General features: G+C 38.4%; 1 protein-coding gene, 5 long non-coding RNA genes and 1 pseudogene across 15 annotated transcripts; 2 read left to right on the forward strand and 5 right to left on the reverse strand.

The window, feature by feature from the left end:
* Nucleotides 1-118,893: 118,893 nt before the first annotated feature.
* Nucleotides 118,894-123,806, reverse strand: LOC140620893 (uncharacterized). Its single transcript, XR_012020624.1, has 3 exons — nt 123,725-123,806; nt 120,397-120,448; nt 118,894-119,200 (listed from the first exon to the last, which is right to left on the reverse strand). It is a non-coding gene; the product is annotated as an uncharacterized lncRNA (long non-coding RNA).
* A 15,284-nt stretch (nt 123,807-139,090) lies between these two features.
* On the reverse strand, nt 139,091-224,693 carry LOC140620892 (uncharacterized). Of its 6 annotated transcripts, none has more exons than XR_012020621.1 (6): nt 224,542-224,693; nt 223,983-224,271; nt 222,843-222,910; nt 208,682-208,746; nt 197,710-197,788; nt 196,606-196,657 (listed from the first exon to the last, which is right to left on the reverse strand). It is a non-coding gene; the product is annotated as an uncharacterized lncRNA (long non-coding RNA). The 6 variants fall into 6 exon arrangements; XR_012020618.1 differs by lacking the exon at nt 224,542-224,693 and adding an exon at nt 224,372-224,531; XR_012020619.1 differs by lacking the exons at nt 196,606-196,657; nt 197,710-197,788; nt 224,542-224,693 and adding exons at nt 139,091-139,223; nt 224,372-224,531.
* A 189,712-nt stretch (nt 224,694-414,405) lies between these two features.
* SORCS1 (sortilin related VPS10 domain containing receptor 1) lies at nt 414,406-921,188 on the forward strand. Of its 5 annotated transcripts, none has more exons than XM_072805395.1 (27): nt 414,406-414,975; nt 598,244-598,311; nt 682,831-682,930; nt 733,799-733,957; nt 750,536-750,609; nt 776,853-776,917; nt 792,217-792,335; nt 794,830-794,919; nt 801,118-801,297; nt 809,819-809,965; nt 817,683-817,785; nt 818,045-818,121; nt 820,182-820,273; nt 821,613-821,720; nt 823,455-823,572; nt 825,422-825,552; nt 826,938-827,051; nt 839,615-839,786; nt 860,112-860,298; nt 867,960-868,093; nt 870,250-870,373; nt 877,062-877,174; nt 879,885-880,016; nt 889,679-889,778; nt 906,240-906,345; nt 906,468-906,628; nt 908,178-911,790. In XM_072805395.1, the coding sequence occupies exons 1-27, from the start codon at nt 414,406-414,408 to the stop codon at nt 908,183-908,185; spliced, it is 3,552 nt and encodes a 1,183-aa protein (XP_072661496.1). In that variant the 3' UTR covers nt 908,186-911,790. The 5 variants fall into 5 exon arrangements, with proteins under 5 accessions (XP_072661496.1, XP_072661495.1, XP_072661498.1 ...); XM_072805394.1 differs by having other exon boundaries at nt 908,447-911,790; XM_072805397.1 differs by lacking the exons at nt 906,468-906,628; nt 908,178-911,790 and adding an exon at nt 921,009-921,188.
* On the reverse strand, nt 455,734-463,590 carry LOC140620894 (uncharacterized). Its single transcript, XR_012020625.1, has 3 exons — nt 463,284-463,590; nt 457,937-458,287; nt 455,734-456,052 (listed from the first exon to the last, which is right to left on the reverse strand). It is a non-coding gene; the product is annotated as an uncharacterized lncRNA (long non-coding RNA).
* Nucleotides 921,189-959,379: 38,191 nt separating the features above from the next.
* Nucleotides 959,380-959,450, reverse strand: LOC140621254 (U4 spliceosomal RNA; annotated as a pseudogene).
* A 38,222-nt stretch (nt 959,451-997,672) lies between these two features.
* On the reverse strand, nt 997,673-1,000,584 carry LOC140620565 (uncharacterized). Its single transcript, XR_012020321.1, has 2 exons — nt 1,000,199-1,000,584; nt 997,673-998,398 (listed from the first exon to the last, which is right to left on the reverse strand). It is a non-coding gene; the product is annotated as an uncharacterized lncRNA (long non-coding RNA).
* A 63-nt stretch (nt 1,000,585-1,000,647) lies between these two features.
* On the forward strand, nt 1,000,648-1,003,173 carry LOC140620564 (uncharacterized). Its single transcript, XR_012020320.1, has 2 exons — nt 1,000,648-1,000,862; nt 1,002,732-1,003,173. It is a non-coding gene; the product is annotated as an uncharacterized lncRNA (long non-coding RNA).
* The last annotated feature ends 150,260 nt before the right edge of the window (nt 1,003,174-1,153,433 follow it).

Here is a 1,153,433-nt window from a genome sequence, read left to right on the forward strand (position 1 = left end):
TTATTTTAGAGAGAGAATGCATGCATGCAAGTTGGGGGAGGGACAGAAGGAGAGAATCTTCCAGCAGATCCCCCCACTGAGTGGGAAGTCTGACCTGGGGCTTGATCTCATGACCCATGAGATCATGACTTGAATGAAAACCAAGAGTCAGAGGCTTAACCTACTGAGGTGCCCAGGTGCCCCTACTTATTTACCCCTTAATGTCACCAAGTTTATTAAAGCTTGACTTGGACTTTGGACCTAGATCTGCAGATACAAGAGTCAATACTCCTCATCACTGTCCTCTATAACTTGTATCATTATTCCTCCTTCTATTCGTACTTATCCAAAAGGACTTATGTTTCTATTTAGTACTTACTTATACTTTAAATATAATTAGTTGGCTACAGGTCTCTTATCCTTGCTCTTCTATAACCAGTATTCTCATCTCCCATCTTCTCTCTTTGTTGGAGAAAGAGCTGTACCCAATAAATATTTATCGAACTCAAAATGAAGGAAAAATGGCTAAGATTTTTCTTCTGGCTATGATGAAGTAGCTTGTATCAGAGTAACTCACATTAACAGAAATACAAAGGAAGTTATTTAGCTAGAAAAAAATAATCTCAGATGAAAGATGAATTAAGTTAAAAAAATGAGCCTGTAAGTAGATCTAAATAAATAGAGACTGTTTAAAACAATGGCGATAATGGGTTTTGAGTTTTAATATATGTTGTAAGTAAGGGTCATAACATCTTTTCATTGTTGGGGAAGTGGTAGAAGTAATAACTTTTTATATACTCTGACAAGACCAGAAGAAATGTAGAAATGAATTAAGGAAATGTATAACAGGCAAGCTATTAGAGGGGAAATGTAATGATTTTTAAAATTCATAATTATTTCAAAAGAAGGCAAGACTATGAAAAAAGTGTATACTCATATAGAACATGGATGATGTGGTAGATTTAAGCCCAAATATATTACTAATTAAATAAAAATAGAAATTCTCTAAAATAAGAATGATAAAAAAGATTTTTAAAAAGAAAATAACTCCCATAATAAGAAATACCTTTCAATATAATGGCATTTTAAAGGTTAAAATAAAATGATATATAAAGATAAAAGAAACATCAGGGAAATACTAACCAAAAAGAAAGTTAGTATTGCCTTAATACTATTAAAAAAGGAAATATTTATGATCAGAAATATTTCCAGAGTTAAAGAGAACATTTAATGATGATAAAAGGGTCAGCTCAACAGAAATACCCATTCATCCTAAACTTGTATGCCATTATTAATAAGTTCTGAAACAATATATAAAATGAATGGTGGTGATTAGATCATAGCATCTGATTTCTCCTTCTCCTGACTTTCAATGATATGATCATTCCTTTCATCAAGCCCATACATATAAAGAGCCTAATTCTGAATGTTTCACATTCAAGGTGGCTTTTGCAGCATTATTATTGCTATTAATATGAATATTTTATATACATATATGTGTGAACACATATATAGAAAACTCTGTGTAGGTTTGTATGTGTGTCTGATGCAACCAAATAAGATGCTAAGGTGCATCTTAGCACCTTATAAGGTGCTAAATAAATTATTCCTGTTTACAAGAAAGCTAAATCAATTGTCATATCTTTAAACTTGTGACCTGATGATACACAGGATATACAAGCCTAGGCAATCCCTAGCTTTATACAAGTTTCTTTGGGATGATGACACTACAATAAGTGGCATCTGATAATTGCATACTTTATCATAATATTGTTTTTAACTATTTAGTAGTCAATATATGCATATTGACTGAAATTCAAACCACAGAAGTGAATGAACTGAGAAGTGTGCTTCCCTCTCTGTTTTGTTCCTAGATTAACCAGTTCTTTTCCTTGAAAGCAATAACTATTGCCTTTCTCATATATTTTCTAAATGTGATCTGTGCATTTAATAATATCATTTGGTAATTATATATAAAAAGCAAAGGATATATTATGTATGTGCGTCTATATACATGTTGTATAAATGTGTGTGTATTTTTCTTGTATTTTTTTTCTTTACTCACATTGCTTTACAGCTGATATTTTTATTGAATCTACCACCAGGAGACCTGTAAGTTGTCTCATTCTTTTTCATAGCTGCAGGATGTTCCATTTTTATTCCATAATTTATTTGACTACTCTTCTTATATGTAAACTAATTTGTTCCCCACATTTTGTAATTACAATTATGCAATTAATGTCCAACCACATGTATGATATTATATCTCTCCTACAGCAAGGGCATTGGAAATGCTTCTATAGAATAAGTGCCTCTATTCAGAATTGCTAAATCAAAAACTTTGTATTCAAGTTTGAAAGCTATAGCCAAACTGTTCTTTATAGAGGCATTCCAGGTTGACACCACCATTGGTAATCACTTACCCTCATAACAGTCCTCAACAGTGCTGGGAGAGCATTGGACTGGAATGAAGAATTACAAGAGGTAACTAGATATTTCTGAAAAGGCAAAGCTGTGACACCCATTATCTGTGAGTACAAGTAATCTGATTAAAAGAGGATTTTCCAGCACCATTTATGGAAGAGACTGTCTTTCTTCCAGTGGATAGTCTTTCCTCCTTTATCGAAAATTAGTTGACCATAAAGTTGAGGGTCCACTTCTGGGTTCTCTATTCTGTTCCATTGATCTATGTGTCTGTTTTTGTGCCAGTACCACACTGTCTTGATCACCACAGCTTTGTAGTACAACCTGAAATCTGGCATTGTGATGCCCCCAGATATGGTTTTCTTTTTTAATATTCCCCTGGCTATTCGGGGTCTTTTCTGATTCCACATAAATCTTAAAATAATTTGTTCTAACTCTCTGAAGAAAGTCCATGGTATTTTGATAGGGATTGCATTAAACGTGTAAATTGCTCTGGGTAACATTGACATTTTCACAATATTAATTCTTCCAATCCATAAACATGGAATATTTTTCCATCTCTTTGTGTCTTCCTCAATTTCTTTCAGAAGTGTTCTATAGTTTGTAGGGTATAGATCCTTTACCTCTTTGGTTAGGTTTATTCCTAGGTATCTTATGCTTTTGGGTGCAATTGTAAATGGGATTGACTCCTTAATTTCTCTTTCATCAGTCTCATTGTTAGTGTATAGAAATGCCACTGACTTCTGGGCATTGATTTTGTATCCTGCCACACTGCCAAATTGCTGTATGAGTTCTAGCAATCTTGGGTTGGAGGCTTTTGGGTTTTCTATGCAGAGTATCATGTCATCGGAAAAGAGGGAGAATTTGACTTCTTCTTTGCCAATTTGAAGGCCTTTAATGTCGTTTTGTTGTCTGATTGCTGAGGCTAGGACTTCCAGTACTATGTTGAATAGCAGTGGTGAGAGTGGACATCCCTGTCTTGTTCCTGATCTTAGGGGAAAGGCTCCCAGTGTTTCCCCATTGAGAATTATATTTGCTGTGGGCTTTTTATAGATGGCTTTTAAGATGCTGAGGAATGTTCCCTCTATCCCTACACTCTGAAGAGTTTTGATCAGGAATGGATGCTGTATTTTGTCAAATGCTTTCTCTGCATCTAATGGAGGATCATATGGTTCTTGGTTTTTCTCTTGCTGATATGATGAATCACATTGATTGTTTTACGGGTGTTGAACCAGCCTTGTGTCCCTGGGATAAATCCTACTTGGTCATGGTGAATAATTTTCTTAATGTATTGTTGGATCCTATTGGCTAGTATCTTGTTGAGAAATTGGACATCCACATCCATTCTTCTGAATGAAACTAGACCACTCTCTTTCACCATACACAAAGTTAAACTCAAAATGGATGAAAGATCTAAATGTGAGACAAGATTCCATCAAAATCCTAGAGGAGAACACAGGCAACACCTTTTTTGAACTCGGCCACAGTAACTTCTTGCAAGATACATCCACGAAGGCAAAAGAGACAAAGGCAAAAATGAACTATTGGGACTTCATCAAGATAAGAAGCTTTTGCACAGCAAAGGATACAGTCAACAAAACTCAAAGACAACCTACAGAATGGGAGAAGATATTTGCAAATGACCTATCAGATAAAGGGCTAGTTTCCAAGATCTATAAAGAACTTATTAAACTCAACAGCAAGGAAACAAACAATCCAATCATGAAATGGGCAAAAGACATAAACAGAAATCTCACTGAGGAAGACATAGACATGGCCAACACGCACATGAGAAAATGCTCTGCATCACTTGCCATCAGGGAAATACAAATCAAAACCACAATGAGATACCACCTCACACCAGTGAGAATGGGGAAAATTAACAAGGCAGGAAACCACAAGTATTGGAGAGGATGTGGAGAAAAGGGAACCCTCTTACACTGTTGGTGGGAATGTGAACTGGTGCAGCCACTCTGGAAAACTGTGTGGAGGTTCCTCAAAGAGTTAAAAATAGACCTGCCCTACGACCCAGCAATTGCACTGTTGGGGATTTACCCCAAAGGTACAGATGCAATGAAACGCCAGGACACCTGCACCCTGATGTTTCTAGCAGCAATGTCCACAATAGCCAAACTGTGGAAGGAGCCTCGGTGTCCATTGAAAGATGAATGGATAAAGAAGATGTGGTTTATGGATACAATGGAATATTCCTCAGCCATTAGAAATGACAAATACCCACCATTTGCTTCAACGTGGATGGAACTGGGGGGTATTATGCTGAGTGAAATGCGTCAATTGGAGAAGGACAAACATTATATGTTCTCATTGATTTGGGGAATATAAATAATAGTTAAAGGGAATAGAAGGGAAGGGAGAAGAAATGTATGGGAAATATCAGAAAGGGAGATAGAACATAAAGACTCCTAACTCTGGGAAACGAACTGGGGGTGGTGGAAGGGGAGGAGGGTGTGGGGTGGGGGTGAATGGGTGACGGGCACTGAGAGGGCACTTGACGGGATGAGCACTGGGTGTTATTCTGTATGTTGGCAAATTGAACACCAATAAAAAATAAATTTATTATTAAAATAAAATAAAATCCTTACAAAAAAGAAAGGATTTTCAATTTAAAAACTCTACTAGAATCCTCTTTCTTTGGGGTAAAAATTCTATGCAGCAAGAAGTTATTCCTCAAAGCTCCAACACCTCAGTAATAAAAATGTAGTGATTCCCACTTAATTTGCAATTCAATGGGACAAGTATTAACAAACAGGCAACTTAGGGAATCAAGAATAAATAAACATTTAAAGAAGACACTACTGAAAGTGCACATGAGATTTCCCTGCAGGGAAATGGGTGTAAGCTGGAAAGAGGCAGGAGGGGAGGGTTGAGGACCATACTAATTCTCTGCAAGTACATAATTGTTGTCTCTACTTTAGCCAACAGTAGTGCTCTTCTGGTAATTCACAGGTTAGTTCACTGCAAAACTCCAGAAATAACAAAAACAGCTGGATGTATGGAATAGAAATCAAATTTTCCCCATGATTAAAAAAATGCTTTAATCCTCTCCTGTTTCTTCCTTCTCACTTTCCCTCTCTCCCACCTAACCCTTCCTCTTCTAAGAGTACTATTTACATGCTCCTCAGAGGATGATTTTGTTCATTGCCATCTTCACACAATTTTCACTTAGTTCCCCATATAATTGCAGATTTCTCAGGAAGGTAAAGAAGCCTGCCTACAAGATCTAGCTTGTATACTCCCAAAGCTACTTGTGTAATAGTTTTTAAAATGTTTAAGTTCTAGGGCTTTTGCCCACGTGGTTCAGATCTGTATCTACTCTCATCCTTGTGCTCCTTCATGGAAAGCAGTGCTCCTGGGTGTATTTATGACATTGATCCAGGATCTGTTCCACAGCGTGGTGTTCAGAACCCAGGCAGAAAGTTCTCAGTGGCAACTTGCAGAAATGTATTCCCTGCAGTGTAGCCATAGGAAGTTGAGACTAGCATAGAGAATACATTGACTTAATGAATAGAAGACAGTACAATTTCACTGGGAAAGACTCTGTTTGCACTTTATTTTTATTATTATTTTTTGTTTGTTTTCTTAAAAGCCCTACATAGTCATTAATTAAAAATATGGTAAATAAGGGAAATAAAGGGAGATAATCACCCTTACCCAAAGATAAACTATATTAAACCATTCTGTTAGGTATTCTCTCAGTTTTTTCTATATTTTAAGCACAGTTTAGCATATACTTAGAGTATCTGCCAAGTGGCCGGCACTATGCTAGATGTAGTTGTGACAATGTTATATGGTTAATTGTGGAGGCTGAAATTTTTCAGTTTAACTTTATTATATAAACCTTTCTTGTTATTACATATTCTTTGTTACAAATATTAGCTATGTTTTAACATAAAATTATTGCATGGAGAATACTACTAATTATTTTTATTCACTAAAGTATAGTATAGTGGTTAAGATAATAGTTCTGTAGAATCAGAATGAGTCAAATCCTAAACTCACTCTATTAACAGTGTGAATGTGGGCAAGATATATAGTTAATCTGGCCTTCAATTTTTTCTTGGATAAACTAGATCTAACCTATATACATAATGTACATTAGCCTGTATCTCATTGATTTCTTCTGAGCACAAATTACTTTACTGCAGCAAAATGGTTCTTCTACAGCACCAGGTGGACTGTGACTCCACCTTTCCTACTGGCCACATCCAAAGTACTGATCAGAGATGAGGAAAATCATCCAGTATAGATGACTGGGAACCCCACACATTCATTGTCATCACATGCAAGCAAAACTTCACAAGGACGGGCCACTCTTGATAAGATTCTAGTTAAAATCCCTCAGCTTCCCATGCCCAAATCTCAAACTGCCCTGCAAGGCATCCGTCCTGTATTACATCTCCACAGAGCAAGAGCTGGCCATCTCTTCCAATGCAAGGTGCTCTGTGGGTGCTCTGGGTCCCAATGTGCCTTCAGCTCTTGAGCTAGTATCTGTCTCTGGCCTTCAACTGCTGCCTCACTGTCACCTGCATTTCACCAATAGCTGAGCATGCAAAAAAAATCTCCAGTTTTAAAAGCAAAGAAACCAAAGCCAAAACTAAAACCATGACAATTTTCAAGCCCCTATTTCCCTCCAGCTCCTGCTATCTCATTTCTTATTCAAAGACGAATCTCTCAAATAAAATGGTTTCACCGCCTTATTCTCCTTTTCTGCCATCCATTCCCTATTCAACCCACTTGAATGTGTCTTTTACCCTTTCCACTCCAGTGAAACTGCTCTTGCAAAGGTCAATGATAGCCTTCCATTTTTATAAAGCCAATGTACACTTCCAGCCCTCATTTTAATTCATCTCTCTAGAGCATTTGAGACATTTGAACACATCTTTTTAAAAATGCTTTTTCCTTGAGTCTGTGATACCACAAACTCTTAGCTTTCCTCCTTTCAAACTATCCATTTGAGTCTTTATTTCCAACTTTTTTCTACGTGCCTTATTTTTATTTTTAATGAATTTATTTTTTATTGGTGTTCAATTTGCCAACATATAGAATAACACCCAGTGCTCATCCCATCAAGTGCCCACCTCAGTGCCCATCACCCAGTCACCCCCACGCCTGGCCCACCTCCCCTTCCACCACCCCTTGTTCGTTTCCCAGAGTTAGGAGTCTTTCATGTTCTGTCTTCCTTTCTGATATTTCCCACTCATTTTTTTCTCCTTTCCTCTTTATTCCCTTTCGCTGTTTTTTATATTCCCCAAATGAATGAGACGATATAATGTTTGTCCGTCTCCGATTGACTTATTTCTATGTGTCTTTTCAACTTCATTTTGACTTACATATTTTCCTATCAATTTATACATTGCATACTATAACAGGCTAACTTTTTCCTTCAAAAGTCATATGCTGAAGTTCTAATTCCCTGTACCTTGGAATGTGATTATTTGGAGATAGGAGCATTACAGAGGTAATTAAGGTAAAATAAGGTCTTATGGGTAAAACTTAATCCACTTTACTGCACGAGTGTTCTTATAAGAAGAGGAAATTTGGGCACAGATTTGTAGGCATGGACCAAAGGCCAGGTGAGGACACAGTGATGAGGCAGCCATCTGCAATATATGGAGAGAGCCCTCAGAAGCAGCCAACCCTGACAATACCTTGATCTTGGACTTGTGGATGCCAGAACTGTGAGAAAAGCCACCCGGGCTGTGGTATTTTGTAATGCCTGCCCTAGCACACTAATACATACACTAAAAGGTAAAAATCTCGTGTTCAATGTCATAACATTTTATACATTTATGAGGTGGCATGCAGTTATAACTTAGATAAACACATGACTATTGTCAATCTTCCACATGGCTCCCCTAAAATAATATCTATATTGAGCTCTATTATCACATATATTTTGTTTTGTTTTTTAACTGTATGTAGATGGAATCACACTGTGTAATTCTTTTTTTATCCTGATTCTTTTGGTCAAAATCACATATCTGAGATTCATCCTTATTATCGCATAGCTGTACAGTGTTCTGCGGTGTGAATTCAGTGGAACACTGTATTGTTAGTTCTCTTTATAGACATCCATATTGTTTGTACTTTTAAATTATAAATAATTACAGAATGGAAATTATAGTGTATGTCTTTTTTATGATACATACATACACACATACTAATTTCTCTTGGTTCCTGTGCATATATTTTATTAAAAATGAATTCTGCTTTCCCTTAGATAGATGTGTAGAGATGAGTTTACAGTGTCATAGAATGTGTTTCACTGTAGTCTTTTTCAGAAGCGAGTATACTGATTAACATACTCACTGTTATGTAAGAGTTTCTTTTGTTTCATAGACTAATCAACACAAAGCATTTTCTGTTATTTTAATTTCTGCTCTTCTGGTTGGGAGTAGTGTCTCTTTGTAATTTTAGTCTGCATTTCCCTGACTATTAATGTTACTGAGAACCTTTATGTATCTATATATGATATTATTTATCACAATATTATGTTTACTCATCATCAAAATACCTTCTTTTATCAAGTACCTACTCAAGTCTTTTATCCACTTATGTAGCAGTTTGTCAGAATATTCTGATTGATTTATAGGTGTTCTTTTTATATACTAAATACAAATATTTTGTTGCATGTGTGTATATACGTGTGCTTATGTATATGCATATATATACATATAATATAATGTACATATACATATATTGAGGTTTCTATATAAGAAATATTTCTTTTTAATTGATAAAATTATTTATCAAGTATAATACTTCAGATTTTCTATTTCATCATTTTTTCCATGTTTATAAATTATATTCTGGGAGAATTGATAATTTTATCTCATTTGTAAACTATTTCTTGTAATACTTTAAAAAATACCACAAGAGATGCTCAGTGTCTATAAATATATGATTTGTATATTTTATTCATGTATACTACATGTCTCTTATCATTTTAATTTATTTTAATGTTTCATTTCCTCATCTCAAAATAAGAATGAAGGATATTCAGCTCAATAGTTCTGAAATTTTGAACTTTGCCCTTTAGCTCCATTCTTTGAGGCTTCTTTAGGACAAATGTCTAATTGAGAGACAAATGTGTATTTGAGGCAGGTCTCTCCCTCTAGTAGGGCTTTGCCTATGGAGCACTGAAAGATTATAAGAGATTTCCTTTTGCCTTTTAGAAGATGCTTTCTATTCCTCAAGCATATGGAACACAATCCAGAAGTCCAAACCATGCCCTAATGGGAAAAGCTGGATGCTCATTCAAGATGCTCCATGTTTTCAATATCATGTCCATTTGTCTGCCAGGGCCTCTCTATCTCTTTTTTCCCTTCTATATTATTACATCTGTGTAAACCACATTGGATACTCAGTCCATGATCAAACTCTGCAAAGGCCCCAATCTAGAAAATTATTAGTAATGGCCAATTCAACCTGAATGAGCTCCCTTGTCTCTAGAATTTAAATTCATTTTCTTCTTACTGCTTATAGGGTGTTCTGATTTCTTTAAATAAATGTGTATAATTTATACAGCTCCCCTTGGTTGCCGCAGGGGTACATGGGGTGTTTGATATACCTATTATATTCTACATGGAAACAGCATCTCCTAGGATGCTAATGTTTGGGGTCCCTTGTGACATAAATGTAGGTGCTCTTTTGCTTCTACAGTTTCCCTAGGCAGTCTCGTCTTTATGAGACTTTTACATTTATGTTGCTAGACCGGATCTATCTTCTTTGTTTTGTGTTGTTATATAAAATGGCATCTATAGTATGCTTATATTGGTATTACAAAGCACCTCAAAATTTACAAATTTAGAAGTAAACACTTATTTATTACCCCCGACTGGCCCTCTTATATACTTTGGTGACTAGTAACGTTATCCACTTGTAATGTTTCTGTCACTTCCCAGAAGCCTGAGAATCTTTGACTTATCTCTCCCTTACACTCCCAAACTAGGACACCTCCCCAAATTTACTATTTAAATATTTCTTTATTCTATCCAATTCTCTATATGTGTACTACATTCCACCTACACCTCGCCACCATTATTGTTCACTGCAATTTTTCCTGTAGCTGCATCATTCTTTCTACCTCTATGCTTGCTCTTTTCCATCACGTTCTTTAAGGGTAACACATGTTTGTCTTGTCCATTCAGGCTGCTATAACAGAATACTATAGCCAGGGTGGCCTAAAAACAATAGAAATTTATTTCTCACAAATAGATCAAAGAGTTAGCAAGTATGGTGTCTGGTCGAACCTACTTCCTGGTTCTCACTATATGTTCACAAGGCAGAAAGGCTGAAGGATATGTCCTGGGTCTTTTTTATAAGGGCACTAATCTCATTCATGAGAGCTCCACTCCATGATCTAATCACTTGTCAAAGGTCCTGCCTCCTAACAGCATCACATTGTGAATTAGGTTTCAAGTTATCAATTTTGGAGGGGAACACACATGTTCGGTCTATAGCAGTGTTCCTTAAGTACCTCATATTTAATATTTTTCTCTGCTAAAATTTATGATATCCTGTTTTTCTTAAGAATATATAATATTCTTATTATATATAATATTTAAAAAGCACTAAGGCCTATAATATTCAATAAAGGCACTATAACCCTTTGATTCAATCTGTATCTATATATCTAGATTATTAGCAGTAACCTCTGCATTACTGTGCTTTATTCTGCTTCAGTTTGAACATTCAGAGGGTTTTGTTGTTGGTGTTAATCCACTTCTCTCCACTTCAAAGCTTTTCATACATGTTGTTACCCTGACCTGAACACTTGCTTCACCCATCCAATATGACCTGAATAACTCCTACCTATTTTTAAGTTCTTTTTTTAAAGATTTTATTTATTTATTCATGAGAGACAAAGAGAGAGAGAGGCAGAGACATAGAGAGAGGGAGAAGCAGGCTCCATGCAGGGAGCCTAATGTGGGACTTGTTCCAGGGACTCGAGAATCATGTCCTGAGCCAAAGGCAGGCGCTTAACCACTGAGCCACCCAGGCATCCTTATTTTTAAGTTCTTAATATGAATGTCATCTTTTTGAAACAGTCTTTCATGAGTCTCTATTCTAAGGTTGATATTCCTCTTTCATACATATCATAGTCCCTTATTATTATTACTTCTAGTAATATATTATTATTAGTTCTCTCATGCACTATTGAGATAATTTTTGTAACAAAATTTCAAACATAAAAGAATAGTATTTTTCTCAAAGATTCTGTTTATTTATTTGAGAGCTGAGAGAGAACATGAGTTGGGGGAGGGGCAGAGGGAGCAGGAGAAACAGACTCCCCAGTGAGCAGGGTGATGGATGTGGGACTCCCATCTCAGATCTTGAGTTGAGTCAAGGGTAGACATTTAACCAACTGAGCCATGGAGGTGTACCAAAGAGAATAGTATTAAGAAACCTTCATATACTCATCATCCAGCTTCAAATATTATAACTCAGTTATAATATTATAACTCAATATAATTTCATTTCATCTATACAGATACTACCCCTCCCTAGCTCATTATCTTGAAATAAATCCTATAAATATTTCAATATATATCTTTAAAGGATAAGGATCTTTGTAAAAGAAAAACTGTATCATTTATCACATTTAAAAATCTACAGTATTTTCCATAATTTTTATAGTATTATAAAATATCTAGTCACTATTGCCCTGTCTCTGTCCTCCTCACCAACCCAGCTTGTTTCTTTGAGTTGTGATTCAAATCAAGAACAAATGGGGTGGGAGGCCTGGGTGGCTCGGTGGTTGAGCGTCTGCCTTTGGCTCAGGGTGTGATCCCAGTTCAGGGATCAAGTCCCACATCAGGGTCCCTGTGAGGAGCCTGCTTCTCCCTCTGCCTAGGTCTCTGCCTCTCTCTGTGTCTCTCATGAATAAATAAATAAAATCTTAAAAAAAAAAGAAACAGATGGGGTGCCTGAGTGTCTCAGTTAGTTGAGTGTCTGGCTCTTGACTTCTGCTCATGTCATGATCTCAGGGTCATGAGATTGAGCCCCACCTCAGGCACCCCATTTGCCAGGGAGTCTACTTAAAGATTCTCTCCCTCTCCCTCTGCCCCTCCCCTTGTTCATGCCCACTCTCTCTCAAAAATAAATAACCTCTTAAAAGAATCATGAACCAGAAAATAAGCATACATTACAACAAATTAGTATCTCTCTTACATATTTTTTTATACATGAATTCTTTTATTTATTTGTTTATTTTCTCGCCATTTATTTGTTGAGCAATCATGGCTACTTGCCCTGTTGATTCCTCTACAGTGATTTCTTTTTCATTTGTACCCTTATAATGATTTAATGACATTTAGCATATTCCTCTTTCCTCTACTTATTTGTTATTTGCAGTTAGATCTAAAAACTTATTTATATTCAGTTTTGGTATTTTTGGGAAAAAGTGGTCAGGTGGTCTCATGTACTTTCATCAGGAGGTACATTATTCTGTTTTTCCCACTTTTTGTGAGCTCAATTTTCTTTAATTGTTTTGTGCAGTCATTGCCCTAGGCTATTTTGCATGCATTATGTGTTCCACAAGGGCAGGAAATACTACTGTCTTGTGCCAAGTATAATACTTGTCACACACAATGTGTTCAATAGACTGAGTGAAAGAAAGCATAGCCTATTGTTTTAATTTATTGTATTGTCATATAGCCTTTGTCTCCATATGGATTTTGGGTTGCTGCAGGGACAGATCCTTTTGTCTAACTTCCTGGGCTGGACTGAAATTTTTGTCACATTATATATCAATGAAGTTTTGAGTGGATGCTTTCAATCAACCAGGTAATATCACATGCTACAGAGAACTATCAGTTGATGAAGGATCTTAAGGCCTATAAACCTTTGCAATTTGATTACCCTAAATCTAAGAGTGGTAGTGGAGAAAGTAACTCCATATGCTTTTCAGCTACAGCATTTTTCATCCAAACTGCTCCTAATGCCTTATTAATCCATGCTACTGTTGCTGTGGCCTCTAAATTTAAACTTACTACAACCCCTTGGAACTAAGTTTATGATATGAGAAGTCACTTTGTGGTTTACAGTTTAATATGCTCAGTTAACTCTAATAGCGCTGTTTTCCTTCTTCAACAGACATAAAGCATTCCCATGACTGAAGATAAAAGTAAACTTTGTGTGCCCTTATTGCTTTTGCTTTATTTTCTATTGATTCATATGCTGTCAACTTAAGGCAAACATAATATTTTTCCAACCTATTCTTAGATATTCTGTTTCCTGCTTTCTCTTGGTCTACAAAGACAGGAGCAAATGCAAAAGAGGCTTATCCTCTCCTGCTGTAGGGCTGTTCCAGGAAGAAGTTATTTGCCAAAAATACATTTATGGGAATCAGAATTATGTGCAGATTGCTGGATTGGCTTATTAATTCTTACTGACTCCATCAAATCTTGATTTTCTAGAAATATAATACACAATAAAATTAAACAAATTTCTTCCATCTTATAATAGTACTTTGAAAAGAAATGTAATTGTACCTTGTAGCCATATCATAAATACCATTATGTTGAATTCAGTATTCAAATATGCACTGACATATATCAAAATAGACATCAAAATCACTGGTTATATTTTATTACCATTCTTGATTTCAAAATAGTGAATATTTTCCAACCATACTCATAACCCAGGTCTCCCTCCTGCTGATGAAGAGAAAATAATAATAATCCTCTTTGATAAAGATGGAAACTTTACTTGTCTCCTGAGCTCCTAATTGAACTCCAGATACTGAGGAACCACATTTTACTTACCTCTGAAGTGCTACATTAAGCAATGTTTTATTATGTATTTCTGTGAAAACCACTGGGATCTCCCTCTAACCAACCCTTGAAATTAAAATTCATTAGTCTACCTGAAAATTAAAGAGGGAAAATATGTAAAGCCCTTTCAAAAATTATTATAATGCCTGCCCCTGAGGAACATGATAACAAACCTTCCTGTTAACAAATCGTTACATTAATTTAAGGAATGATAATGAGCACATCCTTTTTGTAAAAACTCATTGGGAAATTTACTTTCAGCTCCTCTTATGAGACCTGCTCCTGAATCTCTTAAATGTTATTTAACTTTATATCCTGCAAACCCTTTTAATTAATGAGCGAATCATATTTTCTCTTTGCTTTAGCTGTCAGGCAACTCAAAAGCCAAGTTGTAGCCCACCTACCACTGGAGCATGATTTTTCACCTGTCTACTCAATAGTTAGCAGTACCCCACCCCTTAATTTGGCTTGGATTTATTTTCCTGTTTTTATATTTGCCTTTTTCCCTCAGCTAATGTCCTTTAGTGTTATTTATGACAATTAGAAGTATAAATTCCAAGATATTTTATTGTACACAATCACTGTCTTCAAACTACTTGTAGGAGCCTTACATTTGTATTCTATTTTCCATTTAAATTTGTGGTCTAATTTTCAAAATTGCTTTAATTTATTGTATCCTGATGCCAGTTATTATTTTTGTTATCTAGTATGTTTTCTATAATTTCCAAAGTTTCTACAATTTCATGGACGAGGACACATAGGCTGTTTGTCATTTTGTTTCAGTGTCCCTTAATTGCCACTTTTCATTTTGCTGGAGGAGGGAGTCTATCACTCAGGATATGTGTGGATCCATCTCTGGACTCTATTTTATTTTATTGGCATATGTGTCTATTATCTCACTAATTGCATATTGTCTTGGTCACTTTTGGTTTACAATAAGACTTGAAGTTGGATAATATCCATCCTTCAACGTCATCCTTCTTCCAAGTGTTTTTTGTTTGCTTTGCCTTTCATATAAATTTTAGTAGCATATATATATTATGCTACTAAATGGGATTTTGGGATTAATACAATCCCAAATTTTGATTGGGATTGTATTAGATCCTAATCCATAGATCAAGGTGGAAATAATTGAAATCTTAGCAATATTGTGTCTTGCAATAAATGAACATGGAATACATTTCCATCTTTTTAGCTCTTTGATTTCTTTCATAAAAATTTTGTGTTTTTCCACATACTGATCCTATAAATATATTGTTATATTTATACCTAAGTATTTCAATTTTTGACATAATGTATATAATAGCATGTTTTTAATTTCAAGTTCTGTTTAGTTTTTCAGATGCTTTTAACTGACTGCACCACCCGGGTACCCCTTCTCTTATTCTTTACATTTTTCTACACAGACAATCATTTTATCTGCAGATGAAAGAAGTTGATTTTCTTTCTTCCCAATATGTACCTTATTTATTTCCTTTTCTTTCCTCATTCCATTAGTTAGCACTTCCTATAAAATGTTTATCAGGAGTGATAATAGAGTACATCCTTACTTTGTCCCCAGTCAAAGGGAGAAAGTATTCAGTTTCTTACCATTAAGTATGGTGTTAGCTGGAGGTTTTTATAGATGCTATTTACCAAATAGAGCAAATCCCCTTCTATTCCTAGTTGTCTGAGCATTTTATCATGAATGGATGTGGACATTGTCAAATAATTTTTCTGCATGAAATGATACAATTACATACTTTTCTTTAGTCTATTGATGTGATGGATTAAATTAACTTATTTTTGAATTTTGAACAAGTCTTGCATATCTAGGATAAATCACACTTGGTCATAGTGCATAATTATTTTAATAGATTATTAGATGCAATTTGATATTTTGTTAAGAATTTTGCATTTATGCTTAAAAGATATTTGTATATGATTTTCCTTTCTTGTAATGCCTTTATCTGTTTTTGATATTAGGGTAATGCTGCCACAATAGAATGAATTAGGAAATAGGGCCTCTAGTTATATTTTCTGGAAGAGATTATAAAGAATTAGTATCATTTCTTGTGAAATGTTTGGTACAATTAACTAGTAAAGCCATATGGGCCTGTTGCTTTCTTTTATGAGATATTATTAATTATTAATTACATGTGTATAATAATTATAGGCCTATTCAGATTTTTTTCCCTTTTGTGAGTTTCATTATTTTCTGTATTTTAAGGAACTGGTTCACATCATGTTATCAAAGCAACTCGTAGAGTTGCTCAAAATAATTTATTATCCTTCTAATGCTCACTCATGGGATCAATAATGATGACTCCTCTTTCATTTCTTATATTAATAATTATGCCACTTATTAAATGACTCTTTTAAATACATTTTAAACTGCCATTAAACTAATTATTTTTCATTAGAAATGTATCACAGACTAGCAGAGGTTGGTAGTTGATACAAGTTTTGTGTTTTTCTTTTTTAGGCTTGCTGAAAAGTTTTTTATATATGAATTATGTTTTTATATGAGTTATTTTTATATATACTTTCTTATGTAGATTTTCTCACATCCAACCACAGAAATAGCCAGATACAAAAACAAGTGGAGATATACCTGTTGTTATACAAATATGTCAATATCTAAGAAGGAGATTTTTCCTTACATTATCAGGAATGTTCTCACTGACTTAAAGGTGCTATTGCCACCTCTCTCTCAAACTCTTTTCTGAAACAGAAATTATCTTTAGGACTTTAGGATTATTGTTTGAAACTGTTTTAGTAGAAGTTTATTTTGCATGTATTTTATATTGTGTGAAGTTGAGTGTTTTTTCATATGTTTAATACTTTTGAATTCCGTTTCTGATGAACTTTAATTATGCTTGCCACTTTTTATTTGAACTTTTTTTTTTCCTATGAGTTTATCAAGGTTCTTTCCATATGGAAGGAATGGACCCTTTCTTGAAATATGAGTTCTAGTTTTGTTTCCATTTTGCCATTCATCTCTTTTCTTTGTTTATATAAATTTTTGATATTGAAATTTAGAATCTTTATGTCATAATGAAAAGCAAACTTCTCTAGGTGTGGCACAAAATTTAGAAGTCCAAATATATTTGATAAATCTGAGATAAAAAGTAATTTAAAATACCCCTCCATGGTTTTTACTAGTAAAATCTAGCCTTATAGTTTATATTTTATTCTTGGACCATTTTGAGATTTATTCACTAGGACATATAAATCCACATTTATTTAATTTTAAATGGGCACCCAGGTCCCAGAAATCTGAAAGAAGAAAGAAAGAAAATGCCTCCCTGTAGTATAGCTTACCCTATTTAAATATTGTCATGTATTTAGATCCTTATACAATCTTTCATTCTGAAATCTGGCCAATATAGTTTCCTGATGTATAATTTTTTCTATAATCAGAAGTCGTCTACTGAAAACTGGATATATTTAGTGGTCTTCTGAACTTTTGCTTCTTGGGCATATCTAATTGTTTTAATCCATTATTTACTAAAATTTAGTATTTCTATGACCACTGAAACATACTGAATTTCATAGTACATGAATGATCGTCATATTTAATAAACTCTAATTAGAATGCAGCTATTTATTCCTATGTTTACCTTTAATTCAGTTTTATAAAATTCATATTGTATATCCTGTGAGTAAGGCACTCTATCTGACACTGCAAGGCATCTAAAGATATTTAAAACTACCTCCTTCCCTCAAGGAACTCACACAGAGATAAAGCAGTAAGTCAATGAGTATAATAAGAATCAGAAGAAAATATTTTTTCTCAAAAACATAAAGGGTGCTAATATTATGGGAATATAGAAGAGAGAAACATCTCATATTTGTGAGGGACTTATGCCAGAAAATATTTGTGAAGGAAATATTAACTATCTGAGATAGTTACTAGTAGGTTGAGATAGACTGTAGGAAGATCAATAGAGGAATGGAGTTTTGGAACAATTATAAAACTATTTCCATAGAGAAAGTAACCTAGTTTAACTGGGTTGTAGAATATTTCCTGAGGGACAATGAGAAGTAAATTTTGAAAGGTAAATTGGCATAAGATCAAGAATGGCATTTGCTCAGAATTCCCAAATGGTGGAGAGCCATTTAAAGTTTGAAGGGGTAGGGGATCCCTAGGTGGCTCAGTGGTTTAGCGCTTGCTTTTGGCCCAGGGCATGAGCCTGCTTCTCCCTCCTCCTGTGTCTCCACCTCTCTCTCTCACTATGTCTATCATTAAAAATAAATAAATAAATGTTAAAAAAAAAAAAACGTTTGAAGGGGTAGAGGGTAACATAATTCTACATTTTAAAAATTAACCAAATCGAGAAATAAGGGTTGACATCAATTTAAGATTAGTCATGAAGTGTTTAGGAAGCAATCAGTATTTCTGCTATAGAACGTCAATCCCATCTGCCTTAGGAAGTGTGTGTTTTATATGTGTGGTGGGTGGAAATGCGAAGTAGCACTGAAAACAAGCATCCCTCCTAGAATCCGGTAGATACTGGGATGAAAATAACCAGAAATTGGTGCTTGCATTTTCCTCCCTTGATTTTGCACCTCATGCAACAAGAAAATACTATTTGAGAAACTTTGAAGTTTCTGGATTCTATAGGGCAATTTTCGCAAGTGAAGTTGATTGAGGTGAAAGTCTGCAATATGTTTTGTCCCCTTGAGCTTGCATGGGGATCTGTTAAAAAAAAAAAAAAAAAAGGGAACATCTTCAGGTGGAGTCATGAAGAGTACACTGGGATACCATGTATGTTTGCCTAGCTTTTTTCTGAAACTTCCTGGAAGACTTCTAGCCACTAATGCATTAAAAAAAAAATCTGTCATGTATATTTAATTTGCTAAAAAGCTTATGAATAAATAACCAAAACCACATTCTAATCAGTATTTTAAGCTAGCATAATTATATGATGATAGCCTGGTGGAGAGGGTGAAGAGTTGGACCTGAATGCCTTTGACATCCTGCCCTACAGGCACCCACCCACCTTACTCCCTTCCACTTGAGGCTTCAATGTATAAAAATATTTCCTTTACCTATGATGTCTGAGAGACAGTTGATAATGGCTGGATGCCTTTGAAGACTCTGACCTCCAAAGGTCAGGATTGACACTTAAATTTAGCACCTGGAAATCCATGTTCATTTCCTTTCATTTGATGTCAACAGAGTGGCCTTCCTGGGAAAGCGGGATTTCTAGAAGATAAGTCCTATGAGTGATAGATGACATCTAGGTTTCTTTTAAAATGATGTGGCTGGGGCTCCCATGTATATCCCAGCTCATGAGGAAGGAGACTACACTGCACATTTACAATGCTCAAGATTATAGTGAACAAATGAATGAGGAAAAGAGAGAAAAGGAGGAGAGAGGTTTACATCCACAGGGTAGAGAAATGTGAGAGGGAATGTATGTGCTTTCAAAGTGGTCTGACAATCACTCCAGATACATCCCTATACATAGGAATATAAATTTCTGGGTAGAATAATTTCTTTATGGATAAATAAATAAAGAATTGAAATCACAAGTCACAGAAGCAGATAATTTGGTGATTGTTAAACATGATGATGTAGTTGATTGAAGTTTAAAGTATGTTGTCTCTAGAAGAGCTTTTTTATTCTTTTTTAAACTTAAATTCAACTAGCCAACAAATGGTACATACTTGGTTTCAGATGTAATGTTAAATAATTCATCAGTTGTGTATAACACCCAGAGCTGATCCCATCAAGTGCCGTCTGTAATGCCCATCACCCAATTACCCCATCCCCTCACTCACCAACCCTCCAGAAACCCTCAGTTTGTTTCCTATAATTAAGAGAGAGTCTCTCATGGCTTTTCTCCCTCTCTGATGATGTTCCATTCAGTTTTCCCTCCGTTACCCTATGATTCCTCTGTGCTCTTTCTTATATTCTACATACAAGTGAAACCATGTAATAACTGTTTTTCTCTGACTTATTTTGCTCAGCACAATACCTTCCAGTTCTATCCACGTTGATGTAAATGGTAAATAGTCATCCTTTCCGATGGCTGAGTAATATTCTAATATATATGTAATATACTATATATGTAAAATCTATATACATATATATTACAGTAATATTCTAATACATGTTATATATATACATATATATGTATATATATAACATCTTCTTTATCCATTCACCTGTTGATGGACATCTCAGCTCTTCCATAGTTTGGCTATTGTGGACTTTACTGCTGTGAATTGGGGTGCAGATACTCCTTCGGATCACTACATTTGTATCTTTGGGGTAAATACCTAGTAGTGCAATTGCTGGGTAATGAGCTAGCTCTATTTTTAAACTATTGAAGAAATCCATACCATTTTCCAGAGTGGCTGCACCAGCTTGCATTCCCACCAACAGTATAGGAGGGTTCCCTTTACTCCACATTCTTATCAACATTTTTGTTTCCTGTCCTGTTCATTTTAGCCATTCTAATTGGTGTAAGGTGGTATCTCTTTGTGGTTTTGATTTGTGTTTTCCTGGTGCTGAGTGATGTGGAACATTTTTTCATGTGTCTGTTGGCCACTTATATGTCTTCTTTGGAGAAACGTTTGTTCATGTCTTCTGCCCATTTCATGACTTGATTATTTGTTTTTTGGGTGTTGACTTGATAATTTCTTTATATGTCTTGGATACTAGCTCTTTATCTGATATGTCATTTACAAATACCTTCTCTCATTCCGTAGGTTGCCTTTTAGTTTCGTTGACTATTTCCTTTGCTATATAGAAGCTTTTTATCTTGAAGTCCCAATAGTTCATGTTTGCTTTTGTTTTCTTTGCCTTTTGAGACGTGTCTAGCAAGAAAGTTGCTCTGCCAAAGTCAGAGGTTGCTGCCTGTGTTCTTCTCTAAGATTTTGATGGATTTCTGTCACACATTTAAGTCTTTCATCCATATTGAGCTTATCTCTGTGTATGGTATAAGAAAATGGTCAGTTTCTTCTTCTACATGTGGCCGTCCAATTTTCCCAGCACTATTTATTGAACATACTGTCTTTTTTCCATTGGATATTCTTTCCTGCTTTGTGGAAGATTAGTTAATCATAGGGTAGAGGGTCCGTTTCTGGATTCTCTAATCTGTTCCACTGATCTATTTTCTGTTTTTGTGTCAATATCATACTGTCCTGATGATTATAGCTTTGTAATACAGTTTGAAGGCTGGTATTATGATGCCACCATCTTTGATTTTATTTTATTTTTTAACATTCCTCTGGATATTTGCTTTTTTTTTCTAGTTGCCACAAATTTTAGGATTATTTGTTCCAACTCTGTGAAAAGTGTTGAGATATTTTGATAGGGATGGCACTGAATGTGTGGATCACTCTAAGTAAGCATTTTAACAATATTTATTCTTCCAATCCATGAGCATGAACTGTTTTTCTACTTATTTGTGTCTTCCTAAGTTTCTTTCATAAGTGTTCTGTAGTTTTTAGAGTACAGATCCTTTATATCTTTGGTTAGGTTTACTCCTAGGTATCTTACAGTTTTTGGTGCAATTGTAAATGGGATTGAGTCCTTAATTTCTCTTTCTTCAGTCTCATTGTTATTGTATAGATATGCTACTGATTTCTGTGCAATGATTTTATGTCCTGCCATGTTGCTGGATTGCTGTATGAGTTCTAGCAATTTTGAGGTGGAGTCTTTTGGGTTTTCTACATAAAGTATCATGTCATCTGCGAAGAGTGAGTTTGGCTTATTTGCCAAATTGAATGTTTTTTTATTTCTTTTTGTTGTCTGATTGCTGAGGCTATGACTTTTAGTACTATGTTGAACAATAGTGATGAGCGTGGGCATCCCTGTCATGTTCCTGATCTTAGGGGAAAGTTCTCAATTTTTCCCCATTGAGAGCATTTGCTGTTGGCTTTTCTCAGATGGTTTTTATGATACTGAGTTATGTTCCTTCTATCCCTACACTGTGGACAGTTTTAATCAAGAAAGGATGCTGTTTTTTGTCAAATGCTGCTTTTTCTGCATTAATTGAAAGATTGTATGGTTCTCATCCTTTCCTTTATTAATGTGGTGTATCACACTGATTGATTTGCAAATGTTGAACCACTCTTGCAGCCCAAGAATAAATCCCCCTTGGTTGTCATGAATAATCTTTTCAGGTGCTGTTGGATCCTATTGGCTAATAGTATCTTGGTGAGAATTTTGATATATACATTCATCAGGGATATTGGTCTGTAATCCTCCTTTTTGATGGAATCTTTATCTGGTTTGGGGATCAAGGTAATGCTAGACTCATAGAACAACTTTGGAAATTTTCCTTCCATTTCCAGTTTTTGAAACAGCTTCAGAAGAATAGGTATTTATTCTTCTTTAAATGTTTGGCAGAAGATCCCTGGGAAGCCATCTGGCCCTGGACTCTTGTTTTTTTTTTTTTTTTTTTTTTTGTTGTTGTTGTTGTTTTTTTTTGGAGGTTTTGGACTACTGCTTCAATTTCCTTGCAGTTATGCTTCTGTTCTGATTTTCTATTTCTTCCTGTTTTACTGAGGGGGTGGAGAACCACTTCTCATGAGGATGGACATCAAAAGAAAGCTGAGGTAGCAATCTTCATATCAGACAAATTCGATTTTGAACCAAAGACTGTAATATGGGATGAAGAGGGACACTATATCAACTTAAAGGGTCTTTCCAACAAGATCTAATAATTATAAATATTTATGCTCCTAACTTGGGAGCAGCCAATTATATAAACCAATTAATAACCAAATTAAAGAAACACATTGATAATAATACAATAATAGTAGGGGACATTAACACCCACTCATAGCAATGGACAGATCACCTAAGCAGAATCAACAAGGAAACAAGGGCTTTGAATGATACACTGGACCAGATTGACTTCATAGGTATAATACAGACAATTCCATCCTAAAGCAACAGAATACACATTCTTCTTGAGTGCACACAGAACATTCTTCAGACTAGATCACAAACAGGGTCGCAAATTAGGTCTCAACCAATATCAAAAGATTAGGATTATTCCCTGCATATTTTCAGACCACAATGCTTTGAAACTTGAACTCAATCACAAGAGGAAATTTGGAAGGAACGCAAACACTTAAAGGTTAAAGAGCATCCTACTAAAGAATGAATGGGTCAACCAAGAAATTAAAGAAGATTATAAAAAATTCATGTAAATGAATGAAAATGAAAACACAACTGTTCAAAATCTTTGGGCAACAGCAAAGTCAGTTCTAAGAGAAAAGTACATTGTAGTACTAGCCTTTCTCAAAAAATTAGAAAAATCTCAAATACACAAGCTAACCCTACACATAAAGGAGCTGGAAAGTAACAGCAGATAAAGCCTAAACTAAGTAGAAGAAAAGAAATAATAAAGATTAGAGCAGAAATCAATGAAATATGAATGAGAAGAACAGATCAACGAAACTGAAAGCTAGATCTTTCAAAGAATTAATAAGATTGACAAACCCCTAGCCAGATTTATCGAGAGAGAGAGAGAGAGAGAGAGAGAGAGAGAAAGGATCCACATTAACAAAATCATGAATGAAAGAGGAGAGATCACAGCCAACACCCAGGAAATACAAGCAATCATAAGAATATATTATGTGCAACTACATGCCAACAAATTAGGTAGTCTGGAAGAAATGGATGCAATCTTGGAAATTTAGAAGCGTTTTTCAAAGATCATGATGATTCAACCTAGGCCCCCTGGTGTATGCTCATAAGGGAGGTTATTATTGGAACAGCTTGGAAACTGTCACAGGTGGAGAGAATGGGGTTCTTAACTAACCTCTCAGTACCACTAAATAAGTTCTAGCTCTGAGGCCTTTGATCCACTCTCCCACTCTGGATCTTAAGGCCAGTTCCAAGAATGACATGTCTAGAAAACATCTCAGGACAAACAGTATTAGGTTTCTATTTATTGAGTGACAGATCAGTATTTCTAATTGTGCAACTCCAAGAATGTATTTATATGGGGCCATGTTTATAGTTTCTGTAATATCAGCTTTTTAGTTTTCTACTGGCAACAGAAAAATTGATGGAAAATATGGAAACTTGATGGAGAAAGATTGCCTTTGTGTGAACCATGAACTCTCAGAAGAAAGAGATATAAGACCACTGAGTAATAATAAATATAGAGGAGGTTGATTTAGAAAGCAAACTCAGGCTCCCCCTTGGATGGAGCTATGAGAAGGGATACCAGAAATAGAGTCTTGTTATAAGTCAGGCTGAAAAGGAAGTGATGAAGCTGCCCAAGAGAGCCAGCAGACTTTATCATATTTCAGACTGAAGAATTTTCTTGTCATTGGTCCAGTTACTGTCTTCTGCCAAAGACCAAATACATTTCCTTGCTTACTCAGCATTAACAGGTAGCAGCTATACACAAGAACACACATATCCACCATCATTGTTTAGTAAGTACAAAGTATATCCCAATATCTTTACAATTTCATTACAAGCATGTTATTTAACCTTTACCATAATCCTTTGAGGTGATAATATTTCTGTCATGTTGAGAGAAGGAGCAACAGGCTTAGAGAAGGCAAATCATTTGCCTAAAATTTCACCACTAATGTCTGTTAGTAGTAGTGTTTGAATCTAGGTCTATATTAACAGAGATAGCTTACTTCTTGGGGTGTATAACTAAGTTATTGTTGTTATTATTAGGCTACTTTTGAGACAACTGGAACTAAACAAGTACTTTCTCATAATTAGGGTGAGTGCTTTCCATGGAAGAGAAAGGGGGCAGATAATACAGGGTGATATTTTATCCTTTCAAGAAGGGCCTTAGGCTTGCTATCAAGTGTGTGTGCCCACACAATTAACTGAGCATTACTGAAGTGAACTCTGGCTTTGAAACATAGAAATACGCTTTTGAAAGCAATTGTAGGAGAGGCAACGCTAAAAAAAAGTCAGCAGTTTTAAAGCAGAAAGAAAAGGTTTATAAAGAAAGCTCTATTAAAGTCATCAACTTTCCTTTGCTTAAGGTCAAAAACTTACAATATGCTGGAATACTATTATATTACAAATGAATTCCAACAATCAACTGTTTTCTTGGTCTTGTCAGGTCTCTGCCTGGGGTCTTTCTATTTGATCATTGCTGTGTTAATGACTGTGAACCAATGAATAAACTATGATACCTACAGTTTTAAAATAGTATGTGTGTGTGTGTGAGAGAGAGAGAGAGAGAGAGAGAGAGAGAAAGAGAGAGAAAATATGGAGAATATATGGTCAGAGGTAGGTTCTTTCTACTGGTTTACATCTTTGAAGTCAATCTGATATAGAAACTACTGATTTATAGTTGAAATCAAAGAAATCTGTCAAGAAAGTAAACACAGGCACATTAAGGCAAAAGACTCAGAGAAAAGGGTATGTGAGGCAAGTCATCCAATGCGTGTTTGGCTACCTTGTTGACATCCAAGTCAACAGAAGATTATGCTTCAAAGAGAATTAGCCTCTGTCATTTACATAATGCAGCAAGGTCAGCAAAGAACTTTTTAAAACGTATAATGGAATAAACAGAGCTAGAATTGGAATCTCATTGAAGATAGACTTCAGCCAGAAAACATGGATCCTAATTCATGGCAGGTATCTAAAAGGTTTTTGAGCTTCCCTGGGGCAAGTACAGAGGAAGCATTTAACAATTCTATGAATACATGAAAGAATGGAAGGAGAGGGGGAAACGAACAATCTTAAGTATTCGGATTTATTTATTTATTTTTATTTTTAAAGATTTTATTTATTCATGGGAGATACAGAGAGAGAGAGAGAGAGAGAGAGAGAGAGAGAGGCAGAGACACAGGCAGAGGGAGAAGCAGGCTCCACGCAGGGAGCCCGATGTGGGACTCCATCCCAGGTCTCCAGGATCACGCCCTGGGCTGAAGGCAGCGCTAAACCGCTGAGCCACTGGGGCTGCCCTAAGTGTCAGGATTTATAAGCATGTTCTGTAACTCTAGAGCAATTGTTGTGTACTAGAATTTTGATCCATGAAATAGTAGGCTATTTGTATAAGAGATTTCAGCCATTATCTACTCTATTTCTGGTATAATACCAGAAGAAATTTGAGGATCAGAGATATTTAATAATTAACTAAGTTTAACTCTAGTCAGTGTCAAAGATAGGATTAAAATCCAGATTTCCTGACACTCTCTTAAGTGTACATTTGGACATTCTATTAATTTGAGCTCAGGATTAACGTCAGTAAAATTTTAGTTTTATTTGCAGTTCCTCCTGTTCTAGTCATATTACATTTCTTCTAATTATAATCACTTTTGTCTAATAGCTACTGAGCACTTTTTGAATATCACATACCATGCTGGACACTGGGATTCATCAGAGAATGGGTGAGCATAGTCCCTGCTCTCACTGAGTTTATGGTCTAATGGAAGCCAGACACTAAACAACTGTAAGTGTAAACTGTGTTTGAAAAAGTGGAATCTGGGGATACCTGGGTGGCTCAACAGTTTAGCACCTGCCTTCGGCCCAGGGCATGATCTGGCATCCCAGGATCGAGTCTCACATCGGGCTCCTGAAAGGAGCCTGCTTCTCCCTCTCCCTGTGTCTCTGCCTCTCTCTCTCTCTCTCTCATGAATAAATAATTTTTTTTTTTAAAAAGAAAGAAAAAGTGGAATCTACTAGGGCCCTTTTCAGATCAAGTTTTATTATTTCTACTTCACAGAGGAGGAAACAAAAATACCTTCTAGGAGATTGTTGGGCAAATATTATAGCAAGAATCTGGGGATTTAATGGTTCAGGATCCCTGACATCTTACACCTTACATGTGTAAGTAGAGGACCTTAGGCTTATATCAGTTTTTTAACTACTTTAAAAATAGACAACAACGTAATATACCATATAAAGTTAAATAGGCAGGGAGGATTTTATTCAAGATTTACTGCAATAGGGGAGAGGGATTGAAATCAATTGCACTGAAACAAAAGGTAGGGGAGTTATAAGTGTTGGGATAAGCTGTGAAAGGTAGTGAAAGACATTAGGGTGGAAGTTGGTCAGTATTATTAAGTCTAATGAACTTTCTAATTGCTATTTATGGAAATTAGGTTTCTACCCTCTCAGCGGGACTGGGGAACAGAGTCACTATCTTTCTCAATGATTAAATTCCTTATTTATTTATTTATTTATTTATTTATTTATTTATTTATTTATTATTTTAAAGGGATGGATCCCAGGTCATTAAGAAAGACATTCTTGACTTGTAAAGCTGGCAAAGGCTGGGAAAAGAGAAAATTTTTACAATTCTAAGTTTTCTAAAGTAAATGTTCCAGGATAAGGAAATTCAGAGGCCTAAAATCAGTAAGAATCCTGGACCTCGGGATTAAAACCTGAGCCAAATGCACATGCTAAACCACTGAGCAACCCAGTTGCTGCATAGTATTCTCATTTTAAAGCCATGGAAACTGAAGATCCTGAAATACCAGTAACTTGGCCAATGCTGCGGAGATATGATGCATACAAGTGTCTCCTGCTGCCTAAATTGGGCAAAATTCTTCAATACAGGCAATAACTATATGGTAAAGTTACTGCAAGTTAGTACTTCTGAAAGTTAAATAGGTGAGTTTAAATAATTATGCTTGGATGAGAGAAATAAACTGTGACTGTCCTGGCAAGCCAAACCTTCTCCTTAACCCACGTCCTACTGAATGAACTGCAGGACTTGGATGCGGCCTTGCAGGGCCCTGAAGTACTGAGCATAGGAGCTCTTCCTGTGTGCAGGAATATTTGAAATTAAAACTCTCCTTAATTTTACATTAGTTTCTTTTTATCTAATAAGTAAATCATATATGCATCCATGTATAAATATGTCTTTATGTATCATTAATTGCATATCTATTTTTGAAAACTGTGTTATGTTATCCTATTGTGATAAATGTATTCAGTCTATGTGTGCATCCATTCATTCATTTATCCATTTATTTCTTATGAACAAAGTGATGGCTAGAATAATTTTCATCAAACTAAAATACTAATATTTTTCTTCTGGTGAGGAAAAGCTGTTTCACATGATTTCTTTTGTGTTCTGTTTTATTTTGTACTCTTCCATATAGTTTAAAATTTCATAGTGAAGATGTTCACTTTCTTAAAAATGTAATAATTTTTTAAAAAGACAAGGTTTTTTTCCCCAAAGATAAAGTTTAACTAATAAAGTATCCTTATCATGTCTTCTATGTGAGTTTCCACAGTACAAAATCTAACCAAATCATTTCCTGCTTTAGCTGTGTTATCTCAGGGTTACTATAAGTTCTTGTTTCCTAAGAACAGTATTCATTTAAGTATCTTGTCCCAGTAAAATTATTAAGAGCACCTGCTCCTCTCTAAAGTGTCCCTGTTTACAAGATAAATGCATAGTCACTGAGGCAGGCTGGGTCTAATGAACAGTTTTAGGGCGTAGTATATTTATATGACCCTTATAATCATCACCTGTGGAAAACAGAGGACAGACGCCAAATGAGGCAGAAACCAAGTGGGCCCAACAACAGCCTTGGCTGATCCCATAGGGAGCTCTGGATCTAGATGGCCCTTCACAGCTGTCCAAGTTGGGCTGAGATGCACTAATCAGTCACTGGATATGGGCCACCTTGAAAGGAGCATGACTTGGAGGGGCAGCTGTCTCCCACTCAGGGAATCCTGAAGGTTCCTTCTGCTGAGAGCTCTCATAGCAGGTGGGCGACAAGATCTTCATTAAAGGGTAGGTCTGGGTGGCATTTTTGGCATTGTTGTGTTCTCACTGCAGTATAGTTTCATGAGGTCCAAGTACTTCTCTGGAGACCCAACTAGTTGACCCCGTTCACCACTGTGGACAGAGAAAGTGCCTCTAAGAGTAACTATCTAGTAACGTGAGCAGGGATCCCAGCAGAGCCAAGCTGGAGTGAGGTACTTCCCCTAATGGTTCTAAGGATATGTGTGGTCATAGTGGTTAATAAAAGTCACTTAAGTTGCATTAGGCTCTTTTGTTATTACTTCCCCTATAATTATGCCTTGTAACTGAACATAAAGGGCAAGGACTTTCTCTGAAGTCTTTCTAGCTGAAAACTTTCTCTGCTAAAGAAAACAGCGAATGTCCCAACTCCTCATTTCTTCCTCTGGGGAGGTTAGTGTTTTGTTAAACACATGTGAACACTCAACACACACTCAGGAAACCAATACTATCACCCACACACCAACATCAATATGAAAAAGTGGATTGTTGTTACCCAGGTCATCTTTGGGGGTCAGGCCCAAGACGGTGATTTCTGTCCTTTTCAAATTCACATATTCCTGACTGAGAATTTTTTTTTTTATTAATTTCAAGAAGAGAGATCTCAGATTATGGGAAGATCCTATCTCAGAACTTTTACTGAAAGATGTGTCTGGATTTTGCTTTTCTTTGTGTATGTTCTACCTTTTTGTTGTCGCTGTTCTCACTCTGAATTTACTCGTTTGTTAATAATAACCAATAACCAAGTAAGAATCCTATACTCAAAGGGGCTAAGTAACTCTCCCAGAGGTTATTCAGCCTGAGATGGAGCACGGGTTCAAGGCAGGACTGTCTGGCTCCAGAGCTCATCCCCTACACCATTAGGATACACTGTGTTCCCTAATGAAAGGGTCACAAATTTAAAACAGCAATCTTGTCAAGTGGACCTTCTGCCTCCCTATCCTGTCTCAGTGACACTTGGAAAATAGCTGAATCAGTTTTAAGGGCTGATTGAAATGTGAATGCTCTAGAGGAGGCTTTTGAAGGACCCAAGTTCATTCTGGGTCGTGGCAATGCGTAGGTCACCCAACTCAAAATAATTGATGTAGTGGTAATAATCAGTTCCTTTTAGAGGGGATTGTGCAGTGTTTAAAATAGGGCTCACGGAAAAATGTGTTATTTAGCAAAGCATCATTACAGCTTGAGAGGAAAATGACCCATCATTTGTCTTTAATTTCAGTTTTCCCCCCAGCTCTGGTCCCTAATTTGGACCCAGGGTCTCCTCATTAATTGTATAAATGGGATTAATGACTTCATACCAGCAGAGAACATAAAGTACTTAAGAATTTCAGCCATATGACACATTATTGTAGTAGCAAATGGTGAAGTATTTAGCATTTATATAGAACTTTATTTGCAGTGTGCCTATTCTGATCGCATATTCACACACACATTATAACCCTAATGATCACTTTGTGCTTTTCTATTTGTTATGCTTGTATGTATTTGCAGAATTTAAAATTTGTAATATTAAGTAAAATTAATGCTCATGAAAGCCTGCAGCTGCCTGCCTGTGTGGCTTGGGTCTCATTTATTCATAAAGCCTCAGCCTCCCCCGCTGAGGATGCTAAACCTCTTGGGCTGTTTGGCATCCGGGGACTCTGGATCAGTCATCTTCTCTTGATGGAGATTTGAATGATGCCCTAGGGTTATTTGATTCCCTGAGCAGCCTCTCTTTAGGGCAGCTTTTCCACCAAGAGTTTCCGTTCTGGCTGCAAGTTCTACATTCTTCAATCCTTTTAAATAGGCTTAGACCTTTCTGGATGTGTGAGAGTTCTAGTTGACCAATTTCCGGCTGACAACTATCTAGGTAAATGCAAAGTAGATTATAATGTGTTTCCACATCTTTCTAGCGGAGGCTACTTATGACTGTCTCTAGGTTGATAAGTGTTTCAGAATATTAACAATGATAACAATACTAAGAATAATACATGTGACTCAAGCACTTGGAGTGAGTACTCTGTATAGTCTTGTTTATGCCTCAGAAAGTCTTGTGAGTTCATTACTAGTATTATTCCTATTTTAAGAAGAAGGAAGCTGGAACTTGGAGAGTCAGGGTGACTTGCCTGTAGTCCCAAATCTAGGATGTCTTATCCTACAGTTCAGATACAGATAGGATGGATTCCCAAACAACTAGGATCCTTAAATCCACTTTGAATCATGTGAGTCTCACAATCGGGGAGAGGGTTTCATGCCAGTCACTGAAAACAACGGTGTCATCTATGAGCTGCTTTGTGCACTCAAATTGCTCTTTTGCTCACGATTAAAAGTTAAGGAATTACCCTTAGCAATATGTTCCTCCCTGACTTCTCATTTCTCCCTCATCATCAATGTCTTTTCCTTTTGAGAAATATTACCACTTTGTCAGCAATGTGACTTTCTGGTTCTGTTTAAAATTTAGAATTTATGGGATCCCTGGGTGGCTCAGTGGTTTAGGGCCTGCCTTTAGCTCAGGGTGTGATCCTGGAGTCCCAGGATTGAGTCCCACATCAGACTCCCTGTGAGGAGCCTGCTTCTCCCTCTGCCTCTCTCATGAATACGTAAATAAAATCTTTTAAAAAATTAGAATTTATAATTCAGTTTTTTTCTACCTCATATTTTAATAAGATTTAAGTGTCTATGTTGCTATGTAATGACATATTCGTGATAATGAGGAAATACATGGCAAGTGGTGTCCTGTTTCTCTACAAAGAAGGTGAATTTCACTGAGGCTTGGGAATTGTAACCTCTTGCTTATTTGTTCCTTCCTCCACCCATTCACATTTGGCTGCTCTAGCCTCCCCAAATCCCTGTCTCTTATAGGACTGTGATCTGGGAGAGAGATTCATACTTGGTGAGGCAAATTGAAGAGGTACTTCCGCACTCACTGTGGCCGGTATTCACCTGGCTTTTGGAGGCAGAGTGGCAGCTGATGGAGTGATTCCCAAATTCTTCATACTGCTGAGGGAGTACATTCCTGTCATGGTGTCAGCTCCTCTTCGGACAGAATTAACTCTTTCCTTGTTCAATGCCAGTAAGAGAAGACCAGGGAGTTAGTTCTTCCTGAGGAAGGAGGGAGGACCCCTTTTTGAGCACCTCCTGTATGCTAGGTACTTTTAGATTTATCTCATGGAAAACCTATTATGTTCTCTCTTGTTTGGAGTTGGGGGCTGAAACACTGCTTTTTGAGGCAGACAGATGGAAAAAAAAAAAAAAACTTAGAAGCTCAGTTTACAAGAGCTTGCCATTCTTGGCCTTGTCGTGGCCATCATTGCCACAGGGAGGTTTTAGACCAAAGCTTTCCTGAACATCTCCACTCCAGAATGCTTCCACACACACAGCGGGGAGCTGTTAGCTCTGCAATAAAATACTGTCCCCACCTTTCTCCCAAACGATTTGGGAGAAATCCTAAATTCTCAGCATTGACTTGAAGCCTTCTTTAAAAATCTCTCACTGTCCCCTTTGATCATCCTTTGAGGTGAGAGTATCACACGGTTCTGAGTTCTTTTTACTAGCACCTCCCCCTGCCCTCCAACCCCATGCCTACACTCAAAAGAGAACAGAACATGGCCGAGGAGTGTCCTCAGTCTGGGGTCTTATGTCACAAGACCATTTTATAGTCCCCACCTCTGTAAATGCCACTTGGGGAAGCCTGTGTCACTTTTACAGGTGCTGCAGCTCGGGGCCTCAGACCACTACCGTTTGTAACATCATATCAGGTTGAATAAATTTCTCTCTGACAGGTTTAAAGTCTGTTGAGACCCAGGGAAAGATCATCCCGAAGGGCCTTAAGATTAACTGGTCTGCCTGTCCTCAATCAGAAATGTATAAAAAATGTCACTGAGTGAAAAGTGTCAGCATGTTGGATCTCATAAATCTGTCAGCAACCTAGCTCTTCACATACATGACATTAAGCAAATCATTTTTCCTCTAATTTTAATTTGAATTATGTACTCTGAATTAGAGGTACATTAACTGCTTCCTAGCTGGTAGCCATGCTTTTAGAAGACTTGGGTGTGTTTTATTTTAATTATAGCCTGCTTCTGATTGAGTGGTTGGAGTGACAAGTGACCAAACATCAGGTTAAGAAAATAATCCATAATAGGTAAGTGCAAACCACTTTTGTTTACGCCCAATGAGATATAATTGGTGATATTGGCAACACCATGAATTGCATTGATTTTCTTATCCAGCTGAAAACCTTGATGACACTTTTATTTTCACCTGTACTATTCCTCTTTTTAAAAATGAAACTATTTGTAGAATGAAAAAACAATACTAGTCATAAGTTCCATGCATGTATCTGTATTGTTTCCCTGAAGGAAATGCATTTGGATATAAGTTATCTGCAAAAGCATCAAAATAGATACATGATTTAAAGATTGTGGACTCGCCCAGCCTGTTATGCAGGTTGTACATCACACAAGGGCCCCCAGCCAAGGAGAAAAATAGTGTTGGGAATCTTGCCCATGCTCCACTTGCCAACTCAGCCACCCAGAGGAAGGGGCTTCTTTTTTTAATTTATACAAAAACACTGTCGAACAAACAGAAGTTTACTACTGTGTGCCAGGAAAAGATAGAAGCTCTATAGACTGTATTATATTTAATGTCTTAGAGTAGGGAAGAGGCGAATGAATGGCTCTTAAATTTCAGGAAAAAGATCTGGATGTTTATTTTTTGATGCCCATAATTACTATCACTCCTTTAAAAATTGTAACCCTACTAACATCAGTAGCCAGTCCACGTGCATGTTAAATTTGTGCCTGCAGCCACGTGCATGTTAAATTTGACGTGATCTGAGGTTTTAATCTGTACCCTTTGCTTACGAACCTCCCTTGTGATCTGGTTCTTTCAGTTACAGGTGATCTGGTACTCCAGTTACAGGTGGAGTAGCCCAGCAAGACTGTGATTCTTGGATAGCCTGTTTGGACTGGCAGTGAGATTTCAGATGACCTTTGCTCTGGCCTCGTACACCCTTAGGATGTGGCTTCTTAATTGGACCCTTGAGCTCCATCTGGTCATACCCAACCTTACCATTTTATCTTTCTTTCTATAACAGATATTGAGAATGTATGTAAGTCAGACACTGTGTCTAATTCTTCTGCACCAATTCATTTAATCTTCAAAAAGACTCTATATAGTAGCTTATATTATCTTTATTTTACAGAGAGTAAATTTTTGGAAAGGTAAAATATAATATCCAAGATAACCCAGAAACTAGGAGGTTTAGATGGGATTTAAACTCAGGCTCCAGAGCCTGGACTCTGATGCACCACACTACACTGGTCAGGGCCAATATGCCAGTTGAGAGCATCTGACACTGCCTCTCCCATGTATGAGGACAGCCTGCTTATTTGTCCAGTTGCTACATGTATAAAGTTACCTCCCCACTGACACTTAACATTTCTTTATGGACCTATTTCTCTACAAATCAAGTACCTGGTCTGATGGGATCTATGCTATACATCAGCTTTCATCACCATCAAAGGAAAACTGTCACTATGATGTATATGTGTGTGTATGCTTATGGGTGCATTTTCTGCTCAGCTTCAAGTCATTTTTTTCCTAGGAGGAGGAGGCTAACTATCAATGCTTGGCTGCCCCCAAAGCCTGGTTTAATTCTGAAGCAATTAGCACTTTTACAAGTACGTGTGATTACATGGCTCATTGATTTCTTCTGATGATTAATTTCCTTAAGTAATTTAGTAATGATGACAATGATAATAGGTTTGTATTACCAAAAATAATATTAATGTGTTGTTATCACACAATATATAACATATATAATAATATAAAATAATATAATTGATATTTATAATAGAATAGTATAAATTATACTATAATAGTGTAATGCATAATATATTATTAATGTTATATAATATACTATTATGTACTATAATTATATTATTATACTACATGATAGTATACATAATAACATATAATATATAATTATATAATGTATAATTATATATTTATAATTTTATGTTGATAATTTTATATATATAACTAATGTGATTTACATATCATATATATATCTATATAATTAGTATTTAACTCTGCCAAAAACATTTAAATTTCTGCTCCCATTTCAATGGTGCTCTGGTCAAAAACCTGGCATTTATCACTTCCATCATAAAATGTCAGTCCTTTTAAGCCATATCCATTGAAGGAAGATGTTAATAACACGGTTTTAATCACTAGTGCATGAATTAAAACAAAAATAAAAACCAAGCAACTTTCTTCACCTTCCCCAGCCTTCTCATCTTTTCAACCAGGTGGTCTGAAAACTACTCAGGCCACTCTGGACTATGGTGGTCAAGATGGATAAGGAGAGAAAACCAAGGATGGCTCTAGATTACATACTGAAAACAAAATGATGGTCTGCCCCTGGCCCTTTTAAGTCAATTTCTGTGACCGAAATGAAGCCATCAGGGTTACGTGTATCCCTTGTATCTCAACACACACATACACACACGCACACACACACGCACACATACACTATATATATGTATATGATCCAGTTATCTCTTGCTGCTACTTGAGAATTTAGTAGCTTAATGTGACAACCACTTTACTATAGCCCACACTTTTGTGGACCAAAAATTCAAGCACAGTTTGACTGAGTGATCTTCTATTCCAGGTGACGTTGGTGAAAGTCTCTTCTGGTATACAACTGGCAGTTGGTCTGGTCTAGAATATCCATAATGGCTTAACTCGCATGTCTGTCACCTTGGTAAGGGTGGCTAGAGGGCTGGGCTTGGTGGTACTGCAGACAGAAGAGCGTATATGTGGACTTTCTAGAATGGTTGTGTCAGGAGAGTTAGAATTATATAGCATCTCAGAGTTCCAAGAGTGAGTTTGTTAGTGGACAAGGAAGACCTATGGTTCAGGAAGACACCTACGCATTGAAGTCACATCGTGTCACTTCTATCATACTCAATTGGTGGAAGCAGTTACAAATTCATCACTTAGCACAGCACCCTCCAGTTCACATCTAATACAATCGCATCACTGTGCTTAGTAAATGTAACTGGTAATACTATGTTTATATGTAATGGCTAAAGATCTTTGTCCAAGACACCCAGGTATCTCCCATCTTTCAGTTAGCTCCATATGAGCCTTTTTGATTTTTTCTTATCTGATTTCCCCAGGCATTTCCTGAAAGTCAGGGCCTGCCTTGTAGGCAGATGTCCTCAGTGAGTCAGTCTGAGCACAGGAGATTGTGATTGCACTAGATTGGTGCCTGGATCAGCCAAAGCTGATCATTGGCCAACTTAGAAAGCCTGTCCCCACAGAGGTATAGCCTGGCTGATCTCTGCCAAGACACGGCCCGTCTTGTTTGCTTCAAACAGCATCTTATTCATAATTGATCAGATCCAAGGACATCTCCATCATCTACCATCCTAATTTAATGAAATATATTGTTAACTAAGATAGGTGCTAGAAATGGCTATTGATTCCAACTTGTATCTGGGAAGAAACTAATATCCTCCAAACAGGGATTTCACTGACAAAATAAGATGAACAACCAAGCATTTCTTTTCCTGCTTCATCCAAAGCATGGTATCAGAACTGTTTAAAGCAACCAGACATTGACAACTTCAGCACCAGCAAATCAAGAAAATATTTCTTGTAAAACTTCTGGAAAGAGGGAAGTGAACATAGAGCAAGCCCTGTGGCTCCCAGTTGGAACCAACATCCTCCTACCATTGGCCAACTTAATGTGTTGCGGAGCAAGAAAAGAGAGGGGCAGAGTTTATCTAATTGCAGTTCAACTGGCATTAGTAAAACCACTTGACAGAACTGCAGAGAAGTAAAATGTTATAGCTTCAGTGGGTGCCTTAGCCAAGACACCCCGAGTATTATTCTATGGCTGTGTAACAAATCACCACAAATGTAGCAGCTTAAAACAATGCTCATGGTTCTGAAAGTCAGAAATTCAGACACGGTGTAACTGAGTTCCGTGCTCAGGGGTTCACAGGCTGAATTCAACGCTGCATTCCCATCTGGAGGCACTTTTAATTTACACCGGTTGTTGGCAGAAATCAGTTCTTTGCAGCTGTAGAACTGAGGTCATGTCTCCTTGTTGGCTTGCCAGCAGGGAACCACTTAGCTCCTAGAGGCCCCCCAGATTCCTGATGCACAGGTCTCTCCATCTTCAAAAACAGCAAGAGAATTTCTCAGGTTAAATCTCTCTCCCATTTTTTAAATGGTTTTTCTTTTTTTTTTTTTAATTTTTGGTTTCTGACCTCTAGACTCAGATTTAAGGCGCTCATGTGATTTGTCTGGCTCACTTAGATAATCTCCCTATCTTAAGGCCAACGGATCGAGGGCTATATGACATCCATCAAAAGCCCTTTATGTCTTTACCAACCTTCGTGTCTGACTGGATTTCTGGGACCTGTGTGTGCACGAGGTGTCAGGAATATTAGAATTATGCCTGCCTCTCCAGGGGTAAAGATTATATGAATGCCAGGGTTGGAAGGGCTCTTACGTTCGTTATCTCGGCTGGGTGAAGAACTCTTGCAGAACTATCAGCTGCGGAGTTTTGATGAGTATTGCCAGTAACTACTATTTCAGAAATTAAAGAAATGCTTCCCATTCACTTGAGTGATAATGAAACACTTTGTATATTGAATATGGGATGTAGCCATCCTTTGAACCAAATGAAGGCACGAGAATTTCCATCAAAGCCATAATTACTCTGTGGACCAGACTGTAAGCAACGTCGGAATTCAATGAACTAATAATAACACCAGTTATAATAAATAACTAGGTAATGACATATTTTACTTCCACACTTCCATTATCTTATTAGGTCTTCCTTCAAAAAGAAAAACACATAATTAGGCAGCATGGAGTAGTTTATGGTTTCTAACCCTGTGGTCCAGGAGTCAATGCTAATAGATGCCTCAGTGTCAGTGAGGGAAAAGGTGAATGTTAAAAATACAAATCTGTGAGCTATAATCCCAGAATCCAGGAATGAGATCTCTGTGGGTCTGGTTTACAAACCTGCATTTTAAACAAGCTTCAACAGTGATTTGTTTGCTTTGAGAATGGCCAATTCTTCTTTCTCTGTGATAAGAGCTAAATTAGGGTAATTTGTGAATTCTTTCTCTGCCCATTTACTCCCACAACCATGGGGGGTATGGAATGGTATGTTTTTGGTAAAGTTTGTAAAGTTGCAAAGAACAAACTAGGGATGCTTGGTTTAATTCCTTTTATTCTCCTTGGGGGGATCTGCCAGTGGAGAGGAGGTAACCTCTGCTGTTCTCCTTGGGCACCCTTCTTCTCTGTGCCCTGGAGAACACATGGGGGCTGCCCTGGTCCAAAGTGACTGGATTATAAATCAGTTGATCCTGCTATTTCTGAAGTTATTTATAATAACCATAAATAAATAAAGCACCTACTTTATTTGCTACTGATAACCTTATTTTTCCTCCAGAAAGAGGGTAAAGTAGAATCTTTTCCTATAAATCATAAACTGTTTCTTTTGCCAAGTCTCCCTCCCCAGCCTAGTGTCCTCACAATTATTTCTTTTTTGTTTGTATTCTAGTATAGGATTTGTTTTATACTAGAGATGATTTTTCATTTCATTAGATCTTATCTTACATCAGAATTTTCTTCATTTACTTATGTGAAAATAAGAAACCCTCAGAGCAGCCCAGCTGACTCTACCACAGTGACACAGCCAGAAGTTCTTCCCTGAGCACATATGGGATCTTACTCTTCCTTTGACCCATCACTCCTTCCACTCACCTCCTAGAACATGCTACATGCATGCAAATTTTTAGGAAATTTTGTTATGAAATAATAAATTATGAGTTTCTTAAGGGCAAGCAACATGTTATCTTGTTTCCCTTTAATCTTTTGAGAATCTATCGTAATGCCAGGGAAAGAGTAGTTATATGACATATATTTAGTATGAAATTCCTTACAATCTCTTACTAATATTTGTAATCATGCAAACACATTCTAATCAAGCAAATAATACACACAGTTGTAGAAATACAGAAACCTGAAAATAAGAAACAAACAATATGGGTTTTGCTATTGTATTTTAATACATTTAAAAATAAGTTGGATAAATACAATTTTATAGTTAAATAAGACTTATAATCATTTCCCAATGTTATCATAAAAAGTTAAAACATTTTGAATTATATTCCAATGGGTTTACTACTGAATATTCTATCACTTCCAATTTGACCATAGACTACACTGAACATCTTTATGTATAAAGGCTTTCTGAAACAGAGAGAAAAATATTTCCTTAGTATTTACTCCTTGAGTTACTGAGTTAAAATTGCTACTAATTATATAATCATTTTTATAAACTGTTTTACACAATATTAGCAGCAACTTCCTTTTCTTCCTCTTTGATGAGGGTTTCATCAAATTAGAGTATGCATATCCATAAACAATCTTTGTAAGAATATAAAATGATATAAATCTTTGAAAATTTGTAGAACAGTTTTTTAAAGCTTTTCTCTACAGTTTTATGAAGTGTGTGCGCTATACAAAGGTTTCTGGGGAAGGAGTTAGTAGGGGTGAAAATTGTGTTGCACTAACCATACCACTCAATTTGGGCTGTCTCTGCTCCATGCCGTTCCTTTTTCTAATTTGTGCAGGGGTGTCCTGCCAAAAACCATTGCCCATCTGCAGGTGGTACTTTTTCTAAATACCACAAAAACTTAGAGGGCAGAGGGGCCCTGGGCCGACTCTAATATTCCCAACAACTTCTGTTCTGATGAGAGAAAAAGTTTGGGGATATTTCACAAATATATTTTAGCTGAGTCAAATACTTTTGTTTGGTGCCTGTTCAAGCAATAACCAGGCAGCAAGCCACTTGTGGCTTAATTACTAAATCATATTAAAACAAGGCAATTTAATTGCAATTAGTGTTAGAATAATTTATTCATAAAATGCCAATATATATATTTATTTTCTATAATCCATTACTTTCAGCCTGGTACTATGTGTGCTCCATTAAATTATAAAGTACAAGGTCATTAACCTACAATTCTGCTTGTAATCATGTTTTTACATTGCGTTCTGTTTTGCTCCTCAGTTAGGATTAAATTGTTAGCCCTTTTAGGTCATTTATCTTTAGCTATTTAATTTCTCTGTGATCATCTAAAGGCTCTTATTATTGCTAATTAAACAGGTGTGATTGACTCAGAAAACTGTTGGCTCTCTTTGAATATCTGATTGGATCCCAAATCAAGTCAGTCTTCTTCAGGTTTCATCGTTCCTCATAACTGAATTCCCTCGTTAGTAATTCTGAAATTGTAATACATGTCTGCATGTTCTGGATTATTAAAGTTTCGGAGGACTTTACACAGAGCACTGGGCACGTGAAAAAGTACACATAAGCAGGCACTCTTTTATTTATTTATATTTTCCGTGTCCAGCCTAAGCCTTTGGTTTTCCAGGGATGGTCAGCTGAGCATACAGATAATGAATTTGGAATTGTGACATGAGGTTTCCCAGGCAAGCAGCTTCACATGGGGAAAAACTCACATTCCACAGAATGCATTTACCCCTACTCAAAGCCAGCTTTCTAAATAGCTCTTTAACAAACTTGTTTGAGAAAGAATAGATGGTTCAATCCAAACCCATTCATGCTATTGGCAGATTAACTGCTTGTTGGTAGGAATAGGAGATAAATCCAATTTGCTAAGTTCCTCCTGCCAAAGTAGCAAGGAATGTTGAGAACCATGATCCCATGGTTCAGAACCATGGGCCCAGGCAAATTTCTCAACTCTTCAAGAGAGGTACTGCTACAACAACCATTCTCTATGGAAGGACAAGCTGGGACCTAGAGAAAAAGTTACTTGTCCAAGTTAGCTGATGTAGAATTCAAATCCAGTTTTCCAGGATTCTAAGGTTCAATATAATACACAACATTATGTTTTCCCTTTAGCATTACCATATACAGAACTAGCAATATTCCAGGAACTAGTTATACTGTTTGAGAATTAACCACATTTGGCCATTTTCTTTTCCATTCTATCCCACATTCTTGCTATCATCTACTAGGGGTGAGATTTCCTGAGAAGCCAGGAAATAAAATGTAAGGCAGCCTGTGTTGTATATTGTGAAGTGTCACTGAGGTTTGCCCCTTCGGGACTAAGCATACACTAACCCAGCTTCAGGGAATGTTGCTACTGATAGATCTCAGCTGAGTTTCTCCCCAGAAAATACTCTTGAGCAAAGTGAGCTGCTTTGTCCAAGTTTACACCCCCTTTCTATGGTACCCCCCGATCAAGTTGATATAGGGAAATAAAGGTATGGCCCTTGCCTCAATTAGAGATATCTCTGGTTATTCCAAATGTTGAGCTCCTTGAAGGATTAGCTGAGGCCTCTATTATAACTGGATCATAGCCCAACTTCTTCTGTCTGCCTGTATCCATCTCTCCCATACAGGCATTACTATTGAACACTCCCAACTAAAACCCCAGCCACCAATCTGCATCCCAGTCTATTTCCTGACTTTGACACTTGATGTAGAAGGAGTCAGAAGTAGTCCTAGGGAACAATCTAAAATGATGTTTTGGAGCTGGATCACTAACTACCTGGCAGTGAAGACTCCAATGTCGATGGAAGTTGGGAGTATTGACAGTCTCTTTAATGTCTGTGCAGTGCATGCATTTATCTTCCACCACTGACGAAGTAGGATGGCCTAATGGTAGGAAAGGGAATGCAGGGTCAGGTGAAATATCTCTGATGTTTGAGAAGTAAGAGAAAGTAGTTGGTACAGAAATAGGCAGGATAGTTGTGGCTAGGGCTGATCAATGTATTTTAGAAAGACAATGAAATTCTAAGGGAGATTAATGAAGAGTTTAAAGATAAAAGCAATTGGTTTTGAAATCAGTGACAGGAAAAACCTGGGGATAAAGTCTTCTACTCTATTATAAGGGAAATAGAAATCCAGAGAAGTTTGAAATCTCAAAAATACCAAGTTTGCTGTGCTAGAGCAGAGTCCTGATTAAAAAGAAGTGATGAGACCCAGAGAATTGGGCTGGGGTTACATAGATAGGTAAACTCATAAGTCTTGATTCCTTACAAGTCCCTAAGCTGCATAAGTAAAACGCTCTTCCTTGTTAAAGGCCAGTGCTTCCCCATCATTTGAAGACAAAAAAAGAGGCCTCTGCCTTACAAGCCTATATAAATCCCCTTTGAGAATCAACCCTTATCACTCCTGCTGGCCCAAGACAGTATGTAGGGTTAATCACAGCCCATGCTAGTCAGGAGAGTCTGAGCTACTAAAGGAGAAAAGCACACCACCCGCATGATCCTGCAGAACCTAAAGAATCAAGCCAGTTCAAATTGCCAGGAGCCAGGAAATTCTATGTAGGACTGGATCAAGAGAACGCTTCATCTAGGGACAGAAACACATATAATTGGACAAGGAATAGGTTACTAAAGAAAATTATCACTATCCTAAGGTATAGGACTTAGCCCCCTTTTAAGACTCTGGGAGACAGCACTGATATGCTACCAGGGTAGCTCTTAAAGGCTTTAATAGTGTAAATGTTTCATAACAAACTTATGTAGAAATGTTAGGGCCAAAAGAAAAAAAAAAAAGAAATGTTAGGGCCACTGAGGTGGATGCTGGGAAAGGGGATTGAAAGGTTCAGAGACACAGAAATACTAGAGCATACATACTATGAAAAGTTATTTAAAAACCAGCTGGATTTGTTCCGTGACAGGACTAGGGGGCTTTGTGTTCCAAAGAGATAAGGTATATCCTGATAAGAGGAGCCCCAGCATCACTGAGTGGTTCATACTGACTGTCATCTGTCAGGTTGAGTCTATGCTGGGAGATACTATTACAGAACTGATGTACCTAATAAGAGTAAAATGATAGGATACTAAAATCACAGGGGCCAGGTTGTCATACTGAAACATTAGATAGGTAGGCACAATACTCATAATGAGTTATACAGTCAGAATGACAGCCAGGGAAACCTAACTTATAAAGAACTATGGAAAAAGTTAATAAAACATAACATTACTAGGGGCAAGAATGTTAGCCTGGAAATAAGAGTATTGCTCAATTTTTATAATCAAAAGAAATCAAGGACAATCAAGGGAGTAAGGGAAGACATCCTAACAATAAAATCACAATTCTTTGTCTAGATTTGCTCAATTTTATGGAAGTGAACCAATTTTCAGATACATTATACATTGATAAAGAGGTTGTGTTCTCAGGAGGAAGGATCATGTAACATCACAGGAATATAGAGTAATGGAATCCCTTCTTCCCAAATAGAGTCTAAACTATAAATAGATAATTTTCACGTGAGAAATGGGGATACTGAGCATTTTGAAGAATACTAGATGCAGGATCTGCTTTGCCATTAAAGCCTAGGAACCCATCATGCCATTATGGTGCTCCTGTTAGAGTAGAAGATGAATATTCCCAATGATAATTCCCTTCATCTTTAAATGTATAGTTGGAGCAAACCTTTGTGGTTGTTGGTAGGAGTCTCCATTGGTTCCTTTGCCTTAGGGGTAAGAGCTGCCAATGTAACAAAGCCACGTAGACCAAGATTTTAAATTAAAAACAATATTGTATCCCAAGGCCAGGACTAGGATGGAACAAGTGAGGCACTCAGGGCACAAAATTTAAGAAAATATTCACTTTTAAGATCATGTAGTCTAGCCTTGACTCCAATTTTGAACTAAGTGGCAGAGATGAGTGGCATACCTAAAGACCTAAAGGATGCCAAGGAGGTGATCCAAATTGTATCCATCCTTAATGGCTCCACCAAAAAAACCCAGATAGATATGGGAAGATGGAAGCAAATTACCAGAAACTCCATGAAGTTTTATATCTAATTGCAGACACTGTGCCAGAAGTGGGAACTTTGCTAGAGCAGATTGACAAAACCTCAAATACATACCCTGAGATTATTGATCTGGAAAATATATTCTTCCCCAAGATGTATCAAAAACATTTTGCATTCATGAAGGGTAAGTAAAAGTATACATTTACATTTATGCTTTAGGGCTACATGTATTCTACTATCCTCCAGTATAATAGAGTCTCAAGTGATCTTCACTGTCTGGACAGTCTACAGAATATCATATTGTTTCACTATTTTAATAACATTATGTAAATCAGACCAGATGAGCAAAAAGTAGCAAATATATTGGAGCCTTTGGCTAACCACATGCACTCTAAACTGGAAAGTAAAGTCTGTAAGAGTTTGGAGTCCAGACACAAAAGTGGAGTTTTAAGGGATCTCACGTTCTTGACATGAGGATATCTGCTTGAAAACAAAGCACAAATCACTACTTCTTGCACCTCCCACCACTAAGAAAGAAAGCACAACTTGATCATTTTCTTCAGGTTCTAAAGGCAGCATTATTTTACACTTAATATTATTTCAAAGCATTTGCCAAGTGGCATAAGATACTACCTGCTTCAAGTGGATCCTAGAGCATATAAGGCCTCTGAATCAAATTCAGCATGTTGTGTATATTCCATCATGTGATCTCTCGTGTCCTTTGGTATTACATGGGCAAAGATGACATGTAGAGTTTAAGCCAGATCCAGTTAAAGAAGCAGAATATAGATCCTCTGCGTTTCTTGAGGCAGATCATAACATCACATGACTTTGTGGCCATAACTGTTCATCATCAGTTCATTTCTCTCAGATCCAGCAACTTATAAACCTGGATACTGTTACATAGAAATGGTATATCCAAGATTAGGCAGGAGTAGGGCGCAACCAGGTTGATCAACCAGGCTTCCTAGATACCCACGCCATCTACCATTTTTGCTTTAGTTACCTCACTCTCTGCTAACACCTATGGTGAACAGCCAACAAATAAAAAAGTTCTGAGCTTGATTCATAGGCAAATGAACTCAATATGTTGATGGATACTGAAATGATTGGTAGACGCACTGTACATCCACCACAGTGACCCTGACAGGTAGAAGTGAGGGAAAAGCATTCCAAGTAGCAAAGTTTCAAGTAAAAAATTAGACTTCCATTTTTTAGAGCAGTTTTAGGTTCATGCAAAATTGAGGGGAAGGTTCGGAGATTTCCCATTTAGCCCCTCCCCCACATGTGCGTGGCCTTCCCTATTATCAACATCTCCCACCAGAATGACTTAGAAAAGCAGGATAAACAAAAGATTTTTTTCTGCCCCACGTGTTGAACTATTCTTGTTACTTCACTTAGAATTTAAGAAAATAAAGTAGAGATTGTTATAACTGTTCTAAAAATGAGAAAATAGGGTTCCAGACATATCTGAAATTTTTCAATGGCCTATAGCCAGTAGATAGTGGAGACCATTGGATTCCAAGTCATGACTTCCTTCCTGTCCTCTCTCAGTGGAAACAACATGCTGCTGCCTCTGTTATAACAGCAGGAAGATTTCAAGCTCCTGCAGTAAGCAGACATTCTCTTTATTCAGAGAGACCAGCAAATAAATTGCCTTTTGCATAGTGAGTGAGCCATTTTGCTGCAAGTTTTTGCTTTCTTCCTTAGCAAAGGAAAAAAATAAAATTACCAACTAACAAAATAAAATATCAACTGTTTTCCATTTTGGATGGGATCTTTTCCTTCTTATCAATAAGGAAACATATTTTTCTCATAGATGTGAGTGACCCAATTGTGTGTTTTGCCTTGACCATTAATGGTGCATAATCAATATTTATTCTTTTTTCACTGGTTCAATCCTTTTGAGAACTTACTATAGATCATCTCTCTGCTTATCTTTGGAAATATATAAAGGAACATTAAACACGCTCTTGGAAAAAAAATAAAATAAAATAAACATGCTCTTGGTATTTGCAAGTCTCACATTCTAGGGTGTAAACAGATGTGGAGACCAAAAATAATAATATGGGGAGAAAAATATTTTAATTCATATCTCTGTCTGCTTGATCAAGTTTGATCGAGAAACAGTGAAGTAAGTTTTTGTTGGCAGATGTGGGAAGAAGTATAATACAGCAATTGTGAATGGCCAGAACATATATGGGAGATATATGTCAGGGTCCAGTTAAAGGGAAGAACAAGAATCCGATCAGTAAGTTGAACATCAAGGATTGAATATATTTTTATTTTAAAAATAAGCAAGAACTTTAACCTCTGTAGTTTGCTTTATAGTCTCCATAATTGGCAGACAATGCAAATAACCATCTTTCTACACTGCCTTGTTCTGACATCTGGAGGAAAGTCATATCACCACAGGGAGGAATAGAGTGATTTACTAGAAGTATAGGAATTTGATGATCATGTTTTCAGAGCAATTTTGGTTTTATGCCTGACCACAAGCCAGCATATGTTAAATTAAAATGGCTGGAGGGAATCTAGGATAATTTAGTATCTTTTAATATTTTCTAGGGGAAATGAATTAGATTAGTGTTTCCTGGTCATTCTGTCCAGCAGAGTCTGTCCTATTCAGGTAATTTGAATCTGCATCTATCTGGCTCTAAAGTCTGAGTGCTTAATAATACTGCTGTGATTATGAGACAGCTTCTAGGTCCAATATCATATGATTCTGTATGGCTATTATTCCCTTGCCTCTCCATTCACAACGTATGTGTTTTCATCAACTCAGTACTTGACAAAGGACCTCCCCAGGGTTTGTTCTACAATGTTGGCTGACATCAGAATCACTTGGCAGTAGTTAAAAGCCCTGACACCCAAGCCAAACCCATGGCAAATTGAATCAGAATATCTGACATTTGGAGATGGGACCAAGGTGTATTTGTGTGTGTGTGTGTGTGTGTGTGTGTGTGTGTAATTTATCAGGCTATTCTAATGGCAGTTAAGGCTAAGAATGACTACTATGTAGTATCAGCCATGAATCATTTATTTTGTTTTAAATTCACATACTAAGTATTCACTTTTTACCTGTTGTGTACCTGCTAGCAGAGGGTTAAGCAGTGATTGTAAAAGCCAAAGACATAATACAGGGTCTATGCTCTCTAGGACATGACATTTTAGATTGAAGCTCAGTCAAACATATATGAAATAGTTAATGAAAAGTCCAGAGATGGGACGCCTGGGTGGCTTAGCGGTTAAACGCCTGTCTCCAGCTCAGGGCGTGATCCTGGAGTCCCAGGATAGAGTCCCACATTAGGCTCCCTACATGGAACCTGCTTCTCTCTCTGCCTCTCTCTGCCTCTCTTTCTGTGTCTCTCATGAATAAATAAATAAAATCTTTTAAAAATCCAGAGATCATAGTAATATATATACAATGTATGATATATATGCCTTTTATATGAAAGGGGGGTAACAATATATTTAGGTTTGCCCAGAGACAATATGGTTTACATTATCTCTGTCTCCTTGGAATAATTATTAGTAGCACTCATGTGCTATCATGTTTCCTAGTTTAGCTGATAAATTATAAGCTCACTCTAAATATTAAATAATGAGGGACACCTGGGTGGCTCAGTAGTTGAGCGTCTGCCTTCAGCTCAGGGTGTGATCCCAGAGTCCTGCAATCAAGTCCCATACCGGGCTCCCTGCAGGAAGCCTGCTTCTCCCTCTGCCTATGTCTCTGCCTCCCTCTCTCTCTGTGTGTCTCTCGTGAATAAATAAATAAAATAAATAAATATTGAATAATGAGGAAATGAGAAGTCATGGGATGAATGTGTGGAAGATGCAAATATTGATGAGTAGTTGTGGAAGAACTTGTTGAGAGAGAAAGTGAAGATAGAGGGACTAAGTGCTTAGAGTTAGGAGTGGTTGTGGTCAATGGGAAGACAGTGAGGGGACGTTCCAGCCAGAGCAAAGGAGAGTTAGAGAAATGGATCATGCACAAATAGCATAGGTTGAACATACTGGAAACTAAAGGAGATTTGTAAGGAGTTTTCTTTGTGTGGAGAAAGCCATTGAGAGGTCTGTATTCCTTATGTCCTCCTTACCTGAAAAATGGAGTTCTCACAATTCACTTCTTTTTTATTTTACTCACTATAGTCAAAGAGCATTCAGTTCCCCCAGCTTGGGCTCATCTTCTCTTTCTCTTCCCATCTCTTTTCCTGCCCCTTTTTTCTAGGCTACCTTCTGTTCATCCTTTAAATATAAATATAAATGTCACTTTTTCAGGTAGACATTCCCTTACTCCCAGACCTCTGTGAGGGACCAGGACTGAATCAAAATCTTGTCCTGGAAGTTGCCCTGAACCAGTGCAAAAGATACACTTCAGGATCCCATAGAGTTAACTGCCATTCTCATTTCTTTCATGCCTTCCTAATATGGTTTAAAGTGGGTACAGCTTCAGTTTATAGATAAGCCCCTTTGTCTCTGTAGAGCTTAAATTACTACCTTAAAAATAGGCAACCATTAGAATATTTTTTTATATTCAAAGCAATAAAAATTCATTTTGCACGAGTAAAATGGCAGCTTTGGCCTGTGCTTTGATTTTTTTTTTTTTCTTTTCCTGCAATAACTGTCTCTGGATGAACCTGTCACTTCCCTGAGTGACTACAGCCTGCTCAGGTGATTCCTGTTTTGGTTTGCACCACATCGATTGGACCACCAACGTTTTTAGATTTTTGTATAATACAATTGTCAACCCCAAAGTAGTATGATTTGTTGAGAGATTCTTAGCAATATCACTGGCAATAAAATGGCCACAGTGTTAATATGGTGACATCAGGCAGTACTTTGGTTAAAGTTGTATTCAGCAGGCTAAAGAAGAGCAGGTAAATAAGACATTAACCAGGTCAGGTATCTACACATGACATTTTGGGGGGCTAATTATCTCTTTACTATATGCCAAGCCAAGACCAAGACAGGAAGCTAATTAATTGAACTTAAAATTATTAAATACCAGTAGAATGCCCAGCTCTGTGCTCAATCTTAAGCATCCAGCATGAACCACCAGTTCCTGTTGTACTTTGTGGTCTAGCTGTCTCATGTTTTGCACAGAGATTTACTGTTACATAAATTACGAAACTAAGATAATTATTTCCTACACTCTGTCACATTATACTCCCTGCACTGGCCCCATGATCATCAGTCCACCTGATGTGATGCAGCTAACAGATGCTACACCCACAGCACCAGAACTGTATTATATTTATATAGAGAGAAACCCATCCCTCAGCAAATTCTGCAGCCATGGGCATGTGGAGCTGTGTTTTCAAGGACAGTTTCTATGTTGACATGTCCAAGGAAGCTTAGTGAAATCACTCATTCCAATCTGAAGTTCCCCTTGGAGCTTGAGAAGCAGGCAGGCTGAAAGATTCTGTATCTAGGTGAAATAAAGGAACATCTAGTGTCTACCTTGCACAAAACCTCTTCCTGAGAAGAGGATTGTCTCTGGGGTGGACTAGTTGGTGATCTCTAAAAGATAATTCAGCTAAATTCTGCTAAGTCATTGAATAAATCATTTATCATAAATATATGTATCCAGCAGTGATATGTTTGGTTATAGAATCAGCTCAATCTTTTACTTGATTTATTTTATTCTTTTCTTTTATTCTTTTGTTTTACTTTATCTAAGCTTCTCACCATCTCTCTGACTTTAGTTTTGCTTGCATTTTTAACCAAACTATTAGCCAAACCAAGAATTGGTGGGCAAGCAATTATTATGCATGAGATATAGATCTCTTTAAAATCTAAGGCAGAAAAAAAAAACAGTTACAATATTAGGCAAAGCATGTGGTAATAATTAGTTTACTTCCTGGAAATTTTTTTCCTATAGTTAGTTGTCCTTGAACCTTGTGGGCATGGTGCTGGGCTCAAGGGCCAGTCTTACACTATAAGTAACAACTGCATCAATAGTAATTTCTTTTCTGTTAACACCTATTAAAAGGAATGGCACCATGGGGTAGAAGGTGTGAAGTGCCCCAATCAATCAGAAATTACAGGAACAATAAGGTAGTGAAAGCATAACTTATTTATTCAACAGATACCCATGGCGCCTTCTGTATCTAGAGCAGTAGCCTAAACAGGAGGATAGAAGAATGTGTGACACAGCACCCTATCTGCTCAGGTTGCTCACAGATCAGAACACAAACATACAATTAAAAAATACAAGTGCTATAGGGAAAGAAGAGTAGGGATGGGCATGTAACCTCATCTCAGGAGATGTTTGCTGAAGAAGAGAGACTTTGAAGCTCAGATCAGAAGGCAGAATGATAAAGAGTGAGAGACAATGAAGGGGCAGGGAGGGGAAAATGCTTTAGGTAGAGGCCCCCTACATAGAGAGGAAGGAGACTGCGGTATAGTGGGAAGTATGGAGTAGCTCAGTAGGGCAGGAGCTTAGAGTTAAAGGGGAGAGATGGGAGAGGTATAGCTGGAGAGTTCAATAAGGCCACGTGATACACTAGAGGCACCTCTTGAGGCTTTACCAATATGGTTTTGTTGACAAAAATGATAATAAAAACCTATTTATGAGTGAAACATCGAACACAAATTCTGCAGACTAATGGTAAACTAATTCTGCAGACTTTCTGCAAAAGAACTAGACTATTCAAAAAAAAAAATATCAAGTTCACTGAAGACAGAAGGTAGAATGAAGAATTTTGCTGAATAAAGGAGACGAAAGAGCCATGTCACTGAATGCAATTTGTGATCCTGGCTTATATACTAGATCAGAAAACAAACATGCAAACTAAGTTATAAAGATAATTCTTCTAAAAATTGGACACATTTGAATACAGACTATGGATTGCATGATAATGTTATATGATGTTATATTTCATTATTGTGCCAATTGTGCTTGAATTATGTGATAGAATGTCATTGTTTTAAGAAACTACTCTGATGCAATTTAAGGATAAAAAGAGATTTGTGTGTGTGGATCTGGGTTTGTGAGAGACATAGACATTGTTCCACCTTGATTTCCATGCCTTTGTTATGTTTATGCTCTGACAACTAAGCTTGATAGAATGTCAGAGAAGATTGAAATCCTCTCTAAATCCCTGAAAAAAAAACAACCCTAAAACTTCCTTTTACTCATGACCAAAAAATGCATATTAGTTATCTTATTCAGCTCCTGAAGAACATTCCCTGGGGCCACTTAAATTTTATACTAAACTTTGAAATTATTAATAAAAATAACCAGTTATTAAATGCTTCCCTGTAAAAAGCACTATAAGAAGTACTTTGCATGCTTTATCCTGCTTAATCCTCAAATAGCCCTACAAAATATGAATAGTCATTATCCCCATGTTTTGGTGAGGATCTGAAATTTTAAATAAGTCATTGATGGTCACATTGCCAGCAAATGTCAGAGTCAGGCTGCAAATCCAGGTTATGTTATTTCCAAACCCAATCTCTTAATAACTACACTGATACTGAGAAGGAGACCTTTACTTTTTAATGTTAAACAGAACTCCCAGATCCTCTGGCCTTCCAACAATGCCACATTGGCACACAAGGGACAAAGCACAGTCTTTTCCATTGATGTTGGAGATATAATGTTCTTAATATCCAGCTCTTCCATGTCAATAGGACCAGGGACTCTTACAAGTTGCTTATCATAATCACAGAGTCCTGCCGTTTCACCACTATCCCATTCACCAAGATGACTGGTCTTCCTGAATATTCAAGTCATCAGTTCCCTCTGAGTGACAAGCCCCAGGATGTGACATGGTGCATCTCCTGCCAGGTCACCTGCCAAGCACCTGAGTTAACAGAGAGGACTCCTGCAATATCATAGTCAGTTTTATGCTTTGTCTATTCTTAGGAATATGGTAACAGGAGTAGATACTACAAATGCAGGCCTGAGTGTGAGCAATGATCTAGAGTCCAAGGGAGACTCTTGTCTCTGCAATAGATTGTTTCCTTTTTCTTTTAATTCAAGAAAGCTCTCCTCATAAATCTACCTTCTTGGTCTCACTTTCCATCAACCATTTAATTAAAGATGGAGATAGCTTCTTCCTTATGGTAGTTTTTATTTTGTGGCTAGCAGTGTTAGCTGCTAGCAACATGTGGGACAGTGGAAGCAGGACACAATAGAAGTGAGATGGGGTAGCCCTGATGAGGACTTCTGGAAACCTGGTTGATCCTGGGTCTGGCATCAATGGGCCAGGCACATTCAGGCCTTGGACTGCACATCAGTAATAAATCAGGCAAACTAATTCCTTGTTCACTCAGGGCAGCCATTTTTCCCAACTTAGTTATTACTAGTGTTCAAAAGTATCCCCATTTGGATGATATACAATCACCCAAATACTAGAGAGAATAGTTGGGTTGATATGAGGATCAAAAGGAATAATACAGCATGGAGCAGAAATTACCTGCATAGACCATGAACACAGACTGCTAAGGCCTGAATACTAATTTATCCACTTATTAGCTATGTGACTATGAACATGTGACATGGTAGGTTGGGCCACTCCCTACAGGAACTATGGGCAAGTCATGAAGTGATACACATGTAGAAAGCTATGTATTTTATGAGGTAGTCTTTTTATAAAAATTCCTCACAAGTCTGTAGGAGCCAGACACTTGGCTATCTGGGTTCTATTAATATATAACCTTTTCTGATTAATATAGGTAAACTAATTCTGGCCAAAGGTCATACGACACCATTTGTACTTATAGGGCAATACATACACACATACATAAATACATACATACACACATGCATACATGGACTTAACCAGCTCTAGGGAAAAACTTATCAGTGTTTTCTATATTTTACAAAAGGATGCTATTGCCTCACTGCCAGTAGAACTTCTTGGAGTTTCCTCTAATAGTGGTGATGGGTTTGCTCTAAATAATCTGTACTTTCTAGCCTAAGTCTCTCTGTGTGAGACTTAGGCTGAACACCAACCTTATGGACTGTTTTCATTCCCAAGAATGATCCCTCAGCCTCTGGACTGACCCTCTGGGTTCCCCTTTGGCACTGTGAGGTGTAGCATACTCCTTCCTCTTGGGAACTCTGAGTAACGGAGTTTGTTACTCAGAGTAACAAACAATTGTTAAGGGCAATTGTCTCCTGATGTGTTGACCTCACCATACCTGTAAAATAATGAAACCTACAATTTTAAATGGATTCTGGGGCTCAGAGTCACTCGCTTGCCTGGTCTGGGACATTTGACTCTATTTTCTTACAGAGCTATTTGTTTTTCTCCTGGTGATCCACTCAATCACAGCAATTCATTGATTTTCCAGTCAAGTATAATAGGCTTTTCTCATGCCTTTAGAAAACTTCATTCATGATATAGTTGCAACAAGTAAGGAAAGAGAATGATGAGTTGACAAAAATTATCTTAACTTTGCCCTAGGAATAATTTTAACTTTTAGAACAAAAGCTCCTTGCATCATGGTTTAAAATAACCTTGGAAGAAATACCTATTATTTAACACTACTGCACAACCAACACCTTATGATTTTTACTTTTTAAAGCACATCACATATATTTCATCATTTGATCACTGTGATAACAGGTTTATTATTTGTACTTCCTACATGAAGGACATTAAATTCAGAGAGGTTGTGACTCACTAGCTGCAGAGCTAACATTAGAACTGTGGTCGACTTGGTCTCAGTCTTGTGTTCCTTCCTTTGAATCACGTTGTTTCCCATCTGTGACATTACTTTTTATGAAGAAACAGAGATAATGATGATAATGAGATGTATTCAAAGTGTTTCATGGCTGACATTTTTATTTTTATTTCTTCAAAAATAGGCTTTCCTTTATGCCCAAACATAAATAAGAGGTCATGTTTCATGATCTAGAGAAAAGAAATTATTCTTTCAATTTTTCCCTAGGCTTTTTTCTTTGATGGTAAGAAACATTTTTCAGTGTTGTTTTCTTAACTGTAAATAAGGTTACAAGAGAGAGTATTCAACCAAAACAATTATAATTGGCTACAAAGATAATCCAATAACTTCATTTCACCCATATTGTTAAAAGAGTTAATTGGACCAGCACATACAGCCACTAGCTAACTATATTGCTGTATGTAAACAGTAAATCCAATTTCCTCCATAAACATCCCTCTGGAAAAAAAAAAGGGAAAAGGAGTAGGATTCTGCAGTGTAATTCCCAAAGTTCACCCACTTATCAATTAGGTTCTAAATATGTGATTCTATCAATTCAGGAAGGAGAGAGACAGACAATATGTATCTATTACCTGTATACATTTTCAAGTAAAACAGGTAAACAATAAACAAATAACTAATAATTTCAGGAAGCTCAGCCCAAATCAGGTGTCTTTTCCTCCTGGATACCTTGTAAACATGACATCTAACATCTATGACATTAATCTGAGGAGATGAAATATCTTTTGTCTGGGTAATTGTTTCACCTCTGGGCATATCAGCAAGTTTTTTTTTTCTTTAAAAGCTCAAAATATAACAAAATCTTACTTTTTTTCAGACCTTACTGACTTAGAAATGTTGCTGTTGAGAGCAGTAGTTACTTCATCAGAGGTATTACAAAGACACCTTATGCCCGGACTTATACTCCCACTGTACTCTTTATTCACACTATAACCTAAGGTAAATCTGGAAGCATTTTTAGGCTTACATTCTTTGCTTCTGAAAGGGAGTCATAAGCATGTTTTTTTTTTTTAATTTTTGTACCTTTTTTTTTAATTTATTTTTTATTGGTGTTCAATTTACTAACATACAGAATAACCCCCAGTACCCATCACCCATTCACTCCCACCCCCCGCCCTCCTCCCCTTCTACCATCCCTAGTTCGTTTCCCAGAGTTAGCAGTCTTTACCTTCTGTCTCCCTTTCTGATATATATATATATTTTTTTTACAAATGGGGTCATGAAGAATATGAATGGATTTTTTAAATGTGCAGTACAACATGGGAAAATATTCAATAAATGAATTCAACAAACAATAATATAAATAAATAGAGAAAATGTATCTTACTTCCAAATTGCAAGTCACTTTGAGTAACTCCTAGAGCATAAATTAAATCCTAGCAATGAATTCACAAATGGCACATGTTCACCATTAGTTCATTAAGGAAGGTATCTACCTTGGATATTTTCTGGTAATGCTTGGTTAATTCAGATTTTAGTTGTTGCAGCTTTTAAATACACTTCACAATTGGGGTTTTCCCCAATTCCATTGTTGATCATTTCCATTAGTCCAAATGAATGAGTTTGTATGCTAGCTATTTTCATCGTCTGAGTTTATAAGCCTCACACTTGAAATTTTCTGTGAAAGCAAAAACCCCATTTTTCTAGAAAATAAATTATTTTTCTCCATAAATTTTATTAACTGCCTTTGCTTCCAAGACATGCATTAAACAAGGAAACGGCAAAATAGAATACTGATTCCTCATTCCACGTTTAAACATTTTACAAATACTGTATTTGAGTTTATTCCTTAACATTATTCATAATAACATTTATTACCACATTTATGTCTCAAGAAAGAGATCATGACCCTGCCACTCATCTGTTCTGCTTGCTTTGAGGATCTTCAATGTGCTTTGTACAATTAGCATTAATCTTACCTTCTCCAAAGTTGTTCGTGTTCATATGTTTACCAAGAGTACACTCAGCATTGTGCTATCTACTGTAAGAGGCAGAATAAAGGTAATTTTAGTTGTTAGTGTACCAATAATACTCATTATAATAGATTTATGGAGCTCACAGTTCTTTGGGGGAGATGAACCATAAGCCCAAAATAGTTAATGAACAATACAAGGCAGTATATGATTAAGGAAAGCAATTTGTGAACCCAGTTGTCCGTGTTAATGGGAATGGAGAGAAGATAGGATACAATACTTGGGGGAAAGCTTTTTTGGAGGAGGTGAGGCATGAATTGAGCCTGAGGGTGAGGGTTGTATGTGACTAGGATATAAATAGCATCAAATGTGAGAAGAGAGATTTGAGGTTGAGATTTCAAAGTGACTTCAGAGCTGAGCTATTGATGCCTTTGGGTGAGTGAGTACAGTAGGTTACTCTTTTTTATCCTTTGCTTTAAATGAAGTTAAATTCATAAATGTCAGTAATTTGGGTTTTTCCCAATTTATGTAGCTTTAGAGGCTCATAATTGTTTTCTCTGATCTCTAATATTTCTTATTGGAATAGCAATCTACTTCTTAGAGTACCCCTTCCTAGCTCAAACCGTATATTTTCTAGAGCTATTTTTCCCCTAGAACCCTGTTGAGATATACATATCTATATCTATCTCTATCTATCCATCTCTATCTCTATCTATCTGTCTATTATCTATCTATTATCTATCTATCTATCTATCTATCTATCTATCTATCTATCTATCATCTATCTATCTATCATCTATCTATCCATCCGTCCTCTGGATATTCTGGCTATATTTGATTGATTCATGATAAGACCTTGACCTAAGCTTAACAAATGAGTCACCTAGGCAAGATTTTGATCTCAGAAAAAGGGGATCATTGAGTCACTTTCTCCAGTTGCATCTGTAAGATGTGAAACTTGGAAGCTTTAATCAGTTGTGTGTTTGACCAAGTGTAGAAAGCACCGCTGTGGTAGGAGAAAAGAATGAGGTTGACACATGGAGAGAAATGAGTGTGCATGCATGCATGTTGTGTGTGTGTGTGTGTGTGTGTTTGTGAGAGAGAGAGAGAGAGAGATCATCTTGAGTACATTGATGGTTCTATTATATTTAAGGCCCAACCACAGTCTTGTTCTTCGTTTACTTTTCTAGTGCTTGCAAGTAAAATATTTATTCTTTAAGAAACGCTATGTTCTAAATGTTTGTGTCTGCTTCCCTCCCCAAAATTCATGTTGAAATCTTAACCTGCCAGAATAATAATTTTAGGGGGTGGGGTCTGTGAGATAGGATTAGGTCATAAGGATAGAGCTCTCCTGAAGGGAATTAATGGCTTTATAAAAGAAGCCCCACATTGCATTGCTCCCTAGTCCCTTCTGCCAAGTGATGATATGCAAAATCTGAAACCCAGAAGAGGGCCCTCTGCCTACCATGCAGGCTCCTTGATCTTGTACTTCTAGCCTCCACAACCATGAGAAATACATTTCCATTGTTTTTAAGTGACACAATCTGTGGTGTTTTGTTGTATCAGTGCGTGTGGATGAAGATAGCAAATGAATAACTGAGTTGGAGATGCAAAGTTCAGGCAGTTCTGGTCTACATAGCACCATTGTGCAAATTAAAATAAATATATTCCCTCTGGTTGCCCCATAAGCATAGGACTCATCAAAGAAGCACAGAATGTCTTATAGTTTCCACTGACCCACCCCTTAACCTGTTGTCTTTGTGCAGTAAAAAAACCTGTATAATCATTCACAGCAATCATACAGAGGTCCTGAATCTTTAGCCTTGGGTATAAAAACTCTTTTGGTTTAATTATTGCTCTCTACATCTTAAACAGCCTATTAATTCATTTGTCCCGTCAAAATATCATGGGGCACTTACCAGGAATATAGACTAGCTGTGGGGCTTTCCCATCATCAGGAAATAGGTTTGTGATTACCTTCTTTTCCTGATAAACTCTGCCATAACACAAACAAAAAAACTTTTTTTTTCAGTGAAAGTGGGGAATAATAGTGGATATGAATGAAAAATGTGTACAAAAAAAGAGCCAGTCCTATTTACCTTTAGTTTTATGATTTGAAACCTCCAAGCAGGAAACTGTAACTTTTGACAGTTGCACTAAGCTTGGGCACAAAATAATATTCCTAGAGAAATTGAAAATTGGTCCGTACATATTATAATGCAGCACCAAATGAAGTCATAATGCAAACAGAATGCTCACAGCAAATATAGTTATTCCTGGGCAGGTCTGGTCATGCCCCACAGCCTCTACAAGCAGAGGAAGCCCTCCCCAAGGCTTGGGAAAAGTCTAGGATATTATAGTTTGTGTGTAGGGAGCAGGGCCTTAGTGGATAAATTCTTCAGCATAAATTATTGCATAATATGTAACTATTTTTAAATAAAGAATATAATTTAACTTGTCAGCTCAGGGGTAGAAGAATCCATTTCCTTTATAAAGGAGATACCTTGCAGGGTTACTGCATATGGAATTAAGAAGGAATGCCCTTCCTAAGAACAGATATTCCTCAACCACAGATTTAAAGATAAAGAAACCAATCTCGAGGGGGAGGGTAGCAGCTTGTGATTTATGAAGCCAATCAATCACCCTGAGTTTATGTGACAGGCAGGTGGGAAACATAGTTGAAAACACAATACTTGACTCCGATTGAGTGTAATTTCTTTCCAACCTCAGAGCAGTTGTTTAGACCTTATTCAGATTATGATTTTCCAGTATTGCTGATCTTAGCATTGTCTGGCTGAGCTGTGTGGCCACAGTTACTTTACTTGGTTATGGGAAACACAGGGTTGCTCAGCAGTCAGACCATCTTAGTTCAGATCTCAACTCTATCACTCTCCAAGTAGACCTTGGTCAAGCTGTCTATCTTTTCAGGATCTTGCTTTCTGCATCCATGAAATGGAGGTTCAAACAACACCCACCCTGCAGAGCTGTTGACCTTTTCAAAGAGCAATTTGGTGTTACAAATTTTCTATATGTTTTTCTACTATTTCTCTTACTTCTGGTTGAATTTTTATTATTGCCTTCCATTCATTTGCTTTGAGCTCAGTTTACTCTTCTTTATCTAGCTTTACTTTATCCAGGAAGTTTTGGTATGTTGTGTCTTCACTTTAATTTGTATCAAAGTATTTTCTGATTGCTTTCTTATTTTTCATGTCATTGGGTACTTAGGAGTGCACTACACAATCTCTACATATTTGTTAATTTCCCAAATTTCCTTTTTTAAAAAATATTTTATTTATTAATGAGAGACACAGAGAGAGAGGCAGAGACAAAGGCAGAGGAAGAAGGAGGCTCCATGCTGGGAACCCGATGTGGGACTCAATCCCGGGTCTCCAGGATCACGCGCTGGGCTGAAGGCAGTGCTAAACCACTGAGCCACCCAGGCTGCCTCCCCAAATTTCCTTTTGTTATTGATTCCTAATTAAATTTCATTGTGGTTGATGAACATACTTTGTATGAATTCATGCTCTTAAAATTACTGAATGTTTTTAAGTCCCAAGTATATGGTTTATTCTGAAGAATCCTGCTATTGTTGGGTAGAATGTTGTATAGATATAGATGTGTTAGGGCTCATTAGTCTATACGTTGGTCCCAGTCTTGTTTTTCCTTATTGACCTTCTGTCTAGCTCTTCTATGCATTATGGAAAGTAGAGTATCGAAGACTGCTGTAACCCTACTAGTCCTTGCCAACGGGTTCTTTATATTGTGTTAGTGCTTATCTCCAATGCTTAGGCAGGAAGTTTACAACTCTGCCTTAGCTTCAGTTTCATGACCACAGTCTCAAGGTCAGCCAGAGGTGAGAGGGCAGAGACTTTTCAGGTCTTTTCCTGCCCCTGTGCACGGCCCTGGACATGCGAACAGCCCTGTGTATGTGTGTGACCTTCTACATTCCCAAAAATGTGTCAGAGATTCCCAAAGCTCCCCGTGAACAACAAGCATTTTCATTTATCGCAATTATTTTTATTCTTTGGTGAGACTTTATTTTGTGCCCCATTTCTTTTCTCTACCTCAAGTAGATGTGGTATTAAACAAGTGACACGGACTTATTTTTTTTTTTCTCTCACAAACACCCCTGGGAAACAGTGTATCCACATGGTGTGAACTCTGAGTCAGGTCAAATAAAGACAAATGAGTGGAGTTTGACAGGGAACTTCTAGACAGATCAATAGTGGTTCTTTGGGAACAGGGCTTTGCAGAAACTCAAATCCTGTTCTGTTCTGTCTAGCGCTGCTGACTGTGTGGCTTTCCCCATGACTATAGGGCTGCTGATTCTCAAGGCTACCACAGAGGCAGAGAGAGGCAGATGGGAGTGTGGCAAGTTAAATGCAATAAAGCTCATTATTATTACCAGAGTTCAGGCTTTCTCCCTAATAAATGTCCCTCACATTGTTATAGGCCTTTGCTTAATTCCCAGAGCTCTGAAAATATTGATTTCACAATATTTCCCACTGTTCTCGTTACTCCAGGGAGGAAAGAATTTTCAGAGGTCCTTATTCTGCCATTCTCCGCGACTTTATCCAGGTGCAATTTTAATCTTCATTCCCTTTTGAATAATGTTTTTATGCTCCCTCAGGCTTCTTTTAGATTTTCATTGTTATTTTTTTAATCTTATTATGATATGCCCTTTTTGTGGTGATTTTCTTGGTTCAAGTTATTTTAGTTTCTTGGTTATGTACATTAATGGTGTTTTCATTCATCTGAAATTGGTCTTTTTTTAATGTTTTTTCCTTCCTCCTCTTCCTTTCTCCTCCTCCTCCTCCTCCTCCTTCTTTTCTTCTTCTTCTTCTTCTTCTTCTTCTTCTTCTTCTTCTTCTTCTTCTTCTTCTTCTTCTTTCTTCTTCCTTCTTCTTCTTCTTCTTCTTCTTCTTCTTCTTCTTCTTCTTCTTCTTCCTCTTCTTCATCATCTTCTTCTTTCCCTCCACCCCTTTTCTTTCTTTCTTTCTTTCTTTCTTTCTTTCTTTCTTTCTTTCTTTCTTTCTTTCTTCTTTCTTTCTTCTTTCTTCTTTCTTCTTTCTTCTTTCTTTCTTTCTTTCTTTTTCTTTCTTTCTTTCTTTCTTTCTTTCTTTCTTTCTTTCTTTCTTTCTTTCTTTCTTTCCTCTAGCCCAACTCATCTCTCCTTCCTTCTTGGACTCCAATTATACATGCATAAAAAATGTGCTGTTGTCACAAATTCTTTGCTTATTTTTAGTCATTTGTATTTCCCAACTGCTCCAATTTGGATAATTTCTATAACTATGACGTCAGCCACATTGTTTCTCTTTTTTCTGCTGTGTCTAACCTGCTGATGTATTAGTTATTTCTTTTAATTTTAAAATATGATATATTTCAATTCTAGAAATTCTTTCAGGTTACCTTTTAAATTACCCATTTCCCTCTACATTCAAGTCATGCTTTCTCCTTAAGTATATTTGTAACTGATGTGGTAAAACCTTTCTCTGCATATCCCATCCTGTCTCTTATTCTCAGTAGGTTTCTAATGATTGATTTTTCCTTATGTTATGGTGATATCATTTATTCTTCTCATGTCTAGTAATTTTTTATTGGTTGTTGTATATGGTGAGTTTTGTGCTTGATTTACTTTCTACCCATGTTTGCAAATCATTGGACTTGGATATGAAAGGCAATTAAGTTATGTGTGGAACAACTTCATACTTTCAAGATAAATGTTTTATTTTTTTTAGGATATAGTAGCCTTTATTTGATGTTACAGACATTTCCTGAGCTTCTATTGAATGTGCTAGATATTTTCCAATGACTCCCCATTCTGGCTAGTAGGGACTTTAAAACCTTCCAGCCCTGGGTAAATGCTAAGAATACTTAGCTTGCAGCTATTTGATAATTTTTTGCTCAGTATCCTGGGATGTCATATGAGGTTTCTTAGTACTGAATCCAAAACTCAAGGGACTTGAAAGTTGATTTCTGATATTCTTTCCCTAGGGAGAAATCTCTAGTACACAGTTCCTCAAATTCCACTTGCCTCAACTACCCTGAATTCTAAACTACATCTCAGATTTCAACTCAGCACATGTACCAAGTTCTGTTGGTTTTCTTTTGACCCCCAAACGGTGATTTGCAAAATATTTCTTGCCAGGACAATTGTAGGACTGACATTATTAGTTTCCCTGCTATCAGACACCATAGCTTTACTCTGCCAGTGGGTCAATACATGAAAACAGTCATTTCTCATGTTTTATTCTGCTTCCTCACTGTTAAAATGAGGAGGGAGTTTCCATTTCCAGCTACAAAATCAAGGTTGGAAGCAGAGGTTCCAATCCATGCTAGCTGATTTTTAATTCCTAGGTAATTTTGATATTTTTTCCAAAAACATTTCATGTAATTAGCAATTTTAAAATGCACTAAAAGACTTATTAGAAATAATAGCAAATGCGTCAGTCTTATGCCTAACCCTACCCCATTTCCCATTAAGCTTTCCAAAAGTAATTACTTTTCTCTCTTTTAGCTGTTTCTTAAAAAAGATTAGCCATTAGTTCCCTGGATTTTCCTTGCAATGTTGACACTGATTTGTTATTTTTTGTTAGGAAAATTTCTTCTGTGCATTAATAAGCCAGTCTTACTCCCTATACATTAAATGCTACTATATTCAAGATAAAACATGATGCTAATTAATCACTTCAGCATGTACCAAGACCTCTGCACCAAAGAGTTCAGACATGCTTTCAGATGAGAGGGGGCATAGCATAATGGTTAAAGACTCAGGCTCTAGATTTAGAAAGACAACTCCATGTCTGGCATTTGCAAACTTGTTAGCTTTCTGCAATTTGAAGATACCTTTGATTTTCATATGTGTATTGACTATAGTGAGATTTCCTGCTTCATCAGAATTTTTTCTGAGAAGTAAATTAGATAGTGCTCATAAAGTGCTTAGCCTAATATGTGCTGTATCTAGTATATAGTGCATACTGACATTTTATCAGTGTCATAGAGAAGTAAAAGAATGAAGTGGGGAAAAGAGGATCAGGATGACGAAGAGCAAGAAAAAAAGACAGGAAGAAAAGAAGACATAAGGTACCAAGGCCTATCAAGGAATATTATAAAAAGCCTTGCGTGGCATCTTACAAGCTTAATTTTTAATGAGAGTTTCCCTCTGCCATTGCAATGGACATTTATTCAGCCCACTGCTATTGAGCTGTATAACTTTACTTTTCTACCAGAGGAAAATTGGATCTGTCACTAGTCAATTATATTAGTTAAATACCTTGAAAGGTGGTAGGAGTAATCCACTGGGGGCAATATCTGCCACATTCTGACATCTTCGTGTGGGTACAGTTAATGATAGCCCCATTACAAATTTAATCGCATGTAAATATATACTATGGCCCCTGGGACTCCAACCAAATTAAACCCTAGGAAAATGACAGTACAAAAAATAAAGGAGATGAATGTTAACAGTAGCTCTTTTAAAAATACTTAATCTTTAGGGAATGCAATAGGAAACTTTTCCAAACCAGACTGATCTTAGATAAACATCATTAACTCAAGATGGACTAGAGGTTTTCTTCTTCTATCTGCAGGTACCTCTTCTTTCTTTAAAGTTGCAATGAAATCCATAAAGTATGACATGGAACTACCTGCTCTCAGATCCCAGGTATTCTGTGGACATTCTGGGTGTACGTCATAACCCAGCTCATGGGTAAATCACAGCCAGGGCTAATTATGCATCTACGTTTTTTCCAGGGCTCCCAGAAAACTTCCACTAACCCTTTAAAATTATCCTAACAAAGAGTCAGAGGTAGAACCAATTCCATTTCCAAAGACACCCTGGTCCTTGAGTACATACCTGATAATAGAATGCAGGCTTCATACAGGTGGCCAGCTATGTAATGGCTATAGTCAGAGCAACTGCTTTCAACTCAGTGAAGGGTTTCAGGTCTTAACACACAGTAGATTTTTGATGGAGAAATGTTGCAATGATCTTAATTTCTTGTTAAAAAATGTAACAACTAGGCTCACTCCACCAACTCCCAACATATTTCTGGTCAAACATGATACCACAATTTGGTGTTCTAGAAACAATTTTTGTTTTCAAAGTAGCTGGAATAAAATTTACTTAGGAAAACAGCTTGCTATAAATAAAAATATAAATCCATGTAGAGATGATATTATATTTTAATTGTTTCTCTATATTTCCTACTGAGTAAAATTGGGCTGCTGCGTTATTCTCATGAGATTTTGAGTTAATTACTTACACAAACTCAGCATGCTAGCTTTGGGGCCATTTTCATAACCACCTTATTTGCTTTGCTTTTCATATCACAACATATATATATATGCATATGGGTACATATTTTTATATGCACGTGTGTATATATGAATGTATATATGTAAGCATAATAATATGCAGCATAAAAAAACACCAGACGTAAGGTCTATTTCATTTGAAATAGGTATACTGTTGACCACAAGTATATGACTTCTCTCCGACATTCAGATAATAAAGCAATGACCACTCCAAGCAATTCATTTTAACACTGAATCTATTCTAATTCCAAAGACAGCTTCCCATGAGGAAGGTATATATTTTCTTCCAATAAATATCTGTTGTGAGCATATGCCTTACTGACATCACCAATACCAAACTTTTGAAGAATCACATTTCGAACATGTGTCTCAGGGCACCCAACACACTTGCTAAATGAAGATAGGGCTAAAATCTGTTTATTGATTGCTTTGTGCCAGGAATTGTACATTTAGTCTTATAATAACACTGCAAGATAGTTCACTATATAACTTAAGAGAAAAAGTCTCAACGACCATCAAATACATTATCTAAGGATACACAGCTGGTATATCACACAGCAGAGATTCCCACCAGTTCAATATTTATTCAACGTTCTTCCATTCTCCATTGCATCAAGATAAAAAATAGGAGGAAAAAAGTATGCAGGGGTATCCTTATTATATATGTCAAAGCAAAAAAAATGCACTGGGCAACATTAGACAAAAAAGATTTTATTCAAGGCTATTGCAATAAGGAAAAGAAGCTGGAACTGATCTGAATGCAACTCCAATGAAACAAACAAATAGTGGGGTCTTAAGAGTTCGATTAAAAGGAGATCATAGGCCATTTGTGTTTGCTAACTGGCTTTACCCAAAGGAAAAGTAAACTTTCTCATATCTTCATGACAGGAGGTAGTTTTACTACTCGGGCAAGGCACCCTGAGGGGAAGTTAGGCTCCTACCCTTCCACAGAAATGGGGAGATAGAAGTGATACTTTCCTTGCTGATGACATTTCAAACAGATCGCTCCCAGGTCCTTCAGAAAGACATTCCTGGGTTGTAAAATTGGCAAGAGACTTTAAAAAAGATTTATGTCTCAAAGGGCAGGGAAAGGATTTATAATTATGGGTTTCCAAAAGGAAATTCTCTAAGAAAAGGGAAATCAGGAGCCTAGAGGCAGAAAGAATTCAGCACAAAATGCAGTCAAACTGAGAGAAATGCTAAGGTAGTTTGGGTGAATATGAATATACCTGCATCTGTTTTTTTGCCTCTTCCCCTCTGCCTATTGTGCCCCATCATTCTCCTCAGTTTCTGTATTCATGTACTTCTCTCTCATCTCACCATTGATAAAGCATAATATAAAAGATAAATATAACTCTCATGCAGATGTAAGCACTATTAATAGCTGGCTGGTTTTGCCTATCAAAGATGGCAGGAGTGCCCAGGAGGGCCTTCTCTCCAGGCTCTTCTTGTCTTATATCTCCTCACAGTTTCCTTCATTGAATCCTCATGTCCTCTGAGGCATGAGCTATCTAAAAAATATATGTTGTTATTGTTATTCTACATTTAACTTTAGATTTTCTAATGACACATTTCAATGTCTTTTGCTATAGTGTGTGCAGTGTTAGATTTTTAAATCGTGTGTGATGTGTGCCTGGATTTATTTTTAGGTATACATTTTGCTTTCTTATCTAGAGAGTTGTGGTAAAAATGAAATGGCTTCTTGGCAAAATTAGGGACTTAAGAACATTCTAGCAGTATCGCTTTTCACTAGATGAGGCTCTCTCATTTTCCTCATTGCTTTTTCGTCCCCCATTCCATCCCTCCTTCATTCCCTCTCTCTCCTTCCATCTTCTCTCTCCCTCTGCCTCTCTCTCTCTTTCTTTCTATCACCTTTCTCTGTGTCTCTCTATCTCCTTTTTTTAACCACTTTCTCTCTCTCTCTCTCTCTCACACACACAATCTCTCTCTCTCTCTCTCTCTGTCTCTCTCTTTCTCTCTTCCTCCCTCCTTATGTTCTTTATAGTTCCAAACTCTAGTCCACGTTCTGTGAGCTCTTCCTCAGGTCATCATGCACTCACAGAGAGGTCCTACATGAGAGAAGGCAAGACAGAAGCCAACTAACCTGTGCAGGCTGCCGCATTTGAAACACCACACTGTGTTTTCACTAATCAAATAATTCCTCTGGGTAAATGCTGTTACCCTGACAATACGATCTTGGAATATGGATATTTGAAAAATGAGCATCCTAGAAGGATATGAGCAGTGAAATGAACTTCAGATTATAATAGAAAATTAGAAGGGGGAATAAACATATCAATAGCAGAGGAGCCTAGGTGGCTATCTGTCAAGGGACAGCATTATCCATCCTGGTACATTGAGCAGAAGTGTAAATACTGAAATATTCATGAAGAGGATGGATGCAGGGAAGCTGAGTTACAACCCAGAGCTCAGGTTTGATGAATGTTATGCCGCCAGGGTAAAGGGACAAGAAGAAATGGGCATAAACAAAGGCAAAGGTTCATCTTTTTTGTTTGTTTTTGCATTCTGTTATGCTCACTTATACAATAAGGATGTCAGAAAATAGAAATATAAACACACATGCTTTGTGTGTGTAGTATATTGAAACTTTCTGTAGATAGGAAAGAGATAAAGTAGGTCTGTCTTCTAGGAATATTTAGATATTTAATTATTTTTTATGAAAAATCAGTAGGGATCTTGGTGGTGGACTCTGTGAGGGGTGGGCACAGCCTCAGTACAACCTCCTGTCTGATGATTGGCTCCTTGTACATACACAGAAGCCAGAGTTCAGTTTTAAGCACTCTAATTAGACAATGTTTCCCCAATAGAATGAAAGCAGATAAGACACCACTCACATACACAATGTACCAACATTGCCACAGGAAAAATGGGTGAAGGACCCCTCTCCAGGTCCTCAGGAGTAAGTCCTTTTGCTAATCAATATCTCAGTGACCTTCTGCATTTTACTACTGCTAACAGTCAACTAAAGAGATTTATTCTTCTACTTTCCTTTAAAATGCATTTCTAGAAAGCAAGCTGAGGCTATAGTAACTATAGAAGAAATAATGAATACCCTGATTATGTTTCCAAGAAAACCAGCCAACAATACTGTTTATTTATCTCTTCATTATGAAGATACATGAAAAAGGCAACAAACTGTGCTTGAGAGTATAAATTGCCTACAAGGCTAAACATACTAGTTGGGCATTTACTTAATAAAGATATAGACAACATGCAAGCTGTTATCAATTAGATAGACTTTGCCTTTCCTCTCCAAAATAGGGCAATCTGAGTAACCTTCACCAACTTTTATTCAACAACCAATAATCTAGTTCATCTATATTTTGATGTCACAAAATATTGAAGCTTTACATGAAACTCTGCCCAATACTAAAAGTCAAAAGCATTTAGTAAATAGATAAACTAGGGTAAAGGGGAGTATTCAGCAAATTAATGAAGTAATGGTCTGCTTATACCTCTCTTGTGAAAGGTGATTTATTTTTCATATGCTCTGAGTTGCTTGTAGAAAAAGAACTTAAGGGACGTCCTACAGTGAACTAATAATATATATGAAGTTAAAATAGAAGTGAGCACAGAAAAACATTTTAATGGCCACTAATGACTTAATTAGGATAGACCATCACACTGTTAACAAATTATTACTCTTGATAGATAGAAGTGTGCCTAATGGACTTGGCCATTATTTTTCTGTGCTCCACACTTGAGATAGTTATTGATCTTGGTCTATGACATGTATTTATGATGCACTTGTCACCAGTCTTTGTGTAGCTAAAGAGGCTAGCGTGTCTTGACTTGCTCCTTCTATTCTATTCTCATGTAACTGTCCTTCAGAAGTGCTATTTGAGAGCTTGTGGTTTTAGCTGACTTTGATGCATGAATTCCTGGTTGGCTGAAAGCACTTGCTCAGAATCAACTGTTCCTGACTTCCTAATTTCATATGAAACGGCATTGCCTATGGCTACATTTCCTCACTTCTCTCTCTCTCTCTCTCTCTCTCTCTCTCTCTGCTTCTTCATTGTCATGCAGACATCAGAATGCATGCAAGCTGCTCCACTCCTTTTGTCCACACTGCAGCTTCTTTCTGTTTCTAGATGGACTGTGACTTCTAAGCATAGAACCTGATACTTCTGGGAGTGACAAAGAGCACCAACTTTTCTCATTATATTCACTACAAGAAAATTCAGAGAACTTGTATGCCACCAATTACAAGCATGCAGAACTTTATTTCAGTCCCTTCTGGGATAGTGTTTTTATGTAATGAAGGTAAGAGAAGGAAGGAAGGAAGGAAGGAAGGAAGGAAGGAAGGAAGGAAGGAAGGAAGGAAAGAAGGAACTTAACGTGTTTCTATCCTTTATGCTTGTTGGCTATGGCACAGTTCATCAGCAAGATGCCCCTCCTCATCCCACTCCCAGCTCACCACCCAACCAAGAAGGCTAGAAAGGATGAATATATATAACTCCTGTGATTTGTTTACCCTGGAGAAAGTCTCTCTTTTAAGGTGAAATTAGAAAATGCATCATTTTAATGGTTGAGAACAGGTGTCATTGCTGCTTTTCAAGCTTTTTGGGAAAGCTAAAAGATGACAGATGTCACAGCTGTGGCTCAGAGACAAGAAATCTGCCCCTTCACTCTTCACTCACCATTAATAATAATTGCAACTTCTTGACTTTATGAGCCTCTGCTTTCCCATGAGGACATGCTTGATTCCCCTTAAGAGCTCTGTGTTCTGGCATTGTTTGCTGGCCTTACTCCACATAGCTGAGCCCAAAAAAGATTTAAGGTGAGGGGGTGGCATAGATAGTGACATATACTAAGGCAGCTGATTTGCTTTTTATGGGGTTTTAATGCTAACTGCTGAGCTATATGTGATTGCTCAACAAACTTTACAATAGAAGTTCTCATCCATATTCTGTGCTGGTTATTGTTAGCTACAAGAAGCCATTATGAACAATGGCACAGCTCACTGTGGAGGTGCCTGCCCCTTGGAGCAATAGAACAGTTACCTCAAACTCATTGCTCTCTTCTATAAAACCCCATTCATCTGAAATCCAAGAGATTCTAGATAAAAGAGTCCGATTAAAGGAGATCTCCTGGTGAAAACAGGGCATTTACTAAAAATTATTTCACAGCCTTCAAACCTCAATAGTAACTAGATAAAGTTTGTGAAAATATCATTTTTTCATTTCTCAGTCTTTTCTCCCCTCTCCTCTTACTACCGTTCCTGGTCTTCTTGCAAATTAGTCTCCTGTGACTCTTCGTAATTTCATGTAACCAGGCCCTCCATGCCTCATCTCTGATGCAATGTATATACTATTGCTGTTATAAAATGACTGCTTTGGGTCTTAAAAGAGCATCTATACTTGTATTTTTTAAGATTTTATTTATTTATTCATGAGAGGCGGGGGTGGGGGGTGCGGAGCAGAGACACAGGCAGAGGAAGAAGGAGGCTCCATGCAGGGAGCCTAACTTGATCCCGAGTCTCCAAGATCAGGCTCTGGGCTGAAGGCGGTGCTAAACCGCTGAGCCACCCAGGCTGCCCTATACTTGTATTTTTAATGATCTCCTGCTCATCTGAAGCAGAAAGTCCATTATCTTCTTGGGTCAGCATGATTCAAGGACTCCTTTCCTTCGGTCTTCTCCTTTCAGTACCCATTATCCCAGTTCCTGGTATTATTGTCTGCTTTGCCATCTAAGCAGAGACACTTTCCTACATTTTGTCCTTTCTCAAATCTCACATCTAATTGTCACCAGTGGTTGTTGACTTTGCATTCAATGTTGTTTCTCAAGCTGCCAACTGTCAACCACAGAAGTTACTAATGTATTTATTTTTCCCAGGTGAATTACTACAAGACCCTTAGATTGTTGACTCCAGATTTGTCCCTTATCATCTATCTATACTGTCACCAGTGTGATTTCACTAATATGCAAATGTGATGTTGTTTCTTCCTTGTTTAAAATCCCAGGGTGGTTTATTAAATCTCAGACTACAAGGCTTACAGACTCCTTAACTGGAATTACATATCAGACTTTTCATGATTTCTCAGCTATCTTTTGTTGTATGCTAGCCTTTCTCTTAAACACCCTTTGGTGGTTCTAAGTCCATGTAAAGTGTCAGGCTTCCAAATGATTCTGCAATAATATACACACTGTTTCTTCTTCTTAAAATGCTTCACTTAAGACTTACTTCCCTGGAAAAATTCATACTGAGACCTCAAAACAAGTCTCAAATATCACCTCTTTTGCTTCTACACCTTGTGAACTAATGACTTTTCTTTGCATTGTGATTTTTACTCCTTACAACATTGTTATCTAATCTGATATTTCCTGATGTTTCCACAGAACTATGAGTTCATGATGGCAGAAACTATATAGAATCAATGAAATAAATTTGATAATAAGCAAGTGTACTTTCACTTCTCTCCAAGGAAGAGTAACCAGAGCCATACTAACCATTTTGCACCAACTAATTTAAGAAACCGGAAAGTAAAATAAATGAAGCAAGAGTTTTCAAGACAATGGACACCAGGCTATGAGAACAGTGATCCCTGAAAATAGGGAAATGGACAAGGTCAATGATGATTGATAGCTTACTGCCTGGACAGCATGGCCAAGCTATGGCACAGTGAGGGGAAACCCAGGGAGAGACTGGTGGTCTCCTTGAGTTGAGGAGATAAAGCTAGATGTCAAGAGGACAAGGAGCTAGAGTTCAGGGCAGAACACTGGACAAGAGAGGCCTGCACAGAGGAGAATAATTAATTAGATTTGTTTTGTCTTTTTAAATAAATTTTCATTATAAACTGTCCTTTCTATCCCTGATAATATTATTTGTTGTGAAATATAATTTTATAATATTTATGTAGCCTCTTTAGCTTTAACTTTTAATGTTAGTGTTAGGTCATATACCATTTCCCATCCTTTCATTTTAACTCATTTTTGTATTTATATTTCAAGCATTTTTTTCTCAGCTTATGGAAATATAATTGACATGTAACACTAAGTTTAAGGTGTACAATGTGATGATTTGATACCTGAATATGCTGCAAAATGATTACCACCATAAGGTTAGTAACACGTACATCACCTCACATAATTACAATTTTTATTGTGTACATGCTGAGAGCATTTAAAATACACTCTCTTAGCAACTTTCAAGTATACAACACAAGTATTGTTAGCTATAGTCATGTACTGTTAACTATAGTCACCATGCTAATTATTAGATTCCAGAACTTGCTCATCTTAAAACTGAAAGTTTGTACTCGTTGACCAACATCTCAACAATGACCACATATCTTGCTTTTTGCTCCAACCTGATAATCTTTTAATTGGGCTGTTTAAATCATTTAATTTAATGTGATTACTGATAAGACAGAGTTTAAAATCTACCATCTTCTTTGTTTCCTATGTATCTATTTGTTGTATTTCATTTTTACTGCCCCTTTGGGGGCTTCTGTGTATACAGATAGTTCTGCATATAGATTAGGCTGTGGTTTGAAAAATACAATTGTGATCTAATATGACCTTGTTTGTTATAATTATTTCATTGTTAACAAGAAAATAAAAATCAAGCACTTACAAACCAAAACATATCCAGAAAGGAAATATTTGATTCTTCACTTAAAAGAAGCCTGAGTGCCCTATAAATCTAGCCTAGATAGGAAGGGATTGAGACTATGATAGTAAAGACATAGATGACAAAGATAGAGACATGGAGATGATACAGATAGATACAAATAAATAGATATAGACATAGAATGGCTATAGAAGTGGATACAGACATAACTTTGACATTTGGATCTCTAGGCTGAAGTATATACAAGATTATATCTCTGTATCTTGCAAGCTCATTTTCTGACATAGTATGAATTTCTCAGAAACACTATTTTGATGTTAGCACATGATATGTCTTGCTGACTTCATCCCTATCCTCACATTATTTTTAAACAGGGCTCACATCCTGTCTTGTTTTCCCCTGATATCTTTGGGTGGCAATCTTTAAAGTTCTAAGTTGGAAGAGTTATCTGTTGTTTTTTATAACTTTGCTTTACTCTAAAATAAATGATCAGAGAAAATCAATCGAAAAGAGTTAGAAAATAAAGCACTGGATAGGAGGGGCAATATGATTTCCTTCTTGGAGCCAAAGCTATCTGGGCTGCCTGACATCATAGTGAACCACTTCATGTCAGTTAACTACTTGTCTAAAGGGCTGAACATTTCTTGGGAACTGTAATCTGTGTGTATAATAATAGTGAATACTATTGATCCATTGGATCAAGTGCTCAGAATCTGAAAGGGTCAGGGATTATAGAGCTTTCCTTAAAGGGCTGTGCTGTGGTCATGCTGATTTATGCAGACTACTGAATTTGGACAAGTCTTCTTATAAAGGAAATATGATAAATTCTATGTATTTATATATGTTAAGGCCTACATTGCATCCTCTCACAACTCCTATGTTGAAGTCCTAACCATAGAACCTTAGCATGTGACTGTATTTGGAGATAGGGTCTTTAAAAGGGTAATTAAGGTAAAACAAAGTCATATAAATGGGACCTACCCCAATATGACTGATGTCCTCGTACTAAGAATAGATTAGGGCACAGACATACACAGAGAGAAGACCATGAGGAGATACTGGAAGAATGGAAGAAATGTGTATTTATAAGCCAAAGGGGGAAAAAAAAAACTCAGAAAGACCAATCCTGACTCCGGACTTCTAGTTTCTGGAACTGTGAGAAAATAAATTTCCAGTATGTAACCCACTCAGTCTGTGGTATTTTGTTATGGCAAGCCTAGCAAACTAATGTAATTTATTAATTTACTACATTAGACTATACTAACACAAGCTCAGTTGTTCAAATATCACCTTTTAAATATTTGTACCATTTTCTAGCAAGAAAATTAAATGGGAAAAGAATAGTCTTTTCAATAATCCTAGGACAGCTATATGAACCCATGCAAAAGAATGAAATTGAACCCCTTATTATACTGCATGCAAAATTTAATTTGACAAAGATTATAGATCTAAATATAAGAGCTAAAACTCAAAGGAAAAAGATATCTAGAATTTCGTTTTGATTGGAATAGGAAAACAGGCTCTAGTGGAATAGTTTAAGCATCCCTTTCCAGAGGCAGATCCCATGATTCTAATATTGGGCACAAAGTTCCTAGAATTTGGAAGCATCTTTAATGGTAATAGGAGGAAAGGAGAGATCAATAGAATAGATGAGAGTGGGATAAAGGGTAAACTTTGTCCTCTCTCTCTCTTTTTTTTTTTTTTCTAATACTAAATCTGGAATGAACCATGATAAAGGTGGGTACATCTCCTACATGAATACAACATTGAGAAGACTTGAGAAAATTATCCCCTTTTTTTCAAAGTGAACATAGGGCTAGGATGTGGTTCTTAGAAAGAAGGAAGAAAAGAATGCAGAAATTATTGGGCCTGAGCTGCCTATTTCACTACTCTTTATTCCCCAGGTAAAAAATTGTGTCCTCAAGTGAGCTACATCACTTTCTATAAGGTTATCTTTCTGAGAAAACCAAAGACAAAGCTGGTTTGATAAATTGTTTTTTTATTAATTTTTATTTATTTATGATAGTCACAGAGAGAGAGAGAGGCAGAGACACAGGCAGATGGAGAAGCAGGCTCCATGCACTGGGATCCTGATGTGGGATTCGATCCCGGGTCTCCAGGATCGTGCCCTGGGCCAAAGGCAGGTGCTAAACCGCTGCGCCACCCAGGGATCCCTGGTTTGATAAATTGTAAGGTCACTGATTACATATGTTCTAAAGTACAATTTTGGGCAGTGAACAGTTTGTTAAGCTCCCATTATTTTCCTTCCTTTTTTCTCTCCCTTTCCTTTCTCTCTTCCTTTCTCCCTTTCTTGTTTCTTTCTTTTTTCTTTCCTTTCTTTCTTCTTTCTTTCTTTCTTTCTTTCTTTCTTTCTTTCTTTCTTTCTTCTTTCTTTTTTTTCTTTCTTCTTTCTTTCTCTTTCTTTCTTTCTTTCTTTCTTTCTTTCTTTCTTTCTTTCTTTCTTTTTCTCTTCCTTTCTATATAAAAACAGCTCATCAACTGGGGGTGCCTGGCTATGGTGTCATCAACTGGTGTCAAGCTATGGCTCAGGCCATGATTCCAGGGTCCTGGGATATCCTGCATCAGACTCCCTGCTCAGTGGGGAACCTGCTTCTCCCTCTCCCTCTGCCTTTCCCCTCTCCGTTCGTTCTCTCTCTCTCTCTCTCTAATATAAATAAGTGAAATCTTTAAAAAACACAGCTCCACTGGGTATTATTAGCTTCTAAGCATTGTTATTGTTTTTGGATCCTAGAACATACAGGATGATTTTCCTATACCTTTCTTGCTGCAGTTAGGAACCTTCAGGATGAAGTTTTATTCCAAACTCTTGATGAAATCTTAATAAATGACATAAAGAGGAATGTCCTGAAATCTTAAGAGCACCTAACAATTATTGAGCATTCATAATATGTAAGAACTTGTGTTTAGCAATTCACTTACCATATCACCCAAGATTCTCACTCTTTGAAGTATTAAATATATATGCATATATGTATATGTACACATGGACACATATATTTACACACATGCAAATGCATATACATGCACATATATGTATAATGTATATTGTGTGTATAGGTATATGTGTATTAAAAATTTTATAAAATCACATTCCTAAAATTCTAAGATTTCCATCTGCTATTTTGGTCTATATTTCCCATATGTGCCCCTTAAATTTCATGTACTTCAAGGAGAATGATCTTTCTGGTAACCTTACACAGTGGAAATATTTAGTAGAAATTTATTAAATTCACAGTATCCCAATGTGTAGGGCAAAAATAACAAAACAGGAGTGTACAGGACTCTCACTATATCATATGTACATATACATATATAGCTTATTATGTCTACCCACATGATGCTAGCTGAAATTTCTCAGAATTACAGAGTGTATGTGTGAAAAAAAAGAGAGAAAGAGAGAGGGAGAGAGAGGTTGAGAAGGATGATATAGCTTATGGACTATACCACATTAAATAAAAGGAAAGAGTCCTAGAAATGAGTATACAAGGTATTCCCTAAAGTATGGAAATAGAGGTAGATACACATCATGTCTATCAAATACATCTTCAGTACTAAAATTAATCTTTGTCATATTATTATTTATGTTTCCAGGTGAAATGGAAAGCTGATATGCTTTGGGGAACCTCAGTTTGTTCCCTCAATGAATTCCTATTATTTCTGCTTCTGAAGGTCATACACTAGAGAATAAATCTTATTACAAGAATTTTTCTCGCTGAATTTTTTTTTTCTAGAAATGCTTCACAACCTTATACGTGCAACAGCCACTTAACAAAATGTCATCATGAGATTGAGGGTTTATAATTTAAAAAAAACATCAACTAGAAGCCCTGGCCACTACGACTCATAAAATATGCAATAGTGTTTTGAGAAAGATTGAAAAAACAGGAAGAATATGTATGCTCTTAGCAGGAAAAATATTGCTGACATTTTAAATAGTAATGAAACTCAAGAATTTAATCAATTTTGCGTGTCAAAGAATAGGTGATTAATTTGTTTAGGTTACTTGGTTATGTTTTATGTTTCTTATGAAATAAGTTCCAGGGTATTAAAAGTAAAATAAAATAAAAGCCTAGTGATTACAGGAAAGTAACTGATAATTGACTTTAAAAATATATATATATGTTTTTATTTTAGAGAGAGAGTAGACAGAGTGGCAGAGAGAAAGAATATTGAGCAGACTCACAGCTGAGTACAGAGCCCAACACAGGACTTGATCTCAAAACCCTGAGATTATGACATGAGCTGAAATCAAAGGCAGGTGCCCACCAACTGAGCTACCCAGGCACCCTGATAGTTGACTTTTAAAATCAGACTGAGGTGGATCAACCGCCGTAGGTTAAGTGACTAACTCATGATTTGGCCTCAGGTCATGATCTCAGGTCATGAGTTCTAGCCCTAGGAAAGATTTTGATCTGGGTGTGAAACCTCTTAAAACTCTCTCTGCCCCTTACCCTCCTGGTACATGTGTATGTGTCTGTGTGTTTTTTTTCTCTCTCTCTCTCTCAATGAATGAATGAATAAATGGATGAATGAATGAAATTAAATAAAACCAGACTAAAAAGATATTTGTGCAACAACTGACTTCTAAGCTTCATCAATGCAGTTGTGTTTCACTTTCACAAGGCAGAGACAAAAACCCACTCTTAGGCAATTTATAATAATGTGACCTATGGCCCTATGATTGTGCATAAAATTAGGGCTCTGTCTCTGCTACTTGTTCTAACTGGTGAGATTTAACTAACTATAACATTTCTGAATTTTCCTCAAGAGAAATTCTATCACACTGAATCCCTGAAATTTAAAAGTGTGAGGTCATCTAACGCCTTACTTTAATCTCTCTCCCATGGCAAAGCTAAAGGGACAAGGGCTGTGAGTCAAAGTGAAATAGACCCACAGGACAAGTCTTAAGAGGTGACACAATATTCTTAACAGTTGAACTTTAGTTTGCTTGAAAATTAATCAATATAAGGGAAATTGTTGAAACCCTTACATTATACTTAAAAATAATATTCTCACATTAATATTTGGCTTGTAAGTAGTCACTCAGCAAGCAAAGAGTGCCTTTTCATGATTTGACAGTTTTAGAGTCAGGTGGACAATTCTTCCATAAACTTTCATATGTTAAATCATGTCATACTTGTTATTTATTTAAGGAAGAGGAAAGGAGGAGGAGAAGGAGGAGGAGGAGAGAAAGAAAGAGAGAGGGAGAAAAGAGAATGAGAAGTGCTGAAAAAGTGTTGGACTCAAACAGAAACTGAGGACCTTTTGGAAGGAAAATCATTTTTTTTTTTTAAATGAGAAAACTAAGTTTTACAAGTGCTCATGCCTTATAGACAAATATTCCCTAGACTTTGTTGAACTACTCCACAAATATCAGAATTTCAGATATCACTTAAGGATATTTTAAGGTATTAAATATGTCATTTCCCAAAAAAAAATTTTAGAGATTTTATTCATTTATTCATGAGAGATGCATAGAGGTAGAGACATAGGCAGAGAGAGAAGCAGGCTCCCTATAGGGAACCTGATGCGGGACTCAATCCCAGGACCTGGGGATCATGACCTGAGCCAAAGGCAGACTCTCAACCACTGAGCCACCCAGGTACCCCCATTTCCAAAAAAATTGAAATAATTGTCTACACTAAATTTTCTTCCCTATAAAGTCAGTACCTATTGTGATATCATAAGCTGAGTAACCTAAGTGTCCACATTATTATAGAAATATAAATATTTGAATAAATTAACAAAAGGATGAGTACATGTGTGGATACGGGGTTTTAATTTGAGTTTTTGGCTAATTTGTGCTAATTTGCAAACATGTGAGGACAGCGACTTAGACTGGTTGAGATTCATATTCAGGGCTGCTGATCTAAGGTGGGAGCCATAGCTTGTTATATAAATAAGATTTGGATCTTAAACATAGGTTTAGATGATCTGTTATATCAATTTAAAATGAGGATCTATCTGCCATTTGTCTTGTGAATTATGTCAAAAATTTTAAAACCACAATTTCTTGAATACTTTCACAACATACCTTACCAATCTCTTCTAAATATTCATGGGTCTTCTCTGTGGCGTAGAGTCCTAATCTGCTTACTTATCTGTGAACTCCTGGTTTTACCTCTCATTTTATTGGGAGTTTGGAAAAATTACCTACATATTCCTGGCAGAAGTCTACTAATTTATTAAAGGCAGACACTATTCTCACCTTTAAGTTATAAAGATCAAATTAAATAATATATGTCTAATACTAAAATTGAGATCAGGTCTCTAAGAATGTGACAGAACAGCTATTATTATCATAACTAATACATCATAATATCCTCTGAAAATCATACTTTCTTAATAGAGACAAATAAATTAACTATAAGCTCATTGTCCCAGTGCTAACTGATCAATTGCTTACTACTACGATAAAAACCAAATGTAGGAACAATATGTTATTTCCACTTTTTAAAGTTTTTTGGGGAAAAAATATCTTTTGGAATAATGGGAATTTCAATCTCCATAAACACCTATCTTACTACTATCTAGTTTATGTTTTACATGGAAGAAAAAAAAACTATGTGATATAGGAAAGCATGAATTTTGACATAAGCATGTCAAAGCAGTCCAGAAAAATGCAAAATCTACACTGATATATGTTTAAATAATAAATAATAATATATAAATTACAACTTATGTTACCCAAGATTAAAGAAAATCTTCAAATCTTCAATTTCTTCTTTATATTATATTAGTTTCACTTACATAATAGTAGATTTTATTGGAATAACTCTCCCACAGATAAAAAATATAAATTCTTATAAATATTATATTTTTAAAAATCTCTTCAAAGCCATGAGAAAGCAGAAAAAAAGTGAACAGAACCTAGAAAAAAATTGAGCCTTGAAATAAAGGAATTGCGATGGGAATCATTTGCATTGCTGCATCATTTCACCTGGGCATATCTCACCTATAGTCCGGGTATCAGTTGAAATGCAAAGATAAAGCAAGAATATTACTGGATTGAGACAGTAGAGGACTGAGTCTAAGGCCACCAAATAGACTAGAAGATAAGAGAGAAATTCCTAGAAAGGACAAAGACCAGGAGTGAGAGCAAGAATGACTATCTGCCTGTAAACTCAGTCTAGCTCCATGACTGACCCTGAAATACCCTTACTAGGGGAAGTACCAAGGAATCAAGTTCAAGGTATAAGGTAAAAAAATGAGGGAATTAAGCAGAGGTTTCAGCTGCTTCCCACTATAGAAGCAATAGAGTTAGTCATTCAAAACCAGGTTACCTACTTATCACCATAATTTCTACTATGTAACCTACAAATATTAGGCATACAATAAAAAATTACTAAACATGCAGAGAAACAGAGAAATATGACTCAAAGTCAAGGGATAAAAACAGTCAATAGAAAATGACCTTGAGATATCTCAGCTGTTGGAATCTGCAGGAAAAAAAAATGAGAGCATTTATTATTAGAACATCCAAGGATATACCCAAAATAAAATAAGAAAATATGTTCATCATGCAGGATAAGATGTGATATTTCAGTGCATAAATGTGAACTATAAAGATTCCAATCTGGAAACACTAGAACTATAAAGTTCATTGTCTGAATAGATAATTGAATAAATATAGAAGTCTTTGTATATGTTGTCTAGTATAAATATATCTATTTCCCAGTTTGGTCTACTGAGAGGTCCTAGAAGTAGTAAAACCATAATATATGGTTTACCAAACCAAAGTTACCTAGAACACAGATGTTGGTTTCTAAATACCATTCTATATAAAAGAAATCAGGAACCCTTGGATATTGGCTTATTCTAGAGCTGGGGAAAGGGGAAATATGATGATCCTGTAGCATCTATTAACACCAACAAGTAAATCAATGCTTGGGGTTAGAGAAAGGATGAGCATATGCCAGAATGGCAAAGCAGCATCAATATGAACAAAATAAATAACAGCAAGATTGGATGCTAACACAAGAAGTAAAATGAATATGAGTCCATATTGATATACATGATTACATAAATAAATGAATGAAGAAAGAAAGAAGAGAAAGAAAGAAAGAAAGAAAGAAAGAAAGAAAGAAAGAAAGAAAGAAAGAAAGAAAGAGGAAAGAATGTTGGAAAAGGGATATATCTGCCTTTTCTAAGAATTCCAAATAATAAATGTAGAACAATGAGGTAAATAAAAACTTATCACTAGAACACCTCAGTAATAACTACCACACACAAGATCCTCTAGGCAGGACTTTAAGAAAAATCAGTACATTTTCCTAGCCAGCAAGTATCTTTTATCAAGTACTAAATACCATGGTGGCTTTAACTCTTGTCCACAAATTGTTTGATATACCTTTCTGCGAAAGCAGAGCTTAATTCCCTTCCCTTGAGTGGGGGCTGGACTTAATGACTTACTTCCACCATATATAATATGGAAAAGGGAAATAATTACTGTAAGGAAATCTCTGAATTGAGCAGATCTCACTTTAACTAAGCTATCAGACTGAATGTCACCAATAGTAAGTCATGCTGAAGTGATGTCAAAAGGGACTGAAACCAATCAGAAATTCCAATGGCCAAGGTCAGAACAATATAAATAGCAAAATAAATAACCTGATATACATGATATACAAAATAAATAACATATACACACAATGTATATCCACATCATACATGCAATACACACATACGTATGCATAGTATGCACACAATGATATGATACAATGAAAAGAACTCAACTTCTCTGACATTTTTTCCCCATATGTCTATAACCCCAGTTAAATTACAAGGTCTATTCAGCCAAATCTACCTTGAGAAACACTACTCAAAATACATGACCATTACTCTTAAAAAGTATTAAGGTGATGAAAGACGAAGAAAGCCTTAGAAATCATCACAGATTGGAAGTCATTATGTAGACGTAATTCAATGTAATGTGGTATTCTGGATTGAATTTTAAAGTATAAATAAAAGATATTAGTGAAGAAAGTTTTGAAATCCAAACAGTCTGCAGTTCAGTTAATAGTGTTGTGTCAATATTAGTTTGATATTTTGATATCAAGCTGTATTATGGTAACTGTTTTATGGTTATATAAGATGTTAACATTAGGGGAACTTGGGTGTCAAGTGGACAGGAATTTTCCATACTATGAAACTCTTCTGTAAAAGTAGAATGATTTAAAATAAAGCTTAAAAAAAAAAAAAACTAACTCTGAGAAAGATATCTTAGAACTGGTTAATCCTTCATATCATTCCTGGACTAAATCCTCCCTCTAAAGGAATTTCATTGAACAGAAATGATGGATATATATTTTTGAAAGTGTAGCACTACGTTTTTATGAAGTGAGTTGAAGGTTTCTTCTGATGTCTGAAATTCTGACTAAGGAACATACTGTGATTCCCATAACCTTGCTTGTCTTTCCTCTCTGCCAACCACATATATATGTGGGGAGTTCATAATGCATACGTGGATGTGTGTTCACACAAATGTTAGGAATGCTACAGAAACATGGGCATTTGGGCAGCCAGGGTGGCTCAGTGGTTTAGCGCAGTCTTCAGCCCTGGGCGTGATCCTGGAGACCCAGGATCGAGTCCCATGTCAGGCTCCCTACATGGAGCCTGCTTATCCCTCTGCCTGTGTCTCTGCCTCTCTTTCTGTGTGTCTCTCATGAATAAATAAATAAAATATTTAAAAAAAGAAAAAAAAGTAAACATGGGCATTCAAACTCCAGATTTTCATGCCGAAAAAAAAAAAAAAAGAATATGTTTAGTGATTAACCAGCCAAATCTATTAGTTAATTAATTGAAAGTAATTGAGTTCATGTCTCTATAATTGTCAGAAATAAATCGGAGCATGAGATATGACCATTTAAACCAAACATGAATTCTAAGATGGAGCATTTACCTAGATTAATTGATAGTTCTTTGTGAGATAAGTAAAATTTAAAGCAAATATATCTTCACCTCAAGCATGCCTTCAGCAAATAAAGACCATTTTGGTATATAGAACCACCAGAGCCTGGCCTGCCCCCACGGAGCATATATTCTAGCTGGGTGTCATATTTCATGGAAATGAAATAAGGAAGAAATTTTTTAAATATGTGTATAAATTCAATTCAGACACTGAAAAGAACTATGAAGAAAATAAGACAAGATCATGTAAGGAAGAGTTACCAGTTAGGCTGACTGGTCAGAATATACCTCTCTGGGAAGGCTGCAGCTTTAAACTAGTGTCTCTTCACTTTGAATCCATCCTTCTACACTTTTCTTCATGATATTTGGGCCAGAACTCTGCAAACCATGCATTTACTTTTCCAGCTGCTCCCTATTAGGCTCTACCAGTAAGTGGCACTGAGAAGAATCTTAATGTCTCTGGAAGGGAAGAGATACACTCCTTTCTGTTACTTTCAGCATCATCTCAGCCAAAGTTTTTCACCATGATTGTGGGAGTTCATCCTAGAAATAACAGTTCATTACAACAATTTACTTTATTCCCCACACTCTCATGATGACCCTCATCACATCCCAATAAGGAGCCAGCACCAGCTGTCTGGCAACCCAAAGACTTTAATGGATGCAGACTAAACAGGCCCAACAAATTTTTCTCTCTCTAGCCAAAGGTCCATGGAAAGGACAGTCTAGCAATATAGAAAGCTTTTATACACTAACCATTGTATTTTCAGCCAAATGCCACTAAGGCTAGGCAAGGCTAAGTAGAGAGCTGAGACTTCCAGTTTCAACAGGCTCAGTTTCTCAAGGAAACTTCCTTTGATATAGTATACAGCAAATGTTCATTATTGGACAAATGTGTTATGCCATATTTATGTCAATTAAACCTTATCATTTAAGTATTTTTCCTTGTTTTCAGATATTATCTGTAATTCTGGTAAAGAAATATATATAAACCTGATGTATTTTTCTGTAATACATTATCCTGGTAAGTTAATAAAAATGGCATGGATGAACATACATGGAACATGGATGATTCCATATTCAGAATATTCAAAATGTAAATATAAAATTCAGAATATAAATTCTTTGAAGCAGTACCTATTTTATACCCTTTTAGGTGATTCAGGATTTCTTAGCTTTGGAACTACGTACATTTTGGGTCTGATAATTCTTGGTTGGGGGCTGCCCTGTGCGTTATTGTGTATGTTAAGCAGCATCCTTGCAATTGATGCCAGTAGCATGACAGCTGTGATGACCAAAAAGGTCTTCAGGCATTGCCAAATATCCCCTGAGGGAAAAAAACTGTCCCTCTGTTAAGAAATACTGTTGTAAACAAAACTCTAATATACTATTGTGGTCAGTATTTCAAACAGAAAATGGAGAGAGATTTGCATGAGTGTTCTTCAATCTCAAGCAATGGTATACGCAGAAATGGTTGTCAGGATAGCTATTGAAAGTAGAAATTGTATCTGTGTTCTGATAGAGTTCAGGACATATTCCCCAAAAGCATGACACCTCATATTTTAAGCTGAAGGAGTTTGAGAAGATGGCAGAAGCTTAAAGGTATCTCTGGCCATCCCCCTGCTCTTCTCCCCTGAAGCAGGTCATAAGACTTTCATGTGAGAAGTGCCCTCTTTACTCAGAGGAAAGAGCATCCTTATCTCCAAGATGGAGCAACATGAAGAAAGAGGTGAGCAGCAGGCTGTGTGAAGGCTTCCATCCTTTATTGCACTTAGCTCATAATCTTTGTCCTATCATATTTCTCCACAGCCGTCACTCTTCATCAAACCTAGTGTAACCATTCTTCAGATGTTCATTTCCTTATAAAGGCTCCCATGTCAATATAAAACTTAGATAAATGAGTACAGTTTTCTTGGTTAATCTGTTGTTAATCAGTTTGATCTTCAGACCCTTCCAGTGACCTTAGGAGGGCTGAGGAAAACTTTTTTTTTTAAGATTTTATTTATTTATTCATGAGAGACAGAGAGAGAGAGAAAGAGAGAGAGGCAGAGACACAGCAGAAGAAGAAGCAGGCTCCATGCAGGGAGCTTGATGTGGGACTCGATCCCAGCATTCTCGGATCATGCCCTGAGCCAAAGGCAGATGCTCAACCACTGAGCCACCCAGGCATCCCATGAGGAAAAATTTTTAACGCCCCCTACAGATCTTTTCCAGTGTCTCTCCCAGGCTTAGCACATAGCCAAAACTAGAAATTGCTTTATGGATTAACCAAAAAGCAAATGAACAACAAAGACAATCTTTAGCTTGCCAATGGGACTTGACAGTTGTCAGTTGTCTTCAAATTCTTTATAAATATCTTTAATGGGAGAAATTAGACTTGTGTCTAATGGTAGGTGTTATCCCAGAATAGTGTGTATAATCTGAGGAAAATACAGTTCCAAATAAGGAAAAATGTTATCTCTGTTAACTCAATTTTCTCTCCCAATATATTCTTTCTTCTCTAGGGTAGGAGTCACATATTCCTTGATAACTGTTATGTTTCCCCTGTTGGAAGAATGATTGCTAAATAGGAGACAGAAAAAAAATATATATATATATATACATTCCACAAGTGAAAAAGTTAAGAACTTATAAATATAAAAGTAGTGAGTTTCCCATCACTGGAGTTATTTTCACACTCCCCAAATGATCACACATGGTAGATCTCATCACAAGGATGCAGGCATCAGGTAGGGGTTGAACTATATGATATGGAAGACTTTTGCCTAGTCTGACCATGATGTTTCAGAACACCATTAAATTTATGCGTGTAATTTGCCAACTCTTTGCACAGGGCAGGGAAAATCTGCCCTATCAGCTGTGAAGCATTCCTCAAAAAATGAAATCCTTGAACCACGTGAGATGAGAAAGGTAGATCTCTTATCTGGGGGCCATAAGATGAATCTTTCACAGTGGTTTAAAGACATTAAAAAGCCTTTTTTCTTTATTCTTCTTTCAGATTATCTCACCCTATTACATAAATTTCAGAATTTTCAGGTTTCCCAGACCTGTGGTAGGAGCCTGTCTTCCTAGAAGCTAACTGAATAAAATTTTCTTCTTATATGGTGGCTGATTATTGGGTTTCTGTCAGGGAATACACCATGGAAGCCAGGCCATAATCAATAAAACTTATGTTGTTAAATGTTCCTGAAGTGTTACTCCAAAGTGCCATACAAATGTTATATATTGTGATGTGTGAGCTTTCTCTTCCTTGTGGATGCATTAGCGGAGTAAACAGAGAACAATAATAGCAGTGTCTTTAGGGCCTTCTAGCTCCTGGAGCACCTTTTTCTGGGGACAAAACCACACTGGTTGAAATTCTTTTTCTGGTGGAAATACTCTGTTATTGAAATGCATTCCCAGAGCAGCATTGTCTGTTGCCACAGAATAGCATGTTAGTTTTAAAAATAGCACCTGCTGAGGTTTTCTTACTCTGCCTGGGAATGATTGTGTGCCATTTGGGCATTTGCCTGTTTATTTCATTTCTCATGCACATATTGCTCAATAGAAACATAATTTCCTGTTTTCATTTTTTTTCTTAATTTAGAAATATTATCAGCTTTGAGTGAATAGAAAATAACCATTAGTAATAATGAGTGAATAGAAATAACCATTAGTAATAAATACCAGTTACAGAATGCTAAAAATCTGCAAAGGAAACTGCAGTTGATTATAAAAATGATGACAGTATTTTATAGTACCTCTATTAAATAAAGATGGGGCCTGAGTCCCCAGCTCTTTCCTCTGTGCTCTGGCAGGGGGGACCTTGTGAACTTAAGTCCTGAGCCTAGACTTGAAGATGTCTTGCAGCTTCAGCTGTTGCTGCTCGTGGATTTCTGCATCCCCATGTGAAGAAACTGAGGCTTGAAGGCCCTCCACTGTTGCCACAGCTGACAACCTGCCAAATGCCAGACATGGGAATGACTGGCGCCCAGTTCCCCCACCTGCTAGCCAATCTATTAGCTACAGCCAGGTGACTACAGGTTTATAGTGAACCCAGCTGAGATCAACCAGAGGAACTGCCCAACTGACTCATTATTGTGAGCTTAAAAAAATGCTGTTGTAAGCTACCGAATTTGAGTATGGTTAGTTACATAGCAAAAGATAACTGATACAGAAACTGCTTCATAGAAATGAGGACATACAGTAACAGATGTAGATCTTATGCCTATTTTTTACTCTTCTTCTAGAATATAAGCTTAATAAAAGCAGCAACCTCATTTTTCTTATTCATAGCTGTATGGCCAATAACTAGGACAGTGCAGGAGAAAGAGTTAATGAATTCAATTTACTGGCAAATACTTCGAGCATGACACTGTCTTAATTTTACAAGATTCTGTCCTCCCGTATACTCTAAGAAAACTGCTATCAAGGGGCAATCTCTATCCAAGTCAAACCAGAAGATTTCACTCCTGGGTGCAATTTGAATGTTCTTCTCATTCTGAGCTACAACCGTACAAAGAATGATATCAGGCAGGCAGTCTCTCTTGCTCTTTCCCTTCACTCTCACTCCTTTTTGCCTATAAAGTAGTTGGAAAATCGAACTCAAATAACAAAATACAAAAAAAAAAAAAAATAAAGTAGAACTTAACATACTTTATGCCATTCTCCAATAGTCCAATAGATAATCCACCATAGCAACTGGTTACAATGAGTTTTAAAACTAGGTTATTCTCAACAATAATATTTAAAGATGCTTATCTTTGGGGAAAAGAGATTTCTCTAAAATGAAAATATTATAGTATATAAGAGATATAGCTCTCAGTTATGTTTTAAAATAACTGTGTTTATAAATTAGAATAATGTCATACCCACTCTAGGTGCTAAACTTCTCTTGAGTGGATTGTGGTTTGGGAGAAAAGAAGAGCTAGGTTTTAGATTTCCTTGATTAGGTATGGTAGATAGCAAAATATTGTCCTGACACATTCACAGAAGGCAACAGCAATCTTGTAAACTCTATAAACACAGAAAACCCTGACAAGTCTCAAGCTAAGATCAGATAACTAATGTCAATGTATACTCAGGGAAAATAAACCAAACCAAAACAAAAACAACCTATAGTATAAATCAATAGAAGGAAGAGTAAAATACAGAATATAATTCTGCACTAAATGGAAAATTATTAATTGCAGACCACAGTTCACTAATTCATATTGTAAATATGTTTATATAAAAGAAAATAAATAACATTAATGTCTTATTTAGCTTATAAAGACATGAGGAAATTACTTGAAGTGGCTGATTTGTTAACTTCTATCATTTTCCTACAGAAAGAAATGAACTTTAAAATATTCCTGATATTTGCTAATATTCTAATTAATAAGCCCTACACCCATGCTGCACACCTCTGAATTTGAATCCTTAGATCAGAAGCCATTAGAAAGGAAGATTTAAAAATTAAAGATCTAAAAATTATTTTACTAATTATTTTACTACTTCAGCAAAGACATATATAGACAGGGTTAGGAAAAGATAATTGCTTTTTTTAGTCCTTTCATTTAGCACTTGTTTAATAACTGATGCCATTGAATTATAGTGAGGAGGGAAGAAGAGAGGTGAGGCAGCTAAGGAAGTAGAATAAAGAAGCCAATTAACCACTCTTCCCTCTGTTCTCTGTGTTGTCCAATATCGGAAACACTAGCTGGTATTTAAGTAGAGTCTTAAATATATTAATGGGCACTAAATAAACATAAAATTTGGGTTCTTCAGTTGCACTAGCCACATTTGAAGGGCACGGTACCCAGATGTGGCTACTGCCTGCCATTTTAGACAATGCATATATGGAAAATTTTCAAAACTAAGAAAATTCTATTGGACAGCACTATTCTAAAATATGCTTTCTTCAGTTTCAAATGTCATTCAAATGAAAAGCTATATACCATAACCAAGTATGGGCACAATTTTTATTTCATATGTTTATATCCATATTACTTATATTCATGAGCATTTCTCAAGTATTTTCTAACAAGGGGATGGTTTCATATGCACTTGAGAATACTGTGTATTTTATTGTTTAGGGTGAATTTTTCTATCGATGTCTGTTGTGTCTAGTTGATTTATAGTGTGATTCGGGTTTTCTATTTCCTTTTGGTCTTCTGCCTAGTTGTTCTTTGTATTATTAAAAGTTACTTGAACTTCTGCTTTTGCTCCAACATGTAAAGAGCTTGGAAGTCACCACTTCCATCCTACAATAAGGAAAAAAAAAGTGAACAAACTCAAAATCAGCAACTGCTAAATACATCAGAGACTTCAAGTCTCAGAACAATCAAATGACCCAGAAACTGGAGAGACAGATAAATACAGAAAATTGAAGCATACTAGGAGTTGCAGCTGCTGGGGGCAGAAACTTCTAGGAAAAATTAAATGGTAATTGACAAATTTATGAAAGTTAAGCATGGACTAGATTGAGAGTTAGAGACTCCTGGAGTCTCAGTCTTGAGGACTTCCACACTTTTGTGGTTTACCTCCAGAAACCTAATGAGGTTCTCACAGTGAATATCAGAGACAAATTTCCTGTGTTTCCATCAGAAGTACAATAAAAATAATCATTTAAAAACATTCCCAGATTGTTCCTTCCCACCTTCCCTATACGGGACACAATTTCACCAAAGCCTAAGATGTGGGAAGGAAAAATCCTCAATTCCACACCCTTCATACACTTCATATATTTTACTATATTCTATATTCTTGTCATGTATGGCCACTGAAATCTCTGCTCAGTAATATTAACAGCTAATAACTGAACAAAGATTTTATTAAAGTCCTTGAACCAGAAAATCTCCCACCGTTTGCTGCTGGCCTCCCTGCAGGTGTTGAGACACACCCTCAACATTCCAGAAGTTTAAATCTCTGCATTAGTCTTCATCTATTTCTTATATATCAAGCCAGAGTTGAAAGATTGGAGCTTTCTTAGATTTTTTTTCCAGTGGATAAGCTAAACTTTATATGTTTCTGGCCTTCTAGATCCCTAGGAATATATTAAAGTTTTTAAAAAGTCAGTAGACATTTATTTCTCCAGATTTTCATTTTAAGTTTATTATCTAGCTTCTTGTTCAGCCCAATTTATTCACCATTTCAGGTAGCCACAATGTTAAACAGTTGCTGCTGGTTGTTTTCAACAAACATATTAGGGATAAGCTTTCCTCCATGAGAAAGTTCTGGGAACAAGACTAGTCCTATGAATGGAAATTTTTCAGTGTGTCCCCAAAGAAGTCAATTTGTGGCAACTCCCTAGGGATGGCAATTTTGCACTGCACTGCCAAACCTATTCTATCTCCTCAGGTGATTGTTAGACTGCTGATTTTCTTAGCCTCCATGGTTTCTGAAGCTACTAGTTTTCAGGTTTACATTGGACCTGTAGAGAGGAGTATAGGAGTTGACCAAGTTACAATACCACAAATTGCATTGTTTTTTTCTGAGGGTTATCCATTTTTTTAAAAGATTTTATTTGAGAGAGAGCATGAGCAGGGAGAGGGAGAAGCATACTCCTCCCTGCGCAGGAAGCATAGCTCAATCTCAGGACCCTGAGATCATGACCTAAACCAAAAGCAAACGCTTAACTGACTGAGTCACGCAGTTGCTCCACCATTTTTCTTAAATAAGGGCTCCTCAGATTGTTGTAATACTGGTTAATTTCTGGAGCTCTGAAAATTTGATTTGACAAAGTTTGCAAGGGTTCTGATTGGTATTATGGAAGATCATTTTTTGGCAATCCTTACTCCATTATTCTGAATGTTTCTCATATTAATAGATTTTAATTTAAAATATTTATAATTAAATAACTATATATGAAAGGTATTCAAAGTTAAGTAGTTGTGACTCATACCACAATTTTTCATCTGTTCCTGTACAATGGAGCTTTCCAAGTAAGGATTAACACAAGGAAATACTCCCAAAATTGCTTGACTAAAAGTGACTTTCATTTGGAAGGTTTGTTTGCTTATTTGTGTGTTTATGGGATAACTACCTTTTAAATGACTGGTGAATGCTGGCATAATCAGATCTTGTTTGTTCTCACTAGGTACTTATAGTTGAATTAGCAAGCAATCACTAAATATCAACACAGGAATTTCACCTTCTCAATACACCATAGATCTTCTGTGTGCCAGGTAAAATTTTCCTACCCAGGTAAAAGTTTCAAAAGAATGGGTTTATAATAAAGGAGGGCCCAAATGCTTTCCCAATTCAACCCTTACAAGTTTAGTAGTTTATTAAAAATCAAATCTCATGGTAATAAGAAAGCTCTCTCTAATTGCTTTAATTGAAAGGACAATTAAATCACTAAAAATCATTTTAGTGGGCTAATTTCAATGAGTTTCAAAAGCTTTCAAAGGGATTTTCAATCTCATAAAAGAGACAGAGACAGTGAGCATTCAAAAGAGTTCTCTGTGTTGCCAAAAAGTAATTAGAACATGCTAGTTATTTATCCTCTGATTTAACTAATATTTATTGAACACTTAATATGTGAAAAAAATGTGCTACTAGGACCAGCTAAATAATTTAAGGAGTTAAAAATAAAAATGGAGCTCATTTGTTCAAAACTACCAAGAATTTAAAGTAAAAAACAGTACAACTTAAAAACCAAGTGCAGAACCTTCTAAGAATGGAGCCCTTTGTGATGGCATAGATTGTATACTCAAAATCTGGCCCTCTATGCTAGGCACACTCCATGCTAATATCATATTTAAGAAGGTAAACTTTTTATTCTGTTTTATGAGACTTTTAGCCTTCAGCAAATTAAATGTTTGCTCAAGTTACAGAGCTTGCAAATAGTGGATTTTGGAATGGTAACCATGAGCTTCTGATTTCAGCCAGTCCTTTCCAGCCTGCCAAATCACACCATCAGCAAATTCAACTTATTTTAAATGATAGATAGAAGAAAAGGCATCAGAGAAATACATGGAAAATAATGTGTTTAAAAGTAGGAAAATAGGGACACCTGAGTGGCTCAGTGGTTGAGCGTCTGCCCTTGGCTCAGGGCATGATCCTGGAGACCTGGGATCGAGTCCCGCATCGGGCTCCCTGCATGGAGCCTGCTTCTCCTCTCTGCCTGTGTCTCTGCCTTTCTCTCTGTGTCTCTCATGAATAAATAAATAAAATCTTTAAAAAAAATAAAATAAAATAAAAGTAGGAAAATAAATTACTAAAATATTTTCTAAAACATAATGTGATGGAAAATCATAAAACTTGTTAATAATATGGTAACCATTAATAAAAGTACCTGTTAAAAGATAGGCAATAAGCAAAGTATTCTCACAAGTTATTGTGTCATTTAGTCCACATAGTGACGTTATGATCAATGTACTAAGATTATTATCCTTGATTCACAAATGAGTTCACTGAGGTTTATAAAGAATAAATTAAATGTGTAAGAACACAGAGCTTGGGATTTAAATTTGAGCAGAGTAATCACTACATGGTATTCCCCTTAGTTGAAGTCAGGAGATCTGCCTTCTAGTTCCGGCTCTTTCAGAGGCTCAGGTTGTAAACTCCAGACAAATCACTGATCCTTACTTGGTGTTAGTCTTCTCACATCAGATTAAATAGATGCTTAGATCCTTTGTACCTCTAAAATGCACTGCTTCTATAAAAGTGAAGGTAATGTATGGGAAACAATATCCTATTTTTTCCAAAAGCGTGTTTTTCCAGGTTTTCAGTGGAACCCAGTGATTTTTTAACCCAGTTGAAATGAAAACCACTTTTCACAGCATGTACAGATGCATCAATTGCTCTTATGTCTGAGGTCTACTGTTTACTATCAGCATAGATTTTCATTTTGTGAATATTTTCCCTATGGGTTAATTCCTTGGAATATTAATAGATATTACTTGTGAAAAGGTTTTTCACATTAACAGTTTCCAGGTTCTCTCTAAATTAACTAAAAGTGCATATAGCAGAACTCCTTGCTGCATTTAAAGTGTTTGTGCTGAATGTGGCTCTTCAAGAAGGAATGTAATATGTACACTAATTCCTAAGTTATTTCATCCAGGAAACCTATTTTAAAAAAGTTTCTCGGGGGGCAGTCTTATTCAGAATTCATAGTTCTGTTGGCAACATTCAGCTTGCTTTATCAAAAAGTACCAATTGGCAGTGCATACATTCCAGCAACCCTCCTCAGATGGCCACATACATCTGTCAGGAAAAGTTGCCCATCCAAGGAAAGGTGTGCTTATGTTAATGGCAGGTCCTGTTTATTTTCTCATATTCCCTCCTCTCCTAAAGAGTTAGTAGGTTGTTAACACTAAACTTCTCAGTAATAGGCAAGAGTTCTACAGTAATGATAACCTAAGTATGGGAAACAGTGAGTCACTAAGATTTAGTGTCATGGTTTATCGATCACAAAGTATTTACATCAGTCCTTAAATCCCATAAAGAAGAGGAAAAGTGATGGAAAGCCAAATGTCTGTGTTGCCAAAGATTTAATAGAATCTGACTTATAGAGTACTATTTCCATCCCTGATATAGGTTAATATCTACTGAATACCTACTATATGTCAGGCAACATGCCAACTAGGCACATTTATGGGTGGTATCTTTAGTCCTCCTGACACTTCTACAAAGATAGGTCTTTTTGTCCCCCTTTCAGTAAGCATCTATCACTCAAATGAAAGTTTTCCTGACCAAAATGGCTGGTACATAGAGAAAGTAATATGGAAACACAGGGCTTCTGAATCCAAACTCCTCTATTTTCTTCATCAGCCACAGCTGTGACCAATACAACTGATTGTTCTTGGTGAGAGGATAAAGAACTTTAGAGTCTTCCAAAGAATAAGAGCTGAAATAGACAATCCTGATTTTTAAAAAAGGAGTACAGTAAGAGGAAAATAGCAGTCATTGGTCCAGATCGATTCCAAAATCTAGCTGGAAACATGGTCTATTCGTTGATTAAGGTTCAATTCTACCATCTGAGAATGCTTCTCTGCAGCTATTGAATCTACCTTCTTGCCCCTAGTTCATTTCTGCGAATCATTCTTTAACTTTTTTCTTAATTGAAATTATTTTAAAATCTTCATGAGATTCTTCTGAATGTTTTGGGATTCAGTTCATTAGAAGAAATCATACCTGCAAATCTCTTCAAAGCAGGTTCCTCTCTGGGTGGGCTGAGAGCCTGAATGGTAGAGAAAAGTCTCCTAAGATTCTTAAAAGCTTCTTTATCTTGTAAAGAGGGTCTATGAAGCATAGCTTTAAGTTCTCTTGAAGTCTTAAAAAGGGGCCTAGGTTTTAAACTTTTTAAATGTTATTTATCCTGATGCCATGTCTTACTTTGAGAGGTATTTGCTTTCTAGATAGATTGGTAATGAAAATAGTTTTATTTTTGAATCCAGAAAGAACTGAGCTTATTTATATTTCATATAATTTTGCCTAAAGTCTGAATAGTTCTTTGTTTAAAACCTCTCTAGATAGATAGATGAAAGATAGATAGATGATAGATAGATAGATAGATATCCATATTTTATCATCTGTCACTGAAAGAGAACAGATAGCACTTTCAATGATATATGTAGGTATCATCTTAGCCAAATCACAAGTTCATCCTAGTTTATATTTTCCATTTTACCCCAGGGGACGATGTTGTCAAACTTTCTGCCACCACATTACAAGTTTTGCTTTTTATCAAGTCTTCATTACTAGTCAGCCTGAGACTCTTTCAGCGTGCTTGCTGCCCAGTCCTATTTCAATGTTAGACTTTGTAAGGTTTTGTTATAGAAGCACCCCACTTCCACTTACCAAATTCTATTCCAACAAGTGATTGCTGAGTAACAAACTACTCTAAAACCTAGTGGCTTAAATTATAAATATTGTGAGGCTGGACTGTGAGCAAGGATTGGCTGTGTCATCCTTTTGTTCACATAGCACTAATGTAGGTCAATGAATTATATTCGTATGTAGAATGAGTTGGTCTGCAGGGTCCAACATGGATTCTTATTTCTTGTACCTGGATGTGGATAGCTGGAATTCTGGGCTCAAGTGATAGTCTCAAGCTAAACATTTACATTTTGCTTTTCAAGCATGGATTTTCAGGTTTGTTTTTCTTACTTGTGAGCTTAGCACTTTCAATGAGTTTTTCAAGAAGCCCAAACAGAAGCTACAGGACTTGTAATAACCTAGCATCAGATGCCTAGAACATCTCTTCATCATATATGCTTGGTAAAGCAAGTCACTAATACCACATTGGATCCAACAATATAGAATTAGATTCTACTTCGCTATAGGAAAAGAAGCAAATGATTTTTCAGCCTCTTTAATCATAAAAAGAGTTCTCTTCTAGATTGCTTTTCATGAAAATGTGAAGTGCAGACTCACACTGGATAAAAATGTCAATTACAGAGAATATTTTTAAAAGATTTTATTTATTTATTCATGAGAGACACAGAGAGAGAGAGAGAGAGAGAGAGAGAGAGGCAGAGACACAGGCAGAGGGAGAAGCAGGCTCCATGCAGGTGGCCTGACGTGGGACTCGATCCCATGTCTCCAGGATCATGCCCAGTTGAAAGCAGTGCTAAACCGCTGGGCCATTGGGGCTGCCCAACAGAGAATTTTTTTTATTCTCCAATGTTATACATGTGTTCAATAATCAGTTGGATCCATATGTTATAAGTGACTGAATGTCTGACTAAAATCAGATTTTCAGCACAAAAATTTTAAAAGAATCATGATAAAAAGAAGACATTTTGTGACCCAAATAAGGGAAGAAACTAGTCACCTGATTTTGAGTGAGGATTAAACTAGGGGATCAAAAGGTGTGATCAGATCTCAGTATGTCCATTTTCTGACTCTATGTTTTTTCTATCTTTTTGCAATTGCAAAATTTCTGTAAAAAACTTAGGTCTGTCTATATACCCCATGTTCAAATTCAGTGACAAAGATAACAATTTTTTCAGTACTTAAAGAAGTCTCAGGATTAATTCTGATTGGATCTGAATTCTGATTGGATCTGAACCAGCAGTATGGACAGGAAAATAGAATAATGAACCTAGATCACATGCTTGTGATCACATACACACCTGGAGTAATCACATGCCCTTTATCACATACACTCCACATGTACTTGTGATCACATACACTCCATATAGCAAGGATTTATGAAGCTATCTGAATTTAAAAAAGCATTTAAGTAGGACAGGTATTTCTACAGAAAACAACTGTGGTATTTTTATTAAGAAAATAATGACCTGATGTTAAGAGGCAGATATAACTTTCCATCACACCTATGCTGTTTCTTCATATGAAGGACTGTCCCTTACCATCTCAACCTGTTGAATCCTAACCAGCCTTTAAGTGATGTCTAAAATGCTAGTGCTTCTATGAAATCTATCTTGACTCATTGACCTCTTTTAAACCTGAACTAGATATCCTCCTAATTTAGGTTTAATTGAGTTTTATATTTCTTGTGTGGCTTTATATAATGAGCCTGTCTTATAGCTGTTCTTGCACTTCTCTTAAATTCTCCACAAACACATGTAATTCTTTTCTTTTTAAAGATGTATTCATTTATTTATAGAGAGAAAGAGAGCACAGGTGGGAGGGGCAGGACAGGGAGAGGGAATCCCAAGCAGACTCCACACTCAGCACGGAACCCCACATGAGGCTTAATCCCATGACACTGAGATCATGGCCTTAGCCAAAACCAAGAGTCAGAGGCTTAACCAACTGAGCCAACCCAGGTGCCCCATAAGCACATGTAATTCCTAAGAGTACAAACTCTGATGCCTTTGCAGATCTATGTTAGTAATCTATCCTTAACAGATACATTAGATAAAGATCTGTTGAATTAGATGAGTTCAGTGACTCCAGAATTATCAGATATAAGTTATGCTTCCATTATATATATTTTAATTTTATATAAGCCTTTTGTATTTGTACAACTAGTCAGTGATGTAGTATAATAACCATTCTATTTTCCTACCCAAGGATCAGTGCTAGATGTTAACTTCTTCACATGTGATTTAGAGGGGAAATATTGGTTAGTTTAAGCCAAATTAGCCTTTTTTTTTTTCTTTACTCACTTTCCTTTTTTTCCTTTTCTCCTGTGATTAGTTTAAGGAGATCCATGTGACTGATGAACAATCCTCTGGATGGCTCTCTGAGTAAAATGTCTTTCTCTTAAAAAGAAACACAAGAGAAGAGATTGTAGTATTTCTTTGGTTAGATCTTTTCATACCTGTATGATATATGAACCTCTAACAGATAGTTTGTGAACATTAAAGAAGCTCATCTGATGGATAAGGGGAACACAGTGAGGCTGGTGAGCAGAGACAGAGCACAGTTGCGAGGAGGCTGTTAAGCTTCTGTCTTAATAATCCTTGCACTGCCAAACTCTTCACATGATAAATCTGTTCATTGTTTAAGCTAGTGGTGTTGAGTTTTCCATTATTTGTAGCCAAAAGCATCTTCATTAATGACAACACTCAGGAATGGAATGTAGGTTTATTGATTCTCGGCTCAAGGCTTTGTCCAAGAGATCTTTACACTTAGTGAGAAAGAAGAACTTTGCCTGGAGCATGGAAGCCATGTGATTTGTGAGCCTGGCCTGCCTTGATGGGGAACACTGATCACTTGGATAGCTACTTCATAGATTTAATGCTTAGGAAAGGATATACTGGAGTCTTTAGATATTCTTGGGACAATAGAACAACATTCAGGAACATAGATTCTATCCTTTGGTATTTTTCATTCTTACCATATGCCTGAGAACTGACCTGCCCAGACTCTTAATGTATGTCATGACAGATTTTTCTGTTTCTAATCTCAACAGTGCTGCATAGGAGGTAAATGACAGGCTCTCAGGCACTTGATATACGCAATGTGATTGGCTGCCTGTGTAACTCCAGAGAAAACAAATCCCAAGAATCACAGAGGGAGAAGGAGAAGTGCAAGATAGAAAGAAAAATTTGGCCAATTCCATTTTTGTGGTAGAAACATCATCCTAATTTTTATTTTGAAATACTGGCAGGGCTAGTTTCAGAAATTGGCAGCAAATTATACTCAGAGTTCTATGTTTCCATATGGGTGAACGAGGAGTATCTCTTATAAATTATAAATCATAAGACAGAATCTGTTCTATGTCATTCTTCCTAAATTGCCATCTTAATATAGTGATTATTTTGTGTGGGCATGCCCTGAACAGATATTTATATCAGAAAGCAGAAAAGGGACTGGGCAGCAACATGTGGTTGGACACTACTAATGCTTCTTTAGGCAAGTTTAGGCCCCTTAGAGCTGAGGTTTGTTTCATAAACATAGTGTATAATCAATCATCACATTTTCTAGGGATTTATGGTACCATCACAACAAATAAAATGAAAAATAAAATCCTAGTCAGTGTTTTCTCATTTGTCATGATTTATTTTTCCTGTTGTATTAAATTACCATTGTAGAATCCACTCTGACCTCTAAGTGATGGGCCCATGAAACTGAATTATAATTTAACTTCCACAGTTTAAAATGTGTTTTATTTCCAGGGGAAAAAACATAGCTCTGAAATTGTTATTTTCTTTTTTCCTATGAACTTATTAAGACCTCCTCAATTGGTATGATTAAATGGACTCTTCTTATAGTTTGTGTTGTGTTTATAATGAACTGATTCATTAAATATTTATTAAACATTTATAATGTGCTAATCATCATATTGGATGGTGCATTCATTTCCTATCACTACTGTAGCAAATCACCACAAACTTAGTGGCCTAAAACAACACAAATGTATTTTCTTTGCATTCTGGAGGTCAGAATTGGAAATGAATCTTATGGAGCTAAAATCAAGGTGTCAGTAGGGCTGGTTCCCACTGGAGGCTTCTATCTTTGTCTTACCTCTTCCATTTTCAGAGGCTGCTGGCATTTCTGGGCTCATTACTGTGTTACTCTGCCTTATGTTCTGTCATCTGTCTCCTGTGTCTCACTCTGATCTCCCTCTGCCTCCCATTTCTAAGGATCCTTGTGATTATATCATACCCACCTGAATAATCCAGTATATCTTCCCATCTCAAGATCTTTAACTTAATTACATCTGCAAAACCATTTTTCCATATGGTAAGATTCATAGATTTGTGGAATTAAGAAATAAATCTGTATGTATGGTGGGGAGGTAATGGTGTTGGTGAGGATACTATTTAGCCAGAAATGAACAGAAAGAAAGAGATAGCTTGCCTCTTAAGAATATATGGTCTAGCAAGGGAAATGAATATATTTAATTACAATGCTTTGTAAAAAGAGAAACCCTGGGGAAATGGGAGGTCAAAAGAAAGAATGCTCGGATCTGTCCGAGGGTACAGGAAAGTTTTCCTAAAGGAGATAGTTGAGCTGGAATTTGAAGGATGGAGATATTTAAAGTTTAATCGATGAGAATGGACATTTTTCAAGTACTTGGTAAGAGGCAGGATACTTTAATAAGTGCTTTATGAATTCCTTTATTATATATGTCTCATAAGGTAGGAACTACTATTATTCCATTACAAAAAATGGCTAAATGGAGAGATAGAGACAAGTGAAGCAGCTTGCCCCAAAGCACACATATCCTGAGTGAAAAAGCTCTTCTGCAGGATACCCTGGGCTGAGGTAAGAGCAACTGTTAAGGTAGAGACATAGTGGTAAACGGAAATTGACTTTACTTGCTTCCCCTACGCCCACCACAATAGTCCCTGTCACAGACAGAAATCTCAAGACTTTGACTAGGCAGAGGATTTGGCTTGTGCAACAACAGGAAATGCCGAGACTAGAGACATGGAAAAAATAATTTACTCTCAAAATCTTAAAAATAGCTTTGCCTTGGTTTATCTAGTTTTTAAAAAGAGTAACTTTTAGAAGGTAGCCATCTCGCATAACTTTGTATAGCAGTGTGGCTTTAGTTAACAATACTGTGTTGTATACCTGAATGTCCTAAGAGTGTAATTCTTCAGTGTCCTCATCACAAAAAAAAAAAGAAAGAAAAAATAGTAACTATATAAGGTGACAGATATCTTGATTAGCTTGATTGTGGTGGGATTATTTCATGATGTCTGTGTATATGTGATACACCACATCAAGTTATATACCCTAAGTTATATCATTTTATTTGTCAATTATACTTCAATAAAACTAGAAAAAAAGATTGGGGTAGAAGAATTACTGTCACTGATCCGTAGAGCTTCTAGCATGGGTCTACAGCATCCTCATTTTAGAGGGACATCCCATATCACTCCTCCCACTAGACTCTGAGAGAGCAATCAGAAAGAAACTGAACCAAATACACTGGCTACACTCACATAGCTAATGGATTTGACCTTTGAACAATACAAGATTGATCTGCATGGGTCCACTTTTATTCAGATTTTTTTCTGATACAGTACAGTATTATAAATGTATTTTGTCTTGTGATTTCCTTAATAACACTTTTTCTAGCTGGCTTTTTTTGTAAGAATACAGTATATTATACAAATAATGCAAAATATATATTGACTCTTTATTTTATTAATAAAGCTTCCAGTTGATAGTAGATTATTAGTAGTTAAGTTTGGGGGAGTCAAAAGTTATGTGCAGAAATTTGACTGAGTGAGGGTTGATACCCCTAACTCCCATGTTGTTTAAAGAGTAAACTGTATACATATCAATGGAGAATTGGCAGCATAACTTGTATCTATGCAACATTAAAATGATTATATGAATCTACATCTATAAATATGGAAAATGTACCATCTTGTTAATTGAGAAAAATAAGCTATGAAACAATCTCACAGCATCTCAATTTACTTTTTTAAAAATTGCACAGATAAACACTGCCAGAATAAATAAGATGTTAGAGGTAGTAACAAGTAAGCAAAGTAAATATTTGCTTATTTAGGGTGTAGATGAATTCTATTTCTTTTCTTTTTGGTTTTCTATGTGTTATATCCCTTCATTTTTTAATGGTGAACATAGATTTCATTTGTAATTTAAAAAAAAAGAAAATGATGCCAATAAATACCTTTGAAAAAGAGTTTCCCATTTTTATTCCCCTCCATCTCACCCCAAATGCTACAAATATTTTATAGGATTATCTCAGGGTATCCCTGGAGGCCCAAGGAAATAAGCAAAGGTTCCAGAATAAAGAAGTATGAACATGAAAATATTTGCGAAAGCAAAGAAATTTCTTCTTCTTTTCCCAGCACTGATGTGTAGTTTCTTAATGGCATAATTATAACATCGAAGTAGGAAAAAATTGTACAATTATATTTAATTAGTTCCAGTGGCTGTTGGCTATTTTAACCCTAACCTATGAATATTACTAGTGAGCAGATTGAGTCTTGCCATTGTAACCTACATTAAATAGGTTTTTTGTTCATTTGCTTATTTTATTTTTATTCCTTGTTTGTTTGTTTTCTTTTTCCTTGGCAAGCACTACCAGGGTAATAGATTAGATTAGTGTTAAGTCTATTATATGATACATTATTTTAGCAGTGCCTATAAGACAGTAATAAAGAGAAAATTCAATAGTATTGGCATGATAAAGTGAAAACTATTAATAAGGAGAAAGAGTTCATCATAGTCATTAGATTTGAGTGTTGGAAAGAAGCACGGTATGTTAAGGGTTGGCAAAATTGCATTACAAAGTCATTTAATTTCTATATAGATTTTCTTTTTTTTTAGTAAGTAATTAGTATAAATAATTCGGACTGGTTTTAAAAACCATGGATACTGACAAAAATAAAGAAGTACATGATGGGAAGCAGATGGATCATTTAATTTATTTCTCAATTACAGTTGACACATTGGGCACAGAAATCTGCAAGTCATCTATTTCTTTATGGTCCATTTTGCAGCTGTGTTTATTGTCATAATACATAAATACATTATCTCATTAATGGAACACTGAATAATTTTTATACCAAAAAAAAACACATTCACATACAATGCTTATGTTCCAAAGAGAACAAAAAGGGGAGAATATTTACCCAACCAAATGCAGCAGAGCAGTAGAGCTCATGTGGAGCTCATGAACTTTAGAAAAGAAGACATGATGACAGCAGAGTGTAACCTGTTACCTTTTAGATATCATTTATTAGTCAATGGGACACTTTTATTCTTAGATAGTCACATTACCTAATGAAGCCACACTTGGGAATCTGTGTGCGGTTCCTAGGTATTGCGTATTGTATCTGAGATGTGGATGGATAATAAACTTCATTAGAGTTCATTTTAGGATCTCCAACTTGAAATGCCAGAACAAGTGAAGGAAATACCAGAGCCTACCTCTGGTGCTGTATTTAATGTTGTAAAAGCAGCACACATTGGAATGGGAGCAGATAGATCCTTTATTCTCAAGTGAACAGATGGACTGTTACATTCCAACAGCTTCCCCACTAGAGTAGTGCAGTTGGTGATGGAGTTGTGGGTGGGGCAGTTGCTAATGACTAGGTATAGCAATCAAGAAGCTTATAAGTAATTAAATAAATAAATAAATAAATAAATAAATAAATAAATAAATAAATAAAAACAATAAGCTTGTAAGTATTGAACACCTACTCTTTCTTCACTTTGGATTAGGAATTCACCAGTTTGAGTATTCAATGTTGACAAGGCTTATATAAATGGACGTGCTGTCAGGAACATACTTCCTTGCTTTGTTTGAACCTATAACCCCTAAATTGACCCCATTTATTAGTTCCCTTAACTATTTTAAATTTATCTAACCATGTGAGCCACTTTTATTCAATGGCTATGTCCATTAAAAATCTTTGCAAACCAAATGTTAGAAGTTAGATGTACTGTACAGATCCACACAAATCTGTATTCAAATCTCAGTTTTGCACAATTATGTTTATGATCTTATTGATCTAATATCCCTGAGCCTCAGTTTCTTAATATGAAAACTAGGGTGACAAAACAGCAAGTATTTACGAGGATGTGGAGCAAAAGGAACCCTCGTATACTGTTGGTGGGAATGCAAACTGGTGCAGCCAGTGTGGAAAACAGCCTAGATGGTCCTCAAAAAGTTAAAAATAAAACTATCATATGAACCAGCAATTCCACTACTGGGTATTTATCCAAAAAGTATGAAAACACTATTTCAAAAAGATATGCTTATTGTATATGTTTATTACAGCATTGTGTACAAAAGCCAAATTATGGAAGCAGCCCAAGTCAAATGTCCATTGATAGATAAATTGATAAAGAAGATATGGTATATCTATAGAATAGAATATTACTCAACGATGAAAACAATGAAATCTTGTCATTTACAACAACATGGATGGATCTAGAGTGTATAATTCTAAGTGAAATAAGTCAGTCAAAGAAAGACATATAGCATCTGATCTCACTCATATGTTGCATTTAACAAAAAAAAAACAAGGGCAACTGGGTGGCTCAGTAGTTGAGTGTCTGCCTTTGGCTCAGTTCATGGTCTTGGGGGCCAGGGATCAAGTCCCACATCAGGGTTGCCACAGGGAGCCTGCTTCTCTCTCTGCCTATATCTCTACCTCTCTCTGTGTGTCTCTCATTAATAAATAATCTTTAAAAAAAGAAAGAAAAAGAACAAAACAAATGAACAAAGAAAAAAACAGACAAAATAAGGAACAGACTCTTAGCTATAGAGAAGGAATTCATGGTTACAAGAGAGGAGTTGGGTGGGGAGATTGATAAAATAGATTAAGGGTATTAAGATTACACTTTTCATGATGAGAATCGAGTAATACATAGAATTGCTGAATCAGTATGTACACTTGAAACTAATATAATATTGTATGTTAACTATACTGGAATTAGAATTTTTAAAAAATCCTTATGCTGGGACACAGCATAAGGTTTAAAACTCAGGCTTTGTATCCCAGAAAATAAAACACATATGGGTGACAAAAGTACCTATTTCATTGGATTGTGACATTATCTGAGATAATTTCCATGAATGCTTAGAAAAATGCCTGGCATGGAGTAGGTGCTAAAATTGTTGTTTCATATTATAAGATATTTGGCTACATTCACATGTTCATATTACATATTGTTATAATCTTTAACATATAATAAGACATAAATATTCCTGATAAAGAAGAGAAATGTATTATATTTATGTATCACCTTTCTCAGGGTATAAGCTTAGAGATTAGGGTTGGATATTTTCTTAAAGTAGACTATTTTTGTACCAGTTTAGGATATAGAAAAATGACTTATGTTCCAAAAATGCATGCTAACCCAATAAGATATAGTTTCAAATTCGTTGCACCTCTATATCACACTGACATAGAGTGCTCTACAAACACTCAAGGTTCGGAAGGATTCTAGTGGCTGGGCTAATGTTAAGACTTTGGTCTGATTATATGTTCTCATTCATTTGGGGAATATAAATAATAGTGAAAGGGAAAATAAGGGAAGGGAGAAGAAATGTGTGGGAAATATCAGAAAGGGAGACAGAACGTAAAGACTGCTAACTCTGGGAAACGAACTAGGGGTGGTAGAAGGGGAGGAGGGCGGGGGGTGGGAGTGAATGGGTGACGGGCACTGGGTGTTATTCTGTATGTTAGTAAATTGAACACCAATAAAAAAAAAAAGACTTTGGTCTGATGATAGAGTTAATATCATCCAAGAGATAAAAGTTAATCCAGAAAAAGTGGTTTGGATGCCAGCATATTAGAATATCTGGTACCTTACTGATTATAATTTCTAAAACTTACAGACTATGGTGAATGGAGAGATCCTTACTGATAGAACTATCACATGCACACACACACACACACACACACACACACACACATACACACATCCAGGGTTTCGGAGTCTCTGCATTGTTGAAGATCTGGTGATGCATGACTGTTGTGTTCTTATCCCAGGATACTCTCTGATGGCGAGTCTAGGGCAAAGTAAAAGGCTGGCTACACAAAAGAAAGGAGAAGTTGGTAGGGAAGGGTCTGGATTCCAGGTTGTAAGGTGCTAAAAAGGGCTTCAGGAAGACAATGTCTAATGAAAACTATCAAATTGATTACTATATAACTTGTCACATGATTGATGATTTCTTCATGACTTCTAAGTTTTCAGAGATGTAAAATAAGTGTTGGTAGGATTGATGGGGAATGCATTGGAAGATTGAGTTTAAAATCTGGATCAGTGTCCAGGAATCAAACAAAGATACCAGCCCCAAGAAGCAGGAGAGGTCAAGGAAACTGAAGCCCACATGAAATTCACAGAAATCTTTTGGGGATGTGGGGACCCCCCATAGGCCATGGAATTGTGTATGTACTACATTTAAAGCAATTTTGCCTAGATCTTTAGGGCCAGAGGCTCCAACAACCATCTGATTTACAATTATTATAATTGTCATATTTAGTATTGTTAGCATGTCCCCTACATATGTTGTGTCATTAAAAGAATGGGCTCTCCAGACAGTGATAGGAAGGAAGGATCACCAAAGTAGTTACTGCCTCTAGGGAGGCATCTTCCTAGAGGGTGTTTGATCTTTCACCAAATGATGAGGATAGAGAATGCAACTGTCTCCAAGTCTTCTTAGAAATACAATCTGTAAAACTCTGGCCTCTCTCTACAAAACTCAATTTTTCAGAGTTTACAGCTCAACTTACTCATGAGCAAGCTCAGACAATTCACTCTCTTGATCCCTGCTCAGTGGGGGTGTTGCGTGAATAATGATGACAGCTCAAGACAAGCAGTCCTGGGAACAATTGCGAGAAAGCAGGGGTGGTTGGCTGTGGTTTTCAAGAGTGTGAAGGGATGTGTGGGTTCCTTTAAGATGCCAATTCCATGAGTCTCAGTAGGCAGCAGTTGGAAGGGTAAATGAGGAAACAGAGGAGTTTTAATTTCAGGATAAGGTCTCAATTGCAGTGGAAAATGGGTGACAGGTGGTGGCTGCTTTCCTCAGTGATTTGAAACTCATTTAAAAATTACATAACTTGGCCATCAAGTGACAAAAACTAAGTCTGTAACAGATGACTTTTACTTTTTAGTCCAATGTTGCTTTCTTTCGTACATATCTTTCTTTCAAGTTGGAGCTGGGATTGGCCATGAATTTGTGCATGTTTAAAAGACAAAATCTTACAGAGTATATTAGAGGTATCTCACATAGCAGTCTCTGGACACGCCTGCATTCTAGAACTTCACACAAGTGATCACTTAACCCTAGAAAAGTGCACTGCAAAATTTATCATTTCTTCCTAGAAATGGATCCTGACTCCTATACTAATTAAGTTTTGGAAACAAAATAGAAAATTTCCTATTCCCTGCCATAGTTATACACATATTCATTTGTTCTCTCCGAAGCAATTAGTTCAAGCAATCTTTTAGATGCTGTCAGTTATGGATTTTATTAGACTGTATGTAACAGAAAACCTATTATAATGGCTTAGCCAAATGGAGATTATTGATGTTCGTCGTATAATGAAACCCAGAGCTAGGTAATCTTGGGCTTGTGCAGCTGCTCAAAGAACCAGGCTCTTTCTATTTTCCTTAACTTAGGGATTTCACTCTCAACTTGCAAGTAGGCTTCTCCTCCTTTTGGCTCATGTCAGTATTCCATGTAGAAGAAAAGAAAGAAGCAACAATAAATGGTAATGCTTGCATTAGAAAACAAACTATTTCCAGAAATTCCCAGTAGATATTTGCTTATATTTCCTAGGAAAGTACTGTCATTTGGCTTCTCTTACCTTCAAGAAAAACTGGGAAATTGAATATTTTAGTTTGCCACATCACTGGCCAAAGTAAAATAAAGGTTATATAAAGGAAAATAAAAGTTGACGGGATACTGGGAAGAAAAACAGCCATGTCTGCTATACCTCTGATAGTCTCGTGCAGATGAGCTTCTGCTTTGGAGGAATCTAAATATGAAGCAAATTATATTAATTCATTCGCATACTCATTTACTCATTAAGCAAATGTTGATTGAGTTATAATAATGGTCCTGATAGTACAAAGGCTAGATACAATCCCTTCCTTCAAACATATTATGGTCCAGTGAGAGGAAACAGACACATGGATGATTGCCATGCAATAGGGTACTACCCCCTGTGAGAGAGAACCAGGGTGCAGCTAAAGAAGCACAAAGAAACGGCAGGTGAACCCTCAGGAAGGAGGTAAGCAAAGACTTCCCAGATGAGATGCATGCTAAAGGGACACTTACACTTTACAATGCCAAAGGATGGATTTCAATATCAGCTCAATTAAAAGGTAGAAAATCTCAGAGCCTGTGTGCTTCTTATTAACTGCATGATCTTGGTCCAGTCTTCCTGAGCATTGGATTCCTTCCACTATTTTAAACCAAAATCATAGGGCAACAATAAAGATGAAATGATTTGGGGCACCTGGGTGGTTTAATAGGTTAAGTGTCCAACTCTTGGTTTTGGCTGGAGTCATGGTCTTAGAGTCATAAGATGGAGCCATGCCTTGGGCTCTGCAATTCAGTGGGGAGTCTGCTTGAGATTCTTTCCCTCTGCCCCCCATAATTCATGCTGTCACTAAAGTAAGAAAAATTCTTTAGAAAAAAGATCAAATGAGCTAGTAAGAAATGAAATTAATTTACACTAATAAGCACTAAATCATTGTTGATTGAACACATAACTAAATGCAGATTCTAGCGCTCTCTTCATTTCACAGCTAAAGACAATAAGGTTGATAAAGGTCAAGCACATTATTAATAGTCTCATAGCAGTGAAAGAACTGAGGTACCTAACCCAAGACATCTGACTCTAAAACCTACCCAAATTCATGCCTTCCCCACTTCCACTACAGGATTTAGAAAACATCAAAACTATAGATTACATTACACATTTTAAGTTTACACAATGCCTGTGAAGAAAATGTGTTGGTTCCCTAAAGTCATTAAATTAGGTAATTTGCCTTTCTCTACCTTCACTTCACATACAAAGGGTCTGATTGAAATAATGTAGTACTTCTTTTTTTTAAATTTTTATTTATTTATGATAGTCACAGAGAGAGAGAGAGAGAGGCAGAGACACAGGCAGAGGGAGAAGCAGGCTCCATGCACCGGGAGCCCGACGTGGGATTCGATCCCGGTTCTCCAGGATCGCGCCCTGGGCCAAAGGCAGGCACCAAACCGCTGCGCCACCCAGGGATCCCTAATGTAGTACTTCTTGTGTTGAAAGTGTTATGAGACACAAGGAGTGCCTTATACATGATGCTCTCTTTACTGGAACTTTGACTTTTATGTGAAAGTATTTTGCTTTCTATAAATGCCCAGTCTATTTATAGGTATCAGTTATTCCTCTTTCCTTAAGAGCTTTCAAAAAGCCACTTAAAATAGTGTTTAATAAAATGTACAAATACCAAAACAGGACAAAACTCACTGACTAAAAATCCCAAAACAATGAAAACAAAGCTCAAACAAAGCTAAATATAATGACCAGAGGAAAAGTAAGAATTAAGCAATACTGAGTAATAATGATAGGACTGAGATAAAAACATTTAAAAGATATAAGATCATGAAATATAAAACTCATTAATGATCTTTCAGAGAACCAAAGCAAAAATGAAATGGGACATAGGACAGAGTTCTAATTGCATAATAAAAGGAACTGAAGCCAGATTTTCATTGTTTTATTAATTTTGAAATCACAGGAGTTTGTCATTTTGCTCTTTATGGAAGAGGCACTTAAGGTACCAAAGTAGAAGATTGGTAGGGTTACAGATATTTTAAAATGCGGGTGACCTACTTGCCATTCTTCTTGAAGAATAGTTTTAAAATAGGTAACAAGTCCATAAGTATGTTCAAGACCAATGTGGTTTGATACCAAAATTCGGAATGGCCATAGGAGCCTTTCTAGGAGCATATGCATTTTGTTGCTCTAGACAAGTGGGGATCTGTAATTGTACTAATTCTTTGACATCAAGAAGGTTCTAGCACTAATTAAGACTCTCCAGGCAGTTATCTTAGAGAATAAACCAATTACATAAAGGGGCGGGATCCTTCAGTCTTGCCTTTAATTGACAAAATATTGCTTCCAAACATCTTTTCCCAATGTTCCTGGGTATTTGAGAAACAAAACTTGTTTTTTGCTAGTTCCATTGAAATGAAGCAAGAAGAGAAATTACAGAAAACTCTGGTATATGATCAGGCCAGAATTGTTTTCAAATAGTACTTAATTTTACCATTCTGGACATTACTATCATTTTAAAATTCGTATCTACTCATTTTATTCAGAACTCTAAGTGGGTGACAGCCAATCACAATGTCTCTTCAAGGGAGACTATTTTCTAGGAAGAAAAGCCCAAGAATGTTGTTATGTGTTTGTAAGTATACAGCTTCTATATTTTCTTAATGGAGCACTGGAATGTCATACCAATAAAAAAAGGAATGGAAATGAAATCCCTTTTTGTGTGAGTAATGGGAGAACTGGATACTGCAGAGACTTGGCAATGATCTTATCTGGCAATCAATTCCTGGAAGGGGGAGTTAAAGTAAGTCCACACATTCATTAAAATCACTGAACAAAAATCTCAGCTTCATATGAATAGACATAGCATTTCTCCTATTTTATTTTTCATATATTTATGAGGGGAAAAATCTCACTTCAACAGTTTCATCAGAGCATTTTTGACTTACAATTGGCATGCAAATGCCTGGCTAAATGGTTTAGCAGATTCATCACTATTCAGCACAGAGCACTCCTGAGAGAGGTAGAGAGAGCAAAATTACTGACCTCCCCCTTATTAAATCCACATAATCCAGAGGTAGAAACTGTCTTTAAATGAAAGGTCAGGTGTACGTATGAGTTGGGGGTGGGGGGTATTCATTGCCATTGATGTGGAGGTTAGGGCCCTGTGGCAAACCTTGGTGCTATTTTTCGTCTCTGCTTCTCCAGATCTGACCCTCAACCTCTTGTGATCTCAACATCTTACCCAAGTGTTTCTCAAACTCTATTTCAATTTCATAATAATAATGGATTATAGTTTCCTGAAGAATAGATTCTTGTTGTTTCATACCTGTAGCATTGGTTTTTCTTGCCACTAGACATGCACATCAGACAGGAAGACAGCTCTAGTAGTTAGCATAAATTCGTATTATACTGCAGTGTCTTGGAGTCCCACACATAAGTTCAGAGAGACTCCATTCACTCTTTTTCTATGTGGCTATCTTATATTGCATTTCCACCAGCTTTTAACATCCTAAGTAGAAACAAAACCCTCCATAATGTTTGTAAACTTACTCCATGAGATATTTAAAGTTTATTGTCGGGCAGCCCAGGTGGCTCAGCAATTTAGCATCTGCCTTCAGCCCAGGGCGTGATTCTGGAGTCCTGGAATCGAGTCCCACATCGGGTTCCCTGCATGGAGCCTGCTTCTCCCTCTGCCTGTGTCTCTGCCTCTCTCTGTGTGTCTCTCATGAGTAAATAAATAAAATCTTTTTAAAAAGGTTTATTTTTTAAAAATAAAAAAATAAAGTTTATTGTCAGAACACTTCAAATGTCAAGCAAAAAATACCATCGGCCTCCTTGTGAAAAAAGACATAGTGTTAGTCTTCAAAAGGCTTAAGAATGCATCTCTGCTATCATGGAGCTTACAGAATACAGGGGGCAACAAGACAATCATAACAAACTGATTCTACAAAATGGGGAATTTTTTGAAAAAAAAAGTGAACACCAATAAAAAATAAATTTATTATTAAAAAAAAAAACACAATGAGATACCACCTCACACCAGTGAGAATGGGGAAAATTAACAAGGAAGGAAACCACAAATGTTGGAGAGGATGTGGAGAAAGGGGAACTCTCCTGCACTGTTGGTGGGAATGTGAACTGGTGCAGCCACCCTGGAAAACTGTGTGGAGGTTCCACAAAATGGGGAATTAGGAAGTAAGAACTAACAGTACCTATCCATTTATTGATTCAAATGACACTAATTATTACTCCGTCCTGGCCACTGTGCTAGGTCCTACCACTACATTAACAAATAAAACACAGAAGACTCTTGCCTTCCTTTAACTCCCAGTAAAATGAGGGACCAAATATTAAATAATCAAACACATAATGCAGGATCAAATTCTTATGGAGGAATAGTCCAGACCACTATGAAAAACAAGGAGACTTAATTTATATTGGACTTTGAAGATATTCTGTATTTTGAATATTAATTAATCTATTCTGCAGATGTGAGCATTATTCTGAATAATGGAAATAAATGAAACAGAGAGGGGAAGGAGAGGGGGAACTTGGAAAGAAGATAAAGCTTGGACCCAAGGGAGACAGACATACTCTTGGTACATTTAAGAAACAGAAGAGAAATGTGACTGGAGTAAGCTCCAAAAGCAATTAAATGTGGCCGAAGTTAAGAGAGGGGAGATAGGCAGAGGTTTTATGAGAGAGATAAAACTTGGGTCTTGATGCTTCTATGGAAAGTATTCTTCCTGTGATAGGGAACAAGCTTGATCTTCTCTTACCCATGCTTTCTTTTGAGGTAACATTAGGGCTGGCAATAGTCTGTGGTCCTAACAAATTTCATCATTGTCATCCATTCTAGAGAAATCTTCAAAAAAGTCTCTCTTGGAAAAGCAAAATGTGAAACAGATTATATCAAAAAGTATCTTGGAGAAGGTCAGGTGTTTGCTTATAAATCTTCCTTTGCTTCCTACATAAAACAATATTCCAAACTATGTACCTTCAGATGCTCTTGTCCACTTCAGTATTTGTGTTTGGTTGAAAGAAAGGCCCATGGGGTTTGTTGAAGTTGACATTTGCAACATTCAATTTTTAAAGCTCTATGTAAGAATGCCACTAAGTTGATGCAAACTTATTTTCACTGGTCATCTGGACTGATGAATAAGAAATGCTTTACATGTGCTGATTTTTTTAGAGTTTTTTTTTTTTTTTTTGTCTTTCCTGTAGAGAGACTACAAATATTGCTATCCATATCACGAGATTGTTCTTCCTAGAGTTCTTTGAAAGCAACTCTTTATTTTCAGGCATCAAAATCTCCTCAGAACTTCCTGGGAATGAAGGGTTTTTTGCATTTGAAACATTAGAATGAACTTTAAGATTTCATATTCAAATAGTTTGCAAGTTTGCCATTGGAAACACTTTTGCCTTGAGGAGACAAACATGTCATCCACTGTGCCCCTGAATTGGCCTGGATTAATTCTGAGCTTAAGCAATAATAAGCAATTTATCCTTTAATAACAAAACATGCACACATATACATGTGTGTATATATATATAAATACATGCATATGTCATTTATATTACACATATAATTATATAATATATAATAAGCAAGACCATAGCCCAAACATAGTTATAGGTATGTCAGCCTAGCTCCCTAGCACTCACAAATGATCACACCCATAGTGACATCCACATCATTCACCCCATGGGCAGACTCTTCCTTTTAAAAGACTTTCAAATGTTCGCTTTTGAATTTTCAATTCATCTTCTCCAAGAGTAAAGGTATTAATAGCTGTCATTTATTTAACAGTGTCAGACACGGGGCTGAGCACTTTACAATAATTTCACTTACTATTTGGAGTAACTCTATAACAAATATGTATTATGATATTTCTATTTTTCATGTAAGTAAATTGAGGTTTATATAGATTACTTAGCTTGCCATCAAACACAGATGCACAATAAATTAATATTAGAAAACAGAATGATGACAGAACATAAGCTTTGAAATGTCTATGAAAAAGTTGGTGGGGCACCTGGGTGGTTCAGTAGCTGAGCGTCTGCCTTTGGCTCAGGTCATGATTCCGGGGTCCTGAGATCACGTTCTGCATTAGGCTTCTCACAGGGAGCCTATTTCTGCCTCTGCCTGTGGCTCTGCCACTCTCTCTGTGTGTCTCATGAATAAATAAAATATTTTTTAAAAAGAAAAAGTTGTTAATAATAGAGAAAAAGACCTGGATTTAGAGCCAGGAGGACTGAGTTTAAATCCAAATTACCCTAATTTTCATGTCTGCCTCTTATTCAATGATTTCAGCTACTTGGAGGTATAGTTTCCTTATCTTGGAAGAGAAGACAAAAGATTTATGAAAAATACACGGTATATTACTTGGTATTAAGGAAAGAAATCATTAACCTGAAGTTTAAAGTTGTACCAAAATTCAGATAAAAGGCCATAATGTTTTACCACATGGGTTTGTTTGGCTGTAATACAACATATTTTCATGAGTGACTAGCCATTTGTATCCTCCAAGTAATTAGGAAATCCTGTCTTTGATAACCCTGGCACCATAAGTTTCCAGTATTTTGGATGGACATGACTGTGTTTTGGAAATAATCACATGAAATATTGAGAGAGTTTATGGATGGCTCACATTCAATAGGTAATGATTTATATCTTTGGCTATGAGGTAGATGTACAGATACCCAGTAACTTACTTGTTATGCTTTGACTATGGGAAAAAATTAACACATCCAAAATTGACTACTGACAAACGAACCCTCTCAAGGGCTCCATGATTTCAAGGTAGGACTTGATTATCTTTGTATCACTTGTGTTCTCCTCTCTTAGGGAAAACTCTCCAAAGAAGATACATTTCCCCTTATGCCCATGATCCTTCTCTGGACTACTGCATAAAATTCTTGGAAGGTTCATTATTACACTGTTTCATGTGTGATTCTAATATCTCTAGGTACAATATCTACACTCTGAGGACTGGGTCTGTATCTTCCAATTTCATGTTTATTTCCTTACAGTGTACAAATACCCGCAGAACCAAGACTGAAGGGCCCAGCTCCCCACTCTGTCCTGGGTTAGATTTCCTGGGTCAGAAGTGTTTGATTTGAATATTATTTTTCCTTCCTAACTTATATTCTATGATTCTGTGAATTCTCATATAAAAACACCTACGGATAATCTGCAGAAAAAAATGGCTCTCAGAATCTGAGATGCCTCTCAAATTGTAATGATGAACTATGAAATTTTGGAAACAGAACTTTTGGCTTTGAAAGAAATAAACTAGTGATAATATTTCATTAAAATAATATCTGTTTCTAAAGGCTACATTTTCTTATTCCAAACTCTGGGCATTTAAGTATCAAAGCCCAATAGCTTTTTTTGGATGTCCCATAGGTGACATTCACAATACAAATACACAGGTTTTCTTATTTTCTTTTTTCTTTTTTATTTTTTTAATTTATTTTTTATTGGTGTTCAATTTGCCAACATACAGAATAACCCCCAGTGCCCGTCACCCATTCACTCCCACCCCCCGCCCTCCTCCCCTTCTACCACCCCTAGTTCGTTTCCCAGAGTTAGCAGTCTTTACGTTCTATCTCCCTTTCTGATATTTCCCACACATTTCTTCTCCCTTCCCTTATATTCCCTTTCACTATTATTTATATTCCCCAAATGAATGAGAACATATAATGTTTGTCCTTCTCCGACTGACTTACTTCACTCAGCATAATACCCTCCAGTTCCATCCACGTTGAAGCAAATGGTGGGTATTTGTCATTTCTAATAGATGAGTAATATTCCATTGTGTACATAAACCACATCTTCTTTATCCATTCATCTTTCGATGGACACCGAGGCTCCTTCCACACTTTGGCTATCGTGGCCATTGCTGCTATAAACATCGGGGTGCAGGTGTCCCGGCGTTTCACTGCATCTGTATCTTTGGGGTAAATCCCCAACAGTGCAATTGCTGGGTCGTAGGGCAGGTCTATTTTTAACTCTTTGAGGAACCTCCACACAGCTTTCCAGAGTGGCTGCACCAGTTCACATTCCCACCAACAGTGCAGGAGGGTTCCCTTTCCTCCGCATCCTCTCCAACATTTGTTGTTTCCTGCCTTGTTAATTTGCCCCATTCTCACCGGTATGAGGTGGTATCTCATTGTGGTTTTGATTTGTATTTCTTATTTTCTTTTTTAATTTTATTTATATAATTAGTGGAGAGGAGATCCAGGAGGAGAGAGAGAGAGAGAGAGAGAGAGAGAGAGAGAGAGAGAACCTCAAAAAGACTTCATGCTGAGCACAAAGCCTGATGCAGGGCTTGATCCCAAGACCCCAAGATCATGATCTGAGCTGAAAACAAGAGTCTGAAACCCAATCAAATGAGCCCCCCAGGTGCCCCACAAACATGCTGATTTTAAAATCTTCCCTGCCAAGCAACCACAAAGCTTCTGAACTGCATTTCTTAGCATCCTTCAGTGCAGTTTCCCAGATGATTTCCTAAGCAAATGGAGTACTTTGGCATTTGGCCTCTAACTAGTTCTTGATACCTACTGGTAAAACTGGCTTATAGGAAAAGCCCATACTAAAGATCCCTCAGTGTCTTTCCCATTCTGCATTTCTATCTCTTCTTTCCACTCTTCCCACTACAGCACATGCACAGGATCTTCAATACAGGCTGCTGACATTTGAATGGCTGGGACTCCACAGATGCCCCTATTTGAATTAAAGTGGTGTCTTGTCTTTTAACTCTCTCTGCGCTCCCTTTAATGCTTATAAAGGCTAAAAATTCAGATGATATTATTTGATTTCCTAGCCTACTTTGAGGTTAATTTGGATTTAGAGTAGGTCAATGAAGCCTGGAAGAAGGAAGACAGGATCCACCAGGAGAAAACAAGTGTGGCCGAGGGGGAGATGGGAGAGGTAGATGGAATACTTGCAGAAGAGATGCAGGAGGACATAGATTTCTTCCTGCCATGGAGTACAGATGCGTAGAAGGCCTGTGGCATGAGCAGCCAGTGTGTGACCTGTTGTGATCTGGAAAGCACAGGTAAGCATCGCGGCCAATAAAATGAAAATGGTTAAGAAGCAAGTTGGAAGTTCATCAGTTACTGACACCGCTGTGATGTTTAATGAATACATCCTGGGTTCTTTCATATCTTAGTGACAAAAGAAACACACTTATTCTGAGCTATTTTGAATTAGCTAAAATTTTTCTGATTTAAGTCCAACATAGACTCTTTGGGGTTTTTCACTCCACTTGTCTTTTGTACCATATTTTAATTCACAACCATATTAGAAGGGAGATGATACATTCCCCTTACTTTCTAGCAGTTGGAGGAAATTTCTGATGTAATAAAATTGGACTGTGAAAAGTACATAGAATGACTAAATTTTAAACCATACATCAGAATTATTTATTCTGCAATTGTATAAAAATATGCAACTTTGATTAAGGTAGAAAAAATATCAAGGAAAATGTGAACACTAAGAAATTTTGAACAGGACTCCCCATGCCCCAGAACTAAGGGATATAAACATATCTTATTACATATTATATCATATATAAACATATCTTATTACAAAATAATAGTTCAGAATTAAGCTAGTGACACCCAAGCTCACAGGACCCTGATGTTTGAGGCAGGTAGACTATAAATTCTATAGCTGGTCCTCTGGAAGAGGCTGAGGGCAATAGAAATGTGGCTAAATAGGAAAGCATTATTCATTGTTTCCTGGCTCTTGTCAGCAGCACTCAAAGGTCTAGGGAACTGGAAACCCCATTAAATCCATAATAACCACGTTTCCAAATTGTGGCTTTTGTCTTGGTTTAGTTACCTATTTGCCACCAAGTCATCCCTTGCTAGTAGTATGGAAATTAGCTGAAATATGGTAACCACTTGCTTTCTTCAGGATCTTCCTCAGAATAAATTCATGCACAGCTCTCCTTCTATTTGAGGACTTGTGGGACTTAGAAAACAGCAAATTAGTTATCACGTATTAATATCTTGTTAACTGGGGAGCATTTTTTATTTTTTAAGTTTCTTTCTTTTCTTTTCTTTTTTTCTTTGAAAGTAGTGTTTGCCTCACATCTGCTGACTTCCAGGAAACTTCCTGTGATCCATCCTATATTCAGCCCATGTTGAATATACTGCTGTAGAGTAGTGATACCTTAAAAAAAGAAGGTTTTACTATTGAAATAAAATTAAAAAGTGAATTTTATTTCTGAGAACAAGTCTGGTTAAATGGAAATGAGGGGAATATAGTTATTAAATTGTTCTCCACAAATGCTCTGTGTCCCTTGGGCTGGGCTGCTGTTCTCGGTGGCAGGCCTCACTGCTTAATTGCTTTCATCAGCATGTCAGACTGAGGTTGAAAAACAAACAATGTGTTTCAGAATGTCTTCTCTTTTAATTAATTATGACAGCATAATTTGCTTCAATCTTAAACCATGTCAGAACTTGACAATATTTTTCTTGAAATCTTGAGAAGAACAAGTTTATAAAAGCATGGAATAAAAGTATGTCTCCTTGCACAACTTTTTTTAAATGAGATGTCCAAATGACTTTTGCAATTTTACTGAACTAGCTGTTATAAATATTAACTTTTTAAACTGACATAATTCTTATACTATCACTAATGAACTATGGAAAATGAGGTCTAAATGTTGAAATCATTTGGCAATTATTCAAATAGTTGGAGTATCTGCTCCTAGGAAGAATTATGAAAGGTGAAGTGTCAGTGTTGGATGGGAACATATTTTATACATTCATCAGTAATTGGGTAATCAGAAGAGTTATTTCTGATATTGGGAGTACTGAGAATTTTTTTACATAGAATATTGAGTAAAGGCATTCAATTTAAAAATATTTATTAGGCCTTTACTATATTTATGAGAACCATCCTCTTGTTCTCACACACACTCAATCAGATATAAAACTGAAATTACAAATAGTTTCCTATTCAAGAATAAAAACACCTGGGCAGCCCAGGTGGCTCAGTGGTTTAGGGCCACCTTCAACCCAGGGCGTGATCCTGGAGACCCAGATCGAGTCCCGCGTCGGGCTCCTTGCATGGAGCCTGCTTCTCCCTCTGCCTATGTCTCTGCCTCTCGTTCTCTCTCCACCCCCCCCCCCCCGTGTGTGTATGTGTGTGTGTGTGTCGCTCATAAATAAATAAATAAAATCTTTAAAAAAAAGAATAAAAACACCTGCTGTCTACGGGGGCACCTAGCTCCAATGCACAAAGTTTGTAATACTCAAAACAATCCTGTAAAGAGCTATATAACAAGCCCATTTGACAGCCATGGTAAATGAGGACCAAGGAGTTTACAAATCATGCTCTGGAAGTTATTGAACCAGGATTCAGAGAGAAGTTTCTTAACTCTCAAGTGCAACAAACCGTGCACGGGCACACACACGCATACACACTCATACATATTCAGAGTGTGAGGACAATTACTATAGTGCTGGTGCTAATTGCAGGGGGGAAATGGAGAAAGTGCATTCTAATAGGAAAAATTCATGAAGGCGAAAGCTAGTGGTTTCATTAATATTATCCCACCAAATTCTGAGTTTTGGCAATTGTCACAAAGAACAGTTATGAGACATGACTGTAGGCTCCAAATAGAAAGTATGAAAACAAAGTTATGATGCACTCTCTGTGCCAGAGAGCTATAATAGAATCTAACCAAAGAACTCCAGTACAGACAGGACCAGCACACAATCCTATGCATATTTGCTTTAAAATACTGGTCTTACTTGAGCTTTACTTCATAAATATATGAAATGACTTTAAATACACACTTTATAGTATACACTGGTCTTACCTCCCATTTGATTTTTAGAATGAATATGGTTAGCAGGAAATATATCATGCTCAACTTGGATCTTTAAAATCCAAATACCCAGGACAATGTAATCTTATTTTTATTTTTTAATGTACTATTTAAAGATATTTTATTGGGAGTGGGGTAAACTATATTAGGTTTGAAAAGTACAGTTGTAAAAGTAAATGTAGCATTAAAAATAAATAGCATCTATAAGAGAACCCAGCACATAATATGTGCTAACTAAATATTTGGTAGATAGTTAGATAAAGAAAAATGATAATGTATTAGACTATTGTTTTGTAGCATATGAACATTTGTTACACTACAAAATTTCATCTAGGGGAACCTGGATGGCTCAGTCAGTTAAACATCTAACTCTTGATTTCAGGTGAGGTCATGAGATCCAGCCCTGCGTCAGGCTCCACACTGGGCATGGAGCCTGCTTGGGATTCTCTCTCTTCCAATTGCTCTGCCCCTCTCCACCTCTAAAAAAATTAATCTAGCATTGGCTAAATGTCATCTTGAGATTTTATTTAAAAAATAACTGAAATGATGTTTCATTCTGGGAAAAACAGAGGGAAAAAAACCTTGCATTTGAATCATATACTAAAATACCACTTTTTATATACAACATAAAAATATTTCCAGTGGCCTGTTTCATTTTAGATTAAGACTGAACAAATAATTACTAGGAAATCCTTGAGTGATAACGAGTATTTCCTATTCCTCAAGGAATGGATGTGAAGAAAGAAATGCCTTCTTTTTTTTTTTTTTTCAAAATGCCTTTCAGATTTTTTTTTTTAATGAACATTCAGGTTCATTTTATTTTTTTATCTTTTAATAATAAATTTATTTTTTATTGGTGTTCAATTTGCCAACATACAGAATAACACCCAGTGCTCATCCCGTCAAGTGCCCCCCTAAGTGCCCGCCACCCAGTCACCCCCACCCCCCGCCCCCTCCCCTTTTTTTCATTTTATAAAATTATTTTGGGAAAAAAATCTCCTGTTTCTTTTTTGATCCACAAATGAATGACTTTTTTAGAAGTCTACAGCTCTCCAGGTAAAAAATAAACATAAACTGAATTTTGCAAGACTCTGCTTTTTTTAATACTGACCTTAAAAATATAGAAACATGGAGGGGTTGCTTGAGAGAGATTCAAAATCAATCTCATTTTAGTGGTGACTGTTCAGTGACTTGCATAAAATAAATTAGTCTTGTTTGGAACAACCAGAAATACATAATAGAAAATACAGTTAAGATCGATTGCAAAGTAAGACAGCTTGGTTGCCTATCTGGCAAAATAACAGAAGGAAATATTTAGCTCATCTTTGTTAAAGGATTAATCTGGTTCCCTTTTACAAGACCATTAATGTTTGTGGCAGAAAAGGGAAGGAGGTGTCAATTTCTAACTTCTGCAGCCAACAGTCTAGTCAAAGAATGAACTTACTGTCATTTAAGTATATTCTATGTGCATTGGGCTTAATGTAGCCCAAATAAAAGATGTATTTCTCATTGTTTAAAATAAAGTTTGGAGGGAAATATGTAATAACCATTTACTTAACTTTTTGCTTCATTTTGGACTTCTCAAATCTTCAGATTGTGTCCTGGATGAGTCGTAACAAGCTAAAAAAAATCTAGTCTATTCCATTTGCATCTATGTTACCAACAGATGTTTGCTGGAGTACAACTTATGTGCAAGTCACCAAGTGTGCTAGGGATTGGCACTCTGTGGCAGCTCGGTGCTCCAGGGAATGCTGACCTGCCTAATAAGAGTGATTCAAATGATGCAGTTCTTCACCAGGTCTGGCAAACAATTGCTCTCTGACCTCTGCTTCAGGAAACTGAGGCTTGGCCATTGTGACAGAATTTTCACTCTCCCTAGATGTCCCCACCCCAACCCCCTTAGAAGTCCCTCATCCAAGTTCTATATTAGGAAAATTGTTATGCCTCTTGCGCCTGAATATTTTTCAAACTGTTGTCGAAAGGTCATTTTGGTGTCATGATCTCTCTGTAATCAGGAGTTTAGATATTTTTCCCTGGATTTTTTTCTCTCAGGAGTACTTAAGGTAGTTGAAGGCATGCTCCATATTAGCGCACGTTCATGTTAGCAGATGCTCCCTGTTAGCACACACCTGATAACACTCCATGTCCCATGTCAGCCTCATGTTTTAGACTTCTTTCACGTCAAACACACAAAGAAGAAGCACTTTTTACTCTTTAAAAGCAATGTTAATTATATGGAAAAGATTTCTGAAAGGCCAAGGAATGAACTTTATGTGCATTTAAATAGCCTAAAGTTTGAGCAAATGTAACTCTGGAGAAGCTGTTTTTTGTTAAAGGGCATTGCCAGAAGTTAAGGGCTGGGGCCATCACCCCAGAGTAGGTAACCATGTACATTTCTGTGATTTATACCTATGGATAGCAGAAGAGATGAACAGAGATAAGGTACAAGCAAAGTCGGCTGGGCATCCAGGTTTCCTACCTCTTACTCTACCTTACTACTATATTTTCCTCATTTCCAAAGTTCCAGTTACAAAAGGCCATTTGTGTAAGGACATGTTTGAAGATCTTGTAGACAGAATCTGGAAGCTGTGAAGGAGAAGCATTTATGAGTAACAGAAATCGGTAGCTAAACGAAGGCAGCACAGAATCCTGCACTACTCCATGATACTGGGCTCAGGACAGGTGTTTGTGTTAGCTGTTTTTCATAAAGAATCCTCTGTGCCGAGGGTGGAATCATTTGCTTTTTATTGATTTATTTATTTTAGAGAGGAAGGGGAAGGGGCAGAGGGAATGGGAGAGAGGGAATCTTAAGCAGCTCCATACCCAGCAGAGAGCCCAATGCAGGGCTCAATCTCACAACCCTGAGATCATGACCCAAGATGAAATTAAGATTGAACGCCTAACTAACTGAGCCACTAGGGTATCTACAACACCTATACACATCTTACGGAGCCTTTGTCCTCAAACCCAGTCCTCTCTCAATCACAGACAGTTACTGTATTCTCCTCTACCAGCTCAAATTCATTATATTTCTACCCAAAAATATCAAACTTGAGTGAGAGTTTCAAAAACATAGTGTTGTGCTGTGATCTACCTCAGGACTGGCCTTTTGCCACCTAACATCAACTGCATGCTTGTCATTCTACTATTAAGGCTTTATTGGGTTAGGGTGTTTGTATTTTCTAGATCCTGTTAGAGGATCAGTATGTAAAAAAAAAAAAAAAAAGAGCATAGGACTCTTCAAGAAGATTTCTATATTTCTATTTTATTTTATTTCCACCCACGTTCTAGGTGAGCTTGTTGGTCCATCATCTCACCATTGTTGGACTTTAGTTTTCTCAACTGTACAATGTGGAAATTGGGCAGGATCACAGTCAAAATCTATTACAGCTATATTTTTTGTTATGTTCAATTCAACTTAAATATAATTATATCCTAATTGCTTACAAGCTAAAAGAACCCTGTCACTAGCTTTTATGTAAATTAAAAATTAACTATAGTTAATAATACTGTGTTGTGAACTTGAAATTTGCTATGAAAATAGGTCATAAGCATTTTACACACAAAAAATTAATAATTCTAACTATGTGAGGTGATATATTTTTAATTAACTTGATCATGGTCATCATTTCACAAAATGTATGCACATCAAGGCATCATGTTACAATGTATAAATATACATTTATACAATTTTGTCAATTTTAACTCAATAGGCTGAAAAATGTTAGCTACTAATAAAAGGTATGCTCAATAAAGAATGATTTAAATGGACTGAATATTACCTGTTTAGAATACATAGGATCTCAGATCCTGTATTCACCAAAGGTTCATCCCCTGTGGACAAAGGAACAACGATGATAGAACCCCCAAGAAAGTAAACTCAGAAAGACCCATTTTGTCTCAGGAAAGTCTGGGGAATAAGAATCACTAAGCAGTCATGGGAAGATTCCAAACCTCCAGCAGACAACACAAGCATGGGAGGGACCTGGGCAAGCAGTCCAAAGAGAGGTCCCCAAATTCAAAATATTAGTTTTAGTGAGGATGTATTTTGTACCAATTTTGCCAAAATATCTCCCCTCTTGGACCAGCTTGGCACCAACCAGACCACTCTAATCTCCTAAGACATTCCTCCCATTAACACCTTTCTTTGGATAAGGCAACAAATCAGGTCATTTTGTGAAAACCCAAACCCTCGTGCTGCTTTGTCTTGCAATATTTTCAAGTTTTGTGGGATTATTTGATCCATCTCTCAGATGGAGGATCATTCTTACTTTTTTGGAAGCTTTCACTAATCATAGAATATTTAATGTATCTTATGGGATCTTCTCTTTATCCCTGGCAGTCTGAAGTTCTCAAATATCTTCCTAGCTTTGGGTATATTTTCATTCATTGTGCTAAGCTGACAGTAAACTGTTTTAGTCAGTGTCATCCAGTCTTCAAAAGTTTGAAAAATGTGCTAAAAGTATTGAAGCCCATCATGTTCATTAGAAACAAATTCATATCTTGTCACACCATTCTTGCTTCTTGGAGGTCTAGAGACATTCTTTGGCATAGTAGTGATGATTTCTAGGCTTATGCCTCATTCCCATCCACCCTATACCAGGGTCAGTCCAAACTTTGTGCCCTCTCACCTACTCATTCAAATTCCATTGGTCACCAGGGCTTGGTCCAACTCCCATGTGCTCTAGTAAGACCTCTGATAATTCTAATGTTCATTACTCTATTATTTACTGAATTCCATTTTCAAAGCCACACACTTTAGTACTATATTATATACACAGCCATAGGCATGAGGAACTGTAAACATATTAGCTCTTCCTCATCTCTTCTATATAAGTACCTATGCTTCTTTCCCTCTCTCTTCACTTTAATGTCAAAAGAATACCAGGTGATTTTAATAAAATAACTACTGATGATAGTTATCATAGTAGATTAGAACTTTAGTTTCATAGGGGCACCTGAGTGGCTCAGTTGGTTAAGCATTGGACTTTTGATTTTGGTAAGGTCATGATCTCAAAATTATGAGATCAAACCCCATGTCGGGCTCTATGCTGGGTATGTAGAGCTGCTTAAATTTCTCTCTTTCTCTATCTAAAAAAAATAAAGGACTTAAGTTTCATAGAAAATTTAATGTTTTTCCAACAGCTTTCACTTGAAATCTTCTACCATTTAATTTCCCAGGTAAGCCATACAAGCTCCTTTCAACCTTCCCAGGGAAGAATGTTATGCCATCGAAAATTACTAGGAAGCTTTCTTACAGGAGAAGAAAATAAGTTTCTCGATTGCTTTAAAAAATTAGCTAGAAAATCAACCCCTTACTTTCTCATGGCAACTGAAATAAATGCATACGTCAATGAAAAGAAATGTAAATCAATTTCAATGTCCTCATGGAGCTGCAAACTTTGTTATTGTCCCTCTAGTACAATATAGATTCCATAAACCACATCTAAGGAGACAGAAGAAATTACTTCCATGTGATATTTTCAGTTGGATGAGACTTTTTAGGCTTTTGTATTCTACTTTATAAGTGCATTCTAATTTAAATGCATTCTTAAGCATACCAAAATAAAACTCCTCTCCTCACAAACTAACCAAGTACATTAATTTCTAAAGTAATTGTATTATTTTTTAAAAATCATCCAAAATATCCTACTCTAGATCTTTAAATATTTTATTGGTATTATTTTTAAAAGGTATTCCATTGCAAAAAAAAAAAAAAGGTATTCCACTGCATCACAATTATATAGAGCTTTTTTAATAGTGGAACACATGATATGATGTAAACTTTCCAGCTCCCATTTCCAGGCATGTTATCAGAAGAACCCATGACATAACAGAGTTTTCCAAAAACAGAAACTGTCACGGAGCCACCTGATGAGGATATGGGATGTGCAAACTTCTGAATGTTAAAGCTGTCAAAGACAAATGTAATCAAATACAAGAAAGCAGGCTTGTGAAATGGGGAATAGAGGAAACTGATTTACATACAGTACATTAGGTGATATATGATGTGCTGAGACAAAATGCCAATTTCCTCACTTCTACATTAATCCCAAATCTTCACTTTCAATGCCTTCATTTCATCTGCCAGGGATGAGGAAGAGGGTTAGGCTTGGTATAAGAGTGATAAAAATGAAGTGTCCAATTGTGCACATATATCCTCCTAAGGGCAAACTGATGGATTCCCTCAAGAGTGAGCTGCCCCATTTCCCCTGAGATGCCTACTCCCCCTTGCATTAAGTGGGCATATGACTTGTGTGTAATCAATAAAGTGCAGCAAAAGGGACACTGTATGACTCAGATTAATTGCAGCTTCCACCTGATTCACTGCAACACCTGTCTTTGGAGTCTTGAGCTACCACGTAAGAAATTTAAGTTCCCTGAAGCATCCATGCTTTGAGGAAGCCAAGCCAAATAAAATGGTCACATGTAAACTCTAAGGTTGGAAGTGCTAATTGTTGAGTCATTTCAGTCATATGAATTCATGTAAATTATCCCTTTGATGAATCTAGTTTTCAGCTAGAGAGTCACCTCTAATCTCTGAGACTATCCACCTGAGGCTTGAGACATAAAAAGAGATAGGGTACCCCACTGAACAATAACCAAATTCCCAATTTGCACAATCCACAAGAATAATAAAGTAGCTATTTTAAGTAAATGAGTTTGGGAATGATTTGTCATACAGCAATTTAAAATAGAAAAGAAATTTGTTATTTGCAACTTGGGACAAATAAAACAACATATATCCACTACCAGCACATACGGAATCCAGTAATTTGAGTGAAGCAGGTGTGGGTTTCTTGTTTCCTAAATTTTTTTGATGAGGTGGGTTGGAAGTAGAGAATCCAAGCGATAAATAAATCTAGAAATGTTGGTTTGAACCAATATGTCCTTTCAATCCATTGAGGTTCACTGTATATACAATTTCAAAAGAGGATTTGCAAAGACTTCCCTTGACACCCTTTCTCTCTATAATCCCCTGAGCAGATTTTGCCATCTTGAGCCTCAATTTTAAAATCCAGTTCCTAAGATTTCGCTTCACTTTCCACAGTGTCTCAAAGGATGCTCAGGTACAAAACGATTGCTAGGCTCTTTGAGCATCATACTTACTGACAATAAATGCCGTATCTTGAAGGTGTTCTTGGAAGAACGAAGATTCCAAATTGTTGTGTTTATGGATTTCATAGTGTCTTCACTGTGGAGATAGGGACTGTAATCAAACATTGAACCTTTATAATAATATGTTTTGCACAAGCCTGGACATTGATCTGCCACTAATCCACTGTATTCCATTTCACTCTCTGTCAGTGAATTATAGAGTGCTTTTCTACTTTTTAAAAGTATTTTCCCTTTGAACTTGGAAGGAATTCTTCAAGGTACGTGTGACAGTGGCAATTTTCTTATGTTTCTGAAGGCACTACACCTCAGAAAGAGAGCTGCTTTTCCAAAGTTAAGTAGGTGATTAGTAACTCACTCAGGACTAGAACCCACACCATACAATTTACCATGAATAATTCAACAAATAATTTGTGAAGCACCACTATAATGCCGAGTCTTGATTAGGCACTCCTTGTTCATAAGATCCAAAAGCTTGCTATAGGAAAGGGGCTTTGCACTCAGCATAGTAAGGTCTGAACCAAGTACAAGGAGATTACAGAGAAGAAGCAAGTAACTTTGAGCCAAAAGGAAATGCTGGCATGTTTTAAATTAAGTCATTGAGGATAAAAATGATGAGTTGCAAGGAGCAGAGAGGCATTTAAATGTGTTCCTGTCTCAGAGAAGAGAATGGGCAAGGACACAAAGTGCCCAGAGTGTTGAGGGAACAGGAGAGCATTTGGTGTAACTGAATTAGGGCCAAAAAATGCAAGTAGGATATCTGGGTGTCTCTTTAGATGATTATAAATAAATCCATATTAATATAAAAACACACACATGCACATAACTAATTACTTATTTAAAAATGTGTGGCTTACTGTCGATTGAGATAAAGGTCAAGAGAAAGGACTACTGGGAGTCTGCCTCATTTCTATCACAGTGGAAATTTTGTGTCTATCCCAAGTTCACCTGTAGCCAAAGTTACTTTCATAGTTACATTTGTCTTAGTATAGTGTCTAGTGTAGCGGCCACATGATGAAATTCAACCTTGCATTTTGGAAGTCTCACTATAGACCCAAAGCAGCCCAGAAAAATATTACTTTAAACCATTGTAAAATTACCCTCAAATGAGTTGTGGTTAGTGAATATTTCCTTCTTGTAAAATTTGAGCATTATTTTTGTTTTTTATTGATTAATGTCCTGGGCAACTACTTTCCCAGCAGCCTTGCCACCAAGGCTGAAACCTAGGGAGAAAAATGGAAGAAGTGGAGAAGATAAAGCCAAGTTATAACATTTGGACTAAATTCTGCAACCCACTAAGAGAGAGAAAAAAGGTGCGTGTGTGTGTATGAACACAAAGCTGACTGAACTCCCTTCAATCTGGCATTAGTTCTTAAATTCCAGGAGAGTGGTGTGACTGGTCTTCATTACTCTATAACTTTAGAAATATATATAGACTGGAAATGCCCTACCAATCTATTTCAAAACTTTATGGCATAAGTTCATTGGTTTTCACTTTCTTTCAGCTTCATTCTTAATTTTAGGTACATCTTACTTCTCCCTCCCTAGTCCAACCTCATCACCCCAATGTCCCTATTTTAACCCCACAGTTATTTTTATAAAACTATATAGATTACACCTTTATTTTGTAATATGGAGACAAAGTAATCTTTCCCTCATTAAATCAATAAATAAGCCAAACTATTGTAATACCTCAAAATGCTTCTCCTATGAGAGGAATCACCTGAGCAACCTAAAGACACTATCAAAACTTGTGGACAATCTCAGAAGATAAAGTAGATACAGAACCTACTGTGGTACACATTCAGCACATGCTTAGTACATAGATGCTTAATGATTCTCAGAAGACTTACAAAACCTAACCCATTAGTAGAACTATGTTCTCATTGTGACAAACCAAAGGGATTTCAGTTCATCATCAGAAGACTTCGTTGAAAAATGCACCCACATTAGATTTAATGATTTGGGGTGGGGATGTCTGATTTTTTTCCCTTCTGTAGGAAAAATATGGAGTGTCATTTCATTCTACCAAAAAATTTGAGCACACAATTTCAGGAATTCATCGTTGATGAATCTGAGGACAGAAAGTAAGTCATGAGTTTTAACTTCAAATACTTCCTGAGACTGGACCCCAATGGGATGCACACTCATGGAATGATGCACTTGAATGCTACAAAGTACATAAGAGCAGGCCATGGTTATGTGGAACTGTTCCATAATTTTAATAACGCCAGGTATTATCCTGGTGCCCGATACCATTTGTGGCCATTCCATTTAAGTCAGCTAAAAGAATAATAAAGTTTCAGTGAATAAAACTATTGCCTTGGAGGATCAGAAAGTGTTCTCCTTTTCCACAGTGCATTATTATCTAATTTTCTGAGATATTGTTCAGTCTGGTGACAGGATTGATAACATTTCACGGGGCTTCTTTCAAATCCAAATAGTTTATACCAAAGAAGACTTCAGGATACCTGGAAAATAACTCTACAGTCTTTCTAGTTCCTCTCTGGAAAGGGACTTCAATCATCATTTGTTTTCATGATTTTTAACCTTCTTTTAGCTGCTGACATTTTTTGTTCTCTCTAAATCAAACCTGGACAATTAATTCAACACAAATAATACATTGAAGCCAAGTGCTCCAATAAGAGATCCAAATTTTCATCGTAGCTAAAAATATTCCTTAAAATGTGAAATTGAAAAGGCACTTAGTTTCTCTGTGCCTCCCTTACTTTTAATATTTCAATGGGGACTCCTTAATTTCTCTTTCTTCAGTCTCATTGTCAGTGTATAGAAATGCCACTGACTTCTGGGCATTGATTTTGTATCCTGCCACACTGCCAAACTGCTGTATGAGTTCTAGCAATCTTGGGGTGGAGTCTTTTGGGTTTTCTATATAGAGTATCATGTCATCGGCGAAGAGGGAGAGTTTGACTTCTTTACCAATTTGAATGCCTTTTATTTCTTTTTGTTGTCTGATTGCTGAGGCTAGGACTTCCAGTACTATGTTGAACAGCAGTGGTGAGAGTGGACATCCCTGTCTTGTTCCTGATCTTAGGGGAAAGGCTCCCAGTGCTTCCCCATTGAGAATGATATTTGCTGTGGGCTTTTCATAGATGGCTTTTAAGATGTTGAGGAATGTTCCTTCTATCCCTACACTCTGAAGAGTTTTGATCAGGAATGAATGCTGTATTTTGTCAAATGCTTTCTCTGCATCTATTGAGAGGATCATATGGTTCTTGGTTTTTCTCTTGCTGATATCATGAATCACATTGATTGTTTTACGAGTGTTGAACCAGCCTTGCACCCCAGGGGTAAATCCTACTTGGTCATGGTGAATAATCTTCTTAATGTATTGTTGTATCCTACAACTGCACCCAAAAGCATAAGATACCTAGGAATAAACCTAATCAAAGAGGTAAAGGATCTATACCCTAAAAACTATAGAACACTTCTGAAAGAAATTGAGGAAGACACAAAGAGATGGAAATGTATTCCATGCTCATGGATTGGCAGAATTAGTATTGTGAAAATGTCAATGCTACCCAGGGAAATTTACACATTTAATACAAACCCTATCAAAATACCATGGCCTTTCTTCAGAGAGCTGGAACAAATTATTTTAAGATTTGTGTGGAATCAGAAAACACCCAGAATAGTCAGGGGAATTTTAAAAAAGAAAACCATAGCTGGAGGCATCACAATGCCAGATTTCAGGTTGTACTACAAATCTGTGGTCATCAAAACAGTGTGGTACTGGCACAAAAACAGACACGTAGATCAATGGAACAGAATAGAGAACCCAGAAGTGGACCCTCAACTTTATGGTCAACTAATATTTGACAAAGGAGGAAAGACTATCCACTGGAAGAAAGACAGTCTCTTCAATAAATGGTGCTGGGAAAATTGGACATCCACATGCAGAAGAATTAACTAGACCACTCTCTTTCACCATACACAAAGATAAACTCAAAATGGATGAAAGATCTAAATGTGAGACAAGATTCCATCAAAATCCTAGAGGAGAACACAGGGAACACCCTTTTTGAACTTGGCCACAGTAACTTCTTGCAAGATTCATCCATGAAAGCAAGAGACACAAAAGCAAAAATGAACTATTGGCACTTCATGAAGATAAGAAGCTTCTGCACAGCAAAAAATACCATCAACAAAACTAAAAGACAACCTACAGAATGGGAGAAGATATTTGCAAATGACCTATCAGATAAAGGGCTAGTTTCCAAGATCTATAAAGAACTTATTAAACTCAACACCAAAGAAATAAACAATCCAATCATGAAATGGGCAAAAGACATGAACAGAAATCTCACAGAGGAAGACATAGACATGGACAACAAGCACATGAGAAAATGCTCTGCATCACTTGCCATCAGGAAATACAAATCAAAACCACAATGAGATACCACCTCACACCAGTGAGAAGGGGGAAAATTAACAAGACAGGAAACCACAAATGTTGGAGAGGATGTGGAGAAAGGGGAACCCTCCTGCACTGTTGGTGGGAATGGGAACTGGTGCAGCCACTCTGGAAAACTGTGTGGAGGTTCCTCAAAGAGTTAAAAATAGACCTGCCCTGTGGCCCAGCAATTGCACTGTTGGGGATTTACCCCAAAGATACAGATGCAATGAAATGCCGGGACACCTGCCCCCCGATGTTTCTAGCAGCAATGTCCACAATAGCCAAACTGTGGAAGGAGCTTCGGTGTCCATCGAAAGATGAATGGATAAAGAAGATGTGGTTTATGTATACAATGGAATTTTACTCAGCTATTAGAAATGACAAATACCCACCATTTGCTTCGATGTGGATGGAACTGGAGGGTATTATGCTGAGTGAAATAAGTCAATCGGAGAAGGACAAACATTATATGTTCTCATTCATTTGGGGAATATAAAAAATAGCGAAAGGGAATAAAGGGGAAAGGAGAAAAAAATGAGTGGGAAATATCAGAAAGGGAGACAGAACATGAAAGACTCCTAACTCTGGGAAACGAACAAGGGGTGGTGGAAGGGGAGGTGGGTGGGAGGTGGGGGTCACTGGGTCACGGGCACTGAGGTGGGCACTTGATGGGATGAGCACTGGGTGTTATTCTATATGTTGGCACATTGAACACTAATAAAAAATAAATTTATAAAAATAAAAATAAAAATAAATATTTGAATGGGGAAATTAATATCTGTTTTGCTTCACAGAGTTTTATAAAAATCAGACAGGTAATGTATGTGAATATACTTTGAAAGTATTATATGTATCTAAGATATTCTTAGGATATGAAAATAAAAGCACAAAGTTGGCATGTTTTTAAAGCAATAAATTGTGTTATAAACCAGGAGTTTTCTAAAAATGGGGAAAATGAAATATTATTAGTAGTTTATTGAATGACCCTTTGCTGGACATTCTGCATTGCTCAGAGAGTAAGAGTTAACATGTCAAAGGATAAGAGAACGTGCTTTTTCCCATGTAATGGAGAGGGGGGTACTGAGCACTTACCACCCTTCTCCTGGATTTTCTTCTTCCTTCTTTTCTTTCCCAAGTTCTCCATGCTTCTTCATCAGGACCCATAATTGCCTCTCAGGACACATAGGGCACGTTATTCACCATTGCCTAGTGAGGCTGGGAATCACTCAGGATTTCGTTCGTAGTCTGTTCCCAGAAGCCAGAGCCTTGCTGCTGTGAATTCTGACCAGCCTGAATGTGAATCTTGCAGTCTCCTCCGTGTCTTTTCTGCACACCATATTCTCTTTAAATTACCCAGGACTAAATAATCACCTTAAATGTTAAAAATCCCATTGGAACAAAAAAAAAAAAAATCCCATTGGGATCCATATCACCAGGGACTGATAAATTTACTAATACAACATTGTCAATGTCTCTTCTCTCTTTCTGTCACATTTTGAATATAAAAGCTAGGGCTCTGTGTAGGAGGAGAGAGAGTATCCTGAAGATGTTCAGTGGACTACTGAAATAAGAACATAGGTGGGGCTTATCTGGGCACAGTGGGAATATATAACCCAGGGAACATAAAACCTCCTATGTTAAGACTTGTTTATCTGTTTTAAAACCTGGCCCTCCTTCTTGGCCATTGAGGGCTGGAACAGAAGGATAAGATCCACAACCCTACAGGCTTCCTATAGATACGATTAAACAAATTGCCTGCATCCCCGAGGCAGCCCTGGTGTCTCCTGGTGTCCCACATCTATGTACTTCCACAGAGCCAAGGGTCTCTGATATATTTGCAAACAATTCGCTGCTCATAGCAATAATCCAAATTATGCCAAGAGAGAGGTGGTGACAACAGCATTTCTATGTCCTCGTCTTGCCCCTATAATTGTGATGGCTCATGAAGATACTGGCCTTAAGTCTATCTTTGGAATCAGCAGAAAACAACCGTTTTCCATTCTGAAGCAGGCACAATGACTGATTGGAGTAGGTATAAAAATCACTTTCTGCTTTATGATGTGTGGATTAATGAAAGTATTAAACCATTCTAATGATAGATAAGGAAATTATTTCCACTGTAGCTGAAAGAAATAAAACTGCTCCATCTTAAATTAAAGAGGTCTAAAACTTTGCAAGCTCATCAAAAGTGCGTGGGCAACAAAGAGGTACAAGTTTATAACCCATTCTGGAGCACCTTAATTTCTTAACATCCATCATTTTTCTGCTTCATTACTGTTGGTGTGCTTCTCAAAAGCTTCTGGGAAAACTAATTTTTTGCAGAAAAGGATAATAAATATGGGTCAGGCTAATATCCTTTTTTTTAATAGGGAACACTGGGATTTCCCCCATTTTATTAGCATGCTGCATTGTTAATTTTATTTCATTGACACTGTTGCCTTTGTAGCAGCTGGGTCCTAAGCTTGAACGGCATGATTTACTACTCAAAGATTAAACCTGGACTTGGAAAAAATCCAGGCACTATCATTCCTGAGAAGGTCACAGCCTGTGTGCATCCCCCCTCAAATCAGTGAGATTTGGTCAAGTTTTGTTTTGTTTATAGAATCAGCATAAGCTTGTGGAAAATAAGACAATGAAGGGTGATCTCAAGATATATGCATCAATAATCTCCTGTGCAACACTTCTTCCTCTCAGAGGTCCATCTGATTTCAGAAACAGCTGTGTTCTGAGTTCAACACAGACTTTGATCATTTTTGTTCAATTTCAACCTCAGGGTCCAGGCCACCTACCTTTTTCTTAATGACACTATGGCCTGGGAAACTGATGGGAGATTATCTGGCATTCAGGCATGTACAATGTGAAAGTTCATCAATCAGTGATCATGGAGCTATCCCTTGACCCATGCATCAAAGGTTTAGGAACACACACTTTTCCCTTCCATTCCCTGGGTAAGAAATTTAGAAAGTCATTTCAAAAGCTTCACAGAAGTGGCCTGGGATCAATCACCCCTAACTGTGGCAAAATCAATAACTTGTTTTTGTGTTGGCTTCACTTTACTTCCTCTGTCCTTCATATGTGCTCTACGGGATTACACTAAAAAATACCTTCTCAGAAACCTTTTCTCATACGAAGCTTTGGGGGGAATCATACTAAGACAACATGTCTTTTACTCTTCTCCAAAGATGTTGATTATAAGTCATTTGTGCTGATGTTCTCTTCTCCATTACTCACCATTATGAACCCTGGAACTCTTCTGCACTCAGCCAAGGAATTGCCTCAGAGACTTTCCAAGTGTAATGTCCAGTTAGATTTATCACTTGTTTTAATTTGGTACATATCACCCTTCCTTGCCTTAGGTCCCCTGCCTCTGTTCCAGAAGGAATCCAGAGTCAACATGGGCTTCCACCTCTCTTTCTGGAACCAGCCACTTTCTGTAAATTCATGAAACACTAAGGCCTCCATCACTCACCATGTATTCCTTTCATCTTTTCGGGTATTTGGATGTGCATGCAGGGCAGCAGGCTAAGCTAAGGGCAGTTCTCTTTCTTGCATGTCTTGCATGTAGGATTCAACTTGCTATCTCACAAAATATCAATCACTATTGGATTTTCAGAACCATTTATAATGGTTGAAACTTCAAAAGTCAACTCTGAAAACAACATGTTTTTATAATTTGAAAATACTGCTCCAGAACATTTGTTCCCAGGCCTAGAATAAGGTTCACCTTTGCACTTATGTTCTCCCAAAGAACCTGTATTTTTGAGTTCCCAACTTCAATACCCAATCCTTTTTCTCCAACTTAGTAACTGAATATCCATGTTTCAGTTTCTTTTTTTACCAAATTAAATCTCAGAGATGCTAAGCCATGTCTTCATTTCTTGACTCCAATTAATTTTATTTCATCTATCATAAATAATTGTTGAAATTGTTAATGTATTGATTGATTTCAATACTGGTGGAGAAAAGCCACTAATCATGAAAATATGTGAATATCCTGACAAAGTGAAATGAAGACTTTCAGGCAACAGAGAAGAAAGTGGTTCCTTGATGTTCCAACATGTAGGCAATTATAAACTCCTGAAACCAGCCCTAGGAATTTCATTTATGAAGACCATGGAGAGAAAAGCATTTGTCCCAGTACTCAATACATGGATGGGTAGGTATGCTCTATGGTGTACCATTTTTTACCCAAACTCACCACTTCTCAGGTCATATTTTATTCTAATAATTGCTGAGCAACCAGTTGTGTGCCGGCGTAAGCTGACAGCACTTCTGACTATGGATTCAGACTTGCTTAGATTTAATAGTGAATTTGGCCAATATGTTGCTTTGTATTCTTAAGCAAATTTGAGTTATACTTCTCTTATTCCTCAGAGGTCTGAGCCCACCATGACATGCACTTATCAGACCACGGTTACTCAAACTTCAATTAATTTGCAGTTAAATATGGACATGGAAATAGCAATAGATATTCAAATACATTATTTGGATGTCACAGTCGTCTATGTCTTCATAATGAAGCAGCACCCTTTGCTAACTGGGGAAGTAAAAGTGACCAAACCCAGCTACAGACTCCTCAGTTAGTGGAACTCATATTACCTAGATAGGGTTGTAAAACCATCCAATTTGTCTGGGATGAAGGTGGATTCTAGGAGGCAGTTTTAAAATATGGATGGTCCCAGGCAAACTAGGACAAGTTGGTCACTTTACCCTTGGTCAAAGGGTTCCCTAATTAGGAAAAAGCAAACAATTCGCTGCTCATAGCAATAATCCAAATTATGCCAAGAGAGAGGTGGTGACACCTCTATATCTATGGGCACATGATAGACAAATATTGCCAATGGTTACCATGAAGGTTGGGAAGAAGGTCCACTCCTATATTTACCCTTAAAATCTCAGATTCATCTATTCTACCTATTGGAACCATAATACCATATAATGACTGTTGGTTTAAGCTTTAAAATGTTGCCCAACACTCACTTATTGTCAACTCAACCTCGTGTCTCAGCTGCATTTTCAAGAGGCAACTCTGGCTATAGTTTATTACACTAAGCCTGGTCTCTGGAAGAGATGAATGGTTTGTCATAGATTAATAATATTTTTGTGGGTTGGACTTAATGTTAACATTAGTGGATCTGAGCCACCTAAGGGATGGACTATTATCAGGTACTTCCTGTGCCCTGCTTAAAAGAACACCTACAGGAAACTACTTAGCCATTTCTAATACCTGTGTCTGGAAGTAGAAGTTAGAACTCCAAGGGATGGTCTGTGACCTACAGAGACAAAAACCAATTTTCTTTTCCCATCTCTTGTCCATAAAATATCAAGGCTCATTCCACATGGGTTTCCACAAAATCCCTTATGGGATCCAGCCCCATTTTCTCCATACTTTTTAATGGTATAAGATTGAAAACACACTGTTGGATTCACCTTCCCTCTTTTCCCGTTTCACCCCTATTGCCTGATATTTAACAGAATAAATTACCTGCACATGAGCCTTGTTTCAGCTATGATGTATGGATTATAGGAGTGAAGTGAGGGGATCACCTAGCCTAAAACCAATGTCTTAATACTTGGTGTGAGTTAGAACTCTTGCTTATAGGTGACAAGCTGGTTTAAACACACAATTTGATTCACTGGCCAAATTAACGTTAAATCTAGGCAAATCTGGATCCACAGTCTCAATTTTTTTAAATATATATTTTTTTTATTAAAGTGTGCTTTGCCAACATATAGTATAACACCCAGTGCTCATCCCACTCAAGTGCATCTGCATCTTTCCACTCTGCTTACTTCTTGTCAGAGCTTCATTCTGAAACAGGTTCCCAGGCACAATGACCTCAGACAGCTACAGACAGAGAGCAAATAGTTTCAAGTTCAACAGAAGGAGATGTTTTCTTTCCTGTCAATTACAACAAAAGCCTTGGAGTTGGACCTCATATCATTGCCTTAGATCAATGGGTTGTATCCGCAACCCCCCCAAAAACATTGTTGCCTGAGATGATGTGATGCTCTGACTGACATTCTTGAGCTACATTTTAGCCCCTGACTGAAGCAGGGGAGACACCACATCCCTAACTCAACAAATGCTTTCAGAATAGGAAAGGGCTGCTTCACCAAGGAAAACGAGGAAGCAATGAAGGCTGAATGGAGAAGAGAAGGTAGGTAGGCAAATATACAAAGATCCCTACACACTACAACCCTCTTAATACTACTCCCAGACCTCTAGGCCCTTTTCAAAACAAAATAAAACAAACAACTTGGGAGCTTGTGTCCTTCTCTGCCCTAGCCTCTACTCCTAAATAAAACACATAGCCTTCCATCTGGGATCCCTGGGTGGCTCAGTGGTTTAGTGCCTGCCTTCAACCTAGGGCATGATCCTGGAGTCCCTGGATCAAATCCCACATTGGGCTCCCTGTAGGGAGCCTGCTTCTCCCTCTACCTGTGTCTCTGCTCCTCTCTGTCTCTCATGAATAAATAAATAAAAGCTTTAAAAAATAGAATACCCACTTCTTTTCCACTGTTCTTCTTGGTAAGTGTGCATCCTTTTACAAACCCTCCGTTACTTTTTATATTTTCCTCTGTGCTCAGGTATGCTGAACAACTTCTGTAAGGTCTGCTGACATATCTCCAGTGCTCTCTGTGAAATTCTCCATTTCTTCATGGCACCATCATTCAGAGAAAGTCACTTACTTCATCACTACCCTTTAACACCATTTGTCTGTGTATGAAAGAGCATGTAAGTAGCAAGGGAGGCCTATTGAGGTCATCAGAGCTTCACCAGTACATTTTGTCAAGTACCGAGGAGTCTCCATAATAAACAGAGAAATAGGCTGAGGCATCTTGACTGCTCAATTCATCATGGAAGTAACAGGATATGTGAGGTGGGATGATGGAAGAAATGCCAAGGGGATAGGGAAGAGGCACTGCTTAAAACGTCCAGCAGAGCCTCTTATTTTTTTTTATGTTTACTGCACAAGGTTAGTGCTTGAAAATGGATCCATTTTTCAGGAGCTCATGCAACAATTCTATCTTGAATTTCAAGGAAAGGTGCAGTCTCTGTTCTCTGCTGCTTGTCAGCTGTGCAGTGGGGAAAACTCAACTATCTCTAATTGGATCAGGTACTTATCTAGTAACTCATATCTAAAGGACTGGATGATATTGCCTCAATGATACTCTTAAAGTTGTTCATGGTCAGTGCCCAGTGCAGTTGATAGTGAAGAATTCAGTTCCTAGGTGTCCTACTTACATTCAGTCTCTGTCCCTGGCTGTGACTAAATTCTTATTTAGGCATTTCATAAGGAGGCATTGCTTTGTCACAACGTGGAAGAAGGGAGAAAGCACATTTAGGTCAGTGCATAAGGACCTACATTAGTTTTAAGGGAAATCAACATGTATGATTTATTTATTCATGATAAGTTCATGAATGTTATTTTCAAGGTAAAGGTTGTCTAGCAATTAGAGCAGGATTTATGCATGGGCAAGTGGACAAGGTATTCTAGTGAGTTGTCAGAACCCTCATCCCTTTTCATAGCTACAGAAAAAAAAAAAAGATGGATTTCTGAAGTCTTAAATGCATTTGTCTTGGTTTCCTCTCTAGCTCAAAGTAGGATCTTCATTAAATGGCTTTACCAGAAAGATTATGCCACCATTTTTTAGAGTCCCAATTTCTATATACCTGGGGACATCTACTCTTTTCAAACTAGATTTTGCACCCACTGATGTCAGATTTAAATACCACAAACTGTATCCCCATCATGATTAAACATTTCTCTTGTTTTTTTCATTGCTTATAGGTTACATCCAAATTCTTGTATGTCATGTTAAAAATTTAAGATTTTTGTCCCAGGGCAGCCCGGGTGGCTCAGCGGTTTAGCGCCGCCTTCGGCCCAGGATCTGATCCTGGCGACGCAGGATCGAGTCCCGTGTCGGGCTCCGTGCATGGAGCCTGCTTCTCCCTCCGCCTGTGTGTCTGCCTCTCTCTCTCTCTCTCTCTCTCTCTCTCTTTCTCTTCCTCTTTTTCTGTGTGTCTCATGAATAAATAAATAAAATCTTTAAAAGAAAAAAAGAATTTTGTCCCAACCATATAATAATATTCTGGCCATTTCCCAAATACACTATGTTCATTGGTGTTATTACACGTTTTTAATTTTCTCTAAAAGGCCTTCTGTGACTGATGATATCTTATATCCAATCAAAAGGTTATCTTTCTGAGAAATCTTCCCAAATCCTTGAACAGATGTTGGCTTTTCCCTCCTCTGTGCCTCTCAAGAAAAGGAATCACTTTTCAATTAATAATAATAATAATAATAATAATAATAAGCTAGGATAATCTTAGATAAGACAATTTCGTTCTGCTCCACGTGGTCCCTGTAGTAAACCAACTCAGATTTATTCTCATGTCAGATTTGATTATAAAATCAGAATAGAATAAGAAAAAGCCTCTTGAGACCTAAGTTCAAAACTGCCACACTATCACTTCTATTGCCTTCTACTGATCAAGTTACCAAATGATTTTTAATGGGGCCGAAAAGTGTGGCAATAAATTCCACCTCTAATGGTGGGAATAGGAAGGTATGGGACTATGCAAGTCACACTGAAAAATGTTGTGTGTTGGAACGCTGGAGCATTTTGGTACTAGTCCGTCAATCACAGTGACCCTCCTTGCATGTCTGGAATTGTATATGACATCTCTATGTGTCTATTATTGTTCAAACTACTCTAAAAACCAAGATTTACTTTTCTATAATTGGGAAGATGGATTTTTTTAAAAGGCATATTCTGAAATTTTCCCATAACCACTGGTATAGAAAACACTTAGTAATCCATGAAATAAATGTCTTCAGTCACATATTGACTTGGCTTAAATTTCAAAAAAATGAATATATTCCCTATGCTCATAGCCAGTATGTACAGTCAAGTATTCAATATTCTGCACAGTGCAGAGAGCATGCTAACTGGCTTATTGCCTCTACACTTCTGCTTTCTCCCTGTGGTTTTGTCTGTACTGCTCCATCTGTGTTGTCACAGGTTCTACCTTATTGAAAAGGCCTCTTGGAGTGTTTGGGGGAAAGGTAGAAACTCATGGAAATTTTTCATGTGATATAATTCACAGGACTGAGACTCTAGAGCCGTGCATGTCAGTTACTATATTACTGATACTTGAATTCAACTCCCATAAATAAAGATGTTATAGACTGTGCTTTTTCTAGTTTTAACATTGGTTGTTTCTAGGATTTAGTACCTTTATGAAATTTTTTTTAAAATTTTATTTATTTATTAATTCATGAGAGACACAGAATGAGAGAGAGAGAGGTAAAGACACAGGCAGAGGGAGAAGCAGGCTCCATGCAGGGAGCCTGACATGGGACTCGATCCTGGGTCTCCAGGATCATACCCTGGGCTGAAAGTGGTGCTAAACCACTAAGCCACCTGGGCTGCCCACCTTTATGCAATTTGATGTGGAATTCTTTTGATGGATGTCAGAGAGCTTTATCATGTTCCTAAAAATTCTTTGGTATATCATATTGTAGGTGCAATATCTGGAACCATCATGCCATTATTTCAATCTTATACTGAGTGCTTTTGATGTATCAGACATACATTCCCTTATTTACTCTCCCCTTAGAAAATTCAGTAAGAGATTTTACAATTATCTTAATTTTATAACTGACACTCAAATAAACCAAACAAACATAAACAACTCTGAAATTTGCAGAAAGCTTGCTCTGGGTCTCATGACTTGGTAAATATAGAATCTTGGTTAAGTTTGGGTCCAGGTGATTCAAAAGTCATGACTTTGTCCACTCAGTTCCATTCTCCCCATGAATTCAAAGTAAGAGAAATCCATGACTGAACCCTTTCAGGATTCTTTACAAGATCCAGAAATAAGGCAGAATCAGGTGTCCCCATTCTTGATGACTCCCGCTCCAACTAATACCCACTATGTTCTTTGAAACCAAGTCTCGTTATCTTACTCCATCCAATAAAAATAATCTCAGAGACTTAATGACATTAGGATTTCAATATTTATAGTTTCAAAATATTCCCCTTATATAATTTTTAGCTTTGAACATTTCTTATTAAGAAGAAATGTGTGGGAAATATCAGAAAGGGAGACAGAACATAAAGACTCCTAACTCTGGGAAACAAACTAGGGGTGGTGGAAGGGGAGGAGGGCAGGGGTGAGGGTGAATGGGTGACGGGCACTGAGGGGGGCGCTTGACGGGATGAGCACTGGGTGTTATTCTGTATGTTGGCAAATTGAACACCAATAAAAAATAAATTTATTATAAAAAAATTAAATAACGGTGATGGTTGCACAATTCTGTGTGTATACTAAAAACTAGTAAAATCTGCATTTTACAAAAAAAAGAAGCTATTGGCTATGATATTGATTTCTGCACTAGAAACTTTATATATCTTATATTATACATATATACACATTTAAATATACATATATAAATATCTATGTATAATGTATTCATGTATTTATAATATGTACAATTTTTGCTATGTTAAACCCCTATGAATTTTACAGGATTCTCAAATTTTCAAATAAGAATAAACTTAGCAATCCATAAATATAATTTGCAAATAGAGTGATCCATAAATTAAAAGCCAAAACTCTGGCAGCCCCAGTGGCTCAGCGGTTTAGCGCCTACCTTCAGCCCAGGGCGTGATCCTGGAGACCCGGGATCGAGTCCCACCTCAGGCTCCCTGCATGGAGCCTGCTTCTCCTTCTGCCTGTGTCTCTGCCTCTCATGAGTAAATAAATAAAATCTTTAAAAAAAAATCCCTTTAAAAGCCAAAACTCAGAGTGGCCAGCATCCTGATGTTCTAAACTTTCCAACAAACAATGGGACAAGGCATGGCCATGAAATTTTTTCCCTTGAAACAAGCCTTTGGAAATAGAAATTAGTCATACTAACTTTTAAGTTGCATTTATTTACAAAATGTTGCAGCTGATCATTTCCTTATGGGCACCACAGAAGGATGAGGAGAGCAAATAGTTCCACAGACAACTGCATAGGAATCTTCAACTAGTCTCCAAAGACTGGAACCAGAACGAGGACTCTAGGAAGAATTTGCATATATTGCTTGCCTATGTTTATTTAATACACTTTCAAATATTTCCTATAACCTTAACACATATATTCAAAAATCAAATAAAATGTGGCAATTTAAGAAATAAAACAGAGGAGCATAGAGTAAGGGAGGGAAAAATAATACAAAACAAAATCAGAGAGGGAGACAAACCATAAGACTCCTAACCATTGGAAACAAACTGAGGGGAGAAGAGGGGATGGGGTAACTAAATGTTGGGCATTAAGGAAGGCATGTGATACAATCAGCACTGATATAACACTGATAAATCACTGAACTCTGCCTCTGAAACAAATAATACACTATATGTTAATTAATTAAAATTATTTTTTTAATTTAAAAAGAGACTTCCACTCATTTTTGAGGAATGAAATTTGGAAAAGATATATTTATGGTGGCAGTCATTCTATATGTTATCACCATGAGAAAGATGGTAAAAGTAGCACAACCTAGGTATTAGGATCAAGCTGTAAATGCATATATTGAGTGCCTGATGTATGCCACCTCTGGGCTTGAAACCCTTGCTCTTGAGTAATTTGTCATACAAAATTGGATATGTGTGCATAAGATTTTTAGTACTAAATGGTAAGTTCTTCAGAGACATTATTTCACACTAGGCATACCAGGTTAGTATTTTATCCTCTTATGATGGATCACTAAACAATGGATTAAAAATATATGGTGTTTTTCTAATCAGTGTATATAACATGCAATGTGTTGGATGCGGGGGATGATGAAGACAAAATGTGTAGTGGTATTGAAAAACTAATTATAACGTAAAATGTCAATAAACACAAAATATCCTATTTTAAGCACAAAAGTGGGTGCTCCAGGCTGTTAAACCTAAGCATTCTCTTAGGGAAGGTCTCGTGGAAATAGGACAAGAGAAGAGCTTTTCCTGTATGGGCAATAGTGTAAGCAAAGACACTCAGGTGGAGAAACGCAGTAACCACCTCATAAGTTCAACAATGTACGTTATGTGGCATGGATCAGTATTAGGAAGAAGGGACTAGACTTATGGGAATGACGGTTTATTGGGGAAGAATTCTCCAGAAAATGATGTGTGTCCTGTACTGTTACTCTTTGACATCTTTTCTTCCCCTCTCTGGATTTTGCTATGACTTAATCAAGGGGTGGGTGTTCCATATTTCTTCCTGGGAAAGGTTTGCCCTGGGTCCCCATTAACAGCTCCTTTGAAGACTGAGGTGGATGGATGGACCATCTCCAAGCTTCTGAGTGTTGAGGAACACTAAGGAATGAGGCTTCTGGAAGTCAAGTATTACCACCACAAGAGAGAATATCCCTCAGAGAATCTAAGCAGAGCCCACACAGCCAAGAATGAGAGACAGAATCCTGATGGTGTCCTGGAACTGCTGGATACAGCCCTTCCCACAAGTGTCACTTCAAATCCCATCATTGTTGTCATTGTTGTTTTTCTTGCATGAAGGAGAATTTGATAACTTTAACTACAATTGAGCAAAAGACTTTGGGATCTCTAAACAAAAGGTAAATCAGGAGAACACGGATATTTGTTACAAAACAACCACAATGAGAGCTGTTCCACTGTGTCCTATTTAGAAATATTAAAGTACGTTAGGAGCTGGGAAGAGGTACATTTTTCAATAACCAAATGTCATCTATTTAACTTGCACTGTTGGTTTATTATTTCTTTTATGGGAGTAATTTCACAAACTACTGCTTCTGAGAGAACTGCTGCTCCTCTTCCTCTACCCCTCCCGTGTCTCCACTTCTTTCATATTCAGCCAGCCTGTGCGAGGGTTGCTCTTTTTTCCCTTCACTTCCTCAGCATTTTCCATCTCAGAAAGAGAACCTTCTAACACTGAACTGGGCAAGTGACAGGCAACCAAGAAAACTATATTCTTAAGGGGACCGAATCATTTTTCTTAAAGATTTTATTTATTTATTCATGAGAGACACAGAGACAGAGGCAGAGACTGGTGGAGGGAGAAGCAGGCTCTCTGCGCTGAGCCTGATGCGGGACTGGATCCCAGGACCCTGAGATCATGACCTGAGCTAAAGGCAGACGCTCAACCACTGAGCCACCCAGGTGCCTCGGGATTGAATTATTTTTATATGTCCATTGACTGACATTTTCTATCTCCCATCCCACACCGAAATAAAAAGCAGTGATATGCCTGCCTTCACATCGTAAATGGAAGTAACCTTTGTTCACTACCTTCGGCTTCTCATGATCAGAACTTGCACTCCTAAAAGTTGATGCCATGGGTTGGATAGAGGTAAATTTGAGTTTATAATGAGACTGATCCTTTATTATTCCCAACAGATTTGTGTTCTGTGTAGGCAGGGATTAAATAAGCATTTTGGGACTCATAAAAACAGAGAAGTTTCCTAGTAACAGATCTTTATTGAAGCTAGGCTAGGACTGAGCTTAGAATAACTATGTAGCCTTTCTTGTCAAGGAGCTGTTTCAGGAATCAGGTAGGGAGGGGATGGAGTGAAGTATGTTGAGGGCCCAGCTGATCAGCAGCTCCGTTCCGAAGTATCCTCAGAATGTAGGGAGGTCTGGTGAGAGCGATTGCAGCTATTAAAGGGCAAGTGGATCTCTGGGGAAAGGTTCAGATTCAATATGAGTAGCTCTTCAGCAGGATAAAGTGTGTTCAGTCACTAACCTTAATAAATATTGGTTTCAGAAAATGGGAATGAGCTGGACCTGGACCTGTAAGAAGTTGGGTGAACCATGTACCTGAACCAGGTAGCTGGATGGGCTTTAGAATGGAGAACAAACAGTAGTAATTGAAAGGACAGAGAAGATAGGAAGATAGATCCCAGTGCCTGCATCCATCATTCAGTGACCTGCAGGATAAGTGGCATCTATGTGAAGTGAACATCAACAGTATGGAAGGAATAAAAATCAGAGACTGTGCTATAAGGTAGCTACTTTCAGCATGGAGCTGGAGTACGTGGCAGCGAGGAGAGGGATGTGATACAAAATCAGACAAGCTAGTTTTTTCTCAGTGTCAGAGGATAGCCTAGACCTGAGAGGTTTCTCGTTCATTGTATGAGTCCTTTGTTCCTTTTGTAATTTGTGTTCTGTCTTGTTCTGCTTCCTCTCTTAATATGTTGGTAGCAGCACCTTTCTCTCTCTCTCTCTCTCTCTCTCTCTTCCCATTTTCCTTTCTGTTTCAATAAATTAGTGCATCAAAGCATCTGATCTTGAGAGCGACATGAGGCTAGGCCATGTTCCAGTTTAATATATGCTGATTATGCCTGAAAAAAGTAAATATCTAGCACAAGAGATGTAGATTAGAACGGCAATCAGGCATATCTGGGTGTGATGTTCTACATTACAATGCATGGTTCTGGCCTTACCAAGTTTATTAATCTCTCTTTATTAGTCAGTTTCCTTATCTTTCAAATGTGAATAAATGCATTCATTCTAGGATTGCAATGAAGAATGAAATGCAAAACTGCTTAACATCATTCTTGGCATTGATTTTTATAAAATCCCATAGGAATAAGGTAAACAAAGATTCCAAGATGAAGTTCTTAATACTGAGGAAGAACAAGAAGCAGTATCAGGTCCTAAAAAAGAGCTTTGGCTTAGGACACTGGCAGCCCTCAATTAAAATTCCAGCCATTCAGTGTACCAATTCTTTGCAGTGGATATGCCATTCTAATTTTCTTAGCTTCAGCTTGCCCATCTGCAAATGGAAATAATAAATCTACCCTGTGGCTCTTGTAAGGATTATTCATAATGGTTAGAAAGAGCAGCTTAATCGTGAAGAGGAATGATTTATGGGAAGAGAATATGGAAAGACTATGTGTCCTTCTCATGCTACCTCTTGACTTAGACTAAAAAGATTGGGATGATAATGAATCGTCCAGGTAAAAACTATCAATCCCTGATCAGAAGGTGCAGAAATTGCTTTGACATGTTAATTGAGGCTTGAGGAACATCTTTCGTTGGCAGCAGAACTAATGTCTAAAGGTTGGAGATAATGGGGATAAAAACAGCAGAGCAAACTGTTGCATGTTCAGAGCTGACAGCTACTAACATGAGTGTCCTGTAAAAAAAGCAGGGCAAGCAGAAAAAAATAAACGAATCAAATAATCACCTTAACAAGCAATGTTTGCTTCTCTTAGATTTACTGTGACCTGTCTTCGTGACTAAACCATGCAGCTCCATCTTCAGAAGTTTCCAGATCCCAGAATATTAAAACTTTTAGAAGTCCAGGACATCGCTACTTAGCTTCTTTATATTCTTCATTTCTACTTCTCATGGTTTCTCTCTCTGTCTCTCTCTCTCTCTTTCTCTCTCCCTTCCCTCATCTCCCCCCTCTCTTTTTCTCCCTCCCTCTCTTTCTCTCTCCCCTCTTTACAGAACTCTTTTCTCAGCTACAGAAGTCACATAGTGGTAGAAGTTAGATTCCCTCAACTCAAAAATGCATATATTTTGATTCCACACATAAGCACAGACTTGCTCTGGACAAATCAGCTCCCAGTTTGCATTCAAGACACCTACTAGAGAGAAGGCAATATTTATCTAACTTGTACCAAGTGCCAAAGGATGGTTCAATCAACTAAAGCCAGAGGGTCAGGGTTATACTGTGGTCAAAAAAAAAAAAAAAAGTATGAACTAGTAGATACTATAAAATGCAAATAGGCAAGAGTTGCCCAAAGAGGTTTTCCCACAGTTCCCCATTTTACACAGGGGTACCTAAGTGGCAGTTTCTCTCACTTACTGATTTGCTTCAAGAGCAGCAATGGGAAATGAACATGCTAGAGGAGAAATGCTCAACTATAAAGAGTTCAAAGGAAGTAATATGGTGGATTATTGTTTTCCTCAGTCAAAAGAGAGTATTAGACATTTTTCCATCACTTTCCATATTTCAATTTCCCATCAGAAAACATTTTTGTTTTGTTTTGTTTTGTTTTACATCAGGCTAAGAATTTTCTTGGGGAGTCAGTGTGACAGACTTTTCCCATCACATCCTTTAAAATAAAGGACCAGAGCTAGAGAGAATGTACCAAATCCCATTCACTTAAAAATAAACCCAGCATTAATCCAATAATTAACTGCATTGAGGATTAATCAACCATTCTGTAAGTGAAACAATAAATTTCATAATCCTTCCCCACTCATGAAAAATAACTGCCAGATGACATTCTCTGCATTTTCCCTCCTCCATACCCCAAGTTGCACAGATAAATTCTACTGTCATTTTTATGGAAGCATCTATATGCATCTAAAACTTTTATTATGTTAGCTTTTGAATTGATAAATTTCCAAAAGTAGCTAATTTCAAGGCCTTGTAAATCACAACACTGGGTTAACAAAGAATGACAGGAAATGAGTTCAGCCCAAGTTGCAGGCAATAGAAGCCAGTTTTGTTCCCCTTTCTGACCACCTTAGTCAACTTCCTGTTCTTCCTCCAGCTTAACTCTTGTGTCTGAGCTGCAATTCAGCATTCTGTCAGTGTGGGGTTGGCAAATTGGTTACATCTCAGGCACTGGAATAGATTAGTAGTTCTGTCTAGAATATGTGTTGAGAAGAATTCTGAGGGTTTTTTCTAGACTTTGGAAAGAAGGCAAGGATTGACATTATTGACTCTTCCTACAGTAGAAGAGATTACCAACATGTGTACCTTTCTATGCTTCTGTCAAAGGAGCCTAGAGTCTGGGGAGTACAGTTGCTCCCATATTGACAGGAAGACATTTGGAATATGATCAACGTTCAACTTATGTAACTATGCTCAACACAATCACCCTCTCCCTGCTCTCTCTCCGTACTTTTTTCTCTCTACTATTTACCCTACAAAGTAGGTACTAATATCATACTGTGTTATTCTTCAATGAGAAGTAATGTTCCCATTATCATATAGCTAGGGAGTAGAAGAACTGAGAATCTAGGCCAGAAGATCTGAGTCTAGTGCTGTTAAACCCTATGCTTACAGGCTCCAGAGTGTAGGGAATTAACACTAACTGAACCCTGAATGCTGGACAGTCAGAAACATTCATTAGGTCCATAATGTGCTCCTTCACGCCAGCCTTACTGCTAAGTTGATTCAGATCCCTCATTGTCTCTTCTTTTACCTCCACAGCAACCCTATGGGATAGCTGTAATTACTCTTAAATAGGCACCTTTAGAATGGCTTGAAAATAGTAAAAATTGTGACCATTATAACCCTAAATAACAAGGACAGATTCAAGTATATCTCACCCTCTAGTTAAGATACTGGCATCTGGAGAAGACTGGGTAGAAACACAAAGGCAAACACATTTGCAAGTCCCTAGGAAGGCTCAACAATGGTTTATTTCAAAACAGATTTTTTTTAGGGTACAAATTAAGAAAGAAAGCTGGTTGCAGTGGAGTGCTGTATTTGTATATACTTATTGTAAAATAGTATCAAATCCACTTCACGGCAGGTAAATATTTTATGAACTTATTTGTGTTTATAACTCATTGCTTGTCTCATTTCATGTCTGTCAGTTATTTATGCTTTATTTCAAAGGACAACAAATTCATAAAAATTACAGTATTAGTAAAACCTTCCATCGGCCACTTTTCTCTCCCCTAAGTAATTTGTATCTAGAGAATCAGTTTCAGGCTGATTTATTTTTTATCAAACCTTTGCTTTGAAAAGTCCCTTTTCTGCTTATGACCAGTATAAATAAATCTTGGATTCCTCATTCCCAATCCATTGCCTAGGCAACACGCACAGATGGTCAATAGTTCACACAAGTAGGCAACAGACCATGTAAACAAGCCTTCAAATTATTACCAGCACATCTCCATAATAAAGTCAAAATTCTGCCTAAGAGCTGATTGTATGTGTACACCTCCACATCAGTCCCCTTGGGAAAGGCAACAACCAGGCTTTCCAATGCTATGTGATTTCAGCCTATTATTAGCATGGCTGCTTCACCAGATAGTGTGAACATCAGAGAAAGAAGCCTCAATTGGCAGAAAAGGGGTTCATTTTCTGCAGCAGGTTTTAGAGTCAGAAAGGTTTACAATATAAGAACTGACAGAAAGGAGGGTATGTGTATATGCCAGATGGAAAGTTGGAACTGTACACACAAACCAAACAGAGAACAGGGAAAGCAGCCTCCGTGATACAGTGTAATAAGCAAGGGCTCTCACAAATACAGACTCAGGATCCAATCCTCTTTTGAACATTTACCATCTGTGAGATTCCTGAGCAGGTCACTTAATATCCCAGACTGCTGCTTCTTCTGTGAAACAGAGATGATGACAGTCCAGATGGTTGGGCCAATTAAGTGAGATAATACAATGTCCACAACACTCTGGCTAAATGTCTACATCGAGGTAGTTGTTCAGCAGAAATCAGTTCCATGACTAGTACTGTCTAGCATCTCTCAACAGAAACTAAGATTTAATTTAATCTTAAACCTATCATTTCAGCAAAAAGACCTCCTGTTGGTTGCCAAATGAACAGCTCTACAGGAGAAAGCCCCTCTTTTGTTGAATACTAAGATTATCAGAGATGGTATTTCTGTGTATGTGTGTGTATGTGTGTGTGTTGTGCTTCGAGTAGCCTTGTCCACCACTTTCAAGATTATTCTCCCTTCATCCATCTAGCATGCTCTGATTGTTTAACATATTATTTCTTCTGAGTGATTGTACCCTGCACCCACCTTCAATATCCTCTTGAGAATTCATCACTTTTTCCATTCTCTGTCTATTAAATTCAAGTTGGGTAAACTTTACACCCTGGTTCTCCAAAGGTAAGCACATAACTCAGGCTCTGGCCAATGTAAGCTTTCACTGTCGCTTTTGTTAAAGCAAGTTCAGGGATCCCTGAGTGGCTCAGCAGTTTAGCGCCTGCCTTTGGCCCAGGGCATGATCCTGGAGTCCTGGGTTCGAGTCCCACATCAGGCTCCCTGCATGGAGCCTGCTTCTGCCTTTCCCTCTGCCTGTGTCCCTGTGTCTCTCATGAATAAATAAATAAAATCTTAAAAAAAAATGCAAGTTCAAAGAAGGCTAATTTTGCTTTCAGAGATGGTGGACCAGAACCCAGCATATGAAGTCTTTTTCTCCACAGTGAGTTTAACATTGGGACAAAGAAGTTTGGGGGAAAAAACACGATTTTTTGTTGGCATGATTTGAGACCTTCAGTCCACCTATGTCTGAAGCGTGAACTTTTGATATTAGCATCAGTGCTAAAGGATAAGGAATACCTAATTCAGACTAGGTTTAGAGCCAGAGATATTTTCTCAGAGAGAAGTGTTTGATCATGGTCAGTCAGGAGAGAATGTAGCTAATGTGAGCCTTGAAAAGGAAGCACAAATGCACCGCTATGTTAATATGAAAGAAAACAGGTTTTGGCAATGGGAAGAAATTAAAGATTGGAGATACAGTTTGATGGGACAGATATGTGGTGGAGCATTTGATACTGGTACTTTCATTTTGTTGTTGCTGTTGTTGTGTTTCAGAGGTGGGGGAAGGAGGTGTAGAGTCACTTAACTGACAGAGCCACCAAGGTGCCCCTCATACTTTTCTTTGTAACTCATGACTCTTTATCTACAAAAAAAGAATGACAGAAAAACATCCAACAGTCACTGCAAGTAGTAAAGACTATAATTTTCTGAGGAAGAAAAGCTGAATAATCTGGATAATAAAGCAATTTAAAGAAATAATATAGAACAAAATATTAGTAGGAAAATAGATAAGAGTAGTATTTACTACCAGAAGGATGATTCAAAATGCTTACTAGAAGTAGAGAGAAACATTTTCCTTCATATAAAACTGTATAAACTGGCTTCTTGTGTATCATGTAAAATATTCCCTCCTTCCATGCCACATACATTCCTTCCTTTAATGTGGGCTTTTCTACCTCTTCAAGAAAACGCTGATAAATTCTTCCCATATAAGTCTAGCCCAGAGCTTACTCTTCCACCATTATGATTTTGCCTTTATCTTTACCAAACAGAGTTCAATAAATATTTGTCAAATAAATGAATAATGATATAATGACAAATAATGTCAAATGAATGGGTATTGAATAATTTGTTTATTTATTCAATAAGCAATTGTTGAACCTAGACATTAGGCATTAGAGATATGGAAAAGAAAGATTCATTCCTCATCCTCAAGGAGTTCACACATGGTTGCTTGCCAGAGTAGTTTCCTAAGAGCAGGATATTTCTCCTTTTCTCTTCCTTTCTGTGTGTGTCTAGAGATATAAGATTAAATATCTAGAATATGAATAAATATTTATTAACATACTCTGCCCATTTCATTTATGGACAGGAGAACAAGTATTTTTCCCTTATGGAAATGGGAACAAGTAATTTTTATTGTAAGAGAGGAGGAGTTGTCCAGGAGTGGGGTGAAGCTTTGTATATACTGATTCCTCATGATATCTGCTATGAAAATGAATTGAAAGACTTATAGATGTATAGGATTCCAAGAACCCCTGTTTTTTCAAAACTGAGCACTCCGTCTTTCTCCACTACAAAGCTAAGAAATTATCAAAATTGAAGTCCTGAGATAGAGATTACTGCCAGGAGCAGAGGGGCACCAAAAATTGGGTCTTATCACCATATTGTGAGCAAATATTGATATCTTCATAAGATGATCAATTGTCTCTTCTGGCTACAGTAGGAGAAGATGTAGAATCTTGAAAGAGGGAAAGAGTTTTGCTTTCAGTGAAAAAAAATCTTTAATGCTAAAGTTCTAAATTACCCCAGCATTAATAGATTTGAGTTATAATTCATATTTCAAACCTGACCATCTTTGAGTATTTTAAAATATGAGCCAGTATTATGTATTCATTGTTGCATAAGATATTTTAACAGAATATATTTGTTTATAGTAAATTTCTTTTTTTTCATTTATGATTTTTATTTTTTAATAATAAATTTATTTTTTATTGGTGTTCAATTTGCCAACATACAGAATAACACCCAGTGCTCATCCCATCAAGTGCCCCTCTCAGTGCCCGCCACCCATTCACACCCGCCCTCCTCCCCTTCCACCACCTCTAGTTCGTTTCCCAGAGTTAGGAGTCTTTATGTTCTGTCTCCCTTTCTGATATTTCCTGCCCATTTCTTCTCCCTTCTCTTCTATTCCATTTCACTATTATTCATATTCCCCAAATGAATGAGACCATATAATGTTTGTCCTTCTCCAATTGACTCATTTCACTCAGCATAATACCCCCAGTTCCATCCACATTGAAGCAAATGGTGGGTATTTGTCATTTCTAATGGTTGAGTAATATTCCATTGTATACATAGACCACATCTTCTTTATCCATTCATCTTTCGATGGACACCAAGGCTCCTTCCACAGTTTGGCTATTGTGGATATTGCTGCTAGAAACATCGGGGTGCAGGTGTCCCAGCATATCTTTGGGGTGAATCCCCAGCAGTGCAATTGCTGGGTCATAGGGCAGGTCTATTTTGAACTCTTTGAGGAACCTCCACACAGTTTTCCAGAGTGGCTGCACGAGTTCACATTCCCACCAACAGTGCAAGAGGATTCCCCTTTCTCCACATCCTCTCCAACATTTGTGGTTTCCTGCCTTGTTAATTTTCCCCATTCTCACTGGTGTGAGGTGGTATCTCATTGTGGTTTTGATTTGTATTTCCCTGATGGCAAGTGATGCAGAGAATTTTCTCATTTCTTTTGTTTTTATATTTTCTAGTCTTTGAGAAAGAATATGTAGTAATGTCATAGAAGTCCTTCTTTATCAACTAAGAGGACTTTGGGAAAAGATACTTAGTTTCTTAGATTCTGTGCCTCTATCACCTCACGTAGAAAATGGGGATAATTATCCTGAAATATTGAGCTGAGCATTTATTTAGAATATGTGAACATACTGTCAGGATCATTCCCAGTTCCTAACATCCCTCTGAATCATTCTTTTTCCTAGAAATTGAATATGAGACACAATCCTTCACATTGTCTTTTCTTTTCTTTTTTTTTTTTTACTAAGACACTATATTAACTTTATTTTTATTTTAGAGAATACATTTTTTAATTAACATTTAAGGATACAGCCATATTCTTTCATGATCTTTAGTATTATACCTAATCAGTAATATAAGCCTCATCTTACTACATATGTCTGAGAAATCAGTTCCCAAAATTAGTATTTATTCTATTTCTCCCTTTATAGGCCATGTGCCCTCATTTTTTATTAGTTTGCCAAAACTGAACGTAACAATCTCAACATGTATCATATAATGCGGTTGGTCTTCAACATTAGGTTTAAAATCTTGATAGTCATTTATAACTCAAGATTAAGTCCTAAGTTCCTCTCTTTATTACCTAGACTCTAGTTATTTTCTAGGGCTCTGTTGGTCTGTTTTCTTTTTTTTAATTTATTTTTTATTGGTGTTCAATTTACTAACATACAGAATAACCCCAAGTGCCCATCACCCATTCACTCCCACCCCCCGCCCTCCTCCCCTTCTACCACCCCTAGTTCGTTTCCCAGAGTTAGCAGTCTTTACGTTCTGTCTCCCTTTCTGATATTTCCCACACATTTCTTCTCCCTTCCCTTATATTTCCTTTCACTATTATTTATATTCCCCAAATGAATGAGATCATACAATGTTTGTCCTTCTCCGACTGACTTTCTTCACTCAGCATAAAACCCTCCAGTTCCATCCACGTTGAAGCAAATGGTGGTTATTTGTGATTTCTAAGAGCTGAGTAATATTCCATTGTATACATAAACCACGTCTTCTTTATCCATTCATCTTTCGTTGGACACCGAGGCTTCTTCCACAGTTTGGCGATCGTGGCCACTGCTGCTATAAACATAGGGTGAAGGTGTCCCGGTGTTTCATTGCATCTGTATCTTTGGGGTAAATCCCCAACAGTGCAATTGCTGGGTCGTAGGGCAGGTATATTTTTAACTCTTTGAGGAACCTCCACACAGTTTTCCAGAGTGGCTGCACAAGTTCACATTCCCACCAACAGTGTAAGAGAGTTCCCTTTTCTCCGCATCCTCTCCAACATTTGTTGTTTCCTGCCTTGTTAATTTTCCCCATTCTCACTGGTGTGAGGTGGTATCTCATTGTGGTTTTGATTTGTATTTCCCTGATGGCAAGTGATGCAGAGCATTTTCTCATGTGCATGTTGGCCATGTCTATGTCTTCCTCTGTGAGATTTCTGTTCATGTCTTTTGCCCATTTCATGATTGGATTGTTTGTTTCTTTGGTGTTGAGTTTAAGAAGTTCTTTATAGATCTTGGAAACTAGCCCTTTATCTGATAGGTCATTTGCAAATATCTTCTCCGATTCTGTAGGTTGTCTTTGAGTTTTGTTGACTGTATCCTTTGCTGTGCAGAAGCTTCTTATCTTGATGAAGTCCCAATAGTTCATTTTTGCTTTTGTTTCTTTTGCCTTCGTGGATGTATCTTGCAAGAAGTTACTATGGCCGAGTTCAAAAAGGGTGTTGCCTGTGTTCTTCTCTAGGATTTTGATGGAACCTTGTCTCATATTTAGATCTTTCATCCATTTTGAGTTTATCTTTGTGTATGGTGCAAGAGAGTGGTCTAGTTTCATTCTTCTGCATGTGGATGTCCAATTTTCCCAGCACCATTTATTGAAGAGACTGTCTTTCTTCCAATGGATAGTCTTTCCTCCTTTATCGAATATTAGTTGAACATAAAGTTTAGGGTCCACTTCTGGGTTCTCTATTCTGTTCCATTGATCTATGTGTCTGTTTTTGTGCCAGTACCACACTGTCTTGATGACCACAGCTTTGTAGTACAACCTGAAATGTGGCATTGTGATGCCCCCAGATATGGTTTTCTTTTTTAAAATTCCCCTGGCTATTCAGGGTCTTTTCTGATTCCACATAAATCTTAAAATAATTTGTTCTAACTCTCTGAAGAAAGTCCCTGGTATTTTGATAGGGATTGCATTAAACGTGTATATTGCCCTGGGTAACATTGACATTTTCACAATATTAATTCTGCCAATCCATGAACATGGAATATTTTTCCATCTCTTTGTGTCTTCCTCAATTTCTTTCAGAAGTGTTCTATAGTTTTGAGGGTATAGATCCTTTACATCTTTGGTTAAGTTTATTCCTAGGTATCTTATGTTTTGGGTGCAATTGTAAATGGGATTGACTCCTTAATTTCCCTTTCTTCAGTCTCATTGTTAGTGTATAGAAATGCCACTGACTTCTGGCCATTGATTTTGTATATTGCCACGCTACCGAATTGCTGTATGAGTTCTAGCGATCTTGGGGTGGAGACTTTTGGGTTTTCTATGTAGAGTATCATGTCATCGGCGAAGAGGGAGAGTTTGACTTCTTCTTTGCCAATTTGAATGCCTTTTATGTCTTTTTGTTGTCTGATCGCTGAGGCTAGGACTTCCAGAACTATGTTGAATTTCAGTGGTGAGAGTGGACATCCCTGACTTGTTCCTGATCTTAGGGGAAAGGCTCCCAGTGCTTCCCCATTGAGAATGATATTTGCTGTGGGCTTTTCGTAGATGGCTTTTAAGATGTCGAGGAATGTTCCCTCTATCTCTACACTCTGAAGAGTTTTTATCAGGAATGGATGCTGTATTTTGTCAAATGCTTTCTCTGCATCTAATGAGAGGATCATATGGTTCTTGGTTTTTCTCTTGCTCTTATGATGAATCACATTGATTGTTTTACGGGTGTTGAACCAGCCTTGTGTCCCAGGGATAAATCCTACTTCGTCATGGTGAATAATTTTCTTAATGTATTGTTGGATCCTATTGGGCAGTATCTTGTTGAGAATTTTTGCATCCATATTCATCAGGGATATTGGTCTGTAATTCTCCTTTTTGGTGGGGTCTTTGTCTGGTTTTGGAATTAAGGTAATGCTGGCCTCATAGAACGAATTTGGAAGTACTCCATCTCTTTCTATCTTTCCAAACAGCTTTAGGAGAATAGGTATGGTTTCTTCTTTAAACGTTTGATAAAATTCCCCTGGAGGCCATCTGGCCCTGGACTCTTGTGATTGGGAGGTTTTTGATGACTCCTTCAATTTCCTCCCTGGTTATTGGCCTGTTAAGGTTTTCTATTTCTTCCTGTTCCAGTTTTGGTAGTTTGTGGCTTTCCAGGAATGCATCCATTTCTTCTAGATTGCCTAATTTATTGGCGTATAGCTGTTCATAATATGTTTTTAAAATCGTTTGTATTTCCTTGGTGTGGCTAGTGATCTCTCCTTTCTCATTCATGATTTTATTAATTTGAGTCTTCTCTCTCTTCTTTTTAATAAGGCTGGCTAATGGTTTATCTATCTTATTAATTCTTTCAAAGAATCAACTCCTGGTTCTGTTGATCTGTTCCACAGTTCTTCTGGTCTCGATTTCGTTGAGTTCTGCTCGAATCTTTATTAACTCCCTTCTTCTCTTGGGTGTAGGATCTATTCGCTGTTTTTTCTCTAGCTCCTTTAGGTGTAAGGTTAGCTTTTGTATTTGAGTTCTTTCCACTTTTTGAATGGATGCTTGTATTGCGATGTATTTCCCCCTTAGGACTGCTTTTGCTGCATCCCAAAGATTTTGAACGGTTGTATCTTCATTCTCATTAGTTTCCATGAATCTTTTTAATTCTTCCTTAATTTCCTGGTTGACCCTTTCATCTTTTAGCAGGATGGTCCTTAACCTCCACGTGTTTGAGGTCCTTCCAAACTTCTTGTTGTGATTTAGTTCTAATTTCAAGGCATTATGGTCTGAGAATATGCAGGGGATATCCCAATCTTTTGGTATCGGTTCAGACCCGATTTGTGACCCAATATGTGCTCTATTCTGGAGAAAGTTCCATGTGCACTTGAGAAGAATGTGTATTCAGTTGAGTTTGGATGTAAAGTTCTGTAGATATCTGTGAAATCCATCTGGTCCAGTGTATCATTTAAAGCTCTCGTTTCTTTGGAGATGTTGTGTTTAGAAGACCTATTGAGTATAGAAAGAGCTCGATTGAAGTCACCAAGTATAAGTGTATTATTATCTAAGTATTTCTTCACTTTGGTTAATAATTGATTTATATATTTGGCAGCTCCCACATTCGGGGCATATATATTGAGGATTGTTAAGTCCTCTTGTTGGATAGGTCCTTTAAGTATGAGATAGTGTCCCTCTTCATCTCTCACTACAGTCTTTGGGGTAAATTTTAGTTTATCTGATATAAGAATGGCTACCCCTGCTTTCTTTTGAGGACCATTCGAATGGTAAATGGTTCTCCAACCTTTTATTTTCAGGCTGTAGGTGTCCTTCTGTCTAAAATGAGTCTCTTGTAGACAGCAAATAGATGGGTCCTGCTTTTTTATCCAGTCTGAAACCCTGCGCCTTTTGATGGGGTTATTAAGCCCGTTCACATTTAGAGTTACTATTGAGAGATATGAGTTTAGTGTCATCATGATATCTATTCAGTCCTTGTTTTTGTGGAATGTTCCACTGAACTTCTTCTTAAAGGGGAATTTTAAGAGTCCCCCTTAAAATTTCTTGCAGAGCTGGTTTGGAGGTCACATATTTTTTTAGTTGCTGCCTGTCTTGGAAGCTCTTTATCTCTCCTTCCATTTTGAATGAGAGCCTTGCTGGATAAAGGATTCTTGGTTGCATGTTCTTCTCATTTAGGACCCTGAATATATCCTGCCAGCCCTTTCTGGCCTGCCAGGTCTCTGTGGAGAGGTCTGCTGTTACCCTAATACTCCTGCCCATAAAAGTCAGGGATTTCTTGTCTCTTGCTGCTTTAAGGATCTCTTTATCTTTGGAATTTGCAAGCTTCACTATTAAATGTCAAGGTGTTGAACGGTTTTTATTGATTTTAGGGGGGGAATCTCTCTATTTCCTGGATCTGAATGCCTGTTTCCCTTCCCAGATTAGGAAAGTTTTCAGCTAGAATTTGTTCAAATACATATTCTGGCCCTCTGTCCCTTTCGGCGCCCTCGGGAACCCCAATTAAACGTTGGTTTTTCTTCCTCAGGCTGTCGTTTATTTCCCTTAATCTATCTTCATGGTCTTTTAATTGTTTGTCTCTTTTTTCCTCAGTTTCCCTCTTTGCTATCAACTTGTCTTCTATGTCACTCACTCGTTCTTCCACCTCGTTAACCCTCGTCATTAGGACTTCTAGTTTGGATTGCATCTCATTCAATTGATTTTTAATTTCTGCCTGATTAGCTCTAAATTCTGCAGTCATGAAGTCTCTTGAGTCCTTTATGCTTTTTTCTAGAGCCACCAGTAGCTGTATAATAGTGCTTCTGAATTGGCTTTCTGACATTGAATTGTAATCCAGATTTTGTAACTCTGTGGGAGAGAGGACTGTTTCTGATTCTTTCTTTTGAGGTGAGGTTTTCCTTCTAGTCATTTTGCTCAGTGCAGAGTGGCCAAAAGCAAGTTGTATTGGGAAAAGGAGAAAAAGAGAGGAGAGAAAGAAGGAAAGAAAAGAGAAAGAGAAAAAAAGGAAGAAAAAAAAAGAAGAAAAAGAGAAAGAAAAAGAAAGAAAGGAGAAAAAAGGGGGGTGGGGGAAGGAAACAAATCAAAAAGCAAAACAAAACAAAAAAGAACCACGGGGGAGTATCTTCTGATTCTGTGTACTTTAAGTCCCTTGGCTTCCCCTGGAACTTGTCCGTCTAGCTGGTCTTCTGGGGGAGGGGCCTGTTGTGCTGATTTTCAGGTGTTAGCACTTGGGGGAGCTGCTGTGCCCCTGCCTGGTGCAGGGCTCAGTGGGGGTTGTTTACCCCGTGAGGCCCCAGGAGCAACAGCCCCAGTGGCGGGGCCAGCTCTGCAGCCCTGGAGTCAGCCCCCGCAGGAACTCCGGAGCTCTCCGTCTGCAGGGCCTGGAGGCTCCGGGGCGGGGCCGCTGATCTGCTCAGCTCGGGGCAGGAGCGTCCTCGCTGTCCTGGGCCCTCCCGGCCTCTGCCTGTCCCGGGGGGAGGCCGGATCCTGGGCTGTGTCCCGGCGCCCTGTGCTCCGGCGCCTCGGCTGTTGGATTCGCGCTCCCGCCCCGCAGCCCCCTCCGCGGAGCCGCCCCCGAGCCCCCCGAGCTGCTCCCGCCCCGCAGCCCCCTCCGCGGAGCCTCTTCCTCTGCCCGAGCCCCCCGAGCTGCTCCCGCCCCGCAGCCCCCTCCGCGGAGCCGCCCCCGAGCCCCCCCGAGCTGCTCCGGGTCCCGCCGCCCGCGCTGCAGCCCTTAGGGAGCTCGGCGCACTCTCCCGGGGCGCAGGTGTCTGTTAGTGTCCCCGGAGCCCGAGGGCATCCCCGCCCTCCTGGGTCCTGCTCCAACTCCCCGCGAGCCCCTTTCCGCCCGGGAAGGTCGGTGCAGCTCCTGCTCCTCCGGGACGGGGCTCTCCTGTCCTGGGGACACTCGCCCCGGCCTCCGCCCGGCTCCTCGCGGGGCCCCTCCCCCTTGGAGGCCTTTTGTTTCTTTATTTCTTTTTCCCCGTCTTCCTACCTGGATAGAAGCGCGAACTCTTCTCACTGTAGCGTTCCAGCTGGTCTCTCTTTAAATCTCAGGCCGCTTTCGTAGATTTTCAGGATAACTTGAAGGTTTTCTAGGTAATTTGGTGGGGACAGGGGACTTGGGGACCCTACTCTTCCGCCATCCTCACATTGTCTTTTCTTATTAGTTTGTACAATCATGGAGGACAGGACAGGAACTTACTATAGTGACAGCACAGAGTAGGTGCTCAGGTAATGTTACTTGTGAGGGAAGTGAGATAAGGCAAAAATAATATTGATTCATTTGCTCATTCAACAAACACATATTGGAACAATAACTATTTAAAGATCAGGTATCAGGGGCATCAGGGTGGCTCAGTCAGTTAAAGCATCTGACTCTTGATTTTGGCTCAGGTCATGATCTTGAGGTCCTGGGATTGAGCCCCGTGTCAGGTTCCATGCTGAGCATAGAGCCTGTGTAGGATTCTCTCTTTCTCTTTCTCCCTCTCCCTCTGCATCTTCTCCCCCATCCCATGCCTGACTTGTGCATGCGGGCGGGATCTCTTTAAAGAATAAGCAAACGGGGGGGGGGGTGAGGGGGGAAAGACGTCGGAGGAGTAGGGTCCCCAAGTCACCTGGCCCCACCAACTTACTAGATAACTTTCAAATCATCCTGAAAAACCTACGAATTCGACCTGATATTTAAAGAGAGAACACATGAAACACTACAGACAGAAGAGTTTGCGCTCCTAACAAGGTAGGAAATGAAAATAAAATAAAATAAAAAAGAATCCAGTGTGGGAGGGGCCCCGCAAGGAGCCAGGCTAAGGTGGGGGGGTGGGCAGGGAGGGGGATGCTCCGGGACAGGAAGGCCCCACCTGGAGAAGCGGGAGCTTTAAAACTCCGCACAGGATTCTTCCCGGAGGGAAAGGCGCTCAGCAGGGAACCCAGGTAGGAGCAGGAGGGGCAGCGGGGCCTCCAGGGTCCCGGGGTCACTAACAGGAGGGGCACCCAGGGAGAGCACCCCACACACCCGGGCCCATCTCGGTAACGGGCTGGAGTGCCCAGCGGGGCCTCAGGGAGAAGCCGGGGGGCCTCGGGGAGAAGCCGGGGGGCAGGCGGGGGCTTCGGGGGAGGGGACTGCACCTGCTGCCTGTGGGAGCCACGGCCCGGGAGCACGATGCCAGCAGCGCAGGCCCTGGAGCCCAGGGCGCGGGGGACACAGCCCAGGACTCTGCGCTCCTCGGGACAGGCGGAGGCGGGGAGGGCCCAGGTCAGCGAGGACGCTCCTGCCCTGGGCGCCAGGCACCCCCACTGTGCAGATAGATCAATGTCCCCCGCCCCCGGGGAGCATCCAGGCCCCTGCGGACCGGGAGCTGCAGTAGTTACTGTGGGAGCTGACTCCAAGGCTGGAGGGCTGGCCGCTGCCAGTGTGGTTGTTCCTCCTGGTGTCACCCTGTGCCCGGGAGGGGCGGGGCTGCCAGGGAACAGCGGCTTCACAGGGTAAACAGCTCCAAGTGAGCCGTGCACCTGGCAGGGGGCGGGCAGCTCCCCCAGGTGCACACACCTGAGACTCAGCACAGCAGCCCCTCCCCCAGAAGCCCAGCTGGCAGGACAGGGGAAGAGCCAGTGCTTGACTGAGCAGCACTGGAAAGCTCCAGGGGAGGTCGAGGGATTTATAGTATATAGAACCAAAGAATACCCCTCCTTGTTTTTTGTTTTGTTTTGTTTTGTTCTTTATTTTTTTCTTTTTTTTTCTTCCTTTTTCCAGTACAACTCATTTTTTAGCCACTCTGCACTGAGCAAAATGACTAGAAAGAACTCACCACAAAAGAAAGAATCAGAAACAGTCCTCTCTGCCACAGAGTTACAGAATTTGGATTACAATTTGATGTCAGAAAACCAATTCAGAAGCACAATTATAAAGCTACTGGTGGCTCTGGAAAAAAAGCATAAAGGATTCAAGAGATTTCATGACTGCTGGATTTAGATCTAATCAGGCCGAAATTAAAAATCAATTAAATGAGATGCAATTGAAACCGGAGGTCCCAATAACGAGGGTTAATGAGATAGAAGAAAGAATGAGTGACATAGAAGACAACTTGATGGCAAGGAAGGAAGCTCAGGACAAAAGAGAAAAAAGACCATGAGGAAAGTTTAAGTGAAACAAATGACAGCTCAGAAGGAAAAAAATCTACGTTTAATTAGAGTTCCAGAGAGCGCAGAGAGGGACAAAGGACCCGAAAGCATATTTCAACAAATCATAGGTGAGAACTTCCCTAATTTGGGGAGGGAAACTGGCATTCAGATCCAGGAGATAGATAGATTCCCCCCCTAAAATCAATAAAAACCGTTCAACACCCCAACATTTAATAGTGAAACTTGCAAATTCCAAAGATAAAGAGAAAATCTTTAAAGCAGCAAGAGACGAGAGATCCCTAACTTATATGGGGAGAAATACTAGATTAACAGCAGACCTCTCCACAGAGACCTGGCAGGCCAGAAAGGGCTGGCAGAGTATTTTCAGGGTCCTAAATGAGAAGAACATGCAGCCAAGAATACTCTATCCAGGAAGGCTCTCATACAAAATAGAAGGAAAGACAAAGAGCTTCCAAGATAGGCAGAAACTGAAAGAATATGTGACCACCAAACCAGCTCTGCAAGAAATATTAAGGGGGACTCTGTAAAAGAGGATGCCCAAAGAAATAAGCCACAAAAACAGGGGCCGAATAGGTATTATGATGACACTAAATTCCTATCTTTTGATAGTAACTCTGACATGAATGGGCTTAATGACCTCATCAAAAGACGCAGGGTTTCAGACTGGATAGAAAAGCAAGACCCATCTATTTGCTGTCTACAAGAGACTCATTTTAGATCTAAGAACACCTACAGCCTGAAACTGAAAGGTTGGAGAACCATTTACCATTCAAATGGTCCCCAAAAGAAACAGGGGTAGCAATCCTCATATCAGATAAATTAAAGATTATCCCAAAGACTGTAGTAAGAGATGTAGAGGGACACTATATCATGCTTAAAGGATCTATCCAACAAGAGGACCTAACAATCATGAATATTTATGCCCCTAATGTGGGAGCTGCCAAGTATATCAATCAATTAATAACCAAAGTCAAGACATACTTAGATAATAATATACTTATACTGGGAGATTTCAACACAGTGCTTTCTGCAAATGACAGATATTCTAAGCACAACATCTCCAAAGAAACAAGAGCTTTATTTTTTTAAAGATTTATTTATTCATGAGAGACACACAGAGAGAGGCAGAGACACAGGCACAGACAGAGGGAGAAGCAGGTTCCATGCAGGGAGCCCGACGTGGGACTCGATCCTGGGTCTCCAGGATCATGCTCTGGGCCAAAGGCAGGTGCTAAACTGCTGAGCCCCCCAGGGATCCGAAAACAAGAGCTTTAAATGATAAACTGGACCAGATGGATTTCACAGATATTTACAGAACTTTACATCCAATTGTAACTGAATACACATTCTTCTCAAGTGCACATGGAAGCTTTCCAGAATAGACCACATACTGGGTCACATACCTGGTCTTAACCCAAACCAAAAGATTGGGATTGTCCCCTGCATATTTTCAGACCATAATGCTTTGAAACTTGAGCTCAATCACAAGAAGAAATTTGGAAGAAATTCAAACACGTGGAGGTTAAAGACCATTCTGCTAAAAATGAAAAGGTCAACCGGGAAATTAGAGAAGAATTTTAAAAAACCAAGGCAACTAATGAGAATGAAGATACAACCATTCAAAATCTTTGGGACACAGCAAAAGCAGTCCTGATAGGGAAATATATCGCAATACAAGCATCCCTTAAAAAACTAGAAAATACTCAAATACACCAGCTAACCTTGCACCTAAAGGACCTGGAGAAAGAACAGCAAATAAAACCTGCACCAAGCGGAAGAAGAGAGTTAATAAAGATTCAAGATGAACTCAATAAAATAGAGACCAGAAGAACTGTAGAACAGATCAACAAAACCAGGATTTGGTTCTTTGAAAGATTTAATAAGATAGATAAACCATTAGCCAGCCTTATTAAAAACAAGAGAAAAGACTCTAAGTAATAAAATCACGAATGAAAGAAGAGAGATCACCGATACCAAGGAAATATAAATGATTTCAAAAATATATTATGAGCAGCTATATGCCAATAAATTAGGCAATCTAGAAGAAATGGATGCATTTCTGGAAAGTCACAAACTACCAAAACTGGAACAGGATGAAATAGAAAACCTGAACAGGCTGATAACCAGGGAAGAAATTGAAGCAGTCATCAAAAACCTCCCAAGACTCAAAAGTCCAGGGACAGATGGCTTCCCGGGGAATTCTATCAAACGTTTAAAGAAGAAAATACCTATTCTACTAAAGCTGTTCCAAAAGATAGAAAGAGATGGAATACTTCCAAACTCATTCTATGAGGCCAGCATCACCTTAATTCCAAAATCAGACAAAATCCAAATCTCCCCACCAAAAAGAATTATTTACCAATATCCCTGATGAACACAGATGCAAAAATTCTCAAAAAGATACTAGCCAATAGGATCCAACAATACATTAAGAAGATTATTCACCATGACCAAGTGGGATTTATCCCCGTGATGCAAGGCTGGTTCAACACTAGTAAAGCAATCAACATGATAGATCATATCAACAAAAGAAAAAACAAGAACCATATGATCCTCTCAATATATACAGAGAAAGCATTTGACAAAATGCAGCATCCATTCTTGATCAAAACTCTTCAGAGTGTAGGGATAGAGGGAACATTCCTCAGCATCTTAAAAGCCATCTATGAAAAGCCCACAGCAAATATCATTCTCAATGGGGAAGCACTGGGAGCCTTTCCCCTAAGATCAGGAACAAGACAGGGATGTCCACTCTCACCACTGCTATTCCACGTAGTACTGGAAGTCCTAGCCTCAACAATCCGGCAACAAAATGAAATAAAAGACATTCAAATTGGCAAAGAAGAAGTTTTATTTGAGTTTTATGATTGTGCAAAGTTGAGACTCGGAGAACATGGGATTTGCTCTGTCAAAAGTTTCTAAGTTAGAGCTAAGGCTTTTTGACCCCCAAACCTGAACCTTTAACTAGAGCCCCACTCTGCAGGTAATTTAGAATGCTCTATATTTTTATCAATTATGGAATAATTTCTATTTTCATTATTGATATAATAAATGACCCTCATTAACTGAATTAATGAATTATCCATTCAGAGATGTTCTTCTCTTTTAAGACTTCACTAAATCTTTCTCATGAGGGAGGTAGGACATGCATGTGCAAAATGATATATAGTATGGCATGCTGTAAAATGTTGAAGAAAACAAACAAATAAGAGTGCTGAAGAAACTAGTCTGACATCACCAGTGGCTTCTGTGATAAGTATACTCTTGAGTATATCCTGGCCTGAGTGCTTTGCTTAAAACAAGTAAAATATGGCAAAATAATGCTGCATGACCTCCAAGATTAAATCATCAAAGGTGTTCCATTTTCTGTCGGGCTCTCTCTTTTGTGGCACGTGTGACTTAAGAACTCTAAACTGTCATCTAGAACCCTGCCTGGGGAGAACACATGGAGAAAATGCATGGAGGAAAATACAGATGCCTAAGGAGATCTGCTGATTCATCCCCCAGGTCTTCAAATCTCCCCAGTTCGTGTACCATATATATGAATAAAGAAGACTTCAAACTGCCATCTTTGTTCAGCTACATGAGAAGATTGATCTAAGTATTCCTAGCTTAGTTCAGATAGTCCCAAGAGCCATGAGAGACAATAACAATAAATGATTGTTGTTGCTCGAGCATCTAAATTTGGGGTGTTGATTAAATAGCAATAGATAATGAAAATAGGAGAATAGATATGATCAGTCTGGCTGGAAAAATATATATCCCATCCTGGGGATAAGAATGAGATAAAACTGGAGACCATGGTTAGGCTAGTCCAAGGAGAAACTTGAATATTGGACTGAAAAATTCAATGTTTTCTCCTTGACAAAAGTAAAACATTTGGCATCTTCAGGAGACCATCCTGGCATTGTTGTGCAGACCATGACTTGGAAAGAGGTGAACTAAGTTTGGGTAAGAAGATTATTGAAAGCTCTAATGATTCGTAGATAACACAATGAAGTTTCTAAGAGAAGGGAGGGGTGGAAATGGACATCATGAGACCTATTCCAAATTTATGAAAAAAAAAATAGTCTCGGTTTGACTTCTGGAAGATCAAATGCTCTCCTCTTACTCTTGTTTTCTTGCCTCTATAGGGCTTACCACATGCGGAGCACAGTCTGTTGATTGTCCGAGTCTTGATTTCGGCTCAGGTCATGATCTCAGGGTCGTAAGATCAAGCCCCATCAGGTTCTGCACTCAATGTGAAGTCGGCTTGAAATTCTCTCTCCCTCTGCCCCCCCACTCATGCACACTCTCTCTGTGTCTAAAAATAAGGATATATACTCTTAATATTTTTGGGTTAAGGGAAGAACTTAGTTCTAATTTTGCCTCATAACTTACTTATATAAAAATTATGTAAATACCATGGGATTAATTTTTTTCTCTTGAAAATATAATGATATTATCTGCCTCATATGTTCACTGCAATCAATTCATATTCCTTTTAAATCTCTCCTTAACCAATTATATCAGTATTTGTGGTTTCTGCTGCCTTGTATAGGCAGACTCTGAATAAAACCCTATTCTGTCCCCCTAGTCGAGAAAATAGTTTCACCTGACATATTCATCTAAGTACCTACAGATAAACATGTCAAAAATGAAACTGTAATTTCCCTATTTCCAGTTCCCCACTGCCACCACAGTTTAAAGAATGCTTGTTCAAAGGAGTCATGACTTAACCAAGAGAAATAATCTTTTTTTAAAAATTTTATTTATTTATGTGAGAACAAGAGAGATAGCAAGAGAAAGCATGAGCAGGAAGTGGGGAAGGAGGAAGAAGCAGGCCCCCCACTAAGCAGGGAGCCTGACACTAGGCACCATCCCAAGACCTTGGTTGGAATCATGACCTAAGACAAAGGCAGACATATAACCAACTGAGCCATTCACCTGCCCCAGGAAATAATCTCTAATGACAAAATCTGGCTCCAGTGTAAAATCATCAAGAGGAAAATATTTGATTTGGAAAACTATCCAGAACCATTTGCATTTCCCACAATCATAAACAGCTATCCCTTCTAACCAAATCTAGCTTTGTCCAAAGAAGTTACCTTTTGTGCTCTGCATTTATTAAGTGCTAACTAGATATTAATGAATTAATGAAAAGAAAGCCTGATGTGTAGTATGTACACATGTATCTGATGGATTTAAAAGTCATATGACCACATTCACATATGTTGGGGCACCTATAGCTGAATCAGCTACATCACAAAGAAAAAGTAAAACAAAAGATATAACCAGGATGCCCAATGATCCTACAGTCTGTGTGTTTATGATCATAAATTCTTTCCTATTGTCTCCAAAATAGCTTTAATTTCCTTTACTTAGAAAACACAAAATATCTATAGTAACACCAAATTTTAAGGGTTCTCTGAAAACATAGAATAAGTGCTCAAATCACTTAACACACAGAATTAACACTCAGAATTCCGAAGAATATTAATTTATACTTCCATTTGAAAGGAACCAGATAGCATAGTATAGTCTAGATTTTGGTACCAGAGTGCATATGTATCCTAAACAAATCAGAAGGTGATAAAATTACGATCATTTTCCCCTGCTAATCCCAAGTGGAAAGGGATTCTGAACCCCGTCAAGTCCTCTTTGCACCTTCACACCTTTCTCACTCTCTACCTCATGTCAAGGAGAACTCTTAGCTAGATTTCAAATCAATCTTAATTAAGATCACAGCTGAGATAAGAGCTTCCCTTCTGGTCTGAATAATTGAATTTTTATTCAGTGTAGGTTTCATTTGGTGTAGGTTTGATGCATTCTTTTACATAACAAGGGATGTGAAAGAAACTATAGCCTCTCATAAAATCAGTAGGGTAGAGTTTTGAAGTGTTTCTTCTGCTCTTTTTCTTAATTGTTGCTTTTTTTTTTTTTTTTTTCTTTAGCAGCCTAAGGTGATTTACATTTCGCAGGTTGGAGACAGCTGGGGAAAAGCCCAGGTTTCCGGAGGATAACTGGGGAAGCATCTACTACTGGAAAAGCACAAGCCAACTAGAATTTGCACAAAAGGAAGCCAGGCTTGACACTACCCAAAATGCCACCTGTTGTTGGAAAGCCTAAACGTGCTTCTGTCTTGCTTATCAGATATAACACAAGTGAAGTTATTGGTCTACCCAAAACCCTTAGGGACCCATTCTTTAGGCACTAGTTAAAAAAGACACTAGATCATAATAAAAAGATGGAATTCTTTTTTTCTAGTGGTAAGAAAAACTGACATTTCTATAAATTAAACTCATTACCAAAAAATACTTAATTACAATTAGAGGCAAATGTCTATCAATTCAATGACTACATTTAGAAACTTTTACTCATCTAAAGAACTAAGCATAAGCTATATTCTCATCTACCCTAAATCACTTAGAAATGCCAGAGATAGTATTTCTGTTTGCGCGCTTATTTGTTTTTAAGTAAGATCTCTGCCCATTGTGGGTCTTGAACTCGGACCCTGCAATCAAGAGTTGCATGCTCTACTGACTGAGCTGGCCAGGTACCACCAGAGATAATATTTTTTTTTATTTTAAAATTTATTTATTTATTTATTTATTTATTTATTTATTTATTTATTATTTTATTTGAGAGAGGGGATGAAAAGAAGGGGAGGAAGAGGGACAAAGAATTTTGAGCTGACTACATGCTGAGTGCAGAGCCCTATGTAGGGCCAAATCTCACGACCCTAAGATCATGACCTGAGCCAAAACCAAGAGTTCCTCACTTTTTTTTTAAGATTTCTAAAATATTTATTTATTTGAGAGAGAGAGAGTGAGAAAGCATGAGTGGGAGGTGGGCAGAGGGAGAAGCAAGCTCCCCACTGAGCAGGGAGCCCAGTACAGAACTCAATCCCAAGATTCTGAGATCATGACCTGAGCCAAAGGCAGATGCTTAACCAACTAAGCCACACAGGCATCTCCAGAGAAAATATTTTTAAAATACGCTGTTTCCTGAATATAAGAAGGAGGAACTGTAACAGATGAGAAACATAGAGACATCCTAAAAATGGTAGAAATCAAAAGGGAATGTGTGCATTCCAGTTCCAACAATGCTAAAGTACTTTATATTAACTCCTCTTAAATAAAAATTTAAAATTCTGGAAAAATTATAAAAAATACTGCTTGCAGTCTGAGAGAATGATAAAAAAAAGAGGCAAAAACATGAGGCCATTTGAGCTTTGAAGGGAGGAAATAAAATCATGTGAAATCTGTGTTTTATGGATTTTATCCTTGGGGCACTCTGCATTACTATAAAATACAACTCATGTTGTAAACGGCAGGGTTACTAGTTTGATGTGATAGAAGACAAAGGTTACAGCTGAAATAGTGGCTGGAAATGGAGAAAACAATCCTAAAAAAGAAAAGAACCACAGTTGGGGCAGCCCCAAAATTTACATATTAACTCCTCTCAAACCCATAGCTGACCCCTGCATTTCATTTGCACAGGGAAAATTCTCAAAGAACCCAGCAGAAAGTAGTTATGTACAAAACTGAAAGAGCTGAGCTCATACCACAGCATGTGGAGGGAGAGTCTGAGGTCTGAATCCTACTAAAGTGTATATGTGGTAAAAACATTGTGATTCCCATGAAAACTCCCGAGGAACTAAGCCTTAGGAATAAAGACGAGATTCCTGAACTAAGAATTCTTAGTTTTCATAAAACTAAGGGAAAATTTACAGGAAAACAAAAAACCCTTACAGAGTATAAACCTAAGAATCCACAATTTTAGTGTGATTAACTAATAATTGTTTGTTAGAATAAAAGTGAACACTCCTCAGAAGAAAATAGCTGAAGCCAGAATCTACAATTTAACATATCCAGTATACAATTTTCTCCAGCCGACCAAATTTTCTAGGAATGTGAAGAAACAGAGCAATGTTAGTGAAGATTAAGAGAAATAACAGTCAATTTAAAAAATTATCAGTTACATTAGTGTTAAGTTAGCAGAAATGGAGAGATCGTAAGGTAAAATCAACAGATAAATTAATTGCCTGTAAGAGAAGGAGATGGAAATTATAAGATATTGAAATACAATATAGGAGTTGCAAAACATATTGATGGTATTAAAAGCCAACTGAGAAGCAAAAGATAAGGTTAGTGATAATGAAAACAAATTGATAAAAAATATTGTTTAAAGAAAAGTAGAAGATAGATCAGCAAAATATCAGTAACCCATGAGACAATATCCAGTGACTTACCATACATGTATTTTATTTATTTATTTTTTTATTAGAGTTCAATTTGCCAACATATAGCATAACACCCAGTGCTCATCCCATCAAGTGCCCCCTTCAGTGCCCATCACCTAGTCAACCCCACCCCCCGCCCACCTCCCCTTCCACCACCCCTTGTTCATTTCCCAGAGTTAGGAGTCTCTCATGTTCTGTCTCCCTTTCTGATATTTCCCACTCATTTTTTCTCCTTTCCCCTTTATTCCCTGTCACTGTTTTTTTATATTCCCCAAATGAATGAGACCATATAAAGTTTGTCCTTCTCTGATTGACTTATTTCACTCAGCATAATACCTTCCAGTTCCATCCACGTCGAAGCAAATGGTGGGTATTTGTCATTTCTAATGGCTGAGTAATATTCCATTGTATACATAGACAACATCTTCTTTATCCATTCATCTTTTGATGGACTACAAAGCTGTGGTCATCAAGACAGTGTGGTACTGGCACAAAAACAGACACATAGACCAATGGAACAGAATAGAAAATCCAGAAGTGGACCCTCAACTTTATGGTCAACTAATATTCAACAAAGCAGGAAAGACTATCCACTGGAAAAAAAAAAAACAGTCTCTTCAATAAATGGTGCTGGGAAAATTGGACATCCACATGCAGAAGAATGAAACTAGACCATTCTCTTACACCATACACAAAGATAAACTCAAAATGGATGAAAGATCTAAATGTTCGAGTTATACATGTATTTGAATGTCTAAAGAAAGAGAGAAAAAGTAATGGGTGGTTTGTTAACCATTATAATAATTATAAGTCATATTTACTAAGCATTTACCATGTTTTAGGCATTATGGTAAGCCCTTTCATAAAGAGTATCACAATTATCTCATCAACCTCATGTGTTAGGTATTGGCACACTCCCTCTTCACAGATGTATAAAATGAGACTCAGAGAACTTACCTGGATTTCCCAAGTTTCCACAGGAACAGAAAAACCTAAACACTGGCATACACATCTGCCAGTGTTTAGGTTTTTCTGTTCCTGTGGAAACAGCTTTAATCTCTCTGGCCTCTATGCTTGTGTTCTTAGCTCATCTTACCTTTCATTTATAAAATATTTCAAGTATTCTAAATATATTCCTACTAAAGTTTCAATAGCGATGTTATTCTTCATCCTCTATTGACAAACTAAGGAGGAAATATTCCAAGCATTATCATGTCACAACAACATTTTATAGATGGAGAAAAGAAAAGTGTGAGGTTTTAGGGACAGTTCCTATGAACTTGCAAGAGCCTATTATACACATCTCTTTCCAGGTCCATGTTCAGTGGCATCACACTAATAGCTTGAAATCAGCATAATAGAGCATTTACATGAGAGAGATTGCCAAATGCTACAAACTAGAACTTGATTTCCACCCTCATTCCACTTCCTCTCCTTGCCTGGACAGCCAGTGACAAACATTTGCCAGCATACAACTGATGCTTACCAGTGTAACTGCATCCACCCTAATGGCTTAATATAAAACCTATTTTTTTCATGAACATACGTTAAAAATCAAATATAAAGTTTATCTTCAGGTATAGCATGAATCCAGGAGTACAACATCATTTTTTCTCTATATATGTGGGCACCACTTTCTTCTCTGCATTGGCCCCGTTCTCAGACAAGGTTCTCATTTTGTGATGAAAAGAATGCTACAGAAATTCCAGGAGGAAGAGGAAAAACAAAAGCACGTCCTTCTCTTAGGCATCCTAACCACATCCTAAGATTAGTTTCATTGGTCCCAGGTGGTTCCCTAACTACCTGTGTATTCAACTTTGTGGCCAAGGGAGATATTCAAGCTTAAATTGCATCCCTCTCTCTGGAGCTGGAAGTGGGGTCAGCTCCAGCAAAACACACAACTTGATATTAAAGGTGTGGCAGTTGCGAAAAGGGAAATGAGGGCTTTAAAAAAAAAAAACAAAGAAGGAGGATGCCAAGTTGTATGGCTAAAATAATAACAGACATACAATCTACTCATTGTATATACATGGATATTCTCTTTTAAACTATGTTGGGAAATAACTCATGAAATAAGGCCATTGATACCTTTCCAAAATTATGAAGGCTTTTAGATTTGCTATAATATGCAGGTCTTTTATGCCAATTGGAGGTCTCTCTCAGGCAACACCTTCCTTGCCACTAACTATTTAAGTGGGATCACAACCAAACTCCTTAGCAGCCAAATCTCGTCCATGTGTATTTTAGATGCTGTCCAGCCACCTAGCACGGTGAACCATTGACTTGGTCCAAGGCTGGGGGTGGGAGAAGAAATGGCAAAACTTTTTTTTTTCTAGTGTTGTGTGTGTTGTGTGTGTGTGTATATATATATACAAGAACATAAGTTTAATCTTCTGTGTTTTTTTCCTACCGATCTGGGATTTACCATAAGAAATATTAAATGCAATCTAAAACCTTGAGAAAGAATGTGATTCTATGTTTTAGTCTTATTTAAAATGAATGAGGCTGCCAGTTCCCATTTCAGCAACAATATTTTATAAAACTGTGCTTTGTAGGTTGATGCTGCTGCCCACATGGATTACCAGAGAGGTACTGCTCAGGTTTCCAGTGCAGAGGAATGGGCCTTTGAGACACAACTAAAGAGACAAGCAGAGACATATAAATCTCTGACTTTCAACTTATTTTCCCCTGTTCACCTCCCCTTGTTCTTTGAATAGGGTTATATTGCTGTCACAAATGGTTCATTCTGCCATGGATATATTTACCATCCCCTTTGCCCAAAGTGAAACTGGTCCATATATTTATTTCTAAACCATGTCTTTGTGGGGGTAAGGGATTCTGTTGATCAAGTGCCCAGGCACGTTCAACTGTTACAGAAAAACATGTAGGCTCTCCACGCTGGATCAAGATATGACCTTTTCTATAAAACATAACAATGTGCTTTGAAATTGTTGGATCTCAGACCTTCCCATCACTCCTTTTGGACATGTACAGAATTGTTTTATCCTCAATACATTCTCTCAGCTCTTTGTTAACCTAAACCCCGTATTCCTCTCAACTGCACATTTATTCATATTGTTTCTTCCCCACCACAAAATCTCTTTTCTCTTTCAACCACCCAATCTAAATCCTGACCACATTTTAAGACTTATCTTCCACGTCCTTCCCAAATCATCACCATTTATGTTCATTGGTCAATCACTGAAACCATATATCATTTATCATTTAAGTGAGCATAATTCACTTTAGTATTATTCACGGGAGTTTTTGCTTCTTACATATTTCTCACGGTTTTGGTTTTGTTTTATTTACATTCTTAGAGCCAAAGCAGCCTCCACACACCCGAAGAGCTGGGCTCACAACTCTGCATTCCTTACACCTAAGTTTCTAATAACCCTTGTTGCTCTGGTGAGCCCAATTCTTCCTTCATACGTTAGCATATTTCTCTAACTCCTGATGTCTTTATTCTCAAATTTGTTGTATTTCAATATTATCTAGGGGGGTTGGAAATATATATTTAAACCCATATTCCTGGGATTTGCTCCCAAGGTTTCAATTTATTTATTTATTTTTAAGGATTTTATTTACTTATGCATGAGAGAAGCAGAGAGAGAGGCAGAGACATCAGCAGAGGGAGAAGCAGGCTTCCCGCAGGGAGCCTGATGGGGTACTAGATCCCAGGGAACGAGACCTAAGCCAAAGGCAGATGCTCAATCATTGAGTCCACCCAGGAGCCCCAGCCAAGGTTTCAATTTAGAAGATCTTGGATAGACTCAGAAACTTTTGCTTTTATTTTCATATTAACCCAAATTATTCTGAGGTGGGTCTGGAAAGACTAAACTGACAAAAGGTTTATGAGGAACCTTCAGCTGATTCTTTTAAGAGTGTTCCTGAATCATTAGTAAATGCTCTTTAAGAAAAGACATCTCTGCTCACCACGCAGCCACATAGCCCTCAAAGTCCTTTTTTTTCTTTTTTTTTTTTTTTTCTTTTTAGGTGAAGACTGGAAGTAGCAGGGATCATTGTTGAGAATGACGTTTGAACGTTTGAAGACACCCCTGAGCCTGGAGATGTTGAGTAGTACAGGTCTTTCATAAGTGAATTTTCCAAACTGATGATGTGACAGGAAAAAGCCATATACGGGTGGCCATTACATTGTGTACCCCTCTTTGGGATTTGTGAAAATCATCAGCTGGAATCCCAGGCCATCGTTCACCTAATAAATCATGTAAGTTGAATCTTTCATTTTTTATTCCTACCAGTTGCTGCAAAATGCTCATAAAAGAATTCAGTCCTTCTTACAGTCTTTTTGTAAGATCATGGGGTGGCCTCACAAATAGAGCCTTCTGCATATTTATTATATAAGAAGCTCCAGGGTGGGGCGGATGGTGAGTAGTTTCAGGGGCTCATTGGTGCCCATTAACAGCTTCAATGAGGTTTTCTTCTGTAAATCTCCAGAATCTATGGACTAGGGAGACACATGATACAAGAGGTATACAAAGAAGGCACAATAGAAAGAGCCCCATTTTTGGTTTCAGGAGGCATGGGTCCTGGTGCCCAGTCTGTACAAAATAAGGATACTAGGGTTTATTAAACCCTTAGCTAAAAATTTTCATTCATTTTCTCACTTGAACTTCTCAATTAATGTTGTTACATTGTTCATTTTGCAGTTGAAGTAACAATGTTAAGGAAGATTAAATGATTTGCCTAATATTGCAGAGCTTGTCAGTGCTAAAATGGGGATTTAAAGCCAGCAGCCTGATTCTGGAAACCACTCTAAACTACTAAAGCTATGTCACTACCTTTCTTGTTAGGGACCTCAGCTATGCATAAACATCTGTAGCATATGTGTATGCACATGCCACTTCTGTGTATTGCATAGGAATAACCTACAGTTCAAGGTGATAAAATAAAAGTGGATAAAGAGAATGTAAGGTAAAATTAAATGCTTACATTGTACAGACAGGTAGTGTGGAGCATGTAATTCCTGCTCAAATGAGCAAGCAACATTCACCCTGTCAACCAAGAAAGAATTCACTGAAAATTTAAACGAAGAGGCATTTATTTAAGCAATTAGAATTGCTGTTCAGGAGACACAAATTCAGGTTAGAGACCTGAACTGTATTCCCAGGAAGACAAAGAGGGCAGAATTTAAGGCCAAAGGTCATTTAGGTTCCCTAGCAAAACAGGGATTAAGAAGAGGATAGCTGGGATTGGTTGAGTTAATATGCAAACGAGTAATTGAGGGTTGGCAAATGGAGTTGGCACCTTTCAAATAATGCAAATGATTCAGGGGCCCTCAGGCTGAGGGCATGCAACTGGCAAAAGTCTCATGGGTTCCTCCAAATGAGGAAAGGCATAAATTGCTCCTCCCTTTTGGCCTCAACTCTATTTTAAAAAGACTCTCTTAGACATGCTTGTTCTCTCACTCTCTCTGTTTTGAAATCTTTTACAAACTCCAGTCTTTTGTCACTCACTATGCAGGAATGCTGAGTTAAAATTGTAAATTCTCTTAACCTTTCTTCAGGAACAGTAAGTGAAATATTTGACTTTAAGAAAATTAGCTAAGAAAAGGCTATGATGGGACATCTGGGTGGCTCAGTCAGTTAAGTAGCTGCCTTTGGCTCAGGTAATGATCTCAGGGTCCTATGATGGAGCACAGGGTAGGGCTCCCTTCTCAGCAGGAAGTCGGCTTCTGCCTCTCTCTTTGCCTTCCCCCTAATCCTGCATTCTATCTCTGTTTCTCCCTCTCTCAAACATCTTTTAAAAGGCCATGATGAACAGAAAAATATGTCTGCATAATGCTAGCCTGAGTTCTATGGATTACACAAATCATTTAGAGTAATGACCTCTGAACTAAAAGACAGGAGGAAATACCTTAGCTTACTAGGATCTCTGATGTTTTATCTCTAAAATGGGTCCAAGGGCAGAAATTTGCATCCTATGTTTTCTTAATGCCTTCATCTCTCTCCCATTCTAGATCTTTGGGTTCTACATGAATAAATCATACTCTTGATCATGAGCAACTTACATTATGATTGAGGATATGTAGATTGCATAAGTAAAAAAGATCTGAGACTCTGTAAAAGTTTAACAAAGAACATATGCCCTATGCTTTTGAGAAAGAATAAAGCATCAAAAAAGAAAAAAAAAACTTGTAAGGGGGGCAGTTATCAGAGAATAGTAAGGATAAGGGCAACTGAAACTCCAGCAGTGGAATATATTTGGCAAAATTGAATAAACTGGAAGCTGGGATTCTGGGGCATGGGATTGTCAGGATGCAAACAGAGCCATATATGACAGAGAAACTTAGGAAGATAAGTCTTTTCAAATAACCTCAGGGTTTTTTAATGAGAAAAAGGGTTAAAATTTTCTTCATAGCTCCATGTTAGAAGTAGCATCTGAAGGCAGATTTTGTTTTTCAAAAGAGGAGTACTTTTCACACCAGTCAAACCTATTCAAGAGCCAGCAAGTTCCTTATTATTGAAAATCTCTAAAGAGAAGCTAGAAGAGCAAATAGGGATGCTGAGAGAGATTTGAGCTTTAAAAGGTGGGGTGAATGTGGCACTGCTGCACAAATCCAACTGCTCATCACAATCCTCTAGGAAGATTTTAAATATGCAAACATAGTAGAATATGATTCAATAGGGGTAGGAAAAGCCTGCATACTTGTGTTTGGGTCAAGCAATGCCCAGTGGCTCTGCTGTAGCCACCTGCCACTGAAACCAATGGACTAAGTTCTCCAAAAGTCCTCTTTCAGATTTAGGATTCTCTAAAATAGCTTTTAAAATATTTACCTTGTATTGAGCACATACAAATGGTGGACTATGATATTGGCGTTCCATTCATAGTATTTTTGAGTGGTGTGCTATTCCATTGGGGCTGGCTCTTTTATAAATGAGGAAATTGATATTTTTTGAGGTTATGCAGTGATTAAGTAGAAAACCACTGTACATAATGCCTGCTGCATGTTTCTTTGTGACTAAAAAGAGTTCTCCCTGGAATCAGAGGATCCAGAATGACAGAAAGAAGGTGCCTCCAGGAAGATAGTAACACCGGTACAAGTCTTTTTTTTTTTTTTTTAGTGTAAGTCTTGTTATGAGCAATGGCTCTTATAAAGTCTTCTACCTCACACAGAACAGTTGTGGTTCCTAGTCTTCCAAGCCACGCCTGAGTACTAAGTGCCTTCTGTAGCACATGAATGAAATTAATTCAAGGGACAGGGATAATGGGGAAGGGAATTGTTGAAGAATCTGGGGGAAAAAAAGTTTTTCCAAGTGCAATGTATTTGTCTGATTAATAATTTGACTTCCTGCCCAAATTTAAAGTATATCAACACTTAGAGACCTATAGAATTTTCTCAAAGTTGCTGACTGAGAGGGCATGTGGTGAATAAATAAAGCACAAACATGATCAGGTTAACCAGTTTCAGAAGAAGAAAGGCACTATTGGCAGGACCATTATAAATCGTCATTTCTGATGCCTCCTCAGCCTGAAGAAAGGCAGCATGGGCATTTTGTGATGATCAGATGACTCTATTCGCCTTTTTATTTTTTTTCCTTCAGGATAGAACAAGAGAAGTAAGAAAGCCAGATTATTTTTTCAACCCATGGCAGACCAAATTTTGCTAAATTAAAATGATTCTGGATAAGTCAGATCTTAGGGCTCTTTCTTCATTAACAAAAAATCAGCATCCAGTGTTGCATCTAGCATTTTTTAATCAAATGAAGATACTGGCAGATGCCATCAGCAGGACCCAGGGAAAAACGTGTCACATTACCAGAATCATAAACAGCTGAGACAAGGGCCAATTATTGCATGTATGCATGACATATCTATTCATGTAAGAGCATTAAAATTACATTTCACTATTTTAAATAATACCATTTGCATTAGAGATAATGACCTTTCTGAAAATAACAGTGAGGTAATTGTATTGTACAATTATGCTTACTCAGGTGTTTTGTGTTCTTCTGTAATAACACTATAACAATGGAAGCCAGATGGCCTCTGAGATGTGGTATGACAGTTCTCTCTTGTTAAAAAACAAAATTCAACAGAGTAAATTTAAAGATATAATTGGCTTCATTAAAAGATTTATGAATTGGGCAGCAGCCTACCCAGCAAATGAAAGGAGCTCTATCCAGCTGCAGATAATGGATGGAAAGGTTTTTAAATGCAGGGAGTAGGGAAAAGGAAGATATTAGTAAAGACTGAATTGTTTTAGGCAGTCACCATTCTCTGGAATGGAAGGATTTATCAATGGAGTACCTTCAATGTTGACCCAGAACTTCCAGTTTGGCTGCTTAAAGGTTATATTCCTGGGGCAGTTAAAAGTGCAGTTACATTATATATTATGCTTTGGTTAACTGACCAAAGCATTTTTAACATTAAATGACTTCATTTAGGAGCCTGTGGTTTTCTTTTTAACACCCCTTAACCATGAATTGGGCTGTGTTGACATAGTCTGTGGTGCACAAAATATGAGATACCAAGCGAGAATATCTTCAAATCTTGTCAACAAATACAATCTGGATGGTGTAGAAAGAAATGAGACAACTAAGTAGGTAGCTCTTTAAAATGAGACTGTAGGATAGTTCTGTTTTTAACTCTTTGAAATAAAGAAGACGTGGTCTATGTATACAATGGAATATTCCTCAGCCATTAGAAACGAGGTATACCCACCATTTGCTTCAACGTGGATGGAACTGGAGGGTATTATGCTGAGGGAAGTAAGTCAATCAGAGAAGGATAAACATTATATAGTTTCATTCATTCTGGGAGTATAAAAATAGTGAAAGGGATGATAGGGGAAAGGAGAGAAAATGAGGGGGAAATATCAGTGAGGGTGACAGAACATGAGAGACTCCTAACTCTGGGAAACGAACAAGGAGTGGTGGAAGGGGAGGTGGGCGGGGGTTTGGGGTGACTGAGTGACGGGCACTGAGGGGGGCACTTGACGGGATGAGCACTGGGTGTTTTACTCTATGTTGGCAAATCGAAATCCAATAAAAAATATACAAAAAAATTTAAAGTAAAGTAAAATGAGACCATAAACCTGAAACTAATATAAGTTTGTTAACTAAATGGAATTTTAAAAGCTTGAAAAAGAAGAAACAATTAGACTGTAAGACTATTGTTGAAAGAAAAGCTTAAGCATATTATAAATTTTGAGAGTTTATTTAAGCAAAAATCCGTTTGAATTGGGCACAGCCAAACCAGAAGTGGTTAGCAGTGCTCCACTGAGCGGAACTAGGTGAATAGAGAAGCGAATCAAGGAAATTATTTGATGGCCTCTTGCATAAGTGGCTGTATTCTTTGGGAAAGCCTGCTTGGCTCTTTGTGATTGGTTGTCTTTAGGTTTCCATCTTATACTTTAAGTTATCTCAGGCTTAGGTTTGGGTTGACTTTAACAGCATCAAAAATACCAAAAAAAATAAAAATAAAAAATAAAAAAAATACCTCAGCCTAATGGCTTTCTTTAATTAGTTTAACAGTATACAGTGGTAGACATCGATGAAATTTGCTGTGGAAATAAGATTTGTACCACATCAGATAAATAGCACGTATTCAGTAAAAGTTCTTGAACTGTTCGAATTAGGAATTTGATTAGGCATAGAAGCTAAAAATTATTAGGTATGGTGCCTACATCAGAAGTAAGCATACTTCTTCCTAAGGGCCAGCTACCTGTTTTTATAAATAAAGTTATATTGGAGCACCATGCCCCTTAGTTTACATATTGTTCATAGCTGCTTTTGTGCTATAGTGGTAACAGTGGTAGGGTTTGATTAGTTCTACCAGAAACCACATAGCTTTTAAGCCTATACGTCTAAAATATTTAACCTCTGGGACGTAATGTTTGCCAGCACCTGTTCTACATATCTGTAATAGTGATGGTAGGAAACAAAAGAGGAGGTCTGAAAAAAGGTCATGAGTTGAATTTAAGCAATTGGCTTTACAAATAGCTGCTATCACTGTAAGAAAAATACCCCCAAAAGGGCATAAAAGTATTGGTCATGTGTTGTTGGTATTATATCAGAAGATTGTCAAGATGGCTGGGTGGGTGGGTGGCTCAATGGTTGAGCGTCTGTCTTTGGCTCAAGTCATGATCCCGAGGTCCTGAGATCGAGTCCCGCATAAGGCTCCCCATAGGGAGCCTGCTTCTTCCTCTGCCAATGTCTCTGCCTCTCTCTGTATATCTCTCATGAACGAATAAATAAACTTTTTAAAAAATCTCTATATTTAAGAATTGGAAGTTTTGAATTTTTTAACATACTGGACTCCTAAGCAAAGTGTGACCCTGCAATATGGTCAGGAAATAAGGAATAAATAACAGAAAGACTTTGTGAAGGAAAATGGGTAATTATTATCATTTTTTCTACCACATCTTGAAACTATTTTATGAAGAATAAAAAGATCAGAATTGTGTATTCGAGTGCTGTCAGGAAATTAAAACCCCACTACCTATTCCAGCAGTGAATTTATTATAGGATTTTTAGGTAGAGAAAGGACAGGCTACGTTTCTTGAATATTGTAAAATGATGTTTCTAAATAGAAACATTCAAAGTTGCAAGAGTCTTTAACCTCCAAGTCCATCAGCTATTCCCACCAACTTTTCAGAACCCCTCTCTGTCTCTATCCATGCCTTCTTTATGGCAAACAAATGCAGCAAGGGGCACTGGGGTGGCTCAGATGGTTGGCATCTGCTTTGGGCCCAGGTTGTGATCTCCAGGACCTGGGATCCAGCCCCACTTCAGCTTCCCAGCACAAGCAGGGCATCTGCTTCACCTCCCTCTGCCTTTCATTTCTTGTGCTCTGTGTCTGTGTATGTGTGTGTGTGTGTGTGTGTGTCTGAAATGAATAAATAAAATCTTAAAAAAAAGAAAATCTGTGAACTCAACTTATGTTATAATTCTGCAACATAGGATTTTGATGGAATCTTGTCTCATATTTAGATCTTTCATCCATTTTGAGTTTATCTTTGTGTATGGTGAAAGAGAGTGGTCTAGTTTCATTCTCCTGCATGTGGATGTCCAATGTTCCCAGCACTATTTATTGAAGAGACTGTCCTTTTTCCAGTGCATAGTCTTTCCTGCTTTGTCGAAATTTAGTCGACCATAAAGTTGAGGGTCCACTTCTGGGTTCTCTATTCTGTTTCATTGATGTATGTGTCTGTTTTGTGCCAGTACCACACTGTCTTGATGACCACAGCTTTGTAGTACAACCTGAAATCTGGCATTGTGATGCCCCCTGCTATGGTTTTCTTCTTTAAAATTCCCCTGGCTATTCAGGGTCTTTTCTGATTCCACACAAATCTTAAAATAATTTACTCTAACTCTCTGAAGAAAGTCCATGGTATTTTGATAGGGATTGCATTAAACGTGTAAATTGCCCTGGGTAACATTGACATTTTCACAATATTAATTCTGCCAATCCATGAGCATGGAATATTTTTCCATCTCTTTGTGTCTTCCTCAATTTCTTTCAGAAGTGTTCTATAGTTTTGAGGGTATAGATCCTTTAACTCTTTGGTTAGGTTTATTCCTAGGTATCTTATGCTTTTGGGTGCAATTATAAATGGGATTGACTCCTTAATTTCTCTTTCTTCAGTCTCATTGTTAGTGTATAGAAATGCCACTGACTTCTGGGCATTGATTTTGTATCCTGCCACACTGCCAAATTGCTGTATGAGTTCTAGTAATCTTGGGGTGGAGGCTTTTGGGTTCTCTATGCAGAGTATCATGTCATCGGCGAAGAGGGAGAGTTTGACTTCTTCTTTGCCAATTTGAATGCCTTTAATGTCTCTTTGTTGTCTGATTGCTGAGGCTAGGACTTCCAGTACTATGTTGAATAGCAGTGGTGAGAGTGGACATCCCTGTCTTGTTCCTGATCTTAGGGGAAAGGCTCCCAGTGCTTCCCCATTGAGAATTACATTTGCTGTGGGCTTTTCGTAGATGGCTTTTAAGATGTTGAGGAATGTTCCCTCTATCCCTACACTCTGAAGAGTTTTGATCAGGAATGGATGCTGTATTTTGTCAAATGCTTTCTCTGCATCTAATGAGAGGATCATATGGTTCTTGGTTTTTCTCTTGCTGATATGATGAATCACATTGATTGTTTTACGAGTGTTGAACCAGCCTTGTGTCCCGGGAATAAATCCTACTTGGTCATGGTGAATAACTTTCTTAATGTACTGTTGGATCCTATTGGCTAGTATCTTGTTGAGAATTTTTGCATCCATGTTCATCAGGGATATTGGTCTGTAATTCTCCTTTTTGGTGGGGTCTTTGTCTGGTTTTGGAATTAAGGTGATGCTGGCCTCATAGAACGAATTTGGAAGTACTCCATCTTTCTATCTTTCCAAACAGCTTTAATAGAATAGGTATGGGTTCTTCTTTAAACGTCTGATAGAATTCCCCTGGGAAGCCATCTGGCCCTGGACTTTTGTGTCTTGGGAGGTTTTTGATGACTGCTTCAATTTCCTCCCTGGTTATTGGCCTGTTCAGGTTTTCTATTTCTTCCTGTTCCAGTTTTGGTAGTTTGTGGCTTTCCAGGATGCGTCCATTTCTTCTAGATTGCCTAATTTATTGGCGTATAGCTGTTCATAATATGTGTTTTAAATCGTTTGTATGTTCTCGGTGTTGGTAGTGATCTCTCCTTTCTCATTCATGATTTTATTAATTTGAGTCTTCTCTCTCTTCTTTTTAATAAGGCTGGGTAATGGTTTATCTGTCTTATTAATTCTTTCAAAGAACCAACTCCTGGTTTTGTTGATCTGTTCCACAGTTCTTCTGGTATCGATTTTGTTGATTTCTGCTCGAATCTTTATTAACTCTTTTCTTCTGCTGGGTGTAAGATCTATTTGCTGTTTTTTTCTCTAGCTCCTTTATGTGTAAGGTTAGCTTTTGCATTTGAGTCCTTTCCAGTTTTTGAATGGATGCTTGTATTGCGATGTATCTCCCCCTCAGGACTGCTTTTGCTGCATCCCAAAGATTTTGAACGGTTGTATCTTCATTCTCATTAGTTTTCATGAATCTTTTTAATTCTTCCTTAATTTCCTGGTTGCCCCTTTCATCTTTTAGCAGTATGGTCCTTAACCTCCATGTATTTGAGGTCCTTCCAAACTTCTTGTTGTGATTTAGTTCTAATTTCAAGGCATTATGGTCTGAGAATACGCTGGGGACAATCCCAATCTTTTGGTATCGGTTCAGACCTGATTTGTGTCCCAGTGTGTGGTCTATTCTGGAGAAAGTTCCATGTGCACTTGAGAAGAATGTGTATTCAGTTGAGTTTGGATGTAAAGGTCTGTAGATATCTGTGAAATCCATCTGGTCCAGTGTATCATTTAAAGCTCTCGTTTCTTTGGAGATGTTGTGTTTAGATAAACTCAAAATGGATGAAAGATCTAAATGGGAGAAAAGATTCCATCAGAATCCTAGAGGAGAACACAAGCAACACCCTTTTTGCACTCGGCCACAGTAACTTCTTGCAAGATACATCCACGAAGGCAAAAGAAACAAAAGCAAAAATGAACTATTGGGACTTCATCCTGATAAGAAGCTTTTGCACAGCAAAGGATACAGTCAACAAAACTAAAAGACAACCTACAAAATGGGAGAAGATATTTGCAAAAGACGTATCAGATAAAGGGCTAGTTTCCAAGATCTATAAAGAACTTATTAAACTCAACACCAAAGAAACAAACAATCCAATCATGAAATGGGCAAAAGACATGAAGAGAAATCTCACAGAGGAAGACATAGACATTGCCAACATGCACATGAGAAAATGCTCTGCATTACTTGCCATCAGGGAAATACAAATCAAAACCACAATGAGATACCACCTCACACCAGTGAGAATGGGGAAAATTAACAAGGCAGGAAACAACAGATGTTGGAGAGGATGTGGGGAAAGGGGAACCCTCTTGCACCATTGGTGGGAATGTGAACTGGTGCAGCCACTCTGGAAAACTGTGTGGAGCTTCCTCAAAGAGTTAAAAATAGACCTGCCCTACGACCCAGCAATTGCACTGCTGGGGATTTACCCCAAAGATACAGATGCAATGAAACGCTGGGACACCTGCACCCCGATGTTTCTAGCAGCAATGTCCACAATAGCCAAACTGTGGAAGGAGCCTAGGTGTCCATCGAAAGACGAATGGATAAAGAAGATGTGGTTTATGTATACAATGGAATATTCCTCAGCCATTAGAAATGACAAATACCCACCATTTGCTTCGACGTGGATGGAATTGGAGGGTATTATGCTGAGTGAAATAAGTCAATCGGAGAAGGACAAATATTATATGTTCTCATTCATTTGGGGAATATAAATAATAGCGAAAGGGAATAGAAGGGAAGGGAGAAGAAATGGGTAGGAAATATCAGAAAGGGAGACAAAACATAAAGAATCCTAACTCTGGGAAAGGAACTAGGGGTGGTGGAAGGGGAGGAGTACGGGGGGTGGGGGTGAATGTGTGACGGACACTGAGGGGGGCACTTGACGGGATGAGCACTAGGTGTTATTCTGTATGTTGGCAAATTGAACACCAATAAAAAATAAATTTATTATTAAAAAAAAATTCTGCAACATAAACCAATAGATTTTCCATGTAATTATCAGTAAAGTGATCCCTGCAGATAAAAGAAGTTAGAGAATGCTGGGGGGATATCAAAGATGCACTCTAATTCCTTGATAATGATTTAAACTGGGTTTAAAATTTAGAGCTTGTAATTCTCGTTTTGTGAGCTCTCCAGTATAGTCACAAATAGTCACACTGCTTTCATAGTTTTTATAGAGCTACTATTACAAATACAGTAGTGAAATATATGTCTCTGTGTCCTCTGAACTTTCTGCTCAGTAGGTGCATCATTACATTCAAGCTTACAGTAAGCCTCTCTATATTCACCTACATTGTGCCACAAACATTTTACTTTACTATGTATCCATCCATAAATCCATAACTTTCTCCATCTTATTGTTGATGTATTTAAATAACTTACATATATCATTGCACTTAATCCCAAATATTTACTAAGTTCAATGTTCATTTAGTTTTTGCTCCCCTTAGATAAGACTTATATATTTAAATATATAAATGTTAACATTTACTGAATTTTAACTCAAACCTGTGTCAGTATTTCATTAGTTTATAAGTATACTATAAAATACTATTGATTTTTAGATAGTACCATCATTCTACAATCTTGCTAAATGCATTTTCTTCTTCTAGAAGTTGTTTTGCAGGTTTGGTAAATCTGTTCATGAAATCAATTTTTTTATTTCAATGATTGGGACCTCCAGTGTAATAATGAATATAAGAGGAGACAGTGATATATATATATTTTTTCCAATCTTAAGAAAAAAGCATTCAGTATTTCACCATTCAGCATAGGATGTTACCTGTAGGTTTTTCATACACGCTTTTGATTACATTAAGGAAATGCTCTTCTAATTTCAATTTGAGAGTTTTTATGATGGATAAAAGTTAAGCTTTTCAAATTTACTTCTCCAAATAGGGAAACAATCGTATGGTTGAATAAATTTCTGCAGTATTTCTTATTATTCTGGCAATTAATTCTAAGGTCTATTTGTTTGAAAAAGCCTTTACTTGATTTATTTTTGAAAGATATTTTTTTATGATCATAGAACTCTGACCAGATAGCTTTATTATTATTTGCTTAGCTCCCCCTGCTTTTACTCCTTGAAAATATTAAAGATGTTGCTTTGTTTTCTAGTTTCCCAAGTTCTGAAAGGGGATCTGTAGGAATCCATATTTTTTTTTCTTCTGTATTTTATGTTTCTTTCTCCTCTAGCTATACTCAAAGTTATTCCTTTCTCTTTATTTTTCAAGAATTTGACTATGATATGTCTGTGTGTTTATCTGTTTGGTTGGTTTGATCTTGTTTGGGTTTTTTTTTTCCTTTTCAAATTCTGAATAAAGGTTTCTGAGCTTCTTGGATCTTGTTTAGTTACAGTTAATTAATTCTGAAAATTCTTGGCCATTAACACTTCAAGTATTTCTTGAACAAACCTTTATTCTTCTCTTTGTGACTTTAATTACAGATATATTAAGATAACGTAAGATACTGTCCCATGATTCTTAGATGTTCTTAGAGTAGTTTCTTCACATTTTTTCCCTCTTTTTGTTTTACTTCAGACAATTTTGGTTGGCCTATTTTCAAATTGGATAATTGTTCCTCTGTTGTGATCAGATTATTGAAAATGTATTAGATTATTGAAAAAGTTCTATGGAAACACCATATATGTATCTGTGGTTTATGTAAATTGCGTGTTATTTCTAGCGGTTTTTTTAATCATTTTTTTAATTTCTTTTGTGGTAAGAAGAATAGCCACCCAAATATGTACATAACCCAATCCTCATAACTGGTAAAATATTTCTATTCCATGGTGAAAGCGACCCTTGAAGATGTTATTGAAGTTAGGGCCTTATGTAGAGAGAGTGTCCTAGATTACTTGAGCGGGCCTAATTTAATCACACAGCCCCTTAAAAAGAGAATTTTCCCTGGCTGGAGGCAGAGGACATTGTGGCAAAGGTGAAGTTAGACAGCTGAAACATGGAACAGCCTGACACCCCAACCTTTGTTTTCAGATAAAAGTGTGTGAGGTGATGAGGACTTCAGATGGTCTTCAGGAGATAGAGACACTTTGCTAACACAACAAAAAAGCAGAGATCTTAGTCCTAGGCCCACAAAGATTTGAATTCTGCCCACAACTTAAATACTGTATAGCCTTCTACTTATTTAATTTTTTTTTTTTAGATTTATTTTATTCATGAGAGACAGAGAGGCAGAGACATAGGCAAAGGGAGAAGCAGGCTCCTTATGGGGAGCCAGACTCAAGACTCGGTCGCGGGTGTCCCTATTTAAATCTTCTTGATTTATTTTATCAGTTCTGTTGTTCTCAGCAAGAAGATTGCAAATATTTCGCAGGATTATAATCAATCCATTTCTTGCTTACTATTGTAAATGGTATTTTTTTAAGTAATGAAGTTTCAGAAAAATGTTTTTAGGGGTTGCCCTGTTGTTTAATGGATCAAACAAGTTTAATTTATCAGATTTTCAAGTATTTTTATACAATTTCCCATGTTGTATAAAGTTGGATGAAAATGAATTATTTCAGTTGTTGTATGTATGAGGAAGTCCTTATTTCTCCATTTTTGAAATCTACTTTCTCTAAGTGTAGAATTCTGGTTTTATGTGCTGGTTTTTTGGTGTATGTTTTTCAAGTCGTTACTTTAAAGGTATCATTTCATTTCCTTCTATTTTGCATACTTTCATACAAGACTTCTGAAATTCTTTGTTACTCTTAAGTGTTAAGCGTCCCTGCTACACCCCACCCCCATGTCTTGTGTTTAGTTTTTATTTCTAGCAGTTTGAACATTATATGCTTAGATGTAGTGTTCTTGGCATTTATTCTGTTTGGCGTGCTTTGAGGTTCTAAGGTCTGGTTTTCGATGTCTGTCATTTTTAGTAAGTATTCAGTCCTTTCTTGAATTATCTTCTCAGCCCCATTTTTCCCATTTCTTTCTGTGATTCTAATTACACGTGTGTTAGATCATTTCATATTCTGCACGTGTCTTGATGTCCTATTTTATCTCTGCTTTTATTACATTTGGTAATTCTATTGACAAACCTTCACCTTCCTTTATTCTTCTGTGTCCTGTCTACTGGTGAGCAGTGGAAGGCACTATACACTTCCATTATTGTGGTTTTCATCATCAGTACTTCAATTTGATAGTTTCTTAGAGTTCCCATCTGGATTGAAATCACCTATCTGATCTTTTGTGTTGTCCAGCATTTCCACTAAAATCTGGATCCTACTAACTATAATTATTTTAAATCCCATCAGTTAATCCTAACCTCCATGTTCTTGGTAGTGCTTATTTTCTTGGTGTTCTTTCACATTCTTTATATGCTTCGTTCTTGAAAGCCAGATATTTTCTGCAGGGTAGTAAATACAGAGATAAACAGTTTATGCCTAGAAATGGGCACAGTTTTCTTTCTGCTTGGTCCTTTATTGATGGGCTTTGACTTAATGTAGTTAGAAATTTCACTGATATTGACATTTTTGTTACTATGGTTATTGTCCATGCATCACATTCTTCAGATAGCACTATCCTTTATTTAAAGAGGTATATGGTTTCCAGATATTTTGTTGTGTTTTCAGTGCTGCTTTTCCTTCAGCCTCATCAGCACTGTATCTTGGATCTTGGGGAATCTAGCCTACACTATATAGCCTACAGCACTAGCTCCTGCTCCTACCTTGGCTATAGTGTTGAGCCCACCATTCATTCCTGACTCTCCCTAGGATAGGGCGGGGATTTTTTGCCCACTTATCTTCCCTTAGTTAGAATAGGTCTTCACCAATGCCCTAAGTACAACAGTGTTCTTATTTATCTTTTTAAAATTTTATTTATTATTTGACAGACAGCATAAGCAAGGGGGAGGGGCAGAGAGAGAGGGAGAAGCAGACTTCCTGCAGATCAGGGGGCCTGATCCCAGACCCTGGGATCATGATCTGAGCTGAAGGTAGACACTTAAGCAACTGAGCCACCCAGGCACCCCACAACAGTGTTTTGTTTTGTTTTGTTTTGTTTTGTTTTACCCTTTCCCACACAGATGAAGGCTTTTGTTCCCTGGAGGAGATAGAAAAGAATTATCTTTTCTGCTTGAATTCCTGGTACCCTCCCCAGCTCTGCATCATAAAAGACTTCTTAAATTTTTTTCCTAACTTTTCTGTGAAAATCTAATAAGGCTCATGGATTAAAAAAGAGATATCTTTCTAAAGGATATAGGATTCCTCAATTTCTGTGGGTTTCAAGAGATTTCATGGTTTCTCAATAGGCATGACCAGTCTCCACCAATTTAACCAATGATCATTGCTGAGATAATAGCATAACAATTCCCAAAATATGTGGGCTTTAAAAAGGCTTAATAGCACACTTGCCCATATTTTGTATAAAATATTGTAATATATGAATTGAAGGAAAAAGAATTGGATGTAGTTGTAAGAAAAAGAATAAATATAGTCATTGTTATATTTATATATTGTATGGAAGTACAATATGTCTCAGTATGGTTTTACTACTTTGTCATCCTAGTTAAGAAAAATCTGGTGCATATGTGTGTAGAAGAGTCCAGGAATACATGTGTATGTTTCTCTACTCCTATCCTTTTCTTCATATTTGAGCTTAAATAGCAAGTTTATTTTGTATGCACATTTACTCCAAATCAATTCTGATTCATTTTGTAATAAATTATTAAGTATAAGTCAAAGCAATACAATAAATCATTACATTAAAAAAGTATCAAACATAAAACCAAAAAAATATTAGGGTAAATGACAGCTTATTGAAATTACTGTGCAAGAGGTCTCCTTTTTTCTAAATGGTTTATCTTTCCTAATAATATATGAGATCTCAAACACAATGTTATGTGCCCAGGAATATAAAAGTAAAAAAGGAGGGCCATTTAAAATTCTCCATTCTATGCCTCCATATTCTTCCTGGATAAGCCATGAAAATATACTAGAGATGGTGATTCCCTCTACCAAAAAGAAAAAAAAAGTCCCTTTACAGGAAATAAAAGGAATCAGAAGTGCTTTTGGAATAAAGATTATTTATAAATCATGATCTCTCACAGAAAGACAAATAGGGAAAGTTGGTTATACTGGAAATGTTTTAAGAGACAAATAAGAGGGAAAGCAAAGAGCTAGATTTTAATAAACTACAAATTGGCAGGCAGTTCTGGATTCCTCTCAAGCTTCTGTGTCTACAAATAATTCCACCATTAATTGCCAGATAACCCAGAGCAGTCAGGAGGAAGACCTACAGAAATAATTTGGAATCAAAAGCAAAAAATTATGAAATGAGACTTGTGCTAAAAATTCCTGAAGGTTGGAGATTCAAAATGTATTGTTAAAATTCTGTCCCTCTAGTGCATTCTCTGATTGATGAGCGAGTTCAGAGGATTTGAATATAAATAAAAGATAGGAGAAGACAACTTCCTCTGCAAATTGTACTGTATCAAGGTTAAATAGTGTATTCTTAACATCAAAAATAGTGATTTTTTTTTAGAAAGATCAATATGGTCAAACTAATAAAAGACTCACTTGAAATCTTACATGACTAAGTTGTGTAATTGGCCTAATTCCCATTTTTGTTGACCTTGTGTTGGGGAGTCAGATTCAACAAAATGTGACCATCACTCTTTCATCAGACGTTTGTGAAGACTTCCCAAAATTTTGGGTTTTTTCAATGTTGATATTTTACAGAGGAAATAATGTGTTTACTTTCTGCCCTGGCAAAGAAGGATTTCTAGGTCATCCACATAGAGTTATTTGCAGCAATATGTGGGCCTACAATTCAGTTGAGAGATGACTCAGGATGAATTATCTTTGGAGAGATTGCCTTGGTAGAGATGTAGAGATTGAACTTAATCATCTGATGGATGTTTGGGTTATATGCCATGAATATTAGCTGATTATGTTCTAAAGGGTAGGTTGTAGTACAAGAATATTTAGTAATATACCTGCTTCCATTTGTGCCTAATACTGATGATAATACATGCAAGATTTTAACAAAATTACTCCAATTCTCTACTCCTCCTTGCATTCACATCCTTTGATGTGTGTAAATGCCTCCCATCATCATAAATAGTTGGTGCATATTTTCCCAATCCTTAAATCTGGGCTAGCTAGCCTTTGACTTGCTTTGGGCAATGGAATGCATGAGAAATGTGACACAGGGTTTCAAGAGCTTTTGCATGCTACACTGTCTTTCTCTTGGAACCTCACCGCCATCACAATAAGAAGTCCTAGCTAATCTGCTGGGACATGAAAGACAGCATGGAAGAAGGTCTCAGCTGTTCCAGCCAAGGCCAATCCAGAGCAACAAGCCTCCAGCTGATACACCAGCTCCAGCACAACTGAAGCCTGTGGAACTTGCCACTGACCTATAGACTCATCGGTAATAGCAAATTCTTGTTGCTTCAGTTCACTAAGTTTTGAAACATATTGCTGACCAATAAAATCTCTTTTAATGTTTAAATTATCTTTGGAGTTTTCTACAGGAATTCAGAGGAAAAATATTTTAGAATATTTCAGTGATATTAAATTGATATTCAGTTACATGATTATTTCACTTTTATGTTTTATGTGCAAAGATATTCATGTATAACATATTCATATTTTTGTGGTTTGTACTAGGAAGAACATGAATACCACCATTCTAATGGAATTTTTTTTTTTCTGGAATCTGAATCCCTTGTCATTTAGAGTGATAACCAGGCAGAGCCTTGGAAGAGGCAGATTATGATGAAAAGCTACTCTACACACTCATTACCATCATGGCCCAGAGCCTGAGCCCCTTTTTTCTCTATTCTTTATGATTTTTTCTTCTTTTAACCTTATGTGAGGATCTCATTTTATAATAGTGGGAAAACTACTCCTTAAAGAAAAATACATTCAGGTGATTTTTCATCAAAATAGTCATAAAGGGATTTTACTAGGTATCCTACATCTCCCGTCCCTTCAACATCCTTTAAATTTTTTAATTAACAAAGAAGTCTGATAAAAGATATTATGTTGATCACACATGGGCTTCTCTGACCTGCAGCCCCTGAGAGCAGAACTACCTATTACAGCTTCCACTTGCTATGTTTAACTTCCATTTGGACACACCTGGTTGACTGGTAAGAAGATACTTTTACTGAAAAGATTTCCAGGCCCAAATCAGTCTACCAGTCCTTTTACTCTTAGCCTAGCCTTCTACTTGATATTTGAACTGGACTAGACCTGACTTAGCCTTGCCATCTTGCAAAACCTGCACTGTTCTTAGCACTAGGCAGCTTGATGTTTGGGAAGGAGATGACTGTTTCCTGCAACTACAGATGGGTCTCCTGCCTGAGGCTGAGTCTGACAGGCCCCAGCCTCTGGTGCTAGTTAGCCTTCCTTACTGAGGACATGGAACTCTGCTTTGCTCTGATATCTCTGGTTCCTAGGTTTTCCTGTCAAATCAGGTTTTCCTGATTTGATTTCTTTTGCTATTTTCTACATCTATCATAATAGTCCCAATTATGACTGACAAATTCACAGATTAACAAAAAAATATGCATGGTACCTGCGCTCATGGAGTTTGATGCTTCTCCCCGACCCACAAAAAAAAAAAAAAAAAAGGGGGGGGGATTAATTTTCACTTGTGTCCAAAAGGGAAGCAGAAACCTCCCACAGGTGCTAATCAAAGGGCTACCTTTCTGCATGCAAACATGTGACCACAAGTTGAAATAAACACTCCCCATTTCACCCCCACGCCATAAGTGAGCACATCTGATCTAGATACTCTTACTCTAATGTGAAAATCTAAACTTGCACAAATAAATCCAAATATTTTTAAGGTCTTTGTTCAGAATACAGAAGTCTAAAAAAGATAAGTGCTGGTAAGGATGTCGAGAAACTGGAACCCTCATACACTGCTGGTAGGAATGTAAGTGGCATAGCTGCTTTGGAAAATAATTTGCAAGTTCCTCAAATAGTTTAACACAGAGTTGTCACATGAACCAGAAAGTCCTCCACTCAGTATGTACCAAAGAGAATTAAGATTAGATGTCCACATCTTAAACAAACTTAAATGTAAATGTTCATAGTGTCATTTTTTAGAATAGTCAAAATCTGTAAACAATCCAGATGTTCATCAACTTGTGAATGGATAAATAAAACCAGGTATAAACACCCAATGGGATGTTATTTTGTAATAAAAAGATACAAAATACTGATGGTGTTACAACATGGATGAATTTTGTACTCATATGGAATATTCTACAGACTTTAAAAGAAAGGGGATTCAACCATTTGGGACTCATGGATGAAACTGAAGGGCATTATACTGAGTGAAATAAACCAGAAATAGAAAGATTAATAAAGCAGGATCTCATTTATTTGTGGAATTTAAAGTCCAGCTTGGGGAAAAAATAATAAAAATTTAAAAGAAAAGTCTAATTTGGAGTAACCGTAAATGGTGGTTGTCAGTTGCTGAGGAGTGGGGAAAATGGGGAGAGGTTGGTCAAAGGGTGCAAATTTTCACTTACAAGATTAATAAATTTGAGGGGCACTTGGGTGGCTCAGTTGGTTATATATCTGCCTTCGGCTCAGGTCATGATCCCAGTGTCCCAGGATTGAGTCTCATATCAGGCTCTCTGCAGAGAGCCTGTTCTCCCTTTGCCTATGTCTCACCTTCCCTCTGTGTGTCTCTCATGAATAAATAAATTAAATCTTTAAAAATAAATAAATTTGGGAAATCTAATGTATAGCACAGTGACTGTAGTTAATAATACTGTATTGTATACTTGAAATTTGCAGAAAATAGATCTTAAATGTTCTCATCACAAACAAAAAAATATGAACTATGCGAAGTGATGGATGTTTTAGTTGGCTTAATAGTGGTAATTTCATGACATGTGTATATCAAACCATCATGTTGTATACATTATACATGCACAATTTTTATTTGCCAATTGTACCTCAATAAAACTGAAAAAATATAAGTTGCAGATGTGATGTGCCTTTATCACTCAGAGCATAATTACTAAGAACAAGAACGTTCTTTTATATAACCACAGTGAAGTTATCAAAATCAGAAATTTAATATTGATACAATATTATTTAATTTCACCACTGTTCCAATCATGTCCAAAGGAAATATTTAGATCACTTGTTCCAGTCAGTTGTTCTATTTCCTTACTGGCCTTTAATCTGGAAGTCTTAAATTTTTGTTTCATGACACTGATATTTTTGAATAATCCAAAACAAGAATTTGTAAAACTGTTTCATAGAATTTCCCCTAAATTTGGGCTTGCTTGATGTTTCCAAATGACTAAATTCAGATCATTAGTGGCTGAAATTCCACATCAGTGGTAATCTGTCCTTCTCAGTGTATCTTATCCCAAGGCATATGATGTTGATCTATTATATTTCTGGTGATATTAATTACGATCGCTTGGTGTCTCCAAAGTATAGTTAATATGCTGCACCTTTTTAAATATCTTGGTAAGATATATTTGGAAACTTATGGACTGACAAAGTCCTCCCCCAAATTTACAAGTTGAAGAACTAAACCCCAATGTGGAGGTAGGGCCTATTGGAGGGATCAGGTTTATTTATTATTATTATTATTATTATTATTTAAATATTTTATTTATTCACGAGAGACATAGAGAGAGGGGCAGAGACATAGGCAGAGGGAGAACCAGGCTCCATACAGGAAGCCCGATGTGGGACTCGATCCCAGGTCTCCAGGACCATGCCCTGGGCTGAAGACGGCACTAAACTGCTGAGCCACCTGGGCTGCCCAGTTTTTTTTCAAATTTAATTTAATTTAATTATTTTTTAATTAAGATTTTATTTATTTATTCATGAGATACACAGAGAAAGAGGTCTCCAGGACCATGCCCTGGGCTGAAGGTAGCGCTAAACCGCTAAGACACCCAGGCTGCCCAAGGGATTTAGGTTTAAATGAGGGTGCAGTCCTACATGATGAGACTGGTGTCCTTATAAGAATAGAGACAAATACTAACCACCCTCCCCTTCTCAACCTCTCTCTTTCATCCATCCCTCGGCTCCCTGGTCATGTGAAAACAGCAAGAAGACAGACATGAGCAGGCCAGAAAAATGACTCTCAGCAGGAACCAAATTTGTTGGAACCTTGATCTTGGATTTGCTGGCATGTAGAACGTGAGAAGTAAATATACATTGTTTGGCAACTCAATCATTGTGATTTTGCTGCAGTAGCCCCAGCAGACTAAGACAGAAGCAATGCAAATATGCCCTTATTCATCAATTTTTCACCCACCATTTTCAGCATCCATTAATGATTTTTGCCTGAAACAATGAGTTATAATGATGATTGCCAAATGGTGATTTTCTAATTCCATCATTCATTCTCCATTTACTATTAAAATTTTTATTGTAAGGAAGAATTTTATTTATATCCAAATGGACTCATGGATTATGATTTTATTGTATGGATTAAAAACTCTACTACTATTATTTAGATGTGCTCAAATGGTACCAGATTTAGCATGTGGTGCCCCATGACGCTGGCATTCTTAAGGTACTTCATTACCTTATGGCACAAAATAATATTCTAAGCATATCTAGTTCTCTACCATCCTGTGCCTGAAATCAGCCATTTCTGTCAAGTATCCTAGATTCTTTAAGTGGAAGATGGTATGAGAAATCAAGATCTGACCACTAGGTATGCTCATTGCTACTTAGGTTCTGTCTCTCCCAGTGCAGAGAACTAGGAGCTATATGTATGTACAAACAAATATGTATACCCTGATGTGTGTGTGTGTGTATGTATATGTATGTGTGTATATATATATATATATACCTGTATATTTATATATATTTCTCAATGTATCTATATTGATGCATGCATATATACACAACCATATACATGTATCTTGTGTGAACATACATATACAACCAAAAATATCTATAATTATTTCTTTACCTATTTATATTAAAGTCATCAGTTCACACCAACACCTCCAATTTCAACTGAATACTAGAGAATTCATAATGTCCTTCTCCCTCTCAATATTTGTAACTTTATTTTATGACAATAAGAAACCTGGCTCCCATTTTCTACAATATGGTTAATTATTTGCTTTGACCATGAATACGCAGAAAGTAGTTTTCAGATTTGTTAACCAATTACTTTGTGAAAAAGAAACCTATGAACCAGAGACCAACATATTTTAGAATTTTGTCTTTAGACTAAAGCACATAATCTACTGAAAAGTTACTTTATTTGGTTCTTTTTTTTCTTTTCCTCTACTGTGGTTACATTATTTCCTCAAATATGGTTTACAAAATGTGCTTCTATTTGTATTATGTTTTAGTATTCCCCTTGTACATTTTTATATTTTTCTTTTATGAGAATTTGAAACACGAACATAGTTGTAAAAGTGAGACTATTCAAAAATGGCTCATCAGAGAAACATTATTCCACACCCTATACTTCTCTACTTCCCATTTTTCTCACCCATGTTCTGTAAGTACCCAGTTTCATTAAACTCTAGTTTATCTTTTCTGTGTTTCTACATGTTCAGTTAAAAGATAGCATATCTTCTCATTTACCCACCTTACAGAAGGAATGGTATTCTTTGTGTGTTTTTGTGTTTTGATTTTTTTTTTGAATTATATATACTGAAAATTATTCCACATCATAGCAATTTTTCTTATCCCCAATCTTTTATTCTGGCTGCATTGTACTCCATTATGTAGATATATGATAATTTACTGAACCCCTCTTTTCTGTATGAGCATATAGGTCTGAACATTTCTCATTTATCATCAAAGTGGCAATGGATATTCCTACATAGGAATTTTTCTATTTTTGGAGATATATCTTCAGATAAATTCCTAGAAATTGGATTTCTTGGACTAATGTGAAGATACATGTAATTTTGTTGAATATTGACAAAATCTCCATAAATTTATTACCAACTATTATTCCAAAGAGCATCTCATGAGTATCAGAGTAACTGTTTTTCCACCTCCTTACCTACAGACCCTATTGTTATATTTTTTTTTAAAAATCTTTCACCAGTCTTGTATATAAGGAATGGAAATCTGGCATAATTTTGTTTTCTGTATTTTTATTATGAGAGAGATTAAATATCTAGACAGGAGAAGACTTTAGATATTAGGACTTTAGCCCCAATAAATAGATAAGGAAGTTGAGTTCCAGAGAAACTTAATTGTCCAAGTCAAGATATGTATATACACACACACTCACTCATATTGGATTAGGTAAATTAAACCATATGTATCTCAATATCCTATCAATGATAGCCAGCTAGTTGTTTCTGGAGATACAGTGGGGAGGATAATCAGGCATCCTACCTGTAATGAACTTGTACTCTAGGGGATATACTTTAAGGAGAGGTTACACATATTAATAAAATACAGAAAAATTATATTATAGCTAGTTGTAATTTAATTTCTCTGTTGTTAGAGTGTATAATAGAAATGATTGACCTTGTCAGTGAGGTTACCCTGAATATTCCTCAAGGAGTAAGAACTGAGTTTGCATAAAGGATGAGTGCACATTAATTAGGTCACGGAGAGCACTGAGGACCAGATAGAAGATAGGGTGTGTGTCCAGAGAGTACAACAGGTGTCAAGAGCAGAAAGCAGACCACTGGCTGTCACAAGGAGAGAAAGGACAGTGTGTGGGGTATGAGGGGTCTGTAAAGAGAGATTGATGAATTGATGTGATTCTTGAAGATCAAAAATTTAAAATTATTCAAGCTGAGGAAAGGGAGATGACATGATCTTTTGGAAAGTATTCAACTTAGTGGCAAAATGGAGAATTCATACAGTGGAGCAAATTTGGATTGAGGAGATAAATTCTGAAGCTCTGCAAGAGGCCAGGCTTTTTTTTTTTTTTAACCATACTTTATCCATTCAGATTATTTTTTTAAAGATTTTATTTATTTATTCATGAGAGACACAGAGAGAGAGAGAGAGAGAGAGAGAGAATGGCAGAGACACTGGCCAAGGGAGAAGCAGGCTCCATGCAGGGAGCCTGATGTGGGACTCGATCCCAGGTCTCCAGGATCACACCCTGAGCTGAAGGCGGCGCTAAACTGCTGTGCCACCCAGGCTGCCCCAGGCCAGGCTTTTATGGAAGTGTTGATAATAAGAGATTCTTTAATTCAAAATTTGACTTCTGAGTTTCCCTTATATTCAGGCCCTGAGTTAGGGTCTGGAAGTAGAAAGAGGTAAATAGATATGATCAATATTTAAGAGTTAAAGTAGACAATCCATGTTGGTAGTTTGGGGTGTGAAGTACAAGAGACATAATTTAAGGATAACTCAACTTTCTGGCTTGTGGAAAACAAAATGTTCAGTGATTTCGAAGGCGACTTATATTTGGGGAGGAAATTCAAACCTTTGGACCAGACATTTTGAGAATTTGTGAAGACTTTGAGACATCTTTTGGAAGCTGTCAGAGGTTCAGCTGGGCAGGGAAGTTCAGAGCTCAAAGAGATATCTGAGTCAGAGATGCAGGGTAGTTTGTGAGTTGCTTGCAAATAGACAATGTTCAAGGTGTTGGTGTAGGTGAAGTCCTACACCAACACCTTGAGAGTGAAAGTGAGGGTGAGAGTGAGAGTGAGGGTGAGAGTGAGGGTGAGAGTGAGAGTGAGGGTGAGAGTGAATAGGAGGAGGGAAGAGCAGGGCTTGGACTGAGGCTTGAGGAACACCAGCACTGAATGCCTGTGGGTGGAGGGAAATAAATTTAGCAAGAGCAGTAGGAGGGAAACCAGAATGGTACAGAATCATGGAACCTAATTGACTCTGGTTTTTGAAGAAGCGGGGACATATTGATAATGTCAAATTCTTCTAATAGAGTAGAAAAAAAACTAAAACTATTTATTTGGTTTAATGACAAGGAGCCCCTTCTTGATTTCAGTGAAAATTGACATGTGATGGAGAGATGAAGTCATGAAGGAGAAGGAGGAAGTTTGGCTGTAAAGAGTTAAAAAAAAAGGAGATTGGAAGCTGCAAAAGATTTTCATTGAAAATGTGTAAATTTGCTCTGGGCCTGAGATTCTATGTTTTTATTATTATTATTCCCTTTAGTTCCATGCTTTATCAAGCCATGCAGGTGTGGCTCTTAGGTTCTCATAGGAGGTTTCCCAAGATATCAATTTAGAAAAAAAAAAAAAACCCACCTGGAGTTCTGGAAAACACACACGGAGATCCTCCACTAAGCAAATCATCTCAGAGAAGAAGTTCCCAGGTTGCTGTTGGAAGGGTTCCCGGGATAGGAAGATAACATCTGACAACCAACATAAGGGTTTTATCTTTATTAACCAAAGTGCAGCTCTGGGGAACATCTCAATATGAATAAATGATGTTTTTACTAATGCAGCCAACATTCAAAAGTAACAAATCCACTGCTTTACATGGCAAGCAGTAGTGACAGTTCTGTTTTCCTAAATAATCTGTCTCATTAACAGGAGCTGTCTACTTTTTAAGCATTAATTCACTGAATGCTGCCACTTGGATAAACACAAACTGCTTGCAACAGATATATATGCTTTATGATCCCCCAAACCTTGCATTTCTATGGCTCCTTTCGTTTTTATTGAGTGAATTTTATTGTGGCAAAAAGGTTGCAAAGTGAGACTTGTCACTTTCCGGTGGCAGTAATTTAGCATCTAACAAGCAAAACTCATAAGCCCTGGAGAAGTGCAGTAGCTCAGGAACTGATGCTGGGGGCGCAAATGGAGTTGACTTTCCAAGGCAGTGGATGTGACTCAGAAATGGAAATGAGGCTGAGAAAGCAATCTCCACTGTGTACATGAGAACGAACAAAGGGAAATACAGATCCGACAACTAGAAGATGTGAAACCAACTAAGACGGGCAGCTGATGTCATAGGAGTAATGTTAATAAAATAATCAGTATATTGATAATAGCCCTCATTGATCAAGTGCCACAAACTATGTTGTCATGCCCTGTACCACGGGTTTTACAAACACTACCATTTCATTCCTACCTTATAAATTCTTCAAAGGTCTTAACTTTTTGAAACTCTATTTAACAATCTAAAAAAAATGGAATAAAAATGACTGAAGTCAAAAGCAAGTTCAATCATGGAGATAGATTTTACATTTTGGTTCATTTTTCAAACTCTGAACTATCCTGTCCATCACTGAACAGGTAATAAGGGTTCTTCTACTTATAATTGCAAATCAGCTATGACTCAGTAAGCTAGAAGTTAAGTAAGTGAGAAGTTTACATATGAGCTGCCCCACATGTGAAATAAGGAGATTGAATTAGACAAAATCATCTGATCCTATTCAGAATTAACTATATTTACTCTTTATATTGCTAGAAACTTATTCAGAGACGCTGCTTCCTAAATCCCTACTGCCACTAGGGAAAACAAAACCTAAAGAGTCCTTCACAACTGAAGCCCAGGATGCATAAATGAAGAATTAAGTGGGTCAATGCATGATTGATCAAAGGCCTATGTCTCCAGCACTATTTTAAGTGCTGTGGCGATGCAGTGACATGTGAGGCTCAAAATGAGTATCTCTCATGTCCCTGGGCTGAGATGTTTTCTGATGTAGGAATTCTTAGATTAGGTGGAATGCTCAGATGTCATCAAAATAGATCTGTCTTTAGCATTCTTGATGCAAGAATTCTTTTTTTTTTTCACTTTTATTTCCGTATATGTAGTGTCATTGGAGGGCACAATATATTTTCCCTGAGAGAGTAAATATGGGTATTACTATTATGTGACTATTCATAAATACAAGTGAGTTCATATCTATACTTATTTTAATATCAGAATCTCTGAGATGAAAAAGTATTAGTATAAAACATACAACTTCATAACAGATATCTTATATATTATAAAACTTGGTATTCAAATCAATTTCTGCAATAGCAATATTGATATACCAGATTGTTGCTTAATATTTATTTTGCTTATCTTCCCTCTATTTTTGTTAGATATACCACTTGTCATTATATAAAATACTTATTTAAAAATCTGAGACGCATTTTTTAAACATAAAAATATAATTAAAGACTATGCATGTTGCTGCAAACAGCAAGATTTCATTCTTTGGTATGACTTAATAATACATACATATTAATACTTCCTTTTTTCATTTATCCGTCGATTAGGCAATTAGGTTGTTTCCACATCTTGGCTATTGTAAATAATGCTGCAATGAACATGAACATATGTATAACTTTAGGTATCTTTACACATTTTTATATCAACTCATGAAATAAGTTGAAGCTACAGATTTAGCATATGGTAAAGAAAGAAAATTAAAAATATCATTTAGGTTAAAATTTTAATTTAAATGTATACTTTATACCTTTAGATCCAATAATTCCACCCTCAGAATTTACTCTAGAGATGTAATTAGAGAAGTGTGTAAAGATATAAATATAAGAATGTTCGCTGAGCACTGAGAAATGCATAGAATTGTTGAACCATATTGTATACCTGTAACTAATACAGTATCACACATTAACTATACTGGAATTAAAATGGAAAAGTTAGTAAAGAGAGTTTATCGCAGCCATGTTGATAGTATTGGAGAATCTGCAATAATATGCATGTTCAACAATGGTAATTGGTTAAATTATAACTTCTATACAATAGAATATGATAAAGCTATTAAAATGATGTAAGTATATTGAGGTAGAAATAGGTTCACATTTTGTTGCCTTAAAAAGGTACAAGGTATAGCATAGATTCATTTTCAAAAGGAAAAAATTTAGAGTGAGAGGGTTATTTTTAGATGGTGGTTGATGAATAGTTTTTATTCATGCTTATCTTGAAATTTTATTTGCTCTTGTATATATATAATTTTGTACAATGAAATAATTGAGAAAAATATTAGTGAAGATTTTGAGCATTTAAAAATATTTTTCTTAGTTCAAGTTTGCTGGAATTATTACTTCCAATTGGCTAATAAGTATGAAACCTAGGATTTTGAAATTCTTTTTTTTTTAGCTGAGTGCCAACTAGTCAAGATAATATATTTAGCTTTTAGAATTAAAATGCGATCACCTGAATAAACCATAGATTGGTTTTTCATGCTTCTCTGCTGGGGTCATAGTGTCCATTGATAGAATGACCAAACTTGGAGAGGAAAGCAGGCAATATGTTTTCTTGGACAATACCTACACTAGGGATCTAGGGATGTTGCATTCATTCTCATTATGAATCATTCTGCACCTACTCCTGCCTCTTTCCTGATACAGAGAAAACACTTGGGGTTCCTTCTGTGATGTTCTGACTTCAAAAGTATTCTCCTTTAAGTATGCTCTTCTATTAAATATGATCTGGTCACGTGAGGAAATATGACTTTGAGCATCTTATCTCCAAGAGAAGATCTTGTTCAAATGGACACTGAGGTCTCAGGGTTCTTTGTTTCACTCTGTTACTCTGAGTCACTGTGAATAAAAATATGACTGAGAGCTTATGTTGACTGATCTGAGAAGCCAACCTACCTAATGCTAAACTATTAGTAGAAAACATGCATCATGGCTGTAAGTTAATTCCTTAATATATGTACTATTGCATTCAATCAATTTGTACTGAATTAATTGTATTGGATTTCACTGAATTGAAATGATCTGACAATGCTCAATGCCATAAATAAACGAGTAGAATAACCTTAAAGTGAATTTTTATATACAGATGAAAAGGCTGAGACCTTAAAAAGAGGCTTGCCAATTTTACCTTACTCCTAAGTTCCCTGTCTTAGTTTCTATTTTATAATTCTCCTGCATACAGATTAGATGGTATGTCTGTTAAGGAATTATTTCCCCTGTCCCTGTACATTTAACTTAAGCCACTTATCATACTTGGGGTGCTCATCCCTTCCATACTGCTTATATAGAATCTTACCCTATCAAATAATGCCTCCCAGAAACTTAATTACCTTGCCTCCAATATTCAGGCAAGAGTCTTTGTTTTCAGATAAGTAGCATATCTGAGTGCCTCTCACATATGTCTAATGAAAAACCAGATGTAATGAATGCTGGCTGCATTAAAGAATCAATGGATAGAGTCTAACATATAAAATATAAGATTTATATAAGATTTATCTGAGTCTCTCTTCTATCTATCTATCTCTATAATATATTCTTTTATATATTAGGTTTATTTGGACATACACTTTCTTCTTTGCTTGATGCCAAGCCATTTTAGGCCAGTGATTATGTCAGTGGTGACTCTGTACTTTGCCTCTTCTTCTCTAACAGTGACTGGCACAGTTCTTCAAATAGATTAGAAATTCAATATAAATTGATTAAATGCAAGATTTTATACACTAATGAATAAACTTGTTGCCATCATGCATGTTTTACACTTGTCACATGGTAATATTCTCATGTTGCCATGTATTATTTGTTAGCCATTTTCTTTTTATTGAACAGGAAATCAATTGAAGAAAGAACCTACATATTGTGCATATTTATATATGCATTACCTTCTTCCATTTCTGTGTCTGAAGCTGAAGAACTCATGTCTCCCACTCATCATGTGTTTGTTGAATAAATGAATAAATCTTAGCATAAAAAGATATCATCCCATCCTTCCAGGTTTTTTATTTATTTACTCCTTCATTCTTGTTATTTGGGGTACTTCTTCTGTGCCAGACATTAAATTATTCACTGCATATCCCAAACATTCAGCACATCCTCACTTAACATCAATTCTCTCTCTGTGTGTGTGTGTGCAGACTCATCGAAGAGTTCATTGTTTAGAGAGGGTAGAAGAAGTAGGTGTTATGCTTATATTTAAGTGAAAAGAGCATTTATATTCTGCTTTCCTACTATGATAATACTAAATATGTGCAGATGACATGGTGAGAAATTCAGTTTCCTGCAAGAAGCACTAAGCTACTCTAAACATAGACCCATACTCTGAGTACAAACTCAGATTAAAGGGGTCAGGAAGTCAGTATATACATTTCTAAAAGGTAGAGAAAGTCCAGGCAAGATGTGTACTTAGGACATTCAGACAACAAAGAAGAATCCAAAGCTGGAACTATTCAGAAGTGAAGGGCCTCAGGCATTTGTCATGGTGGAAATCTACTTCTGAGCCACGGCCCTTAGTAAAGCTTTTATTTTAAGGAGTTAGAATAAAAGAACAGCAAGCCACACTTGAAGAATGTTAACAAAGAAATCCTGACACTCTCTTGGCATAAAAATATTTTCATGTAATAAGACTTTGTAGAAGTCTCAGTTCTTTGATAACAACAGTAACATAACATTCCTCATTAAGACTTATGAAAATGAACCAAAGAAAAATAGAAAAAAGTCATCAATGTGAACATTATAGAATGGTAGATCATTTCAGATTTATATAGATATTAAAATAGAAAATAATCTGAACAAACATCATTATCAGTGGTGGAATATAAATTACCCACAGAAAGATGGAAAAAGGAATATATATGTGCCCTTTATAATCCTTTACTTAACATTTTATTGGATATCTTAACTATTTCAATAAGACAGGCAAATAAAAGGCATCAGTTTGGAAAAGCTTTGTTTTGTTTTATTTTGTTTAAATATCTGCTAGTTTTCTTGAATGTCGAATATGCCCTTAGTATATCTAAGTACTAAGATTAAAGTATTAAAGTACAGAAGATTAAATTAATAAATAAATTTGACAAAGCAGTAAGGTCCATATGTAAAAGTTAATTTTATTTCTACATATCACCAATAAAGAAATGTAACAAATTTTAAAGTCAGTCTGCTTTTACATGGCAACAAATATCATCAAATATTTGGGAATAAATATTTTTTAAAATGTCCAAAACTCTATACAGAAGACCACAAATGTTATTGATATAAAATGTTTAAGGTTATAGAAGTGTACATATTTGCTGCATGAACTAGAAAAATCAATAATGTGAAAAATTTAATTTTCCTGGAAATGTTTTATAAAGTGAACACAGACTGTAAGTCCCATTAGGATACTCTGAAATTGTAAACTGATTCTAAAGTATATTTGGGAATTCTAAGAGGAAAAAAAAGCCAAGATAATCTTTTGGAAGAAAAAAAGCCAGAGAAACTATACTACCAAATAATAATACTTGTTACCAAGCTACAGTAATAGAGTTAGTGTGGTATTGACAGAAGGATTGACAAATTACCATAGGAACACAATAGAAAAATCATCAACAGACCCAAAATTATATTGTCATCTTTCTATACATAAATGATATGGTATAAATGGAAAAGGATGGATATTTAAATAATTTAGGCTACTATATTGGCTACCCATATTGAAAAATATATATATAGTATTCTACCACCCAGAATATTTTTTTTTAATTTCAGGCAAATTACAAATTTAACTAGAAAAATAACTCTGCCTTTAAAAAGCATAGGAAAATATCTTTGTTATCTTAAGGCAGGCAAATATTTTTTTCAAAAAATGACTATTGCTAAACTGGACTAAATTCATATTTTCTTAAACCAAAAGAGGTATCAAGAAAGCAAAGAAAAGTCCATTTCCCATACTTCTATATCTACCTGTATCATTAAACATAGATATATAGGTAGGTCAAAAAACAAGCCCTCTTTATACCATGCATTTAAAATATTAATTTGAAATGAATCATAAATTGTCTTAAAAGATATCCTTCTAAAAATTAGAGAAATAGGATTTTGGAGAAGGCAAAATTGCCTAAATGTAAAACAAGAGGGACAAGCCACAAAATAAAAGCCACAAAATAAAATACTAATAATACAGACATTAAAATTGAAAACTTTCCATTCAACAGCATTAAGAGAATGAAAAAGAAAACCACTAAATGGAGAAAAATTGCAATGCATTTATGTAATAAATGACTCATCACCAGAATATACAAATAACCCCTTCAGATTAATGATTGAGAAGCTAAAACCCAATAGAAAATGGATAATATAATTGAACCACCTCCACAGAATGAGATATGTCAAATAACTATGTTAAAAGATGGTCAAAGGCATGTCATTATGACATGTAAATTAAAACTATTGTGGGAACACCTGGGTGGCTCAGATGGTTAAGTGTCTGCCTTCAGCTCAGGTCATGATCCCAGGGTCCTGGAATCAAGCCCCATGTCAGAAACCCTGCTCATGGAGAGTTTGCTTCTCCCTCTCTCTCTCTGACCCTCTCTTGTGCTCTCTCTCTCTCTCTCTCTCTCTCTCTTAAATACATTAAAAAATCTTTTAAAAAAAACTACTGTGAGAAACCCCTACAAACTCAAATTATTAAAATGATAAAGACAGATGATATTAAGTGTAGGTAATGAAGAAGTGGTACACTCACTGCAGCTGTGAGTATAAATGTGCTATAACACGATTTAAAACTCTTTGCATTGGGGCACCTGAGTGACTCAGTGGTTGAGCATCTACTTTTGGTTCAGGTCGTGATCCTGGGGTTCTGGAATCGAGTTCTGCATCAGGCTCTCCTGCAGGGAGCCTGCTTCTCCCTCCACCTATGTCTCTGTGTCTCTCATGAATAAATAAATAAAATCTTTTTTAAAAATAAAACTCTTTGCATCAGCTAAAGCTGAATACATGCATCTCTTATGGTGCAATGATTCTACTCCCAGGTATCTACTTAATAGAAATTCTAAATCTCCAAAAGCTCTACAAAAGAATTTTCAACAATAGTTAAATAAACTGTGATATATTCTCATCTAAAAACACTAGGCAACAGTGAGAATGAGTGAACTATGAGCTGCATACAGCAGTGTAGATGAATATCACAGTCTAACTCTGAGGAAGAGAAGCCAGACACAAGAAGTATATGATATATATATATATATATATATATATATATATATATATGCATTTCTATCAGGTTTGAACACAGACAGCAATAATCTATAGTGTTAGAAGTCCATGTATCAGTTACTTTTCTTGGGGAGAGGGCAATGGCTATAGGGACTGGAGAGAATGAGACCATTTTGTCCACATTTCCCCTTCTTATAAAGACAGCAGTTAGACTGGATTAGGATCTACCCTCACAACCTGATTTTAACTTAATCACTGGCTAGTAGAATGGGACACCTGCACCCCAATGTTTATAGCAGCAATGTCCACAATAGTCAAACTGTGAAAGGAGCCTCGGTGTCCATCGAAAGATGAATGGATAAAGAAGATGTGGTTTATGTATACAATGGAATATTACTCAGCCATTAGAAATGACAAATACCCACCATTTGCTTCAACGTGGATGGAACTGGAGGGTATTATGCTGAGTGAAATGAGTCAATCGGAGAAGGACAAACATTATATGTTCTCATTCATTTGGGGAATATAAATAATAGTGAAAGAGAATAGAAGAGAAGGGAGAAGAAATGGGTAGGAAATATCAGAAAGAGAGACAGAACATAAAGACTCCTAACTCTGGGAAACGAACTAGGGGTGGTGGAAGGGGAGGAGGGCGGGGAGTGGGGGTGAATGGATGACGGGCACTGAGGGGGGCCCTTGACGGGATGAGCACTGGGTGTTATTCTGTATGTTGGTAAATTGAACACCAATAAAAAATAAATTTATTATTATAAAAAAAATTTTAAAAGAATGGTTGAAAAAAGATAGCCTAGCAAGAGAGTTTGAAGGAAGGGGAATAAAGGGTAGGGACCAAATACTCTTAGAGGAGCAAGCAGCCTGAATACAAACCAAGGAGATGCAGGAAATTATTCATGTTACCAAAAGTGGTTCAACTAGCATAATTTCTGAGTATGAATCATTGAGTAGTGAAGGATGAGGCAAGAATAGTTAGGCTTTTGTTTTGTCCAGTTATGAAAAACCAAGACTATAGATGGTATTAGGGTATGTGGGCTTTTGATGAGGAATTTGATGGATATGACATTTGTCTCGTATGAAAGTTGATAACCAACAAACAATTATTATAACTAGGAATCACTTTAAATTATGAAGTGGACTAGAAACCATTAGGCCATAACACACTCCCAAATGTATTTTAATCCTATTTAGATTGAGGAAAACGTATTTTATATTTTAGGATTTAAATGTCAAGTGTGCCACATTAAAAAAAATTTCTCTAGAAAAATTATCCAAAAGAAATACAACCTGACTGTGGACTTCCTTGCCTATCATTGTTTCTGTCTTAACACCAGCATTTCAGCTGGGCACGATCAGGTGTATAACATTGTTCCATTGCCCACAGGCCTGCAATTCAGGACATGGTTTGGCCTGAAGTTTTTCTTTCTGCATCTTACCAAGGGCACAGATCTAGATCAGCCAAAGGCAGGGCTAACTATTCTAGGAGTGCTGTGTTAGCCCAACAAGGGGATTCAGGCCCAGAAAATGTGAAAGCATCTGAAAGCTCATTTGTTCTTTTCTCTCCCCGTGCCTTTTTTAAAATTTATTTTCCCTTCAATTTCTATTATTTTCTTTTCTTCACTTCAATTTTTCCTTAAAATCTGTCATTGGCTTCTCTTTTTTCTCTATCCCTGCCTCCATCAAATACTTCTATAGTTTAAGATCATGTACTGCAGATTTCCCAGTTCAGCCTTTTTGTGTGTCTCTGCCTCTCTCTGCCAAGAGTACCCTCAGTCAGTCCTTGATTCTATTTCTTTGGCTCCTATGATTCACTGAACCTTCATTTCTGCCATGAATCCTTTCCTCAGTTCTCCAGCTGACACAGACCTCTTCCACTTCTGAAAGCCTGTCCCTCTGAGAGTCTGTCCTACCCACTTGCCACTTACCCACCATTACACCAATGATAGATGCACCTCAAAAGATGCATTTGAGGAGACTTATATACCCAGACAATACTATATGCTCATTTGATGTTCACTGATCAATTCTCTTGCTGGTGAGAAAGAGGAAATGAAAAAACAGAGAGCTGTACTTAAACAGGCTTCTTACTGACCCCTCTATTTTTCTATAATCTTTTCTCTGTATACTTTCTGTTATGAGTTCCCCTCATCCTTTCTTGGCCTCTGTTTCATTTTCCTACCTGTTCTACTTTCTCACTTTCTCTGATTCTTTAACAGGTGGTTATATACTTTTTCTCCTACTCCTTCTTTGAAAGATTCCCGAGACCACCGTGCAGACAGCCTCCACTTTCTCTGTGTCTCTCTTTACCTCTGCTTCTCTTCTGCCCTCCTCCTCTTCCGCCCTCCTCCTCTTCTGCCTTCTCCTTTTTCTACTTCTCATGTGGGCCTCCTCTTTCCTGTTCACCCACCCACACACTCTGAGTAATTCAAGTTTTATTTAGAAGGAGTCAAAATAAAATTGCTTGAGGGCTCAGACCATGTAGGCCAAGCTTTGCCTGGAGACAATATTTACAGCTGAGTGATAAATAGGGATTGCTGTCAAGGGATTGGTGGCTTGTTAACTAAGCAAGCCTGGAAATATTGCCATAAGAATTGTTGAATGTGGGAGAGTTCATACTTAATGGCTTTTGCATTAAAATAAAAAATAAATAAATAAATAAATAAATAGGCAAATAACAACCAACACAAAGAGAATTAATGTGGTCAGTTTGAAGATAGAGTTGTGATGCAAGGTTAGGCTTGTCAGAACAGACTCTCACCTGGCCTGGAGACATCCCCTTCAGGATAAGACAAAAATTACTTCGTAATTGAGGCTGACAATTTGCAATATCTGAGATCTAGCCTTTGGACAAGTAGTGGCTCTTTCTAAATATATCAGTCTCCTGTCTCAAAGTACTAGAACTATAGTAATGGCTGGGGTTCAGGCATAGAGAAAAAAGAAAGAAGTTCCTCTTTTGGACTGGAGTATGGATTTCTTTTTTTCTCCCTAAGAACCAGAAGTCATATATTTGATTCCGTGAATAAGGTGCAAGTTCTTTCTGTGCTCAGAGATGGACTGAATCATCAATACCTCTACAGTTAGGTTTAGCTAAGTTCTTAAATTATGACAAATAAAATGTAGATGTAAGTCTTATACATATAACTATATAACTATTCCATGCATCCTCCCAATCTCCATATCTTTCCCTAGTTGTGATTGGTTGAAGAAAATTTTCAAATGGTAAGTCTCAAGGTAGAAAAAGCCTGAAAGCCTGAGTGATACCTGAAGAAGTCATTCAGAAAAAGAAGAAGAAAGAAGAAGAAGAAGAAGAAGAAGAAGAAGAAGAAGAAGAAGAAGAAGAAGAAGAAGAAGAAGAAGGAGGAGGAGGAGGAGGAGGAGGAGGAGGAGGAGGAGGAGGAGGAGGAGGAGACATGCACAGACACCCGCCCAATTAAAAATGCCAAAAAAGTTTTGGTCAGGCTATAGAATATGAAATAAGTGTTCATTTTATTTTTTAAAGATTTATTTAGAGAGTGTGCAGTAGGTGGGATAGAGGGTTGAGGGAGAGAGAAACTTAAGCAGACTCTGAAATGAGCACAGACCCTGATGTGGGACTCTATCTCATGACCCTGAGATCAGGACCTGAGCCGAAACCAAGAGTTGGATACTTACCTGACTGCACCCCCCAGGATCTCCAGTCTTCATTTTATGAAGAAAATAAACAATGGACAGAAATTAGTCTACTGTGACAAATACAGGATCATCGAATAGTTGGCAGCAAGATTGATCAGAATGAACATAAGCTGGTTATGATCTTCCAGCTTTGCCACTCCTAATTTTTTTAAAGCTCCTCATTCCTAGAAAACAAGTCCCAATCTCAGTTCATGTGGTTTGGTTGGCCCCAATGTCCTCCATATTCAGAGGTGGCATGAGACTCACGTCTGGATAATCAGCATATTCAATCTTTTAGACTCTCAGTTATATATGATATATATATATATATATATATTTGTGTGTGTGTGTATATATACATATATATATGGATTAATAAACAAAAATGGTCCAATGAAAATGAATCTTGAGACATGCTAGAGCCAACTGGAAAGAAAACTCTTTAATAGATTTGTTGCTACAAGAAAGTCAGTTTGGATCTCCTGGAGTTGTCCATGAGGGAAAGCTTTCTTAAGAATGAAGCCAGCATGGTACAAAGCAAAAAGCTGAGATAGACACAGTTTCTCAATAACAATGTGTGGGAAATATCAGAAAGGGAGACAGAACGTAAAGACTGCTAACTCTGGGAAACGAACTAGGGGTGTTGGAAGGGGAGGAGGGCGGGGGGTGGGAGTGAATGGGTGACGGGCACTGGGGGTTATTCTGTATGTTAGTAAATTGAACACCAATAAAAATAAATAAATAAATAAATAAATAAATAAATAAATAAATAAATAAACATTGGTTGAACATCCAAAGCCAACTATTCCTGAAATGAGATAGCTTTGAACTTTTTATCTATGTAGGCAATAAATTCACTTTTCCTTTAAGAAAATCCAAGTAATATTTCTGAGAATCAGGACTAAAATAGTTGTTTTGAATCCTTTTATCTGACCTCCTAACACCCTGCACCTGTAGGCTAGGTAAAGCAGCTCCAAATAAAGGTAAAAATGGGAAGAGAAGATGTGTGAGATGCAATATCTTCTTGTATGGTCATCATTCAAAGAAACAACTAATACTGAGCTTAGTACACAGAGAACACTCAATAAACATTTTTGATGGATCAGCTAAATATTCTGTACCATGTTAATAATATTTGACTCTTTGATTTCTTATGCAATCTTAATCATAAAACTTCCTTATGACTAGTATGAAAATATGATTTTTCCTCAAAACTGAGATACTTCTGAGAGTAAAAGAAGGAGCTCTTAATAATTACACCAAAATAACATGCATAAACTGGGACTTCCCTGGCAAAGCTGGGCATATATTTTTCTTATATGTAAATAGGGATTTTTGATATAAACACATATATAAACGTATTTATTCAAATCCCAGGAATGATACCCAATTCTGATTTATTCTCTCTAGAAAATAAAGAATAAAGAGAAGTCTGAGTTTATTTTAAAAAAAAGCAAGAAATCATAAATAAGAATTATCCAGTGAGATTTTTTTTGTTTCTCCTAAGATAAAAAAAATTGTGAATATATATACATACATAAAACATTGAATTTTCATGAGGGCCATAAGAAACTCTATAGTCATTGTGATCTTCTTCTAGAAAATTAATTCATGCTCAATGCACGAATTCTTACCTGGCAGATCTAATGCTTGATTACTTCTTTCTTTCCCTTCTTTCTTTCTTTATTTTTTCATTCATCTATAAATTAAGGAAATATTGACTGAATCTTTAATGTTCCATTCACTGTGCTAAGACATAGATTAGTCTTAGGCATTTAAGGGGTTTAAAAAAAAAGAAAAAGAGTTTGACTTCTTCCTTGCCAATTCGAATGCCTTTAATGTCTTTTTGTTGTCTGATTGCTGAGGCTAGGACTTCCAGTACTATTTGAATAGCAGTGGTGAGAATGGACATCCCTGTCTTGTTCCTGATCTTAGGGGAAAGGCTCCCAGTGCTTCCCCATTGAGAATTATATTTGCTGTGGACTTTTCGTAGATGGCTTTTAAGATGTTGAGGAATGTTCCCTCTATCCCTACACTCTGAAAAGTTTTGATCAAGAATGGATGCTGTATTTTGTCAAATGCTTTCTCTGCATCTAATGAGAGGATCATATGGTTCTTGGTTTTTCTCTTGCTGATACGATGAATCACATTGATTGTTTTATGAATGTTGAACCAGCCTTGTGTCCCGGGGATAAATCCTACTTGGTCATGGTGAATAATTTTCTTAATGTACTGTTGGATCCTATTGCCTAGTATCCTGTTGAGAATTTTTGCATCCATGTTCATCAGGGATATTGGTCTGTAATTCTCCTTTTTGGTGGGGTCTTTGTCTGGTTTTGGAATTAAGGTGATGCTGGCCTCATAGAATGAATTTGGAAGTACTCCATCTCTTTCTATCTTTCCAAACAGCCTTAGTAGAATAGGTGTGGTTTCTTCTTTAAACGTTTGATAGAATTCCTCTGGGAAGCCATCTGTCCCTGGACTTTTGTGTCTTGGGAGGTTTCTTATGACTGCTCTTCGCCGATGACATGATACTCTACATAGAAAACCCAAAAGCCTCCACCCCAAGATTACTAGAACTCATACAGCAATTTGGTTGTGTGGCAGGATACAAAATCAATGCCCAGAAATCAGTGGCTTTTCTATACACTAACCATGAGATTGAAGAAAGAGAAATTAAGGAGTCAATCCCATTTACAATTACACCCAAAAGCATAAGATACTTAGGAATAAACCTAACCAAAGAGGTAAAGGATCTATACCCTAAAAACTACAGAACACTTCTGAAAGAAATTGAGAAGACACAAAGAGATGGAAAAATATTCCATGCTCATGGATTGGCAGAATTAATATTGTGAAAATGTCAATGTTACTCAGGGCAATTTACCCGTTTAATGCAGTCCCTATCAAAATACCATGGACTTTCTTCAAGGAGTTAGAACAAATTATTTTATGATTTGTGTGGAATCAGAAAAGACCCCGAAGAGCCAGGGAATTTTAAAAAAGAAAACCAGGGGATCCTTGGGTGGCACAGCGGTTTGGTGCCTGCCTTTGGCCCAGGGCGCGATCCTGGAGACCCCGGATCGAATCCCACATCGGGCTCCCGGTGCATGGAGCCTGCTTCTCCCTCTGCCTGTGTCTCTGCCTCTCTCTCTCTCTCTCTCTCTCTCTCTCTATCATAAATAAATAAAAATTAAGAAAAAAATTTAAAAAGAAAACCATAGCTGGGGGCATCACAATGCCAGATTTCAGGTTGTACTACAAATCTGTGGTCATCAAGACAGTGTGGTACTGGCACAAAAACAGACACATAGATCAATGGAACAAAATAGAGAACCCAGAAGTGGACCCTCAACTTTATGGTCAACTAATATTCGATAAACGAGGAAAGACAATCCATTGGAAGAAAGACAGTCTCTTCAATAAATGGTGCTGGGAAAATTGGACATCCACATGCAGAAGAATAAAATAGACCACCCTCTTACACCATACACAAAGATAAACTCAAAATGGATGAAAGATCTAAATGTGAGACAAGATTCCATCAAAATCCTAGAGGAGAACACAGGCAACACCCTTTTTGAACTCAGCCACAGTAACTTCTTGCAAGATACATCCACGAAGGCAAAAGAATCAAAAGCAAAAATGAACTATTGGGACTTCATCAAGATAAGAAGCTTTTGCACAGCAAAAAATACCATCAACAAAACTAAAAGACAACCTACAGAATGGGAGAAGATATTTGCAAATGACCTATCAGATAAAGGGCTAGTTTCCAAGATCTATAAAGAACTTATTAAACTCAACACCAAAGAAATAAACAATCCAATCATGAAATGGGCAAAAGACATGAAGAGAAATCTCACAGAGGAAGACATAGACATTGCCAACATGCACATGAGAAAATGCTCTGCATCACTTGCCATCAGGGAAATACAAATCAAAACCACAATGAGATCCCACCTCACACCAGTGAGAATGAGGAAAATTAACAAGGCAGGAAACCGCAAATGTTGGAGAGGATGTGGAGAAAAGGGAACCCTCTTACCCTGTTGGTGGGAATGTGAACTGGTGCAGCCACTCTGGAAAACTGTGTGGAGGTTCCTCAAAGAGTTAAAAATAGACCTGCCCTACGACCCAGCAATTGCACTGTTGGGGATTTACCCCAAAGATATAGATGCAGTGAAATGCCGGGACACCTGCACCTGGATGTTTCTAGCAGCAATGTCCACAATAGCCAAACTGTGGAAGGAGCCTCAGTGTCCATTGAAAGATGAATGGATAAAGAAGATGTGGTTTATGTATACAATGGAATATTACTCAGCCATTAGAAATGACCAATACCCATCATTTGCTTCAAGGTGGATGGAACTGGAAGGTATTATGCTGAGTGAAGTAAGTCAATCGGAGAAGGACAAACATTATATGTTCTCATTCATTTGGGGAATGTAAATAATAGTGAAAGGGAATGGAAGGGAAGGGAGAAGAAATGCGTAGGAAATATCAGACAGGGAGACAGAACGTAAAGACTGCTAACTCTGGGTAACGAACTAGGGGTGGTGGAAGGGGAGGAGGGCGGGGGGTGGGGGTGACTGGGTGACGGGCACTGAGGGGGGCACTTGACGGGATGAGCACTGGGTGTTATTCTGTATGTTAGCAAGTTGAACACCAATAAAAAATAAATTTATTATAAAAAATAAAAAAAATAAAAAATAATAAATGGATGAAGATTTTAAAAAAAGAAAAAGAAAAGAAAGCTCACTCATTTGGGGAAGATAAATAATACTTAAAGGGAATAGAGGGGAAGAGAGAAGAAGTGGGTAGGAAATATCAGAAAGGTAGACAGAACATGAACACTCCTAACTCTGGGTAACGAACTAGGGGTGGTGGAAGGGGAGGAGGGTGTGGGGTGAGGGTGAATGGGTGACAGGCACTGAGGGGGGCACTTGACGGGATGAACACTGGGTGTTATTCTGTATGTTGGCAAATTGAACACCGATAAAAAATAAATTTATTATTAAAAAAAAAGAAAGCCAGGAAGAAGTTCATTGAAAGGAAACAAAAGGATGCATTATGTTTGAAGAAGGACATGTGTATTAGGACCTAAATATTCCATGAAGTTAGAGGGTATTCAAAGGACAGAATTAGGATGGCTTTAGGTCTGGGAGGGCCAAAGATATAAGAGTTTGCCTTCCTTTTTACTGACAAGACCATAGATATGCTTTAAAGTACGTGAGTGATAAGGTTATAAAAACTGTGTGGTAGCTAGATTCACAAAGTTGGAGTCCATGATGAAAATAATTTTAAAAAAAAATAATGGTGAACATTAACAGAGCTCCTACTATTTTCTGGACACTGCTGCTTTACATGCTTTAATTCATATAAGCTTCATAAAACCCTATAAGTTAGGTACTCTTACTAAACCCATTTGACTGGGGAGGAAAAAAAAAAGGCACTAATATATTAAGAAACTGCAAGTAGTGTTGTTGGGATTTAAATCAAGACTTTCTTTCTTTCTTTTTTTTTTTTTTTTTAAATCCCTCATGTAATCACCTGAAGAAGGTCTCAGCTAGGGAGAATAACCTTAGGAGAAATGTGAAGAAGCAAAGTATAGGATAAAACTGGAGTGGTAAGATTTTGATATTCTGATCACACAATAATGTCATAAGATCCAGAGAGAGGAAAGAATTGGAAAAATGTTAAATTTAAAACTTGAACTATAGAAGGGATCATATCAGAGGAACCTAATCTCATAGAGCAAGGAGTAACAAGACCCTTAAGAACATGGCTAGGCCACCAAGCAGGTTGGTTTACAATAACTCCACAGGTGCAAAAAGTAAACCTTGAGACTCAGTGGATCAGAATAAGACAAGGTATTAGTCACTGAACAGAATAGAGAAGGAAATGTGAGCATGGAATTACCAATGTGTGTCCCCAAGGCCCACTGAGCGATGTGATAAGCCCATATGGCAGTTACACACTCTATGGACTGCAGTTGAAGAAAACATGGCCAATGGCCCAGTATATTTTATAGCAAGCAGTAAATAGAAGAGTCCCCAGGCTTCAGGGGGTGAGTAGTTGTACTGTAGTCATGCTGCAGATGTCTTGTCCTACTTAATTGCTTACATGACTAACAACAGAAATGGCTCAGTGCCAGGGGATAGTTCTTGAGGTTTGGCACACCCAGTTATAATGGGCAGGGACGGATAGCCTTTCCTAATAGGCATAGTAATGACTTCAGTCAAGATAGGAACTATATGTAGTGCTCATTTTTAAAGTAAATATAATACTCCCAATACATGTAAGAATGTCCTGAATCTGAGATATTGTTAGGATAGAGAACTACTTTCCAAGAACTAGTGAGAGAATAATCACTTAAAGTATTTATCAGTAAGTTGTTAAAGCCAAAGCAAAAAAAAAAAAAAAAAATTGAATAGCATTCTTTTTTTTCCTCTTAGTCAACTAAATCCAGGGAGAAATAATCCCAGTTGCCCCTTTCTCTTCATGTATTTCCTATTTACCCTTCAAGTCCCAACCAAACATGACCTCTAGCACAGTTCTTAAGACAATATGGGTGTCACTAATATTAGTAATCAACAGACTAACTGTAAAACAAAAGAATAAATTTTTTTAAAAAATGATTCTTTTGTGGGAAATGTTTTCCCAGCTCATTCCATTTACTCATCCCCATTCCTATAATACTTGCTATTTTGACTATTCCTTAGGTCCCATATGTATATGACCTTTTGCAACTCATTCTTTTCCTACTTACATTTTACTGGCTTAGAAGCTGTTTAAAGACAAGGCTACTGAGTAAACACCTTTTTATTCCTCAAAGCTTCTAGCAAATTTCCCTGTCCAAGATTAGCCCTAAATCAGGCCTTCATTTTGACACAAGCAGGCAGAAACTTAACATATAGTTTGCATTTGTGCCTATGTTCCCCAAAGAGGAAAACATTGAATAAATAGCTTTCATATTTGAACATTTAGTGTGTGTCCATCACAACACTCCTCTGATTGCATTCATTATCTTATTTAATCACATTAAATCACAGCAGCTCAGAAGGCTGGAATTATTATTCCCATCAAATAGATGAGGACGCTGAGACTGGGAGAGCATGTATAATGTGCAGAGAACTGTAAGGATCCTGAATAGCAGAGCTGGGGTTTGTACCCTTGTATACGGGTTCCCAAGCCCTTGGTGTAACCATAAATGTATCCTGTTTACCTTGATTATGCTGCTACTTTCTCTTAGAAAGACTTAGTTCTTGCCATCATCATTTCTAGAATCTCAGTTTCAACAAGACTATCCCTTTGCAGGCCAGCAGGCTTCCAGGCCACAACCACTGAGTAAGTCTGGGGTACAGCCAACAGATATGGAAGTGGGTGCCACAGTTATTAGGGAAGTTGTTGGCCTTGTTCCACATGACTGCTCTGACCAGCTCATCCTACACACAAGACACTCCTGCCTCTGCTCTCCCAAGGACCAACGGGCTGAGGTTGATGAAGACAGACCCACCTTACTCTCTTCTCCTGAAAGAGGAAGAGCATGGACTTGCCTAACTCCTGTTCTTATCAAGACAAGAGTAGGAATAGAATGAGGAGGAGGGGGAAGAGTAATATTAGTAATGGTAGTAGTGAATAAACTTTCACCTACCAAGTCTCTTAAAACCCCATCACTAAAGAGAAATTTAAATCCTAGGCAGTTGACCCTTTTTCAGCCAACTCAGACTATGGAGCATAACCATCCAGTACAGCATAATCCTTTATTCTAGAGCCTTCATAAGGTCCTTTAGGGACCAGAAGTCCTTTCAACAAATCACTCTCATCTCTAATTTCTGTGTATATTTACTTGTATTTTATAAATACCTTATTTCCTACCAATAATCAATTATGGTAAAGATTAGAATGATTAATAAACAACTAAATTCTAAGCAAACACCCTAATTAATCTTCACAGGAACCCTGTTAGGAATCTGAAATCCCCATTTTTCTGATTCAGATACTGAAGCTCAGGGATTACGTGGCATTCACAAAGCCACTCAACAGTAAGTGGCATCACTAGGGTATTACAGAGGAGAAAACTTTCCTCCTATTCCCTTCTAGGTTCTTCGACAGAAGACAGATTAGCAAGAGAAAAACAAAATTAATTTCATATGTATGGAAGCCCCAAAAGTATGAGACTCAAAGAAGTGAGCGAAGTAGTCAGTTTTTATTCTTCATAGACAAATAAATAATAAATTCGAGAGGAACTGACAAAACAAAGGGGTTTGGCTTGTGGGAGCTAATTAGTGAAGAAATACAACGTTTGTTTATATAGTCTTCTCGATCCCAAATTCCCTATCTCTGATGATAAGAATGTTTCCCTGCCTTCTAATACAAGAAGGGTATCTTCACTTGAGAGATTTATTTTCTGCTTTTAGGAAGGCAAAGGAAGGTCCGTGTCCTTCTTATGCTTGCTATTTCTTAAGCAACTTTAATTCAAGATAATCAATATGCCAGAGTGGGTCCCAAAGTGGCATATTTTGGGATGCCTATTCTATTTCCCTTTCTTGTGAACTCAGCTCCTGTTAATCTGATTGCTTCTGTACAGCAAGTCTGCCTGCCAAATAATAATGCTCTTCATTTGTTTAATGGCTTATAATTTAAAATTTCTTCCATATGAATGATCTGATTGCATCCTCATTGCAGCAGGCAGTGTTCTCTTTTTCATAGATGAAGATACTGAGGTCCAAAGTGTTTAAGAAGATATTTGAGGGAACTCAGCAAGTGAGGGGATGCACTGAGTCAGATCCTAAAGCTCTTCTCGGTAAAGTTCCATCATTGCCCTTCCCAGTGAGTGTTATATGGCTATTCATTCTAGAAGGGTCCATCCTATAACCATCTTTTCTGCCAATGGCAAGCAGACAGGGTTGTATATGTTTTCAAAGGAACACATGGTTGACTAAGAAAAAAGGGAAAAGGATATTTAGGGGCCCAGGGATAAAGCCAAAGGAAGATGCCAAACTGGGATGCCCTGGGTACCCTGAAGTCCAAGGCTCAAGGGGACAGCATGTGGGTAGCAGGCCCCTGGCAACAAGGCCTCTGTGGTATAGCCAGAAAGTCCTGTAGCAAAAACTTGTCATACGTGGCATCTAACAGAGCTGTTCTAGATTCAAGCCCTGATTCTGTTAGCTATAGATTATGACCTTGTGCTGTTGACTTGCCTATTTCAGTACCACTTTATCCATCTGGTGAATAAAGAAACAATGCCTACTTCATGGAGAAGTCAGAGGAGGGAATAGATAAATGTGCATGGCATTGACTTACACAACATGTGCCACCAAAGAGAGAGAATGAAGTCAAGATTCATTTACAAATGGAGGCGATGATATGTAGAGGCTAGTGTGGAAAGGAAGTATGCAAGAGGTTGAAGTCTAGCTCTGTCTTCTACCCTTGTTCCCAGTACTGATTGTGAGTTTAAAATATCAAATTCATTCTACTTTCCTCAGTTTTGCATTGACGCTGACCATGACAACTTAGTACAGAGACAAGAGCCTGCCTTTCCAAGCACCATATCCTGCTCAGTTCCCTCCTAGGTGTGCAATGTACTTTCTTTCCCTTTTATCCAGACCAGATGTATTTCTCCTTTAAGGTCTAAGTTACATCGTTTCCCATAAGTGGTACCTCCATAGCTCACACCAATCTTTATCTCCATTCAATTTGAAGCATATATTGTTTATACAGCCTATTTGGCACTTTTCATAAATACAGTGGCTTGTGATGCCATTAACATGTATTCATACCTTACTGTATTGCCCTGTTGCCTGTTCCTTTAAGAGAAGGAATGGTCATTTTTATTTTGTGTCAGCTATGTTATATAGGCTGGTACCCAGCACATATTAAAAATTTGATAAATATTTGTTGAGTAATAAATTTAAAAGGAGAATAATATTTATTGGGATTGTGATTAACTTAGCACTGAATTAGTGTCCTAGATAAATAATAATGATAGTTCCCATTTATTGGGCTTCATTATTTGACAAGAACTACTCTACAAGCTCCAGAGGGATTGTCTGATCTCATCATTGCAATAACACAAAATACGACAAAACAAAAGAAGAGAGGCTAAGTAAGTGGTTCAAAGGTACACATCTGGTAAGACAGTGCAGTTGAACTTCGATCTCAGGTGGTCTGATTTCAGCCCACATTTTAAACTACGTTACATTGGTTTTCAGGACTTGACTGAGCCGCCTGGGATTTCTTTACATAAAGTAGTAAATGAGTTTTGTTATTGGTCAGAGTGTTGACTTACAAAACTCCAAAAAAGAAAGCTATTGTCACCTCAGATTCCTGGAATGTAACTGCATCTCAATACATTTCCAATCTGGTTTAAATTCTGTCAAATCAACAGTGGAAAAAAAAAAAAAGTGATGTTGAGCGCATCTACTTTTGTACCTGCTCCCACCAGCTTAGTCCGAAATATCCTTTCCATAATTATACATATGTCTTTCTTGCAAAACTTGCAAATGCCCAAATAACCTGAGTGGAGTTTCATTCTTCATGGCAGTTCCCTTCTAGCCATAATAGGCCAGCTGGCAAATATCTCCAAAACATAGTTAAAAATATATTTTTATCTGTAATAGAAATGTCACTTGTCCTAGTATCCCCTTAAGCAGCAGGAGGGGGAGAAGGAGAGTGAGAGATCTATTTTGTGTGATTCTGCTTTTAAAATGCATGGCACTTTGTCCCTTTCAAACAAATGTTTCAATCTTTGAGGAGTTTTTGGGTCCTGCGCCCAAGATTTTTTTTTTTTAATCACTTTCAAGTTTCTCTATAGTCTTGGCTTATTTGGAATTCAGAGTCCTATTTTTAAAAAAATAAAGGAAAAGAAAGAGAAATGGGCTTTCTTCTCCTGTTTTTCTCTGGAAGGTCCAAGGCCATTCTTCTCATCAATTCATGTAGCTCTGCAGGACCCCAGAGGAACAGCCTTGAAACCCAGCTCTGTCAGGGGATACAGCCCTGGAAAGGAAAGGTTTGCTGACTTAACAAAGGCTCCATAGCATGAACAAAAACTAGGAAGAGCTGTTCCCATGTCCTCAGTGTCAATCCCCTGTGTCAGTTAGTCTTGAAATTGAGGACTGAGAAAATCTTTGACTGTAAAGAATGACCCAGTGAGATAGAGGGAAGGACCAAAGGGAGATTGACTTCGGTCCAGTCCCTGTAGTATGTTACTGCCTTAACTGCTTTGTCCCCTGGTGTCTGAAACAATCAGTTTCCTGTGTCTTTCCCCAGGGTCCCATTCACACTGGAGTTGGCTTCAGTAAGCCTTCCCTAGACCACCTCCTTTCACTGGATAGTCACCCCTCACCTTCTATATCTTAGCTCATTCTCTTCTTTATCCTATTGTTCACCACCTCCTCTGAGTCAGTTACTATCCTAGATACATAGAGCTGGGAGCAGAAACAAGAGGAAAAAGAAATCAGTATTCAAATAAGCAATTGTATACATACAACTTCCGGGGTCCAGAAGTGCTGTGAAGAAAAAGGAAATAAGGTGAGGCAATTAGTAAGAGCAAGATAGGAGGGAGCTGTGTTGCTTCGGATGCTCAGGAAAGGTTTATCTGTTATGATCACAAGAGCTGAGATCTGCAAGATGTGAGGCTGATCCAGGCCAATATTTGGGGGAAAAAAAAGCATTCTAGGCAAAGAGAACAGCAATTACAAAGACACTTGGGTAAGAGGACATGAAAACTGTAAGAAAGAGAATGCGGTTGGAAGGGAGGGCATGGTAAAGGGAGGTATGCGATTGATTTATCAGAGCAATAGTTGAGGCTAGATTATAGAGGCCTGCAGGCTGTGATACAAGTTTGGGATTTTATTCTGAGACAGGAAGCCAGTGATGACTGTTGAGGTGAGATGTGATATTCTGTGACCTTTGATTTAAGGAGACACCATGGAGCAAATAGGTTAACCATGGAGTGTGTGTGATCTCGGTCCTCAGGAAGTGACAATGGTAGGTGGAAAATCCACATGACAGTACCTCACCATGATAGTCCAGGTGAGAGAGGACAACAGGATCCAGACTGGCAGAGCTGGAGTTATGAGGAAGTGGTCACATTTTGTGATACATTGTGAAATTAGTCTCCCTAGGAATTAAAGTTTAATGTGGGATGAAAAAAAGAAGAGAATTAAGAGTGACTTTAGAGTTTTGGGTCTGAAAAAATTAAGAATTAGTAATCAGAAATACTGAAAGAGAAAGAACATCATAGATGACCTTGAATGAAAAATCCAGATTTTACTTTTGAAGCTATTAAGTCTGAAATGCCTGTATCAAACGGAGAATATGTTCTTGGTTGCTTTTACTATTGAGGAAAGTTATGTAAAGACAAAGCTGGAGTAAAGGGTATCTCCTCATGACCTTCAAACCCATCTTCTCTAGGAATTTCCAAACCTGTCTGCTCATAAGACACAGAAGAAGACATGTTTCTCTTTCTTTGTCAACAATGTGTCATTACTTATGGAACCACTTTAGACAAAAATTTGTTTCAGCAGCCCTATAACCACCACAAGCATGGAACTTCTCTAGAAGGATTCCAGAGACTCAGCATAAAATTTTCATGGCCAAGATACATTGCAACATCACAGCAAGAATATGCAACTGTGTCAGTAAGGGGAAAAGATATATCAAGCGGTATCCAGGGTCTAAATTCATGTGTGGACTTCTTTTGCTCTCCCTCAAGAGCCCACACAGAGCACATTCTCCCTCCACCCTTGAAATGCAGAAAGAAATGCATGCACTGTTCTTATGCCCAGGAATATCCATTGGAAACTCAGAATCCAGAATTTTATTAGGAATTGATTACATAGGCACATCTGGCCATAACTATCAAGCTTCAGACTCCTAGAAGGAAATCACGTGATTGTGATTGGCATGCCAGCCAGGCAAAGTATTCTTATCACTTAGAGCACTTGACAAGGTCCGAGTACCCAGACACCAGACAAGGGCCTGCGTGCCAGCAAATCTATCCAAAGATCAGGCATGCTATATTAATTCTTTCCTGTCTAATTACAGATTTCAGGACAGGGACACTAACATACAATCAAATATCACAAGCTATGGTGTGAGATTTAGGTTTTTAAAAGATTTATAGCTAAGTCCGATGATCACCCAGGTTTGAGAACCATCACTTATAGGTCATCAAAGCTCAGCTACATAAAGCTACTTTCCCAGTAAACACACAGTCAGGCATAGAAGAGGAGGTTGGAGACCCTCTCTGTCAATAATTAACTGATATTTTAGGCAAATCACCTCACCACCCTGTTTCTTTATCTGTAAATGAATGGGAATGGATTTAAATGATCCCCAAAGCCCCTTCAGGTCTAATATTCTTTGATCTAGGTTAGAGAAAACAGTTGAAATGGGAAGATCCAAGCATCTTGCCCAATGCCCTTCCCCATTCCCTCACCTCATCTTCCTTCAAATCCAGAAAGTAAAGCCCATGTCTCCCCTCTATCTCTTGAAGGATGCCTGAGCTGAGGCAGGCCGTAAGATCAAGAGAAGCAAACAGCCTTTCACAGATTTCTTCTCTACATTAATGTTAAAAGTGACAAAACAATTTTGTAGGGGAATGAGGAAATGTACTTGGTTTGTGGGAATGAAAGAGAGAAATTGAAACCTGAAGAGCCATGAGGGCCTTTTTGGGGAATTTTAAAGACACATCTACCCTAAAACCACTCTACTGATAAATCTGGATTCCCGGCCAGGGGCAGGGTGTGCTTTTTAGCATATTTTCTGTCTGTAATCTTTCATGGTGTTTATGAGAAAACTGGCAATGCATGTTACCCGCAGTAACAAAGATGAAAAGAAAAACTCAAGTTTGAAACTGTGTCATAGAACTAAGAGATCTTGATGACAAGCCTCTTTGTTTACATTCAGGGGTTACAGAGGGGTTGGGTGGGTCTAGGTGCTACATTAAGGTATAGATGGGACTAATACAGGATTAACACCTGACATGTATTAAACCCCAATTAATAGAGCAGATCAATAATAATACACAATAAAGGCAGGTTCTCTTAAATCTCATGTTTCAAGAAAAACACCCCTCCTTCATTTATCCACTCTCTTTATCTCAAATTCTTCCTGTCTCCTGAATAGTATCTGTACACAAGCACATATTAATATCCCCATTATGATAAATATGATATCATCTCAAATTTTTAACCTCCTATTTACTACACACCTACTATACAATGAGATTTCTCTCCAACTGTTTCCATGAATACTGCTTCCCTCAAGTATATCAACAACCTTCAAGTTGGTCGGTCCTGAACAGTTTTAATTTCTCTCAGTCTTTTGACCACATTGACAGAGTTGACCACTCCTATCTCGAACTTCTGTTGATGCTGGACTCACCCAATTTTTCTTATAACTTGTAGCAAATCCTCTAGTTACACACACACACACACACACGTGTGTGTTTATGAACATACTTGTGTATATGGAGTAGGGACAATATGCACAAGTGGATATAATACTTAAGGTATATGAATTTTCACATATGCACATATATGTGTAACTACCATCCCAATAAGGACATAAAATATTTTCAGAAGTTTCCGTCATTTCACCTCTCAGTCAACACACTCCTGTTCAAAGAATTCAGTGAAATTCTGACTTCTATACACATACATGATGGGCCTCCCAGTAGCAGCAAGAGATAGCAAGACCCGCTGACAAGCAGTTTATATGTCTCAGTGTGAGAAACCTTTTTAAATATCTCATTGGTCAAATTAGGTAACATGGGCAAATTAGACTAAGAATAGAGCAAGAGACTACTCTTATTGTTGAGAGGAGCAGCAAAGTCATGGTCATTTCAAAAGGATGTCCCTGCCATTGCTAAATTCAGAAAGAAGAGAAAGAGAGTGAGAGAGAAATTTGCCCAGATATCATCTCCCCATCTAACACCACTGCAACTACAAGTTGAATTACATCATGACAGGGAACAAGCCTACTACTTTCCAACTGGTCTCTAGAACCAAGCCTACTGTAACATAGATATCAATAAATATTGTATTAAGGGAATGAATGACTAATGGTTGATAGTTTTTTTAGGTCCATGTTTTATAACTCCCATTTGATGTGTTGAGAATGGCCCTAGAGCATAGTGGCTATAGATTGGCAGAAGGAAAGACCCAGAGCAGGGATGTAGGTTACAAACATGGGTGAATACTACAGATTATGCTGAGGTGCCAATCGTTCTCCTCATCTCCATGTTCCAAGCCAAGAAAATATTTGTATTTTTGTTGTTGCTCTTTCAAAAATCTCTTCTGTTTGGCTAGCTTGTTAGTTTTCTGCTGGGGAAATTGTTTATTGTTCCTTCTGTTTTCAATTACATTCAATAATATGACTAATGATAATAACAGCTAATATTTGTTGAGTGCTTAGAATGTGGCAGGCACTATGCTATACATCTTTAATTATTACATTTAATTCTCAAAATATTTTTATATAGTAATATTTTTATTCCCATTTCATAGGCTAGGATCCCGACACTCAAAAATTAAGCAATTTCAAGCTATCAAAAAATATGGTAGAAATGGAACTCAAACACAAGACTATCTGATTCCAAGTTCATTATCTTGAGCAATACACCATCCTGGCTTTCATCAATATTTGTTTAGCTTTTTTTGAGATAAAAATTTAGTGGAATTTATCTACAAAAATAGACCCTAGGGTTATACACAATTTTAAATGTCACCTAGGTCAACACCCAAAGTTTGAAACTTCCCTCCAATATACTTAGCAAGCACTCACCTGGTTGTTTTTGTAATCCCTCTGGTAATAAGGCAGCTAATGGCTTTATTGGAAAGTCCATAACATTTCTAGGATACAAAATGGATTTCATAATCATAATGAAGTTAGAACTCAACAGATTATCTTGAATTTTTAGTGTGCTAATATTATAATCAACCATCTCATTGCCAGTAAATTGATAGCAATCAAACACAAGAACCTCACGAAGATTAGGTTGACAGTGCCCTCATTTTATTACTGGCAAAGCTGGATTGGAGAATTGTTTATGGCTTCCTACTTCAGACCTTGATTTAAATTGACCTGCCAGATCAGAAATGAGGAGACTGGGAATGGGAGATTTACTTCATTGGGAGGAGGAAAGAAGAGCAAAAGGATCTGGTCCTGTAAGCTCTGTAATATGGGGCAAATACTCAACATTCAAGAGAAAAAGAAATAGTCAGATGAGCCCCCACTCCCAGTATTTCAGTTCAGTAGCCATGCCTTCCTAAGGGAGATAATCCAAATGATGTCACATTCCCCTCAGTATCTCTTCTCTGATTAGGAAATTGCTGTTTCAGAAGAGACAGAGAGGGAGGGAATTGGCAAATAAAACAAAAAGACTCACTCAGAAATGCTAAATTTGCCATATGCATGTTTGTCTGTGAACATGTGTATATGCACATGTGTGTGTGGATCAAGGAATCTGAAAAATCTCAGGGAATCATGGAGAAATAAGTGAGAGGCAAGGACCCTGCCCACCCCAACAGATACTAACACATCATCCTGTGGGATGTAATTGGATTCCTCTTTTTTAGCAAAGCTGAAGTAAATGATGGTGAATATAGGAAAAATGAGGAATGTTATTTCTTTAGATAAATTTTGTTCCAGATCTGTTTCACAGAACATTTTCCCTGTAGTTTGTCTCTTAAGAAAAGGATTTATTCTCCTCCTCCTCTGTTGTGCCTAGGACTCTGGGGAATGCAGTCATCCTCCAGTTTGGAAATCTATAAAACCTTTTAGTCTATTGAAGGATATGGCGAGTACAACAATCAAAACAAAGCAAACACTAGTTAGATATAACTATCAGTCACTCATTTCCCCGTATAACATTTTTATTGGTCTATAAAACTAGTGTCTGAGAAAACAGAGGTCACCACTTACTGTTGTTCAAGTTGTACACTGCACAAGTCCAGACGATGACTTTCACCTTGTTGTTCTCTTGGATTGTGTAGCTATTATTTCAATTTCCCGGCAGATGGCAATAAAGTTTCTTAGGGAAAGAATGTCTTTTTTTTTCTTTCTTTCTTTTTTCTAATTCACCTGAATTCACCCTTTACTGAAGCTAGGAGAATATCCCCATGCATCTCAGAGCTATGCTTTTCACTGGCACTGGAAGAAATTGTGTGATCCAAGACATGGTTCCTTTAAGGTGGTAAGCTGAGTTGTGTTCCTTCAGGGTTAAAAAAAACAAACAGAGTTTTTATGTTTTAAAAACATAAAATTGGTGTTTCAAGAAACATTTAGTTCAATTTCCCTCAAATATCCAATACCTTCAACTGGAGATGCAATTTTTTTTCCTTGTTCAGAACTTAATAAAATCAGTCAGCAAACAAATGGATTTCATCTCTGACCTGAGACAATGAGCCATGTGAAACAACAGAGTTCTTTGTCCCAAGGCAGTAGATTTTGTGGACTTCATTAGTTACAGGGATTCAGTTACCTGTGGATTTGTAGGAGTCACTGCAACAGTGATTAGCCAATGAGCTGGTAGACAGGATGTCCTGGCTCCAATTCTGCCTTTGTGACATATATGACGTTGGCATATGAATGGCCTTCTAGTCCCATTTCCTCATATGGGAAATTGAGGTGATCATGTCTGCCATTCCTGCCTTCTGTAACTGTGTAGCTGAACTATACTCAACTGATTTAAAAAAAAAAAAAAAGTGAGAGAACATTGTAAAACATAATACAATACATAAAATCTAAAGTTTCTAAAACTTCCATACTCTCCTTAAGGCAGAGGTCACAAGCTCTAGTCTTTAAACGACCAGTTCGGTAGTTCTATCAGCTATGAAGCTATTGACTCTCAATGTCTAACACACCTTCCTTTATATTATTTTGTATGTTAGTGTCTGAAAACCCCATTTTGGCTTAGCTAACTACTGGAAACCGCCTCCAGAGAGCGCTGGAGGGAGACCGGGGGCTGGAGCAGGGACTGAGAAGCTGCTCCTTGCTGTCTTGCTGCTTTTTCCTCTTTGACTTCAGTTCCTGTTTTCCTTCTGTTCCTACTTTGCCTTTCTTTTTCTATCACTGCATCACATTTCACCACCCCCGTAAAAGCGGTACATTCCAGCACTAGCAGTTCATCCCGGTGTGCCAATTGTCCAGCCTTTGCAGGTTAAGCCTCATTATGCCTTTTCAAAGACAGGCACCCCAAACAGTGTTCTTTTCTGCAAAAGCCCAGTGTGCCCCTCAGAGTGTTCCTTCTCAAAGGCTAATTGCAGCTCTTGAGTGGCCCTCCCAGGCCCTCCCAAGCCCTCCGCATTTTAACAGGTACAACCACTTACCTGTTTTTCACTGGACCCCAGAGGTGGCAACAATGGCTTCCTGCAGTTGTGTGGGTTCCATCGCCTCACTGGCTTCTGATTAAAACAGAAACAGAAATGAAGCAGGCTGGGCATAATTGTTTTCCTTTACACATTTACTCTCAATTTGCATAGTAAATATATAATAGTCTCCACTTCCACAGATTAATGTGCTTTTTCTTTCTCTTTGCTCTCTTTCTTCCTTTTTTTATTGAAGCATGTAATTCTCTTGCACTCGTTTAATTTACCCGAGTCTGCTAAACGTGTGTGACCAATGAATATTTCACTTTTCCATTAACATTGTTGGAAAATTGAGTACAATTGCAACAAAAAGACAACCTGCGCTGAAACTCATTATTGAGGGGAAATAGGGAGAGATGAGGAGAGTGACAAAATGGAGAGGACATAGTGAAGGTGAGAATCTATGACTCCTGCTGATTGTTACAAGGGAAGCGTGTGAACTCAGTATCACTAGATCCCCAATTTTGTGAGATGAGAGAAATCCAGAGTTGTGGGTCCTGAATGTAAATGCTCATAACTTCTGAAAAAGAACATGAAATATTGTGCTGGCTAACATTGTGTGGCACAAGCAATAGCCATCAGTGGGTCAGAGCTGGTCCAGTAGTTGTCAAAGTTGCTTTACAGCAACCAACACTGGTTCTATAAGCCAAATTTCCATGCATATACTCATACTTTTGGAACATTACTTTGCAGCAGAAAGAGAACATACACCCTGCAGCCAAGAAGAAAAGCCCAGTTATTAATGGAAGACTTTGATCACATAATCATGATTTTTAAAAGTCCTATTAAGAGGTAAGTGCTCTATATTACTGAAACAACTTAGGAAAAAAGGTGATGTTGAAAGGTTTTGAGGAATAGAGGCTAGCTTGGAAAGAAAATCCTCTAAATTACCTTTTAAAATCACTTGGATATAATTGACATTTCTATCCAAAATAGAAACCTCAAAATAGTAATAGCAAGTTCCAGACCCGTGAATGACATTAGCAGTTCTTTGTACAAAGCAACTGCTGTTCACTAGGGGACCTCTGAAAAGTTTTGGAAAATGTTGATTGTGGGTTATCATTTTTCAGTAGCATATGATTTTGGAACTTTTTAATGGTAGATAATTGGGCCAAATTTGTAGTTTGAGATATTCTTGCACATGGTGGTGGACTGAACATAGTATTTACAGTGGGAAGATTCCAGTTTAGTTTACAATCAGTTAATTTGCCAATGGATCATTCATTTAATGGGACTAGCCGTTAGTTGCTTGAGAAGCTGTGAAGAAAGACTGTCTACTTCCCCTTCACTTTTGCTCAACCAGTTTAAATTATCTTTATCCTCCTCCCTATCTTATCCCATTTCCAGCTGTCAGAGTATTACTGAATTTTCACCATCTACCTACCTAGATAACTTTTCTTGAAGACTGTTTTTTTACGGCAGTTTTAGGTTCACAGCAAAAAGTATAGAAATTTCCCAGAGATTGATGAACCTACATTGACACATGATAACCCAAAGTCCATAGTTTATAGCTCACTCTTAGTGTTAACATATTCTGTGGGTTTAGATGAATGTATAATGCCTATAACCATCATTACAATATCATACAGAGTATTTTCATTGCCCTAAAAATCCTCTGTGCTCTGCTTATTCATCTCCTCCCTCACTCCCAACCCCTGGCATCCACTGATCTTTTTACTGTCTCCATAGTTTTACCTTTTCCAGAATGCCACTTGATTGGAATCATAAGGTATTTAGTCATTTTAGATTGGCTTCTTTTACTTATTGACATGCATTTAAGTTTGCTCCATGTCTTTTTGTGGCTTGATAGCTCATTTCTTTGAGGTGCTGAAAAATATTTTATTGTTGAATGTGTCACAGTATCCATTCACCTACTGAAGGACATCTCAGTTGCTTCCAAACTTGGGCAATTATGAATAAAGCTGCTATAAATATCCAAGTGCAGGCTTTTGTACTGACACAAGTTTTCCACTCCTTTGAGTAAAATACCAATGAGTATAATTGCTGAATCATATAAAAGTATGTTTAGTTTTGTAAGAAATTGCCAAACTGTCTTCCAAAATGGCTGGACCAGTTTGAATTCCCACCAACCATGGAATGAGAGTTCCTATTGATGTACACCCTTGTCCAACATTTGATGTTGTCACTGTTCTGGATTTTGAACATTCTAATAGGTATGCCATGAGAGATATCCTTGCTTTAGTTTTATTTCCCCGATGACATATGTCCAGAGGACCATCTTTTCATAGACTTTTTTGGCTTTTTTCTTATATCTTCTTTGATTAAGTGTCAGTTCAGATCTTTGGCTATTTCATAATCCAGTTGTTTGTTTTCTTATTGTTCAGTTTTAAAGGTTCTTTGCATAGGATATCAGTCTTTGTCAGATGTCTTTTTGAAAATATTTTTTCCTATGCCATGGCTTGTCTTCTCATTCTCTTTAATCTCTTTTATGGAGCAGAAGTTTTTAATTTTAATGAAGTCCGGCTTATCAATTATTTTTTTCCTGAATCATGCTCCCAGTGTTGTATGTAAAAGTTCTCACTGTACCCAAGATCATCTAGATTTTCTTGTTTGTATTATATCCTAGGAGTTTAATAATATTGCATTTTATATTTTTTTATTCATTTTAATTTTTGTGAGGAGTATAAGGTCTGTGTCCAGATTCTTATCTTTTTGCATGTCGTATATCCACCTCTTTCCAGAACCATTTTGTTGAAGACTTCATTTGCTCTATGATTTTGCCTTTGCTCCTTTATCAAAGATCAGTTTACTGTATTTGTGTCTATTCTGGACTCTCAAGTCTGTTGAAATGTTTCATTTGTGTGTCATCAACATGACATTATAGCCTCATGTAAGTTTTAACATCAGGTAGTCTCAGTTCTTCAAATTTTTCTTCTCTTTTTAAAATTTGCTATTTTGTATCTTTTACCTCTTTATGTGATATATAACCTTTTGAATATTCTCCATCGATTTCTTTGAAAAATGTTTTGTTTTTCTTTTCTCTTCCCTTGTTAACCTCTTTGTACGGCTGGCTCCCATGATTCATAGTTTTTTTTTTTTCTTCTAAGAATCCTTCAAGGGATACTCTTCCACCCCATATCCTTAAATACTGTATACTCAAGGTTTAATATTCAGCTATTTTCCTTCTTTCCCCATGTCCTCATCTTGAATAATTTTATCTATACTCTTTGCTTGAATTATAGTCTATGTTATGATACATCCTATAGTATAGATTTTGTTCCAACCTCTTTCTCAGTTTCAGACAAACGATACTACATGGCTGTTGGGCCTCCCCAACTGGCTATCAAATGGTTCTCTACTTCAACATCATTACAAAGACCCAGTTGTCTTTTTCTTTGCCCTTATTCATTGGTTTCTATCATAGCTCTTGGAGTTAAAGCCATTAAGGCTGGGCATTCACTCTCTCTCTCTCTTATCTCTCATAACGAACAAATCATGATACCTATTCTTTTCTTGCCTTGTAGTATTTCTCAAGTCTCTTTAACTTCTCCTCAGTTCCACAACCACTATCATCTAGTTGAGGCCTAAATTCCTCTTACCTATCTTCTGCTTCAAGCTGTGAACAAACCATTCGGGTTCAATTCATGCCATAAATCAACCCTTGTCCACATTGTGGACACAGAAATTTTACCACAGTGCAATTATAATCTACCCTCCTGTTTATAAAACATTCACTGGCTTAGCTTATAAATATTTTGTCATCTGGCCTGTGATTGATTCTATAGCTTTCTTTCTGTGTTTCCTTGTACCGTTTACTCCTGTGTATATATAGGATCATTTTCTTTTCACTGAGCTTGCCTTGAAATTGATCTTTGCAGGCAATTCTCAACCTACTTCCTTTTCTTTTATTATGTATTAAGTATTATCTTCTAACCTTCTTTCCTTTTCTTCAGTTTTGAATTTATCTGTTTCCTTGTTGGTGTCTCCAGTTAGACAAAGGAAAATATAAAGATCATGACCTACATATCAAATCCAATTAGTCGGTAGATGTTGTATGACGCTCTGTGTTGACAAGATTTCCAAAGATTGGTTGGACTCACTAAGGAAAAAATGACATGATTGATTATTACTGTCTGCTCCAGAGAAGACAGCTGACACATATTTGTATTCCTTGCACTGGAAGGAATCCTATTTATTTGGATACAATTGAATATTATTGGATCATATTTATATGAGCACCTGCTATTTGTAAGGCACTGTGTTAAGAGCAATTTGTCTATAATTTTACTGTTATAATCATTGTTTGTGGAGCATAATCCTATTTGTTCAAATGAGAAGAATTAAATCGCTAAGTTGTATTTTCAATAAGGACACAAATGCATGGCAAAGGCAGGATTACCCTTTTATTCTCTGTTTCAAATGCCTGTATGTCTTTGAGAAACAGATGCTACACCCAATATTTTTAAGATTTTATTTATTTATCCATGAGAGAGAGAGAGAGAGAGAGAGAGGCAGAGACACAGGCAGAGGGAGAAGCAGATTCCATGCAGGAAACCTGACGTGGGACTCCATCCCGGTTATCCAGGATCACACCCTGGGCTGAAGGTGGTGCTAAACCGCTGAACCACCTGGGCTATCTTACACCCAATGTTAATAAAATTAAATAGATTGATGGAAGTATTTGATATATTCCCAGTCCTATGCTGGATGTTGTTGGAATAAAAATACAAAAGAAGATATTATTCTTACCTTTGAAGAGTTCATGTGAATATGACAAAAAATATGAAGTAGCTGGCAGAAAAATTAAGGACTAGATCTTATTCTGAATTTCTGCTTGTTTGGGAAAAGCAAATGAGAGAAAGGAAGAAGAGGCATTTTATAATTGCAAGGCTATTGTAATGATGATAGTGTAAATGTAGATGCTATGAAGTCTATCATGGAGAGCTAATTACTCCTTATTAAGACAAATTTCATTCTTTTTTAGAAAAACAGACTACCTTATGTCCATTAGGCTTTGCTAGTTTGGGCATCCTTTAGCTTTCTTGAGGGAAGTTAGAATGGTTAGTGCCCTTATTATTGGAGCTACAATTAGGTGGTGAGAATTATCACCTTTCCCCAGCACAAAAGGCCATGAAAAGTACTAGAAAGAAACTTGATGAAAAGTCATCCAAGTACTGATGGAAATTTTTGTCCTATCACTTAGTAATTTTTAAACTTTCATATAAGTAACATATTTGCTCTACATCATCCATAAAATAAGAATGATAAGACCTATTTACCAGGATTTTTGTGCTGATGAAATGAAACAAAGCACCTAACATGAGGTAGGCAATAGGAAATGGAGAGTGTGATGGTGGCAGCCATGATCCTGATGGCACTAATGACAACAATGATAATGAGATGATGGCAGTGTCACAGTGACCCAGGATCTCAGAGCTCTGTGTTCCAAATCTAGCACCTGAGGTCTGAGTAATCTCTCCAAGCTTATTTGGCCTCCATTATCTCTAGGAGTTAACTTCTGCTTGATGTATTCACATGCTCAGGAGTAACAACCACACTTTGAATTTTATAATATTTGACAGTTGACAGGTATTTTCTGATTAAATCAATTAATATTACAGAATACATTTGAAAGAAATCTTGGCACATAAAAAATCCTATATAGATGTTTTATGTTATTAGTATTAATGTTATTATCAATATTGATTAGTTCATTTAATTCTTACATCAATACACTGGGAAGTAGAGAGAGGATTTTTAAATTCCTGATCAACAGACTAAGACACCAAATCTCACAAGAGTCTGGTGATTGCCAGCATTTAGCTCTGTGCTCAAGGGCAAGTAACTTTTAAGCTTGAGATTACTTCTCTCAGAACCTGTGCATGGCTGCTCACACAGCAGGTGCTTGGTCAATATTGTTAAATGCTTATGTAAGGGGGATTCCTGGGTGGCTCAGCGGTTTAGTGCCTGCCTTTGGCCCAGGGTGTGATCCTGGAGTCCCGGGATAGAGTCCCACCTCGAGCTCCCAGCATGGAGCCTGTTTCTCCCTCCGCCTGTGTCTCTGCCTCTCTCTCTCTCTCTCATGAATAAATAAAATCTTTAAAAAAAATAAAATAAATGCTTATGTAGCTGATTTATAGAGGCCATAGGAAAAGATTGGTTCAGAAGCCTATTTAGGTCTAAATCCAGGATAACCTCCATATTAATGTCAAAAATAAGAATTAATAACTTGATTAAAACGTTTATATACAAATGAAACAAAGGACTAATTAAATATACATACTGTATAAACTCCTCAAAAGCTTTGCTTAAAATCACAAGGTCATGTGATCCACTGACCCTTCAAATATCCTCAATTGACGAATTTACTTGCTTTTGTTACCTTTAAGAAAAGCCTGAAAATGTCTGGTGATTAATAATATCCTTAGAGAGTTGGATGAAAGAAGTAAATGCCCAGGCCCTTGACTGGGGCAAAAATGACTGGGAGATGCTCCCTTGCAATTATTTCTTAAGATAAGGCTCACTTACTGAGCAGACCTTGGTTCTTCCCCTTGTAGAGTACAGTTAAGAAAGCATAGACTTGGAAACTAGCAACCCCAACCACTACTTGTCATAGAAATATATTTAATTGAAGTCAAGAAAAACTTAAGTAACTTGACCCAAGTGGTGAGGGAGCCCTTAAAATTCTCAACAGGTGCCTGACTTGAGACAGGCTTTACACTGGGTGAGATGGGGAGTAGGTTCTGTGATACACAAATAATTCCGAGAACTCCAATATCTTTTTACAACAACAACGTTCATCACTCAGTATATAGCATTATTTTTGCAAATGTACCGGGGTAATTGAAGTTGATAACTGTTGAAGGTATGAATATACAAGATAGTCTCTTTATTATTTTTATAAGTCTTCTGTAAATCTAAAATTATTCAAAAATAATATTCTAAATGCCTCATAAATGTCCCATGTTAGTGTGGTATGAGAGTCCCCAGGATAACTGGGATAGTCAGGAGTATTTTTATGCAAAGATGATAGTGAAGCAAAGTTAACTAAAATAAATAAATAGATGATAGATAGATAGATAGATAGATAGATAGATAGATAGATGATAGATAGATAGATGATAGATGAATAAATAGTGGTAAATAAGGTGAAACAGATGTGGGGAAGTCCATGTTAAGTAACCTGATCTTATTACCAAACAATATTTCACAAACATCTTTATATGTCAATTACTAAATATAGACATCATGTTATTGAATTCATAGCCATTTCTGTAATAAATGTACACTATTTTTAGAATATTCAAGATGTTATTGTTTTTCTTTTTAAATTGAATCTGTAGGAAACATAATCCTATTACCCTTATATTTTAAATAACTGTTTAATTATCTCCCAGTAAATTGTAGTGTTTCTAAGGACAAAATTTGTGTCAGTCTTGTTCACAAAGTCCCTAAGACATAGTAGGCTCTTCAATAAAACTTTATTGAATAAATGTGAATGTGGATGTATCATATGCAAAAACATGGGCAGAAAACACAGCAAGGAATTTAAGAGGCTTGCAAGTGGTTTTTCTATAGCTAGAGTAAAGGATTCCTATTGTGGGATTTGGGAGGCAGGAATCGAATTTTAATTCTCTAACACTATCAACAAAATGTTTATTTTGAACCTACTCCATGTCACACACTATAACTACAAAGAGAGTAAACCTATTTGCTCATCCTTGGAGGTTATGGGATTCCAGGGCCCATAATATGAAGAGTTTTTTTTCCTCATAAAAACTACAAGACATCTCGGGATGCCTGGGTGACTCAGTAGTTGAGCATCTGCCTTTGGCTCAGGTCATGATACTGGAGTCCTGGGATCAAGTCTGGCATCAGGCTCCCCACAGGGAGCCTGCTTCTCCCTCTGCTGATGTTTCTGCCTCTCTCTGTGTGTGTCTCTCATGAATAAATTTAAAAAATCTTTTTTAAAAGACCTGCAAGACTTCTCTAAGATATTCTAAGTAGGAATCTTAGAAAGATTTTTGAATCAACTATTTTACTGAAAAAGGAAGTAGAGGGGCAATGTTAGGGGGAAGAAACTCAGATATCTGTTGCAATTGTCTGAGTGCTTCCACTACATTACTTGTGTGGAGGCCAGGGAGTGGCTGGAAGGATGCCTGAGGTAGGAGAATGTGACCTGGTAGCAGCTGTGAGAAGAGATTCAACAGGAAGAAGGTGGATTAAAATCAATCTGAAGGATGGGTGGTGTCTGGATAGCACAGTCTGGTTGAGTATCCAACTCCTGGTTTCAGCCAAGGTCACAATCTCAGAGTCATGAGATCAAGGTCCACTTTGGGCTCATGCTCAGTGGGGAGGCTGCTTGAGAGTCTCTCTCTCTTCTTGTACCCCTCCCCCACCAAATAAATAAATAAATCTTTTAAATAAAATAAAAATCAGTTTGAAGATAGTATCAGCTATCCTCTGTGACTGATTTGATGTGGAAGAAAATGAGCAAAGATAGAATATGATCCTTAGTTAAATGACTTGCATCACTTGGTCAGTTGAAATAGCACATAATGGGAAAATGAGCTAGAAGACAACTCAACTTATTGTAAGAAAGGGATGAGCTATTGAAACAGACTGACTTGGAAATAACTGGAAAAGTTCTAGGTGAAGGGGCCAGTAGGTAGTTGAGTATACTAGTCTCTAGGGAGAAAGCTCTGGGCTGAAAATATGGACTTCCAAGTGAACTATATGAATAAACATTGATTCCAAAGATCCTATCTCTAGCCTTATCTTTATAGAATCATTGTAAATGAGGCCACTCAGGGAGACTTAAGTAGATGAGAAGTAAAGAGAATCCACAATGGTCTCTAGAGAACACCAGCATTTAAGATGGAAAGAGAGGAGCATGAGAAAGAAGCACATTTTGAAATCATGGTCAGAGTGTTGCCAAGGGTAATAGGTGAAACTGATTTAGAAGTTCATTGAAGTACTGTTCATGCAACACATGAGTCAAGTGACAAAGTTCCCGTAAGTGATAGGATTTGCAATAAGAAGTCATCCACAGTCATAGAGCAATGTCAGGCACTGTGCTGATGGCTTTCCATGGAGAATTGCATTTCATTTATACGCAGCTTATGAGGCAGGTAATATAATCCTAATTTTGCAGATGACAAAACAGTAGCTTAACTAGCTGACTTAGAGCCACACAACTAGTTAGTGGTAGAAGTCAGATTCAGACCTAGGAAAGCTGATGCTAAAAACTGCACTCTGAGTAACTAAGCTCTACTGTGCCACCCACTGACACATCTAATTATTTTCACTTCAGCACTTGACAGTTGATAATATTGTGGGGGGTTTTGTCCTCCAGTTTTTCATAAACACAAATATTAATTCTCCACTGCTATTCTGAAGCATCCTTAGGACTGAGACATACCATATGCTTCTGTGTGTTCCCTGAGTTAAACAAGGTATCCCTACAGGTTTCCTATCAATAAACAATATTGAAGAAAAATGAGCATTGGTGGTGTTACTATAAAGGCAGACCAGCCAGACTGCCTTCCAGTGACACAAGTAACAGATCGAAAGAGCAGTGTAACTATTGACTATGCTCCCTGGTTCTAAGCACTAGATCATTATACGTCTCTAATGATTTATGTGTGAAATTTCCAAGGTTATGAGAATAGGCCACACACAGGCCTTAATACAACCATAATGGGTTAATAATACATCCTCCATTCCTAATGCATAGAAACACAAACCACAAGAATTGCACAAAAGAGGTCAAAATCTTCTTTCTGGTGGGCAGTCCTTTGAGCTTACAGTTTGGAACAAACTATTGTGGAAGGAGAATACTTTTCATCTTCCAGCTGATAAATAAATCACCAGTTGTTTTATATTTTAAAACATCTGAACAGCATCTCAGAGCTCTGGAAAGGTTTTATTCCCTAGTCCCATTGGCACACAAACCATTATCTTAATTGTGTACATAATCTCCTACATCAGCAATGCCATGGATTTTGCACCCTTCTGGAATAGTGGGCACTATGGATATCTCTTGCATAAAACTAGCTGCCATGGCTCAATTAGAGGAGAAATAAATCTTACCCTCTTGATGACAGCCCATGCAACTGAAACTAGGCAATATAGCTGGCTTTGAGAAAATGGAATCTTGTATTCTTTGACAGTGTAATTATTACTCTCTGTCAGCTTATTCTACTTTTTCACAAAAATCACTTAATACTTCACAAAGATATTACTTTTGCCATCAAATATCACTTTGGGAACTGTTAATAATTTAGGAACTTCTATATTAAAAATGGCTAATTCACTAAATGCATGAGATGCCATAACCTGAGAATCCCTTCATCCTGAAAGTTCTGTTTTAATAGTTTGGTCCCAACGTAAGAGACCCAGGAGGCTGCATTGAGGATCTACTGTCTGGTATTTGGAGCCCAGAGAGTCAACAATTCAACCACAAAGAAGTTAGGAAAGTACTGAAAATGTCTTTAGAAGAAAGAGTTTTTCTTTAGCAACAGACTGATATGTTATTATATGATTGTTTTTTAAACTTAAGCCGAAAACCTTGTTTTTAAAGACTTTTCTCATTGAGCTAAAGTATTCTGGAGATGGGAAACTTTCAATCATTTTAGTTGACTTTTAAAATGTATTTACAAAAAGTAAAACTTGCTCTTTCTGATGTAGACCAACGTGAATTTTTATCAACACATCCAGTCTTGTATCCACCACCACAATTAAAATACAGAACAATTCTTTTGTTCACCCCCAAATTCCTTTGTTTTGTCCCTTTATTTGTAATCAGTCTCTCTCTCCTCTCCACGTCCCTGGCAACCAATGATCTGTTTCCTGTTCCTATAGTTTTGCTTTCTGCTGTTGTATAAATGGACTTATGCAGTGTGCAACTTTTGGGATCTGGATTCTTAGAATGATGCACCTGAGTTTCTTCCACATTGCATGTCCTAGTTTATTATTTGATGAATACTATTTCATTGTATTGAATATTTGCTTGTTAATCCTGAAACAAAATGCATTTGTAATGCTATGCTGGCAATGATAATAGTGACATGTGGATGCTTTTGTGTGTCAGACATTGTTGTAGCACTGTCCACAAACTACCTCATTAAATTTCATCATCCTAGGAAATAGGCAATATGACTATTCTACTTTATAAAAGAGGAAAAGGAGGAAAAGCTATAAGAAGTCACATCCCCAGGAGTATACCATTTGTAAATCTCATAGTGTGTATTCGAATCTGGGCAGCCTAACTTCAGACCTACATTAGAGCCACCATCACAAACTGTTTCCCAATAATAGCTACCAACACTAACCATTTGCCCAGGGCCATGGAAAGCATTTCCTCAATTCATTTTCACACAAATAAAGGTAGGCTGAGGGAAATGAGGCTTACAGAGATGATGCAACATGCACCAAATCACCCTGATACTAATACCTAATTCTCAACCAAATTGTGAACACTGAGTCTCTGTACCTTTAAAAGTATTTCGTTTTGGGATCCCTGGGTGGCGCAGCGGTTTGGCGCCTGCCTTTGGCCCAGGGCGCGATCCTGGAGACCCGGGATCGAATCCCACGTCAGGCTCCCGGTGCATGGAGCCTGCTTCTCCCTCTGCCTGTGTCTCTGTCTCTCTCTCTCTCTCTCTGTGACTATCATAAATAAATAAAAATTAAAAAAAAAAAACTCATTCTCCTCTCAAACGTGAAGTGAAAGGCGTGACCCTTCTAGCATGATCCCCACCTCAAAATCTCATGCCAGTCGACGTGGGGATAATAAGAGCTCATATCTCCCAAGATGACTGTCCCTAAAACCAAAAAAAATAAAAAAAAAATAAAAAAAATAAAAGTATTTCGTTTTGATCAGATTCTGGGTTTCAATTTCAATTTTTTATTGTTTCCTCCTATGACATTGCATTTTCAGTTCATCTCAACATGCACAGACCCATTTGCAATTAGAAGAACTTCTTGGACCTTGGTACAAATCATCTTCCAACCTTTAAGATTAGATAATAAAATGCACTTGGTACAAAAGAGACCTAGTAGCTATCTTGATTTATCTCTGCCTGTAGGGAATTGAAGAGATGAAAAAATTTTATCCTGAATAGAACTACATGGAGTTGACATGGAGAAAACATTCTTATATTCATTTTAACTGCAAGTTTTTCCTCAAGAGGTTAAATCTTTATTCCAGAATAAAGAGAAAAATAAAATTTGATGCTAGACTGCATATGTTATCACCTTATCATGAACACTGTAGACTTGGAAGCAATAACCTCTAGTGGAGATGAGTAAAGGGAGGATGTGATTTTATTTTTCAGTTGTATTTATAGTACTGGTACTCAGCTCATATCTGTAAGGAAAGAAGGCTTGAAGTACTTGATGTAGTTTAATTATCACTTACAGTACTAAGGACATGATAGTATACCAATTTTATTAAAGCATAGAACAGAAGGAAAATTTGAGGTCTTAGGGTCAAAGTCATGCCCTGCTTGTAGTAATGTTTCATGGTGGAGACGGATTTACTAAATGAGAGAATCAGAGACAACACTTAGAAAATACTGTGGTCTGACAGTTTAGCAAAAATGCATTCTTGCACACCATTGTAGTTCTTTGGATTATTGATTTCCTCAATAAGTTTCCAAAAAAGAAACATATCCTGAACTCTTTCCTACCCTGCTTTCTGGATTCATTTATAGGATATAATTGTGGAGTAGTCGCACAGAATGTGTGAGGTAGGGAGGGTATATCTCTTTTCTGAACAACCTCAAACATTCTGGCCAACTTTCAAATGATTCCTAATTAGATATTTGTACGGCTATCATTTTTATATATTTGGGGAGTTATAGAAATGATGCCACAAAACAGAAGATATGTTCCAAGGTGGAAGTGGTGCTAGGACAAGACCAGTTTTGATATGGGGCAAGATTATGGCACTGTTCTTAGGTCCTCATACTGGTGGGAATTGTCAGCGGTTTGCAAATTTCAGCTCAATATAAGGGTGATTTTTTTTAAGATAACCCGAGCTATCCAAAAAAGAGCTAGCTTGTCTTGAAGGTAGTGAATTGAGAAGATTTCTGAATCTAGGGGGTGAGATGAGAAGATGCAAAGCAAGGCCTCATCCAGTACCAAGAAACTAGCTAGGAAAGCAGTTTTAAAAATAGCGTTATTGAAATATAACTGACCTACAAGAAGCTGCACATATTTAAAATATATCATTTGATAAATTTATTTTGCCATTAAGCGTGCAGTTCAATAGTGTTAAGTATGTTACACTATTGTGCAACAGGTCTCTAGAACTTTTTCATCTTGCAAACCGAAACTCTGTATTCATGAAACAACTCTCCATTTTCCCCGGCCCCAATCCCTATAATCACCATTCTGTTTTCTGTTTCTATGAATTTAACTACTTTAAATCCTGCATACAAGTGGAATCTTACCTATTTGTGTTTTTGTATCTGGCTTATTTCATTTAAGGTAATGTCCTAGGGGTAAATTCATGTTGCAGCATGTGACAGGATTTCCTTCCCTGTTGAGACTGAATAATATTCCTGTGTGTGTGTGTGTGTGTGTGTGTGTGTGTGTTTTGTTTATCCATGCACCCACTTCAGGTGTTTCCACATCCTGCCTATTATAAATAATGCTTCTATGAGTATGAGTGTGTAAATATCTCATTCAAATCCTGCTTTCAATTCTTTTGGACATATATGCAGACGTGAGATTTCTGTAGCATAATTTTATTGTTTTTGAGGAACTGCCACACTGTTTCCATAATGGTTGCCCATTTTATATTTCTACCAACAGTGCACATCAGTTCCAAATTATCTACATGCTGACACTTGATATTTTCTGTTTTTTATTATAGTGTGATCCCAATGATTTGGGGGTATAAATTTATAACTATGAATTGAAAACCATACAATTTTCCAAGTTCAGGTTATTTTCTCCTCTGTTATTAATTATATATACCTGACCTTTACACATCTGCTTTACCTCTTTTTTTCCACTTTTCTAACACTTTAAATTAGAATAGTACATATCCAAAAACAGAGTTTTTAATATTATATATGATTATGTGTGGCAAAATTATATGTTATATAATATAGATATATAGATATGGTATGTAGAGAGATGGGGATATAAATATAGATGATATAAATATAGATGAAATCATAATGATTATATGTAATTGAGCCCCTTATGTATAATAATATATATACAAACAAAGATAGGATAACTTCTCTGGCAAGTTTCCCTAGATAGCTGCTCTTTTTTTCTCTGTCTCACTTCTCACTCCCCCCGGGATCACCTCCTAACTAAATTAACTCCTTGCCTGGAGTCCTTGTGTCAAGGTATGCTTCTAAGGGAACCAAACTAACACAAGTAACTAATAATTTTTAATTATTCAGAAATATTATTTACTTAAAGTTTAAGATAGAAGGAGTATATTTGATGGGCCAGGCACAGTTCTTGGCAATTATATTCTGTTTGTTATACTCATCATAAACAATGAAGAATGATTCATAATCCTTTATCACTCCCCATCATCATCTCTTTTCCTTGAGGAAGAATGATAGCCCTGGAGAGAGTCCTATGCAGTTGGATGTTGAGAATTTCACACCTAAGCAAGACCTACAGCAGCACCAGGACCATTTTCTCCATGTCTATTAGTAGATACAAGAGCTAAGTTTGACAGTTTCATTTTCCCTCTGCATTTACTGTTTTAATCATCAGATGAAAAATAAAAGTAATAGAAATTGGAATTAATTCTAGGTTTAAAGAGTGTTTGACTTCACTGAAGCTAACTCCTGGAAAGAAGTGTATAGAGGGTACATTTTTCTGGTGGTTTGGATAGAATGTTGTGGGCTCCTAGAAGATAGGAACCAAACATAACCATAAACATAACCATAAAGTTTAACCAAACTTTCCCTTATTTCCTTTTCTGCGATCCAATATAGCACGTGGTGTGCATGCATGGAAGAAACTTAAAAATCTAGCATTGCATCTATAGATTGTTTATTTCAGTGACTCAGGGGAGCAGCTGACATTATTGTATCCTCTGTGCTCGGCACCATGCTAAGTACTTTATAAATTCATGTAATCTCATAAACACTCTATCCTTTATATGTGGCTGCAAAACCAATCATCCTAAACTAAATTGTTTAAAACAAAAACAACTAAGCTTCTGAAGCTGTCATCAAAGGGCACTGCATTGGGCATATGCAAAGTCATGTGGGATGACAGTGAGTTTAGCAAGTGTCTCTCTTTCCAGATGTCTCTTCCTCTGTTTCTTTTAGTATCACACCACCTGTTAATCCTCACTATTTGCTAGTGGATTGCCCTATTGTTATCGACAATGCCCTAGGGCATAAATTGCTACTTAGTCTGGGACAGTTACATTTAAGTCTTTTTACTGAGCCATTTTTGAGACTAACCTTTGGGGTTTGTTCTGACCAGGGGCACAGTCTCTGCTAAATTGTTTCTGGGCTCTCTGCTCTTTAGGACTACCCTGGGGAAGTCTCAGAGCTACTGATGGGAAACTGGAGGCTCAGGATCAGTGTTCTGTTTTTCTGGTAGATTTATCCCTACTTAACGAGAAGGGAGCTGTGTTAGGACAGTAGCTTTTGGTCTTCTAGGCTTGCCTCTCCCAGTATGAAACCTCTGTACTATGAGTGGGCTGCACAAAAACAATTGGGGTCCTATTATTCTTTGCCTGCTATGCCTAAAGTGGAGCCTCTGCTTTACCTGTGGGAAGAAGGAGAAACACACTTTTGGCCACACTCACTAGAAATTTTGCCTCTGCAGTACGTATTTAGAGATGATGGGAGATAAGAAATGATTATTCCAAGGGATGCCTGGGTGGCTCAGCGATTGAGTGTCTGCCTTTGGCTCAGGGCATGATTCTGGGATCTGGGATTGAGTCCCACATCAGGCTCCCCACATGGAGCCTGCTTCTCCCTCTGCCTATGTCTCTGCCTTTCTCTGTGTGTGTCTCTCATGAATAAATAAATAAAATCTAGGAAGGAAGGAAGGAAGGAAGGAAGGAAGGAAGGAAGGAAGGAAGGAAGGAAGGAAGGAATACTCCTCTTCCAGGAAAAAAAAAAAAAAAAGGCCAATATCATGCCTCATGCCCCAGGAAGATGCCATTGTGTTCAGGTACTTAACAGGGAGCTGAACTGTCACTACTGCAACCACTACTGCTCTAGGCACTGCAAGTGGCTCTTTTTGCTGGTGCCCTCCCTAAAATGGACTTTGAAACATGCTTATCTTTCTGATTTTTGCCTCACTAGCTCTGGAATCAAAGCTGAGTGTGGGTGCCTCCAATTTACAGAATCTCGGTCATATTCCATATCCTAGCTATAAGAGGAGTTGAAGGAGTATCTCATCCCTATACTGAGAAGTGAAATTTGCCCTCTGTCAATACTTAAGAGTCTGTAAGTTCCTCATAGATACAAAATAAGGAGTATAGATACTTATTATATGTATCTTTGGAAAGAATGGGTTGAATTCATAAATACAGAACTGGGAATAGTTACCAAGAGAGGTTATACTTACATGTTAATGTCGATTTCCTTCATGTCACTCTCAACGCTAGAGTAGGATCACACTGTCCTCATTTTCATAAGTCACCAGTGAGGAGAGTGAACTGTTTCGTTCTTCCCATGAATCTTTGTGAGATACGGTCTCTGTGCCAGCCATTGTGTTAGGGAATAGGATTCAATGGTGAGGACAGATGTGCTTGGAGATTATAGTCTATTACAGGAGAAGGCTCTTAAATTTTAAAAAAATGTAAATATGTTAAGTATCTCATAAGTATGGGAATGTGGAATGGACATATGACCTGGACAAAGGATTCAGAGAAAGCCTATCTGAGAAGGCATGGTGGAATAAAGATCTGAAGGATAAAGAGAAAATAATTTTATAAGAAGGGAGATAGGGATGACAAATAAAAAGTACTCCTCACAGCAGAAGGAAAATACTTGCAAAGGTCATAAGGAGGCTGAAGCAAGCTCCCTCTGAAATACTGAAAAGGAGCTGTAAATGGATGCCAGAGAGGATTTTGTGCAATTTCAGGGTGCAGATGGATACAGTGATAAAATAATATTGAGATTTAGAGTGCTCATTTAAGGATAGGCACTTTTATCCAAACAAGTATGGGAAGTCACTGAGGGGGTTTTAGGGGATTTTCAGGAAAAGGGGCCTGAGTGCAGAATCAGCTGGCCATCTTTGGACGCTCTGTACTACTATGTCTGTTCTTCACCTTCCCCCTCAGGACTGTTCTAGGAGTTCCAAATCCCTTTCCTTTATAAGCATAACTGTATTCTTCCTCTGATAATCACATCTGTGTTTGGAAAGGGAAACTCTAGTCCCAGTGAGATGAACAGATTAGAGGGTGCACAAGGACACCAGCTGGGCAAGGCTGTCAGATTGGCTTAGACAAGGGAAGATGGTGGCTTCACCCAGGGTAGGGGCAATAAAGATAGAAATAAAGATCTCTGTCCTAAGCTGAAGCTGAGGTGATGCTGGACACACAGATGGCAAAGGAGGACAGATAGAAGCTTTGTATTCACTGAAGCCCAAGCTAATATTGTGCAACGGGTGGTAGTAAGAGCCTAACCAGATCGTACTTTTCCCAAAATTCATTATCTGTTGCTATTTATTTTAAACAAAATATATTTAGGTTCCCATTATTCTTCTTTAGTAAAACTCAAAATGTCCAGTTGATTCAGCAAAATACTTAATAACTTCCTTTCATTTCTCTGCTTGACAAATTCATATTTTAAATATTTCAGATATGGGATGCCTGGATGCCTCAGTGGTTGAGCATCTGCCTTTGGCTCAGGGCATGATTCTGGGGTCCTGGGATCGAGTCCCCCATTGGGCTCCCACAATGAGCTTGCTTCTCTGCCCATGTCTCTGTTTCTCTCTGTGTGTCTCTCATGAATAAATAAATAAAATATTTTTCTTTCTTTTTTTTTTTTTAAAGGAGGAACACCTGGGTGGCTTAGTGGTTGAGCATCTGCCTTTGGCTCAGGGCGTGATCCCAGGATCCTGGGATCGAGTTCTCCATCGTGCTCCCTGCATGGAGCCTGCTTCTCCTTCTGCCTATGTCTCTGCCTCTCTCTCTGTGTCTTTCATGAATAAATAAATAAAACCTTAAAAAAATAAATTTCAGGTAAAATAGTTATTTATTAGTGATCATATATTTCTAATCTCATTAAAATAAATGTCACTAGCTTTAACATGCTCAAAATCTGATTGTCCAACAAATAATATATTTGGTTTAAATATAATTAATATAACAACTTCCTCTCAAATTATTTACGGTGTAGGAGAGAAATGTTAGTTGAACTAAAAACCTCTGGTGTTTATTTTTAGATGGCATCTCTCTGGTACAAGTCAGATAGAACTGATCTGTCATCAAGAAGTAAGGCAGCATTGATTAAGTGCCTTGTTTCCTGTGGAATGTTAACATATGTAAATATAATATATATAGTTTTTACTTTGTGCATGTGGGGTGTGTGTATGTTTGAAAGTCTCCCATCAAGAAGGTGGCTGGTGCTTGTCAAGGTAAGCAATTTGCTGTGCTTCATTCCCTTCTCCTACTTCCTTTCCTAGATTAAATGCTACCTGAGAGCCAGGACTCTGTCTACCTCACCTACTCCTGTATTTCCAACAGTACATCTGGTACATAATTCTGGGAATAAATTATTGAACAAGTAGATGAATAAATGCAAAGTTAATGATTAAATTAAGGTGATATCATCTACCTATAGAAATGACTAGTGTCTTTGGCTTTATGATATTCCTAGTTAATAAACTCATGAGTTGGTCAGCCCTGCAGGAAGATCATTCAAGGTATTGAGGGGGATGGAAACACAATATGCACATAAAACAGAAAGTGGTGTACAGGTAGTGGAGAGTAATATGTGTACTGAGGCAATGTGAGATCCAAGATCAAAAGTACAAATTGTGGTTGTATATGCCTGTGTCAGAAAACAGAAAGCAAAGGAATTTGGGCCCATACCTGAGAGTGTAATAAGCCACCACAGGCTCTTAAGCAGAAGAATGACATGATATCAACTTTGTCTAATTCTTATTAAATACCTCCTATATACCAGGCATTTTCATAGACATAATTTATACCTGCCAACTATCCTGTGGGTGGGAGCTTAGCTATGTTTCAAAGATCAGAGAACTGAGGTTCAGGCAGGCTGTGGAGGTTATGGAGCAAGTCAAAGTCCTGAGATCCATCCCAGAGTCTCTCATTCCAAGGCCACTGCCCTTTAAAGAAAGCTTAACTAGTCAGTAGTGTGTGAAGAGGCACAGCTTTTAGAAAATTATTGGTCCTAAAGTGGCCCTCTCTTTTATACACGTGGGTGGAAATGAGTTGGGGAGGGGAGATATGAAACTCTCAGTAGGTTAAGACTGCACATAGCAAAAGCTCAAAATCCTCAGGCTCCCAGTTCACTATCAATTTCTTGAGCAAAAAGCAGTCTGTGATTCTTTCTAAACTTTTACAGCATCTCCCTTCTCTGGACTGTGAATTGTGTCTCTGAGAAATCACAGGTCAGGCAAGGTGGGAAATGAACGTTTTGCTCACAAATGTGAGCCAATGCTGTGTTGTTTCTCCAGTCAGAAAATCCCTAATGATTTTCTTTTCTGAGTTTATACCCACTTTAAGGTTTCTTGATTTCCTGCATGTTCTCTAACCAACATGTGGTCCCAGAGTGCAATTGTGACATCAGGGGAGGTGAGATAGGAAAAGAAAGACAAAAAGGAGGAGGAAAATAAACGGTGGCTATCCACTGTTCAGTGACTTGATCCATGTGTGTATATGGACACAGAGCAGGGAGCCACCTCTGGTGGTCAGACATTTCTGTGGGACTCTGCGCAGGCCCCACATCAGTAATGATTAGAGAACAGAGTTGGGGGCACCATCAGGTCAGGATGCCACTCAAAAATTTGAGTATAGTTGACACACAATGTTACATTAGTTTCAAGTGTAGAAAAGAGTGATTCAACCCGTTTATACAGTATGCTATGCTTGCCACACATGTAGCTATTATCACCACACAATGCTATTACAATATTACCGACTCTTTCTTTATGCTTTGCCTTTTATTCCCATGACTTACTCATTCTGTACTGGAGGCCTCTATCTCCTACTCTTTTACCCATTGTGCCTGTCCACCAACCCCCCCTCTCCTCTGGCAATTATCAGTTTGTTTTCTGTATTTGTAGGTCTGATTCTCCTTTTTGCTTATTCACTTTTTTTAGATTCCACCTATGAGCAAAATCATGGTATTTGTCATTCTCAGTCTTATTTCTTTCACTTAGCATGACACTGTCTAGAAGTCCATCCATGTTGTCACAAATAGCATGATCCAATCTTTTTCATGGCTGTGTAATATTCTAGTGTGTGTGTGTGTGTGTGTGTGTGTATCACATCTTCTTTATCTATTTTTCTATTGATGGACACTTAGCTGCTTCCATATTTTGGCTTTGGTAAATAATGCTACAGCAAACATAAAGTACATACATATTTTTCAAATTCGTGTTTTTGTTTTCAGGCTGCCATTTTGATTCAAAGAATGTAAGAACCACTCAGAGGATGTCTATAGATACCCACTCTCTCTGAATAGTGTCTAATCAAGCATGGCTTCTGTTGACAATTCCGTGAGGATTCCTTCTTTCAATATTCCTAGAGGGACTGCATACTCATAGTTTCTTATTTACATGGAATATATATCACTCTGTCAGCTAAATCTCTCTGCTGGAGATGAGAAATGGCCCTTGCCAATGTTTTAGATAGGTACTAAGAATGGAGAATATTAGCTTCCACCTGAGTTTCAAGGATAGATTTGGGATATTCATAGAGCAATGGAAATAATTAAATACTCATTATTAGTTCTAGATGTATTTCTCATTTAACAATGCATTTTAATGAGCAAGAACTGGGTGAAGCTATTTTTACATATTATTGTTAACCCTTACCATGAGCTTTATAAGTAAATGTTCTGTTTTCCAGTAAAAAAAAAAAAAAAAAAAAAAAAACAACTGTGAATTAGAGAACAGAGCTGACTTGTCTAAGATCCCTTAGCTCATATGGTAGAAATGGGATTAAGACTCCAGTTTATCTGTCTGAAATTTTAATACTTCCTACTGCATCACTGCACACTGAAATTTCAATCAACAAAAATTCAGAGGCTGGTTCACAGTGAGGTTTTGTTTGAAGTCAGGAAAATTGGGTGTCTATGTGTCTTGTTTCCAGATCATAAACTGTTGTATATTTTTTCCATAATTGACATGCTTGATTATTTTTCCACAGGAAAACTCATATAAAGTAAAACATTATATAGTATTTCTATCATATGAGTTAAGAAAATTACAATCAGCTTTTTATTCATACTTTACTCTTTAACCATAAAGTGCTAAAAAGTGTGTTTATCCTCAGAAGGAAAATTTCCCTCTCAGAGAGGTGCCAGACAAGGAAGGTACCCAAGTGAGTAGAAACTGGATAATCTTGACCTCCATACTTTTACTTCTATAGAAGTAAAATAGTGTCACTCCAAAGATCAGAGCATTCTTTATTACATTTCAGTTGAAGAGAAGATCAAGAGAGTAGCTATAAGACACAACAAAATGGAAATGATCAGGGCATCAGGAGGCCCGTGATCTAGCCCTAAATTTTCCCTACCTCCCTCAGGTGAGGGAGGTTTCTTCTCTTTAGGTCTCATGGAGTCACAGATAAAAAGAATAGTTTGTTTAATTCACATTTATATCTATTTAAATTTTAGGCAAAATTTCTAGCAAAATTTAAATCCTTATTTGAAAAAGACTAAGTATAGGGACACCTGGGTGGCTCAGTTGGTTAAGAATCTGCCTTCAGCTCAGGTCATTATCTCAGGGTCCTGGATTGAACCCTGTATAGGGCTCCCTGCTCAACAGGGAGTCTGCTTCTCCCCCTCCCTGTCTCTCTGCCTCCCCCCACTCTTGTTCTGTCTCCAGCTTGCTCTATCTCTGTCAAGTAAATAAACAAAACCTTTAAAAAAAAAAAAGGTTAGACTATGTATAAATATATATGAAAATTGGAGCACCTGGGTGGCTCAGTGGTTGAGCCTCTGCCTTTGACTCGGGTCATGGTCCGGGGATCCTGGAATGAGTCCCTCATCAGGCTCCCCACAGGGAGCGTGCTTCTCCCTCTGCCTATGTCTCTGCCTTTCTCTCTGTGTCTCTCATGGATAAATAAATAAAATCTTTAAATATGTATGAAAATAAAATAAATCCAGTTCTTCTGAGAATTCTTTATTTGTAGGAATTACCAACTGATATAGGAACTCTGGAGACAAAATTAACTTTTAGTAAGGAAAGGAATATCAGTAATACCCTCAGCTCTGAAACAGGGTGAGCTATTCCAGGCAGTAAATTTTTAAATGACTAGTTAATATAGGTTTCTCTTTGAAATATAGCCTGACTACTACGGAGTTCAAATTGTTTTAATAAACTTTATTCTGAACACTAGAATATTAATAAATTGAAGATAAAAGGTACTAAGTTGAAACCTAGTTAGTTACAATGACCACAGAATATTAACAGCACTATTATTGCTTGGGGTGCTGTAATCCCACAGCATAATAGAACAGGATATTAAGAGTGTCAGATAACAGGAAGAGTAGGAGCCCATGAATTGTATCCCACACAGTCCTATAACACAGACAACACTTAAACACATTTTTTTGGGGGGGGGGTTAAAGCAAAATATCAATTCTATTAGAAACTGTATATGAAATTTAAAATCTTTGGGCTCCTGAGTGACTCAGTTGGTTAAGTATCTTGCCTTTGGCTCAGGTCATGATCTCAGGGTCCCTGGATTAAGACCAGTGTTGGGCTCCCTGCTCAATGGGGAGCCTGCTTCTCCCTCTCCTTCTGTCCCTCCCCTGACTCATGCACTCACATGTGCCCTCTCTCTCAAATAAATAAATAAAATATTTTTTTAAAAAAGGGAATGAAAAAATCTTTGAATAGTTGATTGTTAAGAGAAATGAATTTTTACACTCTGGACATTGAGTAACTAAGGTGGTCTCAGATCATGCAGCTGTAGTGGAGGAATAGCAGTGCTTTTGGATCAAGTTAGGGGAGAGCCTCTGTCACTGAACAGACAACAAAGGTTGGTAAAGGGTATTGAGGTACAGCACTTGGGCAAGCTTGGCAGCAAGGATATTCCTTGCTATTTTGGGGGTATCCCTAGAGAAATATCCTTGCTATTTTGGGGGTATCCCTAGAGAAACCTATCCACATGTGCATGCAAAGACATCCAGAAGAGTGTTCAATATTTATTTAAACATGGAAGCATCTAGATTTTCATTAATGGTAGATGGGTAAATAAATTAGAGTATGGCCACACAATGGAACACTATTCAGAAGAACAAAAAACTTCAGTAGAAGAGCATATCCAAGGTTGAAGTTCCCCCAGAAACAGACCCTGAGTCATGCATTTCTCACAGAAGTTTATCAGGGATTGCTCTAGGGAAGGAGATGTTCTGCTGTGATGCAGTCACAGCAAAGCCCTCAGTCAATCCCTTGTGGAGCTTTGACATGGGGACAGCTTTTCATCATCCTAAATTCAGGTGTGTGGGTGGGGCACACCTTTGTATCTTAATCAACTATTCAGTGGGCAGTTGCTCCTGGGGAAGAGTCACCAGGTACAAGGCAGATCCCTTTGGCTGAGGGTGCCCCTTGGAGAGGGAGCTAATGGAGAGGGTCTCAGCTGAGAGCAATCAGTAGCCAACATATTCAGTTGCTGAGGGAAAGAATGACCGGCTCAATTCTGGAAGTTCTGAGAGAAAATCTGAGCAGCATATCAGAGCATCCAGAACAGGCATTTAATAAAGTATTTATTTCCTAATATAATGTGTTGCAAAAGTTGCTTAAGAATACAGAAAAATGCAATGTAATAACTGTATAACATTTAAAAACATGAAAAAACAATAATGTTTGTTATTAGACCTCCATAAAGAAGAAAGCATTAAATATTATAGTTACTTCTGAGCACAAAAGGAGATGTATTTGGATGTTCACTACATAGGTATCTAGAAGGCACATTTAATGACTTGTACTGTTCTATGTACTTGTGCTGTTCTATGCCAAATGTATAAATATTTGTATATTTTCATTGGAAAATCTTAAAAGTATAATCTGAAAAAATAAAATTTTTCATATATGTATCTGTCCATTCATTTATTCAGTATATATACCTTTTTTTTTAACTGAGCTCAAACTTCAAAATAAGCCTACTTCTAAATGCTAAGAGAAAAACAAGAGAAGTACAAGGTATTTGTCTCTTACACCTCAATAAATCTGAAGAAAAATATGAATTAAGAAATATAAGAGATTATCAAGTTTGGGATATCCTAAAGAAATTATATTAGATCCTTTCATCTGAAGGACATTATTAGTGGTTGTCAGTCAATGATAATGGATTCTGAGAGTAAATGAGCATAGAAGTTCTTTGAAAAAAAAATGTGAAGTATGTTTCTGTGCAGCAGGAATTTTCAGAGCCTTTAGAATATGAGAATGGTTATTCTCTAAGCATAGATATAGAAGATGTTGCGTACATTTTTTTTCAGGTTATTTGATCAGGAAACTCTTGTGACTATTGCTTTGTCTTGCCAAACACATTTTGGTGAACACTGGTCTGAGCCAATCCTATTAATATGTAAAACAGGAAACTAAAGCATAGAGAAATGGAGTGATTTATCCAAGATCACTCAGCTGATTAGTGAATGATACCAGAGAGCAGAGAAAGAGGAGGCAGAGTGCTCATTGAATAGCATTCACTCAAATACATTTGAAAAACAGGCAGCCATTTTTTACAGCCTGCGTGATGCTAATGAGAAAATGTACCCATCCGTAAAACCAAATAGAGAGTAATGTGCAATACATGTGACTTTTTTTCATATTTTCAAAGATGTCCATCATCATTAAACAGCAGATAGAAAACCCTGAAACAGATTATGGCAACAATAATACTACTCTTTTGTTAAATGCCTATTAGACATCTGGAACTCATAGGAGTAGCTTAACATTGCTAATGTGATTATCCTCTTGCATGTACATTACTTAATGATATGCATGTTGCTGTTAAATTATGTTCATAGACTGTCAAAGGAGAATGGGACCTTAGGGATCTCTTACTCTAAACTTTAGTCATATTTCAGAAATGGAAACTGAGACCTAGTTTGGGTAAACAGCAAGGTCAAAGGACTAATTTGTGGCAGCACTGGGCTGAGACCCTGGGTCTCCATAGTTCTCAAGAAAAGTGCTTCCAATCATGTGTGAACGTGTATAACAATGCCAAATCACTAGAGGTTGTTCATAGGGTGCCACACTGAATTCTGATTTAGATTTCCATTAGGTTTTTCATGAAAGATAGTGATTCTAAAAATAAGTGACTTGTCATTCCCCAGAGGCTTGGGTCCCTGGACAGGTAAGCCAGAAAGTGAAGACTGTGGCCTTTGCCATCTGGACAAGGTGAGTGGTAGAGCATAGTTAGCTTATTGTATGCAAGATTCATCAGACACAAATCCCTATTTATGAAATAGTTCCACATAGACCTTGCTTAGCCCCTTTCTGGGGAATAATAGCTTTTCTTTCTCAACTATAAATGTCATCAGTGCTGCGAAGCATAAATAAGAGCAGTAATCAAAAGAAATATGAAGATACTCTAGCTCATAACAAAAGGAACAGCAGATGGCAGATTTAGTTTCTCCTTATAACATACAGTGAAGGGAAATACTGAGGTGCATTTTGTTATTCTGATTTTTGACTATAGGGGAAAGGCAGATCTAAGAGTGTTGCCACTTAAACATTTATCTTTGGGCAGGCTTGGTGTCACCAAGAAGGCTCAGAATGTAAGAGGAAGAACCACATCGATTCTATGAGCTGCATGATAAAAGATTACCTACTACCTACTGCCTTACCACTGAAGTTCAAAATGACCCTGATTATAATACTTCCTTACTCGCTTTAATAATAAATAATAAATAAATGTGCCCATTTATCTATAGCTCCTAAATTCCACCACCTTGCCTCTGCTATTCAAGGATCCCATTTTTGCCAGTAAAATAAGAAAGCCCATCTCTAACTGGAAGACTTCCCCATGGTCATGCCTGGCCTACAAAGGAGAGAAAATGGAGATAATTTCAAGATTGAAGGTGCTCTCCTCACAAATATATGAATCAATTTCTTAGTGAAGGAGATGTCTTTTGAGCCTTCACAGGGAATATAGGTTATGTAGGCTATGTCATGAATGTAGGTTATGTCACAATGAATATTGAATATAATGCATTAAGTAGATCGATAGCCAAATTTTATGTAACCAAGGACATGCTGATCAGTTACAGTAAAAAAAAAAAAAAAGAAAAGAAAAGAAAAAAATCTTGTCTTGCACAATTATGCATTTGGGAAATAGGAAGGGACTTCCTATGGGGCTCCATTCCAAGCCAGGAATACATTGATTACTTGTTCTTCAGATACTCTTGATTTATCAGAGGTCTAATGATATTTTGTTTTTCCTAATATTTGAGGTTGTCTTATAAGCTCAGTGTTGTGCTACAGCAGCTCTTAAGTGATTTCATTTTTCCCAGAATTATAAGTAGATATTTGTGAACAAGTGATATGGCTACCTCTGTCAAAAGACCTAGGTGTGGCCTTATATGCTATGAAGTTTTGGAGGGGGCATGTATTGGTTAGGGTTCTCAAGGGACACAGACCCAATAGGATGTCCAAAGTTTGCAGAGCATACCAACAGACTAGAGATCCAGGCTGAGCACCCAGGGAAGAGCTACTGTGGTAGCTCAAGTATGAAGGCACTCTGATTGCAAAATTCCCTCTTGCTCAGATGAGGTCAGGCTTTTGTTCTATTCAGGTCTTAAGTTGATTGGATAAAGTCAACCTACATTATGGGGAGGGGGACAATCTGTTTTACTCAAAGTCCACCAGTTAAAATGTTAATTCCATTCAAAAACACCCTCACAGAAATATCCAGAATAATGTTTAACCACATATTCAAGCACTGCACTCTGCTAAGTTAACACATAAGAGTTAACCATCACAGAGATTTTTGGCATTTTGTTTCTCTTTATATCTATGAGGCCAGCTCTTTGTGATGTGGGAAATGTTGGGGTTTGGAGCCAAAGGCCAAGAAAGAATTCTTGAGATTTCTGGTGCATAAAGGTGATTTTATTAAATCCTGGGGACAGGACCCGTGAGCAGAAAAAGCTGCACTGAGGTTGTGACGGGTGACTGATTATATACCTTCAAGTTTGGAGGGAGTTAGGGATAGCATAAATCTCCAAGGTATTTTGGAAACAAGGTTTTGGAAACAAGAGGGCTAGCTATTGTTAGGAAAAGGTCATTTATTACTGTTTAGTAAAAACTCAGTTATGAAACCCTTCAGATGTATACCAGTGAGCCATATACTTGGAGGATGATTACCAACATTTATCTTGGAGGGTAGAGATAAAGGAAGTTTTCAAAGGAATCTTTATATGTTCAAGTTGATTTAGCGGATCCTGAGGGGGGGTGGGGGGTCAGCCTAAGATTGCCTCTTGTCCTTAGCAAAGTATTATCATGGAGGCAACTGAGTTCCTAGAGAAATATTACTCCGCCTATTTCCAGGACTTGTCAATGTGCTGTAAGTGGTAAGGAAACTTAATTTTTATTTTGTCTTTTTTTTTTCCCCACATCATTTGTATCCAGCAGCTCTTGAAAGATCTGGGCTTCTTGCTCTCTCTTACTTGTATTTATATGGGTAATTCAAGGAAAGTCCCCTTTTAGAAAGAATCACTGTAGTTGCACTAGCTGTGCCATTGAAGGTTTTGTTTTGTTTTGTTTTTTGCTGGTTTTTCCTAACCTTTAAATGATGTGTTTTTGTCTGACAACTGGCTCTGATATGGAAACTAGGCAAGGCATCCTACCCTTTATTGGTGTGGCTTATGTTAAGCTTTTGTTAATCCATCTTTAATCTCTTTTAAATATATATATAATCTCAAATCCGTGTCAGCTGCCCTTCTAGCTTAAACCCAAGAATACATCATTTTTGTAGATCAGGGTTCACTGAATGTCTACCATAATGATATCCACCTTACTTTTCATGTTTCTGTGCTATCACCTGTCTTCTGCTATTCCAAAACCCTATCAACTCCATTGATGCTAGGGAACCCAACGTCCTAACATTATCTCCTGCTGTCCTCTCTGGCCTGCAACAAATACCTGTGGCTGAACTTCTCACTAACACCAATGACTTCCTCACCAGCACATTCCTTATCATAGTCAGAATGTCTTTGGGGGACCTCTTTGAGGAGCATGGCTAGATGACAATTTTTCAAGTTTTATATAGTTCCTTTCTAACTTTGCAAATTATGAGTCTTTTACTATCTATCCAGACACTATGCCAAAGCAGTTCTGGCATCTCTACTACATTTACTGTGGGCTATTATCTTTTCCCTACCTTCTACAAGTCAGTACAGAAGCATATTAGAACCAGTTCCAGAGGTGCTGGCCAGAGTGTCAAGTCTTGATATACAAGAGAGTGCTCCTATAGACACAAAATATACTAGTAGGTGTAATCTCTCAGATATATGATCTGGATATATGATTCAGGACTGTATGATCCCTGAATATAATCCCTCTCTCTTCTTAGCTGGCATGGTACATCCCAGTAAGGCCACATTGAGATTTGCCTTTAGTTATTATTCTGATATTCACAGGAAAGACTTGGCAGGCATCTGTCTCTCATTCTCTCTCTCTCTCTCTCTCTCTCTCTCTCTCTCTTATTAAAGGATTTATTTATTTATTTATTTATTTATTTATTTATTTATTTGAGAGAGAGAGAGAACATGAGAAAGGGGAAGAGGGAGAAGCAGGCTCCCCACTGAGAGAGAGCTCTATACAGGGCTTGATCCCAGGACCCCAGAATCATGACCCAAGCCAAAGGCAGATACCCAGCCAATTGAGCCATCAAGGCACCCAGACATCTGTTTCACCTGAAATGTCTACAGTCTTTGGCCAAGAGATGAGCTGCGGGCCTGTAACAAGGGGAAGCAATCTGTTTCTCCAGGCCCAGGGGCTCCAGGGGAACCTGAGGTTTCGAAGTTCACAAGTATAACCCAACATCCCCCACTTACTCCCACTCCATCAAGGCCCCGATGTGCACATTAAATTTACCAAACCTACAAATTCAGGCTTCTCTCAGGTACTGCTACTTCTATAATTAAGTCCAGTCCTCTGTGGTCACTACATTTTGTTCTCTAGCCACTGGGGAAGGACACTTTAAATGTTGCCACGTAAACCACCAAGATTTCATATATTACTTTAAATTGTTAATTGGTCACATTTGTCATGTTCTCCTTTTAGTACTTTAGCGATGCTCAGCAGCAACCTCCCAGTTCTACTGCCCTTATAATTTCCACTTTTCCCTTATCTCTCAAATCCCAGAGATACCTTACAACCCGTCCCATCAGTACCCTGCCCCAGTTCTGCAGAGATAAAAGCCTTAGTGGATTGCAGTGCTACTGCATGTCAGTGATTACCAACACTCTCACTTTCCACTACAATAGGTTCCTCATTGCCAGCTGGCCAATGAGTGCTCCAGGATCCTTTTCTTAGAAGTACCAGCTGTCTTAGGTCAGATTTTCTAAAAGAAGCCTGCAAAATTAGAGTGCATATTTGAGAGGTTTAGTAAGGAAATGTTCCCAGGGAGAAACTAGGAAATGAGTGGGGAAGGTACATTAATAAAGAGAAGCCAAACTAGAACTCCTTTTCAGTTGAAACCTCATCCTTAATCTGATCTCACAAGAAGTCCTAGCATCTAAAAAACTCAGACTTGTCCTATATTGAGAAAAGAAAGCTGAAGAATGCCTAGGTGGTTCAGCGGTTGAGCGTCTGCCTTCAGCTCAGGGCGTAATCCCAGAGTTACAGGATCTAATCCCACATGGGGCTCCCTGCAAGTAACCTGTTTCTCTCTCTGTCTGTGTCTCTGCCTTCTCTCTGTGTCTCTCATGAATAAATAAATAAAATCTTTTTAAAAATAAAGAGAGAGAAAAGAAAGCTGAGATTTTGTCACCCTTTACCAAATATTTACTGGTTGTGAGCTGCTGTGGAACAAGCAAAGTGATACAACTCCCTGGAATTCTAGATCTCCATAAAAGTAAAGTGCCCCAATAGCCCAACAGTATACTCTGAAGAAAGTTCTGGGTGGAAGCCTTTCTCAGGAAAGCTAATCCATACATGATTGCAGAGGTATAGTAAAGGGCATCAAAACAGACCTGGAGAATACAAATAGCATCTGCTGTACTTTAAAGTTTTTCTGGCATCCAGAGAGCATTATGGTGCCATAGGCTCAGGTTAATACTCATGCCTGGGAATTTGCATGGCATCACACATGTTTTACATCCCTATGTCTTTTGTATTCATACCGTGCAAGTAGGATAGGCAGAAGAGATATGATCTCTTATGATTGATGAACAAACACAGTTACAAGGTAATTAAATTAGGTAAGAAACACAGAAGGGCCAAAGCCCCAATCATCTGACTCTGCCCACCTCTCTGGTTCTCCCATCAATGGTTATACCATATGATATATTTGAGCACCACCTCCTATCAAATGTATTATGCACTTGTCCAAAGTAGCTTTCTCATCTAAAAGTCCTTTTACCTGCCATAAGTCAGTTGTCAACAAAGTTCGTGTTCTGTAGCACACCAAATGTTGAATATTAGTGTGATCAACACTACTAGAAGACATAGGTGACACGGAAGAGAAGAGGATCTTTTTTTTTTTTATTTGTCTATAAAGAGTATATGGTCTGTTACTTAGTGAATTGTGCCACCAAAATGACATGGTGAAGTCTTAAATCCCAGTGCCTGTAAATGTGACAGACCCTATTTTCAAGAAGGTCTTTGCAGATTTAATGAGGTTAAGATGAGGTCATTAGGGTGGGACTTCATCCAATCCTATATAGACAGCATTGGGGGAAATTCCACATGATGATAGCAGTGGAGGGAGGTTATGGCAGCTTCCTGCCAAGGAACAACAGGATTCATGTCCTCCACTAGAAGTAGGAAGAGACAGGAAAGGATGCTCCCCAGCCTTCACAGGGAACATGGCTCCACTGTCATCTTGATTCAGACTTCCAGCCTCCAGAACTTTGAGATGATGAACATCTATTGTTCTAAGCATTCCAGCTTGTGGCACTTTACTATGGCAGTCCAGTACCTGTTCTATGTGGAGAGACAAGAATAACACTCATCCTAAGACCCAGCATAAGGCAGATTATGACTGTAAAGAGGGAACATTAAAAGACTTACTGTAGACTCTTGAGTCCATGAGGAGTAGGTTTAATCTTACTGTAAGTTATTTTCTCTCCTTGAATCTTAAGTTCCTCAGGTAAGCTGTCCTCTTCCCTCCCACAGATGTAACACCAAGTCAAGCAAAGGAGCAGTTAGGCAATGAAAAGTGAACAGACTTTGCACCTAACTTCTGTTTTAACTTGAGGAGAGAGATTTACATTATTACTTTTAAATTCTGGTATAAAGGCAAGTCGCCTTATATTTCTTTAAACACATTTCAAAAGCAGTCCAAAGATACAAAATGCTCTCTGGAGTTGGCCTACGTTTAACTTCTTTTTGCATATTTCTAGGAACTTACAGGCATTTGGCTTTTAAGATTCTTTGCCTAGACTACAAACATTCATATACCTGTGCCATACTGAAGGGAAGACGGAGATAAAACTAGAGGGGAATGTTGTTACAACACTTGGATGATGACAACTCATAAGGAAAAAGGAACACCAAGTTAAGAAGATTAAAATCTGTGCACAATTGTTGGAAATCACTTATGCCACTGGAATACTTCACCAAGTTCCTGTGCATAAAAGAGAGATGTTTGGAACACAAGCCTTCTCTGAGAGTGAGAAGTTCTAAATATATTCACAGCTGTCTCCCTTCAGGGTTTAGGTTTTGCTCCAGAGCCAGTTTCAGAGTCTTCTTTCAAATAAAAGCTTTTACTCAATCTGTAATGAATTGAGATTCCAGCAGGTAAAGCTCACTGAGGGAAATTGCTTCCTGCAATGATATATGATTCATTCATTCACATCTATGAGCTATTTAGAGGAAATTATCCATGGGATTGTATCATTAGTTTAAAAGCTGCGTCAATTGTTTCTCTGTCAGTATAATTTTAAAACATGTTAGGGTATTGGTGGGGAAAATGTACTTGAAAACATATATAACTCTTTCCATATTGCTAAAATTGGGATATCAGAGATTTTTTTTTCAATTTTTAACCAGTTACATGGATAAAATTGATGAGAGTTAGCCCTCTGCTATGTATATCACAAGCCATAGTCTCTTGTTAAGGCTTCTATTAAAACTCTGTCTGGTCTGGATATAGTAAGAGAAGAAAAGATGCCAAATTTCCTTTTTTGAAATCTTCTTTAAGATTGGTCATCTGGATATATCAAATCAGTTTCCACGTTCCATATGGAATTTGGGCTACCATTCCAAGTTCTGAATAGAATTCAAACTATTCCTCTGGGTTGCACATGAAATTATTTTTGCTAATAGGACAAAAAAAAATAGAAAATTATATCCATGAAGGAAATATTAAGACACTGTTCAGGAAGTAAGCAATGGGGATATTATATCTACATAGCGTGTCATCTAGGTTTTCTTGATGTCTACAAGAAGCTATTAATGATATAGTGAGTTTGTAACTCCTGCCTTTATTTTCTATTTGGTTTATGTTTGCTGTTTTTTTTTAACTTTTCCTACTTTGAATTAATGTATTTTAATATAGTTGATTCTAGGAATGTGTTGTCTTTTATAATTTTTATTGGATATGTTTGGGACAACAGATTACAATATAAAGCAAGTTGCTTTATATGTAAACTTGACTGATTATAATCTAATGAAAATCATCACTTTACCAAGTGCTTTATTAGAATGTCAACATTTTTAAACAGAACATATACCCTCCATATTTTTAAATTATTTTTTCACTATCTCTTTCTAAGTTAGAAATTATTTTCCTTCACTGCTTTAATTGACTACTTTCTCAACCAGGTATTGAGAAATTAGTTTCATTGTTGTTCTTTTGGAGATAATGTCTTTTATTCATTTTGTGTTGTGTTTAATATTATTTCTTTCATTTTGGTTTTCAGCATAGTTTGCATAATATGCCAAAGTGTGTATTGTATTGGTGTGTGTATGGATGTATCCTGTCTAGTGTTTGCTGAGCTCCTAGAATTTGTAGATTTATATCTTTCAGTAATGTTGATATTTTTTCAAGCATTTTATCTTCAAATATTATCCATTCTCTCTTCTATATCTGTGACTCTTCTTAATCTTATAACTTTTTCATATGCCCCCATGTAGCTCTTACATTCTGATTTCTTTTTTTCTTCTACATTATATTATTATTCATAAAAGTCTATTTTGGAATTTGTTGGAATTGATTAGATTTTGAGTTCACGAATTCTTTGTCCAGTTAGCTTGTAAATCCACTGATTGAATAATTTTCCCTTTTCTTCCTTGCTTCAACTGAGGCATAATTTATATATAATAAAATTCAAAAATTTAAAGTGAAGTGTGTAATTCAATGAGTTTTGATAAATAAGTGTTTTTTTAACCACCACCTTAATCATTACATATACCATTTACATCAACTCCAAAATATTTCCTGTGTAGCTTTTAGTAATTCTCCTCTCCCTTCTCAGTCTTTGACAACTACCTATATTTCATCCATTCATTATAACTTTGCCTTTTCTAAAAATTTGTACTGGTATAATCAAATATTTGTAATTTTATATCTGGCTTCTTAGTATATTCTTTTTAAATTTTATTAATGATGCTGAATATATCAGTCATTTCTTTTTTATTAATTGGTGGCAAGCTCTTGTATGGCTATATAGCAGTTTGTTTATACATTTGCATGCTGATTAACATTTATGTTGCTTTTGAATTTGTCTATTATGAATAAAGCCATTGTAAACATTTTTGCATTTCTGTGTGAGTCTCTGCATGGATACCCATTTTCATCCTGCTTAAGACATAAGTAGGAAGAATGTCTAGATCATTTGGTAGGTATATATATAACTTCTTTTTTTCAGCTTTACTGCCATATAGTTGACAAATAATATGATAAAATATTTAAATTGTACAACATAATGATTTGATATGAGTATAGACTGTGAAAGCATTTCTACAGTCAAGTTAATAAACATATCCATCACATCCCCTTACACATTTCCGTCTTCTTCTTCTTTTTTTTTTATTTTTAGCAACACTTAAATTCTACTCAGCAAATTTCAATTAAACCATATGGTATTAAGGGATGCCTGGGTGGCTCAATGGTTGAGTGTCTGCCATCGGGCTCCCTGCATGGAGCCTGATTCTCTCTCTGCCTGTGTCTTTGCCCCATTCTCTCTCTCTTTCTCTCTCTCTCTTCAATCTGTCTCTCATGAATAAATAAATAAATAATATTTTAAAAAAACATATGGTATTATGAACTTTATCACCATGTTATACATTAGATCCTCAGATCTTATTAATCTTATAACTGAAAGTTTGTACCCTTTAACCACCCTTTCTCCATGTATGCAACTCTGCAGTCCCTGGAAACCACCTTTCTGCTCTGTTTAATTAATCTGACCTTTTAAGTTTTTTTTAAAGATTCTACATATGAGAGATAGTGTGCAGAAATTGTCTTTCTCTGTCTCACTTATTTCACTTAGCATAATAGACTCAAGTTTGATTCAGGATTTTATTCTCTTTAAGGCTAAATAAGATTCCACAGTGCTTGTATGTATGTGTAAATATGTATCTATATAAGATATAGATATATACTATACTATATTGTGTGTGTCTGTAAAAATAATTTCTTAAAAAATTGCCCCGGGGCATCTGGGTGGCTTAGTGGTTGAGCATCTGCCTTTGGCTCAGATCATGATCCCAGGATCCTCTGTGGAGTCCTACATCAGGCTCCCAGAAGAGAGCCTGCTTCTCCCTCTACCTCTCTCCAGGTGTCTTTCATGAATAAATAAATAAAATCTTTTTTTAAAAAAAATTGTCCAATGTTTCTATCAGGTTTGTACTATTTGATGTTTTCAGTTTCAATGTATGAGAGTTTCAAATGCTGCAAATTCTCACCAACCTTTGGCATAGTGAGTCTTGTTAATTTAATACGTTTTTATGCTGTGGTATTCCATGAAGACTTTCTTTGCTAATAGATAAGTATACTGAAAATCTTTTCATATGCTTATTTGACACCCATGAATCTCCCTCAGTCTTAAAATTTGTAACTAATTTTTAACTGAGCTGTTTTCTTATTGAATTTCAAGAGTTCTTTATTTATTCTGATATTAATTTATCAGATTAGCAAATATTTCTTTTTTAAAAAGTTTTTATTTATTCATGAGAGACATGGAGAGAGAGAGGCAGAGACATAGGCAGAGAGAGAAGCATGCTCCATGTAGGGAGCTCAATGTGGGACTCGATTCTGGGACTCCAGGATCACCCCCTGGGCCAAAGGCAGACGCTCAACCACTGAGCCACCCAGGCATCCCAGTTAGCAGATATTTCAACACAGTTTGTGGTTTATATGCTTGATAATTTTTTATTGAATGTCATACTTTGCAAGCTTTGCCTACTTGCATGCTCGATGTTTATAGAAGGTGGGGGTGGAAAGCTGCATTATCCACCTTCCCTGAATCTAAAAGAGGTTATGTCACCTAACTCTGATCAGTTAAATGTAAAGACAATTCAATATGAAGTATATTGTACTCCACAATAAAATAAGATTTACAAAGGAAAGCCCACATTTTCTCCTTGCTCTCATTTTCCAGTTCTAGACTGTATTATTGCATGAGAAACTGATGTTTGGAGGAGGGAATCATGTTGCAAATATAAAAAGTGATTTAATCAGCAGAGTGAGAATGGAAAAGCAGAAAAAAACTAGCATTTGTTATGGGGCATTGTAACATCATATCACGGCATTATTGTAACATCATATCATGGCCTACAGGTGTCTAACTTTGAATTTCAAGTTTAAATGCCATTATAGATTAGGCTACTATTCTTTGTTAATATGGTTATATTGATGTAACTTACAGTCTAAAATCCCCTAAATGTTTTAGGCACAATGTATGTGTAGGACACGTTATTTTATGATATTGTAATATGATCAGCTCTGCTGAAACAGTAATCATTGGTATTGAGAGGCCCTACTGGGTGTTCCTAGAAAGGAACTCTAATTAATCATAGATGCAAGAATTTTTATTTTGACAATTTTCTCACAGATATGCTGTGAATCATATTATAGAAACACAGAATTGGAAATTAGATGCTGAAACTCAAATTATCCTCAGAAAATATAGCCCAGCCTCTCCTATCCTTGAAACCTCTCCATAGCAATCTACAACAATACTTCATATGTTGAAAGACATCCTGAAAGTCTGAAGATATTTCTAGCAGTTCAGAATACTATATAAGAGTAATTTCTATAAAATCTTTAAATTAACTATGGTTATCATATATTTTTATATATAAATATGATTGGATTATCTCATGGAGAAAACGTGCAGAAGCCATCCCAAGGCCTCCTTATTTCATAAGTGTGATGGTTTTCTTGGAAGTTCATGTCTGCCTTCTTAGAGCTTCTTTGGTCATGAATCAGGAAACAGTGTCACAATTTCCACTTCTATTCTACTTGGTAAGTTTCTAGAACAATGGTATAAAGATTGAGTAGGTGAAACCGGTGGCTTAGAAAATCCTATGACAAGTATTAAGTCCTATTTCCCACATGACTTAATCATACCCAGTACTATAATTTTATGAACTAAATAGGATGTGTAAAATAATTACAATCATATGTGTGAAATACTTAGTGTCTGGGCCACTATGAGTACTTCAGAAATAATATCTATAAAGAGGAGGGAATAAAAGAGAATGTCCTATCCTAATTGTTTTTTATTCACTTTTCTTTTCATTTTCAACTTAAGAGAAAAATCATTCCTGGGATTCTAATTCAAATAGTCACAAAATTCAACAACCTACATCCAGACTAATTTTTAAAAGGATGATTAAATGATTTGCTTTTGTACCTATATGGGAATACAGTATTCCTATATGGAGTCTGTTGGATCTGTTCAGGGATAACTCCTGGAAAAAAAATTAAGATTGAAGGGCCAAATGGTATGGAGACATAGTACCACAGCAGCAATAGTTGTTTCTTTTCTTTTCCTTGACATTTTGGAAGAACACGACCATGGCAGGGAAAAGGAAGAACAAAAGAAAAAACAAAATGTCAACAGGAAAGTAAAGGAAAAATTTCTCCCCCCATCTCCCAAAGGCATGCACACACACACAAACACACACACAGTTGTTCCCTGTGGTTCCTTTGTCTGGACTCTGGGCACTTCTTTTCCCACTAAGGCATTCTTCCTTTTCCATGAGGCATGGCCCGTGCTTGCTGCTGAATAGCCTACTCCTCTTTACAGTGATTCGGAATTCATAGGACCCCTTCCCTTTGAAGTGCTCTTTGGCATTTGGATTGTCAAGGTGGGTGCTGTGGGACACCATGCCTAATATTATTGGACACGCTCTAGTTCTCTACCTGACAATTCTCACACAGCAGCATTATAAATTTAACAAAGGGTGTTATGACCATATACTTGATGTATTTTACCCAGAGACCAAGGCTTACATGCAGTAATCAAGATTTTATCTTTACACTGGGATCATTTCTTACTTGGAGAAACTTTTTGCCAGTAAGAATAGTTAAAACTTACAGTGCAGCCCATGCCCACATAATTTATCATTGCTTCCCTCCACTACATATTTGTATCTACGTTTGTCCACAGTGAGAAACTAGGGTCCTGATATTATCAATAGTTTTTGATCATTTGTGCAATTGGGTGGTATAAGGAAATAGTTTCACAATTGTGTCATCCATACCACTTAAAGTCAAAGCAGAATCAAGTTTACTTCCTCCCATACCGAATAAACATGCATAATCAAACTAGTATAAATCTGTGTATAAAAAGTTAGATTTAGGTGTTTTAATTGTTTTCATTTTTCCTTGAATGTAGCTATATTATCCTTTTGAGACTGAGTCAGGTCAATTAGTTTTGGTATTATTTGCTTTCATTATCTTTTATGGATTTAGCGGGGTTATATATATATATATTTTTTTTTTTTTTGCTTTTCTTAGAATATCAACATGTTTCCAAAAATTAAAAAAGATATTTAAGGCATCCCTCTGTATGAGTCTATCTTTTTGTATTATATAATATCATTCATTTCCTTACTTCTTCCACCTAGCCCCCAAATCAGTCTGAGGTTTCCACCATTGTGAATGGGTACAAAACACCAAGATGTCAAATAGAGGAAAAACTGAGTTTAGACAGAGAAGAATTTTGAATTCTTGGGAACAATTAAGAATAAAGTGGAAAGGAAGAGAGAAGAGCCAAAAAGTCGATGAAAGTTGTATAAGACATTGTGTTAATCCTGTCTCTTTCCAGCCCCCTCTGGAACTCAAAAGACCCTCTGACAGGTCTACTAACACCACAAGAACATATTGAGTTTCATGTCAAGATGATGGTTCTTAGGGAGAGAGTACATCAAAAATGTGCAGAAAATTAATGATTCTTAATACAGAATCAAAAGTAATTCAGACTATCCACTGGAAGAAAGACTGTCTCTTCAATAAATGGTGCTGGGAAAATTGGACATCCACATGCAGAAGAATGAAACTAGACCACTCTCTTTCACCATACACAAAGATAAACTCAAAATGGATGAAAGATCTAAATGTGAGACAAGATTCCATCAAAATCCTAGAGAAGAACAAAGGCAACACCCTTTTTGAACTTGGCCACAGTAACTTCTTGCAAGATGCATCCACGAAGGCAAAAGAAACAAAAGCAAAAATGAACTATTAGGACTTCATCAAGATAAGAAGCTTTTGCACAGCAAAGGATACAGTCAACAAAACTCAAAGACAACCTACAGAATGGGAGAAGATATTTGCAAATGACATATCAGATAAAGGTCTAGTTTCCAAGATCTATAAAGAACATATTCAACTCAACAGCAAAGAAACAAACAATCCAATCATGAAATGGGCAAAAGACATGAACAGAAATCTCACAGAGGAAGACATAGACATGGCCAACATGCACATGAGAAAATGCTCTGCATCACTGGCCATCAGGGAAATACAAATCAAAACCACAATGAGATACCACCTCACACCAGTGAGAATGGGGCAAATTAACAAGGCAGGAAACCACAAATGTTGGAGAGGATGCGGAGAAAAGGGAACCCTCTTACCCTGTTGGCGGGAATGTGAACTGGTGCAGCCACTCTGGGAAACTGTGTGGAGGTTCCTCAAAGAGTTAAAAATAGATCTGCCCTACGACCCAGCAATCGCACTGTTGGGGATTTACCCCAAAGATATAGATGCAGTGAAATGCCGGGACACCTGCACCTGGATGTTTCTAGCAGCAATGTCCACAATAGCCAAACTGTGGAAGGAGCCTCGGTGTCCATCGAAAGATGAATGGATAAAGAATATGTGGTTTATGTATACAATGGAATATTCTTCAGCCATTAGAAATGACAAATACCGACCATTTGCTTTGATGTGGATGGAACTGGAGGGTATTATGCTGAGTGAAATAAGTCAATTGGAGAAGGACAAACATTATGTGGTCTCATTCATTTGGGGAATATAAATAATAGTGAAAGGGAATAGAGGGGAAGGGAGAAGAAATGGGAAATATCAGAAAGGGAGACAGAACATGGAAGACTCCTAACTCTGGGAAACAAACAAGGGGTGGTGGAAGGGGAGGAGGGCAGCGATGGGGGTGACTGGGTGGCGGGCACTGAGGGGGGTGCTTGACGGGATGAGCACTGGGTGTTATTCTGTATGTTGGCAAATTGAACACCAATAAAAAATAAATTTATTATTTAAAAAAAAGGAATGCAGTATCAGAAGTCTGATGGTATTTTGTTGAACTCTTGGAGGACACATATATCCAACTGAAGGTTTAAATAGTTTTTAAATGTGTTTAAATTATTTTTAACTGGGCAATTAGAGTAATGAAACCTTCAGTGGCTATCTAAATCGCAACAAAAATAGAAGAAATAAGTAGCATCTTATAGAAGCACTTTGACATACTAACTTAAAAATGGGAGGCACCTGGATGGCTCAGTTGGTTAAGTACTTGACTCACAATTTTGACTCAGCTCATGATCTCATGGGTTGTGTGATTGAGCCCCAGGGCAGTCTCCATGCTGTGCATGGAGTCTGCTTGAGATTCTCTCTCTCCCTCTCCCTCTGCCTCACCTCTCATTCACACCTCTAGTATCACCCTGTCATTGATCAAGTATAATGCTCTTAAGAATGTAAAAATATATGTAAAAATATAAAGAATATAGGATGAGGAGAAACTATAAACTGAAGGAGGCCAACTTTGTACTGCCATTATTGGCAGTTTTATAATAATAGCTCATTCTTTATATATATATATATATATATATATATATATATATATATATATATATCCCCTAAGGATAATTGGGAATAGCAACTATAGATTTGCCTGTGTACAGTTACATATCAGGAAATTAACATTCAGAGGGACAAAGTAACTTGCCTGAAGTGAGCTAGTAAATAGCAGAATTGGGACTTAAAATAATGAATTTTGATTCCAGAGCACAAATAACTAACCACTATCCTGGTGCATCTCAATGTGTTACTGCGTCTGACTAGATGGAATGATGGAATGCTTAACAAGTAGAGATGACATTTGGAGAAAGACTATGCAATTCAAAAAAAGAACCAAAGATTAACTGAAAAAGACATTCAGTACTTCTTTTTCCCTGAAAAAAAAAAAAACACTAAACTAAAACAAGAACAAAAAAGAATATCAGCCAAGAAATAAATAACATGTGTAGGGGACACTTGTAGTTGTCCCTTGAACAGCTTCTGTGTTCTAGAAGGTCATCAGTTTGTGTTTTTTCTCTTGTTTAGGACTAGTGTTGTTCTTCCTAGAACAACTAAAGAAAATGCATAAAAAATAAAAATAAAGCCAATATTTGCAAAACATTTATAATATATTTTCCATTTTGGAGAAAAAATAGCAGACATTTTTATTTTCAAATTTTGCCCCAGGTGGCTATAGTTAGCTCTAAATCACAGCCACAGAATCTGTTAATATCATGGTAATTAATCCATGCAGTATAATGTCTCATTATTCCAATGTATGCTTATTATGCATTGCCAAGATATGATAAAATAAAATTAAAATAACCAAGGATAGATAATTTGTGGCATCCTTTTGGTAAAGCATGCTTTTAAATAACATTTAGTCAGAACAGCGTTATCCAAGGCATTTGGGAATTACACATTGTATGAATAAGTAGCTTAGGTAAGATAAATTGTATTAGGAGTGGCAAGACAAGTGACATATGTATTTCATAGTGTGAATAAATGTCTTTCTGGGAGAATGAGATATTGTTTAACTATTAGCATGTGAACCCTGGGTAGACTATGGAAGAGAGGTATTGGGAAAGCATCAGGAGATCTGGAGATAGGGATTGGAACCCCCACTACCCTCAGATTCAAGTATACTTTAAATGAAGAGAGATGGATGAATCTACCAGCCTGTGAGGTGGGAGTATAGCCAGCCTTCACTTCCCTTCCCTTTGTCATGATCACAAAGATCCCATGGTAGATAAATTAGTTCTCTGTCTCTAGGATGATTCTTATGGCCCTGGGGTTCCTTATAAACCTCATGGCTTCATTTAGGGTTACGTCTAGATATCCACTACCTGCAAAATTGTGTTTTCCCCATGGAGAGAACAGCCCAGAGAAGAGGGGAGTACAGTGATATGCAGGAAAGAAAAAATAACAGGTTCTAAAGAGAATGCAATTTCAAGATTTGCAAATCTAAGAAATATGAAGCACATGAGAGACTAAAAGAAAACTCAGACCAGTATAATGGAAAAAGAGACACCAGCCCCTCAGAGGACAGATAGAGGTGATGGACAGGGGGAAATAATAGAAAGGAGCTTCTTTTCAGGAGTGTATTTAATGTGTCAGTGAGTGTAGCAAGCCAATAATATAGGTAGATGATATACATATAAGAAAGGCAGACAGATATAAAATCTGTGAATATCAGAAAGTAAGAAGAAAACTCATTTAACTGATTAATCTTAAGACTGTGTTGTAGTATTTTCCATCTAACAAACTATGAAAATTACAAATTTAACAAAGTTTCTGAATATTTATTCAACAACAAAATAAAATATAATTCTACACACAAGTAGTCAAAAATAATGGAAAACAAAGTTTTAAAAAATTATATTTACCACAGAATAAAAATAGATACTTATGAATAAATCTACGAAAATACTTCTACTCTGCAAACTATACTGCTATGAGAAATTAAAGAACTAAATAATCTGAGAAATAATTGATGCCAGTGAATCAAAAACCTCAACAATTTAGGATGTCTGTGTTCTTCAAAGTTATCTATAGATTCAAAATATTCCTCTGAGAATTATGATACTGATTTATAAAAAGGTGAAAGCATGCTGGATCTGAAATTTATAGGGAAATACAAAGACCTATAAGACTCAAGATAATCTTGAAGACAAAGAAAGAGTAATTATGCTACCAGATGTCAAGGCCTATTATAAAACACAATAGTTACTTCAATGTTATATTGCCAGAAACATGAACGAATGGACTGATAGACTATAAAAGACTCCCAAAATAGATCAAAATATAATGGGCAAGTTATAATTTATGACAAAAGGTGTCCCTGTATAGTAGTATGGTGGAAAGGATGGGCTTTGTATTAAATCATGGGGAAGCAATTGTATATTTATAAGGACCATATCTTTAAGTCCTAATATAAATAATTAGAGATGAATCATAGACCTAATTATGAAAATTACAGATGCAAATCTTTCTAGAAGATATAAGATGATATCTTCAGAACCTAAGGATTTTTTGAGCAAGTGACAAATGCACTCATTGTAATAGATAGATACAGATAAATTATGATGATAAATGGGAAATAGGCAGAGAAATAGGGAAATAGATATAGATAAATGATGACTTAGAAAGTATTTTTGATAATAGAATATATCTTCAAAAAACTCTATATCCAAAATACATGAATAATTTTCAAATATCAGTAATAACAATATCAAAACACCCAGTTAAAACATGGGTGAAAATTTTGAACAGTTTCTTTATAAAAGAGGATAGTCAAATGCTTAATGAGTACATCAAAAGTTGTTCAACATCACCATTTATCATGGCAATGCAAATATTAGCATAATGTGATACCACTGAAATCCCACCAGGTGAATAAAATAGAAAGACTTAAAATACTAATACTGGCAGAAATGGGAGCAACCAGAACCTTTGAATATTGCTGGGAGTGCAAATTAATTCTGCCACTTGGGAAAGCTGCTTTGTAGAATTCATTAAAGTTAAACATACCTATACTATAGTTCGAGATTTCCATTCCTTGGAACATACCCAAGGTAAATAAGTAAATAAAGCCACCAAAATATAAGTATAACTTTACTCATAATGACCCTAAACCAGAAATATTACAAATGCTCATTAACACTGGAATGGGTAAATTGTTGTATATTCATAAAAAGAACAAATTATTTATATGCCTAACAACATGGATGAAGCTCACAAACTTCATGTTTAGCTAAAGAAGCCAGAAACAAAATAGCGTAAGTTGTAAGATTCTGTTTATATGATGCTTAAGAACAGGTTAAAATTATCTATATGTTTATCTAAGTTTTAGTCTAAGAACATTACTTCTGTGGAAGTATTAACTTGAAATGGTTTTCAGGGGACCTTGTCATGTTCTAGAAATAGTCTATACCTTGATATTGTCCAATGTTTACCCAGGTGACTACATATGAAAAATGTATTGAATTTTGCATGTAAGATTAGGTTACTATGCATGTTCACTTAATTGAATGAATGAAGTAAAATATATTAATGAATGAATGATTGAATAAATGAATGAATAAAGCACTATGTCCTATGTTACCTCATCTTGTGTGTATTAAGGACCTGACCACGCCTGTCAAATGCATACATAACTGGAGCTGCCCATATGTGCTGAGTTTTGTGTCCATTTTACCATTCTGAAGGAGATGCAAAAAATGCAAATGACCTTGGAATCCATTCATCATAACCATATACACACCCCCAGACACTACCAGTTAATGCAGTATTGAAATGACCTCCTAAAAGTTTATCTAAGGCACCACGTGAGAATGATTCTCTGAGAGGTTCAGATGCTGTCCCTTAAAACTTGTTTCATATTTTGAGACAACAGCTATTATATGGGATAATTTCCCTAATAGATGAAAACCAGGAGTGGGAAACCAGAAGGTGAACTTAGGAATGGGTCCATCTGCCAGCACTTTCAGTAATGCAGTTGTGAATTTGGGGACTCTGTTCTCTGCTGAATTAGGATTTCAGTTTCCAGGCTGAGAATGCTTCTGCTAAGGGATAAAATAAAAGTTCTTTTAAACTTGAGAATATAGCTGCTGTTGGTCATTTGGTCTCTTATTGTTGTTATATGAGCAGGCAAAGAAAAGAGTTGCTATTCTGGTAGTGGTAATCTTCCCAATTATCATGAGATCTGGTTGCTGCTACATAATGGGACAGAAGAGATGTCTGTAATTTAGGGTATTCACTGGGATATATTTTGGTTCTTCTATCCACAATTATAACCATGAATGGGAAGTTAGAACTGGAGTTTAGTAAGGGCATGACAAATAGATCAGACCCCATAGGGATGCTGGTCTGGTTTATGACACAGACTAATCAATCTAGAGTAGCCATGGGCTGGATGACTTTGAAGGGGATTTTATAATGCCGGGTAGAAGAGAGATGTTGAAGAGCAGTGAGTGCCTTAGCGACAACTGCAGCAGCAGAAATCATGTGATAGGCCGTGCATTAAAGTATTCGTGACAGGATGAAGCACATTTAAGCTGCTGCTGATTGGATGCGTGGACCAGAAACTGGACTGTAGTGGAGGCTGTGCTGCCCAGCTTCTGCTCTCTGAACCATGCTCTCCTACCATCATATGCATGTCTTTGCTTCAAAGCGTTCTTTCGGTACTTCTGCCAGCTATACCTACATGTCTCATGTGCCGAACATTTCAGTCAGTACCAATGATGAGCAAAATTCAACAAATGGGTAATAGTAGTAATTACAAATGATTTCCCCTCCTTTGGGTGAAGTAACTCTGAGACACACGTAGCAAACCAGCTTCAACAGTTCTCCGAAGATGTAAGCCTTGTACACCAAATGGTACCTTGCTTAACAATGCATGCTATTGACTGCCTCCTCTTCCCTATATCCCCCTCCTCAGGTAGCTACCAATGTGTCCTAGAATCACCTCCCAAATAAAATTCCTATGCCAAACTTGGCTTCTGGAAGACCACCAAACAGAGCGCTATCTGCAATATTGCCCAGTAGATTTTTGAAAACAAGACCAATTGTCATTAAATAAGTTTCTCTTGCATATGGGAGGAACAATTTACTTAAAACAGAAAAAAGAAAAAGCAAAGCATTGGGTTTAGGAAACAGAAAGTAACACCCCAGCTTTAATTCCTGAATAACCTTGGTAAAGTCACACAACTTCTCTGGACTTCATTTTCGACCACTATAAAATGAACTCTTAATGATGTAAAACTGGTATTATGTAATTCAATTGTATGCATTGTTCTACAAAAAACTTAAATCTTACATTTTTCTTTGTCATCCTCTTTTCTGCCCAGGAATGACCTCTGCACCATATTATTTTCAAATATATGACATGAACTGTATTTCTGTCTAGTTACTATGGTGATCAATGTAATTCAAATCCTTAGATAGAAGTGCTGAATTTTGTTCTCATCAAAAATAATACGTACGGTTTCTGTTGCCTCTTGTGAGAAGTGGAGAAGCCAGAGAACTGATGGCTTGTGGGACTGCAGAATTGAACAAATGCTCATGTCCTCTGCAGCAGGGCAAGAAGAGATACACAGAAGAATACAAGGCAGTGGCACACTTAACAACTGGAAAATAAGTTTTATAGGGCCAGTGATTATCTGTGAGTATTTTATATGGTATTCATAAAAATTTTTCAAATCAATATCTCATCTATAAAAATTCAGAAATTCTACATAGATATTGAGCCCTCCAGTTTGTCTTAGCTCACTCACCTCTCCCTGTTGTCTCCCAATGACAAGGCCAAGACATTATCTTCTCTCTTAGGCTATCAGTCTTATCCAGCTTCACCTATTTATGTTCCTTCCCTGGTCCCTAGCAGTTTTCGAGATCACAACCCATGTCCTTCAAATCTCTTTTTTTAACAGATGGCTCATCATCCAGACATACTCAGAAAACACTCTCTGGTCTTTTAGCACAATTCAAACATGCTTTGACATACTCTAAAACTTGAGGTGATCATTTCATTTCTATTTTTCTAATGGCTCAATTATTTATTAGTATTTCTCTATTTCCCACAAGACCATGACACACTCATGTGTGCACACACAGACTGAGACTGAGTCACAGACATTTACTAGATCGTCAATTCATTCTAAATATAAGATTTGCAAAATGTGAACTGAAGTAGGGAGGTAACATGGAGTAAGCATAAGAGAATGGAAACAGCTCATTTAGAAAGGTATGATCCTGCCAATGAGAATATAAATTTGTAAAGATGTTTTGGATGGTAGTTCGAAGGGAAAAAAAAGTCTATGTTCCTAATGATCCATCATTTTCATTTCTCAGCATCTACCTTAGAGAAAGACACTTGTGGCTTAAAAGGCAGGCCCAGTGTTGCTTATTTTAGCATTTGTTCAAATTGCAAAAATCCGGAAACAAGCTACATGACAAGGAATGAAGGAATGGTTAAATTGTGGAATGTCTGTATCATGAAATATTAAACAGAGTTCGAAGAATAAGGTAGATCTTTACCTGCTTTTAATGACCTTTGTAACTTAGCAATTTGAAAGAAAAAGTAATAGAACAAAATATTACATAAACACAAATAAAAATGGAACTATATATGTAAGTATGTTAGTGCATGCATTAAAAAAGAATCTGAAAGGAAACACAACAAGTTGGTAACAGTGACTATCTCTAGGAAAGGAGAAAGATTTCAAATGTAGTCAAAGGAGACTTTAGCTATTTATCTTTTTTTAAAAAAAGAGAGAATTAAAAATACAGAAAAAAGGAGAAAATAGTAAGTATCCATATTGCTATTACTGACAAGTAACCACAGTTTACTACTGCTTTTTGCTTCCATTTTATCATTTGTAGAAATAATGGTTATTATAAATATTTCAAAAAATGTGGAAAAGTACACAAAATAAAAGTAACACCTCATGTCATGCCACCCAGAAATTAGCTATCTTTTATATTAACTTGCTATTATTCTTAAGAAATTTCTTTCTATTTTCATCTTTTGTGAAATGCTGATTTTTTTCCTTTATTTTGTATAATCTTTTATTGGAGTTCTATTTGCCAACATATAGTATAACACCCAGTGCTCATCCCCCGTCAAGTGCCCACCTCAGTGCCCGTCACCCAGTCACCCCAAACACCCGCCCACCTCCCTTTCCACCACCCCTTGTTTGTCTCCCAGAGTTAGGAGTCTCTCATGTTCTGTCTCCTTCTCTGATATTTCCCACTCATTTTGTCTCCTTTCCCCTTTATTCCCTTTCACTATCTTTTATATTCCCCAAATGAATGAAACCATATAATGTTTGTCCTTGTCCGATTGACTTATTTCACTCAGCATAATACCCTCCAGTTCCATCCACGTCGAAGCAAATGCTGGGTATTTGTCATTTCTAATGGCTGAAGAATATTCCATTGTATACATAAACCACATCTTCTTTATCCATTCATCTTTCGATGGACACCGAGGCTCCTTCCACAGTTTGGCTATTGTGGCCATTGCTGCTATAAACATCGGGGTGCAGGTGTCCCGGCGTTTCATTGCATCTGTATCTTTGGGGTAAATCCCCAGCAGTGCAATTGCTGGGTCGTAGGGTAGTTCTCTTTTGAACTCTTTGAGGAACCTCCACACAGTTTTCCAGAGTGGCTGTACCAGTTCACATTCCCACCAACAGTGCAAGAGGGTTCCCCTTTCTCCACATCCTCTCCAACATTTGTTGTGTCCTGTATTCTTAATTTTCACCATTCTCACTGGTATGAGGTGAGATACCATCTCATTGTGGTTTTGATTTGTATTTCTCTGATGGCAAGTGATGCAGAGCATTTTCTCATATGCTTTTTGGCCATTTCTATGTCTTCTTTGGTGAAGTTTCTGTTTATGTCTTTTGCGCATTAAATGATTGTTTTTCTTTGCTGTTGAGTTTAAGAAGTTCTTTATAGATCTTGGAAACTAGCCCTTTATCTGATAGGTCATTTGCAAGTATCTTCTCCCATTCTGAAGGTTGTCTTTTAGGTTTGTTGACTGTTTCTTTTGCTGTGCAGAAGTTTTTTTTTATCTTGATTAAGTCCCAATAATTCATTTTTGCTTTTGTTTCCCTTGCCTTAATAGATGTATCTTGCAAGAAGTTGCTGTGACCCAGTTCAAAAAGGGTGTTGCCTGTGTCCTCCTCTAGGATTTTTATAGATTCTTGTCTCACATTTAGATCTTTCATCCATTTTGAGTTTATCTTTGTGTATGGTGTAAGAGAGTGGTCTAGTTTCATTCTTCTGCATGTGGATGTCCAATTTTCCCAGCACCATTTATTGAAGAGACTGTCCTTTTCCAGTGGATAGTCTTTCCTGCTTTGTCGAATATTAGTTGACCAAAGCAATGAGAGCCCATTTCTGGGTTCTCTATTCTGTTCCATTGATCTATGTGTCTGTTTATGTGCCAGTACCACACTGTCTTGATGACCACAGCTTTGTAGTACAACTTGAAATCTGGCATTGTGATGCCCCCAGCTCTGGTTTTCTTTTTTAATATTCACCTGGCTATTCGGGGTCTTTTCTGATTCCACACAAATCTTTTTTTTTTTTTCATTAGTTTCCTTTTTTTTTCTTTTTTTTTTAATTTATTTTTTATTGGTGTTCAATTTACTAACATACAGAATAACCCCCAGTGCCCGTCACCCATTCATTCCCACTCCCCGCCCTCCTCCCCTTCCACCACCCCTAGTTTGTTTCCCAGAGTTAGCAGTCTTTACGTTCTGTCTCATCTTTCTGATATTTCCCACACATTTCTTCCCCCTTCCCTTATATTCCCTTTCACTATTATTTATATTCCCCAAATGAATGAGAACATATAATGTTTGTCCTTCTCCGACTGGCTTACTTCACTCAGCATAATACCCTCCAGTTCCATCCACGTTGAAGCAAATGGTGGGTATTTGTCATTTCTAATAGCTGAGTAATCTTAAGATGATTTGTTCCAACTCTGTGAAGAAAGTCCATGGTATTTTGATAGGGTTGATTGAATGTGTAAATTGCCCTGGGTAACATTGACATTTTCACAATATTAATTCTTCCAATCCATGAGCATGGAATATTTTTCTATCTCTTTGTGTCTTCCTCAATTTCTTTCAGAAGTATTGTAGTTTTGAGGGTATAGATCCTTAACTTCTTTGGTTAGGTTTATTCCTAGGTATCTTATGCTTTTGGGTGCAATTGTAAATGGGATTTATTCCTTAATTTCTCTTACCTCAGTCTCATTGTTATTGTATAGAAATGCCACTGACTTCTGGGCATTGATTTTGTATCCTGCCACACTGCTGAATTGCTGTATGAGTTCTAGCCATCCTGGAGTGGAGTCTTTGGGGTTTTCTATGTACAGTATCATGTCATCTGTGAAGAGGGAGAGTTTCACTACTTTTCCAACTTGAAAGCCTTTTATCTCTTTCTGTTTTCTGATTGCCAAGGCTAGGATTCCTAGTACTATGTTGAATGCCAGTGGTGAGAGTGGACATCCCTGTCGTGTTCCTGATCTTAGGGGAAAGGCTCTCAGTGTTTCCCCATTGAAAATGGTATTTGCTGTGGGCTTTTCATAGATGGCTTTTAAGATGCTGAGGAATGTTCCCTTTATCCCTACACTCTGAAGAGTTTTGATCAGGAATGGATGCTGTATTTTGTCAAATGCTTTCTCTGCATCTATTGAGAGGGTCATATAGTTCTTGTTTTTTCTCTTTTTGATATGATCTATCACGTTGATTATTTTACAAGTGTTGAACCAACCTTGCCTCCTGGGAATAAATCCCACTTGGTCATGGTGAATAATCTGCTTTCTTAAATATTTTTATTTATTCATGAGAGAGAGAGAGAGAGAGAGAGAGAGAGGCAGAGACACAGGCAGAGGGAGAAAAAGGCTCCACACTGGAGCCCAACGCAGGACCCCATCCCGGGACTCCAGGATCAAGCCCTGGGCCAAAGGCAGGCGCCAAACCACTGAGCCACCCAGAGATCCCCGGTGAATAATCCTCTTAATCTTCTGTGTTCATCAGGGATATTGGTCTATAATCCTCCTTTGTGGTGGGATCTTTGTCTGGTTTTGGAATTAAGGTGATGCTGGCCTCATAAAATGAGTTTGGAAGTGTTCCATCCCTTTCTATCTTTCCGAACAGCTTTAGTAGATTAGGTATTGTTTCTTCTTTAAATGTTTGATAGAATTCCCCTGGGAAGCCATATGTCCCTGGACTTTTTGTGTCTTGGGAGGTTTTTGATGACTGCTTCAATTTCCTCCCTGGTTATTGGCCTGTTCAGGTTTTCTATTTCTTCCTGTTCCAGGTTTGGTAATTTGTGGTTTTCCAGAAATGCATCCATTTCTTCTAGATTGCCTAATTTATTGGCATATAGATGCCCATAATACGTTTTTAAAATTGTTTGTATTTCTTTGGTATTGGTTGTGATCTTTTCTTTTTCATTCATGATTAGAGTCTTTTCTCTTTTCCTTTTAATAAGGCTGGCTAATGGTTTTTCTATCTTATGAATTCTTTCAAAGAACCAACTCCTGGTTTTGTTGATCTGTTCTACAGTTCTTCTGGTCTCTATTTCATTTAGTTCTGCTCGAATCATTATTGTCTTCTTTTACTGGGTGTAGGTTTGATTTGCTGTCCTTTCTCCAGTTCCTTTAGGTGCAGGGTTAGCTGGTGTATTTGAGTTTTTTCCAGTTTTTTTGAGGGATGCTTGTATTGCTATGTATTTCCCTCGTAGGACTGCTTTTGCTGTATCCCAAAGATTTAGAATGGTTGTATCTTCAATCTCATTAGTTCCCATGAATCTTTTTCATTCTTCTCTAATTTCCTTTCATCTTGGGATCCCTGGGTGGCGCAGCGGTTTGGCGCCTGCCTTTGGCCCAGGGCGCGATCCTGGAGACCCGGGATCGAATCCCACATCGGGCTCCCTGCATGGAGCCTGCTTCTCCCTCAGCCTGTGTCTCTGCCTCTCTCTCTCTCTCTGTGACTATCATGAATAAATAAATAAAATCTTAAAAAAAAATTTCCTTTCATCTTTTAGCAGGATGGTCTTTAACCTACACGTGTTTGAATTTCTTCCAAATTTCTTCTCGTGTTTGAGTTCAAGTTTCAAAGGATTATGGTCTTAAAATATGCAGGGGGCAATCCCAATCTTTTGGTATCAGTTAAGACCTGATTTGTGACCCAGTATGTGGTCTATTCTGGAGAAGCTTCCATGTGTACTTGAGAAGAATGTGTATTCAGTTGTGTTTGGATGTAAAGTTCTGTAAATATCTGTGAAATCCATCTGGTCCAGTGTATCATTTAAAGTTCTTGTTTCTTTGGAGATGTTGTGCTTAGATGATCTGTCATTTGCAGAAAGTGCCCAGTATTAGTGTATTATTATCTAAGTATGTCTTGACTTTGGTTATTAATTGATTGATATATTTAGCAACTCCCACATTAGGGGCATAGATATTCATGATTTTTAGGTCCTCTTTGTTAGATCCTTTAAGTATGATATAGTGTCCCTCCTCATTTCTTACTACAGTCTTTGGGACAAACTTTAATTTATCTGATATAAGGATTGCTACCTCTGTTTCTTTTGAGGACCATTTGAATGGTAAATGGCTCTCCAACCTTTCATTTTCAGGCTGTAGGTGTCCTTAGGTCTAAAATGAGTCTCTTGTAGACAGCAAATAAAAGGGTCTTGCTTTTTTATCCAGTCTGAAACCCTGTGTCTTTTGATGGGATCATTAAGCTCATTCACTTTCAGAGTTAGCATTGAAAGATATAAATTTCGTGTCATCATAATACCTATTCATTCCCTTTTATGTGGCTTATTTCTTTGGGCTTCCTCTTTCTTTTACAGAGTCCCCCTTAATATTTCTTGCAGAGCTGGTTTCATGGTCACATATTCTTTCAGTTTCTGCCTATCTTGGAAGCTCTTTATCTCTCCTTCTATTCTGAGTGAGAGGCTTGCTGGATAAAGCATTCTTGGCTGCATTTTCTTCTCATTTAGTACCCTGAACATGTCCTGCCAGCCCTTTCTGGCCTGCCAGGTCTCTGTGGAGAGGTCTGCTGTTAATCTAGTATTTCTCCCCATATAAGTTAGGGATCTCTTGGCTCTTGCTGCTTTAAGGATTTTCTCTTTATCTTTGGAATTTACAAGTTTCACTATTAAATGTTGAAATGTTAAATGGTTTTTATTGATTTTAGGGGCAGGGACCTCTCTATCTCCTGGATCTTAATACCTGTTTCCCTCCCCAAATTAGGAAAGTTCTCAGCTTTGATTTGTTCAAATATGCTTTCTGGTCCTCTGTCCCTTTTGGCACCCTTTGGAACCCCAATTAAACATAGATTTTTTCTTCTGAGGCTGTCATTTATTTCTCTTAACCTTTCCTCATGGTCTTTTAATTTTTTTTCACTTTGTCCTGAGCTTACTTCCTTGCCATCAACTTGTCTTCTATGTCACTCACTCTTTCTTCTACTTCATTAACCCTCATCATTAGGACTTCCAGTTTGGATTGCATCTCATTTAATTGACTTTTAATTTTGGCCTGATTAAATCTAAATTCTGCAGTCATGAAGTCTCTTGAATCTTTATGCTTTTTTCCAGAGCCACCAGTACCTTTATAATTGTGCTTCTGAATTGGCTTTCTGATATTTAATTGCAATCCAAATTCTGTAACTCTGTGGCAGAGAGTATTGTTTCTGATTCTTTCTTTTGTGGTGAGTTCTTCTTTCTAGTCATTTTGCTCAGTGCAGAGTGGCTGTATGAGCAGGCTGCATCAAGAATATCAACCAAGACCTTAGTAAATTTCATCCTTGATGATTCTGCTGAGGTCAGAGACCAGAAATTGAAAACAAAGACCAGAACAAAATAAAACAAAAGGACCACTAAAGTGAAAAATTGTAAAACAAAGTAGTAAAAAATAAAAGGCCAGGAATCATAAAGAAGAAGAGAGAAAAAAAAAAGAAAAGAAAAATTTTTTTAAAAAGGAGAGGAGAAAAGGGGGGCGCTGGGAGATGGTGGTGGTTACTAAGTTATAGTGGAGAGAGAATGTAGTCTACCTGAGGGTTTCTAGAGGGTGGTCCTCTTGTTTCTGAGTATACTAAGTTCTGTATGTCAGAAGATGCTCAGCCCGAAAGTTATATAAACCAGAAATACTTGTAGAGGCCCCCACCATTGACCACCAAAACATAAATGAGATAAAACAGGGGGGAGAATGGGAATGAGGAATCTCACAAAATTAACCAGCACGGTATACAACTTGGTTCTGGGTGCATGCTAGTCATGTTTTAGAAGGTATTAATTTCCACCATTGTAGAACAAAATGAGGTAGAGAAAACAAAAAACACAAAACAAAAAAACATATCTTGTATATCTCTCAAAATTAAGTTGAGTATGCTGAAGGGAATCTAGAAGTGGAAAATATATCTAGGACCTGTAACTGTAGAAATATGACAGTCAAAAAAGAAGAAACTTAAAAATGAAGAGGTGGTAAAATATTGTATTTAAGGTGGGAGAAGAGAAAAAGTATCATAAATTTACAGTCTGATATAAAAATGAGTTGTCCTGGAGAAAAAAGAAAAAGGAGGGGTACCCTCTGGTTCTATATACTGTAAATCCCTCTACTTCCCCTGGAGCTTTCCAGCGTTGCTCGGTCAAGACCTGGCTCTTCCCCTGTCCTTCCAGCTGGTCTTCTGGGGGAGGGGCTGCTGTGCTGAGTCTCAGGTGTGTGCACCTGGGGGAGCTGCCCTGCCCCCTGCTCCCCGCCAGCTGCACGGCTCAGTGGGAGCTGTTTACCCTATGAGGTCCCTGTTCCCTGGCAGCCCAGCTCTGTCCCAGGCACAGGGTGACACCAGGAGGAACAACCCCACTGGCGGCGGCCAGCTCCCCAGACCTGGAGTCAGCTCCCGCAGTAACTCCCGCAGCTCCCTGTCCGCAAGGGCCTGGATGCTCTGGGGCGGGGGGCGCTGACCTGCACAGCTCGGGTGCGCCTGGGGCAGGAGAGCCCTCGCTGCCCTGTGTCCTCCCCGCCTCCGCCTGTCTTGGGGGAGCGCAGGGTCCTGGGCTGTGTCCCCCCTGCCCTGGGCTCCGGGGCCTACGCTGCTGGGATCGCGCTCCCGGGGCCACGGCTCCCGCAGGCAGCAGGCGCAACCCCCTCCCCCGGAGCCCCCGCCTGCCCCCCGGCTTCTCCCCGAGGCCCCACTGGGCGCTCCAACCCGTTACCGAGATGGGCCCTGGTGTGTGGGGCGCTCTCCCCGGGCGCTCCTCCTGTTAGTGACCCCGGGAGCCTGGAGGCCCCGCTGCCCCTCCCGCTCCTGCCCGGGTTCCCTGCTGAGCGCCTCTCCCTCCGGGAAGAATCCAGGTGCAGAGTTTTAAAGCTCCCGCTTCTCCGGGGCTGGGTCTTCCTGACCTGGAGCACCCCCCCCCCCCCTTAGCCTGGCCTTAGCCTGGCTCCTCGCAGGGACCCTCCCCCACTGGATTCTTTTTTAGTTTTTTCCGCCTCCTACCTTGTTAGAAGCGAAAACCCTTCTCTCTGCAGTGTTCCAGCTATTCTCTCTTTAAATCTCAGGTCGAATTCGTAGGTTTTCAGGATGATTTGCAAGTTATCTAGGTAAGTTGGTGGGGACAGGTGACTTGGGGACCCTACTCCTCTGCCATCCTGACCCGCCCCCCTCTTAAGAAATGTATTAAGAGTATATACAGAGAGAAGAAAGTCATGTGTATATATAAGTATGACTTCATACTGTATAGATGATTTTTTAAATAAATAAATAAATAATTTGGTATATATACACAATGGAATATTGCTGAGCCATCAAAAAGGATGAAATTGTATCATTTGCAATGACATGGATGGAACTAAAGGGTATTATGCTAAGCAAAATAACTCAATCAGAAAAAGACAATTATCATATGTTTTCACTCATGAGGAATTTAAGGGAAAAAACAGGATTATAGAGGAAGGGAGAGAAAATAAAATAAGATTAAATCAGAGAGGGAGACAAACTATAAGAGGCTCTTAACTCTAGGAAACAAACAGGGTTGCTTGAGGGGAGGAGAGTGGGGGATGCGGTAACTGGGTGATGGGCATTAGGAGGGTATGTGATATAATGAGCACTGGGTGTTATATGCAATTGATGAATAACTGAACTATACATCTAAAACTAAAGATATACCATATGTTAATTAATTGAATTTAAATAAAATAAGATAAAAGAGAAAATAAAGTACTAATTTAAATTTTATTTAAATTAGCAAAGGATAGTAAACTAAAGTCATTCTTAAATTTAAAACATGTGAAGCATTACCATAGAGATAGTTCCAAATTTATAACTTAAAGCTAAGGAATAAAAGACTAAGGGGGAGAAAATGAGGTAACAGCATAACGTGTCTCTTTAACATTCTGTTTCAATTTAATGTGATATCATTTCGCTCCCCGGTGGAGGATGAGGGTAGCGGACTGCTCACCCATGCCTTACCTTTCCCTTTTCATGTTTTAAGTTACGTTATTATTTTCCACCCTCAGTTTTCTTCAGAAGGCTGTTTTGTGTGTCATTTGATATAGTTTCTGTATAAAACTTATTAACTGCCCACCATAAGACATTTTCACAGTTTATCTGCTCCTAAGAGAGTTTTTACAATACCTTAAATCACAGGATTTGAACATTAGAATGTTTGAATTCAAGAAGGATTCATGGGTACTTTGTTCTCTGAGATATTTCATTTTTGAGACTGCCTGCCTGTTGCCTTTGTATTTGGATATTCTTGGATCACTCCTTTTTGTCTTCCGAACATTGTTTCTGTAGAGAAATCTGAAGCCCACCTGATTTTTTTTTTTTTTTTTTTTTACGTTTTTGATGTCAGACATATCTTTAGGGTTATTCCTGATGCTCAGGAGCCTAACTAGCAGCTTGTATGTTTTACAATCAGATTTCATGAAACATTTTTTATAATCTTTCAATATTTAGATAGAGTTCTCATTTTTTAAAATTCAGGATATATTTTATTCCAGGCACCCATGTTCTGTTTTTTTATGTATACTTCTGTTGCAATTAGTTTAAACCTACACTTTCTTCCAATAATTTTCTATTTTTTACTTTTTGTTTGCATTCATTTTTTTAAGATTTATTTATTTATTTATTCATGAGAGACACAGAGAGAAACAGAGAGGCAGAGACACAGGCAGAGGGAGAAGCAGGCTCCACACAGGGAGCCCGACGTGGGACTCGATCCTGGGTCTCCAGGATCATGCCCTGGGCTGAAGGCAGATGCTAAACTTCTGAGCCACCCAGGGATCCCTCCATTCATTTTTTTCTTTTTTTTAATAATAAATTTATTTTTATTGGTGTTCAATTTGCCAACATACAGAATAACACCCAGTGCTCATGCTGTCAAGTGTCCCCCTCAATGCTCGTCACCCATTCACCCCCACCCCCCGCCCTCCTCCCCTTCCACCACCCCCTGTCCATTCTTTTTTTTTTTATTTTGGCTATTCTCATTCTGAATTTCTACTCAGATCTGCAGCTTCTGTTCTATCTCCTTCTGTCTTCCTTTTCTCTGGTCTTTCAATCTTCACTGAATCAAAATTATTTTTATGTAGTGACATAAAATGAAGAAATTATAAATAGTTTCCCTATTTTCCTTGAAATATGTTTGTCATTTAGGTCTAGTTGTTTTTATTTTTTGTGATGTCTTTCGCTTCCTTCTTTCTTTTCCTTTCTTCATTAGTTTACTTTGATGAGGGAATCCTTGGACATGTATCAAGTCTGCAGACCAGTGTGTTGTATCACCCTGAAATCTCAACATTTGTCGTAGGCAGTCTGTTCCCTTTTTATCAGTTTGCAATTCTCTTAAGTCAAAAGAGGTGGGAACCATAAATATTAAGGGTGCTTCTTTCCCAGTTAGATACACTAATAAGAATTCTCAGAATTTTGTCATGACAAAGACTGTTTGGGGTGGTGGATATCCATTTAAGAATCAAAGTGTCACTGTAGCTCCCTGCTTTCCTCCAGAATCTTCTGTTTCTCTCCTGTGCACCTGTTTTTGAAGACTATCAGTTTCAGTTCTAAGTCCTAGATGCATGTCAAACTCATTTGGGAATTGTTTTGAATGCAAATACCTAGCTCCTATCTCTCAAAAAATCTGCTTTAATGGATCCAGGGTAGGATCAGGGCATCCTTATTTTTTTTAATTACCTACAAAATTCTAATAGGCAGATAAGTTTGAGAGCCACTGAATTTTATTCTGCCTCTCCCTTTGTTTGGTTGCTATTAATAATTTATTTTTCGGGGGTAAGGTTAAATTTTGTCCAGTTAATGAAGGGTGAGAGTCTGATATACAGCATCAATTTATATTCTCAACCTTGAAATAACAAAATAGACTATCTCTGTAGCAAATGATCCCCAAATAGGTCTCCAAGTCCTAGCACAATAAAGGTTTCTTTCTCTTATACTCTATGTGAAAAATCTAACATAGATGTTCCTGACTGTGAAATTCCCCTGAGTGGCTCAGAGATCACAGCTTTCTGGGTTATGGCCCCACCATGTTCAACACATGCTTTGGAAATTTCACTACGATCACACAACTGGAGAATGAGGGAACAGAGAGAAGATGGAGAAGCCACAGTCTAGAATTCACCCTGCATGATGTGAATCCCATGCCAGGACATTAGCCATAAAGATGAACTAGGTTTGATGAGCATCTAGCCAGTCTCTTTCACGTAGGCTTGTTAAAGTTTTTATAGCTTTCTTCCAGAAATATCCACGTATTATTTGTTGTAACTATTAAGATAAAGGAGAAATTTAAAAATATACATTTGACAAAGAAATCTGGCAATGAAGAAATGAGGCTGCCCAGAGGAACGAATCCTAAACTGGATAGAATTGGCAACAAGAGCTATAAGTTTCTTGAGCAGGGACAGAAGCATCACACATTGAGCCAACTTGAGTTTCACTGCAGAAAATTAGATGAGATCTTTGCCAAATTCCCCAAAGATATCAGAAAATGGTCCTATATATTTAGAAGCCATAGCTCTTCTTGTCCCAATTTGTTCTTGACTTTCTGACAGAACAAGTATAATAGAACTCTGTTTTCTGTGCTCCCAAATCTTTTCTTTGACCTTCAGGGACAAAATTAGGGAGGCAGGGATGTTTACAGGAACATGAAAAAGCATCCAGAAAGCAAAGACCATATCCCAACAAATAACATTTTTTAAAAGCTCTAATAAAACTAGAGAAATAAGGATCCATGTAATCTGAGGAAGGAAGAATGGCTTTGTTTTCTGCACGTGTTTGGAGCAGAACTGCCACTTGAAACAAAGTGCCCCTGACTTCTCTCCCAGACACATTGCCAGAGCCTCCTTAAGAAGAAGCTGGTGAAGTTGGAGTCTGCAGCAGAATAACCTCATAATCTCTGTTTCCATCCTTCCATGTTCTATATTAATCTCACAGAAACTGTAAGTGGGATGGTCTGAAAAACAGTGCTGTGTCCCATAGGCTGGGCCCACTAGGTGGTCCCTGTTCTGAGCAGAATTAGAACACTGCAAAAAGCCTCCCTGAACACAGAGAACAGGGCTAAAATTTAGACAATGACTACTCTTCTTGCCAGGCCATCAGCCACTGTCCCTTACTTCCCAAGGTGGACACCCATGGAGATTTCTTCACACTAACGGGGCAATTGCTCTCCTACAAATGTGACCTTTTCTAATTTGCACCAAAGACTCCATTCAGGTGATGTGTAAACCCTCCCAAATAGGAGCCGTTTCTGCTGATACTTCATCAGAGGTGAATCTGGTCTTCGAGATGCATGATAGACTTCTGCCAAAATTTTAACCTCTCACTGCTGAGTGGCTATCTCTCTTTGGGTGTGTAACTGAATACACTGTTTTCCCTACACAGTAAAAATCAACACCACCAACAAACCCGCTCAATTCAGAAAATGAGAAGTTACCTTTGACTCCTCCCTTTATTCATCCCCATTGCCAAGTTAGGCCTTGGCAAATTAGGGCCTCACCTTCCTAAATATTTCCCAAACATTTTCCATCTCCGATGTGGTAACTCTTCACCTTTTGCCATTTTCTCTGACAGCACTCTTGTCCATCTATACAGTTCTTCACCCTGAAGCCAGCAAGAGCCTTCTATTATGCACTTCTGACCCTGTCAAACTTTTGCTTTCGACCTTTCAATAGACTCTGATTATATTTAAAATATAAATAATACATTATTTATAATAATGTTCAATATCTTAATGTCTTGCCTGTTATTTCATAGACAGGGATTGTGTCTATCTTGCTCACAACTCTGTCCCCAAGGCCAAAGCACACTTCTAGGCACACAGTAGGGGTTAGCACCATAAATAAATGCATGTTTGTCTACTTTGCCTTTCAGGAAGTATTCCAAAAAGAACTGCAAGATAGAAATATCTTGTAACCCAGAGAACTGAGTCCTAATTTCTATTTTGCTGCCAATTTAAATTGCAACCTTGGATCACTGAGGATTTTTTAAGCTACAGAACCAGCTAGTCTCCCAGGCTCCTTAACATTCTGACATTCTGTGCTTCTTTGTTTGTTAATCCTTTTATAGTCCGTGTCAGGGTTCAAAGATAAACAAAAGAAGAAAATTAGGCAGAAAAAAGTCAAAGTTTACTTATAAACAATGTTTATAAAAATAAAATGGCTTTACCTAGTGCCTTTTTATTACATGAACTTCTAGTGGTCATGTATTGAGAAAACAAAAATAATTTCCCATCCCACCTTCTCTACGAAATTGCGCAGATAGAGCACATACTCCCCTCCCCATTAACTGGGATACCAAGTGTGAAATTAATTCACATCTTCCACATAAATCAAGGAAAAGAGAAAGAAAAGCTAATGTTTCAATATTTGTTAGCTTGCAAACATCAAAATACACTATTATAATTTCATGGAGTGGCCACGTTAACCCATCTGAAATTATCAGCCCTGCCAAAAGAGTTCATCAAGATGGTAATACTAAGGTTTTTGGTGACAATGTTAATCTAGAAAAAAAAGTGCTAATTGTCCTTAATCCATGCATAATCTCAAGATAATGCATATCAATTTCTAAAAGAAAAAAATCTCTGAGCAATGCTTGATAGTCAAATGATTCACCACTTGAGATTATAAAATCTTCTCTGAAAAGGAAAGCTCAATATGTTTTCAATGAGGCAAATTGGCTCTCCTACATTCATAATAGCTTTCTTTTCCTATATGAGTAATGTTTAATGGCATCAACAATACTGACTTTAGCTTGTTTTCATTCACACTGTAGTAAACAACCTTGGAATATTTCAAGTTTTGTACTCAACTGCAATTAATTATCACAGACGGCCAATGGAATATTGCAGAGCTGTGTGTTATATTCTGGGTATCCTGACACGAAAATTAGCAAATATATCAACAATACTATGATGAATATCTTCATTATTAACAACTAGATTAGCTGTTCATTTGATTGTTATGACAGATGTATTCGGTAACCACACACAGAAGTAACTAAATGTTGGTTGCTCTTTAGAAAAATACAAAAATCTCATTGTTACTTTTAATAATCGATTATGATCCTGTTGGTCTACTTTTTACCCTAGAGTGAGATGCCAACAGTAGAATTAAGAAGGAGCTAAGTTTATCTTAAGATTTTCCCACTTCTTACAAACCTTCTCTTCTACATGGTATCACAGGCATATGTATCACAGTCAAATATTGCCTTCTTGTTGTATTCTAGACACCCAGAGAAGATGCATGCATGGTCCATCCCTCTCCAGTTGATATATTTGTATGGAACATTACCAGTTCCTCTACACCAATACATTCTTTTAGTCCTATGTCCCTTCACTGCTTTCTTCTTTTAGATGAGTATCAGTTGAAAAGGACTGGTGGATATCATGGGAAGTACTGTTTATCCTGCTTTTTTGTTTTGATGTATGAGGGAAAGTTTGTGAAAATAATTTTCCCATCCTCCGTGGCTCCTTCCTTCACCCTTGTTTTGAATACATGGAGTGATTTATCTACCCTGGCAAATTGTCCCTGGTAGGACAATTTACCCTACATGATCTATGGAGTGAGAAGCCCTGAGGATCTTCTTTGGCAGTCTTGCCCATTTGGTGAGCAAATCAGGCTAGACCTGATTGAGTAAATCCACCATTCTCCCAGGTTCTTATTGTGTCACTGGGTAGAGGTTCAGTCCATTTCAATAGGGAAAAGAATAGAAAGTTCTGATGGTCCTCTTCTCTAAAGCTGAGTTCTCCATTTCAAGTTTCCTTTTAGTTCCTCATTGAATTTTAGAACCCAGAGGAGAGGAGAGAGAACTCAGAAATATCCAATATGCAAAGCAAACTATGGAGTGTTTGCAGTGAAGTGGGAAGTTATATCTTAGTTATCACAATGAAAAACAACTTAGAAGAAAGTTTATCATTGATAGATCAAAGTGAAAGATATTTGAGGCTGGGAGACTTCTTCAATGCATCATAAACATAGGAAAACTATTATGTCTTCATCGCTCTATTCCAAAGAAACATACTGAAGATGGATCATATCATCATATTTTGTATCATTTTGTTTATACACCCTGGATTCAGTGCATTTGGTTTCTGATCCCTTCTCACATTTCTAATAGATAAATGACTCAGAGCAAGTTACTTAAATTTCCTATGCCCTACGACCCAGCAATTGCACTGCTGGGGATTTACCCCAAAGATACAGATGTAATGAAACGCCGGGAAACCTGCACCCCAATGTTTCTAGCAGCAATGTCCGCAATAGCCAAACTGTGGAAGGAGCCTCGGTGTCCATCGAAAGATGAATGGTTAGAGAAGATGTGGTTTATGTATACAATGGAATATTCCTCAGCCATTAGAAACGACAAATACCCCCCATTTGCTTCAACGTGGATGGAACTGGAGGGTATTATGCTGAGTGAAATAAGTCAATCGGAGAAGGACAAACATTATATGTTCTCATTCATTTGGGGAATATAAATAATAGTGAAAGGGAATATAAGGGAAGGGAGAAGAAATGTGTGGGAAATATCAGAAAGGGAGACAGAACATAAAGACTCCTAACTCTGGGAAACGAACTAGGGGTGGTGGAAGGGGAGGAGGGCGGGGGGTGGGGGTGACTGGGTGACGGGCACTGAGGGGGGCACTTGACGGGATGAGCACTGGGTGTTATTCTGTATGTTGGGAAATTGAACACCAATAAAAAATAAGTGTATAAAAAATTAAATTAAATAAAAAAATAAAATAAATTTCCTATGCTTCAGTTTACACATCTGCAAAATGGGGATAATATTACCATCTTCATAGGATCATTGTGAGGAGTGAATGAATTAATTCTTAAAAACTGATAGATTAAACATTCATATAATATTACCTACAATATAATAAGCAAACTCTATTATTATTATTATTATTATTACTAATACTTATAATGATTATATTTTACTCCTTTTTTAGTTTTCATAACTTTTTCTGGTATCTTCCTTCTTCGCTCTCTCCCTTCATGAGTTTATATCCTTCATGCTTGCTATAATACATTGACTACATTCATTTCTTTCTCCTTGGAATGTGTTCTCTTCTGGGGTTTGGAGGAAGTTGACATTCACAGTTCACAGTCAGTAATGTACTGAAAATTAGCTGGACACTTGGAATATTCTAAGCAACCTAAAGTGTTGGGGACATTTAAAGGCATTAAAACTAATTGTTCCAACTGGAATTTATCCAGAACAGCCATGGAAAATGCATCGTGAAGATTTTATTGACTATAAGTGGCAAAGACCTTGATTTTATGTGTCCTCTAAAAGACAACACCTCCCTTCTTTCAATTGTCTGCCAGAAGTAGAAGAAAGCAAATTGCATTTCTTGACAGAGATTACTTTGGGCCTAAAATGTTACAAAACCGATTTTTTTCAGGGGTAGCAGAAACATATAGAGTATGTGAGAGGCTAGTTAACAGAGACTCAAAGCTTGGGTTTCCCTGACTTCTAATCTCCAGTGTGCTAATTACTAGCTGTGAAACTCCAACAAGTGACATTGCTTCAGAGTCTAGATTTGGGGCACCTGAGTGGCTAAGTCAGTTAAGCATCTCCCTTCAGCTCAGGTCATGATCCCAGGACCCTGGAATTGAGCTCAGTGTCAGGCTCCCTGCTCAGTAAGGAGCCTGCTTCTCTCTCTCCTTCTGCCTCTTCCCCACTCATGCTATCTGTCGCTATCTCTGTCTCTCTGTCTCAAATAAATAAACAAAATCTCTAAAAAATATAATCTCAGTTTGCTCACTTGAAAAATGAGCAAGAAAATATCTGTAGGACAGGTTTGCTCTGAAGAGTAAAGGAGGTAAAATTAGTAATGTACCTTGTGTGGGTCAAGTAGGCAGTCAATAAACATTACTTTTACCCACCTGATTTCAAAGCCTTCCCTTGTTTTCAGATTTCACTTTGGCTGGAATCTCGGGGCAGAAGTTACTTCTTTCTTATACCGGTATTCAAACATAGAACAAGCAAACAAAAGCCCCAAATCTGAGCTAAGTTCAGAAGGCTCCCTTTTCAAGTCTTCCCAGATCCAACTGCTCATGAGACACTCTTGTACTGTCAATAATCAGGATGCTGCATTATTATTCATTTATGTGATGCATTAACTAAAGGATTTTTAACACCTGCTATGAACTAGGGACTGTTCAAAGTCCTAAGATATTCAATGTTCCAGTTCTCAAAAGACTAAAATTCTAAAGATGGAGAGTCAGAATGAATAAACAAACAACCAAGATGATTATAAAATCCAAGTGCTGTAAAACTGGAAACTCTAAAACACAATGCTGGGTGGGGGATACAATTTTATTGATGAGTTTCTTTGATAAATATTTCAACTAACTATTTCTAAATGATGAGGGACTCCAGTTGTGAGACAATCTCTGGGAAGAGCCTTCCAGACAGAGGAGAGAGTTAGTTCAAAGGCCCAGAGGTGAGAATGAGCTTTGAATATTTAAAGACCAGAGAAGACCCAGTCTGCTTGTAGCACAGTTACCTTACAGGGAAGTGGTAGAAAGAGAAGTAAGAGCCAGATCAGGCAAATCCTGAGATAATGAGTCATACTTGGGTTTTATTCCATATGCAGTGGTGAGAGACTGAGAAGTTTTGAGCATGAAAACAGCTTAATCTGAATGCTGTTAATATTTTCAAGTATGCCTTTGTCTGAGAAGTGCGGAAAGATACAGAATCCCAGAGCTGGAATGGGCTATTATATCTTTAACCTTAAATTGCTCATTTTAAGATGATGAAATTGTGGCCCACAAAAAAGAATTTATTCAAAGGTTTACTTAGTATTACTGACTACATATGCTAGATGAGTTATTGGCCTATGTTCTTTCTATACTAGTACCCCAAACTCTGCTTCATCCCACCCAAGTCTTCAATGTTACTTAATTATAAGAAAATAAAGTAAGTGAAGTACCCCATCAGAACCCTCCGAAGAATCTCTAAGAGTTTCCAGGAATGCTCCATTTATTAGCCAACATGTCTGTTCTAATCTTTCTCTCGTCTTCCATTTCAGTCTTGTGAGGACACCAATGCCTGTCTGGAGTGCCAGGCCCCATGCTCCAAAATCCATCAGTCCTGAAGAGGACAAGGGAGTACCATAAAGCATTAGGGGAAGTGGTCCTTTTCCAGTTCCACAAAGCATGTTGTCTTTTCAGCCCCAGATTGACACTTGGGTCACACAAACTCAGATCCCTCATTAAAATAGACCCTTCACTGTCTCCCTATGCTCTCCCTGGCCAGGGACCATAAGAGAAATAAGTGATTAGGAAAAAATATACACCATTTATTTCTCTCTGTTTTCTGCTCTCTTTGCTCGTCCCTTTTGTATCAATCAACAATCAAATATACTCTTGCCCAAATCAAAACCCAACCAAATAAAACCTATATATATTTCAATTTATCCAACAGGGTATTCTAAATTGTCATTTCACCATCGTTTTGTTTTTCAAAGAACCCAGCTCTGGATCCCAGTCTAGATCACTCAATATTCCTTGCTAAGGAAAGCATTACTTACAGTAGCCAGTATATAGAAACAAATGTCCACTGATAGACGAATGGATAAATAAGATGTCACACACACACACACACACACACACACACACACACACACACTGGAATACAAGCCATAAATAAGTGAAATCCTCCCACTTGTGAAATGTAGACCTAGAGGGTATTATGCCAAGTGTAATCTGTCAGAGAAAGACAGATACTTATATGACTTCACTTACATGTGAAATCTAAAAAACAAAGCAAACAAACAAAACAGAAATATATTCATAGATACAGGAAACAAATTGCTAGTTACCAGAGTGAAGAGGGTTTCGAGGGTGGTCAAAATAGTTGAAGGGGATTAAGAGGTACAAAGTTCTAGTTACAAAATAAGTAAGTGATGGGGATGTATTGTGCAGCTTAGGGAATATCGTCAATAATGTAATAACTTTGTATGGTGACAGATGAGTAATAGACTCATTGTGGGGATAATCTAGTAATGTATAAAAATATAGCATCATTAGAAGGCACAACTGAAACTAATAGGATATTGTATGTCAATTACACTTAAGTAATAATAATAATAAAATTCTCTGCTAAAATGATAACAGAGGGAAATATGGCTGCTGATTGAGGTTGCTGACCCTGCCCAAAGTTTTCCCTGCCATGGCTTTAGCAAGTAAAATTTTGCATTTTAAGAAAGGGTCACCTCAACAAAGGGTAGTCTTGTATTTCTCTGTGACTTAAATGATGCCATTACTGCCCAGAGAATGTAGAAAGAGAGGGGATTTACTGCTTGAAAGACTTCTTAATAAGTCATTGGCCTCAGCAAAGGTGCTTTTCCTTAATTTATAGAGGAAGTGATCAATCACTAGAAAATATGTCCTGCTCATTAAAGTGAGCTGTTGGCCTCCTGCCAGCTCATCCCACTGAACTGGAGGGTCTAGGTCAAGTTAACAGGGACAGCCACTGTCATTGGTTTTCAGGAGATGGTTATGAATTTTGTCATTGCAATCAGAGCCCCCAAAACCTATAAAGGATCAGGGATTTGTAAAGAAGTTATACTGGATGAGCTATGAGGGAAAACAAGATTTATGTTTCATGAGGCTAAATGAAAAAGTTACCCTCTGAAAACATCAATGACCCTATGCCCATGGACAGTGATCATCTTTAAGATTTAGAAGCCTGAGGCTGATGGTCAAACCAGGGGATTGTGAGACGTACAATGAGCATTGAGTTATCAAACACCTAAGCTTCTCTTTTTTCAGAATACAGGAAAAGGGCAGGATGAAGATTGGAGGAAACAGGAAAGCAAGATTAAGGATAGCAGGAATGAATGAAAAAAATACTGGCACTTTGAGAAACACAAAGAGACAGAGGAAATTCAAATGTGGAGTCATAATGTGTCTCAATTGCTCAGCTTTCTGGAGAACTAGGCCCATATCTAATGTCACTCTTATTATCAAACAATGCTCAATATCTCTAAGAGATACCTGCTCCCTGTCCTATAATTTATGGAAATGAATAACCAGATGCCAGGAGGTTCAGCTCAGCAGACATTCCATGTCATACTGGCCTGGCCTCACTGGTTCTCCTGACCACAGAGCAGGAGCTTTGGAACTGCTGCTCCCTGACTCACAGGAACTATCCGTGAGCTCCTTGCCCTCCAAAGAAGAGAAAGGGTTTGGCCAAGAAAGAGAATTTCCTCCTGCTTTTACCATGGCATTTCTAAAAGGGCCACCACAGGCCAAATTGTGAAGCAGCCTCCAAATATTTCTCTTTTCTTCAGTTAAAGCTCTCATAGGATAATTCATCCACCTCTCTCCTCATACAATCTGTTCTCAGAAACACCATTTACACCAAGATGTCATGAACATTCACTCCATCTGTGTTTAAATTCCAGTCCAAAAGAATCAATTACTGAGTGGAATTTGGTTACGTTCTAGCCTTACAGCAGGTTGTAATCTGTGGAGCCCACTGAAATCACCCTTGAGACCATATCTCTAAGATCCTAACCACTCTGGCCTCTTCCCAGGTCTCTGGCTTATATTTTACTACCTATGATTTTCCCCTTCCCTCTCATATCACCATTTCACCAGCCACAGAGACTTTGCACATGTTCTTCTCTCATCTGGAACTCTCTTCTACTCTTCATATAGTTAAATCCAGCCTACCGTCCATTTTTCAGCTCAAAGGTTACTCCTTCATGGAAGTCTTCCCTGCCTCCCCAGACTGGGTCAGGCTTCCCACCTATTAGTGCTTATAGCACCATGTGCCACTCTCCTATAGCACATATGGTTTGTTTCTTATTGGTATCATTTCTTCAATGGCCATCACTTCCCCTGCACTGTAAATGACACGAGTCTGGAAGTTTGCATATTTTAATTTTTTTAATTCTTTAAAGATTTTATCTATTCATTTTAGAGAGAGAGAGAGAGAGAGCAAACACAGGTAGAGAGAGAGAGAAGGACAAGTAGACCCTATGCTGAGTGTGGAGCCCAACTTGGGACTCAATCTCACAACCCTGAGATTGTGATCCGAGCCAAAATCAAGAGTCAGACATTCAACCGATTGAGTCACCCAGGTATCTCACATGCTTTTTAAACATGGTTTTCCCAGTACTAAATGAAAATCTAAGAGGAAAAAATTCCAGACTGCAAGGGATAGCTCTCCTAAAGGCTACACAATAAAAACACACAATAAAAACAAGCTTGACATATTCCAGGTAACAGAGTAGGCTCAATATGATGAGCAGTGGGCAAGAGGGAGGAAGAGCAGAAGATGAGATCAAGAAAGAAAACAGGTTCAGAACCTGTAGGAGTCTCAAGATTTACTTCCAGATTTACTGTTAGAAGATAAATCATTGGAAAGGAACTCTTATATGGATATTTATTTTAGTTGTTAGTTTACAATAACAGTATAGATTTCCTGTATACCTTTCAAGCAGCTTTCCACAATGAAAACACCTTTACAAGTACATTCTCGAAATTGACAATAATACAGTACTGCTAACTACAGAGTGGATTTCATCCATTTACATGCACAGTGTGTGTGGGTAAGTGTGTCTTACTATGAAATCATATCACACATATAGATTCAGATAAATAGCACCACAATCAGGAGATAGAATGATTGAATCACCACAAAGAAACTACCTCATGTTACCCTTTGATGGTCACAACCACTGATCTATTAGCTATCATTATAATTTTGTCATTTCTAGAGTGTCATATAAATGGAGTCATATACTAGGTAACTGTTATAGTTAGCTATTCTCACTCAACATAATGCCCTTCTTAGTGGTCATCTTGCAGAGATGAAAAGGACACTTGATCCAAAATATGGTCTGGAGTCATAATTTAGTTTAGATGCCACATACTTACCATCAGGGTATAAAATGTTTTTCTTTTATATATAAGTATATATACAAATACATGTAAGAATGTATTTCTTTTTTTCTTTAAGATTTATTTATTTGAGAGAGACAGAACACAAGCACCAAGGACAAAGGGAGAAGGAGAGAGCAACTCAAGTAGACTCCCACATTCAGTGTGGAGCCTGACTCGGGACTTGATCTCAGGACCTGAGCCGAAATCAAGATTCGGATGCTTAACCCATTGTGCCCCAGGCATCTCAAAAGTGTTAATTTCTAATATAACAAAGCTTTGTGGAGAAATCACAGTATGTCCACAAAACAGGTTTAAAAGTATCTTGGGAGAGCAAGGAGGGGAAAGTACCTTTGTCTTTCACTGTGGTCAGGAAGTGGGACTGTGGTGAATGTTCCCAAAAAAACACCAGGGTTTGTGTGGTTTGAACTTTTCACCAGCAACGAAGGAAAAAGAATCCAAGCTTTCTTATCAGCTTGCCCACATATGAGACGAAAGGGGAAAAGGAAGTGTGGGTTTCAAAGAGGCAAATGTCAAACATCTAAAATGGTGTCAGACATTTTAATATACCTTGAGATCCATCTAATTGTTGCCTGTATCAATCAACTGATGGCAGTTTATTTTTATTGCTGGGTAGTTTTCATTGTATGGTTATATCACTGTGCATTCATCCATTCAACCATTAAAGGATTTGTGAGGGACACCTGAGTGGCTCAGCGGTTGAGCATCTGCCTTCAGCTCAGGGTGTGATCCTGGAGTCCCAGGATCGAGTCCCACATCAGGCATCCTGCAGGGAGCCTGCTTCTCTCTCTGCCTATGTCTCTGCCTCTCTCTGTGTGTGTCTCTCATGAATAAATAAATAAAATCTTTTAAAAAAGAAAAAAGGATTTCTCAATTGTTTCTAGCTACTAGCTATTGCAAATACAGCTCCTATGAACATTTGTATATAGGTATTTATGTGACTGTATGTTTTCATTTCTCTATAATAAGTACTCAGGAGGGTCATTGCTCAGTCCTGTGGTAAGCATGTTTAACTACATAAGAAGCTGCCAAACCATATTCCAAAGTGGCTATGCCATTTTATATTCACTAACAATGCATGAGAAATTGCATTAGAGATGCTAAGTATGAGAATGACATAAACTCATCTACACTTTTAAAATGATCACTTTAGCTGCCAAGTGAAAAATGGATAAGGAAGAAATGAAGGCAATGGTAGGATCAGAAGGACTAGTTAGGAGACTATTGTTAACACTCCACGTGGGAGATAATTATTTTATGTAGAATATTATAGTAGCAGAAGTAGAAGGAGAGTAGGTAAAGTCAGCATGGTAATTGAAAAAAAAAGTCAATGAATTTGGTAATGTGTCTGTGGTGGTATTTGAGGGGGAAAAGAAATTCAAGAATCAAGATTTTAGCTTGAGCAATTGCATAAAAAAAGATTGGCTTTTCTTATTGGCACAAACACTGTAGGAGAAGAGTAGTTTATGGAAGGAACCAATTGTTACAGTTTGGTCATCTTAAACTTGTAGTGCCCTTCACTTAAATGGACATGCTAAGGAGGCAGGTGCTGTTGGTAGGGAAGGTCAGAACTGGAAATGGAGACTTTTACAGTAATTGACAAGAAGGTTTAACCTGACTTGAGTTTTTCCATTTGAGTACAATGGAGGTGAAAGGATTGAATAATTTGTTGTATTTGTAGGACAGAATAATCAAATGGATCATAGACCCTAGCAAGGTAAAAGTGGTGATAAGGACAAGAAACAGTAAGAATAACAAAAAATAAATCAAAGGATTAAATATTGCAGTGAGTTCTATATGATAAATGATCATTTACCTGATAATAAATGATCAGGTAAATGATCTAGAAGGACAAAAGCCTAATTTTGGCTAGGCCATGGTACCAATGTTACATTATTCTAGATTTTTCTGTGAAGGAAATTTTTAAATAAGATTAAAATTTAAGTCAGTTTATTTTTACTAAACTAGATTACCCTCTATAATTTGAGAGATATTCATTCAATCTGTTGAGACCCTAATTTAAATAAATAAATAAATAAATAAACCCCTGACTACCTCCAAGAAAGAAAGAAATATGATAGCCAACTGTGTTTGAACTCAAATTACAACTTGAGGCCTCAAGATTACCAGCCCTCTTTCCAGATTTGGCTCTTGCCAGCCTTCTTCATCACATGAGCCAATTCCTTAAAAGCAGACCACACACACACACACACACTTTTGTTTCTCTAGAAAACAAAAACTGTTGAATATACCTTTCTTTTAGCTATAATTTAATCCACATTTTTGAAGCTAAGTGTGAAACTGTAAAACAACTTTATATTCTTGTGGGCTATGCACATATTCACAAATTAAGGGAACTTGAGAAGACCCCAAAAATGTTTATGAAAATGTTGACAAAATAATTCCTGTTTGCTGCTGTCTTGCTTGGTTCCTGAACTGTATCCTTCAGATTCTTGGTTTTATCAAGAATTGGCTCCCTGCCTCCAATTTTGGATTCCCACCACAGTTAGCCCCTTAGACCTCAACTGCTGGCCAAGAGGAGAGGGCAGGTTAGCTGGAGCACAACGGCTGCCTTTACAAACTCAACACAGGAAGGCTTCTCTTCTTCCACATCTCTACCCCGTCTTCTCCCAATGCTTGCAGATATGTTCCACTATGACTACTCTGGTAATTGTATCTGTCTGTTTTATTTCATTTGAATATTTTGAAGAAATGCTGAAATATTTTGAAATATTTTGGTGAAACAATGAAATACTATTCAATCATTAATAAATGAAAAGAAGTAAATCCTGCCATTTGTAACAGCATGGATGAAACTGGAACACATCACACTAGGTGAAATAAGCCAGACACGGAATCACAAACACAGCATGTTCTCACGTTTTAAAAAAAGATACATTTTATTTATTTATTCATGAGAGACACAGATAGAAAGGTGGAGACATACACAGAGGGAGAAGCCAGTTCCCTTGTGGGGAGCCCAATGCGGGACTGGATCCCAGGGTCCTGAGCTGAAGGTAGGCACTCAACCACCAAGCTACCCAGGTGCCCGTGTTCTCTCACTTTTGTATGAAATCTAAGAAATGCCAAACACATAAAGACAGAGTATAGAATGATGTTACCAGGGGCTGGAGGGTGGGGGAAACAGGGAGATGTTGGTCATGAGGTACAAACTTACAGTCATAAGATGAATATGTTCTGAAGACCTAATGTACACCAGGGTGGCTACCAGTGAAGCATATATATTGTGTACTGGAAATTTGCTGGGAAAGTATCATGCTTTCTCCCCACAAAAGAAAGAAGTTGGTGCATTTGTAACTTGATGGATGTGTTAATTAGTTTGATTTTGGTAATTATTTCATAATGTATACATTTATCACAACACTGCATACACCTTAAATAAACAAAATTTGTGTCTATTTATCTCAATAAATATGGAAAAAGCACAGTCACACATAAAAATGACATAGTGTTAGTTGATAAAAAATGACCAATATTTTTTCCTTTTCCATTCCCATGCCTTTATGTTAATATCTCTTGAGATATTTGTTTTTGATGGTCTGAAGCTTGTTTTTTAGTAGAATTCTGAAGAAGAACTCATGGGAATAATATTCTCTGAGTTAACGGTTGTTAGTGACAATTTTTCCTTCCATCTTTATACTTGGAAATTTATTTGACTGGATATAACATCCTTGGATTCTATTTTCTTTCTTCACAAATATTTAAAGTGTCATTACATTTCCTTGTAAAATAAGTGTTGCGCTATACAATACTGATGATAAATTGACTTTCTTTCACTTATAGGTGTTATAATTTTGCTAGGGTACCCAGACTTCTTGTTGTTGTTGTTGTTTTAAGTGAAGAAATTTTACTAAATACATCTCAAATTTGGATATTCTGGATCAATGTCTTAAGGAGGTAACGGACCTTTTTAAGATGTAATTTTAATTCTGTTTTTTTTTTTTTTTACTTTCAGAAAAATTGCTTAGAATTTTTTGTATTCATTCTGTTTCTACATTTTGTTATTCTTTGGAAACATCTTTTATATCATGCTATATCTTCTTACGTATATTTAGGTTTACCACCTCCTCTCAAGTCATTTGTCCTTTAAGATTGAATCTTCTGTTCATTCATAGTTAATTTTGATTTCTGAGCTAATTATAGTTAAATTTTATTTACAAAACTTTATTAAGAACTAATACATATGCAACTGTTTCTAGTTATGGTTTATATTATATTTCATATCTTGTGCCATTATATTTCTGTACTCATCTTTCTTTGAAATATTTACAATTCTTATCTCCCTTCTGTGGTCATATTTTCTGGCATGCTTTCCTTGATGTGGGACTATCATTCCCCTCCTTACTCTATTTTTCTTATAAGACTGTATAAAATTTCATCTTAATCTTCTTGTTATTTGTAGCATAAGAAATTAGGGTTTTCTCCCCTTACTTCATGGCTCTTGAGTACCCTCTTCTGTTGTTTTGGTGTGATGTTAGAAATATATTTTCTTTTTGAAAGCTCCTTCCCCTACTCCTCTCCTCCATTTGGATGTGGATTGTCTTCTGCCTATCTAGTACATCTCTTCAGGGTAAGGATTTTCCTGAAAGAGAGCTTCTCCTGACTGACTTAAGAGTTCATGAGATTCAAACTGCTCAGGCCTGTTAGAGCTCCTATCCACACCCTGTGTTCCCTCCCTTTTGGAGTCGGCAAAGCCTCTCCAGTTGGAGCAGCTGTTTTCAAGTTAGCTGTCTGAAGTTTCCAGTGAATGCATGTCGATTCATGCACTTTTTTTTTGTTTGTTTGTGTTTTAGGGACTGTCAAGCCCACTAGGTGCCTAGTTATTCCCCTTTGCTTTATCCTGCAAAGTTTTTAGTAATATAATTACTGTGACTGATGGCAGTTTATCCACACATTCTATGTAATTCATTTTGAAGAAACCTCTTAACTGGTGTTAACGGAGACAGACATTTTCCAATTTGGTTATGTTGTTTGCTTGCATATTTGTTGCTACATAGATAGTGTCTGTCTCTCAGGGCATCGGAAAGTGTTTTAAATTGGCTATGATTTCTATTTTAGGAGTTTCCTTAGATTATCTTATTATTTTTCACAATCCCTGAAGCTATTTAACATTACTATTTTCATGTTATGGAAAAAGAGACAAAGCTTTTTTTTTAATTTTTTATTTATTCATGATAGTCACAGAGAGAGAGAGAGAGAGAGAGGCAGAGACACAGGCAGAGGGAGAAGCAAGCTCCATGCACCGGGAGCCCGACGTGGGATTCGATCCCGGGTCTCCAAGATCGCGCCCTGGGCCAAAGGCAGGCACTAAACCGCTGCGCCACCCAGGGATCCCTAGACAAAGCTTTAAATATTAAACAAGTTTTCCAAGGCCAAGCTTCTAGAAAAAAAAAAACACTGATATATGAATTTGTCACTATTTCACAGAGTACCAACTATCAAACACCCTTATAGACTGCTTCTAAGTGTAAGTGAAGCTGACAATTGAAGCCTAAGTCAGAAATGAACAAGTGAAGAATAGAGAGCAACTTGTGGCATGGGGAGGGGATGGAATTGTCACAAGCCCCGATGCTCAGGTTTTGGGAGATTGAAAGGTCAAGGTAGCCAGAGCCTTGTGGGCTAGGAGCAAATCATGAACTGACAGATAAGGAGTGAAGAGGGTGTATATGATTCAGAACAGTATAGAACAGAGCCAAGACTTTGGATTTTATGGGAGTCCATCAAGTATTTTAACATGTGTGCAAAATTGCATGAATGTTCAGAGGAATAAATTAGACATCAGGTGTCTTGGACTTTGAATCATTCAGAGAATACAGGTCTAAGAGCAAGGAGGATGGGACATGTATAGAGCATTCATGGATCGGTGGGATGTTAACCAAATCTGAAATTAAAGTGGTACCCAGTGTGAGGAAAAGCCACAGTAAGTGAACTAGAGGGTTGAAGTAGGTGAAGCTAGTGCTTGCCCAGGAGATCATGGGAAATATGGCTTCACCATTAGTCATCACTGCTATCAGTTGTCAGGGAGACCATGAAGCCATGTTGCATAATCAGAACCTGAAGCAAACAACAGCTTTAGTCTGAAATAGGAAAACACATTTAAAAAAAAAACACATACACATTATCTTATCCACGTTATAGTATTCAGAACCCTGCAACAGAAGGTCCATGATACATACATGTGAAAATGTGGCAATAATAACTTCACTTCCTTGCTTTGTGTATCAGTTAGCTTTTATTCCTGCCCCTAAGACTTTGTGAGTTGGTTTGTGATGTCTCTTAGTACACTGTAACATTCTGTACTTTGTCCATTCTTACTCAACAAATAAATGCATTAGGGAAAACAGTGGAAAGGAAAATGCCTGTGACTCAGGTATTATTTTTATATGCATCCAAATGACTAAGGATGTTGAAATGCTTATAGTTCTGTTTAAATCAGACTTAATATGCAGTGTTACTGAAATATAAATTAAAATGATATATAAATTAAAGCCACAGTTTCACATTCCATTATTACATTCCAATATCCCTTTAGTGTTAATAAAAGTTTTATACTTCTGTTTAAGCTTTGGCTTCTTCTATGTTTGGGGTATGTGGGAAGTGTTTGTGTAAAAACCACTGAATAATGTGATGTAGATAGGGGAATGTTATTACCTTCAAAGAGGTAGTTAGCAATATTTTTCAAGGAACTATTTTTAAAAATTCTTACATTGTTCCAAATTATGAGTCATCTTACCACTTCCAGTGAGTTGAGTGATTGATTGTGTCTTATGTATCTTTACATGCCCAATTTTCTGAACACGGAATTATAAGATAGTTTCAAAAAAACACAAACATCACTGGACATCTACTCTGTACAAAGAACTGTACTTGATATTGGAGATTACAGAGTTGATGAAGATGTTATACTTGCCCTTAGTGAGCAGACAAATTTGTATGCTCAAATGTGGGCATTAGAAATAGTTTTTGATGGAACAAACAATGAATAAGCTAAGTGCCTGAAACTTAATGTATTTTTGTTAAAATATTCCTTGTGTTGGGAAGACAAAGCAAAAATACCTGAAAAGTTTTTAACAATGTTACAAAGATACAATTAAAACAAAATAATTCAGAAATGATAACAAATATTTATTTACCCAAATTCTATTGTTAAAGGCAATATAAGAAATACAATTGCTACTTCCCTTTTTTTTTCTTTCATGGACCTTGCAACTTTACGGGAAAGTAGCAAAAACAAGCACTGAAAAAGTTCTAGAATTTTTAGAAGGAGACATACAAATACATGGGAATACAAAATGCGTGTGATAAGAAGCAAGGAAATGCAGACCGTTCTTTCTTAAGGTATTTTGCAGTAGTTTAACTCATTCTTTGGGAAGCAAGCACCTCTGTATTATGGGTAAAAGAGGGAAAAGATGTGGTTGAGATTAGGCAACAGTGACATCCAAAAAGCAACAGGTGTTTGCTTTGAATTTGTCATAAAATAGCCACAATATCTGGCCTAGTGGAGCATTTTTGAAAAGGTTCTACTCCTATCATTAAGAATCATAAAATCTTACTGGTCATCATAATGCCATTCCTCTCTTACTTCATCCCTTCAGTTAAAATTGATAGTTTTTGCCTTCAGATTTCTCTCTTGGAGTACTTAGTGGTTTTAAACACTGTTAGCTGTTCTCTTTGAAATGCATATTTCTTTTAAATAAAAAAAGAAAAATCTTTATTTTCGCTCATGGCAACTGCTAGAGAGACAAGTCATTTAGATAGTGTGTTCTGCTCTATTGCCCATCTCAGATGTCTTCAGTGCCCCTACAATAGTAAATTGTCAGTTTTCTCTTCCATGGATTTTTAGCTTTTCTCCATCAAGTACTTTTACTGCTAACTCCCACCACGTGTTTAGGGTGTAATGGCCCTATTTTATTTCCTGCTAGTTCTAACATAATCCCTTTTTCCCAGAATTCTATCTTCTGTGCCTCTAACCATCTTTCATATCCAATGCGCAAAACAGTAATCCACCTGTGAGGCCCTGGGACCCTAGCAATAGCCATCTAGAGCAGTTTTCTTTTTCTATGATACCGCCCAAATAACCTCGGGGAAAATCTGGGTAGCCTGGCAGTAGAGAGGAAAGCAGAGGGACATCCTCACTGAATTTTCAGAAAGGTTGAATTTAGGTTTAATGGAGCCTGAGCCAACAAAATATTGTGAACTCTTTTACGAAAAGTATCAATAATAATCGGATACAAAAGTCACTCTTTATTAAAAGAAGAAACTAGGGAGCTTCGTCTTAATGTGGTTCAGGAAGGTCTTCAGTTCTGCATTTCTTATAGGCACAAGTCCTAGGATGAAGAATCTTAGGGATGAGAATACTATTCTTTACTAAATTTTTCTTAGGGGTATGATGTCTGGGTAGGAGGTAAAACCCCCAAGTGCAAACTCAAGTCACTGACAACTATAGTCACTGGAGTGTTGTGTTATATCAAGGAAGAAAATGTGTAGCTACGGACAGATATGGTAGAAGAGGGTAAATAGAGAAAAAGTAAAGACGCCTGCTAGAATATTCCAGGGTGTCCCATGGTGGTGCAGGGGTCAAAAATATCTTTGGGAGAATATAATTTCCAACAGGTAGGTTTTGGATCATCTTGCTGAAAAAAGACAATATAAAAACCACCACTGCTCTCAGCCCATCCTTATATCTGTGTGAGGTCTTCAGTATATAGGTCTTTTTGCTCAATAGTAACTAAAATGGAACATTTTACATTCAGAAAGTCAACATCAATAGACACAAGCCAAGCATAGCTGCATCTGATGCTTTACAACCAGCATAAATGAGGAAGTGATGATGGAAATGAAGCAACAAAAGGGGAGAGATCCCTTTTTGTGTTAGCTTGATGCAGGAGCATTTTTGTTTTACCTCTCATTATTCTCCATTTTACAGCTGACGGAACAAAAACAAAAACCTAAGAGCCATGTGCTTTGTACAGGCAAGATTCTGTTTGTCCCGGAGCATCAACTCCCTTGATTCCAAGTCCAGCTGTCTATGTGTTGACCAAACCACACTTACTTGGACTGGCTTAGCGAGTCCCTTTTCTTTCCTCTTGAAGATAAAAGGGATGTCTTTAACCTGCACAAAGATCTGAGCATTGACATCTGCTGGGTTTCTGTAAACAGAGCCAGCAGAAGCCCCAGAGTATCACATTCTCAAAGTCTGCACATCAAATCAGTGAAGTGTTGGTGTGTAGACATGAGAGCCCCTCGTTGCCTGTTCTTTATACTCAAATTCCCTGCGGTCCTCAAGGCAGGCTTTTTAGTGGGGAATCTACTTGGAAACATTAAACATTTATAAGACCCTTCTTAATAACACAGTAAGTTTTAAATGTAATGATTATATAGGAATAAAAAAGGCCATATTTGTTTTGCATTTTGTGGGCCAGAACTCATTATTTTATTTTATTTTTTAATATAAATTTATTTTTTATTGGTGTTCAATTTGCCAACATATAGAATAACACCCAGTGCTCATCCCTTCAAGTGCCCCCCTCAGTGCCCGTCACCCAGTCACCCCCACCCCCCACCCATTTTCCTTTCCACCCCCCTCCTAGTTCGTTTCCCAGAGTTATGAAGAACTCATTATTTTAAAGGTCTCCCTAGATATTCTGATAATTTTCATGAACACAATAAAATTCTGAGATTTTTAGTCTCCTGTGACCTAGAGCCATCTCCCTCTTGGCAAATTGTAGGTAACTCGCCCCAGCTGCTCTCTACCTCACTGTGTTATCCTCTACTCAAGTCTAAGAGAGATGTGTCAGGCAAGGTGTGGGCTCTGACTGGGCAGTGTGGCCTCACACAATATACCCAGCTGTGTCTGTTAGTTCCCAGGATCAAGTCAAACATGAGACAAACACAGGGATGGGGAAAATTGGTGGTTAAAGAACCAATAGATCTCACCTGAAATCCTTTGTTCAACTGCAATTTGAAGATGCTCTTTTTCTATCTTCAGGTAAGAAATGTAAGTCTGCAATTACTCTAAATATATACTTTTGAGTTCCAGAAAACATGAATGTCAAGAAGCCACATTCACAATTCTTTTCTGACATGTCTCACCCTGTCTCTAGAATCCAGAGTTAATTAAGGAAACTTAGAGTTTATCAAGCTTCTATCAGATCATGCCTTTAGTACTTCTAAGAATCCTTTTGTTCTGCTGAAAGTTTCCACTTAGATCACTTTAATCCTTCCAGAAATTCTTTTTTTTTTTCCTTCCAGAAATTCTTAACAAAGAATGTGATAACCACATCCTAGACTTCCTTTGCCTTTAGATTGCCTCCTAATGGCAGTGTCCAGTTTGGGACTTTGTCCTAAAGCTTTGTTTGAATACCCAAAACTTTGAAATAATTTAAAAGTTTTATTTTTTTAACCTTTTTTAACCTTGTAAATCTTGGAATATGTGCGCCATATATATTTCCTCTCAATTACATTTACAAATCTTTTTTCCTGTTTCTCTTTTTGTGCTCATTTATTTTGTAATTAGAGCTTATCAAATTCACCTAGTAGTCACCAGCTCACATTTTCAATATTATGACTCACAACCACCTAGCTGAAGGCTTATTTATTAATAATATCTCCTGTTTTCCACGTTGCCACAGGTGATTGATTTACCAAATATTTTGCCACTACATAACATGGGTTACCACTTTTCCAGCATCCTCTAAATGTTTCCTTACTATTCATTCCCAGTACCAAAGCCTTCTGTTTTAGACTTCTGTTATGGTAACACATCATTTTCAAAGCCAATTTCTTTCTCAGTCAGCAATTGCACAGTAATATTGTAAAATATGCCATGCCAAATGTCAACAGCTTGCAACACCAGTATGATCTTATTATATGAGTCTGTACATTGGCTGTGGTTTGACTTACCTAGACTGGCTCTGTTCTAGGCTACATGTTTGATTTATGCCTGCACCACATACATTTATTCTGAAGTCTGAAGGAACAGCAGCTACCCAGAGCATGTTCTTCTAATGGCAGATCACTGGAGTGTAAAAAGACAACTTTCCGAACACAGTTAAAGCTTCTGCTTCCATTATATCAATTTAAATCCCATCAGCCAAAGCACATCACACACTGAAGCCCAAAGAGTAGTCTCTCCCCACTGTGAAGCCATGACAAGCGTAAGAATGTTATTTTTCTTCTACAGGGAAATAATGAATTAGGACCAATGATTTAATCTAGCACAGCACCTAACACATGAAAGTCAGAAAACTTTCTTTGACATGGAACAGTTATTTTTTTTTATCATGAGTCGAAGAACAGCCCTTTGTACCATGTAATTGAATGTGGGGGTAAGGGCAAAGCCAGTTTACAGAGAAAGAGAAGAATGAAGCAGAATGACTGCATAAAGCAGAAATGTGAGAGGCACAGAGGGCTCTATTGATTCCTGACATCTTTCCCTATCCTGCTTCTATTTCCTTCTTGAGCCTCAAGAGTTTTTTTCTGCTTCTTTGAGACCCTTCCCTTATTCTTAAAATACATTTCAATTTTACTTTTACACTAAATCAAAAGGTTTCCCTGTAATTTGAAACTATACATTACCAGAAAATACAGGAGGAAGTTAATGAGGGCAAAGTTCTATATTGTGTCCCTCACTGCCCTTAACATCCCAGCCCTGGTGAATAGGAAACTAGACTAGATCAGATCACCTGTAGCTTAGAAATGATAGAGGAGACTCCTTTGAGGGATCTGGCTGTCAGGAGGGGTCCATGCTTTCATCACACTTGCAGATGTTACCAATGTCAGTGAAAAACACCCAAAAATAGGTCAATAACTCATGTTACACAAACAACTCATGTATATATAGTCTCCTGGGAGAACATAACAATTATGTACACATTCGCTGCATACCCTCTTTTGGAGTATAGAATAAGCACATTAACTCCAGGATTATTATTTTTCTTAATATAAGAGTGGGGGGGGGGGAAGCAATAAGCCAAAGAATGAACAGCGAGTGACAGGAGTTTACTTTATAGATGATGATCTTTGCAAATAGCAATGACCTGTACAAACAACACTGCTTAAGGATAGAATAGTTTTGGGGTCTTTGGGGTTTGTTTTTGTTTGTTTGTTTGTTTGTTTGTTTGTTTCAGGGCACGAGACTATTTATCTAATTTTTGTATATTTTTATTGGAGTTTGATTTGCCAACGTGTAGTATAACACCCAGTGCTCATCCTGTCCAGTGCCCCCCTCAGTGCCCGTCACCCAGTCACCATGTAATCTAATTAATCTACTTTCCATTTTCTTAGAAAACTGGTTTGCAAGTTGGAAGATCACGTCTTTGGTAATATTGTTGGTGAACATGGCAGAGATGCTGTTGCCTGAAAAAGGATAAGGAGAATATTTATTCCATCTTGCATCTGCCTGACATGAAGGAGACCACTTAATTAGTGAAAGCACACTGTTGACCGAACCACATAAACTCCAGATTTCATAGACCCTGGAATATAACCTCCCATGATCTTCCCTTACACTGTTGAGGACTCTGGAGTGCATCCAAGTATTAAATCCAGAAACTTGCTAAAGAATATGGCACTGGTCTCCATCGTTCTCGGGTTGGCAGTGTTACTTACTTAAAGATTTGGATTGGGGGGATCCCTGGGTGGCGCAGGGGTTTGGCGCCTGCCTTTGGCCCAGGGCGCGATCCTGGAGACCCGGAATCGAACCCCACGTCGGGCTCCCGGTGCATGGAGCCTGCTGCTCCCTCTGCCTGTGTCTCTGCCTCTCTCTCTCTCTCTCTCTCTCTCTCTCTCTCTGTGACTATCATAAATAAATAAAAATTTAAAAAATTTTTTTTAAAAAAAAGATTTGGATTGGAATGTGATACACACAATTTGTTAGTGATCTGACACAAAGCAAATTATTTGACCTCTTTAAGGATCATGTGTAATATGGAGACAATAATGCCTACCTATAGAGCTGTTGTATTATAAAAGGAGAGGGGATCCCTGGGTGGCTCAGCAGTTTAGCGCCTGCCTTTGGCCGGGGCGTGATCCTGGAGTCCTGGGATCCAGTCCCAACATCAGGTTCCCTGAATGGGGCCTGTTTCTCCCTTTGCCTGTGCCTCTGCCTCTCTCTGTGTCTCTCATGAATAAATAAATAAGTAAATAAATAAATAAGTAAATAAATAAATAAATAAGATACATGCAAATTGATCAGCACAATGGCTAGCAATTTGCATGTATCATCTTGTAAGATCTGCTTTTTATCACCCTGTATTTTTTCTTATCTTGCCTTACTGCATTAATGTTATAAATGGACACACTATGGATAATATACCATTATTTAGCAGAAAATAAAGTCATTGCCTCTTGACTTTTTAATATCCACTGATCTCTACTTCAGTCTTTAACCAAGTATCCAGTGGATTAAAGCGGTTGTGTCCCTCTCCACGGCTTTCTGGCTTCTGGGCTGTCTCTCCATAGTATATTAAAACCAACACAGCATTGGAGTTATTCATTGTACAAATGGGGAAACAGACAACTGAAAAGATGAGGTGACTTGCTCGAGATCATTCAGTGAGGTAGTAACAAGGCTGAAATTACACTCTTCTTAGCCACCTTAAATTTCACCATCCAAACTAAAAAAGAAAATAAAGTAACGTACACATTTCTTTGGTTAGTTTCTTAGCTAAAACCACAACAAAAATTAAAAACAAGGATAATAAGGACAGAATGGAAAAAGTATATATCCCTAACTTCTTCTTAGTGTCAGATAATGTGCTTATATATTAAATCTGAAGTTTCACAAGCAGTAGACATAAACATAAATGACTGTGGGTGGATTTCAGAAATCAGTGTGAATTAAATAAGTCTGTAGAGCCCAAGTATCTCTAAAAACCAATAATCACCCACTACAGGATCCAACGAGAGAACAGAAAGGCCTTCCCAGAACCCCCACCAAGCTCTGGATCTGGGAACACTCAGCAGGGAGCCAAAAGTCTGATCCAGAAGCAAGCTTAATTAAAGCACATAGCAGTGTACAAAGTTGGACCACCTGCATCACTGACACCTGGAATTTGTTCAAAACAGATAGAATAAAAGAGAGAAAAGAAAAAAAATTCCAAAGCTTTAGTTAGCTCCAAGAGAGATATGTATTGGTTGCCATAATGACACCTGAGAGGATGTCTACATGGAGTAGCCAGGCCTGAACATTTACAGCTGTGTGGTTGGGGGTTCAGCATTCATGACAAAATATGTAAAAAGAGTTGGCCTTGGTGGCTCAGCAGTTGAGCATCTGTCTTTGACTCAGGGCGTGGTCCTGGGGTCTGGGAGCGAGTCCCACATCTGGCTACTGTAGGGAGCCTGCTTCTCCCTCTCTGTCTCTGCCTCTCTCTGTGTCTCTCATGATTAAATAAATAAAATCTTAAAAAAAAAGAGTTGGTAGGATGTTCCTGGTGATTGCTGGCACCATAGGTGAAATGATGCATGTGACTTAGATATAAAGAATGACTATTTTCAAACTTGAAGCATCTTCAGGCATCATGTTTTGTACCAGGCACAGGGTAGCAAAGAGAATGACTAAAGGTGCTACATTTGAAGAGAATGACCACCACAAGCATCAAAATCTTATTGCCTTGTGAGCAAAACAGGCAATAAGTGCAGTAGAGACTAAGTGAAAAGAGACTGCTAGGATGGGTTAATGCGTGAAGGAGCCTGGGCTCAGTTTCCCTCAGCCCCACAGATCCAGGCTCAGCTTGGTTCTCCCTTTCTGGTCATCCATCTTTGGGTCTTTGGATGCTGACCTTGGCAACTCAACTTAAGTGTGGTACAAATTTGTTGGAGTATCACCCTTTGCTAAATATCCTATTACAATTTAGAGATTTTCTAAACATGCTAACCATGAGACCCTGCTTATAAGATTGCCTCATGATGTTTTCAACTCTCAGTACCAATTTCTGTGGAATGTTCTTTACCAACCTATACTTGGTGCACTGATTGTTTTTATGCTTCTTCTTATATAATTTCTAAGCTTCTGTGTCTTCCTAGCAGAGGGCATCAAACACTGTTTATTCACTCTTATTCCTAAAAAATATCCCTGCCCTTTCACCCCAGTAATAACTCTGGAATAGATTTCTTCTCCACATAACCAGCATTGTTTTGTGGGGGGTTTTTTAACATTGACACCTGCTAATGCTGGATTTTAAATTTGCCAGTCTCCTTTTATTTGTATCTTGAATCACTCAGCTTCTGAATAATTGAGGAATTGTTCCCACCAATAATAGGACCCTCCAGTCTTCTAAGACAGTCCTTACCTGTACAGGAATTTGATTATCACAATTAGCTATTCACTGTTAGTGATCCACTAACTGTAGACTGCTCTGAGAGCCTCTGAATTTTCTCAAAATACAGGCAATTATTATCTTTAACTGGTATTATAACTATTGTTTTTTTCTGGTAAATATTTAACAACCAATCCTCCATAGAAGACAGCCCTGATTTCTAGTGTTTGCTGATTTTCCTGGTGTAAATATTCCCACCATGTCTGGCTTCAAGCTACGTATTTGACATGATCAAATACAGAATTGGGAAGCGAAGCTCACAATCAGCTCTCACAAGCCAATATAAGCTGGCTCCAGCACATTACTAAATAAGTTATTACTTAACAATTCACTTTATGCCGTAACAAAATAAGATGTCATCACATTTTAGTAGATTTACAGTTTGAATCAGAAAAAAGTACACAAACACATAAACATGTATATATATATATATACATGTACAAACCATAAGGAGGATTTTTCAGAATTCCTAATGGAAATGTAACTAGTAGTGAGGATGCTTCAAGTATTTAGTGAAGTAGTGTCTGTGTTATATTGTGTAAAAGACTAGGTATCTATTATAAGGTGGTTGTACATGTTCAGGGATTGATTTGAGGACTTAAAAAAGCACCAAACAAGTTTCCACATGGAAAACGCTTTGCTTATTCAGTTCAGTTATTTTGAGCAGCCACCCAAAGGTCTCTGAAGTTGGGCAGTTGCTGTATGGTTATTCTCTGGTCATCCTCAGTTAGGATTGTAACATACAAAGTTATTTACCCAACAGAAAGCTACGTAATGTACACTGTACCAGGAAATAGACAAGGTCCCTCCCTGTCCTCATAGGGGTCCCTCATGCTAATGGGGGAGGATAGAGGGGAAAGACATACTTGCATATTTACCTATACAACAGTGTGATTTTACCTGCTGTAATAGATATGTGCAGGGCATTGTGAGAGCTCATGACAGGTAAATTGACTTAGTATGAGTGCTCAGAGAACTTTATTCTGAAGGTGTGACAATTAAATAATAATAGGAAAAGTGAGTAAACTTTGATGAGGGAAAGAGGCGAGTACTGGAGGATGCAGTCAAAGCCAAGGGAACTGTAGCATGTTGAGACCTCTGAGGCATGAAGGGCTGTGACTCATTTTAGAAAGTTAATCAATGGGGATAAGATGCAGGGTAGACGTGAGACTGAAAACACAAACTTCAGATCAGGCTGAGTCTAATGGATGGCATTCAGGATTTTTTTTTTTCCTGTAAAAATTTAGAAAGGTTTATTATTTATTTTTTAATAAATTTATTTTTTATTGGTGTTCAATTTACCAACATACAGAATAACACCCAGTGCTCATCCCGTCAAGTGCCCCCCTCAGTGCCCGTCACCCATTCACCCCCACCCCCCGCCTTCCCCCCTTCCAACACCCCTAGTTTGTTTCCCAGAGTTAGGAGTCTTTATGTTCTGTCTCCCTTTCTGATATTTCCCACACATTTCTTCCCCCTTCCCTTATATTCCCTTTCAAAAACTAGGTTAACCATTGGACTGGAGGAAGAGGAGAGATAAACAGGAGAGTGATATAATTAGAGGCATCCTGAGGGCTTGAAACTCTGACATTAAATGTATATAATGTAGAGCAGGTCTTGATTCCATTAAAGAATTTCTGTTTTGGAGTGACACTAAAGAAATACTTCTTTTAATATCATTCCCATTTCTGCAAATCTTTTTACAAAACAACTTGAAGAATATCATTAGACGCCTTTATCTTTGTGGCACTCATCTGGAAGGACTACCTTGACAGGTGGGTGGGGAGAAACTAGTGCTTTGTTGTCTCTGGAGACAATAGAGACCCACCAGCTTCTTGTTGTTAGTTGCAAGAATTGCATCCATGGAGAACGGAGTTCCAAGACCCATGGACAGGAGGATATCTTCTAGGATGGGAAAGGGGAGTAGAGGTTGTCTGTGGGAAAGGTAACAGATAAGTGACAATATTAGAATCTGTAAGAGAGTTAATCTCTTCACCAGGATTTCCCAACTCCTCCAACACAAATGTTCAAACTATTGTTGTGCTGCTTTTTTAAATGGTTAAATATCAATCTGAAGTTAACAACCCAGAGACTCCAGCAAATCCACAGACATTACCAAAATCAGTACCTTGAGGTTCATTTCACACAGAGTGGGAAGAATCAGACAGGGGGCTTGCCATTGACTCTGGGCTGGGCTGTCTCCTCAGAGCCATTCTGAAGGGCCTGTTTTATTTTTGTGTCTCATCAACTTGTCTTTTCTTTTAGTGTATCCTGGTACAGCCTGCTTCCTACCTCCTTCTATCCCTCTCCCACCCCATCAAAACAAAACAATACAAAACAGAACAAACACTCTCTTGCTCCAGTTCATCTCACTACCACTTTCTTCTCTTGCTTTTCTATGTGTATTCTTATTGATTTTCTTTATGGAGGTAAAATTGAGTAAAGGAAAATTCTTCCAGAATTCAGCAGAAGAATATCATATCAAGAACAGTCAGCTCCATTTGATGGTGGAATTGGATCCCAGGAGGAATAGTAAGAGGACAATCGTCTGAGTTATTTAAAACTCAACTGGACAAAGTCATGGAATATGTGCTACCAGGAACGTCACAGCTTGAGCCAAATGGGAATGAAGAAAATGAACATAAAAGATTTATTTCCATCCTTAGCCCAATTTTTCTCAAGGGTGAATTATGATGCTGCTGCTAAGATCAACTGTATCTGCAGACAAAAAGATTCCCTGTTTCCCTGTTTCCACATTCCTTAAACAAGGGAGGGGAAGATGATTCTCCCTTTTTTTATCAAGCTAACAGGTAAAAAAATCTAGGACACAAGTTCTAATTTCAGATTTCTTTCAGATTCAATAGCAATTCTATGGAAATTATATGGGAAAAGGTCAGTATGTAACATTTCAGCAAATGTGCCTACTTATACATCACTTCCTACAATTTGTGTCATTTTTAATTACAGATGAGTAATACTTTCTTGTCACCAAAAAAGCACCTATTTTTTATAGGTGCTTTATAAAGTAAAGTTATTATAGCAATTCATCTGAAGTTTGTTTATTTATTTATTTGTTTGTTTATTTACTTATTTATTTATTTTTGTGGGTGGGGGTTGTTTGTTTTTTAAAACATATAGCACCCGAGAAGTCTGGCTCAAGGCCCAAATCCTATGTGATCTTCCAGGCCTGCCCAGGGGCTTTTTCTTTTTTTTTTTCCTTTTTTTTTCCCCCAGGGGCTTTTTCAAGGGTTGCCAGGAAGGCTTCATGATGCACACACTCTGGGCACTGCAGTTTTCTGGAGGAAGCTGTAGTTGAGGACTCATGCTCAGGCAGCTGCATCCAGAAGCACTTCTGCCAAGACCTCCTGATCAGTGGCCATTGGCGATACCCAATATTTCACTATTACTCCATTTTCTCCACTTCTACACCTCCTTCTCTCTTCCTCTGGTCCCTGGGTCCATGAAAAGAAATGAGCCTTTTCTGTAGGGCTTCTCAGCAGTGAGATGATTCCCCCACTTAGGCTACATGTCAACTGTCTACATATACTCCTTACAGCCAGGTACTGTTGTGAGGGGAAAAATAGATCACTGGGGAGTTGGCCCTTTTTCCTTTTGTCTCTTGCTTGTGCTGTCTCCTAAGAGAATAAAAGCTTCATTGCTTTCCAGAGTAGATGCACCAGCTTGCATTCCCAACAGTGCAGGAGAGTTGCCCTTTTCCCACATCCTTGCCAACATTGGTTGTTTCCTGCCTTGTTAATTTTCCCCATTCTCACTGGTGTGAGGTGGTATCTCATTGTGGTTTTGATTTGTATTTCCCTGATGGCAAGTGCTGCGGAGCATTTTTTCATGTGCATGTTGGCCATGTGTAGGTCTTTGTAGAAATGTATGTCCAGGGCAGCCGGGTTGCTCAGTGGTTTAAACACTGCCTTCAGCCCAGGGCCTGATCCTGGAGACCCAGGACTGAGTCCCACGTCAGGCTCCCTGCATGGAGCCTGCTTGTCCCTCTGCCTGTGTCTCTGCCTCTCTCTCTCTCTCTCTCATATGAATAAATAAATAAAATCTTTAAAAAAAAAAGAAATGTCTTCTGCCCATTTCACGACTGGATTGTTTGTTTCTTAGGTGTTGAGTTTGATAAGCTTTTTTATAAATCTTGTATACTAGCCATCTACCAGGTATGTCATTTGCAAATGTCTTCTCCCATTCTGTAGGTTGCCTTTTAGTTTTGTTGTTGACTGTTTCCTTTGCTCTGCTGACACTTTTTATCTTGATCAAGTCCCAATAGTTCAAGTTTGCTTTTGTCTCCTTGCCTTTGTGGAAGGGGAGGTGGATGGGGAGATGGGGTAACTTGGTGACGGGCATTAAGGAGGGCACGTGATGTCATGAGCACTGGATGTTATATTCTATGTTGGCAAACTGAATTTAAATATAAAAAAGCTTGATTGCTAACTTTGAATTTGACTCATTATCTCTTCACCTGGCAGCTTGACCACCAGTGTTACGTAGTATTACAATTTTTCTGATCCTATATATGTGACATAAATGCATCGAAGCATTGAGGTAAGTCAACACCCCTATCATCGAGCCCTCTAGGCCCAAGGAAAGGTGAAATGACTTTCCATGACAGTGGCGAAAGTGAGATAAATATAATCTCCACCCCTCCCCAGAATTTCAGTTACAAACCACAATGTTCTGATATGCCAATAATGTCATGAGTATAGATCTGCATTTTATAAAGCTCTGTGGTACACAGAATATTTCTCCCCAGAACTGTCCACAGCCTAATCCCTGGATCCTATGGATATGTTGTATTATACAGCAAAGGACTCTGTGAATGTGATTAAGTTAGGGATTTTTTATAAATTTTTTTTTATAAATATTTTATTTAGTCATGAGAGACAGAGAGAGAGAGGCAGAGACATAGGCAGAGGGAAAAGCAGGCTCTATGCAGGGAGCCCCATGTGGGACTCGATCCCGGGATCCAGGATCATGCCCTGAACTGAAGGCAGATGCTTAACCATTGAGCCACCCAGGAGTCCCTAAATTAGGGATTTTAAAATGGGGGAGATTATCTTGGATTATCAGGTGGGCCCAATGTAATCACTAGGGTTCTTAAAATGGGAGAGGGGCCAAGAAGAGGAAGTCAAAATGATGCAGTAGAGAAGGACTTGGCCCACCACTTGACTTTGAAGATGAAGAAGGGGACATGAACCAGGAAATGTTGAGGGCCTCCAGTTGCCAGAAAGGGCAAGGAAATGGATTCTTCCCTAGAACCTCAGAAAGTAATGCCACTTTGCTACCTTCACTTTAGCTCACTGAGACCTGTGTTGGACATCTATCCTATAGAAGTGTAAGATAATAAATGTTTGTTCTTTTAAGCTTCCCCAAGTATATTGTCATTTTTTATAGAAGCAATGATAAACTAATACAGGGTCTTCCACCAGTATTCTTTCACTTAATCCTGAAAAGTGCTTTGTTAAAGTAGGTATAGGTATTGTTATTGCTATTAACTCTATTTGAAGTTATTTCCTATTTCTAAGTGTTAGGTTGTTCATTTTACCTAAAGCTCAGATGGGGGAAATAATTTTCTCAGTATTGCATGACCAATAAGAGGTAGAGCTGGAACTCAAACATAGATATATATGAACCCAAGCTATGTGTCCTTTCTAGTATATCCCCGATCCCTCTAAAAGTGCTTTTGGGACCTTAAACTCCAGAAAAACTCAGATGAGTTTCATTGCTAAATACTCACTGCCTCTTAGCCCAGTCCTCTATATATGCCTGGCCAAATAACCACACACATAAATGCAATGTTTAAATCAGTATCCTAGAAGAAATTCCTGTTGGCTATTTGCAATCAGAAAAATTCTCATTAAAATTCCCTTGGATTTTATGTTACTAGGATGAGGAAATAAACATTATACCTTATCTCTGTGATCACTTTGCAAGGCTCTCTGTTCCCTGACTCCCTTATTAACTCAACCTCTACTACCATCAGGCCACAACACTTAAAGGCTTTTCCTTTGTGTGGGTAGTAATAGCTTACTATTGACTAGAGTTAATAGAAGGGCCAAGCAATGCTTGACTACCCTACTGTTATAAGCAAGAGTTTGTTGTCTCCTGAAGCTGATTGGTGCCTTTGGTAAGTCATGGATAACCACCAAAAACCTCAAAGCCCTGGCCTAATGGATGACAGGTGTAAAAGTGGCAAAGTGGTGGACATGGATTGAATAGTTGGAATATTGGAAATATTGCTCAGGAGGAAATGTGCCTCAGTAAAAAAAAATAAAAAAAAAATTAAGCAGATCCCCACTCAGTTGTCCTTCAAGGATGAACTCTTCAGGGCTGCCTAACAGAAGATTATGTCATCGTCTCCTGTCCATAGGACCTATCAACAAAGTGTTGTTTATCTACTGTATATATCTTTTTTCCACTAAATAATAGCTGTAATATTGGGCTTCTGGTTTTTAGTAAAGATTCATCTCAGAAAAAATAATAATTAAAATAATTACTTCTCTAGATTTTTGTCTTGTGGGTCCTTGCTCTCATGGTTGCCTCAGAAAAGACTTGCCTTTGTAAGAAACAGCTGCCTACACAGACAGCCAACAGAGCTGAGAGCCAGATGCCAGGGCAGGGTGAGTCAGCAGACAACACTCTTTGGATTCTCTAGAAGTTGCCAAGAAATGGAGTATTTGGAATTGATCCAGCTACTAAGGCCCATTGTAAATAGTGGTAGTGGTATACTTAATAAGCATAATAATAGCATTAAAATAATAATGATATAAACTTTTATTGAGTTTTTCCTATGCTAGAAGTAGTAAGGACATTAATTCTTATTTTCATTTAGCCCCTACAGCCCCTACATTAAATTCACTTTATTTTTTTAGACTTAAAAAGAAAAATTGAGGGCAGCCTGGGTGGCTCAGCGGTTTAGCGCCACCTTCAGCCCAGAGCCTGATCCTGGAAGTCCGGGATCGAGTCCCGAGTCGGGCTCCCTGCATGGAGCCTGCTTGTGTCTCTGCCCCAATCTACCCCCCCCATAAATAAGTAAAATCTTTTTAAAAATTGAGCTTAAGAAATTAAGTATACTTTTGAAGATCACATGCACACAGACCTGGGTTTGATTTATAACCAAATATTCTTTCTACTGCTGCTAGGCAGGGTGAGAATGCATAACTGGCTTTCTTAATGGTGACTCTTTTGAGCCATACTTCTCTGATTCTGTCTCATATTATCTGCATGATGAACAAGGACTGGGCTCAGGAAAAGTGGATGAAGATCTGTAGTCGAAGTGCTAAGGAGCCCATCAAAAAGGCCAGGCAGACTGCTAAACAAAGTGATGAGTCTAAAAGGTTTAAACAGAAGAAAGAATCTGGATTCAAAACTAATGGTAAATTAAGGAAGGCACTTGTGAAGAACAGTGGGTGTTACACGCAAGTGATGAATCACTAAATTCTACTCCTGAAACCAAACTATATGTTAACACTATATGTTAACTAACTTAAATTTATATAAAAACTTGGAAGAAAAAAAACTGATGGTATAGAAATCAGCTCGATGAGGCAAGGCAAGGGCAGAAAGTAAATGGTAGAGCCTGGATTGATTTCCCCAAGCTGAATGGTACCAGGATGGTATCTAATTATAGTGAAAACATGTCCCTAGGGCTTAGGGAGAAGAACAAAAATACATAAAATATAATTTAAAAAATAAAAAAGACTAGCTTATCTTCCATATGGACAAACTAGCTCTGGTAACTTGCAGGAAAAGTTGGGTGGTACAGACAGAGATTTTTTTAAAAATTATTTTCATTGTTAACAAGAAAAAATAAAGCTTAAGTAATACATTCAACTCATGCTTTCATGTTTTCTATGAGGCTAAGTAGATTCTATAGGTGATTTATAGGGAGGTAGGTAGGTAAGTAGATAGATAGATAGATAGATAGATAGATAGATAGATAGATAGATGAAAGAATTTAAAGCCAATTTAAGGAAATACCACTAAGCAAATGATATAGGTGGTAAAGTTATGGCAAATTGGATAAGGTAGAAGCTATTAATCTCTTATGAGTATATTGTTTAATTTTTTTGATTCTTTATTAATCAATATAATTGTACCATTCCCAACCAAAAGAGTCAGATGACTACACATTTTATTGACCAATATTTCTTGTGATTACCCTATAAGTTCACCAGTGTGTTTGTTTCTTTAGTGTTTGACAAAACAGGGGTAAGATAAAATATCTACTGTCTATTCTCAAGAAACACATAGTCTATCATGAGGAGATGTAAAACCCAGAGGAAATTTGCCAAAACCAAATTGAGTGTGAATCAGAGAAGACCTGATGATATATCAAAGAAGGAAATAAAGAGACATGAGTGTCCACAGAGGTTTCATGGAATGGAGGAGTATAGTCTGGTGCTTGAAGGATATATTGTATTTGCCAAATACGGAAGAAAGGAACAATATAGGAGACTAAATGGTGTTATTCCAGTGGAATAAGTACATTGCATATTGATAGCAATGTGGCATTTTGATAGGTGGATAAGAAGTGGGCATTACAGAGGTAACTTGATATTTGATCCAGTAATCTTACCAAAATTAGTGTGTCCAAGTACTTCAACCAACATAAAGACCTGGGATTAGTACCTACTTCCTACTGGGCGGTCTTCTGGTAGTGACAAAGATTTCCCGTCTTGCAAATTTTTCCCTTTATGAATCATAGGGCTCAAAAGTTCATCTCTTTCAGTCTAAGTATGAAGTTTATAGTGATGAAGGCAAAAATATTCATGAGTAAACCCACTAAAAAGTGACATAGCACATGCTACATGTCAGGCACTATACTAACAGATACCAGTGATACTGAAATGTACAAAACAGAATCCCTCTCAATGAAAAAACTTCATAATCTAGGGAGAGAAACAGACAAATGAACATCTGATTAATAATGTATTATGCAAATGGTATGGAAATAGTTAAGGACAGATTTCCAAGTTTCACATAAAGTACTAACAATTCATCCTGGTGTGGGAAAAGAGACCATTAAGAATGGTTAAGTCAGTAGTAACTTGAAAGATAAGTAGTGATTTACAAAGTCAATGAGACAGGAAAAGGTATCAAGGAAAGAGGGAATGCTATATGTAAAATCAGGGAAGTAAGACCAATATTCAGAGAATACTAAATATTTCAGTATACTAAATGCATTGAAGCAGCAGTTTTAAAAAAAAATTAAGTTAGCAAGAGAAGCAGAGATTACAGTTTATGAATGTGTGGATTAATCTTCTCCTAGAAAAGAATTATAAATCCATATACATAGATATATATGCATGTTTATGGTTATGGTTAGATGTTTGTATCTAAGAGTACCTGAGGGGCCTCAGTCTTTGGAGATAGGATAATACACAAAGTGAGGGATATATTATTCTTGATTTTTCTTGGGATATTTTCTGGTTGGCAGTGCAGGGAATAGAATCCCAAGCAATAAGTGTCAATTTTAGTGGACTGGGGAGTCTGAATAGTCAGAGACCAAGCTCCAGGCTATCAGATAACATCAATATGAGTGATAAAGTTTGGAAGCAGAGAGAACCACAGAGTAACAATTCTCAAAATCTACAAACACATATTCTCAAGTCATGGAATAACATCCAACGTCTTTCTGGAAAACTCCATGAAATCTAGCTACAAAACAATCTTACTACAAAATATTAGGTAATAAATGAAAGACCAGAGAAGAGGTGTCTGCTGTCACCCAGAGCAGGGGTGATGCAAGTTGGAGTTCAAACTTATGGGGATTTCTGCTGAAACCCGAGAAGGATTTGGCCTTGGGAATTATGACCATTCCCTAGGATTAAACACAAAAACTAAACAGATCAATCAATAAAGCCTAAAACCATTCTTTAAGGATAAGCTTATTTGTTGCACAGCTACCTGCCTGATAAAATATAAATATCTTTGCAAAAAGAAAACATCATAATTCCTTTATTTTTTAATGTATAAGTCAAGCATCCAGTTAATTGATATATGGGAAAAAAGAAGACTGAGTGGCATCAAATCAATAGTAAAATAAGAAAAATAACAAAGAAGAGACTAAATAAATTGGACTTTTCAGAAAATACTTTTAATTATTTTTTTTAAGATTTTATTTATTTATTCATGAGAGACACAGAGAGAGAGGCAGAGACATAGCCAGAGGGAGAAGCAGGCTCCTCGCAGGGAGCCTGATCCAGGACTGGATCCTGGATCCTGGGATTGTGCCCTAAGCAGAAGGCCTGAGCCGCCCAGGCATCCCCAGAAAAATAATTCTGATTATAACAAATGCATTCAAAAAAATAGAAGAAATTTTGAGAAAAGACATAAAACATGAAAATGCTCAAATCAAAAAGTATAAAAATGAAAAATTCAATCATTAAAATTAAGTATTTGGTATAATATCATATAAGAAATAGCAAAGGGCTCAGTCAGTTAAGCACCTGACTCTTGTTTTCGGCTCATGTCATGATTTCAGGGTCATGAGTTGGAGCTGCTCCTCAGGCTCCACACTGGGCATTGAGCCTGCTTAAAATTGTCTCTCCTTCTCCCCTTCTGACTCACCCCCTCTCTCTCTCCTCTCAAAAGAAAGAAAGAAAGAAAGAAGAAAGAAAGAAAGAAAGAAAGAAAGAAAGAAAGAAAGAAAGAAAGAAAGAAAGAAAAAGAAGAAGAAAGAAAGAAAGAAAGAAGAAAGAAAGAAAGAAAGAAAGAAAGAAAGAAAGAAAGAAAGAAAGAAAGAAAAGAGCAGAAAGAAAGAGCAGAAAGCCCTAAATAAATGTAAAATATCCAAGTTGAAGGAGGAGACCAAAACTGATAGGAAATAGAAAAAAGGAAACTATAAAAAAAAACACATAATATATGTTTAAAAAATATACAAAGCATGAAATTAGTTTTAGGTGAAAAACAAAGTGGAGAAATACTAGCCTTTTTTAAAATCATAATAAATTTAATCATAATTTCAAACATAATTCAAGAAACTCCAGGAATCCTAAGAGGAAAAAATATCTTAGAAAACTTCATCTAGGCAAATCATACACAAACAATTAAAAACCAAAGACAATAACTTCAGAGCATCCAGAGAGGAGGAAAAAAGATGAGTTACCTTCAAGAAAGCAATAATAAGCTGATGGCTGTTTTAATTATGTGAATGATTAAAAACAGAAGTCAATTAAATGATGTATCTAAAGTACTGAAAGGGGATAAAGAATGTGCCATCTTAGAATTCTATCCCAAGGAGAACATGTCCCACAATTGAGAGCAATTTACGGACATTTTCAGATGAACAGAACTAGAAGAATCTGTTGCCCATATACTTGCCTGTAAAATATAATAAAACCTGAAAAATAATGATCCCAGGTAGAAATATGAAACTGCAAAGAAAATGAAAGACATAGGAAAGAGGAAAATGTGGGGATGCCACAAGTCAGGTTTTTGAGGAAGTGCACACAATGTTTACTGGAGAGTCCTCTCAGAATCAACACCTTGGGGAAGTAAAGATGTAGAATCGAGCAGAGGAATTTGGCTGCCATATAGGACCCAAAATGGCCTCAGCCAATCCTTCAGGCCCTACTAACCTTTTATCTTTCGTTCTCTGCATGAAGCCTTCTCCAGGAAGTGAGGAGTGATTCTTGGACAAGATGGCTCTCTTTAAAGTCAGGGGCAAATGCTGTGAAGGAAAACCAAGTTTTGTGCTGTTGGTTATTAACACTACCAGCAGCTGAGTGAATGAGTATCTCAGTCCCAGAGAAGTTAAATCTGGTCAGCACACACTGTGTCTATTGCAGAACACCTCTTGGGCGCTTGGATCTCTTTATGTCCTGTACCTTCTAGGAGCAACTTCTTCAGGATTCTAGTAGGCTCCCTGACCTCTTCCACTATGTGAGCTGCTGAGGAGAATATTTGTGGTATTTCTTAGAGAAAACAGATACCTGTTTTCATCTTTTCATCTTTTTCATCTACCTTGGATTTCAGATTCTTCCCATCCTACCCTCTTTGCTGGTAGAGGTTGGGTGACAGATCCTCAGTCCTGGCTGAATTGCCAAGGACTTTCTCTGGATGAGGTTGCTATGTTTATTCATTTACCATCAAAACCAAGAGATTCCCATGTGGGCCACTTAGGTGCCAAACATGTTTCCCTGCCCCATTTTATGACAGTAATCTTAGCTCCGTCCAATGATCAGAACCAATGACATATGCCATGATAGTGACTCCTTTCCTTGCCTGATGGTTTGAGGAGCTCAAAACATTAGGGTAACAGTTACTGTGTGCAAGTTAGTAGCATTACTGCTGTATGGAAGTCAAGACATCTAAACTCACAGAGTCCAGGATTGGGTTTTCTCAGCAGGTGCTAGGCCATGTGGGGCTGAGGTCATGGCAAGAACTTGAGGATTCAGGACTGTCCAAAATCACTCTATCTGCCACATGATAATGGAAGTACCAATTCTATCCTCCTCCCAGGAAGGAGATAACCAAGCTTTCTCATTCTTGTTTACCCATAAATGTTAAAGAAAACTATAGAACTACAGGCAGGAAGCTGTGGTACTTTGCAGTACTTGGAAGAATGCCGGAATCAGTTACCTTCTCTGACCTGAAGAACAGCCATAAGGGACTTGTGGACGTGACACATTTGCCACAACAGTCAGCCTCCCATTCCAGGCTTTATTTCTCCCCAGCGTTGCCAGGTTCCAGTGTGGCTCCCATGACACGATGTGCTATTTACTGATGTGCATCGTGACTAAAGTGAAAAGAAAATCAATAATCTGTCCATCCAACATCCGATGCTAATGATATTTGCCTTCTGGTCCACCCACCTCCTCCATACTGCAGGCTCCTGCTGTCTTGCTGCCAATGTCTATTATATGCTCACTGTCCTTCAGTATGTGGTAAAGAAAGTCAGGAATGCCACTAGAATGGTTTATTTTCTTCTGATTCACTATGCATTCTCACCCACCCCACCCCCCATCACCTAGAATTTGTATCTAAACTATCACTGGAAATAGAATAAGCAAGAGGGCAGAATTTGGTAACTAACGCTATGATCTTCCAACATCACTTTGGGCAATGCATTGTATACTCCAGGACATCAAGTTCCTCAGCTCCAAAAGGAAAGAATTTAATAGAAATATTATCAATTCCTGTTTCAACCAAATAATTCTGTGCCTCTATAACCAAAGATGTTTCAGGGATTTTGAGTTTTCCAAAGACTTACCAAAGGGAATTGAAATGTTACATAATCTTAAAACTTTCTAAGGATGAGATAGGCCTGATTCATTGCTACTATTTCTGCCACGTGGCATCTATTTGACCAGGTCTGAGTTAATTATTCATGAATGGAATTGAGTTATTTAGCCAGCAAATTTCATGAATACAGTATAATGAAAAAGCATTTCATGAGGGTAACATAGGACCAAATATAAAGTCATTTAACAGGTGAATTGGTTCTAGTTAATGACTTCCTATCTATGAATTAGGGACCTAACCTCACAAGGTTTCCAGAAGATGACATAATTTAATATTTATAAATTGCATAGCACAGTGTCTATGTAAATATTAACTGTTTAACATACATTGCTGCTTTCCTTAGGTTTTGAACATAATCATGATTTCAGTCAGTAATCATATAAATAACAAGTAAAATCCATGTTGACAAAGATTAGAAAGAATGTCTCTCTTCTTCCTTTGACTAATAAACTTCATAAGCAGAGCCATGAAATTCCTGAGTTCCAAACCTCCAGCTCTCCTACACATATGGTACCATATAAGCAAAGCGAAAGATGGGAAAATGGAATCCAAAATGTGTTCATCCCTATGGAAATATATAGTCACAGAGAGCATTAATAGCCTTGCAGAAGCCCCTACCTCGTGTTCCCTTAGAGTCACAACACCCTACTAGGTACCTACTCCCTCACTTCTAAGAGGATAGACTATGCTAATTTTTAAACTTTTTATAAAATACAAGTTCTTAAGTTTTGGGGCACCTGGATGGTTCAATCAGTTAAGCGTCTGCCTTCTGCTCAGGTCATGATCTCAGGGACCTGGGATCCAGCCTCCATTGGGCTTTCTGCTCAGCAGAGAGTCTACTTCTTCCTCTCCCTCTGCTCTTCCTGCTCATTCTCTCTCTCTCTCATTCTCTCTCTCTCTCTCTCTCTCATGCTCATGCTCTCTTTCTCAAATGAGTAAATAAAATCTTTTTTTAAAAAGTCTTAAGTTTCATGAAGCCCCATTTAATCAATTTTTTTTTCTTTACAGTTCTTCCTTACTATAAGGTCCTCTCTAAGAAAATTGTGATTTCCCCACAGCCATAAAGATGACATTGTATGTTCTCATTCATTTGGGGAATATAAATAATAGTGAAAGGGAATATAAGGGAAGGGAGAAGAAATGTGTGGGAAATATCAGAAGGGGAGACAGAACATAAAGACTCCTAACTCTGGGAAATGAACTGGGGGTGGTGGAAGGGGAGGAGGGCGGGGGGTGGGGGTGACTGGGTGACGGGCACTGAGGGGGGCACTTGACGGGATGAGCACTGGATGTTATTCTGTATGTTGGTAAGTTGAACACCAATAAAAATAAATTTATTATAAAAAAAGATTAAGTAATAATAACACAGGTTAAAAAAAAAAAAAGATGAGCTCCTGTAGGGGCTCATTTGGTTAAGTGTCTGCATTTCAGGTTCTGGTCATGATGCGGAGTCCTCAGATACATTCCTGCATCCAGCCCTCCTGCTCAGCAGGGAAACTACTTCTCCCTCTCCCTCTTCCACTCTCCCTGCTTGTGCTCTCCCAAAGGAAAATTTTGAAAAAAAAAATTTTATTTATTTATATTTATAAATTTATAAATAAATTCCTGTATTTATTTCATATTGTGTGATTTTAGTTATATGATCCATTTTGAGTAAATTTTTGCATTGGGTGTGAGGTAAGGATCAAAGTATTTTGTTACAGTGTTTTGTTTTACTTTGTTTTCCAAATAGATACCCAGTTGTTCCAGCTTCATTTCATGAAGAGATTATTCTTTGACATCTGACATCTTTACTGAAAATCAACTGAGTAAACAAACTGCTTCTGGTCTCACTGATGTATTCAATTGATATGTATATATATTTTTAATGTAAATATGACAGTGTCTCAACTGCTGAAGTTCAGTGTGATTCCTCTGTTGTTTTCTTTTTCAAGATTATCTTCAGAGTGCCTGGGTGGCTTAGATGGTTAAGCGTCTGCCTTAGGCTCTGATCATGATCTCCAGGTCCTGGAATTAAGCCCTCACATCAGGTTCCCAGTGCAGCAGGGAGTCTGCTTCTCCCTCTCCCCTCCCTGCTTGTGCTCTGTCACTCTCTCAAATGAATAAATAAAATCTTTTTTAAAAAGAATATTTTATATATTATAAATCTTCTGTAGTATCATGAAAAATTAGTATCAGATTATATTTGTTATTTCTCTTTTTTTAATGCTGCTCATATTTTGACAGGTCTTGTGTTGAATCTACAGATAAATTTTGACAGAACTGACATTTTAACAATACTAAATATTCCAATCTACGACTATGGCACATATCTCCATTTATTTAGGTATTTATTTATTTATTCATGAGATACACACGGAGAGAGAGAGGCAGAGACACAGGCAGAGGGAGAAGCAGGCTCCATGCAGGGAACCCGACGTCGGATTCAATTCTGGGTCTCCAGGATCATGCTCTGGGCTGAAGGTGACGCTAAACCGCTGAGCCATCCAGGCTGCCCAATATTTTCTTTTTTGTAGTCTGTGGTTCAAGCACATATTTTACTGTATTCACATCTTAAATTTCATGTTTCGATGTTATTATAAATCCTATTATTTTTAATTTTTATTTTCAAGTATTTATTACTAAATATATATATATATATACACACACACGCAATTCATTAGTAATTGCAAAACTTGTATCAGGTTACTTTGCTATTTTATTTTATTCTAGTAGGTTTTTTTTTGGGAGGGGAGTTGGAGGGTTTTTTGTAAATTCCTTATCAGATAATCTATGAATTAAGGCAAATGAGAGTTAGGCAGATTCTTCCTCTCTAATGGTGTGCTTTTAGTTTATTCTTCTGAATCATTGATGACTAGGACCTCTAATATAATATACTGAGGAGAAGTGATGAGAGTATATAACCTTGTGTTATTCTCAATATTAAGGAGATTATATTCATTCTTTCATCTTTAAGTATGATTTTAGCTATGAACTTTTAATAATAAATGCCTTTTATCAATTTTATGAAGTCCTTTTCTATTCTTTATGTAACGAATTTGTGTTAATTTGTGTCAAAGGCTTTTTCAGTGTATATTGATATAATCCTATCATATCTCCTTTCATTTTGTGTAATACGGTCAATAGAATTAATTATTACTCTGTTGTGAAAACAACCTTGCTTCTTGGTATAATTCTCCTCAGATGTTGTATATCATCAATTATATAATTATATTTGTTATAAAGTTATCTTAAATTTTTTGTCTAAATTCATGAGAAAAATGGTTGTAATCATTTTTGTAACGTCTTTATCTGGTTTTGCTATCAGGATAACTTAGTCTTGCAAAATGTATTGGGGAAGTTTTCTTTGTATTCCATGTTCTGAAAGAATTAATGTAGAACTCAGAATTAACTTGTGAAGCCATCTTCACCAAAAGTTTGTTTTTTTGAAAGTTAATGTATTACTGATTCAGTTCATTTACTAACTACTATATTGACTATTTGGATTTCTTCTTCATCTCCTAGTTTCAGTCATTTGTGTCTTTTATGAAATTTTTATCTTTAAACTAAGTTATCAAATTAATTGGTATACATTTCTTCATAATACTCCCGTATTCTCCCATTTAAACAACAGCTTTAATCAGGTATGCTTCATGTACTATACAATTCATCCCTGTGTAACATGCAATTTAATGTGGGTTTATGGGGAGGAGGTGGTTTTTTTTTTCTTTTTTTTTTTCCATATCTGCAGAGTTCATCCACAAGGATTATAACTAGTTCTAGAACATTTCCTCAGCTTAGAAAGAAACCCACTATCCATTAGCAGTCATTGCTGATTTCTCCCCACCAACCCCAACCCTATACAACCACTAACATAAGTACTGTCGATGTATTTCCTTATTCTGGATGTGTCTATAAATGAAATCATGCAATATGTGATATTTTGTGACTGACTTATTTTACTTAATCATAATATTTATAAGGATTATTTGTGTGGTAGTATTGTGTTTGAGTCTTTTATGAATTTTGAATTTTTTTGTTTATGATGTAAGATAAGGGTCCAATTTCATTTTTTTTGCATGTGGATATCCGGTTTTCCCAATGCCATTTGTTGAAGACACTCTCCTATCGCCATTATGTATTCTTGACATTTTTGTGAAAGATTAGTAGACCACATATACATAGGGTTATTTCTGAGTTCCCCATTTTGTTCCATTGGTTGGTATGTCTATCTTTATGCCAGTACCATACTGTTTTAATTACTGCAGCTTTGCAATATATTTTGAAATCAGTTATACTTCTACCTTTGTCCTTTTTCAAGATTGTTTTGACTTTTAGGGTTGTTTTGTTGTTGTTGTTGTTGTTGTTGTTGTTAAATATGAATTTTAGAATTGTTTTTTCAACTTCTATAAAAAGTCCCCTGGGATTTTCATAGGGATTGTATTGAATCAGTAGATTGCTTTGAGTAGTATAGACATTTTGACAATATGAAGTCTCCTATTACATGAACTGGGATTTCTTTCCTTTTTTAAAATCTAATTTCTTTCATCAATGTTTGGTGCTTTCAGTATACAAGTATTTCACTTTCTTAGGTTCATACCTTAGTATTTGATTCTTTTTGAGACTGTTATAAATTGAAATGTTTTTCCAATTCCTTTTTCAGATATTTCATTATCAGTGTATAGAAACATAAATGGCTTTAGTATTTGATTCTGTATCCTGCGACTTTACTATAGTAGATCTATTAGTTCTAACAGTTTGTTGGTAGAATCTGTAATGCTTTCTATATGAGATCAAGTCATCTACAAGCAAGGACAATTTTACTTTTCTCTTTCAGATTTTCTTTGTAATTCTCCTTGGCTAATTTGCTCTACTTAGGAATTGATGGTATTATGCTGAAGAGACATGGCAAGAGTGGGCATTTTTGCCTTGTTCCTGATCGTAGTAGAAAAACTTTTAGTTTTTCATTGTTGAAATGATGTTAGTTCTCATCAATATGTCCTCTCATATTCAGCTTTTATTATATTGAGGTAGTTTCCCACTATTCCTAATTTGTTGAGAGTGTTTATGATTAAAGGGTGTTGGGTTTTGTCAAATGTTTCTTCTGCATTTACTGAGATAATCATATGATTTTTTTTATCCTTATTCTTTTAATGTGGTGCATCACATTGATTGATTTTTCATTTGTTGATCCTCTTTGCATCCAAGGAATAAATCCCAATTAGTCATGGCATATGATCCTTTTTTTTTCATAAGATCCTTTTAATGTGCTATTGAATTTGGTTTGCTAATACTTTGTTTAGTATTTTTGCATTTATATTCATCTGGGAAGTTGGCCCATAATTTTCTTGTCTTGTACTGTCTTTGGCTTTGGTTTTGGGGTAATGCTTGCCTCATAAAATGAGTTTTGAAGTGCTCCCTCTTTCTAAATTTTTTGGAAGACTGTCAGAAGGATTGCTTTTAATCTTCTTTAATTGTACAGTAGAATTTGCCAGTGAAGCCATCTGCTACTGGGCTTTACTTTGCTGGGAGATTTTGATTACTGATTCAATATCCTTACCAGTTATATATCTGTATATTTCTAGGAATGTATTCAACTCTTTTAGCTATCAAGTTCATTGTTGTATAATTGTTCATATATAATTTTGTGGCATCATTGTAATGCCTCATATTTCAATTATTTATTTTTTTAAAATTTGGATTCTAAAGTTTTCTTAGTTGTTCTAATGGCTTGTTAATCTTATCTTCAAAAAAGGCCCAGTTTCATTGATTTTTTTTCTGTTTTTCTATTCTCTATTTCTGATATTATCCATTACTATTCCCTTCATTCTGATAACTTTTGGCTTAGTTCTTCTTTTTCTAATTCCTTGAAGTGTAAATTCTATGTTTTTTGGATCTTTCTTTAAGCCTTTTCCATTTAAACTTCTCTGTTAATACTGATTTTGCTTCATCCCATATATTTTAGTATGTGTGTTTTCATTTTCATTTGCTTCAAGATATTGTCTAATTTCCTTTTTTCTATTTTTATTTATTTTTTTATTGAGTTCAATTTGCCCACATATAGGATAACACCCAGTGTTCAACCCATCAAGTGCCCCCCTCAGTACCCGTCACCCAGTCACCCCATCCCCCCACCTACCTCCCTTTCCACTACCCCTTGTTCATTTCCCAGAGTTAGGAGTCTCTCACGTTCTGTCTCCCTTTCTGATATTTCCCACTCATTTTTTCTCCTTTCCCCTTTATTCCCTTTCACTATTTTTTATATTCCCCAAATGAATGAGACCATATAATGTTTGTCCTTCGATTGACTTATTTCACTCAGCATAATACCCTCCACGTCAAAGCAAATGGTGGGTATTTGTCGTTTCTAATAGTTGAGTAATATTCTATTGTATATCTATCTGTCTATCTATCTATCTATCTATCTATCTATCTAACTAGATATCTCACATCTTCTGTATCCATTCATCTTTCAATGGATATCAAATAAATCATCTTAAGATTTGTGTGGAATCAGAAAAGACCCTGAATAGCCAGAGGAATTTTAAAGAAGAAAACCAGAGCTGGGGGCATCACAATGCCAGATTTCAGTTCGTACTACAAAGTTGTGGTCATCAAGACAGTGTGGTACTGGCACAAAAACAGACACATAGATCAATGGAACAGAATAGAGAATCCAGAAGTGGACCCTCAACTTTATGGTCAACTAATATTCGACAAAGCAGGAAAGACTATCCACTGGAAAAAAGTCTCTTCAATAAATGGTGCTGGGAAAATTGGACATCCACATGCAGAAGAATGAAACTGGACCATTCTTTTACACCATACACAAAGAAAAACTCAAAATGGATGAAAGATCTAAATGTGAGACAAGAATCCATCAAAATTAAAAAAAAAAAAAAGAATCCATCAAAGTCCTAGAGGAGGACACAGGCAACACCCTTTTTGAACTTGGCCACAGCAATTTCTTGCAAGATACATCTATGAAGGCAAGGGAAACAAAATAAAAAATGAACTATTGGGACTTCATAAAGATAAGAAGCTTTTGCACAGCAAAAGAAACAGTCAACAAAACTAAAAGACAAGCTACAGAATGGGAGAAGATATTTGCAAATGACGTATCAGATAAAGGGCTATTATCCAAGATCTATAAAGAACTTATTGAATTCAACAGCAAAGAAACAAATAATCCAATCATGAAATGGGCAAAAGACATGAACAGAAACTTCACCAAAGAAGACATAGACATGGCTAACAAGCACATGAGAAAATGCTCCACATCACTTGCCATCAGGGAAATATTTTACTAACTTTGTCTTTTAACTTTTATGGTACAATTCAAGTGACTTAGCTACCACTGTTACACTAATAAAGCATTCATTTGTCTATATATTTAACTTTACCAAGTTTTATATATATTTTGCTATCATATTACTATTCTATCATGTTTGTGTCCTTCATTTTAATTTGAAGAAATCCCTTTAACCTTTCTTTGAAATCAGGTCTAGTGATGAACTCTTCCATTTATTTGTCTAGAAAGGCCTTTATCTCTGCTTCATCTTTGATGACAGTTTTGCTGGGTATAGTATTCTTGACTGGTTCTTGTTCTTCTTTCAGCACTTTGTATATATCACTCCACTCCTTTCTAGACTGCAAAAGTTTTGGCTAAAAACTTCACTGATAATCTGGGGATTCCCTCAAGTGTGGCAATTCTCAAGCTGCTTCAAAATTATTTTTATTTTTTACAATTGGATAATAGTAAGTCTCAGTGTTGACTTCTTTGTGTTCATCTAATTTGAGATGTCTAACTCTTTCCCTCCCCAGAGATACGTTGGGATCTAGGTTTTTCTACCTGTTTGCCTTTAATAAAGTTGGAAGAAACTATAACAACTACTTGCATGCTAGATCACATTATATCATCTTTGTTCTCACTAGCTACCAGGAAGGAAGAGTATACTGATCATGTTAATTCTCTGAGATAGGCAAGAAAGAATCCAGTTATTTTGACAAGCCCACAGAAATGTTGGGGCATTGGAAGCAGGACTGAACCCCTTCCTTCCCCAGGGAGAAGCTGGGCGCTGAGGAATATTGCCATTCAGAGATTACAATTGTTGTGGAATGGATCTACATGTCTCACACAAATACTCCAGAAGTGGAATAAGTCCACTTATCCTACAAATGTATATAGGATCTGTAATATCACACTTTTTTCAGCTTTTCATTTTAATATTGTGATTTGTGTATTATTTCTTTTTATTTTATTGGCCTACACAGGATTACTAATATTACTCTTTTCAAAAATCCAGATATTGAATTTATTGAATTTTCTCTAGTTCTTAAATCTATCCTATGTCATTGATTTCTACATTTCCATTATTCCCTTTTACTATTTCTTGTGGGTTTAATTTATTTTTTATCTTCACAAGTGATAGTCTCAATTACAGATTTTTTAGGTTTTTCTTATTTTCTAAAGCAAGCATTTAAAGCTATACATTTTCCTATAAGCACTGATTTAGCAATGGGGCCAAAGCAGAGTCAGAAGGTAAAAACTGGAAAGGAAGAGGTAATTACACATGTTTTTTGTTATTCTCTTAGCCTGAGAGTAAGTAAAAGGAGATGATTTGGATGATTCCAGGAGGAATATGGATACATCTAACTCTTTGAAGAAAGCAGAGACTTGATTAATGAGCTATAAGATTTGAGTATGAGTTAAGAGAGTAGGAAAGTCAACATATTTCCACAGCAAAAATATCCTCACCATCTGCCTGCCTATCTTTTTCATTCAACCATTGTTTAATGTGCTTCTAGTCTGTGTCGAGTACTGGACTAGGTTCAGGACACTGCACAATGAACAAGGCACTACTCTGAAAAAAAAATTCAAAACCTTAGATACTTACTAACTTTTTTTTTAAGTTAGTCAATGTCTTTTAACTTTTGTGGAAATTATTGAATTTCTGGGTAGGCAAACACATAAGACTTGGTATAATAAAAAGTCTCAAGTTTCAAACCTAACTTTTCCACTTACTGGCTGTGTAAAACTGAAACCAATTATTTACTTTCACTGTGTCTAGTTTCTTTATCTTTGGAAACAGATTAGAATGCTATATACCTTATATGGCTGTAGTGAAATTGTTAACTCTAAATCCTTAGTATAGTGTGTGCCATAACATGGGGCTTAGTTTATTTTCTCTTTCTGTCATCTGTTGTTACATCTTTGAAGATCTCTGTAGAGGATATTATAAAGGAGATGGACCTCTGTCAAGGAATTTTAGAGAAGCTGGAGGTAAAAGTGCATAGAAAGCTAGACCCAGGTGTGACTTCAAGTATGAAACATTGAATTTTCCAGACTGTGAAGGGATTTATTTTGCATATGAGAGATCTGCTATAGCATTGAAAGAATGACAAAGTAGTACCTCAGAACTGGGGGCATTTGAAATTTCTAAGACCCTTGAGCACAGGGCTCATTTAGAGTACATATTTCCTGAAAGAAGCACTCAGGTGTCTGGGTGTTATGTCAAAGCTCATATTGTTTTATTATTATTATTATTATTATTATTATTATTATTATTATTAGTCTTATATTGCTCTGCCACGTTATACTGCCTGAGAGTATGTTCAGCCTGTGAAGCTTGGAACTAAAATCATAATTTACATTTTCAGTAACCAGGGATGCATTTTTCTTCAGGAGCACATGTCAGTTATTTGTAAGAAATAAACCTCATGAGAACATGGGAATGATGTGAATATTGTGGATGAAAGTCATAGACAGATAAATCCACAGAGAGGGCAATGTTTTAAGGAGTCTTTTTAGAGAAAGGCCTTTGTGTCCTCCCATGACCAGTGTCAACAAAATGACTTCTTGAAAGAGAGATCTGACTATCCATATGTTTTCAGATTTTAACTCTCAACCTTCAAGTTGCCATGTCTGTAGGAACCCATAGTACTTTTATTGCTTAGTTCATGCTCACATAGGAAAGAATAAGGAGATATAATGGAAAAAAAGGGGAGGCCAAAATTTTTTCATTGAAAATAGTGGAGCCCAAAGTTTATCTAAGTCTGGCACCCATCAAGTAATTTCTGATAAGGAGTTGCTTAAAGTTTGAGAAATTATCTTTTACCAATTATCAGCTCATGTGTTTTGAAATGAGTTAGCATTAGTCAGATCTCCAGGGTTGGGTCGTATGAACTGGAATTTGCCAAATCAGGATTTATAGTGGAATTAGTAGGATACTTTCAAAAATAAATTCCTGGATCTCACTCCCAGATATTCTGACCTAATTTCTCTAGAGTAGTAAACCTACCAAAGTAATTAAATCTCCTAAGAGTTTCTAAAGTGGGTCCATCTAGATCTTAAAGCTTCTGGTATAAGATTATCAATAGATGGGGATCCCTGGGTGGCACAGCGGTTTGGTGCCTGCCTTTGGCCCAGGGCGCGATCCTGGAGACCCGGGATCGAATCCCACATCAGGCTCCCGGTGCATGGAGCCTGCTTCTCCCTCTGCCTATGTCTCTGCCTCTCTCTCTCTCTGTGTGTGTGTGACTATCATAAATAAATAAAAAATTAAAAAAAAAAAAAAAAAAAAGATTATCAATAGATGTAATCTCACTGGCCAGAATGATTGGTTCACAAATGATTCCAACCTAACAAAAGCCAGTGAGATACTGGCCCTACACAACTGTCAAGGCCTACAGAAGAAGTTCTCTCTTTTAAGCTGGACTTCATGATAAAATGATGTAACCTGTGGAGCTTCTGTAGCTATCTTGCAACCCTCTTCAGAGGGTGTCATTTGAGAATAAAGCCAGAACACAAGAGTAACACTGTGTTGAGAGAGAGAGAAAAAGGGATCCTGGGTATGTTGTTCAAGCCCCACCTGAAATCAGCCCTGTCTCTGGACTTGACATTTCTGGGAGTTATCACGTTCCCTTTTGGCTTAAGATACGATGGGTTGGATTTCCTAGTATTTGGAACACAAAGTGTCCTAAGTGATACAATGGCATGGAACTTGGGCCAAAGTTAATTTTCAAGCTTGATTTCCAAATAATGATAAAAAAAAATAGAGTCACTGAAAGTGAGAGTTTCTTTTAGATTTTATTTATTTATTCATAAGAGACAGAGACAGAGAGAGAGTCAGAGACATAGGCAGAGGGAGAAGCAGGCTTCCCGCATGAAGCCCCATGCGGAACTCAATCCCGGACCCCAAGATGATGCCCTGAGCCAAAACAGACACTCAACCCCTGAGCCACCCAGGCATCCCAAGTGATAATTTTTAATCCAATGTTTTTAGAAAACATGGTTTTTAATTGTTTAATTTAAATGTTTTTAATCCAATTTAGAAATGAAAAGACTAAGGAGCACAGTGCTTAGCTTTACATTTCAAGATATATTTCAAATGTAAAGTTACTGACCAGAACACTAGTTCATTAACCTCCATCTTACTCTACTTTCATATTTTATTTCTTGAGATCCAATAATACACTTATCTCTATGTGTTTTTAACAAAGTAGAAGAAGAAGAAATGAGCTTATTCCCTAGCACCAAGGCTTCGAATCAACATTTAGTAAAAGTCTTCTATATGAAAGGGAGTTGCAAGATGTGGGGGGAAAAACAATATATGAGGCATGGTTCCCATCCTGAATAAGTTACATCCCACCTCAGAACAAGAGACATTAATTGGACATAAGCAAAATATTGTCTGGCTTACAGCAATATACAGCATTAATGATCAGACATCCAGGTTTAATGTGAAGCACAGCCCCAATCATGCCACCTCCACCTACTAATTTTTGACTTTATACAAGCTGCTTACCCTATTTTAAAGCTTCCATTTTGTGGCCTTAAAATCGGAACCATGTATAACTTCTTAAAGATTAAATGAAATATTACAAATTCAGTGTTTAGCACAGTGCTTGATAAGTAATGCTCAGTAAAATACTATTTTCATTACATAAAAATTTAAAAAATGTGTGGCTCAAATATCATTCTAACATGGCATGCAAAATAGATCACAAAGTAACAAATGCATGTTATTCAGAGGCTATAATAGGTGGTTGGTTGAATGTGTTCAGCAGATCATTTTGTTTGGTTTATATGGTATTTTTAAAGCTTTGTAATTATTTGTCAATATTTAAAAATATGAATATTTCACATAAATATCTGGATTATTATCTTCTCTTGGAAAATCAAAAGATCAGAATATACCATGCCTCATATTCTCCACATACAGAATATGCCTCTCCAATACAGAATATGCTCAGCAGGAGCAGAGCAGAAACTTCCCATTTTTATGAATATAATCTTTCCTATTTGTCAAATTCCCTACCTTGTCTCCTTACTCATTTACAGTATCTACATGGTATTTGCAGGCATTTAAATTAGGGGACATTGATAAATGTATACCAAAATATCATCAGTTCTATGATATATTAAATAGACATATGCATAGAATATATACACACACAAAGAATTACTCAAGTAAAATGATTGGAATTGGAAATACTTTAAAATGTAACCTCTCCTTCCTGCAGTATCTCAATGACTTAAGTCTCCAAGAAATGCTTAAAGAAACCTGTCTTTAAATGAAACCAGTTTTTCCAACTGTTTTTCCCTAAAGAAGGTTTGCTAATAGTGCTTAGAAAAGGTGTTAGTGCAACACAATTGCAGTCCACTGGTACAGATGTAAATGTACCTGTGGATTTATAAGAAGAAAAAGCTCATAAGAGGTTTATGTCCTATATTTCTAATACTCAGGTACATTCTCCAAAACAGAGACTCAGAATACAATTAATAAATAAAATTGAAAAAAATGACAAAAATTTTAAAGTAGATTTTAATTTTAAAAAGTAATCTAAGAATAAGAAAATGTTGGGTATCAAGAAGGTGTATATAATTATGTGAGATGCATGTTGGACTCTCAGGAAAAGTGAGAGTTGTGGGAAATTAACCCACCTAAATTACTGACACCATTCCTTGAGTTGAAGGGTCTCCATGGTAATAACGCAGCATTATAATGTCATCTTAATTTTGAACAAGTGTCATCTTTGTGTGTTTCCCCTTCTTCCCCATATTTTACATGATGATCACCGTCTTAAAGAACAGCCTATTTTCTTCTTTATAATCAAAAGGATTGGAGGATGTGAGGGCTAATGATTTGCTTTTCTTCTCTGGCTTGAACCCAGGATGATCAGTAAACTTTCACTTTACATCTTTTGTCAATTTGGTCTTAGCAGTCTCTCTTCCCTTTGTGCAATGTTACTCAGAGAACCATGGTTTTGTTCTACACCATTGGCTTTCCTTGGTAAGATTTGAACTATTAATAAATGCCAATAATCAATAAACTAAGATATTCATTACATATAGTAAACAATTTGCAATATGCAGATTAGAATAAAGACAATGAAAATTAAATGAACCAGCAGTGGTACTGGGTAATATTTTAACATGTGTTCTATGACCAACATGACCTTAATGTTCATTTCCTTAAGGTTCATTCAGACAGGTTTTTTCCTGACTATAAACCCCTGCCCTCCGTTTTCTTAGTACATTTACTTGAGAAAACTTACAATTGTAAATTATTTCTATCCTCCTCTGAGATGTAAATCTTCTCCCAGGTCCTTGTTAGTTTTATAGCCCAGGAATGTCTTCTCAAAGACCAGGAAACCATCCTTTTAAGTGTAATCATTAGGGAAAAATAGGGTAGGTGCCTACCTTCCAGTTCCACTGGGAGTAATAAGAGCCATACACAAACCTTTTCCATAATCTCCTCCAGTACTTTCTACTCCCCAGGGTTAAAAACTGTCCTGCCTCTGTTTTGTTTTCCTTATGATTCAACCAGGTTGAGTTCAATCTCTCTCACCTGTGGTGACAGTTTTAATTGAAGTCTTCCTCTGCCTATTTAATCCTGTATGATTTTTTTTGAAAGCCCTTTATTTGCTGCCATCACCCAAAGTACAGTTTAATAAAGTTCTTACAGTTTTCTGTATACCATATAATATGTATTTTAACTGTAGGGTTATAAGAAGTTCATTCAAACACCATTTAAAATTAATCAAAGAAAACTACTCAAATGTACATCAACAATGGAAAATTGCAGTGTCATGTATTTATAACATAGTATAATATACATGAAAAGAGTAAACCTCAACTGCATGCAGAAGTATGGATGAATTCCATAAACATAATGTTGAACAAACTAAAAAAGACATAAAAGACATGAAAGGGTATATATTCTAAGATGTCATTTATATAAACTCAAAAAAAGTCAAAACTAGTTTATGTGAACATAACTAATGTTAGACATTACCTTGAGGGTGATAAAGAATGGGAGAGGTCATATGGTGGGATTATAGAGTGGGGGTAATAATGATCTGAGTTTTGATCTGTAGTGCTTAACCTTACCCTTTGGTAATATGCAAGTTTTCCTAAACAATTGTTTAAAAAACTATGTATGTCACACATCATAAAATGTATAATACTATGATTCTATACCATACAAACTCCATCATTCATTTATATCAGAGTCTTTTGAGGACAACCACCTACAGATGAAGGAGACACTGCTTTCTCTTTTTTTTTAATTTCAGAGTGTCTATTATTGTACTTGATAACATGATAATAAGTTTTTTATAAGATCAGATATCACAGAATTTAAAACTTTTTAAAAGTCACTAAAGATTCCCTAGGTAAACAACAAGATGGGCATAAAAAATCCCATGGGTAATATGTTATAGACAAAGAGCTGGTAATTTTAATAAATGTAAAAAGCTTTTACAGATCAGAATAAAGAATAAAATAAAGAATAAAATAAAGAATAAAATATCAACAAAATGTCAGAATAGGCAAGTTACAAAAGAAGAAATATAAATGGGCAAAAAAATAAGAAAATGTTACCTAATGAGTAAACAAGCAACAAATTAAAATGATACCATTTTTCACCTACCAAATTGATAAAGATTTAAAAATTTGCTAATACTTGCTGTTGACAAGATACAGTAAAAAAAAAAAAAGGTACTCTCAGCTACTATTGACTGGAGTATAAACTAGTCCAACTTTTTTATGTATTTGTATTATTATGACCTATGATATTGACAATTTTTATTTTTTAATTATACCTCAATAAAGCTGAAAAAGTGGAGGAGACATTTGAGGGAAAGAAAGACATGCAGTACACTGACGGGTTTTTTTCTTCCAAAACAAGTGAATTGTTCATTGATTTCTTCTCTTGCTCCTCTCTTCCTACCCTCTCTATTCAGTGTCCATCACCACATTTATCAAGTAATACTGAACACTGCTTCCTTCTGTTGGTTGTTTGTTCACTGGTGACATTTAATTGAGAAGTCCTTAGGTATATGTATATATACACACATTTACATATACTATGTATGTGTGTGAATACATATATAGCTATACTTATTTTAAATAGAATCCCAGCCTGTGAGTGGAAGCAATTAGCTTCCACTTGAATGATCATCTCCACATTTCTTTGCCATAAGAGAATTAATTTCTGATTCAAATTCATAAATAAAATTAAAAGTTCTATTTTCAAATATAACCAAGCAGCTATCACCCTACCTCAATCTAATTTAAACCTAGTGTTCTAGATGTATTGAAGTCCAGGGATAATTGATGCCCATCTCATGTTTTTACTTTCAATCTGCTCAAGGAAAAATATATTATGTCTAAGAAGTCATTCCATTCAGTAAGGAAGATTCTATCTATATAGTTAGAAGTACTAGGTTAACAGTGACTCATAAATATGGGTGGCTCTTTGCTGTAGACTGAATGTTTGTGTTCCCCAAAATTTGTACTTTGAAACCTAACCCCACTGTGATGGCATGTGGATATGGGGCATCTGGAGGTGATTAGTGATGAGTGTGGAGCCCCCCTGCATGGGATCAGTGGCCTTATAAAGGGACCCTATCTGCCATGTGAGGACATAGCAAGAAGACAAGTGTCTGTGAATCAGAAATCAAGTCCTCACTGGACACCGAATCTGCTGGCACTTTGTACTTAAATTTCCCAACCTTCAGGATTGTGAAAAGTAAATTTCTGTTGTTTATAACTCCCACCCAGTCTGTGCTATTTTGTCATGGCATCCTGAGTGGACTAAGACACTATTAGATGAGAAACAAGTGGACTTCGGGGATCTGTTTCAATATGTGTAATTATGGCATGCTTTGTCAAATGTAAATTCAAGGATAACAATACTTTTTCCCCTTGAGATTTATTCCTATTTCTCATGTGAAATTGTTTATCTTAAAAGACAACATACTGATGGGGCATCTGGGTGGCTCGGTTGTTTAAGCTCTTGGTTTTGGCTCAGGTCATGAAATCAGGGTTGTGAGGTCAAGCCCTGAGTTGGGCTCGGTGTGCTCAGTAGGGAGTCTCCTTGAAATTTTCTCTGTCTCCCTAGGGCCTCACGGGGTAAACAATCCCCACTGAGCCCGTGCCAGGTAGTGGGCAGAGCAGCTCTCCCAAGTGCTCACACCTGAAAATCAGCACAACAGGCCCCTCCCCCAGAAGACCAGCTAGACGGACAAGTTCTAGGGGAAGTCAAGGGACTTAAAGTATACAGAATCAGTAGATACTCCCCCGTGGTTTTTTTGTTTGTTTGTTTTTTGCTTTTTGATTTCTGTTTGCTTCCCCCACCCTTTTCTTTCTTTCTTTCTTTCTTTCTTTTTCTTTCTCTTTTTCTTCTCTTTTTTTCTGCTTTCTTCCTTTTTCCTTTTTGCTTTTTCTCTTTTCTTTCCTTCTTTCTCTCCTCTCTTTTTCTCCTTTTCCCAATACAACTTGCTTTTGGCCACTCTGCACTGAGCAAAATGACTAGAAGGAAAACCTCACCTCAAAAGAAAGAATCAGACCTGATTCCAGAGTTACAAAATCTGGATTACAATTCAATGTCAGAAAGCCAATTCAGAAACACTATTATAAAGCTACTAGTGGCTCTAGGAAAAAGCATAAAGGACTCAAGAGACTTCATGACTGCAGAATTTAGATCTAATCAGGCAGAAATTAAAAATCAATTGAATGAGATGCAATCCAAACTAGAAGTCCTAATGACGAGGGTTAATGAGGTGGAAGAACAAGTGAGTGACATAGAAGACAAGATGATGGCAAAGAGGGAAACTGAGGAAAAAAGAGACAAACAAAAGACCATAAGGATAGATTAAGGGAAATAAATGACAGCCTGAGGAAGAAAAACCTATGTTTAATTGGGGTTCCCGAGGGCACCGAAAGGGACAGAGGGCCAGAATATGTATTTGAACAAATCATAGCTGAAAACTTTCCTAATCTGGGAAGGGAAAGAGGTATTCAGATCCAGGAAATAGAGAGATTCCCCGCCTAAAATCAATAAAAACCGTTCAACACCATGACATTTAATAGTGAAGCTTGCAAATTCCAAAGATAAAGAGAAGATCCTTAAAGCAGCAAGAGACAAGAAATCCCTGACTTTTATGGGGAGGAGTTTTAGGGTAACAGCAGACCTCTCCACAGAGACCTGGCAGGCCAGAAAGGGCTGGCAGGATATATTAAGGGTCCTAAATGAGAAGAACATGCAACCAAAAATACTTTATCCAGCAAGGCTCTCATTCAGAATGGAAGGAGAGATAAAGATCTTCCAAGACAGGCAGAAACTGAAAGAATATGTGTCCTCCAAACCAGCTCTGCAAGAAATTTTAAGGGGGACTCTTAAAATTCCCCTTTGAGAAGAAGTCCAGGGGAACAATCCACAAAAACAAGGACAGAATAGATATCATGATGACACTAAACTCATATCTCTCAATAGTAACTCTGAATGTGAACGGGCTTAATGACCCCATCAAAAGGCGCAGGGTTTCAGACTGGATAAAAAAGCAGGACCCATCTATTTGCTGTCTACAAGAGACTCATTTTGGACAGAAGGACACCTACAGCCTGAAAATAAAAGGTTGGAGAACCATTCACCATTCAAATGGTCCTCAAAAGAAAGCAGGGGAAGCCATCCTTATATCAGATAAACTAAAATTTACCCCAAAGACTGTAGTGAGAGATGAAGAGGGACACTATATCATACTTAAAGGGTCTATCCAACAAGAGGACTTAACAATCCTCAATATATATGCCCCGAATGTGAGAGCTGCATAATATATCAATCAATTAATAACCAAAGTTAAGACATACTTAGATAATAATACACTTATACTTGGTGACTTCAATCTAGTGCTTTCTACCCTCGATAGGTCTTCTAAACACAACATCTCCAAAGAAACGAGAGCTTTAAATGATACACTGGACCAGATGGATTTCACAGATATCTGCAGACCTTTACATCCAAACTCAACTGAATGCACATTCTTCTCAAGTGCACATGGAACTTTCTCCAGAATAGACCACATACTGGGTCACAAATCGGGTCTGAACTAATACCAAAAGATTGGGATCGTCCCCTGCATATTCTCAGACCATAATGCCTTGAAATTAGAACTAAATCACAACAGAAGTTTGGAAGGACCTCAAACACGTGGAGGTTAAGGACCATCCTGCTAAAAGATGGAAGGGTCAACCAGGAAATTAAGGAAGAATTAAAAAGATTCATGGAAACTGATGAGAATGAAGATACAACCATTCAAAATCTTTGGGATGCAGCAAAAGCAGTCCTGAGGGGGAAATACATGGCAATACAAGCATCCATTCAAAAAGTGGAAAGAACTCAAATACAAAAGCTAACCTTACACATAAAGGAGCTAGAGAAAAAACAGCAAATAGATCCTACACCCAGCAGAAGAAGAGAGTTAATAAAGATTCGAGCAGAACTCAATGAAATCAAGACCAGAAAAACTGTGGAATAGATCAATAAAACCAGGAGTTGGTTCTTTGAAAGAATTAATAAGATAGATAAACCATTAGCCAGCCTTATTAAAAAGAAGGAAGAGAAGACTCAAATTAATAAAACCATGAATGAGAAAGGAGAGATCACTACCAACACCAAGGAAATACAAACGATTTTAAAAACATATTATGAGCAGCTATACGCCAATAAATTAGGCAATTTTGAAGAAATGGACGTATTTCTGGAAAGCCACAAACTACCAAAACTGGAACAGGAAGAAATAGAAAACCTGAACAGACCAATAACCCGGGAGGAAATTGAAGCAGTCATCAAAAACCTCCCAAGACACAAAAGTCCAGGGCCAGATGGCTTCCCAGGGGAATTCTATCAAACGTTTAAAGAAGAAACCATGCCTATTCTCCTAAAGCTGTTTGGAAAGGTAGAAAGATATGGAGTACTTCCAAATTCATTCTATGAGGCCAGCATCACCTTAATTCCAAAACCAGACAAAGACCCCACCAAAAAGGAAAATTATAGACCAATATCCCTGATGAACATGGATGCAAAAATTCTAAACAAGATACTAGCCAATAGGATCCCACAATACATTAAGAAAATTATTCACCATGACCAAGTAGGATTTATTCCCGGGATGCAAGGCTGGTTCAACACTCGTAAAACAATCAATGTGATTCATCATATCAGCAAGAGAAAAACCAAGAACCATATGATCCTCTCATTAGAGGCAGAGAAGCATTTGACAAAATACAGCATCCATTCCTGATCAAGTGTAGGGATAGAGGGAACATTCCTCAACATCTTAAAAGCCATCTACGAAAAGTCCACAGCAAATATAATTCTCTATGGGGAAGCACTAGGAGACTTCCCCTAAGATCAGGAACAAGACAGGGATGTCCACTCTCACCACTGCTATTCAACATAGTACTGGAAGTCCTAGCCTCAACGATCAGACAACAAAAAGACATTAAAAGCATTCAAATTGGCAAAGAAGAAGTAAAACTCTCCCTCTTTGCCGATGACATGATACTCTACATAGAAAACCCAAAAGCCTCCACCCCAAGATTGCTAGAACTCATACAGCAATTTGGTAGCGTGGCAGGATACAAAATCAATGCCCAGAAGTCAGTGGCATTTCTATACACTAACAATGAGACTGAAGAAAGAGAAACTAAGGAGTCAATCCCATTTACAATTGCACCCAAAAGCATAAGATACCTAGGAATAAACCTAACGAAAGAGGTAAAGGATCTGTACCCTAAAAACTAGAGAACAGTTCTGAAAGAAATTGAGGAAAACACAAAGAGATGGAAAAATATTCCATGCTCATGGATTGGCAGAATTAATGTTGTGAAAATGTCAATGTTACCCAGGGCAATATACACGTTTAATGCAATCCCTATCAAAATACCATGGGCTTTCTTCAGAGAGTTAGAACAAATTATTTTAAGATTTGTGTGGAATCAGAAAAGACCCCGAATTGCCAGGGGAATATTAAAAAAGAAAACCATATCTGCGGGCATCACAATGCCAGATTTCAGTTCGTACTACAAAGCTGTGGTCATCAAGACAGTGTGGTACTGGCACAAAAACAGACACATAGATCAATGGAACAGAATAGAGAACCCAGAAATGGACCCTCAACTTTATGGTCAACTAATATTCGATAAAGGAGGAAAGACTATCCATTGGAAGAAAGACAGCCTCCTCAATAAATGGTGCTGGGAAAATTGGACATCCACATGCAGAAGAATGAAACTAGACCACTCTCTTTCACCATACACAAAGATAAAATCAAAATGGATGAAAGATCTAAATGTGAGACAAGATTCCATCAAAATCCTAGAGAAGAACACCGGCAACACCCTTTTTGAACTCGGCCATAGTAACTTCCTGCAAGATACATCCACAAAGGCAAAAGAAACAAAAGCAAAAATGAACTATTGGGACTTCATCAAGATAAGAAGCTTTTGCACAGCAAAGGATACAGTCAACAAAACTAAAAGACAACCTACAGAATGGGAGAAGATATTTGCAAATGACATATCAGATAAAGGGCTAGTTTCCAAGATCTATAAAGAACTTATTAAACTCAACACTAAAGAAACAAACAATCCAATCAGGAAATGGGCAAAAGACACAAACAGAAATCTCACAGAGGAAGACATGGACATGGCCAACACGCACATGAGAAAATGCTCTGCATCACTTGCCATCAGGGAAATGCAAATCAAAACCACAATGAGATACCACCTCACACCAGTGAGAATGGGGAAAATTAACAAGGCAGGAAACCACAAATGTTGGAGAGGATGTGGAGAAAGGGGAACCCTCTTGCACTGTTGGTGGGAATGTGAACTGGGGCAGCCACTCTGGAAAACTGTGTGGAGGTTCCTCAAAGAGTTAAAAATATACCTGCCCTATGACCCAGCAATTGCACTCTGGGGATTTACCCCAAAGATACAGATGCAATGAAACGCCGGGACACCTACTCCCCGATGTTTCTAGCAGCAATGTCCACAATAGCCAAACTATGGAAGGAGCCTCAGTGTCCATCGAAAGATGAATGGATAAAGAAGATGTGGTCTAAATATGCAATGGAATATTCCTCAGCCATTAGAAATGACAAATACCCACCATTTGCTTCAATGTGTATGGAACTGGAGGGTATTATACTGATGAAATAAATCAATTGGAGAAGGACAAACATTATATGTTCTCATTCATTTGGGGAATATAAATAATAGTGAAAGGGAATAGAAGGGAAGGGAGAAGAAATGTGTGGGAAATATCAGAAAGGGAGACAGAACATGGAAGACTCCTAACTCTGGGAAACGAACTAGGGGTGTTGGAAGGGGAGCAGGGTGTGGGGTGGGGGTGAATGGGTGACGGGCACAGAGGGGGGCCCTTGACGGGATGAGCACTGGGTGTTATTCTGTATGTTGGCAAATTGAACACCAATAAAAAATAAATTTATTATTAAAAAAAAGAAATTTTCTCTCTCTCTTTCCCCTCCCCCCATGCTCGCTCTCTCTCTCTCTCTCTCTCTCTGAAATAAAAAATAAATGACTCTTTTTTAAAAAGACAACATACTGATGATTAGTTGCTCTGGAACTGAAAAATTATTTTCTGCAGCATGCAGTTGTCACTTCTGATAACCAAGGGATGTGTCCTTGAGATGTCTTTCAAACTGAGGATTGTGTTCTTACTTTTAATAATTTTCAAGTAAATTCACCTACCTGGAGAGGGGGGCTCCTCCCTCCCTGCCCCAAGGGATTAAGACAGAATTCTGATTTAAGATAGCACTTAAGACAGCACTTTGACTTAAGCCCTCTGTATTTTTTTTCCTCATTATGGAATTATTCTCCCAAAGGCCACAACTTAGGGTGAATTTTATTTTGCCCCTGGTAGGATTTAATGGGCATGAGAGGGCAGAAGGAGGAAAGTTGACAAAGCATTTCCAGCAACTGTACGAATAGAATGTATTAAGTTTCTCCGTAATCTTGGTTCTTGTTGTCATTTCTTAATCCTCAGAAACTCAGGCATTCTTAAATAGAAAATAGAGTTGTTTACCACTTTTGAAGCAAATCTTGCCATTATACATCTAATTACTAAGAAAAATAAAACATGAAAATAATGAATAAAATGTCTAAATGAAGCTTTTTCAATAGCTTGTCAGCAAGCAAGTGACCTCTCATAAAAAGCAAGAAATGACCGTGGCATGATTTTTTTAAAACTAGAGAAACAGGGGTCCCTGGGTGGCTCAGCGGTTTGGCATCTGCCTTCGGCTTAGGGCGTGATCCTGGAGTCCCTGGATCGAGTCCCACATCTAGCTCCCTGTGTCAAGCCTGCCTGTGTCTCTGCCTCTCTCTCTCTCTCTTTCTCTCTCTGTCTGTCTCTCTCTCTCTGTATCTGTCATGAATAAATAAAATCTTAAAAAAAATAAAACTAGAGAAACTTTTCAATGACTGATGTCAACCTAACTCAATCACACATTTTTGAGATGCTGGCTGACCAGAAAGTCATGAATTTCATCCATCAATAAATAAACTTATGAATTTTTTTAAACTTATGAATTTTAAGATTTATTGAAGAAATACATATAAGTTTGCTGGCCCATAAGTTTCTAATCAAAGAACAATTTTCAGACTAGAATATATCATGGAATAGAAGAGAACTAATTGCCAGTCTGTTATGGGGGTGAGGTAGGGAGGAGCTGCAGCAGGAAGAATTTTCTCCTTCAATTTAATGCCTTTGAGGATAATCTAACTCTGAGCTCACCAAATTTCAGGCTATGTGATGATAATGTAGAAGATATTGGAATTTAAATGTTGTGGCTGAGCTTTCCAGGGTGATTTCTGTGCACTTAAGTACCTTTGTAAACAAACATTATTTCTTGTTAAAACAGAGATGTGCAATAAATTCAAATAAGCAATTTGAATACATTTGAAAAATAAAAGTTAATATTGTAAGGATTTTTACTGATTTTTGTAAGTTTGGTAAGTTTGGTAAGGAAAAGTTAGATTTTTTTTTATATTCTTGATTAGTTGGTGAAGTAATAGCCTGAATGCTCACTACACTCAGATACTAGTGGTATTAATGAGCATGGTTGTGATTCCCATACAGATCATGGTCACCTACTTAAGAGATCACTATAACTTCTGGTATCTGTAGAGTGTTTTCATACACATCATTTTATATGATTCTTGTAACAACTCTGTAAGATGGAAATACAAATACCATTATCCTTGTTGTTCAGAAGTAAAAACATATGCAATTAATATTTATTAAATGTCTACTCTGTCATCAGTGCCATGAATGCTACAAACATAAAGTTGAGCAAAGAACCTTTCCTCCCCTCAAGAAATTAATAGTGTACTGCAGAAGAGGGATAGAAAAACAGAAACTTGAAGTACAAAATGATTCAGGAACCCTAATAACACATACCATTGTATATGCATGGAAATAATAAAGGTCATGTCATTGTTATTATTATTATTCAATGATTGTTGGTAATCAACTCTACAGAGGAAAATCAGAGGGAATATCTATTATAGGTGAAACTTGAAGAAAGAGGAGGAATTCTCCAAGACCTTGGAGAAAGAAGGGAGGCATTTTCAACAGAGGTAACACCTTTTGCAGAGGCCAGGGGCATTAATTATGTGATTTGCAGCATCACCCCATGGTCATGCAACTATTTGAAAACAGAGCTTAAGTTCAAATTCATGCTTTTTCTATGTGATCTTTCTCCTCAATTACAAGTATTCAAAAACTGACCAACATACTACTTTGATCTCCCTAAGTAAAATACTGCCTGACCAATTACCTCTAAAATGGGTGCTCAGAGAAAACCATCATTGACAGTCTTGATTTCAAGCCATGTTATTTTGGGGAAGAAATCACTCTGTACTGACAAATCGTAACAGTTATGAACATAGTAATAACATAACAAGAATAATCAAATGCAATTGAAATGAAAATGCATCAATTCAAGCTGAGTTTCAGTTCTCGTAATGTTCATTCAAGTTTAATGTCCTTTATGATTTTCTGGAAGTTCAGATAAACTGGCTTCTGCAGTTTGGGCTTATTTGGCAATTTATGTGCACATCCACATTCTCAAACTTTTAAGAGCCGAAAACCAACCCCAGTACTGTCTTTAGGTCATATACAAGCTATTACAGCTAAGGTAAGAAGTGTTGGGTAATTTATTTTCATGTTCAATCTATTATCATAAGACTCAGATTGAACTAATATACATTTATGTGTAAGCAACATTTAAAAATCAATTTGCTCAAAACAGTTCTTATATTCTCAGAGACTGGTCAGAGATTATGGAATCTTGCCCAGTGTAGATGGTCTCATTCTGATTGCTCTAGTCATATTCATATTCTTGGTTGGTGACAGTTTTTGCCATTGATTTTCTATTTCAAAAAAAGGAAGGGGACTTCTGGTTGGAAGTGGGAGCTAGCAGATTTATTTTAAAGCCTTTGTTTTTTAAAAAGTGGAATTGAAAAAGCAGGGGGAACGATGAGGGAGTTTGGTGGCATAGCTGGAGGTCTCCCAGGTCACTCTTCAGTGCCATCAATGATTAGAGTTCAGGTTTCCCATTTCCCTCTCTTCCATTGTAATGGGGCAAGTTTTTCCCAATGGCTGATTGTACGTTGTAGTTAAGTCTGCTGTACACATATTCTGTAAATAACCCAACGAAAGAAGACACCCCAGCTGTGGGACAACTCACATTGATAAAGAGTTAACGTTTCCTTCCCTGGCTTCTCTCTCATTATTTGCCTGTATAACAACACCCAGCAAAACTCTCTACTCTAAAATTGGACTAAAATTGGAAGCTTGCCACAGTAACTGATTTCCTAACCAGCTATTTTCCCAACAAAGAAATACAAACTTAAAACACTAGATTGACAAGTTGCTAACATTAGTTATTGACTTGATTCACCTTGGCTACATGTTCTACGATGGTCTTGCGATGTATGTCTTAGTAGCCTCTGTGCAAAGTGTTTTCCCTGGTATAACTAGGTTATCTCTGTGTGGGGAGAGAATGGCCTTCTTGAGAGTTTCGCCTGTCAGTTCTTGATGAAAACAATAGTGAATTCACTCATTCACCTACTCTATTGTAACCTTTAATGTTCTCTACAAACTATAGCCTGGGGACCAAATCCAGCCGACTGCTTCTTCTATTTGTATGTGTGTGGTGTGTGTATGTTATTTTTCTGGCCTTTTAAAGCACATGAATAGAGTTTATTATAAGGATACCACGGTGTCTCATGGATGCTAGATGGAAAACACTTGAATGAGGCATCCTTCAATGTTGAATTTCACTACCTCAATGTTTTCCTCTGGTTTTACTTTCTTCAGGTCTTTGCCTATTTCTGTAAATAAAGTTTTATTGGAACACAGTCAAGCCCATTCATTTATGGGTCATGGCAGAGCTGAATAGTTATAACAGAGGCCATATGCTTCCTGCAAAATCCAAAATATTTACTATCTAGTCCTATCCAGGAAAAATTTGCTGATTCCTGCTCTATTCTAAACAGTTTTGAGTATAATCATCTCACTCCCTTTTATTTTCACAGAAATAAAACAATAATTAAATAAAACAATAATGAGAATTTAAGTATTAAAAGTTTATTTGGGCAGCCCAGGTGGCTCAGTGGTTTAGCGCCGCCTTCAGCCCAGGGCCTGATCCTGGAGACCCAGGATGGAGTCCCACGTTGGCTCTCTGCATGAAGCCTGCTTCTTCCTCTGCCTGTGTCTCTGCCTGTGTGTGTGTGTGTGTGTGTGTGTGTGTGTGTGTGTGTGTCTCAGGAATAAATAAATAGAATCTTTAAAACAAAAGTTTATTTTTCTTGCAGTTCAAATAGATCAAAGAAATAGTTGAGAATTACTACACTAAATTAACCCTGAGTCTGCAGTCATGAGAAATAGAATCCACTTATTTACATTAGCATTACTATTATTATTATTATTATCAACATGCATTACCTATGTGAATGTCACTATGAAGAGCACCTTCCGAATTTCTGTAATCCGTATGCCAACACTGTGAGACAGGTAATGTTCTTATGTCCATCTTATAGATGAGGAGACTGGAATTCATCAGTACCGAATAACTTGCCCACAAAATGTATTTCAAGTACATGATAGCCAGAAACTAGCCTATGCCTTTCTGACCCAAAAACTTACAATTTGAGGGCACCTGGGTGGCTCAGTTGGTTAAGCATCTGCCTTCAGCTCATATCATGACCTCAGGGTCCTAGGATGGAGTCCCACATTGGGCTCCCTGCTCAGTGGAGAGTCTGCTTCACCTTCTGCCTCTGCCTCTGCCCACCCCCACTAGTGCACAAGTGCTCTCCCTCTCGCTCACTCGCTCTCTCTCTCTCAAATAAATAAAATCTTTTTAAAAAACCAAAAGCTTATGTATTTAAATACAGAAGGAGTATATTCCATGGAGTTCCATTTAGTGACTTTAATTCATTTGATTGCAGTAACAATTTGTGGCAAATACTAAGGGATACAGAAACATGAATGAGATACATATATGTCTTTAGGGAACTCAGTTTTGGTTAGAATGTGCTGTTCTTTAAAAAATAGATACTCCATAAATGATAAAACTTTATTTTTACCTTGCACTGAATCTCTGTTATGTATTTCCTTCTTCCAACCCTTAACTAAATAAACTGGTCTCAATGGAAGTGTAACTGATTAGTAACTGTAGCATTTTCTGATATAATTAGAGAATGTAAAATTGGATATTAGGAGAGTGAAGGGATGTGGTTTTGAGTCAGGGAATATCACAATATTTCACAAGAACTGAGTATGGGTCAGGCTGGGCTTACAGAAAACCCTGGGTGTCTGTGTAAATGAGAAGATGAGAGGTGAGAAAAAAACAAGAAATTGGAACAGAAGGCCTTTAATAGCAAACATGCCTATTGGGCAATTTCACCAGTCATGCTGAACAGGAGATTTGGTGAGAAGATGACTGTGTACAATTCCAGTTTTATTTTCTTTTATTTTTGTTTTAAGATTTTATTTATTTATTCATGACACAGAGAGAGAGACATAGGCAGAGGGAGAAGCAGGCTCCTCACAGGGAGCCCGATGTGGGACTCAGTCTGGAACTCCACAATCACACCCTGAGCTGAAGGCAGAGGCTCAACCGCTGAGCCACCCATGTGTCCCCAATTCCAGTTTTAAGTACATCTAGTCTATGTTGCTATATTTGGAGGATCCAGTTGATCAGAGTGCAGGGTCAGTTCCTGAATCCAGGAAGCACACTCTGTGATGTAACTTGAGCTGCTGAAACCATAAGAAGGATGAGCTATATGCCTGTAGGGATGCCCGTGGTAAAGAGTTGGGGAGGTGACCACTTCTGTGAGTGATCTCATTCTGCTTGCTCCTTTGCCTCTCTGGTGGGAAGGGCCCTCCTCATCTATAGTCTATTTGATTTTATCTCAGGGCACAGTGACAGGCCTCCCATATCCCATCCCAGCAACAACGAGGCCATTTCTGGGCCTGGATCTCTCCCAAGTTTCCAAATTAGAGAATGTCAAGTCAACAAAAGGGAAAATGCTTTCTTCTGCTTTTATGCTGCCAACCTTCATTTTTCTTGATGTCTTTGTCTCAGTATCCTGGATCTCATCTGAAGATGTCAATATGAAAATAAAGGCTTTGAATCCACCAAGACTCTCTTTAAAATTAATATTTTAAAAATCTTCTTAGTCAGAAATGGGTACAGTCCTAAGCCATCAGGAGAAATGAAGACTGACAGTTTAATTTTACTAAATACTGGAAGAGAAAGGATGTCAGCCACAATGACTGGTGGGCCTGCCCTGGGTGAAAGCAATAGACTATGTTGAAGAGAATTAATAGTTATTTTTTTAATCTTTTCATGATTTTACATAGAAAAACCTGGGAGTAACTCCTCTGGGTGGGGACTTCAGATGATATTTTGCCTCACTTCCTGATTTCAATCTACCACATTGGTTGAATTGGGCTTATTTATTTATGGATGCATAAAACAAAATCCAAAAATGCCTCTTCTTGTTCATCTTGCTCACGCAGTGTGCCCTCTGTGCATCCCCAGCTGATGCAGTCTTTGAGGATGACATCTCAGTGGTGACAAGTACATTTACAAGGCTCAGGTCTTCTCCATTCAGATGCTTCTCAATTTAGAATCCGTCAAACACATCAGGTGCAAGAAGTTTGACATTATTGAAATAGGCAAATACATACCATGTTCTCACTTTCCCTTGGAGACAGGGATAGTAACCTTGGAATTAATTGCAGAGGGCAAGTTTACACAACTGAAAAAGCAGAATTGGTACCACATAAAGAAAACAAGACTCCACGCAGTGGGGAGAATGAGAAAAATAAGAATCTCAGACAATTTAACCTGTATATAAATAAATAAGGGGATAAATAGGAGAGTGAGTTTTAAGGTAGGGATGGTGTGCCAATAGGACCTGCCAAAGATCAGGGCATCTAGGAAGCTGACTCTGCAAGAAATGTTTGAAGGAGCAAAGTCAGGTGAAAGAAGGAAATCAAGTGTAGAAGAAGTGAAGGGAGAGAATTTTCGGGAGAAACTGGATTACAATGAAATCATAATAAAGGACTCAGTTGGTCTTCTGGGGGAACCCGGATACTGAGAGGACCCTGCAGAGTTGTTACAATTTGTGGTAAGGGAGTGCTGGCCCTTTATACCTCCATTATACTCCAAGAAAAGAAGGTATTTATATTCAGATTATGGCAGGATCTTGTAGATACTAAGTTACAGAACCTTAAGTCTCCAAAACCATTGGCAGCTGGAAGAATTAGGGTTTCCGTCTGAAGCAGGGGAATTGGAGGAGGTCATGTGGCATCATGACAGCTCTCTTCATGAGACACTCCAATTTATTTCTTTCATTTGAGCTCTAGAAGCCATTTTTTCATGATTCTGGTGGCCTCTTTCCTTAGTGTAAACTTGCAAGAGGAAGGATGAATTCAGTGACTCCCACTGCCGCAACTTATCTTAAGGCCACAACACGTATCGCTTCCCTCTATGTTCCCTTTTGCTTGTCTAGGTGACTTACACTTGCACTTGTCAGGATGTGGCTATTGTACTTGTCTAATAATTACCAACATTGGTATCAAGAGACCCCTCTGTGGATCAATAGGGTGAAAATTATATTTCTCCCCACCTCCAAGAACATTCTCTCTACTTCCTCTCAATGGATAGGATCATGACCGCTGTCATGATAGTGACTCTTTTCCTGCTGGTTTCTCAGTTCAAAGTGGCCCAAAGTGACTGGCTATAAGCCAAAGGCTATTGTAAAATGATTAACAAATATACTGTGAATTACATGCTCTTGCTCAAAACCCCAGGGCAAAACATTGTGGAATCTACCACTGAATGCTTGCCAGAATTTACTGAGCATCTTTTTCTGCCAGTCACCTCCAATACTCAGGAGATGGCCGATCCTATATACCGAGCAGCAGGGCTGCTTTCACCAGAGCTTGGTCCTGCTACAGGATCCTTTCCTGATGCCTTTTCTGTGACCTAATATGAGGGTCAGTACAGTACTCTTATTTTTTTAAGATTTTATTTATTTATTCATGAGAGACAGAGAGAGAAAGAGAGAGGCAGAGACACAGAAAGAGGGAGAAGCGGGCTCCATGCAGGGAGCCTGACGTGGGACTCGATCCCAGGTCTCGAGGATCAGGCCCTGGGCCACCTTGAAGGTGGAATGTACAGCCTCCAAAAGGTCAGTGGTCTACTAGGCATTGTGCTTCTTTCTTCATGATAAGTATTGTGAGATGCAATATTTTGTCCTCTGGAGGTGATGGCCTGGCATGCCTCATTGGATCCTAAATAATTAACTAATATAGCTAGATCCTGAATATTCATGGGCTTTATCTCCCATTCTTTGAAGTGCATGCCTTTTACCAAGTCCTCCAGTGAACTTGTCACTGCTTTCTTATCTGGCCAGATCAGCTAATGTCATAAATAAGTTCATCACTGTGATGCTCTGCAGGGTGTCCAGATGGCCTCAGTCTCTTCAGACTATATAATAACACAGGATAAGAGAGGGTAATAGTCTCCGAGCTTCTCAGTGGAGCTGATTTCCTTCTCCCCAGCACATTCTTTATTGCTTTGGTAAGTGGATGGTCTTTCAAGTCTTCCCAAGGAAAAATATTCATCTTGTGGATTTTTAAGACTTACGTGGTATATAACTCTAACAAATTCACTTTTCTGAGCCTTTTGAATCCTTCATCATCCTTCTTCCACAAAAATACTGGCATTTCTATTTGATAAGGCAAGGACCATTGCTTTCTCTGACTCCTGAGAGAGTATACCCATATCAATAAACTCCAAAATCCAGCTCCACATTTTGTAACCCTTGATCCAACACCTTCAGAATCTTGTTCCATATGTACTGTCCCAATTCCTGCCTATATATGGTTAGTAGGTCTTACAGCTCTTTAAGAATATAGTTCATTCCTTCCTTTAATAATCATAGCATTTACTAACTGGCTTATGTTGTGTACTAACCCGATTTATCCACCTAGTAGGCAAAAGTGGAGGTTCTATCTAGCAAGGCAAAGGAGTCTACATAGTCTTCAAGTAAGGGGTGGGGTCAGGGTAGCACTTCTATAGAAAGTGGGAAAAATGGCATACTTCCATCAGCATATATAATTTGAGGGAATCTAAGGAATCAACACTTTTTTAGTTCATCAACCCAATCCCATTTTCCAGGATTCTATTCCTTCCCAAATAAGACCCTGATCTTGGCTTGGGAAACTTCTCAGGCCTGGGAAATCCAGCCCTCTTTAAAGTTCTGGAGGTCTAAGTTCTGAGAACTGTGCTCATCTTTGTCAGCAATCCAGATTTAGGAGATATGAATCTCTTTATATGCCATCAGCAAGGTCCTCTGGCTTTCATTCTTTGCTTTTAATTGTTGGTTAATTGGTCTTCAGCCTTTTATAATTTTTCTTCAAAGCATCTACTGCTTCCAGGAACAGCATCCCTTTGTTTCCAGTTCCCAATGTTACTCAAATCCTGGATATCGTCCTCCTGCTAGTACATTTCTTTTTCCAGTATTATCTCAGTTTTTTGTCAAAGTTTTAAAATTGTACTGCAGTCTTGCACCAGGGTCTATCCATGTTCCGCATAAACACCATTGTCAGCCTCCAATTGATGCTTCAGCTCCCAAATCTGATTGTGAGACCTGATTTCTCAGATCACTCCTGGACCCAACTGTCACAGGTTTTATTCTTGGGAGTCAGATTCTGAGATGGAGATTGGGGGTAAAGGAAACGTATTAGGGAATGCTCTCAGAATCAACTCCTATGGAGGAAGTAAAGGAAGTAAAAGTGGGGAAAGGGAGAAATTGGGCTAGGAGAGAGTCAAGCAAAAGACCTAAACCAGTCCAGCAAGAAACTCTGATGGTCCTTTAGAGTTATCTCCAATCAGGACAAGGATCTTTATATCTCACATTCTCCAGTCATTATTGCTGTATGTCCCCCAGGAAGAGCCACATGATCTGGACAATAGAGCTGCCATTCATGCAGGGTGATTTCTGGAAGGGATGGAGCAAAAATCTGCCAGTAGTTCTCAGCCTCTGAGGAAAGGATTGCTCCAGGGCTTAATCAGGAGAATATAGACACAGCACAACATCCAACGTAAGAACAGAAACATCAAAACATCAATACAATAATGAGAATATGGTCATCACTGGGACAAGGCCAATGAGGCCTCCCAAGCAAAATTTAAGGGGGCACCAAACAGTCAATAGTCAAAATAGATACTTTAGCTCAATATTTTATAGCAAAAAGCAATGCAAAAACAGTGATGACAAGATATCAACATTTTAAATGAAGACAAGATCAGTATGACTTTTTTTTTCCTTTGCCTCAGGTTCTAATTTGGCTTGGCATGGCATGGATGTACTTGATTGGTTTTACTTGTTAAAAATAAATAACTCTTCAATACCCCTGGAAATAGGGCACATAATAATAATAATAATAATAATAATAATAATAGCAAAAAAAATTACTAAGGGTCTTTCATGCAAGGGATTGAGCTAGGGACTTCAGTAAAGTACAAGTTCCACAATCTGCAAGACAGGTCTTGTGTATCCTGTTTTACAGAGGAAGTGAAGATGAGTCATGAGATTAACAAGTTTTATGCACAGAAATATTTACATGAATTATGGTCTATGTTTTATTTATTTTTTAAATTTTTATTCAGTTTTTTAAATGAAACAAAAAAACCTAGTTTACCCATTTCTCTCCTCCTGGCCAACTCCTTGCCTCTTGCAACCAACCAATCTTCTTTCTATATCTACAAACTTGGTTTCTATTTCTGTTTCAGTTTATTTTTTTTTTACTCCATGTATAAGTGAGATCATATGGTACTTACCTTTCTCTGATTTATTTCACTTAGCATAATGCCTTTGAGATCCACCCATGTTGTTGCAAATGACAAAATTTAATCTTTTTATTGATGGATGAATAATATTAATATATATATACATATATATATATATCACCATTTATCCATTTATTCATCAAAGGACACTTTTAGATTATTTCCATATATTGGCTATTATAAATAATGCTGCAATGAACATGGAGGTGCATATACCTATTTGAGATAGTGTTTTTATTTTCTTTAGATAAATACCCACAAGTGGAATTGATGGATAGTATGATATTTCTATTTTTGTTTTTGGGGGAAACTCCATAGTGGCTGCACCACTTTGCATTCCCACCAGGGGTGCACAATGGTTCCTGTTCTCTTCATCCTCACCAGAATTTCTTTCTTTTTTCTTTTCCTATGGGGTTTTTTGGTACTAGCCACTCTGACAGATATGAAGTGGTATCTCATTATGGTTTTGATTTGCATTTTTCTGATGATTAGTGATGTTGAGTGTAGTTTCATGTGTCTGTTTTATCTCCATTTTTCACACTTCTTCAATTAGTGCTGTCAGTGAGATATGTTCAATATCTTTCAAATTTCAAAAAGAAGTTTAGCAAGATAAGCTACAGCACCTATTGTTGCAGTTAATCTCCAGGATATAACTGATATTCATACTCTCTGACCCCCCAAATTAGCAGATCCATTTCACATTCCACTTAACCTTTCCTTGTACTTCTGTTGGTCTGGATGACTTATCATGTAGCATCATACCTACCTAATTACTGAGGCATCCACCCTCGGTAGTTAGTGTTCATATTTTTAGCTGTATCTACTGTACTTGCTTATTCAGGGGGAAACCTGGCTAAGGAAGCATCAAGAGACAGCAAATGGTGCCTGGGTGGCTCAGTGAGTTAAGCACCCCACTCTTGATTACAGCTCAGGTCATGATCTCAGGGTAGTAAGATTGAGTCCCATGTCAGGGTCCATACTGAGTGTGGAGCCTACTTGAGATTCTCTTTCTCTCTCTCCCTCTGCCCCTCTTCCCTGCTTACACTCTCCCTCTATCTCTTCCTCTTTCTGAAAAAAAAAAAAAAAGAGATACCAATGGCTCACTTGTGAAGCATATTCCCACTACCACCTTCTTGTAGCATAAAATACTCCTGTATCCTCAAGAAGATTTTTATCAAAAAGCACCTCCCTTCTTTGTCTTCTGGTATACTGTCATGAGGAAACCAAACTTATCAGACAGTAGTAACAGTTTTAAGTTTAGTGAAACCCATGATGTGTCTACTAGGGTAAGTGTCCCCTTCATGGAATCAGGCCCTCTCCTACACCATCCAATATGGTAGCGCCTAGTTACACATGCCTTCTGAGCACAGGAAATATGGTTAGTGCAACCTAGAAACAGCATTTTAAATTTTGCTTCAGTTTAGTGAACTTAAATTGGAAGTTAAATTTTAAAACTGATACAGCATAAATTTTGTATGTGTGTGAAGCACCATCTTATCATTCTTTCTGGGACAGTAGCATTTTGCTTTAAGAGTGAAGCACATAGATATTATTATTTTGTTATAGTGCTCATTTAATGTTTGTAATTTCCATTATTCCATAAACATACCACTAAGCAGTATCAGCAGTTTGGTTTAATTAGAAGGATTTTTTTTCTATCCATCGATGTAACATAATATGCTTCTTTGAATGTTTAAGAGATACCTATGTGAATTATAGTAGATGATTCAAGAACATGTTATATTTATTACACTGTAATTATTTTTCATGTTTAAAAATAAGTATGAACAAAATTTAGTATTTAATTTGTAGATGTGGCACTAATGCAGAATATAGTGGGGGCAGAACGACACCAGCAGTTTTCTTTAAAAAAAAAAACTGGAAGAAAGTATGTCATAAATTTCATATTGAATGGCAGTTGTAATTTTCTGAAATGGAGTAAAATAAAAAGTCCATCTGTTCCTTGTATTAAAAAATTAAGGTAATAAAGTGAACAGTGTTAAGAGACATTCTCAGAAACTGGTGAATTTGGTAAGAAGTTTCTTCTCAAGTCATAAAAAAGTCAATCAAAATTAGTCAACTGAAATCAGAGTTAAACATCCAACAACAAATTTTTAAATTACTATTAAAGGACCTGAAATTGTAACTTCTACCTACTATAGAAAGGTATGGATGCTTGCAAGTGCGCACACATGCACACACACACACACATACACACATATTAGATGGAAAGGTTATCACTTCAATTACAAAATTTTGCTGATAATCTGTGAGAAACAGACTAGAAAAGATTTTTCACAAAATTAAAGTTCTCCAATTGAATCACCAAGTAGTAATTATAATATACCAGATCTTTCTAGCAATGTGAAAGATAAATTGATTCAAATTTGAAAAATTGCAAATACTTTCCTTTAGCTTCAGATGGTTAGTTTGATACAAGAAACATGGCCCAATTTATATGTTAGATATATTTTACCTCAAAGGGCTCCCAAATTTACAAGTAAATGTCAATTTAAGGCCTAAAAGAATAAACTCAGAGCACAGATATATTTTAATCTTTCACATCTGTCCAAGGAGAATTTTAGATTGATATTAAAAATTTTGTTTCTATCACAATAAGTAGTACTCCAGTTATGCTAGGTCAAAAGTCCAGATGTATTAGATTTTAAAATAAGACACTATTTTCCCTAAAAGAGAGACTGTTATTCCACTGAATAACATATATTGAAATAATTTGTGCACAGTTTTGTTAAGCAGACAATATGAAAAATATCATAGATGTAGTTGTTAAAATGTTCCCACTATATTAGTACAAAAGCCATAAATCATAACCAGTTTGTAGGACTTTTCTAAGAATTAAAGAATAATTAATTTATTAATTTTATGTTGTATGTCAATATTAACTGGTTGAGTCATGAAGTAGTATTTCCAAGATGTACAATATTAATTCCAATCCAAGATTTTTTTTTTTCCAATCCAAGATTTTTTTAAAATAAAAATAATTGTCTAGTTTGGGCTGCTATAATTCATACTATGGACTGGGTGATTTAAACAACAAACATGTCTTTCCTAAAATTCTGGAGACTAGAAGTTCAAGGTCAAGGGACCAGCACTGGGGTACCCAGGAGAAACTATTTCCTGGCTTTTAAACAACTGACTCCTGGTATATGTATCCTCATATGGCAGGAGGAGATAGGAGAGAAAGAAAAAAAGGGGTGGGGCAGTGACCAGGAGCTATCTCTTTCTATAGGAATATTAAATCCATCATGAGAGTCATACCCTTATGATCTAATCTCACCCTTATCATTTCACAAAGGTCCCACCTCCAAATACCATTACAATGTGGTTTAATATTTCAATATCTGAATTTGGATATATAAACATTTAGTCTATAGCAATAATATTTGCCAAATATTCTGTAATCAAAAACAAAACTGGCAATGCAGTATATGTTTTCCTCATTGATATTATACCACATATGAAAAAGTTAAATTTGAAGATCCAAGGGAGAGAAAAGCTTATTGGTGAACTACTTAGACAAATGTGATCATTTTTATTGAAATTAAAACTTTCATATAAACCAAAAAGCATTTTACACATTTTTCTAACTTGAATCCAATGCACCACTTTTAACTGTATAAATGGACTTCAAAAATTCCAAAAATATTAAAAATGATTTGTGGATAAGTTTGGAGCTGCTTTTCTTTTCTTTTTCTTTTTTGTTTTGTTTTTAATAATAAATTTATTTTTTTATTGGTGTTCAATTTGCCAACATACAGGATAACACCCAGTGCTCATCCCGTCAAGGGCCCCCCTCAGTGCCCGTCACCCATTCACCCCCACCCCACACCCTCCTCCCCTTCCATCACCCCTAGTTCGTTTCCCAGAGTTAGGAGTCTTCCATGTTCTGTCTCCCTTTCTGATATTTCCCACTTATTTTTTCTCCTTTCCCCTTTATTCCCTTTCACTATTATTTATATTCCCCAAGTGAATGAGACCATATAATTTTTGTCCTTCTCTGATTGACTTATTTCACTCAGCATAATACCCTCCAGTTCCATCCACATCGAAACAAATAGTGGGTATTTGTCATTTCTAATAGCTGAGTAATATTCCATTGTACACATAGACCACATCTTCTTTATCCATTCATCTTTCGATGGACACCAAGGCTCCTTCCACAGTTTGGCTATTGTGGACATTGCTGCTAGAAACATTGGGGTGCAGGTGTTCCGGCGTTTCATTTCATCTGTATCTTTGGGGTAAATCCCCAACAGTGCAATTGCTGGGTCGTAGAGCAGGTCTATTTTTAACTCTTTGAGGAACCTCCACACAGTTTTCCAGAGTGGCTGCACCAGTTCACATTCCCACCAACAGTGCAAGAGGGTTCCCCTTTCTCCACATCCTCTCCAACATTTGTTGTTTCCTGCCTTGTTAATTTTCCCCATTCTCACTGGTGTGAGGTGGTATCTCATTGTGGTTTTGATTTGCATTTCCCTGATGACAAGTGATGAAGAGCATTTTCTCATGTGCTTGTTGGCCATGTCTATGTCTTCCTCTGTGAAATTTCTGTTCGTGTCTTTTGCCCATTTCATGATTGGATTGTTTGTTTCTTTGGTGTTGAGTTGAATAAGTTCTTTATAGATCTTGGAAACTAGCCCTTTATCTGATACGTCATTTGCAAATATCTTCTCTCATTCTGTAGGTTGTCTTTTAGTTTTGTTGACTGTATCCTTTCCTGTGCAAAATCTTCTTATCCTGGTGAAGTCCCAATAGTTCATTTTTGATTTGTGTCTTTTGCCTTCGTGGATGTATCTTGCAAGAAGTTACTGTGGCCAAGTTCAGAAAGGGTGTTGCCTGTGTTCTCCTCTAGGATTTTGATGGAATCTTGTCTCACAATTAGATCTTTCATCAATTTTGAGTTTATCTTTGTGTATGGTGCAAGAGAGTGGTCTAGTTTCATTCTTCTGCATGTCATCTGTGAAGAGGGAGAGTTTGACTTCTTCTTTGCCAATTTGAATGCCTTTAATGTCTTTTTGTTGTCTGATTGCTGAGGCTAGGACTTCCAGTACTATGTTGAATAGCAGTGGTGAGAGTGGACATCCCTGTCTTGTTCCTGATCTTAGGGGAAAGGCTCCCAGTGCTTCCCCATTGAGAATGATATTTGCTGTGGGCTTTTCGTAGATGGCTTTTAAGATGTTGAGGAATGTTCCCTCTATCCCTACACTCTGAAGAGTTTTGATCAGGAATGGATGCTGTATTTTGTCAAATGCTTTCTCTGCATCTATTGAGAGGATCATATGGTTCTTGGTTTTTCTCTTGCTGAAACCAAACCTATTCTACTAAAGCTGTTTGGAAAGATAGAAAGAGATGGAGTACTTCCAAATTTGTTCTATGAGGCCAGCATCACCTTAATTCCAAAACCATACAAAGACCCCACCAAAAAGGAGAATTATAGACCAATATCCCTGATGAACATGGATGCAAAAATTCTCTACAAGATACTAGCCAATAGGATCCAACAGTACATTAAGAAGATTATTCACCATAACCAAATAGGATTTATTCCCGGGATGCAAGGCTGGTTCAACACTCGTAAAACAATCAGTGTGATTCATCATATCAGCAAGAGAAAAACCAAGAACCATATGATCCTCTCAATAGATGCAGAGAAAGCATTTGACAAAATACAGCATCCATTCCTGATCAAAACTCTTCAGAGTGTAGGGATAGAGGAAACATTCCTCAACATCTTAAAAGCCATCTATGAAAAGCCCACAGCAAATATCATTCTCAATGGGGAAGCACTGGGAGCCTTTCCCCTAAGATCAGGAACAAGACAGGGATGTCCACTCTCACCACGGCTATTCAACATAGTACTGGAAGTCCTAGCCTCAGCGATCAGACAACAAAAAGACATAAAAGGCATTCAAATTGGCAAAGAAGAAGTAAAACTCTCCCTCTTTGCCGATGACATGATACTCTACATAGAAAACCCAAAAGGCTCCACCCCAAGATTGCTAGAACTCATACAGCAATTTGGCAGTGTGGCAGGATACAAAATCAATGCCCAGAAATCAGTAGCATTTCTATACACTAACAATGAGACTGAAGAAAAAGAAATTAAGGAGTCAATCCCATTTACAATTGCACCCAAAAGCATAAGATACCTTGGAGTTGCTTTTCAATTTTTATATCATACCCCTTTGAATTTTATGTTGTAAGGATACCCTGACACAAGAATTAGTAAATGTATATAACACAGACAGATGTAGTATTGAAATGGATGCACTTTTGCCTCCAAGTCAAATTAATTTTTCTAAAAGAAGATGAATTAGTGTCATCAATGTGGATGCAAACACTGAAGGATTTTTATTTTTACTTAATTCAGTTATTGGAAACTTTTAAAATATGTTTGGAATAACTTGAGTATGTGAATCTACTTTTCAGTTATAAATTGGATCAGGCAAAAAGCACCCATGGATGCAAAATCTAAGAGGAAATTTTGATGAGAACCAGGATATTTGCATTATCTTAAATCACCAAATGTTGATTACTTGCAATGGATTAAAAAAAAATTATACAGTGCAAACATCAGACAATACTATGGCTGACTGATCTAAATTTACACTCTTAACAAGGGAAATATGGCCATCATGTGCCTCAGCTGTGATACCTGGAGGAAAACATGGCTTCTCCATCCTGTATTGTAGCCTAGAATTTGTATCCGAATCGAATCTTGAGCGAACATCAGGCAAACACAAAATGAGTAATAGTTTATTAATAATGGGACAAGGTGACTCTATTATTTCAAAATGTTAATGTTATTTAAAAAATAACATGCTGTGTAAGTGTTGCAGATTAAAAGAAGCTAAAAATGTGACAACTGGGACACCTGAGTGGTGCAGTTTGTTGAGCATCAGACTTGGTTTCTGCTCAGGTCATGATCTGTGTCACGAGATCAAGCCCCACGTCAGCCTCCACACTTAATGCTAAAGACCCTCCCTTTGGCCTCCTCCCCCACTCTTTCTCTCTCTCTCTCTAAAATAAATAAATCTTTTTAAAAAGTGACAACTAAATGTGACATCTGACTGTAGACTAAATTCTGGTTTGGGGGTAAATAATGCTTTAAAGGATATATTGGGTCACCTAGTGAAACTGGAACACAGTGTTAGATCAAAGTATGGTACTAATGTGAAATTTACTGAGGCTTATAACTGTGTTGTGCTCATGTTAAAAATTATAATCATCATTAGTAGTAGTACAATTATTCTTATCATCATGGCCATTTGTTGAACACACTCTGCTAAAAGCTTTATTTGTGTTGTTTCCTTCAATCCTCACAAAATCCAGAGACAGTGACAATCCAGTGAAGCTTTGTCCTTGTAAACGTTTTCCAATATGGACATCTCTGGGATTACAGCCAGCTGATTAGCAAATCCAGACAAGTGAAAGCATCTCTGTTGTGAAATGTAGTTTAATTCTGCTTGAAAACAAATTCTGTCCCTCAAAGCTGAGCACATAAGAATAGACTTAGTGCAACCAAGGGGAAAGGCTGAGAAGGGAATACTTGCTCTCCTGTGAAGGGGGGGCGGGGTTGGAAGAGGGTTCAGAAAGCATTATGTGAGGTGTCTTGATAACGTGAGAAAAAAGGCAATTCCGGGTGGTCGTGATCAAAAGTACAATATTAACCATTAGATGCATGTGTGGTTCCAGAGCCAGTTGTGGCTTTAATCAGATTATTCTATGTCCCCTTGGGTAAGTTACCTGACTCTCAGAGCTGACTTCCTTATAATTTGAAGCATGAGAAAGTATCATCAGATCTGTGGTTCTTAACATGGGCTGCAGATTAGAATCACCAGGGGTGCTTGCTGAAGTTAAACCCATGACAAGGATGACCAAGTAAATCAGTCTCTGGAGGGTGGGGAGTCTGGAGCTACATATATAACCCCAGGTTCTTTTTGTTATTGTTGAGGTATCACTTATATGCAATGTAGTGAACTGATCTTAAGTGTACAGTTCAATGTATTTTTACTGTATATACACCTATGTAATTCCATTCTGCATCAAAAATACAATAGAAAAAAAAATACAATAGAACAATTCCACCATTAAAGAAGATTCCTTCAGGTTTTCTCTCAATCAATACCCTCCATACACATACCCTAAAAGTAACCACCATGTTGATTTCCAGCACCATAGATCATTTATCATTAATATAACTGGAATCAAGCAATATGTCTTATTCTGAATTGGTTTTTTACTTAGTATTAAATAGGCACAATTTATCCATAAATTTTTTGTACAGCTCACTCATTTATTATTGTTTCAAAGTAGTCCATTTTTGGAATACATCATAAGTTTTAGTCCACGTTATGGTGGATGGATATTTGAGTTGTTTCCAAAATCATTCATATAATAAATGGTTCTATTATGAAAATATGTGTTCAAATCATTTGGAAAATACACTGTTCTCAGGTGTATATCTAGCAGAGGAATTGTTGGCGTATAGGGTGGTAGCTCTGTATTTCCCTTTAATAGAAAGGACCGAAATATTTTTCAAAGTAGTTGAGCCAGTCTAACTCACACCAGCAATATATGGGTTGTCCAGCTATTCCCCATCCTTATAAATATTTTCCATTGTCAGTCATGGTGATCTTAGGTCTTCTAGAGAGTGTGTAGCATATGACTTTGCTTCACAGTTTGTTTTTGCAGTCTATTTGTCTGTTTTAGTCTCACTTGTGATAAGAATAGAATACCTTCATCTATGTTTACAGGCCCTATGGGTATTCTATTTGTAAAGTGTGTTTTTGAGTTTTCTCAGTTTTAATGCAATTGTCATCCTCTTATGAATTTGTAGAAGTTCTTCATTTACCCTAATGTGTGACAGTTTTTAGATGTATGTGTTGCGAATATCTTCTTGCAGTTAGTGACTCTTAACAATGTCTTTCGATGAATAGAATTTCTTAGTTTGAATGACTTCTAACAGTTTGAGTTCTCTAGACAGCAAGTTCTGAGAGAGCTGGTGTTCAGGATGTTTACAGACTGTCCTTTGGACCAACACCGATGGGAAAGAGAAAAGGAAATGTCTGTTGATGGTGTGCATGCCCAACAGTCTCAGCTGACCACAGCAGCTCTAGAACATATATAATTTCTTTGAGTTGTCTTGTGTTAGCCAAAATGGCAGAACTTTTGTGCCTCTGACTAGATCAGTTCACTGATCTGACCCTGGAAGAGCATGACCTTGGGCAAGGTAGTTCTCTGCACCTGAGGAAGTCCCTAAAGCTGATTGGTAGCTGAACACAGTCCACTGACAGCCCTCCCTGCAGTTGGGACAAGTCCTTCCTCATAGGGGGATCAAGTGTAAAATCTCTGCGTCCACCCCAACAACCAAATCATACATTTTTCATTTTATGGTTTAATGCTTTTTGTGTTATTTGTAAGACATTTTTGCTACCTTCAATATTATGAAGGTTTTCTCCAATATTTTCTTCTTGAAGCTTTTAAATTTGTCTTTCAGGGCAACTGGGTGGCTCAGTGGTTGAGCATCTGCCTTTGGCTCAGGTTGTGATCCTAGGGTCCTGGGATTGAATTCTGCATCAGGCTCCTTGCAGGGAGCCTGCTTCTCCCTCTGCCTATGTCTCTGCTTCTCTGTGTGTCTCTCATGAATAAATAAATAAAATCTTTTAAAATAAATAAACAAATACATACATACATACATAAATTTATCTTTCATATATAGCCCTTATATATAATTTTTGTGTATGTTTTGAAGCAAGAGTCAAAGCTACTTTTTTTTCAAATATGGATAGCTAACTGAAATCAGTTCTGTTTATATAAAAGACCACTGTTTGTCTGCTGTATTTCAATGGTACCTGTTGTATTTTAATGTGCAGTTGGAGTTGTAAATTATGCTAGAGATGAATTTTAAGATCTCTCAGGTCTGAGATGCTAGGTACTAGAGTATAATAAAGGGACATTGACCATTGATTAAACTGAAAGTGGTCAATGATAATGGGGTGTTACAAGTAGTAGTTATGGACACCTAATAAATTTAGTAAGCCAAACCTTATGAAGTGATATTTGAGTTCAGATATAGAAATTTGAAGTGGCAGTGGAAGATTTGTTGGCAATATGCAAGCTATGAAACATAGTGGAACATTTATAAGATAGGTATGGATACTTGCAAAGTCTTTTCAGTCTAGAGACAATTAGACACACAATAGAGACACCTATACATTTCTCCTGTAGGCATCAGAAAAGTTTCTTTGAATAAGCAGTATTTTTAAATTTTATTTATTTATTCATGAGACAGAAAGAGGCACAGACACAGGCAGAGAGAGAAGCAGGCTCCATGCAGGGAACCCGACATGGGACTCGATCACCAGTCTCCAGGATCACGCCCTGGGCTGAAGGCGGCGCTAAACCGCTGAGCCACTGGGGCTGCCCAAATAAGTAGTATTTTAATCAAGAGTGGAGAGTAAAGAAGATGTACATGGGGAGCTCAAGATTGAAAGTGGAAAAAAATTTGAGGCAGGAGAAACTACATAAACAAAGCTTAGCTTCCACACAGCAACATTGAACTCTCCATGTCATTAAAAATTTTTCCCAAGTCTTTTCATTCTTGAAGAGGTATTTAAGGATTATCTCCTCTAGGAAATCCATCTCTTGTTCATCTGACTCCCTACCCATCACTTCTTTTTTTTTTAAGATATTATTTATTTATTTGAGAGAGAGAAAGAGTAAGAGAGGGAGAGAGAGAGCATGAGCAGGGTGAGGGGCAGAGGGAGAAGACTCTCTTCTGCCTGATGACTTCCTGATGTGAGGCTCGATCCCAGGACTCTGTGATGATGACCTGACCCAAAGGAAGATGCTTAACTGACTGAGCCACCCAGACACCCCCAAACTGATCAATTCTGGACACCATCATATTTCTCATGTCAAATCCTCAACTAGGTTGTCAGCTCATCAAAGACAAGGGCCATAAATGATAAATTCCTTGATTGTCTTGCTCCCAGGACTTGTCCTATGGCCTGAATTACAATAGGCTATCAACAAATTTTTGTTAATCTGAACTTTAATTAACAAAGATAAATCAAATGGTATAATTTCCCTGCTCAAAATCCTGAAATGGAGCTTGACACATAGTAAGTTCTCAGTATTTCTCTACTTAAGAGAAATGAATCCTCCTCAGTGTTCTAATTTTAATGTTTTGATGGTAATCATCTTACAATACATATCAAATAAACCATTGTACACCATAATCTTGCACAATATGTCAGTTACATCTCAAAGCTGAAAAAATGAATTAATTTAATTTTTATTTTAAAAGACCTACCGCTAAAGAAAACTGAAGGTAAGAGTATAGGTGACTTACTTATGATGACTTTTTCCACTTGATTTACATGCTTGTTAATTAGAGAAGATAAAAAAACAACTTTTAGTGGTACTGAATCATAGGAGTTATTTGCTACTTGTCTCTATGAGCAAAAAATAATAACCTGCTACATGAACTGGGATAAACTCCTAGAAAGTTATGTGACTGACTTAATTTCTGGAAGTTGGCTTTTACAAAAATGATGTCTTTTTCACAAAATCACTCCTGGTTTGAAGAATGGATTAGCTGTGGCTATGCATCTTGGCATTCCATGTTTCCAGTGCATAAGTCAGGTAGGTATTTTTTAAACAACACATTGACATTTAAGCCATATACTCAGAAGCTTTCAGTTTCTTTTAAAAAGAGAAAATACACTTATAACCTGGAGAAAGTAGTAAGTATACCTTTCCTTGTCACCAAATCAATAAAGAGAGAACATTAACAAAAATGGTGGCTTTAGGAAGACATTTCTAATTGTTGTTTTCATTCTTCCCCTTATTATTTCTAATTATATCATTTTTCAGTAGGCCCAAGTATAAAGGTTCCTAGAATTAAAGGCATAACAAGATGTAGAAAAGATATTGCATTTGCCTGAGTTTTATAAAGCTGGTATCAATCTTTTGTTTCATAAACTTCAGATGGGCTATTACCCTAAACACCAGCTTGGTGCATTAAAAGTGGTATTGACAGAATGAGAGAATTCCCAAGGATACAAGCTGGGCAGAGGATGCAGGGAGGAGGGGTGGCGGGGAGGATGGGCTTCCCTCCTACTCCCAGAGAATGGAATTCAGGAAAGGTCACACAGTGGCCAGACTGGAGATAAATCCGAGTGAACTAGCTCAATAAATGACTCAGAGGCACAGTTTTCGCTCCTGTTTGTTTCCCAGAAAGAGGAGAAAGGACAAAGGATTGACTGAGCCTTAGGACTGAAGCAGAGGGTGGTGCATTTAAAAGTGCCCAGCCTCAAAGTCAGGAAGCTGGAGGGGTTTTTTGATGCAGCTTCTTAGGGTCATGTGACCTTGGACAAATCATTAAACCTGCCTGGCCTCAGAGTATTTTTGGTTGGATGTTGGTCAGTTCCTTTTTTTTTTTTTATGTGAAATGACAGTATTTTTTTATATGTGAAAGGAAAATTTTTAATATGCGAAATGACAATATTGAATACATAATTTCTAAAAGGTGTTTCTAGCTTGACATTTTTGTGGACCTACAGCTGCAGTGCATGATGCTTGTGAAATACCTGGCCATACCAGCTGACCAGTCACAAATGAGAAGAATTTAAAGTAGATACTGTTATCCCGGTTTTACAACTGAGTAACTTGAAGCTATCCTAGGCAAATGGTTCACACCTGGCTACAAGTGGATGAATCTGGTTCTAGATGGCATGACTTCTAATCATGCTCCTTTTTGTACTCTCCCACACTGCTATTCAACAAAGAAAATACAAGTTCTGTCTTAATTGAGCATTCAGATAAAACTGGGAAATAGTTCATTTAGTCTCCTGGTGATATCCAAGTACAAGGAAGGCAGGGAAATGGTTTCATGCTGAACTAAACCTCTAATTTTATCTAAGAAGAGGAGATTGAATAATTAGGATATGACCCAAAAAATCAGTGGAGAATGGCTAATTAGAGGTCAGCAAAAAATCAGCCAGAGAGACCATCAAAGGCTTCTAAGCAAATAGTGATGTAATTAAATTGTAGGAGAAAGGAATGTATATTATGTATATTTATAGAATCACCAAAGATATTTCAAAATACATTATATAACTACTTAAACTTTACTTTTTTTCAAAAGAAGCCAGAGCCTGAAATAGTATATATAAAAAGTAAATGTTGCTAAGTAAAATATATAATTCAGGCAATAAATGCTTTGAGTAATCAGGAAGTAGTGAGATTTGTATGAAGAAAGGCTATCACTGAAGGCTTCATAGAGGAGGTGGGACTAGAATATGATAGGTAGGATCAGAATGGTGAGAGCTCTTTAAGAAAGACGCTTGATATTTTCCTTTGCCAAAGGTAACCTTAGAAGGAACCAAGTAGCAGATTTCAAGTGTAATGTCATCTGGGTCAGTCTTAAGAAAGAGTAATTAGTTATAAGATGCAAATGACAAATAGATATATGACCACCAGGGGTTCTTCAACACAAGGGAGTCTTTCGGAGCATTGGAGTAAATATTTGCTACATATAAGAGATCATGTTTTACCACTTCATATTGAATTTGCTTTTCACAATTTCATTCTGTTGAGTATAATATCAGCCCTCCTGTGTAAATGAGGATATACTAGTTGATAAATGTGAAAGTAATTTTATTAGAGCACCCACTTCTCATGATTCAATCCCTGGCACCTGAAACCTCAACCCCACCCACCCCCACTTCCACTGAGCAGAAGATCCAAGGAAGTTCTGGTGAGAAATGATAACTATTACCTATTCCCTCTGTTACAGGCTATCGAATGATTGCCAAATACAAGTTCACATCTCCTTCTGAAATGCAGAGAACCTGGAGGCTCCGCCATATTCAGCATGTTACCTTCCAGGTCATTGTGGTAGTTTTGTGAATCCCACCCCGCCAGAGGGGAACAACAGAGTAAGCATGAGAGTTCCTTATAAGGGCCATTTCTGGAAATGGTTTGATCCCTCTGTTTACACTCCATGACTAAAACTCAGTCCTGGGCTACACCTAATGGCAGAGTATGGGTCACACTAACACTCTTCTTCTTCGCTATGATCTCCTATTTCCTGTCAAGATGGAGGGAGACACAAAGTACTGAAGAATTTCCTGAGAAATATATTTTTCACAGCCCAAGCATGCATGTAAATCCCTACTCTCACCGAATAGATAATTCTGCTCTGCTTTAGGAGGTTCATCCAGAAGTGAGATATTGGAAAGAGAAGTTGGAACCTGGTAGGTTTTCTCTCCTTAACAGCACCCTCAAGGAAATCAGAAGTGCTTGTTTTGACAGCAGTACAAGGGGATAAGAAAAGCAATTTATGTTACATGACTTGCAGTAATTTCTACTTTGCCCACAGAATAAAAAACAAAATCCTGAATTTGGCTTTCAGGGTCTTCAATTGGCTTTTCTTGCTTGTTTTCCAATCTTACTCTCACAGCTGCAAGTTTTCCTCTGTTCCTTCCCCATGATTTCCTAAAAACACATTTTTACTCATCTTATTTCCTTTTTCTGTAATGGTTTCACCCTTTACAGGTGAAACCTTACCTCACATGCCATGTTTCTAAAAACCAGCCTCTAGTTCTTCCAACGGGGCATTCATATTCATTCTCTCTCTTGTTCCCTCTTTTCCTCCCTCCTTCTGTCCTTCCCTCCCTCCCCCACCCAAACCTTTGTAGCCACATTACTTCTTTCCTATATTATAATCTTTTCTGAACTTGCTTTATCACCTCTATTGAATGCTATATTCCTTTAGAGGAATTTAGACTTCTACAGGACATGGAACTAGGAGTACAATGCAAACATCTATATCTCCAAGGGCCTGGGAAACCAAGTTACATGCTAAGAAGATATGCTTGACTAATGGGGGCACCTGGGTGGTTCAGTCAGTTAAGCCCCAATCTTGGTTTCAGCTCAGGTCTGATCTCAGAGTCATGAGAGTTTGTCACTCCATCCTTCTCTCTTTCTACCCCTCCCCCCTAAAATAAATAAATATTTTTTAAAAATAGGTATACTTGGCTAATAAAAAAGCCCTTGAGATAATAAGTATTCAAAATATTTGTTGAGTTTTAATTGCTTGCTTGATTTTTGTAACAAAATTCTTTCATTTATTAATTTATTCATCCATGATTAATGTATTAATTAAAACTGATACCAAATATATATCATTTGTTACTGTTTTAGTATCCTAGTTAGTGTCCTGTTTTAGTTATCTCTAAGTATCACAGACTTAATAGTTAAACAAAAAAAATAATATCCTATATAGTTCTGGTGATCAGAAGTCTGAAAAGAGTCTCAGTGAACTAAAATCAAGGTGCTGGCAAGACTGCATTCTTCCTAGGGGCTCTAAAGTATCCTTTTCATTGCCTTTCCCAGCTTCTAGAGGTTGCCTGCATTCATTAGCTTGTGACTACTTCCTCCATTCTCAAGGAAGCAGCAGAGCATCTTCTAACTTGTCTCTCTAATTATGATCCCTGTTTCTGCCTCAAAGGCCACCTCAAGATTTTTAATCACATCTCCAAAATCTCCTTTGCCATATAAGGTAACATAACCACAACTCCAGGGTTTTGGATGTGGACATCTTTTCCATTATTCTGTAGACAGTAGGTATTGAAACAAATGTATGGCCTAGCTGAGGATTTGTAATTAGATTTTTTACAACATTTCCTCCTAGAATAGGAAAGCATTGCAAATCACAACTCACGACTCTCACTCTTGGTATCACCAGGAGAACGTTGGGCTTGGTCTTCATATGTAAGAAGTAAAATGAACATTGTGATGTATTCTCAAATAAAGACAAAAAATTTTTTTTTCATTTTGATGCTGTAAAACATTATTCAGTTGACTACTAAAACACACTTAATCATGATACATTTATAAAGCCATGAGATATTTACAATCCAATGCCTAAGGCGGATGTCATATACTATATTCCTTCCACAGTTGAGCAAATCATGGATACAAACACTCAAATTGATGCTTTCAAGCATGTGAGTGAAAACAAATCTTTCTTTAAAAGTTGAGATTTTTATTTGGACATTTTTTTTCATTCTGAAATAAACTGTTTTCTAGATACTTCTGAAATGACATAAATAAGCCTAGTTTGTAAAATTCTTTTTCAGCTATCATTCAGTCTTTTGGCTCTACTATTTCCATACAGATAAGATGATCTAACAGTTCTTTACCAGATATAGTATGGTTATGCCATGCAATGACACATAATTTAAGTAGACACCTTTAGATGTATTTCCAAGCATGTATATTTATAGCTTTATCTATCTATAAATATTTATAGTTATAATTATTTTCCCCAAGTTGCATTTTCTAGACCTCTAAAACACTCTTCACACTACTGTTTCAGTGCTTCTAGTTCTTGCTACACAAATGCACGTGTAGTCCCTCTGAAGCCATAAGTTTATGACAATTGGCGCATGTGCACACACACACACCATACAAAAAACTTTCCTTTGTAGAATATTGAAATTGTTTTACTAACTTTTACCTTTATAAAAAAGTTTATAGGGATCCCTGGGTGGCGCAGCGGTTTAGCGCCTGCCTTTGGCCCAGGGCACAATCCTGGAGACCCGGGATCGAATCCCACGTCGGGCTCCCGGTGCATGGAGCCTGCTTCTCCCTCTGCCTATGTCTCTGCCTCTCTCTCTCTCTCTCTCTCTGTGACTATCATAAATAAATAAAAATTTTAAAAAAATAAAAAGTTTATATTTACTTTTTTATATTATAATGATATATTGCTTGATATATTCTACTTTACAGCCTATAATCATTATTCTTTCTTTACTTTTTTTCATTTTCAGCAGTTGTCACATGTATAGTTATATGGTATTTGATCAGTATTTATAAGATAAATAGAACGTTATTTATAAAAGCAAATAGTATGTGCTAAGTATTGTGCCGGTTTCTGTGATACAATATGAAGGAAAACAACATTGCTCCTACCCTCATAGGCTTATAGGAATCTAATAGAGAATACAGATATTAGGCAAATTATCACAGAAATGGAAACTCACAGCTGTGATGAGTGATAAGAAAGAGCATCATGTGAAGATATGAGGGTTTATGAAAGCTCATCAGGAAGGTCAGGGAGAGCTCCCCTGAAAAAAAAGCATTTAAACTGAGACCCGAATAGCAAATGGGGCATGACCAGGTGAAGAAGAGAGGAGCTAAGCATTCCAAGCATGGGGAACAGCATGTGCAAATGCCCATGTGGAAAGCTACCAGCTGCTGAAAGAAGGGTTGTGAAACTAGAACAAATATATGTGGAGTCAATGTGATGAGGGGTAAGTCCATAGCAGAAGGGTGACATCAGATGATGCAGCCCCTAACTGTACTATAGGGCCTTTATTCTAAGAGCTTTCAGAAGATATGGAAAGCACATAAGCAGAAGGGCAATATGGTCCAAAAATATTGGTTTGGATCAGAACCAATATTTGGGAATTTAGAACTAATGTGGACATTTTTAGGACCATTTTTAGGTACAAAGGAAGGAAGAGAGTAGAAGTTCACAGAAGAGGAAAATATTAAGTAAAAGAGCAGAATAATATTCATAAAGCCTCACTGATTTCCCTTTTAACTGTTTGCCAGTCATTTTGTTAAATTGTCATATCCGATTCTAAAAGAAAAGTCCATTTCAAATCAATCCAAATATGTTCTTTATAAATCTTGGAAACTAGCCCTTTATCTGATATGTCATTTGCAAATATCTTCTCCCATTCTGTAGGTTGTCTTTTAGTTTTGTTGACTGTATCCTTTGCTGTGCAAAAGCTTCTTATCTTGATGAAGTCCCAATAGTTCATTTTTGCTTTTGTTTCTTTTGCCTTCGTGGATGTATCTTGCAAGAAGTTACTGTGGCCGAGTTCAAAAAGGGTGTTGCCTGTGTTCTTCTCTAGGATTTTGATGGAATCTTGTCTCACATTTAGATCTTTCATCCATTTTGAGTTTATCTTTGTGTATGGTGCAAGAGAGTGGTCTAGTTTCATTCTTCTGCATGTGGATGTCCAATTTTCCCAGCACCATTTATTGAAGAGACTGTCTTTCTTCCAATGGATAGTCTTTCCTCCTTTATCGAATATTAGTTGACCATAAAGTTCAGGGTCCACTTCTGGGTTCTCTATTCTGTTCCACTGATCTATGTGTCTGTTTTTGTGCCAGTACCACACTGTCTTGATGACCACAGCTTTGTAGTACAACCTGAAATCTGGCATTGTGATGCCCCCAGATATGGTTTTCTTTTTTAAAATTCCCCTGGCTATTCGGGGTCTTTTCTGATTCCACACAAATCTTAAAATAATTTGTTCTAACTCTCTGAAGAAAGTCCATGGTATTTTGATAGGGATTGCATTAAACGTGTATATTGCCCTGGGTAACATTGACATTTTCACAATATTAATTCTGCCAATCCATGAGCATGGAATATTTTTCCATCTCTTTGTGTCTTCCTCAATTCTTTCAGAAGTGTTCTATAGTTTTGAGGGTATAGATCCTTTACATCTTTGGTTAGGTTTATTCCTAGGTATCTTATGCTTTTGGGTGCAATTGTAAATGGGATTGACTCCTTAATTTCTCTTTCTCAACACCAAAGAAACAAACAATCCAATCATGAAATGGGCAAAAGACATGAAGAGAAATCTCACAGAGGAAGACATAGACATGGCCAACATGCATATGAGAAAGTGCTCTGCATCACTTGCCATCAGGGAAATACAAATCAGAACCACAATGAGATACCACCTCACACCGGTGAGAATGGGGCAAATTAACAAGGCAGGAAACAACAAATGTTGGAGGGGATGCGGAGAAAAGGGAACCCTCTTACACTGTTGGTGGGAATGTGAACTGGTGCAGCCACTCTGGAAAACTGTGTGGAGGTTCCTCAAAGAGTTAAAAATAGACCTGCCCTACGACCCAGCAATTGCACTATTGGGGATTTACCCCAAAGATACAGATGCAGTGAAACGCCGGGACACCTGCACCCCGATGTTTATAGCAGCAATGGCCACGATAGCCAAACTGTGGAAGGAGCCTCGGTGTCCAACGAAAGATGAATGGATAAAGAAGATGTGGTTTATGTATACAATGGAATATTACTCAGCTATTAGAAATGACAAATACCCACCATTTGCTTCAACGTGGATGGAACTGGAGGGTATTATGCTGAGTGAAGTAAGTCAGTCGGAGAAGGACAAACATTATATGTTCTCATTCATTTGGGGAATATAAATAATAGTGAAAGGGAATATAAGGGAAGGGAGAAGAAATGTGTGGGAAATATCAGAAAGGGAGACAGAACGTAAAGACTGCTAACTCTGGGAAACGAACTAGGGGTGGTAGAAGGGGAGGAGGGTGGGGGGTGGGAGTGAATGGGTGACGGGCACTGGGGGTTATTCTGTATGTTAGTAAATTGAACACCAATAAAAAATTTAAAAAAAAAGAAAAAAAAAGAAAAGAAAAGGGCAAAAAAAAAAAAATCAATCCAAATATATTCTTGGCAGCCTAATCCCTCACTTGACTTTTACCCTGCAGAGGTATTATCTTTTTAGTGAAAATAACAAAGAAAAAATAATGTAGAAAAGGTCAGCATTATGTGACCAGTTACTTGAAAGTATGGTGCTTATGTCACTGGCCATTAGTTATTTCATTCAGCATGAACTGGAGACTAGAGCTCAGAGGCAATCTGGTAGGCAGAGTCCCATGGCCTCATGGGCTAACCAGTTTCATTCACATTGTTGCTAAGTCCCAGACTCTTAGTATGATGGTCATTTTGTGAATATGGGTCTTTGTTATAGAGGACCAGTTGGCAGAGTGCCACCATCCCTGCAGAATCTCAGAGCATATGACTTATTGAGCATAGGATAGTGGCATTATTTTTATAAAGAATAAAAAGTGCACTTGCTTATCATTTAGAGTATGATACCCAATACAGTTAGGAACTTCTAGTTCTTGCTACAGACCTATCTGTTTTGATATGTAGCTTAATCAATAAAGATCTTATCCAATCATGATTTTAATAACCTTTACATGGTCCATGAGATGATGTTTGGATTATAACTTAACTATGAGTATTCTTTATGTGCCAAAGACATTATAATTAAATATTTGAGTCTATTATTCCTAATTTCTATCCTCCCAATTAAATCAAACATACCATCTCTTGACAGTCTTATTATTTGCTGGTTCTACCATGTTTGTGTATCCAAACACAAATTATTAGCTTTTTCTTGTCCTTTTCTTCAGTTGAAACCCCTCCCAAACTTTGGGGTCATACTATTAACACCCACTGAGTTTTTGCCATACTGCTCTTTAGGTGGTTCTAAGTTGTCTCCTCTAAATCCTCAAATCTTTCTGCCTCTCAGATTAATCATGTCACATGATGCCTGGTATAACGCACTTTAGACATTAAGTTAGGCAGAGATTTCCTCCTAGAAGTACTTAGAGCAGGTTGTAGATGCTTAATATATTGAATTTAACTTTAACAGAATTAAGAATAGTCTCTGAGACCCCTAACTTGAGGCACATCTTCCCACATTGCCTTGATTCTACAGGAAAACATGCTTCTTAAAAGCTGGGCCAGGTCTCCTTGCTGCCAAGCTAATAATAAACATAAATCCAGGATTCTTAACTGAGAGCTTTTCCGCTGAAACGATTTCAATCCCAAGTGTTAAAATGTGTGAAAATAGCCAAAAATAACAATGAATGTCAATTACTGTATATAAGGGGCTTCTTTTCCATTTCTGTTTTTTTAGCAGTTAGTTTTGTGTTCTTCTCATAGAAACATACTACGAGAGGAGCAAGGCTAGCTTTGTTTGTTGGTTTGTTATTAGTTTGTTTCATTACCTGCATAAGAAAATCTTTGACTCTTTAATATAATAATTATTCTAAAGAGCTAATATAAATATTGTGATATGGACTTTAAAAGTTCATAGTGTGAAGAAAAAATAAAGTACCTAAATCAATCAACCTATTAATAAGGAAGTAATGAACATCTATTTCCTATACCAGGCCCTGTGCCTCATTAAAAAAGTGTGAATATTTCCATAGCATTTACCATATGAAGAACAATGTTCTAAGTACTTTACATCCATCACCCTCTTTGATTTTCCAACGTTATGAATATGGTTCTGTCATTACTCCCATAACTCCCATTTTATAGACTGAACTGGCGTACAGAGAGGTTAGGCATCTTCCACAAGTCGCACAGGTAATAAATTGTGCAGCCAAGCTATGAGATCAAATAGATCTAAGGATTCTGCTACAGTTATGTGGTGGAGCATAAGAGCTTCCAAAATAAAGATGATAAAAGCATTTCAGATACATTAGGACTATTGTTCCAAGGTATAAAATAGAGAATGTAATAAAATTGGATAGAAGACAGATTAGTGTGTTTTAAGCTGGGGAGTTGGGAAGACACTTTAAGTGATGTCAATAATATGGACTTGAATTTGGCTTTGAAAATAAAAATTATTATTAGCCTTTGTGCCATCTTTTTGGAAACCTCTCCAAAAAGTCAAGTGGAATAAGAAGCAAATATACAGGCTGAAGTAGAAAAGAAGAAAGATGATGCAGAGGTCCAAATGAACTGTTAGCTTGGGCATCCATGGAAGCCACAGGAGCAGAAATAAGGAAAGCTAGAGGCCAGAGATGCGGTATAAATTATTGGACCGCATGCTTACTTTCTACAACTTGAATCAATGGATCTAGACCATCCATTGCTGTCTGATCATAATGACCACCTTTGAGAGACCCTCCTCACTCATACTGAAACAGTTCTTTTTGATCCTTCGCCCTGGACTTGTGACTTTTGGGACTTATTCCATTTTCATTTGTGGCTGAATGTAACACGTGTACAATAAATCATCTCTTCTGCTGTCTTAGCTGAAGGAAAAAATCATTTAAAAAATAGAAAAGAAACAAAATGAAAGAAAATGGAGTTAGCTCATCAGAGGGAAGAGAAAAGCCATTGCAGGTAGAAAAAGAGAGAAATACAGAGGGAATCAGGAAAGGTAGGAGCAGGGCCAAGCCTAGTGTCTAGTGAAAATAATCCTGGGTCTGGAGACAGAGTGTATAGGACATCCTCCAGGAAGGCAGTGAAAGAAGGTTGGTTCAGGACTTATATCAGGCCAGACCCTGGGCTTACTTATTTTTTTAAATTTTCACTTTTAGTGTGCCAGAGGCTGCAGGGCCAGCCGAGGCTGCAAAAACTAACCCCAGATTCTGCCTTGTTATTAAAAAGATTTTGAATGCTAAAAAAAATACAATAAAATAAAAAATAAGAAAAAAATAAATTTTCACTTTTATATAGTTTCAAACTTAGCAAAGTTAAAAAAAATATTGCATGAAAAATATACCTTGAATCCAAAATCTCCAACCTGTAGACATATTGTCACATTTGATCTGTGTTATATGTATGCATATATGCACACACACACACACACACACACACACACACACACTTTTCTCCTGAACTACTTGAGAGCAGATTGGAAACATTGTATTCTTTTATCTCAAATTCTGTGATGTTTAATTCCTAAAAAGTTTATTCTCTGACATTACCATGGCACAATTTTTTAAATCATGAGATCTACAATACAATATTATTAACTAATTCTCAGGCCATAATCAAATTATGTCAAATGCCCAAATAATATCTTTCATAGATATATTTTCATCAGGTCCAGGATCTAATGAAGGATCAAGCATTGTATACGTGTCATGTCTCTTTGGTCCTTTTTAATCTGAAAAAACTTTTTCAGTATTTCTTTCTTTCTTTTTTGACCTTGGCATTTTTTGAAGGTCAATTATTTGTTAGGTTGCCCCATCATTTAGGATTATCTAGTGTTTCCTTATGATTAAGTGCAATTATATAATTTTGGCAGAAAATGGCAGGAAAAAAATTCTGTGTCTCTATCAGTACATCATATTAAGGGTTACAATATGTCATTTAGTTCCAATATTGATGGTGTTAGTTTTGATCATGTAGAAGTATCAGAAGACATAAAATACTAGAAAGTTAAATAGGAGAAGTTTAACATAAAGAGTTATTAGGGGATCCCTGGGTGGCGCAGCGGTTTGGCGCCTGCCTTTGGCCCAGGGCGCAATCCTGGAGACCTGGGATCGAATCCCACATCGGGTTCCCGGTGCATGGAGCCTGCTTCTCCCTCTGCCTGTGTCTCTGCCTCTCTCTCTCTTTCTCTCTCTCTGTGACTATCATAAATAAATAAAAATTAAAAAAATAAAGAGTTATTAGCTGTGATAAAAGAGTAAATACTAGACTATAACTACAAAGAAAATCTATGTGGTATTTTAGGCAGAGGGAGAGTACCTATGAAAGTACAAACTTAGAAGAAGTTCAGACCTCTTTGAAGAAGGTGTGGTTCATCCCACAAGAAAGTAGATAAGTGTCCTGGTTTGGCCAGGTTGGAGCTGGTTTGGACTTATTGGGTAAACAATAAACCATTCTCCAGAGAGCAAGCAGAGACAGGAGGTCATCAAAGCATGCAGGCCATATGGGGGCTTACAGATCTGTGGGACCACTCAGGACGCAGGTAGGTAGCTTCCAAACAGTTCCATAGGTGGCTTGGCTTCCACTTCTAGCTAGCCATTTAGTAATTGTCATAAAGCTGACGCTGCAGTATCGTGGAAGGACTACATTCTGGCATTCTAGGCTCATGCAGGGGCACGTTCTACTAAATATCTGTGTGGTCTATCTGTAGATATGTTTCTCCATACTGGTGTTTTTCATTTCAATCTAACACAATATGGTATTAAAGTATTCTCCTCTTCCACATTTGTAACTACCTTTTCTAACAATGAAAATCCTTGCTCCCATTACTATCTATAAAGTTACTCAAATGCTCAATCTTAGAATACATGGAAGTAGTCACATAACAGCAAACATACCATCAACAAAAATAAACCTGATACAGTTATCTATTTATGATTCTTTTGGCCCACATTTTTGTAGAATGTTTATGCTTATACAATGAGATTCACAAACATTAAGTGTGAAATTCAAGAATTTTTTAAATGCATAAATGTTTATCACCCTCAGAAAATTCATTTGTGCCCCTTTTCACTCACTCAGTCATGCTTCCACCCAAATAAAATATTTCTTTGAATGTTAAGTTTGCCTGTTTTAGGATGTCATATGAATAAAATGATACTGCATGTGCTTTCTTGTGTCTCGCTTCCTTCACTTAATATAATGCTATAAGATTTATCATGTTGCTGTATATACCAGTAATATATGCTTTTTTATTGCTGAGTATAATTCTATTATTTGAACACATGACAACCTGTTTATATAGTCTTCTGTTTATGTGCTTCTAGGTTGTTCCCATGTTTCCAGTTGTTAACTTTTATAAATAAGATCACTATATATATTCTTGCACTTTTGTTTGGACACTTATTTTCATTTATCTTAGCCAAGTACCTAGGAGTATATTCATGTTTATCTTTATAAGGAACCTTTCTAATAATTTTCCATTGTCAGTACTACCATCAATGATTGAGAATGCCAGTTGCACCAGGTCAGTGCCAACATCTGGTGTTTTTTTGTTTTTGCCCTTTTGGTATATGTGACATACTGCATCTTTGAGGATTTAGTTTGCGATTACTGGCAAAAATCATGTTCAGTATTATTTCATGAGATTATTTGTCTATTGAAACATTGTTACAGACTAAATGTTTGTATCCTCATGAAATGTATATGTTGAAGACCTAACCCACATGTGACTGTATTTGGAAATAAAGCCTCTAAGGAAGTGATTAACCAACTACCTAACTGCAACCCAAGAGGAGAGTCCTCACCAGATACTAACAACCCTGCTAGCACCTTGATCTAGAACCTCCAGTCTCCAGAATTGTGTGAGAAGGAACTTTCATTGTTACAGTCACATAACCTGTGCTTTTTTTTTTTTTTTTTTTTTGTTATGGCAGCCCAAGGTGACTAATACAGTTATCTTTTTTTTTTTGTGGATTATCTGTTTGATTTGTTTGTCCATGTGTTTTATTTGGGTTGCTTGCCTTCTTATTGTTGGTTTATAAGAATTTCATCATAATTCTATCTCAGGGAAGTGGTATGGGATCATAGTGGCTGCCATACTAGATTCTTTAACATATGCTGAGTACTGAACTATGTGCTTTCTGTATTTTATTTCATTTAAACCTCAAAACAACACTTTGAGGGAAATTGCTGTTATATATCCTTAAGGTCTGGCACAAGGTTCTATGTTACCCAAGTGGGCTAATCCCATTCCTGACTTCTAGTAACCAAAGTGATGTTGGTTAATAAAAAGATGCTTTTGTCTTTTTATATACCTTTTCATTTTTTTAGAATTTTTCATAATTTGTCTCCTATTGCATATTAATTGGTTATTATGTAGAAAAAGTGTGTGTGTTGGTATGAATGTATATAGAAGGCATTTACTAACCCATACAATTTCATCACAAGTTGCTTTTGTGTTTCTCTTCTCTATTGCTATATAACAAACCACCTATAATTTAGTTAATTAAAACAATGATTTACTGTTATTCCCTATACTGTGGGTTTCCTGGGCAGTTCTTATGTTGACGTCACTTGTAGATCACTGGGCTCACTTATGCAGTTGAAATCAGATATGGCATGAAAGGCAGATGGTCTCACAGGACCTCACTCACCTGTCTGTCACTGTGTTGCCTATGGGCTGGCTTGCCTCAGTTCTCTATGATGTGTGTCATTTGCCAGTAGGAGACATCAGCTTCCATGTGGCATGAAGATCTCAGGACAACCTCACAACAGGGAACATGCTAATGTGCACTTGTCAAGACTGACTTTGCTGATAGCCCATTGCCCAAGGCAAGCCATATGATCAAGTTTGAGTAAATGTCTAAGGGGACTTGAACACACCTCTTGATGAAAAATGTGGGTATTTCAAAGTGTACTTGTGGGGTTTTAATTTAAAGAAATGACCAAGTAGGAGTGCCTGGGTGGCTCAGTCACTTAAGCATCTGACTCTTGATTTTGGTTCAAGTCATGATCTCAGGGTTTTGAGATGGAGCCCTGTACCTGGCTCTGTGCTGGATATGGAGCCTGCTTAAGATTCTCCCTCTGTTCTTTCCTCCCCCCACCCCCAGCTTATGTGCACTCTCTCTCTCTCTCTCTAAAAAATATTGAAAATAAAAACAAAAAAGAAGTGACCAAGTGATGACATGGAGAGTCCAGTGTCATTGAAAAACAAATTTAATGTCACTTGTAGTTTCCCTAGAAAGGAGGGGCAAGGCACACCACACAGGTCACAGAAGCAAAAACCAGTGTCAATCAGAGGCAGAAAAGAGCAAGGTAGATACATAGATCACTGCCTTTATTGGGGTTTCTGTAAGAAAGACAAGGCAGGACAAGGTAAACATCTTAGGACTGGCCAGTTTGAATAATTCCTCTGGACTCTGGTGCATGGAAGCTGTCCCTAATTATCTGGTATCTGCCCCTGCTTTGATTTAGGGCTGGAGAAATATTGGCTTAGTGTACAGAAGTCAGATAAAAAAGATGACTGAGGGTATGGACTTGGGGTTGGTTGGTTTCTATATGAGAGGCAGGCCACTGACAAGCTGTTTACTATCTTGAGGAAGTAGTTAGCTCTGGAAGGGACAATTTCTCCTTAGCCAGCAAGGCTCCCCCAAAATATCAAAATGTCATAAGATATAGAAAATTGAGAATATGATTAATATACTAGAGAAGATTTTGTGCCCACTATTAATCTACTTTTAGTCGAAGAACTCCAAGCAGTGTTCTGCATGACCTGTGTCAGAAAAGTGTTAGGTACAACTCCTTCTCTACAAATAATAATAGTGATAGCTAATGTTTATTGAGAGAGTTCTATGTACCAGGCATGACACATAGTACATCATGATTTAAAGGAATGATCACCATTAATTCTCACATAAATCTTATAATATAGGCACTATTATAATCTCTACTTTCCAGGTAAGTAAACCAGAGTTATAACAATAGATTTTTTTTCTTTTAGATATCAGAAGAAGAAAGTTGAGTTAACCATTCTCTTTATACATTATAAACACATTATAATGTGTTTATACACATTATAATGTTGACCCATGCAGTAAAAACAAGTTTTTCAATGAGGGGACCTGCCTGGCATTGGTCCAGGGTAGGGCTTCTTCCTCTAACATCTTTTTATCAACATCTTAAGAGTTATCCTAACAAAATATAACCTTTAAAAAAATGTTGAGGGGTGCCTGGGTAGCTCAATGGTTGAGTATCTACCTTGGGCTGAGGTCATGACCCTGGGGTCCTGGGATTAAGTCCTCCATCAGGCTTCCCATGGGGAGCCTGCTTCTCCCTTTACCTATGTCTCTGTCTCTCTCTGTGTGTCTCTCATGAATAAATAAATAAAATCTTTCTTAAAAATGTTGAACAGGGAACATTTTTTGGAGAATTTGTACTGAATTTCTGACCTTTGTGTGACTCAAAACTTAAACATTTAATCACCAATCTCAATTATCCTAAATAATAAGCTGTGGTGAACATTTCTTATCATTTCTCACTCTGTGTATTCTCTCTGGTTCAGAGAAGGTACACACTTCCATAGTTTAAGTCATTCCAATTCAACTTCAAACTTAACTCCCTTTGATTTTCTTTATTGTGCTGCATCAGTCAAACCTTCTCAGTCATAGACACATTTCCAACAAATTGAATGAAAAAATAAGTGTGTGTGAATAGTGTATAAAATGATTCTTCTAGATTGCTTAGTTATCTGTTTCCATCTGGATTCCCCCATAACTCTCTCATCTCTCCTTGTTTTGGTTTTTTGTTTTGTTTTGTTTGTTTGTTTGTTTGTTTGTTTGGAAAGTAACATTTGTACACTTCACAAAATTATTTATTTTCTTTACTCCTTTAAGTGCCAATCTAGGGGCAATTCTGAATATCTGAAATTCTTTTCTTCAGCTCATTTCACACTTTTTAAAATGGTAACTCCATGAAGCAGGTGGTCCCTATTGTCATAATTACATTCCGTGAATTTTCTGAGCGCAGTTCTAAGAATTACTGCCAGAGCCTTTAGCGGTGGAGACAAGAGAAGTGAATACAATTGCCTCCTCATCATGGAGGCTCAGGTCTGCAAGAAAGACCTGGGGAAATGCTATACCCCTACTGCTTTCATGGCTTTCAGTAGACATCACCATCTCCTTCACATTAGAAACAGGAAAGAGAATCTTGAGGGGAAAAAAAGAGAAGTTGAAAGCCAGGAAACCAGGTATATCCTCATATTTTATGGATTATAGTACTGAAAGCACTAAACAAACAATAATACTAGCAATATTATACCACACGGATATGCCAAAATACCACCTGGAATTAATTTAAAAAATTTTTAACAGCAAGCAACTACTATCATCAACCCACAAAAATTGAAACATATTGAGGTTGGATAAAAATTAAGACCCTCTGAGAGGTATCTAAGACATAAAAAACAAATGCATTCATGATTACATTTTATTTTTCTAGCCTAAAAGCTATAAGGGGACAATTCAGATGACGAAAATATTATTGTATTATTGTTTATTGGCTGAAAGAATTTGAAGTCACAGATACAAGAGAGAAAGGAGACCCAGTTGTGTCAAAATTCTAGAGAACAACTGTTGAGATTTTTAAATTTAGGAATAGTTTAAAGGGACTTTATAGCAAAATATAGGATCAAATAAAAATGTAAATGAGCAAACTGAGCCATTGTGGGATCATGAAATTATATATACAATACTGAAGATGTTAGATGAGAGAAATTGGTACATGCAATATCATTATTAGGTTTTTTTTTTTCTTTTAACACTATGAATAGTGAATTGTCTCCTCTTGTTCTTTAGAAACTTTTTTTAAATATTTTTTTTCTTTATTTATTTATGATAGTCACACAGAGAGAGAGAGAGAGGCAGAGACACAGGCAGAGGGAGAAGCAGGCTCCATGCACCGGGAGCCCGACATGGGATTTGATCCCGGGTCTCCAGGATTGCGCCCTGGGCCAAAGGCAGGCGCCAAACCACTATGCCACCCAGGGATCCCTAGAAACATTTTTCTACTATGGTTTCTGAATGAGAAAGTTCAGTTCACAAACATATTTCCATTGAACTATCAGTCAAGTTCCAGTAAGGGGGTGGAACCAAGACCTTCTATTTTAACAGCAAGAATTTACATAATATATTGTTAACCAGGTATTAGAAAACTGAATAAAATTTTTTTAAAAAAGAGGAATCTGAGGTATGGCAGAGTCACTGATTGAGGAAAGAGCTCCTGCCTTTGGAGGGCAGTGAAGAGAAGTTGGGATTATTAAACGTACAGGTTTGGGGAAGTGGCTAGAAGGAGCTAGATCTCAGGTCTGTTTTGTTTTGTTTTAAAGAGTTTATTTATTTATTCGTGAGAGACACAGAGAGAGAGAGAGGCAGAGACACAGGCAGAGGGAGAAGCAGGCTCCCCGCGAGGAGCCCGATGCAAACTCAATCCTAGGACCCAAGGTCATACCCTGAGCCAAAGGCAGACACTCAACCACTGAGCCACCCAGTCCCAGATCTCAGGTCTTTGAGGAGGACCTACTACTGATTGATTACCACACATACCTCAAAAGCTCAGAGTGTGTTCCTGCAGAGCTGGGACCAAGACCACTGATCCATGGCTGCTTCTAGACCAGTGGTCATAACTAAGGAGCTTGGAGGTCAACCCCAGTGGCTCTGCAACTCACACTACTAAGGGAAAGGGGCTGGACAGCTGACATGTCTCTATCTTCGTGCATTTCTCAGAGTGGCATATGAAAATATGAATGATTGGCCAATAAGATATGAAAAGTTCTGCTAAGCACCATGCCTTCTATGTATTTGTATCAATGCATGATGAAGCAAGTTGTCTTTCACTTCAGAGGGCATAACTCAGCAGACTTCACTGGACCTGCAGATATTTCATAAAGATCATGTGAGGGCAGCCCAAGTGGCTCAGCGGTTTAGCGCCGCCTTCAACCCAGGGTGTGATCCTGGGCATCCGGGATCGAGTCCCGCGTCGGGCTCCCTGCATAGAGCCTGCTCCTCCCTCTGTCTGTGTCTCTGCCTCTCTGTGTGTGTGTGTGTGTGTGTCTCATGAATAAATAAATAAAATCTTAAAAAAAAAGATCATGTGATCCTTCATAAAGTTCATCTCCATCTGGATTGCATGCATTTTTCCAAAACAGCAGAAATAATTGCTATTATCTTTTCTGGTCTTATTGGCACAACATCATCAGTGCAGTGGGCATCGTTAAGACCTTCAGGATTTCTGCAGACTAAAATATGAGTGATAGATAGTATGAGATTTAATGTTGCCATGAGGCAACCTTTTGAAGATTAATTGTGAGATAGAATAGAACTGCTTCCAATGGATGGATCTCTTACAAATGGGTATAGAGGGGGAAGAAAAGTTTTGCTGGCTGCATTTTAGGTACCAGGAAATGTGTTCATTTGTTCCGAAAGTTACTTTACCTTATCTAGAAAGGCAGCTCTATTTGGAGTTGCCACTTAATGAAGTTTAAGATAATGACATTGGAGATCCTTATTCCTTTATCATGGGTTGAATAGAACTAATGAGGTATGGTTGGTATTAGGATTCATGAATATTTCAAGTATTTGATGGAAGCACTAAATTTGCAATCTTCATAGGGGAATGGTGTGATTCTTTCTTACTCTGGTAAGGGACGGGAAACTCTTGGGGCTCCCACTTAGTTTTCACTTTCACAAAGGCCTTCAGTCAATGGTCAAAGAAATGTGTAAATTCTTACATTTGCTGTGTCTGTCTACTACAGTTACTCAAGCAGTGGGAAAATATATTAGAGTGTATCAACAAAAATGCTGGGCCTATTTTAATTCAAATTTGACTTAAAATTTCATTTATTGCCTAAACTCCATTGTCCTCTAATTAACTTGTAGATCATAGTCACATTTAGGATTCCCAGAAATTACTGTCAGATCAAATACAGTGTCTACTGATCTTGGTGAGTGCTAAGTATTCCCATTTCCCTTTGTCAAAGGGCCTCATGCTCCTTTGAAGGGTTGGAGGAATATTTACATATATATTTGTGGCAGTGTGGCAGGCCCTTTTCCTAAGAAGCAATGACGCCACTAGTCAAACCGCTCCGGGGTTGTGAGCTGGCTATGATCTAAAAACTGGGTGACTGGCCATGATGCTCCATGATGGAGGCTATTATTTTTATAAGATTTTATTTATTCATGACAGAGAGAGAGAGAGAAAGAGAGAGAGCGTGTGCACAAACAGTGGGAGGAGCAGAGAGAGAGGGAGAAGGAGGCTCCTTGTTGAACATAGAGCCCAAATCAGGGCTCAATCCCAGGACCCTGGGATCATGACCCAAGATAAAGGCAGATGGTTAGCCAACTGAGCCACCCAGGTGCCTCTCCATGATGGTAATTAAAAACCACCAGAACTAGAGTGGTTTTTTTTCTTTTTAATGTGTATCAAGTAATATTTATTAGATCAACCATCTATTTTTCCTAAAGGCATAATAATTAGTGAACTCAAAATTTCCCTATACGTAAAAATAGTCTGATTTCTACCATATCCTTACAGTTGATTGTGGTAAATATTCTGAACTTGTCTGTGGTGATTATGTACTCCCAATTGTCCTTTGTTCCTCTGATCCTAGGATCTCCTTTGAAATCAGGGAGATATTTCCTATTCTCATACCAATACTAATGCTTTCATCATTAAGGTATTCCTCAATGCCTTAGTCAATCTTTTACCTTCTGGGCACTCCTGGAGGAGGTAGTGGGGATGTGATGAAATGCATGCCTCCAATGTTAATTCTTGTCCACATTTCTACCTCTCTAAACTTCTGGATTCCTTCATTTACATTATTCCTTCATTTACATTATTTACATTATTCATGGAAGTTCTGGCATCTCAATCCCCTTAAATGAGAGAAACCATTAAGTTCAAATTTTAGTCTACCATCGAAATTGTTCTAAACTCTTCTAGATTGGTGAATAGTAAATCCAGAATTTCTGGTAAATACATCTATATAAACATATTTAATGTAATCAAGAGTTATACTAGGGCCTCCTTTATCTTGAAGGGGCTACCATAGAAGCTGTTAGAATCCATTCTCATATATAGCCCCTGATTTCTGCTGGTATAAATTAGCATGAACTTGATAATTTTTAGGAGTACAGCTATTTTCTGCAAAGCAAATTTTGAGCTTTTGTCTTAGAGGATTCTAAAATATTATCCTAAGATTCTAAGTTATGATTCTAGTGGTAATAATAGGTGGGCATATAGTAGAACTTAGGGATAATAGACAGTCCCCTGTAAGGCGACACCCCAGATGAAATTATAAGGTATTTAAGACAAAGATAACTAGACTCCTCAGACACAAGAAGGTAGGCTGTATCAGTTGGCAAAAGGGACTCAAAATAACATGAGAATCAAGATTTTAGCTTCATCTGAATTCACCTATATAATCCTATTCCAAATGATGACCCCAATTGTCTTCTAGTAAATGTCCTAACTTTCATGTGAGATACTTGGCAAAGCTCTGAATCCAGCGAAAGCTGTAATTCTGTGACTTGCACAATTAATGTTTGTGTCTGGATTTATTGAGCTTAATTCTGTGGCTATAAGAATAAGATTTACTCTTAGGGGCCACCAGAGAAGTTGTTGGTTGCTTAGTTGTGACCTTGTGACAGCACTCAACCAGTCTTTAAAGTTAACTTGCTTCAAGCTTATGCCCTCCTTGTTCACTGACTTCAGTCCCTTGTTCTGTAGGAAAACTAATCTACTTTCCTTCAGATTTCTAAACCACTGGCCTCAAGTAATGAACAATCAAACCTTCCCAAAAAATAAGGCCTGACTACATTTGAAAACATCTACCACCAATGCCAGCAGGTCTTTTCGGGATCATGTCCACATATGACTAACTGCCGAAGCACCTGTTCAAATGCTGCACATATCCTCCCTTCCTTCCTCCATGCCTTCCCCCTTTAAAACTCTCTGACTTCACCTAGATGGGGAAGATGGTCTTTGGGATGTTAGTCCACCATCTTCCCAGGTTGCCAGCTTCATGATTAAGGCAACCTTTCCTTTCCCGGCATAGCTTCTCTCAAGTATTGATTTTTAAGTGGTGAGCAGCTGAACATGAGTTCAGAACTGGTTCTCTGTCTGGTAGCTACCTCAATCTGTCATTTCTTTCTTTAAGCACTCCAAGACATTCAAAAGAAGTTACCCCACACCAAAGTTCATGCGATCATCTTTGTCATTATAGTCCAATGCAGCAAGCATTGCATCTCCCATATGTCTTACTTCAGAGAGCACTTTATCAGAACCATAGGTGATAATTTAATTGTTTTATATTATACCACTAAATGCCGCAGATTACCAGCACTCCATTACTATCTCAAGGAGTACAGCACTGCATTCAAACCCAAAGACATAGCCAAGCCAACCCCAAAAATGTCATCTTCAAGGGTTTGTTTCCTGGGACCACAAATTTCTGCATCATTTGGGTTCCAATGAGGATACAGAGCAGCTCACCAAACAGTAATGGAACAAATTTAATGTATCATGTTTGAGCAGATATTAGATAAGCAAAAGGCAAAAGAGATCGCTGATGTACAGCTACCACCCCTAGGACCTGGGAGAACAAAAGGAAGAGGTTGGAAGAGGAGAAGTCCCAACAAGCAGACACTCAGCTCTCTGAGGAGAAGGCACCAGTAGACTGGAAGCCATGTTTCAGAATCTTAGAGAAGCACACTCATCAAGATGGAACTCAGACCTCCAAGGAAGATGTGCTGATATTTCTGAAGGAGCTCTAGGGAGCAAATCAGAACTCACTACTGAGACAGAAATGACAGTCAGGATTGAACAGTTTCTGTGGTGGTTCATTTGTCATTCTTAACAGACTCCATCTAGCTCCCCCTGCTGGTAGGGCCAATCAAGAAGCTGGCAGACAGAAGAGAAATGCAATTTGCATGCAGTGCCAGGTGCAGCATCCCCTAGACTAAAAGGGTGAGATTTAAAAGAAAAGACACTACTATGATAATCACCACATACAGAATGATTTGAATAATCCCAAAATCAAAACAAATTGCAGGCGTTACTTAAAAATGAGAATAAAAGATATTTGGCATTAGCTCAAAGCTTACTTAATGTGGGAATAGTTGCCCATATTAATGTGTTAGAAAAGATTGTTTCTCTTCATGGTAGCATAACTAAGAATAAAATAATTACGCGCTTTAAAAAATCTGTCCTAATTAAAATGAAATGATTTTTGCAGTAATAAAAATGGTGAGTTTCTGGAATTGGTGACTAAGAGTATTTGCTGAATCTCTGTGCATGAGATTTTTAAGAAAAGAATATGCCATCTGGATAAGAAGGAGAATGAGTGGTGGAGGAAGAAGCAGGTTCTCTGGATAACCTTTAGAATTTCTTCCCCACTCTTAGTAGCATTTTTTTAAACCAATGTTCATTTCACATCCTTTTAGAATATCTATCTTTATCACCACCAGAGCCTGTAGTTGCACAGGGTTTTGAACTTTTAAAAATATTTACCTTATTATTAGCTTTCTGTGGTCGCCATAACAAATTACCGCAAATGTAGTGGCTTACAAATACAAATTTATTATCTGGAGGTGAAAAGTCTGGGTCCTGCTGGACTGAAATCAGGACATCACAGGATGGTGCTTCTTTCTGAAGGCTATGGGGAAAAAGCCGTTTCCTTGCCATTTTTGGCTCTAGAGACCTCCCACATTCCTTGGCTTGCAGCTCCGTTTCTCTATCTTTAAAGCCAGCAGCTTTGCATCTTTTTGATCATTCTTCTATGGTCATTGTCCCATCTAACTACAGCTGGGAATGGTTATCTGATTTTAAGGACCTGTGTTATTGCATTAGGCAGACCTGGATAATGTCCTCATTTCTAGATCTTTTCGTTAATCACATACACAAAATTCCTTTTCCCATGTAAATTGATAGAGTCATAGTTTCCAGGGATTAGGACATGGACATCTTTGGAGGGTGTTACTCTAAATACCAACATCTTTTGAATTGCATAACCACGTGTAGGAATGCAAGGCGGGCATTTTACAGGTAAAGGAATTATAGAGAAATCAAGAGACTTGCTAAAGATCTCATTTCGAGCTAATACCAAAAGCTTAAACTAAATGTATATTTCACACCTTAATTTGTTTTCATGATGTCATGGAATCATAACTGCCAATATTTAAAATTATCTAACCAAGTCTTCTAGAACACCGATGAAGAACCTGAGACCTACAGAATTAGTGGTTTACTCTGTATCACATGCTAGGGAACGGCAGACTTAATATTTCAAGAAAGTACTGAAAACAGAAGCAGGAAATCTATATTTATTACACCACTTTGGCCCTACAAAATCACTCCATATCTTTATAAACTATTTTAAACATAAAACTCACAGTCAACATTTCTGTGGGCATCTGGGCACTTGCCCACATGTGGACTTGCTGTAGACTAGGCTTCACGTGCACAGAGCTGGCTCAGCTCTGGATTTTTAGAATTTTTGGATATGAACCAAATTGTTTAAGCCTCAGTCTGTGTGTAACCAGTGTGTTGAGCAAGCACGACTCCTGACATAATCAAAACAAAACTTTATTTTTGTCTTTCACCATCTTTCCAAAATGTGTTCAGTTGTGATAATGTTTTTCTGCCCCTGGATGAAAACTTCAAGTCAATGATATTTTTGCTCACTTCTTTTAGTTAAAATATCCTGGAGTCACTTTAAGTAACAAACCAGCCCTAATTCAGGAAGTCAAACGTCCAGTTCAAGACATTAATGCAAACTTTGGACTTGATTTAGTATTAAAAAGCTCTCACCTTCCCAAACAGGCTTCTGCATCTTCTGGAAGATGAAACATGGTTGGAAAAGAAACCATGGTTGACTTCTTTTGTATTTGCTTACCTGTGCTTTCACTGCCCTCACCTCCTTTGCCAGGTTGTTTCAGACTCCTAGCAGTTGGGCCAGAGTGAGAATAGAATGGAAAAGAGTAATCTTTTGTTTAAATGGTAATTTCAGGAGCTAGTTTTCTGCTCTCTGGGAGAATGTTTAGACCCGATTTTTCTCTTTGGAGGCTGTCAGAGATTCAAGTTTCTTTATTCGTCCCCCTGTCTATAGATCTCATACTTTGGACATCATATTGTGGTTAATGGCTTGCCCTAACTTCAGCAATCCCTAGTATCCAGGGTGAGCCCTTAGTTTTTTGCTGCTATGACCTGAAATTCATTCCTAAACTCTCTTGGTGGCACTACCAGATGACCTAAGGTGACTCTAGGCTGGACAATATTCTCCCACATGACCTGCCACTGGCCCAAGAGAAAGACTGCCTATCCTTTGTACTGACCAATTCTTAGAGTAATGCAGGTTTATTGCAACGTAATCACAAAGCAGACCCTCTAACACCACCAAGATTTCATTTAAAAGAGTTAGACTATAATCTTTGACCACAGAAATCATATATTAGGTTTCCTATATTCCCAGGAATACACACAAACATGTACACACACACACGTATATAGTATCCAGTTGAAAGTTCCCAAAGTTGTAGAAGTAGTCTAAAGACTTTCCTTTGAATATTTGCATATATTAAATTGAAAAGTTACTTTGGAATTTTCCATCTCTTGTACCTTGGTGCTTAGTTGAAATATCACCTGTAATTAACTTTTCCATGTGATTCATTGCCAGCTTATTAAAATCCATATTGTAGGGCTGTGGTTCTTAAAGTTTTGTGTGCATTGAGATCTGCTGGAAAGTCTGTGAACTTTCTTTTTCTGATTCAGTGAGTTTCTATATTTCTAGCAAGTTCTCAAGTAATACTAATACTGCTAGGTCCAGGGACCACAAACTGAGAACTACTACTGTAGGACACCAGAATGCCAGTGTATCTCTGCTCTGGAACTGTCTTGGAGTTAACATTTGGGAGATATACAAAATTCATACATGTGAACTTCTCATATAAAATTTTCAAATGAGGTGCCTGAGTGGCTCAGTCAGTTGTGTGTTTGCCTTTGACTCAGGTCATGATCCTGGTGGCCTGGGATGGAACCTTCATCAGACTCCATGCTCAGTGGGGACTCTGCTTCTCCCTCTACCCTTATCCCTTGATTGTGATCTTTCCCCTCTCAAATAAATAAAATCTTTTAAAAATAATTAATTAATTAACTAATTAAATAAAATGTAATAAATGTAATCCTTCCTCCCATCATCTCTGAGCCTAGTGTCATAGAGTTAGGACCTTTGTTTCCAAATTACAAATGATTCTATCTAGCACTATGATTGATTTTATTTATCAATCCATCTATTTACTCAATTATTCAATAAGCATCTATATATGCCAGATATTGTATTCTGGGACAGTGTTTCTCAAAGTGTGGCCTCTGGTCCACCAGCATGAGTTATGTGTTTTTTTGTTTTTGTTTTTTGCATGAATCAGAATCACCTGGAGGGCTTGTTAAATACAGATGGCTGGGCACCACCCCCAGGGTTTCTAATCTAGGAAGTCCAGAGTGGGGCATGAGAATTTACATCTCTAACAAGTTCCCAGTTGTTACTGCACAAGTGTCAGTAGACATTTCGAAACTGTCTTGAGGTGTTAGGCATTTCTGTTGCTCTTTCCAGTTTTTAGAAGTAAGGAAAAAACAATGCCTTTCTTTAAAAATTAAAGTCTCTAATCATTTTGGAATTATTTGCCAACCAAAGAAAAAGGCTTATTTTTAGCAGTACAAAACATACCATCTTTAATGATAAAAAACTACAACTACAGTTCACAGGTCATTTTATTTACAATCTTCTCATTTTTCTCATTATTCTCTTTCTTCCAATTAGCTCTTTCAAAACCAAGGGCTGTAGGTGACAGCAACAGCCAAGAATTTTTATAATCTTGTCTATCAAAAAAAAAATTCCCAGCATAAAAATGTCATAATCTTTTTGGCAATGACTAAAATCCAGTGATGTATTTTAAAGGGTCCAGTGGACACACAAAAACAAAAGAGCACTACAATATTTTAAAATTCTGATTATAACCAAGGTATAAGAACTTGAATAAGAATAATCCCCCTGTTGAAAACAACTGTAAAATTTAGGTGATAACATAAAATGACTATTTTAAAGGCCTTGGAAATAAACTATGCACAGAGGACTCAAGAGGCTACAACTCATACAATGAGCTTAGCACCATATTCCAAGGTTTTTACTCTGGAGTCCATTTATCAGTTCATGCTTGGGGGAATAGTTTCCTTAACAAAGTAGCAGTCACATTGGGCCAAGGAGAGAGAAGCTTAAATTTAGGATGGACAAAGGATTTAAGACTTAAAGAAAAGATACTACAGATATAGGAAACAGAGTAAAATAAAATGTATGTAATCTACCCTTGGAAATTCATGATTTGCACATTTCAAGATAAAACATCAAGGAAAGCAGCAGAAAGTAGTAGCTGCTTCAACATTAAAGAGCTGAGCTGCACAGTGATTTCAGTCATCATACAGTTCTGGAGAAACAAAAGTGGAACTTCAAGACCCATCAAGGTGAGACATATGGGTGGCTCAGTGGTTAAGTATCTGCTTTTGGCTCAAGGCCTGATCCCAGGATCTGGGATCGAGTTTCACATTGGGCTCCTTACAGGGAGCCTGGTTCTCCCTCTGCCTAGTCTCTGCCTCTCTCTGTGTGTCTCTCATGAATAAATAAATAAAATCTTTAAAAAAAAAGCCATCAAGGTACAGTGGTCCTTTCCCTAGTTTTGTTTGAAAACCTAGAGCTGTCATATCATAGTAACAAGGACAAAACTGGCATAGAGCAGTTCTAACAAACTCTAAAAACAAATCTGACCCAGATAAAGTTTGTGTATTCTATCCATCATCCAAAATAAATGTTTATACAGTATGATAAAGATAATTCACCCAGAGTATCTAAATAATTATATTGTGTCTGAGATGCAAATAAAAGTACACAGTATGCAACAAAATAGGACTAAAATACTGAGAGAAAGGCAGAGAAAGAGAGAATAGAAACAGACCCACAGATGAGTCACATAAACTGGCATGTCAAAATAATTATAATGAATATGTTCTAAAAAATAGAGGAAAAATGAATAATGTTCAAAAAATCCTGTAGGCTATAAAAAATAGTCTACAACTGAAAAAAAAAGTTAATTTTGAACTAAGAATTCAATAAGGGGGTGTAATAGAAGAACAGACTATGCTTAACAGGGAATGATGTCAGAATAATATGGTCAGATTGATGCTTAGGGGGAAAAAAAAGATAGGAACACAGAAAAGGGCATAGCAGTTTCAACACACTTCTAATTGCATTCTATAAAGAGAGGAAGACTCACAGGCAATATTTGAAGAGATACTGGCCAATATAACTCTCCAAAACTGGCAAGAAAAAAAAAAAAGAGTGAAATATAGCATCAAGAACAAAAGAATATCATGGGATACCATTACTTAATTAGAGCTTTGGAGTCTTAGATTGGTTGCATGCCTTGCATTGATGTCATGGAAGATAGCATGAGCATCTTTGATTTTTTTACTTTGGACCCAGTCATGAAACTTGCTGATGCTAATTAGATGATAGCATACAATACACAGAAGAGACTTGGCAAATACTTCCACACTTGGGCTTCTTCTCTCATTCTTCTGTTATCATAATGGAAGAATATACCTCAGACAGCCTACAGACCCAAGGGGGATGGCAAACAATAAAGCCCTTATGCAGATGCCTCCTTTACACAGGCCCAGCCAAACTATCAAAGATCACCTTATCACAGCCAACCTGCAGATGCACGACTAAGAATTAAAGACTGTTGTTTATAGTTCTTGCTTTAAGTTAATGATTTGAAGGATTTTTTTTTATGCAGGACTATGTGGCAATAGCAAAAAATATAAAATATAAATGTACTAAATTCTCTATACATTAAAGAAAGTTGCTGAGAAGATGGGGTAGAAATACTTTTCCCTCTTCCTCTCAGTGATCCGTGTAAGGACACTGAGAATTAGATATTACACAAAGAAAATGATTTTCAAAAGTGGAAACAAGAAGGCAGATCAGCTGGGTACCTTGAGGCCCGGAGAACAATACGGTGGCAAGTTTCCTGGGTTTTCTTTTTGCCATATGTATCACAGACTTCACGTTGGAAAAGCTGGCAACCTAAAAATACCATTAGTCACAGAAAAAAAATCCTAACAAAAGACTATTCTCTCTAGCCAAAGGACAAGGAAAGGTACAGGCAAGCAAGACACAAACTTAGTCAATAACTGCACTACTTAAGCCAAACTTGACAGAAAAAAAACACATACAAAAACATCCCTACCTATGGTCTCTCCCTCAACCATGTCAACAAAGGCCCAGTGGGGATCTTAGGCATCCATTCTTTTTTTTTTTTTTTAAAGAATTTAATTATTTATTTGACAGGGAGAAAGAGAGAGAGCAAGAAAAGAGAAAAGACTCCCACTGAACAGGGGTCAGATGCTGGGCTTGATCCCAGGACTCTGGGATCACGACCTGAGCTAAAGGCAGATGCTTAACTAACTGAGCCACCCAGGTGCCCCTTAGACTTCCATCCTTGCCAGGCTGTGACAAGGTATGTGAAATCCCACCCATCTGGGTGGTGTAGAGAAGACAAAATAGGGAGCAAAGATTTTCATCCCTGCCAGGCAATAGTAAGGTACTCCTTCCCCACAGTGAAGACCACAGAAGCTTAGACTTCCACGTGTACTGAAGGTAATGAGGAGTCCCTCTCTTTGCCTTCTGAGGCAGTGTGTAGGAGGTCTAGTGGAGAAACAGAACATTCACAACTGTCCAGTGGTAACAAGGCAACCGTCACGGGGTATTGTTGAGGCTATGCAGCCAGCAGCCCTAAGAATTTACGTCTCCTAGCCAGCAAGGTATTAGTGCTAACCCGCTGGAGAGCCAGAACTCTAACCCTGTCTGCTATTCATAAGGAAGAAGACACTCTTGTGACTTTCAAAGAGACTAAGGGTCAATGTGGAATTTTTCCTCTGCCCGGCAGTAATGAGGCAGCAGTCCCTTTTCTCTGTTGGGAAGAAGCAACTAAGCCAGAAGTTTAATTAACATAATATCAGGCAGCCCGGGTGGCTTAACAGTTTAGTGCCGCCTTTGGCCCAGGGTATGATCCTGGAGACCTGGGATCAAGTCCCACGTAGTGCTCCTGTGTGGAGCCCGCTTCTCCCTCTGCCTGTGTCTCTGCCTCTCTCTCTCTCTCTCTCTCTGTGTCTCATGAATAAATAAATAAGATCTTTTAAAAAAATTAACATAATATCATTAATGCCCAATTTTCAATTAAAAATTTCCTATCATATCTAGAACCAGGAAAATCACAATCTAAATGAAAAAAGACAAGCAATAGGAGCAAAGACAGAAATATTAGAAGCAAAGATGACAGAAATATTAGAATTACCTGACAGTTTGTTTGTTTATTTATTTATTTATTTATTTATTTATTTTTTACCTGACAGTTTTAAAGTACTCCTCAAAAAATGCCTCAAAACAGGGCAGCCTAGGGGGCTCAGCGGTTTGCGCTGCCTTCAGCCCAGGGCCTGATCCTGGACACCTGGGATCGAGTCCCACGTTGGGGTCCCTGCATAAAGCCTGCTTCTCCTTCTGCCTCTCTCTCTCTCTCTCTTTCTCTTTCTCTCTATCTCTCTCTGTGTGTCTCTCATGAATAAATAAATAAAAATCTTTTTTTAAAATGCCTCAATGAACAATTATGAACACGCTTGAAATAAATGTAAACATAGAAAATATCAACAAATAAATAGAAAACAAAGCAATGGAAGATACAGAAGAACCAAATGAAAATTTTATAACTAAAAAATATAATAACTAAAATGTAAAACTCAATAGATGGGTTTAGAAGAAGAATGGAGGAGACAGGATAAAGGTATAAATGCAGAAATTATTAACAAAATATTAATAAGTCAAATCCCAAAAAAGCATAATAAGAATTATATGCCACAACCAATTGGGAATTATCTGAGTTGTACATAGCTCACTCACCATTTGAAAATCAATTAATGTAATCTATCATATCAACAGGGTATAAACGAAGATCACATGATCATATTAATAGATGTAGAAAGAGCATTTGACAAAATCCAGCCCTCACCCATGACAAATATTTTGAGTAAACTGGGAATAGAGGGAAATTTTCTCAATGGGAAATTTTCTCAACTTTATAAAGCAAAAAAATCTCCAACTAACATCATACTTGATGAGAAATTCAATGTTTTGCCACTACAATTAGGTACAAGGCAAGGATGTCAACTCTCACTACTCCTTTTCAACATCACATGAAAGTCTCTACTAATTCAATAAAGCAAGAAAATGAAACAAAAGTTATACAGATCAAGAAAGAGGACATAAAACCGTCCTTGTTCACAGTTGATATAATTATGTAGAAACTCTGAAAGAATTGACCATAACAAACAAACAAAGAAACAAACCTGGAACTAATAAGCAACTGTGGCAAGTTGCAAGAATCAAGGTTAATACACAGAAGGCAATTGTTTTCCTATATATTAACAATTAATAAGTGGAATTTGAAATATCAAACAATACCATTTGCATTTGCATCCCATCAAAATGAAATACTCAGATATAATTCTAACAAAATATGCAGAAGATCTGTATGAGAAAAAAGGAAAACTCAGATGAATGAAATAAACAACTAAAAAATGGAGAGATAAAAATAAATAAATAAATAAATAAATAAATAAATAAATAAATAAATAAATAAATGGAGAGATATTTCATGTTCATGGACAGAAAGATTCATTATTGTCAAGATGTCAGTTCTTCCCAATTTGATCTGTAGATTCAATGTAATCTCAATTGAACTGCTAGCACCTTATTTTGTGGATATCAACAAATTGATGCTAAAGTTTATATAGAGGGGCAAAATACCCAGAATAGCCAACACAATATTGAAGGAAAAGACCACAATTGGGAGATTAATGCTACCAAACCTCAAGACTTACTATAGTGCTACAGTAATCAAGACAGTATGGGGTGGCTCAGTTAGTGCATCTGCCTTCAGCTCAGGTGGTAATCTCAGGGTCTTGAGACCAAGTCCCACATCAGGCTCTTTGCTCAGCAGGGAGTCTAATTCTCCCACTCCATCTCCCATACATAACCCCGCTCATACACTCTCTCTCTTAAATAGAAAAATACAATCTTAAAAAAAAATAAAATAAAATAAAGACAGGGATGCCTGGGTGGCTCAGCGGTTTAGCGCCTGCTTTTGACCCAGAGTGTGATCCTGGAGTCCTGGGATCGTGTCCTACATCAGGCTCCCTGCTTTTGACCCAGAGTGTGATCCTGGAGTCCTGGGATCGTGTCCTACATCAGGCTCCCTGCATGGAGCCTGCTTCTTTCTCCCTCTGCCTGTGTCTCTGCCTCTCTCTCTCTCTCTCTCTCTCATTGTGTGTTTCTCATGAATAAATAAATTAAAAATCTTTAAAAAAAAAAAAAGATTGTGATATTGGCAAAAGAATAGACAAATAGATCAATGAAACAAAATAGAGATCCCAGAAAGAGACTCCCATAAATATAGTCAACTGATTTTTGACAAAGAAACAGAGACAATACAATACAGCAAATATAGTCTTTTCAACAAATGGTGCTAGAACAAGTGAGCATCTACAAGCAAAAACTAAATACATGAATCTAGGCAGAGTTTACATGCTTCACAAAAATCAATGCAAAACAAATCATAAATCTAAAAGTAAACTACAAAACTATAAATCTGCTAGAAGATAACATAAAAGAAAACCTAGATGACCTTCAGTATGATGATGCGTTTTTAGATACAAAACCAGACACAATCCATGAAAGATATGACTAATAACCTAAAATTCACTGGATTTTAAAACTTCTCCTCTATGAAAGAAAAAGTCAAGGGAATTAAAAGACAAGTCACAGACTGGAAGTAAAGACATCTGATAAAGGATTGCCATACAGAATATATAAAACATTCTTAAAACTCTTTAAAAATTTTTAATAGGAAAACAAACAAAAGTGAGCAAAATCATAACAGATACCTCTCTGAAGAAGATATACAGAGATCAAATAAGTTTAATATGTTCCATATCATATGTCATCACAAAACTGCAAATTAAAACAACCCACCTTCAAATAACCAAAATACAGAACACCAATGACACCAAACGCTGACAAAGATGTGGAGCAACAGGAACTCTCATACATTGCTGGCTGGGAACACAAAATGATAGGGCCAACTTGGAAGACAGTTTGGCAGTTTCTTAGAAAACCAAACATACTCTTACCATATGATCCAGCAATCATGCCTGTTTGTATTTACTCAAAGTAGTTTAAATTTATGCCTACACAAAAACCTACATAAGGATATTTACAGCAGCTGTGTTCACAATTGCCAAAACTTGGATGCAACCAAAAGGCCCTTCAGTAAGTGAATGGATACATAAACTGCTATACTCAGACATTGAAATATTATTCAGAACTCAAAAGAAATGCTCTAATAAGCTATGAAAACATATGGAGGAATCTTAAAAGCATATTGTTAAGCGAGCAAAGCCAGTATGGAAATGTTACATGCTATATTATTCCAAGTCTATGACATTCTGGGTAAGGCAAAACTATGAAGACAGTAAAAAGTTCTATGGTTGCCAGAGATCCAGCATCATGGAGAAATGAATGGGCAGAGCATTGCCGACTTTTAGGGCAATGAAAATACTCTGTTATTAGACTAATGGATGGAAATGTGCCATTATAAATGGTTCAAACTCATAGAGTGTATAGCATCAAGAGTGAGCCCTAAGGTGAACTGTGGACTTTATGTGGTTACAAAATGTCATGTAAGTTTGTGCTTGGTTAAAAAAAAAAAAAAAAAGTGTCTGTCTGGTGAGTAGTGTTGATAATGTGAGAGGCTATGTATATGTGGAGTTTATGAGAAATCTCTGTAACTCCATCTCAATTTTGTTGTACACTGAATACTGCTTTAAAATGAATAAAGTGAGGGGATCCTTGGGAGGCTCAGCGGTTTAGCACCTGCCTTTGGCCCGGGGCATAATCCTGGAGTCCCAGGATCGAGTCCCACATCAGGATCCCTGCATAGAACCTGCTTCTCCCTTTGCCTATGTCTCTGCCTCTCTCTCTCTCTCTCTCTCTCTGTGTGTGTGTGTGTATCTCTCATGAATAAATAAATAAAATCTTAAAAAAATAAAATAAAATGAATAAAGTGATGAAAAAGAATACAAAGTAGAATTGACCTACCTGGTTTCAAGATGTGTTATATACATCTATAGTAATCAAGACTGTATGGAAGGTAGGCACACAAATCAATGGAACAGAGCCCTGTTCAGCTCAGAAATGAAAAATCAATATGCCCAACTAATTTTTGACAAAGGTGCAAAGTCTTATGGGGGAAAGATAGCCTTGTCAACTTAAGACTCACATCTTATCCAAAAATACCTCAAAATATATCATAGACTTAAACATAAAGTGTAAAACTATAATGCTTAAAAAATAGAAGAAACCTTAAGAATCTAGGGATAAGAAAGAATTCTTAAACTTGACACCAAAAAAAAAAGCATAACTCGTAAAAGGAAAAATTGGTAAATTGGATATTCACAAAATTAAAATCTTTTATTTTTTTAAAGATGTTTACTCATTCATTTGAGAAAGAAAGAGACAGAGAGCACAAGCAGGGAGGAAAGGCAGAAGGAAATACACAGGGAGAATGAGAATCAGATTTCCCGTAAGCCAGGAACCTGGTGACCCAGGGCTGGATCCCAGGACTCAGAGACCATGACCCAAGGCGAAAGCAGATGCTCAACCTTCTGAGCCACCCAGGTGCCCCCCAAAACTTTTATTCAGTGAAGGCTGCTATTAATAATGCAAGCTCTGTAGTGGGAGAAAATGGATGCAAACTATACATCTGTAAAAGGATGAGTATCTGAAATATATATATATATATATATAAATATTTTAACTCTCAAATCTCAACCACAGAAGAAGAAAATCAAAGAACCCAAGTAGAATATAAGCAACAGACATTTCATCAACAAAGGTGCAAGAGCAATTCAATGGAAGGAGGATAGGCTTTCAATTGATGATGCTGGGGCAACTGAACATTCACAAAATAAAAAACTAAAGAACCTCCATCTAAGTCTCACACCTTATGCAAAAATTAACTTGAATATTTCATGGAATTAAATCTAAAGTTTAAAACTATAAGAAAAAAAATAGGAGAAATCTTAAGGATGTTTACTTTTAAAAAAGCAAAGAATGACAAGCAGAAAAAAAAACCTATGTTGTTTTAAAAGACTTTAACTATCAGTAAGATTGAAAGTGAAAGGATGGAAAATGAATGCAATGCAACACTTTGTAAAAAAAAATAAAAAGCAAGCATGGCTGTATTAACAGCATACAAAGTCAATTGTAAGGCAAGATATAATACTAGAGACAGAGGAGCATTTCAAAATGATAAAAGAAAAAAAAACAAACAAAAAAAACCCAAAATGATAAAAGGATGAATTTTAAAGGAAGATACGACATTTCAAAATTGATTTAATCTTAATAAAATACCTTCAAAGTATAACAACAAGTTTTTAAAAATCAAGAAGACATAAATGGAATTGGAAATTTTGGTATATCTCTCTTAGTAAGTAAAAACTAAGCAAAAAATTAAGATCATGGAATATTTGAAAACATGATTAGGAATCTTAATCTAAGTAACATATACAGAACACCAAATATAAATATTGCAGAACACATTCCTTCAAGTGTTCTTGGAACATTTATCATTATTGATTGCAGAGTAGACCATTAAGCAAATTTTAACAAATTTCAAATAATTGAAATCATATACAGTATTTTTTTCTGATCATAAAGGAAGAAACGTAGCCATTTAAAACAAAACAGTGGGGCAGCCCGGGTGGCTCAGCGGTTTAGCACTGCCTTCGGCCCAGGGTGTGATCCTGGAGACCCAGGATCGAGTCCCACGTCGGGCTCCCTGCATGGAGCCTGCTTCTCCCTCTGCCTGTGTCTCTGCCTGTGTCTCTGCCTCTCTCTCTCTCTGTGTCTCTCATGAATAAATAGGTGAAGTCTTTAAAAAAAAAAAAAAAAAAAAAAAAAAAAAACAGTGATTAGAGAAACACAAACATTTGAAAATTAAAGATGATACATGTTAATAGCTAATTAAAATAATAAGTTATAATGGAAATTGGGACATATTTTAAGGTGAATGATCATGAATAGGGTGTATCAAAACTTATCAGATGCTGCTAAAGCAGTGATTAGAAGGGAAGTGTAAAGTTTTAAGTTTACGTGTGTGTGTGAAAAAGGTTGGAAAAAATAATACAAGCTCCTACATCATGAGAACAAAAAAGTAATAGTAAATTAAGTCCAAAGTGAAAAAAGGAAAGAAAAATATAGAAAATGGGTATAGCCAGTTGTTTTTAACAATTAGTAAAATTGATAAGCTTCTTGAAAGACTGATGAATAAAAATGAAAGAAAACAAATATTACAGATATCAAGAATCAAAAGGGGAACATTAATATAAGTCTAATAGTAAAATAATAATAGTAGCATAAGAGGTAATAGAAACTAATTTATGAAACAGATTTGAAAGTTCAGATTCAATGTATAAGTTAGTTGAAAAAATACAATGTACCAAAATAAATGCAAAAAGAAATATATATTTTTTATTTTAGATTATATTGTTTTAGATTGAAAATTTATAACTATATTTTAATTTATTTTTATTTCTAAAATATGCATATTTATATATACAAAAGAAATTGTGTACATAAATAAAATTTTCCCCTACAGTAAACTCCAAGCCTTGGCCACTTTTAGGGTTATTTTCCCCAAACACATAAGAAAGAAAATACATCAATCTTACACAGATTATCCCAGAAAAAGTGAGAACATTTATTTTGTTTTATTAAGCTAACATAACCTTGATTCCAAAATCTGGCAAAAATACTATATGAAATTAAAATTAAAAGACAAGACACCTTATGAATATACTTGCAAAGACCTTCAACAAAATATAAGCAAATCAGATTCACACCGTAATGGAATAATAGATTTTTTTCAAGTGGTTTGTTCCAGGAATGCAAGATTATTTTAACATTTCATAATCAATTTATAACAACAGATCAAAGGAGGGAAATATATGACTATTTCAAAAGATTCAGAAAAAGCATGTAATAAAATTCAAAAACCTATTCATGGCTTTTAAAAAGGCAGTGAACTATGAATTAAGAAAATACTGTGATATTGTCATTTGCAAAAGAATCCCCACCAAACATACTTAATACTGAAATAAGGAAATCTTCCCCCTGATTTTCTGAGCCCAATACCATCATATAAAATAGCCCATTGCCACCATTTCTATTCAACATATTTGGCTTCCTTTCTGAAGCAATAAGCAATACTTAAATAAGTATTTGACAGAAATATTTGAAGGAAAAAAAGACATTCAATTTGCACATGATATCATTAGACACATAGAAATTCTAAAAGATTCTCAAAATTATTAGAATTAATAAGTAAAATTAATAAGGTTACTAGGTGCAAAATTAATATAAGAATCCCATTTATATAGTCTAATAAATATCAATTGAAAATTAAGATAAATATAATATTTATCAGAGTCACAAAACACCTCCAATACCTGGGAATAAATTTATTGAAAGATGTGCAGGACTTCTATACTCAAAACTAATAAATATTGCTGAGACAATTGAAAGAACGTCTACATAAAGAGAGAAAAATAATATATTCACAGATTGGAGGCCTCACATTCTTAAAATGTTAATTTATCCCTAATTGATCTATACATGCAAGGTAACCCCATGAAATGTCTAGACTTTTCAAAATCGACAAGGTAGTTCTGAAATGATCTAGAAGAATGAAGTAGGGGACTTCACACTAGATATCAAGATTTATTATAAAACTACAGTAATTAATAAGTATTTTATTAGCACAAAATTTGACAAACTGATCAATTAACAGGATAGAAAACTCTGAAACAGACACATACACATACAGTTATCTGATTTATAGTAATTATGTCACAGCAGTGTAGTGAGAAAAGGATGGTCTTTTTAATTAATGGAATTGGGTTCATTGGTATCCATATGAATCAATGTGAAATGTCATCCCTACCTCATAGCACACACAAAAATTAATTGTAGATGGATTATAGACAGAAATTGGTAAGTAAAACAGCACAGTTTATAGGAAAAATAAGAGAATACATCCATGGATATGGGGTAAGAAAGGATTTCTTAAACTAAAAATAAAAAAAAAAAAAAGAAAAAAGTTACCATAAAGAAAAGTTTTGAAGTAGTTGATGAATTATATTACATAAATATTAAGAATTTTTATTTATCAGAAAATAGAATATAGAAAAAGCAAACCACAGATTGGGACATTATATATAAATTATCACTACTGTCTGTAAATCATATGAGGAAAGGAGTTATATAAAAACTTCTACAAATCAATAAGAGAAACTGACCACCTAATATTTTTAAAAATTACTAACGTCTGGGAGCACTAGGGTGGCTCAGTCAAGCATCTGCCTTCAGCTCAGGTCATGATCCTGGGGTCCTGGGATCAAGCTCCATGTCAGGCTCCCTGTTCAGTGGGGAGTCTACTTCTACCTCTGCCCCTTACTCTGCTCATTCACTCTCTCTCTCTTTCTCTCTCTCTCTCTCTCTACTCTGTCTGAAATAAATAAATAAAATTTTTAAAAAGTGACTAAAGTGTAAAAACAAGCACTCCTTTAGATAATAGGATATTCAAATGGCCAATAAATACTTTAAAATATTCAGCATCATTATTCTTTAGGAAAATATAAAGTAAATGACCATGGAATACCTCTAAACTTTCACCAGAAGCGCTAAAAAATTTTTTAAATTAGGTGTTGGTGAGGTTGTAAAATTACTGGAACTTTCATACATTGCTATTTGGAACAAACACTATGAAAAACCAGTACTATGTAGTACAAGTAAACACGTCTTCCTAGGACTTCTTGATTCTAGGCCCAAAAACTTATCCTAGAGAGTGAGTGCTTATGTCTACTTAATAACATGAACAGTGATGCACATAGCTACTGTATTCATAATAGCCAAAAAGGGGAAGGTATTTAAAGATGTGTCACCAGCAGAATGAAAAAATAAATGGTTGTATATTCATACTGTTGGAATACTACACCGCAATGGAATGGACCAATCACTAGTACACACTATATGGATGACAAATCTCACAAATATAACATTGAATTATAACACCTAGATACAAGAATATATATTGTTTGGTTCTATTAAATATGTTCAAGAAGAGCAAAATTAATTTTTGGTGACAGAAGTCAGAAAAGGCATTTCTTTGTCAAGTGGATGCACATTGGTGTTATTGACTGGTAACATTCAAGAAGCCTTTGTGATTCTGGAAAATAATTCTATTTTTGTTTGTGTGTGTGCACATGCATGTGTGTGCATAAGAGTAAAATCACTGAACAATATTGTTAAGATTTGGACATTCTTGTGGATGTAGGTTAAACTTTAAAATAATCTATTAAAATATATGTTAAAAAAATAAAATAAAATAAAATAAAATAAAATATATGTTAAATGCTAAAAAGCGTTGTCATTTTTAGGGGCAGGATTCCCTTCAAACAAGTTGTAGCTAATAGAGATAGGTTGGAAGACATTAACATTTCAGCTAATGATTTTGTAATTGCTTATTTATTGATTTAACTTTTGCCTTGGGTATAAATTTAGCTTTATGTGACATTTGTGGTGGGTGGCTGTGATTCATCCTAGTGATGATTATCTGACAATATTAAGAAAAGCTATTGGGGAAAAAAAAAGAACGCCTATTAAAGGTAGGAGAACATCAGCTTTGGCATTCATTTATTCATTCAACAAACTTACTGAATGTCTACTCTGGGCCTGCATTGGGTGGGATACTAAGGCTAGGAGATAAATATGACATTCAGGACCCCTAGTCCACAGGAGTTTGCAGCCTGATGAAGAAGATGGATGGGTAAGACAGATGATTATAATAACAATAATATAATGTCAGAATAGATGCAGGATGACAGAAAATACAAAATAGATACTGGCTACCTATTTAGCACTAAAACAATAGCACCAAAATATGTATTTTAAGATAATCTCCATAATAAGAACCCTTAAAAGTGAATGGGTAAATTCCAAACATTTCCTAATGAAATGCTAGGGTTTTCGGGTAATGGCAGAGGCCATGATATACAAGGACCAAGAGTTAGGTTATAAAAAAAGATGACTGGTAGGTACCATGAGGCTATTGATTCAGAGTTGAGTCCATGGTCAGCAGATACCAAGGAAACAGAAGTAGATAACGTGAATCTAAGTAGGTAAGGTAAGGTAATTTCAAAACCTAGAAATACCAGGGAGTTAGACTAGGAGATGGAAAAATGGAATAAAAGACTTTGGTGCAGGACCTCTGAAGAGAAAGTCCAGCATCTAGATAGCAGACACGTAGCACCAGATTAAACCAGTCGCCTTCTTAGATAGGAGTTCTTCACAGCACCATATCTAGGACCACATCCGATTTTAGAGAATGAATCAGCCTCTACCCATAATGTGACTCCAAGCCATACCTGGTAATAATAACTGATCAGATAAAGGTAGTTGGCTGAGTACTTCCTAGTAACATTGTGCAAGGCAAACAATTATGGACCTGTGTCTAAGTGTTGATCTAAGCTTGCTTACATCTTCAGACTCTAGAATATCTCTACATGATAAATTGCATGTATTTACTCCATGATGTATTAAATAAGGGATTCCCTCTGACCTTTCTTAAGTAGATTTTCCACATTGCAAAGAATAATTCAAGTACATAGTCAAACTTTCAGACTACCAATCTACTGTTTACATCCTAGAAGCTTGAGAAGTTCAAGGGCAGATTCCTTGTACAATGATTCATAGACAAGACAGGTCTGACAAGATGTAGGAAGGCAGTAGTTCATTTCATCTTTTTAATTTAATTACAACACAAAACATCTGAGTTTCAACCCCTGTTTTCTACTTCTCTTATTATATTTTATCGGTATGGTGGCCTTTACATTTTATTTTATTTCTCACAGGAAATGAATTTATTTTTGTCTGTATTTTAACTTCTTATCTTTCATCTAGGGAGGCATGCTGGAGAACAGTGTCAAGTGGAAGGTGACATTTGAACTATGAAATAACTCTAACAACAGCTAACATGTTTTGCTCTGATTTGTGTATTTCCTACATGCCATATAGAGCAGCCTTACCTGTAGAAGGTAATGGAATGTCCGCTTTACAGATTAGGTAACTGAGATTCAGAAAGTCAAATGATCTTGTACAGTTAGTAAGTGGCATATAAATGGCATGACTTGATTGAAAACTAGGATCTTGACTTCAAAATTTAGGAATTTAAGCCCCACACTGCGCTACTTCCAAGCAGCAGAGTCTGATAGGCACAATAAACTCTGGGCTTTGATCATTTCTCTTCCCTTCCATTCCGTGCTCCGCCGATTAGAGATTAACATAGCGTTGGGGATATCTGAACTCTTGGGGGCTGGGCTACTCTTTGTCCAGATCAAATAGAGAAATGGGAAGCAGCGTAAAGTGTTAATGTCTACCCAACCGTACTACTTATTCTTTGATTTGTTTCCTTCTTTTCTTTGCAAGCTACTCTTGTGCTCTGAGAGAGAAGTCCCAAAGATCTTATTTTTTAATGGCTACTGTACATTTTATGGAGTTGTATTTCTACTAGAATATTATGCTCTAGAAATCTACTGAATTTGGCTTCAATGTTAACCTCATTCATCCTTGGATCAGTTCTATGGAAAAGAGGCAGAAATAATCCAAGACTTCTTGTGATATGAGAGCTTTTGGTTGTCATCTCAGTGGCCCTTAATGACTTGGGGAGTAACTTTCTGTTTCTCTCTCTTCATTCCTCTACCTAGTACTCCCAAAGAAAAAAAGAAACAAAATGTAGGTCCAACACAGTTCATTTCTTACTATTTGTACTCTCAAGGAGATAGAATTAAAAAAAAAGTGTTATGAAGCTGGTTTTGTGATTTAATATGATAAAGCCTTTTTATGTCGGACTAACAGACAATTGGAGGACAGGGGAGAGATGATAGAAGTTACTTTTTATAGTTTCTAGATCATTTTAAGACTACAATAATTTTTAAATACATTCTCTAAGACTTTTTGGTAAAACTATATTTTTAAAATTCTAATAATACCACTCTAAACTTACTTAGTCATAGTGCACACTTTATCTATTTCACATTAAGTAGGACTATTTAAATGGGAAATATATATATATGCACATATCAGTTCACACAATGACAATGATATTATTTCATGCTTTTTTCTTCTTATTTAATTATATAAACTCTCTTTTGAAACCTGAAATGATTGTATACGTAATGTACTGTAGCTAAACAAAAACAATGTGGAATTTTAATTCATGTATATACAAATTGGGTGCAAATTTGGACTAAATGGTACAGGTGAAATATAACAAAATTCAGTTTTAAGTTTTTTCTCAAATGACCTTGGATAAATTTCTTTTTGTTCTGTATGATGCAGGCAAAAACTGCCCCCTACCTACCTTTTGAAGCTGTTGCAAGATTTATTAAACTAGGGGAAAAAAACCCAAAAACTCTTTAGAGGTCTGATGAGATAGGAGTTACATAAATACAAAGCTGTACTGTTATCTCCAAGAGGTATATGAAGTTGAATTAACTTTTACAACATCCTTATTGGTAAAGTAGATAATCTTAGACCTATTTTTACAGATAAGAGAGTTTAAGCCCTTCTTTAAAATGAGTTAAATTGAATATGAAAAGAGATACAATTTCTGGATTCAGACCCAGGCCAGTATTTGTTGACACCTGAAAGTATTTTAAAGGGCAGTTTTTTTTTTTTTTAAAGTCCCATCATCCCCTTGGTACATAATCAGAAGAGTCTGCATATTATTCTCCCTCACTTTCTTCCTATGGTTCCTCATGTAATTGATCTGAAGTGCAAGACACCTTGTCTCAATGGTATCCAAGGGGAGCCAAGTATTTTGAGAGCTATTAAAAGACATTGTTCTAATGACAAAGCATATAATGTGATTTAGTGCAGCTGAAGCCAAGTTATCCACTAGATATGGAAAGATCTAGGGAAAGGAGAAGACAGGAAACCAACGTGACAGCTCCTGTAACTCATGCAGGAAGGTTATGTGTATAGTGAATACACCACTGTCTTTAACGTTAATCCCCACCCCCACCAAATAAAAGCAATATATAAATTGGAGAATACAAACTTTATCTTCAACCTGAACAACTTATTTTCAAAAGTGTTTCTTCAACATTACTAGAAATTATCCAAAGTGCTAATTGTAGTGCCTGACACAAAATAAATCACCAATAAACATCATCTGTTATTAGTTGGACTTGGAGAAAAAGTAGTATTGCATAAAATTGAGACCATATTAAGAATAAGATCATTGAAGTTTTCCTCTTGCACAGAATTGCTATGTGACTGCATAGTTGTGTAGAGGGATCTGTGAAGCGGGAACAATGATAGGACTTAGCTGAGATGAGTTTTGTAGGAAAATAATCAATCAATTAATTAATGAGCTGATGATACATGTAAAATGCTTAGCATGTTTTCTGGCACAGGTACACATCTATTGACCAAGTGTTAATACTGGAAGTTGTACAGATAAGGCTGCTACACCCATGTGGTTCAGCCAGCCAAATACTATTTATCGAGTGCTCCCAATGCGTCAGGCACTGAAGGACGCTTTGGAGAAAGAACAGATGAATACAGGAGATGTGTTCCATGTCTACATATGGTCTTCTGGGGAGTTTTAGCAAAAAGTACTCAAATAGAAATGAAATGAAGACTATCCTGTATGCTAGGGAGAAAGTAATAGGGGACTGACACAGGAAATGTGGAAGGAATTTCCTCTTGGATAGGGAGTCAGGGAAATTCTCTCCAAGGAAGTACATTTAAAGTGAAGATGTCAAAGAAGAGGAGTCAGCCATGTGAAGTCGATGTGGTCACTGGAATTCCAGGCAGCATATGCAAAATTGAATGAGTTGGAAAAAACTTGGCACATAGGAGGAAGGGATGCCCAGAATGGCTGGAGCATATGGGTGAGGGGGGAGAGAGATGCCAAATGTGGTAGCATTCACCTCTTGCAGGCCTAATTGGCCATGCAAGGATCCCACCTGGATTTTATTCTGTTTGCAATGGTAAGTCGGTAAAGATTTTCAAATAGTGGAAGGAATAATATTTTCATATACATTTCAAAGATCACTTTGACGGTTTTGCAGGGCAAGTCATCTGAACTTTTCTGATCATGCCACACCAACTCGCATGTGAACTAGCTCCAAAATGTTCATATTCTTTCTCTTTCTGTGCATAGATAAAACATACATTTATATATTACTTGGTAATTAAATATTAACAAGGCTGTTTTCTTCCTACACACAATGAATTATCTGTGGTACTATTTGGGTACTTGTGCCCCACTTTGGAGATGATAATTGCAGAGATGAGGTAGAGTAGAGCAGTTGCAGAATGGGGAGAGCAGTTAGGCTGTCGCACTAGTCCAGGTGAGAAATGATGGCCACAGACTAGGTGATGGCATATTTATCTTTCATATGGACAATGAAAAGACTCCTTATTGAAATTACAGATCTATGCTCTCTACTGGCATTTGATAGCAACTATTTTCCTAATAACCCATTTTTCATGCAGTACATTAATGAAATCTATTGGGTTCCTTGGTGAGTTGTTGCATTGGAAATACTTTGAAATAGCCTAGCCCACTTTTGCCCATGATTAGTCCATTTCTTGAAGTCTTTTGGAAAAAGAAAATAGGTTAGGGAATTACTGGTACCTTTCTTTTCTGCTTGTTGACAAGGGATCAGGGACATAAGAAATAAAATGAATTTATTAAAAAAAAATTCTTGGAGCCAATTTCACCCACATCTGTGTAATATTTTTCTCAAATGAATAATTAGAATCAGGCATTTAAAAAGCGCCTGCCCTCTATGAATTCTCAGCAAATGGATTGCAAATGATTTCATTTTAAACAGATTATTGTAATGGGTCTGTTTTAGAAGATGAGAGTTGTAAATGATTTGGGAAAGAAAAATCAGCTTTTTTACCAATTCTTCAGGTGGAACTTCATTTTAAAATCAAACCAATCTAAATTTGGTAAGACAGTAATAGACTAAGCCCAGAAAATTTGAATTCACTATTTTTTTTTTCCATTTTGCATTTTCCAGTCCTATATTTGGATGGGAATTTATTCAGGTTCTGACTCTTTCATCTGTCTTTTCCACTCTTGGAGGAATTCTCACACACTCATCCAGACTGGAAAGGAGGTTAGCAGGGCATAGAAAGAAGGCATTAAGCAAACAATCCTGTAAAGCTCTGAAAACCTTTCTTAGGAGAGGAAAACAGCTGCCCTGGGTTTTAACAAAGAGCACTTGCAGTTTTGGGAGGAGGGGGGCCTCTGGCTCTCCTCTCCACCTTGAAGCCTGCCAGACAGTGTTCCTTTTTTAGGAGGATCCAGGCTTGGGTGGTTAAGGTGCTTTTGGAAGAACAATCTGCGTTTCCCTTAAAGGCAAATAGGTCATCTTTGTCTTTAAGTACTCACATTTAATGACTAAGTAGTCTGCCCCCTTGTATTGCATATTTCTTGGATTGGGCATAAGAACAAGAATTTAAGTTCTTGTTTGTGCAACACAGCTCTGGGTTGAATTGATATAAGGGAAATTCCTCTTGAACAGTATCAAAAAGGGTATCATTAATTGAAGAATAATTATCACTGCTACTTTTAAGTTGGCCCCATCACCAACTCAGAATTCAGATTTTTCAGTGTGGTTACCTTTGCAAGTGTGAGAATGAAAAAAAAATGTAATTATAAACTGAAGATTGTACTATTCTGCGTGGCATTCATTTATCTAATCAGTAAATATGCACTGAATAATTTAATAGCTACCATGCCATAGGGAAGTGCTCTTAGGCACATGAAGACTACAAAGAAATTTGAAGGTATTTCAACCCTTAGAAGCAAACTTTCCATTTGAAAAAGGCTTGGATTTTGAGAAATTCTTTGTAATTTTCAAAGCCCATTCATTCACCTGCTATAAATCTTCATCTGAACTTTTGAACAGTAGCAGGGGAGCTGGGCTGGGCAGACATTATAATCATACAATTATAGAATTTTAGGAGTGGAAGGGATTTTTAAAGGTCATCTAATGCAACCGTTTAATTTTAAAGCGTAGGAAGCTGAGAGATTGCCACTTTGTCTGAGGGCCCACAGCAGACTAGCCGCCGAGCATCCAGCACAGACCTGAAGTTTGCTGATAAGAATCCTCAGGCACGTGCTCACAGCTCTGGGCCAGGCACAAAAGACACCAACTAAATACAGCACCGCGCCCCTCTTCCTGTATCTATTTGCACACAGACCTCTAACAGACTCACAATATGTATTTATTGAATTAACCACTGACAGATATTCCTACCGCATAGGACAGTGTGTCGAGCGGGGGATTAAAACAAAACAAAACAAAAAAAGGCAAACAAAATAAACCGGCCACTTGTTCCAAGTTGCTCACAATCCCTGGCCTCGGAGAGTTAGTGGTCTCTTAGGGAAGCCGAGATAGACGCCCACCAAGATGCGGGAAGATCGGATTCGAGCACAGCGAGCGCTTTAGGAGGTCCGGGAAGGAATCTAAGCGTAGTAATTGAGAGGAGAATCCCCCAAACACCACACACACGCACACGCACACGCACACGCACACGGTCATTTAATTACATCATCCTCTGCCGTTGCATTCCCGGGATCTCCCGGGCTGGGACCGCGGCTCCGCTTCAGCTGGGGTCAGGATGCCCACTCGCGGAGGCTAAGGGGGCAGAGCCCGGGAGGCCGCCCAGCCTCCTCGTCTGACCTGCTGCAGGAGACGGGGAGGGAGGGGGCGAGGGGGGAGAGGGCGGCGCGGACCGCGGGACCCGGCGCAGCGCGAGCAGGAAGCCCCCGCGCCGCGAGCGCCCCGAGCCCGGCGGCCGCCCCCACGGGAGGGGCGCGCGGGGCAGCAACGAGCGCGGAGCCGGCGGCCGCGGGGGCGCAGAGCGGGCGGCGGCGGCGAGCCCAGGGGGAGGGTCGGCGGCGCCTCCAGTCCCCGCGGCCGCCCGCGCCGCGCCGCTCGGCAGCGGGACGCGGCGCCCGGAGCCCCGGCAGCCCCCGCCCTCCCCGCCTCGCGCCCGCCTCCCGCCCGCGCGCCCGCGCCCGCGCCGCCCGCGACTTCAGTTCGGCTCCACCCCCGCGCGGCGGCGGCTCGCTCGGGGCGAAGCGCGCTCGGCACCAGCCCGGCCCGGCGAGCGGCCGCCGCCTGCCCCGCGCCGCCTCCGCCCGCCCCCCGCCCCCGCCCCCGCGCGCCCCAACTTGGATGGAGTTGGGGTCCTGAGCGCCCGCCGCCGCCGCCGCCGCTCCGGCCCGCTCCCCGCCGCGCTCCGCTCCCGCCATGGGAAAAGTTGGCGCCGGCGGCCGCTCCCCAGCCCGGCTGGGCGCGCTCCTCGCGGGCGCGGGGCTCCTGGTCCTCTGCGCCCCGGGCGCCCGCGGCGGCGCCCCCCGCTGCCCCGAGCCGCCCTCCGGCCCGGCCCCGCGCTGGGCTCCGGCTCCGGCTCCGGCCGCGGCCGCGGGGGCCGCCCCTCGCCGGGGGCCGCCGCCCCTGCCCCTGCCCCTGCCCCTCCTCGGGCGCCCCCTGTTCGCCGTGGCCCCCGGGGACCGAGCGCTGCCCCTGGCGCGGGCCCCCGGCTCCCGCGCGGCCGCCGAGGTCGCCCCGCGCTCGGGCCGGCGGAGGCGCAGGGAAGCGGCTCGGGGCAAGGCTGGCGGCGGAGGGCGCGCGGGCCGGAGCCCCCGGGGAGCGCCGCGGGACGGAGCGCGGCCCGAGCCCGGGACCCCGGAGCGGGACCCGGACAGAGCCACTCGCTTCCGGATGGAGGAGCTGAGGCTGACCAGCACCACGTTCGCGCTGACGGGCGACTCCGCGCACAACCAAGCCATGGTCCACTGGTCCGGCCACAACAGCAGCGTGAGTTCATGGGGCGGTGGGGCGGCAGGGGGCAGGGGGCGGAAGAGGCGAAGGGTTAAGGCGGGCTGTGCGATCCGATGGAGAGATGGGGGGGGCGGGGGGGTTGGGGTTCCTGGACTTGAGAGATGCTGCAAACTAAAGTCTTCCCTGCCCACCTCCCCTAGGAGCTAATGTCACCCACCAGGAGACCCGTGGCACCATCAGAGTCCTCTCCGACCCCCCGCCCCGAAAGCTTCAAACAGGACACGCAAACCCCCATTTCCTGGTCTCCTCGGCTGTAAAGAGCTGAAAACCAGGCAAACCTGGGGGGACGCGGGGTGGGAAAGTGTTTTGAATGTGGAGGTGAATGGGTTAAATTTCCAGGCAGGATGACATTCCTTTAAGTGACTTTGCCTTCACTTGCTAGACTTAAGGGTGAGCACAAGCGAGATCGAGAAGACTTTATTTGTAAGCTTTTAATTTTTCTGCAAAGCTCCTCACCCCATCTTCCCCATAAGGAAGAGATATGCAGTGGACACTAAGGTGCCCTTAATGTATCCTCTGTTTCTGGGGCCCAAGTGGATGCAAGTTTCAGGAAGGGAACTCTCCAGCATCTTCTAACAGCACCAGCCAGTGTGTTTTGAGAGCTGGGGCTTTCCAGCCTGTGAATGAGTGGTTGTTCTCCGGCATGATCAGTCCCAGGAAGATCAGATATATCCCAGTGACAACAACCCCCTGTTCTTCCCCATTGCCTGACCTCCTCTAGAGAAGAAGAGTACAAAGAAAGACTTAGATGTCCCTTTTATGAGGGGACCAGAGGGATTGCTGGATCCCAGGAGGGTGACACTGGGGAGAGTGGCTGCAGGTCGGTGAGCTTTGGCCACGTCGCGGGGGAGGGGGGGGGTTAGATTTTTAGAAAAGTCTGCGTGTGTCTGGAATCTGGGGTAGCTCTTCCAGCTAAAAGCGCACCTGGGAAACTTGAATGAGCTGAAATAGTAAAGATCTAGCTTTGATGGTAATAACCGAAGATGATTTACAAGTGTGGAAAGTTCTCTGAGCTGCCGTTAAGCAGACGAGAAGAACATGCAAACCAAGGATGGGTAAAATGGGGAGAAAAAAAAATCAGAGTTTTCAGCTTCCATCAGGTTATTGACATTGTAGTATTTGTAATATGCACAGTCTGTGCAGCCTGGTCCCTTTCAAAATGTTTTTAGTTGTGATGTCATTGCCAGAAACCTTCCCCGGGAAGCGCCGCCTGAGTGAGTTGTGCTCATTGTCAGCTTTTTAATGAAAGTTGTGAACGTTTTAAAATCATAGTCTGTCATTATAGGTTCCTTGGGTCTATAGATATAAACTGCATTAAGGCAAACCATGATAAATAGTATTTTTGCATTGATGTCTCTGTCCTGAGAGCATCAGCAAGGTTTTCCCTACAATTCAGGTCTCGGACGGAGGCTATGGTTTTCTCTGGTTCTCAGGAATGGTTTAATCAAATAATTGAAGCTGAAATTCTTTCCATTCACGTTCTGGAGACCCTTGCCCTCATTTCTTACCTTAACCATCATATCTCTCATATCATAACCACTAAAATTAATCCCCCAATTTGAACTTGAATCTTCTTAAACCGATTGAATAACTTTCACACTGCTTTATGTGATTAACTCAAAGCTTCTGGCTTTAAGGGAGATTTTAGACACATCAAACATATTATATCTTGTTGTATCAAGAAGTAAAGGACATTGGACTCAAAATATTTCTGGCTTTTAATGTAATTTGAACTGTAAAATATCACTCATCCATTAGACCTTTACTTTAGTTCTCATCTCTTGAAAGATCTTGGAAAGAGCTGGAAAAGGAGAGTACATCTTTGGCAAATTTTAAGCTCCATTTAAGAAATGGCGCCAAGCACTGCCAGCCTTTTTTTTTTTTTTTTTTTTAAATGATGCTTATAAGCTCAGTTGGACTTATTAGGGTCAGGGCTTGGATGGGCAATATGCAGGGATGTCTGAGATAATGTAGCAGATAATCAAGGTAGTGCATGTTCAAGGTTTGAGTGCTCAAAGCATGTTGCTAGTGAGATTTCTACCCTTTGAAGTATTTAATTCTTTAAAGAACCCCCCTGCTCCCCATCCCTGCCTGTTTACACACAAATTGCAGGGGTTTTAGTATATATATGCAGCTGCTAGAGGGAGAGCAATAGTCTTTATCCAGGTCCCATGGAACAAAGCTGGCTCAGATTCACAGGAGAGACAAAGTTTAACCGTTGTTTTTGAAGGAAGGCAGAAAAAGTTTTCTGGGCAACTTTGTGATGTGAAAAGCAGTGTGGGGACTTGAGTTCTAGTTCTGCTTGTTGTGTGGTTTGATCTAGGCAAGTTGATTGCACTCTGAGTCTGAGTTTCCTCATCCCCAAGATAGGGCCCATGCCAATTCGTCACCTGCCAGGTTACACATGAGTGCGTCATGACCGTCAAGTACTGGACACCTGTTTGGATCTCTCAACAGCACTTGGCTTCTTTCTCCCCAGGGCAAGAAATCCACTAACTTAAACCTGAGGAGAACATCTTGGGGCTCTCATTTTCTTCACATTTAGATGTCAGACCCCAGTTACTCCATCCGCCCCCAGCCCACTCAGGGCCACAGGCAATACACATCCTCTGAACCTCTCTCACCTTTAGCTAAAAGCCTTGCTAAGTAGGGTTTCTGATGACAATAACACCTGCATTAAAGGTGTAGATGTATGGTAATTATAGGCTGCCTGTCAAACTTGTGAGGAATTCTGGATATTTCTCTCGCCTCCTTCCCTTCTCCTTCCTGCCCCCTCCGCTGTTGGACTTGTGCAGTTGTGTAAAGACATGACTGTTTTGCCTCATCCGTGGGAGTGATGTGATTCCTCTATACTGCAGTCTAGCTTGATGGAAAGTGTTGCTGGAGTTGGTGGAACACCTGGGGGGATCTTTTGGCATGAAAGGTGCTGGGTATGAATCATTTGTCATGAGCTTGGTGTCGTAAGCAAGAACATATTGTTCCTACCCTACTCATCCTAGGCATGCTGTGCCCTGATCTAAATTTATACCGTAATCCTCAGTTTGTTAAAATACATATTTGTCTATATATGCATGTGTGATGGGGCATGTGTTTATTCTTTATTTCCAAGAAATTTCAAAGTGCTACACTTATTAACCCTTACAGCATCCTTGGTAGGTTAATAAGTAAGTGGCAAGTGTTAATATCTATTTTTCATATTTTTATGCTGGAGTCAATTTGAATATTTCAGTTCATTGCTTTGTCCTTTTCTCACTGGCAGTGGTGTTACAAGGTTTGTTAACAGAGGCTTTTACTTGTATTTTGCCATTATGATACTTGAATGCTGGATTTGTATGGACCGTGATGATGGCCTGGTTGATTTCCACCTACCTCTCTGCTTCCAGTTGTTCTGGCACTTGACGTTTACCATCTAACCTTAGCGAATAAACTGAGTCCCAACTTGAGTCAGGTTTGGGGTAGTTGCCCTACGTTTTATCATCTCACTTAATTTTCAAAAAAAAAATTGTCCTGAGTTGATATTTTTATTCTCATTACATAGAGAAGAAAGATGAGGCTCTGGAAGCTAACTTAGATGTAACAAAGGTCAGTGGCAGTTTGGGGCTGGCACCCTGAGTGATATGGCTTCTAAACATCACAGAGTGGCTGGCCCGTCTTTAAGGTTTTCAGGTAGGACAGAAAAACTCAAACCTCTTGGGAGTCGGTATTTTAAATAATCCTCTCTTGGGGTGGATTTCAGATGATGGTGGAGGAGGGCACTTTCTTAGCTGGCAGCCCCATCTCCTTGTAGAAAAGCAAGGACTTTAACATGAGCCTGTCACATTGCACTCTTTACCTTAAGTAGTGATTTGGTTGTTCTCTTATCCGCCTACCTCTTCATCTTTAGTGAGACATGGAATCTGCACCTGGTGATTCATTGAGCACGAGGTAACCTGCCATCATTCAGCTCTCGGATCTGGTGTTCTTCAGGAATAGATTCCTTTTCTAAGTTACTTACAAATCTGATTTTATAGAGAGGTTGTATATAAACACTTGCTTTGTACATTTAAACATTTTTTTACCTTTTTTATGAAGTAAAATGATAAATGATTTTAGCTTTCCCTCACAAGCCCACATAATTCCTTCTGATCAGTGCTTTATGCTATTAATGAACGTTAATATGGTGTGACATGGAAGGCAGTGGGTTTGGAAGCAAATTTGAGTTTGAATGTTAGCTCTCCTGCTTGCCACACTCTACCTTGAACAAGGCAATTAAATTCTTTGAGCTTCACTTTATAGGATGTCTTTTGCAGACTTTTCCCGAAGATTTGACATCACATATATGAAGTGGCTGATATATAGTAAATGCTTAATAAATGCTACTTGTTCTTTTTGTTGCAGAAATAACTCTATTGGCAGAGAAGAATACCGAGTTACAGTCTTGACTGTGTAAAAAAAATAGATATGGGGATCCCTGGGTGGTGCAGCGGTTTAGCGCCTGCCTTTGGCCTAGGGTGTCATCCTGGAGACCCGGGATCGAATCCCACGTTGGGTTCCCAGTACATGGAGCCTGCTTCTCCCTCTGCCTGTGTCTCTGCCTCTCTCTCTCTCTCTCTGTGTGACTATCATAAAAAAAAAAAATTAGGTATGTAGTCATAATGTATCCTGTTAAAATTGTGTGGCCTCAGTTTCATCCTCTCTAAAAGGATGCAGACAGACCAGAGCATGACAGAAATCCCTTACAGGTTAAAATTCATTTATTAGTTTGTTCAGCCTGCGGATATTTTTATCTACTACATTTAAGTAAAGTGCACTCGGAGTGTTGGGGATGCACAAATGACACAATGACCCATACCCATGACCTACAGAGAACAAGCCTTTCATCTCACATGATTCCTCCTTTTTCTAAGGTTTATGTGTATATCTATTTATAGGAAATCAAAACATTGGAGATCTAAGCAGGCATTCATTTCAATGCGGATTTGCAACAAAACCTAAAAACCTAATTTATTATGTTTACTGTATCACAGCTTCCTGTTAAGGAACTTTCTATCTTTGAACAAAAAAAAAAAAAAGAAAAAAAAAGCTTTGGATGAGACTGTGAAGTTAGCTTCTCTTAAGATAGCTAGTGGGGTTTTCTAGAGGAAATGATCTGAATGTTGACTCTGGGAACTCTAGCCACATTTTTTTATAGAGAACCACCCCCCCACCGAAACTCATAGACTAAGGCACAAAAGCTGATGGAATTATTTATTTAATAATTCTTTGGTAATTTATTTAAAAGAACAATTGCTCACCTCCAAGGAGAGATGGCCCTGTGGCAGCATTGTGCTAAGAAGCTTACACAAATTACCATATTTACTTTTAATTCTACAAACATGTATTGAGTCCTAATATTTGTTAGACACTGAGAATAGAGGTATGTGTGGAGTGGTGCACATAGATGTGCCCTCGGAGCCCTTTCTATCTTGTACCCAAAGAGTCCCCTGAAGAGACAGAAGCTTGGTGTCCCTGAGGGCACAGCAAGCTATAGGAGTTCGGAAGAGGATCAGACATCAATAAACTGGGGTGGTCTTCAAACCTCACTGCAGAGCAGGTGCTTCAAGTGGACCTTGAGACAGTAGATTTTGGTGAAGAGATGGAGATTATTACAAGGATATTTGGAGCTGAATGGATAGTGTAACTGAAGGGAAAGCATAGAGATGTCTAAACTGTGTATTCCAAGAAATGAGCCTACATTAAATGTAAACTAGGTTTAACTGAAGTTTTAATATTAGTAATAGTTTTTAAAAATATTCCTTAAGCAAAGATATACACATTCATCTTCCAGTGACTCTGGGTATAATCCAAGCCCCAAAAGAAAATAAAACCAGTATGTCCACTTCAAGATATGATTGCCTTTATTTGAACGTTAAATCTCAGCTGGAGACATCGTTGTTTCATTTTTACCTAGACATTTGCCACACACAGTTTTCCCCAAAGGGTCAGAAACATCAGTGGACGGGCTGCCCATAGGGTAGGTTAATCTGGCTCCCAGCCAGCTGATGCTAAGTCACTGAACATATGTAAAATATTTGTCCCTGTCTTTGTGGATGTCTCCATTACTCTTCTGTATCTCTGGCTAGAAAGGGTGGAGAATGCATCCATGTGTCCTAGAGAGGAAACTAGCCAAAATGGTGTGGCTGCAGCAGCCAACAGGGATGGCAGGGTATAGGCATGGTCAGTGTGAGGTGGAGCCGGACAGCATGCTGGTGGGATGGTTACTCTGGAGGGGCAGGGCTCTGCTCAGGTGGGATGAATGGAATTGTCAAATGGTTGGCAAGAAACAGAGGTGGGCTCTTGCTGAGCAATAAGACAAGAACAGAGCCTTTGTAAGTAGAGAGTAAAAGGACATGAATGTTCTTAGGAAATCCCAAGTGAAATTTTCCATGTGTATAAAAGATACTGTGTCTGTTTCTATAGCACTCCTGAATGTTGTTATACCGCTTTAGATCACTTATAGCCATCTCCTTTGCAAAATGCCTCAGCTTTCAAAGATTGGAATATTATTTCCCCTACCTCAGTTTTTTTTCCCCCCTCACCACAGGCCTATGAGATAGGAAAGACAAATATCATCTACATTTCTCAGGTAGGGAAGTCAAGGCACTGCTATTAAGCAGGTCAGTTAGTGGAAGAGGATTGCCGACAGCATTTTATCACACTATGACTGATTCTTGGTTCGGCCCACCCGTTGGCTTTCCACAGGCAAGAGTTAGAACACAGCTGCATCCTAGCCTCTCTGTTTGCCTGAAGCTTGTGCACCTGTGTCTATAATGTTTGCCGATGTGGGAAGAAGTGTGGATATTTGCCATGGAGCTCCTGAGTTCTAGGCCCAGCTATTCAAATTATTTATGCTGGGCTTCAGAGCAAGTGGTCTCATAAAAAGTCATGCTCCTTGGCAGTGTTTAAACCTTTCAAAGGGGACCCCAAAGAGAGATGATGGGACTTTCTGCAAGCAAGGTGTCTGGCAAAGACCCATTCTCCATATTCCACTGATAATGGACTTCAGAGGTCAGATTACTTATAACTGAGCTAGTTGTAGGGGCGGATTGGGGGATGAGAGGGGCATAGACACCTCTTCCCTTCCTTAATTGTTGGATGTAGAGAACATGTAGTTTAAAATAATAGTAAGTGCGGTCTCAGGCAAGGGAAGCTAGCATGTCAACATTTGTGGGCAGGAGTAGTCAAAATGAAAGATGCCTATTGAAACTCATGGATTTTATTTGCTCAAGGATTATAACTGAGTTACCAGCTATTGCCTTTTCTACTTCTTCTGACTTTGAGAGTGGGGATGGGGATGTGAGCAAAGGATAATTGATTGAACACCATGATAGCTCTCTAGAGCCAGATAAGGTATATTGATTATAATAGAAGCCCCTCTTCATAATAATATAAATAACCACCAATTTAGTGGGCAGCTTCCCTGTAAGTAGATTCTAGAGTATCACATTATTTCAGTCCATCCTCCCACTACCATAATACAAATGAGGTATTATTGTCCTCTTTCTAAAGTTGTGGGAGTTGTGGTTTAAGGAACTTGCCCAAGGTCACCCAGCCAGAGGGTGGCACAGCTGAAATTTGATTTTTGCCCTTTCTGGTTCCAAAGCTTTTTCTTTGATCACATTGACCCTCTGTAAGGGTTCAGTTCTGAGTTTCTTTAGAGAAAACTTCACATGTCAGTGAAGAGGGGTGGTAGGGGAACTCCTGGCATAAACACCCCACCTCGGGGTTTTCCCTGTCCTAACCTGATTTCAGAGCAGTAACCTGATACTTTTTACTTGGTAATAAACTGTTTCGTGATGCAGTTTGATCAAAGCCTTAAGGGCCATCGGTCCCCATGAGTGGCTCTCCTGGGGTTATTAATACATGTCTTCTGTTATTCTGGGAGGATGCGTGGGATGTGCTATTTGGTGTCTCTCTTCTGGCTAATGAACCTAGAGTGACAGTATGGACAACTTGAACATTTTCTAAAGAAAGTGCTGATAAGAATCATGTTATCAGACCACCAACTAATCATGTTGTGTCCTGAAGCCAATGGATTGAGCCTCTAGTCATCTTCCCTAACCTGAGTAGCAGAGGCTATTGAGACACAAAATTATGGGCCATAGATCCTTTTGCTTTGGGGTCTTTGGGGGGAGAGTTGAGGGGTTAAAGGCAAAAGGCCTTCCCCTTCCCAAAATGTGCTCGTTAAAAAAAAATATTTTGTCTATTTGAGAGAGAGAGTGCACACATGTGCCTAGTTGGAGGAGGGACGGGGAGGAGAAGAAGAAGCAGACTCCCTGCTGAGCAGGGAGCCTGATGTGGGTCTCCATCTAAGGACCCTGAGATCATGACCTGAGCTGAAGGTAGATGCTTAATTAAATGAGCCACCCAGGCACCCTCCAAAATATTTTTAAAAATATTTTACTTATTTACTCATGAGAGACAGAGAGAGAGAGAGAGGCAGAGACATGGGCAGAGGGAGAAGCAGGCTTCCTGCAGGGATCCCCGGTGTGGGACTTGATCCCAGGATCTGGGATCATACCCTGAGCCGACCAGGTGTCCCTTGATATTGTTTCTGTTTCTGCAGTTACATTCATTCTTCCATTCCAGTTTTGTTTTCTTATAAGAAGTCCAGGACTCTTTATCACTCTTTTGTCATCCCTCTCAATGTCTCTGGCTGTTTGCACAGAATAGTTGTAATAAGGCTCTGGACCTAATTTCCAGTGTGTGTGTGTGTGTGTGTGTGTGTGTGTGTGTGTGTTGGGGAGGGGGAGATTCCACACCAAGCAATTCTCTGACACCAGCAGGATGTGGTATAGCCAGTTTTGGCACCATCTACTCAGAAATGGCATCAGATTTCACCAATTAAGAGCTCAGTCCCTCAGGACTGCCACCCTCCACCTCCCAAATTCAGGTGCCAGGGTGTCTCCTGTTGCTTTTGACCAGGCAGCTATAGTTCAGAAGTTCTAATGACTCTGTCCTTGGGTTTGATTAATTTGCTAGAGAAGTTTACAGAACTTAAGAGAAACATTTTATTTACTAAATTGCCAGTTTATTACAAAAGATATAACTCAGAAATAGCCAGGTGGAAGAGATACTTTGAGCAAGGTGTGGAGAAAGGGCCTGGAGTTTTTGTGCTCTCTCTGAGCGTGCTGCTCTCCCTGAATCTCCACATGTTCACCAACCTAGGATCTTTTGGAACCCTGTCCTTTTGGTTTTTATGAAGGTTTTATTACATAGGCGTGGTTGATTAAATCATTGGCCATGGGCCATCAGTTCAGCCTTCAGTCCCTCTCCTATTTCCAGAGGTTAGAGAGTAGGACTGAGAATTCCAGCCCTCCAATCAGGGGGTTGGTGGTTCTTTCAACCGGGCCCCATCCTTAGGTGTGGTCCCATAGTCCTCTCATTAACACATCTCTCTCACAACTTAGGAAATTTCAAGGGTCTTGGTGCCAGAGGTGAAATGAAGATAAAATATACATTTCTTATTAAAAGTCACAGTATCACAACTTGCTTACTAGATATTTGTTGTTGTGGTGGTGGGAAAATTTCCTCTGTCCTTCAAAGTTCTTCTAGCTAGGGACACCTGGGTGGCTCAATTGGTGAAGCATCTGCCTTTGGCTCAGGTCATCATCCCTGGATCCTGGGATCAAGCTCCGCCCCTGGGATCCCTGCTCAGAGAGGAATCTGCTTCCTTTCCTTCTCGCCCTCCTCCTGTTCATGCACATACATGTGTAAATGCTCTAATAAGTAAATAAAATCTTAAAAAAAAAAAAAGTTCTTCTAGCTGATCCAAGGATTAAATTGACATGAGACACAGCAACAGAAAATAAAATTTAATTCTTACATGTAGGGAATCCACATAAACATGAGATTCCAAATATGGGTATAAATAAATATGTCATTTCAACTAAGGAGAAAGGGGTATGAGACTTGAGGGCAGAGGAGGACAATTCACAGGAAGATGAAAAAGAATAAATGTATGGTAAACAAAATGCTTTCTGCTCTATATGGAAACAAGAAGACACAGAGAGCAATTTTAACAAAGACCTTGCTAGTTTCCTCCCTGTCTCCCACACCTAGTTCATATTATACTATGTTGTCTATGGTGATAGCTCCCTTCCTGGAGCAGGTCCTCCATCTCAATTTTTTTGGGCAGTTGGAAGAAGGTCAAAAATTCTTCCCTAAGTCTTTTGGGCTTTGATTATTTTCAGCTTGAAATAATCTTTGCACCAAAGTGGCACATTTTAGGGGCCAGACCTTAGCAACTATGGTGTTTTATTTGCTATTTCCATGGGGAAGATGGCTTTTCACTTAGAACTAACAACCCATGATGTTGTTCATGTATGTTGTAGAATATTCAGGCACTAAAAGATTGCTTGTGTAAATATATACATTGAATTGGGAAACCCCCACAAAAATACTGGGAAGGGAAAAATATAGATTACAAAATAGTACAAATATAAGCCATATGAAATCGGGGTTTTTTGGTCTGTGTTGTTCCGTCAAATATCTCAAGCCCCTAGAAATATACCTGCACATGGGAGGGGCTCAGTACTTTAAAAAATTTATTATATACTGTAAAATACCACTTCTGTTAAAAAAATAGGAAGGGTGTGATTCAAAATGTTCTGTGATTATAATGAATGTTGGGTTTATAGGTAATGTTTTTCACTTGTCCATAGTTTTGCTTTTGTTGTTTCTCAATAAACATGCATTGCTTGAGTTATTTTTTTAAAGTTATTTGAAAAATGGAAAAAAACAAAACAAAAGTGAGCAAGCGAGATTTTGAACTTGGCCTCATTAGAACTGAATTCCCGGCAACTGAACGAAACAAAGAGCCCACGTTCAAGTTTCCTGATTTGCTTCCAATCACTGATGTTGGGAGAAAGCGATTGCCCAGGGTTTTTGAAAAGCAGCAAGATCACTCTGTGTCTCTCTTCAGAGTGAGCAGCAGCAGGGGCTACCAGGCCTTTTGTTTACCCCCTTGCTGCTTCCAGAACGAGAGATCTGGAGGTAATTTCACCAACCTGACTGCCAACCCCTGCCAGAAATTCTGGTAGCCTCTTGTCTCCAATAAAAGAGCATGGATTTCATTTTAAATCTCAGTCTCTGTCTTGAGCTCAGTCTCCGTCTCTAAATCATATATGTACATACGAGCACAGATATAATAGATGTGTGCATCCCCATGCGTCTCCATATGCTCACTGAGGCTGAAGCACTGAACATGTACAACACTTACATCTCTGCTCTCAAAAGTGGAATATTAGACATTGCTGTAAAGATGTTCACTGATTGTGAGAGCTGAGTGGAAGAACATCCAGAGCACAAGGAGAGAGAGAAAGAAACCCAGGAAAGAGACAGAGAGACAGTAGAAGCAGAGAACTGGAGGGAATGAGAGAATAAGAGGGAGAGGGAGAGACATATGAGATCCTTACAAAAGCAGAGAGAAAGACATAGAGCAAAACTGAGACATCAGAGATAGACCAAGAAGGAACAGGGTAAGGAGAAGATGAGGCAAGACACAGACAGACCAGAGACAGAAAGGCAGATAGACAAAGACAGAATTATAAACAGAGGAACGGAAGCACTGGAATAAATCACAGAAAGAGAGAAAGAGATGAAATAGAGAGGAAAATGTGTCAGTGGGTGGAGTGAATTCACTATCAACCCAAAGAGTGCAGAGTAGAACTGAGTCCTAGTCTGATGGCACCCTTGTCCTGTAGAGACAGCACTTCTCTGGCCTTTGCCCTGGGTGGGGGTTCCTACCCAGCCCTGTCATGTTGCCAGTGAAGCCAGCCACTCTTGCGTATGTGGCAGCTCTGAGAGTCATGCATGTTGGTCAGCTGGGTGTGGGCTGGAAGGGGTGCATGTAGTATTTATCCATTTTTAAGCATGTCTTCAGAGTGATTTCCTGTAGGAAATGGAACTGATGGTCTGGATGCTGGGAAGGCAACTTTTAACCATTCCTTTTATACCAGTCTGTGCTGTTTTGAATTTTTAACATGGGCATGCATTTCTTTAATAATAAAAATACTAAAACATGCTTTAAGTGGCTGTTGTGTCAGCACTGTGCTGAGTGCTGAGAATACAAAGATGAATAAGACCTGACCTTTACCCTTGAGGGTGAATATTCTGGTGGAAATAGACACATAAACAGATAGATTGCAATTTAGTATGATAAGTACATAATAGCTGTAATAGAGTTTTGTTCAAAGTGCTATGGGAGCAAAGATGAACAGGGAACAACTAATTTTTCCTGAGAGTGGGAGGCAAGGCTTTAAAGGGAGGTGACATTTAGGCTGGTCTTTATACAAGATGAGGAGTTTCGCAGACGGAATAGGACCAGGCAGGAGGAAAGACTAGTCCTGCCTATTTTAAACTACCCAGATCTTAGGTCTTGGATTCATTTTAGGTTGTTAGCACAGTCGACATGGTGTGACAAGGATGGCACTCTCTTTCTTCGTCATCTCTGTGCCCAAGATATTTCAAACCAAGGCTTACAATATGTTTAAATATCAGATTAGAGTCCCTAGTTTAAAAAGTCCTATTAAGTTCTTGAACTCACACTAACAAAAGGAACCTGATTTTCCCAAAGGGTAAATTTTCCCCCCGAATCTTTGTGTACCCATGTATGCTAGTACATTTATGTGCACAGATGCACACACTCTCACACACAAACACAAAATCTTATGGCTATCTTCTCTATACACAGGAGAATTTGATTAGGCAGTGATGGGATTTTTTTCCAGGCTATTCTATATGTTTCTGCCTTTAAAGAGTTAAAAGTGGGTGTTTCTGTCATTTTATTGGGAATGCTTCCCAAATCTGTATGGGGAACTGGGTGCATTAGGGTGAGTTCGATGATCAGCCCTTAGGATAGCACTATTATTCCAGGCAGTAAGAGAATGCATATCTGTGTTATCCATACTGAACTAGTATAACTTACAAATAGGAGGAAGAATATATATATAAATATATAGGAATAAGTTTAGCCTTTAATTGGTTGATCCCTTTTCTTCATTCTTGTACACAAAGAAGAAAAATGAAAAAAGAACAGAAAAGGATAGCAGGTAAGGAAAGGCATGGTCAGAGATAAAGGGCGATGTGCTCTCAGCATTGGCTCACCAGCCTATGAGTGGTTGAAGGGACATTTCTGTGGTCTTTGAGTTTTCTGTGCACATGACTCTAAATCAGACTGTGGTTTAAGATGATGTTGCAAAGTCCAGATCTGGCTTTCAGACTTGTGACTTAGGAATTTTTGCCTTAAAAAAAAAAAGGAATTTTTGCCTAGACTTTTGAAGCTGCTGTAGTCAATTCAATGACTCAGGAATTTCATCATATTCAGACAGAAATGACTTGAAAATGTGCTTTTCAGCTAATAATAAATATGCCTTGTGACATATGAATGACTATCCCCAAAGTGTAAGATGAACTCTACTGTGGTCTGAATGTGCCCCCCACCACCACCCGGCAATTCATGTGTTGAAACCTAACCCTCAATGAGGTAGGGCTTTTGGGAGGTGATTTGGTCATGAAGATGGAACCCTCATGAATGGGATTAGTGCCTTTATAAAAGTGACCTAAGAAACTCCCTTGCCCTTTCTACCATGTGAGGACACAGCAAGAAGCTGCCAATTATGGAACCAGGAAGTGGGCCTTCACCAGACACTGGATTTTATTATGTCTTGATCTTAAACTCCCTGGGCTCCAGAACTGTGAGAAAGAAATGTCTGCTATTAATAAGCCACCCAGTCAGTGGTATTTTGTTATAGCAGCCTAAATGGACAAGACAAGTTCTGTGAGTCACCTAAGCCTCATTTCCTGTAAGCGTTTCCTTGATATTTATTTAATTTAGATTAAAATCTTAGGAAAAGGAGAAGGAAAAATTGTATTTGCCTTAAAAGCTCATCAACTAAGGAAATACCCAAGTACCTCTTGCTCAAACTAAATGTAGGTCTTGTCATGAACAGACATTTCTCCAAAGAAGGCATACAAATGGCTAACAGACACATGAAAAAGTGCTCAGTATCACTCATCATCGGAGAAATACAAATCAAAATCACGGTGAGATGCCATATCATGCATGTCAAAATTGGCTAAAATGAACAATTCAGGAAATAACAGATGTTAGTAAGGATGCAGAGAAAGGAGAACTTTCTTACACTATTAGTAGGAATGAAAATTGGTGCAGCCTCCCTGGAAAACAGTATGGAGGTTTCTCAAAAAGTTAAAAATAGAACTACTCTATGACCCAGCAATTATTGCACTACTAGATATTTATCTAAAGAATACAAAAATAGTAATTTGAAGGGACACATACACCCCAATGTTTATAGCAGCACTATCAGCAATAGCCAAATTATGAAGAGCCCAAATGTCCATTGACTAATGAGTAGATAAAGATGTGTATAATGGAATATTACTCAGCCATCAAAAAGAATGAAATCTTGCAATGACGTGGATGGAAATAGAGTATATAATGCTAAGTGAAATAAGTCAGAGAAAGATAAATACCACATAATTTCACTCTTATGTAGAATTTTAGAAACAAAACAGATAAGCATAGGGGAAGGGAAGGAAAGATAAGATTAAAACAGAGAGGAAGGCAAACCTTAAGAGACTCTCAACTATAGGGAACAAATTGAAGTTTGCTCGAGGGGAAGTGGGCAGTGGGATGCATTAAATGAGTGATAGGCATTAAGGAGGACACTTGTTGTTATGAGCATAGGGTGTTACATGTAAGTGAGGAATCACTAAATTTTACGCCTGGAACCAATACTACACTATATGTTAACTAACTTGAATTTAAATAATATATTGGAAGAAAAAAATGAATGAATGAATGTAGGTCTTGAAAATATCTGTAAAGAAGCAACACTTATATTAATTACCATTTGAGGGAGAGACAGTAATTTATCTTCTTCACATGTAGCATTTGAGGTAGTTTGTTTAAGGCAGGGTAAACAAACTATGACCCATGGGCCAAATCTGGCCTGAACTTGTGTTTGCATGGCCCACGAGATAAGAATGGTTTTTACATTTTTAAATGGCTGAGAAAAATAAAAAGTAGAAGAATAGGTTGTGATACCTGAAAATTATTTGATATAACGTTTTCTTGGACACAACCCTATGTATTTACTTACATATTGTGTATTGGGTGATTTTGTGCAAAAGTGAACAAAGTTGAAACATAAAATGACAAAGTTGAATAGTTGTGACAGAGATCACATAGCTCATAATATCTAAAATATTTATGCTCTTTGCCTTTTTGGGAAAGGTTTGCCATCCCCTGTTTGAGGAGATTTGAGAGTGTGTGAGTAGCAGAGCACAATGATGATACCAGAATTGTTACCTGCATGTTACTTGAGGGTGGTCGCTTGACTCTGATTCTCTTGCCTTACAGGCATACACACTATTAGCCACTGCAAATTCTCAATTCCAGCGTGGACCTTTGGTTTTCTGTTTCTGTCCCTAGGAAGAGAGGAAGTCACGCGATTTCCTCTGCTTAGAAACTTAATTAGTCATGCTTTTGCCCAGTTAAATCCATTTCATTCTTTAAGTCTTTGCTTGGATATCAACTCCTTGGTGAGAGTTTCTTCAACACTTCCAAGAAGAAGAGACACCTAAATCTTATGAGAAGAGATCTTATGTGCCAAGTTACTCTCTTCATGTCTCTCTCTAAGCCCGGGCTTGTATTCCAATCAATGGACAAGGCTCTGTACCATTCATTTTTATGTACCAGTATTTGGCACATAGGAGGTGCTTGATAAATATACTTTAAAATATCAGAAATAGGAGGTGCTTGATAAATATACTTTAAAATATCAGAACACTGGAGGCTCAGTTGGTTAAGAGTCTGACTCTTGATCTCCACTCAGGTTGTGATCTCAGGGTCTTGAGATTGAGTCTTTTGTTGGCCTTTGCACTCAGTGGGCATTCTGCTAGAGATTGTCTCTCTCCGTCTTCTACACACACACACACACTCTCTCTCTCTCTCTCTCAAACAAATCTTTTAAAACTAAAATATCAGAACACTAAAGCAGTATAGGATCATTTTATTGGCCTTTTTTGATAGGGAAGGTTACTGGTCAACATTGAGACACCTAATGTTGGGCTACCTGGATATTTTTACTGTCTTGATTCATGAAGTATAAATTATCTGAATTGGCTCATCCACAGAATTCAAGTAAAATGACCCAAAATTAGACAGACAGACACACAGAGAGAGATCAAGAAAGAGAGCATAGATTCAAACCAAATAAATCAAATTGTGTTGGAGTCACAGCCTCCTCATAGCAGGTGGGGTAGGGCTGTGTCTTAATGAAGTCTGATGTTCTTGCTGCCAGGATGTGCTGATGGCTGGTAGGGGCTAGCATTGCCTCAGGCCTGAGGGAGAAAATAACTTCATGCTCCTAATTTAAGGAGCTGGATTGAGAACCAGCCCCCATGATACAGAAGTCTCAGCAAGGCCAGAGCATTTGAGAAATGGTGAGGGCATATTGCATTGTGAGAAATAAAATTGCATTGTAATAATAGACAGCTGAGAACTGAGAGCACTGTGACAATGAGAAAAGAATTGTGGATTAACGGACATGTTTTCTCAGGCACAGTGACCCGAAGGTGTTAGTGGATTTCCCAAGTGAGTCTGGACATAGTGGGAATTCAATTAAAGGTAGGTAAGGACGGCTATGTATCGAGAACTTAGGCAAAAGTTGATAAAATAATAACCAACGCTTACTGTTTACAGTGTGCCGGGCACTATTCTTGGTAAGACACATATCAGCAAAAGGAAGTAGGCAATGTCATTACCCCATTTTAGAAATAAGAAACTGAAAAATGGGAGGTTAAATAACCCACTCAAGGTCATTAGGATAGCAAAAGGTAGAATTGGGATTTCAATCTAGACAGCTAATGGTTTAAAAAACTCAGCTCTTTGCCATTATATTCTACTGCATTGGGGACACTATGATATTTCATCTTTAAGTAGCTTCAACTTCTTCAAGTTGTAAATCATCATTTATCATGTGCCTAATGCATATTAGGTGTATGCCAGGTTCTGGGAATTTGTTCATGATTAAATCAGTAATTGTCTTGACCCTTCATGTACTTAGAGCTTGGTGGTTCATCCATAGACTCTCTGTAGGATTTAAAAGATTATGATCCAGGACTCCTTTTGAGAGGTAGACTTTTCAGAACTCCTAAGGCTTACTCATTCCTTGGTAGTTAATTGAAAAGAATTGTGGGAGAAACATTTTTTAATGATATGAACATTATTAGGCAACAGGTAGAGTTCTGGTTGTCATGGCTAAAATGTATTCACAGAAATCTTTGTCTAGAGAGATATAAACACTTAGGGGTTCTCTTTGTCATGGACTTTGGCATATTAGTGTTTGGGTGTGGGTGTGGGTGTGAAGGACGTTTATAAACACATACACATCTCTGCTTCTGCCTTCATATCTAAATCATCAGCCATACTTATACCAATAACTGGACAATCTTGTTCAGTGTCTCTGCTTTGTTTTCTGAGTTTGAGGCAAATTCTATTATATAGGTATATAATAAACTATAGGGCTGCTTTTCAATGAAAACAAAACTACTTGCCTGAGTTATGTGATTAAGCAAACATTTTCTCTATAGATGGGAAAAAATGATAAAACTGCTTCAAATGCAGCAGTAGCTATAGCACTGAATTAAAAGTAGAGCTGAGCCTGGGTGCCTCATTCAGTTAAGCATCTGCCTTCAGCTCAGTTCATGATCTCAGGGTCCTGGCATTGAGCCCCTGTCAGGCTCCCTGTTCAGTGGAGAACCTGCTTCTCCCTCTTCCTCTGCTGCTCCCCCTGCTTGTGTGCTCACTATCTCTCAAATAAATAAATGTAATCTTTTTTTAAAGGTAGACCTAAAGTGACAGTTATTTAGCAAAAATTTTAAGGTTATTTCTTCTTGAAGTAGTTTTCCTTGTTTTACTTGAAGAATGTTACTTTCTATTTAAGAAGGAGTCCTTAATTTCTTTCTCTAAATCAGGGACTGTTTAAACTAGATAGTGTTGTATGCAACTTCTGTATTTCATCCTAACAGCTAAGTGGCCCTAATTCAATCAGAACACATTTGAATTGTCTGACCTTGATCTATTATTAAAACTACCCTATAGCCAACTTTTTTGTGTCTTTAATGGACTTCCTTATTTTTAGGTCTGCTTACATTTTACTTATGCTAAATTGCTTGCAAAATCATGGGTTTCTAGTTAAGACCTATTCTTTTTCTTTGTTAAAACACTTGGTGCGTGCTACTTAATTTTCCTGCACAGCGATTTTTTGTTGGACAGAGTTTCTTAAAATGCAATATTTGGACTGCAGTCCAGACAGAAAACCAGGATAGTAAATGAGTTTCACATCCTTTAGACGAGACAATTTCTGCAATATGCCTGTCTGGGATGACTGACAAAATGTTTCCTTCCCATAAGTTGCTGGTTTCTGGCCTTTCTCCAGTCTCATTTTCTTGTAGGTGATTTAATTCAGCAACTTTCACTTCGCTATCCCTGGTAGTTCAAATATCTTGTACCAGCCAGAAATGCCTAATGTGTTTGCCCAAGATTTTCCTACCAAACAATCTGCTTTACTCATTGCTTGCCTGTGTTTTAACACCACCTCCTACTCACATCGGTGTTTATCACATTGTTTGGTGATGGATATGAGTAGAGAAATCAGAACGCTTTCATACCTCCCCCTTTATCCACGGGAAGATAGAGATTATCACCACCTTGCTGAAGAGGGAGGTAGATTAAATAGCACCATGCACCCTGATAGCTTAATTCTTTAAAGGAGGCCCTACAGAAAGTCTTGGCATATTGACGTAACCATTTATTTTTTTTCTCTTTTTCAAGGAGTGGTGTGATTATTTGTCACACATATATCCTTATAATCCTCCAACTGAATGCAAAATGCCTTTCTCCCCTCTCTGAAGCTACTGTTTCTCAAAAAAATGTGAACACAGCTACGCAGGTTAGAGGAACGCTGTGCTGAATGGGGAGAGAAATAGGGAGGGATTCAGCAGGTGGAGCTGTTCCCTGTGAGGCAGTGCTGAACCTAGCTCTTGCTGTGGGCTTCAGCCGCTCAACTGCTACATGCCCACCTGGGCAAGACCAAGGGCTCTTATTTGTTTGGGAGAGACAAGTTAACTGCTGCAGGATTATGTTCTCTTTAAACTCAGGCAATACTCCACGTGGGTATATCCCTTTATATGAAGAGATGGGGCCAATGTGTGTGCCTAGCTCTGTAGCTGACCATTCTGATACTCAGGAACATCATCTGTGGTTAATAAAAGCTTATAAGAGGAAGGAGAGAGTGATAGTTGAAAATATGGACTGGGTTACCTTCCGGTTTTGTTTTATATTTTCTAACTTTTTGCCTTTTGTTGTAGCATCACACAAACCTTACACGTGCTTAATTTTCTATTATGGCTGAGAATACAGAAGTAGTCCTCTTCTCAAGTGGCTCACGGTCTAAGGGTGAAGATACATAGTTAAAATACTTTTGGTAAGTGCCATATACAGGTATTTACAGGGGAGAATAATCTAGCCAGAAAGGCGATGGGTGAGGTGATGACATCAGCAAAAACTTCCAAAAAGAGGTAACACATCATGTCCCTGGTAAATAAAAAGGATAAATGGGAATTTTCAGGTGAAGCAGCAAGGGTTGGTGCATGTGGCAGCTCAGAGGTCCCAGAGGGGACAGACCATGAAGGGTAGGGAGAGCCACTGGCATCGTGTAGGAGATGCAGGAAGGAGATGAGGCCAGAGGAGCAAGCTAGCATCATATCCTGAAGGGTCTTGCAAAGCAAACCATCATATCCTTAAGGGTCTTTTAAACCAAACCTACTATGTTCTGAATGGGTACCACTCTGAACATTTTAGGCAGTGATATGATCAGCATTTCAGTTTGGAAGAAGAAACATGGTGATAATGAATTGGATGGAAGAAACATTGGAGAAAGTGGGCCTGGTTAGAAAGCTCCTTACAGAACTCACTAGTCCATTGAGCACATTTGTGAGGCACTGTGTGAACAGCTGAGTACCTGACTGTGGGTGCTAATATGTGCCTTATGACCTTTACACATAACTTTTCAATATAACACTACAGAGGGCAGGGCCAACACACACAGTGTGTCACAAAATGTGTGTGATCAATAGTGATACCTTTTGTCTGTTATTACTTCAGCCTTCATCTTTGGAAACATAACATGTATGACCTCAGCAATGCAAGAAGCCGGAAGCCAGCTAGAGAGAGACCTGTGGTAGACTTCAGGAAGCCCAGGTGTGACCCTACTTCCATCATAAATTTCTGGATACCTGATGTGACTCATTTTAGTTCTTTGGGTTTACTTTCTCCCTTCTGAAATGGAAATGTCAGACAGGGCAATAGCCAAGATCTTGTCCATTCTACAGACCTATAAATGTGATCCTACCTGTGATCTAATGGTAAGAAGGATTTGAAATGGTATTTAGGAAGACCTGGGAGAGGAGCCACAGGTGAAACTGGAATTTACTCTCAAGTACTAATGATTGAGAGGACTTTGTAGGGATAGAGAGTATGGATTTGAACCATGCTAAAACATTTTAATATAGCTCACTAAACAGGTAGTATATAAATATAGGCTATGGATAAATCTGCTGAGCATACAAGTGGTGTTTAGTAAATATTCAAGTTAATTTTAGGCAGTTCTAACAAACAGATGACATCTATATTCCTCTAGTCCCTGTGCCTAATGTAGTGCCCTTGTCACGGTAATGCTTGAGAAATGTCAGCTAATGAGATGATTTAAAATGCCTTCTTCTGAGCATGATTGGAAATTTTCGTAAGAATAGCACTAATGGCCTTAGCTGCTTCTTGCAGTGCAGGTTCTCTATCCCACAAAATTCAAGCTTCCCACACAACCTCCAGTAGGATTCATGATAGCAGTCCTCGGTGGGAGCTCTCCTAGAATCCTTATCTCCTGGGCTCACATTTTAATATCTTTCCTCCTCCCAAACTTCTGCTACATCAGAACACCACAAGACAATGGTGAATGTCCCTGGGAGGCGGCAAATGAGAGGGCTACCCCAGGATCCATTTTCCCAAAGTTGAATGGGAAAGCTTTGGAAGACTAAAGCAGGGGAGGATAATACAAGGTGCCCGATCTCTCTTCCTCCTCCACCATCCTTTTTCTGTCTCCTTAGAATCAAGCTTTATTTAAGTGTGTTAAGTTGTCAAGGACTGTGTTGCAAGTCAGGGGGAAAGAATGGGGCTATTTTTCAGAAAGGTGAACACTGGAGTTTTTTATAGTGCTGTGTTCAGTGAAGCCAATGGGAGATTGTATTGAAGACAGAAAGTGACACTGCTGCCTCAGCATAGCTCCCTAAGTGCAGGACCTGCCACAGGGACTGTACCGGGGAAGCTCCTGTATTCAGCATGAAGCCAGGCATCTGGGGAGTTGTGATCAAAGGCGAAAACTCCTCTTTGCTACAGCCAGCCTCTAAAATAGACCCAATTAAGCCCTTAACTAGGAACCCAAGGGATTCCTCTGCCCTATACTCGTCACCACTTCATGCTACCTAGGACTTTTGCATGCACACAGACAAGAAACAGTAATAATAACCTCTTTGTGTGACATGATAAAGAGCCAGGAACAATTTTGAGTTAATGATCTGAGCCCTGCCCCAAAGCAAGTCTGCATTACATAACTACCACCTTCTTGAAAAAATAGTCCAATAATCCCTATTGGGCACACTGCATACCTTCTCAGCTTGTTCTGGCTTGGAGAATTGTAACAGTGTGAACAGCTGTCTCAAAGAGGAAATGTTGAAGTTTATGTTTTTACCTAAAGGTGACAGTAATAATTTTAATTTGTTCTAATGTTAAATAATATGGTTGAGCCTCTCCCCTCTATGATGTCCGTCTCTGGAAAAGTGGTCAAGATAAAAGTTTTCCCAAAGGATTATCTGTACAGGTTCTTGGGAACTCAATTTGAGTGCCTGTGGATATTTTGCTAGATACTTCTATTCCTTCCTTTTCCACCAGTCTGATTTTGGTAATTGAGCGTTGTTAAGTGTTGGGTCCCTTATGAAGCAGAAAGATCTCTGAGGTCATTTCATCTGATGCCCTCATTTTACAGATGAGAAATCTGAAGACTGTAGAAACTAAACTAAATTTTGCAGTGAAGGACTTCAGAGTGGATGCTTTTGATTTTTATAAAGAGTTCAAAATACTGATGATGTAATTTGGACTTGGTTTGGATTCTTGCTTCTGCCATTCTTTGGATTCTTGGTTCTGCCATTTCCTAGTTGGGCAACATTGGATAGGTCACTTACTCTCTCCAAGAGATTCTCTTCTTCACCCATAAAATGAAACATCCACCTAGATTTCTCTGAGTCTTACCAGAGATAATACATGCAAAGCATTTTGAGCAATACTAGTCCAAACTTAAGTACCACACATGTTAGCTGTTGGGACATTGAAAGACCTTTGAGAGAATGTACCTATAGATGTCTTGATAATTCGTTACAGGAATATATACATATGTGCATATATATATTTTTTCCCATATCACAAAGGTCGATGAGACAACAGACCTTTATAACAGAAGAGTTTCTACTTAAAGCAATTGTAGAATGCATTTTCCTTAAAAAGTAACATTATAAGCATTCACTGAGAACATTCAGAGCTTTAACTCAGTCTGTGACAACATGGTCTAAGAAAAATGAATATATGTTCATTTATTTGAAAACTCAACACTTAAAAGTCAGCCACAAAGAAGCAAACCACAAAAATGATAGTATGGAATTATTGATTAATTATTTAGTCTTACTAAACTGCATGTCATGAAATTAGAAGTTTGAATTTTAACAACTTTTAACATAGCACATTTTTTATTTTCATTATTTATTGAGGTAAAAATGGTATATAACATTATAGTAGTTTTAGGGTACAACAAAATTCAATATTGCATAGCATCACATACAAAGTGTCACCACAGTAAGTCTGGTTAATTATATTCCATTGTGTATGTGTGTGTGTGTGTGTGTGTGTGTGTATATATATATATATATATATATATATATATATATATGAATGAATAAAGAAACTATTATATATATATATATATATATATATATATATATATTCATCCAGTAATTTTTAAGGAACCGTCATACAATTTTCCAAAGTAGCTCTACCCATTTATGTTTCCACTAATAGTGTAAAAGGGTTCCTTTTCTCCACAACTTCTCCAATAATACCTGTTATTTCTTGACTTTTTAATGATAAGCCATTATGACAGGTGTAGATGATACCTCATTGGGTTTTGATTTGTATTTCCCTACAGATGAGTGATATTGAACATCTTTTCATGTATCTGTTGGTCATTTCTATGTCTTCTTTGGAAAAATATCTATTCAGACTCTCTGACTACTTTTTGATTGCATAGGTTTTGTACTTGCTATTGAGTTGTCTGGGTTCTTTATATATTTTATATATTTTGGATATTTGCTTCTTTGCAGATAACGTACTTACAAATATCTTCTATTCAGAAAATTGCCTTTTTAATTTTGTTGATGGTTTCTTTCACTGTGCAGAAGCTTTTTAGTTTAATATGGTCCCATGTGTTTATTTTGCTTTCATTGCCATTGCCTTTGAAGTCAGATCCAAAAAAAATATATTACCCCTCAGTTTCTTCACATTCAAAATGGGGTTGATAATGGTGACCTCACAGAAGTGTTGTGAGAGATGAATGAGAGAATGCATATGAAGCACTTTGTGCTGGGTTAGGTGGGTGGAGATTCCGAATACCTGCCAGTTATAATTTTTAGCTTTATGTCTGGGCTATTATTATCATGTCTCGGTGACTACAGATTTTTCAGAAAGGACTGTGCCATCACTAGAAATAGTTCAAAAAAAAATCCTGCCAAAAGATTAGTCCATAAGGATTGATTACATTTTATGTTCTGGATGGCGATGGAAGAGCCTCATGCATGCAGACTTCGCTAATTCTGAAGTCTTGGTGTATATGTGTGAAGGCCAGACTATGCCTTTAAAGGTATACTTTCCATTTTTCCCTCTATCTTTCCTCTCCTCTTTCTCTCTCTCTCCTTGCCCTCTCATTTGTGTCTGCTAGGATTTACTGGGAGTTCACTGCTAAGTCACCAACTGATTTCAAGGGCAGACCACAGGGTCTAGGTGGGAGTGTCCTTACTTTATTTGGGAAGATTTTAGAAGGATAAACAACAATAATGGAAATTGTATTTTGTTTTGGTTCCCCCACCCCCAGGCTTTCCAGATAAGCTCATCTTACATCAGCAAGGCTAAGACTAAGTGTATACCTCTGCCTATTATCAGCTTGGTGTCTAATTTTAAAAATTATGTTTGTATGTATTTTTCTAAAACCAGCAACTTAAATGTCCTCCTTTCTACCTGCAATTTCTTTTCAAGAAAGAATATCCAGATGATTTAAGCAAATGAGAATTTAATTCATAAGATTTAATCTTATTTCTGTGCTTAGATTCATAGCTTTAATCTGTAAACAAGCACATCATTAGGGAGATAGGTAATTACACAAATTAGATTGGAGAAACTTTGCCAGGGGAGATGGATTTTGTTTACCCTCATGTGTTTGGCACCAAAGGAATTTCTCTCTCATGCAAAGCTATGTCTTGTGTGGCTTGAGAAAAGGAAAAGAGTGGGAAGTGTAGGGAAGGGACACTTTTGGCCTTAGGACTGAGTCTTGTAGCAATGAATGCTTGTCTGGCCTCTTCATGGGAGTTAGTCTTTTCAAAGACAGCACAGAGCATGGAGCAAATAGAGGCATTAAGGTTTCCACGTCTCAGGAGCCTGGCACGTTTGTTGCTTAAACTGTGGTCTTTGTTTTAAATGCGGAATCTGAAATTAAAGGATGTGTTTTTGCACATGCTGAAAGGTACCCATGAACCATCAATCAAATTGTCCTGGTAATCTTTAATGTTAAAAGTAATGTCTAAGATTTCAAAAAAGATACATGATTCTCAGAATGTGCCTGGTCTACTTGAGAAGTAAAATGTAAATATGAATTGATGTTTCTATTTGCTCATCTTAAAAGGAGGGACTGGCAAAACTTGGTGAGTAGTGTAGACCATCAACCTTGGAAGGAGTTTATAGGCAGACATGGTGACTGAGGGGTGAGGCAGTCAGGGCAGGTTGGGAAGGAGAAAAGACATTCTCTGTGGAAAGATGGATCCTCATGAGGAATAGATGCAATAGATTTGCAAACCTAGTTTGGATCCTGGACACTAAGTGTTTTATCTTTCTCTCATGGGCATTAAAGATAAGTTAATACTTTAAGTAAAAAGTGACCTAGAGACGCCTGGGTGGCTCAGTGGTTGAGCATCTGCCTTCAGCTCAGGGCATGATCCTGGAGTTCCAGGATCGAGTCCTGCATTGGGCTTCCTGCATGGAGCCTGCTTCTCCCTCTGCCCATGTCTCTGCCCCCCTCTCTCTCTCTGTGTCTCTTGTTAATAAATACATAAAATATTTAAAAGTAAATAGATAAAAATGACCTAAAGACAGTTGCATTAAAATAAGAGTGATCAGGCATGAAGTTCAGAAAGAATTACTGAGATGGAAAGATCATTTCGGAGGTCAACCGTTCATTCTTTTATTTTAAAGAATATTGATTGGGCACCTACTGTGTACTGGGGACCATACCAGGAACAGGAGATTCAACAGTAACAAAGCAAATAGGAATTTTGCCCTGAAAAATTTCAAATATCAAGACCTGGGAGAGATGATTATAGCTTTGATTATTTTGTGATAATAAGAATTGAAAAGAAACTGTTTATCCATCTATTCCATACCTCATTCAACAGGCATATGAGAGAGCTCATTATATTCCAGGAACATAATAATAGGAGACAGAGGTCCTGTAATGAAATTGATGCTCATGGCCCCTGCCCTCATGGAAATCAGAGTTTAGTAGGTAGAAAAAGATATCAAATACAGAACAGTATTAATTTTTTTTTCTTGGTAAGAAATTATTGAAGTATGACACACGCAACTCATAAATGGTACATTCTCATAGAGTTAGCACATTTGTATAACTAGCACTTAGATCGAGAAATGGAATATTGTTAGTACCCTAAAATGCCCTGTGCTCTCTCTCAGTCACTGCCCACCAGGGGTAATCACTATATTACTCTTAAAGGCAAAATAATAATAATAATAATAATAATAATAATAATAATAATAATGATAATGATGATGTTACCTGTTTTTGAACTTGATATAAATGGAACCAAACCATATACACTCTTTGTAACTGGCTGCTTTTATGACATTCATCCACATTACTCCATAGTGTAGTAGTTTGTTCACTATTGTTGCTTTGTAGTATTCCACAGTGTGAATAAACCCCCATTTATCTATCCATTCTCCCCATAATATGTGCTCGAGTAGTTTCCAATTTGGGGCCAAATACTGCTGCCATGAACATTCTTGTAAAGAGCAATATTGCAACAAGTGTGATGCATTCTGTGAAAGCACATATAGAGGAGGTTTAACCTAATTTAGTGGGGGCAAAAGAAACTTAGGAAGAAGTGAAATTCAGCTTAGAGGAATGCAGTCCAGGCAGAATGAATGTATCTTCTAACATCCAGGGCAGGAAACAATTTCCAGAGCTCCTCCAGGGCAAGAATGTCTAGGGATTGAGGGGGATCAGTGCAGTGGGCTTCACACCTCCCTCGGAACCTGCATCATCTACTACCCATGCAACAACCCAGGTCCACTCTGTCCTTTCTGCCAGTCCCACTTCCCAGCCCTCTCCTTCTGTACTTGGCTCCCAGGCTGGAGGAATGATGACTGAAGGGCCAGGCTGGTAACCACAGAATGCAAGGCTTCCCTGGCAGGAGACAGCAGGAGCCCTGAGAACACAAAGCCCTAGATTCTTCCTTTGATTAACACTTACTTTTCAAAATGGAACACTGGACATGGTTTTGCATTAAGAGAGATGGCTAGACCATGGTCTTAGACTTGTCTAGTGGAGTGATTTGAAGGGAATTTGTTCCCAAATAGAATTAGATGGAACTGACTGGTTCTCCCAGATTTGTTCTGCAAATGGGAAGAAAGGAACGGGGAGGCTCAATGGAGTATAGAGATAGGGAAGCAGCCAGTGTGCACTGGGCAAGTGGAAGTATGGAAAGGCCAAGAGAATATTACTGTTTTATTAGAAACTTGACCTCCTATCTATTTCTGTTTGGGTGCAGGGCAAGGACAAACGGAATGGCTGAGTGGCTTACTCAGCAAATAGCAGTTCCTGAGGAGAGGAAGTGTTGCAAAGAGGCTAAGAGAAATGAACCCTGAGATCAGATGGCATGGACTTGAATCTCAACATGTCTGTTTAGTAGCTGGGTTGTCTTGAGCGTGACACTTAACCTCCATGTCTGTTTGTTCATATATTACATGGACATCATAATAAAGGCAGACACAATGACTAAATGATTATAAGGCGTGTAGAACACTGTCTGCTATATCTCAGCATCTTGTGTTAGTATTAATTGAGCTCTAGCACTTACCAGTTATGACCTTGGACAAGTCACATTCCCTCTCTGAGACTCAGTTCTTTCACCTACACCCCAAGCTCTGAGATCTCTGTGTCTCCCTCTGATGGTGACACTTGTGGTTTTTCTAGAACTAAAATGGTATTATCACATAGCCTGGTGCTGAAGTATATTTTTTATGCTTCCAAGGTTGACAGTCACAGCCCCAAATTTGTCTAATGAAACCCAGGGCTTTCAAGCTTTGACTCAGTCTGGACTTGATGCATTCTGTTTTCATTGAAAGCTGTCTGGAACTCTAAATTTGATCAGAAGAAATAAAGATTTGCTGTTTGTATTCTATTCTCTCATCCCCTTTTGATTTTTAAGATTCTAACAGATTATTTGCATGAAGACAAGGCAGGATTCTTTGCACTGTCCTTGCATATGGGTTTGCCGGCCACTCCTATGAAAAGGCTAATGAAAAATACTCCAGTAAGTTTTGCATAAACAAATTTCTGGCTTCCACTTTCTTGATCTCAAGTTGTTTGTTCCTTTCAGCCTTTCTGTTTCTTTTTCTCTTTTCCCTTATGATTTCAGAATCCTTCCTACTAAACAGAGGCCACAGTTTACTTTTTTTTTTCCTTTTGTCCTGATGAGCAGTTTAAAAGAAAAACCAGAGGTTATTTATCTGCAAACGGGATTGTGGCAAAGGGTGGGGGCCAATGAGGAGATCAGATATGCTTTCGGTTGCTATAACAACCATATGTAATATCTGTATTCTCTCTCTTTTTTGCTTTTAGTAGCGTATCTAACCTATCTTTTGGTTTCTGATTCTAAAACTCACCTGGGATCATTTTACAAAAGGACATGTGATTTTTAACAATACTTGAAAAAGAAGCACAAATGCAACAATGACTGTGGAGTGTCATGGATCCCCTACCTGCCAGGTACTTTACTGGATATGTTAATATATGTTGTCTCATGGTAATTTTCTGTTTATTCTAGAACAGCGGGAGATATATTGCTTTCTGGAGAATACAGTATTAATCTGATACACTTATAGCTGGAGCCATTAGGAAACTCCTAATGCATGTTCTGAGCTTCTTAGAAGGAGCACTTATGGATTGGCAGGTGTTGGATGGGGAGGCTAGTTTGATCAGTACTATTGCATGACTTCTGTTCATTTTATACAATTAAAGTTCTGTTTGGCCACGTAATCATTTGGATGTCTTTCTCCTTTGTTGAAGGGAATCCTGGTCGGGTGTATGACACTATTACTTCTTCAATGCTTAATTAGAAAAGATTAAACTACAGCTATGCTTCAGTGCATTTAATTTTTTACCTACTGTGTGCAAAGCACTGCAGTCAGTGCCAAGTTGGGTGAGTAGATATAGTCTGCAGCCTTCTGCAATAATACGGAAAATCTTATAATTGTGCTAAGTCCTAGGAGAGGCATGCAATGATTAAAGGAAGCAGAAGACCTCTCTTCAGAATAAATTCACTGTAACAAAGACTTACCTGTCACTGTATAATAGTTCTTTCTCATGGCCCCCCTTTTCACTCTTTGAAATCAACTTACAAATATTCAAGGAGCACCTACAGTGTATTGGTCTCTCTGCTCAGTACAGGGTTTACAGTGGTAAACAAGACAGGACCCTCAATCAAAGATACATTGTACATATTTACATGTGGGGGAACATGAGTGTGATTTCCAAAGCAACTCCATCTCCTTTCCAAATTTTCCACCATGAGCCAAAGTTCAGTTTTCAAAGATTTTATTTTGTCACTCCTCTTAAAATCCTTCACAGCTCCCCATAGGGAACAATCATGGAAGCCCCTGCTGAGCTTCCCATAGCCCACTCCACCTACCCCTCACATCATTGTCCACCAGCGTGAAACTATTGTAGACTGATGGCATGTCATCTTCAATGATCCACTCTAGTCAGAGATGGAGGGAGGGAAGACTGGGTGGTAAGGATTAATAGTATATCAACATGGATGAACTGGAGGGTATTATGCTGAGTGAAGTAAGTCAATCAGAGAACAAACATTATATGGTTTCATTCATTTGGGGAATATAAAAAAATAGTGAAAGGGATTAAAGGGGAAGGGAGAGAAAATGAGTGGGAAATATCAGTGAGGGCAACAGAACATGAGAGACACCATAACTCTGGGAAACAAACAAGGGGTAGTGGAAGGGGTGGTGGGTGGGGGGATGGGGTGACTGGGCACTGAGGGGGGCACTTGATGGGATGAACACTGGATGATATGCTATATGTTGGCAAATTGAACTCCAATAAAAAAATATACAAAAAGAAGAATAGTATAAAGTCTAAAAGTGATAAAACATTGTAGTGAGATGATAGCTGTACTTTTATGGGATGAATCGTACCCACACCATTTGCTCTCTTCCTTCCTCACATCTTGGCCCCACCACACACATCTCTCCTGTTAGGGTGAAAGGAGACCAGTTACTTTGCCCAGAAGCCACATGCCTCTGACCTCTTTATTATTTTTAGGAGTAGCAGCAGCAGCAGCAGCGCACAGGAACGGTAATCTCAATGACTCACACAGAAATTGTGGCGACCTGTGGCGAAGGTTGTGGGACTCCTTAGTTATCCCTTTCAGCAGCTCTCCCTCATGTAATGGAAGGATGTGGAGTAAGCTGCTCATGTTTGCTGCAGAGATAGCAACAGACAGAGAATGACAGTTATTCAACTGGAGCTGAAATCTGGGGATCCAGTAAGGATTTCCATTCTGTTCTCGACCCTTTCCTGGCTTTCAAATTCCTGGAGTTGGGATATTGGAGATTTTCAAAAGTTGTGGTCATGTTCAGATGCCAAGGGTAGCCAAAGAGATGCAGAAAGAAGGATGTGAAGAAAGCAGCAGGGCTATGTTGAAGGACTCTTCCCACAAAGTCTGTCCTGCTGTCTAAATGTCTGGCCCCTTTAAAAACATCTTATATTCTTGACAAGGGAAAAACAAAACAAAACTGCTCTAAGGCTCTTCCAAAAGTGTGACTATTTTTTCAAAGCCAAGAAAAAGCTGGCATGTGTATGTGGAAGTAAGCTGTGCAAGGACTCATTTTCCTAGATTTTATTCTTAAAATATATGACAGAGAAGAAATAATAGCTGAAACGTGTTTGGATGCTTAGGGGAACAGCATGGGCTGTTGAAGATTGTAATCTTAGTGAATCTTGTTAATGCTTTAACCAACAGACAATAATCACAATCAGCACATTGATTCTTTGAATGGAAGCAGCCACGGAAGTGCTGCTTAAAATAGTGTGTTGATTTTCACATTAAAGTAGGCCAAACTCTCTCTGTTTACAGTATTAATTTGCTTAGCAAGCCCTTTATTTCATTGACAGTAAGGAGATAAGCTTCAGCCCAGCTGTGACTGAATTATCAATCAAGCAACAAGTATTTGTTGTCTACTGTCTGTGTGCTAAGGATTGCTAGGAACCATGGTGGATATGTAACATAAATAATATATAATGACTCCAGGTTTGAAGGAGATTGAGTCTACAACTAAGGACTTATGTTAACAAATTTAAAAGTTAAATGCTACCTTGTGGAAATGAACATATAGCATGGGAAATGAGAACTGAGAGAGTGGGATAGTGCTTTGTAGAACACAGCAGATTCTCACTGGATGTTTTAGAATAGGTATGTTTGGGTCCAAAAAAAATGGAAAGTTTCCCGTAAATGGGGAAAGGCTTGGTTATAGGAAGATGTAATGGGGGTTTCCTGGAGTTTACGGAAACTTGACCCTGGTAAGGTGATATGGAGGAGGGTTGGGGATGATGAAGGGGAGAAAGGGGGAGTATAAGAGGAGGAGAGAAGGTGGGGGAGCAGGAGATCAACATTGGAAGCCGTTCAATGTGAGGAAAAAGAGAATTATCATACATTCCAGCTCAGTTGAGTCTGAGAGGATTACTTTCTGAGGTTTTATTTTACCACGTTATTCTTCTTCAATAAAGAAACACTGATAGAAAACAAATTTTCTATTTTGGCTCAACAGCAGACCCATTGGAAAGAGGCTGGGGACAGGGGACAGGAAGGAGTGGACAAGGAAGATGAGGATTTTCTCATCTAGGATTGTACCTCAACTGCCCAGTTTGTATAATGGATGGGAGATAACTCAGTCATAAAGTATCGTCATGGTGGTGTCCTTTGCGTAGTATAGAATCTGCCTAGAAACATTCTAAATGATAAAAGTGTGAGGTGCCCTTTATAAGATACCACAACATCCCTGAGAGGGGTTGAAGCCAGACCATGGGGATCAGCAGTGTTTGAAAGAAGCTTTGCAGTGGGTAAATCAGTTATAGGAGAGGGAGGTGTAGGGGTCAGGGGAGCTGGAATTGGCAGAGGACCTAAGACAGAAAAGTGATCTTAAGATCTCAGTAATAGGCCTAAGGGAGGGGACGTGCCAGTCATGATGGCCATGCCAATGCCAGTGGACAGGCATGCATTAAGAGCTCAAGTGCAAGATAGCTCAGAGTTGGAATAAGTAGGGTAGGGAGCAGGAGAGAGTGCCCAGGATCTGGCAACTTATGTGTGGTGTTTGCAACAAGGAGGCCTTGAAAAGTGATTTCAGCTTCTAGCCCTTTATACTTGTATGAAATACCGAGAATAGACCAATTCGTAGAGACAGAGAGTGAAACAGAGGTCACTGGGGTTAGGGGAGGGAAAAAAATGGGAAATCACTGCTTTATTGGTCCAGGGTTTCTGTTTGGGAGGATGATACCCTTTTGGAAGTAGTTAGTGGTGATGATTATAAGACATTGAGAATGCATTTAATGCCACTGAATTTCACACTTAAAAATGCCTAAAATGATAAATCTTATGTATATTTTGGAATAATAATAATAAAAACTAGCCCTTTCAGGTTGACAGAAACAACCTTGAAAAAAACTCTAGGCTCAAAGTCTGTAAGGAAATCTTTTCAACTTCATGTTGTACAAGGGCCAAATTAGAAGTAGAAAATGATATCAGACAGGTCCTAAATCTTAAGATCTTGGTATTTTTATGGTCATGTCAATGTTTCTGTATTGCACAAAAGGAATTCTCAGCCATGAGAAGCCACCACTATGATGTTGATTTACTCTTGCAACTCTATATTAATTATTTCCAGTCTTTGTTCTTCTGGGTAGACTTTGGAGGGTTTATGGTTAATCATTTAATAGTTTACCTTGGGGCACCTGGATGGCTCAGTCAGTTAAATAACTGCCTTCAGCTCAGGTCATGATCCCAGGGTCCTGGGATTGAGCCCACAGTGGGCTCCTTGCTCAGTGGGAGGTCTGCTTCTCCCTCTCCCTCTCCCCCTCCCCCCCCACCCATGCTTTCTCACTCACTCTCAAATAAATAGATCTTAAAAAAAAAAATAAAAGGAAATACAGTTTACCTTGGGGCACCTGGGTGGCTCAGTTGGTTGAATGGCCAACTTTTAATTTGGCTCAGGTCGTGATTTCAGGGTTGTGAGATCAAACCCCATTTGGGGCTCTGCGCTGAGATTCTTTCTTTCCCTCTCCCTCTGTCCCTCTACCTCCTCTCTCTCTCCCTTTCTCAAAAATTTTAATTAATTAATTTACCTCTTCAAGTTATTTGTCAGTGCTTAAAGAGTTTTTTGCATTTTTCTTTTTTTAAAAATTTTTTAACGATTTATTTTTGTTTATTTATGAGAGAGAGAGAGAGAGAGGCAGAGACACAGGCAGAGGGAGAAGCAGGCTCCATGCAAGGAGCCCAACGCGGGACTCGATCCCAGGACTCCAGGATCACACCCTGGGCCAAAGGCAGGCGCAAAACTGCTGAGCCACCCAGGGATCCCCTTGCATTTTTCATTTTAAAGATATTTGAAGTATCAAGCTTGATTTCAGGAAGTGCTGATTATTGGTTGCCATGTAGTCTAACTCTATAGCAGTCAACTTGTTCCTTCTGCAAATAAAAGCAGCCATAAAATAAAGCATCCAACTTTTTTTGAAAAATTTACTCTGCCCCTAAGGGCTGTCAAATGACTAGGTTTCCCAGATTTCCTCACTGTTGGTAGTTCTGGTGAGAGCGTTTGCATTCTCTTGACTCACCATGTGAAGTCTCAGTTTCAGGATCATAAAACAGGGATTCCTTCTAATCAGTCCTATTTTGTGTGTGAAACTCATCGCTTCTTCCCTGATAGTTTGGTCTTTTCTTTTTAGAATATACAGAAATCTTGGTTATACCTGAAGATATTATTGTCTGCTATAGTTACAGGATATGTGATCATTGTAATGCAGAACAAGATAATTCCATCCCCAATAAATAAACTGACATTGACACCCACAGAAACTCCCACTTGAGCAGGCCAGAGCTTTTGTGAACTTCAGAAAATGATCAATGGTCTCTCATGTGGAACCCAACAATAGCAGTAGTGCTAGTGACCAGAAAACTAAAATCAATAAAGAAGAAAAATTACAGCCAAAGCATCAAAGAGGTTATTAGGGACTCTGAGAAAGGAGAATTAGAAGAACAGTTGGAGAGGAGATCTCTCTTGGAGGGCTTATTCAGAGGAGCCTCTTGAATATAAGATGACAAATCTGCCCTCCCATTTTCAAATGAAATGGTAAGTTGGGAAAAGTGGATAAAATAGAAAAATGTGAATCATGTTTATGTGAAACATTTTCCTAATTAATAAGTTAATCCATCTCTACCTGGTTTTTCCCTAGTGAACAAGGGCAATTGTGTTATCATTCAGGATCGTACGGAGCCTTTGATAACAGGGGTTGTTTGTACATTCTTTTTCCTCCCTCCTTTTAATGCCAGTGTCCAGTGGAGCCCAATCACTGTATTTCTCTTCCCGTTGAAGGAAATGGCAGCTCTTGCTTGAGCCTGACTGATTTATTCCATGTTCTTTCATCCCACGGCAACTAAATTCTAGTTAAATTTATTTTTGAACAAAGGTAGTCAGCCGCCAAGAGATTCTCTTTTAAATGAATGACAGCAGACAGTTCCAAGACCATTCATTTGCTTATATCTATTTGCTGTATCTAGACAGCTATTATCATGCATGTGGTACTTCAGAACGATCTCACCCAGGCTGCTGTCAGTAGCAACCAGCCGAAGAGCCTGCTCAGCCGGACTTGTGCTTGGCATCTTGAATCAGAAAGGAAACTTTCACTCTCGCCTTGCTGTTTTACAAGTTCATGTTTGGAGACAGGTGATGGGAAGGAGCATCCTTACTTGCAAATAATTTATTGGCTTAAAGGGGCTTTAGAAAGTATGATCTGTTTTCAGCAACCATCTTCAGAACAAGTTTGTACAAATGAAATGAAACGTGTTCTGTCTGGGAGCGTGGTTACTAGAAATTGTAGCACCCCCTAAGAATAAAACTCAGGAAACTTTACCAACTACTGAGATGATAGCTAAAGGGCAGTATGGAGAAATGCCAGAGAACTAATGTTAATCCCCATTACGAAGCAAGGAGAAGACTATGAGAAATGCTCCATCTCCAAGTTAAAGGGATGTTAGAATTAATGAAATCTCAGCCAGGAAAATGTGTCCTAGAAAAATAATATTGGCAACTATTTACTAATCTCCTATGTTGTGGTTAAGATTTTTGTGTGTCTGCTTCTTTTTGTTTGTTTGTTTGTTTTTTGCTAGGCACATTATATGGATTTTTTTTTGTTGTTAGATTTAATCCTCACAAAGCACCCTTGTTACTTCCATTTTGCAGGAGAGATCACTGAGGTTCAACAAGCTTGAGATACTTGTCCAAAGCCAAACAACTGGTAGATGGCAGAGATAGAGTCAACCACTTACAAGCCCGGTGATTCCAAAATCTTAACTACCCTGTGCATTTACCTTGTCCATGCCAGTGGAAGTTCATTCTTGCTTTTGGAAGGCTTTCCTAACTTTGAAAGGAGTATGGTACATATTCTCAGCCCTGTATCCTGTTTTCCCAGAGGACGCTTGAGGCTCTTGTTGCTTTTGTAGAAGTTCTTCCTTACATAGGGCATGATTTAACCTAGTTTATATTCATCTGAAAGAAGAAACTAATACCTCTGAGCAGAAATGCAAGTGTTGTGGAATTTTTCTGCTGCCTGTGAAGATTTGTAAGACTATCCACTTACCCCGAAGAGCTTATAGTCTAGTAGAAACGATAGGAAGTAAAGTAGCATTGTTGAGAACTTCCCGAGTTCCAGTCACTTTCCTAGCTCTTTTGCAGAACTATTTTTATTCAGTCTTTGAAACAGCTGAAGACATTCTTAGTGTCCCCATTTTACAGTGGGAAAAGGTGCCAAGATGACACGTTTTTGGCCCAAAGTTACACAGTTAGTAAATGAAAGAGGCAAAATTTAATCCCAGGTGTACCTACGTCCAAAACCAGTCTTTATGGCCATATTTGCCCACCTCCCTATCGTATAAGACAGTGTGCCATCAGACCCAGAGGAGGACCCACTCCAACCTACCAGTTGGAAGAAATCAAGCAATGTGTCAGGCTTTGAACCAAACCATATTGGAAAGGCAGAGTTTGAGCATGAGGGCAGAGGGGAAATCACTTACACAGGAAGGTAGCATACGTGAAGTGACAGAGAATCAGAAAGGCATGAGGTGCATACAGAAGACATGATCAGAGGTTGTTGTTGAATTGCCTCTGCCTCTACTGCCTTTGGGAAAATAATTCCATCTTCCCACCACCTTGATACTTAATCAGATGGTAGGCAAAGCTATGCCATGTGGGAAAGTAAAATAAAGAAGATACCCAGAAATGACATGTGGGCACTTAAGAAAATGAAAGAAAAGACATACTAGTTACAAAGAAATGCCTACAAATAACATGTTTTCTTAAAAAAAAAACCAAAGTAGTGATGGGATTAGAACCTCTGCAGGGTCAAGCAGATACATCCTCAGGAATTTGAATTTGAATCATGGCACTAAAAGCAGAAGCTCTATCCAATGAAAGTACATTCATTGGTCCAAGAAATGTAAGGAAAAGAAATGCCCTAAATGGCAACATAGAATCCTGAACCAGGTAATTTTTCTTACCTGGCAAGATCTGGCTCATTATCAGCAAGCTTTCTTGAAGAGCCAATGTACCATGGGCAGTTTTTGCAATTACACATCTCCTCTGAATAATCGGCCTGTCATGAACAGGATTGAGGTTGGCATCTCATTTGCTGCCGAAGCCACCAAAGATCTGTAAATCATGTTAACCACTGCTGGGCTCAAATGAGAGGGTTGGGGAAGGAAAGGCTACTTGCCCATGGTGCTAAGTTGTATGCTGTTCCCTTGCTGTTGCTATTTATGGCAAGCAGAGTGCTTATAAATATTCTCCCATTTGCTCATTAGTTCCTAACAAATCTTTTAGACTTTTTTTCTGTCATGGACAGACTGTGTCCCTTCTGCTCGGAATTGATTCATTAATACAATTATCTTGAGGTCACAGATCCTCCCTCATAACTAGGATGCAGGGAAATGCCCACAATTAGAGGAGATTAAATTCCCATCCATCAAAAGAAGTACCCTGGTGATGAGCAGAAGAACTGTTGTGTCACTTCTCATTGGTGTTTCATAATGAGGCTCAAGACATGGACCCAGGCACTCCACACACATGCAGGGAAAAGGTCCTAAGGAAGATTTCTGATTTCATCCCAGAGGCTGAAAATGGTTTAGATCAAATTAGTGGAATGCAAAAGATCACAGGGGTCTTCTCTCTTAAACATCACAGGAGGTCAGATTATTTTTGTTTCTCATTAAAATTTTATTATAATCTAGAGTCTAAGAAATTTGATAAAGTAGAAACCTGTCTAAGATATTTCTTGTTTATGAACCATAGTATTCTGAGTGGTACAGGGAAATTTTTAAAGATGCTGACCACGAGTCCTAGAAGTCCTAGGATGTCAGCTTCTTCTAGGCTGATGACCTAAGTGTTTTATTTAATTGCATTTTTTAAATTTAGAAGCAGGCATTGGAGCATTTGTTTGTTTTGTTTTAGACAGGGTCAAGTGATCATTGGTTTCCTTGGAGGAAGTCAGGCTTAAAATGAGCTTAAAATGAAGAGGAATGTGGTGTGACTCAAGAGACTCTTCCAAAGCAATGGCATAGACCAGAAGGAAAGAAAAGGGACATGTAGGTCAAAGAGGAGATAATAAAGTCAAGCAGAGATAAATGTGACCCTAAATAGGTATTTAATCAGATTGGATCATGTTTAATCATGTGTTATAGACATTTGCTGACATGTTAGTTTATTGGCAAATCACCTTAGGGATGAAAGAAGGAAGAACATTCCAATTTAGAAGCATTGGTAGCCTTTCTTCTGGGACCTGAAGCATTTCCCATAATGATGGTTTAATACAATCTTGGTCAATTACCTTTCTGCGAGAGCTGGGGATGTATGCCACCTTGCTGGAAATGTTAAAATCCCATTAAACTTCAGTTATTAGCACAGAGGAGAAAAAAAAAACACACACACACAACTGAGTGATTCAATTAAGACACAAGCAACCAGATGTCTGTGGCACTGAATTAGTTTTCCTGTTATGACCAAGAAACACTGATTTCCAAGGTAGCTTGAAGCCTATTTTCCCCCTTATTCACCATTATTATTAGCTTCCCAGCCTTCCCATGCAGTCCTAATTGCCAGATTTTCAGAGATTGAACCCACTTCAAAACACATTAAGTCACGTCTTCTGAATAGAAAGACTATATAGCCACCACCGGGAAGACAGGTGAGCAGTGACCAAGTGTCTACATCTCCTTCTTTGCTTTGTTTCCAGAGTGTAGCTGGGAAGATATTGCCAGGGTTTGACATACTGCTTCTTGGGACTAAGGGACTGAATGAAACTTCCTGATGCTTGTGTAGGGCACGTTTGTGTATATCTCACTAGCAATTTCTAAGAAACAAATTGCAGTATTTGTTGGGAAAAGGAAAAAAACACCTCCAAAGAATGTTGAATTTTAGGTCCAGCTTTGTTAATGCTCAGTGATATGTAAACTGCTTAGTACTTGAGAACACCTGTGTTTTGTTTTATTTTGTTTTTCTTCCATAAACTGGAGAATGTTCTGTGATTTCCTTCTAGCAGCTCTGTTACATAATTTTGTGAAATGGTTCTACAAACACCAGGAAAGACCAAAGCAAACACATAAGTTAAACACACAAAAATCTTTGAATCTACATGTTAGATGCCAGCAGATTTTCCTATAATGATAATTTCTATATTGAATTTCTTGTCATTGCATTTGTCTGTAGGTCCCTTAACTCTTAATTTTGGAGGAATTATAGCTTGATTTTAATTGTATTGTGATACGCAGGGCTTTGGGTGAATGGATTTATTTTGATTAGTCATTAGTTCATAATTGATTGATTTTACGTTGGTAACAAAATCAGACTGATCTAGGGAGTGTGAATGAAGCACAATATCAGTTGTCTGTGCCATTGGTTAAGAGGGAGATCCAGAGAGGCAGGCTCTTCTGATCTAATATTTCTAAGGAAGCCCTTCTATTGAGAGCATCCACAGCCAGGTGGATGCTGTAAGTCGGTCCCAACTTCCAGTGGCACAGTCAAAGCAATTTTCATGTTGAAATGGCCTAATATCACTATAATCCATGCAAATTTCTGGCTGAGAAAATTGGCAAAGCTTCTGGACCTTTCTGGAAATAAAGAAAATGGGCATCTTTGTTTTGGGAAAACTGGGAACAGTGGGCAGTAAGAGAGAATTCAGCTCTCAACAGTTGCATTTAGCCGACCAAAAGGCGACAGTTTCCGTGATCTGGTCGGAGAACCGCTGTCTGCCCTGTGAGCTTCGTAAAGAGAAAATCACACTTTTTATACACTCTTTACCAGGTTTGCGTGTTTTCCTTTTTCCAGTTTTGTCCTAACGTAACTTTTCGAGTTGATGGATCACGGACTCTTAGTTTGGATTACCTTGTTGTCTTGTACTTCCCACTACCGGTAACTACACCAGTGCTCAGGTCAGACCAGCTACCGGTTCCCAAGACAAAGTAGACAGGGAGGAGTGGACACTATTAATGATACGGTTTCTTTCTTTGCAGTTTTCTGTACTCAGTTATGAACACTTTAGAGCTAGCTGAAGAAGTCCCCAGTTTGGGAGAAAAATGTACATTTCAAAACTGGCCATCCTGGATTCGGTTAGGCAGGTTTCCCACTGCATGCATGATCCTAACATTGCAATCAGACTTGCAGAGGGAGTAGGACTTAGGTGCATTTAATAGAGGCTCGTCTCCAGGGCAGACAGCGGTCAGAACTGGGAGCTGCAGCTTGGAGCATGCCATGCTTTTTGAGACCACTGCACACATCTCCTCTCTTCGGAGTTTCTATGCTTGACAAAAAACAATGACACGTGTTTCATAAGCGCACCGACAATAAAAGGCCTGGTTTAAAGCAATTTTCACACATTATATTATTGAATCCTCACTCCGTGGGTTTCAGTGCTGGGTCCACTTTGCAGAAGAGGAAACTAAATCTTTGAAAGGGTAAAGTGTTCAAATCACCCAGCTCATAAAATGGTAAATCACAGACTTTAACTCTTATTTGCCTTCTCCAGGGCACTCACATTTAAACTTTAAGCTATATCTTATAGGTAGAAGGAGGTTGTCGCATTTTGAGTTACACATTCTAAAAATTATCCAGCAATAACATCATCTTTAACTCTGGACAAACCCCAGTCTTGTTTATAATCTTGGCATTAATTTGTGACCCATTGTATTTATTGGGTGTGCCTCCTGGGCTGGGTTCTGGGCTAATTGCTGGGGTATAAAATGAGTTCAGAACATGTTTTATATTGCTTGCTCTCAAAGTTCTGCCTGTGGCTTTTCATTTATTCATTTCAAGATTCTCTAGTTGGACCTACTTTCAAGAATCAACATTCACATAGTTCTAGCCCATTTATATTTCTTTTTTCCTGGTTGTTGAGCAGTATGGTTGCCTGCCATATTGCTTCGTGACCATATGTGCATTATTTCATCTGTTCTAAGCACTCCACATCATTTGTGGGAAAACTGTGAATGTAAGGACCAATTATTTCACTTTTTAGTGGGGAGCTGCAACTTTTTTTAGAATCTTTCACCATGTGCCCACTTCTAAGTTGGAAATTGCTTTGGCTCTTTAATTAAACATTCAGTTTGTTTGCTTGTTTTCTTTTCTTTTCTTTTTTTTTTTTTTGCCAGTTTGTTTCTGCCCCATAATTTTTAGAAGTTAAAAAAAAAGTGAAAAAGAGAGAGGGGAAATTGTGGATGTAAAGCACTATATTTTTCTCATCTTGGATATGAGGGAAAGCAGTAACAATGACCAGAAAGGGGCATGTCAAAATGACTAATACTGTCTGTGCATCTCTAACAATGTCTCAAACGACATCAACGACATTGAGGATTTACTTAGCATTATTCCAACTTGAATTTTCTCTCCTGTTTCTCTTCATGCCCAATTCAGAGCTTATCTCCAGCTGCAAATTCAGGCTGTAAGACAAGTGCTAAATCGGTTCCTCACTTTGGACCATGAGACAGGATTTTTTCTCTCTTTGTTTTTAACCTGTAAAGAGATGATAGACATTTAGACTCTGAGGTTTTCCTAAAGCTGTATCATGCTATTGTGTCATCAATGTCAGTATCAATACTTTTGTTCAATAAAAAAAACAGAATCTATAGCTAGCTATTCATTTATGAATCATTTAATACGACTTTGTGTTCTTTCCTTCTTCAGTCTCTCTCTCTCTCTCTCTCTCTTTCTCTCTCTCTCTCCCCCTTTCTCCCTCCCTCTCCCTCTCTCTGGTACTCTCCCTCTCCCTCTCTCTCACACACACAGAGTCAAATGTCCTATTTTTATCTATAATTAATTTGAGTAGCTGCTTCTTCACCTTTCCTGGTTTAGTGATCAGAGAAGCAGAACCCTGACATTAGAGCAGAACTCCTGCTACTTTGTGCTCAGCAGTTCTCATTCTGAATAGTGAAAAAAAAGGGAAGAAAATGAAAAACAGACTTCTGATGGTTTTACTTGAAGGGAAAAAAAAAAAAAAAACAACACATGGAAGAAATATCAGGATTGACCAAGGTCAGGAAAAGCAGGCACTTTGTTGTACTGGGCTTAGGGACCAGAACAGAGAGATGGAAACAAGGATGTAATTTGAAAGGATATTTTCCCTGATGAGATGACCTCTTTGTGCCCTCTGGAGCAGATGAGGCCAGAACCAGGCTCTGCAGCACTTGTCGAGCCTGGCACTCAGTGCAGCCCGGCACATCTGCATTCACGGAGGCATCCAGTTGTTGCTCTCTCCCCTCGGCACAGGCCCCATACACCAGCCAATGTCTGCATGTAGATATGCTTGCCTTCAGTTCCTTATCTCCTTTTTTCGTTATAAAAATAATACATGAGCAAATTTTTGCTGTATAAGATTAAAAAACAATTGGATAAAAATATTGGTTTTCTCTGGTCTGTGCCCAAACTATGGTTCATTTGCCAAAGGGAACCGTCACGTATTATTTTCAGATAGTGTCTGTGTTGTGTATGGAAATGCACATAAAGGGAAATAAAATGCATTTTTTGTTGCTTTTTAAATAACTAGTTTCATCCTGTATATGCCACTATACAGTTTTGTCTTTTCTTTAAATGATATTTCATAGGCATTTGCCATGGTGTTACTTAAAAAAATACCATGAGGGGCAGCCCAGGTGGCTCAGCGGTTTAGTGCCGCCTTCGGCCCAGGAGGGCCTGATCCTGGAGACCTGAGATGGAGTCCCACGTTGGGCTCCCTGCATGGAGCCTGCTTCTCCCTCTGCCTGTGTCTGTTCCTCTCTGTGTGTGTCTTTCATGAATAAATAAATAAACTCTTAAAAAAAAAAAAAAAGAATAGCAGGCGACTTTTACTATAGGATGGTGTTTTAGAATGTGGTTGAATCACAACCATTTTACTATTAATATGTTAAACGATATGGTGATTACAGCCACCATCTAGCCTTTTCTGTTGTATTTTTCTTGAAACACCTGAAAAGCCAGATAGCATCAGCCCAAACGCATCATTGTATGGATCTTGCACTGTGAAAGCCTAATTCATGGAAAGGGAGAATGCTTATGTTCTTGTGGTCAGCTCAGCTCTGAACTCCTGCTGCACTGAAATCTGGGCATTTTGTGGATCATCTCAACATGCCACACATGTTTGTTGAATCAAGAATGTCTGAGGAGAGCCAGAAAGGAGTTATATTTTACTTGCTCCTACTATATGCCAGACACACTTATGATTGACCTCATGTCATCCCGTGGCAATTCTGAGAAACTGCCTCTAGTTTATAAGGGAAAATGAAGCTCAGGAAAATGAAGTAACCTGTCTGAGACTACACACACACATTCAGCAAGTGGCACATTATAAATTTAAATACTCTGGCTCCGAAGACATTTGTGATTTTCACTGTGCCATATTACCTTCTAATTTGAACTTCATTGTCAAAGTGCTGGTTATTTTGCTCTTCGTCCTGTTCATTTCTTCATATAAACCCTTAAACAAAGCTATCATATGCCAGGTTTTCTCCACCCCTCCACAGAGATCAGTGCTTGCTGCTTTTTGCTCTGGAGCCTCACTGTGGTCTTCCCTACAAGGAGCATGTTACAGGAAGGGGTGTTCTATGGAAATTAAATGGGTTTTCTTGAATGTGGTTAGCCTGCTTTTCGTATTTTCAGTTGTAGCAATTTGGTGCCGGTGATGCATGGCTGGTTTAAGCAGTCGTGCTTTGCCTCTCAAGTTAGTCATCTCTGGTCTCATGGAAAGAATCCTCCCTTAGAGAAATAACAGGTGGAAAAGATCTATTAGGTTATCCTTTGCATTATGAGACTGCTTACTGCTGTGAATTTGCTGGGTCCTTGCTTTATCCCTATTTCAAGTGACCCATGTTATAAGTCTTTGGTCTCTTTCTATAAACTAATAAGGATCACTATTGTGATTTGCTTAGTCTGAATGGCCTCTTACTTACTTTGAATCTTCCAGTCTAAATCAGACTCTTACCATCAGAGAATAGAATAATATAGCACTATACAATCATCTCTCCCAGGCACTTGGCTATAGGCAGGAGAGTTTCTTTTACTACTTTTTTCTTTATTCATGCATTTATTTATTCATTCAGCAAATACAAATTAAGTGCCTTCTATGTGTATAACACTATAAGAAATACCTTATGACCTACCAGTATGTGATGTGTTTTATTAGATATACCAGGATGCAAGGTAGTCAACATCCAACACCTACCCTCAAAGAGTTTGGCTGATTATTTGTTTCTGATACAAAATATATTCACTTGCAAAGGTAATGCCAATATGAAGTGGAATTAATAACAATGATAACAAGGAGATAGGTTATAAAGTAGGTCATGATTAAAAGCCAGGTATTTATCCTAGATGGCATATGCTTTTTGCTCTGAAAAGGTAGGTAGAATGAACTGGAAGAGACCATAAAGAGCTCTGCTGAGTGGCAGGTTTTGGGGTAGCTGTGATCAGTCTTGGATCTCAATGGATAACTCCATACACAGATACTCTCCAGATTCCTTCATTTTCCCCAGCTACATTGTCTTGATGATCAATACACGTATTATGTTACCTGTCTAAAATTAATTTGGCTTAATTTGTTACAGATCTGCTTGTTTGGTCTCTAGGAAATATAAAAAGTACCCAGCACCTGTAAGAGAAGAATGTTGTTCGTATTGCAGATATCCTGAAAAACTAAAAGAAAGTGGACAAAGTCATAAAGACCTTACTTAATAAGGTCTTAATAACCTTATTTAAGGTAATTAATTAATAAGTATTGTGTACATACTTATCAGTTCACTTGTGTAGTCACCCATTGATCTGTTTATCCTTTTATATTATATACATTTTTATCAAGTCCCTTGCAACCTTATGGAATAAGGGGTAATTTTTAAATCAAAGAACGGACCTTGGATATTAAGTAAGTCAGTGGACGAAAATGATCAAGTCCTAGAACAAATCTGTCATGAGCCTTTGTATACAGTATAGTTCTGTTAAACTCATGGGTTATGCCCCTACATTTACTATAAACTTTCTAGTAGCTAAAACAAAACTATACACATGCATTTATAAGATTAACAATGTTCATTTGGTTAAAGAATTGTGGTTAAGGAGAACAGTCTTATTCCTTTATTTTAGATTTATTTAATTATTTTAGAGAGTGGGAAGAGGCAAAAGGAGAGGGAGAAAGAGAATCTCAAACAGACTCCCTGCTCAGTGTGGAACCCAATGCAGGCTGGATCTCAGGATCCCAAGATCATTACCTGAGCCCAAATCAAGAGTCAGATGCTTAACTGCCTGAACCACTCAGGTGCCTCAGAGTCTTTCTTATTCCTGATACTGTGAGCTGAGTGTGATTTTTCTTCAGAACTCTGCAGGAGCCATTTCCTTCAAGAGCTATAACAGCTTTGTCTTATAATGCATTCAATATTTAGATGGATGGCTGGTGGAAGAGTGGCTAAGTAAGTACAGAGTAAATACGTACTTCTCAGGTCTGGATTGATTCCAGTAAAATACCTTTTGTACTCATCTGCCCATAGTATCCATTCAATATATACTTACGGAGCTTGTAATATGGTGGGCAATGTGCCTGATTTGGGAAATACCAAGATTAGGGGCTTATTGTGTATCTGGATTGACCAATTGCATGCTCACTGTTGGGGAAAAGCATCTTGCTCTTGTCAAATGTGGAGTGATGTTTGAATTTGTCCAGCATAAAGCTGTCCTAGGAGTGAGTCTCATTTATATCATCTGAATGTACATGGTAATAGGAGAACGCATTTGGTGAGGAGATCCTAATCCTAACTTCTCATTATCTGCATCCAACAGCAGAGGCATAACCATTTTTTTGATTTGATCTGTCCCGGGGGTCAGAAGAATCCAAATTAAGCACAGCTTTTTTTTTATTTATTTTTATTTTTTTTATTATTATTTTTTACCCTTCTATCCTTCTGAATACCTTATACTCTTTTCTCCCCTCTTTCTGCCCTTTTCACGTGGTGCTTTAGCCATGAAGAAGTACTCTTTCCTGATCTCTGCATTCTCTGACCTATCACAGGAGCTTTATATACTGTGTTAACTTTCTAGATCAATCTCCCTCTCACTCAGCCAGTGTCCTTCACATCTTAACTGAGATATCACCTTCTGTCCTTACACTTCCTTGAGTCTCCAAATAGTTCATTGGGGCCACTCTTACGTTTATCCCCACAGTTGGTTTCCTCATTAGGCTAGGTATGCTAAGCCCAGTGATTGATCCATAGTATTCACTCAATACAAATTAATGGTTTGCTAGTATTAGTATTATTATACTTTGAAGATATATGTTTATTATTGAGAAATAAAATTGGGCTTTCTGTCCAGCATTTCTTTCCCTGGTTGGTTCTTTTGGATATACTGCTGATATTCAGGTCATCCTTGGCTTTTCTGGTTCTGCCCCTGATGAGTCTATCTCCCACATAACTAAGGTTGTTTCATGCTTGCCAGCTCCCTATTTCTTAGGTCTGGCCACTAACTCCTGACCTGTCCTTTCTTGAAACCTGCACTCAGATATGACTTTTTAAAAGGTAATTAATACCTGTAAAAGGTAATTGATATCCCAAGGGAATTTCTCGGCATCTTTAGAGGATTTTGTAAAGGGGTGGAATGGGAGGGAGTAAGCAAAAGAAAGGACTCTGCAGTCCTGTGATGAGATGAGGTTAAATCATTTTCCAAAATGCCAAGTGTTAGAATGTCTTTTAGGCTTTCCTTTCTGGAGTAGACACCTTTACTTTTGGTCTGTCTAAACATTCCTTCTACTGGAAATGTCACACTGGTGTTCCTTTCCCTACTCTCAGGCCATATGGTTCTAGTAGAGTAGATCCCACACTCCAGATCCTGAGGGACACATGACTGAGTTCTGCCAATGTGAGCATAGCATCCTTCTTGGCTGGAAACACCGGCTCAAAAGAGAGGAGGTGACCAAAGCCAGACCTTTCAAGCCAAAGAAACTCAATTTCTATATTATTGCTGGAACTAATGAATAATATGGCTGTGAAACAGGTCAGATATTAACCCAGAACAAAAGGACGGAAGCCTGATGAGAATTTGAGTATAATGTGACAGCAAGGAAAATTGAGCTAATAGATGGGAAAAGGCTATTTCCAGAACATTTGGGCACCAGGAGCAGTTAGACCTGAAGATTCTCTCCTTAAACTTCTCAGATTCATGGGCAATAATATAGCTTCTTTGTTGTTGAAGCTTAATAGAGTTAGATTTCTGTCATTTGTGTCTAAAGGGGTTCTAAGCCACCACCCATTAAGGGAGAGGAAAAAACTCTGTGATTTTTTTTTTTCCAAACAAAGGAGTGGATTATGAGTCAGCTCAGAATGAAATGATGGCATGTTTAGAACTTGAGTTTGTCCTGATTTAAAATGGTGTGCATGGCAGTGGTCACAGGTGGTCAGGAGCATTTGGTCTTTGAGTCATGCATGAAGGAGCACAAAGGGGGCATTATATGGCTAATGGATTACTCTTTGGGATTCCCCTCTTTGCTTCCTACTGAAATGTAGAAGCCTACACAATGCAGATGGCATATTTCATTAATACAAACAGAAGTCCAGGCAACAGATGCTTTGGGGACTGAGGGGAAAGGAGATTTCTATATTTCTCCAACAGCAACAACTCCGATGACAAATTTCTCCCACTGAGCATATTGAACCAAGAGCAAAGAAACATGTAGTTTTGAAGCCTTAGGCACTCTATGGTATTTAAAAGGAGGAAGATCAAAACCAGCATTTTTTGGACAAAGAATGTTTATGTAGGGGAAGCTGTAGGGAAAAGGAAGGAACACAAAAGTGAGGCATGCTCTGTGAATTTACCAGGGCTTCAGGATGGGCAGGACTTACAGTGTTGTGTGTCTTTCTAGAAAGCATATATTAATTAACCTTAGGGCCACTGTCCTCTACAATGACAAAAGCCAAGCCAGGCCAATTATTTGCACATCAGGGTCTGGGTTAGAATGGTCTTTGTTTCTTGTATTTTGTGAAAAACGTAATGCAGAAATGATTAATTACAGAGCAGACCCAATTCTCTTTCTGCTTATAATCAGGTTAAATCAAAATACCCGAGTTTAAATAATGCAACTCTGTCAAGGTATAGGGATTAAGGAATTATAATAATCATACAGTACCTTCTGATCATATTCTCCTGAGCTCATTGTGACATTGAACAACTGCCCAGTCAAGAGTATGGAAAGAGAGAGGTATGGGGACATACAATAGGCAGAGAGTGCTTCTACACCATTTTGATGCTGTTTCACCAAAGAGGGAAGATTGATAGCAAACATTTGGAAGCAATGTTATGGCAATATGTGACTCGTCAGAAGGGTGGGCGTTATAATGACCATGACCACAGAACATCTTTATGTTCAGAAAATGTAAAGATTTGCACTACTCTTTAGTGTGTATGTATTCTTTCTTTGACCCTCTAATTGTGTGTGCATTTTTAGCTTTTTCAGTTGTCAGAGTAGAAAAGGCAGAGTTAGGTAAAAGAACTCCAGTCCCTAGCTTTGCATCTAATGGTAGATGCTCAGACTCCTCTGGTTTTTCAAGACTTTTTCTTTCTTTCTTCTTTCTTTTTAGAACAGAAGTAAAACCCTAATGAAATGCCCGGTGAGATATAGGAAGCAAAATAAAAAACCTTTAACAAATCCTAGTTAGATTCCCTTTTTATGTGTAACTCAAAAGAGGTGATACCATTAAAAGTATGAACAACTTACAATTTGACACCATGCTGCTGCTGGAAACCAGGCTTCACTTGATACAACTTGCTTATTTTTGCTCTCCTGGCCCACATCCCTAATACCTTACTCATTCCCCTGACTTTTCAGAATTCATAGGTCTCTTCATGTCCAGCTCCAGAGAAGTAAGATATGCAGGTTGGTTTGCAGGAGAAAGTTTTTCCCTCTGAACTTTAAATTCTCTCATATCCACAGTGTTTGAAAAAATAATAAAGTAATGAAGTGACACGTGTCTAAAATGCAGTGATTGTTGTTAACCATTCATGTATTCATTGATTCTATACTTACTGATGTAACAAATACTTATTTGTGATGCATTCTCTAGTCATCAGGGCAAAATGGTGAGCAAGATATATGTGGTCTCTTAAGATCTATAAAGGAAAGCTTCCTGTCTGTTTTTGTCCAATCCAGTTGAAGACATTGAATATTCCATAGCAAGGAAAAAAGATAACAAATAGATCATGGTCAACTAAGACTTGCATATTCAAAAGTCTAAAGAGACTGAGTAGGTTACGTCTCTGTACAAAATGGGTCATCTTAAAGTTGATAGGGTGTAATGAGACTCGTAATTAACTGAACAATGTCATGCTTAGCGACATTCAGGTTATTTTTATTTTAAAGAGAATTGAATCAACTTTTCCCATACATAAGCACACACACATTTAGTCCACAGAAGACTTGCTTCTAGAAATATTTTAACATTCTTAAATTTGAAGTTACTGCTTTCATTCAAGAATATATGTGCATTTCTCAACAGAAAAAAAAAGTATTTTCTTAAGGAGGGATAATTTTAAAATAACATTAAGAATCTTGTCAAATAAACTTTTACTCTTATATGAGTATTTTCTTGATTTTACTCTTAAATCCTCTGTAGGAGTTAGATCTTAAAACAATGCCAAGAGGGAGTGATCAAGATTCAGCCCACAAACACCAAAGTCGTGGGTTAGAACTAGTACTTGCTCCTCTGAGTAATATTTAGTTTGAATAGAAGAAATGTTCTTCTACTAAATAGGATGACTTAAGCCAACCTAATCAAAGGCCGATTTTCAGGCTTTTTTTTTTTTTTTTTTTTTTGAGATTCTCAATGCTCTCTTCTCTTGTATCCCTAGGCACATCACTTTGATGCTATCATAAAGCCTGCCTAAGAGATCTTTTAGTTACCTATTATTACAGATTATAAAATCTACCCATGTCTGAAAGACTCATATTTTAATCTCTATGAGGTAAATAGACGTAAATGCTTCTTATTAAGGTCAAACCTCAATAACCTACAGAAATGTCTAGAAGAAAACTTCCCTTTAGTTAGTAGAGGGTTCTTTGTGGCTCAGAAAGATTGTAATCTCTCAAGAGACAAAAGAGTTTGTTCCCCTTTATACATGTAAACGTAATAGAGTTGTCATTTGTTGTGATTGCAGCAAAGTTAGAGGGGCAGTAAGTAATCACATTCTATTGAAATTACATATTTTATTGTCTGTAAGATGAATGAGGTCAAGAATTAAATCTGTTTTGCTAAATATATCTTCTACTACAAGTACAATGCTTGGCATATAGTAGGCACTTAATACATAATTGTTAAATCCATACAGAACAAATGAATGAATGAATTTAGAATACTTTCATCTATAATGTCCTTATGGCTTTTTATTATGTGATTCTGTGGTTCTTTGGTTCAGTAGTTTCAAGGAAAATGTATTTCAAACATATACTAGCACTGTTCAGTAGAATTTTCCACAATGACAGAAATGTTCCAAACCTCCTTTGTTCAATATGGTATTAGCCACATGTAGCTACAAACACTTTAAGTGTAACTAGAGTGACTGAGAAACAACTTTTATCTTAGTTTAAATTTACTTGTACTTAATTTAAATTTAAGCAACCATATGTGGCAAGTGGTTGTAATAACTGTATGGCACATAGACCATTTCTTAACTTTAGGGAATAATGTTTAACTATTGAGTAGGAGCTCAGTGGACCTGCTTATAGAAAGGGTCATGTTTTATTCTTTATTTTTTATTTTTATTTCTTTAAATATTTTATTTATTTATTCATGAGAGATACAGAGAGAGAGAGAGAGAGACAGAGACACAGGCAGAGGGAGAAGCAGACTCCATGCAGGGAGCCCGACATGGGACTCGATTCTGGGTCTCCAGGATCAGGCCTTGGGCCAAAGGCAGCTCTAAACTGCTGAGCCCCCCGGGCTGCCCTGGAAAGGGTCATGTTTTTGGAGGTGGATACCTCTTGTATTTCTTAGTAGTTCCTCCCTCAAGAGGAGATGGAATTTGAGTCTAAATTAAAATACAGAGGATATATTATGTAGCCTGTAGTTAAGAAAGGAAGAAAACATTTTGTATCAAACTTCCTTAATGGAATGGACATCATATCTTACTTATTTTTGTGCAAAAGCTATCCTGGTCCTAACTTAATATCTCACACATGGTTGGTCTTTCATGAATAGTTAGTGAAAAAGAATGAAATTTCGTGGCAGCAGATCTGACTTCTAGTCCTGTCTCTACCATGTTCTTAGGAATCTTGGGTCTAACAATACTTTTTAGTTTTCTTAATTGGAAAACAAAAATATTAATAAGTGCTTCCCAAGGGTAATGCATGAGGATCTCATGGAAGAAAGTTTACATGTGTAAAGGTTATCAATAAATAAAAATACATAAAAAATAAAATAACTGCAAAAAAAAAAAAAAGAGTAGATCTAACTTATCACTCTGGAGCTTCAGGTTGATATCTCAAAGGAACTAACTTCAATTCCAGGAAAAAGGCATTCAAAAGTGGGGAGTTATGCCATAAGGAATTAGTTAAACTCCCTCATTCCTTTTAAAATGATGTCATCTGCAAACAAGGTGTTAGGTGAGCACAAGCAGAAAACAATACATTTTCTAAGTGGACATACTGTATGACATATGATACCCACTCATATGCCAGGTCCTTTATTCTTATAACTGATGAAGTTAGCCTAGAAACCTTATGGGGGGAAAAAACCAAAACATACGATTATTGATCTAGACCATAGGAAGAGCTAACCACACTACATTCAGAAAAAGGACTAGTTCTTTAGGGTGGCAAACAGATCCTGGGAAATGGTGGTTGTTTCTGAGCCCTCAGTATCTGCTAAGTGGCACTCTAGATGTTCCAAGAAGAGCCATAGGATTGCCTAGAGGTGGAATGGATTGACTTGGGAGGAAAGATGGAAAGAAATATAGACAAGCTGGCAAAGAAAGGCCTAAGGAGATATATCATAACTGCTTGCCTAAAGTTGTCTAACTTGATGTGAAGAACAACTTGAGAAGTAGCCAGAAAATGCAGTTGTTACAAAAGTTGTTTGCTCTGCAGCTTACCTAATGACCATCTACATATGACACAGGACCTGATCTGCACAGACAAAAGTCCTATCATGATACTGCTTGGCAGAAAATGTTTTCATACTTGGGGCACCTGGGTGGCTCAGTCAGTTAAGTGTCTGCCTTCAGCTCAGGTCATGATCCAGGGGTCCTGGGATCAAGCCCCTCATCGGGCTCCCTGCTCAGTGAGGAGTCTGCTTCTCCCTCTCCCTCGTCTTCTCCCTCTTCCTTTCCCTTCTGTGTACTCAGTTATGCTCTCTCTCTCTCTCTCTCTCTAATAAATAAATCTTAAGAAAAGAAGAGAAAATGCTTTCACAGTAGGATATAACAGATATTCATTGATCACCTAACTGCAGCAGGCTCAGAATGGGGCATTTTCCCTTGTTTCATGTCATTTTTACAGTGTCTCAATGATGTAGACTTTTTTTATGTGTCAATTGTGGCAGCAAAGAGATGGCACACTCAAATGCAAATAGAGGAATATTTAATGAAGGGACCATTCAAGACTTATTGTCAGAGTTAAAGAAAACTAATAAGCAATGAGGAAACACATAGACACTAACAAGAGCGTGCAAATGTCACCTCTAGTCCTAAAGAGGCAAGGAGAGAATATAGTGGTCAGAATAGAGAGGGAGCCGTAGCAGTGACAGAGGCAGAGAACAGGAGAGTTTTAAGCACAGAGGAACATGGCCACTGCTTATCAATGGCCTGAGAGAGAGGCAGATGGGAAGGAGAGAGGAACAAAAACTTTGGTCTCTCTCTCCAGCCTTGAGATTCCTGCCACTTCCTCTCCTTGGCCCAGCCAGAATCCACAGGACAAAGGAGCCCAGTTGATGCAGCCCCAATATCAGCATCTTTTGGCAGACAGCTTGAAGAGGGAAGGTAGCAAAGAATCTAGAGAGACAAATGGAAATTATCCAGCCATTTTTTTGCCTTCATTTTGCAAATAGGGAACTTGAGGCCCAGAGTGAATAGATGATTTGCTTAATAGCATGCAATAAAGGGATACAGTCAAACATCTCTGATTCCGGAAATTCTAAGTTCTCCATTTCTGGTTCACTTGTATAATATAAAGTGCTAGGTTAGACTTTATCAGCCTAGGTTCATGAAATCTATCCTCTGAGCACAGAGGGTTTTTAATTTAGTTCCTTGATTGAAGACTACATCCTAGCACTGACCAGTCATTTCCTAGAACTTTACATTCATCACAAGTGGATATGGTGAGAGTGGTGCATGCTTCTTTGTCTTTGGGCACAGATCTCAAAACCAAGAAAGATTATTTCCTTTTAAAGTACATGAGTTGTTTAATAAAGTATGAGAGTTGGGGAAAATTAGTGTTGAGATAGCATGGAAAAGTGAATGGGGGAAAATCAGAGGGAAGATAAAAATGGGAATTGTGTGTGTGTGGGGGGGGAGTTCATGGAAAGAATCTTGGGTTAGGAGTGAATTTCTGATTGTAATTTCTTCTTTAAGGATATTGATGATTTTAAAAAATCTTCAGAGAGTATAACATGGTAAGCTGTGTTCTTTACATATATAAGCTGTGTATTCCCTAGCTATTTGAGCACTTATCCAGAGAAAATGAAGGCATTAAAGTAGCTGAAAGTCATAGCAGTAATATGTGGCAAACACGAATTGAATTGAATCTAGTAATCTGGCTTACCTCATGGCCAGTTCCTGCTACCTTGAAACATTTATTAAAGCAATGCACAAAGCCTTCAGGTTGTTATTCCTCCTTTCTTAAGTGGGGGTGAGACATAACTTTGTCTATATGTTGCTTCTCCAGTACAACATTAACTTAGCTATATATTATCTACATAGAAGGTGACCACAAACGCTGGGTAAGATGTAACTCATCTATTAGCAAACATAAGTAACTGTGTCAATTTAGTTTATTTTATAATGGTGATGGTTGTTTCTAGCCTGAGGGAAATAGAATCCACAGTGAGGGTTTCATAAATACAAGAGGGAAATTCCTGGGCAAGTTGTAAAGTGTGTTTTTTGGGTTTTTATGCATATTGAATCCCACACACCATTTGGAAATAACTATGTTGGGGTTATATGGTTTATTGTAAATAGGGCACATAACTGTTTTTTTCATATTTGTCTTTAAAATATTTTAGCTGAATCATTTTTATCATACTTCCTTGTATGAGAAGTTTTTTTTTTTAACTTTTATATTCCCCATTATTTCTGCCATTTGGTAACTTTCTAAAATTTTATTTTACTGTAAAACTCAGCACTGATAAATCACTGGCCCTTACATATAGAGTGGATTTAAAATTTATACACTGTGACTTAGGTGGGTAGAAATAGAACTTTATTTTTCCATAACTGAATATTGCTTGCTCACCAGCACCCATTTCTGCCTCAGGAAGGAATACTCAAATGCCACTTGAATTTTATCTCCCTTACTTTCAGTTTCAGTCTGCGTCTTTTAGGTTAAATCCAATCCTCCAAAGCTCTGGGGGAGATACTGTTTCAGAGTTTTTAACTCATCCCCTCTCTTGCTCTTTCACCTGGGTTCAGGGAAACCAGCCACGAGTTCGGGGGCCAAATGAGGCACCCTGACATGGGGAAGAGGCATCATTCAGCCTCTGGTGGTTACACACTTCCATTGAAGAACATCACCCCTTGTCTTTAGTGTTGACTTTGACTCTGATGTAGTTATAGATGAGAGCAATTGTTTTCTCTTTCCTTTCGTTTTTTTTTTTTTTTTTTTTTTAGTTATTTGAATCTTTTATTTATACATTTTTCTTTTCTTCAAAATAGCATAATTGAATGGCTTAGGTACTTGCAAATGTGTCATTGAGTTAATCAATGGCTAGGAATAACCTGCATTAGAAATGAATCCGAATATGGCCTAAAGCAAGCGTTCCAAAATCTGGCAAAGTATCGTAACCTCCAGGAAAATGTTTTTCTTTCTTTTCTTCTTCTTCTTTTTTTTTTTTTTGTATATTTCTTTATTGGAGTTTGATTTGCCAACATATAGTATAACACCCAGTGCTCATCCTGTCAAGTGCACCCTCAGTGCCCGTCACCCAGTCTCCCCACCCCCCCGCCCACCTCCCTTTCCACTACCGCTTGTTCATTTCCCAGAGTTAGGTGTCTCTCATGTTCCATCACCCTCTCTGATGTTTCCCACTCATTTTCTTTCCTTTTCCCTTTATTCCTTTTCACTATTTTTTAATTCCCCAAATGAATGAGACCATATAATGTTTGTCTTTCTCCGATTGACTTACTTCACTCAGCATAATACCCTCCAGTTCCATCCACATTGAAGCACATGGTGGGTATTTGTCATTTCTAATAGCTGAGTAATATTCCATTGTATACAAAGACCACATCTTCTTTATCCATTCATCTTTTGATGGACACCGAGGCTCCTTCCACAGTTTGGCTATTGTGGACATTGATGCTAGAAACATCGGGGTGCAGGTGTCCCGGCGTTTCACTGCATCTGTATCTTTGGGGTAAATCCCCAACAGTGCAACTGCTGGGTCGTAGGGCAGGTCTGTTTTTAACTCTTTGAGGAACCTCCACACAGTTTTCCAGAGTGGCTGCACCAGTTCACATTCCCACCAACAGTGCAAGAGGGTTCCCTTTTCTCCGCATCCTCTCCAACATTTGTTGTTTCCTGCCTTGTTAATTTCCCCATTCTCACTGGTGTGAGGTGGTATCTCATTGTGGTTTGGATTTGTATTTCCCTGATGGCAAGTGATGCAGAGCATTTTCTCACATGCATGTTGGCCATGTCTATGTCTTCCTCTGTGAGATTTCTGTTCATGTCTTTTGCCCATTTCATGATTGGATTGTTTGTTTCTTTGGTGTTGAGTTTAATAAGTTCTTTATAGATCTTGGAAACTAGCCCTTTATCTGATACGTCATTTGCAAATATCTTCTTCCATTCTGTAGGTTGTCTTTTAGTTTTGTTGACTATTTCTTTTGCTGTGCAGAAGCTTTTTATCTTTTTTTAAATAAGTTTATTTTTATTGGTGTTCAGTTTACCAACATACAGAATAACACCCAATGCTCATCCCGTCAAGTGCCCCCCTCAGTGCCCGTCATGCATTCACCCCCACCCCCCGCCCTCCTCCCCTTCCACCACCCCTAGTTCGTTTCCCAGAGTTAGGAGTCTTTACGTTCTGTCTCCCTTTCTGATATTTCCCACACATTTCTTCTCCCTTCCCTTATATTCCCTTTCACTATTATTTATATTCCCCAAATGAATGAGAAACTTTTTATCCTGATGAAGTCCCAGTAATTCATTTTTGCTTCTGTTTCCCTTGCCTTCCTAGATGTATCTTAGAAGAAGTTGCTGTGGCCAAGTTGAAAAAGGGTGTTGCCTGTGTTCTCCTCTAGGATTTTGATGGAATCTTGTCTCACATTTAGATCTTTCATCCATTTTGAGTTTATCCTTGTGTATGGTGTAAGAGAATGGTCTAGTTTCATTCTTCTGCACGTGGCTGTCTAGTTTTCCCAGCACCATTTATTGAAGAGACTGTCCTTTTTCCAGTGGGCTATCTTTTTGTGTGTTACATGTTGAGATCACTGCTCTGGTGGAGGAGGCCTTCATCTCCATGCTTACTTACGTGATATTTTTCTTTAAAAAAAAAAGATTTTATTTTATTTATTAATGAGAGACACAGAGAGAGAGAGAGAGGCAGAGACACAGGCAGAAGGAGAAGCAGGCTCCATGCAGAGAGCCTGATGTGGGACTCCATCCTGTGTCTTCAGGATCAGGCCCTGGGCTGAAGGCGGCGCTAAACTGCTAGCCACCTGGGCTGCCCCTTATGTGATATTTTTCCCTAAGAGTGACTTTCGCTGCCATTTAATCCCTACTTTGGACTGTCTACCGTAATTCTTCTGCATGTTCACCTCTTGCCTGATGACCAGCCGGTGCCCTTAGGAAACATCTGTGTCCTACATGAGGCCAGGGGGTAGTTTCCACATCCCTTCATGCAGGCACCCCACCTTGATGTGAGATACCGTGAAAGGCTGCCTTCTCCCATTCCCAGAAAGAAATGGATTTCCTACTACCCACAGATCACCAAACCTGTCTATGAGACTCCTGCTGTTTTCCTAACTGAAGATTTTCTCTCCAAGGGGGGAAGGGCTGTGTCAGGGACCATACCTAAATCTAACCATGTTGCTTCTTTGATTCTCAGTGTTCTTCCATCTGGGCCAAATGCTTCTCTCTCTCTCTCTCTCTCTCTCTCTCTCTCTTTCTCTTTTTTTAGCTGGCAAACTGCTCCTGTATTTTTTTATGCTGAAAGCTTACCCTACTCTCTCATTCTACCAACCATTGATACATGGAGACTTATTTTTTAAAAGAAATAAAAACAGGGGTGCCTAGGTGTCTCAGTGGTTGAGCATCTGCCTTCAGCTCAGGTCATGATCCCAGGGTCCTGGGATGGAGTCCTGCATCAGGCTCCCCACAGGGAGCCTACTTCTCCCTCTACCTATTTCTCTGCCTCTGTGTGTGTGTGTGTTTCAGATTTAAAAAAAAAAAAAAAAAAAAACTTCTTAAAAAATTAAAAACAAAAACAACCTCTTTATTTTTTGTATCTAAATATTGCCAATCAAATGCCTTGGGCTCTAAAACACTAGTATAGGCTATGGCTTTGGAAAAAAAATAATTCTTTGGAATTTACGTTGAATAATGAAATTCTCTAGTCTGTTACTGGTGCCCTCTCTTGAGTTATATACCTTAACCTCTTGGTCTATTATTAAGGAAGAAGGACTGCTTAAGGGAAAAAAATTGCTAAAAAATATAATTTAGGTAATATTTAAGAATATTAGCCAACTTTAGTAATAGATGGGAGCAAATGTCAATTTGGGAGAATACTTAATAGAAAAGATTTCCCAGTCACTAAAGATTCTCTATATGATTGACAGAAACCCCTTATAGTAAGCCTATGTGTTATGCATTCTACAACAAATATTTGCCATGCGTCACTGTTTAGGGGCTAGGAATATAGCACCAAATAAAAGAAAAAACCCCTTCCCTCATAGAGTTGATATTCTAGAGAGGAAATAGAAAAGATATACTATATCAGCAAAATATGAAGGACATTATATGGTCATCAGTATTATGGAGAAAATAAAGCCAGAGGAATGGCAGGAAATCTGGCAAAAGCAGGGCTTTCTATAATTTTAAATACAGTGATGAAAGTTGGCACATCTTGAGGAGGTTAGGAATGAGCCATGTCTCCATCTGGAGCAACACTGGTCTAGGCAAGGGCATGGCAATCGGACAGTTTCTGAGGCAGGAATCACCCTGGTGTGTTCAAGACAGAGCAAGGAGACACAGTGGCTGGAACAGAGCAAGTGAAGGGGAGAGTGGAAAGGGATGAGGAAGTGGTAGTGGTAGGCAAACAGTGTGAGGCCCTGGAGGCCATAGTAGGGAAAGTGGCTTTTATTCTGAGGGAGGTGGGGATCCAAGGGAAGATCTTTAACAAGGAGTGACACAAAAGGCTCACTTTTCAACAGAATTGTTCTAGTTGAGAGTAGACTGGAGTGAAAGGTAGAAGGAAGAGATTCCATTCAGGAATTTATTTCAGAAACTGAAGTAAGTGACAGCTGGTTCAGACCAGGTATGCAGCATTTAAATGAGGAAGGTGCTCACAGTGTTGGATATGTATATGGAAATCACTCATACATTTTGGGAGCCAGTACTGCATTATGGTTCAAAACAAAGGGGGGAAAATCAGAAGAAAGCACACAACACACACACACACACACACACACACACACACACACAGGCTCTGCGGTCAGGCTGCTTGGGTCCAAGCTGTAGTTTAAGTACTTACTAACTATGGAATCCTAGAGAATTCCGCTAAAGCCTAAGCCACATGGGGATTTTAAAAGGTTTATATGAGAAACGACATGAAAAGCAACAAAAACAGTGCCTAGCTCATAAAAACTCAAACTGTCACCTGACATCATTATTGTCATGGTTACTTTTATCATTGAACTTGAGAAAAGCAAAGTTGGAATCACAGAGCATTTAGGTTTTTTTTTTTTTTTTTTTTTTTTTTTCTTCTTTCTTTTTCATGGTTTGTTTTCAGCCCATGCTTCTGGGGTTATTTTCCAAAAAGCTTTCACTGCTTTCAGGATTTGTCTAGCGTAGGTGCTTAGAAGTAAAATACAGAGCCTCCTGTTTTTTGAGTCCTACACTCAGTTCTTAAGTTGAAAGGCACAAAGACACACGTTTGGCATCTTATGGTTACTGCAAAAACAGAGTGTAAAAAGAAAATTGCGATAGGTCTCTCACATCACCTAATTTAGTTCTCAAGCCAGTTCTTTGCTATTATGTAGTACGAATTTGGTTCCCAAGTGGTGATTCAGTAGGAAGAATGAGAGATCTTAGGAGCCATTTGCCTGGCAGACGTATTGGACTGCAGCCCTCTCCTATCCAAGGCAGGGAGGATGATACCATCATGAGTCAACATGAATAGCTGTCCTGCATTCAATGCTTAGTGTGTACCAAGCCCCGTGCTGCATCCATAACTCTCATCCTGCAATAGGGAGGATATTGTTCCTACTTCCTAGATAAGTGAAGCCCAACACTACTCATTTCCATGGACATAAACAGCCATCTGCTGAAGGATCTTAGTCTAATATCCTGGCTTTTCACTGCAAAGGTAGCTTACCTCCATTTTGGACATCAACTCTTGAAGTGTTCTTGGCATCTTACAGTCTATCAGAGGATGTATCTAACAGTCAGTGAGTCTCTTTTTTCTTGAGCTCACATTTTTTTTAAAGTTACATTTAGCATGGCTTCCAATTCTTCTATGTAGGAGCATATCTGTACTTCAGATATGTGCATGTGCTCCCTTTACTACATTCCCACAGTTGGCTTAAGTGGGATAGCTTTTCATCTTCCTTCATAAATCAACTCTCAATACTTTAAATCATCCTTGCTGCTCTTTTCCTAATTCCCTTGGATTGACCAGCATCTTTGGGCCTTGTAAGTGCTCTCACGGGCAGTGAGGCTCAGAGAGTTGTGCATCCTGATGGCATTACTGAGGGCTCACTTGAACACAAAGACAGAATAATAAGAAAGTGAGTGATGGGTCATGAAACCATATGGCAGCTACTTGGCTATTGGGGGGATCCTTGGGTTTTTCCATTTCACCATCCGAAAAAGTAAAACGAATTGAAGAAAATATTTAGCCATATGGACCATTTATGCTTTGAGGCAGCAGGGTTCAGCTGTTAGAAGCAGGTGGGGGTCTCCAGTGTTTACTAGATCTTTAACATTCAGATGCTTTTAGGCAGGGGTCTCTGAAGTGAGCATTATTGCTAAAGGTGTTTGAATCTCAGTGACTTATTGTCCACCTGGCACTTTAGCAGCAAATAAACTCAGTCAGTCTCTGGAATTTCAAGCCCATGCCCTTGCTTAAACTGTTAAAGATGACTTTAAAAGGACAATTCATTCATCTTCCTGAGTTTGCAGGATTGTCAGAAGACCAGAGGCACAGATTTAGAAACTTCAGAAGAATTATTCTGCCGGAAATGGAAATTGATGTCTCATCTTAACTTCTGACATCCCCCTCCTGTTTATAGAACCCCACTGAGTGATAAAACAATGGATTGTCATCATCACAAGGCTGATCCCATAAAAAAGGGAGTGGGAGCAGTGTTCACTTGGAATTCTAAGACATCGGTGTTATTAATGCCGGAGACTCATAAATAAGTGGTGAGGATTATGGAATTTATCAGAGAAAGCTCAGATGGGGCCACTCCCCAGCTCCACTCCACAGGCAGGGAAGGGATTAGTAGTGCAGTTAGGTTAGGCAGCTACGGGACAAGATTTGTGACAACTGTGGTAAAGGATGGCTGTGTTAACTGCTTTGGTTGGTGTTTTCCCAAGCTGCACTATACGAGAAGGCTTGGGTCTCCCTTACTTTAACCTCTAGAAACCCCATGGAGGGAATACATTTTTCCCTTATGATTGCTCTCTTTTAGGTGTTGGGTATCTGTCCTTTTGTTCCACTGATCAGATTAGGGTGTACATGTGAGTGTGCACATGCATGCTTGCAGGCTCGCATGCTCACTTATGTGTTTACCTTAGAATAAATTTCTGGCCATGTTGTTTTGGCCCATCAATCCTATATTTAGGATTTCTCCTGACAGTGTTTCTTCATATAATTTCAGCTGTGAAATCTGGGTTTAGCAAAGGGCAGGAGAACATAGAATGAAAAGCTTGGCTTGTGTGTCTGACACACATGGGTTCTGTATCCCTGCTCAGAATGTCACTGGCCAACCTTTCCAGAACCTTGCTTCATCAAGACTTTGGTCCAAATTAAGTGTGTAGTCAATGAGGCTACTATTATTTATGATTTTACCTTCTCTCCCATGCCCAGAATTTCCCAACCCCACTAAGCATCCAGGTTTAGTGTTGGTTCTGCACAGTTGGAAAAGAATAACTAGCAGTCACCCACAGCTTTAAATTTTGTAAAGTAATTGCATACTTTCTCTTAATATCATTAAAAGTATTGGAAGGTAGAAAGTATTTATATTGTTGTTAGTCCTCATCGTCACCTTCATCATCATCACTACTACTACCATCATTTTACACAGGAGAAAGGGAAGGTCAGCAAAGCACTGACCCAGCCCAAATTACAAATCTACTCTGCTTACTCTTTCTATGGAGACAACGCTAAAAACAACAACCAACAACAACAACAGAAACCAGGGAAACCCATCATTTCTCTCCAACTTACATGGTCGCTGGAAGCTGATGCTTTTCATTCCATTTTCTCTCTTCTCTACTTCCTCCCTCATAGTACCTGATTAGGCTTCCACAGGGTTCTCTCTAGAGGTGGATAGACTGTGACAGGTGGTTGATGGGAGAATGCCTTTGATGCTCTTCCTCCTCCCCTTAACAGGAATTGTGAGTGAGAGGGATGGAGATCAAGAAGACTTCTTCACCCCAGAGGCTCACTTCCTGAGCCTCTCTCCATGGAATGCATCCGGGCTCTTTACCTCTTTTCGATCTGTCATTGTTGGCTGAGTTAGGAAGTGAAGTAAACACAGACTTAAGGGATCTGGTGGTTCTATGGATGATTCATTTTTCCTAGTTTTCTGTTGAGGATTTTAAGTCTGAAAAAAGCCTTAGCAATCATAGAGCCCTTTTAAAGATTGTAAAGATGGATAGAATAAGTATTGCTAGATTTTGGTGGGTTTATTTTAAGGCTATAAGAACTTATAGTAACTTGAATTTAGTTTTGTGCCATTTTTCTGCATTCTGTGCCTTAGATGGATAAGAGATGGGTTTGGGAAGGTGTAGAGGTGACAGCACTGCATCCATTTTATACTTGGGAGAACTGGTTTGCTTTTTCCTGATAGCATCAGACTTGAATCCTGTTGTAATTTTGTTAGATTATTTTACCTCTTTACTTCATGCATTTATTCTCTCTTTAACTTAATTATATAATAACCAGTTTGAGCCCTTGTTCAAGGTTTGACTCTGCACTTAGTGATGGGAACAAGGCAGTGAGAAGGACACACAGTGAGTCCTCAGAGTAGGCAGGATGTGTTAAAACAAGAGAGATTTTCATGTGCATGGATTAGTTTAGACTACTCTTTCCTGAAGCTCAGAGTACTAGACCATGTACAGTATTAGTATTATTTGGGTAGAAATCACACAAAAACTAGGACATCTATGCCATTTTTTGATAACTTCAATAAATATTCACATCAAGTAACATCGGCCTATTTGTTCATTTACTCTGTGAAAACTTTGGCTTTATTCCTTATTTTACTCTTAACAAAGATGCCAATAAAATGAAATTAATGAGTAAAATGCTCAAAAAATGGCAAAGTTTGCCATATACTCACATGAAAAACATAGGGATGTGATTTTTAGGTGATTATACCTATTGATGCTTTAAAGATTAGCCATTGATTATTACAGACTACTTTTCATGAATGACTTTTGCATGTCATGAGATTCTGAGTCTGCCTCCTATTGCAATTTGAGTGCGGTTAATAGCAGCAATTAATGTTAGTTGACAATAATAAATTGTAGTAACATTAATAGTAATTTTATCCAATTAGTTAGATAAAGGGGGAACTAGTTAAAAGAGACACACACCTCCTTCCAGTAAGCCAGGAAGAGCTGAACCAGAAAGTTCCAGGAAAAGCGGGAACCCTGGCAATTCCAGAGGCTGCAGTAGAAGTTGTCCCGGAACTTTATTCTAAGACCTACCACTGGTGTGATGGCAACTCTGCATCTGCATTATACATGACTATGTCCAGAAGGTTAGAGGCAGAAGGCCACTGATCACCCAGGCCTGGCTGTAAGGGCTGACTTTCTGAGAAAAGGAGACACATGACCTGCTTCATTACATCTCTGTGTCTGCCATATCCAGGTATACTATTTTCCCTATGGATCAAAGATAATGCAGCCTAGGACTATCCAGCTGTTATACAGACAACCAGAGTGCCATTCATGCCCTACCCAACCAGGAAAAAACCAAAGTCTCAAGCAGAGGCTGCCTCCAAATGCAGTGAGTGCAATAACCACTATAAAAAGCAGCTTGTCCATCACTGAGTTTCCTAGGTGATGTGCTTGCCTCTAATGTTTATCTTGATCTTGTCTCACAGTTCTGAGACTCATGGATAAAAAGGTGAATTTTACTATCACCAGTGCAATCTATGTATGGTATTTGGTGAAAAGATTAGGGAACTAAACAAGAACCCAGCCATTAAAAAAATAATAAGAAGAAATTTAATGGGCAAGTCAATTACCTAAACTGCAGCCAACTGAGAAACTCTAGGAAGTAAAGAAAGAGATGGAGTCTATAAGGGGCTGCTAATAAGGAAGATTTCTGGAGACAGGAATCTCTAATATTTATCTTTCCCCTCCTCCACTCTTCATTTTATTGTTGCCATGACTTCATGATGAATGAAATGTTTATTCTTCAAACATTTGACTCCTTGGTGGCCCTGCCTGTATAAGGGTCTAGTAATCTTACGCTTCATATTTTTAACTTGTCATCATCTTCATCATCCCTACTACTATGTATTGAGCTCCCACCAGGCTCCAGGAATTAGGCTTGAATATATAGTTATATGTATAGTTATAGTTTTGTATATATGTCTATGAAAAATTCAGTTTTTACAATTTAAAAGATTATTATTTAGAGAAAATGTAGGGGCTATTCAGATATATTAAACATTTGCCCAATTTTACAGCTAGGAAGTAATAGAACCAATATACGTGTCTTTCAGGTTATTTGCATTATACTGTGTTATCTTTTTATTTATGAAATAAAAACATCTTTTTCTCCAAGAAAACTGAGTGTATGGAACAAAGATGAAGCTGCTTGATAAAATCAGCCTGGCTAGTGTCACTATGGAGTGCCATGTTTTATAGGGGGAAAAAAAAACTTGGTGGGAAAGGCTGTTCTAAATCCATTGATAATGCTCCAAATTTGAAGAACCAGCCAGCCAGCCACATGGTGGCAGGTTAAGTGCACTGGGCTTCTTAAATTTTATAGAGGATAATTATTTGTCATTATCAAGAACAAGACCAAGCCTTAAAGTACAAAGAGAAGCAGCCACAGAGGAATAAAAATGAAATCCAAATTTTGTGCTTCTCAGTTACTGCTCTTCTGATTAAGGGAATTATTTTCTAGGTGGACTTAAATAGCATGACATGCTAGTAGTGCTCTATTTCCAAACCATGCTGGTAAGTCACTTAATCGACCCAAGAACAGTGATATACATGTTACTTCAATAATTTTGTTTCGTTATGTTTTTTTTTTTTACAGTGTGAAACAAAAAACCCAAGAGATTGATTACTGCCTAAAGTCACACAGTTAGAAGAGACCAAGTCAAAATATTGAATCTAGACCTATCTGATTCCTAATTCATGGTCTTTCCACTCTGACGTGTTATTTTTAATTAGATAAATTTATCTGAAGGGATACATTTCAGAATACCTCAACATTTTAAACTACTTCATGTTAACTTCTCTTAACTATTAAAACCTTTAGTCTCTTAATGAGTTTAGACACCCCTGACTCCCCCCAAATAATCCATCTGTGTTATTAAACACATCATTTACTCACATTGGAGTTTTGAGGGTGGATTAATTTTGCATCTGTATATTCACATCTTGGACTTTTTGTGGTATTGGCTGGGTTTTACTACAAGACACAATGGATTAGGACTTCTTTATGAATAGTGAAGCTATTAAATGATTATATGTGTCTAGAAAGCAATGAGCCCTCAAGGTATTGTGCTTATATGAGATTACTCAGATGCTTCTCTGGTGCCTGAATTCTCTTCACTCTGAAAGCAAGCTTTGAAAATTCTTATTTTGACAGCATCTGTGGAAGTGGTTTAAACCCCAAGTCACTTCCAGGCTTTGAACTTCTTTATTCAATCACATTCTTCTTTTGAACAATGCAGCTTAGAAATTTGTTTGGTAATGGGGAAAAGGCCTTGGTTTGTTTTATTGTCAAATTCCAATTGCTTTGTGAGTGATTGTAAAACGTAGAGCTAGTGTCTGTAATGCAATTGCCTCGGCATAAATACAAAATGCTTATTGTCAACTCCTCCTGAGAAAAACATTGTATAGCTGTTACAAAGGATTCTGCTCTTATTTCTACAATGTGCAGCCAAGTAAGATCTTTAAGATCCCTCTTCAGCACGTGACATACATTTGGGTGTCACCAAACTTGTGTATTTTCGGGGTTGGGAAATGGAGCAAATGCACTAGGGAACTTGATTTACTTGCCCTATTTCCCTTCAAAATAGCCCCTGGCATTTTTTTCACCCTCATTTCCCCATGGTCACATTATGTTGTCCTTACTGTAGTCTCTAATTAGGATGCTATTTGATAGTAAATAAATTATTTAAGAGTTTAATAAAATAAAACACGGCACGAATTATCCATAAAGGACAAACTATAAAATGAGCTTTAATCATGTTTCTGTGTTTTGGAATTAAATTTCACATTTATTCGCGGAAGACTAACAATTAAACTCTGCATGGTAAGTCACTCCAACTTGGGGAGGCCCATGTTGGGGAGCTCAGATATGGCATGTTGATATTCTGGCCAGCTTTTGTTTGTTGTTGTGTTTAAATGTGATTACCTATGGACAAATGGGACTTTCCTAAAATTCAGACAATGTGATTTTCAGAGTTATATAAGATATGATGATTTAGAAAAGCCCAGAGTCAGAGTGACCTTGAATGGTATTTCTGTCTCTATCTCTCTCTCTCCCTGTTCTGTTCAAATGTGAATGGGTTAGAGGACTTGCCTCTTGTGTATCTAAGATTTTATGTATCTGGAACCTGAGGTCTCTGCAATAAAACAGAAGCGTTGAGGGCTTCATGCTTCTCTAACCCCTCATTAAGACCTGATGCCGGTATTGAGAGATGAGCACACAGTTTCAGATGGAAAGATTTTGAAAATCTGTATGCCCTTGAGTTTATATGAGGTGGATCATTAATGTTGTAATAAGCTTGTAATAAGCATCTCATGAACCATAGACCCACTATTTTTTCAGGAAATGGCATAGATTAGAGCCCCCAAATAATTTTGGAAGCTGTGTTCTTTTAAGATGAAGTCACAATATCTTTTGAATAATTCGGCTTTGTGGTTTCATAGCATTTACTTGGTCTCATTATGGGGCAGGAAGTTCGTTGAGAAATCCATCAAAGAATGCATTATTGTACTTCTATTTATTTTTTAGATTAAGAAGCCAAAGAGTACATTTGATTAGCTTGCATTAGTAACTCTGCTGTAGACTATTACTGACCATTAATAGATGAAAATATATTTCAAATCTCCAAGTCCTATTTTTCACACCAGAAAATTCAGTGTGATATTTTTATTCCCCCCTTCCTCCCTCTCCTTCTAGTCCCCTCTCTGCACCCCTTCTCTGTCCATACCTACACACACACACACACACACACACACACACATACTGATGTCTGTGCTTATGCAGGCTATGGCTTACAGGAAGATTTGGCTTCTGATAATAAAAAAAAATAGTATAGTTCTTGTTCATTTACAACTTTTTATTCCATTACTATAGAAATTTACATTAGCATTAGGAATACCAAATAGTTTTAGATGTATATACTTTTAAAAGTATCCTTAGCTAGAATGTGGGAGGATATATCATATTCATCCAGAGTATCCAACACCTCTCTTTCCAGTGGGCCCTGAATGGCAGGACAAAAGGCCAGGTGCTGGTGCTAGTGTCACCTCCAAACCCTTAATAGAATCCTTTTGCAGTCAGAATCTAAATGAATGCCAGGGTTGCCCAATTCCTATCAGTGTTCCCAGAAGGAGGCCTATTCAGCCTCTTTCTCATAAAGATGTAGATCCCTTGTCTAGACAAGAAAAGCTTTCACTGAAAGAGGTTGTGACTCATTTGGAAGCCTAAGGATAGGTTAGGAATCTTCTAAAAATGTGTCCCATTTCCTAGAATTGAGGAAGTAATTGATTTGAAGGATTACTCAAATTTGCAAAAACAGTTATGAATACTGCTAAGCTTTCTGAGAGTAAGAATTTAAAAAATTTAAAAAGTATGACCCATGACACTCTTGTCTTAAATGGCTGGGTCTTAGGCAAGAAGAAGGGTGTTAATGAAAAAGCATGTGACATGGGATTGGAATAAAAATAAGAGAAAAAATAAAACTGGCAAATGAAATAAAATCATTTGAAAGTCTAATGAAAAAAAAAAGAAACAAAACCAGAAGTCTGTTTTGAAATATATGTTATAAGATTAACAGTAGTCTGAGACTTTATGTCATAGGATGTTGCTTTAGATTTAAATATTCTTCTCTTCAAATATGCTCACCAAAATTCCAAGACCCCTTGGTGGGAATGAGCATCTCCTTTAAAATTTTTCTTTTAAATACTTAAGCATCTCACTCCCATAGATACCTTGTCATATCAGAAAATCCAGCTCTTAGATGATTTTTAAGGACCTTATTTATTTAAAAAATCTACTTCCCTGTGTAGTAAAAAACAAAACAAAACAAAAACAAAAACAAAAAACCAACCTCTTCACCTTTGAACAGAACTGTATCTAAAATGAAAAAGGGAAAAAATGTATACCTAAGAAATGTTTATAAAGTAAAAAAACTAATAATAAGTTAATTAGAATAAGCTTTTCTTAAAGAGTAGTGAAAGTAAAGTTTCAAACATTTGAGGCCATTTTAATTCTACCTCAGAGCCCCTGGGGGCAGATGAGGCTCTGTTCAGACAGCTGGGAAACTGGGCTTTGACAACAGGAAAATCTTTGCTCTGAGAGTTTCTGGGAGTGCAGGTGTGATTAAAAAACAAAGCCTGAAATTAAAATGAAGGATAATTGTGCAATTTCACAACAAATTTGACAATTTAGAAATTGCACTGTTACTTCAAACATGCCAAATGGGAAAGTGCTGCTGTCTCTTTGTGGGATCTCCTCTTATCAGTTTTAAAGGGAGTTTTTTTCTTCACTGACATAGAAACATAACCATGTATATTTGTTGTGAGTTGAAAGACTGAGAGGATCTTTTTCTAGTGCTTTCCTGTTGGTCCAGGTCATTTATAGCAGTGTTTTGCTTTGGGAAGTCTTCTCAGTGGTTTTCTGGGTCATGTTTATCATCATGAGTTGGATAGCTACAGAAGGGGCCAATGAGAGTTGCATAGCTCTTGATTTTTGTTTGTTGATGTCCTTCATATTGTTTCTTCTTAATCTGTTTTTCTTCCCATCATATATTGTCCTTTTTTTCCTCTTTGTGTCATTATGTATTCACTAGGTCTAAAACTCTGCTAATCTAGAAATGGACTAAGGGTAGCCATGGGCAGGCAATGTATAACATGTGATTAACTTATTCTGAATGCAGCTGGAATCAATTGTTATAGAAGGCAAAGGGAGAAAGCAGCGTTGAAGGAAGTATCTTGTTGAGTCTTTCACCCACATAAGGCAGACATGGGGATGGGGTAGCTGAGAACAGCTCTCAAAATGGCAAACCTCGTGGGTCAATGCTACAGTGGTTTCATACAGTGGTAGCCATGTCCCCGAATTCACATTCTGTTCACATGATAGATGAGAAGCAATCAAATTGACTTTCTATTCTGATGACTTACTTAAGATTCCTGGTGAAGAAACATAAGCTGCTTTCAACTTAGATAATTTTATTTGGGGTCAGACTGTGACTCAGTGACCTGGGACTTACTTCAGGAATTTCAGGGATTATTTCATAATCCTTTAAGTTGTAAAGTTATGGTAAGATTGGAGTCATGTAGAAGAGAGAGGGAATGATTAATGAGATAGCTTGGCAAAGTGCTTTGGGGTACAGGCTCTAGAGTCAGAAGGACTTTGAACTGTGTCTAGAATACTTCCTAGCTTTGTGATCAGGTTGACTGACCTCTCCAAACGGCCCTGTGGATTCATTTGTTGAATGGGAATATTGATAATACTTCATGAGGTTATAAGACTAAAATGAGATGAAAAAAGTAATGTGTTTAACATACTGTCTTCTAAGGAGAATAATGGCTGTAATGATGAAAGATGGATGGAGGGAATGAAGATAAGGCTCTAGGTGCGTAATAGTACCCTGGGGACTAACCATGCCTTTGAATTTTCTAAAAGATTCTGTGTTAAATAGGGTATTTTGTAAGCCATTGAGATCAGTCAGTATCTTCAGGTTACAGTTGATCTAGGATATTGTGTATTATTTGTACTGTTTTAATAATCAGGTTTTAAGGATGAATAAAGAGGGGAATTTGTTCGAATTTGCTTTTCTAATTGCTGCAGTGGGGCAACTTTTAGCCCTTACATGCAAAGCACTTCTTCTGATGGCAGTGTAGTAATTTCTTAACTCTTTGGTTACAGAACTGCCAAAAATCCTTCATGTGCAAAGCTCTTTATAAAATGATGTACTGTTTGATTAAAGACAGTTTTCTATAAGTAAGTATCTTATTACTTAGACACAGGGACTTGGAGAAAGGATTGTGGGTAGTTGCTCAGAGTATGTTTTTTTCAATCCATGGAAGCAAGTTGTCTTTAAATTGGAAGCATTATTGGTGTTCAGAATCCCTTCTGGCTAATGCTGAAATGACATGGGTTTAAGGGAGATCATCTCATTTTATGAGTTGCCTGTGGATTGCAAAAGGTATCTTGGAGGGAGAGATTTAGTACTGGGGAACCTGAGAGAAAATTCTTACTTGGCAGTGGGAAGACTGCACACTGAAAAATAACATTATTGTTTAGTGTCAGCCACTCAAAAACACCACTGGGGGTTTTGTCATTCATTGGAAGACTTTGAGGGTGCTAATAAAATACATTAGAAGCAGGTTGTTCAAAATGGTTCTAAAAATGGAAAGGAACCCAAATGTTTATTGCAGCAATTTTATTGCTGGGAAACATGGTCTTTACGACCAGAGTGTTTGTAATATATTCAGTTGGGTCTCTGAGGAGTTTCAGGCTGGTGAGAATTATTTGGATTGCATGAGCATAATTATGTTACAATTTGAAAACTAAATCTCTCTTTGTTTTCATCATACATTTTATTTTATTAATCTTTTAGATGGGAGCAGCTCATGAGGAAAATTGTTAGCCAGCCAAAGGCAGGCACTGGGGTTCATCCAAGATACCTTCATTATTGGCCAGTAAATCCAGGTTTTATGACAACTCAGAGTTCTCCCCTTGGCAATGTTTGTGTGGCATCTGTGCTGACTTCTACTCAGCACTTGGTGGAATTGTCACTCCACCAAGGATGCCAGTAGGATGGAATGGGTTTCTCACACAGGACCTTCCTGGTTTGTTTCTAGAAAATCTTTGCCTCCATTTTTTTCATTATCTGTTTTCCAGAATCAGGGGGAAAATTTTTGTTGGAGGGTTAATTAGTTGATATCTTAGCACCTAGCAATCTTTCTCTTTCTTTACTCTTTGCTTTACACTGAAAGATGGAGCAAAGAATCTTTAGTGATGGTGGCTGTTGGAACAAGTGACAATTTTTCACTTCCTTGATATTTCCTTCAGGATTAAGTGCTAAGAACACATAAAGCATCAAAGCCAACCCTCCATTCTAGCCAATGTTATAGAACATGGCTACTTTAATTATGTGTAGTTCTTAGTGACTCAACACCAGTGACCCAATTCCAGGTAGAATCTGTGTTGACACACCTGTGGAACTCTTCCAGAGAAGGGTGAAAACTCTGTATATAATGAAAGGTATTATCTCCTTCAGAGTAGTCCTTTAGGATCTCACCACCATTTACAACCAATTAACTCCCGAGAGGCTTTTATGTATTTCACGGGGAATACAGTATAGTCAAATGTGGCAATTGGGCTCAATGAATTTAAGGCTTGTGGTCAATACTTTACATAAGTACCACCACTGTGAAACTGTGAATGATCTTACTGCTGTTTGGTGCTAAATTATGAGATAGGGGATGTTACAGCTCTGGAAGCTCAGAAGAGAATGATCTTGGATAGTCAATATCCGTGGTGGTCCTGGAAGAATGACCAAGTACAAAGGTTTAGGTAATTCAACTGGGAAGAAGTTTCCTAAACACAGTTGGAAAAAAATGCGGAGAGCAGCTTGTGTGAGAAGATCAGGTACTGGGGGAATCCTTGGGGACTGGGTTGAATGGAAGAGGTGTGTCTAGACCAAAGGCATTCATTATGTTTGTAATTGTTTTCACTGCCAGAGAACACTGTAGTCTGGGACCTGGACAAGACTGTTACACATAAGGAGTTCACATGCAAAGTCCCTGCCCCACGATTTAGTGTCAGATACAGGTTCCCCTCCCTTGGGTAATAAATCACACTCTTGTTTCTAATCTGATTTTGAATTCTCTGCAAGCTGAGCTAGAACTAGTTTGAATTGAAAGAGTATTTTTTTTTTTATCCTAAATACTTCTACTACTCCAGGGTGGAACCCCCTTTTCTGGCTGTAAGTTATCTAGCAGTGTGGCCTTCTAAGAAAAGTTAAAATTGTTACACTGGAAGACTCTATTGATAGGATTAATCAACTTGAACCACTGTCCTAAAACATTTTACAAGAGTAATGCGCATCACATAGGAAGGAAAAACATTTCAAAACTAACATTGGGCTTCCTCTAAGTTTTTCTATTTCACTTTTACTCACATAACACTTTATATCAATTGTATGTGATCTAGGAATAGCAGTTACATTGAACAGATGAGAGCCATAAGTTTCCCAGGCATTAAATGGTGTTTTGGAATTGCAAAATCATTGAAAATGAGTTTCCTGATGTCCCAAATTCTCACCCTCCTTCTCTTCCTAAATGTTTCCTTCTCCCCTAATTGCCATATTCTCATCTAAACCTCTCCCTTTCTTCTTGCTATAGGTAGAATAGAGAGGGCAGTTGTCATTTTCTAGAGGCATCAAGGCATCATGGGAAAAAAAGAAGGCTCTGAAGTCAGAGATCTGAGTTTGAGATCTAGCTCTATGGTACACAACGATGTGGCCTTGACCTACTTATTCAACTCTTCTTCGTTTCAGTTCTCTCAAGTGTAAAATGTATATAATAATGGTAGCTAAAAATAGATTATTGTGAGAATTAAGATGTGGCACTTACAGTGCTTAATACAGTGCTTATATTTTAACAAATTCAACTTCAGTTATTAGTAAATGAATACATAAAGATCTCTATGTATGTTTCCCTTTTTCTTTTAAAGATTTTATTTATTTATTTATTTGTGAGAGAGAGAGAGAGAGAGAGAGAGAGAGGGGCAGAGACATAGGTAGAGGGAGAAGGGAGCTCCCAAAGGGAGCCTGATGTGGGACTTGATCACCAGGACCCCAGGATCACATCCAGAGCCAAAGGTAAATGCCCAACCCCTGAGCCACTCAGGCATCCCTGTTTTCCTAAGTTTTATCCTATACTTCTTTTCATATAAGCACCCAGAAGCTACTACAGTAAAATTATGCCCATTGTTTGACAATAACTAGTGGTAGATAAATAGGAACAGTTTATAAGAATGGTATGATTTTAAAGTATGTATTTTTTAAATATTTGAGACTGAATTTAGAATTTATGCAGCAGGTAACATTCATTATGCCACCTGATTTGAGCTAAAAGTGTTTATAAGAATGGTATTCAGTTTTATGAATTTGATTACCTAATTAAATGTTTAAGTATTTTAAAAACTGGAAACACGGCTAAACCACATGCAAGACCACAGTGACCATAGGGGAAAAAGTAATAAATCATCAGAGGAGAAAAATGAAACAGGAACACATGAAACTGTAGGTCATCAGAGACTGAAAGTCTGAGGGAAGAAAAGCATGATTAGAAATTAAAAAAAAAAAATAGGGCAAATCCCTCTGAGGTAGGGTTATTAGAAGTAACAGATGTACATAATCAACATGCTGCTTTCATCTTGAAGAAGCACAACAGATAAAGGATGCATGTCAAATGAGAGTGCTCCAATAGAAGAATTTTCACAAAGGAGTTAAATATATTGGATAAACACACTAGCTTCTCTCATGACTCAAATCTTTCATTTATACCAATGTCCCAGATACCTACAGTATTATGATAAATGGCTCCAGACATATGAGTGGAATAACAACCTACCACAGTCAGAGCAATCAGAAAAATAAACTCTAGGGAACACCTAGCAGGAACACCTCCTTATCATGGTCTTCACCTCAGCAGGAACCAAAATAAAATACCGACCTCTATTTCCTTTACAAATAACTCTATGGTGCTTTCTCAAAAGTCCTGTCACTGGGCTCATTAAGTGTTGACTCTGAAAAGGAAAGTGAATTATGCTCAGACTGAACCAGGGGAATAAACAACTTGCCTTTATATATTATTCATTATTGGCAAATGATTGTTGGATGAATGAATTAGACCTTGTTCAAACATGGGCAGTATGCTGGGTACCAATAGTTTTGAACTCACTGGGGGTCCTGTGCTAATTGTTTAGAGGAGATTGCTACGAGGAATGTCAATGCTATAGGATATTAATATGTGTTAACAAAACTGTTAAAAAGGCTTCCATAGTCAAATATGTTTGGGATATGCTGGTTCATGCAATATTAAGTAGATGTCTTGACTGTAGGACTTCAGAGACTTCAAAACGCTGGTGTGCACTGTGAATCACCAAGAAGGCTGTCTTACTTATTTCACTATGGCCTAAGTTTTTCAGAGTATCTCACCATCCTGGTGTTCTGCTAAACACAGTGCCAAAAACCCAACAACAGACTTAGATATTACAATATCACCAACTTGCAGCCACCCTTAGAAGCCTGTGGTATGAGATAGTTGTTAATTTTGTCCAAGTGAGTATTTGAGATTCAGGCACTGTACAAGAAATCATTTTAGTTAATCAGGAAGCCCAGCTGTTTTCTACATACTTAATTTCTTTTCCTGGTGGTGTGACCCTTTTGAAGTAATAGAGCTTTGTTTCTTTTTGGAAAAAAAAAAAAAGTGAGAGGGCGGGCATCAGAAGAAAGTCAGCCAATATGGCTAGGAACAATGATAAAGTGAATGTGAAGCTAAGAAATGTTAGCCAGAAAACAGAAACTGTAGAGACAACTGAGGAGTAAAAAACTGAATTCAGCTGTGGTTGTTCTAGATAGAAACAGATCTAACATGTGATTTATATGGGAGCAAGAATGGCTCAAGAACAGATATTACTAAGTTCTCTAGCTAGGGCAAAAGGTGTCCTCTGTATAACAAACAGAACTTTACTAAAAGGTAAAAAGCTAGATTATTTGCGTATAAAGCTATACATGGGAAGGGTGTGAATTTTAGAGACATGAATGGAGGAATTCAGGGGCCCAAAGAAGTATTCTATATTTGTGAATTTAGGGATTTCTGGTCATCTTCATGGTTTATCATGTGAGAATATTAACAGTCTCCCTTCTGTGTGGTGGTAATGTTTATTGAGTTCTGTATACCAAGAACATTTATTATAAAGAAGGCATTGACTCTACTTTGCAGATGTGTAAACTGAGGTCCAGAGGGATCAACGCACCCCATCATATAAGATTGGAGGTTCAAAGCAAAACCTGCCTACTTCCATACCATGTTGTTAACATACTGCTTTCTAAAAAGGAAGTGGCTTCTTGAGTTGGGATTAATTGAGGAGTCACCATTACTGGTTTGTGGTATCAGAACGTCAAGCCCTCTATTTTAACATATAAAATTTATTATATTCTATTAGTTATAAAGATAAACTGTCCAGTTGATAAAATCTCTAGTGATTATTTTGAAGATTTATTCAATAAGGCTGATTTTTACAGTTACATACTACCCCTTTTTGAATATTTATGCCTTGACTACTGCCTAACATTCAACACACAAGAAATGTGAGTTATCACTATCGATGAAAACCATTATAGAATGTATGTTATTGAAGAGCCCCCAATCCCGATTAAATATTATCCTCTCCATGCCATCAGACCTGGTCCTCAACTTAGAAGATATTTCTCCAGCCCCTAAGTGTCCAGAATGTTATATGACATTTTGCATTTCCTTGTTGTCATTGTAAGAGGCAGTATAGCCCAGGAGAGCACAGAGGATTTGGAGTCAGAATTCCTGGAATTAAATGCTGCTTCGAGCAATAATTGGCAGTTTGACTTGGGCAAAATAGCTTCAACTTTCTGTGTTTCAGTTTCCTTATCTGTAAAATGGAAATACTAAGAATATCTGCCTTCTAAGGTGTGGTGAGTATTTCAGTGTATGTTCAGCACTTTCAACAGAGACTGGCAAGTATTAGTACTTAAAAAATGGGGTAGCCCAGTGGGCTCAGTGGTTTAGCGCCGCCTTTGGCCCAGGGCATGATCCTGGTAACCTGGGATCAAGTCCCACGTCGGGCTCCCTACATGGAGCCTGCTTCTCCCTCTGCCTGTGTCTCTGCCTCTCTCTCTCTCTCTCTTTCTCTGTGTCTCTCATGAATGAATAAATAAAATCTTTTTAAAAAATGGTGATTGCTGTTGAATTCATGTCCCTACTCTCCATTGGATTGTAAGCTCCTTGAAGATAGTGGTCATACCTCATTCATCCCTGTATGGCAAGTTATAGACACTGGATAAATATTTTTTATTGAATAGACGTGCTGAATGAATGCCTATGGAGATTTTTTCCTCACGGTTTTGCTACAGTTTTCATGTATTTATAAAGAACTGTAAACGTCAGGTGAATGCTCCTTAGAAAATTAGTTGCATCTCTTTACCCTGTTATTCATGGCCTTTCCACCTTGGCTGATCCCATCTCTCCAAATCTTTTCCTCTGTTTAAAGTGGTATCCTTAGGGAAGAATTATATAAGAATATCTGTGCTACATGTAATTGAAGCAGTAGCTCATTGTAATTAAAAGTAATTGAGACCATACAGTAAATGGGCTTTAGAAGGAGCACAGCAGGCATCAAGTAGACAGAGTGTCCCGGTGCTCTCCTAGCCCACTGAACTCTAGTAACCCTGCAGCACTGGGGCACAACGGGCCTTTGTGTCAACGCCACTGAATATCGCCGAGAGCCCTACTAGGGAAGTGGCCTTTTAAAGACAGAGATCTGGTGTGTCTCTTACTGGCTTTGAATAGTATTGTAGATGGAGCAGTTAAGAGCCTAGGGTTGAGGGTCAGGTCTGCATGTGGCTTCTGGGGCAATTACTCAAACTTCCCTGGTCTTGCTAATTCCTTTTTGTTGTTATGTTTGATTTAGAAATGAGTATTATATCTCTAGAATTGATCTGAATAATGCATGTGCTCTCATTTTCTTTCTCTTTTGTTTTTTTTTTTAAAGATTTCATTATTTATGTGTGTATGTGTGAGGGAGAGGTGGAGGAAGAGGTGGGGCGTGGAGCAGAAGGAGAAAGACAAACCCACTCCACGCTGAGCGTGTGGAACCTGATGCCGGCACCATCTCACAACCCCAGGATTCATGACCTGAGCAGAAATTAAGAGTGAGAGGCCTGACTGAGCCACCCAGGCGGCCCCTCATTTCCTTTCTCTTTCTTTATGCAAGACTAAGTGCTCACTCTTTTTTTTTTTTTCTGGTTTTGTCTATCTATATATGTGTGTCTATATTAAATGTACTCAATATACATATATAAAGAGAGAAAGAAATTCAAGTTATAGAGATGAATGAAATAGTACGGATTAACTAAATTACACTCTGGCATCTGCAGGTGCTCAGTGCGTGTTGTAGTGTGATTGGCATTCTAAGGCATCTGTATGGGTTAGGAAGATAGAAACTTATTTGCTGATTTGAAAATGAAAAAAATCCTCAAGGCTCTCATTGGCAGAATGTGGCTTACCTGGTATTATTGGTTCCAAAGCTATCCCTCGGTGCTCCGTGGTTTGTGGGAAGAAGTGGGGCCTCCTCTAACTGCCCCTCTGCTTTCCCTGGGACTCCGTGTTCGGCTCTGCCCATAGAGGGCGCTAGAGCAAACCGGCAGGTGGGAAGGGAGGCCAACCCACTCCTTTGCTGCCTTTGGTTCCCCTGTCTTTGGGTTACCAGGAGCAATGCTGCTCACTTGAGGAGCCAGAGTGCTTGCCTTCCTGTAGTTGCAGCCGAACCCAGCTGCGATTTTTCCAGCACTTCAAGAGCCAACGTCATGGTGCCCCTTAGAGATGCCCCACAAGCTAAGCTTGTGCTTCTTGAGGGTATGAGTTTCTGAGCCTCTTCCCATCTTCCTCTCAGCTTGCTGCAGTTACTCACCTCATGATAGCTTTAAGTTTTCTTTAGCCATGGTCATTGTTACCTAGTTCACAGTTTTATACCTAGCTCACAGATCTTCGCTTGAAATTCTGCCTGTGGAGATAAGTGATGTGGCTTCCACCTGGTACACGGGCTGCCAGTGGGTCCATGCACCTGTGTTGGCAGTGCTGGAGTGAGGCCAGTTGGTAAATGCTAGTTGGGTGGTGGCTTGCTAAGTACCTGTATACTTAGAGCCAAGGAAGCGTACCAATCTGGTTCTCCAGGGATGTGGTGCCTGCAGTGCTACTTAAATGAAAGAGGTCTCACTTTTCCATGGGAACCTTAGTCTCTGCCCACAGCCAGTACCACAGAGGTAAAATGACTCCCTCTAAGGCAGGTGTCTCTGTGAAGGTTCATAGGTTGCAGGGGATTCACCTAATGTCTTTCAGTGGTGTGCAAAAATTGAGCGCAAGCTTTTCTTTTCAGTAGATTTTTTCATGGAGCCCTGACCCATAAAAATTTAAGAAACATAGTTGCAATGGGGTTGTTTGGAAGGAAAATATAGGTGGATTTTTTAAAGCCTTTAGAATTATTTTGGGAATGAACATAAATAAAAATAACCACATAAAAAGTCTAGCAGTATATTTCCTGCCCTTGAGGCTGATGTTGGGAAGAGCAACTCCTCCTCCCTGCCAAGGTCCGTGCTCCATCTTTTGGCAGCATGATTCTGAGCCAGATGGGCTGTGTTTCTGACTTGTGCTGGTCATTCTAGCATGCCTGACCTCAGACTGGATAGAGCCAAAGTAAATGTTTACATTTTGCATCTTTTGCATTATTCACTGTTAACACTTAGTAGATGCCAAGAAGGGGGAAAAAAAAAACAACTTCCCGATAACTTAACTCAGGTCAATAGCAAAGCCTCGTTTATGAGACTATCTTTTTTTAAAAAATAATCATTGTAAGATTTATATTACTCTCCTTATGTAGCCTATATTCACAGGATAAATGCATATATTTATAAATATATACCTTTATATATGTATATATATTCATATATAAATGCATATATGAATTAGATTATCCAAAATATTTAGTATCATCATTAAGTAATAATGATCAGAGGGTTTTTTTTTTTAGAATTTTCCAACAATCTATGCAATCATGACAAACCATGTATTATTTTTCTGTATTACTCATGCCTTCTGAGAGTTGGTAGACTGGATTTAAAAAGAGAGATTAAAAAAAAAAAAACGATGAGGGGAAAGTAAATTGTCTTTCTTGAGGCTGATTTTGTATCCATCATATCTGAGCACAGTAGGAAGCCTAGGAAAAGATGCTTTAAATGGAGAATAAGTACTCACAACTGGGTTTTCAATTCTGCAATTCTGCTCTCTTATTTTTCATTAATTCTTATTCTCTCAGAGTGAAGAAAGAGGCATTTAAGTGGGTGTGTAAAATGGTGCAGCTGCTGTAGAGAATAATCTGTCAGTTCCTCAAAAAGTTAAGTGTAGACTTTCCATATAACCCAGCAATTCCACTCCTAGGTAAATACACAAGAGAATAGTCATAGGCAAATGTATGTGAGTGTTCATAACAGCATTATTCCTACTAGCCAAAATGTAGAAATAACACAGTGTCAATCAACTAATGAATGGATCAAGAAAAGGTAGCCAACCCATTATTTTGGAATATTATTCAGCCATTAAAAAGCCATAAAGTACTGATAATGCTACAACATGGATGAACACAAAACATGCCAAGTGATAAAACCCAGACACAAAAGGTTGTACACTATATAATTTTATTTATATGAAATATCCAGATTAGGTAATTCTATAGAGAATAGAAACAAAATAAATTAGTGGCTTGGGGGAGGGGAGAAGAGAAAAAGGAGTGACTCACCAGGGGCTTGGGATTTCTTTCGGAATAGTGGAAGTGATCTAGAATTAGGTAGTTGTGACGACTGCACAACTTTGTGAATATACTGAAACTCGCTGAATTGTATGATTTAAAATGATGAATTTCAGGGTATGTGAATTACGTCTCATTAAACAAATTAAAAAGAATTGATAAAAATGAATGCTTTGCATAGAGAGAATCATTGCATAAGACATTAAATTGTGTACTCCTGCCTCTTTCAAATAAGGACTGCTTATTTGAACTTATTTGTATAGGACTTGCCTAATACAAAAGAGATTTTTAGGGACAGACTATGATTTTTTAAAATTTAATCTGCAATGGAATTCTGGAAACAACATGTCAGAGATACAGATGGAGTCAGCCTGGATATCTTGCAGTTTTTTGGTTGCATTCCCTTTCCCTGGTAAGATCCCTCCATGCTCACACTGGAGAATTTCCTCAGCTGGACCACGTTAGCTTCTCAGGAGGTGCTTATTCATCAGTAGCTATATCTACAGTGTCAAACTGAAGTCCTGGACACTCTTTAGATTAAGAAATCAGTTTATAATCAGAAAGATGAGATAAACAGCAACAACAACAAAATATAAGTATGTGCCTTAGGGGCACTATTGGGAATCTGCTAGCAGTATGTTCTCTCACCAGCTAGGTCTCATATGTAGTTAATTATTGTTGTATTTGGATAATGCCCACTCACTCTTCCCCACCACGAAAGACCATAGTAAGCTAAGAAGAAAAACAAAACATGAAACCTCAAGCTTTAGAGTCAGACTGATTTGTGCCTAAAGTAATGATTGTTCAAATATTTACTAGTTACTTAACCTAAAAACAAAAAACACTAACCACTTAAGTAACCAGTTCTTCGTGGTTTATTATAAGATTTGAAAAGTATAACGCATATATGACTCGATCATATTTTGAGGAATTAAACTGTTGCCTCTTCTTATTACCTTGTACTGTTTCACCAAGTTCAGACAGGTAGTGTGCTTGCTGCTTAATTGCCTCAGTGATGAAATTGGTAAGAAACATGATGAATGTGCTTTACAAATCTTCCAGGCCTTTCTTTACAAAAGCCCAAGCCCACAGTAGACTCAGGAATTGTGGTAACAGGGTTCTCCAGAGTAGATAAAAAGATTCCTCCATGCTAGGGAGGGGAGGAGGATTATAGTCACTAAAAAGCAAGGCAGTCCTTGTTTTGTTTCTCAGTAATACCCTTACGATGGAAGCAAGACCTTGGGGAGGAAATGAGAGATGGGGTCTAAAGAAAGCTAACAAAATCATTCTATATCTTGGCTTACAATGGAGGCAGCAAAAAGCTGGATTTTTCTATTTTTTCTTCCTTTTTTTTCTCTTGACAGGTTTGTGTGATAGGGGCTTAGACTCATCATTGTCATCATTATCTTCATTGTCATCATAGCCAACACTCAAAGTAGTGCTCTAAATGTGCCAGATACTTTTTTTTTTAATTTTTATTTATTTACGATAGTCACAGAGAGAGAGAGGCAGAGACATAGGCAGAGGGAGAAGCAGGCTCCATGCACCGAGAGCCCGATGTGGGATTCGATCCCGGGTCTCCAGGATCGTGCCCTGGGCCAAAGGCAGGCGCTAAACCGCTGCGCCACCCAGGGATCCCTGCCAGATACTTTCTAAGCACTTTACACATATTGCTTTATTTAATCCTTATAACAACTTTATGAAGTAGGGGGTCTTTATTTTCTTCCTGTTACTAATCAGGAAACTGAGTGAGGACCACAGAGGTAGAGTGAGTTGTCCAGGGTAACACAGTTAATAATGGAAAGAACAGGCCTTTGAACTCAGTCAGTCTGATTCCAGTGGCTCTTAGGCACCATGTAATATGCCTCTCACAATGATGAATTAAATCTTGTATAAAATAAGGGAACTAATAGTTCCTTAAAAGGTGTTATTTATGGACCAGATTTCACACCTCCTCTGCCTGAAAAGCACACAACATTGCATACATCTTGCTAATATAGTTATATAGATATCAAAAAATATACTAAGATGCTTTGGAGTGCTAGACTAATTGATACCCCATTTCAGAGGAAATGTTCTTGACAGTCACCTGGCAGAAAGGACAAGTGTAGGAGGCCAATGCGACCTTCTCTCAGACCATCAGAAGATGGTCACCCAGATGGGCAGCCAGGTAGCTGCTTTTCTCCCCAGGATTTGGACTTGGATCCAGGGAAACTGTGTCAGTCAGTGGTAGGAGAGAAAGCAGGCTACGTTTACAGAGCAGATGACTCCATGATTGGCAGAGCCCAGGGGGAATGACCTCAAAATCCCACAGCTAAAATCCCTGTAACTGCCTCATCCCAAGAATGATCTTGAGTTTCAGCCCAGTTCACGTGAAGCCATGCTACCCTATCAATTCTTTAGAGTTTTACCAATGTAGTAGGTGTTAGAAATTTTCTGTATTAACCCCACATTTCTAATATTAGAGTTGGCTAATTAGGTAAGCAAGGTTATGTTACAGAGGGCCCAACTGTGGCCAGAAACAGATTTTTTCATATCCCAGTGGCAACAAGTCAACAATCTGTCATTTTTTCTTTCCTCCACTTAAATGGTTGGGGACACACTATTCTTCTTCCTTTTATCTCTCTTAATCTTATTAAAGGACCCAATCCTGTTTTGTGTTTTGCCCCTAGAAAAATTTCACTAGTGTTCAGAGAGTAGTGATAGAAATGATTAAATTATTATAACAAAGTAGGCATCTTGAATCTTATAAGAGTCAAAGCCTAATCAGCCTTAACAGAATGACTTTTGATCACTGAACTTCATTTCTCTCTAGCTGTGGGTGGGTCTCCAGTGTCTGGGCAATAGATTGATTTGTGGAGCCTGGTAGCAGATGGCTGGCTCTTCAGTTTCAGATAACTATTATCTTTGAAAAGGAAGACTAAAGATACTGAGTAATATTTCCAGATTTCCTTGTGGTTTGCATAATACACTCTCATTTCACTCTAAAACATTTTTATTTGGTAAAGCGATTGATGGATAATGAACGTGGTAGCAACTCATAGTTTTCTGCCTGAAGGGATTTGAGGCTCTCAGAATACAGAGTATGGAGAAAACTCTAGAGTGAAATGTAGAAGCTATTTCATGCCTAAATGGTAATAGAAAGTGCTTGTGATGCTGGAACTCTAGAGTGGACTCCGAGCTACAGATGCCCTCTCAGTTTCATACAGAATGAGAAAATCAGCCATCTAGATTGATTTGAGATAAACTTAGGACTTGGGGGGAAAAGTCATAAAAATATTAATGACCATGAACATTTCTACTTCTCTTCAAAGGTACAGTCTCCCCTAGGAGTGAGAACTTGCTTTAAGAAGGCTGAGAGAAACTGTTTTCTTTATAAGGAGGAGGTGTTGGTTAAGTTTTGGGTCCTAAAATCAACAGGTTGGATTTGAATCCTGTCTCTGCAACATTTTAAATTTGAGTTTGAGCCTCAGATTTTCTTATCTGTAAAATGAGGGAAATAATAGTACCTATTCTTAGAGTTTCTGACAAGACTAAATGAGATTATGTTATTAGAAACTTGAAGCACTCACTAAATGTTAACCATTGGTCTTTTTATTATTGTTTTTTGATATATTCTTATGGCCTGAAGTCAGAACATGCTAGTTAGGAATACTGAATGTATGCATAGCTTCTTGTGATTCATGGTATTGGTAGGGAAAGAGAAAACTCATTCAAATTACAGACAGTTCTAGGATTTCAAAACCAAGTGGTGCTGCCTTTATTTGGGTTCACTACTCTGCTTTGCCACCATTTAGATGTTGTCCTTAGGCAAGAACTCTGAGACTCGATTTCATCTTCTGTTAAATGGGAATCACAGTAAATGATAATTCATGATTGTCTGGAAGACGGTTGGAAGCTATTTGCAAAAATAGCACTATAGAATTACTACTTCCTTTTAATCTGTATCAAGACCACTGGGGGTGTATAGTGAAGTCTTGTGAACAGAGCTTACAGAGATGGTATGATTACACAGAAATATAATACATAACCCAGTGCATCAACAATAAAAGATTGCTGTCAGTAAGAGAAGAGGGAGGAATCATGTCTGCCAAGGGATGGGTAGAATCAGGAAGGCAGATTCAACTTCTGGATAGATTTTCAATAAACATACCTTCAAAGAGATTAAGTATTAATAAAATTCCAGCATTTAAAGTGCAGGCCAGTGTACGGCAGACTGTGTACATTACCTGGAGCTCAATGCAGGCAGCCTGGAGGGAAGTCACTTTAGCGGTTATCCCTTCTTGCCCTATACGCTGTTTCCTTGGGAACAGCTGTTAACTATGAGCCAGAGTGGGGCTGCTTCTCCTGTACGTCTCCCTCACGTGCAAAAAAGTATAGCATTGAGCAACAGGCTGTTGAAGGCCTAAAATCAATCAAGACAAATGTATCAATTGATTGTGGAGGTTAGGGGAGGTAAGGGTAGGACAGATATGTCTAAATAATTTTTGGGCAGCCCGGGTGGCTCAGCGGTTTAACGCTACCTTCAGCCCAGGGCGTGACCCCAGGGTCCCGGGATCGAGTCCCACGTCGGGCTCCCTGCGTGGAGCCTCTTCTCCCTTTGCCTGTGTCTCTGCTTCTCTTTCTCTCTCTCTCTCTTACACACACACACACACACACACACACACACAAATAAATAAATAAATAAATAAATAAATAAATCTTTAAATGTAGTAATAATAATAATAATAATTTTTAATGTCCTTTCCAGTTCCCAGTGTAGGAGTCTAAGATGGAAGCCCCAGCTGCTGGTGCCTTATTTAATCTCTTCCTTTATTAGCCAAGACAATTATTTAAATGGTAGAAATGAGTTAAACTACTTGGAAGGGGGGGGTAGTTTAAAGCCACGGGTAGCTGCCTATAAGAATTTTAAACTTCTGTGAACAAGCACTATTAGTGAATGGAGTGAGAGTGAAGGGAGGATGTGATGAAGACTGTTAAATGTCTTTCAACTTGAGGTTTAGCAACTATTGAATTCTACTGAACATGTTAAGCTTGGTATATTTTCTTCCCATTCTTCATTTACTTCAAGTGTTTTAAAATTCACTCAAATTTCATTGCAGCCAAAGAGTTACTATTATGAACTTTTGCACATTTCCAGTGAGTTTCCATTTTTAAATGGGAATGTGGAGAACTGAGGAAGAAGTTGCAAGTTCATTTAGGTACTGGACTATGAACTATCGTATGAGAAAGCTAAGTAAGGATTGATATCAAAATCTTGCCATCTACATTCGTATGTTTATAATATGGGGGCGATAAACATAAAACCAAATTCCTTTTATTAAGAATGCAAAAATGAGGGAGCGCCTGAGTGGCTCAGTGGGTTGAGCATCTGACTCTTGGTATCAGCTCAGGTCATGATCTCAGGGTCCTGAGATTGAGCCTCATGGCAGCTCTGCACTCAGTGCAATCTGCTTTCCTTCTTCCTTTGCTTCTCTCCCTCACCCCTCCACTCGCACTTGTATGCTGTCCCTCTCTCTCAGATAAATAAAGAAAATCTTTTAAAAAAATGCAAAATGAAAACTCATAGCCAGGCTTACTTTAGAATCATGGTCAGTGAGGATTGGCTTGCTTTAGACTCACAGTCAATGAAGATTTATTTTTTGTTGTTATGACCATGAGGTACCATGAGATTTTGATTGCCTTTCAAATTATCACATGGATAGTAAATCATGTTAAACATCTATGAGTGTCACACATCCTAGTGTTTGCGAATTGATTTTCTACATATGGTGCACATGGTTACTTTTTATTAACCAGAATTGAAAAAGCCGCCAGCTTTTAAATGGTCTTTTTAAAAAGATTTTATTTATTTATTTGAGAGAGGGGGGAGAGAAAGAGAGTGTCCACATGAATTAGAGGGGCCGGAGAAGACTCCCCACTGAGCAGGAGCCTGATGTGGGGCTCCATCCCAGGACCCTGAGATCATGACCTGAACCGAAGGCAGATACTTAACCAACTGAGCCACCTAGGCACCCCTAGGTTTTAGATGATCTTACATGGTTGGTTCTGGAGAACTTTCTCAGCTGCTGGTCACATTGGAATGTTCTCCTCTCCTCTCATAGAAATAATAATAGTGTTTAAGTATCTTGATTTTCTTTAAAAGTTTAATATGGCTATTATAAAACTACTGTCTACTCATTTTAGAAAGTATGAAAATGGAGAATCATATAAAAAAAACACAAAAGCTCCCATTTTTCTACTGATAAGAAATAACCCCTAATGTTTTGGTGCATTTCATTATATGTCCACACACATTTACATAAATATATAGAACAACATATGTATCCACACATAGGTATTTACATACACATACATACACAAACGTGAGAATGATTATGTACACATAGCACTTCTAGCCATTTTCCTAGTGTCTAGCAGTCATTCAGGGAAAGGTCATTCACTTCTACTGTCTGATTGATTTTATGAAAGGATGTTCATTCCTTAATAATTTGAAATAAGCACTATGGAATTTTTCCCTTCGCCGGAATGAATTATTTGAAATAACAAAAGCAAACACCACTGAACTGCAGTAAAACTCTTACTACTTCTTACCACTGACCTCACATTTCAGGGTGTGTTATCGCTGACCTTGTGGAATTCTTGGGAACTGGAGAAAGAAGAGGTACTAAGAAAAAATCCAAGTGATTTACAAATCAGTCCCCCTGCACTCCTAAGTGTGGCCACATTTCCTTTTGTGGTAGTCTCTGTGAAGTGTTTGAACAACTACCTTCTCTTCTCTTGACCCTGAAATCCAGACCTCATGTCTCTGCTGGGCTGTATTAATTATTCTGAGCTATTGCAGGCTGGTGATGAATAGTTTTAGCTTCCTGTGGTGTTTTAACATTACATCTCCTGTTTCTATGAGTATTTTAATGAAGACAGTGTTTTAAGTTCTAATTATAACCCAAAGAGCCCCCTCCTCAAATTAATTTCACCTACCTCGCTCATCTGTACCAGAAAACGATATCATGGAGATATTAATCCATTTTAAAATGTTAATATTGATAAAACTATGGTGAGGAGTATTTGAAGTGATATATATGTGTCCTGCAGGGTGTGTGGTTTTGGACAGATTACTCTTCTGTGTCTCAATTAATTTTAAGGTGTTTTACACTATATGATAGGTAAAATGAAATAATAAGTTATATGAATGAAATAAGACAGCCACATTACTAAAAGCGTGAAAAAACAGTTACATCAGAACCCAGGTAAAGAAAGCTTTTATATTCGAGGCCTGGAGTTTGCTCTGCACTGCCCACAAAAAAGGCAAAAAGGAAAACTGAATTATGGAGCTTTTACTGTCTTATAAGGAAACCATGTTGGTTTTTTAAAGTTTTTTTCTTGTACTGCAATCTAAATGAAATGTATTGCATCAGCCTTTACACAAGGGATGTTGAAAAACAGTGTGGATGGTGTTTTTATTAGCAGTTTTACTATAACAAAAATCATGAATAAGCTTAAAGTTTTATTCTTTGCCTTTTATTTTATTTTTTTAAAAACTTTATTCATGAGAGACAAACAGAGAGAGAAAGAGAGAGAGGCAGAGACACAGGCAGAGGGAGAAGCAGGCTCCATGCAGGGAGCCTGACGTGGGACTCCATCTAGGATCTCCGGGATCAGGCCCTGGGCTGAAGGCAGCGCTAAACCACTGAGCCACCCGGGCTGCCCTATTCTTTGCCTTTTATAAGTTGGAAGTAAGCATTCTAATTAGATATGTAGTCTTTCGCTATGATGTTATAATGATATTTGCTTGGGAATTTACTTTTATTAAATTTATTTTCCATGTGCTAAGCTTCCATTATGGATGTTTTTGAACAAGTTATTTTTCTTTTACCCTTTGGTTATTAAGTTGTATACCTAGCTCCCTGAAATAGATTAGGTAATAAGTGGTGAAAATTTGGGTTAAGTATCATTAGATTACTTGGTAGAGAGTCTGAACTGGTTCATTTTTACATCTAATTTTCCTTAAAGTTGCCTTTTTCTTGATGGAATACATCACTAGCATAGCTCTTATACTTGTCAGGGAAGATTACTGTTATTTTTTACTCTCAGATGTATCTAGGTGGAATGGAGACAGAGGATACATTTTCTTGAGTTAACTTGGGAAGAAAAAAAGAGAAGGTATATTTGAAAGGTGAGTACTTGATTCAGTAAACATTTTTAAGGCATTGATTTGGGTCTATTGGTTATATAAAATTAACTAAAATATGGTTTTTGAGAAGACTTTATTTATTTGACAGAGAGAGGAAAAAAAAAAGACAAGCAGGGAGAGTGGGAGAGGGAGAAACAGGCTCCCCACTGAGCAGGGGGCCAAGAACCCCAGGATCATGACCTGAGTGAGCCCAAGGCTTAACCAACTGAGCCACCCAGGCACCCCTAAAATATGATTTATTTATTTATTTATTTATTTATTTTTAATTTTTTATTGGTGTTCAATTTACTAACATACAGAATAACACCCAGTGCCCGTCACCCATTCACTCCCACCCCCGCCCTCCTCCCCTTCTACCACCCCTAGTCCGTTTCCCAGAGTTAGCAGTCTTTACGTTCTGTCTCCCTTTCTGATATTTCCCACACATTTCTTCTCCCTTCCCTTCTATTCCCTTTCACTATTATTTATATTCCCCAAATGAATGAGAACATATAATGTTTGTCCTTCTCCGACTGACTTACTTCACTCAGCATAATACCCTCCAGTTCCATCCACGTTGAAGCAAATGGTGGGTATTTGTCATTTCTAATAGCTGAGTAATATTCCATTGTATACATAAACCACATCTTCTTTATCCATTCATCTTTCGTTGGACACCGAGGCTCCTTCCACAGTTTGGCTATCGTGGCCATTGCTGCTATAAACATCGGGGTGCAGGTGTCCCGGCGCTTCGTTGCATCTGTATCTTTGGGGTAAATCCCCAATAGTGCAATTGCTGGGTCGAAGGGCAGGTCTATTTTTAACTCTTTGAGGAACCTCCACACAGTTTTCCAGAGTGGCTGCACCAGTTCACATTCCCACCAACAGTGCAAGAGGGTTCCCTTTTCTCCGCATCCCCTCCAACATTTGTTGTTTCCTGCCTTGTTAATTTGCCCCATTCTCACCGGTGTGAGGTGGTATCTCATTGTGGTTTTGATTTGTATTTCCCTGATGGCAAGTGATGCAGAGCATTTTCTCATATGCATGTTGGCCATGTCTATGTCTTCCTCTGTGAGATTTCTCTTCATGTCTTTTGCCCATTTCATGATTGGATTGTTTGTTTCTTTGGTGTTGAGTTTAATAAGTTCATTCAAATTGGCAAAGAAGAAGTCAAACTCTCCCTCTTTGCCGATGACATGATACTCTACATAGAAAACCCAAGTCTCCACCCCAAGATTGCTAGAACTTATACAGCAATTCGGTAGCGTGGCAGGATACAAAATCAATGCCCAGAAATCAGTGGCATTTCTATACACTAACAATGAGACTGAAGAAAGAGAAATTAAGGAGTCAATCCCATTTACAATTGCACCCAAAAGCATAAGATACCTAGCAATAAACCTAACCAAAGATGTAAAGGATCTATACCCTCAAAACTATAGAACACTTCTGAAAGAAATTGAAGAAGACACAAAGAGATGGAAAAATATTCCATGCTCATGGATTGGCAGAATTAATATTGTGAAAATGTCAATGTTACCCAGGGCAATATACACGTTTAATGCAATCCCTATCAAAATACCATGGACTTTCTTCAGAGAGTTAGAACAAATTATTTTAAGATTTGTGTGGAATCAGAAAAGACCCCAAATAGCCAGGGGAATTTTAAAAAAGAAAACCATATCTGGGGGCATCACAATGCCAGATTTCAGTTCGTACTACAAAGCTGTGGTCATCAAGACAGTGTGGTACTGGCACAAAAACAGACACATAGATCAGTGGAACAGAATAGAGAACCCAGAAGTGGACCCTGAACTTTATGGTCAACTAATATTCGATAAAGGAGGAAAGACTATCCATTGGAAGAAAGACAGTCTCTTCAATAAATGGTGCTGGGAAAATTGGACATCCACATGCAGAAGAATGGAACTAGACCACTCTCTTGCACCATACACAAAGATAAACTCAAAATGGATGAAAGATCTAAATGTGAGACAAGATTCCATCAAAATCCTAGAGAAGAACACAGGCAACACCCTTTTTGAACTCGGCCACAGTAACTTCTTGCAAGATACATCCACGAAGGCAAAAGAAACAAAAGCAAAAATGAACTATTGGGACTTCATCAAGATAAGAAGCTTTTGCACAGCAAAGGATACAGTCAACAAAACTAAAAGACAACCTACAGAATGGGAGAAGATATTTGCAAACGACATATCAGATAAAGGGCTAGTTTCCAAGATCTATAAAATATGATTTTTAAGCCCCTTATAAATCTAGTGAAAAAGGGAAGACAAACATGAGGCAATAAGAGAGGAATGAAATAAGTTACATTCAGTAATTTTTTTCATCTAAAAATGTATTGTCTAAGAGTAAACATAGTTGGAAGTGTCAGAGAGGGGAGAATTGTGAGCTGGGGCTTGAGGCCACAATTATGACAAAGTAAAGGAAAAGAGTTGTTGGCACAGATACTGAATTGGGCAGCTCCTTTCATGATACGCAGGGATGCTTTTGATCAAAAGGGGGTGCTCAAGGGCTGAGAGCCTGCTGGGGACTATAAGGCAGGAACAACCCTGTATGAGCAGAGGACAGAGTAAGCCTAGCAGCCTGCATTTGCAGGTTGGAGCTTCTGAGACCTCCCCAAGTACAGGACAATAAAAACTAGAGCAATGAAACCTGGTTCAGTGGACACTTTGTTATCTTTGAAGGCATTTCACATGCGTTAATGAATTTTAACCTCACAGGAACCCTCCTCAGTACTATTATCCCAGTTTTACAGATGAGAAAAAAAATAAGGTGAATGGATTATAAATTACTGAGAGTCCTATAGATAAAAGCATGGAAGACAGGGGGTAGAACTTAGACTTTTTTGGTTTGTTTGTTTGTTTGCTTTTGACCTCAGACTTTCTAAATCCTTGTTGCCGTTTCCATCCTGCTGTCTACACTTTAATACTGCAGTGACCATGTGTACAAGTATAGTTGTGGTGTATGCACGTGCAAGGCAGGGTCTGGCAGGGCATTTTGAGTTACAGTAGAGCTGTGTTCCATCACTGGTAAGGATTCTGTGTATGAAGACAAATAATAAATTAAAGATCACTGTGTTTGTCAGAAGCATTCTTTGACCCTCATGATAATCAAATCTCTGGTATTCTGATATACTTCATAATTGAATTTTATTTCATTCGGTAGAACATCTACTCTGGAGTCTGAGTAGATTACTGAGGGGTTTTTTGTTTGTTTGTTTGTTTTAATTTACTTTTTTTTGACATCCAAAAACATTAAATAAATATTATCTCCATTGTCTGTGCTTTGGGAGCATAAGCCTGCTTGATAGCCGGAGGATGGGCCAGATGGACTTCTGAGGTCCCTTTCATTTTACAGAACTCATTATCGACTCATCCGACTGGTCCGAAGGTCCTTTCGCAATAAAGCTCATAGTCAAAGCACTAAACAGGCCCATCTTTTATACAGAATCCCCTGGATTCTTTACAACAGCAGGACTGCAGGTCCTTGAATCTGACATCCACAGTGTTTCTGAGACTTTCGTTTCCATTGTCATTTATGACCTCATGGGAAATCTGAGCTTCTTGTTTCACTGGGATTTTGAACATCTCTCCTACCATCTGAGCAGTTATCAGGCCGCATAGAGGCTGTCTCAACCAGAGATAATGCCTTTAAACAGTGTAAAACATAGCAAAGTAATTGCTTTTGTTTTAAGGTCCTTATCTTGGAAGAGAAAACACTGAAAAATAAGATTGTGTGGGAAACTATAGCCATATCATGTCACAGTTTCAGCAAAACTAGACTGTTTGCATTTGTCACTTTTGCTGAAAGAGTGTCTTTATAATGTGTGCGTGGGATTTGCTTTCGCCCTCACGGTGTAGGAGCTAGCTCTGTGGAGTGCAGTCCCTTGTTTTTGAGCTTATTGGCTGGCCTGCCTGTAACCCTAGGCTCCAATGAGAAAACCACAAAGACAGGTTTTATGTTCTGTGTTAGAGATGATTTAGATTATGCTAAGGAATTTTTATACAGACATTAGTCATAGGAGATAAATTCAGATCAATGAAAACATAAAAATGGCATATTGGTTTTCTGTCATACGACACGTGACAAGGAAGAGTTTCGACATGTGAAGGAAAAAAAAAAACAGGTACCACTGTTAGCAGTGTGCTTTTACAGTTGGTGAGTTCCCTAGTTTTCACTGAAAAGTTGAAAAATTGTGCTTACTTCAATGCCATTTTGATATCAAACAGATTCAGATTTTAGTGCTGTAACTGTCCTACTTGAAAATCTTAGGCAACTGGAATTATAAACCAAAATTCTGTCAGCCCACACTTGAATATAACAATACTTAACATTTACAATTGCTAACATGTGATTGCTAACACTTGTTTTCTGGTTTCTCGTGTGCCATGCATGGTTCTTTCTATACAAATTTATTACCCTATGAGGTATTATTATCTCCATTTAGCCATAAGAAAACTGAAGCACAGAGATGGTGATGGTGAGCTGCTGATGCAAAAATCCCACTGTAAGTCGCAGGGCTGGGATTCCAACTCAATCACTCTGAACTGGGAGCCCTTGTTCCCTGAGAAAGGACAGCAAACAACCTGAAGCCCTTTTTGAATCAGTGAAGAAAATTGCAGCCAAGATAATTTTATTGTTTCTTAATCTAACACATTCTATATTTTTGAATGACAATCCGTGTTGAATATTTAAATAAAAATCCATGTTGAATATTTAAATAGAAATGAAAATTAGCTAGAATATTTATTAACCGGCAATCTCTGTTTTTCTGTCTCATTGAATAAAAGTTGACTTTAGATGTCTCACTTTTGAATTAGGTCCAACCGCCACATTCCACTATGGGAAGGTTGTTATTCCTGGGTCATAATAGCTGCATTGTAATGGATTCTGTGTCCTTTTTATCCATCAACAAGCAACAAAAATGTTCTGCAAATCAACTGGGTTTCTTTCATTTGAAGTGCCATAGCCTGAATATTTTTATCCCCTCAAACTTCATACATTGAAACCTAATGTATATGGAGGTGAAGCTTTTGGGAGGTGATTAGGTCATGAGGGTGGAGCCCTCCTGGATGGGATTAGTGCCCTTATGAAAGAGGCTCCATGGAGTTCCCTTGCCTCTTCTGCCCTGTGAGGGTATAGCAGTCTATGGACAAGGGAGCTGGTGGAAGCATTGGTATTAATGTGTCAACTGTAGTATACTTCTATTTTCATGTAACATTTAAGTGTGTAACTTAAAATTGGACTATGTGGAATGTGGAATTTCTAAACTGAGAAAATCTCATCTAAAATGTAATATATTTTTCTCTTATTGCCCTTGTTAAATGCTAGAATCTATGAGCTAAATAAGATCCTGAAGCTTATTCTATCAGACATTGTAAGAACCTGGATTTTGAGAGTGAGAGGGTGGGAGGAAGAGGTAGGGATAAAGAAAAGGAGAGACATCTACAGCTCATGGACAGAAACTCTATACCTAACTCTAGTTAAACATGAGAACAAGATTACTTTGTTCAGGTTTAGGAGTTGAGAGCAGCTGGGCTCTCGTTGCAGGAGATGTGGATTGGGAAGGTGAGCCATGACTGGAGACATAACCCCAAGAGGCAGAGAAGGATAATATTTTGTAATGCCTGTTATATAAAAGATAGCCCATTATCTTAATGGATTCCTTTTTCTAATTTTTTTTCCTTTTTCTAATTAAACTTACTTACCTAATTGTGTTTATGTGTGTGTAAGAAAGAATATGTTGACTGCCTTTATAATGATCACTTTAAGTTGAGGCTTGTGTTCAAGAAACTCATGGGCAATTTTTTAAATCTGGAAGGATACATCTGTTTCACAAAATGATTCTACACACTGATTATTTGAGAATGAATGATTGGGATTTCAGCCTTTTGTGTCCCTTGTGCTCTAGTGGTGTGCTTTTCTTTTTCCTTTTGTTTCAGTCATATTATTTGGAGTCTTAATGATGACATTTAGAACGGAGAGGTCAGTGGTCAAACATGAGGATTTAGGAAGTGAAGACTGGGTGCTGGAGCTGATAATTAAAGTTTTTGAGCATAGGGTGACAAGGAAGCCACCCAGCACACAGAGAAAGAGAAATAAACAGAAAAGGCATAAATAGAAAATAACAATAAACTGAACATATAATGTATTCCTTTATGGGTCTATCAGTTAATTGTGGTTCTTAGTGACATGAACCTACTCTACATGATTGGGCCATAGATAGTCATTATAAGGAAACAGTAAGATTAGAAATACAGCCCCAGCTTTCTCTCTCTGGCCTGGAAAAAGTTTGGGTAAGGAGACAGTAAATTTCACCAGCGCATTAGCCAATGGAATCAATTTATTTCCCTTATTTCTTGCCCTCTTGCCCTTGGTCACTTACAAATGAGTTGACTGAAAAAGAGCAATTTATTCTGCTTTCTGTACATCTTTGAATTAGCTCTCAGAGGTTACGTGTTGAGTATATGATTGGAGATTGTTTTTTCCTGCCCTCGTGAGCCATTTCCTTCTACAAACTCAAGTTTCTGTGCCACTGGAGTACATGGAACATCGTTCTATTTCCCACTAATAGGCAGAGAACAATTAAAATGAAAAGCTCAGTGGCAGAGGCAGGATATTTTATCTGCGTCACCCAGACTGATGGTCCATAGCCCTTCTCCCGTGCACCCTGCAAGGTGGGGTGGTGGTCGTGCCCTGTGCTTTCCCAATGAGGCAAAAGAGCAGAGTATGGTAAATGCCTTATTTTTCCAGGACATGGTGGTGGTTTGGAATCTCTTGAGTCCTAACCCACTGCTCAGCTCACTGAACCATACGAGTACATCACTTCATCTGGGCTCCTTTATGAGGTTCTTTCTCATTCCTGAGCACATTTTTTATAATGGTAGATGGGCTGTTTATAGTGATTAAAGTCCCCCAGACATCTGTACTCTGTAACAACCAGTGCCTATAAGGAGCTAGTTCTACAACTTCTGACATTCTTTTCTGCCAAATGTCATAAAGAAACTACTGGTTTCTGAAATTAAATAGCTCTGTTTCTCCATGGCTGGAGCGCAAATTGTCGAAAGGGGGTGTGTAAAGTAGAGTAATCTCTCAAAGTAATCCCTCATGGATGACTTCAGCCTTCAGAAGAGAAAAGGGAGTTACGGATCGGGTCTGATAGCAGCTCCCTTGAAGGGAGTATTTCTCCTCGTTTCTGTCCTGATACAGCCCATGCTGAAGCAGGCTGGTGCCAGGCCTGTCCTGATATCTTCTCTATTTCTGAAGCAACCATGAGGCAACTCCAGATGTTAATTAGATAATGTCTCGCTGTGTTACTTTCTCAGTCTCCTGTCACCCCTATGGATTTCTCTTCCCTTTGAAGCAAACTGTCATTGCTTCTGTCCAGTAGGAAAACAAGCACAGAACTTTGTGTAGTAATGAACAAGTTTGTCACCAAGTCAGATGGAACAGAGTGCACTTACAATAGCGCTAATAGGCTCATAGCAATATTCCCTGCCCACTGGTGGAGTGCAAAAAATGTAGGCAGATACTACTTTTAAAAAGTATTTTTTAAATAATTTTTGTATAGTTATAAAAATGGTATCAGTTAAAGTCATCTTCATTATAAGTAACAGGAAATTTTTGGACATGTAACAAGTGCCCTCCTTTATTAAATCCTTCCTGTATACATTGAACTTACCAACTCTTCTTTTATGCCCATCTCTCTTTCCCCTGGGCCAGATCTCTGCTTCTCTCCTGCATCCTGGCTTAACATGAAAGGATACTACTGCTTTGCTCTTGTTTAGAACACAGAAGGTAACAGGGATGAAAGAGCTGGTGGTACAGGTGAAATAAACCAGAGGGGGTCAAGAAGATGATGCTCTTTGTTCTTCAAGGTTTCTCTCAGACATCTTTTCTCCCCATGAAGTCTTCTCTAGTCCCACAATTCAGAATCTGTGCCCTTTTCCTCTGTGCATTTTATTTCAGCTCCTCCGTGGTCCACAGTGCGTTCTCTGTTGGATCCAAGGCGGCTGTGTCGCACCTGGTCTCCAACTACATGGCAGGCTCTTGTGAGTCTTAGTAAACATTGCTAACACTTATTGGGCTTGCCCTAGTGACGGGGGCTCAACAGGCATGATCTCACTTGATCTTTCCTTAGTAGGCACTAGGAGGAGGCTCCACACTTTATGGTATTTTATGGATAAAACAAAGAGATGGTAAATTATTTGCTCATGTAAGATAGTATTTCCTAAGTGTTGGGATTGAGTTTGGCAACCCCAAACCCACTTTGGTCAGTGCAGAGCTCCTGCCCAGCTGTTACCACTGGGACATTGATTAATAAACATCCGAAGGAGTAGAATTCTCGACAATTACCCAAACCATTTCACCCCCTGCCCTGAGTTATCATGTTAGTCTTTTAGCAGAGTTGTGAATGTGACATTTCCCTGGTTATCCTTGAGTCTCAATTCAAGTCTTTCTCTTGCACTGAGTTCCAGCCAGACTTTCTTTCATTCTGTCCCTGGAATGGGCCCCCCGCTGTTTCTGTCACACAGGTAAGGTATACATGCTGATCTCTCTGTCTAGAACCCTCCCCTCTTCACCTGACACATTTCTTCTTCTTTAGACCTCAGTCGACACTTCCTCAGGATATCCTCTAGCCAGAGCCCCCAAATGCACGCTCTCCTAGTACCATGCATCTTTTCTTTTTCAAAATTTATTGCAGTTAGAGTTCTATGTGTCTCAGGGCCCTTGACTATATTTGCTCATCACTGTATCATCACCTCTATCACCCTGAAGATATAAAAATAAAAAAATATTTAAGTTCACTTTTCTACTTGCATCTTACCTGTTATGAAGGTTTCCACTTTCTGCTTTCTCTTTCTGCACCATAGTGCATATTCTTCTGGGACCATTTTTTGAGGCATTTCAAAATATCACCTAAGTGAGAGGTCTTCAACATGTGATGGATATCAAGGTCACCTAGGGAGCTTTTAAGGATTCTGGTAGCCTCCTCTTGACCAATTATATTGGTCTCTGTTTGGAGTAGGTTCCAGGTATCGACATTTGTATTCCCTTAAGGGCTTCTAAAGTGCAACGGGGATTGAGAACTACTCATCTGAATGGTGATTGCGCACCGTAGGGACTCTGTATAGACATGCTCTTTGACAAACAGGTGTGTGCATTTCATAAATGTAGACAAGTTATGTGCAGCAGGAGGTGAACTTGTGTGATTGAAGGGACTCTTGCAAACTCCTACAAGTGATGGTAAGACACCAAAATCTTTATGAGACACCAGGATTTCTGCTCAGTTTCACTTTTAATGAAACCTATTCAACTTCTGAATCATTTGATTTGCCTCTTCTTTTGCCCCAGGCAGATTTTTGCAAGCATTTTCAGTAAACTCTGTAGGAGGACTATCCATGTGTGCGTTTCAAATATTGTAGCTCTTCGAAGTTGCAAGTCAACCTTCTTTTCCATTTGGAGTCACTTGACTAAAAGTGTTTTTCTGATTCAAAAAGAAAATACACAAATGGTAAAGTATAAATATTCATATCTGGCTCACTCTGCAGTTCATATTCAACTACCAGCTTAACCTTTCCCTGTCCAACTTCAGTTACCTGTAGTAAAATGTGCTCTGCAATTTTTTTAAGAAGTAAAGATGTTTAAAGGCTTCCAGTAATGGAAAAAAGCCCGCTAAAAGCTGTTCTTATTTTAAGATAATAAATCATAAATGTGTAAAGTGGATTTCCCTAGAAGTATGCATTTTAAAATTTAAGTGGGGGGGTTACATATTTGAGGAGACTAATGCATCAGTACTCTGCTAGTGGAAATCACAATTAAGGAGTTTAAATAGGAGAATTTGGCTTGGGACAGGGTTTCTTAAGCATTTGAATGAGTGATTGAATGGCTTTAAGTGGGAAAAAGTGATGGGTTTTGCGGGTAGGCTTTTAACGGACACAGAAAATGTACTCCCAAGTTAGATGTGTCATTGCCTCAAGATTTCACCACACCTAGAAAATAGTTGATTCCTGCTTTGTACTGATTATGTCCTTAAAATAAATTGAGCTGTATGCGTTGCAGTAAAAATGCTGAGAAGGGAGAGGCAAGAGTTCCTTTGTTTGCAGTGAGTTTCCTATAGAGTTCAATGGGGAAGAAAATCATGTTCTGCAGATACGGATTTCAGGCCTTTTTCTATCACTGATGTTCTAAAAAGGCCTGTTCTACTACAATATGATCCACACAATCAGATTTTAAAAAATTCTCATTGTAGGGTAGAAGTTCACAAATAGCTGAAAAATAATTCATGGGGTGAAGACAAATGAATCCATGGGATTCTAGAAGCAGATTTAGGATTTCTGTAATACTGTTGTTTTGAAAAGTGCTTCTTGGTTGCAGAGGCTGGAATTCAGTGTATGCCTTTGCATTATTAAGGAGGTGTTATTATCTATCTGTATCTATATATGTGTTTATACATGCCAGTAGTGGGTGCTCAGTAAATGGTACTTGAATCTGAAGATACAGAGAACTAAGGTGAGCATACATCCAGGAAAGTTGTCCTGGAGGGTTACAGTTTACATCTATTCTGGATGATTTTTCATGGTGCCCCTTTCAAAAATATCATGGTTAATAGCTCATTTATATGGTCACTTTCCTAAGAAGTATTAAGTCCTACCTGGTGGACTTGATTAACTAAGATGCAGCTGACTGGACAGATCTTGAAATCTGAAAATGATCCTTGATTTGGACTAAAATATCATCCTCATGTCTGAGGTGGTCTGTAGATTCCCAACTGCTGCGAAATGAAAAATGAATCTGTCCTGTAACCAGCAGGTGTCTGCAGGGGTGGGTCAGGACCAGAGGTATTTAACAGCTCCATTAATGACCTGGAAGAGCTGTGATAAGCAGCTTGCTAATGAAACCTGCGGATGATACTAAATTTGTAGGTGTTGGGAGCAACAATTGAAGCATGAATAAAAAAGGATCCAAGCCAGGCAGAGGCTAGCACATAAAAGTCCATTTAGAGTGACTTTGCAAAGCAATTTTATGCAGTATCAGTAGTCCATAAGACCAAAGTGAGGCAGAGCACAGAGGTGATTTATGTCTTTGAAAAGTCTGTGGCCACAGTTTCCTTCATCTCTAGGTCAGAGAAAGAATACTGGCAAGACATAGGATTAGTGTCAGAATAATTTGGTTCAAATTCCAGCCCTTTGATGGATTAACGAGTTTTGAACGACTTTCTGCATCTCTGGGATTCTTAGTTCCTTTAGTAAAAGTTAAAAATAATTATGTATCTGAAAATGTTTGTTGCACACATGTCGCTCAATACGGATTGGTTGAATCAAATTTTAAGAGCAGCATCATAGCACTGAAAATGGTTCTTTCTTCTATATCAAGAGCCCATGAGTCTCTAGTAAACATATAGGTGGGCTTCAAACCCTCTGAGATAATATACTAAATATTTGGTGTATGCCTGTGAGCTTGGCTGGGTGTTTTTCTGGGGAAAGTGTCTACAGGTCTCATCATGTGTTCGATGGTGTTGACAAGTAAAGACACATTAGAACCTCGGCACGGGACTGTGAGCTTCTTGTAAGTTCCTTTTCAGTACTCTGGCCACACACTGCTCTTTCTCTACATTCAACATGCCAGAATGGCTTGCAGCTCAGGGCTTGGGCAATTGCTATTACTCTTGCCATCCCCTAGATATTTTCATGGATGAAAAAATGCCAGCTCCTTGGAAAGGTCTAAAGTACTATTCCATCTTCAGGTACTCTCTATCGCTGTGCCTTGTTTTGTTATCCTCATAACACAAGGCCAGCCCAAGTGTGAAAACTTCTTATTATTTCATTCACTTTGTGCTGCCAGCCATCAAACTACCAGCTCCTTGAGAACAGTGTCTTTGATTTTCTCACTCACTGCCATATGCCTGATACCTAAAACTGATCCATAATAGGTGCTCAGTGGCTATTTGTGGCAGGGAGAAATGAAAAAAAACCTATCTTTATTTCACATGCGACCTGGCACATAGTATATGTTAAATGATGTAGTGACTACAGGACTGAAAGGATATATGAATAAATAAATACTACTCATTGAGGGCTGCCTGGGTGGCTCAGTCAGGTTAAGTGTCCGACTTTGGCTCAGATCATGTTCTCAGGGTGTTGGGATCAAGCCCGGTGTTGGGCTCCTGCTTAGCACGGAGCCTGCTTGACCCTCTCACTCTGCGCCTCTGCTTGCTCATGTGCTCTCACTCTGTCTCTCTTTCTCTCTCTTAAATAAATAAAATCTTAAAAAAAAAAAAAAGTACTACTCACTAAGATTGTAAAAATGTGGAGGGAAAGATGGTGCCCGAGGAATGGCAAAATTCACCCTACTTTTCTTTGGCATAGTAGAGTTTTTGCTCTATAGCCTTCAAAGGCTTTTATATTATCTAGTCCTTAAGTGGATCTAGGTGGTGCTTTTGGTTCTAAAAAGAAGATTCCCAGTCCCAATGGACTGAGCTATCCATTGATACACTTCTTGGATATACACAGGATCTTTGGTTCAACTGCTGACAAGATGAACTCTTAGCATATTGAATTCTATCCAGAACTCAGTTTTGAGGAGAGGTTCCAATAAAAGCATTTTGTGCCTCCTTTTATTCAACTGGACTAGAAGGTTCGAGAAATAAAGCCTAAATGGAGTGGCATTTTTATCACTGAGATTTCTGTTGAACTGCTCTGCAATCAAAATACATCCTTCAAAATCAGAAAGCAATGCCTTGGATTCTTCTCCTCACAGGAATCAACCTCTTCTGATTGTGGAAAAGGAATTTTTCTTATGGCCGAAGCCTATATTCCTGTTCTTATTTGATTGATTCATACCTCACATTGGATTTGCTCTGTCAAGTGTTTAAAAGTGACCATTTTCTCTGAAAGCCTGTCAGCCCTGGCTAGCAAGTTGCAGAATAAAAGGAAATATATGACCCTTATATGTAAGCATCAGCGATTGAGCCAAATCTACCAATATCTAAGATTCAGAAAGATTGATTAACAAATATATTTGTTTTGACGAAATCTCTCCTTTAGGCTAGCTTTTAAAACTTACAGATTCTGGGGATCCCTGGGTGGTGCAGCGGTTTGACGCCTGCCTTTGGCCCAGGGTGCGATCCTGGAGACCCGGGATCGAATCCCACATCGGGCTCCCAGTGCATGGAGCCTGCTTCTCCCTCTGCCTATTTCTCTGCCTCTCTCTCTCTCTCTCTATTTGTGACTATCAAAAAATAAATAAAAATTAAAAAAAAAAACTTACAGATTCTGGTTGCTTAGACCCCTTCCCACAGCAGCATGTGTTAATGGGCCAGGTTTCTTGAAACTCTTGGGATATATATGTGTACTTTGTGAACAACAAACCCGATTTCTTTTTTTTTTTTTTTTTTAAATTTATTTATTCATGATAGTCACACGGAGAGAGAGAGAGAGAGGCAGAGACACAGGCAGAGGGAGAAGCAGGCTCCATGCACTGGGAGCCTGATGTGGGATTCGATCCCGGGTCTCCAGGATCGCGCCCTGGGCCAAAGGCAGGCGCCAAACCGCTGCGCCACCCAGGGATCCCCAAACCCGATTTCATACACTAATATCCCTTATTAAATGGGCTTCAAGCCAAAATCCTAAACTGAGGCATATTGCATTTGCATTTGTTTACTGATTAGTCTCTCATCATAGAAGCCATTAGTCAGAACCGGAACTTCAGTAATATCCTCTATAGGCCAGAAGTACTGGAAAAATCTTTTCCCTAAAAATCTAGATTCATTTCTAGACTCTTGTAATTTTTACTGCATAATTAACAATAATGTCTGACACTGTCATCCTCTTGACAGAATCTAACTTGGAGCATCTGGTGTTATTTAGCCAAGAGCCTATTCTATTCTCCCAGTACAAAAGGGTTCTGATTAATTAATCATTGCCCAACCTGAATAATACATTAAAGACATACTTCAATGCTTGGTAAAAAAACAAAGGGGAAAGTTTTCTTATGTTATAGATGATGGATTTTCCTATTAATAGAAATGTAAAAATGAGTATGGTTTAGGATTTATTCACCGCAGGTTTTTTTTTTTTTAAGGCAGAGACACAGGCAGAAGGAGAAGCATGCTCCATGCAGGGAGCCCGACGTGGGACTCGATCCCGGGACTCCAGGATCACACCCTGGGCCGAAGGTGGCGCTAAACCACTGAGCCACCCGGGCTGCCCACACTGCAGGTTTTCAGCCAGAAGTGAAATAGGTGTCTCCTTAGGTGATTGTAGTTTTGGGTTCAACCAGCTGACCACCTGCCCTAGCGTGTTTATCCCTGACTCTGCTCCCGGCCACCCTGCCTTGCCTGTAATGCCTCTGCCTCACGCCTAATATATCCTGTTGTCTCTGTGCCAGGAAGGACTCAAGGAGAGGACAGTGTACTGGGAGGCTAGATTGTGAATTCTGTGTGAACTTTATCCGTTTCATTGTCTTATTGTGCGTGTAATGCCCAGTGGAGTCCCTGACACTGACAGATGCTCAACAGGTATTTGTTCAGTTCGTGGATGGGGGTCCCTTGGCTGGGCCAACTAGTGGTGTCATAGGTTCCCAACCTACTGGTGCCTTCCTCTTATCAAAGACTCGAAGCTGCTGTAATTTATCATTCCATCTATTTTTCTCTGTATAAAGGCAGCTCTCTGACCCTCAGGTTCCATATCTGCAGACTTCTGAAATGCCTAAAGTGTGTGATCTTCTTGGGTTGGATAAGATTATAATGTGTTTATGATTTGTGTTGCCTTTTTGCCTATTTTAAGAGTCCTTAATATAGGTTTTCAAACACAGAGTCTCTGTTACTGTTATAAAATGTGGCCTTGTGTGGCTTTGTCAAAATACCTCCTCCATAAAACCTGTCCTTCGTTTTGCTCATTACATCCCTTCCATGGCTTTTCATTCAAACCTAGTACAGATTACTTTTCTACTCTATCCAAAACATTGTCTCCCCTACATTTTGAATGGATGTGAAGTTGCACTTAAGTAAACTTACATAGAAGATATAGCTCAATTCCAGAGGTCATAAGACATTTTTCTACCTTCACGTACCCCATAAAATATATATTTTGAGCCTATTAGTTATAAGTTCATTCAAAAAACATTTACTTTGCAAACAGTATACCCCAGGCAAGGTCCCAGGCATTGGAGGTACAACAGTGAACAAAACACCAGGCTCCTACTTTCATGGAGCTTACACCTCATTGAAAGACAATAAATAAATGCAGGCTGTACTATTTCAGATGGTGTTAAGTGCTATGAAGAAAAATAAGACAGAAAAAGCAGAAAGACAGTGAAATGGTAGGCTAAGGGTATTTGTGTTAGTAAGTGAAGAGCTTCTTGGGATGACTGAGCATCAATTAGATGCACTGCTTTGTATTAATAGCTCATTTCTTATCATGCACTTTCAGTGTGATGGTAGAGATAGGGAATCCTAAAAATAGTTAAAACAATATTGGAAATAAGGAAGCCAATAAGAGATGCAGAGTACAGTGTCAAAGGGCTTTGAAAAAGAGAAAGACCCAGAGCAAAGGGTAGGAAATGGGGCTCCATTTACAGGGAGCAACATGAGCAAGGACACGACGTTGGGAAAGTATAGGCAATGCACTACAGTAACGCATGACCCATTTCAGCTAGAGTGACGCAAAAGAGATGGGCAACTGTTGAAAGAGAGATGTCGAGTTTCCTTGTGGCTGAATTTTGAAGGGCTTTGTAAGCCAAGTGAGAAATTTGAATATAAGAGCAATTTTAAAATATGTATATTTAAAACATTTTTTTCTGATTATAAAAATAACACATTTTCATGACAAAATGCAAACAGTTCTTAATGATGAAGTTTCAAACAGAAAGGTGGCTTAATCAGAGCTGTGTTAATAAAATAATCACCTGTCAGTGATATATGGACAAGCTTAGAGCAGAAGAATTGCAAAATACCATGTACATTTACTGACGTCACCTACAATAGTTTTGATTTTGGGTTTTTAATTACTTGTTCTGGTGACATATGGGTTCTGTCTAAAATAACATTGAATGCCAGATGGGCCTTTTCCAGAAACCCTATGAAATTCAAATATGCAGCCACCATAATGGTTTATGGACTGTTTGACAGATGACCAAGCCAACTTTGCTGAATGCTCTTTCTTGCACTTTCTACTATAAATAGTTGTCCAAAGTGTTATGAGGCGTCAAGGGAGACTGATCCTAATTAAAGATTGCATTTTTCTGCAAGGATTTTTAAATCCCAATAACTAATATAGGAATTTAGTAGAAAGGCAGATGATTGCTTCCCTAGAATCAAAGCTCTTCCACTTTTCAGATGTTTTGTTAAGACTTTTTCAACCTGTTGCATTTTCTCTCTCTCTTTCTGAGCTGCATATGGACTTTTATGGGCTCTAGTCACTTTGCCTATGGAGCCTGTTTCTCTTTAAAAATATATTAAAATTATACTTTATGACTGAATTAAATAAAGAGAAATATATGTTATTTACTTAAAAATTTTATTTGAGCTGAAACTTGCTTTTTTCTTCTGATTTTAAAATAAGTTAAAACTTTGCCCTGGCCCTCTAAAACTAATGTGAGTCTTAGGAACTCTTGCTACTGTGCCTCTAGAGTTGGTTGATGCTTCTTCCTTTCTGTGGAGAATGGATGATTAGCTGAATTAAAAACCTGTGTGCACTGCTAGACCCAAAGTTGTTCATGCCCCGTAAGACTACAAATATGGACTTCAAGTCAGATACTGCAGACTTTGAAAATACCTCCCGCTTCTCCAGTAGGAACATGGGGAAAGGTCAGATGCATTTCACTGACCTTTTCATTCTGGTCAGTAGTGGCAGCTGTAGTCTCTTATTTGCAGCGGATTTGGGAAAAAAATAGAGCACTTGCATGAGAAAAACCAGCTTCCGAATATTTACATGAGAACCACCAGGGGCAGTTAACTAGGGCCCCTTTTAATGGACCTTCATTTTCTTAGGCCCAGTTTAATGGCCTCGGGCATTTTGGATCCAAGTCACAGTGTGTGAGGCATAGAAATCTCATGCACACACATGGGCTTATAGCCACTGTCCTAACAAAAGGGTTCCTTTCCTTTAGTAGTCGTCCATTATAGGATAAAGCTGAACTCTTAACCTGACACCGACTGTCCTTCATAATATGGTCTGACACCTCTCAAAGCCTGGCATCTCATTCTGCAACCATGCTGAAGTACCTGATGTTACTCAAGTGCTCAGCCTTCTCTTTGGACCCAAATCTCCTTCTTTCAGAGACCTGTGCGTTTCCTTTGTCTTGCGTTTCCTTTGTCTCTCAAAGGCTCCTACCAAATGCCAGATGCTGTCCTGAGCTTGTGTTGACCCCTGGGTATAAAAGCCTCTCCTTTCCTTGTGCCCTGCCCACATGGCTGATATACCACCTGTGACACATTATTGCATTTGTTTAGTCGCGACTTTACCTTTACGAGTAGAACATTTGTTTCTTTAGAGCAGTGCCTATTTCGTATTGTGTTATAACTTGCAATGCTCCTTTCTCAAAAGTAGAGTACATTTCTTATTTATTTATGTTTGTTTGTGTGTGTGTACACAAGATTTGTTTATTTATTTAAATCCTTAAGACTAAACACAGAATCTAGCTAGTGTTAGGCCAGCACTTTGATTTCTTCTTCTTCCCCTCCTCCTCCTTCTCCTCCTCCTCCTCCTTCTCATGTACACACATGATATAAAATGCAGACAGTTCTTTTTTTTTTATTTTTTTTTTGCAGACAGTTCTTTTTTTCTTTTTTTTTTTTAATTTTTATTTATTTATGATAGTCACAGAGAGAGAAAGAGAGAGAGGCAGAGACATAGGCAGAGGGAGAAGCAGGCTCCATGCACCGGGAGCCCGACGTGGGATTCGATCCCGGGTCTCCAGGATCGCACCTTGGGCCAAAGGCAGGTGCCAAACCGCTGCGCCACCCAGGGATCCCTGCAGACAGTTCTTAATGACAAAGTTTCAGACAGAAAGGTGGCTTACTCAGAGCTGTGGTAATAAAATAATCACCTGTCAGTGATATATAGACAAGTTTAGAGCAGAAGAGTTGCAAAATACCATGTACATTTACCGCTGTTCCTCCTTCCTCCTCCCTCTCCCCCTCCTTCCTCCTCCCCCTCCCTTCCTCTTCCTTCTTCTTCCCTCCTCCTCCCCCTCCCTCTAACTCCTCCTCCTCCCCCTTCCTCTAATTCCTCCTTCCTCCTCCTCCTCCTCCTCCTCCCTCTTCTTCCTCCCTCCTCCTCCCTTCTCCTTCCTTCTTTCTTCTTCTTCTTTTTATTATTTTTTTTTAATTTTTGTTTATTTATGATAGTCACAGAGAGAGAGAGAGAGAGAGAGGCAGAGACACAGGCAGAGGGAGAAGCAGGCTCCATGCAACGGGAGCCTGACATGGGATTCGATCCCGGGTCTCCAGGATCGTGCCCTGGGCCAAAGGCAGGCGCTAAACCACTGCACCACCCAGGGATCCCTCTTCTTCTTCTTTTTAAATGAGAAAATAGCTAGGCGTGTGTTGGGTTAGATAAGTTTGAGATTAGGAAGCAAGGTAAAAATTACCGGAAAAATATTTAAAGAAAACAGTTAAAAATGAAGGCTCTTCTGACTTCATTCTGACTAAACAATTCTCCATCATCAGGTTTTTTGTTTGTTTGTTTGTTTGTTTTTGTTTCATTCTTTTTCTCCAGCAAGGGGGAGAAGAGAAAAACTAGAAAGGAACCAATGCTGTGCGATCTGCTGTTAGAGCGGGCAAAGGTGGGGAAGCCAGTGTGGCAAAGTGTGAGTGCCTATCTGGGAGAATATAAAAAGGGACAAGCTGTGCACTCCTTACTTGTGGAACTTAAAATTGAGTACAAACAGCACTATCAAAGCCCAGAGACAGGAACTAGCAAGGCTTTTGGAGAGATAGTTCAGCTCAATTCATTGAATATTTACTGAACCAAAGACACATATCATGGAGCTTTTTACACTAGTAGGTGGAAAGGCATGAAACATAAAATCCTACAACTAAAAATATAATCGTCAATTCTTGTAAATGTCACAGACAGTTTGTTGTGGAAGGACAGGGGCAAAGGGGGCTCTGTATGAAACATGAGGCTGGAGGGATTAGATAGGGCCAGATCTTGGCAGTGAGGAGTGTGGCTTGATAGCAGTGAGAACTTAGAGCATTTTAAGGCAATAGAGAAAATATATATTTAAAAAGTTTTGGGGCCATGGAAGGAAGGGAAGAAGAGTGGTAAGAAATATTCATTACCTTGTTAATGATTTTAAAGAAAGATACGATGCTTCATGTGTTTGGAGAGCTGTTCTTCCTGTAACCTCGATACAGCTATTTCCTATTTCCCTTATGTCTTCACGGAAAGAGCATCATTTTGATGCAGGCTGGCTGAGTCTGAGGACCCAGACCGGGTCCCGCAGGACTAGCCAGGAGGGTTCTTGGCGTCAAGCAGGATAGAAATCAAACATAAGCTGAGAGGAAGTGAGAACAGTTTTTGAAGACAGTACAGATACAAACAGAGTGTCAGGGAGACTCAGAAAGGAAAGAAAAGTGAGTCTCAGCTTAGGGGCTATAGTTTCAATCAAGGATTGGCATCCAGTGCATGTGTCTTCTAAGGTAGCTGGGAACGAAGAGTGAGTGTTTAGGTGTCCTCTGTAAGTCACTTCCACCCTGGTGCAAGAAGTCTTGGAAAACATCGTGACAAGTGCACCCAGTCACTCTTAGATGTTGTCTACTGTGCTAGAAGACACCAAGGAAATTATTAACTCCTTGCTGTTTACAAGGAAAACATGCATTATCAGTTCTACAGAGCATGTGTAAGGTGGAAGTGTCGGTCCTAGTGAGAATAGGAACAGCAAAAGGAGCAAAACCAGCATCCTTCATGGGGTACTTTCAGTTTCTCTATCTCCTTTTCATCTAGCAAGAGAGAACAGAAACCTTTCAAATGCAAAGGCAATGTTGTAAGACATTTTCCAACATGGAACCCGTGGGTTGAATAGAAACTGTGATAGAAAGGACCTATGACACAAGTCCTCCTCCCTGGGTACATGCTAAATTTTTTTTTTTTTTCCCGTCTCCTTATATGCTTTCCAGATCTTTGCCTGGACCAGATTTTCATCATTAAGAATCCACAGGTCCCAATATTTCCCTGGAAAAAGATTTTCTTATCAAATCGGATTGTCTTGTAGATTCTTCTTCCTTTTTTTTCCTCCCTCTTCGCTTCCTTTGATTCTTGATTTGAAGGGTGACAGATGATGCAGAGGAACAAATTAGAAGCCGGGGGTATTTGAGAAAATACTTGGGAAATCTAGCTCAAATATTTTAGCACGTTGAATTTGGGATAGCCATAGCATCTGCAATGTGGAGCTCTTGCCCCCCCACCACTGCATCACTGCGTAATGGTCAGTCCTCACTGTCCCACTAGTACAGTGGACATCTGAGCTGAGTCAGAGCTTTCCCACACACAGCAGCATTCAGGGCTTGCTGAGGGCAGAGATTCCACAGCCCTAGGATGGCCTTGTAAAATACTACCAAGAAAGTTGAGTTAGCACCAGAGAGAACACTTATTTGCCAGCATAGCTCTCGATGATTTCCAAAGTTCTTTGGAAGTCTAGATTATGTGAATCTCCTGGAGGTGTGTGTCTTAGAATTCAGTATCAGGCCCCTTCCTGTCAGGTAAGAGCTCTGCATTGTTATTATTCTGGTTCATCATTCTTGTTTTTGTTGAGTTACTGGGTAATTTTTCCCAGTACAATGCCAGAAATGATTACACCAGACACAAAGACAGAGTGAAATTTATAGGTAGAAGTTCTAAACCACACCGAGAGATCTGTGGCTATCTGGTTTGTCAGCACCTTCTTATTTAGTGTGGTTGTTACAGGCATAATTACAGAGGGTGTGCTCAAGAGTCTGCTGTACTTCAGGGTTGACAGTATTGGAAACTTTTGGAAGCTATCATCCCTTTGCTGGAGAAGATGCATTTGAAGGTTAATGAATCTTTGTTATGGACTCAGATTTGAAACCTGAACAAGGATTTTAATTTTAAAAAGCTTTACACTTTTCCAGAATGCTTTAAGAGCTGGTCTTTTCTATCAAAACCTGAAAGGTAGATAGGAAACATATTACTATTCCCATTTGTGATAAAGAAATCAAGGCATTGGAAGGTTAATTGGCTTGTCAAGGGAAACATAGATATGTACTCTGAAAGTGCTGTTTGAAACACAGTCCCCCAGCCCTGCTGGCTAAGGCTTCTGAGGTCTGTGATCTCATTCCTCCTCACTTTTCACTGCATAGCTGGATTTACTGGGCTTTTATGTAAAATTCTATTTGAATGTAGAGCTAAAAATGTTTAAAAACCATGGGTGTAAAGGAAGGAAAATGAGCTGGAAGTCTAAGTGTATTTCATTTGCAAATGAATAACACAACTGGGACTCCCCTGACTCCAGAGCAGAGTGGGTTACCATGCCTGTAACTACATCAGCTTCGGGCCCCCTTGGAGCCTGGTGCTTTAGTCATCAGAAATCTCCCTTCCCAGCTTTCATCTGGACATTTCTCCAAGTAGGTTTCATTCTTAGCCAGGATCTTTCAAAAGGTGGCCAAGATAGCCTACAGTCACGAAGGGCTTAAGCCACAGCAGAGGGAAAGACCCTCTCTCCCAATGGCGTTTACCACGGGTCTGTGGCTGCCTCTCATTGCATTAGACGGGACCACGTGCTCCTGGATGAATCATCAGATAGGAATATTTATAGTAAAATATGCTGCATTTTAGTAGAGTTTTTTCCTTTCCCTAAATACAAATTATGCCATACTACACACTTGTTCTGAACTTGCATTTTCCCTCCCACTTAGCAATACTTTATAGATGTTTGTGTGTATGTGAATACATGTAGATCTATCTTATTCTTTTCAACTGTTGCATGGTATTACATTGTACAAATAGAATATTGATTATTTAAGAATTTTACCAATAGTGGACATTTACGTTATGTGAGTTGTTTTTGTCTTTGCAAATAATATATTAACAGCATTGGACTACATATGAGATTATTTCTCTAGATGTCAGGAGGTAGATCTGCTGGGTTAAAAGCTATGGGCTTTTCCACCTTTGATGAGTGCCACTTGACCTCTAAAATTTTCATCAGTCTCATTAGTTTTTCACATTAAAATAATGCTGCTGCTGCTGCTGCTGCTCATAACAATTCCGTATTAAATACATACTCTTTGTCAGGTACTCCTGTCAAGTGTTCTCACTTAATCCTTGTAACAGCTCAGGTAGGGTTACCCATGTATATGAGATACATGCTTATACTAGCATGATTGCTTACAGAAGAGTCTGTTGGGGCTCAGAGAGTTCTAGTCACTTGGCTAAATTTAGAAAGATGTTTGTATTGTCTTAATAAACAAAGGTGAACTTTATGTTCTAAAGGCAGAGGGTATATTTCTTGGACTAACCCAGCTGGTCAGGGAAGAAATTTGACCCCGAGTCTCGGGCCATATATGCTAAAGAGCAAATCCCCAAATGTTCTATCCCAGTGTACCACAGTACAGTATTTCTGCAGTTATTATCTGGCATAATGAAACGTGGAGTGAAACACAAAGTCAATAAAAGAAAATTGCTACTGAGGTTCTTACTGATGTGAGAGCAACCCAGAGAAAATTAAGATGGCATGGAAAAAAGTGGGGGAGAAAAAGGGCCATTGGTTAAAGCAACACACATTCCATAGAGTGGGTCATGTAGACAACAGTGCAATCATTGGCTGTTGTGCAACATGCTTAATGCAGGGATGATAGTGACCTAGGAATTCTTGAAAAGATGTAAGCCTTGTCACTTGGTTACTGGCTTCCTGGATGTTCAAGCTCAACAATTAATTCTGGCCAGATGTTCTTAATCTTGCGAAGAAATGTGTTTATTTAACCCTCAGTTATTGTGGTCATATGTTTAGCTTATTTAACATAAATTGCAGTGGTGGAAGATTGTCTGGTCTCTTTAAAAAGTAGATCAGCTGCTGAGCTCTTAGGAGGTGGTAAATTGGTAGCTGCTGAGTCGAAAAAGCACCCCATGCCTCCCAGCTGAACCCAGAGGAGATCCAGAGAGGAGGGAAGGCTGCTTCCAACTCTTCCAGCAAGAATGAGCTGAGCTCAGTTATTCTGAGAACCAGGAAATAATCAGACCAGATAAATTTAAGATACTTTGGCCCATGCTAGAGAATATTAAAATATTCTTGATACATTGAAATTTTAGAAGTTTCTATAGAACAAATAAGAAGGGCCAGAATTTTCAGTCAATTGATAAAGAGGTCTGGGATACTTTTTATTTTACACTTTTTGGATTACCTTCATACTGTTTAGCTTAAGTGTGTTTGGTAGTTTATCTCTGTTTTGATCTTGTAAATGATTCTTCTTTATTTTGACATAAACTCTTGTGGCTTGTCTTCAGCATTTTTTTTAAAACATCTAGACATATCATGTTTTAATATTGGTCTTTCTTTCTGTGGTCCTCAAGGTTCTCAAAAGAAGAACCCATCGGTGCTGACCTCTTGGCAGGGATTGGAAAGTAGAGCATTCTATCAAATACTATAAGTAGCTGACTGAGCCAATGGGAGGCTGACTCTCCTCCCATAGATGGTAGATATTTATTTGGAGCATAAGAGTCTGTCATACAAGTTTATGTTCCATTTCTAACAGAAGTACTAACAATTATGACCTTTATTGCCCTTGAAATGTGTGTCATGCACCTGGGAATGTTAAAAATTGCATTGTCATTTAATCCACACCACTGGCCCACCTTTCTCAGGGACATTATACTTTCACTCTCACCCTCATTTTACCAGTTAGAAACAAAAAGAATTTCAGCAGCCTCCATGGGGACCATAGTTATTGAGCCGCTAACTCGGAGGTGGAACTCACTCCTGTCTGAGTCCAGGATTCATTACCCTACCTTGCTAAATGCTCACTTTCCTTTCCTTGCCTTTTCTCCCCCTTACGCATTTTCTACAGCTTTAGGAGAAACTTGTTTGTATTTTGTTTTGTTTTTCCATTTAGAGAAGCATCTGAAGTCTCAACATGGTACTTTTTAACAAATTTTCTTTTTCCTCTATAGCTTTATTTGGTGACACCTGGCCATAAATAGCTAAGTAGAAGAATGAACCCATGAATAAAGTGTCCTCAAAACCAAGTGCAAAGTTCCTTCTTTTAAAATTTTATTTTGGACCTGATGAGCAAGCTTCTCCCATTAGCTTCTCCAGCTGAAGCAATTAGGACTAATGATCCTTTTCTGGTGTTTACCTCAAAGGGACGTTATAAGAATTAGAGGAGTCATTTGCTGGAATAACAATATAATATTCAATATTTTGAGAATTGTACCAAGTTTCCCCACAGTTTGGCCTGGAAATGATTTTTATATGAGAAAGACACTGGATTTCCCTACTCCTGAAACTCATTTATAAAATATGCCAATATTTATTCAAGCTTCTTTGGGTCCAGAAGCCAGAGAGAAAATGCAAATGTATTATGGTCATTTAATCCTTGTTGAGCTACCACCTGGGCTGAATAGAGTCCTAAAATTAGCACAAAGACTCCTTCCTCCTTTCTAGGAGGCTGTGTACTAGTGTATCCTCATGCACTAAGGTTGGTTACATGACTTGTGTCACCATGGGAGCATATTATAATCATTGAACCCATTGAATGACTGGCTTCATTTCTTTGGTTCCTAATTTTAAAAACATAAGTGATCAGATAGAAAACTAACAAAAGTGGAGCCTTGTTTTTTAAATGGAACTCTGAACAATAAGGGAGGGTGAATATAACACCCAATTAAATATTTTAGAACTTGAAGTTTTCCTAACCAAGAGATTTCCTTTACCTGAATGAGAGTTGGGTGGTGCAGGTCTAGGTATTTCAGCAGGGAGTATTCAGGAGATGTAGAAAAGGAGGAAATACTCCCTAAGGCGGTCTCCAATCACAGGTCTGAAGCTGTGGTTCACTAACAGATATAGTTCTCACTTGTGTTGAAATCACCATTATGAACAGTCATGTGGAACCAGCTCAGAGAGAAACAGTGAATCTCTAGGCCAAACAACCTAAATAACTTTTTTTTTTAATGTTTATTTATTTATGATAGTCACAGAGAGAGAAAGAGAGAGAGGCAGAGACACAGGCAGAGGGAGAAGCAGGCTCCATGCACCGGAAGCCCGATGTGGGATTCGATCCCGGGTCTCCAGGATCGCGCCCTGGGCCAAAGGCAGGCGCCAAACCGCTGCGCCACCCAGGGATCCCACAACCTAAATAACTTGATGAGGTCACCTACAGGCATGATGGGCTAGAGAATTTAAGTTCATTTATGTATCGGTAACACCCTCCTCAACATAATTGTATGTGTGTGTGTACATGTGTGAATATGAAATATCCTGGCTCTGGTTCAAGGTTCCCCATCTGTACTTCCAAAGTACTCCAAGTGCTAAAATGAGGGAACCTGTCTACGGCCATACTACCCTGAATGCGCCTGAACTTGTCTAAAATGAAGGAACCTAAAACCCAGACTTTCTTACTACCAAAGCAGTAAACACTTTCACTTTATGCTGGCTACATTAAACAAAAATGCATTCAGGGCCGGCTTTTAAAGTCACTCTATCCCTAGCAGGTACAGCATTTTGGCACAATATAAACATGTACTCTCAGGAATCACACTGGGTTCAAATCCTGATTGTGCCATTTACAGTAAATATGACTTTGAGATATAAAGTATAAGATGGGAATAGTAATTATAATGTCGGTTTCATAGGAAGTTTGTGAGGATAAAGTCAAGCCATCCACATAAAGCACTAAGAGGTCCAGAATTCTAGAAGGGTTATTCGTTTAACTGTCAGTCTGTTCAGACACACATTAGAGATTTAATGATGCTCAAATGTGAAATAACTTCGACTTGAGATACCATTGACAGGCAAAAGCAAATTAAATGAGGAAAACCCCAAATTATGGGTGATATTTGAAATCATTCAGTGAGCCCTGTGTGTAATCTGTGGAAAACCTCATTGGCAATGATAAAGCATCATACATAGTATCCTGATTGACTTTTAATCTGTTAATAATAATAAATATGAGGTGTTTACTCCATTCTTCTACCAAAGCATGGTTTTGCTATGGAGTTACCCAAAAGATGGGGCTTTTGGTCACTGGGTTCACTTTGAAGGGGTTTTTGGGGGGATTTTTTTGGTATGTTTTTCTGTTTTTGTTTTGTTTTGTTTTTGTTACTGGGAAGAGACATTTTTGGTGGGAAGCAAAGCACCTCATTCCCTGTGCTTTTCCCTCAAAATGTTATGTGTCAAGATTATTTTCTTCTGGAAGAATTCACCAAAACAAGATGTTCTAAGATGGCTTATAGGAACATTGGAGCAGACTCTCAGCTTTGACATCTGTAAAGTTTCAGGGAACCCAGCGATTATGAACAGCAATATCTTCCATTTATTGTAGAGAGTTGTTGGGGTCATAAAAGTGATAATAAATAGCCTAAGCTGCTTCTTTTTTTATATAATATAGATGCCCAATTGAAAGTCTATGTATATTTGTGGTCTTAATTACACACAATAGCTAAATCATTCAGCTTTTGGCAGGTATTCCTTTAATATGCTGAGGGTTACGCTGAGTTTTTATAAAAATGATTCAGAAGTCAGGTTAACATTTTTATATATTTAATATAAATGAGTAAATAGATAACTCACAATATGTTTATTTTTAAAATGGTAAAACTTGGTGTTTATGGGAGAACACCATGAATGGTGTTCTGGTAGGGAAAAAAAAAAAAAAAAGATAGGCGTCAACATCCTGGTAATCCAACCCCCTCAGAGAGACTGGTATTTCTTCCATCCTTCAGGTTCTGAATGGATCTTGGAGAAGGTTCCATTTTCTTCATTAGAATCATTATCGTTGTTTTACATTGAAGTACAAAGGAAGGAAAGGTAGTAGGCTCCTAAATGCTTCTCAGCCACACTTCCTCAAGCAGCCTCTGGGCTCCCCACTCTCCACTCTCCTCTGATCCTTGGAGGGAGGCCAACTGGACACATTGATTCAACCATCTCAAGCTCCCGTCTTGCCCCTTCTCACTGGTTCTGTTTATGAGACCTTCTTTACTACACAGACTAATTAAGACTTAGCCACGGTGCTTCCAGATGTGACAAATAAGAGATTTTCCTGTTGAATTGATCTGCCTATCTCTCTTCTCTCCAAGCTGTCCCGTGGAACTCTCTTTCCAAATGTGTTTATGATGCTGATTATCAGTTTCCCAAACCCACTACCAATGAGCTGGGGGATTAACGGACTTATAATTGTATCTCACTTCTCCCAGAGCATCAGGAGTGATTAATGTGCCACATGCAGCTGGCTTTCCTAACTCTATTTCATTATCTGGGAGGCTTACCAGCTCCAGGCTTCTTCACTGTACATGGCTGAAAAGTTCTCCTGGAAGCAGAAAATCCACTTGTACTATAGACAGCAGAACTTAGAAAATAAGGAAGTGGGGGTAAAGATTTAAGAAAAGCAGCCAAAACTTCATATACCTCAAAGAGGGGAAGAAGCAACTGCTAAACCTAGGGGCTGTCTTTAGACTGTGAATAGGAGTATTTAATCTTGTTCACCTGTAGTTCTTCTGTTTGTAAAATGAGAGCTTCCCTACTATATTGAATTATTGCATGGTCATTTATTAATTAATTAAAGAGCTTAGCATAGCTCTTGGCACATAGACATTAGTGTTTACTTGTAGATAAGTCACTTTTTGTTTAAGGCCTTCACCATCACCTGTTGGCTATAGCAACCAAACACTTTGCACAGCCCATGCTGTGCTCTGGACAGCAGTCAAATCATTGCCATTTGTAGCAGTGAGACCGATGCTTGGTGGGAAGCAAGAGAAGGGCATGTCATATTATATTGGTTCTTGGACCCAGGCCTCCCTTTAACAAGAAGACAGTGAGCTTGTTGTGTTGGCAGGTTTTGTGACCGACAGGTTTGGTAGTGATTGTGACAAAAATCCTTCCAGTGGTTGATTTTTGTTTCCTTATTAATGGCTGCAGCAGTGAGTTTGAAGAAGTGATGTGGTGTGAAGTGTCCTGAGCGAGGGTGAGGGTCAGCAAGAGGCTTAAGTGTCGATTGCCTCTAACAGAACAATTTCAAGTAACAATAGTCCTGTTGCCATTTTACTTTGACATTGGACATTGTGAAGAACTACCGAACTCATAAGACCTCTTTTTTTCTGGAGACATCTCCACATGCCTGCAGGGCAACAAGAGGAGGTTCCTAGCAGGCTTGTTTATGGTAAGTGACTTACCTCTCATCATTTAAGGCTGGTTGAAATCAGTGTGATTTTCCACTCTAGGAAACTGGAATAGGGACTGAGGGAGACCAGCCATTTGTACAACTGATTTGTACAACTAACAGAAAGTCTGATTGTTCTGGGGAGACCATTTTCCACACAGCATGTGGACTGAGGAGAAAGAGAGGGGAAAGCATTCACATAAGAAGAGAAATCAAGAAAAGATATGGACGAGGAGTCCTCCTTGGATCTTCATGGTTTTCATGCCTGATTGCAGCCCCAAGGCTTTCAATACATGCTATGCCCCTTTGTGCATGTAATAACTTTTCCTTTATTTTCTCTTTTTTGCTTAATCTAGTTCCATCTGGTGTCTGTTAATTGTTGCAACCACAAGAGTCCTTACTAATATATGTATGTCTTTGTGTCTTGAGTGTATTTATATGTCTGGAATGCAGCTCTGAGTAACAGATCCAATTCAGAATGCAATCCTTCAGAGGCTCAGTCCCACAGAGAAGCAATGAGGCTCTGCTCTTGGGTCTATCTAAACATTGCAAATACTGCTGCCACTGATTCGGATGGGCTGTCCTTTCTCTCTGTTGGCACCACTGAATTGTGCCTAGGTCTGAGATTCTGAATGTGATCGAATAACATATGAGGAAGAATGACATATCAGAGTTAGTCCAGATTTCTGACTTTGGAAAGCAGAGCTACATAGGGTCCTGGTGCAGAAAAGTTGGGCAAGAGAACCAGAGGAAAGAAGAGAGGCTGAGGCTAGTATGGAACACAAATATGCTTTCAGGTGTCAGAGAGAAGCCCGGAGAATGGTCTCTAAGCAGTTAAACATAATTTACCTGAAAGCCAGGACTAAATGGAGATAGGGTGTCATTCACATTTTGAGGCTGTTAATGCAGAGTTCTTCTTTCCGACCAGCATCACAGAAACCTTCCAAAAAAGTCAATCAGTTTCAATAAGAATGGAAATAAAGTCATTCAAGGCAGTTTGCCAAATTATATTACTCTGTGCCTCCAGGCCATAGGCATTGATTCCTAAAATGACTCTGGACATGATCAATTGCTTTCGGATTGCTAATTTGATGAGTATTATAGGCCATGGCTAGGAAAAAATGTGTTAAAAATGGGGAAAAAAATCTGGCAGGGGTTGGGAAGGATCACTGGAAAGTTACTTTTTAATGGAACCAAATGAGGTAGCTTAGCAATGAAAGAAAAGAGAAACTGTTGACATATGCCGATCGTTCTCATGATCTCTCATGATCTCCTACCTCAAGGGTTAGGGAAAGCAGAGATTGTTATATCAATATTTTCAGCCAGAGGTGGAACACTTGTCAGTTGTGCTGTAATGCTGTAATTTCGTGTATTCAGACATCTGCCTCAGCCTAGGTGATAATGCCCGCCCCCCCCAGGTAGGCTTAGCTTTCCCAATAAGAAACAAGCCAGTTTCTGAGAAAAGAGGAGTTTGAAAACTGAGAGCAGTAGTTACCCTTCTAATTTTTTCTCTGAGGACAGCAATGAGAGTCAAGATTCTGGGATTCAGGTGAATTGCATAGAAGATACTTATAAGACTCAGTGCCCCCCTGTGTGTCTCCACGTTGTGGCCCTTCTCTTCCTGGCATTTCTCTTGTGCCCTTTCCATGTTCATGATTCTCTCTGCCTTTCCCTTAGTTTTTTATCAGTCACTTTTTCTTTTCTCTTGTATTATCTTTCTCCCTTATGTTCATTTCTGTTTTTTATGTTTTTTTTTAAGATCTTTTTGGTATAATGTAAAAATGAATTTTGCCCTTAAAGTGATTATTGTATTAATTGAGCAAAGTTGTTTTTTCTTTTTTTTTTTTTTTTTTTCTGCTCAAAATTGAGTTTGGCCATGAATATGCTTTTACTGCAAACTTTCACTATCCCTCCAAACAAAGAAAAATAGTGAGTAATTAAAGTTGCCTTTTCACTTCTGTGAATTTGGACTTAAAAGAGTCTTATTGGGGCAGGTGGGTGGCTCAGTTGGTTAGGCATCTGACTCTTGATTTTGGCTCAGGTCATGATCTCAGGGTCTGGGCTTGAGCCCCATGTCATGAGCCACTGCTCAGTGTAGAGTCTGCTTGCCCCTATCCCTCTGTTTCTCTCCCTACTCACACTCTCTCTCCCTCTCAACTAAATAAATAAAATCTTTAAAAAGTCTTATTAATATATGTCAATACCTTTATACTTGTGATTTCTCTTTGTTTGCATAACAGAGCTATAAGTATGGAGAGCCGAGACACAGAGAAGACATAGATAAAAGCACAGTGGACTTTGGAATGTACAGATTTTGGATTTAGATGTGGTTCAACTACTTAGTAATGGTTGTTGTATGTCTTCAAACAAGATATTTAATTCTGTTTTCTTATCGGTGACCTTTGGGATCAAAATATCACTTACCTCATGGTGTAGAGAGGAGGATAAAGTATCATATGATGTAGGTAGAGGACTTCACCCAGGTTTATAGGCATTCGCAATAAATGATCACCATTATTATTAATAATATTGTTATTAGACTTGTCTGAGTTCATCTGTAGTAATAAATGTGGGAACTGGCATTTGACTAATAAAGAGAAATTCTTAAGACTAAAATCAGCATAGAGTTGATGTTATTGATGTTCTTCATTTTTTCAAGTGGCAAAATGGTTCAGATAGTTTTAGAACTGTAAATTCTTCCATGCCATGGTGATCCTCTCTGGACCTGTATACCTCTCCAAAGCTTATCTTCCATGACTCTGTTTTTCACTAGCTGCACTCCAAACACACCTTCCTTCTATCAGCTCTTCCTTTGCTATGATGTTCCTTCCTGCCTCAGAGACGTCACACAAGCTGTTCATCCTGCCTAGGATGTCACTTATGTTTTCAACACTAGTAATTCTCTGATACAAGAATAAAAAGCCCACCTACCAGCATAGAACTTGGGTAAGAGTGAGAAAGAGACAGAATGAGTTTGTTTGTATATGTATACATGCAACTGTATGTGCTTCTATTTGACTACTGTCTGTTTCCCACCCTTAATTGTATTATGTCTGTCAAATCAAAGGCATACTTTCTTTACCTCATCCCATATCTCACATACCTAGTTCTGGTCTGACAGAAAATAATAGTTCAGTGTATCTTTATTGGATTAATTCAATGAACTGTTGAGCATTTAGGAAACAAGCTTAAAATGGAGACGCTCTCCCCTCAATTGTGCGGTTCTGCTGGGAGTGAGTGAGCTAACATTCAGTGTCCATGTCTACCACATACTGTGGTTTGAGGGAATTGCAGGGAAAAGGAGATGCAGACTGATTTTTGCAGTTGAGTGCCTGAGTAGTGTATGGTAAGGAAGCTGCGGGTGCCCAGGGGAATAGGTAGATTTAGTGTGACTTTTCCTGACTAAGGTGCTCCCAAACCAATCAACCCATCTCCCTGACTGTTGGAAGGGAATATTGACCAGAATGCATATGTCTTTATGGCACTCTCCCAGTATTACACAAAGATGCCAATTTGCCAGTGAATGACCCAAGCGTTCTCTTATAAAAACAAAATTAAATTTCAAGCTTGCCTTAGGGAATCTGCTTTAATGAATAACAATTGATTGAAATCCCTTATGAGAATATCTAGCAGAATGTCTGTTCATCCTATGGGCTTAATATACATTAATCTTCTTCCCATTAGAGCAAAGTTAAGAAAATTATAGGACTTCATTTGGCTTAATATCTTTAACTAGGCTGACTTCTTGATTTGTTATCTAGCAACTATGAGTGTTCATTTCCTAGAATCACAGACCATTGAGCTGGAATGACTTTAGAGATTCTCTGGTCCAACTGATTCATTTTAACAAAAAGTAAAGAGAAGCCAAGGGAGGTTAAGTGACTTGGCAAAGGTCATTCATGTGCTTCTTTGATTTAGAAGTAAGCGTATGTAATCTGTTATGTCCCTGCAGTGAAGAGAAGTGGAGAGAGACAGAAAAAGAATTGCTTGGAGATGAGAACCTTGGGGCTACACCAGTAGATGTAGCACGTGGTTAAGAGAGTTCTAGGGATGCCTGGGAGGCTCAGTGATTGAGTGTCTGCCTTCGGCTCAGATTGTGATCCCAGGGTGTCAGGATCGAGTCCTGCTTCGGGCTTCCTGTAGGGAGCCTGCTTCTCCCTCTGCCTATGACTCTGGCTCTCTGTGTCTCCCAAGAATAAATAATTAAAATCTTAAAGAAAAAGAAAGAAAGAAAAAAGAGAGAGACAGTTCACAGTCCTGTTCCCCACAGTTGGTTGGTTGGTTGGTTGGCTGGTTGCTATAACAATGGTTAGTTGAGTTGTAAAGGATTTCCTGAGGTTTTAGTCAATATAGCCAACCCTTCACACAAACCAGGTATTGTTAATCTCTCTCAAGAACACAGATTAACAGTGCTTTCTTAGACCCCAGGCAATATGTTCAAACCCTTACACTCAGCATGGTAGTTCACTTAAAGTCAAGTGGGCACTACAATCACATGTGGTCTAGACAGATAAGGAAATTGAGGCTCCAGGACAATTGACACATTGTCATAATTACAGAGATAGGAAGTGGTGCAGATGGGAGCCTGCCTGAAATATGCCCCACTTTTTTTTTTCTGTTCCGTCTGCTGTTTCACCAGAGGAAAAGATGGGAAATTCAACATTAAGGATAGTCAGAAGACATTAATGCCACACCATCTAATATATGTTAGCCTAAACCTTGAAATTCCTTTTGAACTGAATAGTTTTACAAGGTAAAGGTATAGAGGCCCCCAGTCTACTTCGCAGGGGTCAGTTGATCTAGCAAACCCCTTCCCATCAAAACTTTCCAATTAGTTCAATTTGTGAGGGATACTTTTTTAAAGAGAGGAGTAAATTTAACTCCCAATTTTATATTTCCTTTGGTAAAATAACCTTACCCTCCTTTGCCAAAACTCATTTATTCATTATTTTATTTGCTCACTAAACATAGTTTAAAAACTTCCTTTACAAGACACCAGGTAGAGAACTGAGAATGCAAAGAAGTCTCTGTTCTTTCCACCAGTGTTCACATTCTCACTGAAGGATGACGGACAGGCCAACAAATAATTGTGATGCAGTGGTTTTGGTACCTTGACAGAAATCCATTTGCCATGGAGCCGGTGGCTTGTGTTTGGGTCTCAGGTAATTCTGTACATAAGGACCTGCCAGAGGAGTTGAGGATGGAGCCTTTCCCTGCGGCAGTGGGTGATTGAAACTTCTGCAGTGCCCTTGCCGATCCTGCTAATAAATCAGGGAGGATCCACTGTGTGGCTTTCGTGGCCGTCCTTGAGGAAAGGTGTCATACGGCTGCTCGGGGATGAGCGTAATGGTTTATGACTTCAGCACCTGACGTCCTATCACACAGCAAGTTCCCTGGAGATGGTGATCATACAGAACGAATATTGCTTAGCTGGTGATAATGTCACGCTGCCATGCTGAGTTACACAGATTGCCTGATTCCTGCAGCTAAAAAACTCCTGGCTGATTAATCCCGATGCCATGTAAATAGAGTCAGTGTCAAGGAGATCGTCAATGAGAAAATGGATGCTCTGGTGGGGATATTAGTGAGGAATGGAGAGACACCATCACCCCGTTCATTCCTCAGTCAGCCCTTGACAACATCATTATCCAGGTGAGAGGAGGCACATCACTCAGCCAGGTGCTGGAAGGCTTCCAGATCTTCCTCCCCTACCCCATGCCCAGCCCTATTTTAAACAGTAAATATTTTACACATCATGCAACCCAGCTTTCTCTTGCTTGCCATGCCTTCTGGGAGGAGTTACATGACCACCACAGTATGAGAGAACCTGATGGTCAAGCACCTTAATTGTCAACTAGACAAACGGGCATGAGTTATTCCTATTGTTCGAGGACTCATTCAAGATTCCTCTAAGACATGCACTCACAGATGACTTACAGACATTTAATTGTGCATATAAGCTAGATTTCTGGTTTGCTGACATTCAGCTTTTTAATTCATTTCTATATCTTTCTACCCAGAGATGTACATGTCCAGCCACATCATTTGTCTTGTGTGTTGGTGACTTTACTACCAATGTGATGGGTCCTGGGGAAGTGACACTTCATACTGGGTACTGTCTCACCACCATGCTTGAGCTTCTCTTTTCTCTCTTTTCCTAATCTTTCCCTTTCCTCCCCTCCTCACTTCTTCTCTTCTCTTTCTCTGTGTCTCTTTTCCCATCTGGAAAAAATATGTTTTAGGGGTAGCTAGCCTCTGTTTCAAATTTTATCAGGGTACTCCCTACAAACAAACCTGTTGCTGTTCCAAAGAAATCCATTGCTCTAGTCATCTGAAGATATACTGTAAAAGAAATTTCATTGAATAACATTTTTCTCTATCGTGCGAAACTTTTCAGAAACATTTCAGTGTATAAATGAAGTTTAGCTCAGACTCATTTGAAAGTCTGTAGAGATTTGGAGTCATTTATTCTTCACCACAGTGCTCAAGATTTCCTTTTAATGTGGGTGGTCACATTCCTGCAGCAGATGGTAGATTTTTAGGTTGGCAACCATGGGGTCCTGGGTGGGAGAGAGGAAGGCTGTTAAGTTGTCTGAAGAGAGGCTGACGTAACTCTCAAGGCTGACATTCAGTTGACCTTCAGCCCTTCCAGGGCTTATCTCTTCATGCATGGGTTATTTCAGCAATCCTTCCACTGGCCCTCCTACTTCTAGGATCTCCCTCTTGCTTACTGCTATTGTCAGATGCACCTCCCTCAGGGGCTCTCTTTATCCCATCAAAGACTCCCATGGCTTCCTACTGCCTGTGGCACTAAGTTCCACTTCTTACTCTGATATCTAGGGTACTCCAGAAATTAATCTTCTTCTCCCAGAGTTTACCTTCCTGAAACATGCCATGCTTTTGAGATTCCCCCTGGGGTATTCCTTGAAACATAGAAATTAACCATTCTGGGGGCACCTAGGTCGCTCAATCAGCTAAATGGCCAACTCATGATTTCAGCTCAGGTCATGATTTCGGGGGTTCTGGGGATCAAGCCTGGCATTAGGCTCTGTGCTCAGCAGGGAGTCTGCTTGAGATTCTTTTTTCCTCTCCCTTTACGCCTCCCCCCCTCTGTTTCAAATAAATAAATTTTCTTAAAAGAAATTAACCATTTTGTTATACTCTATAATCAACTGGGTTTTGGAAGGTCTTGTTTATAATATACCTGATTTTCTTCATATTCTCTGTATTAAGATATACTGAGCATTGTGAAACTTAATACTGCCACACCTCTGTCTCACCTAAACCCCCCCAAATAGTTCATGATCATTCATTTCATGGTTAGGCTTACATTATAATTTCAGTTACCTGGTTCAGTTGAGGGGAATGACTCTTGGAAGCTCCCTGAGTTTACAAGTATTCCTACGAGGGACGCCTGGGTGGCCTAGTGGTTGGACATCTGTCTTCAGCTCAGGGCATGATCCTCCAGACCTGGGATCAAGTTCCACATCAGACTCCCTATGGGGAGCCTGCTTCTCCCTCTGCCTGTGTCTCTGCCTCTGTGTGTGTGTCTTTCATGAATAAATAAAATTTAAAAATAGGGATCCCTGGGTGGCTCAGCGGTTTAGTGCATGCCTTCGGCCCAGGCCATGATCCTGGAGACCCGGGATCAAGTCCCATATCAGGCTCCCCGCATGGAGCCTGCTTTTCCCTCTGCCTGTGTCTCTGCTTCCTCTCTCTCTCTCTCTCTCTCTCTCTGTCTCTCATGATTAAATGAATAAAATCTTTTTTTAAAAAAAATTAAAAATAGAAACAAAAACAAACAAACAAAAAACAAGTCTTCCTACAACTTTTAGCCACATATCTGGGGTCTGCTTGAGCCTTCAAGAGTTATTTATACCCAAGCTGGCATTTCTTAGGTTTGATCCCTTCTTTTAGACAGACTACTATGACAGTGGTTCTAAATCTTTGTGTTTTATCTAGAATTTTTCACTGGGTTATTATAATATTAGTTTTAGTTTTTGGTTTTTTGATTATTTAGTTTTGTTTTTTTGTTTTGTTTTGTTTTTTAGTTTTAACATTTTCAGTCCCTTCTGCTCCCTTGGTAAGCCATTATAACAATGTACCCCTCCTGATTCTGGTTTTGTTACCCTTTTCCTTATGTAACACTTGGCAAAAAGTCATTTGCCATAACTCATACTAGTAGTGACATACTGTGCTTTGCATCAGGTAATTTTGTGGGCATTTTTCAGCTTCACAAGCTCTCCACTACAGAGAAGACTATCCCTCGGCTCCGAGCAGGCTAGGTTAATCTCTGCAGAATCTTCCAAAATAGAATATCCTTTCTCTTCCTAACCCATTCAGATGCTTCCAGAATATTTAATGATATTCAGGAATTATTATATTTTTAGATGTGGCAAATGTCTTACAGTTATAAATGTCTTACAGTTATTATTCTTTGTAAGAGACCATGCCTTTTAAAAAATGTACCCTGTGAAATAATTACCGATGAAATGATAGGGCATACTGGGTTTCCTTTAAAATAATTCAGGAAGAAGGTGAGAAAGTAAGTCAAGGTACACATACAACAAGACAGCCTATGGGTGACTCTTGAACCTAGATGGTAGGTGCTTTTTATACTCCAAACTCTCAAAACTGAATGCATAGAAGTCACTTGATGGTCTAGTTAAAATGCAGATTCTGACTTGAGAAATCCAGGGTTGGCATGGAATTCTGTATTCCTAGCAAACCTCCAGGTGACACTGATGTGCTGATACTCTGACCACACTTTTGAAAGCTTTGAGAAGTAAGGTATTATAATATTTTCTTCTCATTTGTAAATGTTTTGAATTTTCCCTACAATAACAAATTCCTGTCCGTCTTGGCTTAACTCAAGTTCCATGACTTCCTTGAGGTTTTACTCCTCGTTTTATTTATTTTTTTAAAAATATTTTATTTATTTATTCATGAGACACAGAGAGAGAGAGAGAGGCAGAGACACAGACAGAGGGAAAAGTAGGCTTCCTGCAAGGAGCCCAATGTGGGACTCGATCCCAAACCCAGGGATCATGTCGTGAGCCAAAGGCAGATGCTCAACCAGTGAGCTACCCAGGGGTCCCTACTTCTTGTTTTAGAACAGATTTCTTTCTCCATGTTTTAAGCTTCACTAGACCTTCTAGTCTCTTGTATGCATTATCTATACTCTTACAGTATCCTGGCTTTTTAAATTTGTGTGTTACTGTTTTTCTGAGACTGCAAAAATTCTCATGTCGCAACTATGCTTTATGTTTTTTGTACACTTATTCCTTCCTAACACGTGTTTCTAGAGTTAGGTTGTCCTCGGGGTGGCGGAGGAAAAGGTAGATAATTGCCTAGATTCTGAAATGCTATAATGCATCCAATTTAAACCCTGGAAAGGTCTTCTGGGGACAGAGTGTGGCGTAAAATGATGGAAAAGTTAATCTTAGAGCGAACAAGGGCCCTTGATCATCTCTCCTTGTGGCAGGAAGGCCAGAGTTTCTTGGGAACTCTTGTGTGTAGGTGAAAGAGTGTGCTACGGACACCAGAAGACCTGGAGTGAGCGAGCTGCCTGGCCTGTAGCTCTCAGCGGAGCTCAGGAGATGGTAGCCACGAATGCGCCGTGCTCTGGATACAGTGATTTACATAAATCATCCAGTATAACTCTCACAGTACCACTGCAGGTAGTTGCTACTGCATTCCTTCTCCTGAAGACACAGCTCACGTGAACTTGGACAGGCCACTGGACCTCTCTGAGTCTGTGCCGTATCAGGGTTCAAACACAGACCTCAGGTTTTGGAGGCCATACCCTTCCTTATTCCTTACTTTGAAGAGAAGTGTCTCAAGTGTGGTCTCCTGAACCTGAGGGGAACTTCTTGGGGTGTTTGTGCTCCTCTCTCCCCACTCCCTGAATCAGAACGCTGAGGGTGGGGCTTAGGAATCTGTATTTTTACCAAGTGGGTTTGGGCCCCCTGAAGTCTGACCCACTGCTGTGTTGTTCTGACTGGTTGAATTACACACACATGTGCCCATGTGCATGCACAAACCCAGCCCTCAGCTTTAATCTAGACTGGTATTCTGCTACCTTACACATGCAACACATGCTCTCTGGGTCTGTTACCCATCTACTTCGTTTAATTGTGAGGTTTCCTTGAGATATTGTATGTAAGACATTGTGCACACAATAGACACTCGATAAATATAAGGATGTTCTTCCCTTTTTTAATTTTAATGGAGAAGAGGGATCCCTGGGTGGCTCAGCGGTTCAGCGCCTGCCTTTGGCCTAGGGCATGATCCTGGAGTCCCGGGATTGAGTCCCGCGTCTGGCTCCCGCTGTGGAGCCTGCTTCTTCCTCTGCCAGTGTCTCTGCACCCCCCCCCCCCCGTTTATCATGAATAAATAATAAATAAAATCTTTAAAAAAAATTTAATGGAGAAAAGAAAAAGCTTAGTTACCCAAATGAAAGTTCTATATCTTACAGTGTGTATTATATGTATGCAGAGAGGGTCAAGTGGGGAGGGATAAAGTCCATTTAGTTGAGTTTAGTTCCCCAGGGGAAGAAAAAAAAAGTCTTCTGCCTACCTAGGAAGTCTAGAGATGACTGCCCTCTGTTGTTCAGAATTCCTTAGAATTGCTTTCTCTGAATCAACCACCCCATCGAAAGTCTGAAATTTTGCACAGCTTCCGAATTCCATTAGAGAGGTTTGTCTCTAAATGTGCAGGGGAAAGACATAACACAGGGATTCAGTGCATTTGTTCTCTACACTGTCTGAGGGCTTAGGTACAAAAAAGAAGCCCTGGAACAGAATTTCCCTAAAGTGCCTTTTGAGGAACATTGATTCCATCAGTGTTAATTAATGGTGTTAATCACAAAAAGATGTAGGAATGCTAAGTCTAAACAGGTTTCCTCATAAAGAATTGTTTTGGGTCTTGGATATGCCACCATCTATAGGAACAAAAGTCAAAGGTCTCAACATCAGACATTTCCCTCACCATCCTCCTTTTTTCCTCCACTCCCAGCATTACAGAAGATAGATAATTTAGGCAGCACATCAGGGCATCCGTTTTGAACAAAATCTTATAGGCCAGGTCATTTGGGGATTATTTTAATTCCATACTGCAGTCCATTTACTACATGTAATTCTAACCAAAAGAGTTTTTTTTTTTTTTTTAAGCCCATTAGTGAAATTCTGAGATTTAGAGGCTGCACATTTGTTAGCTTAAAGGTAAAGGCATTTGTCCTATTCATGGCTCTTTTTAGTCATTCTTGTCTGGGCAGAGTGACTTAGATAATTTGAGATAAAAGCACTCATCCCAAATTGACGTCAACTCAGGGGTTATCACCATTGGGGACATGGGGTGACTCTCTATAGGAAGAGGGAACAGAATGGCCTTGGCTTATTGAATTTTGGGTCCATATCCTCAATGACTGCATGACTTATAAAAAGCCTTCTTGGATTTTTTTTTTTTTCCTCTGTAGTTTACAGTGATTGCTCCTTCTTGGAACCCCAGAGCACTCACTCTGTTTGTAGCTCTTGCTCTGGCATTTACTTTCCTTGTCAGTCCAACAGATTCCTGTGTTGGAGCTGCCTCCCTAAGTAGATCCTAAGTTCCAAAAGGGCAGAGTCACACCCCAGCGGGCTTGGTACAACATACCACACGTGGTGCATGGCTGACAGATCCTGCTGTTGGAACAGAAAGCACAGCCCATCTGTACTTGCCTTTGGCATTTGAGAAATGCTAGAGATACATTTTGATTGAATGGCACTCCCCCCACTTGGGCTGTTAAGACTTTAAAAGGGATGACTTCTAGAAGGAGCCTGCAGAGACTGAAGTATATAGCGCAGGAGAAGGGATTGGCAGAGTGAATGAGCAAGCTCCCCTTCAGCAGACCCTGACCAAACCCTAATTCAGTCTGGAATTCTGCAAACCGATTGCCTTTTCTGTTTTAGATGAGTTAAAACACAATCTTTATAATAATGGGTTTTGTGGTTCACAGACTCCTATTCCTATAATGACCAGTTTTGCAATAAAAATGAATGGTGGAGACTCTGGTGAGCCTGAGAATATATGGTCCATTGAAAGTGGAGCAGGTATTTCTCACGTACACTCTTTCCCTCAGGGATTTGAGCCCAGGGTTGCAAGTTATTCAGATTTTAAAACAACAACAATAGCAAACCAGTAGTCATAATGACAAATCTGAATGTTAAAAAGTCTGTTTATTAAAAGTTTCTATTTATAATCTAGATCTATATTATAAATCTACAATTTACCTGTTAGTCTATGTTGTATATTTATGTTCTGCTTCAGAGTTTATAGAACAGTTCACAGTGATCTCATTTAGTATTTACAACTACCCTGTGAGATGGGTAGGGATCCCCTTCACAGGTGCAGAAATCAAAGTTGAGATTGGTGAAGTGAGTTACCCAAATTTATACAGCTATTAAGTAACAGAGCTGGGGCTAAAACTTGGAACTCCGGTTTTTTGTTTTTGTTTTTTTGGTTGGTGTTCTTTCTGCCAAACTGCTTTGTCCTCACCTGTGTTTTATTTCTTTCAGTTTTGAAAATCTATTTTCTTGTTCAAATATCACATATACACATAAAAAAGTACAAATCATGAATTCAGTGCTCGATGAATATATCACAAAGGGAATGTGCCTATAAAACTATCTCCCCTGTAAACAGATGGAGCATTCCCAGCATGCCAGGAACCCGGGTCTGTCCCCACCTTAATCTTCAAAGCAACTACTCTCTCGACTTCTGACTCAGTAGATTATTTTAGAATTTGCCTATTCTCGTTCTTTTTGTAAATTGAATTAGACACCTTGTATTATATTCCATGTCTGGTTTCTTTGGATCGGAGTTGTGATTCTAAGATTTATGGCCATTTGTTTCATGTAGTGGGGGGTTTGCTCATCTCACTGATTGTAATATTCTATTGTATAAATATTCCACCATTAATTTATCAGTTTCACCGTTCATGGACATATGAATTGTTTCTGGTTTTTGGTTTCTACAAATAATGCTGAAATGAACATTCTCGTATCTGTCTTTTAGTATCCAAATATATGAATTTTTGTTGGATATGTGTAGCCATGGGATTTCTGAGTTATAGAGTAAGCACTGTTCACTTTTATTTTTTAAAATTTATTTATTTATTTTAAAGAGAGAGTGTACTCGAGAGAGAGCAGGAGAGAGTGTGAGTGGAGGAGAGGCAGAGAAAGTGAATCTCAGGCAGAATCCCTAGGGAGCAAGGGGCTCTGTGTGACACTCCGTCTCACAGCCCATGAGATCATTCCTAAGCTGGAACCAAGAGTTGGATGCTTAGCCTATTGAGCTACCCAGGCACTCAACACTCTTCACTTTTAGTATAAACACTGCCAGAGAGTTTTCCAAACTAATGAAATCAATAGTCATATTTGCACTGGTGGTGTAGGAGGGTTCCAGTGGCTCCACATTTCACCAGCACTCTATATTTTTATGTCTTTCTGCTCTTAACTGTTCTCAGGGGTATGTTTAGGTCTGTCATGACAGCCTTTATTTGCATTTCCCTGAAGAATAATAAAGTCAAGAATTTTTTAAATGATTATTAGCCACCTAGCTCTCCTGTTTTGTAAACTCCTGATTCATGCCCTCTTTTTATTGTTAGGCAGTCTTTCCTTTTGACTGAGGAATTCTTTATATATTCTAGATATAAGTCCCTTATCAGTTACATATATTGCAACTGTCTTCTCCCACTTGACACCTTGTTTTCCTTTTCACTCTGTTCATGGTTTCTTTTGATAAGAGGAAGTTTCTCATTTTAAAGTAGTTTACCATTTCTTGACTTTCTGGTTAGTGCTTTATGTGTCCTGTCTAAGAAATTACTTGTCTACCCCAAGGTCAGATAGATACTCTCTTAAATTACTTTCTGGAAATTTTATTGTGTTGCCTTTCACATTTAGATCTACAGTCCACCTTGAATTGATTTCTGTGTATGATCCACGTTAAGTGTCAGGATTTATTTTTTTTCCATATGGATATATCCAGTTGACCCAGCATCGTTTATTGAAAAGACCATCTCTTCCCCGCTATTCTACAGTGCACCATTGCTACAAATCACATTTCTATCACTCTGAGCCTCTTTCTGAATTCTCTGTTCTTTCCTGTTGATTTAGCCTTTTCACTCTGTTTAATTTTTACAGATTTACAGAAAATCCTAATATCTGGTAGTGTAAGTCCTCTAAATTTTCCTTGCTATTTATGATATTCTTGGATCTTCTTGGGGCACTTGGGTGGCTTAGTCGATTGAGCGTCTGACTCATGATTTTACCTCAAGTCATAATCGCAGTGTTATGAGATGGAGTCCCTTGCCAGCCTTTGTGCTGGGTGTGGGCCCTGCTTAAGATTCTCTCTCTCCCTACCCTCTGCCCTTCCTCCCTCTCTCCCTCTCTCTCTTAAAAAAAAAAAAAGAAAGAAAAAATATATATACATATGTGTGTGTGTATATATATATTATTATTTTATTTTTTTAAGATTTATTTATTTATTTATTTATTTATTTATTTATTTATTTATTATAGTTACACAGAGAGAGAGAGAGAGAGAGGCAGAGACACAGGCAGAGGGAGAAGCAGGCTCCATGCACCGGGAGCCCGACGTGGGATTTGATCCCGGGTCTCCAGGATTGCGCCCTGGGCCAAAGACAGGCGCTAAACCGCTGCGCCACCCAGGGATCCCCATATTATTATTTTATAATCATCTGTTATGTTCTGTTATGATTAGATATTTTCCTGTCAGAGTTATTTCTTTGAGACCTTCATCAATTTGTCACCTACAATCAGAAAGGATAAGAATGAAATTCTTAACTCCTGCACATTTGCATGATAATAGGGAAGATCCCATGCCAAATATCTGTCCTCATTGTTTAAGACCATAGTTCATTCAGAGACCAGGGAGCCATGTATTATATGGTATGGTATTATTATGGTTATTATTTTAATATTATTTCAAAGTCTATATATTACTTTCAAATATAGCACGTCAGTTCTGTGTATTTTGATTCCAAGAGAACTATCCTTGTTCAAGTGAAGGGTGCTTCTGCCTCTCTCTGAGCCTTTGCACTGGTTGTACCTTAGGCCTAGAATGTTTTTCCCCCATTCCTGGCATGTCTAACTCCCTTACCTTTTTCCAAACCTTGCTTAAACACCACTTTCTCAATGAAACCTGATTGTAGTTCAACTTAGAACTACTAACCTCTTGCCCTGTTCTGTTTGTGTGTGGGTGTGTGTATGTGTGAGGATGGTGACACTTGTCACTTTCTGACCTAATCTAACATATTTCTGATTAAGGGTCATCTATATTGTCATTTTGTCCACCTCAGCAGAGGTGTTGGCTGTATTAACTATTATATCCCAAGGGAAGAGTAGTACCTTGCACATAGTAGATGCTCAGCAAGTATTTGTAGAATGAAGTGAATGAATGAAAAGTTTCTTTCTTAAGCCCAATCCATGTCTACCTGTGATATATATATGTATGTATGTGTGTGTGTGTATGTATATATATATATATATATATATATATATATATATATATATATATAGGACAGTCTAGCAAAAGAGTGTGGGAGTCTAGCAAAAGAGTGTGGCAGCTCTAGAAAATCAGTTGGTGTGCATGAGATTCTTAGGAGCTTCCTGGAAAGAACCCATCCTAATCTTAAACATGGCATTTTAATCCAGCAATATATTGCTTCAGTGTTTGTAGGAAAGGATGATTCTGACCAAACTGGCAGTTTCTTCCCCTAGGAATTCACTGCTGTGTCGTAGAGGCAAGGAAAATGCAAGATAGAAGGAAAATGAAACTTTTATTCTTCTTTCTTTTTTTTGAAGATTTTATTTATTCGTGAGAGACTGAGAGAGAGAGAGGCAGAGACATAGGCAGAGGGAGAAGCAGGCTCCCCGTGGAGAGCCTGATGCAGGCAGGACTCAATCCCAGGACCCCAAGACACTCAACCACTGAGCCACTCAGGCATCCCAAAACTTTTTTTTTCTATATAGAAATTCTGTACAACACAGACTGCAGGGCTCCAACCCTACTGTTCTGTTTTGTTGTCGACACTGGCCTAGGGCCAGACCATTTGTATTTCTAACAAGTTTCCAGATTGTGCAGGTGCTGCTGGTCCAGGCCCCACTCTTTGAGAACCAGTGTTACAGGGTATCAGAAAGCAAGTGCTCTGTGATGTGGGAAACAAAGGCAGAAGGAAATTTATTAAATTTCCTTACTACTCACAGCCCATGGACAAGTCCTCGAAACAGGTGGAGTGACATTTCTCTAGGGACTCAACTGCCTTGGTGTTAATACTTTGTCTAGGGCAAAAAACAAACTTGGCCCAACCCTCAGAACCCTGTAAGTCTATTTTAACATGTAAACATTCCTTTAGAAATTTCCTTTACCTCTAAATGCCCCAAGGTACATGTAGCACACGGCCCACACCGATATACATCTATCATGACTCAAGTTTTAACAATAACTAGCCCCCTCAAGGTCCTGGAGACCTTACTTTCAGAATTCCTCAGAGACTTATATTCACTCTCTCTAACCCCCTCCCAACTTGAAAATGTGTAATGGGCCCCTCCTTGTGACCTCGATGCAGCTCCTTCTACCCACAAATCCTCTCCCCATGTTTTAATAAAATCACCTTTTGCACCAAAGACATCTCAAGAATTCTTTCTTGGCCATTGGCTTCAAACCCTAACATCTTTTCCTACATCATGCTGGACTTCAGCACCCCTTTGAATGTGACCCTAAGACAGAAAGAAGCATTTTGGCATTCCCTAGTCTCACAGTTTGCCACAGAAAAACTTTCCAAACTTTGACACTTTGAAGCATTTTAACAGCTACGAAATATTTATTGAAATGAATGGTGGGACCCAATGCCCTGCAGCACTAAGCAAAAGCCAGAGAAAGGGAGGAAGAAAGTGGATGCTTCGTGATGGAAATGTTTCCTTTTTCCTCCACTCAACTGCCTTTTTTCTCTTTATGCTCTTCCTCCTCACCTCCTTTCCTTCTCCCCCTCCTCCCCTTCTTTTAATGAGCACATTCGAGTTGCCCCTCAAGGACGAAGGGAAATAACCAAGTGGGCCTTCTTTGTGGGAATCTAGAGGTTCTGAATTAGCAGGAGCGGGAGTCAAGAGTTATATGGGTTACACATTTTCCCAGACCTTTTCGCCCTGATAAGCCGGTTGGAAACAAAATCTTCAACTTGCACCTACATCCTTGTAGCACCAGGAGGTCAGGAACATTGGCAGCAGGAGGCCTGGAGGAAATGTACTGTGTCATCATGGAGTCCATGTTTTAGTTAATGCTGTCTTCTTGACCACAAGCCAAGGGAGCCTACAGGCTGAGGTGGTTCTGCATTCTCATAAATAATCCTCAAGAGCCCTTCAGATTCCACCTAGGCTTAATTACAATGTGTAAATACCCAGACAGCCCATTATTGGTGTCAATCCCAGTGCTGGTGCCAGCTGAGGAGGCTAGCAGTGAAAGGAAGCCTGGATAAGGGCCTCTTCTTAGCCCCTTCAAAGTTAGAGTGAGTCAGTCTCCTGCTGGCTACTTGTGATTTCCAGTTACCTCAGAACTAATTGCCTTCCTCCTGGTGGCAGGTTTCATTCCGTGCTCTGTGGAGTTCCTACCTAGTTTCATGCCATGTACTGTAACTTGTGCGAGGCTTCTGATTGAATTTCAGCAAGGCTTGGGCTCTGGCTTAAAAGCCACGTGAGTTACACAAGTTTTCTTACAGGTTCCACAACTTGCCCTCCTCCAAACCTACTGGAGGCAGTCAGAGTTTAACATTTGTGAAGGGAGCCTCCCCGAGTGCCAGGGGACAGTAGCTAGACTTCTTGTTCGTTGATTCAACATTAATGAGCTGCCTACTTTGTATCAGGTACTCTGCAAGCCCCTGGGGTATGGAATGCTCCTTCCTTGCTCTTTAGGGGCCTGATAAAGGCACAGAATTAGGTACATTGACAGATAATGGCAGAGACATGAAGAAGTATTAAGAAATTATAGAGGAGGAATAAGCAACCCTGCTGGAAGGAGCAGGTGCAGGCTTCTTATTGCACGTGGTGACTTGACATGCAACCTTACTATTTTACAGGAGTTGGGCAGGGAAATGGGGAGAGAGAGGAGCTTGGGGAATAGATGTTATAAAATGTTCTAAGTAAAAACATAAACATGATGAGTCATAGAGTATCTTTGGAGAAGTATAACATTAAGGCAGGGATGGAGGAGAAGGGATCATGGGGAGTTAACAATCATTCCATTAATGGTCATTCAGTTTTCACGTTTAAAAGAGTGGTAGAGTACATGCACTTTGGAAATAGATTGTCTCGGTTCAAATTTTGATTCTTCCACAATGAACTGTGTGGCCCTAGGCAAGTAACTTTGTCTCTCTGTGCAGGATGTTTAGTTAACTTCTTCAGGTCTTAGTTATCACGTGTAAAATAAGGATAACGATACTGTCTTTCTCACAAAGTTCTTGTGAAAAACAAGTTAATATGTGGAACGTGCTTAGCATAGTAAGAACTAAATAAAAATTAGTGATTATTGTTATTTATTATTAAACACCTCGTGTGTTTAATACTGTCATCATCTCCACTATTTCTCCTATGAGCGGTGAGTGTCCCTGCTTGGATTTTTTCCCCCAAACCTGTCCAATGTCAAGACTTTGGCTTTGGCATAATACTACACTGTAGTTTCACTATTGGTATGCCACACATATCCAGCTAAAAAGTCAGCAAGGGAGTGTGAGAAATGAAACTGGATCAATACTGCAGGTTATTCCCTGCAGCTAAACAATGATATGGGGTAAGGAAGGCAGGTGCACAAATGAAGCCAAGCAGGTATCCCCATTTAACTTTTAGGCAGGTTTGTGTAAGAATTCACAAAGTCCAAACCCCCTGCAGTAACAGTTCACTCACTCACTCTCTGTGGCCTGGCCGGATCCATGTGGGTGGGGCTCGCGTGGTCCTCAGACAACTGCCTCTGATGTTAAACATTGCCAAGAAAGCAGGTGAAACAATACACATATTTTGTGATTATTCTCCCTTTTAGAAATGAGTGTCCCCTTATCCTACTGGTCATCATAAAGTTGAAATAGTGAAATCAGGGAACAGATTTGCCTTTTCAATCCAGTGTCTTCTGACCCAGAATACTCCAAGAATGGTAACTCAACTGGTTCTCTGTGTCATACATTGAAGAAGCCTGGGGACTGAGAACCCCTCATGCAGACAATGATTTTTGGTGTTGAGAGAAGGCAGAAATAACTAGGTGGGAGCTATGCAGGGAAAAGATAGAACATTCTGTTATGTTCTCTGCTGTATTATGTTGCATCATCTGATCAATCTTTAAACACCTCCGTGGACCAGGTTTCTAAGAGGTGGAGAGTTGTCAGGATCTCCACAGAATTGGAATGCTGCAGGAGGTTGTGGCTAGCTGCAAGATAAACCTTGTGTCCATAGAGATTGGATGGGAGTCCACATAGCATTGAAAGGAGTGATCATCAGGTGGCTCGCAGGGCAGAAGCCCGGATACAGCATTTACAGAAGGGAAGGAGAATGATTGTTTGAGGCTTACAAGGATTTCTATTAAGAAAACATGAACTTGCTTTTCTCTTTCATGGAAAAGGTCTTGTTTCTTATCATCTGTTCTTGGGGAGTTTGATCCCTTATTCACAGACTTCCAATGAGCACGTTCTTCCTACAGGAGGTGACATTTGAATAAGTGAAAAGTGGCTTGAGAAATAAGAATTGGAAGTTTTACCCCTGTGGATGATGATCTGTGAAAGGGAGAGTAGAACCAAAACCAACCCTAAAAAAGGAGACTTTGTTTTATCCATTGCCAAGAAGGTGGAGCCCTGAATATAAGGAGCTGCTATTTGTGGTACCTATCTGGATTACTTGGTGATTGGGGCAGAATTATTTTTTTTCTCCTCCCCTGCCTCCTTTCCTCTGTCCAGCCCAGCGTGTAGGACTGGACCTGTCATGCTGGGCAGATCTCACAGGGTGTCACAGAATAATAAGGCTCGGCTCCATATGGTTTGGTTGACTTACGCATTTTCTGGTGGTGTATGTGCAACATCATTGTGTGTCTGTCTCTGGTGAGAATATCTGATTTGAAAGCTCTGATGTGAAAAAAGCTAAAACATTATCTGCAAGGTGTGTTCCATACGTTAGGAAAACTAAGATGCAAGACCACTGTGCCAATAGAAGCTTCCATGGCCCATTGTGGCCACCGGAACTTCGAGGTCTGCTTTAGAAAAGCAACATCTGACTTATTCAGAGATATGAGCCCTCCCTCAATGACCACAGCCCTGAGGTTAACTTTATTATTCCATCTGTTCCTACTAAATTCTCGAAGCTGGGCTGATTTTCCAAGCTTTGTGCTTGGCAGTAAGGGAAGAGCCTGATAGAAACTGACGCCACAGTACTTGACATCCAGAACTGTGGATAAACACATCTGCTGGAGAGATGAGTTGAGTGATGAATGTTCACCAACGCAGGATGTGTAGCTGAATGGCATTTTCTTTTCAAGAGTCATTCAGAGAAAACTGGGGGAAAAGTGCTCAGCCTTGTGAGCAGGTAACTAGGCCTCAGATCAATGGAGCATGACCAAGTATGGCTAGAGTTTTCTTTTATATCCTGTTCTGTGGAGTAGCTGTTTGAAATGTTTCTGGCTCGGTGGATTTTCAAACTTATTTAGCTAGGAGCCCATTGTAATAATGAGACTTTTTGTGAAATCTTCCTTACTCTATCCTATCAAGAAATTTAAATAGTATTTCACATAACTAATTTATAAGTTCAGATTTACATGTACTTATAAAATCTGCAACTTAAACATTAAGGGTATTTTGATGAACAAAAATTTGAAGACAGATGTTATGGATGATTATTACTGCTTTTAGAAATATGTTCCATGCTGTAGTTGTTGATGCTAGTGCAGTTTTCTGGAAATGGGAATACACTAGCCCACACAGTTAAGTAGTTACATGACGTAACAATATTTTAACAGTGCAGTCTCAATTTCAAAATGTACTTCTGCTTTCCTCCTGTTTTCTTTCTAGTTGAATCCACTGAATGCCAGGAATCACTGTGATCATTTAATAATTATTTACGTCTCCAAAAAGATAAAATCCAATTGAAAGAAGTAAAAAAAAAAAATAGGTTCCTCAGTGAATTTAAAGTCTTTTTGTTGCAAAATACTTGTGTGTATATTATGAGATTGTGATATTTTCAATCATTTTTTAATTGTGCATATTTTGGCAAGTTTCTCAGTGACTCAGCACTTCGAAACAGAAAATTTTATTTTGCTTTGCATGCTGACTACAAACTAAATTTCCATTGCATTCCAGTCCCTTTGTCCATAGTTTGTAAGCTCAAAAACATTATAGCCTGCATTGCCAAATTGAGCGTGTTCTACTTACTAAAAACTTCAACAAGATTCACAAGAATCTGTGTTTGAGAGAAACAAAATAAAAAAATCGTCTCACTTGAAATATTCATACTTGAACCTTGCATCAATCAGAAGAGCTGTAGAACTCCAATGAAAAAGTAAAAATTGGAACTCACTGCCCAAATAGTTTTAAAATGTCTGTAATTTAGTGAACAGTATACAATGCATCATCCAACAGAATTTTGATAGAAGATGGCATCGTAAAAGGTGGTGCTACCCCATGCAAGATACAAAGGCTACTTGAACATATTAGGGGACTAGCTTTTACAAGGGTCATCATGTTTTACAGATTTTCCTATTGTTTTCTCAGCATCCCTACAGATGTGATTGCATTTTTGCCATACCGCATTGTATGTTTAAAAATCTGACCCCGGGGCACCTGCGTGGCTCAATTGGCTAAGTATCCGAATCTTGGTTTCAGCTCAGGTCATGATTTCAGGTTCATGAGATTAAACTCCATTGGTCTCTATACGGAGTATGGAGTCTGCTTAAGATTCTCTCTCTCTCTCTCTCTTAAGAAAACAAAACTGATCCAGACCCTTAAGAGTTCCAGTTGATTAACAGAATAATCAAAAAACAAATATTTCTGATATCTCTTTGCCTGCTCACAACTTACCTAAATATGCAAAATGGAGAGAGGTCTATGATAACCATTTTCATTTACAGTTGGATTCTCACATTCCTAAATAACCTGACTTTGGACAGATTTATCTCTATTTCTCAGCTCCATCTCTGCCCTGTTATCAAATAATGTTTCTGATTGTTTTTTAGCATGATCTGTTTCCTCAGACTACATACTGCAACATCATGGTAAGGTATCAATACGCTTTTTGTTTGTTGTGGGCACACCTCCTTTATATTTGATGAAGCGGTTCATATTGGACAATGCCACAACTGTGTTTTCATCACAAAAACCACATTTGATTTTTTTTGCATTCATCTCTTTAATGACATTTACACATTTAATGGGCTCTGAGAGAATCTAGGATGCATATTTGTATTTTGTGTAAAAATGACCTTGTGACTTAGCTGAAATACTGAAATGCAAAATTGCACTGCATAAATTACAGTGAGGGTTGGGACTTTTGTCACCTTAAAAAGTGAAATTAATGATAAATGCTTATTGTACTATACTTTTATGAGTTACTTTATGAAATATTGGGGGCACTGCTATTTTATGTACTATTGAAGTTGTCATTGACACTAGTCAAAGAATCATGTTAGTATAAATTGCTATCACATTTTGAAACTGATCAATGCTATTGCAGTCTATTCTAATTTTAAAAAATCTGTAAATGTATTGAAACATTTCTAATATAAGAACTTAACATGCAGTAACTAAAGAAAATATTCTTGAAATTTATACAACATACAAAAAATTTATAATAGTTATAGGAAGGCCTAAAACTTAAATAAGCACTGAAATTCTATAAGAATATTTTATACAGTTGACCCTTGAGTAGCATGGGTTCAAACTCCATGGGTCTAGTTATATGTGGAATTTTTACTATACAGTATTGTACGTGTATTTTCTGTTTCTTATGATTTTCTTAATAACATTTTCTCTAGTTTTCTCTAGTTTTCTTCATTATAAAATGATAGTATTTAATACATGTAACATACAAAATGTGTTAATCAACTGTTTATGCTATTGGTAAGGCTTCTGGTCAGTAGTAGGCTGTTAGTAGTTAAGTTTTGGGGAGTCACAAATTGTACATGGATTTTCGACTACTTGGAGATCAGTGCCCCTAATCCTATGTTCAAGGGTCAACTGTGCATTCATTCACTTGTTATTGCTCACTTATCAGTTATGACAAGGGCCTGAGCCTTGAATGGTACTCAATTAGATGTGGTACAGATGTGCTGAAGTGGTTCATTCACTTTAGTATACTCCTGTGTAACGAACCAGCAAAGGTCTGATTTTTTAAATCTTTTTTAAAGAGTTATATAGAATATTCCACTTAGCTATTTCTGAGTTACTAACCACTATAAAACATTATGGCCTAAAACCCCAATATTACCTGTTTTGGCTATGGATCTGCATTTTGGGCAGGGTTGGCAATGGTATTGCCATGTAGTATCAACTAGTGAGGCTCATCTGGGGCTGGAGAATCTATCTTCAAGATGGCTTACATGCATGACATGGCAAGACGGTGATGGCTATTGCCTGGGAACTCAGCCAGGGGCCTTCCTTCTTCATTGGTGCCTCTCTGCAGGGTTTCTTGGGCTTCCTCTTAGCATGCAGACTGGGTTTCAAAACAGAGTATTTCCAGAGACAGGAAATGGAAGCTGACAGGTTGTTAAGGCCTAGTTTGGAACATGGCACAGCATCACTTCTGCTGCATTGTATTCTATTCAAAGCTGACAAAGACCTACATAGATTCACAGGGATGAGCCAAGGACTCCTTCTTTTTGGAAGCAGTGTCAAAGAATTTGTGACCATCTCTAATCAACAGAGTTACCGCCTTGAAAGTAAATGAATCTGTACAAGAAATTCCAAATAATTACACACGGAATACAGGAGATGTTTAGACTGAGGTTAACATAGGTAAATGGCTTAACCTGGAAGAAAAATGAACAACTTTGATTGCCTGTGGAATATTAGTATTTGCTGTAGAATACATTGGAGTACAGAAGTTTGTTTTTTTAATTATAATCTGTAAAAATACTGAAAATGTTTTAAAAGGAATGAGAGTAACAGAAGAGTCTGGGGTTCCATGGAACATAATTTGAAACATATTTTCATGTATTCTTTTTCAAAGTCAAATTCTTTGTCTTTCTGCAAAGATATTCTTCTGAGTTCTGCTTCTTACCCTCCTGGGCTTCTTAGTTTCTTCATTGTTTATATAGTGTGTCACTGTGTTGTCTCTTCTTTTGTTGCTCTAATTTAATATATTTTAATTAATTCATTCATTAGAAATGAATAAGAAATAAGAAATGTCTGTTGAATATCTATTAAGTGTTAAGGACAGAGTGAGCTGGGATGCAAAGAAAAATAACATAAGTTAGACTTTTCTGTCTCTTTCCACCCACTGGTCTATCACCAGGACCGAGAACAGGGTCTGTGAGATAAGTTGTCAATAAGTGTTGAGTCCATGAATGAAAGTTCACAGTGTTCAGTGAACTGAAAACCTAATACGAGATACAAAAGTAAGTAATTAAAACTCATTGTAATATATATTCTAACCGATATGCAGTGTATAATGGACATATGAAGGGGGGGACCCAGATCCAGCCTGAGATTACACACCCCAGCCAAAAACAAATTACCACAAAATCAAGAATGGACAATTGATAGACTTTTCAATCATAATGGTATACAAGTTGGAATATTTATTAATTCTAACTAATTCAAATCTTTACTGAGATAATTAGCATTAAGTATTAACAGATAGATAAAAAGGGGACATAGCTTCAGTTTCAGTGTCAGAAGATACCCCGAGATCGTATGCCTATTTTGCCATTCTCTTTCTTTTTATGACCTCATCTCATTAACATTTTTTCTCTGATTACCACAGCAAAACATTCTTATTGTAGAAAATACATAAGGTACAGAAAAGCAGAAAAAGGAAAAAAAATACTAAAAATTTACCTAGAATTCTAGCAAGAAATAACTATGTTAATACATATTATATGGAGTCATATATATTAGTCATATAGAAACAAAGCAAGGGTAAATACAATTTGGGGGTCATAATGCTTATGCAATTTTAAAAATTCATATATATTTCAGTTAAAATTCTCTACTCAGCCTTTATTCATGAAGTACCTTTCAAAAAAACATAATTTCTGACATGAATTGTTATAACATTATATGAAATTTCTGCAATGTAATCATCCTCTATTTTCAAAGGTTGTATGGTGCTCAGCTTTTTCTCTTTTCTTTTTTTTAAGAGTTTATTTATTTATTTGACAGAGCACAAGCGGGGGGAGCTGTAGGCAGAGGGAGAGGGAGAAGCAGGCTCCACCCTGAGCAGGGAGCCCAACTCGAGCTTGATCTCAGGACCTTAAGATCATGACCCGAGCAGAGGCAGATGCTTAACCACCCAGGCCCCCCTAGCTTTTTTTTTTCTATTATAAATAATACTGTGGTGAACTTTTACATGCCTATATTTGACCATATTTCAAGTATTTGCTTAGAATCGTTTGCTGTATCTGTGATTTTTTGGAATAGCTATGAATATTCTAGGATTTTTTTTGTATGTGTAGACACATTCTTTTCTTGAAGTTTGCATGAAAGTATCACTCTCTCTCATATGTGTGTGGGCACACACACACACGCCAGCATACTTATGGGATTTTATTGATTTCATCTTTTACAAATGCCTTGACTACAATGGGGGTGATATATTCTGCATTTTTACCTGCCCTGCCTGTAACCTGATGTATGGACCTGTAAAGGAGAAGTCTAAGGGGAACTTCCCAAAAAATCAGACACTTGAACTGAATTATGAAGAATAATTAGGAATTAACCAAAGAAGGAAACCGGAGAATGATTGTAGTGGCCTGTTTAAAATTCCATGTTTGTATATGGGAGTTTATTACACACAGAAGTAGTAGTTTCTTAGCTTTAAAAAGGAATATGCCATGGATGTATTTTTTATTTAAGTTGGAGGGAAGTTTTAAGAACCTCTTTATTAACTTTTGCTTTTAATGCAGAGTTATATAAAATACACTTAATGGTATTGAAAGTATCACCAGGTAAATCATTTACTGACACTTTTTTTGTTTGTTTGTTTACTAAGGAAAGACATTAAGGTTTATTGGTTTATTTATACAATGAAACACTATGGGGATTATGGTGTAATGCTTGTGTATGTATTTATAATGGAAACATTGGTAAATTATACATTTAAAATAGATTAGGGAATAGAAAGTATAATTGAATCATAGGCCTTTTTGACAAATATAATTGTGTATATTAAAGCATACAATGTGATGATTTGATATACATAAATACTGTGGAATGATTGCCAAGATCGATAATTAACATATCTATGACCTCAAATAGTCAATTCTTTTTGTGCATGTGGTAAGAATGCTTGAGATCTGCTCTTAGAAACTTTACAGTATACAATACAGAATTATTGATTACAGTTAGATAGGTTGCCTTTTAATTGTGAGTTTCTGTAGTTGTATTTTTCTTCCTACCTCCTTCCCTGTTCCTACTTCTTCCTTCCTCCCCCTCTCTTACTTTCCTTCCTCCAAAATTTTTAGGGCCATATTAATTACATACTGAGAGGCACAGTGGTCCTGAGTGAGAGGTGGGATCTTCTCTGTGATATGGCCTTCATCCTACACAGCCTCCCTCCTAGTCGGCCATCCTCCTTAGCTGGCCAGAAGCTCCACCCAGCATTTCACAGATACTGCAGATAATATTCTTGACCCTGAGGAGTGCAGGGTAGTGTGATGGCACCCTTTGATTAGCTAGGATTTTATATGTGGAAATGACACCAATAAAACATCTAATATTCCCCCTTGGATATTTACTTAAATAATTAATAGATTAAGGAAACAAATTTATCAATATGTAGGTAGGTAATTGATAGATCTCTACTTGTACACCTGCTTTAGGTTTGCAAAGATATATGTGTTCTTCTATTGCTATTTCATTGAAAAAAATGCAAAGGGTAGATATTTTATTTATGCATGTAGGTAGCTTTTATAGAACAACCTTTTGTAGAAGTGGGTGGGCTGAGCAATACAACCCTATGGTGATTTCTGTTAGAATGCCAGTGTCCTAATGGAGTCTCAGTGACAGCCGCCACACTGAATGATGCGTGTCAGCAAATAGTGGGACAGAAGCCAGATGGAACCTTTACCCTTTAGTTTAAAAATAACCCATGTTATTTCTCCTAGGATTTAAAATCAGGTGTATTAAGTTATGAAGAGAGTATAGTGGAACCTACTTGTTGAGCTCTTGATAGATATAGATGAGTTTCTTTGTACAGAATGTGGCCTGGATTTACTAAACATAATTGTCTTAGTTCATGTGTAGACAATGCCAGCATACATGCAATTCATGTGACCCAGCATATTCAGGAAAGTTGCACTGTGCCTTCTTAAATTCTCCCAGGTTTTTGTAGCTATGGAAATGAGGATTCATTAGCTACAGTTTCTGCTTCAGCCTGTGCTCCCTGGGCTGGAAGAAGGTGCAACTAGGGAGGGAGGCAGGGCATCCAGGGGTGCCAAAGAGTGCCTGTTCCTCATGGCTTCCTAAATTAGTCTTAGGTTAGAGCTTCCCAGGGCCTGGGTCTGACAGTAATTAAAGGAGATTGGGAAGGTTCACTCGGTCCATAATTATTTTTTAGTTCCAATATAGTCTGACTTTACTAATTCAGAATTATTGAGAGAGATATTAGTTTGACTTAATGAGAAGCATGAAAAATGTAACATTTTAAATTGAAACACGTCTTTATTACTTGGGGCTGTATTCAAAACCACAAACTAGGAGCCTAACACCATTTGTGGTGATGCTCCTGGGCCTGCTTTAATGATGAGATAAAGATGATTTTTAGGGTAGCCCATGTGGCTCAGCCGTTTAGCGCCCCCTTCAGCCCAGGGTGTGATCCTGGAGACTGGAGATCAAGTCCCATGTCAGGCTCCCTGCATGGAGCCTGCTTCTCCCTCTGACTCTCTCTCTCACAAACTCTCTCTCTCTCTCTCTCTGTCTGTCTCATGAATAAATAAATAAAATCTTAAAAAAAAAAGATGATTCTTAGTTTGCTCAGGGCCATTCTTTTTTCTGATTTGGCATACAGATCCAGTAGTCATTGCTGTGTTCATTTGCTATGTAACTCCCTTTTAAAAATTGGTGTATTCTTGGAATTTTTTCCTTCAGTATCATAAAAGTGACACATTTACCACTGTCACAAGTCAAAGGAAAATAAATTATATGAGGAACAAGGTTAACAAAAACCTTCTCTTTCAAGTCAAACCTCAAATATAACCACTAATAACAGTTTGACATGAATTCTTTTAGATCCAAATTTAACTGTTTCAGCCAGGGCACACATAGATGCTTAATTAAAAGTTGTAAAGCTTACTTGAAGACAGCCTGAGCTTATAAACAGCCAAATTCTGTGTCTATCCTGTTATCCCAACCCTAGTGTGACCGTCCATGGCTTGGCTTTTTTGTAGACTACTGAACTGGCTTTTCCTGGCCTGAAATGTGTTGGGAGGCTTCTGGGTGAAGGAAATATAGAGCACACTTCCCATTGCCTCAGAAAACAATGAAATTCTATTTAGACACCTCCAAATTTGGTCCTTGTCCACATAACCTCAGTTTTCTTGCACTTTTCCCCCGTACACATCTTAAATTCCAGACAAATTAGACTTCTGAAATGTCTTGTCTACACCTTGCTCCTTTTTGCATGTCTGCCTGTGTTTATGATCACCTTCATCCTGGGCTTCAATTCAACATTAATTTTGAGGAATTCCTATGTTTAAGACATGAGCTGGTCACTCCAGAGTGATCTACCTTATAGGGGTGAGACTTTTTTTACTACTTTTAAATGTAATGTGAGAGATATTGAGATAATTAAGGAAGAAACTCAAATAACTTCTCCCTTACTTCCCACTAATTTTGTGCATACAAATAAAATCCTCTTTTCTGGGCAGCCCGGGTGGCTCAGCAGTTTAGCGCCACATTTGGCCCAGGGTGTGATCCTGGTGACCTGGGATCAAGTCCCACATCGGGCTCCCTGCGTGGAGCCTGCTTCTCCCTCTGCCTGTGTCTTTCATGAATAAATAAATAAAATCTTTAAAAGAAAAAAAAAATGCTCTTTTCTTATTCTCTGACATCCTCCTTTCCTACCCTTCTCTTGGCGTAGTGTTCCCACTGGACTTCTTATTCTGCCTCAGATTATAGACTGTCCCACATTTATGATTTTTCAACTTTATGATGCATGCAAGTGATACACATTCAGTAGAAACTATACTTGGAATTCTGATTTGGATCTCTCCCGGGGCCAGCAGTGCATGGTGGGATCCTTGTGATGATGCTGGGTGAGGCGGCCACAGCTCTGTCAGCCACATGATCAGCAGGGTAAACAACTGATACACCTGCCACCATTTTATATCTGTACAGACGTTCTGTCCTTCTCTCTCAGTAAGAATTCAGTAAGTTAAATGAGGTGTTCAATACTTTATTATAAAATAGGCTTGTGTTGGATGATTTTGTCCAAACAGAGGCTGTCAGTATTCTGAGCATATTTGAGGTAGGTAAGGCTAAGCTATGATGTTTTGTAAATTAAATGTATCAGATGGATTGTTGACGTAGGATATTTTCAATTTACAATGGATTTATTGGGACATAATCCCATCTTAAGTTGAGAAAGATCTGTATAATTACTTAGGTCCATATCTTATCCCCCCACTAGGTAGTAACCCCCTCAAGCACAGGAACCAAATCATGTCATTCATTCCATGGGTCCTCTAAAGCAAACAAAGTACTGAGAAAAGGTCTTAAAAATAGGAGTATCATTTCTTAATTGATATGTATTTGTTCCATATTACCTGTAAAATCTAAATTCTCATGTTGGGTAAGATAGGTATTAGCTTTAGGCTTACTAAAATTCAAGGTTTTAAAGATTTATTTTCTTTTTCGAGAAGAGGATAGTGGCAAAGGGAGAGGGAGAATCTTAAGCAGACTCCATGCCCGGCATGGAGCCTGATGCAGGACTTGATCTCACAACCCTGAGATCACAGCCTGATGGGAAACCAAACGTTGGATGCTTAACCAATTTTGCCACCCAGGTGTCCCCTAAAATTTGAATTTTGAGGTGAAATTGACTCCTATAGTTAATGAAGTCCCCAAGGTTTAAGCCAGTTAAGGGAGAAAGGTAGAAGTGTGTTCTCAGGACCACTTTGGCGGCGAGTTCCTGGGTGTGCACCACACACAGTAAAATACAAATCTTTCTACAGTAAAGAAACCTTTTTTTAAAAAAATCGGCAATTTCAAATTGTTGTGAGTTTTGTGGACTTATGTGAAGATTTGGGGGCGAGGAGTGGAAAGGGGGGACCCAGGAATATAGGTCTTCACCAAGACCTGGATTTTATTTCTTTCTTCCTTCTCCATGCCTCTCTCCTCCTCACCTGCCCCTTTCTAGATTGCTCCCATAACTTCCAAGTGTCCCCACCAGCCATCATCTGCTGAGATCTTTTGACAGAATAAACAAATAGAATAAAAGAAGACAGAAAACAGAACAAAACCCACGATCTGAATCCAAGAGGAATTCTGGCGTCAACAGTTAAGATAATACAACTTTCCCTATTGTTGCACCTGAGAAATTCTATTTTCATCATACATAAGTAAGATTTAGGCTGAGCCCTTGGCTGAATTTGTAAGGCCTGAATTAAGGAGGTGTTATTCTTGAGGCTACTGCCCCATCTGGAAATAAGAATGGCTTAGAAGTCCCTGAAGCTGTTATCGTCTGAAAGAGCTGAGCTTCTGCTGGTGCAAATGGAAACAGTTTGTCTCACAAGTCAAGTCTAAGTGATTCCTCTTCTGACAAAGTGAAGAGATGGGAGAATAAATATGTGCCCTGAACTCTAGAATCCCGTTTCTGCTGTGTAATTTAAGGCCAGGGACTAAGCACATTTTCTTAAATGAAACAAATGGTGCTATAAATGGTAATAGAAACAATGCATCTTCACTTTTTGATGTGGCTCTGATGAGCTCCTGTTAATGAAACAGGACACAGCAGATGCAAAATGATCAGAGTAGAAGACCAGGGATGGGATTCCATATGAAATATAGACCGTAGTGCCTGCAGATCTGATGTTAGAGAGGAAATACGATGTTTATCTATATCTGTATGTGTGCATGTATCAGTGTGTGTGTTTGGTAGTGGTGGTGGTGTGCGTGTGTTTGCACGTGTGTGTGCACATGTGTGGCTGCATGTGTGTTTGATGGTGTGTCTGTGAGGGTGGTTGTGTGTTTATGTGTGTGTGATGGGATGTGTGTGGGGAGGCGTGATTTCAGTGTGGAGGTGATGGTGGTGTGCATGTGTATGTTCAGCAGCATATGTGTGTATGATGGGGTGTGTGTGTGATGGGATGTGTGTGGGGATGTATGTACCATCATGTGTGTTTGGAAGCATGTATGTATGGTGGATGTGTGTATCAGGGTTTGTGTTTGACAGTTTGTGTGTTTGATGGAATATATGTGTATATAAGTACGTATTTAGTGGTCTAGAGGTGCTGGGCATTCCTCGTGTGCTTCTATTAAACCTGGAGAGCGTTAAATCTAAAGCTGTTGTTTGACACAGGCTTTTGGGAAGGCATTGGAGGACCTGCCTTTGTTTTACTAAATGAAGTTTTTTTTAAAATTTTATTTATTTATTCATGAGAGACAGAGGGAGGGAGGAGAGAGAGAGAGAGGGAGAGACAGAGAGGCAGAGACACAGGCAGAGGGAGAAGCAGGCTCCACGCAGAGAGCCCAACGTGGGACTCGATCCCAGGACCCCAGGATCACGCTCTGGGCCGAAGGCAGACTCTTAACCGCTGAGCCACCCAGGCATCCCCTGTTTTACCAAATGAAGTTTTATTACGAGTTATTTCTTAAGATTTTACTTAGAGTCATTCCTTGCCAACCTCAGCTCCCAGGAATTATTCAGCATCGAAGTTGTATAGTCAGTGACAAATGGGAGAACCGAGAAACAGTTTACAAGGATCTACTCTTAATTGCTTGTTTATTGTCTTTACCGTCTGATTCTACTCAAGAGACATTTAGCTTTCCTAACCACAAAAATTAATTTTTGCAGAGTCCAAAACTTTAGGAGCTCAATGTATCAGAGAGGTCGTTTTTAAAAGAGATGAAACCACTCCTTGTTCAAAATGAGGTAATGGTATGTGTGTAGAGGGAGGGAATTTGGAAACATTTAGTGCTAATGAATAATTCAATTTGATTTACTGGAGAAATGAAAGAGGATGGCATCCTGCCCTTCTTTTAATGTAAAAAAGATAATGGCCATTCCACTTTAACATTGTATGTGAAAGTATCTAATACAGCTTATTTTTATTCCAGGTCAAGTTATCAGCCTTTAAAAGTAGTTTAAGACTGGCTGTCATATTAAAGCACACTTTTAAAAAGAAAAGGAGCCTGAGATGAAATTGTGCTCAATTGCTCCTTTACCCCACCCCTACCCAGCTCTCCTTGCAAAAGCAAAATGTGTTTCTTAATTGAACATTAAAGACATGAAAGAAGCCAGAGGTTGGGAATCCTGATGACAAGAAAGGCCAACGCGAGTGACTCCAGTAGTTCAGATAACCAGGCCAGCCTGCTGTTAAGCTAATGCTACAGAGGCATGGGTTTTCACAACCTCGGCTGCTTCTTGTTGCTGTTATTTTGCATCAAAAGCCCTAGGCCCCGTGGCTCAGGCACATCTTAATAAAAGGCAGACAAGTCCTGTGAAGGCAGTGGCTATGAACATGTGTGAATGCGTGTGTTAGGATGTACCTATGGAATTGTGGGGGTTGACATTATCAGTACAAGGAGGTTTTGCACATCAGGCTTCTGTTCTTACTTACATTTGCCAGGCTGCTCATAGGTTTCATGCAGGGGAAGTCTTCTCCTAAATTAAAAGCAGACAGTGTAAGTATCTGCTGAATCTCTGAGAAGTGACCAGAATAAATGGTCTCTCTCCCTTTCTCACCCACGCAGCTAATGAACAAGGGAAGTGGGCAGCTAAGAGGTAGTGAGAAGGGGCACTGTTCAGTGTGGGGGAGACAGGTAGTTCACCAAGTAGAAGCACATTTTCAAATTCACTTATGGTTTTTTACTGCAAAAATGGCCAAATCATATTCTTGAGCTTTTATGTAGACATTCAGGAAAAACCTTCAGTAGAAGTAGCACACATTCCTCTGACTTTTGATGCCCTATGGAAGGTTTCCTGAATAAGGGAAATCTCTCCGTGCTGGTTATAATTTCTCTTCAGAGGGCTTGGAACATGCCCCTCTTTGCATGAGCGTAAAGTGCTGGGACATGAGATGAATAGGGATAGTTATGTTACTGGGGGCTGGGGATTGCTCTGTGTCAGCATATCTATGAGAGTGTAGTCTAGCTATAGTCAAAGAGCAAAGCACTGGGTCAGATTCAGAGAATTTGTGCCAGCAGGGAAGTTCTAAGAACATGGCAAAGCGGTAAGTGTGGGAAAATGAGTCAGAAATTCAGAAGCAGTGACAATCAGGAACAGGACTGAGGAACAGAGGTGAGGGTGGACCCACAGTGAGAGCTCAGGATGAAGGCTGAGTTCACCAATGATTTATAACACACCTACTGTGTGCCAGGCATTGTGCTGAGTGTAAAGACAAATCATTCATAGCTCCTGCCCCCAGGTAGTTAAAATTACTGTGAACGAGAGTATCAGAGGATCATTTTATGTGGCACCAGCTCTGCAGCCATGACACTGTATCCCACACCTTAAAGGCACCAGGCTATTCTGGTGAAGCTTTCTTTATAAGGAAAAAAGGATGTGAAAAGGATTTTATGCATTCCTCCTACTCTTTCCTTTTTCCTAAATGAAAAACTCCAAGAAAAAAATAGCAATGGAAATGGAGTCCCATATGCTTCTCTTGTGATTTTAAATATATTTTTTTCATTTTTAGAAAACATCATAGATATTCCTTTATAACTGTCATATAGGCACTGGGCAAGTTTCCCTGAGTGCTAGAGACATTGAATTTAAGTTCCTTACAAATTGGGTCTTATCATCTCCCCAGAGTGTCAGCGCTAGTCATATTATGTAGGTGACACTCTCCGGTCAAATCATCCAGAATGATCACCACTTTGTCAGTCTGCTATTATACCATTGGGATGCCTCATTTGCAAATAGGAAAATTGTAGCTCTGAAAACAATAAGCTTTTGATTCCTTGATACCAAAAAAAGGCAGGTGGTAGTTGGGGTAATGCCTGAGATAAGTTATGCATGTGATTTTAATGTGGAATTTACACTGATTTCTGAGGATCTTGCATTTCCAGTTTTAGCTCAGATAATTCAGTTTTGGTTTTTTGTGTGAAAAATTTGTGCTTCAGTGGAAAATTTTACATTGCCTATAGCACACCCTTCTGGTAGACATCTGGTAGGTATTACTAATAGCCATTCTATTGACAAGGTTTCTATTTGAGTTTTAGGAGATGGACTGGTAGGTTTACTTCGCTTTCTGTGCTCAAAGGATGGAAAGGGGGCAAAACACATTTTGGTGCCTGCCTGTCTAGAATATTTGTCAACTCTTAGCCAGATTGCTATCAATGAGTTATGGCCTCAGGGGCACCTGGGTGACTCAGTGGTTAAGCGTCGGCCTTTGGCTCAGGTCATGATCCTGGGGTCTCAGGATTGAGTCCCACATCAGCCTCCTCCTCCTGCTTCTCCGTCTGCCTATGTTTCTGCCTCTTTCTGTGTGTCTCATGAATATAAATAAAGAAAATCTTTTTTAAAAAATGAGTTATGGCCTCTTCATCTTACCCTTCTCCTCAGAAATACTCAGGACCATTTCAAAATGTTATATGCCGAGTTGTTCAAACTTCACTAGTATTTTTATATTTGAATAATGCTAAATAGCACGTTCGCCAGCAAAATTTAAATTGAATCTGAACTATTACTTTTACTTCAAGGCAAAAACAGCTCACTGGCATATACTTCTGTCTAAAATAGTTTTAATCAACTGCTAAAATCAAAATTGCCATTTAAATTGATAGCATTTTCATTAAAAAAAATGGTTTCAGAATCCTTTCCCAAAATATCTGTTGGCTTAAATAGAGTCAATTGCTATAACTGTATCTCTGTGATCTTTATTTGCTATTTATATGATATAATCCTATTTTTTTTAATTCTCTGATTACTTAGAATGGAATTACATACTGAATAGTAACATACTGGTAGAGAAATGGATACCTGATTATATATTTTTTGAGTTCTATTTTTTAAGACATTCAGCATATTTTCTAAGGATTGTTGTCATGCTGTGGTCATTTTCCATGAAGAGCTGACCTCAAAAAAACATCAATTCTGTAGGTAGAAGAATTTCAGTATCATGCAGTTCCCTGAAACTCCTTGGGACTATATTTAATTAGCGTTTTAATAGCCCCATATTATAACAAAGTATATTTATTTTTCTTATCAGAAACATGAATTAAGAATGTGTTTGTTTCTCATTTCCCCTTTTATATATCTTATTTCTCCTTCTTCATATCATATCCTTGGATGAATAAAATTTACTTGGTTGATTATTAACTTTGAAAAGAACATTTCCCCCCTGCACATTCAAGTAAAGTGCAGATGGCTTCAACTGTGAGTGCTGGGGCATGATACCATGCCAGCCTGGTACTCATATTTGCTACAGAATAAACAAAATATTATCTAGTTTTTAGCTTTAAGAAACTATTTGTTTAAAAGGGGAAATCTTGTACACTCCTCTAGGCATCAAGCATTATAATCCAAAGTTCAGCCTCTATCATTTCCCTTATGTCATTGACAGATCTTTTATTTCTTTGAGCCTCAATTTTTCTCATCTGTGAAATGGATGTGATAAATAGTAAGACAGATGCTTTGAGATTATATTAATCAAAAATATCATGTGAAGTTGGTGTCACAAATCAAAGCAAGTGCATAGTCTGCTTTTAGCACCCAGGCATGGGAAGAGTTGCCAGCTCCAAGGGGAACTAAGTATGTGTTTAGAACCTTGGCCCAGGGAGTAGCATCTTGACCCAACATGAAAGCCTTGTGAGGAGCCAGCAAGGTCTTAGTGTTGACAGGAAAGCATAGTAAAAGAATCTGGGATACAAATCATTAGAAACTGCTTTATAGTTCTCCCATCTTGGAAATACTGTGATAAATGTATTATACTTTTCACTCTATTATAATCTGTTGCTAGTGAGTCCATAACCAGCCTCTATTTTCCTGGTTTGAGCCTATACAGAAGACCACTCCAGCTTCTCATTATCATGACAATGAGAGGAGGAACACCGTGAATGTTGGGGGAGTCTATACAGAGCAGGGGCTCCTTTGTCAATGCCTGTGCTTCTTAAAGCCCACACAGACTATAGTTCTTTAAAGATGTACCAAGAACCAAATTACAAGCAGGCATCCTACAGGCTATCCATTGTGATCCTGTGCTGATTGCTCAGTCTTCACCTTTTTATTCTCTGTACCTTTCTTCATACTAAGTTATTGAGATAGTATTCACACTGAGTCACATCATAACATACGATGTTTAATTGCATAAAATATTTCGTCTTTTTCAGATCTGTCACTGGTAGAAGTGGAGATAAAAAGACCCAAAAGACTAATTTACTTTTACCATCAGAATCAGATTCTAAACGTAGAAATTAATGAGACGTTTTCATACTTTTAAAATGAAGTTACAAATAGAAAATGCAAAAGTGACTTTATACAACCTCAGTTTTATGCTTTTTCCCTTCTCATCTCTCTCTTGTTCTTTCTCTCCTTCTTCCATTCTCCTTCTCTCTGTGTATTCTGTTTTCTTTACCCCTTCTAGCATTTTTTATAGACTGCTTGGGATTTAAAATCCAGCTCTGCTGGAGTAATGATTTTTTAATCAAAGATAGATAATTATTAGTGATGTTCAAGGCTGAAAATCATGGATTCACCTTTCCTTGATTCTGTTGACTCTGTTCCAAAAGGCATAAGTACTTTTGTCAGTAAAGCTGGCAGGCATACGTTGAGGACTCACACAGAGATATGTTCTGAGAAAATCAATTTTCAAGTTTGAATTGCCCACTACAATTAAGATCTGTGCACTTTCAAACATTTCAGCCTAGCTCACCTGTTAAATCCAACTAAACATGTTCTCGTTTCAGGTTTTGATTTCATATACTTGAGGAATGAAAAGGACAGAATGAGGGTACCATCTCCCTACCCAGCTTGTCAAACACATCACTGTGGGGAGAATTACTGAGCCATTTGAGTCCTGTAACCAGGAAACGAGAAATCTGAAATAACACTCTTGCTTCTAGAACACATGCTGAGTAGGCATTGGTTTGGGTGGAAAGCTCTCTTGTATCCCAAGGGCCTTACATGTCAAATATAAAACGTAAGTCAAAGGCAATGGAACATAAAGTTCTATGCTGTACCTGGTATTTGACAAATGGCTAAACATAAGTCATATTAGTTAGGCTCATGGAATACTGAACAGGTGAAAAAGTGACAGCTTTCTTTTCACCATGATGTAGAACAACTGAGCTCCAGTAATCATTGGCTATGGATGAGACTTTCTTAAAGCAAACTTATTTTGTCAACAATTATACTATGAAAAGCACAAATTAAGAGGTCATTATTCATTTTGCAGAAGGGTAATTTGCCTCAATTAAAAGAGATGTCCATAAATCTCTTTATTTTTTTAAAGATTTTATTCATTTATTCATGAGAGACAGAAAGAGAGAGAGAGAGTGAGAGAGAGAGAGAGAGAGAGAGGGACAAGGACACAGGCAGAGGGAGAAGCAGGCTCCATGCAGGGAGCCCAATGTGGGACTTGATCCGGGACTCCAGGACCATGCCCTGCGCCGAAGGCAGGCACCAAACTGCTGAGCCACCCAGGGACCCCCCCCCCATAAATCTCTTTAAATTAAAAACTTTTGATAGAATTACAATCGTTTTTGCATTTTTAATTTCCTTTCTAAGGAATTAATTTACTCATACTCTTTTGGAAGTCAACCTATTGCATTCGCAATGTGCATGCATGCAAAATGGATAGGATATAGGTAGAAACGGAAAGTGGCAAATAAAAACTTAGGTTCTTTTCAATCTCCTGAAATCCTGTTATTCTTAATTGCAACTATTTGGTCTCCATTTACCCTTGTGATCTGTGCTACCATACACTAGACATTGGTAGCAAGCAGCATTCATTCTGAAGAAAGAGCAATTTGAAACATGTAGTAGACATCCTAAGCTGTGAGAAGGATTTTGGTTTTCAGAGTAGTATGAATGTTTGCATCAGTCAGGCCTTGACTGGATAAGATGTGTTAGGTTTGAAGAGACCTAAGAAGACTGTCTCCTCCTAACTGCTGGCTTCTCAGCTGATGTTCTTAAAAAGGAAACTATGTGCCATTTCAGAGCTGTCTTCATCACAAGAGGATTTTTTACAAGGTGACCCTTTCTGTACCTATTCAATAAATTATCCTTAATAGTAAGAGCAATTTAGATGAAGCTGAATTAAGGAAGGATGTGCACACAAAGAGAAGTTCTGACTTCAAATGGATTATGTCAGTGAAGGCCTACCCAGTGCCCATTGTTCAACTTGAGACATCCTCTGACATAAGAGAGAGAGGATTGTGATGGTGGATAATGGGGAGGGGCTCTGCTAGGGAAACTGCATTATGGTTGAGTTTTAAAATATCAGCAGTGTCCTGCTGCATAGAGACAAGAAATAGATGAGGCTTGGAGATGGGCAGTAGAGAAAAGAAGTGAGAAAGAGTTAACTCTCCATACATCAAGGTTATTGCTTACTATTAGTGAGCTTGACAGAATGAGGGTACTGCCAAGGGAGAAAGACAGCCTGAAGGGGAGTTTTAGGGAAGGCACTTGCAATATTCTAACATCATTTAAATCAGAAGGGGAAAAAGCCCCTCCTAGGGACATTTGATCCTTGTCTCATCAGTACAAGATTGTGCTTTATAGAATAGTCTCCTCCACTTTGCTCAGTATACTACAGTTTTATGTGATGGGACTTCTGGCTGTTTCCCCTGGGAGGTTATTACAAACTCTGAAGATATTTTTGTGTTACAATTGTGTTAAAAAGGCACATTTTGAGACCTGGTTTTATTTATTATAGAGCACTGCAAGCATTTATACTGCTATATGAGTGTTAAATATTAATGCATTTTTCCTGCTCTACTGATACCTAGGCATCACGCTAATGTATGATTCTGGAAAAGCAGTCAAAAGCTTCCTAGGAGCTGTCCTACTTTACACTTAAAAGGATGCCCTTTTGCAAAGGAGTCTTTTAAAAAAATTAAAATGATTACCCACTTTTTAACCCAAGTGGTTCCCTAGAAATGAGATTCTCTCCAGAAGTAGACAGATTTTCTTGGATACACAGAACTTGAGCTGAAGGCCTGGCACAGTTATCAACCCTCTAACTCTGTGTTAGGACTAAGTAGCCTTACCCTAATCAGCGGTAAACAGAGGTATTTTCCATCCACCACCCTTCCTGTCAGCTGAGACATGGATACTGCCCTTCCTGGGGCACCTCTCTGAATGAACAAGAACTTTGAACCCGCCACTACTTTAGACCATCAATGCCTTTGCCCCACATGAATGTGGGGATGGCATGACTCACATTTTATAGAATAAAGGTACTTTCCAAAGTTGATGTGTGAGAAAGAAGTCCACGTCTGCCTTTCCCATTGCTTCCTTTGATGACTTAATTTGACATGATGCTGCAAACTCACCGAGCATGGAAAGAAATGGCAGATTGACGGCTTCCCATGTTCCTCTGTGATCCAGCCAGAGGAAAGGAGGAGGAGTCTGCCGAAATGGCCTTGCTCTAACCATTTAGTGTGTTTTTGTTTCTATCACTTTTTTGTTAAAGGGGGCCCTGAAAACCACCTTGAACAAAATCAGAAAAGAATAAAAAGCTTTCTTGAACCTAAGCAAGGAACTGTTGTCAGCTTCCAAATGTTTGAAATTGAGTTTAAAAGGGAAATGGCGGGGCACCTGGGTGGCTCAGGGGTTGAGCGTCTGCCTTCGGCTCAGGTCATGATCCCGGGGTCCTGGGATTGAGTCCCACATCGGGCTCCCTACAGGAAGTGTGTTTCTCCCTCTGCCTGTGTCTCTGCCTTTCTGTCTGTGTTTCTCGTGAATAAATAAATAAAATCTTAAAAAAAAATAAACTGCTTCATGCTGATAAAGTGTAAAGCTAAGCTTTCACAAGCTTCAGGTGACCAGTTAGTAATTTTTTAATAGCCTATTGAGAGAAAAAAAAAAAACCTTCATAAGAAGATAACAATGTAATTCCCTGCAACATAGCATCTGGCATCAATGATGTCTAAGCTCTTAAAAAGTTACTAGTCATACAAAAGTGGGAAATGTCACTTATGGTCAAGGGAAAAAGTTGTCAAGAGAAACCCACCTGAAGATGTCCTAGTTGTTAGAATTAACAACAAAGACTTTAAAGTAGCTTTTATAAATATGTTCAAGGACTTAAGCGAAAAGGTGGTCATACTGAGAGAATAGATGGAGGTCTGAGAAGAAGAAAAATGGCAACTATCAAAAAAAGACCCAAATGGAAAAAAATACTATATAAAATGAAAACACATATTGGACAAGATTGGACAGAGTGTAAGGAAAGATTAATAAACTTCAAGACAGGTCTTTAGACATATATATATATGACATGTATTATATATTTAAATGTCTAAATTTGACTAAAATATTTAAATATCTAAGAAGTTCAGCAAACCCCAAGTATGATAGATACAGAGGAAACCACTTAGCCGCATCATAGCCAAGTTGCTAAAAAACATTATTTGTGTTTCAAAACTCATTTTAGACAAAGCTGCTATCTAATATGGAGCTGATTCTTAAGAAACTTTTAATTGTTTTGTTATAATTGCCGTTAGAATACAAGGATGTGGAAGGAACATGCTAGATCTGTGAACAAAGACCCAGAATTTGAATTCTGGCTCTGATCCTTAATGACTGAACCCTTGGGGAAAGGGACACCCTGTGTCACATTTCTTCATCGGTAAGATTGTCAGTAACCATAGAAACCCCAAAAGACTGTATGAAGCTTGAATGAAATAATAGAAGATGCAGACTTAACATAAGGCCCCATGAGAGGCACTCTTTAAATGCTCACTTCTTTTCTTCTTTCCAGGCATTTAGAGTGCTTTTGAGTATACATGATTCTGGGTATTCTAGGGAATGAATATACATAAGGGTATATTTTATGAGAGAGAAAAATCCACTTTCTAATTCTAAATCAAAGGCCTTTTATAATTTCCCATGGAATTTTAAACTATTTCATTCAATGTTTCCACTTGCAAGACATGTTTCCACTTCTAAGGCTTTGGAAGACATGTATGGAAAACATAAAAGTCTGAAAATTTGCTCATCCATGTTTTTAATTTTTTTTTTATTTATTTATGATAGGCACACAGTGAGAGAGAGAGAGAGAGAGAGGCAGAGACACAGGCAGAGGGAGAAGCAGGCTCCATGCACCGGGAGCCTGATGTGGGATTCGATCCTGGGTCTCCAGGATCACACCCTGGGCCAAAGGCAGGCGCTAAACCGCTGCGCCACCCAGGGATCCCTCATCCGTGTTTTTAAACAACTTTTCGTAAGAAGGTAGTTCACATTTGCTAATGTTTTCATTGTTTTCATGTGTCCATGAAGCTTCAGTATTGAAAGCATCTCTGAAATAAATTTTAAGTGTGTGCCTATGAAGATGAAATTCCCTTCCATGTCTTTCTAGTACAACATGAACGATGGCAAGAATAGTAATTCTTATAATGAGGAATGCTGATCACTTTGTCATTTCTGTAAAGTCAAATTGGGTTAGCTATGCCTAAAGCTTTGCAAGGAAATCTGACAAATACTTGAGACATTGGTTAGGCAATTTACTTGTTAATAAATAAGCTTGTGTCATTGGAAGTATTTCTCAATTGATTAAAAACATAATCACTCTCAGATATAACTTATTCCATCCTCTGAAAATCTCACCTTTTGATTTTTGAAAAAATGCTTTAGTGGGAATTGTTTTAGGATTCTCTTATAATTGATTGCAATGCATCATCCTGGGGGCACCTGGGTGGCTCAGTCAGTTAAGAGTCTGGCTCTTGGGTTTCGGGTCAGGTTATGATCTCACTGTTGGGCTCTGCACTCAGCAGGGATCTACTTGAGGATTCTCTCTGTCTCTCTCTCCCTCCCTGTCTGTCCCCCTGCTCTGTCTCTTTGTGTCTCCCAAATAAATAAATATTTAAAAACCGTATCATCCTGTTTAAATATGTAGTCCCTTATTCTACTCCAGTTACGTAAAATGCGTTGGTAATTTCCATTAACCCAGACATTGGCAAAAATCATTAACTCTTGCATTTAAAAATTTTTAACAGGGGATCCCTGGGTGGCGCAGCGGTTTAGCGCCTGCCTTTGGCCCAGGGCGCGATCCTGGAGATCCGGGATCGAATCCCACATCGGGCTCCCGGTGCATGGAGCCTGCTTCTCCCTCTGCCTGTGTCTCTGCCTCTCTCTCTTTCTTTCTCTGTGACTATCATAAATAAAATAAAAAAAATAAAATAAAATTTTTTTAACAGCTGGTCTTTAACAAATTGTCATCTTTCTTAATAATTATCACCCTGCATATGAACACAAAGTTAGATGTGACCTTTGCAAGTTGTTATTAGGGTCTTGGACAACTCAGAGGTAACAGGAATCTTTCCGTTGGTTCCCCTACTGGGGTATTCCTCACAATTGCTGGTGTTTAGGTGACTTGTGCTTCTGTCTTGCTGTTGCTGCTGTTTTGTATTGATTTCTTCAATCAGAAAGTTTGTGGTGAAGTCAAGCACAGAGATGGCAAAGCACTGGATGAACCTGAATAAATGCCCACCAGTGGTTACTATTTGTAAGAATGGCTGCGAAAGTGGTCACAGTCTGGTTTCAAAGATGATGGGCAGTGTTGCTCATGGAACTCTAGAGGTGACAAAAAGGCCGTAGTAAATCCTTGGGAAGCAGGAAGCACTTTTTACTTGAATAGATAACCATATCCACCTCTTACATGACAGGAAAAAAAAAAAAAAAAAAAGGAGTGCTGTTTTTGGCAGGTCCCCATCGACTTATGGAGAGAGAAAACACTGTCTCTGATTTCCAAGACTCTGCCCACTGCCTCAAGGATGGATTATACGAGAAAATAATATCAGACTTTAGCTAGATATATAATCATTCTGAGTTAGGCAATAAGCTGTATACTGTTGAATAAAAGCACAAGTTTGAATGTTCTTTTTTAGTAGCACCTTTGGTATTTCATTCATTTGACCAACAGTTATAATGATCCTGTTCCAGGAAGCTAGGCACTCATGGTGTAAAATATACATAATAAGACCTCTCCTATTAAAAAAAAAATCTCCATAGACTGTCTTCAGGAATAATCAAATGTTCTTTATTTGGTTATTTTATGTCATTAAAAAAATTAAAACTGGGAGATCAACATATAATGGGGAAATTTTAGGCAAACTCTGATAATATTCCAATAATGTTAAAATGCAGTTCTGGTAAGCTACAACCAGAACTTTGTCTTTTCTAGAATATTTGATTGTTGTCTTATGTCTATTTTACCTGTGGTACTGATCTCTTTAAGGGACTGGGAGCAAAATTACACCCATAAGAAACATACAACTGAGTGCCTTGAAAAGACATTTTTCTTAACTGTGAGTTCAGATAGATTTCTGAAATGGTAATAGTTTGATGAAAGAAAAGTTCCCCCCACTCCTCTTAAAATCTAAATTAGTTTTCTCATCCTTGAAACTGGGCACAGTTCTCTGTTTACATTTCCACATTCCATGGACTAACATACTGTGAAATTTCAAGCCTAGCTGTCTTGGCTAATGAATATACAGTATGTTGAAAAAGCATGATCCTTAGCTTGGAAGACAGAAGCACAATTTTGCCAGCAATGCCTCTATATCAATATTTATTTAGCTATATATTTATTTGGCATATATATATATATAAATATATATTTCCCCTAGTGTTTTATATATATTAATGTTACTCTTACAAGTCAGCACTGTGAGAGTCTTAGGCATTAAGTCATGGTTGAATCTAAAGATTGCATTTTCCTTGATCTAATTTCAATAATGGCCTTTCTTGTAGTTAAGGAATCCAGTTTAGCCTCTTACACATAATCTAATCCAAGACTATGCTCTATCTCTTTTAATTATACCTGACCATTTACAGGTACAAAATTCCTTAGATAAATAATTACCATGTTTTGGCGAATGTATTGATGTCTGACTCTTGCCAACTTGGGATTTGAAGTCTACAAACATGATGAAAGCCAGGGGGCTTATATGGGTCTTGAGGTCAGAAGCTCAGTAACCCTCCATGAATGTTTGGTACTCATAGTGTTTTCTGAGCTTCTCAGAGGATATCCATGAGAGTTTCAAACCCTAATGGACACAGAAGAATCAAGCAATTGAGAATACATTTACAGAAAAGGAGGTGACAGGAAAAATCAACAAACAGCAAAACAAGCAGGCTGCTAAATGCCCCTTTGAACTGTAATGAGGAGCCTTGTTCTACCTGTCTTCTCTTTGGATAACTGGCTATTTTTCTGAGCACTGCTTTTTTCGTATGCCCAGTCTAAAGTTAGAGATAGGAATAGAATACTCAAAGATGAAAAATCAATTATTCCTTTGAATCCTCTGAGGTTATAAGTGTCCTAGGGAGGTGGTTACATTGTCTGCCTCTATCTTCTGTTTTGAAGGTACATTGGTTGTATGAGAATATCTGCATTTCTAAAACTGATGACATTCTTTACCCAGAATTAAATAAATGAGCTTCAAAAAGTTGCCCCAGAATTTTGTTTATAGCCATTGTTCATTGGAAGTGGTGTAACTAGTGTCCATAGCTTTTATGAGATACTCAAAGAAAATTTTACCCATCCACCCACCCACCCCCCAAAAAAACCAGGTGCAATAACAGAACTCACAATCTCACTAGAATTCAGATTTATTTACTCTTCCTCATGAAGCATTTGGACAGATTCCTGGCAGCCCACAGTTAGAGCAGATGCATTCTTGCAAACATTTTGAAACTCCTTTAGCTGCTAGTATTGGGTGCATTTCGGCAACATTTGTCTCCTAATTTATTTTATTTTTTGTTGTGGGGGAAAGGCCAGTGTTAAGCCTCTCATATACTGACAACATAAAGACATCTTCTGGATCACTGCATTCCTGGAAAAAAAAGACTTTATGAATATCCTAGCCTAACCATGGTCTTTTGATTTGTTCAAATCCCTTGAAACTTAAGGAATTATTTACCATGAACCTCCCTGTTTTTTTTCCCCTCATAAACAAATGAAACCTTTAGTTCAAAGTTCAAGGAATCATGTTTTAATGAAACAAATTAAATCTCTCAAGAGAATGAACATTGAAGGAGAAGAATAAAGAATTGATGACCTATTAACAGTTGTAATTCTCCACCTTGAATTATTGACAGCATGTGACATTATAACCTTACAAATTGCAATCTATAAACAGCTTAGAAAATATGACCTTTGCATTACAATTGGTCTCACAAAGCCTTCAGCTTATTACAAACAGCTGTGACCAGCATATTTTCTTGTGGGCTGCAGAAAAGAGGGAATGCATATAACCAGAGAACTGGATGCCATTTAGAAAGAGCTCAGCAAGGCCACTTACAGGCAGAAGTGATGGATGGTGAGTGGCAGCAAACTTCTTGGCCAGGGCGAAAGTATTAGAAGTTTGCTTGTCATTGATTTACAGTCACCAAATAGAAAGAACTAATTAGCTGAAGTTGGTTGACTTAGCACTTTTTCTCCTCCACTTTTGAAACAGACAGGGACTTAGAATTCATAAGCAGGACAAAGTAGCTCCAGGGTATTTTTGCTAATCTTTCTACCGACAGTTGTTCTTTAGGATAGAACGCAGCTAAAAGTCACCAAACTTTGATTTGAGCTGTGGGTTGGTTTTTACTCTGCCACAAATGGTAGAATAAATGTTTAGAAATCCTTTATGTGGCTTTGGGGGGAGAAAAAGTAAGTTACAGACACACATGTGTATTGTACGTTTGTTCCAGTATACTACATTTGTTGGATATTACCCATGAAAATGGTTCATCATACTGGCCCATCATCATATCTGAGTTGTTCCTTTTACTTTTGCTTCTTGCTATAGGGCGGGCATACCTTCGTTAGGTTTTTCAAACATCCCAATGGCACTTGTAGTAATACCTTTAGAGTATTGGAAATAGCCTTGAAGTCATGAGAATGAATTTTATTACTGGTTTTGTCACAAACTGAATGCAGACTTGGGCAATTCACGTGACCTCTCTGGGCTTCTATTTCCCCTCATCATAATAATCAGAATATCTAACATTTGAGGGACTGCTAGGTACCAGTGCTTTACATATCTCACTTAATCCTCACAATAATTCTGAGAGCCTTTAAGGAGCTGAAATTACTCCACATTTCCTGATGAAGAAACTGGAGCTTATGGAAGTCAGGTTACCTCCCATAAGAAATTGGCCGAGCCAGAACACCACCTTGGCAGTTTGCCTCCAAAGCCCAGACTTTGAAATCAGGACTCACTAGCACCACATGAGTGGTGTCTGTGAGTAATGGCATTGATTTTGCTCTAGTGAGAGAAGAACTCATGTTTTATAAGGAGGAGCAACTGCTATATCCTGCTGGCTAATTTTGCTGTATAGGAATGTGAACCTAGTATTGCTAGATTGTTCTGATTTTTTTTTTCAAGAGAAGTAAGAATTCCAGTTAAGCATATAAATTCCTGATTTTTAAGTGCTGGCAGTTGGATCCACATCATTTTTAGGACTTGGTGGGAGCCAGTATTGTGTAGGACAAATAAACCATGGTTTGGGGCTGCAATGGTTTTACTGTCCTCTGCTTAATGATCTAGAATTTAAATGCTTCCTCCCCTGCTATACTATCAAATGGCATATTTGGACTAATTTAACAATTTTAGTAATCTCTAAGTACCCCCAGCACAAGAATTCTGTAGAATTTTTTTTATTATCTCACATTTCTAGTTTCCATATATGCATCTTTTCACATTGCTTTCTTCCAAACTTTTGAGGATAGTTTTTCCCCAATGCTTAACACAGAAGACCCTGTTCTGTCAAAGATACCTCTAGTCCTTTGGTCCTCTTTTCTCAAAACCTTAAAGAATTGCTACCTTAGATTCTTGCTCATTTTTCCCTATAGCATCGGTTAGTCCCTCTTTCCCCCCCCCCCCCAACCCACTATAATCTCTCTTCTTTTTGTTCTCTTCTTTCCATTTCTACTCCTACCACTCTGGCATAAGCCTCCAAAATTTTACACATTTAAATAGACCCTTAAATGTCTCCTTGACTTTCAGCCACTTATTGCTCTAATCCAGGGGTTGGTGAACTATAGTCTGAGAGCCAAATTTGGCCCATCAGCTGATTTTTTAAATAAAGAGTTTTGGAACAGCCATTTGTAGACATACTGTCTATGGCTGCTTTCATGACACAACTGTGGAATTGAGTAGTTGTAACAAACATTTTGTGGCTCATAAGCCTAATACACTTATTCTTTAAGAAAAAGTTTGATGATACCTGCTAATCCATTTCTTACATAGGTTTCAGCCTTAAAATACATAGCTTTGTAACTTCAGTATTATGTGTGTCATCTCTGTGCTCAAAATCTTAAATTGCTCTCCATATTTTACCATGTAGACACACACAGAGTTCTAGAGATTTCTCAACCTGGCATTAGAGACCATTGAAAAATTAGTTTATCTTTACAAACCATATTTTTCTTTTTTTATATAAATTTATTTTTTATTGGTGTTCAATTTGCCAACATATAGAATAACACCCAGTGCTCATCCCATCAAGTGCCCCCCTCAGTACCCGTCACCCAGTCACCCCTAACCCCCGCCCTCTTACCCTTCCACCACCCCTAGTTCATTTCCCAGAGTTAGGTGTCTTTCATGTTTTGTCTCCCTTTCTGATATTTCCCACTCATTTTTTCTCCTTTCCCCTTTATTCCCTTTCACTACTTTTTATATTCCCCAAATGAATGAGACCATAAAATGTTTGTCCTTCTCTGATTGACTTATTTCACTCTGCATAATACCCTCCAGTTCCATCCACGTCAAAGCAAATGGTGGGTATTTGTCATTTCTAATGGCTGAGTAATATTCCATTGTATACATAGACCACATCTTCTTTATCCATTCATCTTTCGATGGACACCGAGGCTCCTTCCATAGTTTGGCTATTGTGGACGTTGCTGCTAGAAACATTGGGGTGCAGGTGTTCCGGCGTTTCATTGCATCTGTATCTTTGGGGTAAATCCCCAGCAGTGCAATTGCTGGGTCGTAGGGCAGGTCTATTTTTAGCTCTTTGAGGAACCTCCACACAGTTTTCCAGAGTGGCTGCACCAGTTCACATTCCCACCAACAGTGCAAGAGGGTTCCCTTTTCTCCACATCCTCTCCAACATTTGTGGTTTCCTGCCTTGTTAATTTTCCCCATTCTCATTGGTGTGAGGTGGTATCTCATTGTGGTTTGGATTTGTATTTCCCTGATGGCAAGTGATATGGAGCATTTTCTCATGTGCTTGTTGGCCATATTTTTCAACATCATTGTCATCTCTGGTCAGATTGGTTTAATTGATGAACCACAAATATACCATGCTCACCCCAAGTCTGAACTTTTGAGAATGTGCTGCCAGCAATATAATTTATAGTCCATCATTCTTCAAACTATGATATTCAGTGGGTGTTTGGTTCTCACCAAGCTAATTTTTATTGAGAATCAACTTTGTATCAAGGATGGCAGTGGGCTTCCACATATAAATAATTCCATTTGTTCCAAATTGACTCACATTTTTAAGCATGTATGTCTGTACATTGTATAATTATTCATTGATCATGTACTGGGAGTTCTTTTATGTCATATTCCATCATAGCACAAGATATTATATTTTTATTAAAACTTTTAAAAATATTTTATTTATTTGAGAGAGAAAGAACAAGAGAGAGCACAAACGGTGTGAGAGAGGGATATGGAGATGGGCAGAAGGAGAAGGAGAAGCACTGAGCAGGGTGCCGGGCCATGGGGCTTGATCCTAGAACTGGAGATCATGACCTGAGCCAAAGGCAGATGCTTAACTGACTGAGCCACCCAGGTGCCCCGAACACAAGAAATTATATTTAAAAATTCGACAACTAAATGATAACCTAATGGAAGAGACAGATAAACAAGTAATGAAAATGGTGTGCTCAGGCCATAATTAAAACACACTAAAGAGGCACAGATGGAGTCACAGACTCTGCTCAGAGAGGCTGGGATGGCTTCATGGAGGAGATGGCATTTGAGCTGGGTATTGGAAATTGAGAAAGCCCCAGAAGCCTGAAAGTTCATGGTGGTTCAAAGAATAGCAGGGAGGTCAGGAAGGCAGGATTGCAAGGAGAAGTAGCAACAGGTAAAAATAGAAAGGGGAAAAGAGTTACATAGAATGGACCTTCCATGTCCCCTGAAAGAAGAGGGAATTAATTTAGTCCTATTGAGGCAAGGGAACCTTGAATGTTTCTGAACAAGAGAGTGATAATCAGATTCTGCCTAGATCGTAAACTCCTGGGTGGCAGAAATTACGTTTTATATCCTTTTGTCTCCCATAGGGCCTACCGGTTCTGTCTTGAACATAGCGAACACTCAGTAGATGGTTGTTCATTATTAGTTTCTTCCTGAGGGTGAAGCATTTCTGGTTGGCTAGTAGCCAACAACATTTTGAGTTTTGTCTGAGCTTGATAAAATGCTGACACCAAGATAGTTTAAAAAAAAAAAAAAAAGCAAATATCATTAAGGTGACAAGAAGCTTCAAATTCGTGACATTTCTCAGTTCCTGTCACCTTCACTCCAGTGGCCAGAAGTGTTGTTTTCAGCTTTCAGCAAATTTTTGGCAAAGTTGAAACTATCTAAAAGAGGCTGAAATTTTATTCTTTCTTAAACCACTTAAAGTAGGGCCGGGGAATACTGGTTTTCTAAATTCCCTGAGGGTGACATGCTATTAATTATTACTATTTAAGCCAGAGGGAAATGAGATGAAGGTTTTTGCCACAGAAGCCTTTGATGCAGTTGATAGAATGGAAGGCTTTTGCTCTTGCTTCAGATGTGTAAACATCAAGCTGTCAGCTTTCTGCACTGTAAGTGACAGGAATTACCAACCTGTACTAATTGTCACAAGTTGCCAGAAGTCATGGAGGGCTATGGGCATCTCGGCATCTCAGCTTTAAGCGTCTGACCTCAGATTATGTTTGTGACATTGTTTTTTTTTTTTTTTTTTTAAAGAAAGACATTTCAAAATTTGTAATCTCGGTTTAGCCCTTTGGGAACTGCTTTGTTTCTTTCCTCAACAAAAACAAAGATTATTACTTCATTCTGAGAACTGCATAAAGCTGGGGCAGTAGAGCAGTTACACTTCCTGATTTGACTGGAAGGAGAGCCCCAGGATCATTCTTTTGGCCTGAACCAGTCTGCCTTGCTGTGGTTCCCGTACAGATAGATTTGGTAATTAATTAGCAAGACCAGTAAAGCGCAGCATTCACAGCCTTGCCTTGCAGGCTGACCCTGGTTTTTGATTGTGGTCTCCCAAGCCAATGTATTGAGAAGGCACAGTGTCTACACAGGGTCTGTGAAGGTCATCCTGCATCCCTGCTGATCTCCTTCTCTCATTTCCTTCTCCAACCTCACCAAGTTGCACCACCTCAAGCACACCTTCTCCACCCAGATACCATGTGCATTTCATGCTTGCATGCCTCTCCTCCCACCTAACTCTCATAGTGTATTATTTTCCTTTTTTTCTAGCTCCCTTAGCTAGACCAAATTCTGGATACAATGTTATAGCCCCTTCTTGGTGAAAAAATCTTTTCAGATTCCCATCCCCCTACTGCAAATTCATTTTCTGTGCACCACTATCTTCACCACTGTCTTCATACTTACCATGTTGTTTGTGTAAAGTGGTCTGAAACCCCTCAGAGTAGATCAACTCAAGGGCGGCGTGGAACTCACTGTTTTATTTCAGCAGTGTATCCCAGACAATTAGGTTCCGTGCTTGGTCTATGGCATTAATAAAATAACAATAGCTCTGAAGTAATAATAAATTCTGCCCTGCTAGTCATAATATCAGATTCATTAGCAGAAGTAGATGCTCATTTAAACCTTGCGAATAAAGGGAAGGGTCTCCTTACTTAATCTCACTCACACCCAACCTCCTTCGAAGTCCCAAACAAAGTGCAAGGACATCACCTTTATCTTTATGGTCCCTGCCTCCCGCCAGGCACTATCATTCAATAATTCTGCCAAGTGGTATCTTTTCCTCACGACAGAGTGCTAAACAGTGATTTATTGCTTGAATACACATTGCTTTCATGGAAGTGATTTGTTTAAAACAACAGTAAAGCACTAAATAAATTATTCATTCCATGCTAATTCTTCACTTTTATGTGCTGTAGTAAGCGTCAAAATAAGCAGCCTGTGGGGCATTTTATTTTTGCCACATTAATCTTGGACAGTTTAAAGAAAAAAAAAAAGGAGGAAATCTAAAGAAGTTTCCATTTTCAAGAAAATAGATTTCTTTTTTTTTTTTTTACTTCTAGCCTCCTACAGCAGCCAGGCGGTGAGGTCTTGCAGGTGCACTTCTCCTTCCCCCAGAGCCTCTGAATCACCTCCTGAAGCCCACTGACAGGGCCGAGAGCCCCTCACACTCCTAGTCAGCCTTGTGAACAACACACCCCCTTTGGGCCATTCACAGTGGCCCACTCTGCCATGGGGCCGCGGGGTGGGGGGGGGGGGACTGGGTTCTTTCCTGGGAGATTTGCATTTCTGAGGGCAGACAGAGTATTGGGTTTCTAAATTTCACTAGTGTCTTGATTTAGGATTAAGGGATTAAAAAGATAGAAGCAGCAGTGACATACTAATCCATTTTTGCAACTGAGCTCCCATGTGGGACAGAGATAAAATTCTTTTCTAGTCTTTTTTACCTTTTTTTACTGAAGCCTTGTTGCCCGTGTTTGAGCTGGGGACTTTTGAGTGACTCAGTTTCCTTCATTAGCAGAGGGGGCAGAGAAATGGTCTTGCAGATTCTTGGGAAGTTTCTCTCCTCTTTTCTGACCATGACCCCTCCATGTTTTATACCTGCTGGTGGGTGAGGAGAGATGTGGGTCACTGGCCTGTGGAGTCCACTGAGGTCTCAGCAGGAGAGACACAGAGATGACCCCTCAGCACAGGATGATGGAAATGCTAACTCGGCCAGCCCCTTAAGCAAGCTCCAGATCAGAAGCCAAGATGATCTAAGTTTTCGTGTGTGTGACCCATGCCCCAGGCCATCCCATTTCCTGTGTGGGAGTCACAAATACTATCACCCACCATTGTGAAATGAATTAAATGACATACTGTGTTCGTTAAGCAGCTGGCTTATTGTAAGAACTTGAAAAGATAACATTTATATCCAGCTAGGGATTGCTCCCTTCTCTTTATTCCCACAGTACTACATTTCTAAAGCATTCAGCTCCATGAGTGCCTTGTCAGCTACAGTGCAAGGAGGGCAGGTTATCTGTTTTTTTCTTTTTGCATTCCCAGTAGCATTTAGAAAAACAAATATGGATTGTGGACAGTGCCTGGATAAACAACCAAATAGATGATGATAGATAGATAGATAGATAGATAGATAGATAGATAGATAGATAGATGATAGATAGAGCTTGGCAGCAGGCTGATTGAAAGCAAGAAGTATACTCTGAAACTCTATAAAGCTCTGTTTTTTATTTTCCAAAGAGGCCATGTAGCATGGTGGTTAAGTACCTAAACTCTGGTGTAAGTTTATTTGGATTCAAATACCAACCTCACACTTATGTGCTAGCTGATGATATCAGACAAATTCCTTAAACTCTCTTTTGCCATCTGAAATGGCCAAAAAAAAAAAAAAAAAAAAAAAAGAGGCATTGGCTTCAGGCCTCATAAGATAGTTAAGAATGTACATAGACTGGGGTGCCTGAGTGGCTCAGTTGGTTAAGCAGCAGACTCTCAATTTTGACTCAGATCATCATCTCATTGTCCGCATGTCAGGCTCTGTGCTCAGAATCTGCTTGAAGACTCTCCCTACCCCGGCACCTCCCCCACTCAAGTGCATTCATGCTTGCTCTTTCTCTCTAAAATAAATAAATCTGGGGCAGCCCGGGTGGCTCAGTGGTTTAGTGCCACCTTTGACCCAGGGCCTGATTCTGGAGACCCGGGATCGAGTCCCACGTCAGGCTCCCTGCATGGAGCCTGCTTCTCCCTCTGCCTGTGTCTCTGCCTCTGTGTGTGTGTGTGTGTGTGTGTGTGTGTGTGTCATGAATAAATAAATAAAATCTTTAAAAAAAGATTAACTTTAAAAAAATAAAATAAAATAAATCTTTTTAAAAAGGATATACATAGGATTATATTATTCAAAATGCTTAGCAGAGTGACAAAAACATTTTTAAGGAGTATCCCATAAAGTAGACGTTATGTATTTCGTATGTATTTCGTATTCAATAGGAAAAGGGGGCAAGAGTGGTAACCTGACTAAGCATACAAATAATTAAAATTGGCTCTGTAACCAGAATCTAGCCCTCTCAATTTCTAACTTTAGGTCCCCATCCATACAGACTTGATTTGGCTTTGTCCCATGGTACAGAGGAAGCGATTTTAAGTGTCCTGTAGGAAATAGTTGAAAGATCTGGAATTTAGACTTTGATCCCAAATGTCCACCCTGATATATTTGTATTTATCCAGAGCTGTCCATTTCTGAATAGAAAAAACTCAGAATGGGAAGTAGGCCTCTATAGTTCCTGGCCAACTTTTAGGTATCGTGCACATCTGTGCATGAAAGCTAACACTTTTGAATGAAAGGAAAGAAAAATCAGTAAATCTTTGGATTGGTGCATAGGCACATTTTACAACTACCAAGCCCTCCCAAAAGACAGACGGTAGCGTTGAATTGTCTGTAGCCTTTAATCCCTTAATCAGCCTAAATTTCCAAGAGGAAATCCAAAGTGTTTGGAATATCATTCCTAAGATTAGAATTTCATAAAATAGCAATGCTCTTGTGTTACAATTACTCATTTTTTTAAAAAAATATGTTTTTATTTATTCATGAGAGACAGAGAGAGAGAGAGACAGAGAGACAGAGAGAGGCAGAGACACAGGCAGTCTCCATGCAGGGAGTCTGACGTGTGACTTGATCCCGGGCCTCCAGGATCAGGCCCTGGGCTGAGGGTGACATGCCACCCCCTTTCCCAGCCACCGGGGCTGCCCAATTACTCAGATTTTTGATCCCACTCTATTCTACACACTTGCTACAATAATTGCTCATGTAACTGGAACATGTTGTTTATGCCTGGAAAAGTCCATCATCAATATAACTACAGTCAGTTAGACCATTAACAAGTATTGAAGATCTTTAGGTCAGCAAGAGAATGTTATGTCTGGGTTTACACGCAGTTGTGAGAATAAAGGAGTATCGGAAGGAGAGTGATTTGAATGTGCATGTAGGAGCCATGTCGCATGTGGCCTTATAGGTCAGATTTTGAAATTTAAACTTAAAATCAATGGGAGGACATATAGATGTTTGTTTTGAAGAGTGGGGAAAAATAATATTGCTTTTTAAAAAGTACAGTGGTAGCTGTACAGAGCATAGCTTGAGGGAAGCAAAACAAGAGGCTGGTGGCAATGTCAGAGGCAGTGCAGTAGGCCAGAACAGTTGGGATGAGATTAATGAAAAAGGTTTGTAAGGCTTAATGACTGATTAGGTTTGGGGAGAAAACCTGGGGGATAGAGTCAAGGAAGACTCAGAGCTCTAGCCTGAGCAATGACAATAACATTTACTAAGCTTGTCAATACTGCAGATAGAGTAGATTGAAGTATTTGGCATTGGATGGTATCATAATGGGATGAGGCCTTACAAATGTGTAGTGTAACCACAGAGGAGACTGAGGCTCGAAGAGGTGCGTTGGCTTTCTCGGTGTCACAGAGTTCAGATGTAGGTCTGTCTCTGAATTTATAGCCCAGGACTGCTGAAATGGATAGCTCCATTGAAAAGGGCTTAATGAGCATATAATTTAGAATCCCATTCAAAGGTGGCTTTATAGTGAAGCTGATGAAGCTCAGGATTGAGAGCTTGCCCAGGCATGGGCTCCAGCGCAGCTGGACATTTGGGGGAATCATAGATTGTTTCAGGTGCAGAGGAAAATCTAGGTTGCAATCAGAAAACATTTCTATCTTTTCATTTTTGCCACATTGCCTAAAGGTATCTTAGAAGAAAAGTATGAGAGTTTTTAAGGCACTAGTAATTTGTTGTGAGCTAATTTGTCATTCTCATAAATGTTCACTGTTAAACCTCATTTTATTCATGATTTTTTATTCTGTATCTTGAAGAGAGGCCCTAAAATTGTATGACTCTCATCCTCAAAAAACTGTAGTCTAGGCCTGATGCTACTGGTTGTAGTCCTCAGTTGACTTCTTGCAACTCTCACCCCCAGCCCCCACCGCAGTTCTTCTTTCTGTACGTAGGAACTCCTGCTTCATGCTCCGAGTCAGCATATGGTATGTTAAGATTATTCCTTACTCTCAGAAGCTCCTTATTCAAGAACAGATTCTTCCAAAAGTATAACCTCTACCATTTGTCAGATGAAGTGGTTAGAGTTACATGATCTTTGCAGTCCTTTCCAATTTTGTCTTAAGATTCCTTTAAAAGAGTGAAAAAATGCTAAATATTTTTATAAACCACCCACCAGTCATCTAGATGCCATTGTAGAGAATTAGAACTAGAGTCATATAGAAGCATTTGGGTTCTGTGATTAAATGACAAGAAATGCATAAGAATCATTTAACTTCTATAGGATTCTTTCCTCAGACAGAAACCTTTATTATTTATTAATAGATTTTACTTGAGATTTCAAGATGTTATTTAAATTTCACTTTCAAGCCAGCTTTTTTTAAGCTTTGAATTTCCTCTTGGGCAAATTGTGTCCCATCACACCTTAACACTCAGACAAGGCGAACAAAAGATCTGTTAATAGAGGTCAGTTGTTATTGCTAATTTATTTATCATTTTAAAAGAGAGTAAAATGTTTCTCTTCCTCCCTGATTCATCTTATGATTTTACCAAGGTAAAGGAAAATAATTGAACTTACTGTATTAACTGTCCCTGATTTTTTATTCTTGTTTTTGTTAGTTTCACTATATGGCAAATGAGAAGAGAAAATGAAAAAAAAAACTAAAGCCTGTGTTATCATTTTTTTTAATTCCATTTTTATTGAGGTTCATCTTCTGACACTTGGATCACCATAAGATGCATATCTTTATTAGCTTCCTGTTGGTACGTTGTGTTAACCTTAGAAAAGAATATTTTTAAAAATTGAGTTAACAAAAAAAAAATTGAGTTAACCTCTTCAGATCTACTAATAACAACATAAAAACCAATATGCAAAAGTAAAAAAGGAATGACTTGGTTCATTTCTTTGTATTGAAGCTTAATAGAAGAAACCATAAGAACAGAAGGGCCCCTCATCATTAACACACAGTTTGCTGCTTAATGGTGTGTTCATTTCGTGCATGGGTTCTCACATCAGGAGAGTTTAATATTTAGATAGTGTCTATAATTCAGACACAGAATGATTCGAAAGCCTTGAGGTCTCTATTCCTCAGGTGAGTGTATCAGGGAAGTTGAAAGGGAACTTCTCCATTTCTTCTCCCTTTCTGGCCAACCTCAGGTTGTTCCCCTTTCACTTAGACATAGGAGTTTCCTCTCTTTGTTTTCTAGATTTCCAGAGAGAAGACAATGCAAGAAATATTTTCCTACTGTTTTACAACTCCTTATTTGTGTTTCTATAACTAAGTACCAAGTGACCTAATTCAAATTGGGATTAAGTCAGAGGGAGATGGTCCATCTGGTGCCTTCTAAGTAATATGGAGAGGAATGAGGAGAACATGTACATGGTTTGTTTCTTTATGAAACAGTGGAATTGCACTGGGTATTCTATGTGGTTTCCTTGAACTATGTCTCTCCAAACAACTCACTGAGTTGTCTGATTCTCTCCCCATCCTCTCTAGCCTCATTTGCTTTCATATCTTGAAGCTCTACCATTAGGTCTCTCCAGGTCTGTTTATTTTATTTTTTTAAGATTTTATTTATTCATGAGAAAGAGAGAGAGAGAGAGTCAGAGACACAGGCAGAGGGAGAAGCAGGCTCCCTGCAGGGAGCCTGATGCAGGACTCGATCCCGGATTCCGGGATCACGCCCTGAGCTGAAGGCAGATGGTCAACTGCTGAGCCATCCAGGCATCCCTCCAGGTCTGTTTGATTTTTCTGTCCTACTTTCCCTCTACAGAGAGGTTTGTCTTAAATATGCATTTTCCTCAGATATCGTTTTATCTTGGCTCTCTTTGGGGGTTATATTGATACTGGTATCAGGCTTTTTCTAGGAAAAAAAAAGAGATCATTTAATTTAGCATCTCGCCAGCTCCCCTGGTATAATGCAGATGGTTAAAACAGAGTATAATTTAGGGCAAAGTAACTTAAATGGAGGAAGGAGGATATGAAATGGTTAACATCCACTAGATATGGATATATGCTTTGGGAATTATCTTCCTTTTTATTCAAAAAAAAAAAAGAAGAGGGGGAGGAGAAAGAAGGATCTGTAGGACTGAAGTGTTGAACATTGTGAAGTTAACAGATTTTGGAGAGAAGACTTTTTTTTTTTTTTTAAGTTAATACTGGCCCTCACCTTGAAGAATAGAAAAACAAGTTCTCTTTTCAAAACTTGCATCAAAGAACAACTTAGGTCCATTGGATTTTTTTTCTAAATATAATGACATGGCTCTAGAAAGAGAGTATAATAGGCTTTTATTACATGCATTTCTTTGCTAGTCACCACCAGGGAAGAACTTGACTTTCAGCAGACAAAGGGGAGAGAGATGTGAGTTGCCTTGAGAGGACAGTGCTCAACAGCTCATGTGCAATCAGTCACCACACATCTTAGCTGCAAATGACCTCTAGGGGGGAACAGAGTCAGGGGAGAATATAGCAAATCTTACTTAAAAACATTCTACTCTCCAAAAGGGCCATTCCATATTCTACAGTTTGTGCCTCATGTTGAGTCAGCTACCTATACCCCTATGTCTGCATCACTGTTGGCTATCTGGTTTTTTAAGTTCCCAGTAGGTCCAGTAGGGGAGGTCCAGTAGCCATGTAGCTCACACCATTTCAGTGTCGTCCAGAGGATATTACATAAATAAACATTATATTAAATGATGTGTGGGCTCCTAGAAAACATGGAGGCCATTTGGGAATAAGGACTCTCCAGAAGCAAAAATCTGCTTATTGCTTTCTGGCTGGCCTCACACCCCAAATTCATCCCACCTTTTCTTTTGGTTTTTCTTTTCAGATTGTGTTTGTGTGTGCTAGATTACCTCTGCCTGATGACTTCAGATGCCCATGTGAGGTTGTTATACACACCATTATATCAACCTTTCAGCTCCCCTCTGGGGGTCTCTTAATCCGATTTAGCTATTATTGATTTTTCAGCCCTTTGATGACTCAGATGGAATGCAATTACACATTCACTTACATCTTCAGAAAATGAAGATTCTATATGCTATTCTGTTGAAATCTGCAGTTCGATGTGCATGCATTCATTGTCTCTGATCTGTAAGCCACTTACTTCTGTGATTGAAATGGAAGGATCCAGAGGCCTGTGTGGCTCAGTGGTTGAGCATCTGCCTTTGGCTCAGGGTGTGATCCTGGAATCCGGGGTTGGGATCAAGTTACAGATGAGGCTCCTTCTCCTTGGAGGAGCCTGCTTCTCCCTCTGCCAGAGACATACTGCCTCTCTCTCTCTATGTCTGTCATGAATCAATCAATCAATAAATCAATCAATAAATAAATCTTAAAAAAAATAGAAGGATCATCCCCTAATGATGGATTTCACAAAGGTTCAAAAGTTTTTTTTAAATGAATTAAAAATGACAAGTGAAAATGCCATTGACCTAAGGTCAATAAAAAATTAAAACTAAAAAAAAAAATTAAAACTCAAGTTTATCTCCTATAAGGAAGACATTTTCAAGGAATGTCTGAAAGAAGGCAGAGTAAAGGAGGAGTCTGTGACCAGTACCATGTCTGATGGATAACAGGTCTACAGTACTTTTGAATTGGATGGAAAGTAAGGATCCTTCACTAGTTCTGACTGGCCTTTAGTAGCAGAAATACTCAATTGGGACAACATATCTTGGGGATAATGAAGCACAGTGCAGTGAGTTAAGAGTCTATATAAAATGTGAGTTAAACTTGTCCACCTCTTGCCAGCTGAATAATTTCAATTACTTAGCCTCTGTGTGCCTCAATTTCCTCATTAGAAAGAGAGAGAGAGAGAGAGAGAGAGAGAGAGAGATAATTACTTGAAATACCCTTAATAATGAAATTTGCCTGGCTCACAGAGTAGGCCTCCAGTAAATGCTAAATGTTATTAGTAATAGCAACTACTTATATTTACAGAGTACTTTAACATTTCACAGAGTTTTTCAACTTTCTATTGTTTGCTTTTCGCATTTCTAAAAGACTAAGGAGAGAGATAACATTGTCTCCTTTTCTATGTTTATTTTTAATAAGTCTTTTCAGTATTTAAGTGACTTGCGGTCAGACAGTGGCAGATACTACAAGTTGTTGCTCAGCAGCCACTACCCACTTTTTCTTTACTGGCAGAGCCCATCTCTTACCATAGAAAACAGCAAGTCCATCTCTAGACTTCTGCCCTCCTTGTTTTTCCAACTTTCACTGAAGCCATGATGTGGGCATGTGCCTGAATAGTGGCCATTGAAGCCATAGAGATCTTATTGGAAGGGCTTTGGGGCAAGTTTCCTTTCTAATTTAAAAACACAAAGCAGATGTACACTAGGGGTCCTTCTTTTTTGTGCTGAGTGTAGCTGTGTCTGCACATGCTACAGAGAAGTGCTATGACCACCTTGCAAACATGAGGGTGGACAGAGCTAAGTATTAAACTCTCAGAGAGGAAATATGTACATCATGTGGATGCGTGATAGTGTTGTTAGGCTCTATTAGTCCTGGAACTGCATAGACTGTGGACCTTTTGTTATATGAGACAATATGTCCCTTATTACTTGAGTTATCTTTAGTGACCTGTTTCTTGCTGCCAAAGACATTCTAACAGATAAGGTGGCTAAACCAAGCCTCAAAGTCTGGTCTTCTTCTGATTTCAAAGCCTTTGTTTGTTTGCTTGTTTGTTTTGGTAGAGCATGCCACCATCCTATCATTAAGGCCTCCACAGTTAGAGCCAAATGTATTTCTCTATCCTGATACTCTGTGTGTCCTTACCCATATTTTAAGCCGTAGCTAAACTCAGAGACTTTGTCTCTTCTGACTGCTCTGTGAGCTTTCACACCTCTGCACTATGATCCTCATGTTCCCTTCTCTTAGGAAACCAGCTCTATGGCTTTTTGTCACCATCAGAATCACACACGTCTTCTGGGATTTGTCTCGGTGGTCTTCTTTTGTAAGAATCTCTACCTTATTATACTTTTCTTTCATGCTCCCTAAGAGATTTAAACACTTTTCTCTGACTTAAACCTTTGTCTCCCTTAGTGTAACCATCTGTGTACAGTGCTGCCTCTCTACTTGACTGTGAGCTTCCAGGGCCCAGTACCGAGTCTTATTCTCCCTTTGTGTCCTCACAGCACAGATTTTTTTTTAAATCCCTGCCTCTTAAGAAGGCTTAATAAATGTTTATTGAATTAAATGTGTAGAATTTTAGAGCTGCATGTTCTTTCTTCTGAAGAAAGCTCTCATTTTCTGGGAATTATAGGAGATTCTTATTCTTAGATTCATGACCCCCCTAGGATTCAGGAGATCAGTGATATCATTAAAGTTCTATTTATTGTTTTATGCTCATAGATTTTATTAGATCAAAATCTTAAAGAATTCATGGCTATTCTAAAGAATGAGAACTTCTATTTAAGTTAGAAAGTTGAATAAATGCTTTCTGAGCCAAAGACACAATCTGGAGTGTGTATATTTTTAGGAAAACCACTGTTGTAAGTTTGCTTCTTTTCCCTAAAACTGGAGTGCAAAGAAAACAACTCAAAACAAAACAAAAAAATTGCTGGCTATTGAACACTCCTCTTACATTGTATCCAATTCTTCAGTCCCCTGAAAGATTGTTCCAGATCTCGTCAGACCTTATAATTTTTTGTGCCTTATCACTTCTATCCACATCTTTAAAAATATCTAAACAACTGGTCTCTTGCAAGCAACTATAGTAAGCAGAGAAGAGGCCATTTGAGATAGGGCAATGAGGAAACACCAGGGCATGCTGGAAGTTGGTGAGAAAAGATGGAGGTAGCCAAATTTAGCCCCTGAACCAACCTACTGGCATCATCATTGGGGCTTTGCCATGGCTCATTCAAGCTAGACTGTGGCCCACCCCAGGTAGGTAGAATTTATGAATGTTAGTATGGATGAGTTCAGTATTACAATGACAAAAACACCTGCCCAGGCCAGCCCTGAATCAATAATAACTGAGAGAAATACAGAAAAAAAAAATGCCTTGTTTTATAGACTAGGGCCTGTGTCATCATCTGCATTGTTCAGGATTTGGAACTATAGACCTTCAGGAATAGAAGAGACTTTAGGATCTTATAGTCCAAACTGCTCAGTGTCGAAGAGCCCAAGGCCACACTTCTGTTTTCCTTGGGATTAGAATCTACTTCTACAATAGGACACAAAGAAAAAAAGGAGGCAAATCATTAATAATTTAAAAATGAAAGGACAGGTCTTGTTTTTCTAAGATTTCTCAGAGAAGATGAGATGAGGTGAAGGGCAGTGGCCAGGCCAAGGGTTCTGGTAGAACTCAGGTCTCCCTAAATATCCACAAGTTCTGCCACAGTTACCCTAACCTAAATTCATCATTTAAGAAGAATAGTAAGATTATTAGACAAGTTTCTCCTTTAAAAAGATCCTCAGTAGCCCTCTACCAAGTTGCTACTAAAGAATTAGGAGAGACTACTCATGGGGGGCGGCGGGGGGCGGGGAGCGGGGTATATGTGTATCCTCTTCAGGGAGTGGGTGAGGGGTGGGATGGGAGATATATTGATGTCCATCAACCTTCCATCCCCCTTCCTCTGGGATACATTTTTTTAAGTTAGCAAAGGAAAAGTCAGTATACTATATTCCTTCCTTATGAAAAGGAAAGGAGAATTCCTATCCTTCTACTTGGGAAGTGTGGAATAAATGTTGGTCCAGTAATTAATACACGTTTTCAAAAATATATTGTGTCAAATCAGGTTTTAGGGGTTCCTTAAATGTTCAGGATTTGGTTTCTAAATCATATATATATATATATATATATATATATATGAAGGTTTTATTTATTCATGAGAGACACAGAGAGGCAGAGACATAGGCAGAGGGAGAAGCAGGGAGCCCGATGTGGGACTCAATCCAGGGACTCCAGGATCACACCCTGAGCCAAAGGCAGACGCTCAACCACTGAGCCACCCACATGCCCCTCTGAATTATATTTTTATGTTAATTAAGGAAAACATGCTGGCACCTTCAAAGGTGTCATATGTACAAATACTGGCCATAATGAAGATTGCCCACACGTAAACTTAGGTTGCTATCATGTTAAGACCATCAAATGCACACTTGGAAATAAGGCTTGTCCTGGTGTTTTGCTACAACAAAATATTTTTGGCTGGCTTTTTTTCTGCTTCGCAAGAGAGCACTGTTTTTTTTTGTTTTTGTTGTTTTTGTTTTTGTTTTTTTTTTATTATTTATGATAGTCACAAAGAGAGAGAGAGAGAGAGAGACAGAGACACAGGCAGAGGGAGAAGCAGGCTCCATGCACCGGGAGCCTGACGTGGGATTCGATCCTGGGTCTTCATGATCGTGCCCTGGGCCAAAGGCAGGCGCCAAACCGCTGTGCTACCCAGGGATCCCGAGAGCACTGTTAATAGCCACTTGTATACTGGTGTCTGTTTACATCTATGAATGCTTTTGTTTGGTAACCCAGTGCAGAGGGAAGTTGGAGTTAGATGAGGGGAAAGACATTTTCCTTGCCTAGGGTCCATTGTGATACTTGCTTCCTGCCCTCCAACTTTACTGAGGAGTAAATGACAAATATAATTGTATATATTTAAGGTAGACAATGTAGTGCTTTGAGATTATCTATCCATCTATCTATCTAGATATCATGTAATGCTTGTAAAGATCGAGATAATTAACACATCCATCACCTTACATAGTTTTCTCTCTCTGTCTCTCTTGGGTTTTTTGTTTTTCTGTTTTTTTGGGTGGAGGGAGGGTTATTTACTTTTTTGGTGAGAATGCTTAATATCTTTCAGTAACTTTCAAGTGGACACTATTGTATTATTATAGTCACCTTGATGTATATCAGAGCCTCAGAACTTCTTATAACTGAAAGTTTTTACTTCAGATCCTTTGATCTGCATCTCCCCATAATCCCCTCCCAGTCCCTAACAACCACCATTACATTCTGTCTCTGTGAAATCAGTTTTTATTTGTTTTATATTCCGCATATAAGTGATACAGGATAGTACATATTTTTTTCTATCTGGCTTATTTCACCTGGAAAAATGCCCTCCAGCTTCATCCATATTGACACAAATGGCAGGGTTTTCTTTTTAGTTTCTAAATAACATCCCATTGTGCACATGTATATATACCACATTTTTCTAATGTGATGGCTTCTTAGCACCTACGTATAGAGGGGTGGGTGAACTGGAGTTGGTGGAATTATTCAGTAGGAGCTTTGGAAGACTCTGGGAAAAAGGGTAATAGTTTTGTGAATTCAGATAGTGTAAATTTAGCTCAGTCCTAGGGAGGAAGCCCGTGATAACGTCCCTGAAGAACCTCATTCATCCCTGCACAGACCCTGGCACTGTTTCTGGCACACTCTTGCCATCTAAGGAATGGATGATTTGAAAATAACAACTTGGTGGGTTAGCCTCAACATGTTCTTTACACATATGGACAAAGTGACATTCCCCCCAGTAGTTTTGGTAAGCTGTGGATATGTCAGGAAGGAGCCACAGCAAAAGAAGAGGACACATGGCATGTGGTGACAGTGGCTCCCAGACTGGTTGAGGAATCTTCAGACACACCATGCGGAAAGTCTCAGAAATAATGGTGCTGAGGTCCTGGCACAGTGTAGGTAGAGGTTAAGCCATTGATATTTGGATTACAGCAATTTAAAGAAAGTACCTAAGATCTAAAAGGGAATGTAAAAAAGCTATTACCGAGTGGTCATCAGTTACTGTTTGGAATCAGGGATATTTTGGTACTATGTAATGAAAATGAGGCATAGAAAGAAACAAGATGCTGATGAGTATTCCATTTTGTGTGTGTATGCATCAAAACAGCCTTGCTCTCATTGATTGGATTTATAATTAAATTCTATGCAGTTGGGCTCATAGAATTAAATCTATACATGGAAATTATTTACTGAAAGAATAAAAATAAATTACTATTTATGTATTTTAAGTACATATAACATTTCACTTGATGAAAAAGTTTCACTTACATTTTAAATTTTAAAAATGCACAAAAATAGTAGACAATGGGACCTGAATAGGGAGGCAATTGCATTCTCCCCTTTTTCTCATCTGATACTGGTAGTTTGGGTCATGGGCCTTTAACAGGTACTAATTCTATTATATAGTATTGCTAATTAACCAGGACAGAAAAGCCAAGAGACGACAACAAACCAGCTCTAATACGATGAGGCATCACTATCCCGGAGTGGGGGTAAATAATGCACATAGACAGTGAAGGGAAAAAAAGAAGGGGAGAGAGATTGCAAGGAATCGATTGGAGACATAACTAAAGGTTAGTGGTCCTCCCTTCTTTCTTGCTTTCATTCTGAAAACAGAAGATGAGATTGATTCAAGCAGATATACTTTGGAATGCCAGAAAGGACACCTCTTCTGGTGCAGTATTGATAAACTGCCTGAGTGTATCAGTGGCATTTTCGTTTTACTAGCCCCTGGAGAAGAGTCAGGGAGTGGATTTTTACCTCCCTGCCCACCTGCCTGAAAATTGCTTAAACAATGTGTGTGTGTGTGTGTGTGTGTGTGTGTGTACGCACACGCGACGGGCTCCAGACCATTACCTATTGGGTTAAAGGGTTCCTTCTCCTGGGCTCTTCTGAATTCCCTCATCAGATGGATGGGAGATGCCGCCTATGCCCAGCTGAACTTCATTATTGAGTTTACTGCTGTATTGTATCAAGAGAGCTACTACCGAGAAATGCTTTCTGCCCACACCCCCATTTTCTTGGTGGGGGATTTATAGGTCTATTTGGCAAAATCATACCAAGGTAGAGTGGCAACGTCACTTTGTGTCTTCCAACAAACAGCCACCCCGCTGTCACTGATCAGCGATCCTGGGACGGCAGTGATTGAAATTTAGCACTTAGAGTGACTTAATTGGCACGCAGACCTGTTAAGCATATGCGCCCACCACAGGTGCACCATCTGATGCACCTGTAGGGTGCCCAGTACCTCACACATGCTCACATTTTGCTAAAGAAGCAAGTTTTGAACAGGTCCTTGAGGAAGGCCTGCACGGTGTTTCAGGAGAAGGGGTGGCCTCAGAACACAGGTCCTCAGATCTCTGCCTGTCTTTGGGTTACCTTAGTTCTTAATTCCTTTGAACTTGGGACAAACCTGAGGTTGTACAGTTCCAGTTTGCTTGCTGTGACAGAAGTGTTTGGAATCGGCTCATTGATGCTTGTGCCTTCAGTAAATCTAGCCCTGTGCTAGCAGAGTGGAACTTGGAAGGGCTCCGTACTCCTTGGCAGCTTGCTGCCTTGGAATTCAAGGTTACAATGTTCTGTGCTCACTGTGACTAGAACTGATCCCTTGGCCTTCAGGGAAAATCCTGGAAGTCGATGTCAACATTTTTCTGCTGAGTTGGAAACAGCAAGACTGGGCCAAATGTCCTCGGTTATGTGAGGCAGGAGAGAAGTAGAAATCTCAACGGAAAACAGAGCAGACCCATTAAGTTCTTGTCCTTACATAAGAAGAGTGAGTGAGGGATGAGAACTCACTGGGTAGGAACATACTCCTCTGTGGAATCTTCCTAAGCGTCCTGGTGCTCATGCACTCCAGGGAACGGGGACCCTGGTCATCACTGCAATTGCTGGAGGAAGCAGCCTTTTCAAGCTGCCATGGTGGGCATGAGTGTCCGCGGGACTGAAGAGAGCTAGATCAGCTGTCCGTCAGCCTAGATTTTCTTTGATGAGCTTGTCCTGTCCTAACTGGATCATAGACTACCAGGCCTCATCTGTAGTTATGTTCTCCTCGGGCATCAGGTGAAATCCTGGGTTCCCAATAAATGTTCAAGGAGTGTTGAATGCTGAGAGAAGGAACTACATAGTTGGAGTTCCTCTGAGTGATGTTGAGAATAGCAGTGGGGTCAAATCAGAAAAGGATTTGCTGTGAAGCTAATGAAGCTGAAATGTCAGTGTCCTGGGACCTGTCTTAAACATTTGAATTGGTGTGTTTATATTCTGTTCCTTACAGAGGGTTCCCCAAATGGTAAGCTTCAGGAACCCGTAAAACATAAATATGTTCCTGTTGAAATGTTCTTGCTGGGCCCTCCTGGAAGCCTCTGGATTCCATCCAGTGGCCTTCCCAGAAATTGGAGAATCAAAAGAAACTGATAAAGCCTACAAAGGAGAAGAAAGGGAAGGGACTGACATGTAAGAACCCCATGCAAAGAGCATTTATTACCTATTTTAACTTCTTACAGCAAGCCTTTCTGGGTGATAGCATTTACTGCCCCGCCCTCTTAATAGGTGGGGATATTGAGGTTCAGAGAAGGTAAGCAACCTGCCCAGTGTGTCACAGCTACTAGGGCTGGGACCTACATCACTGACCTTCCTCTCTCCTGACCATCTGCTCAGGGGTTCCTTTACAGGGTGCATATTTGACAGCTCTGCTAGCCTTTGCCAAAAGCCTTAAGCCCGCCAGGGTTAGGAATGCCTGGATAGGCAGGTAACTCTTCCTGGAGGACAGAGGGAGAAAGTTGGGGAGAGGATCAGGCCTGAGTGTGCAGAGGAAGGCACTAGCAAACCCCTCTCCAGTCAGTGTAAGTGATGCCCTAACAATTCATTCAGTTACGTTAAGCACCCATTAGAGGAGTCCTAAGTCCTCCCTTGGGCCATTTCAGTTCTATGAGATTGTAATTGTTTGAGACTAACCATGATTTCTTCTTTTGCCTTCAGGTGATTCTCATTTTGACAAAGCTCTATGACTATAACCTGGGGAGCATCACTGAGAGCTCGCTTTGGAGGTATGTAGATAAAGTGAGCTAACGATCCCTGTGTTACTTAAACATGACACCCATGACTGCTGGTCCACACTCCCTTTTTCCTGGAGGCAAAGATTTTTGGGTCTGTGCTGTCATCACCTCATCTGTTTGCCATTCCCCTTAGTCATGGGTTGGGGTTTATCTCCAGGCAGGCCAGATCCTTACTTCTCTTATAGACTCCTTGTTTGGGTCACAGGTCTTTTTGCTAAACTGTTCAAGTTGACTTTATGCATTTTGTTACCTGCAGTTCTCACTGATCTGTGAGCTTATTGGAGCAGAAGCAAAAGAATGAAGGTGCCTTTGCAGAAAGGGTATCTACACCACCTCTGGGTTTGTGGTGCCCAAGCACCCTACCCCTGTAGCTTTTCCACGGCTTCCCTTCCTGGCCCTCAGCTCACTGGCACACAGGTGTACAAACACACTTGCATACATGCCCTTGTCTTTGGGATTCACACTGTATTACCTCACACATTTAGGCTGTGCAATAAATTCTTTCTCAGATGAATGCTATAGATCCTTTAGGATCAGGCTAACTCATTGAACACCAGCACAAATGTGCAGTTGGGCTGAAACTAGGGACAGGAAGGTCCTCAGAAATCCAGGCAGCTATTCTCTCCTTTTGTTCTAGGGAACTATATGTTCCATTGTTTCTATTTCTGAGCATCTGCTTTATTGGTCTCATCCTGATGGGATCTTTGCCACCCTACATCATGTGTCCACACCCAAACCAACCTCAAGCACAGAAGGGGCTTGGTTGATGAGGCCAGGATCTTGTGACAATCCCTGAGCCAGGGAGAGGATGGAGATGACCCAACGGGTAATATTCAGTGATCACTGAGTTGGTATCCAGTCCGGAGTCTGATCGGTCAGTGCCCTGGTAATAGCAGTGGTTTAAATATGTTGAATATTGTTTCTGATCAATCACCCTACACTTGTGTGTTCAGACTAAGTGGGAGAGGTTATACTAATAACAGAGAAGCTAGGAGTAGTGTCTGGGCAGACACAAGCCAGCTGCTGTCCTCCTCATGAGATCAGGGGATCTTCCTCACCTGTCAGTTAATATGACCGGGAGTGATTAGCTGTGGGCCCTCAGGCTAATGTCTAGAGAGAAAGACCCCAGTCTGCCCTTTGTGTCAGAGGTATATCCCTGCTACAGAGAACAGTGACTGGTGGTAGGGGTGGGGGTGGAGGAGTAACTGCACTGGCTTTAGATCAGAGCAATTTGGTTGCAATTTGGTTGCAAAATAGTAGCAATTTGGTTACAAGGCCATGTCCCCCTAGGGCCATGCACTTGTCACCCAGAGGAGGGTCATGGACTCCACACCCTAAAGGAATCTACCCTGCAAAAGGATTGTGCTTTAAATTTTGTTTTAACCTGATGGCACTTCTCCATTAGGCTTCCCACTGTGTATAAGAAGCCCCAAATAAATTGTTAATGTGCTTTAGGAAAACCCCAGCAGAACAAAGAAAAGGATGGAACCCTGTTCTGTGCTTGTTGGGAGGTGTTTAGATTATTGAACTCCTCCCCCTACCAGAAGGTTAATTATGCAGAGTTTCTACCCCAAGGAAATGATGTAACTAAATTAAAGTGTGGGAAGTTTGGTAGGAGCCTCACAAAGTGCGATTCTTTAATGCATGAAGGGCTTGACACTTGCTCTGTTTAAACTCAGGACCCCTTCATCAGATTCTCTGTGACTCTGAGTAAGCTTCTGCTTTTTTGATAGATTTCTTTAATGTATGTACATACATGAAAGTCAAAGCCAGCTTTTATTCCTCAGCGCATCTGCTGTATAAAGTGTAGTCGGCATATTAGAAAATTAAAAGATAGGCAATTCTGTCTCAATGGGACAGAGGCTATTAGCAGCCGTAAGTCTCAGCCTGAGCAGCGGGAAGGGCGTGCCCCGGGGACCGAGGCGCAGCATGCCCTAGACTGCTCCTGTACCTCTCGTGGGGCACTGTGATGGTGCCCCAGCCTAGGGAGAATGTTCTTTTCTCATCTTAAGGGGGAGAGTTAATAAACTAAAAATAGCATCACACTCCAGTAATACCAGGGCTTTCTTCTGAAGGAGCAACATCCCTCAGCTATTAAGTTGAGGAGAGTGTGGCAGGAATGATCTGCTGACCCTTCAGTCTTCAGATGGATTTCGATGGAGGATATATACACATAAATATGCATACACACACACACACACACACACACACACATGCATGTATACACATATAATATACCTACATGTATTTAGTTCTTTGATATATCCACAATAGTGTTGTATATGTCCTATGTTACACGTGTCATTTGTGGCAAATAACTACTGTGGGTGCTTTATATCATTAGAACTATCATTTTAATGCTTTGACAGAGGAACCCATGCCTTAATGAAAATATAATTTAGAAAAGAAAAGAGGGAAGGAGAAAGAGAAATATTCAGAATGCTTCATAAATGCTTTGATAGGGCTTGCATTTTAGGGTAGCTCATGATGCCATGTTTGGTCTTTAGGGGATCTCTTTGGGGGGTGTTAATACAGAAGAAGAAAGGGAGAGGTCTGGGTTAGCCCTGCTTCGAGAAAACTAGTGCCAAGGGTAGACTCATTTTCTCCTGTGTCAGCTCTTATTTTCGTCTCAGAAACCCTGCTAAAAATTGGGGACCAGCCAGGTTTCAGGTATTCTCATTACATCCCCAGCACAGAGCACTAGACTTAGCCCACAGATGTTCGGTAAGCATCTGTTTTTGAACAGACCAGTGACTACTATAATGTCCTATTCTTTCTTACTCATTTCTTCAGCAAAGATGTATTGATGAACTCCTTTAGGTCTTACATTGTTCTGGTCCAGGGAGGAGAACGTGGGGTGTACATAGATCAAGAGTGCATAAGCCCTAACTGTCCCTCGAGTGTTCATTGTCTAGAGAGGGCGAAGACCTGTGGACAGTTCAGGTGAGAGATAAGTGTACTTGTATGTAACATGCCTTCTATAATTGTTTGGGAGCGGGAGCTTTGCAGCCACCTGGAGCTGCTAGATCCCAGAAGAAGATAAATCCTACATAAACAGACAAACTGTCATACAGCCGTAAGTGTAATAAAGACGCGAGATAAGTGTTGCTTCTTTACTTTGCTCATGTGTATATTTTCTCTCCTCAACTAGACTTTAAATCCTTAAACCCGGCACCTTTCTGGTTTAATGATAACGGCGATGATTCTGCTGATAACGATGATGATGACAACATTAATAAAAACTAACTTTTATTGAGCGGTCACTATGTGCCAGGCACACAGTTAAGTGCTGCACGTATAGTAATGCATCCTCTTACTTCATTTTTATGGTGTGCTCAAGGTCATACAATTAGTAAATAATAGTCCGCACACTTATGGGGCTGTTAGTTAATAAACTTCAGCCATTTCACCACTTACCTGTCTTCTGGAGTCCCATCTGCCTTCCAGTGACTCTTTTTGGACCTGAGCAAATAAGCAAACAAAAAGTTTTAAGACATTTTTTTAAAGATTTTCATTTATTTATTCAGAGAGACACAGAAAGAGGGGCGGAGAGATAGGCAGAGGGAGAAGCAGGCTGCATGCGGGGAGCCTGATGAGAGACTCTTGATCCCTGGACTCTGGAATCATGACCTGAGCTGAAGGCAGATGCTCAACCACTGAACCACCCAGGCGTCCCTAAGCAAACAAAACTTTAATCATAAGTATACAAAATAAATAGAGTTTTCAAAGCACTGTGACATTCTGAGCAGCTTCTTACTATCCCAGAAAAATACTGGGTAACAGAGAAATGGCTTCTTGTCCAACAAATAGATGCAAACACTTTTTAAATGAGTCCTTATTCTTTCCAAGTTTTTCCCACTGAACAGTGAGACGGGGTCAAGTGGCAAATGCCTCAGAGTGTCGGGATAGGAACCAGGCCAAGAGGCAGCTGACCTTGCAGTGATGTCCTAGGGCTTTACACCTTGCTGGATCAACAAGCCTTGGATGACAGGGTGAGATGCTGCTGCACTAAATTAATGAGCTTTTGCTCCCAGATGGTCTTGTCATTGATTATACCTTTAATCTTGGAGCAAGTTGTTGATTTTGTTTTGTTTTGTGTGGTGTTCACTCAGGAACTCAAACTGAGAGGAAAGGGGAATGGTCTGACACAGAACAATTAACTACAGCTCCGAGAATCTTCTCCACTATACGGTGGATTAAGCTTTGAGGGTTGGGATTGCTGGTGGTTTTACCATATTGGAGCAAGATAAGCTTAAAGGTTGAGATAAATAAAATGTCAAAATCTAGATACAGTATCTCTGAGAAGAAATATATTCATTTTTTTTCCCCTCTAGTTCTGGGGTAATCAGCACTTTGCTGAGGGAGGCTTAGCTGGTGAGAAAGCCCTAGGCAATTCTGGAAGGAACAGAAAGGATACTCTTAAAGGGACAGGCAGCCTGAAGTGCCTCGTCCTTAGAGAGCTTGGCTGATAGGGCTTTCTTCTCTTCAGACCCAGCATACCATTTCAGATTGAGGTGAAACACAAGCAAGTGTCTGAGCACATCTCCAAATTACGAGCTTTTCAAACAGTAGTACCTGCTTTTTGGGGACAAGGAGCATGTGTAAGGTAGTGAGAATGGTTAGGCTTTCTGTTTGATTCCACTCTGGGACCCAGCCTTGTCTCCTTGTCACAGGAGCAGCTTTATTTCCTCTTGGGTGTGACACATAGCAATTATCAAGAGAGGCTTTCCCGTGGAGTCTCTGTGGAGAGAATGTTCTTAGAGTGAGTGCCTAGAGGCAGTGTCTGTGTGGGGTTGGCAGCAGACAGTGCTCCCTGGAGAGCCTCCTGGGGTTCAGGCTGATGGAAGCTGACCTGAAGTCTGTGACCGTGCCAGCCCTGTGGTGGATACACCTTGGCTGGTCCCCTCTTGCCTTCCCCCTCCTCATCCAGGGGAATAGCAAAGAGCAACTTGGGACAGGTTGTTAGTCCCTGCTTTGAAGGATGCATTGCTACAAAATTTAGCATTCAGTCACCTACAAAACTAAAGATATAAACAGGGATACCCACCCTAAAAAAAAGAAAAAGAATCAAGCTAGAGTATGATAATTTCCCCACAGAGGGACTCTTCATGTCACACAGCTCTGATGATGTTACTCATCCCTGTGCATGCAAATGTTTAGCGCCTTTCCAGGGGCCCCAAGGAGAGAGCCAAGCTCCCCAGCAGGATCAGGATGTGCTTGGGATTCTGGAGTCTGGATTCTTTTTAGCTTTCTAAGTCTCACTCCCTTCCCCATATTTGTGTCGCATGGAGTTGCTTGTCGCTCCTGGAGTTATGAGACTATTGTATTAAACCTTCTTGGTATTTTTTTAAAAATCAGAAAAAAATGTAATATATGCTTATTATAATGAGCCAAACAATGTGGGGACAAATAAGAATGTTAATAGTCTCTCCCCACACAGATTTAGCTTTCTTGAGGTCAGTGATGCTAAAGAGTTTTCGGTGCTTCTGTCCATATTATTATGTCCCAACTCAAAAAGGTCAACAGAGATATATATATATATATATATGTATGTCAGGATCAGTTTTTTGTTCATTTAAGAAACTAGGAGAAACTATTTACAGAACTCCGATAACCTGTTTCACTTAACAATGAGTCATGGATGTCTGTCCAGTTGAATATATTAAGAAGACAAAGTCAGGTTTATAAGAATCGGATTGTATGGATGTTGTATGCATCCTAACTTAAGTAGTGCTTGGTGTGTTCCAGGAAATGTTCTCAGTGCTTTTTACCCTCCTATCAACACTATAAACCAGGTACTATTAGTATCCCAAGTTTACGGATGAGAGGAGTGAGGCTTGGAAAGTTAAGTAATGTGCCCAGCATCGTGCAGCTGGGACATGGACCCTGGAAGGATCCTATTAATGCCTGTGCCACACTGCCTCCCCATTACCCAATGGATCTTTAGCTCATGTCCACTATATTTGCTATTACATGTAGCACTTCAATAAACATATTTGTAATCATGTCCTTACATGGTGGTAATTTTCTTGCTATAACATACTCTAAAGTCCTAACAGTGATACTGTGGTATCAAAAACGTATGCATATACAATGGTAATAGATACCTGAGATGACTTTTTTTAAAAAATTGGAACAATTCACACACCTACAAGCAGTAATAGATTATATATTTCCCAGTGATTTCACCAGCATTGGAGATTTTCTATTTAAAAATTGAATTTAAGATTTTAATTTTATTCACTTGAAAATTTTGCTAGGCTTTTCAGTGAAAATGCTGTGTTGATCTTCATGTGGTTTACTGGGAATTTCTGTGACCACTAGTGTTGTTGAACATTTTTTCATGTTTATTGCTCTGTGGCTCTGTAGAACTCCTGTTGCCACTTGCCCCCGCCCCCCGCCCCAGGCAAAGGTAAATTGTTCCTTCCTCATTAATCCTGCAGCTCATTATATGTCTTTGTCTTAGGATGGTTATCAGATAAATATTGATTTGGTTCAGTTTAAAAAACATTGACTAGCCCCCTATTCTGTGCCAGGCACTGTTCTAGGCAGACACTGGGGAAAAAAAGTCCAAGTAAGAAATTGTTTCTTCCCTACAAAGACTGCAAATCTAGTGAAGGGCAAGCACTCAGCGGGTGATTATAGAAGTGTGGTCAATGCAGCACACAAGTTATGCACGAGCTCTTATCAACATTCATCTATTTCCATACTGGCCTGGAAACTCAAAGACTGTGACCATGTCTTAGTTATTTTTGTTTGCTTGACACCTAAAATAGAAATTGGCACATATTAAATATCATTAAATGTTTTTTTGCTTAGAAGGAGTATATTAAGAAATGGTTTAGGGTTTCTGAAAACTGGGTCTGTGTCTTATGCTTGTTTATATCCTAAATAGTTAACTTCATGTCATCCACATGGGAGATACTGTTTTGAATAATGTGGTGCATGATCTTGTGAAATGCCATCACACTCGATCAAGGAGTAAGAACAGCCAGTGCCAAGTGGGAAAAGCCCAGATTCAACTTTGGAAACCTGGTTATGTCCATGAAGGACCATAAATGCTTGTTGGCCTCCTCAATTCTGACAAAATCTTCTGGAATACCCACATGGAGGCCGTTTCTGCAAGGATCAGGCTACATTCTGCCTATAGACTCTAGACCTCCCTGAGATCTCTGTGAGGGTCGGGCCTCGGGCTGGACCTCTGCACTCTTCATTTGTCTCAATGGTCGGTTCTGTATGTACTGAGTCCTTCATTTCTCTTTTTAGCAAGTAATGGATTGGATACACTGAAAAGCAATCATTGCCCCGATGTTCCTGTAACTTTCTCATTATGAGCCCAGGAAACAAGAAATTTTTACTAGAGAAAGCAGAGCAACTAACATTCCAATATCAAAGCTAGTTATAGACACAGGAAGTACTTAGAATGTTAATTCTCATTTTAGTCCAGTGTTTGAGTACAGAACTCTATTCTGGACACAAATAAGTTCAGAAGATGCACAGTTTAATTATCATATGTAGCAACCTATAGTCTCACTCAGGCAACACAACTCCTATTTCAGATCTCAGCCTAAATACCACCTTATTTCTAATAAGCTATTTATATCCATCTTATTTAAAAGAAGGCCCTTGTTTTTGTCTACCACACATCTTTGTGTATTTCTTTCAGTACATGTAGTGCCCTGTAATGATTTTATTACTTGTCTATTGTCTAATGCCCATTGCCAGAATATAAGCTCCCTGAGGGCAGAGACTTTATCTTTTCCACATTCTGTTTTATCTCAAGTGCTCAGGAAAGTGCCTGGCAAACTGCCATTTAAGAGAGATTTGTCGAATTAACTGAATGTATAAATAAGTACAAACCTGGAATCCTGCTAAATAGTGTGAATCCAGATATGAATGAGATCTGATTGTCACCCGTAAGCAACTCACAGTCTGGTGGACGAGACAGATAAATAAATTAGAGATTAATGTGTCAAGGACCATAATAGCGGCACCGCATACTCTGGGCTGGGGAAGGGAAAACTTCAGAAAGGGTACCTGATCTGACTCTCGATGAATAAGTAATCGGGCTAGTAAAAGAGGCTAATTTTTTATTTTTTGAGTGTGTACCATATCCCAGGCATCTTTACATGCTGGTGACAAGGCATCTTAAGTAGACTGCACAAGATCACAGTATAGTCTGTGTATGGATGGAGTAGTTGGAGATGATATTGGAAAAATAGAAATGGGTCATTTCAAATTCATCTGTGCTAGGTATTCTAACATTTATCCCAGAGGAAGTAATGCATCATTGAAAGTTTAAAGCAAGGGAAAGACTCGATGAAATGTGACTTTTAGGAAAAAAAATTATCATAGTATCATATTAAGGATTCAATTGGAAAGAGCAAGACTGATGACCAATGAGGCTAGTAGTCAGTAAAGTAAGACACGAAAAGGACCTGTCTTTTGGCAGAAGGCATGAAGAAATAAGAGTATGGGATGTTGTGGGGGTGGTGATTCTAAGAAATCTTATAAAATGAAAATGAACAGGACCAGTTGGATGAGTGAGAAGGTGAGAGGAAGAGACATTTCTACAATGACTTTCCAGCTGTTGTCTTGGATAGATAGTAGATGATGAGGTCACGTACTGCATACACCTGTTCTATTGATGTCTACTGAGCACCTATAACTGGTGAATGAGAAAAGGTTATGGAAACAACTCTTCCAAGGAAGAAGCTGTGAAGAGAAATAAAGGAAGAAACATAATTTTCCATAAAGGAGGTCATAGACTAAAGAAATATCTTCCTTTCTTAGAGAGAGGGCACCCCTGGCTATGTTTTATGGGAGAATAAATCAGTGGAAAGATGTTGAAAATGTAAAAAAAAAAAAAAAAATCTCAGAATGAATCAAATTGGTAGAAGGTTGAGTGGCAGAAAAGATATGTGTTGGGAGCTTATAAGGGGGATTATCTAGCCATGGTAGATCAGGATGGGCTGAGGGGTGAGCGCAGGGGGAGCATTTCTTTTACTAAGCAAGGAGGCCAGAGTGGGACACACATAGATCAGTTTTCCTGGGAGACCAGGTTAACTCCTGGTTCCTGACATTTGGATTTATGGCGAGTGAGAAACAGACTTGAGAAGAAGACCGAGAATTTGGAAGAGGTACTGAGGAGGCATGAGGCAGGATGGCTCAGGGGCCTGCAGGTGCAATGCTGGGCGTGCTTAGATCCCCACTGTGGCTATAGGCTGTGCTTTCTCTGCAGTGAACCCTGTGTAATACTCAAGAAGGCAGTTGGTTATGTAGTTCCTGAGAGATGCTGAAGAAAGACAACAGGGTGAGGGAGCTGAGGAGGTTACAGAGGTAGATGAAGCTGGGGGCTGGGAGGAGGACAGAGTGGAACAGCGGGACCCCCAATCCAAGAGTGTTAAAAGCTTACAGAATACTTAAGAAATAATATCCAGAGGAGTGTGACTTTTTATGTTATTAAACTTAGTACATATCTAGCCCCCAGGGGACTTTGTGAAAAGGAAGTAGAGCGGGAGGAGTTTATCAGAAAAGCCTTTTATTAAAGGTATTGTTGAGAAATCCACTCAGCGCTGTAGGAGAAGGAGCTGCTATTTTTCTGCGTGTGTTTGGAACAGCTGGATCTGCTTGTCAGGTCCCCCATATTCCTAGGTATTTGTGAGTGGCAACTTACCTCCACATCTTTGGGCAATACTAAGCAGCCTCCTCTGATCTGGTTATGGTAGATATTTCTCCAGGCAGCTTTTACTGTTAAGACCTAAGGCTTGTGTACTAACCACATCTGGTGGACACTGTCAGAACTTTGTTGAGAGAGAGAAAAAGAGACAGAGACAGACACCAGTTAAGATGTCATATTGAAATGATGTTGAGTTTCTTTTGTTCACTTTTTTCTTCCTTCCCATAATTTGCTCCGGAACCCTTCCCAATGATTTGTTCCTTTTATATTTAAAAGTCTAGCTTTGGGACTTTAATTTTCTGGATTCTAAATTGATGTTGTATTTGGCTTCTCCCATCTCTTTGGATAACCATATTCCTTGAGTTTGATCACTTCATTTACTAGGATTCTCAATAAAGGATGATCATTATATGGTCTAACCATGGTGATCTACAAGTATGTAGGTTCTTCCAGACAATGAGTGCTCTTGGAAGCCTGGTCCATAAACAGGTCAGCGCTTGGGCTTGGACATTGAAATGCCTAAGCATGAATCCAGGCTCTGTCCACTTACTATCTCTGAGGTGGTGGGGAGGTCTCTTAATCTCTCTGCTCCACTTCCTCCTCAGAAAATAAAGGAGTTGTAATAGTATTTATCTTATAGGATTATGGTGACAATTATGTTAAATGTGTATCACCTACTAAACACTCAGCAAATAATGCAAAATAAGCAAAAACATTGGATTTTATATATCTATGGTTGTTTTTGCTTGAAATACTTTTTTCTATATTCAATTTACCTAATATATAATAATGATAGCCCTTTAAACTGGCTATTTACCATGTGCCGAGAACTTCTGTAAGAGTGTTTTATACATATCGACTAAGTTAATTCTTCCAATAATGCTATAAGTTGGTATTATTATACCCATTTTATAGATGAGAAAGCTTGTACACAGAGTCATAAGGGTATGAATGAGAAAGGTATGAAGAGAAGAGATGAATCCAGGCATTCTGGGTCTAGGCCCCAGGCTTTGAACCCCATAGGGACTCTCTCTTCCCTGTGACCCCTTCCCTGACCACTCCCTTTCATACAGAGAATAAATTACTGCTCCTGTGCCAACTCTTAACTGTCATACATGTTTTTCCTTTTTGAACACATTACTTTTAATTGTAAGTACTTTCTATATATTTATTCCCCTTACTGGGAATATTTGGAAGGTTGCCTGTCATCTTATTCTCTTTTATATCCCCAGTGCCAAGCACAATTCTTTGCCTATAGTATGTGTTTCATTAAAAGGGGCACCAGGACAAATATTTTGGGGAAAGAAGATTTTTAAAAAATGCTGTCACCTGTGGGCTTAATTAATTGGTGTAAAGCTTGTCCCATACTGTATATCACAGATAATCAGAGGTTAACTACCCTCGGTCATTGAACTCAAATGTCTGTTCTTGCCATAATTTATTGACGTTGCACATGAAGGAGGTGACAAATATTAATTTGATTTCAGCATGTAGATTGATACTGTTATACCACATGTCTATAGCAATGCTTCCATGAGTGTCAGGAGTTGGTATGATAGTAAAAGGAAGATAAATTATTCCCATTCATGTCTCCTGGTTGCATTTCCTTCTGTTAGCATGAGTTGTTTCAAAACAAATATGTGTTAGGCCTGTTTGAATTCCTGATCCTGAGTGCTGCATGCTGTGCTGTCACCAGAGAATTAACTCTAGGTAGAAGGACATGGGGCAATCATGATAGAGCAGGCTCCCTGTGAGCAGAGACCAGGGGCGTTGTACATGTCAACAAAGCTGGTATCCAGGAGCAGGGGCTTGCCCTGCATGTCATAGGACAAGAGGAATGAACGCAGCATTATTGGTGAACTTTAGAAAACATTTTTTCTTGGTTCAGGTGAGGTTTCTGAAATACTGTTCATCCATAAATCAAGCTGGGGCACTTTTGGCTCCATGCTCCTCTTTCCAAAGGGAAATGGTGTGCCGAATGAAGAGTTATTCCTCAGCACGGCTTTATTTCTTCCTCCTGCTGGGATGTATTAGCAAGGTCATCACCTTTGGTTTATTGGCTTCAAACAATCTGTGATTGCAGAGGATTATGACTTCTTAGCTTGCAGAAGCAGGAGATGCAATCAATTCATGAAAGGCACAGGACTTTTTTTTTTTCTTTTAAAAAAATGTATATTTATTTCTGCCAGCATTTCTGGGGACCAGGACTTAAAAGAGCTTTTTGAAAAGAATTTATCTTTGAGTGTCCTGCTTCTTCGCCCCTTTCAAATAAGAACATTGAATCAGGCCAGTGTGAACTTAGCTTTAACACTTTGAGTTTGAAAGAAGTAAAAGGACTTGACAAAAGTCTGTTTTCTCCATCCCAACTCTATACCACATTAATTGGGAAATTTATACTTGCTGCATTATGCATTATTCCATATGCTTGGAAATAATTGGGGACTTGGATTAGCCATGCCTATAAATAAGTTGCATAAATTCCTTTCCTTGGTGGGGCAAGATTTTTCCATCTGAAAATCCTTAGAACTTGATTAGATTTATTATGAAATTTGTTCTCTCAATTTCCCATCTTCCTAGATCACCCATTCTTGATTTATTATTGCCTGCTCTCAGTTGGGAATCTATCACTTCTGAGCTCAAAGGAGTATCAAATTTAAACCACCCTCTTCGTTCTATATTGCATGGGACATTTCCTCTTATTGGGTTGCAGAAAGTAATCCCAACAACCTGTCTCTTCAAAACTTAAATGAATGTTATACCATGGACACTATACTTTTACAGGGTGACAGTGGGTCCCAGCCTATAGCGATCAGAGTTTTGCTGACATCAGGTGATTCTAGTTACTGCTGCATTCTTGATAGAGGTCTGGCCTCTAATTTCCCCAGCTCTGCAAAGAAGCTGATGCTCTTGATGCGGAGATGACATATGATTCTATGGGCTCTGCCTATATCTACTATATATATATATTTTTTTTTTTTTAATTTAGGTCAGCTTCAGAGTATCTACAGAACTAAAACACCCTTACTCAAAAGGGCTCTGCTTACTTATTCATTGTTTAAAACCAACGTGATACAATTGCCCCTCCAATCACCAAGAAGCATTTGGGATTGGGGAAGGGGGTGACTGAAGTCTGTTACTGTCTGGACTCCAGTCAGCATGGAACAGCTAAGAATGCTGCCTCCATTATAGTCCTGGTTAGCTTAGCTTGGCAAGCCAGTGCGGTACATCAGTTTGCCACCTTTGTTCTTGAGCACTAATTCATCTGTGTTCTTCATCTTTTCCAGATAGCTCTGCAGAGTATATTCAGACTGAAACTTAGAGCAATTTCTCTTATTCCAGAGACCCACCGTAGTTGGGCAAAGGTCAAGGTACAGAATCCAATCTAGTTTATAGTGGCAGACATCAAACTGATGGATGTGGGGTGTGATAAGCCCTGAAATAGGCCTCAGAGGCTAGAGCAGATTTAGATTGTGGATTTTGGTTCCTCTTGCCTCTAGTTTGTGGGCTAGCCTTCTTCATTGATTTGACACTTTCTGTCACCAACAGTTTCTGTAGCCACTGGAAATAATGCTGCCCTTCCTTTCTTACGGATTCTTTATCCTCGTGGAGGAGATAGACTTAAGATGTGTAACTACCCTCTTGGGTCCTCATTCCTCTCAGGGAACACACATATGCTAATTTAAAATTAGATTGAGTTTTTTATTGTATTTAACCAAGGGCAGAGGTTTATGAAAAATAGAGTGATCACCAAGAACTGTTAGTGATTTTGCCTGGGTAAGATAGTCTGCTACCATATCTGAGAAGTCCAGTATTCTGATTTTCCAAGATGCTTTTTGAGTTGAGGCTTACATTATATTCAGCAACAGTCTTTGCATTTGATGCTTCCTTTTAAGTTTTCATTTTCCTCCAGGGCTAATGGCAAATCTATCATCATCCTGGCCACATCTGATCTATGGAAGAAATTGGGGTTCATTAAATCCCTGAACAATTGCTCTGCTTCCAGCTTCCCAATATCCATGAAAACCTTATTCCCTCCAAGTATATCTCATGTTAGTTTGCTATGAGGAACAATGTTTTTGAAGCTCCAGATGCATGGTAGGGCTCATTAAATGTAAGTTCCCTCTATCAACAGTATTTTTGTACTTTATTCTTTTCTTCTGGCTGAAGACATTATTTTCAAGCCTCTGAAAGTTGCACCAGGGCTAAGAGAAACGTGCTTTCAGATTTCACTCACCAAATCTAGTCTCCTGTCATGGACTTGAGTGTCTCCTCACTGCCTTTCATCTCAGTTTTGTGCTCTTTTCTGGGCATAGGATCCTGGTGTTGTGAGTTAGTAGCCATCCTGTGGGTGTGCCTCAGAAAATCATGCAACTAGTAGCCCAATATATGACCCAGGATGCAAGTAGACATAGGAAGGAAAGAGCTGGGCAGCCCAGGTGGCTCAGCGGTTTAGCGCCACCTTCAGCCCAGGGTGTGATCCTGGAGACCTGGGATCAAGTCCCACATCAGGGTCCCCGCATGGAGCCTGCTTCTCCCTCTGCCTATGTCTCTGCCTCTCTCTCCTTCTGTATCTCTCATGAATAAATAAATAAATACATAATCTTAATTAAAAAAAAAGGAAGGAAAGAGCTTGGTGAAATGCCTATGTCACAGCTGATGCTTTGAGGCCAAGCTGAAAGTTAGAAAAGAGGGGAGTTGAGATTTTTGGCAGGAAATCTGCATTTAAGAAGAGTTAACTTCCTGAATCATACTGCAAAGATCACTTTTGCAGATTTTCAGGAGGTAGAAAAGCATAGTTAACATTCAAATATGGTCCAATCAGAGGTGTGTATACAAAAGAACAGAACTTTAAAACAAAACAAACCAAAACAATAACAACAACAACAACAAACCTACAAAAAAACAGAGCTTACAGGCTGCCAGTTTTTAAATTTAATTCTTATGTTTCAGAGTATTTTTTAGAGATGTTAGAAATTCGGGACCCCTGGGTGACTCAGCAGTTAAGCATCTGCCTTCGGCTCAGGTCGTGATCCTGTAGTCCTGGGATCAAGTCCCACATCAGGCTCCCTGAATAGAGCCTGCTTCTCCCTCTGCCTGTGTCTCTGCCTCTCTCTCTCTGTCTCTGATGAATAAATAAATAAAATCTTTAAAAAAAAAAAGTTAGAAATTCTAAGTGAAAATTGAATAAGTTTTATGTCCTTAGATTTTCCTCAAACTTTTGCAGATACATCAAAATATTAAATCTGTTAGATCAATACTTTAGTCAGTCCCATGGAAAGTAAATAGTCTCTCCTGTGCATGTTTGAAAGTTGGTATGAACACATCCTGTGCTCTCATCTTAGCACTGTTCCTACTAATTAGGTGATCTTAGCCAAATCATTTTATTTCAGAGTCCCAGGCTCCTCCTTTACAAGAAGAAAAGTATGTACTAGATGGACTCTGTTTTTCAGTATAGCTTTGGCATTCCATATCTCTAAGAATTGTTGCCCCAAATAGGCCTCATATATTTTGGACTGCTAATGAGGAAATATTAGTACCTTTATTCTAGGAATTTCTTTCTTTCTTTTTTTTTTTTTTTTTAGGAATCTTTTTTCTTAAATGTCTCCATTATAGTTCATTGCTAGTTGATTAGAGGTAGAGGCTGGCAAACTCACTCTGGTTTTGCAGGTTGACTTTATGGCCATTAAATTAGAAAACCTATATCCCAAATTATTATAATAGAAAACAAAGAATTACCTTGCTTAAATCACCTTACGTCTTTGACCCTTGATTTCCATATCCTGCTGAGGATAATAATAATTCTATCAATAAGGAGTTAATAAATTTTAAGAACTTGTCTGTTGGGGCACCTGGGTGGTTTAATGGTTGAGCCTCTGCGTTTGGCTCAGGTTGTGATCCCAGGGTCCAGGGATTGAGGCAGCAACATATACCTTTGCTCCCTTGCAGGGAGCCTGCTTCTCCTTCTGCCTATGTCTCTGCCTCTCTGTGTCTCTCATGAATAAATAAATAAAATCTTGAAAAAAAATTAAAAAGAACCTGTCACATTTTAAGAGGTAGAACAACTGAAACTCAGGTATGATTGTAAAGGCAGAGGGGAAGAATTAGGAGCATTTACTGAAAAGCCTCTCTGAGCCTCAATTTTATAAATTTGTACAATGAGGATTTTAAAAATGCTTTCCTTAGTTAAGGGTTCCGTAAATATCTGGTAACCAGATATCATGATGGTCGCCATGTTCTTCAAGTGTAAAGTGCTCTGTGGAGAAAGTTGTCTGTAGTTAGTTGGATTGGAAAACTTGACCTTTGTGTTTCCTCCAGTTTGGCAGTCCCCCCATCCCCCACCTCCCAACCTCGCCACCAGATGCAACTAAGTATCATCGTAATTCACTAGATCTGGGTCTCCTTGAGAATAAGTTTAGCTTGCAACTTTTTTTTTTTTTTGCCTTATAGCACTGGACCAGAGAAAATTGTATGTCACATAGTACTCAATAAGTATCTCTATAATGAATCAATGAATTAATAAATCCCTGATTTTTATTTTAGTTTCTATTTTATTAATCATATGCCTGGCAATATGCTCAGTATATTTCATAGCCAGTTGCTTTTAATCCTGGGCATGTTAGAATCTCCTGGGGGAGCTTTTAAAAGTATGTGTGTGGCCCCACCCAAAATTAATGGAATCAGAATCTTTAGGACTGAGCCCGGTACATAGGTAGTTTAAAATCTACCAAAAAAAAATAAAATAAAAAAATAAAAAAAAATAAAATAAAATCTACCAAAGTGATTTTATTTATTTATTTATTTTTTAATTTTTATTTATTTATGATAGTCACAGAGAGAGAGAGAAAGAGGCAGAGACACAGACAGAGGGAGAAGCAGGCTCCATGCACCGGGAGCCCGACGTGGGATTCGATCCCGGGTCTCCAGGATCGCGCCCTGGGCCAAAGGCAGGCGCCAAACCGCTGCGCCACCCAGGGGTCCCTTTTTTTTTTTTTTTTTTTGATTTTTATTTATTTACCAAAGTGATTTTAATGTGTGAGAGACACACAGAATCAATGAACTCTTGATCCATTGTTTTCCTGGAGTTTGCATGACTGGGCTGCTTGCTAATGTTGCCAATTACTTCTGGGCATCCAAGTTTCAGTGAACATGTTCTCCCATCTTGGCATTTGTCATGGCTAAAATATTCTACTTTAACAAGGATGCAAATTTATCATCCACATTAAGAGTATAATCTTTTTTGCATCTAGTCCTGAAACAGAGCCGTGCTCTCCATGTAAATCATAAACATAGATCCTTTTGTAGTGTGAAAGAAAACACGTAAATCAGGATGGAGAAAATTAATGTTGACAAAGATCACTGATATGCTGTAAATTGCAGAGGCCTGGGTTTCAGACTGGTTTCAGAATCCCAACTATCGGTAATTGTTCCATAACATTATGAAATGAGGAGGCAGCCCTGGAAAGCTAGCTTGAATTGGAGGCTAGTTCCTATTGAAGTGTTTGCTTCCCAACTGTATTGGCACAAACCAGCTAAATATTGCCATTGCCGCTACAGGGGAGTGCTCACCTTGAACGTACTCCTGATTCTGTGGGTTGCAGAGCAAGCCGGCTCCTTCTGGGTGTGTGATGAGGATGTCCTTAGAGCAAAACCTTGTCTGGATTCTTCAAAACTATGTTGCTTTGTTTCTCTTGAACAGATAACACTTTGCTCCGCTTTGGTTCCTGAGTCCTACCAATGTGTCATTTTGCTTAAACAGCTAACTTAAGTCATCTAGTAGACAGTACGCGCACACATGTGCTGAGGACTAGAGGAAAAGATTGCTATCACTCCAAGGCAGCAACATATACCTTTGCTTTGTCACCCAGTGACAAAGTGAAATAACAACTCAGGTTTCTAGTAATAACACAGGGTGACAGGAGTGCTGTGAGGTGCTTCAAGGAAGGGTGATTAGATGCCAAATGAATGGTATCAGGGGAGTATCCGCAGCCACATGTGAAGTCATTTTTACTCAAGGCAGTGATTTCTACTCTGTTTTTAAAAACCCGGGGGTATCTCCAGATATTTCAAAAAATGTCACACACTTCTCAAAAATAATAATATACTTGTAGAATATATTAGTGTTATAGGATGCTTTTAAGTGAGCATGGGGGCGGGCACAAATTCACATAATGTGACTGCTCCAGAGATGAGGGATCAGATCAAGCTGATCTGCTTGACACATCATTTCCCATGAGAACACCCCCAGACTATGACTCTTACTGTCCCCACACCCTGTATTTCTTGAGCCTCCTGAATTGGTGCAAGCCTCTGACTATTCCTGCTCTTTTGGAAGAATTTACATTTTTCTCCCCAGACTTTTGTCCTATCTCACTAGCACATGCATTCTGGATTTGCAGTGCATTTATCTCTTATCACCCTTTTGTTTCTCTCTTTACTCTTACCTTTGATTCCAGAAATGTTTTTAAAATAATGGGTGGCAGTTAATAAACAGCATGGCAGGCAGGAAAAAATGAACCACGGTGTGCTCATTTTGATAGACTATGCTGTCTGCAGATAATTTACCAGGGCAGAGTGCTGACATATACAGCCCCACAAAAAGGGCTTATCCCTGATCTTAAACCAAAATCATTCTTGAAAGTTTCCATTATTCATAAGGCATGATCCATGAAAACCGCAGGAGGCTGTCCCGTGATGATGCCTCTGAGCTGGTGGCTCTCCGGTTCAGGAGTTAGAAACAAGCAAACATCTGTATTTGTGCACTTGGGGAGATTGCCAAGTTTCAGAGAAAGAACTTCACGCTGGAGTCCAGCATGGTAAAACAGAGTTTTCTGCCTTTATTACCAAGTATCCCCTCCGCCCCCTTCCACGCTCTCCCTGATGAGTTCTGAGACCTGGCTCTTGCAGCTGCTTTGAGCTTTATCTCACTGGATGCATTTCATCACTTTTCTGTCTTGCCTCTACTGTAAACCCTTTGATGGTAGGACAACGTGGCTTTGTGTGTCCCTTGCTGACTAGAGTGCCTGCCACATAAAGTTGGCTTATTAAAATTAAATGACCAACTGAATGAATGAATAAAGATCCAAAAGGAAATTTCTGGAATTTTCTAGGTAGGATCTAAGTGAATCCACCCAAATATTAATTGTGCCTTCAGAGTTTGCCAGGAGACTAGTAGCAGAATAGGGAATTCTAGGTCTTCTCAGAAGTAGGAAAGAAATCCGTATTAGTCTTCCCAGGATCCTACCCTACAACATGTGGCTTTTCCAGGATCATGCCCCTATAATTTGTGGAGATGTTAAGGCCACAGTATCTGCATTTGTATACCACCTAGCCCGGTTCACCACACTTCAACTCTAGGAAATTCTGATTGCAAAGCTCTGTTGAAATGGGTGGAGATTATCCTATCTTTGAAAGGCAGATTCCCTCACATCTGTCTATGGTTACCAAGGCTTGGAGCAGATATGAATTGTGGAGGTCATGGGAAGCATCAGGACACTAGGCATCCTAAACTTTTAATAGAAATTTCTCTTAGGAACCTTACCTGACTAACAGTGTGATTAAAGAACAAAATAAAACAAAACAGGTGTTCTTCCTCCTCTAAGAACCACCATGTCTTTCCAGATTCTAAGAAAAAGCAGAACACAAAACAAGCCACATCTGATCTAAGCACTTGGGATGTAGGTAGAGCTTTCCTATATATATATATATATATGCCATGTGTGTGAGCTGTCCGTTCTTTTTAATACAAAGACAGTGATTTATAATGAGATGTGCAAATGTACACATGCATGCATAAACCTGCACATGCCAGCTTCTGCATATTCCCATGGCAAAATGAGGCAAGGCTAGCAGAGGGTTCGGCAAATCATTTGTATTCAGATATACAGCAGCCCTGCCACTTATTTTGCAGGGTAAGCTGATAACTGTTTACTCTGAGCATAATGACTCTGTTAAGAGTGACCTTTCCTGATAATTTTCTAACCAATCAGTCTTAACCCTTTAATTAATTAATTTGCCTAAGCAGAGGGAGCACTTCTACTCCTTCTCTCTTAGCAATCATTCATTTTATACCATCCTTGAAATTATTAGTTTGGGAATTTTAATGACCGTACACTATTTATTTTCCACCTTCTGGCTGGAATCTCGGTAACTGAGTGTTCTGATTATTCTGTGTGTGTGTGTGTGTGTGTGTGTGCACGTGTGCATATACCTTTGCAAGGGTATGTACTCATTTGTTTATTATAGAAACCTTGCTGATTGCTCCAAAATCCAGCCGAGAACAGCGGCATAAGTGACAGAGTTTGATTTTCCATATACCAAGCATCCTAAAACAATGGAGGGAAAATGAACCAGAAAGACTGCAAAATAGCCTTTCTTGGGTGATCTACTTTTCCAGAAGCTGATTAGGGGTCTGATCTGTCTTGGTGTGGCTTCTTTATTAGAGAGAGGGAAAGAGGTAGAAAGAAACAGTGCCTTTTCTCTTCTAAAAAGGCATTTTTATAGGGATAGAAAGTAAACACTCCATCATATCTCTGAGGATCTCAGTTTTCTCTAATGGGTCAATTCACATCTTTTTCTATTCTAATATGCCAGGGTATTTTTCATTCTCTTTTATGATTTGAATTTTTCTATTAACTGTTACAAGGAGACATACATATAATGTATAGTGGGAAGGAGATGGAAAAAGGCAGAGCAATTTTAGAAGATTTTAGAAATCTTTTGTTCTGGAAAAATTCATTCTCTTCTGATTTTTTTTTTCTCTTCTGATTTTTGATATAATCGTAATCCCCTTCTAAGTCTCTCCTCTAAGGCTAAGCCACCCTTGAACATGAAGCGGTTCTTAACCACTGAAGCATATTCATGGATACAAAGCAGCACAGAAGGAGCCATTGATACCTCACCTGTGAGAGTCTGTGGCTTTCCTGTGGGTATTTCTTTTGTCCTGTGGGTATTTTGATGCTTCTCATCATCAGTATATTTTAGTTGTAGTCTTTAATTGGATGCAACTGCAAGTAAAAGAAAATGTTCTTATGTTCTTTTTTCCCTATAAAATGACACATACACACAATCACAGTCACTTTAGGAAAACATTTGAAGTGGGAAAAAGTAGAGATGGGGCAGGGGTGGGTAGGTGGAAGCTAGCACCTCCTTTCCTCTGTGTAGGGCAGCCTTCCTTTCCCTTACTCCTCTAGCCTCCTCCCAGAAGAATGGAATACTTCTGTCCATGGACACTTGAAATGCCAGATCCTGGGACGCCTGGGTGTCTCAGTTGTTCAGTGTCTGCTTTCAGCTCAGGGCAAGATCCCGGGTTCCTGGGATGGAGTCTCACATCAGGCTCTCTGCAGGGAGCCTGCTTCTCCCTCTGCCTGTGTCTCTGCCTCTCTGTGTCTCTGATGAATAAATAAATAAAATCTTAAAGCAACAACAACACAAAGAAACGCCAGATCCCATGTTCAGTTGGGGCCCTTGCTTCTGTGAGCCCAGGGCCCAGCCGGGACAGGCCCTTGCCTTCCCTCGTGCTCTGTCCTGTTTCTGCCATCTACCTACCTAGCTCAGAAGAACCCTGGCTACAACCTTGTACCATATAATATTTTAATTTTATGTTCTATTCCTAGTAACGCATGCTATGACTGACATAACCTTTAGTCATTGTCTCCTCAATAGACATATATATATATATCTTTGTGGAAAGAATGGTTATAGATTAAGACTTTTCATCTAAAAAAAAGACTTTTCATCTAATATCAATTCAATAGCAGTACCATTCTTTAATAATTCTTTGACCTTAGAAGTAACTATCCAATGTGTACCTGCTTACGCTTCTGGGTGAGATTTCACAGTCTGCTTTTGTATCCTATCTTCTCTAGTATTCTTTTTAGCTTTAGCCATATGAGCTTGTGAATTTCTGACCAGTTTGTACTACAAATGGTTTGATCTTATGATAGCAGGAAGTGCTCCGTAAAAGGTGACTTTATCATTTTCTGCATACTTCTGTGTACTTCCCATTCTCATTAAGTCCCAGAACAGTCCACTCAGGGTTGTTTTTAAATCCCCACATTTTAGATGAAATAATTGAGGCTCATAAAGGTAAAGTGGCTGTTTAGTATTAGATGTCAGACAAGAAGGCAAGCCAGTATTAAAATTCAATTCTCTTTGACTATTCAGTATTTTAAGACACACATTATTTAAAAATATATATATATTCTTTTTTTTTTTTTTTATGATAGTCACACACAGAGAGAGAGAGAGAGAGAGAGAGGCAGAGACACAGGCAGAGGGAGAAGCAGGCTCCACGCACCAGGAGCCCGACGTGGGATTCGATCCCGGGTCTCCAGGATCGCGCCCTGGGCCAAAGGCAGGTGCTAAACCGCTGTGCCACCCAGGGATCCCATATATTCTTTTTTAAAAAAAATACTTATTCTTAATGGCAACGTAGTAGCTTATTAGATGGATCTACCTTAGTATTTTTAACTTTAAAATAGTAAATCCCTGGATTAATATTTACATTGTTGCTATTTTTTCATTATTATGAAGAATGCTATGGTGAATAGAAGTCTTAGTATACATATCACCATATGTGTTAGAATGAATGTATTTTCTGTCTCCATATCTAATCCTGTGTTCTCCATAGATGGATAACATTATGAGCCTTGAGATATCAACAAGGAAGTTTACCTTTTTTTTAAGTCATTTTTTTTTTACTTTGAAAGTGTTTTATTTCAGAATATTTTTAACAGCAGAGCCCAGGTAATGTGTTTATATAAAACATTAGATTTGTGCACAAATTTCCAGGGATACACCTATTTTAGAGAGCCTGATATACCTGTAATTGCATCTCCTTTCCATCATCAAGAAAATCTTAGCGCTGTCATTGGCTTTACTACTCCATAGAACACACTGTCCCTTGGGCTCGAGTATTACCCCCAAAGATATAGGGCAGTTGTTTTGTATTGTGTTGTTTTGCTGGGAAGGAACAATTTCATCATCAAAATACAGAAGTAGACTTGAAGCAATTATATGTGAAATGCTACATGAACAAATTTCAGGTTATCAAGACATAAAAGGAAACACTAATTATCTGGGCTCAAACATTCTTCTTCTCTCAAGTAATTTCCAAATGACAGGACAGTGAAGGGGAAATTGCTCTTCAGGGTGGGAAAGACCCTGGCTCTTGTCCTGGGGTCTCAACCAGTTACATATCAGTAAGCAAGCTTAAGGCCAACAACAGGGGCTGCTTATTAGCATCTGTATTTCAAGTCAATTTCATGCTAAGCAGGGAGCCAGTGTAATTTGGGTGTTCAGTTTGTGCTTCAGGGACAGCAGAGTTAAGTGTGGTGGTGGTCCCATCCAGGAGTCCAAAAGCAGAGAGTGAATGCTGTGCTTTGTGGAAAATGAATCATGCAGTATGTATAGCATGAGTAGTGGCCAGCAATAGGCCCTGGGGGACATCTGAGGCTGCTCTGGGTGCAGAGGAAGACAGGATTGGGGAGGGGACCTTTGTGGGATACAGCAGAAAACCATATAGAAGACAGTCATTTATCCAGAATTATGAGGCTTTGCCTATTCCAAATCAGTCATTCTGCCAGAATTTTGATATTTTAATTTACAAGGACTTAGTGATTGCAAAATGACATTTTAGCACATACGATATGATACATGCCATAGGATTGAAGAGTAAAAGTATAATTTTTAACATTTTGAAATTGATGTTTTAGAAAGTGTGTATTTCTTTAGCATAAATATATCTCATGAGGGAGTAAAATAATTGTTATTTTGCATAAATCAAAGCATCTGAAGTTTGATGAAAGCAAAACAAAGATTGCAAAACCACAGATAGGAAAGTTACTCAAGGAATACATTCGGCTGGTCTGTTTTTGCAAAAAGAAAAGTCAATTCACTTTACAATCATGTTACCTTAAAATGAAAACAAGACAAAATATAGTTAAATGTAAAAGGAAAAAACGAGTAGAGGATTACTATGTTGCTAGTCACTCCAGGGGATATCAGGCAGCAGCATGAACATCTGTAGAAAAAGAGAGCATGGTGAGCAACTGCTTTAACAGAGTTCTTCTGTGCTGCTTATCCTCTTGTTCTTACGCTTTCTTTTCAAATTTCTCTTTTGCCTTTTACATACCTTTCCAAAAACAGCTCCTACATAGATGGTGTATAGTGAGCATGTTATATCTATCTAGTGAAATTTCTGGGATTTTCGTAATATTAACAAGTGTCAGAGCCTTTTTTAATTGTTTTGATTTTGTTGTGCTTGTTTTATTTTTTACCATATGGGGTCTTATTATCATATCCAGTAGGCTAAAAGATCCCTTTCGATCATTGAGCGGTGAATCAGATATCTCTGTCCTCATGCATTTCTTACTGGAACATATGATTTTTAATGAAAAAGTAGATGTTCACTTTAGAAGCCTTTTCCAAAGAATGAGAAGACAAGCTGCAGAGTGAAAGAAAATATTTGCAAAAGATGTATCTGATAGAGGCATGTTTTCTAAAGTTTCCAAAGGATGCTTAAAACTCACAACTAAGAATCCACTTAAAAATGCCCAAAAGATATGAACAGACATCTCACCGAAGAATATATGCAGATAGAAAACCATATGAAAAGGTGTTCAACATCATCTATTATAAAGGAATTGCAAATTAAAACAACTGTATTCCACTTTATACTTTCTAGAATGGCTAAAATCCAAAATGCCACCAAAACTAAATGGTAGGGGGGATTTAGAGTAACAGGAACTCTTATTCATTGCTTTTGGAAATGCAAAATGGCATAGCCACTTTGGAAGACAGTCTAGCAGGTTTATGGAAAACTAAACATAATCTTACCATATGATCCAGCAGTCTTGCTCCTTGGTATTTACCCAAATAAATTGTTGTTTTGCTGGTAAGGAACAATTTCATCACCAAAATACAGAAATAGACTTGAAGCAATTATATGTGAAATGCTACATGAACAAATTTCAGGTTATCTAGACATCAAAGGAAACACAAACTGGGCTCAAACATTCTTCTTCTCTCAAGTAATTTCCAAATGATGGGAACAGTGAAGGGGAAATTGCTCTTCAGGGTGGGAAAGACCCTGGCTCTTGTCCTGGGGTCTCAACCAGTTACATATCAGTAAGCAAGCTTGGGGCCAACAAGAGGGAACCTGTGCAAGGATGTTTGTAGCAACTTTATTGATAACTGCCAAGACTTGGATGCAACCAATATGTCCTTTAGTGGGTAAGTGGATAAATAAACTGTGGTTTATTCAGACAATGTATTTTTATTTAGCACCAAAAAGATGTGAGCTATCAAGCCATGTAAAGGCATGGAGTAACCTTAAGTGTATATTTCAGAGCAAAAGCAGGCAATCTGAAAAGGCTACATGATTCTCATTATATGCCATTCTGGAAAGGGTAAAACTATTGAGACTATAAAAGGATCAGTGATTACCAGGATTTGGGGAGGAGAGGAGGGATGAATAGATGAAAAAGAGGGAGTATTTAGAGCAATGAAACTATTCTGTGAGATATTACAGTGGTGGTACTTGTCATTAGATACATTCGCAAAACCCATAGAATATATAACAACAGGAGTTGAACCTTAATATAAACTATGGATTTTGAGTGATGAAAAAAGTCAGTGTAGGTTTATCCATTGCAGCAAATTTACCACTTGCGTGCAAATGTTGATAGTGGGGAAGACTACATGTTGGAGGCCAGGATACAGGAAGTCATTGTACTTTCCACTTAATTATGCTATGAATCTAAAATTGGTTTAAATAACATAATGCCTATTTTTAAAAAATAGAACTTAAAAAAGTCTTTGATGAATTCTGTTACTTGATGGTTTCAAAGCTTTGCCTTTCTGATCAACAAACAGTTTTATCTGTTTGTAGTGTTTGTTTGCTCTTATAAGCCCTTCAAAGGGGATCTGGGGATCTTTCCAGATGGCAGAACCTACTGGAGTCTTCATGTTGAGTTGAAGCTAAGGAGTTTCATCTTCCATGTCCCTTGTGAGGCAATCCTATAATTTCTTATTCTGTGGAGGTTCTGTGTTAGTGCTCAGGAGTGGTTGCATTTTGAGCACATGCCACATGGAAAGGATATAAAAACTTTGTCCCTGGCACAAAATTAAACTGCCCAAAGTAACTTATCCCTTTTTCTTTCTTAAGCCTTAAGTTTACCACCTGAGGAGACCTGTCTACTCAATACGACTGTCCATTTACAAGTGGCATTTTCAGATTCTTGACCTTATTATATATTTCTTAGTGTTTTCTACTTCTGGGACTTCAAAAGTTCAGCAGATCAGAGGGGATTTCTCAACTCAGTATAAGATAGAGCACACAGGAAAGCAATTTCTTAGATTTCCCTTGTGGGAGTAAGGTGCTTGGATTGTATGAGGCAAGACCCTAGAGAGAGCTTTTCCAGAAACTCAGGCAACAGAGAAAGAAATAAGCATTGTTCAGATTGAATTTTTAATGGGTAGAGAAGGGATGTCAGCCTGTTAACTTGGTTTTGTGTTCCTGGGCACTAAACCCTTCATGGTAATGCTCAAAAAGAGTTTATCATTGCCAGACTCTGTATAATTTCTGCTGAAGTGCCAGTGTGATAGAGTTCATGGTTGAGGAGGCAGGGGTTGGGGCGGGGGGAGTGTCCACCTCACCCTTAACCTTGGCACCTTGTACTGACTTAAAAGACAAATGGTATTTGCAACCTGTTTCTGGACATTCACACCCTTTGGTCAAATAGAGAAGTGGGATAGAGAATATACGAATAGGTGAGGAAGATGAGAGAATTTTGTCAGGTGGGTACCCTGAGCCCTATTTTGTAAATTTCGGAAGGTCGGTGCTGGTCACATCCATTGAGCCTGGTGAGGATCAGGAGGCAGAGGCGTTCAGTAGGACTCACGTGCGAGGAGGTGGATGAAGAGGATTTCTTGAGAAAGAGTTGTCAGAGCACTGAGCTACTTCTTGTCGCCATGACAGGGTGATGGAGGAATAGACTCCCCAAATTGGGAGATAGGAAGACTGGCCCCTGACTCTTGGCTGAAATAAATGGTTTCTGGATTGAGGCATGACTCCTGCCCAGAGGGTCTAAAGCAGGAAGCAGGAACCACTGGCCTGTGAGATGGTGGGTCAGAGAGGAAGCTGCTGCTCTGGTGCCCTGGGTCTGAGAAGGGGGAGTGTTTAGCAAGGACCATACAGGAGAAAGAGTCACTGGCATCCTTTTGGTTCTTGTTCAGGAGGCCTGTCCAAAGGGGCAAGGAAACCCTGCTGATGGGAAAATGAAAAGTGGTGGAGTGGGGCTTCCAGATGACCACCCACTGGGTAGAGGGTCTCCAGTTATTACTTTGACTGGAGATGCGACTGTCCAGGCCCTGGGAATGTAAGAGGAGGGGCAGCTGGATGCTGTGAAGCCCTCACCAAAGGGAGCGTCACTTTGACCATCTGCTGTGGCCAGAGTGCTGGAAACCACCCGGCAGATAGAATGGCCCTTACCTCCTCACCGCCTCCTCTCCTGCCCTTCTGGAAGGAGAGTTCAGTGTGCTCGGTTAGACTGCTCAGCGAGCTCAAGGGCTCCCTCCCACAATGCAGGTGTCAGCCTGAATGGTGGGGGAGTTCAGGGCAGGAAGAATGGGGCCTGGAGGTGCAGGTGGGAGGCAGGAAGGTAGGCAGAGGGGAAGGAGAAGAGAGAGGAATTAATACATCCAAATATAGCTTTTTGATTCACTTCACCTGGACAATTTATTTACTGAATTAAGACAGCATGTGGGATTTAAAGTGACTTTGACTGTTATATTAAAATAAACAGAAAGCTCCGGGGTTTCATCCAGGGAAGATTGACCAAAGAATAAAATTTAAGGAGAGGAAGAAACAAAACCATGTTTTGAGACCCTAGTCATGTTTGTTTAATGCTGTGGTTACAGATGTACGTGTGGATATGGATGTCCTCCCGAGTCTCAGTAAGTGGCTGGGGTGGGGTCTCTTTACGTCCTGCTTCATGTCTGCCTTTCTCTCTGCACTGGCTGTTGTTCTGTGGCATGCAGTGGTGGGAGTACAAAACTTCTTGGCTGGAAAGTGAGACTTTAGCCTTTGAAGAGAAGGGAGGAACTTGTCACTTAGTCCCTAAACCTACCCAGTGTCATATACAACCTACAGGAGGAAGCATACAACTATTTAAAATGTGATAATACATGAAACTTAGTAATATACTAACCTAGTTAGGTGCATTGTGAACCTGGAGCCATATCTAGCATGATTATATAATTTAGCTTTGACACTGCAACCCTTTCGAGAGGAGACGCTGAATAATCATGTGGAGACAACAGGAATAAATTGGGATAGTCCCGAGCAAGGCAGCACATATGCTGTCATTCTACCCATCTTCTGCTGCTCCTGATGTATAGAAGAAAGAGGGTCTTTTTTCTTTCTTTTTTCCTCTTTGCTCTAAGTGAGAGCTAAAATCTTACCCTGCTTTTTTGCAGCTTCATGACATTTACTATGTAACACCATTAAGCATCCCCTGAACCAAATAGCTCAGGGAATTTACTTTTTATTCACTTCATGCTCGATGGTATTATGAGTCACACACACACACACACACACACACACACACACACACACACCTATCAGAATCCAGCCAAGGCACTTAAACCGAGATTTCAAATTATAAAGCAATGTGTAATCTCTCCAGGAATCCATACATGCTCCTGTTAGAGGTCTCCACAGATACTCTTTTCCCAGGCAGACCATGTTCAAAGTATAGGGGGAAAAATGACCACAGCTGTCAGGATAGTACATGAGGAATTAGTAAAATTAGGCAGGGTCCTTATAAGAGTCAGTGAGATCATATGGGAAAGTATATAAGATTTAAAATCAAAAGTACAAAAAAATAAATAAATAAATAAATAAATAAATAAATAAATAAATAAATAAATAAATAAATCAAAATTAAAAAAATAAATCAAATGTACCTCACACTGGCACTTAATGTATGAAATTTAGCAAATACATAACTTCTCCCCATGGAAAGAGCATTGCTCCCTTTCCATCCACTCCTTTTAAAGAGGTGTTTAAGTGGCCAGTATTACAAAAGGCATTAAAATATGTACCATATTATACAATTTCCAAGGTAGTCACTGTTAGTTCTTTTCATTTGCCACTAAAATTAAGTATAAAACTTTCCAGCCTTGCCTCTTCCTCTCTTCGCATCTGAGCCCAGATGTTGAAACTTCTGGTAGGGACTAACTACTTGTTTTTCACTCCTGTTCATAGCTTATAAACCACTGATTATCCTATTCATTTCTCTCTGTCCCTGTCTGTCTCTGTCTCCCTCTCTCTGTGTGTCTCTGTCTTTCAGCTGTTTGATGAGATAATATACATGAGAATGCACAGCAAATGGCAAAGTTCAACCAAATCTTCATTATTAAGAAGCCACTTTACTCAGGTGCTCTTGTATCTGGTAGAAGGCACTGCAATAAAACAGGTGCAGATTCTTACCTCTCAGGAGGACGTAGTGAACAGGAAGATAAAAAATACAAAAAGTAGTTACAATGATGAAAACTTAATTGGTGAGTTCGGGGAATAGTAAACAAGATATAAATTCACTTAGTGTTCCAAGGATGTTCAAAATGAACTGTATCTATTGAGAAAACAATTACTAAGGAAGAAGTTAGCATAGGTCTCCAGCCAATTTGGCTGCAGTCTCTAACCCTTGAAGTGAGCACCACTCATGGGAGCTGTCAGGTATTTTTAGATATTTGTTGTGTTCCTTGGCTGAAGTGGAACAGTTCCTCCAGACTTTGAGGGACCCTTTAGAACCTAGAGAATGCCAGGCTGCTTTGCAATCCATTAATCAACTTTGATTGAGTTAAACACTTAACTCAGTGGTTCTCAATGGGGTATTGAGGGGTGGATTTTCCCCCCACATGATATCTGGCAATGTCTGGAGACATTTTTGGTTGGTATGGCTGAGGGTGGGAATTGCTACTAGCATCTGTAGTCGGAGGCTGAAAATTCTGATAAACTCCCTGCAGTCTCTGGGACAGCTCCTCATGACAAAGCATTAGTGGGCCCAGGGCAACAACAGTGCCAGAGTTGACAAACCCTGGCCTAACCTTCATGTGAAGTTAGCACCATGGGAGGTACAAAATGGGGAGGAAATAGGAACTCTGCCCTCAAGAGATTTAGAGAACTAATGCAGAGCCCAGAATAATATGTCCTTAGTTGAAACACCGCTACATCCAGAAACATTTACTGAGCACTTACTGTCTGCCAGGGAATCTGCAAGGTTTTAGCATTACTAGTAGTCATGGTAATATCTGTACTGAGAAGCATAGAATGTACTGAGGAGGACACATAGTATAAAGGGAAACCTACAGATCGTTCAGTGTATGAGATGGTTCATAATGGGAAGGCAAATCAGTGTTGTCCTTAGAATAGCAGGAAGATTAGGTTGGGCGATCAGGGGAAGCTTCCCTGGGAAGATGGTATTTCAGCTGAGAAGGAGTTGGCCAGGTGAGAAGTGAAGATGGGGGGAGGGGGGCAAGCAGAAGAGCAATGGGGCCCCAGGCCCTGAGGCAGGAAAAAACTCCTGGTTGTGAGTAATGCGGGCACTTTGTGCGAGAACACAGAGATTGGATACAGCCAAGCCAGTTAGGACAGTCAGAACTCAGGGAAGAGAGGAATAAATACAGGGAAGGGTCACCAGGAAGGAAAGATCTAGAGGAAAAAATAGGAAGCTGTTTGGGGGGCAGGGAGATCTATAGTCAATGATCTGGAGAGAGAAGTAAGCATATCTGGTTTGTAAAGGGAAACAAAAAATCTGGCCTTCCTGGGTTAAAGCAAGACGAGAGAGATGATGAACTCGGACTATCATCAGAGTGCTTTTTAAATGGAGTCCTTTCTTTGGTGACATTGTATGTGAGTGACAGGAAAAAAAATGAAACTTTCAGGAAAGCAGACCGTTGTTTGTAAAGGGATTGGTGTGGGGAACTTTTGTCGAAAAGCTCTCTAGCAGGGAAAAGTCATACAGTTAGATGAAGCAGAGATGTGGACCTGGGATTGACTGCTGGTGGGATGGAAAAAAAAAGATAAAACATATTGCTATCAGGAACTATCTACTTCATTCACTCAACAAATGTGTTTGAGTGTCTTTGATGCACTAGACCCTGAAATATTTGGGGAGCAAAATCAGAAATGGTTCTCAGCTCTCAGGAAATGTACAGTTTAGTGGGAGAGACTCCACTAAAATAATAAATAAAGTATTCACAAAGTTAAATACTGAAATGAATGGATACTTGTCCTCTAAAAAACCTATAATTATAGGATTCTATCTAGACAACAATGACAGGGAAGACTCTTTTGAAGAAGTGGTGACTGAGAGGCATATACAGGTTGGCCAGGTGAAGTGGGATGGAAAGGAAGAGCAGAAAGACCTCAGCCAAGGTACTGGCATGTGGAGGGAAGAGTCATGGCCTGAAAGAAAAACTGAAGGAACTCCAGTGTGACTGGAATGGAAGGGGTATTGTAGAGTATGTAATGAGACCCACCTGTAGGGAAGGTGTGGAGAAAATGGGGTGGATTTCGGTGGGGATAGGAAGAAATGGACAACTATGCATTTTGGAAGATCCAGGAGAAAGTACGGCCAACTCATGTAGGAAAATATTGCAGAAAACCAGGAAAGGAGTAATGCACCCCTTAAAATGGTCTTGATGGTAGGAACATGCATTGGTTTGTTCATGTTCAAGAAATGTTCAGCAGGGGTTGGAGGCTAAAGTATAAAATTTGGGGATAAACCAATTGAAGGAGATGGGAGTGTCAAGGATGAAGGCTAGGTGTCTGAAGTACGTAACAGCATAGATAGTGTACCAATCACTGAGGGAGGGAAGCTCTGCAGCCAGATCCATTTTGGGGAAGAAGGTCACAGGTTTAGTTTTAGAAAAGTTACTTTTGAGGTATGTTTGTGGTATCCAAGAGGAGTTCTCACATGCAGGTGCTCACATGCAGGAGTTCTCACATGGAGGAGCTCAGAGAAGAGGTTGGGGATGCAGATAAGCAACCACCGTGCTCCTGCTTAATTTTAAAAGCTGACAGTCTATTCTCTGCAGAGGCTATCACAGTTTTACTTATTTTTTTAAGAGGGCAGAGGGTAGGGGCAGAGAGAAAGAGAGACCCTTGGTGTGGAGCCTGACTCAGGGCTTTATCTCATGACCCTGAGATCATGACCACTTAAGAGTTGGCCACTTAACCAACTGAGCCACCCAGGCACACAGCATTGCTATTCTGAAGCAAATCAAGGAGCCAAAGAGAGTTTAAAATCCAAGCTTAATTATTGAACACATGCCTAGGGAGGAAAAAACATGAGGGGTTGGAAATCAGATATGCCAGCATGAAGGGGAAGCACATCTACCACGCATAATTTGGAGAGAAGAGAATTGAGATCTCACATTAGCCATTCATATAAGCCCTGAAGTAGCTGATTAATGCTGTGCTGGCTAATGAGCTAATTGGATGATAGGACTGTATTTTGGAAAGGGATCTTCAAAGTTATCTAGACCAATCCATGCCTTTTGCAGTTGAAGAAATTTAGGTCCAGGGAGGATAAATGGCTTACCCCAGTTCATTCTGCATATTAATGACAGAGGATGGCTGCCATCTATCCCAATTTATTTCACTGCCCTACTTGGCTCTCCCCTGGAATTCTGGTAGTGAAAGGAGTAACGCAGAGTATTATTTCACTGCCTTACACTTCAAGTAGTTGATCAAGTAGCCCTAGGCCTCCTTAGCTGAAAGGAAGTGTTTTGTTGCTTTTTGCTGGCATGTACTTCTGAATCCCCCCCCCAACTGAAATCCAGAATAGCTTAGATAATGGTATGAACCTTAGCTACGCATTTAGCAGTCTGTTATGGCAGCCAGCAATTTTGGTTTATTACTGTCCCAAGGGGAGAAAGGGGGAAAAACAGTATAAGAAACAAGCTAATAAATTTGTTTTTAAAACCCAGCATCCTCCTCCCTCTCCCCAGCAAATGTTGTAAATTCTGGGCATTTATGGTTTGCTTGAGGAAGCAAGCTCAGTGTCAAAAGTGTTTTAATAGCCTTTGATTTACTTTTTAAGTGCTTATTAGGATGATTGATGACAGTGTTTTGAAGCCAATCACAGACTTAGGAGAGACAGGAATTCATTGCTGCCTTCCTCTTGACTGGTGTGTGCATTGGTTTGTTAGGTTTGGGGAGGGACTCACAAGCAGAGCAGAAACTCCACCTGCATTTTCTTTTCTCTATGAGTGGCAGGTGGCTCTTCTTTTTCCCTTTTGTCACCTAAGGGAATATGGTTTGGGCACAAGAAGATTCCTTGAGCTTCTGTCCCTCAAATGTCCAGTTCTAGAAGCCATCCACTGACTAGAAACAGAGGGGCCCGCTCATTGGGCTTCATCCTGCCCTCAAGATTTATCCCTCTGTGTTATGTCATGAACCAGACAAGAACCGGCATTCCATCTTGCATGCTTCAAAGTCCTACTGAAAAGTAAACCAGGAGGTTGAAGCAGTAATTGGCTTGGGTTTTCATTTGTTCAGGCCATAATAACTGCCTCGCCATGCACAGGCCAGGGGGTGAGCTGTGACACCCCTCTCTCCTTAATAGACAGAATTAAGTTGCATTTCATCCTGTGCTCATTCTCTGAATCCCCAATGGCCAGCCTAACTGTAAAGGCAATGGAAGTGGGCTTTTCAGATGTAAATACCATCGCCTCTGCATGAAAATCCATGAAGTCAGTTCCTGGATCTTTACTTACAAGACATTTAGATGAAGAATCAGTGTATTTCAGTTCCAGCAGCATTTTTCTTCCCTCTAAATCCAGCCACAGTGTTCATCAATTTGTTTAATAATGCCTGGGGAGCCTCTGGTTCCGGCATTGAATAATGGACATTCGGAGTGCTTGCTGCTTTAAATACTTTCTAAATTTGTGTTCCCTTCTGTGCAAAAGGCAAATTGACAGGAAGGAGATTTTTGTTTTTCTCATTCTAAAGAGAATTGACAGAGGAGTGTGTTTTGGTAATGACACCTGGCCCCAGAAAAAGGCACTTTGGCAATGTAGTCACTGCATTTCTTGTCATTTTCATTGCCCAGGCGTTTTGCCATTATAGCAGAGGCTCATAATCTGACTGCCTATTGGAATCCTGTATGAAGCCTTAAAAACTTCAGCAGTGTAGATCCCACGTCTGGATGCCTGGAGTAGACTTTAAAGCTCAAAGAGTTCAGTTCTGCTTGTGCAACCAGAATGGAGAACCCCAAAAGGATTACAGTGCCCAGAAGGGATTAAGCAGCTCTCTCATGTAATCGCATAGAGAGCAGTGATTCTAAACCTTTGTGGACTTAGCTGCTCTGGGGAGCTGCAGAAATGCAAATTCTCTGGCCCCCAGAGACTCTAATTTCCTGTAGGTTAGAGGTAGTACTAACAGGCACCTACAATTTAACAAGATATTCTTGTGCAAGAAATAAAAGGATCATCTCATGAGAAAAAGCAGTGCAGGCAGATTGGCACATGTCATTGCTCTTATGTTTTGCTTGTTTTTGTTCTGCTCTTGTTTGGCTATTCTGACTTCTAGGATTTGGCCAATGTAAGCACATTAATTGGGTTTCATTCCTACTTCTCTCCATGCTTGGTAGATGCAGCCTTACTGTCTAGCTATGGTTAATGTAAAGCAGTGGTTCCAAAGCAGTCTTCTTACTTGAGGAACTTTGTTTTTTTTTTAATTTTTTTAAGATTTTATTTATTTATTCATAGAGATGCAGAGAGAGAGAGAGAAAGAGAGAGAGGCAGAGACCCAGGCAGAGGGAGAAGCAGGCTCCATGCAGAGAGCCCGACGTGGGACTCGATCCTGGGACTCCAGGATCATGCCCTGGGCTGCAGGCAGCGCTAAACTGCTGTGCCACCGGGGCTGCCCACGTGAGGAACTTTTAATATAGGTAGATACCCGATCCCCTGCATCTACCAAGAGATCCTAATTAAATCAGTTTGGGATGGTGCTGAGACCAGTAATGATTTCCCCATGTGATTTCTAAGATGCAACCAAGATTGAGAACCACTATCCTAGAGAAATGAGCAAAGACCAAGAGTTGTTGGGTTGGCTGGGAAATGCAAAGAGCTTTACTGTGACTGCGGATACTGACAGTGCTGATAGGGTCAGCTTCTCCATCCTTCATCCTTCATCAGGCCACAGTGCCTGATACTGAGGCCAGGATCCTGACTCCCTTATACTGATGTCATGACACTAATCTGTAGAGAGAATAGGGCCAAGACTTTGTGACTTAAAAAAAAAAAAATGTCAAGGTGCCCCTGGATGGCTCAGTCATTTGAGCTCCAGCTCTTGATTTTTAGTTTGGGTCATAACCTCGGGGTCTGGAATCAGACCCTATTTCTGGCTGCATGCTCAGTGGGGAGTCTGCTTGAGGATTTCTATTCCTCTCCCTCTGTGCCATGCCTCCCCCACCCCACTTGTGTTGCTCTCCCTCTCTCTCTCCCAAATAAATAGGTCTTTTAAAAAATGTCAAGAGAAAAAAAAAAAAAGACGTGTAGCTTTTATTACTGGACTACAAAGGTGATGTCAATAATCAGCTATTGCAGTAGGGAATCCCAATGTGCCACTGGCTGGGGTGTACTTGTTCATGGGATCCCGAGTGAGATATAAAGCAGGGAGCTTATGGATGAAAGAAAAGATGGCTATCGATAAAAATCTACAGATATTATCAGTAACAAAAAGTAGTTCTTGGACAGCAACTGAAAACACCATGTACTTGTCCAGTGCTTTACGGCTTACAAAACCCTTTCACACACATTTTCTCCTTGACCTTTTTTAAATGAAGATTTTATTTATTTATTCATGAGAGACACAGAGAGAAGCAGAGAGACAGGCAGAGGGAGAAACAGGCTCCCCACAGGGAGCCTGATCTGGGACTTTATCCTGGGACTCCAGGATCATGCCCTGAGCTGAAGGCAGATGCTCAACCGCTGAGCTACCCAGGAGTTCCTCTCCTTAACCTTTATAAGATACCTGGGAACTGGACCAAGTGAGGCAAGTGGGGTTCAGAGAATTTAAATGATTTACCCGAAGGCACAGGATGAGAATATACCAGATGATATTGGGGTACATAAATCAATTCTTGTGATGCTGCTTCCAAATGCAGACAGTTATAATAGTTGGGACGTGGATAGACATATTTAAAATCTTAGTTATTGTGACTTATTTTATGAATGTGAATCAATGATTCATAGCACATTGGACCTATGATGTCATGGTTGTCAGCTTAGATCAGGACTAAGAAAAATTGTTCAGCTTATTTAAAGAAGAAAAAAGAAAAGTGGAATGAATAATAGCACATGTGGTTCAACGATAGGGGTGGATCCCCAGTGGTGGCCCACAGATGACCTGTCATCAGTGTGTGTGTGTGTATGTTCAGTAGATAATCATTGGGTAAGTTAAATAGAGAGAAACTGTGCAGTCCAAAAACAACTTACTACAGCTTCTACTATAATTTCTTTTGCCTTTCATGAAAAAACAGTTGTAGTAACTGATGTCATTGGTAATATATGCTCCCTGCAGGAGGAGTCAGGATGTGAACTCGTGCATGACCCTCTGTCTAGGGTGAACCCTTAGGAGGCTTTGCTCTGTGCCAGGTGTCTGACGAACACCTTTCCTGTGTCATCTCTTGTACGCCTCATGCAACCCTGTGGCTCAATATCCTTCCCCTACATAGATCCTTTTATTTTACCTCCATATCATTTTATATGTAGAGACTGGCACGAGTTGTCTAGTAGCCTACCCTGGTTTCACACTGTAGAAAACCAGGCTCCTGGCATCCAGAGCCCAGTACTCAACTACTTTCCTGCATCTCAACCAGTTATAGACTTTGCATATGCAAAGGGGAGCAGGGTCAGCTCAGTTTGCTGGCAGAGGCTGTGGAGAACAGAATTGTTCTGCATTATGTATTTAGCAAAGCTGTTTTACTTTGCTAAAGCAGGATGGTGTGGCTAAAAGAATGCCAGTAAGTAGGTATGAGTAAAAATTACTAAAGAACCTTTAAAGTCATTTTTCCTGCCATGATATGCAGCATGATTTCCTTCCCACTGTGCCAAGCTCTGGAGACTTAACTGCCCACAAATCAGCAACTGGCTTGTAGCAATAACTGCACATGTATAATGTGGATAGGTATTGTTTGGTCTCTGTGTGTGTGTGTGTGTGTGTGTGTGTGTGTGTGTTGTGTGTGTGCGTGTGTGTCTTTGAGAAATACCAAGCAAACAGGACTGGATTTCACAGATGAAAGGAGCAGTGACTAGAGTTAATAAGTGAGAGAGAGAGAGAGAGAAATCAGTTTGGAGTTGGAAGTAATTTTGAAAATGCAGTATTTTGAGAATGCATAAAAATCTCGAGAGAATGTAAAGAGATTAAACTGTTAACGGGATGGACAAGCACACTTTAACACCTCCAATTTATACAATAGTGCGTAGTCACTAGAAAAGGCATATCCGTGTGTTCTTGGCAGAGGTGTAGTAGAGACATGGGCATGTGGATTTCAGAGTTGACGTGATGCCATGGACTGGGAGCAAAGAATCTCTGTCTCTGTAACTGTGTGTACATGTGTGAGTCTGCATTTCTCCATTTCAATTTTTATTCCTGAGTGTATTTTCTCTGTCCCTCTCTTACTATGCTTTATATTCTACTCTGTACCTATAGCCACTTTGCAAGAAAAATGTGATGACTCATGACAAAAGGAAATACATTCTTTTCACCCCAGTGAAGTCAGTGAGGGTCCTCAGTATGAGAGCTATGGATTGAGAGCAAGCAAGGCAGCCATGCAGCCAGCATAAAGTTGAATGCAGTCCTCAAAGACCATGTATTCTGTGGATTTTCAAAAGGCTGTGTCAGAGCCTTCTTCCCAAACATGAAGAGGGCTAGAACCCTACAGTCTGGGAGGAAAGAGGGTGGAGATAGCAAGATATTGTTTGCCTAGTGAATGTTACGTGATTAGCCGAGGTGAGCATCTTAGGGAAAAACTGACCCCTGAAGATGGGCACACATTTCCTCCAAAGCATCTGAAGGAGCAAGGAAGACAGACAGGAAGGGTACAAGTACCATGAAGACAAAAACAAAAACCGGAGTTCATGGAATGTTTAAAGTTGGTTGAAGGGACAGGATTTGGGCAGCGGTAGAGCCTAAAGATTCTTAGGGCAGTGGTTTCCCTAGATGCAGTCCGGGATTATTTTTGAAGTTGTAAATGAACCTCCCAGGAGCTGACTAGGAGAAGCAGAGCAGTGCGCCTACCTACCTGGGATGGATTCTAGGGATACAAAGGGAGCAGTTCTGTCTCAAGTTCCCTCCAGTGTTCACCATGGCCTAGGGGGCCCTTGGCAAACAGTAGACTGCATATCCTACTTAAGATGCATCCAGCTTGACTCTCAGAGGGAACAGACTTCACTACACAGTGAACTTCTTCAGCTATACAGCTAAAGCAGAGAGGTCTTCCCCCTATCAACCATGCTAGTCCATAGAAAGGACAAAATTATTCATTGGAATAAAAGAGGATCAATGCTAGGGGTTCCTGGAAACCTTCAGTGTTGATAGGCAAGTTATATCAGCATCAGGCTTAACATCTGAATTCTGTGTATTGTATGCTCATGAAACTTCTTAGTACTACTCAGTGTAAAAGCACCTATTCCAAACATGTAACATTTCTAAGACTGTTGGGGAGTTAAGACAAGGAGTACTAGCATAGGCTCAGAGGTCCTCTGGAGCTGTTACCTGACCATGGTGAGGGGGGGTGCAGGTATTTGGTGTAACAGTAGATAAGCTGCCATGCTAGGTTCAAGAGTTGGGGGCAGACTGGGACACCTGGGTGGCTCAGCGGTTTAGCACCGCCTTCGGCCCAGGGTGCAATCCTGGAGTCTGGGGATCAAGTCCCACGTCGGGCTCCCAGCATGGAGCCTGCTTCTCCCTCTGCCTGTGTCTCTGCCTCTCTGTCTCTGTTGTCTCTCATAAATAAATAAATAAATAAACAAACAAACAAACAAATAAATAGAATCTTTAAAAAATTAAAAAAGAGTTGGGGGGCAGAGACAAGTGTGGAGACATGTAAATCTATGCCTATAAATTATGATTGCTGACCACTGTAGGCTGACCTCTCCTTAGAGGAAGTGGTCGAATAAAAAATTAAGGCTGCATATTTTGAGAGAAAAATTATGGATACCTTCAGTACTTCAGAGAAAGGACAGCAGTCTGTGGCTGTTAATTAAGCTTTCCTAGGAAATTTGGAACCAGGACTATACTTACAGTGAATTGAGTTTCTATACATGTGGCATTATTGTTTTTGACCCTATTCATAGATATTTCTATTTTATTTTTGTTATCAAAATGGAAATACTCTGACTACTTTTCTGATTATCAGAGTAACATTTATTCCTTAAGTATTAGAAAAATAGGAGCATATAAAATCTGTCTCTCAGTACTCTAGGATAATACCTTTTGATATTTGTATATGTATGCTGCTTCATTTCTGTATGAGTAGGTGTAAATAGAAAGCTAGTTTAATCATAATATAGTTGATTTATGTCCTTTATTTTTTTGTCATTTTAGTGTGTACTAATCATGTTTCCATATCAATAAATACCTATCTACATCATTATTTTAATATATGATAATATTCATATTCATGTAATGGATTTATAAAATATGTTTGCCAGTGCCCTCATTGCTGGACATTAGGTTTTTTCTGATGTGTTACTATAATTTGTAATACTGGGATAGAAACCCTTGACCTAGCAATTTCACTGCTAGGAAATAATGAAGAAATCTTGCAAAGATTCACACAAAATAATGTGAATCTTACTTAATGTGTTACTTTCTGTAATAGTTACACTGAATATACAACTACCTGCCAAATTATTTGAGTGCTTGTTTCCCTATACACTTGGCAAAAATGAGTATTATCATTCTTCTTCAGTTTTTGTCATTCCACTAGCTTGAAAGAAGGCTTGATGAATATTTTTTTTCTTTGTGTTTTGTTTTGTTTTTGCCCATATGCCCTTCATCGTATCTGGAGGCTGATTTTTTTACATTATGGCAAGTTGGTCACTTGGCACATCCCTCAGTCGTGTGCTCAGCTATTGATTTAAAGAGGCTTTGAGATCCAAGCAGAATGGGGATTTCCCAACTCTGGACTCCCACATTCATATTTAAAGCAGACTCACCTGTTATTACAACTTTTAGTTGTTGAACCCAAATGTTTCCCCAAAGGAGAGAGAGGTGCTGATGTGAGATAGACGAAATTAGGTTACAAGAGAAATTGAGTTAGTTGTAACCTCAGAGACCATACAAAGAGTTTACAATAAATTATGAGAGGTTACTAATAACAAATTGTGAGGTTATTTTAAAGCATTCTGAAGCTTCACAACTCAAATTCTTCACAGTTGATAGTGGATTTGGCTGGCATTCACTATAAGTCCTCCTTCTGACACAAAAACACATACACTCATGCATATGTGAACCAGTGCTTGTATTACAGGCAAACAAAGTGAGAAGTAGAGTAATTTGATGGAAGTTAGTGAATTATTGGAAAACCAGTCCTGAACCACTAAACTTGTTTTCAAATTAATTTCCTCTTCCATTGTAACTGACCATTTTAATTATAAAATGTGGAGTAAAAATTACATATATATTTTAATATATATTGCAAAATAATCTTACTCTGTAGCCTTTTTTGAAGAGGGGAAAGATATGGAAGGAGCACAAATAAGTTTTTACCTTTTAATAATTCTGCCCCATATAAGTCACAGGGGTGAAAAGTACAGCATAGGGAATGTAGTCGATAATATTATATTGTAATAATATCATCTGGTGACAGATGATAATTACACTTATCATGGTGAGCATTTCATAATGCATGTAATTGTCAAATCACTATATTGTACACCTGAAACCAATATAACATTGTGTGTCAAATCAAGTATGCTACAATTAAAAAAATATATTGCCCCAAAGTTCTAGCTTTTCAAATTTTTCTTTATTACATTTTGGCAATATCAATTTTCTTAGAAATATATTTATTTGACCTTGGTTTTCAAATATATCAACATTACATTGAGTAAAGAAATTCATATGTTCTTTAAACATGGCATTTATCTTTTCCTTCTCCAGTTTTATCTATTTGATTTTTTATTAATAAATTCACCAGATTCACCTATTAATGCCTAATATTCATATAGTAATTATGTTTCCCAAGAAGCAACTCCTGGATTTATTGAGAAATTTTAATATTTTCCTCTTCTCTAAGTTATCCTTTCTCACCTTTATTTTTGTGATTTCCCTCTTGCATTTGTTTGTAAAGATTATGGTCATTTTTTTACCCTCTTAAATTTAATAATTACCTTATTTTTTTGCTTTCATTTAAACTACTTAATTATTAAAGCATTTGAGCTGAAGCATTTATTTAAATGCACAGTAGAGTTGTGGTATATCCCATGTTTTGATAATAGTGTTTGCATTTTCATTATTTTCTAATTAGTCTGTAGAGAAAAATTTATTTTCTCTTTCACTCAGTACTTCTCTTTGGAGAGTGTTTTTGGTTTTTCTTATTATAACATTGCTCTTTTTAAAAAAATTATTTAATAATCTACTTTTACTTCTTGAAGTTAGCAAATTATACAGCACAGTATAGAAGTCACAGGCCCCACCTTTCCTCCTTATTTTATACCAGATGTCTACATACAAATTGGCCAACAAGGGTTCCACTCTGTTGGACCCAACTGTGAAATGATTAGGTAGGCTTTTTCCAAGTTTCACAGTTTACTTATTAGCTTATTTTTCAACTTCTACGACTGTGGATCTTTCTATGATTTTATAGGTTTGTACAAAGGAGGGGAGAGAGAGATGGATGCCACTAACAGTTTTATCAAAAACAGTTAATGATCTATTGCAAGTATCATTGTAAATACCCAGGATGCTTTACCATTACTTTCTTCTCAAGCCCCATGGTGTGATTTGTCTCATCCCTAAACTACTGTGGTCCTCAGATGTATTCCTCTCTGGCATATCTTGCTTCTCCTCTTTCTGGGGTTAAGCCATTGTTGAATATGAATATCCTCTTCTCCATTAGAAAGTAAGCTCTTAGAAGGCCTTCTTAAATGTTTGGGGTTCTTTTATATGTCTTAAAATAGACCTGAGCGTGTATGTCATACACATAATAAGCCCTGAGTAAGATTTTTTAAAACTTTAAATCTTAAGACCAAGTTTAAATCTTAAAGTTGATGTAAATCTACTTGATTTGGTAAATTTCATCAAATTTCTTGGCTGCCTATGAGACTGGTGGGGATAGGCAGAGCTGTATATATATATGTGTTTACTGTATCAACTATTGAAAATATTCCAAGAAGAAATTTAAAGGAGCTGGATGATATCCATGATTCCAAAAGCAAATATGTGAACTTTGGCAATGTTGATTCACTTCTCTCTGCTTCTTCCATAAGGAAAAAGAAGCTTTGTTTTCCTAGAGCTAAGACTTCTCATTCCTAGATTCTACATTAGGGCTGGGGGAAAAAGGCTGATTTTTCTAAGTTATTATATGGCAAGCAATGGCAATAATGCCAACCCCATCACCTGCCTTAGAGAAACCAGTCAGCTGGCAAATAAAACCATATAGTCTTTTGCATAACCATTGATGGAATTTATAAGATTTGCTGTATATCTATAGTCCAGTCCTTAAGACAAAACTGAACAAATGAAGAAAGGAAACCTTTTCCCAAGCTAATGAGGAATCTCATAGTAAGTAGGATTTGATTTCTTTGTCCCACTGAGAATGTTGTTATTAGTGTAATTTAAAGGTAATTAAAAATACATTTGGTTCAGTTGTTACTTTCTCTTCAAAATCTTCATTCTTTCTTGTCTCTCTTGTCTCTAAGAAAGTCCTGCTGGGTCAATTTGATCTTCCAAAATAAACAATGTTCATTAATTTACAGAAATTTTAGGCAAAAGCACTAAGAGATGATGGTGTGGGAAATCACTACAGAGCCAAGTTGAAACAGGATTGTTTTGGATTGTGTTTTTTATTTTCTAACAGTTGTTCTGTTGCAACTCCTAGAAATGACAAGAAACAACTGGCATCAGAGTGAACATCTTTTTTCTTAATTCAGGAAAACAGCTCATTATCAGATGCACAGCCTTCCGTGGCTTTGCTGTTTTTTATGCTTGTCAGTCATCGCCATAATTGAAATTATAGAAACAAATGCCTTCATTGGGGTCCATGAGCCCTTAGGATTAGCACATACCCATTCACCACAAGACTCTCCAGTGGTGGACTTGAGGACTGAGAACGTTAAAACAGAAGGAGAAAGGAGGCATGCACCACCCAAATTTGAAGAATGAATTAGACAAATGGAATGCTATGTAAATTATTTTATTTCACCTGCTAGTACTTGTTCTTGATTCAATGCCTGATATCCTGTTATGCAGGGATAACCATCCATAGATCTGCTTTCCAGGCGTAGCCAATCTATATTTTAAAATAACTTCACATAAGTATAATGCATGTGTATTACAGAAAGTTTGGAAATTTCATAAGTATTGATAAGAAAATAAGTCACCCATAATTCCATTGCCAGTTATAGTAATTATAAATCACTTGATGTTTTCTTCCTGTCTTTTTATTAGGTTTATTTTTATTTATTTATTTTTTTAATTTTTTTAAAATTTTTATTTATTTATGATAGTCACAGAGAGAGAGAGAGAGAGAGCGGCAGAGACACAGGCAGAGGGAGAAGCAGGCTCCATGCACCGGGAGCCTGATGTGGGATTCGATCCCGCGTCTCCAGGATCGCGCCCTGGGCCAAAGGCAGGCGCCAAACCGCTGCGCCACCCAGGGATCCCTATTAGGTTTATTAACATTAAAAAAGTAAGCTTATAGTGTTTATTAAATTATAAGTCCTACACCTGTTTAAGCTTTATATATTATTTTCTGTGCCATTCTGTAGCTTTCAAAACCTCAAAATTTAATGTTTAATTATTCTAACATATGGTTGAGTAGTTATTTGTTTTTCTTCTCTTCATTGGCATTTAGGTGATTTTTTAAATTGGCTCTTATAAGTCATAATGTAATTTTTTAGGATATATTTTGTTGTATATGTGTATGGGAGTTACATCTGTAAGGCAAATCTATAGGGGAAAATATTAAATGTTAGAGACTTTAAAATTACTGGTCACATTTCAAGATCTCTATTAAGGCTTCTATTACAAAATGCCAGATTAATTTTCAAATATGTTCTCCCAGTTTATACTTCCACTGACATTATACCAAGTGCCTATTTTACTAAAGTCACACAAGCATTGCACATTATCTTATTTTAATCTTTGCTTATTTTGTAATAGAATAGTAAGGTCTCATTTTTAAAACTTTGTGTATCTTTGATTGAAGTTGAGTATTTAAATTTGTTCTCTTCCTTCATGTTGTAGGTAAATGTGTATCTATTACATAATTTTCCATCTTGTCTGGTTTTCATTTTAAAAATCTGTAGGTTCATGTACTGCATTGTGTACTATGTTTGTGTATTTTGGCATTTCATTGGGGTGCTTTCTAGTTATTGTGAATGCATCTCTTGTATCCTGGATAATCATTGTGATGGTGACACTGTTCCCAAGACTCTGAAAAGTGATCTTTGTGTTTGGCCCTATATTCTTTTAGGGAGAGAGTTCAGCTTGCCACTCTATAGGTGCTGTGCTATAGACTTTGTCTAGAGAGCAGCCTTTTGGTTGGAGGATACCATCAGCAACGGCTATGTAAGCTTTTTACTTAAAGATACTAGAAGGGCTAGTGAAAAAAAAAAAAAACTGGCGGGGAAAAACCCGTGAAATCTTACTTAAGGTACATTGTCCTTTCAGTTACATGTTCTAAACTGAATGGAAGCTTAAACTGTCTATGCCTCGGTTTCTCTTATGTGTAATACTGATGATATTAGTTCCTACTTCATAGAGTTATAACTGTTTTTAAACTAAAAAAAAAAAAGAAGTTGTATTGGAAACTATCTTAGGTGAGTTCTCCCAGAAACAGATTCTGAGAGTAGGATTCTACTGCAAGATATTTATTGTGAGATAATTCCTAGAAACCAAATTTGGACAGTAGGAAAGTGAGACTGGCATAGAAAGGGTACAATAAAGCATACATTATCAAATCAGTCAACACTGTGGGTGATTAGAGCTTAATCTCACCAGGGAAGTCTGGAAGTCAGTGTAGAACTCACACCCCTGAGTTATTCTATATAAGGAGTGAGGGAATTAGATTATTTATATACCAACTTTTATCAGTCTTTGAGGGCTGCTGTAGGGGGTGTTAATTCCCTGGCACCTCCTGCCTGCCTCTGCAATCGCTAGAATGGAGGGCTCCTGAAACCCTAGAAAAGCCACAGGCTGTTGGAAGTAGGGCTATGAAAACATTATAGTGGTGAGGCCAAGGAGTTATGGGTAGAGGACTGGCAGCTTAGCTGATATCCAGTACCAGAGAGACTACAGATCCCTGGATAGTCAGTCAGTCTGTTCCTGAACATTGCTGTGATCAGCATGCCTTATGTCAAACACAAGCAATGTAATTTCTGATTTCAGTCCTAGTCAATAAACATTGTTGCCAGACACTGTGAAAGCTACTGGGGATATAATGACTAAGACATGGATTCTGGATTCAAGCAGCTCACAATCTAGTTATTATAAATCGTAGAGTAAGCCAACAGTGTGATAAATGTAGACAATTTCAAATGCAAAATCAGGGTTTGATGAAAATTTTTGGGAGAGACAACTATGAGAACTTGCAAGGGGAAGTCACATCTATTTAGTGAGTGGTTTGGAGGGTGGTTCCAGTAGTAGTGACCTCTGAGCTTCCTTTTGAGATATGAGTGGGAGAAAGCCTTTTATTTTATTTTTATTTTTTTTAATTTTTTTATTTTTATTTATTTTTATTTTTATTTATTTATGATAGTTACGCACACAGAGAGAGAGATCGAGAGAGAGAGGCAGAGACACAGGCAGAGGGAGAAGCAGGCTCCATGCACTGGGAGCCCGATGTGGGATTCCATCCCGGGTCTCCAGGATCGCGCCCTGGGCCAAAGGCAGGCGCTAACTGCTGCGCCACCCAGGGATCCCATGGGTGAAAGCCTTTTAAAGAAGAAGAAGATGGATAGCCCAGGGAGAAAATCTATTATATAGATTTATTATATTTATTATATTTATTTTACTCATTATGTTATATAATGAGTAAAAGCATGGGGTAATGAAATAAGATGGTTTGGCCAAGGATTTACAAGTACTTCCATATACCTGGAAGGAAGGATTCATTTAGTCAAGTTGTAGTTGTTGAGTCTAGAGGGCCATACTAGTTCTAAGCCATAGAGGACCTGGTGAAGGAAATGGTTAGAATCTTGGGAAAGTCTTAATGGGTCATGGAAAAACTTTACAAGAAGGCATTTTGAGTGCTATTTGGATGATACTTTGTACAGACATGATCCTGGAAGCAAAGAGACCAGGTTTAGGGAAAACTGCAGAAATTATAGCAAAAAAAGTAGTAAGCCCTAGCGGCAGAATAGATTTAAGTGGTGATAATGAGGGTGGAATCAAAAGGATGTGAGAATGAGTAGGGTATAGAATTGTTAAATCACTGTATTATACACCTGAAATTAACAGTAACATACTGTTAACTATAGTAGCATTAAAACTTAAAAAAAGAATCTTGACGGGATGAGCACTGGGTGTTATTCTGTATGTTGACAAATTGAACACCAATAAAAAATAAATTTATTTAAAAAAAATTAAAAAAAAAAAACTTATGAGCTAGGTTACGAGGGTTGGGGAGTCCAGTAAGTGAGGTAGAACAGCCCTGAATGATTTTCAAGATTTCTGACTAGGCAACTGACTACATGCTTGTGCCACCCATCAAGTGGATGCTGGAGAGAGAAAATGATAATTAAGGGGATGGATGATGGGATGATGTAATAGGGTGTTGCTTTCTTTCTTTGGTATCCACCGTTCTTTCCCTTCAATGCCTATTTGAATCATCAGTGTCAGTGGAGCCGATTTCACTTTTCTTGCCAAACCCACTTTGTGAAATTCTCAGGGCTCAGTAGGGAATCCATACAGAGAACTTCATGGCTGCCATTTGGGTTCAAGCACAGCATGAAAAAGCAAATGAGTTGGAATAGGGTGGGTTTTTAACTACTGTAGAAGAAACAAACAAACCAACATGATTTAACCCTGGCTTCTCAATCGAACAGTCCTCTCACCTACCAATAGAACTTTGGAATGGGCCCCTTAGCACCTGGAGAGAATATTGTGAGAAATCAACAACATAAGGAGCAAAGGATATGTCTCCTTAAGGACTGTGTTAGTGTAAAAGGAGTTAATCCACAAAATAAGGGACATAAATTAAGTAAAAAAATTAAAACAACACTATGACAAGAGTAGTTAAGACCATGCAGTATGTCCCTTACCTTTGAACTGGGTACAGAATATAAATAATTGGTGGTTAAGGTTTGTGGTAAAAGGTGATAATAAAGAAGAAGGCAGAAATATATGGCCTATAACAGGGAAAGAAACCATCAGAATGGTAAATAAAATCAGGAACCATTTCTTAGGAGAAAAATAAGGAGGAGAAAACAAAGAGAGTGAGATGAATGATGTAATCAGGCTAGCAGCCCTACCTGTCTTTCACTCCTCGCAAGACTGGCCCTGGCTCTTGTAAAACACACCACCCACATCTTCTCACCTGAGTAACTCGGATCTGCACCCTGAGAGGCAACTCCCAGCACCCCACACAAAAAGTCATCTTCTGATTAGTGACAGTAGCCATTTGTTTGACACTAGGACTGTGGCTTCCCGTGCCACACAAGTTTTGGAATGTTTCACATGGTGGTTCTTTTGTGAATAATCAGAGGAAGATTATGGATGTGGGCGGCTAACCAATTCTTAATCTACCTATAAAACTTCTGCATAGAAAGTCCAACAGAAGAACAGAAATCTTGCTGAAGAGTTTGGTTGTCAGACATCTAATTAGATGGGAGGTTGATTAACAACAGGCTCAGTGTTATAGGTGAGTTTAATAGTGTTTGGGACATTGGTAGGTAGAACCAGCTGGTCAGCATGAGTTCAAAGAAATCTAAAGAGCAAAATAACAAGAGTGGAAATAGAAATATGGAGACATTTTCAAAACCGGGCCTTAAAAGAATCAAGGGGAGGAGAGGCTTTCCCAGGGCTCTAGTAGTTTGTTAAGATATTGGCCACAACAATGCTCTTTTGAAGTTATTTGTGCAAATAAACATTGTCAAGTAGTATTTTCTGTTTGCAAGCAGCAAGAACTAACTCTGTCTAATTAATTGAAGGAGGGTTTACTTGTAGGATAACTGGTGCTCACAGAATCAATAGGGGTGATGTCCCAGCCTAGGAGTGGATGGTAGCCAAACCTGCACCAGAGGTCTGAAAAACAGGGACTTCAGTTCCATCAGGTCAGGATACTGATAGCAAATGTCCAAACTCAGTTGTTTCTTCCACCCATATGTTTCTTACTTAAAATTCGAAACCCTGTGCTAGTGTGTCCTACTGGCTAAGTTTTGGCTACAGGATCACTCTATGGCTCTACAAAGTGGAAGGAAAAGGATTCCAACCCCTTTGAATTCTACAGAGAGAAGACACCTGCTTTCAACCATCCCTCTCAAGATTCTTCTCAGTGGTGTGGAGATAATTCCTATACAGGAATTTGAATGTTGGGAGGGAAGAATGGACTTGGAGTCAAACCAAGTGCTCACACACATACACACACAAAGGCAAATTTACAATGTGGAAGTGGTATGGAGGTGGTAGGACAGTCCAGCTACAAAAGTTGATTTTTTATGATGGGATTATCAAATACTAAGATTTCAAGCCAAGGAGAAATAAATAGAAAAAAGGTACATTCCGTTTTCTACAGGCCATAGTGTAAGGGTAAACTGAAAGATAGAAAAAGGGTCAAGAAAAGCAAACAGCAGATCAATCATAGGGCAACCAAATATCCTCAAACCTCTCTGCCATTTCTGGGCCCAGGCTCACAAATAAAATGGTATGTGGGGCAGGAACAATGGAAATGGAGTGGGTAGGACACCAGAACACCGGAGCCTGTGACCTTGAGTTACTTCACCTTTTTCCTAAACTCTAGTAAACTGTGGTTCAGCTTTAATATCTAATACTATGGGTGGATGCTTTAATTTAGGGAAAGTTTCTAGAGAGCGTAGATCTGGTATGTTTGCTAAGTTTACTTTTATCTCCTTAAAACTATAATAAAATTTGTATATAATATAATTTACAATTAGAACAATATAAAATTAATCATCTTAACCATTTTTAAGTTTACAGTTCTGTTATAAAACAGAACTCTTTAATCTTGCATATCTGAAACTGTATACTCATTAAACAATAACTACCCTTTCTTCCCTCTCCATAACCCCCCCCCCCCCCCGTAACCACCCCTCTAGTTTCTGTTTTTGTGAATTTGACTACTTTAGAATGCTTAGTTAAGTAAGTGGAATCATACAGCATTTGTCTTTTTAAGACTAGCTCATTTGCCTAAGGGAAATGTCTTCAAGGTTCATCCCTGTTGTAGCACAGGACAGAATTTTCTTTCTTTTCCAGTGTGTGTATGTGTGTGTGTGTGTGTGTGTGTGTGTGTGTTTACACATATCACATTTGTTTATCCACTCATCCATTGATGGACATTTGGGTTGCATTTTGCATTTTATATTTTGGCTATTGTGAATAATGCTACCATAAATATGGGTATACAAAAATCTCGTTGAAATTCTGCTTTCAATTATCTTAGATATATACCGGAAGTAGGATTAGGAGATCATTATAATCATCAATCATGGTGATCCTATATAATTCTTTTTCTGTCATCATGATAATTCTATTCTTAATTTTCTGATGAACTTCCATACTGTTTTCCATGGTTGTACCATTTTAGAATATCACCCACAGTGAACACAGATTGCAATTTATCTAATTTTTCACCAACTTCACTTTATCTTTTATTTTTTTAAAGATTATATTCATATATATTTATTCATGAGAGACAGAGAGAGAGAGAGAGAGAGAGAGAGAGAGAGAGGCAGAGACACAAGCAGAAGGAGAAGCAGGCTCCATGCAGGGAGCCGGACATGGGACTACATCACTGGTCTTCAGGATCACACCCTGGGCTGAAGGCAGTGCTAAACCACTGAGCCACCCAGGCTGCCCTCATTTTATCTTTTAAACAAAAACTACTCAAAAGTCACAGACCATGTACAGAATTTGTGTCTAGAGTAGATGGGGATCAGTAAAATGCTGTTTCTCATCATTTCTTTAGAGCTCCCGGTGATTTCAAAATACGTGCTTCAAAGGTATGTGAGATAAGACCAAGAGGGACTTGGGGAAGGTCAGCAAGTAAACATCTAACATTGGGATCTGAACTGGACTTTACTGACAAATGAACTAAAATGGGTTCATTCTAAAGGCTCAGGTACATCAAGTTTACCTGGAGATCCCTATCAGGAAGGCTCCCAGATGATATCTGGATTGTATCTGTTACGAGGACAGCTAATATGTTTAAAAAAAAAAAAAAAGACTCACATAATCTCTCAATAGCTGTATGAAACACATTGTCAGATAATCCCTACTCTGTGGCTTGATAAACTGATGCCTGTGAAAAACAATTTGCCTGAGATTATACTACACGTTTCTGAATCCAGCCATAGCTCTTAGCTCTTCTAGATTTGGGGATTCTTCATAATGTTAATAACGTGATGAAACAGCAATTCACTTTTGTTTTACGTATCTAGAAAGCTTTGTTTTGCTACTTTCACACGTACCTAAAACTAGGTATAACTTTGTTTGAAACTCATGGGCAACTATTTTTCTTGGTGGGAAGGGTCAGATTGACAGCTCCCTCAACTAACTGCCTGCCTTGTTTTGCTCCCCTTCCCCTTCCCCTTCCCCTTCCCCTTCCCCTTCCCCTTCCCCTTCCCCTTCCCCTTCCCCTTCCCCTCCCTCCCTCCCTCCCTCCCTCCCTTCCTTCCTTCCTTCCTTCCTTCCTTCCTTCCTTCCTTCCTTCCTTCCTAGGTTTATTCCACAATCTCTATAATCCCACCTTGCAGGGCTCTAGCATTGCTGCTGTCATTCCCAGGGTTTCGTTTCGTTTTTCTTTTCTTTTCTTTTCTTTTCTTTTCTTTTCTTTTCTTTTCTTTTCTTTTCTTTTCTTTTCTTTTCTTTTCTTTTCTTTTCTTTTCTTTCTTTTCTTTCTTTTCTTTTTTCTTTCTTTTCTTTTCTTTTCTTTTCTTTTTTTCTCTTCTCTTCTCTTCTCTTCTCTTCTCTTCTCTCTTCTCTTCTCTTCTTCTTTCTTTCTTTCTTTTTTTTTTTTTGTAAGTCCAATCCTTTAATGACCTGGCCAGAGATCACCATATGTCACTTAATAAGGATGGTCTTTCTTGCCAACCTAATTGCTTTAGACTGGTTTCAACATGGATTGGAACTAATTGCTTTAAAATAAATGGCTTTTTATACAGACCATGTAAAACCAGCCTTCTTCTTCCCTTACCTTCACCATAAAAGCCTTCCTGCTCTTCATCTGTGCACACATGCACACACACATCCACACACATACGTGCACGCACACACACACAAACACACACACATGCCCCACTAACTCCCTGCATGCTGACAGATTTTCCCAGTTTGCTGTTCATTAAGTTATATTGACTGTGGAACTAAAATATATCACATGATCAAATGTTATTAGATAAAAATGAATTTGCCACCTGCTGTTTTACCCCTGCCCCTCTGGAAAATAAAAGGAATTGAATTTTCTGAGAAATCCTCCTGACTTGTGTTTTTTTTTTTCCTTTTAAGAAGCTCCATATGTCAGGGAGAGAGCCACAGCTGTAGGGAGTAGTTGAAAGTCCATCGCTGTTAATAATGAAGAACTTCTATGCAAATAAAAAGCCCCATTTTATAAGATAAACTTCCTGTTTACTTGCAAACTCATGTTTTATATCAGAACTGATGATGTATTCAACCTCATGCTGCTGGCCTAAAGAGCTGGGAGATAATTACCCATTTTGGAAGACTGTGAAGTGTTGAATAAAAATGTTTAGTTTGTCTTTTGAGCTGAACACTCCCTTTACTCTTCCTTCTCCTCTTCTTCCCACTTCTTTTTTTTTCTTGTGATTCTTTTAGAGGGAGGAGAAATTCCCCTTCCTGGCCCTTTACAATTATGTGCATTGATTTTCTACTTATTTTTCCCCTAGTCTCGATGCAGCATGTGATACCAGCATCTTTTAATTTGAAGACTATTTGGGGATATTCATAATTTTCTGTGTGTAAGGTATATTGCATTAATTTATTTCATTCTTTAATTCATTGTATCCATTGCATAAATAATGAGTGAGAGCAGGATGTGTCAGGCACTGAACTAGGGGCAGATCACACGTTAATGATCACAAGTGCACATGGCCCTTGCACTCATGGAGTTTTTAGGCAAAAAGTGAAAAGAAGAACAGTAGGTAAGTAGCTTTAAGTTAATGTACCATTTTAAAATCTGAGCTAAGGTTAATATTTTAGATCAAAAGAGCTGTTCCTCATTCATTTTGTTGACTTTATGCATTATAATTTTTTAGAGTATTCATTGAATGTGAACATATTTGGTAACTGATGACAAAAATGCTGTCCTTGGATGAGGGTAGGAGAATGACGATAAAATTTTCAAATGGGTTTTGTTTTTGTTTTTCCTGTAATTTTTATTGAGGAAGTTTTGCAAAGTATATATAAAACACAGTAATTTTTAAAATTTGAAACCTGGAGTTCGATATATAATATATGGGGTTTCATTTATGTAAAGCCCTTTAGAATGTCAGTACTAGACACTGTGAATCCTAGAAGGATAGGGATAATCCTTATTTATATTTACATCCTTCCTGAAGGAAACTCCTTGAAAGACTGGAATAATTGGAGTGGATGTATAAATGAATGGATGAACCATGGGCCTTGATGAAGTCCCAACACATATACCTACTACCTTTGTTACTCAAGTTTAAAGGCTTTGAACAAAGGGGCACTTTGTTAAATGCTGGTGTGGAATAGTGAATTGTGTCAGGTGTTCTGTAGAGCATAACAGTGACACAGACCCTGAGTTTTTCCAGCTATGGTATGGTTGAGGACATTGTCTATGGACTATTTTTTTTAAAGATTTATTTATTTATTTATGAGAGAGAGAGAGAGAGAGAGAGAGAGAGGCAGAGACACAGGCAGAGGGAGAAGCAGGCTCCATGCCAGGAGTCTGACGCGGGACTTGATCCTGGGACTCCAGGATCGCACCCTGAGCCAAAGGCAGGCGCTAAACCACTGAGCCACCCAGGGATCCCCCGTCTATGGACTATTTAAAATGCATAAACAATCACATCTTTTTTTAAAAAAACTCTAGGTGATTTAGAGTAATATATTGTTTTTGAATCTGAGAAATAGAACACAGTTGCAATCCTATTTGAACTGCTGCATAATTCTAGGGTCACCAAGGATTGATGACCCTGGTTGACTTGACTACAGGGGAAATCTTGGTACATTTCTTCAATTTCACATTTTCAGATTAGCCTAGTAGCAAACCTGCATATAGGGTACAAAATACCAGGAAGACTTGCCCACGGATGCAGAGAAGGTGTGGTGTCAAGCATATTCATATGTAAATGTAGTTCGGCACTGAGTGTTAAATTTGGAATGAGTTGGTCAGAATTAAGGCAGTGTTGATCCTTACCAAAGTGGGCAAGCTACCGTAGAAGAAATAGTTTATCTGTGGAACCCAAGAAAAAGAAAGAACAATGCATCTGAAGCGAGTTAGGCTTGGAAGATTGTCAAAGCTAGAGGTCTTTTAATTCTCCTTTATGTCTTTACAAAAATAAAGGATAGTTGGATTGGTTTAATTGAAACTGTAAGACAAAAGTGTATGATGTGATTCCTTTTTGGTCTGTTTTAATCTTTTATTTTGTGTAATCATCAGAGAGGAAATCATTATATTCAATTTAAAGATTGAAATTGAAACTTATGATTTCTTTAGTGTATTGATATGGGTCAAAGGAACTATAAATTCAAATCTATTCACTCAGTCATGTATTTGGCACCTACTGTACACAGACATTGTCATTCATTGTGATCACTCTGTCAACTTTATGCTAACTTGTTTATTTCTCATCCCAAAATAATTTTTCTTTAAATTTCTATGGGGCCACTGGTTAATAGCACAATTTACCAGGTGCACTGTGTAAAAACAGCTTCTTACCCCCTCCAGACCAATCATCAGCTTGATTAATTAATTTAATCAAACACTCCAGTGTGACAGTTCATCCTAATTAGCTAATAATATTCTATTTCTCAGCACTCTTGGGACCTAGATATTTTTGTTGTGTAAAATAACACACTCACCACATTGCCTTTCTATCTAAAGGTGTGGCATCTTCCCAAATGTGGAAAAAGTTTAGATGTTTTCCACTGAGAGTAAGAGAAGAAAATGGACCATAAGTATTACTAAAAGAATTATCTTTGAATCTGGTGCACATGCTAAGTGCTTGCCTTTTTGCTGGAACAGTCATGGTTACTATGACCTGGCATCGATGCTCTGAACTCTGTCCCATAGGACAGTTTATTTAGCTTCTATTGAGATATGGATGCAAGATTCTACTTCTAACACAGTTGCAGGAAAAAAAAAAAAAACTATATCAATATTTTGATATATGTATCATATAACCAAAGTGGTGCCAATAACTGTCATTCTCCTTAATGCCCCAAACATGACCAGAAACTACAGTAACTAGACTTTTCCCTCCTGAAGCCAAGAGTAGATTTTGTTAATTTCAAAACTACTGGTGAGTTAAGAATTGAGAAAATTCCTTTCTGTTTCTGTTCGGCATTCTCCCCTAGGAGTAGCCCACTGATTTATTTGACCATCCTGTGTTCCTTTGTCTGCCTAAGATGCCATTTAGAAAAGTTTTCCCCATCATTAATGACTCTCAGGGCTGATTTTACATACTCATCACCAGCGATCACATTTTAATTACATGGGCCTTTGTTTTGTTTTCTCCTTTTTAATAAGGCTCCACTGAGGAGATCTTCCCCTTTCTGGGTCTAATCAGGTTGTCAGATCAATTAAGGTAATTGACAGCAGGTTTATCACATTCCTTAATCAGGACTGTAGCCATTTTATTAGAGGAAAACAATCCCCAGATGATTTAGAGATTGAAAAAAAGGTTCAATCTGTATAACTAGAAGGAAGAAGAAATACAACCTTAAATGTCAGAGTTCTGAATGAGAGAGGAAGATAGGACAGAAATATAGTAAGCAGAGGGTCTTCAGAACCAGTCTCCATCGAAAAATAACGCAGTGATCCCCAGAATTGGACTTCAGAATCACTGGAGTGATTATTTGAAAATTAGATTGCTGCTGTTAAGAAATGTATCAAATGAACACATTGTTCATCTTAAGCATACACAGTGTTACATGTCAATCATATCACAAAAAATGAAAGAAATGGTAAAAAATATATATAGATAGATTTTTGTTTCCCACACAGCAATTTAAGTAAGTATTTGGGAGAACTCAGAAATCTGTATTTTTATAACTCCCCCCACCCGCCAGCCAAGATAATTCACCCTAGAAGGTGGTCCTTTGCATAGTGCACTTTGAGAAACAGCAGTATAAAGATAGTGGAAGAGCAGGTTGTCCTAGTATAAAGTTAGGTCAAAGGCAGTGCCTCTTATGCTTTACTGTGGATACAAATCACCTGGGGTTCTCTTTCATTGGGTTTACGTGAAGTGTGAGACTCTGTGCTCCTCTAAGAAGCTCCAGGGAATGATGCCATTGCTCCTAGGCTGTGGCATGCACTTGGGGTGCATTGAAACTTGGTCTGTTTTTCTTGGTTCCCCGGTGCAGAGGACGAGTTGGCAGGGCCAGGGCCAGGTTATCTACCCATTAGAACTACCAAAAGTCATAATGTAAGGAGGTCAGGCTTTCTGCCAATGTCTGGGGTTATGTAGGGAACCAGCGAATGGGGCTTAGTTCCAAGATGAATTCAGCCTGCTGTTGCAGAGTGACATCTTGACTTTTGCCAACATTCTCTGAAGCTATAGGATTATATCTAATCTCTGAATACATAACACCAAGACAAGCATGTGGGGTTTTCTTTCTTTAAAAAAAAAAAAAAACTACCTCCCAGGGAAAGAGTTTATTGGAATGACCTTGATGTTTTAAAAGTAATTATTCTCCCATTGTTCTTGTTGCACATAGGCCTCTCCCTAAAAACAGCACCTTATAATTTTAAATCCTTTCAAGTTTTCCAGATGCTTTCACATCTGTAGTTAATTTATTTTTTTTAAGATTTTATTTATTTATTAGTGAGAGACAGAGAGAGAGAGAGCGAGAGAGAGAGGCAGAGACACAGGCAGAGGGAGAAGCAAGCTCCATGCAGGGAGCCTGATGTGGGACCTGATCCTGGGACTCCAGGATCACGCCCTGGGCTGAAGGCGGCGCTAAACCGCGGAGCCACCCTGGCTGCCCTGTAGTTAATTTATTGAATATGAGTTCTGTTCTGTTCCTCCAGGGCCTGACACAATGCTTGGAGCAAGGTCTAGAATGGGTTCTTCTAACCTTAAGCTTATAATTTTATTGAGGAGAAGAGACATCATTCCATGGTTTGTATCACTGATTGTATTTTCATTTTGTATGCAAAGAGGACCTTCATTCCAGTGGAGAATAGATTAGTTCTATCTGGGATCATCACTCAAGTGACACTTGCATTGGTCATGGAATAAAAATCTGTGAGGCCAACAAGAGAAAATATTACTCCCCTCAGTTTAAGTATGTAACCAAGACTAATTGATTCCCCAGAGTGAGCAGGTAAGTCTGTGACAAACAGGTCAGTCTTGATTACTTCCTCTATGTTGCTCTTAGCCTCCATCTTCTGACTTCTTTTCAGTGCCGTTTCTACCATAAGAGAGGAAAAAAAAAGAGAAGGGGGAGAACTCTAACCTTCTTAGATACCTTCTGCAGATAACTTCTAATTGTCAACCAAGCTGTGATGAGCTTGATTTTATTAGAAGATCAGAAGCTTTACCCCTTTATTAGGTCACTAACATTTTATTCTTCCCATACATTGAATAGAATATATACTGCCTCAGACCAGTTTCCAAAGAATGGAAAAGGATTTGTGTTTCCTGTGTTTTCTTCTAAGGAGCCAAAGAACATTCTCAGATTCTGTGTCACTTTGTGACACCATGGAAGGTGGGAATGAGCCAACACCGTCATCATTTATAGTTGATAAAATGAAGGCCGAAGGAGCTGGTCTGTGATATAGGAAACAACAGAAAACTGTGTTGGTGAGCACATAGTTTGTGGCTTTGTCTGCACAGCTGTTCCATCTTTGGGTATAGTGTATCTGTATGTGAGAGAAAGTACATAGAAATACAGGTTGTGCAGTAAATTGCCCCCACATTAGGAAACAAGACATTTGTAATGAGTATTATAGTCATTTAAACATTACAGGACATAACTTAAGAAAGTAAATCTCTAAAGAAGAAAAAAACAAACCAAAAAACAGATGCTTAACTATAGAGAATAGATGATGATCAGAGGGGAGGTGGATGGAAGATGGGTGAAATAGGTGATGGGGATTAAGAGGACACTTACCCTGATGAGCACTGAGTTATATGTGGAATTGCTGAATCACTATATTGTTTACCTGAAACGAATATAACACTGTATATCAACTGCACTGTAATTAAAATTTTTAAAAAGGGGCGCCTGGGTGGCTCAGCTCAGCCAGTTGAGTATCTGACTTCAGGTTGTGATCTTGGGGTCCTGGGATTGAGCCCCATATTGGGCTCCCTCCCTCCCAAGCTCCATGCTTGTCCCTCTCCCTCTGCCCTCCCTTTGCCCCTTTCCTTGCTCCTGCTTTGTTGTTCTTTCTCTCAAATAAGTAAAATCTTTTAAAAAACAATTTTTTTTTAAAGTAAAGACAATAGGGGCACCTGGGTGGCACAGTCAGTTAAGTGTCCAGCTCTTGGTTTTGGGTCAGATTATGATCTCAGGGTCCTGAGATTGAGCCCCACATTGGGCTTCCTGCTCTGCATGGATTCTGCTTCAGTTTCTCTCTTCATTTCCCTCTGCCCCCTACCACCACATGTGCACTCTTGCTCTCTAAAATAAAGATAAATAAATATTTTTAAAATAATAAAAAATAAAACCGCCAGTCATGAAAAGATAAATACTGCTCAGTCACTTACATGATATATCTAAAATAGTGAAACTCGGAAAGTAGAATGTTGACTTCCAGAGTCTGGGGGGAGGGAGAAATGGAGAGTTCTTTAACGGATATGGAGTTTCAGTTTCACAAGATGATGAAGTTCTGGAAATCTGTTGCACACCAATGTGAATATTCTTTCTGTTTTTTTTTTTCAATGTGAATATTCTTAAGACTATTGAGTATCACACTTAAAAATGGTTAAGATGGTAAATTTAGAATTTTTTTACATTAAAAAGTTTTAATTAAAAAAAGTAAATTTCTAAAGTGCTCAACACTAGATCCTTTTTTTTTTTTAGATTGTGTAACTGTCACATGGGCAAGCATTTTGTAACCTAATTATTTGTCCCACTAGTAAGAGTTACCACTTATTGAAAGCCTACTACATGCTAAGAACTTCACATCTGCTTTTTTATTGAGAGGTTTTATTCGAATTTAGTCTCATGAACTCTGTGCACAGTAATAACATTTTTCATTTTCCAATAACCCTTTAATCCATCTAACATTATTGCATGGCAGTTGTGATTTTGCCACCTTCATCTCTTTATTCTTTTTAACCCAGAATACTATAAAAAGTGATTATGTAAATAATTCCTGAATTAGTGATGTTATCCCCAAATAGTGTAAATTAACACATTTCTGACTTCATTTTCATTTTACCTTGTCATTGTTCTGTAGTTTTAACAATATACTTAATTTTATTGGACTTACTGAAACATAATCATGATTGTTGATCAATATTAATTGCTATAGTATGAATTAGCATTAATACTCTCCTTTGCGACTAATATTGGTACTTTATTTGTGTTTATGAATCTATTTGTTACGCCTGTTGTAAGTGATATTTCTACTTTATTTCAGAAGTCTTTGACTTGGTTCTCTACAGACCACTCTGTTTTCAAGGTCGTAAAGCTTTCCTGTGTCATCTCTTTCTAAACATTCTCTGATTAGTGTGTCTGGAATAGCCCTGGACACATGATGGCTCAATAAGTAACTGCTGGGTTCTGATCCAACTTCTCTAATCCTGGCTTTGCTCATTTATTTGTATTGTCTACTAAAGCTGAGGTTCCACATCACACTTTGAGAGTAGGTGCTTCCACTTAAACCTGTCTGTGCTCTTGGATATTATAGGTTCTAGGTTCTGGAAGGGGAATGGATCTGCTACATAATCTTTCTGCATGCTTGGAAGCAGTACATTTAGTTTACTTCTAATGAATGATACCTGCAGAGCAGCTACTCAGGATCTTTAATAACATCCATCCTTCTTCAATGACCAGTCTGGTAAGGTTGAGTTGCAATGAGCTGAACAGATCGATAGTAATCACAGGGTGCTTGGAAAAGACAGCCTCCTCTATAATCTTGGGACAGCTTAGTTAGTGTTGCCACTCAACACCAGAAGAGTGTGTGTGTGTGTGTAACAGTTGATTTTAAGGATTTCTAAGAACAAAACAACAATAAAAATTCACAGCTGCTACATCTTGTCTTCTTCTTTATCAGAAAATAAACATGTAAACAGCACAACAAGCATGTCTGTTTACCCTATCCTGAGGCTGTCTTCTACTTTTCCCCCCAAATGGTGCTCAGAGATAGCCTTATTGGGTAGCCCTGGTGGCGCAGCAGTTTAGCGCCATCTGCAGCCCGGGGTGTGATCCTGGAGACCCCGGATCGAGTCCCACATCGGGCTCCCTGCATGGAGCTTGCTTCTCCCTCTGCCTGTGTCTCTGCCTCTCTCTCGCTCTCTCTGAATGAATAAATAAGTAAATCTTTAAAAAAAAAAAAAAAGAGAGATAGCCTTATTAGTTGCTCATACTTGCTGGAACAATGAATGCAGTCTTTTTGTAAGGCCTGCCAAATCTCAGCCTCTTGCTGCTGACCTCATGGACAAAAATCATCTTTAGATGTTTGGTCATGAGTCCTTTCCTTTAGAGTAAATTATGAACTATTTAATAATCCAGGGCCAAAAAAAGCAGAGAAACCAGGATGTGCAGTCCTATTTGATATGAGACTGACCTGAGGAAAGTGAAAAAAAATATGTTCTTTTTTTTTTCTTTCTTTTTCTCCTCTCTCTTTAAAGTTTTTATTACATTTTTGATAAAATAATTGATGTATAAATTAGAAAACATTGAAAATCAAAAGAAAAAAAACAAACCATTTGATCACTTGCACTGCCTGTCTGTGCCTGTTTATGATATCCTGTCTGTTCCATAAAGCTTTCCCAGAAATCCAAAACATAAGTTTTTTTGACTGTCCAAAAACTCTGTCTTCAGCATAACATGAGGACCATAATTTTAGCAAACCTTGTCCCTAATGATGATTACACATTAATTTCCAGTTGTTCATGTGCTTTTGTATCCCTAGTGAAATTCATAACCTTTAGTGAGAGTTTAAACCTCCTTCTACTTCTTCCCTCAATAATAGATGTTCAAGTGCTTGTGGCATTGAAATGATTTTAATTATCCAGTAAGGTAATGTTTTGTTTTGTTTTTCCATTATCATCTTGAGATAGCTTTTTGGTATGAAAAAAGATCTAACTCATGAATAAATAAATGAATATCCAGGTCTTAAAACAAATGTTCTCAGTCTCTGTTGTTGTTTTGGGTGCTTTTCCTAATTGACAACCACTGGTGATACTCAGTATTGAAAGTGTTTGTGCTCCAGACAAGTGGAGGAAAATTTAATTTGTCTAGTATGGACTTTAACTGACAAATGTTAGAAATTGACCTTTTCAACAGAAATTTACTTGAAAGTCCTAAGTGAAGCTCTGCTTTAAGCTAAATTTGTCACTAAGACATGATTAAATTCTTTTAAATGTAGATCAATTGCACATATTATTAATGGGAATTGAGATCTCCCTAAATGGTGTCCATAAATTTAAAAGACAAGGGAAAAAAAGGGATGTGAAGGTTAAGGTGCCTCACCTGCCAAGTGGATATTCTTGTATTGTCTTGGAACTCTGTTTGAGGGCAAGAAAGTTCTTCATTCCACAGTGAGTGTATTGGACTATTTGCAATCTTGTATGAGTGATGGAGTGCTAAGTTTTCGACATCACTGGAATCCAAGAGCCACACATCTCCTAGCCCATGGTAGCAGTCTCATAAATACGTTTCAAATGAGAGAAAGAAAGAATGAGAGAGAAAGAGGAGAGGAATCAGGGAAGGAGGGGTAAGTTTTGACAACTTTCCTAGATCCTGTGTAGCTCACAGAATTAAGGCGAGGAACCAGTGTTCTAGAGATGTGGCCTGAGAAATGGCTGATGTGTTCAGCAGGGAATATAACAATCCATCGGCTCAGATCTCCAGCTATGGGTGTGCTGTGAAGTTTGAGCAAGAATTTGTGCCTTGATTAGAGATGCCAAAATATAAGAACAGTGAACACCCCAGATTTGTCTTGCTCTGACACTGAAGCGGGACAGAGTCATGGTCAGAAATAATCATCATTTTCTTTCCTCCAAGTAAGAAAAGCTTAAGACAAAGAAACGAGTGGAGCTGGTAACAGAGATGCAACCGAGATCATTCATTGCTGAATAGACTTACTAATTATTTTTCATGATTGTCCACTTTAGCTCCTGTGTGTCCCATTCAATGTTTGAGCATGACAGAACCTGCTAGATGAAAGAGATCTGAAAACTCTTTCAAAGGGTAAAAGGAAAAAAAAAAAAAAAAAAAAAAAAACCTTGAAGGTGTTATTAATATTGCTGATAATATATTCTGAACTTAGGAACCTCGCCCCTCATTCAGAGGTACTCTTAGGGCTTATAACATGCTTATGTAGATCAGACACATATCTGAGATTGGTGGCAAGTGGCTCTTCTGAAATCAAATCAAATTGAAAGACATCTGCTTACTCTGAAATGTCAATGACTCTACAAATGGCAAAGGGAGCAGGCTGGCTAGATATCTCCTCAGCATGCTTAGAACACCTTATGTTGGACCACTTCTGAGACTTTCAGCCGTTATTTCTGCATATCATCTGGCTTTTGTGGGCAGAGTGATATGATTTTTAATGTATACGTAGTGACAGTTGTTCATTATAATCACAATGGAATTTGAGTCCATGAAGATCTTGCTGTCTTTTGAATGTTGTTGTTTGTTTTTTAATTGAATCATTCAACCACAGCAGTCATCAAGGGGTCATTTAGTACAGAGCTCCAAATTCAGCCCTGGGCTACATCTCCAGATAACGCAAATTGTTATTTATCCCATTCTTATTAAAATTCTTTAGGAAAACCTTCTATCAGGAGAACTGCTGTTTTTGGTTTTGTTTTGTCATTCCCTTCCTATCCCACTAGAGAGAGAGAGAGAGAGAGGATGAGAGAGAGAGAGAGACTGTAAAAAAAAATCTCAGAATAAAAAAGCTGAGTCCGTAACTAGGAATTCTAGTCTTAAAGAATCTAGAATCTAGGAATGCCTGAGTGGCTCAGTTAGTTAAGTGGCTGCCATTGGCTCAGGTCATGATCCCGGGGTCCTGGGACCCAGTCCCCCCACTTAGGAACCTGCCTCTCTCCCTCTGTCTGCCAGTCCCTCTGCTTGTGCACTCGCTTTATCTCTCTCTCTCTCTCTCTCTGATAAATAAATAAATAAAATATTTTTTTTAAAGAATCTAGAACAGAGTCATCAATCTATGGCCAAATTCTGCCTACTGTGTATTTTCATAAGTAAAGGTTTATTGGACCACAGCTACCCCCTCTGTGTGTTGAATTGCAAGGGAGACTCTGGCCCACAAAGCTGAGTATATTTAGTGCCTGGCCATTTACAGAAAAAAAAGTTTACTAAACCCTGATCTAGACAATTTTGTTAACAATATGCCCAGAGTCAGGTTGGTAGAACCAGATGAACTGCAAGCCATCTACAGGAATCTTGTTAAAGATGAGAATGATACACAGACAACCCAGGAGTAACTACGGTAAATCTATAGGCAGAGAATTTAGGCATTTACTACTTCTATTGAGTATCTGATAGTAACTTAGACTTCATTTACATGAGATTTCCCTTAGAAATCCTAAGGGAACTGCACTGATTCATATTCCTTTCTGTGTCCAAGGTATTTACAGGGCCTGTGGCAAATAATCAAATGTTTAGTACATGTGGTTGAATGAATACAGGCATATGAAAGGGCAGCTGGCACCATAATTATTCCCAATCCACTGGGGATTGACAGGCTACCAGGTAAGAAATCTATTTAAGAATGGTAAATTCGTAGGGTGGCAGCAGTTTTTAATCTTCTCAGCTCTTGCTGTTAAGCCCATTGGTCTTTAACTACCTTTAGTTGAGTTGTCTCAATTTAATTTTTCTCTTCTCCATGAGTACATGTTGTGGATAGAAAATATGCTTGAGTTTTATGAGGTAGGATCTGAAGAAGGCATTCCTGGTATAAATGATGTTACTGGAACAAATGACCAAGAGATGTTAATGCATTTCCTTTTTTGGCCTTTAAAAAATAATGGGATGCAAGCTCTTCTCTCTGAAAAGGTTAAAGACCAGGGGTGGGGATTAGTCAACTTAAAATATATTTATCACCCTTGGAACTTTTGTTTCAAACAGGGAGCAGACGGAAGAAAAGATATTTCTTTAATAGCTACAGTGTGCCAAAAATCATAATAGTTCTTTTCCTTTTCAGCACCACCCTAAGGGTTAGACATCATTCTCATTTGCAGAGAGAGATACTAAAACTTGAAGATGGAGAAAATACTTAGAGTCACCTTGTGAGGGAATCACTCGGGACATGAATGTCTAGCCATCTCCACAAACCCCGGTCTTTCCACTGGACCATGATAGACTTTCTGTTCAAAAGTAATTGGGCCTTGCTCTCCTTTTTGAATAGATTTACTTTGTTTTGGTAAGTGGGGCTGCTGCTTGGTTCTTAGGGTAGCACTGATCTGTGCCTTCCCACAAAGAGGAATTTTGATACTTTTGTTCCACATTCTTCCTTCTACTTGTTTGTTAGCCTCCTCTTTGTTTATACTATAGACTTTCAAACACTCTGAACCTTTTCCCAAAATAGATTGTTCTAAATCTAGGAAACTTTTGAAGTTAAAGATTCTTGAGTAGTTTTAGGACCCGTTGGACTGGAAGCTCTGAGGAAGAGAACCCAGGGATCTGAATTTTTAACAGGCTTCCTTCTTCTACCCTACATCATAAATATCCAGCACACTGTCCTTTAGAGAGTTAACCTTTTAATACCTTCAGTGACATAAGACTTAGGAACTCTTCAACTTAGAATACTTCCCAATTAAGTTTATAGATCTACTCTTCTTTTTCCTTTCTTTTTTTTTTTACATAAAAATATTATTTTGTAGTTCTTTAGTTCTAAGGCTAGTCTAGTTAATATTTCAACTAGAATATGGCGGACTCTTTTAATAATTCTGTAAAAAGGAATAGAGCACTCCTACATAACAAGTGAAACGGAGCTCTTGCACACAAAAACTTAATTTTGGACTGCATTGGAGCCTGATTAATATTTCTCCTAGGGTCCAAATAAGGATACAGATTGCACTTTGCATTCCAACCATTTTAGCCACCAAGTCCATCATTATCAATCTTATTAGAACTAATATCTCCAGGGTGTCTGGGTGGCTCAATCGGTTAAGTGTCTGACTCTTCATTTCCGCTTAGGTCATGATCTAGGATTGTGAGATCAAGCTCCACATCAGACTCCATGCTCAGAGAGGAGTGTTCTTAAGGATTGTCCCTCGCCCTCTGCCCCCTCATCCCCTTCTCTCCATCCTTCTCTGAAAAAAAAAAAAAAAAAATCTCACATGAAACTGTATTAGATTTCTATTACTGCTAAAAAATTACCATAAATTTAGCAGTTTAACAAAGCACAGCTTTATAGATCAGAAACCAGGTGAACTTGCTGCTTAGGGTTTTACAAGGTTGAAGTTAAGGTGGCAGTTGGCTGGGCTGCCCCCTGGAGACTCTGGGGTAGCATTCTCATCCAGGTTCATTCAGGTTATTGATCAATCCAGTTCCTGAAGCTGTAGGTCTGAGGCTGTAGGCCACTGCTTCTTTGCTGGCTATCATCTGGTCCTATTCTTTGTTCCTAGAGACCACACATCTCTTCTCACATGGCCTCTCCATTTTCTTTTCTTTTTTTTTTTAATTTTTATTTATTTATGATAGTCACAGAGAGAGAGAGAGAGGCAGAGACATAGGCAGAGGGAGAAACAGGCTCCATGCACCGGGAGCCCGATGTGGGATTTGATCCCGGGTCTCCAGGATCGCGCCCTGGGCCAAAGGCAGGCGCTAAACCGCTGCGCCACCCAGGGATCCCAGCCTCTCCATTTTCAATCCAGCAATGGCACCTCGTATCCTTCTGATGCTTACTCTGGCTTACTCTTTTGCTTTTCTTTGTCCTAATTTTTTCCTGCCTTTAAGAGTGCATGTGATTAGATTGGGTCCATCCAGATAATCCAGGATAAACTCCCTACTTTAAGGTTAACTGATTAGTAACCTCAATTATATATGCAGTGTTCCTTTTATCATGCAATCTAACATATTCATCAGGAAAGACATCTTTGGAGGGAGAGACAAGAGTCTACCTACCACATCACCCACACACATCATTAAAATGTAACAAAAATAGATTGTCTATAATATAAACGGTAAAAGTGTAATGTATAAGTGAGTATATTTTTTCTTTTAATATGTAAGAGTAGAGATCCTACACTATAAGAAGTCAAGTTGTCCAAAAGAAGAGTATTTTGAAGACTGATACAAATGGGTAGGATTGGCAACACAAGTTCCATGAGCAGCAGGATTGTCAATGATGTGATTTTAGAAATGGTGAGGGGAACCTGGGTGGCTCAGTCAGTAGAGCATCTGACACTTGGTTTCCTCTCAGATCATGATCTTAGGGTTCTGAGATCCCGTCCCGTGTCTGACTCCTCGCTCAGCACAGAGTCTCCTTGAGGTTCTCTCTGTCCCTCTGCCCTACCCCCATCTCTCTAAAATAAATAAATGGAATCTTAAAAAAAAAAAAAAAAAAAGGAAAGAAATGGTCAACAGCTCTTGGAAAAGTTTTCAATAAAATTTTGAAAAAGAATATAATCTTCCCTTGAGATAAATGGGAGTTAGGGTCTGTAAAACTTAGCATATCTTAAAAATTCAAAGCCATATATGTTTATACGTAAAATGGAGTTTCACTCTAGAGATATTTTTCCAGCTATAGGAAAAACTAGTGTAATATTTGAAAATTATGTATAGTGATATCTAACATCTCATTATGACCATTTCAAATATCCCACAAATTTACAAAGGGTCCCCTGGGAGATGGTGGCACCCAAGATGAGACCTACTAGCAAAGTGACATCAAAAACAAATTCCCTAGGTTATTTACAACATTTAACTGTAGGGATCTGCACTGGTAAGGAGTGAGGGTCAGGGAGACCTGCAGTATTCAGTTTGTTCTTTGGTTGTATGTTGCAGAGTGTAAGGTAGAGGTCAGATTGGCATTTGAAACAAGTTTCTGCCCATTATCAGTTGTATTAGTATGGACATGTTCCCTCCATTCTTGGAGCCTTGTTTTCATCATCTGTAAAATAAGAAAGTATCTGTAAGAGTACCTTGCCAGGTGCCATGGAAGAAGCCTCTGCTTTTTTAGGCATGCTCTCTCTGTTTGCTTCTCTTCCCTGCACCACAGCACCAGAGCAGGGTTCTGCATGAAGCAGATGAGTCCTCTTTAGTGTGTAAGTGCTTCTTAAATCTGCAAGATGAGATTGGCTTTCCAGAGGAACTAGATTCTTCCAGAATCTATATATTCCCTAGTCCTTCTCCAGAATTCTAGTCCATCAGGTCCCAGAAGTTTCTCATGATCAGTAGATAAGCTATTTATTTTCCACTCTTTACCAGACTTTGTCTGTGGGTTTTTTTTTTCCTGAGGACTCTATCCATTTTTTTGTGTAGAGTTGTCACCTCCTTAAAAATAGGCCAGTGTTTGAATCTTCTCCTAAAGCCCATTAGCAACCTGAGTTTTGTTCCCTGAATTTTTGGGAAGATTATTATTCATAATTTGTATAAAAACCCAGCTGTGGCAAAAAGAAAAGGTCTCTCTCAGGATATTCAAACACATTTTAAAGCAAACAAGAGCTGAAATGTCTTCAGAGATATGAAAATAGCAGCAGATTCTCATTAGCCTCATCAGTATAAGAAAAAAATTAGATAAATACCTAATTACTGATGGCCTTATGCTGGGCACTGTGCAAAGTGTCTCTGTCCAGGGGAAGCTTGCTCTAGAAAACCCTCTTAATGAAGACACCGCATCTTTGGGTACAGGATAGAAGAACTGATTAAGTGGGTTCTGCTAGTGGTGATAATTTTCAAGAGACACAAGAAATTACATTGCAATGTGGGAGGGAAGTATAGCTCTCAGCTAACCACATGAATGATACTCAATAAAGAACTGAAGATTTAACAAGTCCTGGAGACTTCTCTCCCAAGCCAATCTCTGAACAGAGTTTTGGGAGATCATCCTTCATTTTCTGAGAAGTAGGCTCATGCACCCTGATGTAGAAATGCCGGGGCATCCTGTCCATCATTTCTCTGCCACCCTTCTGTGTAGCTTTGACACACAATCCACATTACTGACCATTTTTCTTCTGGGAAGCAGCCAGAGAGTGCATTCCCTTGAGCACTTTCTCTGGCATTAATCTCCAGCTATGTGCTTTCATTTCACTTCCTGTAAAATTCCATCTGTAGATCCTGTGCTTGACCTAAGGTTAGATGGCAGGGGAACAAAATACTGATTCTCATTTCAAATCACAATTGTTGCTATAAATAGCAAACTTTATAACCTGGTAGCTCCCTTGGATGCAAAGTGATGGATGAGCTTCTGCTGATTAAAAAAAAAAAAAAAAGTCCATAACTCTCAAACTATAGTTCAAGTTGAAGTAAACGGTAATCGTAGAGCACAACTAATACACTGCTGAATTATTCATGTTGATTATAAAAACTGCACCCTCAATGTCAAAGAAGCCACATCCCATACAGGGTATCTGTAATCAGACATAACAGGAGTTGCCTAGTCCTACACGAAAAGGGAGGGTTCATGTACTGAATCAGGATTACACTAAAAAGCATAAACTAAAAAAGTTATAACTAGAAAATGTAAATAACAAATAGAAAATATTAGAAATTGTTAATAGAAATAATTATGAGCTATTATGTTCTGGTGCATTTGATAAATTGATGATGGCCTACAAGTATTCCTCACTGAAAAATGAAGCCTAAGGATGGTTCATGATCTGGGTCCTCTGTGTAAGCCACCCTTATCTCCTAACTAACTCCCTGCTTTTTCTACTTCTGCCTTTCTCTAGTTTATTCTACACACAGCAGTCAAAATAACCATTTAAAAAATGTCTGTTTCTGTCATGTCTTTGATCACATTCCTAGTGTGCCTTCCCATGTCACAAATGAGAAAACCCAACCTTCTTACACTATACTCCAAGGAAGGCTTTTTGCCTGATCCAGCCCCTGCCTGCCTCTCTCTACTCATCACCCTCTGAGTTGTAAGTGTGCAACTTTCTTTGGTCCCTTGAATATACCTTAAGGCCTTTGAACCTGTAATCTCTTCTGCTTCAGATGTAAACGCATTTCCCTGCCCAGCTTAAGTCATCCGCCCAGAGAAGTCTTCCAAAGCCATCCAAATTAAAGTAGCTGCCATGCTATCACTTGTTATAGCAATACCCTCTTTTGTTTTGTTTTCTTTTTATTAAGGGGAATAGGGAGAGAGTGAAAAAGAGAGCATGGGGTGGGTGGGGTGGGCAGAGGGAGAGAGAGAATCTTAAGCAGGCCACATGAGGGGCTTGATCCCATGACCCTGAGATCATGACCTGAGTCAAAATCAAGAGTTGCACACATAACTGACTGAGCCACCCAGGCACCTCTAACCTGTTTTGTTTTCATCCGAGAACTTATATAAACAATAAGGTATCAAATAATATTATTGGTGGGATTGATTGTCTCTTATGTTAAAAATATATATGCTCCGGGGATCCCTGGGTGGCTCAGTGGTTTAGCGCCTGCCTTTGGCCCAGGGCATGATCCTGGAGTCCCGGGATCAAGTCCCATGTCAGGTTCCCAGCATGGAGCCTGCTTCTCCCTCCTCCTGTGTCTCTGCCTCTCTCTCTCTCTCTCTATGTCTATCATAAATAAATAAATAAATCTTTAAAAATGTATATATATATATATATGCTCCTTGAGACTAGGGTCCTTCTTGTTTTATTGAATATTTCATCCCCAGTCTCTAGCAGTGCCTGTCATATATTGTCCCCAGTTCATCTGATTTGTTGAGTGATAAGCTCAGTTGTACTCACACTTTATTATAGGAGTGTTAAATATTTTTCCCCTGCATATCATTTTACTGCTGTAATGGGCTAGAATCACTGTTTTCTTTTTTTTTTAAGATTTAATTTATTTATTCATGAGAGACACACACGGGGAGGGGGGCGGGGCGGGGGAGAGGGAGAGAGAGAGAGAAAAAGGCAGAGACACAGGCAGAGGGAGAAGCAGGCTCCATGCAGGGAGCCTGATGTGGGACTTGATCCCAGGTCTCCAGGACCACACCCTGGGCTGAAGGCGGTGCTAAACCGCTGAGCCACCCAGGCTGCCTGAATCACTGTTTTCTTTGCTTAGTAGGTAACTAAAACTTCACTGATCAGATTCACTCCATTCACTTATGCTAAGAAACCTAAACCACCCCAAAATGCTAGTAGACTTGTATTTAAGAGAAAAGAGCCATTTCAGGCACAAATGTTGACTATTATTTCGGGGTCCAGATAGTGTGTTCTCTGATGATGCAAATTCTTTGGCTCTCAGATGCAATGAGCTCATTGTGTATTAGTAAATATTTATAAAGTGCTCTATTGACTAAGTGTTTCACAATCAGGTTGATTAGTGATTCCTCTCAGCAACCTTGTGAGGTCAATCAGCATTATTAAAGAACAGCCCAGAGATGTTGGGCAAGTTGCCCAAGGTCACTCAGCAGGTCATTGGCAAAGCCTGCATTGGCAACTTCAAAGCCCATTACTGTGACAAGCCCTGGCGTTGACTCCTCTTGGAAGGGCGACCCTTCATTGCTTTTCTTGTAAGGTAGACATATAAACACTGAATGTTCTGAAGTGAGAGAAGTATAAAGGCCTTGAGTTGAAGGAGTTATTGGTGCAATTAAAAACTGGAGCTAGCTATTGAAAATTGAAAATGGTACTTAATGGAGGTGAATTAGAGGACATTATTTTTGAGAGAAGGAGAGACTTACAGTTTGAAAAAGTAGGAATGTAAAAAGCAGAGATGTCTGTAGAAAATTAATTTGAGTGGCTTTGGGGGTTGAGAAATAAGCTGTGGGACCAGAATATTTTAGGAAGAGTCTGGATCATGGAATCAGATCTAGGTTCTAGTCAGAAATAAGCTGAGTTCTCTAAAATAATATGCTACCCACTCACCTCCATCAAGCAGTGTTTTTTAATATGTTCTGAGAGCGAGATCTGCTTTCAAGTATATAGCATTTCATTCCCTGAAGTCTGACATACAAATTACAAAGGCCCCATCATTATCAGTGTGTCCTGCTAAATATCTTCTAGGAATATTCTATAAAGGAGAATGATCTGTAGAAATCATGCTACATCTTACTTCCCTTTATATTTTTTCTATTTCTTCCCTTCCTTTGGGATTTCAGATAAGTAGCTGTAAGTCAGTGATCTATTATGTTCTATATAATTTTCACCCCTTGGACCTCCAGATTATATCTTCTAACTCTGTTCCTTGGAAGCAAACTCTCTTAAACCAACTACCAACTACAATATAACTGCTTACAAGGGGATCCCTGGGAGGCTCAGTGGTTTGGCACCTGTCTTTGGCCCAGGGCATAATCCTGAAGTCCTGGGATCGAGTCCTGCATCAGGCTCCCTACACACAGAACTTTCCAGGGAGCATCTCTTTTAACCCTTCCAACAATCCAATGAAAATGGATACCATTTTACCCCTTTTTTACAGACAGGGAAGCTAAACTCCCAAATGTGAATCCAGGACCTTTGTGCTGTGAAGATGCTACTAATATCATGCTTCCCCCACTCAGAACCTTCCAAAGGCTTAACATGGAGTAGGAGGCTCAGTGTGGTCTAGGTGCTGCTGTCGTCATAAAGTGGCCAAGTCTGTTATTGCTCTCTGCTTGTTTATAGCCTCCACACTAGGTGTGCTCATCTCTTGTCCAAGAATCATACACTCTGAGCCTGCACATAATTTAATGTCCTGGTACTTGCTTTCCTCACTGCCTGTATGTAACACTCTTTCTCACCATACATACCTGCCCACTTGATATCATTCCTGTTTTCCTAAAGTACCTGATCAAAGTGGCCTTTCTCTGACTATGCCATGTAAAGTAGCACACCCCATCTTCACTCTTTGTCCTCCTGCTCTTTGCTTTTCCTTCATGTCATTTATCATCACCTGAAAAATTATTTATACATTTATGTATGTGTTTACGATCTGTCTCTCTCCCTAGAATTTAGGCTCCACAAAAATAGCAATTTTGTATTTTATTTTCCTTTCTCCCTTTTGTTGCCAGGGCCCAGAACAATGCCTGGAACCTGGAGACACAACATAATATAAATAATTGTTGAACGAGTGAATGAATGGACCATGGCGCTATTGGGCTACACTCTATTTCTAATAATTAGATTAACTTCACAGAAGCTGTGCATTATGCCTGGTTAGGAATTCTCAGGCCTGGACTTTCAGTGAACATTTAGTACCACCTGTTACCAAGTATTCAGGTACCACCTATGCCACAGAAATGTGTAAGCCAAGAAGGATCTGAGTGTTTTAATTTCTCCTGTGTTCATCTTGAAGCATGTAAGAATTCAGGGAAGAGCCTATTTTTTTCAAGGATTTTGTTTTTTTATTTGAGAGCGAGAGAGCTCCTATGCACAAACTGGGAGAAGGGGGTGAGGGGCAGGAGAAGGAGAAGCAGGCCTTCTGCCAAGCAGGGAGCCTCACATGGGACTGGGCCCCAGGACTCCAGGATCATGACCTGAGCAGAAGACAGATACTTAACTAACTGAACCACCCAGACGCCCCAAGGGAAGGGACTGTTTTAAGATTGTGGATGGCATTGCTAGTTTTTCCTAGATTACTTTGCTTTTAAATTGGAAAATCTGAAGACAGTGGGACCTGGCAGTTCTCCTGGGTACTTGTGATGAATGTTATTGTGGCCTAGAGTGATGGTATAGGTTACAACTCTGTCCCTAGTCGGCCGAACGATCCAGATTTTGAGGAAGGGACTTTGCCCGTAGGTCAGTTAGGTATCACTGCATGCAGACTGGAGGGGGCACCCATCAATGATACAAGTGTTTCTGGGCTTTTTTGGTTTATTTGTTTAATCTTTTCCATGAGGATGCTGTAATACATTCTCTGTAAGGATTATATGTAATTTTTAAATTTTTAATATCCCCTTTGACTACCAGCTCTAGTCCTGGTCTCTTTCCCACATGTCACCATGATTTTCAGTTTGGTATGATTCCAAAGTACACTTGTAGAAGTTCCTTAAACATTTAAGCCTCTGTGGTTTTTTGTTTGTGTGTTTTATTTTGGAGGAGCATTGGCTTTTTTCCCATATTGTATCACATTCCTTTCTTATAGTATTAATCCATTCTAAGATGGATAGGCTTTATAAAGTGAATTTTCTTCTCTGAGGAGATGAAAGTAGTTTTTGCATATTTGATAACCTGTAATTCTGAGAAGTGTCCTGGCACGAGAATCAGAAAACCTTGGTTCTCTTCATGACTCCAGTCTTAACCTAATGCTTGACTTGCTTTACCCCGACTCTCAGTGTCTCATCTGCAAATTATAAAGTTGGGCCTATTCCATTGTATGGAAACTACTTTAGTGATCTGCAGAGGTTGTGTGAAAATGTTAGAGTTATTAAAAGAGGAAGACTAGGATATGTATGGGTGGGGACGTGGGTTGGAGCAGAGGACAGGTGTTTCAATGAGGATAGCTCCTATATGTTGAATGTATAACTAGAGTAGGGCTTAAACTCTCTACTTCTTAAAAAGGAAGGAAGGAAGGAAGGAAGAAGGAAGGAAGGAAGGAAGGAAGGAAGGAAGGAAGGAAGGAAGGAAGGAAAGAAAACCATTGAATAGAGATTAAATCATCTCTAAGACCTTATTGAAGTTCTAATGGTCTAGAATCTTTAGTTTTCCTGAAAGTAATTGGAACACAAAAATGGTGATATTATAAGATATTGCAGTGGTATGTAACAACGAACAAGCCATATTTTCTGGCCAGACTCAATCATTTCACTTTTAAATAAACAAAGAAGAAAATAGATAGGATGTAACAAGCAAAGGATATACCTCCATCTCAACACTTCAGCCCCTGGCTGTCTCCTACAATTTTGGCATGGTATTTTTCTCTAAGCTTTGCTTCTCAGAAGTGTGTTATAGGCTTCCCTATAGATGTAGAGTTCCCTCAAACACCTCCAGCTACAGGAATTCTAGAATATTACAAACAAGGCTAAAGATCAGCTAGACCAGTCCACTCCAATTATATATGAGGAAGCATCTCACTCATTTTTCATTCACTTAACTTTTTGAAAACTGAAGGTAGCAAAAGCTCAGGTATGTACCATCATATGGGGCTGAGGTTCCCTCCACCATGGGAGATAAACCCTAAGAATTTGGCCTTAGATCATGATACCCAGAGAACTTCCACACCTGATGATAATTGGATCATTTAAAAAATCAGGGAACCAAGTAAAGCCTATTGTCACCACTAAATGTTTAAGTTGCTTATGCTTCCAGAAAATGTTTTTCATCGTTTTCACGTGCATGTTCTGATTGATAAGCTAAGAGGACTGAGTGACATAGGCTTCATTCAATAAGTTTCACTAATGTTTGCATATTCCCCAGGCAGGACAATTATAGTGCTTCTTTAGCCAAACACGGTGTCATGTAAGAGAGTGAAGTGCTCTGGCAGGAATCACATGTGACAATAAGCAATTATAGGCTCAAATTCATTTTCTGACAAGGATGGTAAAACACAGGCTATATATACATATTCCAATTCCTGCCCGGCACTCTCCACAACCAGAAGGAATGTCCATAGTGCTCCCTAGTTCCATTAATACCTTTGAGTCTTGGTTTATTAGATGCTTGGCCTGGGGGATCCTCATTCAAACACAGAATTGACTTTAGGATTATAACTGGCAGATATTATACATAGTGGTGGTTCATTGTTTGAAAGGCAGGTGATCTAAGTTCTGTGTGCTTGGCTGGGAAATTCCATCTTTTTTCCTTTTTCCAGACATACTCTCGTTCTATAAAGAGCACAATTTCAATGCATGAGCCACTACATCTCTGTATTAAGCATCCGGGCTTCAGAGACTAACTGCCTGGGTGTGAATCGGACTCTACTCATTGTTGCCATGAAGCAATGAGCAGCCATATAGCACTGGGCAAGTCAGACATCCTCTCAAAGTCTTGATCTCCTCATCTGGGAGATGTGAATCATACAAGTACTTAACTCATGGAATGCCATGAGAATTAAGTGAGCCAGTCCTTGTAAAGTGCTCAGCCAGAGTATGGTATGTTTTAAGTATTCAATAGATGTTCACTATTATTATTCATAAGTAATTTGGCAAGCAGTTCTGAATGGGGGGTAATGTAGCCTGTGAAGATGTGACCTCAGCATGAGGATGGACATGCTATGCATTAGATCCCTAATTCCAGGGGATTCAGATCATATCAGAAGAGAGAGCCCTTGGTAAAGCTGAATAGACATGCCCCCACAAATTTATCTTTGTGTAACTCATAAATGTTTATGTTTTCCATTGCTATAGTTATACAGAATACTTTAATAATGTATAATACATTTTACATACATGTTTGTATGAATTCTTCCTAAGTAAGCCCCTAAATTCTCTTATATTTCTCATAATGACTCTTGCCTGGCATAAACTCAGCATAGGAGAGCCCTGAACTGTTCTTGCCCCCTCACCCTGCAAAAAAGAAATGCAATCACCCAATGTGAAATTTTTCCAATTATATTCTGTAATAACAGAGGAGAACATTTAAGAGAAGTGCTGTTCAATTCAATCAGCAACATGATTTGAGCCCCTTCCGGATGTCAAGAAGCAGCTACGATGTTGGAGAGAGAAGAGTAAGCATAAATGCACCGTCCTCTCTAGTAGGTGGTAGCAGACACAGAGAGCAGCACCGGAAAAGGTCATACACAGAAGAGTATAAAAACAATGTAGGAGACATTCAGATGACTTTGAGCTCCATTCTGCAGAGGGGTGTGAGAAAGTTAGTGAAGGAAGGGATATTTGAGTCCAGCTTTGAAATAGAGAAGCAGGCAGAAAGAAGGGTGAAAGGATAAATATGAACTAGTCCTGCCTTCAGAGAACATAGTCTGTTAACACAGAAAGCTGTGAGCATCGACAGCTTCAATACAACGTGCAGGGATCTGGGATGTTACTGAAGAAAGAGTGAAGACTGCTAGACATCTAGCATTGCCAGGAGAGGTGTCCCAGGGAAAGCGACTATGGAGTGAACTCTTGAAAGATACAAAGGAGGAAGTCCCCTCTTCCCTCGCCATTACCAGCTTGTCTGCTGAGCAGTGGATGTTGGACTTGTAAAGCCCTGGAGGCACAAAAGCAACTGGCCCTGTGGGAAAGAGCGGGTGGTAGCTTGAGTTTGCTCCTGCAAGAAGTTCCAGCCGCAGCAGGATGGTGACTGCCTGCCCCAGCTTTGGAAGAGCACTGAGGTGGAAGGACAGATAGAGACGCTGGAGACAGACAAGCGTGTGTGTGTGTGTGTGTGTGTGTGTGTGTGTGAGAGAGAGAGAGAGAGAGAAGGAAGTCGCGGACATCATCTAGTTAAGGATAATACTCTTCCCTGTACCTGCTCCCAAAAAAGAAAACTTCCCTTAAAAAGGAAACCTATGGTCTCATTCATTTGGGAAATATAAAAAATAGTGAAAGGGAATAAAGGGGAAAGGAGAAAAAAATAAGTGGGAAATATCAGAAAGGGAGACAGAACATGGAAGACTCCTAACTCTGGGAAACGAACTAGGGGTGGTGGAAGGGGATGTGGGCAGGGGGTGGGGGTGACTGGGTGGCGGGCACTGAGGTGGGCACTTGGCGGGATGAGCACTGGGTGTTATTCTGTATGTTGGCAAATTGAACACCAATAAAAAATAAATTTATTTAAAAAAGATATTAAGAAAAGCCTCAAAAAAAATAAATTATTTGCCCTCCCTTTCTTGGCTAAACGAGTTAGAGATCCAGGAATCAGTGCAGATTTTAGATATTTTTATACTTAATGAACGATCTTTCAGAGGTAAAAGTAACCCCCATCTTTGGTATTCTCTGTGTTCTAGATGAACAGTCTTACCTCCAGTGGAAATGCGCGGCACACGTGGCAGTGTGTTGTGGACTACAATGCCACCTTTTCTGTGGAGTAGTACACAGTCACAGTCAAATGCATTCAGGTTCTTATCTCAGCTACCCTGTGTGACTAGAGAGAAACATCAGGAACACAACATGATAATCCAACAAAGAAAAGAAGACAGAGGCACAGAAAGACCAGAAAGATGAGCGGGAACTTTTACAACCTGTGGACACATAGGCACCCATAGCTTACATTTAAAAAATACTTAAAAAAATTACAAAACAAATTGGAAATACTGTGACCTGTGGCAGAGTAGGAATACCTTTCTATCATATCGATTTGCCTCTCCCTAAGCCCACTATTTAACCCCCTTCTCTCTAATTCTGCAAATTAACCTGAAAAGCTCAGGGTATCCAAGAAACAGAGGGAAGCTTGTTCAGCTCAGGATGCACCATAACGTCTCAGCAGCACGTTTAAATTATATGTTTAGGCTGACAGGCAAACGTATTTCACAGCAAAATCCTTAGAAAGCAGGAGACAATTTCCTTCAGCTCCACGTCATCGTTTGATGTAGATTGCCTATTATATTCTTGAGGTATTATGAAAAATGGATTTGGAGATATTTTCTTGACAGTGGGTAGACTAATGGAATCTGGTGACTGTATTTAAAATGTGCAGGGGTTTGTTATAACATGGTAATAGAAATATCAATTGCACTGACAGGTTAAAAAAATCTGTCAATGAATGATAATGAAGTTATTTAAATGTCGACTCACTCGCAAACATTTTCCAAACCCTAAATTATTCTCACTGCTTTAACCTCATGCATCCTAAGTTATTAAGGAGCAGTGTCTGCGATGCAGCTAATGCGCCTTTGGCTTCGGAAGCTATTTTTATGCTGCCAAATGCACTAGGAGCAATGAAAGTGGGTGCTCTTAATGATTTTAGGAAAGATACAAAACACAGAAGCCACAGCTGCTTGATTTAGAAGAGAATGTTGTCCTGCTTTCGGGACCTCTCACTGGCACTGCTTTAAGTAATGCCCCAGTGCTTCCTTGCTTCCTTTCCTCAAGCTTCCTTCCCTTTTGCAGCTCAGGTCTTTGTTCTGTGATCTTGGCAGTATGGCTTGGTGTGTATGGGGTAGGGTATGTTACCTCTCTGGGGTCCTAAGGTAGAGGAAGAGGAGGTCAAGTTACTGGATACTTTCTAAAGCCTTTTTGAAGAAGTGGCCTAGCTCATTCTTGATTGAAAGAGTGTCCATTAGGCTTCTGCATTCATTCACCTTCCATATGGAGAAGACACCTGATGTGCCAGGTGGAGAACACACATGATGTGTCCTGAGACCTGGGGGTTTGGGGGTGACCAAACATATGTCCACTACCCTTCTGGCACTTAGAATAGTCTAAGATGCTAGGCAGGGGTTTCTTGATTAAAAAGTAGAGGAGCGTAGAACATGTTCCCCGCTCTAGTCCCACTTCACCCCACATGGCTGATTGAATCTGCTAGTAGCAGGGACTGTAGTAATCCTTGCCAGATTATGCAGGCTTCTTAATTTTGATTTAGTAGAAGTCCAGCTGGCCATACAAGAAGAGCAAGCTTCCAGCAGGTTAGCCAGTCAGTGAAGAGCAGAGTATGAGTGCCTGCTATGTCTGAAGCACTCTTCTGAGAGCTAGGAAGACAGTGGTGGGCAAAACAGATATCTTTTCTAGTCTATTCTCATGGAGCTTTCATTCTGGAGGGGGGAAGACAGAAAATAAGTAGAAATCTATCAGATGGGGGTAAATACTATGCATAGAGGAAATAGAAGAGGCTAAAGAGAATTGAATGTGCTGGAGGTGTGGGATAGATGCTGTTTCATACAGGATGACCAATGTTCAGAAAGAAACAGGGAGACCATCTTAGGAAAGAGCTTTCCAGACACACGGATTAGCACAGCTAGAGTGGGCTGGGGTGGGGGCAGGCAGAAAAGGCAGAGGGATTATGAGTTGGGCATCTATCATGTTACCAATTTATTAGATAAAAAACAAATCATTAAAAAAAAAAAACAAATCATTGATATGATTTGTCCAAAGCACATCTGAAGTTTATTTGTTGAGGGACCCAGGGGATTGACTGGTTACCTTGCATGTGAGTGTCTGTGTCTGGTTCTCTTTGACCTCAAGTACTGACTCTTTCTGTGAAGCTGTGACATCTTGATAATCTTCATGAGGCATCATCAGATAATTAACGAGTTAACCCACTTACTTTTTCCATATTTCTAGCCTTCTTAGGAGCTATGGTAGACCAGATGAAAGACCTACCTTCCCTTCTTCTTACCACATTGCGACAGTTTCTGCTGATGGTTCTCTTATGACAGATTCTCTCTGGCAGGCCCTCTGTCCTTTTACCTGATATTCAGAAAAGCCAGGTTTTGGTCTACACCATGTAAAACTTCAAACAGTTTGACTTCATATTCCTTTGACAAAGAAACGCTAAACTAGATTTTGTAAATATATTTCCTTTTTTTCATGTGGCTTTTGAAAGAGGCAGCGCAGCATGAGGTTAAGGATGAAAGCTCTCAAGTGGCAGCTTGCTTGAGGGCTGCATCTTCCGAATTCTGTGGCCTGGATGATACTCCTGGTTCCTCCTTGTCTGTAACCTGTGACTAATATCAGTGTCCATCTCACGGGCTTCTGCTTGTGAAGGGCTTAGATCACATTGGAAGGACCTGGATAAACATTAATTTTTATTATTGGTTAGGTTTCCTAAGCATAATAGTGCATTCAGGAAATCCTAGCACACTTGTTATAGAAGCAAAATGTGGAATCGTTCACTCTCAAATTCCAGTTCTTACCCTTACCTCTCCAGTTCAAGGCCCACACAAAGCTACTAGGACACATATCCTTTAAAATGTGATAGACTAGGGGGACCTGGGTGGGTCAAGGTTGAGCATCTGCCTTTGGCTCAGGTTGTGATCCCAGGATCCTGGGATCGAGTCTCAAATCGGGCTCCCTGCAGGGAGCCTAGTTCTCCTTCTGCCTATGTCTCTGCCTCTCTCTCTCTCTGTCTCTCAAGAATAAATAAATAAAATCTTTTAAAAAATATGTGATAGACTAGATTTCGTTACATTTAAAAATGGTAGTAACTTCATGAATATTTTCTCTTCTAAAAAAGCCAAATCTAAATTATTTTTTGTGGGTTCATGTTGTGGGTTTCAGTAAGTGCTGGGTAAGGATACCAAAAATAATCAAGACAAAAATTAGTGATAAACAAAAGCTATCATTTAAAGATTGCCTATTACATGCCAGTCATTGTGTTTAGTACTCTTTATGGATTAATTTAGTTTACAAAGGATTCTGTGCTTATCTATTATCTCATTTGATGGTATATGATTATAGCAGTGGAAACACAATTACATTTTTATTTCTGCCACTCCCTGTGGAAACTAGTCATGCTCTGTATTGATCCCTTCTTTGAGTGTGATGGGACACTGCCATCTGAAAGAGAGCCCAAAGTCTTAGAAGGTAGGTGGTGCCATGCAGTGGACGTGGTTTTTCCATCCATCATGGCAACTTGTTTCAGCTGTATGAATATAGTAAATACTTAAATAAAGATATAAATGTTCTAAAAGTCACTATTTAAAATATGTTTGCAAAAAGGTAGTGTAAAAAAAAAAAGAAGGTAGTGTAAGGGGATGCCTGGGTAGCTCAGTGGTTGAGCATCTGCCTTTGGCTCATCCTGGGGTCCAAGGATTGAGTTCTGCATCAGGCTCTTGCAGGGAGCCTACTTCTCTGCCCATGTCTCTGCCTCTCTCTCTCTGTGTCTCTCATGAATAAATAAAATCTTAAAAAAAAAAAAAAAAAAAGGAGGGATGCCTGGGTGGCTCAGTGGTTGAGCATCTGCCTTCGGCTCAGGGTGTGATCCTGGAGTCCGGGATCGAGTCCCGCATCAGGCTCCCCACAAGGAGCCTGCTTCTCCCTCTGCCTATGTCTCTGCCTCTCTCTGTGTGTGTCTCTCATGAATAAATAAGTAAAATCTTAAAAAATAAATAAATAAAAAGGTAGTGTAAGGATTAAGGATCGAAAGCAAAAACATGAATGCCATAATTTAGTCACTTGCATATTTACTTTCCTGGAAATGCTTATTTTTTTAAGCTTTCAGTGTTTTCTTGCACAGCATAGATGTTGACAGAAACCCTGTTTTCCATCTGTATATAAGTCAACCTGTAAATAAAACCTGAAAAAATGTTTGTTTCGGAATGATATAAAAAATGGTACAAGTTGAGAATTCAAGGCTGTTTGTATTGCATCTTAAATGCATCTTAAATACATTTTTGTGTGTGACATATCTTTTTAAGAATCCTTTCTTTCTTTCTTTTTTGTCTTGACAAAAGCAATCACTTTATGGTTAACATAGGCTGGCATTTCTCTTTGCAAATTTGATTTGTTTTAAATATTTTTTTGTTCCCCTATTCTTATAAAACCAAGATTCATAATCTTTCTTTTGCCCTTTTTTTTTTTTTTTTGGTCTTTGATATGCTTTTCCAAAGTATGTTGCTCAGAACACTAATTTAATTAGATATCCCTCAAGAATGAATCCTGTAATCAAATATGTTTGGAAAATGCTTCATGGAATATGCATGGAATATATTCACAGCATATATTAAAATAATAAAATTTGTGTATGTATATGCAAATAATAAAATGTATAAGTTCTGAAGTAGAGGAACATTAAATTTTGCCTTATCAAGCATTTCCTAACATTTTTTGATCTTGGATAACACTCCTCTCCCCTATACCTAGGGATGATACTTAAAATATTTAACAGCCAGTACATTGGCTCACCAGTCAGCCTGCTGCTCAACTGTCTGTCTCTCATCCGTTCTTTCCGAGCCCAGATCCCTAGGGGGCTGCAGTTCCCACCGTTGACCATGCAAGGATAACTGGAAGCATCTGTTATCTGGGAAGGGGAGTTTGCAGATGGGCACTAGGAATTGCTTTCCAGGGTGAGGTAACTTCTCCAAGGTCACTGTCTCCTCCACTGGGGCTTAGGCTGATTGGCACAAGCACTAACCAATCAGAGCAGGTGCTCCTCTTAGTGCTGAGCAAATTTCTTAAGGCCCTCAGCTGTGCCAACCTTCAATCTTTTGGTTGCTAGACTGTGAGGAAATCTAGGAGTTCTCCAAGAGAGAGGCCATGTGGTAAGACTGGCAGAAGTGCTCTTCAGAGAACTTAGTGCAGTAACTATTTACCAGCTGGTTTGCAGATATTAAATATTTTCACTTCTCTACCCTTGAATCAATATATCCTGGCTGACTGTTAGTTTTACCCATGATGCATGTAGCCTTCTATCTAATTATAGTTTTGTGGGACAACTTTGGACAACTGCTAGTCTGTGCCATTTGGGGCATGTGGAAATCCATCCTTTTTTCTCTGTTAATTATTATAAATGCCATAATGTTTAAACATGTAGCTCTTCTGGAATTGAGAATTAACAAGTTTTGATTCAGTTTCTGAGCTTTGAAAAATCAAGGGGCGAGAGTTGGCTTTAAACAATGGTGCCAGACAGCTTGAAGAATCTGGGCTCGTGATGTTACAATATGGGGAAAGTATCCAGTAACATATCAGAAGCTCTCTGAGAACAAAGTTCCTAATGTATGTCTGATCTAATCACTCTGTTAACATCTTGTCATGAGCTACACACACACACACAAGCATGAAAGTGATTCCATATAAAATCCTTATGGAGTCATCCTCATTTGCCCTTGTAGAGTATACATTTTGAATGTAAATGTATTCATTGAATAGCTCAAGGATCACATTGATAGAAATGATAAGAAACTCATTATTGCTTCCTCCCCCCGCCCCCACCATGGGCTGGTTTCTCTTTCTCTATCCTTCTTGCCCATTATCCTACTAGGAGAATTAAACCATTCTCTCATAATCCAACACAGTCCTGCTGATGTCCACCTATGGTTGGTAGCATCTGTCAATGTGGCAGTATTTGCACACTCTGTCCTCTTCCCATTGCCACCCCCCCCCCGATAGATTTTTGCATCTCTTTGTTCCTGAACTTGTAAGTATTGTTTAGAATCAAGATTAGAAAAAGTTATCAAATGAAGGGAGCTAGAGAAAGGCTAGTGAAGTTTCAGAGACTTGCAAGTCAGGAAGGAGAGAAAGTTGACCTAGTGAGGCCAGAGTAGGAGTGAGGGAAAAATAAGTAAAACACCAGGATTGGATTGAGTGAAGAAGGAAGTCTCAGATATTTCTTAGACAGGGGAAATTTCACATCTGCATGAGTTTGAGGGGAAAAAGATGAACATGGAAGGAGGATCTAAAGAAGTCTGTTGTAGTTCATGGATAAGATCTCCTGTGGAAGTTTTGAATGCTCTTCAAATATCCTTGGCTATTAAGCCAAAGTGTGTTTGATTGTGATAGAGCACAGGCTGGTCCAGAAGAAAGCCAGCTAATATTTGGGTAACACATGGTGCCCTCTAGTTCATGATGCTCTGGTTACTTCCCTTTCCTAAAGCCCTACCCATTTTCCATTTTCAAGTGTAGTAGTTCTTCAAGAAATTTTACCTAACACTCCAATGTTTACTGATTTGGAGCATCACTTTAATTCTATAAAGTGTTGACAATTATAAAATTATATATAATTTATTACATCATTTATTATATAGTTATGTATTATCTATAAATACAAATTTTAGGGGGAAAATACCTGGATCTCCAGCCAGATTAAATTCTTAATCCCTTAATTGCAGGATCAAATGTTTTTTATGCAGCTTTCCTGCTCCCCTGCCTGGTCCGGGATATATTCTTAATTCATGGTGATGAGGTTGTTAACACAAACTTCTTCTGCATAGTCTTTATGGCCTGTAGGAATTTGTACTTTTATCAATATCAGAAATGAATTAAAATAGTTACATTTTTGTGTTTGTATTTAAACCAACTGTATTTTCTAAGCCTTGTTAATTCATATCTATAGCATTGAACTTTAACACGTTATAGCCTTTTATTTCTGCCCTTCAAATAAACTGTTAGGTTTTTGAGAGTGGCAGCAATGTGTTGTATCCTGGTACATAGCGTAGGGTCTGGTACATTTTAGGAGTTCTGCGTTGTAAATGAATGAATAAATGAATTGGGATCTCCCATATCTAAAAGAAAGGCTAAGAGGAAATTGTATGTTTCCTTTAAATTAAAACATAAACAAGAGAAATACTGGGGTATAATATATAAGCAACACAGTGTTTAGGGCCAGAACACCTGGATTCAAATGCTAGCTGGCAGTTTTCCAGCTGTTTTCTTTGAATGGGTCACTTATGTTCTGTCAACTACTTTCTTCAAATACAGATACTATTTCCTCCTGCACATACATAGTTGTAATGATGATCTAATGAGATTACAATTTTGAAATATGAAATGAACTTTGATAGAAATGGTGATTAAAGCCCATTGATTCAGTCAGAATTAATAAGTTATTGACCAAGGACTAGACTAAGATGAAACTCCAAAAAAAAAAAAAAAATAGGGTCAGTTCCAAGAAGTAACGTCCTCCTATCTCCAGGTTAGTTAATACCAGAAAAGGCCACTGAGTAAGATTGTGAAATTTCATGTATTATTAAGATGTTTTCTTACTCTTAAATAATAGGAGAAGACTAAATGACCTTTGAAGGGACTGGCCCGCCATTTATTCTATGACTCATGAAAGAAAACATAATTTGTACATAAATTAGGAGAACCTGCTTTCCCACTGTGTCAAAGATAAAGCAAAAGTTTGAAAATGTCAGATCTACATAAAAACTCTTTATTTCTGTGGTCAGTTCAAGAGACACCCTCATCTCTTAATCTTTTAAAATTAAGCACATCCTGTATGCCATGTACGTACATTAAGGAGCAGTAAAGAGATGGAGTTTTAATTTTTACCAATTCAATTTAAATGCAAATGTTAACCACTCACATGATGCTACTGTGTACATAATGAAGCATCATTATATACTACATGAATCATCTAGAAACCTCCTGAGAGCCATTCTACTATGTACAACATGTATTATGCTGACAAGCAGCCAAATGACGTATACTTCTATCCTCATTAATGCTCCTTTTGAATTATAGGTCAACTGATTACGGAACAACTTATGAGAAGCTGAATGATAAAGTTGGGTTGAAAACAATTTTAAGCTATCTCTACGTGTGTCCTACCAACAAGCGTAAGGTAAGGCCTGTATATTCAACGTGCTGCTTATTCATGACGTGATTCCTGTCTTGCTTGGCCAGCCTCTCTAGCTACAAAAAAATCTGTTATGGTTACACCGGGATTAGAGGTGTGAAGATAAGTTGATGGATATTAAGGTGGTGAGATGCCTGACACCTCCTAATTTTCAGAGCAACAGCTGTGAATGTAGGAGGGTGAGAGGCAGGCACATCATTATCATTTCTGAAAGGCAGCTCCAAGGAATGGGTCTCTGTGAGTGGATGTCAGAGCTCTGACTAGTCAGTCAACGAGAATCAGAATGAGCCTTGACAAGATGGAGGAAAAGGTGGGGTTTTCATCTGAAGTCCCCTCTTTTCCCTTGACATGAGTAAATAGATGAACTAGAATTGTGGTGAATGTGTCCTCCTGTAGCATGTTGGATATTTGCTTTCTGAAGTTTATTCAGCCTGCACACAAATGTCAGGAAGGAAGCATATGGAAGGAACCTTGGAGATTACCATATACTGCACCCTAATTTTAGAGATGAGAAAATTAAGGTTCAGTGAAAGGTAATGGTTTGCCCCACTGCAGAGTTACAAGTGCAACTGGAGCTGGAATTCAGGCTTCTTGGCTGGCAGTTGTATTGTTTCTTCTGCATTATACTGCTTCTGGTATAAGAGTTTACCTCCTCTTCAGAGAGAGATGTCATTTTCTCAAGGAAGACAATATTTGTTGTTTTCTAAATTTTTTTATTTATATATTCATGAGAAACATAGAGGTAGAGGGAGAAGCAGGCTCCCCATGGAGAGCCTGATGTGGGACTCGATCCCAGGACACCAGGATCAGGACCTGAGCCAAAGGCAGATGCTCAACCACTGAGCCACACAAGTACCCGACAGTATTTGCTTTTAAATGAGAAAGACTTATCCTTGTCTCAGGAGGAAAATGGCACTACATCCATTCTTTGGTTTTATAAACTTGCATCGTCAGATTCTGAATTATGACATAGAGTTTCTTTTTTTTTTTAATTTTTATTTATTTATGATAGTCACACAGAGAGAGAGAAAGGCGCAGAAACACAGGCAGAGGGAGAAGCAGGCTCCATGCACCGGGAGCCCGATGTGGGACTCGATCTCTGGTCTCCAGGATCGCGCCCTGGGCCAAAGGCAGGCGCCAAACCGCTGCGCCACCCAGGGATCCCTGACATAGAGTTTCTAACTATTGTGTGAATTACATGAAATAACAGTATCCATCAGGAAAGACAGAAGTGTTGGTATGTCCTAAGCTGTTGTTCTTTTATGATGGTAGCAGTGATATCTAGGTTCTCATTTCAGATCTGTCAGTAGTTACTGTTAGTGACCTTGGGTAGGTATTTCATTTTGTTATCTGACCTACGGGAGGTGGATGAGAACATCTCTGAGTGGTCATTCCTTAACTCTGGCTGCACATCCAAAGCACTGTTAGGTGATTCCCAAATGTGCAAGCCCTGGTCTCACCCCCCATTGCTCTGGATTAGAGCTCAGGCAACTGTACCTTGAGCAAGCTCCCCAGTTGTTTCTTGTATGCATCTAGGATTGAGAATTGCTTATGCAAAGTGTAACATTGCCTCTGGCCCTAACCGTTTCAAGTTCTTCATAGAAGCAGTATAACTTAGCAGCTGTGCATAGGCTCTGATGTCAGATGGTATGAGTGAAAACCCAGCTAAACCAGTTAATAGGTGTATAACTATGGTGATTTACTTAATGTCTCCAAGCGGTGTCATCAAATTTAAACTAAGGATAATTATAATTCCTACCCCACGTGAAAAATTGTAACTATTACATGAAATAAGGCATTTCAAGTGTTTAGCACAGAACAGCTAAGGCTCATCAGTGTTTTCTCTTTATTTTTTTCTCATCTGCCTCCTCTTCCTTCTTCATATAATTATTAGAAGTAATAGTTGTGATCATCTTCCCTAAATAGCAATGTTCCGTAGAATTTTCTGTAATGATAGAAATATTCATTTAAATTGCCCAGTACCTTAGACATTAGCCACTTATGGCTTTTGAGTATTTGAAATATAGCTAGTGTGACTGAAGAACTGGATTTTAAATCTAATTTAACTTTAATTAACTTAAATGTAAATAACCACCTGTGGCTGATGTCTTCAGTATTGGACAGCATAGCTCGATAATGTCAACCTCACAAATGTGGAGATACAGACCAAATGTTCCTTCTTCCTCTTACTGGCTAATTATTGGTCCATTATCAGTAGTTACATCTGAACAATTTGACCTGCTGTATATAGTCCTAAACTGAGGACTTACACCCGTAAGCTTTGTAATACGATTCAGTTATGTTTGTTAGCTTTGACTCAATTTTTCAATTCCCTATTGATGTTTCCTCTGGTTTCACATTTTTTAATAAATTTCCTTTAACAATCAACAATCTGTAGGTATCATAGGATACAAAGAGAAATAAATCAGCATTGTACCCTGAAAGGTCTTGTATTCTAGTAATAAATGCAATATGCCTTTTTGTCATTAAAAGGCCCTTTGACTCTGCTTCCACCTAACAGATGACTTTGTTACATTTACATTTTTCTATTTGTAAAGTGATAGAGGCAAAAACAAAGGAATTCCAGCTGGAAGAGACCTTAAAAATCGTTCTTAGAATTACTCTAATGTAGTGATAGTCATTGTTTTATTGATGCTATTAGAAAGGAATATAATAGGAACACCTGGGTGGCTCAGCAGTTGAGTGCCTTTGGCACAGGGCATGATCCCGGGGTCCAGGAAACCTGCTTCTCCCTCTGCCTATGTCTCTACCTCTCTTTCTCTGTGTCTCTCATGAATAAATAAATAAATAAATAAATAAATAAATAAATAAATAAATAATGTTTTTTAAAAAAGGAATATGTTTTTTAAAAAGATAGTTTGCCAGAGCAGTGCTTGAAACTTGAGATTCTCAAGTCCAAATGCAGCTCCTAAGATGGGAAGGAAAGCTTAGAGGGAGTATAGCAAGGAGCCCTGCATTCTAACCCATTCACTTTCCTGTGCCAGCATCACCCAGGCTACATTTTTAGTCCAGTTATCTGCAAGGCTTTGAAAAGTCACTGGCCATGGAATTTAGCTAAAATTAAAACTTGGCAGACCCTATTTCGCGAGAAAGAGAAGTCCTTGCCCATGACTGTGAGAGAACAGCTTTCTTTGTGCCTTTTACCTTCCAGAAGCAGAGGTGGGCCTGAGCTGTTTAAATCACAATGTTTATGGGTGAACCTAAGCGAAGGGATCTTTTCCTGTACAGATAAATGAGGCCTTCAGGGTCACTTTCTGAGATGCTGATAGATTTAAGAAATATTGGAGGACGATGAAGGTCTTTACAATGGTGCAAAAATCAATAAAGTTGACATAGCAGTATATTTGTGTACAGTTTTTCTACTTATGAGGTGAATTTATCATCATGAAATATGTACTCCCCCCTCAAAGGGACCTACTTGAACCAAAGAGATAGTACCTGTACAACATTTTAAAGTGTGAATATATTTCCCCCCAATCAATGAGAGTTTATGTAAAAGAAAGAAAGAAAAAGAAAGAAAGAAAGAAAGAAAGAAAGAAAGAAAGAAAGAAAGAAAGAAAGAAAGAAAGAAAGGCAAAAACGAAGAAGAAAAAAGAAAGAAGTATCAGGCTCTATTAATTATGCAGGACAAAGGCACTCAAGTTCATGTCCGCTGCAATTCTCCTAGGACTTGTGCGTCCTCCAGTGAAAAGGCAGGCTCCTTTCTGGGGTTGTATTAATTCTTTTCCGTCCCTAGGGTGCTATCTAGCAAGTTAACATCTTTTGTACCAGATATGTCTCTCTGCTTTTCACATCAGTGGGAGCAACTGGAATAAAAGTGACATCGGGGAAACTGCCTTGCTTTCCCAGAAACCTGTTTTGCCTTCACATGCTTACTGCTATTTTTAGCTGCTTGTGAGGACAAGCCCAGTTCTTCAATCAACGTGTCTCCAACAGCGGGCATCATGCCCTGGCTTTGCAGACAGCTTGTTAGGGGCATGACTGGGATCAGAGTCCAGAACAAAACAGGCCCTTATTTACAGTTTAAATTAATGATCATCCATTGGCTATTTCTCTGCAAGCTGCTGTAAATGACAGTGGCTTTCCTTGGATATGTCTGTTACAGTAAAAACTGTCATCTCATCGTAGGCCAGTCTAGGAAATTTTGACTAAGAGACAAAGAAAGCCTACTCCCGGATATAATCCGAGCTCATGCAGCCCCCTTTTCATCAGAATCATACACGCAGCCTCTGATAGATGAGGTGGGCCAAAAGAACAAGGATAAGAGGATCCTAGTGCCAGAGGAGAGGAAGGCTAGCTGTCTGTCACCGTGTCTCCAAAGGAGAGCGTTCTTCACCTGGGTCCCTGATAAATCCCAAGGCTTATTGGTGTCAATATGTGGTTTATTGTCCCCATACATATAATCTTCCATGAGAAGGGATGATTTAACCTGAAAATGAGCAGCTGGGATTGGGACAGTGATGGACAGAACTAATACAAATATAACAAAGACAAATAAAATCAGTGCTGAAGTCTTAGTCTCAATATTAAATTCTCACTGAGTTTATTTTTATTCTGCCTACAAAGAAAACTTGAATACTTTGGGTGTGTCTGTCAGCAATACCTTTCCTATTACCTCCAACTGACTGTAGCTGGCCTCTCTTCCCAAGGTGAGATATAACATCTTCAAGGATTAAAGAATGCAAAACCTCAACTGGAATTCACCCAAGTTGAATTCACTGGGGGAGAAAAGATGGGAAAAAAGTGTTTTGTATTTTAAAAACTTGGACCATCCAGTTCATGTCAGTGTTCTCTCCTTGTGCTCTCCATGCAGTATGTTCTCAGCAAAGAAGAAACCTAGAGAGTATTTGCTCTTTATTTTTCCTGTGCCCCTTCGTACCCCAATTTCATCTCCTTTCCTTGTTATTGCCACTTAATTAATACTTTTCCTGCTGAGAGAGCCTTCCAAGACTTTCATCCTATAAACAGGACCCCAGCTTCTCAGACACATTGATCATTGTTGTGGGTCTCTTGGTACAGGCCAGCATTAAACACTGTTTGCATTTTCTCCAGATGTTTAGGTTTTAATTACCTTACTGTATGTGGCACTTTCTAAATAAGCTTTTGATTATTGACTCTTTGCCTCTTCTCTTTATATCCAGGTCATGCTTAATTCCTCTTGTCATTTCCTCAGGAGGTGTGTGTGTGTGTTTGCGTGTGTGCGCGCGCTTGCGCACGCACGTGCGTGCATTTAAAGTGGGTGACTTTGGGGAACAGGGAAAAGGTGTGGTTGATAGCATCTGCCAACTTCTCTTAGGAAAAATATGGAATCATTGAATCAGAAATGAAAAGATGTCACAGGTATTCAGATTCTTCTTTTTCAGCTAACAGACATGGAAACTGAGTCCTTAGAGTTTAGTGACTTGCCTGATGTTACAGACAACTGGTGAAAGAAAAGCTGAGGTCATTAGACCTTTAAGGTGAACCATTGGTTCACGAACTCTAATCAATTCCATTAGTCAGATGTTCTCCCTCCGATCTTCCAGGTATCTGCTTCTCTTTTCTAGCACTTTTCTCTCACTCATGATGAGTTGGCTTTGAGCCTGTCTAATGCCTCATTTAGAATGAGAGGTCACAGAGGGATAAGGTCCTCCTTCACCAGCTTCCTCGGCTGTAACAGGCCAAGCACCCTGTCGTGGAGTATAGTAGGTGTCCAACACATTGCCGAGGATTTAACCTGAACTCGATTGAGTTTGGGGCTCCTAGGCTGTACTCGAAAAGCAAAGTACATTGTAAAACCAGTTATGACTCATTTATTTTCTCTAATTATGAAATTAATTCTTTCAAGTGAATAAATAAGGATAGTAAAAATCCCTGTAGATTTTAGTCATTTCTAGGCCAAAATGTATAATTTTATCTTTTCTAGCCAAGAAGAGCATGATTAATATTTAAAATGCCAGGACTTTGCATAGCACTCACTCGACATTATCTGGCGAGGCCAAGGGGAACTAGCATATTGTATAATACATCAAAGGGGGTACATGACATTTCCCTTGGCAGACATTCCGCAGTTGCTCATTCCACCCTAACTCTTTCATCTGTCCCTTTGTACACAAGATCATGCATTTGCCTCTCATCTTTTAAAAATAACATGTATTTCATTCATAAAGAAGTGCAATGCATGAACTCAGAGACATAGAGGAAGTGGCATTTTCCAAAGTTGCCTACACTTAACCTGGGCAATGATGGCTAAAGGGAAAGACCATCTCCTTTGATCCTTCCTGGGTACAGTTGAGTGTGTATACTGTTTGAGTCCATCAGGCTCTGTTCTGTTCTCTTCTTGAGCATTCAAAAAGAAAATCAAATCCAAGAAAACATGCTGCATGTACATTTTTTTTTCCTCTGGGTAATTTTCCAACAGTCATCCTAGCCATTGGGTTTCAAACAAGTTACAGAATAATAAGTGCAAAGCACTCTGCTTGAAATGGGCCAAGTGCCAGGACAATGCCCACTAACAAAGTCACTCATCACCCACAACATGGACTTGGAGAGCCCTCTGGGACTCCTGGGCTCCACAGGGCACAGTTGGGGAAAAAATACTGATGTAGTCCATCCTGATCATCTGTATATTAAACTATACCTGGAATGCCATGCACCTTGTACAGTATTATATTAAGTCAAAGCACCTGGGATAACATTCATAAGTAAATGTGAATAAAACCACAAGCTTTTTGATTTGAGGACATTATGATAGTTTAGTAGGTACCTAGTTGATTTTTATTGAATCTCATCTGTGTAACACTGATGTAAAAAAAATAGGTTTATAATATAAACTATTTACATATTAGTAAATATATGAAATAATATATCAGTTCTCAGAACTGATCCAGTTTTGTAACAGATTACAGTTTTATTTCATGTAGAATTAAGTAGTGCTAAGTACTTTTTTGTTGGGAAGAAGCTTCTTGCATAATTAACATTACATATTTGTTATTCCTTATTTGTAAGATGTGTCTATTACATATCAGCATCTAATACATTAAATATTAATCATGAGATGCTGTTTAAAAAGTTATATCTGATGAAGATCAAGTTTATAGGATGTTACTCTTAAAATTCAGAGTTTATTAGTCCCAGTCATGTTTTAAAAATATGCAGGTAGCTAGCTAGACAAATAGGTAGAATGGTGACAGATCCATAGATCAACCTTTCTAAGTTTTGATAATGCTTTCTGGTTGGCATCAGGTAGTATTTCTTTGACACAGTGGGGGAAAATTTAGAACTCTGTCTTTTGGTTTTGTTCTTTTTAAACAAATGAAGCTAATCAGGATAAATATATCTGAATTGTTATAGTAAGTAATAAATATAGTCTGAATTGTTCTCCAAATATTATGAAGTAAGACCAGTCCAGAAACTGCATGTTTCTTCTACCACTGGCTGGGTCTGAAAAGGCAGGTTGCCTCTGTGGCCACATGAACAGAAGTTTTCAAAAAGGAAAGGAAGCCTGTATCAGAGGCTGATCATTCTTCAAATACGCACAATAGACTATCTGTTTAACCTTCTGTGGGGAACAGTTTTTTGTTGTTTTTCTTTTTTTTTTTTCGTTTTCTGTCTGCCTATTTTAAAATTTATTTTTGCCTCATCATCTGTCCTTATTAGAAGTTGTATTCTCTGAAGTCTGGCTGGCCTAATGTTAAATGCCCATCCATTACCCTTTTATGAAGGTCAAATGCATTATTTCAGGTTGGTTCCAAGTTACGCTCTGCTGTGGAAAATGGTCAGAGGTCTTTTCAACATTCTGGTCTGTTTGCTTCCAGCATACTCCCTGTGGCTTCTCAGAGGTTTCCATCATCCGGTGTTTGACATACTGTATCTAGAACATTTGTTTCTAGTGAATAGCCCGAGCTGCTCTCATGATGGATGGAGATGAATGCCGGCCGCTACAGGAAATTGCCATATTTACTAGGGTGGGGATGTCTCACTCCAATATATCAGATCTGCCTCAAGCTTTCTCTTGGTGCTGTCAGGAAAAACAAAGTCAATATCGATGAATCTTTAATAAAACCACTTTTTTTTTTTTTTAACCCCTGGAGAAATTAAGAGAACACCACAAGCCTGGGGACTAACTTGCTTTCATTTAAACATTCCTTCTTCTGACCTGACCTTTCTGTTAACCAAATCTTCTTTTGATGGTTTTGCCCCTCTGTTCCTCTAAGCAACTGCCTCCCATTTTATTGGGTCCCCAACTGTTAACATACTTCTCATTCCATAACCTCCTAAGTCAGCTACTTAACATAAATTTTGCAGAACAAAATATTAATATTTGTAGATAATAAGATGGGTTTAGATCTTCATAGGTGGAAAGGCCTGCTGTATGGGATATACATTTTGATGACTGCAAAAGAGAAATCTCTTCTGGCTGCTTGGGGCTGTGTGTGTGTGTGTGTGTGTGTGTGTGTGTGTGTGTGTGTGTTTGGGGACTAGAATACTAAGTATTGCCTTGATTGACAGCATTTGCCATCCAGAATGAGCATGCTTGTAGTGGAGAAGAGGGTGATGTGGAGGAGTCCAAAAAATAAAGAATAGGGAAGGGGAAACATCTGAAATATGCAACCTCACTGATAAGAAAAGAAGGGATGTATAGGAGGAAAGGCACAGATACTGAACCAAGAGAGAAGATGACAGAGATAATCACAAAGCATTTAAAGTAACAAAATAGTGATGAGAGAAAGCTAATGCAAAGAGCAGGGTAAAGACATAAGGTAGAAGAAAAGATAATCAAATCATAAATATTTTCAACAGTAGATTAAGAATCTCTTGAGATCTCTCAGGGAGAGGAGGGCTAATTTACTGGGAACTTATTAAGACTTTCAGAGGGAGCACAATTTACCCTTATCTCTCTGTTCTTCCTCGGTGCTTGCAGAGGGGTAAAGGAGGTTGATGGCTGTGGCCGAAATTGGTTTTGCCAGAAAGGAAAACACAATTATGACTCAAGTATGGGGGAGTAACAGGCCTCCATCAAGGCTCTCCAGCTCCCCAGAGGCAGATTCAAATATCACTGCTGCTGCCCACAACTTAATGAACTTTTGTCCTTTTAATGCCATCTTTCCTAGCTACTCCCTATCCCTATGTGTAATGGCCTCTCCTATTTGAGTGTACACCTTGTAATTTCTACACTTGGCAGGTGTACCCACTCAGCACCTACTTGCAGTCACTGTGGAGCTACACTTTGTTATTTGAAGATGGTCATTGTAAATTTTTGCCTGGTGGAGTCATTAGTTGTGGTGTAGTGGTTCATATAATGGATCCTGGAGCCAGGCTGCCTGGCTTTAAATTCCAGCCAAGCCACATACTAGTTGTATGCCCTTAGACAGCTTTTATTTGTTGGTTTGTGTGTTATTAACTAAACTCTGTGTGATACAGTTTCCTCGTGTCTAAAATAAAATGGAATGATTGTGTCAATATCATAAGGTAGTTAGGAGAAGAATCACAATAAGCAGAGAACAGTGCCTGATACATAGGAAACATTCGATAAATGTTAGTCTCATCGTTACCACTATTATCCCTTTCCAATGGCATGCTGTCATTTGTCAAACCAACCAAAATTATTAAATGTCTGTTTTGTGCCAGATCTTTTTAAGAAGTAGGAAGTAGAATAAAAATATAAGACATTGTCCTTTCTTTTAAGGATTGTGCAGCCTGGTAGAGGAGATGAATGTATAAACAGTCAACTACAGTACAGAACTTATGTATCATAATAGCTGTGTACATAGAACTCTATCTTTGGGGATTCAATGAAGGCTTCACAGAGAAGCAAATATTTGTCAAAGGAGAAGGGAAAAGAAAGATGAAAACTGTCTTTCAGTGCGTGTGTAGTGAGAAACCAGTGTTCATAGACCACAGTGCATACATAACTTTGATTGATTTGCAAATATTAAATGAATAAGCATGTGCCTATTTTGACTCTTAAAATATGCTAATTTCCATTTATATCTGGCTATACTAATTAGACCAAAAAAATGCCTTCATGCCCCATTTGAATTGTAATTCTAAAATGATAACACCATGTCTTTTCAATTGTTAAAACTTTTTTTTCTGTCTTATAAAATCAACAAATGGGCAATAGTGACATTATTAAGATTGAATTAATAAAAGAAAATATTACCTTATTCTAGTTGATTGCTATTGATAAATTCAGCATTTATCTTAAGTTAACTACTGATCATTCAGAACTACTGATGAGATTTGGAGGTGCAATTTTTAGAAATCAATTGACCCATTTTATTGAACACTTGGCTTGTGCCCAGTTTTTTGCGAGCACATTGGTGAATGATTTAAAAAAAAAAAAGTGTGAACCTTAATGTAGCCCTTACAGAGTTTACTATCTTGCTGCAGGGACGCAATTAAAGAATAGTGCAAGACAGAAGATGATGGATTGCATAGTACAAATGACAAAGGCTCTAAGAGGTTAGAAAGGAATGTAGTCTGAGGTAGTCAGGAAAACAGCATGAGGGGCTTAAGTCGCTTAGTGAAGCGGACTGGTACGACACAGGGTCGTGGCATTCACAGCAGAAGAGTATAATTTAGTTGAACCAACATTTAGTACTAGGTTGTAGAGATACAAACATGCATAAAACAGGGTGCTGCCTGTAAAAGTGGAAAGTGAAGGGAGAGGTGTGTAGGTAGAGATGAGCATGGGTTTACACTAGTGCAGATACTACACCTTTCATGTCCTGAAATCTTAATAATTTGATTATATATATTACACATCTTACTCTTTTGCATTATAAAAGTGCTCCCTAAAGTGCTCCTTTGCTTATCCTAATTGTTGATTTCAAAAATATAGTTCCTTTAAAGTTATTGAATGCTTAGGAGAGAGCCCAGATTAGGGCAGTAGGTGAATTTGGGGGATGACAGGGGAATGAGAAGTATAGAGTGAAACCAGGCAACAAGAGAAACAGTGTAGCATTTGCAGGAGGTCAGGAGGGGCTTCTGGTGTTCCAGTGACTAGCAATTCATCTTTCCCCTATGGCTACTTTCTAAAAGGGATCCACATTCTCTTGAGACAAAAAATAGCCAGAGCTTCTGAGAAACTACTGATGTTCTCTCCACTGGCATGCACCGCGGCCTCCTTGTCAGGCCCACCAACTCCAAGGCCAAGAGGGCCACCGGCAGCTTCAAATTGGTTCCCAAGCATAAAAGGAAAGTTCAACCCAGGAAGACCTCCACCATGACTGCCCCCAGGAGACCCATCGAGGGCAAGGAGAAGGTCCCCAAGAAGCCAAAGGAGGCAAAGAAGGACCCTCTCAATCCAGACAAGGTGAAAAGGGGACCCAGGAAGCCAGGAGAGGCGAGGACTGCTCCTCCCAAACCAGGTGGTGAGACCCACAGGAAAACAAAAGCTGGGAGTCGGAATTCAAAATCCACCATCCCCAAGGGCAAGAATGGTGCTGCTTCTCCAGCCAAGAAGGAAAACCGTGTCCCTAAAGAAGTCGTTGCCCCATGCGGCCAAGGAGGGACCTAAAGCCAAGGCTGCTGCTCCTCCGAATGGTGGCAGGTCTAAGATGCTGCCTGAACACCTGGCCAGGAAGGCAGAGGCCCCCAGGGGCCCTAGGAGGGCTGGCATGCCCATCAAGGCCTCCTCATCCAAACTGGCCAGTAGGAAGGCAGAGACTGAGAGCTAGAGCTGGGGTGGAGACACTGAGGTCCTGCCTCTGTTTTTATTCCCCAACAAACGGTCACTCTATTTATTTCATTGTAATCTATTTATCAATAAGGGCTTTTTTCCCCCTCAAAAAAAAAAAAAATTCACTAGGATGGATGTAGCTTTAGGAGCTGAACCCGTCCAGCTTGACTCAGGTAAGCGTGGTGTTTGAATTCCAGAGGATGTCCAGGAAAAAGAAAAACAGAAAACGAACTCGTGCTGAGGAAAAAGATGTTGGATCATAGGAAGGCACTTGTCTGATATGGGAAGCGATCTACTTTATTTTGAATTTATGTTATTGGCATGTTTGTGTGTCTCCCCACCCCCTTGTGCTTTATGAATGCATTACTTAACCAACAGACTTAGGCATTTTCTTCACCAGCTAATGCTGTCATTGTTCCTTGGGCCCAAGCCCTTTGTGCTTCCATTTGGAAGTGTGTTGCTGACATTTACAAACTCCCACGGAGGATTCAGTCAGTTACCACCATAGATGCCCATTGTTCTAAGAGAGCTGACCTTTACCCCCAGGCACCAATTAAAATCTATTGCTATTCACTCCTGCAGTGCTTCCTGTAATTCTGGCTCCCTGCCCAGCGTAACTGGTAGGATGCCTTCTTCCTAGTGTCAACTTCTTATTTTTCTTCCCCAAACAAGAAGAGAGTGACCTGCACATGCATGCTTCTGGAAGAAGACGCAGACCATCAGAGTGGACAAGAGTTTTCAGTTACATCACCTTTTGTGTCAACACAAAGGAGGACCTTAAATAAATAGTATGATTTGGCAAAATTTGGGACATTCCCTACAGGTTTCTTTCTGATGTATGTATCAGCAGAGCTCTCCAGTTATTCTGGGGTGGTGATTTGTTGCTAATTACAGGGTCATTCTGCCCTAAACAGAGCTGGGCCTGCTCCATGGCTAGCTGACAGAGTCCAAAGCCCCAGCTTGAGGGAAGTTAGGTGCCAGGCCCTCTACATGTCATATTATATGTGTTACCAGCACAATGCTAGGACGATAGCCTTTTATGTAAACTTAAGTTCCTTTCTGTAATGAATTATGAGATCAGGGTGTTTAGAGTTGGAAGTAGTTTGTAAGAGATCACAGATGTTCGTCATAAAAAGATTGCTCTTTCTGGCAGACCAGCAAATTAAGATGTGCTAATTTGGGGAAACAAACATGGCAGTGTATTCAGAGGCATAGCACCTCTTTTCTAACTTACTCTACTCTTCTATATCACCACCTTCTGTGTGCTGGGGGTATGATGATGCTGACATTTTAAGGGTGTTTGAAGACAAATTCTAGCGAACCAGTTATTTTAGGAGAAATGGCTAGAGGGTAAACATAGGAACAAGTGGCCCAAGAACAAGTCTCTGTTCTCAGATTGAGACAAGAAGTCCCGATTTGCTTAAAGTAAATGGAGCTTGAAATTTGCCTTTCCCTGTTTAATTTAAAATTCCAGAGCTAAGCAAGTGAAAGCTTGAAGAAAAGCACTGTCCTCTTCTTGTAGAAACAGCCTCTCCCTCCCACCTTGTCCCCACACTGCTAGTGTGAGCCAGACTGTGAGAATGCAATTAATTCTTTGATCTGCAGAAAGGATGGTTCCTAAAGTTATATTATACTCCCTCTTTTCTCCTCTCTTTACTATTTGAAATTTTATAGACTTGTGAAGATTATACTTATATGAGGGCTTAAAATTTCCCAAGAGCCACCAACATTTCACTTTTCCCACCCTGCAGGCCTTGGTAGAGTCTGGGAGGGTAACACGGCAAATGGGAAGCCATCTGGCTCCCTGGAGATCCTTGTCAGCATTCCATTACCCAGAAACCAGTGGAACCTGGTTAAACTCGTAGGACAAAGCCCACAAGATTATCAAACCCAAACCATTTGGCTCCATTTATTACAAATACAAAGTTTTCATCCATGGTTCATTATGGTCCTCCGATGCAAACCCACCTCGGGGGAATTACAAAGAACTCTCAAATAAATATGTAGGGGAGAGCGTGTTGAAACTGGATATTACCTATCTCCCACTGCTTAGCTTGTTTCTACTTTCATTTCCCTCACTCCTCCCGTTCAACTTTTCCCCTTCCTTCCATATTTTCTCTCTCTTGGTCTCTTTCTTTCCAAAGCTCATTTGTATGGAAGAGAGAGTAAAAGAGTAACAAGACCACCTTATGTATTTCACACAGAATATATTTTCAGCATGATTACAAAACTGTGTGTGTGTGTCTCATGCATACAAAAACACTGGATGGAGAGGAGAGGTTTAGTGTTTTATATCTGAGACCTTGTTAGTGACTGGTGACCTTTAACTGGAACCCAGGTCTTGCATTTCTGGTCTGTGTTCTTTCCATCATAGTTCACCATTTCCTAAATACTGCCCCAGTTGTCTTGTCTGGGAGGTTACTTTGTAATAGTATATATCCTTGAGACTAAGTGCTGATTCCTCTGCAGACCTTTAATAAATTTCATGTTTAAAATATGAATTATATAATCTCAGATAAAATGCAAAGTGCACTGAAAATGTAAAGGCAAACCATATGTCACATTTGAAGTCAGCTTGTATAAAATCATTCAGCTTCCTGCTTATCATTTCATGATAATAGCCTGACAGCTTTACAGGATAAACCTGATACTTTTAGAAATCTGAAAAGGACTCCAAGGAAACTTCCTTTTTTTTTTTTTTTCTTTTCTTTTTTTTTTTTTTTAGAAGGAAACTTTCTGGCAGGAGGATGGACAGAGTAATGCTCACAGTGCTTTTCCACGATGCCATGACGTCCTGTCACTGGCCCTATTCCTCATGCTGGCTCTAAGCTTTCCTGGTGGCCCAGTAGGCTGCCTTGGTTGACTCGCAATGTGTATTTGTTGACCCTGGGTTGTTATTTTCCACTAGAGGGAATGCATATCAGAAACACACCTATCCTGCCATCACACCTGTGGCCAGGGACCTGAAGAGCAAACCAACTAGTTAATGTTTGGTGCAGGATCTACTGAGAAGTAGACTCCATTATCCTAAAGGGTGCTCCTTGGAGAAATCACATCTGAGAAATGGTTCTAGCATCATTGCCCGGACACACTGGGATGGACTTGTTCTTCCCCTTGTATAGCTTTAATCATGGGCTCTGATTAGACCTTGTTGTTGTTGTTGTTTAAGATTTTATTTATTTATTCATGAGAAACACAGAGAGAGGCAGAGACAGAGACAGAGGCAGAGGGAGAAGCAGGCTCCATGCAGGGAGCCCGATGTAGGACTCTATCCTAGGACCACGGGATCACGCCCTGGGCCAAAGGCAGATGCTCAACTCCTGAGCCACCCAGGCATCCTTGATTAGACCTTGTGACTCCATCATTGCATTTAAACTTTGAAGTATACCATCACTAAATCTCTAGACACAAGCTGTCTCTGCAGTGGCTACTACTTCTCTCAACTCCTTAGAGATCTTGTTTCAAGCAATTTCCTCTATAGTAGCCACACCAAAACAAAACAAAACAAAACCCTGTTAAGATATGACACATGGGCCCAAGTGAAAAAGCTTTCTGAATCCCCCCTACTTATTTTTTCACTTTTTTTTCACTTTTTTTTATACAAAAGAAAGAATACACATTATGAAAGAGATGTAAAAAGAAGTATTAGAAAAAAAGTTGTTTCAACGAGACCTGAATTGGAACCTGAAATCCTCCTTTGCCTCTGGAGCTCTAAGTAGTGTTTAAAGTAACCCAGACTCTCACACTTGTCAAAGAAGTAATCGAAATGTATGGTTCCTGCTTCTCAAATCAGTGAGTACAGCAAACTGTCACCTGTAGGATATGCATAGACGCACTGAGAACATCCCCATGTATGAGGATAGTTGATGCAGAAACAGAACCAACAAAACAAAACTCTAAAATCAGCAGGGAAAGGACCACAAAATCCATTTTAACTTTGAGAAAAGTAAGTCTCAAAAAGTGGATTTTCCGGGGGTGCCTAGGAGGGTCAGTTGGTTAAGTGTCTGACTCTTGATTTTGGCTTAGGTCATGAGATCGAGTCCTGCATCAGGCTCCCCATGGGGCACGGAGCCTGCTTGGGATTCTTTCTCTCCTTCTGTCTCTGCCCATCCCCCCAACCCCTGTTCATGTGTGATCTCCCTTAAAAACAAAAAAAGTGAGTTGTCCAGGTCATGTAGCTGGTAACTGCACATGGACTTGGCAGCATGTGTGCAGATTTTCCTGAGCTTTTAAGTTAATATTCACCTTCCCTACATACTAACTAAAGAGTATCTTCTCCCTAGAGCCACAGTTTATTTCCTATAAGGGCACATGCAGGACCCTGCATCTGCTCAAGGAAGTGAGCGGTAACAGTGATTCTGGTTTTAAGCCATTTGTACAGAATGCTATAGCTTAAACGTTTTGCTGTCTGTTACCTGATATACATAAAAATCCTTAAAAAATGTCCACCTGCCTTTCAGGAATCTGTGGAATGAAGTGGCCAGACTAGTTCTGAAGTTCCTCAGCCTCTGCATATACTAGATGTTAGGATCATCTAGAGAGAAAGATAGTTAAGTGTAGATTCTGGGTCACAAGCCCTGAGAATCTGCATGTTAACCAGCAGGTACCACCTCTCTGTGTCCCTGTGATGCTGCGCACAGACCCAGGGCTACATTTTGTCCAACAGGGAATAGCCGTACTAACAGTAAGGCATCATTTTTCAGTGACTCTCTCAGTTTCATTTTTCTTTAAAAAGTAAAATAAGTAGGTATGGCTCTTCTCTTGGCGTTGGTGGCACAAGTGTATTCAAGTTTTGTGTTTGGAACCAGCCGCCCTCTGCTGGACAGTGGAAGATTTGATGTGAAATTAGACTATTTTCTCTGCATTTGTCCCTTTGACATTAAAACTGGGTTCATCATTGCCCTCACAGAAAGACAAGTGTTTATGCATTTGATTGCTGGGTGGGATAAAGGTCAAAAGCACGTAGACACACACCCAGGGCAGTTTTGAGACCCAAGGACATGGGTTTAGGAATCTTTAGTGGTAAATTAGGAAAGCACAAGATGCAGGTAGTAAGTTGGCCTTCTGTTCTTCCACATCAATGAAGTAAGTAGGGCTTGGAATAAATAATTCTTAGTCACTTTAGGGCAGAAAGCTGCTTACTAGTTATTTAACTTTGCAGAGCTGTGGGAGGCTCCTGTTATGGTGTTTCAGACATATTTGTTTAGCTCAGGGAGGGGGCTTCTTGAAATTTTACTTTTTTGAGAGTTCTGCTCCATTATTCCAGGGTTCTGACTTCATTCCTTTGCACAGCAAGTGGCTCTGTGTTAGTATGAAACACAGGCAGCCCACACAGGGTGATTAGATAAAAAGTGTTGTTCAAAGAGCCCAAGAGAGAGGAATATTAAAAAAAAAAATGGCAGGTATTTTTTGAAAAACAGATTTCGTAATAAATTCTAACATGTGTCATTGTCAGCAAGATGAGTGACAGGAGGGGTTATCGTTGCTTTATGTCTGGGTCAACGGAAGCGTAGTTTTAAGGCAGCATGCATGTGTGAGCCCTCACCTATCACTGAACTTAAACTCCCCCCAGCTCCTAAAAGAAAGAAGGATGGTAGTGAACATGAGTACTTCTTTTTTCATGTCTCCAATGATGCCTCCCCTTCTGCACCCACAAACATGAGATAAGTGAAATAAAAAACAGGAAGAAAAGGACCAATGTGAGTTGGAAAAAGAGACAGACACAAATGCACAGATGCTCATATCATCCCACCATACAGATTCTGGAGATCTTGTTAATACTGAAGGAGAATCTCTGAAGGCCGCAGAATGAATGAAAGAATAAATGGTTTAGATACCACCCAGTGCCCCCTTTCCAGTCCTTTCCTTTGTACTTGGCAGCTCAGCTTTCTCTGCCTCAGCATTGCCAAAGCTTAGCTGTCACTCATCTCCATTTTGCAGTTTGGCTGTCATGTCTTTCAAGTTCTTGCAGTGACAATTGGGGCTGAGTAGGGCTGGGAGGGAGTTCCTGGCACAAGAGGGCCTTTCTGGGAGACCAGTGCAGATGGGATCCTGCTGTCTTCTCCAGAGGGCAGCATGGGGGCAGAGCATATCAGCAGGGGAAGAGTAAGTTCCTTCATCCTTGGCACCTGCTGTCTCTGTGCCAAGCCCCCTGGTCAGGATTCATTTCTGATGTCCAAGAACTTGGAGTAGACTTTTAGTCTGGGAGGGATTTGTCTGTTTTTGATTGTATACCTGCATAGTCTCTCCCTAGTCCCCCACTCCCAGCCCCAAAAGCAAGCAAGCTAGCAGGCAACAAAGAAAGAAAGGGAGAAAATTTGCCTTGGCTCGGAAAAAAAAAAATATGCAAAGATTGAATCTGAGTCTGATGACTTGGCTCAAATCCCATATCTTGTTTTCTTTACAACTTGCAGTAAAATGGACAACTGCTTCAAAACCATCTCAGCTTTTCTCTGAACAGGTTCAATATCCTTTTTATTTCCTTTTGCTCTTCTGGGTTAGCTCTTAAGTCCTGTAGGAAAACAAGAAGCAGTGTGATTACTGAGTGTGACAGTGAAAATGGGCAAAATAAATCAGGGGAAGTGGTACCTTTGTCCCACAGACATTTAGGCGATGTTGACTGGATAGTTAAGAGTGTGGCTCCTAGGGGTGCCTGAGTGGCTCAGTTAGTTAAGCATCTGCCTTCAGCTCAGGTCATGATCTCAGGGTCTAGTCAGGGAGGAGTCTGCTACTCCTTCTCCCTCTGTTCCTCACTCTGCTGGTGTTCTCTCTCTCAAAGAATACATAAAACTTAAAAAAAAAAAAAAAAAAAAGAAGAAGTACGAGGTTAGCCTGAGTGGCTTAGTTGGTTAAGTGTCTGCCTTTGGCTCCGATCATGGTCTCAGGGTCCTGGGATAAAGCCCATTGTCAGGCTCCCTGCTCAGCCAGGAGTCAGTTTCTCCTTCTGCTCCTTAGCCCATTGGTGCTCTCTCCCCCTTTCTTTCTCTCTCAAATAAATAAATAAAATCTTAAGAAAACAAAGTGTGGCTCCTCAAAGCAACCAACCTCCACCCTATATCCCAGCTTTGGCGATACTAGTGTGTGTGCTTAAGGATATACTTCTCTGTGCAATAGGGAAGATGACATGGATGGAGGGGTGTGGTGACAAAGTATATAGTGAATATTCCAGAGTACTGTGTTCAAGATCTGTATCATTTTCTTTCAAAGTACCAGCTTTGCTTTTTGTGAAGTCAGAAGCCATTGGACATTTAATTCTGATGCGCCTTTTATAGGAAAAACTAAAAGTGCAATTGCAAAGGAGAATTCTTTCCAGTGTGTGTGTGTGTGTGTGTGTGTGTGTAAGACACACTATACTTGCTATTTCAGGGCACTTTTACTGCAAGGTGCAGATGGTCCTGTTTTAGACACATATGGACTAGTAGCACCAGTCTTGGGGAAAGAGAAGCCCAGAGAGATTATAATCATTCATTCTGTGTTGTATAGTAGGTTCATTTCAGAACTAGTAATAGAATCCCAAACATCTTCTATCTGGAAAATGGAGAAAGTACCAATTCTTCTGCCTCAGGATTATTAAAAGAGTAAAATGCAGTCATATATGAAAGATAGTTTGATATTTCAGAACTGAGGTTCAGGTGTACAAGATCAATGTTTTTATAGTTACTCCCAAGTCAGTGTTTTAGAAAAATGATGGGGAAGGAAACTGTGCATTAAGTGAAGAAGGCATCACTTGAGGTATGGAGAAAAATGTACATGAGAAAAAAAAAAAGTAGCAAGCAGATTGCTCTGTGATCACAACTGGCAGGGGTGCTTTGGTTTTTGCAAAATTGTGAAAGTGCCACCTACAGAGTAGAGGGAATTTCAGAAAGAGAACAAAGATCTCCAAGTGGGTTGGAGACAGAGACACTTCTGATTTTAATTACCACTCCATCTAACAAAAGACATCCTCTCATCACTTTGCCTTAAATATTCTCTCATCTGATGTACATGCAAAGCCACATACTTTTGGGTGCTACTGTTTCTTTATCTGTGAATTGAGATAATAGCACATATCCTCTTAGCTCATTGCACAGGGGCAAGGATCAGGAAATTACAAACACAAAGGGATGCATGTTTATTGAACTAAATCCAGCATTTTCACACTGTATTAATACCACAAGGAAGAAACTTGGGGGTGGGTATGATTAATCCCAACAGGCAGGGTTTTGAAGGACTCTTGGGAAGAGAAAAATTTTGAGCCTGGAACTTGGCAAATGGGAAGATTTAAAGAATGCTCTGACATTGTAAACTAATGAGGGAATCACGGCAGATGACAGAGGAGCTGTGGTGATTGGGCACACCGTACATATTCTCTGCATCACTTACGAGCTCCAGAAACTGCTTTGTCCCAAAAGTAGTTGGAGCCCAGCAGTTGGTATTTTATTGGCAGAGGAGCCCAAGAAGACTGCATGGGGAGAGGCTTTTGTTACAAAAGTGCCTGGTGGAACACAATTAGTTGGAATGGAATTTGGCCAGGGCAATTGCTGTTGATATCACTTACCCTTGCAGAAAGTTTCTGGGGAGCCTCCATGGCTCTGAGTGGTCAGGACCTCTGTTTTCCATCTCATTAAAGAGCCTATAAAACCACACAGCCAGAAATCACTGTTCTTTTAAAAAAAAAAAAAAAAAGATTTTATTTATTTATTCATGAGAGACACACAGAGAGAAGCAGGCTCCATGCAGGGAGCCTGATGTGGGACTCGATCCCAGGACTCCAGGATTATACCCTGGGCCGAAGGCAGGCACCAAACCGCTGAGTTACCCAGGGATGCCCCAGAGAAATCACTGTTCTTACAAACATCTGCAAATCGACATCTGAGCCCAGAGGTGAAGAGCAGGCTGTCAAAACCATCCCAGTGCTAAGTCAGTGAAACAGTTTATTATATCAAGTCTTCAGTGCCATTTCTAGAGAAGTTTACATTTTCAAGAGGGGCACCGCCTCATTCAGTGCTGCTATTTGGTCTCTATCCTGACCACAAACATTAGGAAGAGACAGTTTTTGTTGTTGTTTCTTTTAATCCAGACCCGCATTCTTTTTACTGGTGGAATCCCTCTCTCCTTTGCCTCCTTTTTTTTCATCTTTCTTGCTCCAAAGCGGATCATGGTGTTAGTGGAATGCCTTTTGAGAGTGTCATTGACCTACATTACAGTACAAGCTAAACGGCTACGGGAGTAATCTAAAGAGAAAGATGGGAAAGGAAGGGAAACCAAGTTGGGGTCCCTTGAGTTAATCTCATTGTGCTGAATTTCCAAGGAAAGAAGGATGGTAAACATATGTGCTTTTCTCCCATGGCGTTATTGATATTCTGTTCAGGACTATGAAAATTAAAATACAGTTTCTCAGCTCCACTTATAGCATGATGGTAAGTGAGTGGGACACGATGTTGAAAAGAGCCAAGCAATTATGCATTTGTCATGGGTAATGGGGAAGGTGGAGTTGTCCGCTTTATTTAAAGGGCTTCCTCTACCATCAGATGGGCTCTAGTCCCACAGGATTTTGCTTACTTTAAATTCGTAGTTTCAGTGTTGTTCTGAATACCCTAGTGTAGAAACACTCTTTTCTCTATTTCCTTTAGATTACTATGATAAGTGAATTATATATATATATAAGATATTATATAAACTATTAAAATATGTATATAATAATAATTGATATCTCTATATATCTCTCCAGGAAAAAAAAGCTAATAAATGCTATACCCAGATGTCACATGGGCATATAAATCAGTTTCTGATGGCTGAGTTCACTATTGAGAACTCTGACTGACAAGCCAGTCAATAGGCTGCGTGGCCTTGGGCAACTTTTCTTATCTTCCTGGCATGTGGGAATAAAATAGCATAAGATTTTTTTTAAATGAGTTAAATGGATAGTAACGTTAAGATCTCATATAAATGCCATGGGGTCCTTTCTACTTAACATATTCTAGTTCCTTTGATGTCTACTACAATCTGTTCTCTTTACCTGACCTTTACTTTGTAAGACTAAGTAGTAATTTGTAGCTTCTGGCCTCTGCATGGGGTTCCTGAAGGTAATAGATTCCAAGCCTTACCTCTTCCAGTAGTAAGTTAATCCTTTAAAATCTCCACAGTTAGTGCCTTGTCATCCTTATCAGGCTTTCTGAAACTTGCTAGATAATATCCTTTAATCTAACCAATTGATTTGTTATCTCTAAACACCATTGTAGTCTAATTTGCAGCAATGATGTCCATTAGCAAGTGATTACAGTGAATAAACTTAAATGCTATATATTGAGATAAAAAAAAAACAACTTTTTCAAATCCTTCGGAAGGCCTGGGGAGAGATAAATCTGTAGTTCTGAGGAAGGCTGTAAAGGTTATGACAATTGGATCTTGCGGTTGATACAAATGGTTTTAAAATTCAATTTTGTATATTTATAGTTTGCACATTAGTCCTAGGGCATCAGTGAAAGGTCATTCTGAAAATACTGAATAACTGGAGCTAGTTTGCATAAGTAAATATAAATGAATTCTCTTTTCTTAGTGCATTCATATTCCATAGAATGGATTATCTATCTTCAGAACAATGATGTTCTTTCCTAGAGCATCTCCTTTAATTCTGAGTATACCTCTGTACTTGGGTCTGCTATAATGTGATATGTTCAGGAAGAGATCCAGATATTTCAGTATTATTTGTGGGTGCACCATGCTAGGGGATTTCAGTGGTCTAGTGAAGTGGATTTTCTAGGTAACTATAGCTTATCTTTTAGAAGACAGTAGTGCCTAACGCACCTGGGTGGCTCAGTTAGTTCAGCATCTGACTCTTGATTTCACTCAGGTCGTGATCTCAGGGTGAGATCAAGCCCCAGGTGAGGCTCTGTACTAGGTGTGGAGCCTGCTTGAGATTTTCACTTTGCCCCTCCCCCACCATGTGCTCACACACATGCTTTCTCTCTATATCTCTAAAAAAAAAAAGACAATAGTGCCTTTTTAATTTTACTTAAAAACATTTCAAAATTATTTTCTCACCTTATTAAAGAAAATATTCTAAATTTGTTATTTCCTTCATTATATGAACTTTATTTTTTTTAAAGACTTTATTTATTTATTCATTCATAGAGACAGACAGAGAGAGAGAGAGAAAGAGAGAGAGGGAGGGAGAGACACAGGCAGAGGGAGAAGCAGGCTCCATGCAGAAAGCCTGGCGTGGGACTTGATCCAGGGTCTCCAGGATCACGCCCTGGGCTGCAGGTGGCACTAAACTGCTGCGCCACCAGGGCTGCCCCATTATATGAACTTTAAATATGCTTTTCTTCTTTATGATACTTGTGATATATAAATTTCCTCTATTGATTGATTTTTTTTTCTTTATTTTTTGTCGTGGTTAGCTTGCTTTGCTTGCCTCTCTTCACTGTATGGGGAAAAAAAGTCCATCCTTGGATAAATAATTTCCTATAGCTACACTGTTAAGGTTTTCATTTTGCTACTTTTCTTTTTTTTTTTTTTTTTAGATTTTATTTATTCATGAGAGAGAGATAGGGAGAGAGAGAGAGAGGCAGAGACATAGGCAGAGGGAGAAGCAGGCTCCATGCAGGGAGCCCGATGTGGGACTCGATCCGGGAACTCCAGGATCACGCCCTGGGCTGAAAGCAGGCGCTAAACTGCTGAGCCACCCAGGGATCCCCATTTTGCAACTTTTCATAAGGAATTTTCAAATCTGAAATGGGAAAGAAATGAAAATTTTATAAAGGCTTAAATTGAAACAATATTTTGATAAGCTTCTTATGAAAGTGAAGGACTTTTGTGTCCCTCTTAACTAGTACTGATGAATGGATAAAGAAGATGTGAAATATATATATTTCATATTTACACATATATGTAAATATGAAATATTACTCAGCCATCAAAAAGAATGAAATCTTAACATTTGCAACAACATGGATGGAACCAGAGGGTATTATTCTAAGTGAAATAAATCAATCAGAGAAAGACAAATACCATATATTTCACTCATATATAGGAATTTCACTCATATATAAGGAATTTATTTTCACTCATATATAGAATTTAAGGAACTGGCTCAGCAGTTGAGTGTTTGCCTTTGGCTCAGGGTGTGATCCCGTGGTCCTGGGATCGAGTCCCACATCAGGCTCCCTGCATGGAGCCTGCTTCTCCCTCTGCCTATGTCTCTGCCATTCTCTTTGTGTGTCTCATGAATAAATAAATAAAATATTTTAAAAAAGAATTTAAGGAACAAAACAGATGGACATAGGGGAAGAGAAAAAAGAGGGAGGCAAACTATAAGAGACTCTTAAATATAGACAACAAACTGAAGGTTGCTGGAGGGGAGGTAGGTGGGGGATGGGCTAGATGAGTGATAGGGATTCAGGACAGCACTTGTGATGAGCACTGGATGTTATACATAAGTGATGTATCACTAAATTCTACTAATTCTTATTCTATTCCTGAAACCAATATTACACTATATGTTGTCTAACTAGAATTTAAATAAAACTTGACATACAAAGGAAAGAACGAAAGGAAGAAAGAAAGAAAGACCTAATGCTTTGCTTACCTGTAATAGCTCTCTAGGAACGAGGTGCTTTTTTCCAAATGACATAAATTTTCTCTGCCTGGCTTTTCATTCCTGTCCCATAACACTTTCAGACAATGCTGTTTGCTTATCACTGACACATCAGGATGAAACCTTAGCTTGATTCACCCAAACTTCTAGGATGTAGCTTTGCTAGAGTGGTATCTATATTTGAAGGTCCATATAGGATCTTCAGAGTACAGTCACCTGTGTACTTGAAGCAGAGAAGAAATGGGTACCTTCTGAGTGGAAAAAAAAAAAAAGAAACAACATTCTTCCTGCATGTACTTCATCCTCCTTTGACCTCCAGAATGAAAATGTCAGAGCACCACGATCTGAGGGAAGCAACTTCCATCAGTACGGCATTCCTAGGCTGGGTAGGAGCCTTCTATTGAAAATGGATTATGACCCAAATCACACCTCATTATTCTACTGGTGACACTGGGCTAGATGACTTGATGTGGTTCCCACTCTGATGTGGGGATGTCCATGATAGGCTCGAAAGAGCAATAGAAAATATTTCTGGAAGAAGGCAGACAAATTCTATCACAGGTCTTCTAATGGCATTCAGACCACTCAGCTATACTTGTCAAGGTTTTATGGGCATGTGTCAAGCTTCTAGCTCTGTCACAGACAAGGCCATGCTCTTTAATTGATTCAGCCATCACTTACTGAACGTCTGTATGTGAGGCAACAGTCAAAAGTATAGGATAAGATGGGCAGATACATCCTCTCCATTGTTTGCGTTCGAGTGAAAAAAAATATGCATGTTATATAGTAAATATTTAACTTCTAAGAGTTTTGCCACGTACAGGTCAGGGTTCCTTAAATAAAAGCCCATGGAGAGTACTGATCTGGATTTGAGGTAGGCAGAAGGTCAGGAGAGGTATTCCAAGGGTAGAGATGCCCATATGCAATTAAGAAAATAAAGAATTAGGGGAAGTGAGAAAGTATGTCCAGCTAAAAGTATGCATGTCAAACACCAGTGAGAAAGAACACACAGGCTCAAAGACAGTTTGTGACAAGAATTTTGAGTTTATGGCAGAAATAGTTATTCAAGGCTAAAGAGAGAGGCAGGAATAAGATCATAAAAGGTTTTGTGTACAAAATTGAGTTTAAATATCATGCTGAAAGGGATGGAAATACATTGAAAATTTCAGGTAGGAAATGGACATGATCAGATATGTATTTTGGAGAGTCAGAGAGGGCAGGAGTGAAGACAGCACAGTTTTAGGAGCCCAAGGCAGCAACCTCTGAAAAAGAGGATGCGTTTCTAATCTCCCAGGCAACTGAGTCTAAGAGAAATTAGCTAATGTAACCTACTACCTAGTAGAAACACTGGTCTACAGTGTGCAGTCTGCAGGAGACAGAGAAGTACGTATGTGGACTAAAACCAGGCACTTGATCAAAGAGTCAAAGTCCAAGCATACTGAGATATGAAAACTTGAGATTCGAGAACACCAGGAATAAAATTACTGTTTTATTCGGTGAAGTCCTAGTTGAAAAAGCAGAAGGCAGGTGGAATCTGCACCCTCCTGAATTTCAAGAATTCCCACATTCATACATTGTCCTTCACATATTCTGAGGTTTTTCCTACTGATAAAACTTTTTAAATACCTAAGGTTTACTTAGAGACTTCTGGGAAAGGATTTTGCCCTGGTGATTTAAACAGGAAGTCCTCTGAATTTGAGAACAGTAGTACCTGACCTTAGATTTCAATGGGATTTCAAGGCTATCTGTGGATGTTTTGCTTTCCTAAAACATAATTCTTTTCGGGTTTTTGTGTCTGTAGCTAGCATACCCTTCCTTCATTTCTTGTCTCAGAAGGCATCCAAGAAGCGTGCAGGCATATCCCCGACATCACTGGTCTCAAAGTCTCTCCTCCTCCAGCATTGCTTCCAGATGTCCAGATTCCAAAACAGTTGTCTCTACTGAAAGACAACATTTCACCATACATTTTCCCCAAGAGCATGGGATTAATTATTTCCATACACACAGTTGCTAATTATGTTTCCAAACTCCTGCTGATATGGCATCTAGTAGAATTAGTCTCTAGGCACAGTGTCCTCTTTTTGTGAATAAGACATTTTCTTTGATGCAGCAATTATGACAAGTACTTTCTCGCTCTTTCTCTCCCCTCCATTTGTTTGACATACCTGTGCCTTGCCAACAGACTTCTTTCTTTCTTTCTCTTTCTTTCTTTCTTTCTTTCTCTTTCTTTCTTTCTTTCTTTCTTTCTTTCTTTCTTTCTTTCTTTCTTTCTTTCTTTCTTTCTTTCTTTCTTTCTTTCTTTCTTTCTTTCTTCTTTCTTTCTTTCTTTCTTCTTTTTAAATATTTATTTATTCGTGAAAGACATACAGAGAGAGGTGGAGACACAGGCAGAGGGAGAAACAGGCTCCTCGCAGGGAGCCTGGTGTGGGACTCGATCCTCGGACTCTGGGATCCCATCCTGAGCCGAAGGCAGAGGCTCAACTGCTGAGCCACGCAGGCATCGCAGACTCCTTTCTAATGAAATACCAGGTTTCTAAATACCCTCGTTTTTTTGACAGTCTCCACAAATTGGCCCCATATCCTCCTCAAATTTAACCTGTAAGATAGGCTGATTGTTCAATGGTTGCATGTCAGTTTCATTCACACAAATCATCCATACAGTAGAAGTTTGGAGACTTTGATGTGAAAAATGTCCTTGTAGAAATCCACTGTAATAGGAAACCTTCTCTAGCCATTCTCTGCTGCAAGCTTAGATTGGGAGCCCAGGAGAAGATGCACAGTAATTTATCTCATTGCATCCCTTGGCTCTTAGGATTCTACAGATACTGCGTTCAGAACTTCTTTTATCAGTTGTTCATAACTTTCAGAGAATGTTCTACTCTCCTTGCCTTATTCACATCAATCAATAAACAATATACTAGCTGGAGATAAGCCAAGATGTGTCACTGAGATAACGAGGCCTAAAGAGCTGATAGATGTTGGAGGAGAGATACTGAGTGTTACCAGTAGCTAGAACAGCTTGGATTCTGACTAGCAACCTTTGGCCATGCTATCAAGAGGACAGAATCTAACCACTAAAACATACTAATTATTAGGAGAATGTAGATCACTGCCAGGCGTCAGGGTTGTGTGTGTTTCTGTGTGTGCACACGTAGGTAAATGAGTATATAGCCTCCTGTAATACATATACTTGTAAGTTCAGTGCCCCAATCTTGCATATTTCACCACTGTTCAATATTCTCTACCCAGGTGTGTGCTCCTTTTATAATGTAAAATATACTTCCTTGTAAAGGCAGATCAATAGAAATGATTGTGTCATTACATCTGTTTCATCAAGGGGCACCTTGGCGACTCAGTGGTTGAGTGTCTGCCTTTGGCTCAAGTTGTGATCCCAGGGTCCTGGGATTGAGTCCTGCATTGGCTCCCTGGATGGGGCCTGCTCCTCCCTCTGCCTTTGTCTCTGCCTCTCTCTCTATCTGTGTCTTTCATGAATAAATGAATAAAAATCTTTAAAAACAAATCTGGTTCATCAAGAAGACTACATCTCATTCTCAAATCAGAGTTTTTATCTATTGGCACATTGGTTAAGCATCTCCTTTTAAGTCTTGCAAACTAGATGACTTTGCTCTAGTGAACAAAGGTATAAGCCCAAGATTTGTGCTCTAGGTTGCTTTCAACTCATGTTGCAGACAGTGAGGCCCATGCACATGATCAGGTGAAAAAGGAAGTGGCCCAGTCCTTATCAGAAGGAATAAGATTATCCCCGAATAATCAATAGATGGTTCTTTCCTTCCTATCTCATCTGCATTTAAACCAGCATTTTCCTACAGCTTCTTTCTTTTTTAATTGTTTAAAGTCAAATTTTATCGAGCACCTCTTCCATTATGCATGCTTTTCTTTATCTTCTCTCCAGGCAAATCCCCCTGAGGCCAAACCTACCTTACCTGCCTCATGATGCTTTCTATGACTAGTCCATCTTTAAACATTTCTTCCAACACTTTTCTTCTGCAGTATCTGCACCCCATTTTAGAATTTGTCTTTAATCTCAGATTGCTACTTTCTATTTTAAAAATATGATATATACTCAGCAAAGGAACTGAAGGTAAAAGGTGTTAGGAGACAGTGACTTAGACATTATCTACTCCTTATGTGCCTGACTGAGTTGATCTTTGAGTGTGCTTGGTAAATGCTTATAAATTCACAGTGAGACTGTATAGCATAATAGGTGGAAACTTTACTCTGGAACTAGATGTTTACATTAAATCTGGCTTTGAACACCTATTATGTATGATTTGGGGCTAGTCACTTAACCTCTCTGTGCTTCAGTATATTAATTGGTAAAATGATAAAACTAATAGGAGCTGCCTCCTAGAATTATTGGCTTACATGAGTTAATATATATAAAGCCCTTAGAACAAATCGCAGCATGTACTAAGGGCTATTGATATTTAATTATTAATATGATTATTCGTAAATTAGTAAAAACTTCAAAATTACAGTCTACTTACAGTTAATACATAACACACGTACAGAGATTTAGTTCAATACCTCAAACAATTCTGTTTAGAGATGTTTTTGCTATTCCTCTTCTCTCCCTTTCTTCCCTATTCTGTTTCCCTCCTCATTTTTTTCTTTTCCTTTCTTCCTTTGTCCCAGCTGCTATTTTTAAAATTAGAAACAATGCCACATATATTAAGGAGTGTAATAATATGTGAATATAAAGTGCTCATTTAAACACTTACGAGTTAAGTAGTGAATAAATTATCCTAAAATATGAAATAAAATTCTGTTCCTGTCCATTCTATCACCAAATATTAACAACTTACTGTGCAGAAGGCGCTAGAGGAAGATGAAAGATTCTGAGTCGGCTGCGGATACCCCAGTCTGATAAAGAAGACACACAAGTGGGACACCTGGGTGGCTCAGCGGTTAAGCGTCTGCCTTCCACCCAGGGTGTGATTCTGGAGTCCCAGGATCGAGTCCCACATCAGGCTCCCTGAATGGAGCCTGCTTCTCTCTCTCTGTGTGTGTCTCTCATGAATAAATAAATAAAATCTTAAAAAGAAAAAGACATACAAGTAAAGCAACAACAATGAGCAATTGGTTTGGGGATAGCATTACATCTAGTGTGGTTCCGAAGCACAGAGGAACGTCACCCAGCCCCACCTGCTGAGACCATAGGGGATTCTCTTCTCAATGTTGAGAACTGGTTTATTTTCTGGCCTCTCAGTCTGTGGTGTTAGTAGTTTGTTGGTGAACTAGAACATGTAGACACAGTAACCCCTTATATATGATTCTGCTTATAGTCCTAGAAATGTTCTGGAAAACAGAGATACCAACCTTTAGGGAGCTTTGCAGTCATATACTGGCTTTATATAGGGATTATTTAGGGAATATGTTTTTATTTTTAAAATGATTCATGGAAATGAGCCATTAGTTTCCATGGTATGTGAGTCCTATCTGTGCATTTAATTGTTCACTAACAGAATCATTTCTTGCTTGAGAGATTGGAGCCTTAGCTTAGAGCTAAAGTGCTGGGAGACACAACTCACTGTAGGTCGATTACAAATGAGATAATGCATCCAGTTGCAGCAGGGTGTCACCATCAGAAGCTTGGTCCGTGTTAAGTTGCAGCAAAATAGAGTTGGCAGTTGATTCTCATGCTCTGTGCTAAGGCCTGCTTGATCCCTATTGCCAATGCGACATTTGAGGAAATGTGTGTAATGGTTTTGCCTTGAGTCATATAGATCTTTGCCTGAATCTAGGAATTGTAAGCTTCCATGCAGGAAATGGAAAAATAAAGTGACCAAAGGCAATTCTCCTTTTATCACCCTTAAGAAATGGTACCTCATATTTTAAAGAAAGGTTAAATAAACTTTTTTGTGTCGGGCAGCTTTACTTCTTGGCCAATCTATGACTACTATACCTTAAAAAAAAATGTGTGTGTGTGTGTGTGTGTGTGTGTGTGTGTGTGTGTGTGTTCTGGAAGATTGTATGACTGCTTTACTTTCTACATCCTTTTTTTTTTTTAAGATTATTTATTCATGAGAGACAGGGGAGAGAGAGAGAGAGAGAGAGAGAGGCAGAGACACAGGCAGGGGAAGAAGCAGGCCCCATGCAGGGAGCCTGATGTGGGACCTGATTCCGGGTCTCCAGGATCAGGCCCTAGGCCAAAGGCAGTGCCAAACAGCTGAGCCACCTGGGCTGCCCTCTTTCTACATCCTTGTACCACTCTGGGGATGTTCTATTTTCCTGGGTGTCCAAACTGCTCAGTCAGAACCCCAGCCTGCAAAAGCCATCAGTTGGGACTTGAAGGTGGTAAAAGCAATTTGGCCATCTGTCTGGGCCTGGTGTAGACACATAACAGAAATGATACTGGATAATATTCGGATTGATGTTTTACCCCAAGGGTGGTTGGAGGGGTTTTGTTTTGCATGTTTTCCAACAGACCTGGTTTAAAAAATTCATGGATGCACCTGGTTGTTTGTTCCTATCCTCTGTTTTTCAGATATTCTGGTACAGCCAAAAACCTCCCCAGCAAGAGACTAAATTGGAAAAGGGTCGTATTCAGAGCTTAGAAGCAAATCTGTGCAGTTTTCATGAAAATCACCTAAGTAGAGTGCTGTAAACTGAAAAGATGGGGTGTTTTTCAGGTCAAGATTCCCAAGAGTTAGCAGCATCATGCAGTTTACTTTTCAATCAGTCTTAGAGCAAAACATCCTTTAGCCAAATGCTATATTTGAAAAATGGAAATTTAGGTTGGATCCTATTGCCTGTGAATTCCAAAATGCTCAGAGGTGTTTAATGCACTAGATGCAGACAAAAAAAGCCAGAACAAAATGGCACTGTTTTTCCCAGTAGGTAATCTTACTGAATCTCTTAGAGCGAAGGTGATATATCAGTGAGAAAAGTGGTTATCAGATCAAAGAAAGGTGCTATCTCTTATATGTAAGATTTATTCTTGGTTCAAAGCAAAAATTCTGGTTCAAGTGTGCATGAGCCAAATTAAGTTTGGTTAGAATCCAGGGAACTCAGTTTCTGATCAATTAATCAGTAAAAGTTTCTATTCCCCATGCTTCTTTGTCTCTCTGTCTCTCGCTCCTTCCTTTACCCCAGGAAAAGTGAAGAAAAATATTTAGCCTCAAGGCTGAGCTTTAATAAACAGAGTGACCTTTACATTTTAGCTCAAAGAAGTAAATATAATCTTATAGGTATCATTGGCAACTGAGCCTGAGTGGGATGGGACTTATGGGGAGAAGGCAGCACTAGAATTTACCTTCAGGGAGAAAACAAATTTGATAAAGGGACTAGTGAGAAATGCTGTATGTCAAGAAGATATACATCTTCTTAAAAAATTGTGATCTTAGATTTAGAAGCTTGCTGAACTTTCCACAATTTAAAGCTTCTATTTAGCACACACTTCTTTCGGCTGTTTTTGGTACCATAGGTTTACCTTGATTTCAGAAAACCTGAACTGCCAATGTGTAAATTAAGCAATTCTTCACTTAACACAAAGAAACAGCGCAGGGTTCTTTGAAATAACAGGCAATCCTTATACATTCTACTAAATAAGGGGAAAAATTAAGACTCCAATGCCAAGATCTAGTGCCAAAAAGATCAATTAAAGATGAAGAATGATATTTTTGGAAAAGGTAATACCATTTATAGGTATAGAGGATTTGACTCACTAGAATTTGATATGCCCATAATCTCACTAGAATGTACCTTTTACCCTAGAAAAATTACATACAAAATTACATACCTCTTTGAACCAAAAGAAATACTAGAAACTATCTTTCCGTTCCAACCCCAGCATTTTAAGAGGATGTATTTGGGCTCAGAGACATTAAGTGACTTTTCCAATGCCTAAGAACTAGATAGTGGCAGAAACGGAACTCAGTTCCCCATCCAGCCCTATGCTGCATTTCCCCATGATCTTTTCTGCAGCTCCACTACCTTAACAGAGCATCCTAGTTGGGAACAGTGGACCTCTTTCCTTGTCCCATAATTGTAGCAGTTTTTTTTTAACTTCCTCATGTTGGGTAACTCAAGTGCATTTAGCAAACACCTTGTTCCCCACAAATGCTGAAGATAACAGAAAAGTCCATTATTCTAAGGATTCCAAATAGATGCAGATTTGATCATCTTTCCAGAACGAAGGGTCACCAAAGCCAGCGCTTCTCTCCACATCTATAGCCAGAGGCATCCCCTGATCTGTCCCTCTGTGTTCCCATCCTGATTACTTTGGGTTTTGTTCTCACAGATAAATTTGAAAGGAGTGAGAGTGATCTAAAGCCACAGAAGTGAGAGAGAGTTGTAAGAGGGGACTAACAACTGTGACATGTCTTCTCTGAGCCAGTAATGTAGATGGTGGACCAGTACTTCCCAAAGTGCATCCCCAGAGCCCTATTTCTTGAGAAGCTCCATAAACAAGAACACATTCTGTCTTCTCATCCATTTGGCAGATGTTACAAATGATCTCCCACATTTGCTTCATGATGTGCTCTCTAGAGACTTTAGTAAACCAAAAGAATTGTTTTTTTTTTCTTTATGCTAGTATTCCTCAGACTTATAGAACAATTTTTTTAAGTATTTAAAACAATTTTGCTAAGAAAATGCTGTGCTCATTGCTTTGGCCCTCTTTAATCATCATAAATACCTACTCTGTGAAGTGGGCATTTTTAGCCCTTTTTCATAGCCATGGAGGTAAAGGATTAGACATAAGAAGTGGTTTCCCAAGGTCACACAACTCATAAGAAGCCTAACTGGGACCTCAGGTAAGCCTGGGTTCCCAGTTCCTACAGGAGGCTCAATTTGAATACCTGTTAGCTTGAACAGTTAATTGCAGATAAGTTAAATGACAAGGGACTTTTTGAGCACAGGCACTGTATTTCAAGAAAGAAAAATGAGAGAGAGCATATGAATTGGGGGAAGTGAGGAATATCCTCAGTCTAATGAGCTCCCTGTCCTCCCAATCTGTTGTTTGTTGTCCCATTTTGAGCAGCAACAAGGATGCGGTACTTCTTTTTTTATTTTTAGCTCTGAGTTTATGCTGTTTTTTTTTTTTTCCTCTTATATTAATGACAAGTACCAACAGAGGCCAACTTTTGGTGTTGAGAAGGCAACCAAGGATGATGCGGGCTGTGTTAAACTGGAAAATGTATGACCCCTGCCGGAGATGGCAGCTCTAAAGCTCTTGTTGATTATGACCATATGGGAATAGGGTCTCTGTAAATCTGCATGTGATTGGAAAATTGGCTGATCAACAGTATTCTTTGGGCTAATATTTTCTATACCAAACAGAACGTGGGTGCTTGTCAGAGTTATCCTTGCACCAGGGGGTTTTAACCTCTGCATTTCATTGTGCTACTTGCCAAAGAAAAAAGTCTCTCACTGAAATGATCCTTTTTATCCTGATGGTTTCCTTTGTGGCAATTCCACATTCTGTGGGATTGAGGAATTTGTTGAACACTAAAAAGGCACATGTGCTCATTTACATTGGCAAGCATTAAATTGGGGAGACATATGTTTATTCTCCCCTCCTGTTAGATCCTTGAAGAGTGTTGGTTGTCAGCCTTTGCTGTAATTTCCCAAGTGGTGTGCTTCTAAAAAATCTTTTTCAGAATCTCCAATACTTATAAATTTGGCTGGAAATAACAATAAAGTATGATTGGAATCCCAGTGGATTAGGATCCCTGTGGAAGTGGCTAGCTTTAGGGGTAATCTTATTAGGTCTAAGATTGTCTGAGTATGTTCCTGACAAACTTTTCTTAGATGAACCATTGCAATAACCTCTTAAGTGAGTTCCTTGACTCTCTATTTTCTTCTCTTTAATCCAACCTCTTTATTACTTCCAAGGTGAACATCCTAAATGAGCCATAGTTTTTCTGTTTCCTGTATTTTCCCGTATTGAACCTGAATGGACTGCTCAGAATAAATAGGTTCTCTCGCTGTTAAAGTCAAAATCCCTTTCTGTGACTACCAAAGCTCTTTCACCATGGCTGCTGACTGCTTTATGTAACTTCTGCCATACTAAGGAACTTGCTATTACCTGCACATGTAGCACTTGTTCACATTTTTCTGTCCTTGCAGGCTGACTTATCTGCCACAAAATGTTTCCTGCCCCTTCTCTGAAATACCTACACGGCCTTGAAAACCACTTTTAGTGCCAGGTGTTCTGTAGCTCCTCCCCTCACTCCAAGAACAGGAACAGAAGTGCTCCTCTTTGTTTCCACATTACTTTGTGTCTACCAGTACCTACCTATGCACCTATACCGTTCCCACTGAATTTTGCCCGTCATATCTGTATCAGAGCGGGTTCCAGAAGAATTCAGTCTAGTACAGCATTCAGTGTCTAATTCGTCATTTACTTCCTAGTCTTAAGTACAGTAGCAGCTATCACTTGATACTAAAATTAAATAGATTAGAGTAAAAGAAGAAGAAACAAATGGTTGAATGATAAGCATCTGGCCATCCCAAAAAGAGTGATAATTTTCTCTCTCTCAAAAAAAAATTCTATATCCTAAAAGTCCTATTTTTCTATTATCAAAATGCCTGAAAAGAGATTGTAAGAATTTTAATTATTGAGAGTATTTTTATTGAAATATCCCATAGGGATACCTGAGCAGCTCAGTCCGTTAAGTGTCTGCCCTCGGCTCAGGTCATGGGTCCTGGGATCGAGCCCCACATTGGGCTTCCTGCTCAGCAGGGAGTCTGCTTCTCCCTCTGCCTTGCTTATGTGTGCTCTCTCTCAAATAAATAAATAAAATCTTTAAAAAAGACATATCCTATAAATAAGATCATAATTCCATTTAGTGCTTCACTTATGACTTGAATGTAAATTGTATCAAAGAGGAAAATTTGTTAATTTATATTTTCTCATATGCTTGAGACAGAGTTGGTTAATACTCAACCCAGCTTGGACCAGTTTACTCACTGGTTCAGAGGTCTGCTTATCCTGTGGTCTAAATGTTTAGGTTGCAACCTGAGAACTAGGTCCTTAGGTGTGAGCCATAGAAATGCCAAAAATGATCTGGAATTATCTTAGTGACATCATCATACTGTTCCCTGCCTAAATTCACTCCCTTGAAGTTTGCTTCAGGTTCCAGGTGGAATACCTCAATTCACATTTGTAAATGCTGTACCATGCTTAAATGAAAATTTCTTGTATGTATAAAGTCTCCTTAAACAGTAGTTTACCAGATTTGAATTTCTTTGTAAGTAAACTACTTTTTAACATCTTACAATTTACAATAAATGGATGAGGAGAAAGGTTTGCCTGTGAATTGATGGGAGAGTGAAAAATGGAAAGATAATGTTTTCCTGCAGCTTCTTTATTCAGGGAACACAATTAGGGAAATGTTGTGCAGTGTCGAGTTTCTAATCTCTTAGGAACTTGTCTTCAAACTTGAAATACTCACTTGAGGTCACCCGTGTTTATGTGTGTATAATATATGCATAATAATACGCCATTGTTTTTTCCAGAAACTTAGATAAGGACAGGAAACGTGTATAAACGTGTATAAAAACACATTAGGCACTGTTATAAATAGACAATGAGGTCGGAATGTCAATTTATACAAATCAATAAGAAAAAGAGACAGAATCATGATTTAAAATAGAGAAAAAATATGAACTGGCAGTCGACCAAATGAGGATATTCAAATGACTAGACACAGATGACCAAAGGAAGAAAGGGAGGAAGGAAAGATTCAGTATCATTAGTAATGTGTATTGATGCAAAATATGACATTTTCCCAGTCGGCTTTGGAAACATTATAAGAAGAGAGAAAAAAAAAACCTCATGTTGGTGATCAGTGCGTCCCAAGCCCTGCCAAGGAACGATGAATTACTACTCTCTTTTTCAGGAAGACATTTGGTAATATGAGTCAAAAGGATTTACAGAATTCACATTCTTTTATACATAAATTCTACTTTGAGGAAATTACCTAAAAGATTAATAATCGATGTGCAGAAATATTAATATACATTGGTTCATAAGATTATATTAGTGAAGTTTGGACACCTTCTAATAAAGGATTAATTACATAGTCGCGTATCCATAAAATCAAATTCTGTGTAGCCAATAAAACATGGGCTATCACGGGGTATGTAATAGCCTGGAAAATGTCTGCAGCATAGTTTTTTTTTTAATTAATTTTTTTAAAAAAGATTTTATTTATTTATTCACGAGAGACAGAGAGAAAGAGAGAGAGGCAGAGACACAGGCAGAGGGAGAAGCAGGCTCCATGCAGGAAGCCCGATGTGGGACTCGATCCCAGGACTCCAGGATCACACCCTGGGCTGAAGGCAGGCACTAAACTGCTGAGTCACCCAGGGATCCCTTGCAGCATATTTTTAAAGTGAGGAAAGCAGGCTAAAAAATAAGCCTATTCTCCTGCTATATAAATCTCTTTTCACTCTCTCCCTCTCTCCTTTCCTCCTTTCTTCCCTCCCTCCCTTTTATATATGTGTGTGTGTCTATATACACATAGGAACAAAGATTGGGAAAGGAAATATCAAAACATGGGTGAAATTATCTCTGAATAGTGAGGATTGAATGATTTTTCTTTTCCCTAAGACTTTTTGGGGTCATTTTTCAAAGTTTACTATAATAAATACATGTTAATTCTTGCTTATATTTGAAAAAAAAAGCTAAATTTTAAAGCAAGATGAGTAATTTAAAAAAATTATTATATCATCGGCACATTCATATTTAGCAAAAACTAGAAACCTGCAACATAGCTTAAATACCTGTACTCCTACCACTAGGAGAGCTCTTTGTCTTCATCCTTTTACTCTGAATTAAAGGAATTAGGTCCAGGACCAGTTGTTTGTGAATTGAGGAAGGTTTGAGGGGCTCTCCAGTAGTAAGACTGAGTTGCGGCCTGACAGTTGTAAGTGTGGCCATTGGAGGAAAAGCCCATGATAGGTGAAGAACTGCTCAGTCTCACAGGCTGCTCCACACAAGCGTAAGTCGCCAATATCTAAGAACTGTGAAGTAGCCAATCACTGTTTCACAGGTGAGGCTTCACTTGATGATCTACATGTTTGAGTAAGAATTCTAGAAAAACATATATAATTTTTTAAAAGATCTATCTGTTTATTTTGGGGGGGAAAGGCCAAAGGTAAAAGGAGAATCTCAAGCAGGCTCCCTGCTGAGTGTGAAGCCTGACACAGGGCTCCATCTCATGACCACAAGATCATGACCTGAGCTGAAATCAAGAGCCTGGCTTTACCAACTGAACCACCCAGGTGCCCCAAATTGGTTTTAAGACAGGTTTTACTTTGGACATGTGTTCGTAATTTAATAAATCTGTCTTTGGAAGAATTATTTAGATTGAAGGTGGAAGAGAGATTTCTATTAAATTAGCAGGACCCTGTTTGACAGTGGAAAGGCTGGGAACGGGATAAAAAGAGTGATCTGACCTCAGAGAACTATTTCATGTTCAGTGGAGAGCTTAGCATACCTCGTAGTTCCAGAAAGTGTTACTATATTATAGTAACATGAATTGATAGATATATTTTCATGACCCTTGAGGTTCAGAGAAAGGTCAATGATACCCCCCTATATTCTGTTAAAGAGGATGTGGGTCTATCTGTGAATATGAAGATTTTTTTTCTTTCATTAAATGTAATCACTGATTTTTTTGTTTTGTTTTGTTTGTTTTTAATTTGCTCAGCTACCTGCTTTTGGAATGACTTTTCTGAGGGTTTCAGATAAAGAAGTGACTTCAGGTCAAGGTTGACTTATAATTTACTGCCCAAACCGTACATTTTTGAGTGTCAGGAATAATATTTATGACGATACAACATGACTAAACCAGGACTGTCCTGGACAAACTCTGACATATGTTCACCCTATCTGGGATTCATTCAGAGAAAGCCAAACTAGCTGTGAACTGTCATATTGTCAAAGCACCTCCTAAATCAACATCAGCCAACTTTTAAATGATGGTATCTTTATAGGTGCATTCAAGTCATCATATATATGAATCTCAGTCTAAAAATGCTTTTGTACAGTCACAACATAGAATGGCTCTTTTATAATTGGATTGTGGGATGCACCTTGATTAAGAATCAATCTAATTGTTAAGGGTACTAACTTTTGAGCAATTGTGATGACAAGACTCATAAATGATATTAGCTTAGACACACAAAAATCATGTTGTTTACAGAGGTTCTATGAAGGCAAAATTTTGGTTCTTTCTGAACTCTTTTTTTAAAAAAATTTTCATTTATTTATTTGAGAGAAAGAGCAAGTACATGCATGGATGGGGGGAATAGAGGAAGAGAGAGAAACAGACTCCCTGCTCAGCAGGGAGCCCAACCTGAGGATTTATTCCAGGACCCAGAGATCATGACCTAAGCCGATGTCAGATGCTTAACCCACTCAGCCACCCAGGCACCCCTAAACACATTTTTTAGAATCAGGGTGCTAAGAAATACCACCAAAGTCAAGAGAGCTGATTTTGTGGTTATTTTCTTAAAGTGTAGATTCTCTGTTGGTAGTACCTTGGAGCAGATGAGTGTTTTATAGGGTTGACATAGTATTGATAGGAATTGAGTTATGTAGCAGGACGAATATAAAATAAAAAACATAAAATAAAATTTTGGATTATTTTACACGGACCTGCGCCATGATAAAAATTGAAATTTCTATATGTTTCTGGGACACATTTCCCATATGACCATTCACCCTCAGACCCAAGTTCCCTTTTGTTGTTTTTGTTGGTACAAGGTTACCTAAACCTCAGTTGTTGTTGTCATTGTTGCTTTTGTTTTAAGGCCCAAGAGAACAGAAGTTATCCTGTTTTCAATTGCTAGGTTATATTGTAATTGATAGCGATGCTTTTGTTGAGAACATAGAGACATGACTATTTTGCTCTTAAGAAACCTTTTTTAAAAAGTACCAGATCCTTAATCAAATGATGACATTGTAACACAATGTAGGCTCCCTTAATAAAGACTTAGTTATATACACTTTAATGGACAGATTAATTAAACAGATTTATCCTTCTGTAATTTAATCTGAGTATTTTATGTACCCTAAAATTCCACAGCCTGGAATTTCTTGACCTTGGGTCTCTTGATTGTGACTGACTAACAATAAAAATCATTTTGTTATCAATAAATATTCACCTTGAATTGATATCAGATTAGACTGCACAGCCTTCAAAAAGTTTAAGGTAGCTGAAACCCAATGAAAAATCTGACAACTTCATCATCTCTATGTCAGGTATACTATGATCACAACACCTTGCATCATCTCTATGTCAGGTATACTATGATCACAACACCTTGCATATACTGAATATAATGATAATAACAAACTTTTTATCATACCCTCCTCCTTTTAATTGTAAGTGGCAAATTGCACAGTAAATAATTGTCATTATGTATCTCCAAAATGGCTGCCACTAATCCTTGCCACCCTTTTGTATGCGTGTATATTTGTTTTTCCTCCCTTAAGAAAAAGGGATTTTCCCCTCCCTTTACATCTAGCTGAGAATTGGTGACTTGTTTTATCAAAGAATGTGGCAAAATGGATGTCCTGGGACTTCTGCAGCCAGGTCAAAAGGAGCATTGCAGCTTCCATATGAGTTTCTTGAAATACTTGCCCTTAGGACACTCAACATTTTAAGGAAGCCACCAATTAAGAAATCCAGAGTCAGAAAAATGCAATGTTTTGTGAAGTTCAGACCATGGAGAGAATGTCCTTCTATGTAGAAAGGGAAAGAGAGACTAAGGCCAAATACAGCAGTGAAGAAGCCATTTTGCAAGTGGAACCTCTGGTTCCAGCCCCACATTTGACATCACATGGATTTGAGAGTAACTACCCAGCTGAGCTCTTCCAGAATCCCTGACCCACAAAACCACCAGCAAAATAAATAGTTGTCTTAAGCCACTTTTATGAGGGGGTTTGTTACACAGCAATAAGTGGGACTGAGGTCCTTTCCTCTTAAATACATTGTATCAGTTCTGTTATTTATGATATATGAATTTGAGATGGAATTAACCCAAGATATAGAACTTCATGGAAAATGCAATCATGAAAAAAAAAATCCTCTTCTTAAAATACTACACTATTATATCACCTGCTCTGACCAAAGGAAAGAAGAAAGTATAGAGGAAAAGCAGCAGATAATGTAATTATACTCAGGGGTGTGTCAATTAAGCACACACTCCCTCTTTTCTGCCCCTCGAAAGCAACTTGAAATGATCAGTGTCTGTCATTAAATAATTGAAGAACTAAGAAAAAAAATTTTATATGAAACAGAGCTCCTTGTTAACAGGAGGCACTTCTCCCTGGATGTTCCCCTTCAGCGCCATCTTCCTGGGAGCTTTGCAGAGGAGCTGCAGAGGCGATTCTCACTTCACTAATCTGCAAATCCTGTTTGAGAGAAACCCCTGGTGGTCTCCACAGTCTTCTCAGGAAAGCTTTAATAGCCAAACGCATTAGCAAGGTCTCATGTGGCTGAGACTTCATTAATCTTCCCTGATCCACCCTGGTATATTTGCCCATTTACCATGAAGCATTAATATAAGTAAGTAGAACTAAAACATACTTGTCAGGATGATGGTACAAGTAAAGCAAGGAATGAAGAATGTGGGTACATTCTGTTCACTAATTTTTAGAAGAGATTCATTCCTATGGGTTCTTCTTTTCATTCTCTTAACTTTCAACTTGACATTTATTCAAACTCTAAAATCAAATGCTCAACTTAGAGATTTAACCAAAAATGGTGTGTCCCTCACCTAAATCAATGTTAAAATATACCGATGGATTCTCTTTCTTGCTCTCTCTTCCTCCCCACCTCTTCTCCTTTATCATTTCTGGTGGAATAAAGAGATTTCTTATCATTAAATGAACTTCATTTCTTGTAAAGTTTCCCATGAGCAAAGAAGATGAATGTCCGCCTCTCCTAGCATTGCTGCTCCTTCTGATAGCAGCTAACATTTTAAAATGATGTAACCTTTTGGCATTTATAGATCTTTGGGGATTTAAGAGAGAAGTTACTCTGGGACTTGTAATGCCTATGGATGTGTGTTCTGATTGAGTTTGAGCAGAGGCTATGGGATAATGCTGGGATTTTTAAGGAAGCTCAGATATTCTCAAAGTATCTAATCAGTCTCCATAGTGGCTACAGGATTAAAAATATTTCTCAATTTTGTCCATCATTCTCTTCCTCTAAAATGCCATTTTTAAAAACCAGATGATACAATGCTAAGCATTAATGAATATGCCATATTCTCTACTATCCCCTTAGTATGACAATAGCTATTTCCCTGGCCTAAGTGACTTCAGTTTTTAGATGCCAGTTAGTGATATGATCTGTGTCCTAGAAAACCAGCACTGGAATGATTCTTATTGGTTTTAGCATAAATTTCTTGGAGAATTCTGTTGTGAGAAATGTTTGTTTCCCTACCTGGGCTATTATTAAGTCAGTGCTTTTTGCTCACTCCTGTCATTTTTTTTTTTATAACCTATAAAACCAATCTTATGGAGAAGAGATACTAGAAGGGTAAGGAAAAGAAGGCCAGGATCATTGTGAAAAATCTGAGTGTAAAAGCAGGTTTGGGTATTTTGGTTTCATAGATTTATATTTAAAGGTTAAAAAAAAAAAAAAAAAAGGAAAACCCAAAACTGTCTTTATTTCTTCAGGACTATCATACCAGCCGTTTTGTTCTTGAAAGTCTCTGTTACCTAGCTCCTAATTCCTTACTGCCAACCTACTTTTCCCATCTAGGCAATATTTTTATGAAGTATTTGCAATATGGTCTCTCTCTCTCTCTCTCTCTGTCCCTCCCTCTCTCCCCTTCCTCCCTCTTAAACTCAACTATCACATTTTTGCAAACCATATAGCACTAAATGTGCCATTCTTTGTGAAGTAAAAATAGTAACATGAGCACAAAACTTAGTATTGCTTTCACACAGGTGATCTTCTTTAATCTACATATAAACCCATGCAGTGCACGCCATAGATAGCTTTAGCGCTAACAAGCTGTATGACCTTGAACTGATCACCTCATTTCCTCATCTGCCAAATGGACGTAATATCTACCTGAAGTATTTTTAAGCAATTTAATGAAGTAATATTTTAAAGGTTTAGTAGAGTGTTTGTTACACAACAGATGCTCAATAAATGTAAACTTTTTTATAGTATCACTACTCTCAACAAGAAAACAGGCTTATGAGAAGATTCGGTGAGCTATGAGCTCTTCAAAGTGGCATAAATGATATATAGCAGAGATGAAACTCATATCCATCTTTGGAGTTAGGCCCCATGTTATTTCCTTTTTTTTTTCCTTTATTTTTTATTTTTTATTTTTTATTTTTTTATTTTTTATTTATTTATTTTAAACATAAAGTTATTTTTTATTGGTGTTCAATTTGCCAACATACAGAATAACACCCAGTGCTCATCCCATCAAGTGCCCCCCTCAATGCCCGTCACCCATTCACCCCACCCCCCGCCCTCCTCCCCTTCCACCACCCCTAGTTCATTTCCCCGAGTTAGGAGTCTTTTTCTTCTCCCTTCCCTTATATTCCCTTTCACTGTTATTTATATTCCCCAAATGAATGAGAACATATACTGTTTGTTCTTCTCCGATTTACTTACTTACTCCGACTTACTTCACTCAGCATAATACCCTCCAGTTCCATCCTCGTTGAAGCAAATGGTGGGTATTTGTCGTTTCCAATGGCTGAGGAATATTCCATTGTATACATAAACCACATCTTCTTTATCCATTCATCTTTCGTTGGACACCGAGGCTCCTTCCACAGTTTGGCTATCGTGGCCATTGCTGCTATAAACATCGGGGTGCAGGTGTCCCGGCGTTTCATTGCATTTGTATCTTTGGGGTAAATCCCCAACAGTGCAATTGCTGGGTCGTAGGGCAGGTATATTTTTAACTGTTTGAGGAACCTCCACACAGTTTTCCAGAGTGGCTGCACCAGTTCACATTCCCACCAACAGTGTAGGAGGGTTCCCTTTTCTCCGCATCCTCTCCAACATTTGTTGTTTCCTGCCTTGTTAATTTTCCCCATTCTCACTGGTGTGAGGTGGTGTCTCATTGTGGTTTTGATTTGTATTTCCCTGATGGCAAGTGATGCAGAGCATTTTCTCATGTGCTTGTTGGCCATGTCTATGTCTTCCTCTGTGAGATTTCTCTTCATGTCTTTTGCCCATTTCATGATTGGATTGTTTGTTTCTTTGGTGTTGAATTTAATAAGTTCATTATAGATCTTGGAAACTAGCCCTTTATCTGATATGTCATTTGCAAATATCTTCTCCCATTCTGTAGGTTGTCTTTGAGTTTTGTTGACTGTATCCTTTGCTGTGCAGAAGCTTCTTATCTTGATGAAGTCCCAATAGTTCATTTTTGCTTTTGTTTCTTTTGCCTTCGCGGATGTATCTTGCAAGAAGTTACTGTGGCCGAGTTCAAAAAGGGTGTTGCCTGTGTTCTCCTCTAGGATTTTGATGGAATCTTGTCTCACATTTAGATCTTTCATCTATTTTGAGTTTATCTTTGTGTATGGTGAAAGAGAGTGGTCTAGTTTCATTCTTCTGCATGTGGATGTCCAATTTTCCCAGCACCATTTATTGAAGAGACTGTCTTTCTTCCAATGGATTGTCTTTCCTCCTTTATCGAATATTAGTTGACCATAAAGTTGAGGGTCCACTTCTGGATTCTCTATTCTGTTCCATTGATCTATGTGTCTGTTTTTGTGCCAGTACTACACTGTCTTGATGACCACAGCTTTGTAGTACAACCTGAAATCTGGCATTGTGATGCCCCCAGCTATGGTTTTCTTTTTTAAAATTCCCCTGGCTATTTGGGATCTTTTCTGATTCCACACAAATCTTAAAATAATTTGTTCTAACTCTCAGAAGAAAGTCCATGGTATTTTGATAGGGATTGCATTAAACGTGTAAATTGCCCTGGGTAACATTGACATTTTCACAATATTAATTCTGCCAATCCATGAGCATGGAATATTCCTGTGTTATTTTCTATGATGATAGTACATATTTATGGTGTGTTTTTCCTTCTTCTCATGACAGGAATGACCTTCGCCAAACATACATTCTTTCTTTGTCTTTTCTGAAAACGTACAGACATTCACAGCAATACATACCTGAGCATAGGTTTCCTTTGTGGGAGGGTCAGTTTCATCTATGGTAATGGAAGTAGTTTTACCATGAAATGGTGTTTTTTAGTTTGAGATTCTCGAACTTGAGTCAAAGGAGAGGATTATGTTCATTAGTTCTAAGAGAAATAAGAGGGGCAGCCCAGGTGTCTCAGCGATTTAGCGCCGCCTTCAGCCCAGGGCCTGATCCTGGAGACCCGGAATCAAGTCCCATGTTAAGCTCCCTGCATGGAGCCTGCTTCTCCCTCTGCCTGTGTCTCTGCCTCTCTCTCTCTCTCTCTCTCTCTCTCTCTTTGTCTCTCATGAATAAATAAAATCGTAAAAAAAAAGAAATAAAACTTATTTTTAGGGGAGGGACTGAGGGAGGGAGAAAGAGAACCTTAAGCAGGCTCCTTACTCAGCACTCAGTCCCCAGATCCTGAGATCGTGACCTGAGCCAAAACCAAGAGTTGTATGCTTATCTGACTGAGCCACCCAGGCACCCTAAGAAGAAAGATTTTTAAAGCTTTCTTTCTTGAACTGTTTTCCAAGGAATGTAACCCATACAATGTCATTCCTGGTGAACCTTATTCTTCTTCTGTGTTCTCTATAGGGTTGGGCAAAACGAGTGTAGCTTATTGTTATGTAATAATAAATAGGTAGAGTTTTCTGACAAGGCTTTAGTAAGAGATGTGAAGGACTGAAATTGTATATACTTCTGGAAATTCTTTTTTCCCCCTAAGAAGTCAAAGCCTTTGGGTCTGCATTAAGAAGGGAAGAAAAGTTTAAACTCAGTGAATAAACTCTTTAGAATATGATGCCAAAGTTTCCCAGCAATTTCCTTGACTCAGCTTTCAGGTCATGAGTAGATGGTCTGTTGCCCAAACATTCTCTTGGTCTCTTAGTATTGAATGACCTGATTTTGTGTTAATGAACATGGATTGTGCATTAGATGGGCCTCACTGAGTTTGGGGGGGTGGGTAAGAGTGGGATTTAGGGCAAGTGATTGCACACTAGGTCTACCTTTCCACAGATTCTATCAGTGTTTACTTATTTGAACTTTTTTTGTTCTATTTAATCACTTCCCTGTTCTTTTTTGCTATTGTTTATAGTTCAGTGATTTCCTTTTCATGGGTCATTCTAGGATCCTGTATAACTTTCCCTAATACTGTCCTCCAAATAGTAGTCAATTAATAAGCGCTTATAGCTCTCACCCTCTGCTTGTCTGATAAATACTCAGCTCACATTGGTAATAAGCAGCTTTTGCACCTACATTGATCAGCAAATTATTTGCTTGCTCTGATTCAATTTTACTTAATTTGTTTTTAATATTGAAGCCAGAGGTTTGCAAATAGCCTGATACAATGTTTATAGATAGACTCTTGTTTGAATATAGTGGTGTTAGACAACTGGAGTGCCCAATTGCTGCAATCGCTATTTTTCTCTGTCATTGTAATTATCATTATGGAAGTATTTATTATGTACCTGTGATACAGGCATCTGGATCTGAGTTACACCTTAAGCAAAGCACGAGAGAGATATCCCCCATATATTGCCACTTCGTGATCACAGTCCATGAATGACAAGGGGTAGACAAATGAGCAAACAAGTAATGAGCCACACATAAATAAATACTCTGTGCTTTAGGACCAAAGGAATGGTAGGACAGGTATATTCCTGCAGGTGGTGAAGCCACTCCTGATTATCTCCCACCTCATCCAAAGAGGTTAAGTGACAGAACTCCAAAAACAATACATCTAGGAAAAGAATCTGGAAAGGTAAACCAGGGCAGTATTCCTTAGGGAGGAGTGTCCTCAGGAGGCACCCAGAAGGATCAGAAGACTGCCAGGCAGCCTTTTGTAGAATTACGTCATGTAACCATATGTTGAATCTGGAGCAAGTCAAAGAGAGTAAAGATGCATTTAATTTCTGATGACACTGAGTTGTCAGAAGGACTAATACCAAAAAAAGGGAGAAGTGACATATTTTAAATCCATAAATTGCATTTCGTGTTCATTTGTCACCTCTAGGAAAAGCAAATAAAGTTTCTTTCCTCTCCCAAAGTGGATGATGAATGATTGCTTAGGGTTGGGTGGCGGGAGCCTGTGTCGCCATTATTGACTTTCTATGGAAAACAATTCATCTGCAGATGCAGTCAGGGCAGTGTCTGCACACCCTGCAAGGCATAAGCAAACTGGTTCTAATCACTCATGGGCTGATCTGAACAGAGAATAATTACTTTCCTCTTAAAGACACTCTTCCCCTTGCCTCTCCCCGCACCCCCCTTGCCTCCAAGTATGACAGCAGGGATTTATTCCAGAGAACTTAGACTCTCAGTGTCACAGGGATCCGTGGGCTGCTTTGAGCCAAAGTCATGTATGAAGAGGACTTAGTCACTCACTGATTTTTTCATTCATTCATTCATTTATTTACAAAGATGGATGGACCTACTGTGGACCAAGCTTTATGACAGGTAAACAAAGATCCCTCTTAGAGAGTTCACTGGAGGAACTGCACGAAGTTTAGGTTCATGCCTTTTACCTGGTCCTCCTAAAATTCACTTTCTGATCATATTCTAGAATGCAGAGGATTAAACATGAGAAACCAGAAGGGGGCAGAGAGCCAAGGCAAACCAGCGAAACCAGGGATCATTGAACATTTCTGAGAAATGTAATCTGTTATTTTCTTAGGAGTATTCACTAACTTGAAGGTACTATTTTGACAATATTTCCCAAGAGAACACCTACTGCAGAAGATAGGACTTTATTTATAAATACATCATTTATGTCTAAAAATTGGATCACATTTATGTTTACGTTGTTACTTTTTTCTCAAATAGGTTAAACATTTTCTGTTTAGAACTTGCTTAAATTCCTTATTATTAACTTGATTTACTTTTAATAACCTTCAAAAGGACACAACAAACCCAATTTATGTAGGAATAAATTACCGAAGAATTTGAATTTAAAGACTGAAATAATAAAATTTCATTTATTCAGTTAATAACTTAAGTACTCATTGCCATTCAGCCACTGCACTGATTGTAACCTAATTATGTTGAAGGCTGTGATTAAGTAATTGAAATACATTGTACACAGTGGTACATACTCATGTGTGTACAGGCACTTGTGTGTTTATGGTTCAGTTGCAAATGAACGTAGGTCATAACATTAAATGGAAAAAAACCCATTACATCCATAATATTATATAGATGTGAATACAGAAGTAGAGGGAAGCACACATATAGTTTGACTTGTTGAAGGAATAGGGTCATGAACAATTTATTTTTCTTGTATTTTGAATTCTGCTGGCAGTCTTACAAAGTTTGTGCAATAAAAAAATGGCTAAATAAAAATGGATCCAGATTGACCTGTTTGTTTTGCATGGATTTGAGCAGAGATTTGAGAGAGGAACCACTGGAAAGCTTATGTAATACAGACACATCTATAAATTTTACAGGGGGAATTTCCTGACATCCTCTACAGATTTTCAGAGAGAGGGTTTCAGGTGAGGACGGTAGAGTGAAGGTGAGATTTTGGTCTATATATTTTCAGCACTCAGAATAAAAATAAAGGAAGCCATGAGTTTTGTTTATTCAATATTAAGTATCCGTATGTTTAAAAATACTTGTGTTGTTCTATCTTCCCTGATCCAGTATTATCTGGAAGCAGAATATCTCATATAGTCTGATGATTTAGAGCATACATGAGTATCAGAGATATTTTTTTATTATTTTTAAAGATTTTATTTATTTGAGAAAGAGAGCGAGCATATGAGAGAGAGAGAGAGAGCATCAGCAGGAAGTAGGGGAGAGGCAGAGAAACAGAGAGGGAGAAGCAGACTCCCCGCTGAGCAGGGAGCCCAATGCAGGGCTCGATCCCAGGACCCTGAGATCATGACTTGAGCCAAAGACAGATGCTAACCAACTGAGCCACCAGGGGCCCCAAAAAGATTTTAGATGACACATGAAAATCAGCTTGATTTGAGGATATTCTGTAGGCCTACTGTTTTTATTTTGATGAAATACTCTGCCAGAAGAAGCAGGTGGTGAAATCTGCACTCATGGGAAGAAAGGAAAACATATTTTGGTTAACAGGGAGCTAGAATATCAGAGGAGGAAAAAAAATCACCTTGCCTGAGACAATGGGTGCTCTATAAAATTGAACCGCTTCACATTATCATGGAAATTACTTTTGGGCAGTAGTGGCAAAAGGTTGTTATATATTATTGTTAATTGTGGTTGGAGACACAAAGCAATGTGATCATTTGATGGCTTATTTGTTATTTGGAAAATGGCAGCTTTTATGTGCCAATAAATATGAAATCACCTGGAAGTTTTCTTGTAAATTTAGGAGCCATCTGAACATCCTTGCTTAATGCATACACTAGATTTTAAGGAAGGTACGTGACTTTGTACTTAGTAGATTAGCTGGTGGTTCTGTCTCAGCCATCTGATGAGAGAACACTGTCCGCTGGTGAATGTGAGACAGGGAAACCTATATAACTTTGTCAGAATTTCTGGTTGGTAAGGCAGTGTCTTCCCTGGAACACAGAATGAGGCAATTAGACTCCGGTTTCATGTGTGCTTTTCATCTTGTCTGGAGTGTGGCTGACAGCCAGTGTTCCCCTCATTCCAGCACATCCCTTTCCCCTCTTCAAGAAGGGGCAGGTTGAAGGAATGGCAAGGAACCTTGAATTCCTCCTGGGTTACATAAACACAGTTCATTCGGAGAGTGTCTGGTATGCGCTCTTCATGTGCCATTTGCAATGACAGGACACCACTTTCAAAGATGACACTAACTATTCTGAGGTTTTAATCTGATTGCCTCCAAATGCTTGAGAAAGCTCCGTGTGTTTGTCTGGCATGTGGATCTTTTGTGACGTGGCTCTATTTTTTTTTTTTTCCTTTCCTCTCTCTTCTTTTCCTGGAATTATTACATCCTTAGCTGGCAATCTTTAAACCCTGGGCTGCAGTGATTTCTCTTCATATGGACACACATTAAGCACATCTTTCATGCCTCTCTGAACCAAACTCAGAAAGTGCCAATTAATAAGTTGATGGGGAAGAAGTCAGTGGGTAGCATTAAGGCCACCTGTCTGGAGGCATTAGGTGTGCACTTTGAGTGAGTGAAAGCAGACCTGCAGAGAGTCGGGAATGAGGTACTTTATCACACGTTCCTAGAGGCATAAAATGAGAGAATAAAAAGCAGTCAGGGCAGCTCCTCCATCTTGTTCCTTTTGTGGATTGTTCACACCACTCTGGCCATGGTTAACTGTCCTAACAAGAAAGTGCAAAGCCTCTGAAGGTGTGAATGTGTACACATGTAAAGCATATTCTTTGGTAAGTAGGCTAAAGATTGAGAAGGCCATCCTGCTCCTCTTTCCATGGCGCTCCCATTCGTACCTACTCAGACTGTTCTGGGTGTCTTTCTAGTTCCATGTGACTACTCTGAGAGCTCTTTTTGTTCATTCATTTATTTACTTATTCATTCATTTGGAAAATATTTATTGAGTCTATAAAATATGCTGGACGTTACTCTAGCCGCTGGGAATATACCTGTGGGGGAGAAAAAGAACATAAAGACTCCTAACTGGGAAATGAACTCTAGGGGTGGTGGAAGGGGAGGAGGGCAGGGGGTGGAGGTGAATGGGTGACGGGCACTGAGGGGGGCACTTGACGGGATGAGCACTGGGTGTTATTCTGTATGTTGGCAAATTGAACACCAATAAAAAAATTAATTTATTATTAAAAAAAAGAAAGAAGTGTCCAATCCCGCTATTCTCATGGAATTTTATGTACTACTAGGGAGTATGTAGATGATAAGCAAAATAAATAAGGAAATTATAAAATAGGTTAAAAAGTTTAAAGGGGCCTTTGTACAATTTCCAGAGAAGGCTTTAGGAAGCCCAGCCTTTGAGTCAAGACTCAGAAAATCAGACCAAAGATAGAATGACATGAGAGTATTACTGATCTGAATAAGAGGGCATATAGTAAAAGAGAGAAACTGGTGGACCCCATCCTATTTCTGTTTCTTTCCACCTTAATCACAACAGACTGTGACAAGTCTTGCTCTTTTATTCTCCCAAAATGAAAAGTATACAAGACACAATAAAAAAGAAGACTAAGGTTAGGGGGAAGACTGAGATATATTTTAGATTAAGGAAATGACCTTGGGGAAAAAACAAGGAGCCCCATAGAGGAAAATAAAATGCACTCCTCTATGAATTCTTCCTTCCTTCCACCTGTTTCTGCCTCTTTGAGATTTTTTTTAGAGAAAGTAGTTTCATGGCATTTGTCCAGGAAAACAAACCGGCAGAGTCAAGGTCCTTGTTTGACTGAACATTCTTTGCTCTTTTTTCCTCTCTTTCCAAAATTTTAGCTTGTTTCTAAGTTTTGTAGAATGTAAACTTAACTTTTTGTTGTTTTCTTTCCCCAACAATTCTTGGCTGCAGATTATGTTACTCACAGACCCGGAGATTGAGAGCAGTTTATTGATCAGCTCAGATGAAGGGGCCACCTATCAAAAGTACCGGCTGAACTTTTATATCCAAAGCTTACTTTTCCACCCCAAGCAAGAGGACTGGATTCTGGCATACAGCCAAGACCAAAAGGTGAGCATGATTACCTTGTTTGAGACAACAGTACACGGCTTTCTGGAGAACAGACCACTAGCTAATGATCTCTACATTTCTTCTCAGTGGTGACTTTTGTTCTGTGTGGTAGCCTGAACTCTGAGCCAAGGGGTCAGGGGCAGTGGGGAGGATCTCAGGGTGCTTGCTGGAGCTGTGTCAACATCTGAAACAGGATATAAGGGAAAAGCCTGACACTAAGGAAGGCATTGTGGAGAAGCAGTTCTCAAGCTAGATGCTGCAGACCATGAGGAGCTCCCAACCCCCCTGGATTTTGAGACTGTTTTGTGCATGTGGAAATGTGATCATCTTTCTGGATAAAGGACCCATTGCTTTTCTCAGAGCCTTCTACGGAAGGACAAGAGAAGGTGAAGAGCACTAACTTAGGGGTTTGCTAAAACAGTGAGAGAAATGGCCAGAGGAGCAGTAATAATGTCCATAGATGATATTATTCAGAATCAAGTAGTTTCAAGATTTGTCTGCTCTTGGTGATTGGATAGAAGGAGAAGTCTACTTTTTAAGAAAGCATTGAATGAAGTCGTGTGTGTGTCTGTGTGATATGTGTATATATTTTATGGGATACGTACTATTAAATATATTATGTACTCTATACTACAGATACACTATAAAATACCTTTCACTCCTGCCTTTAAGAAACGTAAATTTTCAGGTGGAACATAAGACTAGCAACAGCAAATATAATTAAAGACATAAAATATTCACAGGCAAATATCAGACTATAGCTTACCGGAAATAGGTGCAGTGTTTGAATGCTCTTTGTGAAGTGCATGATTCAGTGAAGTTATCCTGCAAATTATTTTTATAGGAATCTTGTGCTAGAAATTATATACATTAAATTCTTTTTTTAAAGGTTTTTTATTTATTTATTAATGAGAGAGAGAGAGACAGGCAGGCAGAGACACAGGCAGAAGGAGAAGCAGGCTCCATGCAGGGAGCCCAATGCAGGACTCGATCCCGGGTCCCCAGGATCACACCCTGGCCTGAAGGTGGTGCTAAACCGCTAAGCCACCGGGGCTGCTTGAAATTACATACATTAAAAGAAATACTAGATTTCTGTGAGTGAGGAGGGTATTAAAGGTTTTTTTGTTTGTTTGTTTGTTTCTGTTGGGAAGATGTTAGATGTGCAGGGTTCTTCCTGAAAGGAGGGGAATGGTGGAAGCAACCTTTCAAGGTCTCTACAGTGATATGAACGTTTTGGAGGGACCAAATTCAAATACTTAGGATTGGAATTTTATTCATGCTGTCCTTACTGCCAAGTAAAATGCACATTGGGCCTAAAAATAGAAAAGATTTACAATTAGTATTTTTTTCCTCTTAAGCAGCCTGCCTCCCCTTTCAGCAGAATGTACAATTCCATTTCTGGAGTCAAGCCACAGTGCATCTGTCCAGGATGGTGCAGTTACCAGAGGCAAGGCTGAGCAGCTCAGGACACAGCGTATTAGTCATTTAATCCACTGGGTTATTATATTTTATTTGACAGTTGGTTAATTTTCCCCAGAGGCATGATGAGGGCCAGATTTACCTGCCTAAGTGAAAACTCTGCACCTCTGCAGTTGTGCTAGAGGAGATGCCCAGAAGTGTAACCCTTCATGTCCCAGCACTTCAAACAGTGCCCCCCACAATCACTGTGGCAGAGTGGATAACCTTGGAGGAGTGAAGACATCCGAGTTGTGGCCCCAACTCAGCCACAGTACTTGGTGAACAGTACTTGGGATTGGCTCTCTTTGCTTTGTAATGGATGTGTACAGTTAAGCATACTTGAGGGTGTACACCCAATGAGATTGTTTTAGGTGCTCATCTGTTTTAGGTGCTCATCTGTTTTAGGTGCTCATCGTGGTGAACTGTTGGTCTGAAATAACTTTATCAAGGAGCATTCTATCCACGTGGGAAGAGAAGATATATGTACATGCGTTCACCAGTAGTCTAAGAGAGGCCAAAAAGGCAGTGCCCTCATTCACACATAATAGATACCCAGTTGAAGTAGCTGGATGGATTATATGAAATTGGCAGCCCAAAGTTCAGGAGATGGAGATCTTATGAAATGATTTCACTTTGATCTTAAAGAATATATGTCATAATTCTGTTTGGAGGGTCATACTTTACACAAGAAGAATGCCATGAACCATAATAAAAGAAGAACCATGCTTACATGGTTGGGAATATGTCCTTTTGGCCGAAACTGAACTCTAGTAATATTAATTCCGTGTATATATTCGGAATCTGATCTTGATTGTTTTTTATTGGTTTGACTGTTTGACTACAAGACAGAATAAGTTTGGGGTTTTTGTTTTGTTTTGTTTTGTTTTTGTATTTAGGAGACTTGTGAAAATTTTGGTCAGTGGAAAGGTGTGTTCAGAGGTATAGATTACAAAGGTTAATCTGGTAGCGATTTTAGGATGAACTGTGGTAATATGAGGTCAAAAGCAAGAAGACGGGCAGCCCCGGTGGCTCAGCGGTTTAGCGCCGCCTGCAGCCCGGGGTGTGATCCTGCAGACCCAGGATCGAGTCCCACATTGGGCTCCCTGCGTGGAGCCTGCTTCTCCCTCTGCCTGGGTCTCTGCCTCTCTCTTTGCTCTCTCTGAAGGAATAAATAAATAAATCTTAAAAAAAAAAAAAAGGCAAGAAGACCAGTTAGGATGGTATCATTGTAGTCCTGGTGTGGACCAAAAAGTATCCTCTGTGACCACAGAGCCAATGAATTCTGTCATCATAGAGCTAGAAGAAGCCTTAACAGTCCTTGTAGGTATGTAGCTAGCACACACCTTAGAAGTTAATGAGTTTCCCCAAAGGGAAATACCACTCATTGGTATTGAGTAGTCATGTCAAAGTTCAGTGAATAGAATGAAGGCTTACATGAAATTTGACGTGTGACAATTTGAGATTAGCAGATAGGCAGAAACCAGCCTTTCCGCTGAGCTTTCTTTTTCCAGGAAAGAATGAAGGTGAAATCACCCTGGGGAAAAAAAAAAAAAAATTGTGAATAACCTTCTAATATAAATCGGGGTTAAAGTACTCCCTGGTTCAGGGCTTGAATCACAGAATGAAGGAGAGGGGCATTTGCTGGGAGGGGAATGGGCTGCAGCCATCAGATAAGCCATTGGCTGGTGCTTTTGGCCGGAAGTCAAGTTGAGAGGGTCTGTGACCACTCAGGTGGGTCAGTGATCTGGAAATAATAGGTGGCAATCACCCATGAATCATGGCGTGTTTACCACTGACGAGATGCAGCAGTGAGCACTGAGGAAGGTCGGCAGGCCAGCAACTGTATTTGCCCGGGAAAAATGAACTTTTATTCTTTCATGTAAGGATTGCTCATCAGTTTTTCTGTGACACAGCAATTGCTACTGCGGCAGAACTCCTAGCTAAGGCCCTTGCCTCAGCGCTTGTACTTGCTCACTAGATGCTTTTCTGTACAAACCTATGGCAAACAGAATCCTCAAGCGAAAGGTTTTGTCTCTTAGAATCTTCTTCAGGTGGCAACTTGTTCAGATTCGCCTGTGAACAGAGGGGTCTTCCTCTCTTCCCTGTTTCCTTGTGTCCCATCCACATTGTCTTCTGAGGCATACATTCCCTCTTTTGCATCCATATTACCCGCTTTTGCATACATACTCTCCCTCTTTTGCATAATACTCTTCCTCATTTGCATACTCTCCCTCTTTTGCATACACACTCTCCTTCTATTGCATACACACTCTCCTTTTATTGCATATACACTCCTTCTGTTGCATACACACCCTCCTTCTTTTGCATACACACTCTCCTTCTATTGCATACACACTCCTTCTTTTGCATACACACTCTCCTTCTGTTGCATACACACTCTCCTTCTGTTGCATACACACTCCTTCTTTTGCATACACACTCTCCTTCTGTTGCATACACACTCTCCTTCTGTTGCATACACACTCCTTCTTTTGCATACACACTCTCCTATTGCATACACACTCCTTCTGTTGCATACACACTCTCCTTCTTTTGTGTATACACTCTCCCTCTTTTGCCAACTGTGTTTTCCCCTTATTTCCCTGCCATGGCTTTTTCTCTCCTTCAATGCAGGAGACTTTTAAGGCCCTGAGGACAGAGTCTGGATCTCTGGCTTGCGGGATGGAGCCCATATGGGCTGTGGTGTTCTGCTCTGCCTGCATTTCATCTTGAATGCCTCGATACCCAGTGGAGGCTTTTTGATGTAAGCATTCTAAAGGACTCAAAGAGTTTTGTTGAGCAGATTGTCCTTTCTGGCCCAAGATAGAGTTTTACTGGCCATCAATTCCATAGGAAATCAGACTTTTTTAGAAAAATAACTTTTAATCAGCAAGAAATGCATATGGATGAATGCCATCAGAATTCAAAAAAATCAGGATTTTTTTTTTGATGTTTTAGTCTTTTTTTTTTTTCCTGAGAGAAATCTGTCTGTGATATGCAATGCCGAGGTGGTTGCCAAGAGGTAAAAGCTTTCTTGAATGGGCATGGAGATTAGGAGCCCTCATTCCTCTGAAGTCAGAAAGAAGTACTCTGGCTACGTAGGAAGCTCCTGTCTGGAGCCTTATACAGCATAGACATAGGAGGTAGCCTCCTTGGCTTCTAAAGAGTCCATGTGAGGCTGTGCCTTTGGAAAGCTTCGGAATTTCCAAAAAAATAAATAAATAAACATTATAGACATTATGGAAATTGTGTGTCAGATGGACCAAGTGATACTGGTCCCATAAAGTCCCACTGCTTAGAATTCTTACAGAACAGCAGTCAGTCACTGTGGGCACTATGAAGGACTCACGGCATTTAGCATAGGAGCACCAAAATCTCTCTTTCCTTTATTTATTTTTTATTTCTGTAATTAAGCAGTAGGCGAAGCAAGCATTCTGTGCCTCCTTTTTGTTTCTTTGCCGGTGGATATCGAGCAGGTATGGAAACCAGAGAGAGTTCCTCTCACTTTCTTGCCTCCGTGTAGGAAACCACCCAAGGAAAGCTTAGCAGCAGGCTGAGCCTGCCAGATTACATCTTTATTTTAATTTGGCAATAAACTAGTGTACAAACTGTGCTATAAAACATTGCCTCCAACGGCATCTCTCATTCTGCCTTAAACACCTCACTAAACATGATGTGTTGGGAAACATTGGAAATGAGAGAAAACAAAACGCAGATGTGACTGAAAGGGAAAAAGAGGAGAAAAGTATAAGGATATGCACACACCTCCGCTTTGCAGGCCACCATGGCCTGGCACTGGGCTCAGGCCTCTCCATTGGGGGCATGCCTGGGGAACAATTGATGAAGGGGAGGGTCTGCAATGTCATGAAAGGGACAGGAAGTTTCCTGAGCATCTGGGGAGGAGATGCCCCCTCGCTCTGCTTATCCAGGTTGGCCAAGCTCTGCCAGGGAGCCTGCCACCCTTGACCCCTTTTTCCTGGTCCTGTGCAATATACTTCCTGTCGTCAGGCTTGTGGATGTCCAGGTCCTGCGAGGCCATGAATGTTAATTCCCCCTCCCACAAGCAAGAAATCAGACTGAACAAAGTGGTGGGGTCTGAGCTGTGGGGAAGTGGAGAGCAGGTGTTTGTGTAGACATTCAGAAGGGCGGGGGTGGAGAGGTGTTGGGAAGCTCCAGCCTGCCGTTCAACAGAGGATGGCTCGCCCAGTGTCACCAGACTTTTGTATTTTTTCAAGAGAAGGAATCCTGCTTCATGTGAAATGTGATATTTTCTTTTTTTCAAGTATTTATAACTCACTCAAAAATGTAAAACAGCAAACTGTGCAGGGCAGATAAACCTCACCTGCTGCCTTGCATGGGTCCCCAGTCACTTTTGTATCCCTTCTGCCTTTCCCATCGTCTTTGTTTTTCTCCTGTTCATGGATCTCCCTGTCTGCTTTATTTTAAGAGATGCTAAATTATTTTGTGAATTAAAAAAAAATGCATCCAAATTGGGTGGTCAGTTCTGTGGAGAGAAGAAAAAACCTTTGAGATAGTTTGGTGGGCCCCCCTTACTTTGTGGCAGTTCTGAGATATTCACCAGTGTGTGTTGTTTCATTTATTTTGGAGCTCTGTGATTTGGCAGTACAAGTGGTATCACCTGAGGACCTGCGTGATTCCTCTGCATTCCAAATCACGGTTTACAAAAGAAATAAGAGATCCTAAGGCTTGCATGTTAGCCTCACCTTCAATATTTTGGCACATGTGTATGTGTAAGATACACACAAAACCAAAACGTGACTTTAAAGGGGGAGCACACATTTTGATAAGGGGTCTCTTTTTCAGATTCTTGAAACTCTAAATACTAACAGTTGGCATTCTCTGTGTGACTGAAGACCGACTTTGAGTTAAAATGATATATTGATAGAAAAGGAAAATTATACTGCCAGTGTGTTTGATAGCATACCATAGAATTTTAGTAACTTGCATGAAAGTAAATTAAAAAAATACTTTTAGTTTCATGTCCATTCTTAGGAGGGGAAAAAAAAACAACTTCCCTTCGTTCCTTTTTCATCTTTTGCACTTCTCCTGACTGGGTCCTAACAGAAGGCTATTACTGATCATGGCACCTTTGGATGCTGGGAATTCCCTGGGAGATTTTGACTGCTTGAGAAAAGGAATGTCAGCATTTTCCAAAACTCAGTCATATTGGTTTCTCACCGGTGGTAGATGATACAGCAAGGCAGGTAAGAGCATGAGCTCTCTCCTCTGTCAGGCCCTGTCAGTGGCTAGGGGGACCTCCAGGAGGCCACTGACATTTTGTTGGTTCTCCAACGATGAAGTGTACAATACCTGCATTACAAGATGGTGTGAGGATGCGGACATGGCATACATGAAACACTTAACTCAGAGCCTGGTACAGAGCAAGCATCGTGGAGATGCCAGCTAATGCATTATTTCAAAGGCCTGAGAGATAGCTGACCTGGTGTGGCATAGCTGAATTTAGGCACAATGCTGCCTTAGTGGTAGTGTCTTCCCACCTGAAGTCCTAGACATTTTAGTCAATGTCAAATCCCCTCTTAGCGTTCAATTACTAAAAGGTACCATGGAACCAAAACGAATGAAGCAAAGGAAAAACCAATACACAGTACTCAGAAAATATTGATTATAATAACAGTAAACTATTAAATATTAAAGCATTTGTCTTCACAGTAACTCTGTTTGTTTCTGAATAGACCTAGCAGCCCCTTAATGTCAAAAGGGCAAGATTTACATAAAAAATAAATAGATCCTTGAAATTCAGCCCCCTGGAGATACTCAAATAATTTCTGCACAAGCACACACACTTAGGAAACTGATATCTACCTAATGCCATCCTGTTTCCCCAAGGCACTACATTAGGTAAAAAAGCCCTCAGTTATTTATAAGAAATATGTTGAGCATTATATTACATGCTGATTTGGTAGGATTTCCATGTGCTTGAAATTTTCCAAAGTCAGAACTGATTTCTAATCTCATGAATATGTAAATAATTTAAGTATCCAAGTACAAAACTGGCAATTAGAGTGGAAACCAGGGAGCTTGCTAAATGTCATCCCCAACGCTTGTTTATAAAACATTCTCAAGCTGAAATGCCATCATATGTAAACAAGAGAAGCCTCTGTTCACCTTAGATACTTTGTTTCATCAGGTTGTATCATTATTTTTCACTTGCAACCTGGGACACTTTGATCTATCTGTTCCTAACAGTTTGAATGGAATGGGCTACAAGAATAAGGAAAAATGGACATTTTATAAAGAAGTCAATGGGATTAAGGCTTGAACAGGCACAATTATGTTATTTGGTAGCTATTTAAGCTTTGAAAGAGAGTTATATTTTCGCTTACAACTCTTTAGTCAGCTCTTTTGATCTGTTCTACTAGCACTTGTCTGAATGGATTATGAAACCTTTTTAATCCAGGCACTAATCTGGGAGAGTTTGAAGGACATTTGATCTCATAAGAGAACATGAATCTCTTTCTTAAAAAGCTCATGGGATACCTGGAAAGACCTGTCTCTAAGGGGGGTAGGGGGCTTTTAGAAATCGAATAATGCTAGGATTTTCTGAGTTCCTCCATGACAAGAGTGGTAGCAAGCAATGGTGTTGCCAAAAATGGAGAGTGATTTTGGGAGGAAGAAGGCTTGGCCTTGTGAGTAAATACGTTTTGTGAAATTTATGACTTGATGGTTTTCATGTTTTAAAAAATAAAACTAAAAATGTTTTCTTGTCCAGTCTCCTACCAGGATATTGTAAATACAAATTGCAAATGGCACAGCCATTGCCCCAAGGGACCCAGAGGCCAAGATCACATAGCTGGCGAGCAGAAAAACCAGAAGTCACATATCCTCCTAAAATTTCCAGGTTCCTTTACTGAATTATATTCTTAATATAAAATATTACCAAATGAAAAGGCACCAATACAGACCTTCGAGGCTCTCACTCTCCTGACGTGCTTAACCCCAACACCTCCCTGGCTGATCCAACCAGGTATGATGAGAAAATAACCCAGGACTAGAAGACTTGAGATTCAAAGCCAAACAGCTTCAGTTGCTCTAGGAAAGACCATGATAAAAAATATTTAGCCTTAGAGGTTGGGAAATTGAAAGCTCTGTCTAGGACCCTCCCTTGCTTCCAGGAAGTCTGGAAGAAGAGGGCAGTGTCGGTTACTTCTCCCTGTCATTCCTTCCTTCCTCCCTCAAGGTCTGAGGTCAGTGAATGCCAAAGGCAATAATCCATAGCAGAAATGAGTGAGAGAGTACTAGAATTGACCACTGTAGCAAGCATTCTGCAAGGCATTTCACATCGATTGCTCAACTTTATTTTTTTTAAGATTTTATTTATTTATTTATTTGAGAGAGAGAGGGAGTACAAGCAAGGGGAGCGACAGAGAAAGAGGGAGAAGCAGACTCCTCACAGAGCAGGGAGCCTGACTTGGGGCTCAATCCCAGGAACTTGAGGTCATGATGTGAGCCAAAGGCAGATGCTTTACTGACTGAGCCACCCAGGTGCCCCTCAACTTCATTCTTAGAGCACACATTAGAGATAGTATTATGCCCATTTAGCATTTGGGGTTGAGGCTTCAAGGAATTAAGACAATTTTCTCAGATGGCCTGTACAGAGATTGCTAGAGCCATATTATAGCCTATATCTGAATGTCTTCACAGTCCATCCTCATTGTACCATAAATCCAAAAACCAAAAAGCAAAAAAGCCATTTGCCTCTCTAGGAAAATCAGTGTGATTTTTAAATTTTCTGTAATTGTCTTTTTTTTTTTTTTTTTTTTTTCATTTTTCTTTAACAATCTCTTCCCTGTCCCACCTACCACTCTTCCCTCTGACAGATGCTGCAGTACCCATTTCAGGAGCTGATTTCACAGCAGAGGGAGGACTGTTGTTTGAAGATCACAAGAGAGAGGAAGCAAGGGGTGGGGGATCTGTGAGCCAGAGGAAAAGCACCCCTGTCTGGCTCCTAGGCACCCCCGCACCCCAGGTGATAGAGTGGAGTCTGCATGTAAAATTTCACCCTGCCTAGGAGAAGGGACCCACTTCTGGTCAGATGTCTTTTTTATTTTTATAAAGATTTATTTGTTTGTTTATTTATTTATGATAGACATAGAGAGAGAGAGAGAGAGTCAGAGACACAGGCAGAGGGAGAAGCAGGCTCCATGCCGGGAGCTGATGTGGGATCCGATCCCGGGACTCCAGGATCGCACCCTGGGCCAAAGGCAGGCGCCAAACCGCTGAGCCACCCAGGGATCCCCTCTTTTTTATTTTTAAATATAAAATTTATATATATATACATATATATATATATATTCATATTCATGAGAGACACAGAGAGAGAAGCAGAGACTTAGGCAGAGGGAGAAGCAGGTTCCCAGTAGGGAGCCTGATGTGGGACTTAGTCCCCAGACCCTGGGATCATGACCTGAGCCAAAGGCAGATGCTCAAACACTGACCCACCCAGGCATCCCTGTTTGTATATATTTTTTAATGATGTCCCCTTCCCTCCTCCTCATACGCATCAGCTCTAGCTAATTCAGGCACTCGCCTCTCCTCCACACTGTTGTGGCACCTTCCCACCAGTCTGTCTCTCCTCCCTCCCATCTTCACAGTCCTGATGCGTCCATCTTACAGAGGCATGGTTCCAGTTATCTTCCAGTTCTGTTTCAGAACTGCTGAGCTTTATCATCTGTGCATTTACATAATGGTATGATCATATGGCTATTGAGAGCTACTCATTGATATTGAGGGATTGGTAACATACATCCGATTTCAGCTTCCAATTATTTTATTTATCTTGTATTTATTTCTCCATCTATATTAGATAATCATTAAGACCAGGATCCATCTGATAATTTTTTATACGTACCTCCAGATCTGAGTGCATGGGAAGTATCCACAGATGAAAGTGGCTCTTGGTCACATGTGGACGGACCCTTCTTCCCAGATAGCCCTAGTTCCATATGTCTAATCCCCCAAGCCTGCCTCAAAGTGCCAGACCCAACTGTGGGGCATGCGACAGACTTCAGTGACAGCTGGGGAATGGCCAGTGACAGATTTGACAAATCCAGCCACAGGAGAAATTGATGAAGCCAGCGATGTGTCATCATTCCTGCTTACTGTCTATCAGCAAAGGCTGAATACGCAGCCTTGATGCTCTTGTCTTTGGACCTTGGTGACATTTGGATCCAATCTCTATTAGCTCCCCGTAAGTTCTGGTAGGATTGCATCTGTCCTGCCTGGATGCAGGCTCTGTTTATAGCCTCTGCTCCCACTTCACTTTTCTGCATGCAGACCAGTTAAGCTGGGTCTCTTGCCATTCACAAAAGAAGAAAAACATTACCCTAAGCTTTGTTGCTCTGTTTATTTGCTCAGACCGACCCATTCATTCTGGAACACAATTTTTTCCACATAGTTATCTTAAGGAATTTTAAGTATACTCCTAGGTCTACCTTGAACGCTCTGTCGGATACCCACCTTTTCCTCTCCTACATAGGCCACCATAGGACTCTGAACAAAATGTGACACATTATTATTATATATTGTCTGTGATGTTCCCTGATAAGCTAGCCTTTTCTTTGAGGAATTTTCTTTCTTTTTTTCTTGTTTTTGGGTTTGTTGTTGTTGTTGTTGTTCTTTCTTTGAGGAATTTTCATCTGTTTGGGATGGGAGAGCTGGTCTGTGATGGCCATCATGGTTCTCTCACCTTCTATCCCTGTACCTACCAGCCAAGGAAAAGAAAACTGCTCAGGCCAGCACTTAATGAAGTTTTATTAAATTGTTTTAGGTACAACAGGATGTGTTTTTCCCTTAGAGTGAGTTCAGGCCTTCTCCTGTACTATAGAACCAGAGCATCAGAGCATACTTCTGAAGACTGGGGATTTCTGTGGATGGATTCTCTTTCTTCTTGTTGAAGCTGGTGGAAGAAAGAGCTTGATATTTGCAGTGCCTCCAGCCTGGTGTTAGGGATTCATTTGAAGTCCTCAAGGTACCATCTCTTTCTTCCTAAAAAGAATTCAGTAACAGCAGTGAGAACTAGAGAATCAGGAGGTAGATGAGTGCTTTGTACCCAGGCCATCCTCCAGGGCAGTATTAGGATGAGCAAGTAAAATAAAACTGGCAAGGTTTTCTGTCAGCCTTCTCAAGAAGTGCAATTTGCAGGCCTCCTGCCTCTAAAATGTTAAGGGCAGAGAAGCAAAGAGGAGAGAGCAGGCAATCCTGAGAAGTGCCCACAGCAGGACGTGTTGTCAATATGGCAGCCTCTAAGGAGTCAGTGTGGCAGAAACCCAGGGACCTGCCTCCTGACTGAGAAAGTCTCCATGAGAAGCTTTATGGGGAGAGCATTCAGTCCCATCAAACAAAGGTTTAAAAGATGTTATCACTCTTCCTTTTTACCAAATTGTGTCCTTGTACCAACTTCCTAGCCAAGAACAAAATCCCTAATGTGTACCTGTCTCTGATGTTAAAAGAGGGGCTACATTGATCTGATTTAGAAACATTAAGATGACTTTGCAGGGACAGTGATGAGTATGAGCTCTTGCCATCAGCACAAGGAAGTTGAATTTCTCTTCAAAGAAAGTTGCTACTCTGCTAGGGTTTCAACCACCGTTTGAATGAGAAGAAGGTGGAAAATGGGCATTAGCAACAGCTGCTCTCGTGCCTCCCTTCTCCCACCCAGTCCTAATTGGCTGTCGATCAGGAATGCTGAGAAAGGCTGATGAATCTCAGTCTTTCCCACCCCCAAGCTCTTTGTCTCCTAGTGGCATCCCAATTTCCCCTCCCTCGGAGCCAGTGCTCCTGATCCAGCTTGCAGCTCTGCAGCCTCCTGAGGATGGTACCAGGGATGGCTGAACAACTGGTTAAAAGCTCATAACAAAACTAACCCTTGCCATTGCATCCTTTGCAATTAACTGTATTTTTATCTGTAGTCTTCTTAGAGCAGACAAAGGCAGATGGCAAGAACACAAGCCAATGTGAGAGATGTCTAAAGGAGGAAAAAAATATAAGTAATGAAAGAAAGAGGGAGGGAGGGAGGGAGGAGGAGGAGAAGGAGGAAACAGAGAGACCATTCAGGAGAAGAGCCTGGCAGGAGGGAGAAGTATTGACAGTCGGGGACTAGCATAATGACAGAGTGGAGGGTCAGGCCCTGAGGCTGACAGTAGATCTTGAGCATAGATGAGCATTGGGTTTGTGCTCATTATGTTCTATTTACTGAGGCAGGGAAGTGGTCTCCGATAGTTTAGGATGATTTGAGACAAGAAGGACTTTCTGCCTTGCATTCTTAGGCAACGAGTCCTTTCCCTGTTCCCTTTCTGAAATTTCTACTTCGAAAATGTTCCCCAATATTTTGTACCACAGTCCAATAAAAACAATACCAAAATCCCTTCAAGAATGGCATTTTGGGGTTTATGGCAGAGGTTAGTAGATGAATGCTGCCCTCCTAAAACTAATTCATATATTCTATCTTCCTCTCCCTGATATCTCTCTCTCTCTCTCTCTCTCTCTCTCTCCTCCTCCTCCTCCTCCTCCTCCTCCTCCTCCTCCTCCCCTCCCCCTTTAGCATTGCTGGAGAAAGCTGCTCTGCTTTCTCTGATGTGACATAAAGTAATGATAGTTCTCAGGTCTGTGTTCTGACAGTCAAAAGAAACCTTAGAGCCAGAGACAGAGAGGGAAATAAATCTTATTTAGGTGCTGCTAACTCTGTGATTTTTATTAAAGGACATTGACTCATTTTGCAAGAAAAGCCTTCTACTGGCGGCTGAGACAGTGTCATTGGGTAAAAGGCTTTGATCCTTTTCTCTTCTTTGTGGAGAACTTTGCTGTCAGACTCTGAAGGTTTAATTAACACATTAGCTTGAGTGACTGTGAGTTCCTGTTTTCTCCTTTAGGTATGACCCTAGGCTGGACAATAAGGGGAAAATATTTGAAATAGTAGGTGGTGTAAATAGAGCAACTTTGGCCAAGGGTAGATATGGGGGACCCTGCTTCCAAATGTTTGGAAGTTTCAAATGTACTGATATTTATAGCTCTGGTTTGTTCATTTGTTTGTTTCTTAGGAATAGGCTTCTACTATGGACCCATGGAAATAAAACATAATCCTCTGATAAGTTGCCGTTGTCCACCCATTGGGAGACCTGGATACTTTACTAGATAGAATCATCACTAGGGAATTTGTATGTCACAAAATTGATATGTTTTCCCCCTTGCCCATCTATTATGTTCTAGCTGCTTTCTAGAAGGAAATAATTCGCCATCCCTGTAAGCTTTATAGTCTTATAAAAGGGGCAGGGAGTAGTCTCAGATATTTTAGAGTGACTTTAGATAGGAAGAAATATCTGCCTTGCATTCATAGATGGCTCTCTTGGAAAGTTACTAAGAAAATTAAGTATAAATATGTGGCCTGTAGTTTGATACCATCTGTTGAACCATAGAACTTCTAAAATGAGGCCACTGGGAATTTTAGCATGTAGAAGATTCATAGAAAAGGCATATTTTGTTCTGGACCTAAAAAAAGAAGACTGGCAAGTCTTGAAGCCACCTCAGCCAGAGTGGGTAACACCAGTGAAGACACAGCACAGGAAGTCTGCTCAGGTGTGAATGAGAAAGTGAGGTGAGTTCACCAGCACCAAGAGATACCTTTTAAGAGAGAAAACTGAAAAGAATGTCACCGAGTAGAATGAGAGAGGCTTGGTTTATTGGATTGTTTGATACACCTACTGCTTGAGGGCCCTCTGGATGCTCACAAATAACAAAGCAGCCCCTTGAAGAGGATAAAAACAAATATCATGGGACATACTTGACTGGTCCAGAGATTCTGAATCCAAGCCTAGGGGGATCAATTAAAAAAGACATTGAGAAAACACACACACACACACACACACACACACAAACACATATGCTGGCACCTAATAATTCCTCCCAAAGATAAATGCTATGTGGGGGCAGGGATTGAGTTCCTTGGTGTCACCATATGAGCCCTCAGAGTTAATATTTGATTTTCAACATATATGAGTCCAGCCTCATGCACAGAATTGTTATTATATCAAGCCATCCTGATTCTGTTACATTTGCATAAATCTTCATATATAAATATAGATATTAACATACATTTATATATAGACATAGGCACACAGAATGGTGTGAACTCTATTCTCTTTAAACTCATGGGAAGAAGTACAGCTCTGAGCTTAAAAAAAGTTAGAGCAAGGGGAGAGTTTCAAGAAGCCGACCCTCCCAGACTGGGTGCTTGCTGTTGTTCTACAAGTCTCTGTATTCAAATGCCAAGAGTTTAGGACATGCTAGTGAATAAGAAGCAAGATGTGCATGCTCTGGATGCTTGGGTTCTGAGTTAAGAGGGAGTGAGTTGTCTCATCCTCTGTTATCTCTGTGAGAGGAACTGCCTCCCCATCTCTCCTTGGCACTCTTAAAAGGAATCAAGCATAAAATGTACCCAGGCACGATGAAGAAGACAAAAATAGTAAGACTTGAAAGAAAAAGCCACGAATTCTCCTTGACCAAATGCCCAAATACTGTGTAGTTAGAGCCAATTAAGCTGCTTGCTTAGTTAATCACGTATTTCAGCTTTGAAAATAAAAAATTGGCTTCAGAACATGTTTTAATCCAATTGGACACAATGTTGTTAGGTAGCGTCTTTCAAGGATTGGTAAATACTCACTTGAGCTGACCTGTTCCTATGACTTGCCCGGCACATCTGCAACCTTGGCGAATCACTTGGTGAGTCATTTGACCCTTTACTGAGTGCTGGAGCTGGGGAGAGGACAAGGCTGGGTAATCATGGTACTCAGTATGGTATGACTCATTATCCATTCACTGTGGGATTTGGTGAATGCACTGGGGGAAGATTGGAGGCGTCAGTGGGCTATAGATCAGGCACATAGAAAGGAGATGTTCCAAATGATATTTATCACATCAGTAGCCAGTAGTAGCCCATGGGAACCAGAATACCTGGAGCTGCAGGAATCTCCAGGCTGCCATCAGAGGACACTTCCATGGAGTTGTAAAGATTATTGGAGAACAGCAGAGATGTGGAATGAGCCATGATAAAGAGCAGGATGTAAAAGAAGAATCATGTTTGGACGGGATGGAGTATGTGGAGCATTAAACCCTGTCTCATGACCATTGCCCTCGGAGAGTATTGAAGCAATGTCACATGTGGACTTAAACTCTTAACAGCTGTAGAGCTCTCTGTAAAATAACTTCAGATATCATCACAGGGATGGGGTGTGGATGAGATGAAATAACGCATAGGAAGCACTTGGATCACAGGGAAGGTGTAGTCCATGAGGGCTGCTGGAATAGCCTGAAGCTTCTCTGGCTATTGTTGGAACGACCAACACTGGCTCCTCTGGACTGCAGGATCAGTTCTATCTCCCTAACTTGCTTTTGAAAGCCTTTTTCCAAGCTGCCTCCCACATTTCCAATCTACACTTCTTTAGATGAGCCAGGATTGTTTGTATACCATCCCTGTGTATCTAACCCCTCGGGCCCACGTTGCTCCTCTTGTAATGCCTGTCCCATTTTTGTTGGTGTGAATGCTGCCATTCATTCAGATCTCAGCTGAATCTGCACACATCTGTGAAGCATCCCTGTCTGACTTCTGATTCTCCTTCCTTGGCATTCCTCTGTCACTTGTGGCCACGTGCATTTCTCATTATTTTAGTTCAGGTTATACTGTCTACTCCTGGAGAGCCACATCTCCAATTTGCACTTCTTTATATTCTGCACAATGATCTACATATGATAGGTCAAGTGGTGCTGATGACTTTGTCACCAAGTAGAAAAGGGGATGAATCCCCGCTCATTCTAATGTTTAGAGGGTATATGATTTCCAGCAAATCACATCATCTTCCTGAACTTCAGCTTTCTCAGCTGTAAAGTGGAGATACTAACATCTACCTTGCAAAATGGATGTGAGGAGTAGTGATGATATTTGGATCATTCTCTTGGCATATGGCAGGTGCTCAACAAATGATAGATACTATTGCTGTTGTTATTTATTGTTATTGATCCAGTGAACTAATATTTGTATATTTGGTGTGCCATGGGGTCATGATGCTAAGTATTTTCTCTTCTCTACAGTTATACAGCTCTGCTGAATTTGGGAGAAGGTGGCAGCTTATCCAGGAAGGGGTCGTACCAAACAGATTCTACTGGTAAGTCTCATTTTATTTTGTACCCCACTAAGAGATCACCTAGTAAATGAGCATTGGGGTCTTTTCCTCACCCAGATCTGTCATGTGACATCTGTCCTTATTGAGATATGCCCACATTGCCCTAGGGCAGTATGTGATATTGGAATAGTCAATATTTCAAGGAAATGTTAAAGCTGTGCCACAGATTACTCAGTAAGCCCAAAATAGATCCTGTAGAACCGTGAACAACAAGGGCTTTGTAACAAGGGCTTTGTTTTGTTTTATTTTTATGGGACTTGTAAAATAGACAGTTACATATCTTACAAGTTAAAATAAGGGTTTTCAGTGTAGATAAGTAGATCTTACTAGTCTAAAAGATCTTCCTCCCATTCCTTGATTTCACGTCTCCTCATTGGGGCACAACCAGCATTCTTAGTTTCTTATTTCTTTCCATAAATGTTCTATGTATTACCAAACATATATTTTTTTTCCTTAGGTTGGATTGCTATATCATAATACCTTAGAGTTGGCAGCATAAACAACACATTTATTTTTCATGGTTCTTGAGGCCAGGAAGTCCAAGGTCAGGGTGCTGGCAGATTCAGTTCCTGGTGAAGACCAGGATATTTCAAAGGATATTGCAAGATGTTTCAGAGGATAGTGCAGGATATTGCAGAGGGCTGCCTTCTTGCTGTGTCTGCACATGGGGGAGAACAACAGAGGAACAGCAAAAGAAAGTAATATTCTTTCTTTTCTTTACCACCTGGGCCCATCCCCCCATTTAAACTAGACGTGGCTTCCTTCCATGGGAACCCATAGCCACAGCTGAAAAGAAAGGGAATAATATAAGTTCCTTTGGGTTTTTGAGTTTCTAAAGGCCTAGATCCTGGGACAGTAAGAACAAAGTAAGAAGCATTCTAGTGTAATTTTGACTGTACCTATCATTCCCTTTTGAATTTATAGCCTAACCCTTACCAAAACATATGACTCTACCCTCCTTGACCTAATCTGCCCATGGAAAGGACATTAGGTTGTTTCTAGACTTTTGCTTGTGTAAACAGTACTATAAGAACTAGCTCCAACAAAGGTTTCAATATCTCATGTCCATATCATTCAGAATCATTGGAACCCTGAGTTTTTAGGGGCCAGTAGGCTCCCTGCAACTCTGAAAGGTGTCTCCCCTTTACTCCTCCTGAAATCACATTGCCTCTTATGAGCCTTTGGACTTACAGGCCCCTGATAGCTCCCCACACCTACCCCAATTCTCTCACTTCTAAGGGGAATGCATTTTCATATTTCTTATTTTCAAGCGCTGCCCTAAAAACCCCCATGGGAGTAGAAAGCTAGAGAAACTGCATTAGAAGAATGTCTTAAAACGCTGGTGAAACCACCCAAAAAAGTAAAGGGCGAGTCATTTGCAAACAAATGGGCTCAAAGATAACACATAGAGAATTCTATATGGAAAGATGCCTTATTTTCTCCCATCAGAAAGAGACATTTATAACTCAAGAAGGCTTTTGTTGGCACGGAAGCGGTTCACCTCTTTCCCATTGCGTTGGCTTGAGCCTTTCTCCCGGGGTTTAGCCTCTTCCTTCTCTAGGAATTCCACTCTAGCTGTCACTGAGTCTCCCATCTTTGGTCAACATTTCTTCTCTTTCTCTCTTGCTCATCCTGTCACTTATTCATGTGACACCTTGCATCTCTGTATATTTTGCCCATAAATTATAAAGTCACTCTATGGAAAGAGGGACCATGTTTTTTGTTTCTGTTTTTGTTTTCTCATTCTGTCTTTACTTGGTGCAATGTGTGCAAAGAAAGGCTTCAGAAAATAAACAAATGAAGGGCTAAAATAAATGAATAAGGTCCACCTAATTTAACCTGGAAATGGAGTGGATAGTTTGCCAATGAGAAAGTGTAAGGGGCAAGTCTTTCAAGTTCTGCTTCCAAGTGACTTGAAATTGCCTGTGGACCCAACCAAGGAAAGTAGGAAATTCCACTTCACAGAGGACTAGATGGACATGTGTTCTTCCCAACAGAAACAAAGAAAAAAGTTAACTAAAAAGATGGACCAAAAACAAACAAACAAACAAACAAAAAACAAAATTGAGATGAGAATATTTTCCCCTGTAAGTGTACATGGTACACAATATTTTGTAGCTCACTAATGGTCTTATTTATACACAGCATTATGAAGTGAACAGACCTCATCCTTGCTTTGGCCAATGCTAATTGCTTCCATTCTTATCTATTCTTTGAGTAGGGGTCTTTTATCTGAAAGCCTGATTAGCAAAGCCCTTGTAACCAAATGTCCTAATATCTTTATCTTTATAAAAATGCTTGTGGATGAATTCTGATTAATCTGTCTGTTAAATAAAATGAATAATGCCCCTCCTTCTACCTTTGGGAACAGAGAGACACATCTTCCCCCATTCAAGCCCCTAACATTGTGATAAGCATGATTCAAACTTAAGCCATTTAATTCCCCTAACAATTTAATGAAGTAAGCCTTGCATTATCATCATTCACAGATGGGAAACTTATGGCATGGAGAGGTTAACTAATTTAGCCAAGGTCACACAGCCGGAAAATAGCAGAGCCAGGATTCAAATGCAGGCAGTCTGGCTCCAAGGTCCATGCTCTGCTAAATCAATGGACTCCATTGCCTCTGCCTCTTGGCCTTTATTTCTGGGCTGGAGTTGTGAGCCACTGGAAATCCAACCCATTCAGGCAGATGAGTAGAGAAAACCCGAAGCTCTTTTGGCCACCAAGCCTGCATGAGTCTCTCTCCAACTGGGCTTGGCAGATGGCCCCCGTGGGTTCTTTAAGCTCTGTTAGTTTTTCCAGAGAGGCATGAGACCTTGTAAATTGCACAGTACACATGACTGTTGATGAAAATCTCTTGATCTCTGGCCACATGGTCTGTATTTCTGACTGAGCAACTTCCTGAGGCTGGCAGCAAAGATGTCAGTCAAAGCAATATTTATTAGACTCACTCCTGGAAACCAATTGCTTCAAATTACACAGGAACTATGGGGCTATCTAGGATTACTCAGCAAGCTTAATTAAAAGAGGCCCCCTTTAATAATTTTTGCTTGGAGCCTGGTTGTGGGGGTGTGGAAGGATGGAGGCAACTTTTCTAGTGATAAATTTTCTGGTGTAAGTGACTCTAGGTAATAACATAGCATTTCCCATAGAGAAAAATGAAGATGAATTCATGTCTTTTCCTTTATCACCTAGTCCACTTGAGAAATACCTACTTGGGTGGCAATAGCAATGCCATCTCTGATACTAGTCGATGGCAATTGGAAAATAACTATGGAACATAAGAGCTTATTCTTATGTTATCACAGTGGTTGCTATTAGCACTGCCACAATTAACATAAATATGAACTTTCCTCCAAGGAGTTCATATTGTCTTTAAAACTGATTTACATGTCTATATAGCAGTTTATAAAACACATCTTAGTACGATGTTACACTTAATAGAGTAGGTGTCCTTTTTATTTAACTGTGATAGCAGTCTTGTTCTTTATTATGTCAGAGATCAGTTACACTGGAATTAAAGCCTGGAGATTAAGGGGCTCAGAGATACTGAGGTGTGAGTCCAGCTTTACCATTTACTCAGTAAGGGATCACAGAGAAGTTACTCCTGTGTACCTCAGTTGTTGTTTTTCTCACTTCTGTGATGTGAAGATAATTAATACCTACTTCATTAAATGAGATGTTTCTCATGAAGTGTTTACATGACTGGAACCTAAGAATTGTATTAAATGCCCATTGACTAATAGTAATAATATTTTTATTAGTGTCTGACCTTCTATATCTATTAGTTTTGTTTTCCCCCTACTTGGCTTTATCCTCAGGTTGGTTTTCTCATTTGTGGCAATGATGGACATTATCAGCTTTAGTCCACTTTCTAACAGTTTAGAAGCCCCATATAACCAACCTGCCTCTTTCCTTATATTTCCAGAGATTGAATCTGAGTGGTCAAGGCTATAGAAGGTGGTAGACTACTCATGTAGGTCAGGGAATTGAAATAGGAGATGAGGTTGAGTCCTAGTCCAACCGCATGGTTCAAGGTTAGGGGAGAGATGATTACTAAGAAGGAGAAAACAGGATTCTGTTATCATAAAAAGGGAGAATAGATTTTCATTAGGGAAAAAAAGTACAGATGGGAGAACAAAGTGTCAGCAAAATAAAATTCCATAATGGGGATTTCTATTAAGTTATAGAATGACTGGGGCAGCCTGGGTGGCTCAGCGGCTTAAGTTATAGAATGACCTGGGCACCTGATAAATCATGTCCTTTGATCCTTATAACAAGATTGTGAGATAGGGATTCTTAGCCTCAATTTGATAAAATAGAAAAGTGAAGTATTTTATCCAACATAACATACATAATGCATGATACAGCCAAGTTTTGAAACTTGGTCTGTCTGGGCCCATGGCCCTTGCTTGCAATAGTAAAAATCAGCTCTATGTTTAAGATTTATTTCTGACCTGCATCTCCCAATAATAGCTGTTAGTTTAACAGTTCAATAGATAAGAGCCAAGGTGTTGCTTTGACTTTGACAAGGGCATAGAGTTGGATGATCAGTGGTATCCAAAATATTTGAATAAGGGAAGGTCCTGCCAAAAGCCAAATTCACTATTAGCAGTTGCTGAATGTGTCCTTCTTGGGATCTGTTTCAACTTTTGAACAAAGCAATGGAAGGCAGTTTTCATTATAAACCTCTCAGCAATCTATTATCTATGCAAAAGACAAGGCAACCTTAGAGCTGTTTCACTTAATTAAAAATAGGTTCAGACTTACCTTATTGATTATGTTGTTCTGACATAAAAGGGGACTGGCTGGAAGTAGGGACAACTGAATGGTGATTATATATTTTCTGTGAATAATTCACACACAGAAAATTAAGAGTTGACTCAACAATGAACTATTGTATTGTAGAATGCCAGTCTTGTTTCAGGCATGTGACAGCTGTATTGTTCAGCGGAGAGGTACAAGAATACTTGCAAGTCCATACTCAGTGCTTCTGAGCATGTTTACACATTATCATTCATTCCCATGATTCAGTGCCAGCCAATATGAATAACTCTCCCTTCCGTATCTTCGAGAGGTCCCATTTATTGAGCACTTACTGTGTGCCAACCCCTATGCTAAGCGCCTTGCATACGCTGTTTTAGTCAATCCTCAAATCAATGACCTGAAATAATTTAGTCATCAAAACTTTTTATCTGTAATAGAAAAATGCAACCTGGTTAACAAAAAAGAAAAAGGTTTTTTAAAAGAGGTATTAACTCATGTATCTAGAAAGTCAAAAGGTCCAACTTTATCCAGTCTCCACTCATTTCGGATGCTCAGTGAATTGATCTGTCTTGATATGTCAACTCCGCCCTCCTTGGTGGTAGCTTTACCCTCAGGCAGGCTTTCTTCCTGGTGGTCTCTAGCAGCAGGTCTTTTCCCAGTTTTACTCCAGAAGAAGTAAGAAGATCAGTAAGAAAGTAAAATCCTGAGAGGTTAAATAATCCTGACTAATGCTATGTGCTCATCAGTTATGATGATGGAATTTAAACCGGGATATGAAAAAAATAAAAAATAAAAAAAAATAAAAATAAAATAAATAAATAAACCGGGATATGACTGGCTGAAGAGACTGTGTTGTTTAATTACACCATAGTGCCTCCGTGTACCTTCACAAGCCCCACTGTGCTAGGGACCAAGAAAGCCTGGCTTGAGCACCAGCTTTCTTGAAGCTCTGCTGAGGACCTTGCTCCACAGAGCTTTCTTCTTCCTCAGAACTGTTATGTTAGCAGGCATTTATTTCCTTTGGCCTCACTCCCATTGGGCCCTGTGCCCAATCATTAAAGTCACATTTGTCTCTATACCTGGCCTGTCATCCCTCTCCCGTGTTTTCTCACCTAACCTCAGGCAGAAGACACAGATCCATAAACTTTGGCTGGTGTTATCTGACCATGCCAGAAAGCACTTCAGAACTTAAGGCAATTTCTCTCTCTGTTTCTGACTCAAACTGCTACCACTGCTCAAGTCCTCGTTGAATATTGCTGCTGGGCCAGTGAGAGGTGTTTGTTTTGTTTTGTTTTTTTCCTTGTTATTTGGTAGTTTTTTGTATATACAGCAGGTCTGTGACCTTTCTTCTTCCTCCTTCAGCTGTGCTGGCCATTGAGCATGGCACCTTCAAGACTTCTAAGCCATTCACACCAAAGGGACAGAGACGGTGTGGTGTGAACTGTCTGTAATTCTTTTCTCTTTCCCCAGATAGTTGTAATGGATTCCACAAGAGAATCTTCTGCACTTTTCCTTCCCCATGTCTTGCAAGGTGGAAAAGGGTTGGAGTCTAATGATATTACAAAAATAAAATAAATAGAATAGAATAAACTAGTGAAGTAGAATAAAAATGTAAAATTCTACATTACCAAAATAACTAGAAAATTAGGTGTACTGTAATTGGAAGGGAGTAAGGCTGTTTTTTGAATTTTGAAGATACTCTGCTTCATCCTTCACTTAAAGCTCTAAAGCAGGTATTCCCTTTATTTGCAGTGAACTTCTCAACAAACACCATCACTAGCTTTCGATTTTATGCTGAGCTGGGAGTAGAATATCTCACACTCTTCAGAATCAGATTTTTATTTATAGGCTTCTGTATTTCTGTATACCCTGTGTCCCACCCTTAGCACTTGAACCATATTCATCTCTGTTCTCTTCATCTCAAATGTCATGTTTCTAATCCCCATCACTCCTACCTCTGTGAAGTTACACCTGCCCACTTCCTCTTCTGTTCTCCTTCGCATTACCCTGGCTCATTAAGGATAGTGAAAAAGCCCTCCTCTCCTCATATACCACTGCCTCAGGAGTCTTGTAAGCATTTCCCTGATCAAACATTTCCCTGATCAAACATTGCAATGAGATTCCTCATTGCTTACAGCATAATGAGTCAGAACATAACTAGATTCTTGCCACCTGAGTTTGAGTGCACAGTTTTTTGACCTCTCCCACCCCATACTCCTAATTCTATATGCTAAATTCCCAAAAGGCCAGATAAATATTTTTTTAAGGCCAGGTAAATAATTCGAAGCACTGGTCTATGAACCAATCTATACATCTCTATGATTATTTATAAATACTCCTACCTGGGAATAAACTGTCCTTATTTTGTTTTTTAGCAGAGATTAAATTTTAGCAATTACTATGTGTTAGGATAGTTTTGGTTTTGACCACAAAGACAATGGATGAGGATCTTTGCCATTATTAGGATCCCAATAGTGGATCTTTATGGCCTTTACCCTTGGAACCTTCTTCAATTCATGCTTCTTGTTTTTGTAGGCAAAACAAATCTCTTTCTTTGAATTTAAATGTGCTTATGTCACAAATAAAACTCAGTGCATCATAACTTATATGTGTTGTACTGTAAGTCTATATATATGATTGGTGGAAAGAGCACAGGCTGAGAGTCAGCATATTGAGTTTCAGATTCCAGCTTTGCTCTTTACTAATTGGGCAATCTTGAGAAACTAATTCACCTGCCTTGAGCTTCAGTCTCTTTCTTACAAGGCACTTTTTGAGAATGAAAAAATGACATATTATCATAATTATTATTAGATAACTTAGCACTTAGTATGTTCTGCATATCTTTTTATTTCCTCACTTCCTCTCTTGCTAATAGATAATTCCTTAAGGACCTGTCTTTAATATCTTTCTATCATCTGTATGACAGTAAATGGAATAGTAGACACTTGGTGTATGCACACACACACACAGTACTGAAATTCATTGCATATGCACATGTATGTACATGCACACACATAAACCCACATACACATTCAGAGTGAAACACATCTTGAATGGACTTTGCTTGTCACATCAGAGAGCCATTAGTAGATGACCTATCTTTCTTTCCAGCATGAAAAAGGTTAGACTCCCAGCCCATCTAAGGATATATTAAAGGGGAAGAACTCTACATCAGTAAAAGGAACACTTTTCTATGCAGTAGGCAGTTGATTAACCCAAGAGGCTGTCCTAAGGGTAATGAAATCCATTTAAGCAAGGACAAAGTGACTGCTGCCCAGAGTGCCCCAACTGGCAGATCCTTTACACAGCTAAGAGCATGGAGTTCAGGGGAAGAACCCTGGACCTGCCTTTCTTCAGAGTATTGACTTGATTTCCTCTTCTCTTAATACTCTCCCTCTTCCTCCCAGACAGTCTTCTCTTGTTCCTGGCCACCTATCCTGTGAGCTGAACTCATGCCTGTGGTTTGGGTCAGAAGCAGGGAGAAGTGGTGGGAACTCATTCCTCAGATCACATCCCTGGAGCTGCACCGGGGCATTTCTTGTCCCTGTGCTGCGCGTGCTAGATAAGAGAATTTTCATTATCCTTGAGAGGCCTGATGTTTTATACTTTTTTTCTTTCTGTTAATGATCTCCCCGTGAGCGCGATTTTCTAATCCGCTTGCACTTTCCTCCACTTAGTAATCTCTCCCTATGATGATCGAATTTTCCCTACAAATTAAGTTAAATTCCCCCTGCTACAGTGTGTGAGCCCATCGCTTTTCCCATAGCCTTCATTCACTAATGGCCATCATTGATCCCTGTCCTCCTTATCTTGATGATTTCCTGTCTCCATGGGCTGCAGCTCCTCCATCTGCGAGCGGCTGAGACTCAGTCACTTCTCCAGGTTCCCACTAACAACTGCTGTGATAGCAGAGTGCAGGGAATGGGAGTGAAGGAGCACAAGAGAGACAGGAAAAAAAATCCTCTTCTTCATGGTTTCCTAATTTAGAAGAATATTAAGAGAAATTGACTTATGCCCTAGATCAGACCTCACTTAGCCTTCAAGTTCAGGAGCCTGTGGGTTTATACAGCACCTGAGTATGTTATTTCTCTTGCTCATTTAGTCATAGGTCACCTTTGTGTGTTGCTTCAAGCCAGTAAGAGATGGTGTTTAGTATTTAACAGTGAAAGCTCTGGAGACAGAATGACTTTGTTAGAATCCTGTTTTCAAGGGGTGTGACAATAAGCTATTTAATTAGCATCTTTAAGCCTTACTGTCTTCATCTGTGTATCAGTCATCCTGTGGTCTTCCTTATCTACTTGTCAGGATTAAAATGGGAACTGGGGTTCAACTCTAGACACGTGCAATACATGATGAGGATATAGTCCTTTTTAAGTGACAGTTAATAAGGAAGAATTGGACATTCATTTCAGGAATATGGGAGTCATCTCATTCTGATATCCCGTGTCACAATTTATATTTTCAATGGGAATTTTTTTTTTTTTTTTTGAGAGAGAGCACATGTAAGTGGTGGGGGTAAGGGCAGATGGGGAGAGAATATCAAGCAGTCTTCGTGCCCAGTAAGGAGCCCCACACAGGGCTCCATCTCACGACCCTGAAATCCTGACCTGAGCTGAAATCAAGAGTTGGGTGCTTAGCCAACTGAGCCACCCAGCTGCCCCTCAGATGGGAATTTTTAATGCAAACACATATTTTACCTTTCTATTGCCCCAGAATCAGGAACAATGAATAAATCAATGCAGTGTTTAATTTTATAGCTTCTTGATTACCTAAAAGCCCTTGTTACTCAGTTCATTTAATCTATATCAATTGAGTAATTTTTAGATCTAACTCCTGGCTGTGAAAACATACTGGAAACAGTATGCATTAAAAGAAGCCCTTACCCTCAAGGGGTTTGCAGCTGCTGAGATGGAACTACAGTGGAACCCCGCCTCCCCCCATCTGAGTTTGCAGCCTTCCATCTGGCTTGCAGCCTGAGGGCACAAGACTGCGGCCTGGAAGAGGAGGCAGACCGGGAATTGGGAAGGGAAGAGCAAAGACAGATGGAGACCTGCCAGCACTTTGTCACTGCCTCTCTACATTGCCTTCAGAGTGAACTGGCTGCTGTTCCTCTCCTGTCTTCCACTCCTCACATGTATTTCTTTTTGGTCAGTTCTACTTTGAAACAAATGGAGACTCTGGGAAATACAATTGTAGGTTGGCCAAGCTGATCCAGTATAAGATCACTACAGTCTATCCTTTGAAAACTTGGTACCTGGTGCAGCTTGTAAAACCATATATAATCTCCAAATAAAAACAAAAACACAATTATGCTTCCACCTACAATAATGGGATTGTCTCCCAAATAATTTAAAACATGATTAATGCCTCCCCAAAAAGATAAATAAAATTTGCATATGTCACATGGTTTTCAAGTGGTAATCCTCTTCTAGCTGAGTCATGCTTCCCCTTTTTATATTCAAAACACTGAGATGTAAGGTCAGCCTCTATTAACACATGTTGAAACACTGAGAAGTGGAAAGAGGAGAAGGAAAAAGAAGATAGTTGCACAAATATATATCCATATTAAATTATGATAGCAGTGTTCCTGGGGAATGGTTTCTAAGGAGAGGGACTTGTCTGTTGATAGGACAAAGATGAGAAAAAATTGATCAAAGAGCTAGTAGAGTGAAGTACCTAGAACACTGCCTGGCACATACCATATATCATCAACTCTAAAATCCCATTGAATGAAGATACACTTTTATTTTGTGTATTGTCCAAAAAACCCTGCCAGTTAAACGTTATTATTTTGATGATTGTAAGGTACCTACTGATTTAAGAAATGTTCAAATGGAAAAAAAAATGAACATTTTGAAATTGAGTAGGTGCTCAATAAATATTGAATATGTGAAAATTGGAAAATGAATATGGGGATTGAGGTAACTATAGATACCTACTTTTCAAATCAAAGATTAGATAAGGTTGTCTTAGTAGGTAACTGATGAGATACGGGATGGTAAATTCTAAACAGTGGTAGAGAAGACCCAGAAATTGGCTTATTTGACTAGATAGGAGAGGTGGAGTGGGCAGAGAAAGATCCTAAAACCAACTCTGAGACTAGTGAATCCACATATATGACCAGCCCAGATGTTTTCATGAATGTGTTAAAAATGTTATTAGGATTCTTAGAAAACTTTAAGGCTATCATATCTGACCTCCTATGAGTTGCAGGAATCCCTTCTTCACAATTCTAGATAAATGGCTGAAAACAGTCTTTTGGATTGAGAATGAACTTTGTCTTCTGTCTGTCAAGATCTCTCTTTCTCTAAAGACAATAACCAGAGGGAATGGATCTGTCCCACTGTTTTTTATTGTTTGGCTCTGGCACTTTAAACATCAACATCCCTAAACAAAGCAATTCCATAATTTAGAGAAAGCTGTCAAGGTTTTCACAGGCATGGCAAGATGTACCCTGAGGTATAGGACAGAACCTGCTGCAGCATTGATGAAATTTATGGTAAAGGGTTTTCCATGAGTGCCCAAAGTTTAAGGCAGATAAATACCAGAAGACAAATTCTACCAATAATTGAATTACAGAGTCATTATCATGTGCTGAACAGAGCAATTTTGTGACTCTCTTGTGACAGGATGAAACTTGTTAGAATATTTATGTGCCTGGGATAGCTTCTGCATCACTAACCCAGGGAACAAACTAGCTCTTCTAGAATGTGCCTCTTATGAGCAGTTAGCCTTCCTGAGTAATTCAGTAGCCAAGGAAAGTAAGTTGCCTAAGAGAGAGGAACCCAAGGCAGATGCAGCGTACAGCCACTTCAGCCACACCTTCCCATTCACCCTCACACTGCATCAGTTCCTAGGCCAACATATTTATGTTGTCAGCTGCAACAGGCTCTTCCTATAGTAATGAGGGCAGCCCAGAATTAGTAAAATTCCTGGCTGTCCACATTGTCTTCTATTTCTACACAAATAGTGAGAATATCTCAATAATAAGAACCACTTTTCCAATATTATCTTTTTTAGAATAGCTTTCTTTGTTGTGATTATTGAAATCTATGAATCACAAACTTACAGCAACTGAAATGCTACAGTAGTTTTAAACCTGCTTTTACATGATAAAATGACGTGATCCATCCATTCCATGCAGTGACAATGATTTAGGAAAAATAGAAAGAAAAGGTCACTTTCCTACTTGTAGTACTTTTGGTGTAATTGAGTATAACCTTAAAAGATTTGGGTATAATTTTTTTCTCCCTAATTTTTTATTTCAAAATAATTTTACAATTAAGAATTGCAAAAATAAGACAGAATTTTCATGTGATCTTCAGTCAGCTTCTCCTAAGTTAACATGTTTTAATGACTGTGGAGCACTATTTACAACTAAGAAATTAATAGTACTAAAAGGCTATCAACTAAACTGGAGACTTTATTTGGATTCCCCCAGATTTTTAAATAATATCCCTTTTTTTCTGATCCAGAATCCAATTCAGAACCCCACATGGCACTTATTTCTCATATCTTTAAGTCTCTTCAGATCTGTGGCAGCTCCTCAGTTGTTCCTTGTCTTTGATGACCTGGACAATTTTGAAGTGTACTAGTCAGATATTTTTTAGAATGTCCCTCAAATTGGGTTAGTCTGATAGTTTCTCATGTTTACAGGATTATAGGTTGTTGGGGAGAATATCACAGAAATGATGTGCCCTTCTTATGACATCATATCAAACAGTGCAAAATATCAATATGTCTTTTTACCAGTGATGCTAACTAACCTTGATCACTTGATTAAGGTGGGATCTGCTAGGTTTCTCCATTGCAGAGTTACTGTTTTTCCTGTTCTGTACTCTATTGGTTAAAAGCAAATTACTAAGTCCAGTACATACTCAAAGGAAGGAGAATTAATCTCCAACTCCTGGCAGGAAGAGTATCAAAAATTATATGAACATATGCTAAAAGCACTACAATAATTAATAAATATTTTGGGAGGGATACTGTAAAGCTATGCATTTCACTCACTAATTTCAATATTCATCAGTGAATTTTGCCTTCAGCAATGATTTCTCTGGTGTCCTAATAGAAATTTTCTATTTCTATCATTTCTTATATATGTATTAATTGGAATTCTGTAAGGAATAATTGTCCCGTTTGACCATTTACTTATTTATGCCATCGGTTAGTTGCTCAGCTAACAAAGTGACCAGAAAAAATGGTGAGTAAGCCCAATTCTGGATTATGTTTGTTGTCTCTTCTTCACCTCAGGGAACTCTGTGCTCTCACTCTGAGCTCATAGGCACACAATCCCTGTTAGATGCCAGTATGCCATTAAGGCATTACCTGCTAATTAAGGGCAAGATATTGCTGTCTAATAAAATTATTTTTAGAGGAACATTTTAGGGTCTGACCTGAGATGAAGATCTCAGAACAAAATGGATTTTCCTAATGATGCAGTCCCTTTATTTGTCCTAGAGCAGAGGATTCCTCACCCCTGAACTTGTAGTTCTGGGGTCCCCCAGTTTGTTCAGTTGGGCACCTCACACCACCTTCACCCTCAGGAGGGCGACTTGGAGGTACTCACCATTACACACACACACACACACACACACACACACACACATCCCCCTTTCCCTATCTTCTTTGTCCTAACCAAAGAAAAAAGCAAGGTTTTCTGCTCCCCATCAAAAAACAAACCTCTGTGAAACAGGACTGACCTCTGTTGTTTAACAGCGATTTTAATTCCCCAAACAGGGGTGCCTGGCTGGCTCAGTTAGAAGAGCATGTGATTCTTAATCTCAGGGTTGTGAGTTTAAGCCCTATTTGAGTGTAAAGATTACTTAAAAAATTTTTTACATAAAATAAAATTAAATCCCCAAACAATTCAGGCTCCAAATGAACTAATTAAAATATATATATATGAAAAAGACAGCCCAAGAAGTGGATAAATATCCTAAACATTTCAATCATTCTTATAAATGAAAACTTGACTAAAAACATCTCTGTAGATATAAGACCCATGAATATGAACAGGAAATCTATAAAAGAAAAAAATAACATAAAAAGGTTGAATCTCACAAATAGGAAATTAAAATTAAAAGGATATAAAAATTAAAAAGGCTATGCCATTGGGCAGCCCGGGTGGCTCAGCAGTTTAGCGCCACCTTCGGCTCAGTGCGTGGTCCTGGAGACCCGGGATTGAGTCCCATGTCGGGCTCCCTGCATGGAGCCTGCTTCTCCCGCTGCCTGTGTCTCTGCCTCTCTCTCTCTTTCTCTGTGTCTCTCATGAATAAATAAATTAAATTTTAAAAATGCTATGCCATTTATTAATCTATTAAAGGGATAGGTTTTTTGAGAAGATAATACTTAGCCTTGTGAAGGCTTAGGAAATGGACATTCATGTGCTCTTCTGAGTGTAACTTATGTAAACTTTCTGGAGGACAGTTGGACAGTTTATCAGGAGTCTTAAAAAAATGTTCATTCTCTTTGAATTAGCAAAATTCCCTCTTTTAATAATTCTGCCTATTGAAAAACTGAGAGATAAGAGAGACATGCAAATATTTACCTACAAAGATAACCAGCACAGTATTATGGATAGACACGAGTGATAGTCCATGGTCAGCCTATCAGTTAGGTAAATTACAGAATATTGTACAGCTGGCAAAATAGTCTGCTCCAATATAATAGTATGTTCTGCTGTGCTGTGCTGATGGTATGATACAAAAGTTGTTGTTTTTTTTTTTAAAAAAAAAAAAAAAAGGAATGCCTACAGAAACATAAAAAAGTACTCTGAAGGATCAATGACAAAATGTTAAAGGTGACTGCTTCCAGATGGAAGGACAGTGTGAATGTTTTATTTTCCTTTTTTATACTTTGGTCCACTTTCCATTATGTTTTAAATGAAAATGCATTGTTTTTCCAATTAGATTCCTGAAAGCAGTGTTTTTTAAAGAAATTATGGGGATCCCTGGGTGGCTTGGGATCCCTGGGTGGCTCAGTGATTTGGCGCCTGCCTTTGGCCCAGGACATGATCCTGGAGTCCCGGGATCGAATCCCACATCGGGCTCCCTGCATGGAGCCTGCTTCTCCCTCTGCCTGTGTCTCTGCCTCTCTCTCTCTCTGTGTGTCTCTCATGAATAAATAAATAAAATCTTTAAAAAAAAAAAGAAATTATGCCAATTATAAGAATAATATATGCCTATTTCCCAGCTGGTGGAATTTGGGGTGGGTGGTGGGGGAAGACCAACAGGAATGTGACCTGCAGCATGGCCAGCTAGACGGGAATCTCTTCTGTCCTCTCCCTCTTGTCATCCTCATCACATCTCTACCCTGCCATCTACCTCTCTTTTCTTCAAGTCTTCTCTTCCTCATCTCCTCTTTCATAGCCTCTCCCTCCTCTTCCTCTCCTTTCCTTTCATTCCAACTTCCCCTCCCTATCTCTCTCTCTTCTCTTTCTGTTGCTGTAAGATGTTTTTGACTAGAACTGTAGAATTTGCATCACTAGCAGAGTATGAATTTTTAAACAAAATTAGAAGGTGTTTCTCATTTTCCATCATCACATTTGTTTCCTTGGCCACGCAGTTTAATATGAGTTCCAAGGCCACTAGCACGGCCTTCAAGGTATTTTCACAGGTTTTATCATCACGACATTTGCCCAGTTCCAAATCTCTGCATACCTCGTACTCAAAACTCTAGAAATTCCTTGTAAATAAGCAGAGTACTGAGGAGAGTAGCTGCCATTTGACACCCCAGGAACTTGGGCCCGTGCTATGAGGATGAATCTGATTTCTTCATTATCCAACCAGATTCTGCCCTTGTTCCTTTACTAGCTCTACTGTGCCTGGGTCACTTTCCCTTCTAAATTGAGGGGCTTGTGAGCTAGAGCCTCTTGGGGTATTTTTTTCTGCAGTATCTATAATACAACAAAACAAAAGAATGTGTTTGTTTCATAACAGGCTCAAAAAGTAGAGCAGAGATGGGACACTTGGGTGGCTCATGCTTGAGCATCTGCCTTCAGCTCAGGTCATGATCACGGAGTCCTGGGATCGAGTTCACATCAGGCTCTCTCTCTGGTGTCTCCATGAATAAATAAATAAAATTTAAAAAAAAAGAAAGAAAGAAAGAAAGAAAGAAAGAAAGAAAGAAGGAAAAAGTAGAGCAGAGCTATTCGAGGATGGTTAAACAAGCCTTTGGTGAGGGCTGAGGACCTGGCAGTCTAGTGTGGAGACTAACATTGTGTTTCTCACAAGGGTCTAAATCTATTAGTTATTTTCAAGTAACTGCAGAGAAGCCTCCTTCACACTTAGAGGCTCTGATATTTGAGGATCTAAACTAAACTTATTTGCAAGCTATTTCCAGACTCCAAGACATGGCACCCTCTCAAATACGCGTAGGCCCATGCAAACCTAATGCCCACCACACATGTCTCAGTTCGTGTGGGTGGCTCTAACGAAATACCACAGACTGACTGGATGGCTTATAGACAACAGAAATTTCTCTCTCACAGTTTGAGGGACCAGAAGTCCAAGATCAGACTGCCAGCATGATGGGGGTCTGATGAAGGCCCTCTTCTGGGTTGCAAATGGTTAGTTACCTTCTTGTCATGTTCTTCCATGCTAGAATGGGCAAGGGAGCCCTCTCTGGCCTCTTGCACTTGGGCACTCATCACCTCCTAAGGGCTCACGTCCTAATGCCATCTCCTTGGAAATTAGGTTTTAGCATATGAATTTGGGGGAGACACAAACAACCAAGCCATAGCAGCCCATGACCCTTGTAGGATGTCAAATTATCTGAATTGTTCCCATCATCTCTCCTTGTATTTCCAGTATAAGACATACACATTGTCTTTTGAGTCAACAGTGTCTTTGTGGAGACACTAAGGAGTTAAGAGAAATGAATTATTTTTCATGAGAAGAAAGATCATCGGAGGGAGTCATGAACCTGGATCAGTATTTCTTTCTTTCTTTTTTTAAAGATTTTATTTATTTATTCATGAGAGACACACACAGAGAGAGGCAAAGACACAGGCAGAGGGAGAAGCAGGCTCCATGCAGGGAGCCCGATGTGGGACTCAATCCCAGGACTTGGGGATCATGCCCTGAGTCAAAGGCAGACACTCAACTGCTGAGCAACCCAGGTGTCCCTGGCTTAGTATTTCTAGCCTTGATGCTGTTTGAGTGGTGTAACCTCAGACATGATATTTATTGTCTTGAAGCCTTGACTTCCTTAATTGTGACATGTGCTGTTTGGACTACTTCATCTCTAAGAGACTTTTCATCTCTAAAGGACCGTTTAATTCATACTGTTGATAATAGTGATGCTGCACCTACTCTTTTCTTGTACCCTTCACAATAATCTTATTTATTTTATCCTTTTTACAGATGATACATGGAGCTGTAGAAAAATTAGAGAGCCTAGGTTCCAATCTGATTATATCATTTATTAGCTACATGCCCTTCGGCAAGTGACTTGCTTTTAGAGCTACCACCACCTTTGTTATCTAGTCATTATTTTTCCTCAGTTTGTGTCATGTGTGAATTTTGTAGGCACACAATAGATATTCTTATCCAAGTTGTTGACAGTTGATGAGCAGGATGCCAACAGGGGCACAGCCTTGCAAGCCCTGTATGATATCGATTCTACACTTAACAGATGGACACCAGCCTTTGATCAACACCATATGACAGTAGTGTTTTTGATGTAGTTAAACCATCTTATAGTTTGTATATTTTTTTCTACACAACTTTCAATAAATGTTGTTATCACCACCTGATATATATTTATGTTTTTTTATACCTTCCCTACCTTCTGTATGGAAATGGAAGCTTCATGAAGTACAGGCATTATCCTCTATTTAATTTACTCCCAAGCCCTCAGCACCTTAGAATTGCCTTTGCGTATTATTAGTAGTCATAAATATTTGTTGAATTCATTCATTCATTCATTAAAAAACTTAATTGAGAATCAGTTGTCTGCACTTCTGAGTGCTAAATATTAAGGATAACCCATGAATCCACAGTCTAGAGCAATAGTCTCCATGGTGAGGTAGCTGCAGCAGTGCGCCAGGGGTGTAGAAAATGATTCATTGAGATGTAGGGAGAAGATACTATAATTCCTGTGGGGTTTGGCTTTTTTTTTTTTTTTTTGGCTATTTTTACTTTCTATTTTGTGTATATTTTCTTACATTAAAGCATAAGCACACTCGTACATTTCCTCAACTTACAGCCAACAAGTCATCATATATTGGCATGTCTCATTCTTGTTTTTCTTCCTTGGTATGTTCAAACTAAAACTTTGGATATTACTGTTTTTGGAATACCCTAATAGAGAATAATTTCCCTGGGCCAAATTCTCTCCAGCAGCAAAATGTTCAGGTTTCAATCCTTTTATGCTGGTTTGTTCTACCTTCTAGTCTGAAGACTTTTGTCCTTGACAGAAAGGGAAAGAAAGGGGAAGTGGTAATGTTCTTTCCTCTCCTGTCTTCTCTTAACATGGTCTCTCTGGTCCTAAGCCTGATGTGGGTCCACACATTTTCCCTTTCACTCCAAATTTAAGAACAACACAAACACACACTTCCTGGTGTCCTTAGCATTGTTTTCTCCCTGCCATAGCTCTTACACAGCACTAGCTTTCTAAGTACTCATAGGAAGATAGTGGCAGAGTTGTGAGTAGTCTGAGATTAGAGAATATTTCAGGTCTCCTCTCCATCCTACCTTCACTCGTTCCTTCTCTCTATCCTTTTGTGACCACACACGTTGATGATATGTCTCCTCAGACTGTTTTCCAAACTGAAGAAACTTTCTTGTTGTTCGTAATAGTACAGATTTGTTAATATTAATTATAAGAGTAATGTGTAAATATGTTGTAAAAAATTTTAAATTACTGATAAGGATAATGATCTCTTTGTCACCCTCAATTCCAAAACCTCTCAGAGATGGCTATTATTATGAATTTTGTCTGTGTGTTTCCAGGGCTTTTTTTCATTTATTATGCACTTTTGCTCTGGGTCAATCAATAGACAATAGATAGACAAATTGGATATTTTCATTTAATAAATTGCAATAAAGTAGTTAGAGATCTAGCCCATTAATCTTATGTTCTGGCATAGAACAGTCTCTAAAATGGATTAGAGTAAAATTAACAAGTTGCTAAAAAATGCATAGAGTATGATAACACCACAGTTTGAAAAGATAAAAAGAAACCTTATTTTTAAAAATATTGTGAGCTACTCTTTCACCTCAATCCCAAACTGTTTGATCATTTTCAGTATATTTCTCTGTATCTCACTGGCACTGTGATTTCTGTTTGAGGACTGGACTGGTGATCTGGTCATCTTCCCTGGTGCCTCTCTAGATCCCCTCATCTGTATTCAGGGAACAAGGAAAGCAAGGAGATGGGTCCAAACAGTGAGGAAATAAGAAAATGGGAAATGAATCGATGGTTTTGGGAGTAAAGCCATTAAAATAAAGGGAAAGTGGGGGGAGGGGCAGTACTGCAGCAGAATGGCTTGTCCAACTGACTTAGATCTGGTCTTCTGATGTCTGAAGAAGCATGTTGCTTGTTGCTCAGTATCGCTCTTGCAACTGTCACTTTTGTTTTCCACCATACACTTGGTTCAACAAACATCCTTATTCCCTTACTACCTTCCTGAGCTTTATGTATGCCTTCATTCTGAGTCAGATACCCCATTCCTCACCTTGCTCCTATAACCACACACACACACCCACACACACACACACATGCACACTCACATACACTTTGTTGCAGACATCATATAATTCAACAGTTAGGCTTCTAGTTTGAGGGAGTAAAGATGGCAAAATGCAGAATTTGTTGTTCCTGTGGATATTGGCCCTGCTGATTCTCAGTAGCCATTATGCATTTAAGAAACAAAGCATCTCTTTGTTTGTTTTTAGTCATTCTATTTATTTGTAGCAGCTATCTTTGTTCTGGGAAACCACTGTGACAGTGTGGATCCCAGAAGAAATCAAGCAAGCCTATGTCTTAGGATTAAGAGAGAGAGGCTAAAACGACACATTTAGGCAGCTTTTTTTAAATATTTATTTTTATTTTTAAAGATTTTATTTATTTATTCATGAGAGACCCGGGGTGGGAGTGCAGAGACACAGGCAGAGGGAGAAGCAGGCTCCATGCAGGGAGCCTGATGCAAGACTCGATTCCGGGACTCCAAGATCACGCCCTGGGCTGAAGGCAGGCGCCAAACCGGTGAGCCACCCAGGGATCCCCCTAGGCAGGTTTTTATTATTTTTTTTCTAGCCCATTATCCCTGCTAGATAATGCTAGCTATCCCTTGCTAGATAATGGGGAGGAGATGAGACCTCAGGATAAGCTGCTTTGTTCTAGAATAAGAGTTCTTGCATTCACCAGGACTTTCCTGATGATCTTTGTCTTGACAGCCTATGATGCCAGGGGAAGGGGAAACTCTTGGCTACAGAAGAGGAAATCTAGAGAGCCAGCCACTTATACCTGGACAGGTTTTGCTTCTCTCTGGGGCAGATAGAACCACTTGCTTCTTTGGGCTTCATTTATGGAGAGAGCTTGTGAGAATATCATGCTCCTTTGAAACAAAAAGAAGGCAGGTGTCTCCAGCTCCCCAGCCTCTGCTAGTCTGCAGATCCCTGTTCCTTCTTCCATATACCATTAACTGCAATTCTAAATCTGAATAAATAGGTGCTATCCCGTCACGGTGTTTATTTTTTAATACTTGTTCTGCGGTTATCTATATCAGGACATTTTGTGGCTCTGCAGCATTTATTGAGCACTATATTAAACTGGTATAAACTCAGATAAAATGCCAAGAGAATGATTAACTAGTGACATTTCTGAGTTTCTCTGTAGAAAACGTCTACAAAGGCTGCATTTGGCTGATTGCATTTCAGAAGGCTGATGTTGCACTGCTAATATCACGGTGCACTATATCAGGGAGTGATTGTTTTATTTGCATTCTTAACTCTAGAAGTCCTTAGATTTTATTCAAAAATGGCTCCTCTGTGGGAACAGCAACTTAAGATACTGGAAACATAGATGTGTGAGGCTGGCTTTGTCTTGTTTTCAAAAACAGAGCTGGATCTAGCATGGCCTGAGGGCCTTCACCTAATGCTTTAGGTGCACAGGGAGGCCTACACTTATATGAGGCCAGAAGTTCTTCCTTTTAGCTATATATAGTCTTGCCCATTTAACTTATACTTTAGTAATATTTCATGGCTTGTAGGATAAAATAAAAAACATTAGAATGATGCACAAGATGCTTTGTGATTGGACCTCTGCCTAATGTTTATTTTCTACTGCTGCTCTGAAAACATTAGACCTGTTGACTTGCTAGTAGATGCCTTTATGCGCCATCCTCTCTCTGACCTGCAGATTCATCTTTACTTGCTATTCATCTCTAAGGAGAATGTTTTTCCACTCCTTCTGTCCATTGATCATATTATTGCATATTCTTGAAGATGGAATTCATTTACTGTAAAGGAGTCCTGGCCCTTCCTTCTCCCACAGGTTTCTATCTGCAAGTGAAAGATGATTCCTCCTAGGTCTTCAAAGAACACCTTGATTATGAAAACTCTTGTTTCATGGGTGACTATGGAGCTCCTCCTTAGTTCAGAAGTTCTTAGGAACAGGGAATCCATAGCCTTATTCTTACCATATATTAGGGGCTTGGAATGTTTCACTGAATAAAAAAGTGATTTTATTCATATAGTTGCTCTCTGGGCGGTTGACTCTTTTTTTATCTTTTGATTTATGATGATAAATCATGTTGATAAATCATATTTGCTAACAGGGGACCCGTGAAATCTCAAAAAATTTTTATTACCAACATTAGCTTTAATTTTCAAGTGAGTAAAAAAAAAATAATTAAAAATAAATAAATAAATAAAAAATTTTCAAGTGAATATTTACATTTCCTATCTACCTCCTAAAATAAGAAAGGAAAAAAAGAAGAAAGAAATCTGCTACATTTCTGAACCCTTGCTATCTACAAAGGATCTGCTAAGTGCTTTAAGATATATATTCTAGGAAGACTTATTTTAGCTTTGTTTTATTGATTAAAACATCCAGTATACTGGATCATATCTATTTTTTAATTTTTTGAGGAACCTTCACACTGTTTTCCACAGTGGCTATACCAGCCTGCCTTCCCACCAAGAGTACATAAGGATTTCTTTTTCTCTACATCCTTGCCGACACTTGGTATTTCTTATACTTTTTATTTTAGCCACTCTGACAATTAAAAATTAATTGCAGCATTGCTCGTAATAGCCAAGGTATGAATGCAACCCAAGTTACCATTGGTAGGCGAATGGATAAATATATGGTATATGTATACTATGGAATTTTACTCAGCCTTAAAAAAAAAAGGAAATGAAATCTTGCTATTTGCAGCATCATGGATGAATCTAGAGGTCAGTCAGAGAAAGATGAATACCATATGATTTCACTCATATGTAGAACTTCAGAAACAAATGTCAAAGAAAAAAAAGAAACAAAAAAAAAACTTTTAAAAAAAAAGATCTTATTTATTTATTTGAAAGAGAGAAAGAGAGAGAGCACAAGCAGGAGGAGTGGCAGAGGGAGAAGCAGATTCCCCGCTAAGCAGAGAGCACAATTGGGGCTCAAGCCCAGGACCCTGGGATCAGTCCTAGGACTCTGAGGTCATAACTGAGCTGAAAGCAGCTGCTTAACCAACTGAACCACCTAGGTGCCCCCAAAAGTAACACCCTTACATACAGAGAAGAAACTGGTGTTTGCCAGAGGGATGGTGGACTGTAGGATAGGTGAAATAAAGGGATGTAAGAATATACTTATCTTGGTGAGCACTGAAAGATGTATAGGATTATTGAATTATTTTATTGTATACATGAAAATTAAAAAAACAGAATAACAAAAACATTTTTTAAAAAGGGTTAAGAAAGTAGAATAAGGGTAGAAGGGAATTCCAGAGACCCTAAATACACACACACACTTGCTAAGACATGAAGACTTCCCTGCCCTTCTGTGAAATTTAGTTCAAAAAGGGAATTCATTTTCTCAAATACACAGGCAATATAAAGATATATTAGATACAGCCACCTATTGCCTTCTTATATAATTAAAGGACCCTGGATCAAAATTTTTCATCTCATACTGCAGAGAGGTTCTTTTTGAGTCCCAGAATTGAATAACCCAATATATCAGATATTATAGTAGATACTAACCAGTGTAAAAATGTTGTCTATATGTTTACTGAGGAAACATTCATCTCTATGCTCTAGTAAGCACAGAGAATTTGGTGATAATAAAACAGAGCACCTGCATTGTGGGAGCTCAATAAAGTAAAAGGGGCATTTATGCAAAGAGATCGAGCAAACCATTATGAACCATGACAGGAATACATATATACAGGGCAATCTAAAAGCATAAAGCAAGGGTGTCCAACCCTTTGTGCTTAATACCAAAAGTCAGACTTACTGTCATGATGGATACAGATACTTGAAGACATTCTTAAGCTCTCACTGCAAAAAGAAGATATCAAGGGAACATTTTGGATTAAATTTTATGTTTATGCACTTTTAACTTGCTGTTATTTTTGAGCCTTATTGAGGTGTAATTGACAAATAAAATTATATTCAAAGTATACCATGTGATGATTTCAGAAACATATCCAGTGTGAATGGATTTCCACAACTGAGTTAACAGATCCATCATCTCACATATTTACCTTTTTTCTTTCTCTTTTCTCTTTCTTTCTTCTTTCTTTCTTTCTTTCTTCTTTCTTTCTTTCTTTCTTTCTTTCTTTCTTTCTTTCTTTCTTTCTCTTCTTTCTTTCTTTCTTTTTCTTTCTTTCTCTTCTTTCTTTCTTTCTTTCTTTCTTTCTTTCTTTCTTTCTTTCTTTTCTTTCTTTCTTTCTTTCTTTCTTTCTTTCTTTCTTTCTTTCTTTCTTTCAAAGCTAAAGTTATACTTTCCTAACTAATTTCAGTTATACAATACAGTATTATCAATTATACTTATCTAGCTGTACATTACATCCTCAGGTCCTATTCATCTTATAACTGAAAGTTTGTATCCTTTAACCATCCTGCCCCATTTTCTCCTCCTGCCAACCCGTGGCAAACCACCTGTTACCATTATTGTCACCATTAGTAAGCAAAGCACAATAATTGGTCATAATATACACAGATAACCGCTGAACGCCAGGGCCACAAGTAGAATGTATAAATAGGCTAGAGAATGATACTTTGTGGTCAACTGCGGTGATGTGCTTCTGCAAGGTGTCTGGTCAATGACAGGACCATTAAAACCAGCACCTCTGCAGACATTTAGCATTGTTTGGCTTCAGCTTTTGAGAATTTACCAGGGCCATGAAGTAAAAGCAGTAATAATTCTTTATGATCTGTGACTGCAGATCTAGAGGTCCTCCCAGACTACTAGGAAAAGGGATGAGCCTAGTAGCAAATAAAAGTTGTTGGAAACATTGTAGTTTGACTTTAAAATTTTATTTTGTTGTAGTTGTTTTACTCCAGATGGGAAAAAAAAAATGGCCAGGGTAAGGGGATTTGGTTAGCCATAGTAGACTCCAGAGAAACAAGGGACTCGGTTTTGTTCCTGTCTCTTTTTGTGATTTGATAAGAGCAGAAACATCACATGAAACAACACATCCTGTCTTTAGAAATAACAAAAGATCTTAAGAGCCAACTGCTATTATTGATTCAGGGCCATGAGCACATGGAAAGATGCAAGCGAATGCAGAGTAATTATTTGGTCTCCCATTGACACTCACCATTAGCCAAGCAGATAGGTCTGCATGCTAGTTTTTAACATGTGCCTCTGGAATGCTAGCCTTCTCCTGGGCATCATAGGTGCTAGTCATTTTAAGGAAGAAACTAAGGGTAGCAGGCATGGTGAGAGATGAGCAGTTTGTAACTATCCATTAATAATTTACAAAAAACAGGTGCTGCAATTTCTAGTTTGAAGGTTTTTAGGGAGCTTGTTTTCTTTAATATCACGAATGTGGCTTTGTCAGAAGAGGTCGCCTATGGATCCAGTCAGTGCTTCTGTGTGGGAAATGGAGAACCACCATCCCTAGACCAACAGGTGCTCTAGTACTTGACTGAAGTGATGGTCAAAATGTCACCAACTGCCCACATTCAGATTCCAATGATGTGAAGTGGCCAAGGGCTGGGCCCCTGTCTCCTTGAGGAAAATTATTAAACCCATTAGGTTTATTATTAAATCCTTATTAGGCCATTTCTGCTGCCTGGAAAAAGAAAGCAGGGTGTAATGTTTCAAGCACAGACTCTGAAATTCAGGCCATGCATCAATCAGAGAAAAGTTACTGACAGTGATAATAGGGCCTTTAGGGGTCTTCTTTCTTAAGATGAGGGGAGACTAAGCTAGCTATGCTTCAGACTCTTTGAGCTGAGAAAATGAGTTCAAATAAGAAGAGTGCTAGGAATGCCCTTAGGACAATGATTAATTTACTTATTTCAAAGAGCTCACAGACCATTATATACCCCCTCCTTCTGTTCATTTCCTTCCTTCTTTCATTCAACATTTGACTATCTATTATAGCTCAGGTAACAGAATAATTATTTTCTACTTAATATGGCTCACTGCAAGATTACACTAAATAATAAGTGCCTCCAAGGCATTCAAAATAGACTTTTATTTTGCTTTTTATTTTATTTTACTTACACATATAGTTTCAGGCATGTATCATTAAATGAGGTGCATCTGCATTTCCTCACACTGGTTCAACAATACAGAGAATGATCACCCTGTGCCACACTGCCCACTGCATTGGTGGGGTTACATGGATTGTTTAGTTTGTAGGATAGAGGGACATTGTACTGCTCATTTCTTTTTTTTTCTTAAAGATTTTATTTATTTATTCATGACAGACACACAGGGAGAGAGAGACAGGCAGAGACACAGGCAGAGGGAGAAGCAGGCTCTATGCCGGGAGCCCGATGTGAGACTCGATCCTGGACCTCCAGGATCACACTCTGGGCTGACGGCGGTGCTAAACCACTGGGCCACAGGGGCTGCCCTCATTTCAAATGGAAAAATTAATTAGATTAGCTTGCTATGTAAATCACTGTTCAAGTCACCCAGCTAAAGCAGCCTGCCTGGAATTTGCCTGATAAGTCTTGAAAGTTTAATATACTGTCAGTGAGATTGTCACAGGAGGACACACATGCCATGTGTTGGACTTATTTGCAAGTCTGAGCTAATAACACAACATCCTTGTCAGAGTTAGGGCTGGCCTTCATCAAATAAAGGTTCCATTATAGTTTTTATTTGAAGTGGAAATTTTACTGTCAGACCATATAAATAAATACAGTAGATGTATTCCAAGGATTGTGGTGTTTGAATTCTGTGAATGTTAGTAGGCCAGGGGCTCAGCTGAGTTTCTCTGAGGCACATGGTGAAGTCATTAATGTTGGTATTCGTTTTCCTGTTTCTCCATTTTTTAGGTCCGTAATGGGGTCAAATAAGGAACCAGACCTTGTGCATCTCGAGGCCAGAACTGTAGATGGTCGTAAGTAATTCAACTTCCCCATGATTTTCATAGTGATGCTAGTTTTACCAATTTGCCATGAGCTGTGTCTGTGTCTAGGAAAATCACAGCAGTAATAATCCAAGTCCTTAGTCATCCAGAATTGTCTTAATGATTTCTAACATTACTTATCCAATCAAGGTGTTTTTCTTTCCAGGTTTGGGGGAAACACCCCAATTTCTTACTACTGAAGTGTTTTTGTAGCTATTGTTATTATTATGTTATTGTTGCCGTTTTGTTTGGATTTGTTTTTCTAGTTTCCTTATTTTATCAGATACGGTCTAGGCAGTGTCTCCATGTTTTGTCTGGAAAGTCACAAAGCACTTGGAAAGGACAGGGACAAGAGAACCATCCCTCATCATTAACAGGTAGAGGGAAGCATCCGTTGAGTAGGTTTAGTGGCATCTCAGTAGTTCTTAGCCAGAGCTGCTGTAGGGCCTGCACTTTGTATGGACATTGCAGCTTTTGGGGACATGATACAGAAAAAATGTGGTCCCGGATCCAAACCCATGTCCAGTGGACTCAAAAATTCACTTACTAATTGTGAAAAATTAGTCACTTAAAAAGGCTACTTAAACTCTTCATGCCTCTGCTTCTCCATCTGTAAATGAAATGTTAATCAGAGTGATTCCTGTCCTAGCTAAAAATTGGCTGAGCACTTACCTATATGCGGAATTATGCTAATCACTTTATATATTTTATCACAATTAATCCCCACAACAACTTGTAGGTTATTTTTCTGATTTTTCAGAAGAGGAAACCAAAACATAGAAAGTTTAATATATTTAAACAACAGCAGCAACTTCATATGTTTCCTTCTTCTTCTTTGATCCAGAGGATCTCTAGAAGGGCCAAGGAGGGGAGGAATCTGCCAGACCTAAGATAAGACACCACAGGTGAAAGGGTTCAAAGAAAGAGAAAAGGGGAACCATGTAGAAGAAAAAGAGGTGAGATGAGGAAAGGCTAGAGGGATGGCATTTGGGAGGAGGAAGTTGTCTCAAGTGTAGAGAAAAGAAGGAGAATTGACAATCTGCAGGTAGCCCAGACCAATGAGGGGGTCCAGCACTGAGCCAGAAGGTGATAATCTAATTTTGAGACATTATGTTTCACAAATATCCCTCACAGTCCAATAACTTCATTGTCACTGTCTCTTGTTCCTGTCCACTTGCCCTCAGCTCATCTGAATGCAAAAGCGGAAGATACCTATCCCTTACCAGCTTACCGCATGAAGAAGCAGGTCACCTCTGTGCTCCAAACTCTCTAGAAACCACATCTACTTCATTACTATGCACAGGGCATGAAAATTTTCATCTCCAGAGGTTTTGCTCCCCCTTTGGGGAATGAATATATTCTTTGGCAGAATCAGTGAGGGGACAGATCAGGGTCCAAGTTGACCTCACCTTTTCCATTTTAAACTCAGGTGGGAAAAAAATAAAAATAAACTCAGGTGGGACTGCCATATGTACTATGCGCAGCACTGTGCCTGACACAGAATGTGCTGAAAGTTTAGAGCCACCCCTTCAGTGGGTTCTTTCTGGTGGCAACCCTTTCAGCTCTAGAACTGACTCTGCTATCTTGGATTCCAAAATTCAGTTTTTACTACACAAGAGCCAGAGCAATCTTTTCCTTAGGCAGAACGATTCATGACATTTGGTCAAAGTTCTCACCTTGACCTGTAGCTCCGGCATAATCAGTACCTGCCTGTTTCCTGGCTCATCTCATTCTGTCTTCTCCTCACTCCTTGTCTACAGGCCTGTAGGCTTGTTCTCATTGGAACATGCAGGGCCCTCTGTCTCACCACAAGATTCTGATACCTGCTGGTTCTTCCACATGGACTGTCCTCTTCTCTTCTCCCTTCCCAGACCAGTTCATTGTAATTAATCACTATGGGTGGTTCAGGTGTAAACATCCATTTCTATTTTTTTAACTTATTATTTTGAAATAATTTTCGGCTCACAGGAAAGTTGCAAAAAACTGTAGAATAATATCAAAAACAGAAAAGGCATCCATTTCTCAGGACAATCCATTTATTGAACTCTCAGTCTAAAACAATTCATATTTTGCTTGCTTTCATTCTATGGTTATACGGGATGCTACCTTTGGGGGTAGCCAGGAGAACGGTACAGGGGAACTCTCTATACTAGTTTTTGCAGCCTTTATGTGAGACTAAAATTATTTCACATAACCAGTTAAAAAAATAGAAATGGGTGTTTATATCTGGACCATCTGTAGTGATTAATTACAATGACTTGGCCTCCAGGTTCTAGGAGAGAAGGGACCATGTGTATCTTTGTTCATAATCATGTCTCCAGCATGTGCCACAGGGTCGTGTAGATGGAGCTTAATAAATATCTGTTGAGTGAGTGAATACATAGTTGGCCAATTGAACAAGTCACTTATTAAGTTGTCGGAAATTTTTAGGGCATTGCGCCTCACATCTGAACATAACATGGCTCAACAAGGGATCGTGTTAAAATGTGGATTCTGGTTCAATAGAGACCCAAGAGTCTGCATTCCTAATAAGTCCCCAAGCGAAGCCCATGCTGCTGGTCAGCAGAACATGTTCAAGAGTAACCAAGTCCCATAACAAAAAACTAATGAAAGAGCTTTAGGGTCTGTCTCCCATGACTGCACCTCTTGTTTAGGAAGCTCCAGATGGAATTGGCAACATCCCAGATTGCTTTCATTTTTAAACTTTTGGGGATAATACTGCTCTGGCTTGTGGCATCTAATCACATAACCCCACATCCTGAAAACAATAAGTCCCTCGCTTACTCTGATGTGCACGTTTTCTTTCACCCGACATTATTCCTATGCTCCCTGCAGCCATGAAGGTTGATAATGCCAAACTGTCATCTTGGGCTCAGCTTTCACATGGCATGAAATAGATCAGTTCTAATTTTATTTATTTTATTTTACTTTTTTGCAAAGGCAGCATCTTCAGAAACTACCCAAGAGTGAAAATTCAATAAAGGGATTTAATTTGAAAAGTTATCCCTGTCAAAACAAAACAGAAAAAAAAATTACCTACCAATTGAAATAAAGGATCTAGGCATAATGCCTGACCTGACTGGGTATAAAAATATATATATATATATATTTTTTTTCAGTATCATACCCAGTCCCTCTCTTTGTCTTTCTCCCCCTCCCTCTCTCTCTTCCTTCTTCTTCCTCTTCCTCAAGGTACTTGATAACCAGGACACCAGTCAAAGAAACAGAGAGGAAGAGGAAAGAAGGAAAGAGCAGATTGATCAGAGTAGTAAGGTATTAGTGTATGTAGAGGAGACCGTATTTATTAAACTCAGGTTCCAGGCTGGTCAGTTGCTGCAGGAAATTCCAATGTCCGTGTGTTACTTCTCTATTTTCTGATTGAGATCCTTCTTGTATTTCTATCCCTGCAGTATTATTTAGGACAAAATTTAAGTCTGTGCAGCCCATTGTTTATATTCTAGGTCATACATCTAATAGGGTATATGTCAAAATACAATATTTCTGACATTGAATAAGTAATTTCTCTCTGATTTTAATGGATTCCGGAATTCTGTTATTTTGACACAGGAAAAATCCCTCTCTCTCTTATTTGGCTCATCCTCATAGGGTGGCTTACAAATATCTGGGCTTGTTATTCAAAGTTCAGTTTTAGTCTCATTTCAGATTTCCCTAGATTACACTTTATAATTGATTTCTGTTTCCACTGAAGTCTCCATAGCAGAGGGCAGGTAAGTTCTGGAAAGAGCTTTTGTCCTGCTCTGTGACAGTCTATGACTGCCACAGACATTTCTACCCCTGTGCTCTGGGATCTGACTGTCTAGTAGTTTACAGTGTGCCAAGGATGTTACTCTTCCTTGCATTACCTCTCTGCCTTGGGAGGTGGGCTGGGGAGAGCAACCTCAATTGCAGTCAATCACAGGAATTATTATTGGAAAATTTCAAACATATTTATTGGATGTGGCATTTGTTATTGGCCCCTGCTTTTAACTGAGGACAAATTGACAGGTCCTCATCCTGGAGACAAAGATTTTATTGTTTAGATAGTATGTGTGTGCGTGTGTGTGTGTATCTGTGTGTGTTTATGAATGTGCATGCACTCGGGCATCATATGTACCTAGTACATTAAAACTGCTACCCATTGCATTAAAACTGTAAAAAGGAAACCTTTATCCTATTGATTCACCTAAAACAGGTACATTTGTGTATATGTACATAATGTATGTAGTTAGAAAATGTTGATCAACCGTTGGGTTAAAAGCTTTGTGAAAAGCCATGTCTCATTTTATTTTGGTTCTTTGTACAAACAAAGCTCAGAGACTGACCCATTTGTTGACCTAATACATAACCTTATCTGTGTAGCATGTCTTCTTAAAGAAGGACTTTCACCATAGGGTCTGCAGAGTCCTGAAGGGCCGATGGAGAAGTTAAGAACCTCACTAACTCACTGATATCGTGTCCTACATGTTACATATATGTGATTTTGGGGGAAAAGAATGTAACTTTAATCAGAATTCTTCACATGGCAATTACACAGGGATGCATAGTTCTATATTTATGCGCATCTGTAAATATCATCTTGCAAGAAAACCTGCAGTACCACGTTTGACCTTTATCGCTCCTCCCTTTCACCTCTGAAATGAAAGGCCTAGCCAGTGACATGACTGTTTCCGTACTGGTGGTGATCCATGCTAGCATGGAGAGGGGACAGGGGACAATTACTGAGCTCATTGTCTATTTGCATGAGTAAGTAACCTTGTAACCACTTGCACAAAGACTAATCTCTTTCACTGGGGAAAAACAACCTTGGCCCTTTAACCAACTGTGAAAATGACTGCCCAAAAACTCTTGCTTAAATGAACCACAGACTAGCATTTTGCAAGCTGAAATAAAAATCAAAGGAGATTCACAACTTTATATAACCACCGTCCTGCAAATTCTGATCTTGGGTGAGAACTGCATATCCCGTTCTGCTTCCCATTTTCCAGCGCTCCGGTTAACTTCCATATTGATTGCAGCCCTGGGCTTGGGGGAGTGTGACTGCATTGCCGAGGGGCTGTGATGGAGACCTCAGTTCTCATCAGGCCTCAATATGTTACCTGTAGGGTGCTTTCAGTTCTTCCTATAAAAATAGATCACTTTTATAACATCAAAAGTAGCAGCGATGCCAGTTAAAAGGATAAGCCATGCTCAGGTGCATCAAGTGAAAAGTCACATCCACTTCCTGACCTCCATTCCCATTTCCCAGAGGTAGTTATGTTTTTTAAAATATTTCTTCTGTATTTTTTCCAAAATTGTTTGGGCTTATCCAGGTGAATATGTATGCATGTACACATATGTACACACTCAGCAAACGTTCATGTTATAAAACTGTTAGGCCAAATTCATTGTTGGTGAACATAACAGCAAATTAAATTTTTTCTATATCAGCACATATAAGTGTGGCCACTTCATGACTGTTCACTACAAAAAACCCCACTGTGCTGTCACCTATGTTCTCGTTAGCCCTTCTCTCATTAATAGACCTGTAAAGGTTTGGCTCTCTCACACAGTGCTAATACATCCATACACATACACACAGATTACTTCTTGGTCTAGGAAGCATTCAAATTTGTGCAGGCAGTGAGCACAAAAGAGCTGAAAAGAGAAATTTTTGAAGGCAAATCCCCGGGTCTGAGAGTGTATGTGATTGAAAATTTTAGTAGACCTTGTTACGTTGTCCTCTGAGATGACTGTAGCATTGCACACTGTCAGTATAAGGATGCTCCTGTTTGCAAGCCATAAATAGTCCAAGACATTATCAAAGATTTTTTTGGCATGACTCATTTGATGAGCAAAGAACTATATCCTTACTGTTTTCATTCGGGTTTACTTAATTGTGAATGACGTTAAGAAATTTTATTTATTTTTCTTGGCTATTTGTATTTCTTTATCAGTGCACCTTCAAAAGATATTAAATCTCTTTCATATTCCAGAGAAGATGAACACTTTGGCATTTCTATACAAATCTAAAAAATATCAAACTGGCTGCTCCCATGCCAGTGAAGGTTCCAACACTAGCCAACCAACTGGCATTATTAGACTCCACATTTCGTGACTCTCATTTACCTTCTTTTCAGTCGGTTTATTTATGAATAGTTTGTGGGGTGGGGCCTGGGCAGAGGCTAGAAGTTTGGGGCAGCTGCAGATTCTGATCACTCTCTACTACTCCCCAACATGCTGAACAAGCACCTTTCCCCTGTCGACTATCCCTGCAGCCGGCACCTGGCACTCGGCTTTTTTCCCTGGCCATCACGTTCTGACCCCATTTTTCATATTGCAAAAGCCATTTGATTTCAACTATTAGTGATTTCAGCTTGGCCTCTCCTAATTTAGCAGTCTTAAAGACAGCCCTGAAAACCAACCAGAAAAGCATGAAACATGATAATACAGGCCTCCCCACACAGCAATGAAAACCTGACAGGGACATGCAGCCACGGGCTCACCTGGGCAACTTTCAGAGTAGGTTTTTTGCCCTGCATGCTGTGTGCCCAGCCAGCAGTGAGAAGGACTGTGTCCTTTCCTCCCAGGCTGCAGAAGAGAGGACAGAGGTGTGCAAGAGAAATCTGTTATTCCTGGGCCTTCACTCTATGACAGAGATCTGCATTCCTCTGGGGTTTCCAGGATCCCCCAGGACACAGTAGCACTAGTCCGTATAACATGTGTGGCAATTTCCAAGCATCTGGAAAATTCATCATGCTTCTCACTCCTGCTTTAAAAAAAAAAAAAAAAAAAAGAAAAGAAAAAAGAAGGTGCCCTAAAGATCTTGGCACTATGCATACATTTCCTTCCTTTGTTCTGTATTTTCTTAAGCAACAATGATGCTAGTATCACACATTATTTTCCTATCATCCCTACTCACTAGGTACTTTTCAGCTGTACTACTTATACTGGTTTTTGTTAATAGGCTCTATTGTCATTTTTCTCATTGTAACTTTGAGGAAAACATGGCTTTTAGTGATTAAATGTTCTTGCCATTGCCTCAGGGCTAGAATTTGAAGCCAGGTCTGGTTCACCCCAAAGCTAATCATCATTCCTTCAACAGATATTGTTGGACCTGTGTGCTGTGCCAGGTGTTGTCCTAGACATGAATGAGAGATCGTAGGGAACATTGCAAAGGCCCCACTCCCATGGAGTTTAGCTCGTAGTTAGGGAAGACGTTACATGCGAGTGTATCATGCCAAGTGGTAGTAAGTTCCAGGAAGTAGAACAAAGCAGAGCAAGGGGAGTAGTAATGGAGGTGGAGGGGATGTCAAGGAAGAATCTCTGATAAGGTGGCATTTGATGTTTGAGCCACGTCCCTATGGAAGTAAGGGAGACAGCCTGATGGAATAGCATTCTAGACAGATGGAACAGCACATGCAAATGATACGGAATATTGCCATGCTTGGCATGGGTCGGGGTACAACAAAAAGGTCAGGAATACAGAGAAGCTGGAATATAGAGAGGACAGGTCAGTGTGTCATCTTTTTTTATTCCACCATGAGAGGCAGAAATTGTACCTTATTGGTCTTAGTTCAACATCTACCATGTTCCAAGTATGATGTTTGGTGTTGAGGATGATAAAAATAGAAAGTTATTGGAGCAACTGGGTGGTTCAGTGTCTGCCTGCCAGGTTGTGATCCCTGGGTCCTGGGATCCAGCCCCATGTTGGGCTCCTTGCTCAGTGGGGAGCCTGCTCCTCTATCCAGCCTGTGCTCTCTCTCACTCACTCTCTCTCAAATGAACAAATAAAATCTTTAAAAACGAAAGTTATTAAGTGAAGAAACAGTGGATTGAACATACCCACCTGCTTCAGAGAAAATCCCTTAAACTGACTCTTTATCCTGAAATTGACCATATAACATGTGAACACATCGAAATACTGTACACCCTTCCCCCAAAAACACCCTGGAAAAATTTCTGTGTTTCTCCCCATGCACCAAACTGCTTTCATTTCTTCCCTTCCTCTCCCTGTCCTTCCCACTTTTATTCCTGCTTTCTTTCCTACCATTTGCTCCCCACCTCCTACCTATGCCTCCCTCCTGTACCCTCCCCCAATCTCTTCCTGTCTTTGTTAACTCAATTTGGAAAGTTGTTCAAACAAACTGCTTCTCAGTTCTTCATGGCGCTCAGTATGATCGTCTAGATAACTTTATGTCTGTTCTCAACTTAAACTGAATTTCCAGTGTGGCTCTCTCACAGAACAGACAGGGAGTATTCCCCAAACACATCTTACACCCTCCCCCTCATCCCTCTGTGCTCTCACCACTGTTCTTTCTTTCTGGACTCATCCTTATCACTTACCCTGTCACTGTTCCAATTTTTCCAGGCTTTTCTCAGCTCCTTCATGAAGCCTTCCATGGGTGCTGTACCCCGACACAGGTGCTCTAGAGTGAGTTGTAAAGTGGTCTCTATCCCCAAAAGTACTGTAGGCCAGGAAGGCATACCAGGCCCACAATTCTGTGTGATACAAAATAAAATAGATGCAGTCTATGCAAAAAAAAAAAAAAAAAAAAAAAGCAGTCTATGCAGTCACAGGAGAAGTCCTGGCACAAGGTAGACCATCTGTGGAGAGGTATAAATTTGGGTGTCCCTCACCTGTGAGCTCACAGCACCTGCTCCTTCCTGAAAACAATCATCACACTGCATTGTAGTTGGCAAGTGATGTTTCTGTATTTCTATTATTATGTCCTTCTGTTCTCTCTCGTGTCCCTAATTCCTAATCCTGTGCTTGGCAAAAAATTTAAGATCTCAGACATTTTCCTGTAGTAATCATGGCCTCCTGAATATCAGAAGGCTAACCACAAAAGACAACATTTAGAAAGTTATACAGGACCAGAATCAAGAGATTACATAGAAGAAAGAAATGCTATGATCTCATTATGTCAAAGGAGAACATTTGATCTTAAATTTATCATTTCTACAGAAATTTATTGCACTTAATCTCTTCAGGGGCCACAGCTGGAATTTCAGCTTTGCAGATGTCAATTTCTAACTGGTACATGTCACAGAGGGTTCAAGAACCCTGATGGTAATGAAGCGTATGTGAGCACAAGCATACCGACGCATGCGTGTGTGTGTGCTGGGTGGGAACATTTAATATGAAGGTTCTGAAACAAATAATAGAACAATGTAAAAAAAAAAAAAAAGAGAACAATGTAAAGACCAAAGGAAGATACATATACAGATACATGGGCTTTAAAAACTGCCCTGTTTTAAGGTTGAAAATTAGTGGAGGATGAGGAGAGTTTTAAAGTTCTCGTGACTGCCTACAGAGCTTATGGTTTTGTTTAAAATGAAACTTTTACAATACTAAGGTACGTGAAAGGATTTGGTGCTAAATAAATATTTGTTGAAGGATAGACACAGTGGTAGAGTCCTAGAGATCTATGATGCATTTCTTGCTGTGTCATTTACTAGCATATGAGCTTATACAACTCTCATCCATAAATCTGGAGTTCTTCATCTGTGAAAAGTACCACTTTCTGGATTTTTTTTTACAAAGTTTAAAAGAAAAAAAGCATGCAATCCATTTAGCATGGCTCCTAGCCCAGAGGAGAGGTTGTTCTGGTTATTCTGGAGGTTAATGCTGTTGCTGCTGTCATTGGAGAGATTCTGGGAAGGGAGAGGTCAGTCTGAGCCTCAGGAAAAACTCTGCAGAAGAAAGCCCAGGAAGTATTTGGACAGGGTGGCAGGCAAGGAAAGGGCAATTCAAACCAGAGTAACCATCTGAATGCACATAGGGTATCAGCCAGGAATGAACGTGCTGTTTAGAAATAGCAGACACCCTGACACCCTGAAGATACAGACTCACCAACCACATCACAGAGGTTTGTTGGTTGGGGCAGAGGTGGGAAGCAGACAGGTTTCAATGGGGTATAGTATAAAGACCTGTCAGATGGTAAAGTAATGTCTGATTCTTAACATCCTTTTTGAGTTCTAAAGTTCTAATAACCCTTATTACATGGAGAAAAAAATCAGAAGCCTAACTTGGTAAGTGGCCTTCTCTGAGTCACATGGTGTGGTGGAGATAGACCTAGGACCCGAATGTCACTACCAACAGAGGGGCATGCTTGCAAAGTGGTATGGGCACTGCTGGCTGGCCCTGTGTGCTGGGCACCTGCACATCCCTGCGTCCTCCCCATAGCCCTCCTTATGTTCCGGTTCTGCCTACTGACTGTGACCTCACACCATTAGCTATTAATTATGCTAGGAGAATATTTTTTTCATGGTGTTTTTAAAAAAATTACTTTAAAAGTCTTTGACCCAAACCAAACATTGATGAAGAAAGATACTGAGTCAGATGGAAGCGTCTGGGAGCGCTTTGCAGTCTTTTCCCATGAGACACAGTGGGCAGTACTGCTGATCAAAGAGCCTGCGCTTCAGTAGCAGCCAGAGCTGCCGTTACTGGAGCACTGACTAACCCAGCCCTGGACTCCGTGGGTTTCAGGATTTCAGTCTCCTGTTGTCACAACTGCTTGCAGGATGCCTCGCACCTGTTCCCATTTTACAGATCAGCCTTCACAGACCTGTAGTGACTGCTTAGGTTTACCAAGCTAGCAGGGCTTGAACCTGCATTTAAAGCCCTGTCCCTCTGCTCAAAGCCTAGCCTTTGAACGGCAGCCTTACCCTACCTAGATCACAGATTTTGCAGGGGTGGGAGCTGCCTTACGCCAAGCAGCAGCTGTTGCACAGAGAGAGAATGCCTGGGAAGAGCAGCACAGGGCCCTAATTACCTATGGCAAGGAAAACATCTGTGTGGGAAAAGTAATGAAATTAATTCTAGAGTCTAGCAGTTGCATGCATTAATTGACGTTAATTAATGCCAAATTACAAGATACTTCCTATGGAATCGCATCATACACTCACTAGAATTGAATATGGAAAGAGTTCATCATACTTAATGCTATTACAGCAAGCCCCAAGGGGCCTAAGAGTGATTGGTCCCTCATTATGAAGTGCAGCCAATTTCTTTCTATTTCCATTAGAAGGAGAAAGAGAACAAACCAGGAGCTCTTTACCAGGGACAGGCAGCTCAAAATTGTGCATTTCCCCTTCAGCTTGCAAATTTCACTTTGAGCCACTCTAAGCAAGAAATGGTTTTAAGACCTCTTTCTGAGGCTTTCCTTGTGTCATCCAGCTGAACCTTCTGTATTTTTTTTTTGCCTAAAAACAGGCTCATTGCACATATTGCTCATGGTGCTCCACTTCAATATGAGTCATGGTGAGTGGAGGAAGATAAAAAGTCGATGAGTTAGAGATGATTCTCTAATTTTTGTGAAACTGATCTCACAAGCCCGCTGTAGACCAAGCCCCCTCCAGGCTCTGGCTGAGAGATGCTGACCAGGGATTTGCACACAGGTTGTCTCCCTCTCTCACAGCACTGCGTGTAGACTATGGTTGACATCTCATATATATCTTTTATTCATTTTTCCAGTGCAAACATACATATGTAGATATCTATATATACAACTTTCACAAAATCAGGTTGATACGCACATATTTTGGTAACCTACTTTTTAAAAACTTTTATTTTGGAATAAGTTTAGGTAAACAGAAAAGTTACCATGACAGTACAGCTTTACCTAGCTTCTCCTAATGTTTACATCTTGAACAATTAAAATCTGTTTTTTAAAACTAAGAAATTAACACTCATACAATATTAATTGTTAACCTATTTTTACTATGTGAAATATATTAAGCACTTCCCTAAATACCAGTATGCTCTTTAATAGCAAACTGTGCATGTTCTGAAGTTTTCAAAAATCATTCCTCCACTTTTGGCCATTCACTTTTATTTCTTTATTATAAATAACACTAATGAATATTGAAATAGCTAAATCTTTTTCCTTGGGTAGAATTTTCAGAAATGAACATGAGGTCAAAAGATACCATTTTCAAGGATCTTGATCCATATTCCCAAATTACTCCACAAAAAAATATAAATTCGCTGATCTTTTTTTTTTTTTTTTGGTATCTAGGTATATGCATTGATACTTATTAGATCAAAGACAAAATATAATTAATAAAAATTGACCCTAACTCACTGACATTTTTCACACAACATAGAGTAGTAGAAATAAAAGGCTTGGGGCCAACCAAGTTTGAAATCCATTATGCCATTTCTATAAATCATAATCCATTTAAGCTTCATTCTCTTTATCTAAAAAATTAGTCGATATATTTATGTACTGTGAAGATTAAATGTATGAAAGAAAGGTGAACATGCTTCAGAGTACCTGGTACATATATGCTCAACAAATGTTAGTTTCCCCATTCTTTTATTGTCTTCCCAAATCCCTTAGATTCATAATTTCTGAATAGTTGAGTTATATAAAGTGGATCTTTGTATTTTCCATCTTATGCTTCTTCAAGAACCTTTGAAAAGGAGGTTAAAGTCTTAAGAAAGAAACTCTTAGACTCCATTACAAATAAAATAAGCACTGTGTATTTATTAGGAAGTCTTCATTAGGTGGCAATCTAAGAAATCCTGATTGGAAGTTGTATTTGTAATTTGAAGACCAAGACCTCTTAATCAAGAACCTTTGATTCAGTTTGGTTAATCATTGTTTTTATTCATTATCTCACATAAAACGCACAGAGAAAGAGCAGCTCTGGGCTCAGTACAATCAGTAACTCAGTGTCATCAGGAAATAGGTCCTTTTCATCTCTTTGCAATCTCATTATGTAAGCTCAACTATAAGATTGGCTCCTCTCTATAAAAAGAAGGCTAGAGCAGTCCTTAGCATCACATTGGGTGCAGTGTCTAGAGAGGCAGAAGAGAGTCTTCTCCTGCAGCTCTTGGTCCCTCCCCTTTAACCCCTTAAAAGACCTCCCTCCCTCTCTTATTTACTACAACAAGATTTTAATGCCCTTCCCTGAAATAACCAGTGGCAAGGGCAGTTGGAAGACCTTGAATGGGTTGAATGGGTGTAGACCTAAAAGGATTAATCTATGCATATGAGCACTTGCCAGTCACACAGAAGGAAGGACAGGCCAACAAATCCAGTACTAGCTTTTCCATCAAAGAGGCTGGGAGCAATGGATATTGGGCAGGTCACCAATGAAACATAACTGATACAGAAACATAACTGGAGTACTCAAATCCAATTTAACTAGCCTTTTAAAGGACTTACTATGGCCCCCAAACTGATCTAATCATTGTGAAATGAATAGGAATATTACCACTATTGATAACAACTAACATTTGTACACATTTGAGTTTCAGAACATTTAGCATATACATTAATTCAGTTAATTCTTAGAGCCAAACTATAAGAAAGTTGACATTAACTGGCATCTCCATTTAATGGATGAGGGTGGCAAGACAGGAAGATGAGATTATTTCTTTTGAACTATACAGCTAGTAAGTGACCAACCCAGAACTCAAGCCAAGGTCTCCCAGCTGCCAGTGTCCATTGTTTCTGTGACCCCAAGCTGCCTTTAGAAAAATGGAAGTCTATTAAAAGTTGTAGAAGGATCTGATGGAGTGTGAAATTGTGAGGTAATGATTTTGTGTGCTATAGTGATAGGGAAGGACTGAATCACAGAAGTTGTCTTCAAGGAGAAAGATCTTGAGTTATGCCCAAAAATAAAACTATAAGAATGTTTGAAAACAGAGGTAAGTAAGAGTGAGTACATGGCTCTTCTTTAGTTTACCTCTGGAGATGGTTTCACTGGGACTAGACATCTTAAAGTATTTCAGAGCCATCCCATCCCCACAAATGGCAGTGGGATGAAGAAATATTGTAGGTAAAGCTCTCCTCTAGTCTCCTAAGACCTTACAGCAGTCATTGGTCAGATGGAGCAAATGTGCATACTGCTCCCTAGTGGTCCTCCTTCTAGAATGTAGGTTTACCCAAGTTCCTTAGGTAAAGATGGTCCGGGAAATTTCCCCAAGGGAAGTCATTTGTGAATCCTTGTATCCAATGCAATACTATTGCCTACCCCATTTCATGTAAGTCTTCATCTCCTGATTTCCTTTAATTTGGAAGAGTGGATTCCTGTATATATCGTGATGTCCTAAAATCAAACTCATCCATTCATTCAGCATCAAAAAAAAAAAAAAAAGAGTAAAACAGCTTTATTTTTCATTCAAAATATGGATTTCAATCAAGACGCACAATCCAATGAGTATTTACTTATTGACCCATTACTGTCTTCAAGGAGATTATATTCTAATGGAGAAAGACAGAAATAAATAAGGAGGAGATAATTTTATATTGTGATAAATTCCATGAAGGGAATTAATAAAATGGTATGTGGTAGTAATTAATAAAATACTAATCATGGAAGACCCTCAAAAGTAATAGTGGGCTGAAATCTAGAACTTTCTTTGTGAGCAACCTGGAGACAAGCATTTCAGACAGAGGGAGTACAAATAAAAAGTCTCTTACGTAGTAGGAAGTCTGGCACCATTTCCAAACATAGAGGAGGCCAGATTAGAAGAATCACAGATAGAAGAAGAGATTGGCATGTGGAGAAATTGGAGTGGTGGTCCTGTAAGGTTTGAATTTATTTTAAATGCAATGAGGCAAAAGGAGTTTTAAGTAAAGAAGTGACAGCTAGACAGGTCAGAATAGTTGTAGTCGAAAAACCAAGGTAGCCTCCCTGATACAATGTACTTCCACCAATAGATATCAAATCTACATAAGAGTTATTATAATTGATAGCTTACCATCTGCAGTCAAGTCTCAGGTGGCATTCAGGGTCTTAGTCTACTCATCTGTAAAATGAGAACAGAGTTTTGGGGTCAGGAATCTCCTCTCTATTCTGTCTCGCTTGCAATTATTAATAGAAGAAAAGCCTTTATCTTATATGGAATCTTCCTGTTTATAACAGTGCATTTCTTTCATGAGATGACTGGGTGATTGCATGTATGTCCATGTTTTCCTGCCTGTTGGTCAAAGGTCAGAGTGTGGAAGAAGAGCCTACAAATGCAAAATAATAATCACAAAAATCACAAGTATTAATGCCAGTTTTTAAAAAATGTTTTCATTTAGGTTTGGGAGGGGAGAATTAATTAATGAGAATTTAGTATTCCAAGATGGCAAGATATGGTGGAGGCACTGGGGCATGGTGGTGATGGTGTTGCTAGAAAGTGAGTAAAATAATAATGACACTACTTTTAACAATAATAATGGTAAGAATAATACATTTAAAGAATGTGGGGTTGGTTTAAAGACTTGGAGATGACAAGGGAAATGGAAAATGTCCACTCCGAGTCCAATACTGGGTGTATACATCCCCCCTACCCATTTTTTTTTTTTCAGATTCACAGTACCTAACTTGCCGAATGCAGAACTGCACAGAGGCCAACAGAAATAAGCCTTTCCCAGGCTACATTGACCCAGACTCTTTGATTGTCCAGGATGATTACGTGTTTGTTCAGGTATGAAAGATCCACTTCTGCTGATTGTCTCAGACATTTCTCTTTCCTGCTTCGGTCCCTAATGCAGCCTCCTTTGCCTGCTTACACCCCTTACGAGTAAAAAAAAAAAAAAAAAAAAAGGAGGAAAAAAAATCATCTCTTTGACAAAAGGAACATTACTGAGTGTCAAAGCTTCTATGCTCACAGAATACTAATTAGCTCCTTTGGGCAACGTCTGGAGGACTTTATCAACACGGGGTCATGGAAACACTGCGAATGGTCCGGAGGTTGTCTCAGAATGATGCACACTTCTGTTCACCCCCTCCTCTGCCTTCATGGGACTGAGCGGATGCATCAGTCTCTTCCTATCAGAACAGTCAACCAATCAGCCTGTTCCCCAATACTCACCTTAAAAATAGAGAAATAGATGGGAACAGGAAGCTGTGGGGTAGCTGGAGGTGGTGGGAGGCAGAGGCGAGGTGGAGAGTAATCAGCCATTATTGTCATGCTCTGACTGTGATTAGGATAAGAAATAGAGGAGATGAGATGTACTCAGGTGGTGGCTTTTTCACCCCTGAAGAGAGTGGGAAACCTTTTGAGGTTGAGTGGTTAGAAGAGACAGGGAGCAAGAATGCTTTGCTTCTTTTCAGCATTTAAGGAAAATTCTAGGTTTGTTTGGATAATGCTTCAGTTATTAGTTAAGTTTGGACAGACTTCACTTATTGCTTCCCATAATAAGAGTAACAAAAGTACAATTGCTAAATAGTTTATATAGTTTGTATATTTATATATATATTTACTTATCTATATATTTATACACATGTGCACTATATATACACACACAATTTCAATATGATTGAGACATATTCTAAACACTATTCTATTTATTTGGACAAGAAATCATAATTCAGAATATTCAGTCTCATGTTTTGAGGAAGCAGATGTTCAAAATGCCCAACGTCAGCTTATGTTCTCTTAAAATGTTTCACAAATGATTATACAGACCCATACACACACATATTTCAATTTTCTTTAGGGAAATGAATAATGAGTACTCTGATAACTTCAGCACCCAATTATCAAGTGACATTAAAATGGAAGCACGTTTTGCTTCTATCTATAATTCATTTTTCTATCACTGTTTCTCCCAGGAACCTTTTCTGTTTTCTAATAATGGTTTATAATCCACATATATGACTTACAAATGGGAATCAATTCTGCAATGAGAGTGTCATATGTTTTCTACCCATGCCACTGTGAATGTGGTCCTGTAACCCATCACAGAGACTAGGAGGTTATCTGACCCCATATCGGTGAATATGATAACTTCTGGTCACCTTTTTGTGAATCTGACGGACATTCGCCCAGAACATTTATTGACACAATCTAAGTATGTGAACTCTGGCTGATACTCTAACTCCAGATACTTACATGGATTAAGAATAGCTACACCAACCCATAGAAATAGATAGTAGATAGGGATTGGGAAGTGGAGAGATGTGGGCAAAGGAGACAAATTTCTAGCTATTAGATGAATAACTTCTGGGGATCTGATGTAAAGCATAGTGACTATAATTAACAGCACTGTATTATATATTTGACAGTTGTTAAGATGGTAGATTTTAAATGTTATCACCATGCACAAAATATCATATTAAATGAGGAGAAAGAGGTGTTAACTAAGTTTATGGTGATAAGCATTTTGCAGTATGTATGTGTATCAAATCATATGTACATCTTAAAACAAATATATGTGAATAATATCTCAATGAAGCTGGAAAAAAAAAGTGGCTACAAAGAGGAGAGGTTGGCAGTGCAGCCCTTGACACTACCTGCACTAAACAGTGCTCATGTTGAGATGGAGACCACACTCCTTCTTGCCCTCCCTGGCACCCACGGGGTTTGTTGGGCTATATGTGCTGGGCAGACTTGGAGGAGGTGGCTCACAGCTCTCCTCTGGGAGATAGAGCTCTTATAATGATTGTGGACCACGATCCTGGCTGGCTTTCCATCTAATGTGTCAGCTGCAGTGCCGTGTCTGAGACATACTTATGGTCATTAGTGTGACTGCATCAAATGGCATTCAATGTTCAGAGATGAGAGGCTCCAGCTCTGGGCCATTTCCTTCCTATATGGCATGGGGACCTGTTTGCACGTCCATAGTCTTGGGCTAGACAGCTAGAGACTTCTGATGGACATTAAGTTAATATCATCTGAGGCTTATATCATTAAAAAAGAAGAAGAAAAAGAAAAGACACTGAAAATATTGCCTGGCTTCTGAGCCACAGTGCAAACTGAAGAATTAAATTTTCATGTTATGGGTTTAGCTTGGGCCTCAGACCAACTCACATACACTGTATGAGTTGTTTTTGAATGGAACTCTAGTTCTTTACACTTGTCCACAATAGTCATGCACACTGTTGGGTTGGCAGCTAGCCCCTGCCATTCACGGCTGTTTTTTCTATGGCCTGTAACTGTTAGAGTAGCTCCTCTTACTTTTGTGTTTATCATCCAGCTGACATCAGGAGGACGGCCACATTACTACGTGTCCTACCGAAGGAATGCATTTGCCCAAATGAAGCTGCCCAAATATGCTTTGCCTAAGGTATGACCTAAATGGATTTCTTCATTTCCATATTTTCTCCAATTCCCATATTCTTGCCTTCACCCCTTTCCCAAGGACCCTTTCAGTTTCTCATAATCATTTATCTCTTCTCATCTCCTATGACTATTTTTCAGCTTCTCTCTCTCTCTCTCTCTCTCTCTCTCTCTAATTCTTGCTATAGATGCGTCTGAATAGATTAACTGATTTGCTTTTACTTTTCAGTAGTAAATATTTTCAAGTAGAAGGTATGGGTATTCTAGCAAGGCAGAAAATAGGCTTTGGATACACATTATATCAGTAAAACAGGTGTAATACATTTCTATTTCATTTTATTGTTGTTAATTATTGAGAGGTGGTGCATCTATGTGGCATCCAACTTTTGCCTTTTCTCTCAATAGGATTTATGAGACTCTTTGACTTAGTTCTGAGGCACAGCTAATTTTTTGGATTTCCCCAAAGACCTACTCCTTTGAAAATAATGACAGACGAAAGTTAAAGACCCTCTCAACTGCTGACATCCCTGGGCTGTCTTTCCAGAAACACTGAAGAACTGCGTTAATACGGAGCGCCACCTAGTGGAGGTCAAACTGACTTGGTAGCTCAAAGCTGTGTATTTGTGGTCTGAAATAGTTAATATATTGTGCCTTATCTTAGAACAAGGGAGGTATATATGGCTGTAGGAGAGGGACAGTGTAGGTTTAAATATAGCTGTAGCTCAGCTTTGAAATCTTTGGGTTGGACAGAGAACATAGAGAACTTTTTTTTTTTTTTTGATTGAATGTTCATGACTCCTTATCTTGTGTATTTATCCATAACTTCGTAGTATGCTGTCCTGGACCAACACCAGCTACCTGCCTGAAAATCATGTGATAGATATAAAACAAGGGCTTCACAGGTCTCCTCTTCCAGGAGAGCCAATGGTCACCAGTTGCTCTGGCCTCGCCAGGCAGAGTTCTCTTTCTTGGCCATCACTCTGCCCCTAAGCCTAGCAGTAGTAAGGTGGGCTGAGATGCCAGCTCATTCGAAATAGTAGCACACATTAAATTGCACTGTTGACTCCAAAGGAGGATATCCATGATAGCAGTTACTATTTTCAGCCACTAAGAGACTAATGACAGTGGCAATTGCCCAGAACTATATGTCTGTGATTGTATACATTTAAATGCTCCCTGCTCTTGATTCAGTTTAAAATGTTTTCCAAAAAGACAAGCACTTACAACTTTGGAGTTGTGCCTTAGATGATAATTGGGTAAAGTCCATATGTAAAGCTAAATTTGAGTGTTGTTAAAATTACCCTGGATAATCTTTTAGGAAGGTCCATGAGGGACATGATCATGCCTTCTCAGTAAGTCCAACAGAGCCATTTTGGGTCCCCGCCCCCCTCTTGAGTGCTGAAATAAATTGCTATTACTTTGATTGATCAGTAAATGCAGTAGTTTAGCTTGCAAGATTTATACCTTTAAAAACAAGAATTAAAGTCAATGCAGGGAGATGCTCTTGCTCAAGAGGCGTGTGGGAATTGAGACCCAATCAGGAAGCAGCAGATCTGAGTCACTCTTCTTGTGCTCTCTCTCCTGGGAATATACTCTTTGTGTGGAATAAGTCCCGGCTAAACCAAATGCTGTTCATAGTCTAACTGAGGCTAACACTCAAGTCTCCTGAGCTCCTAAACTGGCATCCTTTGTATTATACTTTTCTTCTCTTGAAATAAATTAATAGCTTAATTAAGATAGCAGATCCCCCCCCCACACACACACACACACAAATTTTGATATACTGCAGGGCCGTCAAAAAGTCCCATGGACATAAGGAGCCCTGGAAATGGCCATTTAAAACCAAAGAAACATCTTTGGATCTGTTGCTAGAGTGTTAGGAAACACATACTTTGCATTGCTTGTTCATAACCATCACACAGATCACTGTGTACACTTGCCCTCAGTGACATCCAGCCAGTCTGGAAGAAAAAGTTGTACTTTGAGCCTGAATCTGCTGTCTGTCCCCTCCCCTTTCTATACCAGATGAGCATCCTCCATTACTAGTCTCATCCCAGGTATGAGGGTAGAATGCAATGATTAATTTCACTTCTCCCCAGAAAAATAGGAGCCAGTAGAGCAAATGAATGTATTATGTGATCCAAGCAAGTGTTTATTATTTAAGGCAATGAGATGCCTTATTACAATGCCATTACACCTTCAAAGAATAGCCCCAGCTTGGGTGGAGTGATCTGCCAGAAAAGTGCCTGTACTTCCATGGCCTTCTATCAAAGCCAGGGCTGCCTTAGCTGGAAAGCTTCGTGCCCACCAAAGGAATTAAGACAAACCACAGTTTCATCTTCAAATTTTCTGTAATCATTCACTGCCATTGTATCAACTCTTGAAAGACCATGGTTACCTTGAGCTGTGTTAAAAAATAATAATAATAATGATAATGATAATATGGTACCGCTGCCTAGAGAGGGGGATGGGGAGACTTTAATGCCGCTGCTGCTGTTAAAAGCATGAGGCCCCCCAGACTGGGAGTCCTGGTGACAGTTTCCTTCCCTTACCTTATTTGGAGCTTGTTCTGAGCTACTCAAGGGAGATGAATGAGGCAATACATATGAAAGTGCTTTGAGCATTTTGGAGGACAGATACTCTATAAAAGCAAGGTAATATTATTATCAGTATGGATCTAGTTGTCTGTGTGGTGGGGGATCGATGGGAACAGGGGCGTGGGTGGTGCAGAGGCTGACAGCAGGAGGCCCAGATTCCAGCCCTGCATCTGTCGCTAACCTGCTTTGAAGCCTTAGACTGGCTTATCAATTTCTCTTTCTCTGTTTTTTGTCTGTTTGTTGTTTTAGTTTTTACATTTTTAAATTAAAGTAAACATTACTCTGAATATAATATCCTTGGAGATGCCTCACAAAAATTTGGTTCTATGATCAAATAAGCTTAAGAAAAAAATAAACTCCATTCTATGTCCCTTGCCTCAAGAGTATCTGTAGGTCACTGGTGTCAAAAGCTCTAGGATGTCCTGTGAGCAAGAAAACTATATAATTCAGCATTAATCAAAGCTTTTTACAAAGGGATCCATTAAAAAAAAAGTCTATTAGAATCCATCAATGCTGGTGTCCTATGGAACAGATTTTGGAAAGCACTCAAGTAAAAGATTCCAAAGGTCACTTCTCATTTTAAAATTTTGTGTCTTAGTAAAAATATTCAACATAAAGTGTCACTCTGTGTAGAAAGAGCATATGTTCCTGATGGAGAAGAATGTAGACAAGAAGAAGAAAGAAAGATGACATTTAAACATGTCAGATCTTTCAATTAAGATATCTGAGACCAACATTTTTTAAGTCTCTACAATGTAATTAGATTATATGGAGAGAGAGATCTGATCTTGGCCCTTATCTAGAAATGGCCATTTGAATCTGCTATTGTTACTCAACTAGTTCTCTAAGTGACCTTGAAGCCCTGTGTTTTGGTTCCAAAACTACAAAATAAAGATTTATATGAGTTGGGATAATATAGTTGATGCACTCTTGTCCCTAGCATTTATTAAGATATCTGTGGTGACCTGGACTTCAAAGGTTCACCAGTGCACAAACTCATTCCAAAGGCACAGAGGTGGGCAATAGGTATGTTGTCCATGGTCTGTGGGGGGCCAGATCTGTGCTTAAATATTTTAACTTGAATTCAGGGAAGATACTGCATCCTACTGGTGGGGGAATGTGAATTGAAAGCAGTTATTTGAGGATTTTAAATGCCAGAATAAGGATTTGGGTCTTTGTCCTTTAGGAAGTGGGAACCCATAGAAAGTTTGGCCCTCAGTTGTTGAATGGCCCTTGGGCTAATTTCTATAGCTAACTCCCTCTGTTAGAAAGAAGCAAAATACTTGCATGAACTATTTCTTCTTAGGTATACTAGCCAGTCCCCCAACATGTGCAGTGAACAGAAAGGCCATATGACTCTTGCTTAATCAACAAAGGGGATTTAAGGGCTTATGTAACTGAAAATAAGTAGCATGGATGGAACAGATACTCTGTGCCAGGCACTATTATAATGCTAATCACTTACACCTAGTAAGTGATTTAATCCTCACAACTCCATGGAGGGCATACTGCTATCCGTTTTGCAGGTAGAAATTCTGAGGCAAAGAGTTTAGTTCACATAGCTATGTTGCAGAGGTAGTTTGACTTCAAGGTCCATTCTTTTAACCATTGTGTTCTACTGTTCTCTCTAACTGAAAGGTTTACAGGTGCGGCAGGCTTCTTAGTTGTCCACAATCAAAGACCCAAAAGCATTCACAGAATGTGGCCTATCTCCCTTTTGAGCCTATTTTCTTCAGGACTGGTTTCATCCCTTGCCTCCCCTGCCTCCCCTCCAAGATGTGTCTCCATCAGATCTAGACTTTTTTTTTTTTTTAACTTATTGATAATACTGGTATCATTCTAGAATTATGTCTTCTTGACTTTATGTTGCATACCCAACACTGATCCAACCAGTGTGGTCAAGGATATTGAATATCCTGAATGCTAGGCCAACAAGCTTGTCTGGTGCTGAGGATAGAAAAAAGTAGCAAAGACTAAGTACAGGGAGGAAATTTGTCTGAGAGTCATAAGGGTGTTTTTCAAAGAACATCAACTACCATTATTAGAAGAAATGGAAATAGACATTTGGCTGATATAAGCAATGGCCAACTTCTATACCAAACATAAGTTTACATTATTGATCCACATTGAATTAATGGGAAGGATTCATTTTTGGCCTCCCGCTCTGTATTCTTTTTATAAAATCATTACCAAACACTAAAGTATGGCACATAAGACCCAAGGAGGGGTGAGGAATATAAAACTCTTTGGATAAAGACTTCTTCCTTCTGGGATCATAGGAGTTCACTGTGATCATGGTAAAGGAGGAAAAGACTTGTTCCTCTGTGTTTAGAGCAGGTTCCAACCTGAATTGCTGATTGTTTGGTTGAGAGAACACGGACATGTATTACAATGAGAAATTTAGGTTAGAAGTTAGGTAGAACTTTCTAGCACTGAAATTCTTGCCAAAGAAGATTGAAAGATCTCCTGAAGCTTTTCAAGGGTGGAGGATGATCCATCTGGGAAGATTTGAGTACTAAGCTACACATGGGCTAAGAATCTTTCCTTATTGCTCTTCTTTCTTTGTGTTTACATGTAATTCTGTTGTATGTTTTGATTTGATTTCTGGTTTTTGAAAGTTATACCAGTGTCTACTGCCTTGAGCAAAGGCAGTAGACGGCTGCCAAAGCATTTGCACAGAAGACAACAAGCCTTGGTCTGTGTTATCCTCCCCGCCAGACATCCACTTCTCTGGAGTTTTGATGGGGAAGAAAGGATTTGGACTCATCCCCTGCCTCCTCCACTCCCCCACGCCTGCTCACTGCCTCCACGTTACCTTTGCCTTGTTTTTATCTCCAGGACTACCAGAATCTGAAAGCAGGCTACTTTTTCCCTCTCTCACTTAAGGTTTCCTGCTAAACTTTTCAGAGTAAAGGTTTAGATAAACCACTAAGTCCTTGAACACTTATTGACCTGAAAGATTAGTACTTTGGGGTTCTCAAGTGTTTTCCTCAAGGGCTTCTGGGAGGTGCTAAGCCTGGGGGAATGGTTTGGAAACTTTAATGTGCATATGAATTACACAAAGATTGTATTTAAATGTAGATTTTTGATTCAATAAGTGAGGCCTGAGATTGTGTATCTGACAAGCTTGCAGGTGATGCCCACATTGGTGGCCCAGGGACCACACTGAGAGATGCAGGACTTGTTGGTTTTCTCTCTCTCTTTCTCCAACTTTTCCTCATTTCTGCCCCACATAAGCTTTCTGAACATGTACCATGTTTGTGCCTGGCAAGAATATCAGGATGACTGATTCTCCAAAGTCATGCACACTTGAAAGTATTCTTCAGTTATCTAATGAGGTAACTAAATAATAAGTGAGCTACCAAGCATCTCTCTGCCCTATTTTCTCATGATCTTACTGCCTAACCCTACATATAACAAAGGAAATATATGATTAACACTTTCCTTATTAATTATTATTTCACAAATATGCAAAAGGAAAATTTTCACCTTCCATGACAGTGCCTAAGAGCCTAGTCTGGTATTCTTCACGAGATTCTGCTCTCTTTGGACATATGCCATGTTAATGTACGAACCTCATCATCCTTTTCACTTCTCTTTGTCCTCAGGACATGCATGTCATCAGCACAGATGAGAATCAAGTGTTTGCAGCGGTTCAAGAATGGAACCAGAATGACACATACAACCTCTATATCTCAGACACCCGTGGGGTCTATTTCACGCTGGCCTTGGAGAATGTTCAGAGCAGCAGAGGTCCAGAGGGCAACATCATGATCGACCTCTATGAGGTATGTCACGAAGTGTGTGTGGTCCTGAGCCACTACAATGTCTGGGCCGGCAGGTGAAGGCCTGCCTTTGGCCATTGCCTCCGTCATTTTAAGTCCAATTCCTTATGTGGCCTCATTTCATTTGGGGGAGGCGAGGATTCGTAGAACATTTTTATTGGTTAAGTTACAATCCACACATCACCTCTGGGAGGCATCCTTTTTTGATGAAATCCACAGGCCATGATGTCTCGGGACCTGGAGAGAGTGGGCAAACAGGGTGTCATAGTGTGAGCAAAGGGCCAGTGAGCATGAGGGAGACATCTTTGCATTGCACTAGAAGATGCTCCCATTGGACCTTTCTTTTCTTCTTCTTTTTTTTTTTTTTTTTTTTTTTAGGGAATTTAACTTGTCTATCACTTAATGTTCTCACATAATTATTTTCCTAAGCCATTGGACCTTTCTAACCTGATAACTTTCACTGATTAATTATCATCTCCTCAGATGGCCAGTGAGTGAGAGCAAAGTGTTAGGTCTTTCTCTCCTAAATGGGAAGGGGGGAGGCAGAGACAAAAAAACAACTTCCCTAAAACAACTATGGACCTTTGTTTCTCAAAATGACCAGGATACAAAATAAAATCATTTATGTTAGAACGGTTAGCTTTCATAACAAATGCCATTTAAAGCACAGCTAGGGAGAAAGAAAGCTGCTGTTTGAGGATGGATTTTAGCCATTTGTCAGTCTTATCTTGCACTCTGAAGGATTTATAATGGGTTATAATGAGCCATTACAAAATGTATTCAGAATTTGGGAAATGTACTCATTTACTTATATCCTATCTGGAAAAAAAAACATCTAAAACCGATTCAAATATGTACAGTCCTAATGATGCTATCTTTTGGTTGATTATAAGTTCATAAAGTCAGGAAGTTGTTTATATAACTAGAAGCAAGGGAATTATATTGAAGAAAGGAACCAATTTCATTTAATAATTTAAACCTATCATTGTAATTCCATTTAATGTTATCAACTCCCCCGTTCTCCTTTAGGAGCTCTTGGGGATTATCTTCTAGTATCTAAACTTCTTTGTATATATAAAGTTATATTAACAAACTTATATGCTCCATTCAAAGCCCAAACTAGCATTAGACATAGTCTGTCTGTATATATTTAGAAAAATCTACTGCAAACTTTTTTACACATTCACAAGGTTTTTCCACTCTTTTTCTGTCCAGGTTCTAGATAAATATAGTAGTATCATATATCTCAGCCTCAAACTGAACATGTATTCTGGAAAACATTTACATATTCTGGTGATTTAGTTTCAAATTTATGTTGGATAAAATTGTGATTTACAGTATAAATTTTGGAGTCAGGCTGCCTGGATTTAAATCCTTGCTACACCAGATGTATGTATTCTAGAGACAAAGCCAAGAATTTCCAAGCCTCAGTTTCCTTGTTTAAAATATGGAGCTATACATGGTATCTACTTGATAGAATTTCTGAGGATTACTTAAGTTAATCTTCTTACCGTATGTATTATGAACAGTGCCAGAAATGCATCAATGATCAACAAATTATAGATAGCATAATTAATATTATATTCCAATGAGGTTAAGCCCCAATATAATGTTCTATTCTTATAGTCTTAAAATCTACCCACATTGTTTAAATATCCAACACACTTCCAATATTTTGGATCTCTGTTTCTTCCTGTATTGCACTTAGCATGGCCATAGGACATCGTTTAATGCCAACTAGTCATCTTGTTATAAACAAGTGTAAATTGCCATGCTTCTTTCCTCATTTGTAAATGTCATACAAACATTTAAATTTTAAGCATTCTGTTGAAATTCCATGTGTTTTTGCGCCATATCCCAGCACTTAGAATGGAAATATCTTGCTTCAAGAGTCTGATAAGTCAAAGCAGCTGCCCCGGATGAATCACCTGGTTTGCTACCTTGGCCTTGACTCTGTCCTTGTTCTCCCAAAAACATTTTCTGATTTTCAGGTTGCATTTTTCCTTTTGAGAATAACTTCCCCCCTCTTTTCAAGTTATTGTGGAAGAGTTTTTTGGGAGATAAACTTTGTTTTCTGCCAAAACAAAGACCATTCTAATTAGTCCCTTGATGATAAAAGAGATCACATATTTGGACAGGAACGATTTTGCAATGTTCTGTTATATACACCTGTTTCCATGAATGGTTTTCTGAATTCAGACATTGCTAACAGGTATGGAATGAAAAGAGGAAAAAGGGTGACTTCTGGACATGGCAAATCATTCCTTGGTTAATCCTTGTGTTTTTCCTTTTATGTCTCTCTTGCAGTTGAGTATCTGTAGGGAAACTGTTGGCTCCTATTATCATCACTATAAGCAGTGGTGTGACTGCATTATGTAAAGGTGTTCTGCATCCCAGGACCCCGGAAGAAGAGTCTTTGGTTTTATTAGCCTGACAGTTCGCAGCAACTTGAATTGAAATTGATGTGATCAGAACGGCGGTGCCGTATCTGCTGATTACCTAGATAGAAAGAGTATTGGCTGACATGGAACCTGGCACAAATGTTCCTTAAATCTGATTGTTCTGGCTAGCAGGAAGCTGAAAGCCATCCAGCATGAATTTCCCAGTAGAATTGCAATGAATGATGAGTGCTTAGAGATAAATGAAAAGTAAGAAAATCCATAAATGAATTAATAAGGAGCATAGATGAGCAACATATGAGGTAGGAGTGACAAAGATAGAATATATGGAGTGCACGTCTGCTCATATTTAGGGGTGACTGAGGGGAGTGGTGTGAATTCTTTGCTTGTATGCTTCTGCATGCCAATTACCTGTCATTCCTGTGCATTCTTTAAGCTGTTGTGGTAGAGGCAGACTGTGTAATATAATGCATAATGGTGTGAGTCTGTGTATCAAAGATATGTATTGTTGATGAGTCTTTGTGGGAAATCCAAAGGAAGCAGATTTCTCATTAAATTCAGTAATTTTGTTCACATCACACTTTGGAACTTTACAACAAATATGGCTCTCTCTGCCCTAGAAGTACTTGTATGTATGTAATAACATAGGGAATGTTGGGGACAAAGTGTTGAGTGACCATCTTACATGGTTTAATTATTGAAATACCAGAGTATTTTGTTCAGTGTCATTTGGTCACTGAACATGGACCACATTGAAAGAGTTCAGAAATGTGAGCCAAGAAAGGTGGCCGGCCAAAGAGCGAAAATGCTGGATAGTGATTTTTGTTGATGAGAGATTATAATAATATATAAAATTGTGGATGCCAGTATGTGCTAGACATTGTGTAAAGAGCCTTCCATAATTATCTCATTCAATCCTATAATAACTTTATGATACTGGGACTCTAATTACTTCCACTTTAAACATAAGTAAATGGACTCAGAAAATGTTACCATTTTTTTCAAGATTATAAAGCTAGTAAGTAGTAGATTTAGTATCTAAATATTAGAGTATGGGGATCCCTGGGTGGCGCAGCAGTTTAGTGCCTGCCTTTGGCCCAGGGCGCGATCCTGGAGACCAGGGATCGAATCCCACGTCAGGCTCCCAGTGCATGGAGCCTGCTTCTCCCTCTGCCTACGTCTCTGCCTCTCTCTCTCTCTCTTTCTGTGTGTGTGTTTGTGTGTGTAACTATCATAAATAATAAATAAATGAATGAATGAATGAATGAATGAATGAATAAATAAATAAATAAATAAATAAATAAATAAATAAATAAATAAATACTAGAGTATGCAAACTCTTAACAACAAACTATTGGTGTCTCTGGAAAGATTTGGGCTTGTATTTGATTGTGGTCCAGTAATAGCCCTAAGACTGAAGGCCATTGAAGGACAGGATAAATAGTATTAGACTTTACCAAAAGTAGAAGAAACCAGACAAGAAAAAGAAAACAGTCTTGGCAAAAAGCCAACATAAACATAATCCACAAATGATAGTTCTGGACCTATTCACCACCTTCTGACCCAAGTCCTAAGTCTGCATTTACAGCTAAATTCAGGCAGTGCTATCATTGTGCCTCCCAATTTTGTCTGGTGGATGTGTTTTCATAAGAGAAGCCTAGAAACAAGCATCCTAAAATTCTGTCATTCCTGAATAGCACAAATGCTCCAATGGCATCACATGGGATGGGTAACAGAAGACAGCACGCCTGATGGTAGCCAGAGAAAAGGAGACAATGATGAGTGTGTCTGAGACGTGTGATTCCTAGTGTTTTTGTCTGGTGTGGATGATGAGAGGGGGTCTGACAGCTTTGGACAATATCCTCCCTCCTCTGGGAAGGGAATATTAATTAATGATGATGAAGAGCACTTTGGCTTAATGGACAATGACAGTTCACCCCAGCCAAGTGGAAAGGGTTGTGTTGGGAGTGAAGCCACTTGGCTAGAAAATTCGGAATGCACAGAATGTGCACATACATGAATAAGCACAGTGGGCATCATGGAAGACATAACCAATGAGCAGTGCATGTTTAGTTACACACATCGTGTCTTCCGCATGTTATGAGTTCCCCCTCTTTAAAAGATAAAGCTCAACAGTTATGATGATCTACTTACACCTTGATTTCTTGGGGGAAGGTGCCTCTTACAATCCCACCATAGGAGGTAGAGAAGAAAAATGCTCTCCATTCCAGGGCATGTTTCTTATAGGATGTAGAATGTACCATCGCATTACATTTAAGTTTATTCTCTCTGTAGGAGAGGAATGCAAGGGAAGAAATAGGGAAGAAAATAACACCTGGACGTTTTAGAGGGAGTGGTCTCCTTGACTGCAGAGGCACCCCTGGCCCCTCTCCCTCTGAGTATGTGTCTCTTCTGGCTGCGATCCTCTCTTTAGAACATAAAAATATCCTATGTCCAGAACCGAAAGAAATTATGGTCACAGATATATTCTCTTTCTTGCCATACTTATTGATTCATAATTTTTATTATCTTCAAATTTTGACACTTTGGATTTGTAATTGAAGTCTGAGTAATATTCCATTGTATACATAAACCACATCTTCTTTATCCATTCATCTTTCGATGGACACCGAGGTCTGAGATCAAGAGGGTAAGAGGGATCATCTCTCAATTAGCAGTAGAGTCAGAAACAAGCAGAAACTCTTGTTCAGGGGTCTTCCCAGCTTAGCCTCTGCATGGAGGATATGAAAGAAAGATTGGGACAGACGAGCACCCTCTAGAGATGCATATAAAAAAAAGGAAGTGAATAGGTAGAGACATATCAGCATGTTATTCAAGGGAATGGGAGATAGCCCATGTGAACAAGGGGAGTAAAATAAAAGAGAAGAGGGCGACACTCTGAAGCTATCATCCTAGGACACAGTAAGTGTGCTGATGTGCTTTGTGTTGGCCTGAGCTCTGAGCTGTAACACTTCATGTTTAACATCTAACCAAAATGTTATTTTGGCCCATATGAGATTAGAGAATAAGAAATAATAACTAATTAGCTTTGAGGCTTCTGGAATCAAACTCCCCATATGAGAGGCAAAGAAAAATAAGTGGCTTCCTAACACCCTCAGCATTTTTCTGAAGAATTCAGAAAGGTAAAAAAAGTAACAGGTCTTTCCCCCAAAAGAAGACAAACTCGCAACAGTAAGATGTGTTATTCCCATAGGAGTACCTTCCTCAAAATCTGTGTCACTGTGAATATCTTCCTGAGGACTATTACTTTTTCCAGTCCCGTGCCATCTCTTAGCCCCCGCTCCATTCCACACAAATATGCACATAGAGTGAATACTGAGGGAGGTTATCTGGTAACATAAACGTCCCCCATCCTCAATGGAACCCCAGACCTTATACCTATGTATACACATACATGTGCACACACATTCCACATATGGGGCACTGATGCTGCTCCTTGATTTCCAAAGTTACATACAAAGCAAGAAGCTAGAAGTTTCAAGACATATCAGGTGAGACCTCACAAAAAAAAAAACCCTTGAGGGAAGTGCCTTGTGCATAGAGGTGCACCTTGACACAAAGATGGGCTTCTCAGGCCTGGAGCAAAAGGAGCAGCTGACGGCACAGAAAACTTAGGAGCAGGGGTGACCATCTTTGCAGACCAGACCAAAAAAAGCAAGAAAAATAAAAAGCCACCACAAATGGGATTTTCACAGATAAAGTGCCTTGGCCGCAAAAGGAAAATAAGCAGACCCATGCCAGCTCATCCCCTATTGTCACACATTGCCTCCTCAGCTTTGGCAAGTTTTTATTCCCCAAGATAAACCTGAAGGCCAAGCTGCCAAAGATGAATTACAAAGCGCAGCTCTATGCTCAAGTGGCATTTGATAATGCCAAGCAGCCGGGGCCAGTAAAGTCACAGCTTCTGCAAATCAAATGAACCAGCTCCTAAACACGTATAACCCTGCTCTGACACACTTGCCAAAAGAGGGAGAGGGCAGGAAGGAAAATGGGCAACAGAACTACTGGAATAGGTAATAATTTCATTCTTTCTGTACTTATTGTAACCTAGAGTGTTGAATGGTTAAGACAGCGTTGTTTCTCACGGACGAGTATGCTGCAGAGGGAAAAATGAGTATGACTTTGTGAAAATTATGATTTATGAAATTTCGTTTTTAAAGAACTGGCAGTTTAATCATATTTAAATATGTAACAGCCTCTGGAACATATGTAAAAGCAATATGGGGTTCCCTGGTGAGCAGTCCTTATGGAGCTGGTATAGTGAATAAGTAAATACTATTCCTAATTATCATTCCATCCTTGGGAGGTACAGTGCTCCTGGAATTTATGTCTTCCACATTTGTTGAGGATCAACAATGCATAAGAAACTGTCGGCTTGCTGTCGATGGCCCAGAAAGAGGCTTGTTTTCCTAAGTAGTTTAAAGTATTCCTCCCAGCTACTCGTTTATACCATTTATTTGCTTAACAAACTTGTCATTCCAAAGGAATGCAAAGTTGGCCCAACTCTAAATTATCCCATATGCCAGATCAGCAGGTACAAACTAATGAGGTCTGACTGTGTCAAAAGCCAAGGTAAAATGTACATATTCTGTTGATCGAAACGCAACCTCTGAGTTGAGAAATTCAGAACTGTGTTTGTTAAAAGAACACCGGAAATCAGACAGATTTGAATGTGCACCCCAACTCTCTATCATAAGCAATTAAATTTTGTCTACACCTCAGTTTCTTCATTCATAGAATCTGGGCTGTAGCCCATTTGTAGTGAATGCCAGAGGCCCTGGGCATAGTGCTGGGTGAATGGCATTGACTCATGCTATTTTTTCATCCTTTTGCTTAAAAACTTTCATATTCTCCTCTAAAGGGCTGAGATAAGTGGGTTCAAATATACTTGTTAGCTTATCCACTTACTCCCAATCTGTGCTCTACAAAGCCACTCATTCTAAGTTCACCTGTTTCCTTATCCTTAAATGTGGCAGCTGGTAACTCTATCTCATGGTTACTAAGAATTGAATGAGATGGCCTGTACTGCACTGTTGCATGTATTCAAATCCTTCTTTCCCTGGCCCCCAGTCTTTCTGGGCTGTCATAATTCCAAGTAGAGTAAAATAGGTATGAAGTATTTAATACACTCAAAGACTCTTGAAAAATATGGTACACAACTAACAATTTGTTATCACACGGTTTTGTCAAGTTACCAATTTTACCTCTTTCCTCAAATATGGAAGAGAGAAGGCAATCATATTGTCAGAGCCAAGTAATTAATAAGGACTCTTGACAGTGGGAACATCGAACAAGTGTTACAGGAATGGAAGAGGGAATGATTTGACAATTTAGGGAAACCACTGCTTCTTACCTTTAAAAGCTGTTCTCTTTTGTTCAGTGTATTTCCATGGCTTAATAGAGCCATCTTTTTACAGAAGAAAAAAAGGGGGAAAAGCAATAGCAATTGGATCATGAGCTTTAAACTGACCTTTCTCAATTGCCCAAGGCTGTAAATAGCTCAACGATTTAGATAGTTATTAAGAGCATAGTCTATGAAGCCATCAGCTCTGGGTTAAAATTCCAGGTCTGCCACTTACTCTCTGTGTGACCTTAGGTAGCATGACCTTGGAGAAGTCACTTTACCTGGATGAGCCTCAGTTTCCTCATATGTAAAAAAAAAAAAAAAAAAAAAGTCATGCTTAGGAGAATTGTTACAAAGATTAAAGAAAATAAAGTATTTAAGTCCATGGGTGCTATGCCTAACATAAAATTAAAGTAGCCCTATTTATGCATCATTTGCCAGGCAGCAGAACTGAAAGCACCAGATTTTTAACTCCAGGCAACTGCAAACTATCACAAACCTACCTTAGACGAAGTAAAAAGCTTCCATCAAACTTAGAATACAACTGCCATACTGTAAGGGGCATAGATCTATTGCTTTTGTGTCCCACAGTTCAGGGAGTCATTATACTTCAGCATTACCCCTTTTCCCCCAGCCTCACCCTCTCTTTCCGCTAAGACAAGTCCTTACAGCTGAATTTGACAGTATGCTTATTTTTTAAGTAAACCAATGTATCCTAGCTCAAATTGATGTATTTTTCAGCCATGTCAATTTTTCCCAGGTAGCAGGGATAAAGGGAATGTTCTTGGCTAACAAGAAGATTGACAACCAAGTGAAGACTTTCATCACATATAACAAAGGCCGAGACTGGCGTTTGCTGCAGGCGCCGGACACGGATCTAAGGGGAGACCCTGTGCACTGCTTACTGGTGAGTTTTCACCTTGGAGAAGAATGTTGCACACACTGGAGGGCTAAAGTGGATACTAAACAAGCAGATGAAGGTGGTTCCAAGGCTTGTTGTTTAACTGGTGAACAAAAGGGGACAGAACTGAGCATGAAGGCAGAGTGTGTGCAAGAGTCACTATGCTGCCTTTTGTGATGTACTGGAAAGATAAGAGGGCATGAGGGGGTTAAGGAAGGCATCACATCAAGGATTCTGAGTTTACAGCCAAGTTCTATTGAGGACCTCAAGTTATAGTTTAAGGGAGAATGTGATAGTTTCCATCTATGTTGGGGATATGCACCCTTACTTTCCCATGAATGACTTGTTATATATCCACTGATACATAAATTCAGCTGTAGAATTGATGAACTGAAAGCAAATGTAAATTTTGTAGATGTGTTTTCCAGCAAAGGTGTTTAATCATATTTTCAGAGGCGTTTATGCCTCAAACAAGGATAAGAACTAATCCAAACCCTCATATATACTCTTTGTAATACGTTCTGTTCATCTGTGTCTCATTCTGTATAGCTGGGGTTGTTAGACCATATGACCTGGGAGGCAAATATGGCCTACCACTTGTTTTTCTAAGTACAGTTTTACTGGAACATGGTCATGTTTGTTTATAAATGGACTGTGGCTGCTTTTGCCCACATGGCAGAACTGAATAGACATGGCAAGGAATGTATGGTCCATAAAGCCTATAGTATTTATTACCTGGCCCTTAAAAAAAGAAAATCTTACTGACCATTGCTTTGAAGTATGGTCTTCTTTTATTATATGAAGGTGTCCAGGAAGGGGATCAGAGTTGAGTCTTGCCTTCAAGGAGTTTTCAGTCCTCTTGAAAGAGACTAGATTACTAATGAGAGATAATAGGGCCACATCTCACTCCTCATAGTAGCTCTGATGCTGCCCCAAGCTTGATGTGTGAATAGATACTGAGTGAACACAGAAGGAGGGGAGGAAGAGATTAATTGCAAAACAAAGTATACCTAAGTGCTAATTTCTGTGAAACAGTTTATCTAAAGGAGAGATCTGTATGTAAACTTTGAGGGGAGATGTCTTAGTTTTAGTTTGAAGGATTTGGTTGTGGACACACACACGAATATGTATCAGCGTTCACAGTTTTCATACAATTCCAACGTTGATGTTATCCACACTCAGCTTGCTTTGTCCCATGAAGTCTGAACAGTCACTTTGCAGGTTCATCTCACACAGCTGTAGGCAGGTCACCCTCCTACTCGAGAAGATGCCAGCAGCCATGGCTTGACCTTATTAGTTGCAAAGGATATCACAGTTGTCACTGTGTATCAGGGAAGCAGTCTAAAATTCAGCCTCCCACTCAGCTTCCATCCTTATTACTGGTAATGTACCGGGGGGGAAAAAAGCCAGTTGTAATAGTAAGTGCACAAAGCCAGTGACAGAGCAAGTAAATGTAACAGTTATTTATTGAATACCTACTCTATACAAGGCATTGTTCAGTAGCATTTTAAAAAACAGAGCGACCTTCCTAGTTTAGCTATTCCAAGTTAAGGCATCATGGTATTTAGCCAAAGAAGCATGAGATGCACCAGTGCTTCAATGTGGTCCTCCATCCCACCATGCGCTTGGAGATTAAATGCCCATGAGAGAGAATTAACCATAACACCCAAACAGGCTTGCCTGTGATCACTCTGGCATCATAAATGGGTCAGTAGAAATGCCTCAGACACAAAGCACTTAGTGTAGTGCTTCCTGCTTTACCTCCAGCCCAGTTTTAAGAAGGCTTCTTATTGCGTTTAAAGATTTTATTTGTTTGAGATAGAGAGAGCATGAGAGAGAAGCATAAGCCAGGGGAGGGGTGGAGGGAGAGGGAGAAGCAGACTCTTTGCTGAGCAAGAACACCCCCCCCCCCCATGTGGGGCTGGATCTTGGGACCCTGAGATCATGACCCAAGCTCATGGCAGATGCTTAACCAACTGAGCCACCCAGGTGCTTAGGAAGTCTTACTGCCATGCCTCCAAAATATAAATGCAGTAGCAGCTTGCTTACCTATCTCCACTGAGACTGTCCTAATCCAAGCCACCATCATTCCCACCTGCCCTACAGTGACAGACTCCCAACTGGTCCTCTTGTCTCTACCCGGCAGTCTTTTCTCTAGACAGCAGCCAATGAGATCTTTTCTTTTGTAATCCAACTCTACTGAGGTAAAACCGAAAAACTATATCAAAAAAGTACTCGTCTTAAGAGTATAGTTTGACGAATCTTGACAAATGTAGATACCTATGTGACCACTACCATGGTCAAGATAGAACATTTTCATCACCCTCAAAAATTCCTTTGCACCCCTTTGCAGTCAGAGTTTCTATACCCCCGGCTGTAGACAACCACAAATCCGCTTTCCTTACTGTAGGTTGGATTTCTCTTTTCTCAAATTTTATGTAAATGAGATCAACTTGAGCTTTAAAAAATCAGATTTTATCCCTCCTTTACTTAAAGTTTCTAATGACTTTCTTACTAAGGTAGAATAAAATTTCGGTACTATACTGTGGCCTTCGAGGTCTCATATGGACCGTCTTCAGCCTGCTTCTCCAGCCTCTCTCCCTCCTCCCTTACATAAGCCACTGTTTGGGAGGACACCACCTCTTTCCATTCCTTGAGCTCACTGCGCTCCTTTATGTCTTAGGCTCTGCATTCACCATTATTTCTCTTAAAATGTCATTTCCTTAGTCTGGCTTTTTCTTGGCATTCAGATCCTTGCCTGATTACCTTAATCTCAGAGACTTTCTTAAGCTTCCTCTACGGTGGTATTAGCCTGATTCTTTTTTATCCATGACCCTCCTAGTTCTCTGAAATCAGCACAGATGTTTGTTGACTGTCTTGTCTCCCTTCTCCTGCTAAAATGTGAGCTCTGAAAAAAAAAAAAATAAAATAAAATAAAATAAAATAAAATAAAATAAAATAAAATAAAATAAAATGTGAGCTCTGTTGAGGTACTGTGGCCGTCTTTCTGGCCACTGCAAAGAATCAGCTCAAGAATCACTCATGCCGCGGGGCAGGTGTTCAGCGTGTGTTGATGTTATGAGTATTGTTTGTCTAAAGTCCATGCTTCATTGACAGGTGTAGTTTCAGTTTCACATTTGGACCTCAGTGGAAACTTTCCCTTGCCACTGACAGCCACACTGAGGGATCTGTCATAATATCCACTTCCGAAGTTCAGAGGCTCAGGTTGACCCTTCAGTTAACAAAATCAGTAGGCTCATTAAGATCCAGGAAAGATGAATTAATGGGCTCTAGATGTATGGTACCCAGGAGTCTTTTGGCCTGCCTCCCTCATTAACCCTGTTTGATGTACTTTCAATCTGAGTTTTACAAAACAGGCTGAGGAAAGGAAATGGCAAAAGGAGTGGGGGGGCAGAGGGAAGGGCAGGGACCGAAATCACTTATAAAAATCTGCCAAAGACACAAAATAGGAAAGTAAATCTTTGAGCTATAGGAGACCCGGACCATTAAAAACCTTCTTTAGGCTTGGGAGCTGGTGGCAGAGAAGAGATAAAAAGTGATTTTAGATTGTGAGCACTTGGAAAGGGACAGTGTCACTGAAAGCCCAGCCTAGTGATTAGAAAGCAGTTTTTCCAGCAGGGCTGTTACAACTGTGGAACAGGTTCAGAATTACAGCCCCAAACAGAATGTCCCTGGTACAATGTATTCTAGAGAAATAAGACATCCAGAGTAATTTGCGGCTGTATTTTTAGGACTTTTAGACTGATTGCCTGGAGGGCTCAGCTAGGATTTCTTTTCTCAGAAGAGTACATTGTACACTTAGATGGGGTATTACAGGTCATGGTCCACCTGCCTCCAAAGCCTCTGGTTTGGGCTCCCAAGAGGCAAGATGCGAGCTGAGCCTGTGTCAAATTCTTTGGGTCCCTAGGGAAAACATAGTGTTTTGTGGAGAGAGGCAGTGACTTCTTTGTGGATTCAGTTGACGGTTCTCTGTTGGAGCTAGGCAGCCCGCTTCCCCAGGAGATTCCTGACTGTGTTTTCCACTCGCTTGCACAGGCTGTGACTCTGCATGTATGTTGGATTGGTGTGGAACTGAATGCCCCAGACTCCTCCTGTTGGCCTGGAGCCCTCTCTCTTCTTTGCCATTGACTCTTTACTATAAATCGAATGGATTTCTAGCTCCAGTTCAGGGCCATAAACAGCACAAATGTGTATGTGCAGGGAGTGGTTTTGGAGGATACTATTTAAGACTTTAGCTGCTGCCTTGTTATTTAGAAAAGGTTCGGTTTGGCTTTTCAGTGTAATACTCAGATTAGGAGCCCTAGGGATAAGGGTACCATGAAGACTTAAAGGCTGTTAGCAAGAGGTTGGGAAAAAGAAGAAGTAGAATGAGAAGCTGATTCTCAAATAATCTAACAATTTGTTGTTGTTTATTTTTTAATTTATTGTATGTTTAATTCATGTTGGGAGGCACATCTCCTGTCATTTAGTAATTCTCTGTTGGCCATCCACAGTGCTAGGAAAGCAGTAGCTAGTTAATGAATGGATCAATTAAATCCAACAGACATTTAGTGAGCACTAGCAGTGGCCAAAGGATTTTGCTGGTTAAATATGAGAAAGAAAAGAATAAGGCAAGAGAAAGGTAATTAGGACCTAGAGATCCATGCTGGGCTTCAGGAAGTCTGCGAACTCCCTGAAATTGAACACAGAACTCAGTGTGCATTTGCCTTTATGTATTTTTTTTCTTGGGATAGAGTCCTTAGTTTGCCTCAGATCCTCAAACTCAAAACCTGATGGTGAAAAGATTAAAGACAAAGATCTAGTTGCTCCTGATATTGAAGAGTTGATGATGTGCCATGCCCCGTGACTGGGTTTGAGCAAGGACACAAAGAGCAGTTGCCAAACACACATGCTGCTCCCTCCCTTCTCTGTAAGTCAGCTGCTGGGTCCTGGTGGTTTCCGTGGACAGTTCTGCATTTTCTCAATGTGGAAAGATAAGGGACATAGCTGCCTTTGCGACAAGCTGTACTTTGACTCTCCTAAATGGGAGATAACTCTGGAAAGATACTCAGATATTTATGACATGGTTGGTAATGGGAGAAAAGAATGCAAGAAGGCTGGAGAGAAGGAAGGAAAGGAGAGGTAGGTGGAGTGCCCCCTGCCTGGGCAATGTATGTATAACAATTAGAGAGCCTTGTCAGCAGTGGTGTCCCACAGGAATTTGCAGTGGCTTGATAGCCATTATAATTTTTGGTGACTTGATTTTGACAGATCTCCAAAACTGGTCGAGTACAAAAGTTTAACTCAAAAAAGTAAAGATGAATCACTTAACATTGTTTTTCTTTGAGCATTGATGTAGACTATCTGCCTTGAAAAAAATGGAAGGAAAAAAAAAAAAGTCAGGGAATATTCTCCTCATACCAGCTGGGGGCAATCCAGTACTGCAAATGTGAGAGTGCAGGAAAAAAGTGCACCAAAAAGAGCACTTCTAATGTTTTTGCTATGGCCCGAATTGGTATATTTTTTCTCAAATTAATTTATCTCAGGCCCCTGAAAGCCATAGCCACAGAGCAGTGCTGAGATGGCCAATTGAAAATGCCGTCTTTCCTTTGTAATGGCAAGCACCCTATATCGAATAATCCTTGATCCGGTCAGGTGGCAACTGAGCTTCACAATCTTCTAAGCTGTTAAGTGATGAAGTATGTGGCAAGCATCTGGCTCAAGATTGCAAACCGGGAGCTCCCTTAGCTGAGGATATTCTGCTCTGTTGTGTTACAAAAGGCCCTCCAGGAAGCCCATGTGACAAGGCTAATCCTCTAAGAGTTATGTACTTCTTGGAATACCATGGAAATACTCCACATTAATCTGATTATGTGGTTTATAAGTTAGCCCAACTTACCTCTAGCACTGTTCTGAGTAAAATAGTCAACAAAGGTCTTTCAGGTCCTGCATAAAGCATTGCTTGATATTTCAAGCGTTTATTGGCTGTCTTTTTTTAGATTTGATGCTAGGTTCCACAGATAATTCATATTAGTACTTGATGTTTTCTCTTTAATTATAGAGCTTATCTCTTAGGGAGTTAAAAGTATTCATACCTCAAATAGGTAATATGAGATTGCACATGTTCAGATAAATCAGAGAAGGGGAGATTCTGATAGGCTGCAGCTGTCAGGAAAACTTTCACGGAGAAATGGCTTGACATCTCCACTTTCTCCTGCCTTAGTGTCTGTCAGTAGAACAGCACTGTCCTAGAACCCCCACAAACATAACAGTGCCCATTCCCGTCTTCCTCTTGGGCAAAAGGAAGCCAAGCATTTAGGTCCAACTGAGTCTTTTATAGTAGCAGTCTTCCCTACTTTTATGAAACATTATAAGTGAAAATTCCTTTTTGGAAAGCTTTCCATGAAATTTTCAGGCCAAACCCATCATTTATTACTCTCATTATCCCTTGAGAGTTTACTCTCTACGTTGGCAGTGGGGAATAGCCCTGTTTCGATCTACTGTTTCATTTCACCAGTATTTTGGCTGCTCTTATTCCTGAGCTTCATTTTTAGTTTGTCATTTACTCTATCCCATATAAATTTAATCATTGTATCTCTGTAGCTCTCTGAATATCTGCCGGCTGAGACCTACAGAACAGAATGAAAGTAATAACAGAGATACATTGGTGATTCCAAAAACTCAAGCCGATAAGATTAGAAAATAATCTTTTTGAGAGATGAAAAGAGATGTGGGTTCAGACACAAACTTGTAGTTTTTGACAACTCAGTACCAGAACTATCTTAAATGAAATTTATATAAGATTTATTATCCTGTGTTTGAAAACTGTTGATATCTTAATCAGAGAATTTGATCGAGATTTTTGCACACAGATAACAAGTCCCTTAAATTTTCATTTAAATTGTTATTACTAGTGCATTTTGTCTACAAGCTTGACTTTTATACTGAATAATACTGATTCTGATAATACCCTGACATGGATACTGTGTTGATTGCCTGGTAGATGTTAAGAGAGTTTCACATGCCATACAGCTTCTTCTGTACAATTGAGACCAAGGTCTCCAATGGACAGTGGCCAAGAGGTGCCTGCTGACTTCTTCAGAGCCCTCCCAGCCTGACCAAAACTTTTTTCCTGACTTGATATCCCATTTTTCCTCCTCAGTCTTACATGTCTAAACTCTTCTGCTTCTTTCCTTTGTTGTTGATATCACTCAGGCCTGAAATATTATTTATCTGGTCTTTGGTTGGTCTTTGCCTCAGGCACCATTTTCTCCTTGAAGCCTTCCCTGATCCAAAGTTGGACATAGTCATGTCAGCCTGTAGAACTTCATATTTCATCTTTACTGACCTTATGGCTGTTGCAATAGTCTCTTTTTATGATATTCAGTAGAAAAATCTTAAATACTTCATGACAGCAGAGACCAAATTTTAGTCAATGTAAGTCTTTCATAACCCCGTTTTACACATAGAGTACTAAAATACTTGAATGACCAAATGGCAATCAAGGCAGTAGATCAGACTCAAAATGAAGATACTCCCTCATTCCCCAGTTTGGTACCTGCCTTAGACTTAGCAGACACCAGTTATCTGCTGAATGGAAGATGAGTGCATGGATGGATAGCTAGATGGGATGGTTGGATGAATGACTGGATCCTCTGAATCTGGACTTTAAATGACCATTGAGATTATAAGCTTTTATGACCTTCATTTCTCCTCTTCTCAGCCCTATTGCTCACTACACCTCCACCTTAAGGTCTCCGAGAATCCCTACACGTCAGGGATCATTGCCAGCCGAGACACAGCTCCCAGCATCATAGTGGCTTCAGGTAAGCTTGCCTGGTTGGCTTGCTGTTGGAAATTGTATTTATTTTAAGAATCTAGATATCTGTGTTGGGAACTTAACAAGCAAGCAAAAATATCTTGCAAGTTGCCTCAACTATTGACTGAAGCAACTATACTGAAAAACCCTGCTCGTATATAATATTTACAGTCTCAGCCCATCTCAGGGCAGCGTAGATTGCCAGTATAGCCCATTGTAAGCTTTTGCAAAAATCTCTCCCACTAATGGTGATGTGCTTTCTCTAGGTAATATTGGTTCTGAATTATCAGACAGCGACATCAGCATGTTTGTCTCTTCAGATGCAGGGAACACCTGGAGGCAGGTAAGAAGGCATCCCGGGCAGAGGTGTTTAAATGACATAAACATTGTTTAACTTGGTTAAGTTCTGGGAACTCATTCGACCCTATGTAAATTCTAAAGCTCATCGATGTGTTTATTTTCCTATTTTGTTTTATGAGAGTCTTAAAGAAGTCTTTGAGTTTAGCAGATATTTATGCAACGTGATTGTTTTTTGTCCTTCAATAAAAATGACCCTTTTTCAGAGCCTGTATCTAAGAAAGTTTATAAGTGACAATGAAACCAAATTGAATCTAACTGATTTTTTTTCCAAGAAAATCAGGATTCCAAAGAGGTTATTATGTAGGGAACATGGGGCCTGGGGGGTAGATTATATACCCAACACTGGGTTGTCTCCATAAATTTCCCTTGCCTTAGAGTCAGAGTAGAGAGGAATGCAGTGACACAGAAACAGCCATTACCCAGGTGGTATCCTGAAATGTTTAAATTTCATGTGCAGAAGACAGAGTAATAACCATCAGGGTGCATATGTTAGGAAAGGTAGAAATGGAATCACTTTAAACCAATGTGTTTAGCTTAAATGCTTCCTCTCTTTCTTCTAAATGAAAAGTAGATACCCATAGCTTATAAAACAGGCATTTAATGAGGTTTAGCAATCATAACAAGATATGTGCCTAATGCATGGTTGTTACACTTCAATAAATATATTTTAATAACCTACTGACGTTTAATTATCATACAATAACTAGCACCATAAATTGAAATCTAATGCACAGGTAATCACACAGAAATGAGAACACTCTGCTGTAAATTTTAGACAGAGATGTCCGTGTTATGGCCAGTTACCATTTCCTAGCTTCAGAACCTTCATAGGTCCTCGGTGTGATTCACATGATTTAACGAGAGAGAGAAGCAGGGAAGAAATTTGCTTAAGAAACCTGAGGGCTGGGGATCCCTGGGTGGCTCAGCAGTTTAGCACCTGCCTTCAGCCCAGGGCATGATCCTGGAGTCCCGGGATCGAGTCCCGCATCAGACTCCCTGCATGGAGCCTGCTTCTCTCTCTGCCTGTCTCTCTCTCTCTCTCTCTCTCTCTCTCATGAATAAATAGATAAAATCTTAAAAAAAAAAAAAGAAACCTCAGGGCTATTGATCTTGGAGATATGTAGGTACATGCACTATTAACCTGCCTCTGGGGAATAGTTCAAGAGCCAGGATCCCATTTTGTTTCTCCCAGCACCCTAAACCAAGTAAAGAACTCTCAACATCTGTAGTCCTGAGATAACACCTTAGGTGTAAGAGGTAAACAACGGGGAAAATAATTATGTCTGTAGTGTAGCCACAGACAAGCCAATACTAACAGTGCAATTATGAGGAAAGAGTACACATCCTTTATGGAGAGGACACAGAAATTGTTTGCAGCCCGTTTCCACTTGACTTCAAATTGATTTCTCCACATTTGGAGAAAAACCTAAATGACACATCTACCCAAAGTTGATTCCACTTTGATCAGAATTACTTTTTGGCTTGGTTGAGAATCTATGAATTAGACAAGAACAACTTTCCTCTGTAACACTTGGAAACTCTGAAACAATTACTTCTGGGAAGGACATCGTAATTCTGCAAGTCCCAGCTCTGTGAGTTACTATATGTATGGCCTTAGGCAAGTCACATCTTCCTAAACCTTAGTTTTCTCATCTGTAAAATTGAGAATGTTGGAGTAAAGTGTCTCTAAGATTTCTTCCTTCTACAGATGCTACACAATATAATGGCTACCCAGTATTCTGACATGGTCATCAGTGGGAATCAACAAAACTTACTGCAAAAAAAAAAAAAAGATGGGAATATAAACATGAATACATAACTATTAATTCTTCAGATTTCTTTTGTGTCACACCTAAAGTCATTTTATATAACTCCAGTGGTATGTGCAGCCCACCTTAGGAAGCATTGTGTGCAACCGTCTTTCCAAAGATTTTGGGAGACCCTGTTCTATTGTGGGAGGGATTTTTCTGCTCTAACAAAGACTAATTCTGAGTGTGTGTGGATGTGGATATGTGTCCATCTGTATGTGTTTTCCTCTTGCAGATCTTTGAAGAAGAACACAGTGTTTTGTATCTGGATCAGGGTGGAGTTCTGGTTGCTATGAAGCACACATCTCTCCCAATTCGACATCTCTGGTAAGGATACCTGTTGCCCATGAGTCATGCACTGGATGGCTCCATCTTGCTAAGACCAGTTGAGTACTCAGGCTATCAGATAGGGACTGTGTTTGTAGTAAAACGTCAATGGCTACTAGAACATAATTTATACCTTTGCCTTTATTAAAATAAGATTATATTGCCTGAAGTTTCACAAAAGAAGGAAGAAAGGAGATAGGAAGATGAAAAGGAGAAAGGAGGGGAGGGAGGAGGGAGAGAGAGGGAGGGAGGGGGGAGAGAGAGAGAGAGAGAGAGAGATTGAGATCGATTCTTCCCCTGAGAGAGTTGCTGTGTGATGTTTTTCAAATATGTCAAGACCCTCCCCAGTACCTTCCTTATTCCTTCAGGTATATTCACAGGGACAGCGGTGTGTCAGGTATACAATGGGTAGAAGTTAAGAGTAGCTTAACGTGTATTCATTATATGTGTTCTGCACAGAGATCAGTAGTTCAGGGCATGTCTATTCCTGTCTCCTTTCCCCTGATCCTACTTCCTTAGCTTCCTTTAGAAGGTGGGGTGACAATCTGCAACTCTACCTGTAGGTCTCACACAGATGGACGTGCAAGGCCTAACTTCCAGAATGGTTTCTAGTAGACTCCTTCATCTGTGTTTTTGAAAGGGTCTCTCTCCACATGCAAGCTTGTTCAAAACCAAAAGCATGATTTTCCCTCTGGTGTTAGTTACTTTGGAGACTGACGGGAAAGCTGCAGAAATAAGAGAAATGGAAACTTAGCATGGGGGAAGAAATCCACCGAGAAAGGCAGAGCAAAGGAAACATCCTATGTGACCAGCAGAGTTTCAGACCTCTCTTACTCTCGAGAGCCAGTCCTCTGTACCCACTCCCTCAATGAGTCAGCTAGGATTCGTAACAGTGTAGGAGGGAAGCCACTAAGGGTTTGCTTGCTTAGAGGCAGCTGGTTCAAGTCCATCTAAGTAGGTCTCATAAGGCCATTGCTCTTCAGAATTACCAGTAAGGCTTGCTGCTAGATTGCAGTGTTTTGGAAAGGGTCACATTGAGATCTGAGATCTAATAAAATATCCAAATTAAAAAAAATTCTATCAAAGACTTATTATTATTCCCATTCCATGCGGCTTTCCCCTTACGGCTGTTATAACACATCTGGGTCCCAAATCACTTGGCTAACTGTATTTCTACCTTCTGATGTAATTAAGAATACTTATTCATATAAAAGGCTTACTTTGACAGTGCCCCGGGTACTTTTAAAATATATTCTCTCCTGGCTGATAGTATCTTTCCTCTGAAAGGATTTTTTTTTTTCTTTTGAGATCTGATGCCTGTTATTTCTTCTTTCATTAGGTTGAGTTTTGATGAAGGGAGATCTTGGAGCAAGTATAGTTTCACATCTATTCCACTTTTTGTGGATGGAGTTCTGGGTGAGCCTGGGGAAGAGACTCTAATCATGACGTAAGTGGAAAAGTATGATGTCTTCAAATTTTAATATAAATCCGGAAACATGTTTCTTCTTTTCTCTTTAAAGATTTTATTTATTAATTTATTTGAGAAAGAGAGAGAGAGAGCATGCATGAGCAGGGGGAAGGGCAGAGGCAGAGAATCTCAAGCAGACTCCATGCTATACACAGAGCCCCATGTGGGGCTCAATCTCACAACCCTGAGAACTCAGCCTAAGTCAAAACCAAGATTTGGACACCTAATCAACTGAGCCACCCACACACCCCCAGAAACGTGTTGCTTTTAGCAAACCTGGTTAGATTTGAAATTGCTACCAAGGTCAGTACATCTGATTTCAAGGTTTCTCAGCAAAGGGGAAAGAAAAATGTGGGTGACTATTTTCTTGGCTCTTTACTAATTAGGACACCCACACTGAGGGTTAGCAGCAGCAGGACACAGCTAATTTCTTCCTATACTGAGGGGGCTTAGGGAAATTAGAATTGATTATTTCAATAGAAAATAAAACTGTACATTTAAAACTTTAATAGTAAACTCAATATACAGAAAATCACAGGCATATAAGAATTATCTCACTTTAAGGCAGAACATAGAGCTTGATCAAAACCCCACAAAGGATTTTCTTTTTCCTTGGCTCTTTACCTAACCCACTTGTGAGGCATATTAGAAAAACTGTGAGAACAGTCTGTTCTTGTGAAATTGTATTTGCACTCATTCTTGTCTGGAAAGTGATGATCATTAATTTGTGAAAGACTTGATTAATGAGTTGCCTGCTTAAGGGTTTCAAAACATGAGCTTTGAATTTGAAATTTGGAACTATGAGAGTTTTTTTTTTTCTTCCCCTGGAAAATTGGACATGGAAAAGAGAGAGAAGGTTTTAAAGTAGCCAACCCTGTCATCAATGAAAATTTTAGAATCATAGTGAATTAGTTGGCACATTTTCTAATTTTTTCTTCCATCCTTTTAATGATAGAAAAAATCCACAAAAATTTAATAAGCCTAATAGCTCCACTTTTGCCCACAGTACACACAGCCAGATTAGCTATTTTTTCCATAATTTGTCTTTAATCAGTTTCCATATTTGTAGAACACAGATGAAAAAAAAGCTGCTTGCAAAGGCTACTTTGTGGCTTTTATCCACAGATGGCTCTGACTGGTGATTCAGACACCTGATTAGATACCCGAGTTTGAGTGGTAAGGAGAGTAGAATGCGAGTTTAGGACATAGTACTCACTACCGAGCTCAGTGCCCACTCTCCTTAGGGACTGACAGGAAGGTGAAATTGGAGGGAAACTAGGAACCATGGGCATTAGCCAAAGGACATAAAAATATAATCCTGGACCACATAAAAGGCAGCATTTGTGATTGCTTTGTGATTGTTTTCTTTCTTTTTTTTTTTTTTTTTGTTTTTTGCAACCATTCTTGTGGTACAACATGCAGAAGTGGGTTTGTAGTCAGACTCTACCGAGATTCTGGGTTCTGATTCTACTGGTTCTTAGTGATTTGGCTTTGGTGTTTTGCATGTAAGCGAAATTCTCTGAGCCTCAAATTACTCATATGTGGTACGGAGCCAATAATAGTCACCCTCCTCGTAAATGTGTTTTGAGGATGAAGTGACCTGATCACTGTAATGTGTTCAGCATTGTGCTAAGCTCGTGGTAAACGCCCAGCAAACGTTAGCTATTGGAGTTATTACCATTGTGATTATTTTTCTCATTGTGAACTCTGTAGAGTGTTTGGACACTTCAGCCACCGCTCTGAATGGCAGCTGGTCAAAGTGGACTACAAGTCCATTTTCGACAGACGGTGTGCCGAGGAGGACTACAGACCCTGGCAGCTGCACAGCCAGGTAGGAAGGGGGAGGGCTGAGGTAGGGTCCTGGGTGGAAGGCATGAGGCATGTTGGGGGAAAGACAGTCAATCACGTGAGTGTAGGATTTGGGGTTCCTCACAGCTATGGTTTACCTCTCCGGCTACATCTAAAGTTACATCTGCTGCTTTCTTACACGTTTTGTGTTCCACAGCAGTGAACAAACTCAACATTTATGACTTGTTGTGAAGTAATTTCTTTTTTTATTGTACTAGGATATAATGAGATAAAATTCAAATGTGCTTGGCTTAGACTTACAACGCAAAATGAAATACCAACTCAGCACGTAGATCCAAATAGAATTTATCTGAGCATGTCCTGTGGTTGGAGGATAGGGGCAGGGGTGAGGAAAGATCTTCAGTTTTATCTAGCAATGCAAACAGAGACATAAAATAATAAAATTACACTTGGTGAGAGGTGCCAGTAAAATCCTTCCTTGTCACCCTGTGATTCTCTGGGATTAGGTAGTGCTTCTTGCCTCCTTCCAAGGTACGAAGGGTGCAGAATTATTAATAGGAAGCTTTCCTTCATTCTGGCCCCTCAGCTGATCAGCTTGTATCAGAATGTTTAGCTGAAAGCATCTCTCCTTCAGTTTCCCAGGGTGGAAGTCATTCTGCAAGTCTCTCCAAGGACACAGCAGACATTCCCACTGCACAGCCATCAGCATATTCAGACAGTGACACATCATATCCTTAAAGCTAGACTAAGTGCACTTGACCCTTGAACAACGTGGGTTTGAACTATGCGGGTCCACGTGCATGCATATTTTTTTTCAGTAAATATAATTCAGTACTGTAAACATATTTTCTCTTCCTTATGATTTTCTTTTCTCTGGCTTACTGTATTGAATACAGCATATAGTACATATCCAAAATATGTGTTCATGGACTGTTTATGTGATCAGTAAGGCTTCCAGTCAATGATAAGCTATTAGCAGTAAAGTTTTGAGGGAGTTAAAAGTTTCACGTGGATTTTGGACTGTGTGAGAGGGTCAGCACATCTAACTCTTGTGTTGCTCAGGGGTCAACTGTAATATATTTATATAGAGATATGTATATGTGATGGAACTGACCAAAGTGAATTTGCTCAAGAAATCTAGTTTTATACTAGCCCACACAGAACTCTTCTCTGCCCTCAGACACAAAGCTGTGTTTGACAGTTGGGGCTGCATCAGCTAGAATCATATAGTCTTTTTGAAGACTCAACAATAAAATTATTGCTCATTTACGTTGCTGCTATTTCCCCTTTTGGGATACACAGGCACTGTGATATTCAAAGCGTTTGTTTATCTTGTGGAGAAACACTGAGTTTAGTTCTCTCAGTTGTCTGGTAGGTGGACATAAAATAAGTGCTATAAAGTTGTGTGGGCAGAGGCATAATAAATCGAAGCAAAATGGATCTTTATATTTCTTAGCAATACTCTTCTTTCAGATGCTCATAAATGATTACATGCATAAATCTTTTATTATAGATGAAGTGAACTTAATTACCATAGATTTGTTGGCAGTGCATTTGTTATAGCTCAAATCTTAGGCATCTGTATGTCCATCGTAGCATGGTGCCTCATACCTTGCCAAGTAAATGTTTGCCGAATACATAAAGATTTCAGGATGTTTCTGACACACCCTCAATGCTTCTTAGGATTGTCTTTATAGTTGCATTCCATACCAAGGTTCTAGACCTCAAAAAGAAAATGCCAGTAGCACAAAGCAGGCTACCTGTGTCCAGATTACACTAAAGCTAGAAAACATCTCCCTGAATGTCCCAATGTGGATCAGAGAAGGTCCAAACTCTGTGCCCAACTGCATGAGATGCTTGTCTCCTTACAGGGGGAAGCGTGCATCATGGGAGCAAAAAGGATATATAAGAAGCGAAAATCAGAGCGTAAGTGTATGCAAGGCAAATATGCAGGAGCTATGGAATCTGAACCCTGTGTCTGCACAGAGGCCGATTTTGACTGGTAAGCTTGTGCCGGGACTCCGTGGAATGATTCGTTCCATGTATCAGATCCACATGGGCCTTAACGAAAGCTAAGGTTTGAAATAGTAGTAGCATATACATATGAGTGAAGTGACAAGCCTCATATTCTTATGGAATTACCTCTTGAAGACAGCATAGTGTATTAGCCGTATGTATGCGTATATGGAAACACTAGGAATTTCTTTGGGCTGAAAGAGAATTCACAAGATGGCTGGTAATTAGCTTCACATATCTAGTAGCACCCAGGACCAAAGGACCCCCTGGACGGTCTCCCACATGACCTTGCCTGCCATTCTTCGACATTTGTAAAGTAATTCCCAGCAATGAACATCGGGTGTCCTGTAGGCAGCATTTCTGAAGTCTTCTATCCATGCTGTGTTGAACCAGCACCAGCACCGAGCTGATCTGTGCAGAATTCTAAGTGCCAGCTGCCTGGTGACAGGCCCCTTGGCCAAGCCTGTTTCTTCCTTCCTGACCCTTGTGTACCAGCATCTCACCTCCATTACACAGATGGGCCAATTCATACTAATGCTTGCTGGTTACTGTCTGTGATTTGTCTGTGCATGTGGAGATGCAATTTGTTGTCATCCTCTGTGCCCAAGTTCATCTTCCAGAAGCCAAGAATATCAGGCCATGCAGAGGCCCCTGGAGGCAAGAAAGAGAAGATACAGAGAGAAAGGTCTTTGACTATTTCCAAAGTCGAGAGACGATTTAGAGCAGTTAGTCCCAACTGACAATGCTACCTGATGAGGATGAAACTTCCTTGAGGGAGTGCTCGTGACAGTCCTCAAGGACATTTTCCTTTTCTGCCATGACTTTGAAGCATATGGAGTATGCATGGAGAGAACTGGCTCAGTTCTATGTGGTAGATCCAGATGTCTTGGAAGAGCACCCCAAAGACATCACCAGGAATGAGAATTGTGCCACATGTGGCTGTGTTTGTTTCAGTGATGTTTACACTGAGGGTTGAGCTTCACCAATGTCTCTTTTCTAATTGCAGCTTTCTTGGGGCCCAACCACCGTCCATACTGTGTATTCTCTTAATGAGAACATAGTCTACTCTCTCAACCTAAAGCCATTTACTTGGAATTATTGGTCATTGAGCCTCTGTCTACACAGGCTTCTGTGTTGCTTTCAATTTTGCTTTTCTAAAAATGGGTTTTGTAGGATATTGTCATGGGTAATTAGTTGACAGATATTCCACAGGGGAAAAAAACAGATCCATTTTGGGAAAGATATTGATTCAGTGAATTCTTATTTTTTGACTAATTGGCTAGATTGGAAGTTGGCTGTGGGCTACCATGAAACTGTTCCCAGTAATTTTGCCACCTACTGAAAAGTCTCTCTTGGCTCTTTCCCCCACAGTGACTATGGGTATGAGCGACACAGCAATGGTCAGTGTCTGCCGGCATTTTGGTTCAATCCATCTTCTCTGTCAAAGGACTGCAGCTTAGGACAGAGTTATCTCAACAGTACTGGGTGAGTGTCTGAGGTGGCGACCTGAGAGGTCAGTCAACCTGTATGGTTTCTCAGCCTGTGTTAAACTTCCAGAATTATGTTTGATTGACAACCAGGCCTTTTTTATTATAGCACAATGTATTTGTTTTTGTTCATGTTAGTAATACAGCACAGATTTGTATTAATAGTACGATTTTCATCTGAGAGTAAGACCTCAGTTGTAAATAAAGAAACGAAACAGGTTCCTTGGATGCACATGATAATGATAATCTATAAATTCCTTCACTTTTTGCTACTTTATTTCAGAAATGTTTCTGGGAGGCTACCTTTCCTCCTCACTGCATCTCTGTGAAGAAGACTAAGTAAATATTTCATAGATGCATTTCTTATTTTATAGATGTGAAAGCTAGAGTGAACAAAGAAGCTCATTGACTTTTTAAGAGTATACTGCTATTAGTTGAAATGTATTTTATTTTCTCCCTGTGTCCAATCTTGATGCATTTAAGGCACATACTCTTATCTTTATAAATATGGAATCAGATTCTAAAAACTTGTGTTTAATGTTCTGTGTTGTAGAGCTTATCCAATATTATTTGAGAAATACAATAAAAAAGAAAACATTTCATTTCATAAGTATAGTTGATATTTATAGACTTTAAAAATAGTGTATGGAACTTATTTAGATTCTGATTCAAATGATATATAAAAAGACATCTTTGAGCCATATGGAAAAATGGAATATGGTCTGGTGATTAGTTGATGTATTAATCTGGAGTCTCCAGAGAAATAGAATCAATAGGAGATTCTATACACACACACATATATTATAAGGAATTGGATCACGTGATCATGGAAGTGGCAAGTCCAAGTTTGCAAGCTGGACACCAAAGAGAGCTGACAGTTTGTTTCTAGTCCAAGTCTGAAAGTGTGAGAACCAGGAAAGCTGATGATGTAGTTCTGTCTGAAATCAGAAGGCTCAAAACCCAGGAGGAGCCAGTTTCTCAGTGTGAGTGTGAAGGCAGAAAAAAAAGATGAATTTCCAGTTTGAAAGCAATCAGGCAAGAAGAATACCTTCTTGCTCAGGAAAGGATAAGCCTTTTGGTCTTTTCTGGCCTTCAGCATATTAGACAAGGCTCATCCACATTGGGAGAGCAATCTGCTTTACTCTGCCTCTTATTGTAAATGCCAGCCTCACGAGAAACAACCTTCACAGAATGACTCAGCATAGTGGTTGACTGAATATCTGGGCACCCATGGGCGAGTCACATTGACACGTAAGCTTAACTATCACAGGTGATATTAGGCTTTATCTAAATATAAACATTCATATTATATTTATTATATTAATAAAATAGTTATATATTGGGCATGATAATGGTTTTTTGGTTTGACTAGAAAAGAAGAAACTTTATCTTTTAAGGATACGTGTGTGACATTTGTTTTAAAATGTTAAAAAAACAGACAAATATTGAAAATGTTTGAAAGTAAATTAATAAGGGGCCAGGAGTATTTATTTTAACTATTTCCTCTCATTTGTGCATATTTGAAAATCCTGATCTTAAAATGTGAAAACAGAGGAACTGAGGAAGAGGGGAGGGAAGAGAGGGAGGGGGATGCCTCACCAAGCAGGCCTTTTCCACTGGAAAATTGTTCTCAGTCTCATGCCAACTGCAGCACAGGGGTGAGGACTTCCACATTTCCATTTCTGTGCATCTGTACTTGAAATGTTTACAAATTTTCTTAATTAAGAAGAAAATGAGCAAAATAGCATATAATAATCTTGTAAAGGAGGGAAACAGCACAGACCTGTGCCCTCAAATGTTCTTATCTCTGATATTGGAGATTCGTAGAACTTTTGAATCCAGGAATAAGCTGTGGTTTATTTGCACCATAACATAAAACCTAAGGAAAGTACAAATGACCTTTTGATAGCAGTGGGTTGGTGAGGCCTTCACCATGCAGAACCATGGGAAAACCAGAAAGGGGGCTGCCGAAATGAGTACGCTTAATGGTGAAGGAGAGCCAGAGAACCAAGTTTTATTACTTGCATGCACCAGCATGTTTAGATATTGTAAAGGACATTGGAAACCTCTCCTGCTAGTTTCTGAGTTGATTTTTTTTTCCACTAACTCAATCAGTCAAGGAAGTTATAACATTTTCTCTTTGGTATTGATGAGGGGAGTTCCCAGTACAGAGGGGTCCAAATTCTTCCACATGCTACTCAAGTCACTGGAATAGGGCAGGGTGTAGGCAGCAACCCTCACTCTTCAGTTTATTGAGAGTACACACACACACGCACACATACATACACACTCACACATTTTAAGCTACCCCTAAATAGATTTCCCCATTCCTTTGGTAAACTTAGTATGTGAAATTCACATAAACTCTTAACTCCTCTAAAATAAAACATCAGAGATTATTAAATCACAATAAATAATCTACTCAAAGGAATTTTTCATCTCTGCCCCATAAAACTAAGATTTCAATTAAAACTGTGATTCAGCAATAAGTGTCCAAGTATATACATGTTTGTCAATACAGTGATGTTTATTAATCACAGACCTTACTCCCTAGGGAGCGGTGTTCATATAAGTGGGTATTATGATATGCTAGTGTCTGACCCCCCAAAATTTTTGTTAAGTGACTACATCTCCTGATTTCATCTATTCCATTCGGACTTTGTCCAGAATAGTACCCCCATCAGTGAGCAAGCTTGTGTAAAGGGGAGACATAATAAATTCCAGCCATCAGCAGGTAGGATAAGTGCCCTGCTCTCAAAGGCAAAGGACTCATGGGTGGAAGACTGACCACTCTCACAGGGCCCCAAGGGCTAAAGGCAGGGGGATGGATATGAAGATGATGGGCATATTGCCTCTCTAAATATTCTGCATTAAGAGTAAAGAGACCCTTTGCTGGTACAGGTACCTAAAATCATCTTCAAAGAAGGTCTCATCCCATCAAATTCCTATTTACTGTGTCTGTAGCCAACTTATAAGTTGGCAAGAGGTAGTGTATAGATAAAAATTGAAAAACAATGCAATGTCCCTCTAGCCCTTCACCCTAAAAGCCCTTTGGCTATTTGGCTATGTGTTGACTTGGTGGCATTTCATAAGCACAGACTCAGTATTTAATGTTGTAACCAGTATACTGTTGCCATCAAACACCTAGCTTTTCACTTAAAAACATTTATTTTTTTTATTTTTTTTTTTTACTTAAAAACATTTAATTACAAAAGGAATGTATGCATGTTTTCTGCTTAAAAAACAAATTTAGTTCATCACTCCTATCCTGCCCCCTTTGCTCACATAACTGCGGTCACTTTGCTGTGTATGCTTCCAGACACTTTGCATTTGCCATCAAATAATCTTGCCAAGAAAAAATAATAGAAAATTAATATGGGATGTTGTTCTTGCATGTCATTTCCCATTAGATATATTATTATTTTTTCCTCTTCATTCAGAAATATACCTTAGACAACTTTCCAAGACAGAGTATATAGGGCTATTCCATCTAAATTCTTGTATTTATTTTTTTAAAGATTTTATTTATTCACTCATGAAAGACACACAAAGAGAGAGAGAAGCAGGCTCCACACAGGGAGCCCGACACAGGACTTGATCCCGGGACCCCAGGATCACACCCTGGGCCAAAGGCAGGTGCTAAACCACCAAGCCACCCAAGAGATCCCCCTAATTTCTTTTAATTTGAGAGTATTAAAGTACCTGGTATTGCTCGGTCATCTCCTGTCATTGATATTTGGGTTATTTTCTGTTTTCTGCCGCTATAAACAATGTTGCAATTAACATCCTCATATCATAATAATTGTTATAAAAACACAAAGATAATTGGATTCTCTTTTGGCAATTAGAAGTGTTTTTGCTAACTTGTAAGGCAAATCCCACCTAGCCAACTTCTTACTTCCTAGACTTGAGGATCCAGGCACTGCCAAATATTTCCCCATAAGGATTAAAACTCTAGCTTCTGGCTCACACACTTCCAGGAGCCCCACACATTACAGATTCAGTTGTAGTAATCACCATCCTCCTTTAAAATACAAATTCCAATGGATTCTATAAGGGAAAGCTGAGTGAGATTTCCCAAGGTAACAAAGTGAGGAAGGTCACATTAGGCAAAAGGAGTAAGAGATGACCAGGCTGAAAGGATCACCTAATGCCAGTCCCTGGAAGTCGATGATAGACCAAGGTGCCACCCTGCACCCCCAGGTCTCTCCCATGTCAGTTTGAACTATCTGTAGGCATCCTGTGCTCTGTCAGAATGGATCCTGTATCAGTGTCAGGCTGGGATGAAATAGAGAGGGATCACAAGGGCAAGGTCGGCCCGCAAATGAGAGCATTCGCCAGTGGTACCCCCAAGCACCTCTCTTGCTTCACTACACCCCTTCCAGCAGAGCACATGGTGTAGACAGGCTGTCAGATCTTGAACTGAAAGGGTCTATTGAACCACCGCCCCTTGTCAGTGAAGTTTAACAAGCAAATCTCCCAGCAGCTCCTTCTGAGAATTTGGTTCAAAGCACACAGGTAAACCTTCCTTCTCCTTTTGTTTTTTGTTAATATCTCACTTTATAAATGGTTATAGTTGCCTGCACAGTCACCTTATTACCCTGTAAATATAGCAGTGTCTGTGGGTTTGCTTACTTCACCACAATGGAAAAAGCCTAGCATCGGTTATTATTATGCCTAATAGAAATGCTGTTTTTAGGAGATGCCAAAATGTATATTAGCTTCACTGTATAGACATGAACAGTTGTGCAACTTTTGTTTTAGTTCTTGGCTAGGTTTTAGAAAAGAGAGTTGGAATGAGGGCTAAAATGAGTGTAAAATGTCCCTCCAGGTGGCTGGCACTACCTGTCCTTAGTCCTTGGAACAGTGGCATCTGATTTCTAAGGTTCACAGCATGGAACCACATGTGAGCAAATATCTTCCATGTTCTCCACTGTAAGCTCCTGCCTCTTTTCACCCTTTGCCCTGACACTTTCCCCCACGCCGTTCTATGGAAAACCAGAAGGCTGATACGGAGCAAGGCCACAGCCTGTTATGGGCAGGAAGTGAAGTATAATTGGGATATTTTGTCTGGTGAAAAAGAGAAATATTTTAGAATGAAACAGGTAGGGGTCTTAAATGACTTCTGCCATTTACTGTTATCTTAGCAAATAGCTTCACCTCTTAACCTATAAAATTTTGCTCTCTGCTCTTGGGATTTGACTTAAATGCAGCCCTGTCTATAAAGCAGATAGCCCAGTTCCCAGTGAATGGTAGTCACTCTGCAAAATGCAGATGCCATCACCAATAGTCATCATCTAACAGCTGCTCTGGAGTGAAGGAAAAAAAAAAGGGGAGACATCGTTTTATTGTATATCTCTGGTCTCGACATTAATAGTCACTGCAGTACTGAGATCTAGGACATATTTAAGCCCCTGTTTTTTTTCATCTATAAAACAAATAATCACCAGCCTACACTCTAGAGTCACATGATCAGAGACTACTAGGCATCAAAACATACGTGTGTCCCTCTCTACCACTCAAGGCAGATACCACATTTACCTGATTAGTTGAATAAGTTCATTTTGTCCAAATAGAATGAAATCGGTGTTCATTTGTGTATTTTCTTGCATTTTAGTGCTGAAATTACCCTAAATTTGTTTCTCTTTGTTTCTCCATCTGAGTCTATAAATATCTCAGTTTGCACATACACAAGTACAATCTCTAGTTGTACTTATATTTGGTTAAATCTTGTTTATACGGTTTGGATCCAGAGAACATGCTGCAAATTTAAGTTGCTAAATTAACTAGGACATTGCTTGTTTCATGCCAACCGTAAAAGATTGTGTAAATATAAAATAAAGTGGGCATTGGGCTGGTGTATTATAAGAAACCAAGATAATCTTCTCAGGGGACAGATTTCTTCTTGCTATTAAGCTAGAGATATTTCTAGATGTGTTAAAAAAAAATGTCTGTGTATAGAAATTTCCGTCTGTGGAGTTTCTTTTGAGAAGCCATTAATCTCTCCTAAAAGAACGTACAATGACAGCTCTTATTGTTCCTCAGGGTTAGTTTCTTAATATACTACAAAGATATTTACTCAGGAGGCTTACAGATTTTTAGCATTAATTTTGCATTAAATTTTAACATTATTTCAGTATTTGTATAAGAATATTTAGTGGGTCTGGGAAAAAATACATAAATACACATAAATTCTAGCAAAACAGTAATCTCCATACTACCAACACACATTTGGAATGTTTTAAAAATGCTTTCTAGAAACATACTCCTTTCTGTATGAGCCATGAGAACACATAGACCCTGGCTGGCCTGCCATCGCCCTGGAGCTGCCATTTCCAGGGGCTTTGAGGGCGATGGTCTTTTCCCAGGTGACCGTACTCCCATGCCTGGAGGAGATTTTGATGTTCAGTCTGAGCTGCTCAGCAAGATTTGTCAGTGTGCACCATGGAGAATAATTGGTTCTAAAAGCGGCACATGTGTTTAAAGTACACAGAAAGGAAACCACTTGCATAATTTACAGACTCAACATGACAGGGGCCTATTGTAGAGGTTTTCTAGCAAAGAACCATTTGGTGTCACAGCAGACACCCAATAATTGTTTCCATGAAGTTGACTCTTCAGAGCACCTTGCTTAGATGTGGTTTTCCATATTCTCATGGGATGACACTGGGTTGGGAAATGAAAAAAGAATGTGAATATCACTATGTGGAGACCTAGTTCCTCATATAGCTGTTCTTACCCACATCAATGGTATTGGCATTAATGATTCTCATCCAGGTGGCAAGAGACACCAAACTGTCCAGAGGCCCAGAGCTTTTAATTGCTCCCATGTAACCTTGGGAAACTCTAAAATCTGATTTTACATATATGAAAAATGGAAGGGTTGTATTGGATGATCTCTGCTATCCCTTCAGACTCTGACATATCCATGACCAATTTGAAGTGATTCAGTATTGATTCCTAGGACTACAGGTGCTCAGGAAAACAAAGAAAATTTCTTTACATAAAATAGTTGTACAACTCGTTGTCTGAAAGTGTGGATTCCATGAGTCATTCTCATGATTCTTGATTTTAAGTCATTTAGTTGAACATGGCCATATGCCCTGTTTCATCAAGTTGGCATTCAAAGTAATGTCACATTCCGTTTACTAGTCAAAATAAATGACTTGTGCTTCCACCCTGCTTATTACAGGGAAATTTTTCCCCCTCATTTAATCTCCTCCTGGTCTCCTAATCCCAAGGTTGCTTACTCACTTTAAAGGAAGTTCTGAGAACTGTTCCTTTGAAGAGAGAAACTGGGAGAACCCTCTCAGTCAGCCATGGAACCTCGTTCATTCTGCATGTTGGTGTTACGGTTCCTACACAGGTCTTTTGTTGAAACATGGGCACACTGGGTCCAGGAAGATATTAAGTCTTAGTCATACATTGTATCCACAGCTAGTCCCCTTCTCTTTCTGTAAGGCTTGCTCCATTTTTTTTTTTGTTGTTTTATTTTGTTTTATTGAGCGTCGTGACATGGCACTTTACCCTTGAAAGCAGAGGCACATAGTACGATCCAAGAAAATAACCATTTAAATTCTTCACATTGTGAGCACAAAGGAGGGATAACATAGCTCAGTGACAGTAATCTCTGCTTCTCACTACAAGAAGACCTATGGTCATGACGTTGATAACTACTCTTAAGAAGGCAAGAGGCAACTTTATACAGAACCAGGAATTCTAAGCTGATTTTTAAAGAATGAGTAAAAGCTTGACAGGAGGAAAGAGCATTCTAGAAAGAATAAATCAAAGGAAGAAAGAAAGCCTGTGGACTTGAGCATGGCCTGGGTTCAGGAAGCATGTTGGGAAAGAGCTGAAGCTGGACAAATGCACTGAGGATAAATTGAGGGCTGTACTTAAAACTTCAACTTGACCCTTTTTTTATAAGCCCCCAGGAAGTTGCGAATGAGTCTAAGAAAGAAATTGACATGGTCTGATGACTTGATCTTAAAATAATCTTGGCAGTAAGAAGGCCACATTTTTTTTCCTGGGAACTAGCTGTGTAATAGCAAGTTTGTGTTTAATACTTTAAATGCTAACTTTTAAACTAATTACTGATATTTTAATATTTATTAAGTTTCTAATAATGCACCAGACTCTATGTGAAGTCCTTTTGAACGCAGTATCTCTTTTAATCCTCTTAAGGTTATTGAAAAGATTCTGTAATTATCCCTATTTGACAGGCAGAGAACCAAAGCATTAGAGAAAGATTGGGTAACTGCCCAGGTTCATACAGTAAGTGCCTGAATTTAAACTCTGACAGTTTGGTTCTACACACTATAGCTGTAACCACCAGGGCAGTGGTCTTTAATGGTGGATGCACACAAGAATCACCAGGGGAACTTAGAACAAAAACAAAAACACACTAATGCCCAGGATTCTCAATTAAATCATAATTTAATTAATTCTCAATTAAATCAAGACCCCTGGGAGGAGGATCTTGGCATCCATTTACTTCAAAAGTGCCGGCAACTGATTGTAAAGGACAGAAAGGATTGCACTGAGCTAGGCTAGACTGTCACCTTAACATACAGTGAATGGTCATAAACATCCATATTCCGCCACCGCACCAAATCACAAGAAAAACAAAACTACTAAATACTAAAATCACAGAATATGAAGACTTTCATGGCTTTTTTTTCCAGTTTTAACACTCAGGAAGAGAAACTATGGCCTTCATCTGTCTTAAGACTGACAGACAACACAGAAGAAAAATCAAAGAAGGTGGGGTGAAAAAGGAAAAGGTGACAAAGGGGTTTCAAGATGGAAAGGAAGAGAATGGCTGAAATTGGGGCTGTTGAAGTATTAAGACACTATCTACTGATAAGCGGTCGGTAATATCAAAGGCACATTTGCAGAATGTTTCCTTTTCAGTAATTGTACAAAGACTCCCTTGCCATTACAAAGCACTTTTCTTCTTGGCGGATTGAAGAATGCTTTACCAACTAAATGCATCCCAGTAATATTCAGAGCTTAGGTCCAACATAATCATAAGTTGCCTTGTTATTATGGAGGTAGCGGCCCCATTTAATAACATATTAAATGCATTATTCATTTATGTAACTCAGACCCAGGGACAGCTGCTGGGATGAAAATAGAACCATTCTGTAATGCAAAAAGCAGGTGTGTGCTTACTTGAGTAAATGAACTCTGTATTTCTGCACAATTTTCTTCTAAATTTCAGGGACAGGTCTGGTAGGGCTAATGTGATGCCATTTTCATCCAGGAAATAAAATGGTTTCAGAATGCTTTTTAATGAGCATTTTAAAAAAATTACCAACAGTCTTCTCTGTGGCAGAAGGGGGAATGGATTCGTGCTTAGGATTTAAGCAGAACTGTGGCTGCAGGATGGGGTGGGGGTTGGTGGAAAGCCTGGGGCAATGATTGGTGGGAACAGCGCCAAACAAAAGGAATGTGCTCAGCTCATGATGCCAGTGGTGATGGCGAGCCCATGCCTCTAGAGCAGCGTCAAGACAGTCACAGGTGTGCTTGGATGCTAAGTGATTAAAAATCATAACCTGCCTTTGGTTTGCATGGTGCCTTGCCTCTGAAACACACAGGGAGTTTCTGATGCACAGACTCCGTGGGAATCCATAATTGTTGTGTGACATTACTGGTCATTTTCTTGCTACCTACCATTGCTGGTGCCAGAATGTCAGCATTCTCTAGTGCGGATATCCTTTTGTTTTTTTTTTTCCTTTTCTCTCCCACCTGTGATTATTTTCTCTTTTAATCGGCATGCACTCATAAGCACCTACAGTGGATTTTCTTTTTTTTTATTTTTTTTTATTTTTATTTATTTATGATAGTCAGAGAGAGAGAGAGAGAGAGGCAGAGACACAGGCAGAGGGAGAAGCAGGCTCCATGCACCAGGAGCCCGACGTGGGATTCGATCCCGGGTCTCCAGGATCGCGCCCTGGGCCAAAGGCAGGCGCCAAACAGCTGCGCCACCCAGGGATCCCTACAGTGCATTTTCTTAAATAGTAGAGTGATATTAAAAATGCTCAGACTTGGGCAGCCCGGGTGGCTCAGCAGTTAAGTGCCTGCCTTTGGCCCCAGGGTGTGATCCTGGTCCCAGGATCGAGTCCCTGCATGGAGCCTGCTTCTCCCTCCGCCTGTGTCTCTGCCTCTCTCTGTCTTTCATGAATGAATAAATAAAATCTTTAAAAAAAATAAAATAAAATAAAAATGCTCAGACTTGATATTGACCAATTGAAATGGGTAGAGATCCTAGTGCAGGAGCAGAGTTCAAAGCTATCTGATGTGCTGGATGTTAACCCCTTAGTGTGAGGAGAAGCAGGGGCTCTGAAGATAAGGATTAGTAGCTGCTGGTTCTAGTGAGGCTTTTGAAGGGTTTGAGGGCAGTGGTAATAACCACCTGCCGTGCAGATATTTCAGCATTTCTATGTGGCACAGTGATCCCAGTATGGACCTCCTGATTGTCAGCTTTGCATATCCCTAGGGGCAAGGGTACCCTCAAGGAACTTAAAGTTCATAGTCACACACAGGGAGACAATCCTACAAGACATAAGGGGGTTCCTATCAATAAATCTAAAGGATCCCTTACGAGTTTAAGAGAGGGGCACTCTCCTTCCATTTAAAGAGATGGTACAGTAGTGCCTAAAGACAAGGATATGCTTGAGGCAAATTGTCTGGGGTCCTGACTGGGTGATCTTGAGAAAACTGGTTAACTTCTACGAATCTTAATTTCTTCATCTGTAAATTGAAAATCATAATACCTTCCTTAAACAGAACCCTCTGGGATATTTTGAAGATAATTGACAAAAGTCATGCTAAGAACTTAACACAGTGCAAATATAGTAAGTACTCTCTAAATGTGAACTTCTTTTTATTTCACTATTATTTTACTATCACAGTCAGGAAAAGACCGAGGAGAGAAGCTGTAACTTAGAGTGGAAGTTTTAGGCAGCTGATAGAGCATGAAGAAGATACAGAAGCAGAAAGAGCAAAAGAAAATAAGTACTTTGAAGAGGTTTGAGAGGTTTGAAGGGAAGATGAGCTTCTTGGTAAGGATTCAGAGATAAAGTACAGTTAGCCTGTGGAGGGTTTCATGGACAAGATTATGAGATTTATGACCTATCCTAAGGACGTTTGGAAACCATGAAGGTTATGAACAGGTAGGAGAAATAATATTAAATAAAAATAACTGGCAACATTTCATAGGCACTTGCTAATCATCAGGGCGGTTTTAAATACTCTGTGTACATTAATCCATTTAATTTATACAACTACCCTATGAGGTGAATTAAATATTAATAATTGACCTTGTAGTGATCCATAGCATCCAAAGTACTTTCCCAGACAATATTTAATTTGACTTTCTCAACCATGCTCTTTGGTAGCTGATCGTAAGACTCAGAAACAGAGGAAAAGGCATCGGCCAGATTTGAAGGTGTTAGAAGACTATATAGCCTGCAGGCCAAATATGGCACACTGCCAATATCTATAAATAAAGCCTTACCGAAACCCAGCTGTCTCCATTCTTTTGTGCATTATCTGTCCACTTTCATGCTACAATCAGAGTTGAGTACTTGTGACAAAGGCCATATAGCTGGCAAAGCTAGAACATTTCCTACCTAGCCCTTGATATTAAAAATTTCAACTTCGGGTCTGGAAGAGTGGAAAGACCTGAGATTTTACTTCCACTTTGAGCTTAAACACTCACTCTAGTAAGTAGGCTTGGGAAGTCTGGTATATGAGTACACAGAGTGGTTACTGTGGACCCCACACAAAAAAAGATGATGAACGACACCACTGAAGCTCAAAGTCTTAAGGATTAATTGTCCTAAAACCACAATTCCAATTTTTTTATGAATCTGATAAATTACATAGGACAAATTTGTAGAATAATCCTTTTTTTCCCCTAGTAAAGCTAAAATAAGAAATAAAAGGAGGAGGCAAGATTTATTCAATCTGCAGACTGGTCTCCTTAATATGAGTTTTCAGTACTTAGCCATTACAGTCCCTCATAATATATTGAGGAGAAACTATCAAATTTAGCCAACTTTCTGTGCTACACCATGACCATAGCACCCTCTATGGAATCTAATGTTAAATCACATAATCCATAGCAATCTGTTCTTTGTCTGAATTTCAAATTCCCTTGCAATATATGTTACTCATTCTAACTCTCAGTTATATAACCTTTAAAATAACTCCTGGATTATCCATATATATCACTTCAAGATTATAAGCATAGTAAGGGCAAGGACCATGTCTTCTACTGCTGTGCATTTCCCATGGCTCTGAAGTGAAATGATTCATTGATGGACTAAATAAAAGAGTTATATTAAAGTGCTAACAATAGGTCCAATATGTTACTTTGATGATTTGTCTTTCTGTTGGGTACTTTATAGGAATTAGCTCTAATCCTCAGAGCACCATGAAGTGTAGTTACCAATAGCCCTCCGGGCTACACAGTAGTAGGTCTAGCCTTAAAAAAAGTGGGAGTGGTCCAAATGGTAATGAGCTGGATTACAACTTGAGCTTTTCTCCATTTAGGTACAGGAAAGTGGTTTCCAATAACTGCACGGATGGAGTAAGAGAACAGTACACTGCCAAACCGCAGAAGTGTCCTGGGAAGGCCCCACGGGGGCTGAGGATTGTCACCGCTGATGGAAAGTTGACAGCAGAGCAAGGGCACAATGTTACCCTCATGGTGCAGTTGGAAGAGGTAGGACCAGATCCCAAACCATTTTTATCTTCTAGGGCAGAAAATCAGATTTGGTCTATGTATGTTTTTGTTTTATTTTTTTTTTTTTCATTTTAAATATTGTTGACTTTTTTTTTCTTTCTGCTTTTGGTTCCTTGGCTTGTTGTTGTTGCTCTTGTTTCTCCTTCCCTGCCACATTTCCTCAATTATTCTCAGTTCACTGCAACTCCTTCTTCAGTCTCAATATATCACTTCTTATCTTGGAAGTTTTTTTTGGATTTAATTGTGCCTTATTGGCACTTCCAGCCAAAAGTTTTCTCAGAATACATCAATAGTATTCCAAAAATAGTTGAACATACATGTTCAACCTAACGGCTACTAATGCTGTCTTCCTCTGTCACCCTGACGTCTTAGCTTTTCTTTTCCAAAGACAGCATGCTGGTCATACATAACACCAAAGCTAATATAAATGTAATTGAGTATGCTTTCTTTGGGAATTGAGAGTTTGTAATTTTGTAACACCTCAGCAATATCATTATGAGCATCAATGACTAACAAATTGTGATTTTCTGAGATTTCTGAATATTCAGATAGTGTATAAGATAAAATCTATACCATATGTTTTAAAATATGCATAGGCATCTTTATCATTTTAGAAAGGAAGATGATGTTCTCTAAAGGATCAACAATTTCATTAAATGATCTCAGTTATCAAGCCAGACAGTCTTGCTTTCAGCCATGTTTTCTGAGTACTTAAATATGGGCAGCACTGTGCTAGGCCTTATGAACAGAAAGGGATTTAAAAAGTTAATACTGATACCAGGATTAAGATCTACATCATTGACTTCCAGCTTCTCCTGATAGCTCAGTGGTTTTCAATCTTTAGCATGAATGAAAGTTACCTGGTGAATATGTTAAAACAGTTTTCTGGGACCCATCACCAAAGATTCTGATTCAGTAGGTTGGGTGGGGCCCAAGAATATGCATTTATAACAAGATTATAGGTCATGCTTGTGCTTCAAGAATAAACAGAACAAAACAAGGGCAAAGCCAAGGGGGAGAGAGTAGCCTTCAGAGGCTCTGGAGTTTGACTTGAAAGGGAGAAGATGAAGCATTTAGGATTACTTTGTCAGGATTGATCAACATTATGGGTATTTTAATTCCTGTAGCAGGAACAACTGTGAAATAATGAGTTTGAAATTACAGCTCAGATGATGCTGATACTTCTGGACCAATGACCACTTTGAGAACCATCCCTCTAACCTAATACCCCTTTCTGTTATCTCCTTGATAAGTGCCTTTCTACCACACACATTCTTCTAAATACAAGGTTCCCGAAAATTTTGCAGTTGGAACTAGAAAGATAGAGACCAATATAGGCTAATTGGAGTTGCTCAAATTTTACAGAAATAAAATCTTTAGACTTCTGCCTGAGGCTATGACATATTAGCTTGCAGCAAATCAAATATATATGTATATATTTAGAGCAGGAGTGAGGTTCTGAGACAAAAAGAGAGAGGGGGGAAGGAGAGAGAAAGGAAGAAGAGCATGAGAGAAGTATCAAAAAGATTTGGGCAAAATTCTTTTTTTCAGAGATTGGAAATTCATTATAGCAAGTCCAACAATTCATGCTGTATTTCCCCTCAAGTACTTTGCCAATTCATACATCATACTGTTGAAGAGGTCAGATTTCAGATTCCTAGTTAGAAGGCCATATAGAAAGTCTTGGCTAAACAACTAGCAGAAGGCTCTCAAGGCTGGGAAGATAAAAATGGACGTCAGATAAAATCCCAGAGAGAAGAGAAGCATAAAGAGGTAATACAATATTCTGTACATTTTTTTTCTCTCTGAGTTGTTTGACAATATCTAAGTGATATAAGCAGAATGGAAAGTAGTTACTATAAGGATGAAAGGTCATACATAGTTTTTAGAAGTACTACATTTTGAGGGAAAAAAAATTAGAGCTCAGAGACTATCAAGAAGGAAATCCCTGATAAATAATACAACACGAGATTCTTGAAACTCCTGGAAGGCTCCATCCTAGGAGTAAGGACACATGACAACCAGATCATGTTCTCTAAATGCTGAAACCCAATCTGGAATTATATTTCAGTATCTGAAAGCATTAGTGATTCCCCCCACACATACACACTCTAAATATCTTCCAGAAGCTAAAATGAATCCTCTTTAGAGGAAAATAATGTAAATCACATATTTTTCACATCAAATATTGGGTATTTAATTTAAAATACTACATATATATCAAGAAACAGGACCCAAGAAGAGGAAAAAAGCATCAAAAAAGAGAACAGTTGTCTGATATATGATTAGTATGTTCATGAATATAGGTCAAGACAGAAAATGCAATCCCCAGCAGTCATCAGTAAGAGGGAGTAACAAATGGATGTTGTAGAAATAAAGATATAATAACCAATATTAAGTGACACCTGAGTGGCTCAGTCAGTTGAGCATTGGAGTCTTGGTTTTGGCTCAGGTCATGATCTCCTGGGTCATGGGATGGAGACCCAAATCAGCTCCATTATCAGCAGGGAGTCTGCTTGAGGATTCTCTCTCTCCCTCAGCCCCTACCTCCACTCACATGTGCACACTCTCTCTCTAAAATAAATAAATAAATAAATCTTTTTTTAAAAAATAACTGATACTAAGAAGTTAGATGGATTGACAGTCAACCAAACCCAGACAGATAGAAGATAAGTTAACTGGAAGAAAGGACAGTCGGAAGTATAACATTTGGAGCATAAGAGAGGAAGGATATAAAATAGAGAAAAGAGTAATAAGAGACACATGGGAAACAGGGAAATGGCTAACATAGATATAATTAGAGTTCTAGAGTGGAGAAGGATGATAAGAAGTCAGAATCTATTTTGAGGGTATAATATCTAAGAATTTTCCTAAACTGACAGGAAGTATCAGAGTATCAATGTAGATTGGAGAGAATGCACAACCTCTAGCAGGATACATACAAGGGGGAAAAGGCACTTAGGTATCATATTCAAATTACCAAAATCAAAAAATAAAGAGAAAAATTTAAAAGCAGCACAGAAGAAACTGGAATGACATCTTTGAAGTGCTAGAGGAAAAAAATACAAACGTGGAGGTAAAATAAAGACATTTCTCAAACAGAAACCGAGATGAGTCATATAAGATGATTTTTATAAAAAGAAACACTAAAGGTAACTCTTCAGGCATAAAGAAAAAGAAACCCAGACAAAAGCACAATAGTGGAAAGAATGAAGAGCAAGAAAGAGGGCATATATGCGGGTAAATTGAAATTAATAACTTTGTAGACCAATAATGATAATCCACTGTGAGTTTAAATATGTGTAGAATTAAAATACATGACAACTATAATTCAGTATGTATTAAATGGAGTCAGGGTGTTTTAAGTTCCATGAAATGTCTGTGAAGAAGTAGAAGTACTAATTTATATTAGATGCCAGCATGTCCAGAATATGTACTTTAATATCTAGAAAAACAGCTAAAAGAATAGTCAGAGAACATTTAACTATCAAACTATTGGCAGGAAACTGGAATAATATTAAATGTGCCTCATTAATCCAAGAAAAAGCAGGAAAGAGGAAAAAGGAACATACTTATATTCAAGACTAATAGAATAAGTACTGAAATGGTATATATGAACCCAAATATTATCATTAATTGCATAAAATAGTGATTTTTGTAGCTTGCTTAAGAAGGCTGTATCTAACCCAAGATTGTGAAGAAATAACACCACAAGTTTTTTTCTTTAAGTCTATAATCTGTTTTGAATAAATCCAAGGTTTTATATGTTTTTCTCTTTGCATATTCAATTGACCCAGCACCCTTGAAGGACAATTCTTTTCACCCTGAATTGCTATGAATCTTTGACCTAAATCAACTTAACATATCTGTGTGGATCTATTTCTAGATATTTTATTTTGTCCTGTTGGTTTTGATTCTCAAACCTGTGTTAAGTGATAATTTAAAACACTTTTAAAAAAAATTTTGAGAGAGAGCATGGGAACAGGAGGAGGGGTGGGGGAGGGGACAGAGGGGCTGAGGGAGAGGGAAAGAAAATCTTAAGCAGGCTCCACTACCAGCATGGAGCCCAACACAGGTCTCCATCTCATGACCTTGAGATCATGACCTGAACTGAAATCAGGAGTTGGACGTTTAACCAACGTTAAACCCCAAGTGCCCCTAAAATACATTTTAATTACTCTAGATTTAGAGTAAGTCTATATATCTGGATGTATAAATCATACACCATATATGTTGTATATTATATACTATTATATATAATATGCTTTATAATAGCATAAAAACAATGCTTACCTACAGACAAAACTACCAACTTATTTTCAATATCTCTACCCAGAAAACTCAACACTTTTGGGAAACATTTTGAAAAACATAAATATATGGAGAGATATATGATATATGATATATGATAATTGCAAATTGGAAGATGCAATATTATGAAAAGATGCCAGTTTTCCCCACATTGATCTTACATTCAAGGCAATTTCAGTAAAGTCTCTAGCATATATTTGTGGGTTAAAATTGACATGTTCATAAGGCATATGAAAAAGCAAGGGCTCAAGAATAGCAAAGATAATCTTAAAAATGACTCCCAACACCAAACCTAATCAATGGCTTACATTACAGATATCAAGATTTATTATAAAGCTATAGTAATAAAGAGAGTGTGGTGATATATATGTATATATCCAACATAAGCTGATCAAGAAAGGGAATAGTGAGTCAAGAAACACACACAGACATGCACACATACTCTTTATGACAAATGAAACACTTTAGTACAGTAGATCAATTATAATCTTTTCAATAGGTGTGTAATGACATCAAAATCCAAGTGGAAATATATGAATCTTGATCTCTTAACACAAGTAATTGTAACTGGTTTGTCAATCTAATTATGAAAGATAAAACATAAGTGTTTAAAGGAAAATGCAGAAGAGCATCTTCATGACATTGGGTTAGGCAGAGATTATTTTAAAATAAGAAACGAAATCCGGGATCCCTGGGTGGCGCAGTGGTTTAGCGCCTGCCTTTGGCCCAGGGCGCGATCCTGGAGACCCAGGATCGAATCCCACATCGGGCTCCCGGTGCATGGAGCCTGCTTCTCCCTCTGCCTGTGTCTCTGCCTCTCTCTCTCTCTCTGTGACTATCATAAATAAATAAAAATTAAAAAAAAAAAAAAAAAAAAAAAAAAGAAACGAAATCCACTAAATAGATAGAAGAATATGGTTTAATTAGACTACATTTAAATTAGGAATTTCTTTTCTTTAAAATACACTATTTAGAAAATAAAAAGGAAAGCCCTGGAGGGTAAGAAGTTATTTGTAATACATAATTTCAATAAAGTACTCATAACCAGAAAATTAGAAATTATTTCTACAGATCAGTAAGAAAAATTCTGGCCACTCAATAGAAAACACACAAATGACTTAAATGGGCTTTTCAAAGATAGGAACCAAATTAGCTGATAAAGGTATAAAAACTTCTCAGCATCACTGCTCATCACAGGAATGCAACTTAACACTAAAATAAGATATTACTTTCTACCCATCAGAAGACTTATATTTTAAAGGACCAATAATATCACGTGTTGTTGTTGGAGCAAACAGTCACTTTTACAATGGTGTTTGGAGTGTAGATTATTACCGCCATTTTGGAAATCTGTTTGACATTGACTACTAACTGCTGTACTCTTCTCTGAATATATGCACAACCCATGATCCAGAATTTCCTCTCTTACGTATACACTCATCAGAGTGAATACAAATATGTACCAGATGTGTGTAAAATAATATACATAGCAGACTTACTCATGAGATCAAAACTGGATACACACATTTATCAACTGTACAATTGAGAAATAAGTTACAGTATATTTATAAAATGGAATGTGACAGAACAATGAAAAAGAACAAACTATTGCTACCTACAAAAACTTGGATGAATATCATATCCACTACTATGCTAAAGAAATGACTGAAAAATATGTATTGTATGATTCTATTTAAACTGCAAAAGTAGTTAATGGTGATAGAAGTGAGAGTATTACCTTTAGAGGGGAAGTGGCAGGGAGTTTAAGGGGGTACTGGAAATTTTTAATTTTTTGTTGATTAATAGATGCATTCATTTTGTAAAAAATCAAGCTGTTTATTCAATTTACATATGTTTCTTTATGTCTTTTATGCCCAGCCAAAAGCTTACTTAAAACTCATTTGGGAAATTCAAATAACATTTATTTATACATTTTGTATTTGAGTCTTTAGGGAAAAAAGAAAAAAGAAAGAAAACTTTGGGGACATTTAGGGAAAGATTTATTTTCTGAGCCAATCCTATACCCTGTGTTTCCCTGTATAGTGAATATGAAGTCCCTTTCCCAGAGATAAAAGGAACCTGGTTATGATAACTTAGAAGAACATGATCTTTTGAAGCAGCAGATGTTTGTGCTGGAGCAGGCTTCAGAATTCAGATTTTTGTTCCGTTTCTAAGAACACAATAGGGCAAGATCTGAAACAGGAACTCACACCTGGTCACTTCTGACCTTTGTCCACCCTCCAGAGACAGAGGCCAGGCTCTCCTCCATTCAGCTTTGCTTTCTGTGTAACAAAGATCATCAGGCATCTCAGATTTGGCTGAGTGATGTGAGAACAGATTGGGGAATCTGGTTTAAGATGTGTAAATTCATGCCTTCTGGGCACAAGAAGGGAAAAAAAATCACAAGTTAGTTCATTCCACTTGAGTGGGCAAAGCTACAACAGCAGAGAGGAAATCTGCTGTCTTCAGCTGTCAGACCTGGCCCCTTGATGCTCATCTCCTAGGGCAGAGTAGAAGCCAAAAAGACTGTCCCCCCATCAAGAGGCCCTGGGGACCTCACATTCAGCTGTGGGATTCTGTGCTGATTCACAAGATCTCCTTACAGAAACAACCTGTTTCCCTGTTAACCTCTGGGGATTCTACACATAGGCATGGGGGATGCATGTAATGAGTGATACAAAACAAAGGAAAGCCGAGTGGCTCTGAGAAGCTGAGGAGCATTGAAATTTGACACAGTGATAACAATCTGGATATCCAACACTTATTGAGCACTAACTGTAGTCCAGTTTGAGAATGCTTTTTTCGGATTGTCTCATTTAGATGCCATAGCAACCCTATGTGAGTAGGTGTTATTGTCCTCATTGCAGTTTACAAATGGCACAGCCAAAGCACAGAAAGGCAAAAGAACTTGCCTAAGATTACACAGCAACTGAAGTATCAAGTCAGGAGTCAAATCCAGGCTCTATGGTATCCTACCTTTTTATTACTTCTCTTTGGTGGAAAGAACTATTTTCTGGGAAATAATTTCATGTAGTTCCTAAGCTCCCTAGTAACACTTCACTGGGGACAGGTAGTAACAAAGGCCAAGGATAGAAAGAGTCGGCAAAATTATCTATGCCCTAGCCAATCTGGCCTATACTATGGCTGCTGCTATATTCTTAGACACTAGTCAATATATAAAACATGATTTTCCTCCTGGATTTTCTTAGAGTATTCATGGCTTGAGATTAGTTCATTAAAAGCCATTTCAGCAAAGAGAGATTCCAGATCCTCTCTAGGTTTCCTTCTCTTTGCAAAATTACATCTTTATTGAATGGCTTCTGTGTATCTGGCATTACTTTATCCATTCTAAAGAACACTGTAAAACATAGGATATGAATGCAACACTCAAGGACTTTGTCATTCTTGTATACCAAACCTCTCCAGAGTCCTGGGTATGAATTAGGCTATCAAATCCAAAACAAAAGCAAATACCCCTGACATATACCATTGGCAATACATGGGGTCTGTATTATCCCCCTCAAATCTCTGAATCTACTTCTCATTTGGGTTTGATAGTCCTAAATTTACTTTGAATATAACATTTGGCTCTTGCCACCATACCTAGTGCCAATTTTTCATAGCAGTAGTGACACTAATGCCAAGCTTCTGATACTCCTTGAGCAGTAAGTCCTCAAGGTGACAAGGGGACCAAGAGGTACCCACTACATTCTGATTGGCAGAAGACTCTCCAGGTCAGTATCATATTTTGTCATTTGGGCAAGAATTATGCCTCTGTGTCTCATGGCTTAGTCATAATTCCACTCTCTCCCATAGACTTGTCTTCTCTCTGTGGGGTTGGGTTGAGTTAGGTTAGGAACTGAAGCATCACCCCTTTTTTGTCCCCAGGTATGTGCATACGAACCCCTCTGTGTAGGCTCCATCTCCTGTGCATACCAACTGAAGTGTGAGTGACCTGAGCAATGAACTGTCCCACCAAGTAGTTAGGTGTATGTGTTTATTTGTTCTTCAACACATATTTTACCAAGTTTCAATTTTATATCATGTACTTTTCCTTCAAGACATATTCTTTTTTTGGAATTATGTATTTAGATGAACTAGGCCCTCCTGTCTATCAAGTTTTAAATAAAAATCTAACTGCATGAAATAGAAAATAGTAAATATTTTATATTCATTCAAAACAAAAATAAAATTTAATTTATTGCATTAGATTGTAAAAAATATTTTTGGCAGCCCCCATAACATTATAAATATCATTAAGGTAGGAATCATGCCGTGCCTGGTCACAGCTCTAGCATCTCCTCTCACTGTGACTAATGCCTTGATAGGAACTCAATAAATGTGTGTGGATTTGGATAGACTTCCCCAAGAAGAGTGGAGATAAAGCCCAAACTTAAAAGGGAAAGACTCTTAAAATGTGAATAACATCCAAAACATGTTAAAGTCTTCATTTGAAATCTAAACCCCTTCCTTTATTCAGTACTAATGCATGTCCTAATTCTAACATAAGAGTATCAATGAAAACCATGCTAAAATCAGAGCAAAAGAGAACTTCTTATTGACAGAAGATAATCAAAGGCTAGGTACACTGATGCTAGCTTGCAACTCCATGCACAGTAACCAAGTCACAATTTTGCAGATTTGACATATGCAAGCGATAGAATCCCTTCCTGAATATAGCACGAGAGGCCACCCTCCGCATCTAGGTAACAGAAATGGCTCTATAACATGACTCCATCAAAATCCCAAAACTTGGCTCACACCCATTACCCAGAGAACCACATAATTCAATGGAAGTTGATGAAAAGCCCCATTGTTGGGAAGTATATCCCTGCCCTTTTTCAGGGTTCTCTCCTGCACTGTAATGAAGGAACCTTGATAAGAAGCAATAAGTCAAAGGAGACAATATTTCTTCCATCCCAGACTCCTTCAGTATGGCTAATCCAAGAACACGCATACACACATGTTCACATACACTCTGCATGTATGCATCACTGTTTCCTTGAGGGCAAAGAACGGTTGATCCAGAAATCAACAAAGAGGGGAGAGGAAGGGTCCATAGAGTTGTATCTAACTAGCCAAACATTTTCCAAGTACGCCTGCATTTGAGGAAGCTGATCGAAGGTATTTTGCACTGAGATCCAGGTATCCAATGAGAGGTGGCATCTCTCTCTGGAGACTTGCTTAAGACGGATGTTCTCTGGACCACTAATGAGCACCTAATGAGCCTATAGACTTTCAATGCGATAACTCCGCTTCCTGGAGAAATCCAATGTGAGAACCTGAAGGCACAGGATGGATGGCAAAGGGCCTAATCAGTCTTAAGAACTCAACAAAACCGATTTGGAAGGCATTCATTTGAGAGGACTGCTAGGCAGAAGTAGTGTCTGCGTGTTACAGAAGATAATTAAATCTGTTTTAAACAGCTGTAAGAATAAAGAGATGCAATTCGCTGCATAATTTAAGACTTTTAAATTAAATCTGAGGCAAGGGACTAAAATTAAAACTTTGATCTGTATCTCATTGTCTTAATACTTCAATTTACATACAAAGACTGGAACTTAATAAGGAAAATTCATGATTATAACTTCTTCTGTGAGATTTAACTCTAAAACGTGAAGGCTGTGTCCTCATTAAATGAATTCCAATGATATGTAATTTCACATACATTGAAAGACTTATGGCAGCATAAAAGTAACCACAATGTAATAACACTTCATAAATATTGCAGGATGCTACCAGCCGTCGGATGGTAGAGAAGATGACTCTTGATAAAATTTGCTGTGAGACCCTCATTTGTTGAATTCATAAAAGAATTTGACCTACTTTTTCATCTGGGGGAGAATCAGGGCTTTTAGAAACTACACAAAGAGTCCGCAAGCACTGTTCATCTAGGCAGGTATGAGTTTTCTAAAGCGGGCCCAGATCGGACTCAGAAGCCTCGGTCTTCCACACAAAGGAACGGGAGATGATTTCAATGAGCCGTGGAGACTTAAGAGCCTTTCTCATGTATTATTCCTTACTCCATTCAGCTTTATTCTCTTTGAGTCGAGCAAGGTAATTGAGCCACTTCATTTCTTCTCCCTGGCTGCTTCGGGTTACAAAGGAAAGAGGGAAATGAGGCGGGCAGTATAGGTTGTCTTTAGCCAGAGGCCTAGCAGCTGAAGTTCAGGTTGGCTTGGTGAGCAACTCTTCCTAAGGCCCTGCTTTTCCTTCCTCAGTTCTGGTCCACAAACATTGGCATTTTGCTCTTCTTTACAGTTTTAGGGAATCTGTGTTTGCGAAGGACTTCATTCTCCCTCCCTTGGTAAGCAAGGAGCGATACATGGCTTATTTCTGAGAGTTTCAGTTCAGTGCACATTCCAAGGACTGGGGGTCATCGTCTTCATATAGGAAATTATTTTCAGATGGATTTGCAGTCCCTCGGCCTGTCTGTGTTAGCCATGCAGCACTGGTGCCCCCCTTCCATCCAGAGGGGTGGCCACCACCCCAGAATGAGAACTTCACCCAAACAAAACAATTTTTGCCCAAGTATGTGACTACCTCAGATTTCTGGCTTTGCACTTTGCCCTTTGTTATCCTGTGACTCTGGGCCGTATCAGTTCATCCTTAGTGTGATCCACCATTTATGGGTGATAGAAAATTTCTGCCATCCACCCAACAGCATTTAAATGAGCTCTCCATCTTCACCTGAGAGCTGAGATTATTTTAACTGCCTTTATTCCATGCTGGAATATGAGTGTATCTTCAATAATACCCATAACACGAATAGTAAAATTATAAAAGCAGATGGTCACCTACACTAGATTTGATGATTAGGATCATGATCATTCTGCCTATCTTTATAAGTAAAGAAATTGAGGTTTAAATATAAAGTGAATTTCAAAGGGCACGTAACTCCCAGCTTACTACCTGACTTCTGGAGGGCACTGCCATGTACAGTATCTCTGTAGAGCTCTGTAAAGTCACTGAGACCTCTCAAGAACCTAATAATTTGGAAAAGTGATGAAGTAACATCCAGGGTAAGAAATCATATATCCATTTCATAGATAAGATCTTATGACTTTGGTTAAGTCTAGCAAGTGATGCTAGATATAAAAGTTCTGAGAGCTCTTTAGAAATTTTGAAAGCATGACATGACAGTGTTGTTTGTGTGTGTGTGCATGTTCATATGCTTCTCATCTGTTAATGTGGTATTTACCAATCTAACGGTGATCTCTCTGGATGGTAGGCTTATGAGTACTTTGAATTTCCTTTTTCCTCATTTTATGTGTTTCTTATATTCCCATTATAAATTCTCCATGGCTTTCTCTTTTTTCTTCTTTCTTCTAATTGACCTTACATATTTCCATTACATATCTTACTAGTAGGAAAAACTTATTGCATAGGTTTATTCCTAAAGCAATCTTCCTTCTTTTCTTTTTTTAAAAAGCATAATCTTATTCTTATTACACACCTGAATGCTTTACCTTTACAGTGACTTTTAAAGACATCCAAAAACATCTTTATAGTTTTTATTATTTGGTGGCACCATAGTTTTCCTACCAAATCCTGCTGAGCTAATTCATAAAGTCACTATGTAGTGGTAACAGTATAGTAATGTCCTTTATTACCTAAAAAGTGTTTTCAAAACATAATGGGTCAAAGTTCTGACCTCTCTCTACCACACTGTCTAGATAGAGTAAAGAGACCTCAGCTTACAATTATTTATCTGCTTCACAAGCCAAATGTTCCTCCAGCCTTATGGGTTCTGTTCCATTCTAAGCCAGACACCTAGTACAGAAGACATAAAAAAGGAATGTGGAAATTTGCTCTTCATTCAAACACATGGTGGTGTGGCTCATTTGCAAGTGAAGGATTAAACCATTTTGTGATGATTCTTCAGTTGGAAATTCTTGATCTGAGCATTAGATGCAGAAGTATTTGGATATTTAATGAGGCAAGTCTCAAGGCTCAGAGTCCTCAAGGAAGGGCTGAGCCATCTGCATTTCATCCTAGAGAAAGTAAAATACAGAACCAGGCAAGTGGTTTGGTAGATCCATAGTCTGGTCTTCTGACATCACTGACCTTGTCAGACATGAATTCTCTGGTGAAATCTAAAACCCTGTGTATGCCTAATTCTGGGAAATGAACAAGGGGTAGTGGAAGGGGAAGTGGGCGGGGGGTTGGGGTAACTGGGTGATGGACACTGAGGGGGGCACTTGGCAGGATGAGCACTGGGTCTTATGCTAAATGTTGGCAAATTGAACTCCAATAAAAAAATTAAAAAATAAATAAAAAATAAAACCCCATGTATGCACTGCCATCCTCACTGTTGTGAATATTCTTCCTTCCAGTCAGAGCATCCAAGCCCACTGCTGCCATTTTTTGCCTTTTTTTTTTGGCAGGGGGGTCGGCATCTTCAGAGAGGCACCTATGCTATAGATAACCGTCTCTGAATAGACAAGGAGAGAGACTGACTCTTTAATTTTAATTATGCCAATATCTAAGTATCTTGGGACTCTGTCCAGAGCTCAGTTTTGAAGCTGAAGAGAAGCCCATCGAGCATGAATTGAACCAAATATTCAGGAAATACTTTCCCAGCTTATCTAGTGAGGCAGCCTTAGCTTTCAACAATGGTAGCACCTCTTGAAAAGGATACCAGAGAGACCCAGGACTTGCTTAGGAACAGAAGATAGGGCATTTGCAGCTACTTTTTGTCATAGACTGGTGTTGTCTATGCTGGAAGCACTCAGTTTACCATTGTAAAAGAACAGGCTTGACACAGTTACAGCAGTTGATTCTTGGTTATAGTCCTCTCACTCTGTTGAGCATTCACATGGGGCAGGGTCTTTACAAACAAGTTTTGCAGCTAACAGAATTTTATAGAGCCTGGCATATTACACTGGGCTCCTCTTTTATCACTACTTAATGAAGAATTTAATCCATGTTGGCATTCCTCTAAAGGGTTTTGGTTACTGAAGCTTATAAAAGTTTTCTGGTTTCACATATGAGTGAATCCATTCTTTAAGAGCTCCCACTGGGAATGAGGACAATAAAATAGGAGTGCTGAACTTGGAGTTAAGGAGAACTTGGTTCAAACTAATCTTGTGACTGGGGAAATTTTAGCAATCTTTTAGGGTTAAGATTAAATGAGATACTATGTAGAGAGCAGTTAATATTTCTGCCACAGTAAACTTTCAAGAAATGTTCTCTATCTTTTCCCATAGTGACCACCAGGGGATGTTCTAGAACAATCCTACTTGCATACTTTATATCAGAAGTCATATGCCATAGGGTCGGTCTTACTGAAAAGCACAAGGTGGATAGCACTTCTCCCCCTGAACTTATTTCTACCAGCTGATGAAATCTCTTCTTTGAAAGCCAGAGCTCATTGTACTGTAGTGATCTCCTTTCCTCTTTCTTGTCAAGACTCCACTAACCTGAGTCTAAACTAAGTAAATGTACCTGGAGTAGGGTATGCAAAGAATAGGTGGGTTACTTTTACTTCATGCTCCCCACTCTGCTAAATATTTTTACTCTTAAGAAAGAAAGTGCTGAGGCACACCTGGGTGACTCAGCAGTTGAGCCTCTGCCTGTGGCTCAGAGTGTGATCCCAGGGTTTGGGATTGAGTCCCACATTGGGCTCCCTGCATGGAGCCTCCTTCTCCCTCTGCCTGTGTCTCTGCTTCTCTCTCTGTGTCTCTCATGAATAAATAAATAAAATCTTTAAAAAAAGAAAAAAGAGGGATCCCTGGGTGGCGCAGCGGTTTGGCGCCTGCCTTTGGCCCAGGGCGCGATCCTGGAGACCTGGGATCGAGTCCCACATCGGGCTCCCAGTGCATGGAGCCTGCTTCTCCCTCTGCCTGTGTCTCTGCCTCTCTCTCTCTCTCTCTCTGTGACTATCATAAATAAATAAATTTTAAAAAAAAAGAAAAGAAAAAAGAAAGGGCTGAAATATCTGATTTTTGTTTCTGTCATTCAATGCTGCTTAATCATTTTTTTTTTTAATCTTACTTCGTGGTCAAAAAAGCATTAAAAAGAAAAATCTAAAACCAAAGTTGGTTGTATTCCCTCATCAATCTGCTATCAATCTGTGTTACTTCTGGTTATTTCTCGTATACTTAATCAATATTTAAATATTTACAGTAATGGTAGAAATAGAATGTGTTTTGCAATGTTCCTTGCATCATATCGTATTCCACCCAACACCACCCCCTCCTTTTAAAATTGGTGAACTCTCTAGTTCCCCTCATTTCCCCCCTCCCTCTTTTAATCCTACATGCTGTCTCTCACTGCCCCTCACTTCACTTCTCCCCCCGTCCCCGGGGAGTCAGTGTTAACAGACTGGGTTACATTTGCCAGCACTTTTATGCTCATACAAACACACACACACAGTACATATATTGTTATCTGTTGTGGTTTTGTTTTTGACAAAAAAAAAATGGATTTTAATGAAGTCAGTTCTCTACAATGTAGTTTTTGCTATGTGAACTTTAAGATCACTTTCAAGACTGAATTCCAGTGAAGTCTGAGGCAAGCCTGAGCTTTGCTGGGCCCCGACTCTGACGTTCCTATCTGCAGTGAGTCTATAATGCCTTCAGGAATGTCTCGGAGTCTCATTTTTGGATGAGGCTGCCAGTGTTGAGTTACTGTAGCATTTGTTTTCCCATTTTTCTCCCAAGCCACATTGCAAGAACTGATAGGTTCACACACCTTCCATTCTTCGGGTTAATCTTGGCTCCTTAGTGGCCACTTGATATATTTGTTTTTCTATTACCGAAGTCAGTGCTGCCCTTGGAGAATCCCCATATGGATTTCATGTGGCTTTTGTGCTTTTCTTGGGCACATCTTTTGAGCTAATATTCTCAGTTCTATATCTATATCAGGGCAGGTGACAGAAGGGCAGTAGGTCTAAAAAATTTTATATGACAGTTTAGATTTTTGCCAGCCTAGGTGCCATTTTGGGAATGATGACTTGTGATTTATTAAGTTAAAGTAACTCTCAATTATACAGCACGTTTTCCTGACTACTGAATTATGAATACCTGTTGTTCCCCATATTCTCTGTCTTCCTTATGGCTTGAACACAATATGCTTCACTAGAGGGAAGACCTCAGAATGCAGTGTGGCGTTCATGCCGATCCATCTTTCCACTTCTAAACAAAGCTGTTGTGAGAGGCGGAAAGAGTCAAAACCAGGGATGGAGTCTGACAAGAAAAGAAAGTGATGCCTTGCTTTTGTTCTCACCTTTAACTCTGAAAGGTATTACAAGTAACTTTTAATTAAAGAAGCTCACCAAGGACCGAGCTGCATGGATAAAGTTAAACCACAGATCATCTTAAACTTTTCCTTCAGCCTCACAGGATGCCTCAGGGGACTGCTGGCATCCTGCTTAACCTGCCTTTGTCCCAGTTCTCCTGGGGGAGCAACCAAAAGCACATCTGCTCTTGCTCTCTCCCTGGAGTCCTAACAGCCAACTGAGATAATATATAAGAAAGCACTTGGATGAACAAGCAGACATACGTATTCAAAATCTACTGAATGGGAGGGATCACTGGGTGGTGCAGCGGTTTGGCGCCTGCCTTTGGCCCAGGACATGATCCTGGAGACCCGGGATTGAGTCCCACGTCGGGCTCCCGGTGCATGGAGCCTGCTTCTCCCTCTGCCTGTGTCTCTGCCTCTCTCTCTCTCTCTCTCTCTCTGTGTGTGACTATCATAAAAAAAAAAAAAAAAAAAATCTACTGAATGGGAAAGAGTGACCTGAAGGCACCGTGTTAGGTACTGAGGATACACCTAGTAAGGACACATCTCAGCACCCAGGAGTTTATACAAACTACTCGGGTACTAGTCAGCAACTTGTTTTCCTGCAGAAGTTGACGAACCTTGACTACATGCATTGTGGATCTTTTGTTTGTAGTTATGCACCAGTCACTTAAAAACGAGTTTAGTTCTTTCATTCTTTCTTTCATTAATGCCCCCTTCACACTTAGCATCCTAAAACATCCTACAGAAGTGTTGCCCCCACATCAAAATGGAATGTGGTCACATCAGCCTGTGTTGAGTGGTCCTCATCTTCAGATAGATTAAATGATGAGAAAACCTAATATTCTACAATCTGATCCCAAGGGACAAAACCTGTGGTGCAACCCAGCATCTGCTGTGGACCTTCTCAGACCACAGCAGGACCAACCCAAGATCTTCCCCAGAGGCCCTGAGGAAAGGGGGCGTCTTGGGTGGTAGCTGGGCACCAGTACGTTTTCTTTTAATTTCTATAAGAGGTAATGATATCAAAATCTGAGATTCATTGGTTTCAAAACCAATAAACTATGGGAGTTAATTTTGACAGGAAGGTACGTATAATTTCCTGTTGCAACTCATATTTCAATCTACCATCATCTACCCTGAACTACCCCTAATTAGCTTCCCAGAATACTTGGGCCTCCTTCCAATTCACCCTCCATATTGTAACCAGAGTGATCTTTTTGAATTAAAAACATCATCATGCCATCTTCTGCTAAATCTCTGCTTAAAACACTTTAATGGCTTCCTACTGCTCTTAGGAAGAAAATGAAAATCAGAAACTCAGCCACGATTTCTAAAATGTCATTTTCTCCCCTTCAGTCTGATTTCATAACCTGTTCCCACAGTGTCTTTATCTTCAGCTTCCTATGACTGTACTATCCCCCTTCTGCCATACGTCCTTCTGGTTCCCTCTGTCACCATTGCCTGAACTCCTTACGTTCATCTCACTCACTTGTGTCCTTTGTTTGATTAAGTTATTTCTTTCCTTAAGATCATCTCAGCTCAGATATAACTTCTGGGAATCTTTCCTTGAAGTTCTCAATCAAATCATGTTTTTAGCTCTCTGCCTTTCCCTACTGTGCAACTTACAATACCGTGTACTTTCTTTCATATCCTCCCCTGTAAAAACATTTTATTTATCTGTGATTATTTCATCTGTCTCACTTAGTAGTCTAGAAGCTCATGAAAGCCCAGACCATATCTGTTTTGCTTGGTTTGTTATAATTTACTTGCCATCATTTTCCCATGTCATGCCTGACATAAGATAGACACTCAATAAATATCTGCCAGTTGGCTGATTGGTTGGTTGGTTGGTTGGTTGGTTGGTTGGATGAATGAATGAATGACCAGAAATCCATGGTGATCTAGGACTTAGGCTCTCTTGCCTTTGATCTCCTTCCTATTCTCTGAAAGGAGTTGCCATCCCTGTTTCAGATGATAATTACAGCCCAAGGAAGTCAGAGGCTGATGACTGATGAGCCCAAAAATGATGCATTGACAGCCGTGTTAGGCTTGTGAAGCACCTGAGAGCCTCTGAAGGCAAAAGCATGACATCTAGTTTGTTTCACTTGAGTGGGCAAAGCTGCAACAGCAGGGATGAAATCCTCTGCCTTGGCCCCTTGATGCTTTTGTCTCCTGTGCAGAGAAGCAAGCCCAGGGGCCTGTATTCACATCAACAGAGCTTCCTAATACCTGACCGACTCTAAAAGCATGACTCCTCTGAAGGCAGCTCTACTGCTAGAGCAGTCCCAACATTGTGACTCCCCTCTCTCACCTGCTACATACACGGGGAACCTTGTCAGGATGGATAATGAGGAATACTGTCAGGCCAGAGAGAATAGCATGACACACAGTGGACATCCAGACAGAGCTTGGGAGGACTTTTAGGTAGTGGAAAGAGATCGAAGTCCAGGCCCACCAAAGCAGACTGGTGAATACCAGACAGAAAAAGCCAGGCAGGGAGACTTGAGGGCAGCCCCAGCCAGACTTTTCCCAGGTGTGTGGGTAGCTGCTGTCACTTGTGGGGGCTGACCTGTGAGCCTCCCCTCTGTGCTCTTGCCCATGGTGACCCTTATGTCATGTCTGCTCTCTGTTTCTCAGTATCTCTCTCTTTGCCCCTCCCTGCCTCCTTCCCTCCCTCTTTCCCCTTCCTCCTCCCTCTCTTTCTTCCTCTCCCTCCTCCTCTCTCCTCCCTATCCTCCCTCCCTCCCTCACTGCCTCCCTTTCTCCCTCTCCCTCTCTCCCTTTTTCTCCTTCCCTGTTCACTACCCGCCCCCCTCTCAGAAATTATATTGCTTGTTTTATTCCATGGTTAACCCAGGTAGTTATTCCTGTATTTTGCTCAGATACTCGTCCCAAAAAATGCAAGTAGATTTTAAGGTGGTTTCTTCCTCTGTGCCTGTACCTGGGTTTGGCTGGCAGCAGCTCTGTGGACAATCTAGAAAACAGGGGAGAACTGACCAGAAATGGCACTGAGAAATTGACCAGTCTGATTTGTGCAAATGAAGGACAAGTCAGAAAGAATGGTTGACATTTATGTTTATTGGTGAAGGGAATTCAAATAATTACACACTGTCTGGGCTTGTGGATCATTGCTCTTGTAGTTCTGAATGGAGTTTCTTTGTCCCACCCGACATGTCCTCCCAGAGAGTTGGCCCCTGAGTACACCCCCCCTCCCCGCCCCCCCCCCCCCACACACACACAATGCTTGGCTGGGCATAGATCAGAAGAGTAGGTCACAGAGATTCATAGAATTTGAACTGCTTTTCCTTTCCCTGTGAATTAATCTTTTAAATGTCAGCATTTTAAACTTGGCCTTTTCAAAAAATATGATACCATATGAACCTTACTTAATCGAAAATACTTTTTTTTACTTCAAAGGGTTTTTTTTTTTGTATGTGTGTATATATGTATGTTTTTAGGGCTTTTTCCTCCTAAAAATGGGAAAAGCTAACAAAACAAGAGGAACTTGATAAAGGATGGGCTGCATGAGAAGGAAGCTGGTTTCTTTAGGAATCTCCAAAAGTGTTTTTCAACAATCACTTTTTCAACAATCTCCAAAAGTTATTCCAAAAGTGTTTTTTTTTACAGGTGTGGGATTTTGGAAAGCTGACTTTTATCCTTCTCCTTGCCTCCCATGGGAGGCAATTTAGAATTGTATGATTCCAGTCCTGCTGTAAAAGGAGTATGGCACGCCTTTTAGAGTTGCATGGTTTTGACAGTCATTTTTTTGATCCAGATTTTTACAGATGACTAATTAACTCACATGTTGTATAACAAACCTTTGAGTTAAAACATCTATGCCCATTTCATAGATGAGGTAACTGAGACCCAAGGAGTCTGCATGAAGCCTGCATGTTAATGGCACCCTGGGATTCAAGCCTGGAGGAGCCATCTGTGCTTTATCCATCTATAATGAATGAAATGCATGTCCAGAGAGATGGATTCACATCTAGGTCTGCTGCTAACCTGCTGTATTAACTTTGATAATTAAATCTTAACATACTAAATAAATAAATAAATAAATAAATAAATAAATAAATAAATAATAAATAAATCTTTCCATACTTCAGTTTCTCTACCTATAAAATGGGCAAGCATTGCCTATTTTTCTCTCCCCACTAAGATTCCATGAAGAATAAAATGATAATATTTTGATTGCACAAAATACCGAAGTATAAAAGAATTAACCATCATTGTCTTAAATAATGATAGGGTTGAGTCCAATGTCATATCAGGTATGAGGTAAGGTGTCTTTTATATTTCCTCTAACATAGTTAGGGAACCAGAAATAAGAATGGGATTCAGGGGTCCTGAATATATGGGAAGGGGTCTATGACCATGTAAGGGAAGCTTAATCTCTAAAGCTGTGTATGGACACCTTTTATTCATGTGAATGATAACAGTATAAACAGATGCCTCAGGGAAATTGAATATCAAATTGGAGCTGATTATCAAACACTTAGTTTTCCAAACCTTGAAACTTTCGGATGTCGGTGCCCTTCACGTTTGGAGAACATCCATCTTGGTGAGCTCCTGTCTGCCAGGGACTGTCACAGAGATTCTATCAGAGGCAGACAGATGCTCCCAGCTGTCGGAGGGAGCCAGAGTCTGCCTTTAGCCCTGAGCCAGGGAGCAGAACAAGCCCCAGCCTCTGGAGGGAGGCAGCCAGCACCAACTCCCCTTCTCTGATGGTGGGCTGTTTTTCAGGGTGACGTCCAGAGGACACTCATCCAAGTGGACTTTGGTGATGGCATCGCAGTGTCTTATGTCAACCTCAGCTCCATGGAAGACGGGATCAAACACGTCTATCACAACGTGGGCATTTTCCGAGTGACCGTGCAGGTGGACAACAGTCTGGGCTCTGACAGCGCCGTCCTGTACTTACATGTAACTTGTATGTTATTACTGTTGTTGGTTTATGACATATTTAAAATATTGCATCCTTTTAAAGTATAACCCAAAGTTTCATGTCTAGAAGCAGCTCACCAGTTATCTCTAAGGAGATGGGGAAGGAGAAGAAGAGAGCCAAGCGGGGAGAAAGTACAAAGAAAGTCAGGGAGTGGAACTTGAATAATCCTAGAATTTGTGTTGCTTGAAATTATGCACGCTGTACGTACTGTGCCTTTTCCAGGGGCCTCCGAGACTGCATACCTGGGTCTGGGGGCTGGGCCAGAGCAGCTTGCTGAGCTCTCTGATTGCATGTGAATTTGCCTTTTTTTTTCTTAATCAAAACCATTTGAAAACAATTTTCACATATGGCTCAATCTAATACAATGAGAATTAGCGCAAGTGATGGAATTTCTACCCATCTAGTTATTCTTCTCTTTTCATGATACATCTCACTGTTTATAACACTTCTAAAGACTTTTGCTCCTTTTTGTAAAGTATTTCCTGTTGTTGTTGTTTTTTTTATATGTTATGTTTGGTGTTAGAGGGAAGGTGATGTTGAGAGAGGGAAAGAGCTGCATTTAGAAGTAATTCCAAGAAGTGTTGAAGTGTTTGTCCCATCAAGGAATGTAAAGATGTACTAAATATGGGGAGATTGTGACAGCTTCTAAGTTCTGTGTAGTACAACTGTGTGCCACAAATGCCTCTTGTGGCAGGTGTGTGAATGTCCCCAAACAGGCTTAGGACTTGTTTTAGTTGCTACAGAAATGCTTTGCTTTAAAATAAAAGTAGCTGTGTGAAGCCCCAGTGACCTAATGGATAGGGTGCTGGCCTTCTAAAATGAAAGTAGCTCCTTCTATGAATGGCCTTTCCAAATTAATTCTAAATTCTAGACCAAGAACATTAAGGCTGGGCCATATTCCATGCCTCTTACCTGCATCTTGCACACTGAACTGAGTATAGAACATACCAACTAGAATCTTTTTTTCTTAAGCTACGGTGGTCCAGTGGGAGGACAAGACTATTTAGGGAGTCCCTGAGCAATTGTTCATTACCGACAATTCCGGCAGTATTAGTGATTCTTGGTCTTTCTCTCCCACACATTCATGACAAAGGTGCTTTGAAGAAACACATCCTCCCTTCTTTAGGTTTAAGCAAATCCTCACAAGATTCCCAACCTGCATGGTTCCTCCTGCGTCTTTTCAGCTAATGTTTATTAAGCAATTACTATGTGCTGGGCCTTAAGCTAAGCAAGCTCTTTACCTGTATGATTTCACTTTTCAAAATAACCTGATGAAGAAGGCACTATTAGAAACCCTCATTTACCCAGAACAGTGGGCATCAGAGGGCTTGAATAATATATTTGAAATTGAAAAAAAAAAAAAAAAAAAAAAGGAAATTGCAGCCTACAAAGCCAGGCTTTAGATTCAGGTTTGCCTGTCTCTTGATCACTAAGGTTGTTGTCAGTGACAGTACTTATCTCCAACAGCCTTGTCCCCTCCACTTTGCAGATTGTCCTAAAGGAGCATGAGCAACTTGCTATACAGCTACATAGGTTCAGGGGCACATTTCATAGGCTCCCTTCCTGCTGACACCATGGCTACCCTCACCTCCAGGGCTGACCTGTATGGACTTTCTGGAGTTGTCTCTTTCTAAGAAATAATCTTCCTTACTAAGTAACAGTCAGCAAATCTCTCAGAAATACATCACCAACATTGGTTATTGGTAGCAAAACTAACAACATAAACGCCAGTACATTGGCTGAGAATGGCCACCTACCTAGCATAGCAGCCTGTCCTATCCTGACTTATTCTACAAGGGGGATTTTTGTTTGAGAGCTGCTCTCCTGAAGAATTACGGTGATTTTGCTCCATATCTTGCATATGTATGAAACATCTTCCACACTCTAACTGTATGTGAATACTGATTTCAAATTCAGCAGCTTTTTGGTCTCTGTTTCTCAGGCTCTCCCATAGATCATCCACACCTTGCCCTCCTGGTCACCCTTTGGATTCTTCCTCACCTGGAAAAATGATCATATCCCTTGAGGGCTAGTTCTCTACCCTGGCCCTCTGCTAGGTTTGCTCACCCCTGGGAAGGAAAACAGCACAAAGATCGGAGGTTGCTGAAGCCAGGACTTCTAAAAGAAATAAAGCTCTTTGTTCTTGTTTTTTTTTTTTCCTCATTAGCCTAGTTGAGTGGCTCGGCAGTTTGACTTTCACCCTAGTAGCAGATGATCTATAATGGAAAGTTTTGTGTTCCGATTTTAATTTTGTTAGCCTCATCTTAGGTTAAGTGTTTGGATAAGCATACTTCATATAATGGAACCCCTTCCTAAGCCTAACTTTGGGCCTAAGAATTAACTCTTTTGTACTAACTGTATCAAAGCAGGACTCCTTTGCCTCACCTGACACCTCTACCATGACAAGCATGTCTTTCAGATGGAGAAAGCAAAGATTGGAGAAGTACTTTCTCTTTGACACTGTTTTACACTTACAGGGAGTCAGAACAAGACTATAATTGATCAACATTCCCCCAGACCTCAAACCTGAAGAGGATCATGGCAACTTTTGGTGCCACAGTGTGGGGGGAGAGGGGTTTGGGTGGTCTTTTTAGAAAAAAACAAACACTCAATTGAATGGGAGTTGTTAGGTACAGATGCTGGCCTGGACTCCCAGCCAACTCACTCCATTTCTCTGAGCTTAGGTTTTCTCCCCTGGCATGTGAGGAACACACATCTTGTTTCTCAAAGGTTCTTTCCAGCAAAATATGCTGTGATCTGTCAACTAGTAAAGCTTGCTTTTCCACCATCACAAAATAACATGTGTGTTTCTATTTAGTGGGTTCTAAGCAGCAGTTCTTGGTTCCCTTTGTCAAGCCTGCCCTCTGCCTCTCTCACCAATACCCCCTCCCTTTTGCTGCAATTCACCCCCAATGCCTGACTTGATGGCATGCTCTCTCTGTACTCTCCAGGTCAGAAAAGTGACTTCGTTCCAAATCAGAGGGTTTTTTAGTTTTGGTTTTGTTTTTTAATATGGGTTTGCAAAGGTTATCAGAAACAAATGGAGATGATGTGCCAGCTCTAATGTTTCCAGGAGTGGGCCGGCCTTTCTCACTGGGAGGCTGGGTAATCTGTTGTAGCCTGACATTTGGAAAGTCCTTGGGGATAGGATTTACTGTGCTCTGCTAGTTTGCAAACTAAGGAGACATGTGGTGCAGCCAGTGTTGCCTTTGGCTGGCGGGGCAGGAGGTAGAATTTAGAGGACATGCAGATTTCTGCTCAGAAAGCCACCCCACCTCAGCAAGTCTTGCAGAAAAAAGTCACTGAAAACTATGCAAATTTGCAGAATGGGAGATTAAAAAAAAAAAAAAAAGATTATACGGATTTTCTAGTTCTTCCCATCTCTTCTCTCCAACTACCTCTCTACATAGGTAGATGTCTTTCTGTTCCTATCTTACGGTAAATGGATCATTTTCTTGATCAATTTTTGTGGCTTTACAACTTTTCATATGATTATTATATTGGCCAGAGAATGTCAGACTTGAGTTTTGTAAAGTTCGGTTTAATGAGTCCCCTGCCCCAGAATCACATGATAAAAATGTAGTGTCCTGTGCCTTCTCCCAGATCTGCTGAATGGGAATTCCTAGAAGTATGCATCATAATCTGCCTTGAACAGTTTAGTATAATCCTTATGTATGTTGAAGTTTAAGGAACTCTGCTTTAGGACCTCATCTTTATTCTTTGAACTACTTTTATTTCTTCTAGACGCTCTTAAACATTTCAGACAATCAGCAATGTAACGCATACACAATATTTAATTTGGTGGTCAAAGGAAGTCTCCAAAACAAATGGCAGAGCAGTCATTACAGTCCAGAGCAATCATTACGTGTGTGCATACACATGTGTGCACGCACACACACACACACACACACACACACACACACACACAATGTTCAGCCTCACAAACATCAGCTGCATCCTGTAGCACATTAAGGCTAAACAAGAAAAGAGGAGGGAGACCCAATTCACACAAGTATTTTCCCAGTTCCCTCACCCACCTAGCCAGGAAGATTCATATGGAGTGATGCAGCGCCACCTGCCGTCCCTTTTGTGCATCACAGGCACCTGTCTGATGGAGCCACATCTGCTGGCTTGTTCAGCTCTGGATTTAGTGCAGCCAGCCAGCTGAGGGCCTTCAGGGGCTGGAGTTCCACTTCCACAACTCACTTAGTGCAGACTGCACCTTCTGCACATAGAAGAGATGCTTAAAAGATAGGCTTTTGGGCAGTAGGAACTAGGTGTGTTAAACACATGAAAATTAAATGACTACAAGAGGACAAGGTGGGAATATGAAAAGTAAATCACACATATTTGAATGAACATGTAATGTACAAACATGCAAGAATGAATTCATACGAGCACACATATGCATCCTCCAGGGCCTACAAGCCGATATGCTGTATGTCCTGAATCCTTCTTAGATCTCATTGGCTTCCACTCTTTCCCTCCATTTCTCCCCTGCAGCCACTGGGGCTTTCTTGCTGTTCAAACTTCCTCTGCAAGATCTTTGCACTTGCTCTACCCTCATCCTGGAGCATCACAGGTAGTATGTGGTGAACTCCTTCAGTTTATTCAGGTCACTGCTCAAATGTCATTCCTTCTGAGAGACAAAAATAGCACCTACCTCTGCTCTATGTGTTCAGTGCCTGCCTCCCTCCCTCAATAATACATAACCTCCACCAAGTACCAGGTGTCTCGAGCACCTAGAATGATGCCCGACATGTGGCAACACTCCAAAACTATTGAATGAATTAATGACCACATTTCACTGAAAAGATCCCATTTTTGTTATTAACAGGACACACCGGCACCATTCTTATTTTGATGTTCTGACTGACTTTAAAAAAATATTAAATACTAATGTGAGAGAGACAAAAATGCTGAACCCCTTTAGAATGGAACTGGCATGTCTAAGAGAGCTTATCTAGTCCTTGCATTCTAGCGGAGTCATTCACTCAGATCAGGGGAGACAGGAAGGACATTCCAGAAGCCTGGTCACTGGAGCGGAGACTGAAGGCTGGCAGGTGCCCTCAGAGAGGTGTCTAAGCCAAGACTGCAGGGGAGAACAGGGCATAGCCTGCTGGAGCAGACCGAGTGATAGGGAACAGCAAGAGCCATGTAAGAAATGAGAGCATGTGTAAAGTGCATTTGCTAATGCCTGGCATGTATTTAAGTGATCGGTAGATACTGACTCTCAATAGCTCTTTTGTGAAGATGGGAAAGATCTTTTTGAGCATTTGTCAGCTGGCCAGAGCATGGGCTTTAAAATCAAACTACTTTGGCTCACACCCTGGAATTGATGTTTCCTAGCTTCATGAACTTGGGAAAGTCATTTTCCTCTGTTTGTTCTTCTCTAAATGGAAGCGATAGTAGTGCCTACTTCATGAGGTTGTTGTGAGGAGCAAATGAGAGTAAAAAGAGTCATTAGCAGAATATGTGGTACACGGTCATCACTCAGTAAATGCTGCCCTTTTATTAGTACATTGAACCGTTCTGACTTATGAGCAACTACTTCTTATCATATGGCTTATAAGCCAGAAAATCAATTCTGTTCTGTATGCTGGTCACCAAGCCTCTAATTCGATGAAGAGCGAGAAGCACAGACAAAAGCAGAAATGAGAAATTTTATCATCTACCCAACAAACATTCGATTATCTGCTACATCTCAGGAACTCTTCTAATCTTTTTATATCCAAAGATAGGAGAAACTCTTACCCTCCAAAAGTTTGCAGCCTGTGTTCTCTGTCTCACAAATTTTAGATCAGTATGTGTTAACTATCGTCATCATTATTAGGTAATGGGAATTTTAATTTTGAACAAGTGAGTAGTCTGATCAACTTGGCTTTCTAGAAACATCACTCTCACAACACTTTGTGGTATGAAAAGGTACATAGTCATCACCATATATCGTATGAACGTATAATGTGTCTACATGTAAGAATGGACTCAGACAAACACACATATGCATACTTCAGAGCCTACAAAACAACATGCTCTGTGTCCTGAATCTCTCTTAGATCTCATTGGCTCCCTCTGTTTCCCTCCATCTCTCTACTGCAGTCACTTAGGCTCTCTTCTCTTCTGCAAACATGGAGAACCATCTCCCCCTCAAGGTCTTTGCACTTGCTCTACTCTCACCCTGGAGTGTATGTTTTATTCCGGGTGCTGAGGACCCTGGCAGTTGGTGCAGCTTATCTATTACTTAGGAATGCAGGCACTGAACACGTAGCCAGAGGGTGGATTATTAGTGTGGGGGCAGGTTGGAGGCAGGAAGATCTGTGCGGGTCATGACAGCCCAGCTGCATGAGCCAGGGAAGGAGTGGAGATGGTGAGGGGAACTCTAACTGAGAGATATTTATGAAACCAAGTTATTGATTCCCAACATAGACTGGATGACAAGGAATAAGGAATCCAGATTGACTTTCTGCTTCTGGGTTGGTCCCCTGGATAAATATTGGTTTCATTCATCAAGATATGGAGAATACAGAATGCGGGGGAAATAATGAATTTCTTATTCATTATTCAACATCTGGCTTCTAATTGAGTCCTGAGTTAAGTAGGTGGTTTTTGAGTTCTAAGCATGTCCTTTATAGTTGAAGGCCAGGGTGTGGATGATATTACTCAGCACAATGCTGAGTATATGGTGGGAAAAAAAGACCAAAGTATATACCCTTGGAAACACGTTAAGTGGTGATTAAATCAGATGGAAAGCTATCACTTTCTTCTCCACTTCATGGAATAATGATGGGATGACAGAATTTTGCCACATTCACCTCAAAGGAAACTGCATTTTGCCTGGGAGAAGCAGCTCAAAGGGAAGACCAGGGGTCAGAGGAAGAGCCCTACTGGTTTTCTGTGAAGAGGGTACTCATAGCTTTGTGGGTTTGGGCATCTGATTAAGGCTTCTGTCTAATGGGCCTCCATAGGTAGAATCATCCCCTTTTTTAGTTGAATACATCTGAGAACCACAGAGCTGCCTCTCCTTGCTCACACATATGTGGTCCTGGACAAGCTGAACTCAACACCAAACAGTTTGAACCAGGTAGTGTTACATATACTCATGCAGAGGGACACTCACACATGCTCTCATACATAAAAATACAGATTTACACATATATAGATCTTTACAATGCCAACAAAGCCTCAAGAATAATTACATCTAAAATGGTTTGGGGATTTGTTGCTGTAACCACCACTGCCACCAGCTCCTGCTGTCACCACATCCAGTCCATGAGGTTTTCATCATCCTGGTTTACCACCATGGGTTTGACCTCTTGGAAACATTTCATATCTTCCTTTGAATTCTCATATTATGCCTGTTCATTTGAGGACTTCATAAATTACTCGTATTTTATTTTAAGTTTCACACATAAATAACTCAAGTTTTAGGCCTAGAAGAAAGATCAGTAAATAGAAAATATTGAGACACAATGGGTCACATTATATCTTTTTTCTAAGGTAGGGAAAGCCCCTTGGCACCTTCCATAGGGAGTATGACTGATGTTTTGGAGACTTCCAGAATGAATATGTATTCTCTTCAGAGCAGGAAAGGTGAAGCAGAGAAAGCTCTTCCTTCTCTATGCCTCGTCTTTTCTCTTATGCCTCAGGTCCCCTGGAGCACGTACACCTGTCTCTTCCCTTTGTCACCACAAAGAACAAAGAGGTCAACGCGACGGCAGTGCTGTGGCCCAGCCAAGTGGGCACCCTCACTTACGTGTGGTGGTACGGAAACAACACCGAGGTAGGTCAGCCTTCCACACAGGATCCCTTGGCACCTCAGCTCAAACTGGCTGAGGAAATAAAGGAAGTGAAAGCGACTATGGAACTCAGGAGTCTAGGGGTAGTCCTAGCTTCAGGGACAGCAGGCTCATAGTGATCCAGTAGTCTCATCCGTGTGTTCCTTTTATCCCTCTGTCCCTGTCTCACCACGCCACCTCTACACCTCATCTCTGCCTTCCTCTATGTTCGCCTTCTTCTCCAGTTGGACTTCCCTTTGCAAAGACCCTTAGCAGCAGCCTGAGCTTTATACTCTCACAGCTGAGCAGAGAACATAAACTGGCTTTAACAGAAGTTTGAAAAGAAGTCCCAGAATGGAGCATTAGTGATCTCGCCTTCCCAGGGCTGGGTGGAAGAAGAGGTGTTGAAGTCAGCCTCCTTGGAACCACATGGACTAAGAAATGGTCCTCAAAAGGAAAAAAGCCAGTGGATACCAGATGGTCAAAAGCAACAAAGACTTGTTTATTACAACCCAGCCCCCGTGCGGCCCTCCTCATGTGGCTTCTCCTTTCTCTCAACTTCACCCTTTATGTTTTCCCAAAACATGCCCCATGAGCAAAAGTCAGCAGCAACTCTAAAACCAGCAGAGGCCTTAAATCTTATTTACTCTAAGTCCCTCATTGTGCAGATAAAAAAGTCAGGCGGACAGACATGAAGTGGTTTCCTCCTGCCTCATTCGACTGCTTCATGTGGAGGCCAGATCCGAGGCCTTCCCATACCTATGGGGATTTTTCTTGCCCTCCTACCAGGCCGCAAGCTCTGTTTTGAATTTCCTCCATTCTCAGGGATTAGTTTGCTTCTATATATCAGTTCAGGCGGTCCAGTCTAAAGCCCCCACAAAGGGCACTTACAGGAGTTGCTCAGGATTAGAAGGCTTCATCTTTCTCCAGCAGAGCTGCTCTCTTGAACTTGGTGACTTTGCTCTTCAAATACAGTGCATCTTCTTCTGATACAAATCTTTTTCTACCCCAGAGCTGAGTGTTGGCTTTAACTAGAGACATAATTTTGCACAGGCCCAGAGATGAAATCTCTTCTGATGCCAAACCTGCTACATGCCTGGCAGAGGAAGGAAACTCTTCACCTCTACTGCTAATTTAACTCCTCTAAAAAGAAGGCTTCCTTATTATTTCTTCTGAAATTATGCATATAAATTTGGCCCACATTGGGCCCACTACCTACAGTGACAGAAGAGAAATCTAAGTTATTTGCCTAAAATCTAGTGCTAGGAGGTGAATATACTAAAGAACTTTCTCCTGTGTCTCCTTTTTAAATGTTTTTTGACCTTACAGGAGAAAACCAAATTCTCAACAGATTATGTTGAGTAGACTTCTTATGTCTTGTGCTGGGCTTTAGTCTTCCCTCTGCCATATAGGGAGTTACATGAATTTGGATTTTAAAATTAATTAAGAAAAGAGAGGAAAGAAATGTTTATGGGGAATGAGTTGAGGGAGGTCAATAGGCTAATTATCTTTTCCTCCAGGACCCCGGTGTCCGATTATATTACAGGCACTACTCCAAATTGTTGTGGGTTTTTTTTTTTTTTCCAGCCCTCAAACCACTATCCAATTAGTACTTGTTTCCATAGCAGCTACTTCCAGAAACTGCTGATAGGGCTTCTCAGAGGGGCCAAGCCACACAAGGCCACTCCAGTCCAACTAGAACATTCTTGGTGTGCATGGTTGCTGTGTTCCATTGTCATTTTCTATGAATAGTAAACCCTGGAGATGAACGACTGGAAGCCTATAGATTTTCTTAAATCTTAAGATTTGCTTAAATCTGGGTTAATATGAACTACCTGTTTTCATCTGATTTGAGTATGAGATCTATCCCACCAGTGAGCAAGACCTATCAATCTCAGCAGCCCTGAATCAGGATGACACCAGAAGAAAGGTGTCACATTCACAAGGGATGGGCAGAGTCATGTGGGGTCATGGCTCTCATAGCTCCTTTCTGGCCTGGACTGGAGTTGATGGGGAAGCTCAGATGGAGCCAGTTGCACTGAGACACACCAGGAAAATCCTGTGCCAATTTAACTGGCTTGTTGGTGGCTCCGAGCTAGTGGCTATCTCTTCTGGAACTGAACGGTTGTCCACTCACTCTGTATACCCTCACCTATTTTAGCCTCTGATCACCCTGGAAGGAAGCATATCATTCAAGTTTACTTCTGAAGGGATGAACACCATCACAGTGCAGGTGTCCGCTGGGAATGCCATCCTGCAAGACACAAAGACCATCGCAGTGTATGGTGAGTGCCCCTGTGCATCAAGCCCTGGTTGGACCCAAGCTCAGATGAGGCGATGTGCTTGTAGGGTACCAGAAGCCACCAGGCCTCTACCCAGAGAACGGAGAATAGTAGTGGAGAAAGAGCCGAGTCAGGTCTGGTCTCGCCCTCTGGGAGAGATGTGGTTCACCAGCACAATTATGGTCACAAGACCCCGAGAGCATTTATAAGTTTGTTTTCTGCAAGTGGCTCAGGTGCACATAGGGCAACTCTACCCTCACTCACCTGAAGTGGGGCAGAATGAGTTTCATTACGGGTAAAGCTACTTCATTCCATTAGTATTTTTATGGTGTTCGAATAACTAAAACCCATTATAAAAAAAAAGAGTTGATATTGAGGCTTTTTTTTTAAGTTCAACTTTTAAGAGTCTTGATTATTAAGAAGAATCTATCAGTATCTAAATATTCTGAAAATCTCTTCCTCAAATATGTATCTCACACACACACACACACACACACACACAAAAAAAAAAAAAAAAAAAAAAAAACAGACAAACAAACCCTGCTGGATTAAAAGCGATGGAGGCCCCAAATAAGCAGATGTCACATATTGCCAGAGATGGGATATGAGTTTGAAAGAACAACTACACAGAAATCTTCTAATCAGGGGGGGAAGTTAAATATAGTCAGTATTGCACAAAATGAAAATTTACCAAAGTGGAAAGGTAGGATCCCCAGCTGAAAATGAGGGATTAAGAGCAGTTTATACAAATTGGATCTCATTTTGGTCATTTTTCCCTGCCCAGGAAGATAAGTTTGCACTGAGTATTATTAGTGGATAGTAAGAATGTAAAATTACGCATCATGGAAAAGTTAAAAAAAAACAACAACAAGAATTTAATATAAGAAAGATGAATGCTGTGCAGAGAAAGAGTAAAAGGAGGAATGAAAGGAGGAAGGATGAGACAGAGACTGAGACAGAGACAAACTAGCCAGTGGTCCAAATAATCAGTTGCCCCAGTCGCAAAATCCTTGATGCAGGTTCTGCTTTTTCATTTCTCATTCTGCCAACCTGACCTTCAAATTCAAAATGTAATTTGTAAGCAACTTTGAACAAGTTTGACGACAATGTTCCTCCCATGCCAAGTGTTACATTCACAATATCTCCTCCCTCCTACCTCCTCCTGCCCCATCCCCCACCCGGGCCCCCTACAAGAGGCTCCATAAGCCCAAACAGTAAGTGAAAGCAAACCAGGGCTCTGGTTTTCCTCACAAGGTCCCATCAGTGAGGAGACCTCTCAGCCAGGTGGCCAGAATGGAAGAGAGCTTTCGCTTCTCTTTCCTTCCCCATCTCCTTTCTGTGCTTTGGGAATGCACCGAATCCTCTCAGCAACCCTAGCATAGGGTAGGTGATGTTATTCCTTCCTTACTTCGGTGGGGCAGGCAACTTGCCCCAGCTCATATATGGTGGAGCTGGGCTCCTCACACGGTCCATCTAGACACAGGGCCCATGCTCTGAAATTACCCCACTAACCAGCTCTCATGTCTGTTCCATGTGAGGCTCTCCTTCCTGGATATCCTGGGTGTCACTGACAGGCACTGACCCATGATTCCCAACACATGCCCTCTTGATTAAACCTATCAGTCACCTCATCAGAACCATGGAGAGAACATTAAACCCAGAAGGTTTGGGGGCTTATCTGGCCCATCCCATCATTTCACAGATAGGAGATTGTAGCCCAGAAGTGGGAAATCACTGCTTTCAAGTCATTCTGCTCTTCAGTGACAGCTCTGGTAGTAACAGTGATGGTAGTGGTAGAAATTAACATTGACAAAGGCCTTATCAGCATCTGTTCTAAACACTTGATAAATAGGACGTCTTATTGAATCCTCTGAGCAGACTTATATGAGAAATATGCTATATTTACTCTTATTTTACAAATGAGAAAATGTGAGATAACTGTAATAAACAAATAGAACCTTAGAATTGAATCCAGAGGTAATATTTCTAACGACCTTGCTCCCTCACCAGGCTTAGTTACTGCTCTTCCTAAAATGTCTTGAAAGGTGTCCTCCAAGAGTGGATCACTCTCTATCAGATGAGTTACCTTCACTAAAAAAACAGTTTCTTCATCCAAAGCTTAAGCAAGGAAGTGGTCTTCCCTCCTAAAACCAAATTTCTGAGCAAACATCGTCAATTTGTCTTCAGTCAGATGAAGTTCAGAGTTTCCTATGTATTACTGGAAAATCTTAATGACATGTGTGACCTATTAAAGACAAATTATATCGCACAGAGTTAAACAGGCAAGATTGATCTCAACTAAAACAAAAGTCAGGAATAGTTTTTTAAAGATTTTATTTATTTATTCATGACGCAGAGGGAGAGGCAGAGACATAGACAGAGGGAGAAGCAGGCTCCTGCAGGGAGCCTGATGCTGGAGTCGATCCCTGGACCAGGATTACACACTGAGCCAAAGGCAGACTCTCAACCACTGAGCCACCCAGGATTCCCAAAGTCAGGAATATTTTTAAACCCTGGGATGACCTAGTGGAAAAGTACTGGAGGAATATGGGAGTGAGGGGATTATCAATGTGATTAGATCATCTGTGTTTGTTAATTGGTGCTTATGGAAATTAGGCACCTACCCTCTAGAAGACAGAGGTCCTATCTCTTTCCCCTCCACTCCCTTTCTAGCATACATGACAGTAGTATATCAATCTTACTCTTTTATTGAGATACAATCAACATATAACATTATATTAGTCTCAAGTGTACAACATAATGATTCAGTATTTGTAGATATTGTGAAATAATCACAAGTCTAGTGAACCTCCAGCACCATATGTAGTTACAATTCTTTTATTCCTTATGATGATAAGTTTTAAGATCTACTCTCTTAACAATTTCAAATATACAATCCAGCCATGGATAATATACCATGCTGTATATTATATCCCCATGACTTATTATTTTATATCCAGAGGTTTGTACCTTTTGATCCCTTCACCCATTTTGCCTGCCTTCCACCCCCACCTCTAGCAACCATCAGTCCTCTGTATCTGAGATTTTGGTTTTGCTTTTGTTTTTAGATTCCACATGTAAGTGAGATCATACAGTATTTGTCTTTCTCTGTCTGATTTATTCCACTTTGCACAGTACCCTTAGGGTTCCTCCATGTTGTCACCCAATGGCAGGATTTCTTTTCATTATGGCTGAATAACATTCCACTCTATGTATATACCATACTTTCTTTATCCATTCATCTGTCTATGGATAATTAGGTCATTTCCATATATTGACTATTGTAAATAATGCTGAAACGAACATGGGGTGAAGATATCTTTTCAAGTTAGCATTTTTGTTTATTTTTAGTAAATACTCAGAAATGGAGTTCTTAAATAATAGGTAGTTCTATTTACAATTTTTTGAGGAACCTCCATACTAATTTTCTCTCTTTCTTAATGGTTACATTTCTTTTTTGTTGGGGAGGGGAGGATTTTATTTATTTGAGAGAGAGAAAGGGGAAGAGCACAGAGGCAGAGGGAGAGGGAGAAGCAGACTCCCTGCTGAGTAGAGAGCTCTACATGGGGCTCTGTCCCAAGACCCCAAGATCACGACTGGAGTGGAAGGCAGACACTTAACCCACTGAGCCACCCAGCAGCCCTCAATGGTTACTTTTCAAAAAGGTGGCTCCCAGGTCCCTGAGAAAGATGTTCCTGGGTTGGAGAAGATGTGTATCTCCAAAGAACAGGGAAGGAATTTACAATTGCAGGTTTTCTAAAGTAAATGCTATAAGTAAAGGGAGGTAAGAGACCTGCAGTCAGGAAGAAACTTGTCTAAAATTTAGTTAAGCTGAGGGGAACAGTGAGGCCATCACAGGCAGGGGAAACATTGTCCACTCAAACCCACAAAACAGACTGTAGGAAAGAAAATCTAGTTTGTATCATTTTCTTCCTTTGCTTTACGGCAAAGTTTGCTCTTAAATACAAAAAAAGAAAATGTAAATGTGAGAATTCATCTGCCTCAGCAGTTGCAAATGCACACACAGAGTTGGCCCTTGAATAACACAGGTTTGAACTTTAAGGATCGTTTATACATGGATTTTTTTTGGTAAGTATATATATACATATATATAAAATATATATATTTTAAAATATATATTATATATAAATTATAAATTATAATTATAAATTATATTATATATAATTATAAATTATATATAAATATATTTTTGGTACAGTACTATAAATATATTTTCTCTTCCTTATGGTTTTCTTAATAACATTTTATTTTCTCTAGCTAAGTGTACTGTAAGAATACTGTATATGAAGCATAACATAGAAAATATGTGTTAATTGACTGTTTATGTTATCATTATGTCTCCTGGTCAACAGTATGGTATTGGTAGGTAAGCTTTTGGAGAGTCAAAAGTTAAATGTGGATTTTCAACTACTGGGGTGAGGGATGGCATCCTAACCCCCACATTGTTCAAGGCTCAACTCTTCATGTGTGTGTGTATTTATGTATTTATTTATCACTGGTGTTTACCTTTTTCAGTGTTCCCACATGTATCCCCTGTTTGTTGAGTAAACATAGGTATAGCACGCCTGTGTCCTGCTATTGGGCATGCTAAGTTATTACAGAGAGAGCTGCATGGTTTTTCTCTCTCTTTCTTTTTTTTATTAAGATAAACAGCTTCCCTTGTAGTGAAGTTTCTATGATTTAGTAAGAGGTTCAGGGAAAGGGAAAGTGACATTGGTTTATATCTTTAAAGTGAAAAGTTAGGGCTGAGTGGGTGATACCTTTATGCTCCCATTGACCATGCTGCTAAGTAAGATGCATTTCATTATTCTCCACCAGAACCAAAGCGGTGATATTCACACAGGTGACCAGTATCTCATAAAATAGTCAAGCTTCGAAAAATATACCTTTGAAATAGGCTAACTGCCATAATACACTCCTTATAATTTAAGAGTCTTCAAAGCCTGTGTCTGATACGTCTTTAGCGTTGTTAGGAAATGCGCAAGTGGGCTATTATGTTTCCCGAATGTATAATCAGCATTGCCGATGTCACTGAGCCCCTACTGAAGCATGAGGACATGCTTAAAACAAGAAAGAAATGTTTGTTGAATAAGTAAATGCATAAATTACAGAGAGCCTCCAGTGTAACTTGTGTATTTATTTATTTAACAAACTTCTTAATTAAATGACTAGATAATGATCAAAAACCTACCATGTGCTGGGCACCATCTCACGGGGCCAGGAACATGGTCTTCCTGGCCTCATTGACCTTTTATTCCCGTGTGGGAAACAGACATTAAAGACAAAATCAGTTAAGTGGCAAGAAGTATGAAGATAACAGATAGGGTCATATGATGAAGGGTGTCTGACGTAGCAGAAGGGAGGATAACTCAGGTTGCTAGTGGCAGAGGTTTCTCCTGGGAGAGACTGAATGATGATGAGAAGGAGCTGACTGTGCTGTATCTGGGAAAGTGGAAATGCACTAACACGGGAAGGAACACGGCAGCACGGAAGAGCATGGGGATGGATATGGTCGTGCTACACCCAGGAACCTCAAGATGTGAGGTAGCAGAGAAAATCTGGCCCAGCTTATGTGGACTAGGAAAGCTGTGGTTAGGAAGCTGAGCTTTTATTCTGAAAGCCATGTGGAGCCACTAGCAGATTTTAGGGCAGTGACATGACCTGACTGGTACTGGGCTGGGCTCTGAAACCCATCGCTCTGCTTGGGCCAAGGCCACTCCTCCCATGTGCTGATCCCAGCTAATGACCTAAATGCTACAGGGACATGAAAGCAGACTCATTCCTGATGCTCAGGGGACTCCTCCGTCACTGATGTGGGCACAGAGACCCCCAGCCAGTCCTGCTGAGCCTTCCTGACACCACAGGGTGGTTACCAAGCCTTCCTCCCTGTCTTCCATAAGTGTCATGAACGCTTCTCCATGCTGCAGTGTTCCGTGCTCCTCAGGCTTCCCATATTCTCCTCATAGGACCTCTGCTTTGACAATCCCATCCTACTTTCAGGATGACCAAGACGGACTCAGAGGCCACAGAGACAACGAACAAATTCTTTGAGGGAAGGAGTTTAAAGTTCCATGAAATAAAACTCCATTCAAACAAAACATAGCAGTAGAATGACTCTCATCATAATTATAATCATGTAATCATATAATAATAATGGTACAATCATACAGCGATAATGGGAGTATGTGCACAACACAGTGGTGCCATAACAAGGAACACTACATCATGGCAGGAGAGATTATGCCATGGGGAAGTGCTCCAACTAGAGCTTGAATAATGTGTGCAGGGCAGGTAGGAAGGATGGGTGTTATACAGGTAGGAAGGATGGGTGTTGTACAGGGGGACAGTGTGTGCAGAGGCCAAGGTCACAAACCTGCAGTGTATTCGGGGCATTCCGAGGCTCTTGTGTCCTGGAGTGCTCAGTCTAGAACTAGGACCAGTGGGGAAAGGCTGCAGAGCGAGGCCTGGGCCAGACCTAGGGCTCTGGTTTAGAAAATGAGGGCTGGGACAGACAGCAGATTTCAAATGGGATATCCAGTTTGCCTTCTGGAAGGTTCCCTTTGGCGAGTGTGGAGGGAAAGGGCCCTTTAGTAAGGCTTTGCATAAAATGTAACACACTTTTGAGAAAACCACTGGACTCTCCATAATCACCCTCCTGTTGTATCCCCAGAGGAATTTCGATCTCTTCGCCTCTCCTTCTCTCCGAACTTGGACGACTACAACCCTGATATCCCTGAGTGGAGGAGGGACATCAGCCGAGTCATCAAAAAATCCCTGGTGGAGGTGAGTGCAGGCAGGTTCTTCTCTCGCCGGAGCACATCTCTCTATCCTCCAAGAGCTGCATGGCGAGGGAGCCTTGTGCAAAGACTGCTGGGAAGGGCTGGAGCCCACCGGAGGTCTGGCTAACCCCCTGCTGTCTGCATGGCCAATCCTGCATGGGCAGATGCAGCCGAGATGCTCTGGGCGGAGGGATGAAACTGGGATCAAACACATGGCCCTTGTGCCTTGTGAAACTTTCCTCCTGCCTTGAGAAGAAAGACAGTCATCTTCACAAGGCATGTTCTGGATCAGGTCACTAGCAAGTGTACAATCCGCCACTGTTCCCAGGACTGATGGGACGCAGCGTGAGTATACCTAGTGAGAGCAGCCCTGGGCTCAAGCCTGGCCGGCAGTGAGCACTCAGCCCTGGATGGTCAGTCATCTCTCTCTGTCCTAGTTGTTTCAAAGGCATGTCTCTCCTGCCACAGCCCCAAGAGGAAGGTATTATTGTCCTCATTTTGCAGGCAAAGCAACTGAGGTTCAAAGAGGTTTAATAACTTGCTTAGGTCTCACAGCCGATAAGTGATGAAGGTATTGAATTGAAGCGAAGGGTCTGAGTCCAGTGACTGGGATTGAACACATAAAACATGGTCCCCTGTGGTTTCTGGGAGAACACCAAGGCGGTGAAGCTTAGCCCTGTCTGAGTAAGTATCGCTGACAGTTTGAGAAAACACTTTCTTTTAGGCACATCACCCCCTACATACTCCACTTTCATGAGTGAGCAGAGAAACAGAATATCTGCTCATGGAGCTGCTCAGATTTATTGTACAAACCCAGAAAATCAGAGATGAGCTCTCTCTCCCCAGGGCATCTTCTTAGCCTAACAGGAAAATCAATTTAGGGTGTTTTATACATTGTTTCCTGTACCCAGCACATGATGCCTTGTGACACAAAGCGCTGATGGGATAAAAGCATTCAGATAATGCCTGCTCAGAAAACAGATCTCTACATCCAGCCCGTTGGCAAAGGGCTAGCCTTCCCCATTCTCACGCCATGCTCTTTGTTGATATTTATTTCACACTTACAGTATTCCCAAACCTCTCCTCGGTGCTTTGTATTATTCAGCACATTTAATCACAGAAGAAGTAGCTTATGACGCAACCACTGTAATCATTCCCATTTTGCAGATGAGGAAAGTGAACATGGAGACTTCGGCTGTTCTGTCCACAACCACACTGTTAAAGGTCAAACCCGGGAGTCAGACTACCCTCGTGGTTTCCTAACCTCTCCAGTCTGTGGCCATCATTTGGTTTCTCACATGGGGAAACAGGGATACGTGGAACTGTGGGGTGAAGAACTGCCGTCTTCATGCACCTCTGCGGAAAGGCCACCTCACCTTTGCCTTCGTGCCTCGTCATCCACCACCTCTGTGTGGCTAAACACCATGGCCCCAAGGGGACGCAGCTACTAGACTACAGGCCCCCCAGAATAGATCCTTCTGCCCTTGGAGCTGTTTGTCCCTGGTGTGACAACTGGTTTCTCTCCTGTGCTGTCCAAGAGAGATGACTGACACCCCTTGATGAGTCCACAGTCCCCTTCCTTCCATCTGTAGTGTTTTAGGCATCCATGTCCCCACAGACCTCCCAGGTAGCTGCCCCATTCTCCCGGGTGATTTATCCACCAGGCATTAGCTCAGCAGTGACCCGTCTTCCAGGATGCTTTCTCTTCACATTTGTAGCCTAGGGAACACATCCCCTGGGCCTCTACCTTTCCACCAGCTGTCCAGAGGCTAGAAATTACTGCTCATCAACATTTCCAGGCTGCTGTGTAGCATAATCAGATAAAGGCAGAATAAACAGTTTGGCTCAACATCTCTCAGGACAGGGTATGATAGGGTAGAGCGAGTCGATTCCTTCCAGCTTCAAAGGCTCCCTGTTTACCCCATCTCAGGAGGCAGCTGAGCCAGCCCCTAGTTCCTAGGGTCCCACCCTGTCTTTGAGATGAGTATTTACAATTGGCTACTTCCTTAAGCCCTGAGGTACCGTACTGTCAAGAGGACTCCAATAAACCCTACAAGAGGTACAACTTGGGGCCAATTTATTTGCAGTTTTCTTCCTTTTTACTGTGTAACAGAATTGGATGTAAAATCAGTTCCCTTTACCTCATCCAATGGGGTTTTTCTGCTGATGTTTCACAATGAAATCCTTAATCAGATGTCATTGAGTCAACAGGTTTGCATATAATGAGGATGATTCAGATACAATCTCTGAATTTAAAATCTGGAAGGGCCATAAAACAGAATGTTAGCTGTGATAGGGGCTCCTGCATGCGAAGTGTCAGGCGAAGGGAGGCAGTAGAGCACTGCTTAAGAAGAAAGGCTTCGTGGTCAGACCAAAGTTCCAAACTCAGCATCACCACACGCTACCTGGATGGCCTTGAGCCACTGTTTAACCTTCTTGCATCTGCCATCTGTGCTGCGGCAGAAATAGAGATGCAGCACCCACATCCCTGAGGGAGAAATCAGTATCCTAGCCCCTGGTGGTGCCATTGGCACAGGCTTCCGCTGCCTCGCCCCATGTCATGGCCCAATCCAGGAGGCTCACATCCTGCCTGCCTGCCTACCTGCACACCCCACCCCTGGTGTCTCTGTGCCGCCCTCCTGCCCGCTGAGTACTCCATGCGTTCTCACCAGCTCTTCCTGTGGGACTTACATGAGCTTCTGTTTCTCCCTCAGGCCACAGGGGTCCCAGGCCAGCACATCTTGGTGGCGGTGCTCCCTGGCTTACCCACCGCCGCTGAGCTCTTTGTCTTACCCTATCAGGATCCGACTGGAGAAAACAAAAGGTCAGCTGAAGATCTGGAGCAGGTGAGTCCCCCCCAGTGACATTCAGCTTCCACAGCCAGCTGAGCCACACCCCCTGCTGGGGCCTCACCACCCGCAAGCAGCAACTCTGAGCCCCTCTGAAGGATCTGGCCTTGAGGGTGAGGGTGCTGGCTATTTGTGGAGTCCTCGACTCTGTTGTCCTCTGTTTCTCATCCACAGTCTGCTGATACTAACTACGGCTTCACCACAAAACACGTGCAAGTGTGGTTATTGTAGGCAGTGGCTAACCTACTCAGAATATATCTCCACACTGTAGAGCATTTACAATGAATTCGATAAATCTATAGGACAAACTGTCCAAGATATTAACAGGGGAAAAAGGCAAGTTGCCGAATAATACATGGAAGTTGAACCCATTTATTCCTTCTCTCACTTCCATCACGAGTGTCATTAGAATCCAATGATGTGCTATGCATATTGTTTTTAAAGGGTATGACTTTTGTACAAATCATGAATCCTCTTTATTATCATCATGCTAAGATGACCTGATTTGTGTTTATAATAAACGAAGTAATATTGGCTCCAGACGACCTCTCCTGGCTGTGTAGGGTCCATCTTTTCTCCATGTCCGCCACCTTCTGGAGTAGTAGACTGTGTGTGTATGTGCTCGTGTGTGTGTGCACATACACATTTGTGTCTCCTGCCTCCTTCCATCTCTGGTTCCCCCTCTCCTCCTTCAAAGGAGTCTTTAAGCTGTATAGTGAGGATGATTATTATATACTTCCTCTTTGTCTTCTTCCTCTTCCCCTTCATCATCCATTCAGTTAAAATCATCAGTCCTGGTCTGGTTACCCTGTTAGAAACGGCATGATTTTGGTTTCTCAGTGCTTTCTGGCAGAAAGATTAAAAATAAGATTCTTCTCAGACACTGAATAAATACTGGCTTTTTCCCCTCCAGTATGTGGAGTTTTTCAATTTGCTTAGAATGAGCCCATAATCTAGTTCCATGATCACCAGTCTTCAAGGATGGCTTGAGATCCTCCCATGACAACCTTATTAACAACAACCCCAAATTACAGCATGGCCCACCTCCCAGCACACACTCTCCTTTCAACTGAGCTCTCTCACTTGGCAGAAGGTTCACCCCTGTAATTTTCTCCACATGCAAGTAATGAAGAACAAAGCTGCCCTGGAAAGCCCTGTTGAACTCCGTTTCCTAGTGAACTGCAATTGAAGAGCCAGCAGCAGGTAGTTCCTCGGATTTGCATGTGACTCTGCTCACCTCTGGCACTCAGCTTCCCATTGTTTTCCACAAATTCTTATCTGCACCTGCAACTTTGTGGGAGAATGAGATGGATTGCCTCTTATCCCAGCACTGCTGAGAAACTGGAGGGGAGGTGGATGAGTATCCAAGACCTTCAGATTTGAGCGTGTACAATGGTTGCTCCTCTAGAAATCATATGGATCTTCCATGAATTCCAGATTATCATCTTTTCAAGGATGGAAGAGAGTCCGGACTTAGAGCCAGCCAATATCTGAGGCATCACATCATCTGTGCATCTCTGTTTCTCACACTTTCCGTTTTTTTCTAGAAGTATCATATTTCCTAGGGTTTTTTTTTTCCCTTGAGACATGTGGAAAGAAGAAGGGTGTGTCCTGTAAAGCTTCTTTTGCTTGTGTTGGAATGCATCTTGTTTTGATTCTTTTCTCTGGAGTTCTTGTTTCCCTTCATTCTCTCTCTCATCTGACTGCCCCCTCCAAAGACATTCTGAGGGTTGAGTGACAGTCCCTGAGGCAGCCTGCTGTCATTGATGAACCACTGAGTCAGAGCTCTGAAGGCAGCTGGCTTGTTTGAAGGCTATGTGACTTAGCATTTGGCACACATTATTGGAGACCAGCCATTTTATTAGAAAGAAGACGGGAGTGCAGTGCCTGGGTGAGTCAGACAGTTAAGCGTCTGCCTTCAGCTCAGGTCATAATCTCAGGGTCCTGGGATCAACTCCCACATCAGGCTTCACACTCAATGGGGAGTCTGCTTCTCCTCCCTCTGCTCCTCCTCCCAGTAATTCCTCCCCCCAAATAAATAAAACCTTTCAAAAAATGGAACACGGTAGTGGAGAAATATAAACCAAGTTTCTAGTTTCACCTCTGATATCCACTGTATCTATTATTTATAGATAAAGTAATTTAGGATTAGGAAAGTCATATAAGTTCGCCAAAGTGACACAATCTATAGTTCCCATTTACTAGGATGTTTGAGAGAATATTAAAGAAATGATATGCAAAGTACTTGGCTCCTTACATATGTTCAATAAGTGGTGAATAAATTCTGGAGATATATGTGGCCATCTCATGATAGGAACAGAATATCTGGAAATGCAAAAGGGAAGGTGAAGTTTGTGAAAGGGACTATTTGGTAGAGTTAAGGGCACATACTGGAAGAGAGAGGCTGGCAGGAGATGACTGCATGAAATGATACAAAATCGAGAAGAGAACAAGGACAGCAAGAAACAGAAGCAGTGTGCCTGAGTGACCACACAGGAGCCAGGGGGACCCTTCTGACCTTTCACTAGGATTTGCAGCATGAAGGAAAGCAAGCTACCAGGCTAGCATTGCACATCTGTTTAAGGAAATCCCAAGTCCATCAGCCTTATATAGGACTCTACCCAAACAAATACAGAACCCAGCACATAAGAAATGAGTGTCCTTGTTGTGGCGAATATTCTCACCCTGATATAAAACGTGCAATAACAAAGTTGACATATAAAAGTGAGCCATGTGTGGAGATGCTATGAAACAGCGGCTGCCATTGGGAACCTGCAGTTTTCAACTGAAGGGGGTTCTTTGACTCTTCTCTCTGACTCGGCACCTTTAAAGTAAAGGAATTCAGGCCCAGACATGGAGAAGTGATTGCCTGAGGTGACACGGCTCTTCCAGAGAATGATACGCTAGCTGTGTTTCTGCAAGGAACTCAAGCCCGTGGCCGCCCCACTCCTCCCTGCTGCAGATGTGGACTGGATGCCACTTTGCTTCCATGGGCCTGAAAATACCAAGGCTGTTGCACCAGGAAGCAAAGGACAAATGCTTTGGCTTTGTTTGTTTGTTTTGTTTTTTTTAAAGATTTTATTTATTTATTCATAGAGACACAGAGAGAGAGAGAGAGAGGCAGAGACACAGGCAGAGGGAGAAGCAGGCTCCATGCAGGGAGCCTGACGTGGGACTCGATCCAGGGTCTCCAGGATCACGCCCTGGGCTGAAGGCAGTGCTAAATGTCTGCGCCACCGGGGCTGCCCAGACAAATGCTTTGTTATGAGTTTTTGTATCTTTTTCTTAAAGTTCTGATGCAATTGATAGGCAATTCAAACCAGTTTAAGCAAAAACAGTGAAGCTGTGAGCGAACCTAATAGGGGAGTCCAGGATACAGTTCAAGCATGGATTCATTCAGGGAATTCAGAGCCTCTCAAAAATACCACCAAATACTCCCTTCTCTCCCTCTTTCCCCATCTCTTTTCTTTATTACCACATGAAGGATATGCCTGAGGATGAAGCCAGGGTGCAGGAGGGCAAGGATGGCCACATAGGGCCCCGGGCTTTGTCTAATCCACCTCCAGCCCCATCCGAAAAGCAGTGCCTCTCCCCTGAGAGCACCCCAAGAGCTCTGGGTGGACGGTTCTCACTGGCCCAACCTGGGTGAAGTGGGCATCCCTTACCCTGTCCTGTAGTCAGAGGGATGGAGGGCTGGCTCCAACCACTCAGATGTTTTATATGCTGCCTGGGTCAGGGATTCAGGAAGCCTCTTCAGAATTAAGGGAATGGAGAAGACATGGTTCCTCCAGAGAATGGAGAAGGATATGGCTCCTCAAAGAGATATGGGGAGAGAGAGAGGTAACAGACAGCAGGCAGACAAAAGCAGCTGCCTCCTTCTGTAATAAATTCCACAGAAATTTTAAATGAATGCAAAGCAGAACCAAACAACAGAAGGAAATGTTCCCCGCAGCCCCCTCGAGGTCCGCACTCCAAATCCCAGATGGAATTTGGGAAGGGCTGACCTTATCCCTCTCTTAATGCTCTGGCTCCTTGCTTGTAAGCTTTCCATGCAGAACCCCCAGCAGAGAAAGAAGAGGGACCCCAGCCAGATGGGCCTGGAAGCCTGCAAGGGTGAGGCCTCTGCAAAGGGCTCTGGGCTCTCCTCCCTTTAGCTTCCCCAGGGGAGAAGCCATGCTGGCTCAGATCAAGCTATCTTGTCTGTGAAATAAATTGAAAATTCCTCACAGTGAGAAGTACTTGACCTTGTTATCAGGATAACGTGGGCAGGGTTAATCAAGTGACCTCTGTCTGGAAGGGTTCCACCAGTCTTTATTTCAGATCTCTGGGGAGTGAGAAAAGACTCACTTGCCCTTAGCTGACCTCATCAGGGTTAGTGCATCCTGCTGCCCCAGCTGCTCAGGTATGGAGCAACCTCCCCCTCCCCCAGGCCTGTACTGCTGTGCTTCTCTCTGAGTCCTCAGAGGTGAGCAGATTTGTATCTGGCTCTCCTGGAGGGAGGAAAGACCATCATGTTCTGTCAAGATTATTTGCGATACTGTGCTGGAGAGATATGGAGCCTGCATGTTATCTTGCAGAATCCTTAAAGGGCATGAAAACATTTAAAAGAAACAAAAAGATTATGAAAAAAATTGTCAACCATTAACATTGAATTTCCTCCTTGGCTCTTTCTGTTACCATATGCTTTGACCAATGGACAACCAAAATCCAGAGAAAAGGAAAGGTGCCTATGAAAATGGAACAGTCTAATTGACATTTTAAGGAATTAAAGATTCATTATGAACTATAATTGATAATCTCAGACTATTACCCACATAATCTGTCCTGTTCATATTTTTTTAACATGGGAAATTGAATCATAGAAATACTCTGGAGTTAATGAGGAAGATCATTAAAGCAGGAAACTATCATTGAAAGTAGATTTGGTGGGGATCCCGGGGTGGCTCAGCAGTTTAGCACCTGCCTTCAGCCCAGGGCGTGATCCTGGAGTCACAGGATCGAGTCCCACATCGGGCTCCCTGCATGGAGCCTTCTCCCTCTGCCTGTCTCTCTCTCTCTCTCTCTCTCTCTCTCTCTCTCTGTGTCTCATGAATAAATTAATAAAATTCTTTAAAAAAAAAAAAAGAAAGAGAGTAGATTAGGTTAAGAGTTGGACTGGAAGGAATATGGCAAAGGGAGACAGAAATTTAGAGCAGGTGATGGGGAATACAGGAAATATGTATAGCCAATGTGTTTCTTCAGTATATCACCCAGGCAACTTCTTAGTCACTTTAATCAAGATGATTCTTTTGTGCTAAGAACGAAGGGATCTGGGTAAGCTAGTGTTAACTAGAATTAGTGTTTGTTCCATTGGCCACCGCCCCCCCATGATTTAATCCAAAAATTAGGCTGTATGATTGATTTGGGAAAGTTCTTTCTTTGTTGAATCCAAAAGGAAGATTCTTCAACTGCTATTTCAAAGGAGCTTAATAATGTAACAGGATCAGGAATGATCCAGTGGGTCAGCTTCAAGGTCGTTACAGGTAAGTATCTCTGAACGTGGCACCAGAATGCTGTTTATGTTCAGCAGGGTTTGCATCCTCCTGCCCACCTCAGAGATAAATGTTAGTATTTTGGCCCAGTATAGCTCTATCATTGATAAACCTGCCAAAGACCATTTTGCACCTAGAGTTTCACCTTGTACCACTTATTTGGCTTATATGTTCCATAAATTTACCAACTGCTCTGTTCTTAAACTTCTCTTTTTTCACGTTTCAATGTTTGACACTTCATTCGTATAATCTGAGAGTGTGTTTTCTCCTATTGGTTTCATTAAACATTGTTAAGGTGTCAAATGTGTTCTTTGTGTGGCAACCATCACTGCTGTTGGCTATTTCCAGCTCATTTCCTTCTGGATACATGGTAGGGTGGCACCAGGCACCTCTTCTGTAGCAGAACCATGTGACCAATTGTGTCTTTAACACTGTTACCCCAGCCTAACCTAGCCTGTTCTGATTGCCATACCTAAATTTTATACATTGTGAAGAGGATACAGAAGGGAATTGGTGTCTTTCCTGTAGCAGATCCCTCCTGCTACGCCCTGCAGATAGTGGCTTTCCAAGTGTTTTTATTGCATCCCACTGCATTTTTAACCGGTACTTTAATTTCAGTAGGAACTGGTTGTACTGGAGTCCCAGGCAGAGTCTACCAGTAGGCGGATACCAAGAATAACATGTTTCTTTGGTCATGATTATTTAGCTGAAGGAGAGTAGAAAATGGACTCTGTTGGTGAGCAGCAGAAGAGGGATCACAGCACAAAGGATACGTAAAATTTGCTAAGACAACACACTTTCCCTGGATGGAGAGAGAAAAATAAATATATTGAACTGGCTTTAGCAGTTCAATGTCCCAGCAGTCACACATTATCCCACTTAGTTTCTATCACGCAAGGTTTTGTTCTTCCTACTTAGGCCGCTGCCACCTGTCTGACAGATTCCAGTTTATTCCACTCCTTTCATAGCCAAAGTCTCTCCCAGATGTTGCAAATTATATTGACTGGTGAACAGAATGTGGCAGTCCAGAGGATAGGGTTGGCAATTGCCTGGTCACGGAGCTCATACTGGTCAGCTGACATGGGACTGGTGTTACAAGTTGTGCATCTCACAGATGAATAAGAGATGGCAGCATAATTAATGAAATGCTGCAGGTTTTTTTCTGTTTTTTTTTTTTTTTTTTTATATCCTAAGCCTGGTCAGCCAGTCCTCTTCCCCATATCTTTTGCTCTCTCTTTTTTGCCAGCTGGTTCAAGGAAAATATTTCTAATGAAAATGCCCCAGGATTAGGAGTCAAACATAACTGAAGTCTGGTGTCAGCTCTTCAAATATTAACTGAGTAAACTTAGGTATGTCCTGTAAGGTCCATGGGCCTTTACGTAGAGATACCAGCCCTAATACCTAAGACATGCTATGTTAGAAAGACAGAAATGTGCAACTTTGCAAATATAACGTGTTCAATATATATGTGTGATATATATGGCATATGTAAGATTTATGTATATTATATATAAAATATATAACAGCACATGATCTAATGGAAAAATACAGAATAAACAATTCTGCAAGTGGCTTGAAAAACATTTAAAATTATGAAAATCTGTCAACAGTTTCCTACTTGTTTATTTGAGTAGAGAATTACATGGTTCTAATTGAGATTATTGTATGCAACGTACATTTCATTTAGTTTTGTTTTTGTGCATAATTTCTTTCCCACAGATACGGGTTCTTTACTGCATGTCCTTTGATGCAAGTTAAATACATGAAACATACCAGATTATTTTGGCATAGCCTGCTTAATTTTGTAAATGATACAGATAAATCCATTGAACCAATGCTATAAACCAAAACAAATCCAAGAAGTTAATTATTTTTCACAAGGAACTCTCATGGAGATTATAAATTAGAAATATGCTGTTCTGACGAACCCTACTTTCTGGTTTAGTTATTTGTACCTCTCACTTGAGGAAAAAACATCCTCAGGAATAAGAAATAAATATCACTTCAACTAGTTGAGAGATCTTTCTCTTGCGAATACATATTTCCCTTTTGGCCACATGATGGACTCAGCAAAACAGAGCAATTCTTTAATTACTTCTGACAAGTCTTTCCCATTTGAATAAAAATATTTTTCTGCAAATATAAATGTACATATGCATACACACATATATATTTGTATGTAAACGTGTATATTTCACACACACACATATATACACACACACATTTCTGGCTGTGTGTCTGTGTGTGTCTGTTTCGTTAGCCAAAACCTTTCTGATTAATTTCTACCAAACATCCTGTCGGATTCCTGTAAAGACCTTACCAATTGAATTATAAGATAGAATAAGAACCTATATATTGCAATACTTTAGAGATCACAAAGGAAAAACTTTCTACATAGTCTGTGCTAGAAATCTGTCCCTATAAAGCTGGAGCATTCCAGAAGATTCCCAGGGCCCAGGAAAAAAAGAGTAATATAGAGCCAAACATATAGGATAAAGTTGTTTTCAACATAATTGTGTCACAACCTTGTTTTTCTGCATGGTTTGCCAAATGAAAGCATTTGAGATGCTGAGCTTGCACTGGATCCCAGGTGCTCAACCACGGGTCACCGCCAGTCATCCCAAGTTCCTGTTGTTAAGCAAAGAAGTTCATCTGTAGGGCAGTTCAGTTCCATTACCCATCAGAGGGTCTGCCAGTGACTCTCTGCATCCAAACCAAGCCCGTCAGGCCCTGCTTAATTGATAAAAGGATCAATCAAAGGTGTTGTTTTGGCAACTCACTGCGCTAAATGAATCTCAACAAATTTTTATAAAAGGGGAAAAAATGGTGCTCAGAAAGCATCTAATTAGACCTCAATAGCATGTTAAATAAAATATTAAAAATAAAGAGTCTAGAAAAATAATAGGAGTATAGTTTTCCCTAATAGTTTTTCAGAAATTGTTCAGAAGGATAAGAAAATTGAGCTGGATTTTCTACTTTAGACAAGTGAACAGAACAGAGTTTTACCTTTTCTATAAAACCTGTCCTTATGCTGTTATTACCCAAACATGGTTCTTTGCCCTTTGTTGGGGTTAAATATTTCATGGCCTGGAATGCCAGAGGTCTGCCCAGTACACATGTGTCAGCGGAGAGCAGCTCAGCTAATGTCCCTAAGCAGGAAACCAGGATCAGCCCATGCATTACTTAGACTGTGCTTACAGTTTTTTCCAACTGTATAATTTATTATTTTAGTGGAACTATATTTACCGTTCAATAAATATTCATAAAGTATCTATTCTGTGAAAGCCACAGGGTACAGTTAGGGGATGGGGAAGCAAGCATAGAGAGGAATAAGATGGAGTCTGCTCTCAAAAAGTAAAATAAATGCATACAAATCTTACCAGAATGTATAAATTGTACATAATTACTTCTTTTAAGTGTCCATGTATAACAAATGCTCTTTCAAAAAACTGGGTGAAGGCAGCCCTGGTGGCTTAGCGGTTTAGTGCCTCCTTCAGCCCAGGGTGTGATCCTGGAGACCCGGGATCAAGTCCCACGTCGGGCTCCCCGCATGGAGCCTGCTTCTCTCTGTCTCTCTGAATGTCTAATAAATGAAAAATATTAAAAAAAGAAAAAAACAACAACTGGGTGACTTCTGTAGGAAAACACAGGATGACTTTTTAAGAGCAGAAATGTTTGTGTTTACTAAGAGTTTGTCCCATTTTGTAGCAATGAGGATGTAAACTCAGATGATGGTTTAAAAATCATTATGCATGCATATTCTGGAATAAAACTCAAAATCAGGGATGCCTGGGTGGCTCAGTGATTGAGCATCTGCCTTCAGTTCAGTGTGATCCTGGGACAGAATCCCACATTGGGTTCCCCATGGGAAATCTGCTTCTCCCTCTGCCCATGTCTCTGCCTCTCTGTGTTTCTTATGAATGAATGAATGAATGAATAAATAAATAAATAAATAAATATCTTTTTAAAAATAAAAATAAAAACTCAAAATCATACAAGACTCATTTATATAATTCACAGGTATAATATTAGAATGCCTTGGTAACTACAGTCAATATTTCTCAGTATTTTTGTTTATACTTGATATGGCGATTTTGGTGGCACTCATTGTAACACTTCTTCTTTCAGATATCAGAACTGCTGATCCACAAGCTCAACCAAAACTCAGTGCACTTTGAGCTGAAGCCCGGGGTCCAAATCCTTGTCCACGCAGCCCACTTAACAGCAGGTCAGTTTCCAGGTCCCTGGCTTCTGGCTGGTGGCTCTAGCACAGAGGGATCCCAGTCTCCCTTTTCAGCATAGATGAAATGATGGCACCGCTCATGACAAATAAGAGCACCAGTCTTTGGAGGTTCCCTTGCTTGGCATTTTTGCCCTAATAGGGACTCGTAAGACAGCAGAATAAGGTGAATTTCTTACCTAGTCGCTGGCAAAAACTGTCAGGGAATCAACTAGATACTTAATCCTGAAATGATGGCATGCTGCATCTCAACAGAAGTCTCAAAAATAAAGTTAACCTTACAAATAACTTTTTTCCGATCTTGCTGCACAACCTTATTTTCAGTTGTTTACGTTATGAAGAATTTTCTTTCTTTAAGTTTTGGGATAATGAGTAGGATTAAGTAGGACTCACAAGTTGCACAGGGCCCTAACCAAGATTAATCCTGAATGAGCCATGCATGATCTTAGTAGCATTAAGCTTCTGTCTCTTCACCTGGAAAAGGTTGGGGCGGGGGAGATCCTCCTGCTAAGGCTCTATAGAAATCTCAGTGATAATTCAGGTAATTGCGAGTGTATAGAAATAGATGTTATTGTATTATGTTAATAATAAATTAACAATATTTATTGAGTACTTATTTTTCAGAGTACAGTGCTGGTGCTGCATGGAATACAAAGGCCAATAGGAAATAGTCTTTATCCTCAAAAAACATATAATTTGATTGTGGTGCGGTATAGTTTGATGGTAATGGTCATGGTGGTGTGATGTGGTGCAGAAAGTGGGCAATGGCAGGGTATCTTGATGAGCAAAATGAATAAATGCTTATATAGAGAGGCAATATACTTAAGCACTTAGATTCTACAATTTTGCAGCCAGATCATTGGTCTTATCTCCCTCACTTACTTGCCATGTAGATCTTAAGAAGAGACCTAATTTCTTGTAGGCTTAGAAATGGCATGAGCACTATGTCCATGAGATTGCATGAGGATGAAGTTAATTCAGGTAATGCACTCAGAGTAGTGCTTGGCACATAGTAAGCTATTATTTTCCTTCTTTTTTTATTATTAACAATCAAAGTTGTATAGGAAATTTAAAGCAGAAAGAAAGTGTGAGTAGTCAGAATGATACAGCAATGCTTCACGGAGAAGGTGGCCTTTGGGAAAGGATGGAAAGGATTGACCTCAGGAGTCCATTTCAGGCACCAAAACCCCAAGGAAGGAGTATGAAAGTCTCCAGGGCTTTGGGGATGCTGGATAAGTGGAAATAGCAGCAGTTCCCACCTCCATTCTTTGGATTTCTAGAGATTTCTGGAGATTCTCCATTCTTTGTATTTCTGGAGTGCCTAGGCCTAGAAGAAAGCCAAGCAGGTTAGCTGCTGACCTCTTTTCTGTTTGGATCATATCTTTTTTGTTTGTTTATTAGGGTTTCATGAAATACTTTGTTTAGAAAAAAATTCCACTGCCTTAAAAATATAAAACAAATATTTAAAAGTCACTGTTGTGAGCATGGAATATGGAAGGGGAGTGTGGACTATGCCAGGCTGCAGTTTGTACTTACTTTGGTGTGCTCTGGGAAGCTGTCAAGATGTTTGAATGAGGTGTGACCAATTCAGAGTATCCCTTGAGAAGGATGACTCTTAAGAGCTAGAAAGATTGAGGAGGGCCGATTTTGTATTCTCCAGCCTGCCATCCTAATTCATCCAGTGAACAGGCATTTACTGAGCACCTGCTAACTCAACCAAGCAATGTCTTCAGCGTAGGATAGTCTGTGCCTTCATGAAGCTTCCATCACTGGGGAAAGGAAGCCATGCAGGGAACAAATTAACAAATGCTACTTTCTGAATTGTATTGCTGATGAAAATGCCATGAAGAAAATGAGAAAGTGTTACACCAGTCAGAATGGCTAAAATTAACAAGACAGGAAACAACAAATGTTGGAGAAGATGTGGAGAAAGGGGAACCCTCTTACACTGTTGGTGGGAATGCAAGCTGGTACAGCCACTCTGGAAAAACAGTGTGGAGGTTCCTCAAGAAGTTAAAAATAAAGCTACTCTATGATCCAGCAATTGTACTACTGGGCATTTACCCCAAAGACACTGATATAGTAAAACAATGAGACACCTGCACTCCAGTGTTCATAGCAGCATTGCCCACAACAGTTAAACTGTGGAAGGAGCCACAATGTCCTTCAACAGATGAATGGATAAAGAAGATGTGGCTTATATATACAGTGGAATATTACTCAGCCATCAGAAAGGATGAATACCTACCATTTACATCTACATAGATGGAACTGAAGGGTATTATGCTGAGTGAAATAAGTCAGTCAGAGTAAGACAATTATCATATGGTTTCACTCACATGTGGATTATAAGAAATAGTGAAAGGGACCATAAGGGAAGGGGATCAAACTGAGTGGGGAAAAATTAGAGAGGAAGACAAACCATAAGAGACTCTTAACTCTGGAAAACAAACTAAGGTTGCTGAAGGGGAGGTGGATGGGAGGATGGGGAAATGGGTGACAGGCATTAAGGAGGGCACATGATAAGATAAGCACTGGGTATTATATGTTGGCAAATTGGATTTAAATTTTAAAAATTTAAAAAAGAAAATGAGAAGGTGTGAGAAATAGAAAACAATTTAGCAAAACATAGGACAGCACCCTTTAACCCTAAGACATGAAAGAAAGCTGCCAGTTTTTCTCAAGGCATTTGAAAATATAGATTAGCTGTTTCTACCAAAAGGTTGACCTGTGGTCTTTGGTGAATGATGGTCTTTGGTGAATGATGGTGACACATGGCAATGACATATAGCTGGCTATCCCAGGAAGCAGAGTTCAAAAACATCAGTGGTAGTCATCCTGATAGTCAAGCCACTGACACATTTTTCAAATGAATGCAAAGTAACAACTTGAGGTTTTTTTAAATATTAAATAGACTTACTGATTAATCTAATTAGACAGCCCAGCCTGTTTAGGTGGCAGACTGAATCTATCATCCTCTCCTATAATAGCTAGAGCTACTTGCTCCCTTTCAGTTTAGAGGTAAAAAACAACTGAGCCTGATATTCCATAATGAATTCTGGATTTGAAGGGATGTGGCCAACTAGACCATCCCTTGTAGTACAAAATTTGGTTTACAGCTAGTCAGTTTCTAAATGAATGCTATCTTCAGACAACATATTTTGCTGTGGAGTAACTTGATTTTATTAGAAAGAAGTCCCCTACTGTTTACCAGGGGCCTCTGGTAGAAAGGGGACCATCTTAGGTTAAATTAGGCAGAGAACTAAGCTCACTCCTATAGCTCTGAAGGCCACCTGCATTTCACACATTTGTTTCCTGCCATACTTCTCTTCCATCAGTTATTTTATGTGCTTGATTTTTATTTAACTGGCTTTCACATCACACACTATAGATGGTTCTGAATATCTTGCTGAATTTGAAACCTTATTTCAGATGTTACTTAAGGAAGCTTCCCTATAATGGCCATTGGTAGAGCAGAGATCAGGCTGAAAAACAGGGATCAAAAAAGTGGTAATTAGCTGAAGCTGATTTAGCCAGGGCCTGGCCAGGGAAACCAACACAGCAAAGGCATGCAAAGGCATCCGTGTGGAATTCATAGTTTCATGTGGGAAAGAAAGTCCATTCCCGATAACCATGAAGGCTTAATTCCACCAATGTAAGTTCCAGATAGCAAAGTTGGGAAGATCTGGAAAACTTCTCCAATTAATGTTCATAGTTCATTCCATCACTGGGAACTTGGGAAGCAGTACTCTGATCTCTGGGAAGAAGAGGGTGGCCAAAGGAAGCTATGTTACTGGGAGCTCATGTAAACACCCTAAGATTTGAAGACACCTGGTAACAGAGATCAGTATGATGCAGGATTACCAAGAGACTAAAATAAAAATGCAGTTGAGGCCAAACCCCAGTGTTAGACTAGGCAATTGAGAGAAAGTGAGAAAAGTCCTTGACTTCCAACCATTATGGGTTGTTCACGGTTCTTCTCTATTGGAATAGTAGGACCTTTTGGCAGGATAATTCCAAACCTCAATAACTGGCCTTATTGATCTTCCTATGATGACTGGCTCAGTGCCTGCAGTAGATGTAGCCTTGTATGTGAATAATCAGCTCCAGTTTGAAGAATATGGGGAGAAGACATCAAAGGCGGACAGGATAATGGAATTGGAAATTGGCTGCGTTGAGTGTTGCCAGGTTCCTCAAAAGAATGATAGAATTGGCCCCACACAAAGGTGCAGCATCATTCTCAGGCTGACTTTCACCACAAAAGACAAGGTTTATGTGAAGATGGGCCCTCCTCAATGCCCCTGGTGAGGAAGTGAAACAAGTGAGGGATCAGTCTCCCACTGGAGAGTGCCCCTACGTTAGCCCTGGCCCATCTGGATTGTTGTAAACTATTTGAACAGAGTAGTAGATTATGTCTATTAAGACTGTGGAGGGTATTCTCCTTTTATACCTAGAAAAAGGGGGACACTGAGGTGGGAGACCAGTGGATAGAGACACTTGCCTCAATTTCTATAAGTGAAAATCAGCACACTCTTATTTGGGTGGCTAGGAAGAGGAGGAGGAAGATACCAGGGGAAAAGAGGACACAGTGAGGAAGAATATATGATGCCAAACTTCTACCTCACTCCCTTTCCCTTCTTTTCATCCCTCCTGCAGGCAGGAAGACATAAAAATTGAAAAAAAAAAAAGAGAGAGAGAGAGCAAAGGAGAGAGAGAGAGAGAGAGGACCACTGTTTGCAACATTTCATGTCTCATAAGCAGGATTGCTAATACCTTCCCAGGGACTATTACAGCACGCTGCTGCATTCCATTAATTGCCCAGCAGATGTTCAGCAGCCTTCTTTTAAAAATGTTTGAGCCAGAGTGTGTTGCTAGTGAGAGAGGCAGTGCGTAATTTGGTTTGTCTCCAAGGAAAAAGAACTGTCTCCTTTCAGGAATTTACTGGCCTTATTTTATTATTTTTTTAAATTCAGTTCCCTGTTTGCTTTTATGGGAATACCAGGTAAGCACTTCTAGGTCTGGATGGCATTAGAGACTGGCTTTAGGCTGTTTCCTCCCATGGTCTACCTGGGAATTCATTAGCTTTGGTGTCTACACTGAGGTTAAACATAGAATGCTGTCCTTGTTTGGTTCTTATCAATTCTTGTGCTTCTCCCTTTCTCTTCAATTCCTCTTGAGAGCCCAGCCACTCATGATAACTGTGTTTCTGAAATTTTCTTTGAGGGAAAAAGGGATTTGAAATTGCATGTGAAGAGGGTGAGAATGAGAAGCTGTTCAGGAGAAGTTGAGGGAGGGCTATGAGCGGAATAGCTCTCTTTGGCTTTTGGGACCTAAAAGCAGCTGTGTTGAGTGGACACAGGCCATGATGTTACACAGCCCAGGAGTAGAAATCGAACAAGCTGGGTCCGGGACTAGAAACACTGGTATTTTGACTGAAGGATACCTTTGCTCATGCTGTTCCCAAGTGGAATATTTCTCCCCCATTAGCCACCTCTTTCCATCTCCTAAGTCTCTTTGTATTTTAAGGCTCAACTCACCAACATTTGCCTGGTGTCTTTCTAGAGACTCTTACCTGGATATCATCTATCCCTTCTCTTAACTCACATGGATTTTTAAAACTTATTTTGTCTGATGATGATGATGGTAACTATTGTACCTCACAGAGAACGTGCACATATTAAGTGCTCAGTAACTACTACTTTTATAAGTATTTAGGTATGTAATCAGTTTATAACCACTAGAGAGAGAGATTAAAAATCCCCTTTCCTCAGTTCATCTTTAGTTTATTCAGTTGTAAATTGTGCCGTTTATTCAATTGTGAACCTGTTCCATGACATGCTCTTTCTTACCAAATAGCCCGTGAGGGGAGCCTTGCCTTCATTTACCCGACAAGCATCTGAGGAAAATGCATCTTGGTGTTTTTCTTATGTCAGGTATCCCTTCAGGAGGTATTATAATCATTTACATACACATTGTGAGAAATTACTAGGTTGAAGAAAAATTAGAGTTCTGTGTCTTGGAACAAGAGAACCTAGAGATGGAGAGAGAAGGACCTGCAGGAGGGCTATTCCTGAAGGAGACTGCAGCAAGTCTACCTATCAGCCTTGGTCTGGCAGGAGTGTTTCCCCTGTCAGAGAGCAGCCTCACCTCATGGCAGAGCTCAGGATCAACAGCTTTGATTGCACTCTCCTGACCCCATCAAACTAGACCCTTCTTCACATCTTCTGTGACATCTCCCCAGAGCTCTCCCTCATCCGTGATTTTACCCTGGCCTTCAACTATTTGTTTATTTAGATTACTTTTATGAATCTCGACTCTCCTACATTTTAAGAGCTATGATGTCATACCAGGGAGAGTTTTTCCAGTAAGACTCACTAGAAGGCTTCAAATCTGATGCAGAGCATTTCATCTCTGCAGGTCCTTATGGAAGAACAAGCCTGAGCTATTAAGAAAATACCCTTGAAATGCCAATAGTTTTCTCATTGCCCCTAGTAACTTGGAATTTACCGAAGGACGAGGTCCATTTCAGATTTATTGTCTTATGCCTCACATGACTCTGTGCCTCACTTTGCAGTGATTCCTTTAAAAAAAAAACCTGGTTCGTCTGAGGATGTGAGATGAGCTAGGACCCTCACTCAATCCACACTGGCTTGACCTGAGGCACAAAAATGATTTGCATGAAGCTTTACTAATTCTAAATAAAGAAGATGAAGAATATCCCATGCAGAAGGTTCAATAAAGATGAGCCTCAATGTTGATATGAGTTCAAAAAAAAAAAAAGAGAGAGAGAGAGAGAGAGAGAAAACATACCAGGTTGAGGGACTGTGTTGAGCAGAGGCAGAGCAAGGTCACATGTGGTTTCTGTACAAAGTGATGCATAGTTTGACATGGTTTGGAATATCTAGATATATATCCTTAGATATCCTAATTGGTATACTATTGAAGGGAAAATTATGAGCAGAGGAAAGAGAGAGGGATAAATTCAGGGAAATCAAATCTGCCATTATTTGATACTTCATTTATATTATAAACTTTGTGGTTCATCATCCACACAGACCAGTGAGACAACTCTCATTAATGCTTCTTTGAAATTACAAAGTATGATGAATATGGAAAAAGAAAGAAGGGGCAGATGGAAGGATTTTTTAAATAAAAAGTTTGGGCATCAGTCAATAATCATTTCTCTTTTTATCAGAGTATGTACGCATTTTACAAGACATTTTTAACCTAAGAGGCAAGAGATGATAATTTATCTGATAGAAATAGAGACCTAGAATTAGGAGCCTCTTTTTGCATTGCCAAAGATTCATGTTGGGTTTGATGTCATAAAGCATAAGAGTGGAAAACCCCACTTCAAGGCTGGGGAATAAGAGGATGAAACTCAGGTGAGCCCAGGAGCAGACTGCACATTCAACTCAGAGCTTTGATTTACCACCTTTTAGCAAGTTCCTGAGTAGGAGGGGTAGGCTGGCAGTGGATAGATTAAAGCCCTAATTGCTGGTACAAATCTTTCAAGCTACTTCACACCCTGTTTATCTGTGTTGCTGTGAGGACCTGTGGTCATGAATAAATTCAATGATGATATTTGAGAGTAGGAATGGGGGAAAGTAACTTAAAAATGTGTTGATTCTTTCAAGGTAGAAGAAGAGAGATTCCGTACAAGAATGGAACTTGCTCATCCAGCAAGCAAGGGGTAACACTGGCATCTTATTTGAGAACACAAAACCTAACTAGATTGATTCACACTAAATTACAAACAACAGCATTGTGGGGGTGATTTGCATTTCACAGGAGTGATTTATTGGACAGATAAACTAAAACTTAAGTGTAGGGGCTGCTCCACAGAGGACCTAGAAGACCTAGAAGGGCTGGAACTGATCATTCCCTCAAAAGAGATATGGTTGGAAAGACTCCATACAAACCAGCATAGACGATTCCAGTGATAAAACAACTGTTCTTGTTGTTTTATTTCCCTCCCCCGCCCCCCACTCTATTGTGGTTATTTCGGCAGATTTGCAAAAACGGAGATTTTTCAGGTTTCCCTGCACACACCCTGAATCTGAATCCCACTGAATAATACCTGGAAATCTGTGTTTTTAACAAGTGCCTCTAATGATGCATAAACGGCTAGGCCTATCCCCAGGTTTACCAACCACTCCATTGGAACATTCCAGAGACACACCTCCATCTGCATAACAAGGGGAGGTGCAAGTCTCTCACCAGCAATAAATCTGATTTACAGCTCAGGGCATTGACTAAAAGAGAGGCATGCATTGAAAAAGAAGGGTCTGTGATATTAGGTGTAGGAGGAAATTAGTAATAAACATTAAAATCTAATTTTTCTGCATATCTGGAGCCAACCTAATTGGCAGAATGGGTAGATGACAGTGGGAGGAAGGGGAAAAAAATGGAACATGTCTCTGAATCTGAGATCTACTATATCCATAACTTAGATGAATGGCAAAGGGCAGCCAAGAGCTGTGACTGTGAGGCAGTTGAAAAATGATTAAAGAGTGAACTAGAATCTTAGTGGCAGATGTAATTGAATAGCCATGAGTTTTATGAAAGTTGAACAAATTATATTATCTAGATGCTATTAATGTGCTAGTGTGAGCAGAAAATGATACATCTGCATCTCCCTGTAATTTTGCATGTGTTAGAGAATCTGGGTGCCCTTCCACCCTCAGCTTTCCAGTGGGGTCTCTGCTCTTCTAGAGTTTTGGATACATATCATAAAAAATGAGAAAGGTTAATATTTCTCAAAGGAAGAGCCTCAAATTCCAGGTTGAATTAAAAAAAATTTTTAATACATACACAGTAACTGCTCCTACCCCCTCCTGTCTGTCTGGCAGTCACCTGATATAAGCTTTTAGGTTTAGGAAAGCTGTCCTTTGTCAAGGGTATGTGTGGGTTTTTAATAAAACTGTTATCTTGTGTGATCTTGGCCCTCCGTGGTTGCTGCTGACTGGTTCAATTTCTTTTCTTTTCTATTTTTTTTTTTGGTGTAATAAAAAGATATTATCACAGAGATATTAGAGAATTAATATTTCCGGGCTTCAGTTGCTTCCCTTGGATATGTTATGAGTAAACGTGGGAGGGGATAAGGAACCAGAATTTCAACCTAGATCAGGAAACAGCATGATTTCTGCCTGACAGTTTCACATTGCGAAGGATCCTTTCCACTTGAAGGCAGAATTAGCATTAGTTGAGAAGCTTAGAAAAATACAATATAATGTAAGCCACATCATTATGGATGCAGATGCCACTTTGTGGAGTTGTGAGGCTCTGAACTGTAAAGTGAAATAAATTGTTGCAATAACATTTTCCATTTAGGGGTGAAATTAGTGCTAGTGAAATTCTTCCACGGCCAATAAATTCATCCGTCCCTTTAGTCTCTGGCTTCCTTGTTATCTACACAGTTATTTACAAGTCTTTGTGAGTAAAGTCATTCTAGTAGTATTTTTCCTTTCTTCTACTTTTTTGTCCCCAGATAAATATATATATTTTTTTCCTCCACAAATATTTAGACTTTTTCACAACATGTGGACCCAGTGGCTTTTGACAACTGCTAAGCCATTATGGTGTTATGGCAAGAAAGAATAGGTACCAAAATACCTAAACATCCCCCTTTCCCCAGTGCAGTTACATGAATGTGATGCTTTCATAAATATCCTAGGGGCCAGCACTGAGGTTGCTTTTTAGTTTCTAATAGATTCTTTTTCGTTGTTTTTTTTTTTTTTCTAAGATTTTTCTGGACCCATAAAAAAGCCTGAAATATCTACTTGGTAACTGTCTTGAATTGGCCCAGCCTGAGGATGTTTCTAGAAATTCTTGGGTGGGAAATGGTCAAGAGGGAATGATCAGATGAACAATTCAGAGACAGGGTACAAAAATGTATCACATTGGAAATAAGTAGAAGTAATAAGTAATTTTTGATGCAGGAGATACAGTTCCCCAAGGGAAAGGCAAGGCATATTGTCCGGAGAAATTGGCAGGAAACAGAAGGCAGGAGAACACATATAAAAGACAAAGAAGACACCAAAACCTATGAGGACCTACCTTTTAGACACTGAGTTTCTTATATCTAGAATGACCAGAACTGTCCTGGATTATATCTGTAATGTGTGCATAAATTTCAGTAGCCTTCCTTTTCATTAGTTAACGTGTTGTGGTTTAGAAGAGAATAGTTAGGATTATCTTACTTATATCCTGCCACCCTGCCAATGAGGGCAGAGATCCATAGCAAGAATTGAGTAATGTAGAGCCCAAACATAAGAATTGGTTAATTGAATGTTTACCCAGTTGAAAGGGAAGAGTTTTGAACAGAGACAGTATTAGTAAGCTATTGCTGTGTAACAAAGACCATCCAGAAATTCAGTGGCTTGACAGGGAGCATTTATTTATTGCTGTTGAGTCTATGGATTAATTCGATGGTCCTGGTTTTATCTGTGCTCACTATGTGTCTACAGTCAGCTATTGGTCATTAGGTAGGGAGTTCTCCTGGTCTTAGCTGGGCTGCCCCAGGTGATGGGCGGCTGTTGGCTCTACACTGCTCTAGAACAAGATTGATTAGGAGAAAGTTCTCCTACACATGGTATGTCATACTTTATCAGGCTACTCTGGACATGTTCATACATGATAATGATAGGATTCCAAGAGAGAGAGAGAGCAAAAGTGCAGAAGCCTCGCTTACAATCAGCACACCCTCATTCCCATTTCATTCCATGGCCACAGGATATCATAATACTAGCCCAGATTCAAGGGATGAGGAAACAGATTTCACCTCTTGGTGCAAAAAACCTTCAAAATCAAATTGCAGAAGGTTTGGACATAGAGAAGGGTAGAAAATTGACCCAGCAATGTGATCACTTTCCACACTCTCTTGGGGGAGACTTCACATGCTTTTAGGTAGTCTCACAGGCTCTCCTGAAGTCATAACCAGATTAAGCGACTGTTAATAATCAAGGGGTATGTTTTTATTTGTTCATTTTGTGTTAGTGACCCCGAGAACATAAAGGTCAGGCATACCCTAAAAATAAGGACTGGTTGCTTTATGAATAATAGTAGGTGGGACCTAACATGTAGTACTTTCAAACTAGTATGCATAACAATGACATTTGTAGTGTGTTACATATACAGATTTCTGGTATTGATTCTCAGATAGATATTTTTTTTCTTAACTGAAGCCTAAGAGACTGCATTTTCACACATTCTCCAGGTAATTCTGAATCAGGTAGTCTGTAAACTTATAATTTGAGAAACACTACAAAGTAAACAGGATTTCTTGTTGACTTTCAACCCTAGAAAACTAAAATGCATCTTTCTCTTCCTGTCAATTACAATTAAGTTTGGTATTCGAGGTGCCCATAGTTGTCATTACTTGACCAAGTGACCTAAACTCTATGACTGGATGTTCTTGAAGACTCATCTTCAGTTTAAAACCAGCAGCAATGCTTCACTGGTCATTAGAGCCTTCTCTGGAATCCTCACACTGGCCGTTAGGCCTCCAGGATCATGGTTTCATCCCAAAAGGGTATGACAGGCCTTAAGACTGTCATGATTAGGGGATCCCTGGGTGGCTCAGCGGTTTGGCACCTGCCTTTGGCCCAGGGCATGATCCTGGAGTCCTGGAATCGAGTCCCATGTTGGGCTCCTGGCATGGAGCCTGCTTCTCCCTCCTCCTGTGTCTCTGCCCCCCCCCTCTGTCTCTCTCTCTCTCATAAATAAATAAATAAATCTTTAAAAAAAAAAAGACTGTCATGATTGGGTTTGGATTTGAACTGACAGAAAGGCCTGTTGGCCAAGAAAGAATGCTTTGTAAATGAAAACCTTTTGTTCTTTCTGTTTTCTAAATAAACTTTGTGCCATTCCCATATCACTTTAATTTCTGAAAAAGAGATTTCAGACCACATGGATTGTGATATTCAAGGCATGTTACTAAAGCCCAGCGTAGTTCTGCCTTGGAGGCAGGAGAGCCAAAAAGAAAATCAAGATTTGGAAAACTTGCTTTTGTAAATTCTTGACCACACTAACTTTTGGATTAGAAATGTAGAAATAGATTAAAAATGTAGTTCAGGGTTTCAGAGTCAGAATGCAGGTAGAAGTTCTCCAAGAAAGTCCCTTTGATAGAATGAGAGTGAATACAAAGAACTATAGGGTTTTTTAGCATGGTTTCACCAGCTAATGCCACCACATTATTGATGCTACAACTTGGAAATAAACTCAACAAAAGGGAGGGCTGCAGCAAAGGGGAAAGTGGTACCCCAGGTAAAGCTTTTCCTCAAGCGTGTTGTGTGTCACCTTGGTCTGCAAAGGGGCTGTGGCCATATGAGTTTCAGAAACACTGTGGTATAGAGTTCAATGAGTTTCTTTCCTGCAGGACTACTGTGAACTTTTTTTTTAAGGTATATTTATTTATTTTAGAGGCAGGGGTGGTGGGCAAAGGGAAAGCAAGAGAGAATCCCAAGTAGACTCCACATCCAGTACAGAGCCTAACATGGGGCTCGATCCCACAACCCTGAGATCATGGCAAGAGTCAGGCACTGAACTGACTGAGTCACCCAAGTGCCCCCTAGGACAGCTGTGAACTTTTAATTACTGATGAGGATTGCAAATCCTCAGGAATGCTGTATATACCACTTTCCAAAAATTATTTAACCATAGGACTCTCACCATCTTTTGGGACTAACAATGATATGACAGTGTTACAAATACTGAGTATGTACTATGTGCTGGACACTATGCCAAGTGCTATAAAAATTCCATCTTGTTTTATTCTCACAACTTTCTAAAACTAGCACTTAGTTTTATCTCCATTATGCAGATGATGGAACTGAGGTTCTATTTAAGTCACTTAAGCCCACAAGTGGCAGACTCAGAATCTGATTCCAAAATGAGACCATATCAATTTCTTCACCCCAGACATGACGTTTTGAGATTGCTGCTGTGCACACAGGCTGTGAGCATTTATTTAGCACTCTACTATATCTTTCAGTCACTTTTCACAGGAAGACTATTGTCATTTCTGTAGCAGTGCTGCTGTTATAATCACCCTAGGTCCTCATGAATAGAACATAATTCATTGCATTTCTAAGTTCTCCCAGGATTTCAGAAACTGTGTGTGCCAGGGCCCAGACTTAGAAATGTGAAGTTAGTGGTGCCTGGGTGGCTTGGTCAGTAAACTATCTCACTCTTGACTTCAGCTGCAGGATCTCGGGGTTGTAAGGATCGATCCCCACATCCAGCTCCATGCTGGGTGTGGAACCTGTTTAAGATTCTCTCTCTCCACCCCTTACCCACTCCATCTCTTAAAAAAAAAAAAAAAAAGGAAATGTGGAGTCACCTACAGTACTGATATGCCCATGCTTTATTTACTCTGTGTGTGGATGATGGCAAATAAACTGCTCAGCACTTTCCTTAACGCTTCTACCTTGTTTAGGCTGCAACTGGAGAGGGATTAATTTATGCTAATTCCACACAACAAGCTAAAGCCCATTTATCACAAGTTTCCATTCCTCAGCAGAATACACACAAACTCACCTAAACGTCGGGCACACTAAGATAATGCAGCTGCTGTTGTGTGCGGCAGTAATAGGCCCGCTTATATTCAGGTGCAGGTGAGCAAGTAGCACCGCAGAACACGGGGCAGTGGCGTCGGGCCTGCCCCTGCTCTGCCGGCTGCTGCCTGCCCGCCTGCCTGCCTCTGAGGCTACGTGAGGGGGGTGCAGCCGCCTCAGAACTCAGAATACAGAAGCTCATTTTCCCGAAATACTATGCTAATTACTTACCAGTGCTAATGTTCCTTGTTTTTGGATGATGTTTTAAGTAGGAATGATTTAAAATTGAATGACAGAAGCTTGTGATATGGAGAAAGAGGATGAAGGGAAGAAAAGGGAAAGAGTGTGTGTGTGTGTGTGTGTGTGTGTGTGTGTGTGTGTTTGCTTTTTCTGGTAGCAAGGGCCTGGCCAAAGCAATTTCCTCTCTTTACTTTTCCATTTATTTCAAATGCCAACCCTTTCAAGCAGGCTTAGTATCCCTCCTGGTTACTCCATAGCACTGCTCTCTGCTTATTCTGAAAGAACATGCAGCTAGGAATTAGAAGTTTAGCTTAATAAAGCTAACCTGCCTCCAACCATCCTAAACAGAGAGGCCCCTCCCTGAACCCACATATGTTCCCCATCAAGCTAAGGGTTTGCCTCAGAAGATTACTTATAAAATATCTTCCCATTTTTATTTCCTTGTGTGTGATAACAGTATTGTGATAATGTCAAGAGAAAGACCTTATCTTTTGCAGTTAGGGATGGAATTACATGATGGCTAAGATTTGCTTCAGAATAATCCAACCGTTGAGGTTGTGGGGACTGGATGGGGATAAAAATAGAATAATATTGTCTGTGGTCGATGTTTGTTGCAGCCAGGTTCTGGGTACATTTCTCCCTGCACACGGAGCATGCATGTGTATACACATATGCTTATGTACGTACACACATCACCTACGCATAGGAGTGTATGCTTTAGGATTCTAATTAGTCCTTTTAAGACTTGATGATATTTTAACTTGGGTCACTTAATTTGCTTCTCACACTATAGTTTGAGCCCTAATTCCCTGTCTCAGAAATATATTCTTAAATTTCTAGTATCTTCACTGAAATTAGCTCTGTGTGGGTGTGTATTTGTGATAGGACTCAGGTTCAGGTCTTAGTTCTTCCATTTCCTACTTCTGAGTGCTCTGGAAGGACATAAACCAGTGAGAGCCTCCCTGTTCTTATCTGTTCAGTGGAGGTCACAGCCCTTGCCTTCCATTTGTGGAAGTCGATTGCAATAATATCTATGAAAAACCGACGGTGTCCCTTTCTCCAGTGACATCCTACCCATTGTGGTGTGAGTTCTGAAGTATTTCTGGACTCCTTTGCTGATGGTGCCATATTTGCCTAAGTAAATAAAAGACACTTCTGTTTTCTCATTTTGACCTAGAAGCACATGTGCCTTGGGTGTCTGCCTGCGGCCTCCTCACACACAGACTCACTCACCCACGAGCCCTGCACAGCATAAGCTCTGCTTGACTTAGGAGAGAGAGAGAATCAAGGGGTTGCATAATTTTCCTGCTTCTTAAAAGTTCAGTCTACTAAAACAACTAAACCTGTTTTCTGAGAAAGAGGGCTTGACCTCATTCCCACCAAAACTATTTGGTATCTGGATCATGCTCTCCAGTTGCACTGATTGGAGCCTCGAGTCTTTTTGGAGTCCATCAGTATACAGGCACCTCTTCTTGAACTTTTGTACCCAGGTGACCAGAGCATTGCCTTCTTGGTTCTCAATAGAAAAAAAAAAAACAACAGAAAATGGTGCTTGGAGGTCACCTATATTTCTAAACATCAGACTTTACTTAAATGGTGGAAGGTCAAGTTCAGCATCCAGGCCTTCTAATTGTACATGTGGCTTGTCTTTTATGCTTGAGCTATGCTGTTTTTGCAAAATGTCAGTTTTTGAGAGGGTGGAAATTAATTGCAAACAGAGTCTTTAAAGCACAACAGATTTGACTCTAAGACTAGGGAGGATTTGCAGGTGGAAAGAGAAGCTCCCGAGAGCTACGATCTAAGGGTAAACTCAGGGAGAGAGAATCTTTAATGGATGCAAAGACATCTGTTTGGTCCAAGAGGAGAACTTAGGGCATCTGAGAGGCTGGCACTTCCTGGCATGGCTGTCAGGGCTTTGGAAAGTTGTAGAGACAATATTGGACTGCACACCCCTCTGCCTGCACCACCATGGCTGCGCTTGTGAAATACTCACTGAGCCATCAGTTTCCTGCGTGCAGAAAAGATAAGCGTGCTCCATTACTCTCCAGGTCTTTGTCTCACATGACAGGTGTAAGGACAGGAGTGAGAGCAGATAATTCATAAAAATCTTCCTGTTGGTTTTTCTGGTGATGCGCGTTGCTTAGTGTGAGAAAAGCTTACATTCCAGTACAGGAAAATGTGATAATTATAGTCTCATCAATATTGATTAGAAGGAATAGCAGCAGCAATAGTAATAAAAGCTAATACTTATGAAAGACTTAATGTGTGTCCCACGTTGTTAGCAGTGCTTTACGTACATGAACTCACCTGGTTCTCACGCAAACCCGATGAGATCCGTGCTGTTATTCTCTCACCACATAAGCCCATTGAGGTGAAATAACTTGCCTGGAAGCACAGGGCCAGGATGCTGTAGAGCAGGCCTGGCTCCAGGGTCTTTGCTTCTGGTGAATAGGCCAGCTGGAGCGTTCTGGGGGCTCGGACAGGTTCAAATGCACCCCCAAGTCTGCCGGGTGACCCGCATCAGTGTGTGTAGGCCGCGCTTTCCTGGTGCTTTCCTGGGACTCACGATGCCTCTGCATGAAGAGTGTGAGCATCTTACAGGGTCAGGCATGCCCGCATCTCTGCCCATGACCATGCCTGTGTTCTCCCCTAGCCCCACTGGTGGACCTCACTCCGACCCACAGTGGATCTGCCATGCTGATGCTGCTCTCAGTGGTGTTTGTGGGGCTGGCCGTGTTCGTCATCTACAAGTTTAAAAGGTATGCGGGCCCCCAGCCACATCTCCCCTCGCCCTTCCCTCTCCCTGACAGGTTCAGAAGCATGTGCTGCCGTGATGTACAGCTCCCGTGCATAGCAATGATGCTGTCTGTTAATGTTTTAGGAAGATCCCGGGGATTAATGTTTATGCCCAGATGCAGAATGAGAAAGAACGAGAGATGGTCAGTCGGGTCATTCACCCTGAAAGCAGGGCCCATATCCCTCAGACTGAACTAAGGAGGCCTGGCCAACTGATAGATGAGAAGGTGGAATCACAGCTCATAGGTAAATGATTCCTAGTAGCCATCAGCTGTTCAGCCTGGGTAGTCTGCGGCTGACTCTATCTAACCCCTTTCTGGCTTCACGTAACCACTTTCTCCTGCTCTAACATTCCTGAGACAAACAGCTAAGATGTCTCTCCCCCTGCTTCCTGCCATTGGAATAAGGAGGGGGAAAAAAAGCCTTCTTGCTCCTATGTAGTGTTTTGTTTTTCTCTCTCTCGTGACTTTATTCCTCCTTTTGCAAAAACTCTTGCTCTAAAATACGGAGCTTCAGAATGTTCATGGGCAAAGAGCAGAGCATTTGCTCTAACAATGTACAAGAAGGATAGGCCTCAGAGGCTGGCTCTGGGGATCTGGAGGGCCAGGCAGGGTAGGGAAGGACAGGATAGGACAGAGCAGCCTGGGCCCGAGACAACTCTTTTGGAGGGCAAATTGCTCTAGAATACTTGTAGAGAAGTGACATCATGAGACAGAATAGAGGAGGGCCAAGCTGATCACCCTGGGATTTTTTTTTTTTTTAATTAGCTGGAATCTAAAAACTACACCACCACCACCCTCCCCCCCCCCCAGGAAATATGAAACCTGAGAATTTTGAGGACAAGAGGTATAAAATTTGCAGAACATCCCAGGAGAGAGGTTTCCTAAGGGAGACCACTGGGAGAGTTAGACTGTGAGAGAGCAGATGGGGAGATTTCTTCCTCCTGTTTGCCTACCCCTATCCTGAAGTCTTACAGTGGACTTACCATATATCACTAGAGCGAGCTCTCTCTCTCTCTGCCTATGAAGTAAGCTGGGAACCCAACAGCTAGGTCTAGAGTCTCAGGCGTAATTGCTAAGTCTACTATCTATGGCAGAGAAAATTTTCCAGGAAAGTAGACAAAGCTGTGAAGCCACCACTGTGATCCATGGCTGCCCTTGTTTCCTCCTGTCTGTTGGTGCCAGGACTTGAAGCTGTCATCTTGCCACCTCAAGTCCTGCATTGCTGACCAAGATGGATAAATCCTTAGATAACCATTCGTGCCTCGCTCTAATGTCTGAATACCAAATAATGTCTAGAAGGCCACTACCTAAGATTTTTAATCTGTTACTTAGAAGGGGAAATGAGCGCCTAAATGGAAACATGACCCTCTCTTTCAATGGCTGTGGAAGAGTACTGTGGCGGCACTGGGCGAAATTTCAGTGCAGGCTTGTATCGGAGGTAATAATAGCAGCTGGAGCCACATCTGGGGTCCAGTGTTCACAGCGTGCTTGCTTTTATTTGGGGAGACAGGGTGATAAATGTGTAATTGCTCTAGGTTCAAAAGAAAAGGCTTCTCTGTCTTCAAGTCCAGAGAAGCGTTTACCCTATTTACTTCTAAAGCTTCTAAGTGCATTTTTGTGGGTCATTTGGTTTTCAATCCCATTTCCACGGGGTATGAAGCACAGTGCTGTTGACTTTATGAGAGTAGCAATCCCTCCCACACCAGGAGCATCCCGCAGCACATTGCACAGTCTCTGACACCTTTCCATTGTCAGTGTCATTAAATGAGTAAGTGTTACACGTTTTCTCTTAGGAGAGTAGCTTTACCCTCCCCTCCCTCCCCTTCTACTCAACCTGGTGACTCATCTCTCCGATTGCAAAGAGCAAGACACGCCACTCCACCTTCAACGCCAAAGCGGGGATCTGCTGGGGCACAATTTGCAATTTAAGGAAAACCCCCAAAGGCTACAGGCGACCTGCTGATCAGGAAAGAATTTCGCTCTTGTCAAGTGCACCATCCTTCATGACCACTAACTTTATGTTTTTTTCTTTCCTTTGTTGTTCTGTTTCCTATTTTGCCAGGAAGTATTTCCATAGTTGCTGAGAATCAAAGCACAAAAGAAATCCCTACCTATGTAAATGTTTGAATGGAGGACGCCAGTAAAAACAAAAACAAACAAAAATAAAATAAAAACAATCAAAAATCCAAACAAACAGACAAACAAACACTCACTGCATCGGGACTTTTTAATTCTTCAGACACAGACAACAAGGGTTTTTAGCTTTAAGCCTGTGCATGTGGACAATACCTTGAGAACATGCTGGAGGGGCAGTGTACAGGTGCTCTATTTTAATGGAAAAAAACACTCCCCTCCCCCTTTCCTCTTCTCTCTCTTTTTTCTGATCGGTCGTGTTTGTAGAAAATTCATAACATATAGAGGCCAAGGAAATCTGCATGTGTTTTTGGAAATATTCTTGGCTCTAGATTTAACAGCTATTTTAGCACTAGAGGCTGATGGGGGGGAGTAGCCGCCCCAGCCCCTTTCATAAGACACAAAGACATGCACAGGAGTGTGAAACCCTGAGCTGTTTCTCTGTCCCACTTTCCTCATTGCCAATTTCTTTTCTAAGTTTTCTCCGGTAGCTCTGGCGGCCAGCAGTGGCCACAAGGCTGCTTGCGTGTTGCATTCCGTGTGGCCACAGGGAAGAAGGAGCCAGGTGAAGTTCCATGTACGCAGGCAGAGTAGGGAAGGCAGGCAGGAGGGGCAAACATGTCAGACGTGGACCTCTGTTTCCTGTTCACCCCTTTCTGTCACCAAGGCTTCCCCTGGTAGCTTTTATACTCCCATCCCAACTTAACATAGAAAATAGAATCCCAGTGCCCCAGCGTCTGGCCTCCCCATTTGTTTGCTACCCAGGTGTGGTCATGATTCTGTTGATGTCTTTGTACCTCTTCCTTCCAAACTCCAAGTTGTCTTTCAACTCCTCCTCCTTTTTCTTCCCAAACATGTTACTGAATTCTAGACATTAACCTTGGTGTTCCCTAAATACTGGCCTAGCCTCTGCCAGACTTGCCCGCCGCCCCCCGAACACTCACAACTTTATGATCTGTCAGCATGCCCGCTTTCCTGCACACTGACCAGGCTGCATCCTGCCCTGCAGGGTTCGGCTCCATGTTTCCTTTGTCTTCTCCTATAGAACCTGCCTCTTCCAAATAGCCTTGCCTTGTCCCACCTGGAAACATGCAAAGTGTGTGAAAGAGTTTGATGTATGCAAAGCAATTCAAACCTGGCCATGTACACTGGGAAAGAAAGCATACAGATGAATGGTGGTATTCTCACACCTTAACAAAAATCTCATGTGCAGATTCCAGAATATGCTTGTGAGAAATGTTTCAAACATGTTACTATGTGGCAGGGCAATTTCCTTCTGTAATGGTTGCTATTACCCAGTATTTGTTCTCTCACAGTACAGTAAAAATATTTGTAAAATAAAACTGATTTTAACCAGAAGAAGAAGCAGGTTAATGGATTTAATATTTAAGAGTGTCAAAAAATATGAGAGTATATGGAAGTCTTATCTTACATTAGGATAAGATTTTGATTATGTAGGATGATCCCAGACGTTTCACAGGTGTGCTCTCTGATCTCTGAGTATCATAGTATTGGCAAAGGAAAAATTAGTAAGCTTCAAAGGGAGGAGGTAGATGTCTAAACAAAGCAGATTGGCTCAGAGTATAAACAATCCCCATTTGCCCAGGGCAATAATCAAAGAAGGCCCAGAGAAAGAAGGAAACAAAAGTCTGTTGAGAAGTCCTTGGAGGATTATGAATGGGGCAAAGCCCACTCTAAAATATAGGAGGAAGCGGTTTTGAAAACCATTCACAGAGAGCAGCCTCCTTCTGGGCCATGTTCCCAAGCCAATCACAGTCTATGACAGGGTCCTGGTGATAATGGGGGTGTCCCAAAGATCCTGACGATCCCTGCCCTTATGTAGCTCAGGCAGGGGAAGAGTAGCAAAGCTGCAGTCAGAAGTTAATCAAACGGAAGTTTTTGTGGCTGAGGATGCCCAGTATGAATCTGGGAAATGGATTATGCCTGAGGCAGCCATCTGTTTGTAGAACTCAATTGATCCCCAACCTGCCAGGCTTCCTATCCCATAGGAAACATCCTCATCGATCCGCTTCAGTTGGAGCCTTCCAAGTTTAATCTGGAAGACAAAATGTTTGGAAACCAAGAGGCTCACTCAAAACAGCACAGGGAGTCCTCAGAGTTGCAATTCAATTAATTTTAATTGGAAAATTATGAAAAAGGGAATAACCCTCTTAATCTCGCACAGTGCCTTGCCTAGAATAGGTATTAAGAAAATTACTTGTGGAAGGAATAAATGGAAGAATACATGAGAAAACATGAGAAAAAATGGGTATATAAATCCTAATTAAAAATAGAGGTAGACATGAGATGCCTGGCATTTTGGAACATGATTACAGATGGCCAGCTCTTTATTCAGCATCTCCAGCATCCTCATGTGCCTCTCATCAAAGCTCCCTCCCACCTGTAGGAGATGAGCAAGGCAAGGTACTGCTCAGAGGGGACCTCATTGTTCTTATGATCTAGCTCTGTGATTCTCAAAGTGTGGTACCTGGACCCAGCAGAATCAGCATCACCTCAGACTTATTAGAAAATGCAAATTTGGGGTTCCCTTACTGCAGACCTACTGAATCAGAAACTCCAGGGCGTAGGGCCCAGCAGTCTTTTTTCACCAGATCTTCAGTTTACTGTGATATACACAGAAGTTTGGGAACTGCTGCACTCTGCCACTCCAGCTCAGTCCCAAAGAGAAGGTAGTAATGAGAGCCTACAAATGGGAGGGACCCAAGTGCCTACTGACTCACTAACAGCAGGTGCAAACAGTACAATGAGGAGTGTGGTGGGCTTCTGGCCAGAGGAGTGGCGGGGGAGGGATGGATGTGGATTCAGGGCAAGCTAAAAATCTGATATTAAAACATTTTCCGAAAATCCCAGAAGGCAAATCGTGCGTGCTCTACCTTGAACTACCCAACCAACATTTTCTCCTTTGCCTTATTCCTAATTGGATTCACTGTCCAAAATGCAGAGGTTTGCTTTGCTTTTTTTTCAGAAGTTCCAAACAGCAACTTTGAGAGCAATGGGGTGTTTGGCAGCTGTTCTGTGTTTTCCAGGATTCCAACTGAGCATTGAAATCCCTCATTTGCCAACTTATTTTTATAGGAAGCCAATTTAAAAAAAAAAAAAGAGAGAAAGTTTTCTTATAGTATTGGAACTACTTCTAATTTTAAAATGACTTTTTTGATGTATTTTTTTGTTAAATACTATGTAGTGTAATGTATACTTGCTCTTGTTTATTGCTTTTACAATCATATTTATTAAACAGATAATGTCTCTAAAGTCTTGGCCTCCAGGAGTTTATTTTATCTCAAACCAAACCATGACGGGCAGTCTTCATACAGAAATGATACAACTGTAGGATTTTTTAAAGGCTAATTGTGTGAGAATGTAGTAAATACCAGTCTCGAAGGTTTATTTTTGTTTGCTTGCTTGTTTGGTTTTTGGTTTTGTTAACAAAGGAATTTTGTTTGTTAACAAAATTCTACTACCTGAATTCTACCTGCATTTTAGTTGACTACATAATGTCTGTTGCTTTATTAAATTACTTTATTCTACTTTAAAAACCACCCCAAATGGGTTACTTTGGAATGAGTAACATGCTTATTATGTTTAGCTCAAAATTAGAAATTATTAATATGTGATCAACCCATTCAAATTTGTTTAGAATCTTATAGTTACAGAAGGAGCAAACTTGCGTGTAATGTAATGAACCAAAAACTGGAGGAGAGGTAAAGGCTCCGGTGACATCATCAAAAAGGCTTTGCCCCTGAAATTAGAGTGGAGTTCTCCTTCCAGCTATGCCAGCTGTGTGACCTTGAGCAAAGCACTTTCCCATACAACAAAGAGGTGGACTGCATCCAAAGTCCTCTAGCCTTGTGGCTTGCCTACGTAGGTGGCATCCCTTCTTGGGCAACATTTTGCCCTGATATTTTTGTAGAAAGAGAACCTTCCTTAGCCTTCCAAAGACCCACCAGGCTCAGGATGGTTTTGCCTCAACAACATGGTCTCCGCATGTCTGAGAATCCCTGCTTTTAGGTAGCCTTGAACTTCTCCTTTCCTGTGGGCTAAACCTTCCTCCTGGGCCCTCATTCTTTTCCAGACAAGAGCCTGTGTGGTACTTCCCCATCAGGAATTTATCTCCTATTTCACCGAGATTGTAGGCAGTCACACAAAAATCATCCCTGGAGATCTCAGAGGAGATTTAATTAATACAGGGAATTTTTTTGCTTGAGTAACTGAAGAGCCAAGATGCCAAATCAAAGCAAGTGAGGCAACACCAAAATGAGCCTCAGTAGAGGGGAGCCTGTGCCTTCCCTGGGCTAGAAGGACACAAATACTCTCAGAGCCCAGGACCAGGAGCATCAGCTTGACACTGAAATCATGGAGGACATGGCTGGTACTTTCTGGAACCACAGAGAAGTCACAGCTACAATCTGCTGTGTGCTGCCCAAGCAAAGGAGATAGAGGGAACTTATTCTTCCCCTTGCTCTGGCCCTCCCACCTTCAGCCAAAGCTTCCCACCGGCCAAACCCATCTACAAGACAGTGGGCACTGGACTCTGGGAAATAAATACAGGTTCCAGAAATACAAAGCATAGCAGGGAGGAGTGGGGAATGGCTTGAGAGGACACAGGCAGGTGACTGGCATGGCCCCTCTTTAAGGTTCAGCCCACATCAAATCCAAAGTCTCCCCCCAGTCCAAAGGCAATTCATTAAACAGTAGTTAAATAGTATTTCCTTTTGAACAATATGTATTTCAAATGGGAATCTGTTTACGTGGGCCCCTTTATACACCTTTCTCACCGAATTCTACATTCATGTAGCAAAGGATGTTTATTTTATTTTTCATTTTACTCCTTCAGCCTCTAGCACTGGACATTGCCATCAGGGGGCACTAGATAAATGTTTGCTGAAACTCATTTTCAGCTTTGTGTCAGGAGCAAGTCTCTAAGTTGCCTTTGGCCCAACTCCCCTTACCCAGCCAGCACGTCTAATTACATGTTCAGTTGGTGTTTGTCAAGAGCCAACAACATCCTTGCCCTTCCTCTCTCTTACTACTCAAGCTGCTGAATTCAGGGGCCTATTCTTAGATATTAACTTAAGTGAAATAATTGTAGTTTAGAAAAAGAAGAAAAACTGGTTAGAAAACAGTATGATAAACAAAGGCCTAAGTTTGGCTTCTGAATCATTATGTGTTTACTTATTTCTTAGAAGTTAATAGTGTGAAAATGCATGTAAGCCTGACACTTTCATAACAGGGAAAATCCCAAAATAATTCTGGATGGACCTATACAAGGAAATAGGCATTACAGTTTTCATGTTAAACACCAGAAAAGGAATCTTTTGTTGACAAAATACAAACATGTGTTAATCCCCATGTGTTTGCAGACTTCTTTAGGTGGTGATAATACAACTATAAACAAGGCAGATAAGCTGTCTGCCTTTATGAGTGTATATTCTAGTAGGAATAATAAACAGGTAACATGTAATGTAACATATACAATGTTATCATACATTAAGATAATTTTGATAAGTAAAAATCAAAGAAAACACAGCAGAGAGCAGAGTGACTAAGGATGGGGCCAGGAGAGGGGGAGTTGGTCCCCAGCTTCTTGGAGATCTGAAAGCTGAAAAAAAGCCAGCCATTCGGAGACATACATTGTCCCAACTTGTTCCGTGTCCATCTTAGATCAACCTCAAAGAAAACAAACAGTTTTGGACCTCTCAGCACAGCAATTGGAAATGCTTCTGAGTTTAGGGAAAATTAGCTTTCACAATGGTCCTGTACAGGCATTTCTCCAAGGAATTGTATATATGATTAGTTTTGTTATGTGGTATGCATGCTCCTAAAAACTGACCTCACAGTGCAGAATAGCACAATAAAAACACAAGGCTTAGGAAAAGAAATGGGACCAAGACACAACATACAATATACAAAAACTTTCTTATGTGTTAACTTCACATGTAATGTGTCACATATGTAATGTGTCATGCTAAGACACATTAAAAAAAGATACAAACCTGTCTTAAAAAAAAAAAAAAAACCTGTCTTAGCTCATTCTGCTATTATAATACGAGAGACAGTGTGGCTTCAAAATAACAGGCATTTATTTCTCATGGTTATGGAGGCTTGGAAGTCTGAGAACAAGGACTTGTTTTCCATCTCATACGCAGAATTTCTTCCCTGGGTCCTCACAGGGTAGAAAGAGTAAGGGAGCTCTCTGGCATCTTTTCTGTAAAGGCTATAATCACCCCCCCAAAGGTCCCACCCCCGAATACTTTCACTCTGGGCATGAAATTTTGGACATAAGAGTTTGGGAGGAGACACAAACATTTAGACTATAGCAAAATGAAACAAAAATGGTAACACATTTCCATGGTGTAAAATGCTTACAAAATACACAGATAAAACACCTCGAAAAAGACCCAGTGTTGGTTTATGAAAGTGGGCATTAGAGTGCTTATAGCATTGTAAAGTGAGTTATTGTGGCATGGGTTATTGTGAAGTGAGTTATTATAAAGAAGGAGAGTTACCTGAAATCCAAAAGAAAGCAGTAGCACCAAATGGATGGTATGGACTGGAACACGTGAGGCAAATGGGGGTAGCTGGTAGATGTTAGAAGGGTATGTGTGTGTGGTTACGTAGCTGAATCCAGCAGAGTCCAGTTTCGTCTGATTAAGGTTTCTTATTGGCAGAATCACACATACACACAAATTTTACATTATCTTCGAATTCTCTATCAATCCCATTAAAATAAATGTCCATCTTCAGAAAAGTTTTGTCACATGCCTAAGAGTAATTCAGATGTTAGTTTAAAAGTAATTTGGATATACTGATAGAAGGAAGAGTCTAACTTGACCTCGGAGGGAAAAAAAGAATAGAGCACCGATCCTCATTATCATCACACCAGCCTGAGTATTTTTGCTGTGAGGCCAGCAGCCTGACCACTTACACAGACCTCAGAGCATCACTTAGCTTCTATGTACTATAGCTACTTGTGTTTAGAAATGTCTTTGGCTCAAAGAATGTTAAATTGTGGTCAAAACTTTGTTAGAATAGTATGAAAAAGACATTTACATAAATGTTCTATGAAGAATGAAACAGGGAAAATGTTGAAATATTTAAAAATAAACTATCTAGATCATAAAAACACTTTATGGGCAATCCTGAGTAAGATATTTCAATGTATGCACATACAGACAGCATCATGAAATTTCCCTGCCAATGGAAGCATGAATACAGCTTGCAGGTAGAGAAAAAGGATGCAGTAAACAGTATTTATAAACTAATTAGTGATAAATTTATATATGTCCATATAATAAAATAGAATGCTTCCACTAAAACTATTTTTCTAAAGAATACTTAATGGCATGAGAACATTTTCCTGCGATATTAGAAGCATGCAGAATTTAAGACTTTACATAGTATAAAAGCAATTTATACAGAAAATATAGAGGGACAGGCTGAGAGATTCAAATATAGTAACATTGATTCCTTTTTTAAAAAGATTTGTTTAGGGATCCCTGGGTGGCGCAGCGGTTTGGCGCCTGCCTTTGGCCCAGGGCGCAATCCTGGAGACCTGGGATGGAATCCCACATCGGCCTCCTGGTGCATGGAGCCTGCTTCTCCCTCTGCCTATGTCTCTGCCTCTCTCTCTCTGTGACTATCATAAATAAATAAAAATTTAAAAAAAAGATTTGTTTATTTTAGAGAGAGAGAGAATATGAGTGAGTATGAGTGAGAGGGGCAGGGGGGAAGGAGAGACAATCTCAAGTAGACTCTGTGCTGAGCTCAGAGCCCAACACAGGGATTGATCTTACCACCCTGAGGTCATGACCTGAACTAAGACCAAGAGTGGTACACTTAACCAATTGTGCCACTCAGACACCCCAACACTGCTTATTTCTAATGCATAAAATTCTAGGTTTTGAAAATTCTGTTCCTTTTTGCATATTTTCTAAATTTTTCTAAAATGACCATATATTAGTTGTAAGGTTGAAAAAGTTTTATTTTAGCCAAAAATTACAAGAAATACACTGTGAAGTTAATCTATATTATATTTGCTTATTTTATTATGCAACTACTTATTATGAATAATATATTTAACCTACTATGTAGTTTAAATAGTAGAAAAGTTCAAGATTGTTCAATTAAATTCCTTTAATAAATTAAAAATAGTTTCTATACATAAAAAGACAAATTTTATCCCATTTTTCAATTTAAGTTCATATTGAGATGAAAACGTTATTTTGCTACTCTCATACTCGCAATTTAATCCATGAAATTTCAAAGTTTAAAATCTTTAAGCTCTGTAAGTTACCAGGCATGTGTATATAGGTATAGGTATTACATACATACATATACATTTACATGATTAACAAAAGTTTAAAGTATAAATACAATGTAAATATACATACATATTTACATATATGTACATACCTGTGGAAATGAACCTCCACCATAGACATACACAATAATGAAGTAACAGTAATGAATTACAGGCCATACACGTACAGAAACATGTCCTATTAGTGAGTCTAGACCTGTTGGTTAGGTTGCATATTGAGTATTGCAAGCCAGCGCTCTCTGAAGAATATTTCGCACTCCTACATATTCATGGTCAGTACCCTAACTATTTGGAGGAGGGTATGCGTAAACAGAAGAGTTACTTCTAGAGGAAAAAAAATGTGGACGCTTCTGGAGGATACCCTGAGTTAATTTCTGTAGTATTGTTAATTGTTCAACCAGCAGGTATTCACTCTCCCCACCATCTTCTGGCCACAAGAAGATGCCAACCCTACCTCCTAATAGCACCAGCATGTAATATATAATGCTACACACAGGCGCGTGCACGCACACACACACACATGCATGCACATGACAAATGGCTGGGACTGGCTTAACCACATGCTCACTAAATAACTAGGCAGGATGTTCTCATTGTCCAGGCCAGAACACAAAGGCCACACTGACAGCCAGAGGTAGAAGCAAACCAAATTCATAGTGTAAAGTCTAGGTCCAAGCACTGGTGTGAATATATTTGAACACTAAGCCCAAAGAGCCAAAGGCTATCATGGCTTTAATTCCTAAGCCAAGAGTTCAGCGTTACATAAAAGATGTGAATGAAGCAAAAGCATAGAACGAGGAAGTTGTGAGTGAAAAACATATTAACGACAATAACAAAGCAGCTAGCCTTTTGTAACATTATTAATATGTCATTGTCTCATTTAATCCACACAAGTTCCCAAAGTAAGAATGGGTTTCTTCTTTTACATTTGGTGAAAAGAGGGCTCAGAGAAGTAACATGACTCACTCATGATCACAGGGTAGCAGATCTGTATGACATCAAAAAGTTCACTTTTCCTTCTGTGCTGTGCTTCCTACAAGATGAGCAATATTTTAAACTCATCGCTGTGGTTAGTAGGTGGCTGGGTAATTGGTGGTGTGGGCTGACCCAAAGGGTGGGTGGAGACTCAAAGACCAGACAGGCCTGGGGCTTGGACAGCTTAGAAATGCTCCTGGATCTCCTCTAAATCAAAGCCTCTCATGCGCTGGACTAAAGAAAAGAAAGCTGCTCGATAGGAGGACTGTTTTCTGAATCCTGCAGTGTGCCGCATTTCAGATGGCTCAAAACAAAGACACAGTCATCCTCAGTGACATGCCTGGCCAAACTGCTGTCTGGAAAAATGCCCAGAAAAGATTCAGTTCTTCCTTCTAGCTCTGCAGAGCTTTCCCCCTGGTTGGGATTGGATAGATGTCCCTGGGGATTTATGGAATTAAATCTCTGGGCATCTAGGGAGGGAGGGTGGACATAAACTGGTAAAATGCATCTCTCTCGCACATTTGCATTTGGTTTTGGGAGGGAGGTAAATTGCTGGACTAGCAAGAATGACGAAAAAACATGAGATTTCCCCCCCCCAAAAAATAATCTGGAAATGCTCCCAGGATCTAGAAGGGTGGGGAACTATTACCGGTTTCTGTTTTTAATTATGGCAGAGAAACAAATCCGTTCTTGGTCTGCCCAGTATATCATTCCTAATTTTTAGATGTATTTACAAATGTGTTACATGCATTATTTCTTCTTTTTAGCCTCTTAATTTCATGCATTATATACAAGTGTGTTGGGGCTATGGGACAGGTGGATATGGCAATTTTGTGTGTGTGTAACAAGGGGACAATAAGGCAAAAAAGGAGAAGAGAATAAGTTGGTGGTTGATGTGTGGTACATCTGCTATGTTATAAGGAATAAATGATTTAAAACCTGCAGATGCTTTAAGGTAGTAAGTTCATTTAATAATGCAGAAATCTGTGTCTGGAAAGTTTAAGGTGCATGTCCAAGGTCATCTAGCTGGTAAAATAATAAAGTCTGAATTTTAACCCAGGACTCCTAAAGGACATACCCACTCCTCCTTCCACTTTACCCACTCTTCCCTCTCAGTCCTTCTACAGGTAAGCCACAAACAGGAGATGGTTTAAAATGAGAAATTGTACCTTTACTCAGTTCCCTGCGCCACGTGTGGTTGTGGGAAAGAGTTTACACCGGAAGAGTTACCATTCTTTCGACAGCACACATCAAATCTCATCTCAGCCTTTGCTGCTGAGTTACACAAATGAAGACTTATTCCTTTGACCTTACTTGATGTGGTACACAGGGGAAAGAAGTGATATTTGCTACTAACTTTGGCAAACAAGTGGATATAGAGGAAGTGTTTTCCAAATACCAACACTAAGATATCTGAAACCCAGGAGCTCATACATCACCCAGAGTACACCATAGAAACAGACATGGCTTAGCTCATTGGAGTGTAGACTATTTACTGTGATCCTCATGCCTCTGCAACCTCACTGCAGGGCATGACCTTTCCCCATGGAGTAAGAAGTTTCTTGTAATAACTCACAATGAAGCCTTGTGCTCTATTATGTATGAGCATATTTGAGGAAGCAGGGTTTTGTTTTTGTGTTTTAACTGATGAGAATCCAGTATTACTACAAATAGGAAAAAAAAAAAAAACTACTTGGTTGGGGATGTCCTACTGAGTCAGCATGAGATATAGGTGGGAAGGACAAAGACAGCAAGACTGGAAAGGACACTGACCCAGCTGAATGGCTGTTACTTGAATGTAGTACCCATAGAGGCATAAAAATCTTAGGTTGTGTTAGGCATAATCCCATAGGTGAAACATGTCCTTGAAGATTCTGGTCAGTGATTATCCTAGAAGCCAAGCTGGTGGCTATGATCCCAGTGGCCTCTGCGTGTCCTCAGCCATCAGTATAGGTCTATTATGAATAAAACTCTACTGAAGCACCCGTGTTTGGGAGGTGGGTGAGGTCTGACCCTGAAAGACAAGATGACAGGAACAAATCAGAGCATCTAGGTTCCATTTCAAGTGGGCTGTTAGCAGGACAGAGCAGGGTCTGGAATCTAAGCAAAATGCTGAGGCAAAGGCCAAATACCTAGGCCTGAGCCATGTGGTAGAGACAAGAGACTAGTGGGGATTCAGTAAAAACAAGCATTAAGAGCTAATCCCAGGCACATGGGAACCAGAGCTAAGAGCATCACAATTTCTCCTGGACTAAAGAAGTGAGCTGGAGACTTCTACTATATTCTTCAACCCTGATAGTCTTGGTTCTGGGATAAAATGGATTCCACTTTCTCCAAACCCTCTGGGAATGGATTCTCTGGTTATGTCTGAATCTCTTTGACAATCTCCCAGAAAGTGACATGAAGAAAGAACCAAGCAAATGAGAGTAACTGCTCATCTGTTAGTAGGCCCAGATAGATTTTGTCTGCACTTCCTTTTCCCCCCTGTTCTCCGTACCATTTGTCTCTCTTTGCCATCAGCACTGATCTGGGGCCTACCTCTGTGTAGTTTTAGAGGGTAACAAATAAAGCCAGTAAACATGTCACCAACTCACCTTCGACTCTTTTTCAGGGAAGGCTTTTTAGTGAACAAGCACTTTTGTTTACTCTGTATATGCAGATGCACTCTTTTTGGTACAATGTGTGATAGGCAGTTTTTAGGAACAAAACAAAAGCAACACCAGGATAGTTTATTAACCATATCATCGTGCCCATTCTGTGTAATTTCAGAGACCTTTCAAATGGGACCACCATCCATCCACTCATGGGAAGCAGAGGCAGAAAACTCAGCCTGAATCCAAAATTCTCAGCACTCAGAGGATATCTCTATTAAGAGTCATGTCTGCCACAACTGCTTTGCTAGAATCATAGGTTTAGAATTCTAGAACTAGAAGGGAAGTTAAAAAATAATTCTCTAAGTATTTCTTGAGCACTGATTAAGTGCTATGTATCATGTTAGACTATCAAGTTGGCCAATCACCTCATTTGATAGAGATCCAGCTGTTTTCTCATGGACACATAGCAAGCTATCAACAGAGCAAAGACTCCTGCATCCAGATTAAACCCTCTTTCTGATATCACATTGCTAGTCTCTGTTCCTTTCTCTGTGATACCTTCTTCCACCCTCATTTTATAGAACACAACCAAGATCCTTGGAGTGAAGAGAAGAGGATCCAGGAGAGGTGAGAAAAGTGACTGCCCTCAAACCCAGGCTTTGAGGATGGGGCATGGCCCCCAATCCGTGAAAAATAGAGCATTTGTGTACCCATTCATTTCTTCAACAAACAATCTAACTACTGAACCACAAGACAGTCTCTGAGGTATGTAGCTTCCAAAGCAGCAGCCTTGTTATCAACCAGCAATTTTTTAAAAAGCAATTCTAACCTTTGCTTGCATCTTTCAAGGACCATTATTGGGGAAATGATTCATAACCCTAACAACAATTTTCAAAAGCATTTTGACATGTCCCAATTTTCTCCTTCTCCTGATTATTTTGGCATCTCTTGCAGCAAAACCCAAGCTCCTGGTAACTCTTTTTGTATTCTCCATTCTGGCTTGTACCAACCACCCAGGACTCTTGATTGTGGATGTCAACTCAGACTGCTTAAACCCTGCTTCTGGCCAGACTTTCCCTATTCACTTGATTCTGCTTTCCAAATGATCTCTTTAACACATGGATGAAAAGAAGGGAAGGAACATTTATGCTTCCATAAATCTTGCCTGAGAATGATATGTATTAATAGGAGGAAGTAGATCCAGTATGATTTGGCAATATGTCAAACATGAGAAACAAGAAATAAAAAGGAGTTAAACAGTAATGCCAGATTTGGAGTTTGGAGAATAATGATGCTATTTGCAAAAGAGGATCTTGGCAAAGATACTGATTTCAGATTTAGATACATTGCATGCAAGAGGCAGTAAGGACCCTCTGACAGCTATGGTGAGCAGTTCCAGCAGATAGTATAAGGAAATTGAAACATAAGAAGTAGACAAAAATATAAAATCTTAGACACCTGGGGCTTTTTAGTGCCGAGGAAAAAATTCTAAGTACATCATTACTTAGTTCTGGAAGGTGTCTCTATGAACAAAGATATATAGTCATAATGATGATCTACATCAGAAAGATGCATTTGTATTATTCAGAGTCTCTTTATGGAGGAAGGGGATGGCAAGTATAGTGTATTTTCGAAAAACCCATTGACAATAATTTAAAAAATATTTTGGCATTTACAATGATATAGTTTAGTTATTTTAAAATGAAAACTAATAAAACCTCACATATGTAAAACTCCTGATGCTCCAAAGTTGCCACATAAATAAACTAAGTGGAGTGTGAACCTACTATATTTCAATTATTCTAAAGAAACCTACAAATCTGGAGGTTTGAGTTATGGATTATCTTTTGGTGAAGACTGTTCATCTTTATTTTTTTCAGTTCAGGTGTAACCCATTTTCACGAGGGCCAGCTACTTAAAAATTGCAGTCGTAATGCTGGTAAATAGGATTACTAAACTGGATTTCTGTCGATGTGCTTGGAGTCCCTAATATCAGAGCATCAATTCACAAGTTACTAATGGATTTTCCTGCCTCTAAATTCAGTGTACTGGTATCAATGTGAATTTAGAGTTAATCTGGACTTATGTACTGGATCTTCCTCTTAAATGACTGTGGCATAGGCAAGTGATTCATTTCTTTCCTTGCCCTTCCTCTACTCTCATTTCTTTTTTCTCTTTAAATCCAACTGTACAAAATAAGGTATACAACAACTTCAAATGAGTCATGTATGGTTTAAAAATATAATCTATGGAAAATATTTAGTGCACAGTCTGGTATATAGTAAGAACTCAATAAATGCTGGCCAGGAAATCTAGTAATAGCAGTACTGGTAGCAATACAATGTGCCAAATGTTCCTTTACCTGATTATTTCAGGTCATGGATGATAAGCATGGCGTTAGTGCAGTATTGTCATATATTAATCAGAGTTCTCCAGAGAACCAATGGGATATGTACATAGAGAGATTTTAAATTGGCTCATGCAGTTGTTGGGGCTGGCAAGTCTGATATTTGCAAGACATACCAGCAGGCTAGAAATTCTGGTGAGTTGATGTTACAGTCTTGATTCATCAGGCAATCTGGAGGCACAATTTCTTTCTCCTCTGGGGAGCTCAGTCTTTTCTCTTACTGCTTTCAACTGTTTGGATGAGGCCCACTGACATTATGAAGAATAATCTGCTTTACTCAAAGTCTACTGATTTCATTGTTAATCATGACTAAAAAATAACTTTCACAGTGCAATTAGAACTGTCTTTGACCAAATAATTGGGCACCAGAGCCAAATTGACACATAAAATTAATTTCATCACATGTCATCAGTGTAACTCCCTGGACTCTGAACTGGTATGACAATTGGGTAAACTCTTGTTTGTCCCTTTGATTCTCCTTTCTTTTTGGTCTTCTTGGCAAGCCACTTGACCCTCAGTTGTCTGAAGGAAACTTTCTAGGAATTATCTTCATATAGGAAAGTTGCCCCTTTCTAGGAATTATCTTCATATAGGAAAGTTGTTCATTGTGTAAGAAATATAACACAAATACGTAACCGGCTTGAAGAACCAAATATAACCTTTCTTTTTCCTCTTCCAGATATAAAATTAGCAGAGTCTGATACTTCAGGGGGTGAGAAGGATTGACAAGGCATGGCCCGCCTTAAAGGTATAGCTGGATGGCTGGCTCACCTGACAACTCTGTTCTCATGAGAGAATTGAGTAAAAATAGGCCTTAATTTATTCATATGAGTAAATCAAGATGGCTCAAGGGGCAGTGCACATCAGGACTGGAGATATCCCCTCTACGAACCCAAAGATACCAAGCAGGAGAAGTAAAAAACATCAGCCCTTGCAACAGCAGCTGCTCATCCACAAGGATTGAACTCCTGTTGTATCGTTTTCACTAAAATTTAAAAATACTAACTGGCTTTTCTTTTTCCAGAAGCACATTTTCCACAGGTGAAAGCATGAAGAATGGCACTTAAACAAGAGAGAAGGAAAAGGCAGAGAATAAAGATTTACAAATTGAAAGCAAGAACAAGATAAAAGAGCAGGGGAGAAAGAGAGGGAGTAGGGAGAAATGTTTCTAGGCAGATGGTACATGCAATAATCATCATCAACTCCAGGAAGTCATTGCTCCATATATGGGGAGAAGCTTCCAGAAGGGTGGAGGGGAGACTCACCGCTTTTATATTGTTTCTCAAACCTCCAGGCAGGGTGAAGGTGTCTGGGAGACCCTCTGAGAAGGAGAGAGAGTGTGTTGGATATTTTGTTTTTTATGAAACTAAGATGCTGAACTGAATTTAATTATAAGTCTAAGTAGAAGAGCTATAGAATTAGAAATTGGCTATTGAAGAAAACAAAAGCTAGTCATTCCTACTGTCAAACTGGGAATAGAGTAATTCTCTAATATTTGGGAGGTTGGAACAAAGTGTCATGATCAAGTAGGAGTCAAGGCAATGGATATTTAGACAGGGTACTCCAAAAAGTAGCAGCTCCTGAGAGATCAACCCAAGCCATAGGCAATAAAGGGTAAGAGCAGCGAAAGAGGACAGAGTCACACTCCTGACCAAGTAAAACAGAATAATTCCAGTGTCTTCAACTGCAAAAGGACAGATAGCCTGAAGTACATTCTAGTCCTCATCTTCCTTCAAAGTTCTATCCTTCTGCTATACTTAAGCATTAATATCTGGATTTCCTCAATGAGGAAGCTTTAAAAAGATGGTGAAGCTAAAAGTCTCTGTAATTATCCTAACAAAGCCATTACATCCCTCTGTAGGAATAGGAATGGGATAGGAAATACAGAGCCTATTATACAGAGAGGATGATCTTCCAGATATGCTGAAATATGGACTCCAGTAGTGAGTTTTCTGGGATATACAGCTTAAAGGTTGAATTGGTGATATATTGTAGAAGTCTTTGAATACCAGACAAAAAAGACAGGACTTGTGTCTAGTAGAAAGTTCATGTCTAAAGCCTTTGGAAATTTTCAACAATAATATGGCATAGTCAGAATTCTACTTTTAAGCATGCAGTAAATTCCAAAGTTTGCTTTGGAATAGAGTGATAGAAAGTCTCTTAGGTATCTACTGCTGCATAAGACATTACCCCCAAATTTACCAGTTTAAAATGACAAACATTTATTGTCTCACAATCTTCAAGGGGCAAGAATCCAGGAATAGTTAGTGAGGCAGTAATGAGGTAGCAATCAGGCTGTTGGCCAGGACTTGAGTGGGCTGGAGGATACAGAAATCTTTAGATTCTCGTCACATGGAATTCTCTACAAGGCTTCCTAAATGACTTCTCTGTATGACATAGAGGCTGACTTTAGCATCCTTTAGCATGGATGATCCAGGATAAAATGAGTGAGGAGGAAGCCTGGAACTTCTAATGAGTGGTCCCCAAAGTCTCATACTACTCCTTTTGCTCTAGTCCATTCATTAGAAATAGGTCACTGTGTCCAGCCTATACTCAAGGGGAGTATAATTAGGTTCCATCTCTTGAAGAGAAAGAGAGTAATTTAAGGACCCAAATTAAAACCAATATAAGTAGTTGAGCATCAGAATGACCAAAGATTTTCTACTTTATACCTGGTGTCTCCCATCCCAACAGGTGTCTGGGACAGGAAAACAAATCAGAAAGCCAGTGCAGTAGTGAAAGGGACCAAACAAGCAGATCTTAGCTAACACAATTTGGCAGTAAGAGAAATGTTAGAGGCAACACATGCAAGATACATTTTGAAGAAAGATTTCAGGAAAGCATGCAATAAATTATATAAGCAGGAAGGAAGAAAGACATTCAATTTATTTATTTATAAATTACATGTGATCATCAGATATTGTAAACTGGACTGGTCTGATGATGATGTTGTTGGATAAATAAAAAAGTCTAAGAATGAGCAGAAGAAAGATGGGGAGATAGTGTGTTTGTTTTTGGAAAGGCTGAGTGTGCATTATCAGCAGGTCGTCCATGTGCAAACATCAACAAGTTGTTGAAATATCGGGAACTAATCAGTGAGCCTGAGATAGAGGGGTGAATGTGGCCATCATCTGCACTGAGGAGGAACATAAACCAGGTAATGAATGAGTTGACCAAGGAAGAAAGAATGCAGACGGTTAAGTTCAGACTCATGAGGAATGAGTCTGGGAAGGAAAGAAGAAAGAAAGCTGTAGAAACTAAGAGAGTTCAGAACTGCATGGGACCCAAGAGATAACAGTATTGTGGGAAGAAAGGTAGGCGGAGTCAGAGTATACTCGCAAATGCTGAGAAGTCAGGAAGGATGTGGACTGTCTGGGACATTGTACTTGAAAGTTATGTCTTCTGTGATATCTAAAGGAGGATTATAAATGGGATGGAAAGGGAGGCAAACCCACATGTTATGGAGTCAAGTAGTGAGTGCAAGACTTTAGTGCTGTGATGAAAAAGGTTTCATCCGGCTCTCTGTGTAGGTGAGGGCAGTCCCTGATTTGCAGCATTTGCTGACTTCACAGTGTCAATAAATCCATCATAGCCAATTATAAGCTATCAGTGGTTTAAGAGTTGACTCACAAAATTCCTGAAAATTTGACAGTTGATTCTCATGAATCTGTATGAGCTGCTTGCAGCATATCATTGGAGGGAACTAAGCGATGAATGGGTATATATAAGACATTCTTTTAGACTTTTGGAAATAGATATGGTAACTTACACTTAATGGCTTCTAACTGTGGAAAGGCACAGTGTACTCTGAGAAAGCCTCTAGTACTCTTCACAATATCCAGAAGGACAGAGGAAAGCTTTTTCCCCCTGTACTCTCTGTGTCCCTTTCTGTTGGTGTCACATGTCCACCTGCAGCTCACTTTCTTTTAGTGTCTCTCCCTCCTTCCTTCCATCACTCCTTCACCAGGGCTGACTTCACCTCACAGCAGCAATATTTCTCCAGGATGAACCTTTTGCCTTGAACACTCACATTCTTCATGGAGGAAGGAAGGCAGGAAGGCAGGATGGCAGGAAGGCAGGAAGGCAAGAAGGAAGGAAGGAAGGAAGGAAGGAAGGAAGGAAGGAAGGAAGGAAGGAAGGGAGGGAGGAAGGGAGGAAGGAAAAGAGGGAAGAAAGAAGAAAAGAAAGAAAGAAAGAAAGAAAGAAAGAAAGAAAGAAAGAAAAAAGAAAGAACGAACTTTCTAATACCTGTCATCTAGTAGTAGATTATCAACCAGGGATAAGAACAGTGAGAGATAAAAGGACAAAGAAGGTAGAAGCATGTCCTCCCACACTCAGAATATGTAAAATGAGGTTTCATAGTGAAAGACTAGCTACCCACTACCTCTTTATGCTAGAACACTCCTATTTCTCACATCATGATGATTTGGGTCAATGGCATTCTTGGTCCTGAGCCACCACCTCTCTACAAAGGAATCCCAACAAAAACAATACAAAGAAAGAGTACTCTTCTAAACTGTAAATATTTCTTCTGTACTTATTGGGGATAACGTGCTTATTGGGAAATTTTGAAGAAACTCAGTGCCAACATTATTCATGATGCATGTTCTCCCAAGCCTAAAATTACAGGACTTGAAAGCTGTGTGAGTTTAAAGCAAATTGATCAAGACCACAACTGTTAATAAAATGCTTGACTACAGTCTGTATATTAACTATGATCTTGGAGGAAATACCCTTGGGAATCTCACACCAGTGTTTACACTTGAGCTTAGAATCCTCATTTTTAAAATGAAACTTTATTGCGATTATTAACCTGCAGAAATTTTAATTATCCTTTCAATGCTTGAAGGTTCATAATGGAGAGGTGCCAGAAAAATCCCGCTGCTAATTAAATCCAACTGAATATTTCCTTTACCTGAAGATATAGAAGTGCTTCTTGTTTGTCAAATCCCTTTTAGCCAAATAGTCACTTAACTAATCTCAAATTGAATATCTTATTTAAGATTTTGAATTATCCTTGCTCTCCAGGGACCTGCTGTTGAATATTGTAATAGCATCATCCAGGGAAATATTTCTTACCTTCCTTTCTAGAGGAAAGGGGAAAAACATGTTTCTTTATATCACTAAGTAGATTGAAATCTGGGAAAATGAACAAGCTGACATTTTTAAGCAAAGAACATTAGTAGAAGGTAGGAATGGTTTCCATAACAGCATATAAATCCTAGTCTGGAGCTCACAAAAAAGGGAAAGAAGATATGGATTGTTTCAAATTTGGACTAATTTGATTCTCCTTTCTGAGAATTCAAAATTATAGATCTAATAATCATTACCCCAAATGACCAAATAATGACCTGGAGGCCCTGCAGGTCATTAAAAGGTACAGAACGACCTGTACATCAGCATATTATGAGAAAGGAAAGAAAATCAGATCTGGCTGTCACTTGCTACCTTTGTGACCTTTAATAGTTCACTTAAATGCTTTGAACTTCAGTTCAAATGACATCTGAGACATGTCTGAAATAGTGCCTACCTTTCTGCCATTTAGGACTACTTTCATTGAAATAATATCAATAAAATCATAATATAAAATTATATTATTTCTCTGCTCCTACCATGGAACGGCTTGCTATTTCACTCAAATCAAAATCTCATGTCCTTTCAATGGTCTGTGATCTGACTCTGCATCTGCCACTCTGACCCCACTTCACTTTTCTGTGTTCTTGCTGCTCCAGCCACACTAGCCTATTCCCTGTTCCTTGAGAAATAAACTCCAACAATGCTTATAATGTCCTTCCCTTAATTTTCTATAGGACTTGCCTCACTTAAATCTCAATGGGGTTCTCTGAAATTTCAACACTACTGCTGGCACTTCCTATCCTTCTTGTTAAAAGATAATTTATTTGAAAACCTTTCTGTTTCATATAAATATTTGTGATGGTTAAAAAAGATAATTTATTTGAAAACCTTTCAGCTTCATATGAATATCCACGATGCTTCATTTTAATGTGTGACTTGGGAGATGTTTCTGGAGAGATTATCATTTAAATTGGTGAACTTCAGGTTGCCTTCCATGGTGTGGGTGGGCCTCATCCAATCAGTTGAAGTTTTGACTAGCATAAAAAGAAGCTGCCTTCTTTTAAAATGGAACTGAACCATCAGTTCTAGATCTCCAGGTTGCTGTCCTTCAAACTAGAACTGCACCAACAGCTCTCCTGAGTCCAACCTGTTGGCCCACACTCCAGGTTTTGGACATGCCAGCCTTCCTAACTTTATGAGTTGATTCCTTATAATCTCTCTGTCTCTCCATTTCTTAGTCTCTCTCTCTTGCTCTGTCTCTCTCTTTCTCTCTCTCAATCTGTGTGTGTGTGTGTGTGTGTGTGTCTATGTATCCTATTGGTTCAGTTTCTTTGAATAGCCTGGAGCGATACAACATCAAATTAACAGATATCAAATATTTCATTTAACTCATCAATTAATGATTGAACCAGTAAAATGTGAAGGCAGGTTCTAACATAAATCATACTTACAGTGTCTATGAATCAGTTACATAAAACCCAGTTTTCTATCGGAAGGATAGCCAATAATCAACATATTTGTCTAAAATCCTCCCTGCTTTATTTTTCTTATGATATAACTCTCTAAACAACACCAATAAAAACACAAATAAGGCAAATAAATTACATCATTTATCTCCTTCATTAGAATGTGAGCCCCTTTGCAGAAATCCTTGGCTGTTTTGTTCACTGCTATAGCAGAGCATTGAGAATACTGGTGGACACTAGGTATGCAGGAACATTTGTTGATGGAACAAATGCATAATTAGCCTGTTTTGCAAAAGTATTGAGGAAGATGAAAGTGTGTTGCAAAGAACACTGGCCTCGAACCCTGAAACCTGAGTGTGCAAATTGCCCTGGATTGATTACGAGGCTACCAGCTGCCCTGGTCAAAACTATTTTCCTTGTAGGAAATGGGGAAGTAGGAATGGGGAAAACTGCATCAAAGGGCTCTTCTAAGAATGAAGTAAATGAAATAGACATCTGGTTTTAGCTCTGACCTGTAAAGAGATTTGAAGTTGTCACTGCCATCCATACAACAGCAACAGAAACCTCAACAAACTGAAACAAAAGCTTTTCAACAAACTGAAACAAAGGCTTTTCTTTGACCTATCAGAGAACGGAAGTCACAGGCAAACTACCACCCCCAAACGTGTTGAGACAGATGAACAAATGAACCCCAAAAGTCATAGCCAAAACACGCTTACTTGGAGCAGAATCCACGAGAGCCATAACATGGTAAAAACATTTTGATGGTAATTTTGATGAATCGTTGAAGAGACTCCTGGGGTGCTGAGTTGGGGCTCCCCCAATTTTTTGAGTTTGACTTCCAGGTTCTCGTGGTTAAGAACCAAGAAAGATACTCTCGTGACTTTGCCAGAGGTAGGATAAGTAATCCTTGTGGAAACCCCCAGAATCTTCATAACAATGGCTGGCTCTCAGGAGCAAAGTACTTTATCAGAACCTTCAGTGAGCTGGATTTGGAGGCTTTCCCCCACTCCAAACATCTCTAGCTTTCCTATTCACCTAATGGGGAAAATGCTAAGCAGCCCTGTGGAGGTCACAGCTTAGGAACATAGATCCACTAAAAGTCTGGGACAAAGAATGTTTCCCACTCCCCACACTTAACCCCCATACCAACAAGGCTGCAGGATAATAATAGGGGATTGCAGCTAAGAGAACTGCAAATATAGACTCTAAGGAAAACTTCTTAACCCAAAGATGACAAAAGCACAAAAATAGGGACCCTAGCCTTCAAGTGACCTCTCATCAAAGAATATACACAAATGGGAAATAAGCATAGGAGATGCTTAACATCAGATGTCATTAGGAAATTGCAAAGTAAGTAATGAAATATGGCTTTATACCTATTAGAATGCCTAAATTTCAAAACATTTGACCATGCCAAACATTGGCAAAAATGCAAAGCAACAGGAACACCCATTCATTGCTGATGAAAATGCAAAAGAGTACAGACATTTGGAAGACAGTTTGTCGGTTTTTTACAAAGCTCAACATAGCCTTACCATATGTCCAATAATCAGGCTCTTAGGTATTTACCCAAATGAGTTAAAAACTTATGTCCACACAAAAACCTGCACACAAATGTTTATAGCAGCTTGATTCATAATCATCAAAAACTGGATGCAGGGATCCCTGGGTGGCGCAGCGGTTTGGCGCCTGCTTTTGGCCCAGGGCGAGATCCTGGAGACCCGGGATCGAATCCCACATCAGGCTCCCGGTGCATGGAGCCTGCTTCTCCCTCTGCCTCTCTCTCTCTCTCTCTCTCTCTCTGACTATCATAAATAAATAAAAATTAAAAAAAAATATTTAAAAAACTGGATGCGAAGGATTCTAGGGAAGAGGAGGGAGGGTTGAATAGAAAGGTGATACTATTCTGTCCAATACTGCAATTGTGAATATATACATTGTATATCTTTCAAAACCATTGAACTTTAATGAATGAAAGTGAACTTAATGTATGCCAATTTTTTTAAAAAATCATGTAGGAATTCAAGAGAATCCTAGCCATTGATTTTGAAGTAGATAACTCCTATGTCTCTTCTTTTCTCCCTCCTATCGATGATTCTTATGTTGGAATATGAACTGAAATCTCAATGACTTGGAAGAAATGTTGTTTGTGTGTGTGTCTTTAAAAGTTAAATTTGAATAAAACTACTCTACACAATGCTGTCTCCTAGAAAAACCTTAAATTCCTTCTCCATCATTTTTTATAGTCTTATAAAAAAGACTTTTTTAGTCTTATAGTCTCCCCCCAGTAAAATAGAAAAGGAAACAATAGAGAAAGGAAATGCAAGCTCTGGATTTGTAAATAAGCAGTAAAGCAGCAAAGTGTAAATTTGAGGATAAATGAATAAGGCAATGCTGTTATTGGGCTCAGTTCAGAAAGGGGCAAAGATTGACTCTTTGGTAGTAAATTGGAGGATGAGTTCCAGCAGCTAAGCCCCACTTCTACAAATTATCAGTCAGTGCCCATGATTGAGCAAAGTGAAGTAGCAAAGGGGCACAGGGTTAGCTTGCTGGTCAACTGGCAGGCATGTCCTCTCAATGACCTCTTCCAACACACAGGGACACCATGGGGGTGTCCCTGCCCAAATGGGTTACCTATTTTTCTACCTGTTCCACTAGTCCATTGCACTCAAATTAAAAGAAACGAATCTTTCTCTACCCTCTAGTGAATAGCATGTTACTACCAAAACAATGAGAAAAATGTACACAGTTTCCATCAATATTGACTTTTACCATTCTTTTAAGATACCAACAGAGAAAATAAACATGGCACATCAAAATAGACGTGAAATGATATTCCCCAATCTGGGGCATCAGCACTGAAGTTCTTAGCAACTAGGGAAGATTATAGGAGTTACCCATATAAACGTATCTCTTGCTTATTTGTGTTCAGAAATGTCTTGCCTTTTTCCACCCACTAAGGGAAAGAAAGGAAGAACACTCTGTAGAAAATGAGAGGATTTTTTTTTTTTTTTGCTTTTGTTTGTTCTATTTGTTTTTGGTTGTTTTTTTGTTTTTTTTTTTTCCTTGTTTTAATCATCTTTCACTAAGGAGGATTTTCTTTCCCTATGCAAAGAGCCTTTACTCATCCTTACATTCCTCTGTAATATAAAGCTGGCATGTATTGAAAGCCTACTTTGTGCAGTTTTACAAGTTTTATGTGTATTGGATTACTTGATGTTCATAATAACCCATTGAGGTAGATTCTAAGATGAATGCATTTTACAGAGGAGAAAATAAAGTCACAGTGAGGTGACTATTTTACTTCAAGTGATAGAGCTAATTAGTGATGATTCAAACCCCAGCAGCTTACAATCTAACACTCTCAATCACATCACCAGAATAGGACCAGACAAACCCTTCCTGCCCCCACCACCATGGTATTGCTTAAATCACTAAGACAACTACCATGTCTTTTGTAATTTCTTTCTTTCTTTTCTCTTTTCTTTTCTTTTTTTATTTCTCTCTTTCCTTCTCTTTCTTTCTCTTTACTTTTTTCTTTCCTTCCTTCCTTCCTTCCTCTCTTTCTCCCTTCCTCACCCTCCCTCACTCTCTCTCTCTTTTTTTTTTTTTTTCAAAAAACCTGCTGTAGCCAATAGGTAAACTGAAGTTATGATTCAAGCAATCTACTTGTTCAAGGCCCTCTTTCCTTTTGATATTAAAATATCCATTTATCACTTCCTACTTATTCCTAGAGATATAAGAAAATGAAGCATGTTAATCTTAAATATTCAAAGCATTTAATGGAAACATACAGCACGTTTAAAGACTTGGTATACTCATGGTTAGGAATCTTTAAATCCCTAACATAGAAAGCAATGTTTAGGTCGTGTCTGCAATAGAAGTTCTAAAACATATCATCTAGGTTTTGGCAGAGAGACGGTGTACTGAGATATAAAGATGTCTAAAGAGATCGATTTTTATTCTTGTGCCTGTTTGCTTGTTTTTCCTGGGGGACTTGGTTTTGATACAAAAGAAAAACCTAATACATTTTCTAAAGACATACACTAGAGTTTCACTTTCATGAGAAAGAAAACAAAGAAAAAAATAAATAAATAAAACACCCAGAGGGGCCCCTGGGTGGCTCAATTGGTTAAGTGTTTGCCTTTAGCTCAGATCACGATCCTAGGATGCTGGGGTTGAGACCCAAGTAGGACTCCCCCCTCAGTGAGGAGTCTGCTTCTCCCTATCCCTCTTCCCTTTCCTCTACTTGAGCTCTCTCTCTCTCTTTCTCAAATAAATGAAAAATAAAGTCTTAAAAAAGAAAAACATTGAACTTCCAAACTCAGGAATAATGCAATTAATGTGGGGATGGTGAGGGAAATAGAAGTTAATCATCAATTATTTATTATCTATTATGTTCCAGGGATTGTGATATGCATTATGATAAATAACAAAGGAGAGCAAGCCCTTCTGTTGGAGCTCTAGGAATTTATAAACTAATTTGGGGCATGAGTTACAAACATATGGAATGAGTAGAAACATCTATGGAATAATCTCACTTGGTGTAGTACTATTTTCAAATCACTCTTTATTGTAAAGGACAGAATACCAGCTCAGACTGACTTAGGCACAAAAGGGAATTTCAAACCCCTGGACTTGGCACAGCCAAATCCAGAAGTCCAAAAGTGTCACCTGGAACTTACCTGTCCCTTGGATCCACTTCACTCTCTGTCTCTCCAATGGCTTCTAGAAACTTATCTTCTTTTAGCTTAGTAACTGTAGCTGAAGAAATATATTTTTTCAGTAATTTCAGAAAATTTGAGTCTTATAGTCATTGCTCAGATTATGTGCAATCCCTGAATCTATTTCTACAGCCAGAAATTCACTTATTGACAAGGCCCAGGTTGTCTGTCTAGTTGAGTATGGGAGTAGGTCAGCATCATCCATATACTAAGATTGGGAGTTTCCAAAATGAAAATCAGATGCTCAAACTAGATGAGAGAGAAGTGGATGCTGCATGGACAGAACAACAGAATCTTCTCAAAAGACCACAGAACCATGGTGTGCAGTGTCATGTGGCCCGACTCAGTGACGAGGCTTGTCACAGTAAGAGCTCAAAGGTAAACTCACTTTGTGGATGACACAGATGCTTTCCTTGGTCTGAATCTAGTGTGTAGCTTATTCCAGAGCTAGCTGGCTGACTTCCAGCCCACGACATTAACTTTATATATATTTTTAAAAAGATTTTATTTATTTATTTGAGACAGAGCATGAACAGGGTAAGGGGCAGAGAGGCAAACAGACTCTCCACTGAGCACAGAGCCCAATGCGGGGATCAATTTCAGGACCTGAAATCATGACCTGAACTGAAATCAAGAGTCTGTAGTTTAAAAAAAAAAAAAAAAAAAAAAAGAGTCTGTAGCTTAACCAACTGAGCCACCCAGAAGCCCAGACATTAATGTTTTAATTTACACTGGCTCTGTGTCAGCTTCTAAGTTGAAGTCAAAATGTTGATTTTTATCTACTATAAAACCCCCTAAATCCCTGGTCAGTATAGTAGCAACAGTAGAGCTTGCAATTTTGGTTCTGCAGACCTAGTTGCCTTAACTGATTCCCTCATTCTTGGAGCCCCTGCCATGATCCGAACTCCCTATTCTTTTCTGTTGCCGATTCAAAAGATCTCTAAAACAAAGTTTGATTTGACAATGTCCATTGATAAGATCTACCGTCTATGCCTATAGAATGAAAACATCACCATGAGCTTTGGAAGAGATCTCTATTTTTGTTTATTTCTTTAACTGCTTTTATTACATGGATCCATTGTAATTTATTTTTATTTTGGCAAAAAATACATAACATATTTACCATCTTAATCATTTTTCAGTGCACAGTACAGTAGAATAACAGTTCTCTATAACTTTTTTATCTTGCAAAACTAAAACTCTATATTCACTGAATATAAAGTTGATATGAAATCTGTTTCTCATTTTCCCCCTCCTCCAAGCCTTTGGCAACCACCATTCTACTCTCCATTGTCTTTTATAAAGGCTCTATTTTCTATTCATATGAGAAATAATTGAGGGACCAGGAATGCTTAATTTGGGCTAGAGTATGCCTAAGGGACCTGAGAGCTATTCTTAACCATCAAATATCTGCCATGCGTATCTTCTAAATATACTGCTTCAAATCTGATTTGGAAGCAGGTACGATATCAATGATTTTTTAAAAAATTACATTCCAGATGATTCTAGTGTCTGGCAAAAAGGTCAGATATTGGAAAGTACAAGAGGAAAGAAGTTAGGCTCACTTAAGAAAGCATTTTGTAACACTGCTGTCTTACCATGGGATATGATTCCTCTGAAAGAATGGAGTTCCACACCATTACAGATGTTCAGATATAAGCTCCTAATAAGACAGAAGAATTCTGTAGAAGGTCATCCAGATATCATGCAAAGATTAACTTAAATGTTCCTTTTATTCTCTTCTAACAATGGAATTTCTCTATGGCTTTGGAAAAGATAAAGACTATGGTTTATTAGCTACTTGGCATGACATAAATACAAAATTCAGTGTTTTATATGAGATTCAGAAAGTTGAAAATTCAGACTATCTTGTGAACATACTCAACTTCATCAAAATTTAAAATACATATGGGAAGTAAAGGGATTCCTTTCATTCTTGGCCATAATGAAGTATCAAAAACCTCCACAAACAGCTATAAAACTGGGCAAAATATATTAACTGACTTAATTCATACATTGGGCACTAGGAAATGCTGTAATATAATGCCTGAGAGATGGGAAATAAATGAGGTGAGTTCTACAATTTCCCTGGATAAATTTCTTGGGGCAATTTTTGAACAACGCTACAGGGAAGAGTGAATGAACAGGGGCTGGTAAACTTGCTGAATGGAGGGCATAGAGATCAAAATTCGAGGGTGAGGCCTCTGGAAGTGTACATAGAACTCTGAAACAGAGCTATGTAAAAAATGAACTCTAGAAATCTATATAAGGATCTTCTTAAATAATTATTTTTTTTATTTTTTATTTTATTTTTTTAAAGATTTTATTCATTTATTCATGAGACACAGAGAGAGAGAGAAAGAGAGTGAGGGAGAGAGGCAGAGATGCAGGCAGAGGGAGAAGCAGGCAGAGGGAGAAGCAGGCTCCATGCAGGGAGCTGGATGTGGGACTCAATCCTAGGACTCCAGGATCAGCTATGGGCCGAAGGCAGGCGCCAAACCACTGAGCCACCCAGACATCCCTTCTTGAGTAATTATTAAGTAATAAGCTACCCTTCTACAGCATGAAACCAAAGAGATGAACAAATAAGGATCGCAGAACATTAAGGTGAACCAGACTCAAATGTCACAGAGGGTAAAGAGATATTCAAGCTTCAACCATCCAGAATGGAGAGTCCTTTGTGATGCCCACAGCAATGAGTGAATTCCAAATATCTTATATTGTAGGAGGAAGGCTGAACTTACCCTGAAGTGAAAGCTACTGTAGTTCTAGACCCACCTAAACAAAACAAAACGAACTTAAATAATACCCATGAAGGGATCATATGGATCAACAAGTAATAACCGCCTGACAGAATAAATCCCAGTGCTCTTTTAATTCTAGACATTCAGCAATATAATTTCCACAAAATCAAGCTACTACCAGGCAAGTCAAAAAGCAAGTAAAGGCAATCCGTAACCAGGAGAAAGACTAGTAATTAAAAACAGATTCATCAAAGAAGAACTAAATAAATGAAGATATATCCCATGTTCAATATTATCAAGATGTCCATCCTTCCCAAATTGACCTATAGATTCACAGCAATCACAATAAAAATCTCAGCAAGTTCTTTTGTGGATATTGACAAAGTTATTCTAAAGTTTATATGGAAAGGCAAAAGACCCAGAATAGACAACACAATTTTGATAAATAAAACAAAGTAAGAAGATTGATAATACCTGACTTCAAGACTTACTATAAAGCCACAATAATCAAGACAGTGTAATGTTGGTAAAACAGTGGGCAAATGGATCAATAAAAGAGAATAGAGGGGATCCCTGGGTGGCGCAGCGGTTTAGCGCCTGCCTTTGGCCCAGGGCGCGATCCTGGAGACTCTGGATCGAATCCCACGTCGGGCTCCCAGGTGCATGGAGCCTGCTTCTCCCTCTGCCTGTGTCTCTGCCTCTCTCTCTCTCTCTCTGTGACTATCATAAATAATAATAATAAAAAAGACCATTAAAAAAAAAAGAGAATAGAAAATTCACATAGTGGGGATCCCTGGGTGGCTCAGCCGTTTGGCACCTGCCTTTGGCCCAGGGCACGATCCTGGAATCCTGGGATCGAGTCCCGCATCAGGCTCCTGGAATGGAGCTTGCTTCTCCCTCCTCCTGTGTCTCTGCCTCTCTCTCTCTCTCTCTCTATCATAAATAAATAAATAAATAAATAAATAAATAAATAAATAAATAAATCTATCTTAAGGAAAAAAGAAAAGAAAATTCACATAGTCATAAATATAATCATAACATAAATATACTCCACTGATCTTTGACAAAGGAACAAGGACAAGAAAATAGAGCAAGAATAGTCTTTTCAACAAATTGTTCTAAAACAACTAGATGAGTATGCAAAAACATGAATCTAGACACAGACCATACACCTTTAACAAAATTAATTCACAGTAGACACAGGCCTAAACATAAAACACAAAACCCCATAAAACTCCTAGAAGATAACTTCAGAGAAAACCTAGTTGGGCACAGCAGTGCATTTTTTGATATAACACCAAAGACATGATCCATTAAAGAATTGATAAGGTGGACTTACTTCATTAATATTAAAAACTTGTGCTCTGTGAAAGAAAGACCATGTCCAGAGAATGAAAACAGAAGCCACAGAATGGGAGAGAATATCTGATGAAGGACTGATACCACAATATGTAAAACAGTCTTAAAACTCAAGAATAAGAAAGCAAAAAGCCCTATTTTAAAATGGACCAGAGATCCAAACAGACACTTCACCAAAGAAAATACCCATATGACAAATAAGCATACGAAAAGATGTTCCACATCTTTGTCATCAGAAAAATGCAAATTAAAATAACAATGAGATTTCACTACACATTTGTTAGAATGGCCAAAATATGGAAGAATGTCAACCTCAAATGCTGGAGAAGATGTGGAGCAATAGGCACTCTCATTAATCACTGATGGGCATGCAAATTGGTACTGCCACTTTGGAAGACAATTTGGCAGCTTCTTATAGAACTAAACATACTCTTACCATGTGATTGAGCAATCACACTCCTTGTTGTTTATCTAAAAGAGTTAAAAACCTATATGTGCACAAAAATCGTGCACAAGATGTTTATAGCAGCTTTATGCATCATTGTCAAAACCAGAAAGCAACCAAGATGTCCTTCAATAGGTGAATGGATAAATAAACTATGGTACATCCAAGCAATGAAATATTCAATGCTAAAAAAGAAATGAGCTGTTAAAGCCAGGAAAAAACACGGAGGAATCTTAAATGCATATTACTAAGGGAAAGAAGTCAATCTGAAAATGCTGCCTACTATATAATTGTAACTATATGGGGTTCTGGAAATGGCAAACTACAAAGAAAGTAAAATGATCAGTAGTTTCCAAAGTTTGGGGATAGGGAAGGATGAATAGATTGAGCACAGAGGATTTTTAGGGGAATGAAAATATTTAGTATGTTTCAGTAATGGTAGATACATGCCAGCCATCATATATTTGTCTAAACTTATAGAATATACAATGCTAAGAGTGAACTATATTGTAAACTATAAACTGTAGGTAATAATGATGTGTCACTGTAGGTTCACCAGTTGTAACAAGTGTTCCACTCTGATGCAGGATATCGATGATAGAGGTCACGTATGTGTAGGGGCAGGAAGTATATGGAAAATCCTTGTGCCTTCCTCTCAATTTTGCTGTGAATCTAAAGCTGTTATAAAAACTTAAGTCTGCATTAAAAAATCCAGAAAGGACAAATGATAATACAACTAGCTCAGTAGGATGTAAAAACAACTTTTATGGCTATGCAAAAATTTTTAAAGACTAGCATGATAAAAAGAAATGATATATAGGGATGCCTGGATGGCTTAGCAGTTGGGCATCTGCCTTTAGCCCAAGGATTCCTGGGATTGGGTCCCACGCTGGGCTCCCTGCGTGGAGCCTGCTTCTCCCTCTGCCTGTGTCTCTGTCTCTCTCTGTGTCTCTCATGAATAAATAAATAAAATCTTAAAAAAAAAAGAAATGACATATAAAAGAACCAATGGTACATCTAGAAATAAAAAATATCTGAATTGAAAAATTCACAGCATGGAATTAATACAAGATTAGAGATTACAAAAGAAAATATGATCTAACTTCAACAAAGAATACCAGAAGTTACCCCAACTGAAACATAGAGACAAAAAGAAAGTCTACAAGAAGAACACTGCCTCAGTGACCTATGGAACAATACCACTTGGTACAACATACATAGAATTTGAGTCTCAGAAAACAAAGGAGAGGGGCAGAAAAATATTTGAAGAAATAATGACCAAATTTTTCCAGATTTGATGCAAACTATAACACACAGATTACATGAAACCATACCAAGGGGCATCATAATCAAATGGATAAATAAGAGTGACAAAGGAAAAATAACATGAAAGCACCAGGATATTAACAGACATTTGAAATACAGAGGAATAAAGATCAGAATTACCACAGAGAAAACAGACATAGGAAATGCAGGACAAGGGTAAGAATTACTGAAGATGTCTTACAGAGTATGCACATCAGAAGATCTTGGAGCCAAACTGGCAAGTGTCTGTGAGGATAATCTGGTAACCTAGAATTCTATATCCGACCATGAAAAGAAAGATCTTTCAAAAATTAAGGTGAAGTGAAAAATTTTCATACAACAAATGCTGAAGGAATTTCATGCCCACAGATTCATACCATGGAGGGTATTTTAAAAGTTCTTTAGGTGGAAGGAAATAACACCAGAGGGACACCTGAGTTTATATAAATAAATGAAGATCACCACAAATCATAAATATAATAATTATTTTCCATCATTTTTAGGTGTCTTTAAAAGACAACCATTTAAAACAACAACAGCAATGCATTGTGGGGTTTATAATATATGTAGAAAAATGTATGACAAGAATATCTCAAAGAACACGAAGAGGAAAATTAAAGAATATTCCAGTAAGGCTCATACATTTTTACATTTTGGATGCATATTATAAACTCTGAAGCACCAACTAAACTGACAGAGGAGGTGGAATAGAATAATTCAGTCCAATAAAATGCAAGGGAAAAGAGAGGGGGGAAAAACAGAGACATGATAAATAGGAGACAAAAGATTATGGATTTAATCCTATTCATATTTGAAAATCATAAATTTAAATGATATAGATATTATAGTTGAAAGCATAGATTTTTTTCAAATTGGACAAAGGGAGTGCCAACTGTAAACTGTCTACAATAAAACCATTTAAAATATAAATCCACAGAGAAGTGTTGATAGGAAGATAAAGTTGGTGTGATTGATATTTTTTACCTTGATTGCGATGTTAGTTTCACAAGTACATAGCTCAGACCCTTCTGGTTATACACTTAAATGAGTGCATTTTGTTGCATATAATTTATGTTACATTATAGATAATGCATTATAATGAAGATGATAACAATATTTCTTTGAATTTTAAAAGAGTAAAGTTGAATTTTAAAAATCAAAACAAATCCATTTTAAAATATAGTTATGATCAGAAATATTCTGCTTTCATGTAGCCAAATATCATCCATGTCTTTGTAGTAAAATTTGTTGTATGGACTAATGGCTTTAGCACTTTCAGGAATATTCTTCTGTTTCCTCTTTGACCCTAGAGCAAGCATACAGACTTTTCCCAGGATTAAAGCTGAGTTGGACCAAGCCATCTACATTCTGCCTCTGCTCTGCTTGTGGCATAAAGCTCCCATTTACACAAGACTTCTTATGATATGGGCTAATAGAGCATGACCAAGCTACTTGCCTATAGCACTTTGATCTCACTCCAAGCTCAGTAAGCACAATTAGCAGGGTAAATGGCTAGAGTTCAGGAGTTCCTAAAGACCAAGAGAGCCACCGTACCCAATACATGATGCTCAGTAAAATCAGGGCCTCATCCTTTCTGTTCTACCTTTAATTCTGAGCAAGGTCTGTGCCTATAAGCCAAGCCTGTTCCACTGTGAAAAATCTAAGTGAATTAATTAAATGAATTCAATATAGTGTGGTTTAGAAAGTCATTTATAACCAATTTTGATCCAAGACTCATTTGCAATACTGCTGATAACTTTAGGCCTCTCACTTTCTCCCAAAGGTAAAAGAACTACCGTTGAGCTAATTTCTCTCAATAGCCTAAAATCCTTCATTGGTAACACTGCTCTGTGTTGGTATATTGCCTTTCCAATCATAAACCATTTTCTTTTGGATTAACTAATGTACTCTAGGAGTCTTATCTATTAAAGTTTCTCAGCTGGATTTTAAGTCTCTAGAGGCCCCTTGCAAGTCTGAATTCTGCAACATAATCCCAGCAGTGTTCCATTTGGTTACTTGGTCTTAGTAGTACAACAGGCAAAAACACTCATGAAGAACTTTGCTTTTTTGTAGTACTCTGACCTTTAATGTCACTGATGGTGAATCTTCTAGAGCAATTTCCCAGAGTGTGGTAAACAATTTACTAATGAGAAATACATGATTTCAGATGCCACACAGATCATTTTTAAAAAACTTCTAGTAGTTCTGTGTTTATTTTGTATACATTATAAAATATATAGGCAGAACATAAATTTCTTAATTTCACAGTTGATATTTTTAAAGACAAGACTTGAGGCAGATATTGAGTTGAAAATAGAAATATAAGTAAGAATTTTAATTAATACATGGGGAATACAGATGTGGAAAAGACCATATGGAGAGGTGATATGGGGAGGCTTGGAGTTTATGGGTCAGGAAACTAGTTTAAGACACAGGCTAGGGTGATTCATTACGTACGCTGATTTTTAGTGTTATTACGTAACTACCCTCTGCATTGCCCTTACTTCCTCTGTGCTGCAAGCACAAACAACCCCCCTCCTTGGCCACAACCATGCACATACACTTCTAATGCTAAACATTCCAGTTGGCCAGTGTTTAATGACAGAAATGACTTACTTCTCAACCTAATAGCCTCTCCGAGTCAAACCCAGATCTCTGAGCAGACTTCCTGACCTCTCCTATGTAGGTACCTAACTCTGGTTTATCAAGTAGAGGCTCCAGCAAATGAATTTCAGAGTGCTCACAGTGATTTATGAGCTTACAAACTAGGTCATGAGTAAGAAATAAGTGCCATTTATCAGCTTTCTGGAATCAATGGCAGACAGAGTAAGAGCTGGCTCCTAAGCCTAATAAGAAGCTCCCACCTACCCAGGCGGGAACACAGCTCACCTGTAGCCAGAAGCAGGGACTTCACACTTCTTACCAGATACTTCTTTCGCCAAGTGATTTTTTTCAGTTCCAGTTGGAATCTTAAAAAAAAAAAAAAAAAAAAAAGGACATGTCAAAATTAATGTTGAGAATTGGTGTTATGAATAAAAAATTGTGCCAAATTAGCACTTCAAATTTAATTTTATGTGCAGCATACTGCCAAGCAACTTGGAACGTTTGCATGTTGTTGGGAAATAGTTACAAATGGAAAATAGCTTCCTTCACTGCCTTATCCTCCCCTCTCCCCTATAGCATCTTCTTTGGAAGAGACAGGGATACTTGGTCTGTGTGGGTGTTGGAGCAGGTGAGGAGGATGATGGGTATCAAAGGGTCCTGGGATGACTATAGAAAATTGTTAGATTGTTCCTATCTGAATTTCATATGAAGAATTTTCAGCTCCCAGATTTTAAACAATAGGAACTGCTTAAATTCAGATACCTACCCTTGAATTCACATTCCTTGGGATAGCAATGATTAAAAAAAAAAAAAAAAAAAGCCTGTTTCCATTACCTGCTCTACCCAAAAACCTATAAGAACAATATTGTACACTGTTTCTCTAAGTTCAATAGAAATTTTAACTTTTTAAACTTTTTTGAAAAAAAAAAGGTTATCTTTTGCACTATTTCAAAATGGGCTCTAATTTGTGTCACTTGGGACCTAACATCTTTTCCTCTGTCCCTTATATTCTGACTCCAAATCAAGTGACTCTTTGATAATGTTAAATCTTGACTGAATTGTATGAACGTGATCCATTGAAATGGGGCTTTTATTTTTCTAAAGTGGACTTCAAAACACTTTTCCTATTTTTCTTAAAGATTTTATTTTTAAGTAATCTCTATACCCATTGTGGGGCTTGAACTCACAACCCTGAGATCAAGAGTTGCATGCCCTACCAACTGAACCAGCCAGGCACTCCTACTTCTCCTATTTTTAACCACCTCTTTCTTCATGCTGGTCTGACTTATTATGTTATTCGTTATCATATGTGTTATACATTTTATATTCACACAACTGTATATTTTGGAATGAATCTGAGAGGACATCTGGTTTACTCTCCTTTGCACAACGGAAACTGTGCAGCAGAGAGGAGTCATTTCCCCAAGCTCATAGAAAGCCATTCAGGAATTCCAGTCTTTCCTGCTTTCACTCTCAGGTCAGGATGATTTCCATGACATGTCTCTGTCTTAGCAGGGGCAGGATCTGTATACAAGAGAAGACTGCTTTGTTCCCTCTAGAAAGAATATCTTGAGTGTTTGGTAACTACATTATTTTGCACACTTGCCTCAAAGTTACTCTTAAAATGTTAATGTATCTTCTTGTCAATCCACCAAATGCCCTGACTCCTGTTCTGCTGTGTATCTTGGAGTCCTAACTGCCTGAGCACTGCCAGTGTGAGTTTTGTCCTTTCTTAATGGGCCACAATGGGCTGAGAGCTGAATCCTGGCTGAGTAGTTCATGCAGTGGAATATGAAAAGGGAAGGAACTGTTCACAGGCTGGGAGATAATCCAAATTTCAGACTTTTATGGGGGCAGAAGAACCAACAAGTAAAATATTTAGATGAAGCTTTGCCATAGGCTATACTCCAGGAACCAAGTATTTCACCTATTTATTCGTTTATTCATACAAAAAAATATTACTGAGCACCTCTTATATGAATGCACTCTACTAGACACTATGGAGAATACAAAAATGAATAGCTCATATATTTTTATCCTTAAAATTGAATTAGAGAGCCACACCTAAAAAAAATTCTAGACGTGCTGTCAAAAATAGAACAAGTTAATGTGTCAAGCACTGTGCTAAATACATTTACCTATGTTAGCTTGTTTAAATTCTTACAGTGGACTATATATTTCCCATTTTAGGAATAAAGATACCTTACTACTTTTTAAGTAACTAGCCCAGGGGTGCCTGAGTAGCTTAGTTGATTGAGCATCTGACTGGATTTTGGCTCAGGTGGTGATCTCATGGATCAAGGGGTATAGCCCCACCTCAGGCTCTGTGCTCAGAGGGGACTCTGCTTCTCTCCTTCTACCTCTTCCTCTGTCCATCACCCTGCTGGCTCTCTCGCTCATAGATAGATAGATAGATAGATAGATAGATAGATAGATCTCTAAGTAACCAGCCTAAACTTACAGCAGCTATGAAGTATTAGAGTCAAAAGTCAGCTTCAGAGATTTTCATTAACAGTCAAACTCCGGCCAACGAAGGCAGCATGGGAGGCAAAAAAGTGAACAAGAGGTTGGTTGTGAAGATGAGGATGTGAAAGAGAAGGGTAAATCACTGGAGGGAAGAAGAAGGAAAGGAAAGGGAGAGCTCAATGATTCAGGAAGCTTATAATTTATGCCAAAGTCAAATCTACTGGGATCATATCCTTGGCATGCTGGTCCTGCATTGTAGCAGGGCCCACCAGGGCAGTTGTTCAGAATACCAGAAAGGCAAGCACAGAAATAGATTACATCCCATATCAGGACAGATGATGTGCATAGTTACTCTCTATTTGTTACCTCTATAGGAATAAAAGAAGCATGGGCCTGTTGAATCATCCTGTTATTTGTCTTTTATGTCACCATTTTCTCTGCCCTGGGTTGTGGGTAATATATCTGATGTGACCCTCTCTGCTTAAGGAACATGAGCCTGGAAAGAAAAAATAGACCAAAAAAAAAAAAAAAAAATCTTTCCTTCACCCAGAAAGTTACACAAAACAATTCAGCATTCCAGCTTTTTAAAAGCAATTCTTGTCCCCTACAAGAGAAGACAGAGATGAAATGAACAGTGTCCCTGAACCTAGAGATAATATCATTCCATAATTGGATCACGTTTTATTCTTTTCCTAAGTGGTTTTTAGTATGTTTTGGGTATTTTTGTTGGTTTTTGTTTTTGTTTTAATTTGATCAGTAATTCTTCTTCACAGTTGAGGAATCTGGGCCAAGAGTCAAAGATTTTGCCAAGGTAATGCTGATGTGAGTGACAGGGCTAACCAGGGCCGCATGTCTAGATACTGCCTCATCGAACTAGATGGTGTATGCCCTTGCTCTTAACTTTCTTCTATTTACATTATTGGCTATCTCTTATTTTAAGGAAAAAAATAAATTTTCTTCAAAATCACCAATTTCATTTCTTACAAACAAAACATATATTTGTTAAGTATTCCTGTTTTCTTACATTAGGAGTTTCTTGAGCACTGGGGCCATGTCTTAACCATCTTGGTATTTTTCATAGCCTCTGGCATATACCAGAGCCCTACACAAGGATGTCCTGCGTTAAGTGTTGAATGAATAATTAAATGTACACGTGCCCCTGTAGCAGAGAGGCACCATGATGTAGTTATTCACATCAGGGTTAAAAGGTAAACAGACCTGGCTCTGTTGCTTACAATTTGTAGAATTTTGAGCAAGTTGCTTCACCTTCCTGATTTTTAGATTTTTAAAAATCCTTTGTAAAATAGAGATACTAATAGAACTTAATCTCATAAGATTCTTTGAGAATCGAAATGGATTAATAATGCATGTGAAATGCTTAGCACCATCTGTGGTATTGGTAGGTTTTTGGTTAATCGTAGCTATAATTATCTAACTACTCATGTTTGGGAAAACAGGGGTCAAAAAGATTTGGATTGCCATAGTTGGCTATTAAGTCTGAATATGTAATGTTTTCATTGAATCAAACACCTACTCCTCTTGAAAACAGCCATTTGAACTCAGCAAAAAAAACAAAAGGTGAGAATTAACTTATAAAGATGTACGCTGTGTTCATTGAAAACACCACTTTGAGTCTTCCGTAGTGTGTGAGATAATTTAATAATTGATTCTCCCGTTATTAATGCAGGAGAGATGGTTCCTGTAACTTCTGTCCTTTTTACATGGTAACTTAGCTTCAGGGGAATGATGGTAGGCTGTCATAATGAACTCGAATTGATGACAACTACTAACTTTTCTCCTTGTGGCTCTGAGTGTCTGTTTTGTGTTCAGATCAGTAAGTAGAAAGCTTCACTTCTCTTCAGAATGACATATACATTGCCAGTAATTACTTTCCTAAAATGGAAAAAGAATTAAAATAAAAGCCTGAATGCAGAAGGGGGTGGCAGGTTTTTGGAAAGTGTATTGGCAATTTGAAGCATGAATAATTAATTTTGTCTTGAGATTAAGTTCAGTCTGTGTTTATGATCTGTTGAAAAAAAAAAAAAACCTAATGGGTTCTAAATAAATTCAGTATCAATTTAAACTATTAGAGGAAGTTAAATCAAAATAATTAGGATATTAAAATACTTTGTGCATTTCCAATCACTGCCTTATTGAGGCTCTGGATCTTTTCCAAGGAACAATAATAGCATGAATATATTAGGATGTTTGCTTCCCTTAGAATGTGACTGTTTGCTCATGTAAAGATGATTGAAAACTTGCAGGAGACAGAAAACCAGATTGATGTGTTGACATATTCAAGGGAGAAGGTGCTATATAAATGATAAATTATTTTGTACATATAGATTAAAAACAGCATTATGACAATTTATTGTTAAAATAGTTGAACTTGATTATTCCTTATTTACAGTAATTGCTTAATCTCACACTATAGTAAGGGAGGAATTATTTTTGTGACATTTTCAATTACTGTAGAATGAGTTAGCAAAATCAGAATAAGGGTCAGGTGAATTCCAATAGAACTCAGAGCTTAGTCACTTGTTTACTTTGCTTATGGCTATCAATTCTCATTGTCATTTAAATAGAGATCAAGGGATTCTTCCTCTGTGTTACTTATTAGGGTTTTCCTTCCTTTTACGCCTGCTCAGAGCATAGCAAGCATGGAAATTTGAACAAGTATAAAGAATTTTGATATATATAGTTTTCCTGTTTTCTGAAGCAAAAGCTCATTTATTTGTAAATAATTTGGGTGAATTTATTTAGTGACTGCCATGGTGGAATGCCCATCAACATTCAAGAGTTCATGAACTCTTTGAATTTAATTATTCTGGAGCTTGCAGGAATTGGTCTCTAAGTGATGTCCCTGCAATATTTCAATATTTTTTTAAAAGATTTTATTTATTTATTCATGAGAGACAGAGAAAGAGAGACAGAGACATAGGCAGAAAGAGAAGCAGGCTCCCTCTGGGGAGCCTGATGCACGACTCCATCCCAGGGTGGAGATTATGACTTGAGCCAAAGGCAGATGCTCAACCACTGAGCCACCCAGGTGTCCCATCCCTGCAATATTTCAATATTTTGTTTGTTTCTTTTCTCCTAAACATTATCCAGCTCATCTACATATAATGTTATCTTTTGAAAATATTATTAATTAATCCAGCATAAATATGATTTGATAACTGGACATCAGAGCAGCCATACAATTGTTGTGGCAATTCATAGCTTGCTTTCCTTTTTATCCAGAGAGAGAAGTAGAGAAAACAACTTCAGGGCACCTCGAGTAATTGATTCTGAAACTAAAGCATGGCGTTGAATACTTTGCTTCTTGGAGAATCAGAAAAGGTAGTCAGGATTTGCAGAAAATGGTTCCTCTCTCCAACAGATATCATAAAGTATAATTTCTAGTAATATTACAAATGATCCAGAAAAACAATAATAGTTTGAGCTCCAAGGAGCTCAATAAAGCTGTAAACAAAAATTAACCAGCAACTGAAAATTATTCTTGGTAAAATTATGAAAATGTTTGTTATATATCCTAATGAGAATGAATAATGGATAACTAATTCACTATACATGTAGTGAGTTTTCCCTTATTTGAAATACCCATCGCAGTTTGTAATGTTAATGGAAATACATTGTTTCTTGCCTCATTAGAAATGAGTTGTTATGCTTTCAAAACAGAAGTTTTATATTTTCTAAAATAGGGCTGAGCATTAGCAATTGGAAAATTATATCTTTAAAGGTTTTTGTCTCAATTGGAAGAGGATTCAATTGGAAGAGGCTCTACTATGGATAATGGCAAAATCTTTTTCTGAGTTAATTTTCATAGTATTTCTGTTTTTGTTTTTTTTTAAAGATTTTATTTATTTATTAGAGAGAGAGAGAGAGAGAGAGAGAGAGACAGGCAGAGGAAGAAGCAGGCTCCATGCAGGGAGCTCGATGCCCAGGATCACGCCCTTGCTGAAGGCGGCGTTAAACCACTAAGCTACCGGGGCTGCCCTACATAGTACTTCTAATAGAGAAACCAGGTCTGCATTTGTCCCAGGGCAATGCTGACTCATTTCTGTCTCTTTCTTCCTTAGGGGTCAGTCTATGCTTTAATTCCTCATGTACAATAAAGCTAAAATTAACCTCTTTTGGTCTTCCTTGGTATGTAGATAAATATTGTGGGAGAGGACCAGAAAGATTGACAAGAGGAAGATAGGTGAATATGATGGAAAAGAATTGAGTTTGGAGCTTGGTAGTCCTGTGCTTCCTTGCTGACAACATCATTGACCTTGGGCAAGTGGTTATATTTTACTGAGCTTCCTTCCATTTCCTCAGTTATAAAATAAGTAAATTAATGCTACCTACCTTGCAAGTTTCTCATGAGTAGCAGACATGATTTATGTAAAGCATCTATTACAGTGCCTGGTAAATAATGTGTACCCAGTATACGTGGAGCAGCAATGGTAGAGACAGTCAAGGTCATAGTTATTACAATAGTAACATTAACATCCAGGGCTTGTCATTTTGTAGAAGTGATTATCAGTCATGTATTCCCAAATTATTATTATTATTATTATTATTATTATTATTATTATTATTTATTTTTAAATTTCAGACTTTTAAATCCAGTGCCCACATGTTCCAGCTAGATAGCGTAAAAAAGTCTCAGAATAGGTGTGATGTGAGGAATGGCATGTGGTGTTCAGGATCCTGGGTAGAGAATCACAAGCAGCTGTGAAGCCTAGAATGCTAGAAAACACTTGTACTGCCTACACAGGGCAGAGATTACATGCTTCCAGCTGAATTTTTTCCATTTAGTAAACAAAGGTTTCAATGTTAACCAAGCCTTCCATGATTTCCCAAAGAAATCCAGAAATCTGGGTTTAATGTGAAATATCCTATTTAAGTGTTGGCAACAAACTAAAAATTATTGTGTTTAACAACAGTGTTATGTAAAACACAGCATGGTTGAAGGACAGATCTAGCCTGTGGATGTCTGTGGATGAGACTTTGAAATCTCTCATCTATATAATAGCAATGCAGTTAATGCTTATATAGCACATACCACATGCTGGGTGAGCACACCTCTAAGTACTTTATATGTAACAATGTATTTACACCTTCTGATGGCCCTATAAGATTGGTGTTAATAATCAGTTTTATTATTATCAAGTTCACTTCACATATGAGGAAACCAAGGAAAAGAGAAGTAACTTGCCCAGACAAGGAACTGGGATTTGATATGGGTAATCTGACAGCCAAGTTTTTGCATTTGACCCCAGGTTTGCAGAACGAAATAAGGAATTCCTCTTGTTTATAGGAACCATTTTTTTTTTCTTTTTTTAATGGAGTTGTGAAGGACAGAATTCTATAGGACTTCAATTTTATTTTAGGTATATATCACTGGGTAACATTGAATGTGTTCAAAATGCAGAGCTCTGAATAAGGAGCAATGATGAGGATAAAGACATATAAATCATGGATGCCATCCTCAAGGTCCTTTTAGTCGGTAAGAGAAAGTGCATGACTAGCGATGTATCATATAGAGGAGTTCCATGGGATTGGTATTAGGTTTTGGTATTAGAATGGAAAATTTGACTAACAGTTAATGGATGACTTGACAGACATGGTGTCATTTTTACCTACACCCCCCAAATATAGGTTATTTCAGTGGACAGATATTGAAAGTACTAGAGGTCTGGGCAAGCAAGAGGTTTCGTGGCAGAAGAGACTATCTTGTAGCAAATACTAGGAATAGCCCAGTTATTTTGTAAGTAGGATCTGCAGAGGAATAGAAGATATCTGAGGGCTAGGCTGGGAAGATAACATGTTCTGTTTTCTCCCTGTTGTAATTATAACTCCATTCACTAATCATCACATGCACACACATACACACACACACTTCCACAAAAATAATAACAACACCAAACATGAACTTTCCAGAAGGGCCAGAATATCTCAAACAAGTAAGCGGGGTCAGTTTTTGAAATGATTTGCCATTAGTGCCCACGACAGAATTGTGAATAATCAAAGACCGAGCCATAAAGAATCTCCTTTCCTTGCTATTTATAAAATAAGAATCACAGGAGATAGAGATATTTCCGAATGAGACCATAGAAAGGAAGATGTATTTTAGCAAAAGGGAAGGGGATTATGAATGGCCATGAGTGTGAGCTGAGAATTACTGGCCCACTACCTAGACTGAATTATAATTCTCAGTCTTCTGCCAGAGTAACACACACTCACTATAATCTATTGCCAAGCACATACTGTTAGGTGGCCATAGAGATTCCATAACTTCTTATAAGTAAGTGTTAGCTTCTAGAATAAAATGCTCTTGCTTCATGATTACCACTGCATAGATAGAGGTGGTTCTTTTCCCATTTCTTATATTTAAAAAAAACTTTATTTTAAAAATATAAATGCAATTTCAAGTCTAACTGATGTGAAGCTATTATGACCCAATACACAATACTCAACAGAAATAAACTAGGACTACAAAGCAAGGTTCTCCTTACTTTTCGGCTCTTCAATCTCCTTGTTAAATCATGTCTTCAAGTAAACATGCTTTATGTATATAAAACGTTCAGCACAGTATGTGGCATAGAAAACTGCTCTGTGCATTTGGCTATGATAACAATATTACTTGTTATTATTTCTATCATCCTCAGCAGAAGATCTTCTCCTCCCAGGCTCGGCTTGATTGCAAAGCCGATACCCTAAATTTATTTTGATCATTAACCTCGCCCGAGATGCTGCTGGATTCATGAAGTCTGACAAGGTGGAGTTTGGACAATATCCTGTGGAAGGCCATCGAATTTCAGCACCAATCATTGTGAATCTATTTATTTGCTGCCAAACCCTTTAATTTGCTGTGTTAAATCACAACTGTAAAAATTGTCAACCGAAATTTTCCCCATCAAATAAAAAGCCTTAAAACACAAATTACATTTTTAAAGCCTACATTTCTTATTCTTTCTTATTTCTTTTCTTACTGTGTCATTTTCCCCAGGGGGTAGGAAAAGTGGTTCAAGAGGGGCCCGTCTTTGAAGTTATTTTAATCTTTATTCTAGACAGTCCTTTCTGGACTCATTTAATCTGCTTGATTTTTAAGTTGTGCTTATATCCTCCAGATACCAATTCATGACATCCTTCCAAAGAATTGTTCATTAAAATCTAATTTTTACCTTCTAATGCTGGCTTTTTAGCTAATGAAATCTGCAGTAATTATAAATATCCATCTTGCAAAACCTCAGAATTATTGGCATTTACATATAAAGTCAAGCAATGAGAGAGTGATATTAACACTGAAGTTAGCTCTTTCCTTTTCATTTCAATCAAGTGAAGTTAGTACATATATAGTTATGTATATTTAAATAAAAGAATCTCGTTTAGCTTCTTTCAATATTTTTACACTGTCATTAGGACTCTTTTGAATGGTACCCAGGGGAGACCACATCTAATTTAAACTTCACGGCAGAAAAGACATCGGAAAACTTCAGATCCATTATTTAGCTTGATGATCTAAAAAGATTGGAGAAAAGTTTCTGTGATATTAGGCTCTGATCTACCCAAGGTGCCCTGCGGTGATGGCTTTTCCTCATTTTTTATGAATTATCAGATGAAATTTTATCAAAAAGACAAATCATTTATGAAAAGCTGGAACAATGCCCTAGCCCATAAGTTTAAGCTTTCCATAAGCAGAACAATAAGCTCTAAATCCCCTTGGCACTAACAGTGTAAGAGCAAGGTTATGCATCCTGAAGTGTTGAGAATAAATCCAGAGAGCTCAGTGAGGGTCTGTACCCACTCCATGGAGTTCAAAGTAAAGATCGGGTGGTAGATGTGGAAGGTTCACAAAATATGAGTTCCATGGAAGTCAATTGTCTGTTGGAGGGAAAAAATGGACTTATTACGGAGTAGTGGAAAGAGGACAGACTTGCCCAAGGATACAGGGTTAGAATATGGCAAAGCTATGATTCAAATCCAGGTCTGTTGGATGTCAAATGTATATAATATACCTGAGCTTCCATCTCATTATCTATGAAATGAGAATAAAGCCTACTTCAATAGGGCTGATCCAAAGGTTAGATAAGAAGTTCTCCACCATTTATTGAATGCTTTCTATATGCCAGTTTACTGTTTTCACTTAATACCAAGTGTGCCCTGGGGACTGGAAGGGAAAATTAGCTACTGTTCTTCAGTGATTGAATAAAGTCCATTGCCTGCTAGAACAAAGCATGAAATGCAGCCCATTGTTCACAAGCAGATAGGCTTCAGTTTCTTTCCCTGAGGCTGGTGTTTTAGACTCATGCAAATATATGCTTCATATGTCTTCCTTGGAGATAATTGAATGGGAAATATAAACTTCGCACCCCCCCACCTCCCCAACCCCCACACTGAACTTTTGCTTTGGGAGGGCAACTGAACTGCCATCAACATCAAAGGATACTTTTGATAAAAGTAATTTTTATTCTTCCAGCATAAAATAAGAGAAGACTTAACCGGATTAATGTACTTCCTCCTATTTCCACACAGGACTTCATTTCAAATACCTTGGCTAAATCTGATAGTTTTCTGTCCAACATTTCATGAGTGTTGTGCCGAATCCGAGAAACCACCAAGGAGCCGACACCGATGCAAACACACGAGGGTTTATTTACAAGCTCGAGCTTGGGTCCAAGTGTACCCGACACAGCGGAGCAGGGACTTGGACCCGGAGGTGGGTTTCAGCTTAGTTTTAAGGGCTGGTCTAGGGGACCTCCAGAAGGGGTGGAGGGATTCCTCAAATTCTGTTTACATTTTGATATGAGGCCTTCAAAGGCATTGAGCTCTGTTCTTATTCTAATAGGGGCTTCCTGCCCTTGGCTTGGGCTCTGTTTTTATTCTAATATGTGGCTTTCTAGGATGTTAAGCTGTAAGCTGTTTTCTTCCTGTAACTGAAGTAAGGTAAAGTTCAGCTCTTATTCACAGGGGCCTGGGATGGCTGTACTTGTGATAACGCTGAACTCAAAGTGGAATGGCCTTAATTTTCTCGGCCTCCACAATGAGAGGTTCTACTAGCTAGCTTCTTTGAATTTTATATCAAAAAACCCTCAGTCTTTGCAGATTGAGAAAATACTTCATATCAGTTTTTGTTATTTATCCCTGTTTTAGCTTTAATTGGAAAAAATGAATTTTTTTAGGGCTTTCTGTATCATTTATAAGACTCATAGCTACTCAAAATCTACGATTTTAGGACCATCAACTCAGAAGATTTTTGAGTTTTGGTGTTACTTATTGATCATTTCTTTATGAGGAGGGTCCACAGCAAGCACTATATTCATTCATATATAGATAGTTTAACTTAACATATATTTACTATTAATTGCTGTGCATCAAGAAATCTGCAAAGCAAAAATAATAAAGAAATAATTTGTTGTTTTTCTTGCTCTCTAAACTCTTAGAAATAATCCAGTAAGGCATGACTAGTGGGTAAAACTAAGTTACTAAGGAATAAAGTAAAATTATAGACATAAAAACTGCAATGTATTATTAAAAACAGTAGTTATAACTAATAAATGATAGCTATGTGCCAGGTACTGTGTATTTATTATCACATATAAAAATCACATGTGCTCTTAGCCAAAATTCAACAAGAAAGATGCAGCTAGTTTCTTTCTAAAGGAAAGAAATCGAGATTATAAGTGATCACATGACTTGGTAAGCCCACTTACCAAGTTAGTGATAGAGGTAAAATGGGAAGTCCAGGGTCTATCCACTTTTTTAGAAAATCTCTTACACGTACAGAAAGTCAAGCCGAAAGCCAACGGGAAATCGGTATGGAATGAGATTAGATGAAAAATGGTCCATGGTAGAGATGTGTGTTTTCTCTCTACCTCAATACGTGTTCCTGTTCTAGGATGCAAGCTCCTATAATGCTGTATCCCTCTGAAAAAGTAAGCTATTTAATAATTTGTTTATAATGAGTCTGAAATGATGCATTTTTAGGAAATATTAAGGTCCTTAGAGATCTATCGATTAGGAATAAGAATTTTTTTCCCTGGGGAAAGTAAGAATACATCTTCACTTAGAGGACATAAAGCTGAGAGGCCATTGAAATTGTAAGGTTTAACCCTTTGTTTTATAATAAGAAAACCCCTGAAATTCAGCACTGTATTCAGTTCTGTGTACACATTTTAGGAAGGGAATTGAAAAACGGAAATGTATTTTAAAAAACCCAAACACATTCTGGAGAAATATGATAGTGTTTCTATTCAGTATATTCTCTGCATTCAACTGTTCCTTCCACACACATTTAGTTCATGACTAGGCTAGCTGTGTGTGCATATGTTGTAGAAAAAGACAGCAGGGAGCTACAGTGTGCTCAGTAGTGAAAAAGCCCTGAGACCTGAGTCAAAAGACTTGGATTCCAGTTAGAGCTCTGCAAATTAATAGCCATGTGACTCTGGGCAGCCAGTTTAACTTTCTAAATTAATTGTGACTGGCAATATTTTTTGACTTCCTCTAAAGCCATCTTCCTCCTCCTTTCCCTGATAACAGAGGACTGATTTGGTCAAACTGAGCATGGTGCTTGAGGAATGTGCACCCCTTGTGTGGCTCCAGAGGATGAACCATTTTTATGCCAGTCACGATATTCCCACCATTCTCAATCATTGGTGTAGGGGAGGACATGTGACTCATTGCTGCCTGACCAGAAATAGGGGGAGGCTGGCTGAGTGAATTCTGGGAAACATCCTATGCAATGGAAAGATTCAGGAAAAGATCTACCCATCCCCGCTCTATTCTTACAGTTCCTCTATTAAAAGCTATCACATGGGCAGCCTGGGTGGCTCAGTGGTTTAGTGCCGCCTTCAGCCCAGGGCCTGATCCTGTAGACCTGGGATCCAGTCCCATATCGGGTTCCCTGCATGGAGCCTGCTTCTCCCTCTGCCTGTGTCTCTGCCTCTCTCTCTTTCTCTCTGTGTCTTTCATAAATAAATAAACAAAATCTTAAAAAAAAAAAAGCTATCACATGAGTGAATGATACTGCTGTAGTCATCCTGTGAACATGAATCGAGATATTGCTGACTAATATGGAGGAGTAGAAAGTTAGAAATGTCAAACTATCTTATCTTGCTTTATTGTTCTTTTTTAAAAAATTTATTCATGAGAGACACAGAGAGAGGCAGTGACATAGGCAGAGGGAGAAGTAGGCTCCCTGCAGGGACCCCGATATGGAATTCGATCCCAGGACCCCTAGATCATGACTTGAGCCAAAGGGAGACACTCAACCACTGAGCCACCCAGATGACATTGCTTTATTGTTCTTAATTGTTATCACTACCTGCTCTAATATGTATGTGTATGCTTATGTGTATATATTTATACACATATGTCTTTCTACATTTCTTTATCTCTCATCTCTCTTTGAAAATATAAGAATTTCAAAACTTGGACCTGCATTATACTAGTATTTGCATCTCTCTTCTATCTGTCATCTAACCACCTGTCTACCTATCTATCTATTTCCACTTGTCTCTTACTTCCAAACCCCAATATAGCTAGAATAAACGTTCAAGAGAATAACAATGATTGTGTTCACTGCTGAATCCCCAGTGGGATGAATGAATGAATGACTCTCTGACAGAATTCTTGAGGTGCTATACATGCCTCTAGATTTCTTATAAACCCTTAGTATTTAAATGGCTTTTACCCAGGTGGCTTTTGACTTACTGTGTTTCCCAGGTACAATGTAGATGTTATTTACCAACAAATATAGTATAATTTATGTAATATATAACCCAGAATATTCTAAACCTATAAAATTTTGTATCAAATGATAACCCATTAATTTATCTTACAAAACTTTAATAATTTGTGAGTATCTTTCTATACTTGTAGTTCTAGTTTTATTCTCCTTGTATGAATTATCTGCTTATTCTCCTTGTATAAATCAAAGGATTTTTAAAAGAGAACATATTGAAGAATGATGCCAAAAAATAATAGTTTTGTTTGTCAATTTGTTAATTTCTATAAATCTAGGTAACCACAGGGAGAAAAGAAAAATCAACAAGTAAGAATCCTTATGGGGATCCCTGGGTGGCGCAGCGGTTTAGCGCCTGCCTTTGGCCCGGGGCGTGATCCTGGAGACCCGGGATCGAATCCCACGTCGGGCTCCCGGTGCATGGAGCCTGCTTCTCCCTCTGCCTGTGTCTCTACCTCTCTCTCTCTCTCTCTCTCTCTCTCTCTCTCTGTGTGTGTGTGACTATCACAAATAAATAAAAATTAAAAAAAAAAAAAAAAAAGAATCCTTATGCTAAGCAGTGGGAAGAACACACAAACATAGTAAAATCAGACATTGTTTTTGTCCTCAAGCTTCATGTCCTGAAAACCATACTGAACGCATATACAACATCAAAAGACAAGGCAATAAATATACAATGTGTCTCAAGTATGTGAAAGACATTTAAGAATTATAAATGTGCTCCTGTAGCCATCTGTATATATTCAAATTTGTTCTTATCTCTCTACATTGTAATCATTTATTTACATGTTCATCTTTCCCATTAAAATATAAGAATTTCAAAACTTGGACCTACATTATACTAGTATTTGCATCCCTGGCAGCTGGTAACTTTATATCTCAACACATAGTAAACGAACAGTGAATGACTGAAAGGTTAATGAGATATCAATGAGTTTGAAAAGACTTCGTAGAAGCCCTGTATCAAAGTATTGAACACTGATTAGCATTTGAAAGGACAGAAAGGAACAGAGTGTTTGTAACAATGGAGAGCTTTACGATGTAAATTGCAGAGATAGGAGTGGTTGTTGAATGGGATCAGTAAGGCATGAACACTAAGACAAGGAAAGGATAAAGTCATTGGAAAGAGAAGGATGGGAAATGGGGTACAATAGGCCACAAATCATAGACATCCATAAAAGTCAAGAAAAGGAATTGAAATTCACAGGTATTGCAATAGGGAATGAGGAGCTTTGGTCAGATGAGTGAAATGGCGGAGACAATGACGAAGCATGGGATTTGGACAGACAGGTAGGTGCAGAATGAACAAGAAAACCAACCAGATAAATCCCAAGTGACTGGTGCCAGGAATCAAGCAGTGACATAATGACTACCAGTCATCTGACTCCATCCTCTATGGTCCATCTTAGAGAGGCTATTTAGTCGAATGAAACTAGGCACTTGCAACTCTCCTGCACTCTCAAAATTGAAGGAATTATTCATTCATTTATTCAATATACATTTCTCGAAAATCTGTTATGTGTCAGGTAATATGCAATTTGTGGGGATTCAAATGTTCAGAAACTGATTAAAGATACGGAGCTGATGCACTCTGCCTTAAAATGTTCAGCTCAAATCCCTAACTAATTTTACCTATACAATTTTCAAACAAAGGACTCTTCCTTTTATAATGCCTTGGCATTGATGTCTTTTATACCAAAATACCAAACTCAATTGTGTTATATTGTTGTGGTGCAATTTTTAGGGACCTGTCTGATGACATTGCAGACATGAATATTTGTTGGAGCAACAATAAATGAAGGCAATATCATCCCAGACATTCAGTTTTCTGAGAAAATGACAAAACTTGACTTGTAATGGCATATTAAAAATCATAGAAATGGGGCTGAGCAGAGAAGCTTAAAAAATGCATCACTTTGCTACTGCTGTTGGTTTCACTCTGTTAATGACATGAAATTATACCCCAAGGGTCAGTATTAATCACTGTGTTGACTTTTTCTGGAGGAGGTAGGCTGCTGTAGTATGTATTAAAGAAATTCAAGGGGGGAAAAAGTAAGCCAAGAATCATCAGCGCTCAACTAAGAACAAATACATCTGAGACTGTTTAGATACTGTGTTGGCTTCATGATTCATATTTCTAGGGTGCCACTCCCTATATTTGCAGATAGAGACATGACAGGAAAAGCTGACTTCTAAGTAATTAGGGAGAAATGGTTTATTCAAGGAATAAGTCAATGAGTGCAATGAGAATTGTATTTAGTACAATGAGAATTGTATTTAATTGTATCTATATCTTCACTCACACGAACTTTCATATTTCACATCCACGTATATAGCACAGTATGCTAAGGTAAACATATGAAATTAACGAGATTATCCCAGTTAAGAGTAAACATGAGATCACTATATCAGTAATAAGATTTTGTTGTGGTTATTGTTTGTTGTATTCACCTACAAGAACTCCATTTTCCTCTAATTCTTCCTGATTTTCGTAAGGTCAGAAGTGAATTATATTTGCTCTAATATGTGTCTTTTCTATTCATTTTCCTATACTGTTTGTATATTATAAAATCAGAGGGAGAAAAGTTGCAAACATGTAGTTCAACCCAAATAGACATCACATTTTCAATCAGCAATAATCGCGCCTCGGATAAACCTCATTGGCTACAATACTGCCACTGTGCAAAGCTGACACCACATTTTCCAGGGGCATCCTATCTGTCCTATCTGTTTTATCCGTTTTGTTTGTTTGTTTGTTTGTTTCTGCTCTGTTCCATTGTCTTCTGTTAAGGCCACCAAAAATTTATTGATGTTCTATATTCTTTCCTGCTTTCTCTGGTCTATATCTTCACTCACACGAACTTTCATATTTCACATCCACGTATATAAGACCAAGAGAGATGATAGCCATTCCCCTACTTTTGACTTACTGTGTTTCCCAGGTACAATGTAGAACTACTTCAATTCTTTAATATTTTCACAAAGTTCAATAAAACAGTTCTTTTTTTTAGTGATTTAAAAAAAAATTCTAACCAATCTACTCAACTGTCAGACATAAATTCATGAAAATTGGATTATAAAACTGTAAGTGATCAATACTCTTCTCTACTCAAGACCACTCTTCTTCTTTGGCATTATTTTATTGTTCTTGGACCAGCTTAATGCTGCTCAACCCTCTTTTCTCTTGAGATTAGATATTTCTCAGAAAGCTATTGGATCCATTATATGAATAGACTTCTGGAGGACCTTCCTTACCCATTTCAGACATGATCAGATAAATCTGAAACCTTGAAATAATTTAGCTTCCAACTTGGAAGTACCCACTTTAATATAGAGGTGCTCTATTATTAGTTGTATGTTTTACATTCAAGATATTTCTTCATTGTTGACAAGTATCCATGTGTAAAATAGATTTCAATTACCATACTATCACAGAGGCCCTGAATAACATTTTTTCACATATTATGCTTTACATAGTTAATTACGAACAGAAAGAAGATCAGTTTTGGATCATTGTTACTTTCAATTTTAATATCTTAAAAATTAAACACTTAGTAGTTGAATGTGTTATGACTTGAGTCCAGTTTTCTTGATATATACCTCTATTGAGGATACTATGGCCTTTTTTTACCTAAACAGGCAATAAGCGGAACACAGAGTGATGTAAGCAAAAACATCCTATTGTTGATACTTGAGTCTGGACTGTGAAAGAATTTTATATCTATGATATCCTAATAGAGTATTCAATCTCAAAAGTAGCTATATGAGCCATTGTATAGTAGGTCAAACCCTGAACCGTGTAATGGATAGAATTATTTACTTTGGCATCACATAGCTGCATTGTTCATATTAAAATAGTTCACATGTTCTTGAATACTCATTTGCAATTCAATAATGTGGAAACTTTGTATCCCTTTAAAATTATTTTAATTTGAAAATTGAGAGCTAGGCTGAAGGTACAACTTCTTAGATGCTGTAACTAACACTCAGTGACCCACAGTGTGGGTCTGATTTATTATGCAAATACAGAGGCAGAACAATATATTCTGTTTAATCATGCAGAATTTTTGTTTGTTTGTTTGATGGAGTGTCCAGGCACACAAATGAATATTCTATGAATCCAAAATCTACTTCAGAAAGGAAGGTATTTATATGGGGTTGTAAGAGCAAGGTGCCAGAACTGCGATTTATAGAATATGCTTGGTCGATTTTAGAAAAACAGTTTGTCTTTAAACAACTGAATTTTATAATGAGAAAATTACCAAAAGCTTTTAGCTACTCAGGTTATTTAAGTGAAAGTTGAACTTATCCATTATGAGCTATAAAACCCATTGATTTCTTGACTTGATTACTTAAATCTTATGGCCTGAGAATCCTGTCTGATGGATATATCCCCCTTCACCCAGAATGTATTATTGAAGAATGATTTTATGATAACTGCAGCATTTCAGGTAAGCGCTGTTCTCTCAACAAACATGAGGAGATAATTCACATGGGTAAACGATTATATATTTAGAGGCCAGCAGCATTTCTTGGCAGCCATTAACCATTACCACTCCAGGGTCAAAACTCACATCTCAAGCCTAAAACCTGAACTCAGTGGGAGAACCATAAATAATTTGTTTTCTAACATTTTTCAGCAATGAAAATATCTTTCAGCAAAATTATCTCCTTTTTCCATGAGAACTGATACACATATCAGAGAAGAATAGTTGGGAAAATGCTGAAATATATGAATTACTGTGAAGATTGGTTTGATGTGGGCTGCTTGGAGAAGTGAGAATATTATAAAATTTCTTTATTCCTTATGCTAACCTTTAAGGTAGGTACTATTATTCTTATTTTATAGATGAGAAATCTTCAGAGAAGTTAAGTCACTTTTCCAAAGACGTTCAGCTGAGAAATAGCAGCGTTAGGATTCCAAAATAGATTTTTTTTTTTACATTTCTGTGTGCTCTTAGAGAAGGAGCATTGGTGATTTCAGACTTGATTTTTAAAAACTGTAAATAGAATGTCATGATAAAAGTCATAAAGGAAAACATACATAAAAGGAAACAACCACCAAAACCAAAATTGCACTAATATACTGTTAACATGCCGACGTACTGTGGGCCTATATAATTTGATGGTTGTCTTCTAGTTCTTTTCAAAAATCAGATCAATGTTTATGACTAAGTTAGTGAAGATTACAGTGTTCAGTGCAATTACCCAAACTGAGCAGACCTCTTCCAGATTCCGTGCTTGCTCCACAATCCGTGAGAGATTGATTAATTCCTTCAAGAAGAAAACTTTAGAGCTTATTAAAAAAAAAAAAAAAAAGAACATAAAAGATACAATTTGCACCCTAACTGGCAGATTTTAAAGTTGCGTGATTTGTAATGTTTGAAGGAAGCCACGGCCAAGATTAACTCATGATGTTCTTAAAATTATGATGACCATCTGCCTTCCAGTATGTTAATGTAGAACCAATCTCTGAAAAGTGCTTCTCATTACTAAAATACTAATAATGCAGAGTGTTGTGCAAATTGTGTTTATTTGATTGCTGCATCGTTAAAGGAGTCTTTGATGCTTCAGGGCCATCTCTAAAAAAATGTTCAGTAGTAATTTGAAACAATTCTGGCTATTTACTATCTTCAGTCTTGTTCATATTCGTTATTTATTTACTTTTTAGTTTTAGCTAATTCTTCTCTAAGACAGTTGAATAGAGAAATAATTTTTCTTTTAAAAGCTTATTAAATTCTAGTACTCTATTCCTACTTGAAGTTATAATTTTTTTTCTTTGTTTTTCTCATTAGTTGCCATGAGGATGAATGAGTTGCTTTGTTCCATCTGATGGGTAGTTTTCTTGTTCTGTGATCTGGCAAAGAAGAGGAACAGATTCCACAAATTCCCCTTCACATCCTTACTTAGAATAAAGCAAAGATGAGGAACGAGAAATAGAACTCCCATTATAGTTCCCCAAATGGCTTTTGCTCTTGCCTTTCTTCTCTGCAGCTGTACTATTATATCAGCATATTATTCTTCTCAAGGTACCACATGCACCATCATGGGGCAGCACAGAACAGGGAAACAAAAGCACAAGATGGGACTTGTATAAGATCCAATGATTGGTCAAGATAACATACCATTAAACTTTAAGCATTGGACATGATGTCTCTGAAAGTAGAGACAGCAGATGTGTTGCTTCTGTATCTCCAGTGCCTGGCACATGGTAGAAAAAGTCAATAACTTATTTAAAGAATGAAACTGGCAGTCCCATTATTTTCCACTTTCTATATCTAGGTGTATTCTTAAAAGCAGTTCGTGACTCCTCATGCTTAGTTAAGGGACTGAGAACTTCTCTGGAATAATAATCAATGCATGTTGTCAAAAGAAATAAGTTTGCTGGAGGTGTGGTAGAGGGATAGGCAGACGGAGAAATAAGTTGCTGTAGATTCTTCAGCAGATGTATGAGTGCATTGACAAGGGATAGCCAGACTTTCAAAAATGATTTGAAACAAGTACCTATTTGAGTGACCTCATAGGATTATTATAAAGAACTTGTGCCCTGAATCATGGGAAGAATAGTAAACACCTCAAACGGTATTGTTGGGGGTTTGAAACTGCTAGTTAATTACATGCATTTCCACTCCAAATTCTGAATCAGTGGGCCAGTTTTATTTCTGCCTCTTCTGGTTCAAAAACATAGCCAGAACATGAATCTAGGTTTCCTAACAGATCCTCTCTCCTCTCTAAACCTAAAATTTGGGTAGGGAAGGAGTCTGCATCTGCAGAGCACACTTTCACCTAACTGGATCTGTGGAAGGTGGTGGCCAGCCTCACACCTTATCAAGCACAAAAAGGGCAAGATTCTGAGACTCAGGTGACACAGTCAGCCTTTAACACATCAGTGCTGCCTGAGAGAGAAGTAAGGACCAGTGACTGCAGTCCTTCTGTGGTCTCACCAATCAAATAAGTGATCCCTCTTCCAACAGAGAGAGAGGAAGAAGGGTATATTATTTCTTCCCTTGACCTCTGAGCAGTAGAAGTTCCTTGCATACAGGTTGTGGGGGGGTGGGGGGGAAGGGAGGGTTAAGGGGAAGGAAATGATTTCTGTTAATATTATCATCTCCATTATCATTGTGGCCTCCCCTCTCTTTCAGTGACACAGGATCCAACTCTCTGTGAGGATCTTAGGGGCATAGGTCTTAGTGATGAGCAAGACTGTAAATACTTTCACAGTGAGTAGGGAAGCTTTTGGCATGATTTCTCTCTGGCTACCATAACTCATTCTAATGACACTGGATAGTAAATTCCAGACTCTGGTTGTGTTGTACTCTGAATATCCTTCCTAATAGTTTACATTTCTATGAACTCCCTAAACTCTGTGGGAAGTATTGGGGTGAAAGTATCTGTTAGGAGATGAGTGAGTATGGAAACTCTAGAGAAATTCTCTTCACAGATTGATTCCGTTTTGGATCTCTTTTTTTTTTTTTTTTTTAAAGATTTTATTTATTTATTCATGAGACAGAGAGAGAGGCAGAGACACAGGCAGAGAGAGAAGCAGGCTCCATGCAGGGAGCCCAACGTGGGACTCGATTCCAGGCCTCCAGGATCAGGCCCCGGGCTGAAGGCGGCGCTAAACCGCTGAGCCACCGGGCTGCCCTGGATCTCTTTTTGTAATTCACAGGGACTACCACATTTCTATAAAATTAGAAGGACACAAGCTATAGAATATCATAATAGTGTTGTTAGGTGATTCTCTCTCTCTCACCTACACACGTATACCCCTCCACATACTCACAGCCAAAAAAATTGTGATTGCATGACTTATAAACTTTTCTGCATAAATAGGGACTGGAGGGTGAGTGTGTGTTTGTGTGTGTGTTTGTGTGTGTGTTTGTGTGTAGGGGGCCTATTCTTTATAAAGAATTATTCTTCATTATGTTATAAATATGACAACAGTAGCTACAATTATAAGCCGATTAGGTAGATGATCAATAATACAAATGCACTGAAGTAGAGTTCCTCTTGTTTCAATTGTGTTTAATGTAAATGGCATTCTGTACTGTTCACAGAGTAAGACTTCTAATCAAGACATAAATGATCTTCTAATTAACTGCCTTTGTCTGATCGTCTGAAATAAAATGTAGTTTTGTTTAGGGAAATCAAGTAGGTGTTAGACTCATCCCAGACTTTATTATGGGGCTCCTCTCTCTGCTTTCCAGTGGCTTTATCATCAGGGCCAGAAAATTAGTGCTTATACATTGCGAGTTTCATGCAATCACTGAGTAAATCATACCAGTATCTTTACCAACCAGGCATATTACAAAATTCTGAATTGGGACTTGGTCATATTTTCTAATTTTGTCTCCAGTGGTTTTGATTGTTATCACAATCAGCTTGTAAAAGCATTTCCTAGCCAGTGATTCTTAAGCCTGACTGCATATTAGAATCACCTGAAAGGTTTTTAAAAACCATAAATGCCCACATTCCCACTCCAGAGCAATGTAATGAGTCTCTAGAGGTAGGAGAACCCGATGGTAGGTGATTCTAATATGCAACAGAGTTGAGAATCACTGACAGAGACCAAAGGTCAGCATTTTTTTTTTCCTGTAAAGGCCCAGATGGGAAATATTTTAAGCCCTGTCACAACTGTACAGCTCTGTAATAACTAAGCAACTGCCCATGAAAGCAGCCATAAACAATATGTAAACGAAGGGGTCTGGCTGCATCCCTGTAAAACTTTATATACAACCGTGAAATTGTGATTTATAATAAGAAGTAGATATCTGGTCCTCATTTCTGGCACAGAGCTGAAACTTGTGGCATTTTCTAAATGATGAGCAGACCCGTGTCTTTTGTTATGTAAATGAGGTGATTTTTGGAATGCACCAAAGGATGCCAGACCTCTGAGGGGCGAGGGGCTGGAGTTTGAATCAATCTCCAATGGCCTATGCTTTAATTGATTGTGCTTAAGTAATGAAGCCTCCATAAAATCCGAAAAGGACAGGGTTTGGAGAGCTTCTGGGTTAATGAAAATGAGACCTGGGTAGTGCCATGCTCAGGAGAGGCGTGGAAACTGCCCTTCCTCCACATCTTGCCCTAGGCTTTTCTCCCATCTGGCTGTTTCTGAGTTATATCCTTTTATAAGAAACCATTATCCAGTAAATAAAATGTTATTCTGAGTCCTGAGCCCCTCTAGCAAATTAATCAAACCCAAGGAGGGGGTCGTTGGAAACTCAATCTATAGCTGGTGGGTCAGAAGCGCAGGTAAGGACCGGAGATTGTGACTGGCATCTAAAGGGGAGGGTGAGGCAGTCCTGTGGGACTGGAGCCCATAATCCACAGAATCAGAGGCTGTCTCCGGGCGGTGTCAGAATTGAGTTGAATTGTAGGACGTCCAGCTGAGGTCGGAAAATTGGGAAAGGCTATGTTAAAATTCAACTGACTAAATTTTAAAGATCTAATTGGCTTTAATGATTGACTCATGAAAAAAAAAAAAAGATTGACTCATGAATCAGGCAACATCCCATCTATCAAGTAGAGGGGAACTCCAAGGAGTTGTGTGGAATGGGAGGTTTTTATAGGAAGGAAGGTGAGGCAAGAAAATAACAAAAAAAAAAAAAAAAAAGGAAGGATTGTTTGAGACAAGGTCATGTCCCTTAGGGGAAAAGAAAAGGGGTGTCACCATGCAGATGACCTCATCTGTCAGGTCTGCCAGCTGTTAGGGGGTCAGGGTGGGGGTAAGGAATGTGACAGGTTACCTCACTGGTGTTAAAAAGGAAATTCCTGGCCAGTTAAGACCACCCTTCTGGGGAGGTTGAAATTTTGATTAGGTATTAAGCCCCAGTTTGGGGACTTGGCTTAAATGACTCATTTCAGGCCTGTGCTTTTCTTTTTAGCATTAACAAGCCACACTTGGCCTGATATTAAGGATTTGGATCAGCAACCCTTAATCCTACTTTTAGCCTCAGAATCCATAATTAACTTAATACATGAGCACTAACCTAACCGATGTGTGTTGTCAGACAGCAAAATACACGAAGAGAGCATTGGTTTTGTAAATGAACCAATGTGAGCTGGCCCCTTGGTAAGTCACAGACACACCAGGTGGAGTTGTGGCCCTAAGGAAACTTTCTCTGCAGACAATGAGAGAACAAAGGGAATGATTTCCAAAGCTGGAACTCCCTGAGCGAGGTGGAATGGGTGCCTTTTATTGAGGGTTAGGGTGAAAGTTTAGAAAGGGGAACCTAGTCACGGCAGGTGAGGTGGGCATAAGGCCATGTGTGCCCCTTGAGGAAACGTGCCTACACGTACCTTGTATGTTCTGTAAGTGAGGTTTGTGCTCCTCCTTGGGCGGAGATTTTAGTATTAGAATGAGGTGAAGGTAATTGTTGGTCATTGTAGAGGTCACTTCATGGTGTGTCTGCACAAGTGTGAGTCTGGGGTTACATTCCAACTAGTCTGAGTGGCCTGGACCACCAGAGCTCTTCCTGCCTGCTGGAGTCCTTACTGCTTGAGGGATGCTTTCCATTTCCATCCTGGGGTGTTATGCGCACAGGGTTCTTGACTGAATAAAGAGATAATCTGGAAAGAAGAGTTTAAGGAACGACATGGGACAAATGTCCGTGAGTACAAGCAGGTGAGCAGTAAAAAAAGGTCAGGTATTGGGTGTGGAGCCACTTTCAGGCAAATGGCCTTGAGCAATGGAATGTAGAAAGGGCTCATCGTGTGCCCCTCCTCAAAATACCCATGGATTCATGGGCTACGGACAACCAGGCCCAAAAAAGGAGAATTTCATACAGCACCCCACCTCCTCATCTTCCCCCTTTAAAAGCCTACAAGGGACATCAGGGTGGCTCAGTTGGTTAAGCATCTGATTCTTGATCTCAACTCACGACCTCTGCTGCTGCCCTGCCCTCAGCTCCCTTGCGGTGTATTCAATAAACTTCTATCTCCTTTGTTCTTCTCCAGGTGGATTCTTCCACTTTCTCCCCCACCAGCTTCCACTGGATCATCGCTCCACATTTGGGGGCCCACATCTGATTGAGAGACATCCCATTTAGGCACCACAGCGGGGTCTAGCTGGAGACAGTTTTAAAGTAAAAAATATCTTGGTTCAAAACCTTGCTTGCACTGCCACTGTGTGCTGTGTAAAATGTGAGAACCCCATTTAGTCTGTGTGAGCTACAGATTCTTCACTTCTAAAATGGGAATAGCCATATGTAAGTCAATGTGTAACTGACCTAATGTGAGTTCACACCTTGGTGAGTCAGAAACTGCACCAGGTGTTGTTGCACAAAGAAAATCTGATTTGCAGCAAATGAGATCACAGAGACAGACTTCCAAAGCTGTGACTCCCCCAGAAAGGGTGAAAGGGGGTTCCTTTTATTAGGGTTAGGATGAATATTTAGATAGGGAACCCTGTTATCAAATGTAGGGGCAGGCATAAAGGCCCTGCATGTGTCTTAAGGAAACCTGTCTATACTGACTGTATGTTATGCAAATGAGGCTGAAATCTTTATCTGGAATGGAGATTTTAGTATTATAATGAGCTAAAGGTAGCTGGTGGTCATTCTAGGTCACTCCATGGTTCATCTTCACAGATGTGAGTCAGGAAATAAGCTCAAATTGGTCTGGGTGGTCTGGCTCATATGAAAGTCTTGTTTGAGCACTGCTAGCCCTCGGGGACAGTTTTGGTTTTCATTTGCTTGAGTGAAGAGATAAGCTGGAAATCAGAGCTTAAGGAAAAATGTGGGACAAACGTCAGTAAGTACAAGCAGGTAGGCAGTACACATCAGGTTTTGGGATCTCGCTGGTGACAAAGGGACCATGGTGCTGCTGAATTTCTCATGAAAATTCAGTAGTTTCTCTAGCTAATAATACCTCACTATATTGAGCATTTACCATATAGTAGGTGCTGTTCTAATCATTTATACTCATTTGTGGAGGCCGAGAAAAATCAAGGCCATTCCACCTCAAGTTTAGCATTAGCACAAGTTAGCCATCTTAAGCCCCTGTGAATAAGAGCTGAACTTTATGAGGAAAACTGCAGAATGTCCTCAATGTCAGGTAATCCCATAACAGAAAGACAACAGAGCCCACACCCGTGGTAGAAAGTCTCATATTAGAATGAGAACAGAGCTCAATGCCCTTGAAAGCCCCATATCAAAATGTAAACAGAACTTGAGAAATTCCTCCATCCCTTCTGAAAATCCCCTAGACCAGCCTATAAAAAAACCAGCTGTAACCCACTTCAGGGTCCAAGTCCCTGCTCTGCTGTGTCGGGTATACTTGGACCCAAGCTCGAGCTTGCTAATAAACCCTTGTGCGCTTGCATCGGTGTCGGCTCCTTGGTGGCTTCTCGGATTCGCAATCTTGGGCACAACACATTGTCCTCGGGGGGAAAAAGATTTAAAAAAATGGCACAGACTTGTCTTCAATGAGTTTCCACCACAATGGAGAAAAAAAATTCATAAATTGCTATATTTCAGAAGGGAACATGGTAAAGTGATCAATGCTAAAAGATTTGCAGTGCTATATTAGGTATTGAGGAAGGAGAATCACTTAGAAACGTGTTAATTAAAATCTTCAGAAAAACAACTGGTAGAAAAAAATGGTGGATGAAGGCTGAATGTAATTTCATTTTGCAGATTTGGGAGTAGTGGAAGGAAGTTGGAAAAAGGTGTGGAAGTAGGGAAGCAGGAGATGTGTTTATGGAAGGAGGCCTTGATGTGGCCTTGTGCTGGTGGAGTAGAAGGTGATAAGGCAGCTTAGAGTCAGAACATCCAGGACTCAGATTTCCACGTTACGTAGTTGAACTTATAAATCAACAGAGAAATATTTAAGGTTTAAGGTGATGGTATGTTTTGAGCTACAATTTAGAAAGATTAATCTGACAGTGGAAAAAGGGAACTATGGTATTGTTTCTTTATTCTACCCATTTCATAGAGTTGTAATGATTAAATGAGTTAATTTAGTAAGGCTTTTAGAGCATTGTCTGGCAAAGGGTTAGGATTGTGTAGGAATTATTACTGTTCCATAAATAATATGAAACCATTATCTAGCCTTTAACAAATTTTTGTTTATTCGTTTGTCTAGTGCAACACAGCTCTAGAAGACAATTATAGATGCATGTACATCAGGCATTCTTTACCGGTTTTTAGGGGGAAAATGCTAAAACATGGAAATAAGGCAAAGGTGGTGGCAGGCCTGTCAGTTTCATAACAGTATACTAATAATTCTGTCCACAGATTATTTTATTTAGGCCTAATGCCTTCGTAAATGAAGTCATAGGAAGTTTTGAACTAAGGTGGGACCCATGTTCCTGGAAGTAGAGCCGTGGAATGTTGGGTAGATTCAAACGGGAGAGAGGAAACCAGAGCTCAGTTAAGCTTTCCAGCTAAGAAGCTATGAGAATCTTATCATGAATGCATCAGAAATATAAAGGGGAACACAGATTTAAGAGTCTTGATAAGCTTAACATCATTATTAAGGAGAATTTGGTTGAATGGCAAGAAATATAAAAAGTCTAAATCAGTGTTTTCTAAATAGTGGAGTCATTAGCAAACCTAGGGAAGTCTTGAGGAGGTGATTTGCAGTGAAGTTGTAGTCGATTTGTGGTTGATTTCATTTGACCATGTTCTGTTGGAGGTATTCAGAGCGGAGCTATCTTGCAGACACATGGAAATGTGAAAATTAATCAAAACCAAATTGGAACCCCATAATTCCATAAATTGGATAACTATGAGAAACTATGGGTAAGTTTTCCAGTGGAGCATACTACTACTTCATTCTTTCCTGTTGACTCAAGATTTTGGTCAGGGCAAGGAAATGATAAAGGATAGACTTGATTATGCAAGAAGCCTAATTCACTCATGCAAATCATTAATGTATTCTAACTGTATGCATAGGGTAAGGTGTTTTTCTCAACCTGTCTCCATTAAGGGGAGAGTTTTACTTAATAGTTCTTAGATCAGATCTGTGTGTGACAGTAAGCTAGTTAATTTTGTTTTTTCTTTTCTCATTTCATAGTTGATACATTTGATATACTTATCTCAAGGAGAATGGACACCAAAAATGTGAAGAAATCAAATATTCTTCAAAAGATTCATCTATTTATTTTAGAGAGTCACCGCGATTGAGAGAGAGGAGAGGGAGGGAGGATCTTTAAGCAGACTCCCCATTGAGTGTGGAGCTCAATGTGGGGCTATTCTAGGACTCTGAGACCCTGACCTGTTTGAAGAAAGCTGCATTTATTTTTATTTTTATTTTTATTTTATCTTTATTTTTTGCTAAGCTTCGTTCTATGCCCACAAGTAGCCTAGGAAATGAGATGGATGCTGACAATAGATTGTGGTGAAATGATCTGTAAGATGGTCCTCCTCATGGTGACCTTTTACCTAGGATGGCAGAACTAAATCTTCCACTGTTCCATGACCACAACCTGACAACTGCTACCCTCAAAAAAAAAATAAATAAATAAATAAAATAAAAAGCAAAAAAGACAAAAGAGACAAAAGCAAAACATATAAAAGAGCAGCTGAACTCATGAATTCCTTGACACCCAGTTTTACAAAACTAGTTAGTAATCACTGGTTGGAATAAATTCAGAAGTTGTTACTTGGCATTTTGGTAGCCTCTATTTACAATGAACACATTGTGGGATTGTGTTAATGAAGCTGATGCTGGTATAATCATTTTTTTTTCTGCAGCTCTATTCAATTTTGTTTCATTTTCTAGCCCTTTTGAAAAACCATCAGTAAGTAATGTCAGCATAATTGTCCCCATAATCTACCACAACCATGGCTTGCTCCAGTGTCCCATTAACAGTGGCTGTTGAGGTAGTTAGTTTTATATTTTTTAAAGATTTATTTATTTATTCATGAGAGACACAGAGAGGCAGAGACATAGGCAGTGAGAGAAGCAGGCTCCTCCTAGGGAGCCTTTTTAAATAACCAGTTGTTTCATTGAACTAACCAGATTGTGTTGATGGCTAAAGGTACCTTTAGACTTCCCAGAGGGGATTTACAATCCGATTAAAGAAAGACACTGCATTTCATAGTGACAAATACCTTTTATTATCTTTACTCATTCCCCCTGGTATTATTAGTGCTGAATAGTTTTCCAGCTCAGGAACAATTTCTAGTTCTCTACTCAATGAAAGCATGCAAATCCTTACTGCATCTTCATCCTGTTCCCTTAAAAAAAAAAAAAAAAAAAAAAAAGGTACTTCCAGATTCTATAATGAGACAAATAGCCTCCTGAAAAGGGAGATTAAGTAAAACTCATTTCTATTTTGTTGGAACTGGCGACTCTACAACCAGGCACCCTCTCACCAGTAATTATTATGTGGCAGCTTTCATTTCAGGAGGTGCCAATGAGTGGAATCACACCAATCTGTCTCTCATACCGCTGGCATGTCAATGAAAATAAGAGAAATTGCACAGAGAAAAAAATTCTGTGTCTGAAACAAAACAAACAAAGGAAAGTCTCTAAGAGGATTTTTATCAGCACAAACAGTATCAGTTTAGTGGTGATGTTTCACAGAATGAGGAATAGAGTTTCTTGTGATTGGTGGGTATGTTCGAAAGCAAAATACATAATCACATGCCGGGTGTTGCTGGTCATAGTATCTTAAAACCACAGGCTCTCTCAGAAAATTTCTTTCTTTGTTCACTTGGGCTAATGTGTAGTTTTTTGGTTTTTTGACTCTTCATTGAGAATAACCTGCTCATCATTAATTCCTTATAACACTCAACATTTTCTCCTCTTTGCTGAATGCAAAACTCAAAGGGGGGGGGGGGTTAAGCAAAAGGGACTTTCTTGCACACCTTCTCTTCTCAAAATCATGCCCCTGAGAAGCCCACGTTGGAGTTTGCTTTCTTCACAACTATATTCAGGACCTTACGTAATGTCATTAGAACTTAGTCTATTTGTCTCCATATATCAGTTTGTCCTTCTCTTGGGCTGTATTCTTAAGCAGGTTTCCACTTTGTGAAAGTATATGTAGCTCCAGGCTTTGTCTCATCAGCCGAGCATAATCAGCAATTCCCACACCTGCCTTTCATTGGCTTGGCTCCCAGGCCCATCTCTGAATCTATTACTCCAACTAGTGTCATGGAGTGCATCTAATTGACCAGGCATGGGTCATTTGTCAAAACTTGGGATAGAAGTAGAAGAAGGATCATTTCTCGCTGGAAAACAAACAAATGAAAAAAACACACAACAACATTTATTTCAGTTATTAGTATACAAGCATAGTTATTGATATATGGGTGAATGGATGCCAGACACATACAATGTCAAAAATCTACTAGCCTTTGAAATGCTTTAATCAGTGACTTTCCTATCAGTTGTTGGGCAGAGCAAATCTCTCATCTCCTAGTATTTTCATGGCACTCAAATGTGTTTTGACCATAGCCTTTATTATATTGCCACATAATTATTGTTGACATTACTATTTCCTTAGCTTTCTCTTCCATAGAAACATGAGATTCGTGAGGGCAAAGACAAAGTACTTTTTTGTCTTATGTAACCTCCAAATGTGGCACACATGATTCCATAGTTGGTTCTGACCTATTCAAACTATTGGACTTATTTGCCCTTTTTTTTTCTCCCCCTCACAGTGAATTCTGGTTTTTCTTCCTCTGAGAAGATTGTACAAATGATTCTTACTTTTACTGTCTATTTTCTAAAATTTCATTGATTTATTAGATCAATAAGGGAAACCTCATGTCATCTCCTCCATGAAATCTTTCTTAGATACCCTGGTCTTTATAATCATTGCCTGTTTCTTAAATGCGTTAATAACATCCTTTCTTACTATTTTATTTTATTTTATTTTTTTTTTAAAGATTTTTTATTTATTTATTCATGATAGTCAGAGAGAGAGAGGCGGGGGGCGGGCAGAGACACAGGCAGAGAGAGAAGCAGGCTCCATGCACCGGAAGCCCGACGTGGGATCCGATCCCGGGTCTCCAGGATCGCGCCCTGGGCCAAAGGCAGGCGCCAAACCGCTGCGCCACCCAGGGATCCCTTTCTTACTATTTTAACACCACTTTATGTTCTCTTATATCCTGTCTAGTCAACTATATTAAAATGCCATAACTTACCTCCTATTCCTCCGCATTTTTTTCTTAAGATTTTATTTATTTACTCATGAGAGACACACAGAGAGGTAGAGACACAGGCAGAGGGAGAAGTAGGCTTCCTATGGGGAGCCTGATGTGGGATTCAATCCCAGGACCCTGATATCATGCCCTGAGCCAAAGGCAAACGTTCAACCACTGAGCCACACAAGTACCCTTCCCCTGCAGTTCTTGAGAGCAATTACATGAACACTTGGTTAGCATATGACATAAGGAAAAGAGTGAAACACAAGAAATCAAAGAGAAAAATATATCTTGAAGTTAGAGATGGCTGAAAAGAACTCAGCTAAATATACATATTAATGATGTCAACTGAAATACCAATAGTCCAATCTATCTGAAGGTGAAAAGAGGTGACAATTCTTAATTTCCTAATTTTCTGCCACAGATATGTTTTCTTGTGTAGTTAGATCAAAAGCAGGTTTTAGGAAAATCCAAAGGGAGTAATTTGGTTTTGTATTATTCATATTTACTCTAATATTATAATTTTGTCAATATCAATTATCCTGTTGAATGTGTATATAATATGTGTGTTTATGTCTATGTGTGTGATAACATAAGGTTTGTAAAGATAAACTACAAATTAATTTCTGGTCATGGCTATTTCAAATTCTGAAAAAAATTGGAATTAGTGGTATTTCAAATTAATAAGGACTTCATATTATTGGAAATATTATTGTATTAATTTCTATACAAAATTCTATAGGTAATAATCTTTTTGTCTAGAGCTTTCAAAAGATCAAGGAATAGTTTTTAAATAATACAGTAATTACCTTATAGTAATTACCTCAGTGGATAAATAGGAGACCTAAAAATTGGATAATAATTCCCTAAACTCTGCATTAAATGTTGCAAAGAAAGGATCACAGTCAGTTTGTGATACATGTGTCTGATGAGTGTGTTAAGAGCCCTATATTCTTTAATTTTGATTAAGGAGAGATCCACATTTTTTAGAATATCATGTTTAGATAGAATAAATTTATATTCTGCATATGTATTCCATTTATGTTCTTGATGACCTGAATAAAGAGAGAATCAAAAGGATACATTAAAATTTTTCTGGGTAAATATTTAGTTGAGACTCTCAGAGTTTTGTGGTATTTAAGTTAGGATAGATAGTTTATACATGATAATGTTAATGGTATGTATTTCAAACTAGATGCCTCAACTCTATGAATGTATTTTCAGGGGGCTTCTATGATCATTGAAAAAATTTACTGATAGTTTATAAGTTGCTCATCTCTGATTAGAATGGTTGAGGCAGGTGATAGATAATATATAGTAACTGTCATCAGAGACCTGAAAATATGCTATAGGGTGCTATATTACACATAACAGAGAAATATATTATATAGGGTACATATTATACAGAGGCTAATTATACATAATATTATACAGGGAGCTCTATTATACCATAATAGAGTGTATCATGTGCAGTGATGATGGTGGTTTCAAGAGACTCTGGTGGCTGTGTTGGGGTTCAGTGGACAACTGACTCTAGACTTAAGTCAAGGGGACCTATAAAAGGCAAAGGCCAGGTGGAGGATAAGTGGGCAAAGGCCAGGTGGAGGATAGGTGAGGAGGTCTTTATGGTTTCCAGTAGAACATCCGATGTTTAGAACTCTGAATTACGGTGTGCCTATTAGCAAGATGTTGACCACAATTATTTCTTTATAGTAAAGTAAAATTAAGATTATTTGGCATTGGTCAATTGCTTCTTGGAGAATATCTACTAAATATGTTTTTTTCTTAAATTTTGATTTAGCAAGTATTAAAGTCTCTTCCATTATAATTTATCAATAAACTCGACATCATAGGATATCTTGAAACTTCTTAATTTTACAATTATAAAATCACAATCATCATTAAACTATTCTTAACTTTTATTTGCCATAGCAGAAAAACATGATTTTAAATGATAACAATTAGCTCATTGTTTAAGTACAATTTTATATTTTGGGGTGAGCATTTAAGATACAGATGGGCATTTTGTATTATAATGTAACCTATAATGTAATGTTTGTACAGTTTTTTAAATAGGCAGACTTTGAGACACATTACCAGTTTATTGTTTGTCTTGAGATTATAAACCTTGACTGTTGGTATCTGTAGAATCTAAGGCTGACAAGAGATCAGGTAATAGTATGAACAATCTCTCTTTATTCTTGAAATCTAGTTAAAGAAATACAGGAAATGGAAAAGTACTTCAAGTCTAATTGTTCTCTGAGTGTCATTAGATTAAAAATTTTAATCTAACATTTTGAAAAAAAAAAAGAATGCTGGCATTAAAGTTTAAAGTGTTGTCTTGAATATTAACATGCTCTAGACTTTTGAATTTTCTTCTCTTCATGCCATATTTCCTATCAGGGTCAGCCCCTGACCAAGGAGAGGTAGGAGAAGCCCTGTCCATGGCTACCTGAGACTGAGGAAATAGCTAGTTAGTTCTGAAGGTCGTGCTCTCCAAGTTGATATGGTACCAGCTAAAGATCTCGAAGCCAAGCAGAACTAGATTAAAAATCTAGCTATACTATTGAATATTGTCTCTGGTCAAGTTACTTAAAGTCTTTGACCTTTCAGTTTCCAACCTAGATAATGGAGACTATATTAAACCCAAGAGATTTGACAATTCCATGAAGTAATGCAAATACAGCACCAGCAGGGAGCCTGGCATGTGGTAGACAGTCAGCAAAACATTAGTTTCCAGTGCCATGAGGAAATGGAGTATTAGAAAAGTAAAATTTTAAGAATCATACAAGTAGTTAAGTGTTGGAGATAAAATTAAATCCAGATCATGACACTAAATACGATAGTCATTCCACAACACTAGACATCGATGGAAATCTTTGCCTGTGTTTTTGATCTTCTAGGAGCCATTCTGTTGTTGACTATAATTATTGTCCCTAAATAATGAAACCAAGACCTTCCATTAAGCTCTATTATAATCTAATTTATATTTCAGAAGTTTAAATTGATAATTAAGTGACTTCAACACAAGCTTTATATTTGAATCTTAACTTTGTCTGAAATGCTATTCTGTTGTAAGTATCTTGTGATAGAGCTGGCATATATTTACCCCATCAATAATACTTAAATTTTATTAAAATGATGAAGCTAGGATTTGGGCTCTGAAACTAGACAGATTGGGTTTGGATCCTAATCTACATTTACTAGCTGCATTTGTGCCTCAGTATCCTCATTTATAGAATACAGATTTCTTTCACCACAATTGCTATAAAGATAAAATCAGTGAATACATAGCAAATGTTCAAAACAGTGCCTGTTTCCATAGTGAAGACTCAACAAATGTTATTATTTGGGAGAAAAGTGTCCTAACAAAATGTTGTGTGATACCATAAAATTAATCCATAAATAAAGGTGGAGTTAGGAGTTTTAGCTAGGAATTTCTTAAGTCCCAGCAATAGTAATTAAGGAGAAAGGAATAAGGAAATGATCAGGACCCAGAGATGAATCTAATAGTCAAGAGAAAGCCATGTAGACAGAGACTAAAATGGAAATTACAGCCAAAAGAATTTAGGACTCACTTCCTGGCACGTTTCTAGAAACTCTAAGTAAAGAATGGGCTGATTGACACAATTATTTAGTGGCCAGAAAACTCCTTGAAAAATGAAAACAAAAGCAGGTAACTGAATGGAGTACGTAAGAGGTGATATCAAATGTGACAGAGAGCAGAAACAACTGCCTTTTGTGACAAATCTGATAATATATTTACTGTCTTCTCCCCCAAAACAGTATATGTTGTAAATGAAAGTTAGTCCTCAGAAAGAGAGAATCACATCTTCGTAAGATATTTGTCCAGGGGCCTCAACTGATAGAAGCAGAGTCTGGGTTAAAGATGTGGTAAGGGTGCCTGGGTGGCTCAGCCATCTGCCTTCAACTCAGGTCATGATTCCAGGGTCCTGGGATGGATTCCTACATCAGGCTCCCCATTCCCTGGGGAGTCTGCTTCTCCCTCTCCTTCTGCCTCCCTCACTCCCATTGCTTGTGCTCTGTGTCAAATAAATAAATAAAATCTTAAAAAAAAAAAAAAAAAAGAGAGAGTCTCACACCAGTTTTGGAATCACTATCCCCTTCTGTCCTTGTGATTTAACCTGTTCATTTCTGCAGCATCACTGTTTATACACATGGGGAATTTTCTTTGTTTCTCTCCTTCAAGACTAGACTTCTTTAGTGTGCCCAGCCCATCCTGGAACTTAACTCCACTTTTGGGTGAAATTCTTTCTCATGTATGTTCACTGACACCAAGGGCCAAAGGTGGAAATGAATCCATCATGAGTGTTTGGAGAACTTCATAGTGACCACAGAATGTTCAAAGACAGTGCCACTTGGCAGGCTACCACACCTTACAGGACTCAGAGAAACTCTGAAGACAGTTGTCTAATTTTAGAAGCCAGCTTGAAAGTGTCTTCTCTTCAAATCTCTTGTGCTGTGCTATGAACTGAATTTATTATAATGTGTGGTTGTTACCAGGAAACACAGAGGATGCTTTGAGAGTTTATCAGGAGGCCATACGATCTGTGTTAGTCCAGGAAGGGACATTTAAACTGACTTGCATAAATAGGACTAAAGTATAAAGAACAGTCCAGAGATGAAACTCTAAACAGAAAAGGTTCTTTTAGCATTTGAGGAATTGAACTTTGTTTATGGGGTCAATCTGCAGGTAAGTCTATCAGTCCGACTGCCAGAGATTAGAGATAAATAGACCTCTGTAGGTAAGGCTAAACACAAATTCTGTATTCTTATTTCCTCCTTGATTTGCATAAATTCATTCTGCCCTCTAAACAGCACTTCCAAAAGCATCTTATTGGTGGGATGCATCTTGCTTGCCTAAATGAATAGGTAAGAGGGCACCAAGAAGGACCTAGAGGAAGCAACAAGATGATACGAAGACCTCTAAATCCAAGCTGGATCATCTGCTAGCTCTTTAAGGTTTGACTTGTTCTTAAATGGTGGTAAAATTATCTTGATGTTTTTGTTAGTTCACAATGAAATTTACCTTATTGAATAAATGGCATTGTTTTATAATTCCTATGATCTAATACCTCTTCCTGAATAATACTATCTTTTGTCTGTTTTATGTAATGCCAGTTTATTGTGGGAGTCAGAAGAGTTAATTATAAAATGACCAAAATGAAATTGTGGGTTTAAATTGTACTTCTCTGTGGTTGTAGATAAAAATTCAATGGCAGTAGGAAAGCTTAAATGAGGATGAGAAGAAAGAAGCTACTTAATGTCAGGATTTGGCCTAATGCGTTGTAATGGGGATAGTAGCTCTACAGGAGGGACCCACACCTGTAACTCTCTATTGAAACACTAGCACACAGAATACTGCTGTAGCTCTAGAGTTTTTGGATCTTTACACTTTTTTGTCTAGTAATGTGGCTTACATGATAGGAATTTAAACCTTGATAAGCTAAAGGGTTATCAGCAGTTATTATTTAATCTAATTATGGGGTAAAGTCAAGAATAGCCACATACCCATGAAGTAACCAACAATATGTAGAAATGTTACGTTTGGAGGAAAAACTCTGTTCTGCTGAATTAGCTTCTCTATAAAGGAAAGGTCTATTTCTTTCATCTCTGGCCAACCTATGGGGTCATAATGTTCATGCACAAAATCTCAGGGCAGAGGATTTAAGCCCTGAATATGTTCTTTTGCAGTTGTAATGAAGTGATCAAGAATAGAAAGTATTTTGGATGGATTCCAAGCAAATTCAATAAAACAAAAACAGGGAAGTATTTATGATACAGTTGTACTAACATAATTACATCTGATGATTATAGTCAACAGAAACAGTCAAAGCTGTGGTAATTTTGGGAAGGAAAAAAGTGTGTTTGATCTCTTATATTTCAATAATTTTCTAACATTTTTGTCCTGGAGCTGAGGCGCGGACCATGTTGTTCAGAGTCAGCTATGTTTGGGAAAATCATTCCATCGGGATCAGTATAATCAGAAGATGTGGGGCACCCGGGTGGCTCAGCAGTTGAGCTTCTGCCTTTGGCTCAGGGCGTGATCCCGGAGTCTGGGATTGAGTCCCGCATTGGGCTCCTTGCAGAGAGCCTGCTTCTCTCTCTGCTTGTGTCTCTGCCTCTCTGTGTGTCTTTCATGAATAAATAAATAAAATTTTAAAAATCAGAGGATGTGTAATCTGTGCCTTGGAGAACAGAAGAATTCAAGACCCAATTTGCACACTCTTTTTGTCCCAAAATCTGATTGTAATTTGGTTATTACAAACTCTTAATACTTTTTCTTCAGATTGATGGGTTGTATATATATATTTTTTTGTCAAAGCAGAACTCCAAACTGATTTATCTTATAATGCAATTCAATCTGCATAATAGTGGCTTGGTTTTTGAACCTTTGGGTGAAAGAATCAAGGCAGGGAAAGAAGAGAAGGAGAGCAGAGGATGAGTTGAAAGTGAAAGAGAAAGAAGGTAGAAAGCAAATAAACAGAAAGCACACGAGGGCAGAGATTATAAAAAGAAAGGAGTACAACTTCTCTCCAATTCCAGAGCAGATGGCTGACCCCAGGCAAACTAAGAAGAGCTGTTCTGGAAGCATCCTGTGTCTCTATAGTTCTTTGTCCTTCTATTTTTCACCTCAGGCTTTTATGTCTCTAAACCTGTGCCTACTTTCCTCTTCAAGGTACTTTATGCTCCAGGAGTATATATCCCTCTCATGTTCTGTCTCCTCAGTATTTTTGGTCTAACCTATTTGTGAAGGAAAAGTAAACAACGAATTTACACTAAAGTCAGAGCTGCTACTGGAATGACAACACTCCTTGAAGCACTTCTATTAAAAAATGATTTAACCCAAAGTATGCAATGATGGTTTGAAGAAAAATGCACAAGTACAGGTAGTATGGGGGTTGGATTTAAGGCTCCGAGGCCCAGAAAGCATGCAGACCCACCGTTCTCAGGGGTCTGTTCATGAGCCAGCTATGTTTCCCTTCATTGCTTTATCCAAAGAATCTCTGAAAACTCATGTTTTTCAAAATGATCGCTTTCTAAAATCTTCTCTCTTCTCTCTCTCTCTCTCTCTCTCTCTCTCTCTCTCTCTTTCCCTACTGGACTATTACTGTTAGTGTAGGTGGGGAAGTATGGAGTCCTCTCTGTGCTCCTTTTACTCTTCCTTTCATCTTCCAGTCTTACTTGGCATTAAGTGTTCAATAATAATGAAAGTAGATTCAAACATGGGGACATGCTTTTAGACTCTGGGCCTTGCTCTAGAGGTGGAGTTGAGACAACTTGAAATCCACTCCCAAATCGAAACCAAATTTACCTCCTCTCGAAAATAATGGGAACTTTGTGTACAAGGTCTCTATTAAATAACCAAAGACACCACATTTTCTGAGAGCTCACTGTCATCCCCATGACATTTCCTATAGGGGAGGCTGGGATGAGAAGGGAGACTTGCAGTCATCTGGAAGCCTGAAATGATATTGGAGGGATTCAGTAAGGGGAAAACAAGAAGTCCATGACATTGAGACACTGAAGGGTTTTGATTATTTCAGCATGTGGTCTAATAGGCAACAAAGTCAGCAAGATGAGGATTAGCATAATGTAATGAGACCAGAATTAAGGGAGCAAAAAACCAGAAAGAAGAGTAGTGAAGATCCTTCACTTAGGCCACAACAAATCAATGTAGGGATGAATGGAAGGCCAATCGGATACCATATTCTCTGAGAATTGGTCCCCAGCTTTAAAAAGAGAATGCCTCTGAGGCAGGAGTGGCATAAAAGCCAAGATACTTCATAGATATTTCTCTGGGTGTCAGGATATTTTCTTTTCTTATATAACTCACACTTCTTAGGGAAAATGGGACTTTTTAAAAAAGACAAATTAAATTCCATTTGCAAATGGATCAGTAATGCCAAGTTGTCAGAATTTTAAAACCTGTGAGAAAAGATGGAAGACATTTGCTTCACAATTACCGGAATTTGGGTGACATCACTGGGTGCTAATTGCTTCTTCAGAATTGAAGAAGGGGCTTGTTAAAATTGATTTAGTTGGATTTAACACACAGTCCAAGAGCAGATAAATGGAAATGATGTGCTCTATAAAGGAGGTGCTATTAAGAGAAGCGGATTGTTGTTCATGATGGAACTTCATAGAACAGGCATAAAGAGGTTAAAATAGGCATAAAGAGGTGATGAACACTTACAAGCCAGGAATAATTAAGTCATGTCCTAGGGGACAAATGGGAATTTATAACGTACTTTTGAGATTTTAATGAGGCACTTATAGGTATTTTAAGCCAAGTGTGATTATTTCCCTTTCCTTTAAAAAACATGTTGATGTTGTATGGTTCTTTGAATATTATTAGTTTTCTCTTCCCTGATCAATTACCATCTACAATGGTGGTCAAAGCAGTAGTGATATGCTTTATTGCAAGAAAGAGGATATGTTAAATTGTTCTTCATTTTCTTTCTAGAGTGATTATGGATCATCATGCAATGGGCCCACCAGATTTTCTAAAGGATTATTTTAGCATGCAATCCTATTTAGAATGATACTGAAAAATTTACAATATCTTCTCTGCAAGGCTTGGCAGCAGAGACTAGGAAATGAACTCAAGAGGAAAGGTCTTTTTATTATCAAAGTATCTCACACTTCATGTCCTTTCTTTTCATATTCTGGGGGATGAGGCATTTGGGGAAATTCATTACATCATGTGTGTGTAGTTCTTACACCAGAATGAATACACAAGGCAAACTTTTGGCAGTTTTTTTCTGAGATGCACTAAAGAGATGGTCAGAATGTCCCCAAAGATTTCTCAGGCTAGATAAAGCATGTAAAGTAGTAATCTGGGTCTCTGCTAGCCTTTGCAGGTTTGCATATTTTTTAGATTGTGAGTAATATACCCTTTTATGAGTCCAGGGTAAAGTCATTCTCTTCAGCTTGCATCATGTGGTTAAAGTTAGCATGCTTGTCTTCCTTCCCTCTTCCCTTCCTCCCTCCCTCCTTCCTCCCTTTTTTCCTTCCTCCCTTCTACCCTTCCTGCACCAGACATCAGCTGACATAAGAAATTAATGGCAACTCTAGATCAAATAATCTGGAAATTAAAGTAGTGCATTATTTTCTACTTTTTTGTTGCATGCAATGGAAACTAACAATACTGAATTTCACAGGACTTCTGCAGTTCTGGAAAACAATGACTTTTAGGAAATCCTCTGATCCTTTTATGTTCTGGGAAACAGTTTAAAGAGTGACCCATCCCCATAGAACTTAAATAGACTCACAGATACCCTTCTTGTTTACTTATGAGAAGACCAGATAAAAACATTCCAAATTCCTATTCTTTTTGCCTCCTAAAGGATGAGCTGAAATGCTCATCCCCACTGATCATCTGGAACAAAATGGGTCATTCATCAAATTTGATTAAGTTTCTTTCCTTCCCCAGGTCCCTGAACTTTGGCCCATCCTCAGCTTGAACCTTCAACCAACTTGTGCTTGACAGCCCTCATGGAATAGATTACTCTTAGGGTAAAATATTCTCTAATCTATCCATCAAACCAGCCTTTCCCCTCACTTTTCTATGCCTGATTCTTTCTAAATTTGTTTACTCCTCTCTATAAAAGAAAATGTTTTTGCCCAACCTTTGAGAACACTTGGATATTTTATGGTCTGAGCATTCTCCTTATTGAAACAATCCCTTTCCATTCCTTTTGAATAGCCTCTCCTTACTAAGTCCAGATTTTTAGTTTTAAATTTCTTTTAAATTTGACAAAAGCTTGTGGAGAAAATCAAAAGAAGATGTGAGCACTTCAAGGACAGAAAATAGTTAAATGAATAAATAGATCTTAAAAAGGACAAGTTCTAAATAGAAATAACCAGACTTAACGGAAAGTTGGTTTAGATCTCCAAGAGTTTAGAGTGATCGGCTCCATCCATTTCTTGTCCTTACATTATTCCTCTCAAGAGATAAATTCTGGGGACAGAGAATTAGCCCTGCCTGATTCACATTACCAAAAGGTATGTTGGGGTCCCTGATGGGAAGTCCCACCAATAACATATATAAAGGAGGAAAGATGATTCCTCAGATAAAAGCTGTGATCTTGGTCCAAAAATTGGAGTGAAATATTAAGTAGGTAGAGACAACAGTGGTTTACTCTACGTATCATACTTACTTAGAAAACTTAGCACACTTAGGATTTCTACAAAACAAAGTGTATGAGAATATTACAGATTTGGATATCCCTATAAGTGCAGTTCTATGCCAAAAATTCTCATGGCCAATCTGCAAAGTAGCCACTTGGTGTCACTTTGATATATATTTTTCATTCTTTGTCAAGCAGAAATATTAATAGTTATATAACATAATTCTTCCCGTATACTTATATAACATATTTCTCAGGAGCCCAGCCTGGGATGCAGTAGCAGGGGAAGTCAGTAAGGTGCGGCTGACTCTTTGTAACTAACCTAATCCATGTGTTTAAATAAAAGAGAGACAATGTCCTCTAAGACTTCCTGGCAATCTTCAACTTTATGAGCAACTCTGCAGAAATATTTCTCTCTAGCCTTATATTTTCTCTCATTTGTTTTGGCAAGGGAACAGGCAGGGGTTAAGTATAAGAGACTTCCCCTCACCAAAAAGGAGGTTATATTTCAGATGTTTAATAACAAAGCTAAAGTGTGATCTATAGGATTAAGCCTAAATCTTTTAGTCAAAAAGCAATTCACTTCAAGAAATTTGCTGAGAGAGAGAGAGAGAGAGAGAGAGAGTATGTGTGGGAGAGAGAGCAAGAGAGAGAAAAAGAGGAAAAGAAATAGGAGACACAGAAGGAAAGAGGGAGAGATTTTTTTTTTTTTTTTTTGAGGGAGAGATATTTTAAAAAAACTAAATGTGGTTTTAGCAAGGGCAGGTTGTTACTAGACTTGCATAGAAATCACAATGTATTTTTAATCTAGGGAAACTACTAGCTTAGCTTGGTGATTAATTTCATGTTGACTGAAAGGTCCTTCATTTCTAAGGTATTTGTGGCATGAAAAGTCAGGGTTCAGTGTGGTTGATTCACAGACAATGTGAATCAGCTCATGTTCAGTTGATCCATGAATCAGCTCGTTTACTGTTCAGATATAATACTCAGCAAACTGATTGACAGAGCTATGAGGAAAATAAAACACACTAAAACAAAACAACAAAATAAAACAAATTCATCACCACCAAATTTCTATAAACGACCCAGAGGAGAAAGAATGAATAGCCCGAGAAGAAGGTCACATTTCCTTATGGGACTTCCAAAAAGTACAAAGCACTATTCTAGCTTTCATAATAGACACCCAGTAAACTCTTACAAATTGATTAAAAGCAGATCTTGGATATCTGTAAAAACAATACTACTGTAATTTTGTTCAGCAAGTAGAGACTTTGAATGTAAACTTCTTGGTTCAAATACTGGCCCCACCTTTTGCTAATTGTATAACCTTAGAAAAGTGACTTAAAATCTCTGAGACTCTGCATCTGGAAAATGGAGATAATAACAGTAGCTACTTCGTAGTTTGTTTCTGAGAAGATTAATTTTGGTACTATAATATAGAAGGCTTAAGAATGTCTGCACATCAGTAAATTTCCACTAAGTGCTAGCAATTTTAAAAATTATTATTGCTATCTGATAAGTATATACAGATAACAATAAATATTTGCTTTGGAAAAGTCAGTTTCTCTGTATCCTATTTGCCTCTCCTATAAATGCAAACTTTTAACCATCGATCTCTATATGTGATTATTTCAAGTTTACAGGGCCATTTCTAAATATGACATCATGCAACCTTCACAACAATACTAGGAGGTAGAGAAGGCAGGTAAAAAGACAGTTTTCCATTTTATGGATGAGACATTAGAGCCTCAGAGAGATTAACTGATTGCCTAAAGCCATTGTAACACCAGTCAATGCAATATACGTGGCGGCGGCATTAACTCCTATATACTTTGTAGCATGATTTCTAGAATCTCCAACATAAAGATGCTTATAGAGTTTCTGTCCTTTTGAAACTTTGAAGTTAGTGGGCAGGCAGTCACTCATTAAATCCCTCTTTCTCTCTCTCTGATTCCATAGTAGCTGCAGGCCTATATAATGTTATCATATTACACTATATGTAAGTCAATTTGAACATGTGACCTTGATGTATTGCTGTGAACGTTGCACACATCTGATTCTGCTCTTCTGGTTTAAGGAGAGCCACTCATTTTCATATGCATCTACCAAAGCAATTATTGTGCCAATACCTCTGGTATCAGCTGATGTGGTGATGAAGCCAGAGCATGACTCAGTCACCTGCTGAGGCATAAAATAGCTGGAGGTCTTTAAGAAACATGTTCAGCTTAACTTCTAATGTCATGGTTCTTCCTAATAGCATGGATTACAATGCCAAAGCCTTTTGCAATGGTTTATTAACCTGTCAGAGGCATATCTATGAATAATAATGAAGTCAGGAGATGAGATTACCTTGCTGCATAAAAGGAGTGCTGAAGAGCTTTTCCTGCCCTCACTTCCATCCTGTAGAATGTAATCAAATACAGCACTCACACTCTTCCCAACCCCTGTGCTTCCTTCCTTGCTGCCTTGCCTCAACAACTCAATATCAGTGTCCAACAAACAAATAGTAGCATAAGATTATCACCAATAACTTGTTACAAGAAATAATTTCTTTAATTCCTCAACAGTACAGTTGTGCTCTCTACCAGTGGGGATTTCAATAACAGTGTCAGTTACTCTGACAGAACAAGCTCAGAATGGCAGGGAATGTCACATATCAGCTTTTTAAGGCTCTATGGAAGCTTTTATGTATCATTATTCACCTTTAAATGAAATACAGCTAAAGCTGACACTCACGTTTGTAATGAGATGAACACCATTGATGTTTTCTGTATAGTAAGGCAGGGAACAGATTCTGAAAATTCCCAGAGAAGAGCCATCATTTTTACTGTGAAATAGCAGTCATCAGAAACATATTGGATATCTACTTTTTTATTCAGCCCTTGGCTAGACACTGTGCGGGAGCCTTAGAATAAGCAAATGAAGCAGAGTTGCCTTTTGGGAATTCGTCACTTCTCTGGGGAGGTGAAACATATATATGGGAAATAATTTTTAAAATCATAAATGAACTGAATGCTTAACAGAACATAGGCAAGTGTATGTAAGTGTATGATAAAGGGAATGCATGTTTTGAGTGATCAGGAAGGGAGCAGATATGGAGAAAAGAACTGTGCTCACAAGGAGAGATTAAGTCAATTCCTTCCTGACCACCTAACATAACAGAAGGTTATGTGTTAAATATTTTATTTATATTGGTTGGGGGAAGAATAAAGGTATTATCGTGAGGAATACCTAGGTAAATCAAATGGAAGTTTCCAATTTTTCATTTCCCTATAATAGAATTCTACATCTACACTCATAACTGTTATGTGGTGGTGTATATACTTTCTTTCCCTTTGGTGGTGGCTATGTGACTTCCTGTGGCAAATGAGTTGTTAATGGATGTGATGGAAGCAGAAGAATGGCATGCGTGGGTATTGTCAAACTCACTCTTGTGTCTTTAGATCTGCCACATAAAGCAAGTTGCTGGAATACTTCCCCCTCTGCCTAGACCTAAGATGAACATACACAGAGCAGATCCATGCCCAACACCAGACTGTATCCTAGAACAGCTGGGCCCCATTATGCAAAAGCACAACTCCCCAGCAGAGCTCATTTGAGATCAGCTAATTTATTTTTAACCTGATCAAGAGCAGGAGAATAAATGTTTTAAGCCACTAAGATATTGGAGTTTTTGCTACACAGCAAAAGGTGACAGAGAAAAAGAGAAAATAGGAATTCAGATTGCCCTCATATATATTTGAATCTAGAGGGGGAAATAATGGTTTGTTTAAATAACTATACTATTAAATGACTGTCCTATTCAGTAAATAAGTGTCTTGAAAGTAGTATTAAGTGTGCTGGGGAGGGGCACCTAGGTGGGTCAGTGGTTGAGCATCTGCCTTCTGCTCAGGGTGTGACCCCGGGGTCCTGGGATCAAGTCTGACACCAGCCTGCTTCTCCCTCTGCCTATGTCTCTGCCTCTCTCTGTGTCTCTCATGAATGAATAAATAAAATCTTAAAAAAAAAAAAAGTATGCTGGGGAAGTGATGTCACAGAGGCAGCGAGAGGCCTCATGTTTACAAAGACTTCATGAGTACGATAGCAGTACTCTTGAAGGGAGGGTAAGATTTGATCAGACTGTGGGGAGACAAGGGAAGCAAGGAGAAAGTATCTGGTGCAAGCAACTGACAGTTGCTTTTTATTTATTTTTGGTAACACAAGTGCCTGATATTAAGCTTTTGATTGCTTAGAGGAAGCATCCACTTCCAACACAGCTATCCCCAGTACACACTTTGCCAGATATGGGCCTAGAAAAACAGCCAGGCTTCCTCCACTGACGTTTCTCTGTTTTAGAGATCTCTGGTTGATGCAGTAACTGACCATTTGATTGCTAGTTTTCCCTTCCCACTCATATGTTTTACATTCACCAATAAAGAGTGCACTTGAGAAACCCTGAGGAAACCGGCCTCCCATAAAAGCAGAATGCTGGCCTGCATGCTGTATGCGCGTGCGAAGGCTCCCTCTCCCTTCCACCCTGCTATGGGGCCCCGGGTATACAGCGTACCCTCCAGGACTTCTGTGTAATAAGATTTGTTTGTTTGTTTGTTTTTCATTTATTTGATAGTTATGGCTGAGGTGTGTCTTGTAATCATAATAAGAAGCACAAGGGCTGGTCCAGCTGCAACATTGACTGTGAAGAGGGAAATCTATATGGGGGTGCTTGGGCGTAGGTGAGTGGCCCGAGGCATTTCTAGACAATAATGTGGCAGTGGAAAGGCTGTGACTAGGCCACAGAGCAGTATCTCAGTTTAGAAAGTAGAATCCACTGCAGAAAGAAAGCAGTGTATGCAGGGGGTGATGTATTTGATTTCTATCTCAAATGATTTATCCCAAATTTAATGGTTTAAAACCATGCCCACCTACCATCTAGTTGTGTAGGTCGAAGTCTAGGTGCAGTCTCATGTAGCTGGCTTTCTGCTTGGAATCTCACAAGGCTGTAGTAAGGGAAGACAGAGCTGTGTCCTTTTCTGGAGGCCCTGGACATGGATCCACATCCAGGTTCAGTTAATGCGTTGGCCAGATTTGATTCCTTGCAATCTTAGGTCCCCTTTCCTTGCTGGCTGTCAGCTGTGGACTAGCCTCCTCTCAGGCTGCCTTTGGCCTCCCTTGTCTCCTGCTGTGGCGGTTGGGTGTGAGTGGCTTGTCTCCTCATCCTTCCTATCTCTCCACCTGACTCTTTTGCTTTCCCATTCTGCTTTTAAGGGCTCCTGTGATTACATTGTACCCAACTGGATAATGAAAGATAAGCACCCTAGTTGCAAATCAGCTGATTCATATTTACTGATTAGTAATTCATCTGCAAAGTTTTCCTGCAGTATCGAGATAAGTGTTTGGGTAACCAGAGGACAGAAATCTGGGGTGGGAGGACTCTTTAGAATTTGACCTACCACAGGGGATGCATTAGAAAATTAGTCCTTTTTTAATAAAAATAAGGCAATAGATAAGAATTTAGAAGAGGGGAAGCTCTTCTTTTTAGCATTCTCATTAGAAACAGTTGCAAAGGTGGACTGAATCTTTTCCACTGGGAAGACTGACTTTTTATATTTATTGTGGGGTAAATATAAAGCAGCATTCCAGTTGCTCGTGCCTCTCCAGACCCAGAAGATTTCGCATTAACTGGGGATGCAGTTGGAACCTGGAGCTACAAGTCCCAAGATGAAGGATCTATAGCAATTATGCTTGAAATTTTTATATGAACTATTTTGTCATCATACCCTCTCCCTCCAAAACAAAAATTAGAGGGTTATTTTAATACTTTAGATTCTTCCCTCTTTTTGAGAAATAAAGTTCTATGAAAAAAACGACAGTAGGGAAAGACAGATGGACAGATATAATAGGGTTGTTGGAAAGATTTATATGCCAGGGATGAAAGTAATAGGGAACTTGTGCAGAGCAGTAATGAAATCAGAATTCTACACTTCTGGGGCACCTGGGTGGCTCAGTGGTTGAGAATCTGCCTTTGGCTCAGAGAGTGATCTTGGGGTCCTGAGATCGAGTCCTGTGTTGTGTTCTCCACAGGGAGCCTGCTTCTCCCTCTGCCTATGTCTCTGCCTCTCTCTGTGTGTCTCTCATGAATATATAAGTAAAATCTTAAAAAAAGAGAGAGAGAGAGAAGTCTATGCTTCTATACATTACACAGCAGGCAGTTGTTGCCTAATAGGCACTTGTATAATGTATACAAATGTGGAATTCTGCAGAACATCAGCCCATTTTGTTTGGGAGAAGGTACAGGAAATATGGGTTCCAGTTGTGACAGGTGATTGTAACTGTCATGGTCATTTTAATAAGATATAATCTTGTTTTAAGTAGTAAATATATCTAGAGGGACAACTATGAAATCCTACTGGGATCAAATGTAAAAGATTTGGCTCCTGAGTATTTAGGCAGGAAAATGAATGAGCAGGGAGGGGTCAGGAATGGCTGGGATTCTGGGATTCCCAGCACAGGTGGTTAGGAACAAGGTAGTGCTATAACTGAAACAGGGAGTATAATGCATGTAAAGGAGGTTGAGGTTTGTTTGCATGGTTTCTGAAGAGTTGTCTAACAGGTAGGTGGGGATGTAATGTGGCTAGAGACCACTGGAGCTAACCACAATGAGGTGAATGCCAAAGTCTGGGGACACATGAGACCAGTGAGAGACTGGGGAGGAGATGGGGAGGGAACACAAGGAGAGGTTGAAAATAAAACTTTGAAAAATGTCTGCATCTTGTGAGTAGAAATAACAGTGTCCAGTGATAGAAACTGAGAAAGAACAGCCAAAGCCCTAGAAGAGGGAGAAGGAAAATTCAGTGCCAAAGAGGTGGAGATATTTTACAAAGGAAATGATCAGTGATGTAAACTGCAGAAAAATTAGTTTATTTCTGTCTTTGGCAAGCATGAGAAGTTGACCAGAAACCAGTTTGCTCTAACAGATGGGAACAAGATCTCAAGCAAATGATGATCTCAATATTGTGGCAAATACATGTAGCTGTCTGTGTTTTTAACTATGCCTTTCATTTGGGAAAAAAAATCTCCCACTGGTGTCCACTAAAAGTCCCCAATAAACAAAAATTTCTTGGCTTTAAAATACCTAGATAATTCAGGAAATGCAAGGAAAGAAAATCTAGCCTCCTTTTCATTGGCTTTTTTGGAGACTTTTCCCTTAAAAATATTCTTTGAGTTGCCAGAAAAAGGGAGGCAATAGTAATCTTTTATCTGGAAAGAACACTTTCACAGTGGAGTGGCCTGTTTTCAGAATGTCACAGGTTAGTGTCTGGTGATTAATTCTGATGTTGAAAAAAAATCAAGAAGGGAGGAGCAAGATGGCGGAAGAGTAGGGTCCCCAAGTCACCTGTCCCCACCAAACTACCTAGAAAACCTTCAAATTATCCTGAAAATCGATCAATTCGGCCTGAGATTTAAAGAGAGACCAGCTGGAATGCTACAGTGAGAAGAGTTCGCGCTTCTATCCAGGTAGGAAGACGGGGAAAAAGAAATAAAGGAACAAAGGCCTCCAAGGGGGAGGGGCCCGCGAGGAGCCGGGCTGAGGCCGGGGCGAGTGTCCCCAGGACAGGAGAGCCCCGTCCCGGAGGAGCAGGAGCTGCACCGACCTTCCCGGGCGGAAAGGGGCTCGCGGGGAGGTGGAGCAGGACCCAGGAGGGCGGGGATGCCCTCGGGCTCCCGGGGACACTAACAGACACCTGCGCCCGGGAGAGTGCGCCGAGCTCCCTAAGGGCTGCAGCGCGGGCGGCGGGACCCGGAGCAGCTCGGGGGGGCTCGGGGGCGGCTCCGCGGAGGGGGCTGCGGGGCGGGAGCGCGAATCCACCAGCGCAGGCTCCGGAGCACAGGGCGCCGGGACACAGCCCAGGATCCGGCCTCCCCCGGGACAGGCAGAGGCCGGGAGGGCCCAGGACAGCGAGGACGCCCCTGCCCCAGCTGAGCAGATCAGCGGCCCCGCCCGGAGCCTCCAGGCCCTGCAGACGGAGTTCCTGCCGGAGCTGAATCCAGGTTTCCAGAGCTGCCCCGCCACTGGGGCTGTTCCTCCTGCGGCCTCACGGGGTAAACAACCCCACTGAGCCCTGCACCAGGCAGGGGCAGAGCAGCTCCCCCAACTGCTAACACCTGAAAACCAGCACAACAGGCCCCTCCCCCAGAACACCAGCTAGACGGACAACTTCCAGGAGAAGCCAAGGGACTTAAAGTACACAGAATCAGAAGATACTCCCCGTGGTTCTTTTTTTTTTTTTTTTTTTTTGCTTTTTGATTTGTTTCCTTCCCCCACCCCCTTTTTTTTCTCCTTTCTTTTTCTTTCTCTTTTTCTTCTTTTTTTTTTTTTTCGTTTTTTTCTTCCCTTTTTTTTCTCTTTCTCTTTTCTTTCCTTCTTTCTCTCCTCTCTTTTTCTCTTTTTCCCAATACAACTTGCTTTTGGCCGCTCTGCACTGAGCAAAATGACTAGAAGGAAAACCTCACCTCAAAAGAAAGAATCAGAAACAGTCCTCTCTCCCACAGAGTTACAAAATCTGGATTACAATTCAATGTCAGAAAGCCAATTCAGAAGCACTACTATACAGCTACTGGTGGCTCTAGAAAAAAGCATAAAGGACTCAAGAGACTTCATGACTGCAGAATTTAGAGCTAATCAGGCAGAAATTAAAAATCAATTGAATGAGATGCAATCCAAACTAGAAGTCCTAACGACGAGGGTTAACGAGGTGGAAGAACGAGTGAGTGACATAGAAGACAAGTTGATAGCAAAGAGGGAAACTGAGGAAAAAAGAGACAAACAATTAAAAGACCATGAAGATAGATTAAGGGAAATAAACGACAGCCTGAGAAAGAAAAACCTACGTTTAATTGGGGTTCCCGAGGGCGCCGAAAGGGACAGAGGGCCAGAATATGTATTTGAACAAATTCTAGCTGAAAACTTTCCTAATCTGGGAAGGGAAACAGGCATTCAGATCCAGGAAATAGAGAGACCCCCCCCTAAAATCAATAAAAACCGTTCAACACCTCGACATTTAATAGTGAAGCTTGCAAATTCCAAAGATAAAGAGAAGATCCTTAAAGCAGCAAGAGACAAGAAATCCCTGACTTTTATGGGGAGGAGTATTAGGGTAACAGCAGACCTCTCCACAGAGACCTGGCAGGCCAGAAAGGGCTGGCAGGATATATTCAGGGTCCTAAATGAGAAGAACATGCAACCAAGAATACTTTATCCAGCAAGGCTCGCATTCAAAATGGAAGGAGAGATAAAGAGCTTCCAAGACAAGCAGGAACTGAAAGAATATGTGACCTCCAAACCAGCTCTGCAAGAAATTTTAAGGGGGACTCTTAAAATTCCCCTTTAAGAAGAAGTTCAGTGGAACAGTCCACAAAAACAAGGACTGAATAGATATCATGATGACACTAAACTCATATCTCTCAATAGTAACTCTGAATGTGAACGGGCTTAATGACCCCATCAAAAGGCACAGGGTTTCAGACTGGATAAAAAAGCAGGACCCATCTATTTGCTGTCTACAAGAGACTCATTTTAGACAGAAGGACACCTACAGCCTGAAAATAAAAGGTTGGAGAACCATTTACCATTCGAATGGTCCTCAAAAGAAAGCAGGGGTAGCCATCCTTATATCAGATAAACTAAAATTTACCCCAAAGACTGTAGTGAGAGATGAAGAGGGACACTATATCATACTTAAAGGATCTATTCAACAAGAGGACTTAACAATCCTCAATATATATGCCCCGAATGTGGGAGCTGCCAAATATATAAATCAATTATTAACCAAAGTGAAGAAATACTTAGATAATAATACACTTATACTTGGTGACTTCAATCTAGCTCTTTCTATACTCGATAGGTCTTCTAAGCACAACATCTCCAAAGAAACGAGAGCTTTAAATGATACACTGGACCAGATGGATTTCACAGATATCTACAGAACTTTACATCCAAACTCAACTGAATACACATTCTTCTCAAGCGCACATGGAACTTTCTCCAGAATAGACCACATATTGGGTCACAAATCGGGTCTGAACCGATACCAAAAGATTGGGATTGTCCCCTGCATATTCTCAGACCATAATGCCTTGAAATTAGAACTAAATCACAACAAGAAGTTTGGAAGGACCTCAAACACGTGGAGGTTAAGGACCATCCTGCTAAAAGATAAAAGGGTCAACCAGGAAATTAAGGAAGAATTAAAAAGATTCATGGAAACTAATGAGAATGAAGATACAACCGTTCAAAATCTTTGGGATGCAGCAAAAGCATTCCTAAGGGGGAAATACATCGCAATACAAGCATCCATTCAAAAACTGGAAAGAACTCAAATACAAAAGCTAACCTTACACATAAAGGAGCTAGAGAAAAAACAGCAAATAGATCCTACACCCAAGAGAAGAAGGGAGTTAATAAAGATTCGAGCAGAACTCAACGAAATCGAGACCAGAAGAACTGTGGAACAGATCAACAGAACCAGGAGTTGGTTCTTTGAAAGAATTAATAAGATAGATAAACCATTAGCCAGCCTTATTAAAAAGAAGAGAGAGAAGACCCAAATTAATAAAATCATGAATGAGAAAGGAGAGATCACTACCAACACCAAGGAAATACAAACGATTTTAAAAACATATTATGAACAGCTATACGCCAATAAATTAGGCAATCTAGAAGAAATGGACGCATTCCTGGAAAGCCACAAACTACCAAAACTGGAACAGGAAGAAATAGAAAACCTGAACAGGCCAATAACCAGGGAGGAAATTGAAGCAGTCATCAAAAACCTCCCAAGACACAAGAGTCCAGGGCCAGATGGCTTCCCAGGGGAATTTTATCAAATGTTTAAAGAAGAAACCATACCTATTCTCCTAAAGCTGTTTGGAAAGATAGAAAGAGATGGAGTACTTCCAAATTCGTTCTATGAGGCCAGCATCACCTTAATTCCAAAACCAGACAAAGACCCCACCAAAAAGGAGAATTACAGACCAATATCCCTGATGAACATGGATGCGAAAATTCTCAACAAGATACTGGCCAATAGGATCCAACAGTACATTAAGAAAATTATTCACCATGACCAAGTAGGATTTATCCCTGGGACACAAGGCTGGTTCAACACCCGTAAAACAATCAATGTGATTCATCATATCAGAAAGAGAAAAACCAAGAACCATATGATCCTCTCATTGGATGCAGAGAAAGCATTTGACAAAATACAGCATCCATTCCTGATCAAAACTCTTCAGAGTGTAGGGATAGAGGGAACATTCCTTGACATCTTAAAAGCCATCTATGAAAAGCCCACAGCAAATATCATTCTCAATGGGGAAGCACTGGGAGCCTTTCCCCTAAGATCAGGAACAAGACAGGGATGTCCACTCTCACCACTGCTGTTCAACATAGTACTGGAAGTCCTAGCCTCAGCAATCAGACAACAAAAAGACATTAAAGGTATTCAAATTGGCAAAGAAGAAGTCAAACTCTCCCTCTTCACCGATGACATGATACTCTACATAGAAAACCCAAAAGTCTCCACCCCAAGATTGCTAGAACTCATACAGCAATTCGGTAGCGTGGCAGGATACAAAATCAATGCCCAGAAGTCAGTGGCATTTCTATACACTAACAATGAGACTGAAGAAAAAGAAATTAAGGAGTCAATCCCATTTACAATTGCACCCAAAAGCATAAGATACCTAGGAATAAACCTAACCAAAGATGTAAAGGATCTATACCCTCAAAACTATAGAACACTTCTGAAAGAAATTGAGGAAGACACAAAGAGATGGAAAAATATTCCATGCTCATGGATTGGCAGAATTAATATTGTGAAAATGTCAATGTTACCCAGGGCAATATACACGTTTAATGCAATCCCTATCAAAATACCATGGACTTTCTTCAGAGAGTTAGAACAAATTATTTTAAGATTTGTGTGGAATCAGAAAAGACCCCAAATAGCCAGGGGAATTTTAAAAAAGAAAACCATATCTGGGGGCATCACAATGCCAGATTTCAGGTTGTACTACAAAGCTGTGGTCATCAAGACAGTGTGGTACTGGCACAAAAACAGACACATAGATCAGTGGAACAGAATAGAGAATCCAGAAGTGGACCCTGAACTTTATGGGCAACTAATATTCGATAAAGGAGGAAAGACTATCCATTGGAAGAAAGACAGTCTCTTCAATAAATGGTGCTGGGAAAATTGGACATCCACATGCAGAAGAATGAAACTAGACCACTCTCTTGCACCATACACAAAGATAAACTCAAAATGGATGAAAGATCTAAATGTGAGACAAGATTCCATCAAAATCCTAGAGAAGAACACAGGCAACACCCTTTTTGAACTCGGCCATAGTAACTTCTTGCAAGATACATCCACAAAGGCAAAAGAAACAAAAGCAAATATGAACTATTGGGACTTCATCAAGATAAGAAGCTTTTGCACAACAAAGGATACAGTCAACAAAACTCAAAGACAACCTACAGAATGGGAGAAGATATTTGCAAATGACATATCAGATAAAGGGCTAGTTTCCAAGATCTATAAAGAACTTATTAAACTCAACACCAAAGAAACAAACAATCCAATCAGGAAATGGGCAAAAGACATGAACAGAAATTTCACAGAGGAAGACATAGACATGGCCAACATGCACATGAGAAAATGCTCTGCATCACTTGCCATCAGGGAAATACAAATCAAAACCACAATGAGATACCACCTCACACCAGTGAGAATGGGGAAAATTAAGGCGGCAGGAAACAACAAATGTTGGAGAGGATGCGGAGAAAAGGGAACCCTCATACACTGTTGGTGGGAATGTGAACTGGTGCAGCCACTCTGGAAAACTGTGTGGAGGTTCCTCAAACAGTTAAAAATAGACCTGCCCTACGACCCAGCAATTGCACTGTTGGGGATTTACCCCAAAGATACAAATGCAGTGAAACGCCGGGACACCTGCACCCCGATGTTTATAGCAGGAATGGCCACGATAGCCAAACTGTGGAAGGAGCCTCGGTGTCCAACGAAAGATGAATGGATAAAGAAGATGTGGTTTATGTATACAATGGAATATTACTCAGCTATTAGAAATGACAAATACCCACCATTTGCTTCAACGTGGATGGAACTGGAGGGTATTATGCTGAGTGAAGTAAGTCAGTCAGAGAAGGACAAACATTATATGTTCTCATTCATTTGGGGAATATAAATAATAGTGAAAGGGAATATAAGGGAAGGGAGAAGAAATGTGTGGGAAATATCAGAAAGGGAGACAGAACGTAAAGACTGCTAACTCTGGGAAACGAACTAGGGGTGGTAGAAGGGGAGGAGGGCGGGGGGTGGGAGTGAATGGGTGACGGGCACTGGGGGTTATTCTGTATGTTAGTAAATTAAACACCAATAAAAAATAAATTAAAAAAAATAAAAAAATAAAATATTACTATAAAAAAAAGAAAAAAAATCAAAATGAATATTATTTGTGCTATTCCTGAATAAAGAGAAAGCACAGAACCTTTCTTCTAAATTGCATGAAGTACCCCCCCCATCAAATGTGCTCTTGAATAAAAATAAAAAATGAAGAGACATAGCTATTGATTTAATAAGGGGAAAAATACCCAGACCCGTATTTACATCTAATTTAAACATTTTTTTAATTGTAGAATTGTTCAATTGAAATATCTTGCATTGTCTCAAGAGATGCTATGAATTGATGTAATAATATTTACATGTGTAAATATTTATGGCAGGACCTCAGCTTCCCATACTTGGATCTTTTATACTTCCTTATTTTTGTAGGGACAGTTAGACATCTTAGCAGTTAAATAAACATTTCTCTAGTCAACATTGGAGACACTTGGCCAATACAGGAAGAACTCCTGTTCTTCTCACTTTGCTGGAGTTTGAGAGGGCTCCTTAGAGGAACGATGTTCATACTGGTTAAACTTCCCTAGGACTTGCTAAATTTAGGTGAAACTGACACAAACTTGGCTCCATCTTGTCATTTCATGTCTCCATAGGACCTTCAGCTCCTAGAAAATCTTGTGGGCATGTGTTCACAAGCCCATCGGTTAGTTGCACATGCCATGGAGCATCTAGTTTCGTTCTTCTCCCGTGTCGATAACTCTCTCCCTCAAATGATGCCTGATGACCAATAACGCACTGGAATGTGACACAGGAGTGCCACTCTTTCCACATTCTCCTGTGAGACAGCAACAGATCTGCCTCCAGAGCTGCCTCCTGATAGTTTGAGCTGCTGAATCCATGCAGAAAGGGGAGGATAGCTCTTCTCCAGAGACTGTCTTGCTTGTGTCCGCATGTCTCAAAACATGTCAACAGTTATGAAAGCTGGTACCTGTAATTATTTTCACAGGGGTCAGAAACTGGGTTCATCCAGCTAAAAATAGCTTCCACATCATGTTGTTAATTGGTTTACCATGCAGCTCCCAGTTACCTGTAAACGCCCTCCCCTTTTCAGGCTAAACCAAAACTTATCACACAAATGCATAATTTTCAGCCCATTAACCTATTTTGGGGTATGTTTCAATTTCATTTTTTTGGATCAAGTATCTCCAATAGCAAGATATGATCATGCAAGTGTGAAATATGCATTTATATATGCATGTCTTCAAAATGGTGAAATAACATAATATTGACTACTTCAAAAGGAAAAAGTTTTTTGCATAAATTATGATAGAATCGTGATAAAATTGAAAGAATGAAATGAAATATCAAATGAAATATCAAATCAAAAATCAAATTTGCTAACATTTACAAGGCAAAGTATTAGTACACTAATACTACGTAGAGTTCCTGTATAAACAACCCAAAAGGAAATGACTTTAAATAACAATAAATCAAAGAATAAATATAGTTCATAAGCTTATGAAAACATATCCAAATATGCCAATAATTAAAGTATTGTAAATTAAAATATCAAAACATTTGTCATCAAATGTGCGAAATTACATTATATGTTATAGACAAGGTTACGGTGAAAAGAGAACATCATCTATGACTTTTGGGAGTACATTTTGTTGTATGTACAACTTCTCTGGAAATGTTCATACCCTTTTCATATACTCTCATCTAGCAGTTACAATCTAGTGCAAAATCAGATGAATGCAGACTATAGTGTTATTTATAGTTTTAAGATTGAAACTAGTGTAAACATTGAACAATATTAGGTTAGCCATTGTACTTGTTGGATATGGGTACTGTAACAGATTACCACAAGCATGGGGATTTAGAAGAACAGAACTCTCTCAATCTGGAGGCTAGAAGTCTGAAATCAGTGTGGGCAAGGCTGTAGGGGAGAATTTGAGTTTTGCATCTTCTGTCTTCCAGTGGCTGATGGAAATCCTTGAATTGTGGCTGTATCATTCCATTCTCTGCCTCCTCCATGGTCATGTTACCTCCTTTTTTTTCTGTATGTGTCCTTCTAAGGACACTTGTTACTAGATTTAGGGACTACCTATGTAATCCAGGATGATATCCCAAATTTAATAACATCTACCAAAAGATCCTTTTTCCAGATAAGGTAATATTCTCAGGTTTCAGAGTTTCTGATCGGACTATACTATATCTTTTTGAGGACCACTATTCAACTCACTTACTGCTATTAAGTTTTGCTATATCCATTCATTGAAATATATAGTCATTGAAAACACATTGAAACGGCATGAGGAAATGACCTGAAGAATATTGAGCAAACATGGGAAGATAGAATTGTATATGCTATAGAATTCCAATTTTGCAGAAAGAAATTAAAAAAATATATCCCATGAAGACACAGAAAAAAGAAGTGGAAAGAAAATTTGTATCATGATATATCAAAATACTTTTCAAGTTTATCTTTCCATTAATGGTAACTTGAATGGAACTACCATGAATGGGATTTAAATTTTTCTTATTTGCTTTTAGCATTTTTCATTGATACTAAGCATAAATTTATTTTACAATAAATTGGTCTTATTTTGTTAAAGAATAGAATAAAAGCAAGGTGTACAAAATTAAAACTGATAAGAATAAGCAGATATTTCATTAAAGTAACCAACTACAAGTAAAAACACATATTTTCCACATATTTGTAATAAATTGGAAAATACAGGAGGAAGGGAATATAATACTCTTTTAAAACTTCAAATAGGGGTACCTGGGTGGCTCAGTGGTTGAGCTGCTGCCTTTGGCTGGGGTTGTGATCCTGGGGTCCTGGGATCAAGTCCTGTATCAGGGTCCCTGCAGGGAGCCTGTTTCTCCCTCTGCCTGTGTCTCTGCCTCTCTCTCTGTGTCTCATGAATAAGTAAATGAATTGAATCTTTCTAAAAAAGTCAAATAAAAAATGTAATTACATGGGAAAAAAAAGAACTACTGAGAGACAAAAAACATTGAGAAGTGGAGACCTGGCCTGCATTATTTAATGGGGAGATGATATTGGAAAATGCCATATCCCTCAATTGCATGACAACTTAGCAAACAAGAGAGAGCTAGATCATCAGAGATATACTGGCACCCAGACCAGGGGAAGGGCTGTACACAGTCTCTGCCATCACAATGAAGTTCAGGGAGCATCTTTGATGTTCCAAATGTGTTGCCATGGCAAAATCCTTAGCCCTGCTCTCCATGTACAAATGTTAAGGCTTGAGTAAATTATTATTTTTTTAGCTGAGTCAAATTTACTTACTTGTGAAATGGGAAACATGAACCATTTACTTTACAGGCTTATTTTGAGAGTCCATCAGTGCGACAGGCATGGAAGAACTTGGTAAAACTATAAAAGAACTCTGTAGAAGTTACTGCTCTATCTGCCTGAAGTACAGGTGTGCAAATGACCATGGTCTCCGGGGTCTCCTAGAATGTCAGCTAAGGAAACCTTCCTGAAGACATTTTTGATAATGTCCTTTATCCTCACTGTTCTGAAATATTTCCATGACTGTTTGTAAAACCAATTTTTGATTAGTTTGGCAGATACAGTTATTGTTCATTTTGTTTATTTATTGAAAGATTTTATTTAAAGATTTTATTTATTTATTCATGAGAGACACAGAGAGAGGCAGGGACATAGGCAGAAGGAGAAGCAGGCTCCCCGAGAGGAGCCTGATGCAGGACTCAATCACAGGACCCTAGGATCATGCCCTGAGCCAAAGGCAGCAGCTCAACCACTGAGCCACCCAGGTGTCCCAGTTATCATTCATTTAACTATCAAATTTTCAAGGTGGAAGAAGCTTTTGATATAGAGCAGCTCTCTCATTGTATAGATGAAGAAATAGGCCCAAGTTTGCCCAGCTGCTGGCTCTGAGGGTAGACATAAGTAATAAACAGTAATGGCTAAGTAAATGACTATTTTGAGTCTCCTGACCTCTTGTTGGAACATTAGTTCCTCTAGGACCTTAAACTGAGTGAAGTCACTCTGTATACCAACAACACTCAGTAATATCCCCAGTGGATCACCTTTGCATCGTGTGACTAGAGTGAGAAGATACCCAAGGAACTAATTAATTTGGTTGGTTTAATTAAAACAGTGGGGCAGCATTTATCTGGCATTTGATAATGGATTTTGCGGGTTGGTTTCCAAAAGAAAAAGGATCTCTGGTTGTATCTAATACGGTTGTAACAGTTTAGAGATTCAATGATATAGAGATTTAGCTAAAAATTTCACTTTTAGGGAGGATTTAGAAATAGAGTCAAGTTTAATAATTAGAATTGAGAAATGGACTAAGTTCCTCAGAGCTGCCTTCTGCTCTAAGAATCTGTTGGGGAAGCAAAAAAAGTTCTGGTTTAGCAAACAGTAGGAAAATCAATAATACTTAGGATGTTAATGATATTTGAAATTTAAAAATGTACTGTTATGAGCTAGTCTTAAGTGTGCCTGGGAATGATTAATAGCAGAAATTAAGGGTTCTTTTGGTTTAGCTCAAACTCTTCCCTTAAACAGGACTTTGAACCCTGTGAATAAATAGACTTAAGTTTGAACTGAACCCTGTGAGTAAATGGACTTAAGTTTGAATTGCAAAAGGATTTGTCAACTTGAGCTAGGTGGCTTATGATCCACTAAGACCCCTAGATATTACAAAATATTACTCTTGAATTAAAAAAAGATTTGACCTCCTACATTTGCTCTTTTAACTCACACATTCTTTCAAGAAATTCTTTTCCCAGTAAGTCAGAAGACAAATTGACAGGGGGTGAAAGCTAAGAGAAGGCTCTGGTTGTGTAACAGATCATTAGATCATTGACTATCTCTTGTACACAAGGAAAATTACACTAAGGGGAAAAGTGGGTATTTGCACTACTTCATTTTCCCAGAATCCCTTGGCTGATGGCAGCCTTAGGCATAACCATAAAACCAGTAGTATTAGGTATCTACACAGTACATAGGTGTGATACTGGTCTGTAACTAAATGGGATGATAGTCAGATTTATACTTTAATTTTTCATCATTATAAAAACTGTACACTGTTGAAAAACTAATAATCCCAATACAGCAAGCATTCCCTAGATGTTTCCACAATATTTATGAAAACCACATTTTCTCCCTTGTACTTGAGCATTACATTAAAAAAATATGTTGCAAATTTATTATATTCAGGAGCAGGGCACATTAAAATGTACATAGAGATAAAGAGTGAGGTTCATTTCTCAACTTGATACTGCTTATGTTTGAAGATGCCTTCTTTGCATTTTTTTAGAAATCTGGAGTCCCTGATGGTCGGGATTTGGGGAGCTGTGTTTGCCCTGGAGAAGACTTGCAGTGCCCCTTGGATCACAGTTAAGCAGCTGGGTGCTGCTTCTTTCTTAGAGCAGCTCTGGATGTTTGGCATATTTCTTCAGATTTGACTTACAAAGCATTAGGAAAATATGACTATAACCATGCCATATTTGAAATGAATTCATTGCCCTACCTTCTTTAGACTGGCCTAATCTAGTTACTCTGAATGATTTAAGAAATTGTACATTTTTTTTTCAGTGTATTTTGGTGTGTTTTTGCTGAGTTTGCAATTGGACATGAATTCTGAGCTACTGAGTAAAAGCACAATAACTGCCTTTATCCTTCTACACTTCAGTGGACATGTAGATATGGCCAGTTGCCTCTCCAGTAGATTCTAATAAAACAATGCTTTTTCTTGTGAATTCACTCTTCTAAGTGTGGTTCTATATCCAACTAAGCCATTCCCAGTAATTTCCTCTTTCCTTCCCTGTGTTTGGAAATAATTACATGATAGAATTCTGACCAATGGCAGGCAAGGAAAAGGCTTCTGGGAAAGTTTGCCCTAGTTGAAATAACAGACACAAAGACCATTGTCCTTCTGTTGAAATTTTTTTTATCTGAAAGCTGTATCTAGAACTGTGGAACCCATTTGATGACTGTCAAGACAGAGCCAACAGACTGAAATGGCTAAGGGGAAAAGGGAGATTACACGAGTCCTTGATGTTATTGTGTTAATGAGTGAGCTACATTGGAGCTGCCCCACCTTGGTATTTCTTAGGAGTTATTTTCCTTAATATTGAGGAATTCAACTCAAAATGAGTTGGATTTTGTGTGATCATATAAGATGTACTAACTGATCATCTGCCTTCCCAGTTTCTCCAAGAAGATGAGAGTGTGCTTAAGTAGTCAGTAAAATAGAATAGGAAGAAAATCTGAAAGCCTAGATCATGGGATCGTATCAGCACTGCTCTAGGGAATAGTCTGCCTTTCTAGAGAACTAAACACAGAGGGGGCAAAAAGTCCTGTCACTTCTTGTTGACATATGTTCTTACGTCCAATTTGTAAATGAGGAAGTATAGAAAGAAACTTGTTGAAAACTAAAGCACAGTAGGACCGCTAACTGGTATTATTCAAATCACATATCTGGAATTGAATCAAGCAACATCTTAAATGTTGTCATTGTTTCAAAGCAGAAGGCTCTGGGCATAGACCTCAGAAAAGAGAGCAGAGCAGAAAACATAGGCAAAATTCATAATAACAAATGATGAAACCACACAGATCTAGAAAGTTTTAGCAAATTTATTGAACTGTGTTTTGACTACAAACTGGAGATCTTAGCACGAGCTTCTCACATGCTTAATTGGAGTAAAACATAGTTTAGCACACACATGCACATATTAATTCTTCTGAAGATTGCTTTCACCTGAACAAGTAGTGCAAATTAGAAATTGTCACAAAACGATGTGCCATTTTGATGCAAACTGAATCAGATAGTTTGATGTATATGTGGTGTGTTGATATACACACACACGGGTTAAAGTATAGTTGCAAAGGAACTATAGTCCTGATGAACTTTCAAGACTTGAGTTGTCAAGAGAGTATGTATTCTTAGACATAAAGCTAGTAGAAAAAGCATATTTGGTTTATGTTGGAAATTTCACAAAAGAAACCACACATATTCCTTTTGCTAGGGAAAAGAAAGCACAAACAAAACCCAATACAGCATTAATATCAGAATGCAAGTTAAGAGCATTAATAACCAATCCTTAGAGCAGCTTGATGAATGGTTGGAGAGAATTTTACATTGCTTCCATTTAATTTTCTTTCAATTTGACAATTGTTGTATTGAGGTTCAGAACTTGTATGATAATCTCTTTCCCTTTAAAAGTTGAGTTAATCTGTTAATGAAACAGGGAGTTAAGAAATTGAATATGTGATGTGTGTGTGTGCACATGCACTGCTAAATGTCAGGGAAAAGTGGAGCTCTTATGGTTTTGGTTCAAATGAGTATTCAGCTTTGGCCAGTACATCTTACTCACATCCAGGAGTTGTGGCTACTATATTGGACAATAGAAGTTTAGAGGGAATATCAGTTAGGATGCTTTTGATGGGTCACAGAAGAAACCACTCAAAATGGATGAGAAATACAGAGGTAGAGGGTCCTAGGGTAGGTTCCATGATATAATTTGAGATTCAAGTTCTTTCCACATTTAGGTTGTGCATTCCTTGGGAAATTGGCTTTGCATCTGAGGCTAATCTACCAAACAATAGAATTCCACTGAGCATGATTTGAAGACCTCTGAACTAGATTCATTTCCATATTTCTTTAGATTATAAAATTCTGATTTATCCTATCTGAATTTATTGTAGAGAAAAGCCTGTATGTCTTTCAATCTGGGAACTTCCTGAGAACACCTGCTGAACCAAACTATAATGCTGAAGGGTTTCTTTCTGTCTGAGAAATTCTGGTATGAAGAAAGATATGTTTGGCAGAAATAGTAGGCTACACGTGAATTTAATAGCACTTTAATGTTGTGAGCAAAGAATTCACCAAAATTATAATAGGGGGAAAAGTTAATTAAGTTCATTCAAATAATTATAAAATACACATTGAACATGAATTTAAGATAACTGAAGATCATAATTTGAAACACAGATGCAGTATTGGCAAGCTTGGGATTTCATTTACCCATTAACACAATGGCCAGAAAAACCTTTTAACTCTATAGTCAAATCTCCATGCCAGATTGTCAAAGGAGACCGTTAGAATTTAATAAACCCATCCATCTGGAGCATCTGGAATATAGAGGTATTAGCACTTTCTGGTTCACATGATGACAAATATTCACCGTTGTTTGCATTATATATTAAAAAATTCGCTAGCTACTATTAGTGTTTGGGATGGCCTCGAGGTGCATTGTAATTCAAGAAAACCAATTTAAAAGCCTAGAAGTCTGTCATCCACATATATCACACTGGTAAATTTTGATCAACTGTCATTGGAGATTTTAAGCAACAAACAGCCTCCATTTTCAATGCTTATGAACAAATAGGGTGTACTCAATGTCTCGTGGTTCCAGTCAATCTAGAAATGCTTCAAGAACAGCTGCTCCAACAGAATTTTGGCTCATTGGGTATCTGTCAAAACTCAGAACTACAAATACTGCTCTGAAGATAGGCGAGGGAAAACTTCAAGAGTGAAAATTATTTTAAAGCTCAAAATAGCTCACATTGACTTTGGCAGAGGAGTTTTAAAATCTATTCCTAACTCAAGCCCTATTCGGGGTCCTTTGTAAATGAAATAGTTTGCAATTTCTATAAAATCTCATCTTCATGAAGACTAACTTTTCATTCCTTTACTATGAAGGAGTTGGGGATACTGGGGCACTCATGAGAGGTAGGCAGAGGCACTATACACAGTGGTTAAGTATTTAGGCTTGAAAATCAGGCCTACCGGGTTGAATTTCTCTGTTCTGCTACTACTGGTAGTATGCTCTTGGGCAGGTTGCTCAACCCCTAGTACCTCTGAGCAAAGTCAGATGGAATAATCCTACTTCCTAAAGTTGTCAGGAGTGTGAAGAAAGTTGATACATAAAAAGAACAGTTCTTGACACATAATATTCAATATCTTTAAATGGCTCTAATTTAGTTTATTACTAAGAAGTCCCTTTGCATGCTATACTCTGCTAACTCCTATTTTTCTCTTTTTTACAAAATAGGTAACATTGAATTCTTCAGAACTGTTCAAATCATCAAGGTATAAATCTTAAGTGTCTTGATGACATTTCAATCTTAAGTGGATAGGGGTCCACAAATCCACTCTGGAGAGCTCTCCAGCATTCTGTATCAAGAGATTAAACACACTTCTTGGAAAGTGAGAAGGGCCGGCTTGTTGTGGTATAGACGGGCAAAAGTTCTTGAAGTAGTTGTGGAGTGTTTGGGTATGGAGCCAACATGTTCTCTTGATAGGCTTTAATCTTCCACCAGGGTTATATTTATTCCTAAAGTCATTTTCAGTTCCTGAAAGATGATTCATTTTACTTTGGGTGTATAGCCAGAGAGGTTGTTAGAGTTCCTAATTCTCTTAAATCTCTGGATGTGAAATTCCTTTTAGATAATATCGCTGACCTGGAGTAAGTACTAAGTGATTTGTTAATGTGATAAAACTAGTAAACCACCAGAGACAGGGGAACCCTCTGGGGCCTGTGATTTCTCACAGCATTTGTACTTTATGGCAGCAGCATCTTTCATCCAGGGAATAGATTTGATTATTTTAACACCCTTTAAAGATAGAGAATTTGTAGGGTGTTTAAGAGGTGGAAGCTTGGATAGTTTGCCAACACAGGGTCAGATTTCTTTTTCTTTTCTTTTCTTTTCTTTTCTTTTCTTTTCTTTTCTTTTCTTTTCTTTCTTTTTTTCTTTTTCTTTTTTTTTTTTTTTGAGATGGAACTATTTGAACAAATGCTCTCATATCTGTGTTTATGGTTCTTTTCTATTGAGGCCAGGAATAAATTTACATTAAAAAATTCTAATTATGATCATCTTTAAGAAAGATACTTTTATACTGCTTTTCAGAAATGGGAGGTAGTTTCCTGCATTCATTACCTGATTTTTTTACAAACTCATGTCTTTAGCTACAACTCTTCTTTATTTCAAGACAACTTAATAAAATGTCTTTGGATGAATTTCTCAATCAGAGCCCCCATGACATGTAATTAAGTAATGAAGCTCAGGTTTTCAGGAAGGGCTTTGTGTTGAATTAGAAGTAGGAGGAATGACTTAACCAGGCTTTGCACAAAGGAAAGTGGAGATGTGTGACAAGGAGAAAATCATGCAGCTAGAATGACTAATGAATCTGCTCTTGTTTTAAATTATAACATTATGCCTTGAAAAGGAATAAAAAAAGAAAAAGGGGGCAATAGTTGTGTTGCCTTTTTTTTTTTTGTTATCAACTCACTATAAGGCCTACAGCAATTATTCTGAGTTTAGTGCTTATAATAGTCACTCCTGATGCCTATTAAAATGGCAAATGTCTTTGTCTCACCTAAGAACTCCGAAAGGAAGACTCTGAAGCATATGCACAATGAAGTTAGAAAGTAACTGGCATGAATTCTCTCCCCATTTTTCTTTTTCTCTAATTTGCCTTTGCTAAATTTCTTTTCTTTCTTTCTTTCTTTCTTTCTTTCTTTCTTTCTTTCTTTCTTTCTTTCTTTCTTTCTTTCTTTCTTTCTTTTTCTTTCTTTCTTTCTTCTTTCTTTCTTTCTTTCTTTCTTTCTTTCTTTCTTCTTTCTTTCTTTCTTTCTTTCTTTTTCTCTCTTTCTCTCTTTCCTTCCTTCCTTCCTTCCTCCTCCTCCTCCTCCTCTTCCTCCTCCTCCTCCTCCTCCTTCTTCTTCTTCTTCTTCTTCTTCTTCTTCTTCTGAGAGAGAGAGAGAGAGAGAGAGAGTACGCACTGTGTAGGAAGGGAGGGAGGGGCAGAGGGAGAGGAAGAGAGAATCTGAAGCACACTCCACACCCAGTGCAGAGCCCAGCACAAGATCTCATGACCTTGGGATCATGACCTGAGCCAAAATCAAGAGTCAGGCACTTAACCAATTGAGCCACCCAGATGCCCCTAAAATTTTTATTACTGAAACAGTTGACATACAATGTTGTCTTAGTTTCAGGTGTACAACATAATGATTCAACAATTCTATACATTATTTGATTCTTATAAATATAGTCACCATATATAATCATACAGTGTTATTACAATATTGTTAACTATATTCTTTGTCCTATCTTTCTTTATCTCTGTGACTGTTTTATATGTATACTTTAGAGATGGTGCAAATGAGGTGGGGGAGGAGCAGAAGAAGAGGGAGAGAATCTTAAGCATGCTCTGTGCCCAGCACAGAGCCCAGTGTGGTGCTCAATATCATGATTCTTAGATCATGACTTGAGCCAAAATCAAGAGTTGGTTGCTTAACAGACTGAGCCACCCAGCAGGCGCCCTATCTCTGTGACTATATTATAATTGGAAGTTTGTATTTCTTAATCTCCTTCACCTATTTTGCCCTTCCCCCCACCCACCTCCCCTCTGGCAAGCACCAGTTTTTTCTGCATTTATAAGTCTTTTGTTGTTGTGGTTGTTCATTTTTTTCATTTTTTAGATTCTGCATATAAATGAAATGATGTAGTATTTTTCTCTCTTTGACTTATTTCACTTAGCTTAATACTTTCTAGTTCCATGCATGTTCTCACAAATGGCAAGAGGCAAGATCTTACTCTTTTTTTTTTTTTTTTGGCTGAGTAATATTACATTATCTATAATCTGTCATCTCACATTTTTATCCATTATCCTTTGACAGATTCTTAGGTTGTGTCCATTTCTTGGCTATTGTAAATAATGCTGCAATAAAAATGGGTGTACAGGTGTCTCTTCAAGATCCTGACTTTAGTTCCTTTGGATATATCCAAAAGTGAGATTACTGGATCATCTGGCAGTTCTATTTTTAGAACTTCTTAGGAAGTTCCATACTGTTTTCCATAATGACTGTACCAATTTACATTCCCATTCAACAATGTAGAAGACTTCCCTTTTCTTTTTATCCTCATTGATATTTTTTATCTGTTGCTTTTCTTGAATAAAGCCATCCTAAGAAGTGTGAACTGACATCTCATTGTGGTTTTGATTTGCATACGCCTGATGATTTGAGATATTAAGCACATTTTTATGCATCTGTTTGCCATTTGTTTTTTGTTTTTTGTTTTTTTTTTCTCCTGTTTGCCAGTTGTATATAATCTTTGGAAAAATTTCTATTCTGATCCTTTATTCAACTTTCAGATCATTTAATTTTTGTTTTTGTTTGCTATTAAGTTGTATGACTTCCATACATATTTTGGATATTAACCGTTTATTGGAGGCTTGTGAATGTTTTCTCTCATTCTGTAGGTTGCCTTTTTATTTTGTTGATTGTTCTCTTTGCTGTGTAGAAGCTTTTTAATATGATGTAGGCTTATTTTGTTTTTGTTGACTATGCTTTTGGGGTCACATCCAAAAAATTATTGCTAAGACCAATGTCAAAAAGCTTTCTTCCTATGTTTACTTCTAGGAATTTTAGTTTTACATCTGAAATTTTATTCATTTCAAATTAATTTCTGTAAGTGGTGTAAAATGTGGGTCCAGTTTAATTCTTAAAACTGGATATTAGATATCTGGTTTTCCCAACACCATTTATTGATGATGTTTTCACTTTTTTTTTTTTTTTTTTTTACATCTTTCCCCATTGTGGTGTTGTCGTTGTTGTTTTGTTTTTGTTTTTTCACACCTTTGCTCAAAGACTACTTGACTGTATATGTGTGAATCCATTTCTCAGCTCTGTATTCTGTACCACTGGCCTATGCCAATACCATACTGCTCTGGTTACTTTAGCTTTGTAAAATAATTTGAAATCAGGAAGTGTGGTGCCTCTAGCTTCATTCTTCTGGTTCAAGATTGCTTTGGCTATTCAAGGTGTTCTGTGGTTCCATATAAATTTCTAGGATTATTCTATTACTATGAAAAATGATATTGGAATTTTGACAGAGATTGCACTGAAACTGTAGGTTACATTGGTTAATACAGGTATTTTAACCATTCTTTCAATCCATGAACACCAGTTACCTTGCCATTAATTTCTCTTCAATTTCTTTCATCAATGTCATGTAATTTTCAATATACTGATCTTTTGCTACTAGTGATATTTTTTTACCTTTTTGAAAATAAATATTCTTAGGTGTTCAGAGCTGCTTCAGTTAATAGGAACTTGAGCCTAGTTTTTATAACATTTATTTAGTAATGACCCCTTGTCAAGTTAGAATATCTGGTCCTGAAGTCATGGATCCAGTCTTTCAGATGCTCATGGTCAAGTAAAAGATACAGACAAGCTAATAAATACCTATGTCTGGTCAGTAATCTGTGAGATATACTCAAAGTAGGCCCTGTGGCAGATCATCTAGCCTAGCATCAGGGATGTTGAGGGTGAGGGGTTGGGGGTGGTCAAGAAATACATTCTGAAGGAGATAAAAAGAGATGTGATTCTGAAGTGATGAGCAGCCTTTTGGACATTGAGGTATTTGAGAGGAAGGGAAAGCAGGATGGGGTGGGGAAAGTTCTTTCTGGCAAAGTCATGTTTTTGGAGATAACACATATTAGGTGATTCTGAAGATAAGTCTAGAGAAAAAAGCAAATCTTCAAATTTCATATTTAGAACTATGGATTTTGTCCTGAAAACAAAGGGAAGGTTGACAAAAGGATTTGTTTTAGACATACTCATACTAGAGCTGGCACACATTAACATGTAATAGTATTAAGTGGTAAAAGTTTTTGCCCATCAAAGCAGTTTGCAGTTTAGGAATAAGGCATAATTTTTTCTTCTCTTGTGGATAACAGTGAACCCTCTTTGGCAGTAGTCACTCAGAATTTCATCTCTGAAATAAACAGATAAAATTAATGGGTGATATTACTTGAACTGAATTATGCTTTTGGAGTAAAGATACCCTCGCATGCACAGGTGATGCTACATTAGAGAATATATATTAGCCCAGCTAAGTCTACACAAGAGGAAACTATTATATGTAGAGACAATAATGCATGATGACTGGGGACTCAGGATGTAGACTCATGTGCCCTGGGTTAAGTCTGAGCCCTACTATGTTCTGTATAACCTTTGGTAAATTACTAATCTTCCTAAGTCTCAGTATACTGTGTTTTTTTTTTGTTTTGTTTTTTTTTTGGTTTTTGCTTTTGTTTTTTTAGTGTGGATGATAATACTTCTCAAGAGTAGTTAAAATTTGATAATACTTTTTTTTAAAGATTTTATTTATTTATTTATATATAAACATTCAAATAAATAAATATTTATTTATATATTTTATTTATTTATTTATTATTTATTTATTCATGAGAGACACAGAGAGAGAGAGAGAGGCAGAGACACAGGCAGAGGGAGAAGCAGGGTCCATGCAGGGAGCCCGATGTGGGACTCGATCTTGCGTCTCCAGGATGACACCCCGGGCTGCAGGCGGCGCTAAACCGCTGCGCCACATGGACTGCCCTGATAATACAATGTTATGAGTTGAATTGTGCCCCTCCCCCCAAATAAAAAAAGCATATTGAAGCCTTAACCCCTAAGAAGGTGACCTTAGATCATGACCTGATTTGGAAATAGTCTAGATAGAGATAATCAAGTTTAAATAATTCTTTAGGGCACTTATCCACTATGATTAGTTTTCTAATGCAAAGGGAGAATTTGGATGTAGAGATAGGCACACAGAGAGCCTCTGAACACGAAGGCAGAGATTAGGGTCATGTATCTTCAAGCTAAGAAACACCAAAGTTTGCCCTTGCCCCTTACAATCCTGAAAAGGAACCAATCATGCTAACAGTTTGATCTTAGATTTCTAGCCTTCCAAACTCTGAGATCATGCATTTCAAGTTTTTTTTGCCTCTAGTTTGTGGCATTTCAGTACAGCAGCCTTAGCAAACTAATACATACACATAGTTGGCTATAGTAAATTCTCAATTATTATTAGTTTTTCTTACTGTTAATACTATTTCCTCACAGTCCTAGTTTCCTACTCATTCTGCCAATCTGACATTGGTCATTTGGTGAGTGGGTATTATTCTAGGAGTCAAGGACAGGAAAACCAGAGGTATGATGCAATGTGTGATGCAGTTACCTCATAGCTATGAGTATTGTCAGGTTCATTTTGGAACTACTACAACCAGTCCCATGTAGAGTTGGATGCTGACAGGACAGACCAGCAGAGAAGAGCAAGAGCTTCAGAGATGAAGAAACTACATCTGACATCTTCAGAAAAGCAAATTAACATGTGAAATAAAACACAAAAGTCAAAACAACTTAATGATTTGATTGCAGACAAAATGGAAATTGAGCATCTTACTGATAAGAAAGAGATCTGCTTTCATGGTTGTGTATCTTTATTTCCTTCTGAATCAAAAGTATCTACTTTTTATATGGGATTGACCACAACTAAAGATAGTTAGAACAAAAGGATGGGGGAGGAGGGAGGAGAATGCAGGGAGATGAGCTATAGGTAGTAACTTCTTCCACTAAGAATAAGGTATGTAGCAGAATTTCTTGGGAAGGTGTGATGGAATTTGTATCAATGCAATTCATTCTTGAAGGGCTCTTTTAAGGTTTGGAAGCCCATTGACTCTGGACTTAACATAACTGAGCTCTGCCCACACACCTGGCCAACCTTCATAAGAGAATAACTGGTAATATGTGTGCATGATAGAGGAGTAGGGAGGAGTGATGGAAAAAGCAAGAAAGAGAGGAGAGAGAAAATAAACAGGATGCCTACTCAGACATCATGATTAAGTACATGGATTTTATATATTACCTCTGTGACTTGGGATAAGTTATTCATCTTTCAAGATTATTTCTTCATCCATATATTAAAATTAATAGCATCTATCTCACTGTGTTATTATGAGGATTAAATTAGCTAATATGTTTTTAAAAAGTTGTTTTTATTGTATTTTTATTGTGCTGGGCATCTATCAAGATGAAATGGTACATCTAATCTATGATGCCATTGAAAAGAGTCTGATAGAGCTTCATGTGCCAAAAAGGCAGGATGTTAAAAATCAGCAGTTAATTATAAACAATCTGTAAAATGTAATGCACAGTGTCTGCCCATTTACATGAAAAATATATTTTCTTGCATATTTCTGGGAGAATAAAAAATTGGTTGTAATCATTCTACTATGGAAGTTGCCTGGGACACCATAGATCATAAGTAAAAAGAATCACATTTTACTGTATTTTTCTTTGTTCTGTTAAAAATTTTGTCATTTACTGGAGGGTATTATGCTGAGTGAAATAAGTCAATCGGAGAAGGACAAACATTATATGGTCTCATTCATTTGGGGAATATAAAACATAGTGAAAGGGAATAAAGGGGAAAGGAGAAAAAATAAGTGGGAAATATCAGAAAGGGAGACAGAACATGAAAGACTCCTAACTCTGGGAAACGAAGAAGGGTGGTGGAAGGGGAGGTGGGCAGTGGGTGGGGGTGACTGGGTGACAGGCACTGAGGTGGGCACTTGACGGGATGAGCACTGGGTGTTATTCTATATGTTGACAAATTGAACACCAATAAAATATATATATATATTATCATTTGTGTACTCTTTTCAATTCAAAATAAAAATAAAATGAAGGAAAGCATGAGGATGCGAAGAACTCCTGTCCTATAAATTGAGAAGATTAAATGAGATTATAGGTATGTTAACATTTTGCTTAGTAGTTAAAAAGCCCTCTAAAACACTGCCTATGACAATATTAATAAAATTTCCTTTGGATTTCAATAGAATTATATAGAATGGATGAAAAATGAGTGACTATGGAAGGATGGGGCATTAGAATTATGAATAATCTACCATTTGTATCACTTAGCTGCCTCCATTTTGAGGGGAAGATAAATCATGTTTTGCACGGTGTGGTTTATGTGCATGGTTAGTGTTGGTTTCTCCCCATGATTTCCTAATCTACTAATGATCTGTAGTTATGCGAGGGCACTCATTTTCATGTTATGTTAGAAACATAACAACATAACATAACATAACATGTTAGAAAGAGTTTAGAAAAAAAAATAGAAAAAAAAAAGAGTTTAGAGAATGGGTCTCCAGGTGCTCCTGAGATTCTTCATCAAAATGAGATTTCCTGGCCCTATGCTTTCCTTTGGGGAGCTATAATCCTATTATGTGCTTGACTTAAAATTTTCACTTGAAGGGGGGGACATCACAGAAGAGGAATATGTGTCTTAGAGCTAAGAGTATACAAGTTAATTTTGGTCCTTCAAACTATAATTTAAAAAAGAAAAGTCTGATTCCCTTATGCCATTAAGCAACCATCAAACAAAACCAGAATCATTATAGTGAGTTTGAAAATGTTTTAACTATGCACTGGATAAAGTTACATGTTTTTCTAGTGTTAAATTAGGGCAGAAAAATTAGAGTCTTGAAGGGGCAATCGTCAGCTAGATGACTTAGGCCATTTTTCTCATCTTGATCTTCTGTAGACATTATTTATGGATTTTTTTTTATAGAAGCTACCATGAGTCAATCTATATCCCACTTAATTTCAGCAGACTGGTACTAGGGAAGCTTGTTTTATTTTCTTCTGCTGTACCTCGACCAATGAGAGGCTACCTTTAATTGGTGATTTGTGGGAAAGCAGCTAGACTATAGCTCATTAGTGTCTGAGCTGGTGAATCTGAGGCCATCCATTGGAAATGAGCTTAGAAAGTTGCCCTCCATTGAAAACTTGCTCTCCTAGTACAATCTAACCTCATACCATGTAAAACAAACAAACAAACAAACAAAACAAACCAAAAAACCCCCACCTTTTAACACTAGGAAAAATACTTTTTCTTAAATGTCTGACTGTATACAGTTAAGTGTACTGCTTTAGTATATATGTATGTGGCCGTAACATTTATTTCACCTTGGTAGGAAACTCTCTCTCCATCTTGGCCAGGTAGCATACTCTAAAAGCATAAGGGGCCTATGGTAGAGTAACAGTTTGGAGTTTCTCTCCCCAGTATCTTTGGTTCTTCTTTTATTACTCTATATTTGTTAGTTGGTTAATTGTATTTTCCAGTCTGCATTTCATGGCAAATAGGAAACCCATTTGGTGTAAAAGCATGTTAGTTGCTGTTGGTAAAACACCCGAGACATTAGTAATCTTGGAACCAGAAAAAAAGAATAATGGGTTTGGTTGTTTCCTTCAGTTGCTTTGGGAAATAGATGCCATGACAAGATAACTACTAGATTTTATTTTATCAAGGTCCTAGAACTCCAATAATCTGATCTGTTTCCTAGGTAATTCTATGTTGTTAAGTGTCAACTAGAAATTGGAGCTCTAGTTCCTAAAATTGCAGCTTCAGGCTTGCTTAGTCCAATGATTCTTTCAGAGTCGTATTTTCATGCTTGCATCTATGCATGCATATTTATTTTCAACCAACACTATTGAGTACTTACCATGTCCCAGGTGCTGTTTGAGAAGCTGAAGGTAAAACTATGAATGACAAATAGTGCAAAATCTGATACGGAGGACTCTCGGTTTAAGAAACAGACAAGTACATAGATGATTTGTACATCTCAGTACTACACAGTGTCTCGGTGGTAAATACAGCGCGTTCCAGGAATATGGAGGAGGGGTACCTAATTTAGTGGGAGATAGGGGACGTTTTAGGGGGGAAATTGACATCTGAATTGAGTCTCAAAAGATAGGTGGATGTTGGCTAGGTAAAGGGCTGTTCAAATATACTTTTTTTGAGGCTTAGAATTCTTACTATTGATAGAAATGTGGTGAAATCAAGATCCATTGAAAAAACTCCGGAAAAAAAATCTATGTAAAGAAAATGTTGAACCCAGAATATCTCGCAGAAAAGAATCTGTAGTGAGCTGGGTAGAAAGAGAAGGTAATGAAGGTGATATTTCTGGGTTGTAACTTCCTCTCAAGTTAAGGATCAATATTGAATGATCTGGAGACTCATTGGGATGTTTTTAAAAAATTGTTTCTGGGTTTTCTTATTCATGCATTCAGACTTAGTAGGTCTGAAGGGAGGGCCAGTAATAGGAATTTGTAACAAGCCCCCCAAGTAGGCACTGGGTTTTCCTTCTCTTAACTTTTACTTTTGTTACCATCACTATACCCAGCCTCTCTTAGCCTTCTAATAGTGCATCCATGAGAGATTAGCATTTTCAAAAAGAATTATTTTAAATACTAAGCAACAATAGGAGGGACATAAAATGAGAGCCCTACAGTTAGTGAGGCTTACACAACACAGGGTCCTGCTGCTCCTGTAAAGATAATCTATGGTTCAGATTTAGAGCAGTTTTATAAGGCCATATTTGGATTTCTTCCCCTCCTAGCAATTTCTCTGTGAGACAGCTCACCACTTATTTCCTGCACCTAAAAATTTATCAACTGTTCATTTTATCTGTAATTCACTTGAGTGCAAACGTTTACTTTCACCTTTATGCCCTACCCAGAGTCTGTTATTCCCACTTGGCTTTCCTACTCAGAGGAACGCCCTCATCCTTAGCTGATTTGAAAGGATATATTAATATTTTAGATCTTCTGATGCTGTATTTACTCGAAGCAGTAAAAGGCCTTTGTTGAATCCTTACTAAGGATAGTGCCACGGGTTAGAGATGCCTTTACCATGAAATGATAATGCCCATGACAACACATTTGCACATATTCCATCAAAGCATATAAATAGTGCTTTTAATTGATATTTATTTGTTCAAGAATGGAAAATTAAGGCAATTGTGAGCCATTCAGAGGCACCTGTGTCTCAGGATATAGATAGCTAGGAAGACACATGATATCTTATTCATCTTCCATCTGACATCAGGAAAAGTGGCTTTTGTCAAGGCACGATTTCAAGAACTCATTGAAATAAGTAGTCCTCATGTCCACCTGTCTCAAGTTGTTAGCTTTGTTCTTGTAATCTCATCAGAGATGCTTGATTAACTAGGGATTATTGGATAATGCTAACTGGACTCCTCTCTTGGAGAAATCAGAACTGCCAAAGTGAAATTATGATACAGCTAGTTTAAGCATACATTCATTTGACATTTTAAGAGTGCTTTGCCATGAGATTCAGGGGTAAACGAATAAAATACTGTTCACTAAGAGCTTATAAGTGGACCAAAATCAGTAACCACACTTGATTAAAAACAAAAAAAAGCTTGCGCTTCTGCTGCTATGTATAAGCTAGTAGAACTTTAGACTAAGTCTCTGGCTCTGAATGGGGACCTTTCTTCAAAGTGAGTAGGCCCGGGCAAGTAATTCAGTCTTGAGGTCTGAACTGGAAACGCAGTTACTAAATACAAGTCCTGATTATGCTGAGAAGTGCTCAGCTGCACAAGAAAATTTACAGACAAGGGCAGGGAGATTTATCATTGTACTCTGATTTCAAAATCTTCAAGACAGCACTTTTATTTTGGAAATTTTAAATCTCTGATATGTACAATGCAATAGGGGAAGAGGCTACAACAGGGCTTGGTGCTGCCTTGTCTCTTTTATTTTTCCTTTTGATGCCTCTCAGGCTGTATTCTAATGATGAGTCAGATGGGCTCATTCTCCAGAGAAGGCTGCTCAATTAGGAGGATACGATAACCTTTGAAAAAAGATGAAATGCTGATGAGCCAACATAAGAATTAACATTTTAAAATTGCTTCTGTACCAGCTCACAACATTGGTAACAACAACAGTAATTACCATTGTTATTTCAGAAAGCTGTTAGTTTCGAAGTGGGTGTGGAAAGTCAAACAGGAGAATAAACTTCCTCTGTTTGATTGACATTTTGGAGGCAATTCTTTTTTACCCTAATCATCAACCTAGATTTATAGAAACCATTTCTTCTGAACAGTAAGCAAGGCCTAAGAATATATGAATTCTGTTAAAATAAAATGAAATTATTGGAAAAAACATAATCCAAAGGTCTTAGCTACTGCAGAATTATTCTTTCTGGCTCTACAGACATATTTTCTCTGCATACATATTTTCTATATGGAAAATATATTTACAGGATATTTTAAAAAGCAAAATAAAAAAGAAATTGTATATATTTTTATTGACACAAAATATTAATGTATTTTCAAATAATTCAACATTCACTGAGGATATATTTGTGTAGACACTGAAATGTTCGGTTTTTGTGGGGGGAGAGGGTGGAGAGAGAGAACCTGAAGCAGGCTCCACACCCAAGCACCGAGATGGATATGGGGCTTGATCTCACAACCCTGAGATCATGACCTGAGCTGAAATTAAGAGTCAGATGCTTAACCAACTGAGCCACCCCGGTGCCCTGAAAATGATGATAGGTTTTAAGGGCATAAGACAGATAAGATCTCTGCCCTCTTGAAACTTGTGTTCCATTGTCCTCTGACCTCTTCACACCTCCTGGTTTGGCACTCTCTAGTCAATTTCCTCAGACTTATGGCTCTAATGTCATGTATAAAGAGTTGACTCACAAATGATCTTTCCTGTGGACCTGTTTCTTGAACTTCAGGTATCTATCTCCTTGATGACCTCTTCACTGGGCTGATGACTTGGTACTTAAATTAACTGCAACAATGGAAATTTTTTCCCTCTCATCATCCATATATCTTCCAGTCTATTATTCTTCTTCCCTTCTCCATCCGCTAACTGCATTCTGGTTGATCTGGCTAAAAATCTTGCACTCCTCTGTAATCATTCTCCCTCCTTCTTTCCCTCATTCCATCTCACTGCATTTCCCTAAATCCAGTCTAGGATATATTCTATTAATGGCAAACCTGAAATATATTTCCTGTTCCATGGCTTCTAAATATTATCTCTCCTCTTAGGCTACATTAAACCATCAAATTTTCTTATTTGGCATATTGTACTTACTCCCAATTGGTCTCAGTTTCCAATGTTGACCCTTAGACTCTATTTTCCATTGAGCAGCCAGCAAGGACATTTAAAAAATTTTAGAACTTGATATAACTGGTCAAAACTCTCTTGGGATTTTCCCATCTTGTTCTAGGTAACAGAGGCCCAATCGTGACCTCATACATGGTTTGCTTTCACCATTCCCCCACCCCTTGCCCCAAACTATTATTCCTTGTCCACCTCCAACTCTAAGCACATCTTCCCCAGATTTTGCACTTGGTCTTCCCTTTGTTTGGTATATTCTCCCCCACAAATACCTGCACAATTTGTCTTTCATTTTAAGTGACTATTGAAATTTTACTTCCTCTGGGTGACCTTCCCTGACTAAGACACCTGGACTAATGCGTTCATTCTCCTTTTTCTGCCTTTAAATTTTTCTTAGTATTTCTCATCTTTGCAATCATCTGTAATTATAGTTGATCTTCCATTATTCACAGATTACATATTTGTGAATTCTCCCCCTGATAAAATGGGTTTGTAATTCCCAAATCAATACTTTCAGCATTTTCATGGCCATTCACAGACATGTGCAAAGTGGTGAAAAATTGGAGTGCATGATGCATGCATGTCCTAGCTGAGGTCAGACAACCTGATGGTCTGATTTCTTACTTCAGCTCTCAAACTGTAAACAACTGTCTTTGTAGTTGATTAGTGCCAGATTTTTCTCATTTTTGTCTGTTGTTGGTGAGTTCACAGTTTAAAATCACTTAAGTGGCTCTACTATTCCTTAAAGAGAAAATACCTGTATTAGATAAGCTTAGTTTAGTTGCTTGCTATGAGTTCACTGTTAATGAATGGATAATATATATTAAATAAGGTGTTTCTAAACAGAAACACACATAAAATAAGGTATGTATTGATTGCTTGATGAAAATGTAATCAGAGGCTTTCAGGTATCTAACCTCTTTTCCCTTAGGAACAATGGTTAAGTATTCATTGATTCAGTGTTTGTGGTGACTTTATGGAATGTAACTACTGCTTAATAATGAGAATTGATTGCATTTTGTCCACCAACCCCTGCCCCCATAATATAAACTTAGGAGCAAGGACTTTGTGTCTACTCCTACATGTCCAACACTTAGCACAGTGCCTGACACATAATAGGTGCTCAGTACATACTTAATGATATAATCAAAAAGAATCCTATTATGAGAGAAATGCAATGTTAGTATGGTGAGAATTGCAGTAAGCTAGGAAAAAAAGCTAATAGACATTGTGATACAGTCTCTGAAGGCAGTAACCAGGGTGGTAAGGTAGAGCTATCGTTAGGCATGCTGGTGTCATTTGATCTGAGACCTACCAGGGGAAGACTAAGCCTGAGAAGCAATGAGGAAAGAATATTCTAGGCGGATAGAATAAGAAGTGAAGATAGTGGAAGAAATGGCTGCAGAGACTAAACAACAAAATGAGGACAGTGTAAGCAGTGGACAGAATGGTGAAGATAAAGTTGAAAAAGTAGAATGATGCTAGGTCAGGAAGACATTTTGTATTTTAGACATTCTAAGAAAACAGGCAATACACAGGAATGTTTTAAGCAATGTGAATTGATAAATTTGATATACACCCCAAAGAAAAGAAAGATGAAAGGGAAACTGATTAGTCAACTGATAGGCCCAGTTCTTAATTGCCATACATTCTGTAATTGCCAAATAACTATTCAGAGGTGGTGTCTTAGCTAATTCAAGTACCTCTACAGGCTGCCACAGGGCTGCTTCTTTAATTTCTTACAAATGGATTCAAGGAAACCATATGGGAATTTCTGGTGGATAGCATGTAGCTCTGACTGCAGAGTATCCTCTATTTGGTAAGGCCCTCTTCAAATACTTGTACTGGTTTTGAAGAAGCTATAAAGAGACAAACTGGGGAAGAAGGGAACACTTTTGTGCTCGTAGTGATCTGTCAAATGAACCCTGCTGATCTAGGCAGGAAAGAACGGCAAATGTTAACCAGACTTAATTAGGGATGATATATTTTAAAAGTCTGGTCCAGTGCTCAGCCCTTAAAATGTGCTGAGTAATAGTGATTATTGTAAATTCTCATAATGAGTTTTGTAGTGAACTAGTTTTGAAGTGTGTATAAAAAAAATTGCCTCCATAATAGATTTCTCCAGATGTCCTTGTTTAAAAAGTGTTATTTAAGAATAAATGAGTTTGAATTTTCATTAGGTTAGCTGGTTGTTGTTGATGTTGACATAGTTTCTAGGCCAGAGAATCTCAGCAATCACAGTGCTCATTTCATTTCTGCTAAAAAAGTCACCGACATTAGGAATTTTCCATAAGCTTAATACACAATAAACTCTTATTATATTTTTGGTGCTGTTTTTTTTTTCAAGATTCATTTATTTATTTGAGTGAGAGAGAGTGTGTGTGAGAGTGGGAAGAGGGACAGAGGGAGAAAATCTGCAAGCTCCACTCATTGTGGAGCCTGGGGTGGGGCTTGATCCCACAACCCATGAGATCATGACTCGAGCTGAAACCAAGAGCTGAACACTGAACTGACTGAGCCACTCAGGTGCCCCAAGAACTCTTATTTTTAGTGGCCTCTCCTAGATCTGCTGATGCAGAATCTGAACTCAGAGTACTATCATCAGCTATTAATGCCTACTATACAAAGTTACCTCCTCCTAATCTTAATGTACCACAATTTAGTCATGTCTTAAATTAAGCTATCCTGGAAAAATAACCTCTGCTAGATCAATGTGATATACTGAAAAGAGTATAGAATTAACATCAGACAGAACTGGTTTCAAAACCTTGTTACATCGTTTCTAACAGCATGTGCTTTATTTTTTTTAAAAAGATTTTATTTATTTATTCATGAGACACACACACACACACACACAGATAGATAGAGAGAGAGAGATAGGCAGAGGAAGAAGCAGGCTCCATGCAGGGAGCCCGACGTGGGACTTGATCCTGGGTCTCCAGGATCAGGCCCTGGGCTGAAGGCAGCGCTAAATCACTGAGCCACCCAGGCTGCCCAAATAGCTTGTGCTTTAAAAAGTATATCAATATCACTTCTTGTCTCTATATAAGGAGGGTAGTGATATCTATATTCCATGGAGACCAAATAAAATAATGGATATAAGTACATAGCTTATGGTTGGAACTTGGTAAACATTAGCTTTCTTTAAATTCCCATTTCCTACTATCTGGGGAAGATTATTTGTTTCAAATGCACAACTGCCATTTTTAGTATACTCCCTTTATGTGCCGTTCTTAAAGGCTTAATTCTGCTATTATTTTCCTTCATGGGTTAACATTTTATCGCTCTCTAGCCCTCCTTACTCATTTTATATAATATCTGTTTATTATTGTACACCACACCTCTCATTAGTGTCAAAGCCAAGACACCTTTGTCTTCAGGACTTCACTTTATGAGTTCAGATCCCCTTCATATACCTCTAAAGAGCTCTTCTATGAAGGGACACAATTTTTATCAAAAATAGAAATCTGATAAATAAAAAATATCAGGAAATCTTTTTCTTCTCCCAGTGGGATCTGTACTTTAAAATGGGTTTTCTGTGAGAGAAAATTTGTTAAAACAAAGACATAATTATTAAATTTAAGTATTTTATGTGTTAGGAGGGAAATACGTATTATAAATCTAGATATATCATGGCTGACTTTATATTCCCTCTTTCCACATGTTTTTAGTGAATACTTCTGTGTACCAGAAATAGACTAAGCATCCCTAGATTTAGAAAGGAGACCGGGACCTTTGTAATCATTAAGGGATAGAAAATGGGCAATAATTTTGTTCTGTTAGATGTTTGACCAGTAGTTATCACAGAACTTAAATAGAAAATATTATGTAAATAATAAGACCTAGAAGATCACCTTTATCTGTAAAATGATGAGAGAAGGCTTCATGGGGGAAGCATTTAAGTAGATACGATTAAATTAGAAGGGAGAGAACTTTATGTATATCAGTAACTTATGAAGATGAATCTAATATGTTCAGGAAATGAAAAATAGTTCAGTGTGGCTGAGTGTAGAGTATGTTTGTGTATATAGGACAGACTTTGGCCAGATTACAGAGGGTTTTGAATGTATTCATTGGTGTTGATTGATTAAAAGAGTAATAAAGAACCACTAATTTGAAGAGAGAAAACTATTAATAGAACAGTGTTTAAAAAAAAATCCAGGGTGACTAGGTCGCTCAGTCAGTTAAGTATCTGCCTTCTGCTTGGGCCAAGATCCTGGAGTTTTAGGATTCATGTGAGGTTGGGCTCCCTATCTTTCAAATAAATAAATAAAATCTTTTAAAACAATCTAGCATAGCATTGGAGTTGGGAAAGAAGACTGGGAACATCTCTTAAGGGACTTGTATTAGGATAAGACAGGAGCATGTAGGACATGAGTTAAGATAGCAAGGGATGGAATGTAAAGGGCATAATAAATGTGAGTTCTATTGTAAAGGGAGATTGTATAAGGGTTTGTGAATTATTCTTACTTGCAGATATATTTTGGATCTATACTCGCATGTTGAAGTAAAGCCAAGAGTGAATGTGTGGGGATGTTCCACTTGGATGTGGGACAACCACATGGGAAATGCGTTACTATTACCAGAGAAAACCAACAATGACAAAACTTGTTGACATTTAATATTTTCAACGTGGTTGAATTGTGAGTGAAAAAAATTGCTTCCCATATCAGAAATAGTACATTAAATTTATGTTACAGAGAAGGAGTGAAAAAAGCCATCAGTCATCCAAGTAAAATATGCGCATCAAGAGAGTGTGGATTGGGTGCCATTTTATCACCTCTTCTCTACACGTTTTTCAGTCAAGTGAAATGATTTATCAGCTCGTGCTAAATTGCCAATTCTCAGATAATGTATACCTCCAACTAGATCCTTTGAAAGGATTTATCTCCTTTAGAACACTACATCCAAAGTGGCATTGTTTTTCTTCTGTGACTCTGCTTGCAGATGAGACATTAAATACACAAAACTATCGATTTTCTTGTTTCACAAATGCTTCCAAAGCTCTTAACTTGACCTTATCCAACCAAGGGCAACCCTTTTACATCTGTCAGTGATCACAAGAAGTTGCAGAATACTTTATGGAAGCTTCCTTTTCTCTTGCCTTTTTTTATGATCAGGACTTGAATTTGGACAGAAGGTAGAAAGGAGAATATGAGAAACTGAATTTAAGATATCTAGACCTATTTGTAGATTTCTGACAGATTCTGAACTTCCTTGAATCTTCAAATCTACCAACATAGTATATCCTTTTATTTATTTGGATCATTTGATTTCTTTTATCAGCATTTTGAAGTTTTCAGCATGTAGATCCTTTAGATGTTTTCTTATATTCATAACAAAATATTTTGAAACTATTTTAAGTGAGATTATTTACTATCAGTATATAATTATACATTAATAGTGTATAGAAATATGATTAATTGTGTTGACCTTGCATCTTGTGACCTTGGTAAACCCAGATTAGTTCTGGAAATTTCTTTTTGATAGATTTGTTGAAATTTTCTAGGTAGACATGTCATCTATGAATAGGGACACCTATTTATTCCAATTTGTATTCCTTTATTTTTTTTTCTCTTGGCTTGTTAGGCTGGAACTTCTCATAAAAAGTTGATTAGTAACAATGAAAATGGACAACCCTGCCTTGATACTGATAATAGAAGAAAAATATTAAGTCTTTTATAGCAAAGGTTGATGCTAGCTGTAGGCTTCTTCTTTTGCATAAATGCTCTTGATCATTTTTTTAGAAATTATGGTTTGTTGAAAATTTTATCACAAATATTGAATTGTCAAAAGTTTTATCATGAGCTGACATGATTACATAGTTTTTCTCCTTTTAGACTATTACTGTGGTAGATTACATTGATTTTTTAATTTAAATTCAATTAGTCAACATATAATACATCATTAGTTTCAGATGTAGAGTTCAGTAACTCATCAGTTGCATGTAACACCAGTGCTCATTACATTACATGCCCTCCTTTATGCCCATCACCCAATTATCCCATTCCCTCTCTACACCCCCCTCCAGCAACCCTCAGTTTTTTTCTTATAGTTAAGGGTCTCTCAAGGTTTGTCTCCCTTTCTGATTTCTTTCCATTCCATTTTCCCTCCCTTCCCCTATGATTCTCTGTGCTGTTTCTTATATTCCACATATAAGTGAAACTATGTGATAATTGTCTTTCTATGACTGACTTGTTTTGCTCGGCATAAAACCCTCCAGTTCCAACCACATCAATGTAAATAGTAAGTTTTCTTCCTTTCTGGTGGCTGAATAATATTCCATTAGGTTACATTGATTTTTGAATGTTGTATCAGTTTTGCATTCTGAAATGAACTCTACTTGGTCATCATGTATTATTTTTATATGATGCTAAATTTGATTCACTTATATTAGTGAATATAAGGACTTTGGAATCTTTTCATAAGATAAATTCACCTGTAGCATTATTTTGTTGTACCCTTTGGTTTTGGTATCATTAATTTTGGCCTTATGTTATGAGTAGGGAATATTCTCTTGTTTGAAACTTGTTGGAAAAGTTCATGTAGAATTGACATATTTAGTTATTGGTAGAATTAACCAGTGAAATTGTCTGGGCCTGAGGATTCCTATTTTAGAAGGACTTTAACTGTCATTTCAATATATTAACAATTACAGGAAAAGTCAGGTTATCCAATATATCTTGAGTGAGTTTGGGTGATTTGTGGCTTTCAAGGCATTGGACAACTTCATCTAATTCATCAAATGTACAGAGTTATTTTAGTATTCTTTCACTATGGTTTTAATATTTCAGAGTCTCTAGTAATAGTTTGCCTTCAGTCTTAATAGGAGTAATTTGTTTTGTTGTTTTTTTTTTCTTTAGTTAGTCTTGTCTTGTTTGAGGTTTATCAATTTTACTGGTCTTTTCAAGAATCTATTTTTCAATTTCATTAGTTTCTATACTTCATTGTTTTATTCTCCTTGCTTTGGATTCATGTTGTTCTACTTTCTCTTATTTCTTAAGATAAAATCTGAGATTATTGCTTTGATAGGCACAGAGACATCTGCGGAGGGTGGCTAACCCAGACACTGCTGTTTAGCCTGCTTTGCTCCAAATTCCACACCTCTGTGCTCTGGCATGACTGCCCTTCTGGGTCAAACCTGCATCATTCCCAGTATAATGAGACCTTCCCCCAGAAGACAAGCACAGGTCCTTGCCATACAAGGTCACTAAAATTTGGAGTTTTAAAACTCAACCAGCCTGGCTAAGATAGAGCCCAAAGTGTACTGTGCTGCTCTAGGTAGGCAAACAACATGGAGACATACAATGTGAAAACAGAAATCTGAAAAATACCTAAGATGCACAAAGAGGAATTATTTCTCTTCTGAGAGGGTTCCCTGAGAGGAGCAAGCATGGATTCCTCTCTCTGGGGACAAGAGATGGCTGGTGCCATTTCCATCCCCCACCTCTCAGCATAAACCAACTTCAGGAAACCACACAGTGCCAACACTGGCTGCCTAACCTGCTCACACCAAGTCCTGCCCCCTGTGCTCCATTGGTACTGCTTTTCTTGGGCAAGTGTGCTTAAGTACGAGTACCTTTCCCTAGACCAGCACAAACACCCTCATGCACCATGTCTACTGACCATAGCCTCTGCGAAGTTTCAATTCTAGTGGAAATAGCATCAGGTGTCATTTAACAAGCAGACCAGAACACATCTGGTTCAAACTCACCACACTCTAGTCCAAACACTGACTAATGCAGGCAAGGAAGACCTCTGCAGAGGACTGACCTAAGGGATAGAGCAGTCAAAACACAGAAGCAGAATGCATGGAGCACACATGAGACACTATGAAGCCATAGGCCTGGATACTATATGACCACTTTTTCGTAAAGCAGGAAACATAACAGGATTTTCTAACACACCAAAGAAGAAAGAGACCTAGACAAAATACCAAGATGGAGGAAGTCATACCAAAAAAAAAAGAACAAATAAAAGGTCATGGCCAAATATCTAATCAAAACAGGTAGAAGTAATATGCCTGCTGCAGATTTTTTTTTAATTGTATTAATTTATTTGGGAGGGAGAGAAAGAGTGAGAGAGCCAGAGTAAGCATGAGCAGAGGAGAAAGGTGGAGTGAGAGGCAGAAGCAGACTCCCCACTGAGCAAGGAGCCTGATGTGGGGCTTGATCCCAGGACCCTGAGATAATGACTTGAGCCAAAGGCAGACATTCAACCAATTGAGCCACCCAGGTGCTCCTGATACAGATATTAAAGCAACAATCCTAAGGATACCTACCAGGTTGAGAAAAGTATGGAAGACATGAGGGAGACCCTTACTGCAGAGATAAAAGAGCTAAAAAAAAAAATCAGGCAGAAATGAAAAATGCAATAACTGAGATTCAAAGCTGACTGGATGTAATGAATACAAGGATAGAAGAAGCAGAGGAACAAATAAAAGATACAGAAAACAGAATTATGGGCAATAATAAAATTGAGCAAAAGAGAAAGAATGATGGATCATAAAAGTAGACTTGGGGAACTCAGCAACTTCTTAAAATATAATAACAATCAGATCATAGGAATCCCAGAAGAAGAAGAAGAGACAAAAGTGGGCAGAAGGCTTATTTGAGGAAATAAGAGCTGAGAATTTCCCTAATCTGGAGAAGCAAATAGAGATCCAAATCCAGGAGCACAGAGAACTCCCATTAAAATTAGCAAAAGCAGGCCAACACCAAGATATAATGTAGTTAAATTTACAAAATTTAGTGATAAAAAAAAGTCCTAAAAGCAGTCTCTAACTTACAAGGGAAGACCCGTAAGGGTAGCAGCAGATCTCTCCACAGGAACTTGGTAAACCAGAAAGGAATAGCATAATATATTCAATGTGCTGAACGGGAAAAATCTGTAGCCAAGAATACTCTATCCAGAAAAGTTATTATTCAGAATAGGAGAGATAAACTTTCCTAGACAAACAAAAACTAAAGGATTTTATGACCACTAAACCAACCCTGCAAGAAATATTAAAGGGACCCTTTGAGTGAAAAGGAAAGACCAAAAGTGACAAGGACTAGAAGGAACAGAGAAAAACTCCAGAAATAATGGCAAAGCAAGTAACAAAATGGCACTAAATACATAACTATCAATCATTTTCTGAATATAAATGTCCTAAACACTCCAAAGATATAGGGTGTCAGATGGATAAAATATCCCATCCATATGCTATCTACACTTTAGACCTAATGATACTTGCAGATTGAAAGTGGAGTGATGATGAAACATTTATCATGCCAATGGACATGAAAAGAAAGCTAGAATAGCAATACTTAGATGAACTAGATTTTATTTATTCATTTATTCATGAGAGACATAGAGAGAGGCAGAGACATAGGCAGAGGGACAAGCAGGCTCCCTGTGGGAGCCCAGTGCAGAACTCAGTCCCAGGACCCCGAGATCATGCTCTGAGCTGAAGACAGATGCTCAACCACTGAGCCTCCCAGGTCCCCCAACAAACTTGATTTTATTTTATTTTATTTATTTTTTTTAATTTTTATTTATGTATGATAGTCACAGAGAGAGAGAGAGAGAGAGAGAGGCAGAGACACAGGCAGAGGAGAAGCAGGCTCCATGCACCGGGAGCCCGATGTGGGATTCGATCCCGGGTCTCCAGGATCGCGCCCTGGGCCAAAGGCAGACGCTAAACCGCTGCGCCACCCAGGGATCCCCAAACTTGATTTTAAACCAAAGACTATAACAAGAGATGAAGAAGGGCACTATATCATAATAAAGGGGACTATCCAACAAGAAGACCTAACAATTGTAAATATTTATGCCCCGAAAAGGGAGCACCCAAATATAGAAATAATATAAAGGAACTCATTGATAAGAATACAATAATAGTAGGGGACTTTAGCCCCTACTTACAGCAATGGACATATCATCTAAGCAGAAAATCAATAAGAAACAGTGACTTTGAATGACACACTGGACCAGATGGACTTAACTGATATATTGAGAACATTTCATCCTAAAGCAGCAGGATATATATTCTTTTCAAGTGTGCATGGGACATTGTCCAGAATAGATCTCATACTGGGTCACAAATCAAGGCTCACCAAGTACAAAAAGATTGAGATCATCCAGTGTTTATTTTCTAACCACGGTGCTATGAAACTTGAAGTCAAATACAAGAAAAAATAAATGGAAGTTAAAGAATATCCTACTAAAGAATGAATGAGTCAAGTAAGAAATTAAAGAAGAAATAAAAAATATACATGGAAGCAAGTGAAAATGAAAGCACGATAGTCCAAAACCTTTGGGATGCAGCAAAAGTGGTCACAAGAGGGAAGTATATAACAATATAGACCTACCTCAAGAAGTGAGACGAATCTCAAAGAGTTTAACCTATGGAAGAATCTAAAGGAGCTAAAAAAAGAACAAATGAAGCCTAAAGCCAGCAGGATAATGGAAATAATAAACATCAGAGCAGAAATAAATGATAAACAAATAAAAAAAAACATTAAAAAAAACCAGAACTGATCAATGTAATCAGGAGCTGGTTCTTTTTTTTTTTTTTTAAGACTTTATTTATTCATGAGAAATGTAGAGAGAGAGGCAGAGATATATGTAGAGGGAGAAGCAGACTCCCCATGGGGAGCCCGATGCGGAACTCGATCCCAGAAACCTGGGATCATACCCTGAGCCAAAGGCACATACTTGACCACTGAGCCCCCCCCACCCCCCGGTGCCCCAGGAGCTGGTTCTTTGAAAAAATTAATGCAATTGATAAACCCCAAGCCAGACTTATCAAAAAGAAAGAAGAAAGGACCCAAGTAAATAAAATCACATATGTGAGAGGAGAAAAAACAACCAGCACCACAGAAATACAAACAGTTATAAGAGAATATTATGAAAGATTTTATGTCAACAAACTGGACAATCTGAAGGAAGTGGATAAATTCCTAGAAATATATAAACTACTGATTTTTATGTTTTAATAGAAAACTTAGACCAATAACAGCAAAGAAATTGAATTCGTAATAAAAAATCTCCCAACAAACAAGAGTTCAGGGCAAATGGCTTCATAGGGGAATTATCCCAGACATTTAAAGAAGAATTAATACCTATTGTTCTCAAACTGCTCCAAAAAAATAGAAGCGGGAGGAGAACTCCCAAACTCATTCTATGAGGCCAGCAGTATCCTGAATCCAAAACTTGAAAAAGACCCTGTTAAAAAAGAATGACAGGCCAATACCCCTGATGAACGTGGATACAAAAATTCTCAACAAAGTACTAGAAATCAAGTCCAGGAGTACATTAAAAGAATCCTTCATCACGATCAGGTGGGATTTATTCCTGGGCTGCAGGGGTGGTTCAATATTCAGAAATCAATCATTGTGATTCATCACATTCATGAAAGAAAGGATAAGAACCACATGAGCCTCTCAACAGATTCAGAAAAAGCATTGATGTTGTACAGCATCCTCTCTTGATAAAAGCCTTCAGCAAAATAGTGATAGAAAGAAAATACCTCAACATCATAAAGGCCATTTATGGAAGACCCACAGCTAATATTACCCTCAATGGGGAAGAACAGAAAGCTTTTCCTCTATGGTAGAAACAAGACAGGGATGTCCACTCTCACCAGTATTATTTAACATAGAAGGGGAAGTGCGAGTCTGTGCAGACAACAAAAAGAAATAAAAGACCTCCAAATCAGCAAGGAGGAAGTCAAACTTTCACTATTGGCAGATGACATGACACTCTACATAGAAAACCCAAAAGACTCCACCAAAATATTGCTAGAACTGATAAATGAATTCAGTAAAGTCACAGACTACAAATCAATGTACAGAAACCTACTGTGTTTCTATAATGAAGCAGCAGAAATATTGATTGTAAAGAGGAATCAATCCTACCTATAGCTGTACCCAAATCAATAAGATGCCCCGGAATAAACCTAATGAAAAAGGTAAAATGTCTATATTCTGAACACTATATAACACTTATGAAAGAAAATGAAGAAGACATAAAGAAATAGAAAAAACATTCCATGCTCATGGATTGGAAGAACAAATATTGGTAAAATGTCTATACGACCTAAAGCAATCTACACATTTAATGCAGTTCCTATCAAAATACCACCAGTGTTTTTCACAGAGCTAGAACAAACTAAAAAAATTGTACAGAGCCACAGAAGATCCCAAATAGTCAAAGGAATCTTGACAAAGCAAAGCCAAACCAGAGGCATCACAAATCTGTACTTCAAGTTATGTTCCAAAACTGTAGTGATCAAGACAGTATGGTACTGGCACAAAAACAGACACATAGATCAATGGTACAGAAGAGAAAACCCAGAAAGGAACCCCATTAGTTATGGCCAATTAATCTTTGAGAAAGTAGGAAAGAATATCCAGTGGAAAAAAGACAGTTGTTTCAACAAATGGTGCTGGGAAAACTAGACAGCAAAATGCAAGCGTGAAAGTGGACCACTTTGTTACATCTTACACAAAAATCAAATTCAAAATCGATGAAAGTCCTAAATGTGAGACAGGAAACCATAAAAATGCTAGAGGAGTACATAGACAGTAACCTCTTTGACATTGGCTGTAGCAACTTATTAATAGATATGTCTCCTGAGGCCAGGGAAACAGAAGCAAAAATAAACTATTGGAAATTCATAAAAATAGAGAGCTCCTAAACAGCAAAAGAAACAATCAACAAAACTGAAAAGCAACCTTTGGAGTGTGAGAAGATATTTGCAAATGACATATCTGATAAAGGGTTAGTATCCAGGATATATAAAGAGCTTATCCGGCAGTCTGGGTGGCTCAGTGGTTTAGCGCACCGCATTCAGCCCAGGGCCGGATCCTGGAGACCCAGGATCCAGTTCCACGTCACGCTCCCTGCATGGAGCCTGCTTCTCCACCTGTGCCTCTGTCTGTCTGTCTCTCTTTCTCTCTCTCTGTCTCTCATTAATAAATAAATAAAATCTAAAAAAAAAAAAAACCTATCAAACTGAACATGTAAAAAGGAAATAATCCAAATAAAAATTGAGTAGAGGACATGAATAGATATTTTTCCAAAGAAGACATACAGATGGCTAACAGCTACATGAAAAGATACTCAACAGCACTCATCATCAGGGAAATACAAATCAAAACTACAATGAGCTATCATTTAAACCCGTCAGAATGGCTAAAATTAACATCACAGGAATCAATAGCTATGGGTGAGGATGCAGAGAAAGGGGAATTGTTGGTGGGATATAGCCACTGTAGAAAACAGTATGGAAGTTCCCCCAGAAAGTTAAAAATAGAGCTACTCTACAACCAGCAATTATGCTACTAGGTATTTACCCAAAGGATACAAAAATACTGATTCTAAGGGGAACATACACCCTAGTGTTTGCAGAAACAATATTAACAATAGCCAAATTATGAAGAGAACCTAAATGTCCATTGACTGATGAATGGATAAAGAAGATGTGTGGTGTGTGTGTGTGTGTGTGTACATGCAGTTATGCATATGTATAGAATGGAATATTACTCAGCCATCAAAAAATGAAATCTTGCCATTTGCAATGACGGAGATGGAGTTAGAGAGTATTATGCTAAATGAAATAAGTCAGTCTGAGAAGACGAATACTATATGATTTCACTCATATACGGAAGCTACAAAACAAAACAGATGAACCTTGGTGGGGGGAGAAAGAGAGGCAAACCAGGAAATAGACTCTTTTTAAATTTATTTGTTAATTTAGGAGAAAAAGAGAGAGAGAGAGAGAGGGAGCTGAGGATGGGTGGAGGGGCACAAGGAGAGGGAGAAGCAGACTCCCCACTGAGCAGAGAGCCTGATGGGGGGCTTGATTCCAGAGCCCCAGGATCATGACCTGAACCAAAAGCAGCTGTTTAATGACTGAGCCACCCAGGTGCCTCCAGGAGATAGTCTCTTAAATATAGAGAACAAACCAATGGTTATTGGAGGGGAGGTGGGTGAGAAAATGGGTTAAATAGGTGATGGGTATTAAGGAGGGCACTTGATGATGAATCACTACATTCTATACTTGAAACTGATATTGCACTATATGTTAGTGAACTGGAATTTAAATAAAAACTCTGAAAGAAAAAAAAAGAAGATTATTGCTTTGAAAACTCCCCCCTTCCTCAGCTTTACATTTTAGTTGTACAACTGGATATTTTGATAAATGTATACATTGTGAAACGATTACTACTATTAAGCTAGTTAAAATATCTATCACCTTAGTTACTTCTTTTTCTTATAGTGAGATTCCTTAATATCAGTAGTCCTGTCAAACTGCAAGTATATAATATTGCTAACGATAATCACCGTGCTGTAAAATAGATCTCTAGAATTTATTCATCGTGGGTAACTGAAACTTTGTACCCTTTGGCCAATATATTCCCATTTCCTCTACCCTCTTCTTTTCTAATATAAGCTTTATTGCTATCAAACTCTTCCTATTTATTGCTTTAGTAGCATTCCACAAATTTTGACATGCTGTACTTCCATATTTGTTTAATTGAAAATATTTTCTAAAACCCATGAGACTCACACAGGTGCATAGATTATGGGTATATATTCCTTAATTTCCAAATATTCTCAGATCGTTGTTATCTTTTTGTAACTAATTTCTAGGTTAATTCCATATACTAGGAAAACATACTTTGTATGATGTCAAATACTTTATACCTGTTAAAGTTTATGGCCCCAAATATGATTTATTTTGGTAGATGTCTCATGTGCAATTGGAAAAAAAATGTGTGTTTTGCTGTTAGTTGAGTGTCCTATAAATATCAATTAAATCTTATTAGTTGATGTTGCTCAGTTTTATATTTTTGCTAATTTTCAATCTACTTTTGATTATGGGGAGAAGAGTGTTAAAGTCTCCAACTATAATTATACATTTGTCCATTTCTCCCTTCAGTTCTTTCAATTTCTGCTCCATGTATTTTGAAACTCTGTTATTAAGTGGATACACATTTGACATTGTTACCTATTTTTGGAGAGCAGATTTTTTTTTTACCATTATGCAGTGTTTTTCCTTATCCTATTTAATTTCTCATCTTTTAAAATCTACTTTTCTGCTATTAATATAGCCAGTCCAGCTGTCTCTTTGCTTTAAATGTTACTATTTAATTTTTTCTTGTCACTTTCTATTTACAATGTAAATATTAAAAGCTATAATTTTTTTTATTGATCTGTACCTTAACTGCTCAGAGATAGGTTTTCATTATTGCAATTATAATTTTTCTTTATTCTTAAATTGGAGATTTTGTTTCCTATCATTTGAGATTAAGTTTTAATTGTATTGAATATAACTTATAGAGTACTACTTTTATTTTGGAGAATCTATTTTATTTTAGTCAATTTTAGTATATGTGTGATAGATAGTTGGAAAAATATTTTCTCTTATTTCAGGGTTTATATATGTCATATGTTACTATCTAACCATTCATCTCTTCTATAACTTTTTTTAAAAAAAAGTTTTATTTATTTATTTGAGAGAGAGAGAGAGAGAATGCATAAGAGAGAACATGAGTGGGTGGGGAGGGGCTGAGGGAGAGAGAAAAGCAGTCTCCCTGCTGAGGGTTCAATCTCAGGCCCCAGGATCATTACCTGAGCTGAGTGCAGATGCTTAAGTGACTGAACCACCCAGGTACCCCTATAATATAACTTTTTGACAGGCCATTATTGCTTAGAATAAAGACAATAAGTTCTACCTCCATGCAGCTATATGAAATATAAGCATATCCTCTATCAATCTTGAGGAAATTCCTAAGAGATAGACGTGAGGCATTATTGGCCTGTTTTCTTCATTTTTTCCCACTCTGTACCTTAGAATATAATAATACTGCTGATCATTTTACCATACAAATTCTATCTTGGGTCATAAAAATGTGGATCATTCCTTTTTGACAGTGCAGTAGAATACCAAAGGAAATGTGGATCTCTGGAAACTTCGAAAAACAAAGTAACACACCAGCCCTGGACTGATCAACCAGATTTAAAAATATATGTATATATAATACAGATTTTTATTTTGCTTAAAGTACCATTGTTTTAGAATTTCTGTTACCTACCTAAACATAATTCTAGTTATAGCCTTATGGCATTTTGTTTTTCTATATCTTCATTTTTAGTATATATGATGTGTCATGGTAGTAAACATCACTACTTTATGAACTTATGTCTGCAGGTTTTATTGAGCATCTGTAGATGTTTTCTTCAGTTCTTTTCACTTAACCTATTGATGAATGGTGATCTTATGTCTTGTCCACAACAATTAAATTTTCATCACAGGTCACTTCAAAATAGATTCCTTGAGGGGTGCCTGAGTGGCTCAGTTGGTTGTGTCCGATTTGATTTTGGCTTAGGTCATGATCTGAGAGTCAGGAGATCAAGCCCAGTGTTTGGCTCCGCGCTGGGTGTGGAGTCTACTTATGATTCTCTCACTCCCTTTCTCTCTGCCCCTCCCGCCCTGCCTCATAGATAGATAGATAGATAGATAGATAGATAGATAGATAGATAGATAGATGATAGATTTATTTCTTGTTTTCTCATTGAGATCTTCCATCTCCCCTTTCAAGTCCATTATCCATCTGGAAGTTTCCTTGTGCCTTTGCCATCACTGCATGTTAAAATTTTTGTTTTTTAAAATATTCTATACTAGTTTCAACATGGTTTTCTAGATTCTCACACATACATGAGAAGAGAAAACTATTGCTCTAAGAAAGTGCCTTGGCTTGGAAACCAGTTAGATGACTTCACCTGTTTTAAAGACTTAGAAAAATAGTTTTGGATGAGTTACTTTACTACTTTGCAGTAAAACACATGCAACTTAGGATCTATGAATATTTTAGTTTCTTTATAGAGCAATGATATTCAACTGAGACCTTCATTTTTTCCTCCATAGAATAATTTTTAAAGTTTTGCAAGTATTCATTTGTTTTCAATCTCTCTTAAAGTCTATTGGGTAAGGATCAGAATTGTGACAATACCTAGTAAGGGCAACAAATAGCTGAACACTCAAATCCCTCACTAATCCTATTTTTCTATGGATAAAGTAGTAGATTCTGAGCACAAATAATGTTAGCCAAGTCTCGGGAAAGATCCACCTTTCCAATTTACCCTCAAGGTGAGTTTGTTGGATTGTAGGTAAAAAGGCCTCTGGAAAAAAAAAAAAAAAAGAAATTAAGAACTCTTACCAAGAAGTATCAGCTTTATAAAAATTCTAGTTAAAAAATAACCTCACACTTTTACTTGAACATAAATTGATTAAAAATAGATTTGTAAGGCAGCCCTGGTGGCGCAGCGGTTTAGAGCTGCCTGCAGCCCGGGGTCTGATCCTGGAGACCTGGAATCGAGTCCCTCGTCAGGCTCCCTGCATGGAGACTGCTTCTCCCTCTGCCTGTATCTCTGTCTCTCTCTCTCTGTGTCTCGATGAATAAATAAATAAAATCTTTTAAAAAATATATTTGTATATTTAGATATTGTTACACTTGATCTGAGCCAAAAGGCTGAGAAGTGACTGTATATTTAAATATTATTGACCACAGTTTTATCATTTCTTCCCAAAGGATATGTAGCCATTTCCTATGGCTGTTGTAAGAATTTACCTCAAAATGGTTAGCTTAAAGAGAACAGAAATATATTCTCTCCATGTTTTGGAGGCTAGAAGTTCAGGATCAAAGTATTGGCAGGATTAGTTCTTTCTGGAGGCTCAGAAAGAATATTATTCCATGTCTCTCTGCCAGCTTTTGGTGACCAGAAACTCTTGGCATTCCTTGGTTTATAGTAACACACTTAATCTCTTCTTCAGTCCCCATGTGATCTTGCCCTCTGTATTCCTGTCTCAGGTCTCCTTCCCCCACCTTTCTTTCTCTTATATGGACTCTTAAATTAGAATCTCATCCTGAGATCCTTACCTTAATACTATCTGCAAAGAACCATTTTCCAATCACTTCACAGATTTTGGAGGTAAAGTTGTAAGCTTCTGTCTTTTGCAGATTGCTATCTAGCCTAGTAAAATTTCCTTATATTTTTTGGATAAATGTGATTTATTTTCAAATTCAGACTAAAGATGTTTTGCTGGCATAATCGGATATCTTCCATACAACCAAAAGGGAAAAGTATAAGTTGGACTACTCATAGCCAGGGAGGAGATATTCTCTAAATACAAACCACAAACTATTTGTTATAAGCCTACCTATGTTATCTATCCTCAGAATACAGGCACTCTTATTGTACAGTACAAATACAAGAATTATATTTCATGCAAAGAAATTACTTTACACAAAATCATTATTCTTACTCTAAGATTTCAATATAACATAATACTTTCAAAAATAGCTGTTGATTAAAAACAGGTAAGGGTACACTTGGGCAAAATAAGCGTGCAAGGTCTGAATGATCTACCAGCTAAGGTGTTAATGGATTTTGTTGAAAACTTACTGAACCACTGCTGATGGTTATTTATGAAAATTTACTGAGAACTGGGAAATGACAAAATTGAAAGCCAACATTGTATCAATTTTCCAGGGTAGAAAGAACTGCTATCATGGTAATTATGGTTCAGTGAATGTAACTTAAATCCTTCAATAATGGGATAACTATTAAAAAGAAGAACCTGTAAAAACCTCTCAAAGGTAACAAAATCATGAACAATAAATAGAATTGGTTTATAAAAAAAAATCTTGACAGATGGAATTTAATAGCTTTTTGATAGGATTACTAAATTAATAGACTATGGAAAGGAAGTGATTGTAATATGTTTTTATTTTATTATATGTGATAGTCTCTAGTGAAATTTATATCAATTCAAATTTTCTGGAAAATGAGTAGTGCCTGTGGGTGGAAAACTACTTAAGGTCTCAAACAGTAAAATATCAACAGCAAAGTATCTAGTTTGGAAAAGAGTAAGCTATTCTGATTCATTTGGGTTTAAAGCGAAACTAATTTTTTTCCCCCACTTTGGAGAGAAACTGAATTTTAATACCTCATTTGAGGTCTCAAAGAGACAATTTTATGGCTAGAAACTCTTACCAGTTTAGAAGAATGAAAAATTTAACACATTAGTGATGCCAGTGAGACCTGTACACAGTGGCCATTTCTTCCTTTCCTTCCTTCATATATATATATATATATATGAAGTTTTCTTGAGAAAAGTCATAAAATTGGGGGACTTAAAAGCAAGCAATTTTTAAGTATTATGTGTTAAAAATGTGATGGGAACTATATATATATATTTTCCTTTCATCTTTAAGATAATCCCTTGAGATAGATGTCAATTTTAATTGTCCTTTTATAATATGGCTTTGAGTTTGGGGTAATACATTGATGGAAAGATGTCAAATGAATAAATCAGAGGCAGTTTAGAAAAGAGAAGAATGATGAAAGAGATTCAGGTGGTGATTTATGATGTGAAACACTTTAGAGGCGGTTCTGTCAGGCAAAAATGTGGTCCAAAAGAGATAAAGTGAGGACATAAAATGACACAATTATTTAAAGAGTAGAGCAAGTAAAATTGGTGGAAGGTATTGAATTGCCATGGGACAGTGGGCCATGAAAAAAAATCCCATTAGGGGGTTATATCTGAATCCAATGAGTGTCCTATAGTTTGAAAACAAATTTTTGGGGATGCCTGGGTGGCTCAGCGGTTGAGTGTCTGCCTTTGGCTCAGGGCGTGATCCTGGGGTCCCAGGATCAAGTCCCACATTGGGCTGCCTGCATGGAGCCTGTTTCTCCATCTGCCTATGTCTCTGCCTCTCTCTCTCTCTATGTCTCTCAGGAATAAATAAATAAAATCTTAAAAAAATATATAACAAATTTTTGTTATTTTAAAATTAATACTTGTCAGCAAAGTTGATAAGAAGTTGAACTAAGAGGTGGAAAATACTGAAGTCAGAATAATTTCCCTTGGGACACTGGTCTAAAATGGGAGACAACTGTTAATAATAGATCAAGGCATTTACAAAATAAACTGATAAGGACTATAATAAATGATGCATCAGAATGACTATACCTAAGTTTATTGATCAAGCTTAAGGTCACAAAAAGAGTCAACCAAAAACTATATGTGACCATTTTGGTTGCAATAGATAACATATTAAACAATCTATAAAATGTTTTTGCCAAAAAGTAAAATGTAAATCTGATAATACTCCAAGATTTAATATTCAATTCCAAACAATATAAGGGACAGAAAAACATGGGGATGCAAATCATAAAAATCCATAAAATAGCAGAGAAGAAAAATCCAGTTTCTTTAACATATTAATCGCAAGAAAAGAAAGAAGGAAGAACATATTGAGTAAATGAGAATTAAAAAGGAAAATAGCAAACATTTTGCTAGCAAAAATGTGAAGCAACTGGAACTCTAATTCATTTCTGGTGGAATTCAAAAATTTACAACCATGTTGGAAGACAGTTTGTCAGTTTCTTTCAAAACTAAATAAAGTCTTATAACATGGTGCAGAGATTGTGCTCCTATGTATTTACACAACTGATTTGAAAACTTACATTTGCCACAAAGCTTATGTATGCACATAACAACTTTATTCATAATCACCAAAAACTGAAAGCAATCAAGATGTCCTTCAATAGGTGAATGCATAAGCAAACTGGTATAGCCTTACAATGGAATAGTCAGTGATAAAAATGGATGAACTATCAAGTAATGAATTGACATGGATGGATATTAGATGGATATTCCTAAATAAAAGAAGACCACAAGAAAGGTTAGATATCATATGATTCTAAATAGCTAATGTCCTGGAAAAAGCAAACCTGAAGACAGTTTAAAAAAATTTATGATTGTCATGAATTTGGAAGGAGGGAGTGGGATTAAGTATATGACACATAGAGGACTTTTTAGGGTGCTTCGACTATTCTGTGTGATACTAAGTGCAGATTTATGATAGTATGCAATTGTCAAAATTGAGCTTTATAACAAAGCATAAACCTTACTGTATATAAATTTTAAAAATCATATAGAAAGTGGAGGGATTTCATGATGGAATGCGAAATGTACCAAAACAATCTGTATTACAAAAATATGAAGCAGTTTCCTGAGGCAGTAGGGGAAAGTGCTAGCACAAATAACTTTGGAAATGAAGTTTGTAAAAAACAAGTGAAAGAAACTGTATGCAAGTACTGTATGCCATTGAGAAAGTTTCTCAGAAGGATATAAATTAACAAGTCTGATACTACAATACATATACAACAGAATTGAACAATTAAATAAATGGATGACCTCATGCGAACTAGGTTTCTCACTGCTAGAATGGGAATTTACAGATGAGAAGAGGTGGCAGGAATGATTCCTGTGGTAATAAGTTAGAGTTGGAGACATTGATATGAACTTAGGTTTAGTTTTAAATAGAGATGGTTACATAGAAACACATCTATATAGGTAGATGCATGCACATGGACTAATACCTACATGAACAATTCTTTGCTCTGTCAGCTGAGAAGGCCTAAAAGAAATGATACCACAGGAACAATGATAAGCACCCCTAGTATGCAGAATTTGGTTTCTAATACCATTCTCCACTAAAAGGAACTTAGATCCTTAGAGAAATGGCTGATTCTAGGACTGCTGTGGAGAAACATACAGGATGAGACTGGAGTGCCTGAAAGTAAGAAAGTGCTTAAAAACACTTATATATATATATATTTATATATAAAACATCTTTTACATATATAACTTTTATATATATATGAAACATCTTTTTATATCTATACATAGAATAAAAGTTCTTCTCTCTCTGTAAAGGAACCCTTGGATACTGTTAGTGGGAATGCAAATTGGTGTAGCCATTGTGGAAAACGGCATGGAGATTCCTCAAAAAAATTAAAAATAGAGTCACTATATATATGATCCACTAATTCCACTACTGGATATTTACCCAAGAATACAAAGCCAATAATTCGAAAGGATATGTGCATCCCTATGTTTATTGAAGCATTATTTCCAAATTATGGAAGAAGCCCGAGTGTCCTAGATAAATGAATGGATAAAGAAGTAATATGTGTATGAGTGTGGAATAGAATATTAGCCACAAAAGAGAAAAAAAAAGAATGAAATCTTTTTGTTTGCAACAACATGGGTGGATCTGGAGGGTATAATGCTAAGTCAGATAAGTCAGTCAGAGAAAGACAAATACCATATGATTTCACTCATGTGGAATTTAAGAAAGAAAAAAAAATGAGACAAAAGAGACTTAAATATAGAGAACAAACTGATGGCTATCAGAGTGGGGGGGTGAACTAGGTGATGGATTAAAGAGTACATTTATCATGATGAGCACTGGGTAATATATAGAACTGTTGAATCATTATATCATTATATCAACATACACAACACTGTATGTTAATTAGGATGCAATTTAAAAAATAGTTCCCTGAAATTTTTCTTTCTTTATTTTTTTGAGAGGGAGAGAAATGGTGGGAAGTGCAGAGGGGAAGGGAGAGAGAGAATTGGAATCGGAATTAAACAGGTTCCATGCCCAGCACAGAGCCCAACATGGGACTCAATCTCACAACCCTGAAATCATGATCTGAGCCAAAATCAGTAGTCGGACATTTAACCAACTGAGCCATCCAGGTGCCCCACTTTTTTCCCTGAAAATTATCACTGTGGTAAGCAATCATTTAATCTGCTTTATGCAATTTTTGAAAGATAGTAACAGCTGCTTTTCAATCCATGGTAAATATACAGAAGTCTTTAAATGTAGCGAAAATAGCTTGGTTTTAATTTGGAAATAGGATGAGACTGCTCTACAGATGTGCTATGATCAATTATGACCAGTTGGTATTTATTTTTTCCTTCTTTTTTTTTTTTTTTTTTTTTGCACCTGTATATGTTTTTCAGAGTTTTAGATTGTGGTCATTGTGAGGGAAAAGGCTGAATTTTGGCAAACTGCGAATAATCATGTTGTCAGCCAATTGATCTCAAATGTATTCTAATAACTCGCTTGAAAATAGATATTTGATGATCTTACTGTTAGCAGGAAGGTAAGGTTTATTCATTGAAGAGTATCTAGGTACATCCACTAAGGCATAAAACATTTATGCCATATAATCCTGGAAATATTAAAGACTTTCTCTTTCTCACCCCCCTTCACCACTGTCTCCCTCTCATACTTCCCCCCACCTCTGTGTGCATATGTAGAAATTTACTATTTGAATTGGAAGCAATCTTCCTAAGATGACACTGCTAAGTGCTACTAGAATGAAACTAAAATCCCCAAAGCTACAATTTTGAATATTTTTATTGTACCCTCTTGGCATGATCCTTTTTAGAGGACAAGCAACATGTAGAAAGAATTTATTTTTTCACCTCACATTGAATTATGCATGTGTTCACGTGTATGTATATTTGCTTTGCAAAAATATGACAAGAAGCAGATGGAAAAAGCTAGTACATAGACAATATGGATGCTGAATAAATGTCCAATTGACTCACACAAAGTCTATAGATATTCATCTCATGTTTGGCTAATAGGTCTATCAATAATTAGTCACAAAATGTGCCTGTTTGTGGTTAGTTGTTATTGTCCACTTTAATAAATGTGAATACGTTCTCATAAACTTACACCATGATCTGTTGCCTCTAGGATATAAACCCTAAATGCTGGCATTCAATCATCTCTTGGGCTCTATTTTCAGTATTTTCTAACCCTATGGCTCAGCATAACATGTTTACCATTTCCCAAGGTACCTTAATCTTTTATCTCTCTGTTTTTATTCTGTAAACACCTCTCTGCATACTTCTTTCATTAGTATCTCTAATCTTAGCTTCCTCTTATGTGTACTCCTTATGTGGGATTTATCTAACTTCACTAGCTCCCCATGGGGGAGCAATAACTCATACTGATGAGGAATATAGATGAGGTCTGGAGCCAATGACCAAGAAAGAATTTTTGAGACATCTTTGGTCCAAAATGGTGGTTTTATTAAAGCATGGGGACAAGATCCATGGGCAGGAAGAAATGCTGCCCCAAGCCTGTGAGGAGTGGCTGATTATATACCTGGGAGTTGGGAGGGGTTTGAGGATAGGCATTTTGGAAGCAAAGTTTCCAGGTCCTTGAGGGGGCTAGCTATTGTTGGGTAAAGGTCACTTATTACCATCTAATAAAACCTGAGTCATGAGACCCTTCCTATGTATATCAGTGGGCCATGTGCTTGGAGAATGATTGCCAACACGTTTCTTGGGGGGTTTAGAGATAAAGGAAATTTCAAGGAATTTTTATATGTTAAAGTAGACTTACAGGACCCTGGAGGTCAGGCTAAGATTGCCTTTCGCCCTTAGCAAAGTATTAACATAGAGGTAGTTGAGTCCATAGAGAAATGTCACTCTGCCTGTTTCGAGGATTTGTCAATATGCTTTGTCCTGAGCTAGTCCTCTGTTCCCCCATCAATACCACTAAATAAGAGGCTTCCCAGATTGCTGGCAATATGTGGACATGAACCAAGTATTATGTATCTATGTATATGTAAGCCCAAAATTGATAGGACATAAACGTTAGTGAGTCTAGTAAATAACAATTTTTCCAAGACAATGTTTTATCCTAAACCCCAAATGGTTATTGGTTAATAAGAAAAAAGCAGGATCATCAGCCTAGAGCAGTGGTTTCTAAAAGCCTATGAATCATAGATCAGTCAAGAGGATTGCATCATAATTTTGAAAGCTCAAAAAAATTATTCAGAGCACCACCTCAGAGAACTTGGTGATGATTTGTGGATGTGCCCCAGCATTTGCAAGTGTAGCCCAAGAGAATTAGCACAGAGGAAGGCATGTGTGTTCGTACAAAATTGATATTTTCTAGCTTGAAGCAGAGGTTTTTCCACCATAGCTGCACATTATAATCACCTGGGATGCTTTCAAATCAAGCTCATACCAGGGCCTCACCTTTCGAGATGCTGGTATAATTAGTCTAGATTAGGCCCTGGTATTAGCATTTTTAAAAGGTCCCCAGGTAGTTCTCATGTGCAGCCAGGATTGAGAACTACCGAACTGACATCTTTTAAAATGCAATTCATTAAAAACACTGGAAATATATTATTGTGCCTCTAAGCCATTTACCATCCTTTTACATCCCCCTCTCTCATTTCACTCTACCTCCCGCCCAAACCAGGAGGTACTTTCTTCTCTGGAGTTATCTCACCTCTCCCCACACCCACAAGCTTGTGTTTGATGAAAATATTGAGCAGATGAGTTCACCTCTGAAGGCTGCTTGCAGGGGGAGGGGAGTGGGTTTTGAGACGTCTGTAGAGAACAATTTTACCATCCTTTTTATTTTCTTAATGAGCAAGGGAGGTTAAAAAAAAAAGAAGATCTTTTAAAATGCTTTATATTAACAAGATAATGACCTGTGCTTAAATGCCAGTGGGGACTAATTCTTTGTTTCAAATAGGTCAGCCTGGAAAGTTAGTTTCAAGAATTACAAAGGAAAACAAATACCTATGAATACATTGGGTGTTTCCTGGAAACCAAAGCTGCCCTACCCCCTCGGTCCACAACTGTATTTTTCCCACCTGAGACCTTCATGCCTTTTTTTTCCCTAAGAATTTATCAATTTTGCCAGAACTGAGATTTGCTTTGGAAATGATTCACTGCTAGGTCAAAGCAGCAATGAATGCTTGCTTTTGAATCAACCTGTCATCAATTCGAGACCTGAGTCTGATGCATAATTTAGTCCCTCAAAATGAAAGAAGACAAAGCATATATAAATATTGTTAAAGCAAGACAAGCACCTGTGGGGCTTTCTGGACTTTCGCCTTCTTACAGGTGTACAGGTGACAGGTATGGTTCTACTCATCCCTAGGATACCACAGGTGCATGTGTTTTCAGCTTCAGGTAATTGCAGTTGAAAAAAAATGAGAGAGAATGTTCTATTTTGGCCTTCAATTAATTGGGTCCTCAAGGCACCAAGAGCTGAGCCTACTAGTTTTAGAATCAAAAGGAAGTTATGCCCAGAATACAAAGGCATAAGGATACACACATCATCCTCCCATGGGAGATTACACCGCAGCTTGTGGTTGCTATCTTTTAAATTGATCACTATTTAGGAGTGGTATTTGTATTCCTATCACTGGAGTTTTGATGCGAGGTTCATGGATATAACCAATAGCGGTGTTGATGAGGAAATTAGTGTTTCAGCATGTCGGTACCAATTAACTGGTTGTTATTGCAGTGGTATTCCTGAAGGAAGTAATGCCTATTAGTTATTGAAGCATAAAATGAGTCCCAGAAATGTCTGCCTTATTTTGAGGATAGATTTTTTTTGACTTCTAGGTCTTTGGAATAAGTTTTCGAGTTTTGAAGTAGCCAAAGAGCAGTGTGGTAGGCAGACTATAGAGTTATACTCAACCATCCCTATCTTCTGACGTATTTAGGCTTGTGTGATCCCCTTGAGTGTAGGCAGGACTTGTGGGTTTTTTTTCCTATGAATATGAAAAAGGTGTGGTCTCACTCCCCTAATTAGTTTATGTTATATGGAAAATATCATGGGATGTTATATTTTATTATGAGATTCCATTTTAGCAGATTGAGACTCTATAGGTTTTAAGAAGTAAGTAGCATGTTGGAGAAGTCTGTGTGGTAAGATACTATAGGGGACATTAGGAACCATGCATGGCTTCTAGGGGTCGAGGATGGTTTCTAGTCCATAAGCAAAAAGTTTGGACTCAAGTCATACAACCTTAAGAAAGAAATTTGCCAACAACCTGATTGAGTTTGAAACTAATTATTTCCCAATCAAGCCTTCAGATGAGAATGTAGTCCCAGTGAATTGTTAATTATAGTATTTTTAAGACCCAGAGCAGAGGACTAAGCTAAGCCATATCCAGACTTTTGACCTATAGAAACTATGAAAAAAGGTTTTGTCTTAAGGCACTAAATTTGTGGTAATTAATTATGCAGTGATATAAGACTAAAATAAGCAAAGACCTCAGGGGGGCTTTTAAACTAATAAATAATCCTAGCTGACATTTGTTTACCTGAACCATGTAATTAAGAAATAGCAATTTAAGTTTGCAACATCATCTTAATCTTCTGGGTTAGCCGTGGGCTTTATGGAAACGAACTTTCACTTTTTCCCTCCAGACAGCATACTTTGGGGAGAAAAGACTTTTCTGTTTAACACATTGGCATTATGCAATTCCTTTTTTGCCATTCTCATAAATTTTCATCATAGGAAAGAGAATAATCTTCATTTCTCATCAATAAAAGTACTGTTTCCCATTCTGCATATCCCAAGGATTACTTTTGAAAAGTAACAAAGGACTTCATTACAGAAGCCAGGCTTCTGGGGCTTGATAATTTATTTGCCTTGTTATTCACTGTTCAGTTGTTATAGCTCAAGGCAGGTGTCTCGATCTTTAAAGTAGGACAATGATATAATATATTTCCAATCAGTGGCTAGAAGGAAAGTTGTAGCCCACATAATGTAGAAGTCAATTAGGCACATTGGTTGGTAAAGAAGAAGGTCTGCATTATTGCATACAGATAAAGATTGTCCAATTATCAGAAAGATTGCTGCATTGCTTTCTCTGTCCAATTATATTTATTTTGCCTCTTAAAAAGATAATTTAACTTTTTCTTTATGTATTTACTAGGATAGTGCTAACTTTATTTTCTACACTTATTGGGGATATAACTGCAGAAAAGTTAATAAAGCCTATTTAGAACTATCAGATGATACTAAGAAAAAATATAATTTCATAAGTCTAGTTGGATCAACATCTAGGTTGATTTTTAAAAAATTTATTTACTTATTCATGAGAGACAGAGAGAGGCAGAGACACAGGCAGAGGGAGAAGCAGGCAACCCTGGGGAAGCCTGATATGGGACTCAATCCTAAAACCCAGGGATTACACAACCCCCGCCAAAAGCAGAGGCTCAACCACTGAGCTACCCAGTAGTCCCTACATCTAGGTTGATTTTTATCAATTGCATGGAAGCACTTACATTCTTTGGCAGGGCTGATTTCTTTATATGTAAAATGACTCTATTGAAGTTTACATATACTTTTACCTGGTGGGGACATTTTTTGCAGTCATAGCCTCAACCTGTATTTCAAGAATAATACAGTAGATCCTTGAACAACACAGGTTTGAACCACACAGGTCTACATATCCATCGGCTTTTTTTTTTTTTTTTTGATAAATACAGTACTGCAAATTTATTTTCTCAACATTTCTTACTAGCCTTGTAAGAATATAGTACATAATGTGTTATAAGAAATATGTGTCAATCAAGTATTTACATTATTGATAAGGCTATTAGCTAAGTTTTGGGGGAATAAAAGTTTAATATGGATTTTCAGCTGTCTGCAGGGTCAGCACCCCTAACCTCTGTATTTCTCAAGGGTCAACTGTATACTGACAGCAGTATACATTATTAACACACACACATATATATAAATGGTTCTGTGAGATCATGGGCATGTGGATATCCATCTGTCTCATTACCTGACTATCTACCAGTCTATCAACTCTCAATTTTATTCCATTGATCTATACATCTGTTCTTATGCCAGCACTATTGTTATCTGGATTATGCAGCTTTGTAGTACCTTTTGAAATTGGGTAGAGAGAGTCCTCCAATTTTATTCTTTTTCAAGTTTTGGCTATTTTGGGTCCATTGCACTTCAAAATGAATTTTAGGATCAGTCAGTTTCTGCAAAAAAGCAATTAAAAAGTGAAAAAAGAAAAATTTTTAAAAAATTAAAGGCAATTGAAATTTTGATAGTGAATTTGAGATGTATTGCAATTTTAACAACATTAAGTCTTTCCATTTATCGAGGACTTCACTATTTTTTTTTCAACAGCATTTCACAGTTTTCAGTGTATGTCTTAAACTACTCTTATTTTGTAGGAATGAGTTGATAAATTTATTCATAAGTATTTTATTGCTGATGCTATTTCAGAAAGAATTATTTTTCAAATTTCATTTTTGGATTCATCACTTCTAATATATAGAAGAACAATTGAATTTTGTATCTTTTATCCTTCAACTTGATATACTTTTTTATTGTTCTAATAGCTTTTTTGATGGGTTCCTTAGAATTTTCTACATGTAAGTTCACATCATTTGCAAATAGCAATAATTTTCCTTTCCAAAATAGCAAAATATCTTGTGTTTTTTTTTTTTTTCTTGCCTAATTTTTCAACCTTCAGTACAATGTTGAATAAAAGTGGTGAGAATGGACATCTATGGCTTGTTCCTGATCTTGGAAAGTGTTCAGTCTGTCAACATGTAGTATATAGTTATTATGGGTTTTCTTTTTTCTTTTTTTTTTAAAGATTAATTTTTTTAAATTTTTATTTATTTATGATAGTCACAGAGAGAGAGAGAGAGAGAGGCAGAGACACAGGCAGAGACAGAAGCAGGCTCCATGCACCGGGAGCCCGACGTGGGATTCGATCCTGGGTCTCCAGGATCGTTCCCTGGGCCAAAGGCAGGCGCTAAACCGCTGAGCCACCCAGGGATCCCTATTATGGGTTTTCTTAGATAACTTTTCATGTGGAGGAAGTTCTATTCCCAGTCTGTGGAAAGCTTTTCTGATTAAAGTATATTGGACTTTATCAAATGATTTTTCTGTATTTTTTTTGTATTGAGTTTTCTCCATTATTAATCCTGTAGGTTTTTCTTTATTAATTAATTGCATGTTGAGTTAGTCTGGGATTCCTGAGATAAATTCCACATGGTCATGGTGTATGTTTTTGATGTGTTTCTGGGTTTCTAGGTTTTTTATTTTTATTGAGAATTTTTGTGGCAATATTCATGAGGAAAGTTGGTGTTTAGTGTTTTGTTTTTGCTTTCCTTTTAAATCTTTGTCTGGTATTGTTATCAGGGTAACATTGGCCTCATTACATGACTTGGTTTCTCCTTATGTAATCTTGACAGTTCGTTTCTGTCTTGTCACTCAATACATTATTGTAGTACTAAAGTCTGCAAATATCATTACTGAATTGTTTATTTCTCCCTTCACTTCACAATTCTGTCAGTTTCTGCTTCGTGTATTTTGGGACTCTTATGTTAGAGGCTTACATATTTTCTAAACAGGTTGCTAGGCTTATCATAAAATGCCTTTCTTTGTCCCTACAAAACAATTTTGTCTTAATGTCCATTTGTCCAATACTGGTATACCCATTCCAAATTTTCTTCTGTTGATGTTTCATGGTATGTATATGTTTTCTTCTTTTTACCTTCAACCTATTTGTGTATTTGAATCAGTATATATTGGATCATTTAAAACACCTTTGTACCAATCTCTTTATTATAATTGTATAATTAATAATATAATTGTATAATTAATTCATTTGAATTTAATATAATTATATCTGCTACTGGTTATTTTCTATTTTTTCACATATCTATTTCTCCATTACTACTTTATTTTGTATTAAATGTATATATTCTAGCATCCTATATTAATTCCCTTTTCATTTCCTTTACTATATTATGAAAAAATTATTTTATAGTGGCTTCTCTGAGGATTATGATTAATGATAATGATATGGCAAAATTTTACCCTTTGATAGCCCCCATTCCCTACTTTCTTTGTGTTATTGTCTTATAAATTGCATATTTGTACATTGTATATACATCATTCTAGATATAATTTGTACTTTATGCAGTTATCTTTTTAAATTAAATAGAAAAAAACTTGTTACAATCAAAGAGATATTTATTGTCTTTTATATTTACCTAAATCATCATTTTAATAGTGTTATTAATTGTTTATGGGGATTTATTATAGTGTCTTTGTTTCTCTCCACTCTTAAGAATTTACTTAGATTTCCTAAGAATCTGCCTCTTTATGGCAGATCTGCTATGGACAAATTTTCTTAGCTTTATTTGAGAATGTTTTCTTCATTTTACTTTCTTATTTATTTATTTATTTATTTATTAAATTTTTATTTATTTATGATAGTAACAGAGAGAGAGAGAGAGGTAGAGACACAGGCAGAGGGAGAAGCAGGCTCCATGCACCAGGAGCCCGACGTGGGATTCGATTCCGGGTCTCCAGGATCGCGCCCTGGGCCAAAGGCAGGCGCCAAACCACTGCGCCACCCAGGGATCCCTTACTTTCATATTTAAAGGGTAATTAGGTTTTATATAGAATTCTAGGTTGACAGCTTTTTTTTAAACCAATTTGAATGTCACGTCACATTCTTCTGGTCTCCATGATTTCTGATGTTAAATCAGGTGTTGATTATCGACACACCCTTGTACATGGAAAGATGTCCCTCCTTTACTGTTTTTAAGGTTCTTCTTCTTCAACAGTTTGATTATGTTATGTCTAGGTATAGAGATCTTTGAATTTCTCTACTTGGAATTTGTTGAGTTCTTGGAAACATGGTTTAATGTTATTAAATTTGGCATATCTTAGCCATTATTTCTTAAGTTCTCTTTCAGATCCTTTCTCTTGTGCTCTGAGATTACTACAGAGTGTGTATGCATATATTGGTATTTGATGGTATCTCACAGATTTCTAACACTCTGTTCAGTTTTCTCATTCACTTTGGTTTTCACTCTGGATCATCTCAACTGACTTGTCTTTATTTTGCTGATTATTTCTTCTGCTTGTTAAAATCTGTTATGCCCTTGTGGTGATTATTTTTTCATTTCAGTTATTATCTTTTTGAACTCCACAATCCATATTTTTTAATTGACTTCTATATATTTTTTGGTATTCTCTATTTGGTTAGATAACATTTTTGTAGTTCCCTTATTTCTTTAGACACAGTTTTCTTTAGAACTTTAAAGATGCTTAATACACCCGATTTAAAGTCTTTTTCTAGTTAACCCAATGTCTAGGCTTCTTCAGGTTCTGTTTCTATTGGTTGCTGTATTTTTCTCTCTATGGGACATGCTTTCTTATTAACTTGCAAAACTTGGGTTTTTTTTGGTTGAAAAATGGGCATTTTAAATAGTATAATGTGTCAATTCTGGAAATCAGACTCTTCTCATTTCCTGTTTTTATTGTTATTGTTTGTTTATTGACTTTTTAAAATTATGTGATTTTTGTATTCTTTATCATCTCTGGTCATTAAAGCCTTTGCTCTGTTGGCTCAATAGTCAATGATTGGACAGGTATTTTCTTTGATGTCTGGAGCCAGTAAGTCTCTTAGTCTTTGTTAAGACATCCATGTGTGGGTTTGGTGTTTCACTCAGCCAGACAGTTTACAATTCCTTATTAAACTTCAATTTCTGCTTGCACAGAGCCTCAAGATTAGCCAGAAGTGGGAGTTCAGGGCCTTCTTAGGTCTTTACTGAGCATATTCACAGCCTAATACATATGCACGACCTAGTTTCCCAGAACTATTTTTGAGCTTTTCAAATCCACTTATGGACATTTCATTCCTCAGCTTTTCCTACTAAGAATTTTGGCTAGCCAATTACTTACCCTGTTAAAGAATTTTAGGCAGCCTTAATGTTTAACAATTACATACAGTTTTCAAAAAATTCCTTTGGGACAAAAGGCTTTTTGTATTGTGTATGCTGAGTCCAGTAAAATAAAGTCCTTTTGGCAAAAGTGATATTCCAGGAAGCCAAAAGACAGGTCAAATAATAAGAAACCCATGGAAAGTGGGCTTTGAAGTAGCTCTAACACTGTTCTGTCTTTTCCTGGTTGTTTTTTACTGTGACTATGGACTTTCGGTTTTCAAGGATACTGGGGAGGGTAGACCTGGGAATAGTGCAAGTTAAATTGCCACAAATCTTGGAGTTCTTCCTGAGAGTCAGCTGTTTTTCTGTACTAAGCATTCCCCAGATTGCTGCATACCTTTGGTTAATCTCCAGAGTTCTAAAAAGTTTTGATTCTGTTTTTGACGGTGTTCTTGTTGCTTTTATAGGGGAGATGATTTGATTTGAATTTGATCCTTACTCTATCCTTTTTGCTGACTGCAAAAATATGCTTCATGGTATGAGTCTTTTTGTGTAAGCTTCCACAAGCTTATTATGGCCTTTCCACAAATTGTATAAGTAATTATAGTATATTTAGAGATAATAATTTTGAGAAAGAGTGAGAGATGTATAAATGTTATTAGTTTTCACTAAATCCTTGGACGACAACTGTGAGCTCTTGATTTTCAGTTGATGACAATATCATAATAGTCTTGGACTGTCAATACTTCAATATTTGATCAAAAGATCTCTAAGAAAGATGAACCATGAACCAAGTTAGTCAATAGGTTTGAATTGTTGGATGTTTTACCCCAAATAATGAGAAAGTAGATATCTGACTTCTTTAACAAAGCCATCAGTTGTCTTTAGCAAGTCTGTAAAGAACAAAGAACAAAGCTCAGACTCAGATCTTTGTATTTCTCCTCCCTTAGAGAAAAAGCATTCCTATTATACTTAGGCAAACTCTTCCTACTTAAAAACTACAATAATATGCCACAAAGATCATTAAACAAAAGTTAAGCCTTTTATCCCAGAAGTTACCTCTTTTATCTTTTTTGTTCCTTTTAAAAGGAAGGAGGGGAGAAGAGCTGCTCATACATGTATCCTTCTCTATAGGTATGGGTGGAGGGGAAAACCAGTGGCACAGGTGCTTTCTCCTACAGTCTGGAAGAAACCTAATAATGTGAGACCCAAGCAGACCTAAAAGAGGGTGGGGGGATGTCCATAGGGAGAACAGAATGAATTTAATAATCTGCACTTGTGAGCTTCCCTAGGTCTCCAAATATTTGAATAGAGTTGAGAGTCACCTCAGTGCTTATCATGCTCATCACAGTAGTGGTGATGGTCCAGGCTAGAGAGGAGAAAGAGAATGTGGCAGACTCCAGAAGTTCTTGGTGGTAGATTCAGCAGAGAGAAGGCTGCTTGAGTAGGTAGAGTCTACCAGGTTAGGGAAGGCCTCCTGAGAAAGAATAGACCATATGTTCCTCAGTTATTACTTGGGCCAAGTGCCATATTTCTCATGCAGATCATTACAGTAGACTCCTAACTTGGCTCCCTGTTTCCACTTTTATCTGGTTAGCCTATGCCTCCATCAGCCATTATTTATTAACCCTATACTCAAAACCCTTCAAAACCAGATGGCTTTCCATCTTAGAGAAAAAGTCAAAGTCTTATGACCTAACCCCTAGCATCTATCCTACCTCATGCCCTGCCACTTGCCCTCTCAGTCATTCCTCTTCAGCTACCTTGGTCTCCATTATTTTCCTCTAACATGCTAATCACACTCCCAGTTCAGGGAGTGTGCTTTGCACTTGTATTTTTCTTTTCTATAATGCTCTTCTTCCAGACATATTCATGATTCACTCTTCCATTGGCTTCCAAACTCTATTCAAATAACACTTTAGTAGAGAGTTCTCTCCCCATGACTGTATATAAAATAGCACCCACATAGTGCCTCATTCTCAGTGTCCCTTCTCCTGCTTTATTTTCCTTCTCATGTGCCACCCCTAGACATGCTATATGTTTTTTTTTTTTTTGTCATTGTTGTTCTCTTCTTACTAGAATATGGGAAGCACAATGTTTGGGACATGGCAAAGACTCAATACCCATTTGATGATTTTAAAAATCAGCCATGGACAATACAATAGTAGAGTAGTGAGGATATGTCTTTTCTTGAATGAATTATGAAGTGCAGTCATTTTGGATGCCTAGGTTTTTTAATTACAGTTCTTCTTGTTCACTTAAAATGAGAGCTACATTTGTATATTTCCAAACTATTGCCTTGGACTCAATATGTAGGCAATAGTATGCTATTAATGAAAAAGGTAAAAAGGACAAATTGTAAGTTCTCCTTTAACCTCAGAAGTTCTGGGTAAAATTTAAATGAAAGAGGTCAAAGAGAAAAGAGCTCTATTGCTTTTATAGAGCAGAAATTTTCATGTCATCTTGTGATTATTAAAAATCTTCAGTAGGCTTCTTGAAAGAGTAGTACATAACTGATTACTTCTCACATTATACAATTTTGTGCTTCTATCACAATTAAAATATTGCATGAAAATGAATAGGAATGGTGAAATTCATTTTTCTGAAGAAAACCACATAGGCCTGTGAACATTTACATGTCATGGTATACATGATCCTATCCACTACCCCACCCTCCCTGTCCAAATATGCTGATAGGTCACACAGACTACTTAACTATTCTTTGGTATGTTGGAAAATTCATAATGACTCCTTTTAAAATGTGTTTATGCTGTAAGTCATGTAAATAAATGATGCCATGAAGTATGTGACAATATAAAGATTATTCCTCCTGGGTTCTCAGAATCCCAATTCATTGACAGGACCCAGAGGATCACCAGACAAGTAATTCTAAAAATTATTTATAACTGTATTTGAATCTGATGGTGATAGAAACAAACAAACAAACAAACAGGTTTTAGGAGAAATGCCAGATTAGACATTAAGGTGAAATTACTTAATCTATTTCTATCTTATTAGCTTATGAAAATCTCTTGAAACAGCATAGTTTCTCAATATCATTTCAAATTTGTGGATGGGCAATGTGTAATGGAAGTTTCAGCATGGAATTTTAAAATCTGGGCTAGCTCAAGCTAGCAAGCTTGTGTACTGGAGTAGAAAGAGTCCTAGTCTAAGAACAATGGAACAAAATCTTTCCTTTTACTTAGATCACTGGGACTTTTCAAATATCTATGGGTTCAGGTTCCTTATAAACAAAACAATGGAGTCGACTAAATGACATTGAGGGGCCATTTGTGATCCTACCTTATCACAAGATTGATGAAATTCCTGACATAGTCACCCTCTGATTAACTCATTTTAAAATAATTGTGCTGTTTGGATTAACAAACTTTCATTTAAAGAGGGGAGGGTTTTGAGGCCTAGGAAGGGCTCCACCAATTTGGGTTACTTTCTTATCTTTAGCAATTGTAAGAGAATGTGGCAATTTGCCAAAGTGGACATGTAGAAAATCCTTCGGGTTCTACCACATGTGGCTTCTAAAGCCTACCTAAAATCCTCTTGTTTTTGAGCAACTTTTTGAGATTAAAAAAAGGGTAAGTATTCTACACAATGCCAAAACTTTAACAAACTGAATCCTAGCCTTCAAGATAGACTCCATAATTTAAAATCTACCCAAAACAGCGTTTAAAAATTATTTGCCAATATTTTCTATTTTTTTCTTATTAAAATAGTAAATATGTAAACAAAGATACTATTTTTCATTTTTTTTTTCTTTTTAACTTCATCAAATGCCTAGTTTGAGATGAAGTTCAAAGTCTGGGTATCAAATAGCTCATATTATAGCAGTGAATAATGTACCCGGTAAGATCAAGTTATTGCTGCTTTTACTCTGCTAATAGCAGATTCCTGAAGTTCTATGAATTAAATTCAAGTTTATTTCTGGGAATTTGATAAAATGAAATAATAATGATCACTGACTGATGAATTTATTGGAGGTGGTTTGTTCCACTTAGTTTTAGATTGTCAGCATCTACTCTGTTAAAAGCATTGGATTTCTATTTGCAATAGATTTATCCTTAAAACAAATGAGATGGGAGACTATCAATGTCTTAGATGAGCTCCTGCATGCTAGCATTCATATCACATTTTGCCTACAATTTATTTCTTCTCCGAAATATTTAAACAAGTTTCTGAACTCCAGATGATGCAGATCATGACTTTCTTGAGCCATAAAAGTGTTGGCCCTAGCACATAATGTACTCCTGCAACCAAAGAGAGCCAGGAATATTCTGCAGTGTTCCATATCTAATTCCAGGAAAGAGTCTTTTCAGTTGTCCAGAATGTTATATGGTCCAAGAGAATTCAATGAAGATTATTTTATGCTTATATGATATTGCTTTAGAACAAAGACAGATGGTCCATCTGTGTATAAAAGTTACTTTTCCAAGGGCACACTTCATTCTAATACTAATTTTAAAGTGCCCTTTGAGAAGCCCCTTGAAACTGAAGAAACAATAAATCAAAGACCCTCAAATACATAAGGTTTATCTAGCTGCTCTGCAGAAATTTTCCCTACAAGTTAAGTCTGAATGCTCAAGAAATAGTATTTCAGAAGAGAGCTCTGTAAATCTAGGAAGGATATGTCATGAAAAGGCACATACAGGCCAGGAATTAGCTGGCTGAAATATGAATAAGGGTTATGCATTTTCCACTTAATATACATATATGTGTATATGTGTGTGTATGTATGTCAATATATATGTGTATAAATACATATATATACATATATAAATATATATATTAGGGAGCTACTATACATATATACACAGACATATATAGTAGCTCCCTAATATATATATTTATATATGTATATACACATATACACAGACATATATATAATTATATATATTTATATATATAATACATATATTATATATATATATAGTATGTATACACACACACTCACTGTCTTACTGTATTCCTAGCACCTTGTGTAGTATTTCACAAATAGGAAAACATTAAATATTTTTGGTTAAAATATTAAAAGGAAAGCAAAGCTTTCTTCACTTGTGAAAGGTATAGTTACTGATGCTAATTAAAATGATCTAAACATTATGCAATATTAATAAATAATAATTTATTTTGGAAGGCAACTGATCCAAAAGAAAAAAAATGAACAAGGACATGGAGGGAAAATTTACAAAAGGAAACTGCTTCCAGATTATTTATTTTTTTTCAGACAGGCTTTCCCGCTAAGAACTAATATTAAACTAAATCAAGTATTAAATAGGAATTTCTTTGAAGGAACGAGAGAGGTATCAAAGACACTGTTAATTTGTTGAGCCAATTTAGAAGACAAAGGAATTTTTTTTTAAAAGTTGACTTTGTCTGGTGCTGTTTTTCCCTTTGAGATAATTTCTAAACATTGGTTATCCCTGTGATTTCTGAAAGTAAAAATCATGGTTGAGAAATGAAGCAGAGCTTTAAATAATTTTACAATATCTAGGAAAACAAAATATTAGAATTCATTGCCCACCAAGTAGAAAGGACACTAATAGGCAACCTAAGCTTTGAAACTAGATGTGCTACTTCCTGCAAATAGAAGCAAACTGGACATTGAAATCCCTCTTAAAGGAATAAAACAAAGCTTTGAATAATTTCAAACACTGAGTTAAGACAATGGCTCTCTGGCCTCACTATATATCCAAAAACAAATTAATTTCTCTTACTCACAGACTCAAAATTATCCTTCAAACTGCTTCTTAAAAGACTATTTAAGAGCATTTTTATGTAGAGAGATTACCCATATACATCCACCCTCACAAATGAATATTTTTTTTCCTATTAACAGCATCGTCCATCAGACTTATACAATTGTTACAATCATTGAAACTACGCTGACATGTCATGATCCTCCAAAGTCCATAGTTTACATTAGAGTTCACTCTTGGTGTTGAATGTTCTATGGGTTTGGATATATAATGATATGTGTCTATCATTATAGTATCATAAGATTTCACTGCCCTAAAATAACTTCATGCTCTTCCTAATCTTTGCTTCCTCACTCTTCCAAATATTGGCAGCTACTCATTTTTGTATTGTGCCCATAGTTTTTCTTTTTCCAGAATGTTATGTAGTTGGAATCATAAAGTATGTGGCCTTTTCAGATGGCTTCTTTCATTTAATAATAGGCATTTAAGGTTCCCCCATGTCTTTTCACGATGTGACAATTCATTTGAATTTAGGACTGAATAATAACCCATTGTCTAGATGTACCATAGTTTATTTATCCATTCACCTATTGAAGGACATCTGGGTTGCCTCCAAATTTTGATGATTATTGATAAAGCTGTTATAAATATGAAGAGCAGATTTTTGTGTAGACATAAGTAATCAATTCTTTTGGGTAATTACCAAGGAGCACACCTGCTGGATCATATGGTAATAGTAGGTTTGGTTTTTTAAGAAGCTGCCCAACAGTCTGTCAGTGGGGCTGTACCATTTTCCAATCCCATTCTCTTCAGTAATGAAGAGATTTCCTCTAGTTCCAAGTCCTCACCAGTGTTTTCAGTATTCCAGATTTGGGCCTTTATAATAGGTATGTACTAGGACAGCCCCAGTGGTGCAGCGGTTTAGCGCCGCCTGTACCCCGGGGTGGGGGTGATCCTGGAGACCTGGGATGGAGTCCCACATCAGGCTTGTTGCATGGAGCCTGCTTCTCCCTCTGCCTGTGTCTCTGCCTCTCTCTCTCTCTCTCTCTCTCTCTCTGTGTCTCTATGAATAAATAAATAAAATATTAAAAAAAAATAATAGGTATGTACTAGTATCTCATTGTTATTTTAATTTGTATTTCTTTTGATATATAATGTGGAGCATCTTTTCATATGCTTGTCATCTGTCTATCTTTGATGCAGTATGTGTTAAGGTCTTTGGCCTATTACTTAATCTAGTTTGTTTTCTTATTGTTGAGCTTTGTTTTTTGTCTATTTTGTTTAGCAGTCCTTTATTAGATGTGTCTTTCACAAATACTTTCTCCCATTCTGTGGCTTGTATTCTCATTCTCTTGATAGTGTCTTTCACAGAGCAAAAGTTTCTCATTTTAATGAAATTCAGCTTCTCGGTTATTTCTTTCATAGATCTTGCCATTGATGCTATACCTAAAAGGTCTTTTAAAAAAAAAAAGATATTACTTATTTATTTGACATAGAGAAAGAGAGAGAGAGAGTGAGAGAGAGAGAGAGAGCACAAGCAGGGGGAGTGGCAAAGGGAGAGGGAGAGCAGACTAGGGGGCAGGGAACCAGACATGGGGCTCCATCCCAGAACCCTGGGATCACGCCTGAGCTGAAGACAGACACTACACTGACTGAGCTACCCAGGCGCCATTATACCTTATTGCATTAGGTATTTGTACTCCAGCACAGTGTTGAAAATAAGTGGTGTAAGGGGACATCCTTACCTTGTTTCTGATCTTAGCTGGAAAGTGCAAATTTCTTACAAGCAAGTTTGATTTTAACTATACGATTTTAAAATTTTTTTTTTTTTTAAAGATTTATTTATTTATTCATGATAGACATAGAGAGAGAGAAAGAGGCAGAGACACAGGAGGAGGGAGAAGCAGGCTCCATGCACCGGGAGCCTGACGTGGGATTCGATCCCGGGTCTCCAGGATCGCGCCCTGGGCCAAAGGCAGGCGCCAAACCGCTGCGCCACCCAGGGATCCCCTAAAATGTTCTTTATCAAGTTGAGGATTGTTCCTTTATTCCTAGTTTACTTAGTTTTTAATATTTGTTTGTATTTTGTTTTTTTGTTTTTACGTTGCATCACTGTTGGATTTTGTTGAATTCTTTTACTGTGTTTTTGGACAGGATTATGTGATTTTTCTTTCAGTTTCTATATATGATGATTATAGTAATTGATTTTCAGATGTTGAAACAGTCTTATATTCATGGATTAAAGCTCACTTAATCATAATGTATAATTCATTTTATCCATTATTGGACTTGATTTGTTAATATTTTGTTGAGGAGTTTTGCATTAATGTTCATGAGAAATATTGGCATGTAGTTTTCTTGTAATTTCTTGTCTGGTTTTGGTATTAAAATAATACTGTCCTCAGAAGTTTAGGAAGTATTCTTTTTGCTACTGTTCTCCTTAAGAGATTTTAGAAAGTTGGAATAATTTCTTCCTTAAATGTTTAGTAGAATTCACCAGTGAACCCATCAAAGTCTGGTGTTTTCTGTTTTGGAAAGTTATTAATTAGTGATTAAACTTGTTTGCATTTGCTCTTTCTAGTTTCCCAATGTGGAAACTTATATGCTTAGCTTTAGACCTTTCTTCCTTCCTAAAATATACCTCCAAAGCTATAAATTTCCCTCCACACACTGCTTTTGCTGCATCCCACTAATTTTGATAAGTTGCATTTTCATTTCCATTTAATTAAAAAATGTTTAATTTCTCTTGAGATTTCTTCTTTGACTCCTGTGTTATTTAGATTTATGTTTTTAAATCTCTGCATATTTTGACATTTTCCAGTCATCTTTCTGTTACTGGCTTGTAGTTTAATTCCATTGTTGTCTGAAAGAAGACATTGCATGATTTCTTTTAAATATGTTAAATATGTTATGGTATGTTCTATGGCCCAGAGTCTCTCTTGGTGGATATTTAGTATTAGCTTGAGAAGAATGTGTATTCTGCTCTTGTTAGATTAGCCTATAGATATTGATTATATCCAAATGACTGCTTTTATTGTTGTGTTCAAGTATATCTTTGCTGACTTTTTGCTTGCTGTGTGTGTGCATATGTATGTGTATATTCTATATAATTATTTGTATGTTTTATATGAATTTGGGGAAAATATGAAGGAACTCATCAAGCTGCTAACTTTAGTTTTAAGGAGGAAGAACAAAGAGAATGAGGGTATTGAAGTATGAGGACAAAAGGGAAAATATTTAAGAAAATAAGAGAAAGAAAAGAAAATAAGAGAAAGAGAAGGAATGATGAAGAATAAAGAGATCAAAATAAATCTACATATATGTAATAACTGTCTAAAAATTAACAGATGATACCATGCTGATGGGATTTTAGGTCACTTTAAATTTATTGCTCTACTTCATTCTTTCATTTCTTATTTTAGAATGAACATGCAGTGTTTACATAAAGAGGAAAACAAATCTGATTTCAGTGGATCAAAAAAGTTTTTAAAATAAAACATTATGGTTGAAATCTAAAAATGTTCTTTTTTAATTTGAAACAAAACTCTTGCACCTGAAGAGTCTGTGAATTTCAAAAGGTGACCAGCCTAAAGAAAAAAAAAATTTACATGATTAAAAAAAAAAAAAGTTTCTATTTAAACCATAGACTACTTTGGGAGGTATTTATTCAGGAAAATCACTTGGAGGAAAAATATAACCACCAAAGCACATTTATCTAAAGCTTTCTATTTTGAATATATGCATTATCTGTCCAAAGAGCCATCCCAACGTTAAGTATAGAATGCCTTTGCTATTTTTCTTCCTCCAAGCAATAAAGCTGTTAGAAGCCACAATAAAGACTATGCATAATGCCTGGTGAAATGGTGAGCTGTGAGTTAAAGAACACTCATAATTTGCTAATTTTTCTAAAATGCATTTAAAAATCCTTTCACATTAATCTCTGTGATTCATAAAGAAGGGAGGCAGGCTGGCAAAGTTTAAATGATTGAAAATGATGCCGGTGGCCTTCTGCAAAATCTGATTACAGCTTTGATGATTGATAGCTTGCCATTAACACAGAGAGGGAAGAAGCCTAGAAATTGAACCAAGTAAATCAAGCAAAATCTTTCTAGTTTATAGGGAACACTTAGACATGATTCAAAAATGTTTTAACCAAGATTTCATTTTCTGTAAATATATGTTGCCTTCGAATATGAAGTATTCATTTCAGTGACTTTTCCCTGAACTGCACTTTAATCTTGTCTTCAAGAAAGTCCAGCTTGCCCTACTACCTTCCCCAGCCTTCAAGGCTGGTGTGATTTACTGAAGTGACAGTATACCACTCTATTTGTATTCCTCTTTCCATTTTGCAGCTTCTATGGAGTGCATGCATGTTGCTGTTGCTGGGGAGACTTGAACATTGGAAAAATTTGGAGGTGAGTGAAGTAAGGATCTCCCTTTTGCTTAGAAATTTCCTTGAATTTGCTAACTGCCTCATGTCAATTTGACATATAAGACAAGCTGTTACAGCTCATTAATTTGAGCATTAGTGCACATTGATAATACATTCATACTTCTGCATAACATCATGGACCAGAAAAGACAATTCATGGTATGCTACAACCTCAAAGGAATTTTTTTCAGAGGACTTGAAGCCAAGAATAACTATTATAGTAGGATTTACTATCACCGTGACACAGACCATATTGTAGTAAATTTTCAATAATTAGATGAGTTATGTGTAATCATGGAGAAAATATTGATACACTTTTACAGTATCCTTGCATGTGTTTAAGATACTTCATACTGTGTAAAATTATTGAGTGATCCACCATGTCTTTATTAGCTAAATGTATATTTACCAACAATGCTGGTAAATATTTACTGACATTTACTATCTCCAACATCACAAAAATTTGGCTAAATGTCATCATTATAAGTACTTACTATATGCTAACACCGTAGGGCCAATATTGATAGAACATCTGCAATGTGTAAGACTGTGAGGTCCTTGACATAGAGGCCCTGACTGTACTGTTTGAGTTTAAGAAAATGTCTAATACAGAGTAGTTATATTTCTTATGTACACATTTTTAAGATGAACATATTAAGTTATACAGTTCTTGCTTTCAGTCTCCCTTTCCCCTAGAAAAACCTTGAAGTGGGTGCTTTTACTAAACTTGTTTTAAAGAAATTGAAATTGAAATCTAGAGAGGATTATTACTTTTTTCATAAACATGCAACTGATTAGTGCCTCGGAGTATTGTTTTCAAGATGGTTTGAATACTTGAGGACATAGCTAATCATTGGGAAATTTTAAGAATAATGGCCAGAAAAGAGATGTTTTAAGAATATAATCTTGGAACAAGTCAATGAGCCTCTTTGACTTCAAGATTTTCTCTCTAGTAAAAGATCTTTCAAGTTAGATATTGAGATTGTTCTGTATTAGTCTCTTATTGCTGCTACAACAAATTACCACATGCTTGGTGGCTTAAAACAACACGCTTTTTTTTTTTTTTTTTTTTTTAATCGTAGGGCTCTGAAGATCAGAACAAAATGAGTTTCTCAGTAGGCTAACATGTAAGTGTTGACAGGACCTTGTTTCTTCTGGAAACTAGAAGAGAATCTATAGCCTTTCCTTTTTCAGCTTTTAGAGGCTGTTCACCTTCCTCGGCTTGTAATCTCCCTGCCATCTTCCAGAAGTAGCCAATGGAGTTCTTCTCAGTTGGAATAAATGTGGCTCTAGCTTTCAATCTCACCTCTCTCTCTGACTATTCCTCCCTCTTTCACTTGGAAAGGCTCTTTTTTTTTATTTTTTTAAATTTTTAAAAAGATTTTATTTATCTATTCTTGAGAGACACACACACACAGAGAGAGAGAGAGAGAGAGAGAGAGGCAGAGACACAGGCAGAGAGAGAAACAGGCTCCATGCAGGGAGCTGGACGTGAGACTCGATCCCAGGACTCCAGGATCACGCCCTGGGCCAAAAACAGGCGCTCAACCACTGAGCTACCCAGGCATCCCTGGAAGGGCTCTTATAATTGCATTGGGCCTCTCAGATAATCCAGAACCATCTCCTAACTAAAGATTTTTAGCTTAATCACAACAGAAAATTGTCCTTTTGTTACGTGAAGTCACCTATTCAAAGGCTCCAGGGATTAGAACATGGACATCTATCAGGGCTCATTATTCTACCTACTACATGGTCCATACAGAGAATAGCAATAAGTTGGGAAAATACCTCAGAGGTTTTATTTGAATTCCTTAAGAGATAAACCAATCAGCACTATCAATCTAAAAGCAACAGATTATTAGCATAGTTCAATGAGAAATGTTTTGAATAAAATCAAATGCTACTTTACTGAGTGCAATTTTGCCTGTATTTGAGATTCTGGATTTATGGATAAAGATATAAACTACTGAGGGAGGTTCACATTGTCGTGGATCTGAGAAATCATTATGGAAGAATGGTTTCACGTGTTTGATTTCATACACAAAAGTGTTCATTCACACTTCAAAAGTGAAGAGAAAATAGTAGGAGGGCTCCATATTCCTTTTTGAAGAAGACACTTAGAGCTTTATGCAAATTTGTGGTTGGATCCTTATTACGACTCAGACCTTCTTGATTTCCCTCCATGAATCTTAGGGTGCTTTAAAACTAGATTGTAGTAAAATCCATTTAATCACCTTGCAGGCAACATTTTAGTTCCCCAAGTCAGACTGTTCATCTAAGTCAGGTTATTTTTCCTCAACATGACTTTCATTATACTATTTTCCTGTTTAAATTTTACATTCAATTCTATTGTGTACAAGCTTCCTCAGACTTGCACTCAATTCTCCTTAGGCTGTTCCTAGATGAATTTTTAAACTTTGATTACTCTCTTAAGGGAGATTTTGTTTTTCTTTACTTTACATTTTATTCTAAAAATTGCTAAGGAATCTTCATAGATGTCCTGGAGCTAGAGACACGCTCCTGGAAAGATCTCTGGACTTTTCCCTCTGACTTCAGTTAGAATACCTCAACCATATCTGGTTTATGCATTGGGTTTCACTACAAGGTTATTGTTAAAAATACGTTTCCATAGGAGTGTTGGGGGGATTCATTATACTGGTTGTCCTCTATGAGCTGTTTTTTTAAGCCAAATGATGTCCCTTTACTGACAAGCAAGTACCTCACACATTCAGGCTTTTAATTAATTTTTTTCTATCCTTACCCCCTACCCTAGACTATTATTCCCTATCCAGGCCTTTCATCCTCAAGAGCAAACCCTTATGTGTGAGACTGTCCCTGATCGCTTCGGCATAGAGTGATCTCTCCCTCTGGAACACTAAGTGTGGCACTTAATCATATATTTATTGTCTGTTATATCCTTGGTGCTATGCACAAGACATGGTATGCATTGGTTATATAGTACATGGAGTGGGTAGACAACACAATGAAGGAAGGAAAACGGGCAGAAGGAAAGACAGAAGGAAAAAATTTGAAACTGCATGTATTATGTTAAGGTATCCCTAAACTTCCATTGTTTGGTTTAACTTTTCAGATATAGTTACAAATCAACCCAACTAGTTTACAAGAAAGAGAGATGACAGCAGGCTTAACGTTTATCACACACTCTATGATATGCTGGGTGTCTTATGTGATTATCCTCTTTAATTTAGTCTTCATAGCAATGCTATGAAGTTTCACCAAAGAGGAAATTGAAGCTGCAGAAGTTAAGCAACATTCCCCATGTCCCACAGCACCAGCAGAGCTTGAATTCAAATCCCAGTGCATGTATGCAATATGGATATCCTCAGGCTAATGTGAACAGTCACTGCTGTTTAAATGTCACAGAGTGTCTGACAGGAAGAAAATACTTATTTTACATTTTAGGAATAAATGAATGAATTATTAAATGTATTATTAAAGAAGGATGATATTAATTCTTTTTAATAAACTACTACTCTTCTATAGATCTACTGGTGTTATTTCCATGCCCTAGCTGTTAGGAGCCTAGATACTAGAGCCATCTGGCCTTGCTTTCAGTTTCACTAGACTACATGTAAGCCAGAGATCCACAGTTAAGTTAATTTAGGTTTCTGTGCCTCAGTCTCTTCATGTGCTACGGGCGGAAAATGACTGCATTTATCTCATAAGGTTATTAGGAGGATTAAATGCATTTAGTCCAGTTCCTAGACCAGCACCACATTTATTGAACATGGACTGCTACCACCACTTCCACCAACCTTTATTGGGTTTTTAATAAATGCCTGGTATTGTGCTTGCATTGTCATTACAAACCGCCTAACAGCTCCATAAACTGGGTATTGTTACCATTCCCCTTTATAGAGGAGGAAACTGAAATGTAGAATTTGCTTGGCCAAGGTCATTCAACTAGTAAATGAAAGAGCTGGACTCAAGCCCAGGTCTTTCTCACTCCCATAATTTAAAAGACTGAGACTTCATTGAAAACATTGGCCTCTATCTTGTCTACTCTTGTTGTCTTTTGGTGTCATATCCTCCGTCAATAGAACCTCTCCCAATATGTTTGGTGTGGCAAGTCCCTATGTTATGTTGATTATTGCCCTGACTCATTGCTTATTTAATTATACCAGCATCCCTATGACTCCCCTGCTTTGTTGGCAGATCTGAGCTTCTTCCAGATTGGGAGGTCAGTTGAATTTTGTCATTGTCGTACTTGATTCTCATTCTTTTAGTTAGTATGAACTGTTACACACACACACACACACACACACACACACACACACACACAGTCTTTCTGGTTTGGGTTCCTGAGAAAATTATCTGTTATCAATATGGAATGACATCAGTTAGTGACAGTACCATAGATTTCTCTAAGTATCCTCATAGCACAAGGGATATTTTTATCTAAAATAGTTCTCCCAGGGAGAGTTCCCTTTAATTTTCCCTAGTAAAAGCAACTTACTATAAGCAATGTTAGTAAGGCCATGTGCCAAGTGTGCTAATCTACTCCTTGGAAAATGCTTCAGTGTCACATGGACTGATCTCTACTACTCTTACACACCTGAGATCTTCTTACAAAGCAAATGGGGGTGCAAAGCAAAATACCTGGATTAGGAGGCTCTACTTTCACAGTTAAATGATATGTTTTTATTTAAATGAAGTGAGTCATGTGGAAGCTGGGAGGAATGTGCACAGCCATCTTGCCTTTGTGACTTTGTGACACATTTGCTCAAAGAGAAAATAGTATTCCAATAATAATTCCAATTCCTAAGGAGTTTGAATGAGTATAGGGGGCAATTCTGACCTTTTTTCCTTTAGTGATTCATAAATAGAACTTTGACTTGGAGACTGGATATGGAGTACACCTACTTTTTCACTACTTTAGCAAATATTTATTGAACTCTTTGCTGTAGTTTCTTCCATCATGTGGAAATTATACTCTTTGCCCTTCATTCAGTATGAGTCACATGCTTATGATACATATCTGAGTAATAAACAGTTATATAGTGTATTATTATAGTTCTACAAAAAAATATAAAGATATGTGAAAAAAGATAGTAAAGGACAATACAAAAAGTTGTAACTATTTTGTTCTGTTGAGGTGTATAGGGAATTTTCAGTGTGTGTGTGTATGTATCTTCCATCATTTATGTTAAACCTCCTAGATCATAACTTTATCAATGCCCAAACTCCTAAAGTCATTTTTGACTGGGCTCTGTTTTACATACATGATGTCATTTAATCTTAGTTACTCATTATTCTTTATTTTCATGCTATACTCACTCCAAAAGTGATTTAATTCAGTTTTGTGACTTTTAATGTCATGCATTTGCTGATGACTCTCCAGTTTATTTCTAGCTCTGACCTCTCTCTTGAGCTCCATGCATGAGCATCCAGTTGCAGATTCAACATCTTCTACTGAATATCTTGATAGTAATATGTCCCAAGCAGAATTTCTGATACATCCTTGACAAACATACCTTACTAATTTTCTCACAAATTTTCCTTTCATAGAATTTTAAGCTCTATTTTTAAATGACTTGTTCAAGTAAAAAGCCAGCATGTCATTCTAGATTCTTCACATACATCTCCAATCAACAAGCTGCATGAGCATTATTTTCAAAACCTATCCCAAGTCTGACCACTTCTCCTATTAACACCCTAATCCAAGCAGACATTCTCTCTGAGCTAGCTGGTTATGTTGATCTCTAACCTGGCCTCCCAGTTTTATTCCTGGCCCTCTTCACATTAATTTTCCAAGCAATATCTAGGGTGACATTTTAAAAAAATCACATCATGTTACTAATTTCTCAGAGCCATTCAGTGGTTTCCCATCACACTCAGAATAAAATTCTGTGACTGAAAACTCTCTTTTTGGTCCTGGTTTACCACCTTTACCACTGTTCCTGCCCTATTCCCCATTCATATTGCTTTAGCCACACTGGCCATTTCATGGTTTCCCAAGCACACTGACTTGATTGTACTTTAGCAGCATGTTATTCTATTGTCTGGAACACTATTCCACTACATCTTCAAATGGCTCACCTGCTCACTTCATTTGCATCTTTTAAAAATGTTACCTTTTCAGAATTCTCATCTGACTGACCGTGCTAGAATATCCACCTCCTCTTCCTGTTACCTATCTATTTGTAACCATTCTTTATCTTCACCTGAAATTATATACACATTCACGTGTAAACATATATCTATATACTAATGTATTATGTGACTTATGTAGTATGTTTCCTTAATATATATTTCCTTATAAAACTCTTTCCCTTCAAGATTATGAACACCTCAAGATCTGGGAACATTTCACAGTCTGTACCTATTGCACAGATCAGCATATAATAATTACTCAATAAATGTTTGTCAAATTGAATTGAATCAATTCAGTGCCCTTCACATTTATTACTCATTTGCTTGTATAGATTTTTAAATTGACTAAAAGATTAAGTAGTCCATCTTTGCAGGCTCATACGAAACATTAAAATAGTTAAAATAGAAATAAAGGTTTAGTTCTCTGCTTTCAATTAAATGCCAATCCTTGCTTAAAAGATTCACTCTGGTAGCTTACATAGTAGCAAACCTTTAAGGTAGATATTGAGTAAATATTTTTATTGCCAACTTTGAGTTGAGTAAATTGAAATTCTGCATTGATTATAATAAATTGTAAAAGCACAAATGACTACTAGAGATTAACTAAATCTACTTAGAGATTAAAAAAAAACAAAAAACAAAAAACAAAAAAAACAACTGCAAATGAGAAAAACTAGCAGAATTCCCAAAGTTCTTACAGACTCCATGGATGAAATCCAAAACAACAGAGTACTGACAATGTTAAAATAAAAAAACTTCTGTTTCCTGTTTTTGGAGTTTGTTCATGAGTCTGTCTTGTCTTTGTTCTTGATTAGAAAGGTGACATGCAAGGTATAGGGAGACCTGGTAGGGAAAATATGGTGGATTCCTATGCATTTCCCAAGGCATCCATGCTGACATCAAAGAGCAAGTTTCAGTTAATAGCAGATTTTGGCAGCAATGGCAATTACCTTGGAACTTTTTCTCCCATGTCTCTTCCAAGATGCCAGGATTCATCTCAATATTTAATTGCAATACAACTCATAATGCATCTAAAATGATATGTGTGGTTAAATATTTCTTTTCCAGATATACTGCTTATCTTATTTTATCCACTCTGACCATAAGAATCATATCTATGAAAAAGCCATTCCATTGAGTTATTTATCTTTAACATTTTCTAGAAAATATTTCAGTGTTTAGAACTTCAAGAAAACAACAGAAAGATTGAGACTGCATGAATCCACATAGTTGAATAAGTATATATATTGTGCTACATTTTCTATATTAGCTTGATTAAGGCAACTTTGATTTTATAGAGAGGAATATTGCGTTTTTATTGTTCCCAATTAAGTAGCAGATGAAATCTCTCAGCTGAATATGGCTGAGAAAAGAGTCCTGTTTTGATAGAACCTGAATTTCTACTTATGTTCTTCTCTATATCCTGTGACTAAGCACGTGGCAGTCCACACTGAGCTTTTATTTCCTCATCATATCTTATGATTTTTGGGAGAGTCTTATTATTGCTGATGTACTTAAAGCTCAATTTTAGCCTTATCTCTTTTTACAAATTACAAAAACCTACTCAAAATGCTTAACCACGGAATAGACTTGATCATAAGAATGTAGGACTTCCTCCCAGAACCCTAGTTTAGGGAGTGAAATCAAGTCTGAGGAGGCCTGAAACTTGGGGCTATAAAGCTCTCAAAAACAAAAACATATTGAAAGAATGAGTTTCCTTTCTAGAAACAGTTTCATGACTGCTTTTTTATCAGCATTTCTCCTTTTTTCTTTAGGTCCTGAGTTTGCAAGTCTAACCCAAATGATGAGCCAATGATAAGCAGCAATTAATCCTGATTCACATAACCAAGACAGAGATGCCTGGGTGGCTCAGTGGTTGAGCATCTGCCTTTGGCTCAGGTCATGATCTCAGGTCCTGGGATTAAGTCCCACATCGGGCTCCCTGTGAGGAGCCTGCTTCTCCCTCTGACTATATCTCTACCTCTCTCTCTCTCTCTGTGTGTCATAAATAAATAAATAAATAAATAAATAAATAAAATCTTCAAATAACCAAGACAAAGTGGATTGACCAATTTGGATGAGATATCCATCTCTGCGTGAATTGGCAAGGACCATGGAGAGAAGATCATTAGGGCAAGTAGGCTGCAGGATCCCATCCCTTGGGTTGAGCAGGGGAAAATACCAGACAGAAGTTGTGGGCTAGGTAATCACTATAAAAAGTACACACTGCTAGTATGGTTGTCATTTCTTAGTAGATGCAAGAAGCTTCACTCTCCTTTAATATATTAATCTTCAGTCCTGCATGTTGCTCGTTACTTTCTGGGAAAGGCTTTACTCTTTGTGTACAATGGAGCCTCCTACCTTTCTCTCTGCTCTGAAAGTTCAGTGTTCCCTTATCAGTATCTTCTGGCTCTGGATGGTCAATATTTACAACTTTTTGTCCTTTATTGAGAAAACATTCCTTGGTTTTTCTTTCTTTTTTTTTAAGGCTTTATTTATTTATTATAGACAGAGAGAGAGAGAGAGAGAGAGGCAGAGACACAGGTAGAAGAAGAGGCAGGCTCCATGCCAGGAGCCTGACGTGGGACTCGATCTCGGGACTCCAAGATCGCGCCCTGGGCCAAAAGCAGGTGCTAAACCTCTGAGCCACCCAGGGATCCCCATTCCTTGGTTTTTCGTGGCTTATATCTTTGTTACAGAAATAATGGACTTACTTCAAAACATTGCTTTCTTTCCTGCTTATAAGGGGATGGCAAGGATTGGTGAAGAATAATTAAAATACTGATTTTGTTTACTCTATTCATTTTCTATCTTAAACACAAACACCGTATTCTCCAGACATCCTATTATACATGTCAACTATGTATATTTTCCCACTCTCCAAACAACTATATATGACCTTATTGGCTCTCCTCAAGTGTCCTCCATTTTAATAATTCTTTACCTTCAGCTGATAACTTCCCTCATAATTTATTGAGCTTATAAATCAATAGACACTTCCTCATCTTTCCACCATCACATTTACCAATGACCTACCTGAGTTTCCACTCATTCTGAAACTCTCATCTTACAATGACTGGTATTGTTCTGTTCTTAGACAAGGCTGACCCTTCCATTTGGACCCCTGAATCTATACCCTTGTGCTCAAGGGCCTCATTCCTGCTTTATACACATATTCCCGAGCACCAATTTCTCCCTTCCATGGTTAGTTACCCATATCATTACAAAACCATTTTCAAATATTTCCTCTTTTAAAATGCATTCTGTGGACTCTACCAGACTTCCTGTTACCAATACCTATTTTAAAATTTTCCTTTTTTGTGAGATTCTTAATAGTGTGGGATGTGGTTGCTATTTCCACATGATCATCTTGCATTCTTTTATCAACTGCTATGATTGTTCTCTTATCCCTGCCACTCCACTGAGACCATTTTCCCAAAGCTATCAAAGACATCTATGTTGCTAATTCAATAATTAATTCTCTTTATCTTAAACTTACATAAACACTAACCATGGCTGGTGATTCCACTACTCCTCAAAATCTTTCCCCTTGCCTTCTGTGACAGAACATTCTCCTGCTTTCTTCTACTTTGAAGGCCTCTTGTTCTTGACCCACTTTATTAACTACTCCTCTTTTCAACTTTCAAATGTTGCATTGTCCCAGGTTCAGTGATAAACCATGGGGTAATTTTCTTTTTTAACTACTCATTCTTCCTAGATAAACTTAGCCTCTTATTTATAAATGGCATCTATTTTCCCTGAACCTTCAAATTTACTAGTCACAGCATGATCTATTCTCTCAACGCTACACCAGTATATGTAAGTACCTACTTATCATACTGCTTAGATATTTAATAGACATCTCAAGCTTAAAAGTTATGAACTAGAATTCTCGATTGTTGCCTAGACTTACTCTACTTGTCTTGTATTCTTTTCCATTCAAGTAAACATTAAAATCACCCACCCAGTTGCTTATGTCAATAATTTTCGGCCTTACATTTTCCTCCTTTTACCATATAAGATCCACTACCAAAGTTTTTTTTTTTTTATTTTACTTCTGTATCAAGTATTCATCCACTTCTGCCTCTCTCTATCTCTCTCTCTCTTTAAAAAGATTGTATTTATTTATTCATGTGAGACACACACAGAGAGAGCGAGAGAGAAGCAGAGACATAGGCAGAGGGAGAAGTAGGCTCCATGCAGGAAGCCCAAAGTGGGACTGGATCCCCGGGCTCCAGGATCACATCCTGGGCCAAAGGCAGACGCTAAACCACTGAGCCACCCAGGCATCCCTACTTTTGTCTCTCTATTGTGATAGCTCTCATCCAAATAATCATCCTATCTTGCTTACTTATCTTGAATGAATATTTGGCTTTCAATTTCTTCTACTATAACCCTTTCTCTATATACTTTCTATGATAAGTCTTTTAAAAAACTTACAGATAATTTGACTTCTGTTGCTGCAAATAAAACCCTCAGATGGAATTTCAAATTTTAATCTAACCCCTTATTCTTATTTACAGAATTCTACAAGACCAGGCCTCTGACCAGTCTCAGAACTCATTTCATTCTAGTCTTCCCTGAGTTTAATGTAATCAAGAAAAAACCCCAAAACAACACACACACGCACACACACACACACGCACACACACAAATTACTTCTTTTATTTTCAACACATCGACCTTGGTCACATTTCAAAGGTGTCAGTTCCAGCTATTATAACAAAATACCAGAAACTGGATAGCTTATATAATATTTATTTCTCAGAAAACTGGAGGCTAAAAATATCAAAATCAAGGTGACAGCAGATATGGTGTCTGGAGAGAGCCTACTTCCGGCTTTGTAGATAACTGAATTCTTGCTATGTTCTCACATGATGGAAAGAGAGCTTGCTTTCTGTCCTCTTACGAAGGTACTAAACTAAACTCTTGTTCATGAGAGCCCAGTTTCTCATATAGTGTCATGGTGGGCCACCTCCAAATACCATTACAATAGGGATTCAACATATTAATTTGGGGAGGACAGAAATATTCAGTGTCTTTGCACTAATTTCTCTGAAATGCTTTTTCCCTTTATTCAGCCTTGTCTATCTTTCTTGACATTGATATTTCAACATTACTATAGCCTTTTGAAAAAAAAATTCCTTTGACTATGTCATCCTTTCTACCATATTGCCCTATTTTCATTCCCTGCAGAGCCCTTATCTTTTGAGACTAAAACAGTATCTGCTTTATGGTATATTCTCAGTAAATATTAGCTGTTGCTCTTTTTCTACAACATTGCTGACATTTTGTAGGGCATGGGTTTATTTTCTTTTTTTGAAGAAATAAGAACAACATCTAATTTGATTTGAATTAGAGTAAATAAATCACAATACAAAAGTGTGACTGAAAATAGAGTGAGAAAACTGGACCCTAAATTGAATATTTTCAGCAGCAGCATGTAATTAACCAAAATGGAAATCTGCTTTTGAGAATATGGGGTGGAGATGAGAATTCATAATGACTATGGTTCTTAGCATCCTGTTTTTACAGGATGCTTAGTGGAAAGAAAAATAATTTCATAGTGGAAGACTATTTTTTTACTGTTCGTGACCTTCCAAAGCTCTGTGGTATATTCTGTGTGGGAAGATTGAAATCAGACTGGTACTTTGTCCTTTGATCTCCTCTCTGGCCTAATCATAGCCCAGGCAGATGGACTTTAGGAATTCCAGTCATACCACTGAATGATCTGGGGAAATCAATAGGTCACATAATGGGGAAAACTCAGTGAACTGTGGCTCTTCAAAGAATTGTTTTTAATTTTATACAACGTAGTCATGGATGTTTTCTTCAGGAAATAAAAAAGAAAGTACAAGGTGGGAGACTTAGAGGGTTTCCATATCTACAGATTTAAATATTAACCAAGTAAATGGGCATCTGTAGCAGAGACCTGTATTGTATTACATGACCCGGAACTGCTCACTCTTCTTCTAACAGTGCTTCAGCTTTCCTGAGAACCATCTTGTTATCCCACTTTCAGGTTGTAGGTTTTCTGTAGAGTCTAAGTTGACAGCCCTAGGGGTGGGTATATTTCTTATTCTGGCCAAAGAGAATATCACATGCCCCTGGCTGAAGTAATTGGTTTAATGATATGCATGTAATCAGTGTCAATAAGATGAATAAGGCTTTTGTTAGGATTGCTGGGAGAAAAGTTTTCCTTTCTGTTTTTTCCATCTTCCTCAAGATAGGCTGGGGGCCTGGATCTCTATACCATAGTGGTACCTCAAAGACAGTGAGAATTCTGCTGAACAGGCCCAGTAGACAGACAAAGACCAGGTTGTGTTATTCTGCTGTCCCTATTCCTGGTATTTAGTTATGGGAACTTGTAAATTGCAACCAAGGAAAACAGATTTAATATCCTGTTCATTTTTATGCTTACAATATGAGTTAACTTGTATTGGTTTTTAAGTTGTATTTATGGCTGTCTTTGTGGTGAGAAAATATTTATTAAATGTAGATATATAATTGAGAATTATCTTTTTACACTACTTTGTGGATCTCATGGCATTGGGACTTGAATAACAAAGAGATTTAAAAATCAGGTCAGATCACTAGGTTGTACACCTGAAACTAATGTAATATTGTGTGGCAACTCTACTCAAAAAGCAAACAAACAAAAACAACAACACAATACACAAAACATTTTATCATCTCAAACATTCATTTCTGGTTTGCTCAGTTGAAGCAGTTGAATAGGGCAAACTGGTTTATATAATTGTCAAAATGAGAAGAATCATTGAATTTGATGGTTCAGAAAAGTGAGAAATCAATATGTTTTGGGTATGCAGAAGATACATGGAAGATTGGAGACTTGAATTAGATCTTAAAACTTAGGTAGACAGTGTAGTTGGAGAAGATTCAAGGCACTCTTTTTGGTGAGAATCAAAAAGCAAAACCTTGATGCCTTTGGAGAACAATAATGCAGTGTGACTCAAGCTGAGGATGTCCCTTAATAATAAGAGCTATTCTTATTCTAATGTGTCGAATCAGTCATTTGAGGAATGTGGTTTTGTCAAACCTCAAAACAAATTTACATTAGAAGGCTTTATTTCTAGTTTACAATCCAGAGAGTTAGGTTTCGTGCAGTTCTTTAACATTATTATTAATGTTATTATTACCCAGTTTAAAGGGTAATTCTGTAAATTACCTGTGATAAGTAAAAATGCACCTCGTGTTTAAACACAGAGCTTGCACTTTGGAAGGCTGCACAGGTTCAGTGGAGGCAGTCAGAGAGTTGAGTATTCCAGTGAGAATTCTATGGAAGGGTCTCTAAGAAGTTTTTTAGTGGCCTAGAGAGTGAAGTTTTTAAGTTGAGTTAGGATTTTGGTGCAATTTGCAACATAAATAATGAGACATCCTCTGGTCCTTGATGTGACTCTGATAAGGAAGTATTTCTCAGTTGGTGAAGGCTTTATTTGCCTCTGTTTCATCCCAGTTTCCCTGAGAACATCCTATCTTCATCCCTGGATCAGTTCTCCAGCTTGTTTCCAAAGGTTAGAGTGAAATTAGAATTGGAACAGGAAGGTTAAAGCCTGTTCTCCATTAGATGTATTTAAAGTCTATTTGTAAATCTTTCTAACAGCTGCAAAGTGGTTTTTTTAACGTGTCCAGTAATTGAAATGATTTTGTAATGCAAGTCTTGTCATACATCATTAAGATCATCTTCCTACCTCTAGGCCGATTTAGGAGTGGCTCAGACATTTGGACTGCCCTGCTGAATAATTCTAGTTTGTTTATAGCTATCAGAAATGCAACATTAGGCTTGGTGATTCCAGAGTGACTGCTACATTCAGATGTTCAAAGTCTTATCAGCTTTAGAGTGATTTTGCAGAACCTGTCCTTGTCTTGGTTACCAGGGTATGGGAATGCCAGTCTCTTGTTATTTATTATAGGATATAATCTTTTCTATGGAGATCTATGTCTCTGTCTCTCACCATTAAATTTAGAAATGGGTATCTGCCCACAGCGCTGTCCTGTGGGCACCCGTTCCTTTGCCTCTAAAGCTCCTTTCCAGTCTTGCTTTGGCTTTTCTGATTATTTCCATTATCTGTTGCTGCTGTCATAGCAGCAATTTTGCTCTTTTGCTTTCATACTGGCACTGAGGAATCAGTAAGCTGCAAACACAGTGTTTCATTTTAGTTGATTTTTATTAAGAATACTGGTTACATAAACCCTTATGCATATTAGAACTAAGGCTTAGGTGGAATGGAGGGGTATAGCAGCCATGTTGTGAGCCAGTGACAGGCACCAAAATTCTCATTTAAAGAGGAGTCCAAAGCTGGAGAGAATAGAGACAGGTGCTAGCCATTACAGGGAAATATAAATGAAGCCAAGGTAAAGCTAGAACTGAAGAGCAAGAATAATTCAGGGCAATGCAGAAGCAGAAGGTAGAAAGCCAATGTGGGTCAAACCCAGCACACATTGGATGCTTCATCAGTGCAAAGAAACACTACTCTATTGGGCTGGTTCCTGATGCTGCTGGATTTTATTTTTTTTTTAAATCTGTTCCACATTCAGAAGCTTCTACTTCCAGAAATTCTTTAAGATGCCAAGTGATTTATACGACCCTTGATTGAAAACTCATGCATAGTACTTTGCATATATTATCTTTAATCCTCATAAGAACCCTCAAGGTAAGTATTTTTACTTCGGTTTTACTGATGAGGAATTTCTAACTCACAGTGATTTGGAAAATATATCTGGGGTTATACAGTTGTGTGGCAGAGCCATGATTCAGAGCCAGTTGTGCTTGAATCCAGATCTGGTTTGGTTTTCTCTGAACTCCCTTACCCTGCTTTCCCTTTATCTAATGAGATACCAAGTCAGCATGTCACCTCTCCAGTTGGAATCAAAACTATACATAGGCAGAACACAAAGAGATAAAAGAAAATATAGAATTCAAGTATTTTAATTCATTGTCTTTTCAGATTAGCTCAGAAAAGTTAGGTAACTGTCCAAGGTAATCCATTCCATTGTTGCTAAAACCATTATGGAAGGTGGGTCTCTAGATTCCTAGGTCAGTACTATGCTCCTAGATCTTAGATCCTTTGGACCAGGCCACTGAGTGTTGAGGCTTTGAGAATTTGGAGTCTTAGTCATTACATTCTTTCCCCTGTCTTCTCTGAGAGCCTATACTATATTGAAGTATATACTATATTGAATCCAGAAATATATTCACTGATCAAACACTTTGACCTTATTAAGGTTCAGGAAAAGTTGTCATCGAAATGAATATCCCTGGAGGAATGCTTTCACATTAGAGAGGTCATAGGTGAGTGCCTGGTGTCAGAATTGATCCATCATACATGAACAGGCAGCATGTGATTACATTTTTCAGTTGGTGTTGATGCTAGGTAATAATAGATTCCTTTAGCCTCAAGGGATTTGTTACAGCTTGAGTTCTGCTATGGAAAATTTCATCAGTTTAGTAGCAATGAAGTACTACTCCGAAAGAGGTGTGCAAATGATTTCTGATACCGAGAGAACAACCCACAGATCTAGTCATTTGCATGGAAATTAGATGAAGCCCTGGAGCTTGGGACTTGCTTTTGTTTTGGACATCACTGAAAAAGAGAAACACTTATATGATGCCAGATACCAAATAACATTTTCGTTGAATCAGTTGTAATTTTAAAACTGATAAGAAGAATAAAGGTAATATAATCCTCTGTTCTCCTGGCTGAAATTATTCCATCCACCAAACTACTACCTAAATGATCTCTCTGAAACAGTAGCTCTTAAAATGTAGTTCCTGGATCACCAGCCTTGGGTGCTTTAGCATCACCTGTGAATTTGTCACAAATGAAATTCTCAAGAATTTCCCTAAATCTATGGAACCAGAAATTTCGAGGACAGGAACCAGGAATCCATCTCTCCTTTTTTTTTTTTTTTTTCTTTTTAAATCAAGCCTTCCAGGTAATACTGAAGTTCACTAAAGTTTTAGAACCAATGCCTTAAAATTGACACCTATTTGTGTCATCCTGGGTATATATATGAGGACTATGCTGTTTACAAGTGTCAAGAAAGAGGTGTGCAAATGATTTCTGATACTGAGAAAACAACCCACAGATCTAGTCATTTGCATGGAAGTTAGATGAAGCCCTGGAGCTTGGGACTTGGTTTTGTTTTGGACATCATTGAAAAAAAGAAACACTAGAGTATTAATTTAAGCCTAGAGTATTTTTGTTGGTTCCCCTATTTGGAAGTTGAAGGTATACCTCACCGTACTGGAGTTCAAATGTTATCATTATAGCAGTGCTTTTCTTGAGCAATGGAGTTGTTTTATTCAAGGTTATTTCCTTTATAGACAAGTTCTTTACATACAAAGAGAGGCACTGGCAGCTCTAGGCTTTGATAGTTCTCGGACCTTTACTTTTTTTTCTGATTGCTTTAGAGTATGAGGGGGGATTCCTCTCACTGGTCTCTCCGGAGTCAGTTGCCATCCCTGAACTAATGATCAATTTAGCCCAGCAGATGGAATGTTCTGAGTAATCATATTTGGGTCATTGTTCTACATGGAGTCAGTAAGTGGTATCAGCACCACTTGAACCACATTTACTAAGATCATTTTCCCAAAGGAAGAAATGAAAAGTAAGAGCAACAACATTGAAACAGAAGTTCATTTCCCTTACAGGGATGTTGTGGATTGAATTGTGCATCCCCAAAATTTGTATATTTAAGTCCTAACCTCTCTCACCTCGGAATTTAGCCTTATTTGGAAATAGTGTCATTGCAGATAGTATTAGTTTAGGTAAGGCCATACTAGAAAAAGGTGGGCCCCTAATGCAGTATGTGTGGTGCCCTAATGAAAAAGGAAAACTTGGGATGTCTGGGTGGCTCAGCAGTTTAGTGCCTGCCTTCAGCCCAGGGCGTGATCCTAGAATCTTGGGATTGAGTCCCATATCAGGCTCCCTGCATGGAGCCTGCTTCTCCCTCTGCCTGTGTCTCTGCCTCTCTCTCTCTCTCTCTCTCTGTCTTGCAGGGTCTCTCATGAATAAATAAATAAAATCTTAAAAAAAAAGAAAAAGAAAAAGGAAAACTTGAACAGAGATCCAAGAGTCCTCATGTGAAAACTGGATGTATGTTGCTATAAGCCAAGAAGCTACCAGAGGCTAGGAAAAGAGGTATGGATCAGATCCTTCCCTAGCAGCTTCAGATGGAGCATGGCCCTGCCAACATCTTGGTTTTTGGACTCTTAGCCATCAAAGTTTTGACACAGTAAATTCATGCTGCTACTACTGCCCAGTTTATGAAACCTTGTTATGGGAGATGTGGGAAACAAATGCAAAGGTCAAGTGCTTATGCTTTCTAATGGCACATAAGTTTTCCATCAGTACTGCTCAACACTGCACACTGGAACTGTTCAGGTAGTGTATCATTTAGATTCTCAGGATACATGGCATGCTCTATGGGAATAACTGAAAAGAATTCAATAAAGTTATTATTTACAGAGGTGTGGGCAGGATTATGAGAACCACCAAATGATAGTGAAGCCTCTAGCAGTATCAGCAGCAACGTGCTGTCAGGAGCTCCCTTGAGCTGAGAGAGGGAGAGCTGAACTGCCAAGTGTTGGAGTATCCAATTAAAGGAACAAGCCAAGAATGAGAGTTAAGCCTCAGTCAGTTGACTGAGATGGTAAGACAAGCAAAAATCTAAAACCAGAAAAAGTCTAGACTCTCGGTGTTCCGTTGTTCTACATGGAATGGCACTCCAGTCAAGAGTCAAATAGGTTAGCCTGGATGTGAAGGTCATCTCAATGTTGAGGGAGCCCCAAATAAAAGCCTGTGGCAGTTTAATAGACCCTTGAGTTGGGGAGAAATGGGGAGAGAGTGGGTAAGTGAGAAGGGCTAGGAATGAAGGGTTAGGTATTGAGATAGGGTGGGCAAACATCTCAGGGTTTCTCTGTTCTCCCCCAAGGAGTCTCAGTGGAAGCACCTGAAGAAGACCTATGCCCCAGGCCCCAGATAGAGACCTGGGAATGAAGTCACAAGGCATAGGAATACAAATGTGTTAAGAACATGTCCAACCAGAGAGGCCTGAGCCTTTGCCTTCCACTCTCTCCAGGGCACGGAATGTATTAGTTGTATACGAAGTCAAGTGTGGGCAGGGCAACTTTCCCCCATGAGGCCCATCCAGGTAAAAGCACTTGTGATTGCCTATGGTCAGACCTGAAAATTCACAAATAGGTTTTTTACAAGAGCCAGGCTTCTCAGATGCCATTATTACACCTAGACCAATGAAGCAAAGGAAAGGAAGAGTATAATTTGAGCCCAGTAAAAGTCACTGTCGTGGTCACTGGAGGAAACACTGCCATACCCAGAATCACAGTCAATCAGGACGACAGCATGGTGGAAGGAACGAATCCTATAATATCCTTCCTCTTCTCCAGATTTCTCCTATTCCCAAATCCATTGGGGGGTGGGTAAGACAGTGGGTAAGGGGGCTGGGTAAGGCAGTTCTTAGCTGTAAGCCTCCCACAGTACAAATCCAAGAATGGCCAGGAGTGGGGAAGCAAATAAAGCATAATCAGCACTCTGAGCTTTGAAAAATTACCAGTGCTTGGGCTCAATCTCTAGAGATTCTGATTTAATTGGTTGGAAGTAGGCTTAGGCATTTGTGTATATTAAATTTTGTAATGAAATCTAACCTTCACAAAAAGTTCACAAATTATAAATGAAAGGTTTTGGAATTATTATGAAATAAACACACCCATGTAACCACCACAAAAATCAAGAGACAGAACATTATTGCATTCTAGAAACCACTCCCAATCATCCTTTTCTAACTTCTCCCCAAAGGCAACCAACCACCATCCTGGTTTCTGGCACATAGAATAGTTTAGGTTTTTTTGTTTTTGTTTTTGTTTTTAATTTTATATACATAGAAGCATAGAGTTTATATTCTTTTGTGTCATTATTTCACTCAAATAGAATCCATCACATCTAAGTTTCTATCCATTTCTGATAGAACTTGGAGCAGGGCAGCCATGTGACTTAGGATGTCAGTACTTACCAATGAGAGTTTTCTTGACTCTTTGAAGGGAAAAGTCACTTAATATTTGGGACCTTAACATTAAACAGATCCCATTTTGCAATTTTCCAGAAGTTAGATAGCTACTTATCTTACAGTAATAATTAGGTGTATTTTTGTCAAACTGATTTTCATACTCATTTAAGCCAAATACGTTATAGTGTATATCAGAGATTCAAAGAAGTCTAAGTTGATGCCCTTAAGATGACATGGTTTGGAATGATGCATGAAAAACAGCTCACTCTGTCAGACAATATATCATGCGTGTGATTATAGAGACACTATACATGCTTGAAAAGATGTTATTTGTGGGAGAGAAGTAGGATCTCTTCGTTTCTGAGTAGAGGTTCCCAGGGCTTTTCTGTTTAGTGTTATGGGATAAGTTGTTTAAGTGAGTTGAGTATAAGATGTGGGGGCTAATGATTGCTAGTTAATTATGTTAGCAGGTTGAAATGAAGTAATGTGATTTTTGAGGGAAACAAAATGTGCCGCATAAATATAGAATTGGAATGATCATTCGTACTCACACAAGGTAAATATTTAGACCATAACAGATTATAGAATCCATTTTTATATTTAAAAAATGTAGCAAGGGATACAGAAGGTCTATTATAAGGAATGATGGCTCATTACCACACATATACACTGAGCATGAAGGATGGAAATGTGTAACTCAATCAAATCTTATGTAATTTCGAGTGAACAGTCATTTCAAGTTTTAAATTCAAATGAGACTTAGTTGACCGCCTTTACCAAGACAGTGCTGTGTAACTAGGTCCTTATGTACTGCTCAGTGGCTAAACTCCAGTTAGTCTCTTTTTGCAGATAGCAAATATATTTAGAACTTAGGTTGAAAAGAATAATATACGACGTGGGGCTTCTCTATGGGAGACCCCTATATTTTTTCAAGAAGAATACTTATGAAATGAGATCTGCTCTTTCTATACAATTCTGCATAAATACTAGCCCTGCAGTGGCATCAACATTGAATGAACACTGGCAATTCTTTCCTAGGAGAGATCTTTAATGTAATAAAAGATTACCAGTCCCTTTTTTAAGTGGTTGTTCATAAGCTATCTTATTACACATAAAGTGTAATAAGCTTCTAATTATAAGTAAAATCATGCTTTTGAAGTGAATTCCCAACTGATGCTCAGACCAGAAAACAAATTAAGTTAGTACTTTGGAGAAAGTGGATCTAGAGAGCCTTCCTTTGGATTATGCAATTTGCTACAATTCTTTCTTTCTTTTTTATTTTTTTAAAGATTTTATTTTATTTATTCATGAGAGACACAGAAAGGCAGAAGCAGGCCCCATGCATGCAGGGGGCCGGACATGGGACTCGATCCCGGGTCTCCAGGATCACACTGGATGAAAGCAGCGCTAAACCGCTGAGCCACCCAGGCTGCCCGCTACAATTCTTTCTTAAACTCTTTTTCTTTCCTTTCCCACCGACAACCATCCCCTCCAAAATTATTCTTATTTTGACAGCTCTATGCCATCTACTTACAACATAAAGCTTTTTCTGACTTTTAAAACTATTTTCAGTTTCATTAGTCTGGGCAAAACTCCTAATTCTGTAGCTAATGTAACATTTGCCATTCTCTTACCATAGAAAACATTTCAACACTGATAATAACAAAATAATCTCTAATAACTGAAATGGTTCTAAGGGGTTTTGAAGGGAGGCATAATCTCATTTCCTTCAGATACTAAGTGAATGCCTTTGCCTGCCAACCATGTCACTCACTTTGAGGACTGGGCAAGCAAGGTTTGAAGAGATTTAGGAAATTTGTATGAGGGGAGGTAAATCTTTCAATTCAGGAATTGTTTCAAGTATACATAATGTGAGTGACAGTCGTGACTTTTAATGAATGGTTCCCTCTGTCAGAGAAGGTCTTCTATGTCCAGTATGGTAGGATATGATTTCCAAAACATTTAAGATGATTATTCTAGACAGTATGATTTTGAGTAGGGGGTATGAAGATTATAGAGAACTTTTTCCCAGTGCTACTTTTACTGGTTTATAGCAAAGTGAGAACGTTGTCAATTCTTAATGCTATTGCCATTAATTTTAAATGGTTCTTTAATATTTCCCTGTCCTACTTTTTTGATTTTGAAATTATTTCTTTTATGGCATATCATGATGGTACTTGTTCATGATCATAATAGTTGCTAATTTGTTTTTGTTTGTTTGTTTTATCAACACTCTTACCTGAAGACTTTTTAAAAGCCCATGGCTTTCTGTTCGATCTGATCTGATGTTATCTGGTAGTTTGCCAGCACATACATTTTATTGGCATTACCCAGGAACCCAGGATATCATAGTGTATTTTCATTTCTATAATAAGCATTGCTAACAATAAAGTTTAATTTTCTTCCCCCGCCCCCCACCCCCCAGCACATCTGTTTGCCTTACAAAGGCATTCTTTATGTTTAGTCCCATGTGGATCATTTTTTCAAAAACAAAGCCTCAGTATACAGGGAGACTGATTTCTCTTTTTAGTGTCTGTAAATAGCTATAGTACACTTCCTAAATGTACTGAAACTAAAGGGAAGAAATCTGGACCTGGTTACCTTTTTGTCATCAATAGCTATAGCTTTACTTATGCAGAATAGGATGCAGTAGGTCTTTTGATTTTTGATAGTTTGTTTCATTTCTGCTATATTTGCTAGCTCAATAATTTGTAAATTATTGAAATGTAAATAATTGCTTGAGACAATCATCCCTATTGTGGCTGTATGTGCATGTTTTAAATGAATCAGCCCTTTATCTTCCTATAAACTCATTGGGTTCCTGCTTTCCTGTAAGCCATATGTGAACTACTTACAGTTAACGTTCTGTGGCCTATTTTCTTTGCCTACAAAAGAAGATTTCAACTAAAATTTTCTCCAACCCTAATACACTATGAATTTGTGAAGATTTACTATGTTTCTTTTTCTAAGATTCCATCTAGTTAATTTAAGATCCTGATAATTTTATGTATTGTAGTCATAATAATCTCAGGCTTATGTCTCTGCAAATTTGATAAATAGGGTCTCCAACACCTTCAGCAGGATCACTGATTAAAATATTGATTGAGATAAGCCCAATTAGGAGTCATTTCCTTAGGCGCTACTCTTTAAATAGGGAACTTTAATCAATTATGAATCTCCTAAATTTTCCTTGTTTCAAACTCATTTTTATATACTACACATAGATATCAAGAAAAGATTTCCAAATTTACTGCAACCCAGCTATCCCATGTGTACAATGTTTAACTTAACTATCTCTCAATTCTACAAAAAATGGAATGTGATTAGTATGAGACTGCTCATTTTCAATTACTCATGTATTTAACAAATCCATTTCTGCCTCCCAATGCTCACACACCACTCCATTAAAACATCTTTCTTGAATTTTTCCTGGAAATGACATAAAGTTTGCCTGTGAGAAGTTTGAAACTCTACCTGTTTCCTTCTGAGTCTTGAAAAGACATCAGCCCATTTCCAGTTTCTTTGCATCATTCCCATTCTATATGATTCTTCCAAGAGCCTGATTTGAGACTGGAAAACTCACTTGGGTCCCTCAGCATCCCAGGATGCAGTCTTTCAGACTGCAATTGTTATAATATTGTTTAGTCTCCTCACCCATTTTAGACCTTCCCTAACCATTTACCACAATTACTTGCATGTAATTTTCTTTATCAGAAAAGGCAGAAAATGTAGGTGTTGAATAGCTCAAGTGTATCTTTCTCAATCACTGACATTAAAACAATTGATGTTTTCTCATTTCTTAATGCTTTTTACAAAGTAGTTTTGGTTTTGCTGACAATAGTCATCAAGGTTTGTCATGATATCATTTTTTATATTGTCTCTATATTTCCTCATTCATTTGATCTTTTTACAGGTTTTGTTACACAACCACCCTGGTTTCTTTTTTCTATATCACTGAGGTGCTTTACAATTGCATGGTTAGAATGATATGTTTTCCTTTTTTAAAAAAAATTGAAGTATGATTGATACACATTGTGTTAGTTTCAGGTGTACAACACAGTGATTCAATGACTCAATACAGTAGTCTATGCTCACCACAAGTGGAGCTGCCACCTTTCACCATACAATGCTCTTTTTTTTTTTTTTAAGATTTTATTTATTTATTCATGAGAGATGCAGAGAGAGAGGCAGAGACACAGGCAGAGGGAGAAGCAGGCTCCATGCAGGGAGCCCGATGCGGGACTCGACCCCAGGTCACCAGGATCACACCCTGGACGGAAGGCAGGCGCTAAACCACTGAGCCACCCAGGGATTCCCCATACAATGCTCTTATACCATTAAATTACATTCCCTGTGTTGGTACCTTTTATACCCGTGACTTCAAATTATGTTTCTTAGAACATCACAATCTCCTCAAGCCAACATCCTTCCAGTGTGAAATGTTATGGAATCACTCCTATGACCTAAATATAGAAAATTTGGCTCCTTGAAAATCCATGTTAGACATTTGATAGCCACATATATGAGAGCTGAACAAGGAAATTGTTAATTTTATTCACAGTTAACTGTTATTTCAAAGCCCATTGTGAAATTATGCCACTTTTATTTCACCAATCAATATTCCTTTTTAGGCCAAAGTCAGTTTCTCTACATCAAAATCTCTCAACTTGGGATCCCTGAGTGGCTCAGCGGGTTTAGTGCCTGCCTTCAGCCCAGGGCATGATCCTGGAGTCCCAGGATCAGGTCCCACGTCAGGCTCCCTGCATGGAGCCTGCTCTTCCCTCTGCCTGTGTCTCTGCCTCTCTTTCTCTCTGTGTCTCTTAAAAAAATCTCTCAACTTCAACATTATTGAATTTTAGGCTGGATAAGTTTTTGTTGTGAGGTGCCATCCTATGTATTGCATGCTGTTTTGCAATATCCTGGTTTCTGTCCATCAGATGACAGTAGCACCTTCCTCCAGTTATAATGTCTCCAGACATTGTCACATGTCTTGTTAGCAGTTATATTACACTGGTTGAGAACTACTGCTCTCCTAGATTGCTTTGTTCTCTAGGAGATGGAATTTCCAGTCAAGGTCTTTGTCATTTGCTTTACCATTTCTCAAGCACACTTCCCCTCTTTGACTAGAGCATTATATAACAGTAATTCATCATCCCTTCCCCTTTTGGTTAAGTAGCTGTCATAAAATATTTTTTCTCTCATCTTTATCTTTAAATAGCTGTTTTTTTAAATTAGACTTCTGCCTCCAGGTGAATGGGTTTTATAGCAAATGTTTATAGTATTTAAATACAGAGCTACTCTATCTCCCTTTGGGGCATAATTGGGATTTTAAATTGTTATGAGATAGAATTTGCCTTTTAAAGAATATTTTTTAAGAGTTAAATACTGACAAAAGTACCAACAAGATAAGCTTATAAAAAAAGTGAATTTAATGGTGAATACAGTGCTATGAATATTTAAATAACATACACAGCATTTAATGTAATATGAGCAAGGTTAATAAAGTAGGACTTTGGAATTTAAAGGAAATGTAGGATCAAATGGAGAGGCAAAGAGTGTGGGGAAATCACAAATGGTTAAACCATTTGTGAACAAAGTTGCAAAACTTCAGAAAGCAAAGTATTTGGAGGAGGTATTCACTCTTTGTTTACCAGTCAGCTGAAGAAGTTTCAAGGGAAATGGTGAGCATTTTATTGGGTGGTAAATTGTTGTTGTTTAGCTGCTATAACAAATTACCTCAAATTTATAGGCTTAAGACACAAATGACAACACATTTTGTGTTTATAATTGTAAGTTAAAAGTCCTCATTGGGCTAAAATAAAGCAATTGGCAGGTCTACATTTTTCCTTGGGGCTGTAGAGGAGAATCAGTTTACTCACCTATTCTAGCTTCTGGAGGTCTTGGATTCCTTGACTCATGGCCCTCTTCCTTCTTTCTCAAACCCAATAATAGCAAGTGAGGTCTTAGGCTGCCATTTCTCTGGTTCTCTAATTATAGCAAAAGTTCTCCAACTTTAAAGATGCATGAGATTAGAGTCAGCCTACCCAGGTAATCCACTAAAATCTTTTTATCCCAGGGTCTTTAACTTAATCATATTTACAAAGTCCCTTTTGCATATTAAGTAACATTTACAGCTTCTAAGATTATGATGAAGGGGGGCATATTTGGGGAAGGGTATTATTCTACCTACCAAATAAAATGTCTAAATGCAAAAACCCTTTGCATTTGCTAAAGGGTAATGCCTGAAGTGTGTAGAGAAGCAGAAGCTATTGAAGGGGAATCGAGTTTCATAAACTCAGATCATCATTCCATATATGAAAGTATGTTTCCATCACTTTAGTAGGTTTCAAGTTTATTTCCATTTTTCCTTTTGTTCTAACATTTCTTATTGTCCATTTGATCCCCCCATACCTATGCCACAGGTACAATGCAACCCAGATCCTATGAACGCCAAATTATATAGTGGGAGTTTTGGCATCCTCTTTGTGTACGTGCTGTGAATCAAAGTGGAAAGCAAATAAACTAAGGCTGGAATACCTGGTACAAAAGTATTAGCTCCAAGTGACAAGGAACTTGTAGGCAAGGAATAAAACAGAAGGTAAGATGAAGTATTCCTTCAGAAAAATGATGATGACTGACCGGAAGTTAAGGTTTTGAAATAGATTGTCTTAGTCCTTAGAGGCAGCTGTAACAGATTACCATAGACTGGGTGGCTTATTAAACAACAGAAATGAGTTTTTCACAGTTCTGGAGGCTGCGAAGTCAAAGATCAATGTGCCAGCAGATTTAGTGTCTGGTGAGTGCTCACTTCCAAGTTTGTAGACAACCATCTTTTGTGCTGTGTCCTCACACAGAGGAGAGGACAGGGAGCTCTCTGGAGTCTCTTTTATAAATGCACTAATTAATCCCATTCATAAGGGCTCCACCCTCATGATTTAAGCACTTCCAAAGAACAAACCTCCAAATAACATTACATTGAAGATTAGGTTTCAGCATAGGAATTTTGGGGGGACACAAATAGTCTATGGTGTGGGTAAATAAAGGAGAGTAATCACAACCTAAAATAAATAACAAGAGTTTAAAATGGAGGCAAATTCTGCATCAGCCAGAAATCCTCTCATTATTCTTACAATAAGAACCAATAATTTAGTTTTCTAAATCAAGTCAACCTTTGGGTTCACACTTTCATGATTAGCATTTCTACCTAAGACCTGTAAGACCTGGTAGTCTGTTGATAGGAGAATCACAAAGTATTGATTATAAAATATACTTAATGATCAGCAGTTTCCAAACCTACATTATAACCTCCTGGGGAAAAATTTTTTTAAAAAAAATACATATTCTCAGATCAGCCCATCCTGCTGTCTCAATTTCTAGCGGAGTGATTGGTGAGTCAGTATTTTTAAATAAGCTTCCCAGACAATGCCTTTATTTTGTATTTTATTATCTTTTAAAGATCTGTTTATTTGGAAGAGAAAATGTGTGTGCGTGCATGTGTGTGCTAGCAGGGGGAGGGAGAGAGAGAATCTTGAGCAGACTCCTTCCTGAGCAAGGAGCCCAACTCAGGGTTGGATCCCATAACCCTGAGATCATTGCCTGACCCAAAACCAAGATGTAGACACTTAACTGACTGAGCAACCCAGATGCCCCATCCCAAAACAATGTCTTTAAAGATCAATTGGCTGACTATGGAAATGATAGACATATATCCTCGTTTTATAGAGTGATACTGGGTTTTAAAGGAGTTAAACTACTTTTTCTAAGTCATATTTAATAGAGTAAATGTTATCAACCTAGTATCTGCAGTACAGTCACTCTACCATGACAGTTTAGAGTCTAGGAAGACCAGCAGCTCATATCTTCTGACCAATGAAAGTTTTAAGTTTTACACAGAAAGCTTCTCCTTTGCCCCAGACAATTTTTGAATTGGCACTACAAATAGCAAAACTAAAATGTGTCATTCAAAGAGTTGTTGTTTTATTCCTGCACAGATATATGCTTTCATTTGCTCCAAAAACATATATGGACAAGTTCCTGCCTTTATCATGACAAATATGAAGGCACCTGATCTAAAACCCCTGGCCTCTTAGTTTTATCCCTAACTTTTTTTCCAGGTTGGTCTATTGTGCTTGAAACGTTAGGCATTTGGAACATTCCTTAGGTCTGTAACACATTCTCTGAAATCAATCGGGAGGATGAGTATTTGATTAGGGTGATGCATTTGAAATGTCAGAAGTCTTTTTCCTCATCTGATAGAAACGGTATTTTGACAGATGTGCTCAGAGAAAATGGGTACAGAAGCAGATCTTCAGAAATCCTTATAAACTATCTTAGTCATTGTATTTTGCATTTTTTTCCTTTGAATTAAACAGTGTACATAATATAGATAAATACATGAGGGAATAGAATATTTTAAACTGATCAAACCAAAGTTCTAATTACACGTTTTAATTAATGTCTCCATCCTCTCCCCAATCTTCACTTCCCTAACTTTGCATGTAATGTCTAAAACCCTTCTTACCCCCATTTTGATCTTGCATTTGAGGACTAACTGAGGCAGAGTTCTTTGGCGGGGGGTGGGGTGGGGGTGGGGGGAACTGGTTCACTTCAACAAATATTTGCCCTGCCCCTATGTGGCAGACAGAAATTAAGGTGGTCCCCATGATCCTTACTTCCTGTTGGTCATGCTATCACATGATTTCCTTTGCTTGAATGTGGGAAGAACCAGTGACTTGCTTCAACAATAGGACATAGCAAAGATGGGATGTAAATAATTATACCTGATAAAATAGTAGCCCATCTTGCTGGAATCTTTCTTAGCTCACTGTGAGGAAGCAAGTGGTTGTTTTGGGAATTCTCACATAACAAGAAATTGTGGGCAGCTCCTAAAAGTAAGCGTGGCTTCCAGCCAACAGCCAGCAAGAAACTGAAGCCCTTTTCTGGCAGTTGCAAAGAACTGAATTCTTCCAACAAAGTGAGCGTTGCCTCACATACTGAAGGTGCAGTGAGTACTAGTAGTGTGTTGCCAGTCCTTCCTGGAGAATGGATGCAGAAGCTCTAAATAACAAGGTTCCCCTAAGGAGAATAATTGTTTCTATCATATATAACATGCAATCTATTGACCTCAATTGATAGCATTGATTTAAAGATTGCTCACGAGTTTGATAAAGATAGATTGAACATACCTCAATATCACTGGTGAAAATGAGCTTTTCCTTTTTTTAAAAAAAATATTATCTACAGGGGTACCTGGGTGGCTCAGTGGTTCAGCATCTGCCTTTGGCTCAGTTTGTAATCCTGGGGTCCTGGGATTGAATCCCACATCAGGCACCCCCTAGGGAGCCTGCTTCTCCCTCTGCCTATGTCTCTGCCTTTCTCTCTGTGTCTCTCATGAATAAATAAATAAAATCTTTAAAAAATTATCTACAGTGATATTTTAAAGAATAGGTTTATAATAGAGATAAATGCAGAGAATGATATACCTCTAATTGCTTAAATTTGTAACTGTTTTTTATTGGATGATTAGTTCTTTATGATGAGAGGAGTATTTTTTTCAAGTGTTAACTTTTGAAATATTCTGGTTAAAAAATAAAGGAAAGAAGTGCCTGGGATGGCTCAGTTGGTTGAGCATCTTGATTTCAATTTAGGTCATGATCTCAGGATCTTAAGATCAAGCACTGAGTTGGGCTTGGAGCCTGCTTGGGATTCTCTCTCTCTTCCTCTTTCTGCCCCTCCTCTGCTTGCACTCACTCTCTCTCTAAAATAATAATAATAATAATAATAAAAACCAAGGGATGTACATCAGCATAATAAAGGCCATAAATGGCAAGCCCACAGATACCATCATACTCAATGGTTAAAAGCTAAACACTTTTCCTTTAGGATCAGTAAAATAACAAGTATTCCCACTCTCACCACTTCTACTCATCATAGTCCTGGAAATTCTAGCAAGGGCAATTAATCAAGAAAATTAAATAAAAGACATCTAAATCAGAAAAGTAAAATTGTCTCTGCAGATGACATCTTGTATATAAAATATCCTACAGACTTCACCAAAACAACAACAACAACAACAACAACAAAAACTGTTAGAACTAATAAATGAAATAAACTTGCAGTACACAAAGTCAATATACAAACATAGGTTGCATTTTTATGACTTAGAACAGTCTATGCAAAAAAGATACTAAGTACAATCCGATTTACAATAGCATCAAAAAGAATAAGATATTTAGGGATAAACTTAACCAAGGAGGTGAAATATTTGTATGCCAAAATCTATGAAAGAAGTTGATAAAAAACAAATGGCAAGATATCCCATGTTCACAGATTGGGAGGATTCATATTGTTAAAATGTCAATACTACCAAAAGTGATCTAAAGATCCAATACAACTGCTGTCAAAATTCCAGTGGCATTTTCCACAGAAATAGAGAGGAAAAGAATCCTAGAATTTATATGGAACTACAAAGACTCAGAATACCCAAAGCAAACTTTAATAAAAAGAACAAATTTGGCGTCATCACTATTCCTGTTTGAAACTCTATTTCAAAGGTATAGTAATCAAAACAGTATGGTACTGACATAAAAACAGACAGACCTTTAGAACAGAATAGGAAACCCAGAAATAAACCCAACTGTATATGACCAATTAATTTATGACAAAGGAGGCAAGAATATATAATGGATAATTGTGTTTCTCTCTGGATCTGTGACAGCTGTTTCTCTGATGCTAGATTATCATAAAACTGTTTCTTATGCAAATCAGTTTATAAATTTTGCCTTCCAAATGCTTACACAATAAAAATTGCCCTTTCACCCCTTCTCATGCTTGATTTCCCCTGTTAACTCTTTTTCAAAAAATACTTCTGGAGAACTCAAGCTACAAGAAATAAGTAGTATCAGAATATTGAAGGACATTGATTAGCAATTGCATATGCCTTTGTAATAAACAATGATCATATTAAGAGTAGATAGGTTCTGTTTAATTAATGGAAACAAACTTTCAAGCCATGGGTCTCATGAAAAAAATTATTGGCACTTTTTTAATTAAAAAATTGTTTGGCAAGCTGAACTGGCGGTTAAGTCGGTACTGATGAGACTAAAGTGAAAAGTTTAACCACATTCGACTTTATCTTCTTAACTTTCACTATTCTTTAGATGTGACCCAGCTATATTGTCAGAATACTCCTGGTAAAAGAAAAAAGGGTATAGGCTAAGGAGTGAATAATTCTGTGTAACATCATGCATACACACCTACACTCTCTGTGGCTTTTTATTAAATGTATTTTCTGCCATAAGTTTTCAGCGTGAGGATGCATATAATAAGTGAAAACTGTGGCCAATTATTATATATACCTCCCAAGACACTTAAATGATAATAACTTACAAAAAGTCCAATCTATGCAAATTCATTTTGCTATTAATGTTAAGTGAGTTCTCGCCCAGATTTTCTTTCCTCTTAGGGGTCAAATGTTGTGGAAGTGGAGATTTGACTGAACTGCTTTAAAAAATTTTTTTAATCAAGTGTTATATCAGCAGGCAACAGATGGAGGGAAAGCCATTTGATATCACATCAGTAGCAATGTGCCCAGCACACGATATGAAGCACAGATGTTTATCTGGAATGGCCATGAAGTTGGAAACCGAAAACTTGGAAGGGAGCTATTGAGTTTTCAAACCTCTCCAATACCATATTGTAAACAGGCAGGACAGCCTCCAAGGGGTAGCATTAATACCTGATACTCTTGCATTCTTCTAGTAATAGAGGATGCACAAAAGCACATGTGCTTAGCACTAAAGCCCCAAGTCAGACATGTCTTTTTCATCTCTGAACAGTATATCTAATTAATGTGTTTTTTGAGAAATTTTTCTCCAGTATCTCTTTTGAGTTTTATATTCAATATTTTATTGTATCTCTTATGCTTTATATCATAAGAGTCTAAATTCATTCTCATATATCCTTTCACTTCCTTAAAAAATGCATGGTATAAAACATTTAAGTATCAGTTACCTTATGGGAATTATTTTTCCCCTGAACAGTTGTGAGGTTTTGTTTGTTTGTTTTCATGTGTTTGCTTTTATTGATGAGGTAGCATTTTTATTTCAGCTTCTCAAGAGACCATTCTTCACTCACCATAGAGTGAAAATATTTGAGTCGGCTGTCACTTCACACCATGAGCGTGAATGAAATTACCTGGTCAAAGTGGGATTTCTGTTTTGTATATGTAAACAGGCCCACTGATAACAGGGAAAGAGAACAAATGGAGAGTCCTTCATCTAATGTCTATAGTTTCAATTCTCTCCCCTCATTCCAGGCAGTACTGTAGAGATCCAGGAGCATGTTTGTGGAGACCTCAGACCATAAGTCCCAGTCCTGTCAGCCAGTGCCTTCTTGGAAAGAGCCACCTCTTGACTAACTCTCAGGATTTACAGGTATGTACATCATTAGGGTGCTCTAGGTTTGTAGTGCAGACTGAGGAAAAGGACTACATGCTATAGGAAGCAGGCCTGGTGCTATTCAGCTAGGGAGTTCTGCAGACTCAAGTACCTAGAGGGCAGCATAAAACAGATATGTAAGCTCAAGTTGGGTTTATTTCTTTGGCCCCACACGCTCCCCCCTTCCTAAATGGAGGGACAGAGCTGGAGAGTGCCATAAGAGGGGATTCAACAGCATAAGACCCAGGACAGTGTCCAGTTGCCTGAGTCTAAGGTTGTTACTGTGTGTAAATTTTATTCTTTATAAACACAGAAAGAAAATGAATTACCATAGTCCATACTTGTTCAAATAGAAGTGTCCAGTTGTGCCTTTAGGTCGATATCATTGTTATTTCCATTTGTGGGATTGGGCATACTGTAAGGCGATGCCTCAGTGATCCATACCCTTGTATAAACCCTTCTCCTTAAGTATGAATGGGATCTGTAATTTATTACTAACCAGCAGAATATTGCAAAGGTAATTAGATGTCATTGCTTGCGTTAAATGTCAAAGATGATGGAATGCTTATCTAAGACTCCATCTTGGCAGGCTGGAGAGAGAGACTCTCCTGCTAGTCTTGAAGAAGCAAACTGCTGTGTTGTGAATTGCCTATGGAGATGTGCACATGGCAAGGAACTGAGTAAGCCCTTGCAAAGTCCTTAGTCCTACAACCATAAGGAACTAAATTTTGCCCAAAAGCACAGGAACTTGAAAGATGACCATTAGCTCTACAAAAGATCACAGACTGGTTGATACCATCACTGTAGCCTTGTAATACCCTGAGCTGAAAACCCATTTATACTGAACCCAGATTTCTAACACTGTAAAAAAATGCATATGTGTTATTTGAAGCTACTAGGTTTGTGATAACTTGTTAAACAGCATAAGGAAACTAGTGTACCAGTTCTTTGGAGTTTGGACATTTGTTCTTTTTTGTCTTTCTCATGCTTAGTCTTTCCTACAGCTGTTAAAAGTAATCACTCTATTCTTGTTAGCACTGGATAGCAAACTTTAAGAATGCTAAATTCATTCTTTATTTGAGTAAAGTCTTTTGTTAAAAAAATTACTTATTTGATTTACTATAACTGAATGAAGATGATCACATTCAAAGATGCTCAGATTTTTTGAATACCTTGCTCATGATGTGTCCCCTTTTCTTCCTAATTTATTCTTCGCAGGTACACTTCTCTGAAGTCTTTCTGATATCTTACTTTGCCATTTGACTCTGCAGAAATACTCTCTCCCTCTTTTAACACATAAACCATTTTTGTTGATCTGATTTTAAAGTTCTTTTTCCTCAATCCTTTACTTAGCATTTGTATATGTACCCTTCCTTTCCTAATCAAATTGTATTCTTTTAAAATATAGGCTGGAGGCAGGGACAGAAATAAAGTCATGTATGTCCTTTTTTTAAAAGAGTTTATTTTTTTAGTAACCTCTACACCCAACATAGTGCTCAAACTTATAATGCTGAAATCAAAAGTTACATGCTCTGCCAACTGAACCATCCAGGCACCCCCATGTATGTCATTATAGCCTGTTCTCCTATCTAACTGCCTCCACATTTTGGGCAGGATGGGCTCTTCTTAGCTACTTGGATGTAGAAATGGAAGTGATGCTGAACTGTGTACTTTTCAAGCCCACATATCCCACATCCCGCAGTCACATATTTTGGAATCTAGCAAAACAGGTCCATTGATGCATTTCTTGTTGAGGTTTCAGTGATACTTTCCATCCTGAAACTGCCAACACCTTATTGATAGATTCGGGAACTTTGATTCAGTAAATTCTCATTTACTTGGAAATTTGGGTGCTATTTAAAATAGCTGCCTTAGAGGACAGTTGACGTGAATTATGTGATTTGACCTATAATATACATTTGAAGGATAGATAAAGGCTGGGAAAGTCTAATGAGTAGCTCATATTTCTGCTCCAGTTCTCTCCTTGGCTGGCAAGAGCTAAATGGAGCCTCCTGTGGGTTTTTGTCATTCTTGGTTGAAGCCCTGAATGTTGGCAGACTGTCCCCATAGGCAAAGTAAAAGGAAGAATTGAGACAATAATCAGGGTAATTCAGGCACTGTGTGTGCTAATAGAGAAAACAGGTGCTTGGGGCTTGGTTGACCCAGTGTGGAACAAATGCTCCGAATAAATGGCCTTCACACTTCTTTCTGTTTTGTAACTAGAGGCAGCTTGAAAGCTCTGCCCTATTGATCTCTCTGAAGATAAATCCTCTGTTTCCTTATGAAAAGTGTCTAGATTTCTTTAAAGCTCAACCTACTTACAAAGAGATTAAAAACCTTAGACATAATTGCAACATTTCCCATTAAAATCTAGGCATTCACTTCAAATAATACTGATAATAGAAGATTTGAACAATGACATAAAAAATGGTTTGGGGACTCAAATGTCTTGTTACAATGGGGGAAATTTAGCAGAGATGCTATGTGTAGAGAAAATAATGTTAAAATCAATTTGAAGTTTTAAGAACCTTCTTTCTTTGGATTAAGTGTACCATTAATGCTTTGGGGAAAAGTGTGTCTTGCTCTAGTTTTCTGTGCAGCAGAAGTAGGGAGAAAAGGGTAGCTGATTCCAGACACTGTTGCTTCCTTTTATATAGCAGATGTGTTTACTCTTTGTGATTTTGATTGCAACATCCATCCTGGGTTTAATGGAGATAGTTTAACCAAATTTTCTCTACAGAAATTCGTTAGAGGTTAAAGGGGATATCCAAAAAGACCCATGTGATGTACTCATTTGATTTTAACACATATTTGCTTAAGTCTGGTCAACAAAACAATTTGCAATTGCAGAACCCATGTAGTTCGCTTATAGAGCTAGCAAATGGGAAACTCGGCTGAAATAGTTATTATAGAGTGTAGGAGGGAGTGGCTATCCGAGATCTGTATACAATCAGCATTTATTCTAAGATTTAAATCTCCATGTCAAGACTGGCATGAAATAACAATGGGTAAATCATGCAGACTCATCTCAGAATCACTGTGAATTTCTTTCTTCTGATTTTGAATGTAATTGCTGATTAAATAGGAGATCATGATACAAAACTTTTAGTTTCTTTTTACTTTTAAAATTTCCTTTTAATATAAAAAGTGGAATCTCTTTAGATATTTAATTTCCATGAGGACTGCTTCCTATATTTAGTTTTCAGGAAATTTATTTCTTAAAAAATAGATTTTGCTACTTTACTACAATCCAAAAAATTCAGGAGAAAACAAAGACTTTAACAAGAGCCACCCCCACCCCCCAATTCCAAAAGTTTTTTCTTGCAAGCTACAGAAGATAAAAGATTGGGCCCTACTTTCCCATGATGAAATTGATACCAGAAATTCCGGTATCTTCTTCCTTCTAGACACTTCCCTCCTATTACCTTCTTCTTTCTAGAAGCTTAATGCTGAATCGTCATTGAAAATAGACCACCTCCCCACCCCCCAAAAAAATTCTTAAGTACTTGTAATTTCAAGGTTTTAATCACATCCCTTTATTCTCCAAAACAAAACAAAACAAAAACCCACATCCTGTTTACATATTAAAAATGGGTTAGGGGATCCCTGGGTGGCTCAGTGGTTTGGCTCCTGCCTTTGGCCCAGGGCACGGTCCTGGAGTCCCAAGATCGAGTCCCATATCGGGCTGCCGGCATGGAGCCTGCTTCTCCCTCTGCCTGTGTCTCTGCCTTTCTCTCTCTCTCTCTGTCTATCATGAATAAATAAATAAAATCTTAAAAAAAAAAAAAAGTTCTTTAAAAAAAAAAAGTTTATGAGGCAGCCCTGGTACCCCAGCGGTTTAGCGCCGCCTTCAGCCCAGGGCATGATCCTGGAGACTCAGGATCGAGTCCCACTTCAGGCTCCCTGCATGGAGCCTGCTTCTCCCTCGCCTGTGTCTCTGCCTCTCTCTCTCTCTCTCTCTCTCTCTCTGTCTCTCATGAATAAAATAAATAAAATCTTAAAAAATAATAATAATAAAAATGGGTTATGGTTTACTTCTAAAAGTACATAGAGGGGCACCTGGGTGTCTCAATTGGTTAAGGGTCTGCCTTCAGCTCAGGTCATGGTCTTGGGGTCCTGGGATTGAGCCCCACCTGGGGTTCCCTAATCAGTGGGCAATCTGCTTCTCCCTCTTTTCCTCCCCCTGCTCATGTTCTCTCTCTCAAAGAAATAAGTAATATCTTTTTTTTTTTAATTATTTATTTATTCATGAGAGACATACAGAGCAAGGCAGACATACAGGCTGAGGGAGAAGCAGGCTCCATGCAGGGTGCCTGATGTGGGACTTGATCCCAGGTCTCCAGGATCACACCCTGAGCCGAAGGCAGATGCTCAATGGCAGAGCCACCCAGGTGTCCCTCAAAGAAATAAATAATATCTTAAAAAAATAAAAGTACATAGAAAAATCAATGATTTCAATGGGGCAAAAAATAGAGATTGAATTAGGAGATGGGAAGGGGTAAAAGCATTGGTTATCACTGATAGATTGGTCAGTTGGTTGGTTGATTCATCTATGAGCATATTTACTGATCATGTATGTCTTGAGTACAATGCCAAGCACTAAGGATACAGTAATGTACATTACTAGACTTGATGAATCCTGCCTTTACCAACTTTTGCTCTAATGGCTTGGAAGGCATTTATCAAACCATGCATCTTTTAAATGAGTACATACTTATGAGCTGAGATAAATTCTATAAAGGAAAGGAACATCACTCTTAAACAAGGAACTAACAAAATAACTTGCCTTTACTGAGAAAAGCCTACTTGCAATATTAGTAAGTGATAAATTAACCAGAGAGCGATGAAGGAGCATTCATTGCTGCCCAAGTGATATATACCAAGGGTGTAGGTTATATGAGAAGCCAACAGTGTTGAGGTAAGAGTATGGGGAGGATGAACAGAAATCAGATTACACTTCTTTGCAGCACTATTAGGGATTTTCTATTTTATATGCAACAGAAAGCCTTTGGACAATTTTAAGCAGCATTACCATAATTAGATCTAAGCTTTGATAGTAAAACCTTGAGATGAAAAAACCTCTAGTAAGTATTGCAGAATCTACTTTTGAGTTTTTGGCCACTTATTAACTAGAAGCAATGCTTTCACGTCCAGTGAATGTATGTGTAATTGTATGAAATTTGTACAAAAATTAAACTGTATCTTTATACTTTATAAGAGTTTTAAGAGAGCTACAACAAATTATAAATTCCCAATTTTCTTTAAGATACCATGTCAATATATATTTAGAACTTTGTACATGTTTAATTTCCTGTTTTCTTCATTTCAATTTAAACTATAGCACCTGGCAGACTTAATATTTATATAACAGTTTCTAGCTTTGTATGGAATTGTTATATTTAATAGTTGTTATCAGTAACATCAGCACACTTAAATTTTTTCTAACCTTTTCATAAGGGCAAAAATACAATGAATAACTCATATCATTGGATAAGTTGATAATGATTGTGGCAAATGTGCTTTTAGGGTAGCCCTAGAGATTCCGGGTTCCTGGTATTCATACTGTTATGTGATCCTCTACCCGTGAGTGTGGACCACACATATGATTTTCTTCTAGTCGAAGATGATAAATGAGAGGATGTGCATGATTATTTGTATGTGATTATATGATTTACACAAGATTGTAGTGCTCTTCTTGCTAGAATTTCTCCCTCCTTTGCTTGCTTTGAGGAAGTGGCCCTGTTGGAGAATTCCATATTGCAGGGAACCATAGATGACCTCTAGGAACTGAGAATGGCCTCTGGTCAATAGTCAGGAAGAAATTGAAGCCCTCAGTTCTACAACTGCAAAAGGTTAAATTCTTCCAATGGCATGAGTGAGCTTACAAAGCAGAAGCTTCCCCAGTTGATCCTCTGGTAAAACTGCAACCCCAGACAAATTAGCCTTTATTGCAGCCTTATGAGACCCTAGGCAGAAGATCCATGTTAATCATATTCAGATTTTTGACCTACAGACCCTGTGAGATAGTGAATGTGTGTCATTTTATGCAGCTATGTTTGTGGTAATATTGTTATGTAGCAATAGTGATGAGGCCAGAAGTATACTGTATATGGCAGAAAGTATCTCTGTTGAAACAGATAAAATGTTACTAGTCAGTAAATGTATGGAAGACTGACTAACCTGAGAGACTTGATTTAGCAGTATCTACGGATTTTCTCTGAAAGGGTTTGTTCTCACAAAGTTAATTGTCTGAATGCAGAGAATAGCTGCCTGTCAACCTGGGCAAATCACAACGTCTCCGGTCTGTTTTCTTAACTCTGGAAAGATAATATTTGCCCTTCTTACATAAAGGATTATTATAAGATTAAATTGAGATTATTTATTTAAATAATTATCACATACAACTCATGGAAGCCAATGGCATCTATAGAATGCTAGCTATTTAAGTGGAAGTATGAACAGTGTTAATGAGTTCTCCTCTACTTCCTGTGAGCTACTATTAATTATACATCTACCTTGGGAAGATTTTTTACTTAGAATTTTTTTGTTTTGTTTTGTTTTTCTTTGAGTTAAGAAGAGATCAATTGTTAATATCCTTAGTAACACTCAGGGTAGCCCTCAATTTTAAGCAAGGGCAGCTGCATTACTGCAGGCCTAATTTATAGAAATTCACCTGGATGAATTACCTGCTTACCCTTAAATTCTGTTCTTGGGTGCATTGCTACTTGAAATTTTCTTTTGTGAAAATTCAGTGTTTTCCATTCGTCCATGCTTTGCCATTAATATTCTCCTTCACATTTGCAAGCTTGTCACAAAAAATGAATTTATTTTCAGTCCTCTACCATTTGTGCAAATGCTGCTGTCACCGAAGGGTGAAGATACAGACAGAATTTAAATGCATAATATCACAAATGTTTTTTAAACTCTTTTATTAATACAGTTCACAGCACAATTAACATAAATAATACTGTTTTTCGTCCATTGGTTCCCCAAAGCGGTAAGATGCAAAAGCATATCTTGGGGAGAAAGGATTCTCAATATGGTTAGAAAAAAGTGTCAGCAATTGGGTGCAGACTGTGGTTCAGCTGCTTCTGTAAAGTTAATAATATTTTTTAAAAGATCTAAATGATGAGAGATATTTTTATTGTTGTATATTTTCCCTATTGGCTGATTTTTCAGCTCAAAGAGTATTCTTGCTGCTGGCTGAACCATTTGTGACAGCTCCATTTGGGTTAATTTTCTTTCTGTATCGGTGGCCAGCCTACATCAGAAGTATTAAGCATCATAGACATGAGTTCAACTTGATGGGTGTCATCATTTCATCAAAGCAAAGAAAATTAGAAAGCCCTTTATTTAAATTAAGATATGTCTCTTAATTGGTTATTTTACATTTTATATTCGCTGAATACAAAATATATCATCTTTGTAGCCAGTCAGGAGCAGGAATCAATATAATGGCACAAACGTTGGGTTGAACATTCTAACTATACTTTCAAGACTTAGCTGTCCCAATAAAGGCAAATTTATTACAAAAGAAATACATATTTGTTTAATATAAATATCTTACTTCCTTACAGGTAAAAAGCTTTTTTTTTTTTTTTTTTTTTTTTTTTTTTTAATTTTTATTTATTTATGATAGTCACAGAGAGAGAGAGAGAGAGGCAGAGACACAGGCAGAGGGAGAAGCAGGCTCCATGCACCGGGAGCCTGACGTGGGATTCGATCCCGGGTCTCCAGGATCGCGCCCTGGGCCAAAGGCAGGCGCTAAACCACTGCGCCACCCAGGGATCCCTAAAAAGCTTTAACAAAACAATGAGATAGAGAAATTTTTGAGAAGTGATATAAAGGAAAATATAATCTTGGCTAACATTTCTTGTGTGCTTACTATACAGTTTCTATCCTGTTGTTTCTACACAGGTTATACAGTTTCTTTCTTATTACTAGTCTTATCAGCTATGCACTACTATTATCTCCATTTTACACATGAGGAATGTGAGATAATGAGAGATGAAACAATTTAGCCAAAAGCCAGAAATTTGGGATCTAAATCTCAACTAGTGAAGGAGCTGGAATCAAATATTGACAGGTATATTCCCACCTGAGCTAACCATAATTTTTAATGTAGTGGAAGTAGGGGAGCCTTTGTAACCAATGAGGAGTAAAACTGGGATTCCACCCCCCAGCAAATGTTTCATTTTGCTTCTTTGATTCTTCTCATAGATGCAACAGATTTAAAAATAAAACAATCTAAAAACCAAGGGCAACATGAACATGACTCAAGTTCTTTCCTTGGGTTTTGGAGCACCATGAGATAGAATGTGTTACTGCAACAATAATTTCCCTAAGGCCCTCCAGAAGTCTCTTGTCTTCTTCCCAATCCCATTCTTGAAATGTAGGGTTGGGGGCAGGGAAAAGGATATTGAGAGTCAAGCCAAAATTACTCTTAATGGGCAAAGGGAGGTAGAACTTGAAACACTCATGTGGTACTAGCTTTTGTTTGATTACATTATTGTTACACGTTTAAAGGCATTGATGATGGCATATATTTTGGAGACTCCAGAGTTTGAAAATATTCATTATTAGAGCTTGTCCAGATGGTATTGGAAACAAAAGTACACAGACGTATAATAATTCTCTGAATTTTTTCCATATTACACAATCCTTTCAAACTGAAATAAAGCTGTTATAATTACCCATGTGGGTAAGCAGAGATGATGAAAAATAAGGACAAGATTTCTATTACATTAATTGTAGCTTGTCTGCCCAACTACCGAGGTGGGCTAGCTGATTTAAACAAGAAACTTTCTCTATTATATTGAGGTTTATATGGAGATAGTTCGTAATAGGTTCTATGTAGGAAATATTGATTACTAACACCATTTTACTGGGTGATAGTGCTTCAATAAGTTTGGAATTGACGTACAATGCCATATTTACTCTTAAGTGACTCAAATGAACATTCCACGAGCAGGCATTTCTATTTTATCTGTAGGCCACATGATATCATCACTTTAAGTCACAAACATTGACAAAGCACAGCCAGTAGCCAAGATCTAGGAGATGGCTTGACTTTGTGCCTAGGTTTTCTTGAATGTTACTTATAGAATGGGTAGTTAAGCTAAACCCCCTTAAAAGTGGATACATTATTTGGATAAATTATCCAAATTTGGATAATTACCTAGATAAATTACTTGGAATTCTTTTGCATGGGAAATTTGTAATTTCTCTCTTGTTGTTTCCCCCATGTATTTATTTATATTAGTGTGTACTCATGGATATTTATTTTACACTATGGGGTTATAATACATTTCTACTTTGTTGCTACAAGACTGAAATCCAGATGTTGACCAGACCATACTCCCTCCAAAGCCTCTAGGAGAGGGATCCTTTCTTGTCTCTCCAGCTTTGTTTTTTTGTTTTTTTTGTTTTTTTTTTTTTAAGATTTCATTTATTTATTTGAGAAGGAGAGAATGAGAGAGAGAGAGAGAGAGAGAGAGTATGCATACAAGCAGGGGGAGGGACAGGGGGAGAAGGAGAAGCTGACTCCCTGCTAAGTAGGGAGCCTGGTGCAGGGCTCAATCCCAGGATCCTGGGATTATGATCTGAGCCGAAGGCAGACACTTAACTGACTGAGCCATCCAGGTGCCCCATCTCTCCAGCTTCTAATAATCTTAGGTATTCCTTGGTTTGAGATAGCATAACTCCAATCTCTGCTTCTGTCTTCATGTGGCTGTCTTCCCTCTGTCCCTATCTCTGCATCTCATCTCTTCTTATAGGTAAGCAGGTCATACTGGATTAGGGCCCTTCCAGATGACCTCATCTTTTTTTTTTTTTTTTAATTTTTTTTAGATGACCTCATCTTAATTTGATTACATCTGCAAAAGCTGTGTTTCCACATAAAGTCACACGCACGGATACTGGGGGTTACAACATCAACATAATTCCTTGGGAGAGACACAATTCAACCCATTAACAATAGGTAGAGTGGTTTCAGAATTGTTAGGCCATATTTCCATGGGAAACAACTTTTTCAGCTGGAGTATAGTTCTTAAATAGAGTTTCTTTTGCCTTTAGTCTTATAGAGTCCACTCCTTCCCTTAATTCTATCAACACCTTTCATCCATCCTCTTCAATGAGATTGTTTCATACATTTCAATACATTTAGATTTTTTCATATTTTGCATTCTGCTCTCAGATGCCCCGACTTCTTAAATGATTTTTTTAAATCTTTCTTTCTTTTTTTTAAAAAGATTTTATTTATTCATGAGAGACAGAAAGAGAGAGAGAGAGAGAGAGGCAAAGGGAGAAGTAGGTTCCGTGCAGGGAGCCCAACGTGGGACTAGTTCCTGGGTCTCCAGGATCACACTCTGGGGCTGAAAGTGGCGCTGAACTACTGAGCCACTGGAGCTGCCCTCTTAAATGATTTTTAAGAATTTGCATAAATTAAGTTTCACTCTTTGTGCTGTAAAGTTCTGTAGGTCTTGGTGAATGTCACATATCATGTACCACCACCATTACACTATTCTCTAGAATAGTTACACTGTTGGGACACCTGGGTGGCTCAGCAGTTGAGGATTTGCCTTCAGCTCAGGGTGTGATTCCGGGATGTGGGATTGAGTGCCATATTGGGCTCCATGCATGAGCCTTCTTCGCACTCTGCCTATGTCTCTGCCTCTCTCTCTGTGTGTCTCTCATGAATAAATAAATGAAATCTTAAAAAAAAAAAAAAGAATAGTTACACTACCTCGAGAAACAACCTGTGCATCACTTCTTCAAACTTCTCCTATCTAACATCTGCCAACCACTGATCTGATTGTTGTCTCTATAGTTTTGCCTTTTCTAGAATGTCATCTAAATGAAATCAGATAATGTAGCCCTTTCAGAACAGTTTCTTCTACTTAGCAATATGCTTTTGAATGTCATCCATGTGTTTGGTGACTTAAGAGCTTTTTTTAAAAAATCAGTTTAATGATATTCCTTTGGGTGGATGTGCTGCAATTTGCTTATCCATTCACTTATTGAAGGAATCTTGTGGTTGCTTCCACTTTTAAGTGATTTTGAATTAAGCTGCTTGTAAATACTCAAGTTACACAGTTATGTGTGAAACAGGTTAAAATTAGGTAAATAACTAGAAGTACATTTGTTGGATTGTAGGTAAGACCATGTTTAGCTTTGTAAGAAACTGCCTGCCAAAAGCTGTTCTTCAAAGTGGATGTACCATTTTGCATTCCCACAATTGATAAAAGGTCCCCACTGCTCTGTATCCTCATCAGCAATTGATGTTGTCAGGTTTTTTGTTTGTTTCTTTGTTTTTTGTTTTGGATTTGAGTCATTCTAATAGGTCTACAGGGATATCTCATCATTTTAATTTGATTTCCCTAATGACGAGTAATGTTAAGTATTTTCTCATGCTTATTTCCCATTTGTGTATCTTTTTTGGCAAGATACATGTTTAGATGTCTTGCCTATTAAAAAATTGGGTGATTTGTGTTGTTATTTAAGAGTGAACATCTGTTTTTTAATGTAGAATTTGAAACTATAGTGTAGGAAGGACTATCTGTATGAGCCTAGCACCCTGGCATGTATTATTTCATTTCAACCTAAACTCATTCTAATGAAACAAATATCATGAATGCTTTTTTGCATATAAAAATCCGTGACAGCATTCAAATTTAATATTTGAACACACAATCACTAAGCCAACAGCCAGTAAGAGGTAAGAGGGCCTTTTTATTTTTTTTTAAGATTTTATTTATTTATTCATGAGAGACAGAGAGAGAGAGAGAGAGACAGAGGAAGAGACACAGGCAGAGGGAGAAGCAGGCTCCATGCAGGGAGCCTGATGGAGGAATCCATCCTAGATCCTGGGATCACGCCCTGGGCCAAAGGCAAACACTCAACCACTGAGCTACCCAGGCATCCAAGATGATCTTTTTCTAATAGACTCTAAAAGTGGTTTTCAGACCTACCAGATCCAACTACTCCCTTTTTTTGTTATAAATATTTTTATATTTTATTTACTGTCACAAAATGATACTCGTAAATAATATAACCCACTTAAACACATAATAAAATAATATAAAACCCTGTAGTATGAAGGATAAATAAGAGGAAAGAGAAAAATACAAATTTACTTGTATAAAAATACTTATGCATGATCATATTAGATTATAATAGTAGCACCACTTATAATTAACTAATTTAGATGTAAAAGATCTGAAGCTTTTCCATAGGAGACAGTCAGGAATTTAAAATAAAATTATATGAGTACAGGTTAGAATAAAACTGTATCGGTTTAAGTATCAATCAACTAGATTTGAGTATAATATAAGAAGGAAAGATAATGCTTATGTGAAATAGGGAAAATATGCCAGGAGAAATTGTGAAATCTTGAAGTGGAGAAATGAGGAAGAATTAAAGTCTTTGAAAATAAGTTATATTCAAAAGTCATGAAGGATTTAGAATAATACTTTTGGATGATGCAGTCATGCACTGCAGGATATTTAGCATCCTGGCACTCATCTAGTAGATTCTAGTCATAAGTTCATTCACTGTGATAAACCAAAACATACTCAAAATTTCCTTGGATGCACTTTTATTCTAAATCCATACACTAATTATTCTTATTTGTGATAAGTAATTTGAGGATTATCATGACTCAAGTCAGGTTGTAAAACCTTATGACATTTTGGAATATTTTGGAAACTTTGATGGCAATAAAAGTGTTTAAGGTCTTAAATTGTTCCAGCTCATGTCCTTGAATCAAGTGGATTGAATCTTGGTTAGCACATAAGCCTTATGAAAATTAGTAACATACATTATATAAAATAGAATAAAATACTTTAGATTTGGGCCAAAACTGGGCACAAAACCTTTAAAATTGTATAATACATTTTATAGATTTGTTCATTTTTCTCTCAAATAAGTGTTGCTTTTGTCACTCCACAATTTCACTTTTGACTTTTAAGGGGAACTTTTATCATACTAGCCAGAGGGACTGGAAGCATAGTCAAGCTAGAGAACAGAGTGTGTGACATTGAGGAATTGGGAACGGAGCCCCAAAAATATATGGCCACGAGGTGGCAGTAGCACACACAAGGTTTGTTTTGGTGACCCTCTGACAGGTTTGCAGGTGCAGAAATCTCTTACAGCCTAAGATTACATAGAGGGCAGCCTGGGTGGCTCAGCGGTTTAGCGCCGCCTTCAGCCCAGGTGGTGATCCTGGAGACCCTGGATGGAGTCTCACGTCAGGCTCCCTGTATGGAGCCTGCTTCTCCCTCTGCCTGTGTCTCTGCCTCTCTCTCTCTCTCTCTCTCTCTCTCCTCTCTTAATGAATGAATAAATAGAATCTTAAAAAAAATGAATGAATAAATAGAATCTTAAAAAAAAGACTTAAGAAAAAAAAGACTACATAGAGACTTTAGGAGGAGGAACTCCACTCGGAAGGGAAACAGGGCAAAGAACTCCCAGGAGAGGTGGATAAGAGAGGAGGCTTAATATCTATCTAGGTAATGGGTGACATTGCTCAGCAGCATGGTGGAAAGTCTCTGAGTTAGAAATATGCAAAAGGTAGCAGCAGCTTGGGGTATGCACAGCCATAGGGTTTATCTATAGCAGCATATGTTGGGTAAAGTTTCATGGGTATGCAAAGTAGGCAGACTCTAAGTGGATAAAAATCTGCTTATTTAGGTAATGTCTAAAATAACAATGTGTTTAAAAGAAATTGATGCCAGTAGGCTTTTGATCTATTGAGTCTCAGTCTCTTATGAGAAACTAAACTACCAATGGATGAATATGTGGAAATCAACCTTGGCTCATTTATATAACAGGGAGACTCTGTTAATGGTGGAAAGAAGATGAGTTTGGAATCAGAGAAATTATTTAAAGTCCTTATTTTATCTCTAATTAGCTGTGTGACCTCTGCAAATCCGATTACTTTTGAGAATCTCAGCTATCTCATGAGAAGCAAGGGAGTCCTAATACCCAACCAATAAGACTGGGAAGAAGATTAAATGACATAACACATGTTGAACATCCCATACATAGTATATTCTCGGTAGATAGTTGTCTTCCATATCCTCTCTCATACTTTGGGGTATGTCTTAATTTGAGGACTCTTGGATAACAAGGCTTCACCAAGAGCTTTCATGTTGTAGTTTATTTTGGGAAGTGATTTCAGGAAGCATAAATGGAAGGCAGGAGAGAGGAAATCAGGAAAAAGGAGAAAGTTTTTGTATAGATGTGGACTAAGGAACACATTGAATATGCCTCAGGATTACTCATTGGAGGAAAAGAAGAAAGGGAAATTTATCTTTGGGCACTTCCCTCCACCCACCTAATTGGGATGTTAACTCCTTTTCCCTTCTAGTCTGCATGTGCGTGAGTGCTGGTTGGTTTCCAAAGCTATCCAATAATACCAACATTGCAAAGCCAAAGAGGCAAAAGGGCAAAGAGCCAGAGCAGTGGCGCTCCTGGGTGAGATGCTTTGTAGTTACACCTGCAAGAGGCTGGTTGCTACAGCAGTGATTAGAATACAAGGTGGGCCAAAAGGATGGTGAGGGGGGAGCACATGGTTTGTCCAGTAGAGTATGCTAAGTGAAATGGAAGAGAAGTGACTATCCAATAATGGGCAAATCCATCTTAGAAATAAGGGGTTATTTTTAATAAAACCACAAGCTAGCTTATTGATTTTTCATCTCAGAAGTATAGCATTTTTTTTAGGCTACATACTTTCCAATTCTACTTGATGATTTACGAACAGGGCTAATTTTAGATATTTGATTGTCTATTTCTCTGTAAGAAGATAAAGTGATAAACCACATGATTTTCCCATTCTATTTGATTCTTTTGGTTGCAAGGGACTGAGGCTTTCTCATTTTACTTAAAGCACCAGGATTATTTAGGAAGCTACACATGTATGATAACCCAGGGCACATCTTGAGGTAGGCATTGTCAATTTGTGCAAATTCCACTGTACTTGCTTTTCTCAGAGGGGAGAGAAGTGGAACATTCAGAATGTGTGGGGCATTCTTGTGACTGCTCCATTTAAAAAATAGACACCCAGGAGTGAGAATGAGCTGGAAGATAGGAATCTTCTGTCTCCTTGGTCATTCTCTCTCATAGCAAGAATATCACATAAAACCCTGAGGAGATTATGATGTTTAAAAAAGCATATTTTTCACATACAATTTCCTCTGAAAGATAGTCACTTCATCTGGTACTCAATGAAATAAACTATGATGTGCTCCAAAGCTAGAAGAAAAAGAAGGGGAAAAAAGAGATACTTTAGTATCTGTAGTGGCATTTCTCCCAATGAATTTTCAGGGGAAAAGATGACTGTCTTCAGTGTATATTGTATGCACTCACTATAGAATCTAAATTCTGAGTAAAATATGATGCAACTGACAAGACAGACCAACAGGAGGGAAAGAAATTCAGTAACGCTGGGACCACTGAAATGTCTAAGTTCTCTCCTTTTCTGATAGCTTTCCCTTGCCATATACTGTTGATCTTTCCTTCATGCTGCTGCTTATAACTTTGGTTCATTCACAGCTTTGGCATATGAGGACTGTCATGGATCAAATTCTGTTTTAAGGTATTCTTTGATTATCCTTCAATCTGCTAATAGCTTAATTTTCTGCTTTTTTGATTTTCTGCTGTGTTGATTTTAGCTTGAATTCTTGAGATTCTATTTGACTCAGAACATTATTTTTTGGGGGGGGGGGACTCTAACACTTCACCTGATAACCTGAAAGTTTACTGTTTGGGGTATTATTGTCTTAGAACCCCATCATCCTTGGGGATAAGACAAGGTCATAGAATCTTTAGGGGGTTTTGCAAAGAATAAATAGGAGCTGTGGGTGAGATAGTTTACACAGAAGGGGGCTGTGGCTCTGCTAGGCAATCTGAAAATGGGTCTATTTACCATCAGTTGTTTAGTTCCAGAAAAAAAAGAGTATTCTCCACTTCACTATACAATAGTCAGCTAATATCCTGTACATCATTCGGATAAAACTGCAGCCAGAACCAAAGCTACTTTAGCAAGAATTGTTTCCAAGGATCCTTGCATTTTTCTCTCTTATGGTTTTGAACTTTTCCAATTGTCTTCAACATGAAAGATCCATGACTTTTTTATACTCTGACTTTCTCACTTTAACTCTCTCTTGATTGGGACACCTGGGTGGCTCAGTGGTTGAGCATCTGCCTTCGGCTCAGGGCATGATCCTGGGATCTGGGATCTAGTCCCACATTTGCTCCCTGTGGGGAGCCTGCTTCTCCCTCTGCCTGCGTCTCTGCTTCTCTTTCTTGTGTCTCTCATGAATAAATACATAAAAAATCTTTAGAAAAAAACCCCAAACTCTCTCTTGATTAATAATAAATGACAAAACTCTTGCTTTAAACTTCCTTGGGGACAGGTAGATTCAGAGTTATTTACAAGTTGTGGGCATTAACATTTAAATTCCTTCTTATATTAAGAATAATCTGATGAGGACATGGGCTTAGCTTCAATCAAGGCAAGATGGAAATACTATGTGGTGACATGGCCACTGAAATCTACATGAAACCCAGCCAATGTAGACAATGTTTGGTTGGCTTTAATAAAAATGCATGAGTTCTATTAGATCAAATATTAAAAATCTTATCTTCAGAACATTGTTCCCAAATAATGAAACAATATTATTTATTACCATAAATTTGCCAATTTCTTGAGGAATTTGAGTAGATTTAAAATGGACCATATATAAAAGGAAAAGGAGTAAATGAGATGATGTGTTGTGTGAAAGGAGAGAAATAAAATTCATCAAAGTTTAATCTTTTTTAGTTATTAGTCATGACTGAGTACATTTTTTATAGAATATAAAATATATTCTAGGGTTAAATTAGTTTTGGGATTTTTATAATTTCTTTTATTTTATAAGTGTCTTGGGACATGGCTCATTCTCTGAGAGAGGTGGTCTTTTCTATTTTAAAGATTTTATTTATTTCAGGGGGGCCAAGGGGAAGAGAGAATTCCAAGAAGACTCCCTGCTAAGCATGGCATCTGATGTGGGGCTTGATCTTACAACCCTGAGATCATGACCTGAGCCAAAACCAAGTGTCAGATGTTTAACTGACTGAAACATCCAGGTGCCCCACAAGGAGTTGTCTTATTGTGTTCTCAAATGATAGAGTATGTTTAGGCATTTAAAAAATAAATGTTAAATTAAATTTCACATCTCTTTCTAACATATACAAGAGATGTTCTCAATGTCATTATGAAGATTAATAATGCAAAATTTGAATCCCTGAGGCAAAATTCAAAATGTCTTTATCCAACTATCCTTTCATCCTTAAACTATTTATAATTATCTATAGTAGGGGGAAGCTGTTTGTGTTTGAATAAGATGCAGAGGTGCATAAAATAAAAATCTTGAAGGATCCATATAAACAATTACAATACAAAACAGTGTGTGTTAAATATTGTAACAAATATAGTATTAATGTGATTTCTGAGTTAAATATGGAAGAAGTTACCTGGATGAATAACATTAGCCGGGTGGATCAAGAATGATCGATCCCATGATGAAATAGACATTTGGAAGATCCTCCAGAAAGGGTAAAAGTTTAAGAGATATTGGACAGGGAGGAAGAGAATTACAGACAAGAGAAATAGTGAATTGACATATCAAAAAGTAGTTTGGTAAATATAGAATTGGTAAAAAAACAAAACAAAAAAAAAAAAAACTGCAGACAGTAGAACTGACTAAAAGAAAGACTAAAGTAAGCATGTTGGGTACCTTGAATGCCAAGTTAATGAGTTTTGGTCATTTCCTCTGTTCAATAGATGGAACATAAATAGGTTATCAGAAGTATCAGCAATTAATCTGCTGATGCTTATGTCCTCTTTGGCCCCAAAGACTGCAAAACAGAGTTCAGCTATTTATTCAATTATGTCTTAAAGACAAAGTTTTCTTTTATACATCTCTACCTGACTTTAAGAAAGGCAATATACCCACAAAGATGGAAAAGATGGTTTACTCTAAACTGTCACATTCTTTTATTTATTCAAGAATAATTAGCATACAGTATTATGTTGCTTTCAGGTTTATAATATAATGATTCAACAATGCTGTACATTACTCAGTGCTCATCACTGTAATATGCTCTTAATCCTCTTCACTTATTTCATCTACCCCCCCACTTACCTCCCTTCTGGTGACCACCACTTTGTTTTCTACATTTAAGAATCTATTTTGGGGCAAGGCATCTGGGTAGCTCAGATGGTTAAGTGGTTGACTCTTGGTTTTGGCTCAGGTCATGATCTCAGGGTCCTGGGATCAAGTCCAAGCTGAGGAGTCTGCTTGTAGATTCTCTCTCTCCCTTTCCTTCTGCCCCTCCCCCACCACTCTCTCTTTCTCAGATAAATAAGTCTTTAAAAATCTATTTTTATTTGTATTTTTTATCTTTTTAAAAATTAATTTATTTAAATTCAATTTGCCAACCTATAGTATAACACCCAGTGCTCATCTCATCACCTGCCCTCCTTAATGCCTGTCACCCAGTTACCCCATCCCCCCACCCACCTCCCCTTCTGAAGCCTTTGTTTCCCAGAGTCAGGAGTCTCTCATGGTTTGTTTGTCTTCCTTTCTAATTTTTTGCATCTTTTTTCTTGTTTATTAGTTTTGTTTCTTAAGTTCCACATGTGAGTGAAATCATGGTATTTGTCATTCTCTGATTGATTTCACTTAACATTATACACTCCAGATCCATCCATCTTGTTGCAAATGGCAGGATTTCATTATTTTTTATGGCTAAATAATATTACATTGTGTATCTATAACATATCTTCAGCTATCGATGGGCACTTGGGTTGCTTTCATACCTTGAATATTGTAAATAATTTTGCAGTAAACATAGGAGTGCATATATCTTTTCAAATTAGTGATTTTGTTGTGTTTGGGTAAATATCCAGTAGTGGATTATTAGGTCATTTGGTAATTCTGTTTTTAATTTTTTTGAGGAATCGCCATACTGCTTTCCACAGTGGCTGCACCAGTTTGCATTCCTACCAATAGTGCATGAGGGTCTCTTTTTCTCCACATTCTCACCAATACTCATTATTTCTTGTGTTGTTGATTTTAGCCATTCTGACAGGCGTGAGGTGGTATCTCATTGTAGTTTTGATTTGCATTTCCCTGCTGATGAGCTGAACATCTTTTCATGTGTCTGCTAGCTATCTGTATGTTGTCTCTGTCACATTCTTTTATATATTCACTTTCCCCCACAAATTAGCCAGGATAGAAATATTTCCTTATTATTTGATACAGTTAATCACTGAAGAGCAAAACTACACTTCATCACTCTTTGTCAAGTGTTCTTGAGTGGAGCATACACCTGGAAGATTATTGTGTTTTCAGATGTTGATTCTCAGAAGAATAGACATGGGCCAGAGCAATGAAATAGATGGTTGTTCCCTGGCTAGTGCAAACATCTCTGTCTTGTAGATGCTCAGATGGAGATGTTTGATGCTTGATATGAGTAGAAAATATTGACAGCTAATAGCTAGGAGATTTGACATCATTAACAGGCCACTATCATTGGTTTTCTGAATCCTTTAATAAAGTAGAGGTAAAGAGATTCAAAGAATGTTAGAGACTTCAATATAAGAAAATTAAACAAATTCAAACTTGCATACTGAAAATTGATGAAATTTGACGGGGTTTTGAATATCTTTGGCAAGAAAACAGAACAACAACAACAACAACAACAACAACAACAACAAAACAGTACAGTGAATATAACCTAGCTAAAGGGACACTTGACAAGCCAAAGGCAAGGAACAGAACTTTGCATTCAGGAGGATATTCAATAAATGTTTATTGACGATGATGAAACTCAGAGGACAATTTATGACTTAGGAAATCAGGCATATTGATATTTTTTAGATCTCTACTATCTCATCCATGTTTTTAGTTTCAATGGAAGAATAAACTGTGGTCCTTGAGCCTCAGTGCATGTATCTTTTCAGATTAGTGATTTGAAAATCAGTCTTCCCACTTGTAAAATGAAAGGTTTGGACAAGGATCAGAAAATTATAGCCCAAAAGCCAAATTTGGCTTGTTGCAAGTCTTTGTAAATAAAGTGTTACTAAATGCAGACATTCTTATTTGTTTATGTGCTGTCTGTGGCAGCTTTGGGGGTGATGACAGGTGAATTATGTAGGTACAACAGAGATTAGATGTCCTGTAAAGTGAAAACTATTTACTATCCATCTCTTATAAAACAAATTTGCCTACCCTGAGCTGGATTTCTCAAGCAATTAAAATAACCCACAAGTCTAGAAGTGGATTCTGATTTTTATTAGAGCCGTGTTCTATAGAGTTCATCAGTGAAAGTCTTCCAAACTATGATACATTTGTCTTCCTGACAAATACTGGATTGAGGGTTTTGCATGTGCACATCCTTAGTTGCTTAGCAAGTATCTTGAAAGCCACAGCATACTCTTCTAAAATCAAATAAAGCCTAAATGACCATTCTTCTTTCTCTCACTGGGACTGCACAATTATTGCTGCATTAAACTTGATTAGTTCAGACTTCATTAACTCAATATTTGTTATAATTCAGGCAGACTGAGCTGTAATGCACCATTATTGCTTGTTTTTTCCTCTAAGGATTTGTTGGAAGATGTACATAACAAAAGGGTTTTGGGGGGAATATTTTACCTTATAAACTGAACCCTCTTAAATAATAAATTAAGTTAATTACAACATTCCCCATACCTTTTTTTTTTTGTTTGCTTTGAAACTGATCCCAAAAATATCCTCCATGAAAACCTTAGGTTGCCATGTGAGTAGAAGACCAATGGCCTGTGCATTGAATTTAAAAGAACTAGGCCCCAATTCCATGTCTGAAACATGCCATATTCCTTAACTCCTTGATGTCCAATAGTTTTCAAAGTCTTTGATCTTCCTCCCATCAAGTAGTGGGGGCTATGAACCTTCCCTTGGAGTATGGGTAGCTTATGATTCTTCAACCAAAAGCAATGGCTCTATATGGCTCACGAAGCTTGGTCATTAAAGATGATGCAGCTTATACCTTGCTTTCTGGAATACTTGCTCTTGGAGCCCTGAGCCACCAGGTGAGAAGTCTGCCAAAACCAAGGTGACATATTTTGAGGAAGACAAGCCTATTGGTTTGTAAGTCATCATGGAGCCTGACATGAGGATGAAAGACTCCAGAGCATTTCATCTTCCAATTCTCGAATCACCCAGCTTTTGAACCTCCCAAAAGAGATCTGAGATATCATGAAGCCATGAAAAACCATTCCCATAAATAATAAAATGTAAAATGAATGATAAAATGATTATGGTTTGTTTATCAACAGCAAAACTGTTCCATCATCTGCAGAATGGAAACACTAGTCATAAATGGAAGACAATTGTGTGGGAAGACTAAATGAAATAATAAAATACTAAAATGTCTGATCTATAATAAGCAAAATAATGTAATTATTAATAATTCCTGAAAATTGTTCCTGAGACAATTATTTAGTTCTGACATTTTTTCATTTATTACTGGGTTTTATATTCCCCTTCTCTGCAGCACCCCATGCTCCCAGCCTTACTGCCTCTCAAATAGAAACTATAGATTTAAGAATACCAAGCTCAGACATCGTATAGAGCAGGTGGTTAGTAACACTTAATGTTCACTATTCAAGAAACTAAAATCCAAATGAGAACCTACTATTAATTATGTGTATATTTTCCCATGTATCCAAATAAACGTCAAATGCCTTCTATATACTGGGACCTGGGATGCACCCCATGATAATCAGCTATGGGGAAAATGTCTGCTTTGCCTTTGGCCTCAGCAAAATAGTTACTGCAGTTTCTGATTTAGTAGCACTACGATTTCTAGCAAGAAGTTTGTGGTAGAACTTGCATCTTCCCAATCAAATAGGCATTTGGATACAGGTGAGATGACAGCCCCAAGTCTCAAGTTTTTCTCGCACTGAGAAGCTAGATCCAAGTTTAAGTTTATTCTGCTGTTTTGGTTTGTCAGTAAACAAGGAGCAGTAGAATTCATGTGGCAGAGACGATGAAAGAACAGCGTGAAATTTAAATGTGTAGTGAATTGATGTTTTTTACCCAAAGCAATTCCTTTCAAAGCCACATCATTGGAGAAGGGCACAGTACTGATAGAGCAACCGTGCATTGAGACCACTCTGTGTAGACAAATTGTCCTGCACTTAAGCCTGAAAAGAAGCACAGGGGTAAACAGTTCTTTGATTCAGGATCATAATTCAACTCTCTATTTGTGCTTTTGAAGACATTTATACCGGCTTTGTTAACTTACACAGTAATTCTTCGGTTATGTGGTGTCATCTTAATGGTTATGATCTTTTGCAGAACTCTTAACAGGTTACAATGGGATGGGAGTGCAGAGATGTACTAGAGACTCCAGGGAAGGTTGAATTCTATAGCGATTTGTTGGCTTGAAGGCTTCTGTCTTCTTTCTGTAGACAGCAGCAGAGGTCGGAGAGCATGTTGGATCAGGGGTAGTGCTAATGTTTTGGAGTTGATTGAGTGACAAGTATTGTTACAGACACTCCATGTATATTTTCTCAGTTAATCCTCATGATCACTCTGAAAGGGATGTGTTTATCTTAGATCACCCAGGAAGGGAAAGGGAGACATAAATAACTTGCTTACTGTCAAACAACTTGAAACCTCTTTGAGGTTTGAAGATGTCCCTGTGTCTCAGGTGGAGCTGTTTAAGCCCATAAATCAAGTGGGGGAATACTGGTAGAAATCTACCCAATTATAATACAGTATTTGTATGTGGTTTTAAATGCTTTAAAAATAATTTTAAAAAGATACACACTCAACTAGAAAATTTAGAAAACAGTTGCTGATAAAGAGCAAACATCTTTAATCCTGTCATCTAGAAATAGGCATTAAGACATTTTGATTAATTCTAGTCTTTTCGTTATGACTTTTATTGATTTAAAGTCTCCCTCATAAACTAGAAGTAATGCAGACTTATTTGTGAAAGGCAGGAATTTATAAAGAAAAAAGTTAAAATCACCAGTAATTCCATAATACAGATATATTAACATTTGAGTGAAATTTTATACAAATGCATACATATAAATATTTCTAAGAGTGTATAAATTTTAGATATTTTGTAATAATTTTACATATCTTATGTATAACTTCAGATCCCCTCATAAATTCATTATTATTGTTTTGCTAGGGAAATCATCCATTTAAATCAGATAAAAGAATGGAGGGATGTGGAAGAGAGAGAGGATATGAGGGGAAGGAGAGATTAGGGGAACCAAGACACAGAGAATGTAGTCAAATTAGTCCTAGGACTTCTGTCTCTATCAGCCTTAATTACAACTGCAATCATTCATCTCCATCTAGAATTTTTTTTGATTTAAGTCTTTGCAGAACATCACTATAAAAGATTATCTCCACACTGGGAAGAAATTTATGTTATGGTTAGCAGCATAAAAACAGACTTAAAAGCCTTGTAATTATTGGATGACACATCTCAATGTCACCATCCTCCTCACCATTGTTGTCAACATCCTCACATCACCATTTGCCACTTGTTGAGTGGCAGTTCTTCAGAATTTGTGTGAGATATCTCATTTAAACCTTACCACCCTCTGATGTAGGGATGATTGATTTCACTTTACAAATCAGAGATTGGGGATTTAGAACTGTTAAGGAAATTCTCCAAGTTCTCATAATTAGGAAATGGTGCTCAGTTTGGAACCTAGAGTCTGGGGTCCTTAGACCATGACTATAATCCCAGAAATCATACTCTACTGATTTTATTGCTCAAAGTTGAGATCGTAGCTGAGGCATTTGCTACATAAATTGACATTAGCATCATAGGCCACAGAAACAGAAGTGTCACATTTTAGAAATGGTAAGAGTCTTCATTAACAGCACAATGTCGTCATCTTAAACACGAAGTAAATGGAACACAGAAAGACTGATTGACTTATCTAAGATCACCTACCAGGTGAGGATTTATGCCACATGACCTCCTGGCAGGCACTCGTGTCCTTTAAACTAAAGCCATAACATCAAGTGACTGGAAGGATACTGTTCTGAATTAATAGCACTAATTTCCATTTCACTTCCATCATGAACTTGTCATATGACCTTAGTCAATTATGTAATGTTTCAAAATCTTATTTTTGAAAAGAAAAAAAATCTTTCCTAGGGGAAGGAATAGGGGTTAGACTAAGTGATACCCAAAGACAAAAGCTAAAAGTACAGGCTTTAAAGCCTCAAAGGGGAGTTCAATTCCACTAGTCATAGATCTTTTCTTGCATAAATCACTTGACCTCACCAAACCTTGTATATTGTATCCTTAAAATAGAAATAATAATAGTCTTCAGGGACTTGGGGGTTGATGTGAGGATAAAATGAAATAATCTAAATAAAATGCCTAGCTCATCATCTGTGCTTGATAAATGATAATTATCTAAAGTCCCTCCAGGTTCTAAAATTAAGCATTACAAATCAGGAAATCCTGAATACCATATCCCCAAGGTCATCTACCAAAGTTAACTCTGAAATACATACTGCTTACATACTGCTTACAGAAACTCTTCAGTGCAGCTTCTCTGAATGTTAGGCCTTTAATTTGAGAAAGTAATTTTTAGCCCATAGTTTTGTAAAATCATGGGGAGAGAGAGAGAGAATGAGAATGAGCACACACAGAAGCCATGTTAGTGTATGACCTTCACAAAGTTAAATCCCTCGATTAAGTCTGTCCTAGCTAAAAAAAAAAAAAAAAAAAAAAAAAAAAAAGTCTGTCCTAGCTTTTATCCCTCCTTAGAACCTCTATGTGAAACCTCTTCATTGTAAATGTTGTATCCAGACTTATGAATTACTTTATGTTTCTGGATCTTTTATAGTTCAACTCTTACTTTTCTTGAGATAAAAAGAAAGCAGCTATGCTATTGTCATCATACCATTATCAAGGACAAGAATTACAATGTGGTGCTCTTATTTGATGGTGTTATGACATTCTGCAGTTTGGGTACATTTTATAATATGGTACTGCCTTCAAATGTATTGAGCTGCTTTTCTCAATTATAGGAATTATTGGCATATGATGATGTATTGACCATAACTAATTATTGCTTTCAGCTCTGTCCACAAATAGTGAAAGAAAAAAGAAACCACACAGCAGCCATTTCTAAGTATATCCTTAAAAGACCAGTCAATTCATAAAGTCTTGAGTTTTCAACTTTCTTAGACCTTGAGTTTTCTCTCAAAATATTCTTTGGTTATTCAGACAAACTGGAAGAGTGGCAGGTACATGAGGTTATAATGCCTACTTACATAAGTTATACTCCTGAATTTTAGACATTTATGAAGAGAAAGACATTTACTTCCATCAAAGTGATTAACATGTTCACTAAACAAGGTTAAGGGGTAGAAAGTTGACAGTGCAATAATACTCCCTCTTCCCAAGCATATTCAATGTCTTCTCTGACATAATGTATTCAAGATACCTCACTGGTAGCTTCTTCTACAGAATTAGGCTCTATCAGATGGTGAAGACAGAGATTGTCTAGGGGGAGGAACTTACTTTGAGTAATGAAGTCCAGAAGCTCAGGAAGTGACCTCAGTAACTCGTCAGTGATACCTTACAGAAGAATAGCTTTCATCCAGAACATCTCTGTAACCCAAAAGCAGTTTCTAACAATGTGTCATTCTCATCCCTCAGCTTGTCTTCTCCCATGTTGACCTGGATTTAGGGGTTGATGTGAAAATAAAATGAAATAATCTAAAAAAACACCTGTACCAACTTGGAATATTAGTTTTATTTATTAGTATTCACTCTGTATCAGCAACTGTGCCATCTTGACTTCAGATGACCTAATATGGAGCTTCTGGTTGGGTTAAGTGCTCAATCTGCAGTCCTGAATGCCCTTTTGGGATGAGTTCCTAATCCAAGAGATTTCATAAATTAATGTCCTTTCTCTAGATCACTTCCTTCAGCTCAGGATATGAATCAATGTATGACTGCATAATTGTGTGACAAAGTATAAAACATTTCACCCTTTAGGACAAGGATCCTTATCAGCTGCTCCATTGCACAGGATCCATATAGCAAGTAGATATGTCAAAACTTCTTTCGGTTTGGGGCAAAATGGAAAACATAGCCACAATTACTGGCAGTATTAGTGTCATTATTACTGTAATTACTAACAGTAGGGATTATATCAGTCACCTCCACTTATGTTAAAACTTTTCTCCTTTATGTAGATAGAACCTGTTGATGTACATTTATGTCACTTTTTGTCTTCACAAGAAAATAATGTTTTTTTGTTCAACATCCCTTTGGATGTTGCTTGCTTTATATATGTAAGTTTATGCTTGCTTTGTACATGTAAATACAGAGCTGGAGGCTTTAGGAACTACCCTGGTGGTTTACTGTAAGTAACCTGTCCTAGTTTCAGGAGAGCAGAAGGCAGGAATGTCTAAAACTGCATTTGAAGATAAAATATTAGTTGGAGTAAAATGTCCCTAGGTTTTTATTTTGCAATTTGTTCATTCTGGTTTAGCACAAAAATCTTTCTTTCTGAAAAGAATATATATGTGTGTTTTTTAAATACGTAGAATTATTTTTCTTGTTTCTTTATGTTTTGAAAGCTTCTATTCCTTTGGATGTCAAATGCATCTAATTAGTATAAATTAATATGTGACTCTTATTCAGTTTCTTGAGACAAGAGGAAGGAAATCTTAGTTGCATGAGACTTAGAGTTGTAATTTTTAAAGTACAGTGAAAGAAATAAACCATCATGCATCTTAATTCAACTAGAATTTATTTGCAAAATGATAGAATTGAAGGGATTTTTAAAAATACAACTATCTGTGTGATATAATGGAAAATAGCTTAGATATTAATCAGGATATCTAGTTGCTAGTTCAGACTGTGCCACTGGTTCAGTGATATTAGGCAAATTATTTAACATTTCATATTTTTATTTAAGTTAATTATTGGCAAAATAAGGTATTTTGATAATATGATTTCTGTTTTCTCCAAAAATATTTGTGAACATATATATTCAGATGTATATAAATAAATATATATATTATATAGATATAACATATCTATAATTATATATTATATATAAATATATCTGAATATATATGTTATATATATTTCCTCTCCTCTTATCATCACAAAGATGCTATAAGAAACTGTTAAAAATAATTGAATGCACTTAGATTCCTAATCAAGAATATTTAACTTATGATTGTATATATTCAGACTTGCATAGGGATTTGAAGATACATTGAGCCCCAGATACATATTAGTGTCTTTCTGGCACTTCAAATTTCTTTCCAGTGGGCCTTCTATCTTTATTTTTTTAAAAGATTTTATTTTTAAGTAAACTCTGTGCTGAATGTGGGGCTCAAACTCACAATCCTGAGATCAAGACTCATATCCTCCACTGACTGAGTCAACCAGCCACCCCAATACACCCTCTTTAAATACTGGGCTTTTATCTGAATTTTGAAGTGAAGATACTCTTCAGTCCACTGCATCAAGAAATAAAAGTATCCCCTACAAATCCTATCCCAAGTTCATTTGTGACCTTTCTACCCTAATTTCACAACTGCGCCCACACAGCTCACAAATGTATAAGAGGCTTTGTAGCAACATTTAATGCTGAAGATCAGTTCTCATAGGGCAAAGTTTCAAACATTTTGCAAATTTCATCCAGAAGGTAAAAAAAAAAATGCAAAACTTTAGCAATTGCTGTGATCCCTTAGGGGTGAATATGACAGCTGTTTTAACATCTGGGAAATCACATCTCTCGTCAACTCAGCAAAAGAGCTGTAGACTGCTGAACATATCAGAAAGTGTTCATGAGCCAACTGTCTTAGAACTTCCACAAGACAAATTGATCTAACAGCTTTGCTTCTCTGAATAGTTTATAACTGTAAGCCATCAGCGGGTTGAATCTAAGACCTGGGAAGGTGTCCAGCTTTCCATTATTCTGAACTCTCTGCAAGGATCTCAGATTGGGAATGCTTTAGGGAATGAAAGATCCTACTTGATAATTAGTATTAGTGGTCTGGGAAAAAAAAAGTTACAAAATCTCAGTTGGGTATTTTGAAAGCTGATTGAAATACTATATGGCAGGGGAAGGGAAAGGAACTCATAAGATTTTACAGAAAAAAAATATAAACTAGGAAACAACAGTATACATATAATTAACCATGGGTAAGAGAAATATGAATGGTTTTGCCCCATTTCCACTATGATGTATCTTGAACAAATGTCTAAATAGATCTTCTAGAATATCATTCATTCATTCAATTATTCATGGCTTACATATATTTATTGAGGACCTATTATATCAGCGATCTATTTTATGTCAGCCCTGGGTCAAGTGCTGAAATATTCATTACCACTCTTCCTCTCATGGAGCCTGGTGGGGAGATCATTATTTACCAATGAAGTCTAGGCAAAGTGAACCATATGTGCAAATGTCTTTAAGCAAAACGATCATGATGAGTTGAAAGAATACAGTGCTCAAGAGGACAGGCAAGATCAAGCTAAGACTTTGCAAGCCACCTTAACATACAATTTTACCCTGAACATAGTTGGAAGCTTTGGAATGTTTAAACAGGAGAGAAAATATATGATTAGATTTTCATTTATCACAGATCATTCTGGCAACTGAATGGAGAATTGCCAGGGACTTGTGTAACAAAATGGATAACTGACTTCAGGGATAGAAGTTAGGAAACTGTTTCTGTGGTCAAGAAAGGAGATGATGCTGATGATGTGAGCCACTGTAGGGATACAGAGCAGTGAACAGATCTGAATGATTGTGGAAGTAGACTTTATGGGAGTTGGCTGTGCATTTTTGAGTTATTGTGCATAAGGAATGATCTAAATTATTTTAAAAATCTGCAATAACTTTAAAGCAATATTTTTACTGTGTGTTAGCACAAATGGCTACAAAGTATTACTAATTGCTTTGAGACCTGCTTTCAGATATATATGAAATATTACTATGAAATGTCATTTAATATCTGGCCCTTTCTGAAGCTTGTATAAAAGCTAATGGCTTCAATATGATAAAATCGCCTTTATAACTATTTAACATAAACTATCTCTTATTCCTATATAGGAGAATTTGGTAAACTTTAGCCCATGGGTCAAATTCACCTCATCTCCTATTTTTGTAAATAAAGTTTTATTAAAACACAAACACACCCCTTTTCCTATTATCTATGGCTGCTTTTGAACTATAAAAGCAGCACTGAATAGTTATGATAGAGACTGTATGGCCCACAATGTCTACAATATTTACTATTTGGCCAATTATAGAATATTTGTCAATTCCTGCTCTATTAGGGCATGAATAGATCTTACAATATTTCTTTACTTAGTTGATTAAAACACTTCTTACAGGGTATTTTGCAGCATAGAATATGAATCACATGTGGAATTGTGAATTTTTTAATGTTCATCACAATCCTCATTGCATTAAAGGATTTAAAATGATCTATTTGTCATTGAAAGTAGTTGCTACAAAGGGAAGAATAATTACATTAGCTGGATCAAGTTTTAAAAATACAATTCCCTTCCAATATCTCAAGAAGTAGAGAATTTGTATAGAATTTGATATTACTTTTGGATGCCAAATTCTGTAAAGAGGTTTATCTATCTCACATTTAAGTATTCAAAGACTGTCTTAAATGTAGTAAATTGAAATTTTCAAATACATAAGTTAAATCAAATGAATGTTTACAGATGTTCTGCTTGTAGAACAGTGAATAAGGTTAAATAAATATACAGGCTTTTTCCCACACCCATCTAGCCAAGATTGAATTATATGTTTTTTTATATTATTGATAACAGTGAAAGTTTTTCTGATACTACCGAGATATCACATAGGAAAAAGAGATTTTCACAAAGTGTTATTTATTTATTTATTTATTTATTTATTTATTTATTTATCTATTTATTTATATTTATTCATGAGAGACACAGAGAGAGACAAGAAGAGGGAGAAGCAGGGCTCCACACAGGGAGTCTGATCCTGGATCCCGGGATCACGTCCTGAGCCAAAATCAGACGCTCAATCGCTGAGCCACCCAGGCGTCTCTTACAGTTTTTATTTAAATTCCAGGTAGTTAACATACTATATAATATAGTTTCAAGTATACAACTTAATGATTCAACACCCCCATACAACATCTGGTGCTCATCACAACAAATGCCCTTCTTAATCCTCTCAGCTATTTAACCCATTCCCTCACCCACCTCCCCTCTGGTAATCATCAGTTTTTCTCTATAGTTAAGAGTCAAATGATCATAGGAGAAAAAAGGAGATAAGCAAACCAAGAAAAAGAGGGATTTAAAAATTTTTCCCTAAAGGCCTCTCATCTTGATTGCTTGTTAAAAAACCATTAGCCAATGTCAAATCAATTTCACTGAATTCCTACAAAAATAAAGTTTAGATTTGAATTAACTTTTCACCAAATGGTTTTCACAAAGCATGAAATTATCTCAGTGCTGAAAATCACCAATTGAAATTATACCCTTGTCAAAATTTTCCTAATTAGTAATTATTCATGGCAACTGGCTCCTTTTCCCTTTGCACAATTGGAGTTCTCTGCACTGAGAAAGTGTGATGCTTCTGCTCACCAGTTGTTCTGGAAATTTGCTCTATGAAGACTCATCTTGTAGTTAGGGAATTCCTTGTGAAATGTGTTAAGGATATCCTTAACAATAACAGCAGTGATGGATACATTCTCATTGGTGGTAAGTACCATGACAGCATCATTAGAAGTGTATCATTAGATTGTAACGTGCATCCTATAGACTATATAATAACCAATGACCCATTCATAATTAAAACAATAATCATCTTCATGAAGGAGAGACAGGCTGAGTGTTCACTGGAATTGTATCTGCATTGGTGTTCTTCAATATCCTTGGTGACTTAATGCAAAAGTGTTCATTTTTTTCACATTATAAAACTGAAATATACCTATGTTTATATATATTTTTTCAAAAGTGGTGGGATAGATCAAGACCAAAATATTGATTTTAAAATATCAAGTGTGCAAAAGGTAAAGAATTAGACTTTGCTAATTCAAAAGTAAAGAGTATATATATATGTATACATATATATGTATATATATGTGTGTATATATGTATATACATAGTATATATATTTCTCAAAGAGGGCAGGTGTATTCCTTCCTCAAACTTGAGTTAATTCCCTCCTATTTCATCAGATCTTAATATTATTTGCTATGTTCTCACTAAAATTCAGAAGAGATTTTTCTACAGTGTATTCAAGGTCTTATTAAGCAAGAGGATGGTTGCCATATTTCCATTCTTCAATTATGGAACAGAATAATATAAGCAAGCCCTGAAGATGCAAAAGTGAATTCATACCTGGTCTCTCATATCAGTGACTAACAGCAGGTGAAGACGGGAGAGGGAGACTAGGTCAGGCAGAGGGGACCATATGTGCGAAATCTCAGTATGAGAAAGAATACAGTGCATATTATTTTATGCCTTGTTGTTAGTAGGGACCTAAAAAGTTCTGTTTTGTTGAGCTCACCCCTCCCTCCTAATATTACTTTTTTTTTAAATGTTACAGTGAACTAATTTCTATTTCATGACCTTTATTTTTATATTTTTTTCATGACCTTTATATTAACAGTTCCCTAAGACTGGAAATATGTTTTTCAGACTTTTAGCAAGGTAAGTTCCTTCTTAAGCTTCAGATCTCTGTTTTAAGTATTGCTTACTCAGTAAGTCCAATTCCTATCCCTGGACTAACTCCCACTTTATTTCATCACACCTTCTATATAGCATAATTTTATTTAGGTATTCACTTGCTTATTGTCTTTCTCCCCCACTAGACTTTAGATGCCATGTAGCAGTATGTCTCTTTGATTCACAATTGTGCTCTCAGGGCCTAACACAATTCTTAGTTCATGGTAGAAGCATAATAAATACTTATTAATGCATATTCTAAAAACATACTGGATAAAATCCAGTGATAATGCGGAACAAATCATGAGAAGACAAATCCTGTAGACCCTAAGTACTTTACTAATAGGTGTTAAAGTTAGTTTTGAGAGCAATAAGAATCCATGGATGGCTTTAATCTGGAGAGTTAAACTATTAAGCTTCACAGATCCTCCATCTCTTCTTCAACTTGTAAATACATACATCGATTGATTGTCTGTTGAAGTGTTCCATGGATTTTCAATAAGGAATTGACAATAAGGAATTGACACACACTTATGTGTGCTTCTACATAACAGGGTGTTTTTTTTTTTATTACCACAATTGTTTTCCTTAGACATGTTACCATGAGATTCTGAGCAACTAGGGGTTATTCTCTGTGTTTCACATAGTGTCTGCTAAAGTGTAAGTGCACAACAGATATTTATAAGATGATTGAATATAATAAAATTTGTACACATTATTCTACAGGAGTGGGTTGTAGGAGGACCACAAGTTAGGGCTAAGTTGCCTTGAATAATAGATTTTAGAACCTCTAATACTGGCATGACATTTTTACCTGTTTGTATTAGCTGCACATACAGGTAGATATAACAGAAAACAAAACCATTTCCTTTAGCATTCCTGTGTCAATAGTTCTTCCCTAACTCTCATCCATATATGTTGATATTTCCAAGATCATTAGGTGAGGTAGGGCTGGTTCACTCTAATCCTTTGATGATATTAGACTCTGGTTTCTCACCTCTTTTTTAAAGAAGACAAAGGCTTCTTTATTTCCATAGGTATCTATGACTTAGCCTATTTTTGTGCCACCATAGTATAACCAGAAACCAGCCCAATTTTGAGTGGGTCGTAGTTGCTCAGATTCATGAAGATGGTCTCATAAGAAGAGAGTGGGAACTGGATTCTACTGAGCTAGCCAAATAGCTCTATATCATAGAGTTATCTATGATAAACTTATATCTATCATAGGTTTCTATCATACAGTCTACAAAGACAAGCTTTGTTGATGATTTACGATACATATATACATGCATAAAGCCTTAGCAAAAGGGAGTCTTTGGATATGTGTTAAACCTTTTTATTTTTATTTATTTATTTTTGATATGGATTAAATCTTAAATATCGCAGAAAACATATTAGGACCTCATTACTTCAATTTTCCTTCTCTGATAAACACTTTAAAAATCCACTGCATTATCTATTTTCAATTTTTATTTTATTTAAAAGGAGACCATTAGATTTCCATATTTCTGTTTAGGAGAAGTCCTTCTAATGAGCTATTCTGTTTAGCAATCTAAAGAGGAATGTGCTTTTAAAAAAAAAAGAAATCCTCCCCCCTCATAGTCAGAAGGCATAATCATTTGAGGAGTGAGGCTAATTCTATTTATTTTGTTTTGTTTTGCTTTATAGATTGTGTTTACAACATTCAGCCCCAGGGTAATTACAGTCATGCAAACTTTAAAAACAATTTCAACATGACTTTTAAGGACAAATTCTACTCACTTGCATTATTGAAACTGAACAGTATACTTCCTCCTTTAAATTGGTCTTGGGAAAGAAAAAAAACATGTTTCTATGGTGATTTTTGTGACATAATTTGCAAAATGTTGGCATTTTGGACTGAGGAGACAATTATTTCTTGTCCTTGATTATGTTAAAGCCATCTCTGTGTAACTGTATTCACAGAGCTATGATTACTAATATAATGAAATAATGTACATTTTATCTTTATTTATATAAAGATTTTAAGTCATCAAAGTCCCCTTTTTCCTAAATAAACACACCATTTCTGGTTCTAGAGATGAACAATAATTGGCTAAATTATATATATATATATATATATATTGAATGCCTCTGGGCACAAAGCATCAAGCTTTGATAATGTGGTTGATGTACAGCTAAAGGAAAGGTGATTTCTGCCATCCTGGAGGTTAGTATCAGTTTAGAAAATAGTAAAGACATAGTGAATTCTGAAATAAGTCCTGCCGTGATCTGTTCTTTACTAGACTTGCAAATATGTGTCTATGTGTTAGGGTATGAGTTTGAAAGGGTAATGTTATATATGGTACTGGTTGTGGTACTGGTTGCATGAAGACTTTTTCAGAAAGGTACCAAGTGTGGTTTAAATATCTCCCTTTACACCTGGACATCATGAGATGCCTCTGGCTGCCAAAATGATAGAATGTGTCATGCATCCATCTGGCTCAGTGGCCTTGGAAGCTTGACAAACTTTCTGACACTCTCTCTTTCTCTAAAAGAGTAGGTACGCTCTATCACAGAATCTCTGGTAATACCCTGGGAGATCTGTGGGGAGAGACAATTTTCCTCTTGCCCTTTACAACTTTATTACTCATGTGGCTCCATAATGAAAAGGAATACAAATATGCAAAAGATGTCCATTTATGCAAATAAAGTTATTTCTTGGTCAGTAGTAATTATGTGGTATATTTTCCTCTCACCTGCAATTGACAGGGATTTGAAGTGTGCAAATTGCCCCTCTAGTTAGGAATTTAAGTAATGTAACCAAAGGCTAAAATGTACTATGAAATATTTAAAGGGCCACTATATTATTTTTTTTAGATTATTTATTTTTTTATAAATTTATTTTTTATTGGTGTTCAATTTGCCAACATATAGAATAACACCCAGTGCTCATCCCATCAAGTGCCCCCCTCAGTGCCCGTAACCCAGTCACCCCCACCCCCTGCCCACCTCCCCTTCCACCACCCCTAGTTCATTTCCCAGAGTTAGGAGTCTCTCATGTTCTGTCTCCCTCTCTGACATTTCCCACTCATTTTTTCTCCTTTCCCCTTTATTAAGGGCCACTATATTAATATAATGATTTGAAGCAAGCTTTCTTTCCTGAAGCTTGGTTTTCCTTATGGGAATATAGCAAGAAGGAAAATGCCTGTGTTTATACCCAGTAAAAATCAATAATTGGTTAAAAATACATTTTCCTTAGCCAAGCCCTGAAATAAGTGATCCAAATGAAGGATAAAAAATGTTGGTGATTTTTAGAGCACCTGAGTATTCATCAGTAATATTTATGGATGAATGATCCATAAGATGGAGCAGGATTTTATACAATAAGAAAAACTTTTCAAGAGTATCACATTTCATACCTAATATCTAAAACCCTTACTTGAGTAGGAGTGTGATAAGAATAAAAATAACTAACACTGAAACATTTACTCTGAGATAGGCAATTTTGTACACGTTTTATACATCTTGATATCTAACAACAGTCTTATGAGGTATCACACTCCCATTTTACTGATGAATGAAGAATAGAGGTGCTTTCTACATAGAATTGGTCAAAGTCCTATAGCCAGTAAATGGTACAGTTTGTCTTTAGTGCTCATGCTCTTAACCACCCTGGTGTACTGCCTATGTGATTTACTTAAAATACACATTCAACATTTTGTTTTCCTTGTAAGGCTTGTTGAGGTTTATGGGTAAGAAAGGCTTACCTTCATTTAAAGAAAATAATTCTTCTGATACTTATTACAACAGTAAGGAAGACCTTGTTCAAAGCTATCATAATAGGGGAGAGAGATAAGGCTCAAATCCAAGTACAGTGAAGACAGTTGGGAATTTGTAGACAAGGAGCAGAGCAAGAAGCCCAGTGGATGGAAAATCACTAAGAGAAGACCTTGATCTTAGGAGGATTCTTTCTGAATCAAACAAGATTCTTGCTAAAAGTAGGCCAAAGACTTAGACCTCAAAGGTGAGGGTGAGACAAAAACATTAATTTTGAAGAGATATAAGCACCCCTATGTTTATCAGCATTATCTACAATAGCTCAACTATGAGAGTAGCCCGAGTTTCCATTTAAGAATGTGTAGAAATAATTTAGCACGACGTCTCACAGGTAGTAAGACTTTCATAACCCTTACCTATCACCATTAACATTCTCATTATGACCTCTAAGCAACATATTAGTGCTATATGGTAGGTGTTCCTCAGATAGTTGTCAGTCTTCAAACTGTCGCTAGTTCATGATAAGTACCAAAATTGAGCATAAGCGTTTAAATAGTTTTATGGCAATTTGCCAGGGCAATTTTATGCCTTTTGAATCTAATAATGAAAAAGGGCTGAGTTTAACACATTTTTGGCATTTTATTTCATTTTTCTAGTAATCTATGTATTTACTGTGTTTTACAAAAATATCCATCAGTGGCAGATTTGAAAGGGAAGAAAAAGGAACAATTTTCCTTTACCATAAATGGTTTGATAAATGCTGGTCTAGACTAGAGGTAGAAATTAGGGACCCACGTACATACTAATTTTCCAATAGACCAAGAATGTGGTGGCCTGTGGTTAAAAACCACATGGCACAGCTAAAGCCCAACATTCCCTTGTCCATCATAGATTTTTTTCTTCTCTCTTTACAGTGTTTTATCTTTATATGGATGTCTGTATATTCACAAGGTGGACTGTTAGCAGTGTTCCTCAATTTTTAAAAATTATTTATTCAAAAACTTAAATGCTTGCTGAACACATGATGATAACAGTAATCACGGACTATTGGGTGAGGTAGGACTGGATATTTTTTAGTACTGACCTGACTAATGCTGTAGAGTATTTCACAAACTTATATTCACTTGGTGGGATACATTTGTGGCAAAGAAATTATAGCTTGTTATATCTTAGGCAGATGAGTGAAGATAATTGAGAAATGATTTAAATTCTACCTACACAGAGTCATTAAAAATAAAATTCTGAGTCAAGCCACTGTTATTTCTTCTCCAGAGCACTAAGAGTGAGTTTGCCTTTTCTCCCCCCTTTACTTAACTAACTGGTAGTTATGGTATCCTGTAAGCAATGTCTTAATAACTTGTTCACAAGTATAAGTAATCTGAACTGCATGTTGATTAAATTTCAATTATAATAAAATGAGATTTTAAGAAATCTAAGGGGAGGGTACTCTGAATTATACCAATTAAGAATTTTATTGAATCTAGGGGATTTAAGACATTCTGCTCTACTGCTTTTCTCCAGTGACTGATGTTACTTGTAATTTAGAAACAAAACAAAGGGGGATATACTTTTTTAATGTGCAATAAATGACAATTTTACTTGTACTGAATATCTCCTGTCAAGAAAGGCCTTTTTTAAAAAAAATTTCCCGTCCCACTGTGAGCTTATGGTTTTTCCTGTGTGGTTCTTTAATGTCTTCATAGTTTGCTTTTTTTTTTTTTTTTTTTTTAACAGATCTTTTCTGACACAAACCTGAAAACACCTTTTGATCTTAGATTCATAATTATCCATTGGAGCTTTTCAGTCCCCTTTTCAGAGCTCAGCAGTTCTAACAGAAAGCAGTAAGGAACAATATATTTAGTAGAAAGATTCAAAGTCCTTGATGAATTTAGTATGATCTTAAACATTTAACAAAGCTTTTGTGTTTGACTGTCCTTTGATGTCATATGGGAATAAAGTTGGTCCTATTGATTTTGCTAGTGACTTTGTGTGAAGATCATATGAGATAATGGATATAAAATCATTTTAGACATGCATTAAATGTATTCAAAATGCAGAATATTGCTATTATCTTATCAAAGAGACTCTGGGGAGGTAATTTTTTTCTTGTATGGAATATCTAAATCAATGCCGAGTAAGCAATGTAAGTTTTGATGACTTTGTGACCTGTGAGCCATCCATTAGTAAGGAGTAAGCTTGGATCTTTGCTTTCATTACACTTTTATAGCCTTGAAACTTCTGCCATCCTTTGCTTCAATCCTTGTACTCAAGACTGTGATGTGGGACTTCTTTTAAAATCAACCCTTCCTCTGCCTCTCCCTTACCCACCCCCATATTTGGGAAGGTAAGGGGAATAATCTTATTTATTACAAAAATTTAGTTTAACAAAAAGAAAAAAATCCATTTAGGAACCTATGATTTAATGAAAATTTACTTATATTTTCCCAGGTGGGTACCAATTCCTACCTTCTCAGGAGCATTTGTGGTGTACTTGGGGTAAGGATATTATTTCAAAGAACCACTTATTTGAGGAGGAATGGAAACATTTGGGGCAGGAAATAGAATCATTTGGAAGTTTCTTTGAAATGCGAATATCCTCTTTAATTTGGTCCTGAATGCACTTTAATTCATTGATTCATTCAATGTGTGTTAGTTAGGTCATGTTCTGGGCCCTGGGGAATAGAGCAGCTACAAAATCCCCTGCCCTCGATCTTTGTTCCAGGCGGAGATACAGATATTAAACACATAAGATATATTGATATAACATTGTGATGAATTCAATGTGGGGGAAAAAAGCAAAGTAAAGGGCATAGGATGTGGGAGTCAGGCAGTGGAGGAGGATTACAATTTCTAAATAAGATGCAGTAAACTTTGAGCACAGGGAGCTGAAGGTTATGACAGAGGAGTAAGGTATTTCTGCAGTATTCCCGGCAAAGGTAAGCATGAGTGGAAATGCTCTGAGGTAAGGCTGTGCCTTGTACCTCCCAGAAACGTCCAGCAGACCAGTGGGTTGGAGCAGGAGTGAGGGAGAGAGTAAAGGAAAAGAAGCAAGGGAGTAGAAGGAAAGCAAATTGTGCAGGGATTTGCAAGCAGAGATGAACAGGAGGTCGACAGGGGAGTGCTCTCTGGAAGAAAACCTGAAGGAAGTGAGGGAAGTGGGACTTAGCAAAGAGAGAAGTTGAACCATGATGTAATTGCAATAGAACCTCCAGAAATCATATGAGGAAGTTTAGAGCTAAGTGGGTCCTTCAGTTCCAAATTGAGGCAAAAGAGTCTGGACCTTTGTACACATGCATTAACCAGCCATTAGATGGCAGCTGCTTCTGGGAAGGGAGTCCAGGCTTGGGTGAGGCTCCTTGCTTTGGCCAAAGATAATTACTGGAAAGAGACTCAGATATAAGTTCTTAGCAGCCCACGCTCCCAGCAGCTGGGAAAATAAATGTGCTTTTACTGCATTAGATAGATGTCTGAGTGACACCATGGCATTCAGTTCAGGGAGGTAGTGGGGATTTTTTTAAGTAAAGTGTTGAAATTAACTTATTTTTCTCATAAGAATAATTCTGGATCTGTTTTAACATATAAAATATTAAGAATAGAAATAGAGGGACCCCTGTGGAGGTCATTTCAAGAACCAAGGCAAGAGAGATGGTGGTTTGGAAGAAATGTACAAGTAATAGAAGTGCTAAGAAATGCTAAGAACCTGAGCATATTTTGATTTAGAGCTGGTACAGTTTGAAGATGGGGCAAATGAACAAAAGTGTGGTAAATGATTCCAAGGTTTTTAAAGCAACTCAGATAATGGGATTGCCATTATTTGAAAATGAGAAGACTAAAGCAGAAGCACACCTTAGTAGGAAGTCCAGGAACTCTATCTGGGACGTTTAGAGGTAGAACATGCAAGTACAGATGTAAAGAATACAGCTCTTTATGTGAGTTCAAAAAATTGGTCAGGGCTGATCATAATTATTTGCAGGAAATGAAAACTTTCTGCTGTTAAGCTGAGGAAATTGGGATCTTTATTTAGCTACTCTATGATTTAAGAACCTTCATGGACTTCCCATTAAGCAGTTCAAATTCAAATATTTTAGCCTAGAAATTCTTAATAATTTTGAGTCAACCTCTTAAGTAATTTTAGTGAATTATTTCAACTATAAGGGAAAGTTTGGAGAATGTTACCAGCACCTGTGCCTATCACCCAATTTTAACACATCTTATATTTTTCCATTTTAAATATAGCTTGCACATTTGCTTTCTATTCTTGTTCTCTCTTTATAGGTATGGTTGGTCCTGTCTTTGTATGTTTTTCCAATATTTTCTTTTTTACTCCTAAGGTAATCTCTTTTTTGGACTTGTTTATCTTCCTCATAAACATTTCTATAATTTGAAAACAAAATATATAGACATTTTAACATATATTTTATAAAATATGTAGTATAGTCATATATTCTCCATTGTTACATTTTATATGTATAGTATATTTCCAATCTATAACTTTCTTTATTTACTTAAAATTACTTTTGGAGATTTACCTAGGCCAATAGGTAATGATATAGGTGTAGGTATAAATAGAGATATTGGTCATTTGCATTAATGTTTATGTGGTACTCCATTATGAAGTTTTACCATAATATATTTATCCTCTCTCCTGTGATAAATATTTGGGCTCTTTTTTCACTATTGAAAACAATGGTATGAAAAATATTCTTCATATGTCTCCCTGAACATTCCTTAAAATTTTTCAGGAAAGGAATTACCTGTAGATGGAACTTCTATTATCTTCTGCTTTACACAATATTGCTAGAATACTTTTTAATAATAGTTTTAGAACACTTTACACTCCCTTCAATAGAGTGTAAGAATTCTAGTTCCTCTGTGATTTTGGCAATATGTGGCATTTTGAGATTTAAGACAAAAAGAAAGACTTATGGTCATGATATATTATTGTTTTTATTTTCGTTTCTTAGACTTCCAGTGAAATTGAGCATATGTTCATTTTTTCCTGGCCATTAGTGCTTTCTCCTATGTAAATTGTTTATTCATATTCCTTGTTTATTTTATTTAGTTTTTATTGATTTATAAGGTATGAGGGAGAAAGAGATTTATATATCCTAAACACAAAACATTGTCAGTTTTGTGTGTTGCTGATACCATCTTAAAATTGTTTGCAGGGTTTTATTTAATTATTATAAAAATGTTTTACCTTTACATAATTATTTTAATGTATCAATCTTTACCCTTAAAGTTCACACTTTTTTCTGTCTTTCTAAGTCTTTCTCAATGTCCTGGTCATTAAATGTGTTCCTACAGTTTCTTTTCAAAAAATTTTTTTTTTGTTTTTACATAGAGATGTTTAATATGTCTGGAAATTATTTCTGTGTACCATTTAAAGTACAGATCCATATGAGTAATTATCTCAGCATCATTATTAAGTAATACTACCTCTAAATAATATATAATTTGATATTTGTTAAATGATATAATAAAGAAGATATCAAATGAAATATTAATAGATTCATGAGGTTTGTTTTTTTCTTTCTGTAATTACTTGTCTAGTTACTGGTCAATTTGTCTATCTCTCTGCTAACACTATCCTGTATTTTAATTACAATGATGTTATAAATGTTGATATATAGTAGAGTAAGTTTTCTCTCTCCACCCTTATTTTTCAAGGTTATCTTTATTATTCTTGGTGTTGTGTTGCTAGGTAGCAAGCCAGATAGAAAGGTAGATAGAGATAGATTCATCAAGTTTCATGAAATAATCTATTTAGATTTTAATATAATTTGCATTGGTTTAATTAATTTAATTAGGAAAGTAACTTTAAATTTTGCACTTTTCTCTATAAAGACATGTGCATTTTTTATTGGGTTTATTCCTGAGTATTTCATTTTTATTATTTTTGGTGGTAATGTGAATGTATTTTTTTTTTTTAATTAGGAGCCATGCCACAGCCCTAGGCAGTAGTCAGTTAATAACCACACTTCCAAAAATCTTTCTTACGTAATTAGATGTTTACACATCTGTCTTCTAGTAGATTATAAACTCTCTGGGTGACATATATTGCACGTTTTCAATAAACGTCAGGTGTTTGGAGGAGTGACTAAATGACTGTTTCAATTCCTATCGTTGTATATCATTAAAAAGTCCTTTGTGGTCCATTTCTCTCTGCTGTTACCTGATCTATCAAATGAGATTGGTAGAAATTAAAGAGATTCTTCTGCTTCTGGACCGTGGACTTGACTGGCAGAACTAAATGGTCATAGATGGGTCTCTCTGCAACATTTACAATCTACTGCTTGAAACTTCTTCAGGTCTCCAGCTCTGCAGCATTAGTAGTAACTGAAGCCTTGATGGATTCCTTATACCTACTTATCCTTTCCTGAGATGAAAACTGTTTAGAGGCAGCTACACTGCCAATCAAGGACAAGCTTTGAAATGGCAATGATCTGAACTTGACCATGAAAACACTAAATCTTTAAATGTTTCTCCAAAATTTTTCCAGACGTGGATTGATTCCAGATTTATTCTGCCCTGACTCTTGCAAGTAACCTCTGGAGACGTCTGTCTACCCATCAGGTAGAGCATTTGGACTCATGAATTCTCCTTCTAGAGCAAGGATAACATTAACAAATAAAAGAAAACCCTGTACTGAAGAGAGATTTGAATTTGCAATTTAAATAAAATTGCAAGGACAGGCATTGATTTATTCTTAATGTCCTTTCAAGGTTGGACAAAGACCTTCTCAAGTCCGAGAATTTTTGATTTTTATGGTGCCTTTGGACTATGAATAAAATATTTTTTTGAGTACTAACAGAAATTCACTAAGTCTGTAAAGAGTCTACTTATGGAGATCTCACAGAACTTTATTTAAAAAGAGCCTTTGGTTTTTTTCTCTTAATGGTTCCTGTCTCAGGAAGGTCAAGTTGCCACTCACACGTTTGCAGTTGTATCACTTGGTCTGAGTGTTTTCCACTAATCCTCTCCCTGATAAATATAATTTGAATATTCCTTATTTTATTTTCCATTTTACTGTAAGATATATTTAAAAGTGTTCTAATGCAGATAAGGAAAGGCAGTCATAGTACAGAAATTCCTTCCCCAAATACCAATATTCCTTTTTTAAACCAACATGGAGGGAAAAAATATTAAGATAGTTATGGTATGTGAACCTGAAGCTAAGGATGTCTCTATTTTCTTTACATAGTATAATATATTTTCCCTAGGGAGTATGTGGGTTATGTAAATAATTTTCAACAGTAAAAATCTTACTATCAATAGCAGAATGACGACGGGCAGCCGGGTGGCTCAGCGGTTTAACGCCGCCTTCTATCCAGGGCGTGATCCTGGAGACCGGGGATCGAGTCCCGCATTGGGCTCCCTGGCTCCCTGCATAGAGCCTGCTTCTCCGTCTGCCTGGGTCTCTGCCTCTCTCTGTCTGTGTCTCTCATGAGTAAATGAATAAAATCTAAAAAAAAAAAAAAAAAAAACAAAACCAGAATGAGAATTATATGTAACATTGAACATATCCATTTCAGGAAGCATCTACATTATCTCATTTAAGACCCACAATTAATTAAAAAAATTTTTTTAGATCACTATTATTATTATTATCATTTTAAGGGTGAGAAAACTGAAGCATGAAAAGCTAAATTACCTTCCTAAGATTCCATAGCTAGAAAAAGGAGATTTGGACATGAAACTGATGCTTTTCTGACTTTCAAACCAATACTTTTTTTTTTAAAGGGTTTTTTATTTTTTTTAAATTTTATTTATTTATGATAGTCACAGAGAGAGATAGAGAGAGAGGCAGAGACATAGGCAGAGGGAGAAGCAGGCTCCATGTAGGGAGCCCGACGTGGGATTCGATCCCGGGTCTCCAGGATCGCGCCCTGGGCCAAAGGCAGACGCTAAACCGCTGCGCCACCCAGGGATCCCCTCAAACCAATACTTTACGTTATTGCACTGCATTTCCCCTCCTCATTAAAGTAGGGGTAAGACTTTGTAGAAAAGGAACACAAATAATATGACACAAAATATCATAAAATAATATTTTTCTATAAAATAATTAGAACAATTCAGGCTCACTCTAATTCTTTCTTTTTTTTTTTTTTTTTCAGAACCTGAGATCTAAATATATACAAGTTAAAATATTTTTGGGTGCTACTATGGTCAGATTGGAATTTTCCATTGAGAGTGTCCTAAAACCCTCTAAAGAAGAATTTTCTGTACGTTAATCATTCAATTTTTTTTAACCAGTGTGACTTCTTGGGAATCTTCTCCTTCCCTCCCTCCCTCTCTCTCTCTCCCTCTCTTTGTTTCTTCCTCTTTTCCTCCCGTTCTTCCTTCCTTCCTCTTTTCTTTCTCTCTCTCTTCCTTCCCTTCCCTTCCCTTCCCTTCCCTTCCCTTCCCTTCCCTTCCCTTCCCTTCCCTTCCCTTCCCTTTCCTTTCCTTTCCTTTCCTTTCCTTTCCTTTCCTTTCCTTTCCTTTCCTTTCCTTTCCTTTCCTCTCTTTTCTTTTCTTTTTTTCTTTTGCTTTTCTTTCATAACTAGGGCTATTGTAGATGTCCCTTCCAAACAATGATTATTCTGGTTATAGTCTGTTCCCTAAAGGGATGTGATTCCTCCCGATTGTCGCTTTCTAGATTTATTATTTTTAAAGCTTTTTATTTTTGGTACTTACAAAGCTTTTAAATTACTGAGCTGACTAGGTTGTGTACTGAGCAGGTTGCTCCTGTTACCCTGGCTCAAGAGAGCTTAAATGAAGTGCAGAGTCAGAAGCAGCCATGCAAGAAGGACCAGTGTGTCTGGAGTTCAGAAACCTTCTTGTAAGATGTTCCTCTCTTTCTATTTCTGTTTTCCCTCTCCCTGGGAAGATTGTTTACTGTGGCTGAGAAGGATGTTGTAAGCAGACATGTGATTTAATGAAAAGGTTTCAACATATCTTCCCTTTGGTAAGATTAGTTGCACTTGTAATATTGGCAGAAAAGTCACCCTGAACTAACCATGCTAATGGTACAAAGGCCCAGAGAAGGGGAGGGAAACTCATTATTTCAGGTGAGTATCTGAAAAGAGAACCTCCAGTTTAATTCATGCTTAGAATCAATCTCAACACAATTTTAGTAAGTGTTTCAAGGTAGAAACTGGTTGGTCCTTAACTCCAATTACAACCTTAATCCCTGGGACATTGATAACTCAAAGCCATCTTTTTCTATTTGTTTGCCTTCACTTGTTTTGGTAAGTGTCATTTTCAGAAATTAACAATCATCACATCTAATGTAAAATATGAAAGAAAGAGAATGAAAATTGGAATGCATATGAATATGTTACTTTGTAGTTAGAACTTCTGTGAGTTACTAATTATTTAATTCAAGTTCTTGATTTCTAAAGCCTTTTTTTGGGCAGCCTGGGTGGCTCAGTGGTTTAGTGCTGCCTTCGGCCCAGGGCGTGATCCTAGAGTCCCAGGATCGAGTCCCATGTCAGACTTCCTGCATAGAGCCTGCTTCTCCCTCTGACTGTGTCTGCCTCTCTCTCTCTCTCTGTTTCTGTCTCTCATGAATAAATAAATATATATATATTTTAAATAGTAGTAAAGCCTTTTTTATAGTGCTTTGAAGGACCAGCCTCTTTTTTAATCCAGCAAAATTCAGGATGTTGGCTAATACTTCCAAGGTTAGACAAAATTCTTATTTTGTATCTTTGTTTTGCTATGGGAACTTTTCTTTTTTAAAAAAATATATTTATTTATTTAGTAATCACTGCACCTGATATGGGCACAAACTCACAACCCTGAGATCAAGATTTGCATGTTCTTGCCACTGAGCCAGCCAGGTATTCCACGATGTATTCTTAATACCAGATTCTTTATTTATTAGAAACATTTCATAAAGAATGAAGAATCACTACTCCATTTCCAGGCTTTTATTTTATTCAATATATGATTAACAAAAAAAGTAAGATTTTTTAAAAAGCCCTGATAATTAAAGAATAAAATCATTGTCTTCTGAAAACTGCTTGTCAGAATAAAGCAAAATAAAACAAACTACAGAGTGAGGAACTGCTTCACACTGTCAGGGATAAAAAAATACATGATACAAAGCAATATGACACTCTCCCCAAATGTTTCTTTCAACATCTCGCTTAGAAAAAAATCCTTGCCTGATTGAAAATTCTAAAAGAGCTATTTCTATAACTATGTTGATTACCTTTCCCTGTCCCCCAAATTTTCCATTCGCTTCCAAATGCTCTGATTTTTCTTAGGGTTGAGTTATAATGATATGGCCTAGGACCCTGGTTTGGAGAGGTTGTGCCTTTGTGGGGTCCTTTGGACTGAGAAAGATAGATAGAGAGAGCCTTCACTTGCTATTCCTTCCATTTCAAGTCTTTGGGTAAGAAGGAGTTTTTTGACTACCAAGCTCTGTTATTTCACTGTTATTTCAGTGAAAGTGAACTCCCCTTTCACTCTGAGTTCTTGATCTTCTTTGGCTCATAGATCTTTAATATCTAATTCAATAGCAAAAGAATTTCTGTGGGCATTATTGACAACTTGCTTTAATAACTAAGATCTCTTCTACAAGACCTTGCTGATATTTATCCTGATTATTTTTTACTTTGTATACTCATAGATTTCTCATTTTATTTTCTTATAGAATATTTTTTAAAAGTCCTGCACACTTAAAAATAACAAATACAATAGTCATTTGACAAGAACATAAGAAAGCCTTGAAGAGTTTGATGGCACTAGTTTTATCAATATTCTTTTTTCACTTTCAAAAACATCATCAGTTATTTAACCTTGAAGCATTTTGCAGTGTTGAGCTGTTAAACAATCCTATTTTATATGCTGCAGACAATCCTTTAGAAGACAAGTGAATTTTTAATTATATATACTATAATACAAACACACTCATCACAAATCAAATATATACATTTGAATTATGGTCTCTGCTAATCTTTAATGTGCTCTTACAACAGAAATAATAACCCAAATAATTTTTTTTACAGTTATTGGATCTGAGCATTAAAATGTTCAATTATTTACAGTATTGTAGACTGGTTAGGTGATCAGTAAGTATGCATTTTTAATTGCTCTAAAAAAGGTTTATTAAATGTGAAAGAAGTGGCTAGCTTGTCATGCATCATGCAGTCTATTTCAGCCTCATTACCTAGGCGATTAGATTGTAAGTAAAGAATATTTAAATACCTATTTATTATCTAATTGCAAAATAAGCCTGATAAATTTAAGTTAGCGGCACAGTGAAAAAATAAGATAAATTGAGAAGTAACTGGATGATTGATTCATCTCCTCCAGGGGAAAAAAATAAAACAGAAATGTGTCAAATCCAGTTACAGAGAATTGATGTTTTATGTAACTCCTTTTGAAGTAGAAATTAAATTTCCTTAAAAGGTTATATTAAGAAGGAGATGGGATGGAACCATGAACCAATACAGCATTACTCTAATAAATCTGGGGGAAAATACATTTTGAAAACTTTTCTGAAGTGTGGTATTAAATTGATTTATTCAGTCCTAAGCAGTAATTATGGAATGTGCTTATCTAGAAACCTTCTGCTTCTATTGATCCTCATGTCTTCTGATGAAAAGCTCATAATTCATTACATTCTTGAAGTTTAGAATTGTTAGAATTATTTATGATCCATGGTCTTAGGTGCTGGTAACTAGGCAGTGGGAGTGATAGTTTTATACTATAGCACACAGACTGTTTCTCTGAGCCAAATAGGTAGCTGATGGAGCCAGGCAGCATATACACAGAAAGTGCTGGTTTCTTGTGGGAATTTAAAGAGCTGTTAGCATGTCCAGAAAACTAAGGAATCTGTAAAGATGCTCAACTTTTATGATCTACATTTCCTCTAGGGTACTTTGTCAATTAAGGAAGGATAGCTCTCACTGTATTTGTTTACTTCAATTTGTAAAATGCCATAGTCTTTTGGAAATACAATTCTTTAGATTTCTGTTCCTGTGGGCAGAAATTATAATGAAGAGGCCACAGTAGTGTTACAGCATTTACATAATCAAATTCATATTTCCAGTGGCCATACCCTATGCCTTATATCTAGCCTAGGTTTTGTTCTTTATTTTAGAATTCATATTGCATTTAGATTTCTCCCAGATCTGTTTCTTTTTTACCATTTGCAGTTTCTAATAGCATGCATGTCTACCTGGTTGCCTAGCTCTGAACTATGGCATCTTCTTTGACTTTGTCCTCCCATTTCTTCTATCTAGTTTGTCACAAGGTCCTGTCAAGTTTGACTCCATAAGTATCTGATCTTTGCTTTCTGTTCTTTCCTTTCTACTCCTGTGGTCACTATCAGTTTCAGGACTTCATTACTTTTCATTTGGACCATCTTATCCTAAATGATACCCCACTTCCAGTCTCTTACTCACCCATCCTCGCTGCTGCCAAATTTATCACCCTGAAGCACAGCTCTAATTATATTATTCTCGAATGCAAAAATTTAATGCCTTCCCCTTTGACTTACAAATTAAATTTAAAAATTTCCACTTGACTGTCATGATTCTGGATAATTTGAATACACCAAACTCACCTTTGAGCCTTACCAACTATTGTATTTCTTGGACACTCTAGTCTTGCCATCCAGACCAGTAGTTTCCAGACTTCAGGATTTCATGAGTTTTTATATTATTGTTATGATTGTTAATTATAATTTTGATTTTGGGCTTTGGACATATGCTTAATATAGAAGATTATAATACATAAGACTAACAGAAAAAAATAGAAATAAAAATGCCATCTCCTATAATTATATCATCATTATTTCATAAAATGAAGACTTTTAACTTTAACAAATTATAAAGATTACAAATTTGGAATAAATGGCTGTTTTTAAATTGGGCCAACCTGTCTTCATAAAACACTAACAATTCTGTGCTTATTTTCCTTATTTGGCCAACAACCTATAAAAAATTCCCATAATGGCATATAAACTGTAGAATCAGTTTATTACCCAGACACTTACTGTGATTTCTCATCTTAGGTGTTCTTCTATATGTTGTAAGTTTTTTTGAGGGTAGAAACTGTCCCATTCTTTGGATTAAGTCCAAACACGAGAGAATGTGGATGATTTTCTAAACACAGCTGTTAAATGAATTGACTCACAGATCATTCCTATGGGTGTTTTACTATGAATGATTCCCAGTCATTTGGTGTTAGATGAAAATGGGTCAAAATTTGGACTCTTCTCTAGGGTGTTATTGTGAAAGAGGGCTCACTCAGTATATAACAAATTCCTGTTCTTGGTGCCTACTTAATGTCACAAACTTGATTATTTTGAGAGTCAAGTCATTTTATAACATACAGATAAAGATTTAGAGTTAGCACACGTTTTATCCAACAATTAGGACACATGCATTCACAAAAGAAGATAACTTTGAAAATTAGTTCTGTTCCAGAAAATCAGAATTGTAGATCAAAGATCAGCAACCTTTTTCTGTAAGGGATCAGATAGTGACTATATTAGGCTATGTGGGTCATACATTCTTTGTTATAACTACTCAGTTTGGCTGTTATAGAGTGAAGTAATCATGCATAATACATAAATGAATGAGCAGAACTCTTTCAATAAAACTTTATTTAGGTATACTATTTGAATTTCACATAATTTTTTCATGCTGTGAAATACTGTTTGTTTTCAATGTTTTTCAATGGTTTAAAGATGTAAAAACCATCCTCCATTCATAGGCCATCCAAAAGTAGTCAGCAGGCCAGATCTGGCCCATGGGTTATAGTTTGCCAGTTGTGGATGTACCATGAGCTCAGAGAGCCAAATAAAACAGTGTCAATGAAAAGGACTTAAATAAGAATTATGTCAGTTTTGGTATATTCTATTTTAAATGAAGAGGTTATCCTTATTCTTAGATGCCAGGGTTCTAATTGCTTTCTCTATCTGAAGCTATTTCTAAAATGGTTATTAAATATAAGAACTCTATGCAGAAACCAACTATCTCCAGGGTAGAGTTGGCCTGCAGGGGATTGATTTTTTTCTTGTGAATCAGTATTTAGACATCTGTTTTGTTACTTATGGACTGGGGAATTACGTTAAGTTGGAGGCCTGGGAAGACTAACTTGGGCTATAGGGGAAAACTTTACCTTTTAAACTATTCTCTGGATTTGCTTGGTTCTGTGTGTGATATTCAAAGACTCAAAAAAAAAAAAAAAAAGACTCTCAAGCGATTTGATAGTCTACCTCCAAAAGGAATATACTGCATTTAGATTTTAAATATTTACCTCAGGCAAAAGGGACCTGGACAGGAATTTCTGTTAGGTTTTCTCAGGAAAAAGTTGGCAGCATTTTCCTTTCTTGTCGAAGCTTCCCATACTTTTTTTAAAGTACATTTTCAGACCGTATCTTGTCTTTTTATACACCCTCCTCCCAACAGTGTTTTCCTTGGGGTCTTCTGTTCCATCTTTGGTGAACAGATCTAATTCAGCCTTGAAATATTAATTATAGTCTCTGGTGAAAGGATAAATTCTCATGCCTTAAGGATATCTGTAAAAATACATGCACAAAATGTGAAGCTCATTACTTTCCTATAGGGTTTGGCTTTCACTGCTTCTAAATTCTTAGAAATGAAAGGAACCATTCTCTTTGGTTTTAGATTATAGCTTAGGTTAACAGTTCTCTGTCATTAAATGTTTAAATCCTTGGGCTATTTAAAAACTTTTGTGAGCTGCTTCATATTGTAGAACACACACATTTAATAAGACAAGCAGTAGTTTGCATAAGGAAAAGAAGCTACCTCATTCCTATTTTCTGAAGTATCCTTTTTTTTTCATTATGCTTTCCCTTCTACCACTACCCACCTCTAAATGTCCCTTTGAGAATTATTTAGAATTTGAGATGCCTGGGTGACTCACTCGGTTAGGCAAATGCCTTCAGCTCAGGTCATGATCCTTGGGTCCTGGGATCAAGCCCCACATTGGCTCCCTGCTCAGCATGGCGCATGCTTCTCCTTCTCCCTCTGCCCCTCCTCCCCACTCATGCTCTGTCTCTCTTTCTCAAATAAATAAATACAATCGTTAAAAAAATAAAAAATAAAAGTAAATTATTTGAGAAGCTTTTTGCAGGAGGTGATACATAAGTTGGTTCCTAATTTATAGGGCTTCAGACAAGTCACTGAGAAACTTCACCCATTACAAGGGTACAAGGGCATGGAGTCCCATCTGGCCATAGATTGTACAAAGCAATGGCCATTCCTCTGTCTCCCCTTCATCCTCATAATGATTTTAATAAGTATGCACCATACCTGTACATGTGTGTCCACCTTGCTAGTTAGATTCTAAAAGTGTTTTCATTAAGCTTCTTGTGTAGTCATTTAGAATGCAGGGCTGAAATGGAAATGTCAGAATAAATGGGAAATGAAACTTCTTACAAAACCAATAATCTATTTTCAAGTTTGAATACTGTTCAGCAATTTTGAGGTCTCAGGAAGATTAATAGCCTAGGGAGGCAAAGGTGTAGTTTTTGATAACAGAATGTGGGGTATAACAGGTCTTGATAGCTATCGTGTGCATATTACCCAAAAGGAAGTTCTAAAAATCAAATATTCATCATGCATTTTTCCATCTGGACACAGCTCTGGGCAAGGCACAAGGTTCTCAGATGTCCATAGAGATCAACTGTGTAATTGAGCATATTTGATTCCTTATTCATATTGGCAAATGTTATTTTTGTCTGGTGAAAATGACAGAAGGATATTTCCTACTGGGAGAGGTGAGATGAGTCTAAATGAAACCTGTAATTCATATGATTATAGCCAAAGCAAATGAAAGAATCTGATTTGCCAGGAAACTTAATAATAGGTAGGACCATAGGGGCAAAATAGCAATCAGAGATTAGTCAAACATTTTCTACATTTATGGAGAAAAATCTGTGTTTCTTTTATTTCTGCTCAGAGCCATGCAGAGAAGCTAATGTTTCTACTCAATCTATAATGCCCACCACCCTTACTCAGCCTCATATTTGCATAGATATGGTTCTGACTTCTAAAGGCTGATTGTGTTAATAATTGTGACAGTTCCTTCTATTCTCAGCTTTGTCTTTGATTCAAATTTGTTTTCTTGAATTTGATTAGCAATTACTTTGCTACTCTCTCTCTCTCTCTCTCTCTCTCTTTTTTTCTAAGTACCCATATTGGAAGACAATTTATCTCTTTGGGCCTCAATAACCTCATCTGCAAAACGCAGGTGGCCAAAATCTCTTTTACGCTAACATCCTATGTTTGTCTTCTGTAATTCCCCAAGCGGCATTGAACACTCGTTTCATTTTTATACCAGAAGCCACCTGGTTCCAAAAAAATAATTTCGTATTCTAAATTTAAATATTTTTTTTCTATTACAGAACAGTCGGTACAAGGGCATATGCTGGTTCTCAAAATAATAACTGTCAGTAGTTTGTTTAATGTGAGGTAATAGAAGCTATTTTTGGAGAACTCATTCTAAATGATTCATTGTGAGATTAAAAATAACAATAATATATTATTTTCATTACTAACAACTTATTAAAAAAATGTGTAAGGAGTAAAATCCCACCAATTCTAAATTGTAGAGTAGCTTGGAAAAGCTCCCAGAAATTTGGGTAAATATTTGTTATTGTTTTAACTCACAAGTCACCTTTTAATGTTTGATAAAAACTGATTTTTAGGTATACCATTTACTGTTATTCTGCTATTCTTCTCTGTCTACGTCTTTTTAAAAAAATAAGTTGTTTAGTTTTATTTCTCTGCTTCGTTCTTCAAACTTTTACTGAAATTCTCCTGGCCATTGCCCAAATGCGTTCGCTTTCTCCAAAACTTTTCACAAGTGGAACCTTTTTAAAATTGATTATTGGGGGCATAAAACCCCACATAAATACTTAGTTTATTCTTTTTCCTTGGTGCTTAAAAAATGTCAACAACAACAAAAAACAAAACAAAACTGCCATCATTGGTTTTCCCAAGTAGTTTTTCCTGTATCATCATTAGTGTCTCTGATCCAAATAGGTATTCTTAAAACCAACAAATATATTTTTAGTCCACAAGAGTTGTTTAAAATGCAATCCTAAGGAACACATTTAGCTGTTGGAAAGTGGCAGGAGATTTTTCTAGGTGGGCAGAGTTACATTTGCTGTCACATTGTCACTGGGGTACAAGGGTGCAAGAGTGCCTGGCTCCAGGGGTCCCAAACAGACTCACTGCTAACAAAATCCAAAGGCAGAGGGACAGGTGGTGGCGAAACAAGAATGGGATTTGTTCCAGTGAGGCCAACCCTGGGAAGACAGCAGACTGGAGTGGTTTCAAAGACTATCTCTGAAATACAAAAAACGCTACTTGGTGTATATAAGGAAAATGTGGGACAAAGGTCAGTGGGTACAGCAGGTGGGAAGTGAAGGTCAAGTTTATCCTTATCTTGAAGTCAATAATGGGCGGGGACTTTCAGGCTCAAGTCCTTATTGTTTAAGGGGGTAGTTTTGCTTCCCATCAGGGGATGCTTTGCCCACAGGGTCTTTTGCCTGAGTTAAGAGATAAATTGGAAAGAGGAATTTAATTAGAAGTACAAACTGAGGTCAAAATGAAAGTAGTTGGAGGTGTCTTTTAACATGTCTGATGACATGTTTTTGAGGAAGGTGTTGTTATCTTCATTTTATGGAAAGGTAATAAGATAATAGAAGTTTGATCCTGATGTTTCAGGATTTCTTTTCCTTTAGTACCCTCTGTTTTTGGTCACACCACCTCAAAGAATGAAGAGGTAGACCAGATGAAGAATGGTGAGCAGAAAATCAACATTTATTGGGCCGCAGTACAAAACTCCCAAGGAGGGAGGAGACCTGGGACGGTTGCCTTTGGAGTTTCTAAGTCTAGGGGTTTCTATGCAAATGTTGGTGGGCTGTTTTAGGCTGCTTAGCCCTCCATGTGCCTGTCACCTCGTCAGGTTTTTGTCCATGTGCTCATCTAACGATCTAGTAGTTGTTTATGTGGGAAAGGGTGGAGGGCTATTTTCAGAGTGGTGTAGAATAACAGATGGTTTTGGGGGGTTCTTTTTCCTTTCACAGGTGGTTTCCTCTTAGGACAGGAGCCCTTTGCCCCAACCTGCCTTTCTTCCGACTACCCTCCATTACTAACAAGCTCAAGCACACCAATGCAGCAGGGAAGGCTTTCTTAAATTCTAAAGCAAAACATCTACAGTGACTAAAAGTCACTCTCAGGCCATCTAAAAATTACTTTCAGTTCTACTTATTTTTGTCATGAGTGATTCATTAATGGAGCAAAGAACTGTCAACTAATGTGCTAAAGCATCACAAGAAGCTGGTGGCATAGGTGATGCACTGAGTGTGCATCCTAATTTAATGGTAGGGTCCTGAGACTGTATCCTCACAAGACAAATATTTGTAGTTTCTTGAGGCTTGCACACTTATTTTGGACTACTACACTGCAAGCAAATATTCTTCTTCTGCTCTGTCTTGTAATGGGATTATTTGGTTAATCCAATCTATCTCAACACCAAAAAAACCACCTACTTTCCTCCAGATTATGATATGGCCATCCACCATCTACCACTGGAAAACAAAACCTGCCTCTTTCCCCAGCCACACAGATTTTGTTAAATTTTACTTTCTGTAATTTGTGCAATAAACACCACTGTTGTCTTTTTAATACATACATAAAATTACGTTTTAATGTTTGATTATTTGCTTTCTAAAACTTTCTCTCTTAATCCCTCCAGAAGCAAGGGGAATAATTGCTACACTTGCATCTGTATAGACCCAAATTGTTTTGGAAGATACATAAGATTTTTTATTGCTAAGATTCTGAAGAAAAAAAATAATAGAGGAAACAGTTTAAGACTTCTCAAGAAAGTACTTAGCCAGTTGTTTGTAGGCAAGCCAGGAATGAAGTTGTGCTTGACATATCTTTTGTTGACTTTAAGATTATGCCCTGGAATTATCTGAGGCACCCCACTACGTGTCCTGCAACTGAGCTCTCTCATTCGTCGTCTTTACCCCAAGGCATAGGAAACCTATTTACCTCAGAGTTATATGGAACAAGACTCAATCACTGAGTTACATTTTTACATCCTGTATTTTGAAGAGAGATGATTTCATCATAATCTCAGGCTGATTATATTGTGACTTTTCCTTCAAAGCAATTAATAGTCTCTTGCATAAGTTGGTGAAATGGATATACAGGTCTGTATTATTAAGGTCTGTGTTATTAGGTCTGGCTAAGATCTAGATATTTGCTAGGAGCAGAGGTCGATAGCCATGTACATAAAGTAGATTTAATGAAGTTACCTTCATTTTAATGGCTTACCTCTTGGCTTGCTACCCTCACCCCATCCTGATTTGTACTACTGGTTACTCAGATCCAGATTATTACAGACTAGGAACCCCTACATTGTATGAATAGGGGGAACAGACATTTGTAACATCATCTTGCTTACTGACCAAATATGTGTTGACCCTAGATCAATTAAATAATAAAATTATAAAATGCTCCATGGAAAGATCAGGTACATGCTCAGAGCTTCAAGTGCATATATATATAGGTAGTATATATATATTATATAATATTATATATTTATTATATTTTATATATTTATATAACATATATAAATATATTTATTATATTTATAATATAAATATAATATATAATATACATTTTTATGTTGCTGTGCAAAGTGGTTCCACAAAACTGCAGGCAACTTCAAATCTAGCTACAGAAAAATAGTAGCTCAGCTGCTAATTCAGAATGGCTAATGTCAAGTAGAGGATTATCAAAATCAGTGCGATTTCCTTTTTGGAAGGAGAAAATTTTTTTCACAAAAGAGAAAAAAATCCCCCTAATTCTTCTGAACTAAAAGAAAAATATTACCCAAATAGCAAAGGAGATAATGTTATTAGAGTAATATTGTAAAAAAAAAAATCAGATAAAGTGAATCACCATATTATTTTCTGTGAACAAAAAGTAGTTCTTGGAATTTAAAAAATTTGAACTGAGAAGCAAAAAATTATATTTTTCAGATTTATGTATGTCTCCATGTAAATCTATATATCTAATACTCTTAAAAATATTACTTTGTAGATAAGTGGGTCTCAGTGAAATTAAATAACATGCCTTGCTTTGCATAGTTAAAAAGATAAAGAGATTGAAAATTTAAAATTAAAGTCAGAATTTGAATTCAGGTCTATAAAATTCCACTTTCCGTCATGTCATGTCTTCCTAAGACAGAAGTGGTCTGTCAGAGTTTTCCAGATAAAGACGTTTGACATAAAGGGCCATGTTGTAGTCACTTCAAAAAATAATTTGAAAAATCCATTTTAGATGAGCCAAAAAGAATGGTGTAAATAAAGGACATTCTGAAATATCAAATCCTTAAGCTATTTTGCCAAAATTAAAATGCAGTCAGATTTGCTTTTCCTTAAAATTGAATGTTCTTAATTGGTATTCTTTTACATTATTTAATTTCATGCTATTAAAATTAATAATAATCATAAATTATAATACTTTGACCCTCTATGGATTGGGGTGGAAAAAATATGTACGGTAGTCAGAAATGATTGGAAATGGATTTGGGCACAAAAAACAGTCTCCAATACACCCTAGGAACAGATGGTAATAATAAAATCACTCTTCTGAATTGTTTGCATCTAATTTCAGATCAGAAATCATTACTGTTCAGAGGGCAATAGGAAAGATATTTTGTAAGTTTTGCATATTAGACTTAAAAGTCAGTACTGCAATTTGTACTTCATTGTTCCACCTCACCAACATTCATGGGTAATCTAAATAAAACTGGCTTGTTTTGCTCTCACCACAGAAATGGTCTGGTCTCAACACAGTGTTACAAACAAATGGCCACATAACAACTCCAAAAGATTTGAAACGATCATGTACATCTTTACAGAAGATTTTCTTAAGGGGGTATCAAAGGGAAGTTACACAACAAGCATAAAACAAAATGTCTTGAAAATCCTTCTATATGCAGTAACATCTCTAGAATTATGTCCACCAAGAAACAACCACTTGGTAAGTAAGGGGCAGTTTACTAACTACAGCAGACTTGCTATCTACAGACCAGGCTCTGCTAATCACACTATTTAGAGATGGCAGGTCCTTCAATACTTCCATATTTCACTAAAAGAGCACCAATTAATTACTGATGAGGCATGGGAAGATTTTCCTCATTGCATTTCATTTTAAATCTCATGATAGTGTACTTATAATAGTTTATTTTTAATTAGAGTAGATTGCCTGACCACAAAACATTTTTCATATTTTGTGTGTGTGATTCTAACCCCTTATTCCTCACTTTGCTCAATGTCATAACATCTCAGATCATTAACTTGATTTGTTGAGATACATGTATATGACCGTTAACTTTTTAACACTGCAACACAGACAATCAAGGTCTGTTAATGATAGCCTCAGCAAGGAGAAATTCATTTAATGACCTGTGTGGGAACTATACTTTCAATCACATGGACATTCCAAGCAAATAGAAATTTAAGGCTGTATCTAGGTATGGGACCAGAAGATGCAAGGTTTTAGATATCCGTGTTGAACTGAAGCCATTGCACTCTAGAATACAAATATATACAAAAACAATACACAGTATGTGGTCCTGTTCCTAGACAGCATTGGCCATTATCCTAGCCAGATATCAAATATCATGGGATGACTTCATTTTCTTTTAACTTGACTCAATAATGGCTAGCATTTCAAGACAAGATAGTAAAAATATTTATGAGGTCATTAACAGGAAATGTCATTACCATTGCTACATTTATTCCTAGAGATGATGGAGGACTCTCACAGGACACACAGTAAGAGAAGCTTCTCTAGTTCACATTCCTCTTCCCCTTCTATTTTCCCCATAATTGTGTTTTTGTCTTAGAGTTGATACAAGCATAGTCTTCTCTATCTGAGAGAAATACTTCTCTCTTAATAGAGAGAAAAGAAGGTATAAATCCATGGGATATAGAGCTAAAGAGGACCTTTGAGAGCCTCCAAGCCCTAGAGAGCAGAAGAGAGAGCACAAGTTAGAGAAGTGTCATGGCTCAACCAGAGTCAAACACTGGGGCAGACACTTGGGTCTTTCCCTCTCACTATCATTCCCTAGATATGGAATAAATATCTGGTATGTAGCCACAAATGTGACCTTGGGGAATGAACTGATAAATGAATGTGGTAATGGCACAGCTGTAGTTTCCCTGTTCCAGCTCACTGCATCTGTTTCTCTTGGATTGTGGTTTTCTTTCAATCCTTCCTGCTAATGAAGGGGATGGCTCTGAGAACAAATGGACAGGAAGTCAAACCATTTATAATGGGGGCTCAGTGATTGACTATGAGGTACAAGTGTAGAGAAAACTGTCCAAGATGAATGACCAGGAACTATTTGAGATTTAAAGACTTGCTAGATTAGAAAAGTTTAGGGAAGAGTTTGGAAAATAGTGAGTTGGTGACACAGTGGAGAGCAGTGCTGGGCACAGCTGCTTCAGCAATATGCTCGAATCAAAAGGCCGATGTGCTGTGACCATGTGTGAGCTTCCTCAGGAGATTGGAGGAATATGTCCAAAGATGTGACCTCTGAAATCAGAGAATAAGTGAGATGCAAAGTATCAGATAACTAAATTCCTAATAGCTTGATATATAATCAACATACCAGACTACAAAATGTGTATGCATTCATTATTTTATTTTTATGAGTGTTTTTATTACACATGCAAAATATATTCAATTTTTATAAGTTAGTATGCTTGAAAATCATGAAAATGTTAAAGGAGCCATTAGAAATTCTACCCTCTAGATAAAACTACCATTAACATTTTCGTTTATATACATCCAAATTTTCCTATGTCACAATACGTATCTGTGTTATTACTTTTTAAAAATTAAAATGAGAAAATATTAAGTTGGTTTTTACCCTCTCTTGCTTGAGGCCTTTCTCTTTACTGTCTAATTTCTGTGAACTTGTGAACTTGTGGTTTGATGATAGCCAATTGATGTGAGAATGTTAATGTAGAAATCATTTTTATTCTGAAAAAAGGCACAGATATTCTGAACTGAATCATGACGTCATAAAAAATACTCTGCGTGTGTGTGTGGCTGATCCATACTTTTATTTCCAATTACACATTTTAATGAGGTGGATATTAAAATGTTTTTGCATGTGCAACATGTGAAAAAGGAAGGTCAAGATTCAGAGTGAAAAGAGAGTTGAGAGTTAAATAGTTTCTCAAAAATCATCTACATAGTGAAAAATATAAAGCTGAATGTAGTAGAATCTTTGTGACAAATTAAGACTTGCTCCCAAACTGCTCAGTGACTTGGAAGCAAGGCAGCTTTCAAGTAAGGAAAAGGATTCACTAATAAGTGATATCAGATTTTCAGTTTGGGGGACACTGAGGCATAGGTTGTAACGGAGTGAGGCTTTTCTTGTCTTTGAAGGAAAGGAGTAAAAATTAACACTTACTATATAAAGAAGACCATGTTTTAGATTCAGGGTATCTAATATGATAGGTACTGGGCATATGAACCTGTTTCCATTGAAATTATTTAAAACTGAATAAAATCTCAGTTGCACTAATGATTTTTCAAGTGCTCAGGAAGTCACCTGTGCCCAATGTTCACCACGTAGGACAGTGCAGATATAAAACATTTCCTCATTGCATAGTTTTATTGGACAGAAAGTCCTTTAATGGGGAACACAAAACTCATATACTCCATCACAACTGGAGAAAGAAGATGCAAAAACTCATTGTTAAATAACAGTAGAATAACTATCATAAGGCCCTGCCTATTTAATTATCAAAGGAACATGACTGGCAGTTTAGGCTCTGAGTTCAGCTAAGGAGGTGTCAATCCATGGAAGTCTGTAATCAGAAGTTTAGGTATGATGGATAGAATGGAATTTGAAGGGGGTTGTCAAAGAAAATTTTAATTTGGAATAATAGAGATTTAGGTAAAGTATTTTAGACATCAGGTACAGGGTAAAAAGTGGAGAGGAGGGGACTTAAATTAGTTCTGAGAAGTGTCCTTTGCTATTTTCTTGTTGTTTGCTTGTGCTTACATTATAAATATTTTATTTAATCCCCAATGACTTTCTATGTATTTTTCAAGCCACACAGATACTTTGTGAGAGTTAGTAAAATCAGTTAATTTCCCTATTATTTGTCTTAACTGGAAAGCCATAAATGGATTAAGTTGCAAAACATTGAACATAAACAAGGATTTTAGAGTGCCTTTACTAAATCCTTTAACTTAAAAAAAAAATTCCAGTACATTTAACATACAGTGTTATATTCAGGTATATAATATAGTGATTCAACAATTCTATTACTCAGTGTTGATCAAAATTAGTGTGCCTTTTATTCCCCTTCAATTATTTTACTCAACACCACCCCCCCTCTTGTAACCAGAGAACCATTTGTTTCCTGTGGTTAAGAGTTTGGTTTTTGGTTTGTCTCTTTGTTTGTTTTGTATCTTTAATGCCACATATGATTGAAATTATATGGTATTTGTTTTTCTCTTTTTTCACTTAGCATT

This window comes from Canis lupus, chromosome 29 (assembly GCF_048164855.1).
Source record: "Canis lupus baileyi chromosome 29, mCanLup2.hap1, whole genome shotgun sequence".
In the NCBI taxonomy this organism is placed as follows: Eukaryota; Metazoa; Chordata; class Mammalia; order Carnivora; family Canidae; genus Canis; species Canis lupus.

Bases quoted from the DNA above. Each gene is read 5' to 3' on its own strand.
- SORCS1 (XM_072805394.1), top strand. From the start codon at position 414,406: ATGGGAAAAGTTGGCGCCGGCGGCCGCTCCCCAGCCCGGCTGGGCGCG. The intron at 839,787-860,111 runs GTAGGACCAGAT...GCTGTTTTTCAG, and splicing joins TCATGGTGCAGTTGGAAGAG to GGTGACGTCCAGAGGACACT. The intron at 877,175-879,884 runs GTGAGTGCAGGC...TTTCTCCCTCAG, and splicing joins TCAAAAAATCCCTGGTGGAG to GCCACAGGGGTCCCAGGCCA.